Source organism: Neofelis nebulosa, chromosome 14 (assembly GCF_028018385.1).
Source record: "Neofelis nebulosa isolate mNeoNeb1 chromosome 14, mNeoNeb1.pri, whole genome shotgun sequence".
Lineage (NCBI taxonomy): Eukaryota > Metazoa > Chordata > Mammalia > Carnivora > Felidae > Neofelis > Neofelis nebulosa.
In genome coordinates, this window is record NC_080795.1 from 22213681 (window position 1) to 23023680 (window position 810000).

Below are 810000 nucleotides of genomic sequence, written 5' to 3' on the forward strand. Positions count from 1 at the left end.
GACATCATGGCACTTTATCAGGAAAGTACTTGTGATGATGTGAGCAAAGGTTAGTGTGTTCAGTCCTTCATCTTAGCCTCAACACAACCCCCTGATGGCCTTTTCCTCTCTTGGAACTTATCAAAACTATGATCCTGAAAGTATTCTTAGAAACAAGAGTTTGTGTTCAAAACTATGTAGTGTTAAACAGAAGCACTTCAAACGAAAAGAAATTTTATAAATAACTAAAATCACCTCATCTTGGAGTGCTAGAAATATCAGGAAGGCAGAAATTCTCCCCCAGGCTTTCCCCATGTCACTCCCCTGGATTTCAGGTTGCACCAGAAACCCCAAATCAGGCAAACCAATGATGCACACATTCCTCTGAAAACAGTCAACTGTTTAGCCATCTCATAAGATTTCAACCAGTTTCAGCTTCAGTTTCTGAAAGATGTCTTAAGAAATTGTGTTCTAGTTATTTTAATAACTTTGCTGATCACAAAGTCCTCAAGTTGAAGGGGAGATTGTTGAAGTCAAAGGCATCTCTCGTTTTTATATTTCAATTTCTTTCTTTGAAATGCTATTCCATTTCAAATGGACTCCGTCAATTATCAGTTTCTTCTAGCATCATCATATTTGAGCAGAAAAGGGGCAATTGTATGTTTTGATTAATGGTTTCCAAGAAGCTAAAGTCACATAATGCTCATTATTTTAGCAGAAACAGTGTCCTTTGTTCTGATTTATTATACATATTCTTAAACTGGGCTTATCGTATCGCTCCAGTGATTTTTGCCTCAGAGGAATATTTTGAATTTTGAAAGTCATAGTAGCATTTGGTGACTGATTAAAATATAACAACTTATCTCAAAGATGGCTCCTTTTTTCCTCTCCTCCAGAGAACCTTAAAAAATCTGAGAAATGTCGATACTAGAGCCTTTAGCTATGTGAGAATCCTTTAAGAAGAGATCTTTGAATTACTTTTAAGAAGTATTTTAAAAAGTAATTGCTGGTATTGTCAAAGAGAAAGGTTTTCCTTGTAATGATTGTGGAGACCTTAAACATAGTAATTGTAAAATGTCTTTTCCCCCCTAGAACTTATTAATGTACCTGATAGGAATGTGATATTTACTCACTTTACTACACTTTGGAGTTGATAATTTTTAAACATGGTGAAAATGGTCAACAGAGGACTTGAGGTTAAGATGCCCTTTCTGTGGTGATGGTCATTGTTCAATTATGTAAGAATTGACAATTTCAAAACTATTTTTTTAAACCGTCATTTGCTTTATCACTATTCATTCAGTATTATAGTCAAAATCCCTGATGCAGGAGAAATGTAATTTTGTGTTTATAACTAATGGTAACAAAAAATATATGTGTGTTTTCTAAACACAATTGAATTCTGACTGCTTTAAATTCACCCTCAACAACTGATGTGAAAAACCTGTATTACTGGAGTTAGTATTAGCCTACTTGCTGGGGAGTTCTTGAAGCCCCTGTTGTTAAATAGGAAGACTACACTGTCTGGACACAGGGCTAGTATCTTAATCCATTTGTAAGTGCAGGCATACTTCTCAATGCAGTAAGCCCGCTACAAGGACAAAATAACATTGCTCCTTTCATCAGTTACTTTGTGGTGATTTATGTTTTTAATTTGGATGTGAAGGTAACATCTAACCATGATAGTTTCCAGTGTCATTCCAGAGCCATAAAGGTTTAAATACTGGCCATAATTCTTCATTGAAGTTATATTGGATTTAATCAGCACCTATTATGTACACTCTTTGCTCCAGATGACATCACAATGGACATTATAGCCACCAGGCCTCAGAACAATAGTATGATTTTAATTGCAGTGTCAACAAGGACAAAAACCTTAAAAGGGACCTTTTAGCTCACCATTGGTTTTCCCTCATCAGTTTCCATGCTATCATTATTCAAACTTGGAGATCAACTCCAATTTGGTTATAAGATACTTATCAATATTACAGATACTTTAAAAGAGATCTTTGCTTTCAAGTATCATCCACTCCACTTCTTAACTATAAAAACTATTTGGAGTAAAGAAGGTAATTTTTAAGTGCCTGAGCTGTTTTCTAACTTTTTCCTCACCATGAGGATGAGAATCACGGAGGACAAGACTGTTGTGTTAGTTTAAAAGTTTGTCCACATAGTTTTGATAATCCTTCCCTTGAAAGGTGGGTCCTCTTCTCCTTGGATGTGAGCTAAATTTAATGGCTTCTAATGTGGCAGAAGTGGCCATGTATGAATTCCAAGACTAGGTCATAAAAGGAATTGTGACATCTTCCTTGCTCTTGCTTTTGAATATTTTTGAGAGAGCGAGAGAGCGAGAGCGAGAGAGCATGCATACGCGAGTGGGGTGAGGGCAGGGGTGGGGGACAGAGGACCCAAAGCAGTCTCTGTGCTGACAGCAGAGACCTGGATGCATGCCTTGAACTCACAAACTGTGAGATCATGACCTGAGCTGAAGTCCTACACATAACTCACTGAGCCACCCAGGTGCCCCTCTTACCCTTGCTTTTGGATCTACCATTCTGGGGGGAGACAGCTGCCTTGACATGAGGACCCTCAAGAAACTATGTGGAGAGGACCACATGCTGAGGAACTGAGGCCTCTTGCCAACAACTGTGTGAATGAGCCACTATTGGAAATAGATCTTATAGTCCCAGTCAAGCCTTTGGATCAGGGGTCAGCAAGCTATAATACCTGGGCCAAGTCCCTCCCATGGCCTGTTGTTAATATGGCACTCAAACCTAGAATAGTTTGTTACATTTTTAAAGGAGGTAAAAGAGGAGGAGGAGGAGGAGAGAAGAAAAAGGAGAAAGAGGAGGAGGAGGAGAGCAAGGTGTGACAATGTGAGAGACTGAGCTTAACATACCTGCTATGTGCTGACCGACCCCCCTCTTTCAGATTACAGTTCTGAATAACAATTTGATTGCAGCCTCAGGATATACTCAGAGCCAGAACCACACACCTAAGCTGTTCCTGAATTCCTGACTCTCATAACTGAGAGATCATCAATGTTTACTACCATTTTAAACTGCTGGGTTTGGGGATAATTTAACATAGCTAAAACTACTGGTTATATGATGAACTCCATCTTAGTCCTCAATTGCCCACATTTCCTTCACCGACATTCTATTTTGAAAAACGTTGCAAAATCTTGATTTAATTGATTTCTTCCTCAAGATTAGATTCAGGTTAAACATTTTGTCAAGAACAGTACATCAACTATATCCTATTTCCTATCTTTCCTACTTATCCATTAGGTCTCAGATTAAACATCTGTTTTGCAGGGAAGTCTTCTTTGAGGCTTTGTTCACCTACAGTATACAGAATTTTTCTTTGTTATGCTCTCTCATACTACAAAGCCCTAAGTGTAATTGGGTTAATATCTGTTCACCCATAGCATGTACCCTGCAAGACCAGGGATTGCATCTCTGTCTCAGCCAGTATTAGCACTGCCCTCAGGAAAGAGTTGATTCTGAACAAATAGTTGTTGAATCAATACCTTTATGAATAAAGCCATTGATTTATAGCTATTATATCCAATTGCTCAAATATGCATATTAATTTTACCTAACATTTATTGGATGGCTACTATGTGTTAGGCCTGTGTTAGGCATTTACAAAAAATAGGTGTAATTCAATGAAATATGCAGTATTCATGTATTAATTCATTCAGTGAATTATTTTTGAATGTCTACAACGTGTAATATTTTGCATTAGGAACTACTGGCTAGTTGATGCAGTTATGAATCTCAAACACTTTGAGCAAAAAACCAAAAATTAGCCATAATTTCTTTCTCTATGATTTCTTGTTTTAAAGAATTCGAGGAAGGAACTATATGTTATAAAATTGCTGAGAAACAATGGTGTTCCAAAAATATGTGGCCTCAATCCACCAGCTAATCTAGGTCCAAAAGGAGACAGAAGCTAAACTTTCTGTTATTCTACGGAATTTGGGGAGTTTGAAATGGGTCTCTTTCTTTGATCTATGGAAAAACTGATTTGTTTAGTTTAGCAAAGATATTTATGAATTTTGTGATAGAAGACTCTGAGCACAGATGGTCAGAAAAACAAGAGATGAACATGGAGAGTTTAATGGAAGGAATTGAAATTGCTAAGTTGGGAAAGGTTCGTATTTGGTGCCAAATGTAGCATAGAAGCAAATGCATCATTGCAGGGAAACATGTATCAACTTAACTCATGCCTGTTGTGTGACTACATCACACCTGACTGTACTGAGCATCCCCACTCAATGGAATTGGCTGGAACCTCTTTGTTTACTTTTCGATGTGGAAATCTGTGCCCAGAGCTCAAAAATTCTCTGGGTATACCAGCCATATCAATTACCAAGCAAAAACAGAGGACAAAGGAAACAAGATAGCAAATGAGAAAAGACCCAGATGTTCTTCCTCTAAGGTGCTGTTTCCAATCAATATGGTGGAACTAAGAATGAGCATGAAGGTCTGTCATCTGGCCAAGTTTGTGCCCTCAAAGGACATTTCCTGATTTTATTGTTTTCCTTTGGTTCATACAGGTAGTAGGTCAAATAAGGCAAATCACACTTGATACTTCCTTTTTCATATTTTTACACAAAGTCAGAACAACAGAAACATTTATTGAGGGAAAAATTGGTTCAAATTTTAAAAAGCAACTATTTTACCATATAGGTTCGTGTGTATTTCTCTTTTAGCCTACATGCGCACACACACACACACACACACACACACACATTTTATGTACCGTAGCCAGCTTTATATACCATAGCCAAGTTAGTGAGGTGACATGCAAAATAAAAATGGAAAGAAACTATCTGTAAGCTTATTAAACCTGAAATATAATGTCAAGCCTCTTATATTCTAAATCTTTTCTAGTATAACAAAAATAATATACTCATCTAAGAAAACTTGAGTTTAGCCATTGGATATAGTTTACAAAAAAGATACATATAAAGTTGATGACTAAGGTCATATAGAAGCTGAGATTATTCTTAGTTGACACCTTGCAAATTTATTTACCCAACTCTATAAACCAAGGTCAAGAGCCATGGACTTTGTAGAATTCCTTTCTGGATCTGGGTATTGCTCTCTCCAATGATGGAGTGAATTAAAAGGCTTAAGCTAAATAAAGTGCCTTCGGAAGACTGAACCACCAAGGGACTGCTGTGAAACAGTGAATACTAGTCTTTTTTGTTGTTTTTATTTTTTTCTCTTTTCAACCCTACGGATGGAACTCAAAGTACAGTCTATCTAATTTTTAAAAAAGGAAATCTTTGGTGTTATAAAGACATTAAACTCAATAGCTTAATGCATTCCATTTGAAATTTGTGTCTCCTTTTTAATAGACTGTAATCCTGGAATCCTTTCAAATTTCTAGCCAAGGAGCAGATGACCAAGGAGCATGGCATTTCCATTATGGCAACTATAATATATTTTCCTCTTTTAGAGAAGTCTGCTGAGAATACTACAAGGTTATTTGCAGGTTTTTTTTTTCTTCTTTTTTTAACCTTAGCCTTTGACTTAGATAACTGGCTAATTATGGGCTATGATGGATGGATTTAGTACAGATTCCCATCTGATTCCCATACCAAGCCCATAGCATAATGCTATTTCGGGAGTTTGGGAAGAATGACATCTTGAAACACAAAACAATTATTTCTAGTTGTCATTTAAAAGATCATGTGTTCTGAGGGCACCTGGGTAACTCAGTTGGTTAAGCATCTGACTCTCGGTTTCAGCTCAGATCATGACCTCAAGGTTTCATGGGCTCAAGCCCCACATTGGGCTCTGTGCTGATGTTGAGGAGCCTGCTTGGGATTCTCTGTCACCCTCTCTACCCACCCCCAACTCGTGCATCTCTGTATTTCTTCCAAAAAGAAATAGTAATAATAACTTAAAAATAAATAAATAAATAAATAAATAAATAAATAAATAAATAAATACAAAAGATCATGCCTTCTGCCATTACTCATTGCCAACCTTACCCATTTATAAAACTTTTATTAAGGAAAAATTCAAACATATACAAATAAAATAGGATGGTATAATAAACTTCTATGTACCCAGCACCAACAATAATCAACTTTATAATTTCTTATTTCATCTATATTCCTCAACATACTGTCCAGAGTTTCACTAGATTATTATTTCTTTAGAAATCATAACCTTTTTTTTTTTCACCATTTTTTTTCCACCTTTCTTTTTAATTTATTATGTGACTACTTGATGCCATCTCTGGATTAGGGTGGATGTGTACCTCCTACTATTAAAAATAGCAATACGTATAAGCATTGTTTGTACATACAGAAGGCAAGTATTTGTCACGATCTGGCTTTAAGATACAAGTGGTCTGGCAATGCAATCCCTGCCAAAGAGAAGAGTTACAGATAACAATTCTGAGAATAAAGTCATTGTTTCTTGTCATTGCCTAATTTTTAGCCTACCCAGTATTTCTCCCCTTTCTGGAAACTCAACCATTGTCTTTGCTGAGCCTGTTTCTTGTCGTGCTAGTAGGCAACTCTGCCCTGCCTAGGAGTGAACATGGGATCCAGACTGTCCAGGGAACTCCATTCCTGTGGTAATTAGAAATCATGAGCACATGATTTGTGGACCCTGAGGCAGAGGCTCTTACACTGCTTTTCAGAGTGTGAGCTATGAGGACTAGGAACATTTGAAGCTAAAAGTCATTTCCCTGGGTACCCGCGTAGCTTGGTCAGTTAAGCTCAGGTCATGATCTCATGGTGCGTGAGTTTGAGCCTCACATCAGGCTCTGCACTGACAGCATGGAGCTTGCTTGGGATTCTCTCTCTCCCTCTCTCTCTTCCCACCCCCTCAAAATAAATAAATAAAAACTTAAAAAATTTTTCCATCAGGAAGAGAGAGCCTAAGAATCAAGCATTACAGAAGAAAGAAAAATAGAAAGACCAAAGTAGTCAGAGACAGATGGAGAGAGACTGAGAGAGAAAGAGGAGAGAACATCATTTGGACACTTGAATATCCAGGTGTGCCTGGGGCAGTCCTGACTTTTTCAGATACATGAAGCAATAAAGTCCCTTCGTTGTGGTTTAAATTGGTTTTCTGCCACTCAAAACAGAATCCTAATACAATAAATGCCTCCCAACATTTTGTTGACCATGAGCCATAAATTCTGTGCCACAAATTCATTCAGTGTTAAAGCTACCTGGCAGCGTGTTTTTCAGCCACCCTCATGGGAGCAGGGATGTAGAGCCATGTCTCTGAAGAGCTGGGATGGCCTGGAGTTATGAGTATATAAGTATGAGAATAGCATGTCCAAAAATGAATTCTTGATCTTCCTCTGCAATTATCTTCCTCCTTTGGTGTTTCCTAGCCTGTAAATGGTGTCTCCATCCACCAGTTACATAAAATGGAAACTTAAATTCCGTGCTTGCCCCTTTCACTCCTTCATATGCCATCAAGCCATCAGTAAGTCTTGTCCACTGTGTCTTTGAAGCACAGCTCTGTTTCATCCATTTCTCTCCAAAGCTGCGGCCCCTGCCCTCTTTGAGCTAGGTCAACTCTCTGGTGCACAGCTCTACCCAGATTGTTTGCTAAATACCAGATTTTGTCACTCTCTTCCTTAAAACCAATGGCTTTGCATCCCACCTAGAATGATTTTCAACCCACTCAGAACAGGCTGCAAAAAGCCCCACATGATCTGGTCCCTAACCAATCCAGTCCAGGTCCATGATCCATGGTGCCCTGGCTCACTCATCATTCCAGCAAAGGACCCTTTCTGGTTAGGGCAGGGTACCCAGCTTTTTATCACCTCAGCATCCCCAGGCAGACTGTTGTCCTCTTGCCCCACTTTTCACTGTACAAAATACCACTTACTATTTTGTTCTCAATTTAATGGCACCCCTGTAGAGAAGCTCTCCCTAAACTTTCTATCTGAAGTAGTTTCTTCTGGGTGACCCTGTAATTTACCTTTATTCTCTTTTTTCCTCAGAAACACATACCACAATTTTTAGTTTTGTTTATGTCTAAGTTTACGTGTTTATTTGTTGTCTCTCCCTTTGCGCTGTAAGCTCCGTGACAGCTCCATGGCTCCTGTCACCATTGTATCCTGAGGGCCTGGCACAGCTTTTGGTGCATAGTGGACACTTAATAAAGCACTTAATAAATAAGTTACTTAAAATAATCATTGTTTAATGAATCTTTAGTAAACAGTGACAGCGAATAAGTAGCTTTCTAGGAAAGTATATATATTTAAAACTTTTTAAAAATAAAAATTTTTTAAAAATAAGTTAAGGGTACCTGGGTGGCTCAGTTGGTTAAGCCATAAGCTCTTGATCTCAGCTTAGGTCATGATCCCAGGGTGGTGAGTTTGAACCCCATGTTGGGTTAGTGTGGAGGCTGCTTGGGATTCTCTCTCCCTCTCTATGTCCCTCTCCTACTTGCACACGAGCGCTCTCTCTCTCTCGTTCTCTCTCTCTCTCTCTCTCTCTCAAAATAAATAAATAAACTTTAAAGGGGCACCTGAGTGGGTCAGTCAGTTAAGCGACTGACTCTTGGTTTTGGCTCAGGTTATGATCTTACGGTTCATGGGTTCAAGCCCCACATCGACCTCCACAATGGTGGCACAGAGCCTGCTTGGGATTCTCTCTCTCTGCCCCTCCCCTGCTTGCACTCTCTTTTTCAAGATAAATAAATAAACTTGAAAATATTTAAAAATAAGTTAAATTATGTGGAAGTCTATATTAAATATATAGAAGTTAAATATATAGAAGTCTAAACAAAATTTTTCATATGATCTGTAATTAATCTATTATTACTATGATTATTATTATTATCTGTGTTTACGTCAGGTTTTACTGGAGACAGCTACCTCACTTTCCATTCACTGGTTATTAGTTATGCTATAAATTCATAGGAGTGATTTGTGTCTACACATGGGACTAAGGGCAAGATTCTCCATTTTCATGCTGAATGAAGACATAAAGCAGGGCATCCTGACAAGTTCTGAAATCAGAAATTGGATGATTGAGACTGTGGTAAAGCCAAAATAATTTTTAGTTTTAGGAGTTTGGTAACTCTCACATATAAATTAACTGTGGAAACAAAATTACTTTTGTATGTTATAAACAGCCCTAAACGACATATGTTTGCACTGAAACAGTAGACCAGCAGAAAATCCACCAAATTGTTCACTGTGGTTTCTTTCAATAGTTGAGTTTTAATGTGGTATTATATTTTGCATTTCTAATTTCTACATTGCATTACATTTCAAATTTTCTACAACAAGCTACAAATCATGTTTAAAAATTTATTCCATAAAATAGGATATAAGAGTATAAATCCCATTAAAGAGATGAAATTATAACCTTGGAACCCCAACATCTGCATATTTTGAAGGCCACTTTCGAGCAGGAAACAGAGTAGAAGATTTGTTGACCTGGCATACTGGTTGACTTGTGGGCCGCATCATCCTCATGTCCAGTATCAATATGGTATACTTCCATCTCATAAGAGTTTTGTGACTAACAGTAACTAAACTGAACTATAGTTAATATTATTGGGATTCTGTTATGCACTACATGTTGTGATAAACCCTCATGGTGTATTACCACATTTAATTCTTATCACAGTCTTAGGGCCTAGGTCGGCAGTTGTCAGCATGTGCTCAGGGACTTCTGGAGATTTCTAAGATTCTCTCAGGGGGTCTGCAAGTTCAAAGCTATTTTTAAAATAATCCAAAGACATTATTTGTCTTTTTCACCTACAGGTGAGGAAATAGGCTCAGAGATTTAAGTAAATTGACCAAGATCACACCAAGCTAAAATTTAAACCTTTGTCTCTCACCCCGAAACCTGTGCCCTTAACCACTACACTTCATCATTTATATTTCTTCCACTTCTCCAATGAATTTGCCATTTGGCGTCAAGAAAACTTTTGAAAGTTGCCAGTGCCCTTGTTGGTTTCATGTAACTCTGCCTAACAGGGTGACCTCAAAACTTAAGATTTTGATAGATTGAGAGAGCCCACAGAAAACCATTCATCCCTTCATGTCTGTGACTTAGGGCTAAAAGTTTGTTTTCTACTTTAAGTTTGGGCTGAAACTTCGTAGTCATTCAAGGAAGATGAGAGCAGTTCCTTGGCTTTTCTAGAAGGCTCCACCTTATCTTACCTCATTACTTGTCCATCAATTCCATCCCTTCTGTATTACTAAGATTTTCTTACCAGAGCCACTTTTTGGTTAGAGGCTCTAGTATTTTTTAATGTGGCACTTAGCAGGACATATAGAAACCCTGGATTCTGGGACATTAATGAACGATAACACACCTCCCCTCACTGAAACTGTCAAAAATGTGGGAGCAAATTCATCTCTTACCATAGAGGCAGTGTGTTCATAATCCTCAATACAACTGTTTATTATTAGCAGCAGTAATAATATTGAAGTAATTGTTCAGAATGGCTAATTGCCATCTTGAAGGGCAAAAGAGATATTGACACTTGGAAGATGAATTCGGAAAACTTTTACAAGCAGATAAAGGCTGTCCCGGGCAAACCAGATGTGTGGTCACCTTAGGCATACAGTGAATCCCTATATTAGAATGACAACTGAAGGTATTCTGAGCAACCTGGACCCCTGGAGGTTAGGACTAGAAACAGGGGTGAGCTCTGGAGAAAGCCAAAGATGACCTCTATCTCTTCAACATTGTTGCCCAGATTTTCCTTGCTCAGCACACAGGAGAGAATTCCTAGCCCAGGCTACTAGAACTAGGCAAATGTTAAAATCCAAATAAAAAAATTATAATTTCTTCTCTGCCTGGATGAAAACCCAAAATTGTTTTGGTAGCCTGATATATACTCCCCCAAAACAAATCTCCAATTCTAATAATCTTAAAGATTGAGAAAGTAAAGGATAATGGCAGGCAAGAAGCTATTTGCAGAGACATCAACAAAAATGGGATAAGTATACACTAGCCATTGCTGGAAACAATATGTTAGGAAAGAAAGTCACATGCATAAAGTGTTTTGACCTTTGAACAGTTACATAAGAAAATGTCCTGGGCCTGGAACATTTCCTTATGGAGAAATAAAGAGCTCTGTCAGTCTATGTTGGGCATATTTGTTTGGAAATCTCTTTTCCATGTTGGGATGTTCTGCTTAATTGTGTGCATCATATGGCACCTGACCAATCCCACTGCTATATCTGTTCCTGGCTGGGAGGGAACAAAGTCCTCTGCCTACAACACAGACCACCTCCCTGTGTCAGCTGCAAGGTGAGACCCACTGGCCAATGCGAGACTTAAACTCACTATTAGGGCCAATCCTGCTTTGTCCCTCTGTGAGTAAAGTGTTGTTCCAGCATTGCCTATGTGAGTGTGTGAGTTGTGTCTTTCTTGGTGAGCCTCACAAAGTGGGTTGACAGCCTGAGACTTTTGCTTCTAGTGGAAGGCAACAGCTTTCACTTACTTGACACGACAGTCATCACCTCATCCTCAGCTCATCCTAAGTCATAGAACTCAAAGTTCATAGCCAAGAGCCCAATCACATTAAATCTCAAGTCAATACTTTTTTCACCAAACCAGCCAAAGGCATTGTTTACCCAAAAGTTATTATTTACCCCACCTGAGACTTCTACCACTACAGGTTAAACACCCAAAGCAAAACAAAAACAGTCCAAAAGTCCTTGAAGGTATCTGTAGTTCCAAGGAATAAGGCTTCTTCCTTACCCAGTTATATAAGGCTAAAATACTGAATCCAGACTACACGGTCTTATCCTTTCACTTATCCTTTTCTGCCCTCCTCTAGAGCATTGAAGTATATCCCAACCATTCTGGTAATCAGTTAAGTGTTATAATGGGAAATGAGTTCCAAGTTCAGGTTCAGAGAAAATAGTACCAGTATATCCAAACTTATCTCTCGTAGAATATGGTCTCACATTAGAGGTTTTCTCATTATCTTTTTCATAGTTGTCAATGCAGATTGATAAGTAATGATAGCTAGTATTAATTGAGTATCTTCCATATGCCTGAGGAAACACTGAATGTTTTACATATGAAGTGGGTCTGGAACTCATTCCATATATTCAAGTATGCGAGAAATAGTTCCTGTCTTCATTTTAAATAAATCAATTTAAACTTTATTTGAACTCCCATCCCTCTGGCTGGCAGGAAACTTAATATCAGTCATTGTCAGGCTTTCACCCCCAGAAGTGTGATACCAGAATCAGGGGACACTTGCTCAACAGCCATGTATTTTCAGGTTGCCACTGAAACGTGAACCTTCCCTACCCACCTGGCTCTCTGTGCCAGTAGTGTTCAGGTGATACCAGGCTACTTTTGGGTCAAAAGGAACCACTATGGGGTTCCCTGGGGCCTCATCAGCCTCCACCTACCATGCAGTCATTCCTTTCCTGGGTTTTGCTGCCTCTGTGGACATTGCCAAAAACAGCATGAATACTGCCGGCTTCTGGAATCCATGGTCCTCTCTGTTTCTCTTGCATCCCAGGGTATTGGGGTAGACTGAGAGCACTCCTGCTTCAAGTTTTTCCAGATCCTTTCCTTTTGCATACACCCCTTTCTTCCTTTTCTTCCCTTTGCTAAAACCTGTAAGTTCTCCTATGAGCTTGTGCTTTTGGAAAAATCAATCCAGACATCTCAGGCTACTTCTGCTTCACTTCTTCCCTCTGAAACCTGCCTGGAGGACGTCAAGGAGGCCAGTTACTTGTGGGAACTGACAGAAAGAATGAGGAAGAGGAGGTCAGAAAACATGCAAGGAGGAAAAGTTAGCCCCAAAATATCCAGCCTTATATCAAATCAGTAGGACATCCAATAAGATATGTGTTACTGTTTAAATTTTATAAATAGGAAAACTGAAATTTAGAGTGGTTACCCAGGTCACATGACTATTAAATAACAGGCTGGGAATGTAACTCTAGGTCTAATTGCCCCCAGTATGTTCAATCTCACTTGCAAGGTTCTTTGTAAATAGGCTATATCATAGGATGTGGACTGTATTTCTTTATAAGTATCTAATTTACTTGGATTATTGAGTCTAATTATTTTTTTAATTAAAGGAGAGACACTTAGCATTGTTGGAAACTGACATACAGATGTATATGTTAAATGTTTTTGCTTCTTAAAAAATTTTCCTCATGAACTTGACTAAGATTGCATTAACTCTACTAGTACCAACCTGGGAACAAGTATTTTCAAGGCAGTTTGACAAGTTTTCATACTTAGAGGATTTGAACAAGAACAATCACTCAGTGGGGCATTTCTTGCCGAGATTCTCCTGCTTGCTGGGTTTCTGGCTTCTAGGCATTTTGACAATATGTAGTCTTTAATTGGCCTCTTTGCAAATGCCTGCTCATCACTTTTGGCATTAATTGCTAATTAATAAAAGCATGAAAATGTCAGTGTGTCAGCATATGGGCCAGTACCTCGACATTGAAGAATTAGGTAGAAACACAGCATTTAGATTTGAGATAGGAAAAATGAAAAAAAAAAAAGTAACAGGTTCCAACATCCCTTCTTCAAATTTCCCCTGAAGTTTAGGAGAGTCAACTTTTCCAGGGTCCTCAAGACTTTCTCTTCCCTAAGAGACTTAGATAAGGAGGTTCTGTATAAGTAGGGTGCTGGGGAACTCTCACCACACCCTGTGAGGCATTCGCCTGTCACTCGAAGTGAGGGGAGATTTGTTTGACCTGAAATCACAGTTAAACTTGGGATTCCTTAGGTACAAATATAAATACACACTTGAATGGTCCCATTACTACAGTTTTTGGCACCTGGGGTAAGATGTGAGTTTGTCCTTGGAAAGGGAGAGAAGCTTTCACTGGGCCATGAGCCTAAGCCACAGACATAGCCCTGGCTTTCAGAGGGCAGGAGCCCTTCTGGAAGGAAGGGGCCCTCCAAATTCCCACTTGCTAGCATAACGCCTCTAAATATGTGTCTTGGGAATCTCATGGGGATGGCTTGCAAATATTTTTCTGCACTAATGTCCACCAAATACCAGGATGTACCATCATTCACAGTCAGAATGTAAACAATAGAAAGTTCCTTTTCCTACAACTCTTTCTCCCTCTGCTCAAAGCCTCTATTAAGGGGAGAAAAAAAATCTATGAATTAAAATGGAAGGAGAGGGCCTAGTATTTCCTGAATATGGTGGGGATTGTAAAAACATTATTCTGAAATGCGCTGACTCTTACCCTGCTTGTAGCACAGCCTACCTCCAGGTATCAGGCAACTGAAGACTTCATCACTGTTGATAAAGGGCACTGGATATTGGACAGGGATGATTGTCTCAGTTCTCTGCTGTGCTTTTATAGAAACAAATTTACTTTAGAATATTTTTTACAGAAAAATTACAAAGGTAATAGAGACCATTTCCTATACCCCTCACTCAGTTTCCACAAATGTTACATTTTACATTACCACGGTACATTTGTCAAAACTGAGAAACCAATGTTGGTACATATTTTTGACTAAACTCCAAACTTTATTTTTATTTCACTAGCTTTTCCCAAGATCCTTTTCTGTTCCAGGATCCAATTCAAGGGACCATACTGCATGTAATTTTCTTGTCTCCTTAGTCTCCTCTTGTCTATCACAGTTTCTTAGCTTCTTTGTTTGTCATGACTTTGACAGCTTTGAGGTGTACTGCTTCGGTATTTTGTAGAGCATCTGTCAATTTGGGTTTGTCTGATGCATTTTCTTATGATTAGACTGGGACATGGGTTTTATGGAAAGAATATCACAGAGGTGAGGTGTCCTCATTCTATTATGTCAGAAAGGCATTTGAGGTATTTGAAGAGGTATTTGGCAGCATGATATAACAAGGGGATCTTAACCTTCATAACTTAGTTAAGATAGTGTAGGGGTGGAAACATTTTTCCCTTTACCCTTCTAGGCTCTTTGGTTGGCCTAATAATTAAATTGGCATAAGACAGATTAAGAGGAAAATAAAACTTGATTTTGTATATGTGGGGCCCCATAACAATATGAGACTCAAAGAAGTGACCAAAGTAGGCAGCTTTTATACATTTTAGACAAAGAAACAATTTATGAAGAACTGACAAGACAAAGAAGTTTGTACTTGGAGTAGTAAATTAATGAAGAAGTAGTAAATTTTGTTTAAACATCCCCTGTGGCCCTAAATTCCCTATATCTGATAAGAAGGATGCCTTATATCCTCTAGGTACAGGCAGGGTACCCTTCACGTGGGGAATTTATTTCCTAATTTCAGGGGACAAAGGAGGGTTAGCATGCTTTTCTTGTACCTGCTCTTTCTTACTAACTTAAATTCAGAATAATCAAAATGCCAAATGGCATATTTTGGGGTGGCACATTCTGTTGCCCTTTAACAGTGCTTGCCAGGTTTATACAATGTGGAATTACTATTAGTTTCTTTCCATACTCTGTTCCTTTGAAGCAAATCACTAAGTGCAGCCCACAGTGAAGAAAGGGAGGGATTAAGCTCCCCATTCCAGAGGAGGGAGGAATATGTACATATATTATTTGGAATTCTTTAAGGAAGTTTTGTCCCTTCTCTGCCATGTATTTATTCAATCTTTTTTTTTTGGCGGGGGGGGGGGGGGGAGTAAGAGAGAGAGAGCCTGTGCACACACACATGGGGGAGGCACAGAAGGAGAGAGAGAGAATCTCTCTGAGCTGAGCGTGGACCCTGATATGGGCTTGATCTCACAACCCTGGAATCATGACCTGAGCCAAAGTCAAGAGCCAGACACTTAACTGACTGAGCCAGCCAGGCATCCCTATTCATTCAACACTTTTTGAAATCATGATGAATTTATCTATTTTATACTTTGGATTATAGATTAATTTTTATTTTGCCCAAATTATTTCAGCTTTGGCTGTTGGAAGTTCTTTCATGTTGGCTGTGTGTCCATTTGAAATGCTCCATTTGCTTCTTTTTTGAGCATTGCCTTAATTTTGGGCACTGCTTCAGGATCATCCTGTGTTTTCCCCTTCCCACTCATAGATTCAGTCATTTCTCCAAGTAGCCTGGTTCCTCCCTTGCAGAGTGGTATTTAGAAACCAAGATCTGGGCACTGAGTGCACTCATTGCTACTAGGATTCATGCTTCTAAGGGCTCTGAGCTGACAGAGCTAGGACACACACACACACACACACTATACTGAGCCACACATTTATAATTATTTCTAATTTTTTTTTACATTTATTTATTTTTGAGAGACAGAGATAGAGCACAAGTGGGGGAGGGGCAGAGAGAGAAGGAGACACAGAATCCAAAGCAAGCTCCAGCCTCTGAGCTGTCAGCACACAGCCCAACATGGGGCTCGAGCTCACAAACCGTGATATCATGACCTGTGCCGAAGTCCAATGCTTAACCGACTGAGCCACCCAGGTGCCCCACATTTATAATTATTTCTATATCTATTCACTGTATAAATATTAGGATGAACATGAGTTGTAATTGCTGTCTCTGATTCTAATCCAGTATTATAAGATTTATTCTAATCTCCCAGCCTTGCTTATCTGTGACTTCTCTATGTGACAGTGAGAAACCTAGCTCCCACCTTCCACAATTCACATACTCCTTTCTTCAACCCCAGTACACTTTGCTTTTTTTAATATGAAATTTATTGTCAAATTGGTTTCCATATAACATCCAGTGCTCATTCCAACAGGTGCCCTCCCCAATACCCACCACCCACCCTCCCCTCCCTCACACCCCCCATCAATCCTCAGTTCTCAGTTCTTAATAGTCTCTTATGTTTTGGCTTCCTCCCTTTCTAACCTTTCTTTTTTTTTTTTTTTCTTCCCCTCCCCCATTGTCTTCTGTTAAGTTTCTCAGGATCCACATAGGAGTGAAAACATGGAATCTGTCCTTCTCTGTATGACTTATTTCACTTAGCATAACACTCTCCAGTTCCATCCATGTTTCTACAAAGGCCATATTTCATTCTTTCTCATTGCCACGTAGTATTCCATTGTGTGTACAAACCACAATTTCCTTATCCATTCGTCAGTTGATGGACATTTAGGCTCTTTCCATAATTTGGCTATTGTTGAGAGTGCTGCTATAAACATTGGGGTACAAGTGCCCCTATGCATCAGCATTCCTGTATGCTTTGGATAAATTCCTAGCAGTGCTATTGCTGGGTCATAGGATAGATCTATTTTTAATTTTTTGAGGAACCTCCACACTGTTTTCCAGAGCAGCTGCACCAGTTTGCATTCCTACCAACAGTGCAAGAGGGTTCCCGTTTCTCCACATCCTTGCCAGCACCTATAGTCTCCTGATTTGTTCATTTTAGCCACTCTGACTGGCGTGAGGTCATATCTGAGTGTGGTTTTGATTTGTATCTCCCTGATATGAGGAGCGACATTGAACATCTTTTCATGTGCCTGTTGGCCATCTGGATGTCTTCTTTAGAGAAGTGTCTATTCATGTTTTCTGCCCATTTCTTCACTGGATTATTTTTTTTTCAGGTGTGGAGTTTGGTGAGCTCTTTATAGATTTTGGATACTAGCCCTCTGTCCGATATGTCATTTGCAAATATCTTTTCCCATTCTGTTGGTTGCCTTTTAGTTTTGTTGATTGTTTCCTTTGCAGTGCAGAAGCTTTTTATCTTCATGAGGTCCCAATAGTTCTTTTTTGCTTTTAATTCCCTTGCCTTTGGGGATGTGTCAAGTAAGAAATTGCTGCAGCTGAGGTCAGAGAGGTTTTTTCCTGCTTTCTCCTCTAGGGTTTTGATGGTTTCCTGTCTCACATTCAGGTCCTTTATCCATTTTGAGTTTATTTTTGTGAAGGGTGTAGGAAAGTGGTCTAGTTTCATCCTTCTGCATGTTGCTGTCCGGTTCTCCCAGCACCATTTGTTAAAGAGACTGTCTTTTTTCCATTGGATGTTCTTTCCTGCTTTGTCAAAGATTAGTTGGCCATACTTTTGTGGGTCTAGTTCTGGGGTTTCTATTCTATTCCATTGGTCTATGTGTCTGTTTTTGTGCCAATACCATGCTGTCTTGATGATGACAGCTTTGTAGTAGAGGCTAAAGTCTGGGATTGTGATGCCTCCCGCTTTGGTCTTTTTCTTCAAAATTACTTTGGCTATTCGGGGCCTTTTGTGGTTCCATATGAATTTTAGGGTTGCTTGTTCTAGCTTCGAGAAGAATGCTGGTACCATTTTGATTGGGGTTGCATTGAATGTGTAGATAGCCTTGGGTAGTATTGACATTTTGACAATATTTATTCTTCCAATCCATGAGCACGGAATGTTTTTCCATTTCTTTATATCTTCTTCAATTTCCTTCATAAGCTTTCTATAGTTTTCAGCATACAGATCTTTTACATCTTTGGTTACGTTTATTCCTAGGTATTTTATGATTCTTAGTGCAGTTGTGAATGGGATCCATTTCTTTTTTTGTCTTTCTGTTGCTTCATTATTAGTGTATAAGAATGCAACTGATTTCTGTACACTGATTTTGTATCCTGCGACTTTGCTGAATTCATGTATCAGTTCTAGCAGACTTTTGCTGGAGTCTATCGGGTTTTCCATGTATAATATCATGTCATCTGCATAAAGTGAACACTTGACTTCTTTGCCAATTTTGATGCCTTTGATTTCCTTTTGTTGTCTGATTGCTGATGCTAGCACTTCCAACGCTATGTTAAACAGGAGCAGTGAGAGTGGACATCCCTGCCGTGTTCCTGATCTCAGGGAGAAAGCTCTCAGTTTTTCCCCTTTGAGGATGATATTAGCTGTGGGCTTTTCATAAATGGCTTTTATAATGTTTAAGTATGTTCCTTCTATCCCGACTTTCTCGAGGGTTTTTATTAAGAAAGGATGCTGAATTTTGTCAAATGCTTTTTCTGCATCGATTGACAGGATCGTATGGTTCTTCTCTTTATTAATGTGATATATCACATTGATTGATTTGTGAATGTTGAACCAGCCCTGCAGCCCAGGAATGAATCCCACTTGATCATGGTAAATAATTCTTTTTATATGCTGTTGAATTCGATTTGCTAGTATCTTACTGAGAATTTTTGCATACATGTTCATCAGGGATATTGGCCTGTAGTTCTCTTTTTTTGCTGGGTCTCTGTCTGGTTTAGGAATCAAAGTAATTCTGGCTTCATAGAAGGAGTCTGGAAGTTTTCCTTCCCTTTCTATTTTTTGGGACAGCTTGAGAAGGATAGGTATTATCTCTGCTTTAAATGTCTGGTAGAATTCCCCTGGGAAGCCATCTGGTCCAGGACTCTTATCTGTTGGGAAATTTTTGATAACTGATTCAATTTCTTCACTGGTTATGGGTCTGTTCAAGCTTTCTATTTTTTCCTGTTTGAGTTTTGGAAGTGTGTGGGTGCTTACGAATTTGTCCATTTCTTCCATGTTGTCCAGTTTGTTGGCATATAATTTTTCATAGTATTCCCTGATAATTGCTTGTATTTCTGAGGGTTGGTTGTAATAATTCCGTTTTCATTCATGATTTTATCTATTTGGGTCATCTCCCTTTTCTTTTTGAAAAGCCTGGCTAGAGGTTTATCAATTTTGTTTATTTTTTCAAAAAACCAACTCTTGGTTTCATTGATCCGCTCTATAGGTTTTTTAAGATTCTATATTGTTTATTTCTGCTCTGGTCTTTATTATTTCTCTTCTTCTGCTGGGTTTGGGGTGTCTTTATTGTTCTGCTTCTATTTCCTTTAGGTGTGCTGTTAGATTTTGTGTTTGGGATTTTTCTTGTTTCTTGAGATAGGCCTGGATTGCAATGTATTTTCCTCTCAGGACTGCCTTTGCTGCATCCCAAAGCATTTGGATTATTGTATTTGTATTTTCAGAGGCAGAGAAGATAATAGGTGATTTAGAAGATAAAATTATGGAAAAAGAGGAAGCTGAGAAGAAGAGAGATAAAAAAAATCCGTGAGTATGAGGGGAAAATTAGAGAACTAAGTGATGCAATCAAATGCAACAATATCCGTATAATAGGAATTCCAGAAAAGGAAGAGAGAGAGAAAGGGGCTGAAGGTGTACCCGAACAAATCATAGCTGAGAACTTCCCTGATCTGGGGAAGGAAAAAAACATTTAAATTCAAGAGGCCCAGAGAACTCCCTTCAGACATAAGTTGAATTGATCTTCTGCACGACCTATCATAGTGAAACTGGCAAAATACAAGGATAAAGAGAAAATTCTGGAAGCAGCTAGGGATAAACATGCCCTAACATATAAAGGGAGACTGATAAGACTAGTGACAGACCTATATACTGAAACTTGGCAGACCAGAAAGGAATGGCAGGAAATTTTCAATGTGAAGAACAGAAAAAAAAATGTAGCCGAGAATCCTTTATCCAGCAAGTCTGTCATTCAGAATAGAAGGAGAGATAAAGGTCTTCCCAAACAAACAAAAACTGAAGGAATTCATCACCACTGAACCAGCCCTACAAGAGATCCTAAGGGGGATTCTGTGAGTGAAATGTTGCAAGGACCACAACATACCAGAGATATTACTACAAGCATGAAACCTACAGACATCACAGTGACTCTAAACCCATATCTTTCTATAATAACACTGAATGTAAATGGACTAAATGCTCCCACCAAAAGACATAGGGTATCAGAATGGATAAAAAAACAAGACCCATCTATTTGCTGTCCTGAGGACACCTTTGGATTGAAAGTGAGGGGATGGAGAACTATCTATCATGCTAATGGAAGTCAAAAGAAAGCTGGAGTAGCCATACTTATATCAGACAAACTAGACTTTAAATTAAAGGCTGAAACAAGAGATGAAGAAGGGCATTATATAATACTTACAGGGTCTATCCATCAGGAAGAGCTAACAATTATAAATGTCTATGCCCCGAATATAGAAGCCCCCAAGTATATAAAACAATTGATCACAAACATAATCAACCTTATTGATAACAATGTGGTAATTGCAGGGGACTTTAATACCCTACTTACAGTAATGGATAGATCATCTAGACACAGGATCAATAAAGAAACAAGGGCCCTGAATGATACACTGATCAATGGACTTGACAGATATATTTAGAACTCTGCATCCCAAAGCGACAGAACCTACTTTCTCGAGTACACATGGAACATTTCCAAGATAGATCACATCTTGGGTCGCAAAACAGCCCTTCATAAGTATAAAAGAATTGAGATCATACCATGCACACTTTCAGACCACAATGCTATGAAGCTTGAAATCAGCCACAGGAAAAAGTCTGGAAAACCTCCAAAAGCATGGAGGTTAAAGAACACCCTACTAAAGAGTGAATGGGTCAACCAGGCAATTAGAGAAGAAACACTTTGCTTTTTGAAGCAGAGAAAATCAAAATAGCTACTAATATCAAAAGATAGAGAATTAATGTAGTGGTCTATGTGATTCATGAAAAACAAGACTTTTAACTCTCTCCCACCCCATATAATGCACATAAATTTCAACTTAACTACCATTTAAAAAATAGTTAAACTCTGTATTTGTAAAATGCACAGACTATTAATTTCTACCTCATGAAATTATTTGTAAGAATTTAAATGATACAATACATTTAAAGATTTTAGTAAGTACATAGTAAGTTTGGGAAAACTACTAGCTGTTCTTATGCCAAATAATAACCCAAACTGTTAAAATGGAATTTTATATATATGTATATTCTAAAAAGATAATTTTCTCCTCTACATAAAATCCCTTGGATCCTCATTTAGAACAAACCAGAAATGGGTTTTCAGACCAAAATGATAGGGATGACCATGTTGGTAGACCAGTACTAAAAGAAAATTCTGCAGTGAAATCATGGTTCTGCAGATGTGTTGCCCTTGGTGGGTCCCCCAAAGAGTAGAAGGCCTGAGACTTATGTGAATCCAAAAAAGTATCAGTGAACAGAAATTCAGTGAGTACAATTCAGGAGTTAAAGGAGCACTTGGAAATTAAGCCCAGTGCTGAGGAAGACAGCCCAAGTGCAGTTTACTAAGGATAAAAAGAGGAGTCTTGTTTTTCCAAAATAGATAGAGGGTACTGTCTCCCACTCAGCAGTGTGCAAATGCAAGGAGCCAAAGATATAATACAGATTAAAATATAAGCACAGAAGATGAAAAACAAGAGCAGATAAGACAGCAAACCTCAAACAACATCATCTCCTCTGTGAGTGAGGCTGCAAAAGCCCCAGAGCCAGCAGAGTCTAATGATGTTACAGTGTCTGAAGGTTAGTGACTCTGAAAGTAGGGTCCCTGGCCCACTGCTGTGAGGGTCTTGTAAGAGGCTGAAAACTGATACAAAATGAAAATCCTTTCTTTAGTTTTAATCAGATTATATGCATTTCTATGGATGTTCATTTTTATATACAGCTCAATCACTCTCGAGGAGTTACTGGGTTATTAAAGATTATATAAACCACAAGTGGTACATTATTATTTAGTCCAGCTGCCTTGCAAAGTTTGGCAATGTTGAGAAGCTCCCACTATGTGCCTCCACCCTCAGACAATTGGATTTTGCGAATGAATCATTTTCTGAAGGACCATTCTTTATGAGTGCACTGTGGATGTTGGCTGAAGGAGAGCAGAATATGCCACCCCAAAACATGCCACTTGGCATGTGGCATGTAGATTATTTTCAACTGAGGACAGTCAAGACCAGCAGACTCAGGAAAGACTTTTTAGTTCCCCCATAACTGCCTAAGAGAATTTAGAAAGGAGGTTTATACAAGAGAGAATGCTGTTACCAGAGGTAATGTTTTCGTCTGAGACAGCTAGCTGCATGGCCTGGCAAATATTCATTCACCAAACATTTCCTCCTCTCGCCTTCCCGTGAATTGCCTTCCACCTCTTTGAAGCCCCAGGCCCCTCTCCCTTTCCTTAGCTCAGGATGGTATCTAAACCTCCATTGCTTTGGCTGCCTTTGAGTCTTATATCTTTATGGGGCTCCCATACATATGAAATTAAATTCATTTTTCTTCTGTTAATCTCTTTTATTATTATAGGAGCGTCTTAGCTAAGAACCTAGAAGGTTAAAGGGAAACTCATTTTTCCTCCCCTTCCTGTCTTAAATTGGTCATGCTTTGCATTTATAGCTATTCTTGCTTTTGAATTATAAAACACCCCCTATTTTCATTTCTTCACTAAAGTTTAGTCAGAGATTATTTGGTTCATCCCACAAAGGACTTCTGTACACTCACATAAACACTATTTGGGGCCGATAGTTCATGTTGTATTGTTATGTTACCATAAATCATTCACACCATATTGTTAAACCAGAAATACCCAATAGTTGCCAATATCCAGTCCCTAACAGAACAGATGTGCCTAGAGCATTATGCCTTAACCATTCCCACCTAGCTGTTTTTTCCCTTCTAAATGAAAGGTAGAAATAGATGAAGCAGTGAGTCTTTTACACTAAATTTCTTAGCCTAGGACAAAATAAATGAGGTGTGATCGGTGTATCATATTTCTGCTATGTAAATTATGACTTGTTACCAGTGTATCTATGACAAATATGCCGATAGCGAATCATGCAGTATTGTGATTCTTCCCAACCATTTATTCATCATCAAAGTTCAAACTGAAGAAATTTATTTAAGTAATGTGAAAGTATAAAAACTCTGCCTAAGTGGTCCAAAGGAATACCTTGGGGATAGTAGTTACCAAGCACGGAGCTCCTTGACTACATCTGTGTCATTCTGGGTGATGAAGAAGGTTTTGCCAGGTTCCTCTTACAGAAGCGTTTCCTTAGAATTTAACACCAGTGATTATTGAGGAATAATGATCACAGTCATCCCAGTTAATGTTTCTTTTCGAGATGAAACTGAAAGTTTAAACATGACATTCTGCTGGCTTCTGTCTATTCTTGGGAGTTTGTATCTTTTCTCAATTTGATCTCTTAAGTGAATTTTTTTTATTTTTTTAATGGTTATTTTTGAGAGAGACATACAGAGTACAGTGGGGGAGGGATAGAGAGAGGGAGACACAGAATCTGAGGCAGGCTCCATGCTCTGAGCTGTTAGTGCACAGCCTGACGTGGGGCTCGAACCCACAAACTGCAAGATCATGACTTGAGCCAAAGTTGAAAGCTTAACTGACTGAGCCACCCAGGTGCCCCTTCAGTGAAAAATTTTAATTACCTCAGTATACATCTAATTCTTTAATTTGTATTTTTCAAAACTAGGTGAATTTGAGCAAATTCTTACTTGTATGACTGATAGAAATATGTTAAAACAGTGTCTTAGTTCAGAATCTCCCCCAAGAGGAAGCTGACGTAAGAATTCAGTTGCGAGTGGCTTGGGAGGTGATTCCAGTCATGAGAGCAAGGCGGGAGTGAAATGGGGAAAGAGGAAAAGCGTAGAAGCAGATTAGTTATCTACTGAGACCAGATTCCCCTGGAAGCTCTGAGAACCGTTAATCCAAAGGACCTACAGCAGGCTCCTGTCTCCATGGGTTGAGGTTGCTCCCAGAGAAGTTAACACCTTCCTACTTCTGGATGAGAAGGCTCCGTGGCTTTAGGGAAGACTGGAGGCACAAAGGGAGAGACTGAGGGTAGGCTGGAGGTGGCAGCTGTCCTTTGAGTCTGTTTGCCCACTGAACTGCCCCCCAGCTGCAGCTGAAATGAGAGGGAGACTAAAGGTGTGCTTGGGGCACTAAGGCCACCTGTTTCAGATGCACGAAAGTGATCTGTCCCATCCCATGGAGCCAGGATTACTCTACTTGAGTCAGAACTCTCTTATCTCTTTTTTTTTTTCTTCCTTTAATATAATTTATTGTCAGATTGGCTTCCATATGGCACCCAGTGCTCATTCCAACAACTGGCCTCCTCAATGCCCATCACCCACTTTCCCCTGCCTCTCATCCCCCATCAACCCTCAGTTTGTTCTCTGTATTTAAAGAGTCTCTTATGGTTTGCCTCCCTCCCTCTTTGTAACTTTTTCCCCCCTACCCTTCCCCAATGGTCTTCTGTTCAGTTTCTCAAGATCCACATATGAGTGAAAACATATGGTATCTGTCTTTCTCTGACTGACTTATTTCACCTAGCATAATACCCTCAGTTCCATCCATGTTGCTGCAAATGGCAGGATTTATTCTTTCTCGTTGCCGAGTAGTATTCCATTGTATATATAAACCACAACTTTTTTATGCATTCATCAGTTGATGGACATTTAGGCTCTTTCCATAATTTGGCTATTGTTGAAAGCGCTGCTATAAACAAATAAACTCAAAATGGTTGAAAGACCTGAGTGTGAGACAGAAAACCATCAAAACCCTAGAGGAAAAAGCAGGCAATAATCTCTTACCTCTTTTAGGATGGCTTGTTTCATTCTCAATAGCCAGAGACTGATAGACTCCAAAGACAAGGAAAGTATCATGTGATAATAAGTATCTTCACACTTTTAAAATTTATATACCCTATCAATTTAAAAAAGTTAAAAAGTCCAAATATATGTATGTTATTATTTATACATTCCATAAATGTGTACTGTCACACTAATAAGTTATATAAATAGTAGATATATGTACATATATGTATATATAAATATGCATATAGGAACATAAATATACATATATGTATTTAAATAATATACATAAAATGATATTAACAAAGTTTAAATAAATACAAACAGAAGTTTGAATAAGTTTTTCTTAGCCTCATATATCATCTGACCTACTCCTGTTTTGGAGACTAGGGATTTTGATGTTTACATATACATCTTTTTTTTTTTTTTTTTATAACTCAAGTCTGAAACAAGGAAATTAAACTTGCGCTGTTTAACTCCTGTTTAAATTTGTTTGTGTCTGGTTAACAAAAGCCACCAATAAATTTCATTTTACATGAAGCTCTTTAATGTTATAAACTCCATGAATATGTCCTAATTCCTTTATTCTCTGGTAATAATATGCAGGTAAAAGGAAGTATATTCTTCTATTGATTAGATTTACTGTCTACCCTGAAGCCCAAGCCATAACCCACTAATCATGTTTGGAAAGACATTCTCCTCTTAATTTATGAATGAAATGAAAGAACACTAATTATATCCCTGCAATGCTGCCAATGTATGCAAGTAAGTACTTGGTTCAGGCCTCAGAAGGAAGTTTTAGTAATTCCAGACACACACTAGAAAGAGTCACTAATATTCAAACTTACAAGAGGTGAATTCCCATGTTTTTATGAAAAACAAATATGTGAGCAATTTAACATGAATTGTTCTCTTTATTTATTTTTTTTTTAATTTTTTAACATTTATTTATTTTTGAGACAGAGAGAGACAGAGCATGAACAGGGGAGGGGCAGAGAGAGAGGGAGACAGAATCTGAAACAGGCTCCAGGCTCTGAGCTGTCAGCACAGAGCCCGACGCAAGGCTCGAACTCACGGACCGCGAGATCATGACCTGAGCCGAAGTCGGACGCTTAACCGACCAAGCCACCCAGGCGCCCCTGAATTGTTCTCTTTATATAAACACATCTTGTTTTATCCAGCAATGAAAATTGCTAATTGAGTGGGTTTTTTGTTTTGTTTCTGTGTTTTTTGTTTTTGTTTTTGTTTTTGTTTTGTTTTTGTTTTTTTTTGTGGAGGTCAACTCTAACACATAAACTTACCTGTTGGAGAGTTGACGGGAAGTATAATCTGACCGTGTACATCATTTTATAACCAGCTTTCCGGGAGACTTACTTCCTACCCCATCCCTTAATCTCAAAATTAGTATTTTTCTTACATCAGGTTTTTCTGACTGCTTTGTCCTTGTCTCCTCTGTTTAAACAATTTTTTTTTCCAATCTGCTGGTATGTAGCACTGGCATCAGCATGATGCCATGGCATCTCATTTTTTAAAGGTTATTTAGGAAATAAACAATATATCATATTTATCTTTTGATATCTTCATCTCCTCTATGATTATGAAAGATAACAGTTACTCATTCTATTATGGAATTTGGCCTAAACGTATTCACAGGGCTTTACTTCACTTTGTTTTCAACCTAGGAGTCTATGCTAACAGATGGCAGGATTTTCCAACATTTAGATCCCAGTATTGAAAAAAGTCACAAAAGTATGAGCTTAAATTATGAGATTATATTTAAGTCAATGATAAAGCAATATTTATACTGATTGGAAGCAAAGGTTCTATATTGATAGGCAAAAGAATTTCATCAGGACAAGAAGGAAGGAGATATTGAGGGGTAAATAGAGGGTGGAAGTCTTTTGAGTTGATAATTAAAGTATCCTTTGCCTATCTTATCACTGTTTTTCCACCCACCACAAAGACCTGCACCATGGCTATTGCTTTTGTTGTCATTCTTCTGGAGGCAAGGTAGTAGTGGGGAGGGAGGCCCAGGTAGAGAGTCATAGGACCACACATCTACCTGCAGGAGAGAGGATGGCTGCTCCCAGACATGCAAGGTCCAATAACAGACAAACCGTAGCTTTTGTTTTTTCCCTGAGGATTCTGAAAAACCCTGGGAGTTATCTCAGTGGTGAATATTAGAATGCTTAAAAGCATGAAGGCTTTAGCTAGAATGCCTGGATTTGAATGCCAGCTCCATCTCTTACAGCTCCAGGATTTCAAGCCAGTTACCGAGTCTCTCTACGTCTGTTTCCTCCCCCTGTAAAATGGGGGATAAAAGGAGGGCTTATTTTATAAGGTTGATCTAAGGTTTAAATTACTTATGTATTTGCAAGTGCTTTCAAGAGTGCTTGGCATTTCAAAATCATATGTGTTTTGTTACATTAAAAAGTATAGTACGTAAAATATTACTCCTCTCCTTAAAACTATCTAATTCTTTTCATCTCACTCTGCAGAACTTCAAGTCCTTTCAGTGGTCGTCCTATATAATCTCTCCCCTGTTCTTGTCCAAGTTCACTCCGTCTGTTCTAGCACTCAGCTAGATTGCATTTTCTTTCTTTTTTAAAAATTTTGAAGTTTATTCATTTTTGAGAGACAGAGAGACAGAGTGTAAGCAGGGGAGGGCAGAGAGAGAGGGAAACACAGAATTCAAAGCAGGCTCCAGGCTCTGAGCTGTCAGCACAGAGCCCGACACAGGGCTCGAACTCGGGAACCGCAAGATGATGACCTGAACCTAAGTCGGACACTTGACTGAGCTGCCCAGGTGTCCCTAGATGGCATTATCTAAGCCCCTTCGCATTATGTGAGGCCATGCAACTAATTCTGGCCATGGCATGTGGACTACCATGATGCACTTTTAGGCCTGGCTGACAGTCATCAACCTTCCTTGTGTGCTCAGTCCCAGTTTTAATTCTGCAAGTCTCACATCGGGGAAACCTGGAAAATGGGGAGTTAGTCACCCTGGCATTGGCCTATAAGAAACCTGTTTGGGTGCATGGATGGGTCAGTTAAGCTTCCGACTCTTGATTTCAGCTCAGGTCATGATCTCATGATTCATGGGATTAAGCCCCATGTTGGGCTCTGACAGCACGGAGCCTGCTTGGGGTTTTCTCTCTCTCCCTCTCTCTCTGCCCCTCCCTTGTGCTTGCTCTTGCTCTCACTCTCTCTCTCTCAAAATAAATAAATAAATAAACTAAAAAAAAAGCCTCTTGTAATTCTTCATACTCTCTTCTAGCATCTTCTGGATATCAATGTCCAGAGTGACCTTGAAAGACACATGTTAAAGATGACAGAGCCACCATCAGCCTTGGCTTCTGAATGAAGCAGTTACTGCCTCTGCTCCCCATTGGACTTTATGTGAGCAAAACCAAATTCTAGTCCATTAAGAATAATGAAACCATTAAAATTTCATTGCATTAGCTTAACCAATAAACTGATTACCATGCTGGTCATTCTGGCCTCCTTCCTGTTCTCCGAACAAAATAAATATGCACCGACTGTTCATTCTGCTCAGAATGCTCCTTTCCAGACATTTGCACAGCCACATCCCTTACCTCCAACCATTGTTTGCTTAGCTCTTGTTTCCTATGGCACCTACTTGACCAGTTCATTCAAAAATATCACCCTTGATCCTCTCCCCCTCCCCATTCCCCTCCTCCTCATCTCTTCCTCCTCCTCCTTCCCTCTCCTCTTCCTCCTCCTCATCTTCCTCCTCTTCTTCCTTTGACACAGTATCATCATCTAATTTATATAGTAGTCCCTCCTTGTCTGTGGGAGATATGTTCTAAGACCCTCAGTGGGTGCCTGAAACCATGGATAGTACCTATATATGCTATAGTTCCTATATAAACTATGTTTTCTCCTATGCATTCATACCTGTGATAAAGTTTAATTTATAAATTACGCACAGTAAGAGATGAACAACAATAATAAAATGGAACAATTATAACAATATATTGTAATAAAAATTTTGTGAATGTGGTGTCTCCCTCTCTGTTAAAATATCTTATTGTACTGAACTTACCCTTCTTACAATGATGTGAGATGATAAAATCCCTACATGATTCTATGAAGTGGGGTGAATGACATAGGCATTGTGATGTAGGGTTGGGCTACTATTGACCTTCTGAGGATATGTCAGAAAGAGGATCATCTGCTTCCAGACTTCAGTTGACCATTAGTAACTGAAATTGTGGAATACAAAAACATGGATAGGTGGGGGGGGGGGGGGCAGGGGGACTACTGTACTGTATCATTTACTCTCATTTCTTAGGATTTATTGTTTATTATCTGCCTTACTTCCTCCCTCAGAATATAAGCTTCACACAGGTTGAGAACTTTATTTGATCACTTTATATCTCAAGAGTCCAGAACACTGCCTGACATACATTAGGTGCTCAATAAATACTAAATGAATGAGTTATTTCAATTTATTTCATTTTCAAAGTATCAAGTTGACAAAAATAAAATTAAACCCACAAATGACTCCCCTCTCCAAGAATATATATTATAGTTTCAAAATGGTGATTCCTTCCACTCATTTTCAGAATATTATTATAGGTTTTAGAAATTATACACAGAATAATCCTCCTATTTATTATTCACAATAACCTTTTTTCCTCGTGTGTATCCAAATTTCTCCAAAACATAATCTAAATAGAATATGTCTAAAATCAAATATTTAAGTCTATCAGTATTTTGGCTTTTGTAATCACCTTAATTACTAGTGAGACTCCACAATGCCTCAAATCATGTTCCCTATTTTTTTAAACTTATTGATTTAAATTCAAGTTAGTTAACATACAGTTTAGTGTTAGATTCAGGAGTAGAAACCCAGTGATTCATTGCTTACATATGACACCTAGTGCTCATCCCAACAAGTGCCCTTCTTAATCCCCATCACCCATTTAGCCCATTCTCCCATCCACTTCCCCACCAACAGCCCTGTTTATTCTCTGTATGTAAGAGTCTCTTATGGTTTGCCTCCATCTCTGTTTTTATCTTATTTTATTTTCCTTTTCGTCCCTTCCTGTGTGTTCAACTATTTTGTGTCTTAGATTCCACATATGAGTGAAATCATGATATTTGTCTTTCTCTGACTGACTTATTTCACTTAGCATAATATACTCTAGTTCCATCCACGTTGTTGCAAATGGCAAGATTTCATTCTTTTTGATTGCTAAGCAATATTCTGTTATATATATGTATATATAGATATATATCTATATCTATATATATGAAACATTCCTATATTTATGTGTGTGTGTGTGTGTGTGTGTGTGTGTGTATACACACACACATACATACCACCTCTTCTTTATCCATTCATCAGTTGAGGGACATTTGGGCTCTTTTGATAATTTAGCTTTTGTTGATAGCCCTGCTATAAAAATTCGGGTACATGTGCCCCTTTGAATCAGCATTTTTGTATCTTTGGAGAAATATCTAGGAGTGCAATTGCTGTGTGCTAGGGTAGCTCTATTTTTAATTTTTTGAGGAGCCTCCATACTGTTTTCCAGAGTAGCTGCACCAGTTTGCATTCCCACCAGCAGTATAAAAAGGTTCCTTTTTCCCCACAGCCTCACCAACATCTGTTGCCTGAGTTGTTAATTTTAGCCATTCTGACTGGTGTGTGGTGGTATCTCATTGTGGTTTTGATTTGCATTACCCTGATGATCAGTGATGTTGAGCATCTTTTCATGGGTCTTTTGGCCATCTGGATGTCTTCTTTGTAAAAGTGTCTATGCATGTCTTCTGCCCATTTCCTCACTGGATCATGTGTTTTTTGTGTGTTGAGTTTGATATGTTCTTTATAGATTTTGGATACTAACCCTTTCCCTGATATGTCATTTGCAAATATCTTTTCCCATTCCATCAGTTGCCTTTTAGTTTTGTTGATTAATTCCTTCACTGTGTGGGAGCTTTTGATCTTGATGAGGTCCTCATGGTTAATTTTTGCTTTTATTTGCCTTGCCTCTGGAGACATGTTTAGTAAGAAATTGCTGCACCCAGAGTCAAAGAGGTTGCTGCCTGTTTTCTCCTCTAGGATTTTGATGGTTTCCTGTCTCACATTTAGGTCTTTCATCCATTTTGAATTCATTTTTGTGTATGGTCTAAGAAAGTGGTCTAGTTTTGTTTTTCTGCAGGTTACTGTCCGGTTTTCCCAGCACCATTTGCTGAAGAGACTGTCTTTTCCATTGGATACTCATTCCTGCTTTGTTGAAGATTAGTTGGCCATAAACTTGTGGGTCCATTTCTGAGTTCTCTGTTCTGTTCCATTGATCTACGTGTCTGTTTTTGTGCCAGTACCATACTGTCTTGATGATTACAGCTTTGTGATACAGCTTGAAGTCCGAGATTGATGCCTCCAGCTTTGGTTTCATTTTTCACCATTCTTATCTTTTTCATGCTGTAGCAACAGCTTACTGTTGACACTTCACCTCTTTTTGCCTCATATCAGCCCTTGCATATCTCAGTAATTCTGGGTGTTTCAAAGAATGTTAAAGACTTTTTCCAATATTTATCCAATATCTTCTGCAAGCTGGAGGCATTGCATCTTTGAGCAGAGTGAAGAGACAACAGAGTGAAAGAGTTTTCCTTTTGTTTCATATCCGAAAATAAAGGACATATTTGTTATATTTAGTTTCTTAGAAAAGGTACTGTGTACCAGTCTTTAATGGCGGTAATTATAATGCAGAGATCTGCAAGTCACAGTTTGTATCTTATTTTCAGCAAACAGAAAACAGGGTATCACCTGTTCTTTGGACACTCTTTTTGGTCCAAATTTCCAGCTAATTGAGATTTGGATTTGGCAGGTAGAGTATCCCTGAGTGACTGCTTTAAGATTGCACAGAGCTTTTGCATTCAAGAGAATGTTACCATGGAGAAAGTCCTCCGTCCACTGATATGATCAGTATGATTCTGGAAAAGATTAAATAGGCCACCACTGTGTAATTCCATTGTTTATTTATATACTTCTGAGAATGGTTTCAGAGCAGCTATTACCATTGAAGGGTGCATATTCAGAGAAGCTGCCTAATGAGAGATAAGTTTTGAATAACTATTTACAGATGATCTAATCCAAAATATCTCAGAATTAATTTTTTGTGATTTGTTTTGGATTTATTTCCCTATGAAATTTTCAGTCAACCCCAAAATAGACTATGCATCAGGAACTGGGCTAGGTCCTCTGTGACTTCAAGGAGCTTGCATGCCAGTGATGAGGATGTGATGAGTGAACAGAAGAATGTAAATGAGTGCCTTCCCCTGGTATGAAAGAGGGAAGTCCTGAATGCCTTACCCAGGTTTACTTTGCCTTAGTTGATTAGCAGATGGCAGATAGTGGAGGTAACAGCAAGTCTGGTGTAAAAGGGCAACAGGCAAATGATGCACTGGTTCTTAGGGAGGCATTGAAGGAGGGTTGACTACATGGGCTGAGTAGGGCTTAAGAGGTTCTGTCTATTTACTGTACAAAGGAGTTTGAACTCTATTTGAATGTAAGGAAAAGCATGAAAAGTTGTAAGAGAAGAACACTGTCAATGTGCCTATTAGAAAGTTCACTTTTCTGTAAAGAGGTGAAGGAATTTTGAATGGTTAATACAAACAACACAAACTAGGAGGTCAAGAGATCTATGTTGGCAGGCCTTCCTTGAAGAGGGTCTGTGGTGATCTAAAAAGTGAAGTGGTGGCCAGGACAATGGAGAGAAATATTATCCAGGCCAAAAGTGTTTATCAGTGCTGCCATTCAGTGAGCCTGGGGACATTGAGAGAGCTCGCAAAATCATTTTGGGAGACATAAAAATCTGAATTATTGGCAGGACAACTGAAGAGACACCCATCCAATGTGTGTCAGCTTCACATTCCTTGTCTTATTAAAAGTCCAATTAAGAGGAAAAAATGTTTCTCTTCTTCACAGGCTTTCAGATTTTCAACTACAACCCACGGCAAAAATGATATTGTACATCATTATACACATGTACACAGAAATGGAAATAAAAAAATCTACAAACCAGCAATTACCGTCACCACTTTCAATGCTTTCTGACGTCTTCCACCCTGCTGCCATTTTTATTATCTCCTCACAAAAGGGTACGTGTCATGATCATGGATACAAAAGTTCAACTTGACTAACAACAAGTAGCACTCTGAGGACATTTTCTTCCTTCGAACTCAAGACTTTACACAGGAAAGTATACTGGAAAAAGACCTAGACTTTGAAATCAGATTGAGCCCTGCCCTAGAGTCACAATTTACTAACTATGTGGCCTAAGGCAATACCTACCCCTTTAGGACATATGGTCATGCTACCAGCTGTCATTTCTTAGGTATTTTCTCCATACCAGGCATTATACTAACCTACACAAAAACAAAAACAAAACAAAACAAAAACCCACCAAAGTAATTGTACAGTAATAGTAATACGAAATTAGAGGATTGTTGTTCTGATTAATGGAAGAAGCCCTAGCACAGGATATGGAATATAATAGTTCAAAAGTGAGTGAATAGTGTCGCCAGGGTGGCTCAGTCAGTTAAGCATCCAACTTCAGCTCAGGTCATGATCTCAGGAACTGAGTTTGAACCACCCACCCCACCCCACCCCACCCCCACCCCCACCCGCATCAGGCTCTGTGCTGACAGCTCAGAACCTGGAGCCTGCTGTGGATTCTGTGTCTCCCTCTCTCTCTGCCCCTCCCCCCTCATATGTGCTCTCTGTCTCTCTCTTTCTCTCTCTCTCAAAAATAAACATTAAAAATTTTTTTAAAGTGATTGAATAAAAAATATATATAATGTGAAGCATTTATTAAAACCCTTATTAAACAGGAACTGTTATTTACCTTTTTTTTTTTTGTCCAGGACAGACAATCTTTATTCACAATTGGGGCTGTAGAGGGGAGATACCCACAGGTCGGTCCAAAAGCAGAAATAATGGGTGGAGCAGATGGCACAGGGCAGGGACTCAGTACTGGCCCTTGCCCAGCAGAGTGTGATGTTTTCAGGCAGCCAGGCTAGACCCTGGAGCTGAAGTTGGGGTGTCCTCATCCCCTTCACCCTCATCTGCAGCTCAGTCCTCCTCTCCCTCCTCCTCACAGGAGCTACTCAGCTCTTCCCCTTCCTCCTCCTCATCACCACTGACCCCACCCTGCCCTGCAAACTCACCAGCTCTGTGGTCTCCTGATGGGACTCCCAGGTACATTTCTGTTCACTGAGCCCCAGGGGATAAAAGACAATAGCAAACCATTAACTCAAGTGGTCAGCAATCAGCTTAAGAAATAAGATACTAGCAACACCAATGAAGCACCCTGGGTGTTCCTCCGCATCTCATTCCCCTTCTTTCTCCTCACAAGTAATCACTATCCTTAATTTTATGTTCATTTTCCCCTTCCTTTGCTGCATTCGTTTCCCACATTTATATGAATCTTTAAAAATATATTGTTTCAGGGCACCTGAGTGGCTCAGTTGGTTGAGCTACCCACTCTTGATTTCAGCTCAGTTCATGATCCCAGGGTGTTGGGATCAGATTGAGCCTTGAGTCAGGCTCCATGCTGAACATGGAAGCTGCTTAAGATTCTCTCTCTCCCTCTGCCCCTCTCTCCCACTTGTGTTCTTTCTCTCTTTCTCTCAAAAATAAATTAAAAAATTGTATCCTTTTGCATAATTTTGAGGTTACATATGTGGAATCACTGTGTATCTCTTCTGTGACTTGTTTTTTTTCTTCTTCTATTGAGTTTGTGATACTCAGCCAAGAGAATGTGTGTAACAGGGGCTCATCCACATTTACTGTTCGATACCCCACAATTTGTATATACATTCTCCCATTGATACATATGTGTATTTCCTTTTTTTTGTTTGTTTTATATTACAAATAATATTCCTAACAGCAGTCTCGTATATGTTTCCTGGTACACGTATGTATGAGTTTCTATGGTTGCCAACTAAATACAGGACATCCAATTAAATTTGAATTTTAGGGAAACAATGAGTAATTTTTTTTAGCATAAGTATGTCCCATTCAAAATTGAGACATACTAATACTAAAATTTACTGGTCATGTCTCTGGAATTAAATTTAACTAGGTATCCTGTAGTTTTATTTGCTAAATCTAGCAACCCTATGAATTTCTCATACCTAGGAGTGGAATTGCTAGGCCACAGGGAATTCACAACTTCAACCTTTAGAAGTTCTATCAAATGTCTTCTAAAGTCAAACAACTTGTCACACTTACCACCCACCAGGGGACTGAGTTCTCATTGCTTTATATTCTCACTGTTATGGACAGAATCATCTCCCCCATATTCATATGTTAAAGCCCTAACTCCCAATGTTTCTGTGTTTGCAGATTGCTCATTTAAGAAAGTAATCAAGGTTAAATGATGTAATAAGGGTGGGGCCCAAATCCAATATGACTGATGTTCTTATTCCAAAAGGAAGAGATGTCAGAGTTCTCTATATATATACAGAAGAAAAGCCATGTGAGGGCACAGTGAGAAGGTGGCCCTCTGCAAGCCAGGAAGAGATGACAAGCTGTGTTTCAATTTTCACTTAGTAGAAAATATTTTTCAATATCTCTTGAGATTTCTTCTTTGACCCTGGTGTTATATAGAAGCATACTGTCTGTTCTCCCCAAGTATTTTGAAATTTTCCATCTATTTTTATGTTATTGATTTCTAGTTTAACATCATTGTGGTCTGAAAGCAGGCATTGTATGATTTCTATTCTTTTAATTCTATTAAGTTATACTTTATGGCCCAGAATGTGGTCTGTCTTGGTGAATGCTCCAGATGAGTATGAGGAGAGTATATTCTGCCACCGGATGAAGTATTCTGTAGATGTCAATTATATCCCGTTGATTGATGGTGGTATTGAGTTCAACTAAGTGCCTACTGATTTTCTGCCTGCTGGATCTGTCCATTTCTGATAAAGGGATATTAAAATCTCTAACTGTGATAGTGGATTGATCTGTCTGTCCTCACAGTTCTATCAGTTATTGCCTCAATATTTTGATGCTCTGTTATTAGGTGCATACACAGTAAGGATTGCTCCATTTTTTTGGAGTATTGGCCCCTTTATCATTATTTAATGCCTGTCTTTATTCCTCATAACTTTCTTTGTTATGATGTCTGGCCTGTCTGAAATTAATAGAGCTCTTACAGTTTTCTTTTGATTAGTGTTAGCATGGCATCTATTTCTCCATCCCTTTACTTTCAAGCCATGTGTCTTTATAGTCTTTATATTTAAGGTGAGTTTCTTGTATATGATGTATAGTTGGCTAGCTTTTTATCCACTTTGAGAATCTGTCTTTTAATTGGTGCCTTTATTTATTTATTTATTGGCCTCTTTATTTTATTTTATTATTTTTAATAATTTATTGTCACATTAGCTAATATAATTGGTGCATTTAGACCGTTGACTTTCAAAGTGACTACTCATACAGTTGGATTACTATCTACCATATTTGTTACTGTTTCCTAGTTGTTTCCCTTATTTTCTGTTCCTATTTTTGTATTCACTGCTTTTCTGTCTTTTTTTTTTGTTTTAATCAAGCATTTTATGATACTATTTTCTCTCCTTTCTTACCATATAAATTATACTTTTTAAAAAATTCTTTTTAGTAGTTCCCCTAGAGTTTGCAACTAATCTAAGTCCACTTTCAAGTAACATTACACCACTTCACTAGGAGCGCAAGTACCTTTTAAGAACAAAATACTCTTAATTTCTCCCTCCTTTCCTTTGTATCATATATATACACACATATGTAATCAAATGTATTGTTGCTATTATTATTTTGAACAAATTGCTAGTTCTTATATTAAGAACAAGGAAAGTTTTAAAGTTTTTATGTTGCCTTCACTTATTACCCTCTGATGCTCTTCTGTTATATAGATCTGTTTCCAAACTATATTATTTTCCTTCTCTCTGAGGAATTTCTTTTAACATTTCTTACAAAGCAGATCGCTGGCAATAAATCCCCTCAATTTTTTTGTTAGTCTGATAAAGTATTTCTCCTTCACTTTTGAAAGATAATTCTGCAATGTAAAAAATTCAAGTTGGTGGGGTTGTTTTTCCTCAATACTTGAAATATTTCATTGCATTCTCTTATTTCCATGGATTCTGAGGGTAAGTCAGATGTAATTCTTATCTTTGCTCCTCTATAGGTAAGGGTTTTTTTCCCCCTGTTCTTTCAAGATTTTTTTCTTTATCTCTTATTTTTTGGAAGTTTGAATATAATATGTCCAGGTACCCCTTTTTGACATTCATCCTGCTTGATGTTCTCTGGCCTTCCTGGATCTACGGTGTCTGACATTAATTGGGGAAATTCTCAGTCATTACTGAGAAAGGAGGGAACTATTGTTTGTTTCTTTCTTTCCTTTACTTTATTGTATTCATAATGCATATATTGTACCTTTTGTATTTGCCCCAACAGTTCTTGGATATTATGTTCCTTTTTTTCAATCTTGATTCTCTTTACTTTTCAGTTTTGGAAGTTTCTATTGACATATTCTCAACCCCAGAGATGCTCTCCTTAGCTGTGTCCAGTCTAATGAGCCCATCAAAGCCCTTATTTATTTTTATTATAGTGTTTTTGTAGCATTTCTAATCTTTTTTGGAATTTCCAACTTTCTGCTTACATTACCCATGTGTTCTTGCATGTTGTCTTCTTTTTCCATCAGAGCCCTTAGCATATTAATCATAGTTGCTTTAAACTCACATTCTGATAATTCCAGCATCACTGCCATGTCTGAGTCTTGTTCAGTATGTTTGCTGTGTCTCTTCAAACTGTGTTTTTGCCTTTTAGTATGCATTATGACTTTTTGCTGAAAAGCAAAAAATCATGATGTCATTGATGTTCTCCAGTAAATATACCTTTAGTCACGTGGTGGTAAAATTTCTGGAGAGGGGAAGTGTTTATAATCCTATGATTAGGACTTGATCTTTTAGTCTGCCTTTTTGTCTGTCAGCTGTGAATTTCGTAAGTGATTCCTGGTTTTTTAATCCCTCTTAAGTGGGACAGGAGGTTAGAGTGAGCTGGGGTTGGGTATTTCCTGTCCCCAGCATGGAAACCTAGAGGGGCTGAAGATTAATATTCTCCCTCTTCTGGGTTGGTTAGACACTGATTAAACCCCAATAGGTTAGGCTCTTTTAAAATAGTTTCTCTTGAGGAAAGGCAAGGAGAACAGAATGCTCTTGAGTATTTCAAACTGGTTACATTTCCCCTCACCTTGCCTGAAACTGAGGGGGATTTTTCTCCTTTATTCAACCATGAGGAATTAGTAGATCTCTTGGAGGTAAAATACACAAGTGTGAGGGCCTCTTTATTTCTGAACCCCTCTTGACTTTTAAGCTCTCACATTTGTCCACTCTGAGCCTCTAGCAATTTGTCAGCTACAGTTTAGGTTTTCCTAGCCTGATACTCGTTGTTGTGAAAATGTCTGCTTGTGGGTTTCTATTCTGGTAAACTGTGATACTCTGTCTTTATCTGTCTGTCTCTCCAGTTTTGGGGGTAATAGTTTTCCAGGTAACCTCACTTCTCTTTTGGATCTGAGAAGAGTTGATTTCTCAGTTTGTGTAGGATCTTACTTGTTGTTAGTCTGAAATGATGAGTTCTAAGTTCCTTACATGCCACATTGAAAACTGGAAGTGCAGACATCTTCTATTAGTATTCTATTAATTTATCTATAGACTTCATTTGGGTTTTCTATGGAAGTAATCATATTATCTGTTAATATAATAGTTTTGTTTCTCTTTCACAATTTTGTATTTCTTTTTCTTGTTTTACTGTACTAAGACCTTGAAGATACTGTTGAAGAGAAGCAGCAATGTCAAGTATGGTTGTCTTTTTTTTAAATGTTTCACCATGGACAAGAATGTTTACATTCTATTCCTATTTTACTAAGAACTTGTTTTTTTTATATGATAAATACTATATTTTATTAAATGTTCTGCATGTTTTGAGATTTCATATGATTTTTCTCCTTTAATCTGGTAATGTGGTAAATGATAGTTAGAGACTTTCCAATGTTAAGCCTTCCTTGAATTCCAACTTGTTTGATGTACAAACTTTTTAAAACATCACTAGGCTTGCTATTATCATACTTAGGATTTTTGCATCTGTAAGCATGAATGAAATTTTACTATATATTTTTTATTCTACTGTCCTGTCCAAGTTTATGTTTCAAGGTTCCACTATCCCTTAGAATGAGTAGGGAAGTGTATAGTCAATTTATGTTTTGGTAACATGTAACTCCAAAATTGAAATGACTTAGATATGAAATATTTACATTTTTCACATGGGTCTGAAGATCAGCTTCAGCAAAGCTGCATAAGGCTGTGTGCAGCTGGGTTCTAGATGTCTTCTCATTCCAGGACTAGCCTGAAGAGCAGCCACTCTCTGAGAATGATCTTCACACATCCAAGCTCAAAGTCAGTGAGAGATTCACCTACAAACTACCACAGGGAGTATTCCCTTTTGTTGTGTTTTAGAAAACCTTACAAATAATAGAAATACTCTGTTTCTTGAATATATGGTGGTGATGCTTTATTAAAACATCTGAACCCAGTGTTTTCTTTGTAAAGGAATTTTAACTATTGATTTACTTAATGGCTATGTGTATGTTCAGATTTTCTATTTCTTCTTGAATCTCTTAGGTAAGTTACATTTTTCTAGAAATATATAAATTTAATTTAGCTTTGCGAAAGTGTTGGAATAAGACTGTTTTTCATGTTATTTAATTGTTTTTTAAATTCTGCTGGATTCACACCTATTTTTGCTTTGTCATTTCTAATGCTTTTTGTCTTTATTTTACTGCTCCATATCACCATAGGTTTATCTTTTTACATAATTTTTTTAAAAAACAATTTTTATTATATTGATCTTTTTTATATTCTCTTTATTTTTCTTTACAGTGAATTTTTAATCCCATTTTCTAAAAACACTTTAAAGTTATCCTATATGTGATGAGAAGCACTAATTTTACCTCCATTTTGTCTGTATAAAAAATGCCTAATTTTTATCATTATGTCAATGGTTGCAAAAGTTGTTAGCAAATTGAGTGCAAATATTTATAGTGGAAATTACCTGCAGTATAATCATCTTCCACGCCGCCTATAATAATCTTGACAAATTTAGGTACGTTCTTAAACTAATTAAAAAATCCCAAATAGCTTTTTCTGAAATAAGTATGTACATGTCGCAGAGATGTTTCTGTTTTTGTTTGCAACTTAATAATAACCATACATGTTGTGACACACACAGGTATGCTTCTTTTGTTCTAGTAAATGTCACTTCTCCGTATCAGTGCTACCCAGTATGACAAAATGCATAAGGCAAAAATATTTATGGAAAGTAGGTGTTTGAGAGTAATTATTTTATTTATTTATTTATTTATTTATTTATTTATTTATTTATTTTTATTTGAGAGAGAGAGGGAGAGAGCACACTAGTGGGGAAGAGGGGCAGAGGGAGAGAGAGAGAGAATCATAAGTGGTCTCCATGACATGTGGCTCAATCCCACAACCCTGGGATCATGACCTAAGCTGAAATAGAGTTAGACACTTAACCAACTGAGCCACCCAGGCACTCCAAGAGTAATTATTTTAAAATGTTAATGGTTGTGTATGCATCAGAGAGACCATTACAAATCATACAGCTATCACTAAAAAAAAATTTTTAACATTAAATTATTTTAAAGTTTTCTATTTATTATTCATATTTTTATAAAATTTTAAATGTCATACTTATTCTAAATCATGGCTCACTAATTTAGTTTCTTTTCTTCATTATGTAGACTCTCTCAAGCCATATATTGTCTACTCTATTTTGTTCTCATTCTTTTTCATTAATTTTTTACATTGAAGGATCTCTTTCTCTTTTCAGTTCTTTTCAGTGTATAGTAACTTCAGTGAGTATCCTTGGCATTTATAAAATGTAGAAAATAAGAGAGGAATACAAATAAACAGAAGTATAACAACAGGTAATTTTCTACCTTTTACATAAGACAACATGATTTCTTTCATTTTTTTGAGGCAAAGTAGGAAAGATAGGACATGTTATTGTGAGTATTTCATGTACTATTTCTAAGATATAAATATAAGTATATAATAGGTAAAATTACACGATCTCTCTCAGCTTAATATACTTTATTGCTAAACTATGATTATAATTAACTGAATCATTATGGAATACCCAACATGTAAAGGGACAATGAAAGTTACTTTTTCTTCTTTAAAATATTTTTCATAATTCACAGGAAAATATTCTGTTTCTGCAGCACTTTGAAAATTACAAAATTGAGATGTACAAAGTTGTGATAAGAAAGTTGAACAAATCTTTCTTACCAAATTAGCACCTTCGTCTCATCAGAAAAGAAAAATAAAATTGAGGCAGCAAAACAAGATTTTCTTGTTTTACTCAAGGTGAACATACAAAACATAAAAATTAAATTCCTAAGGATGAAACTTTTCTTATTTTTTAGTCTTTTTAATAGATAATTGCTGAAACAAAAAATGATAGGGTCATTATTATGCAAGCTTACAGGTCAACCAATAGTCATGTCCTCTCAGTGACTTCCCTGAACACTATGTGCTTAATATCAGGGCTTCAAAATACAAAAAGCAGAACTGAAATAAGAAATAGACAAACTCATAATTAGAGATTTCAGCATCCCCCCCTCTCAGTATTAGATACAAGTAAGGATATAACAGAAAGGATTGAACAGATTTGAACCAAGGAAGGCAAGTGTAGGCTGGAAATGTTGTATTAAGTTAGAGTCAGGATCTTGTAGGGAAAGGAGAAGGAATCAGAAGAGGGAGAGAACAACAATGTAAACATGAATATGGTCAATGAGTGAAAACTCCTGAAAATGCTGGAAAGGATGGGAGCAAATGCAAGGATGGTGAGTGAGTCAAGGCAAAAAGACAGGCAAGGATAAAAGGGAGAATGAAGATTGAGGAACTTTTGAGTTGAGAGTGAAATTAAAGAAGCCTATACATCCTTCTCCTTTCCCATAGATGGGTGAGTTGCTTAGTACCACTGCAGATACTATGTGGTCCTGCAGATGAATGCCAGTACAGATTGATGGTGTCCAATCATTAGTGTAGATGTTTGCAAGCCTCCCTCTCTTCCATTTCCTCAATCTTTCCCTCCTTTCCTCAAGTTAAAAATCCACCCCCCCCCCCCCGCCCCGCGGCCGACAATCTTATGCATGTTAATTACTTTATATAATCTTGCTACTTTAACTATAATCTTGCTAGGACTCCTAAATTTATAGCTAGCACAAATGACTTGTCCCTTCCAGATCCTTATGTCCAGTGTTGATGCCTTCTACTTTGCTCTACCTGAAAAACTTTACAAATCAACATGTTCAGAAACATACCTATGGTTTACATCCATTGTCATATAACTCACACACAAGCATCTACTTACTGAAGCCAGAAACTTAAGAGTTACACTAAATTTGCCCTTTCCCTTATTCTATATTGAATCAGTCAGCAATTTCTATCAGAACCTCCTCTTCTATCGCCCCTACCAATGCTATTTTCCTACTGCTAACATTTTGTGGGCTTTTGTCAGTTTTCCCTTGTAGAAGAACCAGAACTTCTTAACTATTAACAAAATGAAAAGGCAACCTACCGAATGGGAGAAAACATTTGCAAATCTTATATCTGATATGGGGTTAATACCCAAAATATATTTTAAAACTCATATAACTCAATAGCAAAATAAACAAACAAACAACCTGATTTTAAAATGGACAGAAGATCTAAGTAGATATTTTTCCAAAGAAGACATGCAGATAACTAACAGGTACATAAAAAGATGCTCAACATCACTAATCAACAGGGCAATGCAATTTAAAACCACTCTATACCTCACTATTCCTGAAATTCCTACTCATCCTTTAGATCTCCCCTCAAAAACCTTCCCCATAAAGCTTACTAAGATTCTTCCAGTCAGTCTTAAGTGCTCCATCTCCTATATACCTCTGTGCACTTTCAGTTTCATAAGATTAGGGCTGAAAGAATTTGGTACAAATAAAATTACTATAAATCAGGGGCGCCTGGGTGGCTCAGTCAGTTAAGCCTCCGACTTCAGCTCAGGTCACGATCTCACAGTCCGTGAGTTTGAGCCCCGAGTCGGGCTCTGGGCTGATGGCTCAGAGCCTGGGGCCTGTTTCCGATTCTGTGTCTCCCTCTCTCTCTGCCCCTCCCCCGTTCATGCTCTGTCTCTCTCTGTCTCAAAAATAAATAAACGTTAAAAAAAATTTAAAAAAAATTACTATAAATCAGAGCATGCCTTCACATCAATAAGATTATACAAAAATTTCCAAAGTAAGAAGATGGAAGTAGGAAGGAAATTTCAGAGGAAAGGGCGTTTGGCTACTGGTCAAACTCTCTCTAGGAGAGAAGACAGGGTAGGAGCAATAAGTGACAATACAGTGTCCAGATAGATTGTAGTATCTGAGAGTAGAGATCAGAGCCTCTTTCCCTGAGCAGACCCTCAGGGGGGGATGGAACAATAGGAGAAACATGGCAACAGAGTGGATCTCAGCCAACACAGCCGCTTAGGATGGAACAGAAATAGGATGATGACATCATGGGCCTGAAAGGTGCACATAGATAGGGTCTCAGCCACACAGTGAGTTCTCAGAACCCATGGGTCTTGTGGCAGCAAAATTGATTTCTGTGCACCAAGGAAGGACACAGAAGTAGCAAGAAGAGCAGTAGAACTAGGGCCCTCACGTTATTGGAGCCAGCAATAATGCATCATGACTTCCCTAGGCAAATGACATTGAATCAGTTAAGATCTACCCTTGGTGTTGCTTAGGTGTCCAACCTTTTTCCTCATCTCCAACTCCAAAGGTAAATTGCAACTGATAGCTGGTCTTGGTAGCCATGCCAGGTCATGGTGATTTTACTGGGGTGTTTAGAAAAATCTTTGCTCACTGCATAGAAGGAGGTTCTGGAAGAGACAGTCTCTTTCTGTCTCTGTTGCTCTCTCTTGATATCTCTGCAACCCTTGTAGCCATCTTAGTCATAAGGCAAGACAACCTGAGAGCAACATAGGGAAGAGCCAGAGAAAAAGAGGAAAACCAAGGTCCTTCATGAGTGTGACAGTCTGAAATCGTGAGGAAAGGTGAATAGATGTAATAGCAACAAAGAAGCGGCAGAAGATGGTGGGCCAAGGGAGGTATTGGGACATCTAAGAGAGGGATTAAGCGGGGAAGGCCTAGGATGTAACTAAGCTGGCTGAGTGAGCCTGAAGGATAGGGTGGGGAGGGGATTGGAGGGGTGGGCAGGGTAGGACAGCCAGCGGGGAGAAGCCCCATGATGGCTTGTTAGGCTTGTTATCCAGTCATCCGTATGCATGGGAAGAGAAAGGCCACTTCAGGAAATGGCACAGTCTTTCATTATTGGCCAGATATTCCACACACAGAGATTAAAAATTGCATTTAATGAAGGCACTTAGCATAACACTAATCATCTCTTTTTACTTTGAAAACACAAAGACATACGGTGCCTATTTTATGCCTTAAATGTTTGCCTTAATCTGCTTCAAAATGCAGTCACCAGTCACCGTACAACCTGGCTTGTTGAGCCATTTCTACAGGAAAACTATGAGCTGGTTGTAAAGACCATTTGATTAGCCTAACCATAACTGGCAGTATTCTTTTTAAAATTTCCTTTGCAAGGCCTGATATTTTATGACAACTTTCTGCTCTGTTTACTGAAAGTTTGAGATGAAAAAAAATTTTTTAATCTGTCTTTTGATTTAATTGCTTCCTTCCCTGTGTTGACTAGTTTCTTTTGGCTTTTATTCCTCATTTGTGTTTATTTTTGTTTACTACCTTGAAGGTTGTTACCCAACCTAGCTGCAGCTTCACTCTCAATATACAAATTTTGCAACCTCATGGGCACCATAAGCCTCCTCCACTGAAGACCCAGAATGAGAGCATTGGATCACATGTCCCGGATGTTCTCTAACAACTGGTTAGACCTAAGGTCTTTGTTTCAATACTTCTCTTTGAGAACTAAGACTAGTATGTGTAATATGGAATGATAAAACAAAAACTTGGACTTTAAGATCCAATGGATCTCTTTTTCCTAACTATGACTTCTAGAGAAAGTTATTTAACTTTTCTATGCCTCAATTTCTTATTTGTAAAATGAGGGTGACAATAATGTTCATCTTTCACAAGTCTTAGTGATGTGGTTTGAAGTGTTTGGGTTCGGAGCTGGTGGCCAAGAAAGAATTCTTGTGATGTCTTTAGTGCAAAAAAAGTGGTCTTATGAAAGCACAGGGATAGGACCCGTGGGCAGAAAGAGCTTCACTGGGGTTGTGACAGGTCAATGATTATATAGCCTGGAGTTGGGGGAGGTAAAGGCAAGTGGAAGTTTCCAAAAGGACTTTCATATACTAAAGAATTCTTAGAGGCTCCTAGAGGCCTAGCTATTGTCAAGCTAAGGTTGTTTTTCCTCGTAGCAAAACATTAACTAACATTAAGACAGTTGGGAGTTCCTGGAAGAATGGCCTATCTCCAGGATCTGTCAATGGGCTGTGGGTTATGTGGAAATTTAATTTTATCTACAGTTCCTTCTGCCTTTGTTTCCCACATCATTATGATGGTTAGGTGAAATAATGTATTATGATATCTGATAGAATAAGTGTTCAATGAGTAGTAATTTCCTCCTCTAATTTTCTTCAGATAGGTAAAGATTCAATTTTTTAAAGCAATAGAAAGACTTCATTTGGGTCTTCAGTTCCACATTGCTTATGCCTCTGTGGCTCATGGGAAATAGAAAATGTGTTTCCAACCAAGGTCTAATCTTGGCCTTTATGTCCGATTTAGACTTTCATCATCCAACTTTCCCTGAAATTATCTCTCTTTTCTTCAAATAAGTCATTAAGGTCCCTTTATGATGGCCTATTAAAGTCTCACTAAACGGACATTAAAGGACCACCATGCGCCATATAGTGCACATATAACAAAGACTTTTTTCTAATGCACTTTGCAATTGGCATCACTTCAAATAATACGCCACACTCATTAATATTAAACTTGCAAACGAAAATAATTTTCTTTCATTGCTGAATGTTTAAAGCACAGTATGGATGACCTGCGTCTCTTTGAAAAGTTTTCCCTAAAATGCTGCTGATGTTTTTTTTCTCTTTAATCTATTTCCCTGAGCAGTAGAGGCGTCCCAACCTGTGTCACCAACAATTACCATTAAGTGACAATTGCTGCATATTACAGTGGAAAAAAAAAGCATTGAAATGAAAGTCAAGCTGGGGCTTTAGCCCCAGCTCTCCTATCAACCAGCTGGGAGAATCTGAACTAGCTTACTAAATATTCTGCTACATTTAGTGATTAGAACAGAATTGCTCTTTCCTAGTCTTGAGCCAACATTAACAGTTTGTTACTTAGGAAAAAAAGAAAAAAAAAGTGTTTCACATCAGATGAATCAGAGTAAAATGTTTCTTAACTGCAGAATTCCTCAGGGCCTGTAGTACACTAATGATATGATGAATCTTTAGAAAAATGTGTATGCTGGATTTCCCAAATTTTTGAACCAGTCATTACTATTTCATGATATTACTGCAGAAAATGGAAGACAATTTGGGAAATCTTCATGGGACAGTTTCTGAAGTCCCTTCCTCTACCATAATTCTGACTACTGATTGATTGATATTTAAATAACATTGAATTAGTTCTTGCTATATACTAGACAATGTAGTAGCATTGGAGACACTGAGAAGAAAGATAAATTCTCTTTCCCCCAAAATTTACTAATCTAGTTAGGGAGAAATATGATAACAGAGTTATTCAAATCTAAATCATTTCTTAATTTTATTCATATTCCCTCCCCACACCCATCCTTATTATTAGGTGGAACTAGGTATGTGTACAGTGAGGGTCAGTCAAGCCTCTTCGGTGACCGTAAGTTGTTTACGCCAGCAAAGGAAACCCTTCTGATCATTCCCACTGCTCTCCTAGAAGAGGTGCTTAATAACTATTTCTCATTTTAGTCATCTTTAAAGGGAGGGATTGTTGCAAGGGGTATTCTACTACATAAAGAGATCTCACAAACAAGAAAAATATAAATACCTCATTAGGGAGAATAAGTAGAGAAAGGACACATGAACTAATAATCTACAAGGATAAAATAAATCTTAAAATGAACTGAAGTATCATATAATATAGTATGATAGGATAGGATATAATACGATTCACACACACACAGATACACCAAGCACCAGGGTGGACAATGGAAATGATAAAAAATGACTACACAAAATTCTTTTCCTCAAAGCTCTGATAGATTTACAAGAAGACAGACATATAGACAAGCAATTACAAAACACTGTGGTAATGGTAAAATAGAAAGTTCCCAGAGTCCTACTGGAGAAGTTATCTCTCTCTGGACCATGCTTACAAAGGCATCTTAGGAGAAGTGGTGTCTTAGCTGAGTCTTGAAGGACCTAGACCAACAAATGAGGGAAATGAGTCTAATAAGTATTCTTCTTTTTCTGTGGTGTGATCTAAAAATAGTATGGCCCAGTAAGACCCCAAATTTGTGAAACTTACTGATTGTCACTTACAAGTAGAAATAAAGACTGTCTTCCTATCCTTTGGCTTTATTCCTAAAGCTTCTCTTTGGGTATTTACTTTGTTTATATACCATTAGTCCCTTAATGCACAACCGTAAATATCTTAATTAGCCTGTTTTCGAACAAAGGGCTATAGTGAAGTGTGTTTAACAGATTGAAGCCCACTTGTTAGGTACAACACCATATCCTCTTGGCCCACCTGATTTTAACCAAGGAATATTGAACAGTTACCTGCACTTTGCTGCATATCTCTGTGTGGCTTCTCCTAAGCTCTAGGGAGAGCCTATGTGCAGGGACCATCCCCAAATAGGGAGGCGTTAATGTCTCCAAGCGCAGCCTTCAACCCATGGGGAACAGGACATCATAGAATGCTTCAGTCTCCCTATCCTGAAGTGGGACAATTGTGATATGAATTCTTCACGGCTCCTCAGAGGACCACCAGCAAGATTGCATCCCACAGGTTAACACACCCATCAAAGCACTGTTGATTGGTCTTCCTACCACTCTCTCTGTGGCATGCAGAATAGTCCCCCAAAGATGTCCACATCATAATCCCCAAATACATTACTATATTACCTTATATGGCAAAAGAGACCTTGTAAGTATGATTGAGTTTAAGGACCTTGAGATGGGGAGATTATCCTGGATATGGCACACTATCCTGTGATCCTCCTGGATCAAAGGAGGCTTCAAATGCACAGAACCTTTCCTGACTGTGGTCATAGAGAGATGTGACTGGGGAAGAATGGTCCTAGGGATGCAATGTTGCTGGCTTTGAACATGGAAGAAGGGTTCATGAGCCAAGGAATATAGGCAGTGTGTAAAGCTGGAAAAGGGAAGGAAACAGGTTCTCCCCTGGAGCTTCCAGAAATGAATGCAGCCTGCTGACATCTTGATTTTAGCCCTGTGAGGCCTCTGTTGGACTACTAATCTACAAGGCTCTAAAATAAAAAGTTTGTGTTGCTTTAAGCTGCTAAGTTTGTGGTAGTTAGTCACAGAAGCAATAGGAAATAAAAATGCCTGTCTCACTTTTCTATTTCTTCACTTCTTTTTCTTAGAATAATCTCTGAGATAAACTACCTGCAGCCAAGTCCTTGTCTCAGGGATCAAGAGAACACAAAGGACATGCCCTTTATTGAGGAAATAAGAAATGCCAATTGTTGGGGACACTGTCATATTTGGATAGTTTTAATGATGACTGTTCTCTGAAGTCCAGGATAGAGAGGAGGCAATGTTGCCATGGAACAGACTCTATACTTTTCGTGGAGATGATAAGCTTCCAGAGTAGCAGAAGCCAGAAGACACTGCAAAGATAGACATAATTATCATAGTGGGCAGCTAGGCCAGAGGAGTCAACAACAAAGCTTGGCCTATCTTGATCCATCATGACAACTAATGGGTCATTATGTTAGGGATGAGATAGGTGGGCAGTAAAATACATGAAAATGTGGCTCTGACTCCCATTTCACCTATCACTATTGAACTGACATTGCTCCCTCACTTTCTACCTGTGAACTCAGGAATTTCCGTGTGACCAGCTGATGTCAGAGGAAAATTGACAGTTTTCCATAACCATTTCCATAACCATCCATAGCCCTCACTTAATGGATGGGTTGGCTCAATATATTGGTGCAAGCCAAAAATGGCTGCTAAATTACAGTCCCACTCAGAGTTGGCCCTAAAGGATAGTGAAATCCTCTCAGTGGAGGATTTCTCAGGGAAATCCTCTCAGTGGGTAGAACTGCAAACATTCCAGGTCATCAAATTTGTATGAAGGAAGAAATGGCCTGGGAAATAATATAAACAGATCTCAGCGGTTTTGGTGGTTGATCAAGAGCCTGGAATATTAGGAGAATGGAGGCAAGGAGTTTGAGGGGTGAAATGTGTGACTGGATTTGTGAAGTAGCACAAATTCTGAAGATGTCTGTGCTCACATCATGCTCCCCAGAGACTAAACTTCATAGAGAATATACTCATGAATCCAATGGGCTGGACATTAGCCAGGTTCCATCTTTGTTCACCCCAGTGTACAAGAGTGAACAGAGTACCCCTAGTGTAGTGGTGAAAGCTATTCATGGACCCCAAACATGAGCTCCCTCTCACCAATGCTACTGCTGAAGACTGACCTACCAGCAGCAGGGACCAAGTTTTAGTGCAGGTGTTCCCCCTTAACACCAGACTTATACAGCCAACCTCCTCTTAATATCTCCACATACATACTGAATAAACATCTCAAGAAGAAAGAAAGGGAGGAAGGGAGGAAGGGAGGGAGGGAAGTATAATAGATTGAATAGTATCCTCCAAAAAGATAAGTCTAAGTGTTAATGCCTGGTACCTGTTATTGTGACCTTATCTGGAAATAAGGTCTTGGCAGACATAATTAACCAATTAAGTTAAGGATCTCAGGATGAGAAGATTCGAGATTTGGGGTGGACCTTATAAGAGAAAGGAGAGGAAGATTTGAGACACAGAGATGCTGAGGGAAGAGGCAATGGGAAGACATAAGAGATTGGACTTATGCTTCCACCAACAAAGAAACACTTGGAGCCACCAGAAGCTGGAAGGAAGGAAGGATCCTTCCCTAGAGCCTTCAGAGGGAGCATGGCCCCATGGACACTTTGATTTCATACTTCTGACTTCCAGAGCTGTGAGAAAGTAAACTCTTGCTGTTTGAAACCACCAAGTTTGTGCTAATTGGTTGCAGCAGCCCTAGAAACCTAATACAGGGGAAACAAGACAAATAAGCAAGTGCTGCAAATACTTGAAAAGAGCTTACTCTTAATGTTTATTTAGTTGTTTTGAGAGAGAGAGAGAGAGAGAGAGAGAGAGAGAGAGAGAGAGAGCACATGAGCAGGGGGGCAGAAAGAGAGGGAGAGAGAGAATCCCAAGCAGGCTCTGCACTGTCAGCACAGAGCCCGATGGGGGCTGGATCCCATGAACTGTGAGACCATGACATGAGCCGAAATCAAGAGTTGGACACACAACTGACTGAACCACCCAGGCACCCTGAGAAGAGCTTAATCTTTGCTCTAATTTATAAACTGAGCGCTAGTAAGTGATTGCAGTGATACCTTCTAGACTGAAACAGGAAGAGGGAATTCTGGTGTCCTCCTTTAGCTGTGCTACCTCAAGGTTCCCCTGCATTGTGGGTTGTGTGCACTCACTGGGTAAATCTTTTCTCCATTAATGGAAATAAGAAAGTTTCCTTTGCATTGTTCTGTGAAGTGTATGTGGGAAATTGTCCTTTAAGAATGCAGTGAAGACTATTTGATTCCAAATAGTTAACACAATTTTTATATGTATGGAATAAAGAAAATTTATTTTAGTCCTAATGCAGCAGATATCAAAGAAAATGGAAAACACAGATGAGTGTAATCCCCACCTAGAATATATAGTGAAATGAACTTAATAAGCAAATTGGCATCTAGCCTCAATGTTAGGTTTCAGTTCTGCAGGTAGAATAATTATGTAAAAACAAAACTAACATTTTTAGTTCTCAATTTTGTTAATTAAGCAGGAAAGTTGGAAGGAAAACTTTATTCTACTGGTTCTTAGGCAAAGATGTATGGTGAACAGGTTTAGGATGTGCATCTCAGAAATTCAAATATAGAGAAAAACCTACAGATGTTCTGGTACTTTTGAACATTGGTATTCAGGTGTAAGTAATACAGATTCACTCGCTTATATGTGATTTTATTAACTACCCATTTTTACTATCCGCAATCACTCCCTGGTGAGCTCATCTAAGTTTCATGGCTTTAAAATACCATTTTACTGCCAACAACTCCCAAATTTATATCTCCAGCTCAGACTTCTTCCCTGAACACCAGACTCATACATCCAACTGCCTCTTGACATCTCCACATACGTACTGAATAAACACCTCAAACTTAACATGTCCAAAACCCCTCATGTCCGCCTCACACCTGCTGCAGTGGCTCCCTTCTCTGCGTTCATTAGTGGCATCTCCATTCTTGTCACTGGGTTTCCTCTCACATCCCACACTCGGTCCTTCATCACTCAATCATCTCTCCTGTTGGAATACATCCCAGTTCTGAGCACTTCCACGACTGCCTCCCTAAGCCAGTTCCAGCATCCTGACCTGACTCTTGGAGTAGTTTTCCAACTGATATTTCTGCTCCCACCCTCCTACAATCTAATTCTCAAATAGCTGCAGGAAAGATCCTTTTATTTGTTTATTTTTTATTTATGTACTTTTGAGTGAGAGAGAGAGAGGGTGGGGGGGCACAGAGAGAGGGGGACAGAAGCAGTCTCTGTGCTGACAGCAGAGAGCCCAATATGAGGCTTGAACTCATGAACCATGAGATCATGACCTGATGCCGAAGTCAAACACTCAACCACTGAGCCACCTGGGTGACCCTTATTTGTTTTTAAAAAATGTTTACTTACTTACTTAGAGAGAACGGGTCAGTGTGAGCGGGGGAGGGGCGGAGAGAGAAGGAGAGACAGCATCCCAAGCAGGCTCCACACTGTCAGAGCAGAGCTGGGTGTGAGGCTCAGTCACACAAACCATGAGATCCTGACCTGAGCTGCAATCAAGAGTCTAATGCTTTAATTGACTGAGCCACCCAGGTACTCCAGGAAAGATACTTTTAAACATAAGTGAGAAGCACTGACAGTGTGGAGCTTGCTTGGGGTTCTCTCTCTCTCTCTCTCCCTCTTTCTCTCTCTCCCTCTCTTTCTCTCTCTCCCTCTCTTTCTCTCTCTCCCTCTCTCCTTCTCTCCTTCTCTTTGCTCCTTCCAGCTTGCACTAGTGCATGTACACTCTATCGCACACACACACACACACACACACACACACACTCTCACTAAATACATAAACTTAAAAAAGAAAATAAAATTCTTGAAAAAACCATAAGTGAGATCATGCCATTCTTTTGCTCAAAATCCTGCAGTTTCTTTCCTTCTCACCCAGAGTAAAAGATTCCTCTTACCCATTTTCCTGCAGCTACTGGATCCCACCCCCTCGTCCCCAGCTACACCAGCTTTTTCCCTCTCCCTGAGTACAGCAGGAAAGGCTCCACTCAAGGCTTTGCTACTGCTGTTCCCTCGCCTGGAATGTCCTTCCCCCATATTCCCTCATAGCTAACTCTCTCCACCTCCTCCATGTTTTTGTTCAAATGTCACCTTCTCTCTCAGGCATCCCTCATCCACCCCTGTTCATCTGCATCCACCAAGAAGCAGGCACCAGGAAGGGGGCAGATGTGCAAGGACTTAATTAGGGGAAACAGCTATGAGGGGAAATTAGCAGTGATCTTGGGAACACTAAAAGAATAATCAGACTGTGATACAAGTCTGATCCCGAGGGAAGGAGGGAGGAAATGAATTTGGGGTGGAAGTGTCTGAGATTATGCTGTCTTGTGGGGGTAGGGACGTTTGCAGCATATTCCAGAAAAACTGAGATGCTAGTTTTTACTAGGGAAGAGTTGGCTACCTCTGCAAGCCCCCAGATTCTAGAAGAATGGGTGTGGTAAGGTCAACATCCTCAGGGGCATCCATTGCATGGTTCAAGACCCACCACCTTCGTATAGCAGGCCTGCCTTCGCTGAGCTTTCAACCATGTCTGCATCTCTAACCTCTATCAATTAGGTCTTGGGCCTGCCCTAAACTGTGTTCGCCCTGCCACTATAGGAGATAAAGGCCTCTTTATAAGCTACCAAATTGGTCTCATTTTGTTACTATTCTTCTATAGTACATGAATACAATTTAGCAGTAACTGACCAACTTTGACGTCTTTGTAGGTACAGTTCCCTCAATATTTTACAAATGCTTGTATATCACACTTGCCATTGCATTTGCAATCTCACCAGGGCATGGCACCAGGTTACACCAGTGAAACCCTCAGCAATGCAGATGCTACCTTGTGTCAGGAACTATCAGTGTCCCACCCACCAACCAGCACAAACAGCATCCTCCCCACCTGCTGCTGGGCCATGGGTGAGCTAGACCCAATGTCCACTTTGCCTGCCAGTTTTCCCTGGCCCACTGGTGGTACCACTTTTCTTAGTCCAGGTCTTCTAAGAGGCAGACACCGAGATGGGATTAAATGTGCCTGGATTTGATTAGGGGAATTCCTATGAATTCCTACCTTAAAGTAGGGAAACTCATTTGGGGTCAAATCTAACCACAGAAACCCTTAAAAGCAAAGAACTTTTTCTGGCTAAGGGCAGAAGAACTGTGAGGGAGGATAGGTCAGGGCAATTCAAAGCATGAGAAGGACTCCCTCTACTGTTGCAGGAATGCAGTGTTCTTGAGGAGCTGAGAGTAGATCTAGCTGATAGCCAGCAAGGAAATGAGGACTTCAGTCCTACAGCTGCAAGGAAGCAATTTTGCCAAAGACCAGAGTGAGCTGGGAAGGAAAGTCTCCTCTGGAACCTGTAGATAGAAGTCCAGGCCTGCCTACATCTTGATTTCAGCCCTGTGAGACCCAGAGCAAATGGATCCACCAAGCCCATCTAGGCTTCTGACCTACAGAAACTGTGAGATAGTAAGTGTGTTGTTTTGAGTTACAAGGTTGGGGGTAACTTGCTATCGGGGCAAAAGAAAACCAATACACATTCCCTGTGTTTGGAGGGCTGTGAGGCCCATTCTGCAGGCCTCCACTCCATCCTACTTAGAGACACAGCCCAACCCTTCACTCCCTAGCTTTTGCCTCTGCCTTACTCTCTATGGCATGTATCTCTTTCTAATAGTCCATATCATTTCCTGATTGGTTTGCTGTATTACCTGCTTCCTCCCACAAGGACAAAGATTCTCATCTGTGTGCTCACTGGTGGGCCTCTGACAGTGCCTGGAGAATACTTAAATGTTCTTTAAAAGGGAATGAATAACTATTAATACCTATTAATACCCCTGCATTTGCATTTGGTGTAGATTATGGTAACATGCAATTGAATACATGGGATGTGGGTCAAGAAGTCCAGGAATAGAAAAATGTAAAGCTAGGGGCGCCTGGGTGGTTCAGTCTGTAAAGTGTCTGACTTCAGCTCAGGTCATGATCTCGTGCTTCCTGGGTTCAAGCCCCGCATCAGGCTCTCTGCTGTCAGCACAGAGCCCAGTTCAGATCCTCTGTCTCCCCCCGTCTCTCTCTATCCCTCCCCAGCGTGTGTGCATGCTCTCTCTTTCTCTCTCTCAAAAATAAACATTAAAAGAAAGGGGGGTGGAATGTAAAGCTATAAAAATTGAATATCAGTGCCATTGATCTGCTGTCTTCCTGCCTAGGATTTGTGTGGTCACTGATCATTTGAGTGGCACCATGTCCTATGTGTATGCTCAGATTGACTAGTAATTCGCCGCGAGGGGCACCTCCTGCATTGTCAAGGAGATGGCTAGCCCCTTCCTCTCTCCTCCTTCCTGGAGCTGCCCACTCAGTCCAAGAAAGCTGGTAAACCCTGACTTTGGTATTTTCTAGTTTACAAATCACATTGACACCTGTGATCGGGTTATTTTGGTGAGCTCATTCACCTGAGGCCCAGGTGATACAATCTCCAATTTAGAGATAAACTGAGGTTCAGAAAGACAGTCATTTGCTCAAAGTTATGCAAATAATTAGAAGCGGAGGCTGCACTCAAACCCATAATTTTCAACTTCAAATTTCATATTCCAAACATTGTGATATGTTGACTTTTGGCTTGATTGGTTTAAAAATGATGAATTTGAGAAAGAAGGCATGTGGAAACAGAGAAATTAATTTAAGAGAGCTAATCGTAGAAGAGTAAGAAGACTTTGAAAAGAGAAAAAAAAATGGGGCTAATAAATTGAGGAAGAGTACCAAAAAGCTTTATTTTTGAACATGCCTGAAAATAGACCACATGCATTAAATATGTAGACAATCACTGATGACTCAGCTGTATATTTCATTAACCTGGGTGTGACCCTGGGAAAATCCTAATGAAAACCATGACTCTGCATGCTCTTTTTTCAACGCACTGAGTGACAAATGAAGACAGAATCATAAGCATTGCTGAAGTCAGAACATCTTAAATTATCATCTCTCCTCAAGCTCACCATGGCTTATGCATGACTAGATAAGAGCATCAGGTACGGATGAGAAGGCTTTTCTCATATCCCATGCTGACCACTACTCAGTTTTTCTTCTAAAATGGAGGCTGCCATGATTGTTCCTATAACATGGATGGTTAAAAAACATAGAGGGGGGACAATTATAAAATTAATTATTAGTCATTTTAGAAAATTTAAAAAAGAGAAAAATGTAAAGAGTAGGAAAAATATTGCTCAAGGTGCCACAATCCGGAGTCTCTGCCTATTAACATTTTAATATACCTCTGTTCAATTCACTTTGTGAATTTTTGAACATTATAAATAAAATGTTATAAAAAAAACTGAAGTACTTTAAATTCTCCCTCCCCAGATCCATTTTCATTTCTCCACAGAGGCAATCACTCTCAAAAATGTGACACACATCCTTCAAGTCAGTATTTTATATTTTTGTTATATACACATTTGCATTATATTATTTTTGTTTTAAAAATTTTGCATAAATGCTGCCATACTGTTCTAAAGCTTTCTTCAACTCAGTGATTTTTCATTCAACCTATATTTTTAATCTATCTTTATTGTCAAAGGTGAATGTATTGCTCATGAATTTTAACCTCTAGATAATATTTCATTATATGACTAGACCACAATTTATTTATTCCTTCTGAATAACTTCCAGTTCTTTTCAATTTTTCTCTTATATTTAAAGAACACTACAGGAGATATTCTTAAAATATGACTTCCTGGAGCACATTTGCAAGAATTTCTCTGGACAATATTTTTAGAGGAGAAATTGCTGGATCATAAGGTATGCACAATTTTAGCTTCACTTGATATTGACAAATTACTCTCCATGTAATGGGTATACCAATTCACCTGCAGTGTATGAGAGGTCTTTTGTTGATATTCCTGCCAATATTTGGTACACACACACACACACACGTATCCATCCATACATGAATATTCTGGTTATGAATTTTATGTTGTTATGTTTCAGATATCTTCTTTCAATCTGACACTTTTTATTTAAACTGGGTAATTATACAAGTTTTAAATTTGAGTACAGTCAAATTTATCAATCTTCTCCCCTAAGAATTGTGTTCTTTTATGTCTTATCCAAAAAGTCCCTTTCTTGACTCTCGTTGTGTTGTTCCGTAATCCCTGTTTGGCCTTCCAGATTCACCCTCCACCCTTCCCTACTCTGTGCTCTGTGCCAGCTGGGCTCACTTGGCCTCTAGCTTCCAGCTGAGTTTGGCCAATGGGAAGCATCTGCAGATCAAGTCCTGGTTTCCCTTAACTGATCTCTTTCCAGCCTAGGGATTGTAACAGGACTGTTTGCTGTTTGCTGTTGTCAGTCCCAGAATACTTCATCATCCCATATTTGTTTCCCTTAACTGTCCCCATAACCTTGTAAATGGTCTAGTCATTAAACTCTCTTCAATTACCACTTTTGAGTGACCACTTGTTTCCTGCCCAGACCCTGATCAATATAGTCATCAATATATTCTTATATATATTCTTCTAATAATTTCAGTGTTTCTTTAGAGTTTGTTTATGTACAATATATGGTGTGAGGGCAGGACCTAATTTCATTTTTTCCATATATATGGAAAACCATGTGTCCAACACCATTTATTGAACAGTTCCAGTCTTTGCCCACTGACTTTCAATGCCTTCTCTATTGTACACCAAGGTAGCATGTACAAGGGTCTGCTTCTAAGTTATTTATTCAGTTCCACAAAGGCAAGACACTTAACCTCTCCACGTAGGTGGTACTAGAATGTACTTCATATTGTTGTGAGGATTAAGTGGTTAATACTTATCTGTTACTTTGATCAGTACAGGACACAGAGTAAAAGCTAAAAAAATACACTATTATTGTTATTAATATGTATAGGTCTTTGCATGAATCCTGCAGTACTTTAATGACAAAAGCTTTATAATTAATGTTGATATCTAAGCCAAATTTTTTGTGTTTTCTTTTAAATTAAAATTTTCTTAAATATTTTAAACATTTTTGCTTTAAAATTATAACATAAGCACTTCCCTATGTTAGTAAAAATAATTTTTAATTGTTGAATAATATTCCATCGTATGTACATATCTTAATTTACCTCTCTATTTTCCTGATCTGGGACCTCTCCCAGCTTTTCACTATTGTCAGTAATGTTAAAACAAAAATTTTATGTAAATTTTTATCTGTATTTTATATTGTTACTTTAGGATAGAGGTCTTAAAGTAGAATTACTGAGTCGATATGGGTGGAACTCAGGGAGCTAAGGTTATTGGCCAGATATTCTTTACACTTTTGAAAGAATAGACTGTTCAAAAATATCCCTAAGGTTAGTAGCTTCTGGATTTAGTGTATAGTATGACCAAAAGATCCCATAATTATATGTGCACTGCTGTACCTCTTTTACTATAAAAGTTAGAGGCAATGATAAATGGAATCATATGCCAGTATTCAGATGCTCCATAAGTCTTATGATGGTGCAGGCTGAGATCTGCATAGAGAAAGGAGAATGTATAGTTGTAATATGATACAATTCCAACAAGGAAAATTTGCTAACCTTTTCAGAACAGAAGGGATCTTTTCAGGGTAATCAACTTGCCACCAAGTAGCTGATTAATTTCCTCAAAAATAGTAATGTATTGGAGGCTTAAAGTCAGTCGTTGTGGCTCATGAGTTGGACATTCAGCAGCAGTAGTAGATGTATCAGCCTTGGTGAGAGAACCATGGTGGTGGGACCATGTATAGCCTCCATTCTGCCATAGCAGAACCCATTGCATGAACCCGTTGCATGACACTAAAGTAGCCAAGGACAGAGACTGACTATCATTTACTGGACTAATTATTCAGTTCACCCCTATGCTAGTGTCTCTTCTGTAGTGGATGCTCTCCAGTGGATGTTAACATGTTAACCAAGACTCTTACACTTTTGGCCAACTTCCAGTGGTCTGTCAACATGTCTCTTCCCCAACATCTTTGTGCCTGATCTTCCAGTCTTACTCCTCTGGGCCCTAACCAACCATTTAAGACATTCACTACCACCCATAACTTCAAGCAATTCCTTACCTCAGGTACTTTTATCTCAACACAAAGTGGATGACCAAATGGTCATTAGGAAGACTTCTCCTTACCATTATCTTTCAGAAGCACCCTTAAATGGGACTGTATTGCAGTGGCAATCCATTTTCAGTTCACCAACATACCAAGCCATGAATCAAGTTCATTTCTTCTCCATCAGTCAATCATAGGTAATCCCCCATGAGGCCATACACATGAGCTAAGGGAGAGAGGCTGGTGCAAAAATGATGAGTCCGGAAACTCTTTGGGCCTAAACTCAGATGTATCATCTTTATCGCACAATGGATTGCAACTGAGCCCCTCCAACCTTAAATCTTGGTGGGTCTGCTGCACCCTTTAATGATGGCTATCCTGGGCTGTATAGTTATAGAATGTCTCGTGGTACAGACAATCAGTCTCTACCAGGGTCCAGAAAAATATTAAAAGCAATGTTTCAAATGGTATACAGTTCTCTGCTGCAGATGACATGATCTTGACTTAGAACCCAGGAGTCTGTGCTGTGACATACCTATTGTGACTTGCCAAAGACTCCTTGTAGCATTTTTATCTTCCAACAGATTCTTCTAGCATGATAGGATCTGCCATGTCTATAGGGCCTGATTGGCAAGTAAAGGTGTGATTTCAGGTGAATCCCAAAGCTCAGCCTAATCCCATGGGAAGGTCTGGAGTAAATAATGGCAGTACAACAGTCTGTTTATGTTAAGGAAGAAACTTTTCTTTCATATTTCTGTATCAGTCATTGGGCTGCTCCAGGTTAGGCGAGAAGAGGTAAATTCTTGAGCACTTCGACCTCTCAGTTGTCTGAGTGAAGCAGCTTGAATAAGCCTAATAATAGTTCTTGAAGAAAGGTGCAGAAACAATCAAATATGAGTGAGCATACTGAAATAGAGGGAAGGTCAAGAGGCTCTGGAGGGGAATCTGAGCAGAGTACCAGCATCGTCCATTACAGCAGGCCCAGCCATGGAATTACCGAAGGCATGAGTAGATGGGGCTCAGAATTCCAGTAGATGTCAGATGTCACAGCAAATCCTCAAACCAGAACCAATCCTTGATACCAATAAAAACATGTATTAACCCCCAAAATCCTATCTAGCAAGTTCTGTATTTTTGTATAGGATGTACATGGATACATGTAATATTTGTCAGTGCCTCAGTTCTTATACTTTTCTTCTTTTGACTTCTTGTTCATAAGGAAATTTTCTGTTTTAAATTCATTCCCTTTATGCTTTGGAGTTACTTTTCTTTATTCTAATTTATTCAAATTCACATTTGTTATTGTTGTTGTTGAAAATTAAAACCTTTAGACCTCATGATGTTGCATTTCCCAGATTTAAACCGAGTATGTTGGCATGAAGTTGAAATTACTGATGGTATTTTCACCAAAATAACTTGATTATGGATGATGTAAAGAATTCTCAGTAACTACCATATATGGCCCTGGTTTTAGAATGCTGATGGGTATTTAGGTGATATAATAGGAAACTATTTGTGACAATGGCAACCCTGAAATAAAAGGAACATGTGAGCAAATGTCATTATAGAGGGATGAAGTTTACTTTTGTGAAAATAGGACAAAACAACTTGTTAAGTATGATAGACCCAAATGGGTAAAAATGAATGCAGTTTTGGTGATAGCTATTTTACAAGGAAAGAATTCTCTATTTTCATATAACCTTGAAGAAGATTATATAGTGTTTAGGGTCATATACTCAGAACAGGTGTGATAAATATTATGACATTTTGAAAGTATAGTTTAGTCATGGGGAAAATCTCAAGTGAAAAATGAAGCGATTTGTTCTTAGACCCAAGAGATCATGAAACCTAATTATTCCACTGCTTCCTCAGGCATAATCTCCATGTCTGTTGTTGTAAGAAGCTAATTCTCTGAGGATGCTATTAGTAACTCACTTCTGCACTGTTTGTCCCACACTGGAAATATGCAGGTGTTACAAATGTCACTGTGTTTCCAAAGCATAAACCTCCATTAGTCTTTTATATTTATGGTTTATCAGGAAATAATGTTACTACATGGTAATAGAATATTATTAGGATAAGGCAGATACGATACTGAGGATTTTTTAGTAACAGTGCACCCTTTCACGCCTCTGTGCCTTAGTGTGTGCTGTTCCCTTGGCCCAGGTTCTTCTCTGCTATTCAATTTCTGCTTGTATTCAAGGCCCAGATCAAATATTAGCCATGTGAAGCCTTTTCTATCTTCCTCAGTAAAAGGCACGATCTCCCTCCCCTTTGCATATGCAAATATTTTAATACTGACCAGGTTCTGACTATGTGCCTCTCTCTAGCTCTCTGCCTGCTTCTCATCTGTCTACTCTATTACATTTCAAACTCTTAAAAAATGGATCCTTCTCATCTTTGCTTCCTCAATACCCAGAACAATGCTTGACACACAGTAGCTACTCAATGAATGCCTACACCATGTGTTGTTATTTTTCTCAAAGGTTCCTTCCCTCCACCGATGCCTTTGTCAATACCTGTCAATATGGATACCTCTTTGCAAATGTTTGTAGGCCTGAATAGAATCCATTTACATGTAAGACAAATATTCACTGATTATTTTAATTTTCTTAACACTTTCCAAATGGCACTAAGAATAGTAGGTCGATGCTTAGTTCTGTTGCTACAGGCAGTCCATAATGGCACTTAGGAATGAATAATTGGCTTCAACTTTCTTCACTAAAAGCCTATAAACTGAAACCACTATATGTGTATACTGGAATTGGACAATTAGGTAAATGGATGGTAGAAGGTGGGAGCCAGGTTTCTCACTGTTGGAGGGGGACATTACAGACAAGCAAGGGGAGAGGCTAGAATGACCCATGTAGTAATAGATTAGAGTTGGACACAGCAGTGTAAACTCATGTTTAGCTTAATATAAATAGAGATGGATATATTTACATAGAGACATGCATACAAATATAGGGATTTGTATGAACATAGGTATTTCCTTGTTTTGTCAACCTACAAGTAACAACACCCCAGGAGCAAGACGTGCACACCTAGTGCCCACATCTTGATTTCTTTTTTTTTTAATTTTTAATGTTTTTATTTATTTTTGAGACAGAGACAGAGCATGAGCAGGGGAGGGGCAGAGAGAGGGGAGACACAGAATCTGAAGCAGGCTCCAGGCTCCGAGCTGTCAGCACAGAGCCCAAAGCAGGACTTGAACTCATGGAGTGTGAGGTCACGACCTGAGCTGAAGTCAGACGCTCAATTGACTGAGCCACCCAGGCTCTCCTTGATTTCTAATACCACTATCCAAAAAAGGAACCAAGCATCCTTGGACAAATGGCTAATTATAGAACTGGATCAAGAAATACAAGATGAGCCCAGAGCATCTTACAGCACCAGAAAGGAAGAAAGTGCTCAAAAAACCAACAATGATGGGATATATCAAAGAGGCACAAAACTCAACTAAAACAGTTCCCAGTAGCAAAGTGGTAATAATTTGAGCAATGAAAATAAATAAATTAGCATTGGATGATAGCCTAAAGTATAAATATCTATAAGTCCATACCAATATAAATAAATGATGGATAAACAAATAAATAAATACATACATACATAAACAAACAAACAAACAAATAGGGAGAAGAGACAGACTTTCTCTGTAGAAGAATTCCAATAATTTATGTAACTACTCCATCCTCAAGAAGGTGGAACATCATTCCTTGATAAGTGTGAGCTGCTTAGTGACTGCCTTCCAAAAAGCACAGTATGGACAGGTGAGAAAATAGTAGAGAAACCTGACAAATTGTACCTCAGGCAGGCAGTCAAGAGCAGCATCCACAGTGATAAGTCATGTGGTTATTATGTAATGACAAGAATGGCATTTTAACTGTGTGGGCCTTCTTTTACCTCCTTTGGGATCTTCTTGCCTAAAACCCATAACCCCAGCCGAATCATGAAAAAAAATGCAGAAAAACCCCCCAAAGAGTACATTATACAAAATGCCTCAAGATCATCAAAAATAAGGCCCCAAGTCTGGTGTGCCTGAGTGACTCAGTCAGTTCACCATCAGATTCTTGATTTTGGCTCAGGTCTTGATCTCATCGTTGTGAGATCGAGCCTTGTGTCCACCTCCACACTGAGCGTGGATCCTGCTTCAGATTCTCTCTCTCTACCCCTCCCCCCTCTCAAAATAAATAAATAAACTTTTTTTTTTTTCAATAAGGGAAGTCTGAGAAACTGTCACAGCCTGAAGGAATGTAAGAGGATATGACAGCTAAAAGTAATATGGCGTCCTTAGTGGAATCCTGGAACAGAAAAGGGACGTTACGTGAAAGCTAAGGAAATTTGAATGAACTTTTGACTTCAGTTAATTTTTTAAAAAATCTTTAAGTACCTGATATAAAAATACCAACACAAATGTAGGGTATGGACTGGCATATGGTGGACATTTAATGTGTGTTAGATAAAGGAGTGTGGGAATGATTAGCCCTCCCTTACATTTATGTTCCTCACCCAAACACGTGTAGGGACCATAATAATATAAACATATATATTTATATCCATATATGTTTGTATATAGAATAAATACTAATAAGTAAAAGTAGATAAGCAATTATATACATTCTGGCTTTATTGGTTTGACCTTGTTTTCAGATCCTGAGCCATTTATTTTTATTCTCCATCTCTCATTTCAAAAGAATATAAAAATGTCTACAGTCAAAGTGGTGACACAACTGTAGGCCTGTTGGCTTCTGCATTTCTATAAAGCTCAGAGGGAAAGATGTAGAGAAAACATTAAACCACTTTATTTAGACAACAACTGCCAAGTGTAGTTGCTGATTGCTTCTCTTAACATCCCAGTGACAAACGGCCAAACATTCATTCACATCTTTCCCAGGGATGCTGGACTTTTCACAATCCCTGGCCACATGCAGCTCATTCTCTGTGTACTAAGGGACACAGATGGGTGAACAAGCAAGTCAGTGCACTGTAACAAACTGCACCTGAAATCGGGGAAGGCTTAACCAAAGAGATCTGATGCAGCTGGACTTGAAGGATAAGTAGATGTTCAATCAGGAAGCATGACCATACTAAATGCTGAGGAAAGAGGGATGCTTAGAAAAACTATTCATTCTGTGCTTCTATATGAGGATGGGGCAAGAGAAGCTTAGGAACAGAATGACCCTGCTAAGGAAAAATTGAGGCAAAATGGCAAAGTTGCTGAGGGTCGTTGGTTTTTGTGCTTCCTGCTATCAGGTGAGGTGAAGAGAGTTTAGGATCTGGTTTATGACTACCTGAGCTTATAGCCCAGCCCTACTATTTATGATTAAGTGAGCTACTGGAGCTCTCTACGCTCCAATCCTCCCTCTGTCAGATGGGATAATAATAGTGCCTACTTCACCTGGTGAGAGAATCGCGAGATACCATATATTTGGTCAAACACATTGAGTAGCATCGGACACATGAGCATTCAAGACAAGCTGTTCTCATATTACTGCTGTTTTTGACGATAATGCACGACAGTCCTACTGAGGCTGCATGGTCTCTCTTGGGTGGATATGTCTGCATTTTGGGACCTGCCATCAGAGGATCAGTGGGACCAGCCTATGGCTACAAAGAGCCTACTTTTTAGGTTTTACCCAAGCATTGGAAATGAATAATCTTTGTCATATAATTCTATCCTTACTGAGATGCTATCTCTGTCATAAAATAAATTCCTACATGTTTTAGATCTAGATGACACAGACATTATATCATAAAGGGTTACATATGAATTTCTAAAATAGGTGGATGGTAAATGCTAAGTGTCTACAGCCCTGAAGGAGTACATTATTGTGAATAACTGAATCTTCCAGAGAGCTAAGGGAGTGGTACCTCAAGATTCAAAACTTCTAAAACTATCAGTTTTGAAGGGATATTATTCTATATGAAATACTCCTATTTTGTCAAGCTTACGTTTTAATTTATCCTTTGAGTTACAACTCTAATTTCACTGTAACATTTCAAACTCTAAGGGAAAACTCACTTTGGCCCTATTGCAGACTAACAAAGAAAATTTCATAATTATAAATTCATAGAAATAATAGAAATAGAAATAGAAACACATTTGAAAAGATACACAATTAAGCTATAAATAAATAAATAAATAAATAAATAAATAAATTAAAAAAAGAGGAAAGGTCCTGTGCTGAAACAAAAGGGGAAATTAAGAGTAGAGCTCTGAACTCACTAGCCAGAGCAGCAGCATCCTGAGGAATGTGGAATCAGAGATAGAAGGAGGGTCTAGAAGCTGGGGTTTTATTTATTTATTTATTTATTTATTTATTTATTTATTTATTTATTTATTTATTTGAAATTTATTGTCAAATTGGTTTCCATACAACACCCAGTGCTCATCCCAACAGGTGCCCTCCTCAATACCCATCACCCACCCTCCCCTTCCTCCCACCCCCCATCAACCCTCAGATTGTTCTCAGTTTTTAAGAGTCTCCTATGTTTTGGCTCCCTCCCTCTCTAACCTTTTTTTTTTTCCCTTACCCTCCACCATGATCTTCTGTTAAGTTTCTCAGGGTCCACGTAAGAGTGAAAACATATGATACCTGTCTTTCTCTGTATGACTTATTTCACTTAGCATAACACTCTCCAGTCCCATCCACATTGCTACAAAAGGCCATATTTTACCCACTGATTCCCGCATCAATTAGATGTCTAGGACTGTTTTCGTTTATTGTTTATTATTTCTTTGGAGAGAAATTGATACTAAAATAATTCGCTAATAAATTGCTGCACTCTTTATTTTATTTTTTAATGTTTACTTATTTAGTTTGAGACAGAGAGCAAATGGGGGAAGGGCAGAGAGAGAAAGAGGGAGAGGAAGACAGAATCCCAAGCAGGCTTCGTGCTGTCAGCACGATGCAGGGTTGAATTTCATGGACCATGATATCATGACCTGAGCCAAAATCAACAGTCAGATGCTTAACCAACTGAGCCACCCAGGTGTCCCTAAATTGCTGTACTTATTTTGTCAGTTCCCAGAACTTAAAGTTTGGGGTCAAAGAATATATACATTTTAGATTTTAATAACTATTACCAAATTGGTTGAAATAACAGCTGTAATATTTTATAGTCCCACCAACTGTGTTTGAGAATGTCAGTTCCATGTATCCTGGCCAGCCCAGAAGTTATTAATTTTTTCCATCTTTGGCATTCTAAACTACTGGGGTTTAATTTTGCATTTCCCTAACAGCTTTCTTATGTTCACTGGACTTTGTGTTTTCTTTGAGAATTACCTATTATTTTTAATAGATATAGATAGATATAGATATAGATAACATCTTTATCCATTCATCAGTCGGTGAACACTTGGTCTGTTTCCATGATTTAGCTATTGTAGATAATGCTTCTATAAATGTCAGGATGCATGTATCCCTTCAAATCACTATTTTTGTATCTTTGGGTAAATACCCAGTAGTGTGATTGATGGATCGTAGGATAGTTCTATGTTTAACTTTTTGAGGAAGCTCCATATTGTTTTCCTGAGTGGCTGCACCAGTTTGCATTCGCATCAACACTGCAAGAGGGTTCCCCTTTCTCCACATCCTTGCTAACACCTGTTGTTTCTTGTGTTGTTGATAGTAGCCATATTGAGTGATATCCATTATAGTTTTGATTTGCATTTCCCTTGTTAAAACTGGTGTTGAGGACCTTTTCATATATCTGTTGGCCATCTGTATATCTTCTTTGGAAAAATGTCTATTCCTGTCTTTTGCCTACTTTTAATAGATTATTAGATTTTGGGGGTATTATCTATTTTATCTATTATCTACTTGGGATATAATCTATTTTAATAGATTATTCATTTTGGGGGTATTAAGTTTTATAAGTTCTTTATATGTTTTGGATACTAATAGTTTGTCTTTTAAGAAATTTATAAATTTACATCCTGATTCTCATGTGTTTTCCAAGATAGATTCTCGAGTTCTGCATCAGTGAAACTTTGCTATGTTTATAGGCTGAGACACAATCTAAGCATTTTTAATTGCCTTCACTTTACAAACAAGTTATTTATGAATTGAGTTCTTAACAAATAAGTTATTTATGAATTGAATTTTTAAGGAAAATCATTTAAGCAAATGATTTACATTTTCATTTCAGACACACTTTAAGATGAATATTTAATAGCTCTACTTCTCTCATTTTCACTTGAAGACCTTCTTTATGAGGCAGTTTATGATCTAGGAATAACGATGAAATGCAGATGGCACCCTCCCTATTTAAAAGATGTCCATCACTGAATCCTTAGTAAATTGAGTAATATTTTGTAATCAAATCAGTACTCCATATTATTCTGATTTCTGAATTCTAATCCGATATCACAATTTTTCTTTAAAAAAATTTTTTTAACATTTATTTCCTTTTGAGAGATAGAATGTGAACAAGGGAGGGGCAGAGAGAGGGAGACACAGTATCTGAAGCGGGCTCAGACTCTGAGCTGTCAGCACAGAGCCTGATGCGGGGCTTGAACCCACAAACAGTGAGATCATGACCTCAGCCAAAGTTGGACGCTTAACCGGCTGAGCCACCAAGGCACCCCATGATATCACAATTTCCTTTATTTGGCATTGCACTTTGTATTTTACTTTACAAATGTCAAAACAAGATATGCATGTGGTTGAAAAGTCCAACAGATTGAAGAGTCTGCTGCTTCATCTTTCCAACCCACTAGTTTGCTCTTTAGAAGTAACCCTATAAAAATGTTTGTTTCTAGTTCCTTTATGATGCCTCAACAATCTCTTGTTCACTAATGCTCATTGCTCATTAGTCTTTGTGTTTTTACAACATTTTAGACAGTACCTACTGACTTCCTACTGATAAATGAAGGTTTACCTCATACATATCTCCCAACTTCACCTTCCCTTTTTCTTTACTTCCCCATCATTTTTCACTATTTACACTTCTTCTAATTGATACCTTTGCAATTTTAAACGGCTTGTTAAATCTCCACTTCCTAGCCCAACAACCACAGCCAGCACCTCTTCACCTCCACTATAAAGGATCAAGATATTGATCCACCACTTTTCTACTATCCATCTCTTCTAACCCATCTCCTTATTTCATACCTTTTATATTATCAAGATGGATAACCTTTACATTCTTTCTTGTAATGCAATTAAGTTCCTGATTTGTCTGTGGGTTAATTTTTTTAACTGGAAGTTCAATGAACAATTTAAAGTTTACGGTATCATGAATATGTAAATTTTGTTTCCTGTAGAGCCAAGTTGTGTAATTGGATTACATTTCGTCTACAAATTCAATGTCATGAGCACTGTACCATTCAAAGGAAACACTCCTATAATCAGGTTCAAATGGATTCTCCTTCCTCTGTTCTGCCACATGTCTGCTATATTCCTACGGTTATGAAAACTTTCATTCTATCTAATCCATTATATCTCCTTCTTTCCCTAAGTCTGGATTGGGAAACCTTGGTCCCTTGCTCGTACCTGGACTGGTTACTCCTTAAGTCTCAGTAAAACCCAGTTTGGGGGATTATACACCATTGATCTTCTGGTTTGGCACCTCTATCCCCTAAAGCCTATCTTGTCTTTTTTCTTGGTTTAGTTGCAACACGTCTTTAAATAACTGTTTAAAAATGGTGAGCATCAAAGAAACAGACAGACCAATGGAATAAAGGAGAGAGCCCCAAACAAACTTTCACATACATGGTTAAATGATTTTTAACAAGGATGTCAAGATCATTCAATGGAGTAAGGACAGTCATTTTAACCACTAGTGCTAGGAAAACTGGATATCACATATTGAAAATGAAGTTGGGGGGCGCCTGGGTGGCTCAGTCGGTTGAGCGCCGACTTCGGCTCAGGTCACGATCTCGCGGTCCGTGAGTTCGAGCCCCGCATCGGGCCCCTGTGCTGACAGCTCAGAGCCCGGAGCCTGTTTCGGATTCTGTGTCTCCCTCTCTCTGACCCTCCCCCATTCATGCTCTGTCTCTCTCTGTCTCAAAAATAAATAAACGTTAAAAAAAAAAAAATTAAAAAAAAAAAAAAGAAAATGAAGTTGGACCCTTACCTTATATCACATGCAAACATTAATGGACCAAAATGGATCAAACACCTAAACATAAGAGTTAAAACTATTAAATTTTTAGGAATAAACATACAAGGAAAGCTTCATCATGTTGGACTAGGAAAGACACCAGAAACACAGGCAATAAAAAGAAGTAGATAAACTTTATCAAAGTCAAAAGATTTAGAACATTATAGGGCCCTACCAACAGATCAAAAGGCAATCCAGAATGGAAGAAAAGATTTACAAATCATCTGATAAGGTGTTAACATCCAGAATATATAAAGAACTCCTAAACTCAACAACAAAAACAGCCCAATTAAAAAATAGGCAAAGAAAAGAAAAACAGAGACAAAACCAAAGATTTACAATAAAACCTTAAATTTCAAGATGGGAAAAAAATAGGCAAAGAACTTGAATACACACTTCTTTCAAGGAAGATACACAAATGGTCAATAAGCATGTGAAGAGATGCTCAACATCACTGAGCATTAGGGAAATGAAAATGAAAACCACAATGTGATAATACATCATACCCGCGGATGGCTATTATAACAAAGCAAACAAAAAATAACACGTATTGGTAAGGACGTGGAGAAATTGGAACCCTTGTGTGTTGCTGGTGGGAATGTAAAATAGTGCAGCTGCTGTGGAGAACAGTATAGCAGTTCCTTAAAAAGAAAAATAAACATATAATTACCAGAAATTCCATTTCTGGGTATTATCTAAAAGAATTTAAATCAGGGACTCAAACAGACACTTGTACACCAATGTTCATAGCAGCATTATTCACAATAGCCAAAAGGTAGAAATAATCCAAACATCCATTGACAGATGAATGGATAAACAAAATGTTATATACACATACAGTGGAACATTAGTCAGCCTTCAAAAGAAATGAAATTTTGATACATACTACAACATGGATGGAACTTGAAAACAAGTGAATTAAACCAGACACAAAAGGTCAAATATTGTATGATTCATCTTGGATGAGATCCCTACAATAGTCAAATTCATAGAGGTAGAAAGCAGAATAGTAGTTACCAGGGTCTGAGGGAAGGGAGTCAGGAGTCTTTATTGCTAAATGTGTATAGAGTTTCAGTTTGGGATGATGAAAAAGTTCTGGGGATGGAAAATAGTGATGATTGCACAACAAATGAATGTATTTTAACACCACTCAACTGTACACTTAAAAATGGTTAAAATCATAAATTGTACATTAGGTATATTTAACCATGGAAAAAAATAATATGTAGCGTCTTGACTCTTGATTTTGGTTCAGGTCATAATCTCAACAGTTTGTGAGGTCAAGCCCCATCTCGGGCTCCCCACCGATAGTACGGAACCTGCATGGAATTCTCTCTCTCCCTCTCTCTCTCTGCCCCTACCCTGCTTGTGCACACACATGCTCTCTCTCTTTCTCTCTCTAAATAAATAAACTTAAAAAAAAAACTTTTATAAAAAGAAATAATGAAGTCCTACTGCCTAAACATGCACTATAGATCTAGATCTAGATAGATAAAGATATATATATATATATATTCTAATATCTATCTATTCTTTCTTTCTATATCTATCTATCTACATCTTAATCTAAAAAATAGCATGAAACTAATGATTGACTGTAAAGACAAAAGCACTGTTGGGGTTGATTTTATCAAGAGAGACTGCACAATATCTTTTGATACTAGACATTTAATTAAAAGCCCTATGTATTTCAATTTTTCATTTTTTTCTTACCTTAAATGGGAAGACTGTCAAGCCTGAGGGCTTAAATACAAACCAAAAATAATTAAAGTGTATAATTAAAGCTAGACTTTTAAGTAAGCTTTTTTCATATCCTTATGCTCTGAGTTCATTTTCAGTAAAAGGAAGGCTAGTGATATTAACTTAGCTGGGCTATCCTCTAAATATCCTATATGCATAAGAGACATTATAATCCAGACATTTATAAGCTTATTTCTTTATATAACACGCTTTTGTATTACTTAGTGTTACCAAAGAAACATAATCTTCTTTTCTGCAACCAGAAAGTCAATGATGAATACCCCTAAATGATACCAAGGAACATAAACCATTTTACTGATTATTACTTGTTCCTTAATTCTGTTTACAGTTTGTGGGTATTTTCAAATTGTTGATTTCTGAATTTGAATTGAATTATCTTTGCTTCATAAAACCATACAACGTTTGGGGCCTGATTACCATTGCATCTAACACCCCAGCAGCATGGCCAGCTAAGATGCTGCTGTCCACTGTTCCCGTGCCTGAATGCAGAAACAGCAGTGTCTCCAAATGGGGGCTTCCTCACTACCATTCCCTGTTCATCCTTTGGGCTCCAAGCAAAATGCATGTTTTTTTTTTGGCAACATTCTGTTGGATTTAGTTTCATTTGATGTAATGCTATTACTTTTTTTCTAGTGGTCGATGTTGTCTTACACATTTAGCAAACAGTCAAATTACATTATTTTGTTTTATGGGATTTCCGCCTGCTTTTGCAATCTGTCAGCACTGAGAACAGGGAAAGAAAAAAGGACAAATGACAGTTAAATGTGCTCATCTTATAGGGATCACTGCATTTGGTACTGTTATTTATATATGTATTTTTTCTACCATTAGCCCTCCTCTGAAATGGGAATTCACTCCATTACTCAGTTGTTTAACTCCCATCCCACCATAAACGTAGACCCACATCTTATTTTTGTGTGTGTCTGGCGTTATAAACCATATAGTATATTTCACCAAATCTAAAGAATACTATAATTTAAGAAATAGGACACATATGTCACTTTTAATATTTTACATTCATGTGGTACCTCATATCTTATGAATTATATTTTATATATTTAATCACATTTGATCTTCAAAGAAATTCCACAAGAAGAAAATTATTAGTCTTATTTTACAGATGAGAAAACAGAAGCTCAGAGAGTAAAGGGATTTGCCTAATGTCACACAGCTATTGATTTTCAAAGCCAGGAAGTTAGCCTAGCTTTCTGACACCAAGTCCATGCTCTCGCAAATATCTAGCAACTACTCTTCTTTCCCTCGGTTACTTCTCACATATTACGATGGGGACAAGTTAAAAGGAGAACTTGCCTGTCAGGTCAAGTGTTGCAGCATGTCATATATCAGATTAGGTGAGAAAAACCGCTCGTAGCCTGACAGTTCACATCTTCCTCAGTCTTGTGCCAACTTCCCTTGTCAACCTTACTACTCTCTATTCTCTTGGATGTACTTTTGGTCTAGTGAGACTGAGCAACTTCTTTTCTAAGAAATGTTAAAAATTTAAATTGTTAAAAAATTTTGTTATCCGTTAACTCTGACCAAGTCCCCACTATAAGCTACTTGGAGACACAAAGGGAAAAGAACTCACAGTTATTGAGAGCATTCTGGGGTTGTTATCTGTCCATATGTTATCTTAATTAACCTTTAATACAACATTTTAAGATAGGTGTATTCTCTTCCTTTTTGCAAACAAGAAACCTGAAACTTAGAGATACTCAGTAACTTCCCCATCCTCATGACATGTTTTGAACTTCATAGATTATTGTAATTTCAGAGCTAGTGATTTTTAATTTTTTCTTTACCAAAGTTCTCTTGTTTATCACCTAATTAGAGAAGCAGATGTCCAGTGAAACTCTCCTTGAAAAGTATTATGAGATACCACTTAATACATATGTTACATTAGAAATCCAGTGTAATATCTGATAGGTTAGAGTATATCTGTTCTAAATGCTACCATTTTCTAGGAAAAATGAGTTGCAGATAATGTGGTATAGCTTAGGAGAGAACAAAAGCTCTTCAACGAGGCTTCAGGGAGTAAGTGGGATTTTTCCAGACTTCTGATTGATGGAGAAGGAAGGAGAGGGTATTTCAAGATAAGAACATGGTGTGGTTGGAAGAGTGAACTGGGAAAGGCTGAATCTCTGAGGGAAAGTGACTAATGGAATGTGTGCGGGGAATGAGTCAAATTATGGAGAGGTTTGAACGTCAGACTAAAGGGTTGGACATTTATTTTACAGGCAGCAGGGAATGATTTTGGAACCCAGGTTGATATTAGTGTTTGAGGAAGGTGAGAGTGGGAAAGTGTTCATACTGGAGGGAACACTGGAAATGGGACAGAGTATGAGGCAATGTGTCTGTGCACACGTACAAGACTAGGTCAGAAGCCATTATGAAAGAAAATTCATAGTACTTGGTAAGCAGCTGAATCATAGTACTTGGTAAGGAGGGAGCAAGCAATGAGTTAAGATGGCTGCCAAAGCTTTGATGCAGACAATGGAAAGAATAGTAGTACCATTTTGCAGGCATGGTGATCAAGGGGAGGAAATATGTCAGATGAATTAATTTGAAGTCATGACAGTATATCCAAGTGAGAAAGTCCAATACACAATTAGAGATGTAACACTAATTGCAATGATAAAGGATGAGAAAATGTGGCTTTAGATGTCATCTACATATGGACAAAAGTCTTAGGAACAGTACTGGTCACCACAGTAGGAAAAGGTAGAAGCATCAGGAAGGTGGGCATGGCCAACCTTGCTGGCTTTCCTAATTTCATCATTTCCATGCAATTTTCTAAGGGGTAACCCAACTTGTAATAACCCAAATTATTACACATTTTTTAGCTACTAAAACCACTAGTCAGGCTGTGATGTATATAAAATTATTCATACAGTGTGATAGTGGGAAGGAAATAGGGAAGGAATATCCAATAGGAACACTGAAAACTTTGCAAAATCCACACATTTCTTAAGGAAAAAATGCATGACTTTGTATAGAAATCATTTACTTTGAGATAGTCAAGTAAGTTTTCATTTGGACAGAAGACTTATTAGAATTTCAAATCTCTAAATCATAAATAACTTCGGGGTATAGCAATGGAACAGGCAGTCCAAATATTTAATAAAGTCAATGTTCATTACTTCATATAACTATATTTTCAACACAAAATGGGTCCCCAGGATAGGTAATATGCCTTATTATTTAAATGATCAAAGAAAGTATTACAGTTCTTACGTGCTCATTACATTAGCAAGTATTATTAGGAAAAAAGATCTAATGAACTTTTTTTTCTTAAGAATGTGAGAAAAGTAGCTCTTTATCATGAACAAGTTATATTCTTTAAGTCTACGTATCTTTTTTTGTTTTATTTCACTTTGTTTTGTTTTAAAGAGGGGCTTACTATACTTAATACTTTGAGAAAAACTTTCTGTATCCTGTAAAATGATGTTTTATTTATTTTTTTAAAGTTTACTTTTGAGAGAGAGAGAGCATGAGGGAAGTGCAGAGAGCTGTCAGCGCAGAGCCCAACACGGGGCTCCATCTCACAAAACGTGAGGTTTTGACCTGAGCCAAAATCAAGAGTCAGATGCTTCCCTGAGTGAGTCACCCAGGCACCCCATAAAATGTTTTAAAAATAGAAGGTATGTAGGGGCACCTGGGTGGCTCACTCGGTTAAGCGTCCGACTTCAGCTCAGGTCATGATCTTACAGTTTGTGGGCTGTTCGAGCCCCATATATGGGGCTCTGTGCTGACAGCTCAGAGCCTGGAGCCTGCTTTGGATTCTGTGTCTCTCTCTCTCTCTCTTCCCCTCCCCTGCTCATACTCGGTCTCTGTCTCAAAAATAAATAAAAACATTAAAAAAATTAAAACAAAAATAGAAGGTATGTTTATCTTTAACCTCATTCTTTTATTGTACCTAAGTCACTGATTATAATCTCAATGTTATCTCCATTCATACTGATGTCATCATTCTTTAGACACAGGATCTCTAGATCTGTTTCCTCATCTTTTACTCTAATAGTACAATTTAAATGTTCCTCTTCCTATTTTTCTCTTTGATCATTTGTGTTACTCTTTTCCAAATTCCCTCTAATCTGGCCACGTTCCTCTGGTAATAAAGTGTACGGAGTGGACTGTAATTTTCCGGTCAAATCTTAACGGAGTCATTTAAATGTCAACAGCCACATTTTTCAAATGGGAACGCCAGGAGTACTTTATAGTTATGCAAGCCAAACAATAATATTATCTATGGGCACTCAAATCTCATGCCTCAGGGAGTAAACTGGAGAGTTTGTAAAGAGAGAGCAAAGTGTTTTTTCCTTCTTGGGCATTCACATTTTGACTAATTCAATTTATCCACTTGGATTTTAGTGTGTGTGTGTGTGTGTATGTGTGTGTGTGTGTGTGTGTGTGTGTGTGTGTGTGTGTGTGTGTTTTAGTTTCCAGTTCTACAACTATTGGTAATTGCCATAGGCAATATACAAAATTACATAAGCCAATAACCTTACATTGAAAGTCTTGTGCCTGGAAACTCTCTTGAGCTTGTAGTTCTTAATAGGTAAATTTCATTTGATGTATTATACAGACACACGTTCTTCTCCAAACAATAATTTCATGATATCCTATATGGCGCCCATCAAATTTTCAAATAAACTTTGTGCAAAATGATGAACTTTCAAGATTTATCATGGGAATGTAAGAATTAGGAATGTTTTTTAATTAATGAAATCTGTGACAGAGAATATGATGGGCCTTACACTAGATTTCTTTTGTGTCAATTATTATCAAAGGCAGTTGTCACAATTACTGTATTGAGTAATTTCAAAATTTCAGTATGAGAGGATGACACACTCCTCTCTGTGTGTGCTACGACTAGCTACCCACTCGCCCAGGTACCAGTGATGCACACCCCAAACTATATCAGGGGCTCGTTTGAGAGGTAGATACAAGTAGTGATTATTGAATGCAGGTGAGATTTCATCTCCATGCTCCAACTAGCATTAACCACAGGAAACATGTGGTTTTGACTCTGTTGCTGTTGTTGGGAGAGGTTACTTTTCTATTGCCCTCACTTTCTTACGTGGTGGAAAGGAATATGATTGGAGGAGTCACAGCTAACTTAAAGCTCATGAAGATGTGCTTCTTTAATGCTGCTAACAGCTCTGTCAACACAGTGTCAGGTGAACTGATCAACAGCTGGGGCAGTTGGGGGACTCATTTGATAGCAGGAGCAGAGAATCCAATTAAATTGCTTTCATGCCAGTTAGATTGATTTAAAAGACTGAATTTCCATCTCCTTTCCCATGAGTGATTATCTCTATGAGCAATGTGATTAGCTAAATCAAATATGAAATATGACAAACTCTAAAACCTACTTGGGTCTGGTTTGGTTATACTTAAAGTAGAAGAGGTGGTAGGGGGAGTAAAAAGTAGTTGTCTCAAATTTTTCATTTCTGTATTTTAAATTCCAGTCAAAATCACTGGTTCTTGTGTTCTAAAACATGTCTGTGTTGTTGAAACAGGGTTTCGTTATTTTTTCATTGAAAAAGATTATATTAATAAATAGAACCAAACGTGTAAAATGCACGTTGACAATATTTAACTTCAAATAATATATATGACATAATAATATATGTTATATGAAGTAAAATAATGAATATGTGTCATAATTAACATATATATTCAATTCCATAAACTGAAAATTTGCTGGTAATCAAACAACCTGAAGGTTAGAGTTATTGAGAAAAAACATTCTTTCATTTCTGTAATATGTTTTAAGGAAAATGTGCTTGTATTTGAGTTTCTATCCCTTCTCATAAGTGTCTATCAGTTTTCACTCATTACATCTATTCATTTTTAATACTAAATGCTTTTTGGTAATTACTGTGTTAAATTCTTGATATAATTTTACTGAATACATAATGCTAGGGTGCTTTTAAAAAGTTCTGATTTTACATTTATTACCATAATATAGTTTATTTAGAACAAAACATTAAAGCATGGCCCTAATTAGTAGTGAGAAATGATCATTTTAAGGCTACAGACCCTAGTAATGATTAATATTCCTACTTGATATTGCAAAGAAGGTTTTACAAGTTCACGAGTGCCAATTACCAGGAAGAGCAAGAAATATGGCAGCATTACTCTTTTGTCATTTTGAGAAATCATGACCGTATTAGAAGTATGTCTCTGTTGAATGTACTATCAGCTCAGACTTTATTCTCAGAAGGGAACAAAGGCATTGTTAGGGTATCTACCACAATCTAAACCCAATTGCTTTGTTGAGTCCTGGGTCCACGTGGAAAATTTTTAGAAAAGACTATGGGTAACTAATTTAATTTTGCTTATTGTAGTTGTGATCTTGGCTTCTGACAGCCATGGTCCTTGCCTGGCCATGAGGGACATGTTACATCATTATATCCACTTTTGGCTTCTAATGGGACTGAGAATAATGCCCTTGTATTTGCAAAGAGAGCTCTTTTCACATGTGACTGCACTTGCTCTGTTATTGGAGATTATTCCATTTCCTATTTATCCAAACCCCAGATTATGCTAAGAGTTCCAGAAGCTTTCTGAGCCACCATGCTGGTGACATGTTCACAATATTCAGTCCTTTTGGGTGGATCATGATTCACACAGGTACCTTCTGTATGTAAGTCTGAAAGCCTTTATCCTAGTCCATGGCAACATGCCTCATCCCAAATGTACCCAGCCTTGTCAGGTCAAATCTCAGGAAAATATCATGCAGACAACTAGTGAGTTGGCAGGGGGAGGGGGGGTGGGGGTGGGGATCAGCACCAATGTACCTGTTGGAAAAACAAAAGGTGTATGTCCTACCTCCATCCCCCTTCAGGGCCAGCATCAGATTCTTTTCTTCTCTTTACATAGATTGTGTTTGGCAGCTCCCACATTTACGTTAACCAGATTTCCATCCTGAAAAGTAAAAATATTTCATGTAGTATTTTCCCACATGACCTTGAGACAACCTAGTGCAGCAGACAGAAAGGTAGTATCAGTGTGGAGTGAGGTAGAGGGAACATAGCCTAAAATTTTAAGGTCACCCTGCCTCAGTCACATTCCAATTCTGACAGTGTGATCTTAGACAAATAATTTAAATTCTCTAGTTCAGTTACTCCTTTATTAAATAGACTTATAATGATGGTACTCAAAGAACTATTATGGATACTGTATATACCTGTGTGTGTGTGTATGTATATATATATATATATACATACACACACACACATACATACATATACACATATATATACACACACACACACGCTATATATATATATGTATTATATGTATATATATATGTAATTATATGTATATATACACGTATATATATATACGTATATATATACACGTATATATATACACGTATATATATACACGTATATATATATATACATATATATATATACACGTGTATATATATACATACATACATACATACATACATACCTGTAAAGAAGTTAGCTCAGTGCCTACCACGTAGGAACGTCTTGGTAAAACTTACCTGGTATTATTATACAGTGCAAATACGTAACAGATGTAGGACTGAGATCTAACCAGAAATCCAGTCCTTGTTTCGTCATGTCTCAGAATAACACAGTTACATTTTAGATCCTAAGAAGCGTAGTTTTGAAATTTGCAGTTCACTGGCCCCAGAAAACCCTCATCCTAAGCCTCTTAGATTTCTAAGAAACTAAATTCCAGACTCATGATGTCTGGAAGGATCACTAAGGATGGACTCAAACACAATACTTACATTCATACTATTAAATGGCAGAAAATGTTGTGTTTAAGCATCTGGCATTTTTCAAAAAGTTCATGCTCTGTCCAAGAACTGCTTAAAAAAATACAAATACAGTCACTCAGAGCTTATCTCTTACTTTAAATCTTCAAAGGACAGCCAAATCTGTCTCAACTAAATTCAAAAGAATCAATGAGATAGTACTTATCTTCTCAATGAAGAACACACAGACAGCTCATTTATTTTTCAAGCCTTCACTGCAACGTGCAAGTGTAGGATTTCTGCAGCTGCTAAGATTCTGAGAGTTGCTCTAAACTATCCCAGCTTTCCTACATTTTCCTTTAGAAGGGCAGAAGAAGGCATATTAGGTCTAAGAATGTGGTAAATTCCACTTATTCTTCAATGATTGCTTTCTTGTATGACAATAAGCCCCAGTGTAGTATTAGCCCCCATTTAAAAAGAAAGTATAGTCTCAATCCATGTATACATTTGGTGTGTTATTAAAAATGTAGTATCCTCGGGGCGCCTGGGTGGCGCAGTCGGTTAAGCGTCTGACTTCAGCCAGGTCACGATCTCGCGGTCAGTGAGTTCGAGCCCCGCGTCGGGCTCTGGGCTGATGGCTCGGAGCCTGGAGCCTGTTTCCGATTCTGTGTCTCCCTCTCTCTCTGCCCCTCCCCCGTTCATGCTTTGTCTCTCTCTGTCCCAAAAATAAATAAAAAACGTTGAAAAAAAAATTAAAAAAAAAAATGTAGTATCCTCATGGTGCTGATATTTAAATAAGAGTAATATTCACCTATCTTTTGGTAGAATCAGGTTATACCAAATAAAACAAAACCTGCCCCTCAAAATCTTACAGATAATTTCTTTAGCTTATTAATGTATATTCTTCCAGAATACATACACACGCACAAACATAACACACACACACACACAAACACACACACCATAAATGTTTGTAAATTTTCCCCTTTAGTAGGGTTTGCATCATTTTATTTTATTTTTTTATTTATTTTTTTTATTATTTTTTTTAACATATGAAATTTACTGTCAAATTGGTTTTCATCCCTTCTGCCCTTCATCCCAAAAGGTGCCCTCCTCAATACCCATCACCCACCCTGCCCTCCCTCCCACCCCCCATCAACCCTCAGTTTGTTCTCAGTTTTTAACAGTCTCTTATGCTTTGGCTCTCTCCCACTCTAACCTCTTTTTTTTTTTTTTTTTTCCTTCCCCTCCCCCATGGGTTTCTGTTACATTTCTCAGGATCCACATAAGAGTGAAACCATATGGTATCTGTCTTTCTCTGTATGGCTTATTTCACTTAGCATCACACTCTCCAGTTCCATCCACGTTGCTACAAAGGGCCAGATTTCATTTTTTCTCATTGCCACGTAGTATTCCATTGTGTATATAAACCACAATTTCTTTATCCATTCATCAGTTGATGGACATTTAGGCTCTTTCCATAATTTGGCTATTGTTGACAGTGCTGCTATAAACATTGGGGTACAAGTGCCCCTATGCATCAGTACTCCTGTATCCCTTGGATAAATTCCTAGCAGTGCTATTGCTGGGTCATAGGGTAGGTCTATTTTTAATTTTCTGAGGAACCTCCACACTGCTTTCCAGAGCGGCTGCACCAATTTGCATTCCCACCGACAGTGCAAGAGGGTTCCCGTTTCTCCACATCCTCTCCAGCATCTATAGTCTCCTGATTTCTTCATTTTGGCCACTCTGACTGGCGTGAGGTGGTATCTGAGTGTGGTTTTGATTTGTATTTCCCTGATAAGGAGCGACATTGAACATCTTTTCATGTGCCTGTTGGCCATCTGGATGTCTTCTTTAGAGAAGTGTCTATTCATGTTTTCTGCCCATTTCTTCACTGGGTTATTTGTTTTTCGGGTGTGGAGTTTGATGAGCTCTTTATAGATTTTGGATACTAGCCCTTTGTCCGATGTGTCATTTGCAAATATCTTTTCCCATTCCGTTGGTTGCCTTTTAGTTTTGTTGGTTGTTTCCTTTGCTGTGCAGAAGCTTTTTATCTTCATAAGGTCCCAGTAATTCACTTTTGCTTTTAATTCCCTTGCCTTTGGGGATGTGCCGAGTAAGAGATTGCTACGGCTGAGGTTAGAGAGGTCTTTTCCTGCTTTTTCCTCTAAGGTTTTGATGGTTTCCTGTCTCTCATTCAGGTCCTTTATCCATTTTGAGTTTATTTTTGTGAAGGGTGTGAGAAAGTGGTCTAGTTTCAACCTTCTGCATGTTGCTGTCCAGTTCTCCCAGCACCATTTGTTAAAGAGACTGTCTTTTTTCCATTGGATGTTCTTTCCTGCTTTGTCAAAGATGAGTTGGCCATACGTTTGTGGGTCTAGTTCTGGGGTTTCTATTCTATTCCATTGGTCTATGTGTCTGTTTTTGTGCCAATACCATGCTGTCTTGATGATGACAGCTTTGTAGTAGAGGCTAAAGTCTGGGATTGTGATGCCTCCTGCTTTGGTCTTCTTCTTCAAAATTACTTTGGCCATTCAGGGCCTTTTGTGGTTCCATATGAATTTTAGGATTGCTTGTTCTAGTTTCGAGAAGAATGCTGGTGCAATTTTGATTGGGATTGCATTGAATGTGTAGATAGCTTTGGGTAGTATTGACATTTTGACAATATTTATTCTTCCAATCCATGAGCAGGGAATGTCTTTCCATTTCTTTATATCTTCTTCAATTACCTGCATAAGCTTTCTATAGTTTTCAGCATACAGAGCTTTTACATCTTTGGTTAGATTTATTCCTAGGTATTTTATGCTTCTTGGTGCAATTGTGAATGGGATCAGTTTCCTTATTTGTCTTTCTGTTGCTTCATTGTTAGTGTATAAGAATGCAACTGATTTCTGTACATTGATTTTGTATCCTGCAACTTTGCTGAATTCATGTATCAGTTCTAGCAGACTTTTGGTGGAGTCTATCGGATTTTCCATGTATAATATCATGTCATCTGCAAAAAGCGAAAGCTTGACTTCATCTTTGCCAATTTTGATGCCTTTGATTTCCTTTTGTTGTCTGATTGCTGATGCTAGAACTTCCAGCACTATATTAAACAACAGCGGTGAGAGGGCATCCCTGCCATGTTCCTGATCTCAGGGAAAAAGCTCTCAGTTTTTCCCCGTTGAGGATGATGTTAGCTGTGGGCTTTTCATAAATGGCTTTTATGATCTTTAAGTGTGTTCCTTCTATCCCGACTTTCTCGAGGGTTTTTATTAAGAAAGGGTGCTGGATTTTGTCAAAGGCCTTTTCTGCATCGATTGACAGGATCATATGGTTCTTCTCTTTTTTTTTGTTAATGTGATGTATCACGTTGATCGATTTGCGAATGTTGAACCAGCCCTGCATCCCAGGAATGAATCCCACTTGATCATGGTGAATAATTCTTTTTATATGCTGTTGAATTCGATTTGCTAGTATCTTATTGAGAATTTTTGCATCCATATTCATCAGAGATATTGGCCTGTAGTTCTCTTTTTTTACTGGGTCTCTGTCTGGTTTAGGAATCAAAGTAATACTGGCTTCATAGAATGAGTCTGGAAGTTTTCCTTCCCTTTCTATTGCTTGGAATAGCTTGAGAGGATAGGTATTATCTCTGCTTTAAACGTCTGGTAGAACTCCCCTGGGAAGCCATCTGGTCCTGGACTCTTATTTGTTGGGAGATTTTTGATAACCGATTCAATTTCTTCGCTGGTTATGGGTCTGTTCAAGCTTTCTATTTCCTCCTGATTGAGTTTTGGAAGAGTGTGGGTGTTTAGGAATTTGTCCATTTCTTCCAGGTTGTCCAATTTGTTGGCATATAATTTTTCATAATATTCCCTGATAATTGTTTGTATCTCTGAGGGATTGGTTGTAATAATTCCATTTTCATTCATGATTTTATCTATTTGGGTCATCTCCCTTTTCTTTTTGAGAAGCCTGGCTAGAGGTTTGTCAATTTTGTTTATTTTTTCAAAAAACCAACTCTTGGTTTCGTTGATCTGCTCTACAGTTTTTTTAGATTCTATATTGTTTATTTCTGCTCTGATCTTTATTATTTCTCTTCTTCTGCTGGGTTTAGGCTGCCTTTGCTGTTCTGCTTCTATTTCCTTTAGGTGTGCTGTTAGATTTTGTATTTGGGATTTTTCTTGTTTCTTGAGATAGGCCTGGACTGCAATGTATTTTCCTCTCAGGACTGCCTTCGCTGCATCCCAAAGCATTTGGATTATTGTATTTTCATTTTCATTTGTTTCCATATATTTTTTAATTTCTTCTCTAATTGCCTGGTTGACCCACTCATTCGTTAGTAGGGTGTTCTTTAACCTCCATGCTTTTGGAGGTTTTCCAGACTTTTTCCTGTGGTTGATTTCAAGCTTCATAGCATAGTGGTCTGAAAGTATGCATGGTATAATTTCAATTCTTGTAAACTTATGAAGGGCTGTTTTGTGACCCAGTATATGATCTATCTTGGAGAATGTTCCATGTGCACTCGAGAAGAAAGTATATTCTCTTGCTTTGGGATGCAGAGTTCTAAATATATCTGTCAAGTCCATCTGATCCAATGTATCATTCAGGGCCCTTGTTTCTTTATTGACTGTGTGTCTAGATGATCTATCCATTTCTGTAAGTGGGGTGTTAAAGTCCCCTGCAATGACCACATTCTTATCAATAAGGTTGCTTATGTTTATGAGTAATTGTTTTATATATCTGGGGGCTCCAGTATTTGGCGCATAGACATTTATAATTGTTAGCTCTTCCTGATGGATAGACCCTGTAATTATTATCTAATGCCCTTCTTCATCTCTTGTTACATACAGCCTTTAATTTAAAGTCGAGTTTGTCTGATGCAAGAATGGCTACTCCAGCTTTCTTTTGGCTTCCAGTAGCATGATAAATAGTTCTCCATCCCCTCACTCTCAATCTAAAGGTGTCCTCAGATCTAAAATGAGTCTCTTGTAGACAGCAAATAGATGGGTCTTGTTTTTTTTATCCATTCTGATACCCTATGTCTTTTGGTTGGCGCATTTAATCCATTTACATTCAGTGTTATTATAGAAAGATACGGGTTTAGAGTCATTGTGGTGTCTGTATGTTTTATGCTTGTAGTGATGTCTCTGGTACTTTGTCTCACAGGATCCCCCTTAGGATCTCTTGTAGGGCTGGTTTCGTGGTGACAAATTCCTTCAGTTTTTGTTTGTTTGGGAAGACCTTTATCTCTCCTTCTATTCTAAATGACAGACTTGCTGGATAAAGGATTCTCGGCTGCATATTTTTTCTGTTTAGCACACTGAAGATATCGTGCCAAGTCTTTCTGGCCTGCCAAGTTTCAAAGGAGAGATCAGTCACGAGTCTTATAGGTCTCCCTTTATATGTGAGGGCACGTTTATCCCTTGCTGCTTTCAGAATTTTCTCTTTATCCTTGTATTTTGCCAGTTTCACTATGATATGTCGTGCAGAAGATCGATTCAAGTTACGTCTGAAGGGAGTTCTCTGTGCCTCTTGGATTTCAATGCCTTTTTCCTTCCCCAGTTCAGGGAAGTTCTCAGCTATAATTTCTTCAAGTACCCCTTCAGCACCTTTCCCTCTCTCTTCCTCCTCTGGGATACCAATTATGCGTATATTATTTCTTTTTAGTGTATCACTTAGTTCTCTAATTTTCCCCTCATACTCCTGGATTTTTTTATCTCTCTTTCTTTCAGCTTCCTCTTTCTCCATAACTTTATCTTCTAGTTCACCTATTCTCTCCTCTGCCTCTTCAATCCGAGCCGTCGTGGTTTCCATTTTGTTTTGCATTTCGTTTAAAGTGTTTTTCAGCTCCTCGTGACTGTTCCTTAGTCCCTTGATCTCTGTGGCAAGAGATTCTCTGCTGTTCTGTATACTGTTTTCAAGCCCAGCGATTAATTTTATGACTATTATTCTAAATTCACTTTCTGTTATATTATTTAAATCCTTTTTGATCAGTTCATTAGCTGTTGTTATTTCCTGGAGATTCTTCTGAGGGGAATTCTTCTGTTTGGTCATTTTGGATAGTCCCTGGAGTGGTGAGGACCTGCAGGGAACTTCCCCCGTGCTGTGGTGTATAACTGGAGTTGGTGGGCGGGGCCGCAGTCCGACCTGATGTCTGCCCCCAGCCCACCGCTGGGGCCACAGTCAGACTGGTGTGTGCCTTCTCTTCCCCTCTCCTAGGGGCGGGATTCACCGTGGGGTGGCGTGGCCCATCTGGGCTACTTGCACACTGCCAGGCTTGTGGTGCTGGGGATCTGGCGTATTAGCTGGGGTGGGTAGGCAAGGTGCACGGGGGCAGGAGGGGCAGGCTTAGCTCGCTTCTCCTTAGGTGATCCACTTCAGGAGGGGCCCTGTGGCAGCAGGAGGGAGTCAGATCTGCCGGAGGTTTGGTTCCACCGAAGCATAGAGTTGGGTGTTTGCGCAGAGCAAGTTCCCTGGCAGGAACAGGTTCCCTTTGGGATTTGGGCTGGGGGATGGGCGGGGGAGATGGCGCTGGCGAGCGCCTTTGTTCCCCACCAAACTGAGCTCTGCCGTCCGGGGGCTCAGCAGCTCTCCCTCCCTTTGTCCTCCAGCCTTCCCGCTTTCTGAGCAGAGCTGTTAACTTATGACTTCCCAGACGCTAAGTCGCGCTTGCTGTCGGAACACAGTCCGTCCGGCCCCTCCGCTTTTGCCAGCCCGACTCGGGGGCTCCGCTTGGCCGGCGAGCCGCCCCTCCGCCCCGGCTCCCTCCCGCCAGTCCGTGGAGCGCGCACCGCCTCGCCGCCCTTCCTACCCTCTTCCGTGGGCCTCTCGTCTGCGCTTGGCTCCGGAGACTCCGTTCTGCTAATCCTCTGGCGGTTTTCTCGGTTTGCATAATTTTAAAATATTGTTCTGTTTTTAAATTTTTTTAATGTTTTTATTATTTTTGAGAAAGAGAGAGACAGAGCAGGAGAGAGGGAGGGGCAGAGAGAGAGGGAGACACAGAATCGGAAGCAGGCTCCAGGCTCTAAGCTGTCAGCACAGAGCCGGACACAGGGGCTCAAACTCATGAACTGAGAGATCATGACCTGAACTGAAGTCAGACACTTAACTGACCGAGCCACCCAGGTGTTCCTTTAAATATTGTTCTTTTAGAACTTGTTTTTGTTTGATTTTACTCCATGTGTCATATACTTCTTGTCGTCTGACTTTTTAAAAAACTGTAAACCCAACTCTAGTTCTTTAGTCTCCAAAAGCTTGTAAATTATTACCTTTATGATTTTAACATTTTAAAATATGTTCATTCAAGCCTTTACTACTTTATTCTAATCTATATAGGCTCTCTCTGTAAGTCAATTTGCTAATGAAATTCCAACTTGAAACACATTAAAGTGTAGTCAGTAATGATGTTATTCAGATTATACTAAATATTTTTCAAATACCGTATTCAACAAAAAATACCAAAAACCTATTATGCTTAATATTTTTGTGTATATAAATATATATTTCAATAAACCAGCATTATGATATATGAGGAAACACTTCATCTAAATTTTATCTGCCGATGTGCATAAGACTACTGCAGGTTAAACTTATATTAAAGTTATTTCACCAAGCATTATGAGGGAAGCATTTTGACACACAAAACATTTATCCTCTTTCATATTGATATAATTCCATCAAAACTCAAGGTAAACCAGAGAAACTGAAATATAAGCGAAAGGAATGTTTCCCTAAATATCAATAAATGGAAAAAAAATAAATGGCTTAAGGGGCAATGTGAAAACATGTCTGACTTTTCAGGCAGATCATTTTCATTTTTGGTTTGGAGAACAACTGAAAAAATATATATACTGAGGCAGTAGAACAATGTGGTAACCAACACAAGAGTCTTTGCAGCCATCCAGAAGCCAAGCTGTGCTTGTGGAGAATTCGGTTACTCCAAACAATTTGTATGCGAGGGGTTATTCTCCATAACTCATTTGGGCCATGAGTAATTTAGTAAGCGGAATTAGATTTGATTTCCAAAGACTGTTTTTTTCCATATCATTGCATACTTACAGACACAGTTCAGGTATGATGGATATGCTACTCCCAACACCCCATTTCCACAAATGGACATAGCAGCAATGTGTTTTAGCCAGTAGATAATTTGACCACTTGACAGATGATCGCTTAGTAGGAAAATGGATTCGGATTTCTAAACTCTAATGGAAATTTAAGGTCAAAAAATTTTTAACAAATACTTGTCAAATTCTTAAATTCTTACTGAAGTGACCAGTAATGTTGATGTAGGGCAGTAAAGTTAAGGGGATTTTCAACACTTCTGGAATTTATGAAAGATTATACCACTTAAATGTAGGCACACCTGAAATCAATCTTCAGCAGTCTTTCTAGACTTAAAATATTTTATAAATTCTACTCATTTAACAAATATCACGTGCCTGAAAGAAGTTGCAAAATAAATGGTGGATGAATAGGTATCTCTTACGTGTGTGGCTTTGGGTTAAATGTAAGGATTGCAAACAAAGTGATATGGAATCTATCCTGGAGGAACTTAAACAGTAAGACCTGTACAGGGAGAGTACCTATATTGTGTAGAAAGTGGAAGGACTTTAAGAAGATAGCTCCAACCATGTGCTGGAAATCAAAGGCAAAGAGTCGGAGGAGGCAGAATTTGAGGTGGGACTTTAAGTGCTGGAATGATTGTGGATGTGAGACCAGGGGAGGGACGTGCTAGAAGGAGAGATTTATGCGTGCAAGGGCACAGATGTGCAGACACTGGTAGGCAAGGGGAAGCTAGGGAACCTTTGTGATCAGGGAAATGAGATGATCAGGATTGTGCCTGGGGAAGACTAATCTGCAGAAAGCACATGAGAAGTATGAGAAGGTGAAAAGACTGTAGGATGAGGAGTGGAAATCCTTCAGGTTCCTGGAAATTTGGAGCTGAAGCTTGGAAACAGGTCAGAGTTGGCAATAAAGGTGTGGGAATCTGGGAGTCGTCTTCCTCTTCCTAGTGTTCACACTTGAGAAGCCTCTGGAAGAGCAAAAGGACCAGGACAGGTCCTGGGTGGAGGGTGGTGGCGTATGTAGTACCGACTTCTCTGCAAAACATCCTGCTCAACATCTGGCACCTCGGGGGGAAAAACACCCAGGGCAACGTAAGGCCTATGGAGAGTTGAGAAATCAAGGTGTAGAGATAGATGATAGTGCATCCCAGCAGGTCAGGGCTACTAAAACAGAGAAGCAAGGTCTAAGTGAGATATATTTAAAACGGAGTGTGTTTGGACCTTCTTCAATAGCCATCTTCTTGGCCTAAAGAAACTCCGAAGGGAGTCCGGCTTTAAATATACTGCCATGGCCTACATGCTTTTAAAAGGGTGTTTTAGGCAACTTTGTTTGCCTAACAGCCCCGGTAACCGTACTCACTAAGGAGCATACAGGTCGGGAACCTGGAGAGCCCAGTGATGTTATTATTGAAGTCCATCCTGTCTTTACCGCGTCCTTAAGGTAGGGAAAGGTCTGGGTGTCCACCAGGCGGCCTCGCCAAGGAGGAACTTGGCACTAATTCTCCAGATCGCAGGGAGAGCGGGCAAAAGAAAGAAAACCAGAGTACAAATAGCGCCCCCGTGGGAAGTAAGAGTTAAGGCTGCCACCAACCCACCCGGCGTTCACCTCAAACCCAGGAAAGAGAGATTACCGGGGCTGGCGACGGCCCTGGAACCGAGATGTAGGTGCTGGGAGGAAAGTCAGAGCCTGTCTGCGCTCTCGGGTAGCCCTGCATTCCTCCGGGCAAATACTCCGGGCCGTATCACTCAAGGGCCATCTCTCCTCGCCCCAGGTCCCCGGGGTGGGCCCCGGGTCAGGGTCGCGCGTCAGGGCGGGCTCGGGGAGAGCCCAGCGGCTGAAAGTGCAAGGACCCGGGGAATCCCACGAAGCCACCAGAGCGCTTCTCGGCGGGGCACCCCGGGCTTTCCCCGCCGCCGGGTGCTCGGCGCCGGCCGAACGCGGACCCTCCCGCTCCGCAGAGCCGGAGCCACAGAGGGAAGCAGGTGGGTGTGGAGCCGGGCCCGCGGCCCGAGGGAGCCTCGGCGCGCCCGAGGAGAGGGAGGCGCCCGCCGAGGTGTGGGCGGCGCCCGCCTGCCCGCCCGCGCCCCGGCCGCGCCCTGGGTTCGGGGGCTCTGTCCCAGGCCGAGCGCACGGCTCCCGCGCCGCGAGGCCGAGCCTGGGCATCCCCGGCGGCGCCCGGTCGGCAGTACAGCCCGCCACACGGGCCCGCCGCCCACCTCGAGAGGCGCGAGCACCCCGGAGGAGGAGGAGGAGGCGGAGGCGGAGGAGGAGGAGGTGGAGGAGGAGGAGGAGGCGGCGGCGGCCGCTTCAGCCCGCGGGTGCGCGGAGCGCGGGAGGAGGCGGAGCGCGAGGCGGGGTGGCCGCGGGCGGGTGTGCGCGCCGGCCCGGCGCCCCCGAGCGCCCTGCCTCGCCTCCAGCGCCCAGCCTCTCCCCGGCTCAGCCACAGACACACACCCACCAAGCACCCGCCACCCTCCGCCCCCGCCGGCCGCCGCCGCCTCTCCGCCCGCAGCCCGAGCGAGCGGCAACTCTCCGGCCCGCGCGGCTCGCCTTCCCGGCTCCTTCCGCGCGGCGAGCTCAGCCCCGCTCGATTTTTCCTTTTCTATCCCAGCCCTCTGCTTTCTGGGCGGCGGCGGCGGCAGGGGGATGGGGGCCCGCGTGGGGAAAGGGGCGAAGATCGATGAAGATTATTGTTCTTTCTAAGGATACCTTAGCTTCCTCCCGCCGCCTCTCCGTTGAGCTTTCCTGCCAGAGACCGTGAACAGAGTCAGGGATGTAAGGAGAGGGGGAAAAACGCCAGGAGCTCCAGCCAGCCGGGGAGACCCTCCTCTCCGTGGAGGGGAGGGGGATTTCCAGCGACAGATCATTGGCGAAGGGGACCGTCGCAGGGAGAGGAGCCCCGGAGGGAGCGGGGAATCCCACAACCCTTTGTGGTGCCCGAGCCCGTGCCGCCTGCTGAGCGGGGTCTGTGGGAGCTAGGTAAGTGAAGGGGGCATTGCTGCTCCCCGAAGGGGTCTTCCTTTAAGAATGGATCATCGCGGGCAGCCTAGCCAGACTTGAGTTGCTAAAGGAATTGGAAACTGCCATATGGCGCCGAGTGGACTTAAAACACAAAGCTGAAGCTGACTTCGCCCTGAGAGGGTTGTTCGTGTAAAGGCTCTGTCCCCGTGGGGAAGGTGCTCCAGTGTTAGCCCCTGGAAAGGTTCAGAGCAGCCTGCCTGGGAAGGGATGGGGAATGTTATTTCTAGGAGACGAGCTCTTGTTGCCTTCTGTTCATTTGTTGGTAAATGCCACACTCACACGCACACACTTGTGGGACCGGATTTAGGGAGTGTGATGTCTCTGATGTATGAACAGTACTCAGAGCACAGAGACATGCATGCATTTTATCCTTCAAGAGGTGCGCGTTCTCCGTTCTGTAGCAAGGTTCCCAAGAGGGAGAACGAGTCTCTAAGGAAAGAGCTTCATGGCTGTTTCCAACACACTCTGCTAGGGGACTTGAGAATACAGTTGCCCTGAATGGCACCAAAAGACACCGACCATTTATTTCCCTCATCGTCTGCTTCCAGTGCTTAATGACCTTTTTCAAAATAGTGTGCCGCCTTCCATTTTCTCGAATTATAAGCACTTTTGTGTATTCATTCATAAAAATCGTCAGTGTGCAATATGCACAAACATGCCATTTATACACCATTTGTGACTGCCCAAGCGACATAATAATAGATACAAGATTGCCCTGAAAAATTTAGGATGCACAGATGTACACTGGGTTTATTTCGTGCAGGTTCAACCTTCCTTCTGATCAAGTTATGCAATAATGTCAATATTTTAAATAGCATTTCGCATTTCTGCTTTTGCACTGGTTTTTAGATTTTGTTGGGATTTGATTTTGTAAGCTCAGCTCAAAAGAGAAGTAGGAATTTGTAATTGTTATTAAATGTGTAGCATTGTGTGCAACAGTGGTCTCTTGGTATGTTTATCAATAACCATCAAGTGAGGTATTGCATTTCACAGGACAAGACAAGGATAAATTCTGGTCAAAAATCTAAAGGCCAACTTGTCAATACTGCGTAACTTGCAGGAAAGATTTTGAAAAAAGAGGGTAACATTTAAAAAATATATCTATGTATAAAATAAAGTTTTACTTTATTTCACTGTTTAGAGAGAGAGAGAGAGAGAGAGAGAGAGAGTGTGTGTGTGTGTGTGTGTGTGTGTGTGAATAAATACAAAGTTGTCCAAAGCTTACTTGTAAGACATGACTAGGATGGAGAGGCATCTAAATTAAAGAGTTCTTGATTCTTAAATTAACCAGTACTTAAGCAGTTGAGTAATTGGGCCCATTATGTATGTGTATGTGCATTTAATTGCTGCTAGAGGTGGTGTTTTTAATGTAGGGTGTAAAAAATGTGCTTTCTTGTGTGGCCGCGTAGACTTTCTGAGATTATTGAGGGTACAGTGTATAAATAACTTTCTTCTCCACTGAAAAAAAGTATCATCTTCACCTGAAAGAATGAATATGCCTCCACAAAGTAAATACTATAATCCCCTCCCTCTTGCTGCCAGGTTCAGACCAGTTGTTTACCACGAATAGAATTGTGTCTAATGTAGTCTTTTTCCTTTTCTGGCACTGCTCAGACTCTTGGAGAAAGGAGTGAATCAGTTGGCAGTTCTCTTTGCTTTCTTCCCCCTTTTAACCTTCACCATTCCTTCTGCACGGTGGTGCTTCCAGATCTCTCTCATACACAAACACACGCACCAACTCCAAAAAATAACTCCACTGCCTGCCTCTTTGAGAATTCTAGCATCTCTCTTTTCTTGCTCTCCTCTCTTTTTCCAAGTAGAACCAATCGGTGTGTCAGGTGAAACTATTTCCAATGTCACTTTTCTCCCAAATCCCACAGTTTAGCTGTGCAGGTATGCATGTTTACTGAATATTCAGATGGGGTTAGTGAAATAGGTCCTTATCTAATCCTTCCTGTTTGGCATTTAAAGATTCCTTGGTGACACCATAGAGCAACTGTGAACAGGGACCCATGCTTCTGATTTCCAGGATGGTGACAAAAGTGAGACAGCTAGGAAAATACAGTGGCAGGATATGCTTTCAGTCACACATTTCTTGGCAACTCAAAATAATATCTGCCCAGGTGTTTTTGCATACCTGCCTGCACATCTGTGGAAAATCTTCATTAACCATTGAAAAGAATATTTTTTTCTTGAATTTATATCTGGCATTTTGAAATGGTATTCTAGAGAGACTGGCATGTGTTGTATACACATTATGAAAGTGGACCAAATTACTGGTAAAATCTCAGAAAAATACAAAATCTATTTCATTCTAATCTAATGCATTTTTCTTGATAAATTATAAAGAAGTAATTAGATATTTGAAGTGTGCTATCCCTTAGAGACCAAATGCCTTAAAGTTGATAGGGCATTCTTCTCGTGTACATTTTAAGGTAAATACATAAAGTTTAAGATACTCTGTTTACTTCAGAATGTAATATGCTTTGGGATTTGCCTATATTCATCAAGTGGGTTTTGCATAAAATCACTATGACTGTTATTTTCACAAAGGCTTCACAGAGAAGAGTAGACATGCATTATAAGTGATATTTTTTGAGTTCAGTAGTTTTTCAGAGTAGTTTTTAAAGTAAGAGCTTATGACCTTGTTATTCTTGAAGTGATAAAAGTTTATAGAGCAGCACAGTCTGACATTTCCTGATTATATACTACAAGTATCTTCATACTCTAGGTCTGTAGCCCATTCTTGTTCCCTGGTTGTTTCCTTTTTGAGCTTCCTGAAGATATATTCCCACTGACGCTTTATTGCAAGCCCCAGCTTTCGGACTTGCTTTCGATCCAGTGTGTGGGATCAGAGGCTCCTTGGCCTGTATAAGCCAACCCCTACCGTGTTGTCTTTAAGGGAAAAGTACCTGTTCCTGTAGGTTAAATTGTACCTATCTCTACTGTGATTTAATGTCATGTATCTGCTCACTAACTCATGCATTAATTTGCTTATTGCTTATTAAGTGTGTATAAGGAGAAGAGTGCTTGATGAGAACCAGTACAAAACAGATAGAAAACATAATCCCTGTTACTCAAAGATTTTTTACAGTGTTGAGAATAAAACTTGAGTACTTAACTAGTTGAAGAATCACAGAATTCAAAATCAGGTATCTCTGGCATACACACATGCATTTAACAATTTGATACTTAATAAATTAATTAAGGCAAATTCACAAAGAGGATCATGAAAGTTTGTCACAGTCTATGCATTGGGGAATTACTAAAGAATAGTAATAATAACTTTTATTAAAGTGATTACATTTTAAATTGAAATTAAATTAAAACATTATTATAAATATTTCTATATTTTAATAATTTTGTTATTGTTTTATTTATATAAACAAAATGACTTTATTTTTACTCTTATTATTATAGTAAACACTTCAGCCAGGAAATGTTTTCAGTGTTTTACTGAAAAACATTAAATATTTTCACAACCACCATATAAGGCATCTATCACTAATACTTTTCATTACATAGATATGAAAATTCAAGTTCAGAGACTTTTCTTGTGTAAAGTCACATAGGAAGTAAATGGTACAGACTTGAACTCTGGCATTCTGGCTCTATTTAACCACTATGATATCAAGAAGTATTAAGTGTGATCCCAAACAGAATAAGTAAAGATGTTCACAGCTTCTAGATTTATTTGAAGTTCTATCTTCCCATTAAAGGATACCACTGTAGTTACGATTACAGGGATACTTGGAAAAGGTCAAAAGAAGGGACTTTCAGTAGGCAAAAATCTCAAAATTTTCAACTTAAATTTGAAATAAGAAGGTACGTTAGTTAGAAGCAAATCTTTAAAAGCTGGGTAGACTTCTATCAGAATGCTAAAACATTAGGAAATACTGCCCTTACAGTGACCACAGAGAGTAAAGCTGGATGAGAGAGATGACTGACTGGCCAATGTCTCTTTTTTATTTTTATTTTTTAATGTTTATTTATGTTTGAGAGAAAGAGAGAGACAGAGCACAAGCAGGGGAGGGGCAGAGAGAGACAGAGACACAGAAATCTGAAGCAGGCTCCAGTCTCTGAGCGGTCAGCACAGAGCCTGATGTGGGGCTTGAACTCAAAGACTGTGAGATTCATGACCTGAGCTGAAGTTGGACACTTAACTGACTGAGCCACCCAGGTGCCCCAGTGTGATAGTTTATTTTATTTTCACTTCCAGTTTCTAAAAACTTTTGTGAATTATTTTGAATAAAGTATTCTAAATATCTTTATTATTTTTAAATTACATATTCATATATTAAAAGAAAATTATTAGTTTTCAATATAATTTTCTTTTACCTGTGTCCCTATATTTTCCTCTGTAAGATCTACTGCCCATATATTAATGGAAATTGGAATATAGTCACTTAACAGGTTTACTTTCTAGTATATTGTCTAGAATGTGCTTATTTTACTAAGTGACAACTATAAAAGCATAATCAAATTATAAATTGAGATTTTCATCAAGAAAAGTTTATATAATGTTTGAGGTAAAGTTCTTTCTAAATAGCCACTGCTTCTGTTTTTGTGAAAAATACCATCGGGATTAAATTTGGGAGATAAAATGGCCAAATATTCCCTGAAGGATGCCCTATATTTAAATATTTAGATATATCCTCATGATTGGCATTTTCATTTTTCCCACAGATATTAGGTCTTACCAACTCAGTTGCATATTGTACAGACAGCTCTCAACCTACAATTGGCTTATAGCTTATAAGTTGATTTTATAGGTTTGGTTTTTTGGAACTTGTAATGCATTTAGAGAAAGAGTACTTTAAATGATGTTTAGGTCTCCAGACCAGTCCACAAATGCCCTTTTTAAAACCAGTAATCTGCCTGAAGTATGGTACTGTTAGTACTAAAAACATAACCATTCTGTATAGCAATATCCCTGGGGAATAATTTGATGTAAATCATATTTGTTGACTTCTTCTGCTGTGCAGGGCACTTTGGGGGTACAGAGGTGAACATAGTACTGCCTGGGTCTACAAGAAAGAGAGAAAATTGAGGAAGTTTGTACCTAACTCACTCTGACATTAGGCAGAATGAAGAAAGCTTAATAATATCGGTATAGGCAAAATTGTGAATAACTGATCCCAAGACCTATCGGGAGAGCCAGGGACTGCCTGCCTCCTTAGGACTCTTACTTGGTGTTTCATCTTCAGGGTATCTACTGAGCTCCTCCTCTGTGCCAAGCCCTAAGCTAGGTGTTGGGGACATAAATATGAATCAGACAGCACGCACTCACCGCATGCACACGCAGACAAGTAAATCATAACAAAATGTCATAAATGCTGTTGGCAGAACGGGATGGCAATTCAGTGGAGTAGTTGCCTAACAGAAGCGTCCCGAGAGTAAAAAAATGTGATTCCTTGAGTTCCTAGATGCAGTTATTCATGATTCTCTACTCAATCAGACCCAATGTCCCCTTCATGTAAGTAAGGTTTTTGTAATGTCCCTTTTACGTTCCTGAAATGGTATTTATAGATAATATAACCTGTCTTCACAAGTAATATTTAAAAAAAATCAATGCATTCTCTGTCTGTAATAGAAGGCAGAAATAAAAGGAAAGCAGCTTATGGTAAAGTTGTCGGTAAACCAATATGTGTATGCTCATGCAAGGCTACACTAAGATGTACTAAAGTAGTCAGATGCTTGCTACTTAAAATGCACCAATTTGGATTTGAGAGAAAATATTCAACTGAATATTGGTGACACTTTTGTATAGTTGGCATTTCAAAATAAGAATGAAGTAAATCTCTCCATTGAGTGTGACAGCTACATTTGCAAACATGTGGGTGTCCTGTATTAGTGAATGAGTTAACATGAGCAGCATTACAGTCAGTGACATGACTCTCCAAAATGGTGAGTGAATCTTGGTGAAGTTCCAAACATGGTAGTTCCTTTCCTAGAAAATTCCAATGTAGAAAATATTTTTTTGTACAACAGAGTTAAGATCTCGTCACAGATACCAATAGGCAAGTATTTCACGTACATATTTGTCTGATGAGTAGTGTAAAACTTCTGGGGGTACAGGACTTCTGTACATGTTATGGGGTTTCTTGCATTCCTAGGCCTTGCCTTCCAAATATTTTACAATTGTAGAAAGACCGGGTTCATCTCATTCCGCGACACTGATGATGGCTATAGTCTCCCTCTGAAGGAAGCCGATCTCATTCTAATGCATCACTGGGCTGTTTTGAAAAAGCAGGACTCTCTAAGTTTTTAGTAAGAAGATAAATTTAGAGACTGACTAAATAACAAAGAAAATAAACAGCAACAAAATCAAGCCATGTAGATAACTAAACAATGGAAACTTCCTAATAGTAGGCACAATATGTGAAGCTGCCTGATCTGATCATAAATGTCAGAGATACGTTTTCTATGTGGGAGTGTCAGACGAGACTTCACAGAGGAAATGACAAGTAAGCTCATTTTTAAGAGATGACTAAGCATTCTCCAGGGAGGCAATTGGAGAACATTCTAGGCGGAGGGAACAGCATTTGCAAAGCAGTGTCATAAAAAGGACTTAGCTGGTAATTGGGGTTCAACGTTGGCAGTGGCAGGGAAATGAGGGGAGATGAGGCTGAAGGTTGGAGATTAAATAGGAAAGGTGTTGTGTGCTGTGCTAAGTCACTTGGATTTTATCCTAAAGGACAGGCAGTGGGGGTTAACTACAATTTTAAATAGAGTGACATGGTCCACTTTATGTGGGGGATGGTCTCTGAGCCAGCATGAGGAAGACGGACTGTAAGAGGAGAAAAGATGGAACCCAAGGAGGCTGTTGAGGGATACAGGTAGGATAAGGTCCAGGACTTACCTTAACAGAAATGGCGAAGAAGAGGAGGGTCTGAATCCTCCATAGCAAACATGTGTGACCCAGGTGTCCCCAAGTCTTTCAGCTCCCATCCTGGGTTGGAATAACAGGAGTTGAGCCCCACTTTTTCTTCTTCAAGGGTCATTGTATTAGTTGTGGTAACTTGAGCTTCCGGAACAAAACTCCATTATTTACTCCATATTAATGGAGTAGAAGTTTATTTTGTGCTCATCTGACAGTCCAATGTGTGTGTTTTGTGCAGTGATGTGGCGACCCATATCCTTTCTAAGGACCAGGGATTTGGAGTTCTCTGCATCTAGCTGGCAGTTGTGGAAGAGAGTGAACAGAGAGAAGGTTTACCCAACAGGTGACACACCTGGCATGCATTCGCATTCTGTTGGGGAGAGAATCACAGCACTCCGTCTATGTACAAAAAGGGCTGGAACATCTAACCCCCGGCCAGTTAGCCACTCCCCAGCAACATTTCTGTATCATGGAACGAATAGCAAAATTTTGCTAAACAGCTGTACCCTCATATTTTGCCTCTCTGGCCACACAGAGGAAAACCTCAGCCCAAGGACACTATCTGAACCCCTCCTGGTCTTTGCATCCATCTCAAAGTCCAGGCTGTAAGGGTGATGTTAAGTCCTCCCCATTAAGTCTGGGTATGGCTCCTCATTGTCCGGAAACCTTTATACTAAAAGACAGGTTGTTGGTCTCCCATGGCATAATGATGGATGAGGTATAGAATAATTGCATTCAGAATTCCCACTTGGAAAAGGGAAGAATGGGCAATAAAGAGCAGTCATTGGCCCATGACATGGAAGAAATCCTACTGGACATTGCTAAAGACCTCCAGCCCTGGCAATAGGGGAAATTTTTTTTTTTTTTTTTTTTTGACTCTGGTTTTGCTGTCTTGGAATGACTCTTTTGTTCGTTGTTATCTGTATCCCTAGTCACCTCTGAGAGGTTCCTCCCTATCCAATATTCACCGTGGTCACACCCAAAATGGATGTTGGGAAGTATGCCCTTCTTGGGAATTATATTACCTTCTCAGCACACTTCTTGCTTGTTCAAGTTCAGATGCCTTACAGGTTTTTATATAATCACGGTTCTTTTTTGTTCTCCTCAGGCCAGGCTTCTAATTTCTTTGACAGTACAATTCCCTCAAAATCTTCATAGGTTTTTAATGTACGTGCTTTGTGTCAGTTACACTATTAACTACATTGAAAGTTCTTTCCTGTTCCTAATTCTTGAACCTGCTTCATTTCTTGGCTCATGTCTCAACCACTGTGTCTCAAGTGGTTACTTTGAGGTCATCTGAACAAATAGTCTTGGGTGGTTAGGTGACGTCCTTAATCAGATCTTTGTTGCAAGGCTGAGTCACTTAGCCAAACATGGGTATCTGTTATTCAAAGCCATTTTCAGTGTTCTTCCTCACTATTAGAGTCCCTGAAGCAATGTACTATTGCAGCTTTGTAGTCTTAAATTTCTAGACTTTGGCAATTCGCCCTAATCTGTGTCCTCCAGCCAATTCCTTCCTGAACTCATCCATTGTCTTGTTACACCTTTTGCTATAAGCAGTGAGAGGCAACCATCACAGAGTAGCATTCTGGCTCTTCCTAGCCATTTCCTCTAGAGCTATAGATCTGCTCTGTAAATTAGTGCAGTTTTGCCAGGGCCTAGCAGTGTTCCAGGCCTCCAGTCTTCTCTGTCAGTCTCCTTGCTGAAGCCCATGCCCCGTATTTAGATTTTTATAAAGGCAGCACCCACTTCAAGGTATTAGTTTCAGAATAAGGTGGGACAATGCTCGCTGCTGTAACAAACACTGAAATGTTAGTGGCTTGACGTAATATAAAAGTTTTCACTCACATATCAAATGGGGAGAGGTGTGGGGAGAATAGAATGCTCACATCAAATGGGGGAGATGTTTGGGGAGAAAGGGAGAATTAAAAAGGCACATCTAGTTCTTAAACATCTTGGCTCAGCAATGATGTCAGTAACACTTCTGCTTCTAAAAACTATTGAAAACTAGTCAGATGGCCCCCCCTAGATGCAGGGGGTGGAGCTGAGAAATGTAACCCCTGGCTTAACTGGTGCTTCCCAGTGACAGTTCTCTCCTGTAAAAATGAAGCAGAAATTTAGACAATTAGCCCATCTCTGCTGGGGGCATCTTCCTCCAGAATAAATTGCAAAGGAAAACGTTGAATTACATTGACTCTTCAGTTAATCTGTTCAATGCATAGCATCTCCCCACCTCATTCCTGTCTTCTTGTTGGCTCTCCACCCAGACTTCCAGGACTAGGAAGTCTTCATTCTGTAAAGTATCACTGGCTAAGGAGGCTGTTGTATGTAACAGGGTCTGGCTGATGCTTTGGGATAAAGGATGGTAATTCTACCATAGACAAAAAAACTAATTCTAATTGAGTGCTAGATGTCAATGCTTTTAGAAATGTCTTTACCATTTCTCACCATAGGGGTTTGCTCACCATCCCAGATCTCTCTGGGGCCCAGATACAAGCCATTTTCTAAGCTTTTTTCTTCCCCTAGGCTCTTCCTCACATCTTGTCATGTAGGATTGTCCCTGTATCCTCTCTCAAGGTGCAGTGGACTTCGTGTGCAAGTCCACAAAGGGACTTGCCTGTAATAGCCAAACAGTCCATTATGGTTTTTTTCCCCAAAACAAAGCAGCAGTTCTTTCTCTAAGAGGACTTATTGCTTTCTCATAGTCCAGCTGTCTCAAAATTGTAGCCAGCTTTTTAAAGACATGCACTTAGCAAATATTCATTAAGCACTTTTCATATATAAAGCACTCTTCTAGGTCACCAGGTTAAACAAAATTGGTCATTACCCTCTCAGGGCTTATAGACTATTTGGAAACAAACAAAAGCTCCCAGATCCCTCGCTAGTGGCAAGGGCAGCGAGTCTGTCCTGGGTCCAGACGATTGCAGCTTCTTTATGAACTCTTTGCAAAGGAAAGTGATAGGCAAAGGCAAGCCTGCTGGAAATGAAAGGGGGAGAGTGACACTTCTGGAGTGAGGAGCAGCATGTAGGCTGTTGTGTGCCAAAGTGGCGGAGTGGAGACATTATGCCGCCATTATTAGCCAGAGACACCTTTATGTTCTGCTTCCGGTCACCTGGTTTATTTTTTGTAGACTCCAGGACCTAGTTATTTGCTTCTTTTTCCACTCCCTCCTATCTTCTAGCAATGGGCACTCAGTCATGTCAGGGTAAGCTGGTCCAGAGAGGAAATCACCCAGGCAGGCACACTTGGCATCTGGAAAGAATAGAGAGAGAGAGCAGATGGCAGTCCAAGTGGGCAGGAAGTTAGACTTGTGGAATACTGGGGGAAGTCCTGGCCAAATTATGGGGAGGGGAGTCTGGGAACAGGCAGTATTTGATGGGGCAGGCAGGATTAGGAAGATCCAGCCCCGTAGGCTCAAATGCTATGGTTTATAGACACTTAAGAGTTTAGAAAGAAGTCTATTGTATGTAGCTAAGCAGGAGTCCAGACTAGTTTAGACATAGGTGTCTGGAGTCAGGAAAACTATGTGAAGATCACATTATTTTTAATGCAGGGTTTCAGGAACAATGGACAGGACCATTTCCTATGCCATCACCAATTGCCAAAACCTCTTTCTGGATTTCCACTAAAGCTTATTAACTGTACTCCTGGCTGCTTTCCTTGTCCCCTCGTTCCATTTTGCCCTTTGCTTTTCATTTTTTACAAAAGGCAAATCTAGTTCTATCACTCACCATCTACCTAAACCCTTAAATGATTTCCTGCTTTTCTTAGAATAAAGGCCTAAATCTTTAACTCGAGGATTACCATATTCCTTCTTCACTTTCCAAAACATCTCTAGTGTAAGGGTGTTGTTTAGAGAGGCTCTGGTCAGTCTGATCCCTGCCTGCCAGCCTCATTTCAGGCCACTCACCCATCATTGTCTGCTATGATTTCTGGCTTTCCTTTAGTTCATCCGAGGTGCCTGAGATTAGTTTCCACAAGGCATGGTTGTTTGGGCTACTCTCTCTTCCACCTTTTACCTACCTAACTGTTACTCATGTCTCTGATCTCAGGTCAAAAATCTCTTGGTCAAAGAAGTCTTCTTGGTTACTTCTTTGTGCCCAACGAATAGAGTGGGTCTCTCCATTATTCTCTTTCTTAGCACCCTATATTCTCCTTTGCAGCACTTACACCAATTCTAAATTGTGGGTCATTTTCTTGTGTCATTTTGCTGCGTGAGAATGCAAGCTCAATAAAGGCAGAGACTGACCTTATTCACTGCTTTCTCCATAGCACCTCTGCCGTGCCATGCACATAGTTGATGCTCATTGTTTATTTGTTGAGTCCCTGCGTGAAGGAATTGATAGAACCAGGACCTACGTCAGGTTCTAGGTCACAGAAGAGCACCAGGAGTGCTCTTACCAGGAGGTCTTACCAAGAACTTCTGCCTAGGGTGGAGCAGAGTAGGGCTAGAGGAGGATCAGCCTGATGATGAACTCCCTGCACTGTTTTACACTCACATTCTCTTCATGTGCTTCTTGACAGGGGCTAGAATGGTCCTAGAATCTGGGATGGAGCAGAGTTTGTAAGTCGAGGTTGGAGGCCACTGGTGGAATGATACAGACAAGCAAGAACATGGTACTTCCAGGAGAATTTCTCTCTCATCCCTATTTTCAGAACAAAACTCAGCTTCATAACTTCATAGGAGAGTTGTATAGACCAGTGCCTTCTGACAGAACTTGATGCGATGATGGACATTTTCCATATCTGTGCTCTTCAATTCAGCAGACACTAGCCATATAAGTTATTGAACCCTTGAAATGTGACTTATGATGCTGAGAAATTAAATTTTAAATTTAAATATCCATATGTGGCTAGTGGCTACCATATGAGACAGGGCAGGCCTGGATTATTATTAGCATGAATTACTTTAGGAAACACTAAGTTTCAAAAGCAATATGGTTTAAATTCTAGAAATACCCATTTACAACCAACATCAGCCTCCAACTAACCATATATAAACATGCAAACCATCTGTGGCATCCAATGCCTACTTTGATTCAGATGAGTATCTCCCAGGTACATCTGAGTGAAGGGATTTGAATGCACTATGACTTGTGTCCCTCCATTGGAATTGTTCTTTATTGAAGGCATTTCCTTCTTTATATGAAACTGTACAAAATATAAAGTATTATACAAATGTAGAACATTTTTTTTGTAAGTATCTATCTAATGTGACCTTAAATGCTTTCTCATGCCCACTTTTCCCAGACAGGATTATTTTTTCCTTCCTTCCTTCCTTCCTTCCTTCCTTCCTTCCTTCCTTCCTTCCTTCCTTCCTTCCTTTCTTTCTTTCTTTCTTTCTTTCTTTCTTTCTTTCTTTCTTTCTCTTTCTTTCTTTCTTTTTGTTCTCATCCATTTTTTTTTTCTCTATGTCTCCTTCCTCTATTCAGGTTTCTTCCTCTATTCATGTCTCCTTTCTAACCTCTAAAATGACACAGACACAACACTGTGTTCTTTAAACAAGTTCTTTACCTTTTGCATATTGATTTCTTTTCTTTTGTGCTTATTTAAAAGAGTTGTTTTTATCAGTTCAGATTATTAACAAAAAAACCATATGAAATGATAATAGCTCTTGACTTGCCAATTGATATATTTTTGGAGATTTGTCAGATATAATAACTTCAATATTATGTTACTGTGAAGTTTGGTGCTGGTTGCTTTTTTTTTTTTCCCCACAGTTGTCATCTAGATAACATTATAGTCGCTTTTAATCCTTTGAAAGTTCTCATGTGACTGGATCTCTTGAATTCTTTGTCCTGGTTTTCACAAATGAAAAGCCCTATCTTCCAGTAAGATAATACCAGAATGAGAAGTGGCTTTGAGAAGGCACAGTTCTGAACTATAGCAGTAAAGGAACATTTGAGAAGAGATAGTCCAGCTTTAGTTCTGTTCTCGAGTCTGTATGGCTTAGAACAAATGTGTCTAGGGGCTTCCATGTTAAATGTCCTCCGTTCATAAAATCACAATTATTAATTAGACTACAATTAAATATTAATTTACTTTTGAGATAAATGTCATTTTAAATTTGGAATTCTAGGTTTTTTTTTTCTTCTAAATCTGAGGAGAGCATTTTCATCCGGCTTTATAGAAAGAGCACACATAGATGCTATTAAAACGTTACTTCTTAAACTTGGCTTCTGGTTTCATTCAGGCCCAGCAAAATACTTAATAATAAACATGGTTTGTAATCACACATGTGCAGCTAAAGTAGAACATCATAGTGAGGGCTTTTCCTTTTTTCTCTTTTTGAAATTAGGGAACCATTTTCTTGTAGGCACTTTATAACTGGAACACAGTGTTTGATATAGTGCTCGATATATGTGTGTTGAATGAATTAATGAAATAATTCACTTAATGTCTTAATTCATTTAAGACCTCAAAGAACTTTTAAAATCGCAAATGGTGGCTAAGGCTGCAGCTTCTATAGATGAACATTCTGTTCTACAAAGCCCCATGAATTAAGACATCGGTGTCATTTGCTGGTATTTTATACTTTTCCCTTCCTTCACATCGATGTGTTTAAATTAGGTATAAAGCTTTAATTAGGTGCTAGTTAAAGAAATATTTAAGTCCATAATATTATCTGAGCCTATAAAACAGATGCTGAAAGCACAAATCCAAAAATTCTTGTAATATTCTTTACAGGCATCCTATGCGCCCCTTGAGAGCAGGGGCGTCCTTCCCCAGTTTTGTATTCCCTGCACTCAGTGTATAGTGATAGCCAAGGAACACATTGTTTTGGAAGGAAGGGAGGGAGGGAACAAGAAAGGAATAATGTATCTAAATCAGTAGGTGTTATTTGTAATTTATGATCTTTTCCCATTCTGATCATTACTGGAATAGTAGAAATTATAGATTTATGTTGTAGTCAGGATTCATTAATAATTAGGTTCAGGGCGCCTGGGTGGCTCAGTCAGTTAAGCGTCCGACTTCGGCTCAGGTCACGATCTCGCGGTCCGCGAGTTCGAGCCCTGCGTCGGGCTCTGGGCTGATGGCTCCGAGCCTGGAGCCTGATTCCGATTCTGTGTCTCCCTCTGTCTCTGCCCCTCCCCCGTTCATGCTCTGTCTCTCTCTGTCTCAAAAATAAATTAAAAACATTAAAAGAAATTTTTTTTTAAATAATTAGGTTCAACTCATCAGTATTTATAGGTTTAGCTGAGTATGAGATAGTTAGATTGCTCTTCACATTTTTTTCTCTTCCACCATTCTAATTTTATATTTATTTTTGGTGCCTTATGGTAGCAAGTTCTAGTAGAAAGAATATAGACTCAGGAACAAAAGAGTTGATTTCTAGCCCTGGTGCTGAATGGGCCCTGGGAAAATCATTTAAACCCTCTAGTGTTGCCCTTCCAAGTGCTATGAATTTTCTATTTTTAAAGCATCTATCTTGACCATAAATCTCAAATACTAAGGCTAATAACATTACTTTTGAAAGTCACTTACTAAAATTTATTTAGTTTTAAAAATTTAGAACCGCAAAAATAGTTGCCAACCCTACCATCTCTATGCATAAGAGAATATAACCTTTCATATCTTGGATACATGCCACCTAGGCCAAGGGACAGACATAATGTTATAAGAATTATTTGAGTTTTCTTCTTATTCTTTTTTTGTTTTTTAATTTTGGAGAGAGAGAGAGCAAGTGCATGAGTGCGGGGTAGAGACAGAGAGAGAGAGAGAGAGAGAGAGAGAAAGAAAGAGATCATCCCAAGCGGGCTCCAGGCCCGGCATGGAGCCTGACACGGGACTTGATCCCACAATGCTGGGATCATGACCTGAGCCAAAATCAAGAGTCAGATGCTCAACAGACTGAGCCATCCAGGCGCCCCTGAGTCTTCTTCTTCTGTATCATGCTAAATATGTTTCTCAATATTGGTTCTATGTTTTCATTTATTTATCATTCTGAGTCATCCAGAATCCTGCCATTCAAGGAAAATCTCCAGCCTATTAGGAGGTTAAGGACATGGGGTTTCCATTAAGGTTCTGCTGGGTTTGAATCCTGGAACCAGTACTCACTAGTTATGTCATCTTGAACAAGGAACTTATCTTTCTGAGCCTCACTTTCTTTATTTCTAAATGAAAGATAGTAATACCCATCCCTAGATGGGTTGAGAATTAATGAACATTTTCATTCTGAAAATTAAATTTAAGGGATAAGTACAGTGGCTGCATATAATAGTCACTCAATATGTGATAGATGATAAAAATGATAATTATTAACAAAATTCACAAAGCAAATGAGATCATAACTTTGGCTTTCCTTCAGATACATCTCCAAGAATATCCCTGCCTTCTAAGAAATACAGTTTCTGCTTATGGACATTTTGACCTTAAGCTGAAATAAAATCCAAATTGCAAATCTGGATTTTATAGCAATAGCTTATTGTATGCTGACATGCTCTTTGCCCATAATCCTGACTACATGAGGCTTGTAAAAGTGAAAAGGAGTGCTTTAAATATCACCATACCTATATCCAATATTATTGATTCATTTTTGGAAGAAAAGAAATTCAGAAAGTAATATAACAACATTGAACAAGAACTGGAAAAGGGGCTAAAAGTCCTTAATTTCATCATCCTTAAACAGACTACTCCTTTCAATGAAAACAATAGCTGTCCTTAATTTACGAATATTTTCACCTTTGCTTCAAAGTAGCATTCCTTATTGTACTATCACAACCATACTTTTTACGATTTTTCCACACCGTTTTCCAAAGTATTTATTTCAAGACTGTGTCATCTGGTACAAGTCGCATGAACTCAAGGCTTCAGTCAGTCCATCTGTGGTCCTGAGTTTTCACATTTTTATTTTAGAAAATGTTGATGGAACATGATTAATTCATTTTCCTCATCCAATTGTACTAAATTATATTATTAGCAGTGAATTTAACATTCTAAGTTTCTTAGATACTAGTAGGTCATCTCATCCATCTGCCTTACATTCTTACCATTAATTACTTATTATCATTGTAGCTCCCTAGCATTTTACACAACAGAGACACATGGTAGATTGAGAAAGGGGGCAGGGGCGAGGGGAGGGATATTTATAAAGTGCCATATGCGGATGGAAGCTTACTAAATGCTGTTTAATGATCCTCACTGATGACAAGGCTAGATGGGAAACATTAATTAAAGGGGATGTGGAGATCGATGTCTATAGTTCAGTGAGCCTCTTTCCTTTTCTACTTAACGCACAGAATAAAAACCAAGCATACGATTACTTATGACACATCCTGATTTTTTTTAAATTAGTTTCATTAATGAAGGATACCAGTGATTTGTTAGAAACTGTGTTTTCAGGCCAGAAGCTAGAACACATGACAGTATTTTGAATATGCACAGTCTGGAAAGGTACCTTTAGCTGTGGTTACACTGAGTATCCTCAGGTGGATTTTGGCCATAGTCTGCTTTGAGTCTGAAAATGTGGTCACCTATTCATTGTGATTTAAATAAATTGGGAGAGATCTCTGCCTTTCAACTTAAGCTATTTTCCCAACCCAGGTACTGTTCTTCTATTTCCATTACTGTCAGGGTATTCCTTTGAGTAAATTTTGCCTCCCTCATATGGTCTTCCCATGGCAGACTTAGAAAAAGAAAAGATCATTGTTGAAGGGTGTAAGCTCATCTTTTGAGAAAAAAAAAAATGGACTCACTAATTCCGATACCTTCTTTTCCCTTCTTTTCTCTTCTTTTATTCTTTTATTAGTGGAAATTCAATCACATTGGTTCTTTGGGCTTGCATATTTTTCTTAGGAGTGAGTAGTGTGAGCTGAGAAATAGAAAATTCACTTTTGCAAAATTTCAGCTTAAGAAATTGACAAGGGTGAACTTTTTCCTGTTCTTCATTTGTCCAGTGGGAAATGTAGATGAGTAATAGTTACTCAAATCTCATAGAATCATAAAATTTGAGTGATAGAAGGCACTTTGTGGCCATCTTCTCAATCTCTCAGCAGGGCAGGAATTTCTCCTGTGTGTACCTGACAGATGGTCACCTGGCTCTGCTTGAACATTATTACGAGGTCCAGTAGTGTTTTCAGGCAGCATATTCCAATTGGGACAGCAATAATTATTCGAGAGTCTTATTTATTTATCATTTCTTCCCAACATGTTTCCAGAAAATCTAGCTCTTGTCTGAACCCAGGCCTTGTCAAAATAGGTAAATAAAGGCCAGTAGAACTTCTAAACAAATTGGAAGTCACCAAGATAAACTGATGATGTTAACCAGAACGTTTGACCAAAAAAAAAAAAAAAAAAAAAGAAGAAGAAAAAAAAAGAAAAAAGGATAATAGTGCCTTGAAGTTCATTATTCACTCATTCATTCATTCTCTTGGATAGTCCAAACATTTGTTAAGCATTTGCGTACCAAAGTTGCAAATATCAATAAGAGATGTTCATTACTTTTAAGAACCCACAACCAAGAAGATATTTTCAGTTAAAGCTCACAACACCGTCTTCTCCACTGTGGTTTACATCACAGTTGTAGTTAGTTGCTTGTGTGTTTGTTTGTAGAATGCCTACCATGATGTCAGAGACTGTGCCTCAAGCAGAGTAGGGCACATGAATATCTGCTGGATGAATGAATAAAAAGGATGAATAAGCAAAGAGCTATGATACAATGATAAAAGCATTATAATATATAGGACAAACTTCTAATCCATTATAGCAGAATAGATTAACTCACCCTAGAACAAGATATTTGTTCTTGACCTTGAATAATGAATAAGATTTTCTCAGATGGAGGGGTACCTGGGTGGCTCAGTCAGTTAAGCATCCAACTTTGGCTCAGCTCATGAACTCATGGTTTATGAGTTCCAGCCCCACGTCGGACTGTATGCTGTCAGCGCGGAGCCCACTTTGGATCCTCTGCCTGCTCTCTCCCTGCCCTTCCCGTGCTCTTGCTCTTTCTCTCTCAAAACTAAACATTAAAAAAAAAGCGTTTTATCAGATAGAGAATTTGGAAAAGAGCATTTCATTCATGAAGGTCATATTGGATTTGGGGAGTGGCAGGTAATATGAGGTAGCTGGAATGAATATGGTTTTTAAATAAATGTTAAGTAGGGGCGCCTGGGTGGCTCAGTCGGTTGAGCGTCCGACTTCGGCTCAGGTCATGATCTTACGGTCCATGAGTTCGAGCCCCGCGTCGGGCTCTGTGCTGACCGCTCAGAGCCTGAAGCCTGTTTCAGATTCTGTGTCTCCCTCTCTCTCTGACCCTCCCCCATTCATGCTGTCTCTCTCTGTCTCAAAAATAAATAAACGTGGGGCGCCTGGGTGGCGCAGTCGGTTAAGCGTCCGACTTCAGCCAGGTCACGATCTCGCGGTCCCTGAGTTCGAGCCCCGCGTCAGGCTCCGGGCTGATGGCTCGGAGCCTGGAGCCTGTTTCCGATTCTGTGTCTCCCTCTCTCTCTGCCCCTCCCCCGTTCATGCTCTGTCTCTCTCTGTCCCAAAAAAAATAAATAAAAAACGTTGAAAAAATAAATTAAAAAAAAATAAAAAACGTTGAAAAATAAATAAACGTTAAAATAAATAAATAAATGTTAAGTAAAATATAAATCTAATCATTCACTTTTTCATTCAACTAATCTCATTGTGGCTCTACTTCGTGCCAGACACTTGGGCTACAATGGTGAATAAAATGAGACATGATCGCTGCCTTCAAGCAACTTAGAGTCTAATAAAGAAGATGGATATTAGTCAATAATCAAAATACTCACCCCAATAAATATGAAACGGCTGTTGTGACAAGTGCCACATGTAAAAGGCACCTAATTCTATATGTTCTTAAACTAGGGTTATTGCATAATCCAGGTAATTGGGGGATGCTATCTATGATGTGATTCTTGAATTGATTTCTGAAGGTGAAGAAGGGAGAGAGTAGAAGGTGTCCAAATTCCCTGCGGTACAAGGAGGGTACACATTAAAAAAATGAAAGGAAAAGCTAGAACACAGAGCATGAGAGGGAGCAAGGTACATGATAGAACTGCAGAAAGAAGTAGAGGGCAGACCTTGCAATCTTTGTATGTAGCTTGTCTTTATGTGGAGAGTGGGAGGCATGGAAGCATCTTCTACAAGAGATGACTCCAGTCTGCTGGTGTTGGGGCTGCAGTGTACAGGACTGACTGAGGGGTCCGGAGGTGGTTATCATGAAAACTGGCACTAGGAAAGCAGAGGCAATGAAAAAACGATTCTGCGAAGTTCAGCTTTCTTCATAAGAATAGAATCAAGTTGCCTGGCTACAGCCATTACCCTTTTAAGGGTACCCTTTAAATGAACAATATATAGGAAATAACACATCTCAACTTTTAGTGGAGTTTGAATCAATATTTTGACATGGAGGCAGACAAAGAAATAAAAGCTTTTAAAAACTTTGTCTAGAAGGTGGAAAGCAAAGAATAATGAGGCGGGACGTAATGGAAAGAGACTTATGTAGGCATTTATAGATCTGGATTCTAGTCTAAATATAGCAACTACCAGAGAGAGATCAACCAAGTCACATGACCTCATTGGATCTCAGATTTGAAACCTGGAAATAAAGAATTGGACCAGATCATATACAAGCTCCCTTCTGCCACACTTTGTGATTCTAGTCTCCCAATATGAGGGGATATAAAGTATGGTATAATGTTTAGGCCATAGAGACTCATCTCAAACCAGACTTAGTATTTGAGCTCTTAATAAAAACCACATTGCCTGTAATGTGTTTGATTAGGGAGAAGTAAGGGAGTGGAATGTAATTGGAAAGTGTAGTTTTGCTATTAAATGGAGCTCAACTGAGAGAAACATCCCTTGTCAAGAGTGTTACTAGTGAACGTTCCAGACCAATCATTACATGATCTAAAAGCTAATTTTGATGGAAGAAACCTAACAAAATGTTCAAATCCTATCCAAATTGCATGAACATTTTTTTACTTGGTTTTATAGAGGCTAAATCTAACTTACAGATGCCAAACACCCAGATGGCATATGAAATTTAAGTCCGTCACCCAAACTGAAGATTGCATCATGCACATGGAACAGCAGGTAGCAGCTGAAGTTTGTGATTTTTATCAGGAGGTCACAGGGTGGCCCAGCCTCGTTTTTATTTCTTTCAGTGGCACGACACCAGTGGTTTCTCTGTTGGTTGCCCTTTTTATTTTTCTCATTGCCTTTCATCTTATTTATCCCCTTCACTGCATTGTGACTCTGGGAAGACTTTTGCAGGAGGAAACATTTAAAAGGACACATCTTGGGCCCCAACGTAAAGGGCACTTTTACTTTCATAATAGTAAATCTTCCACCAGCTGAATGGCTGAATGCGCCGATGAAAGTTTTAGCCTTTTTTGTGTGTTTGGAAATAGAGTGAAAATTTTCAAGCCACAGCTATACCTTGTAGTTTATAAGTGATCCAAGATGCATTATAATAACAGTGCTATATTTTTCAAAGTAGGGAAGCATTTTTTTTTGTCAGCTATGTCTTATAAAAAGCCATATTTTCTAAAGGCAAACCTAGTGTTTTACTGTCTAATTGTAGCAAACATATATATATATATGGGATCTAATTATTTAAATAGTTCTCAGTCCTGATGAAGAAAAATCATATTATGTCTCTAAATAAAATAATTTATTTATAAATTTGGTTATTCAGAGACATCTGTGCTATTGAAAGATGCTCATATTGCATATTCTACTTATTACTTGTCTTTTCCCCTTCTTACTGCAACACAATGCTTCCTCTGACCACTGAAAGCAAAGCTTTTATGATTTTGTTTGAGTGTATCTAAAAAAAGCATCGGTTATATCAAGGATAAAAGTCCTGGATTTTTTTTAAACTAAGGACTAAAGAGTTGTGCTTAAGTCGAGGAACATACTGATATTAGCAGCTTTTGATTGCAGGAAAGAAATGCCACCTTTCACCATTCTGATGACAAGGACAGTGTTTCAGTTATTAGTAGAACTTGACATATTAAAAACCAATGAACACCATGAAATTCATTAGTATTTCTGGCCAGGTTCTAAAGTAGTTCAGCAGGTTTGTTGAATTTCTTAGGACAGGTGAGCTTCTAGGACCTTACTTTAAAGTACTATCTTTCTTAAATAAATTTGATTTACTTTTAACTTGTTATAATTTTATTTTTCATTAGTAAATCCTGGAAATACTTTAAAAATTTTCAGCAAGTTCTAACATTTTTTTAAAAAAGAAGCATTGATGGGGGTGCCTGGGTGGCCCAGTCGATTAAGCATCCAACTCTTGATTTCAGCTAAGTTCATGATCTTGCAGTTCATGAGTTCAAGCCCTGCATCAGGCTCTGCGCTGACAGTGCAGAACCTGCTTGCGATTTTCTCTCTCTCCTCTCTTTCTGCCCACCCCCCACTCACTCTTGCTCTCAATCAAAATGAAATAAACTTAAAAAAATAAATAAATGAGGGGCGCCTGGGTGGCGCAGTCGGTTAAGCGTCCGACTTCAGCCAGGTCACGATCTCGCGGTCCGTAGTTCGAGCCCCGCGTCAGGCTCTGGGCTGATGGCTCAGAGCCTGGAGCCTGTTTCCGATTCTGTGTCTCCCTCTCTCTCTGACCCCCCACCCCCCCGTTCATGCTCTGTCTCTCTCTGTCCCAAAAATAAAAAAAATAAAAAACGTTGAAAAAAAAAAAAAATTAAAAAAAAAAAATAATTAAAAAAAAAAATAAATAAATAAATGAAAATAAAGCATTGATTACATTTTCAACTAATATGGTGCCTTTCTCTTTGGATATCTACTACAAATTACAAATCCACTTTGTGGCTCTCTGAAACAGAAATAGCCGTTACAAAAAAAGATGCATTTACTACTTAACACCATACATGAACATTGGAGAAAATGCTTTAGAGCATTTAGAGCATATATAGAGAGTGATTTAGACTTTAAGGTCGCAGAGCTATTGTGTGCAAATGACTGCTCCATGTGTATTAGCAACACAGAAATGAAATGTTAAACATCACTTAGAACTTTAGAAAGATTTGCTTTTCTTCTTCACAGGATCACACATAGGACTTCTCCTGCCTTGCTACCCTGAGGAAGTGTCAAGTGTATGACATAATGGTAGTATTTTTGAGAACACAGTTACCCCCCCACAGCCACAACCTGGAGTCTAAAGCTGTAATTACAATGCCATGATCAGAAAGTTGTGTTTTAGGTTTGGCCCTGAACGGGTGGCAGTATAATTTTACGCTGCTGGTAAGAGCACAGTGCAGCTGTGCAAAACGAGAATGTTTGTTGTTGTTTATTGTTTAAAGAGTCGCTTTTTTCTCTAACAGACTAATGAAGGGAATTTTAGTACATTTGCACTGGTCGGCTGATTGTTGCAAGCTTGACTTTCAGTTGATCAAATGAGGTGAAATCAACAAACTGCCAAAAAAAAAAATTCACTTAGATTTTGCCCGTGAAATAAAAATGTCTTCAGTTTCTAACGTAAGTTCTATACAATGGCCTAACATCTATATCGTTTAAACATTGAATTATTACATTTTATATTATACTTATATGCTAACTTTAATTAGATGATTAATTTTTATGGAGTAAAATTATTATGATAGACATAATTTCACTTATAAAACTAAATGTGAAAAAAACATCGCATCATATCCATTTTAATTAAAATAAATAACCTAATAAAATTAAAAACCTAAATTCTTTAAGCTCTTAAGAGCATCAAGACACAGTACCTAACCCAGAGGGAACTGGCAGGTTCATTGTGAGAAGTAAGATAAGTATAGCAGAAAAGAATGTAGATGAAAAATGAAAACTCAAAATATAGAAATTTAAACACTAAATAAAATACGTGAAACTTTTATGATGGTCTGAAGGTATTTTCAACCTCTGGTAAACATGAAAGAGTTCTTGAAATATGGAGATGATGTTTTTTTTTTAAAACTTTTTTTTAAGAAGCCGGGCAGGAAAAGTCTTCACTAACTCTAAAGTAGTATGATGTGTTTACTTTTAGCTAAACTGAAGATGGTGATTGGAGCAGAGGGTGGTGGAGGTCATGGAATCATAGCGGGAGGAAAGATTAGCCAAGTGTCATAGGATATTAATGACTTGTAGGCATAAAATGACATTGTTTAGTGGTGGAAACAAGTCCAACCAGAAAGATGAGGGGGAGACAGAAGGTCAGCCCAACTGTACCCAGCGGTCCTGAGCCTCAGAGCAGAGCCTTGTGCAGTTTCATACAACTTCCCATACAAAGCAGCTCAATTTAGATGTTCTTCTGGATACAGATGTGGCATTTTCAGCTCAGGAGGATTTCATATTAAGGAGATAGAAACAAGTTTGCAAATATAGTAAAACCTTGGTTTGCAAGCATAACTTGTTCTAGAAACATGCTGGTGATCCAAAGCACTCCTATTTCAAAGTGAATTTCAAGAACCGTTGGCTCAGCTGTGATCACGTGATGTTGTTTAGCTTCACGTCCAGCTGGTAATACAAGACATTATTTTTTTCATCAAGTTAAAACGTGTTAGAAATGTTTGCTCATCTTGCAGAGCACTCGCAGAACAAGTTACTTGCAATCCAAGGTTTTACTGTATATAGTCTGGTTTTGCGGTTGGTCAGAGGATCTGAGGGAAGAAAAAGTGAGGGAACAAGACTGGAACAGCGGGAGAGGAATGGAAGAAAAAGATAAGCAGCCCGTGGGGAAACAGAGACAGGAAAGTGGGAGGGAAAAAGTGCAGAGAAACAAAGAGAAGGGAGAATGACAGGCACGCGAGCAAACAGAAAGGCTCAGTGCATTTCAGAGGTACTGTGCTCTGCACTTGACTTGAACTGTAGGCTCCAAATGCCACCATTTGTTTTGTACTGTTATTCTGAAAGCTTGATGAATTCAACACCATTCACAGCTCTTCAACTGCTTGAGAACTTCTGTCCTCGAGCCTCCACTCCTCATCAGGCAACAAGCAGAACATTCTGGCTAGGGAAAAGAAAAACTTAACCACTGTAACAGTAATCAGAGTCTTCCGAAAATTAAGTCTTAAGAAAATCAAATCAGTGGGTCACATTCTCTCATCCTAAGCTGCTCTACCCCTGCTTTGAAGATGGGGCATTGAATTTCAGCTGTCTTTTATGGTAGGATTTGCAATCGACACTGGATTTCCTATAACAGAAAGATTTTGAACTGTAAAAAAAGATATTTTGAAATATGTCTTATGATCTCCCTTCACTTGAGACATACAAACTACAAAAAGGAAATTCACTGTAAATCATGTGTGAAATTAGCTGAGAAAAATGGTAACTGTGAAATAACATTTATACGTTTAGTAATGCCTTTTACGAGATACGTACGTTCCACTAAGCCCCTGACCATGAACATGAGATGTTTGTATCAGTGTTGGAGTCTGTTCTCACTCTTTCTGGGAAACCTCCGATTCTGATATTCTAGTCAGTTCCAAAACTGTTTATCTTTTTCATATTAGTGTAAGACATGATATTTCAGAAAGAGTAAATTCATTTTACCTTTATTTGTAGCCAGTTAAAAACGGATTAGCCTTTGTGTATTATTCATGTGGTCTGTTCACATAATCTTTATGGATTGCTGAGATGTCATTGCATTTGCCACCCAGTTATTTAATGCAGAACAGACATTCCGATTTGCTACCGGAACTGCCCATCTCTAATATTTTTAATTGTTTTCCCTGATCCTAATATTGTTGCTCAGTTTTTTGTATGTGTGTATATACACATTCTTTTGTCACCCGAGTACACGGTTTGGGCATGGGCATTGATGGCATCAAGGATACATGCTGTGAGGTGCCTATCATGTGCAGGTACAGTGCAGGTGCAGAAAAGGTGGGGCCAACAGTTCCTGGCCTTACAGAAACCAAACTTAAAATGAGAAATACAGATTTTCTTACTCTGTTCAGATCTACCGCCCTGTAGTGAGCACTTCACCTAAACCAGCTCACTGAGTCATCATAATTCTGCCTGTGATACCGTAGATACTGTTATCCTCATTTTGTAGAGTAAGAAATTGAGACTCGGAGAATTTAAGTGATTTACCCAGTCATTGTGGCTCTTCTTTATTTTTGTAAAAATAGGTATTTTGGGGACCTGAGATGAAAGTGTGTATTTATCTACTCAAAATATTTCTGTCACTATGTAGTTGAAAAAACTCTCAAGTCAACTGTATTTATTGGCCATATATGAAATACTTCTTATATAGTCCATCTACTTTTTTTCCCACAAATATGACTTGTTTTCATTTGAGAGGATACTTGGCTTCCAGATGGAGAAATAAATTCAACTCACAGGAGTGGAGAAATCAGAGACATTGCAGACATTGGTGTGTATCTTAAAAGAGAGTTCTAATTATAAGGACCTCTTAAATCTGAGAGTTTTTCCCTTTGGTATAAAGGCATTGACTGTGAAACATGGTGTTTTGCATTACAATTGGTGTTTTGGAGGTATTGCTTGAAACTCCATGATTTTCTGCAAAAACATTACAGGGGCAGATCAAATAAGAAGATGCTTGCTGCTGCAGATCAAAATAATAGATCAACAAGAGGGAATACTAGAGCAGTAGTGTCTTAAAGAATTAGGAGAAAAGAGCTGTGGAACAAAAGACTACAAACACAAACACGCGTACGCACACACACACATTCTGACATATACTATGCACACACAAACATATACATACACAACATGTAAATAAACACATTTTAGGCAAGTCATTCAAATAACCCCATTTATGCATTTTTCTGGCCATATACATTAGCCCTACTTGGTCTTATGTCAGCTGTTTTGTGGAAAACAAAGAATTGATCCATTATTTAACATTTATTAAACCCTCACAATCTATGAGCACTGTGCTTCAGTGACAAGGATACAACAGACAAGATACTTTTTGTCTTTAAGAATTCCCCATGTCCTGTGGGAAAGGTGTTATTGCAGTGGTATGATGACATAGAAGTGACATTCACAGAGCTTCATGATCCTAGAGGAGGGATATCATGGAGGCCTTTTTTGGAAGATATGATGTCTGAAATGGGTCTTGAAGAGGAAACAGCAGTTAGTCAAAAGGAAATGGAAGGGGCGCCTGGGTGGCTCAGTTTGTTAAGCATCTGACTTTGACTCAGGTCATGATCTCCCAGTTCCTGGTTTCGAGCCCACATGGGGCTCTGTGCTGACAGCTCAGAGCCTGGAGCCTGCTTCGGATTCTGTGTCTCCTCTCTCTCTCTGCCCCTCCCTTGCTCACTCTTTCTCTCAAATAAATAAATAATAACAAAAACCAAAAGGAAATGGGAAAGCTAGAAGCCCTTGCAGGACACAGCATGAAGAAAGTTCCAGGAACTTGAGACAGAAGGATGTGTGTAGTCTGGGATTGCTGGAATATAGTGATGAAGGAGAGATGAGAGGTAAGGGTGGAGAGGTAGGCCAGATCTAATAAGGCTAACTGAAATTTTATACTGCTGAGAATGATGAGCCTTTGTAGGATTTAAAGCATGGAAAGGTCAAGTTTGTATCTTAGCAGATCATTCTGGTAGCTGTATGGAGAATGGTTTTTAGGTTGACAACACCAGAGTTTGGGATCCAGTTTAGGAAGCTGTTGTAGAATTGTAGGCAAGAGATGCTGAGGGTTTGAACCAAAATCATGGTTCAAGGGTGACAGGCACTGGGTAATGGTAGTGGAGTGCTTAAGCAATCTTTAGAAGGTACGGTTGGTTAAGGCCTGGTGCTTATTAGGATGTAGACACATGGATTAGGATTTCTCAGAGTTTAGCTGGGATAGCTGGGTGTGGGTATGAGGAGAGCCAGAAATCTGAAATGGAGAAGGGACAGGAACTGGTGGGCAGGTTGGAGGTGTGGTCAGTTTAGTTCAAGGTGTTTGTGGTTCATCTAGAACGAGCTGTTCAACACAGATATTTGAGCCTAGAGCTTGAGAAAGTGGTCTCTGGTGATAAATTTGGGAGTTGCCAACCTCTAGATGTACAAAATCGAATGCACAGCCTCTTCTGTGTGTGTAGTGCATTGTTTTGCCTTTTCCTCTTTTCTTCTATCTTAAGGCAAAGATTCCTATCTCCATCAATACGTGGTAATTAATACCATATATACCTCCTGGTTGTGCACGAACAACAAAGCGATCCCAGAGAATGGGAAATGCCTTAGGAAAGTGGAAGTAACCGAGTGATTGTTGCTTTTTTCCAGTTGTGTCGGTGGACATGCCTGCCTCAGAGGGATATCGCTTCAGCTGACCCTCCCACAGCTCAGACTTTTTGAGGATCCTGGCTGTGTGGCTTTGCCCGGTTCAAAATGGCAGAAAAGGCTCCCCCTGGCTTAAACAGGAAGACTTCAAGATCAACGCTCTCCCTTCCGCCGGAACCTGTGGACATCATCAGGAGCAAGACGTGCTCGCGGAGGGTGAAAATCAACGTGGGGGGCCTCAACCACGAAGTGTTGTGGAGAACGTTGGACCGGCTGCCGCGGACGCGCTTGGGGAAGCTCCGGGACTGCAACACGCACGAGAGCCTCCTGGAGGTGTGCGACGACTACAACCTCAGTGAGAACGAGTATTTCTTTGACCGGCATCCGGGGGCCTTCACTTCCATCTTAAATTTCTACCGGACGGGGAAACTCCACATGATGGAAGAAATGTGTGCGCTCTCTTTTGGCCAGGAGCTCGATTACTGGGGTATTGATGAGATCTACCTGGAGTCCTGCTGCCAAGCCAGGTATCACCAAAAGAAGGAGCAGATGAACGAAGAACTGAGGCGGGAGGCTGAGACAATGCGAGAGCGGGAGGGAGAAGAGTTTGACAACACCTGCTGCCCGGAGAAAAGGAAGAAGCTCTGGGACTTGCTGGAGAAACCTAACTCGTCCGTGGCTGCAAAGGTATGAAAAGCGGGGCGTTGCTTCCCTGTGTGTGGTCGGAAAGGTGTTGCCTACTTCCCAGAGAGCGCGATTGTCTTCGTTTTAGGTGTTATGTGGCTACAGGTTGAAAGACACTTTCCAGAAACTTAGAGACTCAGAGTTATTCTTCCCATGTAATGTCATCCGATGGCATTGCTCTTTCTTAAATATGGTTATTGGGTAGGAACAGGCCTGGGCAACAGAGGCTTTGGAAGGGTTCTGGTTTCCATGGTGCTGTGTGGTGGTGGTGGCTAGAGTTTGAGGAGACAGCCCTCACTGGGGCCACCACATGCAGAGTCCTGCAGAAGGCTGGGGCCTGGGCCCCTTGGATAGAGGCATGGTGCTGTCACTGAGGGTGGAGGAGGTGCCTCCTGGCCTGGTTCTTTAGAGGATCATGGTAAAGAGAGAGTATGGCCCGGTGTTGTTGAGAGGGCTGCAGGAGCAGGGTGGTCCATGCGTGAGGAAGAGGCCATCTTATGAAGCTGTGCAAGGTCACGCAAAGTCAGTGTCCAGAATGCATCCGTTTACCTCCCTTGTGAGGTCTACTCTGACAATGATGTTTCCTACTGTTGGTGTATCGTTTTTTTCCACAACTGAGGCATTACTCTACCTCAGAGTTCATCCTGTTTGCTTAAAATGAAGGTAAATTCATGTTTCCACTGTGCCTGCTTATGTCTAGATCTCAGAGTAAGTTTGTTTTGTTTTGCCATGAATTGCAGCATTTAATTCAAATGCATGATTCTGTTTGTCTAATTTTATTTAGAGCTTTGGGGGTTAGTGCAAACTGATTTTCATCCCATATATTTAGTACTGTATTGCAATATGAATAATGAATAAAGTGTCAAGAGTCATCTTTAGCTGCAGAAGCATAGTATTGGTATTTTGTGCATAATAGATGAAAATGGAATGTGGAATAGAGAAAAGAAAAATAGCAGAAAAACGTGTCATCATATGTATTCTTTGAATTACTTAGAATTTTTTCAATTATTATTTCTTAAAAACAGTAAAGATTATGGAAGTGTAATAGGCCATATGCACCATTTGGCTGGAAATTAAGATCCTATCTGATAATCTACAACATGTAAATAATGTATACAAATGAACTGAATGCAGATGGTCATAAAACTGCCTCTGCATTGTTTGATATGCCTAGTTTTGCATCTTGTTTTCTTCTAGAGGTGTTTTACCTTGTGGCCAGGACATGGAAATAAGTGAAATAAAATAGAGTTCTGTTGTACACGATGAGGAGAATGCACATCTTACAGCAAATGGACAGATTTCAACTAGGTCTTTTTGTAGTTATGAATAATTTGTTTTCTTTTATCTGTAAGAAAGAAATAGATGTGCTACACTTGTGGGTTTTGGTTGAGAAAGGTTACTGCTCTTTCTAGCATCAAATATTAGGTTGCATATTTGAGTCACTGCTAAAAGTATGGAGTGAATTTTGAAGATGAATGAGATTGTTTGGGGGTGTTAAATGAACTCTATCAAGCCTGTAAGCAATTGAGGTCAAAATCATCGTTCTATCAAATGTTCCAGAGGGTGGTAGCCAAATATGTAAAAAAAAGCAACTAAATCACAGAAAATTTGAAGGTTAATATGGCTTATTTGCTTACAACAACATTATTAACAATTAGGTACTGTTGATAGAAAAAATCTTAAGGTACACACATTTGTTTTTCTGAAAAATTTCTATTAAGGATAGAATAGGGTCAATAACCTGATTTCCCAGATGAGGGAGTTCATTTCATACCTAAATTTTAGACAGCCATCTCTTCATCTCTAAGAAGGTAACGTTGATAATGGCCTATTACATTATGCTATTATATACCCCTACGCATCAGATAGATTGTTGAAACTTGCTTCAAATTAGATATCAGATAAGATATCTACCTACACATTATACCTAGCAGCTAAGGACATTGTTTTGGAAATTTTAATGTAGTTATAAATAATAAATTTGTTTCCAAATTATTAATCAAGCTAAGCAAATCTTTGCTAACCTGAGTAGATTCTTTACTAAACTTTCATAAAGGGTTTGTATTTGTTTATTTAAATATCTACATTTTCCTCTCTGTTTGAATAGAGAAACATTATGGAAGTTATTTACATTTGATTATATGGTAGTTTAGTGAAAATATTGTTCATTTGTCTGAGATTTGGAACCTTTTAAAAACAGCTCTGCACGATGTCTTATATAAACCACTACCTTTTCCTGTACTCTTCTCAAATCATATAACTTGTTATTTCTCTAGAATAATTCATGGTGAGGTGAGTGCTATGTGTGAATAGTATTTTTACAACTTAGGAACAGTTTGTTTTGTTAAAACTGCAGTAGGATGATACTCCAGCCCTCACTGTTTGTGTTATGGGTACATCAGGATCCTGCTTATACTATGAAGCTCTTGGTTGGAATGCTTGGAATCTATGTGTTTTTCCTGACTTGCTCAGGAGGTGAGATATCTTTGGAGGAGAATCTGTTCACCTTGTGATTACCGTGATTGCTTGTTCAGTTTGATAATTCAGTTGAACATATATAGAATTCTCTCTGTGGGTTACACACATTAAAGTGAACATGTAGAGGGGCATCCGGGTGGCTCAGTTGATTAAGCGTCCAACTCTTGATTTCAGTTCAGGTCATGACGTCACTGTTCCCAGGATCAAGCCCAATGGAGCCTGCCTGGGATTCTCTCTCTCTTCTCTCTCTCTCTCTCTCTCTCTCTCTCTCTCTCTCCCTCCCTCCCTCCCTGTGCCTCCCCAGCTCTCACACACATATGCTCTCTCTCAAAATAAATAAACATTAAAAAAATGATAAAATGGACATGTAGAAAGACACACTCTTTTCTTCAGAATTTAAAAAATAATCTCTTATCTTAAACAGGTATTGCATATCCTTGAAAGTGTTTTTTTTTTCTCTTTTGGTTTTTCTGTATTTTATAATTAATATTTCTACAGTAAAGAAAGTTTAAAAGTTATTAGTTTACTTACCAAATCCCTGGCATAAAAGGAAAAACTTGACCTTTTATGTCAAATATTCCACAATAGGTTAAAATATCTATTCGGTGACATGGAATAAATACTCCATAATCACTTCAGTTATCATGCCATAATCCATGCTATGTGCATCCACTGTGATACACAGCATCACAAGGCCCATTGACCTGTTGTATTTTGTCTTTGGACATGACCCTGAAGGTAACAATTTGGCTGTTAGAGAACATTCTTCCTGGTGTCACTTCTATTAATTGAACTTTGTAGTACAGTAATCACTGACAACCATGCCAAAGCAGAGTTCAGAAGGATGGTATATTTTAAATGTCTATATTTAACAAATAGACATTTTTACACATACACAGCATAGCATGGAATAGAATTGTACTTTTCACAAAATAATAACAGGGCTAATAGAAATTGTTATTTCATAGTTTCCTGTGGTGTGGTATGATCTGGTACTGGACACGAGTTTATATCTGTATGATGGACTTTGTGTTCTTTCGGTCTCATTAGTCAAGTACCTGGGTAACTGTATCCCCTTGCATAGAGATAGGGGACAAAATTTAACCTTGAGGCTGTTTGTGAATGTAGGACCCACCAAATGGATGTATGGGATGGTTGGCCCAAATCTCTGCATTACCATGACATGGAATCCTGGTGCTGGCATGCCTTTCATGGGAATGTGCAAGGGGAGAAGATGGGCCTTGCTGGCTGCCAGTTTCCTGGGCAGTGAATTGGAATTAGACTTGATCCTGTGCCTCTTCCAGCCCTGGGCAATTTAGGCAGCCTCTGCCTTGGAAACATTTTTCTCCCTTCTCTTTGGCCTTTTCCCAAATGGACTGCAGGAGCTGTTCTCCTTTAAATTTTGCACTAGAGAAACTTTAGTCCAAGAGGTGTTTGAAAGCATTTAAGGGAGGCGGATCCTATGGCAGGTGGTATTGGCAGCCTTTGGGATGAAACAATAGCCAACAAGGAGCATGGCCCACCTGAGAGCCGAAAGGAAAGAGGCTCAGTACTATACAGTGCCTTCACTCTAGATACCTGAAGAAGGTCAAGGACAAAGGAAGTCAGCTGTCTTCAGGCAAAGCCAGTTAGGAAACGGCTGAGCCTTTGGAGGCAAGCGTCAGCCAGGGCACATAGGTGTATGTGGTGCTCAGGACAATGCCGGCCAACAGACCCATCTCAAGAGTCAGGTCAGGAAGCTGGACGATAAGCAGCTCTTATTTGATAAGAACAGTATTAAGGCTGCAGAAAGATATTTCTGTTCATCTGAACAAGTGCAGTGAGAGCCACCCAACAACCCTGTTGGGCAGGGTTCAAGGTCGAGTGGGGGCAGGGCACCGCTTATCATCTGCTTCCCCTACTCACTTTTCCTATGTATCTACAGCCACCACTTACTTACCTAAGGATTCCTCCCTCATCCTCTTATGTTGTTCCCATTCTCTCCTTCTCCATCCTGCCTCCTTGCCTCCTCCCTTCCTTCCTCTCTCCACTGCTCCCTCTACCTCCTCCCTCAGGAAAGGGAAGCAGATTGACTAGAGAATTATTTCTCAACCTTTTTTTGTTAATGGCCCCCCTGCAGAGAAAAATTAAGTTAAATTTAAATTCTCCCTAAAGACAGAAACTAAATACTAAGGAATAAGATTTTGTCAGGTAGGGTGGAGCTTGGAGAGCTACAGACTATTGTAATATCTAAGATGGTTTTTTTACCCTTGCCCACAAGGACCAATTTTCTCTCTTTGGCAGTGACATTGATCCCATGGAGAATGCATGCAACAGGAGAAAGGAGACTGTGTTTCCTGCCTCCAGCTCATTACCTCCACACATGACCTTCACCACATGACCTTCACCATTGGCATGGCACAGCACGGCACCTAAAGCAGGCATGGGAAGGACTGGGAGACCATAGACAGTTTTGGGTCAAGAGGGAGGCCAGTAGTAGCAGATGAAAAGAGTCCGTCCCTGGAACTCCAGCTCTCTGGAGAGCCAGAGGTCAAAGTTCTGAGTTTCTGCCTTCTAACTGAATTAGAGTGTGGGTGTCTCGAGTCACAGATACAGTCAAAAGAAAATAAATCCAAATAAAATTAAAACTCCTGTGTACTCACCAAGGGGAAAAGAATGGCATGACATTGCCATTCTATTTCTAGTTTACAGATCAGTTATTCTAATGCTTTGGATTAAAAAAAAGAAAGATATTGGAACAGTACTACCAATTATTGACTTTTAGTCCAAGAACAGAACTTTCGTGTGTGTGTGTGTGTGTGTGTGTACATGTGTACATACACAGGTTTCCCCCATTATCTGAAAATAGAGCATTCCTATGAAATCTTTTGTAAGCTGAAGTGGCATAAAACAAAGAAACAGCATTTCATAAAAGTGAAAAATTCTATTCCCATTTTCTCTCATTGAGTGAAAACAGGTACTAATGTGGGTCTTTTCATAAAAGCATAGGGGTGCCTGGGTGGCTCAGTTGGTTAAGCTTCTGACTTTGGCTCAGGTCATGATTTCGTGGTTTGTGAGTTTGAGCCCCATGTTTGGGCCCTGTGTGGACAGCTCGGAGCCTGGAACCTGCTTCAGATTCTGTGTCTCTCTCTCTCTCTCTGCCCCTCCCCCTTTCACATTCTGTCTCTCTTTCAAAAATAAATAAACATTGAAAATCAATTTAAAAAAGCAAACTGTCATAAAGAGAACCTACAGATAGCAGGGGAAGCATACAGTGTATGTGTATATATAATATGTGTGTATATATATGTATACACACACACACACACACACCCATACACAGAGTCAGGTGAACAGTCTGCCCATACATAGCTCTGCATTTAGCTTTCTGATGAGCGTTTTAGTGATACAACAAGAGTAGCCACTAAAACCCTAAGAGGACTCCCAAAACAAACTGATGCATTGTGAGCACACACGGAAATCTCCCTTCATCAGGGCACCTCTGTGGACTGTGCAGTTCCCTGGTTCCTATCTAGGATTGCCAGTGGCCTAATTAGTGTGCCAATCATGCTGTTTCTGTGTTGTTTATGGTTTTCTCTTCTTGCCCTTTCCTTTCCACAGCCCAGCTGTACAGATTATGTTGTTCCTGCTCTTCCCATAACATGGCATGAGAGTTCAGACAGGATAGCTTCAAAGAATTTTGCCAGTCTGTAGAGGTTCAGATTGGAGATACGTGTTTTTTTTTCTTTCTAAAATATATAATTCATGCAGACTAACTGGTTGAAAGCCTGGAATAAATTAGACATAAAAAAATAAAACAGATAAGACAGAAAATGTTGGGTTTTGATTAAAATGTCTCCAATATTCCATTCTTTAGCTCTAGTAGTCCTATTTTGAGATCCATGCTTCTCCACTTTCCCTGAAAGGCTGCCCTGAAAATGCACCACTTTTTGTCCACTTGACCTCATTTGATCAGGGAAAGGATGGTGAGAACAGAAGAGGAAATTGATAAAAAGCTCACATTGCACGTTCTCTTACCAAGGGTGCCATAGGCCCTGGTTTTACTGAGAACGCCCTGGTTAATGCCTTTTGTCTGATGCTAATTATTAGCAGCATCTCCTTTCACTCTTAAAAAATGTCCCAGTTTGGGCAATAAACTAAATGATTACCTTACATGTGAATATTTTTGAAAAAAAAAAAGAAATTACCCAAGAGTCATGTACTTTTTCTCTTTGCTTCTTTGTTCCATTCGAGGAAGGCCTGTCTTAATTTTCAAGCAATTTTTCCATCTCTTTTGAAAAATCATTGGTTTTCATTAACATTAGAGTAAGATTTTCAGATTCCCTTCCAGCTTGGTTTTTAAACCTCAATAAGTAATTATAATTTTCAAAGTAAAATAAACCCACAACAACAACAAAACAAAACTAAGGAGTTCTTTCTACATTATCTAATTTTATCACAAAACAGAGTATGTTGGCAGTATTTAAATATTCTGGTTTTGAAAATTCGTGTACACTTTAGTTATTAACAGATTTGTTTTCTTTATTTCAAGTGAGAGACTTTACAAAGTGAAGATGTAGTATTTCAGGTAAGCACAATTATTATGAAGGAATGGTCACAATAGTTAACACTTCCCACTTTGGAAGACTCTGGAAATGTTTGAATAATACTTCAGATTAAGTGTTCTTATCTGAGCTCTATCAATGTGAATTGACCATTCTAATGAAGAAAGATATTTTCAATATAATTAACAAAGTTGATTCTAAAAGAATTACTAGAATAAAAGTTCCTTTTTGATCAAAGCATGATTACACAGGAAAAAAAAAACAACAACAAAACAAAACCTCCAGCTGCTGATGCATAATTCATGAAGTAACCATAGATTACAATAGATTTTTTTTTTTTTTTTGGTTTTGGCACTGATTGAGCATTCGTGGTTTTGTTCTATTTGAGAGCAACCTCAGAGTTCTATGACATTCAATAATCTATAATGTGCTGAGGTATAAATCTGAATTCCATATAATATAAGATTGGTTTGTTGGAACTAGTTGACTCTGATAGAGAGTAAGCTTAGCTGGTCACTCAGAACTGTTAGCCGAAACCCATTTTTCCCTTCTTATTGTTACATATACCAACTCTTATTAAATTTCCTGTATTTTATAGAGATTATATGGTACAGTAGACATTTACAAAGCCCTCATGACATATTCCTCATTAAAAATACCCTAGTTAGGTATTCCAAGAGTGACAGAAGCTTTTTAAGGTAGCAGCCAGCCTGGAAATTATTCTTGCCCACCAACAGCCTGGTCATTAAAACCCCTCCTACCTCTGTACTGGACCAGAGAAGGATAAAGGAGTCTACAGGCCAAGAGAGCTGGCATGTTCCACAAGCCACACTTTATGTATCTATCAGCAATATTCAGCCCTTCACCCAACCTACTGTGTCCCCATATCTCCTGGGATAGAGTTGATGAGGACTTTATAATTTACAGTCAGAACTTTGAAGGACTTGAGGAGACTGAGACTTCTCTGTAATTGCTATGTCAGCCTTCATCCATACATATGATCAATCTAGAGTAAAGTAGCTAGACATGGACCAATGGGGAGAAAAACACATAGTGACTGGCACAGAGACATGTGGAAAAGTGGAAGAGGAAGACATTTGCTCTCATCCCTCCAAAACTTTTACAGGATTCACTAAAAGCTAACATCAAAACTATATCAGATTTTGCATCTATGTATTAATTAGTTTTGGCTGTGTGTACATCTATATTTGCATTAACTTCTTTGCTAATGCATAAAGCAAATGTATTTCCCCCTTAAATCGTAATGTCTTTATAACGCTTTAAGTGAAAGAACTCTGGATATTACTAAAGACAGAAACCCGAAGTGTATAGATGCAACTAACATTTGTAGTGAAGTTTGTGTGTCTAGGGTAGGTGAACCACGTAGTATCAGTCTTCACTGACTGGGACCTGAACTAGGTCTGTTCTTGTGTGTCTGTGCGTGCGTGCGTGCGTGCGTGTGTGTGTGTGTGTGTGTGAAGGGGTGGGGAGTACCTGTTATTTATATACACTGGCACCTCTCCATAAGAGCATATTATATTAAAAAAAAATCCACCTGCACAAAAATACAATGAACTTCAATGAACATTTGGTAATTTAGGGAAGATGCAACTTTGTCATCCAAGTAAGACAGCTATTCAGACTTTTGTGATAACCTGATCGGGCATGAAGTCCATGGAAAGTACTCTAATGGTCCAAGAATAGCAGCAAGAAGTATTTTCATTAGTCTCCTAGGATTTTGTTTCAGGATGCTAGAGGTCATTGCCACCCTAGATTTCACGCTTTTACTTATGTCTCGTTGAGTCACTCCTGACACAACCACAAGTGTTGAATGCCACTTTAAATAGCTTCTCTCTCCTATGCCACAGCACTGCCAAGGACAGCCAAGTATCCCCTATGCAGCTATGAATGGGGCTGCTTGGTTGTGGTACCCTTCACTGAAATAGACCTCAGGATATTTGCACATGAGTAAAAGAACTCCTAGGCTTCCAGTCATTGTTTTAGCACTAATTAATATAAAACTGAGAGCACAATTTTGGATATTGAAATGCACATGTCTTTGCTGGTATCATCTAAATTAAATCCTCTACTATATTTGTTCCTTGAATTAGGTTTTTTTCTTCTAAACATTCAAATTTCAGTTTACATACATGTTAGAGTTACACTTATCTTTGGTAACATTTTAGAACTTACTTTTACATTGGTATCCAAGCATACGGTTTCAACCAGAATTTGGTTGGATTGAAAAATAATTCATTGCCGCTATCTATGAAGGATAGCAGCATATTTGTGCTGTGAAAACTTAGGTGAATTTTATTAATACAGTGGAAATGTTCACTTTGGCAAACTAGCAGGGGGCCTCACGTAATATCCTTAAGGTGAGCAACCTGTTCCATTTCAGTGCAGCTTTTAGTTTAGAGGTAGAAAAACATTGGTGGGCAATCCTGTTTTTTAAAAAGTGACAATTTATCATATCACAGCTGCAATGGACTACAAATGCAATGAAAGAAAATATGAAATAGTAGGCTAGAATCTAGTATAACATGAACTTGCTATTATATATTTGCTATGTAAAAAATCTAGCACATTTTATTATATTTCTTAAGTGAATTCTGCAGGTGTGAAAATTGTATTATGTAAGTAAAAAGTAATTGCATTATGAGCAATATTAAAATTCAAAGCAAAAATCTGTTTTTTAAGCACTGGTCTTTATTTTTCAAACTCTAGCTCATGAGCCATTATAAATAATTTAAATTACATGGAGTATTTGCAAAGTGCTAATCACACTCTTTTTTTTTCAAAGTTTTATGTATAGGTTATACATGAGGTATTTTAAAGGGTACCAAACTGTGTTGATAGGCATATTTTAATAATATGTGAGGTAGGGGCGCCTGGGTGGCGCAGTCGGTTAAGCGTCCGACTTCAGCCAGGTCATGATCTCGCGGTCCGTGAGTTCGAGCCCCGCGTCAGGCTCTGGGCTGATGGCTCGGAGCTTGGAGCCTGTTTCCGATTCTGTGTCTCCCTCTCTCTCTGCCCCTCCCCCGTTCATGCTCTGTCTCTCTCTCTGTCCCAAAAATAAATTAAAAAAAAAAAAAAAATATGTGAGGTATATGTATGTACTTAAAGAAAGAAATGTTATGTTTCAATGGAAAAAATTGTTTAGGGTTCTGTGTTTTCCATCATTGTTAAATCATCCGTCGTGTGCCAAAGCCAATGCTTTTCTATTCTGCCACACTTTGATGCACACATCTCAAGTTGAGTCTGAAAGTTAGATGACAGGTCTCTGCTGTTTATTGGGAATGCAAAAGAGAACCTGTCCCACTGCCCACTTCACATACAGCCCTGCAGGTGCCCTCATGAACCCTCCCCATCAGGGGATGTTTTAGTTCCACTTCCCACAACAACTGTTTTTTTTTTTTTTTTTTTTTGAGGTGTGGTTGACATACATTACATCAGTTTCAGGTGTACAACATAATGATTTTATATTTATACATATTGCAGGATTATGGCCACTATAAGTCTAGTTAATACCTATTACCATACATAGTTCATACATAGTTACAAAAATTTTTTTTCTTGTGTTGAGGAGGTCTAAGATCTATTCTCTTAGGAACTTTCAGATATAACAAATACAGTGTCACGAACTCTAGTCACCATGCTGGACATGAAACTATTGATTTTCCATTTAGTTCCTTAGGCTCAATTGGATTTCACCGTTTTTAAAGCCTGGTTTTAATATTTTTTTTGAGATGATATCTACTTAAATTTCAGTGGAATTGAATTTAGTGAAGATTCCAAATTAGAGAAGGTGGATAAACCTGAAAAAATACAGACTTCATTTTGTCTTTAGCTTACAGTCATTTGTTTTCTTTTATCCCAAAGCATCAGAGTCTAAGAGTAGGTAGACTTTTTTTCTTCTAGACACTTTAAAATCAGAATCTAAATAGTACTTTTCCTCTCCATTGGAAGGAATCTGTTTCCTTACCCATCCTATACCCTTCCTTAATTCATGAGCTCTGGCTGCTGAAATTAAGCTGCTTTTTCTTTCCACTCCCTGATAATAGTTGTCAGTATCCCCAGAGCCTTCTGTTTTGAGCAGAAATTTAATTCTGGGGGAAGAGACTGGTTAATTGATACCTGATACAGTAACAGATGCTTTTTGCAAGGCTGTATTAGCTAATGTTTTCAAAGTCCTCTGTGAGGTGTAGCTATAACTTCCTGATATCATCAGAGTGTTCTTGCAACACTTAGCCTTTCTTCTTATTTTAAGCCCGATTCTCTTCTAACAATACTGCTTCCTTCACTACCTGGAAAAAATGAACCTTGTTCCCTACAGCCCAGAGTCCTGAAGTGAAGGCCGTATTTTCTCGTCCCTTGCATAATGAGTGTGACCTTCCTCGAAGAGCAGAAGGGAAAACGTTTATATTGAACATCGGCTGTGTGCTGTACATTGAACTCTGGGGGTTTTCACATGGACCCTTTACAACACAGGTCAGCGAACATTTGCTCTAAAGGGCCAGAGAGTATTTTCAGCTTTGTGGGCCATACGGTCTCTGTCACAAGTACTCAACTCTGCTCTTGGAGTGCGAAAGCACCCCTAGACAACACGCAAACAAATGAGCATAGCTGGGTTCCAGGGAGACTTGACTGCTGGCTGGAGTTGGCCCTTGGGCCCTGGTTTGGCTAGTGTTACTTTGTGTCAGCCCTTTGTGGAAACATCGTTTATCCCATTATACAGATGAGAGAGGCTGAAGCCCAGAAATAGCACATTTGTGTCTCTTGTCCCTCACCAAGAGGCGTATTGGAATTTCGATCCCATCTACCAAGACTTCCCCACAATTTTTCTTTCTGTCCAGTTGTATTTATCATTCCTTTCCCATCACTATCCGGTACTCATTGGAGCGTTTGGTGTGTGACAGCTAGTCATCTGACTGCTGCACCCCCTTGCCATCCTGAAGGACAACGAGCTCTTATAAATCCCAGGCTAAACGTTTCCCATCTTGAACTCCAGCCATGGATGAAGCTGCTCTCCTTTTGGAATCTGGAACTCTGAGTCCACTGCCCACCAAATCTGTACTCTGTCCCTATTGCAGTTGCTTTTGCCTCCTTTTCTCCTCACTTGGAGCCCTGGACCCACTACCTAGGCGAGGCTATGACCACCTCATACTTGGGTTTGGGCGATGTCATGAACTAGACTTTATCCCCCTCCTGGTTCTAATCTGTTCTCCACGTAGCCAGCAGAATTACCTTTTGAAACATGATTGGGTCCCTTCTGAACTGTGAGGCACAGTGATTTCTCATCGTCTGTGCTGTAGTTCAAACTCCTCAGCCTTGCATTTGGGATTCTTCCCGACCTTCCTATCCAGTCGCATGCCTTTCCACCCCTCGTACATATTGCCCCGGTTATTCCAGATTATTAACCATTTCTGAAGACAGGGCTCTGCTCCAGACAGGTTGTTTACTGCACTCAACAAGCAGTACTCTTACGTGGCTACCTCCATCCAGAGAGGACATCTTTTTTCTAAGTTGCACGAGGACGACTCGTAAACTGGCTGCAGCCACACCTGTACGCAATGAACACGTTCGTGGCTCTGTGGCCACACCGCTTTCCTGACCTAGAATGCCCTTTGCCCCTTTTCTCTCCTTCCTTGTGTCTCAGTTTGTGTGTCCCTCTTCCATGATGTCACCTCCTCCTCTGTTTTTCCCTAGCTCTTTCCTCATACTTGTAATCTGGATATTCTATCTGTGCTGGGCTCGTCTCACCAACCGGGTGGTACCCTTGAGGGATCAAACCACGTCTCTTCATTTTCAGTTCCTGATACCTCGTGCAGCTCTCGGCACATACCACACACTCAGTGCCTGCCACCAAATGGCACCGAAGGGTAGAAGGAAGAGAAAGAGCAAATATTTCACAGTACTTCAATTTCTCTGTAAAAATTAAACGACACAGATAGAGATTGGATATCTCATCCCCGTGTTGAGACCAGAGTAATGCTAGGTTTGTTTTAGGCAGTTTAAGGAAGCTGGATATCTTACTCATTTTAAGTGGCTCTATGTTTTTGAAATAGGCTAAGAGCCATAGATGTGGGTTTTCCATTTTTACATTGTATAAATTCTTCCTCTAGAATAGCGTGTAGGCTGCTCTGTATGCCACAGAGTTTATGCAGAGAAAGGCATCAGGTGCTGCTGAAAGGCAAGCTTTCAGATGCTTTGCTTTGTTAAGATTGCTCATTTTATCTGAACTGCAGGTTCTGGGAACCCTTGTGATAGGGGAAATGTAGCTGTGTATGAATTGGGGAGTGGGGAGAAGAGCTTGATTGGGCCCCCCGGTGGACGTGCAGTCCTTCCACGCCCTCTAGAGGATGGAGAGGTCACTTCTTCACATTCAACCATCCAACCTTAGGAAGGACCTTGGCCCCAAGTGGAACAATCCCATTACTCAGAAAAAGTCACAAAAAGGGATGAGCCCCAGATTTCAATCCAGGCAGAACTCCAGTATGGCGTCTCTTTGTAGGAGTAAGAAGAGAGTCTGAAAAAAATAAATTCTTAATGGCATAATGTAAGAAAAGGAGATCAGAAATCTATTTTTACTACAAAAGCTAAAGGAATCATAATGTTTTCAACTTAGGGGAACTGGCTTTTATTGTAATCCAAAAATATATTTTCTGGAAACTTGTAGTTTGAGTTTGTTTGTTTGTTTTTATATAGAAATTAGGCATTCCTTTTTAAGCTCAGTATTGCTATCTGCATGCTACTTGGTATGTTCATATATTATTCTGATAGTTTAGACTGCACTGGTGGGATTTTCTCATTTGGGTGGGTTTTTTAGGAATGACCTTAGTCAACACCTTTTAAAAATTCCCAGTCACTTAGGAAGTATTTTTGACGTGTTTCAATTTAATAATTCATAAAATTAAAGTTTGAAGACAAACCTCTCGGCTTTCTATGTGCCTTCTAAGAATTTTCATGAGGTGGCTGCTAAGAGTAAAATCATTTTCATTTGTTAATTGTTTTGACCTTATCATATCTCAGTTTTTAAGTTTTTAGTAGTGTTGCACTGTAATTTAATTCTTCTGATTCTACTGTAAAAGGAGACTGCCAAGTTAATGTCTACTTTGAGTTCTGCTGTTCCAGTGATTTGTGCACTGACCAGAGGAGACATAATCTTTGAGGAGATCTTAAGACTTTATGGGGGACAAAAGTGATAGGTATAAAATGATCAGGAAATGTCCTTAATACAACAAACTTAAGTAATCTTCCATTTTGTATGGCATTTAGAATTTCAGAGGAGGGATCTCATACTGTGAATTTGTAGCAGGTAGGGAAAGCCTTGTAAGCGAGAGGGAACCAAATCGGAGAGATAGGAAAATGTTTTGAGAAGAGGGAGGAAGGCATAAACTTAGGGGGAAAGAAAGGGGTTAGAGCGCCCAGTGCATGCATGGGACATTGGGGAAATTGTCAGTATGAGGAATCGGGTTGGAAAGGTCAGGGAGGGCCATGCACTGACCTGGCTTGAGTCCCTGCTTGAGAGTCTACATTCCCACAGCAGGTCATAGGTGGGTGACAGTTGGGCCTGTAACTATGTGTTGCCGGTGGGAAGCTGCTAGGGAGGTGGGACAACACAGTGGTGGGGAGCACAGGCTCAGGGGTAACACAGACTTAGGGTGGAGGGCTGGTTCTGCAACTGCTGATTGGGGACCTCGCTGAACTGCAGATCCTCAGGGATAAGGGAGAGGCTAAGAATTTGAACCTAATACAGTTATCATGCGGACTGAATGAACTAGTTAGTTGAATGCCTAGTACAGAAGCACACCTAGAGTATTTTACATACTAGTGTTATAATTCTTATTACCATTATGACTCAAAATAATTCATTTTGAACTATCACCAAGAGGATCTCCTCCCCCACCCCCGTAAATATTTGGTATTCTTATGTTGCACTTTGAATTTTATGAGACTGTGTAGGTAACATCAATGTATCAAAGTTAGTTTCATCTCATTTTTAGAACCAAGCTTCTTAGAAGCAGCTGATGAAATTGACGTTTTTCGGTTTGTCCAAGTTTTCATGATAGTGATACCTTAGTAATGGAACCTGGAGTACACATTAAAATTTAAATCTTGAAAGGTGTATTTTGGGGAAATGGATCTTGATGGAAACAATGAAAATAAAAAGAATGAACTGACCATTCCAAAGTTTGATTACAGTATAGCATTTGCATTCATTGCTCTTCTCCTGATGGTTGCCTTTTGTGTTAATCACCAGTATTAATATAACCGCCTGGAAGTTGAGCAGTTATAAATAGCTCTATTCTTGTTCACAAACAGGGCCTTTGCCTTGAGAGAGGGAAGTGATCAGACTATCACTTTGTGCTTTCCGGTTGGGCTCATTGGCTCATATTTCTTATCTAAGTATCTGCTAGTAGGGTATGAAATCGAACACAGATCATTGACCTTCTAAATCCCTTGTCATTATGATACATTAACAGTAATATGTTTGATTGCAAATAATTACTTGGCTCAGAAAAATTGGATTCAAAGTAAATGTAGACTCAGCCATAAAATTTTCCATGCCGAACCTCAAAGACTCTCAAGTTTGTTAGAAATGCTATAATAACTCAGAAGTGTTCAGAACATTTTTACTCATAGAAAATAAATAGTTTTGTAATTAATGAGTTTTTCATGAAGAACGACATTTTCTGAATTTAAGATTGAGACAGGTATTTAGCACAGCACTTGTTTTTGGATGTGTAGATTTAAAATAAATAATAAATGTCAGAATCAAAATATCAGATTTTAAGATTGAGATTAGCATTCCGAAAAATCATTTTCTTGATTAAGGACATGTATTACTAGACCTCATTTCTCTTAAATTATTTCACTGCACCTTACATAGATAGATAACATGACAGGATGAGAAATGCCTGAATGTACTGTAGATAGGTAGATAGATAGATAAATGGACTTCATGGAAAGGTAGACTAAATAGAAAGCTAGCCTAGATAGATGATACCTAGCTAGCTAGCCAGCTAGATAAAAGGCAGAAAGGAAATAAGGATAGAAAAATAAAGAGGAAACTGGGAAGGTTAGCATATAAAATGTTCGTGACACAAATGCCTATTATAATTGGTGAAGGAGGGTAACAGGCTTTGAGTGTTCTTAATGCTAAAACAAACAAGAAAAAATAAAATAAAAAGAATAAAATTACATAAAATATGGACTTTGCAGGCAGGACTTGTGGTCCTTTACTGAGTAGGTCTCTTGGAAAGGGAAGAGGTGTGTATAGTTAGCAGTTCGGACGACCATTCATTGACTGAACAAGTTAATGGAGTACAGGTTCTGTCCTAGGTGATGGGTATCCAATCTCTAACAGAATAGGCACAACCTACTGCTGCCATGGAATTTATGTTCTAAAGGGAGGAGACAGATAATAAACAAAGTAAGTGAGTAACTATATGACATATATAAAAGCGATCAGTGGTATGGGAGGAAATAATGCAAGAAACAAGGTTAGGGAGTGACTGGGGGTTGGGGTTTCACTTTAAAAAAGGCTTTCCAGGGAAAGCTTTGTTGGAAAGGTTTTTTAGCAGAGTGCCAAAGGTGAAGAAGCCTTGTGGATGTCTGGGGGAGAGGGTTCTGGGCAGTGGTAGATGCATGACTGGCAGCATGGCTCTCAACCTGGGTGACTTTGTCCTTCAGGGAACATTTAGCAATGTCAGAAGTTCTTGGTTTTCAACTTTGGGGGAGGAGGTGCTGCTGTGATCTAGTGGGTAGAGCCAGGCATGATGCTAAGTATCTGCAGTGAACAGGACATGCCCCGTGACAAAGAGCCATCAAGTTTGGACCATCTAGCCCCAAACGTCAATGGTGCCAGGGTTGAGAAGCCCTGTTCTACTGCAATCTGGCTGCCGGGCAGTGAACCTGAAGGAGTGTTGTAGGACATGCGGTGAGAGACAGAAAAGGTGTCCAGATCCAGAAAGGGTGTCCAGATCCCAGAGGATCTCATTACCTCCTACCTGGGACTCTCAGCTTTTCCTTGAGACAGAATGGGAGCCACGGGTGACTTCTGAGCAGCGGTGACCGGACCCACAGTGTAACAGGCTCAGCCTACCTCCAGTGTTGAAAATAGATGTTAGCAAGGGTAAAAGATGAAGCCACTTGGAGCCTGCCATAATAAATACATTAAAGGCTAAAATGATACAGAATGAGTATGTTATTTATGCAGCACAGTATCATCCAGAATACTTACATTTTGTGTCTTTCATCTTAAAACTGGGGTTTATGGATATGTTCTTTTAGTTACCCTTTTTTTTTTTTAATTATAGAGAAAAATTGTTGACTGTCAAAACTTAGGCTTCAACAGAGAGTAGAGCATCTCAAAACCCAAAACAAACGTCTTTCATATGTATAAACCAGTGTAAGAATGTCAGTAATGGTAGTTTTGTCTTCAGCAGTCCTTATAATTAATTAACTTGTTCCATGCAGTCTAAAAAGAGGAACATTTAGAAAAAAGTAAAACCAAGCACAGACAAATCCAGATACCTTTTTAGGGGCATCTAAAGAGGATTGCTTTTATTATTTATTTTTTTTTTTAATTTTTTTTTTCAATGTTTTTTATTTATTTTTGGGACAGAGAGAGACAGAGCATGAACAGGGGAGGGGCAGAGAGAGAGGGAGACACACAATCGGAAACAGGCTCCAGGCTCCGAGCCATCTGCCCAGAGCCTGACGTGGGGCTCGAACTCACGGACCGCGAGATCGTGACCTGGCTGAAGTCGGACGCTTAACCGACTGCGCCACCCAGGCGCCCCAAGGATTGCTTTTTAAAAAAAAAAAAAAAAAGTCTGTCAGAGAAGATTGATAAATACAGGAAAAAAAAAAAAAAAGCAAATCCGGATGCAGGTAATCATGAGGAACTACAAAAGCAGGGAAATCCAAAGTCAAGGAAATGCTGTAGACCTTGTTTGGCTCCGTGCTTGGAGTGGGGCTCCACGCTCACGGTCCTACAGGCCCCCTCTCACGTCAGCTCCCCAGGGCTAATTCAGGACAAGTAGAGGATGCACTTTTTTTTCTCTTCCCTTTACTGAAGATAAATACATACTTATATTTATGTATACGAATGCATATATTCATAACATTTCATTAATTATAAATAGCAAGACTGATTTACAGGAAGTGAAACAATATTTTTTTTAGAATTTAGGGGCACATCGAGACTATCCTATGAAGCTCCACCAACTGACAGCGTTATAAGCCATTCCCCAACTCTGCGTGAAAACATGAACTATCTCTCAGGAGAGCAGATACACAGCAGATATCTGGAATCTTGAGCAAGTAAAATATTGCTGTTCCTATGGTATGAAAAAGGCATGGTCTTACGCATTTAGAATATTTAATATCACAGAGCACACTTTGGGGTTTGCTTTGTGGTTACCTGCTATTGGCAAACACTGCCATCAGAAGCCCTGATTTGAGGGGCTGGAGATACAAAAGCCTTTGCCCCTTTCTCTCTGCCAGTCTCTCTTGCTCCCCAACCCCAGATTATTAGAAGGGGCATGAGCTGGTGAAGAGGGGCCTCTGGAGCCTTCCCCTTGCACATCGTGGCTGTGGAACTCAGGGACACGTTAGGCGTTCGTGCAGGTAAGCACCTTGTGCCATACGCTCTTTCTCTGGAACACGGGGTGGTCACAGTCCTGGCTCACTGGGTCTGGCTGAGGACTGACTGGCTTAATTCATGTGGCTTTGCAGAATATCTGGTAAATTGAAAGCACCAAACAGGGGGATTTGTTGTTGTTGTTGTTGTTGTTGTTAGTTTCTGTCCCTGGCCAAGTGGCAGTGTGTAGGCAAAAGATGCCATCAAGCTTTGTGAACAACTCTCAAGTAATGGGGAAAATTTGCAAGTAATTCCCTAGGAATTGTTCATTGTATTTAAATTGATAATGCTTTCTTTTAAGAAATCATCATGCAGGGGCGCCTGGGTGGTTCAGTCGGTTGGGCGTCTGACTTCGGCTCAGGTCACGATCTCGCGGTCCGTGAGTTCGAGCCCCACGTCGGGCTCTGGGCTGATGGCTCAGAGCCTGGAGCCTGCTTCCGATTCTGTGTCTCCCTCTCTCTCTGCCCCTCCCCCGTTCATGCTCTGTCTCTCTCTGTCTCAAAAATAAATAAAACGTTAAAAAAAAAAAAGATATTTAAGAAATCATCATGCATTCAGTTATCTGTTTCTTCTTGAGTTTTCTGTGTATATGTGTTTATATCCCCATTTAGATCTTAAACTCTGTGAGGGCTGAACTCCTGTTTCCTATTTCCTTCTCTCTCTAATACTCCAAGTCATGTTACAGTGCGGTACAAAGCATTCAGCATGTGATCAGTAACTGCTTAGTTTTTTAACATTTTCTTTAAAAACAAGTTACATCAATGGTGACAAAAGGGGAAAAATAAGATTTTATTTAAACAATGATTATGATAGACCATGATTTCTTGCAACAGATATCTACTGGGGTTTTTTAAGCACATTTGGGAAATACCTTATATTTCAGCCAAATAAAGGCAGCTGACATTCATTTGAACTTGTCATTTGATGTTTTTTAAATCTACATTTTCAAAAAAGAAAGGAAACCGACAGTTTGAAAAGGCAGTAGTTTGAAACATTTTAAAGGGTATGGCATTTCTGTCTACTGAGATCTCTTCCAACAATTAATTGCCATTTCATGTATTCTCTGTCCCACTAAGTGGCCTCTATTAGCCCACCGGCATTCCTGAAAAGTGACATACTGATGTCTCTCCACGTGGAGCAGAAGAAAAATGTCCACCCTGCCAGAGAGATGCCTTAGGCTTAGCAGAATGAAATCCTGCATTTCTGTCCCCTGCCTCCTTACTGCAGATCAGAAAAACTTTTACAGAATTAACTGCTTAGAAATATGTGGGACTGGTTACCAGTGCAGAACGCATTACTGTGCTTCTATTTTGAAGGACCATCTCTGAGGCATGGCAAGCAATGGTCTGTTTGTAGCTGCTTTTTTATCGTTGAGGTTTGAGCTGGGGTTCCAGGTGCTACTTAAATTAGGATTTCTCTTTTTATACATAAGCTCTAGGTCATGGGACTAGTTCACCAAAAAAGACAATAAAATGTATCAAATGATATCGTCTTTGAAACAAATGTGTTGAGCTTTTTGTAATTTCTGCACTTAGTTTAAAAAAAAAATCTTCATAGAAAGGAGCTAAGCAAATTGAGGAGCATGGTGATAATGCAGAAATGTGAGATGTCTGGGAAGGAGACGAACATTAATTATCTACCAGAATACCTTTCACATTTTTCTATTTCGGCCACACAGTAACTCTGTGAGTTGGGTGCTTTTATTCTTGCTTTGGAGGATGAAAAACTGAAGCTCTGACAGGTTAAGAAACAAGATTAGGGGCATTTTCCAGGCACTTTGGATCCTGGTTTGAGTGACTCCATCACCTGTACTGCCAAGACAGTATAAGTCATCCTTGGATAAAGAAGGCAAACTGTAGTCAACAATCTGACCATATCACATTTATGAAAAACCGCCTCACCTCCTAGAACTGGGGTCACTTCCGGAGTTCATTTATTTGATTTTCCAGCCGTCAGGAAATGCCACTCTTACCCTCTACACAATAGGTGACATATATTATACTTTCTCAAAGGTTGCTGGGTACTCTCAATCTGAGGTTAGCATCTCTGAGTTTGTTATTAAAATATGGTCCATGGAAAGCAAAGATAAAATCTTAAATTTTCCATTTGAGTAAGTACTTAGTACCAGCGTATTGCTCTCAAGAAATGGTTCTTTGTTGATGGTGTTTTCCTGGAGTTTGCTTAGTGTGTACAGACTAGATAGTGAAGAAATTAAAAAGTCTTGACTTTGTAACTTTGCAAACAGTTCACCAGCAGAGCCTTAATAGGACAACTTTACCCCATGCTTGTTAGATTCACATGGTTTTTCACAGAGGGCCAATCTGTGTGTGTCAGCCTGTCTGCCTTAAGAGACCGAGAACTTGTTGAAGATAGGGATTATATCCCTTAGTTCATTATTTCCAGCTTCTGCTAGTGACAAGAAAATGGTAAATTCTCTGTACACGGTGGCTCAATGAAAGAATGAATGAAGGAATCTGTTACATCTAAATATGCTGATAGAGCATTTAGTATAAATGTTGCAAATGTAAACTTCAAAACAGGATGAAACTTTATTTTTAAATCACTTCTTATTGAGGATTGTTATGCCTTGACTACATTAGGACAATAGGACTAAGTGTTACTTTTCATGAGCATGTGTATAATCAGAGTTAACTTTATGAAAATGGTTCATTTAAGTGAGGAGACAGTCTTTTCCCCAGTGTATATTCTTGACTCCTTTGTCATAGATTAATTGACCATATAAGCGTGGGTTTATTTCTGGGCTCTCTGTTCTGTTCCATTGATCTAGGTGTCTATTTTTGTGCCAGTACCATACTGTTTTGATTACTACAGCTTTGTAGAATGAATAAGTCACAGGAAGAAAAGCCATAGCATAGGGGATATAGTCAATGATCTTGTAATAGTGTTGGTGACAGATGGTAGCTATGCTTGTGGTGAACATAGCATAATACATAGAAATGCTGTACGCCTGAAGCTAATGTAACATTGTACTCAAATTAAAATTTTTTTAAACTAAAATGATTCATTTAAAACCCGAAAGAGAATAGATTTAAACACCCATACACATATAAGAAAAAGGTTAATGTTATGCTCTGTGTGCACTATTTTTGTGGAACGCTTACTGAAAAGCTATTTTCCTGGTTGTTGGATTAGAACAGGACTGGGACGTGGACACATGGACATATCTTTCAAACCTGAAATTTCTGTCTTTCTCATAAATTTTCATAATGACACACATTAGAGTTTATGATGTTAAATTTCTGTTTTCTTCCAACCTAGACTCTCTGGGATGATTCTCCACCTTAAAAGAGACTCTTGAATATCATTCATGTCCATTCACTTGGACCGTGGGACCCACGATAACAGTGAGCACCTACTCCACACTAGGTACTAAAGTGCTAAGCACTTTAATGGATTAGCTCACTTAATCTGCACAACAAACCAAAGATCCTGGCTTTTTTTTCCCCACCCTATTTTACAGGTGGAAACGTGCCCTGAGTCACAGAACTGTTAAGTGGCCAAGCTGGGTCTGAGCCCATAGTCTGCTCCCAGATTCTCTGTACCGACTTGCTGGGCACACTGCTCTACTCAGGAGGCAGTGCAAAGATATGCAGAAACCAAACCAACCAGGAGAGGACACCCAGCACTGGAAGGGGGCGTAGCTCGACTGAGCTGTCCACCAGGGTCAGCACCAACAGTGTATTACTCAGAGGTCACAGCAGTGTTAGGTGACCTCTGAATGTATGAGCATACATTGCTACTTCCTCGGGACGTATGGGATGGATACGGCAAATAAATCAATTAAATTGAATCGTTTAGAAGGCTTATTTGTAATTTTAGATTGTACGTCTGTTGTCTGCTTTGAGTCAAAGTTTGTGGTATGGAGAAGCTTCTAAAAACATAGATATCTAGCTTTTCAACATAAACTTTCCTTTTAATATATAAAGTAGGACAGTGATTCTTCACGGGGGTGACACCTTTCCCCAGGGAGACGATATGTGTAGGGGGAGGTTGTCTTAATGATTGTGGTGCTGTTGGCACTTAGGAAGTGGGGGCAGGGTCCTCAGCCTCTGCTATGCACAAGGCCATCCCATCCGAGGAAGAGTTGATAGATTTGGGAAGCCTGTCTAATTATCCGATCCTAGAACCTAACACTGTGATGTATTTATAAACCCAGTTTTAATCAACGGTGTTTTTTTCAGGGACCCAATAGAAGTGTACATCTAAAGACCCTCTGATTTTTACAGGATACTCGACATTCCTAAAATCACATCACTGGTAGCCACGCTGCTCATGGTATTTGAGGCACTAATGGCACACATTTGCAGATACCGTACGGCTTTCGTGGTGATTATATAGCTAATAGCAGGCACGTGGTTGTTCCATTCCAGTTGTCCAGCCTGAGAATTTACATTATAAAATACAGATTACTCTATTATAAATTCGTTTCCTTTTATCTCTTCTATATTGCAGTTAGATTCTGATAATGATTTTTTCTTAAAAAGTGAATGTGTAGGTAAGTTAAATTACCCATGAATTTCATTTCAATATAGTAAATGAGACCACACAAAATGATGTTTCTGAAAGGAGATGTTGTGAGTGATAGAACTGAGAATCCCTGGGTTCTATTCCATGTAGAGCCATAAACACCCAGAGTCATTCATTTTACTCTTCAAAATTTGTAGCAACTTTAACTATAGGTAATTTAATCACCTCAGAATTATCTCCTTTTTAAGTACCATGTAGTACGGTTAACATATATATACACCCTGTATGTGCTTTGTAATTTGAGTTTCACTAAATCCAAAAGCAATGTAAGAATGGAGGTGTCTTCCTGAGATGGTTCTCCTCATTTCCCTGGTGCTGCTTCTGTTTTTTTTTTTTTTTGTTTGTTTGTTTGTTTGTTTGTTTGTTTTTACCTCTTCTCTGAAAGAACATTGGAATCAGACAGAATACAGCTAATACCATTAAGCAAAAGGGCAAAATTACTTCTTTTAAAAGAAAAGCTCATTTTTCACCATGGTAACCAGCATATCCTATGACACACACACCACATGGCCCGTGAAATATGAACCCTTTCAGAAATAAATTTCTACCAGAGCATAATGAGCTTTCGTGTTAGTGTAGCAAGGACTGGAATAAGGTGACACTTCAGGTTGATTTGGGTCAAATGATTCCTTTTAGATCTTGTAGCGTTTCTCTTGCAGTTTGCGAGAGGTAACACTAGCATTTAATTTTTTAAAAATGCTTAATGAAAGTGAATCATATGCTATGAACACAAGATAAAAGCATTACACCGAGTCCTAGATACGGCACGTTTCCATTTCCTGTGAGCATTAGGACCAGGAAAAGACCCTGAGATTTCATCTTGCTTCAGTTTCTCAGGATGTGTGTTTGTCACAGCAAACTCAAGTGAAAACATCAAGAAAAAATTAAAAATTGCAGCCGAGCATAGTGTAGCTAGGGAGCTACTGCTCTTTCTTTTAATTATGGTAGCTAAAACCCTTGTTTCTAATTTAAATTTATGGTGCTTGACCAATGACTCATAAAGAAAAGGAAGAAGAAAACCTTTTGTAGGTATGCGTCACATCTTGGGAGCGGTGAAAATGAAAATGTGTCCCTCAACTTTCAGATATCCTTTTGCCCTTTTTGCTTGGAAGCACCTTTTGTTCAGTCAGCTCTTTCCAGTTAATTTTTTTGAAAATCTCTTCTAACCATAGTACTTCCTAAGTGTACTTTCCCAGTGCTGGGACACTTTATATTCAGTTGAGCTAGTTTCATAGGCATTCAGAAGCTTCACAGGTACCTGAAAGCTCTGGGTAGCTTCAGATCCAATGACTCCCAGAAGCACAGATTTCTACTGATCTGTCCCTTTCAGGGCATCCAATGGGTTATTAGTGGTTTTGGGACCAAAAGATTTCTTTTCAAGTATATAAATCAACCAAAAATATCTTGATAGTCTGGAGGAGAGCTGGAAGGTGATAGGAACATAGAATAAGCTTCTTTTGAAGGTTACTCAGAAATGTAATAGAAATTAAATATGCTATCTACTTATATGAATAGATGCTATTTATTCTAGTAATCCTAATGGCAAAATTATAGAATCCTGTGATATATTTGGTCATCAGCAAAGAGAAAAATCAGGAGTTATATTTCTATTTCTTAATCCAATTCCTTCTCCTCCTCAAATTTTCCTATCTGCATAGACATGAAATCACAAGCTTTTAAGGAGGGGATGCAAGAAAGATAAGATTCTTATACACAATGGAAAAAATTCACTGTAGGGTAATCAGACCAGATTATCAAAGGATTGAATATCATAGTCCTATTTCATTCAACTTTGGATCCCTTGTAGGTAGCGTGGGGCTTAGTAGATACTTAGTAGATGTTTGGTGAGATAAAATTATTTTGGTTATTATTTTATGTAAAGCTTTTCCTATTATAATGTTAGCCTTTTGAATTATAAGAATAGTATCACTGAGAATAATCTTATATAAGCTTATGTAACTAAGAGCTAGATAATCTCTTGAAATGAATATTTAGCTACATCAAAGTATACATCTGAAACTTAAAGCATAAGAAATTTACATTTTGGCTTTAGAGATTCACATTATTATTGAATTATGCTATGTCCATCTGCTCAAGTACTGGATATATTTAGGCTCTAGTGAGCCAAAATGAAAGATTCAATGGATTATTCATCTGCCTCATGCTCTGAAACATAGAAACCTTCTGATTTGTAATTTTACCCAAAAGCTGTCTTCTCTCTTAGTTTCATGGTAAGGAAATTATGATATGCATACTTGGGTTAAGAATGACTTTGTTATTTTGTTCTTCACTCTGAAAGAGAGAAAATAGAGTTAAGTACAGTAGAGTGAGTGCTTGCATTGATGCTGAATTTGAGAATGGCTTTTCTTTTTCTTAAACTAATATCACATGCAAGTGTGTGTGTGTGTGTGTGTGTGTGTGTGTGTGTGTATTTAGTACATATAGTATAATTTAGGATATAAATTAAGTGTAAGTGTAAGTGGTTAATTTCTGGGTGCAAGTCTTTCAGGTGCCATGGCCATATGACTTGCACTGGCCAATGAAATGTGATTTTTAAAGTGGATGTCACTTCTGGGCAGACACTTTAAGATTCAATATGTAGATTGTCCATTTCTTTTTCCTGTCTTGGTAAATATGGAAGTGTGTATTGAGATGGGTCTTCCATCAGCCAGGGTCTCTTGGTGACTGTTGAACAGAACACCCTGAAGGTCCATGTTAGTCCCATGCCATGTGAATGAGAAAGAGACTTTTGTGTGGTAAGCTTCTTGAGATTTTGGTGTTCTGATTTTGTTTTGTTATAACAGAATAACCTGGCACACTGAGGCAAAACCTAAAATACTCATCCAGATCATTTTTGTCCTATATCGTTAAGGTAAAATGTAGGTTTGTGTTTGTGTAGGTATAAGCGTATATAAGAGAATCTGAGGGAATAAAAATAAATAAAAGAGTTTTGAATTTGAGCTACTATGAAATTTATAGACTTTTATTTTAGGCTTCTTTTGTAGAGTTGTCGTAAGAGAAGAGAACATGTAAAAAGAAGTTTTCTTTGATTACATTGAGTATTTGGCATGCTGGGTGGTTGGTGGTTATGACTTAAATTAAAAAATAACAACTACTATAATTAGTGTTCATGGTTGTTTATAGACATCTTTTAAAGTTTGTATAATATTTACATTTAGAAAGATATGCTGAGCCCTAAATATCTGTGTGGGAAGATACAAAACACTATAAAAGAAATATGACTTATGGAAAGAGTTCCATTAAATTCTTTGTGTTCTCAAGGTAAACTGGTTTTTGTTTTGGGAAATACAGGCACACTACTTGGAGATGTGTTAGATCTTCCTCTTTGGCTATGGAAAAGGCAAAAGAAACAGGCTCTGGGATCTTTAGTAACTAAAGAGAAAGATGTCAAAAATTCAGTGGGAAAAAATCTAGGCTTTTACAGAATGTGTCACTCCTGAGGTGTGTGTTTTCCGGAAAGGAGGGTAACTGCTTTCCTTTCCTATTTGTGTTAATTCCTGGACAGCTCCAGAGAAGTAGTTGAGACTGGATGTGAGGTCAGGACTATGCTCTGACAACTTTCTCATCGTAATGAGTGTTCAGGAGACGGTGTCCAAATTGGGACCACAGGAGTTAGGGACCACTTTGGGGTCTGAGTGAATTTCCAATAACCCCTTCCTGATCTGGAGCCATAATCTTTGCCATGGCTGAATCGGTTATGTGGTGATCAATTGTGAAGACCATTGTTGTGGCATCTAAAATGATTGAATCTGCTGGGTTATGGTTCATTTCATAAATATTGAATGAGCTACAGTCTGCCAAATGGCTTTGCTCTGTTTATTGGGCTCATAGGAAGCAAATGGAAACGTGTTCATTTTTTTTTTTTTAATTTTTAGATTGAAGAGGATAGAAAATCTCTGTGTAGAATGTTAGTTACTACAAATCTTTTAGTAAGTTTCAGTGAAGGCTGTTTTGCTTATCTCTATTCAACAGTAATTAATTGAATGAGACATTATGCTGAACACTGTAGGGGATAGAAAGATGAGAAAAGTTAGCCTTGATTTCAAGGAATTTATAGTGTAACTGAGGAAATGCTAATCTAGTTACATACCTCATCTTGATATTTCATATGAGCCAGCTCCATTGATATTTGTGATAGCCTTTAAAGAATTTGAAAGTAGAAATAAGAAGATAAAACATGTTCCTTATTATTAAAAATGTGAGGTGTTTTCAATTTGAAAAGTGTCAAAAATTTAACTCTACCGCAAGAAGGAAAACAACTTGGTCCCCCCCTTATCCTTGCTACCCATCGTAATTTAAACGCCTGTCTACCACACTCTCTGGTCCAGATCACAGAGAATATATTTTTCAAATGAAATCAAATCAGGCAGAAGAAATTTAACATGCTTTGACTTGTGATAAATAGCCTTGGTGATATGGCTGAGGATGGGGGAAAAGGTAACATTTCTTCTTTTTTTTTTTTTAACAGCTTTATTGTGGTATAATCAACATACAGTTGACTACATGTATTCAAAATGAACAATTTTATGTTTTTTTAATGTTTATTTATTTTTGAGAAAGAGAGAGTGCAAGTGTGGAAGGGGCAGAGAGGGGGACAGAGGATCTGAAGCTGGCTCTGACAGCAGAGAGTCCGAGGCAAGGCTTGAACCCACAAACCATGAGATCATGACCTGAGCCAAAGTCAGATGCTTAACCGATCGAGCTGTGTAGGTGCTCCGAGGTAACATTTCAAGTATATTTTGGTGGTTATGAAAATAAGAAAGTAGAGTATTTGAGTTTGGTGGCTGTAGCCTAGACTTTTCTTTTGGTAACGACCCAAATTTCTAGACAAATGTGTCAGTAAAAAAGCATACACATTTCAGCAAGCTAAATGCTCTTCATATGGCAGCACTTTTCTTTACCTGGGGATCATTGACTCAGCAATTCCAACACAGGTGGCGACAGAGCCCTCCACCCCTGTCCTACATGTTATTTATGAAAGTTCAGTTAGCCCACTTACTTTTTTTTTTAAATAAAAAACTAAAGCTTTTGATTAAATAGTTTTAAATATTATAACAGACTAGAAGTGGCAAATGAGATTAGAAAAAGTTTCCTCGGTGTACTCACATTAGTCAGAAGTGATGGTTGACAAAGAACTGGACAAGTGGAGACAGAAAAGCTCTGAAAACCGGGTACAAGAACAAAGAGCTCAGCAACCTGGGACCATGTAGTGGAAGGGAATTAATTTTTCATAGGTCAGCAACCCCTGAGGGTGCTGCTGTTTTACAGACGGGACCACAGTCTGATTCTGTCACTCTTCTGGGTAAAACAGCAACCTCTTCCCATTAGCATCAACTCAAGACTCATTCACAGAGCCTATCCTGTACTAGCCCTGTCTTCCCCTGCCCACCATCATTTCCTGCCCTGCTCCATCCATTGAAAATCTTCACCTCAAATGCTTCATGTATAAATCTTGTCTCTGGGCCTTCTGGTTTGTTTGTTTGTTTGTTTGTTTGTTTGTTTGTTTGTTTTTCCTGAAGTGCTTCTTGCTAATTTCTACTTGTGCTTCGATTATAACCTCATATGTCACTAGCTCTGAGAAGATGTCACTGATCCTCCTAGAATAAGTGTCCCTGCCATGTTGGTTTCCCATAACATCCTATATGCACTGTATCCAGCTCATTCCATGTTATATTGTAATGGCTTGTTTCATGGTCTTGATCAAGGGTTGGTGATCAGGGGTTGGCCCATGGACCGAATCTAGTTCCTGCCTATTTCTGAAAATAAAACTTCATTGGAACACAGCCATGTTTATTATTTTTTTTTAATGTTGATTTATTCTTGGGAGACAGAGTAGGGGAGGGGCAGAGAGAGAGGGAGACATAGAATGTGAAGCAGGCTCCAGGCTCTGAGTCTGCCAGCACAGAGCCCAACGTGGGGCTCAAACCTGCAAAGTGTGGGATCCTGACCTGGGCCAAAGTCAGACGCTCAACCGACTGAACCACCCAGACGCCCCCAGCCATGTATGTCTCTATGGCTCTTTTTACACTGGCAGAGTTGAGTAGTTGAGACAGATATTGTTATGTCCCACCAAACCAAAAATACTAACTGTTTAGGACTTATACGGAAAAAGTTTCCTGACTCCTTGTCTCAAGAACAAGGAATACATCTACCTTATTCACTACTGAATTTCTAATGCTTGGCACAGTGTGTGTTTGTACAAAGAAAGCATTCCATATGTTTTGAAGGAATGAACTAACAGTAAATATAAGGAAAGTGGTCAAGGAAAAATTAATTATTCAGCATCTTCTGTGTGCTAGGCACTGTTCTCTGTGCTTTATGTATACGCTTGCAACCCAGCAACACTGTGAAATAGGGGTGGTCCTGCCTAATTTGCAATTAAGATGCTGAAGTTAAGGGTGAATAAATGATTTCCTTAAATGTCATGAAGCAAGTAAAAATGGCTTAGCTGGAGTTTGAACTCAGATTTTCTTCATGGTAAGGTGCTCTGTCTAACATGGAAAGACTGTCTAGTATACTGAGGTGGTAAGAGTAGAATCTGGCACTAGAATGCTAGATTTAAATCTTGGCTCTATTATTTACTGCTTTCATGATCTTGTTCAGGAAGTCACTGAACTGCTCTGCACCTCATTCTCCACAGTTGTAACAGGTTATTTAACCTCTCTGGCCTTTGTCCCTGCAGCTGATAAATGAAGTGATTTTCACATCTCATTTTTATGTTGTGAAGTTTAAGTGAGATATTACACATAAGGTGCTTTGAGGAAGCATTGAAGACATATTAACCTTTGTTGTTCTATAAAGTTGCCTCAAAATCATTGATCAGACTTTTCAAGAAATTCCACACTGTTTACCACTTACATTTGCCTAATTTCAAAGAGGATTTGCAGCAGTATTTTGCTTTGTGTTCTGTATACTATATTAATAAAGGTAAGGAAGTGGTTCGAGGGACAGCTTATTACAAGCAGCACAAAGTATTATATCTTATTTTCTCTGAGGAAGTAAAGAAATCAGGTGCCATTGCCATTGGCATTAGCTGTGCCTACTTTTTTGAATTTTCCAGATATCATATACATGCTGTCAAAATGTAATGCCCAAATCAGCGTGTGGTTCACCTCCTAAGGATTTTCTGTTTGATGTTATTGACTGTGCTCTTGGCCCCAGCACTGCAGAAGCACTGTATGGCAGCCAACTTATTTCCATTGCACATTGCCTGAAGCTGATGTGTTTTCCTTTTATAAGGAAAGGATCAAACACCTGCGTCAAAAAATAGAAGAAGCCTAGCATCTATATACAGTTTTTGAGGTCTTTTCGTTTGTTTGGTTTGTTTTTTAGTTAAAGCATCAATGGGTTATCAGGGCACCGTAAATTTTCGAGAGCATTTTGTAAAAGCAAAAATCTAGCTACTCAGTGAAAGTATCTTTGCCCAGGCAATATAGGAATTGTCTTTGCAGTCTTGATTCAAGTCTGTCCCAGCTTCTTGAAAGTTCAACCTAATACAGAGTAGACTATTTCCTTCACCATCATTGTTAGAAAGAGAATTAAGTTGGTTATACAGAAGGGTAGACTTCACCTCTAATGATATGGTTAATATTATTTGTTCTGGCCTCATATGAAAATATGAAGCTGTCCTAGATCCATGGTTCTAGAATTTATCCCCAACTTTACCAGCCAGTGGGTCCCAACTCATAAATACATAAAAAAAAAAACAAGGATAATATGTTTTAGTCACAAGGAATCCTGAATTTTGATCTTAAAATTGTAGTACTACCTATAAAGAAAGAACATCAGCAAATTTGTTGATTGTCTTTTAAATATTTTAGTTGGTGAAGTAAGAGCATTTCATTTAACTTTCTCTTAATTAATCATAATTTTAACTCTCAGAAGGAGTTGATGTACTTGAATTTCACCATTTGTGTCAATTACATTGGTCTTATAGTTGCCAGCAAGGGATTATCCTTAATAATCAGCATTTTTCCCCACAAAATAATTCCAAAGATAAGATTGTAATAATCAAGTTGTTAATACACGTTCCATTAAAAAAAAGAAAAACATTCCAGCGGGATTACTATCCTTAGACCTCTATCAGTTAGCATTTTGCTTCCTATGACAAAGCAAGGGGAGGATTGTGAGCCATGAGTTTGAAAAAAGAATTAGAGCCACATACTTTTCATCAAGCAGTAACATAGGAAGTTCTGGTTCTGAACTTTATTGGCTTCTTATGAGCAGTGATATCTACATGACAAATTAAACTTCTGTAGGTTGAACACCTGACTACTTTTGTGTGGAGTCGAGTATTAAATCTTGCATCAACCACTGGATAGTGATTTGACTCATTGTAACTCAATCCACTTTACTTCCACTGTTATGTGTTGAAGGGGCAAACACTCAGGCAGGCTACTGAATACTGGAAATGGGACTATTGTCCTAGTAAGGTAAGTCTTAACTCTTGAAACAGGTGCCGATGTGGTTTATTGACCTGGGTGGCTTGAAATGCCAATTGAGTACAGGACACCCTAACACAAAAACTGTGTGTGGAGAATATCGCTGGAGCACTATTTGGACAGCCCTAAATAATGTTGGCAGGCCACGATTGAGGACAAGAAGTCATGCACTGAAGCCCCAGAGGCATGCATACATTTGCAAATGCATTTTAACTTGCTTAGGTCCTCAGAATTGCAGCTCAAGTCTGGTCAGCAATCAAGTAGTTGAAGTCTTGTGTTTTTCCAGACAAGCTCTATTTCTGTTCACTCTGTGTGTGTGGGCAGAAGCCCTGGGAAAGCTTTGTTATCATTCCTGAAATGCAAAGTGTTCTATTTAGCTTAGAAGCTCTATTCTTGGTACTAATAACTGATATTAGGCAGCTCCGGCCATTTTTAAAACTATTAAGAGAGAATGAACCTTGGTATTTAATTTCAGAACATCTGTATTGGTAACTAAGTGGTCTGTCATGATTGTACCAGACTAAATTTGGGGAGGAGGCCTCAAGTTTGCCTAAATTCCTCCCCTTCCTTTGGGTGGCAATAACACAGTAAGTCATTTTTTTCCCACTGATATCCACTACTGAATCGCTACTAGAATATTCTGCTACCCTACCGAATTTTAATCATGGGGTAAAAGTGCATCTTCAATTACCTTAATTTCTGTCACCCTCAGTATTTGCTCATTTAGCTTTACAGAACATCTCTGTGAGACTAAATGAATCATGCCGCCTCATTTTACTCGGGGGTCCCAGTTCTCTTTCCCAAACGACCCCAGAATGTAGTGGCTTCAGCAATAACTATTCATTTTGCTCTGACTCCCAATTTTACGTACTGGGAATTCAGGCGGAGCCATGGCCTGGCAGTTCTGTGGTGTCAGGCACCATCATCTGAGGTCCACTGATGGAATTCAGCTGGCAGCTGGCTGGTCTCCGGTCACAAGCCTGACAGCTGCCTGGGAGCAGCTGGAAGGCTGGGCTCATAGGGGTTTCTTTCCTTTTCCATGTAGTCTATGGGTATTTCCACATGGTACCTTCAGTAGGATAGTCAGATTGTTTACATGGCAATCCCAGCTTACTAGAGGCCCAGGTGGGAGCTGCAGATCTTCCACTGACCTAGCCCCAGAAGTCCCAAAGCATCATGGAGCACCCCCAGAACCAAGGAAAGGAGACACAATGGAAGGGATATCAAAGATGAAGCATGCCAAACAAAGCTACCATGTTAGTAACTGACCATGAAGCCAAATCGCCTACATGCATACACACCTGATGCATATTCCATCCTTCCCTTACTCCCGACAACCAAATTATCATCTTGAATTTTACCTCTGGAATTTAGTCTTTGGGCACCTCTTGTATTATCTCCCAACAAATAACCCTGTCTTTGCTGCATCCTCTCCATTACTGCCAAAGCGACGTACTAAAGCACACGTGTGATGTGTCACTCACTTCTCATTGATGGCTTCAAGTGGTCTGTAAGGCAAAATCCAAATGTGTTAGCCTGACCCACAAGGCCCTCCATTATTTGGCCCTAGTCTTCTTTTTAACCACAGCATCCATCATTTCATTCCCAACCTTCCCCCACCACTGCTCTCCACCCTTCATCTTTCGTGTGCTCTGGCCATGCTGTTTCTCAAACAAAGCATGTTCTTGCATGATTATGTACCTTACTTAGCAATTGTTTTCCTGAATACTTTCCATTCTCCCTATATCTTCCTACTGAAGGTGAACAGCCTATTCATCTTTCAGTATTCAATTCGAATGTCACCTGCCCTCTTCCCATAATACTATGTTGCACCCCTACACTACCAGTGCAAGAGTGGATCATGCTTTTGTCTCTTTTTTTCTTTGTTCATTTGTTTTGTCCCTTAAATTACACATATGAATGAAATCCTACGGCATTTGTCTTTCTCTGAATGACTTCTTTCACTTAGCATTATACCCTCTAGATCCATCCATGTTGTTGCAAAATGGCAAGATTTTTTTCTTTTTTATGGCCGAGTACTATTCCATTTTGCATGTGTATGTGTATACAACTAGACAAAAAGACATATATATTTACATATATATGTGTGTGTATATATATCACATCTTCTTTATAAGCTATTTTTATGTGTTTATGTGTGTACCTTCCAGTAGGATGGAAATCATGTTCTGTTTTTATGCCTTATTTTGAGAAGCAGTGTGCCATAGCAGAAAGAGTGCTCGGAAAAATGAACACCCTGAGTTCAAGTTCCAGATATGGCATTTCAAAGTTACTCCATGATTTTGAGCCTGGCTCCTCATCTGCAAAATGAGACCAATGAAACCAATTTTGCAGTGCTGTTGTGGAAATTAGAATTAATATATGTCTTATACTTAGTAGGTTCTCAAGTAATGGGAGAGCTATGTACTTTCCCCAGAATCACTTAGCAAAGAGCCATGAATATACTAATTGCTCAAAAATGCTTTGCAATTGGATGTACTAATTAATCCCTTTTACCTGTTCAAATGAACATTTTTGGCAATTAATTTTGTAGTTTTTGCCCAAATATTTTTATTTTTATGGTTTTAAATTTTGTGTCCTTTCACTTAAACTCCAAAGGTCATCCCTCTCAGGGATTAGAATGCTGAATGGAAGCACATGATTCTTTTAAGCTGTGTCTTTCATTATTTTATGAACTAGCCATCAATCACACATTCTCTTCTGTTTTGTGAAGGAGCAGAAAATGATTTTAACATTCTCAACAAGCTTTCCACGACTGCATCTTGATGCCAAGTTGGTTTTGTCTTGTTCTCATAACTTTATCAGCAGCCTTGCTTAGAATATTTTATTTAGTTCCTGTTGTGCTGTCACTTTTGAGACAGCCAATCAACCTAAGTGTGGTTCACCATTGTGTGCCCCTCAAATGTGCAATAAGAGAGCATTTGCAGCACAAGGCTAGGAGATGAAGTTAATTAATAGAAGGAGGCTGTAAAAAGTCGCTTGGGGGAATGTCAAAAAGAAATGCAATGCCCCATCGCATTGCTGCTGTGCTCGTTAGCAAGCCTGACACAGCACAGCTGGGACGTGGTGGTGACAACAGTGCCCACACAGCCATCTAGCTTCTGGGCAGCTGGCTGGTGTCTTGGCCACCCTGAGGGCTCTGCCCAAGACATCATTAGGGGTTTTGCGGTGTTGGCAGCTTTTGATTTTGTTCATTGGGGTCATTGTTACAAGTCTGAGACATGAAGACTTTTAACTAAGGGGAATACTATTGTATGGCCTTAAACAGTTTTCTTAGAAGACAACAGGATTTAAAGAGAGCCATGTGGTCTTATTAGAGCAGCTGACTTAGTCATTGCTAAGGAAAGAAACATCTTTCAACCGTTAGATGTTATAGCCACACACAAAGAGATGTATATAAGTAGAGTATTTTTTAGTGCTTTGAAAACTACTCTAAGAATATTGTGGTAAGCCTCTTATGTTACACACAAAGTAATTTACTTGCAGACCAATCTCATTGGAAAGAAATATTCCAAATGAATCTTTTTTTTTTTCCGATTTTCGCTTTGTCTCTGTCAAGATGTGTGACTCAATAAAGATGCTAATGATGGCATGTAAGCGTAAGTGGCAAAGACAAGTGGTAATTAAATGGAATTTATTTTTATAGGAACATAAAAATCATAACTTTTATGCTCGTCTTTCAGTAAAAACTATAAAAATGTCATATCCTTAGTATTTTCCCAACCAGAGGAAACAATCAAAAAAAACAATAAAAAAAAGACAATTTACAGATTAACCAAAATATTACCAAGGAAATATAGATTGGAATAGCAAAATCACTTATCAAATTGTACAATGGCAAAGATTGCAAAGATTAAAAAAAAAAAGAGGACTCAGTGCTGGTGATTATGAGGTGAGACAGGTCCCCAGTTTAAGCTAAATTAGTATCATTTTCTAGAAAACAGTTTGGCGGCACGTTCATATCCTTTGACCCTGTAGTTTTGTTTCTAGGAATGGGTCCTAGGGAATGATAAGAGACTCACTCAATATTAGGTAAAGTACTTCTTTCATAGAATTATTATAAGAGGAAAAAACTAGAAACAATTCTAGGGGAATGACTAATGCTAGAATGACTACTAACAAATCCATGGAATCGTATACACGGCTGATGAATATTTAATAATATCTGAACCTGCTCATGATTCAAACAAAAGAAAATACAGACTTGTAGATGGAATACCATACCATTGCATAAAATTTATAATATTTTAAAAGAGAAAAATGGACAAACTCTTAATGATTATCCATGACTAACAGAATAATGGTGAGTTATGATTTTGTTATTATTAATATTTATCTTATTGATTACTAATTATTATTTTACAATCAGAAAGAAATGGAACATTAAGTGTTTAGCCTAGAGGCGTCGAGAGAGAGGTCCCCTGCTTCCTAGCCCCTGCAGGGGTTTGGCCCTTTATGAGGCTATGAGTTGGTCTGTTTGGCCAGTGTGTGATTTTTCATGAAGGGCTGGTAAGCCATGGAGGAGAGAATAGACCATGGTGAATAGACCATCAGGGATGCTCCCCATGGAAAAGAGATCCAAACAAATAGAAATGGATATCTACCACTTAACTGCTATAGCCTGTGGGCACCAAGTAAAGTACCATCTGCAAGACAAAGAAAAAGTTGAGGTAGAAAAGTGTACTCTGGGTTCCAGGACCTCATTGCTAGGAATGAATATTTGCCAATGGGCCGAATCCTAGAAGGAAACTGAGATTGGTGTCTGGGAGAGCAGGCCTAAGGAACCAGAGTTGGGGCCTGCGACTAAGGTCGTATAGCTGAGGGAGCAGTCTGCCTAGAGGAGAGCTTGAGGACAAAGTCAGTTTTAGAATGATGGACTGTATTGTGTGTGGATGGAGGGAGAGAAGGTAAGTAACCGGGTTAACTACCTCAGCCACTGACTAGTGTTCGCCAGGTCCCTCATTGCTTCCTTCCAGCAGTGTTTGGGGCAACACGGGCAGTGGTAATGCTGAAGAGGTGTAAGTGTCAAAGGCAGCCAGAGAAGCAGCAGTCACTGGAGTGGGGAGAAGGTCAGGGGTTGGGTGGGGACCAAAACAGAGGCACATGAAGAACAGAGGAAGGAAGGTGGGCTTCATAAAGTAGAAAAGACTGTCCTTAAGAGTGTTGCAAGGCACTCTAAGAACCCCTTCTTCCAAATGCAGTAATTTGGGGAAGAGAGATGAAGGGCTGGGATTTTCACAATGCATTTATTGGAGACTGAGCTAGAGAATTTAACTGTGTTACTGTTATAGTGACTCATTCTTCACTACTGCATTCCCAGGCTGGCGGGTCCTGGCAAATGTGAAAATATCGAGATGTATGAAGAATAATGAGGGTAAAACACTTCAGTTTCTCTGTGACTAACAGTAATACAAAGAGCAAGAAGATATGATTTTGTGATTTATATTTTATGATCTATTTAAAAAATAATCAAGTTTTTTTTAACTTTCAGATATAGCTATAGAAAATTTGCCTTCCCCAGTCTCTGAAGATTTTATCACTTCCATGCTAGATAATCAGTCTTAGGAAAGAAGCCTATATATTATAAAATGGAGAAGATCTATAGATGCACATCATGTAGAAGTGAAACAAGATTGGATAGGAATATGGGGGCACCTGGGTGGCTCAGTTGGTTGAGCATCTGACCTCAGCTCAGATCATGATCATACAGTTCGTGGATTCGAGCCCTGCGTTGGGCTCTATGCTGACAGCTCAGGGCCTGGAGCCTGCTTTGGATTCTGTGTCTCCCTCTCTCTGCCCCTCTCTCGTTTGCACTCGCGCTCTCTCTCTCTCTCAAAAATAAACAGTTGGGGCGCCTGGGTGGCGCAGTCGGTTGAGCGTCCGACTTCAGCCAGGTCACGATCTCGCGGTCCGTGAGTTCGAGCCCCGCGTCGGGCTCTGGGCTGATGGCTCGGAGCCTGGAGCCTGTTTCCGATTCTGTGTCTCCCTCTCTCTCTGTCCCTCCCCCGTTCATGCTCTGTCTCTCTCTGTCCCAAAAATAAATAAATAAACGTTGAAAAAAAAAATTTAAAAAAAAAAAATAATAAACAGTAAAAAAATTTTTTCTTAAAAAGATTGGATAGGAATTTGAAATATTTTTAAAAATTGTAGTTGATCTTGGGTCGCCTGGGTGGCTCAGTCAGTTGAGCAGCCGACTTCGGCTCAGGTCATAATCTCGCGGTCCGTGAGTTCGAGCCCCACATCGGGCTCTGTGCTGACAGCTCAGAGCCTGGAACCTGTTTCAGATTCTGTGTCTCCGTCTCTCTGACCCTCCCCCGTTCATGCTCTGTCTCTCTCTGTCTCAAAAATAAATAAACGTTAAAAAAAAATTAAAAAAAAATTGTAGCTGATCTTTCTAAACACATTGGAATATCACATGTTTACTTATAAAATTAAAATTAGCATTATGAAAGAAAAGTGACACTTAGACTGGGTCAGTAAATGAAAAGGCAGAATTCATTCATTTGTCATTATTAAGCAAACATTTATTGAGCATCTTCTACGTGTCAAGCGTTGTTCAAAGAGTTTGTGTTTCAGTGTGAACTGAAAAGACAAGATCCTGCTCCAGTGGAGCTTATATTCTCATGGGCGCAGAATGGCAGTAACCGTGCATATAGTGATGAACTGTTCAGGGATTTTAAAGCAGAGCAATGGGATAGGGACTTCCGGTGGCTACTGTAGATTGTGTAGTGGAAGAAAGCCCCTTGGAGAAGGAGCCTGCCACGTGTATACTCGCAGCAGGATGCAGCGGGCTTTCCCAGCAGAGATGGGAGTGGCTGGGATGGGGAGGTAGGAGTGAATGAGGAGGTGGGGAGAGGCCAGGTAACAAGAGCCCTGTTGGCCAGGGAGAGGTGGCTGGACATGGTTTTAAGTGCAGGGGGCAGACATTAGTTGGTCTTAAAATCAGGGGTGTGGTGAAATCTGATTTATATTCTTTAAAAAATCACTCTGAAAAAAAAAATGAGTCTGTCTGCTATGTGGAAAGTGGACTGTAGGTTGGCAAGAGTGGAAGCGGAGAGGATATAAGTTCAAGACGCCTGTTGGTGCGCACCTGGCAGCTATAAGGTATAGACAGGAGGAAAGGGAGCCCGGGAACCAGGCCTTGAGCACTACTGATGTTGAGGGTGAACAGAGGAAGGGGAGGCAGCACAGGAGGCTAATAAAGACTGACAACCTGAGTGTGGTCTCTCAGAAGATGAGAGGGGAAAGCGTTTCAGAAAGGGAGGGGTGAGCGCCTGGGTGGCGCAGTCGGTTAAGCGTCCGACTTGAGCCAGGTCACGATCTCGCGGTCCGTGAGTTTGAGCCCCGCGTCAGGCTCTGGGCTGATGGCTCGGAGCCTGGAGCCTGTTTCCGATTCTGTGTCTCCCTCTCTCTGCACCTCCCCTGTTCATGCTCTGTCTCTCTCTGTCCCAAAAATAAATAAAAAACGTTGAAAAAAAAAAATTAAAAAAAAAAAAAAAAAAGAAAGGGAGGGGTGAGACGTCAGTCCAGGGGCTGGATGACACCACTGTGCAGATCAGTTAGCTGGAAACCTGGAGCCTACTCAGCCTCACCACCTGGCCCAACTTACAGTTATGATAGAGATGTTAACATTGCAGAGATTGTGTCAAAGGATGGCCGTGAGGAGGGGCACCATGAACAAACACGTGATTTCACTCAACAGCTCATCACGTGGTGTGGTTGTATGTAATAAGTAATTTTCTCTGATGGAGGTAGAACTTGAAGAGATGTGGTGGGGAGTGGGTGAAATGTTTCATAGAGTGTCAGAATGAGAAGTCTCTGATTAAGTCTAACGCCCCTTTCATTTGACAGATGAGGAAACTGAGTCCCAGAGCATTTAAGAGAACTTGTTTAAGATCATATGGTTAGTTAGTAGAAGAACCAAAGCTATAACCTGGGTCCATGTTTCTTAGGCCAAATAGCTCCCCCTACACATACACATTTTCACACATATTCACAAGTACATGCACACATATGAGCACATGGTATTAGCTGATAGTTATTTGCTTTTAAAAAGTGATTTAAAAGAGTAATGCTGAAACATAATGAACTCTCCTGGAGCATTTTTAAAGGTTTGATTCATAAAATTTCAGTGAATACTTCCTTTCCATGAAGTTTCTTTATAAACTATGTTGTATTTGCCCTCTAAGGGAAAACAAAAACAAAAACACTTTATTCCTTCTAAATCAGAAATGTTAGCATAAGAAATCTCTGCATCAAGGTTTGTGATTTTACTCTTTTTTATTCACTAGGTACAAGAATTTACCCATAATAAATATTATTAGTATTTTCTGCTTTCTTTTATGTGTGCTTGAACATAAACTAAAGTAGACACAGATCAAATGAGATTTGGAATGTACTGCAAAATCTGATATTAGGCAAAAAGAGCAAGAAAGAAATATTTAATATTTTATGGTACAATGTCAGTTAGGCTTGGTTTACTATAATTTTATTTGCGGTTCTTGAAAGATCTGTAAAATACTTGAGGCCATCCAGCATTATGCACATGTGCATTTACCTAGACATTTTTCTTTATGGTCCTCAACTGAGTCCGGCATTATTGCCAAGGCATCTGCAGCGGGGCCACGCTGGCAGCCAGCTCCAGGGCCCCATTCACCTAGAACCTGACCCAGGGGCTGCTGTTCACAGGGAGGGAATATGTTCCTGGTTCCCAGAGGCTTGCACAAAGTGTGGCCCTGGGTATCTTCTTTTTTCTTATATAGAGGATCCTGACAACTGAAAATAGCTTTTTCTTGCTCCTATTAAAGTACAATAAAATAATAGTATTTGAAAAGAATTTGATGACTTTTCTGACCATAGTGTTATGATAAGGCAACAGAGAAAAATCTACCCGTCAACGAAAAGAAAAAGATCAAAGTGAGAAGTTGTTGGAAGAAAAAGATGATGACTCTTAAAGCACTTCAGATCACTTCTCTTGAAAAGTAGATGTCGTACTGAAATATAATCCCCTCAGCTTCAAGGGTTTAGCATCCCAGTCTTCCTGCTTAAATCAGTGGGATTGCTTCTTCCAACTGATGTACAGGCAAACTGAGCTCCAAGCTAGGAACCAAGTGGAAAATAAAATCCAGACTTAAAGTAATTGAATTTACGATGATATGAAGATTTTTTTCCCTTTTTTTTTCTTATTTGGCTTTATCAAGCATTATTTTTAAAAGCCTAGACATGCAATTTCTTTGTCTCTTTCTTAAATTTCCTTTTCTTTAAAAAAAATATACTTATTTAAAATTTTTTTTTTCAACATTTTTTATTTATTTTTGGGACAGAGAGAGACAGAGCATGAACGGGGGAGGGGCAGAGAGAGAGGGAGACACAGAATCGGAAACAGGCTCCAGGCTCCGAGCCATCAGCCCAGAGCCTGACGCGGGGCTCGAACTCACGGACCGCGAGATCGTGACCTGGCTGAAGTCGGACGCTTAACCGACTGCGCCACCCAGGCGCCCCAAAAAAATATACTTATTTAAATTCAAGTTAGCTAGCATACAGTGCTGTATTGGTTTCAGGAGTAGAACCGGTGATTCATCGTGTACATATAACACCCAGAGTTCATCCCTAGTGCCCTCCTTAATGCCCATCACCCATTTAGCCCATCCCCCCACCCACCTCCCCTCCAGCTGAAATTTTAAACAGATCATGCCTAACAAAAAAAGGATAAGGATGTGATCTCCTACGACATATTCAGTAATAGTTACACTGATAATCACCAAAAATTATAGGGCACTTTATATATGCAAGGCACTGTTTTAAACACCTTGCGAGTATATGAACTCGGTCCTCCCAACCAACCATATGATGTAATGTCCATTATTACCTCATTTTAAAATGTGGGTGAGGAATTAAGACATTATTAATTTAAAAATGGAACCATTCCAAAGGCAAATGAAGACAAATCAACAATTAGATGGGGTAAATTCAGAAGATAGTTTACATAACACAGGATTTTGGTATTTTAAAACATGTAAGAATAAGACAGGCAGCTTGGGTCATGAAAGGGATAACAGGGTGACTTAGGTCAAATCCAATGAGATCAGATTTGTAGGGAAATGGTGTTATCTCAAATGAGTACTGACTGCACAAGCTGGGCCTGGGTTGAAGAAACCATCTTTAGAACAGTGCTTTTGTCACTGGTACTGAGTAATAACCGTTATGCTCAAAGAATCTAGGTGTGTATGGTGAGATTACTATAGACTCATGTGTCTGTCATTTTGTAGGGCGTAAGGAGCATTTCTAAAGGGAAAAGATGTATGTGCTATAAATCTTTAAACTGAGGCCATATTTCAATTCTCAGCATATTCTCAGTATTTTTAAGAAAGTCCTGAAAATTATGCAAATAATTGATCTTAAAACGTCATTTTAGAAGGTGACTCAAAAATGATAGCTGTATTAATTTTGCCAATACCTTTACCAAGGTAACCAACCTAGAGAAATCTCTTAAATAGGGATGGGGTCACCCTGTTTCCAAATGCCACCTGGGATTAGAGCTGGTCTGATCACTGGTAACCTTGCAACTCTTGGATTTTTGTGACCCCAGCATATTTTTTTCAACGTTTATTAATGTTTGTTTATTTACTTATTTATTTGAGAGAGACAGAGACAGCATGAGTCGGGGAGGGGCAGAGAGGGAGAGAGAGAGAGAATCCCAAGCAGGCTCTGCACTGTCAGCACAAAGCCCGACCCCCGGCTTGAGCTCACAAAACCGTGAGATGGTGGTGACCTGAGCTTAAGTCAGACGCTCAACCGACCAAGCCACCCAGGTGTCGTGGCCCTGGCATATTGCAGTCCCCTATTTGAGTCTGTCAACATCTCTCGTATTATTTCAGTTACAAAATATTACATTTATATGGTGCAGTATATGATCTTTCGCTGATCTGTATGCTTCCTGTGATGAGAAAGATTCCCTTGCCATGTGAATTGCATATGACCTGTTTGGCAACCTTAATGGACATGCGTAGCAGTTTGCTTTGCTGCACGGCACACTGGCTCTTCACAATGGACTGTGGAAGGAACACCTCCTAGTGCATGTACCTTCCACACTGCAGCACCTAAAGATGTAAATAAAATATGGTTCTTTCAATTTCAGCTTTTTGCTTTGTGTTAGTTATATATGGGAAAAGAAAATATCAGGCCTCCAGTTAGGACTTCATATCCCAGGTGGCCCACTTGCTACCTGACTTTGAGGAATCCATTTATTTTTTTCAGATTCTCACTTTACTCATTTGCAAAAAGGGACAATAGGATTGTGATAAGGATAAAATTGGTACCAATTAATTAATAAATGTGCCTGAAACATGTTTAACAACTCACTAAATCCTAACTGCAGTATAAATAAAAGTGGAAAAGTAATGCTAGCTTGCCTGTTACAGATTTCAAATAAAGCACATAAACCTTAAAAACATTACACAAATGTCAGATACTCTTAAATAATATATCCCATGCAATGTCATTATCAGCTCCACATTTTTCTTAAAATTCATCCTCATAACTTCTGTGACTCTTCTCAATTCATTGTCGTTCCAGCAACATTAAGGATTAGCATAGAAAGCCTGAGTATTGCCTCATCCCAACTTAATTCCTTAACAAATATAAATTTATTTATTGTTCTAAGATTGCAGGATTCAGCAATGCTGGGTTCTGGGTGAGTCGTGATGTTTAACGCGATCACAAGTGACTAAAGATTGGTTATACTCAACTTTTGGCAAATGTAAACATAGGCAATATAATCTTTGAAAACACTAGGAAATAAAAGCGTGTTGAGGACTTGCTGGAGACTTTTTAGAATGAGACATTCCTTCCAATTCTTCTTTGTCATTTCAGACTGATGAAAATTTTGTCCTGCTTTCTTCTTCCCTTAAGTTTTCTATCTCTTTTAAGCAAATTGTATCATGGAATATGCTACAGGAAATAGAAACAGCTGCCCCTGAAAATCTGGTTCTAATGGGAATATTGTTAGTAAAGCTCTACACATTGAAGCAGACAGTGCCAGGAACCCAGACATCGGGGTCAAAGTCTAGAACAAGATAAGTAGAAACAGTTGCCTTGGGCTTTGTGGGGGTAGAGTGGTCATCTGAATGCTGCTGGATGAAATAATTGCTTTTTTCCTGAGGCAAGGATTATTGTAGTCCTTAGAACTCCTAGGCTTTTTCAAGTTTTAACATACAAGGAATTATTTGTTAATATAAAGTGAGGTGTGAGAAAATAATCTGGAATGTTCTTTTCAGTAGATTTCATAGTTAGATTCCCTGTGTTCTAACACTTTTTTGGAAAATTAAACATAATGGTATTGGTTAGAAAATATGATCCCCTGTTGACATAACCTCTATAAAGTTAATGTCAAATGTCATTTTATTCATTCTCACACATGCACGCACACACACTCATACGCCCCTGGACACACACACCGTAGAATAAAAATGGACAGCTAGTTAACAGTGGATTAAGAACTGCTCCATAGTTACATAAGGACTAATTTGTTTCTGTCCTGCTACATCATTATAGGGTTTTCCACACTATGGCCTGGTAGAGTGAATCTGAATTTAGAAAGATAAGCTGAAAATAAAAATGAAAGCAGTGGATTTCCAACAGGCAATTATCTTCCAGCTGAATTCAATCATAACAAGCAAAAACCAGATTATCACATTTGGCCTCTGCAAGTCCTTAGGGAATCTGCTACTATGCCTATGATAACCATGAATTTATGTTCCTTGGAAAGGAGGTTTTAAATTCCTTTTATACACTGTTATCCGATCCACATCGAGTCACTGACTGTGAGATCTGTGGTATAAAGAATATTTCTGGGAGCGTCTGGGTGGCTCAGTCGGTTAAGCGTCTGACTTTGGCTCAGGTCATGATCTCACAGTTTGTGAGTTTGAATCCCCAGTCAGCCTCTGTCTGTTCTGACAGTTCAGAGCCTGGAGCCCATTTCGGATTCTGTGTCTCCCTCTCTCTCTGCCCCTCCCCCGCTCACTCTCTATCTCCCCCTCCTTGAAAAATAAATAAACATTAAAAAAATTAAAAAAAAAAAAGAATATTTCTGATCAGTGCCATATTTCCTCAGGATTTGCCATAGAAGAAAAACCATGTAAAAATAAAATCCCTCTTATGCTGAATCAATGTTTTGCTATATGTTAAGATCTGGCCATCAGTGGAGTGTGCCCAACTGGTGATAATTCATGCCTCAGTTTAGGCTGTGCTGATGGAAGTGAACTTCAACCCACTCTGGCCTATTCCAGCTATTTCTGGGACGTCTGAAAACCATTTCCGTGCATCTAACACAGTCGCGTTGTAACTCCGATGTGGTTCAACAGTGGACTTGTCAGCTGCTGCCCGTTGGCATGTGGAACATTTACGTAGCAGAGTTCTTTCCTCCACTGGTAAATTCTGAACGGTCCACGTTTAAAATTCATCCCCAGAACAAACTAGTGCAGATGAGTGGTTTCTTGAGCTCCTGCAGTAATTTAGACTGAGTCTTATCCATTCTCAATACTCAGAGATGATGGGTTTAAACTCCCACACTGCCGCTGGGATAATGACACCAACTCAAAGCAGAAGTGTGGACGATCTAATTTCAGTCGGGTGGCAGTGAATGCTCCTGTAGAAATGCTGCCTGTCATCCTTCTAGGAGGGGTGGGGAGACGCACCGAGCCACACCATTGAGGCAAAAGCTAGTTTTGCTCTTGTAAGAGTGTGATGTGCAGTCTGCACTAAGCACCTCTTCCTTCTGACACATCCTAGGCTCTTCTCCCAGCACTGTTGATTTGGTAAAAAGAGTTGAACTGGGCATTGATTCAATTCCAAAGAGGAAGGAAAGACCTTCTAATTTATTTCTAATATATTTCTTTATGTTAGCTCCTGCCACTGAAGGATTTTGCTGTTGTTGTTCTGCAGGGTGAATGCATGATGGTAAGTGAAGAATCAGAGAGGCCTTGGGTTTAAATTCTAGGTCTGCCCTACTAGCCCTGTGAGTGCAGGCAAGGTTCTTAACCTGTATGCTTGAGTTCTTTTGTAGTTAAATGAGTACCCCCAACCTGCCTGTGTTATTCTTACAACTGCATGAGATCACACAGTAAAATAGAAGACCAGGCAGAATAGATGGATACCAGTTCATGACTGGTACAGTTGTTCACATGTTTATCCTCGCTCTGTGGGCTGGACAAAAGGTGTTTATGAGGGTGTGTGCTCGGGGTGCCTGGGTGGCTCAGTCAGTTAAGCATCCAACTCTTGATTTGAGCTCAGGTCATGATCTCACGATTCAGTTAGTGAGTTCCAACCCTGAGTCGGGCTCTTTGCTGGCAGTGCAGAGCCTGCTTGGGATTTTGTCTCTCTCCCTTGCTCCCACACACACACACACACACACACACACACTGTCTCTGTCTCTGTCTCTCTGTCTCTCTTTTTCTCAAAATAAACTTAATATATATATATAAATATATAAATATATATATATAAATATATATATAAATATATATATAAATATATATTTATATATATATTTATATATTTATATATAAATATATATATATTTATATATTTATAAATAATATATAATTTATAAATATATATATTTATAAATATATAAATATATATAATATATATACACATTTATATATATAAATTTATATATAAATTTATAAATATATAAATATATATATATTTTATACATATATAAATATATATATATTTTATAAATATATATATATAAATGTGTGATCTTGTATGGCTTTTCCAAGGAGAATTGCTTCAGGATACTTTAAATCCCCCACCTTGTGACCAGATGCTCAGAGTCTTTGTCTCCTTCTGTAGGTTCTGTCCTTTCTGAAAACAACTTACATCATTTCTTGAATAATTTTCTGTTCCTACTCCACCTGACAGAAAAGTTCAGAGGTGGCATGGTTTCCATGGAGACCTGGAGAGATGCCGTAACTAGGTGATTGAACGCCGAAATAATTTTGAGGAACCAAAAATATCAAAGAAGCAAGGACTGCTCAGGTTGTAACAAAATACTATAGACTGGGTGGCTTTACCAACAGAAGTATATTTCCTCACAGCTCTGGAGGCCAGAAGTCTAAGACCAGGGTGCCAGCATGTTGGGTCCTGGTGAGGCTCTCTTCCTGGCTTACAAATGGCACCTTCTCACTGTGTCCTCACATAGCAGAGAGAGAGAGGGAGAGAGAGCACAGGCACTCAGGTGTCTCTTGTAAGGACACTAATCCCATCACGAGAACCCCACCCTCATGACCTCAGCTAAACCTAATTACCTCCCAAAGGCCCCATCTCCAGATAACATGACATTGGAGGCTGGGGCTTCAACATATGAATTGATGATGGTGGGACACAGTTCAGTCCACAGAAAAGACTATGTATTGTTACTAAGAGGCCCCGTAATTGGGTGATAGAGGCGGCCAGGGCAACAGTAGCAGTCCACCACAGTGAACAGATTTCTTTCCAGCTAGCACTGGCTGCCTGAGATATCCCTTGGACTTCACATTTGCAGTGGGTGGGGGAAATTATGGCCAATCCAGGAAAGAGGAACATGGAACTCCTTAGAAGACCTAAAATCCAGCCCCAGGTCTGCCTCTTGCCTCTTGCTAACTACCTGTGTTGGGCACATCATTTGGGGTTTTTTTTTTTTTTTGAACCTCAGTTCCCTTATCTGTAGAATGAAAATCAAAAGGTCTCTTCTGCCTCCCTTGAAGGGTAGTTGTGGGAATCACTTAAGACATTGTATGTAAGCAGGCTTACATACAGGCTCTAGCTGGAGAGCAAAACTCTCAATAATGCTGTGGAGTTTGAGTTTTCAGTTACATGAGAATTACCCAGGGTGCTGGTTTAATGTATAGATTTCAGGGCCTCACTCCATGTGTTCCTAATCTATTTGGCCCATAATAAAGCCTGGAATATGCATTTTTACAAACATGCATGTGATGGTTTGGATAGAGCTGGACCTTAGGCCGGATTTTGAAAAATGCTGTTCTGCCCCATAAAAGGGGCAAAACCAAAAAACTGAATGAGATAAAAAAGATTTCTATCAATCTATAAATTCGTTTTTCTTGGCTCACATCAGGCACATACATTTTTTCAGAGCGAATAAATGGATGAAGGAAGAAAGAAAAGAAGATTCACCCTCGCTGGAGTCCTTCAATTCACAGTTTCAAATATCAGAATTTGTTTTAAGAAGTTTATAAAGTCAGTGGACAAAAGATAATTTAAGTTTAAAACATACAGAAAATAAGGTATTGTTTTTGAAATCTCAGCTCCCTTGTGCAGGATTGTGCCAATTAGGAACCATCCCTAGGTCATGAAACCCAAGGCTAAAGGAGAAAGCCTCCCTGAGCTACCTGAAGAGTCAGACATTTTAAAGTTCATGGGGAACCATTATCTTTTACTTTTAAATGTTTTATTTATTTTTGAGAGGTGGGGAGAGGGGCAGGGAGAGAGGGGGACAGAGGATTCCTAGCAGGCTCCATGCTGACAGCAGCGGGCGATGCGGGGCTCGAACTCAGAAACTCAAGATCACCACCTGAGCCGAAGTCCCACACTCAACTGACTGAGCTACCCAGGTGCCCCTCCCTTTTCCTTTTAAATTTTATGTTAAAGGATTCCCTTTGAACTTACACATTTTGTTGGAATTAAGTGTAGGACCTTTCTGAATTGTCACCTTCTGTTTCCTGGCCATTCAGAGTTTTAAATGGAGATTTGGAATAGCTATAGAATTAGATCTGGGGTGGGAATACAGCAGTAATTTTTAAAGCAGTATAGATTTTGGTTGTGCAGGCAGCATGTTTATGAGGTGTGGAAGCTAACAACAGAACAATGTCATATATAATGTCCTCCGTGTTAAGGGTCGCTTGCATGAGGCTTTTTTTTTACCCCAAAATTTTTTGAATTTTTTGAATCACCAAAGTCAGGCATGTTCCTGTACATCTTGATGTGAAATTCTCCAGTTTTTAGGCTTTTTTTTTTTCAATCAGACCTTGTTAGAAAGGGGACAGTAAAGTATCCTCTAGACCAGGAAGATAACCTTGAGACCGAAAACTGAGGCAAGCTGGTCCATACTGTTTACACAGAGTTTTACTCAGGGTAACTTACTGACAGGGGGCATGGGGTGGGTGATGATCCAAGCTCTGCACAGCTATTCTCTGCAAAGTCCAGGCCTTAATCCCCAGATTTTATAGCATCAAGGGACATGCACAGGTCATTGTGCTGAGGTCAAAGGGTCGTTAATCTAAAGTGGAGCCATCTGTGCTGCAGAGGGACCATCAGAACAAGCCTTTGTGTACTCAGTCAGGGAATACATTAACCTCCAAGGGGCATGGAACATGTACCCCGAGGGAGGTCATTGCATGGACATGAACGAAACGGAGGGCCAAAGATGGAGTCTGCATTGTCAGCACCCTTACAGACCTCCATTTAAATATTCAGTGTTGTTCTGAGTCCATCACAAACTACGCCATACAAAGAAACCCCTCCCTGTTCTATCACATTACTTAGTTTTATTTTCATAGCCTGTAGGGCTCTCTGAAATTTCCCTATTTCTGTATCCATTTGCTATCCTCCCAGAATGTGAAGTTTATGAGAGCAGGGACTTTTGTCTGTCTAGCCTACAACTCTTTCCAGTTCCTAAAACTATACCTGTCACACAGAGAGAAGCTTAATAAATATTTTTTAATGTATGGAGAGGAGGCTGATATAATGCGTACAAATTCCACAGAGGCTCTGCATCTGCCCTTTGCCTTACACTGAAATGAGGAAGGAGGTTTGGAGGGGTTTAAATGAATCACAGCTCTCAGGCATTCTTTGTTAACTTCTAGAATTCCTTCCTCTCCCAGAGTTCTCTGACTTCGCACCATGGGCCAGGTTCCAGCTTTCATGTGGTTTATGTGTACAAATTTCAAGTGGCCAGTGAACTAGTAACTGAGTAATTAAGGATCTACTGTAAGAATGCCATGGTTTATCGTCCATTTCGGGGTTTCCATTCTACTAGTCTATGTTAAACAAATGCTTGGTTCCTGTTTCATGTTGGAAGCAAGGTAGGGATCAAATGGGAATCTCAGGAATGAAAGCTGAATCTGTCCCTCAAAGATGAAAGTCCTTCAAATCTGTCTACAGTTAGAAGGAAGAAGTAACAAAACCTGATTTGGGCCCCACAGGCCTGCCTTCCTAAAATGATATCCCCCTGCCTTTATTCCACATCCTTCCTTTGCTCTTTCTTTTCCTTCTGAAACATACATCACCAGACACATATCTTTGTTTTTGGAATCAGAAATAAACATGTTTTGTTCTGAAATACTGTTCAGAAGCAAGGTTAGAACCCATTATTTAGGAACAGCTGGAGGGTTAGAGCAACTTAGATCATTAGATTACTTGTTTGTCAGTGTGTCTAGCCGTGGGTGGAGCTTTAAGTTAAAGTTTGATTAGTCAGGCAGAGGGAAGGTTTGGAAAAATTGAGCAAACAAAATGACATCTACAGAATCAGTCCAGCATAGGCGCACAGGTTGCAGGTATAACAATATCTCCTAGTTAAGAAGCCTGGAGGAAACAGAAGGAAAGGAAAGGAAAGGACACAGACCAATTTCCCAAACTCACTGACATGCCTACAACTACCCTACTTGTCTCAGTTATCTGGGTTTCATGCCTTCTTCTCATTTCGAAACTCTCCATCTCGTGGTTTCCCCAGACACTAAATTCCCCCACACCCTTCGAAAACATAAGCAATCTATTAAAAATAGAGCGATTTTTGGCAAGTGCTGTCTGCAACCTTTTCTTTTTTTCTTTTTTAAAGAAAACACACACCATAATATTATCTAAGCATCTTGGCTCTTCAGCCAGGGACACACACGTGTGGGAAAGCGACTTTTGGACTCACAGGAGAGAACATCAGCAATGACACTGAGAGTCGTTCACCCTCCTGTTGCTCTGCAGCTTCCCGCGCCCCGGTGCCCCACACACTGCTGCTTCCCATACAGCCCCTCGTGTTGCTGCACCTGTGTGATGGAGACGCTAAAAATACCTGCCAAGATGGCAGTGTAGACTGACGTTATCTCACAAGCTTTTCCAGCTACACGACATACATAGGAAAATGATCCCAAAGCACTGGCATCTTGAATGATGAATCTAGGATCAGAGGCGTAGGTCTAAGATCAAAAACAAATAGTGCCCCCAAGTAAGTTTCGAGGTCTCTTCCCCTTAGACTCAGAGAAACTCTCCTTTTTATTTTTCTTGCCAATTAATTCACCCTGAATATTAACTTAAAAATAGGTGTCTTGCTGTGTTGTCATGCATCCTTGTCACCGATAAAACTAGATTTTAATAGAAGATGATTTCAATAAAAGTATATTTTTGTCTTGCAATTGATATGGAGACAAGAGCAGCAGGGACAAGCTTTACTTATTTTCACTTTCAAAACATTATTTTAGTGTCTTCAAATATTTGGCCTAAATCTTAATCCCCCCCAAAAAATTTTGTTCTACATTTTCATGGTATACAGGCATAATCATTTTAAGTGACAATTAAAACAATCTTCAAAGCCACAGCAAAGAAAGTGACATGGGAACAAATTTTAGAACCATTTGGTCGATATTAAAGGATTTAGTTATTTATTCATTGGATGTGCTAATACTTAGAAGTGTGTTGTCCAATATGGTAACTACTGAACACTTTGAAATATAATCTGAAGTAAAGATGTGCTAAAAGTGTAGAGTATACACTAGATTTTGAAGACTTAGTCCAAAAAACACGCGAGCGATCTCATTCAAAAATGCTTATATTGATTGCATACCAGAGTGATAAATTTTAATATATTGTGTTAAATGAAGTACATTATTATTTTTAAACATTTTTTTTAATGTTTTTTATTTATTTTTAAGACAGAGACAGTGCATGAGTGGGATGGGGCAGAGAGAGAGGGAGACACAGAATATCAAGCAGGCTCCAGGCTCTGAGCTGTCAGCACAGAGCCTGATGTGCAGCTCGAACTCACAAACTGTGAGATCAAGACCTGAGCCAAAGTCGGATGCTCAATCGACTGAGCCACCCAGGTGCCCCTAAAGTACATTATTAAAATGAATGTTACCTGTTTATATTTACTTCTTTAAATGGTGTATAGAAATTTTAAATGACATGCGTTTCTGTTGGACAGTACTGCTTTAGATAAGTAGTTTTCTGGTTAGTCTACTGGGAAACAGTAAAATACTATGTTGTCATGCAAGAAGAAATATAACAATTAGTTTATATGTTCTGCCCAGAGAGCTGACCAGTGCTCTTCTAGAAGAAACGAGAAAGGCACATCTGGAAAGAAATAGGCAGGTTTATTGTCTGTGCTGATTCAATCCTGAATTCCTCTTTGGCAATGTCAACAATATGAATTTGTGCTAACTAGAAGTTACTAGATCTTAAACTTTCTGGAAAGAAAAGTTGTCAAATGCACAACATGTGCAGTAGAGGCAGGCATTGTAGTGCCCTCTTAAATTTGTGGTAAATCCCAGTGTCCCTTTCTAGCCGAAGTGTATGTCTTAGAACCATTTCTGTCCAAAGATGTTAGGTCCTGCAACATCATATTTTAGATATGTTGATTCGGTGGATTATCTAGGCCGTTAGATATAGAAGTCTCTGGAGTTTTTCATTTTAATCATGTGAAATGCACATTACATAAAATTTACCATCTTAACCATTTTTAAAAATTTTTAATGTTTCTTTATTTTTGAGAGAGACAGAGCAGAGTCGGGGAGGGGCAGAATCGGAAGCAGGCTCCAGGCTCTGAGCTACCAGCACAGAGCCTGACGCGGGGCTCGAACCCACAAACCATGAGATCATGATCTGAGCCGAAGTCGGACGCTTAACCGACTGAGCCACCCAGGTGCCCAATCATCTTAACTATTTTTAAGTGTATTGTTCTGTACTGTCAAGTGCATTCATGTTGTACAACCAATCTCCAGAGCCCTTCATCTTGCAGAACTAAAACTCCATCTGTACCCATCAAACGACTTCCCTTTCCTCCCTACTCCCATGGTAGCTGGGCTTTTGTCTTTCTGAGACTTTTGTTCTTCTGAGAAATCTAACCAGCTTGTATGTGACTGTCCTAGAACAAGAAATATTACTACGTTGTGATTAGTGTAAGTGATTCTGTACATATGGTTCTTCCTTTTTTGATATAAGAAATAAGACTGCAAATTCATGCAAATGTGTTTTTCAGAAGAATCCCAGTTGAAATTGCATCTATCTTAACCCTTTCCGATCTGAATTTCTTATTCGGTCAGAATGATTTAAAATTTTTTCTTCTTTGAGTATAGTTGACACACAATGTTACATTACTTTCAGGTGTACAGCAGAGTGATTTGACAACTCTAGACGTTATGCTGTGCTCACAAGTGTACCTATCGTCTGTGACAACACATCCCCATTAAAATACCATCCACTATATTCCCTATGCTATGCCTTTTATCCCTGTGACTTATTCTGATCCAAATGATTTAAACCAAAGCATGTCAGGAGCGACCTCCCATCCATACCCAGTACCTTCTGCCATCTGGTGGTGCACCTGGAAGACACGGCCGTCAACACCCTCAACACGGTCACATCACTCAGTCCACATCCCGGCTTCCAGACCTTTCTACGCAAACAACTAGAAGGGCAGAATAGATCATCAGTTCAGCCAATGACTCTTTTGCTTCCCAGGAAGTGTTTTGTTTGTTTGTTCGTTTGTTTTGATATAGTAGTAACATTACTTGCTCAAATATTTTCCTTCATTCATTTATTAATCAGCAGCAGAGTTTTTTAATAGAGATAATCCAGTATAAATACCAGAGTTTTAATAAAATTTAGCCAAAATCTTAATTAATTATAAAAATATAATAGAGATCTAATGAAATCTAGAGCTTAGCTTAATCACATTTTGAAATTCCTTTTGAAAAGTGATCTCCTAGTTAAATGTTGAAGGCTGGTATTCACACATCTGATGTGTTTCTGTTATACCAAGCGTATATAGAGGCAGCGTTTCCCTCATAGTGCTGTTTTGTCAGCTATATTTGACCCTTCGACAAACTATTTAGAGTTAACAGTTTGCCTTTTAAAACATAAACTTGTGTTGCTTATCTATAATCTAATAACTCATTCTGTGTATTACTGCCTGGTTACTGAGTATCTGCAGTGTGCCAAGCCCTGAGTGAAGTGTTGGAGATGCACTGATAAATAAGTTATCATTCTGATCCTCATGAAATACGCAGAGAAAATGAGCATGCTTTAGACTTTTCTTAGGGCTTGTTTTGTTCTGTGAAACAAGAAGAGAAATATTTGCCTGGTTTCAACATATGATAAACATTTTAAAAATTATTAGCAAATGATTTCAGAAGGAGAAAAGCCCTACGCCTCTGTAACTGGCCTTATGAATGATATCTCCCCAGTCTGTCATCATTAGCCAAGAGTATTAAGACTAATTGAAGCATTTCTTGATCCTCCAATAAGAGGAGATTCAAACATGTTACTCACATGATCTGTCATTGTACACAATAGCTGAAATCATGTGCTAGTAATCATGATCCACTAGAAAGTCTAGGAATAAATATTACCTTGATGACAAGCGATTGAATAAGCATCCTGCTACATGTGCAGAGTGGAGTGGCATTTCCTCTTGTGTCAAGCCTCCAAAAATGTCAATTTATTAATCAGAGTAGTTCAGGCGAATTAAAAAAAAATAGGAATCTAATGAAAAGGAGCATGAATAATCTACATGATGAAATCTTACTGTGCAGTGTTCTTTAAAAGTTAGCCTACAGGGGCGCCTGGGTGGCTCAGTCGGTTAAGCGTCCGACTTTGGCTCAGGTCATGATCTCACGGTACGTGAGTTCGAGCCCTGCGTCGGGGTCTGTGCTGACAGCTCAGAGCCTGGAGCCCGTTTCAGATTCTGTGTCTCCTTCTCTCTCTGCCCCTCTCCTGTTCATGCTCTGTCTCTCTCTGTCTCAAAAATAAACAAATGTTAAAAAAAAAAATTTAAAAAAAAAGTTAGCCTACAGTTAATGCCATAAGAATCTGATAAGACAACCCTAATGTTTGTTCTGTCCTATATAGAAATCTTCACTCAAATGTAGTTTATATGCAGAGAATTTGATTTGAAGTGGGTTCATATTGGACCCCTATATATTGAAGTGCTCAGCGCATCTCCTAGTCAGAGGTACCTGAAAGAGAGTCCCATGGAGCAGCTCCAGGAGCCCAGGATCTCAGCACTTCCGTACCTGGGATCTATTCCAACTCGTTCTTGAACTCATTGTGTGGGCTTGTGTGAGACACTTAATCTCCCTGAGCCTGAATTTCTTCGTCTACGAAACAAGGGGGTGGGCTCAGCATTCTGATTTTACAAAATCAGAATAATATAAAAAGGAAACTGGAGGCTTGTAAATGTTATTTTTGGTGTGTTTTCATTGACTGGCTGGTTCATCATGATGCCATCTCATAGCAATATTTCTATTGTAAAGTGTTCTGTTCCAGTCAGCCAGAGTCAATCAATGTTGAGGTTAACTTTCTCTGACTGTATCGATCGGGTGAGATAGTTATACCCAAAGGTGGAGGAAGGAAATAAATTCCTTCTACCAACTTAGGTCATAAAGATGCCCATCACGATTTAGTGGCATTTCTCATCCTTTGACCTTCTGAAGTTGACATGACTCAGGAGTGCAGATACTCAACTTCAGCCTGGAGGAGGGCCAGTCAGGAGTCGTGGGAGTCATTTCAGGGCCTCAGGAAGCCCGCACTGAGGAAGGGGTTGGGGAGAGGACTGAGGCGTCATTTACTGAAACAGGGAGGGTGGAGACAGAAAAGGCAGCAGTGAAGGCTCTGGTATGCAGTTACAGGTTTTTTTTTTTCTAATGGAGGGCTTTAGAACCCCAGCCATTTGGACACATTTCAGGGGACAGCGAAGAACCCAAAATGTTTTACAAAACATTTTGGAAGGAAGGTTGATTGGTTGTTAGGGGAAAGATGAGTCATGACTTTTTGAATAAACTGAAGGAGGGAGGCTTCTAGCACACAGGAAGCTTAGACCAGATTTCAAAGATTACCCATTTGTAACATTTCAGAACAGACAGCCTGCATTTCATTGTTGATTTGGAAAGAAAAGGAAAATGGTTCTCAGTAGTAGTGTATTCACATGGCTTCTTCTGAGGTTATCAAAGTGAATTTACAAGCATCTTTTTTTCTGTTTTTCACGTTTCTGTGAAAGAAAGTATTTGGGTGCAGTGCGATCTGTTGAATAAGTTTTAAATCTGTTTTTCTAAAAAAAGTATCAAATCCTACAGCTAACATTTATTTTCCTGGCTGTATTCTAAATGAATTACCTGTATTAACTAATTCTTACAACATCCATTGGAGGTAGGTCTGTTCGTCTCCCTATTTGATGGATGAGGAGAAGTCATGGGGAAGTCAGGTGCCCAAACTCTCAGCTCTGAAGGGTCACACTCAGGCTGGCCCGTGAGACGTGCTTCCATTTCATAAAGTGTCCCCTCTAGCTACTGCTCCCTGAGTGTCCTCATGATCACCCCTTTCTTCTCACAGACAGCCAAATGTTTCAGGGCTAAGTGTTCATCAGCACATAAGCCCATGTTCATTAGGTAGAGTGGTTTATCTGGTCCACAGCTAATCCTATAAATCACTAGGAGACACAGAGCTAAAAACCATGCCTCCTCCCTTTTTTGTCCCCTCCACCCTACTATTTAAATGCTCTAGCTTACGTGATGTTCATATTAGTAAAATATTTAAACATGAACTATTCTACAAATGCATGCTAACTTCTTAAACATCTTTATTCTGCCCGATGCATGCTTCACTTTCTGTACTCGTCTGTCAGTCAAAGCATATGGAACTAGACAATTTTGAGGGAAAACTTCTCCAGTTATCTGTATGTTCAGAAAATCTGGGAGAGCAGCCTAAAAGAGGAAGCACACATTCAGTGCCTTTCCCTTGACTGAAATGTCACTCAGCCATGGTACATAGTCCCTTTGTGCCTGTGGAAACACTCTTTTTTTTTTTAAAAAATATTTTAATGTTTATTTTTGAGAGACAGAAACAGAAGATGAGTGGGGGGAGGGGAAGAGAGAGAGAGACACACACAGAATCTGAAGCAGGCTCCAGGCTCTTAACTGTCAGCACAGAGCCTGACTTGGGGCTCAAATCCACAAACTGGGAGATCATGACCTGAGCTGAAGTCAGATGCTTAACTGATTGAGCCATTCAGGCGCCCCATGGAAACACTCCTTAACAACAAAAAATATGATACTGTTATGGTTCCGTTGTACATTTACAATCTCCTATACATTTTATAAGCCTGAGATGGCTTTTAAAACATTTTTTTTTTCCCTCAGAGGTATGTTTTTTACATGCTGGAGGCTTCAATTCATCTAAATTATCATTTCTAAGTACAACGTTCACTAGCTTTAGCTAAATGAGAAAGAAAATCTGAATTTACTCAAAATCTTTGTTGTCAATGTGGTAGGTATTTTCACATTTGAGGATTTTGTTTTCAGTCCAAAGGAGAAAAAAAGTTATTCTGAATAAATGCTAGTATTGAATTACCAGATGATACTATTTTTTTTTAATTTAGTTTGAGAGAGAGAGAAAGAGTGTGAGTGGGGGAGGCACAGAGAGAGGGAGAGAGAGAGAATATCCCAAGCGGGCTCTGAGCTGTCAGCACAGAGCCTGATGCAGGGCTCGAACTCACAAACCCTGAGATCCTGACCTGAGCCGAAATTGAGTCTTACCACTTAACCGACTGAGCCCTCCAGGCACCCCCCCAGGTGATACTATTCAAGGAAAGAACATGGGGACAGCACTGTCAGCTGCAGAGAGAGAGTTCTGTGGGGACTTCAGCTTCAGGATCAGAACTTTGCAGTGTCCTGAGAATGTGGTCACACAGTACATGTAATCTTTTCAAAAACAAGATACTTAAAAGCTTAAACTGCCAAATGTCACCAGAATCAAAAAGCAATTTCAAAATCAGCCTAGCAATTCTATTTCTATAGAAAGGCTACCACCCAAAAGAAAACCTAGAATCACTCAGAAGATTGAAATCACATTTATTAATGTGGCACACACATTAGTTCTGGTGTCTGGCCGGAGAGCTAAGGAGGGCAAGGGCTTGGCTTGAATATCTGCACACAAGCCACCTGGCCCGGTGTGCAGCCCCAGAATGCCTGGGCACACAGCCCACAGCCCACCCTAGGTCATCTGTCCACAAGTTTTGTGCTGCTAGTCCCTCGGGGGACCAGGAACCTGTGCTTGTTCAGCAAACCACAAAGCTAAGGCCACATTTTACGGCATGATCTTAAGTGTCTTTTGAAATTGCTAAATAATCCATCATATTCAGAGCACCTTTGGGCTACTTATGTGTATAATGTGTTGCATACAATTAAGTGACTAACCTCTGTGTTGGGTACAGAGGGTGTCCATAGAGCCAGCTCGTATTGAATTCCTGTTATTGTTATTAATAACATGTATCGAGCACCAGCTCTGTGTAGACAATGTGCTGAGCCCTCTGATATATATTTAATATGATTTTCTTAAAAGGATCATTATCCCCATTGTAAGGATGAAGCGCAGAACCTTGGAAGCAGAAGAGACATACCTAAGCTCCAACCAAGAGGGGTGGTGGGGTCAAGACTTTAATCCACACGTTCCGATTGCAGAGTGGGTGCCCTCAATCATCACTCACACTGCCTTCTGTTGATGTGGCAAATACAATGTCAGAAACCACATTCTTCCACTTGTCCCTCATAAGAACCCTGTGAAAGATATTTGAGGATGGTGAGACGCATCTTGAACAACTCTCTTAAACAACTGGTATAAGGAGGAACCATCTATACATCTATAAGATGTAGACACGCATGTTCTGATGCCATAGCCACTCCTTAACCAACCAGGATAAAGGGGGTACTGAGGGCTATTGTTCTGGGTAGATGACCTTTACATGCTATTTATGAAGTATTTAGAAGACTGCTTTACCTCAGGTAGCAGTTCTCCCATCCGTTTGATAATGCCTGACATCTGAAAATACGTGCTGACTTCCTTTACTTTACCTTGAAGTTTTGATCACTATAAAAATTTTTCCTTATCCTTTTTTTTAAAGTGTATTTATTTACTTGGAGAGAGAGAGAGAGAGCTTGTGCATGTGAGCAGGAAATGGGCAAAGAGAGAGAGGGAGAGAAAGAATCCCAAGCGAGCTCCATGCTGTCAGCTCAGAGCCCAACATGAGGCTTGATCTCACAAACTGTGAGATCATGACCTGAGCTGAAATCAGGGGTTGGACGCTTAACCATCTGTGCCATCCAGGAGCCCCTGTTCCTTCTCCTTTAACCTTATCAGTCACATATAAGTTTATCACACTTTTTCATGAAAGCAGATATTCATGCAGAAAAGGACACAAAAATAGAGGTTCCTAGGTGCTAAGTCTAGAGGTCGCTAAGGAGTGAAGATAAAGGGCAAGAGGTGTTTAGCCTAATGATTAACAGATGCTAAAACACTTTCTGGGGGTGCCTGGGTGGCTCAGTCGGTTAAGCGTCTGACTTCGGCTCAGGTCATGATCTTGTGGTCTCTGAGTTCAAGCCTCGCATCTGAGCTGTCAGCACAGAGCCTGGAGCCTCCTTTGGATTCTGTGTTTCCCTCTCTCTCTGCCCCTACCCCCCACCTCAAAAATAATTAAAAACATTTAAAAAACACTTTCTGGAGGTTTTAAATTTGGATTTTCCTGTATATCTAATTATTTTATAAATCAAAGACAACCTTGTTTCCAACCTAGATTCAGTAGAAAGTATAAAGTCAAAAATCAAGGTACAGTCAGTTCTGCTGTGTGCTTATTTAGAAAATACATTTGATATGTTATGGGACAGTTTGAGCATAACAGAATTTCTTGTTTTCTTATGCATGATTTGGTCCATGATAAGCACTAATGAATGCATAAAACTGCACCCAGCTGAAACATTAAAAAAAAAAGAGCGCCTGGGTGGCTCAGTTTGTTGAGCGTCCGACTTCGGCTCAGGTCATGATCTCACAGTCCGTGGGTTCGAGCCCCGTGTCAGGCTCTGTGCTGACAGCTCAGAGCCTGGAGCCTGATTCGGATTCTGTGTCTCCTTCTCTCTCTGTCTCTGCCCCTCCCTCGCTTGTGCTCTCTCTCTCAAAAATAAATAAACATTAAAAAAAAATTAAAAAAAGAAAAAAACTGCACCCAGCTGGAAGGGTGAGCTGCACGCATCTCTAACATTTGCCTTTTTTTTTTACAGCCACTTCAGCTCCCTGTGTGTGTTGGGAGCCACACACACCCATATCTGGGGTTCCAGTTTGCTTCCTACGTTCAGATCACCCTCCATCACCCCCCCTCCCCACAATAACTCACAAGCTGCAGTCCTTCCAAAGCCCACTTCCATAAGCAAACTGCAGGTCGTTTCAAGATAAAGTGTTATATTTATTGCAGTGTTTATGTATTTCGGAACCATTTAACATGCGTAAAGTTTTGCTACCATGTTTATTAGGTGGCTTTTTCCCTAATGTTTCACTGCTGTGGTTTCTAAGCATCCATTTTTCTCATGAGCCCTGTGGTTTTTACTGTGCGATTTTGCATAGCATGGTGCTCTTTCGAAGCCATGTGTAATGCTATAGCAGAACTGTCTTGTGTCTTATTGTGTGGACTGTGTCCCTGTTGGGGAGTGTGTGTGCTATGCACCGAAGGAGTGGCCGACATTATCTGAAGCACTTCTTTTTCACAGTGGTTTAGCAGGTTAGCAGGTTTCTCCCAGGAAGAAAGTGCTAACCAGGCATCAAAATCACACTTTTTAGGAGAGTTTCTAGAGGATTGATTCTTTAGATTGGTATCTCAAGAGAACTCGTGCTAATAAGTCTCTGCAGTGCGTTGAGAGGCGGCTTTAAGGTAGGAAAGTTTTCACCTTTGCATTCACCCTTTTATCCTTGATAATATTGGGAGTTGGTGGATTTCTCCTAGGGTCAACATTTGGGAATAGGCCTAGCCCTGGTCTGTGCACACATGTGTTGTTGAATGTGCTTTTTGAGCCATGTCAACTCTGGAATGAAATGTAACTGAGGAGAGTCAAAACCGTTGTCAGGAAGGGAGTGGAAGACAATCACACCAAGGACAAAAACATGAAGACATTTGAAGCACTGTGCCACAATAGCTCTGACATAAAGGAAAGCCAGATGTGGTAAATCTAGGTAGGGTAAGTCCGGGACTTCTGAAGAACAAATTGCAACTCATACTCAAACAGTTAGAGAAGGTTCAGGTGTTAGCAATGGGAAGAATCCCATTGATAGGAGGAATAGATTCGTGGTGGTTGGTAACTCCTTATTTAGAGAGCTGATGTCACCAGAGGTTAATCTCAGTTCTGTTTTTATCCATCTGAGGCAGGCTCTCTCTTCCTTAGAGTTCTATGGCTTCCAGAAGCTCCAAGCTTCTATAATATCCTCTTAGCAATCCCAACAGAATACAAATTTCTCTATCCCAGAGTCCACAAACAATAGTAATGGTAATGATGGTAACTCAACACTGGGCTATATTGGTCTGGTGTGAATCACGCGCTGACTCCTCGGTTAAGCGTAATAGGTAGTGTGGCAAGGGGAATGTGATGCTCTGGTTGGTGTTCAATTTTGAGCCAGGAAAGGAGTAAATTTCACTTGAATCACATGAACTGAAAGTAGAAGATAAGTTCCTCAAAGAAAATGACAGTGTTGTCACCAGAAGGGTATTGGGCTCTGGATATGCAAGTGTAGCAGATGACCACTCTCAGAGCCTCCTAAGCCAGCCATTGTGGTAGCCACTGAAGCTAACCACGGGCAAGAGAGTGCGTTTACAGTGAGTTTACACTGGTTTAGAGAGTGGGAACATTAACTGAATGAACACCCGAACGAGGAAACTGAGGCCTACAGAGTTGACTTCCCTCCCTTAACATCACACAGCTAGTTAGAGGCAACACAGTGTCTAGAAACTTTGGAATCACTTCAATACCAAGGTGCTATCTTGTCCTATTCCTCACAGAGGGCTAACCCATTTGAAGCATGAGTGTCTGTCAAATGTACAATCATGTAAGTTAATATTGTTATAACCAGTTGTATTCTGGACCTGGCTTGCACCTGCTGGTGAGAAATGTCCTTACTAAGTGTTCAGTGAAATAATACTAATAGCTTGAAATCAGCCATGGCAGGGACAGTGACACCATAGAAGTTGACAAACATGAGAAACCAGACCTCTTCCCCCAAGAGCTGGCTATCAAACATTTGCCCCCACACTATTAGTTATAATGGCTATAAGAAGTTAATCTTAAGGTAAATTATTGTGCACAGTATTTAATAAAATTCCCATAATTGTTAACATAGATGGAGAGAGATAACAGGGTAGGAAGTTAATAAGCTGTATAAAATTTTTGTTTCTTTTTCTTTTCATTCTACTCCAAATCCAGAGGTCTTCAACTTTACACACTTGGTACAATTGATACTTCATTTCTACATTTAGTGCACGGTGATACAACTGCCCCTGTCTAGTATCTAGGCATCTGTGGATGGCATGTATGAACTTCCAGGTACTGACTTGACCTCACGAATGTTGATGTTTTTAACGTAACAAATAAAAGGGCCACACTTTAGGTATGTTCTTTTTTAACAGTGCAGACTGGTAGCCAATCTCCCATGCTACCAGATTTGTTAGCATTGCCCTTTCTACCACCAGGCAGTTATTTCGATAAATGAGGAGAAAGAAGATACATAGAGATACCCCTTTATATCATAACTCTGATGGGAATAAAAAGGCATTTGTATTCGTTTGCTAGGGCTGTCCTTAACAAAACATTACAAACTAGATGGCTTAAACAACAGAAATTTATTGTCTCATAGTTCTGGAAGCTGGAAGCCCTAAATCAAGATGTCAACAGTGTTGGTTCCTCCTGAGGTTGTGAGGGTAGAAATCTGTTCCAGGTCTCTCCTAGCTTCTGGTGATTTGCTGGCCATCCTGGTGTTCTTTGCCTTGTACTGAATCATCCCGATTTCTTCCCTCATCTTCCTGTGTGCAGGTCTGTGTCCAAATTTCTCCTTTTCGTAAGGATATTAGTCATATTGAATTAGACCACCCTAATGACCTCACCTTAATTACATCTGTAAAGACCCTATTTCCAAATAAGGTCATATTCTGAGTTACTGGGGGGTTAGGACTTTTATATATCTTTTTTAGGGGGTGGGGGCATAATTCAACCCATAACAACATTGTAATTAAATTGTTAAATTGTCAGACATTAATATCAATACATGAACAAACGTTCTTTGTCAAGCTAGTCAAGAATGAAATAGAAATAAATATTTCATTCTTTCAAAAAAAAAAAAAAAGATGTTCCTGTTGAGTTGACTTCCATATTATTCAGAATGTCCTGAAGGAGTTGTCAATCCAGCCTGGCCTTTAGCCTTGTGCCGGTACCTCCTTTGTCCAAGCACAGCCTTAATTTTAGGACTGGGGTCAGCTGACTTTAACCTACTGCCTGTTACTGTATATGGTCTCCCAGCCTAGAATAGTTTTCACATTCCTGAAGCGCTGAAAAAAATCAAAAGAAGAATATTTCATGACAAAAGAAATGCAAATTTTGGTGCCAAGAAATTTGTAATGGATCGCAGCCTCTTTCATTTGCATAGTGTCTATGGCCTCTTTCACACTACACTGGAGGAGTTGAGGAGTTGTGAAAGAGACCATTTGGTCCACAAAGCTTAAAATATATACTATGTGGCCATTTACAGGAAGAGTTTGCTGATCCTGCTTTTAGGATGCTACTTCTGTGAACTACACCTCACACAACTAATTGCTGCCACTCCTGCATAACACAGCCTGGCCACCCTGGCAAATAAGTTATGATGGTGCCAACCTTCATGCTGTGAGGGGATGTTTTCATTCATGAATGATAACACCATCATGATTTGGCCTGATCTGTTACTATGAGAAGAATTACGCAGTTAATTGGTGAGCATGTAATTAAGAAACTGAATCAACACCCCTATAATGGGCATGCTTAATGTTCCATTGACAAAATTAACTCCTGGAGATCAAAAAATTGTGTTCATTTTCACTTCTAGCCTTCCCCCCAATATGGCAGCATTTTGATAAACATAACCTCCATGTGTAACTGTTATCTTGGAATAATTCAGTTCAGCTAAATTCAGTGGGTTTGTGTTTTTATCCTTTTTGTATTAGTTTTTTCTTGCTGCCCAAACAAATTACTACTAGTGGCTTTAGACACATGAATTTATTATCTCAGAGATCTGTGGGTCTGAAATCCAATAGGTTTGACTGACTTCTCTGTTCCTGCATTCCTTGCCTGAGTGTCTATAGTCAGACTACCAATGCCACCTCAAATCCTTCTCAAGCTTCAAATCTCTCTGACTTCTCCTTCTGCCTCATCTTGCCCACTCACAGACAAAGAACATTCTCTGCTTGTAAGGGCTCATGTGATTAGACTGGTGCCTTCAGACAATCCAGGATAATCTCCCTATTTTAAGGTCTGTAACCTTAATTACATCTGCAAAGTCTGTTTGCCATGGAACTTAACATATTTAGGTTGCAGGAATTAGAGCATGGGTATCTCTGGGGAGCCATTCTGCTAACACACCTTCTATGGGTACCATCTTTCTAACCTACACATTCTGCATCTCTTTGTTCCCCCTGGAGCCTGGGAGATCAGCACTTGGCCCTGATGACTGCACTCCCTCACTTGTCTAAATCTGGTTGATGTCCAAGTTTGGAAGAGTTCTTAGACTTGATCCAAATGTGTGAAAACTTGAAGCGTTCTGAAAGTTCAGTCTCAATTATAATTTCATTTAGGAAGTGCTGGATAGCTAACTGGGAGGGATTCCCAGCAAGATGGAAGGGGAAATAGTCATGCTGTACTTCTCTTTCTGTTCAGTGACTGTGATTGCAGTACTGAGAGAGAACTCAGAGAGAATATAGACCAGGGCTTCCCAAATGCTAATGTGCTCATGACTCAGCTGGGGACCTGGTGAAGGTGCAGATTGTGATTATCTGGGTCTGGAGTGGGATCTAACCCTCCACATTTCTACCCACTTCCCTGGCAATACAGCCTCTGTCATTCCTTAGGCCACACTTTGCATGGCAAGAGTTTAGACTGTGAACAAAATGAATGAGTTTTTTCCCAAAGGGTTGTTTCCTTTCCCATATGAATTGTGATGTCTAGATTAAATATATTCACATTACTGGGAAAGTTAAGTGGCCCAGCTTCATTATTTTTTCTTGGCTTTGGGATTTAAATATAATTCTAATGACGCCTTATTCCCTCGGTCGGGAAGAACAACCATGAGGAATGCCATTAGCTCTAATCAACTCAAATCTAATTAAAGAGAATAATAAGTTTATCAGAGAATACATCAAGTTAAAATTTGGACGCAAATAGGGTCTTGATGGGGTTAGCATAAGGAAGATAATGTCTTTAAAATGTTTTAAGTATAATTGGGGAATGGAGACAATACGGTCCAATAATTTGTGTTGGTGGGGAGACATTGAGGGCTGGGCTGAAATATTCCCTTCATTCTCTCCCTCCCCTAAATCTCTTCTAAGCCACCTGGAATTCTCAAGGAAGCCCAGAAACATGCTGGCTTCTGCCGTCTTGGGAGCTGGTCTAGGCAGTGTGAATCTGAAATCCTTACCACTAGTTGGAGCACCTGGGTGGCTCAGTTAGCTAAGCATCCGACTTCAGCTCAGGTCATGATCTCACAGCTCGTGGGTTCAAGCCCTGCGTCTGACTCTGTGCTGACAGCTCAGAGCCTGGAGCTTGCTTAGGATTCTGTGTCTCCCTCTCTCTCTCTGCCTCTCCCCCACTCGTGCTTGCTCTCTCTCTCTCTCTCTCTCTCTCTCTCTCTCAGAAATAAATAAACATTAAAAGAAAAAGTTTTTTTGAAATCCTTACCATTAGTGTAACTGCCCAGGTCTGGCCTGGATGGATATAGCACAGGCTCCACTTTCAAACCTGTGGGGGAAACCTAATCCCTTCGTAATGCTTTTTGATTCCTGATGCTGGGCATGAGGGCTGGGCATTCCTGTCTGTGTTTGTTGGCAAGGCTGGACCCAGATGGGCATCCTCTCCTCTTTGGCAGTAAGCTGTAACTCCTGGCTGAAGGTAGGCAGGTGAAGCACCCAAGAGGCAGATGTCATCTCTTTGACCTTCAGAGATCGAAGGATTTGAGAGTGTTTCTGAAGCAACACAATTCAATTCATGTGACATTCTGAAGCATCAAGATTAGATTTGGTTACCATCAGAATGAAGGAATTACCATCCTCCTGACTTTTTATCCTGTCACTCAGCTGAGTTTGCCTGATTGACAGAAAAGCCCGAGAGGAATTCCATGGGATCCTTCTTGGGAATATGGAGGCCAGAATTGATTGGACAGTGCCCTTATCTCTGCCCCTGAGATCTCACCCTGTGACAAGAGGAAATGTTCCTGGTCTTCCCTTTTATTCTCTCACCTCCGGTGTCATCGGGTTTGCCTCTGTCTGTTTTTGTAGATTGGAAGTACGTGACAAAGACTGGTAAATACACTGCGTTGTTAACTATGAAGAAAGGTGCTGAAACTTCATTTGGGGCATGAAATGTAAAGGAGAAAAGATAAGAGTCTGTGTCAAAGAAGCATCTAAAAAAACTCCCAGCTGCCTGCCTTCTGACCAAAGGCATCTTATAATCCATGAGTTTTCTGTGGCATGGTGGTTAACAGGACAGTCTTCAGAGAGAAATGGTCTGGTTTTGCCTGGCACTTGTGTCACTTTGGACAAGTTCCTTAATTAATTTTTAGTTTTCCTAGTCTATCAAATGGGAATAGTAATACTCCCTTCATATGGTTTTTGTGAAAACCGTAAGTTTACATATCTGAGTGACTAGAATGGTATCTGACACACATGCGTGATCAGTGAAGGTTAGCTCTTGCTGTTGTCAGTTTTCTGATGTTCAGAGAACTTGAGGCAACAGCAATGGAATCAGAAGACACGGGGTCAAATCCTGACTCTTGGCACTAATTTGGGCACTATTTCACAGTGTCTCTGAAACTCCTTGTCTATAAAACAGGGAACACAGTGTTGTCTCCTATGGTCATAGCAAGTAGAAAGGATAATTTACATGAAGAGTCTGGCATGCATTTGTCACTTGGAAAGAAGTGGTTGAAGTCCAAATCATTATAGCGAATATGTACTTCTAAAAGGTACTCAATTAACTGAGAGCAAGCAAACTAGCTTTTTATCTAAATTAGAAATCTGTTTGCAGATGAGTATCTATTATGAACTATGGAGCGGATTGCAGTTTTTCTCTAGTTAGCTCTAATCCTTTCATTTTGATTGGATTAGGTTGTAATCATGAGAGCGCCATTTATTAAATGCTTTACATGCTTTATCCCATCTGTCCTCACCACGTGAGGCAATATTATGGTAGTGAATATTATGATCCTTTTTTTAAAAAAAATTTTTCTTTAATGGTTTTATTTATTTTTGAAGGAGAGAGAGACAGAGCATGAGTGGGGGAGGAGCAGAGAGAGAGGGAGACACAGAATTCAAAGCAGGCTCCAGGCTCTAAGCTGTCAGCACAGAGCCCAATGTGGGGCTTGAACCCACAAACTGTGAGATCATGACCTGAGCCGAAGCCGTACGCTGAACCGGCTGAGCCACCCAGGCGCCCCTATGATCCTTGTTATACTACATATTAAAATCTGCAGCTCAGAGGAGTTAAGTAACTTGCCCAAGGCCACATGTTACAGAGAAGCAAAGGCAGGGCTGTTACCCAATTCTCTTGGACTCAAAAGACAGTGATGTTTACAACTATGATGTTCTCCCTTAACTAAGTCAAGTCTTGCTTTCCTGGAGCAATCTTTGTCATGACAGTTCAAATTATAGAAGATCAGGTCTTAATTTTATTTCAAAGTAAGAAGCAATGTAGTCAAAGGAGAAGAACAAAGAGCCATAAAAATTAGGTGTTAACCCATTTCTGCCTCTGACCAACTCTGACATGCCTTAAGACTGAATGACTGCCCTCCAGTCTTGAAATATCTGCTTCCCAAATCATCTCCCCCAGGAGGACCCTACAGGCAGTAATGGATTGCAGGGGGAAGGGTGGTGGTTGGTGCTCTTGCGTCCAAGGTGCATTTACTGAGCAAGCACATGGTTTGTATTAAGGTGCAATGCTTGTTGGGATAGTTTGACAAGGTTGATAGAGATTCCGGAGCTAAAGCCCTTCTGCCACCATCACTAGTTGATGCAAGTCCACGGCCTTTGACTCAGTCTCTGCTAACGATAAGCAAAAGGACATGAGCATGAAATGGTCTGCTGCACCATATGGCCTGGGGGAACCCAGAATTTAGCAGCGTTACCAGATTAAAGCGGCTGCAAAGAACAGTCCTACTCTAAAGGAACTCTGTAGTTTTTAATAGCCTGTATTGAGAGAGCTAATCTGTTTTTGCTTGGCAAATTGTACTAAGGGATGTCAGTTTAGCTCATTGCTTTTATAAACAATGCTTTTCCTCCTCTTTCTGAACAGATCCCTTTTTATAGGGAAATTAGAGCTATCAATCCATCCAGAGTGATATAGTCACTCTTTTTCAGTTACTCTTTCCAGTTATTCTTTCCATCAGATGATCCCTATTAGCTAACGAGGAGCATGTGTATAGGCTGCAAGACGAGGGGAATGAGGAGGAAATGTGTGCAATGTTGCTGGTGACGCTAATGAAGCAAAGATAAGCTTCAGTGCTCATTGTCACTATTAGGTTCGTCCTCTCTTTCTCTCCCCCTCTCCCTCCCTTTCTCTTATGTTTCTTTTTAAATAGCTAATTCTTGGAAGACCTCTCCAAATCCCTCTTCTTTCATATCTTTTACATAAAAATTCCATTTAACAGATAAGCTGCCCCATTTGTTATGAACTTGACTGAAAGACTGTTAAACCTACAAGTCTTGAAAGACTTGTCATCAGCCAAACATGAGAACAGAAATCAGAGTGGGTGCTGAAAAGCCTACCAGAGACCAGATTGGAAGGTAATTGAGTGAGATAAAGAAGATAAAGAAGATGAAGAAATGGGTTTTGAAAAAAAGAAAAAACTAAAGGGATAGTTGGGTAGGTGTTTCCTTGTTTCTCCTCTTACCAACTGCAAGACGTTGACCAGCTCATGTTCTCATCTGCAAAATGGGAGAATCATAATGCCTATCTCATACAGCTATGAAGATTGGTTGAGAAAGTGAACGGAAAGCAGTTAACACATATTAACACTTACATCTATCCACTATTGTTGGAATTCTCATTCTTTTCCCCAACACTAGTAATTAGAAATTCCTACCACAGCCATTCAGAATTCTGCAAGGGATCATTTAAGGTCCCGTGGGCTTTGCAAAGGCTCAGAACTCATTCTGTCATCTCTTCTTTTTGTCTCTTTGTCTTTCACAATGCACCAGACCTAGAGTGGGTGCCCCGAGGTTTCCCCCTTTAGATACATGGAAACTTATACAGGGTTGGCACACGATCATGAAATTCAGCCTTTTTGTTATTTAATCCCCAGAAACTATTTACACTGAGGGCATGGGCCACCATGCGTCAGCGGTGTGGCTAATTCTTTGGCTTCTCTCCAAAATAACTTCATGCCCATCTCCTTTACAGCTCTGGAAAATCCTCTTACAGAAGCTGAGTTCTTCTTTTAATGAGTATTTCTAATTGTGCACTTTGCTTGTAGAAAACAAACACATATATTTTCAAGTCAGCCTTAAAATCTTGACTATTATCTAGTTTCTGCCTCTTAAACCAAAAACACACACAATGCCAACAGTGCCCCCAGACTTCTGCAAAATCCAGTTTCAATAAATTTATAGCCTTTTATAGCTGGAAGAAACTCAGAAGCCATTTGATGCCATTTTCTCCACTTTATTGTTGAAGAAATCATATTGGAGAGGTTGGATGACCTCCTAGGCCATGTGGTTGTGAAAGAGCCTAGAACTTTCCCCGCTGCACCACATTGTTTCCTGCCCCAAAATAGAAAAACTCCTAATAAAAACACCCTTGGTGCCTTTAGTCGATAAATTTCTGAAGCAAGTACTTCTGAGGCCAACTTTAGACAGTATTCAATCTATCATCCAATTTAAGTAGATTCATTGCAACTTCTTTGATTTCTCATTATTAACTCCAGTCATGCCCAGTGTGCACAAATTATCACCTAGAAAGTTCCTTCTTTCTATCTCCGATGATGACGCGGACTAGCAATATAAATTGGTTTTAAAAACTTGAGGTAATTTCATGGCTAACAAACCCATCATGATATAGAGGAAGCTAGGATTTGGGGGATTAGGTCCCTGATCTTTGAGGCCAATGAAGCACACCTTCCCCAGCGTGGTCTTTGTTACATCCTAGGAAAACCCAGGGCTGCACAGCTCCTGGCTCTGACTTAGCCTGACTGTTCGAGAGCTGGCTCTACCACCCACAGGGGAAGCACAGAAATATAACCAGCAAGCTCCAAATCTATTGACTAGACATCCACCAGCTAGGTTACTAATTACCAGCTCCTCAACCTTTGGGCAGAGAAACATGTCTCCAGCTCTCATTCAGTCATTTATTTTATTGATTTTATTTTTTAAAAAAATTTTTTTTTCAACATTTTTTAATTTATTTTTGGGACAGAGAGAGACAGAGCATGAACGGGGGAGGGGCAGAGAGAGAGGGAGACACAGAATCGGAAACAGGCTCCAGGCTCCGAGCCATCGGCCCAGAGCCTGACACGGGGCTCGAACTCACGGACCGCGAGATCGTGACCTGGCTGAAGCCGGACGCTTAACCGACTGCGCCACCCAGGCGCCCCTATTTTATTGATTTTAAAACTCTTTAATATTTTGCATTTTCTTTCTTTGGTTTTAGATTTCTCTGCCTCCCTCTGTGAGGGTTGCCTTGTGTTATTATTTGACAAACAGAGGCTGCTTCATTTGGCCTCTCTTCTGCCTCCACCCAGAGGGAACGAGAGCACCCCCTCCTACATAGGGTTGTCCAGGGATGCCAAGGGATGTGTGATTTCACCCAAGTTTGGCTCCTTGGGCTTCATCATCACCAGTAGAGCAGTGTTTTGGAATCCCAGCTATTTTCTAGAATCACTGACAGAGCATTGAAAACTAAACTTACTGTGGAAATCATTTTGCATTATGTGCAGGTCAAGTCATTATTCCGTACATTAAGCTTATATATAGTGCCATCTGTCAATTATATCTCAAACCGAAGGAAAGGAAAAACAGAAGGCTCTGATATGGGTCTATTTTTTAAGCTCCCAAGTTATCCTAGTGTACAGCCAGGGCTCAGAACTATGAGAGTTTTCCTTAGAGAATAAGACTAAACATAGAATAAGGAATGGAAACCCAAAAAAAAAAAAAAAAAAAAAAGTGGCACAGTGTCAAACAGAGAGCCCATGGCAGAGAAGGCAGGAACAGGAGTGCATAGGTATGTCCTGGATTTTTTTTTCACTGTCTTTTCAAGAACAGTTGGTCAAATGCATCAGAGAGTATGTCTAGAGCCATAGCCTCAGGGTGATGTGGCAGTCATCCCACCCCACGATGAAGGGGCTCTTTCACCCTATTAGACAAGTGGAAGTGGGAGAAAAGAGTAGTGTGTGCTCTGTGCAATGAACAGCAACTGTTAACTCTGATTCTGGGTTTTGCTTGCTAGTGTGATACTGACTATTCTTTGTATATCGGTCTCCTTTAAGACAGTGACTTCTCCAGTAGTGGGAACGTGTCTGTCTCTAGTGCCAGACACATCACAGCAGCTCTAGATGTGCCTGAGGAACAAATGAATCCGGGAAGAATGAGTGACTGAACAGCCAAATTGTACCTATGGGGCAATCCTCTGTTTTGCTGGGTTTTACTGTGGCTGTCAATGATCTGATGTCAAGGCATATCATGGAAATGAAGTAACCCATATCCTGCTTTATCAGAGTGAAGTCCTTTAGAAAATTATATCCTGATCTTTCAGAAAGTGCTGCTTTCAATGGATATCTGTAGTAGCCCTTAATCCAGTGTGCTGGAAATGCTAATGCTGGGGAATATCAATTTAAAAAAAAACTTTGTTAAAAATTCCATTTTTGAGCTCTATAAAATCAGATGCTAGGTGATAAACTCATAACAAAGTCCATAAAACAACTCATAATAAAAAATAGGAAGAAGGAAATTAATTACAGTGTGTAAACTGTTAATATTACATGGGGCGCCTGGGTGGCTCAGTTGGTTAAGCATCCGACTTTGGCTCAGGTCATGATCTCGTGGTTCATGGGTGCGAGCACCAAGTTGGGCTCTGTGCTAACAGCTCAGAGCCTGGAGCCTGCTTCAAATCCTGTGTTCCCCTCGCTCTCTGCCCATTCCCCACTCGTGCTCTGTCTCTCTCTGTGTGTCAAAAAAATGAATAAACGTTAAAAAAATTTTAAAACTGTTTTTAACATTAGTACTGTCTCCTTTCTCTAAACTACAAGTTCTTTGAGTCACTTCCCATCCCACTGTTTTCTTTCTTTTCTAAAATTTTTTTTTAATGTTTATTTTTGAGAGAGAGACAGACAGACAGAATGTGAGTGGGGGAGGGGGAAGAGAGGGAGAGGGAGACACAGAATCTGAAACAGGTTCCAGGCTCTGAGATGTCAGCATCTCAGATTATGCTCAGATGTCAGCATGCTCAGATGTCAGAGCATCTCGTTTATTCAGTATGGGCCAGTTGACTATTCATGAGTTTGGCGAAAAACTTTACATTCTGAACCTAAGGTCTTTTAAATGATGCTGTTATCAGCTAAAGAATTCATTCAATTTTATATTACAAATGGTGCCAGATGAGTCTTAAGGAAAGGTCTAAAAGCAAAAGAAGTTGGTCTTTGGTGCACTCCCCACCATAATCATGGACACTTACATAGTGTTTATTCTATACAATGTTCCTATTGGAAGAGGAGATCAGTAAAAGGACAATGGAAATTTTTAAAATGTCAAAAACGGAAGCAGAAGCGCAAGAGATCGGGCAACAGCTTCCTTATATAATCATGCCATGGATGCAACTGCCTAAATCCCTTCTCTACAATCTAACAGCACTTTCCTATTTAATAAAAATTTTGATGAATCAAAGTACTGTCACGTGCTTTAATTTGGGGCTGATTATTTTCATGGTAATGGTTCTACTGGTAATATACTTACTTGCTCCCTGTTTGTAGATGCATTCATTTTTTCACATCTCCCAAACCCCATTTTACAAAGCACCTTCCAATGTACTTGTTTTTCTGTAACTGCCTGGGTGGGTTGAATCAAACACATATCATGAATTCTTCACTCTCCGCTCGAGACAGGGACTTACTGTGTGTTTCTGTGACAGGCAAGAGAAATGGACAAATATCTTGGCACATACTTCCTTTCCTTGCTTAGTTAGCTTTTGTTACTAACGCTTCGAGTCCTTTTAACTTTAGTTTTTATATCACGTTAAATTAGAAACCGGAGAGGGGCGCCTGGGTGGCGCAGTCAGTTAAGCGTCCGACTTCAGCCAGGTCACGATCTCACGGTCCGTGAGTTCGAGCCCCGCGTCAGGCTCTGGGCTGACGGCTCGGAGCCTGGAGCCTGTTTCCGATGCTGTGTCTCCCTCTCTCTCTGCCCCTCCCCCGTTCATGCTCTGTCTCTCTCTGTCCCAAAAATAAATTAAAAAAAACGTTGAAAAAAAAAATTAAAAAAAAAAAAAGAAACCGGAGAAATTGTATACCTTTGGCTGTCCTTGAGTCGTCTGAATACCATGTGTGCCTGGTGAGTAGCGTCCATCAGAACTTTGTGATCAGGCTGTCTAGACTTGAATCTTGATGCTGCTTCTTACCAGCAGCATGATTTGGGCCAGCTACTTAACTAAGACTCCGTTTGCTCCTCGGTAAAATGAACACAATCATACCTCAACGAGACCTAAAAATTAATAAAATAATATATGTGAAGCACTGAACACAGTGCCTGGGCCAAGGGAAGAACTGGATGGGTGCTAAGTACCAACACCAGATTATTTTACGTGCAGTCATGACCGCCATAAGCCAGAAATACTTATTCAGTGAATTTTCAACTACCGATTAATCATATACCCTGGACACAAGGACAGTGTTAAGCCCAGGATTTGAATTGAGCCTTGAAGTTTAATTAGGTAGGATTTAGTTAAGTATACAGAGAGGAAGAACAATCTATATACTATCTAATATGGTAGCCTCTCATTCCATGTCGCTACTGAGCACTTGAATGTGACACGTCTGAACGGAGATGTGCTGTGATATATACATGATTTTGGAGACTTTGTGCAAAAACAGAAAATTTAAAATATCTCTTTAATAATTGAGATTGATTATATGTTGAACTGATAGTATTTCATATATATTACACTAAATGTGTTACTACAGTTAGCTTCACCCATTTCTTTATACTTTTTAAGAATATGACTCTTAGAAAACGTAAAACTACCTATGTGGCTTACATTATATTTCTAGTAGGCTGCACTGTTCTAGATGGTACAGCCCCTCGTTAAAAAGAAAATAGTGGGGTGGGGCACCTGGGTAGCTCAGTCGGGTAAGCTTCCGATTTCAGTTAAGGTCATGATCGCATGGTTCGTGAGTTTGAGCCCCACGTCAGGCTGTGTGCTGACATCTCAGAGCCTGGAACCTGTTTCAGATTCTGTGTCTCCCTCTCCCTCTCTTCCCCCTCCCCCACTCACATTCTGTCTGTCTGTCTCTCTCTCAAAAATAAACATTAAAAAAAATTTTAGAAAAGAAAGAAAACAGTGGGATGGGAAGTGACTCAAAGAACTTGTAGTTTAGAGAAAGGAGACAGTACTAATACACACGAGAAAAGAGCCCACTTTACCTTATGTGACCTGGTTCAGAACACCTGGGGTCTTTGAGGTCACCTGTATCTTTCGTGTTCAGGTGGAGTTGGTGGACAGAGTGGTGGCAATGACTGACCTCCTCTGAAAACCCACCTAAGCAACAGAGGAATTTTCCTGTTTTTGAGAACTTAACAGCACCCTGTTTGTCTGCAAAAATCAAATAGCAAAATAGCAAAATGAAGGTAAAATAGCTCACTGATGGGTCTGCAGCCTTAAGAGCCTCTTTGTTCAGCAAACAAATTTTTTTTTTCATTGGTTTATGTAGCATTTTGGCCAGTAGAGTTGAGACATATTCTGGAGTACTTTGTTGAAATAATATAAGATGGGAAGGAAGTAAGCTTGAATCTAGAGGACTTGAAACCAGAGGCAAAAAGGCACATTCTAAAGCTCTTAGCCCTGTCAAGAAATAGCTATTTTAACTTTCAGAGAGACAACTTTTGAGCCTGCCAAGAAAAGGAGACAAAATTTCTACTAGCCTACCAGAATTTTCTTTTCCTTTTCATAATCTGTAGAATTTGAAGTAGCTGCTCTGTGCTCTAGTTCAAGAACATGCTTTCATTCTGTTTCCAGGACCACCCAGTGGGTTCACTCCAGGTATCCTTTCCACTCACAGTCACTAAACACAAGACATCTTACACCTTCAAGCTTGGAAATGACAAAGGGAAGGATGAAAATAAGGATGGAAAGAGCAGGCCCTTTATGGAGCTTCTTCGTTAGGCCAGGCACTGTGCTAGGCATCTTCTCTTTTAATCGAGGAGGTGTGAGATGGGCTGGAACTCTCCGGGAAGTGATGTAACATGTGGAATTAGAAGCTCCCTAGTCATGCCAGGACAATGGTGACTGTATAGCATACCCCCAAACCTGCATCAATCGCTAATCTAGACAGAGACCATTTAACAGTTCCTTTCTGTCCATTTTCCATGTCTGACTCATGAAGTGGCCTGAAATCCCAGATTCACCAGGGGGAGGAAGATCCCTCTGTGATGTGTAGAATGAACCATTTACTCTGCTGAGGTGTGTTGGTCTGCCATTTTTTTTTTAAGATTTTATTTTTGAGTAATCTCTGTACTTGATGTGAGGCTAAAATTTACAGCCCCAAGATCAAGAGTCTCAGGCTCTTCTCACAGCCAGCTAGGCGCCCCTGGTCTGCCTTTAGGTAAGAATGTGGTGCACATTTTTCAAGACTACTCATTTCCTTCTGAGTTGCCATCACTTTGCTCACTGGTAGGTGTTTCCTTCTGGGAAATACTCTGTAATCCCAGGAATCCCTAACGGAAAATATAGACTCTAGACACGTCCTATCCAGAACTGATTTTCAGAGGACTTCTGCATGAGTAAGAAGATACATCTGATAAACAAATTCTCTTGTCTCTGAGCAGAAGCCTATAGAGAAAACTTGTTAGGAGAATACCAACCATACTTGAGGAAAATAACAGCCCTGCAAAAACATGGAGAAAGGGAGTTTAAATCGACTTTTCTCTCATGTTCTCAGCAATATGAAATTCGCTTAAATGGCACAAATCAAAAGAAATAATCTTTGTTTGCCAGTGGGTTATAGAGCTTTGATCGTCAAGGGAAGGAATGGCCCTTCATTCATTGAAATATGTGTGTAGGCAAATAAGTAATAACATTATGATTGGCAACCCAAATTTGTACATAATATGCCCATGTTCTTTGGAAGCAGATTTTGTGCTGTACATGAATCAATTGTTTTTGGGCTCTGAAAACCATAATTCATACCAGAAATTTAATTACCCATGTGTACCATAAATTATGCCAACCACATTAAACCCTGATTTTTAGAAATCCTACACCTTCTTCTCTTCAGATGAGTGCTATCTGGAAATGAAATAGTGTTTTTTGTTTTTTTGTTTTTTTTTTTGTTTTGTTCTGACTTATACCGCTTGATGATGAAGTAACTGCTTGAGGTAACTGGTTACTTACCAGGTTTGTGTCCCATGCCAGTTACTAACAGTTTGGCCAATTCTGATGGTATACAAGTGGGGGGTCTTTGCAACTAAAGCAAAAGAAGCAAAGGATGAAAATTTATTCAACTTGCAATGCAGTATGGTGGTGCCACATACTAGAACCCAAAAGTAATAATGCCCCTTGCTCCTGCAGTATTAGGACAGACTTTGCCAAATTGGAGTTGCCATGTTGAAACTGCACGTATCTGTCTATGTATAGAACATAAACATAATCTTAGAATAGCATCTAACTAGAAGAACTCTGGATATAAAGTAGATAGCCATCGCTTTAAGTGTCATTTTTAATATATTCCAGGTGTTTGGATCTCTAACTGTATTAACTCATAATGCAGTTAAGACTTGTTGAGTATTTTCCTTATACCCAGAAATACGAACTGTTCGTATTATCTCATTTAGTCCTCACAAAGGTCTGTGAGCTTATTTCTCTTGCCTATAAACAAAGAAACTGATGTCTAGAATTAAATGGCTTGACCAAAAGAAATGAAAGTTAGACTCAAATCCAAGTCAGCTGATCCCAACAAGCCCACTGATAGGCTTGTTGGCCAGGAGTCAATGCTGAAGGGCTAGAGACAGGAATGCCCCAGGTTGCAATAGAGAAAAGCAAACGATGCCAGGGTTTTCTTTTAGAAAGTGAGAAAAATTGTATTTGTGATCTCTGTGGAATATAAGTGAGTCACAGCCCTATAATGCAGTCTGTTGCCAATGAGCACTGAGAAGAACGTAATCAGTACCACACCAGTGTTAACCATGTCTAATATGCAATGATGCAAAATCCTAGAGCCCGTCTCCCACCTAAGAACCATGTCTTTTGGAGGTGGGGATTCACTCCCAGAACTTGGTGTTTCAGGTTCTGGAAATATACTCCAGATATCTGCTACTGGCTGCTTTATATAGGCTCCTGTTAGAGACCGTATGTCCCATTATTGGAATATGTCTTGTTTTCGGGAACATCAGAGTACTCCTGAACTCTTCATATGAGCAGCTACAAGATGGCGGTAGTGCATTTTATGTTCTCAAGTGCATCTTTTACATATGTATTTATCACAACATCAATTCTCTTAGCTAGGCCTAGTAACAAAGCTGCCATCTTCCTCTACTGCTGAAGGCAACCCCAGAGAAAGTATTATATATAGTTCACTTTGATTCACTTGGCTCGGCTCTTAGTGATATCAGAGCTTCTGGGCTCCTATCTCAGAGTAAGTTATGGGTGACCGTGTTCCACTGAAGCTCAGAGAGGACATGGGGCTGCTTTAAATTCAATCAGCTAAACTGCCTGGTAATCTCAAAATTGAACCAAATACCAAGTTATGTACTGATGCTTCCAGTTGCCAGCCTTAAGCACTTGCTGAACCACACCTACTCGAAGATAAAACTCCAAAAGGAAACGTGAACAATTTTACTGCCTTTATTGGTTTTAGATACTGATCCACCAACAGTATCACCTTCTCGTTAGATGACAGAGGGCATTGATGAGTCTTTGCAGCTATTGTCATTGTTACTCAATAAATATTCTGTTTCACAAATTACAAATTGGTACATCACTGAAAATGTCACCTGCTTGCAATTAGTTTTATCTTTTCTTCTTCTTCAGCTTTTTCATTAATGTCGACAGCAAAAATTTTCACCTTCATTTTAAAACATGGACAAAAGATCCACCAGGTTGAGTTAGGGAGTGGTTTTGAGTTGTGAATCAGTTATACTTTCACTATTTTTCTAGGTGTATGTAAGTTTAATATAATCTGATGTACCTATATCAGAAATACTTTATATCTTCAAATAGTACAATATATTTAAATATAATATATATGTTAAACATATATACATTAATATTGCCATTTGAATTGCATATTATTTTGTGTTTGCATTTTTGCTGATATTTAGGGTTGAATGTATTATAATGCATATATTATCAGAAGTCAAATTAAGAAATATATTTTTCCTAAACTCTTTATTTCTTATGAGAGAATATAGTGATAGTTCCTTGGAGCTGAACCCCTCCTTCCTTCCTTCCTTCCTTCCTTCCTTCCTTCCTTCCTTCCTTCCTTCCTTCCTTCCTTTTTTTCTTTCTTTCTTTCCTTCTTTCATCTTTATTTTTGAGAGAAAGAGAATGTGAGTGGGGGAGGAAAAGAGAGAGAGAGAAGGAGACACAGAAACTGAAGCAGGCTCCAGGCTCCAGGCTCTGAGTTGTCGGCACAGAGCCCAACGTGGGGCTCAAACTCATGGATACTTAACCAACTGAGGCATCAAGGTACCCAGAGCTGAACTCCTTCAAAGAACTGAAGAGTTGGTTTATAAATCTTCCAGCATCTATTGCTGATGAAAGAAAGACAATTTTCACACAGGGGTTATACTTCCCAAAAAATCAGATCAAAAAGTAATCTGTATTTAGCCTTTACAAGGAAGAAAATTCTCAGGGCACCTGGGTGACTTAGTTGGTTGAGCACCTGACTTCAGTTCAGGTCATGGTCTCACGGTTCATGAGTTCAAGCCCTGCGTCAGGTTCTGTGCTGACAGCACAGAGCCTGCTTTGGATTCTCTGTCTCCCTTTCTTTCTGCCCCTCCCCTGCTTGTGCACACATGCCCTCTCTCTTTCTCAAAACTAAAGAAACATTAAAAACAATTTAAAAATAAATAAATAAAGGAAGGAAGGAAGAAAATTCTTACCTATGCTACAACACGGATGGACCTTGAAGACATTATACTAAGTGCAATAATCCAGACACAGAAGGACAAATGTTGTGTGATTCTATTCCACTCAAATGAGGTACCTTGAGTTAGCAAACCCTTAAAGACAGAAAGGACAGTGGTGGTTACCAAGACTTGGGGGAGAAGGAAATGGGAGCTAGTGTTTCACGGGTATGAAGTTTCAGTTTGGGATGGTGAAAATGTTCTAGAGAGGGATTCTGGTAATGGTTGCACAACAATGGGAATGTACTTTAATGCCACTGAACTGTACACTTATATATAAATGATTAAAGTAGTACATCTTATGTTATTTTTATGTTATGTGTCTTTTCCCACAATGTTTTGAAAATGCCCTTCTGACACGGTTTCCCTGTTACCTGAGAGTGTGATTCCCCGAGTCCTGAGGGGTTTGCAGACAGGAGAGAATTGGCAGGGGTGGGGATGCAGCACACATTTAACGCTGTCTGGTTTGGGGGCATATACCTTTTCTTACTTTTCAGAAGTTAGTGCAAGAGTTGGAAAAAATAGCACATTCTTCTATTCACCACAACTCTCAGTATTCCTGAAAGAGGTTCTGCTGCAGTTCTGGGAAAGATGATGGAGATGCAAAAACTAATATGTTTTTATTTAAAAACACACACACACATTTTTTTCCTGAAATCTTGTAAGGCAAATTATGATGATTTATATTCTTGGCCAAAGCTCCAAAATAGAAGAAGGTTAAGTAACCTCCAGATCACTCACTAAATAAATGGAAGAGCTAAAAATGGAACTAAGGATTCCCCCGACTCTTGGCGTCTTGATAAACACGCTCACATCCTTCTCTACAGCAGCGAGGTTGGCAGGATACGTGAGGGGCTGGCAGCATGAAGAGAATCTTCCATGTCTTAAAATAGTTTTTGAGTTCTAAAAACCTATCGTGGCAAAGCAGGCTCTTACAAATGCTGACTCTGCATCCCAGCCCACCACTATCTACTAAGGGAGAGGAAAACTTGAGGAAGTAGCTTTCTTTGAATAGCCATGTTGTCATTTCTTGATGAATCCCTCCTATCTGGATGCTTAATTGTTTGGCTAATTTTTAACACTGTTTTTCCTCTTTTTATAAAATAACATCCATCAAATTTTCTAAAACTTTGTCATGCCAAGGAAACCAACGGGAATTTAAGAATCACTTCAGTTTCAACCTATTAGTCTTCAATTTACTCTTCAATGAAGATAAACTCCATTCCTCATAATAAGGGGCAGCCAGGCCTCAAGTAGAGTCAAAGTTAGGATTCTTACTCTCCTGCGGGAACCGAGGGCCTTTCCTTCCTCATGATTACATTTCAGAGGAATGGCTTTCAGGTCCTTGAGAAAGACACCCCTGAGTTGTAGGATATACGTTTCCATCTCAGATGGACAGAGGAAGGATTCACATTGTAAGTCCTCTTTAGTCAATACTCTAAGGAATAGAGGTCAGGGGCCTACCTCTTCAGGTGTTGGCTGAAAGAACAGTAAATTCTTTCGACAGCCTTGAGCCTTTCAAGACAGGAATTTAGAAGGAGGCTGGGTCTTCCCAGGGACACCACATTGGGCTGCTAGAAGCCATGCTTAAGTTTGTCAAGGATCTTAGTGCTGGAGTTTGAATGGAGTGCTCATGGAGAGAGGTGTATGCAGTTCTCAGTAGTCATGATACTATGTCTCTTTAGAAAAGAGTATAGTATCTGATTCAGAGAGTGCAAGGAAAAGCTAGGTTTGAAGCTATGCTTTAGTTCTGTGTAAGGTTAGGTATGAGAATCATGAGTGAGGTTTAACTTGTCTTCAGTAACATCTTGTCAATGGCTGGTTGCCTTGGTTTACTTTAGGATGAAAGGAATGAGATTTAGCTTTTAAAGTACACAATAATATTTTTGCATCACATGCATTACAAATTCCAATAAATTCTTACTGTGTTGCGCATATTTTACATTTCAGTTTTCAAATAATAGAAATTCATAGTTTGAGTAAAATATTAACAAACTAGTATTAATGAATGGTTATTCAATTTCCCCCAACTTCTAGCTCACAAGCCAGAATGTTCCTGGTTAGGTAGGATATAAGATTTATTAGTGTATCTAGGGGTGCCTGGGTGGTTCATTCGGTTAAGTGACTTGGTTTTGGCTCAGGTCATGATCTCATGGTTTATGGGTTTGAGCCCCACGTCGGTCTCCACACTGCCAGTGCAGACCCTGCTTGAGATACTCTCTCTCTCTCTGCCCTTCCCCTGCTTATGCTCTCTCTCTCAAAACAAATAAATAAACAAACTTAAAAAAAGATTTATTAATCTATATATAGAAATCCATATGGAATAATGCATATCAGAAAAAGAAGAAATTACTGTTTCAGAAATGATACACTATCTGTATAGATTTTATAGCAAGTAAAAGACTACATTATTCACCAGACCAAGTAGTGATACCTAAGAATCAATAGAAAATATCTATAAAATAGGTTACTTTATAAGAAATATATTTGCTACTAAAGTAACTTGACATTATCTCTCAGATTTTACATTGTGCAGTTTTTTTTTAATTGGCTTTTTCTTGCATTATGTACTTTTCTTTATAGATATGTACATAATACAAAACTATGCTATGTTTTTATGTTAAAGACATATTTATTGTCTACGTTTAAAAGAAGAGACTTCCTTATTTCTGATAACCTAAGAATATATATATTTTTTCCTATTATTCCTCTGTATTTTGCAGAATGGAATAAATTGTGCTTATTTCAAAATTTTCTCACTCATAGTTTCCATAACTATACCATGTTGGATTTATGGATACGGGTTTCTATTTTCAAGTCATTCATTGCCGAGAGTCTGTTGTTTGTCTTGTTCTAAACTTCTCTGAGAGGATGTCGGAACACCACCTTCCATTCACTTAAAGGGTTTGACATCATTCAGTTTGCAAGAGGGAGATTGAAGGATGAGTCATGGGGCCTTTAACAGCTGTATTTCCTGCTAATCATCAATGAGAATAGATGCTTCCATGACGGAGATGTGGGGTCACAAATATCAAGCAGGGTACTATGAAAGTCTTCCCAGGCCTCCATCATATACTAGATCCCATTAGAATCTTAGTGAATTTCTAAGAACGCTGATCTTCTCCTCCTTGTGGGAATTCATTTTTTTTTAATGTTCGTTTATTCTTGCAAGAGAGAGAGAGAGAGAGAGAGAGAGAGAGAGAGAGAGAGACAGAGTGTGAGCAGGGGAGGGGCAGAGAGAGAGGGAGACACAGAATCCGAAGCAGGCTCCAGGCTCTGAGCTGTCAGCACAGAGCCTGACGCAGGGCTTGAGCTCACGGACCGTGAGATCATGACCTGAGCCAAAGTCAGACGCTTAACTGACTGAGCCACCCAGGCGCCCCCTCCTTGTGGGAATTCTTAACGGTTCCAAATATGATATGATCAGATAAAGTGATTGACACAGCCACCTGGAATAATTCCAACAGGGGAGTTGGATGACATCTGCATCTCACTAAACAGATGACTCCTCTGATAATAACAGGTCTTTTCTTGTTTAGTTGGTGACCAGAAGGCAGTGAACCTGGAAGCACCCCCTCCTCCACCGAAGGCAGGGCTGGGTAAGAGTGGCCCAAGGTTCTAACCCATTTCATGTTACCATGGATCATAAATGAGCGAAGACTCGTTAAAAAGAAAAAATAATACTTACAAGTCTGTAAACTAAAGTAGTCACATACATATTTAATTCCTTAAATAAAATATACTTTTCATGGGGAAAAAATAGGTAACATCCTGTAGCTATTTCATAGCCCCTGCCTATAAACCACTTTTACAGAGAGTCTGCTTTTATTTTCACAAGTCCATTCAACCTGAGATTCCAGGTTTCTTTGCTACCTCAGACACTTTTCTAAAATTTAAACCTGGGATTTCAATCTGCTGGATGCCCCTGCATCATCTTCTAGCTCCTGCTTAGTGGCTGCCTTCTTCTAATAGCTCAGCTCTCTTACCCACCTGCTCTTACTTAGGGCAACAAGAGACAGGAAATGACATTGGAAGAACTCTGGCCTTGAGTTAGCTTTCAGTAATTTTCTCATTTAATCTTCACAAAAATTTCCCTTTTGTGATGAGGACACAATGGTTGAGAAAGGTTAAGTTAACTTGCTCAAAGTTATATTGATGACCTTTTTTTTTTTAAATATATGAAATTTATTGTCAAATTGGTTTCCATACAACACCCAGTGCTCATCCCAAAAGATGCCCTCTTCAATACCCATCACCCATCCTCCCCTCTCTCCCACCCCCCATCAGCCCTCATTTTTTAAGAGTCTCTTATGCTTTGGCTCTCTCCCACTCTAACGTCTCTCTCTCTTTTTTTTTTTTTCCTTCCCCTCTCCCATGGGTTCCTGTTAAGTTTCTCAGGATCCACATAAGAGTGAAAACATACGGTATCTGTCTTTCTCTGTATGGCTTATTTCACTTAGCATCACACTCTCCAGTTCCGTCCACGTTGCTACAAAGGGCCATATTTCATTCTTTCTCATTGCCACATAGTACTCCATCGTGTATATAAACCACAATTTCTTTATCCATTCATCAGTTGATGGGCGTTTAGGCTCTTTCCATAATTTGGCTATTGTTGAGAGTGCTGCTATAAACATTGGGGTACAAGTGCCCCTATGCATCAGTACTCCTGTATCCCTTGGGTAAATTCCTAGCAGTGCTACTGCTGGGTCATAGAGTAGGTCTATATTGATGACCTTTGTCAGGGCCAGAGATCCCCACCAGCCAGGTCCCTCTTGAGGCCACCTGGACATCCCATATCTCAAGATGTAGTCACCCACTGGTGAGTGAGTGTATCTTTAATAGTCTGCTGGGAAAAGAGTGGTTTGGGGATTTATAGGGTATTTTTTGTTGCTTATTTTTAAAGGGAAAGTCACCATTTATCATGCTTTCTAGAGTTACCTGTCAATGTCTCTAAGCTCTGATGAAGACATAGAAATAAATACAAAGATATAGAGATAGAGAAAGAGAGATAGAGGTAGATAGAGTTAGAGGTAGAGATAGATGTAGAGATAGAGCTAGAGCTAGAGCTAGAGCTAGAGCTAGAGCTAGAGCTAGAGCTAGAGCTAGAGCTAGAGCTAGAGCTAGAGCTAACCTTCCCCCAGTAAAATGACTTTTAATCTCCCCAGCAACACTTTCGTATTTACTATCTGGCAGCCAAGACCTATTTAGTAGACTGATACATTTGGGAACTTCAAGATAGCACTGGGTGTCAAAACTGACATTAATTTTCCAAACCCTAGAATTACTGTGTCACAAGGCTGTGGGAAGCATTGGAAAAAAATGCCTTTTGCTGTGCTGTGCAACATCCATTGAGAAAACTTTGGTGAAGAGAGTATAGAGAATGAAGAAAAGACAAGGCATAAGCCTAATGCTTTTCTTTCAGTATGAATATGTTTAGAATTTACTTACATGCGACATAGAATTTACTTATGACACAGTTATGTGTCATCTTTCATTTTCTACAAGCATTATCACAATCATTTATTAACTATTTTCTCTTTCTATTAATATCCAGTATGACATACAGCTGATTAAAGTAATTATTTCACATAAGTAAATAATCTTTCAGTTAAGGGTCAAGGGAGGCTGTTTGGGCAAAGGAATAATAAACAATTTTCTCTGGGGAATCCTTTCCAAAGTTGCATTTCAGTTCAGATCGTGTTGGATAACAAAGGCAATGTGAAGTGGAATTATAGATTTGAAGTACTTACCATCCAACACTAAAACAACTCATTAAACTCCTACTGTTAAAGATTACTTAACATTAACATCCACGGAGACTTTCTGCCCCCCAAAGTCAATGAAGGCAGTGCTGAGCCACACAAACCAGTGATAAAAGGCTCAGCAGTGACTTGGCTAGAGGCCCAGATGTGGTTCATCCACTATAAATTTTACCAGATAATCACAATCAACTCCAAGCACCTTTTGGAAAAAAAAAAAAAAAAAAGCTTTTTTTTTTTTTTTTGTCTTGAACACTAGATACACATACAGTTTATCCAGTCAACTTTACACTATGAGGAGGAAATGTGACATCAATTTATTACTTTATTTGAAGATACTAGGGGCGCCTGGGTGGCGCAGTCGGTTAAGCGTCCGACTTCAGCCAGGTCACGATCTCGCGGCCTGTGAGTTCGAGCCCCGCGTCAGGCTCTGTGCTGACGGCTCAGAGCCTGGAGCCTGTTTCCGATTCCGTGTCTCCCTCTCTCTCTGCCCCTCCCCTGTTCATGCTCTGTCTCTCTCTGTCCCAAAGATAAATAAAAAGCGTTGGAAAAAAAAAAAAAATTTTGAAGATACTATAATGCTGGACAAGAGATGATCAGAAGTTAACCCGTAATTTAGTATGTGCAGCTATCTACTAGATCTCTTTACTTCAGTGTTTAATAGGCATCTCAAAGGTAACAGGAAGAAGTTCACCCCACTGCACACAAATACCCTACACACCAGATGAGCATTACCCCATTTGCCCCATCTTGGTAAATTATATCACCCAGTGACTCAAATTGAGAATTTTCTCTCACGCTCACTCCCACAGCAGCAAGGCCATCAATTCTACCTCTATAACCTACTTTGAATTTGACCTCTTCTCAGTACCTTGTCTCTAGTAGCCCAAGGGCCGAGCATCGTTAACTCTTGTGCAAATTTTAAAAATGCATCCCTTTCTTGGGGCCCCTGGGTGGCTCAGTCGATTAAGCGCAGACTCTTGATTTTGGCTCAGGTCACGATTTCAGTTTGTGGGTTCAAGCCCCACATCGGGCTCCATGCCAGCAACTGCTTGGGATCCTCTACCCTTGCCCTACTCGTGCACATGCTCGCTTGCTCTCTCTCGCTCTTTCTCAAAAATAATAAATAAACTTTAAAAAAATGTATCCGTTTCTCAAGACACACTGTTGGAATATTGCTGTTCAGTACTGTTTTGCTCCAAAGAAGACATATCACTGGATATATGCTGGAAAGCTATTATATATATACATACATATACATATGTATGTATATGCCATGTGACAAAATATACAGTGTTCAGGCTGTGTATGGCACCCCTGGGATTGTGCTGTGCAAAACCTGTGGTATTCTGTAGCGCTCAGAATCAGGCAGCCATTGTCTGATGCCTAGACTCCTGCAAGAGCTACCTACTATCCTACTTCCTCTCTTGCCTTCCTGCTACAGTCCTCTTTTTCCACAGAGCATTTAGAATGATCCTTTCAAAATCAGATGTCAAATCATGTTCCTTCCCTACTCAGAACCTTCCACAGACTTCCATTTACGCTCAAAGTAAAATCGAAACTCCCATGACCTACAAATCCCAGTGATTTCAGGCCTCTGCCTACCTCTCCGGTCTTTTCTCTGAACTCTCAGTTGGAAATGTATCGGTATGTAACAGCAGGCTTTAACAAAAGGCATCTGTTCTGATTGGTGGTGCCTTTGTCATGTTCAGCCAGTAAACACTTTAAATATCTATCCAGATTACCTCTTTTGGTTCTGCCCTCATGGCTGTAGTTACACTGGTTTTGCTGTTCCTTTAACACACCAAGCATATTTCCATCTGCATTAGTTTCCTAGAGCTGTCTTAACAAATTACCAGAAACTGGGTGGCTTAAGATAAAAATTTATTCTTTCACAGTTGTGGAGACAAGAAATCCAAAATCAAGATGTTAGCAGGGTTGATCCTTTCTGGAGGCAATGAGGGAGAATCTGTTCCATGTCTGTCTTCTAGCTTCTGGTAAATGTTAGCAATCTTTGGAGTTTCTTGGCTTGCAGCTACATGATTCCAGTCTCTGCCTCTGTCTTCTCTTGTCCTCTGCCCTCTTTTCTCTTTGTCTGTTTCCACTTTCCTCTTGAATAAGGACTTGCCATTGGATTCAGGGCCTACTCTAATCAGGATAATCTCATTTCAAGGCCCTTAACTTAATTTCATTTGCAAAGACCCTTATTCCACGTGACGTCATATTAGAAGGTTCCTGATAGCCATATCTTTTGGAGAGCCATTATTCAACCCATTACACTATATAACAGCTCTTTTATTTGCAGTTGTTTTTCCCCCTAGAATTTCTGTTCACTTGACGGACATGGCATTATTGCTCCTTCATTTTATCCTGGTTTCTTTTCAAGTAGTCATTCCTCATGGTGGCCTTCCCTGACTTCTTCTCCATTCCCTCACTCATTACTGTTTATTTTCTTATTCTGTTTCTGTTTTTCTTCATGACACTTTATTTTTTTTTATTTATTTTTTAAAATTTTATTATTTTTTTTATTTTTTCATATATGAAATTTACTGTCAAATTGGTTTCCATACAACACCCAGTGCTCATCCCAAAAGGTGCCCTCCTCAATACCCATCACCCACCCTGCCCTCCCTCCCACCCCCCATCAACCCTCAGTTTGTTCTCAGTTTTTAACAGTCTCTTATCTTCATGACACTTTAATACCATCTGCCATTTCATTGTGTATTGTGTATTGTTTGTTTTTTGTTTATTGATTATTGTCCCCACTAGCATGTAAACTTCATGAGGTCAGGAATTTGTCTCATCTCAGTATTACCTAGCATAACAGTCAGCAAACTGGGTCCCACTTGCCAAATCTGGCCTGCTACCTGTTTTTGTTTTGTTTAAGTTTCACTGGAATACAGTCAAGCCCATATATTTACATGTTATCTATGGATGCTTTCGTGCTATAACAGCAGAGTTGAATATTCATGACAGAGACTTTATGGCCCAAAAGCCTAAAATCTGTACTATCTGGACCCTTAAGAAGAACTACATGTGTATGACAGATGTGTCTGGCTTATAGTATATATTTATTGATTTACATTGTAAAGAGTTATTTCTAAGCAGAGAAATTAAATTTTGTCTTAGGGTTGACACTCTGAAAAGGAAGATATCTGGATTCTTTTATTTCTGTTTCTAATTTAAAATAATTTGGGTAGTTAAAAAAGGAAGAGGGAATTCTATTAAGATAAGAGTACAGAATGCACTTCTTAGATCACAAATTACTTTGAAGACTGTGCCATCTTGTTTAATTTTCATAATTACACAATTAGGTCAGTATTATGCTATTTCATAGGTAGATAAAATGAGATCACTCAGCCAGTAGGAGGCAAAGCCAGGACCCCACCTGGACTCTAACTCAGAGCTTTCCTTTCCTTTTTGCCTACACTAAATGTTACCTTCACACGACAGCATATCCAGATGCTTCACTAGGGCCACTTCATGCTCTAAACAGTCTTTATGAACATGTATACCATCATGAGGCATATCTCCTGCTTCCCAAATCGTAAGTATCGTCTTACATGTTAGTGTAACACTTAAAGATTAAAGGTGATCAACTACCTCAGAGCATAAGTAATGCTATGTATTTTTTGTACCCCCACAACATCTAGAAGAGTACAAGATACAAACTGAGGTAAGTAATAAATACTTAGTGAGTGAATGTAATTGGATTCTGATACTCAGTACAAAATAAAAAGAAGTGATATTTAAAGGCTTAATATTTTTCTTGGAAATATTTCCTTGAAATTTCAATTGGCCATACAGAATATAAAGTAATAGGTATGTGGGTTTGTTAATAATTTAGACTTTCTGTATCATTAACTGCTTTTTCAAGTTCTTCAACCATTTGCTTTAAAAAGAAATATTAAATAAAAAGACAGTTAATATCAGAATGGATATTAAGTGGGTAAACCTAGTGAATAAGGATACTAACTTCAATAATTGTCCTAGAACATGGGGCAGAAAGATAAGCAGGGAAAACTATGAGAGAAAAGGCAAAAGATAGGGAAGACAGAGTGATAATTTCACTCTATATAATAGGAGTTTCAGAAGGAAAAAAAAATGAGATGAAGAACAAACTATTGTCAAGCAAAATCTTGAGAATTAATTAGAAAAGGCTTAGGAATGGACAGGATCAATGAATGAAGAAGAGATATAGCTATGTCTGGGAATTACTGATTTCCAAAGTAAGTAGAGTACCTGTAAATCAATAATAGGCTGCCCGTAAAGGAAAGGCAGTCTAGCAACAGACATATTTTGACCATGATACATTTAGGCATAATGCTGGTTGTTAAGCTGTTTGCAAGGTTACTGAAGGGGTCAGAAAGTACTCCTAGTCATGATTAAGACTTTGAGTAGAAGGGTAGAAAATTTCACCAATCATTTCGTTCTAAAAGATAGGATGGATATAGCTACCTCAGACTTAGTCCTTTCTTGTTTTTTTATTCATTCATGCACCTCCCAAAGGTTCTGAACACTCAGTGCCAGATGCTGGTGACACACACCTGAATAACGAGTTCTACTCACATTCAGGGAGCACATAGCCAGGTGGGAGACAAACAATTTCAGTAGGTATGGCATGGGAGAGGTCAAGGAAGTCTTCTCAATGGAAGAGACTTCTGAACTGGAGATCAGGGAGGAAGGGCATGATGGGCAGAAGAACCAGCATGTGCCAAAGTGCAGAGGCAAATGAGTTCTAACTTAATTCTCATAGTCACATTCTCCTTTCCATTTCTTCATGCTTGTACTGTCAGTGTTGCAACACTGGAACACCAGACTGACTATTTTTGGAGAATGAATGTCTTCATTCATTGCTTCAATTATCTTCTCCAAGTGAAAAAGTTCACAAATGAAGGCAAAAGGTTACAAAGGGTAAAGAAAGAAAAGGACAAGTGTCTTAAAGACATAGTGACTTATACCTTTGAGAGTTAGCTATATCCAGAGTTGAGAGTTTTAATATGAAATATTTTTCCCATCTAATTCATTCAGTAAGCCCCAAGGCAGAAACCATGCTTACCCTATGGCTTATGCAATGCTGAATTGTCTGTCAACATTCAAATCATAAATAACAATAATGGCACACAAAAGCCACGCAGTGCAAAAGTGAAGGCTTTCACTGTAATGTTAACTCATCCAAATTGTACACATATATTGTCTTTTAGTATCTAGGTAAACTTTCCAGGGTTGTTTTATTATATGAAAAAATGTGCAATAAAGTCAAGTTAAGTCTGTAATAAGAACCTTAGATTTTCACAATTTGGGCCTTTTCTAAGCATTGTGGCCCAAAGCGTTCACATTGTATTAGCAGGAAGTTTCATATTAGGGATTAAAGGGGCTGCCCTTCACATTTGTAGGTAATTCTTCCCTGCAGGAGCAGGAGCACATGTGCTGTGGCAGCTATTTTTCAGCAGAAGTCATAGATTTTCTTGATTAGCTTTGTACTTTCTCACCAAAACCAGTTTAAGACTAGCAGTTTTCTTCCCCTTGTCCCCAGGGATGCCTGAGGGGAAAGGAAGAGTCATTTTGCCTGAGATAGAAAAGCTGATAGTCTGTTCCTGTAAGCACACATGTGGGATAGAACCCCTGGCCTCTTAATGATCACTAGCCACAGGCTTCTGGTGTACTATAGTAGAAAGCCACTCAGTGTGTTTTCAAATTCACTTTACTTAAAGTGAGTTTAATTCAATTTTATGAGCATCTATTGACCACCTCTGATGTTCGTGTGTTTAAAACATGCACTAGTTATGCTACAACACACATGGGCTGAAACATACTACATGCTCCCACACGCACAAAATCCCAGTCTATAGGAACAGTGGTCAATTAGACAAGGATTTTGCAAGATAGTGTACAATTAAAGTGGCTCAAAGTACTTTGAGAATTTATAGGGAGAAATTATAGAAAAGAATCAAAAGCAAAATCTTAGCAAGGAAACCACCAAGTGTAAAATTTTAAAGATGAACAGGAGTTTTAAATTGAGATTTTATAGTTAAATATGGTAATCTTGAGTAAATTCAGCCCTAGTTACACAGAAATAAACTTTGAGTTTCAAATGTCTCCATTTGCAAGTTTGTTTGTGTAAAGCTCCTAACTATAGTTCACAGTAAGGAGAACTTGTTAAGCAGCAACAACTGGAAATTTTATCCCTAAATTACTTATGAGAAAAAGAAAAGGAAACATTTATCCATGAAAATCACTTTATTTAAAAAAATTTTTTTTGATGTTTATTTATTTTTTAGAGAGACAGAGACAGAATGAGAGTGGGTTAGGGGCAGAGAGAGAGGGAGACACAGAATCCAAAGCAGCCTCCCAGGCTCTGAGCTCTCAGCACAGAGCCCGACGTGGGGCTCAAACTCACGAGCTGTGAGATCATGACCTGAGCCGAAGTCGGACACTCAACTGGCTGAGCCACCCAGGCGCCCCCAAGAAAATCACTTTAAACTATATTTATAAAATACTCTCCTAAGAATTATATTTAACCTCCATTGAGCAACTTGTACAATCAATTAACTATAGCAGTGAAACTAAATAAGAAATTCAAAACTACTTTAGAAGAAAAACAAAAAAAAGTTTCTGTATCAACAGAAGAGATTTGTTAAATAGTTGTAACGAAAATACTATACTTAAACTATCTAAAAACCAAATAAGGTAGAGGTGCCTGGGTGGCTTCCAAATTTTGATTTTTGCTCAGGTCATGATCTCACGGTTTGTGGGTTCGTGAGCCTGCTTGGGATTCTCTCTCCCTCTCTTTCTGCCCCTCCCCGACTCATGCACACATGCTCACTCTCTCTGTCTCTCTTAGATCAATAAATAAACATTTATAAAAAATAAAAAATAAAAACCAAATAACATATAAGCCACTTATTAATAGTTTCCATTTATATAATGTATATCTGTAAAACCTTCTCTTAAGAATGACAGTCCTTTCAAGTTTCCATTTGAAATATTGTATTATTACATAATAATAATAAAACCAAAATCAAAATTGTATTAGGAGAAATAAACATGTTTTTTTCTGTCTCTGGATGATTTTAATGGACTTAACAACCATAAAAAATTGTGATTATGCTACTTACACATAGAATTACAAAGATGTAACTAACCTTTAAGATTCACATTTCAATAATCCACAATTATAAATTATCCTAAGAATTATAATTCTCTCAAGCTTCCATTTGAGCCATAATCACTTAATGGCAATACAACTAATGGAGAAAATATCAAATTATTTTAGTCTGAGGGTGGGGGCAAAAAACTTCTTGCTATGGTTTTGGATCTTCAGAAGGAGGCCTATTAAGGTAGGATCAACTTGGAAGGTGACTCACTCCTATTTTCACGTTGTGTGGAGGAAGACCAAATTTAGAGCTTGGTGTGGAGATACCTCTTGTTGCTAGTAGAGTGTGTTCTGGGCCAGGAAAGCCCCTCAGTAGTGAGAGAGAATTCCTAGGGAGGTTTGTCCTTGCTTTCACAAATAAAGGAAGGAGGGGTGCCTGGGTGGCTCAGCTGGGTAAACATCTTCTTGGTTTCAGCTCAGGTCATGGTCTCATGGTTCGTGAGTTCAGGCCCTGCGTTGGGGTTGTCGCTGACAGTGTGGAGCCTGTTTGGGATTCTCTGTCTCCCTCTCTCTCTCTGCCCCTCTCCCCTTAAAAATAAATAAACATTAAGGAAAAAGAATAGAGGAAGGAAAGGGGGTTCTTAGGAACTATCTCCTAAATGCCCTGGATAACATCTGACCAGTAATGAGACCAAGAGATAGAGAACCAGCACTGTGGTTTGTGGCTTCCCATTCAGGTGGGAGGGTTGAATCGAAAGAAGGTCCGATTGCCAGTGCACAGAGCCCCAGGAAACGTTCTGGCATGCCCTCATGGAGGATCCCCTACATCAGTAGGGAGGTGGCCTCATGGAGGGATTCTGTCCCAAAGGTTCTGGCCCTCAATAGGATGGCATCTGATGCATATGAGATGCTGGACCTGAATCCCTCCACCATCACAACCTTCTTCCATGGGGATCTGGTCATCCAGAGGATTCTCTGGTGGTCTTTACAAGCTTCTGCCAAATACCCCATTTCTAACATAAAAGATATAAGTATACTGTTCTAAATGTTTAAATTCTTCCACAATATTTTTTTTCCTGATGTATGCCTTTTCTCTCCTTGAATAATTGAGATTTCTTTCTGCCAGTAGGGCTCTTAAACACGGACTCATCTTTCATGAGCAATGAACTGGCTTTGATAAGAGTTTGTGACTCATTCAGAGTTTTCTGAAAGAATTTTGGCTTATATTTTAGAGATGTCCAGCATGGATGGTATTAGCTTTGGAAAGATTCATGTCTGTTTTTGTGGGATAAATTAGTTCTCCTTTGGGTATTTGGCGAAAATTCATTTTTATTTAATTTAGTTCAGAAAGGACCTAAAGTTTCTATTGGACTTCCCGCAGTGGTTTTTCTGACTGCAGGAAAATTTTTCTCAGTGTGGAGACATCTAATGTCTTTCAGTTCATTTGTTATTTTATTTTCTTCAGTTAATTCAGTGTACATTTCTTTCTTTTTTCTTTTCTTCAATATGTATTTGACTCAGTTGTATCAATCGGTTTCTTCAAAACTTCCTGTTTCAAGAGTTCTCCAGTTGCTGGTGCATTCTTTCTTCCACTTGCAAGTTCCCACCACCCAAGTTGCTTCTTCATGAACAGCAAGCCAGTCTCTCTTCTTCAGCAAGAGGTCCTCCAAAGGCTTCATTTGACTTTCTTGGTCATTTAAACTTGTCCCATTGGCACTTCAGCTTCTTCTGCTACCTTATTTTGACAGGTTTGCTTGCTCTTGCTTCCATTCCTTACATTCTTATGAAAACAGCTTATACTTCGTTGAGAAGTAGGATTTTTGTCCAAAGCATCTTTTTGTGCTGCCTAAAGTTGTTTTTTTATTTTTCTGATGTGTTTCGAATGCTGTTTCAGTGGTGGCTACTTGAAAGTGGATGTTTGTTGATGCACCTTCTGAAGACTGAATCTTGAAATGTCAGGCATCAGTTCAGTCTTTCTAAATGTTTATATTTCTCCTCTCGAAGACCTTTTAAATCTAAGTAAAGAGCTGGATGCCTCCGGCTCTTCCCTTTCACTTTCAGTGAGGCTAAGCTTCTCAAGAATTTGATGTCATTTCTCCTGAAGGGCAGAATTTCCAGTAGCCAGGAGTTCTTTGTTCTACGTGCACAGAGTAGACTTTTGATGGTGAAGACTCCTACTGTGAGAATCAATACCGCCACTTGCATGGCAGTCATGGGGCTCTGGTTCTGGTCTCGGGGCCCTGGTAGCACTGCTACTGCCTGGCACAACATCTCCAGGTGCAGAGCATCGTGACCATCTGGGGTCCGCCGTGGCTCCAGAGGCCACTGCTGACATGACTCTGTTTTCCAGAACCACAACAGACTACAGAGAACACTGGTGAGCCTCCCAAAACCAAACCCGTGCAGGGCAACCAGCACAGATGTCCAGGGGAGGTGGGGGAGAGAGGACGGCTCCTCCCAAACTTCCTCACTTTATGAAATGCGAAGATAATGATAGCCTTGTGTGGTGTTGGGGGCTATGAACTGAGACTCTAGAGGATGTGGATGATGTCCTGGAGCCAGACCTGATGACCCCAGGACTAAGGGAAGCAATGACACACCATGATACATTTAGTGTCACCCCTTACACATCTTTACTATGGAGGATTTGCAGGCCCCCACTTGGCCAGCACTCTTCGTTTCCACTCTTCCTATTTCACGGCTCTTGAGACCTCATCCTGCTCAGAAAACTACTCTCAGGCCCTCCTTAATCTGCATCTAGCCTGCTTTGAATAGCATGAGGAGGAGGGCAACAGGATTTTGGGTTTTTCGCATTAATTTCATTGTTAAAAACTGAGGAAGAAATAAGTGGGATTTTCATAGTCCACACATTCCAAGAATGTGTCACCAACTGTGAGCAAGGAAAGCACAGTTTTCAGACTCTGTTTGGTGACATGGAAACCTTCAAGCCGCTGATGTTCAGAATGAGCATCTTAAAGGGTATTAGAGCTCTCTTTGAAGTGGCAGGAGTGCTAGGCCACCTGAGCCTCTCCCCCATGTGGAGGCTGTTCCTGGCATAGGATACTCACCAACATTTACGGGGCATTTCTACCATCCAGATGCTAATTGCTTTTCATGGGGTTGCTCATAACAACATTATGAGGTAAGTAATTGTGCTTTCAGCCCTTGTAGGTGGATTAACAAAGGCTTTTAGAGGTTCTATAACCTGCTTAAGGTTCACATAACTAGGAGGCACTTGATTCCAATCCAGTTTTTATGGTATGAGACACTGCAGAATAAAAGTGAGGGAATATTCCAAGTAACGATGACTAGGATGCGATGGTTTAACATGCGATAGCTATTGCATATTGAGAGAGAATAATGGAAAGGTAATTTGGGGTCATGATTTGTGGAAGATCTTGAATAGCAGAGTGGGGGGAAAAACTATTTAATCTTTCAGGCCAGGGTCTTGGGAATGGCTCCACAGAGCCCAAATGTTTGTGAATATGTGTGTGCAGTGTTGGGTGGTGGTGGGGATGTGTTTAAGAACCTGTCAATTGGTTTATACATTTTCTGTCCCACCCTACTTAAAGCAGAACATTTCTACTTTTGTCTGTATTACATTTTGATATAACCCTTATTTTTAAGAAAGGGTTTTATTGCTTAATTTTAAAAATCTCACCAACCACTGTTTTAAACAATGAAAAGTCACTGTGGATATCTCAGAGGGAGTAACATGATCTAGGCTGAACTGTGGTAAGATTAAGATGTTGATAGAAGATGGATTGGAGGGGTGCCTGGGTGGCTCAGTCTGTTAAGTGTCTGACTCTTGATTTCAGCTCAAGTAAATGATGTTATGGTTGGTGACTTTGAGCCCTGCTTCGGGCTTGCCCTGACAGTGCAGAGCCTGCTTGGGATTCTCTCTCTCCCTCTCTCTCTATGCCTCCCCTGCTCAGGTGTGCTCTCTCTCTCTCTCTCTCTCTCTCTCTGCCTCTCTCTCTCTCTCTTTTTCAAAATAAGTAAATAAACAAAAAAAGAAAGAAGATTGGAGTAGAAAGAGATGAAGGATAGAACACTCGGTGATTTTTACACAGATAAAAGTAGTAGTTTTCATATTTCTGCATTTTTATTGTTTGTGTTGTAAACAAAGACATTAAACATGTTAAAGTATTCCTTCCAAAACACAAGTACAGTTTGTCAATCTGTCAATGCAACATCAATGTCTCCTTATAATTTTCTTTCCATAAATAAATGGGCCTCCTTTGCGGTCTTTAGGTGCAGCCCTGCCTGAGATGAAATTCTCTTTGAATTTAAAAGTTAGGTTATTTTAGCTTTTTGATATGCTCCAGTTTTATGATTTCTGTTAAGGGAAAAAGGGCATTTGTTTTTGCTGCAGGAATTACATGACTCACCTGGGCTTCCAAAGCTGTAAGTTCCCAAGGGGATAAGAATGAAACTTGCTGACCTCTCTCTTTCCAGGGGTCAACTGTTCCACCCCGTGTCAGCTTTGCCTCCTGACTCGGTTCCTCTGCAGCTTCCTCCCAGATGAAGTTGCACATGGGACTCTGTGCAGGGCTGGCCCAGGGCTTAGGTAAAGGTAAAGTGATGGCATCGAGGAAGGAAGAGTTCTACTGCATTTTGTGCTAAGGGCTAATCTGAGATCAAATGAGCTTTCATATATTTTTGCGCTGAGGATAAAATTCCATAAAACACTCAGAGATCGCATCTCCAAATGCCTGTCACTCCTCCCAACCAAAGCTCTAACACTTTCCATCACCTCTGGTTTGGTTGATGGTCTTGTTGCTGAGGGTCAATATAAAATGCCTCCTACATCACACACTTTTTATATTACAGGGACCACTTCAGTATAATCTCTTATTTCAAAGGATAGACTACACTTCCTGATTTGGAATAGAAAAAGCATCTCTCTCATTCTAACGTTCATTCATGTAACAAATCTTTATTGCATACTAGTGCTAGACACTGTTCTGGGTCCTGGAGTTACAGCAAAAGAAAACAAAAATCCCTCCCCACCTGGCACTGCTTTCCAGTGGACAGAAATAGATAAACTAAATAAGTAAAATCATAGTATGTTAGGAAACAATAACTGCTATGGGAAAAAATAACATAGGGGAGTGGTTTTGGAGTCATTGGGGGATTACAGGTTGAAGTAGGGTGATCGAAGAAGGGTGTGGAAGCAAACCAGTTAGTGTAGGCAGAGGAACAAGGACAAAGGCCTGAGGCAGGAGAATGACTTCAGTGTTCAGCAGGTATTACACAGTAGGGAGGCTGATGTGCCGAGAACTGAGGGAAAGGGCAAGTGAGGAGTCCAGGAGCACACACGAGGAAACAAATCCAGAAAAACCTTGTAGACTGGCATTCACTCCATGTGAGCTGGGAAACCCCTGTAAGTATTGACAAAGGTGATGTGTTGCCATGAACTGACTCATTTTTTAATGTGATGCCATGGTTGCTGTGCTGAGAATAGGAGTAAGGGGAAAGCTAGGATTGGGTAGGTCCATCCTATGTCAATTGTGATCATCCAAACAAAAGGACCTCAGTAGTTGCAGGAGAGATGATGAGACCTGGGTAGATGCTGGTGAGAAAACCATCTCTGAGACTCTGAGAGAAGACAAGGATGTCTCTAGACTTTTCCCCCTATGTATGTATGCATGTATATACGTTTATTTTAATCTTATTTAAATTCAAGTTAGTTAACATATAGTGTAATAATGGTTTCAGCAGAATTTAGTGATTCATCACTTACATATAACACCCAGTGCTCATCCCAACAAGTACTCTCTTTAATGCTCATCACCCACTTAGCCCATCCCCCTATCAAACATCCCTCCAGCAACCCTCAGTTTTGTCATTCGCTAAGATAAGTGAACTGCAGGGGGAATGAACAGGTTAGAGAAAAGAACAGAGAAACCCTGTGAAAAACTTGTTGCTTGTCCTTCATATCACCATTTAAAAAGCTAAAGGTATATGGGGCACCTGGGTGGCTCAGTCGGTTAAGTGTCTGGCTCTTGTTGTTGGTTCAGGTCCTGATCTTTTGGTTCATGGGATTGAGCCCCATGTTGGGCTCTGTACTGGCAGTGCAGAGCCTGCCTGGGATATTCTCTCTCTCCGTCTGTCTGTCTCTCTCTCTCTCTCTCTCTCTCTCCCTCCCTCCCTCCCTCCCTCCCTCCCTCCCTCCCTCCCCTACTTGCACTCTTTGTCTCTCTCTCAAAATAAATAAACATTTAAAAATAAATTTAAAAAAAGGTATAAAACCTATTTACAAAAAAAAACATATATATGGAATTCCCAAATAGAGATTTTTAATCAACATTATAAAAATATTATACAGGCAGATCATCAGATTATTTGGGGGGAAATCTCTTATTCACTATTGTACTATATCCTTACAACCTAAGATACCCTGATGCAAGGTACTCAATGGATATTCGTTGAATTCAGTTAAATTTGCTACTGTGGAAATTAACATAGGTAAATGTGTTTTTTTAAATCATTCCTGCTTTTAATGGATATTTACAAATTGTAAGATAGAGTTTGTCCCAGCCAAAAACTTAGTTCCATCCAGATGCTTATGTTTTATTCAACTATAAAAGCAACTTAGACCCAGCCAAAACAGACCAGTTGCCTCCCATCAAGCTAATCATTAAACACAGTAAAACTCTTCCCTCCTAACCAGCTGCCATACTGTGAAAATAACCTGGTTACTGCAGCGACTAAAGAGGGTGGAGTTGTGTGCACTCAGAGAAAAGGGGAACTCGCTCCCTGTGTCCACGTGGTGGTGGTTTGGAATCCCTTATCCTTTTATGATTTGCCACAGACTACAACTATCTCTCTCTCTCTCTCTCTCTTTTTTTTAAATAAAACCAGAAAGAGTATTCCTCTTTAAGATGACATTTTTAAAAAATTGCCTATGAATATCTTCAACTTTCTTTTTTTCAAACAAAAATAATAATAATACATTCACTACAAAGAAAAGTTGTTATACAGATGCTTCCAGCAGACCTCATACCTGATACCGGCCCCTGTGCTAGAAAATTACATTTTGGATCCCTTTTTTCTATCTCTGTCTTTATTCCATATATAATCCACCTAGAGAGAATGTGATTTTGTCCATTTTCTAAAGTCTTTAAGAGAACAGTGATTACCAATATCTTTAACACTTTGCCAAAACACTTTTGAGTATATTTCCAAGTGTAATTTTCTTACCATGATCTTGATTTTATAGATGAGCAAATAAAAAGCTTGGATTGAATTCTGAATGAAAGGGTGTGGAGAAATATGGTGTTATGCTTTTTATTCATTTGGTTGCCTGAAATATAGACAATTTTCTATTTTCTTTGGTGACTTTCAAAAAGGAAGTGGAAAATTTTGTTTTCTTTGGTGACTTTCAAAAAGGAAGTAAAAAGACCTTTTACTTTAGTGATAACTTTTTTGTGTGTTATTTTTCCTGATCCTGGAAATTATAACTACTAGAAATTCCTTCAGTCCTTGCCTGTTTTTTTCTTTTTATTTTGTTGTTTTTGTTGTTTTCCTTTCTATTTATGGCACTGAAGTAGAACAAAATACCATGGGTTTTGGAAACAGATTTTGGATTCTGGTTCTTCCACGTAATTGTGTATTTATGGGGAAAGAGGTAGGGGGAAAGATACCCCCCCACGCGCACACACACACACACACACACACACACACATAGAAACTGAGATATTAAGTTATCTGAACTCTGAATTTTCTACATCACATTTCACACCTCTAAAAAGTGGGAATAATAATTACATTTGTGAGGATTAGCTAAGTCAGATCATGATATGTAATAAGGCTGCCTCTTCATCCTCTTCCTGAGTTCTGAATGTTGGAGGTACTCAGGGGTTAGTCCTGGGCCCTGTCTCTTTTATATGCATACATTATCTCTAAGTGGCCACATCCATTACTGTAGCTTTAAATATTATCCATCAACTTGTCTGCTTTCACCTGTCACATTTATGTCTTTGGTCCTTTCCACTTAAATGTCTCACAGCAACCTCAAACTTTACCTGTCTAAACCTGAACTTTTGGCCTTTCCTTTATCCTACAAACTTTTCCTTCCTCCAGTCTTCTCCATTATAGTGACACCTTCATATAAGCAGTCAGTTAAAACAGAAACCCAGTAATAGTGTATGATTTTTCCTCCTCAACCCTCTTGAAATACAGCCCACCACAAAGTCTGCTTCCTCCTTATCCATTTTATATCTGCATTGTGTGTGTGTGTGTGTGTGTGTGTGTGTGCATATATATCCATTATATATCTCCAATCTTCCAGTTTTATTCATCTCCACCACCCTCCCTACTACCCCAGCCCAGTCTGAGTTACCATCATCCCCGTCCTGGACAGCTGTTTAATCCCTCTTTCTCCACCGTACAACACTCAAAACCTTTTTCCACACAGCAGTCATTGAGACCTTTGGAATATGTAAATCAGATTCCATGCCCTTACTTAACACCCTTCACTGGAGTCTTGTTGCACATGAAGCATAAAGTCTGTAACCTTTAGAGTCTCCATGTCAGAGATGTCTCATGATTATGTGCTTGTCACTCACTACCCTCTGCTCTTACAGACTGTGTTGAGAGGCTCCAAGACCACTCTCAGGTTCAGTGATTCACTAGGAGGACTCACAGAACTCAGACAACCTGTTGTACTTGTTGTTGTGGTTTTCTGCAGCAGAATGATACATATTAAAATAAAATTTAAAATAAAAAAGGCACATAAGTCAGAGTCCACAAGAAACCAGCCATGAACTTCCAGTTCTCTCCCGTTGGAGTCGTGTGAATAGCACTTAATTCTTCTATCAGTGATGTGTGTATGTGACAATATATGGAGTATTGTCAACTGAGGAAGCTCACTTTAGTGTTAGTTACTGGGGGGTTTACCAGAGACCAGTTGTGTAGGCGTGGAGCACCCATGTGGCTGACCTTGGTTACTCAATGTCCGGCCTCTTCAGAGACCCAACTGATACCACATGACCCAAGGTCCCCATCATAAATCAGATTGGTAACAGAAACTATACATATAACATAACATAAATATAATACCCCTTTGCTTACTACAGCCCTAGGTAAGCAAAGGGGGTATTACAAGGGTTTAGAAGAGATGGTCAAAGACCAGACATTTCTTTGGGATGTGCAGGGTTTGGAGGACCCAGGCCTGTCAAGTTAAGCCTGTATTACACACGTATCACCTGGAACTTTCTATAGCAGCCAATCCCTTTCCCTCTCTGGCTTTTGCACCTGGTACCTCCTTATCCTTCAGATCCTACATTAAATATCACTCTTCAAAGAGGTTTTTTCTGACCACCAGACCTAGGTCATTACATCCCCTTTATAACTCTCCATCACAGAACCCTCATCAGATCCTTAGTAATACTTATTTCAAAGTCATGATAATGTTTGTTTGTGCTCATTTACTTGCTTATTGTTTGACTCTCCAACTAGATTTGAAGATCCACTAGGATAGGGACTATGTTTGCCTTGTGCCTAGCACATCATCTGAGATGTGGTTGTTACCCAAAGACATTTTTGGAATCACGAGAGCTATTTTTATGTGCGTATTTGTCTCCTTGGTTTTTATTTGTAATTTTAAGGAATGTTTTATAAATCATTCTAATCTGTCAGTCAGATCTAAGGATATTCTAGTTGCCCTATCTGTAACCTCTTGACTTCATCAGACTAACCTAGCTGGTTAGCAATTTGTATTTTTCTGCTGGCTCTTCAGATTTGTGTTTGCGAAGCTGCCCACTCTGTGAAAGAGGAAGAGAGGGAAAGCTACTTGTTTCTTCGTTATTTTTTACCAGAACCACAACACAGCTCAAGATGCATTGTAGCCCATTTGATCATGTCTCTATTTGCTTTGTGAATTGCATGTATATGACATTTACATTTTGACTAAAACACTACTAGAGAGTTTGGTAGAATTAAGCATCATAGTTCAGTAAGATTGTAAAGAATGTATAACACATTTTGAATTTAACTAAAATATTTAACTAATAACAATTGTAGAAATAAATGAATAAAAGTACCTTTTTCAGTTGAAAGAAACTTGACACAGAAAGAGATAAATACATCCAAAAGATTCTGATTCACAGCGATGTGTGTAATTTTAGAAACGTCACTATAATAAACAGAAACTTCTCTCAGTTTTGAAGCTTTTTTAAAAATCTAATTGCCTGCGGCAATTTTCAGAAAATTTATTCTTTCATAGTAATGAAATCGTGTGACATGTATTTCATTCAGATTTTGTACGAGAATTTAAGGTAATACAATACTTTTAAATAAAGCACAGTTGTAAAACCCTTCCATGATATCACATTTTCTATTTCAAGGGATTTCAAATCCCCTAGCTTGTCATATAGGGTTCTGGAGAAAAGGAAGCAGCTGATATTTATAGCTTCCCCTTCTAATCACAGAGATCTACTCCATACCAGCCTGACCATGCTACCCACTATATTCCCTGTCCTCAAATATTTTGTAGTTTAGTCAAAGATCCCATGGTTGAGAATATTGACTTAAACATATGAACGGACATGACTGTGCCTGCATGCTAATTAGTGTCATACAGAGGGCACCAGATGAGCATGGTGAGGAGAGCTGGACTTTGGTCTCAGTCCTAATTAGCTGCATCACTTGACTCACTGAGCCTCATTCATAAAATAAGGAGATTGTACAAGATAATCTCTAAAGTGCTTACAGCTCTGAAGCCTGGATTCTGTCTTCCTTGGGTTGATGGTCTAGAAGACTTCATTAGTTATAAAGAGATTAGGTTGTGTTCAACAAGCCAGGTGGATAGTTCAGCCTGTTGAAAGGTGAATGACCAGTGAAGTGCTTCTAAGGGTGGTTACTGCTTTTGGTGATAAATCAAGTTGAGCTTCTCATGACTCTAGTGATGCTTTCAAGACTAATTTCTGTGGCAAGGATCTCTGTCTTTGGTAAAACCTGGCTGTGGAGTAAATTTATTGTAATAGAAAGTTTGGAGAAATTTTGAGGACTGCCATTTACTGTAGGGTATATAAATTTGGCATATAATTTGACCGACTTACTATGAAAAAAGATTCAAAGAACAAGATGCTGGGCTATTACTCTTACCCACAACCCTCTTTCTTTCAGATTCCCCACTCTCACTGCCATGTTTCTAATTCAGATCCTCATTATTTCTCACCTAGACAATTTCAATAACCTATGAACTTATCTTCCCACCTCCTCTTCCTACACAAGGCAGTTCTGTACAGTGCTGTCAGATCAGTCTTTCTAAAGCAGGTATGTCTGCAGAAATAAGTACTAATTCTTCAGTTTGCTCCTCAAAGCCATAAACAATATAGACCCAACCTGTGTTTCCAGGTGTATCTCCTACCAATTGTCCACATTTACTCTTTGTTCAAGCAAAATTGGATCACTGCCTGTCCCTCATTATGCCGACCCTCACTTAGCTGTGCACCTTTTTGTCCTCCATTGGTTTTTAAAGTCCTATAAGCCCTTAAATGTTCTCTCCCCCATTGTCTTTATTTTCTGACTACAAATGAATATGACCTTTTTTTCCTTTAAATTCATCTATTATTCTGGATGCCTTTCTGCCTTCTATTATTTTATACCTAAAATAATAAGATTGTGGAATTTCAGAGCTGAATAAAACCTTATAGATCATTCTCATATGAAAGATATTTTATGCATCCTACAGAATTCTAAACAAGGATGGAGTCTGGTTTTTCATCTCTCTCATTGATTTTTCACTAGAGAGGTATTCACATTCCTGAGTTCTCATCATAGTGTGTTGTATAAAAGAGATTCACATTTCGTATTTGTTGGATAGATTGGATGCAGTCATCTCAACATGGAAACATAAGTATACATGTAGAAAATCACCAAATACACATTTGTCTTCTGTTAATTAATACTGTTACAACTCACTACCATGTTGAACACTATAGCCTGTAGAACCTTTCCTTCTTTTTTAAAAATTTTAAAAATTTTTTATTTTTATTCTTAGTTATTTTTATATTTTAGTTTGTTAACATACAGTGCAATATTTGTTTCAGAAGTAAATTCAGTAATTCATCACTTACATACAACATCCAGTGCTCATCACAAGTGCCCTCCTTAATACCCATCACCCATCTAGCCCCATCCCACCCACCTCCCTCCATCAACCCTCAGTTTGTTGTCTTTTGTCAAGAGCCTCTTGTGGATTTTTCCCTTTCTTCTCTTCCGCCTCTTCCCACATGTTCATCTGTCTTGTTTCTTAAATTCCACATATGAGTGAAATCATACGGTATTTGTCTTTCTCTGATTGACTTATTTTGCTTAGCATAATACATTCTAGCTCCACCCATGTTGTTGCAAATGGCAAGATTTCATATTTTTGATGGTTGAGTAATATTCCATTGTATGTATATATCACATCTTTATCCATTCATCACTCAGTGGACATTTGTGCTCTCTCCGTAGTTTGGCTTTCATTGGTAATGCTGCTATAAACATTGGCGTGCATGTACCATTTCAGATCTATATTTTTAGATCCTTTGGGTAAATACCTAATAGTGCAATTACTGGATCATGGGGTAGTTCTATTTTTAGTTTTTTTGCAACCTCTATACTGTTTTTCAGAGTGGCTGCACCAGTTTGCATTCCAACCAGCAGTGCAAGAGCGCTCCCCTTTCTCCGCATCCTTACCAACACCTGTTGTTTCTTGTGTTAATTGTAGCCATTCTGACGGGTGTGAGGTGGTACTTCATTGTAGCTTTGATTTGTATTTCCCTAATGATGAATGATGTTGAGCATCTTTTAATGTGTCTGTTAGCCATCTGGATGTCTTCTTTGGAAAAGTGTCTATTCATGTCTTCTGCCCATTTCTTAACTAGGTTGTTTTATGGCATTGAATTTGATAAGTTCTTTATAGATTTTGGATACTAACCCTTTATCAAATATATTATTTGCCAGTATCTTGTCCTATTCCATGGGCTGCCTTTTTGTTTTGTTGATTGTTTCCTTCATTGTTTCCTTTCCTTCACTGTGCAGAAGCTTTTTTTATCTTGATGAATTCCCAAAAGTTCATGTTTGTTTTCATTTCCCTTGCCTTTGGCTGTGTGTCCAGTAAGAAGTTGCTCCAGCCGAGATCCAAGAGGTTGCTGCCTGTGTTCTCCTCTAGGATTTTGATAGTTTCCTGTTTCACATTTAGGTATTTCATCCATTTTGAATTTATTTTTGTGTATCGATGATGTGTATGTAAGAAAGTGGTCCAGTTTCTTTCTTCTGCATGTCACTGTCCAGTTTTTCCAACACCATTTGTTGAAGCGAATGTCTTTTTTCCATTGGATATTCTTTCCTGCTTTGTCAGTGATGGCATTAACCATATAATTGTGAGTCCATTTCTGGATTTTCTTTTCTGTTCCATTGATCTATGTGTCTGTTTTTGTGCCAGTACCATACTGTCTTGATGATTACAGCTTTGTAATACAGCTTGAAATTCATAATCGTGATACCTCCAGTTTTTTTTTTTTTTCTTTTTCAGGATTGCTTTGGCTATTTAGGGTATTTTCTGGTTCCATACAAATTTTAGGATTGTTTGTTATAGCTCTGTGAAAAATGCTGGTTGTCTTTTGATAGGGATTACATTAAATATATAGATTGCTTTGGGCAATATAGAAATTTTAACAATGTTTGTTCTTCTAATCCATGAGCATGGAATGTTTTTCCATTTCTTTGTGTCCTCTTCAATATCTTTCATAAGTCTTCTATAGTGTTCAGAGTACAGAGCTTTCACCTCTTTAGTTAGGTTTATTCCTAGGTATCTTACTGCTTTTGATGTAATTTTAAATGAAATTGATTCCTTGATTTTCTGCTGCTTTGTTATTAGTGTATAGAAATGCAGTAGATTTCTGCATGTTGATTTTATATCCTGTGGCTTTGCTGAATTCAGTTTTTTTTTGGTTGGAGTCTTTTAGGTTTTCTATATAAAGTGTCATGTCATCTGCAGATAGTGGAAGTTATTGTCAATTTATATGCCCTTTATTTCTTTTTGTTGTCTGATTGGTGAGATTAAGACTTCCAGTACTATATTAAATAGTAATGCTGAGAGTGGGCATCCCTGTCTGTGGTCTTCTTCCTGACCATAGGGGAAAGGCTCAGTTTTTCTCCATTGAGGATATTAGCTGTGATTCTTTTGTATAAGGCCTTTATGATATTGAAGTATATTCCATCTATCTCTACTGTTTTTTTTTATCAAGAATGGATACTGTATTTTGTCAAATGCTTTTTCTGCATCTATTGACAGGATCACATGATTCTTTTCTTTTATTGTGGTGTATTACATTGACTGATTTGCAAATATTGAACTAGCCTTATAGCCCAGGAACAAATCCCACTTAATCATTGTGAGTAATTCTTTTAATATACTGTTGAATTCAATTTGCTGGTATCTTGTTGAGAATTTTTACATCTATGTTCAGTAGGGATATTGGCCTGTAATTCTCCTTTTTAGTGGGATGTTTGTTTGGTTTTGGAATCAAGGTAATGCTGACTTCATAATGAGTTTGTAATCTTTCCTTTTATTTCTGATTTTGGAACAGTTTGAGAAGAGTAAGTACTAACTCTTCTTTGTCTGGTAGAGGGGTTCTAGGGTGGCTTAGTCGGTTAAGCATCCGACTTGGGCTCAGGTCATGATCTCACGGTTCATGGGTTCAAGCCCCACATCAGGCTCTGTGCTGACAGCTCAGAGCCTGGATGCTGCTTCGGATTCTGTGTCTCCCTCTCTCTCTGCCCAACCCCCCCCCCCCCCCCCGCTTGTACTCTGTCTCTCTTTGTCTCTCTCAAAAATAAATAAAAATCAAAAAAATTTTAAATAAAATAAAATAAATAAACGTCTGGTAGAATTGTGCTGGAAGGCCATCTTGCCCAGGACTCTTGTTTGTTGGGATATTTTTGATAACTGATTCCATTTCTTTGCTGGTCTTGGGTCTGTTCATATTTTCTATTTCCTCTTGTTTCAGTTTTGGTAGTTTGTGAATTTCTAGGAATTTGTCCCTTTTGCCCAGTTTCCAGATTGCCCAGTTTATTGGCATATAATTTTTTGTAGTATCTCTTATAATTGTTTGTTTTTCTGTGGTGTTAGTTGTGATCTCTCCTCTTTCAGTCATCATTTTATCTATTTGGGTTCTTTCTCTTTTCTTTTTGATAAGTCTGCCTGGGGGTGGGTATCAATTTGGTTTATTCTTTCAAGGAACCAGCTCTTAGTTTCATTGATCTGTTCTGTTTGTTTTCATATGTTTTTCTTTTCTGCTCTAATCTTTATTATTTCCCTTTTTCTGCTGGCTTTAGGCTTTATTTGCTCTTCCTTTTCTTGCCCCTTTAAGGTGTAAGGTTAGACTGTGTTTGGGGAACTCTCTTACTTCTTGAGATAGGCCTGAATGGCAATATACTTTCTTCTTAGGACTGCCTTTGCTGCGTCCCAAAGGGTTTGGACTCTTGTGTTTTCATTTTCATTTGCTTCCATGTATTTTTTTAAATTTCTTCTTTAATTTCCTGGTTAATATTCATTCTTTTTAATTTTTTTTTCAACATTTTTTATTTATTTTTGGGACAGAGAGAGACAGAGCATGAACGGGGGAGGGGCAGAGAGAGAGGGAGAAACAGAATCGGAAACAGGCTCCAGGCTCTGAGCCATCAGCCCAGAGCCCGACGCGGGGCTCGAACTCACGGACCGTGAGATCGTGACCTGGCTGAAGTCGGACGCTTAACCGACTGCGCCACCCAGGCGCCCCTTAATATTCATTCTTTGTAGTTGGATGTTCTTTAACCTCCACATATTTGAGGGCTTTCCAAAGTTTTTCTTGTAGTTGACTTCAAGTCACATAGCCTTGTGATCTGAAAATATGCAAGGTATGATCTTGATCTTTTTGTACCTGTTGAGGGCTGATTTGTGACCCAGTATGTGATGTATTCTGGAGAATGTTCTGTGTGTACTCGAGAAGAATGTGTATTCTGATGCTTTATGATGAAATGTTCTGAACATCTCTCTTAAGTCCATCTGGTCCAGTGTGTCATTCAAAGCCATTGTTTCCTTGTTGATTTTCTGCTTAGATGATTTTCTGTCCATTGCTGTAAGTGAAGTATTAAAGTCCCCTACTATTATTGTATTATTATCTTGAGTTTCTTTGTGTTTGTTATTCAATGATCTGGGGGCATAAATATTTATAATTGTTAGATCTTTTTGATGGATAGACCTCTTAATTATGATATAATGGCCTTCCTTGTCTCTCATTAGTCTTTTAAAAAAATTTTAGTGTTTATTTTTGAGAGAGAGAGAGAGACAGAGAACGAGCAACAGAGGGGCAGGGAGAGAGACACAGAATCTGAAGAAGGATACATGCTCTGAACTGTCAGCACAGAGCCTGATGCAGGGTTTGAACCCACGAGCAGTAAGATCATGACCTGAGCTGAAGTCGGATGCTCAACTGACCAAGCCACCCAAGTGCCCCTCTTGTTACAGTCTTTGTCTTAAAACCTAGTTTATCTGATGTAAGTATTGCTACTCTGGCTTTCTTTTGACATCTGTTAGCATGATTGATGGTTCTCCTCCTTCTTTCATGAATTCATTCATCCAGCATTTATTGAAAAGCTACTCTGCATTAGACACTGGGTTGAGTTCTTACTGCCCTATTTACAGATTTGCATTATACTTGCTATGGGACTTGTGACTGAGCCAAGAGAAAAAGAGCGCTGCACCAGAAACTTTAATAAGAAAAATTCCATCACAGCCCAAATATACAAAAGTGAGTGTGGTTGGCCATTAGCATTAATGGCTCTATCTTTCATCCCTCTTTGTATCCAATTTCTTTGTCAATGTAACTTTGAAGTTTCTCCCTTCAAAAGATGAAGTGCATTTTACTACCTCTTGATTATGAATTTAGTCATATGCACTTTGTCAGTATGATGTTAATGGTTGTGCCACAGTCAGAAACTTGAAAATAACACTTGCCTGTCTCTGTTTTTGCTCTTACTTCATTGCCATGATCACAAGAACACACCCAGATTAAGCTTGCTGGAGGATAAGACAGGGCCACATCTCCCATATCATTTGAGTTTGGCTGTCTTGGGTCAGCCAATAGTCAGTTAACACCTAAACATGTGAGCAAGTCCAGTCCTCTTCAGCTAAGTCCCAGTCCAATCAGTCCCTATAGACTCATGGGCTAAATGAATGGTTATCCCATTCCACTAAAGTTGAATGGTTGTTCGTTATGCAGCACTGTGCTGGTAGATGGCTGATAAAATGAGAGTGAGGACAGTCCTCAGACTCATAGTCCTTAGCAAGGAAGTGACAAGTACTGTAAATGTAGTGGAGGTTTTATTGCTTATGCATCTAAGGGCAGCTTAGATCCACTATTCATTGAATACCCAAAGGTGTTCTGGAAAGCTTATTTTGCTACAAAATTATTGTTTTTAATTGAGTTAAATGAATTACCAACATGTTAACATGTCCTGAATTATGATTGGTTTGATAAAATTTGAAACAATGGCACATTACTTAGGGGCACCTTGTGGCTTTGGGAAATTTTGATCAATTAATACAGTTTATTTTTCTTATAATTGCCCTGCTACTTATTCACTGATAACTATTTCTAGTGAAAGATCAGTTTATGCTGTCTCTTTATTTTTTATTTACTGATATCTGCTTCCAATGTATCTAAAGTCTGTTTATTGAAAGGTTTCTGTTTCAAATGCACTGATATTTCAGGAGTGTAAATCTCAATCTCAAATACAATTCTGCTCCTCCTTACAGTGGAGATCTCAAGACCACTAAAAATTCTTCACATTCTTATAATTCTTATCTTACACACTGTGATGCATGCATTGCAAATTAAAAATCAATAGCATTATTAAAACAACAGAAAATAACAAGTGTTGGCAAGGATGTAAAGAAATGTGCACTGTTGGTGGGAATGTAAAATGGCACAGTCATTATGGAAAACAGTATGGCAGATCTTCAAAAAGTTAACATTGAACTACTATATGATCCAGCAATTCCACCTCTGAGTATATACTCCAAAGAATTGAAAGCAAGGATTCAAACAAATATTTGCACACCAGTGTTCATAACAGCATTATTCATAACATTATTCACATCCTTTTGGTGGAAGCCACCCAAATGTCCATTGGCAAATGAATGGATAAACAAAATGTGGTATATACATACAATGGAGTATTGTTCAGCCTTAAAAAGTGATGAAATTCTGATACATGCTACAAAATAAGTGAACCTTGAAAATATTATAAAAAGTGAAATGACCCAGACATAAAAGGACAAATATTGTATAATTCCACATATATAAGGTACATAGAATAGTCAAATTCATGGAAATAAAAAGTAGAGTATTGGTTACCAGGGTCTTGGAGAGGTGCTGAATTGGGAGTTGTTTAATGGGTACAGAGTTTCAGTTTGGGATGATGAAAAAGTTCTGGAGATGGATGGTGGTGATGGTTTCACAACATTGTGGATGCACCTGATGTCACTGAACTATATACCTTTCTAAAAGTGGTTAATATGGTAGATTGTATGTGATGTACATTTTACCATAGTAAAAATATAAAATAAAAATAACTGTTAATTAGTAGCTTAATCTGATATGTCCCACAGTCAGCATGAGGATATATTTCCTCAGCCTCTGGACCGCCCACCTTTGCAGAAAGAACTAGCATGGTGTGGTATCATATGGATAAGGTTATAGGCTATAAAGTCAGATGCATGGGTCCAAATCCCAAGCACATCTCTTATGGCTATGGGGCAAGTTAATTAACCTTTTATTCCCCTTTGTTTTATCTTCTGTGAAGGATGATGACAATATCTATCTACAAAGTTTATTTTAAAGAATTAAATATCTTAGATTCAAAAGTCCTTCACTAAGGATTCTGATCTGCCTTCATTTTGGTTTGCTAAGCACCGCTTATGTTAACAACATTTTAAGTTATAGGTTTCATCAAAGATTGAGGTGCATCAAGGTTCACTTAGGTTTTGGAAGAGGAGAATGGTATCCTGAAAATAGTTATTTCCCATTTGCGACTTCAGGCTTTTGAAGAGGTAATGTACAATAATCAGACTTTACAGACATAATAGTTTTCATTCATCAATACCCCTGGCTTAACAAAGAAAAGTTCAGTGTAAGTAAGAGGATGCTTTTCAAATATCGTCATGGGAAAGATCATAATTCTCTTTATTAATAAAGACAATGTGAAGTCATTTGCTTAAATCACTGGTGATGGAAGACATGCCATTTGTGTTTGTAACCCTAGCATTGGCACAGAGTAAGTATTTGATAAATGTTTTGAATGGAAAGAAAAGGCCCTAACTTCTGACTCATAGAGAAGGATTTTGTAGGTTGAAAACTACATACAGTAGTGTAACTATAAAACTGCTGGTAGTACAAAGACATAAGAGGAAGACTGGATAGTCGAAAGGGTTATTGGAAAAGTTTATCTGTTGCTACTGTAGGGCGCTGGATGAAGTCATATCAAACAAAAAAGAAGGATTTTTTTTCTTGTATAAAAGCAAAAAAATGGTATTATGTGGGTATGAGAGATCAAACATGCTCCTGAAACAACCCAAAAGTAACTGCTGTGGTTTCACTTTGTTGGATAGATTGACTATTTGTTCTTTTAGTCATTTTTGGCTTATGTACAACTAAATGTACAAATAACTAATGGAGGCTTTAAGACCAGTCAATGAATTTTGGGAAAGAACAATGTGAAAGAAAAAAAGGACTGTTTTTATCAAAAAGCAAGGTTGTATATGTAGGTACATTGGGGAAAAAAAGTTAATAAAAAGTGTTTAAGTATCTTTGCCAAGAATTTTTTTAATCAAAGCTTTTATGTTTATGAGTTTCCTGATGGAAGCAATGAGCACAGTCTTTGCTCAATTTGTTTCAAAGCAATATTGAGGAAAATTGAACAAAATATGCAATAAGAAAAAAATTCTGTGCCAGTCCCCAGGGTATGAGCATACTGACAATATAATAGATGTTTTCCATTTCCCTGTGTCTAGAGTTCTAGGTGGTTGCGGGCCATATTTTACCCTTGGTCCACTCCCACCATTTGCACTGACATTAATGGAAGGCCCGTTACAGAAATAAGGCAGTCTGCTGTCCTATTTTTATATATGGAATGAGATCATTCTATCTGGTATAAGAGCTCCATTGCCCCTCATTACACACTCAAGATAGACAAAAAATGCTAATAGCAATTATGTGAGTGCTTGGAGGAGAATTAAGCCTCGGAAAAGTGTAATGTTGGAAACATTCATTTAAAGCAGGGATGTTTTCACTAATACAGCAATAAACATTCCAAACAGGGTGCATTGCTTTTGTTCACATCTGTCTCCTCCACCTTCCAACCTAACCCTCACATATGCTTGGAACCTCTTCAGAGTTGCAGGTGAAAAGTGTGGGGAAATGACAATGTTCCTTCTGACAAGGTCTTCAGTGTAAAATCAAGTGCAGTAATTGATAAATGTGAAGAGCTTGAAAGAGTTCGTTTAAATCATAAAGTTATTGAGGTCAATAAGCAATGCAGATTCACCTCGATTCCCATGGATAGTGAAATTGTTGTACCTCTGTTCCAGGGTTATTAAAATCCACATTAAAATCCCAGAGCATCCTGAGAAAATCATCGTATTTCTCCTGCCTTGAGGAAGGCATCTGTTTTTGATCTGTTCCTTCTGCTTCCTGTACTCTTGGGCTCATTATCTCCTCCCATTATCCAAAGTTTATATAACCATTAACCCACCATTCTAGTTAGTATTAGAAACTTTTTCATATTCACAATAGATCGTAACACCTTAATTTCCTAAATCATAATTGCAATGGGAGCTTTGCTGAACTACATACGCTTTTTTTTTTTGTATAGTAGATTTCACATTTAAATGTAGTGGGACTCATTTAAAATATGAGTGGCCAGTATTCAGCAGAGGGTTTAAGTTAGTAGGGCAATCAGGGGTTAACCATAGGATGTTGACATTGCCTTTTATTTCACTGAGAAAATAGAAACAACCAGGAGAGACCTCTCACAAGTCCCGCCACTGCTGCTAACCCTCTTTCAGCATCAGAATCCATATACATCCCTTGGCTTCCTCCTATTGCAAACACCAGCCTTTCCGCTTTGCATTGGATCCTATTATGAGTTGACTTGTGTTCTTCCAAAATCCCTGTGTTGAAATCCTAGCCCTAGTGCTCATAATGTGCCCTTATTTGGAAACAGGGTTGTTGCAGCTTAGTTATGATGAGGTCACACTGAATAAGGATGGGCCCCTTATCTAATATGATTGGCGTCCTTATGAAAAGAGAAAAGTTGGACACAGACTCACAGGGAGAATGTACAATGAAGATTAGACTTATGTAGCCATAAGCTAGGAGAGAGGCCTGGAACAGATCCTTCCCTAACAAGCTGAGGGAGCATGGCCCTGCTGACACCTTTAGTCTTGGACCTCTAGTCTCCAGAACTGCGAAACAATGCATTTCTCTTGTTTAAGCCATTTAGTTTGTGGTACATTGTAGCAGCTCCAGGAAGCTGATACAGATCTTGCCCAGGTCTCCATCAAGCCACTGTCCTCACCATCGTTAGTAAATCCTCCCCTCCACTTGGACCATCAGCACACAAACACTCTGTAAGCTCCTCCACCTAGGGCCCATTGCTTCCAGCTCCCTCTTACCAAAAATCACCAAAAAAAAAAAAATGTTTTCCCTCCCTGAGTCTAACTCTTCTCCTTTCTCTTTGAAACCAACTCCATTCAGACTTTTATCAAAACTGCTCTTGACCGTGCCTTATTCAATCCAGTGCAAGTATCTGAGTACATATTTTACTTCATCCGTCCGTAGCATTCACTTGGCCTCCAGGACACCATTCTCTTTTTGTTCTCCTCCTAACTCACTGGCCACTCTTTCTCAGCCCCCTTTGCTACTTCACCTCATTTTTCTGCCCATAAACATTTGTGTCTCAATTATATCTCAGTAAAGATGTGATAAAAACAGACCAGTAGAGTGCTTTGGGTCACCGTCCCCAGACCTATTAAGATGCTCTGAATCTACACTCATTTTTTGATGATCTTACTCAGTCTCCCTGCCTTTAAATAAAGTATCACTATGCTGAGACTTCTAAGTTTGTCTTTAGCTTGGACCTCACCCTGGAACTCAATAATTCTGTATCCAACCACTAGTAGGCATCTCTAATGAACATCTCAAGGTAAAGCTGTCTCCCCCAAACCTCTTCTTCCCCAATCTTATAAATGGCAACTCTGTTCTTTCTGATATGTGAACTAAACATTTTGGAAACATCCTTAACTCCTATTTTTCTTATAGATCATGTTCACTATGCCAGAAGATCCTGTTGGCTCCACTTTGGTAACATTCAGAATCCAACCACCATTCACCACCTCCACTGCCTGTGCAAGCCATCATCATCTCTCACCTCATTTATCACAAGTGCCTCCTAGTTGAAGACTTACTGTGTTAATAATTGGCCTATAGTCTACTCACCATGTAGCTGCCTGGACGATCCTTTAAAAACAGTACTGATCATATCACTATCTTCAGTGGCTTCCATCTCAGTCCTTATCATAACCGATGGGCTCCATGACCTTTGCTCCTCACTCACTCTGGCCTGGCTTTTTGTTTTGTTTCATTTGGTTTCCAAGCATGCCAAATGCAATCCTGCCTCAGGGCCTTTGCATTTGCAACTCTCTCTGGTTTTGTTGCTCTCCTGCTAGGTGGTTACCTGGCTCTCTTCCTCAGTCCCTTTAAGTGCTCAGATGTCATCTAACTGGAGAGCCCTCCCTGACCAAATCCTTGTCTGTCACCCTCTATCCATCTTACCTTATTTTATTTTTAAAGGACATAGTTTATGACATCAGGAACTTCATTTTGTATCATTGGCCATTAAAACAGGTCCTGCCATACAAATATATACCAAATGAATTACTGAATGATCCAAGGTTAGCCTGGTAAGGTTACACTACCAAGTATCCAAGCCTGGTATCTCTGTAGTTATGATATGTCCACCAAGGATCCTGCTGTGTATTCCTGTGTGGATTCTTATGGTAATGCCCTCTGGGGAACACTTCTGTCTTTATTTTCTGGTGTCTAGATGAGTGCCCATCACATGGTAAATGGTTCTGAATGACTTAAGTGCATAGTTGGTTTTTAGGCCTTAGATTTTTAATCCTGAACTATAATCCTGACCCAAATTGATTCCGCAATAACCTTGTTCCATGAAAGATTTGTCTTAAAGGGATTTAGATTGCATACCTTCCACAACTTGATAGCTAAATCATGTTTTAGAAGATCCAGGGTACATTCTGAAACCTCAGTTAATAAGCTAAAACAATAAAAGGAATATCATGGACAATGTTCTTATTGCACACAGGTTCACAAAATGTAATTATAAACTTGTTTTTTCACATATGTATTAATGGAATATGATCTTTATGTCTGGCAGGAGCCTTTCATCACATGATAACAAGATCACTGGGTCTTGGTCCGCAACACTTACTAGCATATTACATCAGCATTTCTCAAGCTTTTCTATTGAAATATTTCTAATATCAGAGGATAGCAACATGCACTCCCAAGAGTCTGGCTGCACAAACCAAAGGAGTCAGATTCAGAAGTGGTTCATGTTTTATTATAAAAACAATGTGGAATTTTCCATTCTATTCTATAATAAGCCCATGGAGTTATTATGTTATGACATAAAATATTATGAGATATTTAAAGTTTATTTACATTTTTTCCTGAATCCTCAAAAGTGAATTAAAGATGAACCATGTTTATCCTGTGGCTTTGAGTAGCCCCTGGGACCTGGCATCAGTTTAAATCCCTGATCTTCGACTGACTATATGATCTCTAGAGGACAGCAGAATTGGCCATCCTTGTTAGACATGGCTCTGACAGCTATTGAACCAACCCACTGCCTAGGAAGGCTGCTCTCTGATTGTAAGGCTGGTTTGGCAGCTGATAACTTCCTGTCTGATCCAATCTTCATCTCTAATGGATGGCGCATCGCTGTGTAATGGGTCCTGTTTTATCCATCCTTTTCTGTTAGGCCAAGATCAATAATGCAGCTAACATCCCAAAAGCTCGTATTATACCCAAGTTTCACTATCATATCACCTCCTTAGCATAAAACTTGATTTAATAATATTGATTGCTTAATAAGACTTTAATTACCTAAATTTCTAGAGCACTATAACACTTTCAGCTCTAATATATTTAGGGGTTTACCCAGGCCTGTACTCCAGGGAATGAGGCCTTAGAGTACATCTAGAAGAGCTTATAAGTAAAGGGTCACAGTTTGGGTAAAAACATGGAGGAATAAACAGAATGGGTTAAGGAATGGAGATCCCCAGTGTAAGTAGCCATAGGAGGTCAAATGAGAAAGGTAAGAGAAGTCAGGTAATGGAGGAAGGCTAGATCTCACATGGCTTTTAATGCCAGAGTGATGAATTTGGAATTTCTTAAATAAAAGCAGGCATTCAGTGAAGGGGAGGCCTTTGGAAGCTTTTGACTCAGGAAGTGATACGATTAATGCAGTGTTTTATGAAATTTAATTTGGTGATCCCATCGGGGCTACTGTGGAGTGGAACAGCAGGGTTGTCCCGTAGTCCAGGCATGGGGCAAGGAGGCATTACAGGGTAACAAAGAATTTGGATTTTGGAGCTACTGCCTGGCTCCGGGGCCTCATGTATACAGTGAGGACATGACCCAGCTCACAAGATCTTACTGATAACTAATGAGATAAGAGATAACAGTGTTTAGCTGAGTGTCATGCCTGGGAGTACTAGAGGCAGAATGGCATAGCTTGGACTCTGGGGCCTACGGCCTGGGTTTAAATTTTGGCTTAGCTACTCTTTGCTGGATGGGGCTTGCTGCACAATCCTTAGCTTCTCTGAGCCTCATTCTCTCCTCTTAGAAGATGGGGATAATTATAAAACCTACCTCAAAAGGCAGTTGTAAACTTGTACAACTCTGCCCTCTTATCATAGCCTCTAGACTGCGTGCCAAAAGAAATCATGGAGCAGACATGGCAAAGGTAGCCAAGAACTGACAGCTGGTTTTATATAAAGAGTGATACAAAGATTAAGTCAAAGACAACCTCAAAATGGTTAAGTCGACAGAGAAGGAAATCAGGAAGTGGAGTGAGTCTGATTTGGGGGATGAGATGATAGAGTTGGAGATGTTGAACTGGAAGTAACGGTGTAACTTCCCACTGGAAACATTAGAAGAGGTTTATTGTTAGGCCAATGTCAAGTTCAAATGATGAACTTGTTATTGGAGCAGTGTAATTTATTTTCACTACATTGAAATTGGTTGTTAATATTTTCACCATGAGGTTCTCAACCCAAAGTTGTCAGTTGTACTTTCTGGGGGGCAGTGGAGCTTCGTAGACTTTCCCATACTTTCCCATATGTGTGTGTGTGTGTGTGTGTGTGTGTGTTTGTGTGTATTCCCCCCCCCCCCGCCAATGAATTTTCTAGCTGGAGGGGATCATCTGATTCAACCCCCTCATTCTTTGTCTGTGGACCCAAGGTGATTTGCTGAGGGACATACAGCCACTACGTGGACAATCCCCTGACCCCAGGCTCCCCTTGCTTGCTCTTGGGATATCTTGCTGCCTTTCAGACCTAGCTCTCTACATATTCACTCTACTATTATTGGGTAGATGCCAGAATTAAACAACTAAAAAGTTTTATTTTTTTAAGTTTATTTATTTGCTTTTTTGAGAGAGGGAGAGAGACCCTGAGGGGCAGAGGGCAGAGAGAGAGTAAGAGAGAGAGTCCCAAGCAGGCTTCGCGTTGTCAGTGCAGAGCCCGACCCAGGGCTCAAACTCACAAACCATGAGATTATAACCTGAGCCGAAATCAAAGAGTCGGATGCTCAACTAACTGAGCCACCCAGATAGCCCAACAAAAGTTTCTTTAATCCCCTAGACTAACTATATAGATACTTCTAATGCCAGAGCAAACTGCATCTCAGATATGATACTCTGTGGGAGTGGATGTTGGGAGAAAAGCCCAGTATAGACTCTGGGATTTCATAAATGAGATTTCTTCTCATGAAAATAATTCCATCTTTGATTCTGGAGGAGAACTGTGTCTCCTTTCAGCAGGAGTTCACCTGTCAACAAGCAGAGTTTCAAGACAGGAACACATAGCCCTTGAGTGATATTTTACTTTTCCATCTGAAGTGCAGCATCACTGGATGAAGGTATGGCCACAGAAAGAAAGGTTTGCTCTTTCCATGTTGCGATCCCCAGTGAGATGCACCTTTATTTACTTTTAGCGAAATGGCCCCTGGTGTCCATGAATCCCTCTGAGCTCTGGCTGAATATATGAAGATAGGGATCAGTCAGGTTGAGTTTTCTGGGAGCCTCTGCACTTGGGTTACCACACGGGCTGCTCATGCTCTCCGCTGGTACAGCCTTGATGAAAAAAGTCCAATGCAATGGACTCCTTTGCCCAGTGGGTAGAAATGTGGTTCTTTGGGGGCGCCTGGGTGGCTCAGTCGGTTGGGCGTCCGACTTCGGCTCAGGTCATGATCTCGTGGTCCGTGAGTTCAAGCCCCACGTTGGGCTCTGTGCTGACAGCTCAGAGCCTGGAGCCTGTTTCAGATTCTGTGTCTCCCTCTCTCTCTCTCTGACCTTCCCCCATTCATGCTCTGTCTCTCTCTGTCTCAAAAATGAATAAACACTAAAAAAAAATTTTTTTAAGAAATGTGGTTCTTTGGTCTCTTGTTGTACCACCTCCTTGCTGAGTACAGTGTTTGTGCCCCTGTCTTTTAGGTCCAAGTTGAAGGTCTTAAATCTGCTTCTGCTCAGGATGTCATCTTCTCTTCATTGATATTGACGAGGTCTCCCTGTCTGTCTGTGCTTTCCAAAAGTCTCCAGTGATTCTGCACCTTTCCTGAGGGCCTCGGAAGCCTGAGTTAAGCCCCATAGGTGCCGTCCACCTTCAGCATGTTCTACTTCACCCTTAATTATCCTGCTCTTACTCATTCTCAGTCTGTCCAAAAGGACATGCACACTCGCCCCTTGGAAAGTCAGGCAGCAGCTCGCTGAGAACAGACTTTCCTGAATTGCAGATACCTGCCTGTAGAAATGGAGTATGTTTGGGGTTGAGTCTTTTCCCAAAGCCTCAGCGGAGAGCAGTATCCCTGTGCCACAAAAAAAGGGCTAACCTTTTAGCTAAAGAAAAACCTGAGATGAGAGACAATGACTTAAGATCCCCGATTCTTCAGTTAGAGCCTTTTTGAAAACTGTCTGAATCTGGGGGTTAAGAATTATATTTTAAAGCCTTTGTTTCTCATCAATTAACCAAGACATTTTACTTCATGGGCTCTAATGAGAAGGGTTTCAATTTTCCTATTTTCTTGACCTGTATATTTAGCTTTCTTGCGATAATGTGTTAATGTTACGTGATTATCTGGCTTCTATATGAAACATAATGTCCTTTTAGAAAATAACTAAGGCTAAGCTTTTCAAATATTTATATTGGGTTCAGGCCGTGATAAATGTCCTCTGGAGTATGGTTATCTGCTATTTTCTCTTGAAAACTCACCATGATTTACTTGGGAGTTATAGACCAAGACAATGGAATATCCTATACTCACATAAATCATATATATATATCATATATATATATATATCATATATATGATATATATCATATATATGATATATATCATATATATGATATATATACACATACATATATATATACATATGTATACATATATATACATGTATACACATATATATACATATATACATATGTATACATATATACATATATATACGCATACACATATATATATATACATATATATATCATTTATATATATCATATATATATATATATAATTGTACTGTGTCTTCTGGAATTGAGGAAGCCTGCTGACTACTATTATGAAGGGGTTGCTAATTGCAGTATTAAGTTCACCCTGTTCACACGGGAATTTCTGTAAGCTCTAAAGTCAATTCTAGTAAATTCTAGAAAATCCCTGTATTTGATTATGGCTCTCTTTCTCCCTGTGTCACGTGACTCGGCCATGGCTTCTTTCTCACCACAATTGCCCAGGTACTCATTGGCACGGGAGCTGAATTCCAATTGTCACCTGGGCAGATTTGATAAAATACCATCATTGAAATAAGATTCCTTCCAAATCCTAAAAGTTACTATTGTTTCATATTTATTGTGTATCCATAACACATTAAGTGGAGAGAAAATCAAAAGAATCACATGATCTAGTGCTGATGAAATAATAAGGTAGATGCTTGTGAACATTTATCCTGACATAATGAAAAAACTCTCTTATCATTTGATTTGTAACATTAGGAAATATGAAAGGACAGTACTCTGTTGTCACCACTGAATGGTGTCAGCTCCTTTCCATTGCTTTTGACCCATTTTTTTTCCTGTTTCCTCTCAAAGGTTCTGATTATTCATGTATGCAAGCATTAATTCATTAATTCAATAAATGTTTATTGAGTTCTAGGCACTGTGCCAGACCAGTATAGGAAGAAGAATAAAGCAGTAAAATCCATTTTTTTCCAAGAGCCTTTTCAGTTAGGGTCGTGTGTGTGTGTGTGTGTGTGTGTGTGTGTGTGTGTGTGTGTGTATGTGGTTTGAGGAGGGCAGTGTGTGCAAGCAACTTAAAAAAATGTAAAGGATCAAGAGAAAAACTAAGTTTTAGGAATGCCTAGAGTGAGGATGACTCTTGGGATCTAGATAATGGAATTGGTGGACGGTCCCACCAAGGACGGTCCCTGCCGACGTGAATCAGCTCCACCTCTTGTCCATTTGTGGTCATTCTACCCAGTTACAATTCCGGGAAGAGCTTCAGCTGGCCTGGCTTAGGTCAGGAACCCACCCCTTGGGTTTGATTAACAGGCCCTCCCTGGAGCCCAAATAACTTCAGAGTCCTGCTTCCAAAAGAAAGAGAACAGATTGTGCTCCAGAGGGGGTCACCTGGCTACAATTCTTCCCACAGTGTGAGGGATGAGCAGGGTGCTGGGGGAGCATAGAGGTGGAGATTTTGGAGAGAAGGAAATTCACATATCAGAAAGCAGCTAAAGAGGAAGTTGGATAGACTGGCAGGGGCCAGATCACAAAGGGCTTTAAGTGGTGTGCCCGTGAATGTGTACTTTATCCTGGGAATATGTGTAGAGATTGAAGGATATTAGCATAAAAACATGAGTTTAGAAAAATTACTGTGCTGGTGAGGCAGTGGGCAGACCAGAAGGTAAGACCAGGATGGAGATCGTGTATTAAGAGAAATGACAAGCCAGGAGGCTGTGGTGTATAAGAATTTAGTGAGGAGCCCAGATGTCAGGCCTGGAGATTGGGCAGTCATCAGTATATACGGGTAGTAGCTGAGCCCTTGATGCAGGCAAGATTGCCCAGGGTAAGAGTGGAAAGAGATAAGAAAAGCAAACTAGAATCTTTGGGAATCACCATATTTAAGAGACAGGAGGAAGAAGAGGGGGCATGAGGAGAAAGGAAACGTCGTCCTCTGTCCCTGGCTGACCCCTACATACCCTCAGACTCTAAGTAGGTTTGATCAATCTGTAGAGATTCAAATAAACCCTTTTCTCTAAAAAAAGCATGTCTCTAGTACAGTACATCCTGGTGCCATGGGGAGCTTTGAATATGTGAGATTTGAAGAGAATATTTGATCAGTGACCAAGAGCTGAAAGCAACTGTCACTAAGAAGGCTTTGAATTTGTTAAGAACCGGACAGACAGAATTGTGTTCAGAGTGTGCATTAGAAAGCCACTGAGTTAACCGAGGAGATGTGTGCACCTGCTCTGAGGTATTCATACGGATGTATTCGAGTTTATTTTAGGAGGTCCACCCAACGTGGTTTGAATTTCACCCTTATTGTGCTTCTACCCTCTGAATAAACACAGTCATCCTTGTTCCTTTACACTCTTCATTCTTCATCTTTAAATAACTTATGTCAAAACAAATGTAGGAGGTTTCCAAGCAATGAAAAAAATTATAATTTCACTAAGGTCGAGGAGAGCAAGAAACATTTCTCTGAAGTATGACAGGCCTCCATTGCTATTCGGAAACACGTATGTTCGAGTGAGTACATAATATGCCCTTCTTAAACATCAGAAAAAAATGTCTCATGTGCGGCTATTGTGACAAGCCATACTGATATGTATATAACCCAGAAAAGAATGACGCTGGGTTGGGGACACCTCACTCTTAGAATCAGCACCCCTTATTCTTAAAATGTTTTATGGTGTTTTTGACAATCTTATTTTTCTCCTAAGTTTTAAAAACGTGTACAAAGTGCATGTTCATAAAGACTGGGGGGAGTTAATTAATTCATGAGCGAATAATCATTTGAGTTCCTGCTCTATGCCATGCCTTGTCCTGGGAGATGGATCTACATGGCTCCTGTCTTCTTCGCTTGCTGTCTAGACAGAAAGGCAGATGCATGGTGTTAAGCACAAAGATGGTGGGTGCTCTGACCCTGCAGGCCCAGAGAGTCGTGGGAGCATACAGCAAGAAGCTACTTATTGGGGCTCCAAGAAAGAAACCCAGGAGAAGAGATGTTCAAGCTGAAACCTGAAAGTAAGTGACAGAAGAGGTAGGGAAAGATCAGAAAGGGAAGACAAAGGGAACTACAGTGTAAGAAGGTCCAGATGCCAGAGAGAGCATGGTATCTGGGTGTGTTTGTAGAAACAGAAGAGTTCAAGATGCCAGGAGGGCAGCACATGAGAGGGAGAGTTCTCCTGATGCCGATTCTTTTTATTTAAAACTTTGTCTCTTAGGTTATATCTTCCCCATTCGAAACACAGAATTTCTCAGCGTATTACTCTATCAAGACCTTAACCTTTCGTGTAGAAAAATGCTCTATCCTAGAGATGGAGTCTGTAATGTAAACCTATTATATCTAACACAAATGTCCTAATATTAGTCTTAGAAGGTCTGTTTGGGCTTCTCCAAGGCAGTAGTGTATGATCCTTCTTTTGGGGGGATTTCGTATCTAAGAAACTTGAAAGAGAATGAGGAGCAAAGCTACAGGGCATTAAGGTGATACACACGAAAAAAGCAGTCAATAAATTATTTTGCCAGCATGGTAAGTGACCTAAAAACAAACTTAACCTCAAACACAGTACATCGTTGAGTGTCTTGTAGTGACTTCTAAGTCACTTCTAATTGTTTCTTGTCACTAGGTGGTGAGTAATGTTCTGAGGATGAAAACGATTGTTCACCCCATGGTAGAATTACATATCCTGGGTGATTTTGTTTTGAAACAGAGCCCTGAGGCACAGAGCTGAGAGATTAGACCCGTATCATGTTTACAAAGATCAATACTTAGAATTAAATGTATGTCCTAAATAGCCATCTTAAAATTACTTTGCTCTCCAGAACAGTGGTCTTCCAGATTCAATGGCACAGAATAATGAGGATGAGATATCCACAAAATTTCTGTGGAATTCCCTTGAGTGGTCTGATCCACGTGAGTGCTCACCTCCTAACATCGGTTGCCCACTTGCTGTGAAGTCACTTGGAATGGGTATTGAGAATAATGAAAAGCATCCTCTCTCACTGACAGGAAGCTGATGAGGTCTTCGTAAATCTTTGAAATGAATGAAGATGATTCAACTCACTCTTTGATGTTAATAGTTCTTGATAGTAACATACTGGAATATTTGTTCCTGAAACCAAAACCATTTTTTAAAAACCGATTAATCAGTATAAATGTTTCCATAGTATTTTCTCATGTCATGGTGAGCATTTTGGGGAAGAGTATTCATGTTTTTCCTCCCGGCTCTATTGTCATCAGCCAAGGTAAATTTTAGGCATTCTATGGACAATAATAGAAAGTTTTCATCACTGAAACATAATTTTATTTTGTGTGTATATCACATTGAGCCTGTTTTCAAGCCTGACCTGTCATCTTTCTCCCTTTGTGAGTGATGAGAATGCTGCCTAAGGAGATTTATTCTCTGTCATTTCCAGCGAGTGTGCTGCCTTGGGGTGGGCATGTGACTTTCTCTGTGGGGGTGGGGCTGCAACAATGGAACCCATTAATGATAAGACTACAGCAATGAAAATACGAAAATAAACCATGATCTAAGTATTGTGCTATTAAACCTAAAGACACAAGCTATATTGTTCCAGATAACTTAAGAGTTGGTTCTTTCAAACCAAAATTTTGTTTCAGTAATTTCATTTTGACCTTAAACAGTGATGGTTTTAAAACATGATATTCTAGAAGGACACAATGGCCTTGGAAATGGAGACATTAGTTCATATTATTTTATGTGAATATCTTTTCAAATAAGATTTGTGAATGACACCTCAGTATCCTATGTTACAGAGGCCCATGGGTGGCCTGCCCTAGGCACCTCACAAGGAGCTGTTGCCGGGAGCTGGGTGTGTCTGTGCCAGAGGAAGAGTAGGAATTCCCATGCAGGGCAGCTGGAGAAGTTTTGACTGCAGAGGGCAAGGCAGGCCAGAGCCTGTGGTAGGAAGTACAGAAGCACCAGAAGCCAAATGAAGCTCTGGTTACTGAAGATGGAATCACAGTCTAAAAGCCTGGACGCAGAACCCAAGAGATGGCTGAGAGCACCACTCCTCTGGAAAGGGGATCTTGTCTGTTCTCCACACTCACATTGAAATGATCTTTCTAAAGTACCCATCTGATTTTCATTCACCAGCTTGAAACCCTTCATGGGATTTCAGATTCAGAAATCTAAGACCCTTTCTGCAATCATTAGCTCGCCATAGTAGGCCTTTTCTGAACTGGCATTTGTTCTCCATTCTGGCCTTGTTTTCTGTGGATACTGGGCGAGCCCTAATCACCTTACTCTGCAGAAACTACACAAGTTCCCCAAGTACATTGTGCTCTTTCTGCCTCCATGGTGTTCCTTCTGCTGGAATACCCATCCTCCTTGAGCCATGATAGCTAATTCCCATGTAATATTCTTGAGATGGCTTGTTGAAAATCATCTCCCCTCCACAATATCCAATATATCCCTTTGTCATGATATTCACCACATTTTACTCTAATTCTTTATTATTTTCACTACACTACACGTAAGCTTCTTGAGGGCAGAGACCAGGGCTCATTGTACTTTGCATTTCAGTGCTTGGCAAAGTGCTTTATTTAAACTTAAATAAATATTGAATAAACAAATTAATTTAACTACTTGAAAGTATAATAACCATAGGAAAAAGAAAGGAAAAATGGCAATTCACTCATTCTTTAATTTGTGGTGCATCACATTTGTAAATAACCTTAACAGTTTGAGCCAAAATAGATATATAGGTGGATACAGAGGTAAGTACAGAGAGAGATAGATTATACTTTAAAATTTAGTTATTTCATTTGTGTAATTGCTCCTCAATACATATATGTTGAATAGCTGTTATGTTATTGCAGTAAAGTTTACGTACCATAAAATTCACCTGTTCTAGGTGTACATGTCAGTGATGTTTAGTGTGTTGACAGAGTTGTGCAACAATTACCATGTCCTAATTTAAGAACATTTCTATCAGTCCAAAAAGGAAGCTTGTGTACATTTGCAATCACTGTCTATTCCCCTACCTAGCCCTAGGCACCACTAATCTACTTCCTAGATCCATAGATGTGCATTTTCTGGACATGAACATAAAAGTAATGACACAGTATATGCTCTTTTGTGTTTGGGTTCTTCCACTGAGGTCTATCCATGTTGCATAGATTATATCAGTACTTTATTTCTTTACTGAACAGCATTCCACTATATGAATGTTCCACATTTTGTTTATCTGTCCACCAGTTGATGGACATTTAGATCGTTTCCCTTTTTAGGAATAGTATGAACTCTGGAATTAAAAAAAACCCTTCTGATTGTGAGTCTTGCTTATACTTTGCATTTCTTCTGTAACATCTGTCTTTTACATTTGGTAACCAGAGTGGGACTAACTTATTTGGTGACAGTAAAACAAAACTATTACTTTTCCTGGGATTATTCATTCCATGAACAAATCTGTGTTAAAGCTTGTTCAAACCATGAAAAAAAAAAGTCCAACCTCTTAACAATTTAGAGCTATACAGTCATAGCAGATACTGTAAGAGAGAGTGTTCTGAAGCCAACCTGTCATATTTTCTGAGTTCGCTGAGCTTTGAAAGATAGGAAGAACCTCATTTAAGTCACTCACTCCTATGAATGGCTGCTGTGTAGAAATGATATGAGTGGAACATCTTGATTCCTCAGTCCACATGAGAGGAACCATGTGGTTCGATAATTACTGTTTCCTTCTCTCCCAAGAAGCAAATCGCTGTCATTACCAACTGTCCTCAATTAAGTCAACTATCATCTCAGTGTCTGTAGACCATTTTAAGATCCCCTTTTTAGAGGAAAAAAGCCAAAAATAAGCTCTCGCATTTCCCAAAAAGTCTTTCTGCCTTTTACATGGTCTCCACACATGCCTGTACCTCTCATAGCACTTTGCACTTTCTATAATTCTCAGTTTGTCTGTCACGCTCACTAGACTGCAACCTTCTTGAGGACAGCAACCAAGTCCTACCTGGCCAGGACCATCATTTCTAGAAATGCACAATTTCAGATTTTGACAGGACCTTTAACAATCTATCACAAAAATTATATATGACCATTCTATTTCATTGTGGTATCAGATGAATAGCTATACTTCCTTAAATTAAAACTGTAAAAGGATACTATGGTTATCTTTTTTTTTTTAATTCAGATGCCACGAAGCATCCAGAACCATCTGTTAAGTTATTTTCATGCAGCAGGTAAAAGAGGAATCTCACAAATACCCTCACATTTTAGGATCAGAGAAGAGCAGTTGACTCTCACATTTGCAAGAGCTTCGGGTTCCATTCTTCGAAAAACAAGGACAACTGAATTTGTAGAAGCAGTCTTGAGGGTAGCCAGATGCTTGTCCTATTTGAAAGATCCATGGCAGACCTTGAACTTGCTACATTGATGGAGCTGAGTGTCAAGTCAGCTTGGTGCCCGTTTCATAAGATGGGCTGGTTCAGCTCCCCCAGGCTGAGGGGACATTTAATGTTTCCCTTTTGAATTAAGTGTTTATATAACTTGATGTTTTAAAAAAATAGGCTTAGTCTTCCCCAGTGCCTGCCGTTCCCCATAATACTCTAATTTGAGCTCTGGCAGCAGACATCACTGTGTCTCCCTGTGCACCTACCTTTCTCACAGAATAAAAATGAAGTGTCATAACTGTGAGGACACATTCTGTCACTTTGGACAAATAACCAGTTGACTTAAATCCTCTTAACAGCCAATGCTGAAGTTGCAGTAAAAAGAAAAGTCTTACATACTTGAACTAATGCCATTTTGCTGCACAATGGGAAACTCCTTCCAGTTGATAATCGGTTTTAGATCCAGAAATCTCAGAAGTAGGAAGCCTTATAATTATTCTAGTGAACGTAACTGGTAGTTTTTATTCATGCCTAAGGAGCTAATGTGTTTGCTGCAATAATATTCAACCTCTGCAGGTGCCCCAGGTTAATTATACACCGTAGTGCGTGTACAGCAGCTCACTAATCATTGATATCCTTAAAATTCACCAGAGATCCTCAGGGAGAACCTGCACATTTCTTGATTCTTCAAAGCTGATCATCATGGAACTTTAATGGCAGCTTATATTTTCATGACGTCATCATCTTCCCATTAATATCTACATGCTCAATTCTATCTCCTTTCTGTCACTGCCTTTTTTCTTCTCCAATTTCAGTATTTCACATGAGATGACTAAAGATCCCCAACTTGCTATTTTGATGCTACCTAAAGTGAGTTGTTTGTCAGTGGCCCTTGATGAGATAAACACAGAAATGGGGAGTGAGAATTTATATATTACAGTTGGACTGTGCCTGCTGAATCTAATTATAAAAACTGAGGGGTTGTGTGTTTTATATTTTTTATTTGTTTTTCTATTAATTGATTTGTATTGTGTTTTATAGGAGTATCAATCTGTGAAGAATTGGGGTGGGGGAAGCGGATCCTTTACCATAGATAGTTTGAGAAACAGTATCCTGTTCTAGCAACCCCTGGTTTGTGGGAACAGTTGACAGGTCCCCGTGTTTCCCACCCAACAACATGGTTTGTTATTATTAATGAAAGAGAATAGGCAAGTTCTTCACCTCTAGTGGTCTGTGTTGTCTTCTATCTAACATTATGCCAACATCCAAGGATCGCACTGTGGGATCAGGAGACACTTGGGTCTTGAATTCACCAAAGTGAATTCCAGGCTCGTATCCACCAAAGTGCTCCCCGTGTACACATGTCATATCATCCCACACAGGTAATCTCACAAATTAAGTAAAACAGGTTTCTGTTTTATTTCTGAAACTGCATTCCATATTACTGAGGTATTTTTCTCATTTGGAGGTTATTGGTACTTGATTTTGGATTATTCACTGGATCTTAAAATACAGTGATGTCTTTCCTAATTCAGGATAGGTTTTGTTCAAAATGTGTGAACTAGGAACAAGCCTTGGCCCTTGAAAAATCTCAAGTCAAATAATACTACTGCTGGTGATGTGAGTCTCATGAGTTTTGTTTTCAGGCTTTTTGCTAATGGCGAAATTATGCAGCTTGCTTTTGATAATGAAGAAACTCGAATACTATGATTATAATAATATTATGATATCATTATCACTGACAACCCTCTTTTGGTCACCAGAATTAGCTGCCTTGTCTAATTTGAACAAATGAGCAATTGAGTACCTTTTGCACTCCCTCCTTCCGTTTGTGACTGGCCGATTTTCATTCACAGCCAGATTGTGGATGATGTCTGTGTGGATCCCTGTTTACCCAGGAAAGGTACACCGGGGCTGGGGCTTCCCACAGCCCCTCTCTCACCCCCGATCTGTTATCTGTCCTCTGCACAAAGTGAGACCACTCTTCTGAGGCCTAGATCTTGTTTTGCAAAAACACCGCCGTAACACGTATTGTTGTGTCTGAAAGTACACCTCCTTATGAGAAGCTTTGTCCTTCCCGTGCCCTTGTACAAGGTTCTCTGGGACTTGTTGAGAGACCATGTCATACGAAGAGCATAAATCCTACTGTCAGTCAACCTGCACGTCCACCCCACAGCCAGAGAGAGGGCAAGCTCTATGTTCTAAAAAAAGCAACAACTCCCTGTACAGAATGTCACTCATGCTGCCTGGGATTTGGGCCCAGGCTCAGAAATATATAGGCAGTTCATAATATTCCAGAAATATTCTCAGAATGACTTAAAATTTAGCCAGTTTAACCTTATCTAAGGAAGCCTGCTTCTCCCAGCAGTAACAGGGTTCCTGTTCAGAACCCAAAGAGAAGAAAAAGAAGCAGAGAGAAACAGAGGACCAGGGCAGGGAGAAAGTAAAAATGTCCCTTGTCTCTATCATCCTCTGCATACAGGAAGCATCAAATCCACTCACCTAAAACTCAGCAACCTAGCCCAGACCCAGCTTTCCCCCTGACATGGCTACTGGGCCTCACCGTTCAATATTCTGTCTTTCCTTTTCTTTTTTTTTTTTTTTTTTTTTTTTTTAATTTTTTTTTTTTTAATGTTTATTTATTTTTGAGACAGAGAGAGACAGAGCATGAACGGGGGAGGGTCAGAGAGAGGGAGACACAGAATCTGAAACAGGCTCCGGGCTCTGAGCTGTCAGCACAGAGCCCGACGCGGGACTCGAACTCACGGACCGTGAGATCATGACCTGAGCCGAAGTCGGCCGCTTAACCGACTGAGCCACCCAGGCGCCCCTGTCTTTCCTTTTCTTGAACAGCAGGAAAACTGGCATTCAAATTGGCCATTATTCCAAATATAATGTAAGGTGTTTATCCTGAGGATGAAATAATATATGTACATTGGGAAGGAAAATGGAAATGTAGTATTAAATGTCTGCATTTTATGCCATCTATTGTCCTTATGACAGGAAGAGGAATAATTGTAGCATAACTAAATTATGAACTATTAAAGGATATGGAAGTGCTTTGGGCCTAATTTAATTTTTGCCTGTTTATTCTGCAAAGGTCATTTCTTAAAATATCCTCTGACAGGCATGCAAAGCCCTTTCCTTTGCATAAGGTGGCTAGGAAGAACTGGCTTTTGGAGTCCAGTCACCAAGTTTGCATGTGTGACACAGCCACATCTGTTCCCTCTCTACATGTGTACCTTGCCTTTTGTCTCTCCCGCAGTAAGGCCTCCACAAGACTCAGAAACACCGGGATTTATACACTGGGTGCATTTGCTCCATTTACGTATTCCTGCATTTTAAAGAGAAACCTGCCTTAAACAACCATTCTAAAGACCAAAAATAAATCCATCACGTAGCAGCAGTTTTTAAATAACAACATTTTTTAATGTGTATGGAAAAATTAGATCAAAGTGTTCTAGAAGATGACAATTCCTATAGAGACATAGACATTAAAAAACAGTGTTTTCAAGTCTTGTCCGATATAACAAAATAGATGGTGTTTTATACCGATGCATGAGTATGAATGAATTTTTTTAATGGGGAGTATAGTGTGTTGCCTCTCGTAAATGAATTTTTTTAAAGGGAGAGGATAGTGTGTTGCCTACATTATCAAGCTGGATCAAGCAATAAGTAACAGTAGTAGCAGCAATTTTTAATAAAAAAGCATTATGGCATCTGTATATCCATCCTTTCTCATTAGAAAGATAAAATCCAAGTTTTTGAAACAAAACTAGTATTTTCTTTGCTCACCTCGTTGAACTTTATGTATGTTTCAGGCACTTTAATTGATAATTTCCCCCTGAGAAGAAGGACACCTAAATCTTTGCCCCAATTAAATCTATATATAAAACTGAAGAGTTAACATTGTCTTTGTGAGCCTGTCTCTCCTTATCTGTAAAATGGGCTCCGTTTTTGAGGGGACTTTTGAGTAATAAATGACATAATCAATATCATGTAAATAACACAGTGCTTGGCATCAAGTCAGTGCTCAGCATATTCAAGTTGTCATTGTTAGTTACAATGAGCTTTCAGCCTCTTTTCTAGTGTCTCCATGATTTCTCTCCTCTAATTTGGAGAAGGAAACGAGGAAATAAAAAATTTCACCTTTTAATGAAAACAGAATATATAATGATGTTTCTTCTACCTGAAAACTTCTCCCTGTTAGCACGGGAAATAATTTTCTCAATACAATAAAATATCTGCTTCAAAAGGTAGGGACTAGGTATTCAAGGATGGTATTTACTGAGTGACAGAATTTCCTAAGTGCACATGATTATGAGACTCCGGTAAATGTTTTCAAAGATGATGGATTTTTAAAAGTTAATTGAGTGATCGAACAACTGGGCATTTTTTAAAGGAAATAGCAGCCTTCTTCATCTGTATTGGATATCTCCTTCCATTCATCCGTAGAAAATCTTATGTTCAGAGGAAAATGTTGCTTTAAACAGAATTGTCAGCAAATTAAACCAGAACATTACCAAATACCCCTTTTTTCTGGTATAATTTTTCTATTCTTGACTAATTAAACTCATCCGATGTGTTTCTTAGAACGAATTTTTGATGCATCAGTATAATTCATTACCCCTGAATGAATCACGGACAGAACTTTGATCATTGTTTACTACAGACAGCCAAATCATTAAAACAGTTTCTTTGTCCTAATTGCTTAATACTTTCTGGGTCTGTTTTGTATTTTCTAAGACCCTTTGCACATTAAGTATTAGCTGTACAAGGTGACACATTAAATTAGTGGCAGGGATAGAATATAGATTGGGTTGAATCGTAGTCCTAGGTTGTAGTGGGTGAACCGCACTGAGAAAGTGATTTTTCTAAAGTGATTTAGTAGCTGACACTTGCAGAGTCATCCATCGGAGGCGGTTTGGCGTAACCTTGTCAGCAGACGAGGAATGAACCTGATGGTTTTTGAAGTTTCCCTCCCTGCTTTCCTACCTTGATTCTTTCCTTCCTTCAGTAAATATTTATTAAGGGCTTCCTTGGTGCTAAGTGCTTTGGCAAGAACCCAAGGGTGAATCAGGCATGGATCCTGCCCTAAAGGAGTTTATAATCTAGTTATAAAGCAGGAATAACTAGAACACATACGCTAAATAGCATGAAAGTGATAGGATAATTCACAGGAGAGATTATTTCCATTTTGGGAATTAAGGAAAACATGAATCTCTTGCAGAACCTGATAAAGGCTATAGACCTTCATAGACCAGAAAAATATACCTCCCATTAAGCATGTATTTACAAAGAGTTTCTGGAACCACTGGAGGTATGTGTGTGATGTATAGCATGTGTATGTGCAGTGTGTGTGTGTGTATGTTATATGTGTATGATGTGCATGTGGTGTGTGTGGTTGTGTGTATGGGTGAGGTATGTGTGTATGTATGTGCATAGCGTGCGTGTGCAGTGTGTGGTATGTGTATGCGTATCGTGTATGGGTATGTATGTGTGCTGTGTGATATGTGGGCTATGAGTGTGTGCAGTGTATGTACGTGCAGCGTTTGTATATGAGGTGTGGGTGCGTGGTGTGTGCATGCAGTGTGTGATATTTAGGGTATGTGTTTGTGCACGGTGCGTGTGTACACAGTGTGTATTTGCCGCTGTGTGTGGTATGCGGCATATGGAGTATGCGTGTGTGCAGTGTGTGATGTGTGATATATGGGGTGTATGTGTGTGCATTGTGTTTGTGGGTGTGTATATACAACGTGTGGTGCATATGTGGTGTGTGTATAGTGTGTAGTGTGTATATGTGAGGTGTGTGTATATGTGTGGTACGTCTATATGTTTATGATATGTGTGCATGCAGTGTGTGATATGTGTATATGTGAAGTGTGTGTGTGAAGTATCTGTGTGTGGTATGTGTATATGTATGTGGTTTGTGTGTGATGTGGTGTGTGATATGTGGTGTGCAATATGTAGGGATATGTGCATTCAGTGTAAGTGCAGTGTGTTGTACATGTACATGGGAGAGGGCGTGGTATGTGTGTGTATGGGGGGAGAGGGAGGTGCTAGGCCCTAGGTGAAGAATCTTCCTGACTTTGGGGTGCTTGGGTCACTCAGTTGGTTGAGCCTCTGACCCTAGATTTCAGCTTAGGTCATGACCTCATGGTTCATGAAATTGAGCCCCGCTTTGGGATCTGTGCTGACAGTGCAGAACCTGCTTGGGATTCTCTATCTCTCCCTCTCTCTCTGTCCCTCTCCTGCTTATGCTCTCTCATTCTCTCTCTCTCAAAAAAGAAAAAAAAAAAAAGAATCTTGCTGACTCAGAGAATGAGCATTTGACTTGACCCTTCAAGTCAGAATCGGATTGGCTGGGGAAGACGTAATGAAAGGATCTCTGGACAGAGAGAGCAGCAGGAGAAAACCAGGAACCAAGAAGGCATGGGGATCAGAAAGGATCAACTCATTCTGGTCCTGGATTCTACTTTCTTATTTGAGGACCAGTTTTCTGCATAAATCTCCCTGCTAAAATCTGGGGACCTTCATGGGCCATAGACATGCCAGAAATTTCTAGTTTTGATAAGATGCTTTCTCTTCATCAATGCTTTAACTGTCACACTTTCTATCATCCCAGTATGAAAAGCTAAAACGTACTACCTTAACAAATTACTGCTGAGTCACTGTAAACAGTGCTGCTGCCTTATTGGTAAAGCTTATTACATTGTCCTTGGGCGTTGTTGGGGGGTGTTTCAAGGTCCGTATTCAAAATAAACAGACTGGTACAGCAGATAACTAAATAAACAATTCCCTTTCCATAGCCTGTGAAATATGCCTCAGCTTTCTCATCTTAGGGAAAAAAATGGGATAGACCTAGTTTCTACAAGGGAAGTGCAGATTGAATGAGGTAATACTCAGTACAGTGCTTATGAAATTCCCAAATTCAGAATAAGTGCTTAGTAAATGTCAGCCACTGTCATCATCATCATTCTCCTCATCACTGATATTTTTACTTTTACCTTAGGTATTATATATGCCGTTTTAATACCTGATTCTCCAGCTAACCACCTTGCACATGCTACTCGGCAAAGATTTTATACAGGGAATCATCGCCTTCTAGTAATCAGATTTGTATTAGAAATAAAGGCCGCTTAAAGTCCATCCATTTTCAGAAAATTTCAACTTACAAAATAGACCATTTGGGGAGCAACTATTGATATATCTCTTGGACTCTTTTGGGCTGCTCTAACAGAATATCCTAGACTGAGTGATGTATGAACAACAAAAATTTATTTCTCACAGTTCTGAAGTCCGGGAAGTCCAAGATCAAGGTCTGGTGTCTGGGGGGTGCCTGTGTCCTGTTTCATAGGCTCCTGTCCCCTTGCTGTGTCCTCACGTGGCAAAAAGAGTGAGGGAGTGCTCTGGGGTCTCTTTTACAATCACTTCCCAGAGACCCCCACCTCCAAATAGCGTCACTTTGGGGATTAGGTTTCAATATATGAATTTGGAGGGAGCAACCAAACACTCAGTCTATAGAAACATAAAAAGTGATTTTTTTAAACATGAGGCACCATTTGAATCAAAACATGAAAGTTCTGCAGATTCTTTAAGTTTTCAGTAACTTTAGTTTCCAAAGTCTGACCATGACACCATCAGTATCAAGCATCCCTTGGCAGTTGTTAAACATGTACCTGCTCAAGCCTAGTCCCAGCCTACTGTATCTGAAACCCTGGAGCTGGAGCTCAGCATTCCATGTTCTAACAAGCCCTCCAGGTGATTCTGATGCAAGTTAAAGTCTGACAACCACTGCTCTCACACATTTCAGATTAAAACTAAACTTGTTTGTGGACTAGGCACTGTTAGTTGCACATTAAAAGTGTTATTATAACCATTTTTCTTTACATTCATTATTTAAGAGATTAACCAGTTGCATTAAAGCAAGTGCATCTCATAGCACTGGAAGTCATTTAGTGATAAGTTATCTATTAGTAACACCAGCCTATCTAGCATTTTTACTGCTCTGCATCCCACAGCATGTTGATACTGTAGAGATGTAGTCTGAGCCATGGTCTGTTAACATTCCATCTGTCCCTTTATGTAGGTTTTCTTTAACGTCCTCCTACTTGCATTTTATCATACTCGTTGACTAGATAAGAGGATATGATGGAGTAGACAGAATTCACATTAAAGGGACCTTTTTCAATACTATTTCTAAGAATTTATCCTGAGGAAATGCTCATGCATGTGTTTACATGTGCAGAGATGCAGCTACAAGGACATTAACTAAGGATGGTTATCATTGCAAAAAAATGGGAAACACCTAAATGTCCAATAGTTGGGGAAATGGTTAAATAATTTATGGGACATATACACACACACAAATAATTTATGGAACATGCAACTATTTATAGTGATATGGACATATAATTTATTTTTTAAATATTTTTCATGTTTATTTATTTTGAGAGAGGGAGGGAACACAAGTGGTGGGAAGGGCAGAGAGAGGGGGAGAGAGAATCCCAAGCAGGCTCCACACTGTCAACACAGAGTCTGATGCAGGTCTTGATCCCACGAACCTCGAGATCATGACCCCAGCCAAAGTCGAGTCAGATGCTTAACCTACTGAGCCACAGGCAACCCCCCATATAATTATTTTTTAAGCTTATTTATTTTTGAGAAAGAAAGTGAGCAGGGGAGGGGCAGAGAGAGAGGGAGAGAGAATACCAAGCAGGCTCTGCACTGCTAGCACAGAGCCTGATGTGGGGCTCGAACTCAGGAACCATGAGATTCATGACCCAAGCCAAAATCAAGAGTCAGGCACTTAACCAACTGAGACACCTGGGTGCCCCTGGACATATAATTTATTAAGTGAATGATACTTACAAGGTAGTACTTTTTCACATATGTGTATATAAAATATCATGTACACAAGCATTCTATATGTTATCCAAAACAATAACAATAATTATTTCTGGAAGTGAGATTATAGGTAATTTTAATTTTCTTCTTTTCAATGATAGGTCTTTTCTGACTTTTCTACAATGATTATTCTAACTTGAGTATGAACTGCCCAGCAAAATGCAAAGCATTAGGCATACTTGCCTCTTTACCTTTGTTATTGATGATGAGGTCACAAGCCCACCCCAGCACTGTATCAAAACATGATCTCATCAGTAGGTACACATAACTCAAATTAAGTTGACATCCCTGGATCACATGTTGTGTACACACCTGTTTAAGGATGGAAGAACTCACTGAACAGCTGCTGTCATTTCCAATGAACTCGGCTTTTTCCCCACCCTCCAGCTTGTCATCTTCCAGAGAATTCCCCACTGAGACCAAGAGTTTATGAACACAGAAATGTTCATCTTCAAATAACACCAAACAAATTGGGCCAGCAGGATAGAGTTGGTACCACTTTCTATCATCAGTGTCCTAAAATTATGTACACAATCTGTTTGTGGCCTGGTTGCAGGTCTGTCTCAGGGAGAAGTCTGGTTTTGTTTTTGTTTTGTGTTTTCTCCCCCAGAGCCTAGAAAATAGGGCATGCAGTCAATTACTTTGCTAGTGGCCATTGAGAAACCTTGGACTCCCAGCACATCAGAGAGGAGGGGAGGGCTGACCTTTTCAGGCCCTCACTGTCTCAGGCCGCCACTCTTCGAGGGAAAGAAATGATGTGGAGAAATTGAACCACGATGCACCATTTGTTTAATTTAAAAGCCAGCTTTCTGCCAAGAATCTGCTAGAAAAATAGTGAGCTTGAGCTGTTAAATGTTCTGCTCTATTCAGCCTGGTTGGGACACAGCTCTGGATAAGAGTTGTGATGCAGGTCTGTTGTTACACCAGAGAAGAGGTTTAGAAAGTAGCTGGAAGGAGTTTGGGTCACCGGGTTTAGGGGACAACTTTAGGGGTCCTTTCCAGGTTTCCGAATCCATTCCCCAGAGCCATGCTGCCCTGTATTTGGACTGTTCTTCCTCCCACTGACCTGGCCCCATCTTCGGGCCAGCGGGGACCATTAAGGAACTACTTCCCTGGCCTGGTTCTATCAAGGAAGCTTTTAGATTTGCTTCTCATCTTGCTGGGGCAGCAACTGAGAGCTCTTATATAAATATCAAAAAATGCTCAATCCTAAAGCCGTGAGAGAAGAGTATGGAAGTTCAAGACCTTTCTTTTTCTAGCTGCACCATTTTTTCTGCACAGTTTTAAGTTCAGTTGTGGTGCTGCCAGAGGGAGAGAGCTTAGCCATCAGCTTGCACAAGGAGTTAGAGGCACTCCTCTTGTTAGGAGTTGAGGGTATTGAGGTCCAACTCTTGTGGAGCATCTCTGAATGGAGATTCAAAAGTGCCACCTGATTAGGAAATGCCCTTGGACTCACCATCTATGTGGGAGCATGGAGAGCAGGACTGGTCAGAGGAAGTAGAGCTCCGATGTCACCACCTTGGACTCAGATGATCCCACAGGTTGCTCAGGAGCTGGATGGCCCACCAGACTTGTCAGCAGTGGGGATGATGAAACTGGGCCTTTATACCTCTACTTTGATCTCTCCTTGGGCGCAGGCTATTCCTGGCAAAGAGGCATCATGTTGAATGAAATGACTCTTCAGCCTCAGTCTCTAAAAAGGTTCTGAGCCGAGAGCTGCTGGCTGCTAGTACTTCCAGTATCTGAGAGGATGAGGGCTTTGTTCCTGAGGTCAAGGTCAGGGATAGCCCTCCACCCCCAAATCTGAATGTAATAAGTAGTTAAAGTGGCTTATGGGGGCAGTTCCGGGGCAAGAGGTATGATATCATTGAACTCCCTAAAAACTACCCATGAGAACAGTGTATGCTCAGGGAGGAAGGATTGAACAGCTAGTTATTCATGGAGAACAGATAATGCTTCCAAACATCATCCTATTAATGTCACTCTAAGAGTATATTGCCTTTGATTCTCTGCTTAAAATTTAAATACAGTAGTAAATTTTCAGAACTAGGCCAAAGACTGATGTCTGCGTTTGAATTCTCAATGTACAGCTGCCAGAGGGTAAGCATCCCACATGTAAACCTTACAGCTCAAAAATCCATTCTTGGATGTCAGTGACCGTGAAAAGCAGACCTTTGCTACTAGAGTTAATTGAGGGAGTTCAAGTCCAAATTACTTTATCAGTCATTTAGTCAATGACATTTATTGAGCAAATAACCTTTTATATAAAGGTTGTAGGGCACTACCAAAGTGGAATGGAAATAATTACTAACATTTGGCTCATTCTTCATTGTCTGTAGAATATTTTAGCTTAATATTATCTCACTTAATGAGTTGTGTTAGTGTCCCCATTTTATAGATGAGGAAAGTGAAGTTCAGAAAAGCAAGCAAACTGCCCAATTTCAAGCAGCTAGTGATAAGTGGTATTGTTACCTTAAAAATTTGCCAGGAGTCTGCAGTCCAAAAAGAGTTACTGAAATGGCACAGCTATTACATCTCTCTCAGAGACAGGGTACCAGAGGAAGCTGGTTGTGTGTGTAAAACAGCCAAGCAGTCCTGGACTTAGGGTATCGATAGAATGTCCTTGAAAGGATCTCAGCCATCAGAAGGAATCTCCTACAAGCACCAAAAAATGTGGAGTAGGCTTCAAGATAAATCAAGAGTTACTCTTTTGAATGATCTCTCTATAGATGAGGAATCGATCAGCGACTCCAGATCTGCAGATGTGAGAGGTAACAAAACGAAAGGTGATTTAACTCTTAGTTAGTTCAGAGGGCTCTTTCTGTCTTTACCAGTGAATCCTTTTCACATATTTTCTCAATTCCTCAATCTGTCTTGTATCTAATCATCTGCGGAGCCTGAAGCTCAAGCTATTTACTAGTAAAGTGATTTAGCTGAAGATGTATCATCCTGGGACCTATTTCTTTAGAAGGCCCCTCTCTGTTACCTATAGCCGTGTAAGCTTATCCAAGTCCTACCTGGTTATCCTCTCACTGGATTTTATAGGCAAGAAACAGCCCCCATTTACCAACTCCATCAAGGAATTCCCACACAGAGTCTAACCAGTTTTTCCAATGGAATGTAAATAATAGAGTAAAATGCAGTGTTCGAAAGAATTCAAGTTAGGTCGTATTAGTGGAGAGAAGGGAAAAAAAGACTAGGACCCTCTGAGATACTGTGAAGAAATAAATCTTACTGTCAGGTCATTTTAGTTTCAGCAAAGGTGGACATGATGGGCATGTTTCTCTTATCTGCTGTAACACTAGGTGTGGTAGTGGTAGGGTGGCTCAATAGGCTGTAAGAACCCACTAGAACTGTGGTTTTTTGAGGGTGGAGGAAAGCAATCAAGACAGGCAGGCTAGAGTACCCATGGGTGTCAGTAGACAATGTAAGGTCCAGACACATGTGGAGGAGGGATCCTAAGAGGCATCAGAGTTTTATTTTGTCTGGTGTGTGGAGTATGGGAGTGAGGTGTTTCTGACCAGGACGGGGGGCAGCAGATAATGGCACCCAAGTACTCTCAATGAGGAAATGGGAGTCCAGACAAGAGGTTCAGTATTTAAAGACCCAGGCAGATTTAGACTCAGAGGGACAAGGCAGGGACCCAGTTCCTACCTGGAGACACTTTGGGATGGAAGACTGGAGTAGAAAGTTTACTCCTGGAGCTGTAGTTTCCCAGCCAGGGGAAACCAAAAGCAGACCCACTGGACAGGAAGGGATGCTAGATGGAGCCTCCTGGAGGAGGGCTTCCATGGCCAGGGAAAAACTGAAAGACAGACTGCCAGATTCATCTGAAGAAAGCTGAGAGAGAGCTGGGCTGGGCAGGGGAAGGGGACTGAGAGAACATGGAGTAGCAGGTGGATGCTGAGCATCCTGGGAAATGGAGAGGTGGAGGGTCAGGCTGAGAACTTCTGTTTAGTTAAAAGGTGAACACGATGGTGTCTACATTTCCATAGGGCCAAAAAGAGGACTGATAAAACCTTTCATTAGCATCCAGCCCAAGCTGAGCCATGACTGTGTGTCTGGTCAGCATGGGATGAGGAATCTATTGAAAGCAGTCTAAGTGCCATCTCCTCTCACTAGCTGGAGTCCTGAGTTTCCACAATTAAAAATAATATGTAGCACTGATCCAATAGCTAAATATTGATACTTGTCTATGGATCCATAGATGGAAGTGCATCAAGGGTTTTGGCTCAAAGTATTGGTTTCAAACCACTAACCACAATTTTTTGAAAAGTGAAAAATAAGTAAGTATAGTCTACCAATGACCCATATTGAATAAAATGTCTTTCCTTTAAGGTGACTGTGAATTCTTCAGGCATCAGGATTGCTGTTTCTTTTACCCAGAGAAGTAAATTACCAATTAGTGCTATGATGCCAAGTTTCTCCTCATGCATATAGACACAGGGATTTATTAGTTTGGTTTGTTTATTTTTTTAACTATCCCCTGAATCATATTGTTTCCATCTCTATATAGTGCTGTGATAACCGCTCCATGAGTTAGGAAAATAAACATGATCTGTCTTTTCATTGCTTCCTGCGTAATTATAAAAAAATGCTTCTAGTTTTTGTATAATTAATACAAGGACGCTTTCTTTGAAGGTGAATGATGAGCAAAGTTGCTACGAGTTTGTTAAAATAACAATTTGGTCACACCTCCTCATAATCACATACTTCTCAAAAATTTTTCAAGAAATGGGCCTGCGTTGCCATTTTGTTGCCCACAGCTCCAGTCTCTGCTCATGAACCTGTGTTTGTTTAGGATATATGCTGCTCATTGCCCCTCTGGTTCTCTGCTGACTCACTCCCACTGGTGTCACCTGCTTCCCATGGTCAGCTGTACAGCTTCTTTGTTTAATACTAATATTGTATCCCTTTCTGTCATTACCTGGTAAATGTTGGTGCTTTCTGATTGGTATTTTATTGACTAAGAAGGGACCTTGAAAGGTTATTTAATCTCAGAGCTTGCCTTCAGAGAGAGTCAGAATGAAACCATCCCAGAGAAGTAAGCACCTAAATTTCAAAGACATCCAGAGAAACTAATTTCACAGCTTTCTCTACTGAGACACTTCAGTGTTTTAACAAACAATAACCTTCATAGACAGAAAGTGACTCCTTTTTAAAATCTCTAATTTAGGTTCCTCATGTTGCAATTAAAATTCTTCGGAGCCCAGAAGGAATAGAGAATGGTTGGTTGGATGCTCTTTATATTCTGAAGGAGCTTCCTAATTGTCTTTATATTTCTCTTCTCCTTTAGCTACCTGATCATTTATCTTTAAGCACTACTTTTTTGCTCAGTTTGGTTGCTTGAGTTTTTGTTTTGTGTCTCCATTTCACAGAATGCAGAATGGAAAAAGAGGAGGCATGATGTGTCGTGACACAAGCTGGAGAGTATCACAAAACCTGACCCCGTTCTCACAAGCATGTGTCGCACCAGCACATTAGTCCTCACACGTGCAGAAGTGTCACCAACATCTAATGTCCCATCTTTATCCAGAGCACAAGAACTAAAAGGGCCACATCCTGTAACTAAGAAGGTTGAAAGAATACGGTTTAACATTTTCCTGTTCAGTGTTATCTTTCTCCCACTTTCCAGATCATCAGAATGTAGCCCAAGAAATACACGTTTTCACATTCAAATAAACTATCAATAAGAGCATCAGCCAGCAGGAAACATCACACAGCACACTCAAATTAGGGTAATTTGAGGAGAGTGTAATAAATGTACTCTTTATAAAGGGGGAGCCAAGTGAGCTGGTAATAGTAGGAATCTGTTCCCATCTTGAGACCTGAAAAGTTAAGGAAACCAGAACCCAGACCCAGAGGCCTGTGTGGAGAGAACCCCTGAGAGAAGCAGGATTCCTGGGTGACAGATGTAGCCAAACCCCTCTGACTCTGTGGCTCGCTGCAGCTGGTCTCCTGCCAGTGTGCCCCATCAGACAATTCCAACAGGAAGCAGGGGGCGAGGGAACCTATTGCTGTGGTCCATTTCAGTCAGCCTTCCAGGGCCCAGAGAAGAATGGAGAAATGTGTAGAATGGACCTGTGGGTGAATGAGAGACTTTCAGCATGGATGGTAAGGAGAATTTTGTCTACTTATGAAAAGTGGAATGTAGGTTATCTGTTCAGCTTAGTTTCTTCTTTCTTTGGAAAGTACGTTATGTCAGCAGGGTGATTGTAGAAGAAACAGCTAAGTGCTAGTGGAGGTGAATCTACAACTTTGTTCGTATTTGCTGAGATCATCTAAAATGACTTGTCCTGCACAATAAAGAATCAATAGCTGCGTACGGACTGGAAGTTGCCATTGATTTTGGGGAATGCCATCTTCTGGTGCATTATCTTACAGTTAATGCTTCTCTTATCAAGGGTTAGAATAAGCCTCAAATCTTTCTACAAACTTCTTTGCATCAGTGTTAAATATTCAGACACTTTACCCTTTAATAGTGGTAGAAGTGATTACTTCTCAATCTTTGACCTTACTATCTTTACAAATCTGTCCTTCCCTCTCTCCCCTTAGTCAGGAAGCAAATACAGAGTTGTTTTGTATCAGAATTTTATGTTCTGATGTGGTTTTCCCAGTTCCTTTGGACTTCATAATAATGTCTTTTTTCCTCTGTTTCATAAAAGTGGAAGCAAGATGTTTCTGAAAGTCTGACATAGTTTAAAGAATGAGAATCTGGCAGAAGCTTATTCTTATCTCCATCCAGTTCATGTCCATAGACTGAGTGACATGGGAGATTTTAGAAATCAAGCTCTCCCAGGACTGCCTTTCTGCCTGGTGGACATCAGTAGCCTAATGTGTAATCTGGATATCTGCCCTGCCAGGTTGTTAAGGAACAGCTAGTCAAAAATGGCAGGCAACTGGAAAAAGTGATACATCATTTACCTTTTGATAGTATCGCCTTCTCCAAGTACTGACATTATTTCCTACCCTTTTACATATTTCCCTCAAGTAGCCAGTGATTTGAGCTTACCTTCTCTGGTTAAATATGTGTAGAACAGAAAGAGGAATTCTGTTTTTTTCTACTGAAAGCAAAAGAAGAGGAAGGTGGAAGAGAAGGATAAGGAGGAGAAGAAGGAGGAGAACAGAAAAAGAAAAAGAAAAATCTCCCTAATCTGTAACACTTCCACTGTAAAACAAAACAAAACAAAATATAAATTTTCATTGGCAGGCAGTAAAGACAAAAGAATATCCCCAAAACAAGTTTTTAATTGTTTAAAATTTGGTTAACCTTCCTAAATAACCAGATTCTTTCAGTCTTTCAGCTATCTTGTCAAGTATGTCTCTGTTTGATGGTAATGGAACCACTCAGTAAGTTACTTTGTACCCAGAATGTTCCATGGTTTTTACAGAAATGCCTCTTATAGTCCCATGAGTGCTCAGCCACAAGAAAAAAACTTTATTGACCCTGGATGAAGCTATAAAATGGAGCCTTTGGATTTACCACCTCTTGTTCTGTGAATAACCCAACCCCTAAGTGTTCATGGCCTTCAGTCTATGCTTACCTGTCCAGGGAGTCTATCAAATCCCCTCCACACCATAAAAACATTTTATCCCTTGTCCCACTGCTCTCAGGACCATTAGCTGGCAAGGTGTTTGAGGACAGTAATTAATTTTAATCCATCCCCAAATGACATACCTAAATTTCATAAAGGACTCTCAGAGACACTAACACAAAGGAATGTTGGCAATTTGAGGGCAGTTATGCCTTCTGGCTCCTTTCAAATCATATGACCCACAGGATGTGGCTAATACTTTGTAGTTCTACTTTGTGTCTTGTATATTATCTCTGTTAAGTTTCATAATAACTCCCAAATAAGAAACCAATACTTGGAAATGATAAGTGATTTATCCAAAGACAGATAATTAGAGCCAATAATGAACTGATACGGGGAATATGGTCTTAGTTATTGTGTAGTCTCTGCATTTTTTGAGCTGTAAGGAAAAATGAGTGTGTGTGCACATGTGCACGCGTGCGCTTTGAGAAAGAGCAGAAACTAAAGGAAAAGTGGATGGGAAGAGCAGTGGGGGCTCACCTACCTCAGCGATGGTGAGAATTGGCCTCAAACTGAGCTGAGTTACCAATGACTTGGGCACAATGTATCAATACCAATAGCATAGTGAATCCACAAAGTACCCTTCAGTATTGCCAAGGACACTTTATATGTCATGCCCTTGGTTAGATACAAAGAATTCCCCAACCAAGACGTGATTAGATATCCAAATGTATTCTTGGTAATCTCTAGAGATTCTAAGAGACTAAATTTAAAGCATGGTCTTCCCCGAAAGAGAAGCAATGGCTTAGAAGATCTCTCAAGACTATTGAAGCAGGTAGAGAGGCCAGAGTGCTATTCTTCTTTATTTGTTCATCAGTATTGTGGACTTCATGTATTAGGATGGGCTAAGTTATGCTAATAACTTAAACTATTAGTTTAAGCTGGCAATAAACAATGCCAACATCTTGTTGGTCTAAAATGACAAAGATTTGTTTCTTGCTTGTGCTGTGTGTCCATCACAGTTGGCTGGGGGTTCTGTTCAGCTTCATCCATCCCCAGGATCCACACTGATGGAGCACCTACTCTCTGGGAACTTGCTGGTCCCATGGCAGAAATAAAGAGAGTTAGGCAGGTCTTGTTCTAGCAACTGATTGTTCTAGCCCAGAGGTGACACCCTTCACAACTAATTGGCCAAAGCACATTGCATAGCCCAGCACAACCACAAGTGGGCCAAGAGGTACAATCCTACCATGTGCCCAGGAGGCAAATAGCCAGGAGTATTTGTGAACAGCCCTAATGACTGCTGTGCTGCTTACAGGTGCCAGGCTCTCTATAAAGTCCAGGCTTAGTTTCTCTTCTGGCTCTCTGTGCGTTCACATTGAAGAGTCAGGTACATAAACAGGCAGCTTCAACAGCATTTCATAAGGTCTCTGAAAAAGAATGCACACATATCTAAGGGGAGCTAACTTATTCTTAAACTTAAGAAACGTTGTTGAAGAAATCATATTTATGATGCATGCTGAAGTGTGAATAGATTCTAACCAGACAAAGAAAGTAGGTGTGTCTCTCACCATTGTTATTCAAGATAGTATTGGAAGTCCTAGCCACAGCAATCAGACAACAAAAAGAAATAAAAGACAACCAAATCAGCAAGGAAGAAGTCAAACTTTCACTATTTGCAGATGGCATGATACCATATATCGAAAACTCAAAAGACGCCACCAAAAAATTGCTAGAACTGATCAATGGATTCAGTAAAGTCGCAGGATACAAATCATGTACAGAAATCTTTTGCCCTTCTGTATACAAATAATGAAGCAGAAGAAAGAGAATTCAAGGAATCTATCCCACTTATAATTACACCAAAAACAATAAAATACTTAGGAATAAACCTCACCAAGGATGTAAAAAATATGTACTGTGAAAACTATAGAACACTTAGGAAAAGAAATTGAAGAGGACACAAAGAAGTTGGAAAAACATTCCAGGTTCATGGATTAGAAGAACAAATATTGTGAAAATGTTTGTACTACCCAAAGCAATCTACACATTTAATGCAATCCCTATCAAAATACCACCAGCATTTTTCACAGAGCTAGAACAAACAATCCTAAAATTTACATGGAACCACAAAAGACCCTGAATAGTCAAAGCAATCTAGAAAAAGAAAAGCAAAGCTGAAGGCATCACAGTTCCAGACTTCAAGACAGACACATAAATCAATGGAGCAGAATAAAAAACTCATAAATGAACCCACAACTATATGGTCAACTCATCTTTGACAAAGCAGGAAAGAATATCCAATGGAAAAAAGACTGTCTCTTTAACAAGTGGTGTTGGGAAAACTGGACAATGATATGCAAAAGAATGAAACTGGAACACTTTCTTATACTACACATAAAAATAAATTCAAAGTGAATGAAAACCAAAATGTGAGACAGGAGACCATCAAATCTTAGAGGAGAACACAGGCAGCAACTTCTTTGACATTGGCTATAGCAACTTCTTACTAGATATATCTCCTGAGGCAAGGGAAACAAAAACAAAAATAAACTATTGGGACTTCATCGAAATAAAAAGCTTCTGCACAGTAAGGAAAACAATCAACAAAATTAAAAGGCAACCTTCAGAATGGGAGAAGATATTTGCAAATGACGTACTGATAAAGAGTTAGTAAACAATATCTGTAAAGAACTCAACATGCCAAAAACAAATACAGTTAAGAAATGGGCATAAGACATGAAAAGACATTTTTACAAAGAAAACATCCAGATGGCTAACAGACACAAGAAAAGATGCTCAAAATCACTCACCATCAGGGAAATACAAATCAGAAGTACAATGAGATACCACCTCACACCCATCAGAATAGCTACAATTAAAATACTTGAAGCAACAGATGTTGGCAAGGATGCAGAGAAAGGGGGACTCTCTCATACTGTTGGTGGGAATGCAAACTGGTGCAGCCACTCTGGAAAACAGTATGGAGGTTCCTCAAAAAGTTAAAAATAGAACTACCCTATGATCAAGCATTTGCACTACTATTATTTACCCAAAGAATATAAAAATGCTGACTCAAAGGGATATATATGCACCCCTGTATTAATAGCACTATCAACAATAGCCAAATTATGGAAAAAGCCCAATGTCCACTGACTGATCAATGGATAAAGAAGAGTGGTATATATACACAATGGAATATTACTCGGTCATAAAAAAGAATGAAATCTTGCCATTTGCAACAACATGGATAGAGCTAGAAAGTAGTATACCAAGTGAAATAAATCAGTGAGAGAAAGATACCATATGACTTCACTCATATGTGAAATAAAACAAATGAACATAGCGGGGAGAGAGACAAACCAAAACACAGGCTCTTAACTGTAGAGAAAAAACTGAAGGTTGCTGGAGTGGGTGGTTAGTCAGGAGGATGGGTTAAATAGGTGATGGGTATTGAGGGAGTGATTGTTGTGATGAGCACTGGGTATTGTATGTAAGTGATGAATCACTGAATTCTACACCTGGAACTAATATTATATTGTGTGATAAATAACTGGAATTTAAGTTCGGAGAATGGAAAAAAAAAGAAGCCTATGGGGGGGGGGGAATAAAAGAAGAAGGTTGGTGTGTGGTACTCCTGAAAAGGAACACCATATGCAAATGCTAAACATTGGGCTCTTGAGAGGATCATTTAAGAATTTAATTAACTTGACTTTGTCCTAATTGATTATTTATGTATTAGAATTACTTACAATATTCTAAATATATGTTCAAGTATGCTTTTATTTAATGATAACTGGTTTCCATAAAAGGAAAAGCAAATAATTCATAATCGTGTTTCATTCTGTAGAGTCATCTAAACAAGTTCAATCTAGAAGGGGAAGGGAAAAGCAGAAAGGACAAGGGGAAGGAGAAGAAGGAGCACGTTTTTTAAGGCACGCCATGTACCACATTAGGCTATAATGTCCCCCCAGTCTTGCTGATGGAATAAGTAGTAGTGTTTTACTTACTGATTCTTTGCAGTGGCAGCTTTTTTACCCTCTTTTATCCTGTGATATGCTTTGTACTTGAAAACCATTGGCCTAGTGGCTGAACTCAGAATGCCAAGTACCTTCCTGGACTGGTCCTATGACCTGGGCTGACATTGAGTTGGATAAAGTGATTTTCTTCTGTAACAATAATACAGCAGGGTGCCTGGATGGCTCAGTTGGTTAAGCATTCGACTCTGGATTTCAGCTCCGTTCATGATCTCAGGGTTCATGAGATCAAGCCCTGCACTGAGCTCTGCGCTGTCAGCACAGAGCCTGCTTGGGATTCTCTCTCTCTCTCTCTCTCTCTCTCTCTCTCTGCCCTTCCCCTGCTCATGCTCATGTGCACACTCTCTCTCTCAAAATAAATAAATTAAATAAACAAACATTAAAAATAATAATACAGCAATAGCTATCACTTATTGAATGGTTATTAAATATTAGAGACGATAATATACTCTGGTTTCTCTTCAGATCGCATAAATATTAGAGATGATAAATATCAGAGATGCACTATAGTTTATGTGCTTTAATGTTCTGATGTTTAGTAACCACTTGGTCAGGAAATTATTCATTATTATTATGATAAAATGAGTATTCTTTTTGTGGGTATTCCCCTACTTTTTTACAAATTAAAAAAAAACAGATTCAGAGATGGAAGTAAATTGGTAAGATCATAAGTTGAGATAATCTTTTTTTCCTTTCAGTAGATTTAAGTACCTCAAATGTTAAGATGAGCATTATGGCAATGAGAGGAGTATGAGATATGAAATGTGGGACAGGCATCAGTGTTCATTGTCTTGGATGATATATCTTCTACGTGGAATAATGCCTACATATTGAGAAATAAATGGAATAGTCTCTCTAATCACTGTTTTCGACTCCTTTTGATTTTACCGTCAAGCTCTGCATAGCCCATGGTTTCAACAACATCCAAAAGGAAGAACTTAGCTCCCAGCAATGTCTGACACTCTTCTAGAAACAATGGAAGCATTAGGAAGACATGCCCTTACTTTTCTATTCCCTGGAACTGAATTTTTGGAGGGATTTCAGGCATAAAACTGTCTAATTTATTAATCCTTTAAAAGGTAGAGGATAATGACATTCCTCTCATCTCAGATCTCTTCTGCTGAAAATATGCTGTTGTGTTTATTACTAAATACATTTCTTTAACAAATTAAACACTTGTTTGGTTTATAGAGTAGTTGGGGTCTTTCTTTAAAATATATTTTCTTTTTAAAAAATGTAAATTATCCCTTAATTTTCTTTTTTTTAAATTTTATTTATTTATTTTGAAAGGGAGAGAGAGAACACAGGCAGGGGAGGGGCAGAGAGAGGGAGACAGAAAGAGAGAATCCCAAGCAGGGATTCTAGATGTGGGGCTTGAACTAACAAACTATGAGATCATTATCTGAGCTAAAATCCAGAGTAGGATTCTTAACCAACCAAGCCACGCAGGCACCCCTATCTCTTACTTTTCTTTCTAAGTAATTGTGAATGTCCTCCCACAGATTTCATTTTAGTTGAAAAGTGGAAAGAAGCCCTGGGGCCTGAGGGTTAAATCTCTCCCTTGCTCCTGCTCAGCCATTTTATAGTAAGGGAGAAATTATGAGTAGGTGGTGAGAGCTGGCATTTGTAGTAATCTAAAGATGAAGGGAGGGAGGGAGGGAAGGAGGGAGGGAGGGAGGAAGGAAGGAAGGAAGGAAGGAGTAAACAAAAAGAAGGAAAAAGAAAAATCAATTCTAATTGAAAAACAGCCAAAAAGACAGAAGGAAAACCCTGGGAAAATGGATTTTATTAGAAATTTTAACAGGAAAAAATGGTTTAAAAAATCGTAGAAAAAATGGCCAGGCCTTCCAGTCTATATTCTGAAGGAAACATTCAGAGGCTGTGAAGCATTCAATGTGGCAATTCTTGATGTTGAAGAAAAATGGAGGCCAAACCAGTGAGTGACCAAGGCTGGGCTACTCATCCATTTCATCTTCCCATGTGTTTCACAGTGTGGCCTTGAGAAACTGTACCCTAAGCCAGATATTCTCTTTTTAAGCATATTTTTGTGCTGCCTTTTCTCCAGAGATGAGATTTTAGTTATTGAATCTCTAGATACCGGCACACACTCTGTTCTACTTAGTTTTCACATTTCTCTCCCCTGTCCAGTCATGGGTCCTGATCTCTCAAGGTTGATTAATAATTGGTGCTTGAAATGGGGCGCCTGGGTGGCTCAGTCAGTTAAGCATCCGACTTCGGCTCAGGTCATGATCTCACGGTTTGTGAGTTTGAGCCCCGTGTTGGGCTCTGTGCTGACAGCTCAGAGCCTGGAACCTGCTGTGGATTCTGTGTCTCCCTCTCTCTGCTCCTCCCCCACTCATGTGTGTGCTCTCTCTCTCTGTCTCTCAAATAAATAAAGCTTTAGAAAAAATTTTAATAAAAAAAATAATTGGTGCTTGGAAGAAGACACATTAGCTGCCAGGTTTTCTGAGACTGAATTGGAAGGTGTCAGAGAGCAGAAGATAGTTGTCATGTATAGATGACCTTTATCCTTCCTTCTTTTTTTCTTCTCCGTTGTGGAGAAATCCTATTCGGATCTCAGCCCTTGCTGTGTTGCCAATTCTTCACCTAAAAATCATTTACCTTAATTTCCATCAGAACATGTCTTTCCCAGCTTCTTTCAACTGATCTTCAAATCTTCAAATCTTCCTTCCAGAAGTCCTTCATGGCCAAGTTCATCTTTTCCCAAAACATTTCCCACTTCCACTGACCTCCCCACCATATTTTGTGGTTTCCCTTGCTGTGCTCCCATCACCCTTTATACTTACCTCTTGTAGCCTTCACCACACTCTGTTGTACTTAGTTGTTTTCATGTCTCCCTCTCCTGTTCCATCATGATTCCCATTCGTCTGCTGCCCAGAGCCCAGCACAATGACTGGCACATAGTGGGTACTTGATAAAAATTAGTTGAATTAATGCATGAACATAGGTTGGATTCAGTCATTCAACAAATATTTTGAGCATCTCAATAGTATATAATATGGCCCAACTCAATTACCATCAACCTTCAGGTAATCTAAATACTTTTTTTTTTATAAAAGTGTTATGACTTTCCAAATATTTATATTATAAAGTTGCTGAAGATTTTTTCTTCTGTTTCTGTTAAGTCTTGACATGATGTTTTGTACCATCTAGTAAAACTAATTGAGTAGGGCCTTGTGCAGAAGAGGCAGAGAGAGGTGAAGTTCTATTTGACACAAAGGACCCCAAATTTAGACTTCATTATTATCTCCAAGGCTATGTCTACATGAGAAGTTCACTGGAATACTTGAAAGAGGGAACGTTCGTCATCCTGCCGTAAGCCTTTTATCCCATTCTTGGCTCATACTGCTTCTGGTGTGTAGACTCCTATTTTTATGACCTTCATTTTCACATTTCTTCACAGGGTCTCAAGCATAGTCTACACTATATAATCTGTAGGTTATGTCTTTGCTGGTGAACCCTTCTGATGAGTTACCATGTGGGAATGAGTTTGATAGAAGTCTTTTCTCTTTTAAAATAGAAGTGTCATGAGGGCAAGCACTTCTTCCTTTTGTTCCAGCCATGCTCTCACTATCTAACACGAGGTATGGCAGTTAATAGTTCCCTAATATTGTTACGTCCCTGATGTCTAAAAGAAGGTGAGAATAAGGTAATGGATGGAGTAGATGTCAGAAGAAAGAAGTGAAATGTCCGAGACTGAAGGAATGGAAGGATAACACTGGTTCAATGATCTGTAAGAGCCATTCAGCCTTGGTGTAGGACTCTGCAGTTGACTGTGTGCCTTCATACATATGAGGTCATGTAACACAGACTTCACCCTATGTCATTAACAAATGAAGAGCTGAGACTGAATCGATCTCTGGGTTGAAGACTTCTGTTCTGCTGGCTCCTGCCCTGTAGAACAAACATGCACCTTCATCTCTGATGCACCTTAGGCAATAGAAACTTGAGCCAGTGATTTTTATGGGCCTTCTCTGAGCTCCAGATCTGTATATACAGCCATCACCTGGCCAGATTCCTCTGGATTACCCAGATACACTCTTCTCCTCATGCTTGGTCTATTTCCAGGGTTCGCTGTCTTAGTGACAAACATCTTGGTCTGCACAACTGGGCAAGCAGGAAACAGCAAGACCCTCTCTCAAAGCTCCCCTCACTGAGTCTGTGGCATCTATCATTAGATCCTGTTGATTTACCTCCTCAACACTCCCAAATATGACCACACCTTCTCTACCATCATCACCTGTCCAAGCTACCCATGCAGCTTGTCACCACGGCAACATTGCCTCCTCATGAGCCAGCCTGCATCCACTTGGGCCTTCCCTCAATCTGCTCTACACACTCTTGGCAAGGTCCCTGAAACACAGTAGATGGTGATTGAATAAGTGGACCAAATGGGTCAAAAATGGTTAAAGCAGACTTTGTTCTAGACATTTACACTCTAAGAAGAAAACAGTTAAGAAGTCAAATTAAAATAAACCTGCCTATAGGAAACATAGACAGTGGTATTGCAACAGGGTTGTGTAGTGACAGACGGTAGCCACACTTGTGGTGAGTGTAGCATGATGTATAGATTTGTCCAATCACTATGTTGTATGCCTGAGAGCAATATAGCATTGTGTGTTCAACTATACTTCAATAATAAAAAACAAATAAATAAATAAACCTGTCTAGATAGCTGTCAACAAAGTCAAATCAAATACAATATTATTAATTAAATTCAACAAACTCATTTTGTACCTGCTGTAGAAAATGCCAGATATTGTATATCTGCTAAGCCAGTTCACACCCTCCTCATCCAGGTGTCCAGAAAACTTTGTTTGTTAGAGGACTTCGTTTTCTCACCAGTCACTCCAAAATTAAATTGCCCAAAGCTTTTGGAAGAGCCAGCTTCACTTTTCCTTTTGACATTAGTGATATTATGGAAAGCACATATCATTGCATGGAGAATTTATATTTGCCTGAGTGGGCTAAGAAGCATTTAATTTGGGTATGTCCAGTCATTTGGAATTTTTGCTTTTTATCCTGTATAATTATAAAAAAAAATGGTTAATTAAATTCTCAATTAGACTGGGAAGTGCACAGAACAGAAATTCCTCTCCTGTTACTTTCTCTGCCTTGCTTTAAGTGCTGAGAGCATGCTTTGTATGATGTGTTTATTTCAACTGAAACATATTTTAAATGGGGTAACACTAGAGCTAAAGACACTAAAAGCCATAGTATCCATTCAAAAACCGGGCCCCGCTGTCGCAGAGGAATTGATTATCCTTATTTCTTCAGGGTCCAGTATGATAACAATCCCTTTACGAACTGCAGCCTACACACCCTCCTCCCAGTCTTGCAGAACATCATCAAATTGCCCTGGCCAACATCATGGCCTCCCCGGAGCCCAGAATCTTGTAATTACCACCTGGGGGACCCAATGGGCTATGCCTTCTCTTTGATAGCCACCTTGCCTTCTGTGTGGCAGCCCCTCCTCTGCCTAATAGACCCCTGGCACACACTAAGCCTCAGATACCAGACAGGATTGCTTCCCTGACCTGACAACCCAGAGACCCAAAACACATAAAGCCCAGAATTATGGTCATGTTTTCCAGTTTCAAATCAGTTGAACAAATGTTCTTGAGCATAACCAAGAGATGGCAGAATTTCCCATGCCCACCCTAGGACATTTGCTCATAGAACATTGTAAACCAAACTTTTCTCTCTGGCAGTTTTCTAGAGGCTGAAGGGCTTAGCTGTGACTTGTTAGCAAGTTCCCTGTGTGCATGCATTCATACCATGATCACTCCCTGTATTGATTCACATGGGCATATTAGGAGTTCCTCTTCATCCTGTCTGATTACAATTCTTGCATGTTGTGCCTGAAGAGTAGTACTGTCTTTCTGCTTCCTTTGTTCAGGTGCTAAGTACCTTTCCCTTACAAGTTAGAGCTTTTTCCTTTTCTGCTCCCAATTAGCCTCTTGCCCTATACTTGCTCTGCCTTCTTGTCATAATGTTATGGTTCTATTTCATAATCTTGAGAATATCTCATGTCATTGTCTGCTTTGTATTTCTATTGTGTACCCGCAGTTTCATAAATTAAATATGAGTGAGTGGTTATGGCCAGGAAAATCAATCTTTAAACAAATTAATATTTCAATGCCAGTTGTATAGCTATTTCCCCATTTAATGTGTGCCTTGGCTTAGAAATGGAAAACAGTGAATGTATCATTTTGGAAAAACTTAAATCAAAATGCAAAGAAAGCAAGCCAAATATGCCATAAGATTCTGAAACTGAATGTCAGAGGAGAGCGAATGCCTTAATTTGCAGAGACCAGATCTTTTAGGACAAACAGTGGCACCTTTATTTGATTTCTCTCCCGGCCATTTCATTTCCATAGTATGGAAAGTAGAATGTGAATCACCATACCTACCCCATTTGCCAAAAATATATATAGAATGCCAAGTTAAATTTGAATTTCAGGTAAATAAGAATTTTTAGTATAAGTGTGCCCCACATATTTCATGGGACATATTTATACTACAAAAATAGTTGTTGAATATCTGAAATACAAATTTAACTGGTGTCCTGTATTTCTGTTTTTTGCTAAATTGGGTAACCCTACCATGTAAGGCAACTGTGAGAAGTAAAGCATTTTCTTGAGATAATAGAAATGAAAGAATCTAGCATAGTGCCCAACACACTTTCCTTTATAAGTAAGTGTATGACTTTCCCTTTCCTTTATAAATGCAGAAGTCATAGGTTATCATTCTGACAAAAATTCTTTATTGTTCAGAGAAATGGTTTAGGTTTGAGAGCTTGAGCACCAATGACATGTTGCTTTTCTTCTCTCTTTTTTTTAACCCTAGACATGTCACAATTACTTCCCTAAATTGTAAAATTTAGTTCTCTTAACACCTCTAGGAAATCCACCACTCTCCTCCATTAAAGGTAACCATATTTTAGAAAAGAAAATTAAACTTTTAGTTGCATCAGTGGTTTTCCCCTCAGCAGATTACTCCAAAATTAAAATGTTAGGCAAGAGATATTAAATATTTGGAAATTTTCACTTCGTTGTATTTTAGAACAGGGTGTCTTCTTTGATATCTCTGGAGTGGTTCTAGTTACTGAGCCAGCAAATTTATTACTAACAATTTTAGACAAAAGCAGCAGTTTCAGTGATGTGGCCAACAAAAGTCATGAGGACACAGTGAGCAGGTGCCCATCTACAAGCCAAGAGGAGAGTCCTCACCAGACCCCTAGCATGCTGGCACCCCAATCTCAAACTTCCAGCCTCCAGAACTGTGAGAAAATAAACTTCTGTTGTCGAAGCCACACAGTCTGTGGTATTTTGTTGTGGCAGTCCAACCAAACTAAGACAATATCCAAGAATAGAATATTGGGTAAAGAAATGTTGGTAAATCCATATGTAGATGATTTTGTAGTTCTAATCATTCTTTAAAAGACTTATGGTATGGGAAATTTTTCGTTATACTTAGGTGAAAAAGCAGACTACAAACAGTATGTATGGTGCTGTTTTTTAAAAAACTAATACAGATACACACATACATACACAACATATACAAACTTCTGAAAAAATGCAAAGCCATATACTAAAATGTGAATAAATAATCGTCTCTGAGTGATTGAATGGCAGGTTATTTTTTTGTAATTTTTCTTTGTGCTTTACCATGTTTTGCAAGTTTGGGGTTGTGAATATATTTGACTTTTGTAATCAGAAAAATAAATTAAGAGATTTCCTTTAGTTAATGAACTGAAACCCACCTTGGAAAGTGACATTGAAAATCAAGAGGCAGTCTGAGAGATACGTTCTTAGACCTGGGGGTCTGTCCCCGTGGTGGTTGACAGCTCCCAGTTGAAGCCAGCAGCCTCCTAATGTATTAAGTAACATGAACCCCACCTAATTAAAATACTCTCAATTTTCCTCTCTTTGCTTTTAATCTCATCACCCTTCATTGCCAATATTCCTGATATTTATGCTCACTGGATGAAAAGACTAGTGAATTAAAAAGGAACCAGGAAATCTTTAACAAGTAAGGAAAGAAAGATTTTTTTTTTTTAATGAGCTATAGAGATCTTTAGAAATTGAGACAAAATGAAGAGAAATGTTTCAAACAGATACTAGTTGTTTCAAAGGTATCACTTGGCTTCTCTACACCTCCCCCTGGACCTATTTTAAATCCCCAGTGCATTCACCCATTTACTTCATCTGTGCACAATTTGAAAATTTTTCTAGCTATCAAATATTTTAGCAAATTCAGTAATAGGGGTCTGCCTTACCTTCCTTTGGCTCTTACAGCAAGCTCATTAACCAAGACTTATGCTCCCCTTCTGTGGCTTCTTTTTGTCATCCAGCTCGTTATAATAGTACATCTATATAACTGTGTTCACTGTTAGAAAATGGAAGCATTTTTATAGCTTACAGTCAAAAGCCAGGTAAAGCTGCCAATCTATTCATTTACTAGGTGACCTCCAACCCTTAGCATAGATGAGGTCCTTATTTCCTGGCATGAAATATTGGCAAAATCTGTACCTAGTTAGCAAGTCACAATTGAAACCTTCCATAGAGTAGTTAGCCTTGCTCTCTTGTGTTTTCACAGCTATATGTAGTGACCATGAGCCTGGAGAAATGCCTGAATTACATAGACTTTGTGTGAAATGGCTGGTGGCACACAAATTCATAACAGACTGTCACAAGGAAGAATAGGCCAGGGATCATAAACCATGACTGAGAATATACAACAGAACACTGAAGATGGGTCAGAACCATGATGTAAGGAGGGTATAAACATGATTCTTTAAGTAGCTATTTTAAAGCATAGCTTTATGGAGTGCACATAAGTGATGATCTTAGCAATGCTTTTTAAACATTTTAGACTTTATTTAAATACCAAGATTATTTATCCCTAAATGCAAAGAAAACTAAGTAACTTAGGAAGCATGAAAGCCAGTTCAAAACTGTAGGAAACAGAACATGGTCTCTTTCTTGGGGAAGTTGGGATTGTCCCTCCACCAAACTGCATTGCAGTTGAGAAACCATGCAAAATGACTGAAGTCAACTCTTCTCTTCCAATTCCAGGGCTTCCGAATATGTCCCTGAGATACCCTATTCTCAATATGGCCCTGTTCTTCTGACATTTCTGCTCACTTTTTAAATTGGGAGGGAGGAAGTAACCATTAACTCCAGGTATAGTTGACTAATTATATGAGTAAAAACGCGCGTGATTTATAGTGCTTTCATTTAGCCTGCTGGTGTGATACTTAGTTATTCTTCACAGAGAAGCTGATCAAGAGGTGTCACAAATGGCACTGCTCCCCATGCCTGTTAATACCGATTTCTGGTCTTGTTTCCGTGGTCTGATTCCCTGCTATTCTATTAATGTCCTGTGTTTTAAGAGCTAGATGAATGATCATTCAAGATTAGTTTTGAGAAAGACAGATGTTTGGTTCAACAAACCCTTAATGAACACCTACATGTATTGCATTTCAAGCACAGTATTCTCCTGGAGTACAAATATGCAGGAGCCCTCGACGTCTTCACCGTCTGGTGGGACCAGCAGAGGTAGATGGATAGCCACAATATAATGTATAGTGTGATACTTGCTGTCATGGGGGTATAAAAGAGCACTACAGGAAAATTAATTATACCTTAGTTAATATCTTAGTTAATAATTTTTTTTTTTTTTTTTACCTGTGAGGTAAAGGAGGAGGGGAGGGAAAGTAATGCAAAATTTGTAGAAAATAAGTAACACTTAAGCAGGGCCTGGAAGTATCATGAGTTTGCCGGATAAAGATTTAGTGCAACAAAGGCATTGCAGGAAGAAGAGCAAACTGTCTATTTATATCTGATGTGACTCTTCAAAGAATTTGAGGTGAATACCATTCCAATGCCCCATTTTCTATTTTTAATTTGCAAACATTTCTTGGGGTCTCAGCTCCAGGATTCTAGAAATAGAGGAACCTGATGGTGAAAGAACTGACTCCTAACTGTGCACAGATAGGGAGGCTGTTATCCTGACCAGCCATGGGTACTCTGTGTGTTTCCTTCCACTGACAAAGATGAATTTTCAGTGAATTACCATCCAACAGAGTCTTACCTAACATTAAGATACTCTGGGACACCCGCTTCCCTGATCAGATTTCTCAGGGAAGAAAAATTTCACGAATTACAAAATGTTCAATAACTCCATCTCCTATGAATATATGGATCTTAATGAGGGTCAAAGAATAACTTTTAATATAGTAATTTCAGTAACCAATAGGAGAGAATTTTCCTACTAGTTCTGTGACTGCTCTTGGTGTTTTTGATGTTGTTTAATCTGGTGTTCCTCTTTGATGCCCCTAGTCATTGTACCAAATAAGAGAAGCCGCCAATTCTGGATGCTCCTGAGAAAGACCCTATACATTAGTAGCAAATCTTTCAGATTTGCTAGGTGGTGGGGAAGGAATGGGCTGGCTAGACCCCACAATACACTCATGGGTTTACTCTTGACACATTTCTCCTTCAGTCTGTCCTTATTTTTTAAGCAGTCACCCACCATTCCAAACTTATTGCAATATATTTTAAACTGGATGTCTCCAGGGGTGCCTGGTGGCTCAGTCGGTTAAGCCTCCAACTTTGACTCAGGTCGTGATTTCCTGGTTCGTGGGTTTGAGCTCCGCGTCGGGCTTTGTGCTGACAGCACGGAACCTGGAGCCTGCTTTGGATTCTGTCGCTCCCTCAGTCTCTGCTTCTCTCTCTCTCTCTCTCAAAAGTAAATAAGCATTAAAAAATAAAAATAAAAAATAAATTGGATGTTTATAATAGCCTTTCACGAAATTGAGATTGGTTTGTATTAATTTCAAGTGAAATGCCAATTGAATACTAAAACCATGTTAAGAAAGAACAGAGTACAAAGCGCATCTTAATGATTGATTAAATTTTACCTGTTGTGATTGGCCTTTTTTTAATCCAGCAAAGTCTTACTGAGTGTATAAGGTAATAACTTGTGAACTAATTTGTTTGTCCTGGCCTCTTCAAAATCAGTGTCACCTTTTTTTTGTTTTTCCTTTCCAGTGAGTAGTGAAATTGAAAGAAAAAAAGCAATTAGCTCTATTTTAGGTATTCTTACTTTCAATCCTGTACCTCCAAAGGTAAAATGGCAGAGGTAAACCATCTACATAAAATACAGTATGTGTAGAGAGAAAGAATATATCGTATCTTTTTTTAAAACGTCAGAATCATAAGGTTATAATCAAGCCCAAGTTTGAACTTCTATAGACCAGCCAACTTAGCCCATTTCTTAAAATCTTATTATGAAGAAATTATTTAGATAACTGTCATCAAAACAAACTCTAAATGACTCTAAATGATTGGGAAATTTAATACAAAAAAAAGTTATTTTTACAAAATAATGATGGCAGATGTAGCTCTCCTGACCAGCCATATTCCCCTGACCATGAAGCCCTCTCCCCATCCCCTCCTTTCTCTTGAGTACCATCCCAATTTCTCTAGAAAATAATTGCTTGAAATGAGATGTGGATTTTTGGCGATTCTGGTGCAATGCTCACACTACAAAGAATAGGGTTGTAAGAATGGATTGGATAGAAAGGTGGACGAGTGGGAAAGGAGAGAGTAAGAGGGAAACATCTTGAATTGTACATAGATTATCCTACATTTTAAAAATAATGTTTATTTATCTTGAGAGAGAGAGAGAGCGTGAGTGGGTGAGGGGCAAAGAGAGAGGGAGACACAGAATCCGAAACAGGCTCCATGCTGTCAGCACAGAACCTGGTGGCGGGGCTCGATCTCATGAACTGTGAGATCATGACTTGAGGCAAAAGCAAAAGTCAGATGCCCAACCAAGCCACCCAGGCACCCCTAATTACCCTACATTTTTAGAGAATGGAATATTTCACTTGCACGAAAGACAAAAACCCGCACTGGGCAGAATTTCGTTTTCTTTTGAAAGATTCAGAAGACATTTCAGGATCTTGCCATCCTCATTTTGAGTATCAGTCATCATTGTATGTTAAACATGTAAGTATCTGCCAAGAGAGTTTGCCATCAACCAAGTGTTACTATGGTTTTAAAAATACTTCACAAACAAGATGAAGGCAGACGCTTCATAAAAAGGTACCAGTTTAGGACTGATTTGAGCAAGGCCCCTTGCTCAAGGATAAATATTGCAATGCAGTACAGCACTTACAAGTAAGAGGCTGTGCTCCATCGGAGGGTGAACACATCACTTACCCTTTCTCAGCCTGTTGGCTCTCGGGCATCATGGGATGAAAAGGTGAACTCCTTTCAGGACAACTGTGGGAAAAGAGCTAAGAAGAGGAGAAAAAAAACACACATTACAAATCAGTGTATGTCATAGAACTTCTAATAGAAAGTGCTCTATGTTGGAACAGATAATTGATTTTAGAGACTCTGATTCTTTGGTGTCATGCCTGGTAAGCTGGATCCTTTCCGTGGCAATCTTGCCAGTCTGGGGCCACTTTGCCTTACTAGGAACCAGCTGCCTAAAGACAATCTCTGCTAAAGTCACATGGCATCTGGCAGTGCTTATGAGTTTAGCTAATTCATCTTCCCAGAGAAGAAGAAGTTTTCACAGTTAGATTTGAGTCCCCTGCTGATTCTTCTTTCCCTTCAGATGCCAAGAGGATGCATCAGTTGGAAGTCACTGCAGCCACACTCGTGAAGTTGATTCTGTCTGGTATAGGCTTTTTTGTCTGTTTTTCACAAAAGGTGTTTTCTTCTTCTTCTTTTTTTTTTTTTTCTGGTCTTGGGAGTCACTTCTTCACTTGTGTCCACAGTTGTCCGTCTACTTACTATATGTCAAACTGCAGGTCTTTTGTTGGAAAGTGCTGCTCCTTAGCTAGAACCCATGGACACTACAGATCATGAGTCTCTCTGCTCCAGACTTTACAAGCGAGTGTGAGGCAGAGCTCACTTTGCGTGACAAGCTGTGATCTTCACTCCTATAGCCAGTCTTCACTCTGACCTGACCTCACTGCTGGGAGGCAGCCCATTGGCTTCTAGGAAACACTTGGCAACATCATGCTAGTCGCTCTACCCTTTAGACATTTACACATGACAAGAAAGTAAGATGAGTCGATTTGAGATGGCTACTAAAGAGCTAGATTTTTTTTTTTCAAAAAAAAAAAAGACATGTAAGAATATCTTGTACCTCTCTAAGTGAGGCTGGGTTCACCGTAAGTGTTATGACAGTACTCAAAGTGATATCCCCATCATAAGATGTCTCAGCCTGTACCCACCTGTGACTTATCTGTCTCCCCAACTAAAAAGTAAGCACTTTGAGAGCGACAGTTGTATCTTTGCATCTCTTGCATCCAGCACTGTGCCTGGTGTGTTGAAGGCGCTAAAGAAATAATTGAAGAGATAAAGGCATGAATAAATAAATTAATCTGTAAAAGGGAACCTAGGGAGGGGAAACTAGAGACAAAGAGATGGAAGAAGGAAAGAAAGAAGTGGGATCGCTCTGCAAAAGCTAAGGCTGTTGTTGTTTCGCACAGACAGATGTTATACTACGAGTTAAAACTCTATTTAGTCTCTTTGAGCCATGTGTTCTCATGGTGTATTCCAAGTTTTGACAAAACTCTATCCCATTGTTTCTTTACTTTTCATTTATAGCACCTTTTTAAAACACAGGTCAGCGAGACTCAATAATTTGAGTTTTGGTTTGGGGAGGGGAGTGATATGTGGCTAATTGACATCCTCCCCCTTACCCCGCTGCCCTGTAAGAGAGCACTAAACCTGTATGTGTGACCAGACGGGCAGCTCAGCAAAATGGCTGAAAGCAGGGTTGAGAATCTGCTCTATCACCAAGCAAATGTGTGCCCATCGACAAGTCATCCGAGTCACCATTTCCTCACAGAGCTGTTGGAGGACACAGTGAAGTTCTGCATTAAAGCATTCAGTACATCGCGCGACACCTTGTACATACGTTCTGAACGTTAGCACTAAAACGTCACCCTTCCCAGGAAGGTGGCTGTTAGAATGGCGAGGTGGAGGAGCGTGCGGGAGCCAGCTACCTCATGCCATGGCTTCCGATGGAGCCCTGTGTTTGGTGCCCATGACTTGAGGGCGCCTGCTATGGGCGCTGAACGCACCATAGAAATCGTTTAAGGAGCTGGAGGGTGCAGGGAGGCAGAGTGGTTGGCGGGGAAGCCTGACACTGAAGTGAACTAAATCTGTACAAGTGGCTATTTTTGTCAACCCAACCACAGTGGGGGTGTGATGGGGCGTCTACTTTTGATCCAGGTCTTTTTATAGATGCTGATTTTTCTTAAAGGCAACTGTCCTTTCCCAGGATGCTGAATTGATTTGGAAGACTGCTTATGGAGTGTTTAGCATCTGCAATCTGGAGTAGGCAACATTTAGATTAGTGATTAGATACTCCTTTAAGATGTAAAAACAGTCTCATTATGAACACTAGCATAGATTCAGCATAACAGTGTTTTACCCATCAAGACTGCAAAAACAGCATTACCATTTCAAAAGTGCTTCAGACTAGTGGTATGGGCTCAACCTATATAGGCAATTTTGGTGAAAACCAGAGCCAACATCAGTACACCACAGCAGCCTATCCACTTTGCCCTTTGAACTTGAACCATTTGAAAACATTATCCCATTATTATTACTCAGACTGGTTCAATGAGTGCTTCCCTGCGCTTCCCAAGAGTGTGTATATGAAGTCACAAACTGTCTGATACAAAAATAGGATGTCTGTGTCATTTGGTGCTTTTAAAATATTTTTTAAAGAGTGGTCTGAACATTCCCTACCTGTATCACCATACTGAAAAGTTATTTTTAAGAGCCTGGATGCAACTCTTACCATCCCAACACTTTAACCACAGAATCCATAATGGGGTGCCAACGCATATATACGTGTGTGTCTCTTGAGGAAGAAAGCTGAACGAGACTCATTGCCATTGCCTCTGAGACTTCAGTACCTAACATCCAGACTGAAGTAGTGACCTCTTCAAAGAGGAAATGAGTGTCATTCTGCTGGGGTGTGCTCTAGGGGGTTACCTGGCCACGTGGTACACACAGCATCTCACTGTAACAAGGAAGATTTTCAACAGTTTCAGATAAAGGTCAGCCATTTTAGAAAAATGTGGACTTTTTTCTCCCTTGTACTTTGCTCCCAGAGCCAGGCAGGTGGTCCACGCAAGCTTGTGCTAATGAATTAGGGATCTTGTACTGTGCAAAGTGCATTTTCATTACTGTGAACAAAGCAGGCTGTGGGGGAAATTTGATAGGTGGCTTCCACTCAAAGGACAAGATGCATTTATCTGAAGGCAATTCAGTGGTTTATAATGGACAGCGGGGCCCTTTTGTCTCCTTGTCACAATCTTCCTGTGAGCATCACCGTGATTCATAGTCAAATTATAGTCACTTTCTACCACCCCAGCTATTTAAATCGCAGACTCCCCAATCTACGATCTTCACAATTTTAAATAGCATCCAGGAGTGCAGTTCCATTTTTAACACAATATTTTGCATTTGTACAAGTAAGAATTGGTCACCAGGAAGTGACTTTTGATTATTTCTTGTGCTTTGCTATAGATAAGTATTGAGTCTTTTACAAGTACTTTGATTACAAGCAGTTGGAACCACATCATTTCCCAGCAAGACTTATTATTTTACTCATGAAAGTCATTGTATATCTTACCAAAAAAAAAAAAAAATGCCAATAATTTCCCATTTCCCACAAGAATCTGTACGTCAGCCTTGATACTTAGCCTGGAAAAAGGTCTCCCACACATGAAAGTCATGAGGTTATAACATAAGGTATTGTCTAGATGAGGGGTTCTCAAACTTGACTGTGTAGAGTCATCCAGGGAACTTGCTGGAAATTCAGGGTCTGGCCTTTGTATTCCTTATGGTCCCTCCAGGTGCTAATATACATTAGACTAGGTCATTTCACTTCTTTAGTTTGTTAAGGAGAGGAACAACTATACACTGTCTTCTGGGAGCAGTAATGGCACTGTGGGTCTAAGAATACACATAGGGTATGCGTGGTATGCAGAGTAGTCATTTAGTAAACAGATAGTCAATCCCTTAAGCTCATGGTTTGCTCAAATGCCAACAAGATTGTTCTTAATGGATGCCATTAAGATGTATTACAGAAATTGGACAGCGCTAACTCAAGTTCAAATTTCACAGAAATTACAGCTTGCCAGTAAATCACACTGCAAGTTGATAGACGAGTTGTTTATTCATTGCTCCTGCTTAGAGAATATATATGCTAGAAAATAATTTCCATGCATCCATACAGGACCACCATCCTTAATTTACAATTCCAAAATCCTACTGAAGACTGAAAGACTGCCCAAGTTTTGCACCAAAATTCACTTGACAACAAAATTTGGCTTAAACTGACATGAGGCTATTAATAGCCTTTGCTTATTCCATAATTACATAATTTAGTGTAAATATTGAAATGTTTTACTGCAGAAATACCTGTTGCACATGTTATGTTCTTGTCAGTGTATACCCCCATTGCCTTTCATCATTTAATTTTTTTTTTAAATTCTGAAATACATTTGGCCCCAAATGTATGCCCATGGACAAGTCATCCGAGCCACCTTCTGGTCTGGTTGCAGATCAGAATTATATTATTCCATATTTATGATGGAGAACTGGGGACTTGACTGCTACCTTGACTTAGTCTCAAGGGTTACTACTGATAAAATTCAACAAGGTAAGATTCATTTATTCAAACTTGAAATTATTGCAAATGATCAACTCTTTCTATTGAAGGACCATGACAGATGTTAATGCTCACTCTCTACTGAGCCATGCATTGTCCTTACATCTTTCTGGCAAAATGCCCTACTTGAAACAAACAAAAAGAGTTTGTTTGGATTTTAGATCCATATCCTACCATCCTATACCTACTGTAGTCTTCTTCTTTTTCTCAGACTGCAACTGACAACATTCTAGGGATAATATGTTCTACATTAATAAGACTGAAATCTGAAATAGAGGTAAATAGGATGGTGAAAAATGGGCCAAATTAATCATATATATGATTATTTCTGATTAATGTCAGAGATGTCTGTGGGAGAAATCTGCCACAATAGACTTTAGCATCTGGGAAACCCAGTATCATTCCTGCTGCAACAAATGTACTAGCAATTACTTGGAAGATATGCCCCTTGAAAGTATGTGTGTATATGTATATATGTATGTAATATTTATTTATATACTTTTATGTAAACATACAACATATAACCTACATATTAACTTAAAGAGTTTCACAATTGTATAATATTTGGAGCATAGTTGCTATTATTTGTGTTTTGTGTGTTGTGGTTGTTTGTGCTTATTTATATGATTAAGCATACAAGAAACCACAGTTACTTAAAATATATTTTATAATAGTAAAAAATATTTTTCTCAGGATATTTAAGCTATTATTTATGTTTTGTGAAAGAATCAAATGACACCTCCAGCTGATTCCTAACAGAAGTTTGGGTTATAGTTGAGTTTGCAAATAATTTCTCAACTAAATAAACAGCAATGTGCTTGCTTTACAAATAAGGACTATTAATTGTGATTTATAATGTCTGGATTTTGCCAACTATATTAAGTAATGAGTGCTCCTTATGGACAAAATCAATTGCCTGTTCTGCCTAAAATCTTGGCTCCAATTCAGAGTCACCATGGGACAAGGTTACACCTTCACAGCTTGTAAACATGCCTACTTAGCCAGCATTCATTAGTGCAAATTATGCATTAGTGGAAGACAAATTTTTTCAGTAACAATATTCAAAGAGAATGTAGATTTCTTCTGTGATGTTTTTCAGAAGATAGCTGGATCCAATGTTTAGTTTCAGCTATTATAATTGCCAACTTTATGGCAGCATGGAAGGTATAGTGACCTTTAATAGTGAGCCAAAGATTAGGGCCTCTGCAATAGGATGGGAAGATTACTAAATTAACTAGTACTAACTAGTAGTTGGGTATGGAAATGTGGGTGAAGACAGAGGACAGTGGAGGAGGACTGTTCTGCTTTAGGTCAAAGAACAAACAATAGTCTAGATTCCCTCTCAGAAGAATATATAAATCTGAGTACTTGATTGTTACATAGCAATTTAGCAATTATTTTTCAGATTCATTAATTTTGGTGATATTTTTACTGAAATTTAGAAGTGCCTGTATCAGGTGCTGCTAAAAAATTTGAATGAGATGAGGGATTGTCCTGATTTTCAACATGGCAGCCCAATACCCACTACAGACCTGCCCCACATAAATAGAATCAAGAATTTTCACACTATTTAAACCCAAAATAAATCCCCTTACTCAAGTTGACACACTCTAAACAAATACAATCTTCAGAGATTCTTTAAAGAATTCTCAACTTGAGGGGCACCTAGGTGGCTCAGTCAGTTGAGCATCAGACTTTTGATTTTTGCTCAGATCATGATCCGCAGGGTTGTGGGATCAAGCCCCACATCAGGCTCCACACTGAATGTGGACCCTGCTTAAGATTCTCCCTCTCTCTCTCTCTCTCTCTCTCTCTCTCCCTCTCTCCCTCTCTCCCTCTCTCCCTCTCCACCTCTTCCCCACCCCCGAGCACTCTCTCTCTCTAAAAAGAAAAAAAAAAAAAGAAAACTTAGGAGTTCTTAACTTGAGGGGATCTCTAAGGAGCAGGGGCAGGTTCTGTATGTATGGGAATTGTATGTTTTCGTGAAATGTCCACCATGTCCATCAACTTCGCAGAGGCTCCATGGCCCCTCAAAAAAAGGGTAACAGCCCTCATTTTAGAGAAAATAACAACATACAGTTCCTAATCTTACAAGCGTTTATCTTTCTGTTTTTCATTAGAAGTTTGTACTGACTTGTACAACTCACCCCGTATTCTGACCCTGGACAGGAAGTTCCCCTGGGAGTTGATTGCCACATCATTGCTCGATTGCTCATTCTATCAGAAGTGACTTCTGTGATTGCTTCCTGATGCTTAAAGGGCAGTTGTCTAAGTTGTCCTCTAAGGGAGCACCTGCCAGCTCCAAGTCTGTTTCCTCTTTTCTTGGCTCTCCCCCATGTTGCCTCTCCATTTCAGAGCCAGCCCCTGGCCTTGAGTACACAAATACATCATGGTGGATAGTCACAAGCAGCAGTGTTTGCCCTCCACCAACCAGTCTCTGGGAGAAAAGCAAACCACCCAGCCCACTCCTTGCTGCCTGCTGTGATTGTACACAGCTGGCATATGGTAATTAAAATTAATTGGTTGCTCTGGCATCATTTTGCAATTCAGTACCAGGGCAAAAAGAGTCAAGTCTGAGTATCCCTGGCAAAAAAATAACACACTGAATTAAAAAGTAAGCTAAAAATAGTTTTATCATATTATGTTACATCTATGGTCTAGCCAGACAGAGTGTTTCTTCAACAGAGGCATCTAAGAACATTATGGCATAAGATGTAGTTTTTATCTTGACATCACACTACAGATAAAAGGAAAGATGTAACCTTAAAATACTGTTTATGGATAACCATCCCTAACTTTAATATTTAAAAAAATATTCATGCATTCCAACTATATCACTTGTTAGTATTAAAACATCCATTTAAAAAAAAAATGTTTTCCAAGTATGGAGTGATTGGTCTTGGCTTTAGAACATATCATGGGATTTAGTGGATAAGCTTATCTCACCTATGTCCTGTTGGTTTCATAGGTACCATTCCATAACCACTCTACCCTATTGTACTCCATAATTTCTCTTTTAAGTTTATTTATTTATTTTGAGAGAGAGTGAGAGAGAGCACATAAGTGGAGGAGGGAGGGAGGGAGGGAGGGGGAGAGAGAGAGAGAGAGAGAGAGAGAGAGAGAGAGAGAGAGAGAGAGAATCCCAAGCAGGTTCTCCACTGTCAGTGAGGAACCCAATGTGGGGCTCAAACTCACAAACCATGAGATCATGACCTGAGTCAAAATCAAGAGTCAGACGCTTAACTGACCGAGCCACCCAGGCAGCCCTATTTTTTCCTTTCTGATAGTCACATATTTCAACCCAATGGAAGAAAATCTACCTGCCATCTGCTTCCCATCACTATGTTGGAATTCATTCAACAGATGTTTATTGACAACCTATTTGTGCCTTGGTATCACATCACGTGCTATGGACACAGTATGAATGAAGGACAGATCTTCATCCTCATTTCATACCTCACAAAAACTAGGTAACAAGTGAACTAAACAAACATATAAGAGATTTCAGTCCAATGTGAAATTGCTATTATATGGTTAAATACAAGCATACAATGGAAACAAATGGGAGCAGCACAAAAGTTTTTAGAGATTAGGGGAAACTTCCCAGTGGAGTAGACTTTTAAATGGATGAGTAGGAATTAAGCAAAAGTGAATGGGAAGTACCTTTCAAGCAGAAAGAATGGCTTTTGGTGCAAAAAAAAAAAAAAAGAAAGAAAAGAAAAAGAAAAGATAAATCTGGAAAATTGCATATGATTTGGTGGAGCTGAGTCTTTGGGTTCATGAAATAAAGTGCCAGAAGATGAGGCCAGAAAGATAAGCAGAGAACCAAATAGAAAGGGTTCCCTAAAACTGGAAAGGATTTGGATCTTGTCGTGAAGATAACAAAGGAAAAAATGGAAAGCAAATCAGTCATCAGTTCTATGAGTACCTCACAGTTCAGCCTTTAATTTTTTTTTCCTGATTGTTTCATGGGAATTTTATTTCTCCAACTAACCAGAAGAGTAGAACCACATCAAATTGTGCCTTGTTATAATAGTGTACACAAAACAGGCATTCAACAAATAAATGCTTATTGGTTGATTGGGTCAGTACTGCTGCTTCTAGATAACTCTACTTTGGGCCCAGCTTAGTGACTTCATGAGTATCCTTTTGTTGTAAATATTCATCTTCTGAAGGGTTCGGACTCTGCCTTTAAAAAACAACTGCCTTGTGAACTCATGTTTTTTCATCTTCTTCTATCTAAATATGTTAGATATGGGTACTCGTTGAGGCTAGATAATATTCAAATGGTGGATAAATTTGGAAAGAGTTGAAATCAGCCTATTTGATTTCTTTAATTTAAAAAAAATATATATTTTTGAAAGAGAGAGAGACAGAGCACATGTAAGGGACAGGCAGAGAGAGAGGGAGACACAGAATCCAAAGCAGGCTCCAGGCTCTGAGCTGTTGGCCCAAAGCCCGATGTGGCCTCGGACTCATGAACCATGAGATCATGACTCGAGCCAAAGTCGGATGCTTAACCAACTGAGCCACCCAAGCACCCCTATGATATTTGAAATTGTGTCCTGCCAGTCAGCTACTATTTTCACTGACATTGACCCAGAAGAGCAAATAGGATATCATTTTCTGAAGCATAAATTTAGAAGTAGATTTATGTCTAGGACTTTTGTGTTGAATACTAGAGCTCTTGGAATGCCCCAGATCAAGATTCACCTCCTTACCTAATTAATAATGCCTCATGTGGGGCACCTGGGTGGCGCAGTCGGTTAAGCGTCCGACTTCAGCCAGGTCACGATCTCGCGGTCCGTGAGTTCGAGCCCCGCGTCAGGCTCTGGGCTGATGGCTCGGAGCCTGGAGCCTGTTTCCGATTCTGTGTCTCCCTCTCTCTCTGCCCCTCCCCCGTTCATGCTCTGTCTCTCTCTGTCCCAAAAATAAATAAAAAAAAAAACATTAAAAAAAAAAAAATAATGCCTCATGTTCTTCAGTAAGAAATTTATTTTATTTTTTAAAGTTTATTTATTTTTGAAAGAAGAGAGTGGGTTGGGGCAGAGAGAGAGAGAGAGAGAGAGAGAGAGAGAGAGAGAGGAGACAGAGGATCTGAAGCAGGCTCCACACTTGACTGCAGAGGGCTTGAATTGGGGCTCAGACCCACGAACCATGAGATCATGACCTGAGCTGAAGTCAGATGCTTATCCAATTGAGCCACCCAGGCGCCCCTCTTCAATAAGAAATTTAAACCCTTGTCCCCTACCACAAAGTGAGTATGACAGGGAAAGACCCCCTATTTAAGCCTTAGCAGGCATTCAGACCTAATATGAATATGATTATAAAATCCTTCTCAAAGAGCAAGTTCCCCTGAGGAAAACATGATGCCCAGGGTCCAATGGCTGCCAAAAGGAAAGGATAGAGCAAAAGAAGGCTCATATTAAGAAGCACAGACTTGACCCTCTCTCACAGTGGACTTGGCCAGCCCACATTCTCCTTTCAGTGCTTGCATCTCAATTACAGCTAAAGACAATCCCTCAGCCTATCTTTAAATCCTAAATACCTGCCTCAGTCCTCTCAAGATCTTTTATTTGACAGTTCTCCCAACCAAATAAGACATTTTGGAATTTATGTGAGAAGTATTTGTGAATCAGACAGGTGGCATTTGTAGCAAGAGGGAAGTGAATTGTAAATTGTTCAATGGGCTATTGCATTTTGCGTATTATAACTTTAATTGATTTTAATTGATGTCTTCATTTTCTCACTGATTTTAATCAGTGTATTTTTCTCTTTTCAAGATATATTCACTTCTCAGGTCCATTCCCTAACTGTGAGCTGAAATACCGTTGGTTACTACTACAGAAAATAGAAAGAAAACAAAAAAAACAATAAATGAGAAGTTTCCTTCCAGTTGAATACAGTCTTAGGGAAATAAATATCCATGGGAACTAAAGGAAAGGAAATGAGCTGAGATATTTTGAAAATGGTACAATTATTATTTAAAATAATCTTGTCAATAAAGCCCCCAATAATGCAAATTGGTATTATTTCTAACATTGTGCTTAAATTCCATATTTTTTCTATATCTCCCTAAGAGTTCTGGTTAAAATCTGACGTTTCATATGTGCTGAGTTCAATGACATTGGTTTGAGAGGAAGAAGACCAGATTTAGCACCCACTTTTCCAGACTTTATTTTGCTGCTTCCCAACAAACACCTGGTTTGTGTGATACTCTGTGGGAGTTTTACCTTTGGAAACAGCCTTATTCCTCTCATTGCCTGCTAAATCCCTACTCATCCTTTGATCCTCGGTTAAAAAGTCATCTCTTTCTTAACTCCCCTGACAAAATTAGTGGCTCTCTTGTCTGTGCTTATATTTCAAGTTGTTGATATTTTTGCTGCCCTGTTTTCACATTGCATTGTGATTATGTTTTCGGTTTGGGCTTCTTAGATTTTGCCATGGTTTAAAAGTGTATTTGTTCACCATTGATCCTTGAGTCTCATTTCCTCCTTTTGTATTCACGTTTCCTTTTCTTGATGTACATTCTCTAATAATCATTTCAAATACAGATCTGTAATGATTAATTCTTGTGGTCTCTTTGTGAAAATGTGTTTTTCTCTCACAGCCTGAAAAGTAGTTTAGCTACATCTTTGCTTAGGATTCCTAGCACCATAAGGGTGGTATAAATTAAGACTTTACACCTATGGTTGGTGAAGCTTGGGGATTTTTATTTATCCCAGGAGACACCTCCCACCCTACCCTTCCACATTCCAGAGCTAGGGGCAGAAATAAGCTTGTCTGTTGCCTGTCGATGATCCCTGCCTCCCAGCCTCAGGCATCCCGATGGCCTCTAACTTTGCACACCACACATAATTTAGCAATGAACATCTTTGTACATGTCCTCTCTGTCACTTGTATGGGAAGAATGTTTCCTGTTCTCCCTTGCATGGAAGGGGCATTTTTCCCCAGGGTTCTGGCTCTTGTAGCATTCTCTATCCTGGTTACCACTCACACCTGCTCTTGGGGAGGAAGTCGGGGTTCAGTACATAGTGGGTCCTATAGTCAGCTTATGACTTTACCAAGCTGATGATAACCTCTTCCTTCAAATTTGGCTCTGCATTTTTCAAAAAAGATGGTTACATTTTTTGTAGCATTTGTATGAATGCTTGCCATTGGAATTGGGGTAGAATCTGTATTAGCTCAGTCCATATGTTTCTAGGACTGGAAACATGGTATGGGTTATGTGTCATTCTACCAGGAGCACCTTTCAGACAGGTAACAAATCTTAGTCATATATTTTTAAATTTTTTTAATGTTTATTTATTTTTGAGAGCTAGAGAGACAGAGTGCAAGTGGGGGAGGGACAGAGAGAGAGAGAGAGACACATACACACACACACACAGAATCCAAAGCAGGCTCCAGGCTCTGACCTGTCAACACAGAGCCCGATGTGGGGCTCAAACCCACGAACTGCGAGATCATGACCTGAGCCAAAGTCGGACGCTTAACCGACTGAGCCACCCAGGCGCCCCAGTCATATTTTATTTTTAATGAAGTGCAGTCTATGTCCATAAATATCTGTGGAATGAATAAATGAGGACATGGGTACCAGGTGAGACCTGGTGCAAGGCGAGGGGGGTCGTGGGGAGATTTGTCCCTTGAAAGTATTAGAATGAAGGCCTCCGTCTGCTCGTTTCTAAAATGAAGTTCTTAAATTGCAACTAGACACTCTAGAAGGTCTCTTACAGCTCTAGTATATTCTGATCTAAGAAATACTAAGATACTCCCTCTAAATATTAGGCATTAAAGTTGCCTATCTAGGGGCACCTGGGTGGCTCAGTCGGTTGAGTATCTGACTTCATGAGGTCATGATCTCAGGGTTTGTGATTTCAAGCCCCGCATCGGGCTTGCTGCTGTCAGTGCAGAGCCTGCTTCAGATCCTCTGTCCCCCTCTGTCTCTCTACCCCTCTCCCTGCTCATGCTCTATCTCTCTCTCAAAAAAAAAAATTCAAAAAAAATTTTTTAAGTTTTCTATCTATAAATGTGGCACTGACCTAAGAAGTTATGGTCCAGTGAAGACACATGACTGCTCTTGTTTCTGTCATCCCTAACCATGACCTGTACTTTATCTAACATATGTTGAACATATTTTTGTAATTGCATCTATTTATCTTGAGGGTAAATAGCCCAGGGAGGTTTTGTTCCATTTTTCAGATAGAATGCCAATTTCCCTTTAAAAACACACCCTCTATTTCAAAGGGTAGTATTGGATGGCACTTAAAAAGGAATTGCAGCTGGTTAAATTTAGGGTGTTGAACAAATTCCAATCCAAGAATATTCCTTGGCGCTGGGCCTATGGCATTTTTAAATGATTCTAAATTGGATAAATTTTAATTCATTTTAAACTCCTTGCTTTCTGTATTTTTTCCTTCTGAGACAGGCAACCAATCGTTGATTTTTATTCTATCTTTAACACTACAGCTAAATTATGACATGTTGTATACATACTATCACATTCCCTATAAATTTTACTTGTTATCCAACTACCCTTTAAAATTTATCTGTCACATCTAATGAAATCTGAATAAAATGCCCTAAAAATAATATAAGCAAATAATCACACTTATAAGTCTTCTTCCCTTATTTAATATGGCCTTATATTTCATGGTATAATTTTAGCATATTTTGAAGTCCTGAATCTTACTTTCCTCTACATTTTTTTCCATTTTTTTCCCTCTATTTTATGTTTCTTGGGAGGCAATGTTAGTTTTTTAAAAACAAGAGAAAGAAAACAGGCCTCTTATATTTTGCTAAGACCATATGGAACAATTTAGGAATCAGCCACATAGGATACTATTTAAAGTGTGGGCAGGTGGGGGCGCCTGGGTGCCTCAGTTGGTTAAGCGTCAGACTCTTGATTTTGGCTTGGGTCACGATCTCACAGTTTGTAAGTTTGAACCCCACGTCATGATCTCACACTTTGAGTTTGAGCCCCGCGTTGGGCTCTGTGCTAATGACCAGAGCCTGCTTGGAATTCTCTCTCTCCCTGTCTCTCCCTCTGCCCCTCCCCTGCTCACACTCTCTCTCTCAAAATAAATTAAAACATTAAAATTTTAAAAAACAAACAAACAAAAAAATAAAGTCTGGACAGGGAGAGGATCATGAAGCAGGAAAAAGAGAAAGCCAAGGGCACAATCTTGAAACACACATTAGAAGCAGCCACAGAAATAGCTGGAGTTCTCTCCTTATGTTTATGTGCCTCCATTTCTCAGGTTCCTTAAAAAGGAAACCAGTCTTACACATTTCCTGCAGTTCTCATACCACTTTCCACAGTGAGAGCACCCGATGTATCCTTTCATTCAGTCATTCGTTCACTAAGAGCTGCCAGTTACTGTTCCGTGGGCCAAGAATACAGTGTCAAGAAGATATGCAAAGCCCCTGTCATCTGTGTTTATATTAGAGTTGTATGTGTGGAAAAGGTAGAAATGGGAAACAAGCTTATAACCAAATAAATAGGTAATATAATATCTGTACCAACAAGTGCTATAAAGGAAATTCACCAAGCAATAGCCTGGGAAGGAGCTTCAGCATGGGGCTCAGGGTGGTGGTGCTTTACCAAGAATGGTGCGGGGTACCTGTGGGAGGAAGTGACGTTGGAGATAAATGGTATGTGCTGAGAAGGAGCCACTATATGAGTTGCTGAGGAGGGAGCATTCCACAGAAAAAAACAAGGACCTGAAGCAGGACCTAACTCAGTTCTTGGGGGGTTGGAAGAAGGCCAATGTGACTGGAACCTAGTACACAATGACAGGAAAAAGTCACAAAGGTAAGCCAGTCCCGAGGCCCCCTTGGCCATGAAAGGTGCTGGAATTCGATTCTGTTTGCCCTCCTATTGTAGGCGAATCCACTTGATCCTACCAGTTTGCCCTTGTACTGCTAGAGCTCCTGCCCGTATCGTCTAGCTCTTTGGTCCTGTCTGACTGAAGAGACGTGGAACGCAGGCAAAAAGAAGGCAACACTTTGCCACCACAGCTTTCTCTTTTACCTCCTGAATTAAATGTGCATATTGGGCTCCCTTCCCCCCAACCCACCCAGAGAGATCTGGTGCCAACCACCCACCCACCCTGAGAAAGAAACCAAGCATATCCCTGGCAAGATTAGAGTGAAGTGAGCAAGCTTAAAACTGCATTAATAAAATAAATGTAAGATAAGGAGTTTTCTATCCTAAAAATATGTGCAGTGTTAATTAGGAAGGAGGAAATGAGAGAGAGAGAGAGAATGGATATGGATATTTTAGGGCTTGTGTACTCCTAGATGCCCAGAGGTTAAGGGCACAGTCCTCCACAGACTGGTTTCATTTCAGACAGCAGCCACAAGTTTGGGAATCCCCAGGGCCACCCTTACTTCTGACCAGCTGGCCGCAAATTCGGGCATTCCCACTACCCTGTCAGGTTTGATAATTCACCAGAAAGACTCACAGAACTCACTAGAAGCACTGTGCTTATGATTACAATTTTATTATAGCAAAAAGATACAAATCAGAAGAGACACACAGGGCAAAGTCTGGCAGGATTCCAAACATGAAACTTCTGTCATCATCAGGAATGCATTACCCAGTTAGCACATTGATATGTGACCATATGCAGACAATTACCATCCAGGAAAGCTCACCCAAGCTTCAGTGTCCAAAGCTTTTACTGAGGTTTCATTAAGTGGGCATGATTGATCAGATCATTGGCCAGGAGGCTGAACTCAATCTGCAGTGCCCCTACCCTCTCTAGAGGTGGATCTGATATTGTCTGGCTCAAGGCTTCCACCGTCTAAGGTGCAGTGGTCTTTCTGGCATAGTCAGCCCCCATTCTGCCTCACCTCATTAGCATAAACCATCAGGTGTGGTCTCCGGGACCACCATGAATAACAATGACACCCCTGTCACTCTGGAAATTCCAGGGGTTTAGAGGCTTCCTCCCCAGAACCGAGGACAAAGGCGACTCAAATTCTTTATAGTTATAGTTATAGTGTGTACTATAACTCTTAAATCAGATTTGTAATCAATCCCTTATTCTGCATACCAGTCCTGAGTATGATTCAGAATGCTTGGGTAAAGAAGAAGCAGTACGCGTTGTTGAATTTTGTAGCAGACTCCAGCTATGGAATTTAAGGCATCATTACACAAGTATTACAGATTCACATGGCCTCACACTCTCCTTTTTCAAGCATTTCTTTATGCTGCCTTCCTAGCTGACAGTTGTCACAACTCAGCTCTATCCTCTGCTGGAGCACAAGTTGGATATTTGCCGATGGCTGACAAATTTTACATTGCACAAATGACATAAATATTATGAAAAACAGTGAGGAAAAGGCAACAACTCTGGCTCACCCTCTTGTCCAGTTGAGATTGGCCATTAATAGAACTTTGATGTCTTTAACATTTAGAATCAGCAGCAGCTGTCAACTTTTCAAAATGTTCTTCTACCAGCAAATAGCACACACACACACACACACACACACAAAACTAGGTGACTCAGGAAGATGGTGTAAAGAACTTAATGTCTTAGTGCATCATGAGCGAGGGGATGTGTGTCCTTATGTACTGATTTTCCAGATGACCTTGAACAATACACAGAAACTCTGCATTTCCCAACATGTGTGACAGCTGTGAGGTGTAGCCTGAAAATGATTACACCACTCTTTGAAGGAGCTGCAATACATCTTTCCATGATTGCTAGGTCTGCGCTGACCTGAAGAACTTTGTGGAAGCTGATGATCACATGACAGCTGACTTCTAGATGGAAAGCTACAAAATTGAATCACCCAAATGATTCTAAGTATTGTGTAGACTAACCATCCAGAAAACTGAATTTTCTTCTAGCCAAATTTTATTATCTTGGAGACTCAGTTTCATGCCCTCTCCACCATTCCAATCCATTCCAAGTAAAGGTTTACTTGACCACAATTCCAGGGGAAATGTGATATCATCTTAATGGGTTAGTGAGGTATTTTAAAGCATACCTGGGATTTGTTTAAATCAAAAATGGTAAGACACGCAGATGTGGAAATGATTGTCATGAAGGAAGATTACTTAGGTTCTGGTTTTATAAACGAAATCCTTTGCATTTGCAAATCCAAAGATGTTGAAACCAACATATTTTGGGGAGAATATAGAGGTTATTTTTAAAAGCAAAGGAAATTATCAGGATGATTATCAGCCTACTATAATATTCTCATGCTCAGTAGAAAGCTCAAACATAGATGATACACTTTTTCTTTTAGAAAGCCATTGAAATTATATATTGAGACATTCAACTAAAGCAACTGCAATTTTACTCTGTTTAGGAACAATCTGGTACTTCCATCTTCAAAGCTGTTATTTACATATCAACAGCTTTGTTCAGCTCCCCTGTTCTTTGGTCAAGTGTGAAATTGCAATGAAAAGTAGAGAATAGGGTGACATTCACAGACAGCAAGATAAAGAAAATTCAAGGAAGGGGTAAACAAGAATATTGGAACAAATAAACAATACTGATTAAAAGTTCAGGTAGGTTGTCTTAATTTTAAAATGAATTGAATTTTTTTTGTCAAAATTTGTTAACATCCTGGATATTTATTTCATCATCCGTTTACAACTCATGAACTTGCAAAATACAAAATTTTGTTTTGTTTTGGTTTTTTTACTATTAAGAAAATTGCTGAAGTGACAGTAGCAAGTAAGATGATTTTATGTCATTCAACATATTTCTATCAGAATAGCTTCTACAGATTCTTACAAACCTATTCCTGTGCTGGACAATTGATCCCACACCTAAATCCATTAGAAGAACAAACTGTCATTGATTAGGCTTCTAATATTTTATTATGCCATGGTAGATTTTGTGCTATTTTTATTTCCAACCCTACAGATCTTTGAAGGGATGGATCTTGGGGAAAAGCAATCAAGCTGAGATAGATAGATAGATAGATAGATAGATAGATAGATAGATAGATAGATAGATATTTTCCTGATTTTTTTGATCCTACTGAATTTATGAAGTACCCAACCCATGATTTATTTTAGAAATTGGAAGCTAAAGAAATAGGACATGAAATTTTACCATAATGGTTTATTCTGATACATATCTGTGCTTGGCACTTATCCCACAGCCTTTTCTGGGTCCATTCATAGATTCTAGCATGACCAATCATTTTCTCTGGAATTTTGTGAAAAAAGTCATTTTAGCTGATAAATATGTGTGTTTTATAGCAATAAATGATCACTATATTTTTCTGGACTCGATAGATAATATCATTCCCCCACATGGCAGGAAAGGAGCCAAAAACTGTGTTTAAGTATCAATATAAATACTTAGGATCCAACCCATTTCTTATTGCCTAGAACTATTCAGATTAGGGAAGTAACATTTTAGACTCCCAAACCATGATACAGCTTAAGAAGATTCTCCTAATAAATATACTTGGTACATACAAAAAGTTAACATGAATATATATGTTTAAAAAAATGTAGTCATAAGGACCCACAAACCCACCAAGCAATTCAAGATCTAGAACATTAGCAGTATTCTATTTGAAGTATTACTTGTGTGCTCCTTTCCTGCCTCCCCACACTCACAGATAGTGAATTTTGTGTTTATCAAAGGTCTTATCTATACCCACATCCTCAAACCACACACTGCTTGTATGCTTGTTTTGAGCTTTACAGAAGTGACATCATACTGTACAAAAGCCTTCTGCAACTTCCTTATTCTTCAGCATTGTGGATCTAATATTCAACTATTTTGTTGCATGTAGGTGACCTTCATTCTTTCTCCCTGTTATATAGTATTCCCTTGTGTAAACATACCACAATTTATTTATTCTTCTAGCAGTGGACATTTGTGTTGTTTCAAGTCATTTGCCATTATCTTAGTAGCAGTGTATGAGAATTTCTTTTAAATACTTGGGAGTGAAACTCCTGGGTCACAGGATATGCTTATGCTCATCTGCACAAGAGAATATCAAATTGTTTTCCAGATTGGTCATACCTCCTCTATCAGCCATGTATCTTATTGTCCTTTGTATATCAAACTTAGAGATCTAAAACCATCAATGTTTGCACCACCGAAGTGATTTGAAATGATGATTTCTGAGTTAATTACTTTTCCAGTTTTAAAGAGGGACTGAAGGTCTCAGTAAGGTGATTACAACACATGAATTTTGTCTTCTAGGTTTTTCTGCTTAATTTTAGTTTAGTTGCTCACAGATGCCCCTTCCAACCAATACACCAAGCCCTTAGTCTTTACTTCCATAATTAGTTCCATCAGCAGTATCTGTTTCTTGCTTTCTGAATAAATACACATTAATGGCTGCATATTTTGCCCTACTTATGCTCATATTCATTGGTGGAGAAACTCACGAAAGGATGTCGTCCATGTATTGGGCCCTGACATGGGGGTCATCATCAACGCCATACATCATATGGAGTTAGGAGGTAGGAGACAGAGATAGACAAGAGATGGACACTTATGTCACCTCATTTAAGTGCAGCAGCTCCACCACGGGAAAACATGGTCCACTGGAAGCCAGACTCACCCCTTTGATATAGCTCATTTCTCTTCCTGAGGAAGAAATTAACTGCTGTGTTAAGCACTCCATATAAATTACCTCTCTTAATCTGTCCAACATCCCTATTGTAGATATTAGCATTTCATTACCAGGTTATAAATGAAGAAACTAGGGGAGCCTCAGTGGCTCAGTTGGTTAAGCATCTGACTTCAGCTCAGATCATGATCTCATGGTTTGTGGCTTTGAGCCCCGCGTCTGGCTCTATGCTGACAGCTCCAAGTCTGGAGCCTGCTTCAGATTCTGTGTCTCCCTCTCTCTCTGCCTTTCCTCTCTCTCTCAAAAATAAACACTTAAAAATTGTTTTAAGTGAAGAAACTAAAGGATTAACAATCTTGTAAAGAATTTCATCGCTAAAAGTGGTAGAGCTGAAATCTGAACTCAAGTCTACTGACTTCAAAGGCGAAAAGCCTGGTCTTACTCATTCCTATACTGCATCTCCTTTTATCAGGAACCCCTTGGAGACCCAGTGCTTCCATTCAACATAGTAACTGTGATAATATCAAGTCCTGGCACAAGGGCAAGTCATAGGGACATGCTTAGGACCACTTGGTTCCACTTAAAATACACATTGTTCAATCAACCCTGACTTTGGGATTCCAAATTTGACACTAAAAATCTAGCCTAGTAATGTTTCCACTTAGACATTTTGATACTTAATTAAACAAACAGCCATATGAGGCTTAATATGTGTGTGACACTCTTTTGGGTGCCCTGTGAGCTCATACCACACATCCAATGAGAAAGCATAATGCCTGCTCTTAAGCTTGAAATCCAGTAGAGGCCAGGAGGGAAGAGATCTTTCCTGGGAAGACTACACTTCTGAGATCTTATATGAGTCAAAATGTTGAAGGAGAGATTGAGACTGAAGGTGAGATTCTGCCCTGAATGTGTCAAGACAATGAGGAAGGATGCTGTAAGGTTGCTAGAATTTCCTCTTTAAGGAGTATCTTGAGAGCAAACTTGAATCTTTGAATAGGATAATGATTTGGGCTAGTAGAAGTCATGGTGGAAATCCATCTTTTCCCCAGAAAATTAATTTCCATTAATTATTCCCTTTGACTTAAAGCCTTCTTTGGTTCTTACTGAACATGAGTTTATGTCGATGAGCACAATCTGCCATTAGATATATAACATAATAATCATATAATAATGACTTTAGCAACATCACTTGTATAACAGTGCAATTAAACAGATCTTTGCTTAGCAACTTCTGTGCCTTGGGAAGATAGTAGTGAATCAGGCAAATACAGTGCCTAACTTTATGGCGCTTATAGTCTAGTCCAGAGAGTCATTTAACAAGTAGTTTACAGTTGGCATGAGGGTTGTACACACTGAGAAGTACAGATGTCATGGGAACCTATAAGAAGAAGATATAACCAACTATGAAGCTTGTCAGTTGCAGAGTTTTATTTGACACTGTCTCATTCTAAGGCTAACAGACTTAATAAGCTTAATTGACTTGCCCCATAGCTAATAAGAGTCCAAGACTAGAATTAAGTCTTCAGTGCCAAATCCCAAGCTCTCTCCACTATATCAACGCAGAATAACAAGAACAGTTTAGATCAAGTTACTCATAAATGTGGATAAAAGGGAGAACTGGTTATTCAGCCTACCAAAATTCTGCCTTAAAAACGCTTCCTAAGATTTTTGGTCTCTAATCATCCAACAGAACACTCATTAAGAAAGATACTCTCAGTGCTTTTCTACTTATTTAAACCTGCGAGAACTGGAATTGGGAGCCCTGCTACTTTGTACCTGTTAAATGTGGGGAGGAGTCTGCAGGTCAAGTGCTACCCCCATGGAGCCTAAGAATGGCCCAGAATTCTCCTTTAGACTAATTCAAGCCCACCTGGACCTGAAGCTATAAAGCCTGGGCCACATGCATGGAGCCACTGTTAGAAGACTCTGCAAAGTGAATGGTAGCAGGCAGATTGGGGAAGAAGGTTAGAATTTGAAGCACCATCAATGGCAACAAGTTCCCCATTTCCCTCTAGTATTCTACAGCCCAGAATCAAGGTTCAGACTCAAGATGAACCAATGGGACTACTTACAGGTTTTTCCCTCAATTCTGTCATGGCCCAGCCCCCAGCCAGTTCCATAGCAGCAGCTGTGCGGGGTCTACAGGTGCCTAAAACCCTGAGGAAGAATAACCTTTTTTTTTCTCTGGTCTGAAGAGCTGTGGTCCCAAAGAGGTGCTGAGAACCCACCTCTCTGGCTTCCCTCCACTTAGCCTGGAACGTGAGTGCAGTTGCTGAAGATGGAAGTGAGTAGAGCCCCAGCTTTCTGGCTTTCTGGAGGACTGATGATGGAGAATTTGGAACTCAGTAAAATTTAAAACCTTTGCTAACAGAAGCTACTATTAAGAGAATAAAGAGAGAAGCCAGCAACTGGGAGCAAATATTTGCAATTCATGTATCTGACAAAGGATTTGTATGCAGGACATCTGGAGAACTATTAAAACTCACAAGTAAACACTCAATTAAAAAATGGGCAACAGCAATAAAAAAGAATGAAATCTTGCCATTTGTGACAACATAGATGGACCTTGAGGGTATTAGTCTAAGTGAAATAAGCTAGACAGAGAAAGACAAATACCATATCATTTCACTTATATGTGGAATCTAAAAACAAAACAAACAAAACAAGACCAATAGATACAGAGATCAGACTGATTGATGGTTGCCAGAGAAGGGGGTTGGGAGTAGCAAAATGAAGAAGTACAGACTCCCAGTTACAAGACAAGTCATGGGAAATGTATTGCACAGCATGAGGAATATAGTCAATAATCTTATATTAACTTCGTATGGTGACAGATGGTAATAACTTATGATAGTGATCATTTTGCAATGTATATAAGGGAAGAATCACTATGTTGTACACCTGAAACTAACATGATATTGTATTTCGATTATACTTCAATTAAAAATGTACAAAAGCAAAATTCTACATGATGTATGTAGCTAGTCCACTCTCACGGAGGAAGAGTACAACTCTCCACTACTTAGGTGCAAGCTGCACATAATGACTTCTTCCCAAAGACTACAGTATGGAAAGGAGAAGGAGTGGAAAAACACTACCTTAACCAGGTGAGGTGATCCAGGTTAACATCAACATAGATAAGCCATGTTCCACTATGCTATGATATGATGAAAATAGCATTTTTCCCTTTTTTGTCCTTGCTCCCATAAAACCAGAACCCCAGTCTAACCATGAGAAAAACATTTAGACAATCCTCAACCGAAGGATGTTCTGCAGAATACCTGACCAGGACTCTTGAAAACTATCAAGGTCATCAAAACCAAGGAAAGTCTGAGAAACTGTCACAGCCAAGAGGAGACCAAGAATACATGGTGACTAAATGTAATGTAGTATCCTGGAATAGAAAAGGTAGTTTTTACACAACAGCTTTAGGTAAAAACTAAGGAAATCTGAATAAAGTATGAGCTTTAATTAATAATAATATATCAGCATTACTTCATTTATTGCAGCAAACCCACCATACTAATGTAAGATGTTAATAAAGAAAATTGAGTTTAGGATGCATGGGAACTCTACCATCACTGCAATTTTTCTGTTACTCTAAACTGTTCTAAAAAGTTTATTTTTAAAAATTACATTTAAAAGGCAAAAAAAATAAGCAGACATTTCATCAAAGAGGATATAGGAATGGCAAAAATCACAAGAGAAGATGCCCAATGGTGTTGTTAATTAAGGAAAATACACATTAAACCCACGATTAGGTACTACTATATACCTACTGGAATGGCTGAAATAAAAAAATTTAGATAATACTAGTCCTGGTGAAGATGTAGAGAAACTAGAACTCTTATACATTGCTGGTGGGCAAGCAAAATGGTACACTCTGGAAAACAATTTGGCAGTTTCCTTCAGTGAGTACATGACTAAGCAAATTATGGTATATCCATACGGTGTTAAAAAAAAAAAAAAAAGCCATACAAAGTATTGAATGATTGAAAGACAACAGGTGTTGAAGATATGGAGAAATTGGAAACTTTGCACACTGTTGATGGAAATACAAAATATTTCAGTCACTAAGGAAAACAGAAGTTCTCCAAAAATTAAAAATAGAACCATTATGTGATACAGCAGTTCCACTTCTAGGTATTTGCCCAAAAGAACTGAAATCAGAGATATTAATACCTGAGATACTATCGTCTCTTTGTTCATTGAGACGTGGCCAAGACAGGGATGAATGGATGAATGGATAAAGAAACCGTGGTATATACATACAATGGAATGCCATTCAGCTTTAAAAAGAAAAAAAGAAGAAAATTCTATATTATATGACAACAGGGATGAACCTTGGGAACATTATGCTAAATAAAATAAGCCAATCGTGGAAAAACAAATAACTTCATGATTCCACTTACATGAGGTATCTAAAATTTATTCAAATTCATAGAATCCAAGAGTGGGATAGTGGTTGCCAGGGGCTGGAGGGAGTGGGGAAATGGGGAATTACTAATCAGCAAGCATAAAATATCAATCAAGGGTGAATAAGCTCTAGAACTCTGCTGTATGACATTGTACCTATAGTCAACAATACTGTATTGTACACTTAAAAATCTTAGATCTTATGTTAAGTGTTCTTTCCAAAATAAAGTAAAATAGCCATCTATTGATACATGCAACTTGGATGAATCTCAAAGTTATGCTGCTGAGTGAAAGAAGCCAGAATCAAAAGGTTACATACTATATGGTTCTATTTATAGGACATTCTATAAAAGGCAAACTGTTAGAGATCAGCTCAGTTTTGCCAGGGGCCAGGGATAAAGGGATGGTGTGACTACTAAGTGGTAGTATTGGGGGGATCATGGAGTTGTTCTGTATCCTGGCTGTGGTGATAGTTCCATGAATATACACATTTGTTAAAACTCATAGAACTGATCACCAAAAAAAACCTCATTTTACTGTTCTTAATTTATTTAAAAACATTTTTTAATGTTTATTAATTTTTGAAATAGAGACAGAGCATGAACAAAGGAGGAACAGAGAGAGAGGGAGACACAGAATCCAAAGCAGGCTCCAGGCTCTGAGCTGTCAGCACAGACCCCAATGCAAGGCTCGAACCCTTGGACCATGAGATCATGACCTGAGCCGAAGTTGGAAGCTTAACCAACTGAGCTACCCAGGCACCCCACTGTTCTTAATTTAAAGTAAATAAAAAGAGGGGCACCTGGGTGGCTCAGTCAGTTGAGCAACCGACTTCGGCTCAGGTCATGATCTCACAGTTTGTGAGTTCGAGCCCCGCATTGGGCTCTGTGCTGACAGCTCAGAGTCTGGAGCCTGCTTCTGATTCTGTATCTCCCTCTCTCTCTGCCTCTCCCCCATTCATGCTCTGTCTTTCTCTGTCTCAGAAATAAATAAACATTAAAAAAATTTTTTTAATTAAAAAAAAATAAAATGTAAAGTAAATAAAAAGAGGGTGCCTGGTGACTCAGTCACTTGAGCATCCGACTTTGACTCAGGTCATGATCTCATGGTTTGTGAGTTTGAACCCTGCCTCAGGCTCTACACTGACAGTGCAGAGCCTGTTTGGGATTCTGTGTCTCTCTCTCCCTCTGCCCCTCCCCTACTTCTCTCTCTGTCTCTCTCTTTCAAAACTGAACATTAAAAACATATATATTTTAAATAAGTAAAAATAGAGAGATCCTAGAAAACCTGCTCAACTCTGTTAAAAAATAAATGGGCCTTTCTAGAGAATTGCCTATCTGAAAGCTGGAAAATCTGACTCTACATGAATGTCCACCTCCTGCATAAAAGAAGCAGAAGATGGAGACTCATCTGTGGTCCTGATGCAGGGATATCATCCTTCCCGCAGAGGCTGCTCAATAACTATAAATTGTCACAGATTATGAGTCTAGAGTTCTTTCTTGTCCAGCAACAGAGCAGATGCAGAATTGAATACAAGAGAGGCTAATGTTTGGGAGGAGACAAGAGCCCTGAACAGGCATTCAGTCTCCGTATTTATTGATGAACATGGGTTCTGTCTCTGTATTTATTGAGCTCACAAGATAGTACCCACATGGTGAACGTGAAGAAAACAATCAGACAGTAATCATTAATGTATGTGGAAACAAAGGGTCTGGGAGGCAAGTGGCATTTGTGATCAAGGTACACTGGCATCAGATGGAAAGTAATTTCCTGCAGATGTTATAACAAGTTACTCATGATCCCACTATACTATCTCCCTAGCTAACCTTGGGTGCTTTCACTCTGTGGTGAGGGCTTTCTGTCCCAAACTTTCTTCTAACCCATTTATGTAAGTATAAGGAATTCTTGAACCTATTTCCCCACAATAAATGACATCATGGCTGATTTTTCCTTTGGGGGATATTTGGGTCAGTGAAATTCCTAGAAGAAAATTTTTTAACATTCAAATATCAACTAAAAAGTGTGCAACCTCTTGCTAAGATGGTTTTCATGAGGTCATTATTCAGCTAATAAATCAGACTCTTTAAAAATGTAGCGGTTGATTTCACAAAGGAGTTTGATCCAGGCATTTTAAAACTTTATGCAAATTGTATATCTGTTGAGCTTGTAGAAAGTAAACCCTGCTATGTGGTAGGGGTGTCTGCACTGAATTTTGAAAGAGACCATACCAGCATATGGATATGTAATGCTTAACCTCATTTCTGTGTTGGTGCTGAAAATGTGTGACTGCCTGTGGATTCAGATACAGGTATTATACAAAATAAAATAAAGGGGGTGGGGGTGGACGTGTGACTATGGTAGCTATTCCCTGGGAAAATTGCATTATAGCATCCATATTATTTGGATTATTTGAACTGCCACAGTTTCTAGACTAATTACAGACTCACTGGTCTGGATGGCAGTTAAAATATAAAATGTCTATTTGGGATTTTTTTTTTTTCAGTAAACTGGCTGTCTTGGGATTTTTTTTTTTTTTTTTTTTTTTTTTTTATCCATCAGATACATAATAGACCCAGACTGTCAAGAAAATAAAAAGAGGAATAGTAGCCCCAGGCTGGCCAGGCCTGGATTCCTTAGGGAAGGGTGCCCTGGGCCCACTGATAAAAATGGAAGGAACGAAGCTGGAGTCAGGATGGCATTTCTGTCTTCCCCCTGACATTACAGACCGATGAAGGACAGGAGACTCTTTCCTGGGAGAAAATACTTGCAGATCATCAAGTCTGGCAAAGGATTTGTATCTGGAATATATAGAGAATTTTTAACACTCAACAGCAAGTAAATATATTCACCTAAAGAATAGATGGAGTGGGGCACCTGGGTGGTTCAGTAGACTGAGCATCTGACTGCGGCTCCGGTTGTGATCTCACGGTTCATAAGTTCAAGCCTCACATTGGGCTTTGTGCTGACAGCTTAGAGCTTGGAGCCTGCTTCAGATTCTGTGTCTCCGTCTCTTTCTGCCTCTCTCTCTCTCTCTCTCTCTCTCTCTCTCAAAAATAAATTAAAAACTTGGGGCGCCTGGGTGGCGCAGTCGGTTAAGCGTCCGACTTCAGCCAGGTCACGATCTCGCGGTCCGTGAGTTCGAGCCCCGCGTCAGGCTCTGGGCTGATGGCTCGGAGCCTGGAGCCTGTTTCCGATTCTGTGTCTCCCTCTCTCTCTGCCCCTCCCCCGTTCATGCTCTGTCTCTCTCTGTCCCAAAAATAAAAAAATAAAAAAATGTTGAAAAAAAAAAATATATATTAAAAAAAAAAAAAAACTTAAAAAAATTTTTTTAAAGAATAGATGGAGAGAGTTTGGGTCCCTCAGGCCTACTGTAATATCTCAGTTAAGAAATGTTGGTTGGGTCAATGATTAAAGTCTCCATGAATTGTTTTATAACTCAGGGTGGGATCATGGCTCATTCATCAAGTAGAACAGCCATCAGGGTGTCCCAGCTTGAGCAAAAAGCCTGTAGTCACCAATTAGTTAGCAGATAGATGCCCACAGAGTCCCTGCTGCTAATATCTGAAGCAAGATCTGCACCACCAAGGGTCTGAGGAACTTACTGTGCCCAGGAGGCAGCAGGCTGTGGTGAAGTTGGCAAGGCCTTAGAGACCAGGTTGGCTTGGGCCAGACTCCAAGGCCTGCCCTTTCTTAGCTTTCTACCTTTGTGAAGTTAGTGCTTCTGAACCTCAGCTTCTGTATCCTAAAATGAAGATATTACTACCTATGGCATAAGGTTATTGTGAAAATTAAAGGTTATAATATAAGTGAGACCTAGTACAAATTAGTCAGGCATTTAATGGTAGCTAGATAATTCATAAGGCAATGGCCTTTCCTATCTGCAGAAGGTAATGAGGAAAGCTTTGAACCTGCACAAAGAAGCGAGTAACTGATGTCTGCACAGAACAGCCTATGGAGGATTGGAATCAGGAGAGGTTCACATTACTGAACAATACACCTACCTCCAGACAGTTCTTGGGCTAGAATGCATCCCAGAGAGCCTGCGCCTCTGATGACCAATAGTATACTTTGATATATTAGTGTTCTAAGGCATAAGTGTTCTAAGGGGTATAATAAGTACCCCAAGCTGTGTGACATAAAACAACAGAAATTCATTTTTTCACAATTTTTAAAGCTAGAAGAATCCTTCCTTGCTTCTTCCTAGCTTCTGATGGTTTGCCAGCAACCTTTGGCATTCCTTGGCCTACAGATGCTTCTGCATTTCTGTCTTCATGTGGCTTTCTCCCTTGTGTCTTGACAGTGTTTACCCCTGGGATAGGTAATGTGTCTGGGATGGGTCTGTCTCTGTGTCCTTTATTTAATTTAAAAAAATTCCTTTATTTTTATAAGGATGCCTGTCATATTAAATTATGGCCCACCCTAAAGACCCTATTTCCATTTGACTACCTCCGTAAAGACCCTATTTCCAAATAAGGTAACATTCTAAGGTAGTGGAGATTAGGACTTTCAACGTATCTTTTCTTAGGGGATACAATTCAACCTGTAATACCTGGTTAACATGAGTTAGAGGTCTTGGTTGTCATTTTGTAGCAGCGTGGTGACAAGTAGGAGATTGCTGCTTGCTTTATAAAAGCAAATGTTCTGACTTTCTTGAGCCAAGAGAAAAATTCCATTTTTTGTAGCTCAGTGAGAAGGACAACTTCCTCCACCATGCCCAATTCTTTACTTCCTGCAATAACTCCGTGTCTGCAGTAGAAGGGTCGGGAGTAGTATGGAACAGGCAGCATCTTCCTCCTATAGAGGCCAGCTGAAGAAGCATGTCCAGGAGTCCTGCCAGCTGGGGAATGCTGCCTTCTTCAGCCTTTAGCAGTACGGGTGATGTCACCTTCTAGCCAGGGCTGCCAGAAAATTCTAGATCTTCTCACAGTAGGCTCAGCCTAGAAATGGACAGTATTAAGGCTCAGATGCCAGGACAAGGCCCAGCCCATAATTGGCTGGAGGCACTACATGGGCTGTGCAGTCAGAGGCTTGCCCTGAAGCACCTGAAAGCAGGTAGCAACCTTCTTGGAGGCAGATGTTCTGTGACATTGCACCCACAGGCCAGTGGGTTTCTGGGGCTGATGGCTCCCCTTACTTCCTGCCATTTCTGCTTTCCCCCTTTCTGTAGATCTATGTTCCCATTCCATCCCTGCACCCATCCTGTTATCCTCACCTGTGGGATATCTTAACACCAGTTTCCTATATGCACATAGACTGGGTCTTTACATCACAGAACCACAGGCAGGGCCACAGCGCTCAACCTAACAGGTACACTTGAGTCACCTGGGGCATTTTTTTTTAATCTCAATTCCTAGATCTTCCCCAGACTAAATTACAACAGAATATTTGGGGATTGGGATCCAAGCACCAGTATTAAAGCTTCCTACGTGATTCTCATATTTGTCTAAAGTTAGAAACGACTGATTTGATGGGAAGCAGGGAAGAAAAAAGGAACCAAGTTACTATCTGGCCCTTCCTATAACCAAGTTAGAAAGTTACTTCATTAGATCAGGTAAGAGAGGACAAGAGCATTTAGGGATGGAGAGGTGAGGCAGGTTCAAGCAATCACGAAAGGCGAAATCAATAGAGCTTCAGGAAATGAGACAGGGAGTAAGAGGGAAGAGTCTAGATAAGGCACAGGTTTAGGGTTCTGTTAAGTCAGTATAAAAAACACAGAAAGAGGAGAAAAATTATTTTGGTTTCAGACGTGTTGAATGTCACATGGTATGTTAGATGCTTAGGATAGAGGGGGACCAGAAATATCATTTAGGAATCATTGTCATAAAAGGATACCTGAATCCTTGGGAGTCAATGAGATTGTCTTGGGAAAACAGGTGGAGGTGGGCACCCATGTGCTTACCACTAGGGCCAAGGAAAGCGGGCCAGCAAAGCTGGGAGCTTTGACCTAACAGACACCTTTGTTTTATTTTTTTTGTGAGCCCAGAGAATCAAGGAAGAGCTCTATAAGGAAGGATTTGTTATAAAAACATTTTCATTGGAGCTTTTCCTTGGAGGAGGCCAGGGTTGGTGCAGTGAAGGCTGATGCTGGAATTTGGGCACTGACAACAGAGGAAAAATGAGATTTCCAGGAACAGAAGGAGCCAAGGAGTGAGTGGAAGCTAAATCCCAAGAAGTGCTGAGTCTCAGTCAAGGAAGTCAAGAATGTTCTTCTAGTTAAAAGGTTCAGAGTGGGGCCAATACCACTATATTAAGCCAAGGTCAGGTGTCCATGAGATGTGCATGGTTTGCAGGGAAGAATCAAAGATGGTAAGGAGAGTCCTGAGAGCTGATGCTTTCTCAGCCATCACCTGGGTCAGTCATAAAGTTGCAAGACTGCCCACCTCAGAGCTGTTCTTTCTCTCTGCTCTGAACAAAGCAGGGTTGGTGGTGTCTGTTGAGCAAAAGGAAATAAGAGTGTGGTAAGGAGATTGCAGGAGAACAGTAAAGCTTTGGGATGGCCACTAAGAATAGAAAAGGAAGCTGATGAAAGACAAATGAAAGAATGGTCTGGTTAGAAATGGAGACGAAAAATTTGTGGCAGCATCGGCCCTTGTGGTTGAGTTGTTGAATTATTGTCACCTCAGCAGCCCAGGTGTTGCAGCAGACAAAGAGCCTTGCGAAACTGACCTGCCAGGCAGGTGTGGCAGAAGTCCAGGCCTGGGCAGTTGAGGGGGCGGGCAGAGAATGAGCCAGATAGGTGCAAAGGCTTATAAACACAGGTATGAATACAGCTCTACAATTATATAGCTAATGAATGGCTCTCACAGTTGTCAGAATTAACCGAGGCCCATTTTTAGATGGCACTTGTCTACTTCTAAGAAAAATCCCTGGTTCTTTCACTCAAGGAGATCACCTTGCTCCATGTTCTCTCCACAGAATTCTGTTTCCATCCCTCTGGAAAGGAGGATGTTTTACTCTCTCTTATCATTGTTGCAAGTTATCAGACAGACAGAAAAGCAGCTGAAGTTCCAGAAGTACTTTTGCAGGGAATACCTAATATTTAAATAGTGATTGAATTGGCAGTCACTGAAAACTCAGGGCCCACAGTTCCATGCTTTTTGAAGAAAGAACATTGGTTATTTCCCATGGGCATCCCATTAATGGAGAAAAAGCAGACTCCACAAACTAACCTGGTTTGACATTTACTTAAAATATGCCAAGTGCTATTTATCCAGATTACTTATTACATGCCCTAGCTCTGCCAGATAATTAAAGGGCAGCTGGGAATGAGGATAAAATTGTGCCGATATTTTACAAGAACTTTTAGCTGTTCTCGCACCTTTGTTTAATGAACTTAGTCTGAACCAGTCAATGGCTGTGATGTTGGGGCCAGTGTGGGGAGGATACAGTGGGAGCAGAGGGAGGAATGTTACTTCCCCTCTTGTTTTACAAAGAGCCTTGTTTTTCCTGGTAAGTAAAAGTCAGCAGGATAGAAGGAAAGGTATGAGTCTTTTCAGTTTCAACAGAAGAAATTTCATTCTTGGCTCATTTATTCTGTTTTGTGACATTCTATTGCATTATAAAATATGGAAATGAAACTCACTCTGAGGAATAAAGAATGCCACCTTTCTATATTTTTACTGGAAATTAAGGCATAAAGTATGTCTTAATGAGAATTTATGGGGGGAAAACCTGGATCATCTGGGAAGAATCCTGCACAGGAGCATAGGTCCTGTAGACAATAAATATTAATAGATGGTCATGAGAATTTAAATCTGGTTCCCTGCTCCAACTCTGCTGGCTTCTTTCTCCTACCACAGTTACCTAAAATTATGCAACCACAGCATGCTAGGATTTCAACAGAATGTGTATTTCTGCCTTTGTGTGAAGTGAATTAACCAAACTATTACATGGCTGATCTGGAATGCTATGACCCACACCATTTATTACAAGTGACAAAATTACCATTCCTGTTATTTGGAAGAGGTCAAGCTAGGGAGGGTGTGATGGGGCATGGGGTTTTGCCCCAGTTATGAGGGGCACGATCCTAGGCAGGTGGTATGGCAGATGATTGTATTCATGGGAGGATTCACCAGGAACCTTTGCAAGATAAGCAGGTTGTTCAGAGGTAGTGGTGGTATCTTGATACCTGAGTGAGACCAGATCAGGGTCAAGGTCTGGGCAAAGCTATAAGAATTCAGATAATTTTACCAACGTTTCAGGCAGAAACAAAGAAATTCAGCATGGCTGGGGTGGAGCGTCCGGAATTTGGACATCCTCTGCCTAAAATAAATGAATCCATGGTCCATGTAATCAACTCAGATGTATGCCTTGACATAGCCTTGCTTTTTCCTTCTCTGGAAGCCCTGCAAGATACCCTTTACAAGGATGAAGGCAAGCTGGTGTAAGGAGAGGCCTGGATGTCACACAAGGTCTAGAGGTTTGGAACCAGACCAACCCAGATTGAATCTCAGCGTGAGCACTTACCATCTTCGTGAACTTAAAGCAAGGGAACTGACTTCTCTGTGCTTCCATTCTCCTGAGAAGTGAGGGTAAAAACCTGTCAGGTTGTTGTAAGCATTAAACGAGGTAATTTATGAAAGTAACTAGGGGTGCCTAGGTGGCTCAGTCAGTTAAGCAGACAACTTCGGCTCTGCTCATGATCTTGTGGTCCACGAGTTCAAGCCCCATGTAGGGCTCTGTGCTGACAGCTTGGAGCCTGGAGCCTGCTTCAGATTCTGTGTCTCCCTCTCTCTGCCCCTCCCCTACTCGCTCTCTGTCTCTCTCTCTCTCTCTCTCTCTCTCTCTCTCTCTCTCTCTCTCAAAAAAGATAAACATTAAAAAAAACTATGTAACACACAACAGTTTCTGAATAAACATTACTCTCTTTCCCTTTAATGAGTAAACATTTGAACAGCCTAAATAATGGAAGCCTGTGTTCAAACCCTCATTTTTCAAATAGGGTAAAACAAGTCATTCCCTTTGCCCAAGGTCTGGGAAACAAATATAGAGCTCATCACCTTGCTGCTGCATGAATCCAGTTCTTATTTTTTTTTAAATAAACGGGAAGATTATTTTTTCCAATAATATTTTATTATATTTGACATATAACCTTGTGTAAGTTTAAAGTGTACAACATAATGATTTGATATGTGTCTATATTGTGAAATGATTAGCACAATAAGTTTATCTCACACATTACATATTTTGTTCTTTCGAGAAGTTTTGAGATGTCTCTTAGCAACTTTCAAGTGTACGATATAGTATCGTTGACTATAGTCATCACGCTGTACTGCGCGAAAATGCTTCTTAGTGGGCACCTTCAACCCCTCTGCCCTTCCTTTCCGCTGTTATTTGGTGACTGAATATCAGACTGGCCACTGAGTACCCTGGGATGCTTTCAACTATTGCAGAGTCTCAAAAATAGTCATGACCACAAGCAGTCCAGAGAATAAGCTCCCAAGAGGCCTTGATAGTTCAGCCTGGGGATTGTGAGGAGTGGGGGTCAATCTGCCATTTCTGACTCCCCCAGTCTAGTGTGGAGGTGGAGCTAGAGGCACGCTGCCCTGCCCTCACCCTGAACCCAGTCATGCAGGCCCTGACTGGGTGCTGCCTCACAGTGCACTTTGAAATGACTTTTCACCCGGGGTCCGTCATGCTTTGGATTAACTGTACACCTGCTTCCTCTCCCTCACTGCCCTCGTCTATGGAAGAGAAAAACAAAACATAGCCTTGAGCTTGTTGAAACACATGCATTCACAAATGAGCCCTTTTCAACAATGCCCAAGGAGATTTGGAAAACAAAACCAGCTTTCTCTCTTGTACATACAGTGGCCACCAAAGGATAAATGTTGTTCTGTCAAGGTCTAACACTTGTCAGAGTGATTGCTGGAACCTTCAGGGAAGAGAGGTTGTGTTTATAATGAGGGGAAAGTGGATTAATCAAAACTCTAGCCTTCAGCTGTCAGCACTAGAATACAGTATGTCAATTGGAATATGAGGTGGCTTTGACAAGAATACCGTCTTGCTTGCTTTAGTCAATCCTATTTGGAGCAACCTGATGGAAGCAATGACTTTCTCTGCAGCAGATAAATGCATACCAACAAAATCCATTAGCTATGAAAGTTATGGCATTGATTTTAGAATAAAATGCTGTTGCAAACGAAGGAAATCCTATTCTAGTATCTCCACTGCCGACAGCCTGTATAAGCCTTGGGAGAGATCTACTTGCAAAAGTATAACCCTTTAGTAAAGCACAAAATAATGTGTCTGTCTCAATCAGGAGACTACTGGAGTCCATAAGATCCCCAGTAGTTATATTTAAATTCAACATCTGAAACAAAAAATTGACTTAAAGTGATATTACTTCCTGGGTTTGTAGATATTCATATCTCGATAAGTTCTTTATGGAATTCATGGCGCTTCCAATGAAGAGTTCTGAGTAATGCCTTCCCCTTGCCCTGAATGAACATAGGCAGTCATGTCACCAGAGTTACATTAGGAAGTCACTGCAAGTTACCACCTGCTTCACAGCAGATGGGATTTTCTGACACAGAGAGTGGCCAGAAGAGGGAACTTGTGAGTTGGGGTCCTTAAAAGTTTGGGGCGCCTGGGTGGCTCAGTCAGTTGAGCGTCCGACTTCGGCTCAGGTCACGATCTCGCGGTCCGTGAGTTCGAGCCCCGCGTCGGGCTCTGGGCTGATGGCTCAGAGCCTGGAGCCTGCTTCCGATTCTGTGTCTCCCTCTCTCTCTGCCCCTCCCCCGTTCATGCTTTGTCTCTCTCTGTCTCAAAAATAAATAAAAACGTTAAAAAAAATTTAAAAAGTTTTATGCATAGCATTCATATTTTCCAGGCGGGAATGATATAACTGTACCCATTCCAATACAGTTGTATGAGTCATCTTAAAGTGATCTGCCCACGTGTTGGGACAAATTGGCTTGGTATGCCTCAAAGCCAAAACTGATAAGAATATAGTTTTTAGTGGAATCCCACTTTGAATCCACCCTTTCAGAGCCCCCGTCACCACTGAGCATTTCCAGTCTCCCCAGGGTGCCCACTGCCTTCACGCCATTCTGGACCTTACTCCACCTCATAAGGACTGTTGCCCTCAACTTCCTTGTATGTAAGATAATATACATTATCGGCATTCATACCTATTCATGGGGTTTTAGAGAATTAAATGAAAATAAGATGTATTGGTCTATAGAAAGTGCTCGATAAATGTGAAATATTATTATTATTCTGTTTATGTTTACCTGTTCCAGGAGATGTAAGGATAGATAATTTAGGGTTTATATTTCTCAGTTTGAGCACTGAAAAGTTGACTTTGTTTCCTGGTAGCTAAGGAAAAAAAGGAAGTGAAAAGCAAATAATAGTAATAATAAATATGTGTATTTTTATGTATATGAACACAAAAATATGTATATGTATATATACAAAAATATGTATATTTTTAAATATACACATACATACATACAATGGGTAAAATCTTCATTTTGATAGCAAAAGAAAGCTTATAAACTTATGCAGAAAATCCTGTTTTGAATTATGTTCAGTATGAAGTAATATGTGGGACCCCTGTACAAAAATTGTTTGGTAACAGCAAATGATATCTTCAACCAGGGCTTTGCAAAAATGCTTTTCAACAAGCTGTTCTTGAAACAGTGCTGCCCTAAAGCTGAGAGTCTGATATCAGGTAGTCACTCAAAAAGAATTTTTCTCTAGGGATTTTCTCATTGACGACATGTGTTAGGTCAGAAGCGGAGCCTGTGGAATCTAGAACAGTGCATCTGAGGACACCGCTTAGTAACAGTACCCACCGCTTATTAACATTCACATTCCCAGGCCCAACGGAGACCTGAGAAATCATAACTTGCCGAGCAGCCTGTGAGTCTGCATTTTCAACACACTCCCCTTCTCCAAGGCAATGCTGACTTTGATACAACACTGAACTATCAGAAACACTAGTTTATCGTCATCTCTGACAACCTGTTGGCAAACATCCCTCTCAAAATGGGCATTCAGCAGATTCTGAACACATTAAACCTGTAATTGAGTTCATATGGCAGGGTCTGCCATATGAGTGTCGGAGTGGAGAAGTGAAATGGAGACCCATGTGCTTAACATAGAGCCCAAGGGGGGAGAGGCACCATTTAGCTGTAATTATTTAAAAACCAAACTTCTGTTTCTCAGAAACAGCTTAACATGGACTTGGGAAATTGGGTATCTACAGGCAATGCCAATAGTTGCCAGCGAATAAAAAAAAAAAAAGAATCCTTTAAACACTTACCCAAGTATATGATTGAGATAGTGAAGTTTGGTATTGCCTAGCACAACTCAGATATCCAGTAAGTTTATGTTAAATGATTGAATGGCAAAAAGAATGTATCATAGACTTAAATAAGTGCTGTTGTAAGGGCCTCATACGCACTGTTGGAAAACAGACACAGAAAGCTTTCTGGAGGTGAGATTTGAGTGACCCCTGAAGAAGATGCAGGACTTTGAGACGAAGAATGGCATCGCGGGCAGAGGAAACAGTATGTACAAAGGATGGACATAAGGGAGACCTTGTCTTGTTTAGTAATTCCAGGTAGTTCTGCATGGCAGGTGTGCCACAGGTGCAGGGCCAATGACTAAGAAACCATGATCCAGCAAGATGATTTCAGAGGTTGAGGTGGAAAGGAAGACTGGTAGCTAGATGCAGCTTCCTCCATGAAAGAGATGTGACTCGAAGAGTCGGGAGAGCACAGGGATGGAGACATGTGGAAGGGATGGGTAGAATGAACCTCTCTGCCGGGTGATAGAGAACCAACATCTGAACAGAACGATGGGGGAGAGTGTGCCATCTTTACTCAAGATATGGCAAGGGAGAAAGTCAGTTTTCACTAAAAGTGAGGAAAGTGGAGACGACATTCCAGGAAGAGGTTGAAGATGTAGGGAAATTGGATTCTGAAGGGCAGAAGAGGCATGGCCAGGAGGGAGGATGGTATGGGTAGGAAGAGCTAGAGAAGGAGGAAAAATGTACAGGGCTCATAGTTCAAGCAAGTGGTGCAGGTTCAGGAAGCACAGCAATGGGAAAGAGGTGCTTCTGTCCTCTTGACTTCCAATTCTGAGTAGAGATTCTGTCCTGGGCCCCAAATTGGTTGTCGGATTGTTGATGAGATAGGCAGCTCACTTGTAGATTGAGGGTAAGGCTGCTTGTTTTGCCATTGTCTCTAGTTTTAAATTCCATTTGCCTATGTTCTCTCTTAGTTGAGAAAATATGCAGTAGTAATCACAGAATAAGCCTACCCAACTTCTGTTAGGAAAGTATGTTCTCAAATTTATCAAGGAGAAAATGAGCAGTAACAGGCTAATTTGCTTTTGGTGCTTTCCTACCCAACAGAAGAGTAGACCAGAGTTAGCGCCTATTGTGTAGGAAATATATCTATAAAACTCCCTGGAAAAAATTCCCTGGCAAGCAATGACAGGGGTACGTCTCTCAGCACAGAGTCTGAACTGACTATATAATTTAATACAATTCAACAAACATTTTTAAGTTTATAAAGTTAATGGCTCTCCATTAGGGACTATCCCAAGAATCTATAAAGTAGGAAGAGACTCACATAACCCTCAATAATTGAGAGGAAATGTCTGTCCAGTCACTGGCAAGCATTGTTTCTGGATCCTCATTTCCTGTGGGAAATGACATCCTAAACCATTCATTATTGTCCCCTACGGAGTAGCCCAACTTCCACACCATTGAGAGAGATGGACTCTCTTACTCAGGGTTGTTTGTTGACAGTTTTGTTCCATGGAGGAGGTAATTCCTGAGAAAAGTATCTAAGCTTGGAAAGACCTCAAATGGGATTATCTGGGGGTGTCTGGGTGGTTCAGTCAGTTAAGCATCCAACTCTTGATTTTGGCTCAGGTCATGATCTCAAGGTTTGTAAGATCAAACTTTATGTCAAGCTCTGTGCTGACAGCACAGAGCCTGCTTGGGATTCTCTCTCTTTCTCTCTTTCTGCTCCTCCCCTGCTCACATGCATGCTCTCTCTCTCTGAAAATAAATAAACATTTTTTTAAAATGGGATTATCTGATTTCCATTTGTTTGTTGTGCTGATATATATGCCATTCGTTTCACCACCACTGTCCTCTCTGGCAGATTTTATTAAACCAGATATAATGGCAAGCTCTCTGCTGGTTTTCAGTCAATATGTTTTATGTTTTTTTTAACTAAAGAGGATATTTTTCCCAAAATCAGTGTGAAGGATGGTCATATCCAAATTTTTGTCCCTGGGAGGCATCTTATTCAGCTTTAACCTTCTTCTTCCTCGAAAATAATTCCAATTGTGTTTTGTTAACTATTTTGAAGGTCAGAGTAAGTTTAATGGAAAAGAGTCCCTTCTAAAATAATCTGGGACCTCTATCTGTACAGTTGAGATAAGCACAATCTGATGATGATATAATCAGTAATGCTCATTAGTTTATTAAAAATGTATGTGTGATTGATTTATGCTACACTTTATCCTGGCAGTTCTCAAACTTTAGAATACAGCAGAATCACCTTGGAGACCTGTTAACACAGATTGCTGCCCCCCACCCCCAACCCCTTGGAGTTTTTAATTTTCTAGGTCTGAGGTTGGGCCCCTGTTTTTTAAATTCTAGCAAATTCCAAGGTGATGCTGACTGCTGGTAGTCTGGAATCCACACTCTAAGAACCATTTTAAAGATTCTGTCTGTGGTGGTAAGTTAATTAAGCCAGATATTTCCCTCTTTCATTTATAAAGCTGCTTCTTGAAGTATGGTCTAAGGACCACATATATCCAAATCACTTGGGATGGCTGTGACCACTGAGTGGGACCTGACCCAGACTTCTAGATCAGGGGCTGGTGTGATGGACGAGCTCCCTAGAAATAGGGATGAGCTGCCCTGCAGCAGTGATTCTCAGCCTTAGCTCCATCTGGGAATCACTCAGGGGTTGGGGGAAGGGGGAGCTTTAAAAAACACAGATTACTGGGCTCCAACTACAGAGATTGTGATTTAATTGATTTGAGTGCAACCTGGACCTTGAAATGTTGAAAAGCTTCTTAGAGATTCTGCTGTGCAGCCAAAGTCAAGAACCACTGCCATGGAAAGATAGCCTATGGATAAACTCTTCCAAGTTTGTCCTTTCTTAAACTGTGTTCCTCAAGAGAATTTGTGATCCAACAGATGTTTGTAATTATTATCTTCTTAATCTAATATCACCAGGGAACACTGGGTTAAACCAAGTTATTAGGTCGATTTACACCAGGCTCCTCAGGGCCCCTGCAAAACCACTCTTCCACATGGCAGGTCCCAAATTATTTTACCAAGGAACATTTTTTGAGGAACACCTTATTAAATAGGTTTTGAGTTTCAGAAAATGTCCTAAAATTGTGTATGTATGTTCAGGAATTGACATATCCATTTATATGTTTTCTGGAGAGAAGGTCCATACTCTTCACCAGACTTTTTAACCAATTCTGAACATAATCCCTGAATGGTTAAAACTCACTCACCTGGAGTATCAGATCCTCTTTGGGGTTCTAAGAAGACTACGAGAAGCAAATAAAAGAAGCAGATAATTTTTCCTTCGTGACCTGAGACATGGGATGTCCATGTCTTTGCACAGATCCTTGCTAGTCCCCATCTTTTGGATCTTTAAAAATACCTTTATCATTATATAATTCACATACCAAAAAAATCATCCATTTAAAGTACACAGTTTAATGACTTTAGTATACTGAAAGAGTTGTCCACTCATCATCACAGTCTAAGTTTACCACATTTTCATCACCCCGAAGAGAAATCTCACACTCATCCAAGAGTTACTCACCCCTTCCCTCCTCCCTCCTCAACCCTAGGCAGCCATTAATTCACTTTCTGTACCCTAGTCCACATAAGTGGAATCATATAGTATGCAGCCTTTTGTGACCGGTTTCTTTCACCTAGTATAGTTTCTTTATTTTTTAAGTTTATTTATTTATTGTGAGAGAGAGAGAGAGCACAAGCAGGGGAGCATCAGAGACAAGGAAAGAGAGAGTCCTAAGCAGGCTCTGCAACATCAGTGTAGAGCCCAGTGTGGGGCTTGAACTCACAAACTGTAAGATCATGACCTGAGCCAAGATCAAGGTCAGATGCTTCACCAACTGCACCACCCAAGTGCCCCACACTTAGTATATTTTCCGTGCTCATTCATGTTGTAGCATCTATCTGTATTTATTTTTATTTTCAAGTGATATTTCATTGTATGGATGTACCACATTGTATTTATCCATTCATCCATTGATGGACATTTGAATTATTTCCACTTTTGAACTATTATGAATAGTGCTGCTATAAACCCCCATCTACAAGTTTTTACATGGACGTGTTTTCGTTAGTCTAGGAGTGGAATTCTTGGTCCTATGGTAACTCCATGCTTAACATTTTGAGGAACTGCCAAACTGTTTCCCAAAGTAACTGCACCAGTTTGCATCCCTACCAACAATGAATGAGAGTTTTGATTCTTCCACATCCTTACCAACCTTTGTTATTCTTTGTCTTTCTTATTATAGCCATTCTGGTGGGTGTGAAGTGTATCTTGTTGTTTGAATTTTCATTTTCCTGGGGGTAATGATGTTGAGCAGCATTTCATGTGTTTTTTGGCCATTTGTATATCTTCTTTGGAGAAATGTCTATTCAAACCCTTTTCCCAATTTTTAACTGGGTTAATTTTGTATTGTTGAGTTGTAAGAGTTCTTCATGTATTCTAGATAAAGATACACTGAGGGGCGCACGCTTGGGTGGCTCAGTCGGTCAAGTGTCTGTCTCTTGATTTCAGATCAGGTCATGATCTCATAGTTCAAGAGATCGAACCCTGCATCAGTCTCTGCACTGATGGCATGGAGCCTGCTTGGGATTCTCTCTCTCTCCCTCTCTCTCTCTCTTTCACTCTCTACTCATGTTCACTTGCTCTCTCTCTCAAAATAAATAAATAAACTTTAAAAAAAGATACATTGATAAGTCCCTTATGAAATATGTGGTTTGGAAATATTTTATCCCATTCTGTGTGTTGTCTTTTCACTTTCTTGGTATTGTTTTTCCTACTTTTTGTGCTGTATTATTTGTAGCACAAAAACTTTCACTTTTGATGTAGATCATTATATCTACTTTTTTGTTGTTGTTTGTGCTTTTTGGTCTCATATCTGAAAAACCATTGCCTTATATCCAAGGTCACAAAAGTATGCCTATTTTTGTTTAGGAACTTTATAGTTTTAGCTTTTATATTTAAGACTATGATCTACTTTGAGTTATTTCTGTGGATGGTATGAAGAAGGAACCTAGCTTCATCCTTTTTCATGTGGGTATCCAGTTGTCCCAGCATGATTTGGTGAAAAGACTGTTTTTCCCCCATTGAATTATCTTGCCTCCCTCCTCATTCTTTTAAAATTAAGTGACATAAAAAGATAAAATACTGAGATTTTCATAGATTAAAAGATTCACTGAGAATAAGATAAGGTAGATATGTATGCTGAATACTGTTAGTGTCCTGGAACAATTTAAGAGCCTTCCTCAGCATTCACTGGGCACTGATTAAACACTTCCTATGTGCTAGATTCTGAGAAAGAAAGGTGAATTAACCATAATTTCTGTACAGTCTCTCAGTCTACCTGGAAAAATAAGTAAGCAAACAAATATAGCAATATGCTAAATGTTCTGATAGGGAATATGTACAAATAAAATAGAAACAGAGTGGCCTAGTTCCTTACTCAGTCTGGTGTGAAATTTGAACTCAGCCTTAAAGGTGGGAAGGGCACTCCTGGAAGAAGAGAAAGGACAGTGGAGTGGAGAGAAATGATCCATAGGGAGTTCTCTTGGACTGGAGGCTTGGAGTGTGTGTGGAGGATAGAGAGTAGTTAGAGATGAGATGGAAAGGCAATCAGATTGTGAAGAGCTCTGTGTGCCCTTTTGTGGAGTTTGGGCCGCATTCTGTGGGCAAGAGGGAACCACTGAAGGACCTTAGGCAGAGGTAGTTCAGTGAGTTCCTGGGAGGTTGCCAGACCTTCTTTGGGAATCTGGCTTTGGCAAAAGGTGATCCCAGGTTTGACATCACTGGCCGAGAATGAATCATAGACCTTTTATTGTCTCCAAACCTTGCCATAGGTGCGTACATTTCTCCTTAGATAGTAAGTATTTCAATTCAAGGATTCCAGTCACAGCTCAAACTCCCTTCTTCATACTGAAGCTCTGGACCCAATAAAAATGAAAGCCTAAGTAAGATAAATAACTTCTCCAAAACGTAACAGTGTCTAATCAGAGGCCAACCAGTCCTCATCAATTTGGAGTATTTCATCTTATTAGGAGAAAGGGACTAGTCCTTGAAGCCATGGAAACACCATAGCTCCAGAAACCCCATAGCTTACTCTTAATGACTACAACAGCTCAAAAATACCCCTTCACTAACAGTCCAGGGATAGCTCAGTAAATAATAAAAAGCATTTTTCTTATGCTAATGGAGCCAGAACACAAATACCTACCTGTAACTGTCTGCCCATGTGCCATCTATGTCTCCAAAGACCTTAATGGTTTGTTGATTCCCATTAAGACATAAGCTGTGTGTGTGTGTGTGTGAATTGAAAAGCCCTCTTAAGAGAACAATCTATAATGGCCAACTTGAGCTCCAAGGAGGAAAGTCTAAGTGCTGTTATTTGTAAAAGTAGAGCAAGAAAATGTTCCAAAAACACTGTAACAGATAAATAAAATCTTCAAAATTAGTGGGAAGATAGGTAGCATAGTAGTGGAGTATTGAGGCAGTCATATTACTGTATTTAAACCCTATGTCTCTCACTTACCAGCTCTGTGATCTTGGACCGGTTACTTCTTGAAGCTTTAGATTCTTGATCTGTAAAAGAAGGATAATGATAACACCTATTTCATAAAGCCACTGTGGGGATTAAATGGGATAATCATGTAAAAAGCTTTGCTACCTGGCACAAATTAAGTGCTCAATAAATGATCTCTGCTGTTATCATTAGGGCCAGAGAGATTCCTTATTTCACTTCAGAAATCAACATAGATACAGTACACTGAAAATAATGATGTATATTCATTGTGTATAAAAGTTTCTGAACTGAGTTCTTGGCCAAACCACACAGCCATATGCATATTAACTGTAAGCAACATTCATTAACTTCTGAGAAAATCGTACTGTTCTTCTGTCTGTCCACATGATATTTTTTAAACATTCCCTTGTGATAGGAATCAGCTACATTTGTTTATGATGATTTGTGTCTTGTTGAAGAAAAAACTCCCAGCTATTGGGTGACAGATATGCCCAGAGCTAGATTTAGCTGAAGTCCATGGTTTCTCCAGAAAAGTCATCTGAGGTAGCAATTACTACACAGGAGATGGACATAAAGTATATAATTAAGGAAAGGATACATTACCAAAAAGTTTATGGTGATAAAAAAGGGGAAGATGATATGTAATTAGCTTTTCCAACAGCTAACATCAGGGGTTACCTAAGCCTCTTTTCACAGAACTGCTGTCTTGAAAAGCATCCAGTTTTGCTGTGGCATGTTCTTAAATGTTTAATTTACCTGCCTGCAGATAAAGTAATTTCCTCTCTCTGTTTTTTTTTTTATTGAGCTACAGAGTTCTGCTTTCACCACATCAACATTCAAAATTGTATTTTATTAAATGAATAATTTTTAAAGGAGCTGATTTTTCTCTGGATTCTCTAAATATAAACTAATACCTGATAAATATTAGTCATGAAGAGATCAGCCTAATGTTTCAGTATTATTGAAGGATTAGCTTGGGATGGGGATTTTCGGTTCTCCAATAACCAGGTCTCAGTGAGTCAGTGATAGGACAGGCTGAACAGAATCAGAGAGCCAGGGGACCTGGGGTTCTGGGCAAGTACAAGCAGAGGGTATTGGGGAATTTTGGTCCGAAAGAAGTCTAGCCATCATCAAAAGTCAGGTATTCCAGGAACCAGGCAGAGCAGACCATTTGGTATAATCTTGTAAACAGAAAGCCTACCCTGAAACCTCAGAGGTAAGCATGTTTATTCAATCCTTATAGTCTTCAGGAATGTCCATGGGGCAGAAAATGAAGCAGATAAAGTAGTTGGCATCAGGAAGATCCCATGGCAGGCCACAGAGGCCAGGCCCAGAGTACTGGAGTGCAGGACTAAGACTTTAGTCCCTAAAGGACTCAGATGAAAGTTAAGCCCACACAGTTCCTGGTGAACCAGGCAAAACATCAGTCAGGAAATTAGAAGAGAAGTCAGTGATATGGGTAGGGAGAGAAAGCAAGGACCAGGCACCAGGGTTAGGAGCAAGGCTGATGCTCTTGAGCCACTAAGGTACTGGCTAGCGGACCCAGACCAGGACCAGCATTAACCCAAATCTAAGGCAGGTGGTACCCATAGCTAAGAGTCACGTCAGGGTTTCTCAGCCTCAGCACCGTGGACATTTTGGACCAGATAATTCTTTGTTGTGGAGGCTGTCCCGTGCGCTGTAAGATGTTTAGCATACCTGGCCTCTTGCCATCAGCATCTAGTTATGACAATCAAAAATGTCTCCAACCATTGCTAAATGACCCCTGAGGAGAAAAATCTCCCCTGGTTGAGAACTTCTGGGTTAAGTGGGCAAGGCTACTCAAGTTTGAAGAATACCAACATGAAAAGTCAGTAGGTGATTAGGCAGTCACAACTTCTGTTTTGTTGTTGTTGTTGTTGTTGTTGTTGTTGTTGTTGTTTATCAAGTTTGTTTTCTTCACCTTCCCTATCTGGACTTCCTAGAGGAACTTCCTTTTTGTTCTTAAGCACCAAGTCCTTTCTGATCATGTTTGACGTCATTCTGGATTCTTCTGTAGTGTGCTAGTAGGAAGTAAATACAGTATTCACTATTTATCATAGAAGCAGTTACATACCTGTGTAATTTACAAGGTTATATTACAAATACATTGGCTTGTCTGTGTAATATAAATACCTAGGTGGGGGATGTTCTGTCCAGAATCCTTGTTTACACTGTCCATATACAGTGTCCACTATTTGATGGAGAACTCCACACTTGCTCCAGTGGATGTGTGACACTGATTTCCAGTCAGTTCCTGTCTCTGAGATGTCACATAAGGCATTCTGAAAAGTCCACAGGTTCAAAAATATCCCTTGGGGAGCCTGGGGAGCCCAGTTGGGTAAGCATCCAACTCAGAGCATGATCTTGCCGTGCATGGGATTGAGCCCTGCTTCGGGCTCTGTGCTGATAGCACAGAACCTGCCTGATATTCTCTCCTTCCCTCTCTCTCTCTCTCACTTTCAGTCTCTCTCAAAATAAATAAGTAAACATAGGAAAAAAATATCTCTCTTGCTAGCTGGTTACTAATGTTTGAAATGGCCAAGGGAATGGTCTGGCCCTTGCTGCCCACTGGAGAAATTTTGCATAGCCTTTTTCTTCAGGCAGTTCTCTCAATCGGACATAGTCAGTGAATGGAAGGACCATACTCATGTTTTAATCCAGAAGGGTAACTCAAAAGATACTAACAATTTCTGCATCTTTTCTGGCCCAGGCATGTTCTAGGTAACACTTCTTAACATCGGCCAAGTGCTGTCTTTGATCTGTAGGAGCCAGTCACTCCGCTATTGCCATGTTGAGCTGAGCATCATGAAAATTTACCCAGCCTGCTTTGTATTGCCCAGACCTACCGATTACTCTGGTATCTTTGAATATGTGGTAAAAATAGGCTGAGTTTTTGTTAGGGTGGAAGAAAATATAATCTCACCTGGTCTTGCCAATGATAATTAATAGGTTGTTAAAGATCTTCATGAAATCCCACAGAAAAACCTGTCAAGGCTATTTGGGCCACCTGAGGAGAACATGATGCAAAATTTACCATTTGATTATTCATTCAATTTCTTATTAACATATATAGGGTGGCTCCAGAATTTCTCCATAAAAGGGGTATAGAGATTTTACTTAACTGATTATTTTTGATGTGACATGGCTTTCAGGGTGCTGTTGGAAATTGGGAAGTGGGGCTAAAGTTTACCCAAGCTATTCTTTGCAATGTTAAATCTTATTACTAGGGTATTGTCTGGGATGTTAGCTAAAAATCTTTCAGCTTTTCAAGTAATTTAAGCTGGTCAGTTTTCACTTTTATTTTCCTGGAGTTTATTCACCTTCATAATTAATTTTGTACCTGAGAATTTTAAGAACTAAACTGTAGACCTCTATGCTAAAATATATTTTTTTGCTAAAATATTTAGATAAAGTATTAGGCAAATTACCCATTCATCCCAAGATCTGAGCTGTGGTTGACATGAAATATAACCATCAGTGAGAAGTTCAAGAATCTAGAGTGGTAGTCTCATAAAGCTTCTGAAATTCTTAAAAGGAGAATCGTGCAGGTCAAGTTGTTAAGTTGTACTAAATAGTAACAATAACAACAATAAAAAATTTATCAAGGGCTTATTATGTGCTACTGTATCGAGAACTTTCACATGCATTTCTCATAAAATCTTTTTATAACCCTGTAAGATTTTTACTATTATTATCCCCATTTTATAGATAAGGAAACTGAGGCATAGTAAGTGACTTGCTTAAGATTAGTCACAGGTTTAGTGAATCATGAAGCCAGCATTTTAACCCAGACAATTTAACTCCACAGAGTTTGCACTTTTGTGACTATACTATTCTGTCCGTTTCTCTTATATATGAACCAAAGGATGCTGTTTTTGTAATTATACTTTCCACTTTTTTTTCACATTTATCTCACTTTCCATCATTATAATTATATAGATTTTTAAAAATCCTGTCAATCATAACATATAAATAAGAGAGTTCTCATGCCCTAGTATACATTTGTATGTCCCTGAATTATAGTTGGCAGTGTGTTTATGGCAACGGAACGCTAAAATGATGAGGTATAAGTAATAATATCTGATATTAAGTCACTCCAAAGCCTCCTATGTAGAGACCTGTTGAAATTCTTCATCACTGTCGTTCAGGGAATCCAACTTCCTACGGGTTCTGGAGGCAAAGAACAACTCTAACCAGTTTGCATTGGGAAAAGGTGGGGGAGAAGCCCATTAGCAATTGGCTGAGTGGAGGCATCTCCGTGTGGAAGAGGTGCCAAGGGACCAGGGAAGTCACAGGTCATCCCTCATGCTGACACCAAGGTAGAGAATTCGTGACACAGCTCATACTTCACTTCCTACCCTGAGCTCAAAATTGTAAATTCCTTTGGACAGAGCAGAGTGAGGAGGAGGCCGAGGAAGGGCCAGGAAGGTCATCCTCCCCTTGCACAGTCAGAGCCTTCACAGCCTCCTCTCCGCCCCCCTCCACCCCCCAGAAAGCTCAGGCCTTGAGGGGCTGGCCCCTGCTGACAGGCATCCAGACATGACGGTGGACCCCAAAGAGGAGAGTGTGTAGGCAGTGTTGAAAAACATGACAATTCTAATTTTTTTTTTAAATATTGCACCTGCAGAGAAAAACCCTGTGCGACCAGATTGTGGCCCCATGCTACCAATTTTTGACCTCTGTTAAATGCTAACCGCCCATAATGAGAAGGCTCAAGGAATTCCTTCAGAACAGAAGCAGTTTGACCTAAGAGGAACTGTGGCTCTCCCTTCCATCACAAGATGTGTGCATGTATTTTTAAAAGCATGTTCTTTATTCTCCCTTAAGGAAATAGATATTTAAAAAACACAGATGCGTGACTTTACTTTGTGACTCAGAGTAAACAATCCAAAGGCAACGCCCCTTGGCCTTGGAGCAAAAGCAAAAGAACACTTTGTCTCTCTCCCTGCCACTCCCCACCCCCACCCTCACCCCCACCCCCACCCCCACCCTCGTATCAACAAAGAGGACAAGTTTAGGTGGGCCGTATTAATGACCTTTTAAAAAATTACCTACAGGTGAGAACAGCCAGGTAGCTCACACTGTAGCTTACACCACAAAACCCAAGGCTGTGTCCTTCTTTAAAAACTGTTTAATTGTTTCTTGTGTTTTTACAAACACATTGCTCTTCATTCATCCTCCTGTCCTTATTTACGTATGTTTGCTTTATGTGGGCATCAGGCTCTCCGGAGGATGTTATCAACTCCACTGGTGAATATTTTTGGCTTTTTCGGTGTAGAACTCCTCGTTCACAGCATCTTGTTTGTGTTTCTATGATTGTGGCTGACCAGTATCCTTTACAAACACCTGTGGGATGGGAACTTGGGGCCTGAGGGAGATGAATGTGACCGGGCCACGAGAAGGGTACTGGGGTGATCGTCATGATATACAGTGCAGAGATCAGCATGCATTAATCCAGGTTCTGTAAATCAGTTCTAGATCATGGCATCAGGTTAAGGGCCTGCAGAGCAAAGCCCCAGGGAGAGAGGAGACCCTGTGCCAGCGGAGTGATCTTGGACCTAAGCTCTTACATGCTCAGCGGGGAAATGAGAACGAGGTTGAATGACTTCAGAGATTCCTTCCAGTTTTAACGCTCTGTGACTCTATGATTTGTTGTGATTCTTTGATTTGATGCTGTGTGTGATTTAAATGGAATAGATCTCAGAAAAATTCACAGGGAATATAGAAACCATCTTAAAGCAAACACGATGAATTCCCTTATTTAGCTAAATCTGCATTGCACCGGGACATTAAAGAATTCTCATGTTAATTAATTTAAGTAGCATCTGATTTTTTGCTGCGTGGCACATTGTTTTACAAGTACCTGGAGGCGAAATAGTTAGTGCTATATAGACATGAAGTTTAACAGACTGCTGAATAATATCGTATTTTTGTTATTTTAGCCTTCTGTATTGCAAAGTGTTACTAAGTCATTTTGTGAACCAGTTTAGTGTGGCCTTTGGCAAATGAGACATTGAGACTCTGAGATTTGGGAAGGGGCTGGAAGCAGTGAAAATTTCTTGCCCGTCATTGGAAATGATGGAGATTATGAGAAGATTGAGCTGTGGTGACTCAGCAGGCGGAGTCATTTTAGGCAGCCCCCTAGGGCAGGAAGTCAGGGACGCATGCATTCAATGTGCCTTATTAGGAAAGTCACCCTGTCTCCCCTTCTTTATAAAAATGATGTTATAAAGAGCATTGTCTCCATTCATTGTTGCCACCATGTTTTTTTCCCAAGAATTTCCAGAATCCCAGATTTTCAAAAAGTGATAAATGAATGTACAATGTGGTCCTATTATTAGAAATACTCTTTTAAAATAGTTTGTGTGTGTATATGTGCATGTACATGCACACGTGCTTAAAATATCCAATTTACTGCTTATATTCAGGTTCAGCGGTCACAGAAGTGAAAGGAAGCGTAGTATCACATGACATTCTGCCTGATTTTAAGACAAAAAAATATGCATACAGCTCTTCAAAAAACAGTTGCCTGGTACAATCTTTGAGTATTTTACATATCCATTGATTGGTTACTGAGCATGTAATTTGTTACTTCTCCCAAAGAAAACTCCAGTACTGAACTTCCGTTTGAAGTCTCCTCCTCTACTAAAAATAATATTATTCCAGACATCTGAAATAAAGCTGGCCTTTTTTCCCCCTGCTCTCTTTTCTTTAGCACAGGATATCAGAAGTGCTGCTGTTTCCATGCTTTTGTACTCATAAACTAACGTTGGACTAAAAATGAATTGTCTAAAATAGCATGTATGGAGAGTTAATAGCTCTTGTGGGTGGGCCATATAACTCTGCCATCACTTGCTGTGTGATATTTATAATTAATACTCTCTCTTCTGTAGCCAGTAGTTATGCAGCTTAGTTTTCTAATTATGGAAACAAAGAATGAGTTTGCACACAGAGGTATTATTGTTTTTACTTCCCTGGAAAATGAAGAATTATGAAGAGAAACTAATTTCCCTTGGCCTCTGGCTTCCTACCAATCCTTATGTTCAGTTGTGTTACCTCACCTCCCTCCAAGGAGGTTAAGAATGCACATCTCCTTGTTTGGGGGATATTCAGTGGTAACTAGATTTTTAACATCTCCTTTCTCTAGAAATCATTCAGATTCAGTGAGGTTCACAGTAGCAGAGTATATATTCTAATCCCAAGCCAATTTAGTAGCCCAATTTCCTCCTGGGTCACTTGGAAAGCCAAGTGTAGGGCTTGGCTGATGCATTCCCTTTTAGACATAGCTGCCAGTGTTACCTGCAGAGCAGGTGGTGGTAAGAAGCCAGGTAATACCTTGCTTGGCAGCCGGTTGTCTGTGGTGATTCCCTGTGCCCCAGTCAGCAAGTACAGGAACTGCTGGAGAGCATCCAATACCTGCCTGGCTTATGGCTCAGTCACAGCTTAGCCTGTTGCTTTCTGAGTAGAAGCCAACCAAGACTTTGGTATAGGAGGCTCAGGAAGAGAAAGGTGGGCTTTATCTTCAATCTGCAAAGCAAAAGATAGCACAGTGTTTTCATCACTTCTCTATTCTGTAGTCCTTGTAAAATAAGTTTTGCCTCCATTAAATGAAGGCAGTGGTCTCTATTTAAGAGAGAACCTTTTCAGCCCCTCCTAGTGCTGACCATTGGAACAAAGGATAAAAAGCCAGCCACACAGAGATTTGCATGCAGGACAACTTCAACACAGAATGTCCCTGTTTCTCGGGCTGAATGGCCAGACAGGCCGGCCTGTCTGAGGCTGAATTAAAACCAGACACCTGCCTTTCAGTAGCGTCTCCAGCCTTTTTGTGGTACCCTGTTACACCAATGAATCAAGTACCTAGAGGCGAAATAGTGCTGTATAAGCACAAAGCTTAACACACTGCTGCACACTGCCTGGTGCCTGATTTCCCCAATGAGGACACGAACAAGAAAGTGTCCAAGTGCATTTGACACGGTGCTCCGATGCTGATCCTATTAATTTTCATTTACCCTTTTCCAGAATTCAGTCCGTGGATTTGATTTGAAAGTCCTCGATTAGCCAATTGTAGGTCTCTTAGAAAATCTGACCATCTCTGGCTGTGGAGCACTTCTTTTAAAAAGCAACTTGACAATTTCAGAATATAAAATTACAGATAAATGAAGAAAAGGTGCCAGATCAGAACATGTAAAACCACAATGACTGAATGATATAGAGGGTAAGTCAAGCTGAATGTTCCTATCCTCAGCTCGGCACAAAATTGAATATATAAGAGCTGTATAAAAATGGACTGCTGCTTCCCAGTGACCCAGTATTTCAATATCCTCCACTACTTTTCAGGATTATCCGTTTAGTTTGAACATGTTATTGAGATTTATTTAGTACCCTTCTTCCAATTACTATGCACAATTCTTGGACCAGACGATGGGCCTACCCATTTATTCTGAGCAGCTGCTATGGATAAAGCTGTGCTATAAAGCCACCATTTCGCTGTAAATCAAAGCCTCTATGTCTGAAATGTTATTTAATAATTTCCAAAGCTCTAAGTGGAATCTAGTGGTTCAAAGTCAGAGCTAGGAGCCAAATACTTTTTGTTTCGCACTCAGCCCAGACACCTTTACTGTATTGTATGACTTCCAGCCACTTCTGTGCTCAGAGAGAATTGAAAATCCGAGGCCAGCTTGACAAATAAAGATCAAAATATCTGCAAGGTCCTGAAATTGAAATCATGTCATCTTAAATGATAGGGTTAATGTATGCATCCCACTTTGGTTTGCATTATTCCATTTCTGTTTCTTCTATGACTATAAGTATCTTCTAGCTGCTGAAAAATGTTAATATTCTCAAATAGAAGGAGAGCTCTAAATTTAAACCATTCAAGACCAAAGAGCTTCCCAAACTTGGAACCAAATTTAAACCTGTTTCAGTTTTTAAATTAATTGTGTAAATCTCAAATCATTAAGAAATTATCTTTTTTTCCCCTTCAGACTAAAGTTCCTTAGTGATTAGCATTGTGCTTAAATCATATTAGGAAAGTCCACTCTTTCCAAATAGCATTTTGATATAAAATGTCAAGAAGTTTTTGATTGCAGTTACTCCCAAGTGTCTACTCCTCACGTTATTAAGAATTCCAGGGCAATCCATTTAATTATTTAACCTTGTTCCATTTTGATTATTTAAACCTCTGAGAAGACCCCAAGCCTGGAGTGTTTTATTATAATCCATTGCTTTTATGAGATGGCCATCCTTCCAAGTTATCCATCCTAAGTCGCTCTTTCCATCTACTTTTTCTGGCTAACTCCTGAATAAGACCCACTTCACATAAGTGATTTTTCCCAATATTTGTCTTGCTGGCTAGTAGTGAAGTTCAAGTTGAAGTTCAATTTCATATTGAAAAATTTCTGTTGACCTTGACAGAGTATTTGAGGAAAGTGCTTAGCTATTAATTTTAAGTTTTTCTCTCTCTTGGTCTTGTAGTTTTCTGCTGTGCATTTGATTCTACTACAAGTTTTAGGGGTTTCTAAAGCGTTTATTTATGTATCTGTTTAGAGAAAGAGAGAGAGAGAGAGAGAGAAAGAACCCCAAGCAGACTCGTCATTGTCAGAGCAGAACCTGATGCGGGGATCAGTCTCAGGAACCATGAGATCATGACCCGAGCCAAAATCAACAGTCAGATGCTTAACCAGCTGAGCCACCCAGGTGCCCCTACTACAAGGTTTAGCTTAAGAATCCTGCAAGTAGATATTATTGTAACTTAATAGAAAATGCTTCTACTATGCATAATAATGGGGATGGATTCAGAGCAAATTAAAGTTGTAAGAAACTTGAATACTTACCTCCTGCAACATCATCTGATGCTTGCATCTACTCTACGATATAGATAGGTCTCATGGCGCATCTTACAGAACTCTTCTGCGATAGTTCTAGAAACTTTACAAACATCTTATGGGGATCCATTTGTTTCCACTTTACAAAATATTCAAGCCACAATCATTTCTAGCCTCTTACAAGGGGCCCCAGCTTCTACTTTCCAAGTGCTTCCCTTAATTTATTCCCCACATAGCAGCAGTTGTGACCTTTTTAGAAGAACATACATCAGCTTGCAGCCCTTTACTCCTTGCAGGGGCTTCCTGTGGAATCTAGCCCCTGCCCTGAGCTTCAGGGCCCTTCAGGACTGACCTTGGGCACACTGTGCAGTCTCCTTTCCCACCATTCTCTCCTCTTCTCACTATTCTGCAGACAAACCACTCGTCTCTCAGGGCCTTCGGCATCCAGGTTTATCCCTACCCCAAACCTCTTGCAATGCTGCTCCCACTGCTTGGGAAATCTCTTTCAAAGAAATCCAATGTTCTTCATGGTTCAATGTCGCCTCCTCCAAGAACCTTTTGCTGCTGACTCACTGTCTAAAGAGGTCTGCCCTTCCCACATCCCCGGACTCTCTATCCCATTAACCTTTTTTGTTTGCTTCACAGAATCTGACGCTATCAGAAGTTACTTGTTTGATTCCACTAGGTGTAAGCTCTTCAGAGCTGAGGCCTGCCTCTCATTCAGTGCTGTAAGCCATGCACATAGTCGTTTGGACAAATGAGAAATTATGATCCAAGTTCTTCATAAAACTTGCTGCCAGTCACACTATGAGTAGGAAACAACTCCTGTTGCTATGAATATGCCACAATATTTCTGATTCCGTGACCTTGCTCATATGCTGTTCTTTCTCGAAGATTGTGGGTCTTCTGGATGGGCTCTAGCATGCTTTGATACTAGTCCAGCTGCCTGCCACTTAGGAAGCCTTCCCTCACCTCCTCAGGCTGGTGAGGTAACCAGTTCTCTGCTCCCGGTAGTTTCTACCATTGTACTTAACACATTGTTTTAGCATTATGGATTTGGTTTCTGGGCTCTTCCAGACCAGAATCTACTGCAGGGAGGGGACTGTTCAATTCATTTTAATTTTCCATCAAGAGCATGCCACTAAGCACACGTTCATTTCAAATTTGCTGAAGGAGACCAGAATCTTAAACCAGGGACTGTGGTTGATTGTATTGCCAAAATACATTGTGTGTTCTACAGATGGAAACCATCAATATCTCAGCCCACATTTCATTACTTACAATTATTTAGTTAGACCTTCAGAGATAAAAAACAAAAATCACCTCATAATCCAATGCCACTAGATTTAAACTGTTTTCAACATAAGGGGAATGTGGTTTACTGCTGTAATTTTAAAAATAATCTGAGTAGCTGCTAGGGATAAGTTAAATCCACAGATAATCCCCAAACCTCATTGTAGAAATTAATCACACCAAACATTTGATCAAAGTTGATAACCAATAAGGAACTGTATTTGATATGAGCTTAACTTCCTTACATTTATCTTCCTAACAAAAACATGTGGGAGAAAGGGAAGAATAAAAGGAATTATAAACAGCCCACATGCTTGATAATGAGCTCCTGAATAATTGAGAGCTGCCTAAATTTGTGTTAGTCATTTCTTGCATTTCCCTCGGACTGTCAGGTCCATCCCAGGGGGTGATGAGAGCCACTGAGGAAATAATAAAATGTGTTTTGCTCCTTTTTTTCTTCCTCAAGGAAGTAAATGACATTAATCCAGTTAACAATTCAGATACAACCAGAAAGAAGAATGGCTCAGGTTTAACCATGTTCTTAATTAAAAGACATTTTTTTTTTTGCCATAAAGGAAGATGATACCATTAATCAGGTATTTCTTTGACATTCTGTTTTGTGATTATAGATATCTTCTATATCTATAATGTGAATTATAAGTCATTTGTTTTGCTGATGTATGTCCAAAATTTCTTCTTGGGCAAAGTAACTTTGTCTTCCATAGACCCCTTTTCCTTTGCCAGTGATTTATATAGCTTCTGAAACTTGATATAGAAGATGTGATTCATTCTTTCAGTAACTATTGAGCACCTACTGTGTATCAGCCATGGCTCAGGTGCCAGATGAGATACATCATGGGGTTTATATTTAATGAGACCTTTCCCTATAACCAGCATATTGAAAAGGGCAATTCCATTTTTAAATTCATAAGTATTTCCATATCGAAATGTGGATTGCAGATACAAAAAGGTCACTGGTTTTCTGCAAAAATAAAATTGTTCATAATTAAATGCAAAGGGGAAAAAAGTCCTGAAAACAAAAAAGGCAAGAAGGCTTTTCTCACATCTTCACAGCCTCACTGTTTATGTGTTTATAAAATCATAAATTAGCCTCGATTTTCATGTCAGATATTACAAGCACAAAAATAATATTATAACTGTATTGTTGAAAATATACAACATAGCCATGTTATTTAAAATACATACACTCATCCCCAATGACATACAGAGCATTGCATTTATCAAAATACGTTGCGTGTTATATAGATGGAAACCTTATATATGTATATGTCCATATTTCATTACTAATCATTATTTAGTTAGATCTTCAGAGTTAAAAAAAAATCTTCATTTTGCTTATAAATCCCTGTAATCCTTAAGGCTTTGTATAGCAAATTTATTTTTACCTGCAATTTTAGAATGAGTAATCTATAAATACATGTCTTATCAGAGGTTGCTCAGTGAGTTTGAGACATTTTTAGGAAGAGTACCCATGTTTTAAAAATCTACCCAACACCTTGCTCCTTGTATACATAGAGAGGATACTTTCCTCCCTTGCCTGGGTTACCCATGCTCAGCCTTTGTCAGGCTCTGTGTAGGGCAAGACAGGGTGCAACGTGATATTTTTCTGGAACTGCAGGATTTCCCGTGGGTAATATCTCCTCTAGCCATACCACTAAATAAAGAGCCGTGGCTTAGCTCTGAGGTCATCGATTATCACCGTGTCCTGCCAGCTCCACTCTTCCTCTGTTGGATTCATTAGGCAGATTGTTTTACATGATCAGACAGTTCATCTGGGCATCCTTAAGACCAGGATAACTTGAGGATATCTTGTGACAGCCTTGATTTGCTTAACTCCAAACATCTTAAATTGGTTATGTCTACCCTAAAATAAAAACAGTCTTTAAGGGACTGTAATACAAACAGGAGAGAATAGTACTCAATCATTTGAAAAAGAGACTCTTTAAGAAGAACAGACATCTCATTTCCCATTTTCCTTTCACCATGAGCACCTCTCCTGGAGCTCAGGGATATAGTATTTCATATAAATTCACAAGTGAAGGTGATAAGAAATCAATGCCTAAAGATTATATTTCATTGCTACATGCTAGTACTTCCCACACTAATCATTTGCTGACTCTAAACTATCCCATTCCGCTTGTGACATACTTGTCATTTTTGCCTCTAATCATAATTAGAAAATGAGTCTAATTTTCCATCGACCTATGAAGTAAATCATAAAATGATAAGTTCTTTGCCCAAGAACAGCAAGTCACATCATGAAAACACTGAGAATAAAACCCAAAATACAAAGTTTAAATGAATGTTGAAACCATTTTCCAAAAGTACCAGTGGGGAAGGGGTGGGATACATAATCACTACAGCAGAGGCTCTCTTGACCTACTTCATTTAATCAAGTACCCATATTAACCAAGGCTCTCCGTTCCCTTCCAACATACACTGAATGGTTCCAGAGCATACTGACCACCACACAGGGCTAAGAGGATACCCACTCACTTTCTGCTCCCTCTAGACTCAGTGACTTATTGCTCAGAATCTGTTGTATTTGCTCCCCAACCTATTTATGCCAGTTGAGATTATTGTACTTAGGTGACTTAAATTAATAGTGTATAAAACTCATGAAATACAAGCACAATAAAAAAATGGGTTGTTCCTTTCATGAAAACTAAAGTGAGTATTTTAGAGAGATAAGTAAGGGTGTGTGGCTCTATACAATGGAATGTTACTGAGCAATCAAAAAGAATGAAATCTTGCCATTTGCAATGATATGGATGGAACTAGGGTGTATTATGCTAAGCAAAATAAGTCAGTCAGAGAAAGACAAATATCATGTAATTTCACTCATACATGGAATTTAAGAAACACAACAGATGAACATAGGGGAAAGGAAGGAAAAATAAGATTAAAACAGAGACGGGTGCAAACCATTTTATATAGAAACAAACTGAGGATTGCTGGAGGGGAGGTGGGTAGGGAGATGGGCATTAAGGAGGGCACTTGTTGGGATGAGCACTGGGTGTCGTATGTAAGTGATGAATCACTGGGTTCTACTCCTGAAACCAATACTACACTGTATGTCAACTAACTTGAATTTAAATAAATGACTTTTTTAAAAGTTCTTTTGAATTACGTGTGGGAATGGCAACTTTCAAAGATTGGGGAGAGGAGGACAGACCAAGGCAGATATTCACACAACTTGCTTAGCAAGAGATTTTGAGGATCCATTCCACTTTGAAGTAACTAAAACTGGAGATTGTCAATGATGCATTTCAGAGTAGGCTTCTGGAAGAAAGATAATACAGAATTCCAATAATGCATATCAAAGAAATAAGCATTGCCTTGCCTCTTCTTCTTCCCCCAGGTAAAATATTGACAAATGAATGTTCATTTTTTTCATTGTACATTAAAATGACATTTTAAATTATGTATTATATTTTTATTGATTTCCTCACTTTAATTAATTTTTTAATTAACCACTAATATTCTTGCTCATGCCAGATAATTCGGTTTTACTACATAGCATAGTGGTTAGTACATGGGCTCTGAAGGCAGACAGCCTGAATTCCAGACCTGATGCTTTTTGTTATTTGTTTCTTTGGGCAAGTTGCCTAACTATTCTGATCTTCTGTTTCCTCATTTGTAAAATGATGATAAGAATAGTATCTACTTAAGTTTTTCAAGAGGATTTAAGAAGATAATGCATATTAAGGATTTAGCATTGTGTTAGTGTCTGGAACATAATATCACATAATATCATAATAACATAATATCAATTTATATATTTTAATGATTATAGCAAAAACTATAACACAGGTATGTTAGTCAGCTTGGCTGCCCATGACAAAATACCACAGAGTGACTTAAACAACAGAATTTTATTTTCTCACAGCTCTGGAGACTAGATGTCCAAGATCAAGGTGCCGGAAGTGTTGGTTTCTGGTGAGACCTCTCCCCTCAGCTTACAAAATGGCTTCTTCTCACTGTGTCCTCACATGGCCGTCCTCACATGGCCTTTCTCTGTGTAGAGAGGCAGAGAGAGAGAGAGAGAGAGAGAGAGAGAGAGAGAGAGAGAGAGAAAGAGAGAGAGGAAGCTCTGGTATCTCTTCACCTTCTTAAAAGGGCACCCATGATATTGGATTAGGGCCTCCATCCTTATGACCTTGTTTAACCTAAATACTTCCTTAAAGGCCCTGTTTCTAAATGTCATTATATTGGAGGTTAGGGCTTCAACATATGAATTTTGGGTGCACACAATTTAGTCCATAACGTCAGGTAAATTTGTACTCTACTTACAATGAATGAAACCTAGAAGTAGCTTTGGGATGCAGAAATGACTTGGCATGTAGGATGAATCCCAAAGACAGAACATGTTTCAGTCCATAGTGACACAGATTCAAAAGGGTTAGAAAACCTTAGTTCCATGCCTACATCTCCTGATCCACTGTATGAAACTGTAGTTGTTCATTTCCCTTTTACCTAGACCCAGATCCACATATAAAATCAAATTATGAATGAGCTCATAATCTACTTGCTTCATAAGGATGTATTAGGACTAACGTGACATTGTTCAGTAATGAGTCTGAGATTTCTTCATAAAGTAAATGCCAAGGGGCAAAACAGGCTTGTTCCCCTTGATATTACATTTACTTGTTGTTCTGTTCACTGATTAAAGATGTATTGATTACCTACTATGTGCCACATAGGGTTCAGAGGAAACAGTTTCTAGAACACAACCCTAAAGTAGCTCATGGGCTTTTGAGAAAGGCAGACATATCATTAACTATAGTAAGTCAGAAATATAGTGTATACTTATTTTCTGTAAAATTAAATGCAATGAAAATGTAATAATAGATATCATTTACCAGGTGCTTACTTTGATATTCCAATTATCATGCCAAGTGTTTTATATTCATTATCTCATCCAGTATTTACAGAAATATTGACCTCTATGTGGTTATTGTCAACAATTTGCAGATTTAGAGACATTACGTGTTTTGTCCAGTGGCTTCTAGTTGTGAAGTTGTACAGCAAAGAGGAGAACTTAGTGGTATCTAATTCTAGAGGGCGTTTTCTTAACTATAGTCTGCCCTGCCTCTTTGTGCCAGAAGTACAGAAGATTATCTAAATCTCTTTGAGCCATGGAAGATTTATTAGAAGAAGTTACTATTAAGCTGGATCTTGAAAGATGAGCAGAAGTTGTCAGGTGGTGGAAGAGGAAACAAGAATGTAGGAAGACTGAGAGAGGTGAAGGAACACAGCTTCCTCAGAAATGGAAGGTAGGACATGTATGTATGGCCCTGTATGAGACTACTTTGAGGACAACTGCTCAAGGACCTAGGAAGTCATGCTTTATCTCAAAGACAGGAAAGGACCTCAGAGCTTTTTTTGGCAGAAAAGTAATGCAAAATGAGATATGCTTTCTATTTTTCTATTTTGTTAGGTCACTCTGGTGAAGATGCATATGCTGAGATGGGGAGGGTGGTATAGCAGAGGGTTGCAACATTTAGAGAGAGGAAGAGCAGTTTACAACTGGAGTTGTCCAAGCAAGCAGTGGTTTGGATCTGAACTGAGGAGGTGGGAGCAGAGCTCGGAAGAAGAATTTTGAAAAGATATAGGTAAAAGAAAGACTTGTAGTAGTTTGTAGTTAATCAGACATGAGAAATGAGGTTGAGTGAAAAGGCAAAACTGACCTTCAGGTTCCTGGCTCAAAGAATTAGGTGAAACACCATGTTCTGAGGCTAAAGAGGGAAAACAGGAGGAGGAGGGGCTCAGACTGGATGACAGGGTTTCATTTAGGATGCCTTACTTTGAGTTGTTTGTGGGATATCTAAGTGAATGTCATCTATAGACAATCAGAAATGCAGTTCTGGAGCTCTAAGAAAAGAAGTCAGGACTGGAAGTGATGATCGGGAAGCTACCATCACATAGTGAGTGACAATTCAAGTCAGACAGTAAATGAAAGCCCCCAGGGGACCAGGTTAGGGAAAGAGAACCCTTTCAAGGTCAGCTCCCAGAGGAACATAGAGTAGATTAGGAGACCCCGGGGAGGTCAGAAAGGCAGGAGGAGTAGAAGTCTTGGAGCCAAGAGAATTCAAGAGGGCAGGATTCAGTGCTGCAGAGGTTAAATAAGGAGGATTTCTTAAATATCCATTGAATGTGATAATTAGGAGGTCACTGGTGACATTGCTGAAGTATTTTCAGTGGAATGTAAGGATGAAAGCCAAATTGTAGTGGTTAATGGAAGGTGAGGAAATGGACGCTTCTAATAAGAAATACGGTTTCAAGAACTTTGGCACTTGGGGGAAGGATTGTTCTGTGACAGGAGCCAGCGGGGAGGCAGGATCAATGGAGTGCTGTTGGGTTTTCCCCCATTACATCTAATGTTTCCAATAATATCCTAACTTTTAAGGATCAAACAATATCCTAGCTTTTAAGGCCTTTGAAAAACACCTTACAGACCTTCTTTTTTAAGTTTCACTTCATTTGGTAGTGATAAATAAAAATTTGTTTGTACTTGAAATTTGTATATAAGATTTTCCTATGCTTACTACGTGTCTAGCTGACAAATAAGCCTTAACAAAAATATCTTTGGTAAGGAGTATCAAATTCAGGATACTTTTATATTTGCTTTTTCTGGCAATGTCAATAAAAATTACCTGTAAATCTGTGAATTATTTGATTTATCCTAAAATATGATCAGAATAAAGAAAACATCCCATATGAGCATTTCCCTGAATAAGCAAAGACCAGGTAGGGGAAGAATGAGTAACCAAATGACCCCTCCCAAAGATTTGCATATTTGGGGCACTGACAGGGAGAGATCCCCAAAATTTGGCTGAAATGTTCCAAATGTCCCAGTCCTTCTGGGCTGCCAGAAGGACACTGATCAGCAGTAGAGAAGACTTGGGTCCAGGCCTCACTTAGTCCTTGGAGGAAACAAAGTAGCCTGGTTGGAAAGCCATCTTCAATGGAATGACAGAGCTCCCATCAGCCACTCATCTTCAAGAAATGCTGACTGATAATCATTTGAGAGCAACCAGCATATTCAATAATCTTTCACTCTCCAATTTTTCTGGCTTGGTTACCTGTCCCAGAGACACAAAAGTGATCCATACATTCCTGAAAATGAGGGAAAGGAAAAAGTTAGAAGAAGATGTTTGAGATAATACCTTTAGGGCTTGAAGTACAATTTGTCCACATCAAAGAAATTGAAAAACAGTAACAGACATTTCAGACACTCCTTTTCCACTTAGGGTGTGCCAGGCACAATCCTATTGACAGATATACTTGTAATTCAGAGAGAGAGAAAAGAAAGAGAAAAAAAATCACCAAGAATGCCTGGCACTTTACATACATTAACTATGTGTAAACCATAACAGTCCAGTAAGGAAGATGTTAGCATCCCATTCTGTGGCAGAAATAAAAGAGGCTAAGAAGAAAAGCTCAGTAACTTGTCCAGGGTCACAACTGGTAAATAGCCAAGTAAGTGTCAAATGGAAGGTTCTCACCCTGAGGCCTAGTCTCCATTGCCCCCAGGCTGCCTTCTTGCAGCCAGATAGTTGAGCTAACAAAAAACCCTGAGTCCCTTTCTCAATAAACTGCACATTCTGCATTTCTCTGGCATTATCAGCATTTTAAAAATATTTTTCCTCAAAACAAAAACAAAACTCTATGTGTTTTCTTTTTATGAGCACTAATAGCATTTGTGACTTTGTAAAGCAAGATGATGGAATAAAAATCAATGCGTTTCAGGGTAAAAACTGAACATTTCTCTTGTCGGCAAAGGATTTCTCTTATTGGGGATATTTTCTACCTGTGTTAGCATATTTAATAGGTTTTTTATTCCCTTTCCCCACAGGCCAAATTGTGTTGACTGTCAGCGGCTCTCAAACCTGACTGCATAGCAGAATCACTTGGGAAGCCTTAGAGAAAAAAATAAAATAAAATATTGATATCAGGGCCCCATACTCAGAAATTCTGTATTATTTTGTAGTGGAATCCAGACATATGTGTACTTTAGATTCCCCTAGAAGGTTCTAATTTCCAGAGTTGGAAACCACTGAGCTCCACCATCTGATAACCCGACCCATAGCCTCAAAGCCAAACCATGTGTTTATAGGACAGCCAAGAATCCTCAGTTCAGTGGCCTGCCTTAATCTTTCCATATATCATCAGCCAGATGGTGGAAGATAACGTAATGATGGATCAGTAAAACATCACTAAAACCATTGGCTGCAAGAAATTTTTTATTCTTACTGATTAAATATCTTAAAATTTAAGCTGTTGGAACATTTGGGAAAAAAAGAACAGTAACACCTCTTCCTTCTCCCTTCCTCAAACCAAAGATTTATGCTTTAAACCTAAGACTGCCTATGCAATTTTAAACATTCTAGTTGTTAAGCAACTAAAAAGCCCTAGGTCTTCCAGGGAGGTGTGAGTTTCAAGTATTCTTTCATTTTTCTCTCATGATTACATGGATACCACATTCATTTGTTCATTTATTAAGTATTTGTTGAGAATCTATATTTTAAGTACCGTGGTTAGTTCCTGCTTATATCAGGCCTACAGTCTAAAGGGATGTGCAGGAATGAACAAATAAACAGACTAGAAACAACCAAGGCTAGAACAAAAAACAATTTTGGGGTGTGACAGAGACCAGTGGGTGGCTACCTGAAGAGTTACTGACTAGGGAAGCCTTCTCTGACGAGGCTACCATGGAACTAAGAACCGAGTGACATTTATCTTTTTGAATTAGTGTTTTTATTTTCTTTTGGTAAATGTAATTCTTAGTGGAATTACTGGATACAGTATTTCTATTTTTAATTTTTTGAGGAACCTCCATACTGTTTTCTAAACTGCCTGTGCCAATTTACATTTCCACCAACAGTGCACATGGGTTTCCTTTTTTCCACATTTTCACCACTTGTCATTTCTTGTCTTTTTGATATTAGCCGTTCTGACTGGTATAAGATGGTATCTTTCTGTAGTTTTGATTTGCATTTCCCTGATGATTAGTGATCTGGTAGATGAATGTATAAAGAAGGTGTGTGTGTGTGTGTGTGTGTGTGTGTGTGTGTGTGTGTGTGTGTGAGATGGGATATTATATTACTCGGCCATAAAAAAGAATGGAATCTTGCTATTTGTGACAACATGGGTGTATCTAGAGAGTGTAAGGCTAAGTGAAATAAATCAGATAGAGACAAATACCATATGATTTCACTTATACATGGAATCTAAAAAATAAAACAAACAAACCAACAAACTAAAACATTCTCATAGAGAACAAACTGGTGGTTGCCAGAGGGGAAGATGTGGGGGAATGGGTGAAATAGATGAAGGGAATAAAGAGGTACAAATTTCCAGTTATACAATAAATCACTGGGATGACAAGTACAGCAGGGGAATATAGACAACAATATAGTAATAACTATGTGTGAGGACAGATGATAACCATATTGATTATCATGATGAGCATCTCGTGATGTATATAAATGCTGAATCACTGTGTTGTATGCCCAAAACTAACATAATATTGTATGTCAACTATACTTCAATTAAAAATGTTTTAAAAATAACTGAATGAAACTGAATGACAAGAAGGAGCCAACCTTGTGAAAATCAGAGGGTAGAGCAAGTCCCAATGGCAGGAATAGGCTTAGTGTGATGGATGCCACTGGAACTAGAACATGAAAAAGGACAGCAAGTACCAGAGAAGACATGGACGTAGAGGTAGATGACCATGGAAGCATGGTTTCAGCCCTATCTGTACATCCTGGGGCATTAAGAAGAAAAAACCCAAAGCCTAGGTCCACTGCATATCTATTTATTCAGAATTTCTAGGGTTTCAAGATTAGTTTTCTATATGAGTTCCTAACATGTAGAAAGGATTGAGATCCACTAAGCGAGGCCTTAAAAGCCAGGGTTAAGGGGTTCGCCTGGGTGGCTCAGTAGTTTGAGCATCTGACTCTTGATTTCAGCTCAGGTCATGATCCTAGGGTGGTGGGGTTGAGCCCTATGTCATGCTCCACACTGAATGTGGAACCTGCTTAAGATTCTCTCTCTCTTTCTCTCTCTCTCTCTCTCCCTGCCTCTCCCTCTCCCTCTCTCCTTCTACCCTTCTCCCTGCTCATGTGCTCACTCTCTCTAAAAAAAAAAAAAAAAAAGAAAAGAAAAGAAAAAAGGAAAGCCAGGGCTAAGAAGTATGGCATTTTATTCTACATAGAATAAGAAGTAACTAACTGAATAGTTTTACACAAGGAAATGACACCACTTACTGGAAAATGGATTGGGGTAGGCTCAGCAAGATCAGAAAGAAGCAAATCAATTAAGAGGTAATTGCAATATTCCAGAATAGAGATGATGGTGGTTTGTCCTCGTCTTGAACCAGTAGAAAAAAATGGTCAGGCTTGGCATGTTAAAGACATGTGGTATACAGTCAACAACATTTTACTGGATTGGAGGTGGGATTACTCCTAGGCTGAGGTTGAAAAGCAGTGTGGATAGAGGTATTCTTTACTAAGAGAAGCTTGGAAGAGGAGCAGGTAAAGGGTGGGTGACTAAAATATGAATATGGAGACCCTAAAACTCATTCAACTTGTCTGTTGGTCAGCTGAATGATGATATCAAGTAGGCAATTGAATAGATTATTCTGGGGCTCAGCTCCAATTTGAGGCCAGAAAAGCCCCCATTGTATTAAAACTACATAAATGACCCCAAAGTCATGAGAACTGCTTGCAAGTGGATGGAGAGAAAATAGTCAAAGTAAAAAATGTTTGAAGAAGACAGAATGACCAACTGGTGCAAATGGTACTGAGCCATGGAGACAAAACCGCTGGAAAAGTCTCCGCCGCAATTTAGGGTTTGGGAAATACGGTCACCAAAGGTAACTCTGTTAGTAACACTAAGATTCTTGCCACAAGTTAATGGGTACATTTGGCAAAATAGATCTAGATTGAAAACATATAGGTGAAGATGTTAAAAGTGGTTGGGTGGGTGTGTGGGCGTGCTTCTCATGCAAGACAAGTGCAAAATTAATGCGAACTCATTAAGAGTTAAATACGATTTAGAATTTTAATGCCACACAGAAAAAAAAGCATATGTATTACACTTCTTTCTAAAATAGAGTAGGCTGATGCATTCCAAAGTAGACAAACAGTGACTCCGTAAATTTTACATATTTTCTACTTTCCTTTTTCTTTAAAAATTCAGTAGGACCTAGGAGAGTTGATGTGTAAGAAACAACAGTTTGGGGCTAGGCTCAAAATTTCAATTGGTCAAGTGACCTACTTTGCGACTAGAAGGAGCAAATTTACAAAGACCCCTCAAAAAATAACCTCAACATTTTCTACTAGTCTGAGATTTCCGGTGAACATTGTATAATGCGAATGCAGTACTAAGTTTTTTTTTAAGCAACCTTAATTTGTTTAAAGGAGAGTGCAACACACGAAGTAATGCACGTGCCACAGGAGTCCACTGTTTCAATGACTACAGGAAATCAAACGCATATTAGTTACCGTGAGCCTAGTGATTTATTTATCAGAGATTCTTATTTCCAAAATCAAACAAACGAAAACACTGGAACTAAAATTTCTCCCCTCAAACATCCTAGAATGTTCCCTATTAAGGTGAACTGTGAAAAATTAAGATAATGCAAAATCCCTGGACATGACTGTAACCTCATATCAAATAAAGCCAGAAACATTTGCACAACCACTATTCATATTAATGATAATGAACAGCATATTTTATTTATTCTTCATACAGCAAGCACGCAGGCAAGCATCTGTCTCGAGAGATGCATGTCTAATGATGCATCGATAACTAAATTAGCTTCTGTAATTTTAAAGAGTATGAAAGAAGGTAAGTCTTTTGTTCCAAGTGACTGAAATGTGAATACGTAGCCTTAAGAGCTGTTGTTCATCTTGCAATTTAGTGTGTAACACCCGGGAAAAAGGTATACTCAAAAGGTAAAGCTCTCTTCTTTCAGTAATAAATAGATCATAATAGCCACCGTTTTAAGGCTCCATCTGGCATGCCTTGCATTAAGCAGCCACATTTATGTCCCATGATCTTTTAGATCACCAGAAATATTTACCAAAGGAAATATTTGTTCAGGTTTTTTTGTCGTGGGGTGACCACCTGTGCAGAGCTGTTGGGATAACCAGTGCTCAAATTAGCACAGGCTCTCGATTGCTGTTTACAACAGAGATGTAACATTTCTCATATGTTCCTGTGTCTTCGTCACAAATACAGAGAAGCTAAATAAAAGATCCTACGTATAAAAGGATTGGAGAGACAAATGTTTGCCTTTTTTTAATTGAGGCAAACAGCTGGCTAATGTTAATTGTAGAGTTAGCAATTTGGTAACTTCCCAAAGATTTAGACAGTACATTTATTTCCTCACTATTCCTGTGACTTTGGGACAGTTTCAGAAAAGTGAGTCATGTTGAATGTAAAAATTTTGTTTTTCAGCTTTTCGCTAATGCTGTGGGAGAATATAAACATTCAGGGAGTTTATTGAGATAATAACATTGGAATTTACACACCTATTCAGTCTAATCAGATTTACTTTAACTTACTAAAAATTACAAAATCACAAGACCCTTCTATACGCCTCTGGAAGTGAATACCAGGGAAATAGTTTTTGATCTATTGTGCAGAATAAATAAGCCAAACAGAGATATTTTAGATCTTATTGTGGCTAAAGTAATCGTATGAGAACTTTGATTTGTCACCAAATACTTACCAACTGTATACCAGAAAGGATGCTCCTGAGTGTGTGTGTCTTCCATAGAGAATTCTAGTGGCACTTTGCAAGTGTCCAGAAAATTATTTTCTGACAATTCTGGAGCAGAGCATTTGCTAGATATTCTTGGAAATGTTTTTTAGGTGAATCTGATGACCAGTTGGGATCAAGCATGTGAAAGTACTTTGTGAGCTATAAATAATTCTATTTATTGTATGCATCATGACCTCCATGGGTTAATAATGGTGATATGATATATGTGTATGACAATGAGAACTTCAGATCCCTCTATACTCCTCATTTCATGATTGAGGTGATGCTGGTGATGACATTTGTAATCTCTAAGGAGAATATTTGTTTACCTAGATTTGTGAGGATTATTGTCAAATTTGCAAGGACTGGGGTGCCTGGGTGGCTCAGATCATTGAGCCTCCGACTCTTGATTTTGGCTCAGATCATGATCTCAGGGTTGTGGGATCGAGCCCCACTTAAGATTCTCTCTCTCCCTCTTCCTTTGCCCCTCTTCCCCACTCACTCGCTCTCTAAAATAAAATAATTTTTTTCAGTTTTTTTTTATATATAATTTATTGTCAAGTGAGTTAACATACGATGTATATAGTGTGCTCTTGGTTTGGGGGGTAGATTCCCATGATTCATTGCTTACATACAACACCCAGTGCTCATCCCAAGTGCCCTCCTCAATGCCCATCACCTATTTTGCCCTCTCCCCCACTCCCCCCATCAACCTTCAGTTTGTTCTCTGTATTTGAGACTCTCTTATGGGTTTGCCTCCCTCTCTGTTTGAAACTATTTCCCCTTCCCTTCCCCCATGGTCTTCTGTTAAGTTTCCCAAGTTACGTTAAAATAAAAAAAAAAAATTAATTTGCGAGGAGTATTGTTAAAAAGTGTCTTAAAAGACTATCAACACAGTGCCCACAGGAACTTCTGAAAAGATTGTTTTACGGTGGAATGAGTCTTCCTATTTTATCATCTCAGAAGCCTGAAGTTCTGGCTTCTATGCTGTACATACATATGATTGACAATAAATTACCTCAAAGCTATGAGCATAATAAAAAAGTAACCTCGGTTACAATGGGGGAGTCAGCTGATGAACTCCCCCAGGCCATGTCCCAGAGGGGGCCCCTCCAGCGGTTACCGGCATGTGCTAGAGACCATAAGAGTCAGCTGTTAATGTCTATCAATCTGATCGGTTTATTCTTGCACATATATTTTTAACTTTATTGCCAAGAAAATGTGCTACAAATGGGAGTAGCTTAATAAAATGAAATGAGGTTTGTGGGATTCAACATCTAGTACCTGCCAGGTTTAGAGCATTTTCTCATCCATCTGGGATAACCCATGCTGACAAAGCTTAGTTCTGCGAAACCAATTATCCACATCGCTTACAGTAACGTGGCCTGAACTATATTGCGGTTATGCCAACTGTTGCGAGGACATGAGAGCTTCCAAGGGGTTGTTTGTAATGCTCTTAGGACATATCCCATGCATGTCTTTTGGGGAGTCAGGGAGGAAGAGATGGGCAAACAGCAAGAGAACTCCCACTGTCTTCCAATTTTTTTTGAATGGTTTCTTATACAAAACTTTCAAAATTTTATGTGTCTAACCATTTCCTAGATCCCTTTTTTCTACCCCACTTGCCATCTACAATTTTGTTTCCTTGTCCTTTTATCTAACCCTGCCCCACCCCATCTTTTCCCTTCTTAATATGTATACACTGAACCCTGTTCCCCAAGGTACTTTCATTAGGATGTTTTAGGATGGGTCAAGGTTGGAAAATGTACAGAAGTCTACATTTGCCCTTAATCCTGAAAAACAATCTATATCTTTTGCATGTTTATAAGTTTGAAGAAAATAGTCCCAGGCTTGAAATTCTGTTGGCTCTGCCTAAATGTGTGATACCCATGGGAACTTTCTTAGCTATGCCTACAAAGACAGAATTTTACTCCAAATCTCTGCATCTCCATGATTTGCTAATCTTTTTTTTTTTTTAATTTTTTTTCAACGTTTTTTATTTATTTTTGGGACAGAGAGAGACAGAGCATGAACGGGGGAGGGGCAGAGAGAGAGGGAGACACAGAATCGGAAACAGGCTCCAGGCTCTGAGCCATCAGCCCAGAGCCTGACGCGGGGCTCGAACTCACGGACTGCGAGATCGTGACCTGGCTGAAGTCGGACGCTTAACCGACTGCGCCACCCAGGCGCCCCCATGATTTGCTAATCTAAACCAGACATGCAGTTAGTTCTTCAGTGACCCAAGCATGAATGCCCTGACACACCCACTGAAACTTAAGCCCTTTTTGAAGGCAGGCTCTCTGTGTATTTTTTTGTATCATACCTACCACTGCACTGAGCATATTACCTTACTCATAAGTACTCATAAGTACATGAAAGTGGATTTTTCCTTTCTCTGTTCTGCCCTTCTACTGCTGGAAACCTCAAAATAACAAATGGTAAAGCCAGCTCTGCCAACTTGGGAATCCTGGTGGTGAGATATGCTAATAAAAGATGGGTTTCTTTTTGACGGGATAGAGAAGGCCTGCTTTCCCTCCTACCTGGCTCACTCCCCTCTTCCCCCCATGCACACAGACCTTTTGGTATTCCGTTTCTATTTCCCTACTTCATCCAGCTCCATTAGTACAAAATGACTTGTCCTAATTGTAGAGACTGCCTCCCCTGTGCTGCAGCTTGGTAGGTTTCTGGCATATTACTTTGGAGGCCAGGTTCCTGTTAAGAATGGTCTTTCAGGGGAAGAGACACTGGATAAGCATATTCCCAGATGACTATCTGGTCGGTCAAGGAAGTGATAAGTGAGGAGAATCTCTCACTGTCTCTCTTGCAGCGTCTTGATGAGTGGTGCTTCTCTAGGACCATCTTTGCCAACACAGCACCATCTCTGGGGGACCCTATCACTGTGAAGTATCTCCAGTTGGAGTCTTAAGGCACAGCTCTTAGTTCCAAAATGCAGACACTCACGCTCCATATACCCTCTGTGAAAATAATGAGAGAATGGCTCGTTATCATCTCCTCAACTCTTACCGATGGCCCTTTAGTCAAATCGTCACACTTGTTTTGCACGATTCAGAGGGCTATGTGACATGTTCTAGAGAATATCTCTCCCAAGTTCCAGTCTAGGGCTGACACCTTGAGCAAATCAAGTGCAGCTTCCTTAACAATAAAACAGAAATAGCAATACTTTCCTCTTGACCCCCAGTCTAAAAAACTAAATGAATAACAAATAAATATAAGGAAAGGACTCAACTTTTGTCAACTAAAATACACTGCCCAAGAACACATCACTATTATTTTCCACAATACATGTTTGGTTTTCAGAACTTCACAAAACATGGTACTATTGAAACAAAAATAACACTTTCAAAACACTGATGAAAACAATTGTCTTAGCTTTCCATATGTTCTAGAAAATGAAAAACCACAATGTGACTTATAAAAAAGAGTAGACGATTAGACAAGAGAATAACCTCCATGACCATAGAGTCATAGAATGTTAGGCCCATCAAGTATCTAAAAAGATGGTAACCTTATACTCTAGATTTTGCAATTAGGAAAACCCAGGAAGAGGACAGTGACATAAAGCAGCAAATATGTATTCAGCACCCATGGGCCAGGCACTGTGCTGGGTGCTGAAAAAGGGAGGTATCTCAAGACGTGGACATACATAAAACCGAAGGAGAAATTTGAATTTGTGGGAGGTCTGAGATTAACTTTAGTCAGAAAGGACTCTTGAAAGAAGCTGCATTCAGCGTGAACCTTGAAGGGTAATAGAATTTCAGTAAGTGGAGCTACAAATATCACATGCTCATGGCAGGAAAGTTTATATGTTGGGGTGCTTTCCAGGAATGCCACACTCCATTTGCCTGGTACACTGGTGCAAAAGGGAGAATAAGGGAACTTCAAGCTAGCCTCATGTTGAGGCTAGTGCAACATAAAAACCACATTAATGAATCTGAGTTTCATCTGTTCCCCTTAGACTTTGAAAATTTTTAAGATGGGACTGAACGGATCAGAACTATCTGTATTTAGGTGTTTTTACCCAAGGCTTGGGCTTTTACTCAAGTGCCCATGGAATACCTTGAGGTGTGTGTGTGTGTGTGTGTGTGTGTATGCATGTGCACACACTCACAGTTGTGTGTGAATGTATTTTGTTTTGCTTTTTGTACTGTCTTCATAAGATGAAGAGGGCAATTTAAAAAATGTTTAGAAGCCTAGCATGGCAGAAACATGGTGTCATTGGAATATAACCATCCTCCTTCGAGAAAGCAGTCTAGTTTATTCAATGGAAAACACAGCAGTCTGCATTTCTACATTTTATTCAACTATAACTCATGAATGTTTGCAGAGTTCAGCTGCTAACTATGGGACACTATGTCTCTTGGCCAACAAATTTTGGTTATTGAATAAGTTTGAATTTTGTATAATAAAAAGATCATGAGGTAGCATGTTTATTCCTGAACAAAAACCTATGTATGTTTGTAAAGAATCCCCAGTGAGGCTAATAGCTCACTTGAGTTAGTGCCTCTAGTTCCCTAAGGCTCCATATTTGAGAAACTATGGTCATTACTTTAGAACCCCATAAAAGGCCCAATAACTAATTTGTCTGTTGGGAGTCAATAAATAAGTTTTGCCAGCGACACAACCTCTAATACTTTTTCACAGATTTTTTTTTTGTCCCACAGCCCTCCAAAGGCAAGGTTGCAGTTGGCCGTGGTTGTGTTTATTATTGTAACAGAATTTCAGATTCTATTTGAAGTGACACTTTGTAGAGTGATGTTGCTTTTACAGTTACTGATGACAGAACTGGCCCCTAATGTGCTGGTGTTTGGCTTCCAATAATAAAAATGCCAACTGAGTCAAGCCTTCCTCGCAGGTCCAGAGTCTCCCTAAAAGAGTGAAATGTTTGTTCCAGCTGACATTGGTGCAAGACGCTCTTTGTAAAGTTTCCCTCTTGTTACATTTTTTCTGTGTCCTGTTTGAGGTGGTTCACCAGTGGCTCAAACCATGAAAGGGAAAAACCTTGACTTGAACCCTGAGATTCATGTTCCCCCCTAAGGAGGACAGTGCCAGTTAAATCCCTGTTAGATCTGGAAAGAATGGGACCAATACTAAGTCCTGCTAGAGTCCTTTGATTCAGAAGGATGCTATTGTTTGACTGAAGTAAAGTTTTCTATAGCATACTAGGGCATCATATACTGTCTTTCTTAGATGCTTGTCCCAAAGACCCGAGATATCTTTATTGACAGCAGTGTCCCTCTTCCTATGTTTGTAAAAAGAATAGAACATACTCACTGATGTCCCCGAACCCTATTTTGGTGAGCCCTCTTGGGAAGATGGTTATGGTACCAACTATAGTTTATGCTTTAGAATCTACACTTTGAAGGTCAGATAATAAGACAACTTACTTTTGTAGATCATTCTGTTGCCTTAATATTTTCCAGAATCCTTAAATTTTTTTCTGGAGCACTTCTTGATTTCAAAATACATTTACTATGCATGAATTTAGGCAGGGGATATATAAGAATAGATAATACAGCCCCTGCCCTTGAGTCTAGTGAGTCTAGTGAGGAAGACAGACTGAGCAAACCCCCCTGTAAAGTATGGTATAATGATAGCTGTAAAAGAGGTAGGATCAAGGCAGTAAAGCCACCAAGAAGGATATTCTTTATCCAGGCACATCAGAGAAGGTATCTAAGAAGAGGTAGCTTGTATTCAGAGCTTGGAGAGAAGTTTTCCAGATGCACCAGGTGAGGGCTGTGAGAGAGCCAAAAAGCAGCCACTTGTCCTTATCTCCCATTTTACACATTTGCTAACACAAATGCAGAATCATTTAAGTCACTTCCTCCAGCCTCCAAGGAGGGGAAAACTTAACATTTAAGGAAAAATTAAGTAACTGATTTGCTTATTAAAACTCTCTGAAAGATGAGTTTATTATTAGTCCTATTAGCCTGCCCAGATCTGTTTGGATAATTACATTCCTCCTACCTAATTCATCCCTGTAGTTTTAATTGGTTTCAGAATTCAACTGCCCTTCTCTTCAATTGTTGTGTAGTGTCATTATTTGGTATCAAACAGCTGTTACGTTCTACCACAGAGCCGAATATTCTTGTGCAAATTGATGCAGTGATTTCAGTCCTGTAGGGCAAATAAGGCAATTTGCAAGGGCTTTGAGATGACAAATAATCCCTAAATGCGTAGATGCGTGGCATTAATTATTGATAGCAGTGGTTACTACTCATAGAGTCACTGCTCTTAGAATAACCCAGAGCATCATCTTTGGTCTACAAAAGCACATATGCAGAGAAAAATCCTTGTTTCTGTAGATATTGTCTCTGGGTTGACCTATACTCAAAAGTGTTGATGATCTTCTACTTTGCTGAGATCATATTGGCTTTAATTAAATATACCGCAGTGTACTAAGAACAGATGTTCATTTTGTTTTTTAATCAACTTAGAGGAAGTTTGTTAGGTCATTTCTGTGTTTGGCAATGTGCTGTGTAGCCATTCTCCTTTCAATCATTTGTTTGTTTATATCTGACTGGGGATGACAAAGATTGAAAAGTCTGCAACTAAAAGCTACTCTGAAGCCTGACTTCAGTGTGTTAATGAATTCAGGGCTCCTCTTAGGGACCCACATTATTGCCGCTGCTGTGGTGAAGTGCCACGTTTGACACCCCTAATGGAGATGAGCCGTCTCTGCCATCCATTATGGTTTTCACTTTGGGTTAGTGTTCAAGCCCAGGGTAAGTAATAATGACCTAATCAGTAGAAATGTAGACAGCTTCCTTTTTCTATCTTTCTCACATCAGAAGTTTTTCTTTGCTCTTTGGATGAATATAGTACAGCATCTGAAATATCATCCACTAAGAATTGATGTTCACTAAAGGATGTCATTTCTACCCAAATGTCCTTAAACATTATCACTCAGATCTTTGCAGTCACATGATCTAGTAAATGTGGTCACCACTGAGGTGCACATACTCACCGCTGACAGCCGTAGCTCTGTGCAAGTGGCCTCAACCTGTAGAAATACGTAAGACAGGAACCTCTTCATTAGCTTTAGGGGACATGTGACAGGCAAAGGCAGCACAGAGCAGCCAGCATCTGCACCAGGGAAGTCACCACAGCGGTTACTGCCCTAGGCTGGGACTGCTAAGAACTAGCCAGCCCCATGGTCGTTGTCTTTCCTGGGCAGTCCATCCTCATAACATTTCCTGTATTGCCTGCTGCCCTCACACCTGACCCACACCAGATGTGCATGTTTTGATTTGTGATAATAGCATCTCACCAACATTTGCCACATCTTCCCTAGTGGCTGAAAAATCCCTAAAGGGTGACTGCCACTCTAAATAATTAGGAACTACGTACCCATGGTAGCAACCTATCTGCACCACCAACATCACAGCTCCGTAAGTCGGGGATAATAATACTTCCACAACATCTGTGAAAACTAAAAGGCATATCAAGCTTTCAGAAACATCCTGGCACGTAAGATTATCTAGCAGATACCAGTTCCTGCTCCTGATTCCTCCCTATAATCCTGAGAGTTCAGTCTGGAGGAGAAGGAGCAAACGTTGAGTTCCCATAGACGGTGACACCAGAACTGAGTGTCTCAGAGATAGTTTTTGTGCACAGACAGGTGGACTGTGACAGAAACGTGAACGAGAACCAAGGTACTGGGGCTTGATGTGGGTGTCTGGCAAAGGCAGAGAAAAGCAGGAAGCATGAATGAGGAGTTCCAAACAGCACTTCTAACAGGCTGCTGTGATAATGGGGTTGGAGGGCCAGGACAAGGTGGGAAGGAAGAGCCGAGTAGGTAGGCCTGGCTTTGAGCAATAGCTTTACCTTTCCATCCTAAATGAAGAAGGATATGTATGGGGGCAGCAAGGCATTTTCTATTGACACGACTCTGTACAAAGGCATATGAGGGTGGCATGTTCCAGAAAAACAAAACAAAAAACCATGGTTCACTGTGGCCAGAGAGAAGAGAGGTGAGTGGACACAGTAGGGTGGAAAGTCTGGAAAGGAAGTTGAACCTAGCTGTGAGCCCTGTGTATATATGGAGTCACCCTTATCCCCAAGGCAGTGGGGGCTGTGAAAGGACTTTAATGAGAAGAAGGGTGATGAGATCAAACTTCTGTTAGCAGAATAGTAGCATATATACTGAAGTGGGGAGAGATTTAGGGAAGCCAAAAGAGTGTTTTACGAAGCTTCCTTGTAGTCCAGGGCAACAGCTAACAAGAGTAAGTATACCTGCCTGTTTCTCACTTTTTGTTTTCAAGTCTACATATGACTGCATATCATTGTCTTTACTCACTGTTGTGATGGAATATGGAACCTAGAAAATCTAGTCTGTTTTGTGTCATAAAGTATCACTAGGACATAGAAACTGCTGATGCTCACTTACAAATGGGATCCCAGTGGGAAAGATTGAGTGCCTAGGGACAGCAAAAATGAAATAAAATGAGTCTTTTGATGAGGATTAGTATTCATATTTGACCATGTCCCACTAAAGGCTTTAATCAATATTGTCCTTTCTTTTCTACTTTCTTGCTCTCTACACTGACCCCGTCCACACAGGTTAAGCCAAATTAACTACTAATTAAACCATAACATTTGAAAATGACTTGTGAGGCTTTGCTTTATTATTAATAGAAGGAAAGGAAAGGCAGTCAATCAGTTTGGAAAATTCATTCACTCATTGAACAAACACTATTTGAACATCTGTTGTCTGTATTTGTCAGCCAACAATTGGCAATACCAAAGTGAAAAACAGTGTCCCTGCTTCTCAGAGCTGGAGCAGAGGCATGAAGAGGTGACCAAAGATCTGGTCAAGTGGCAGCTTTGAAAAAGGAAGCAGGGCTTCACAGGGAAGTGGATCTTTTTGCTCCTTAGAGTAAACGTTACAATGAGAGTATCAACTTCAAATCATGAGCTTAAAAGTGAGATGCAGTGACCGTGTGGCTGGGCACTGGTGCCACACTGCCTGGGTTCAAATCCTATCTTCACCACTTACTAGCTCAATTCCTTCATTGGTAAAGGCGGCGGGGGGGGGGGGGGATCGTCACCTCATAAGGATAATTGTGAGGACCATATAGGCTGGTACCTATGAAGAGCTCAGAGCAGTGCCTCACACACGGTAGCTGCTCAATCCTTGTTATCTACTATTATTACTATTAGGATCAAACTCCAAACAACTTATGATAACAAATTAGAAAAAGTTTAACAGTCAATAGTCAAATATATTATGAGAGAGATATTTTCCCCAGATATCTGTCCTCCCTCTACAGAGGTAAACTTTCCTCTTTGGTCATGGTTATTTAAAAAAAAAAAGTTTATTTATTTTTGAGAACGCACAGGTGAGGGATGGGCAGAGAGAGGGGGACAGAGGATCTGGGGGCTTGGCACTGACAGCAGTGAGCCCAGTGTGGGGTTCGAACTCACGAACCATAAGATCATAACCCAAGCCAAAGTCAGATGCTCAGCCTGGCCATGGTTCTAATCAGAGAGTTATCATCTCTGAAACCAGACAAGCACAAGAAGGATATTACTGTTGTTCTTGCTTTCCAAGGATGACATAGCAGAGTGTAGGGCCCCTAAGGGAATTATAAGATGGAATTTAAGAACATTATCTTAGAGTACAAATCTGTCTCCCTGCATATAGCTATGTCTTCAAGAGTTATTACTGCTGCAAATAAAGATCTTGAGGAAACAGTGATATATAGAGTTGGCCCAATCTATTGACCCAGTAGTGTTTTAAATTACCCCCTTTTACCCTTCATTTACCAGATTGATTCATGCTCCTCTCAACTTCAAACCCATTTTCAGTCTCGTTCTTTAAATAAAATAACAACTCAAATGCTGGTATTTGTTTCCAAGGTATGGGACCCTACCGATGTTGTGACGTCCTTCTGAGTTTACAAAGTACTTCTCAGAATACTTTCTCTTCAGTCAATGTGCATGAAGCCCACAAGGGTAACCTTTGTGCAAAAAAAGACTGACCATTGGAACCTTTTGTATATCATCCTTCTCTATGAGTGATTAAGTTGTGGTAGGAAAGGCATTTGGCTGGATAAGGAAAAGTGACCTGGCTGTCATCCTGACTCTGACCTCAGAAAAACCACAACTTCTAGGACTTCAATTTCATCATTTGTAAGAGGGTAGGAGTAGTCTATGTGATTGCTGCGGTTTTAATTTATCTTAGGTTCCCAACTAATGAAAAGCAATAAAAGTTTTGGTCAATGATATAACTGAGTGAAAGCCTTAATAGAGAAATGTTACTTATCTCAGTCATTTATTCAACAATAAAATAATTTATTGTTATTTTACATGAATTATTTAAATTATGTTATTTGAAATGAATTATTTATTGTTATTGCAACAGTTTTTGAATGCCTGGTATATACCTGGACCAAGTACAGTGCTTGGGGCATGGTGGTAGCAAAGATAGGTCCCTACCCACTTGGTGCATATTTTCCAATGGGGGATACAGACCGTAAGTAAAAAAATTATCAAAATAATTTCAGATTGTGGGGCACCTGGGTGGCTCAGTTTGTTGAGTGTCCGACTTTGGCTCAGGTCATGATCTTGCAGTTTGTGAGTTCGAGACCCACATCGGGCTCTGTGCTGAGGGCTCAGAGCCTGGAGCTTGCTTCAGATTCTGTCACCCCTTCTCTCTGCCCCTCCCATGCTCATGCTCTGTCTCTCTGTTTCTCAATGATAAACATTAAAAAAATTGTTTAAGTAATAATTTCAGATTGTTAGTACTCCGAGGGAAATAACCAATTAATGAAGGAATAGCAGAAGGGGGCTTGCACATCTAGAGAGAGTGCTCATGGATCTCTCCCCACCCTTCTCTCTGTCTCTCCGTGCTCCCCTCTCTGAGGCAGGCACATTTTAATTGTGACCAGAATGATGAGTCTGCCACAGAGGAAAAGGAGGAGAGAGAGGTTTCTAAGAGAGAGGACAGCCCACTGCAAAAACCCTCAAGTAGGGAAGATATTTGGGTCTTTTAATACAACTTCCAGGCCTAAATATGCACATAGTAACAGCCAGTGGGAGATTTATAGCTGTTTTTGGAAACTGTAGAGATCTGGTTTCACAGCATGCAGACCGTGCAAGTTATGTCGTATATCTCAAAACATGCCTGCTCCCAATAGAGCTCTTAATATGAAGCATACGAACCATATATTGTGTGCAAGCCAACACGAGCAAGCTGTTTTCTGGAATCCAAGGTTGTTGTGAGAATCATACGGTGTTCTCGTAAGTGCGTAAGCCCTTGTAAACTTGAATCACCCTGCAGGTGTGAGTTATTATTATGCTTACTGCTAATATAGACCTTGCAGATGGCTTCTGGAAGCACTGTTCTCTTCTAGACATTCAGCTTGGTTCTTTGGGCAGCCCTGTTCTTTCTTGCCTCTGTCTTCCTTTGCACAGACCCGACCAATCTTGCTTGAGATCCTGCTCATAGTGTCACAAAGGTGAGGTCTGACCTGTAATTGCTCATACAGACAGATTTGTGTTGGATTTGCTCACAGAATCCCAGGGAACTGCTCAGCAGCACGAATCAGAAAACAGCATCTTGATGGCACCTGGGCAGGGGAGATATAGCCACTTCTGTATCACACAGATGTGAGATAAGAATAAAGTTCTGTCTCAGTCTGAGTCCACATGTCTTCAGTAAACAATAGGTGAAAGAAAGAAACCTAGGTAAAAATGAGCCAAAAAAAGAAGCAGATGCTTTTCTAAATCCTCTATTGAGTTAGTAAGGGACTTTGGGAGAAATAAAAAACCAGAAAGAAGGAAACAGAAATACTATTTAAAAGACTGAAAAATTGCTAAAATATCTTGCCATAACAGTTTTCCTGATGCTAACCTTCCCAGCAGTTTCAGTACAAGTTATACAAGAGCCAGGAATCTTCATATTACAGTGCTTCTTGGTTTGGCCAAAAATAGCCTTCCACTTGACCTCACTAAGTCTTACATGGCCAGGAATCTGTTCTACTCTGAAATACAGTCTTCTAATATGAGTTCTGGTGCCATGTAATTGGATGAATTCTCTTAGCAATACCTGCACATTGTTGATATATTTCAGGATATGTGCTTTAATCGATATATCTAAGTCTGTGCAGTAATCTCACAATATTTCTTGATGTTTCACTATGTTCCTAAAGTAGAATATTTAGATGACAACAAATGCTTGGGCCATCAAGTGATTCATTTCATATCACAGTTTAAAAAACAAACACCTAGTATGGTGCCTTACTATATGCCCAGTATGGCATGTATGGGGCAACTCAATAATTTTCTTAAATGGAAACTGTAGTCTTTTTGTAATGTTTGTTTGTTTGTTTGTTTGTTTGTTTATTTATTTATTTATTTATTTATTTATTTATTTATTTATTTTGAGAGAGAGAGAGAGAGAGAGAGAGAGAGAGAGAGAATCCCAAGCAGGCTCCATGCTCAATGTGGAGCCTGACATGGGGCTCAGTCTCACAACTGTGACATCATGACCTGAACCAAAACCAAGAGGTGTATACTTAACTGACAGAGACATCAACGTTCCTCTAAAGTAGAGTCTTTATCTCTAAGAAATGTCATTGTAGTCTAGCCCCCATACTAATCTTGAATGTGAACTGGAATCCATATGCTTCAATTATGAAGTGGAAAAAAGTTTTAAAAGATGTTTATAGTTAGAAAATATTAATCACAACACACTTTTAGTGTCTTTGGGAGAAATTTTCTAATACCATTGAATATTAGATCATTTAATGGGAAAATAGACAAGGACCCCCCTGTACTGGACATATTCCCTCACCCCATCCCAAGCCAGCTCATTATCAAGGTAATGCCTACTTATCCTCCAGACTATGAGTCCTATCCTAAGGGAAGCTTCCTGATCCTAAATTTGCACTGGATCTCCTTTTACACACGTATAGCTCCAAGTACATGACCTTTAAATATTAATCTTGCTGAGACTTGTACTCACAACATCAAAGGTGAGTCCTCTCTAACTGTTCACACAATTATAATTTTGTATCTGTTTGGTTCATTACTTGATTCATGCCTGTTTTGCACATTAGACTATAAAGTTCTTGAGGACAGGATCAAGACAAATGTTGCTTGCTATTCTACCACAGTGTCTGGCCCTAACTGAGTGTCCAATAAATATTCGTTGGATAAATGTATGAAGTGTTTTTGTGTCCAGGACCTGTGTGGCCCATTAGTCATCTTAAGTAATCACAAAAGCAGCCTTTAAATCTAGTAAATTAAAATCCAGCATTTTAATCTGAATGCTCGGCTCGACGTGATGATGTGGGGATAATACTGTTCCAGGTGGAGATAAAGTTCTGACATCAAATACCCTGTCTCTTTTTCAAGACCAACCTTTTAACCAATATCCCTAATCAATTTTTCTTCTAATATATGAGAATTAGTTGTCCTTTCTTTTATAAACCTTATTTGTACCCCCAAAGTATACATGGCATTTACAAATTATAATCAAATTAAAATTAAAATTAACAGAGAGAAAACCGAACTTGGAGTAGCTCTTGCTCCTCTGTCAGCTCCATGCAGCCAGCTGCCATTACTCTGGAGAATTGAAAAAGGATGATTACCTCTGGGACATTGGTCTCTAAGATAAAGCAAGGCTTCTCCCTCAAACCTTACTAGAGAATAGAGAAATAGTTTTCAAAAATGAATTCCTACTGCTACTATTGCCCCTAAATAGCCTCTATCACTTCTCTGGTAAGGATAATCAATATGCAAAAATGTCTCTTCCTAAGGAAGCCCCAAAGATCCCAAATGCTGTAGATTCTCCAGTATATTCAGTGCTTGCCATGGCTAAATCAGACCTTATGCCTTAAAATTTAGAAACAAAGGCCATTCTTAAATTGTAACCCTTTTAAATTCTTTTGAAAGAAACAAAGAAATACTGTTATATAGGAATGTGTTTTTATGGTTTTCTAATGCCACGATAATGCAGCATAACAAATAACCACAACATATCAGTGCCCTACATCAATAAACATTTATGTTTTGCATGTGGGCGCACACACACACACACACACACACACACACACACACACACAGAAACAAAAAGGAAATAATCACCTAATGCCTTTTCCAAGGGTATTAGCCTTTGCTTATTATTTTTCTTTATATATTTTTTGTCAGTCTTATCTTAGTATCCTTTACCCTAACTACAGTTACCGCACTCTTTTAATTACTCTCAAGGGGACCAGAACACTAAAACCCCATTGGCTTAAATCCCTCTCACCTTGACTGCTTCTTGGGTGGTTTTTACCTGTAGCATCAAGCTGCCCTCTGGCCTAGAGCCTAAGTAGTTGTGGGGTGGATGCATCACTTGCACTTGAGATGCCATAAGAAGGAGGAATATTGTGAGATGATGCCAGTCAAAAATCAGAACAGATCATCCAAACAGTCTGAAGAAACTCAGCAGAGAAGGGTCTACACCAAGGGGACAAAGATGAGAAAACAGATGAGACATAGAGGGCTGATGGTTTAGGGACAGAATACCCATATAATTTATCATCCATTTTGTGTTGAGAATGAAAGGAGGCACTATAAATAGTTACACCACAATGAGAAGCATAAACCTGGACTGTCCCTGATATAAGCCAGATGATGTCCATCATCAGGGAAAAAGGATCCAGAGTAATCCTGAAGGTTCTTCTACGACAGGGACTTTGTCTCTCCATCCTTGTTTGTCCAGATGTCCACTTCTGGCCAACTGCACTCTGATGGACACGTAGATTCCTTCTCTTGTTTAGATAAAGAAGTACCTTCAGTCAGGTGTAGTCAAGTCTTGTCTTTGTACCACCCAGTGTCTTTAACATGAGTGTTGGTTTTATAATATAGCTACAGAGGAAGACAGACTTATGTCCTTTATTTTCAAGTTTTTGAAGAATATTCTCCAATATAGTTAATCCAAAATTTTTCTTCCATTTATTAGAAGAACATCCATTTAAAAAGGAGGTATTAATTTTCAAAGTTTTGGAACTGGACATCAAGTAATTTGGGGACTTGGAAGAGGGAAAACATGGGATGCCCCCTGAACATCCCAACCTAAATCCTACATGTCTTTGGGTGGACATTCTTAAGTATTTAAAATGTGATAAAGTCTATCAGAAGGGCATGGTATCAGCTATGTAAGTTGTGATATGTAAATTATGGCCCAGTTTGTTATATAACTGTCATAGTTGTCAAGCTAGAGCATAAAAGCAAAGAGAAATGATGAACATCATCATCTCATGAAAAGAGACCTGTCCAAACTATATTTATGCTATCTATTATCCTACCTTTTCAACCATTTATTGTTCAGCTGACATCTTGCTTAAAGCTTCAGTTATCTAGAACAAGTACACACGATGACAGATAATGAAGGGATTTCCATCTCTTTTCTTTTGTTTTTGTTTATTTTTTTAACCTTCTTAATTTTGAGTGAGTTTAAAATGGTTTTACCTATTCTGAGGTTATAGATAAAGGTATTCTGTCATTTTTTTCTGTAACTTTTATGCTTTCATTTACTGGTAACATTTATATCTTTGACCCATTTGGAATTTATCCTGTGATAAAAAGTGGATCCAACTCTCCTTTTCCATTTGGCTAATCCCCTATCCCAAGGATGCCACATTTATTCTAAATACCTATAAGTGATGGGGTCTATATTTTTAAATCTTCTACTGTTGGTCTATTTAAGTACTTATGCCACATTGATTTAATTATGAAGGCTTTATAGTGTGTTTCAACAAATGGTAGGGTTAGTATCATGTTATCCCTCTTCTTTCTCATAATTTTCCTGGCTTTTTGCTTATTTGTTTCTCCATATGAACTTTAGAATCAACTAGTTTGTTTCTTTAAAAACCCATGGATATTTTTTTAATGTTTATTTACTTATCTTGGCGGGAGGCACAGAGAGAGGGAAAGAGACTCCCACGCTGAGCATGGACCCTGACATGGGTCTCAATCTCATGACCATGAGATCATGACCTGAGCCAAAATCAAGAGTCGGAAACTTAACCTTAACTAAGCCACCCAGTTGTCCCCAGTTGATATTTTTATTAGGATTATGTTAACTTCATCAATTCCATTGGGGGAATAACCGCTCTCTCTTGCCACATATTCTGATCCCAAGTCTTTTCATTTGCAAAAGCCTCATATTCTGTCCTTCAGAAATGTCTTAAAGTTTTCATATGAGTTTCCACATTTCTCATTAAGTTTGATCTTTGGGAGGACTATTTTAAATGGGGTCTTTTCTTTCATTATATCTTCTGACTTGTATTTGTATACAAAGACTATTGATTTCTAATTCATGTTGTGTCTTACTGAATTATCTCATTGTATGTTTTTGTTGTTGATTCTCTTGGATTTTCCAATTAAAAACTCTTATCCAAATACAGTAATAGATCTGCTTCCTCCTTTTTTATACTTTTTTTATACTTTATGGTTTCATACTTCTAATTCCTTTTTCTTATCTAATTTTATTAAAAAACCACAGTAGTAACTGTGAGGACCCTTGTTCCATCTGTAACATTAGCAGGAATGCTTCTTATGTGTCTTCATTAATTTTAATGCCAGTTTTTAGTTGTCATGGATGATGGATGGATGAATGGATAAAGATATAGAGATATATTTATCATGTCAACAATTCTTACTTTAATTGATGTTGTTTAAAAAAAAAATAGTTGCCGGACTTGTACAACTACATTTTCTGGGTCTGGGGACATGATCATATGTTTTCTTTAAGTCTAAAAATATGATGTTATATTAACACATTTCCTAATAACAATCCATTTATTTCCAGAATAATCTTTATTTAGCCATGAAGTTTTATTATTTTAATGCGTTGCCAGATTCAGGTTGCTACCCTTTGATACAGGACTTTTATACTGATATGCGTAAGTTTTATTCAGCTGTAGTTTTCTTTTCTGTTCAGTGATTGTCAGGTTTTGGTATCAATGTTGTACAGACACCATATAAAGAATTTTGAAGGTTTCTTTATTTCCCTATGTCTTAGAAGAGTATAAATTGTATGGGAACCAGATGATCTTTCATGATATGGTAAAATTCCCAGCAGGCTTGATTGATTGATTGCCTACCCTACGTCGAACACGGTGCTTGGTCACTGGAGACAAAGAGGTGAATGAAAGATAGTGCTAGCCTTCAAGGAACTCGTGGTTTAATGGAGGTGATAAGCATGTCAATAATGTTACAAAATGGAGTAGTATGTTTCTATAATAAAATTATGTAGAGGAGGTGCCGTGAGACTGTAAAGAATGGTTAAGAAAATGCCAAACTATGTGCAGTATTGGCTTGCTCATGAGGAAAGCAAGCCTAAGCCTAACCGGTATGATTTCAAAAGCACTATTTCCACCCCCCTGCCTCCAAACCTGCCTTCAGCTGCTGAAATTCACTTAACTGGTCACTCTGTATTTCACATTAGAAACATTGCAAGGCTTAAAACACAGCTACTCCTGAGGAGGTGAAACACCCGTTTAATTTTACACTCGGAAGGAAATGATTGATAGACATTTGTTCCTGATCATAATTTCAGTAGAGAAAAAGAAAGGCTAGAGATTGTAAAGCCCCCAGGTCCAATGATGTGAGATGAATGAGGAGGTCCCAAAAGAGAAAGAAAGTGGCGTCAATGGTAGACTTTGTTAAACTGGCTCATTTGTCTGAGTCTATTACCTCTCTCTCTTTCTTTCTCTCTCCTGTTCTGTCTCCTTGGAAATTTTTATTGAAGAATTATATACATACACAAAAGTACACAAATAAAAACTAGATAATTTGATTAATTATTACAAATTAAACACCCTCCTGTTACCATCAGCCCCTTCAACCATCTGCTAAGGGGGACACTCCTGACTATTAGTTGGCCTGATTTCCAACTTGATATAAATGAATCTTCTAGTAAATTTTTTTTGTATCTACTTTCTTTTGTTCAATATTTTGCTTGTGACATTCAGCCTTGTATAACGTGTACTGAAATTCTCAATTCAGTATAGTATTACATCATATGAATACACCACAGATTATTATCCATTCTAATACTGGTAAGTGTTTAGATAGTTTCTGGTTTGGAGAGATTATGAATGCTCATACTACTGTAAGCATTATTCATGATTTTTCATCATCCTTCTTGTGGTTATGTACCTAGGAGTAGAGTTACTAGGTCATAGGATAGGCATATATTCAGCTTTCGTAAGTACCTCCAAACAGCTTTCCAAAGTGGTTGTACCCACCCGTTTTAAACTCCCTCCAGCAATGTATGGAGTTTAGTTACTCTATATCTTCATCAAAACTTGTTAATTCTCCTCATTATCGTTTTAGCCATTCTCTGAAAGCCACACATGAAAGTGAGTTTCACCGCTTAGTAAATCTTTGGCTAATTTTGATTGAAGGACTCATTTAAAAAATAAATAAATAAAAATACAGGAAGAAAGTTTTTAAATAGACAAAGAGTTTATTCATTCAAAGGGTAAAATCATTCTGCTGAAGCCATTTTCATTTAAATCAGTACTGGGCAAAGTCCTAATATTAGAAGGATGCACTCTTTCAGACTTTTTAAATTTTTTCCAGTTGCCGTGTTGCTACTTTATTCTGCACGCCATGTTGTAATAAATGACATCTCCAAGTATGGGGAATAATAATTGTTCTGCATAAATAATGCAATATAATGAGCCAAAAAATAGTGCCTGAATTACAGAGAAAACAGTGGGATGAACTATCATAATTACTGGCAAAATTAAAGATATCTATCAGAAGGTCAATAATAGGTAAAGAGGAATTATGCAGAACAGAGAAAGGAGACACATTTTTTTTTTTTTGAGGTTGGAGAATTCCTTGCAAACTGGTAAGTTAAAGGTCATGAAGAAGGAGTTGCAAAAATGTGCACTTTAATTGTAGGATGTCTTCTCCACCATGAGCCAGGAGCTCTTTAACAAAATCTCCCCAGGTAAAAGTCAGCTCTACCCATTAAAACAAATACTGAACGCATCCTCCTTTTATACTGAGGAACGAAGAAAATGGAAATGAACAAGACACAGGCAGAGGAGTTGGAATGTTCTGAAATGGTTGCTGATGGATATTTTAATTTTTTAGTGCAAACTATCCCCAGAATGTACTCAGACATAAGGGCTAAAAAGACTGGAAAATCCTGTTTTATCTCTTCCTATTAATTCTTAAAGATAAAGTATTAAATATAAAGTAACAACGTGCACTTTCCCCTTCAACAGCACTTATCAGTGTTATACCTGTTTGTTTGTCTTTTTCCCCCATATGCTATACAGAGAACGCAGGGACCTTTGACCCTTCGCTGTCCTCTATTTGTATCTCCACTGCTTGCCATAGCACCTGAACCACTCAATAAATGTCTTAAATACACGAATGAATGAGCAAAACAAATGGGGACTGAATCCTAGTTAACACACTTTCCTTTGTCTTTTATTGACAAATCCCCAGATCTTTTCTTTCGTAGCTTATGTTTCAAACTGAAGGAGAAGGTTGAGATCTAGTCCCATTATACTAAATTTCTTGTCCACAAAGAAAATTCTTGCTGAAGGATTCCAAAGAGTGGGGGAGAGAATTAAAAGCCTACCTTTGTCCTTAAGGAAGGTCAGGAGAGGGTAAAAAGAATTTCCTAAAACTCTGAGAACAAACCCCAGAATGAAAACCTTAATAGCAAAAGTTTCTGAGAATCACATGAGGGTATGGAGAAACAGACATAATAGAAAAGACAAAAAAAAATTTGAATACAGTTATTTTGAATTAACTATAAAAGACAATCTAAGAGAGAAAATAGGAAAGATAAAGATGTCATAATTGACTCAAAATTATATCACCATACGTTGGACAAATTCTAGAATATTTTACAAAGGGGAAAAAACTTACAAGCAGTAATGCATGAGACAGGAAGGGAAGATAGATCCCTTTTAAAATGAAAACAGATTTCCTTAAAGAGGGAAGATTGGACAGATTTCTGCAGAATGTGAGTAGTAATGCTTATCACCATGAGAAGTTAGTGAAGATAAGCTTCTTGGATTTAAGCTAGATCCCTGAACCTAGGTCCTTTGCAAATTGCACAGCTGCCAATGCATCAGCTGGGTTTTATTTTAACAACATTTACAATTTCCCTTTCAGTTGAAGCAAGGCTGGGGGACCATCTGAACAGATAATGAAATAACTGTGAAAGTTCAGAGCATGCTGAACAAAACAAAATATGTTTTGCCTGATTTATGCAAACTAAACATATTGTCAAGGTTTTGAAGCAGTTAGTCCAAAATATGCACAAAATACAGCAATTTCTCAAGTAGCCTGGCAGCAGATGAATTAAATGGAAATGTGCTCTGAAACAGTTTAATCAGACTGTATAGATGTGCTGAACATTTTGATAGTTTCACAATAGAAATTCATGAATAATGCCTTTTCCTTAGGGATACCTTACCAAGTTTACCCTAAAACCACAACTCTTGATCCTTATTAATGGAGTTCTTCCATTACGGGTTGTAAGAACATGTTTATTTTTTAAACTTCTGCTAAGGAAGAAATGAAATGAAATAACATTACTTGCTCCTTTCCCCATGGTAAACAAAAGAGATCGATGGTGGACCTCCATTGCCGGTGCTTTCACAGGGAAAAGGTCCAGGACCTTGACTATCTGTGGAGGGTTTTTCTACTCCCCACCCTGGCTACGGTGAAGAGGTCAATGAATTCTGCAAATATCCAAAGCCAGAGAATTCCTAAACACATTTGTACATCCTGGTGTGCAAGATCCTGAAAGAAGACACAGCCTATAGAAAAATAATCTTCCAAGAGGAAAGAAAAACATGGTCTCCGGAGAAGACTCTAAAGCATTTTGAATGAATAAAAGGGTTTCTGCTTATGACAACTTCTCAATGGTTTTGTATTTCTGGAGCAAACTGTGATTCATAGGGCAAAACCTTGGTGAGGGCTGTGGCAAGCAGTGCTTAAAATAGCCTTGCCCTCCTGTCTCCTAATGTTCCCCCTCACCAGGCAGGTTCATGCACAGTCTAGCCTGTAGAAACTGAAAACAGGCAATGCCTACTCTCACTGACATCTTTAAAAGATGTGATAGAACACCCAAATAGTCATTGATTTTTCTGTAATGTCTTTGGAGCAAGCAGAGTAATCAAACTTTTGACCCAATATTATCTCAGATTTTGGTGTGAAGCATTTCCGCTCCTATAAAAAGCAAAATGGCATCATTTCTCAAGAACTTTTAGGGCTATGGGTCAGATTTCTAAGGCCTTTGCTGTTCACCTTACCTCGCTGGAATTCTGTAATAGTCACTCTAGATCTAGAGCATTAACGTTTCTTTCAGTAAATTTCTCACCAAAAACCCAAAGAATTGTTTTTCTTAGACATAATGGTGACTTACCAAACCTACTCTCCCCCTTGTCAGCCTTTCCGCTCGGTTTATTGTTAGCAATACCAGCAGCCAATTTTATTGGGGATTCTTCAGTAACTATTAAAAGTGAAGACATGGGGCACCTGGGTGGCTCAGTCAGTTAAGCGTCCAACTCTTGGTTTTGGCTCAGGTCACAATCTCATGGTTTGTGAGTTCGAGCCCTCCGTTGGGCTCCACTCTGGCAATGTGGATCCTGCTTGGGATTCTCTCTGTCTCCCTGTCTCTCTGCCCCTCCCCTGTTTGCACTCTCTCACTGTCTCTCAAAATAAATAAATAAATAAACTTAAAAAAATAAATAAAAGTGAAGACAATTAGAATGTCTCACAATGCTCTCCACATAGAAATCTTTACATTTTCTCATAGTGTACTAGTGGACATGTTTTTATTCACATTCTTTATGGTGTTTTAAATTCAATTTTGTTTTTAAAAATTTAAATAGGTTATATTAAACTGTGTACAAATAAAATATTTTGTAAACATCATGGATGTCTCCCCCAGCACCAAATAGGAAATTATAGTCTGGGAAGAAGGACTGACTAATAATACTGTTATTTTACAAATGTAGAAGTGTGTAAAAGGAGGAATTTGATGGATATGTATAGCTTTGCCTCATAGTTAATGGCCTATAACTTAATGCCAGATTCATAGCCTTTGAATTTCATCCTTAAAACATGCTGCCCTTTCTAACTCAAAGTGGGAAAAAAATCTTGCCATTATTCTATTTGTAGGCAAGTGAAATGTATTATCCTTTAAGAAAAATGAAAAAAAATTAAATGCCAGGACTTACCATCCTGTTTGCAACAAAAATATTATATAATTTCTTTAATAATGTCAAGATTTTTTTCCCTGACAATCAACTTGCTAAATTTAAATCTGTTACTCCTACTAAGATACATCAAGACTCACACCAGGTCCAATACTTCTTTTACCTTAGGAGAGAATCTGGTTTGGAATAGTTATATAGGGGGCAGCAACCCTCGTTCCCCTCCCCCCTTGACTTGCTCTGTGACCTTGAGAACATCACTTGAACTTCCTAGGACTCACCTGGAAAATGCATAGTCATACCTCCTTCACACATCGCTATTTTAAGGACAAAGTAATATGAACTAACACTGTGCCATGCCAAGTGGGTGGAAAAATCTTTTAGGTAATAATGATGTAAGTTTTCAAATTAACTGATATTGAGTGAACATAGTTTATGATGTTTTTTTAGAAACTATCTGCTTTACCTTCTTAATGCTGATCATTAGGATGTACATTTCCCTTCATTAGCCTAAAATAAAATTCTTCCTCTCCTGCCCCTCCCGATGTGCTCCATAGTACACCTAACTGTGTACCAAGAGACAGTGTGGTTAGTGACTTCCCTTTCATCGCCCACATTTAATCACCAAGGTTGCCAGTGCTTTCATTCATGGCTCACTTCTTTTCCACCTTATCTTCCAGTTTAGACCCTCCCGGTCTCACGCCTAAACAACTGCACGTTCAAATCCAGGCTAGACTCCTTACCAGCAGCATGGACCATTCTTCTGTGTCTCAGATTCCCCAACTATAGAATGGTGAGAGAGTAAAACCCAGGAGGAGAAAGTAAGACTCACCCTGGTAACTCTCGGGCTGTAATAACAGACAAAGTCAGAGACAAAGCCAACACAAAACAATGATTCTTCCGAGGTCAGCTACAGCCACAAAATGTCTTGCCTCCTTTCTTTGGAATAGTGATTGCTCTCGTATCAACAACTTCCCCGGCCCCACTTTGTTCCTGAAAAAAGATTGCTGAACTACCCTCACTGCATGGCAGCAACAGCCAGGCAACAGAACAGGAATGGCCTCCATTCCTTAGCTCATCTTCACTGTCATTCAGCCACGCCCAAACCCTGCAAAAAGCTCCCTACCTTCCCCCTCTTCCCAAGACTCTCCATGACTTCCCATGAGGTAGGCTCTCCCTTGTTGCAGCAAGTTGAATAACCCTACCTTGCGGGACTCATTGTCCCAGGAGTGTTTCTAATTGTCTCTATTACCTGGGATCTATCAATAGGAATAACAGCATTCCCTTAAGGATGCTGAGAGAATTTAGTGAGATGATGCATGCAAAGCAAAGATAGGTGGCACATAGTAAGCACCGAATAAATTCTAGCTTCTCTTTTTGTTAACTGTTATCACTGGAATTATTATAATGCCCTCCTTACTGGTGTCTGCCATCAGTCTCTCCCTCCCAAGCTACCCTGCATGGGGCTTCCAATTATTCTCATCCATTTATACCCCTGTTGTGAAATTTTCAGTGTTTCTCCATTGCTGTCAAATAAAGTCTAAACTTAGTCTAATATCCAGCCCCCGCTATATGGACAATAATGACACACGTCTTCGTGTTGTCCTACAAGGAGCCTCCATTCCAGGAGGCTGGTGTTTTCCTGGCTCCCAAAGTAGGGCTTATGTGTGGCCTGCACACTTTTACTCAAGGCAAATTCCCATCTTGTGGTGGCCCCCTGACTTCCTTCCCAACTCGCCCAATACTGCTCACCCTTCAGCCCACTGCAAAGCCCTCCTCCTCCAGCACGGACCCTCCTTGAGCTCTCATCCCCTCTGAACCACACAGAGCCTTGCTGTTTATTCTACAGAGTTGTCGCATTTTGTGGTTACTTGACATGGTTACTGTGGTGTGCTCTGGTTGGATGGGGGCTGGCGGCGGGGGTGGTGAAAGAATTCACCCAGGGCAGAACAAAGAGATGGAAGTTTAGTGAATACACTGTATGCTGTAAAGAAGCGGTGGGCAGGACAGCAAAGGAGAAGCTGTCTGCCCTGACAGCGGTGCTGAGGGTCTCTACTTCTAGGGTGGAGTGAAGGACTATGGGAAAGTATGGGATTTTCCCTCTTTTGATAATCTTAGGAACTGTGCCTGGTTGTAAGTAGCCCACTGGTCAGTTAGGGTCGATGGCTGTTTTGAGGTGGGTCACTTAGTGAGCCTGTTTTCATCAGCTCGGTGGTCACTGTGGGCCCTTTTGCCTTGCTCAGGTCTCCAGTGCTCAAGCCTGTGGCCTAAAAGTGGCCTCCACAGTTAACTCTTCTCACAAATATATTTTTATCTAGATTGTAAGCCCCCAGCAATAACTGGATTATGTATCTCTTTGTATTATAAATAATTTTGTCATAATAAATTATATCCTTTTAATAAATAGCTTCACAAATCAACCTTTCCCTGAATAATATATTTATTCCATGAACTCCTTTCCGATTAATTTGCACAATGAATTTCTCCAAACATGTGGGCCTTCCAGGTGAACTCCTCAAACATGTTCAGGGTGGGATTTTCAACTCCAGACTTCAAAACAAACACATAATTTGCACATAATCACATCGCCTTTATCTGTCTCTCTGTTGCAAAATCCTTGCTAGAAATCCTTGCCTGGATCCAACCTATGATTTGTTTTTGCTCTGTGGTGGTTTCCCTTTACATTTTCAATTCTTTTACTTTATGAAATAGCATCATTGTGAATTTTGTAATTAATTCTAATTCTGTCCCCCAAATTAAATTAATGTTATTTTCTTTACTTCCTGAAGCTTTCAAAACTGTTCAACTTATCCCCCTCTAAATCTATAACCTCACTTTTGATTCCCTCTGTCAGATCTTTTTTTTTTTTGTCAGATCATTTTATAACAGTCTTTCACTTCACTCATTCTGATTTATTCAGACAGAACATCCTATTTTCCTTAAGCTCATTGGTTATGTTACTTTCTTCTCAACATTTCCTTGGAGACTCTCCTGCTACCAAGTCCATGGCATGTTTCCATTCTTACTCATTCTTGTCATACAAGCCAAATGTATTCTTTTCTAACCTCCTCGAAAAGAACTATAATCTACTAAGGTTTCATTATGATATTCTTTAGCATGTTCTAGCATTCTTTGCCTAGAGATTTAAATGCCCTTATCCAATGAATTAGGATTATATTTTCTTCCACAATTTTCATTTATCAAAGACAATATTTGCTAAGAGGCAAAATAAAGAGGTTAGTCACTTTGTCTTCTTATGACTTGCTTTTAACCATGAGTATTCATTGACACCCCCCCTTCATATTCTTATCTGGTGCCAAGAACTATCATCCTGGTTCCTGTGTACTCATGAGGGGTGCTGTTAAGGATTGCTGAGCTTTTCTGTGAAATCTTTCCATCTGCTTTTTAAAACTACTGAATAAATATGTAGTATTTATTAATAATAGGACAAATTATTAGTCCTATTATTATTCTGTTAGTCTTCTAACACATGACTAAAGAAGATCTGCAAACACTTGTTGTGGAGGGGACAATAAATTTAGATGCAAAGACCTAAAATTGGAGTCCTGGCTTCAACCCCTTACAGCCAGATGACCTTGGATGACATTTAGCTGCTCTGAATCTCAGTTTCTTCCCTGGAGCTGAGATAATACAGATAACCCTTAAGCAATGCAGGGGTTAGGGGCGCCGACCCCTGTGCAGTCAAAATCTGCATATAACTTTTGATTTCCCCCCAAATTAATTACTAATTGCCTATGGTTGACAGGAAGCCTTACTGATAACATAAACAGTTAACACATGTTCCATATATTATATGTATTATGTACTGTATCCTTACAATAATGTAAGCTAAAGAAAAAATGTTGTTAAGGAGGGGACACCTGGGTGGCTCAGTCGGTTAAGCTTCTGACTTTTGATTTCAGTTTAGGTCGTGATTTTGCGGTTTGTGAGATTGAGTCCCACATTGGGCTCTGCACTCAGTGTGGAGCCTACTTGGGATTTTCTCTGTCTCTCCCTCTACTGCTCTCCCACTCACACTCTCTCTCTAAATAAATAAATAAATAAACTTAAAAAAAAGAAAATCATAAGGAAAATGCATTTATAATACTATATTGTATTAAAAAAAAAAACCCTCATATAAGTGGACCTGTGCAGCTCAAACCTATGTTGTTCACGGGTTAACTATACTAAGTACATAATACAGCAGTTTAAATTTTATGTAAGTGTGAAGTATCAGAATCTGTTGAAGAATGTAAAGCTAATGATCTGTATTTTTACCCATCCCAAGTCAGTTTCTACACTCTACTAAACTGAATACTCCGTAAAACACACGCACGTGCACACACACACACACACACACACACACACTGAGCCCCACTATGCATGGAACTGGAAAAACTAGACAGTGATTAGTAAAATGTAGCCCATGAAATTTACCTCTTATAAGCAGTCATGGATATCTCTTTACAACAACAGTAGAATTTGTTGCTTTTATAACAAAAATGAAAGGAACCAAAAGCAAGAGAAGAGAAGTCATGAGTCATCTTTTCCTCTTGTTTCTTCCTTGGTGCTCCCCCCACCATCCCCTCCATCCAGTCAGTTACCAAGTCCAGGGGCTAAAGTGGCATCCACCTCCTAAATGTATCTCACATTCATCCCCTCCCCTCTGTGTTCATCCTCACTTATCCCGCACAAGATCTCATCTGAGGCTACTGCACCTGTCTGCTAACCAGTCTGTCTACACCAGTTTTGGTTCCAATCCATTTGCCAATCTGATGGAGTCGCCATCCTCCATGAAACTCTATGGGGACTTCCCAGGTCATTGTAAAGGGTCTTTCTTCAGGGAATAGTGGTGTGCTCCTGTGCCTGCTGCCCTTTCTCGTCTAGCAAGACTGGTAGCTTTGCTCTTGTGGCACTTGCCGTATTCTGTATTGTCTGCTGGTTAATTGTGCATTTGCCTTATGTTCCCTCCAGTCTGATGAGTTCCCTGGTGGGGAGGACTAACGCCACGCACATGGCAAGTGTTTGGTGTCTCTGTATTGAACGATGGGCAGAGACAAGTTGCAAAGATAAGACACAGACATAAAAATGTGGAGAATGACTTAGAGGCAATATTTACTGATTACGTACTACAGGCAGTTAATGTAAGTACTGCATGGGGTGTTCTTGTCTTGCTTGCAGAGTAGCAAGCACATTCAACATCTCTCACTTACTTTCTTTCCACTTCTACCACCAAGCACCATCATCTATCATTTGAACAATTCAGTCTCTTTCTGCTTCCCTCCTGCCACCCTGCCTGCTACCTACTACTGGATTCAATCTCCAATAGCAGCCACAGTGATCTTTTTTAAGTAACTATAAATCAGATTACATCACTGCCCTGTTTAGAACTCTTTCATGAGTTTCTTTCACACTTAGAATAAGGTCCAAAGTTAGTACAGAGTCCTCCAAATTCAGACACTTCTTTAGTTCTCTGGCCTCTAGCTCTTCTGTGTGACTGGTATTATTTTCCCATGTCCTAGATACTTCCTGTCATTCACATCTCACCTTCAATACCCCCACCCCATTTTCTCAAGCACCCAAAGACTCTCTTTGGGTGGCAGTTATCACTGTGGGTAACTTCTGGCTTATTTATTTATGTGTACATGGCCTGTCTTCCACTGTGCCCAGGCCCTCTCGCTAGAGAATGGCAACCTGTCCGTCTGACTCATCACCAATTTCCAGGTGCCTAGATCGGTACCTGGCTCCTGAAAAGCAGGTGGCAAATATTTGTTGACTCCCTCGTATCCTGAGCAAGTCGTTTTGCAAATCCTTCCTCTCTGCTTTCACGAACATACCTTCTGCCTCAGAAGATATCTCTGTAACTTAGGAACCTCTTTTACTACCTGTGTTTGCTCAGCATTTATGATCCAGCAGATAGCAAGAAAGAGAAAGCCATCATGAGTCATGCTGTGCAATTTCGAGTACCTTGAGAGCAGGTGATATTTTTCACAGTGTCAGCTGCAATTCTTTGCAAGTGCTTCCCTGTTGCCATGGTAAAGGCTTTATGAAGCAAATCCAGCCAAAGAGAAAGAAGCAGGTTCTCCACTGTTCCTGAAATCTCTGCACAGGCACCATCCCCGAAACGGGCCCAGCAAAGGACCTTGCTCGTGGTAGGCCCCCTGTTAGTGTTGATCTGAGTTGAGTTGAGACTTTGACACCTGATATTCTGCTTCCAAAACCCCTTGCCAAATGCACAGTTCCAGGATTTCAGAAAGGAAGGCGATATTCTTTGTTGGAGACTGAATTCTCAAAAGGCAAACACCCATAATTTTTTTCCACCCCTAATAATAATTACAGCTCACATGTATTAAGCACTTACTTTCATTGTCTCATTTAATTAAAAAAACCATCAAGGTGGCAGATATTATAATTAGTTACATTTTACAAATGAAGAAACCGAGGCTCAAAGAAGTAAATTATCACAGAGAACACAAACATAAAACCAGAAGAAAGCCCAGATGTTGCCATGGGGGCCATTGACTTTCTTTTCACCTCTAGGGATTCCTGCATCACTTCTTTACGGACCCCAAGGGAGCCTCCATCTTGTAGCTGGTCATGGTTAGTGATCAAAATGCAGCTACATTTTTGTCTCCTGCTGGTCCTCTGAGCTCTATGCAATAGAAGTGATATTCCTCTTCTCGCATAACTTTTCTGCTCACTCAGTGTAGCCACTTCATGGGGCAGTCTTAATTGAGACATTTGAATGTATACAGTCCAAGGGATTAGTTGAAACTCAGAAAGTTGCTTGAATCTGTTCTCTGGCCTTGGCTTGCTTTGGGCCACCTTGGCTTCACCCCTTTCTTGTGTCCATCCCCCTCAGATGGGTAGGGAGGCAAGGAAATAAGTGTTCTTACTTGAACCATGGCTCCTGAAAACCAGCTCCATTCTCCCTGGCCTGGCAGATGTTTAAAAGTTGACTCTCTTGCACCATGTGCCCATGAGTCTTTGGAGGACCCCTACTGAATCTTCCTGTCCCATGCCTTGGCCCTCCCGCAGTGGCCCACTGGTCACTTCCTAGGCTTTCCTCATCCGCCAGACATCCTGTAGTGTCCTGAAGACCATGGCTGCTGAGGTACTCTTGCCCCTGAGACAGGCCTGGTGGGTGGTATCTAAGAAAACCCAACAACTCTCTCTCTACTTGGACCATAGGCACACTCACGTCCCCTGTCCCTCAGAGCTCTGCAAGTGCCCATCTCAAAACAGCAGTCTGTGGTCATAAGACCAAAGCAGGGAGTCTGCCCTTCTCTAGATATCCTGGGTATCCCAGTTGCAGAGTCAGCCCATCCCCTACTAGACCTGCAGTGAAAAAATAGCGACCCCCCCGAGATGAGAAAAGAAGATGGAGATCCAGGGCAAGCCTCTTCTAGTGAGCCTCTTCATAACCACCCTTCTCTCTCTCCTATGCTCTGACTTCTGTTTCTACTCTGATAGTATATATATAACATAAATATTTACCATTTTAACTATTTTTTAAGTGTACAGTTCCTGTGGCAAAAAGTATATTAGTGCTGTTGAGCAACCATCACACCATCCATCTCCAGAAATTTTCATCTTCCTGAATTGAAACTCTGTACCCATTCCCGCCTCCCCACAGCTCCTGGCAGCCATCATTCTACTTTTTGTCTATGACTCTGACTACTGTCTGCACTCATATAAGTGGAATCCTACAATAGTTATCCCTTTGTGAATGGCTGATTTCACTTAGTATACTATCTCCAAACTTCATCCAGGTTGTAGCATGTGTCAAAATTTCATCTTTTTTTGAGGCCAAATAATATTCCATTGTATCTATATACCACATTTTCTTTATCCTTTTATCCATTGATGGACATCTTGGTTGCTCCCACCTCTTGGCTATTGTGAATAATGCTACAATGAATATGGGTGTACAAATATCTAAATCTCTGCTTTCACTTCTTTTGGGTGTATGCCCAGAAGTGTAATTGGTGGATCATATGGTAATTCTGTTTTTAACTTTTTGAGGACTCATGGTAGTACCTCATGGTGTTATCCATGGTGGCCACACCATTTTACATTCCCACCAACAGTGCACAGAGTTCCAGTTTCTCCACATCCTATTCAGTAATTATTTTCTGTTTATTTTTAATATGATAGCCATCCTAATGAGTGTAAAGTAGTATTTCACTGTAGTTTTCATTTTATTTCCCTAATGACTAGTGATGCTCTCATGTGCTTGTTGGCCATTTGTATGTCTTTGGAGAAGTATCTATTCAAACCCTTCCCCCATTTTTAAATTGGGTTATTTTTATTTTTGTGGTTGTTGAGCGGTAGAAGTTCTTTATGTATTCTGAACGTCAGTCCCTTGTCAGATACAAGCGTCCCTTGGAGCTATTGCAGATTCATTTCCAGACCACTGCAATAAAATGAAGAGCACAATAAAGCAAATCACATGAATTTTTGGGTTTCCCAGTGCATATAAAAGTTATGTTTACACTATATTGTAGTCTATTAAATGTGCACAGCCTTATGTCTAAAAAACTGATGTGCATACTTTAAAAATACTTTATTAAAAATGCAAACCATCATCTGAGCGTTCAGTGAGTCATAGTCACTGATCACAGATCATAACAAATATAATAATAATGAAAAAGTTTGAGATATTTTGAGAATTATCAAAATGTGACAGAGACATGAAGTGAGCAAATCTGTTGGAAAAATAATGCTGACACACTCACTCCACTCAGGGTTACCACAAACCTTCCATTTGTAAAAAAGCACAGTATCTATGAAGCGCAAGAAAGCAAGGATACTTTTATGTGATTTGCAAATATTTTCTCCTGTTCCATGGATGGTCTCTTCAATCTGTTGACAGTGTTCTTTGATACACAGAAGTTTTTTTAATTTTGATGTAGCCCATCTCATCTATTTTTTTCTTTTGTTGTCAGTGCTTTTGGTGTCCTGTCTAAGAATTTATTACCAAATCCAAGGTCACAAAGATCTTTCCCTATGTTTTCTTCCAAGAGTTTTACAGTTTTAGCTCTCATTTTTAGGTCTCAATCCATTTTTGAGTTAACTTTTGTATATGGTAAGGTAGCTGACTCCTTTTTAAAGGTTTTTTTTTAATGTTTATTTTATTTTTAAAGAGAGAGTGTGTATGCATGCAAGTGAGGGAGGGGCAGAGAAAGAGGGAGAGAAAGAGAATCCCAAGCAGGCTCTATATTTAGTGCAGAGCCTGACACGGGGCTTGATCTCACAACCATGAGATCGTGACCTGAGCTGCAATCAAGTGTTGGATGCTTAACTGACTAAGCCACCCAGGCACCCCAACCCTTTTTAAACTTTTGATCTGCTATGGATCAGGGGTTTTGTTTAGAAATCTCATATGCAGGTTTTCCTTACACTTTTTCCAGTATTTATCATATTGATACTTTAGTCAGAGCTGAGTCAGAAGAATCTAAACCTAACATCTGTATGGTAGGAATACAGGAAGTAAACACTACGTTATCAGCTGTTCCCCAGTTGGATTCCATGTGGCAGAAATCCTACTAGGACAGCAGGTCTACACTTGGAGTTTCCTATCCTAAGAAAAGTGAAAACAGTGTAAAATTTTTGGTATCTATGAACAATAAGGAAAGGCAAAAGGAGTATTCAACTTAAAGAGGAGAAGACTTGAGAGGTGATAAGAATAGTTTGCAAGCATATGACAAGGGTTGCAGACAGCTGTTCCCTTACTTCACTGAGGAAAGAATAAAAGGAAATAAGTTTAAATTGAAGCATGAGGGATTAATTTAGATATTTCCTGAGAATGTGTATCTAGGTTACCGAGGATGGTAAATTTCTTTCTTTGGAGATTTTTCTTTTTAAAGAAAATAAAGAATGAGTGGGGGTGGGGTGAAATAAAGGGCTTCTTAAAGTCTCTTCCTATTGGGAAATGATATTGCGGGGGGGAAAAATACATGATTTGAAAGGAATTAATTTCCTTATCCGACTAGTTAGTAATTCTGAACACTAAGAATTAAAACCTAAAGTGCTCTCAGATATAACTTCCACATATGTTGCTGACTATTCCCTTTATACAATTCCTGTGCCATTTATGACAACTAAAATGTAAGCAACAAAAATAGCATCTTTGTGTTACTTTCGCTTTTTCATTCTCTGCCATATTTGTTTCATACTTGAGCATTGCTATTAGAGTCCCCTGTTAGCTGATCACTGTAGCAAAGGGAACCTGGCTTAAATATCTATAACATCCGAGAACCCAAGAATCGGTTTTTTTTAGAATATAGCACCTGATTCAGCAGAGAAAGATTGACCTTTGTATCATAGCTGAATGTGAGGGAAGCTGAATGATAGTAATTTTTTTTTTTGCATATCTGAACACATACCAATGACTCAGGAGAAGAAGGGAGAGGGAGAGGAGGAACTTGGATGTATCTTGGGAGTCATTTCAGCATTGAGATTTTTTCCACAGGGAATTCATTAACTAAGCACACGTGAGCTGACCTAATAACGGCAGCATTCTCAGGCCTCTTTTTTTTTTCTTCGAAAATTCAAGGAATCCTCACTGACGTTGCGCTTAGGATGTTTGTCTTCCCAGTCCGGGACCAACCATATCACTGCACTATTACTACTTCCTTCCTTACTAACGGGAAAAGTGAAGCTGTCAGATGTTGCAGAGTTATAGTTGGCTTTTCCCCTGTAGCTCATCCCTGGCTCTAACCTTTCCTTGCCAGTCTAGCCTCATCACCCACCATTCCCCCACTTTGTCTCAGCCCAAGCCCCTCCCCCCAAACAGAAATCCTCAAGGCCAGCCACATGGCACTATGTATCCTTTCTTCTGGGCACGTTGTGCTCTCTCGTGTGGCCATTGCTTTGCCCTGAACACATAGTGATTTTATCGTTCAGGCTCTTCAAAGCTTTTCTACTTCTTGAGCTTAATCCAGGAAGAGTATCAAGGGTTTCCCCCATCACGGAAGTCAACACCATGTAGTTGTCCATGTATGTGGCAGCCCCAACATTCTCTACACTCCTACTAAGCTTCTCAGTGAAAGGAATGTGGCCTGTTCACCCTTGAAGCCCTTGCATCTGGCATATATAAATGTTGCTAGTAATTAAATGAATAAATCATTATCCCAACAGTAGCTAGAATTTCTAAAGCATTTAAACAGGTATTTGTAGCTATTAGATTGTTTTAAGTCAGGAAACAAAATCTACCCTTTAAAATACATCACAGAGGGTTGCCTGGGTATCATAATGGTTGAGCGTCCAACTCTTGGTTTCAGCCCAGGTCACAATCTCATGGTTCCTGAGTTCAAGACCCTTGTCAGGCTCTGCACTGATGGCAGAGACCCTGCTTGGGATTCTCTCTCTCCCTCTCTCTCTGCCTCTCTCCTTCTCATGCTCCCTCCCTCTCTCTCTCTCTCTCTCTCTCTCTCTCTCTCTCTCTCTTTCAAAAATAAATAAACATTTTAAAAAGTTTAAATACACCATAGAGATCTTTTAAACCTTTATACTCTACAATGGTAAAAAATTCCAACCAAATAGTTCCTTAGCCGTGATCTTAGGAGAAATGAGTAAATTAAGGACACGTGAGGAAAACACATTTAACTGCTACACAGCACCTAAGAATTGTGAATAGATCCTAACCTCCAATTATTTATTGATTGATTCACTTAGTCATTCAGCAAGCATTGATGAATACCTACTTGATATTTACAAATAGATTACAGTGCCAACACTGGCGATATAAAGCCTCAGAAAGGCCTTATTTCTTACTCACGTTCTGTTCTGTGCATTCAAAATCCAATAGATATTGTTCTTCCTTCAACAAAATATCTTTTTAAGGGGCGCCTGAGTGGCTCAGTCAGTTAAGTGGCCGACTTCGGCTCAGGTCATGATCTCGCGCTCCGTGAGTTCAAGCCCTGCGTCGGGCTCTGTGCTGACAGCTCAGAGCCTGGAGCCTGCTTTGGATTCTTTGTCTCCCTCTCTCTCTGGCCCTCCCCCCCGTTCATGCTCTGTCTCTCTCTGTCTCAAAAATAAATAAACTTAAAAAAAAATTTTTTTAAGTATCTTTTTAATTGCAACCATATAGAAAAAGAAAGAGTTGATGTAAGGAATAATATGAAATATGTGACCGATGAACAAGGTCAAAATATAAAGTTTATTTTTAACCAGTTCTCTCAGGACTCAGCTTAAGGATTGATTTTTGAAAAAATATAATCAAAGTTATTACAAAATTGTTGATTATATTCTCTGTGCTGTATTTTTTGTTCCTGTAACTTATTTTATACTTGGAAGTTTGTACCTCTTAACTCCCTTCTACTTATTTTACCCATCTGCCTCTGCCACTGTTCACCAGTTTGTTCTCTGTATTTAAGAGTCTGTTTCTATTTTTGTTTTTGTATGTTTCTACACTCATTTTTCTTGTTTTTTGAGATTCCACATATAAGTGAAATCCTGTGGTATTTGTCTTTCTCAGTCACTTAGAATAATGCCCTCTAGGTAGGGCCATGTCATTTCAAATGGCAAGATCTCATTCTTTTTTATCTCTGAGTAATATTCCAGTGTGTGTGTGTGTGTGTGTGTGTGTGTGTGTGTGTACCACATCTTTTTTTTTCGTTCATCTCTTGATGGACACTTAGGTTGCTTCCCTATTGTATAGCGATAGATGGTAACTATGTTTCTTCTGGTGAGCATTTCATAGTAAATATGATTGTTGAGTCATTATGTCATACAACTGAAATTAATATATGTCAACCATAATTCAATTTTTAGAAAAAGAAAAAATATCAAAATGTATTCAGGGCCTTAAATTATTACAGTATCTTGTTAACTAATGTGATGTAAGTATATGGGAAATTAACCTAGTTTTTACAGTATTTCAGTATGATTTTCTATTTGGTCTAATATCCTGAGTGCTTGGATTGTTATAGTAATAAGCATCTTAGAAGTACTTATGCATATTTTCATCAATAAGAAATGGATTAATGCCCATGCTCTGAGACCATTTATCATATGGCCCTAGCAGAGAAGTTGGCAGGAGTTCCTAGATTTTTTTTTTTTTTTGATGTACGTATTTGATTAGACCAGCTCTCCTGATCTCCTAGGATTTTGTTTGAGAAAGGACAGATTTACGCCTGCAGGGTTTCAGCATTTATCCAATTTTAAAACCCTGGACATGTTACAAAACAGCACATGGGCTTCCATCTGTTAGCTCTTTCTATGGATCTATTTTTTGGAAGGATTGAAAGGATTTATTATGCTAAAAATATATTCTATTCTATAGTTCTCAAGCCAAGGTAAGATCATTCATTTTCCAAACCCTCTAAGAATGAGGATGCTATATTCACCCATTCCTAATACTTTAAGCCTAGAAAGTCCCTAGTACTACTTTGAGCAAAAGTCTCAAAGTAAAATGTAAACTGGTAATAATGCTCGTGCCTTTTCTCTTCTAGCACTCAAAGAAAGCTTGACACTTTAGATAGCTTGAAAATAGCACATTAGAGTTCTTGTTTCTGTCTCGTTCAGAATACTGTAATAAGATCTTATTAAACATAAATGCACGGGTGCCATACCTGCACGAATTCCTGATCTCCGGGGTAATGATCTCTGTTCAACTCTAGCTTTGAGGCCCCTTGAGGCAAGCTTCCTCCTGCAACTCATTGTTACTTCATTTGCCTCCTCATGGTTCTGCCCAGAGAAGATTTTGAATATTTGCCCTTAAAGACTAAATTTTACTGCTGAAAAGTGAAATGAAGAGTCAAGCCGGTAATTTATTTGCCCGGAAGTATTCCCCAAACTTAAGGATGTGGGAGGCCTGAATTATTGTTACTAACGACAGTCTTACAGTACTTATGTACACGGACATGCTCACAAAATACATTATGTATGTAATCAGATTCAGTAGTTATCCAACTCTGCACATTACTTTGGAAAAACAGCCTACCACAGATACAACTTCGTCAGTAAATGGGCCCAACTGAAATCTTCAGAATGAACAGAAACTTACTAATATTGTCACAGTGGTGTTCTCTGATGCAGTGCTAAAACAGCCCTGGTATAAAGCGTCTATGGAATAATAATGAAGAAGAATGAATATTTTCACAGTTCATAATTTCCAAAGACATTTTAAAAGAATATTTTCTCATAAATCCTCACAACTCTCTAGGAAGGATCTTGTTTTTTACCACTTTCCCGATGGGGGAAGTGAGAATTATAGAAATGAGGTAACTTGCCTCAGGTCACATTACTAATAAATGTGGGTCAGAACGACAACCCAGATTTGGCACTTCGAAATTGCACGTTCTTTCTGCTTTGAACAGTCCAAATATTAGCTCTTAATATACTGTTCTATTTGGCTTTGTAAACCCTTCCCCAGGACTTGATGATTTAAAACAAACAAAGCAAAAATAAATATATCTGTCTGAAATGAAAATGTCTTAATAAATCTTTGTAGGTGACTGGCCTTTTAACCACTGGTACAGGTGGCTATGTTTATATAAATATTGTGAGACAGTGAGAAATCGTGTCAAGAATTCTTATTCTTTGTTACAGTAATAACAAGGTAAGGGTAATAGGAGGAGAAAGAGAGATGGAAAAAAACTGCTGCCTAAAACAAAACAAAAAAAGCCTAGTTATTCCATAATTGGTTGCTCAAAATTGCCACTCTTTGTCAACTGAGAATATCCAGTGTTGTTCAAAACCGTATTTCTTCTGCTGTTCACTATTTCTTCTGCTTTTAGTGTAACACAACCCACTCCATCATAGTCTCTTTGCCTTCAAATGACATACTCCCACACATGTTGCTATAACCGTAGAAATTCTTAGAGCTGAAAGATGTCTTTATAGATATTTGCCAAAAAGGAAGGGAGGGAGGGAAGGAGACTTTAGCTTTCCTGTTCAGAAGGTAACACAAAAAATAGGTTATCCTCACATGTGAAAATATGCTCACTCACCCATAGGGCCTGCTCATCAAGATGTGACTATTCAAAGAGAACCGCATAGGGCCATTCAAAACCCATACTAGTGCTAATTCACACTGAAAATAAGGACCCTTGGGACATTGTGTACTAAATAGAGTAAGCCACCCTCGCCCATGTAAGAACCACTTGTCAAGTTCTCATTACTACCCATCCCACCCATTCCAGAAGTAACTTCTTCCATGTTTCATTTAATCTCCTAAATCCAGATGCATGGTAACTTTACATCTTAATATCTACTGATTGTTTTTCTTGGTTATGGACTATTTGTCTGTCAGCGTTTGTGTGTACTCGGGCAGGCATCTGGCTTGGTGGCAGGTAGGCATGCATGCCTCTGTCCTCTGCATCATACCACAGCTGAGAATCAGTGCCTGGCCTCTCAGTGTTTCGGACACTATTTGAATCTCATCCAGACATTTTTTTTTTCTTTGCTTTGCGACACCAGGCAAAGGAAAGCAATGAAAATTTCGGAGCCACTCTGTATGCTCTCCAGGAGCCAGACAAAGGACTTGATCGCTCACAGCAGTAGAAGTACCTATGGTATCAGCATTTCCGTGTACTTGTTCCCCTAGGCCCAACTCCCACAGAGTGACATAGATGAGTGGGTGACACCTGGATTGCATTATAGTAGAGGAAACCTACGTTTAAGGATCCCAAATATTTTGTAGCGAACAGTAAGCAAACTTACCCTTTGCTCTGAAGGGAAATACTGTCTCTGTCTTCCAAGGATATTTGCTATCCAAACATCCTTGGAGAAGTAGTCCAAACAAAGGCAGCCCTGCCTCTTGTTCATAGACATACAGAAACTCAAGAGACCCTTGGAGAATTGTTTCTCAACAGTAGGTAGAGAAGTTGTTGGTGGAAAGGGACATATTGATTACCATAAAAGATAAATAATTAATGGCAAGTTTCTAGAAGGAGTTGAAAGAGCTAGAATTAAGAATACTGAAGGAACCACTGGTTTGGGAAAGGAGAAGAGATGGTTTGTATCTCTTAGGAGACAGATATGATAGAGCCAGAGAAGAATAGGTATATTGTGGTAAAATATTAAGGAAGAGAGGTGGAAAGCAGCAGGAACTTTGATCAGAATGCCCTTATCTTGGGAGGTAAGGAAGAGAGGAGGCCAACTGTGAAGACCTACCCAGGGTGGATCAAGGCTGAGGGGTGGGGGAAGGTGAGATGAAGAAGACACAAAAAAGTTTCATAGATTTTAGATAGCTGCTGTGGAGCACGTGACATGCTGCCAACAAGGAATGAACTACAGGGCTGCTGGAAGTAGTGAGGGTCCAGCCAAGGAGAGAGAAATTGTGGCACTTCTTAGTAGGGCAGATCAGAACGGTTGGTGTCTTTGACCTGCAGCTCCGCTTTATGAAAGAGGAACAGAAGCAGATGGTAGAAATTATTTAGGGTGGGAGTGGCGGGAGGTCTGGCGAGGGGAAGAACAATGTATAAGTAAATCAAAATTAGTGTCAAAGACAAGGAGCCATCCATCAGAAGTATGGAAGGACAAGAGCTAGAAGGTAAAAAGGTTGTGGTTGAAAGGAGGAGTATGAACTTTGACGGAGGAGCAATTCTAAATAAGAGGGGGCTTTAGGAGTGGCTGGTTAAAGTAGAGTTCAGATGAAACCATCTAGAGATGAGGAAGCTAATAAGGAACTGCACATTTGGGAGGAAAAGTCCTGTCCATCAGTTGAATTATTATGAAGGCAGAAGAAAGCTGGGTGAACAACGAAGGGATCCGCCATCACTTCCCCTTAATTTTGTGTCTTTTCTTAAAAAAAAAAACACAAAAAACACAAGGTTTTTAAAGCAATGCTAAACTGAGAAAGACATACTCGTGGCCTTGTGAGTCATTCAGTTTTCCGTATAAACTAGTTATTTCTAATTACCTATGTATTTATACATCTGTGTGAGACAGCTTTGTAAAATGTTTATTTATTTATTTTGAGAGAGAGAGAGAGAGAGAGAGAGAGACAATCCCAAGCAGGCTCTGTGCTGTCAGCACAGAGCCCAATGTGGGCCTCAATCTCACAAACCGTGAGGAGATCATGACCTGAGCCAAAATCAAGAGTCAGATGCTTAACTGACTGAGCGAGCCAGGTGCCCCTGTGTGAGATATCTTTTAACCTGTACGGGAATCATGTATCCTAAATTTTAAACATTGCATCGATCCATTAGCATCCTTAAGTTTCTCCCTCTATTGGATGTCCAAGTGGCAAATTATTTCATGATAATGATAAGGAAAGATGGCATGAAGAGACATCTGACCCTGCAGTTACATACTATGAGGTGATTCTAGAATTTTAATTAGCAAGATGTTTGGAGGAACATTGGTAGAGGAAGAAGGAAGAAATTCACTGGAGAAAACAACATCTGGAGTAGGCAGAGCATGAATTTGGATTAGATCTGAAGAGATCAGAGGACCAGCCTTGACACAACCTCCTGGGAAACACTATTCTGAGGGACTCGTGATCAAACCCAACTTGATCATGGAACTCACAAAATAACTGAAAGTTTTTGATACCTACCGCAACCAAACAAAAATTCCTTGCCAGACGTCCTCAGACACATACTCCAAGCCAGTCCTGGAACAGTCTTCCAAGGAGCTGTGACTTTCCTAAGACGTCTTCAGTCTGCCATTTGGTTCAGGACTAGTGAGGTGAGCTCCATGGCCAGAATACTGCTGGACCCAAACTAGTCATGCCTTTCTAAGTAGGACACAAGGCAAGGTGCCCCCAGATATTTTAGGGAAATCATTACTATGATGACTGTAGAAAAAAATTAATCACCATCTTTGAGTATAATTCAGGGAGTCACGCCAGAAATATATACAGCATTGCCTTCTTGTTGCTCTCACTCTGCATCAAGCCCTGCACACAGGACAACTGATTCCTCCAGACCATGCCAGTGCTCATGAATGGAAAACTGGCAGAACACAGGAAATCGTGCTAGTCCTCTAGTGAATATTCCTGTAGGGAGGCTCATTTCTCATGTTCCAAAAACAATTGTACCTTTGAAGAGTGACTCAACGTACGCATGATTTGGGGTTGGTGGTGGGGGTGGAGGGGATTAAGTGAGTGAAACATGCATGCAGGACAGAAACAAACCAGGCACATGCTAACCAAAGCCACTTTGTTTATAATACTTCAGATTATAAGGATGCTCCTAAGACTTCACATTAATGCTGGACGTAATAGAGTTTTCAGACGTTTTAGCCTAATTCGCAAATAAGACATTTTATTATAAGAAGAAGTAGTACATCTCACCATCCTTAAAATTAAGGACTCATCAGAAAGAAGGAAGCAGTAGAAAACAAAACAAACAAACCAAAAACCAAAAAAGCAGTAAAGGCTAAGCAGAAACTCCAAGATGGTGAAAGAAAGATGGATAGTGCCCGTGGTAGAGCATTCCTAGAATTGTGTCTTCTTCATTACAACTCTGGCAGGATAATCTGCACACTAATAGCCTCTGTCTTTTACGGTTGGCATTGTGAGTTATGGAACTGGACTTGACGGTATTTACAGTACTTCGAAATCAAAACCTGCACTTATTCTGAACTTCCCCTGCAAAGACTTCCCAGATGTGTGGCTCCCAAGGATCCTGGTGGTGTGAGTGAACTAGGAAGCACAGATCACACCTTAAAAGTCCAAATCATTCATGGCACAAGTTGAAATTTCATAAACATCTGATTGATGGATAGGTAGACAGCCAAATTGGATAAATCAGATTTAAAAAACCTACCTCCTGCCCTAGTCATTGCAAATTCACTTCTAGAAAACATCCATTCATTCACATACTCATTTACTCCTTCAGAAATCCTATGAATAGTCATTATATTCAAAAGGGTGCTGTGCTAACTGTGAACATTAGCAGAACTCCAAGTATACAGGCATCGACATTTGGCTTTTTGGGTGCATGTCATCCTTGGATTGGCCTCCTTTTTCTTTGTCCCTTCATAGCAATTCATATTTAATATTCTACCCTTTATTAATTTTGGAGTATAGCAGCAAAATTTCAGTTGGGCTCCTTTGCTGTAGATTTAAAGTTAAAATGTCAACACCAGATCTGTTCCACTTGTGTTCACCTGCCATGGTTTCTCTTCTCTTGAATTTGCCAAGCACGTGTGAAAGAAGTAACAGAAACTATTGTTCAAAAAAACATCACCAATGAGATATTATTCAAAGCTATCATACTGAGGCTATAATTTTGCTTTTTTTTAAACTGGCTACAGTGTGCAAAGTAAACATTTTATTTTATTTTATTTTATTTTATTTTATTTTATTTTTCTAAGTTTATTTATTTATTTTGAGAGGGGGGGGGGGAGAGAGAGAATCCCAAGCAGTCTCCATGCTATCAGCACAGAGCCCGACACGGGCTCCATCTTGCAAACTGTGAGATCATGACCTGAGCCGAGACCAAGAGCCAAACGCCTAACCAACTGAGCCATCTGGGAGCCCCAAAGTAAACTTATTTTAAAACAAGCCTATTTTATCATCAATTTATATTAAATCGAGTAACGAGAATGAAAAATCCAGATGTGTTTCTTTGGGGAAGAAAAATCTAAACGTGGAGGTGCTCTGCAAGAGGCATGACATCCCTGTTACCGTGGCCGGCAGCAGGTAGATGCTCATTGCAAAGGGTAGTGCAAAACTAAGTTAACTCTTTCTTCTCAGAATCTTCATTGTTTCCTAGGAATTTTACAAGTTGGAGCATCCCTTTCACAAGTGGCTACTCTGTGCCAAGGAATGTGGAAGTTACTCTGTTGCCTGTTAATCGCCTTATTCTACGTTCACTACCCATAACGTTATCAGTTGCTCTCTCCCTTTGCTGAAGTATTTCAGATACAAGATGGACCACAAAAAACACTTCTCCACACTGGGCACTGCCACTTAAGGTCAGAACATTTCCCCAGATGGTGGCTTCTGATTCTGTAAAAAGGAGTTTGAGCCCAATTGTATCAATTCAGTGTATTTAGAATCATACATACATAGTACGCTTCAGACTACAGAAATCTTTACTAATAACTGGTCTCTGGGCTGCAGCTCTCAGGAATAGCACCCTATAGCTGCCCTTCTCTCTCAATCAAAAAGGCCCCCTGAGGTTTATGGGTCTTTCTCAGATGAGCCACATCCTCTACATTACCTGGAGCTTTGTGCCAACTGGCACTCCAGGGGTACCTCCTCCAATTCGGAACTCTTACAACTGTGCTCGTTGACTGAAAAACTGTCATGCCTTCGATGACTAACTGCTGGGATAACGTGGACCCTCTTGGTTTCCAAAGATATTTCTTAAAGACCTGGATTTTTTTTTATTTTACTTTTTAAATAATCTCCACACCCAGTATAGGGCTCAACCCCACAACCCCAGGATCAAAAGTCTTATGCTCCACCACCTGAGCCCACTGGGCACCCCAGGACCTGGATTTTGACAATTACCAGTGATCTCTCTCTAGAGTCCCCTGGTACCTGAATGGATTCTTAAATGAGACTGATGAGCACTACACTTAGAAGTTGCACCATTAGAGGTTGAGTGTATGACTCTTGATTTTGGCTCAGGTCATGATCTCAGGGTTGTGAGATCGAGCCCCATATCAAGCATAGAACCTGCTTAAGATTCTCCCTCTTTCTCTCTCCCTTTTTCTCTCCCTCTTTCTGCCCCTATTTCCAGCTCATTCTATCTCTAAAATAAAATTTTTTTTAAAAAGTTGCTTTTTAAATTGGTCGGACTTTTCCATTGGTCGGATGATTTCTCAATCTTCCCTGAACCTAGGCTATTTGAGGGGAAGTTACTGAGCACACATAGAGGGGAATCTGTTTAATTCTAATCCTATCAGTAAGGAATCGTGATTTTTACATAATAAGTCTTTAAAGTCTTATCATCTCACACTACCTGGTCAACAAAATGTTATTGAATTAATTAATAGCATAAGAAGATCTATTAATCCCATAGCAATTATTCCCATAGGAAGGGCAAATGTTACAGAATGAAACACAAACCTTTTCAGGCATTTTAAAACATTTGCTCTGCTAATTTCAAGATTAGTTATTAAAGAAGTAATTTACTAAAAACCAACCAAGATTATAAAATATTATATTAGCAATGTTTGGGTCTGTACTAATATTTAAAAAACAGATAAATTTCTTTAAAATTATTTATGGCGGGGCGCCTGGGTGGTTCAGTCAGTTGAGCGTCCAACTTCGGCTCAGGTCATGATCTCACGGTTCATGGGTTCAAGCCCTGCATCAGGCTCTGTGCTGACAGCTCCAAGCCTGGAGTCTGCTTCAGATTCTGTGTCTCCATCACTCTCTGCCCCTCCCCCACTCATGCTTGGTCTCTTTCTGTCCCTCAAAAAATAAATTTAAAATGTTAAAAAAAATTTTTTTTTATTATTTATGGGGTTTGATTTATACATTCCTACTGGCATTCTCTTTTAAATTACATTAATTAGGCTGTGGTGTTAATATTATTATCTTTATGAAATGCACTCATCCAGCATACTCTCTTAAATTATTCGTTAACTAAGTACTTGAGTAAATGTTGTACATATTATAGCTATTTTTCTGGTATGGTAACTTCACATTAAAATTTTTGGATCTAAACTGTAACATATAACTAACTTTAAGTCTACATATACAGCAAAGTGGATAAAAATAATACATAAAATGAAAATTTCATACATGTGATTTTTGTGAAATTTTAAAGAAAAACAATCCTTGATTCATATGAAATTTCCAAATATTTTGAAGCCAACATGAATTTAGGATATTGAATAAACAAGATATCCTCTTCCACTTTTTTTGTAAAAAAATAATTTTATAAGTAAAACTTATTTTCAGCATTATCCTAAATTTTTTTTATTTTTATTAAAAAGGTAACCTAATATAATAAACTATGTAAAACAACAAATTAAAGCAACACATTTTTACATATATTTATCTGTTTATATATAACAATCAATTTTTATATTATTTAGTATGAATATATAAACTAATATATAAAGATATATATAACATGTATTTACATATGTAAATTTGTAACAATATATTACATATATTTTAACAGTATATATACCATACATATACTTCAAATAATATTTCCTATACATAATAGTAGTAAAAAGTCACTCCTTATAATAAGATGCTCATCATTCCAGTACAATTATTTATCATCTTGCATTTCTCTTATGTTTCTCATTATCAGATGTATACATTTTTTTAGGTAACTCATGATTTGCATAATGTTTTTCTATTTTTTTCTGAATTCAGTATTTTCCACATTTTGTACATAGTTATTTGATTTTTAATATTAAAGTTATGTTAATGGTTAAATACCATTTAAATGGCAGAAAACAGGGGCACCTGGGTGGCTCAGTTGGTTGAGCGCCCAACCTCAGGTCATGAACTCGCAGTTGGTGAGTTCAAGCCCCACATCACGCTGTGTGCTGACAGCTCAGAGCCTGGAGCCTGCCTTGGATTCTGTGTCTTCCTCTCTCTCTGCCCCTCCCTTGCTCATGCTCTGTCTCTGTCTCTCAAAAATAAATAAATGTTAAAAAAAATAAATAAGTAAATGGCAGAAAACAATTTTATAAGAGTTGTCCTTTTTTTTAGAAACCCTCACATTGTATCTTCATTCAACAAACATCTTTTGAACATCAGTTGTATATTTTGCCACATAACTAGTCATTACAGTCTAGCAATGAATAAGAGGTTGTCTTTGCCTTTCAGGAAATCATAATTTAATATGGAAAAAAACACACCAAAAAAATATTCACCAATTCCTACAAGTGCTATTAAATAAAATACGTTTTTCACTTGCAAAGGGAAGGCTAAGAAAAGTAATGAACAGTTATCCTTCAGCTGAGTTTTGAAAGACTCCCACATTAAAATTTGAAATGATTCCATGAGTTGGATTAGGATTCCACTCAAGAAACAGCATAAAAATCAGCTCCCTCAAGAAGAGATTGGGTTTAGAAGCAACCTTGAATGTTTTGCAGTGGCCAAGCGCTCCCCCAGTGCCCTTTACAACATCGCCCCCAAGTGGCCTTTCAACTTGTGGTTGAATGTGGGACCTCCCAGGAGGCCAGCCTTCCAGGCATCTTTCAGTCTTACTGCTAGGATTGCACAGTGCTTCTATAAACAAGTTGCTTTACAGCTTCCAGCCCACGGTTGCTACTTTAACTGTTTACTTTCCTAGATATCTGTTAACATATGCATAAATTCAGTATTCTTGCATGGAAATGATATTTCCTTTTGCATCTGTATAACCAGTAAAGAGTGAGAGCTCACTTTGAATATGTAAAATATGAAATTTTAATTTCATTTGACAGAATCAAATACTGCCAATACTGACCTAGGAGTCCTTGGTTTTTCTGAGACATCACCAGGATTTTTTATGCTCAAACTAAAGAAAACACAAATTAGAAGAGATTGTCCAAATAAGGCAAGGCACAAAACAACAAACATGTTTGTTTGCCACAGTATCCTGGATTTTCCAGGTAGATCGTGGGTTGAGGGAATCCATCGATGAATGCTTCCCCCATGTAGCTCAGCTAGTCATCTCCTTCCCATCTTACTATAAATAGACAGACACACCCACCCCCATATTGGCTTCAGCAGGATAGCTAGGGTAGAACAGGTCTCTGTGGGAAGTAAATTCAATTCTCTTTCTAAACATTCATTCTTCTCATCCTATATTACAAGCCAGGCCTGCTCCATTGCATAAAGCTTTTCCCTTTCCATGTATTCCATGTGTGTGTTTTTTCCTGCCTTGCATTGTTTCTGGCATGAATCCTAAATACTGGTGTTGCCAGGGAGGCTGTCATTTACATCAGTGAGGCTCCATTTGCATTTGGAATATAGAAAAATAACCAGGTCTGTTTTCATTTTATCAGTAAAAATGGGTCATAAAATCAAGCCCTTAGCTGGAAGATTTATCTTTTTTCCAAATATGAAAGCTTCAAGCTTTTGGCTCTAACAGTCCCAAGGCTTACTGGCTAATTGTCTTATACACTGTGGTTTCCTTATCAGTAAAAGAGGGGATTGTAGTACATATCTTAGGACAGTGCTTCTCAAACTCTCTGCTAAAGGATTCGTTTCTGGTTCATTCTTTTTGGGTTTTTTTCGTAGATTCCAATTTGTTAAGGACTGATACTTTTATAAATAACAATAAAAAACATAAATTGGGATAAACATGATCATGCCCTTGGCTGTTTGGGCAATGTCAAATTGCTATAAAAATAAAAAATTCTCACTGTTTACTATCATTTCCTGTTCCTATGTCGTCATGGATTGTTACAAACAATTGGCAGATGTGCACAGGTCCACATACCACACTTTGAGTAGTACTGCCTGCCTTAGAGGACTGATCTATGACTTATTCTGTAAAGCACCTAAAACAAGACAAGGCATAACACATATTAGGTCTAAATAATGTTATTTTAATCTCCTTTCTCCCGAATTCATTCTTCAAATAATTTATTAATTGAACCATCCACCTATTATTCAACAATTATTTATTAAGCACTTATTTAAGTTTATTTATTTTGAGAGAGAGAGAGTAGGAGAAGGCAGAAGGAAGGAGAGAATCCCAAGCAGGCTCCACGCCTCCAGCACAGGTCCCTACTGGGGGCTCAAAATGAACCTTAAGATCATGACCAGACCCGAGATCAAGAGTCGGACGCTTAAGTGACTGACCCACCCAGGCGCCCCTAGTAAGCACTTATTAAGAGTTGGGCACTGGGGCATCTGAGTGGCTCAGTCGGTTAAGCATCTGACTCTTGATCTTGGCTTGGGTCATGATCTCACAATTTGTGAATTCAAGCCCTGCGTCCCATCAGGCTCTGCGATGACAGTGCCGAACTTGCTTGGGATTTTCTCTTTCTCCCCCAGCTCTGCTCACTCACACGCTCTCTCTCTCAAAATAAATAAACTTTAAAAAATACAAATAAATAAAAACGGTTTTTAAAAAAGAAGAGTTGGGCACTGTGCTAAATGCTAGGGATACATTAATAGACAGAGCCCCATTTCCAGCCTCAAAGAACTTACTACTGGAAATATTTTCAGTAGAATTATCCAAAATATTTGAGATTAAAAATCTAACGTTATAAAATTATTATACATTTTTAACTTTTATTTCTAACATTATTTTTAATTTTTTCAGTAGTGTCATCATCTTTGAGATTAATACACACCCACAACACACACACATACACACACACACACATATTATTTATTTTAAGGCCCAGCGAAGTATTCATTATTCTCATTTTCTTAGCCACAAACAGAGGGTCTTTGCTCACCAGCCTTGCAATTCTTTATTACAATATGCAAATTAAAATTTCTTTCAGTTTCATTGGGATTAGTTCTAGCAATCTTTCTAATTCTAAGCATGCATATGATAGAACTATAAAATCCATTTTTCCTAAATACAATTTCTCTTACTCAGAGTCTGTCAATCATCATTTAAAATAGAGCATATAAACCATCACTCTGCTTACTTTTTAAAATCCTCTCTCCATTGAAAATGTATAGACCTTTAAAATGAGAAAGTTAAATCTGTTTAATGCTTTGGAGAAGAGCTGGCCAAAAATGCTCTTGAAATGCAGATGCTGTGGTGGGATTCATTTTTTAGTCATTCTTCAATAGTACAAGATATATTTTTTTCTATAATCACTGCTGTGAAATATGAGGCTTGGGAGGTAGTCTTCAAAAACAAAATGAGACTTCAAATTGGCAACCTAACATCCAACAATGCTGTGTGTTTGGCAATTAATGCCCTGCCATCCAAGGTATGGTAAGGTCTAGTTGTCTACCCAGAACTTTGTCGAACAGAAATATATATGTCCTGAGGACAAGGGTCATACTTAGCCTGTCTTTTGTATCCCAACATCAAGCACCATTGTGACACTCAGTAGAAACCAAACAAATGTTTGTTGAGTGAATGCTAAAGGCAGTAATAGCACATTTTCAGTTATGGTTGTACATAGATTTAATTTTGCATAATCTAAAGGCTGTACATATTTAAGATTGTTCTTATCATTTGCATTTGATAAATTGGAAAATTCCTCCCTGTCCATGGGTGCCAGATGAGTAATTACGGTGCAAAACTCAGATTCTGCTTTATAAAAAAATTATTTGATGGAGACTTTTATGAGGTACAGTAGTCTCCATACAATCTTATAAATCCCAAACTCCAGTGAATGTGTGAGGGCGGGAGGAGAAATTTTAACAGAACAGTTTTGTAACCCTGGGTGAATGAGATGTGGAAAGTTAACGCACGGCAGAAATTAGAAGAGACTAATTATTCAAATCACTTCCCATTTGTATGTGCGATTATAAGACAGGACTTCTTTGTGTCAATCTTAAAAATTCCTTTTTCTACAGTCATATGATCTTGAGACAGTCATTTTGATTGTCATGTAATGGGAATCCAGTATTTGTGGTTGTGTCTAATTCTGTATCCCATATAGCTCCTAACGTCATCCTCCAGTATCTGTGTGCAATGAATAACTCTCCACCATGATTGCCAATACCTAAACCACAACAACACAGACACGGACACTAAGCTACATCCTATAAAAAAGAATTGATAAGGAGTGCATGGGTGGCTCAGTTGGTTAAGCATCTGACTCTTGATTTTGGCTCAGGTCATGATCTCACAGGTCATGGGTTCGAGCTCCACATCAGGTTCTGTGCTGACAGTGTGGAGCTTGCTTGGGATTCTCTCTCTCTCTCTCTCTCTCTCTCTGTCTCTCTCTCTCTGCCCCCCCAACTCATACTCTCTCTCTCTCAAAAATAAATAAACTTAAAAGAAAAAAGAATTGATGATCACCAAACTTGATTATTTTCCTAGAAGCTAATACAGCGATGCCAAAAAGTATATGAGCCTTTCTATAGAATGAAGTAGAACATTTCCCAAAGTGAACTACAGAAAATTCCACCTCTCCTTATTTCTGCTGACATCTAAACATAGGAAATTCTCAGCATTACTGCCTTATATCCTCGAGTACTTAGGGAGCTCCTCCTGTGAGATTAGCCCCGAGACCTGAGCACAATGGGGTTGCAATGAAGTCTAGTTAGGAAAAACAAAATATGCCACCTAAACAGTAAATAATACAGTGTCTGCACTATATTAATTAGCACCCTGTAACATCGCATGCTCATTTTGCATTATTTCTGTAATTTGAGATTCAAAAATTAATTTTGATTTAGAGAATTTGAAATGACCTTAAATCTCTCTTAAAGACTTGGACACGAATACCAGAGCCAGATCTCTCCTCCAAAAACGAAACTTGATACACCTCTCAACTGAACTTCTGTCACGTTGTAGTAAGTGGCATGAACCCTTCCAGAGCACGTGAGTGACTTCTCTCCAGGACTCCCACTGAACACCTATGTAGTGAGGTCCCACTGCTCTAAAATGTCACGTGGCCGCGTGCGAGGGAGGAGAAGATTCCAGCAGTACCATTGGTGTGATGTATTCACCAGGCATTTGTGCCGCCCAGCAGCTCTACCGGAGGAGCAGATGTTTACCTGAAGCGAGCAAAGCGTTCTTTCTTTTCCTGTCCTTTCCTTCTTTTTTCTAAATATAGGGGCTAGTAGAAAGCCACCTGCTGCTGAGTTCCAGAACTTTCCCCCACTGTCTTTGCAGACTCTTGATTAGATATGAGAAAATTTGATGTGTACATATAGAGAACAAAAAAAGGGGCATAGGAAGCAAAGAACTCATTTCTTTTATCCAGTATTGAAAGAGTGTATAGCTAGCACTCTTATTTTTGAGAAAGAGGGGTCTCTTAAGTTTAATTCCAGCAGGCCATGCCTCTGTTCTCAAGAGGCCAATACAGTAACCACTACGTACATGACTACTGAGCACTTGAAATACGGCTATTTCACACCGCGATGTGCTCCAAGGGTAAAATACACACCTTGGGGCGCCTGGGTGGCGCAGTCGGTTAAGCGTCCGACTTCAGCCAGGTCACGATCTCGCGGTCCGTGAGTTCGAGCCCCGCGTCAGGCTCTGGGCTGATGGCTCGGAGCCTGGAGCCTGTTTCCGATTCTGTGTCTCCCTCTCTCTCTGCCCCTCCCCCGTTCATGCTCTGTCTCTCTCTGTCCCAAAAATAAAAAAAAAAAATAATAATAATAAAAAAAAAAAAAAAAAAAAAAAATACACACCGGATTTTGAAGACTACTTGAAAAAAGAGAAGAGAATTTTAAATACCTCTTCAGTAAATTTTATATTGATTATATTTTTAAAATGATAATATTTTAGATACGTTGGGTTAAATAAAACATATTATTGAAATTGATTTCACCTCTTATCTGTGACTACTAGAAATTTACACATCACACCTGTGGCTCATATTTCACTTCGGTTGGACGGGGCCACTTTAGATAATGTAAGTTAATATGCAGTTTATTCTGGAAGATTTTCACTCCCTCAGTATCTCTTCATTGTTGGAATATAGTCAGGAAAACCATGGGAAGAGATATTAATTCTGTCAACAATGCTTAATGCTTGCCATACACCTTAAAATCTCATTCTCCAGATAGGTTTCTCTCTGCTCCCTAAAAACTGAATGAAGGAAACCTGTTTCTTTTGAGGTTCCCTAGTATGGCACTCAAAAACAGTATTAAATGGGGGCGCCTGGGTGACTCAGTGGGATAAGCATCCGACTTCGACTCAGGCCGTGATCTCACAGTTCGTGGGTTCGAGCCCCACATCGGGCTCTGTGCTGACAGCTTGGAGCCTGCTTCAGATTCTGTGTCTTTCTCTCTTCCCCTTCCCCCATTGTGTCTCTCTCTCTCTCTCTCTCTCTCCCTCCCCCCCTCCCTCCCTCCCTCCCTCTCTATCCCCCTCTCTCAACAATGAATAAACTTAAAAAAAAAAGTATTAAATGATTTATACTAATTAAAAAGGCTGCCAGTTCTTACAGATTTAGCTTCAGTGAAGACAGTTTATAAATGTTTCTGAAGTTTTTCTTCCCAGATATATTCTTTAGAACAGATTTATCCTTCTTTTACTATTGCACCATGCATCCCATAGCCATTTCTACTGCTTTTCTACTAATCAAAAAAAAAAAAAAAAAAGGATTTATATTATTTATCGGCTATATTACATTCTCTGTTATATTTACTGCCTTGTGTATGCTCGTGCTGCTCTGGTACAGACTACAGTTGAAATATTGCAGGCCCTATAGTTCTATTACATTAATCTTAGTTTTATAGCAGAACATATGATTACATATTCATGTGGGATGAGAAAGCAATCAATAGCCATATTCTACAGTGGGTAATCTACAACTGAGTCAGTTCATCTGTAATCATTTCTCTTCACGAGATGGTGGAGATACTCCAATAGAATTGGGCAATTAATTTCTCGGTCTTACTTCTCTTACAGAAATATTCTCTTATAGAATATTCTATACATGAATGCGCAACAACAGTAAGCAAATATTAACAAATTATTTAGTCGCCAGTGGTTTTAGAGGCCTGGTCGTTTGTATTTTATCAAGTTGAGCCTTTTGTTATATAAGGTAGCCTTTTAGGTGATATGGATGATTCACTTCTGGATCTCACATGCCTAGAATTCGGAAAAGGAGTCTATGATCATAATGCGTTCTCATGAACACAGTATAATGAGTAACAACAAAACTGACTACTTGGAGAGCTAATCAATTCTACCTCTGCATATAGCAATAGGCCTTTTTTTTCTTTTTTCTTTCTCTTTTTTTTCTTTTTCTTTCCCCCCCCCACCCCCCCACCCCCCTACCCCCCTTTAAGTGAAATCACTGGTTTCTATTCAATTCTATTGAAAAGAGCACTAAATTTGGAATCAGTAGGTTTGGATCCAAAGCGTACTTGATGCCTATTATCTGAGTAATCTTGCACAGTCCACTTACTGTAGACATTGTCCCTCAACCAGATTCCCTTTACTGGCTCAGTGCACCCATCCTCGATTGTGCTAACAGAGCAGAGTTGTTCCCTACCGGTGGAAGGCCAGGAGGAGCCGCCTTGCTGAGGAATTTACACATCCTACCTCATGTGCTCCACCCAGGACAGGCTGCAGCCAATGGCTGAGCTGGCACAGGGTAGAAAAGGCCACCCCCCTTTCCTTAAGGCGGGATCAACATACCACGTGCTTCAGAGCTCCTGTGGGCTCAGGCTGAAGCTGATGTCCCCCTGAGGCTGTGTTCTTACAAAGCTTTTTTCCCTTGTTCCCTCCTGCTCTCCCCACTCACCTGCTCCTGAAAACACTCTCCCAGTTCATCACTGAACAAGAAAATCCGTGTCTCAGGTTCTGCTTCAGGGAACCTGACCTACTTAAGTTTTATCGTCTAACCTGTGAGCCTCAGTTTCTTTAACTGTAAAACGAGAATAATAGCTGACTCAGGGGATCATTGTGAGAACTACAGTGGTATGTCATTATATGGAAGTGCTTTGTAACCTGTGAAGAATTAAACAAATGTTAGCTATTGCCATCTTCAGTGTTATTACTAAAACTAAGGAGGGGCGCCCAGGTGGCTCAGTCCGCAAAGTATCTGACTTTGGCTCAGGTCATGATCTCACAGCTCTGTGCCGACAGCTCAGAGCCTGGAGCCTGCTTCAGATTCTGTGTCTCCCTCTCTCTCTGCCCCTCCCCTACTGGTGCTCTGTATCTCTCTCTCCCTCCTTCTCTCTCTCATTCTCAAAAATAAACAATAAAAAAAATTTTTTTAACTAAGGATAATAAGCTGATTTTTAAAATTCTCTGGGCCTTACTATTTCTCCTCTCCCAAAATGTGTTATAACGGCCCTTTCTGGGTGCATCAAAGGTGACACATCTTTCTCTGCACCTTCACAGAAGCCTGATTTAAATGAAGAATTTCCCAGTTGCTTCCCAGTTCTACTTATTTTTAAATTCTAAGTGGCATTTTTCCATGCAAGTGGATATATACTTCTGCAATGTTCAGCTTTCTTTTCTTACCCTCCTCACTATCTGTGGGATATTATTCTCTTATTAGTGTAAATAAAAAAGAATTGATAAGTCATCTGTAAGTCTAAGACATTTCTTCCCAATTAAGTTGGAAACATTTTAGAACTATTTTAATTACTTTGATGAGATATTTACTTACTTATTTATGGGATATTTACTTATTTATAGCATCTGATTGCTTCCTAGACTGGTCAGTCTTCATCAGGAGTTATTATGGCATTCCCTAAACTGAATCTTGCTACCTCTTGGTTATTATGCATTTTTCTCTAAGCAGAAAAAATAAAATCAAAATGAGTAAAATCTCATGTTCCTCTACACATACTTAGCAAAAACAACTCAGATAATATGCAGTTGTCATATATATATATATATATATATATATATATATATATATATATATATATTTTTTTTTTTTTTTTTTTTTTCTAAGCAGTAGGGGAAGACTATTTAAAATTTAGCTTTTAATGTCTATTTTCAGCCAAGGGATTGTGATGTTCCATAAAGGCTGACCCTAGGATTAGTACTTTTTCAGATTTTCACAATGTCTTGAAGAGTTAGAATTCATTTGTCTGCATGATGTTTATCAAGTTTCTTTTTTTTTAAATGTTTATTTATTTTTGAGAGAGAGAGAGAGCGAGCAGAGAAGGGGCAGAGAGAGAGGGAGACAGAGGATCCGAAGCAGGCTCTGTGCTGAGAGTGGTGAGCCCTACATAGGGAAGGAACTCATGAACCATGAGATCACGACCTGAGCTGAAGTCAGACGCTTAACCAACCGAGCCACCCAGGCGCCCCTCAAGTTTCTATTAGGTGTCAAACACTGTGCTAAAAACTTGATAAGCAGAAACATGAATAATGCCTGCCCTCTTCAAATGCACCGTAGATAGCAAGACTGACTTTAATCGGAGAATGAGTAAAGGTAACCACTAGAGGTACCAGGAACAAAGTGGAAGTTGAGCAATTCCGAGTATCAGAGACTTCCCAAAGAAGTGATCATTAAGCGGACATTGGAGAAAAAGCAGAAGGAAGTAGAAGAAGGAAGAGCATTCCAAGGAGAGAGCACAGTATGTGCAAAGCCACTGTGGCAGGAGGGAACATGACCAATATGTCACAGGTGCGGTTAGAGGGCCTAAAATGATAAGACAAGCATTAAACCTAAGAGCAATAACCCAGAGAAGCCAAGTACAGAATTGAAAACGAGAAGAAGGTCACTCAACAAGGAGTTGTATCAATCCAATTAAATGTATTTTGTGCCCCCTACATGCATGGGGCCATCCTGACTTTAGATCCAGAAGGCCTTCCCAATGAGGACCCCATGAACACCATTCACTTCCCAGTGAGGACCCCATGAACACCACCAGCACCATTGCACTGGTCCCCTCTCCTGCTTTTCAGAGGTCACCCTTGGTCAGTCTTGAATTGTTCTTGCACCAAGGCAACTAACAGCTGGTACAGCCTTATCACACAGCTATATTTATGAAGGCTAAAATCTATTCTCCACTGTAGCTTTTTAGGTAATACGCCTGATGTCTCCATGCTTTAAACCTTGCGTGCATGACACAGTTAGATTTTGCAGAGAAAATGCTTCAAGACTGGACTCTCTCTCCACCTCTCTCTCATTTCTCCCAGCACAATTACATTTCAGCAACTCCAGACTGCTTTTGGTTTCCCCAAGGTTCTCATCAAAAGTGGAACCTACCATAATATCTGAGGCCTCTGGCCCCTACTCTCCTTCAACATTCAGCTCAGACAACCTTCCTCTCCAAGGAAGCTTTTCCTAACTCCTAACCTCTCACTGCCCTAACCCAAACTAGTTACCTGACCCTCTCCTGTGTTCCAATATCATCTTTCCATATTCTTTGTTGAATTTTCCAAGCTATTAACATTATTCAGTTATATAACAAGAACCACTCCCCACTAGACTAGACTTTGAGTTCCACAAAGTTGAATACATTATCTGTTTTTACCTCTGTATCTCTAGGGACTAGCATAATTTCTGGCAAAGCATAATCAAGATTACTGGACAGAACTGAGCGGGCAGTGGGTCAGCTTACTCTCCAGACCCATTAAATCAACTGCTGGGAACCTAGACTAGCACTGTCAAAAGGAGATATAATAATGCAAGCCACATTTAAAATTTTCTGATAACCATATCAAAAAAGTAAAAATAAACAGGTGACATTAACATTACTACTATATTTCATTTAGCCTAATATATCCAACATATTATCATTTTAACATGTAATCAACATAAAAATGACCAATACTTTACATTCTTATTTTTCATACTTAGTGCCAGAAATATAGTGTGTATTCTACACTTGTAGCAGGTCCCAGCTTGGTCTCATCACATTTGACATCCTCAATAGCCACATGTGGCTGGTGGACAGTGCAGATCTAGATAGTTAGTATCCAGGTAAGGCCAGCAACAGCAATAACCAAAACAAAGCATAACAAAAACAAAAACAACCTGAGAACAAGTTGAACAGAATTGATTTGGGACTCATTGAAAAGACCTTGAAGGAGACAATTGTCTGAGAATTTAGAGGCTTGAATTATCTGATTTGGCTTTCTCTGCTGCTGGAATAAAATGTTTCCACCAGTCTCTACATAATATCTGGAGATAGTTTAAGTATTATTATAACTTGCAAAAAACCCCAGTATTTCCTCTTTTCTTTATGGATCACTCTTCTTGTTTCTAAAACTACAAACACATGAAATGGTTGGATGCAGTCAAGGAGCATTATAAAGTGGTTTTAAAAATTCATATTTCGGGGGGGAGGGAAGCCAACAAGTGCAATATTTTGCCTAGTAACAACATTTCTCTCTACTCCCCAGAATTGGCATTATAGCTTTTCTCACTTGACCAATTTATTAATATTACTGAGTGACTGAGATTCAGCAAAGTATCTTGCCTCCTCTCCCTCACCACAGAAACATATGAAAACACTGAAGTAGACTACAGATAGAAGGACTGTGATTCTCTTTACTATGTCTATTCATCCTTTGTACCCAGTTCAAGGACTGGCATGCACTTGAGAAATATAATCTTATTTCCATCATTCTTTTACTCATTTGTTCACGAAATACTTACTGAACACTTACGTGCACACCTTGTGCTGGACTCTGGGATGACACAATCACTCCCTTCAAGGAGCATGCATCCCCTTGGAGAAGTTAGATCATGGCGAAAGGTGATATCCATGATGAAAGGTGTGAGAGCTCGTAGATGGGTGATGGATGGATGGAGAGCTTTTAGATAGGTAGATGGAACCTGGTCGAGGGACTCAGGGAAGGCCTTCCCAAGGAAGAGTCATTAAGCTGGGAACCGTGAGAGGAATAGGAGTTGGGCACTTGAATTGAAAGGAGCAGATCAGCCAGACAAAGGAAAGAGCATGTAGAAGGTACAAATTTAAGAGAGCATATGGCAGTCTTGGCCCCTTGAAGCAAGACTTTCCAAGAACTGGAAGAATCCATTGTTAATGAAGGGTAGAACTTAAGGGCGGGGGCGGGCCATTAATGAGGCTGGAGGAATCAGCTCAGAAAGAGCTAAAATTGTTCCAGTGGCAGGTGCCTGAGGGATGGCTGGTTCAATTGGTTAAAATGACTAGAAACAGGGAAGGAGTGGCAGAGTGGCTGGAAGTAGAGGTACATAGATGAAATGGGAACAACAGGGCAAGACAGCAGGCAGTAAATAGACAAAAGGTAAAGAAGAATGAAGGTTGAGAAAAAAATTAGAAGACATCATTAATCACAGTGAAAGATGAAGACTGGATTTGAACCAATTACCGAGATGCAGTAACCTGGGAAGGGAGATTCACTCATCAAAAAACTTGGTATTTTCAGCCCTGGGCACATATGATTTTATTTAATTCTTCCAACAGTGTATTTTGCAATGAAGAAACTGAAGCTCAGAGTGGTTTTGTAAACTGCCCAAGATTATATATTAGTAAGTGGTGCGTAAGGGATATAAACTCAGTTCTGTCAGACCACAGTGTCTTTGCTTTTTCCGTGACGTTCATCAAAATAGGCAATCTTAGGTGGTGTTTAAAGAGTGACCTTTAGAGTTAAAATGATGTGCACGCTCTGACTTTAAAAATTATATCTGCCTGGGTGGCGCAGTCGGTTAAGCGTCCGACTTCAGCCAGGTCACGATATCGCAGTCCGTGAGTTCGAGCCCCACGTCAGGCTCTGGGCTGATGGCTCGGAGCCTGGAGCCTGTTTCCGATTCTGTGTCTCCCTCTCTCTCTGCCCCTCCCCCGTTCATGCTCTGTCTCTCTCTGTCCCAAAAATAAAAAATAAAAAAATAAAAAATTATATCGGAAAAGTTGTTAAAACTTCATCTGTTTGGCCTCAATGTTAAAACTGAGAATTTTGCTAGTTCTATTACCTTTCTACATTCACAGTCATAAGGTAATATATGGACTAGCAGAAAGGGGACACATATTAATCCACACGTATTATCGCATTTCTAAATCATATAGCTGCCATTTTTAAAAATTATCACTTGTCTTAAAATATGTTTAAAAAGATTGGCCAAATTAAATTGCACTGGCCCAATAATATTTTGTGAAACGTATGTTATAATTTTAAGATATGTCTTAGAATGAGACCATAACCACATCTATTAAAAATAGCACTACACTGATTTTTATAAAAAGAAGACTGCTTTTACAATAAAAAAAAAAATACACTTAGAGAAAGGAGTAACTTTACTCCTTTGCCACAATGTGCAGTGTAGCCATCTTTGTACTGCAGTTGTTGAATTATTTTCCACAACTGCCTTTTTGAGGTGTTCAGATACAGAAACGAAGCAGGAACCCCATTTTGCGGGGCCGAAGTGGCAGCACAAGTTCACGGCTCTCTACAGCTTAACACTGAGGTTAAAATCAGTTTTATCGAGAACTTTGGAAACAAGGTGGGCAATATATGAGGTTTTGAGATAGTTGTCACTATAAATCTATAAGGCTCCCCCTTGGGAACCTGCGATGATTACCCGTGGCCTCACAAAGTGACTACAGGATGGGACCACCTGGGAATCCGGCTTTTATCCTGGCTGCCTCTCCTCCTGAGTGCATATTGTCTTACGCTGTATGAGTTGCTCCTCTGCCTGGTAACTTTCCCTGAATACATGCAACTCTCCAAGGGGAGTAGTGTTCTCAGTGTTCTGCACCCTTTATCTCGAGTAAATTACTCTTGCCTTCAAGAATGGAGCTTTTAATCTTGTTTTCCTCCATTACAGATATAAGATTACACAAATGCTAAGACTGTTGCTCCTGCAAAATGTCCTTATGGGTGAGCCCTAAAACCTTTCGTTTCCACACTAATGCCTCCAATTTTGAAGCATGAGTCTTCTTAAGAAAAAACAAATCTCAGCGTGAATCAAGGACACAGAAGTGTTGTGTCTCACCAGGTCCCCATGAGGACAAAAGGGGAGAGTGGTTTGCCATGGTTATTGCCATTTTACAGATGGGAAGCATCAAAAGGGGTTAACCTGGGATTCCTCAGGGATAGCAAGCAAATTGAGAATTCAGGTGTGAGTTATTATCAAGCAGTGCTGTTTTCTTTATAAGTTGTCAATATGCTTTGACGACTTTTTAAATAAAACTTTATTGAAATGTAATTCACATTCCAGTCAACTCATCTGTTTAAAATGTATAATTCAGTGGTTTTTAGTGTATTCACAGAGTTGTACCTCCACCATCACAATTTTAGAATATTTTCCAAATATTCTAAAAGAAACTATGTCAATCCCTTAGCCATTATCCCCAATCTCTCCATCTCCTTTGCCAGCTCTAGGCAACCACTAGCCTGCTTTCCATCTCTATTCATTTGCCTATTCTGGGCATCTCCTATAACTGGAATCATACAGTATATATACTGTATATATACTCTTTTGTGACTGGCTTTTTTTCACATAACATAATAACTTCAAGATTCACCCGTGTTGTAACATTCTTTTTATGGCCAAATAATATCCCGTTGTATGGATATACCATGCTTTCTTTATACATTCATCAGCTAATGGACATCGGGTTGTTTCCACCTTTGGGCTATTAATGCTAATGCTGTGATGAAGGTTTGTGTATAAGTGTTTGTGTGGACATAGGTTTTCATTTCTCTTGGGTATATATCTAGAAATGGAATTTCTGGGTCATACAGTAACTCTGTGTAACCTTTTGAGGAACTGTCGTACTGCTTGTCAATAAGGCTACACCATTTTACATTTCCATCAGCAGTATATGATGCATTCCAGTTTCTCTTCCTCCTCACCAATACTTGGCACTTATCTTTTTGATTCTAGCCCTCCTAGTGGATGTGAAGTAGTATCTCATTGCAGATTTGATTTGCATTTCCCTGATGGCTGGTGATGTAGAGCAGTTCCTCATGCGCTTATTAGCCATCTGTATGGATGCCTCTTTTTAAACCTATTTCTTTGTTGGGTTTTAAAACACCACTTAAATGCCAGGTAGTGAGTGGCCAGAGACTTTCAAATAAAGGATTGGCTTTTGGGCTGTACTTTTTCTACTTGTATCTATAAAATTGTACTTCCATTCCCTGGAGATGCATGTCCTGTAGCAAACTGGCCCTTTACTGGTGTCTGAGGGCATATTTTTAAAAAGAAGACATCATTCGTACCCTCAAGGTAGTAAGGAAATTGAAAGGCCAAATACATTCCCTTTCCCTTTTCTTAATCCATTTGCAAACAGTCAAGAACAGATGAGTATTTCCCCAGATATTTTTCAAATGCATGATGCATCTTCTTGAAGGATGAACCAATATGACTCTTAAAGGAAAGACTCCGTTTACCTGGAAAATGGTCAACTTCATATGAACATACAATTAATTCACCTTTGCTCAAATCCAAAACCAAATAGCTTAAATAATTGATGGAAAAGTATTTAAAGTTAGGGTTTGGACCATGGTTTTCTTACATGGTTTTCTTACGTGGTTTATTAAGTTTGAATGTTGATGTCTGTAATATGTGAAATTACAAGGGTACACATTTTTCTAAGTGTCAGAAAGCTGGAAAAGACCTAGGCTCCTCATTTCACAAATGGGGAAAAGCAGAATCAGACATTGAAGGACTCATCTCATATGCATACATAATAGTGAAGGTGGGGGAGCCTGGGTGGCTTAGTCAGTAAAGTGTCTAGCTCTTGATTTTGGCTAAAGTCTCACAGTTCATGGGTTTGAGCCCCACATCGGGCTCCACGCTAACAGTGCAGTCTGTTTGGGATTCTCTCTCTCCCTCTCTGCCCCTCCTGGAACGGAACCAGGATCTACTTGTCAGGTTCCCCAGTTCAATATATTTTTCACAGCACCAGACCCCATCTAAGGTCCCTGCTGGTTCTAAGTTCTATCACTGCCTGTGAATGACTTCAAATTTATATTAGGAAAATAATGTTAAGGTTCTAGCTTCGTGGAGATGAATTATGAATCCAGTGTCCTAGAAGAGAAAAGCCATTTCCTATATAACTCAGACTGAGGAAATGACTGGACTTGATATATTCATTTATACAGAGCTGCCCCTAAGCCAGTGGTTTTCAAACTTCAGGTCTCAATCCAAATGGGGATCATAAAATCAGAGAGAGAGAGAGAGAGAGAGAGAGTGCGCGCGTGCGTGCGTGCAGGCGCACATGTGCATGTGTGTGTTTTATAGTATAAAAGTTTCCTTAAGCAGAGACAGGGAAGGATATAGTCACACACATGAGGTTATCTTCAGGGTACCAAAAGGCCCATGAACCACAAAGGTAGCTCTGCCAAAGTGTGGGAGATTGATTTCCTTTCCCCAATCTGCAATTTGGATTAAGCTACTATTGGAGTATCAACAGACACATTTATTAAGCACTTAATACGTGTGAGTGCTTTACACGTATTATTAACTCCTTAATCCTGTATATAGATACAAAGGTATCTGCAGAGTTGTTTGCAGTCACACCACTAGTTAGTGGCAGTGGTAGGATTTGACCCCAGGCAGACAGACTGGTTCCAAAGTCTGCCTTCTTAACTACCAGACCACACTGCCTCCAAAACCGCTGCTTATGGAGCATGTGACTACTATGTTACCACTGACATGAATTAACTGATTTAGTTCCTTATTCCAGGATGCTAATGGTGCATCTCCTTTCCAATGGTAGTTTATTGGCAGCTCTCTCTATACATGGACTTGGGGGTGGGAATTTGGTTGAGGGATGGGACCTTTGACAATTCTTGAAGCTACATGTGCGTAGAAAGAACACTGCTTTAAACCTAGCTTTATGTTTCTTTGGGTAGCTTTGTGGGTTGGCTGGTGGAGATGGGGTCACTCTACTATTGGTGTCCAGAGTCTAGGATATGGGGTGACCCTGCCAAATGGGGAGTAAGAGGCAAGAGATGGAGGGCACAACAGTGAAGAGTCCCTGGTAGCCCAGGGCAACCAGTTAAGTGTGAAAGAGACTCAAGAGGAAGAACAAGGGCGGGAAACAAGTGTTGCCCTCTTCAAAACCACACCTAGAGGCAAAGCCAACTGGGCATATAGAGCCAATTATTACCTGCTGTAGATTAGTCTGGTTAGTGGGGAAATAATTGATTACATGGAAAGAGGGCGACAGAGGCTAGAATCCATGTTTAACTTTTAAGAAAAAAACTACAATGCTAAAATTTAGGGACAAAAACAAAAATCTGCCTGCACAAAGTATCTGAGGGTGTATTGTGCCCACCGAGCAAACAAAAGTTCTTCTTTCTTGCACAAGTGTAATTCTGCTGCCAGAAAATTGTCTCTGGAGCCATAGGGCCAACAGCAGCACACAGGCTACAGTTGTACAGGCAGAGCTGAACTTCGAGATAAAATATGCAAATAGAATTCCTTGTAACTTCTGGTGTCCTTCTAGTGTCCATACCAGTACTCCCTTTCTGAGAGGGTGAGAAGGGTAAGAAGAATGAGGTTGCTTAGGATATCCCTTCCCTGCTACCTCCTCATGAAAGGAATTTGCCAAAAAGCTTAGGAGGGCTCCAGACAGGTTTTGTTTTCCTGACTTAATTCTGGCTGTTATCTCTAAGCCCTGGCTCACGCCATTCTTCTTTCCAGAAGTGCCTTCACTGCTTCAATCCAACAGTGTCTATTGTTTCCGTTAAAACTTGGTTTGAAATTTCTTCCTCCTCTGAGAAGTCTTCTATGATGATAAAGCCTTTCTCGTATCATTGTGTTCTCTCTGCTTGCTCAGCATTTGAATAAAAATTTTTTATCACTACTTAAAGACACATTCACACAACAGAAAACAAAGCAACAGTACGAAATGTGTTAGACGATGCTTGAAAATATGCAGTCTTTAAGAACATTCTAGAGAATTTTTTGAAACTGCTTCCTTCCTAACCAAAAGATTATACATTTACTTTAGTAAAAGTTGGGGAGAATTTTTTATTTATATCATCATATATCAAGCATATTGTAGGCTTTAAATCCATATCATTACATGTATTAATTACATGATCACCTTTCAAAATATGTAATTGCTGTTTGGTTTTTGTTGGTGGTGATAAGTTTGGTTTTTTGGCGTGTTTTGTCTCGTTTTTTAGTCATTTAGATACAGTAACCAGTGGCCCAATATAAAATTTTTTTATGTATCCTAACATATAGTTATTACTGTATGATATTAGCTTATCCATATCGTCTATAATTACACACCAGTTGTTTTGTTATATGCATACATGTATATACTGTATTATAAACCACTCTAAGTTAAGGACTGTGTTTTATTTTTTAATGACACAAAAGAACCTTACAAAATGCAGAACATACATAGCTGCTCACAAATAAGTACAGTAGTAAGTGAATTGTCTAGTTTAGAAGAATCTACACATTAAACTCACCTAAAAAAGCTAGAAGGACACAAGAGTTTCCTTCCCCATACACATTTATTTATTTATTCTCAAAATAGTACAGTCCATAATGAGGAGAGTGACTTTTCCTCCTTTTCAGCTTAAGTGCTTGTCTTGTCTGAGCAGAGGCCATTTATGACGTTGAGCTCCTACACATTTGGCTAATGTCCCCAGTGGAAACGAATAAAAATGATCAAATTCACAAATTGTGATTTTTCTGTATATATCTAACCTCAAAGCCATTATGTCACTTGGCATAATGCAATTTGGGTAAAAATAAGCCTTTGCTCATAGCCATGCAATTTGAAGCCAAGAAATGCTTACTAACTCCTCTTACTTGCAACCTTTTCAGAGGTAGTTTACAGCACCTCTCCCCAGAGGCTGGTCCTGAGGTGGTCAAAGCTCACCAGAGGAGCCTGACAGCTCAAAATCAAATGCATTAAATTAGAGTCAGGGGTGTCCTTGTGTAGAGAATGTGGGAGGGGGCCAACCTGGGTTTGGCATTGACCCTTCCTGTGTCAGGACTGGACCGGATGCTCCCTGCCAAAAGGAGAATCTCAATTTGCCTGACCTGGAAGACAAAGCAAATCAAAGTCTGTTTCACAAAAGTTCATTAATCTTATTAAAATAAATGCTGTGCTTAAATCTTACTGTTAATTAAGATGATTTCTTGGGGCGCCTGGGTGGCGCAGTCGGTTAAGCGTCCGACTTCAGCCAGGTCACGATCTTGCGGTCTGTGAGTTCGAGCCCCGCGTCGGGCTCTGGGCTGATGGCTTGGAGCCTGTTTCTGATTCTGTGTCTCCCTCTCTCTCTGACCCTCCCCCGCTCATGCTCTGTCTCTCTCTGTCCCAAAAATAAATAAAAAACGTTGAAAAAAAAAATTTTTTTTTTAAAAATTAAAAAAAAAAAGATGATTTCTTAATGTCCCATGAGTGCTCTATAAAACAGGGATGGTTTATGTCTTTTGTGGTCAAGATTATCTTCGGTAATCAGAGTTGTTACTCAGTTCAAATGTTCGGTTGGGTTTTCATTTCATTGAGAAGCACTAAAATTTGAAACTCAAAGAGATGTGTGAAATGACCACCATTTTTTATTTTTTCAAGTCTAGAAACAAGCCAGATGTAATTTTTTTATTTAATTCGTTAAACAAATCATTAATTTTCAGGTATAAACAGAGATGTAAAGAGGAATAAAAATCATGAGCTTGCCAGTGTTTTTGCAAGCTGTGGACATTAATTAAAAGTGGCCTTTAACTATATAGTCAATCCCTTTCTTAATACTCTTATGTGAAACCTAAGACCTATAAAAAATTGAAACTGCTGTTAAATATTTAAAACATATGAAAATTTCCAAAATATTTGTATTAAAGAGATTTTTATGAATTTTAAGATAGCATTTTTATTGAAAATCTTTTCTAATTCTAAGCCACTAAACGTAACACTAAAGTTATAAAGGACAGAAGTTGCCACAGTTTTTTCATCTTTAAAAAGAGGATTCTGTAATAACTGATACTTAGTAAATGGAAGCTATTATTTTTACTATTATTATAATCGAATCACCATTCTTACTTTCTCTCCAGTGAGTGACATTGTATTGTATTTCTGTAGAGTCGTATTTTTACCTCTCAGATCCCAAGGCCATCTAGATAGCAACACAAGAGGCGCCTGTGTGGCTCAGCTGATTAAGTGTCAGACTCTTGATTTTAGCTCAAGTCAGATCCCAGGGTTGTGAGATGCAACCTCACATCGAGCTCCCTTCCCCACTCACGCTCCCGGTGTGTGTGTGTGTGTGTGTGTGTGTGTGTGTCTCTGTCTCTGTCTCTCTCTCTCTCTCATTAAATGAATGAATGAATGAATGAATGAATGAATGAATAAATAAATAAATAAATAAAATTTTTAAATAAAATAATAGAAACACAATTGAGCCTTTATTACATGCTTACTGGTTCTAATAGCGTTATATGGAACTGTGGTATTTTCACAATAACACAAGGTCAGTATAGAAGCTTCACTTTGCCTACAAGAAAAAGGAGTGTCAGAGAGATTAAGCCACCCCTCCAGAGTCACCAAGATAGTTGAATGAAAAGGGCTGTGATGCAAATCCAGATTTGCTTGATTCTCAATCCCATGTGTTTTGCACTATTCCAAGTAGTTTTCCTTCTAATTAAGGATGTTAAGAAGTGCAGTTTGGGTTCTCAAAAACACATACAATAACTCAAATTAAGCCAATTCAGTGTTGCCTAGTAGGGAAGATCTGATTTAATTAACAAATTCTAATGGTTTGTAAGCAGCATGTCATTTGTTTCTATGTAAACAGCACTCCTACAGGGCTTGTCAGTGCTGAAAACAATTTGTCCTTTAAGTATTTTAAACATTCCCTCTACAATCTGGTTTGCACTATTAATTTTACACTATTAAGAAAGTGTTTTACCAAGCAAAAAATAAGCCAGCCCAGCTTGGTCCTGTCAAAACGATAATAAATTCTGAATTAGTGGAATTTTTATTTGGTGTTTGTATATTTTAATGGATTTCAGAACTCATACTTTTGATTATTAGCCAAAAATCCATCAGTTAATGCATCCAAAAAAGGGGGTTTTGTATCAGCTTCACCGTCAGTATCTCCTCCTTTTAGCAGGAGTGCCACCTGGGTTGCCCACCATCAATGTTGTCGTCAGTGGTCACCATTCAAAGAGTTGGCGTCTCTACACAGAGGCTGTTCCTTTCACTGGAGCTATAATGGTCCCCTCCATGGGCCTCCAGCCTCTGACACAGTGTGGAGCCCCCATGGAAGTCTGCCAACTTGTGAAAGTGTGACAGTACACGCAATATCTCTGCGTGCTCAGTCCAGGTGGCAGCGTGAGGGGAAATCACTGTTTTCTAAAACCCAATTTGAGCCTGCCTCCTCACTGCCTCAATTGATCCCTGATCCTAGTTCAAATCAGTTGTAGCTCCTATGTAGAATGGTGGGTGATGGATATGATTCTGGAATCAGAGCTTAAATAATACAGAAGTCATTGAATGAGCTGTAAGTCTTCATCAGGTTGAAGAGTCTGGTGGTCTGGGGCGACTGGGTGGCTCAGTCTGCTAAGCGTCCAACTCTCGATTTCTGCTCAGGCCATGATCCGTGAGTTCGAACCTCGAGTCAGCCTCTACCCTGGCATTGTGGATCCTGCTTGGGATTCTCTCTTGCCCTCTCTTTCTCTCCCCCCCACTCACTGTGTCTGTCTCTCTCAAAATAGGTAAATAAACTTAAAAAAAAATTTTTTTAAAGAGTCCAGTGGTCTACACACTGTCCACCCAGAGGACCAATGTCAGCACTTTCATGCTCCTTATCAGAAAAACAAAAACAAAAACATGCTAAATAGATCTATGAAAACATGAAACTATTGTGCTGTAAAGTCTATCTTTTATATCCTTATAGTGGGCTATTTATTCTACAGATGTATCTTCTCTTTGTCTCTTCTGGTTCATAACAACAGGAACAAAAACCAAAGCAAAAAGCCCTCTGTGAGTTCTTTTAGTAGACACCTTCTGCCTGCTGTAGAGGAGGTATAAATAATTTATTGAGTTTCCATTAAGGTCAACCAGAGTGTATATTATGTCCAGTGTGTATGTGTCAGAGGAGTGTGAGCTCTGACCTAATGATCAAGGATCAAGATAGGGAAGGTTTCTTTGGCTTTCAGTAAGTACAGTTGTGTCCTGACATGTAATTTACCAACACAGATATGAAAAATAACAGGCAGACAGAAGATAAATGTAATAGGATTCTACATATAGTATGTAACGTGGAGCCGTGCTGAGCACTCACTCTTCTTTCGTTGCCTGGCTTGATTCAGAGCATTTGTTTCTTTAAGAGCATTTGTAAAGGAATCAGAATTGCTGGTGGCCAGCCTCTATTAGAGCCCTGCTTAATTAAGTCTCTCAGAAGGGATTCTGTTTGGTTTAATGAAATGGTTTTAAGAAGGAATCAGAATCAGCATTGTATGAAATGTGTTTGTCCTGCTGATGCCTCAAATCAAAACCTCTACTATGGAACTCATCATCTCCCCACACCTCCTGCCTGGCCCACTTCACCTTCCACCTGTCTCACCCTTGTCTTCTCCCCTCTATCTGTGGCCATTCTTCTAGCCTTCAGAGTCTCTTCCTAGAATTACTGCAGCTGTCCCCTGGCTGGCCTCTGAGGACCACCCTGGCCCTCTCTTTCCTTTCACTTCACCCCCACTGTTGGCAGAGTTATAGCCACAAAACTATCTGAGTTTGTCTCACCTCCACTCAGAAATGCCTGACCACTCCCGTCCTCATCCCGCATCTCAGCAGCCAACAGTTACCCATTGCTTGGTCCCTAGGTATCACTCTGACCAGCTACCAGGTGTCACTCTGCTAACGTAAGAATGCTCTGCTCCAAGACATCCAGTCCCCAGGATGTACCATCCTTTCTGCTCTGCCTTATTCTTCTCAAGCTTCTTTCAGAAAGACTGGAATGCTTACTCCAATGCATACTTTATTGTATAGATTTTGTGAGGAAATATATGTTGAGTGCCTATAGCATAGCATTTAGCACTCACTAAATAATCAATAAAGAATAATGATTATGATGATTTTGTGATTATGATTAAATAACTTAGAATAATCCTTGACACATAATAATTGCCTAATAAATGTTAGTCTTTCCTCCTCTTCAAGTTGCTTACAAGTAAGAGGCATTCACAGACTCCCCGAAATATGACAGACTCTCCCTCTTAAAAGCTTCTAGGAATACATGGCTGGCTCAGTTGGTAGAGCATTCAATCCTGATCTCAGGGTTGTGAGTTTGACCCCATGTTGGGTGTAGAGATTACTTAAAAATAAAATCTTTAAAAACAAACAAACAAAAAAAGCTGCTAACTTTCATAATTAATGACATACTAAACTCTTTTTTTTTAACTTTTTTTTTTAACGTTTATTTATTTTTGAGACAGAGAGAAACAGAGCATGAATGGGGGAGGGTCAGAGAGAGAGGGAGACACAGAATGTGAAGCAGGCTCCAGGCTCTGAGCTGTCAGCACAGAGCCCGACGCGGGGCTCAAACTCATGGACCGCGAGATCGTGACCTGAGCCGAAGTCAGACGCTTAACCGACTGAGTCACCCAGGTGCCCCATAAACTCTTTCATGCATTTTTGTGGAATGCTTGTCTTCCCGTTCCCAGCTTGCTGCCTCTGATTTACCCTTTTGGTCTTCTCCAAAATGTCACCATCCCTGACCATCTCTAAGGAACCCCCTCCTATCCTAACTTCACTTTGTCTCACTTCTTCGTGGTGCTCAACACTACTTGTAACAATCTGTTGGCAGTAGTTCATGTGTTGCCATCTGCCTCTCCCCTTTTCTGTCGGGTCCCTGAAGGCAGAGGCCGTGGTGTCTTATTCACTGCCATATCTTCAGCTCCTGGTACGAGACCTGTCCCATTGTGGTCACTCCATAAATATTTGTTCAGTAGTATCACTTTCAATCAGAACCACATATGCAAAATTTACATGTACATTCAGACAATGAAAATGAGGACTGCAAAGAACTTATCAGTAATGACAAAAGCTAACAAGTAAGTCTGACTATGCCGAGAATGACTTAAAAAAAAAAAAAAAAAAAGACATTCACATTGTGAAACTTGTCCTGTGTTGCTCCTGGAACATGCTCCCATCGCTTTTCCCATGTATGGCTTGACAAGCCAGTTCCAGTTAATACTCAGAGCGTTCTGTTGGAAAACAGAAACGTTCCAACCCAAACACTGAAGGGCTCCTCCCCATTCAGTAGAGTCTCCTATATGAAAAGTAGATGGAGTGAAGCTCGGAACATGGGAAAATGTCCTTTAAGTGTATTTTGCACAGATTTATTTTTACCTCAGTTTCAATTACCTAATTTAAATTTCTACCAAACACTTTTGCATAACAAGTACAATATAGACACGCACAGAATCTGAAAATTATGAAGTTTCCCCTGCCAGAAGTACTTGACTTGGTGAGTTAAAAAGCTTAAAAGGAAGACTCGGAATATTCTTGTCATTATAGTCTCTCTGTTTGAACACATTTCACACAGAACAATCCTTTTTTGGAACACACTTTTGTCAAGATAACATTCTTGAGCCTGTCAGAATTTACTTGCAGGGATGTTCAGAGAAGTAGGTGTGCTTCCTACAAGCAACCACAACTGCTCTAATGACACTTTGCTTCATGAATTATCTTTTTTTGTAAAAAAAAGCCAAGTTATCATGTCATTTATTTTAATGCTTTGAAGCAGGTCAGAAGGTATTACTTTTTAAAAGGGTAGGACTCCCAGTGAAATCAATTGCAGGCTTGTGCAATATAACTGTATTGCACACTATCACAAAAGACACACTCCTTCAGGACAGGTACTGTGTTTTTCAGCCCTGAATTCTAAGACATTTCTGTCTCCCAAACTATGTGCCACATTCTGCCTGGCATAGAGTAAGGGCTTAATAAGTAATGATGAGGGAATGAATGAGTGAATGAACAAATGAGTTAGTCAAAGGCTTGGAGATTGGTTAGTCAATTGCTCATCCATTTATAAGCTGCTTTATTTTACTCTATTTTAGACCTCATTCTATCTATATGAGTAACACCTGATTAAATATCACTGAATATACCACACTGTGAAGCATATGGCTTGATATGAAAGGTCATGTAGCTCCAGATGTGAATCTTTACTCAATTTATAGCAAACGGTTCTTTTTTTCTTTTAATTTTTTTTTTAACATTTATTTATTTTTGAGACAGAGAGAGACAGAGCATGAATGGGGGAGGGTCAGAGAGAGAGGGAGACACAGAATCCTAAGCAGGCTCCAGGCTCTGAGTGGTCAGCACAGAGCCCGACGCGGGGCTCGAACTCACAGACCGCGAGATCATGACCTGAGCTGAAGTCGGACGCTTAACCGACTGAGCCACCGAGGCGCCCCTATAGCAAACGGTTCTTACCTATGTTCTGGGCAGTAAGTACCTTAAAGCTGCAGGCCACAGATCTTCTTCTCGATAATAAATAATGGCTCTTGTTTAAATTTAAATTTGTCAAATGAGTCTGTGATCTAAAAAGAGACCTTTATAAAAAGTGGTCCACAGTGGTACAAGCTACCTTTCTCATGAACCTAACTAGTGAGCTGGGACCCATTTATTGCTCCTGTTTATTGGGGTTTCAATAAGGCCAGACCAACAAATCTATAATAGACAGGTGTGCCCTGAAACATTCATCTAGTGACAACATTCCCATTTCAAAGTCTCTTTTTCTTATATGTCAAATGAAGATGGCATTTCTCCTGTTTTCTAGATCAGGGCAGAGGAGCAATGGCCACTTGCTCTAGGAATATTCTAATGTTCCTTGACTATTATCTTTTCCTCCCCCCCCCCACCCTTTTTAAAATTTTTTTCTAAATGTTTTGTCTATTTTTGAGAGAGACTGTGAACAAGGGAGGGGCAGAGAGAGAGGGAAACAGAGGATCCAAGGAGGGCTCCACGCTGACAGCAGTGAGCCTGATGGGGGGCTCGAACTCATACACCGTGAGATCATGACCGGAGCCCAAGGCGGATGCTCAACTGACTGAGCCACCCAGGCGCCCCACTTCTTCCCACCTTTTACCTCACAAGGATGACATAAGGATTCACAGGAAAAATTCTGTCCAGTTCTTTGAAATGAATAACATAAACATGGCAGATATCCATGTCATTGGTCAATGAAATAATAGTCTACAAGCCAGTGGAGGCTGGTTTCCATTTTATTCTAGCTTTTATAAATGTAATTATTGCACATTCACGTTTTCCGATTCAATAAGGACCTTGTTATTAAGAGATTCTTTGAAGTTTGTCTATGTTATAAAGTGAACATTTAAAAAATACCACCTTAGTTTCCAGAGTTACAGCCCAGACAGGAAGATGTAAAATGCATTATTCTGAATTGATTTGGTGAGAAAAATAAAAGCACTCAGAATAGAGGGAGTATCAGGGGAAGAATGTGTTTGGGCTAAAGATGCACATCTGCATCCATGGACGATGTAAAAGTGCCACTTCCCTGTGTCCCAATATTGCCACCATCCATCACTGCCATCCACCCTTCCATGGGATAGTGTTTTCTTTCTTCCTCCAAAGTCCTCATTTATGAAAATCGGAACTAGGCAGGTGGCCAGAATTGGGGGCAGGGGCAGGGGGGTGGTTATAATATGGGGTAAAAACAATTGATTGCCCAGGAAGGTGGGCGTCCAACCCTAGCTAGCACCTGTTCCTTCACTGCGTGCTAAAGGAGGGGAAAAGCCATTCACTCAGGAAGCAGCCTGGAGGTAAGACCTGGACTGTGTTTCAGTTGTCTGTCCTGTGGGTGATGACAGTAACAGGTTTAAGTGACTTTGGAAAGCAGGGAGAAGTGAGTGTGTGCCTCCAAGCTCGCTAGGATTGGAGGGAGAGACAAACACACGGAAAACTCACAGACTCTCTTCAAGGGTTTCTATACGTGAGGAAGGGAGCAACGCAACAGGGCTGCATTTTGACTTTCACAGACCCGAGGCACTTCTGTGTTTGTGGATGCTTCCCTTCATGAAAAACACTTTTTAAGGAGCACCTAGGTGGCTCAGTCAGTTTAGCATCCGACTCTTGATTTTAGCTCAGGACGTGATCTCATGTTTATGAGATAGAGCCCCGTGTCGGCCACACTGACAGCAGGGAGCCTGCCTGGGATTCTCTCTCTCCCTCTCTCTCTGCCTGTCCCCCATTCACTCTCTCATGCTTTCTCAAAATAAATAAATAAACTTTTTAAAAAAACGTATTTTTTAAACTATATTTTGTGTCTGCATTGGAATAAAGATGAATATAATCCAGGCTGGATTCATTATTATGTATTAGTTGCTATGTTCATTTTTTCTTCTGATTTTAAATGAACTTAAAATGAGAACATTTAGTGGGCTCCTAAAGGTATCATTGTCCTGGGCACAGTGCAAATTGCACCTAAGAGACAAGGCGGCCACATCAGGGAGGACCTGAACATTCCTTATACTACACTCTCATCAGAAGGAAACAGGGTGTCTGAGAATAGAAAATGTCATAGCCTAATGACTCTAATGTCATTTCTTCTACCTACGAGCTGTATAACTTAAACAAGTTAATTTATCTGAATCTTGGCTTCCTCATAAATTGTAATTTGAGTATTTAAATGAGATATATACAAAATAATTTGCCTACTACCTGTTTCAAAGCACTAAATTAATGGTAGCTATCAATAGTAACAGCAAGTTGGTGATAAGATAGAAAAACCCTTTCAGTGGAGTCAAAAGAGGTAGCTTCTGATTCTGGTGTTTTGTTGTTGTCGCTGTTGTTGTTTTGCTGTGTGACCTTGAGCCAAGCACTTAACCTTCCTGAGTCTCGGTTTCATCATCTATAATAATATCTGCCCTGCCAAACTTATAAGATTGCCTGAAAGAACAAATGAGATAATGGATGTAGAAGCATGTTTATCACTAGCTAAAAGCATTACATATAGGAATTATTATTACCAAAGAAGTTGAAAATTCTGTAGAGGGAAGTGTCCATTGCCTGGCACGCAAAAGCTATTTGGTAGATGTTTTTTGAATGAATGGATGCCTCACAAAGCTTTCAACATTTGGAACGCTAAAATCACCACTGGTGTACTTAATGGTGAAACGCATTGCAAAGGCAGCTGGAGAGAAAAATGACAAATCATTTCGTTTGAGGAGATTGTAACTAATAATTCATAACGATAACCTTCACTAACATGTTAAGTGTCTGAGATTGCAGGCTTTGGGAAAGTACACATGTCTTGTATTTTTGTAGCCCCAACATTTCCCATCCCGTTGTTGATACACAATAGGCATTCAGCAAATGCTTGGAAATTGAATTGAATTGGAATTATCCAACCAGACTTGCTCTGGTAGCCAATCTTAATCTCTCTCCATACTGAACATTCTTAATTCCATTCTTTCCCCCAAGCGCTTCCTTGGCTATTTGTATCAGTAAGACTCTCAAAAAATTTTTTTGATAAATATTATCTGAATGAATAAGTAAGTTTCCCACTGTACATTTATTTTAAATTTGTGTTGCTAACCATATAGCGAGCAGATGCTTGAGAAAGTACACCTTTGTACCGTAGGAGATACAATAGAATAGCTTAAATTCATATAGTACTTTCATCAAATTAGACTTCAGAATCCCATTCATGATTCTCGCTCGTATAAATCATCATACGAATCCATTATACCTTGGAAGAGAATCGTGACCAAATCTAGGAGTTTCTCATTGATGGGACCAGCCCTGCATACTCTTTTCTCAGTCCCGGAGGGTGGCCCCTCATTGTTCAAAAACAATGTGCTCAAGTGTACAGAACTCTCATGCCAGCTTGCCAACATCACACAGCCTGCTGAATCTCCGAAGCTGTGACCACTTGCCTGTTGCAATAGAGACTTTCTTTGGAGTATTAGTGTGTGGTGCACTTTGTGAAAATTGCTCCTTTTGGTAGCGTCTGAGTTTAAATTGGCATCTCAGCGGTGCAGCTGTGATTATAATTGACTGAAGTTCTCAGCACAGAAGACACTGACCATCTTTCTCAGGCAGATAGCTGTCAGAAAAGCCCCATTGCAAACATCTCCCGATCATCCTTTAAAAGATACATCTTCCGCTGTCCCTCTTTGATGTGCACCTTCTACATGGTTGTATCCTTTCCCCATTAGTCCTAATGTATTGTTGTTGTGTGTGCAGTGGGAGAGTCCCTAGAGCGTTGTTGGATGTTAATTATCTTTGGTTCTGGGGGCGGGAGGGGGGGGGGACAATGGAAGTCTTTAGATTCCACTTACAGTTTGTGGAGGTTTATGTGATTTACCTCTGTACTGAAAATGACCAGGAAATTTTCAAAAGTGGCACATAACAGTTAATGATAGCAAGATGTTCTACATGAAACAGCTTTTCAAAACAGAAACTTTTACCTTTATGTGAAAGAAGCATAAAGCTAGAGATGTGGCCCTCAACCGGTGTCTAACCTTATCTCATTAGCATAAAGCAATTCAACTCTCAGGATGAAAAGAAAGTCCTGGCACATAGTCTTGTAAAATATTTTAGGGGGTTACCTTATCGGCCTACCACAACTTCTGCATTTCTCTGGATGGGCCAGCTTGGTCCTGAAACCGTTTGAAGAGTTGTGTCTCCTCCAAATAAAGGCTGTGTGTGCATATTCCTTTTGAAGCCGTGCATGCAGTGGGAGCTTAACAGAGTCCCTCAGCTGACAGAGTCACATAGACCCATGCACGTGCCCTGGATCAGCAGCACTAGCACTTGGCCTAGCAGAGTCCAGCTCTGCCCTGTTCTAGATCCCCTGGCCCCTTCTGCATCCCGCCGTGCCCCCATGGGGTGTCTCAGTGATGACGTTCGTCTTCAAAACCCCTATCATGAAAATCCAAACTTGGAAGTAAGCCAGAATGGCCAGTTCTTCAGTGTAGTCATCCACTCTTACTCCACAGAGGGTACCATGCAGGTGAAGGCTGCTTCATTCATTTGGGAACCGCAGAGCAGCTCACAAATGCAAGGAACCACCGCCCCTCCACTGTTGTGCAGAACCGAGAGAAAGGACACTAAGAGAGAAAGGACACTAAGAATCCATGTGACTTTGAAACCTGGCTCTGACATACATGCCGTGCACATATGCATGCATAAATGCAGCCTTTGATTTAAAAAACAAACAAAAAACTACAAAGAACTTAACCTAAGTTTCGTTTTCCCATGGTTGGAATGAAAGAAACGGTGCCCCGCCCCTGCCCCACACTCATTGGAGTGGGATTAGGGGAGGCACTTGAAAGCACCTGGTACAAAGTAGTTTCTCAACAAAACTTGGTTGTTCTTCCTAAGAGCCCCCGGCAGGGCCAGACTGGGCAGCAAGGGAGCAAGAAACTAGGATCGTAGGTGATGAGTGCATGGCAAAGGAGAGAATAAGGCATAATTTGGTGTGCCATGTTTGTGTGACAGCAACGGAGAGGCAGAGATAATGATGCAGATCTGTGATCCTCCACAGGGGATGCCTCCTACAAGTGGCTTCCCATTTAGAACAAAGGGACACCCCTGTCTTCCTCTGCAAGTGATCATGGTGGGACAGCTGGGGATTGGGAGGCTTGCAGCATCCACACCCAAGTCACACCTGTTAGCCCACCTACCTTTACATGAGCCCACCTACTTCTCCCCCTACAGATTCTCCCCTAGCATAGCTTTTCCTGAAACTCCTGTTTTCTCATAGCAGATAAAGCATTGCTTACAGTTGTGACAAATTTGGCATTCCATGAAATATATGTAGTGTATGTAGCACTTTCCTTGTTTCCGGAAGAAGCATCAATAGGCAAGTGTGGACTTGCCTACTCATGCCCATTCACATCTTCAATTTCAATTAAATTAGGTTATTTGCTCCTTTGTCAGTTGAAGGCCATATTTTCTTTTAACTTTTTCCCCCTTAGGTTCTGTAGGACATAATTCTCATTAAAATAAATATCCGTAGGGGCACCTTGCTGGCCCAACCAGTAGAGCATATGACTCTTGATCTTGGGGTCATGAGTTTGAGCCCCATGTTGGGTATAGAGATTACTTAAAAATACATATTAAAAAAAAAATCTTTACCATAGCCCAAAATTATTTTTTTAAGTTTATTTATTTATTTTGAGAAAGAGAGAATGAACAGGAGAGGAACAGAGACAGAGAGGGAGAGAGAGAATCCCAGGCAGGCTCCGCACCGTCAGCACAGAGCCCGGTGTGGGGCTCGAACTCACGAACCATGAGATCATGACCTGCGCCAAAATCAAGAGTCGGTCGCTCAACTGACTAAGCCACCTAGGCACCCCACCACTGCCCAAAATTATTTAGGAAGGATCTTGGGTAATGTGGCTTTGTCCTAAGGAGTGATCAGAATTACTTGGAGACATTCCACAGTAATTAAATGTGTCCTAAAATGAGGCCCAAAGGCTCCATTTTATTCCAGACACGGATGGATATGGACGTGCCAGAGGCTTTCACGGCATGGTACTGAGCCAGATTCACCCACTGGCGTGTCCTGACAGACTATGGGCGGGTGGGGTTTCCAGCCAGGGCGGCATCTGGGGCTTCTCCAACTGCTCATAAATAGCAGGCAGGGCCAGCTTGAGGGGAACACTGTAACCCCTGCCTGTTGAGAGCTTAGCATCTTTAACGTGGAAAGGTAGATGCAAAGACCTGTCACAAGACAGTTGTTCAGAGCAGCGGTGGGACCAGCTGAATACACGAGATGTTTACCTTGCAGGTGGGGCTCTTGCTTGGCCGTTGGAACCGAACATCCGCCGCAGTCCTGTGGGGCCCACAGGCCCTCATCACCTCCATGTCAGAAATAGGAAGGGGCGGGCCCAACTGTGACACCATCTGTGTGCCAGGGATGGGGGCCAAAAGGCCTGGCACCCGAGGGCTTAATTTCACTCCATCCAGTCTGCAACAAGGAAAATCCTGGAACAGACTAACAGCATTTTCCTCCTCCTCTCACTTCCCTAACCTGCTACGGCCACAAAGCAAGCACACGGCTGATACTTTCCTGCTTTCATGAGTCCAAGGAGCTTCTTTCTAGGACACCCCCTGACCTCAAGCTCACCTCCTCCAGAGCTGCTGTTCTGAGAACAACGACTGCTGGCAGTGTCATCTTCCTCCACAAAAGAACACACGTGTCCCCCGGGGCCCTTGCTGTGTCAGCCACAGCCAAGCCAGGGGCTTCTCCTGGCGAGGCTCACATGACAGATTATCATCCCGGGCAAGAAGAAAAGGCATATCCTCAGAGTGAAGAAAGGGAAGCTGCGCCCCCCACCCCACCCCTTCTCTTAGCCTTGACCTCCCTTGCTCCTGAAGGTGCAGTTCACGGGCCAGGAACATCAGTAGCACCGGGGAGCTTGGGAGCCCTGCAGCATCTCAGATTCACCCCCACCCACACCACGGGATCAGCATCTGCATTTTTAACAAGACCCCCAGGTGATTCCTATGCATGGTCAGGGTCAAGAACAGGGCTCTGAGTCTTATGTTAATGATCAGATGTATGATCACTTTATATTAATGCCAAGTGGAAGAAAATCTCTGCCTATTCCAAATCTTAGAAGGAAAAGTAACTAAGACACTCAGACCTCTGCAGATTGGAAAGCAGGGCTACACAGATGTCGGCTGTTGGTATTGGCAATGTTCTAGAGAGGCCTGGCCACCTTCGCCCTGCCCCCAGCTCAGAGAGGTTCCTGAGAAGAGAAAACAGCCTGTGCTGGCAGTTTGTTAAGTAGAAGCACCTAGACAATGGGGAGGGAGTGTTTCCTCTGACTGCCTGTCTGCCCTCCGAGCAGGGGAGACCCAGGCCCGCACCTCCACCTTGTGCTACATGCAGAGAAGAGCCAGTGAAAGCCACTTGGAACTTCCCTGTCACTCAGAGGCCATTAAATTTTCACAAGATGAAAAGTACTTTTTCCAAAAATAAAACTCAGAGTTATCATTTCAGTAGGCTGGGGAAATGTACGGTGTCTTTTTATAGCTGCAAATAAGAGCAGTTCTGTAACAATTCTAAATGTCTTCCTTTGATTCTACAGTCTTCTCTCCTTAGCAGGAAAAAACTGGAGTAAAACACACAGGTGTCATTTAGGCCCGCAGGGCACTACCTGTGCCCACAGAGCATGCTCACATTCCTCCACGGCAGGGACAGTTTCTCTTGATGTAACAGTACAGTGCAGCCCTCGTGTCTCTCGTCCTCGGTTTCCCCTTTTTACAATAAGCTGTTATAAAAGCTCAGATGCCATCAGGGGCCACGAAGGAATGAAAGTGAATGAGGGGTGAGAGGGGACTGTGCAGCAAAGGGAGAGTGTAACAGGAGGTCGTGGGTAGGGAATTTCCCTGTCTCCTTCTGGCTCATTCAGGGGTCTAGTTTGGAGTTGACAAAGTTGACCTGGCAAATCTTTGCATTATTTTTGACTATACCAACTCTTGAGGGCATGGGGGGGGGGGGGGCAGAGAGAGATGATTACTGCCCCACAACTGTCTTTCCTCTACATTACGGAGAAGTAATGGAGTGATGCGACCCATCATGGCTCCCAGCAGCTGGTGCTTTCTCTGTGAACTCCAAACAAGATAGTGTGCTAGCAGAGATCCCCAAGGAGCGTCTTGCTTATGTCTTGTTGCTACTGTTGTTGTTGTTTTGTCTTATGTAATTTTTTTAAATGTTTGAATCAAAACATTTAAAAATCAGGAAATTTCACGTTTCTTTAATCCCTATTTCTGGCCTCCTTTGACTTGCAAAGTCTGATGACACTCACCCACATTTCCATGTGACAAGAGTCAGCCTAACTTGTAGCCACTTCCTACTTTAGATGCCCTTTCCCATTCCCCGAGGTCCCCCTATCCCCCCACCCACCCCACCTCGCCATTCCTGCCCATGGCTGCCTCACTCTGGGTTCTGACCTACCTGGTCCAGGAGGGCATTTCTGACTCCAGCCCCTTTTTGCGGGTCTGACTCCAGACCCTTTTCCCAGTCAGGGCCAGGGTCTGAGAGGCCAGATGGTTGAGCATGCGGCTGATGGGAGGGTCTACTTCATTTGGTTTACAAAGCGCTAAAATGTTTCTTTGTCTTAGAACATCAGTTTTTTTTTTTTTAAGGCATGCATTGAAAAGAAAATGAGGAAACTGTGTGATGAAACTACATAGTGATTAAACAGGGCGCCAGCCTAATGGCAGTTTAACTAGCAGGTTCCTATTGCTGTCAGCCCTCCTCTGGGCATCTCTCTGGCTCAGCTACTCCTCAAGAATGTTCTGCCATCCAAGCCATGTATTATCTGGGTGCAGGCCCTTTCATTCTCACTGACCTGGCTGCAAGGAAGCTATCAGTCTCTGTTTACTCAGTGCCCCTTGGTGCTGCATTTCACTTTAATCCTAGAAAAGCGACTCCTCTCTAACCATTCCTTTGTTTTAATTTTTCATTGTCAGTTATTTCAGATATATAGAAAAGAACTGAGGACAGCATAACTTATCCACATCCCGACTTTAGTGAAACCTAACACATTGCTACACAAGCTCCAGATTGTTTTTTCCTAAGGAATAAAATAGTACAGGTATCCCACCCTGCTCTCATTCTCTTGAACTTCCCAGAGGTTACCAGCAGCCCAAATTATCTATCTGACATTATATAAAATACAGTTTTTAGATTTAACTATTCGATACAGGTTCCTTTATAAGTGCTATGTGGGGTTCCATGGTAAGCTGCACCACGATGGATTATTGTCTCTTCTTGATGGACATACAGATTGTTTCCTACTTTTTATACTACCAGCAACGCTGCAATAAATATTCCTGTATCTGTCTTCCTATGCACATGTGCACAAGTCTCTTTATATGCCTGGAAGTGGAATTGTGAGGCACAAGGCAGCACTTCTTTACCTTTATGTTATTGCCAAATCCTTCTCCAGAATAAATGGCTTGCTTTAGCTCTCTCAGCAGCCATACATGAAAGCCTCCTCCTACCCGCCCCCTGCCCCCCATCTTTTCCACTCCTTGGCATGTTAGGGCTCTTGATTTGGGCCAATTTGAGAATGAAATGACATCTTTTTATTGTGTGACTTTTTCTCTGATTCCAGGAAAGCCTGAGTTTTTTTTTTTTTTTATGTGTTTAGGGACCGTGAGAATTTCTCATACTGTGAATTGCCTGCTCACTGGTTTTGCACTTTTTTTTTTCTGTTGGGTTACCTTTTTTTATTGATCTGTACGCATGTTTTCTAATTCTAGTAAGAAATTGGAAGTTGTATGCATCACAGATTTCTTTTTCGTTGGAGGGGGAGGGGCACACCCATGCAGATGTGTGTGGGGGTGTGTTTTATGTGGGGTATTTTGTTTTACAGAGATTTTGAACTTTAATATAGTATAGTGTGTTAATATTTTTCTTTATGGTTTATGCTTATGTCTTACATAAGAAAGATTTTCCTACCTTGCGATCATACATACATTTCCCTATGTTAAAAAGTTTCTTTTAAGTTTTAAAGCCTTTTCTAGGGGCACCTGGGTGGCTCAGTTGGTTGGGCGGCTGACTTTGGCTCAGGTCATGATCTCACAGTTTGTGAGTTTGAGTCCTGCGTCGGGTCCTTTGCTGACAGCTCAGAGCCTGGAGCCTGCTTCAGATTCTGTGTGTGTCTCTCTCTCTCTGCCTCCAGCTCGCACTCTGTCTCTGTCTCTCTCAAAAATAAATAAATGTTAAAAAAAAATTACGTTTTTTTCTAAAAGTTTTAAAGTTCCACTTTTCACATGTAAAGCATTGATCCCTCTGGATCAATCTGTATATGTTAGGAAATAGGAATCTTATCAATTTCCCACTTTCATTGAAGACTTTTTTTTCTCCCCGTGCTGATTTGCAATGTCACCCGTGTCACAAGTATATTTTCATATATGTTTGGAGCTGTTTCTGTTTCCCTGGTCCTTTCTGATATATCCCACACCCCTACCATATGACTTTCTTACCAAGGAAGCCTTCAAGTGAAAGCAAGTCCTGCTATCTTTTGTATATCAAACTTAACTCTTTTTAACCTTTGGTTCCTCTGTAAGAATTTTAACATCAGCTTGTTGTGTATCTTGAGAATCTCTTTTGAGACTTCTTTTGGAATTGCAGTGCTATAGATTGATTTGGAATTTTGTTTCAAAGAGCTATTATCTTTTATCAGGTTAAGGAAGTTTATTTTTATAAGTAGTTTGGCAAGAATTCTTAACCTAAAGGAGTATTGAATTCTATTAAAAAAAAAAAAAGTTGTGTGTCTATTGATATGATCGTATGGTTTGGGACATAATCTCTTTTAATCTGTTGATTAGTTTCATTAATATTTCATTAATAGGTTTTTAATATATTAAGCTACGTTTACATTCCTTGAATATATTGTCCTTGGTCATACATACCGCTGACCTAATTTGCTAGTATTTTACTTAGGGATTTTTTCAATCACATTCATTGTTGAGATGAGTCTGTCATGTTCTTGTACTTTGTATTCACTTTTAGTTATTAGCCAAACGAGCTGGGTAGCTTTCTCTTTTCCTAGTCTCTAAAATAGTTTATATAATAAAGAGATTATTTTTTCCTTGAAGATTTGTTAAGCATCATGTGCAAAACCATTCAGGCTTTGTGTCTTTTGATTACTGATTTCAGTTTCTTTAATGATTGTTATTTTTTTCAGACAACTTCTCTTTGAGTCGTTTTGGTAACTGATGGTTCTAGGAAATTATCCATTTCATCTTAGTATTCAACATTATTGCCACAGGGAGACACATCATAATACTTCATGATTTTTAAAAACTTTGACAGTATCAGTAGTTCCAGTCCCTTTACAGTTTCTATTCTTTTCTATCACTTTTTCTACTCCTCTGTCTGTTCCATCATTTCTTTCTCCTGTCTTTTTCATTTTTTCATTTACACATATCACAAAGCACAACTCTGAAAAGTAATTCCTTCTGCTACAATTTTGAAATTATAATTGATTTCTGAGATGGTAAGTAGGACTATTTCTAAATACTCATGAATTTAGGTAGAATGTGCTGCCAGAAAGATTGTCTTCTGGTAGTTTCATCTCCTGTCTTCCATGGCATTTTTTAAATTCTGACTAAAGACGTCAAAGTTGCAACTTGGAGTATAATCAGACCCCTTCCCCCCCCAACCCTGAGACTTCCAAACTAGCTGCTCTAGAAGAAAAAAAAAAGTAATGGTTTATCCTTCCCTGCCTTCATACCCTCCAAATGATTTTTCACTATGTCAGAAATAAGTTTAATTGCCAGATTTTATGTATTTTAAGTTATTTCAATGGAACTTATTGAAGAAAAATACATTCTTTTTTAGATATTCTTTCATATATTCTTGTGCTTGACTACAAAGAAAGCCCACGAGCTTCTTCATTTGCCCCCTCATCTTCGCACCCTGCCCTCCCACACCTTACCCCCTTTCCTCAAGCCGTGCGTTATTACCCTTGCAGGATCTGTGGACTTGTTTCACCTCAGAGACCCTGACATGTTTTTATTACCGCAAGGGCTGCTCTGTCATAGTCTCTCTCTCTCTGCCACATACCGTGAAGAAAACCAAATCAAACGGAAAGCAGGGTGGGGAGGGTGGCACAGCATTCTTGTGACAATCTCCTGGCTCCTGGCCAAAAGCTTTACTTCGAAAGATCTTCTCCTTTCCTAGACAGTCTGCCTCCCTCAAAGAGTTAGATGGAAAGCATCTTTCTATCTGGGAAGAGTAACTCCCCACCATCTAGCTTTCTCTGAGCCGAGAGGGGTATTTTTTTCCAAAGCAGGTTCCTTCAGGAAGGGAGAGAGCTGCCTGCGCCCCTAAGCTCATTAGGCTTGTCCCCACAAAGCCCAGGGCAGCGCCAGCCCTGATGGGGCAATTGCCCTTGGCACAACCCCTGGCAGTGTGGTTCACAGAAAGTTTCAAGTAGCCCAACTCTTCCAGCGAAACAAAATAGCAGCAATTTCAACACATAATCAGCTACTTTCATCACAGTGGCAGCTGGTACATTGTGAACCTTCAGTAAATATTAATCAATAGCTATCCAGTGGCACTGAAGAGAGACAAAAGCATAATCTGATGGCTTAACCAAGGTCAAACTAAACAGACGCTGGGCCTTAATATTCAAGGGGATGGTACATGTTCCACCAGCTAGAGCTGCTCGGGCCAGGAGAATCTGTCCAATGCCAAAGCACTTTGCATCCACATGCAAGCTCTCCAGGACAAAGGACATGTTCTGCTTATGGTTGATCTGTATTAGTGAAAGGAGATTAAGAATACCCTAAGCCAGCCTCATGAGAATTTTCTGTAACTGTGTTCTGACCTGACCCATCAAGTGAGGGAGCTAAGTTAGATCTTGACTGTGGACCTTAAAACAAAACCACAGCATTAACAAATGCCTCATTCCACCCCAGAATGACCTCTTTGTCTAATACAAATGCAATCAGCATCATAGCATACGCAGTTTCCTATATCTAAAAGTTGGTCACGCTGGCGATGGCACTTGACTACTTAGTGGACAACCTTCCAAGATCTAAAACAAGATGGAAAACACAAAGAGAGGGAACTTTGCCAAAACACATACTAAGTTTAGTCTGTTGGTTGCATGGATGGGGGCTGACATGGTTCCTGGTTTTCTTGGATGGTCCAGTCTTAAACAGTCACCCCTTGTTGAGCATATCAGAAGGTTGGCCCACTGTCTAGGCAAGAATAGGGAGAGGGCGTCTGATCAAGAGCCACTGTCTAAACCGACAGTGCATTTGCCAGAGCAGAGCAGAAGTCTCGTGGTAAAAGGCTTCCTTCCAGGGCAAACAGTGGCTCCCAGGGATATTTCCAGCTCTATTTTCTTAATTGCTTTACTCTCTGACCTAACTGGTCATCCTTCTTGGATTTTGCTCCCCTCTGCCCTACACCCACAGGCAGGACCCACCCCAATCCTGCCCCAACTCCCCTCACTCCATCAAGACCAGCTTTGAAACCCATTCCTAGCCCAGGCCATAGACTTCCTCTCTGCCCAGATGGGGAGCTTGGATGTGAAGAGGCTCCAGGGAGGGAATACCCCATCACAATCCTTCAGCCTGCTCCCTGGTTCCTGGAAGTGTGCACTTTGGAAGACACACCCCATAAATACGGTCTGCCTCATGCCATGTGTGTCTTGTCTCCACCAGATTTTAAGCTCCTTCAGAGAAGAGCCTTTACATTTTAATCAAGCGGTTTGCACATGGCAGTCTCCTAATAGAGATGTCTTGATTGGTTTCCAGTCAGTTAATTTTCTAATCTACCTATAATCATAGTCATGATTATAAAAGCTATTTTTTAAAGCTACTCAGACTTCGCTGTTGATACATAAAATTCACGAAAAGCCAGGGATGAAGTGATTCCTTAAGCCCTTGACTTGACCTGACTGTTGCTTTTGACACAGCCATACGTTTTACAACAAGAAAACCTTCCACAGACATAAAGGTAAGCTACACGCAGCACCTTGCCATCACTGAAGCCTCGGACTTGAGAAAACAACAAAATCAAGCTCCTTGTTCTTTAGTAATAGAGGCTGATGTTATGACTCCCCAGTAAGACTGTGGTACATAAAGTGCTGCTGCCTCTCAGCAGAGGGGCATAAAAGCCAGTCTCCTTTGTAATTATTTTATTTAGAAGGCATGGAAGAGACATATAGAAAAAAAAAAAAAAACAATGTGAAGAGCACAGGGAGAACTCATTTCTTGGAGCAGGTTTTAAATGAATTAGAAATGTATTTTCACCATCTGCTGCTGCTACTGCTCTTATGAAATTTGGGAGTCACAGATTGCAGTTTGTATAACACCGACTGTGGGACTCGGAAAATCTACTCGGGATCTGTAGCCTGAGGGAAATGTTCTGGATGACTTCTGCAAGCTCTGGTGCACGAGGAAGAGCATGCTCTCTGCAGGGCTTCCCCAACATCTGACAGGCAGCACCACCTGCTCATCAGGGGAGAGGGAGGGCGACAGCAGCGTAGTACTGGGTACTGTCCCATATTTCATGGTGGAAAATCCTTCACAACATTTGCTGTGACTGCTCCCGGCATCACTGAATATAGAGATCCTCATTATCCACCTAAAACGACATGCTCACTGAGGCTAAAAACCAAGGGCTAAGAAAAGAATGGAAAGGTACATTCTCACATCACCTCTCTCAATGAGGAGAGGCTAATCAGAAAGCTAAAAAAAAAAAAACAACCAAAACCATGAACAATAAATATGAAGTGATAAACGCCAAACTCCTCATTTTTTCATCTTCATGCTTCGTTAGGTTGGAAGGTAGAAGGAAAGATAGGGATGGAGAACAAGTTCTTTAATCATCTATCAAAGGATCAGATTCAGATTCTGCAGTTCTAGAACATTCTCTGTAGCCAAGTAACCACAGCCAGCCAATCTACCTAATACAAATACCTAAAGGTCAGTTCACTCATTCTGCCAACAGTGCCAGGCAGTGGGACCACAGAGGTGAAAAGACAAGCCACAGAAGGCGCTTCAAGTCTAGTCAGGGGGCAGAGACACTGGCAATCACAGTAGGTATGACCATGCTTCTATGGAGGAAGGTATAGAGTGTGGCAGGGCAGAGACAGGGCGCAGGACCAGTAAGTCTCTGTCCACCAATCCAGTGTTCTCCATACCTGTGGAGCTCAGGTCCCCTCCCCCACCCCACCACCCTGAAAACCACCTGCCACCCCTGTTCCCACCTGTCACTACATGAATCACGGCACCAAACTTGTGCGGGGAAAAAGTGGATGCGTGTGAACTTTGAGCACCTATTTTCTACAGAGGCTGTTATTTTATTTATTCCTCACCACAACCTTATTTTCCAGATGAGAAAACGGAGGCCCAGAGAAGTTACATGGTACCATTATCAGAGAGTAAGAATCGAAGGAGCCACCTCTGCCCTCAAAGACCACGTTCCCTTCGTTACACTTCACTGCTCCCACTGCTATTGCCCAAAAATAATTGCAGACGACAATGATGGAGATAACCCTGTCTACTCAGTCTAGTTTCTTTCATGTAATTTGCAATCCACGGCAGAAATTTAACTTCCACCAAAGGTGGCTCATGATGTGCACTTTAGGATTACACTGAAGAATTCTCAAGAATACCAAGCATAGCTCTCCCACCATGAGACTGTGGGCCCAAGCCACACTGTCCTCAGGGCCAATACAGTTATGTACAGGGAGCCTGCATCCATATGACACGTAGTTCAACATGAGCAGGGACCAGGATTGTCACCTTCCTTAATTCTAATCACGTCAGTCTTACCTATCATCTATAAATAAATGCGATTAAAATAGAACACCAATTTCCTGGCTTGAGACAAAAATCTTAGTGGCTATAAAAGCACAGGCTGCTTACATATTTTCAGTATAAAATACAATTTTTTTTTCTTGGAACTGTAAACACTGTGGCCCTATGTCATGGTTAGGCAGCAATGAAAGAAACAAATTCAAGGAATACAGAAGTAGAGCTGGAGATGATAACGTTTACTGCTTCCCTTTGCAACATGGTTACAAGGTCCTGCATAAAGTTTCATTGCTTCCTTAAAAATTATCATACATGTTTACGTAGCAAGAACTGGAAAGAAGGAAGATTAATAGCAAAAGGATAAGCTAATAAAATTATTGATGGACAGAGTTTGTATGATGCAATTGTCTGAAATGGTAACTCTCCCACTTAGATTATAGAAGACTTACGTCCTTTCCAAGGTGTGTATCAAGAAAGCCAAGGCTAGGGGCACCGGGGTGGCTCAGTCAGTTGAGCATCTGACTTCGGCTCAGGTCATGATCTCACAGTTGGTGGGTTCAAGCCCCACGTCGGGCTCTGGACTGACAGCTCAGAGCCTGGAGCCTGTTTCAGATTCTGTATCTGCCTCTGTCTCTGCCCTTCCCTTTGCTCACACTCTGTCTCTCAAAAAACAAAAAAATGAATAAATGTTAAAAAAAAATATTTTTAAAAAGGAAAGGAAAGAAAGCCAAGGTTAAAAATTCGGGCAACCTGGTGTCTTGTAATCCACTTTAGCACTTACATACAGCATCTGAAATGCAGGCAAGCACTCTGATGAATAAATGACTGATTGAATGAATAATTTCATTAACCATCTACTCATGGTTCATAAATCTTTGCATTGTGGAACATTTTCTGGCATTTTCCTAAAGCTGATCCTGGTCAGACAGAGCAGGTGATGCTTTAGCCTAATCTAAAGAGATGCTGTGGCCAGAAGTACCTAGGGATTTTTTTTCCTTTTAATAAACAATGAGGTCTCAAAAAACAAAACAAAACAAAACACAAAAAACCAATACGCTCTCAGGAGTTAACACATCACATTCACTATCAAGCATTACTTCTTAGTGTAAATAATTTAATCAAATGTCATCTTTGGGTTTTTTTTTTTATTTTTAAAAATTTACATCCAAATTAATTAGCATGTAGTGCAACAATGATTTCAGGAGTAGATTCCTTAGTGCCCCCTACCCATGTAGCCCATCCCCCCTCCCACAACCCCTCCAGCAACCCTCAGTTTGTTCTCCATATTTATGAGTCTCTTCTGTTTTGTCCCCCTTCCTGTTTTTGTATTATTTTTGTTTCCTTTCCCTTATGTTCATCTGTTTTGTCTCTCAAAGTCCTCATATGAGTGAAGTCATATGATTTTTGTCTTTCTCTGACTGAATAATTTCGCTTAGCATAATACCCTCCAGTTCCTTCCATGTAGCTGCAAATGGCAAGATTTCATTCTTTTTGACTGCCAAGTAATACTCCATTGTATATATCTATACACCACATCTTCTTTATCCATTCATCCATAGATGGACATTTGGGCTCTTTCCATACTTTAGCTATTGTTGATAGTGCTGCTATAAACACGGGGGGTGCATGTGTCCCTTTGAAACACCTGTATCCCGTGGATAAATGCCTAGTAGTGCAATTGCTGGCTCATAGGGTAGTTCTATTTTTAGTTTTTTGAGGAACCTCCATACTGTTTTCCCACGTAGCTGCACCAGCTTGCGTTCCCATAAGATGTCATCTTTGTAATGGACAGCTGATCAAATGGGAGTTTAGGTAGGCTCTGAGTGGAGAGAAGAGAATTTGGGAGCTTGGCAGTCGGATCTGAGGTGTGCTCACAGATCTGAGAAGCCAGAGCAACCTGAGACAGGAAGAGGGTTAGAACCTGGGGGAAAGCCAAAGATATCATGTCTACACCGTCAGTTTTCCTCCATTCCCTTGCCACTGCTCGCTGAAAACAATGGTAGGGGAGGAAATCTGCAGTTGTTCCCTCGGCTTTATTAGGTTGTCCATTTTAAACCTCTTTCCCTCTGGGAATTATTCACGATCAGTATTTTCCCACTATTGGGCTCTCGCTATGTGATTCCTAAGTGCAGGACACTCACTGTTGTTCCCTCGTGAGAATGGAGAGAGAACACAGCTGGGGTGTGGACAGGGGTGCCGGGGGCAATGACTGCAGGACAGGGCCCCACATCATTGGGAATGGCAGCCAAACAGGAAGCTGCCAGCTGGGCCACCACCATGGGAGGTCAAAAATGACCTCTTCGGCGAATTAAAAGGCCCTGGCACAAACATCTAAGCCTACTTCATCCTTTTCTTTCATTTTTGCATGGGACAACTGGCTCTTCTCTGTTAATCCAGAGACTTTTACTAGGTACCCAGCACATATCATGTGTTTCACATAAATCACCGCACTGGACCTCCAACCTCCTGAAAAGTTGGCAGACCATCCCTATTTTATAGATGAGGAAACTGAGGTTCCAAAAGGTATCACAGCTTGCCCAAGGTGTATGTCACTGTAAAGTGACCAAGCCAGAAATCAAACCCAGATACAGGACTTCCCAGACTCTGCTCTTTTCTTGCTCCCGCACTGCCTCATATCCTAATTCTGTAGTTCACTCAATTCTGGTTTAATTTTTACTAAATCTCCTAAGAAAATTGTTGCCTATGAAAATTTTTCTGCTGTCTGATGACTCTGGACACAAAGCCATTAGGTTGTAAATCAAATTGAATCACTGTTCAAACGAGTATGCAAAATAATCTTTAAAAGCAGCAAATGTGCTTAAGGAAATGGCCATGATAGCATCTCACTTCTGAGACCATGAGCTTTGCAGTTTCAGCTGATCAACCCTTGGGAATATTTAATGATTTTGTCCCGGACTACTGCACAGCCAGAAAATTCAGTTGGACCTTAGGATGATGAATGTGTGTGATTCAGATCTGAGGGCTGATAAAAGGAAGGAGGTTTATGCAAGTTGACAAAAAACAAGCTGGCTATGGCTCCGTGTGATTTGCTCTTTATGAAGAGATTCTGTTTGCTTTTGTGATAGATTTATCTACCCTGACATTTATTCTGCTTATTAAAAAAAATTCACACTCATCAGTTCGCTATCTGGGCATGGTAAATACATTTCCTGCTCCCAAGTCCTATTACTCTAAATTTATTTTCCATTCCAGCATTGGGCAGAAAATATATCTTTGATTTGTTCTTTCCAAGTCATTTGAGTACTTTATCCTGTGATTTTATATCAGCATTTTATACTTTTAGATACTTTACTTGCACTTCTGGGACTTCTACCTGTTTTAACATATTAAGCCCACAATATTAGTAAACATAATCAAGACCTAAAGTTTATTTAATTTTTTTAAGTTTAATTATTTTTGAGAGAGAGAGAGAGTAAGAGTGTAAGTGGGGGAGGGGCAGAGAGAGAAGGGAATTGAGAGAGAGAGAGAGAGAGAGAGAGAGAGAATCCTAAGTAAGCACTAAGCAGGCTCCTCACTGTCAGTGCAGAGCCCAACATGGGGCTTGAACCCACAAAACATGAGATCATGACCTGAACCAAAATCAAGAGTCGGATGCTTAACCAACTGAGTCACCCAGGTGCCCCTGAGACCTAAAGTTTAATCATACAACCTTTCATAGTAGCACTAAGTAAGCTGTGCAAAGTGGTTTTTATATATGCATCAGCTTATTCAATCTTTGTGTATATTAATTACCAAAAATAGCTGAAATAACTAAGATTAAAGCACCTCCTCAGATTATTATCTCACTTTTGGGAGGTCACCTAGCAGATAACACAGAAAAAAATGTTGAGGTTTGGGTGATGTCTGCACAATGCCAAAATATCTAATGAGTTGTTTTTTTTTTTAATCCAGGGGTTTATTATACAAATTTAAAAGCCAGCTAGTTTGATTGAACTGATTTGCTATACGGACATTTATTAGAAACGTTCACAGAGAGCAGAGTAAATTCTACAACACTGTAAAGTCAGTTTTGAACGTAGATGTGTGCCAGCCCAAATGATACCATAACAAAGTCATGTACAAACCCAATTGCACATTCTTGCATGTTACCCGTAATTGAGCCCCTTCTCTCTGCCAGGCACTGTTCTGGGCACAGAGGATACAGCAGTAAGCCAGATTGGCACCTACCTTGCTCTCTTGGAGCTAATTATCTAATTAACAAGAAAAATCTCAGAGTTGTGATAGCGCCGTGCCAGGAAGTGAAACGAGTTGGGGTAGAGAGATGACGAAAGTCTCACTAAGGAGGTAACATTTCACTGAGGTCTGAATGACAAGAAGGAGCCAGAGATGCAGCAGTCTGCAGGACAAGCACTGCAGGCGTAGAGACCAGTGAGAATGCTAAAAGTGGGGAGGAGCTTGGCAAGAGGCCGGTGATCAAGGTGGAGAGTGGAGGAGATGAGGTCAGACAGACCTCATCTTTGTATGAGATGCAAGGCCACGCGGGGCTTTCCAGGCCTAGGCAGGGAGTCTGCATGTCATTCTAAATGCGAGAGGAAGCCATTGGAGGATTTCAAGAGGATTTTTAAGAGGATTTACATTTTTGAAAGTTTTCACTGTGCAAGTTAGCACTATGACTGTATACGGATTCTTAAAGAATGAACAAATTACCTGTTGATCGGGTCAAATTGCATGACATCACATCACTTCCTCATTTCACTTCTCTCCGTGCAGCATGACCATAAAGAGGCCATATTTGACACGCTCACCAGTCTTTCCAAGGGCTTCTCCTGTGAGGCAGGATTCTCCTTCCCAGTTCATCTTGCTTCGATGTTGTCTGGTCTAAACTCCCATTTGCCGGTAGCCTTACATGTGTAGCCTTACACAGTGGCCTTACAAGCAAGCCTCCAGCACTTCCTATAACTTTATGAAATCCTGCCTCTCAAGAGTATTAATTTCACTTTACAACAGATTTGCATTAAATGTTTTAGAGCTCGTGGACACTCAGTGAGGAGTCAGTCATGGTGGCACAGATAGACACTAGACTTAAGGGGGGGACATTTGAGACGTATTGTAAACATTCAGGTTAAGCATTTTTGTGCTTTGTTCCAATAGATCCCTTAACTACAATGAGTGAGGTAGCAAAAACTCCTGTGATCCACTAGCCTTGCCCCTAAGACCCTTAGAAAATGGTCAGGAAAATGGACCAACAGTCATGAAGCAATCAGTGAGCACAAAAGAATGATACTGAGTGCCTGGGTGGCTCAGTGGGTTAAGCATCCAACTCTTGATTTCAGCTCAGGTCCTGATATGGTCGTGAGATAGCTCCCTGTCGGCTCTGCACCAGGTGTGCAACCTGAATAAGATTCTCTTTCTTGCTCTCCCTCTGCCTGTCCTCTGCGTGCTCGCTCTCTCTCTCTCCCTCTCTCCCTCTCTCCCTCTCTCTCTCTCTCTCCCAAAAAAAAATGATACTTATTAGCCTTCTATAATAATGTGATAGGCAAAATGACACTCCAGAAATGTCTGTGTTCCTAGCACATGTCAATATGTTATGTTATATGGTAAAAGGCAATTATGGCTGCAAATGGAATTAAGATTACTAATCAGCTGACTTTAAAATAGGGAGATTATCCTAGAATATCCAGGTGGGCCCCATGTAATCACCAGGGTCTTTAAAAGTAGAAGAAGGAATCAGAATAGAGTCATAGGAACTTGTGACAAAAGGAGAAAGGCATGTGTTGCTGGCTTTGAAGACAGAGGAGGGGGCCAGGATCCAAGGAACTTGGCCCTGAGAAGCTGGAACGAGCAAAGAAATGGGTTGTCCCCTAGAGCCTCCTAAAAGGGACACAACCCTGTCAACACGCTAATTTTACCCCAGTGAGACCTCTTTCAAACTTTTGAACTACAGAATCGACAGATAATAAATTTGCATTTTGTTAAGTTGGTAAATGGTTACCACAGCAACAGAAAAGCAGTAAGTAGAATAAAGCCCTACATCGTGGAGGAAGTGAGGAAGTGCAAGAAGTGAAGATGGGAGTGATGAACGAGAGTTTCTCACAAAGGACACAAATCGTGGTCCAAAAGACCTGTGATAGAGAACCTTCTGCAGAAGACAAGACAAACAAAGCTCTTAACATCCTCAGGGCCAGCACTCATGACCCACAGCCTGACTAAATTAATGCGGGGTACCAAGTGTTTTTGAATGATTTCTGTATAAATTTTAAAATGTTTGGGCTAATTAATATGGCTGCTGATTAGAGGATAGATCTTGTTCCTAATTTTAAAAGTCTATATTTCATAACCATTTAAGTTGTCATTTACTGCTCATAAAATTAGCAGGGCATAAAATCCTAGAGCTTTTGTTTTTTTTCAAGTTTCTAAAATAAGTTTCTGTAAACTTCCTTGGATCTTTGAGAGGCGTTATGATGAAGCATAATCTATACTCTGGCAGCGTTTTATTTTGCTGAATGTTCCAGACTAAGAGAAAGTTAGCTCAGAAAATCCTCTTAAGTGCCCATCGATATTTAATAAGCTCGACTCTGATGACAAGTGTCAGCCGGTCCCTCTTCTAGAAAGTTGATACTGTCTGTGTTTGTCCGTTACATAAGCCAGTTTGGGGAGGAGACCATCACCTGCGTGCCTTGCTCTGGGAATTGCTGTGGACTTGACATTTGTCTCTCTCTAAATTTTCTCCTCCCTTAGGACAGATGTAACATCTATCTTTCACCTTTGTGTCCACCCACCTACAACCACAGTACCTTTCACAGAGTCAACATTAAATGATACTTCATGAATAAAATAAAGGAAATATCCTATTATAGCTGAGATGTTGATCAAAAAAGTAGCCTTTTTAGATTCATAATTATGTATGGATCTACATGCTTACAGAAGAAACTTCTGTATTTATACATTTGTGCAGATATGTATATATGGAAATATAGCAAGTTCATCCTAACACATCTAATTTTGTCAGCTGCAAAGTATCAGACCATTGAGCCCTAAATTATTAGGTCAGAGACACTAATTCCAGTGATGCAGAAAATGTTTCAAAAGAAAGCATTTGTATTTAACAGTCAGAAATTCTCTTTCTTGCCATACTTTTTCAAAATGACTGATTTCGATATAGTATCTTAATTGAGGGTTCTTCTGGATCCAGGCTCTGTTGCTAGAAAGAAAAAGCCAAGATATGAGTCATTCAGAGAAACTCATGTTGTCAGCCTGATAAAGACATGAAGGCCAGAAAATTCTTTTTCCCTTTTGTTGCCAATATCTATTTACCCCTAATGGGCATTTTTAAATAATATTTTTGTTGTTGTTCTGGACTGCTGGGAAATCGAATAGCCTTGTGGAAAATATAAGAATGGTTGTGCTTACAAATTATCTAAATTGAAGACAATTCCAGACCAAACTTTTTCATTACAGCATTACAATATAGGAAAATACCTTGATCTTTCCTGTACATACCCCTATATTGGGACAGAGACCACACTAATTAACTGTATATAATGCCTTATATTTAGAACACTGTGGCCCTCTAAATTTTTGTCAAATTTCACTCTGCAGATAATAGGAAACTAACAAAACAATGCAAAATCAAGTGAAAGTAAAAACTTATCTAATTTATGTTAAAGTTTAATGTGATAATAATAAAACTGGATAATTAAAGCATCCACACCCTAAATCATTCAATTTAGCAGGATAATAGGGAACTTAAGAAATTACGTAAACATCAAATTTTGAAAAACAACTCTTGCTGCTACCGAGATGTTTAAAGTATAAGTCATCTTCATCACAAATCATCCATAGAATATTCCAATCCCCTCTCCTTGTTTTGCATATGTACTCATAGATCAAGATTAAGTGTTTTATTTAAGAACCTATTTAAAAGACAGGAGTGGCTAATCATTTAAAATTAGCTCCTTGACCAGAACTACACAGCCATGCAAAAACAAAGCTTGGGGTTTGATCCTAATTATTCAGATTGATTGTCTACTTCTCCCAAACTCATTAATTCAGAACTCCTGTTTCTAGCATTCTCCCTTCTTTGCACTGTCTTGATCTCTCCTTTGAAATCATTATTGCTTGGGGAGGAAGGATGACTGTTGGAAATAAATCCTAAATATGGGAAATCAATATAAAATCCCATCAAGTAAAAGAGATTCTCACCCTGATATTGTATTCTTCATTTGCAATTTGACTTCTTGGATACACCCTATTCTCAGACATGGGAGGACTTGTGTGCCTTAGAAGAGAATATAACAGACCATGATGGAAAGACAGGGGCGCCCTAGACATTTACACAGGGCGCCCTGTGTGCTTTGAGGGCAGTCACCTCTGATAGCTTTAGAATTTTAAGGATTGCTTGGGCTTTCTGAAAGCAGCATGTGGACTCTGGGAACTGTCTTACCTGTCTTTTGTTTCATCCTTCAAATTCTGGGGTTTTTTTTAATGGGGATTTATTTCCCTATGGAATTCGAAAAGATTTGCATGTCTAACAAGGACTAATATATTTGGAGGGAACTAAGGAGTCTTTTGTAACCACCGAGGTGTCTACAGATTACAACTATAGGCAAAAAACACCACTGATGTTGAAAAGCTGACCGCCTATTGTGTCTGGAATAGTAGTTATTCCCTGGACTGCATTATGGAGGCCAGAGCAACATTAGCCTAAACTCTACTTACCAAGTGTATTGAAATTAAGCCAGGGCTCTTATCAAACCAAGCCAGAAGTTTCCCTTGCTCTTTCACATTTCTTTCCACTTTTGCTGAGCTACCTAGAAATTTATTTTAAGAGGTTGTTTCTTCATGGGCTAATGAACATTACTTTTCAGACAGCTTTACAAAAGCTATCTGAATTCAACAAATATTCAATAACTATTCCCTGAATATTCACTATAGACCCAGCACTATGCCAAGTCAATAGAATTCCAAGGGTTTCTTTCACATGTACCAATGAGCTTGGCTTCTGATAAATTTATTCTAGACTTACTTTAATTTACACACTTCTCTAAGTGAAAGCCTGTCAGCTTACTTTATCTTTTTTGCTCCAGGAATGTGATTTGCCCAACTGAAGGGCACTTGCTTTAACTGAGAACTTCTGTCCTTAAGTACAGGAAACAACAATATACAGTTTCCATTTTTTTTTTAAGAGTGAGAGAGTGTGAGGAAGGGTTAGGGGGTGCAGACAGAGCCTTAAGCAGGCTCCGCACTGAGAACAGTGAGCCTGATGCGGGACCAGAACTCATGAACTGAGAGACCATGACCTGAGCCGAAGTCGAAGGTTTAACCGCTTAACCAACTGAGCTACCCAGATGCCCCTAGGTTGCATTATATACATAGTAAGTTTAGTAGTCCTGAATGCCTATAGGTTGCTTTTGAAACCATCATTTATTTTGTAGTTTCGGCCCTCTGCATTGCTCTCGTCTAGAAGTGGTAGGTCAGAGAGGGTTGTGGGAACACAGAGCCAGCCAAGCAAGGACAGAGAGCTGGAATCTGGTGGGAGACGCACAGACTTGTGCTAGAGGGCAACACTGGCAACACAGTGAGCAGGGTGCGGCAGGGTATCCAAGCAGAATGACAATATCAGGCGCATTTTAGCAAGTGACTGGCAGGAAACAGTAGCAGAGTTTCCAAAAACTGTAAGAGTCAGAGAGCCACACATTGCTTAAAAAAAAAAACACACATAAGCAAATGTGTATATAGATTCCCTACCGTCGCCACCACTTTTATACCAGAAGTAGCATATTGTAACTTTTCTCCTACGCCTTGCTTTTTCCACTGAATGAATGCAGAAGATCACACGGTTATAGTCTGTGGAAGCTTCTGTGTGGAAAGCTTCCACCTTTCTTTTTTCCAGCTGCATGGTGCTCCATGGTGGCTGTGCCATAGTTTATGATCCTGAAGGACACTTGGGCTGTTTCTAAGCTTTTCTTCTTACAAACAGTGCTAGAATTAATAGCCTCATGCATAGGTCACTTTGTGTTTTTGCCATTTTATCTTTGAGATAGATTCCTAGAAGTGGGTTTGCTGATTCCAGGTGTGTGCACTCTTGCCAGATGCCGCCAAATCCCTTCCATACAGGTTGCACCATTTTGCATTCCCATCGGCAATGAAGATCAAGTGCGGATGATGAGACGTTGGAGAAGCAGATTCCTAAACCAGACGCTTGGAGCCTGGTGCTTCTATTTTCTGTTGAGATAGAAAACAAGGTCATCAGTGAACAGAGAAAGGTGGATGTGGAACGGGTGTCTAGAGGGGAGCGGGGAAGTTTCTGAACAGCCAGGGAAGGAGCCAGCAAGGTAGGATAGAAGTGTTCAGCAGTGTGGAGGGTTCAGGGCTCAAACTAGACTCTGGCCTTTTGAGTTTCTCCTAGCATCAGTCAGGCACATTTCTTCAGCAGTGGTGCATAGGCCAAGCATAGGACTTTAAAAAGATGAATGGTTGGATTAATCTGCGGCAGGGTTGGAGTGGCAGAGAGTCAAGGGGTCAGTCGAATTGGAGGTATTGCCAAGAGAATGGAGTCTCAGCTAGATGGCAAGGAAGTGAAGCTAAACAAGGGCCCAACCAGGAAGGCGTTACAGGACAGAATGTCATGATGAAGAGTCAAAGACAGGTGTTGTGGGAGGAGAGTAATGGGAAAGCCAGGAGGATGCAAGCCTGTGATCAGAGTGTGCAATTTTAGAAGTTGAGATCTCAGCTATGGAGAAGTTCCAGGTGACACCAAGGTCCTGGTGAGACCACGGAAGTTGACAGAGGAAGTGGAAGGGAATTGAAGTTAAGAAGATTGAGAAGCTGAGAAAAGATTTATAAGGGGCTTTGATGGAAAACAGTATGGAGGTTCCTCAAAACACTAAAATAGAACTACCCTATGACCCAGCAATTGCACTACTAGGCATTTATCCATGGGATACAGGTATGCTGTTTCGAAGGGACACATGCACCCCCGTGTTTATAGTAGCGCTATCTCCAACAGCCAAAGTATGGAAACAGTCCAAATGTCCATCAATGGATGAATGGATAAAGAAGATATGGTATATATATACAATGGGGTATTACTCGGCAGTCAAAAAGAATGAAATCTTGCCATTTGCAACTACATGGATGGAACTGGAGGGTATTACGCTAAGTGAAATTAGTCAGAGAAAGACAAAAATCATATGACTTCACTCCTATGAGGACTTTGAGAGACAAAACAGATGAACATAAGGGAAGGGCAACAAAAATAATATAAAAACAGGGAGGGGGACAAAGCAGAAGAGACTCTTAAATATGGAGAACAGAGGGTCACTGGAGGGGTTGTGGGAGGGGGGATGGGCTACGTGGGTAGGGGGCATGAAGGAATCTACTCCTGAAATCATTGTTGCACCATATGCTAACTAATTTGGATGTAAACTTTAAAAAATAAAAAATTAAATAAAAAAAAAAAGAAGGGGCTTTGAAATCCCCGGCAACAGGAATTGACCAAATTATGTGATCAGTGGAGAAAATGTCTATTATCATTTCACTCTGATAGAGCCTATTGCCTAACATACAGCTGAAGTTCATAAAATAATTGTAAAATGAAAAACCCAATTGCTGTAGAAAAGACCAGCTTTGGGGAGACGATCTAGTTTAGGGATATTAGTGACACTTGCCAGTAATATTTGGGATGGCATTACTGACTTATTCTGTGATTTTGAGAGCTGACTAGTAAGGGGAATTGGCATATTTATTTCCCTATATCTTATTTCGCTCTATCTGTGAAGAAATGTATAGTAGAAAGAAGTATAAAGGATAAATTGGGAAATCAGAGTTTTGGTATGATTGTTGCACTCCTTACCTGTTACCTTGAACCTTCATCTTCAGAAATAAGTATTGTTCTGGATACTCTCTTGATTCCCTTCTAACTCTGAAATTAAGATTTCTGGGATGATGTAATTTGAAGTAACTTGGAAAGTAAAGTAAAAATTCTTATTGGGGCGCCTGGGTGGCGCAGTCGGTTAAGCGTCCGACTTCAGCCAGGTCACGATCTCGCGGTCTGTGAGTTCGAGCCCCGCGTCAGGCTCTGGGCTGACGGCTCGGAGCCTGGAGCCTGTTTCCGATTCTGTGTCTCCCTCTCTCTCTCTCTGCCCCTCCCCCGTTCATGCTCTGTCTCTCTCTGTCCCAAAAATAAGTAAAAAACGTTGAAAAAAAAAATTCTTCTTATATTTACATATCTAGTCTGAAATTTTTTGGTTTCAAATTATTTTGAAGGTATATATTGAAACTCTTGAGTTAACCTTTTAAAATTACTTAAGGGAAACAATGCCAGTTTTCTTGCCACAGAATGAGATTCAAGATGGTGAAAACATCTCTCAAATATTCCATGACCCTAAATCACAAGTTGGCTCTGAAAAGATGATCTTCCCCATGAAATCTAGACATCTGAGAAGCCGAATCCCTCAGTCTTGATTAGGTAAATAACATGTTTCTCTTTCTACCTAGTCTAGATTTAACAATGAAAAATACATTTCTCTATTCAACCAAAACACAATTTTGTGTAAGGGTTGGATGGATAAGATATGGCTCTTTGCCCTTGAGGAAATTACACACCAATAGGGGAGATAAAAACACATGGAAATATAAACAAATAATCACAGTCCAAAGCAGGCCAAATCCCATGTGAGTAGTATAAGTAAAAATAGATTTCTAGGTTATTTTTTAAAGGTGTTCAGAAGTGGGGCGCCTGGGTGGCTCAGTTGGTTGAGCGTCCGACTTCAGCTCAGGTCATGATCTCAGTCCGTGAGTTTGAGCCCCACGTTAGGCTCTGGGCTGACAGCTCAGAGCCTGGAGTCTGCTTCGGATTCTGTGTCTCCCCCCGTCTCTGCCCCTCCCCTGCTCATGCTCTGTCTCTCTCTGTCTCAAAAATAAATAAAAACATTTAAAAAAAAAAAAGGTGTTCAGAAGTACAGAGTACTTGAAATATTTCCATTTCTCATTTTTATACCATCTTTACTCTATTTTCAGCTCTTTCTATTTTTATCTACATGATTTGCTCTTGTATACAGAAGTTGGCCATATTGCCAATTATTTTTATTCAGTGTCAGTGTGCTTACAGGTGAGAATGGGTAGCATTACTAAGACGCACAACACAATGCTACTTTTAAGTGTGTATAAATAGGTTTAGACTCTTGCAATTTAGTTATCCAAAGTGGCTTATTCCCTTTCTGTTTAATATTAACTTCTCCCTGTTTTTCTTCACCTTGAAACAATCTTAGACATTTCAAAGATCACTTTGTATTCCGTATACCTTAACAATTAGACAAGAGAAAGAAACAAAGATACACATTAAATTAGCTTAGCTGGTTGCTTCTAAGTAGCTTTGGTATTTTAAAAAAATAATAAGGACTTCTTCGTTGATATCCTCATAACACTTTATGTGAACTTATACTTGAAAATTTATCACATTGTACTGTAATCCTTTGCTCAGATGTCTCCCCCGACCTCCTCTCCCTTCCTCCCTCTTTTCCTTCCTCCCTCTTTTCTGTCACCAGAACACAGCAGCTAGGAACCTTGTCCTATTCACTTTGTATTCCTTGTACCTTACACAGAGATAAACACTGGGTGGGTGTTTGGAAGGGTGGGTGGGTGGATGGATGGATGGGAGGCAGCAACAACTGAAATCTTCCACAAGATCTGGAGAACCACTCATGATTGTCTTTCAGCCATGAAATACCTACCAGGTATCAACCTCACTTTCAACAGGATTCTGACTCCAGTTATATCAGATAGTGTATTTAAATGGAAAAAGAACCAATGTCTTTAAAAGTTTCTCAAAAACTTCTGCAAGTTAAGCTTAGCCTTTGAAAACAAAGATAACTGAATATTTTTAAAGCTCACGGCAGACTGATAAAATGCGCTCTTAGGCTGAATTCACAGAGCTTTATTGAGGATTCTCTCCTCCCATTCTTTCCTCCAGGCTGGCCACCTAAAAGATTCCCAATTAACTGGATCCTGCAGTTCTCTACCTCACTTTAGCCATTCAGATGGAACGTAGAGACGCTTGGAAGTGTAATTGCAGAAAATAAAAGTAAAGCTCAGGACCTAAGGGAAGATGCTAAAATGATAGGCAAATTAGAAAATTGTGAATTTTAATGATGTGAGGCATTTTTTTTTTTACAAGGAAGACAGCTTTCAGCAAAAGAGGAGTGACAACGTGTGCAGAGTGGAGGGGCTGCTCAGGGCAGCTGACTGCAGTCCTGTGCTGGGGACACTTGCTTCTGATAACTTGAGAGCACACACACAGCAATGCCGCTGACTGTCCACCAAGAAGTAGAACATTTCAACTGTTCTACGTGTGACACAGGCTTGATCCTAGCAAAGGGCCATCAGTCAGATGCCTGTCTGTTGCAAAGGCCCCTGCTTGAACCCTGAACCCACTAAGAGGCTTGAGAGATTGATTATCCAGCTCAGTCCACAATTCCTCCGACATACTGTGCTCGGCAAAGCCACCAGACCATCAGGAATTAATATGCTATTTGAGATGCAAATCAAGAGTGCCAGTGAAGGAGTGTAGAATCCCATAGGGCCACTGCCCATAGTAGGGACACCTAACTCCAGGCCAAATCCATAGGATTAACCCTAAACAAGACCTTTGGCTTCTATCATCAAAAGCAAGCCAGTATTCAATTTTCTGTCTTCTTCTTCTCGATGTTTTTGTTAAGTTGTCAGGCAGCCCTGGGGCTGCCACCTTCATTTGCACATGAACACCTTAGGGTTCAGTTCTGCATATAAGTAAAACTGTGCACTGTGTCTAAGGAAGTTTTAGGGGAGGGGGAAAAAGACAAAGCAAAGTGAGAACCCGGCATTATGCCTTTTGCACTTTATTCTCCATTAAAAAAAATTATTTCTGATACCTTATTTTCTTAAGCTTTCTACAGTTGTTAATCTAAGCCTCACATTTTAAGAAGCCAATGAACCTTTTGCTTTATCTTCCTCTCTAGATCTTACAAGTTTAGCTAGTATCTCAAACATTTCCAGGGAGAGACTTGGATCATCTGCATTAGTCCTAGTATTGGGTAAAATTAAACAAGATAATTTTAAAATGTGGGAAAAGTTCTTTGTTTCAGTTTCTTTACAGCAAAAACACTCAGTGGTTTACAAAGAGTTTAAACAGTCCCCTGTAGAATTTAAACCGTATAGTGAAAGAAAGCTGCTTAGGTGATTTTATGTAAAAATCTTTTCCTCTGTTAGAGTAGAAGAAGCCGGTTTGCAAATTAACAAGGTGGAGCCAAAATAGAGAATTGCATTGTAAGAGAGTGACTCAATGTTTTGACTTTTTAAAATATATCCTTCCAGACAGCAAAGACTGCCTTGTCATTTGATTGCTTTCCAATTAATGTTAAGTTTTCCTTTATAAATATCACACTTTTGCCATCAGAGCTACCAGTTGTGACCTCATATTACCTGTCCTTGAAGGACGCACGGGGCAATTATGACTGTGGGTATCTATCATTACAAAGATGTATCTCCTCATATTCTAACCCTCGGTGTGGTCCAATCAGCACCACCATAAGATTGCGTCTATTAATTGCAGAGAAGCAAATCAATGTTTGTTTGCTTAGAAGTAAAAATAGGTACTTGCTGATAAGTATGTGTTCCTTGCTACTTTTATTTACAAAGAATTAACCAACCATTAAGTGTCCTCAATAAATAAAACTAGCCTGCAATCTTCATAAGCTATTTAAAATTATAATTTTTACCAAAGAAAGCTGGACATTATGCAAAGTAGATAATAGATTGACAAAGTCACTCCAAGGTATACAATATGCCCAGTAGAACAGAGCCTACTTGAAGTTCTTGACTAAAGACTTCATGAAAACGTAGAAGAATTTGACCTGGAGAAATACAGGGACCCATCTGGATTCTCTGAACACAAAAATATTTGGAAATGGAAATTAAAGCTGTGTTTAAAAGACTCCAAAGTCAGAATGTGCCAAAGGTAGGGCCTGAAAGTGTCAGTAACTCTGTCTACCTGCTACCCACCGTATTTAGTAATTTAGGTCCTGGTGGTGGGGATGGCCTCCCTACTGTGAGGGTCTGTGAACCCAATGGACAAAGTTTAGCTTTGGTACCTGCTGAATGTTATGTGATACGGTTTACATCCTGACTTAATCAGTTCTTACATTTAACTTCCAATTCATTTTTTCCTTCCTACTTGAGATAGAGAAGTAATTTTTCCCGGCCTCCTAAGACACTGGTACCTGTACACCTGTCTACAGAGACTGTCATCCTCCGCTTGAACAAAGACTGTGTGCATCTCTCTTCCGGCACATCCTAGAAACTCCCAGCATAGTTGGTTTAAAGTCCTCCTCCATCATAACGTCTAAATTGACTTTTCCTCAAGTGATTTTTTTCCCCCACCATTCCTGATCATTCAGCAGGTATTTATTGAGCCCCCTTTCTGTGTCATGCACTGAGGGAAAACTTTGCAAGGTGAAGGAGTATAAATTTTTCTCCCCATTCTACACTTACCTAACTCTTCTTTATCCTTCATATTAACCATCACTTCCTCAGAGAAGCACCTCTGATCCCCAGCCTAGGTCAGTCTTCTTTGTTGTATAGAACCTCAGCCTTTCCTTCATAAAACATGTTTGTAAATAAACTCATTTACCGATTATTTTACTAATGCCTGTCTCGCGACCTGAGGACAGGAATCATGTCTGATTTTTCTCACCAGTTTATTCTAGTGCCTGGCACACAGTAATGCTCCATTACTTGGTGAAATGATTGGTGGGGAACGAATGGACGGATTGATAAATGAAGCATAGTTTCTCTTCCAAGAGCTCGTAGCGTATCATAGGGGAATAAGTCTAGCGGGGCATGGAAAAAAATGGGTTTGGAGTAAAATTAAAAACAGCCTTGTTATGGTGCTTCAACATGATCTTACAGGCAATGAGAAGCCAACAAAGATGTTGAAACAACAATGATTAAGTTAGCGCTTCAGGAAGCTCCCAAAGGTGGTAGGCTGGAGAGCAGCCAGGGAAAGGGGGAGTCAGTAGGCAGGGACAACCAGGGAGGGGCTGCAGTGGCTCAGTCATGGATGAAGAGGGGTTGTTACACAAGAGCAACAGCTGCAGAACAGCAGGAACAGAGGGGTTGAGTCACAGTATCTCAGACATCCCTATACTTTCTTAGATTAGTATGCTGTGCAAGGGGTATCCTCCAAAAGATGAATCCCCTGCTATAGAGAGAGTAAGACCTGGTTTGTAAAAACTTCCTGACCCAGGGGATCCACATAGCAAAAAAAATGTCCTTGAACCAGGGGCTAATCCAGACTTGGATTTGACAGCTGGGGCAGTATCGGCCAAATGACAATTTGCTATGTTTCTTCCTGGCCATTTCTCAGACAGTTTTTGGGAAGGTTGAAAATCCGGGTTTAGCCAGACAGACAGTCTACCAGTATTTATAAATCATTGGCCATATACCAGGCAGTGGGGATAGAAGGGTAGAAAGATGGACATGGTTATGGCCACTGTCCTTGCAAAGCTTAGGGACTAATGAGCAAAACAGCAAATGAGCACGTGTGGCTCAGTGTGGTAAGTGTCCTGATAGGAAAGGCACAGAGTGCTGTGACATATAAGAGAGTAGCACCCAGCCTAGTCCCAGGGGATACACGGTTCCAAAGAACATGTGATCGAAGTTGCAAACTGAACGCCAAGAGGAGTTCCTCGGTGGAGAAGCAGAAGGACATTCCAGGCAAAGGGACTACCATGTGCACAGACCCATAACAAGAGAGAACACAACACAGAGAGGGAATGAGAGGAATTCTAGAGCATGGGGTGCAGGAGACGAGGTGGGGGTGGGGCAGCAAAGGGGGCAGGAGGTGAGGGAAAGCCTGAAGACTTAGGCAGGAAGAAGGGCACACAGTGCCTTCTAATCCATGGCAGGGATTGAGTGTCTCGGTGAGAGCAATGGGAAGATGGGCTCTGCATTTCAGAAAGCTGATTGGTTACAGTGTGGATAATACACTCCATAGGAGCCAGACCTGGGGAGAAAAGACAGTACTGAGGCTGAGGCATCAATCTGGGCAAGAAATGACAGTGACGCGCTCAGGGAGGGGCAAAAGGGGTGAAGAGCAATGGATGTATATGAGAGATATTTAAGAGGTTGATTCTTAGGCTTTGGGTACTGATGGGTGAGAAAGGAGGAAGAGAGGTATCGGGGATGCTGGCCTCACTTCTAGATGTTGGGGCCTGGCGCTGTGCCATGACACACAGAAAAGGAATAGCTTGAGGTGACAGAGGAGAGACGAATTCAGTCTGAGGTGTGTTTGGGCAAAAAGTATCCATAGAACATCCCAGGGAAAATACTCAGTTGTCAGTTGGACCCACACACCCGGAACTAAGGACAGAGATTTCATTCATCATTGTGACTTCTCTTGCTGATCGTTATTCATATGTTGGCAGCATAGTCCATAGTGACAGGGGCCTTTGAGTCGGGGGGAGACCCACACTTATGAGGTGTGCGAGTTCGGGCATTAAGTTATTAAACCTCTTTCTTCATCAGAAACCAGGGCAATAACATAACCTCCTTCACAGAAAATAGGGAGAAATAGTTGAAATAGCGCTCGTAAAGCACTTAACCTCAATAAATCTTTAATGGTGGTGGCTGTAGTAGGAGGATCATCTACCCTAGAAATGTAGGCTTGAGAACTACCAGTGTTGAGATGTTTGGAACCACTGAAAGAGATGTTGAGAAGAGGAAAGAGTAGGTGAGAGGAGAGGAGAGAACATCAACCCTGAAGGGCTACATAAAGGACAGAGACAGCCAAGACTGAGAAGTAGCCAGGGAGGTAAGAGGAATAGGAAGAGAGTACCATAACATCATGGAAACCAAGGGAAGAGAAGGTTTCAAGAATGGAAATGGTCAGTAGAGTAAAATCCTACCAATGGGTCAAGAAAATTAAGGGCTCAGGATGCCTGGGTGACTCAGTTAAGCCTTCGACTTCGGCTCAGGTCATGATCTCATGGTTTGTGTTTCAAGCCCCGCCTCAGGCTCCATGCTGACATCTCAGAGCCTGGAGCCTGTTTTGGATTCTGTGTCTCCCTCTCTCTCTTCCCATCCCCCACTCTTGTGTGTTCTCTCGTTCTCTCTCTCTCTCTCTCTCTCTCTCTCTCTCAAAAATAAAATATTTTTTAAAAAGAAAGGTAAGGGCTGTAAAGTGACACTGAATTCTGGGACAAAGTAGGATCAGTGACCCCTGAGACAACAGTTTCAGTAGAAGGGCAGGGACCAAAAAGCAAGATGTCAGGAGCTTGAGAGAAGTGGGTAGATATGGATCACTATTTAGTATGTGAACACTTTTTTTTTTTTTAACTTTGAGCTCTCAGTGGTTTTATTTATTTATTTTTTAATTAATTTGTGAACACTTTTTATTAAAAACAGCTCAGGGCAGGGACATAAGAGAAAGTTAAAAATGTTTTCTGACTATAGAAACTTGATTTTGCCTCGGGCTCTGGTTCAGTGTGTAACAAAAAGATCCTCAGGGTCTGGACGTGGATGCCCCATTCTAGGTTTTTATCATGCATTGTCAGGCGCTGGCAAAGGAAAGGGAAAATAATAATTCTAAAGTCATTTCCTATAGAGGAGACTTCTTGAGTACACCATCCAAGCATAATGTGTTTATTCTGTTCTCAAGGCTTTTTTGAAAAGGAATTAAACTGGATGTAGAATGAGTAGCAGTTTTCTGCACTGCTTGCGTATTCACTGGGAGAATTCATTTTCCATTTAGAGCATTATACGGTCTCTATTGAGCAGAAACTCTGACAACAGCCTACATCTCTAGGCCCCATTTCAGGGTCTTCTCGGTAACTTTTGTGGATTCAAAACCAGCCTTGCCTCCCCAGCGACACTAACATGAAGAACACACAGATCCGGCATTTGCACTCAGGATTTGTCCTCGTGTGGACGTTGTATGTGATCTGTGTTATGGCCTTTACCCTCAGAGCAAACCAACTTAATTCCCTCCAGACACATACGCACACAGAGGCACACGCTTTCACTCATACACAGGTGCATACATTCATACATGCACACATACAGACCACTCAAAGCCGTTTACCTGCAAATAGCATTTAACAGACAAGGCGACTGAGGAACCCAGAGATTCATTTTTAGACACGAGTGCTGAGGCATCACTAGCCACGCTGGAGCAGAACCCTTCTCGTGAGTCAACACCGCCCACACAGCCAGGGTTTTCCAGGCAGCCACAGGAGTCTTCAGTTTTGAGTGTCCTCTCAATGGGATAAGTTCCCACAGGTGATTCTCACTGGGCCACCTCAGGTTTGAGAACTGCTGCACTAATTCCCTCCTTAGCAGAGCCCTCCCTAGAGCCACACTGGCTGGGTTCAAATCCTGGCTCTGCTGCTTACCAGCTATGGGCAACTCGTGAATCCCTCTGTGCCTCGGTTTCCCACTTGGTATAACCAGGACAACAGTCATATCAGCTGAGGACAGTTGTGGTGGCGAGGACAACATGAATTAACGTATGTCAGATATTTAGCACTGTGCATGGCCTTTAGCCATTGGGTCTTTCCTCCTCCCCTCCGTAAACTAAGGATGATAATAGGGTCTACTTAAAATGTGTTTGAGACACTGGCATGAGTTGATTCATGGAGGTCTTTTGTTGACACTAGTAGCCAGCTCCCTCTAATTAGTTTATGTCCTCATCACAGCTTGCTTGGAAAATCAGGATAGCTTCACCCAAATTTTTGTGCATCTTCATGGTGGCTCATTGCCCCCATTGATTTAGTCCCTATTTATATCACTCACTTCTCCATTTTTCTAGTTGTGTTTGTAACAAAAGCTTGAAAGCATGAAACCCAATGCCACATGCAAAGGAGCTTCCTGGGTTGTGACGGATGGAAGGTGTCTGGTGGCTCTTTCCTTATGAAAATACATGGGTTGGTTGAAACAGCCAACTTCAGGGAACACCTCCACAATATTTAGTTGCATTATCCTATCGTCCGTATTTTTTGAGAGACCAATCGCCAGGAAGGGGCACATATGCCCAACACTAACCTTGAGTACAGCTATGTCAAAGTGGGAACTAGGTTTTATTTTTCACATATATGATATCTGTTATAAAAGATAGATATATTAAACACATAAAAGATATTTATGTAATCGATTACATGCCATGCAGTGTTCTAACCACTTTATATAGATATATTTATTCTTTATAACAACTTATCAGGTAGTATTCATACTACCATTATTTTAATATGGGGAAACAGAAGCACAAAAGGAATGAGTAGCTGAAAGATCAATCCAGTAATGAGAAGCAGAGCCAGGATTTGGACCCATACAGTCTGGATTCAGAGGCTACATACTTAAAAACTGTTATACTGCCTAACCCATCTCTTAATAATTAATACCTGTGACAGCTCCAGGGGCTGCTCAACCCAGGGCTTGGTTTTATGGGCAAGGAAATAAATGTTCAGGAGAAAGAGTCTGACCTTTTGAGCAGCCTCACATACCTAGAAACTTAGTTATTGCTGTTTTGCTCAGAAATGCACCACTGATTCAAGTGAGATGAAGCCTAGCAACAAAGCTAATCTAAGTACCAAAAAGTGAAAAGGGGGTTTATCTTGAAAATGCTCTCCGACGTTATCGGCAACCAGTGCTGCAAAGAAAGGCCAAACTCAGAATTACAGTGAATATAAATAAAAAGAGAAGTCATCTTATATCTTCTCTTTAAAGTATACCATTTCTAAAGAAAAGATACCTTTTATGTAACGTCTGTATTTCCAGGGGAAACCTAGGGGAGTTTGCTGGACAGTGTGATGGAACAGAGACACCTACTGGTGAGAACAAGCCTCACTTCATAGATTTCTATCATTTATTTTATGAATGACAGCAATTCTCATTATTATTTGAAATGTATTGGGTATTAACCGAATCTTCCCGTCAAGATATTACACTTTAAAAGGAAAAAAATCAGATGTATCCAACTAGTTATGTAATGACTCAAGCACAGCATCTCTATTGTCCCTTATAGGAATACCAAGCTACTTTTTAGGATCCTACATCAATCAGCTCTGTCTGGGGGAGGCAAACACCAGGCTGGGTGCTAGGTGCCTTGGGACTTTCATTACTCTCACTTTGAGTCAACAGACTCTGATTGAATACTTTCATTCCAAGGATAGGTGAGAGAGCAGCCTGTCCCACAATGCATTCCCATCTCAGAAGGCAGGAGCCAAGATGCCCATCATGCTAGACATCTCAGGGTGGCCCTAGACAGGAGCTCCTCATCCAGTCTGGAGCTCCCAGAAATCTGACCTGGTCTGATAAGATCAGACATTTTCATCTCCTCTGGGGCACTCAGATGTTACTTTGCTTCCCCAGAGATGACACTCTTCCCTCAAAAACTTCATGAATGGATGGTCATTTGAATTCTTTCCTATACCATGTCAGTTGGTTGGAGTTGCAACTGTACTTTGAAAAGTATACTTTTCTTGGGGCACCTGGGTGGCTCAGTCAGTTGAGTGTCCGGCTCTTGATTTCGGCTTAGGTCATGATCTCATGGTCGTGAGATCAAGCCTCGCATCAAGCACTATACTGACAGTGTGGAGCCTGCTTGGGATTCTTTCTCTCTCCCTCCCTCTCTGCCCCTCCCCAGCTTGTGGGCACTTTCTCTCTCTCATAATAAATATATAAACTTTAAAAAGCATTTATTAAAAATGTTTTTAAGTGTACTTTTCTTTTTTTGATTTTTTTGTTTATTTTAGAGAGAGTGCGTGAGCGGGGGAAAGGGGCACAGAGATAGAATCTTAAGCAGGCTCCACTCTCAGCACGGAACCTGATGCAGGCTCAATCCCACGACCCTGGGATCATGAATGGAGCCCAAATGAAGAGTTGGATGTTCAACCAACGGAGCCACCCAGGTGCCCCTGAACAGTGTACTTTTCTTTTTCCTAAGAGAAGGAGTTTAGAAAAACTAAATGGATGGAGGAAAATGAAGTTTAGGAGAGGAGAAAACTTCGTAGGGAGATGGGATTATCACTCCTCTTTTGCTTTGGTTCCATTAGTTAAAACACTTTGCATTCCGTTAACCTTCTAAACTTCCTAGCAATAACCATGTATATAATTGAAAAGTCTTGATGGCTTTAGGAGAAATAGTCCTCAGTTGGGTTGTTGGGATGTAATAGTTTATTTTGCTTTGTTTTAGTTTCAATGTGGAATTTGGAGTTAAAGTAAGAGAAGTTGCCTACCTGAAAGTGCAATTGAACGATACAAAAGTGATTAAGGCACCCAGTGATCCAAGCACGGTAGTTTCATGGGGGAGATGAGAGAATTGAAAACAAGTTAATGAGAAATGTGTATATTGACATTGAGAATATAGCCAATTATTGAGATGTACCACTAACTATTAAAAATAAATTCGTGAATACTATTAACTAGATTAATTACTGGTTAAATTGTGTTTATTGAGCACCTGAGTATAAGCATTATGTTTCGAACTCTAAAGAAAACAAATTTCAGTCAGATCTGTCGCGACCATTGAGAAGTTGTAATCCAGAGGGAGAGATGAGACAGATGACTGATCTCTAAGACCATAGGAAAAAATCCACTGGCAGCGTGAAAAAGATAAGAGCGAGGAAAGCATCCTGTATTCTTTGAACTCCTTCTTCCCTCACATCTATTTCATCCCCAGACGGAAAATAGGCAATGCAGGAGGTAGTTGAAACAATTGGAAGGTTAGTGAAATTGTTTAGGAAGGAAAAATTAAGGGGCTGGGAAGGGGAAAGAAGAGATGGATTGGAAAAATGGGATGAATGAATAGAACTTGAGGACTTGGGTGTGGAACTTGAGGAAGAAGAGCTGTACATAAACATAGACACAGAAGTACAATATTAGAACTGGGGGGAAGTACTTTAACTCCCGGGTTCGAAAAATGAAATAAAAGCCATACTGATAGAAATAGAAAAAAATCAAGAGGGATTTGCTGCAGGTAGGTGGGGTGGAGGGTGACATCAAGAGCTTCCTTTTTCAACCAAGATGGACCAGTGGATATGCAGGTGGAAATATCACCTGGGAAGTTAGAGACTTTATAACTAGTCTCAGGAATCTATTTCTAAATCAGGAGATCTATGGCAAGAGTCTGAAATCTTGTGAACCCCCTGAAACCTGGTGCAAAGAAATTATATTAAGTGATTATATTAGGGGGTAATTTGAAATCACTTTCCCTCCCATGTGCTTTTGTAGAAGGTTAGTTCAATATACAATATATATATAGTATATATAGTATATATATATAATTATATAATATATATATATTATACAATTATATATATATACACAATATAAAGACTGTTCATTATAAAGGAAGTTTCTAGACATGAAAAGCAATAAATCATTCAGCTAAGAAGGAAAATTTTCCTTGTGAAACTTTTTCGATGATTACTGAAATTGAGAAATGATTGAAGTGTTTAGAGAGTGAATAAAATGAGATAAACCCGTCTATGGCTAAGAGACACCAAGAATCAAAAGGTTGAAGTTAGCACCAAATATACTTCCAGTGGAAGAGAGTAAATACTATAATCAGTTGGCTAAAAGCAGTCATTAATATGTGAGATATCACCCTTATTATATTGTTCAGATAAAAAAGCCAAAAACAGACAATGGAAATAAGAGGGAATTTATTTATACTATCCTGAAATGAGTATATGGTCATTTTATTAAAAACAAAGAATAAATTCCAGAGTTCAAAACCTGAGATCTAATCAATAGGTCAACTCTATTTAAAATGTCCTTAATTGGTAAGTGTATGTCACGTGAATAAAAGCAAGTATCTAGGTCCAGTTCAAGCAGAATTTTTATTCTGCCAATGGGGTTGAGACTAGGAGAGAAAAAAAGCATTATATACCATTTATTTAAGTGGTAAATTTTTTAAAAGAATGATGACTCCTTGTACCAGAATACACTTCTCCAATAATATCAGCCTTATAATTAGGCATCATAGGTGAATGTTTTGTGGTATAACTTAAAAGATTCTAGAAATCAAAAACATCTCCATTGCCTGAAATTCTACGATGAGGATATATTCCTTTGGGTCAGGATACAATCCAGCTCTCATAGTGCCATCAGGTTAGTAGAACACAAGCCAGAGTTAAAGGCTGCTGGACAGATTATTGCTACAGAGAACGGGGACAGTGGAAGGAAGGGGCCTTAAGAGCCCTGCTCAAAGCCCTGAGCAGCCCCAAAGAGGCTGAGAACTTGATGCTACAAGTCAGGGAGGGGTAGGCAGGAGTGTGAAAGGTGCAGAGGAGAGAAGTGGAAGCAGGCTGAAGAGAACCCAGGATAAATAAAACTTGCCCCACAACATTTCCCAGGCTAGCCTGGAATGCCAGTATACGGTTGGGCAGTTATGTTCTCATTTTCAACCTACCTCATCATGGTTTTGCAGAGAGCAAATTAGTTCTGTTCAAACCATTTCTATTGTGTTTTGGTGTCCTTTGTTTTTATGCCAAAGATGTGGTACCTGACAGTCTCCCAACCATATCATTACGATGAGAACTTTAAAGCAAAAGGATCAAGCAGCATAAAAGTTATGTATTTTGTGGCAGTGCTACACCATCATCTGTCTGTGCTTTGTTCTCTTATCTGCTTAGATTCTCAGAAGCAAAATCTATTTATGCAATGAGAGCATGGGGCTGTGGGAATGACACTGTGAGTTTTTATGATTATTTTTATTATATTAACTTTTTTATTTATATATAAAGCTTGGAATCTGTTTTACTCAGCTTAATGTCTTAGGAAATAAGATTTAGAAGCCCTAAGGGCCACAGATGGTATTTGTTGGATTTGCATTTGCATAAATAAAAATCTGATGAGATAACACACATCTTCAATGGGCATTTTTGGGTTGAATACTCAGACCTGGACAAAATCCTAGAAAATGCTTTTTCAGGAATTCTAAGCCAATTTGCACATAATGTGGCAAAATGAATTTTGTATATTATGTTTATCTAAATGATCCAAAACCATAAAATGGTACTCTGATACTATGAGAAAACCAATGATTCGGTCTCGCCTGGAGCCCAAACCTCCCGGCCTCCTAGAGGCCATTTAATGTGGTACAGCTGGCCGGTGACAGCCAGGCCTCTTTGGATTGCAGTTTTATGTGTTATCTTAATATAATGTGTTAGTCATGCCCTCTGCATGTTTGGGGAGGTCAAATTTTAGCTTTTTGGCATATATTAAACTGGCCTGGCACACAGAAGACCTAGAAGTCTAAAAGACAAAGCTGTCCTCTGTAACCAACCCTGCGAACAACAGCTGTGGCCACAAATAAAATAGTCAGTTATTTGTGAGTAAAAAGTGTGGAAAGTCTTTTGGTCACACGTAGGTCTTTTCCAGCACATCCTCAAACATAGGAGGCAATATTAATCCGTATTGTCATCTCCAAAGGAGAGATAGAGCTGTTTGTGTATATAAAGGCATGCGTTTGTAGGTGTGCATATGTTACACCATGAAATTAAGGTCGTTCTATGAAAAATGTCCACCTCTTCACATATCTGTGTGTCTTCAGCACCATATGGAAGGACAGCATCCCCCATAAGTCACCAGGATGGGGTTCCCATTGCCCTGTCCACTAGCTCCTCTTTCTACAGTGGCCCCTTAAGGCATATCAATAGAACACAAAGTCTCCAGAAAAGCCATTTTGAAAACCAAAGAAAGAAGTGATCCTCACTATGGAGATCAAGAAAGATCTTAGAAGCCATGGCATTTAAACTGAGCCTGATTCAAAATAGTCGTATATCACCCAGAACATAGGCTTCTGAACAGACACTCCTTCCTGCCATGAGAAGGACAGGGATGTGTGGTAGCCTTTAGACCTGACCTTCCACCTCTCTTTGTAACTGGTGAATATTTTACAAGCTGTAGGAAATGAGCCATGGCCAGAGGCTGTGACAGGGTGACTATGTGTAAGTCAACAACTGACAAACTTCTACCTAAAAAATAAGAAATTCAGACATGAGGATGTTTAGGCTGTAGATGAAACAGATCTGAACATTTGTCATTATATAATCAGTATATTTTTAAATTTTTTTTTCAACGTTTTTTATTTATTATTGGGACAGAGAGAGACAGAGCATGAATGGGGGAGGGGCGGAGAGAGAGGGAGACACAGAATCGGAAACAGGCTCCAGCCTCCGAGCCATCAGCCCAGAGCCTGACGCGGGGCTCGAACTCACGGACCGCGAGATCGTGACCTGGCTGAAGTCGGACGCTTAACCGACTGCGCCACCCAGGCGCCCCTATAATCAGTATATTTTTATATGTAGATATCTGGGTGGTTGAATTTTGCATTGCTAACCAGGAATCACTATAGACATAAGTCTTCATCTGTAAACTATCTGTTGAATATATACAAAACAATAGCCACTGTTAAATAAGGACCTACTGGATGCTGTATATATTTAGGCTCTAATCTTGATCTTATCAGCTCTGTTACCTGAAGAGTGGATGCCTCATAGTTGTATGAGTGACAGAACTGGGATTTGAATCCAAAACGTGACCTATAAACTAAGGTTGTAGTTTAAAATGATGGAATCAACTATTTTAATATTAACTATGTAAGTCATATGTAACTCTTATGGGATAAATCTTTACCTAATCAAAAATTGGGCCTTTTATTTTGAGACAAATCATATAACTGAAAAACCCACATGATATTTAGAAACCAATATAAATCAATGGTCTGTGTCAATAATACCAACTTTTATTCAATTTTGAATTATTTAATTCAGAGGTTAATAAAAAATGTCCCCAAATGGCAATAATCACCAGGCATGATTTACTATATGACAGGTCCTTACAACAGAGGTGTATAACCTTATGAACTTTGTAACAACAGTTTACAAATGGATTTACTAGTTATTAGTGAAAATTTATCACTCCAGCTTTATCGTAGAAAATATTATGAAGTAAACCACCTGGATCCATTTAAAACCCAGATAGCAAAAGAAACACAAAAAGTGGTAAATAAAAGGCCAGAAATCTAATTGTCAGAATTAAGAAAGGGCTATTATGAATATAATACAGAAGCTATATATAGATAACTCATCGAAGTCCTAAGTCACAAAGTAATATTGAAAGAGTTTGGGGTGCCTGGGTGGCTCAGTTGATTGAGTGTCCGACTTCGGCTCAGGTCACGATCTCACAGTTCGTGAGTTCGAGCCCCGTGTTGGGCTCTGTGCTGACAGCTCAGGGCCTGGAGCCTGCTTCTGATTCTGTGTCTCCCTCTCTCTCTGCTCCTCCCCTGCTCACACGCTGTCTCTCTGAAAAATAATAAAGATTTAAAAAAATTATAAAAAAAAAAAAGAAAGACTAAGGGTTTGTCCTTTTTGGGAGGTGGAGAAAGTAGCCTTCCTTCTCTCCCATTGATAAAAATTATCTAAAGCTCAGCTTGGGAAACATTAGGATCATGTCAGCTTCATATAGGTCATCAAAATAAAGTAATAAGTATAATTTAGTAACTATTATTATTGTTACCATTATATAGGGGTAGGAATTATGGGTCAACAAAACACTCTATAAAACATTACTCACCCTTCCTGATATTCTCTGTTGTATTTTCAGCTATTTCACTTTTTTTAAAAAGTGCTGGTAATAAAGGGCACATGGGCGACTCAGTCAGTCGGTTAAGCATCCAACTCTTGGTTTCAGCTCAGGTCATGATCTCACAGTTTGTGAGTTCGAGCCCCACGTCGGGCTCCATGCTGACAGCACAGAGCCTGCTTGGGATTCTCTCTCCCTGTCTCTCTGCCCCCCCCCCCCCCCGCCCACCTCGCTTGCTCACTCTCTCTCTCTCTCTCTCTCTCTCAAAAGTAAATAAACTTAAAAAAAAGTTTTTAAACCTTAAAAAAAAATTGCTGGTTATGAGTCAAAGAACTGATTTATGATCCACAAAGGGGTTGCTACTCAGTTTGAAAAATGCTATTCAGAGGAGCTGTACATGGGTGCCTGGCTTACTCAGTAGGTAGAGCCTGTAGCTCTTGATCTCAGGGTTGTGAGTTTGAGCCCCATTTGGGGGTAGAGCTTCCTTTAGATAGGTAGATAGATGATAGATAGATAGATAGATAGATAGATAGATAGATAGATAGATAGATACAGATGATAGATAGATAGATAGATAGATAGATAGATAGATAGATAGATACAGATGATAGAGCTTACTTTAAATAGATAAAGTAAGTAAGTAATTTTTATTTATTTATTTATTTTTTTTTTAATTTTTTTTTTTTCAACATTTTTTATTTATTTTTGGGACAGAGAGAGACAGAGCATGAACGGGGGAGGGGCAGAGAGAGAGGGAGACACAGAATCGGAAACAGGCTCCAGGCTCCGAGCCATCGGCCCAGAGCCCGACGCGGGGCTCGAACTCACGGACCGCGAGATCGTGACCTGGCTGAAGTCGGACGCTTAACCGACTGCGCCACCCAGGCGCCCCAGTAAGTAATTTTTAAAAGGAGCTGTACACATGTAGCTATTTTGGTAGGACCTGCTTACCAGGGACTTAAATAGCAGAGAGACAGGGATACACAGTACACTTACTGGTGCTTTTTATGTAAAACTGGTTTATCTAGACAGCAGCATGAGAATTCCCCAATACTTTTATAAAGCAACACTACAGAAAGTGTTTTAAAATTGGGTTTTTTTAATTTCCTAACATCAGAGAAATTTCTTGTTGCCTACTTTACCACTTTAATGTTATTTTGTAGTATTTCCTTATTTATCTTTCTCCTGCATGTTGCTGGTGTAAGTGACTTCCACAGCTTCTGGACCCACATGTTCTAACTTATAATGGGCTGCTATTTAGAATGCAGGTGTTAATTACCTACTTAACAAATCCTAGCTATTTACTTCCAACAGTAAATACAACTTAGTTTCTCCCAATTAAACTGTTTTTCCTGCTAAGGTTCCAAACCTCTTTGATTTTCCTCTCCTTTGCAAATAACATCAAGTCCACTTTTGAAAGGAATATATGGAATGGCTTTAAGTGTTCTCAGCTCTGGGTGGCTCAGTCAGTTGAGTGTCTAACTTCGGCTCAGGTCATGATCTGACGGTTTGTGAGTTTGAGCCCCACGTGAGGCTCTATGCTGACAGCTCAGAGCCTGGAGCCTGCTTTAGATTCCGTGTCTGCCTCTCTCTCTGCCCCTCCCCTGCTCTTGCTCTCTCTCTCTCTCTCTCTCTCTCAAAAACAAATATATATTTTTAAAAAGTTCTTTTTCAATAATAAAAAAAAAGCATTCTCAGCTCTAACACTAAAGATTGGACCCTCTCATTGAAGAACACAACGTGACTATTCTAGTTTCCTAGCGTTTGGGTGACAAAATACCACAAACTGGATGGCTCAGAACAACAGAAATGTATTCTGTGACAGCTCTGGAGGCTGGAAGTCTACAATCAAGGTGTGTGGGCAGAGCTGTGCTGCCTCCAGAGGCTCTACAGAGGAACCCTTCCTTACCTTGTCCTAGCTTCTGGTGGTTGCTATCAATTCTTGGGATTCCTTGCAGCCATACCACTCCAGTTTCTGCCTCCACTGTCACATAGCCGTCTTCCCTTTGTGTGTCTTTCTGTATCTCTCATGGCCTCCTTATAGGGACAATAGTCATCGGATGTAGGGCCCATTCTAATTGGTTATGACTCCACCTTACCTAATTGCATCTGTGAATAAGGTCACATTCTGAGGTTCTGGGTGTGCATGAATTTAGGAGAGGAGAGCACGATTCTTTTTTTTTTTTTAAGTTTATTTATTTATTTGGAGAGAGAAACAGTGCAAGTGGGGGAGGGGCAGAGAAAGGGAATCCTGAGCAGGCCCCCGCACTGCCAGCACAGAGCCCAATGCGGGGCTGAAACCCACAAAGCTGCGAGATCATGACCTGAGCCGAAACCAAGAGTCAGATGCCCAACCGACTGAGCCACTCAGGCACCCCAGGAGAGCACTATTCAACCCAGTATGCTAACTTTCCAAAAGGACCAGACATTTATCTCTACCAAACTTACTGAAATTAGGCAGCAACATCCAAAGAAATGAGCTCAATAGCAACTTTATGGGGAAGAGTGTGCCAACTTCAAACAGGAAGTTGTAAGAATAAAATTGTTCTACCTCTAACACTATATACTAGCTAATAATTCTGTCCCAAACTCTGTAGTCCATAGGAAAAAAATGTATTTGGTTAGCATAAAAAATATTAGTATTTCAATGGAATTGTATGACCTCTGGAACATTCTCACATGCACTATATAATGTCATCATCACTACAACCCAATAATGTAGATGAAATTGTCATGAGAAACCCCCAGGCTACACAAGGAGAAACAGTGGCTCCCGTCTTGACTCAGGTCATGCGGTTAATTTACTAATGCAGACCCGGAGAGAAGGTCAAGTTCTCTGACTCCTAACCCATCATTCTTACTACGGTCAAGCTGAATTTTATTATGTGAAAGTGTTTAAAGCAATGGCTGTCAATTGCAGCCTAGACAGGAGGTGAGGGAGGAATTGGAAGCCACATCAGCATCACCTGTAAGACTTTTTTCTAGTAACTACACCTGCCCATCCCAGAACCCCTGAACAGTGTTGAAAAGTCCACAGGGCCTCACAGACCACCCTGGTTTCCAGAACTGAGATCCACTTTAAAAATCTGTAGAAGAGCCTCTGAAGCGGATTTTTTTAATGGCATGGTTTTGTGCCTTAGGTCAGAGCTGCTCAAATGTAAATGTGCACATGAACCCTTCATGAAAACAGATTCGGATTCAGTGGGCCTGTGATGGGATCTAAGATTCTGCACTTCCAGTAAGCTCCCAGGTCATCCTGCTGGCTCAAGGACCACCTTCCAACAAGGCCTTTTAGCCTCCCGACAGAGAATACAGGAGCGACTCTGTACAGATAACAGAATGTATCTAAGGGATTGTAGAAAATGACCACACCAGACAGATATAAAAAGCAGGATCCCTCTGCCCAATAAATACCTCCTTAGTTTCTAATAAGTACAGACGTGCTTGAGCCCATTCCCATCATTCCCTGATCAGTGCTGTCAAAACAAGCCAAACAGGATTCAAATAAAGGCCCTTCTTTGGGATATGCTCTGCTTCCTGGCCTGAAAAAACACCCATCATTGTGCAAGAGAAGCTGCTCCTCCTTTTGGACCCTGGACCGCACAGCAGCCTGCCCCCAGGATCAGCTGTAAAGTGAATCACACAAGTTTGCTGCAGGCACAGCCTGATTGGCTCTCATCCAACAGTTCCTTTGGCAGAGTGTGGCCCTCACACATCTTCTGGCTTCTGGCACCCTGTAATGTGGTCTCAATGATGTTGACCCCAAAGTATTTTTCAGAAGAGCTTTACTGCAGAGATTCATTAAAGGGAAAAATAATGATTGCATTATGGCTTTTTCTTTTCTTTGAAACTGCTGGGACACAGTCTTTAGATACGGGGATAATGGTGGAAATAAACCCTTGCATTTCTCTGTCCATGATGATGAATGAACTGATGAGGCCAACGAGGTGGCCAAGGAACAAAGCCAGGTTTCAATGGTGCTTTAATTCGGGAAATTTAGAAGACTTCCTTGGAGAAACTAGAAGTTGGAGTGGTTGAGAAATAATTCAACAAATGAGCGCGCTTTCAGGGAACAGCTGATATAAATGGGTTCCCCCACTAGTCTTTGCCCTGTGTGATGTCAGAATGTACACGTAAGGTAAAATCTTATAAAAGAAAATAGCTCTGGCAAATAACAGTGTGTGTCTCATAATGTTTTCATGTACCAATAAACTGTTGTTTAACTCTAAGAGATTTTTCTAATTCTGTTCCAAACGCTGAAGTGCTTATTAGAATTTTTTGATTTGAAGAAATACTGTTTTCAAAGAAAGTGCTGATTTAAGTCAAGGATCACTCTGGGTTTTCTACCAGCATGAGATACTCATGGAGATAGGTCAGAGCTGCTGTCTTCCTGGTAAACTTCGTGGTAAACACGGTGCCGGGGGCGGGGTTCCTAGACTAGTCATCTTTGCAGCAAGTGAGGTCGAGATTCCACCCTATAAACGTAGTAACATACTTCCTTCTTGAACCCCGTTCCTCCTGCCACTGCAGTAGAAACTTTTCTTGTTTTCAGTTGCTCTCCTCCTCCAATCAGCCCTACACACTGTAATTAGTGATCTTTCTACAGTGCAAATCTGAGCATGCCGGTCCTTGCTTAGCTTTTGTTTTGTTTTGTTTTTTGTTTTTGTTTTTACTCCTTCCCGCAGTGCCCTCAAGCTTTAGCAAGCACCAGAATCACCTGGAGGACTTGTTAAAACATAGATTTCTGGGCCTCTCCCCAGAGTTTCTGATTCAGTACTATGGAGTGGGGCCTGAGAATTTGCAGTCCCAACAAGTTACCACATGATGCCCATGCTGCTGGTCTGGGGGCCACACTTGGAGGAAAACTGGCCTTTGGAGGAGGCCCACCAAACTCTTCATCAGTGCAGTCAGTGCCTTTCAGAATTTGTCCATTGTCTGACTTCTGAGAAGCACGCAGCCCCACTCATCTGTATATCTCCACCTGCATCCAGTCATACCATACTACTCAGTTCCTGAAATCAGGGTTATGGGAAAGTTGTGAAAGTAGCACACTGCACAAATGATGGAGGCATCACTCACATGGTCTCTTTATTGATACCCTCTGGTGTTGCGTTGACTAGTGCACAGCCTACACCCTTACATGTAGCAGCCCTGGAATCACCATAGATTCCTTCATGCCATGCCGCCTTGTAGATATCCCTACCCATACAAAGTTACTTGGAATTTTCTGAGCAAACCATATGTCTTGGGCTTCAAAGCCTTTGCCCACCTAGTCCTCTCACCCCATAATGCCCTTTATTCCCTTTTCTGCATTGGCAACTTCAATTCATCCTTGAAGTCCTCCCTCTCAAAGAGCAGATTTATAAGTTAGAATTGTCCTTAGAGCAAAGGAAACATTCTTCCAACAGGAAAAGGAAGAATGTTCTAGAATTTGGATACAACTGTAAATACTCTAGTGTCCAGAACATGCTAAGTATTCAAAATCTGTTTTTTCTCCTTCGGGATTACATGAATTATTTTTTTCAAAGAACTAGAAAGTCGATAAGGAAAAATGGAGGGAGGCTTATTTCCATTTATTTTGTTCTAGTCTGGACATCTCTAAGATGTGTTTTTATATGACATAACAATAATAAAGTTTTTTTAAGTTTATTCATTTTTGAGAGAGAGAGAGAGAGAGAGGGAGCATGAGCGGGGGAGGGACAGAGAGAGACAGAGACACAGAATCCAAAGCAGGCTCCAGGTTCTGAGCTGTCAGCACAGAGCCCAGTGTGGGACTCAAACCCACCAACTGCGAGATCATGACCTGAGCCGAAGTCAGTCACTTCACCGACTGAGCCACCCAGGTGCCCCAATAATAAATAATTTTTTATTATTTTAACAAATTAACAAATAAATTTGTATTTTAACAAATTACATTTGTAAATAAACATTGCAAATCGAACGTACAGCATTCTTAAGTTTACACCTTTATAAAGTTTTTTACTTCTTTTCTGTGATGCTTGACTTTTGATTACACTGATGTGTGTGTGCACATATTTATATGTAAGTATGTACATATGAGTGTGCACATGCATGTGTATGTATTTTTGAAGTTAAGTGTAATTGGCCTATAACATTCCGTTCGTTTCAGGTGTCAAACATAATGATTCGATATTTCTATACACTGTGAAATGATCACCACGGTGGGTCTAGGTAATATCCGTCACCATACTTAGTTACAAAAAAATTCCTTGTGATGAGAATTTATAAGATTTATTCCCTTAGCAACTCTCACATATGCCACATAGTATCATTAACTATAGTCACCATGCCACACACCACATTCCTATGACTTATTTTCTAACTGGAAGTTTATATGTTTTGACTCCCTTCACCCATTTCTTCACCTCTGGCAAACCATCAGTCTGTTCTCTGTACTTGTTTTTTTTTTTTGTTTTTTTTTTTTGGTTCTGCTTTTGTTTTAGATTCTACATATAAGTGAGGTCATATGATATTTGTCTTTCTTGTGAATGTTTTTTAATGGATAACCTCCATTATTAATTCTTCTCTGTGGCTTAACGTTTTATTGCATAAACCTGAATCTACCCTGGATCCGTACATGGAACCATCACTTCCTTTACTGGTTGAATGAACTGCAGATTCCAAATCATACTCAGCAAAAAATGTGACACAGAATAAATACAGCACTTTTCTTTAATAAAATGTATCCTTCTGTGAAGGTGAAGCCCAAAGCTAATATATAGTCAAAAGCAGGCTTCTTGAAGAATAAGATTTAAAAAAGAAAAAAGTCTGCTCAACATGATGAGAAAAGAAAGGATTAATAAAAAGTATAACTTAAACCTATAAAAAGATTATGTTGCTGAACTTGTAAAGCTGGTCTGTTATCATAAAGTGATCTATGTATAATATGAATTTCTATTGTTAAAAAAATGCTATTGCTGGCTAAAGCTTTTAGGTTGACGTTGGGCCACATGGAAGCAATGGAACATGACTAAGAACCTGTTTTATTCTTCTGGGTGTTCTGTGGTAGGCACTGTAAGAAATTTTATGACAAATAGGGAGTTAGTGCCTTCCAGAATTCTAAAATTTTGGCCTGAGAAACAAAAATATCTCCTATGAAATTGTCAAATGATTATTTAAGAAAGTACTGTCCCAAGCACTGTCCCAAGAGACTCCCCACGATTTAAATTTGTCACTCCTCCTTCTGGAGCACTGCTGTTAATGTGACTCTATCCCAGCACCTCCTAAGCTCTCAGTTCAAACTTCAGACTTCCGGGAGCAAGAAAATCTGATCAGGCAAGCCTCAAGCAATGGATTAACATACCAAAGAAGTAAGATTGCCAGAGCAAATACAGAATGCCTCGTAAATTTCATATAAAAAAATTTTTGTAGGTTTTTTTTTTTTGAGAGAGAGAAAAAGCACGAGTTGGGGAGGGACAGAGAGAGAGAGAGAGAAAGAGTCCCAAGCAGGCTCTGTACTCATAGTGCAGAGCCTGATGCAAGGCTCTAACTTACGAACCATGAGATCATGACCTGAGCCAAAGTCAGATGTTTAACCAACTGAGCCACCCAGCCGCCCCACAAATTTTTCTTAGTATAGGTATTCGCATACGAAAGTTTGATTCAAATATAACAGCATCCTGTTTTCTAAGTCTGGTAGTCCTCCTGGGAGGCACCTCTCTGAGTACAAGCAAGGCTGCCAAGGGAGACCATGTGAGTCCAAGTAACTGCAAGATGTGTCCTCTATACCTTCTGTGTATCTGGTAAACCCAGGAAATCAATGCCATAAGCATTCAGGAGAGGCCACTGTAATGTGGAGTGCCAAGGGAGGACTTCTGGAAGGACAGATGGAGGACAGTGGGATGAAGGGGATGACGTACCCAGGAAGCATATAATATATGGATAGATTCAATAGATGATAGATAGATAGATAGATAGATAGATAGACAGACAGATAATGTGTGGAGAGAGAGACAGAAACTATATATGTAAATATAGAGGTATATAGTGAGACACACAGAGTGGTAGCCAGGAATTTTCCAGACTCTGTCTTGCAAACAGCAGGGACCAGCCATGGTGCGGTAGTCAGTGCCCCAGTGGTAAGATAAGTTTAAAATAAATGCTAATAGGGGCGCCTGGGTGGCGCAGTCGGTTAAGCGTCCGACTTCAGCCAGGTCACGATCTCGCGGTCCGTGAGTTCGAGCCCCGCGTCAGGCTCTGGGCTGATGGCTCGGAGCCTGGAGCCTGTTTCCGATTCTGTGTCTCCCTCTCTCTCTGCCCCTCCCCCGTTCATGCTCTGTCTCTCTCTGTCCCAAAAATAAATTAAAAAAAAAAATAAAATAAAATAAAATAAAATAAAATAAATGCTAATACATTATGTATATATAGACATAGAGATAGAGAATGGATAGATGGATAGATAGATAGATAGATAGATAGATATTAGAGATGTGAGAAAGAGATTATGAGAGAGATTATGTATGCAGCTGATCCTTGAACAACATAGGGGTTAGGGGCACCGAACCCCTACACAGGTAAAAATCCATATATTACTTTTGGCTCCCCAATTCTTAACTAATAGCCTATTGTTGATCTGGAGCCTTACCAGTAACATAAACAGTCGATTAACATGTACATATTTTGTATGTTATATTTATTATATATTGTATTCTTACAATATATAAGCTAGAGAAAAGAAAAATGTTATTAAGAAAATCATAAGGAAGAGAAAATACACTTATTGTCCTGCACTGTATGAAAAAAAATCTGCATGTAAGTAGACTGATGCAGTTCAAACTGTGCTATCCAAGAGTCAACTATATATATATATATATATATATATATATATATACACACACACACACATATATATACACATATATGTATATATATATATATATATATGTGTGTATATATACGTATATATACGTATATATATATATATGAGAGAGATTAAGGAAGTAACTAACACAACTGTGAGGACCAGCAACTTTGAAATCCATACGGCAAGACAGCAGTCTAGAAATTCAGGTAAGAGTTGATGTTGTAGTCTTGAGTCTGAAATCCACAGAGCAGGCCAGGCAGACTTAGGCAGGATTTCTGTGTTGCAGTCTTAAGATCAAATTGCTTCTTCTTTGGGAAACCTGTCTTCATCCTTAAGACCTTTAACTGATTGGATGAGGCCTATCCACATTGTGGAGGGTAACCTGCTTTATTCAGAGTCTGCTCATTTAAATGTTAATCACATCTAAAAACATGTGATCTAAAAAACTAAAAATCTAAAAAACCTTCACCACAACTTCTAGACTGGTGTTTGACCAAACAACCAGATACCACAGACTAGACAAGTTGACCCATAAAATTAACCATCAATGTCCTCAAAACAATACTGTGTAGCTAAGTGAAACAAGTATTTATTTTCCACATCTTCTATATGGGAATACGAAGTCCCAGAAAAGCTAATCATAGTGTGCATGGTCACAAAACCAGTAAAGTATATCAGAATAGGTTTCAAACTCTAACCTTTCAACACTAAGCCCTATATTGTCACCACCCCCTCTCCACTTCGCAGGAACTTATGAGGCTCCCTGAATCTTCATTTCTTCCTCTATACAATGAGAAATGGAATATTTCCAAATTCTCCTCTAACTTGAGTGTTCTATGATTTGTTTTTACAGCCTAGTATCAAGTTAAATGAAATCTGTTCCAAGGATAAACTCCACTCATTCTCTTCTTGTGTCCCTCCCCCCAAATCCATCATTCATTCACAGACTAAATGGAAGAATCTAACCATTTGTGTTGTGCTTTCTTGGGGAAGGAGGGGAGGCGAAGCAGTCTACAAAACCGGAGAGCGATGCTCACTGCATTTGAGGGGTTAGGAGGGGCAGGAAGTTTGTGCCCAGCCAAGCTTGGCCAGTCTCCATTTTCACTCTCTGGCTCCTGAAGACTTGCAAGAAGGAATGACCTAAAAAGAAGTTACCCAATTGTTGGAGTGTGTGTAAGATGAAAGGTATCTCCATCTTTCTGTTGCTCCTTTCTCTGCAGAGTTACTGTGAATAAAATTCAAGTTTCCTTCACCAGCCTTCTACCCAATCACTTGCTTCCTAAAATCTAACCTTTTAAAATACAGAAACATATCATCATGAGTAGTGAAACAAAGCTTATTCCCGGAGATACCAAGAAACTATTAAAACAGTGTCTTCAGTCAGAAGATAACCAAAAACTCTTCTCTCAAAGAATTGGTTTTGTACGTGAGAATAAAAAAATTGAAAGAAGAATCCGATAGATGTGGAACTAGAATGTTTCTCACACCCTTCCCCAAATGAAAGGCATTATACAGGCTGACTGCTGACCTCAGTTTGAGCATGGATGACTAAGTCTTTTCAAACCCTCAGTGAACAGCACACGAATGGAGGTGGCGGAGGATTGAATTCCTGGGTTCCTGTTACCCACAGGGCCAAAATAACGGACGGGCAACTGAACTTTTCAGTGATGCGCCTGCTTTGCATGTGTCATGCTCACATCAGTTAGCACATAAGGGCTTCATGCTAGCATGTGCAGGTCAGCAGAGGGTACTTAAGCACAGATTCCCTTTTGTCCTGGGAGAGCCAAGGGAACATTCTGGAGAAGAAAGAGCTAGTAGTCAACTGAGGACCACCAGTGTAGAGGACAGCACCAGGTATTCTAGGAATATGAGAAGCTAGAACTGCAAATTTAGATGGTTCTTCCAAAGGATTTACTTTCTGGTTTGCTATGGTTGATAGTGTCTTTAGAAATAGGATATCTGCGCTCTCTCTCTCTCTCTCTCTCTCTCTCTCTCTCTATGAATAAACATTAAAAAAAATTTAATAAAATAAAAAAGGGGCACATGGGTAGCAGTCAGTTAAGCGTCCGACTTCGACTCAGGTCATGATCTCACTGCTCATGAGTTCGAGCCCCGTGTTAGGCTCTGTGCTGACAGCTCAGAGCCTGGAGCCTGCTTCGGATTCTGTGTCTCCCTCTCTCTATCCCTCCCCTGCTCATGTGCTTGCTCTCTCTCTCTCAATGAATAAATCAACATCAAAAAAAAAATTTTTTTAAAAAGTAGATCAGTGGGTGAAATCATGATATTCTAACCAACTTCTAGTCTCTTCCCTTGACAAATGGTTTAAACTTTGGCTTATGTGTTCATGCCTTGTCCTTTTTCTGAAAGTAGAAAATTATTTATGCTCCTAATAATGTTTGTCACAGGATTTTTCCTTCCTGTCAATTTAAATAAGCTGGTTCAGAAAATCCTTTTTTTTTTTTTTTAAAAAAAGAGTTCTTCTTCTTTTTTTTTTTTTTTTTTTTTTTTTAATGTTTGTTTATTTTTGAGAGAGTGCGAGCAGGGGAGGGATAGGGAGAGCCAGAGATACAGAATCCAAAGCAGGCTGCAGTCTCTGAGCTGTCAGCACAGAGCCCGATACGGGGCTCGAACACACAAGCCATGAGATCATGACCTGAGCCGAAGTCAGACGCTTAACTGACTGAGCCACCCAGGTGCCCCTCTCCTAAAAATTCTTATCATCACATTCCCCATATGGTTTTCTATTTCTGATAAGTTTTGTTTTTAAATGTGTTCTATCCCGCTAGGAAGAGAAAGCCCGTATGCTATATAGTTCAGGGCTTGAAACTCAGTTTCACCTTCCAGTTTATATTCATGAAGGAAGGAAGGAGAGGGTAGGGAAGAGGGGAGAGAGAGAGAGAATGTACCCACACTGACCTTCAGTGCAAAGCACAGACGTTTCCATGTGCTTTTGTGGACTGTTGGACATCAGTGAATTTAAAGCAGATATGAAATTGTATCTAAATGGGGGATAAACAGTCCAAGTATATTTCATTTCCTCTTGATGCTGGCCAAAGACTGTGTCCAGACACACGTCCAGCATTCCTTGCACCTATCCGACTTTACATTTTATAGGTTGCTTCGTGTGCATTATCTAGTTTGATCCTTACCGACCCTGGGAGGCAGACAAGACAAGTGTGGTTCACCTCATTTTACGGATAAGGGACCTGAAGCTCAGAGAGGCAGCCGGCTTGTCCAAGTGGCCCACAGAGGTAGAGGCATGTGCTTTAATTCCCTGTCTTGTGTTCTTTCCACCACAAAACACCCAGTAACACCATTATATCCCTTCAAAGGATATCACATCAACAAGTTGGTGCAATTGAGGCAAGTCTCCCAACTGCCTTACTTCCTCTCACTGATATCAATGCAACCAGTTTTTGGTACCTATTAATGCAAGTGTCAGGGGCCCTAATCTTAACTCCATGTGATCCTCTGAATTTCTGTGTTTATGTGAAGAATTAACGTCATTTTCCAGGTGATTCAAAATGAAAGAAAAGTTTTTTCCAGAAAGACTGTCTATTCCCAGTAACCAAATGCTTAGAACAGAACAGGGCAATAGTTTTCAAAGTCTTCTCATCTGACTTTTTATTTCTTAAGCAACAAAAGTATATTTTGGCCATTCAACCAAATGATAGGATCAGTTGCGATTTGTCCTTGGTATAGATGGCACACATGACTGGAATTAGCAAAAGGTGGTGGTTTAGAAAGAGAATCATCACACGTAAGAGGTGGAGGGGACTGTGGAGGGGCGCCTGGGTGGCTCAGTCGGTTGAGCGTCTGGCTTTGGCTCAGCTCATGATCTCGCAGTTTGTGGGTTTGAGCCCCGCATCGGGCTCAGTGCTGACAGCTCGGAGCCTGGAGCCTGCTTCAGGTTCTGTGTCTCCCTCTCTCTCTGCTCCTCTCCTGATCGTGCTCTGTCTCTCTCTCTCTCTGTGTGTCAAAAATAAATAAACATTTAAAAAAATTTTTTTAAAAAAAGAAAGTGACCATGGAGATGACCTAGTCCATATCTCCAAGGGAGTCGGCCAATATCGCACAGATAATTGTTTGGAATTTCTGCATTTCCCCTTCATTTGCCATGTGCAGACCTAAGTCTGCTTGCTAGAGCTGAGATACACAGCCAGCTCTCGAGTCCAGTTGTTGGAGGCGACAGGAGTTCAACATCTAACTTGTGCGTGGTTAGGATAAAAGAAGTAATGCCTAAGTGCCATAAGGGTTTGCTATACTAAAAAATATCCATGTTTAGAAGTGTATCCTGTAGCTTAGACCAAAATGCCACATTTATTATATTTATTTTGTTTAAATGCTACAATAAAACAATAAGCTCGCATTTGGCTTATTGCACCACACATCATCTTTGGTATATATTGAATAATTTATCTAAAGCGCCGTCTTTCTGGGAGAACTCCAAGCTTCACAAGATATTTAAAATAACCATTTCTCTAAACTGAGAGCAAATGGATTTTGACAGATTAAATTTGAACATGAGACAGAAAATAATGCGCTTCAGTACCTATGGTTTCTTTAATATGAATATGGGGTTGCTAAGAGCTTGAGTGTTTGGTATTTTTAGTCATTCTTTTCCTTCAAGAATGTACTCCAAATCACGTTGGGCATGTGCTGAATTTACAGGTATAAAGGGCAGCCTAGTTTGTTAAGCTGCCATCATCTGGCCTATAGACTGTATTAGGACTCTACAGTGTTTCATTAGTTCCCCAAGTTAGCTACTGAAGTCAAATTAATTACAGTCAAATGTGATTGTGGAGCCAAGGAAAACTGAAGGTCCACCCTGGACCATCCAATTTTGCCCTTTGTCCAAAAGGTTGGAAGATAATGGAATGGCTTCATTTGTAATTCTACTCTTCTCCTTGATCTTTGAAGTGACAGTCATTAGTAAGATGCATCCAAAATGGGCAGGTGAACAGATAAGATATAGAAAACCTAGAATATGGATTAATGTAAGAATGATGGCAGCAACCCCAGTACTTAAAATGCCCACTTAATATAATACACTTACTAAACAACAGTGTGACCGCCTAGAAAATACAGAGGGACTGGTTACTTATGGTAAGAGCATAAGAATGGATGGGACCTGGCCAGTGCTCCCTAAGGAATCTTGTAGTGACAGAATTTTGTTAGTGCCGCCCCGCCATTGGCCTCTGTGGGTGGAAATTTGAGGTGAGCATTCCCAACTTGCCCTTAATAAACCCTCTGAACCCATTATCCATGGGTTTATCTAAACCTTCTAGGAGGATGTCTAACTTTAGCCTCCACAATCTCTTAGAATAGGATGAATAGAACCTTTTTTCTACTGCGATTCATTGATCCACATTTTTAAAGGAAATTCTGAAGGATACTCAAGTCAAAAGTACTTACTTTAGTTTTGTTTAAGAAAAAGATTTAAAACACTAAGAGTAAAATACTGTTCTTTAAGTTAAGGAAACATACATCTTTATTCAATATCTGTTAACACACTCTTACGTATGTTATACTGTGGTTTTACTTGAGAGAGATTTGAGGAGAAAGATGGAAGCTGGAAGAACAGGAACAAAAAAACAATGAAAGGTATAGAGGAGGCATAAAAGGAGAATGGGTAAGGAGAGTAACCCAGAAGTAGAGAAACTGACAAGGATAAAGAGAAGAAAATGGAGGGAGAAAGATGAACAAGAGAAGACTCTTGTTTAGAAGTCCTGATGTCAGAGACAAACTAATTTTTTCATGATCTCAGGTTTACTGCGCTGTAGGGTCTCAAGCTGCTTAATCATCGTCCTTTGAAATATTTACTTGATGCTGAATCTTTAAATTAAATGGTCACTGTCAGGATATTTTTCTTGGAGCTGCACATAGTAACTGAGACCAATGACAGCTCCCAAGACCATTGACAAAAGTCAGATGAAACCAAGCAAGCCAGACCTAATCTAGGTAAGAGAGGCTTCCTACATCACCAAGAATTGTGTGTCCCAGACACACCATCTTTACAAACCAAAAAAGTGCTTCCTCCTGTTGCTCTCAAACTTTCATCTTCATTCTCGTCCTTATAAATCTAGAACACCAGCTTACAGTAAAGAAGTCCCTACTTGGGCTGCCTCTATTGTGCATGGTTCCACAATTTCCCACATACCTGTTCTTGGCCTTTGTCTTCCCAGAAAGATGCTACCAAGTTCCCCTATTCATTTCAGCCTCTAATAATATGGGTACCTTTCATTTGTTTAGCAATATTTGTGTGTCATGCAATTTTCACAACCACCATGTAACAGCTATGACTGCTGTCTTCATTCTACTGCTGTCTTTCATTCTAAAATTTATGAGATTTTCATTCTATGACTGCTGTCTTTCATTCTAAAATTTATGAGATTTTCCTTGACTAAATTAAGCTAGCTCTAATCTTCCTTTCCCACACGATGCTGGCCAGAAGTCCGCACCTCCCAGGATGAAGGCTGTACTGACTTGGTTCTGCCATCAGTGCTTACCGCATAAATGGTATCTGTTGTACGAGAAGCATTGTTGTACTGAGTGCCATAGTATCTCTCCATGTGTAGGTCTGCATTCGTGGTTTTAGTGGTAGACCAAAGCTTCTAGAAACCACAAATTCTGTCTAGCCTATTGTGCTTCTCAGGCAATTTCACTTAAAGAAACACAAACCGGGTGGTTGAGAGAGAAAAATAACTGACAACTAAGAGAGGAGAGATTGCTCCCCAAAGCGATTCCAAAGGGTGGTTACTGACACAGGTGTGCCTCGGAGCAATGGCAGGGGTGAGGGAATGTACTTTTTTCAAATTTCTTAGGCCCTAGAATTTAAATGTTTACTGTGTTGGGCTCCTAAGTGAGATGAACTCATAAAAAGTGAAAGTGTTTGCATTGGTTAGGGAATTTTAGGTTGTAAAATTCCCTTCTTGCAATATCTTTGAGCAATCCAGATCATTTAAAGAACGGGGAACCCATAAGTCTCCCAGCTGCCTAAGCAACTAAGAGGATTTGCTAACTTGGACTTCCTTCTCTTTTCCAGATCTTGGCCATCGTGTCTATCCTGTTCATCGTACTCTCCACCATTGCTCTGTCCCTCAACACTCTTCCAGAGCTGCAGGAAATGGATGAATTTGGACAACCCAACGACAACCCCCAATTAGCACACGTGGAGGCTGTGTGTATTGCTTGGTTTACCATGGAGTACCTTTTACGCTTCCTGTCCTCACCAAATAAGTGGAAGTTCTTTAAAGGCCCACTAAATGTCATTGATTTGCTGGCCATCTTGCCATATTATGTCACCATCTTCCTCACGGAGTCCAACAAGAGTGTGCTGCAGTTCCAGAACGTGAGGCGCGTGGTTCAGATCTTCCGGATCATGCGCATTCTCAGAATCCTGAAACTCGCCAGACATTCCACAGGCCTGCAGTCTCTGGGGTTCACCCTCAGACGGAGTTACAACGAATTGGGCTTGTTGATACTATTTTTGGCCATGGGGATAATGATATTTTCCAGCCTGGTGTTTTTTGCTGAGAAAGATGAAGATGCTACCAAGTTCACCAGTATCCCGGCGTCGTTTTGGTGGGCCACCATCACCATGACCACCGTAGGCTATGGTGACATTTACCCCAAGACATTATTGGGGAAAATCGTGGGAGGCCTCTGCTGTATTGCCGGGGTCCTGGTTATTGCCCTTCCCATCCCAATCATCGTGAACAATTTTTCTGAATTTTACAAGGAGCAAAAACGCCAGGAGAAGGCGATTAAAAGGAGAGAGGCTCTTGAGCGGGCCAAGAGGAATGGCAGCATCGTTTCTATGAACTTAAAAGATGCCTTTGCCCGAAGCATGGAACTGATAGACGTGGCCGTGGAGAAGGCCGGAGAGTCGGCCAACACGAAGGACTCGGCTGATGATAATCACCTCTCTCCAAGCCGGTGGAAGTGGGCCAGGAAAGCTCTGTCGGAAACAAGCTCCAACAAATCTTTCGAGAATAAGTACCAGGAGGTTAGCCAGAAAGACTCCCACGAGCAGCTGAACAACACTTCTTCCTCCAGCCCCCAGCATCTGAGTGCCCAGAAACTGGAGATGCTGTACAACGAAATCACCAAGACCCAGCCTCACTCTCACCCGAACCCAGACTGCCAAGAACAGCCCGAGAGGCCGTCTGGGTACGAAGAAGAGATAGAAATGGAAGAAGTGGTCTGCCCGCAGGAGCAGCTGGCTGTGGCACAGACCGAGGTCATTGTGGACATGAAGAGCACCTCCAGCATAGACAGCTTCACTAGCTGTGCCACCGACTTCACAGAGACGGAGAGGTCGCCCCTGCCGCCACTGTCCGCCTCTCACTTGCAGATGAAGTTCCCGCCCGACCTCACAGGGACAGAAGAGCACCAAAGAGCCAGGGGGCCCCCATTTCTCACACTAACCAGAGAGAAAGGGCCTGTGGCCAGGGATGCCACCCTGGAATATGCTCCAGTCGACATAACTGTGAGCCTGGATGCCAGCGCTTCCCAAAGCGGGCTCCACGGCCCTTTGCAGTCTGACAGTACCTCCGAGAGCCCTAAGAGTTCGCTGAAAGGCAGCAACCCGCTAAAAGCCAGATCCCTCAAAGTGAACTTTAAGGAAAACAGAGGCAGTGCCCCACAGACCCCGCCCAGCACTGCCAGGCCACTGCCCGTCACCGCGGCTGACTTTTCCCTCACCACCCCGCAGCTCATCAGCACCATCCTGTTAGAAGAGACCCCCTCCCAGGGAGACACACCCTTGCTGGGCACCGAGGTTTCGGCACATTGTCAGGGACCTTCCAAAGGGCTGACCCCTCGGTTTCCCAAGCAGAAACTCTTTCCTTTCTCGTCGAGAGAGAGGAGGAGCTTCACGGAAATAGACACTGGCGAAGACGATGACTTCTTAGAGCTCCAGGGGCCAAGACGGGACATGCAGGCCGACCCCAGCCCAAACTGCTGTGCAGATAAACCTAGTGATGGAAGAGACCCTTTAAGAGAAGAGGCCTGTGTGGGCTCTTCCTCCCCCCAGGACACAAGTCACAACTGTAGGCAAGACATTTACCATGCTGTGGCTGAAGTAAAAAAGGACAATAGTCAAGAAGGGTGCAAGATGGAAAACCACTTGTTTGCCCCAGAAATTCATTCCAACCCAGGAGACACAGGTTATTGTCCCACACGTGAAACCAGCATGTGACTAGTTACAAAAGCAATAAAAAAAAAAAAAAACTTGTTTCTTAAAAATGAGGTAATAATGCCCGTGAACTAAAAAAATGGGAAGCCCCCCCCAAAAAAGTGCATAAAATGTTATTTTTGCATGGCATGAACAGTTTAGTTTAAGTACTGTTTAAATAAAGAGTCAAGACTGCATTTTGTAACAAACACAAAATGACTGAGGAACGGTGAACAAATAAAGAGAGCTCTATTAGGAACCAGTATTCTGCAATGTCTGACATTTTTGATCCTTTCATTTCAAATTGTAGACAGATTTTCAACTTTTTGCTTCTCTGTTACAATGAATTTTAGAATTTGCACATGAAAGGATGAAATGTCACTGCATGTATTCATAATTATGAGGATCAAGGTGCTTTGAGCTTGCAAAATGCCTAACTTTGTAAATAATGGGACCTGGGATGCAAAATTGTCAAGAACACATGGAAACAAGTTTCTGAGACACAGGTACTTCCTTCACAGCTACTGCCCCGAGGGGCTGTACAGACTTCTTGTTGCGAAATTGCAACCTCTTCTTAAACCATCTCACGTATCTTGCTTTGGGTCATAAAGCTCTTATAAGTACATTTGTTTAAAGGAATACAGTATTTTTATTGTGACATAATTCATAGGGTGCATTTTTCTTTTGTGCTTCTGCTTACTCGTGGCATTTGTGGTTCTATTTATAAATCATGAAAAGAGGCAAGATTTAATGACCAGATATCAACAAATTTGAAATTTAAGCTTGAAATTTTGCCAATTATATATCCTGCCACAGCCTAAAAACCTGAAAATATTTCAAAGGCTATACAACTAAACTTTTTTTTTTTTAACGTCACTCCACATTTGGAAATCACTTTCTTTTTCTTTTTTTTTTTTTCAGTTGTATGTTGGCCATCTAAAGATGATTGTATTTTCCACTTGTATCCAACATCAACTGTTCTGTCTAAAGAACTAAAGATAGAATGCAGCTATGCCAAAATGGGAATTCCAAACGTGATTTTTGATGAACTAAAAGCAAAGCTATTTAAGTGAGACTGCCACCCCTCTCATAGATAGCTGGGTTCAGAGATGAGTTACCATAAAAAGAGCCCTGGCCTGGCAACAGGTCACCCAGTATTTCCCAGTGGGGAGAGGGACGGCTGCCACCTGGGGAGGGCTCCAGGTGCCATAGCACCTGCCAGTAAGTGCAGCAACTGGAAATACCCTCACGTTTCCAACGTCCCCAAGCATCATCAGGATCACCGTTATTGAAAGCCACTTCCAGCATTTTCCACTGAAAACACTGAAATCCAGAGGACTTAAAACACTTGCTGGTGGTTACCCTGCTGGTGAAGTCTGTACTAAGAACCCAGGTCGTTTGAATGCATTTTGCTTCGCAGGAAACTAAGGCTCTGATTCCAGATCTGCAACTACCAGATGCGTGATGCTGGACAAGCCTTGTAAACCTCTAAGTCTCAGTTTTATGCCAATGAAACCCAGACAAAACTATTTCTAAGCTCCCTGAAGACTCCAAATTAATATGACTCTTTGGTTTCTCAGGAACGTCCAAGTTTTGCCTCAGCATAATGCATTTTGTATGTATGTGTGTGCATTGTGTGTGTGCGTGTGTATGTATGTGTGTGTGGTTCATGGAAAGAGTTGGGAAAATTCTGGACCAAATTTAAAGCACAACTTTTATTTAAAGAAAAAAAATGCTAAATTTTATTCTGTTTTTCAAATTATGATAAAAACACTGGAAAAGACAACCCACATGTTTAGATCATCAGGCTTTAAGGAGTAACATTTATTAGCAGAATCTGGTCATTATATCTCAGATAAGAAAACAAGTTAGATGCTTAGTTGACATCCAAGCATCCCTACTGCTAAAAAACAATTTTAAATATTTCTTTTTCACTGTGCTTAGAATTTCTTAAGGTTTTCATGTTTGTCTCAAAACACAACCTGTCGGGTTTGTGGTCATTAACTATTGATATTTACATTATTCATACTTATTTCAGTGTCTAAAGCAAAATGTTGATCTGTTTTTGTAAATCTAGAGTGTTTGAATTTTCTACCTAGAGTTTTTTAAGTCAGTTACGTCTGCTGTTAGAAGAGCAAATAAGTTATGAAAAGCATTTTCTTTACATAGTCTCATGAATTATTTTTTAATGTCTGTTATTGAACTAAATTTTTTTTAATTTATCTGTATGCACAGGTGGATTTGTCTTACTACCCTGATGGTTCACAAATGCCCACTTTCATGTGTCCATTAGGCTTTCTACTGAGAACCTTGCTCCAGAATGCTTAATGTTAGAAATCTTGCCTAGATAAGGAATCCTAAACGTTGCACCCTGGAAGCATTTTCCCTAAAAAGTTTTTTCCCTTTAATATTTTTTTTAGTTTCAAAGAGTTTTCAAGAACATCTTATGGAAAGCTTGGCCTTCACTTCTTCTTAGCCCTTCTGAGCCTAAAAGTCTTCAGCTAGGAAAGAAAAAAATGCTCCTCTAAAAAAACAAAAACAAAACAAAACAAAAACCTGACTTTGTTGTTTCATAGGGAGGCAGTTTGGGAACTAAGGGATCCCAGAATGCACTTCTGCAGCACTTGCTAAACCTTTTCAAAGAACTGCACCTGACGCAGAGAATGAACGTGTGTATGCCTGAGATGGTCTGCAAATATACCAAGCACAGAATTCTTTCAAAGTCTTATTTTTACATTAAAAATTCATGTAAATGCTGCATTTTACTCCATATGTTTCAATATAAACGAAATGATGTTTTATATTGCTTATCAACTAGTAAAACTGATACTCTGCTAACTTCATATACCTCTTTTGTACCCCCCTGGAAAATATATCCCTAGTTTAAGAAGCACTGCATGGATGACAAGGACATAGATTGGCTCCTTGAGGCCCCTGGGAAGTTTCTGCTGCTAGGAAAGTGTCCTCATTGGTAGCTAGCTCAGTGACCAAGGACAAACTTCAGTGAGTAGAGACTATTTGAATGAATGAAAAAAGAACACAATCTCAAGAATGGTTAACTTGATTCTTCTAGCTATCTTAACAACCAGTGAAAATTGCCACAAGATCATCTTAGCTCAAAAACTGAGATCATAAAAGTATAGAAATGGGAACATGGATAAATGTCTTGGGTTGGATCGCAAATACAAGAGTGACATAATTGAGTGAGTCCCTGGGGTTGACCTAAATGGTCTCTAAATATTTCCACTAGAAATTTCTCCACTCTGGCAAAACCAACTGCTTTGAAGCCAGCATTCAGATCAAACATTATCCTGATATGACTAGATCTGGTTACAAGGAGAATTTATGCCAAATGTCTGTTCCCATTAATTTCTTGTCAAAACAGTCTCACTCTCATGTAGACACAAGCTGGGGAAAGCCAACAATTCAACTATTTTCACTTGGAATTTGAATATCAAAAAAAAAAAAAAAAAACGCCTTATATATGTAGAGTACCTTCTAGTTAATTTCTTGTTGAACTTAATCCTCACGACAGCTTTCTGAATTAGCTATCATTTATCCATAAAGGACCAGAGAAGTTATGCATTTTGCTCACGTTGACACAGGTCACTGGTGAATAGTAGAATGTGGCCTCATCCATGTCGTCTGGCATCAAGTCCAGCATTCCAACATATGATAGTATGTTTCATTACGGTTTTTCCTATTAATATCTGAAATTATGTAAAAACAAACAAAAACAAAAACAAAAAAAACCTAGAAGTGCATTTATAGTCCTGCAGTTTGCTTAAAGCAGCAGTGGGTCATGCCAAATGGTAATGACTAGAGATAAATGATATTGACCGTCTTTAGCACATATGTTTGACAAATTTAGAATTCTCATCTTAAGAGCCACACGCCTGGGTTAAAAAAAAGAATCCATAGCTCATGAGGTAACATGACATACTTATTAGGCAGAGGGCTCAAGGAAGCCACTTGATTTTCTGAAACAAAATAAGTAGAATTTTAGAACTGCTTCTAGCCTAAGTTCAAATATTTTGTCTACTTGAATTTGTTATTTCATTGTTCGTTCATTCGGCAGATACTAGGTGAGCACCCCGATATTACTAAATACTAGGTATTACACCCATGAATACTAGGTGAGCACCCCTGTATTCCATAGAAGGTACTGTGCTTGGTGGTAGAGTACAACCCTTAACTTCACGGAGCTAACTGCCTGGCCTCATTTACAACCAGGCTGAGGATCATTTGGGTCACTGAAAAATGTCTCTTTCTGAACATGGAAAAAAAAATCACTCAATTATCAAACCAGGGAAGCATATGACCAGAACAAGTGAAATACTTTTCCAACAAACTGTTTTCCTAAGAAACAGACAAGATGGTATGAATGTAAATCTGATACATAATTATCTTTGAATCACAATTTAAATTACACGTGAGACAAAGTGTTAACCTGAATGAGTGAGGTTGCTATCCGTATTATCTGATAAATAGAAAAATAATTTTTAATCGGATATATTGCTTGTCAAAATAGCTAATAATGGTCTAACACTAATAACTAGAGCAAGATTTAATACCAGTGAAAAGTCTATAACACATTTTATACTTTAATAGTTTGATGACGGTTATGCGGTTAAAAACAAACCCTTTTAAAGGTTTTTCTTAATTCCCATTAACTATAGGCAACATTTTAGCAATGTATCACTATTCTCTGTTTAGCCCTCTAGGTTTCTAAATGCAGGATATTTAAAATTCAATTATATAGCTTGACTCAAAGGATTTATTCACGAGGTCCATGTAAATTTGAAAATACATTGGGTATCTTTCCATTGTAATTGTCCTCACCCAAACAGAACTAAGAAAAGAAAAAAAAAAAAAAGAAAAAGATTCTACAATATCCAAGTAAAAAGTGGACACATTCAAAGTCCCTGCCCTGTTAGGAAAGAGGAAAGGCCCCAACTCTAAAACCATGGTTCTATATTATTGAAGTTAGTTCTCACTATAATAGAATGCCACCCTGCCTTATAATGCTATTGGTTTCAATAATCGTTTCTTCTACTTGCCTTTTTTAAAAACGGCCTGAGTTAATTGCATAAGTCCTATTTACCATTACCATTAATGCATAATCTCTTCATTATTAAGTCTCAAAAGGTTTTAATCTATAAATACACATATAAAGGGAAGTGGGGGAGATTCTCTTAGTAATAAGACAGCCCAAGGTCAGCAAAGGATACAAGTACCAAAAAAAGGAAGAAAGGTAAAGAAGTGTGTGAGTAAATTAAAGAGGTTTTTTAAGCATAGAAATTTATATTAGGTACATGTATGTACTTTCATAAAATTTAGACTTACTATTGACATGAAATTCACAATTGAGACCATAATTCCAATTTTAATCTGTGTCCTGAAGAATTTGTTTCTTATGATTTAACAGATACTTCCAGATTGCTGTGATAAAATATTTAATTCAACTAACATTTATGCTCTACCATGTGCCAGAAATTAATTTATGCACAGTTTATCCCTCAATTTTACAGTCTACTAGAGATTTCTATTTAAAAAGATTATATTCCCAAGTGAAATCCAATTCCACAGGGAGGGCTGGAAATAGTATGTTTCAGTTTATAGTCTGAAAATTCCTGTAATCTATTTTGATGTTCCCTCAGAATCAAATGATTTCATTCCCCAATCTAGAATCTGAATGACCACCACATACACTTTCTAAACATACATGCTTAAAATTAGAGCTAGCTGTCTGAAATCTAGTGACGGTGTATTTCAATGTAGATATTGCCCTTTTCCACCAAAGGAAACACTATTCTAGCAAAAATGATGTTGAAAATCATTTTTATACTCACATAACTGTTTCATTTGACTTTTTAAAAATCTTAGCCTATATGCTGTGCCAGAAGCCATCACAACCTGCTGATCTGATGAAAACATAATGCCGATCTGAGCAAGTAGTTTATCTCCCATCCACTATGGGCAATGCTGGCAAACAATATGCCTAAGTCGTTCTTCTTTTAGTTATTTTTGTTTCATCTTAACCTAAAAATATTTTTAGGTGGCATACCAACCAATAAAAATCTACTTTCAAAATTGAGATTCAGGGAAACAGACAGAATAGTGAAAAGAGTCCAGAGGCAAACACACAAATTCAGAAAAGAGGTCATGGGCTGCCCTCTGCTTTTTATTCTTCATGTTGAGCACCTCCTAGTGGTCAATCTGAGAGAAAGTGGAATTCTCTATTTGCCTAGAAAAGAAATGGTAATGAGAATTTGAAAGAAAATTTTCTATCATTTTACAACTTTCATTACATATGCATATAGCCAAAATCAAAACTACATCCTAGACATTTTTGGAGACCTGTTTTTCAGTGGTCATTTCTCAGTTTTTCTTATTCCAAAATATCTGATAAAACTGTTGCTACTTTCTGCAAAGCTCTTTCAGAATATTTCTACCTGCCGCCTTCAAATCAAAATAGAATCACAAGTTTCGCTCAATATTTAGCAGAGCCCCAGTGTGGACTCTGGCTGCACAGTAAATGCTACTTTGAACTTTCCACTATGAGTGGGAAGCTAGAGAGAATGTGAAAGAGTGATTCTTTTTTTTTTTTCTTTAAGAATCATGAACCTTGGGGCGCCTGGGTGGCGCAGTCGGTTAAGCGTCCGACTTCAGCCAGGTCACGATCTCGCGGTCTGTGAGTTCGAGCCCCGCGTCAGGCTCTGGGCTGATGGCTCGGAGCCTGGAGCCTGTTTCCGATTCTGTGTCTCCCTCTCTCTCTGACCCTCCCCCGTTCATGCTCTGTCTCTCTCTGTCCCAAAAATAAAAAAAAAAAAAAAAAAAAAAAAAAAAAAAGAATCATGAACCTGTGAAGACAAAGCCACTGGGTTGATTAACTCCAAAGCCCACAGTCTCCATTTTCCACTGTCTGAAGATTACGAATAGAACCCAAACTGCCCCTGAATTTACCCTGGTGAAAAAAATAGATGGTTTCTAAACTCCCAAGAGACATCTGTGGGTGCTGGCCAGAAATTTCTGTTACAGCCAGATTTCTGCCATCTTTAAACCAAACAGAGGCTTCTAACATTCTTATTTATAGCATATGGGTTAGGCTGATTTTAACCTGCAAATACATCATAATGTTAAATTGAAGTCAGGAGGATTTTTAGAAAGAAAACACATATATAGCAAGTAATACGTACTGGGGCTCCTTAGGTTAAGCGTCCGACTTACTGATTTTGGCTCTGGTCATGATCTCAGGGTAGTGCGATTGAGCTGACAGCGCGGAGCCTGCTTGGGATTCTCTCTCTCTCTCTCTCTCTCTCTCTCTCTGTCCCTCCACCCCCAATTAAAAAAAAGACTTGGCAGAATTTTCCTATTTAGTTCAAGACCAAAGAAAGGAAAAAAAAGAAAACCTATAATTTACAACACATTCAGGTTTGTCGTACAATAGCCACATTTCAAATTTATGCAATTTTAAAGAGGTATTATATTAAACCATTAAAAATTCAACAGTGAGTGTAGAGAAAAGGTTTATAAGCAAACATAAGGTACCATTAGCACACTGAAGCATTTTTAATAATCTTTCATTTGACTGTGTAATGACTATATCTTGCTCTTAGCACCTTGTTTTCAATCCGAAAGCTTTTCTGTTTTATATCGTTGCTTGAGTGTTTGCTTGCTTGCTTTGTTTTGTTTGAAGAAGTGAGGGTAAGTGGAAAAACGTGTTCAAATGGGAAGTTACTGGACAACTTATTAACATCACCTACTGTGCCCGGGGTTACAATGGAAACCATTTATAGAAGGGACTTGACCTCACTCCCTTCTACTTTCTTCTCAAGTTTCACGATCCTGTTTTGGAAACAGATTCTTTTGATCAAACTCAGATCCTGCTCATCCAGGTTTTCAATTTCTCTCTTGTCTGTAGTGCCCACCAGTAATCCTTCCCTAGGCTCTGCCTGATGATGGTACTTCAGGTATCAAGTCAAGGGCAGGACCAATTGAGCCATTAGCAATAGCAACTTGAAGCCCATAGCAAAGAGTAACAGGAAGCTGTCCAGTGGTCAGAGAAGCCTAAGGACAACGGAAGTGTCGACACAGGGTGATGATACGGTTTGACCGACAAAGCAATGACACTATATATTTCTCTCCCTATTAACGAAAGAATCATTTTTAAAGCCTCTAGTAAGTTCTTGAACTTCAAAGGTAAATAACTAGGTTGATGAGAAAAGTGATGTCTAACCCACTGATTTGTTACCAGGTATCATCCTAAATGCACATTCCACTAAATTTCTGTATGCAACCAATTAATGTGTCTGTTTTTAGGGCAGTATCCAAAAAGGAAAATACCAATATAACCCTGTTTTTTTTTCAATGGTAACAAACATTTCAGTCAGGAAAAACGGATATTATTCTGGTAGTTTTTATATGCTTCTTGGCCAAAATTGTAATAGTAATTTATAGAACTTCAGCAAAAGATATTAGGGGTGAAGAAAAGGCCATCTTGAAATAATGTACTTTGCTGTACTTCCAATTAGAAATAATTCAGATTTGGATTAAGATTTCTTTTTAAGTTCTTTGTATAAAAGTATCTTTAGGTGGTCATTTGAAATTAATATTTCCCATTTTACTATGAGTTTCTTAAAAAAGGCTACTATAAATTAAACTAGATAGTATATAGTTAACCACCTACCACAAACCTGACAGGAGGTATTTGTTTTCTTTTTTGAAACTATTCCAAAAGAAATCATTCAACTTGCATTTGTGTGCTAATTATTTAGTCTTCTAAAATTTTTCTGTGGCTTTCTAAACAGTCAAAATCTTTGTGTGAGTATAAATATAGATTTTCACTCAAAATGTGTGTGAGTATAAATGTAGATTTCCACTCCCTGTTACCTTAAAATAGAGAATATTTTATTTGCTAAATTACATACATATGTATCCTACTTGTTTATATATATATATATATGTATATATACACACACATATACATATATATATATATATATATGTATGTATCCACCTCGTGTGGCTTTAAAAAGAAATTGACATTATTTGGACAAATAACATGCTATGAAAACTTAGGTAATGCATTCTTTTTTTTACTTAACAGCTTTACATTTTTAATGTTTAATAGAAAAATGTCAATTTCTCCTAAAGAAAAATCAGCTTCCTACAATTATAAGACTTTAGCTTTATCTATCTGAAGATTATTTTACTCTCCTTATTACCAAAAAATTAAACGCACTTAGTCATGTAAATATTCAACATACTCTTGCATCTTTATGCTTTAAATATTTGTAAACATATATATATATATATATATATTAATTCATAACCAAATTTGGTTCTAGATTTACCATAATTGACTATTTGCCAGAATAAACTATAAAATGAGAATAAAAGCTTTCAGTGTTAAAAAAAATTCTTTATTAAAAAATTTTGTTTTCATATTCTAAAGGATAGATTATCATTAGGTTTTACCAGAGACTTTTTGTTTTGCCTTTTTGTTAATGTTAAAATTTTACTGATGAAGAAAGGTAACAGAGGAGGAGGTTCATTTTCTATTTCATTTTATTTAAAATGCCATGTCACAAAAAATTTACGTAGAACCCAGATTTCCTACAAGGAGCTTCAGAGCTGAGTCATGACCAGGGACTATATATGATGCAGCCCGCTGCAAAGTCTTTACACTAAGTGCAACGACTCCAGGCAAATTAGAGGGAATCGGAGGGTGCAGCTATCTCCAAAATTAGAGACAGACTGACTTGGGGAAGACCTTCCACTGAATCTGCAAAGGAATTTCCAAGATACACTAAAATCTCACCTTCAGATATCCAGTATCCATCACTGGTAAACTGAAAATCGTATTTTTATTTTAATGGGGGTTTTGTTTTGCCTAGTAATTTTATGAAAGCTTTAGTATAATATATTCCTTAGTTTGGGGTTTCAACCAACTTCTGATGCTTAGAAAAATAATTCGTGTTCTAAAGCAGAATTGCACGACAGCTTAGGTCTTACTATTTAGTTATAGCCTAACGAATACTATGTTCCTACCTGTTCTCGCAAAAACTAAAGATCCTAGCTTATTTAAATACTATTCAGGTAAAGCACTATGCCATCCGACCAGCTCACTAAATGTATTTATTACCTGTCTCTACATAGCTTATGTAAAAGCTCGATGTTGACTGTCCATGTCTGCCGCATTTAAAAGCTGCCAGAGTGATTGTCTCATCTAATTATGTCAACACACTGTGTTACAGTGTCCTGTACATAGGCCACAGAACAAAAGTGACTATAAACTGCTTACTCAACACCTAGCCCAAAAAAGGGCTGAGGCAGTACAGTAATGCCTTTAGTTAAAATGGCCCACTGAATCATTTCCATCTGTGCATTTTTTACCATAAATACTGAAGTAGTATTTTTTAACTGTCTTTTCAGGCTTGTAAAACAAATCTCTATATCACATCTACATAGTCTAAATATGTCGAATAATTCAGTTTAAAAAGTGTTGCCTACTAACTAAAGAAAAACAGCTACCAATTTTCCTATTTAGTTGCTTAAATCATTTTCCATTGCCATTGTAGAACTGCCTTAAATGGTTTCTTTCACCACTATTATGTGCAAAACAAAAGGAGGATATTGTAGGGCATTCTTACCTGTCTTACATTAGCTGTTTTCACTAGTCCAAGGGTAGACATTCCTCAGGAGTGACCCATGTAGTGCTGTCCAGTAGTCAAGAGGATAACGTCATTTTCACTTCGGTCTCCAAAAACTCAAGTTGGAAATCTACAAAATTAACATATATAGACTTTCAAAGGCCACATCTTGGGAGGTGGGAGTGAAGAGGAAGGAAGAAGAAGAGAAGGGAGAGGGAGAAGAGAGAAAAAAAGAAAAGCTAATAGAAAAACGCAAACCTGCAGCTGAGTTAAATGGGGGGAAACTAAAGTTCACAGTGTATATTTTTTGAAAAGTTGATTCACTTTTGGGAAGGCTGTATGTATTTGTACATGTGTGCATGTGAATATGAGTGTGTTTAGGATCAGGAGGGAGAGCCTGCATCATCCATTGCTTTTTTGGTTAAATAGAGTCATATATTAGTAAAAAAACAACTATGTCTAACTCCCAAATTCATTCATTCAATGTTTAATGTTAGAATTACAATCTTATTGTTAAACTCAGGACAACTCTGTGAAGATTTACAAAGTAAGTGTATGAAACCTTATGGCAAAACTACAAAGCTATCAGTAATTAATGCACATAAAAAGCCTTGCTGGGAAAAATCATGGGTGATTTCCCTACAAAACAGGTTGACATGCAACCTATTCTTTTTTGTTTCTCAAGTTGTAGAGATTTTAATAGTTTCTATTAAGTCCTTAACATCTCCCAAATTAAAAAGACTGAAAATTATTTTTAAAGCCTAAGGAATATAGAGTAACAGACATTACAAGTTAAATGAATAGTTCCTACAATTGCTGTGTACATTAAGTAATACAATTTCATATTTCCATGTTATTACACATGGTATTAGATTTATAGGTACAGTCGCATGAAGCATCATTCACTTTTATCAACTTCAATGTTTTAGAGGGTTTTCATACTACTCTATGAATGCTCTGAATGCTGCAGAGAAAAAGAAGCACAATCAGTATTTTACGTTCTAAGATTTCTCAGTTGGGTTATCCTGTCCTGCCCACACACATAATAGCATTAGCATTTCATCTTATACTATGTTGAAATACTTTTAATACAAACTCTCGGTAAAAGCTAAAGCTTACGCATAAGTGGTAAGTCTCGTCTAGTGTCATTCACTGCATCAACATGCTTTATTTCATCATATTTGCACACAAGGTGTTTTGATTTCAGTTTTGTGAAGAGATACGATTTAGCATACGCGTGTTTGTTCAGCTGTCCATCCTGCACCATTAATACAATGCCTTTCTCTCCCATTTAATGGTGTTTGTATCAATGTCCCCATATCTGCTGCATTTTAACTCCATAAAAAGAAAATGTGATTTTGTATTAGTAGTTTTGCTGATCAATTCAGTATTTCTGCACCAATCAGCATACTTATATGCATGTAGTGGTCTGTACAATTGTTCAACATCAAAATACTTGTTTACTTTATGTCAAAATGTCTATAAAATTGCTGGCATTGTTCTCCATTTCAGTCTGGTAGAATAAGCAAGATAGAAAATAAATGTGTAAATGAATCATCTGTGTCATTTCACTTCTCTGCATGAAGTCACTTCACATTGAGCATGACGCACACACCCGCCACCCAACAATCCATGGTTTCTTGACACCTCATTACTGACTGTTGAGGCAGGTAGCTTTTGGATAGAACCGCTCAGCCTGGGGGAAAAAAAAAAAGTTGGATCCCTTACTCTCCTTTTCAAATGAACCCTCTCAGATAGCCTACAGATGTATGTCACTTGGTTTATATTTTTTAAAAAGTCAGTGCAGAGCGTCTTGCTGAAACCCGGGTAAGCTCATCAAAGATTTTGGAGGCAGTCTCCCAACTGCCATTCCTGAAACCAATTCAGGACAGCCCTTGCTGGGTAAATCAAGTCTTAACTCCTGCCCCCAAGGTCAGCTGTATCCGTACGTGACCTGTGCAGTTGCTCAGGGTACAGACACATTGAACGGCCCACACTTAATTTAATGCCCTGCTTTTGCCATCTTGATATTCTTAGTAACTTTTGAGCCAGGGACCCTGTATTTTCATATTGTATTAGGCCCCACAAGTTAGATACCCAGCCCTGCCTGACCAGTGAAGCAAACTACCGATTGAGTCAGGCTCTCCAAAGCAAAAGGTTAGCGGATAGTGAGAAGAGAGGCTTATTTATTTAACAAACTCTTATATTGCACTTACCATGCAACAAGACCTATACATATATTTGCTTATTTAATCCTGACAATAACGTCCACCATTAGACAGAGGAGGAAACTGAGGCACAGAGAAGTTAAGTAGCTTGCCCAAGGTCACAGCTAGTAAACCCAAAAGTTTGAGTCAGGCATCTGGCTAGTTTGGACACCTGACTGTCTAGGCCAGTGCTGGTTCCTTGCTTTGCTATGCTGCCTTCCCATCAAAGAAAATTTCCTTACTTTGTTAGAGCACTAGGGATGTGTCTTAAAGACCTTTGTTGAATAGTCTAAAAGCTTCAAGGATGATACCTTCCAAGAAATTCCAACTCTCCACAGCAACATTTTCCTGCTCTTAATGCCAAGGGCACTTGCCTGAGTTAAATTAATGAGATGATTATAAATACTGAGTAAAGTATTGCCAGTATATTTGTGGCCCAACACAGATGTGACTACAGAGTGCCCAGACTCTGGATGCCCAACTCCTGTACTGGTGACAGAGGGGAAAGGAGTGACGAGAAGAATGGGCTGACCTTGGTCTTGATGACGCTTTTCTCCATTCACTCCCTCTGCCTGCCTAGCTCAGGTGCCACCACACACCTTCCTGAAAGCAAGAGGGCCCCATCTGGCTGGCATTTCACTCAAAAGAGGAAGCACACATAAAGGATGCAATCTGTATGGACATAAGAGGTGATGTAGAGAAACTCAGTGCTGGATTCTAAACATGAGACAAGGAGCAATGTGCTCACTGCTCATCAGTCTACAAGAGCCCTTCTGGCTCTGGGCTAATGCTCAAGATCCAAAACCATTGAGGAGGACAGAGGGATCCTCAAAAGTCTGCTGTATTCACACTCTCCAGGCTTAACGGTACCACCCAGGAGCAGCTGGGTCAGTCAAAACGTCCATAGGATTCTCTGGTCATCCCAGAGGGTCAGCAGCCCCTAGGGCAATGGCAATCTAGCCACAAGAGGAAATGTAAATCTTTTCCCACATAAGCTTCTCCATTCTATCCCCCACAGTCCGTTTCCAGAATCCTCCTTTTCAGAAACTTCAAGAGACACAGACTAAGAGAGAAAACAATGGGGAGCTGTCAGGGGAAGAGTCACATTCCCAGAATTCCATCTAACCTAAGACAAATGGAATAAAAGCAGCACTCGGCTCCTCCCCCTGTTGACCGAGGTGAATACAAAATTCTTGCTCCTTTGATACGGTCTCTTCTTTCTGCTCCAGTCTACCCCATTCACCCTCCACCCTCAGCCCCAGAAACACAAATCCTACAATGCATAGATTGGGCCACAAAAAGATGGAGGTGGACGGGGAATAATATCATAGAATCTACGCTAAGAGAACTAAAAAGGATTTCCTTGCTCCCTTTTCACCTTTTCTCATCTCCCACCTCCTCGTGTAAGCAGACAGGTTTAACTGGTTTAACTCAGGCAGCTTTGGAAGAACAGAGAGCATCCTGGATCCCAAACAGTCCTTACCCCAGCCCCATGGTTTGCATTCCTCAACCCTGATGACTCTTCTGGTTGTCTTCTGAGAGCAAAAGATGATAAAGCCCCCTAGCAAGAACTTTAGAGGCCGATTTGCAAACTGGTCAGCAACTCTGATCAGGGCAAAATTTTGCGTGGAAGCCTCTGATTCCATTAGCCGAAACACTGTGACACCTCACAAGGCTGTAACTTTATCATTCCTTACATGCACACAAAACCAGTGTGAGGCCGGGAAGCATCACCACAGAGCATGAAATATCAGAACTCAACACAGTGCTCAAGGTTGTAATGAGACACAGAGTCTAATTCTGGACTCTACAACTCACAAATAGCCTGGATGAACTTAAAGCACCTTCAGAGGAGAGTCACAATGACCCCTGTGTCCAAATAAAAGAGAATGGAAAAGATGAAAAAGAGAAGGTTGACCTGAGAAACAGCAATATGTTCAAGGTCAAATTTTTTAAAGTTATAAATCATATTGAAAGACAGGAATAATACTCATTTATAACGTAAATATTTTGTCGAGTGGTTTTCATAATAGTCAACACTTAACTATTCAATTCACACTGTGTCTTTTTATGCTCGGCACTGTGCTAAGTCCTAAAGACCCAAAACTAATAAGTTGGGGTCCCGGCCCGCCAAGAGCCTGCGGTCATCATCATGGGGATGACAAACAGCTGGCACCACTGTCACCATTCCTTCTATGCCCTCTGCCATCCCCTGTGTCAACCATTAATCATGCATTCCTTCCCCTGAGCCAGGAGGCAGCCTTGGGATACGACACCACCAGGCAGTCAGAGCAGCTCATCCCCAAATCACCTGACGTTCCTTTATCACCAAAGACCCTGAGGATAATCATGATAATTATTATTATGGCATTAAGAGAACCCATTATGTTCCAGACTCCATTCTAACCATTTTATACCCACCACCTTCTTCAATCTCATTTCTCTGAAATGGTTGGTTCACAGAAATTTTATGTGGTCGTCATTGAAGACTCATTTAAAGAAAATGGGATAAACTCCAGTATGAGGAAATTGGATGTCCTTCAGACAAATTTTCCACAAGTGATGGATGTTTCACATTAGCAATAACAAGAAAGCTGGTGAGTCCTCTTTCCAGGATGTCTTCAGAATTAGGATAGATTCTCACCCAGCTGTAATGAGAAGTGCAAACCTGTCTGAATGAAGAAGGACAAACCAGATGACCTTTCAGTGTTCTTTTCATTTCCGAGATTCTACAATTTGTGGTGCTCCAGAATCAAATTTATTTTTTACTAAAGTCTGTGGTAAATTGTATTCGTTAAATTGTCTCCACATCCACTTAGCACAGATGACAAATTAGCGAAGGGGGGAGGCAAGCAATTTGCAAAAACATATTTTTAAACCTCTATTAATCACATATCTACATCTTATGCTGAAGCACACATCCTGTTTAAAGAATTACTCTCAAAAATATCTCAAAGGACACACAAGACATGATGCAAAGGTAAAGTCCTAAGAACCCAAGCAAATGAATCACTATAACTTGTATGAATAAATTAATTTGTGCTAAAATGCCTTCTTTTAGGATGGATGTAATTTCATAAACATTTATTCCTTGTAGAAACAGATTCTGAACTACACTCACAAATAGCCTGGATGAACTTAAAGCACCTTCAGAGGAGAGTCACAATGAACAGAGACTTAAAAAACAGTGACTTAAAAAACAAAAGCAGTAACATTAGATAACATTTTTCTATTTTAAGAATTCAAAGTTTTCACTAACTCTAATACAGGAAAACATAATTTGTTGCATCTGACTTTAGCAAGAAATTGTTTTGTGATGCTTCAGAGTAGAAGTCATTTCCCAAAGAAGTTAGAGCTTTAAATAAGAAAATCCCATTCCATTTCTCCCCCTTTAAATAAGGCCATCCCAACACTACGTGCTATTACATAGAACCATCTGACTTTATCCATTCTTAAACCCTTGTCTATAGTGTGAAGTCCTATCTATTAGGCTCTTGGTTCCCGACCCCACCCTCCCCGAAGAGTAAAGCTGACATAGATCTTCCCAAATAAATTTAAATTCCAGTTTCCCCTGAATAACTTAGGGAAAGAACAAATCGCATGCCAGCTGAAATGGAGAGAAGAAAAGGGACACAGGAGAAAGGAGAAGCTGGAGGAGCAATTTATAAACTTCAAGATCATTGTCAAGTCAAGAAATACGGCACAAGAAAACATGCGAAGGCTTCTTTCTCTTCATGGAGAGAATTGTTTTTATGTCTTCCTTTTTTAGTTCCACACCGCATTTTGGAAAAATCAGAGGGAAAGAGAGAGTCTAGCGTATCATGAGTCCTGACTACTGCAGCCCTTTAGAGACTTAACTCAGCCCGCAGCCAAATGCCAGCCTCGTCAAATGAATGCTTCCACTTTGAGGGCACAGACCTTTCTGTGGCCTCATGTGTGGTGGTCACATCACAAGGTGCAGTGTCCAAAAGGGCTGCAGGACCCGGAGATTCAAGAAGGGCACATACCTCACACGAGGAGCTAAGCCACTGTTGAAGACAGAATCATTCGTCACTACTCAACTCTGGACATCTAACCATGATGTTCTTTCTCTATCACATCTCCCTGATCTACCTTCTTCATACCTTGTCTTACTCTGAAATGTTCTCATCCATTTATTTATTTGTTATTTATTATTCCCACTCCCACCACCCCTCCCCAACGAGGGTGAACATTTCCTGTAGGCAGAGGCGAGTGTACCTGCTCGTCTTGATAGTGTACCTGGAAAGTGCTCCGGAAATATATATCGAATGAAACAGCGACTTTATCCAAAGAGAAAAATGAGCGCGGAAAGAAAAGAAAGAAAAGCTGATAACCCAGAAAGATGAGAGCAGGAATAGACATAAGGAAGTCACAGTAATTGGCTCAGAAACAAACAGTATTAATGTGGATGGGAGCCAGGACATCCTTTTTTAAGGAGGTACCTGAAAAGGCTGATGTCTTCAATGAGCCCTGCCAAACTGGGCTCCTTGTATTATCATCGATTAAAAAAAAAAAAAAAAAAAAAAAAAAAAAAAAAAAAAAAAAAAAAAAAAGGGAAAAGTAGAATAAATACTAAGACAAAATGCAAGCAGAGCACAGTGGTGCTACAGGGGATATAGAAATTAGATGTGGAGATCTCAGAGGGCTTCTTTAGCAAGATATGTGCTAAAGAGTTTTTGAGAAGCCAAGAAAGGAAAAGAAAGTGCCCAGTTGGATGGACACCAAGAATAAGGAGATGGAAGTGCCCAGTCTGTTCCAGATACAACAAAAACCTCCCAGAGTGGACTGGGGCTATAGGTATAGGACCTTGAAAGTCATGCTAAGGAATGTCACCTTTACTTAACAGGGAGTGAAGATTCCTTCAAGAGGAGAATAACATGATCTGTTGTGAAGCAAATAAGGCATTCAAGCAAAGGGCAGGTGGGGGGCGGTGGACCTGCGAGGGGAAAGCTGTTATAAGCAGTTGTTATTAGGTAAAGAATATGCTACTGTTCTTTTGTGCCTAATCTTACATAATTATTGTAATAAGCATATAAGTGGGAAAAGTGCTACTGCTACCCCCACTTTAGAGAATGGACACTGAGGTTTAGAAACTGAATTTTGGCAGCAGGAGTATTCTTTTAGTGATTGCGATAAGAGGGGGATGGGCAAAATGGGTGAAGGGGAGTAGGAAGTACAAGCTCACGGTTATGGAATGAGTAAGTCACGGGGATAAGAGGCGCAGCATAGGGACTACAGTCAATGGCACTGGAATAACGCTGTATGGGGACAGATGGTAGCTGCACTGAGCTCAACATATACAGAAACTGAATCACTATGCTGTACGCCTGAAAGTAATGCAACATTGTGTGCCAAGTATAGCTCAATAAAAATAAACGACTAGAGGGGCGCCTGGGTGGCGCAGTCGGTTAAGCGTCCGACTTCAGCCAGGTCACGATCTCACGGTCTGTGAGTTCGAGCCCCGCGTCAGGCTCTGGGCTGATGGCTCGGAGCCTGGAGCCTGTTTCCGATTCTGTGTCTCCCTCTCTCTCTGCCCCTCCCCCGTTCATGCTCTGTCTCTCTCTGTCCCAAAAATAAAAAAAATTAAAAACGTTGAAAAAAAAATTTAAAAAAAATAAAAAATAAAAAATAAACGACTAGAGGCGCCTGGGTAGCTCAGTTGGTGAAGTGTCCAATTCTTGATCTTGGCACAGGTCGTGATCTCATGGTTCATGAAATCTAGCCCCAAGTCGGGCTCTGCGCTGACAGCAGGGAGCCTGCTTGGGATTCTCTCCCTCCCTCTCTCTCTGTTCCTCCCCTGCGCGTGCACATGCATGTCTGCGCACTCATTCTCTTCCTCTCAAAATAAATAAACTGTTAAAAAATGAGTAAATGCATGAATGAACTAATTAAAATAAAAGATATTATAGCCCCCCCCCAAAAAAAAAATTAGATGAGAAATGAGAGTCTGAACTAGGACCCAACAAGATCCAAAAGGAACAAAAAGAACGAATGGTATTTTAGAGAATTGCATTTTATATGCATTGTCCACTACTGTTTGTATTTGGAGGTTTTGTCTCAAAACAAAAAAAGAGAAAAGCTCACAATAGCTTCAGTGATAAAAGGAACCTGTTGGCTCAGAATGTGAAGACTCCAGTGCTAGTAATAACTTCAATTGTGACCTATTCAGCGTCTCAAGCTGTGAGACCAAGCATCCAGATGTTCCCTTTGTCTACCATTGCTGGAGTCAACTTCAGCCACAGCCACTTCACAGGACTCTGGAAGTTAGTAGTTGATCCCAGTCAGCTTTAAGAATTTTCTTGGAAACCTGCATCTCGGGGCGCCCGGGTGGCTCAGGCAGCTGAACGTCCAACTCTTGATTTCACCTCAGGTCATGATCTCACAGTTCATGAGTTCGAACCCCACATCAGGCTCTGTGCTGACAAAGCCTGCTTGGAATTCTTTCTCCCCTCTCCCTCCTCTCTCTCTCTGCCCCTCCTACTCTCTTTCTCTCTGTGTCTCTCAAACTAAATAAACTTGTTTAAAAAGTTTAAAAAAAAAAAACAAAGGAAATCTGCATCTCTACCTAATTTCAGATACTTTGGTCATATCAGGCTTTCATAAGACCATGCTTTTAGTCTCCTTGTTAAGGCCATTTTGTCCTGATGAAAGGACCTTTCAGAAGTCTTAACAAAAGCTATGATGGCTATATCTCTGATTTGGTTATGGCCCTGTGGTGAAGCTTTGTAAGACTTTCTTTTTATTTTTTTTTAATGTTTTATTTATTTTTGAGAGAGAGACAGAGTGTGAGCAGGGGAGGTATGTACAACTAATACAATCATATGGCTTTTTCGATTTGTCTTTATCATAAAAATATAGTCAAGATATGCATTAAAGGAAACGGGAAAAATTCAATAGCTACTTGATAACTAAAAAAAATATATAGCTACCTGATCATTAATAAGAGAGCGTCAGGGATGGCATTTCATTCACTGGCCTCACTGGTCTTCATATTTCTACTTACTTACCAGAACTTGTAAGTGCGACATTATTATTATTATTATTATTATTATTATAATGTTTATTACTTTTTGAGAGAGAAAGAGAGACAGAGCATAAGCAGGGGAGGGAAAGAGAGAGAGAGGCAGACACAGAATCTGAAGCAGGCTCCAGGCTCTGAGCTGTCAGCACAGAGCCCGAAGCAGGGCTCAAACTCACAAACCACCAAATTATGACCTAAGCAGAAGTCAGACACTTAACTGACTGAGCCACCCAGGTGCCCCTATTCTAACTCAAAGGATTGAGGTGCCCCTTTCTAACTCAAAGGATTTCTAAACTTTATTACTGCTTGTAGATTTTTTTTTTTTTTAATTCCATTTCTCAAGCTTACATATTTCAGAATTTCTGGTTCCTCTACAGTCCCTCTCAATTCTGCTTGCAAACTAGCCGGTTCATTTCTGAGCTCATCCATTTTTTGCAGCACCTTATCAAATGTAACTGTTACAACCAGTTCTTGGCCTCAACATTCCACCTTGAAACCTTGTGATGAGGGAGTGTGGGGTAAGCTGAGGGCAAAATACAAGCTAACAACACCTGCCCCTCCTGCCCAGGGGAATATGTGTGATATTCCTCAGACACTCCTGGCTACCCATGAACAGAGGAAAGGGGTTTACATGCTTGCCATGGTAATGTGGGAAACTAAGGCTAATGAAAACTTAAATTTCCTTACTGCCTACAGCCCATACATAAGTCCTTGAAACCAGAGGAGTGACCTCCCTCTAAGAGCTCAGCTGCCTCAATAATGACACTTTGCTAGGGGCAAAAGGGAATCTTAGCCTGACATTATCCCAACCTCCAGTATGCTGTAAGTCTACTTCCTTTATCCCAACTGCCCCAAGATATATTCTGGCGATCATAATCCAAGCTTATAAGCCCCCCAATATACATCTAAAGGATCTCATGACTGAGGTTTTATTAAATGGTAATAAATGGTGTTTCCCTAGCAACACCTAGCCCCTCAAGGTCCTGAAAATCTTGCTTCCAAAATACCTTAGAGACTTACTCTATCCCTGACCCCCTGCCAACCTGAGGGTATATAATGAGTTACCCGTCATTACCCCAGTGCAGCTCTTCCTGCCCATGGGTCCTGTCCCCAAGCTTTAATACAATTACCTTTTTGCACCAAAGACATCTTCAAGAATTATTTCTTGGTCATCGGCTCCGGACCCCCCTCCACCATCACCCCAAAATTTCATCACTTGTCCAATGCCATGAGTTCACTGGGTACCTTTTCCTTCCATTTTAAGATAGGCAACACTACAGACAAGGACAGCTATCATGTTTTCACTCATATGTGGATCTTGAGAAACTTAACAGAAGACCATGGGGGAAGAGAAGGGGAAAAAAATAGTTACAAACAGAGAGGGAGGGAGGCAAACCACAAGAGACTCTTAAATACAGAGAACAACCAGGGTGGATGGAGGGGGAGGGGGAGAGAGGAAAGTGGGTAATGGGCACTGAGGAGGGCCCTTGTTGGGATGAGCACTGGGTGTTGTATGGAAGCCAATTTGACAATAAATTATATTTTTTAAAAAGATAGGCAACACCTTTATCCAATGTTTCTCCACTACATCACATGGGTTACCACTTTTTTAATACCCTATAATATTTCTTTCCTGTTCACTGCCTGGCCCAAAGCCAATGCCACATGCACTGAAGGCAGCACCCTATGACTGATACCAACAACTTTACCACTCTGCGTTCAGTTAAGAAAATTGAGTTGCTATAAAGTATTATAGAAATCAAGCAAATTAATATATAAATTCATAGAATTTTATATAGGACACACAGAGTGTGGGAAGAGCTGGGGAAACAAAGGGCAGGAAGGCTACAACCTGACTCCAAAGCAAATGGCTCACAAATCTCACCAGCAAACTACCACAACTCCTGAGTTTCTCTGAGGAAGCTTCCACCAACTCTCTGAGTCTGCAGCAGTGAAATGTGTACTCCTTGAGAGGTATGAAAAGCTGCAGCACCCATCATCAAAGGCCTCCCAAGAGTGATGGCCTCTCCTCACCACTACCTTCCAAATCTCACACAAATTCCTCTCGATGGCAAATTCAAACTCAGAATCATTCAGGAAAGAAGATTCTGGGAAGTGTACTTCTTGGCAGAGGAGACCATAGAAGAGGGGTGTGGTGATGGTGTAGGGAGAGAAAAGTTATCTCTGGTGAGAGCTCTCTTTCTGAGCCAGCCTCCTCTCTAAATCCTTTCAGGTAGTTAAGGGAGAGGTAAAGTTTAGTTTAGTTTTGTTTTGTTTTTCTTGAATCTGCTACGTCTTGATTGCCCTTAACTCAAAATGATTCACATGCCAAAGTGGCATATTTTGGGGTCAGGCGTCCTGCTCCCCTTCAATACAAAGTTGAGAACAGCCAGTCCAGCACAGAGAATGAACCCCAGTCTAGAGCCACACTCCATGCCTTTCATGAGTGGCTGGAGCTGCTGCTTTCTCCCCCAGTCTCCAGAGAACAGGAACCTTGGAAGGGGATGCCTACCTATGAGGGACCCTGAGATTTTGGTTTCATGAACTTTTTGGTAAAAACAGCCACTGGGATTCATAGTCCTCACCATCAAGGAGCTCATAAGCCATACTTTTTTTGTATAGTTTAAATGTATCAAATGCCACTCAAACACACACATGCACAAACACATGTTTAAAAACATGAATGAAAGCCAAAACCTAATTATTGAAAATGTTATAAAACGATACATTTGGAGAGCTACAAGAAAACTTAGAGGTCACCGAGCACCTTTCCCCTTAGGTATGAATTGAAAATAGAAAAGAATCTTGAAAAGAAATACATACAACAGTACCATAAGCAAAGATGGATGAGGTCATGTACAAAACAAAAAACTCACTTTTGAGGTTCTAGGAATAAACAGCAGGTGTGATTTGACCAGGATTATTTTAACAGACACTAGGAGGAGGGAACAGGGAGTATGTTCTATGATGTGATGTCAAAATGGAACTTAGTTATTGTTTTCACTTTTTCCCCCTTGAAAAATTATTCCACCCACTAGATTAAATGGAGGGTAAGCAGACATTCCTTAGTTTTTAAATTCTCTAGATGTCAAAACAGAAGAGCAAGATTTAAGTGATTTAGAGTAGAGATAATAATCTGGTTAGTTATAAAAGAGCACGAAGGCAAGCAGAATTTGCCACCCTAAGATATGCCTCTTTGACATAAACGATTATTTCAGGCTGATTATTTTTTTTTATTAAAAATTTTTTTAATGTTTATTTTATTTTTGAGACCGAGACAGAGCATGAGCGGGGAGGGGCAGAGAGACTGGGAGACACAGAATCCGAAGTAGGCTCCAGGCTCTGAGCTGTCAGCACAAAGCCCAACCCAGGGCTGGAAATAGTCAACCGCGAGATCATGACCTGGGCCGAAGTGGGAGGCTCAACCAACTGAGCCACCCAGGCGCCCCTAGGCTGATTATTTTTAATCAACAGCAGACATAAGAAAACCCTTTTGTAAGAGACACTTACATTTATAAGGGAAATCTCCACCTGTAAGGGTGTCTCCCTCTCTCTCTATAGGAAGTTGGGGATGAGTAAATCTCTAGAAATTCTTATTAACGGAGAAAGCAGAGACTTAAATCTGCATAATAACCATACCCTCCTTTACTGTGCTTTGCCTGAGAACTTTCCATCATGGGCTGCCCACCCTACCCCCAACATCTTTTTTCTTTAGCTGGAGATGGTATTTAAGGTGATGGTTTAGGCTATTTGGGGGGAATTTACTCAGTTTTCCTGGGTATCCTCCATGATATGGAGATACAAGAAGTACACATATTATTAAACTTTTGTTTGGTTTTCTTCCTGTTTGATCTTTTTATTATGGAGGGGTTTCAGCTAAGAACCCAGAAGAGTGGAGGGAAAAGTATTTTTCTACTCCTACAAGGGAAATAAACATATGCATGACAACAGACATGAATCTCACAGTGGATTAATGCCCCAGGTTAAATAACTATAGCCATGGCGATTAGTATGCTAAAATTCAACTAATTAGAATTCTCAAATGAATGGAGCATTTCTGCCAACACTTTGAGGAAAAAGAATCAAATCAGAATGTATTAAACTCAGAAACAAGCATCTTTCACTTCTGTTTATCAAATGTTTGTCAACCTCTCTTCTAGGTTTAGGATCCATTCAGCCCTATTTTTCTCTTATCTAAACCAGAATTTCTCAACCATTGACATTTTGGATGAGTTATTCTTTGTTCTGGGGGGAGCGTCCTGTGATTATTAGAACATTTAGTAGCATCCCTGGCCTTAACCACCAGATGCCAGTAGCACTCCCCAGTGGTAACAATAAAAAGTGTTGCCAAATGGTTGAGAAGTAGTTATTTGGCTAATGACCAATAAGAACTGAGATTCAGAATGATGAAGCTGAGTTGTTATACCTTGAATCTCTTTTTTTTGTAAAGATTAAATAAAGTTCTTCTTTATGAAGAGATGGAGATCTGGAGGTACAGGTTATTAAATTTCTGTTTGTTTTCCTCTTGTTAATCTGTCTTTTATTACAGCCAAGAACCTAGATGGGCAAAGGGAAAATGATTTTTCCTCCCCCACACTATGTTACTCAAAAAGATTTTGTCTCTGGTTAATTGAGAATTAACTATACCATTATTCTTGGGTGTTTCTAACTATTTTTTTCACTTTACTAAACGATCTTTGCATGTAATATTCCTCTTGCCTGAAATCTTTCCTGGAACCAGGTGGGGTCTAAATAAATCAATAAACTAAATAACTAATAAACACTGGAATCTCATGTGAGTAGTCTTGTTGTTTTTTAATATGGTAAAGTTGAGATTCCCAAATGCAATTTCCTGTGCATATTACATGACCCATTTAAGTGAAAGAATTAAATAGATTTCTAGCATCTCTACATTTTCACTTAAATTTCTATGATCAGATTTTGCCACTCACGGTAATTTCCAACAGAGGAACACTTGAGAATGTCCAGCTATGTCTCTTCTCTAAGAGCAGAGAGATGCAGAAGAGAAGTTGGAAGCAGGAAAAGAGAAAAAGACCTAGGAAGGAGGAAGGAGGGAATGCTGCACTCTGTCAAATGTTGTATAGAGAATGAGGAGTCGTCACTGAACTTGATGATTGATGAAGACCTCTTCATTAATCCTGATCACAAATTCTAGAATTGACAGAAAGAAAAGGTTGATAAAACTGTAGTAGAAAAAGACAGGATTCAGCAGGCAGAGAGAGAAAGCTTGGGACCTGAGGTCCCAGGGTGGGGCAAAACACATATTTTGCAACAATTCTCGGAGGGTCTGACCACAGCAAACCCCCTTGGGTGGAAGGTCCCTCTTAAGAATGTAAAAGACACATTGGGGCACCTGGGTGGCTCAGTCGGCTGAGCATCAGACTTCGGCTCAGGTCGAGATCTCGCAGTTTGTGAGTTCCAGCCCCGTGTTGGGCTCTGTGCTAAGAGCTCAGAGCCTGGAGCCTGCTTCTGATTCTGTGTCTTCCTCTCTCTGCCCCTCCCACGCTCACGCTCCGTCTCTCTTGCTCTCAAGAATAAATAAACATTAAGAAAAGCTTAAAAAAAAAAAAAAAAGAATGTAAAAGACACCACCTCCTCCCCCTCTGGTTCCCTGTGGGAATTTTAGAATCAAAATACCTAACTAAAAAAAGGAAACCATAAAACTTATGTTACAGCAGGAACAGTATGACCAGTCTGACTCTTCACACAATGGAATTGAGGCAATTAGGAATGGACAACCCAGCACCTAGCGTTGCCAAGCCACTAAGAATAGGACCTGAGAAGGAAGGAGGGGAAAGAGAAGGGGGTGCGGGGGCAGGATCAGAACCTTATAAAACAAGGACCCTTGCCTATAGTCTAGCAGGCATTCACTTTCGAATGCCCTCTCTTTATTAAGAGAGCTTTCCTACTATTCTTATTTTCTGATCTTATACTCCAGTAAACCTTTGCCTGCTGCTCATTTTGTGTCCACCTCTTCATTCCTGGGTATTGTGGTAAAAAATCCTGCAACAAAACTGGCAACATAAACTTTAAAAGATACCATATATAGATTTGAAAGACAAATTAAGAGCTGGGAAAATATCTTTGCAACACATGTAACTATAAAAGGGCTAATTTACTTAATTTACAGAGAGCTCCTCCAAATCAGGAAGAAAAAGAACAACCCAATAGAAAAATGGGCACAGGCCTTGAAGAAACAGTTAACAACAAGAATTCCAAAGGCCTTTTAAATGCCTAGAAAGTACTCAACCTCATTCAAACGGAATGCAAATGAAACCACCATTAGATATTATTTTTCGCCAATCAGATAGCAAAGATTTATTTTATTAAAATTTTTTTTTTTCCAACGTTTTTTATTTATTTTTGGGACAGAGAGAGACAGACAGAGCATGAACGGGGGAGGGGCAGAGAGAGAGGGAGACACAGAATCGGAAACAGGCTCCAGGCTCTGAGCCATCAGCCCAGAGCCCGACGCGGGGCTCGAACTCACGGACCGCGAGATCGTGACCTGGCTGAAGTCGGACGCTTAACCGACTGCGCCACCCAGGCGCCCCTAGCAAAGATTTATTTTAAATAACACAAACTATTTGGCCATTGTGTGGGAAAATAGCATTCTCATACACTGTGGGAGTGTTAAACTGCTGTAACTTCTTTGGAGGAAAACCTAACAATATCTGTTAAAAGACGAAAATTTGATTTGCCGTGCCAATTCATCTTTCAGGGATTTATCTTAAAGAAATGTTCCTACACAAGCAAAAAGATGTTTGCCACAGCTTAGCTTAAAAAAGCCACACTGAAAAAAACCTAATTAATGTCCACTGTAGAAGTTCAGGACATACTGCCCCACAATGTGGGGCTTTGATATATTGATTTGTTTTGAACTGCAGGCACTTGAAGAAAAGCAAATGCAGGGATAGGCTTTCTCTGACCTCCTCTTTTTTGCCCCAAAGACACATTCTCCATCTGTCATGAATCAGGGAAGATTGATTCCTATGCCAAGAGAGAAGACTAGAAGTGGACCACCACACCCAGACAAATTTTGTCACAAACCATCATACCTCTCCTCTATTCTTCTAAGTGCTGTAGGGGCCAAGGGCAGGCTGCCCCAAGATGGGCCACTTGGGCATGAACATTATTTTTAATTAAAAGCAATCAAAACCCAACAGATTCAGGAAAAGCTCTTTACCTCCCTCTCAACTGCCAGCATGTATAGGAAGAAAGCTATTAATGGAAATTCCTCTTTACTTTATCTGTATTACAGGGCAATCTTTGTTGCCCAAATATCTCCTTTCATCTTTCTTTTTTTAAATTTTTTTAATGTTTATTTATTTTTGAGAGAGACAGAGACAGAATGCGAGTGGGTTAGGGGCAGAGAGAGAGGGAGACACAGAATCGGAAGCAGGCTCCAAGCTCTGAGCTGTCAGCACAGAGCCCCATGCGGGGCTCGAACTCACAAGTCATGTGATCATGACCTGAGCCGAAGTCAGACTCTCAACTGACTGAGCCACCCAAGTGCCCCTCTTTTCACCTTTCAATTGTCTTTCTTCCTTTTGTATCCTCAGACTCCTACCCCTCTCCTCAGCTCAAATAAGCATCACATAGCATCACTGTCTTTGTAATTTCTGTATCTCTGTGAATTCCTTGTATGTATGCTATTAAATTTTATTTTCTCTGGTTAAACTGTTTGATGTCAATTTGATTCTTAGTCTAGCTAGAAGAACCTTGAAGGGCAGAGAATATTCTTCCTTCCCAACAGGCTGATTCATCTGTCCTAAAAATCATTTACTCTCCCCCAAGAGGTTTACAGCCCTCCTCCCCTTCTCCTATTAAGATATAAGCTCTCAAATCTCATGGGTTTTTTTTTAGGATATTCACTCTTTTTTCCTGTGATGCCCCTGTGCATGTACTACTAAAAACACATTTGTATACCTTTTCTCTCATCAATCTGCCTGGTGTCAGCTTATTTCATAAACTCGGCTATTTTTGAACCAAAGAGGGTAGAGAACGTAAAAAAGGAACAGGCCCAAAATGGAGTCACTTGGTCCCACAACAGGGAGAAAAGACTTAATGGCACTGTCACCCACTCCAGGAATGTGACTTTTTTTTTTTTATGTTTAGTCATTTTTGAGAGAAAGAGAGACCTGGGGAGGGGCAGAGAGAAAGGGGGACAGAGGATCTGAAGCAGGCTCTGAGCTGACAGCAGTGAGCCCCATGTGGGGCTCAAACTCATGAACCATGAGATCATGACCTGAACCAAAGTCGGACACTCAACCAACTGAGCCACCCAGGCACCCTCCCAGGAATATGACCTTTAATTGTCAATCTGTAATTACCTGGTCAGCACTCATGAGGTCATCGGCATGATAGACCCCCACCTTCCCACAAAGGAAAGTGTGCCTGAAACAATCTTTTCTTGCACTTATGACTTCCTTGTCCCACTTGCCCCACCCCCACCCCCTGTGAAAACACAGCTCCTTGGAGCTTTTTCTGTTTGCTAGGTGGGATGCTGAATCTTTGAATATAACCAAGTAGATCTTTAAATTTACTCAGTTAAATTTTGTGATGTAACCAGAGACAATTTTTTCTCCCCTACACTGTCAATAAGGGGTTTTACTAATCCTAAAATAGAGAATGGAATTCCATGAAATACCAGGATCTCCAAGACAAGTCCTCAACTGAAAAAAGTGAATGGTAACCATAGCCATCTCTGTGAAAGAGGGTCAAGGGCTGGATCGGGGAGGAGATGTAGCACTTTCTGCTATAAATTTTTGTACTATTTGGATTTTTTCTTATGTTTGTAGCTTTTTGTTCCAAATTAAAAAAAAACAAGTTGAAAAACAAAAACGTGGTCATAACATTGTCATTAAAACAGGAGAGACTGCAGCTGGGGTGCACAGGAATTAGGGGTAATCTAAATGGAAAAATCCATGAAATGGAGCATCTGGGCTCACCTTCCCTTCCTTTTAGTTACTCTGGATCATAGCCCACTCTGTTACTTATCACAGATTCAGGGTTGGAGAGCAAGACTAAGGGAAGTATTCTCAAAATAAGAAGGGAAGATAAGCAAGAGAAGGCGAGGTGATGAATTCTGTACTGGGCACTGCGGACCCTGACCCTGACGTGGCTGTACAGAATCGTAGCCGCTTCCTCCTGGCAGCCTACTGCCTGCTGAGAACACTCTGCTTCCAGACGAGCCTCCTAAAGCACCTCCTGTGAACATTCTTTGGGGGATGGGACTCTCTCTCAAACTTGTTTGATATTGCCCTGGCAATCTCCAGATACTGAAGCACTGAAAGAAATTTCATAAACAGACTAAAAATTCTTCTTTGTGGAAATGGAAAACTTTGCTCTCACTGAACAAGTAATCAACCATTATTCTCCAAAGAGCCATTTCCCCCTTTGTGAGCAGTGATGCCCATTTAGGAGTTTTCATAAATCTAACTGTTTTATAAATGAGCAGCCATCAAAAAACCACTCCACCATTAAAGATGCAAGCAGCAAGCCAGGAAATAAGGGTCTGGTAATAGAGGAACAATTCCTTTAGCTCTGAGAAATTGTCTACATTGCCTTTTAGGCTGCAGTGTTTAAAAACGGGCCAAGCAATTCCAAAACCCCAAGTATTATTAATGGTTTAATCATCAACATAAAAATCAGGCAGATTTGAATTTGTGAGGGAAAATATCACTTCAACAAGACTAAAACTCTCCGTTTGTCCAGATGAACCAAAATGCCGGGTTAAGATGAAGTCAGCCGCCATTTTTGCAAAATATAAAAGCAATACAATATAGAATTGTCACAATTATAAAAAAGATCTGGAGCAATTATCTAGTCTCTATCAAAAGCGGGTGATAGTGGTTTCTAACCTTTTTGAAGTCCAAGCTGTCTTTTAGAATTGGATAAAAATGCAGATGCTTACAAATCCAAGTCCAAAAGTTAGATGGGCTGAGTGGAAATTCCTGCCCACCGTTTATTACCTTTGTGCCTTAGGCTACTAATCTGACCCTCCCAAACCACCATTTTCTCACCTATAAAATGGAAAGAATAATAGTAACTGTTTAATAAGGTCGTCTTGAGAAATGAATGAGATAACCCACATATGGTTCTTGCAGCATTACCTGATAATTAAGAAGCACTCAATAGGGGCACATTGGCGGCTAGGTCGGCTAAGTGGCTAACTCTTGATTTCAGCCCAGGTCATGATCTCATGGTTCATGAGATTGAGCCCTGTGTCAGGCTCTGCGCTGACAGAGCAAGGAGACTGCTTGGGATTCTCTCTCTCCCTCTCTCTCTGTCCCTCCCACGCACACGAGTGTGCTCTCTCTCTCTCCCTCTCTCCAAATAGATAAATAAACTTTTAAAAAGAAAGAAGCACTCAGTAAGTGTTCCCTATGTTTATAATCATAGGGACTCAAGTAAGTATTCAAAAACGCAAGGATTTCTGGCTTTAGACAGGGCTGGATCCAGTGACTCAAATAATGCCCCCTGCCCCCCTGCCTTCCCTGTGATGGGTTCCATTCTCAAGCAGGCTCTCCCTAACAGTATATTCTATCAGAAATCTCAATGCCTCCTTAATATTCCCCAATTAGAGTCTTGGTGCCCAACGCTGAACTGTGCCCAAGGGAATGCGCAGCTCTGACTGGTCTGGCCTGGATCAGCCAGGATAGAGCGGATCAAGCACAGGCCTGCACAGAGGATCTTAGAGGGAGTGTTCCCCTAAGAAAAATTAGGATGTCATTCATTCCTGTCACTCATTCCTAAGAGTGAGTGAAAGCAGAGAAAACCTACCTGGGGTAGGTAGATAACCACCTACCCCAGGTTAATTGCCTTTGTTTTGGGCAAATACTTCTTCAATTATTAGGGAAATTGAAAAGATTCCACAATTTCTTCTTTTATCCGTTCAATGCTTAACAGTTCTGTATATGAAGAAATTTCTTCTTTTGTTTAGCTTTGAATCTTTAAGAGAAAGTAAAACTCATTTTCTCTGAGACTCTAGAGTCATTTTCAAAAAGAAAACTTGTTCTTACCACATCTTGACTCTGTGGTGTTTGGTTTCCTGGGTCTTGGTTACTTTGTCTGTAAAAATGAAAGGGTTGGCTTGGATGATCGCTAAACCCCCTTCTGAACATCTGTGGTTTCTAAGAACAATCACAATGACTCAACAGAAAATTTGCTTGTTACCATCAATTCTATGTGGCCTAGAAAAGTCTTCCTTTCATCTAGGCTGCTTCTTCAGAGCTCATCTCTAAGTAACAGATGGTGTTGTGAATGGATTTAGAGGGAAGACACTGGACCCAGAGGCTTATCCAAGTCCTACCTCTGTTCATTATAGATGTGTGACTTTAGGCAACTTGCATAACCTGTTTCCTTATCTATAAATGAAGGTAATAACAGACCCTAACTCACAGGGCCGTGTGAGCCTTAAAGAATTTAATCCATGAAAGTGTCTGGCACTATTATATTAGTAAAGTACAATTAGTGAGAAAGCAACACCAACATGAGTGAAGAAAGATAGTGAGGCCCCAATGACAGGCTGGATATTTTTCATTTAAATATTCCATCTCTCCCTCCAAAGGCCTCTTCCACCCTTCCAAATTATAAGGATACTATTTTCCTTTGCCTTGAGTTTGTCAAAAAAGCATCTGACATTTTAAGTAGCTAAACAAAAGTTTCAAATGAAGGCTCCTTAGCCCAAGTTATATCCAAGAGTAGAAAAAGAACTATCCAAGTTCACTATATTCGTGCACTTCTTCAAGCTACCAAAACTTTGATTTGGTGTACCCATACCACTGTGGTCTCAGGCATAGCTGAAGGTCCAGCTATATGATGAAAATCCTGCCACATCAGGTAAAAGGGCATAAGACCCATGTTAAGGTCGAACAGTTAAACTTTTAAATCCTGATGTCTTTAGAGAATCTGAAAAACAGGAATTATCCAAATGAAAATACAGATGCTATTTCCAATATATCAATATACAGTAAGGACTATTTCAAAAAGGAATAATGTTAGATGCTTACATTGTGAGGTTTATCAAGAGCTTACAAAAATTAGACCTTAGTAAAGAGAAGAGACTAATTATTAACAACAAAACTTTTTTCTAATTTAAGCTCATCTGGGTCCAAATTTACAATGGCAGCACTATGACATTCATTAACATGACAGTTTAGCATTAAGTAAAATCTGATCTAACATTAGAGTCCACCAACATATATAAGTTTCTCCAAACTAACTTTCTATCTTCTTGAAACATTTAGATTCTATCCAGGGATTTTTATCCCCCAAATATTAAATACTCCAAAGGGACATCAGACAAAATCTTATCATCAAACACCAGATGACAAGTGGAAAGTTCAGTTAACTCTCTGTGCATTTCCAAATATCTTCATGTTTTATCTGGTATGTAATTGATTTTCTTCATTTTTATATGAATTCACAGAGAAAGGGAAGGTTAAGTAACTAGTATATTTTGTGAATGTACTCTTTTAAAAATAGGGATTTATCCCGCACACCCTTCATTTCCTGAGACCAAGCACTATAAAACTTTATTTTACCATAACTCACAGCAAGAAATACAATTGACATTGTGACCCAGCACATACATACATAGAAATACATCAAGATTCATAAGCAAAAGTTCAATGAAACAATATTTAAAAAGTATAAGCTGAGACTGATATTTCTCTACTATCTTACTATGTTTCTTATTTTTAAAAAATTTAGAGACCCCTTAAATATATTTCAGGACCTACTACTGAGTAGAATTTTGAAGTTTAAAATAGTCAGCCTTAGAAACACCTGGGTGGCTCAGTCAGTTAAGCCTCTGACTTTGGCTCAAGTCATGATCTCATGGTTCATGGGTTCAAACTGCACATCAGGCTCTCTGCTGTCAGCATGGAGCCTGCTTTGGATCCTCTGTCCCCCTCTCTCTCTGCCCCTCCCCAACTCTCTCTCTCTCTCTTTCAAAAATAAATAAACATTAAAAAAATAAATAAAATAAAATAAAATAAAATAGGCTTAGAGAATTCAGGTGGTGCATTAAGGCACTTAATAAAAGGATAGCCACAAGGATAACTAAAACGAAACTAAAAAACTATGTTTTAGTTAACTGAAATTGTCTACTAATTAAGACCTTCTTAGTTTCCTTCCAGCTAGAAGGAATTGCAGCCTTCTAGTAAACACATAGACTTGTTTTCTAAATCGGCCTGGTCTATTTTCCAGCTGTGCTATGAACTTCTGAGAATATAGAAACTGTATTTCATGTGGTAATAAGATATAGTAGAAAGAGCTCTAAATTTGAAGTTGGAAGATACATGTTTGAAGTTAGCACTGCCATTTGTAAGTTGGGTTTTTGGGGGGTAAGTCACTCAGTATCAAAGAGTTCCAGTTTCCTCATCTGTAAATTCAGGATAATAATAGCTACAGAAAGTCAACTAGAACTTCCAGTTTTAGCTCCAACATGTAAAGAGCTTGAAAGTTGCCACTCCCATCCTTACAACAACAAAAAAGCCAAATTGAAAATCAATGGCTTTTCTTGGACCCATCAGAGAAATGTAGTCACCTGGCAAACTGCCATCCATAAATCTGGAGAGAGAGGTTGACTACAGAGAATCACGGCCAAGACCTGCTTACAGAGGGCTGGAGGGAAGGGGGAGAACTCCACTGAAGTTACAAACTTGAGGAACGTTTTAACAGTAATAGTGACAAATAGCTAGAGGCCGAGTGTGGATGAACATGAGAATGACAAACTCCTCGGAACTGTAGTGATAGGAGAACCCTCACACTTCCATGGCCTTTACCTCCAGGAACTCTACCATGTTTTCCCAGTGAAAAGCCAGGAAAGATCCCTTTGTGGCTCTGGGAAGAATGGGAGGGTAGTAGCCCTTTTGAGATACAATCAGAGCCCCAGAACATTCCCACTAGCAAAGGCTCAGTCCCCGGGCAGAAAGACTTCACCAGAGCCTATTCCACCAACAGAAAGGGCATCGAGAAACTCCAATCCATCCAGCCTTCCTGTCTCACTTAAGGATGGAAAAAAAAGAGCTCAGAAACATTTGTGAAGTTGACAAGCTAGGGACACAGACCCACTGGAAGACTGAGATTTAATCATATGATTGTAGAATGCTTTCCTCCCCCACACTGACCACCACATTAGCAAGGCTCCAGTATAATAACTGTGCTTACAGCTGGAAGAGTTGGAAGACTCAGACTTTGTTTAAGGAGGAGTCCTTAGGGGAGCTGAGTGACAGCAAGGGAGTGACAGTATAATAACTGTGCTTACAGCTGGAAGAGTTGGAAGACTCAGACTTTGTTTAAGGAGGAGTCCTTAGGGGAGCTGAGTGACAGCAAGGGAGGCAAAAATAAGGACACTGCGTTAATTTGATATCTGTGCCAATAGCGAACATTAAATGTAGCTCAACTCTTAGCCAAATTAATATAAAACCCCATACTAAAGGCCTTTGCCCCATTCCCTATTGCTTGATACAACATACCTGGCTTTCAACCGAAAAACAATTTGCAAGATATGATAAAAGGCAAGAAAAAATACAGTTTGAAGAGACAAAGCATCATCAGAATCAGAGCCAGAGAGGACACAGATCTTGGAATTATCTGACAAGAAATTTAAAGTAAGTATAACTGATTTGTTAAGGACCTTATAGGAGAAAGTAGGTAACATGGAAGAACAGATGGGTAAAGTAACCGGAGAGATGAAAAGTTTAATAGAGAATCTAAAGAAATGTGAGAAAGAGAAAACACTGTGATAGAAATGAAGAATACCTTTGATGGACTCATTGGTACATAACTGGACATAACTGAAGAAATGAGCTGAAGATATGTCAATAGAAACTTTTTAAACAGAAAGGCAAAGAGATAAAAGAGTGAAAGCAAAACAAAACAGAAATGAACTGAATATCCAAGAATTGTAGGGCAATTTGTGACATATGCATACTTAGAATACCAGAAGGAGAAGTGTGAGCAATGCAAATGAAATATTTGAAGTCGTGATGGCTGCAAGTTTTCCAAAATTAATGGCAGACACCAACTCACAGGTCCAGGAATCTCAGCAAACATCAAGAAGAATCTACATCCAGGCAAATCATATTCAACCTACAAAATCCAAAGACAAAGAGAAAATCTGGAAGCCAGAGAAAAGAAAATTTTACCTAGGAAAGAATAAGAATGGTAATTAAAGTGGACTTCTCATCACAAACCAGCCATGCAAGAAGACAATGAAGAGAAATATTTAAAGTGCTGAAATAAAAAGGGATTTAGGGATACTGGTTACACAGGAATACACATTTGTCAAAAATCCATGGAATTGTACCTTAAAATGAGTGCACTTTATTTTATGTAAACCAGAATGCTCCCATAATAAACTCTACCAAAGTGTACCATAGCCAATTACCTCGAGGGCCTGGGAATTTTTAAAAAGGGGGGTTAAAGCATAATCCTTATCTTTCATGACTTAAAGGCTGAAAGACATAGGCATGGGGTATGGAGGAATGATTTGTGCAGTGAATTAAGTAGCCTAAGAAAAATATGAACAAGACCCCAGGGAAGCCAAATGATAAGCACTCAGCTGTACCTGGCAAGGTCAGGAAGGTCTTTAGAGGAAATGACTTTTGGGCTAAGGCCTGGGGAACAAGCAGGTGCTTACAAATGTTTTCCTTTGCCTATTCTTATTGCTGCCTCCGGTTACCATCATATAAACCTATGCAGCATGGCAGTCTGAGGAGTCTCTCCTGAATAACCAACCCACTCTCCCCCAAGAAGCCTTTTGCTAGGAAGAGAATTCTGAAATTTCCCTGCTGGTTCAGGCTGAGAAAAGACAACCAGGCTGAGTGCTGCTTTGTAATTTATTACTTTGAATCCTCTAGAGTTTGTAATTTCTTTCCCTTTAAGCTTGAAACAATAAATGTCCAGGATACAGTCAAATTTCAGCTTATAAAGTTTTACTATGATTTAGAATCCTTTTCCAAAAAGAACAAAATTACATGCAGAAAAAATTGTCAGTGTCAGAAAGATTCAGAAGGCCATTTTTCACTTTGTCCAAGTTTTGTGTCCAGGAGTGAAATGTGCCATGCTGTTGTTACCATTACTGTTTTTCTAAATGTCCCACTTGCGCTATGACTGAACATTGGAAAATTAAAAAGAGAATATTAGTCAATCTTTGTTTTAAAGCAGTCTTCCTGTATGATTGCTTTCTCCCCATTCCTCTCTGCAGCCCTTCTTCCCATTCACCTCTCTCTGCTCAGCAGAGCCCAGGCTTGCAGTTCGTCCCGCCCCAGGAGGATCCACTTTCTGTGAAGGAGCAGCTCACTACAAGGGCCCCTTCCAAGTCCCTGAAGGAGCACCAGCTTCAGGCCACACAAAACCTGGATCTGCTCTGGGCCTATCTCGTGTGACTTGAACCTTCCTTAATCTGGGGACTGCTGAGGATTTTTACAGTCACACTCCACAGCAGCTCCCAGACTGAGGCAGAGGAAGAAAGTTATCAAGCGACAAACCCAATCCCTTCTCTCTCCCCCCTAAGTCAACTTATGGGTGACCACTGTACTCATTAGCTATGAACAAACCTTAATAATCTAATTAAACATATATCACCACTACTTTTCATTTTGTGTGTTAATGGGGACACATAGAGTAACAAGTAATGTTTCTCATTAGAGAAAGAACAAAATTAGCATTTATGGGTTCTAATTAAATGTTGGCTTCCAAACATGATGTTTTTTGTTTTTCGCTAAAAATAGTGAAACTTGTAAACTAGAGCAGGAAATAATAAAATGCTCAAATAATTAAAAGGAAATTGATGTGTGTAGCACCACTTTGTTTCTAGAGTTTCATGAACCATGGGAAACCCAGACTGACCAGCAAGGCAAAATAAGATTAAAAAAATAAATAATAAATGTGAATGTACATTGAAAAAGGTAAACATTTCTCTTAAATATTATTTGTTTCTTATTATTGTTGTTGCTGTTGTCATAAAAATACTAGCCCTTGGGAGTGGAAAGAGAATCTGTATGGACACAGAATACTGAATGAATAAAATTGAAAACATTTATCACCTTCAGTTCTGCCAAGGTCAGGAATATCAGAAGTGGTTCAAAGCTTAAGAAATAAAAGCCAAAAATAATTCCATGTGGAATGGATGGTTTAAAAAAAAAAAAAAAAGGCACTTGGAGCAGTAAGAATTTCACCTGGACCTTGTATAGCACACTCAGACAAAATAAGCCTTTATTTTCTTCCAAAACACTCTGCAAAATGCCTACAACTGCCTAGTTACTACCAACATAAGATGTCTCCTTCTATTTTGGTGGCCCTGCAGCTTTCTCTCCCTAATTAGAGTCTCCATATTGTCTGGCCATCTGCTTCTGGGTTCTGCCCAAGCTGTGGTGATGGGAAGAGGTATTTTATGATCTCATTCTTTTAGTGGGAGGATAAACTCCACATTAGTCTGATCAGGACAAAATGCTTTTGGGGAAGATACATGGACCCCCTTGGTGTTTTCAAGGGAACATTCCCTCTGGCTGCAGAGGTTACAGGGTTTTCTGTTTAACCACCTCACAGCAAGCTAACATGGTAACACTGTGTCCTGAACGTATTCCACCTACTTTCTCCACCATTATCCTTACGTTGTCTCTTTCTACCTGATTTGCTACTTGATAGAAATCTTTGTATTTCCTTCATGTATAGTTGCCTTCTCTTATGTTGAGTCATTCTGACTATAGCTACAATGTGTTTGGGTAGCCACCAGCCTAGACGAACCCTTTGACCCTAGCTTCTCATTTTCCACATTCAGTCAAACACTCTGGTACATAGTTCACAAAGAGAGCCTTCAACAGTTCCTTTCACCCCTGTGCAAATTACGTTCCTCCTCCTATCAAGAGGTGAAGTCTACTTGCCCACCATTTAATCTGGGATGGTCTCATGGCTTGCTTTGACTGAAAAGGCAAGGAAGAAATGACACAGTGTGGCTCTGGAACTGGGTCATGAGAGGCTTGAGCATGTCTGTTCTCACTCTTGGAGCCTAGCTGCTGTGGAAAGAAGTTCAGTCTATCCAACTCAAGAGAGAGGCTTTGAAGAAGGCTCTAGAGGACACACCATGTGGAAGGAAAGGCCACATGGAGAAAACCGAGGAGCCAGACATATGCATGAGCCCAGCTGACACCATGAGAAGAGAGAGGCCCAGTCAGCCCACACAGATGCCCATCATTTGAGATATCCCTGATGAAATGCCAGACATGTGACTGAGGCTATCTTGGGCCCTTCAGTCCCAGCTAGCTGTCCCAGTCAGCACCACGTGGACCCAAAACAGGCAAGCCCCATCAAGATGTGCCTGAGTTCCTGACCTACAGATTTGTGAGCAACCCCTAAATTTGGAGGTGATTTATTATACAGCAGTATATTCCTGATTCAGAAATACTATGATGATAGTTATAATAATGGCCCCCCAAACATTATGATACCCTATGTCTGTTCCCCCCTTGTCACACGATACTGCTATATCTCTTATCAAGCAACAGGTGGAAGCCTGTGACTTCCTTTGCCCAAAAGAATCTGCAAGTCCTAGGGCCTAGGCCACAAGAAACGATGCAGCTTCAACCCTCACTTTTGGAACCTGGAGATCCCTACACTGGAAAAAGCTTAATCTAAATTAGTGGAGGTGGAGAGGCCACCTAGAGAAGAGCCAAGGCACTTCAGCTAATGGCCAACACCATCAGCCAGAAATGGGAGTGAGGCACCTAGAACCCAATCCAAGATTACTGTGAACATATGAGTAATCCCACACAAGACTATCCATGTTACCAACCCATGGAATCATGAGAAATAACTGTTTAAAGCCACTAAATTTTGGAGTAGCATTCTACATAGCAAAGGATAATTAGGAAAAATACCCACTCACGTGGCTCTTGGCTGGTTCATCTGGCCTGGCTTCTCCAGGCTCCCCACTCCAGTACTAAGTCTAAGGACAGAGAGCAGCCTAACAATGCAGCCAAGCTTCTGCCTCCATTTGATGGCTAGAAGCATAGAGAAATGGTCAACTGCATGGGCTCTAAAATTACACTGCCTCCAGTTAATTAGGGCTGTGCCACTAATAAGATGAGCAACCTGAGGCAAGTTATCCTGTTTGTTAAATAGGGATAATAATAGTAAGCACTCAACGGAGTTCTTGTGGACATTTAATGTGATAATCTACATGGAATATACTCTGAAATGTTAGACAGCCTCATTTTTCAAAAGCATGAGATAGGTTTTTATGGAAAGTCTTTACAAGTTCTGAAATGAAGTCATATCCTTTAAAATCTTTTTATAAAATGAAACTGAGAATGAAAAGCCCACATTCCATAGCCCTCCAAACCTTCTTCAGGGAGTTGTCATGGTAGTACTGGAAGGATTAGAGAAGAAATGGTACAGGGCATTTTTCACGGGATACATCTGTAGGAGGGAATACTTCTAAATGATAACTTAAAATATTTTGGGGCAAAGCTTTAAGCTCTGCTTTAAAAAAGAAAACTGCTACTTCCAGTTACTTCTTAAATGAAGATGTAAAAAAATTGCAGACTTCTTGTCAATATGAAAATAGGCATCTAATATACTTATTTTATTCTGATGCTGCACAACAGAATCACTGATAAACCAGAGGAAGTACACAAAAATGTGACTCGTTAGGTTTCATAGAATACAGTAAGGGGTTTCACTGAGACCATACAACAGTAGAAGCACAGAAAGGAAATCAACAGCCTAAAAATCAGAAAATAATAAATATTGAAAACTAATGAAAATTTATTATGCTTATGTGTCACAAATTTGTAGCCTGAGAATGCCAGGCAAAATAAAGGTAAATGCTCCAATTTCTTGGGCGATAATGCAATTAATTTAATTTAATGATATTAAGGGCTTTCACCTGGAGCATTGCTCCATATAATTGAGATGTTAACAAAATTTCCAAGATGGTGCATTCAAAATGAAGCATCTTCTTTAATAAGAACAAATAATATGAGAATTCTGTACAGCCAGAGACCACACCATAGCTCTGGAATATCTGTAAAACTCAGCACAGAAAAATATGTAGAAAAAATTTATACTCTTCAGTTGTCTTAGTTCGGGATGCTGTAACAAGATACCATAGAGTGGGTGGCTCAAACAACAGAAATTTATTTCTCACAGTTTTGGAGGCTGGGAGGTCCAAGGTTAAGGTGTCATCACTTCAGTTCCTGGGAAGAGCCCTCTTCCTGTTTTCGTTCCCATATGGCACGGAGAGAGGAAAGAAGCCAGCTCTCTCCTTAAAAGTCTCTTCTTATTAAGAGCACTAATCCCACCTAAGTGCTCCACCCTCATGATCTAATTACCTCCCCAAGACCCTATCTCCAAATACCATCGCACTGGGGATTACAGTTTCAATGTTTAAATTTGAGGGGAATACATTTAGCCCATAGCATTAATCAAAAAGCTACCATGGCAAATTATATTTTCCAAAAATGGCCACAAATAATTTTTGTCCTACATGCTCTTCCAAAACCCTGCCGTTCTCCCATAAACAGATGGAACCTGAGCAGGCCTTTGTGACTGCCTCAAAAAATAGAGCAGTGGTTTTTACCTAGTGGTGTTTTCAACTCTAGAGAACATTTGGCAATGTGTGGAGTCATTTTTAGTCATCACAAGTGGTGGGAAGGGTGCTACCACTGCTGAACATCCTAAAATGGACAGAGCAGCCCCACAACAAAGACTTATGTAGCCCAAGATGTCAATAGTGTGTACACGAAGCAATTCTCTAATAGAGTATGGTGGAAGTCACGCTTTATACCTCTCCAGGCCAGGTCATGAATGGCCATAGGACTTCTGCCTAGCAATCTCTCTATGGGAGATTGCTTTCCTTTGGAAACCAGCCACCGTGCAATGAAAAGCTGGCACCAGCTGCAGACCACATTCTGAGTAAGTAGCACTGACGTAGCACATAGCATGGATGCCTCCTTCCTGAGAATATCACTTAATGAAGATATTAAATGTAGAAACCTTAGTCTTCTCAGTGGAATATTTTATTTGTGTATCTGTACAGTCCAACGAGTCATTTTAAGAGTGAAAAGAATAAGGATTTGACATCAGCGCACATGGACTCTAAGCCTAGCTCTATCACTTGCTAAATACATGGCGTTGGTCAGGTTATTTAACTTTGTGAGCTTCTATTTTCCACACTTAGAATATGTGGATAACATATGACAGGGACTGTGTGAGGACTAGCACGATGACGTTGTAAAGCATTTAGCAGTGTCTGCAATGTAGCCAATGAGCAATAAATAATTGTTCCCATTTTTGTTTTATCTTGAAAAACAGGTTATTGTTGTTGTTGTTGTTGTTGTTGTTTTAAATACATCTAAGTTGTCTTTCTAGCACCAGATGCTGCAAGAGGGTTTCCCTTGAGTGATATTTTCTCATAAGAGTCCAGCAACATTCATAAATTGGGATAATATAATCATCATTTGATATTTCCCAAAATGAAAGGCAGCACTGATATTATTTAAATTTCATATAATATGATTAAAGGCATTATAAAATAATTATTAAGCAACAGAGTATTCATTTTGACTGGCCCCAAATTGTTAGTGTTTTAATTTTTTTTAATGTGTATTTATTTTTGAGAGAGAGAGAAACAGAGAGTAAGCAGGGAAGAGGCAGAGAGAGGGAGACACAGAATCTGAAGCAGGCTCCAGGCTCCGAGCTGTCAGCACAGAGCCCAAGGCAGGACTCGAACTCAGAAACCACGAGATTATACCTTGAGCCAAACCGATGCTCAACTGACTGAGCCACCCAGGCGCCCCTCTGTCAGTGTTTTTGACCAATGTGAGACATACTTTCCACAAAAATCCATGAACTTGTTTCAAGATGAGAACAACCACAAAAGTAGGATTGTAGCTATTCCTGCTTTTAAAAAAACATAATGTATGACCATCCAGATTTTCAAAACAAGTAAATTAGAAGATAATATTTGAATCACAAAAATTCTTTGATTTAAATTATTTTACTATTCTTAAATTTGCAAAATATAATGATAAAGAAAACATCCTAAAAGTATTAAGACAAAGGAAGTCCCTAACTTACAAGGTAAGATCCATAAGGCTAGCTGCAGATCTCTCCACAGAAACTTGGCAAGCCAGAAGGGAGTGGCATATTTTCAACATGCTGAATGAGAAAAATCTGCAGCCAAGAATATTCTATCTACCAAGGCTATCATTCAGAATAGAAGGAAAGATAGTTTCCCAGACAAACAAAAACTAAAGGAGTTTGTGACCACCAGTCCTGCAAGAAATATTAAAGGGGACTCTGTGAGTGGAAAGAAAAGATCAAAAGTGACAAAGACTAGAAAGGAAAAGAGAAGATCTCCAGAAACAGTGATAAAACAAGTAATGAAATAGCACTAAATAAGTATCTGTCAATAATCACTCTGGATGTAAATGTTCCAATCAAAATACACAGGGTATCAAAATGGATTTAAAAAACAAGACCCATCTGTATGCTGCCTAGAAGAGATGCATTTTAGACCTAAAGACACCTGCAGATTGAACGTGAGGGGGTGGAGAAACATTATCATGCAAATAGATGTCTAAAGAAAGACAGAGTAGCAATACTTATATCAGACAAACTAGTTTTTAAACCAACAACTGTAACAAGAGATGAAGAAGGGCACTATATCATGATAAAGGGGACAATCCAACAAGAAGACCTAACAATTGTAAATATTTATGTCCCCAACTTGAAAGCACCCATATATATATAAAACAATTAATAATAAACATAAAGGAACTCATTGATAATAATACAATAATAGTAGGGGACACCCCACTTACATCAACAGACAGATCATCTAAGCAGAAAATCAACAAGGAAACAACAACTTTGAATGACACACTAGACCAGATGAACTTAACAGGTATATTCAGAACATTTCATCCTAAAGCAGCAAATTACACATTCTATTCAAGCGCACATGGGACATTTTCTAGAACAGATCACATACTAGGTTACAAATCAGGCTCAACAAGTACAAAAAGATTGAGATCACACCATGCATATTTTTTTTTACCACAACACTATGAAATTTGAGGTCGACCACAAGAAAAAATTTGGAAAGGCCATAAATACATGGAGGTTAAATAGCATGCTACTAAACAATGAATGGGTCAACCAAGAAATCAAAGAAGAAATTTTAAAAATTACATAGGAACAAAGTAAAATTAAAACATGACGGTCCAAAACCTTTGAGATGCAGCAAGAGCTGTCCTAAGAGGGAAGTACATAGCAATACACGCTTACCTCAAGAAGCAAGAAAAATCTCAAATAAACAACCTAACCTTACACCTAAAGGAGCTAGAAAAAGAACAACAAACAAAGCCTAAAGCCAACAGATGGGAAATAATATTTTAAATCAGTTTTTCTCAATGGAGGGCAATTTGCTTCCCCTACCCCAGGCATTTTTGGTTGTCACAACTGGTGGGGGGTGGGGGGGGGTAGCTACTGACATCTAGGGGGTAGAGGCCACACTGCTATAAACACCCTAAGGGCTCAGGACAGCACCCCACAATAAAGAATTATCTGGTCCAAAATGGCAATAGTGTCAAGATTGTGAAACCTTGCTTTAAATAAATGCACTCTTTTTTGTGTGTATTTAAGTATTTGAAGTTGGTATATTTAACAGCACCAATCATGACTTAAACCAAACTCACCTACTTTTTTTCATTTCATCTTTCTTCTAAATGAAATTTAAAATGTGAAATTTCGTTTCATTTATTTCATTTATTTTACCCCAACTCTTGATGAAAATTACTGCCAAATCCCTGACTTTATTGTTCTTCACTCTTAGGTCCTATCATCATTGTAATGGGCAAATACAGGCCAAATACAGGAATTCAAATGTTTAGTCCAGAAGGTTAATCAAAACTCTGAATTTGATTTAGGGTCTTCTCTTCCCATAGCTTGAGTGTGGTTCAGGGTGGAAGCATAGTATGCAATGGGGAATGGGGACTTGGTTGGCATCTCTATTTCTCTGTTCCCTTACCACCTAAGTGTTATGCCTCCAGGGCTGGCACAATGGAAGAGAAGAACAGAAGTAGGAAAGGTCTTACTTGAACTATTACCATCATCAGCTGGTTTTTCACATTTTTGGACCAGGCAGAAGTTTCAAGATGACTCTCTGCCTCCTGTTGCTTTCATGGGCTCTTCAGAGTTTCCCACTGAACATTTTACCACATAATAATTTATCTTGTCTTTGTCCCAGTTTCCTGGCAGTTTCTAAAAGCCCTTGGGATTTCCTGAATGGTAAGAATCTTTGTAATGATAATGAGGTGACTATTGGTAGGCCCAGGGATAGGGACTGGTCACCAGAGAAACTAACCATGAGATTAGAGGGTTTGGAATTTTGGCCAGCCAGACCTCTGGGAAGGAGAGGTAGGCTGGAGATTAAGTTCAACCACACAGCCAATGATTTAATCAACCATGCTTTTAAAATAAGACCCAAATAGAAACTCTGGAGGGAAGCTCAGTGGAGCTTCCTGATTGGTGAATACATTGATGTGTAGAAAAGTGGCAGACCCTGACTCAACAAGGAAAGGGTGTGGAATCTCCACATTCTTTCCCAGACCTCACTTTCTGTATATCTTTTATAATAAAACCATAATCATAAGTACAGCACTTTGTTGAGTTATATGAGCACTATAGCAAATAATTGATTGAGAGGATAGTGGAAACCCCCAAATTTATAGCTAGTTGGTCAGAAGGACAGGTGGATCTGAAGTAAAAGTAGTCTTGTTGGGGAGGATGCCCTTGAACCTGTACAGTCTGACACTGACTCCAGGTGGTTAGTATATTGCAATATACATAGTACTCCCCTCTTCCCTTGATAAATTGCAGGAGTATCTCTATGAAATATGGGTCTTTAGCATTGCTGTATCTTCTAGGCATTCACCTTCAGCTTCTTGCTGAGACCCAGACCACCCACACCGACTCTGTTGGGTGCTATTCACATCTGGTCCATGAGAAGCACCCATACCTCCCTTGCCCTAACAAACTCCCAAAACATTATTTTTTTGACACTCCCATCAAAGTAAGACATAGCTCTTCCCTTAAACTCTACATTTTCTGAGAAGGAGTATACCTCTCTCTACTATGCCCCCAACTGCTGGGCCACAAATTAAGATCCCAGTATGAGAAAATTCACCAGCTCTCTGTGGAAGCTTCATTAGACTTGATAAGGACATCAAAACTACTCTCACACCTTCCCCAGGGAAGAGGTGCAGGATTATAATATGATGACAACTCTGTGCAAAGAAATTTTTCATAAAATCACCTTTTCCATTCTCTAGATAATTCTACAACCTTAAAATGGGTAAGGAGATTAGAATAGCCTCTAAACTATTTCCTCTGAAAACCGTAAAAACCTATGGTGATTTGTGATCTCTCATCTGAAATTTCACATTTATTATTTCCTGATGGCAACTTCCCTGGCATTTTAACATCTATTACATACTTCACTGAAGACTGCAAACAAAGATGAAAAACTAGATTAGACAGAAACTTAAAACAAAAATTACAGGAAAAAGAAAGGCAATTCTCAATTAGGACAAAACCATCCTGAGTTAATCAGTCAATAGTAGGAACACTAAAGTTACAAAAAGTGATCTATATGAAACTTTTCTGGAAACCTCTGTGTTGCTCGATTGCTTTGAATGTTTAAAAATATACATTGTGATTTGTCATTTCAAAGCGAACCCTGCTTTTGTCATGTTGCTAGAGAGGTTAGAGAAGGCAAGATAGAAAATGGGTTCTGGAAGTTCACAGAACTAAAGGGTTTCCCAATAGCTACATAGCTCACAGCTGTAAAAGGTAACTCATGCCACTAACATTATCTCGTGTGGTGGGTATTTGTAACATTACCTGTATCCCTCATTAGAGAGGGCCATTGGAGTAAATGTTAGCTTCTCTGCCACTTGCTAATTTAGGCAAGATATACCTCTGTGGCTTTAACTTTCTTGTATGTGATATGGTCAAAACAAAACAACAAACAAACAAACTTATCCATTAAAACAATTCAAGTTTATAATGGTGATTGAACATATTCTTATCTTCTTTCTGAAACTTCCCTAAAATGAAAGTCAATGAGTAAATAAATAAATTAAAGACAGAAGGCCTCAGTGACATAGAGAATAGATGGGGAGACAACAGTTAGACAACAGATGTCCACAAAATTATGGAAAATAGCTAGATTAGTGGTTTTTAACTTTGCATAATACAAAAACTAAAGTCTGGTAATGAGGGAATTCTTAACTCTAGAAAACCTAAGAAAGGAGAAGTAGGGACCTCTGAAGGCAGAGGTGCAGCCTGAGGCTGAAAAAGTGTGGGTAAATCCCAGCTATTTCAACCACCCAAGCACATGATTAGATTCATCAGCCATATACTCAGGTACACAGACCCAGCTGAGGTGAGCTAGGGCACTGTGCTGGAAACAGGAGTCGTCCCTCGAGAAACCATCCAGTTCAAGAGAAAACACCTATGGATGCCGCTATGGACTGAATGTGTGTCTTCCCAAAATTCATATGTTGAAGCCTGATTGCCAATGTGATGATATTTGCAGGCAAGGCCTTTGAACGGTAACCAGGTCATGAGGATGGGGCTCCTATGAATAGGACAGGAGAGAATTTGCTTCCTCTCCCCCGTCCTCCCCCTATGTCAGTATACAACGAGAAGTCAGTCATTTGTAAATCAGGAAGAGGGCCTTCACCAAGAACCTGACTGTGCTGACACCCTGATGTCAGACTTGTAGCCTCTAGAACTGCGAGAAATAAATGTTTGTTGTTTAAGCCACTCGGTCTATGGTACTTAAGTTATAGCAGCCCAAACTGACTAAGAGAGATCATAAAAATTGGCACAGAGGTTAGGGGCTCTCATGAAGGATTCAGGTCTTCCCAATCACTCTGTATGTGGCCCACAGTAGACAAGTCCCACTAACATATATGGCTGCTAAGTTCAGAACGAGTCTCCCCAGAATGTGCCACTTTGGCATGCTGATTAGTTTTGAGTTGAAGATAATTAAAGCCCCAAAGATTCAGGAAGAGCTTTTGACCCCCTCCTCAACTGTCTAAAAGAATTTAGATAGAGGGCCTGGTCCAGGAACAGAGCTATCACCAGAGATAACTACAAAGAGTATACGGGCTCTGTGTGCTAAGCTGTGGGGGAACTTGGCAGGGCCTGTTTGTTCAAAGTCTTCTCTTTGAACATTGTCTCTGCATGACATTGCAAACATTCGTTTACCAAACATTTGCTCTTCCTATCTTCTTGTGAACTGTCTTCCTTCTCTTTGGAGCCCCAGACCCCTGTCCCTTTTCCTTTGTTCATGATGGCATATAAGCCTCAATTGCTTGGCTCTTCTTTGAGACTCTCAAATCTTTGTGGTGCTTCTGTGCATATGTAATTAAATTTGTTTTTCTCCTATGAATCTGTCTAATATCAATGTAATTAATAGACCAACCAAAAGAAGCCAGCAGGGTAGAGTAAACGTTGTTTCTCCCCTACACTTCCAGTTAGGTGCTTAGTATTCCATTCCCAGATATAAACAAGGATTTTGAGGCAGTTGAGAAAAGCATTTAATATATTTTTTAATTTTTTTAAGTTTATTTATTTTTGAAAGAGAGAGAGGCAGAGTACAAGCAGGGAAGGATCAGAGAGAGCGGGAGACACAGAATCTGAAGAAGGCTTCAGGCCCTGAGCTGTCAGCACAGAGCCCAATGTGGGCCTCAAACTGATGAGCTGTGAGATCATGACCTGACTGAAATCGGAAGCTTAACTGAGCCACTCAGGCACCCAGGAAAGCATTTAATATTAAAGAGAGAAACCAAAACAAACAAGCAAGTAACAAAGACATCAGATAGGAAACATAAGTAATCATAGTAAAGACAAACCATAATACATATCCTATGAAAGATAAAAGAAAATATGGCATCTGTGAAACAAGAACAATAAGCAACTTTTAAAAAGGGATATTCCAAGGAAAAGATAGAGCTCTTAGATATTAAAAAATAAGTTAATAGAAATAAGAATTTCAAAAGAAATATCTCAATTGAGAGTATTTCCCCGAAAGTAAAACCAAAAAGATAGAGACTATTTTTATAGAGAGAAAAGACTTTGAAAATGACTCAATTAGTTAGAGGGTCATTCTTTATTAGGAGTTCTAGAAAGAGAACACAGAAAAAAAAATGGAGGGGAAGAAATTACCAGAAATAATACAGCTGATCACATATATGAGATAGGACTAAAGGACATGACTTTCTAAATTCAAAGTAATCACCAAGGGATTAGTACAATAAATAAAAACAAAACTACATTAAGAAAGAGTATCATGAAATTTCAGATGACTATAAATAAAGAAGAAATTGTAAAAGCTTCCAGACAGGAAAAAAATTTCCAAACAGAGATTAAAAACTTTAATTGCTGGGGCGCCTGGGTGGCTCAGATGGTTAAGCCTGTGACTTCAGCCTATGTCATGATCTCACCGTTCCCAAGTTCAAGCCCCACGTCAGGCTTTGTACTGACAGCTCAGAGCCTGGAGCCTGTTTCAGATTCTGTGTCTCCCTCTTTCTCTACCCCTCCCCCACTTACACTCTGTCTCTCTCAAAAATAAATTAAAAAATTAAAAACTTTAAAACTTTAATTGCAACAGACGTCTCTACGGTATTCCTGGAAGCTAAAAAAAAAAAAAAAAAAAAAAATGGAACAATTATCTCCCAGCAATTTCTTTTTTTTTTTTTTTTTTTTAACGTTTATTTATTTTTGAGACAGAGAGACAGAGCATGAACGGGGGAGGGTCAGAGAGAGGGAGACACAGAATCCAAAACAGGCTCCAGGCTCTGAGCTGTCAGCACAGAGCCCGACGCGGGGCTCGAACTCAAGGACCCTGAGATCATGACCTGAGCCGAAGTCGGCCGCTTAACCGACTGAGCCACCCAGGCGCCCCTCTCCCAGCAATTTGTAATTGTGCATTCTGTATTCAAACTATCCATCCAATGAGAAGGGAGAATTAGTATATATTTAGGCAAGAATAGTAAGGTCCCATACATAGAGTAAGGGCACACTTTTACAGATGTTGGTTGCCAAAAGAGGAAACATAGTAAGCCACACTGATGTATGTTACTTGTTTTTGTGCAGAAGATTTCAAACCAGCTTCACACATCTCTGGCCCCGATCCCACCTCACATTCTACCCTCTTGTATGTTGGCCTTACAAGTAAGCTAGTAATAAAGAATATGACAGATTTTTTTTTAAGACTGAAAATCTTTGCATGAGGGGGCATTATATACTATGTATTCTATTGTTTACCAGAATATTCCATTAGATAGTGACCTCTGCTGGGAAGAAGAAATATATCACCAAAGCTGACAAAATAAGTAGGCAAATTCATCTCTTTAGTCAAGGAATTGGTTAATTTGGAAAGGCAATGCTGGCCAAATCTGTTATTAAGAATTGTTAAGGGGGGCCCTGGATGGCTCAGTTGGTTGAGCATCTGACTCTTGATTTCAGTTCATGTCATGATCTCATGGTTCATGGGACTGATCCCCGTGTTGGGCTCTGTGCAGACAGCATGGAGCCTGGCTGTGATTTTCTCTCTCTCTCCCTCTCTCTTTCTCTCTCTCTGTCTCTACCCCTCTTGCACTCTCGAAATAAATAAATAAATAAATAAATAAATAGGAATTGTTAAGGCACAACTGTGCTCTGAATATCTTTATTTCAAAAATGATTCTATGAAGTATTTCAAAGTTATGTAGTATAGAAAATAATATAATAAACACATACCTGTCACCCACCCTTATCAAATCTTAACATTTTCCCATTTTTTAAGTAAAATAATTACATATATGTGAGGCCTCTTACATCCCCCTTCCTGAAAACAGTTCCTTCCTCCCCTGTCAAGGGGGCATTACTTAGTATTCATCTTTCTCATGAATTTTTTTCTCCTTCATATGAAAGTATCATATATAATATAGAGTGTAATGTGTGGCAGGTTTTAAATTTTTTATAAAACTGGGATTTTATAAAAATGGGATTACACACACATTTCTTTCTGAAATTTACCCCTTTCTGCTGGTTGAATTGTCCTGTTAGTGTGATTTTGTCCCCCTCCCTTGGGGAAAAAACCCAAAACACTGAGACTTAAACTGATAAGGAAAACGTGATTCTTCACAATAGAGGTAGGTAAGATAATTTCTAAATGGATTCTGTACAACAGTGTTTGAATATCAGGACAAAGGAGAAAACCAGGAGGAGTTAGTATTATTGAGCACTTACAATATGCCAGACAGCATTTTAAGTGACTTCTTTGGTTAAGTAATTTGTCCTCATGGCAACTCTTCCTCCACTTTTCAAAGGAAGAAACCAAGGCGAATAGAAGTTACCTAGTTTGTAGGTATCAAGTAGGTCACACTGCTGAGCTGCAGGCCAGGAGACCAACCCCCCTCTGACTCTCTGTTCTGAACTCTGATACGTAGATAAGGCTTATAAAGAATTCTAGTGTACTACTGATGTGGATGCACTTGATTTCTACCACGTTCCCTTCCTTGTGGCTTTCTGGGACTCCCAGCTGGGCCCCAAAGGGTGGTGACAGTGGCTCTCTTCTCTCTATTCTGAAATTTAACTGACCAGAAATTGAGCACCCTCCTGCATGCAAAACCTCTTGGTCCCTTGACATGAGAAGAACTAAGATTGTGATCCCTTGGCATGAGAGAAGCTAGGATTTGTTCTTGACTCCAGCAACTGGGACTTCAGAGGAGTCAAATATAACAACTTCTCTGGATCCACTCTTTTAAGGCAAAATATTATCCTTTTCCATTTGAAATAATCTTGTTGTGAGAAAGAATAATTTAATGTGCTGTGACATCCTGAGTCATTAAATAGGAGCGTCCAGCAGTGCTATGCACTTATTTGCAAAAGTTGATATGCATGAGAGCTTTTGGCTTTAATTCTTCAGCAGAGAGAAAGGGGAAGTAGACCTCCAGGCCTAAGTAAAAGTGACAAAGAAAATCGACTCTGGTTCGTGTCTGCTCCCCTAGAGGGAGACTTCTAGGGATAAGCGGGAATAGCATGGGGTCACAGTACCCGGTTTCAGGTCCTGGGTCCTTATCTTACTAAGTAGCTAGCTCACTTACCAGTCATGGGTGAGTTAACAATCCTCTGTGCTGCAGGCCCAACCTCTATAAAACCATAGGATCATAATAGTATCTACCTAATAAACTTGCTGGAAGATTAAATGAGACCATGCATACAATGCCCTTAGGAAAGTCCCCAGCACCCATTAAACATGCAATAAATATTAGGTATGGTTGACACCAACATCATCATCATCATCATCATCATCATCATCAGTATCTAGCTGATGGAACTTGCTCTGACCTCCTGAAGAGAAAGGGGTTAAGGACAGAATTGGAAGGCTCTGGGTTTTTTCTGAATACATGCAATAAATCTTAGAGTATTATTTAGTACTTAATAGCTGAAGTTTTCAAATTCTATAAATCTCAATGGTAAGAATGTTTTCTATTCTTTTGGATATTAATTTCTTCTAGTCATGTCTAAGAAAACTGCAACATACATTGACTCAGTAAGTACTGATCGAACACCTACCATGTGACAGGGATTTTTCTGAGCATTAGGAATACAGTAGTGGACAAGACAGACAAAATACCTTCCCTCATAAATTTATGTTTTAATGAAAGAAACTGACAAAGGAAAACCTAAAATACAAATACGATCAGTTAGTGATACATGCTATGCAGAGTATTGCAGATGAGAGATATTTAGATTGGTCAAGGAAAGCTTCTCTCAAGTCCCAATAGTTTATTTTTGGTATTGTTTCCCTTGCCTCAAGAGATGTATCTAGTGTGGCCGATGTCAAAGAGGTTACTGCCTGTGTTCTCCTCTAGGATTTGAATGGTTTCATGTCTCACATTTAGGTCTTTAATCCATGTTGAATTTATTTTTGTGTATAATGTGGATGGAGCTGGAGGGCATTATGCTAAGTGAAATAAGTCAGTCAGAGAAAAACAAACACCGTATGAATTCACTCATATGTGGAATTTAAGAAACAACAACAACAAATATGATCACAGGGGAAGAAAAGATAGGCAAACCAAGAAACAGACTCTTAACTACAGAGAACAGATGGTTAGCAGAGGGGAGGTGGATGAGGGGATGGCTTAAGTAGGTGATGGGGATTAAGGAGTGCAATTGTTGTGATGAACACCAGGTGTTGTATGTAAGTATTGAATCACTAAATTGTACACCTGAAACTAATATTAGTTCACTGTATGTTCACTGGAATTTAAATAAAAACTTAAAAAAAAAAAAAGAAAGAAAGCTTCTCTGAAGAAGGTGGCATTTCAATGAAATGGGTTACCAAGAGATCTATGCAGTTATTTGAGAGAACAATCAGGTCAGAGGGAACAGCAAGCGCAAAGGCCCTGAGGCAAGAGTGAGCCTGGCTTATTTAAGAAATAGCAAGAAGACCAGAATGGTTACAGCAGAGCGAGCAATGGGCAGAGTTTGCAGGAGCTATGGTTAGAAATATAAGTAGAAACAAGGTCATATAATGCATCTTAGTCCTTAGTAAGGAGTTTGGATTTCAGTCTAAGAGTGACCACAAATCAGGGGTGCCTGGGTGGCTCAGGCAGTTGAGCGTCCGACTTCAGCTCAGGTCATGATCTCACAGTCTGTGAGTTCGAGCCCCGTGTCGGGCTCTGTGTTGACAGCTCAGAGCCTGGAGTCTGCTTTGGATTCTGTGTCTCCCTCTCTCTCTGCCTCTCCCCTGCTCATGCTCGGTCTCTGTCTCAAAAGTAAACAAACATAAAAAAAATTTTTTTTTTTAAAGAGTGATCACAAACCATTATAGATTTGAGCAGGTGGGAAAACAAAAGATTGGGGTAAAAGCAAAGAGATCCATTGGGAGGCTACTGGGGTCCAAATGAGATGATGACTACATAACTGAAGGTGGAGATGAAGACGATGGTTAGTCGTCACAGTCTGGACCTATTATGAAAGTAGAGCTGAGCCAAGCTATCGAAGGACTACAAGTGTTGTGTGTGGTAAAGGAAGGAATTAAGGATGAAGCCTGTGTTTGGGGCCCAATTAATTAGCTAAGTGTGTGGAACTGCCATTTACTGAGGTGTAGGGGAGGAACACTCTTCTCTCCTAGTTTCTTTGACTGTTCTAATAATTAAATTGACGTAAGGCAGATTAACAGGAGAAAAATGTAATCTTCTATGTGCGGGAGCTCACAAAAATAGGACAGAGAAGTGACCAAAGTGGGCATCTTTTAGACAAAGAAATAATAAATTTGTGAAAAACTGACAAGACAAGGAGTTTGGGCTTGATGGAGGAAATTGATAAAGAAGTAACAAGGTTTCTTTACACAGCCTTCCTGGTCCTGAATTCCCTATCTCTGGCGACAGGGATACCTCTTACCCTCCAGGTGCAGGAGGGTGCCCTTCGCATGGGAATTTATTTCCTACTTTTAGGGGAACAGAGAAGGGTCAGAGTGTCCTTCTTGTACCAGCTGTTTCTTAAGTAACTTTAATTTTAAATAATCAATATCAATCAAAATAATATCAATAATCAGTAATCAAAGTGGCATATTTTAGGGTGGCCTGCCCTGAAACCCATCAGGGGGAAGATGAGGGGTGGGTCTTGTTTGATAGAGTGGGGTTATATACAGACTTGTCAAATTTAGATGCATGCAATCCAAGCAGTGGTATGTGGTAGCTCAGCAGAAATGTTGGGGAGGGAGACTTATGTCTGAATCTCAGCAACATCTAAATGACCTTAAACAACAGGAGGAAAAGGGGCACCTGGGTGGCTCACTTGGTTAAGCGTCCCAATCTCAGTTTCGGCTCAGGTCATGATCTCATGGTTTCGTGAGTTTGAGCCCCACATAGGGCTCTGCACTGACAGTGTGGAGCCTTTTTGGGATCCTCTCTCTCTCTCTCTCTCTCTCTCTCTCTCTCTCTCTCTCTGTCCCTCCCCTACTCACGGTGTCTCTGCATCTTTCAAAATAAATAAATAACCTTAAAAAAATAAAACAGGAGAAAAGGAGATCAACGAGAATGAATATAGTGAGAATCAAGAAGAGGTTCAAAGCTGAGGATGAGGTTTTTCCAACATTTAGAGTTTAGCAAGACATGGAATAGCCAACAGGAATACTGACAAGTGGCTAGTAAGTATGAGGAAAACTAGAAAGGGATGACAGCCTGCAAGTCCAATAAAGAAAATGTATCAGGAGGAGGGTGTGATCAATTGGTCTGTGATGTTGAGTTTTCCATAACTCTTAGGTATCACAGAATAATCTTTTTTGTTTGTTTTTGTTGAGAGAGAGAGAGGTGGGGGAAGGACAAAGGGAGGGAAAGAGAGAGAGAGAGACAGAGAGAGACAGAGAGAGAGAGAATCCCAAGCAAACTCCATGCCTGGTGCAGAGCCCAACACGGGTTCCATCTCATGAACCGTGAGATCATGACCTGAGCTTGAATCAAGAGTTGGACACTTAACTGACTAAGGTACCCATGCACCACGGGTATCAGGAAATAATCTTAATAGCTGGTATCTGCATATATGTATGGCAGTTTACAGTGGCAAAGCATGTTTGTTGGTACAATAATTATACAGTGCAATGATCAATTATGAGACATGCTGTCTGTGATGTTTCACTCAGAAGTTCATAGTCCACATTAATGCATGCATTTAGTGTGTGGCTCTGAGAAGTTAATGGAAAAGAAAACTGCTACCTTTTTTAAAACCAGGAATTTCCCAAATTGTTTTTTTTAATTTTTTTAATGTTTTTATTTATTTTTGAGACAGAAAGAGACAGAGCATGAGCAGGGGAGGGGCAGAGAGAGAGCGAGACACAGAATCCGAAGCAGGCTCCAGGCTCTGAGCTGTCAGCACAGAGCCCGACGGGGGGTTCAAACTCACGAACCGTGAGATCATGACCTGAGCTGAAGTCGGTCGCTTAACCGACTGAGCCACCCAGGCGCCCCTCCAAATTGTTTTTTTAATTGAGATTTTGGGGAGTAATTTATAAGCAGTAAAATCCAACCATTTTAGGAATACAATTTTATGAGTTTTTATACAATCATGTAACTACCACCACAACCTAAGTGATTTTAAATCACAAATTAGGCCAACGTGGAATGTCTCTAGCTCCACTTTGGGAAATGTTTATTGAGGGTTTGTGAACATTTGCACATATATTATCCCACTTAACCCTCATGCCAGCTCTCTGAGCTACACAGTGATGGGGTTCAGGACACACTACCCCAAAATGTGGCACCTGGGCACGTTAAATATCTTAACCTTAAAAAGTTTTGTGTAAATGGCAGAACCAGGAAGGTCACTCTGGCCTCCATCACTCTTTTTCCCTGAAACAGGCCATAAAACTCCCATGTGAAACGTACCCTCCCTACGCCAGGAGGAGGGAAGACATCACTAGAGACCAGGAATTTGGGGCCAAGAAGTCTATATAAACAAACCTTGTTAAACTAACCTATATCTTCCTAGACACTTCTTCACCATTTACTACCTCTCGCCCAAACTTCACAAAATGACTGTTTCTTCATCTAAAAGGTATAAAAGCTTCCTACTCTGGTCACTTCTTTGGCTCTTCATTCTCTTGTTGGAGGCTCCCCTGTACACGTAAAAATTCAATAAAGTTTGTATCATTTTCTCCTATGAATCTGTCATTGTCAGTTTAATTTTCAGACACAGCCAGGGACCCTAAGAGGGTTGAGGAAAAACTTTTCCCCATTTGCCATACCATTATTTCTCTATAAGACAGAGAAAGAAAGAGGCACAAAGAAGTAAAGAATCATGCCCAAGGTCTCACAAACCTCCTCAGTGAAAGAGGTAGATTGAAACAGATCTTCTTTTCACTTGGCACAGTGGGAAAATAACAGATAAACCACCAACAACTAAGACTATTTACTGAGTCCTTGATTCATCAACCATCTCTTTAAAGCAGGTGCCGTTATTCTTAACCTTTAGGAGTTAAGTGTTAAGGGGTTAATCAGTTTGCTCAAGGGTAAAGAGTTAGAAATTAGTGGAGAAAAAGTTCAAATCTAGGTCTTTCTGAATTCAGAGCCTGAAATCCCAGCTGCATCATACTGTGCTGTCCTATACAGTAGCCACTAGCCATATTTGGCTATTTGAGAACTTGAAATGTGGCTACTCCAAATTGATATGCGTGTAAATGTAAAATATACATAGAATTTTGAAGACACTTTAAAAATATAAAATATCTCAGGGATTTTTTATACTGATTACATGTTAAAACAATATTTTGGATATATTGAATTAGATAAATTATCGTATTAAAATGAATTTCATAGGTGGCTCAGTCGGTTAAACATTCGACTTTGGCTCAGGTCATGATCTCATAGTTCGTGGGTTTGAACCCCAGATCAGGCTCTATGCTGACAGTGCAGAGCCTGGAGCCTGCTTCAGATTCTGTGTCTCCCTCTGTCTCTGCCCCTACCCCACTCATGCTCTGTCTCTCTCTTTCAAAAATAAATAAACATAAGAAAATAATAAAATGAATTTCACCTCTTTTTACTTTTTAAAATGTGTCTCCTAGAAAATTAAAAATATGTAGCTCATACACTGCTTTAATAAATAGAAGCCGACCAAACAATTTATTTCTTAGTGTTGCAGTCAAGAGATTTCCCCTTATTTTTCCATCCAGGGTAGAACACATCACCAGATACATTGTTTTATCCAGAGTTGGTTTGTTTCTGGAGGAAATAGTTAGAAACAGGATTCTTCCTCTGGTCCCCAGCTGTTTACAGTCATTTTCTTTTGCACCCACACAAGTTATTGCTTTCACTTTTGGTAGATTCATTTTTATTAAAAATATTAGCTAACCAATGACTTGTTAAAGACATACACCAGAAGGTTGCTTTTTTTTTTTTTTTTAAATAAAGCAATAAAATACAATGATCATGGGGAGTCAATACTGGACATCCAGCATTTAACCCACTGCATTTCCTTGCAGGGTGAACTAACACCTGGGTGATGCCTGCATTCTGTCAGTCATGTCGCACGCTAATCCTGAAAAGCACATAATACCTCCTAAAATATCTCAAGGGGTTAGAAAGATCTTCTAAATATTTTTAAATCACTAAAGAATAAGAATTGCCTAAAATATGTTCCTTCCTGAAACCTGCTTCATTTTAGTTCTAAATATTCTTTTAGTCCTTGATATTAATTTGATTCTGACTAAGGAAGAAGTCTTCATAAGTAAGAGTGTGCTTCTTTACTGGAATTATAGTGTATATATGCGTACACATATATAGTACATATATATGTGCATATGTGTGTGTATGTATATGTGTATGTATATGTATATGTATACTTACATATTTACATATAGTGCCCACTACCTCCAAGTGGAGTCGAAATCTGGCACTTATCTATTATCATTTTATTTGTGTGGTTCAGTAGCTATCAACCCTGTTTCTGTATTGGAATCAACTGGGGAAATTTTGAAAAACCCAAATGTTCAAACCTTGCCCCTAGAAATGCTGATTTAGTGAATATGAAGTCTCCCTCAGCCCAGTGAGAAAATCGGACGCACAACTGAGGTTGAGAACTATTCGTGAGGACAGTAAAACTAGTGTTTTAGGCTCCCTAAACTTACTTCTTTTTTTAATAAATATTTATTTATTTTTGAGAGCATGGGAGAGGCAGAGAGAGGAGACACAGAATCCGAGCAGGCTCCAGGCTGTCAGCACAGAGCCTGATGCAGGGCTTGAACTCGAGAAACACAAGTTCATAACCTGAGCCGAAGTCAATGCTTAACTGACTGAGCCATCCAGGCGCCCCTCCCTAAACTTACTTTAAAAAAGAAACTAGTTTGCACCCAGATCTCTCTTCTGTCCTCTGTGCCTGCAAGGATACTAAGCACCTCTGCTCAAATTTCTTACCAAAATCTCTTTGGCTTAGATGCTTTCTCTCAACCAAACGCCTACTAGGGTTTTTATAAGCATCACTCATTAGTCTGATGTTTATGTATGGTGGGTGTATATGTGCATGAGTGTGTCCCAACTGGACTATAACTCTTTAAGGAGAAGGATAACATCTTTATGTTTACCACACCCCATTTTAGGCAAATGCACATCACACACCGGGTACTTAGTTTAAAAAAAAAAAAAAAGGATGTTTCAAAAGTACCTACAATGATCCCCAACTTACAGTGGTTTGACTTACAATTTTTCAACTTCTTGATGGTGTGAATCAGTGGAAGCCATACTTTGAATTTTGACTTTTGATCTCTTCCCACTAGCAGTATTTGATAAGATACTCTCTCACGATACTGGCGGCAGCAGCAAGCTGCAGCTCCCCGTCAGCCACATGATCACAAGGGTAGACAACCAATATACTTACAACTATTCTGTTTTCCACTGTCAGTACAGTATTCGGTAAATTGCGTAAGATATTCAACACAGTCTTATAAAATAGGCTCTGTATTAGATGACTTTGCCCAACTGTAGGCTAATGTAAGTGTTCTGAACACATTTAAGGTAGGCTAGGCTATGCTGTGATGTTCAGTAGGTTATATGTATTAAATGCATTTTTGACTTACAGTATTTCCCACCTATGATGGTTTTATTGGGACATAATCCCATTGTAAATAGAGCAAGGCCCGTAAGTAAGATCATGATGTGCTCTTAAGAACATCACAAAACAAATCAAATCCCTCCCCTAATAACAGCCCTTTAACTGAAGATAATTGTAGCAGTTATGGATCTCAGTCCATACACTCAAGTTTGCAAGAAACATAATCTTCTAATATTACCCACACTCATGATTTTCTCCCCACTCACCCATTCCTTCACCTCAGACTACTAGAATCCATCACCTTGAAAGCAGTCCCGAAGGAAATGATACATTATGAACTTTCCTGCCAGAAAAAAAGAAAAAAAGCACCATCTCAGAATGTTTACGAATTACATAAGTTTTCCTGAAATGCCATGTGCTTGAATTATCTATCATACCATTAATTAAATATGGCTAAAGTGTTATTGGGACTTTATGTATTATAAGTTTTATTGTAGGTATTTCATACTTATTACAGCTGAGTTTTCTGATCATAGTGATGTCAAAGTATTACTTAGAAGAACAAACCTACCATCCATGTTGTTGATGGGCAGGTTTAAAAAATTAAGAAAAAAATTTTTTTTTCTGAGAGACCTCCTCCTCCAGGCTATTTTCTGGCCCACAACCCAATAAAACTCTGTATTACTGACTTTCTGTTGGGATAAAATTTTAAAATAACTTTTGACCCACCCTATTAGGCCAGCGCTTCTTAAATTCTCTTCAGTGAAATACCAGCAAGGGAAGAAGACAGAGAATGCAGTATATAGCTGGATGTAGCCCCAAACTAAAATTTTGTTGCTGATTAGGATTAAATCTTAATGAAATTCTTCACCTCATTTCATTATACACCATTGCTTTAAATAGTAAAAAATGTTTCACTTCCCTGAATCTTTCAGTAAATTGATGCCATAGAAAAATATGTTTACTTTGTGGCTTTGAATAAATTGGCGATACACCTAAGAATAATCCTTAACTCCAGCTGGGAAGAAGAGGAAGCTTGGAGGAAAGGAAGGAGAAGCAGACTCCACGTGAGAGCCTTGCATGGCAAAAAAAAGTTTCAGTTTGGAAACCCAGTGTTTGTTTGCTATGTTCATAATGTACCTTAACCCTTACTCCCTTAGATCCTGTTCCCCGTTGTTTGCAAGCAGGACTTACCTTCTATAGGGCCATTATAGCTTGAAGGTGCATTCCCGTCTGACTCATGATTCTCTTTCCAGATAGTACAAATGCCCTGCTTTTCCAGCTAATATTGAGCACTTATTATGTACCTGGTTTCGTTTTAAATTCTTTATATTTGTCAAGTCTTTTAATCTTCCCAACAAGCCTTTGATGAGGCTATTATTATTATACCCAATATACAGAAAAGAAAATTGAGATATAATTCCTTCAAGGTCACCCAGCTAGTGGATAACTGGTAGGGGACATTCCAACCTAGGCATTCTTAACCGCTGCAATATTGTGCTTTAAATGACTCAACATTTAAACTGTGTGTAAAATTAAAACACATAAAGGATTGATAATGTTGGATGTGTTATAAAGAGAAAGGGTTTTAAAGTAAACTTTTTATTCATATTGAATATTGAAACGTGCATAAATCATGTTCAAAAGTAACTATCACCCACATAGAGAAACAGAACATAACTAGAGGCCCTCCCATCACCTCTTATGCTCTAAGTTTCAAAGTTCAAAATAATCATTCACTTAGTGTTGTACAAGCTGAACTCTATATCTATTTAAGACCCTAATTCATTTCCATAGTAATATACTCTTTCTAGAGTAGTGATCCTCAAAATGTGGTCCCCAAGCAACCTAGCATCATCTGGGAACTTGTTATACTTGCAAATTCAAGGACCTCCATCCAGACCTACAGAACAGAAACTCTGGGCGTGAAGCTCAGCAATTACGTTTTAACAAGCCCCCGAGCTGACTGTGATGCACGCTAAGGTTGGAGAGGCTTGGATGTAAGTCCGTTGTAACGGTTTTGGTTGGTGATCACGTATTGTGTTAAGTGAATACTACCGCCTAAAGCGTTAGGCGTGGACAACGGTGACAAGTTCTAATCACCTACCTTTTTGAAGTACACTGCAGGTAAAATGCTTTCTATTTTAACTAACCGTGTTGCTGTTGCCGTCAATGTTGCATTTTATCAGCAGTATACAGCAGGCTCCTCACCTCCTAACCTCCCTAGTCGCCCAGTCCGTACCAGTCCAGTTTACCAACAAAGCCCGGCGGCAGCGTGGCGGGGAATTCAACATCCTGAAGCGGGAGCAGGCCTCGGCCAATCAAATGCAAGGCTTAAGTCGCTCGCCCACCCTGGCGGTGTGATTGGTGGTTTCCCGCCGGCGGAAGAGACCTTTCGAGGCACCGCCCAGGGCCCTCCCGCACTAGCCAATCGTCGCTCGGCGCCTGGGGCGGGGGCGGACTCGCGCGAGTGATTTAACATGGCGGAAAATGGTGTCTTGGCGGCTCCGAGCCCGCGGGGGCGTGCGGATGGGGAGGACGCGGAGCCCCCGGAAGAGCGAATGGCAGAAACGCCGAGAGATGATCAGGAGCAGTTTGAGTGCCAGGAACTGCTGGAATGTCAGGTGCAGGTGGGGGTCCCGGAGGAAGAGGAAGACCCGGGCCTAGTGGCCGAGGCCGAGGCGGTCGCTGCTGGCTGGATGCTCGATTTCCTCTGCCTGTCTCTTTGCCGGGCCTTCCGCGACGGCCGCTCTGAGGACTTCCACCGGACCCGCGACAGCGCAGAGGGTGAGTGCTGGGCGCGCCCGGTTCGGGGCTGCGCTGAGGCCGGGGGCGACGACGCGGAGCGGGGCGGGAACCTCTGCGAGCTGTCAGCCCAGTTTGCAGCGCAGTACCCCGGGGGGGGGGGGGGTCGGGGGACCCGGGACCCGGGACCCGGGCTGCTGCGGCGCAAGACCCGAGGCTCTGAGTTGAAGTTGGTTCGAATCCTGCACCCGCCTGTTTGCAGCTTCTCAGTTTTTCTCAGATTCTGTTTTTCTCTTCAGTAAAGAGAGAATTAGAATTAGACCGCCATTTAGAATTGATGCAGGATCAAACGAGTTAAAATGTATAAAATTGCCCAGCGTCTCAAGTCCTTTTTCTCCTTTGGCGCTTGTATTTGTTGTTTTTATCGACTCAGGTATTCCTGTGATGGCATTTATTAAGCGGTCACAGTGGCCTCCAAGTGACCCAGGCATCAGTGTTTTCTATTAATTTGTGAGCTTTTTTTTTTAATTTTTTTTTAACGTTTATTTATTTTTGAGACAGAGAGAGACAGAGCATGAACAGGGGAGGGGCAGAGAGAGAGGGAGACACAGAATCTGAAACAGGCTCCAGGCTCTGAGCTGTCAGCACAGAGCCCGACGCGGGGCTCGAACTCACGGACCGTGAGATCATTGCCTGAGCCGAAGTCGGACGCTTAACCGACCGAGCCACCCAGGTGCCCCTATTTGTGAGCTTTTTAAATCTTATTTGGCTTGGTTGCCTGCAGAATAAAAGTAACTGTCAATGAAATTTACTGCCTGCACAACACAGTCTGTAAGCGATGGACAAAAACAGATTCAGAGAAGACTGGCTTTTTCAATGAGAACAGAAAGATACGCTGGTATTTAATATAAAATTAAACACTTCAGAAAACAGTATCGACACACTTCATCTTCATGGTCATCCCGTAAATTAGGCAGGTAATCTTAGTTTATAGAGGAGTGGACTAGTCAAGCAGTCTAAAGTGTTGGTAGGTTAAAAGGAATGTTCCACACCTGTGCCTTATCTTCCGCTCCAAGAACCTTTCCATATACTGACTGTGTCAGATGGCACTAGAGCCATGGTTAATTACCATTAATTAGAAAGTTAAATCCTGAAATGAAGCCAGTTCGTTATACTTAAAATTATTTAAAAAGTCCACTTTGGGGAGAAAGGTAGGATTATCTGTGTATTAATGAATTTGAGTTGGAAACATTAGTATCAGCTCCTGTTTGGCTCAATACAGGCATAAATGGCGTTAAGAAACATCATTCATTGGGAAACATCATTCATTGGGTAAATTTGCGGATCTAATTGGCTTTATTAAACAATTTCATGAATTGGGCAGTATCCCACCCAGCCAAGCAGGGAGGAGGTTGGAGAAGTTGTACAAAATGGAAGATTTTTATAGGAAGGAGGGCAGGGCAAGAAAGTTATAAGCAAAAGAAAAGGATTATTCCAGTCTAGGTCCATTCCCTTTAGGAGGAACAGCAGGCGTCTTACGCAGATTACCTCATCTTTCTTTGGGGGATGGAGAAGGCCCATTTGGCAGACTTTTTGGCTCCAGTCACAAAATTCCTACCAACCGATTTAGACTATTTGGGGAAGGTTGAAAGTGCAGCCAGATTTGGTGGTAAGCCCAGTTTGGGGACTTAGCCAAAGTGACACCATTTTAGGCCTGTGGTTTTCTTTTAACAATGATTACATATAGAAATGTTTATGCATATTTCTATACATGTCTAGACACAGGTTTGTTAGTATATATTCATTTACTTATTCTGTTAGACGAAAGGGCACAGAAGCAATGTAACCCTACGTAGTAACCTAGCACTGGAGGCTTGGTTTCTAATACCATTCCTTAACAAAGGGAACCAGCGCTCTTTGGAGAAATGGCCTGAATCTGACCCTGGGACAGGAGATAGGACAGATGAACCTGGAGCATCTTGTGCCAGAAAGTAAGGAAGTGCTAACAGCAAACCCCCAGACAAAAAGAACTTTTGGGGGTACAAAGGGAACAGGAGCCAGCTCTAAGAGCTCCCAATGGCCAGAGCAACTCGAGCAAGAAAATAGTTTGAATTCTAACCCAAAGGTAAAATAATTATCTGTGAGCCCATACTGATGTAAATAAATGATGGAATAAATAAGGAGATGAGATAAGAAACAAATCTCCTGCAGAAGAATTCCAAGTAATTTATGAAGCTACTATGTCGTCAAGGAGGTGAAACCTAACACCCCACTCCTTAAGTGTGGGCTGTGCAGAGTGACTTTATTCTGAGAAGTACAATATGGCATTGGGGGAAGGATAACTTTACAGTAGAGAAGCCTAACAAAGATTAATTCACACCTAGGTCATCAAGGTCAACAGGAACGGTGACAGTTTGGCATTATATATACTTTATATGATGTATTGAATATGGAACTTTACCTCTTTGATCTTCCTCCCAAAACTTCTTAACTCCAATCAAATTGTGAGAAAAACATCAGACAAAGCCCACTACAAAATATCTCAAAACTGCCAAGGTAATCAAAACCAAGGAAAATCTGAGAAACTGTGATGATGACTAAATGTAATGTGTCCTGGGTGATATCAGCAGAAAAAAAAGGACATAAGTAAAAACTGAGGTAGTCAGAAAAGACCATGGACTTTAGTTAATGATGTATTAATATTGATTTATTAATGTAACCTGTACCATACATATACAAGATGTTATTAATAGGGGAAAGTGGGGGGAGGGTATATAGGACTTCTGTCTTCACAATAATTCTATAAATTGAAAACCTTTCTAAAAATTAAAGACTTCTTTTGAGGTTCTAGGTCAAGACCCGAGGAATAATCTAGGCCACCTCTATTATTTTTAGGATCAGGGCACAGAAAGCCAGAGAGAGTAAACTATTTTTTAAAGTTGCACTGCTAGTCAGTGACCTATAAATTGTGAACATAGTGTTGTCTCTGTATTTCCATTTTGACTGAAAGGACTTCCTTTTATCTTTTATAGAATTTCATTTACTTTTCAAAACTTTTCAAAAACACACAACTCTTGATGCTTTCTAGAAAATTCTTAGCTCTTTCATTCTGACTCACAATTATTCTCACACCTCACTTAATTTAGGCCATTTCCAGACTAGGAAGCAGTTTAAGATAATGATTAAGAGCATGGGCTCCGGGGGGACACCTGCGTGGCACAGTCCATTAAGCATCTGACTCTTGATTTTTTTCTGCTCAGGTGAGGATCTCAGGGGTCAGGTCATGGGATATAGTCCGGTCTCTGGCTGACGCTGACAGCAGAGCCTGCTTGGGATTCTCTCTCTTCCTCTCTCTGCCCCTCCCCTGCTCACTCTCTATCTCAAAATAAATAAATAAACTTAAGAAAGAAAGAAAAAAAGAGCATGGGCTCCAGAATAAATTGTCTGAGTTTGATTCCTGGCTCTGCTACTTTATAGCTGTTAGACCTGAAGCAAGTTACTTACCTCTTGGTAGGTCAGTTTTCTCATCTTTTTATTTGGGGTGAGGGGCAGAGAGACAGTGAGAGAGCCCAAGGAGGGATTCTCCTGTCTGTCAACACAGAGTCTGATGCGGACTCGAACTCAGGAACCATGAGATCATGACCTGAGCCAAAATCAAGAGTCAGACACTTAACCGACTGAGCCACCCAGGCACCCTCAGTTTCCTCATCTGTAAAGTGCTAATGATAGTATCTACTTAAGAGAGTTGTTGAGAGAAACACATGAACTGATCGATATAAAGCAAGGTTTCTCGACGGCCTCAATACTGTTGACACTGTGTGTTTGCACCACATGATTCTTTGTTCTGCATACACACGAGAGTGGAGGGGGGTGAAGGTGAGGGTTCTCCTGTGTTTTGTAGGACGTTTAGCAGCGTCCCAGACCTCAACTACTAGATGCTAGCAGCATTCCCCTTCTACTCGTGACTTTCAGAATTGTCTCTAGACACTGCTGAATGTCCCCTAAGGGACAAAATCACCCCCATTTGAAGACCACTGGTATAGAGTGCTTAGAGTAGTGCCTGGTGTTAGAAGTGCTTAAATACAGTGGCTATTGCAGCCAGTCAGTAGATCTCCCTAACGTGTTTCTGTCAGCAGTGTTTGGTTACAGGTGAGCAGAAACCAAGTAGCCAGGTTCAACCAGGGGAGGTTTTCATTGTTTTTATTTTGTTTTTTGGCTAGCAGGTACAAAGAACAGAAAGGCAGTGGTATTTGTAGGTACTGCATATGGACTAAATTGAATATGGAGGGAGGTGAGATAGAGGTCTGACTTTCTTCCCTAAGCATAGAGTAGATTCTTTTGTTTTGCTCCTATACCATACTTAATCTTTGTGGCATTAAAATTTTAATGAATCACTTGCGTAACTTTTGGTTTCTGTCTTTAACATTGGCTAGCAGTAGCTGTTAAGTAAGTATTGAACTGTTTAAATTTTATATTAATTTTGTGCTCTCTCTGAATCTTGTTTAATTAAATTGTAGCTGGTTTTGGTCCAGATAATCTCTGGTATAGCTTAAGATTATGCTATTTTAGAATTGAGGAAATAAATACAAGTCAACGTATTTGTCTTTTATCTGCTTAGTAGCTGCAAGACCACTTTTTGGTTTTGCTAGTTGATTTAATCTTTATATACACCAACCAAGCCCTGGGTGAAGTGTAACTGTGGAACCTTCAGGTCTTACTTTAAACATAATTTCCTCAGAAAAGCTTTCCTATCTCCTTCCTCCAACTAGCTACTAAAACACATTCTAAGCTTTCTTTGTTATATGCATCCATAGCATTCTGTACTTGTCTTTTTCAGTTTTCTCCACGTTTTTACTTAAATTGTTCAATCATTTGTCTTTCATTGCTACATAGTAATAAATTCACTGAGATCCAGGATTATGGTTTACTCCAGCATCATACTCAATGCCTAGCATAACATCTGCGTGAGCATTCAAATATTTGGAAGACTAACATTAATACATTTTTTTTATACATCTGTAGTTTTATTTCTTCTTTGGGGTTAGGGTTGAGGAGAAACAGGTTTTGGCTGAGAAATAAACTTTTTTGCTGAAATTGTACCCTGAAAGTTTTAAATAAGTAGCAGAAGAAAGGGAAGATAGGTAGTTGGTAAACTGAGGCCTAAAGTTGCTGCCCCCTTTCCGTGTCTGCCCCTATGACTTCTTGTCCCAAACCAAATTACAATAAAGGAAATATTCTGCTCTTTATTTTGCTCCGGTAATGATCTAGACTGGAGACCAAGAGGGGATTGCCACCACAAGTTCCCAAGAAGGAGCGCCACAAGTGCGTTTATACTATGGTCTGTGTCTGAGACACGATCCCTAAAACATCTATCAAAGAGTAAAAGGTAGCAATGTGGACTTGATTTGTTTCCAGAGCTTTTCTGCCCAGCTGTCACTGACGAACACAGCGAACACCAAGGGCACGTCTCTGACGGCCCCTTCGAATTTCTGGAATAAGTATTGTTCTACTGGAGCTGAGCGGCAGCTTTGGAACATTCCTCTTAAATGAGCTGCATGTGATTTTCTCCACATACCCTGTGGAAGCACACTCAGGAATTCGCACACGGAGCACATTCTCCCGCCATCGCAGGGTCCTCCACCAGCCGGCAGGGCAAGCCTGAGGTGCTCCCTGCCATCTCTGCATGCACAGGGGCCACTGCTTGCAGAGCGTTGAGGTGAGAGCGCAGAACCACCAGCAGAGGGGGCTCCCTGCGCCTGTAAGCCTGGGGTGCTGGGCTGCGCACCTTTCGGGACAGGGGGACCAGCTTGACTGGCCTCGTGCCTCAGTGGAGCACTCACACTGCAGCCCTCCAGGAGCTCCAGGGTCAGGGCTGCGGAGTACCAGAGCTGCCAGCTGCCCTGGCAGAGGCTTTATCAGGACGTTCCCATGGCCATGGCGAGAAAGCCAACACGCTCCTGTTGGACCAGGCTGTGCGCTCACTTCTTTGGACCCACAAGGCTTTCTGGAAAGGCCACGGGGCCTCGGGTGCAGCAGGTGGCCACACCTAGGGCCGTCTCCTCGCTGCCAGCTTGCCCCAATAAATAGGTTTTTTAAATCTCTGTAAGTTTAACAGACTCCCTTAACTGAAACCTTGACCAAAATAATATAAAATATTTCCTATAATATTAGGTAGGAGTTTTAAGGTATAAAATAAACTTCCAGCTAATGATTAGACACATTTTACAGTTTGAGTCTAAATCTCCTTTTTTATTAGTATAGAATGCTACCTGTGAAAGTACTTTTAAGTATTTATTATTCTGCATGTGAAAATCTGTTTTTATTTTACAAGAAAAGTGCTCATTGCTGTTTTTCTCATTTTTAAAAAAAATTGCCTATAAATAAAAGCATATAGCTCTCGGTTTATGATTTTTGCATGTTTATAACCTATTACTCAACCAACCACACAGAGGCACTGCTGGGTCAAGTTTGGCTTTTTTTTTAAATATTTTAATAAAATTCACATCTTTTCTTTTTCAGCTATTATTCATGGGCTGTCCAGTCTAACCGCTTATCAGTTGAGAACTATATTCATATGTCAGTTTTTGACAAGAGTTGCAGCAGGAAAAACCCTTGGTAAATATGTGTTTTTATCTTATTTTTGAAATGTTTTAATCTATGTCTAAAGGTAAAACAATGAGAGGAAACACATGGAAGCTGTTAGTTGTTTTTGAGAGTTTGCACTATGTATTTGACATGTACATCTATACAAGCATTTTTAAAGGAAAAGAAATATAGTTCTCATCTCCTTAGAGCGCTGGTTGTCAAACTTAGCTTGCTTCAGAATTATTAGAACACTTGTTAAAAAACAGAATGCTGAGTCCCCTTCCCTACCATGAATTCCTGATGCGATAGGATGGATGGGAGGGGCCCTGGAGTTTATATTTCTAATAAGTTCCCAGGTGATTCTGACACATGGGGAGCCACGCTTCATGGACTCTCTTGGAGATTTACTTTAAATTTGACTATGGTAACTTTGTGGTGACTCTTCCATACACATTCTGTTTTTTTACTCACAACTATGATAATTGAAACCTTTTATTTGAACTTGATTTCAGTACTTATTTAGATAGGTGAATATGATTTATAGCTATAAAAGCTCTCTCCTTTATCTCTACAGGTAATTTTAGATTGTAATGGGCAAGCCTGCTTCAGTTTATTAGTAATGGGTGATATTTACAACATGGTCACTTAAAGGACCTTTTGCTACAAATAATTACATATTTATATTGGTGTTTACAATTTACACAAATGCTTTCCCAACAGTGCTAAGTGGTAGGCAGTACTTAACATGAAACTGTTTACTTATAATCCTGTTGTAGTATGGAAAAATCCCAGTGCATTAGTACCACTCTCGTGACGTTCACTGTCCAGCTCTGGCTCATACAGTATGCTGCGTGTTGGGGGTAAGACTAGGGCTGCAATTAATGCCATGACCATAAGTGACTAGGACTAGAAGCAGAGTAGATATAGGGAGACAGAACTATAGGTAGTCTGGGCCTGTAGCTAAAGAAGAAAAGCATCTGGATGTGGACACAATCAGAGAATTCCTGACCATGCGGACAATAAGTTAACATGGTTGTTAACAGTTGTTTTGTAAATTAAATATGACAAAATATTCTAAAGTGCCCAACTGTGTTTCACATGTTAGCAGTTGTTCAGTGGATCTTAACTTTCTCCCGGACGGCCCTTCCTCTAGCCTCTCCTTTCTTTCTGGAAAGAAATGCAGAATGTGTGTGTGGCGCCATGGTTTAATCTTGAAATTCACCAGGATCCCCCTTTGGGTATATCTTAGACATGATAGGCCCATGTCAATTATCAACAATCAATGTATTTCACCATAATGGACTCAAGTGAGGCAGCAATTAAAATTTTATTTTAATTTATATGGTAGACTTTCAGCTATATATATAACTCTTCCTTTTTTTTTTTAAAGTGGTTGCTCAACCGCAGCACTGCCTATTAGAAATGTGAGCTATATATATAATTGAAAAGAAATAGATGGACTTAATTTTGGCAATATCTTATTTAACCCAATATTTCTAAAATACATAAACATATAATCAACATAAAACATGTTAATGAGACATTTTACCCCTCTTTTTGCAGTAAGTCTTTGAAACCTTGGGTGTATTTTATACTTAAAGCACATTTTCATTTGGAACTAGCCATATTTTACCTGTTTAACAATTATGTATGGCAGTGGCTACCATATTAGCTTTAGTCTCTGCCCCACATAGCTTTGAAATGTGGCAGATGTGTTGAAGGGCAAATGTTTTGTTTATGACAGGTTTCATTCTTTCATGGGACTTTATTTTTTAAGTTCTGTACAGCTCCGGGAGACTTCCCTACCTTTCTACCCCAGCTTTCTGAACTGCCCCAGAACTCAGCAAATGTCCTGAGGGGAAAACCAACCATGTGTTTTCAGTTCTTCTATCCAGTCCACCAAGCTAGCCCCAAGGAAACCGCCAGAAGCTTTCCTTGTTGCTATTACCCCAGTAAAATCTCCCTGCCTGGAATGCACTTACTGAATCTTCGCCTTATAAACAAATGAGGCCAGGGAAGAAAAGCTGCCCCTCATCACCTCCCCTCAAAAGGATTCTCTCCCTGGAGATGTAATTCATCTAGTTCTCTCTGCTTCCACCACTATCCCGTGCCTTTAGCAACATGCTTTTGCAATTTATCCCACTTTTTTCTAGCTGTAATAGGAATGTTGGCCTACCACATTCTGCCTGAAAGTGAAAGTCTACTCTAAAGTTTTTGAAATTAAGATTTAACAGTGATACATTTTTCCCCTACATCTCACATTTATGAGAAGGAAGGCAGATTAATGAGATGGGTTAGATAATGTCCGTCCAGAAACCTAATAGGAAATATAAATATTTAAGTGAGTTTTTATTTTTGTAAGTGTTTATTCTGAGAGAAAGAGAGCACTCACACAAGGGTTGGAGGGGCTGAGAGAGAGGGAGAGAGAATTCCAAGCAAGCTCTGCACTGTCAGCTGATGGGCTCACTCTCACGAATCATGAGATCATGACCCGAGCCAAAATCAAGAGTCGGACACTGGTGTGACTGAACTGCCTAGGCACCCCTGAAGTGAGTTTTTAAAAGAAAAAAAAATGTGAAATTAGAAGGATTAGGCAATCTGCCTTTGCATTTTCATCTTTCATGCTTTCCAGCATGTACTCTAGCCTTACCAAGCATCTTGTTATTCCTGAAACACACCTTTTTTGAGACAAAGTAAGTGGTGTTTAAGTGTTCTGGAGTCTGCTTCTACTACTTGTTAGCTGTGTCACCTCTCCAAGTCTCAGGTCCTACTTTATAAAAGACAAAGTTGATAACGTTGTATACCCTTTTAAAGAAATTGTGTGGATAAAGGAGCTACTGCATGTTAAGCACTTAGCATAGTGCCTAACATGTAATAGGACGTTAATATGTGTTGACTATGAGTATGAATATCTTTTGTACTCCTCTGCCTTTTGTTCTGCTGCTGCCTTCCTGAAATGTTCTCCTTCCCATCCTTATCCTCTTCACTTGGTTATCTCCTATTTATCCTCAGTGTCCCAGTTTGGATTGTTTCTCTTCCATGAAGGATTCTCTTCTAGTATCCTTTCGTAGAGTTGATATTCTATTTTTCATATACACTAGACCCTCCTAGAGGGATTTTGGGAAATACAGATGCATGGGCTCTACCTTGTACTAATTAAATCAATCTCTAAAGGATGGGTCTAGGTTATTTGCATTTTATTTTGTATATTTACTTTGAGAGAGAGAGACACCACACAGGGGTGGGGCAGAGAGAGAATCTCAAGCAGGTTCCACGCTCAATGCGGAGCCTGACTTGGGGCTTGATCTCACGTCCTGACCGTGAGATCATGACCTGAGCCAAAATCAAGAGTCGGACTCTGTAGAGGCATCCCTGTAGTTTTTTAAAGCTCCTCTGATGATTCTGAGGTATAGCTAGAGCTGAGAAGCACTGGCATAATACATAATTCTAATAAAGTACCAGTCACATCAGTTTGTCTTTCTTCATAGCTAGCAGTCGGGTTTCATAAGGGCAGGAACCATTTCTTCTTCCTGGTCGTATCCTAAGTACCTGGCACAGGGCCAGGAATATAAAAAGACTTACTCTACAAATTAATAAATTTTTATGTTTAAAATGTTGGAGGGGTGCCTGGGTGGCTCAGTCAGTTAAGCGTCGAACTCTTGATTTCGGCCCAGGTCGTGATCTCACAGTTTGTGGGATTGAGCCCCACATCAGGCTCTGTGCTGACAATGCAGAGCCTGCTTGGGATTGATTCTCTGTCTTTCTCTCTCTCTATCAAAATAAGTAAACATTAAGTAAATTATCAAAATGTTGAAGACACAATTAGAAGACAACAGGAAATAAAGTAGAAATCGTTGAAACTCCTGACATTTAAATTGCATGCTCCTTCAGATTTTTCAAAGGAAGAAAAGGAAATTAACTTGAATCAAATCACTTGCCTAAACTGTTGTGTACAGGAATACTGCCTAGCACAGAGTATATACTCCGTAAACATTTAAAGAACTGAATTCATTAAAAATTGACCAAAGTAAGGTTCTATTTAGCTTCCTTAATTACTTATTTTTGTTCTGGTTTTAAAAGATGTACAGTTTGAAAGTGATGAACGAATTACACCCTTGGAATCCGCCCTGATGATTTGGGCCTCAATTGAAAACGAACATGACAAACTTCATGAAGAAATACAGAATTTAATTAAAATTCAGGTATGAGTATTACATTATTATTATTATTATTATTATTATTATTATTATTATTATAGAATCTAAGCACACAACATCTAGAGCAATTAAGAGCTACTTAATAGAAGTTGGGCGGTAAACCCAAAGTAAAATTTAATATACTTACTCTCTTCAGAAATTTGACCTCTGGTTTATATTCTTTGACACAAGCTCTGAGAGTTGGGACTTAATGTTTGCTACCTAAGTATGTATATATATATTGCCCCCACTTGAGAAAATACACTGCATCAGTTTAAAGATCACAAAGCAACTTTCAAAAATCAGTAGTTTGTACTGTCTCAATTTCTATTAAAAATTACAAATATGAAAAACAGAATATTTGGTAAGAAATTCATAGGTTTTTGTGAATAAGGGAATGTAAAATTTTAACTGTGTAGAGGGAGTTTTAGGAGTAACCTATTAAAGAGTGAGAGCCAAAAAAGTCATTCAAAGATACAGTAGCAGGGAAAATATGTTTTGCTAACGGGCAAAGCAAATACTAAGGATTGTTCTAGTTAAATAAATTTTTCCTCAGTTTTAGAAAATTATTTTATGGTTGGGTAGGAGAAAAAACTCCAGATGAAAGCCCACCTTCCCCAAAATGAATTATTGTTAGTGTGGTGATTGCCAAGTGGAATTAAGACCAGAAGAGAACAGGCAAAAATATGACTGCTACTTTTAAGAATTTCAGCCTGGGATGAAGAGCTTTGTCATGTTATCCCAGTTTTTGGAGGGGATTCTAGAGGAAGCAGGCCATCATTAATATACTAAGGTTAAGTTGAGCGGGTTACCATAAATTCATAGCAAATATAATATATTGCTTGCTATTCGTCACGTACTATTCTAAGCACTTTTCACATAGAAGTCTAATCCTTACAATAGCCCTATGATATAGGTACTATTATTTACACTGTTTTACATACAAGGAAACTGAGGCACATGAGGTTAAATAGCTTGCCAAAGTTTACAAAACTATCCAGATGGTAATAGTCCCATATCTTACCATAAAATATCAGAAAGGCCAGTTTATAAAATGATTATTCAGAAGCATCTGGTTTCCTAGGTTTCTATTAGAGATTTTTAAGGATCCTAACTAATTTTACACATCCTAATCATCAGAAACACCATCCACCTCCTCTCTCATTTCCCTTTTTCTCGTATTAATATTTAGGTGGGCCCTAAATGTACATAATGTAGCTCCTAATTTATTTATTTATGTCTGCTTTTTTTGGTTATTTTATTTTAGAGCATGTGAGTGGGGGAGAGGGGCTGAGGGAGAAAGAGAGAGAAGCTTAAGTAGGCTCCATGCTCAGTGCAAAGCCCAGCGTGGGGCTCGAGCCCACAACGCTGGGATCATGACCTGAGCCAAAATCAAGAATCAGATGCTCAACCAACTGAGCCACCCAGGCACCCCTTAATGTCTGCTTTTAATTGGCCTAAATTCGAAAGAGGTAGAATGCTGGGCATTTACTAATAGAGATACAAGGGGCCAATGAAAAATTGTTACATCCTTTTCAAACCACAGTTACTTCATCTTTGAAAAGGTATTTTAAATCATTTATCACATTTTTTAGTGAAGTCGTTTAGATTTAACAGGACTTATTTCAATATTAAACCACAATTATACGTTTTTAAAAAGCAGCCTAAGGTATGTATTTGTCATCCTATCTTTTAGGCGATAGCTGTTTGTATGGAAAATGGCAATTTTAAAGAAGCAGAAGAAGTCTTTGAAAGAATATTTGATGACCCAAATTCTTATGAGGTAGTTGGTCAAACTAGAACTATAATTTTCTTTTCTTTTCTTTTCTTTTTTTTAAAGTTTATTTATTTTGAGAGTGTGTGTGCATGAGCCAGGGAGAGGCAGAGAGTGAGGGAGAGAGAGAATCCCAAGCAGGCTCCATTCTCAGTGCAAAGCCCAACACAGGGCTCCAACGGACTGTGAGACCCATCACCTGAGCCAAAACCAAGAATCAGACGCTTAGCCAACTGAGCCACCCAGGCGCCCTACAATCAGAATTTTAGAACTGTCTGTATGGAGTGAGGTAGATTCAAAGAACACTGGAGGAAGAAGGGGATGCTTTCTCTTTTAAACAGGATAGAACAGTGCTGTCCAAGGGAAAAATAATGCAAGTCACATACGTGTTTTAGTAGCCACATTAAAAAAAGTCAAAAGAAATGACTGAAACAAATTTTAATATTTCATTTTACCCAGTATATCCCAAAGCATCATTTTCAGCATTTAATCAACATAAAAAAGTATTGATGGGATATTTTACACTCTCCTTTTTGTACTCCTTTTTTCAAAGAGTCTTTGAAATCTGATGTGTATTTTATACTTATGTCTAAATTCAGGTCTCACATTTCAAAGGCCCAGTAGCTACATTTGGCTGATGGCTACCATATTGGGTAGCAGAGGTATAGGAAACATAATTATTTTTTAGAAGTCTCTTATGTGATCATTAGTAGTTTTTGTGTGTATGTGTAATGTAATGTTAAGGTCAGTAGAACTTGTTTTTCAGTATTACAGTGTTGGAATAAATTACATTTATTTAAAGAAATAAAAGATAATTATATATTTTTTTTGAAAAAATTTTTAATGTTTATTTATTTTAGAGAAAGAGAGAGTGAGCGCGCGAGTTGGGGAGGGGCAGAGAGAGCGGGAGATACAGAATCCGAAGCAGGCTCCAGGCTGTCAGCACAGAGCCCGATGCAGGGCTCGAACTCATGAACCGCGAGATCATGACCTGAGCTGAAGTTAGACACTTAAGTGACTGAGCCACCCAGGCACCCCGTTTTTTTACATATTTTTTAGTGAACTTTTTATTGAACAGTAGTATACCTTTAGTAGCATACGTATACCATCAATGTATAAACAGATGTCTTTTCACAAAAGAAACATGCTTGTGTGATGAGCCCCTATATCAAGGAAAAGAACATCACCAGCACCCCTCCAGTCACTGTCTTACCTTCTCAAGGATAACCACTACCCTGACTTGTAACATCCAAGATTAGTTTTACATGTTTCCAAACTTTATATATTACAGTCATATAGCAAGTTTATATAAGATTGATCCATGGTGTTGCTTCTAACAATATTTCATTTATTTCCATTGTTCCATTGTTGGAATATGCAACTTACCCATTCTACTGTTGAGAAACATTTGAGTTATTTCCAGTTTTTGGCTGTTACATTCCTTTTATACGTCTTTTGTAGAATAAATGTATGTGTTTCTGTTGGGTATATACTTAAGAATGATTTGGTGGGTTATAAGGTATGCACATACTCAGTTTTAGTAGATAACTGCCAAATAGTTTTCCAAAGTGGTTATATCAGTTCCTTCGGTAGTGTGCAAGAGTTCCAGTTGCTTCACAGACCTTCTCTGTTGTTTTCCTTTTAGTATGCTGGCAAATATGTAGTACTATCACGTTGGGTTTTAGTTTCTCTGTCTCTCATGAATAGTGAAGTTGAGCACCTTTTCCTATGCTGGTATAGAGTAGAAGAGTGGTCACCTTAATCCACTTGAGGGACTGAGCTAGGTCAAGAGTAGGTTGTAGTTTTATTTAGACTTAGTTTTTCTCTAATGTGGCCCTGTTCCTAGGGTGTAACCCTCCAGAGATCTCAGCTGAAAGCCTGATATGTTTATTGAGTTTCCTGCCCCCACCTTTTTTGCCTTAGCCCTGTGAGGCTACTGAAAACTCCACTCTACTTCACAGAAGAGGAAACCTTCCTTACAACCAGGAAGCATAAGAGGAAGCACTTAATCTCACTATCATGAGTAATCAAGGCAATCCCAAGTAATATATTGAAATAGTATTTCCTATACCTCAGACTGGCAACAATTAAAATATCTTAGAATACCAACAGCTGGCCCAAAGAGTGGAGAAATGGTAAGGCTGCCATACTTTTCTCTCAGTGGTATATGTAAATTAGTACTTAAACTTAGGAGAGCATTTTAGTAAAATCTGTAAGTATGCATTCCAGCAATTCTACTTCTAGATAAATACCCTGGAGTAAATTTTTATTTTTACTGCACATTTTAAAAGCCATGAAGTTTTATTTAAAAACAAACAAACAAAAAACAGGCCCCACTAAGACAATTGGTCTGGAATAGAGCCTGAGAAGTAGAATTTTTTGAATGCTCTCTAGCTTTAATTGTGCAACCAGCCTTTAAAGAACTGATGTCTAAGAAAAACTTGGGCGCAAGAAGACATGTAGAGAAATGTTTACCAGTGCTACAGTAATAGAAAATAGCCTCTAACTGCTTTCAGAAGGCTGCAAGAATGGATGAATAAATGGTATTTTTGATCAGTGGAATATTGTGCAGCAGTAAAAGTGCTAATTCTATAAAAATATTATCAACATGAATAAGTGTCACAGAGCTGAGCAAAATATAGCAAGTTTCAGAAAATACACTATGCTAAACAGTACCATATATTTATGGGTGCATACATACATAGTGCAAGTTTAAAGGAATGCATGAATATGATAAATTCTATATTCAGGATAATGGTTACCTTGAGCAGAGGAGAAGCTGGAAGTGCAATCATTTTGGTAATAAACAAGAGCTTTAGTTGTACAGATGATGTTTTATTTCCATAAACTTGGCAGTGGACATTCAGGTTCATAATTTATTTTTTAATCTTTTTGTTATATGTGTGAAATACAATGTAGTTTTTTTTTTTTTTTTAAGTAAGAAAAAATATATTGGTGGGCCATTTGAAACAGAATTTTTTAAAATCTCCTGTATCCCTGAGTTTATAATGTGACTTTTTTAAATTAAATAATATGTGACAAAATTTGTAATATCTTATTTGTGATTTATGTATTAATATGTTTTTCCTGTTTTCTTTAGCCTTTAAAAAGGAAATTGCTTATGGTAATCTCTCAGAGAGATACATTCCACTCCATTTTTCAACACTTCAGCTACAACCACATGATGGAGAAAATTAAGAGTTATGTGAATTGTGTAATAAGTGAAAAATCATCAGCCTTTCTTATGAAGGTATGCGTATTTCAAAGAGACTCAAACAATAAGCTAAGGATAAATTGTTATAATAAAGGAGAATACTTGGAATAGAAATCCTTAAAAACTAATTGGAATTTTATTTAGTGATTTTGTAGAAGAATGCCAAAACGTTACAATTAGTGAATCTCAAGAGTTTATCAGTGATCTTCGCAGTATTTTTTAAATTTTTTAAAACAAGAGTTGGGCAAATTTTTCAAAATAAAAAGTTGGGAAAAATAGGTTAAAGAAAATTTTTGCATTTTTTTGTAAAATGTAAAATTGGACTGAAGAAAGGCCTTTAAAAAATTTCTTTTGTAACATTTTATCCTCAGTGGAGCAATGAGTAAGGGGGTTTTGTCTTAAAATATCTGGAACTTTTATTTATTTTTTTTTTTAAGTAACCCTTTATCTTAATATTGCCTAGCAAGCATTTTATATATGAAATACATGTACAAGGAAAGACCTTCTCCATAAGGCTTAAAAACCAAGCAGGTAACTAATGCAGCTGCTACTGATATCATACTTCCTGGAGAAAAATACAGCACAGTCCCTTTATTGACCTGTCAACAGATGCTTTGGTTATGACTGTCAAGGAATTAGAAGGCTTAATTTTAATACTCTTTGTTCAAAATGGCTTCATGAATTCCTTCCTCTTTCACAACCCCATTTTTTAAGGCAGCAGCAAAAGTAGTGGAAAGTAAAAGAGCAAGAACAACTTCTCAAGAGAAACCTGATGGTAACAGTATTGAAATGGAAACTGAAGCTAATTTGGATGTAGGAAAAAGGTTTGTAAATTCATTAATATATTTTTTGTCTCATGGATAAAATATCTTTATGTGAAAGTGTTGCTAGTGAGCCATTTTTAACAAAAATTATTATTATAGAGGGTATGTTTTACTGATTGTTAACATTTGGATATCTGAAGTACTGTATAGTTACTTCATGTTTTATGCGCATTGTTATATGTGTTAAGCGGAAACAGTACAGTTTAAATGGTATGAGTAATACCATTTACCATTCTCAGGCAACGTGTGCTCTGGAACAGTGTTGAAGTTGGAAACTTGAATCATCTGTACCCCTTAGTTCTCAGATCCCACATGCCTTCATCATGTGACTCACTATCCTGAGGATTATTCTAGTATTTTAAGATACTGTTCCTACATCTTTAACCTTAAGCTAACCACTTCATCTGGTGCTCAACTGAAGAAATTGGGATTTGCTCCAACGCGGGAGGGAAATAGGCTATGTTAGTCCTACACATAGTAATCCCCCTTATCCATGGGAATGTGTTCTAAGACCCCCCAGTGGAGGCCTGAAACTACAGAAAGTACCAAACCCTAAATATGCTATGTTTTTGTCTATACATACATACCTATGATAAAGCTTAGTTTATAAATTAAATACAGTGAGACATGAACCACAATAATCTACTGGAACAGAAGTTATGTGAATGTGGTCTCAAAACATCTTCATGTACTGTACTTCCCCTTCTAGTGACGATGTGAGCTGATGAAATGCGTAGGTGATGAGGTGAAGTGAGGGGAATGACGCAGACACTGTGATGTAGTGTTCGGCTGATAAGATCCTCAGGAGGACGATCATCTGCTCCCAGATGCAATTGATCGGGGGTAACTGAAACTGTGCAAAGCGAAACTACAGATGAGGGGGACTACTGTATTGAGAGACAAGTTCAGTCTCCAAAATTATGTTTTAGAGATTTTCAAGGGTAATTTTTACCTTTTGTCTTGGCTTTAGGAGCTAACCTTATTGAAGAAGATACACTCTACCATGATAAAGTTCTTTTCTGTTGAACTTATGGTCCATTCTCTCTATTCTTCCACCCTTAACCCATGGCCAGATAGTCACGTGGTCTCCAGATGGATGTATTTTGCAATGGATGTAGTGTCTCTCGTTTGGGGGGGGGGGGGGCCAGGGGGGGGCTGGCCATCACTCGAATGCTGCAGGTTCCTCATCTTAACTACTTATTTAGAGATGGGGATTGGGGTTCAAGTTGGATAAACCTCAGGACTAAGCTTAGTTGTCTTATAGTTCCTGCTTGTCCCTACTTATTAATGTGATCTGCTCCCTTACTGGTTCATCTCCCTAAAAACTCTATTAAAGTCTTATGATTTTCTAAGATCCATTTTAAGAAGTAGATCTTTTTTTTTTTTTTAATTTTTTAATGTTTAGAGAGCCCAAGAGAGTGAGCACAAGCAAGGGAGGGGCAGAGAGAGGGAGACACAGAATCTGAAGCAAACTCCAGGCTCTGAGCTGTCAGCACAGAGCCTGATGTGGAGCTCAAACCCACAAACCATGAGATCCTGACCTGAGCCGAAGTCGGACGCTCAACCGACTGAGCCACCCAGGTGCCCCCTAGGTCTTTCATTTTTATTGGCTCATTTATTTTATTTTGTTTAGTATATCACAGTTTAGTGATAATACTGAGACCCAATACATTCCGGTGGCCTAGCCTTCTTGCTCAGGCTAGTGCTGCTTTAAAATAAAATTAAAACTTGCCATGATTCATGCAGGTGATGAATACATTTCCTCTCATATAGTACTATCCACTTATTTCAAATGTCCTCTTACACAAGACACAGTGTAATCATTGTGCGTAAACAGAACTCTTGATATTCTCATCTGTCTCTGTACCCTGACTCTCCTCATACATCCAGTTAACTCCCCAAGTGTTATGAATCCCATCTCCATGCTTCTTTAATATATTGTTTATCACTTGTGTCCTAGGTTATTACTTAGCTTTGTACCATACAAATCCATCCTTGACATGATTTCTAGAGTTAGCATCCCATAAAAATAAATCTGTTTAAATCACTTTCCAGCTTAATAATCTCTTTTGGCTTTCTGTTTTCTAGTTAGAATTTATTGCCATGGCTTGCAAAGCCTTACATCCCCCCACTTTCTGTTTTCTTCACATACAACCTTACCCTTAAGCGTTAACCTCTCCCTGCCCACATACATGGTACTTTCTAGCAACACAGAACTTAGTCCTGACCCTCAAATATGACAAGCTTTTTCATGCCTGGTCTCTTGCTTTAATTTTGAATTCCCTTCTTTGTGTTCTCTCCAAGGCATGCCCTTACTTGCCATTCAAGTTCTAGCTCAAAACATCACCTGATCTCTGGATCAGTTGTCACTTCTGTGCTCCCACAGCATTGAGTCATATCTCTGTAAAAGGACTTATCTTGGATAGTAACATACCTATTTACTTTTCTGTATTTCTCACCAGATTGAGGATCCTTTAAAGGTTCTTAGTTAGCCTTGTATCCTTGGTATGTAGTTCATTACGAGGCATACATTAGAACTTGCAATGCACTAAACATGGGGAGCAAAACTAAAACTAGAGACAAAGATCAAGAACCAAGCAATTATCAAAACCATTCTAGAAGCAAATAGGATCAGGACAAGTAAAACATCAGATTTAACAATATGAGGACAAAAGTTAGCAGAACATAAGTGAACAAGGATAGAATCAAAAGTGTGATTGTGAAATCAGACAAAAGATGAAGCCTTCATGTTATCAATGGTAGATGCCAACTTTGCTCTGATAAAGCTTATAAACTATTTCAAGGCATTGAGAAGTACAGACATGAAACACTAACAGTACCTAGTTTGTTGTTAAAATTTATAGATAGACTTAAATGCTAAAGAAGTTGAGATGGGTAGCTTCAAGGAGGGGTGAGCATTGAGCAGGGCCTTGAAGGATAGTTAGGATTTTTACAGTTGGTTGAGGAGGAAGTGTCATTTTAGGAGAAAAGAACAGTTCCAGTGAAGACACAGAGGTATGTAAATGGTCATGCTTTTTTTGTGGAAGCTTAAGTTTAACTTCAGCAAGAGATGAATTTGTTAAAAAGTTCAGTTGGAGACTCGTGGGGAGGGCGAGAAATTATACTTGCATTCATGGAGATAAGGATCCATGGGAGAGTTTTTGAAAGTGACATGAATGCTGGAGTACATTAACTTTGCTTGACGTATGTTTGTGAAAGCTTGATTTAATATCTGGTCTCATATCTGGGCAGAAATTATCCATGTTGTAATGGACTATATGTCCTAATGTTACCAAGGTTTCTTTTCAAAGGTATTTTGTATAAATTGAAGTATGACTTGATTATATAGTATTATCCTTGTGAAACGTTTCTTTTGTTTATATTCTTACAAATTTTCTTTTAAAGTGTTACTACTGACAAAAAGTCTGCTGGAACTGAATCCTCAGAGGGTACAGTATCTTTATTGAGGTGAAGTAAATTGACATTTTTCTTCTCTGTCTTTAAAATCTTTGATTGAGGCACTTCTTGAAGACCTAAATATGTTATAACTGTCATATAAATGGTGTGATTTAGAGAATATTGCAGGTGCCTGCTTACCTCAGCAGATATTCAAGACCCTGACATGTCTTGAAATTCAAAGCTATAGAGACCTGCCTCTGGGATCGTGGGTTGTCACACATTGTTTCCACAAGGCCATTTTTGGTAGACACATATAGGGAGTGCTTGAACTTAAAGCAGATGTTTAAGAAACTCTTATTCTGGCCCAGAAACAAGGATCTATTGCTAGGGGGTTGATTACATTTCTGATGAATATCCCACATTCTGATTTTATGAAATTACTTGAAAAAGTGTGTTTAATCTACTAGAAATTTCGTAACAGACAATCTAACATATTCAGAGAGCAGAAAGTCTACATGAATGATTTCAGAGATGGAGCAGTTGGGATGCGAACACTGAAATAACATGATAAAAGCATCACTTGGGGGTAGAGAAAGATCTGTTAATGATGGGAAGTGCTTACAAGGATAGTGAATGATCCTGAAGAATGGTAGCAGGTGGTACACGTCAGTGGCATGAACTGCAAGGGCTAAGGTTTCTATGGAAGCAGGCATTCATTAGGAAATGAAAAGTATAGAGACCCATCTCTGGGACCCTGGGGTCATAGAAGGAAGAAGATTAAGCCTGCTCTACTTGAGCAGGCCTGCTCCCCAGCTTTGTTGCAGCCAGGAGGCTGGGCACCAAAAGGCTGCCTCCTAGCCCTTCAGGAGCCAGCCCAGTCTGGAGGTCCTTGGGGTACCAGAGCCCTCCCTAAGAGGGAGCTAGTTTTTAGACAATGGGGAGAGGTGGGGGAACTGGTGAAGAGATTGAAAACAGCATTCCAGAGAGCACGATAGAAAGTTCTGGAAGGGAGAGAAAGGATTAGCAGGTTGCGGGGTAAAAATAGAGATTTTAGGTGGTGATAAAATCATTTCCTAGGCTTAGATGAGCTACTTTTTTCATCTAAACTAGCTCCTTTATAAAACTGAAATAATAACAACTTTGCAGGGTTGTCAAAAAATTTTGCCACATTCTGTATTTCCAGCCTTCCTGTCAGAAAAGCTCTCTTTGGAAGCTATAAAGATAAGTGATACCTGCCATTATGTGTAAAGGAATTTTGGAATTTCTCTTTTGGGAAATAAACTTAAAAGGCATGGGAAAGAATGAAAGTTCATAGCTGATAGTCTGAGGTGTTTTGTTTTTTTTTTTCTTCATCTAATTAGAAGGCTAAAAGAATCTAGAGTTCTAAGTAGATGAGATGGAAGAAATAAGTGATGGGAAGAGAGGGAAGTAAAGACAACAAAAATCTTAAAAGGCCAAGGTTAAGATGGGGCACTCAGCAAGGAGAGCACCTAAGGAAAAAGGCCAAAGTAGAAGGTCCTAGAACAGAGGTTAAGACCAATCATCTACCCTTTTTATAGCTTTTCTATGCTTTTATATTTAATTTAGGTCTCACAAGAATCTCTTTCTATCTAAATGGAAACACAGAAGCCGACAGCAAGATTTTAATAAGAAAGAGGAAAGAGTGGAAACTCTCCAAAGTGAGTACTCTTATTACAGTTTTTAGAAGTGGAGAATTGAGGTGTCCTTGAAAGTGATCCAGCCTTTGACCTTCCCACCACAGCACGCAGACACATTTCAGAAAACTGAAACAGAGGATTAAATGTCATAACCTCATAGAGTTAATTTAAGAAGTTAGTGATTAATTTAGAAAGTTAACCGTTCTGATTGCCTAGTTTAATTTTGCTATGCTGGTACACTGCTTTTCTACCTTAACTTTATTCGGGAACTTGAGGTAGTTACTTACCTGAAACGTATAGCTGTGATCATGGTAGTTATGTTCTATGAAGTCACCATGATTAGTGAATACTGAACCATTACAGGGGAATTACAAGACCAGATTCTTTTCAGCTTCTTGTCACCACAGTTTTGTTACCTGGTAAATATATAACCTTGTTCAGTGTGTTTATATGTTTCTGTTTAAAGACACCTTAATATATAATGTTAATGCATTAACCTTGAACTCACCGCCAGTAGCACCGTAATTCATGCCTGGATGAAGCTTACCTAACACACATATTTTTTCTTTTGGGAACATTACAGTCTTCTTGCACTTAGGAACTCTAGACAGCACTTCCACAATGCTTTTGGGAGCCATTTTTAAACAGCAAAATTACCCAAAAACACAAAATGTAGCATTAAATAGAGTGTAAAAAAGACAATTATTTATAACAGAGCTAAAACATGAAAGAGCTTCACCTTGTTTAACCTCAGCTAGGAACGTACACTTCAGGGGAGTTAAATTTCTTGTTGTTCTGCAGTGACCACAAAAGCACTCTACATATTGATTTTTGAGTTACAGGTAATTAGTAGGGAGGCGAATTCACAATTACAGAACCCAGGAATAATGAGGATTGACTGTAGAATCTAGCTACCCTCTTCATTGCATTTAGAATTTATTCTCAAAAAAGGCATCTCTGGATTTAAAAAACAAGCAACAAGAATCAAAAAATCTTGAAAGCAGTCCATAATTATTTAAATTACAATTTGATTATAAGTTTCTTCTTGGTATATGTTCATTCAGCAAATGTTTATTGAACCTACACTATGTTCTGGGTACTGTATGAATGAATGCAAGGATATTTAAACTGTTGCTGCACAGTATTGTTTCCTGATCCATATAACACTAGTAGATGTGCCAGCTTGATGCCAGGGACAGAGTGGGGCTGCAGTAGGTGCTAAATGGATAAATTTATTCATAGCTGATGGCTGATGACAGGGCTGGTATTCATCGATATTTGTAAATTGCAGCTCTGAAATGTTTACATTCATAGATACTATTATCATCCTCAGTTTAAAGATGGCAAAGTTAAACTCAAAGAAATATTTGCTTCATGTTCCAAAATTGCTCTGCATCTATTGCTGCAAAATAGGAATCAATTATAAACTAAAATAATTTGGGATTCTGGACTTTTAATTTCATAATACAAAACTCAAAGAAATGGAAACATATACTTCTTTACATTCTAAATAGTTGATCAGTGGCTAAACTCTGAGAACTATAAATAAATAACCTCATTGCAGAGTGGTTTGACAGTGACTGTGGATGTTGAGCCTGGAAGATCTTCTGAGTTTTTGTACATTTCTTGACTTTTTGTTACGTTAGTAATACATACATACACATTTTTTTAACCTTCCAGTTTGGTTAAAAGGCATGCAGTATCCTCTCTTCATAGTTAGAGGATATTAGTTTTGTTTGTGCTAAACAGTTTTTTTCAAAAATTTTTAAAACACCTTTTTAAAAAAATTTTTTTTCAGATTTGTAAAACTGCCATGTACTTGTAAAAAATCAAGTGATTCAGAAAACTTGAAAGAAAAAAAAATCCCCTAAATTCTTTCTGTGCAGAAAAAACTTACCAGCATTCAGTGAGGTGATGATTAATATTTGAGTTAAAAGCTTTCTGTATGTAAACTCATTTAATTCTCAGCAGTCTTACAAGTGCTTTTTTTTTTTTTTTATCATCCCCATTTTACAGGTCGGGAAGCTGATAAAAAAGAGATTAAGTAAATTGCACGTGGTCACAGAAACAGTGAACAGAAATAGAATTTGAAATTAGACATTCTTTTTTTTAAGTAAACTCTATGCCCAATGTGGGGCTTGAACTCATGTTGCCAAGATCAAGAGTTTCATGTTCTTACCAACTGAGCCAGACGGGTGAAATTAGACATTCTGACTGAACAGCCCATACCTTTAATTGCTGGACTAGACTACTCCAATGGAAGAATAGATAGCCAAATAAAAATTTAGAAAAATGTGATCAAGTTACATGTTACTTTAAAATATATTTACATTTAGTTTCAGGGGCACCTGGGTGGCTCAGTTGGTTGAACATCCGACTTCGGTTCAGGTCGTGATCTCACAGTTCATGGGTTTGAGCCCCGCGTCAGGCTGTGTGCTGACAGCTCAGAGCCTGGAGCCTGCTTCGGGTTCTGTGTCTTCCTCTCTCTCTGCCCCTTCCCTGCTCACACTCTGTCAATCTCTCTCTGGAAAAATAAGTAAACATTAAAAAAATTTTTTTTAATTTATTTACATTTAGTTTCTAAAGAATGAAACTGAAAAATTCACTGACTTTATGTAAATACTTCATGTTTCATAAGAAGTATATCAGTAATCTATATGATTCCTCCAAAATGAAGGATAAAGAATATGAACTGCTTCGAGAGGTCGGGTCAGGTTGCCTCTGTAATCATAGATTTAAACCTTAGACTGTTGATTGATTTTTATTTAAAAAGGGTGAGATTATTAAAAAAAAAAAAAAAAAAAAAAGATCTCCCCCAGTTACCCAGTTTTTCTTAGTCTCATTTCATATGTTCAAGGTTTGTAGCATTCTTTTCTAGCCATAATTCCCAAAGTAGTTTAATCTGTATTTAAATTGATTTATTGCTTACTACTGACCCTTTGACCATGATGTCCCCATTCCTTAACTCTTGTTTGGCTATGGTTTTTTAATCTTTATTTATTTTTGAGGGGGAGAGAGAGAGAGACAGACAGACAGAGCGTGAGTGGGGGAAGAACAAAGAGAGAGGGAGACACAGAATCCGAAGCAGGCTCCAGGCTCTGAGTTGTCAGCACAGAGCCCTATACAGGGCTTGGACCCACAAACTGTGAGATCATGACCTCACATGATTATGAGCTGAAGTCAGATGCTCAACCGGCTGAGCCACCCAGGCACCCCTTGGCTATGGTTTTTTAAAGATGGGATTATAGGTGTTATAATTTCTAAAGATTTACATCACTGAGAATGTCTATTCTTTTTTCTTTTTGGGATGAGAAAGGGAATTTACTTGCTCATGATACTTCTAAGTTCAGATATACATCACCTTCAGGTGTGGCTGGATCCTGCTCCTCAAGCATTTTCATCAGACCTGCTTCCTCTGTGTCTCTCAGCTCTGCTTTGCTCTGTTGGCCTCCCCTCTAGGAGGACCTCTTTTTTTTTTTTTTAATTGAAATATAGTTGACACAGAATGTTACATTAGTTTCATGTATAGAGAATAGTTATTATGACAACTCCATACATTATGCTATGCTCACCCTAGGGGTAGTTACCATCTGTCCCCATACAGTGTTAGTGCAATGCCATTGACATAGGGATCTATGCTATATCTTGAATCTGTAGTGTTTTTTGCTTAAAGGGAAATTTGGCTAAATGTAATATTCTTTGGAAATAGTTTTTTTTTTTATAACTTTACGGATATCAATTCATTATTTTTTTACTTTGTGAGGGCTGCTGTGGACAAGTCTGATGCCAACCTGACTTTCTCCCCACTTTGTATATGAGTTGCCTTTTATTTCTAGATTCACAGATCTTTTTTAATATTTGCACTTAATACTATAAATTCCCCTTTAATTACTGCTTTAGTTTTATCCCACAGATTTTGAAATGTTGTTTTTTCATTTAGTTCAAAATATTTTTTCATTTCCCTTAAGACTTTTTCTTTGACTTACAGCCTATTTACAAGTTCTTTGTTTAATTTCCAAATATTGAAAGATATTCCAGATAATCTTTCTCTTATTGCTTCCCAATTTAATTCTGTTTGGGACTGAGAAAATACTTTGTAGGATTTCTTTCTTTTTTTAAGTTGTTTTATGGTGCGTAATATGGTCTGTCTTGGTGAGTGTTGATGTACACTTGAGAAGAATGTGAATTCTGTTGTTGAATGGAGTGTTGTAAAATGTCAGTTAGGTCAAGTTGGTTCATAGTGCTGTTCCAATTTGGGTATGCTTATTTTTGCCTACTTGTTCCACCAGTTTCTGAAAGAGAATACTGAGACCTCCAACTGTAATGATTAATTTAGTTATTGATCTCTGCTAATTTATTAATTTCCTTTTTGTTTTTATAGTCCTCTAGCACCTGTTTAAACAATTTGCAATAGGAAAATCTCTGTTCATAACTAGTGTGTTTTCCATTTTCCTGGTTGGAGCCTGACTAGCATATACGGTCTGTTCCTGCAACAATACCATATTGTATCAATTACTGTAGCTTTATAATAACTCCTTATGTGATAGAGCAGTTCCCTTCATCTTACAGAAGTATTTTGACTGTTCTCGGTGTTTTGGTCTTCTGTGTTGTCAGGAAAAAACCCAACTTCATAGAGGATTCTGCAGGTGCCACAAGTAGACAATAAGACCTAACAAGTCAGAGCAAAACAGTTTGTTATAGCACAGCAAATAGCATGGTGTCCACATAGTTGTGCTGATTCCTTTATCCCAAGTCCCATAGACAGTGTAATGGCCCCAGATAGACACTGTGCAGGCAATGGGTTGTATGGTAACTGAGGAACTTGATGCCAAGGGCCTAGCACTTTTTGAATAAGCAGCAAAACATGATAGCAAACAAGCTAGTTTCCTGTCCCCCTTCCCCACCCCCACCCCCCCCACCCCCCTCCCAGCCCAAACACCCCTGCAGGAAAGAGTAGTTATGTGGTGCTCAGGCTGTGGTTCCTTTGACCTACTTAGGTGCCTATTTGACTACAAAACTGCTTCGTATCAGGAAACAAAGAAACCTTGTACATTCAGCAAAAACTGAAGGGATGCTCAGGACCATTGGTGGACTACTTCTCATAATACATATAATTTTAGAATAATCTTATTAAGTTCTACAAAACACCCTGTTAAAATTTTTATTTGAAGTTGCATTGTAGGGGCACCTGGGTGGTTAAGCATCTGACTATTGATTTCAGCTCAGGGCATGATCTCATGGTTTGTGAGGTGGAGCCATGCATCAGGCCCTGTGTTGACAGTGAGGATTCTCTCTCCCTGCCACTCCCTTGTTCACACAGGCTCGCATGCTCTCTCTCTCAAAATAAATAAGTAAACAGGAAAAAAATATTTTAGGGGCACCTGGGTGGCTCAGTCAGTTAAACATCAGACTCCGGCTCAGGTCATGATCTCACAGTTCGTGAGTTCAAGCCCCATGTCAGGCTCTGTGCTGACAGCTCAGAGCCTGGAGCCTGCTTCGGGTTCTGTGTCTCCCTCTCTCTCTCTGCCCCTCTCCCACTTGCTCGCTCTCTCTCTGCTTCAAAAATAAACATTAGAAAAAATGTTTTAATAAATATTTTAAAAGATGAAATTCCATTGTAAACAATAGATACTTTTGGAAAAAATGGACACAGTTATTATATATTAGTATTAATTATAGACTTTAGTTATAGACTATATTAATTATATGAAGTCTTCCTATGCAGCATATTTCTCTATTTAGATTGTCTCATATATTTTCTTATAATGTGTAGTGTATATATATAGACATACATAGTAAAGCTTTATAATTTACTATATACATACAGATCTTGACTACTTTTGCTAGGTTTATTTATAAGAATATTGTATTTTTTGTTACTATTGCATATATTATCTTTTGCTTGTTTAAATTAAGTATTTTAACTGTTGCTAATAAACAGAAATACTGTTGAGTTTTGTTTAATGATCTTATATCCAACCATCCTGCTAAACTCTTTATTTGTAGAGATTTTCAGTGTTTTTACATAAACAGTTTTCTTTCAATAGTTAAGTTCTATTTCTTTTCAGTAACATGTACATTTATTTTTGTCTTACTAAGCTGACTATATGTAAAAAAGAAGGAATGGGGAAGGGTTACAATTCTTACACTAGGTCAGGTATTCCTTAAGCATTATCCTAAGTAAATTTCAACAATCCTGTAAGATAAATATTACTCAATTTTTATTTTTTTTTATTTATTTTTTTTTTTTAGCAGATGATGAGAAATAGTTCTGGGAGATAAAATAACTTGCTTAAAGACATATAAAAGAATCAGCATCAGCATTCAATACCCCCTATGATTTTCGAAAACTGATCTTTGCATTGTACCGTGCTGCTTCCAGATTCAAAGGGGAAAAAATTAAACAGCCAGAGTTCTTTTATTTAAAATAGCTAAATACTAGATAGGAATTTCATGGTAACCTTTAAAAATATAATCCCCTTTTTTATTTTAATGTGACACAGTTTTTGATGACTATATTTCTACATTTAGGTAGAGGAAAGGAAAAAAACAGACAAACCACTGAAAGCAAGAGAAGACACATTTTGAACAGTCAGCCAGTAACTTCCAGAAAACGTCGATCTAGGAAAAAACAGGTATTCATTATATTTCCTTATTTTTGTCTCCCTTCCTGTCTTTGGTTTTCTCTAGAGACTCCCTAGTAAGAATTTGAAGCAGCTTTTCCAGCTGAGGCAGTTGTTTTACAGGAGCCCAGATACAGGAGGAGGGGAAGTATTCTATAGTTTTGTGATTTTTCTAATTCGTTGACTGAGTTGTGTCCCGGGCTAAAACCATCCAACGTGCTTCTCAGCTTTTATTTCCTCTAGAGGGGGCTGGAGTTGGCTGGAGATGAGTTGGAGTTGTGGGCACCTGGAGTTTTTTAATTGAAACTTGTCCACAGTGAGTCTCCATCACTTCACCCATCATAGTTACATGTTTCTATCAGTACTGGCTCTAGCTGTGAGCTTCTTTTCCTGATAAGCTGTGATTCTCTATATCACCCTTTTTGTTTTTCTAGTTTTTATGTTAGCAGTTTGCCTATTGGCGTTAATTCTCTAGTGGATCTACAAAGAGTCGTTGACTTTCAGTTTAGTTTTTTTCTTTTGAGAACTGGAGTGATCTTTCCAAGCTTTTATATGTCCCAGAACTAGAAGTCTCAGCCTCATACATTTTTTTTTAATTAATTTATTTTGAGAAAGTGAGCACAAGCTGGGGAGGGGAAGAGAGAATGGAAGGGAGAATCCCGAACAGGCTCCCCACTGCCAGCACAGAGCCCCACTCGGGGCTTGATCCCATGAACCATGAGGTCACAACCTGCTCTGAAACCTAGAGTCAGACGTTTAACCAGCTGAGCCACCAGGTGCCCATCTGCCTCATAATTTTTTTTTTTTAATGTTTATTTATTTTTGAGAGAGACAGAGTATGAGCAGGGGAGGGAGGGACAGACAGACAGACAGACGGACACAGAATCCGAAATAGGCTCCAGGCTCTGAGCTGTCAGCACAGAGCCCAAGGCTGGGCTCGAACTCGGGAATGGCAAGATCATGCATGACCTAGGCCAAAGTCAGACGCTTAACCACCTGAGCCACCCAGGCACCCCTGCCTCATACTTTTAATTGACCTTTCCCTGTAGTTCTTCTGGCAACAATTCCAAATGAGATTGTACGTGTTATTTATAGATATATATAAAAAAAAAAAGTTTTTTTCTTTTTTTGGTATTTTAAAAAAAATAGTTTATCAACTACATAATTTAAATAATAGAACATAGATGGTATTGTCTGTCACTGTTTACTATTGCCAAAAAAGAATTCTTTGGCTATCACAAGTACCTCATTTTATTTTTAGCTTTCCACTGTTGGCTTTTTGGTGGGACAGTTTTTTTCAGTTGAGTGACAGATTTCATCTTATTTTGTGTTAACATTTTCGTTCTTTAAAAAATTTTATTGCAGTAGTCTGTACCTGATTGGACAGATTCTCCTTGCTGCATTTGTCTGTGAAACAGACAAAGGTATTTCTGCCTGCCTCATCACAGTTTTATGGGTTTTTGAGAGAGAGAGAGAGAGAGAGAGAGAGAGAGCACATGTGCACAAGCAGGGGAGGGGCAGAAGGAAAGGAGAGAGAGAGAATCTTAAGCCAGCTCCACACCCATCAAGAGCCCCACTTGGGGCTTGATCTCCTCGATCTCTTTGATCTCCTGACCATGAGATCATGACCTGAGCTGAAATGAAGAGTTGGATGCCTACCTCAACTGAGCCACCTAGGTGCCCCATCGTCACAGGTTAAAAAGAGACTTCCTTTTGTAAATTTATTCTATTAAAGAGTAAAAGTAAATGTCTTTCAACAACAAAGACTTTTTTCCCCAGAGATGGTATGTAATGGGAATTACTGTAATTGGGGGTTTTTTGGTACTATAAATAGTATCATTTTAAGGCATTATAGAGCATTGGTTTTTTCTTCTGAAAGACATTAAAAATGACAATACGATTTTCAAATATAAGTTACATAAAACATTTTTAACCATAGGAGAGAAAATGGTGCGTTTTAATTTGTTATATGCTCTTTATATTTTGCGGGTTATGGGCTTGACCAGGGTTGTTATTTTTTTTTATTGATTCTATGTATAATATTTCAAGGAAAGCAGGGGCGCCTCAGTGACTCGTTTGAGCATCCAACTTTGGTTTAGGTCATTATCTCAACAGTTTCATGGGTTCAAGCCCCACATCGGGCTCCACACTCTGTGGAGCCTGCTTCAGATTCTCTCACTCCCTCTCCATCCGCCCCTCCCCCACTCATGCTCATGTGCACACGTGTTCTCTCTCTCTCTCTCTCTCTCTCTCTCTCTCTCTCTCTCTCTCTCTCTCTCTCAATTAAATAAACTTAAAAAAAAGAAAGCAAAAGACAGAAAAGCACAAGGAATACAGATTTTTTATGTCCCAAAATGTCATCTTAAACTGTTTGTTTATTATGTGATATTATGAATGGAATCTAAGAAGTCAGATATAGAAAATGAAGAAACGAAAAAGAGGAAAGAGTAGACTCAAATGAAATTGTACTGCCCTTGTGTTTTCTTTTTGTTCTGACACCGTGAAGCCAATTGTGGCATCAACTCCGTTTGTAGAAAGTAGGAGTGGGCCTCTTTAAACTTTTAAAGATGATGTTATTATTTGCTATATGATCACATGTTCCATATGATGTTTTGCAAGACCCTTGCCTTTAAATCATAGATGAAATTAAGTTTGCAAGATTCCAAACATTCAGATCAAACAAAAGAAGGCATAAACAATCACAGAGTAATAATACATCAAATTAAAGTTACTCTTTTTCAAGAAGAAAAAATTAAATAATGTTAAAAACTGAGGTTAACCTTCACTTGACAAAATTATAACTAACTTCTAGGTGAGAGGTTGGCAAACTCTGCAAAGGGCCAGGTAGTGAATATTTTAATAGGCTTTATGGGCCATATACTGTTTCTGTCACATATTTTTTTCCTCTTTAAAAACCTTATTTTGAAATGTAAAAACCGTTGTTAGCTTCTGGTCAGTGCAAACAGCCTAAGACTGGAGTTTGGCAGTAGCTTGCTAACCTCTGCTGTATGTGATCCACTGGAAAATACTGTTTAAATTTGTACCCAGAAACCTAAAGGGGATTCAGGCAGAGAATATTAATTTATTTTTTAAGAGATCTGAGCTTTTGTGTTGTATCAGGTACCATCTGTGCATTCTATTAAAAGTAATTAGCTCAGCTTAGAACAAGAAAACTGTGGTGTATATCTGAAATTTGCATAAACCAATGACTACTTTTTATTTTTTTCTTTATTTTTTTAATGTTTATTTTTTTATTTTTGAGAGAAGTAGTGCACACATGAGTGGGAGGGGCAGAGAGAGAGAGAAACACAGAATCCCAAGCAGGCTTCAGGCTCTGAGCTGTCAGCACAGAGCCCGACGCAGGGCTCAAACTCATGATCCATGAGATCATGACCTGAGCTGAAGTCCAAAGCTTAACTGACTGAGCCGTCCAAGCACCCCGATACTTTTTAAAACCAAACAAAACTGGAGTGCCTGGGTGGCTCGGTCAGTTGAGCATCCAACTCTTGATTTTGGCTCAGGTCATAATCTCACGGTTTGTGAGTTCAAGCCCTACACTGGGCTCTGCGCTGACAGCATGGAGCCTCCTTCGGATTCTGTCTCCCTCTCTCTCTCTCTGCCCCTCCCCCGCTTGCTCTCTGTTTCTCAAAATAAATAAAAATAAACTTAAAAAACTGAACAAAACTGTAGCAACTTCTTACAGAAATTCTTAACTTGGGGATTGTAAAAGTGATAGATTTTTTTTTTTTCACACTTATTTTTTTTTTTGTGAGAGAGAGCGTGAGCAGGGGAGGGGCAGAGAGACAGGGAAACACAGAATCTGAAGCAGTTCCAGGCTCTGAGCTGTTGGCACAGAGCCCAATGCGGGGCTTGAACTCAACAAGCTGTGAGATCATGACCTGGGCCGAAGTCGGACACTTAACTGACTGAGCCACCCAGGCGCCCCATGATAGATATTTTAAAGGGGAGTCTAAGTAGCCTCTGAAATGTTATGTAAAATTTTGTATACCTTCTGTTGTCTGTGAAATGGATCCACAGCTTATAAGCTGTTACAGAAATCTAAGAAATGTACATGCAAATTCTTCCTCCTTTAGAAACTTTAATACTGGGGTGCCTGGGTGGCTCAGTTGGTTAAGCGTCTGACTTTGGCTCCAGTCATGATCTTGCGGTTCGTGAGTTCAAGCCCCGTGTCAGACTCTGTGTTCAGAGCCTGGAGCCTGCTTCGGATTCTGTGTCTCCCTCTGTCTCTCTGCCCTTCTTCTACTCACACTGTCTCTCTATCTCTCTCTCTCAAAAATAAACAAACATTAAGAAAAAAAAAAGAAACTTTAATATTATTTTGATTAAAAACAGTTGGATTTATAGTAAGTATGTTCTTTAATTTTTTAAAGAATTTTACTTCTGTGAATAACTGTTCTATATTTTATCATAAGGCATGGCTCTGGGAAGAAGACAAGAATCTGAGATCTGGTGTGAGGAAATACGGAGAGGGAAACTGGTCTAAAATACTATTACATTATAAATTCAACAACCGAACAGGCGTCATGTTAAAAGACAGATGGAGGACTATGAAGAAGCTAAAACTAATTTGCTCAGACAGTGAAGACTGAATGTGTTTGTAAAAGCTTGGTAAAAGGGCAGTTAAATAGTTTGATCACGGCATTTTGTTTGAAACCGGTGGTCATTGATGTGTCTTAAAATTCTTATCTAAAGCTTTACAGTATGATTACAGTGTCACTTTAATCTGAAGATTGATGCTATAAGAGTAAAATTCTATGCCGTCATTGCATTCTTAAAGAATATTTTTCCTTTGAAAAAATGTAAATTTGTTGAACCCTGGTGCTTTCAATAATCTTATCCCCGAATCCTGTCCCCCCGCCAAAAAAAACACAAAACCATGAAAACCTGGTAAGAGAAAAAATGTATTCCTGTTAACTTATTCTGCGTCTGTAGGCTGACTTCACCTTGGTAACACACATAAAAGTAAAGTTTCTCTAAGACTTGATTTATGGCCTTAATATATTAGTTACTAATATGCTTATTTATAGAATGTACAAAGCAATCCATGACTTGTAATATACTTAAATTTTCCTTACAGTAGTTTCATATAAGGGAGAAAACTTAAAAATAGTAATATCCATACAACAAAATTTGTACTATTACCAAGAATAGCTTCATGTCTCATTTAGGTACATTTAACTTTGTTTCAGTGTTAAAAAAATCTGCTTTATAATATGGTCCCATAAATACCAGTTTCTATGATATTTTCATTTAATACATCAGTATTGGGCCTAAGTAGTATTCTGTAAATGCTTAAATTGGTATTAACCATGGTTATTTGATGTCTGTGTTAAATGCTAAATAAACAATGTCATCATACCTTAACAATTTTAAGTTCTCACCAACCTTTTATTCTTTAGAGGATTTAGTCATAAACCAAGAGCATTCTTTGATATTTGGAGTCACATGTGCTTTATTTAATGAGTGAAAATACTGAAGTATTGGTGTACAAAATTAAATGGGAGTATTTTGTAATCCGTGTTTCACTTCTTATTAAAGTTGCATACATTACTTTCCCATTGTTCCTGAATTTATTTTCTTATACATCTAGTAAATGGAAATGTGGATAATTACTATATGCTTCTTAACTGTCCTTTACTAGTTACTGCCGTTGCTTATTACAGACATTTTGATGGTTTGTGCCAAAGCTAGCGACAAGAGCCAAAATGGACCTGTTAAGTAAACCTCATTCCAAACATACCATAAATCATCAAATTCTAAGTTTCCATTAACTGTGAGATGCTCAATTATTTTATGTGCCACTAAAAAGGATCAGTGTGTTTATGCTATACTATGGTGCTTTCTTGAGAATTTTATTTTACTTATTAAAAGAGCTATTTTAGTTTAAAGATAAATTTCTATCATATGACTTGTGGATATGTAAAAAGGAGAAGCAAAATAAGTTGAATAATGTATTTCTAAAACTTCATCTTAAATCTGAATTTTTTCTTCAAAATTTTTGAGATAATTGTAGATTCACATGAAGTTGTTAAATGATACAGAGAGGTTGCTTGTACACTTGTTCCTCCAATTTTTTTCCCCACAATATTCATAAAACTACAGCGTCTCACCATCAGGATACTAAGGCAATCCACCAGTGTACTGAACATTCCCCGGTTTTGTGCTGTATGGTGGGTGTGTATTTAGTTCTAAATAATCTATCACTTGTGTAGGTTCACATCTTCACCACCATAGGTAAGATCCTGAGCAGTTCCACCACCACAGGGGTGCCTCCCCTTGCCACTCCTCTCCCTGTTGGCGTCATTCCTCCAGCCCCTGGCGGCCTCCATCTCTAAAGTCTCATCTTTATAAGATGCCGTGTAGTGACATTCACCGAAATGGTGGAGTAGGGAGCTCCAAAGACTTTTCCCTTTACTGAGGCAACCATGAAGCTGGCAAATACTATGAGAATCTAATTTTTGAAGCTCGAGAATATAATTAAGACAACTGGAGGAGTGCTTATAAAGAGGCTACTACATCTTGCATGAGAAATTTTTGGTGTTCCCGCTTTCCGCACTTGGGACAGTGGCTGGTTTTCTTGGTGTGGCTTGATGGTGCCGGAGGGGCACCTCATTCTCACCACACTGTTGTGTTTTGACCTGTCTGGCATTTCTCTGAGAGTTTAATCCAGAAGTTTCCCTTTGTCTTACCCCTTTTGAACTCTCAAGGGGCTTTAAAAACATTGCCTACAGTTGCCTAGAGTCAGGGATAGCACACAGACTGAAAAATCTGGGGAGCAAGATATGTGGGGGTGGGGAGGTGTGCAGGAAAGGCGCTTTGAAGGACTCATGTAAACCAGAATCCAGAAGGCCGCCCACGTGCCCAAGACGGCACAGTCTCAGACCTGGCAGAACCCTAGGCCTCTACCTCTAATCTTTGAGCTTCACACATACAGGAGGTGGAAGATAAAGCAAAGTGGTAAGTGATCGGCTGAATGTTGAGCGAGCCCTAATTCAGCCAATTTGCAAAGGCCAGGAGAATGTCTTGTTTCTCTTTTTGACTTGAGGCATTTAAGCAGATTAAATGAAACAACCAATTTTATGGTGTTTTTTTCTTTCGATTCATGGATGTAGCTGTAGTTTGTTCATTTTTATACAGTGATATATGATTATATCACCTTTACTATGTTGAATCTTCGAGTTGTGGAGATAAAAACCACTCAGAAGTGAGGACAGGCTGTTTTCTTCAGGGCGTGTTATAGCGAGGGAGTCAGCCACGACCGCTTGTGTTTTGCAGAGACACAGGCCGAAAGAAGTTTGTAAATGGGAAAGCTTTACGGTGAAAACACAAAGCTTCAGGCATGCTCTGTTTGGAAGCCATTGGCATGAGGAAACTGGAGCCTGGCCAGCATCTTATGTGATTGTTTTGGGGAACATATTTGGCTTACTCGGATTGGTCCTTAGTTTGGACAAAATATCAGGATGTTGGCAGTCATCGACCAAGTCCTGACCGTTCTGGGTGGATTGCTACAGACGTTTCATTTGGCAACCTAAACTGGTTGCTGCAGAGTTTGTGGGTCAGGGTTTGTTGTCATATAAGGTCTGTAAGGTCATATGAGGTCCATTTTTATATTCAGTCTCAGAATTGTTTCAGTTTATTGCTACAAGGCTTTTCCAATTTACATGAGGTCTAATATTAGGAATAATATTGACTCCTAAATAAACTGGTTAGGCATGATATTGTAACTCTTAGGAGACCATGTTAAAGGACCCAAATATATAGCCAACAGATAAAATGGAATATTAAAAACTATTCAAATAACCCAAAAGAAAGGTGATGGGGGGGGGAGGGGGAGGGCAGGAAGCAAAAACAAAACCACAGGGGCAAACAAAAATATGGCACACTGGAATCCAACCATGTCAATAATTATATTAAATATCAATGGTCTAAGCCAGGGGTTGGCAAGTTTTCTCTCTAGAGGGCCAGATAAAATAGTTCAGGCTTTGTGAGCCAAACAGTGCGTCAAGTCTTCTTGGAGTTAGCCATACACATAAATACTGAGTAGGTGTGGCTGTGTTCCAATAAAACTATATTTACAAAAACAACCGGCAGCGAGATTTAACTTGCAGGCTTTAGTTTGCTGACCTTTGCTTTTGAGTGCTAGATTGTGTTTTCTTTAAAACATATTGGACTTTGTTCGGTAAGCAGTTACTTGTGAAGCTGGGAATGTCTTAATTCTCTTTTTTTTTTCTTCCAGGTTTGGAAGTTTCCAAATTTAGAACCACTTTTAAAGTAAGCTAACAAAATGGGGTTTCTAAAGACCAGCCTGGTAAGGAGAATTTGGGGCACAAATCCACAGGACAGCGGACTGTGGTGACAGAATGGAGCCAAGGTAATGCTCCCACAATTCCTTAGGGAGAGGGGGAGAGTTTTGGATTTACTTCCAGTTCAGTTTTCCTCCAAGAATACAGTCTTTTGGGTGTCCCTGTTTAATTAATACCCCACTTCAGTGTGGCCTTGGGCTTGCATTCTGCCTCCCTTGCTGAGGAAGGCGATAATGGAACTTCTGAGTGTAGAACGGCGCCCCTTTCCTCTGCCCAATGGCGGAGCACAGCCCGCTGGAGGTGAAGAAACTGGCAGAGGGTGCAGGCGGTGCTGCCCTGGCAAAGCAGCCCACCATTGCTGGGGGGTGTGGGGAGGCTGCAGCTGGAACTCTACCACAGAGCTAGCATGCTGGATAATAGGATCTCTGGAAGGAAGGGCGTGGCCTGCTGTCACTAGGAGTTATTCCAGCGCCCTCTGTTGATAAAGCTTAACTGTTAGGTCAAGAGATGTTTGCTGAGCCCAGCCCCAGAATCACAAAGGAAGGCAAAGGAAGAGGGAACTGCAGCCCAGAGTCAAAAACTTGTTTGTTTTTACTTACCCTTCCCCACCACATACCCCTTCATCTGTCAAAATACTTCAACGTTTAAAGTAAGGCTTCATTGAAATCTAATCTGTGTTGAAAGAGCAAAAATAGAAGACAAATTTGACATAAGAAATGCGATGCTTTGGAAAATCTACAAGTCTCAAAGGAAAAGAATAATACTTTCTCAGTGTTTTTGTTTTCTACAAGAGAATTATTTAAAGAATGTTTTCCTTTTCCACTTGAGTCCTTGAGACGTTCACATCTGTCTTTGTCTTTATAAATTTGTGAGTGCTTTGCTTTGCGTGGATTATAACTCTTACAAAACCCTGATAAGGTGCAACGGTTTTAATAATTACAGGTCACCGACGAGGAATCGAGCTTCAGTTATTTTGACTTGCATCGGCAGAATTGCATTGTGAGTGACAGAACTTGTGTTGCTGATGGCCCATAATTAACACTTTTCTCTATCAAAAAAAAGAAAAAAGAATTTTCCCCCCTCTTTAGTCCATGGAAGTTGATGTCCCTCATAAAAAAAAAGCCCAGCTCACTGTTCTCAATACCAGTGGAGCTCAGCAGGAGCAGCAGCAAGCATAACACACAAGGATTGCTCAAACTGCGCCTGTAATTGAAGCGTATTTTTCATTGTCAAGTACTTTTTCATTATTTCAGAGATGCTTTTTTTTTTTTTAAGCATCTAATTCTAAGGCTTTCTACCACTACTAAGTGGTTAAAAACTACAGTAACAACTCTGCTGAGTTGTTAGCCAAGTGAATCCTGTGATGAGTCATTTTGCTTGTGCTTCCTGAGTACTTACCCTGGGCTGTTACTATTAACAGTAACTGCCTGATGTGATACAGGAGACATTTAACTCCCCTCCCCCCTCCACTTTCCTCCCCTCCCGGTACTCCTCCTGAGTTGCGTTCAGTTCAGCGTACTTCTTTGAGTTACTGAAGCTCCTCTTAAGCCATCAGCCTCAGACAGGATTCCTTGACTCCATGATGTAGGATGAGAAAATCAGGACCCCTAAACTCTGCGTTTCTGCTCTCCCCAGCTTCCCACACCCTCCTATTGCTAGCACATGGTCAAGGGCTCTGTTTGTTTGGATTGATTTGGTTCGTTTTTAGCCTTCAGTCTAATAATTATAATGGAATATTTTGTGGTTTAGATATGGGTTGATTCTAAAAAATCAGAAACCAATAAACCTGTATTATGATTATAGAGCGACTATATTATTCACATTAGATCCTAGAAGTGTGACTAACTCAAAAAATGTAATGTTATAGCATGAATTTATGCATTTCAAAGAAGTGTCAAGGTAAATTGTATTCTCTCTCTTTCTCTCCATTCCCCCTTCCCCAGTAGCTCAAAATCATGCCATATTTTAGTTTGCTTCACATTTTGACCATACTTCCATTTTCAATTTTTCCTGGGAATTTTTATCTCCATTTTTAAAGTAATCCATGTTCATAGTTTCAAAAGGAAAATTTTAACATGGGGCTTAAAATGGAAAACATTCTGCCCTTTCACTGCCCCCACAGTTCTCCTTAAAGGTGACCGACCACTCTGAACTCTTTCAACTCTCTTCTCAAGGATTGATTTTTATAGTTAATAAAAATATGCTCATACTGCTGTTTGTTATTTTCCAGTTGGAGCTATTAGATTATTGACCCTCCGCTGTATAGGATGAGGTTTTTGGGTCTCTTCATGCTCTGCCCCGAGTTCCCACAAACACACACGTCGCACCATATGCATGCTTCTCCTCCCCGGTTCTTCCAGGGTATTTGCACCCACATTTGGTTAAGTCAGGAATCAGTGTTTGTATTATTACAACTCTCCGTTACACCTGAGCTGTATGTACCCATCATTTATCATCTCCAAATTCTCTGACCCAACTGAAAATCTCTGAATACACTGAAATATGTCAGATATTCTGTTGATTTCATTGTTTTCTTGATGACACGCTTCCTCCTGCTCTCTTGCATCTGGTCGCCCTCCAGGCCTGCCACACAGCTGTCAAGCTTATCATCTTTGCCCTGGGGACTCCAGTCATCTCTCCTGCATTGGATTTCCTATTTTCTGGACCCTCTTTCACGGTTTACACTCTCATTTAGGTACAGCACCTCTTTCTGTACCTTCTCAAGAAAAAGATGCATAGGATGGAAAATTATTACATCTTGCATGTTTGAAAATATCCTCATTCTGTCCTTGTATTTGACCGATAATTTTATGGGATATAGAATTTTAATTTGGAAAATACTTTGTCATAGAATTTCAAAGGCGATGCTTTCTTGCCTTTGTTGCCAAATATTGCTTTAGGTAGTCTGATAACCATTGTGGTTACTAATCCTTGGCATGTGATCTACATTTTTCTCTCTGGAAGCTTTTAGATTCTCTTATGTCTCCAATGATCTAGAATTGCATGATAATGTGCTTGGATGTGAAATTTTTTTCTTTTTTTTTTTGAAGTTTTATTTATTTACGTAATCTCTACATCTAACATGGGACTCAAACTCAGCCCTGAGGTCAAGAGTTGCATACTTTTCCAACTGAGCCAGCCAGGCGCCCCTGTTTTTTGTTTTTTGTTTTTTGTTTTTTTGGGTTTTTTTTTTAACTAATGAGACAGACACCTAGTGGCTTTGGAAATGCATATGCTAAATTCTGAAAAACGTATTATTCTTTAGTAATCTCCCTTCCTGTTTCTTTGTAATCTCTAGAATTCCCATTATCCAGATGTTGGGTCTCTGATCTTCTGATTTTTTATCTTTTGCCTCCTAATTTCTGTGTGTAATTTTTTTGTTTACTTTGTGGGGTAAATGTTGCTAAACTTCCAAATTTTACAATATTTATATATCTCCTATCAAACTTTTTAATATCCAAGAGGTTTTAATTCTCCTTTTTAAGGTTTTAATGTTACCTTTTCTGGGCATCCTGTTCTTATTTCGCGACTGATACTATTTCATCTCTTTTCATTCTGGCATTGCTTATTGCCTCTGAGTTTGTTCTGTTGTTTGATTGTTTTCTTTTTAATTTTGGTTTCTCTGTTTGCTAGTGGTTTTCCCCAAGTGTCTGCTTGTCCTGGACTATTCATTTATATTTATGAGTGAGAATTAAAAAAGCTGACAGGAAGCTCTGTGAGCACTGATGGACACTCCCACGTCGAGATCCAGGCATCCCTGTATAGTGATCGGACAGGAACTTGGCTATTTTAACTGTCAGTACCTGCAGTCACTTCTCTTGGATGATGGATTTCCTCAGAGAGGAATCTAACATACTGCTGCGAGCGAACGGAGTGGGAGTGAGGGAGGGAAGCATATGCCCCTGCTTGCAGTATCTCAGAGCACGTGGTGGTGGAGAGACCTTGGGGGGGGGGGGGGGTGGTCACAGTTCAGAAAGGAGACTCACTCAGTTTCTGTTCTCAGTTGTTTCTGGCATTTCCAATCAGGAGTCCCTCCCAAGAGTAGACCTGTGAGGCTGTTGCCTGGCTGCAGAGAATCTAAGGCTCTGTCTCATGTGCCAGTTGTCGACCATTCCATTAAAGGAAGTATCTGGAACCTTTCCAGGGTGCTGTAAATTACCTTGCTTGCTCAGATTAACTCCAGTAGGCATTTGGCTGTCTCCTCTCTTCTTAGACAGCCATCTGCTTTTCTGGTCCCAGAATCTGGTGGCCATCCCTTTTCTGCTATCTTTTTCTCTCTTGAGCCTCTTATCATTAAATTTTTTATCTTAAAAAAAAAAATCCTTGAGCTGTAAGTTTATTGGGAATTGGGAGGCAAATATATGTTCAACCTGCCATGTTTAAATGAAAAAAAAAAAAAAAAAAAACCTATTTAGGACCCTAATAAGGCTTCTGAATCCTTGTACCCTCTGGAAGTCTTTATCTTGCCTTCACACTTTATTGGTAGTTTGGCTGATAGAGAATGTTAGTTTTAAAATTATTTTCCCTTAGTTTTTGGAGGACTTATTCCATTAGACCTCAAGCATCCACGAATACTGATGAGATGTCCAGGTCTCTGTTTTCTAAACAACTTGAGTTATTTATATGAATGAACCTCCACTAGAATATTCTTAGAGGGTAGAACCAGTTTTGCATCGTTTTACGCATACCTAGATATGATGGCTACATTATTGCTGTTGGTATTCATGCTTAATTATTTATAGCAATCGCAAATAAAAACATCCCAAGAAAGATCGTAAAAAGAGAATAATGTGGTTATAGTTTACCTTGATCCTTTTTCTTTTTTTTTCCTCCCATCTCTTCTTTTTCATGCTCCCCTTCTAAGTGATCACCATTCCTAATTCTTTCCTTTGTCCTTCCTGAGTGGGTATACATATTTTTTGGTATATTTATTTTTGTTCAAATTACTTTCCACATACACTTTTGAAAATCAATCTGTTAAGTAATTCTACGATCTACACATCGTTGTAGAGTGTCTGTGGAAAGGACCCTAGCTGTATGATACTCACTGAGAAAGAATACTGAAGAGGTCTCAAATACTCTGATCTTTAGCTTTGAAAATTGAATTGTTGGTTCTTCTTTAGTCCCTTGGGCTATAAGTTTCAGTCGTGAATTGTTTCCTTGGACTCTGCTAGAATTAATAACAAGCTTCTCAAAACCATTATTTAATACTTAAGTCTTCTAGCCTATGAAATTCTTCTCAAGAACAGAAATAACAAAAGCATAGTTCAGTGGGGTGCCTGGGTGGCTCGGTCGGTTAAGCGTCTGACTTTGGCTCAGGTCATTATCTCACGGTTCATGGGTTCGAGCCCTGCATTGGTCTCTGTACTGACAGCTCGGAGCCTGGAGCCTGCTTTGGATTCTGTGTCTCCCTCTCTCCCTACCCCTCCCCCGCTCACACTCTCTCTCAAAAAATAAACATTTAAAAAAATAAAAAGTAAAAAGTGTACTTCACTGTGAAAGTAATAAATGGCCAGCACTAGAAACTAAATACATAAGGTGAAAAATGATTTTATACAACTCAAATATGTTAAATGATAGAACACATCCTGGAACTATAAATACAGCATAGCTTTACCGCTGATAGTCTTTATATGTATGCCTATCACTTCTGAAGGATTTTTTTTAATTTTGTTTTGGTGAAATTTTGTTCATTCTCTGACCAGTCCAGAAAATTGGGGTATTTTCTAGTCAAACAAGTCAAGACCTCTTAAAAATGTGAACAGAAAACAGAAATAACAAATAAACAGAAAGTTTATTAACTGGTATAAAAATTTTAAGTAACATTAAAATTACCCAGGAAAGCTTCAAAAATCTTGCTTTACAAATGTTAGAAATGGTCTTAAAATGTTAATACTGAACTTACAGCTTAAGTTTCCTAACCTTGATGAGACTCAAATTTTTTATTATTAACTTCTGAAGAATGTAATTTACCATAAAAACAACTCTGACAGTTAAATGAATATATAGTCAGAAATATTGCTACTCTCAGCATCAAATATCGAGGAATTTTTCCATCCCTAGTGATTTGCTATTGTCATTCTGTCATTACATGATAAGTACCAAGAAATACGTATTTTAGTAAATCATTTGTTAGTGAATAATATCTTATACAAATGAAACCGAAGAAGTTTGAATTTTAAGATGCCGTTCTCCAGAGAAAATATCCTAGGTTTAGAATTTGTTTCAAAATTGTGGAAAGGGCTTAGCTTTCACGGCTGTCTTTGACATCATCTGGCTTTTCATCACAGCTGAGTCTGGCTGAGAAGCAGAGATTCGGCTCTGGGGCTGCCTGCCGAGTGACCAGTCCTCCCCGGTCCTTCAACAAGCCACCTTGCCTCTGCTTCACTGGTTTGCCAATTATAAGATAAGAAGACTAATACTTCTCTGTGTATGTGTGAGAGCATCACATTTGTAATAAAGTCCACGTCTTCCATCATTTATACCTCTGCCTTCCACCCCAAACATAAGAAAATGTATGCTGTAGAAAAAAAGCAGTAAGCCTACCTTGATTAAACTTGAACTTAGTTTGAACTGAAATCTGAAAGATTATTTCAGTCAGCATCAAGTTTTAAGCCTTGGAAATCATCTTAGACGCTAATGGTAAAATTTTCACTCTCAAAGCATTGTTTCATCCGTTGGTGCCAAAATTCTCCTCGTGAAAGTTACCGCATTTAAGGAACTTGTATGGACCTAGCTAGAATGGACATGTGATTGGTCTTGTCAATTAACGAAAAACAATTTCTTCTTCAAAAAAGCATTTTTAACTTAGCTGCTGGTTTTTCATTACAAAATGCTTCCTAAATCTTAAACGACATGTCCTGTTGAAAATTACTTGTGACTATTTTCTTGAAATTATTCTTTCATAATTTATGGAATAATATATGGGCAATGTATATGTGACCGCGTGAATATACACCTGTATAACATATTTTAAAGTGAGAAGATTTTAAGAGATTACAGAATAGAAAGAAAGAATGCAACAAAGCATGGATACCTTAAATGACAATTTAACCCACCAATACATGGACCATGTTGTAGTAATTTTAGTGCAAAGAGGCATGTATTTTGTGTTGTGTGGGCCACCTCTTGAATGAGACTGACTCTGCAGAAGGCCAAGGACCACAGGAGCCTTGGTGTAGCAGAAATGAAAATAAAGGCACTACGTATCTTCGGAACTGGCCCGTAAATTTTCTTTCTCTTCTTCAGAGTGTGGCAATGACATGTGTTCAGGGACTTGGGCCAAACGGTTTTTGAAGGTTTATGTAGCACTGAACATGACTTGGTAATATTTGGCATGTTTACAAACACATTCTGAAATATTTACATCGCCATCTATATAAAAATAAAGCTGTGAACAGCTGGACAAGAGCACTGATCTACCCGCCGAACTTTTTTCCAAGTTCCTTGACATCGAGGATTGCCAATTGCTTGCCAGTGGAGAGTTTGATTTCTGAAACGATATTTTGAAAATGGCAGTTACGCTAAAAGCAAACCAAAGAAAATTCTAATTTACAGAATTATAAATTGAGGGGTTTTGTTGTTGTTTAAAGAATGATCGTATTTGGAGTTTTGAAGTGCATGACAAATTGAAATTTAAAAAAACAAAGTGATCACAAACTGAGTTTCCCTTCTTTGGGTTCTGTCAAAGCAAGTTACAAATTCATCTCTATTTGAGGACACCCTCGTTGAGAGAGCAGTTTGAGGTTACCGTGTTCATTTCTCTCACTTGATCTGAATATATGAAGTGTTACACAGAGGAAAATGGCTCCCTAGTTCATGTATATTAAAATTAGAGGGCTCTGCCCAAGTGATCTTTTGTAATCACCTCCAACTCTTTGATTCCATAATGAAAAAAACGGGAGAAGCGGGAAGAGGGAAGCCAGATTATTAAAATTATTTTTGTTTAAGGGCACTGGAAATTCAGCCAGGGTTCAAGGTACTTTATGGATACAAATTAAATTATAAGTTCATTTAAAGACAAAATATAGATGAGATATTCAGAAAAATTTAAGTCTAAATATCTGGTTTCTTACCCACTTTACTGCTCATGTCGTGTACTCCTTACAAAGGCTATTAGGCACAAGTGACTAATAAACATAAATTCAAGTTATTAAATATTAAAATACACCTTGGGAGTAATGACTAGCTGAGAAGGCTCATATTTTACCTTCTAATCTGTACTTTTACCAGTTCCACCTGATATACTTAAAACTGTAATCTACGTGCGACCGAAGTTGGCCCTTGTCCGATAGCTGACCAGCATGAGGTCTACTCTTCTCTTGGTTAGGAATAGTGCCATTGGATTTAACTGATAAATGAGTACAAGACTGGGATAGATATTCAGGGTAATTAAATGTTTTCAGGGTCAATTCTTTTGGCCAATCCATAGGTTTCTATCAGTGTCTGATCGTGCAAACCTGAGTCCACCACCGTCTCAGGCGTGGTTTTATGACTACCCCACTGAGCAGTGGTTCTGAAACATCGCTATGGGAGTGAATCATCTGGGCAGGGGTCAGCAAACCACAACCTATGGGCCAAATCCAGCCTACCTCTTGTTTTCGTGTGGTCTGTTAGTCAAGAAATGTTTTTTGTTGTTTGTTTTAAAAAGTCAAAAGAAAATCAAAATAATGTATCATGACACAGGAAAATTATATGAAATTCGAATCTTCATGTCCACAGATACAACGTTAGAACAGAGCCAAGTGCATCTGTTCAGTGTCTGTGGCTGCTTCCATGCCACGATGGTAGTTGAGTAGTGAGACAGACCATACGGCCCCCAAAGCTGAGAGTATCTACTCTCTGCCAACTCCTGACCTCGAAGATTGTTAAAAATCCACCCCCAAAGACTCTGATTCTGTTAGGCTCACGTGGGGCTTGGGAATCCGTAGTTTTTAAATCAGCATCCAAAGAGGTTCGGATTCAAGTGGTTTTCAAAACACTGCTTTGGAGTGATCATGTTTTCAGTGGTCGTTTGGCAGCATGGTCCGAACCAAGATCCAGATTTACCCATTCATCACTGATACAGAGCCTCTGAGTCCCGCAGTGTAAACGGGGCCCTGGATTCAGGAATTGCTAGACAGAAGATTCTCCTTACTTGGGTTTTGACTCCCAAATCATGCCCTGATTTGCTGTTCAGGACACAGGACCAATATCTCCAAATAAAAACCAGAAAGACCCTTCAGCGAATGTCTCTCCCTTACCCATCCGAGTCTAGGCCATCTCCAGAACAGCGAAGGCTCACAGAGTTCATAGCTGGGGGTTGACAGTCCACGCACACCGTGTACCCCTCCCGGAGATACTGCATCCATCGAGTCAGGGGTCGGTTTTCCAGAGCACAGTGATGAGTCAATGACTCAGTCTTGAACTCCATACAGTATCTAGAGCCAAAACAAAAACAAAACCAAAAACCCACAAGAGTTTCAAGTGCTGTCATTAGCGGTAGCCTAATGCCGCAGAAAGTCTCAAGAAGCCTGCAGGTGCCGAGGATATGTGACAGACTGGAGAAGGTAGCACCGGGCACTTTCCCAAGCTACGGTACGGCACCAGTCACACGATGCCTTGTCAAGCCTCTCATTTGCCGAACGAAGACGATGGGTGATGTCCGACTGGCAACCCCAGTGAAGTGTGTGGTGCTTTTCCAATCCATGGTCGAATGACCTGGTCAACGTGAATTTGCAGAAATTTGGATATCCCGTATCCCATCTAGTCTGACCACCAAATTGTGTGTAAAAAGCATATTTCCGTAGGAAAATGGCCCTCAATAACTTTGCTGATATCTTAGAGAATGATAGAAATCGAATAAGAACTGGCTTGAGCTTGAAAACATGTAAGCCCCCGGAGAGCTTGCCCTCGATGCCCCGAGCAGCACCCAGGCCTTTCTGGCCCCGCGGGCCCTCCCTACGCACCCCACCGGCTCACCTGCGTGATTGGCAATGACGGTGAGTTTAGACTCGAACCCAAGCATCACAAATTGGGCATCACAGATATTGGGCATGGCAGATAAAAGGAAATGGGAAGCGGAGATGTTTTTCTGTGACAGAGGCTCGTTTCGCCTTATGCTGAACTGTGGAAACCTCTGCGTGACTAGACTCCAAAAGCCCGGGGGGAGCATCCAGACATGGGTGAATATTTTAGAGCCTCGTACTAAAAAGCAACATGATTTTACAATTCTTCAGGGAAACAAAACATATTAAAACTCCTGCACGTTGCATTTTCAGTTCTAATTAAGTAAGCTACAATGGGCTAGTTTCTTATCCATGGAATTATGAGCTGTCCTAGGTTAGATGGAAAGTGACTGGAGAGTCTGCTTCAAAGAGCTTTAACAGTGCTAGGCCGTTTATTAGGTACCTTTAGGTCCTGAGGTAGGAAATTCTATGACACAGCTTCAATCAACTTTCAACAGACCGCTTAACCCAGACGTCTCTTCATTATTTTCTCATTAAATTCTCCTGACAACGCCATGTGGTAGGCATTAATATTCTCATTTTTCAAGAAGAAAAACCGAGGTGGGACAACATCTCCAAGGTCTTACGGCTAGCGAGTGGCCGTGTGGAGGTCTGAACATACAACTGTCTGGTGTCCCTGTGCTGACAGCTGAAGAGCGGACTGCAAGTAGGCCCAGAGCTCCCTCCCACCCTGTGCCTTCCTTCTTGATAAAAATCCTCAGAGCTGAGGTGTGGGCCACATTCAAACACATGGGTGCTGGTGTCCGTGTTCCCATAATGACTACAAGAGGAACATCCTTAGTATGATTGAGAAAGTGATATCCTCATTTTATATAGCATGTTTCTTGTTGATCAGACCTCAGAGACAAATCTTTGCAGCCCCACAAAAACAGGGCCCAGCCCTGTGGTAAAGAATCACATTTTATCCAGAGTCAAAGAACAAGTAACAGAAGAAAACCCATCACACCTACTTGACCTTTATGGGCTGACTTGACCGTACACTGGAAAAGCAGTAGCTGAAAAACTCAACCCAAACAATACAGAACAAAAACAGCAACTTACCCGCTGTCCTCTGTGTCTGTAGACCACTGTGGAGATGTAGATTGCCGTGTTCTCTCCTTGTTGAATGCAGAGGTAGTTATGAAGGCAGGGACTAGAAAAGAGAGAATGGCATTGCACACGTGCAGCCTAAAGCCCTCAGAATGGCCTTTCCCAAACTTGGCGTCGGTCCTATCGAGACCCCCCATCCCTAAGTACAAAGGTCCATGGCACATTACCAAGGACTGAGACGAGGCCAAGGTACAGTGTCCCCAGAACCCAGCTCAAAGACTGTGTGCACACAGACGGGCAGCTACAGGCAGGCTTGTCCACAGTAACAAGTGACACTGTGTGAAAAGGGGGCCAGGGGTAAAAAAATACAAGAGGAAGCCATAAAAGATGCAGAGGAAACCAAGGGGGAAAAGGGAGAGAAGGGTTGTTCTGTTTTGTTTTTTAAATGAAAGGAAGAAAAATAGAAAAGGGAAAGATAGGAAGAACAAAGTAAGGGAAGAGGAGGAAGAAGGCAAAAGAGAGAGAAAGGGGGATGTAAGGAGAAAAAGAGACAACCAGAGAGAGAGGAAATGTGAAAAGGAGAAAATGGAAGTAGCAGAGGCAGGAAATGTAAGTGCCCCCCGGGTCTCTGCAACGGCAGCCTGGAAGCCTCGCTGCCTGCCCCATGGTCTCAGAGTGACTGCCTAGTGCCGGCCAGCACACCGTCCTCCTCATGCCAACCCTCAGCCTCGGAGAAGGAAAGTCAGTTTGGCCCTCTCCTCCTTCCTGTCCCCAACCCCAACCCAACTCAATGCTCTAGACAGGAGGGAAGAAAGGGAGCCAGGAATCCTTGCCTCCCACCTCTGCTCTCTTCTTTCACTGATTTTGTTTGTGCGTCTCCTTCCTATTTGCTGCTAAGTGTGGGGAGGCATCTGTTCCTATGTACAGTATAGCACCTGGAGATAACCTCCCGATGCCGCTCTGCTGTCACCTCAAGAAAGACAAGGCTTTGCCCTTTCCATCCCTGTGGCCCTCACACGTTTACGCACTTAGCAAGCATGAATGCAACGAATGGTGGCTTGGTGGGTGAATGATGTCACGGAATCGCCAACGAGATACACAGATCCTACTTCCCTGTGGTCTTCTGTTCCCACACTGAGCCTTGCGGCTGAGATGGCTCAACAATCCTTCCTCCCTTTCGTTTCAGAAACTGGACCATCCCATGAAGGGCAGACACCAGCTGATGTTGGCTTGCGCGATGCCAGAGTCATCGTGAGCAAGCTGGACGAGGGTACCAGCTGGAAAATAGATGCCTCCAGCCAACATGCTCATTTTACCTGGCTCCTCGTTGCCACAAGATGGCAGCCCTAATTCTTTTTTAGCTTTTCTTAAGGAGGCTTTTTCATGTTACTGGGGAACGGAACGCAGGAGTGGCCTGATACCTGGTGGCCTTTTCCTCCTACGAGTTGCCGGTATTGTTTGTGTCCTGGGTGCTTTGGTGCTCAATCTCTTCAGCCCCATCTAGCGTGAGCCCTCAGAGTCTCAGCTGTGAAGCTCTGTTGCTGCGCTAACGTGTTTCATTGTTTTCCAGAGAACACGCCCCTCTTTCTAAATGTGACCGTGGCTTTGGAACTTCCAAAATCCACGGAGAGAATTGAAAAGAACACATAAGCGCGTGTATGTTAGGATCCTGCCGCCTCCCTCAGACCTCGTCATCCGAAACACGAACATCTGAAGGATGTTAGCTTTTGGGGCGCCTGGGTGGCGCAGTCGGTTAAGCGTCCGACTTCAGCCAGGTCACGATCTCGCGGTCCGTGAGTTCGAGCCCCGCGTCGGGCTCTGGGCCGACGGCTCGGAGCCTGGAGCCTGTTTCCGATTCTGTGTCTCCCTCTCTCTCTGCCCCTCCCCCGTTCATGCTCTGTCTCTCTCTGTCCCAAAAATAAATTAAAAAAAAAAAAAAAGGATGTTAGCTTTCCCACCGGTTGTTCCCGTTTCTGTCCTTCTGCCTCGTTTCCCAGGTTATTCAGTGAGTGAACGATTCAATTGCTGCTAAGTCCACGTGGCCTTGTACCAAACTATGACATTTTCGGGATGTGTTTCTTTAGCTCAAAACATTTATTTGATCTCCTCATTTGTACTGCATGTTTTATTACAAAAGTTCAAAGGCAATGCACCTAATATATAGCTGGGGGTGGGGGGGGCGCAGGGAATGAGGTTAGGAAGGAGAGGGCAAGAATAGGACTATAATATCTGATATCAAATCCTTTAAAAAAGCGCTGTCATAATAATAATGATGAAAGTGAACAGTGACACCCTTCTAGGTTTCCAGGCATAATGCTGAGCACCTTTCATGCGTTAATGCCTTTGACTCTTACAACAGCCCTCTGGGATAGGTGCTATTATTTCCCCCATTCCACAGATGGGGAAACTGAGGCACAGAGAGGTTGAGGAGCGTGTTTAAGGCTCCCGTCTAAACATGGCAGGGTCAGGCGGTGTCTCCGAACCCACGCTGTCACTGCCTGGAGCCTAATGTCATGTGGATCACAAGGTTTCACTATTTTATGCAGCATATTTCCTATGAATTGCTTACATTCTGCTTTATTTTCCCTTTCCGTCCCTAATCGCTATCTTTAACATGAAGTAACCTTTAAAAGAGGAAAAGAGGGGGCCCCGGCTGGCTCAGTCGGTTGAGTCTCCAACCGACTCTTGGTTTCGGCTCAGGTCATGCTCTCACAGTTCAGTTAGTGAGTTCGGGCCCTGAGTCGAGCTCCTCTTGAACAGTGCAGACAGAGCCTGCTTAGGATACTTTCTCTCTCTCTCTCTCTCTCTCTCTCTCTCTCTCTCTCTCTCTCTCTCTCCCTCTATGCCCCTCCCCCGCTCACACTCTCTCTTTCTCTCTCAAAATGAATAAACTTTAAAAAAGTAAATAAAGAGGAAAGGGGACTTGGTGAGCCCTTTCCCGAGTCCCCTCAGGCCCCAGGAGAGAGGGAGGGGTGGTGTGGGAGTTGTGGCCCTGGAGGGGTGGGGCAGGCTCACGGCACAGATTAACACCTGCTAGGACAGCACCTTGTATGCTTACAGCCTGCTTATTTACAAAGTACCTTCTCCTCATGTGTCACTGGTCTTCACAAAAGCTTTATACAGAGAGGTGCCACGAATGAGGTGCTCTCGGCAGAAAACTGAGGCTCAGACAAGTTAAATGAAGGGAAAATACATAGTAAATGATGAAGCAAGAACCCCAACACGGGAGATAGCTTCTGGTTCTTTTTTTTTTTTTTTTTTGCTTCTGGTTCTTAAGATCTACTGTCCACATTCAGTGTCAAACCTCTGAGGGTATGACCCATCATAAAAGCAAGCCAGTGGGGCACCCGGGGGGCTCGGTCGGTTAAGCGTCCGACTTCAGCTCGGGTCATGATCTCACAGTTCGTGGGTTCAAGCCCCGCATCGGGCTCTGTGCTGACAGCTCGGAGCCTGGAGCCTGCTTTGGATTCTGTGTGTGTGTGTCTCTCTCGGCCCCTTCCCTGCTCATGCTCTTTCTCTCTCTCAAAAATAAAAAAAAAAAACATTAAAAAAAATTTTTTTTAATAAAAGCAAGCCAGTAACTCTGGGACTTGTCTCTTCTGTGTCCTACCTAGCCCCTCAAGACCTGGGCTTGGTTTGGTGGCACATTTTGCAGACAGGGGGCACTTTCTCCCCACATGAGTCTTCAGAAAATAGACCAGGAGCCAGATTGCCTGGAGGTCTCTGACCCAGCACCGCTTTTTAATATTAATTTAATTTAATTTCCATTACTTAAGAGTGGTAAGTAATTTAGAAATTATTTTTGCCTTCAGTTCCACTGCAGCTTACGTGTGGAAGAACGTAGCCGGGTGCCCGGGGACAAAGGCTCTCAATAAAAGCTAGTTCCCCCTCCTTTCCCCTTCCTGGCAACAATATTCAAATGTAATAGAGTCTTTGTTAAGAGGCTATTTGCCAACTTTTCTGGCATCCTTTCAGCCTACCATTGTTCGGTTTTATAACAACTCGACTTCTAAAAGCGTGGCGCAGCACATACTTACTTTGAACATGAAAGTAAATTGAATTTGCTTAGAAAATTTCATAAAGTCCTCTGACACAATGGGGTGTCCCCAAAGCAGGCTTAGAACCACTGGTCTGTAGGTACAGTGTAAACGAGGACAGAAGGAGAACATGACAAAACACCAGCCTGGACACATACAGGTTATGATACACATCGATCTCCTTTCAGAAGGAGTCCATATGTACAACTAATACAATCATATGGCTTTTTGGATTTGTTTTTATGATAAAAATATAGTCAAGATATGCATTAAAGGAAACGGGAAAAATTCAATAGCTACTTAATCTTCATTAATAAGAGAGCTTCAGGGATGGGGTTTCATTCACTGGCCTCACAGGGCCTCCCTATTTCTACTCATTTACCAGAACCTGTAATTGCAATTTTATTTTATTATTATTTTAATGTTTATTAATTTTTGAGAGAAAAACAGAGCGGAAGAGGGAGACACAGAATCCAAAGCAGGCTCCAGGCTCTGAGTTGTCAGCACAGAGCCCCAACGTGGGGCTGGAACTCACAAACCATGAGATCGTGACCTAAGCTGAAGTCGGACCCTCAACTGACTGAGCCACCCAGACGCCCCTATTTTATTATTATTTTCTAAAATTTTTATTTATTTATTTTGAGAGTGAGAGAGTGCATGGGCAAGTGGGGAGGGGCAGAGAGAGAGAGAGAGAGAGAGAGAGAGAGAATCCCAAGCAGGCTCCATGATGTCAGCACAGAGCCCCATACGGGGCTCGTTCTCATGAACCATGAGATCATGACCTGAGCCAAAACCAAGAGTTCGATGCTTAAATGACTGAGCCACCCAGGAGCCCCTATGACTGCGATTTTAGCTCTAATGATAACAGGAACAGCAAAGCAATATCAGGAAGAAAAACCCTGGGGCCCCTGGGTGGCTCAATCGGTTAAGCATCTGACTCTTGGTTTCAGCTCAGGTCACGGTCTCATGGTTTGTGGGATAGATCCCCGCATCGGGTTCCATGCTGTCAGGGAGGAGCCTGCTTGGGATTTACTCTCTTTCCCTCTTTCTCTACCCCACCCACCCCCGCTCAAAATAAATAAATAAAACATAAAACTTTCTCTCAAAATAAATAAATACACTTAAATTGTGTTTTGTTTTGTTTTTTTAAAGAGGGAAAACCCCACAGGATTTAGAGCCCTGAGATCCAGGGTTAGATTCTGGAAGTTCTTCACAAATGCTGTCACCTCCCTGAGCTCCAGTGTCCTCTTGGTTTCAAGGATAATGATGCTATTCTACCTCCAAGGTAAGCAGAATAATGGCCTTTCAAAGGTGTCCACATCCTAATCTCCAGGACCCATGAGAATATTATGTTATTTCATCAAGAAGAAGGAAAGTTGCAGATGGAATGAATGGTCGACCTTAAAATGGGGAGATTATCCTGGATTTTCTAGATGGGCTGAATCACAAGAGTCCTTCAGAGAGGAAGTCAGAGGAGGTTACTACAAAAGGAAGCACAGAGAGATGCAATGCAGCTGGTTGTGAAGATGGAAAAGGGGGCATGAGGAAAGGAATGTGACAGTCTCTGGATGATGGAAAATGCAAGGAAATGGATTGATTCTCCCCCAGAGCCTCCAGAAAGGAACACAGCTCTGCCAACACCTTGATGTTAGCCCAGGGAGACCTGGGTTGAACTTCTAGCCCACAGAGCCCTAAGATAATAAAGTTGTGTTGTTTTAAGCCACTAGGCTTGGGGTAGTTTGTTACAGTAGCCACAGGAAACGAATAGGCTCGCCTACAGGATTGCTACGAACACTGAATCAATAATGTCTATAGGAGCTCTCTGCTGTGAAAATGTGAGGGATTGCTACTCCATGCACCAAAGGCTCCCGCTCTGTGCATAGAGTCTAGTAGGGCGCGGGGCATAACAGGTGACCACGCAGCAGTACGGAGAGCCCCCGGGGGAGGTGGGTGCTCCTTCGCCACGTTTCCACACCAATCTGAGCATTCTTCTATCATGGCACTTGCTCATCACCCTGAGTTACAATTAGCCGTGATATGTTTGTTGTTCGAGTCTGTTTCTCCAGACCCCAGCACAGTGCTGGCTGTTGTTAACGCTCAGTGGATCTTAAATGAATGCATAGGAATGACGGTGACACAGGGCTTAGGGCAATCCACCAAATTTGATTTTCATGTCTCTGCTCTCATTTCCCTTGTGTGGCCCATCATTTTCCAAGGTGTATTCCACAGAACACTAATGATTCACTGAGATCCCCTTGGGAAAAGGGTCATTAATTGTTTTTAAATTTTTTAAATGTCTATTTATTTATTTTTTAAAGAGAGTGAGCAGGGGAGGGGCAGAGAGAGAGATAGAATCCCAAGAAGGCTCCATGCTGTCAGCACAGAGCCTGATGTGGGACTCGATCTCACAAGCCGTGAGATCATGACCTGAGCCAAAATCAAGAGTCGGAGGCTTAACCCCTTAACCGACTGAGTCACCCAGGCACCCTGGAAAAAGGGTCATTTATTGAAATAAGGGGGGAAAGCAGCCCATATCGTATCTCCCTCTTACAGAATGAAAATGGTCATTAGCATAATAAAGCCTCTGAGAAGTTCTTCCATAGAGAAAACTGTCCGATTTATCCCACATTTTCCTGACCTACACCCTATTTTGCATTGGCAAGCTTCTGCCTTCAGGAAAGTGTCATTTAAGTGATCCAGCCATGAGTCGGGACTCAGGGAAGAACCACTAGCCATACTTGGGCGAGAGCAGTGGTTCTGGAACCTCGGTGAACAGCAGAATCCCTTGCAAGCCTTGTTACAAGCACAGTGCTAGGCCTGGCTCCAGCCATTCTCATCTAGTGGGTCTGGGTGGGGCCCTGGGAACTTGCATTTCCAACAACTTCCCAGGTGAGGCCGATGTGGCCGGCTGGGGACCCCACTTTAGGAACCACCAGACTGGAATATTTGAGGAGTCCTGTCCCCCCTGACGAGCTTGTGACAGCAGTCATCATTTCTAAGACATTACAACAGGAAAGTGCATCTCAAGGACCAAAGTAGGGCTGCAAATGCCAGTGCCCCTGGCCCAGGTAGAGATTTCGCCTCTCTTCCCAAACTGGATTTCACCTTACCTTAGTAGGAAAGGAGGCCACTGAGTCCAGATTTCTCCTGTTGGTGTTAGTTCAAAGTCACGAACACTTTATGGGGAGTCACATATGAAGACTGCTGTTTTAGAAAGTCCTCTTACTGGAGTTTGGTGGGAGGGGTGGGAGACAGGGAGAGGACATGAGGAGGAGGACAGGCCTGTGGGCTGTGCCAGAGGACAGAGGAGCAGCCACCTCCAGGCAGAGAGGAGACCCCCAGGGGGCAGGGGGCGGGCTCAGTGCTCCCTGGTGCCCTTGCTCCATGTTCCATAGCCTTCCCTTCCCTGGACTTCCTGTCTGTCTTCCTGTGACCTGAACTAAGCCGAAGAGATATGGAGAACCAGGCTTCGAAGCGGTCTGTGGCAGCCTGGTGAGCACTGAAGGGTCAAATGTACTTCAGAAATACTTTCTACCAGCCAAACCCTGTAAATGAGCAAAGTGGCTGCTTTCCTGATACACCAGCACTAGGTTTTAAGAGGCATTCAAAAAATCAGTAATGTCCTAGAGCGACTTCCTCCCTGAGCATTTTCTACAGTGCTTCTGCAGAGCTCACGAGCTGAATGTGGTTTTGTTCCATGACCGCATCTGTGAACACTAAACTATTTCCCTGGGAGTCAAATCTGACTGCCACCCTGGCCCTTCCGCTACCCACTCCTCTACCAGACCAATAGTTTCTTTTCTTTTCTTTTTTTTTTTAATATTTATTTATTTATTTTTGAGGGAGAGAGTGTGAGCAGGGGTAAGGGCGGCGGCGGGTGGAAGGGGTGGGGGAGGGACAGAGAATCCCAAGCAGACTCCGTGCTGTCAGCGCAGAGCCTGATGTGGGGCTCAAACTCAGAAACCATGAGATCAGGACCTGAGCCGAAACCAACAGATGGACACTTATCTGACTAAGCCACCCAGGCGCCCCCAGAGCCATATTTTCAAATCACAGCTCTGACCACAGCAGAAAATGCTACAGTGGCTCTTAAGATAAAGACCAAAATCCTAAACAGGGAGTTCTGGGGCCCTGCACTGAGGGGGGTGTCAGTACAGATGCTTCTTCTCTCAATGCCAGCCTCACTCTCTGTGCTCCCCAGACTCTGGCCTTCAACTTCTCAGATGGGCCTTGTGCTTCCCCATATTATACAAATGAGCCAAAGAGGGTCCCTAGGTTGTTCACTTCCTCACAGCAGGCTGAGACCTGTTAGCTCCAAAGCCTCCTGGCAGCAAACTCAAATTTTTATGCATCCAATTGTTTTTAAAAAGTGCCAAACAAGCAGATTTTTAGCCATTTAGGCCCTGCCTGCCTTTCATACCCTGTGAAACTACAGCTGGCACCTGTGGGCCATTGATGAGCTTAAAACCTTGTAGATGTAAGACCCCAAGCTGCTCCCACCCTTGCTCTTTGAAACTCTGCCCCCAGACACTCCACATCATGCTGGAGTTGACATCACTTAGACACAGAGCCCTGGCGGATTCCTCTTCTCCCTTTTTGGATGGTGGTTCCCACAACAAAGCCTCTGCACTCCCCCTTCTCCTGCAACACTGTCCAAGCACTGCCTGATAAAGCTTACTGCCTATTACCACCTCTTGTGGTCATTTTCCCTAGATCAATCCCCAAATCCCTTGAAGCCCCTATACCCGATATCTGGTTCACCATGCCAGTCTCTGCCTGGAAAACTCTAGGCTTCTCAGCTTTACCTCCCCATGCTTAGGGAAGTCCCTTCCCCTCCCCCTCCTGTGGTTCCCCTCCTCCCCCAAGACCAGAACATCTCTCTTGCTCAGAACATCTCTCCCTTGTTTGGTTCCAGTTGCACCAAATTGCAGCTGTAATTTTCTGGGATTACTTTCCTAAGATCATCTGATTATCATCTTCCCCTGCCACCAGACTGTGAGCCACAGGACAGCATGCTCCAGGCCAGCGTATGTCACCAGCGTAGCCCTGGCACCAAGCCCAGTGCCTGGTATCAGGTAGACTCTTAATAAGTATTTGTGCATAGAATGAAAAAAAGGGCCAAGATGGCTTGATGAGGCCATCAAACGTTGGCCTCAACGTATGACGTTGGCATAAAAACGTCCAGGTTCCTATGAAAAACATACGATCTTTGTGATCCTGAGAAGGCAGTGTTTTCCCCCATCAGATGCAATCCAGATCAACACATGGTCGGTAGCTCTTTCGCTTATTTCTTTGTCCGTTTCCCATGGCTCCCAACTCATTCGTTTGTTTTGTTTTTTTTAATTTTTTTTTCAACGTTTTTTATTTGTTTTTGGGACAGAGAGAGACAGAGCATGAACGGGGGAGGGGCAGAGAGAGAGGGAGACACAGAATCGGAAACAGGCTCCAGGCTCCGAGCCATCAGCCCAGAGCCTGACGCGGGGCTCGAACTCACGGACCGCGAGATCGTGACCTGGCTGAAGTCGGACGCTTAACCGACTGCGCCACCCAGGCGCCCCCAGCTCCCAACTCATTCGTGAGCCGACTTCCGGTCCCTCCATTGGCCACACCACCACCAGCATGATCTTGTCAAATCACAAATCTGATCACAACAGCCCCAATTCAGCCAGCTTGAGGGGAGAACTGGGGGTTTAGGAGGGTAATTTGACATTGTTTAGAAAGTAATCATTTTTCTACTACCTTCACACGTGTATGATGAGTGTACCTGACTGAACAGGAACAGGAATTAAAAGTGCAAGATGGATGGTTACCCTTAAGGGGCACTTACTCCAGTGTGAAACGCTGTCATGCTCCCTGAAGTCACCGCCTTGAGTTTGCTACAAACCACAGTGCACATGTCCTTTATCCGGAGCGCGCACAGAGAGGAAGGGGCCACCACTGGGTTATGAAAACACCGAGGGAGGGCAGCGTGGCCTAGGGCGGCGCCGATGCAGCTGACACTCATTCCTTTATCAAGCATTTCCCGAGCTTCCTGCCTACTCCGGGCGGACCGGCCCAGCCCACTGCCTGCGGCGCACGGAACTTTCCCCGCTCGGCTCAAGGCCTTTTACGGGACAAGACATGGACAGTCACGACAGACAGCAAAGGCAGCCACCACCGCGAAAACCTCAGTACCGAAGGAGTGCCCGCAGTCCTGGCCCCGGGGCGTCGAGTAGTCCAGGCAGCCGGCTCTCTCTTCCAGGGGCGGGCAGGGCGCGCCGCCGTTCCGAGGCTCCTGCCGCACCGGGCGCCTCCGCACGCGGGCCGCCGGCTTGCACTGGTCCCCGCAGCCGCTCCAGGGGCTCCACTCCCCCACGATGCAAGGGCGAGCTGAAAAACAGCACGGTGGGATGGGACGCTCACCTGAGTGAACCCAGCGGCCTCCAGGCTGCTCCCGCCAACATCCACAGGCCAGTTCAGCCCACGCAGGCCGCGCGCTTTGCCTGCGCCCCGGAGCAAGGAGGGACACAGTCACAGCGGGGGCTCAGATGACATGGCCTCCACCCGCCCTGATGGTTAGCTGATAACCGGCACCTCTCGGTGGCGGACCGGCAGCTACTCTGGGATCCTGACCGTGGCTCTGAGCCAGGGACGCACCCCAGGTAAAGAGTGAGGCCTGCCTTCGGGTACTTCCTCATACTCCTTGGGCTTGGATAAGATCTTTGCTTCTGTTTTTCCTAGATTTTCATTTCATCCTCCCTTGCCCAGAACATTTTCATTGTAACAGCAGTACATGTTCATTGTAGAATACGTAAAGGGGAAAAAAAATAAAATTCCCAAGTCAATTCTTATCCCCATCGTGTGTCCCTAAGACATGGTTTAGGGCCACACCAAGGGACCTCTACACTTAAGGCTTCTCTTAGGTGCTCTACTATCGTCCTTTATGCCTCTTAGACCCCGAAACTGTGAGGGCTGGAGTTTAAGGAAGAGCAACCAGAACCCACAGAAGTAAATAGTATTCATGGTCACGCATGACAAAGCAGAGTCGGGGGCAAGAATTTGGCTGTGGGGACAATGCTCTGGCCAGGACCGGAAAATCAATGCGGTTGTACATTTAACTTTCCCATTTAAAGTCCTAATGAAACTTTTAAAAGGACTGTAATGGGTTTTTAGGTGGCTTGAAACTGTAGCTAAGAAAAGAATAAGAAAACAAAAGATGTACCTATGAACTAGAGATGAAAACTCTTTCTTTCTCACAAAATGTGACCCACTTTCCCTACTATTTTCATACTTTCAAGCTTACAGCGTCTTCACCAAGAAAGCACTGTAACTTCTCTGAAATCTGGATTTGGAGTTCTCACAGCTTGTACTTGAAGACTAACTTGGACCCACAGTGCTCTCCAGTTGAGGGTTCATGGATGTGGGAAGACCAATCGTTCGGCAGCACATAGCTAACCCTGACACGAAAAGGGTCACATACAACATAAACATGTCAGTAATTCAAAAACTTCAGACTGTTGTAAAACATGCATTTATTCATCATCTAAAAACTCATAGGCACCACATGTCAAGTACCTAAGGGAGCAAGAATGAGGCACATGACACTGGTTCCCAATACCTGCTACCCGCATATCCTTCAGAAAATCAGTAACAGTCCACTTCCTGCTCCGGTCATTTCTTGTGGATTCCTCCCCTTTTATTTTCATGATCCCGTGATTTAATTGGGCCATAGAGCTAGCGGGATTTAAAAGTCTGCCGGGCTAGGAGCTGAGAAGGACTCCTTCTGTCCGTAATTCTTTCAAAACTCTGTCACCCAAATCTCTTCATCCCTGAATCTAGTTAGTCTTGCCCTGATGTGTTGGCCTTGAACACTTAATAATGCACTTTATCTGTTTTTTTTAAATTATTTTTTTAGGGTTATTTATTTTGAGAGAGAGAGCAGGGAGGGACAGAGAGAGAGGGAGAGAGAATCCTAAGCAGGCTCCGTGCTGTCAGTGCAGAGCCCAATGTGGGGCTCGAACCCATAAACCATGAGATCTTGACCCAAGCTGAAATCAAGAGTTGGATACTTAACCGACCCAGACACCCCTAGTAATTCACTTTAAAAAATAAAACACTTGGGGCACCTGGGTGTCTCAGTCAGTTAAGCATCCAACTTTGGCTCGGGTCATGATCTTGTGGTTTGTGAGTTCGAGCCCAGCGTCGGGCTGTGTGCTGACAGCTCAGAGCCTGGAGCCTGCTTTGGATTCTGTGTCTTGCTCCCTCTCTGCCCCTGCCCTGCTCACGCTCTGTCTCTCTCGGTCTCAAAAATAAATAAAACATTAAAAAAAATTTTTTTAATAAATGAAAAACAAAACACTTATTTCAAAGATTAACATTGGACATCACTATAAAATAAAAATTTGCCATGGCATTAGCTCAGAATTTAGTGATCTGGCCTTGGTTTGAATACATGCTATCCATATTATAAAAGATGACAATGGGGACACTTTTCTGACTGAATTTAGTTTCCCGGTATCTCTTCAGCATTTGTGTCTCATGTGCAATGTTTAGTTTGACCCATAGTTAACGTCCTCAGATCACAGAGTCACTGAATCAGTTGTTGTTCCTGTCAGTTCAGGTTTGGCTTTGGAAAACACTATGTCTCTGGTTTCCAATCCATGACTTTAACAGCCTCATAAAGAAAACCAGAAAGTTCTGGGTCCTGAACATCATCTCGATGGCTTCATTGTAAGATAAAATGAAAAAAGTTCACCTAGTAAAAGTTCAGGACTAAAAAGGTGTTCCGCAAAATATTTTGAGTTGGAAGAGGAATCTGAGATATTTATTCCTATTCTGCACAAAAGATTATATTTATGATTAATTTGTGAGCTTTAAAAAATTTTTTTTTAACGTTTATGTATTTTTGAGAGAGAGAGAGACACAGAGAGACAGAGCATGAACAGGGGAGGGGCAGAGAGAGAGGGAGACACAGAATTCGAAGCAGGTTCCAGGCTCTGAGCTGTCAGCACAGAGCCCAATGTGGGGCTCGAACTCATGAACCTGGAGATCATGACATGAGCCAAAGTCAGATGCTTAGCCGACTGAGCCACCCGGGCGCCCCTAATTTGTGAACTTTTGATTGTTTGGGTTGCAATTCATCATAGATCATGAGAGATCTTTGGTCACAGAGGCTAGGGGAAGTACGGGAATTTCTGACAGATTTATCATTTCAAGTCATATATTACAACTGCATGACACAGGTTTCCTGTGAACTCGTCCATTAGTATTCACATCTATAGGCAGCATATCAAAATATTCTTTCTTAAAATCTGACTTTCTCAATCTTCACATTTCACTAGCTGTTACTGGAGGTCAACAGATCTGGCGAGCAACATGATCGTCTCTGATTCCAGGCTTGTCACAGCTTCCCAATGTCCTAATGGTTAGAGTTTAACGACATCATCCCACCCCTTGTACAATAAAACAAAGCTTAGGTTTAGTGGATGCCAGAATGCTAGGCAAGCCGTTTTCTTTCTTCCTTTGTTTCAACTCAACTTAATATCCCAGTGGAGTTTGTCAGAAGCAGACTCTGAGACATGGATTTGAATGCAAGTAACTTATTTGGGAGGTGGTCCCAAGGAGTGTAATAAGAACAGAGACATAGACCCGCTGCTTTAGGCCCAGTGGGCACCCCTGACTCCCAGCTCCCTACAGAATGGGATAATGGATAGATCCAGACTCAAGGATTATCAAATCCTTTCTGAGGTACCGGCTAGTCCCCCCTCCTCGAGAGCTTTCTGGTTATCAGCTGTTCCTACCACAGCCACAGGGAGAATGGCCAAGAACAGTGAAGGGAGTTATATATTTCAGTAAGGAATCTGCACAAAAAAGAATTGAGCACATTTCACATGTCCTAACAGGAGTATCCAGTCATTTCCAAGTACAATTACCTTACCAAAGATACCACTAATCTTTAAAAATATAATAATAATAATAGTAATAGTAAACGGCTTTTTAAACTCTCTTAATGGTTTGCTTTTGAATTTGGAATAAAATCAAACTCTTTGCTGTGGCCTACAAGGTGCTGTATGACCCAGCCTGTGCCCCTCCCCCACTCACCTGGAGTTGCCCCCCCACCCCCACCCCACCTCCACTCCAAGCTCCAGCCACGCTGGCCTCCTTGCACCAAACTCTGTCACACTCTGGAAGCTTGTTATGTGTTCCCTCTGCGGGGATTGTTCTTCCCACATTGGGCATGGCTGGGGTCGGTCCATTCCCTAGGTCCCAGATGAATTGTTTCCTTTTTTTTTTTTAATGTTTATTTTTGAGAGAGAGAGAGAGAGAGAGCACAAATGGGGGAGGGGCAGAGAGAGAGGGGGAGACACAGAATCCAAAGCAGGCTCCAGGCTCTGAGCTGTCAACACAGAGCCCAACATGGGGCTGGAACTCATGAACCGTGAGATCGTGACTGAGCCAAAGTTGGACTGTTAACCAACTGAGCCACCCAGGCGCCCCCAGATGAATTATTTCTTTTTCAGGGAGTCCTTCTCTGGCCAGTTTATCTAAGTACTCTCCCAGTGCCACCCCCAGCCTTCCACTTGCCACACCACAAAATACTTCCTCTCAGAGCTCAGTGTTCCCTGCTTTATAATATTTCAATGATTCATAATTATATAGCGTACATATTTATTTATTGTATTTATTGTCATTGAGCTTTTCGTTTCATGCCTCGTGCTTGGTACTTGGTAGCTGCTCAATAAATATTTGTTGAATAGATGGATGGACAGACGGACAGACAGATGGATGAAATGGCATTGGACAAATTCGTCCTCCTTCCTAAACAATTTTCTATGTTGAAACCAATTCTGGTTTGTTCATATCATTAGTTAGAAGCCAAAGAACTGACTCAGGCTCCAGAGTGGGAAGGAAAGCTGGTGGAAGGACAGGAGCAAAACCAGAAATTCCCATAGCCAAAAATATGGGAATTCTTTTTTTTTTTTAAATGTTTATTCACTTTTTGAAAGACAGAGACAGAGTATGAATAGGGCAGGGGGCAGAGAGAGGAGACACAGAATCCAAAGCAGGCTCCAGGCTCCGAGCTGTCAGCAACAGAGCCCGACGCGGGGCTCAAACTCACCAACTGTGAGATCACGACCTGAGCCGAAGTCGGACGCTCAACCGACTGAGCCACCCAGGCGCCCCAAAAATATGGGAATTCTTAACCTGGGCAAGAGTTGTCTGAGCTCCGCTGGCAAAGGTGCCCCCAAAGGGTGTTGCTGGAAGGAGCTTGGTTTTCTGTGCCTTCAGGTTACGTAGCTCTTGGCTTCTCCTGGCAGCCGCTAGTCCTTCAAATCCTTTCAAATCCATTTATATCTCCTGTCAGTACCACATCTTGAAAATAACAAGCTTCTTTCATTTTATTATCAGTGGCATGGAGTGGTATTTCCTTTAATTTGATCCAAATTTCCCTCACTCAAGAATTTCAGAATATGGGGAAAAAATATCTATGTTTATCTTATCCGTGCGGCTCACGGACTTAACATTTCAGTGGTTCGCCGTCCCTCTAGCATGGACTTTTCAGGTTGATGACTCCAGCTGTCGGACCCATCTTTCTATAGACACTCTGCCCTCTCAGAATGACCCCTGGGCCTTCTCCAGACCCATTCACAGCCTTGGTGAGTGGGGGCACCCAGAACTAGACACGCTATTCTGTCTTAGGCACCAAAAGGTAACTAAAAAAAACATATTTCTAATGTTTCTCTTGTTATGCTACACAAGCGCACATGAACACACACACACACACACACACACACACACACACACACACACACTGAGCTGACAGCCAGAGTCCTTCATTTCATAAATATAGTTTGGGTTATTTCTTCTTAATATAAAACCTTGCTCTTATTTTCATGCAGTGTCTCCTTGGTTAATCACAGATCTGGCCCTGCCTGCTTGGCTCTTTGCCACCTAAAAGTTCAAGGCCACCCACGAACAAGTGCTTTCTTCCTCATGTTGTTAAGTTCAAATAGTCCTAGCCATTCCTGCGAAATATTCTTTTTAAAAAAAATTTTTTTTAATGTTTATTTCTGAGAAAGAGAGATAGAGTGTGAGTGGGGGAGGAACAGAGAGAGAGGGAGACACAGAATCTGAAGCAGTTTCCAGGCTTTGAGCTTGTCAGCCTAGAGCCCGGTGCAGGGCTCGAACTCACAAACTGTGAGATCGAAGTCAGAGCTGAAGTCAGACCCGAGCTGAAGTCAGACGCTTAAACAACTGAGCGACCCGGGCACCCCTGAAATATTTTTGTAATTTACCCACAGCAGTACCATTACCACATAGCATTTGTTTCCTGACATTGTGTGGGAGAAAATTACAGCATCCCCTTTACCACACACACACACACACACACACACACACACACACACACACACACACATCTCATAGTGACACAATTTTAAATGTCATAGGCCTTTCTCTCTCTCTTATATATATACCTTTTTCTGAGAAATCTTGTCAAATCTCTGAGGGTCAAATGAGACTACATTGCCCATGTTCCCATTTGCTCCCTACCCCACCCGCCCTGGAAAGCTCCAACAAAATGATCAAGTATTTTTTTTCATCTTGCATAAACCATTACCTGGCCACCAGTGGGTTTTTTCTTTCTTTTGAGACATTAACTGGTCAAGTTCACGAAATGCTAGCAAGACAATAAAAAGGACTGCCTCATTAGAAAAACAGAATTTTAGGGGTACCTGGGTGGCTCAGTTGGTTAAGTGTCTGACTCTTGGTTTCAGCTCAGGTCATGATCTCACAGTTTGTGAATTTGAGCCCCGCATCAGGCTGTGCACGGACAGCATGGAGCCTGCTGGGGATTCTCTCTCTCCCTCTCTTTCTGACCCTCCTCTGCTCTCTCTGTCTCTCAAAATAAATAAACTTAGAAAAATTAAAAAAAAAAGAAAAATAGAATTTTATATACCATATAAACGCAGAAAAAAAGGTATACAAATCAGAAAGATAATTATGCTTTTGCTGGGTAGTAAGTTTCCAGGGGAGTTGTTTTCTTCTTTTGTGCATCTCTGTATTTTCCAAATTTTCTGCAGCAAGCATATTTTTCAGTGAAGGAAGGAAAATGTTATTTTTGAAAGGACAGGTGGCTGGGGTAGATAACGTCCCCTCGGTGGAATGACGGCTCAGGTTGTTCTGACAACCATGAGAGCTGTCAGGGGACTGTAAAGAGGGGCAGGACACATTGTTTGCCCATGAGGAGTGAGTCAAAGGAGAGAGAGGGCTCACTCACTCCACCAGTATTTATCTGGGGCCTACCCTGCAAAGTACACAGCTTCTCATAAAGCCTCATTTCTCTGAGGGTCCAGACATCATGTTTAAACATGTGGGCTCCAGACTCAGAGTTCCTGGGTTCAAATCTCACTCCATCACTTATTAGCCATATGCCTCAGGACAAATTGCCCAACCTCCCAGGGCTCTGCTTACCATGGTGGTGGGTCGTGAGACCTAAGTAAGAGTACAGCTATAAGGTGCCTGGCACAGCGTAAATGCTGGAGAAGAGCTGACAATTTCACCCTCCTGCACTGAACACCCAGGGCTGCAGCCCAAGCCTGCAAAGTCAAGTCATGTTGAATGCTGGCGCCAGGCTCTGCTCATTTTTCCTGCAAAGACAAAGGCAGGGGAAGCCACACGCTGTCTCTTGGGCCGCTATGGTTCCAGGAAAGCCTCAACTTTCTAAATCACCGTAGACTGTGACATCCTTTCCTTGGGTAAGCTTTGGAGCCCATAGTTTCAAGGACATTGCCCCTTCTCTTTCCAGTTATGAAGTCAGCAGATATGGGCCCGTTAGTTTCCTAGATTCCCCATAAGTCTAGGAGAAGAGACTGCCTCACACAGGCTACTCAATTTTTTTCCTGCTCCACTTGGGTTAATTATGACTCTTTCCTGAACACGCTCCTCAAAAATCTACAGCCTACTGTTACTGTGATCTTAGAATGCAGACTCTAGGACCCCAAGTGTGGTGAGCCTGATATCTAAGAAGTTCTTCCAGAGCAGGGTATAGATTTGTCCCTCCTCTACCTTTCCCACCCCTGGTCTCGCACAGCCAATGGAGAATTTTTCTATTCTTTTGTTGGGGGGGAGGATCAGTAATGGAGATATAGAATTGGTGTTGAAACCTATGCCATCACCATAACGAGATTTTTCTGAGATCATTCATCTCAGAAATTTCTGGCAGTTCAGCAAATCCATAGGCCCAATAACTTATTTTTATTTTTACAAAGTAAAAAAAAATAATAACTTCCTATTTAGAAAGAGAAATTCCAGGATTTCATCTCTTAGCCACACCAAAAAAAAAAAAAAAAAAGTGTTTACAAAGAAGAAAAACATCAGAAAGAAGAGAAGTAAGGCATTCTTAGTTCTACAGACATGGCTCATTTTTGGTTCACATATAATGTAATTTCAGTCAAAAAGGTTTCAGACAGCATCATTAGGTAACATCACATGGGGTAAGGAGAAGAGATTCTAAGGGTCTTAATGGTTCTATGTATGTGGAGTGACTGGCAGGCCCTGAGCTGCTACACCGTGATGTATTTAGGAGTAAATAACAGCCATGCGCCACAGATGTGGCAGGTGGCAGCCTGAAATCAGGCACAGTGGGTTCAGATGTCACCGTGCTGCCCATTCACGTCCACTTAGCAATGGGGGAGCCCTGGGAAGGCCCCAGCTCCCTCATCTGTAAGCCGCTCCCACAGGCCCCGAGAGTCAGCACAGTTATGACGCTGGCGTGGGGCTGAGGCACTGAGCATCTTAGCTCCGTGGTGCCCCTCTCACCCTCAGCTCTGCAGGGAGAGCAGGCTCCGTCTTCCAAGTGGCCCACTTCCAACTGTCTCTATTTTCTTCCTCTTCTCCCAAGAAACTTCAGGCACAGAGAATTTACCAACTAGGAGCCTTTTAGGTCCTGTGTCTGCTTCTGCTCAGGCCTGCGAGGTTCTCCGCTAACTCCCTAGGGAAGGGCATAAGGCTGAGTATGCTTTTTAAGATTCTTTTGGGCCCCTTTCTTTGTCTGGTTTCAGTTCCCCATGCCCACTGTTCACAGCTCTTGCCCAGGCACCAAGTTGCTGTGATTTCTTTCTGAGCCCTTGCCAAGGTGATAAGGTCATCTCTTCTCTGCTCCTACGTACCCAATATATCCCCACTCCCAAATGACAGACTCTTTGTTTTAATATTTCTACCTCCTGGACCGAAAGTAAGGGATTTATTTGTGACCATGTACAGACAACTCCTCATAGCACTGTAAGGCTTCACTGGGAAGTTCTTCTCATGACTCTGGTCTGTCCTTCCCCATGCCTCTTCTGTGCCTGAATCTCTCCATATCTAGCTGCGTTCACTGTCTGTCCTGCTGGCCAGGGCAGCCTCAGGGCCCCGCCTAGTTCCCGGCACAAAAGGCAGACACCCACAGGTAACTGCTGAATGACCATGTGATACTTTCCTGCTAGAATTCCTCTTCCCCTTCTAGAGACTTCTTGCTCATTCTCCAGGACTATGCTGGCACATTACTTCCTCTGGAAGGTCTTCTGAGTTTTTCCTTTCTTGCCTCCTGGATCCCTTATTTTGGCACTAAGCACGTAGCAGGTGGTTCGCAGGTGTATTTCCCTGCTTGACCGTGAACTTGTAGGGAGCAGAGACTGTGTCTTCATCTTCTTTGTATCCCTGTGCTTACCACAGACTAGGGCACATTATCTGGTCTTCAGGAATTCTGTATTTAAAATGTAAGTGAATCACTTGTGAGAAGGTGATTCTGCCATATTGACAGAGGCTTTGCTTGAGGGACCTAGGTAACTGAGGCAAATGGGAGTTTTAGTAGGATGCTCTGCAGGGGCGGGGTAGGGCTGGGGACCCTGGCCACTACATTTCCTAAATAACTGACTCTTTACCTTACTTCAGTAGCAAAATACCGTGGCCTTGGAGCAGAAAAGGGAAAGAAGCTTATCAAAAAGAGAAGCCATATTCACAAGTAAGTCATTAGCTTTCAAGCAGGGTCAGGGAAATCTTAATGTTTTTCAATCGTGTTCCTTCAGTACCAGGTCTGGGTGATATCTTGCCATGGGCCAGTGGCCTCTTCCAGCAAGGTGGAGGCAGACAGCGCCCTCCCCCGGTTCCCCGAGGAATGACGCAGGCCCGCGGGTTACTCTCCCAAGAACATGCGGAGGAAGTCACAATGTGGAAGTCCTTGAGGTCAAACCCTAACGTACACGAGGCATTTTGGGTGATGAGATTAACAGGAAACAAGGCTACTTTTATTTCTAGAGCTGGCTTCTCTCAGGTAAACCTTGTTCTTTAGAACCATACTCCCCATTTCATCTTTTAATTTAATTAAATCAGCATCTATTGAGCCCTTAACCAGGGGCTGTGCTACTGAGGGAAATTTAAAGGTGAAAAAGGCGGACCCTCAAGGAAAACCAGCAGGATTAAAATATAATAGGAACCCCCAGAGAAAACCCTTTATCATGCTAGATAGAGAAAATTGAACGCAAGGAGCAGATCAAACTCCTCTTGTGAGAAAGGGGCTGTGCTACTTGCTGCAGTCTAGAGGTGAGGACAACTGTGGTCCTCCAAGAACTTGCTCTGCACAAGTACTCTACCGGAGCAAGCCCTTGGCTCTGAGCGGGAGAATTACACACCCCTTCCCTTATCACTTGTCGCAAGTCACTTCAGATCCCTGAGGGGTAACAGGATGAAAATGGTGGAGCCTGGCCCAGGGGCATGCCGTTGGAACCTGGCATGCCATCTTCCCAGGTAGGAGGTGGCCCCACCAGACTGGGGTTCCTGAGCCCCAACAAGCTTCCAGGGGAACAGATGGCTCCAGGCCCTTCCATCCAGGTTCCGGTGGGGAGAGGTGCTTTGGAGTGGTTACGTCCATACGGAGAGCACTGCGGGATCCCTGGACGCAGGTGTAGCTGAACGGAAGGGACTGGAGAATCTGTGCCTGGACACAAGGAGCTGGAGGACCCTAGGATGGAGGGAGCTAGATGTACCTGGGTGGAGGGGTCACGGGTAGGCCAGGCTGGACGGTCTGGACGCGCCAGGATGGAAAGGGCTGGCGGGGGGGGGGGGGGGGGGGGGGAGGGGGGGGTTGTCCTGGCTCTGGGGCCGCGGTCCTTCCTTGCTGTGGGACCCTGTGCCCTTCGGCTGCTGGTGAAGGGCCGACGCCCCACCCTCGGCGCCGCCACCCACCTGGGCACGCCCTGGCGTAGTCGAAGCAGCAGTCCCCCGTGAGGCGGCAGGCTTGGTCGCAGAAGCACGTCCCGTAAACCCTGTCCAACCTCCAGCCACGCACGAAGCAGGCGGCGTCCCGGCCGGGGCAGCAGCGCCCCGCCTCGGCGCAGCCTGCCAGGGTCCCCGGCCACAGCCGCGCCAGCGCGCACAGCGCCATCCACAGGGTCCTCATGGCCAGAGCTCCGGGCGGCGCCTGCCGCGCCGCAGACCTTCGGAGCGAGCGGTGTGCTCCTCGGAGAGCGGCGGCCCGGAGCAGCCCCAGCGGCCCGCGACGCGCAGCCCGGCCCGGCCCTGCCCCGCGCCGGGCCCCCGCCCTCGGCGCCGCCCCTCCCCAGCCCTGGCGGCGCGCCGGTCCGGGCGCGGGCGGGTGCCGCGGCTGCCCCCTCGCAGGTGGGGAGGGCGCCTCGCCCCGGGGCGCCCCGCAATCGGCGCCCCGCCCGCCGCGAGCCCGCGCCCCTAGCCCGCGGGAGCGCCCCGGGAGAGAGCGGAGCGGCAGGTGCTTGGGGATCCCGGCGACCCAGGGAGCGTCGGAACCGCCGCATTCCCAGCCTCCAGACTCTGCTTCCTAACACCTGGGGTCACGTTCATGCGTGGGCATTTTCAGCAACAAGCCTGGAGACGAATAGCGCTTGATGCGCAGCAAACGGGTCTCAGCGGCACAGTGTGAGCGAGGCACCCTGACTTCGCCCAGGAAAACTCAGACTGTAGTCCCCCCCCCGCCCCCGCCCCCGCCACCCCCACACCAGTCCCTGAGGACCACAGCGGCCCCTTAGAAACGACGAGATAAAACCAAAGAAAGCATCCTTTCTTTCTGCTATATGTCAGATGAGACTTTCCTGCCCCAAGCAAATGCCAGTTTGCTTCACTCAAGAGGCAACTGATGAATGTTAAGAGAAGGATTAAAAAGTAAATAAACTGTGCTCCGCTTTCTGTCAAAGCCGATTCCCCCCCCCCCCCAAGAAACCCTGTTAATGATATCCTAGCAATAACGCCTGCTTTAGTAAAGCGCTTGTCTAACTTCTCATACATTTCCTTCCCCTTTCTCTCCAAATTTATTGCATTTTCTTCACCTCACTCTTTTTGTTAACCAAAAATTATCATGGAATTTTCATTTGATTTTATGTTCTCAAATCACTTAAACTATAATGGTTTTGATAAGAAACCAGGAATACAGAGTTTTCTGTGTCTGTGAACCCAAGATTTCTAATGAATTTCAGAGACTGATTTTCTTCCTTTTTCATATAGAGATTTCTTATAGAGGAATTTCCTCTACTCTTTAGAGAAACAAGTGACAAAAGTTTTTTAAAAAATCCTTTACTGTAACAGTAGTCAGACAATGCAAAATAAAAAGTTGTGAAGTGAAAAACCATCTCATACATTATAAGAAGTGTATGTTATGAACTCTACGGGACCCTAAAGTCAAAAAGAAATTCTTTCTTTGTCATTATTTATACAAATAAATCTCAAGTTGCAAATTCATTTTTGTTTTACTCTTTAGTTAAGTCTCAGCTTTGCAATTTAACCAAATAATATACAGTTTTAAAATGTTTTATTTTTTAAGTTCTTGGTGGTTGGTACTAAAAATCTTTGTCAGCAAATTACACCCTTTGACTTTTACCTGTGCTGTAGGTTTTATTAGCAGCTTTGTACGAACACATTCGTGTAAGTTATCCCCTCTTCTTCCCTAAGGCTGTCTCGTTTATGGAATGCCTTTAGCTGGAGGCTTATTCTGTAATGCCACAAGAATCTGGAATTGTTCCAGAAACAAAGGAAAGGAAAATGATCCACTAAATTCATTTTCAGGAATAAAACATGAAATGAAGTGACACAGAGAGTGGAAGAACATCATCTCTGGTTTACAAGGATTAAACATATAATGTCAAATGTCTGCTCAAATACCTTTTTTTTCCCCCACTGCCCTTTTCCTTATACCTAGACAAAACCAAAACCAAAAACCAGAGCCAGGAAGGTCAGGGGTCTGTGCTCAGGAGGTTTCGGTCCAGTTTGATTCTATGATTTCTGACCGATCGCCTCAGTGCTCTCATCTCAAACACAGAGTGCTACGCCTTTTCAGATTACTGTGAGATGTCTACAGAAATGAGGGGATGTGTGTAATGAGCACACAGTAGGCACTAATATCTACTAGCGTCCTAATGTCCCCTTCCACTCCTACAACCAAGTAAAAGATAAACTCAGTTTTAATAGTGTGCAAAATAGAGGCAAGCACAATGTTAAAAAGAAGAAGAAGAAGAAAACCACAAATAAATGATTACTACTTTAATGTCAAATATAAAAGGGAGCTTGCCTCTGGTAAATAACATCGAAAAAAAATTCACAGTCTCAAGTTAAAGCTTGCACTGTCTTGCAAACATCAAGATAAGACTCCCCTAACAGGCACAAGCAAAGGAAACAGTTCCTACAGGACGGGACAAAGCTGGGGACACTGACATTTAGAGCATTTGAGTCCACATACTTATTGGAGACTGGGTGCAGTCAAATGTAACAATCTGTCACTTTGTTTCCCATGTCTGGTAGATGTTTGGAGAGCAGGAATCATCCCAGTGATCATGTGGGTGAATATAGGAAGTAATCAAATGCACCTTAAAAGTCATCCTTTCTTCTGAAATGTTGTCTTTGGAAGCTGTCCAAGATTAGTAAAATTACAGAGGGGAACAGAGGTCTTTCTGTTCATCAGATTCCAGAATGCAGTAATTTTAAAGGACATCCACATATATGATCTCACTCAACCTTGCATAACTGTGAGGAAAATATTGGCACCCCCATTCAGCAGATGACAGAGATTAGACATGTAGCTAATTAGTGACAAAGGGGACTAGAACTAAAATTATTCTTTCCAAAACATTACAGAGTTCTTCCCATTACTTAAAGCTTGCTGCTGGTGGTGGGATGGTAATGGAAAATAAAGACAAGTCAGATTAAGTGCTATGCTAAATACTGTAACTAGTATAATATGTGGAAATGAAAATACAAATAATTTCCCAAAGCATTTGGATACAAATAAACTATAAGATAGTGCCTGGGTGGCTCAGTCAGTTGAGTGCCTTGATTTCAGCTCAGGTCGTGATCCCAGGTTTGTGGGTTCGAACCCCACATTGGGCTCCATGCCGAGCCTGGAGCCTGCTTGGGATTCTCTCTCTCTCCCCTGCTCATGCTCTGTCTCTCTCTCTCATTCTCTTTCTCTCTCTCTCTCTCTCTCTCTCTCTCTCTCAAAAAAAGAAAAAGAAAAGAAAAAGAAACCAGCACAATCTTAAAGAAAAGAAAATGTGAGATGGTTAGAGAGTTATTAAAGGCATCCAGAATGCTGTGAAGGATGTGGAGGGACCCTCCTGAGGTTGACAAACAGAACGGTGGGTTCTGAGGCTGGTTTGGGGGCATCTGTCAGAGGCAGAGTCACGTTTTGTTGACCATCAGACAGCTTTGATTGTAAGAGTCGCCATTATCTCATGCAGCACTAGAATATGGTACGTTAAACATAAGGAAAAAAACTACCATTGATTAAGGTATGGTGCATATTTATGCATGGATTGCAGGATTATCTCAGTCTGCTTGGCTGCTGTAACAAAATGCCATGGACTGGGTGGCTTATAAACAACAGAAATTTATTTCTCACAGTTTTGGAGGCTGAGAAGCCCGAGATGGAAGGGCTTGCAGCTTTGGTGTCTGGTGAAGGCCTGCTTTCTGGCTCCTAGACAGTGCCTTAGAACTGGAACTTCACATGGCAGAAGGGGGACGGGAGCTTTGTGGGGTCTTTTTTATAAGACCACTGATCTCATTCGTGAAGGCTCAACCCTCACGGCCTAAGCACCTTCTAAGGATCCTATGTCCTCATACCAACACCTTGGGCAATAGGGTTCTGCATATGGATTTGAGGGGACCATACATGTTCAGTCCATTGCAAGAATGGATCTCAGTTTTGGAGATGTTAAAACAGGGGAAAATGTGCAGCTTAGAATTAATGAAAAATTTAAAGAGATAGCACTTTCCTCACTTTACATTTTATAGCCCACTTTTTGGTTCATCCTGTGAGGCGGATGTTGTTAATTTTCTCATTTTGTTGAAGGGGAGGTTCCCAGGAGCTACACGGCTACCCCAGTATTCCATGGGCACAAGCCCAGCTCTCTCCTCAGTGCTGGCTCTGAGCACTGGGATACAGTGCTGGCTCACTGCTCTCTGGGATACAGGCATTTACTATCTGTGGGACAGATGCTTCTCCAGGCTGAAAACCAAAAATGGGTAAAAAATGGCCCTTTCCTAAGGAGACTAAAGTCTAATGGAGACACTAGACCTGTAAAGTTATTGCAGTTTGTTGTGACAAGAGTGGTCCTGAATGGAGGCAGACAGGGGGATGTTGGAGACACTGACATTGGACCTGGCCAGACAAGTTGGAGACTGATTTATGATGAATTCTTAGACACAAAGACTGAGTAGTTATACAATTCCTAGTTATAAAGAGTAGCACTGGGTCACCATTAGTTCCTTTACTTTCTTCCTGGGAAGTGCGGATTTAGCCACTAGGAAAAGCTTGAATACTTTTGGGGATAGGCTCATATATATTCATTTAACAATGCCAAAAATGCAGGTAAGTATCCAAAGAAGCTTGTTTAAGATTGGTGTACTCAATGTGCTGTAGCAGTTCTCCCCTTATCACCTTCTAGCGAGTGGTCAAGAACACAACTGCCAAGGTTTATGCTGCCAGTTTTGCATTTTTGACAATATCAATTAAGTAAACGTGGAATGGGGGAGAAAAAAATACAGAAGTAGTAGAGAAATTCATTGGTTGCTCAAAAAACATTGATTCTTCGGCCTCTTGGGTGGCTCAGTCAGTTAAGTGTCCAACTTCATCTCAGGTCATGATCTTGCAATTCGTGAGTTCGAGCCCTGCATCGGGCTCTGTGCTGACAGCTCAGAGCCTGGAGCCTGCTTCCGATTCTGTGTCTCCCTCTCTCTCTTCCCCTCCTCTGCTCTCTCTCTCTCTCAAAAATAACCATTAAAAATTTTTTAAAAAAACCATTCTTCCCCTCTTCTTTTTCTGAAGCCCTCAGATTTTCTTTCATGGAGGGAGCACCCCTTCCCTCCTAGCTCCAGGGATGAGCTCTGAGGGTTAATTCCACCCTCAGCCTGTGGACCAGTCCAGGAATTGCCCAATCAGAGCTCCAGCATTGGGATACACATTGTTCCATACACGATTTGGTTTCACCTTTTGCCCTTACTGGATGTGGATGAGGACACAGGATGGCCTATGTGAAGCCAGCTTGAGATCTTAGCCAACAAGCCAGGGAAGGCAGAGCCAGGAATCACAGGGTTTGGACTGAATGATGCTTGAAGTCATACTTCCTCTTTTCAGTCCCCTGTCCCCCATCCTTCTTATTTGTGCCAGTTTGGGTTGTGATTTCTGTGGCTTTAAAACAAAAGCACCCAACAGACGTGCCGTGGAAAGTGAAGAGCTCAGATTTTAAAGAGAAAAGTAGATTTGAACTGTGGCTCTATCACATATTAGCTATGTAACATGAATTAATTATTGTAAACTCTTCAAGCCTAGGCTTCCTGATCTATAAAGTGGAGATAAATAAGGAAAGAATTAAATTCTGCAGTGTATGAATGCCTGGTAAGTTCTTGGTATATAACAAAGAGTGGGCAATTAATGGTAATTATTGTATTTGTTCTCTGGACTTTAAAACAAAAGGTACACTTTAATTACGAGTAGTAACATACCTTTACATAAACTATTGTGTCAGGCAATATGGTACAATGCAAACAGCTCTGTACTGGGAGTCCAAAGACCTGGTTTCTAGATCCAGAAGTGAGTGGTTGTGGGTAGTTCATTTAGGCTCTCTGGATCTTAATTTCCCCCATATAATTTTATGGTGTGAGCCAAGAAAATCTCTAAGGACCCTTTTAGCTCAAAATTTTTAACATTTAACTTAAGTAGCAGTTTAAGTCATGAGAGAGGTCTCACTTGCTATCCTTGACCCTAAGAGCAGGTTGCAAGCAACAGCTGAGGAAGTCATTTTGCAGAATCCAAGTCTCTCCCAGTTGAGGTCAGAAGGGCTAATGTGGAGGCAGACATTTCTGTCCACAGATTAATTACAAGTTCATTATAGAGGCTTGCATGGATGTGTGCAAGTCATGGCAATTATTGAAGAATGACATGTTTTTTTAAAAAAATCTGATTTAGGTGGGGTGCCTGGTGGCTCAGTCAGTTAAGTGTCCAACTTGGGCTCAGGTCACGATCTCGTGGTTTGTGGGTTCGAGCCCTGCATAGGGCTCCGTGATGACAGCTCAGAGCCTGGAGTCTGCTTCAGATGCTCTCTCTCTCTCTCTCTCTCTCTCTCTCTCTCTGCCCCTCCCCAGCTCGTGCTCTGTCTCTCTCTCTCTCTCTCAAAAATAAAAACAAACATCCAAAAATTTTTTTTAGTCTGATTTGGGAATCAGGAGATAGAGATTATAGTTTTGTCTTTGTAACTCACTAGCCATATGACTTTGAGGAATGTATTTCATTTCTCTGTGCTTCAGAATCCTAGCTATAAAAGGAAGCACCTAGAGAAGGTCTATAAGGTCTCCAGCAGCTCTAACACTGATTCTGTGACTATAATCTTTTAGTTCAGGGATAGACAAATTCTAACTATTTTCATACGGCCTGTGGGCTAAGGAAAAAATTCCAAAAGTTATTTTGTGTTGTGTGAAAATTAAACGAATCTCAAATTTCAGTGTCCATAAATAAAGTTTTATTGGAATACAGCCATACCCACTTGCTTACATATTGTGTATGGCTACTTTCATGCTACAAGGAAAGAGCTGAGTAGTTGCAGCGCATAGAAACTACAGGGCCTGTAAAACAAAAATATTCACTACCTGGGCCTTTCCAGAAAATGTCTGGCCGACCCCTAGCCAATACATCTACTCGAAAATTCTGTGAACTAATGTCCATTAAACACTTTGTAAACTACATAGCATTCATCCATATGTAAGGGGTTCATATAAAATGCAGTTCTGAAATTAAAAAGGCACAGCCAGAAAGCTTCTGCCCTGCAATCATTGTTTATGATGGGTGAAGCTATGGATGGTGCCAAGTTAAGCCTGTGCTGCTAAGAAATACTGTGGAATTGTAAGCAAAGCTGAAAAAATGGAAAGGGGAAAATCATCTGGATGACATTAAAGAAGTCATGTAACTTGCTCCTTTTACGGTAAAATAACCTCCTCCCATCCACGGCAGGGACCTTTATAGCAAATTGTTCTTGCTTCCTACATTCAAAACTCCCACTTAGTCAGTGCAAGGCACAAAGCCCTGAGAAGTGCCTGACATGTGACAAGCCAGAGAGAAATGTGCCCCTTCAAGGCAGAGGAATGTTGCTACCCCATTTAGTTCTAAGTGGGAAGTGAGCACGTTCGCTGACTGCCCGGCAGCCCTGTGTGGGTGTCAAGTCTCTCCGTGGCTGCGTATTATGACTTTGACCTCGATCCTAGTCATTTGCTTGAGCGAAAACATGTTCTCTGCACGCTAGACCTCCAGATACTCTCTTATTTATGGGGAATTATGGAGCTACCATTTATAAAGGACTATTGGATTCCAGGAACTACATTAGAGACTTAATGCATCTTATTTTTTGAAAGCTTACGAGGTCAAATATTACTGTTTATTTCTGACAGTTAAGGAAATTATAGTTTGATGACGTTAAATAACTTGCCCAAACTAGAGAGATCCAAACCCGTTCTGTGCAATTTCAACAGCCTACATTTTTTTTCCTACTCACAGCTAATTATATAATTAACAAGTGGACTTCTATTAAAATTTCATGGGCTATTTATGATAAATATCTTGACAAATAGCACATAGTTCGATCATTAAAAACTGGGGACATTAAACCGTGTGGTGTAATTTTCTATTAACAGTTCCTTTCATTCTTTTTTTCAGTTACAAATTCTTGAGATCTACTGTCTTAGCAAATATACAACATAGTATTATTACCTATAGTCACCATGATGTACGTTATTATCTCCATGACTTATTTACTTTCTAACTGGAAGTTTGTACCTTTGACCCACCTTCCCCCATTTTGCTCTCCCTCCACCCTCTACCTCTGGTAACCACCAATCTGTTCTTTGTACCTGTGAGTTCAGTTTTTGTTTTTAGATTCCACATATGAGTAAGATCATAATATTTGCCTTTCTCTGTCTCACTTGTCGCATTTAGCGTAATGCCCTCAAGGTCCTTCCCTGATGTTACAAATGGCAGGATTTCTTCCTTTTTTTAATGGGTGAATCATGTTCCATTGTATATATGTATGCATGCCTATGTATACATACATACATATCACAACTGCTTTATCCATTCATCCATTGATGGGCACTTCTGGTTGCTGCAATGAACATGGGGGTACAGATATCTTTTCCAGTTAGCGTTTCCATTTCCTTCAGATAAACACTGAGAGGTAGAATTAATTGCTGAATCATATGGTATTTTTATTTCTGAGGAGCCTCCATACTGTTTTCCAGAGTGGCTACACCAATTTACGTTCCACTAGCGGTGCACAGGATTCTCTTTTCTCCACAACCTCGCCAAAACTTACCATTTCTTGTCTTTTTGATAAGTAGTCATTCTGACCGGTGTGGGGATATCTCACTGTGGTTTTGACTTACATTTTCAATAGTTGCTTAAATTCTTAAATATTTAAGCAATGACAGAGCATATTGAATCGGGGGTTGAAAGTACGAGGTTTGGTTTTTCTTCTGCTACTCTCTACTTGGGCTTAAATTCTAGGAGTCTCAATTCTTCTCATCTGTAAAACAGGCCATAAAGCCTGTGGTGATGACTTCGTGCAAAAGTGCTTTGTAAACACTTATTATTATTTCTTGGTCACTGTTGGGATTCTTTTTTAATATAGATATTGAAATTTTTATATTAAAATGGTAGTTAATAATATTCTAAGAAGAAAATAGGAGCATACTTGAAAGAATTAAGTAGATGCAAATATAGGCCTCGTACATACTATTGACTTAAAAATGTAATTTTTAAGAAAAAAATGATCTTTTTAGTAAGCTTCTATTGAAAGGATAAAATTGTTGTCACAAAGAACAACTACGTTCTGACTTTGTGCAAAACGCTATGCAAAGAGAACAACAGCACAGCCGCAGCCACAAACCCCTAGAAGTTTGCCCTTTATTCAGAGGCAGCAAAAGTTAAAATTCCATGCACATACCACACTGCTCACCCATCTGGTTATAACCACCAGAAATATTTCCCACAAGTCCCTGTTTGCAGTTTTCCAAGAATCACAGAGGATGCTGGACACAGCTTAGCTGTGGTCTGCATGTCCAGCAATAACCACTTCTGGCCACTCCACTTGCCAACAGCTGAGAAATTGGAAAGACCCACGGGCTTTCTCCCCCACCGGAAAGCTGTTCCGATCAACAACGCCATCTGCTGGCTAGCACCGGGAACTGATTCAATGTCCTCGCCTTCCTCGGAACAGTCTTTGATCAGCTGTCCCGTCCCATATTTTTGTAGTTCACAGTTCACAGCTCAGTTCATTCCATTTTAGGAAACTATTCCTTCACATGCACACACACATCCTCTTCCATTCCTAGATTAATTTGCTAGGACGGCTGTAACAAAGCACCACAAACTGGCTTAAACCACAGAAATTTGTTGTCTCACAGTTCTGAAGACCATAAGTCTGAAATCAAGTTGTCAGCAGGTCCATTGCTTCTGAGGGCTGTGAGGGAAGGATTTGTCCCAGTACTGTCTACTTGCCTGTACATGGCCGTCTTCATGTCCACATGGTGTTCTTCCTGTATGCGTGTCTCCGCGTCCAAATTTCCCCTTTTTAAAATAAAGAGACACCAGGGGCCACACTAAAGTCCTCATCTTAACATAACTAATTACACCCATGACATTTCTAAATAAGGGCACACCTGAGCTTCTCGGGACTTTAATAGATTAATCTGGGGAGACACAATTCAACCCATAACAACCCCTGCTCCTTCCTTCTAACTTGCTCCAATACCCCCAGGTGATCTTTTACCTCATCCTCTTCTACTCCTCCTCCTCCCTTCCTTGTCAGCTGATAAATTATCCTATATAAATGGGAACACATAAGAATGGGCAAGTCTAAGGGTGCCTGGGTAGCTCAGTCAGTTAAGTGTCCGACTTTGGCTCTGGTCATGATCTCATGGTTTTGAGTTTGAGCTCCTGTCAGGCTGTCTGCACAGAATCTGCTTCAGATCCTTTATTCCCCCTCCCCCCCCCCCATTCATTCTCTCTCTCTCTCTCAAAATAAATACATAAACTTAAAAAAAAAAAAAAAAAAGAATGGGCAACGCTAGAAAAAAGAAGCCCATGTGCTCTGAAACGTTACCTGACCTGAGAGGTGTGAGGGACTCCTAGAAACACTCAAGTTCTTTCTTTAGAGAACACTTCCTCACTCCCCTCTATTTAAACCAGTTTGTTTTCTCTTCCTTAAACACTGTCATTTAAAGTAAATATTTCCAACACAGCATTTTTCTGTTTTACTCACTAATATTCAAATTGTATTACATCCTGCTATATTGTCATTGTCAATATGTAGTATTTTAACTGTTATAAAATAATTCAGAATAAAAGTCCTTATGAGATGGTAATGAACACTCCCCACAACCACCCTGCCCACCATCACTATAATTCTTGTTCTCTAAGCATTTATGAGTAACAGTTATATGCTGGGCATTGTGATAGATGTAGGAGAGAAGAACATAAGAGAGTGATGATGTCTGCTATAAAGAAATATAGAATCCATAGGGCCAGACAGACACAACTAATACTCTAAGTCTTATGATAGTGGTATTTATAATATGGCAGCACAGAAGATGGAAAGGTTAAATAAGCATTAAGAATCAGAAGTCATCAGCCCCTATCTACCCAATAAAGGACATCATTCTTGGTGAAGGTAAAATGATTGAATGATGATAGAGAAAGTCTGGCATGCACAAGAGAAGGGCATTCTGGCACACTGGGGGCAAACTGGAGAGTAGATGGGGGATGCAAGTCGGATAACAGATGAAAGAGTCTTTGAGCCGTCTTCCATCCCCAAACTGGCCTCCATCTACCACCATGGATTAGTTTGAATCGGTTAAAGCCCCAAGTATGTCAAAGTGATGGATCTCATCTTTGACCTTAGGGACACACACATTGCCCAGTGGAAGTGAATGAAGTATTTCTGAACTTGCTTTAAAAATTGCAATTCAAGCCTCTTCATCAATTTACAAGAGTCATTATCATCATCCAACCAATGAATTGTTGACACGCTATTTCATCTAGTCTGGAGATGACTATTAAAAGCTGCAATGTGACCAGTCATCCCTAGAAACTTTTAATTTTCTCTTGGTAGTTAGTTTCACATCATTTCCACTTGTACCAATTCTCGCAGTTTGTTTGCGACTCAATTATTTCAGCACTTACCACGTACTCACTGAGCTAAAACCTGGACACGCTTATATAAGCAGGCTTTAGAATTATTCCTTTGAAAGGACAGTCTCAGAATCCCAATTTTCATTAGAACCATTTGATTGTGGCATCATAAGCCAGAAGGAGCATGTTTGCTTTGTTTGTTGTCTACAACACCAAGACTTGGTCAAGATCTTGAACATAGGATCCTTATTACCACCGATTTCTCACTTTTACTTCTCATCAATTAATATGAGGTGAACATATTCATGACCCAAATTGCTCCCACCAAATCCTATCCCCTACCCTGGAACGACTTCTTGTCCCCCAAATAGTGATACAGACCCAAGAGATCTCTGAATGTTAAAGCTGAGTTAGAGATCATCTTATCCAACCATATACTTTTACAGTAAGGTAATTGAGGCCGAAGAAGTCACAGGACTGATAAGATTATGCAGAATCCAAACCAGAACACGGGTCCCCAAGTACACAGTTCTGCTATTAGTTTTTCCCATTTAAAAAAAAAAAAAATCTGTTCCCTACCTCTCCATGTAAGCCACATTAAGGATTTTGACCCTTATCTAAAAAGATAGGGCATTAACTAAAGGATTATAAGCTGGAGTAAGCATGACCTGATTAGGATATATTTTTAAAATTCCCCAGTGGCTGGGGCGCCTGGGTGGCTCAGTTGGTTAAGTGTCCGATTTCGGCTCGGGTCACGATCTCGCGGTCCGTGAGTTCGAGCCCCGCGTCGGGCTCTGTACTGACAGCTCAGAGCCTGGAGCCTGTTTCAGATTCTGTGTCTCCCTCTCTCTCTGACCCTCCCCCGTTCATGCTCTGTCTCTCTCTGTCTCAAAAATAAATAAACGTTAAAAAAAAAAAAAAGTAAAATAAAATTCCCCAGTGGTAAGAAGAGGACGGATAGGAAGGAGCACTGTAACAAATATGTCTTATGGAGTTTGCCCAGATCACAACTCTGAAGTCACCCCATGTGCCTCCTGAAGCCCACCTGCCTTGGCCACAGCTCAGGGTCCCTGGATGGACCCCTGACCACAGGGCAACCAGTTAGCAGCTATGACAGAGTCTGCCTAGATAGAGATGTGCTGGCTTATTGTTCTCTCTCCAGAGATTCTGATTGTGTCACCTGGAATGGGACACCAAGACTCTCGATGTTTTATAAAGCCCCAAGTGATTGCAATGATCGACAAGACAACAAAAGAATGAAAACTTAGTTTTCAAAGGGAAAAGGAAAAGGAGCAAGCAAGAAAGGAGGGGAGGGAGGGAAAACTTTAGAATGGCACTCTCACTGTTTAGACGCCATGGTCAGTCCTGGTGTATATTTTGTTGACTTGCTCTATGGAGTGATGGTTTTCCAACCTTTGTGTGTGAAGGGTGGAGGCTAAACGCACCACCAGGAAGAGAAGCAGAGAGACGCCATCTGCACAGGGAGAATCCGCTCTTCTGACGGAGGATTTACTCAATAGTAAAAACACTTTGTTCCTGTTTCAAGTTTAAATTATAGCCACAGTGATACTGAGAACTTGATGAAAGGATCATTCAGGTCAACTTCAAAGTGCAGCGGAGACTAGGATCTGTCAGCGGAGGGCAAGCCCCACCTCACCTCCACCTCCCCCCAGACCCACCCAGGGCCGGAGGACAAACACACCCCCTCACTTTGTGTGTCCTCCAGGGGATTTAACTGATGGAATCAAGATGGGGAGACTTCAAACACGCTGCATTCTTGTAGTTTTCTGATCCCTTCTTCCCTCACTTGCTTATTTCCTTGTGTCGGTTTACTCTGTAGGTCTCTCTCTCTCTCTCTCTCTCTCTCTCTTTCCAAAGGCCTAGGATGAAAAGTCCTCAAAACCAAAAGCTGCCCGGCTATATGCACACAGGGCATGATTCTGTGACTCACAAATTCATTCCTGGCTGTCCAGGGGGTGGTTTGCCTTTCTTCTGGGGAGCAGGTCTTAGCTGGGGGCCGAGAACTAACTTCTCATGTGATGAACATTGAACCATTTAGGCTTGAAGAATGAAGAATGAAGAATCCATTTCATTTTGTTTTTAAGAGGACTTTAAGGATCCCTCAAGGACCCTCCTTTTTCTTCAGAAAAATACATTTATTTTAATATCTCAGATACCAATAAGCCTAAAGTGATACCAGACAGGTCTGGTTAAATCAGCATTCTAGTTATCAAACAGCTATTTAAATTCTGGGTTTCCGAGGTCAAAGGCCAAATGGTCAGAGAGCATTTCTCTCCTTTACTCATAACAGTAATTAACGCCTGTATCTTGGTTTTGATGCATGCAAGGCATTTTTACATGATCTTAGGTGAAACTCTGCCCAGGAAACAGGGCGTCAATTATATTATCTCCAGGGTACAAAGGCAGGAAGTGGAGACTCAAAGAGGGAAGTGACACACCGAAGAAGGTAGTCTCCGGCACAGGACTGAGGCACAGCTGTTCTGGCCCCAGCCTGGGCTTCTTCCAAACCCACTGTCGCTCAGCTCCATTCCCAAAGAGGAAGTCAAAGAGCAGACCTAGGCAGGCCGACTAGTGACTATGTCCCCAACATGGCCTGGCTGCAGAAAGAAGTTCCCGCTCAAACCTCCTCCCCTTGAGTAACTTATGTTTTCTAAGAAAGCAGGCTACCGATCGATGCATTCTTCTGAAGTCTAAGGTGGGAGGAAGGGGAGTGTGAGAGGCGTGGGGAGTGTGAGAGTCGTGGAAAGTGTGAGTAGAAGAGGGAGGGCTTCTCTCAGGTAGGGGCCAGAGGCAGGAGCCCTCAACCCTGTCCAGGCTTAGAATGACCTGGGAGCATTTTACCTCTCCCCAAAGCAATTAAATCAGAGTCTCTGGGGATGGTGTTTGGTGCTAGGTATTTATATAGCACAGCAAGGCTGACAGCCAATGGTTAATAGGTGACCAGTGAGAAACGTTCTGTATACACTGAGGCCAAACATGTTAGAGACCCTCCTCAGACAGAGTGGTTCTTAAACGTCAGGTGCATCAGAATCTCCTGGAAGACTTGTTCAAACACAGATTGCTGAGCCCCACCCCAAGAGTTTCTGATTCAGTGGGTCTGTGACCACCAAGCCCAACATTTGCATTTTTAACAAGTTCCAGGTGACACTGATAATTGCTGATCTGGGACCACACCTTGGCAGCCATTGTTCTATCCTTCCCCAGCCAATCGGCTGAGGCCACGACCCTTCCCCAGCCAATCGGCTAAGGCCATGATCCCTAAAAAATCTTTGTGCTCTTGAAACCCGCTTTCTCTCCGGTATCTCACTGCTGCCACGGTGTAGGTAGAGGATTGAGCTTGAGCTAGCTCGAATAAAGGCTCTTTGCTTTTGCATCGGACTTGGCTCCCTGGTGGTCTTTGGGGATCACGAATTCTGGGCATAACAGAAGAAGCTCCTTTCCTGGAATTTACTTTGCTGTCTACAGGCGCCACATGCTGGGGAAGAAGTCGGAAGCTCTCTGAAGCACATTTCCAGTCAAATTGTATGTTTTATGTCTAATATTTATTAAATATTTTACTATGTGTATGCCATTTCGAGCAAGTGAATCCTAACAATATTTGATAACTCATTCCACAATACATTTTTAACCTTTAAGTCTTAGAGACATAGGAAATCGAAACATTTAAACTCATATGCATATTTTTATCATAGAAAATTATGATAGAGTGGTTAACAAAACTTCCAAGCGTAACAAGATGAGAGGGTGAAATTCAATGGGAGAGGTGGGGTGGAAATATAAGTTCAAGGAGGCAGAGGAACATCGCAAATTTCCCACCACGAAAGAAGTGTTTCCATGTATTGCAAATGGATGACAGTGGTCGAAAAATAACTATGGTGTTTGTAGTTCAGTGAATATATTCAGAAGGGTAATATGATCGTATTAAGTACCAATATTTATACTCCAATGGAAATGGCATTATTTGCATCAAATCATATCGATGATAAAAAAATTTTTTTAAGTTTGTTTATTTTAAGAGAGACAGAGAGAGCATGAGTGGGGGAGGGGCAGAGAGAGAGGGCGAGAAAGAGAATCCCAAGCGGGTTCCACACTGTCAGCACAGAGCCCCACGTAGGTCTTGATCTCCCAACCGTGAGAACATGACTTGAGCTGAAATCAAGAGTCCAACGCTTAACCAACTGTGCCACCCTGATAAAAAAATTTCTGATGTCGTTTTTTTTTTAAAGCATGAGAGTTACAAAGTTTACAGCATTTTTTGTGGGTGTGGGGGCATAAACAAACATTTTGAAAACCACTGCATTAAGCACCTGTGGCCTCATCTGAGGATGGGCCAAGTAGTGAAAAGTGTTTGTCTTAATGAACTATTTAGTGGGAGAGAGGAACTGTCAACAGAATAATACAGGTCAATCACTAATTTGGATATGAGACTTCATTTTAGACTCAACTAGATCTGACTTTTTAAAAGCCCAAAGTGACCCAAAAGTTGTAGGACAGAGTATTATTGACAGAGTATGCTTAAAGGCAACAATTGGATAAAAAGATTGAACTAGTTTGTATTTGTAATTAACCAAGTTCTGAGGGTTCAATAAACCACTTATGCCACATTCTCATTGGAAAAATCAGGACTTTTCCTTTATTCAGTTGAACTGTGAAAGGGCTGAAGAGAATCACAGTGGGTTGCCTGTAAATTCAGCCAGCCCAGCAGCCAGTGTGCACATTCCCAAGAAAGGGGGGGCAGTAGAATAAATGCTTCTCTTACATCACAGAACCTTTGAGAAGGTATCTCAGTAGTGGGAGTCCCTGGGGTATCCTGAGGGAAGGGGGTTAGGGGTGTGAGAATGGTCCTGAAATATAGCTCTTAATGAGTTAGCTGGGATTTTTTTAAAAACTCATTCATACAGCCATGAATAAATATACTTATTCCTATAATGAGATAGGGTTAGTATAAATTTTATTCCTTATTTTATATGAGCACTGAGGAAATTGTTCAAGTAAATACGTGTATGAAATGGAAGATATTTCGTTACAACAAAGTCCCTCAACACTTTGAACTCCACTAGAGCGTTCTGTCATTAAAGATCACTTTTAATGAGTAGCTTACAGCTCAAAAATGTCATCCTTCAGTTTCATTGAAAGTAAACATGTGGAAAACACCTGAGTTGAAAAATATGTGTTACCTGATCCTTAGAACCACTCACCTTCTCCACACTAACACAAAGACAATCTGTCAAGTTGTCCCTTTGTTAGGCACCCCAGAGGTTTGTCGGACCCAGGACAGTGCAGAGTAGTCAGATTAGAGATGAAGTATCTCTTTTTTCTGTACAATGGAAGAGGGACAATTATGAAAAGAGAGGTGGAAAATGAGCATCTTCCTGCTGCCAGGGTCCCCACTGGGCAAAGACATATTAAGAAGTGGACGTAGTAGTCCCCCCTCCTCTGCAGTTTGCTTTCTGCGGTTTCAGTTACCATGGTCAACCGCTGTCCAGAAGTAGACGATCCTCCCTCTGACGTATGGTCAGAAGGTCAATAGTAGCCCAACACTACATCACGATGCCTACATCATCCACCTCACTTCACCTCATCACACAGGCATTTTATCATCTCATGTTATCACAAGGGGTAGGGCGAGTACAGCACAATGAGACATTTTGAGAAAGAGAGACCACATTCAAATAACTTTTATTGTAGCATATGTTACAGTTGTTCCCTTTTATTATTAGTTAGTGTTGCTAATCTCCTACCGTGCCTAATTTATAAATTAAACTTAATCGTAAATGTGTGTGTATGGGAAAAAGCATAGTATATATTAAGGTTTGGTACTAACTTGTTTCAGTTATCCACTGTGGGTCTTGGAATGGATCCCTCCATGGATAAAGGGGGGACTATTGTTTATAGATGTTGATGTTTAGGAACATGTTTTTCCTAAAGCTGTCTATGAGATGCATGTCTATGGGAAAGTTTTTGTGTACTCCAGGGTAAAGTGTTTGTGAGCTAATGAAAAATATATATTCCTGGCACAGAACTTCTGAAACTCTTGAATTTTCCTGGGTGATAGGAGTATCACCTAATGTGGTGACTCTGGGTGGACTTTAGGATGTCTTCTGAATGAGGGCTAGTCACAGGAAGGGCCAAGCCATGATTAGAAGTGTGGAATTTTTAGCCCCACGCCCATTGTCTTAAGGGAGAAGGGCCGAAAATGGAGTTAATGACTGATCATGCCTACATGATGAAGTCTCCATAAAATCCCCAAAGTATGGAGTTTGGTGAACTTCTTTGTTGGTGATCAAGTGGAGGTTCTGGGAGAGAGGCACGCTTGGACAGGACATTGAAGCTCTCTGCCCCTTCCCACATACCTCTATATATCTCTTCCATTGGTATCCTTTATCACATTTTTGGGTAATAAACAGTATACATAAGTAAACTGTTTCCCTGACTTCTGAGACCTGCTCTAGCAAATTAGTTGATCCCAAGGACGAGGTTATAGGAGCCTCCAATCTATAGTTGGTTGGTCGGAAGCACAGGTGACAGCTTGAGCCTGCACCTGGCATCTGAAGTGTGGGTGTGGAGGGGGGCAGCCTTGTCGGACCAAGACCTTACGCTGTGTAATCTGATGCTATCTCCGGGTAGAGTGTTAGAATTGAGTTAAATCAAAGGACACACTGCTGGTGTCCCAGGGACCTGCTCATTATGGGGGCAAACTCTACACACTTTATGACCAAAGTAGTAAAGGAGACACACAGGGAAGAAACACAGAGGTGGGAAACTGAGTTTTCCATTAGGGCTCCAGCTTGGGGACCACTGTGCAGGCCATCTTTCAGGCTCCACCATGTCTCCCACTTATCTGTCTTATCAGCTCTTGTTTTTGCCCCCTGGCACCTTCCCTGGCATCTGCCTGCTGCACAATCTCCTGGGTGGTCTCTTGGCTCCACAGTGCTGACTTCCCAAGAGTCAGTTCAATCCTTTTTCCCTTTACCAGCCAAGCATCTCAGAGCTCAGCCTGAGTCTAGTACAAACCAAACCAAAAAAATGGACATTTGTTTTAAGCATACTTGGTTAGCACCATACTAAAAGCTCAAAATTAAGTGAGGAGGTCATCTTGGGTACCTCAGCAAGGCTCCTTTTCCATAAAGTTATCCAAAAAGAGAAGGAGAAGAGGTAAAGCACTATAGAAACAGTAGCTACTAGAATAATTATGGTAACAGGTATCAGTTACTGCTTTTGCTTACTTATTCTGTGGAGGGAAACTGGCATACATTAACTGAAACGTTCCTCATAATAAAGACATTCTGTGGCCAATTTTATCCTCATTTTACAGATGAAGAAACTAGGAATGTATCAGGCTAGACTGCCTGCCTTTCTACAACTAACTGGTAGAGCCTGAATCAAAACGCACACTGTTCTGATTCCCAAGTCCGTGGTCTTAACCATTATGCCTCCTAGTAGCAAATGCATAAAAAGTAACCATTTATGGTCCACGTTAATACTAAGGATCGTTAAGAGGTAATGTTCCAAGAGCCATTGCCTTTTTATTGCCTTTACCTTCCTGTGTCCTTTACACCCGTGATCTTCCTCTTTTGGCTGCTCCCATTTTTCTTTAGGTGTACCAATGTTTTAAGTTTCTACAGGGCACCGGTGAGTATTGCCTCATTCCTCCCAGGGTTAAAAGGCTCAGTACATGCTGGTCTGGCGGGCAGGATATTCAGGGTTTGGATCCGTTTCTAATGTCACATTCCATTTCTGGACTCTTTTTTCCACTGAAGCCCACACAAAATAATTAATATCAAATAGTAAGACAAGTTCTTCAATAATTAACACCTGGAGAGAAGCCAGCCAACTGGCACCAAAGCCAGACTCCATGCAATTTGGTTTCACTGAGCTGCACAAATAATGAAGAAAAGAACATTTAGTCACCACTGGAGTATTTGGGCTTTAGTGGAGTAATAAAAGCTGGACGGCCACCAGAGATAGGAGATAGGAAATTGGAAGCCCCATGGAGTAACAATGTGGACAGAGGCAGCTAAACTGAAGTGACACATGAATTAGAGATGGGACGTAGCAGAAAATATCATGTGGCCCATGGACAGTGGAAGGCTTTATATGGTTAAAACCACAGATCTCACTGAGCTTTCCTAAGTTCTATGTTGGCAGTCAAAAGAGGCATTTGGATTAGCTGAACAATCGTTCCGAAACCCGTTCCATTCCAGTAGTGCAGGCTTTACCACTGGGCTTGATGAAATGCATGGAAAATGAGTGGAAGTCCCACGTTCATGAACGCCATCTGTTTATTACTGCCCAGCCTTGGTGCTTCAAATCGTCCCCCCGGCCCCCAAAACTAGTTACCCTTCTAGATTAAAGCACTCGCGATGCTATTATGACATGGAATTTAAGAGCATGTTACAAGATTACAACAAGAGAGCCAATCATTTTTCTCTCATCAAAAAAAAAAAAAAAAAAAAGTCAGTAACCTAACTATCTGGCTAGCTTTCCCTCTTCTACCAAGCAAGGTTCAGGACCTGTGCATTACTAGGCAGTAGGGCACACCCACCCACCGGAGCAGGTACATTGCTAGCTCAGACCATCCATGCTGTGACCGAGCAAGAGGGACCACACGATCACGGTATTGCTCTACCATGGCAGGGAGAATGCAGTTTTACTTTGAAAAGCAGTACAAAGTCCAGAGTTTATTACCAGTTTGTTTTGCCTTTTTCTCTTGCAAAGAAAGTAGTTCTGCGAAATTTTCTCAGGCTTATAGAAATATAGTAGAAAAGAAAATCTACCTTCCATTTCAATAAAGTATTCAGTGCCCTGAAAAATCACCCTCACTGGCACGTGAGTAATTCACTTCAGCTTTTTTTAATTGTTAATTGATGTAACATAAAATTAACCATTTTAATATGAGCAGTTCAGCCATCAAAGCCAGACTCAGTGCAATTTGGTTTCATTGAGCTGGACAGATAGTGACGAAAAGGAACATTTAGTTACCACCAGAGTGTTTGAGGCTGCAGTAGGGTAAAAAAACTTAGACAACAGTGGTATTTAGTACATTCTCAGTATTGTGCAACCAGTGCCTTTACCTAGTTCCAAAACATTTTCATAACCCCCAAAGGAGATCCCCTACTTACTAAGTAGTTACTCTGAATTCTCTCTGCCCCCCAGCCCCTGGCAACCACCAGTCTGTGTTCTGTCTCTATGGATTTACCTACTCTGGTTATTTCATATAAATGGAATCATATAGTGTGTGACTTTTTGCATCTGGCTTCTTTCACTTAGCATAATGTTTTCAAGTTTCATCCAGATTGTAGTATGTATCAGTAGTTCATTCCTTTTTAGGACTGAATAATATTCCATTGTGTGGATATACCATATTTTGTTTATCCATCCATCTGTTGATAGACATTTGGGTTGTTTCTAACTTCTGGCTAGTGTGAGTAACACTGCTTTGAACATGGGTGTACTTGTATCTGTTTCAATAGCTATTTTTAATTTTTTGGGGGTATATTTCTAGGATTAGAATTATTAGGGCATATGGTAATTCTGTTTAACTTTTCGAGGAACTGTTAATGTGTTTTCCACAGAGAATGCAACATTTTACATATCACCATGACTCAATTTCTCCACATCCTCAAGAATACCTATTTCCTTCCTTCCTTCCTTCCTTCCTTCCTTCCTTCCTTCCTTCCTTCCTTCCTTTTTCTTTCTTTCTTTCTTTCTTTCTTTCTTTCTTTCTTTCTTTCTTTCTTTCTTTCTTTCTTTCTTTCTTTCTTTCTTTCTTTCTCATAGCCAATCTAGTGAATGTGAAGTGGTTTTCATTGTAGTTATGATTTGCATTTCCCTAATGACCAATGATTTTGAACATCTTTTTATGTGCGTATTGGCCATTTGTATATCCTCCTCGGAAAAATGTCTAAGTTCTTTGCCCATATTTTAATTGGGTTGCTTGTGAGTAATTCACTTTAAAGAGTAATGTTTATGGCTTCACAAAACCATTCATAATTGGTATTTTCTAACTTTTGGGGGAAATAACAAAATCCTGACTCATTATATCTTTACCCTGACACTGTTCCAAGAGATGCTCTTCTGTGATCACAATCCCAGATAATAACTGCACTAACATTTGCTGAGTCCCTACTATGTGCTAGATATTGTCTTAAGTGCTTTTATTTTTTTTAAGTTTATTTATTTATTTTGAGACAGAGCGTACATGCATGTGCAAGCAGGGGAGGGGCAGAGAGAGGTGAGAGAGAGAATCCCAAGCGAGCTCCACACCACCAGCATGGAGTCCTACATGGAGCTTGAACCCACGAACCATGAGATCATGACCTGAGCCAAAATCAAGAGTCAGATGCTCAACTGACTGAGCCACCCAGGTGCCTCTAAGTGATTTTACATGTATTAATTAGTCTAATCATCATAGCCCCATGAACTACATATCGTAGAAGAAAAAAACAAGACACAAAGGCAGTGGATAACTTGCTCCAAATCCTATGGCTACAAAGTGGAGGAACCAGAATTTAAACCCAATTCAGATAGACATTAGTAGAGGTAAAAGATTAGATTGAAGTAGTTCTCAACTTAAATTTTTGCCCCTTAATGGTCCCTAAAAAGTGGTTTTCAGGTTGGTTTATACTCCAGAGTTCTACAAAGCTATCATAACAGGAAGATGAACTACCATGTGCAGAACTAAACTTTCTCAAGAGAGAGACAACCATGAGAGTCTTAACATTTTATCTATGAAAACAGAAAAGATATTGACATGGGCACCTGGGTGGCTCAGTCGGTTAAGCGTCCAACTTCAGCTCAGGTCATGATCTCACAGTTGGTGAGTTGAGCTCCACGTCAGGCTCTCTGCTGACAGTTCGGAGCCTGAAGCCTGCTTCAGATTCTCAATCTCTCTCTCTCTCTCTCTCTCTCTCTCTCTGTCTCTCCCCCGCTAGTACTCTGTTTCTCTTTCTCTCAAAAATAAATAAAACATTAAAAAAAAAAAAAAGGATGTTGGGGCACCTGGGTGGCTCAGTCGGTGAAGCAGCCGACTTCAGCTCAGGTCACGATCTCACGGTCCGTGAGTTCGAGCCCCGCGTTGGGCTCTGGGCTGATGGCTCAGAGCCTGGAGCCTGCTTCCGATTCTGTGTCTCCCTCTCTCTCTGCCCCTCCCCCGTTCATGCTTTGTCTCTCTCTGTCTCAAAAATAAATAAAAACGTTAAAAAATGAAATGAAATTAAATTAAAAAAAAAAAAAAGGATGTTGACAAAAAATAAGCACCCATGGGGTAAAATGGACAACTTTCAGCAAAACACTGTATGAATATCCACTAATGAGTGGGATCGATGAGGGAGGACAGGCAGAATAGGAACGCAGCTTTGGGAGTAAGTAAAGTCCTCGGTAAGACTGAGGGCTCAATAAAGAGAACCCATGGACTGGTCACTCTCTTGTCATCAGGAACACAAGTGAACAAGCTGGAAGACTCATAGATGCATCATCACATGCCCCTTAATGTAAACTGGTGTTTCATACCAAAATTTGCTCATCAAGGAACTAAAAAAAAAAAAAGCTCAGTGGCATGTTCTGTGTTTTAACACAGAAGAAAAAAGCCAGGCTAATTACACTGAGTAAGGTTGGTCTTTTTTCTGTCTTATGTTTTTGTTTTTTTTTTTTTTTCTGTTGTTCTTGTTTTTATTTGTTTGTAACTGGATTCATTAAGCATAGGATGTTTGTAACTGGATTCATTAAGCATAACATCCTATGCTTAATGAATATGTCACTGCACATATTTCTTCTTGAAAATATGCTAAGTACTCTTTGAAGATATTGTTGCCTCAATGAAATGCATTAATAAACCTAAAAATGTTAATATGTTTTAATATAAGTGAGTCATGAACATGAGCTACACCTCATTTCCCCACAGCCTTCATGTCTCCACCCACTTCCCTCCCTTTATTTACTTCCTATTCCTTTCTTTTAAGTCTTTTTCCCTCATTAAAAATGACCTATAACTTTACAGCAAGAACTGAAGTCTATAAGAAACTGTTATAAACCGGAGAGCTAAATGCCAGAACAGAAGGGAGGAGTTTGGAAAACAAAAGCAACTTGAATCAAAGTGGAGAGCAAAACTGGCAAAGAATGAGTTGAGAGCAAACTGCCCAAGGGCATGGATCTGATTGTGTGTTTCACATCTGATAGTAAATGGATTTTGCAAATAGCCAATCATCTAATGTATAGGTATTAATTTTTGAAATATCAGTAGACCGAGAATAAGCTGATGTTTGGTCAAGATAAATACTAGAGACGACTATGACATTGGCCACGGCCTTTATGCAAATGCAGTTCAGAAAAGGCGCAGACAACAGTGAATGTTTCCTAGTCGTTAATGAAATTGCCTGTTACTCCACTAGGCATGTTATCAAGTGATGCTCTTTTCAGAATCTGTTTCATGGATGGTTGAGTGGATGTGGTCATGGGAAAGTGGCTGGAGGAAGAGAGATTGCTAGACAGAGTTAAGAAAGATGTCCCTGTGGAGTAGGGTTTGGAAAAGGATCTGTAAGGAAAAGACAGGGTGACCAGGCAGGAAGGATGTGGGAGGCTCTTTCAGCTGGGGTTAGGGGTGGGGAACAGAGACATCCTGAGGAACAAGAGAGAGGTCAAGAGTGTGTCTGCTTGGGAAAAATGTGAAAAGGGGCCCAGCGAGGTGAGTGGGATAAGAACGTCACAATGTCACTGCACAAATGCAGAGAGAGGGGCTGACTTGTGGCTGGGTCAGAAAGCCTGGAGAGGGAGATTATTCCAGAAGCAGGATTTTGGTCTCAAAAAACCAAAAGCATTGAGTTGCTAAGAGTGTGAGTAAAAGCCACATTGGCAAGGTCTGTCCTTCCAAGCAGGTTTTTGTTTTGCTTCAGCAGATGTTGGAAATCTTTAATGCAACATTGACCTACACAGGCTGAGAGTCATTTCCATCTCCATGATTTATGTGATTGGCAACAAGAAGACTAAAGACCAATGTGTAGAGTGGTGGTTCTCAACCGGGGGCAATTTGGCAATGTCTGCAAACACTGTTGGTCGTCAAGATTGTGTTGGGGAGGTGGTGGTCCTCGCATCTAGTGGGTAGATGACAGGGATGCTCCTGACCACCCTACGAGGCTCAGGACAGCCCCACCACAAAGAATTATCCAGTACAAAATGCCAGTAGTACCAAGGTTGAGAAGCTCTGGCATAGACTCACCCATCATTTTCCTTCTCTTATGCTTCATGCCCAGGAGACACACATACAGTGAATTCTGGAATGCGAGTCTGTGTCCTGGGTGTCAAGATTTGGACTGTCATCTGGAGACTAGCGAGTGACTGAATAGTGACAATAATAACAGCTACCAATTTTGAGTGTCATGTGCTGGGTACCATCCTTTATTAATCTCTCATTAATCCCTATAGCAGCCCTGCAGGTCAGGTGCTCTCAGTTCAGTTCCACAGAGGGAGACGCTGAGAGAGACTCCGTTAGAAAACTTAGGCAGGATCACATAGCACTTAGGATTTGGAAGCCAGTTCTATAGATCCGAAAGTCATGTTTTTTCGGTGAGACTCTTTCAACATCCCCTGTGATGCCAGAGTCATTTTGATTTGGAAAATTTTGCAGTGGAGAAAAAAGGGTCATTAAACTCTCAAGCTATTTGCTTTAACCAATGACATTTTGGTCCATTGCAGACTCTTCTTTGATTGCCTGGGTGAGGCTGAAGCCTAACAAGGCTCAGAAATATCTGTTGTTTTAGGGTTTGGGGAAGTAATGAAAATAAGGTGGCTTTCAGTTAGTCTGACTTTGCCCCTCTCCTGTACCCCTACATTTCATCTGACATATATATATATATATATATATATATATATATACACACACACACACACACACACACACACACACACATATGTGTGTGTGTGTATCACCTTTTTTCTTCCTGCCTGCCTTCCTTCCCTCCCTTCCCTTCCCTTTCCTTCCTTCCTTCCTACCTGCCTTCCCTTCCTTCCTTCCCTTTCCATCCTTCCCTTCTCTCCTCCCTCCCTCCCTTCCTTCCTTCTGTCCTTCCTTCCCTTCCCTTCCCTTCCCTTCCCTTCCCGCCTTCCCTTCCCTTCCTGCCTTCCCTTCCCTTCCCTTCCCTTCCTGCCTTCCCTTCCCTTCCTTCCCCTTCCTTCCCTTCCCTTTCCTTCCTTCCTTTCTTCATTATTCCTACCTTCCTTCCTCCCTCCCTCCCTCCCTTTCTTTCTTTCTTTCTTTCTTGGACAGTGGACAGCCTACAATTCTTTTCATACATAAGTGTTCTATCTTAATTACTTCTGCCCCTTGTTGTGCTATCTCGGCCCAGGTACATTATTAATTATTAGCCCAATGCCATGCCCTCAGCAAGCCTATCATAAACGTTAGCTGTGATGACTATTATTTCTTCATCTTGGTTCTTGTCACACTGTGGGGCTATCTTGTCCATTTACCTGTCTCCTCCGTAAGAGTGGGACCCTCTTGAGAGGCAGAGACTGTCCCTTTCTTATCTTTGCAATACAGCTCCTCACACATGGCTGACACTCAATAAATGCTTAGCGAATGGCTTTTCAATTGGAAAGTAGGCACCAAACACAAGGTTAATGATCCAGGAGGTTGGGTCTTGGTGCTTTCATTCAGCACTTCTTAAATTTCAAAACAGTAACTGAAATGTTAAAAAAAAAACAAACAAAAGTTTTAATGTGCATCCTTGTGAACTAGAATTTTTAAATAAAAGTTAATTTAAAATCCAATAAAGAAGAGGAGAGAAAGTAGAGAAAGAAGCAAGGTGTGGTTCTAACTCTCCTATCACCTCATTTTTTTCTAAAAGAAGTATATGATTAGATCTTGGAGTTAGGAAACCAACAAATGTGTCCGTGAGTCAGAAAGTAGGGCTTTTCTTTTCTTTTCTTTTTTTTTTTTGCATTGATTTGTACAGTGCCAATTACAGAAAATGGTTTTTGTAGTTCTTGGCTTGATGATCACTCTGGAAAATGATTTTGGAATGTTAGTGATTGCAAGAGATTGTTTATTCCACTACTTTCACTCTGATCAAGCCCACGTCTTTCTCTAAAGTATGTCTTATTTTTAGAGTTTATAAATCAAACGGATTGTAGAGATGGAATGCAGCACAAAATGCACTCACCAACAAAAATTCAGCTTGATTCCTTACACAGTCCTTACACAGCAGGAACAAAAGTGTAGCCAGTAAGACTTGTCTCTACCTGAAACTTTGGGCCCTTTTTGAGAATTGTAACGTGCTATTATAAGAAAATCAGAAATCTACCTTTAAAGAAAATTTGATTATTTGAAGAAATATGTAGCAGGAGAGACAAAAACCAACACTTAATTCTTACTCATTCCAAACTTCCGAGACCACAAATTTCAAATATTTAGAGTCCGCTGAAGATATATAAATATTTTAAATGAGCATAAAAATGAGAACAAGCAGAAGAAAACAATTCACAAACATGTGATCACTTCCATATCTAAAGAGAAAGCACGTGCCCTTGTGAACCATGTGTCCTCTCTGCCCAGTCCCTCACCTGAGAGGTGAACAAGTTGAACCACGTGTTTTCAAGTTCCTTCCTGGGCTCTCCTCCATGATTCTCTACTTCTCACTCCCAAGTCTATGAGCCCCCTCATACATCATCCATATTTTACATAATGCCAATCCCACAGCCATTTGGAGGAGGTTTTTGTTTTTGTTTTTAATGTTTTTTAATTTATTTTTGAGACAGAGACAGAGCATGAGCAGGGGAGGAGCAGAGAGAGAGGGGGACACAGAATCTGAAGCAGGATCCAGGCTCTGAGCTGTCAGCACAGAGCCTGACACGGGGCTCGAATTCACGGACTGTTAGATCATGACCTGAGCCAAAGTCGGACGCTTAACCAACTGAGCCACCCAGGCGCCCCTGGAGGAGATTTATTCTAGACACAAGTCCAGTGAGAATCTCCAGTTGGCTTGATAGTGGAACCAGCTTCCAGGGGAAGTCAGGTTATTCAGAGAAGGAGCCCTGTGTACTTGACCGCTGATGAGCTGCCCCTAGATACATTATAGAAAACCATCTTGTGTCTTTGCTGGTGGCATCCTGGTGCCTACAAATCCCCTGCTCCTTGTCCCCCTACTAGAGGCCCCAGCCACTGGGGACCTTCAATTGCCCATGCCCGTCCCCACTTTCTCACATTGACCCTCAGGCTCACCACTGCAGGCTGGTTTCCTTGCCTTGGTGAATCTCATTCAGATACATACCTTAAAGCCTATTGTGCACATTTCATATGAGCGCTTGTGACTATTCCTTAGAAAGTTTTTATGTCTATTAGCTCATTGGCTATTTGGAAATGGCAATATTCAGCCATGATCACAGAACATCTGGTTTCTAAACATAGCCCTACTATTAAAAAGAAGAAGAAACCTGTGTGGTTCTTTACCTTAATTTACTCATCTGGAAAAAATGAGAAATAGCCACAGCCTTTGCTCCCTCAATCAGGTACTCTATGGATAAAATGAGATATATACGTAAAAGAGGTCTGAAAGGTTTTGGTAGGGCTGATGTCAGTATAAAGTAATATTCCACGTGAAATTAATGTTAGAACAATCCCCAAGAAATATTTTTAAATGTGTGTGATGCCTCTTTATGTCAGGTGCCTGATAAATTACAGCTTTCAGATCTAAGTTAATAGAGTGGTGGGAAAGAGTCCTCCCTCTCCCCACGCCTCCCACCGCCTCTTTTCTCCTTGCTTGAAACATCTGGTGGCCCTTTGTAGTTCTGGATGATTTGATTTGGAATTCATTAGTAATAATTGATGTGCTTTCTGGAATTTGTTTAAACAGTTAATCGTGTGGTGAGTAACTAAGCCAAAAAGAATTGTTCGAATGGAGCCTGCCCACCTGGTAGAAGTGAGATGGGCAAGTACTGAATGCTTGGTGCCTGAGGCTCTAGAAAGCTCCCTGGAGCCCTGCCCCATACCCTACCTGGGTGTCAGGGAGGTTGTCCATCATGAGGAAAGTTTGGTGTCTTTGTAGTATTTTTAAGAGCTCCCTTTTGGCAGAGTGATGAGAACAGTCAAAGACATTTCGACTTTTTTTTTCTTTAAAGTTTGTTTATTTTGAGAGAGCGAGCGAGCGAGAGAACATGTACACACTAGTGGAGAAGGGGCAGAGGGAGAGAGAGAGAGAATTCCAGGCAGGCTCTGTTAGTGTGTTAGGCCCACTGTTAGTGTGGAGTCCAACTCGGGGCTGGAATTCAGGAGCCGTGAGGTCATGACCTAAGCCAAAATCAAGAGCCAGATGCTCAACTGACTGAACCACCCAGAACCCCGCCACCCCCTTTTTTTTTTTCGAAGGCATTTGAACTTTAATGACTGTAGGTGATGGGGCCACACTAATACATAGAGCTAGGAATTAGCATTTGAAAAGTTAAAAATCTGGAAATCTGGAGGAAAGTAGTGTCTACAAGGCAACCCAGCGCAGAGTGGGGAGGATTACTGAAAGGCAACTCTGGGGAAAAGCTCATCAACGTTTTCTGGGTCTGGGACCTATACGAGAATCTGATGAAAGCTATTGACAGACATGTGCCACACACGCACGACGTGTACGGATGTGTCTGTGTGGGTATTTGTGTGCAAGGCCATTTGGGTTTATAGACTTCCTGAGGCACATTTCAAGGACCCAAGTCAAGAGCCCCTGGAAAGTGTGATGGTAAAATAACAAATACCATGTCAGTTATGAATCTGCCCACTATAAGTAATTGAAAACCAATCTCTTTTTTTTATAAGCCAAATTTAAAAATTATTAGAGTAATGGGCATAAAATTACTCTGTCAAATTGTTGTAAAGTTTCAAAATGTGTACTCTCAACTTCTGTACCGTCTTGTCAAGCGTCAGTAACACACTCAGCTGGCATGGGTCCATGAGCCGCCCTGTGTTGCCAGCCCTGAACTAGATCACAACTTGCTTATTCAGGGACATCAACCCAGAAATTCTCCCTTCTCTCTATTGAATTGTCCGTTTCTCCCTGTTTACTAGGTAGCTATCACAAACATTCATGCATACTGATTTTTTTAAAATAACTTTTTAATGTTTATTTATGACAGAGAGAGAGAGAGCAAGTGGGAGAGGAAGTGGGGGAGGTGCTGAGAGAGAGGGGGACAAAAGATCCAAACTGGGCTCTGCACTGACGGCTGAGAGTGCAATGCGGGGCTCAAACTCAAAAACCAAGAGATCATGACCAGAGCCAAAGTCTGCCGCTTAACTGACTGAGCCTCCCAGGCGTTCCTCACGTATACTTAGCAGAAAACTCAGTTCAAACTGACTTAATCATGAAGGGAATTAATTGATACTATGTTTGTACAAAAATCTGTTGAAATATTTTAAAGGTTTTTTTTTTTTAATTTTTTAATGTTTATTTATTTTTAAGAGAAAGAGACAGAGCACCAGCGGGGGAGGGGCAGACAGAGAGGGAGACACAGAATCTGAAGCAGGCTCCAGGCTCGGAGCTGTCAGCATGGAACCGATGCAGGGCTCGAACACACGAACCATGAGATCATGACCTGAGCCGAAGTCAGACACTTAACCGACTGAGCCACCAAGGCGCCTCTTAAAGGCTATTTTTTCCCTAAATAGTTCAGCATACTTTTCTAAAAATTAAAATCAGCTTTTTACACAACAATCATGCTAATACCACACTTGAGAAAATGTAATGATAATTCCTTAATAGCATCTAATATTCTAATTTTCCCCAATCATTCCCTCAATGTTTGTTTACAGTTGGTTGTTTTCATCAGGCTCCAAATTACGTCCACATGTTGCGTTGTTTGCTCTATTTCCCTAGACTCTTACAATCCTCAACAGCCTCTTCCCTGTTAATACACACATGCTCATTTTCCCCCATGCCATTGACATGTTGAAAAGATGGCTCAGGTATATTGTAGAAGTTTCTACATTCTGGATTTCTCTCCTGGCTTCTTTATGATGTTGTTTAACCAGCTCTTCTGTCCTTTGTGTATCCTATAAACTGCTAAATTAGATCTAGAGTCTTGATTAAATTTGGGTTCAAACTTTTTGATAAGATATTTGATAACGATGTGATGTATTCATAATGCATGTTGGGGGCATAATGTCTTCTTCTCTCACTTCTAGTGAGATGAAAATTGGTCAGTGGGTTCAGTTGATGACAACTTTATCCCTCCTTTGTAAAGATACCCGTCCCCGTTAGTGATCAACAAATCTTGGGTGAGTTGATACAAAGTGCTATTAAGTATCAAAGAAGGTTACCTCTGCAAAAATTGGATAAAGCTTGAGTTCGTGTAACTTCTTAGGTGAATGCTGTTTCTTTTAACTTCCCTTCCAAAACACATGTAATATTTCCACTCAGTTTCCAGCCTCCAGCCCCCCAGGAAGCATGATCAATATAGAAATTCCTAGACAAGCCTGGGTACTTTTTGCTTTAGTGTGAATTAAGTTTCTGCAGTGTGCTACACTGTTATCCGCTCCTAGTTCTCCTCCTCCAGAGCACAGAACCTGGCAAATTTTGAAAAGATTGATGACACTGAATATTTGGTAATATGTTTTCCACAAAGCAGTGATAGTTGTTAGAAGTCAAATATTTTTCAAGTTTTCATTATATTTCCCTTTTATATCTTTCTTTTTTCTTCACCTGTAGAACCTCCTGGGTTGTTTTTTTTTTTTTTTTCCTTTAGCTTACAACCAAACATTGTCAACATGGGAAGCCATTCATTAAGCTATATATGCTCCCCCAGAGCTTATAAATTGATAGACGATATCATGGAAAGTCTTAAAAGACCCAAGTGTTGATCCTTTTTACTACATACATTGGGCAGAGGCAATTTATGTCTTACTGGTATTCACTCCATTTGAAGTAGTTAACTTTCTTTTGGAATTCTAAAAACATGCCCTATCATTTTTTGCAGTAACATACAACAGTAGAAGAGTCGTTACAGATTACGGTCTCCAATTGTGTTATTGAAATAGGATGTCAGTAAATAAAATAAAAATCTTGGAACTATATTAAGGACAACTAATAGTACCATTTATAAACCTCTGATAAACAAATTTACCATAAATCTTTATGAAGTGTCCTTTCAGATGCAGAAATTCACATTCTTGAGGTTTTCTAAGTACATAAGAATTCTAGGATTTTATGGTTTTGAAGCATCGTAAAGTCATGGAATCTAGCCATGCATCTTATCTGTGACTCTCAGGTTCCACCAAATAAAGGGTCAAGCACCCTGTGCTCTGGCCTCTCCCAGGAGCAGAGCATGCCCCTACTTCTTAAGTACCTGCGATGCACCAGCTATTGTGCGGGGGGCTGGATGACCTCCAGAGGGAACGTTGTGGGTAGGGAGAGTAGGAAGAGTACAGATGAGGAAGAAGAGATCCTTGAACAAAGTGAGATGATGCTAAAAGTCAAAACACAGTGCATCCCGGGATACCCGACAGGCATTCTACTTAGCCATTCCCTCCTGCCCCACCCCCAACCTGGCCATAGAGACGCCTGTTACAGCACACATACATAGTTGGTCTTCTGTCTCCATTTATGTTCTGAAAAATATCATTTCACCACTCAAGTAGTGCTACATTGACCCACATTTCCCGTGGAAAGGTCTGAGGATCTAAATCCTGTAGTAGTCGGGGCGCCTGGGTGGCGCAGTCGGTTAAGCGTCCAACTTCAGCCAGGTCACGATCTTGCGGTCTGTGAGTTCGAGCCCCGCGTCGGGCTCTGGGCTGATGGCTCGGAGCCTGGAGCCTGTTTCCGATTCTGTGTCTCCCTCTCTCTCTGCCCCTCCCCCGTTCATGCTCTGTCTCTCTCTGTCCCAAAAATAAATAAATAAAAAAAAAAGTTGAAAAAAAAAATTAAAAAAAAAAAAATAAATCCTGTAGTAGTCAAGTCAGAATGGGCAGGGTTGTTTTCCCAGTTTCTGTTCTCTTGCGGCTCCATCTGGTGTGACTGAGAATAACTCTGGGGACTCTGTGGGACTCCTGAGAGCCAAGAGATGGCCTGCATGTCCATGTCATTTTCTAGCCCACCCTGGCCCCACTATACCCTTGAACATGGCCGGTGGAGAGTGCCACCTCACCTGCAGACATGCCCGTCTCAGATCCTGTCAGCCAGGGGGACAAGAGGGTGGAGGGGAGTGACTCTGAGCCAAGCTACTCTCACAAGGGGATGGGAAGGAGATGACAACTGCTATCTATAATGCCAACCACTCTGGGACACCCTATACCTCTCTCGGGCTTGGGATGATGTTTCTGTTCCAAGGGAACAAGACTATTATTCTTGTGCACTGGCATGGAAGGTTATGGCTCCCAATTGTGCTTTAGGGCTTTCAGGGTCTCTTCCCTTTCTTCTTTGTCTCTTTTTTCTTCTTTTCCTTAACCTTCCCATTTTTTTTTTTTATTCCCTTCCCTCCTTACTCCTTTTGTCCCTTCTTGCTTCCTCTCTCTGTTGGTCTCTCTCTCTCTCTCTCTCTCTCTCTCTCTCTCTCTCGCTATGTGTCCGCTGCAGATGGGCGAGCATTCTGGGCATTGATGTAGCGACTGAGATAAAAGTCTTGCAGCAGCATGAGGAGGACAGAACAGGGGGCTAGGGTTCAGGAAACCTGGATTCTCTTCTTGGCTTTGTCATATTATTTGTGACAGACAGGATAAGATGAAAGATGTAAATGTGCTTTGAAAATTAATACAGAGCACAATTGTCTATTCTTCCTGAGCTACTGCTCTCATGGGGAGGCTGGGGATGCCCAAGGACAATAAGAAATCTGTTCAATCACCCGTTGCTGTGCCTGGCAGTGGGTCAGAGGCTCCATTCAGCATATAGCACTATTTTTGAGTTTAAAAAGGCCCACTTATGGCAAGAAACCCTGAAGAATTTGTGCAATACCAGACATGCAGTGAAACATGAGAATATAGTAATTCCTGAGCTCGGTTTAAAATCAAGATCAATGTTGTCATTCTGAAGTCACTGTTCCATTTAGCTCCATGCCAAGGATTACTGCCATGCTGAGTGATGGGGCCCCTGGATCCAGCTCTGTACCATGAAAAGCATAACACAGACAGATGTTGTTATCTCTAATTATACTCTTGAATGCGCCACTACTGTTCTCTCCGATCTGGGCCTGTCCCCAAACACATGCCGCAGGGCATACAAGTGACTTTTGACAAACTGCTGTGCGCATGCTCAGAGTGATAATTGCTTCATGACACCAATGCTTTTTCATGCCTTCGTTTCACTTCTGGGTTTCTCAACCCAAAGGATACAAAGGATGGTCAAATAAATCAAATGGGCCACTTTAGAAGCTGAATGGCCGGGTGCAGTTGAGGGCTCCGATGAAAGAAAGCAGGGGTTCTAAGTATGGTTTCCATCCAGCTGCACCAGCATCTCCTGGGAACTGGATGGAAATGCAGATTCTCAGGCCCCACTCAAGACCTACTGAGTCAGAAACTAGAGGACGAGGCCCAATAATCTGTATTTTATATTTTTAAGCTTATTTATTTTGAGAGAGACAGGGAGCGTAAACAGGGGCGGGGCAAAGAGAGAAAGAGAGGGAGAGAGAGAGAGAGAGAGAGAGAGAATCCCAAGCAGGTTCTGTGCACGCTCAGCATGCAGAGCCCGATGCGGAGCTCAAACTCACACAACCGTGAGATCATGACCTGACCTGAAATCAAAAGGTGGTTGCTTAACTGACTGAGCTACCCAGGTGCCCCAAGAGTCTGTGTTTTAGTAAGCCTTCCAGGGGTCCTGATGCTACTGAATGTATCCTTTTCCCACTGCTCGTAACAAATTACCACAAACTCAGAGGCTCAAAGCAACACTAATGTCTTATCTTGAAGTTCTACAGGTCAGAAGTCTGGCTCCCGTTTCAGGCTGAAATTAAAGGGTTGTGAGGGCTCATTCTTCTCCGGAGGTCCTGAGGGAGGACTGTTCCCTTGCCTGTCCCTGTGTCTACAGGCTACCTGCATCCCTTGGCTCGGGGTCCTTCCCTCCATTTCTAAAGCCAGGAATGTGAGCCCTGTCCTTTTCATTCTCATGTTCTCTAACCTGTCTTCCACTTTGAAAGACTCGTGGTTATATTAAGCCTACCCAAATAATTTCTCATCTCATCTCGAAGTCAGCTATTTAACCACCTAGGTTGCATCCAGGCCTGTTGCCACACCGCATGACATATTCACGGGTTCCAGGGATGTCCAAGGTGTGGACAATGTATGTAGCGGGGTAATTCTCCCCACTGCCGTCCGTCCTCCAGCCCCCAGGGTTCCATGTCTGCCCCACATGCAGAATGCACTCACCCCACCCAGGTCCCCAGAGCCTCAGTGCAGGACAACATCAACTCAAAGTCCAAAATCTCACTTAAATCTCATCAGCTCAAAAGTTCCCAGTCTCGTTATCTAAATCATCCAATTAAGATACGGGTGAGCCTCTGGGTGTTATCCATCCCGGGGCACAATTCCTCTGTGCTTGCAGACCTGTGAAACTAAACAAACAACGGTAGGGGAGGCATAGGATAATAGTTATAGACAGTTTTACTCAAAAAAAAAAAAAGGAGAAAAGGGAATCACTGATCTCAAGCAATTTCAAAATCCAGTTGGGCAAACTCCACTTGGTTTCAGGACCTGGGAATAATCGTCTGTGGCTCATTCCTCTGCTCTTTGGGTAAGCTTGTATGTGTTTGTAGCCTGAGTAGCTGTATCCGCCTATTTCCTGAATTTTGAAGGGCCTATAGGCTTCTCTCATTTCACACTCTCTCTGACCCTTTCAGTCCAAGCTGGAGGTGTTTCTGCCGATGTAAGATTCCCAGGAACTTTGTGGGTCTTCCATGTGAGTCATGGTGATTCACTCCACTAGACAAGGGGATCCTCCCCAAAATATTTTTCAGATAACCTCATGTTAATTTTTGGCTTCTGTTGAGTTGGCTGATGGGATCTACGAGGCCCACTTTTCATCTATGATAAGACTTTTTTGTGACCCAGTTTTCTGAATGTTTAGACCTTATAGGGCATTATTAAAATATTGCCCAGCCATCCTCTCAGCTTTTCCTTGATGGCATGCTTTCCAGACACTGAGTCTCTGTCTAAGCATCTTTAGCAATCTGGGTAAGCTGAGAATTTTCCAAATAGTCAGATCCTGGTTTCTTTTGGTTTAACTCTTCTTCTTTCAATTTATCTTGTCTCTTTTACATTTTACTCAAAGCCGAGAAACCAAGCCACACCTTCAACACCTTCCTTGGAAATCTCACCCACTGCCCAGTATCATCACTCGCTAGTTTTGCTTTCCATGTAAGTGCAAGACACAATTCCACTAAGCTTTCTTCCCCCATATAGCATGGATTCCCTTTCCTCTACTTTCCCATCACACGATCTTTATTCCTTATCTATGCTTTCTTTACCATGTTCTTCATTTGCCCCTAAATCCTCACTAGCAGAGCCATTAGCAGCATCTAAATTTCTACCGACAGTCTGTGCAAGGCCATTTGGACTTTTCTGTCATGCTCTTCAAAATTCTCCAGCCTCTACCCACTGCCCAATTCCAAAGACACTTCCACATTTTTACGTAGTTGCTACAGCAGCACCCCCACTGAGGGTACCAAAATTTGTATTCATTTTCTATTACTGCCATAACAAAGCACCAAAAGTTTAGTGGCTTAAAATAATACAAATTTCTTATCTTACAGTCCTGTGGGTAGAGTTTCAACAAGGGTCTCAATGGACTGAGACAAGGCGTCAGACTAGTCAGCGTTCTTTGGACTTAGACTTTGACGTGGAGAGGTTAAAAACGTGTTTACAACCATACAGCTGGCACGACAGTGGGACATTTGGCACAATGCTTAGGATACAACAGCAGTTTAAGAAATATTCATCATAGGTAGATATGACTATAACTTTCATTGCTGGCCGAGAAGATATTAAGATGTAAACATTCAAAGAACTCAAAGAAAAATACAAAGAGATGGAAGCAATCAGAATATGATAACTATAAAAGACATAGATGCTCCACCATAAGAATAAATGGCATTCCTGAACTAACTAGCCTGATAAATGGATCAGAAAAAGTATTCTGAGATAGTATACAGGAAAGTTTTCCTGAATTGGAGGATAAAGTGAGTCTGTAAATGAAAAGTTCACACTATATGCCAGGAAAAACTCATACCAAGCAACCAAAATGAAAAACACTCTGGTTAAATTATTAAAACTCAAGAGTTAAAACAAAAACAAAAACAAAAAAAACCCTCTAGGCATCCATGAAGAAAAATAAAACTATCTACAAGGGCGAAAATTAATATCTCAAGTTTCTCTAAAACAATATCTAATGGTGAAAGATAATGGAACAGTGTATGAAATTCTGAGGCAAAATGTAATTCAAGAGTATTATATCTAGTCAGATTATATTCAGAAACAAATGCAAGAAATAAATTTACGTTCCTTCCATACAATGGTAAACTATGTAGGCTTCCAAGAATAAAGCAGCTCTCTATGTCCTATCAGAACATTGATCTATCAGTAAATAATCTCCAGGATGTAAAGTTAACTGAAAAAAAAAAAAAAAAAAAAAAAAAAAGATGTTAACCAATAGACATAGAATAACAAATTTTATTTAATGTTACTTTGTAACTTTTGAATTTTTGCTGTGGCCACATAGTTTTTGGATTACATATATAAGAATATTTTTAAAGAGAAAATAAATACATTTTAAGTAAATATTTTAATAATAAATATATATTTTAAAATAAATATTCTAATTTACTTAAACCTTCAAAGTTGTTATCATGGGGCACCTGGGTGGTGCAGTCAAACATCAGACTCTTGATCTCAGCTCAGGTCATGATCTCACAGTTTGTGAGTTCAAGCCCCACACTGGGCTCTGTACCCATGGCACGGAGCCTGCTTGGGATTCCGTTTCTTCTTCTCCTTACACGTCCCCCACTTGTGCTCTCTTTCCCTGTCCCTCAAAATAAATAAATAAAGTTTTCAAAAAAGTTCTCATCACAAGAAAAAATGTTGTACCTATGTGTGGCGAGGGATATTAACTAGACTTACTATGGTCATCATTTTGTGGCATGTACATATATCAAATCATCATGTTGTACACCTGAAACTAATATAATGTTACATGTCAATTATATCTCAATAAAAATATGTTTAAGAGAGAATAAATGTAAGAGACAATCTCAACATGAAATAACTCAGTTAATATGGTTTTTATGATTTTTTTCTTTAAAAAAATTCATTTGGCGGAATTCAGGTATCTCACGAAAAATCAAAATAACACAGAGATGGAGAATCTGTAACAAAAGCACCATTGTTGAAGGCTGTTCCATGTAAGTATAAATTAAGACTAATACTTGGGGTATTTGGGATTGCAAAATGGAACATAAATGTTATGAATTCTGCTTAACAAAACAAAAATAATACACATCACAAAATCGGGAGGTGGGATTTGAGAAGCTGGAGGGCATTTTCATGTAAAGCATTGATTGACATTGCCTAAAAATTCTTTTTTTTTTTTTTAATGTTTATTTATTTTTGAGAGAGACAGAGACAGAGTGTGAGCGGGGGTGGGGCAGAGAGAAAGGGAGACACAGAATCCGAAGGAGGCTCCAGGCTCTGAGCTGTCAGCACAGAGCCTGATATGGGGCTTGAACAACCCACAAACTGCGAGATCATAACCTGGGCTGAAGTCGGATTCTCAACCAACTGAGCCACCCAGGCGCCTCTTAATGTAAATAAAAATAAAATAAAGACTCAAACGAATGGCACACTACACCCACCTTTAGAAGAATCATAATATACTTGAGGTTTTAAAGGACTTGAGTAGCCATAGTAAACAAATGAATGGCATTTCTCAAATTAACTACAAAAGACTTTTTCACAGGAGTTTCAGGGAACATATCTCCAAGAATGCAGCACCAGTCATAACAGATGCAAGATGAGAACCATCAGGAATTATGCAAAGAATTGGGGCTATTTGATCCAAAAAAAAAAAAAAAAAGAAAAAAGAAAGAAAGAAAGAAAAGAAAAGAAAAGTAGAGCAACCTTCATCCTCAAGCATATGATGAAGGGTTGTTGTAAATAAAACAGTATACTGTTGGTCTCTATATACATGAATTAAGCCAGAAGAAAAGGACTACACAATCCAATCAAGTATTTTTTGAATGTTAATCATCTACTCAGAACAGTGTGAAAACCACAGGAGATGAAGGTGTAGAAGAAAAGATCCACACTTAACACATTCTCCTTGGAGATAAAAAAAAGCTTTCTGAAACATCAGTGTAAAACCACATGAAGCTTTGAAATTAAACATCACAATTTGTAGTGAAAATGACAAGATGATAGAGGCTGTGGGGTGAGGGGGAGCGCTGTGGGAGATGATGGTGCTGTAAACTGGTTGTATGAAGTCATTGGGTAGGAAGCAATACTTTCATACAAGTTCTAAGCCACCGACAGAATGTATGTCAATGTGGAAATGTTCTTTTGGAAAAAGTACTACTTTTGCTTCTACAAAGAAAGGAACCAGGGTTTTTCACCCAGCGATCGGTAAGGTGTTCAATACAAAAGGCTGAAAACCATAGTCCTAATGTCCACCCAGAGACTATTGTGATCAATCCAAAAGATCAATTCTTAAGAGCTCCCCCGTTGCTGAAATAGGGCACAATACTGCAGCCAATGGCAGCTTAATGCCGAGCACATTCTGAAGTGACAAATGCCTTCGAAAATATGATTCCAAAGTGGAAGTACTCACTGTGAGCCCTGGGATGACAGAAGACGTCAGTGGGGAAAGGACTTTGCAAAGGAAAGTACAAGATTCTGCACCTTACTATGGATGTTTGTTTTGTTTTGATTTGATTTTGGATCTAATCAATATTCTTTACTGGAGAGCGGACGTTCAGTAGGAACTGGAAATAAAAAGTTCAACCAAGGGTGTCACTTGCTTTGTTTCAACACACATATTTGTTTTCAAAACAAATAAGCAGAAAACAGCCTCCAGAGTCTTCCCTTTGTGACTGCTTTCTCCAGGTGACATGAAACGAACACAGCCTCCCACACCAACCGGGCCCTGTGCCCCTTGGGAGGCGGCTGCGGAGGGCTCGCAATGCGTGGGCTGGAAGCATCCAGTCTCTGACAGACTGGAACAATCCCATAGAGAAGGGTGGGGGGTATCGCACTGCATCCTCGGAAGCTGCTTTCACACTATGTGAAGGCCCCTTTTATATGGAGGTTTTTTAAATATATAAACTCGATTCAAATGGGAATTCATCAAGCCTCAAACTTCTTTTTCAAAGGAATCCTATAACAAGTCTAGTTAGCTTGTTTTTCATAACTTGTTTCAAACTGACTGTTTACTGGGGCACCTGGGTGGCTCAGTCAGTTGAATGTGTCTGACTCTTGATTTTGGCTTAGGTCATGATCCCAGGCTTGTAGGATTGAGCTCAGCATCCTGCTCTGAGCTGGGCATGAAGGCTGCTTAATTCTCTCTCTCTCTCTCTCTCTCTCTCTCTCTGCCCCTCTCCCCAGCTCACACTGTCACTCTCTGTCTCAAAAAAAAAAAATAAATAAAAATAAATAAATAAAATTACTGTTTCTTGTATCACTTTTTGAGTATATATACCTCCTTCAGAAGACTAGTGTGAGTAATCTAGGAGCAGGAATATATTGTAATACACTTGGGCAGTTCAGAAGGGACACTCAGAGCGGCCAGGATGGTTTCTTCTGAGAAGCACTAAAAAAGGCCTTAAAAGCCTTCTGGAGTTGGAAATCCCAGTGACAGCCTTGTCCCCCTCACCTTGGGCAAGAGGTCACAACTCACTCTAACCCACAGCTTCCTTATTATGAAATCTTTTTCAGAAGCAAATTGAATTGGGTCACTGATAAGTCAGAAACTAGGGGGTCTGAGATTTTAAACTACTTGAAAGCTAACAAGTTAGTCTGCCACAGGTTTGCAGGAGACATGATAACTCTGGGTCAGAGACAAAGAGCATCTATTATAGCAAAAGCAACAGCTAGAGCAATATCTTGCTTTGGTCCCCAATGTGATGAGAACCAGATGTCACCTGCACATGCAGTGGGGTGTACCCGAGCAGATAAACTCTGAAATTAGGAAAACCTGATCTTATATAGGGCCTCTGGTAAGCTTCCCATCCTCTTGGAATTTAAGCAAATCCCTGGGGAGGGAAAGAAATGGGCTTTATCGTTATTACTGTGATGTCTCCAGAGAGAGAGAGAAACATCTCTAAGCTTTACTGTCCTGGAATGTCTCTTTATACAAACATTGGGTATAAATGCCTTTGCTCAAAGAAGCTGGAACATGCAGGAGTGTGAGAATTGCATACATAAATGTCACCCAGCCATTGCTTGCTTGTTCAAAGCCCTCAGTGCTTCCCCTCTGTAATAACATCCAACTCTGCCTTGTTGTGGCGCAAGAGGCCCTACTTGATCTGGTCCCTGCCTACATTCCCAATCTCATCTCATTTATTTCCGTGAGGTTCCAGCCACACTGGCCTTTTTAGCATCCCTTAAACATACAAAGTTTATTTTCACCCTAGAGTCTTTCAACTTGCTGCTCCCTCTGTCTGGAACACTATTCCCTAGGACCTTCCCAGGACTGACTTCTGATCCTCATCTAGGTGCAGCTCAAGTGTCACTGCCCAGAGAAGCCTCTCCTTTCCCCAACACTAGTCCCTCTGGACCATACCACCATCTCTGTCTTCAGAGCCATTACCATTATCTTCGGTTTAGGTCTCTGTTTTCGGGCTGTCTGCCCCTGCAAGAACGTAAGTCCTGTGAGAGTAGAGAACTTGATCTGTGCTTGATTTTTAATCTAGTAGCTAGAACAGTATGTGCCTTATTTCGGTAAAGATTTGTTGAATGAATGTTGGATCTGTAAAATGGGGATAATCATAGTTATCTCATAGAAGTCTAGATAATTTAACAAATGCAAACATGCTTTATAAACCGTAGATATATATAAAGGAAATGTATTAATATTGAATCCAATCATACAAGGATTGAGGGGAAGCCATCATATAAAGGTTAGCCCTACATTGTTCTCTAAATAGTCATTAGTCTACTCCAGAACATAGCATCCTCTGGCAGAGGACATAAGCCAAACACACAAAATTCAAAAATCTATGGGGGCCTCATTTGTAGGTCCACCTTACTTTTGACCTATTTATGAAAAGCTATAGAAATGCATGAGTGAATTTGATGTAGCCATGAGAATTTTTTTAATTTCTTGAGAGTTTAGCCCAAATTAGGACTAGACACTCAGTAAACATACATTAAAATGAATTAATTATACAATATGTAAATAAAACTGCTCTTGGGGCATAAAGATTGTTTTCTTTATTCAACAAAGGCTTATTGAGAATCCTCAATATGGCACGGAAATTTCCCCATGATCTGGCACCAGGCAAAGTCCCTGACATCTTTTGCTCTTCCCTGCTTCACACTATACTCCAGACGCAACTGAGCTGCTTTTGTGCCCTGACCTTGGTCTACTATTTCAGATTTCCCTTCCTTTATTTAACCTAGACTCACTGACTGGAAAGCCTTGAGCACAGCCACCTTCACCTTCTCAGGTAGGACTTCCCTTTGCGAGGAGGCAGTCCCTGGTTGATTTGTAACCTCCATGTTTTCTGGAGATGTGCCCTTCATCAGTGCTCCCTGTATATGTCTCAGTCATGCACTAACCCTGTTTTATGATTTTCTGTTTACATATCTGTTTCCTCCCACTGTACTTGCCTCTTCTGTGACAGACTATGTTTGAATTATCTTTTCATCTCTAATACCTAATCTGTTATATGACAAAGTAGGTGCTCAAATAATACTTGGTAAAGGAAAGGAGGAAGGGAGGGAAGGGAGATTAATGAATGGATGGAAAAAGGAAGTAAGAAATAGAGGGAGGAAGAATCATTTTTATTATGGAAAAATGTAACTTTCAAATAAAATAATGTGGTTAAATAAGGTGATAAGAAATAGAGACATAACCACTTTGATTCCGTCTTGGTTAAAATTGAAAGAAATTATAGGTGAGAGTCAATTTGGTACCTCGGGGTCAAAATTCTGTTATACCAAATACTAGTCATTAATACAGAGATGAGTTGAAGAACATTTCCATTCTAGTAATCTCCATAGTACAAAGAACAAAGAAATCAGGAGAGAAAAATGACTTATTTATATTTGAAATATATGGACCATGACTATTGTTATGTTTCCTTAAAAATATGAAGCTTCCTGAGATATTCGCAAGCTCTTCAGGGGCTTTTCTTTCCGGGATGGTCTTAAAAGTTAAATATAAATTTTCTAGAATGTAAACTTTAATCACAAAGCATGTAGAACAGTGAATTATTTATTTAATCTATACATACATTTGTTTTAGGGACCGGAAATTGTTCACTTAAAATGTAACTGGTCTCTCTCTCTCTCTTTCTCTGCCTTTTGTTGTTGTTGAGGTAAAATTGATATATAACATTATATAAGTTTCAGGTGTACAACATAATTCGATGTTTGTATACACTGTAAAGTGTATACACAGCCATAAATCTAGTTACCATCCATCACCAGAGAATTGAGCCCCTTCATCCCCTAGCTGCCATCCCCTCTGGTAACTACTTTTGTTTTTATTTTCTTTGTTGGTTTGGTCTGTTAGTAAATTAACTGTTAATCTGATCCATCATTATATGAAATGTGTGAAAATCTTTAAAGAAAATCATTCGGGGGCCCCTGGGTCTAGTTTTTCTCTATGCCAATGTTGTAATACATAATAAAAATGAGAAAGTTCTGAGGCCATTTCAAACCCAAACACAATAAGTCTAGTATCTTTGAAAATATATTATCCCTTATTCAACCACACACTATTATCATGGCTCCGGTTTTCTAAACACTGCTGGAGGTCCGGTCCTATATTGTCTCTGGTATTAAAAGATAAAACAGAGGCATATTGAAATTTTTAAGTTTATTTGATCATTTGTTGACTCAAATCAAGGTCCAGAAGTGGTTAGGAGCGCTGGGTGGGCAGGAGCCATGGGAAAGACCTATAAAGAACCTTCAGAAGCAAGGAAAGGCAATTATCTGCCTGGCCACAGTTTAAAGCCTGATGGACTGTTTGTGACTGGTTGTCCTTAGCATTTTGATTTTCTAACCTTGAGGCATTTACAGGCTTAGATTCTGGTTTGCTTACATGAACCAGTCGCCTCAGCATCCAGAGTCACCTCAGTCAAATGGCACCCTAGTTTAATTCATTTAACACTAGATAGAAATTTCTTTCAAAATCTCACAGTCTTCATTTATGTTTTAACTTTTTAAATGTAAAAACTAATACAAATATCCTCTCCTTTACCACAATCCGAATTCCCAAACATTGGGAACAATTTGACGCTATTCCTTGATCCTTTTTCCATTTCAGTAATATTTTCCCCTTTCCTGTTAAAGGAAGAGATTAAGGTTATTTTCCATTTTATGACTCGGCTACTAATAACAGGGTATTCAAGAGACATGTTACAGGGCGGAGGGCGGGTAGGAGATCCCAAAAGCAGGTCCACATTCACTAATTGCATCATTGGGTCCAAAATGAAATCCCTTCTCCAAGACGCATGGCCAGGTGACAGCCCAGTTTTTCCGGGCACAGGTAAAAGGAGACACCTAAGTGCTGATCTCAGAAACCTTTGTGAAGCAGGACTCTGATTCTGCAGAAGGTTTAGTAGATGCACGGCATGGCTCACCTGTGCTGCGGTGACCACCTGAGACACCAGCAGGTGCAGGCTGGGGGCGGGTTTCTTGCTGTGTGTGTTTATGGCCATCACATGAACAGCCACAGTTGTGTGAATGATAGGCTATTCAGTTGGAAGTGGTCTTAGGAAAAATAAACAAAGCCCAGCTGTATTTCTAACATCTCAGCTCCTCAGTAGAAGGGAAGGGCCTAGCTTCATCATCCTCTCCTGAAATTAGGAGATTTTTAAGATGTCGGATATATTTCTTAGATTTAGGAGTAGGAATAGTAATACTATTAGCTGCCATTTACTGGACACTTGATCTATGCTACATACTTTGCATTTATTCTCTCAATGAATCTCCTCAGTCACCTAATGAGCACTGCTATTCCCATTTTACCAGGAGGAAAGGTTATAGCTAATAAATGGCACATCCAGGATCTGAACCCCTAGTCTGTCTGACTCCGAAACCCTAGCCCTGACCATGGCCTTTGGCAGTTGCCAGATTTTGAGCCAACTGGAAGACAGGCACATCTGCTGAGAGAGGAAGGGCATCTGCCGGCCAGCCTTGGAAATAAGCAGTCACCAGTACCCTAGCACAAGAAGACACTCCCAAATGCATACTGCTTGAGCTGAGTAGTCATGAGTGAGGAGGAAAAGGTGGGAGAGTAATCTGTAACTGAATGGAGCAAGCGTGGCTAAGGTTGCTGAGGCTTCTCAGGGCGGTGGGCAGGAACAAGTGATTAAGAGCCTTTTCTGCAATGCTAGCAGTGAGCAACCCTCGAAATTATTTAAACAGTGGAGTAATACAAACAAATTTGTGTTTTGGAAGATGCCTCTAGCCACAATACGGAAGGTCAACCGAAGGTGAGCCACGATGGTGGCAGTGAGGAGGCAGAATTGGTGGGATTTGGCGACTGAGTGTGTGAGGGAGATGCACGAGCGAAGGATGACATTCGGGTTTCTAATCTGATGGGCTGGGTGGTGGGTGGTACCACCCACTGAAATAGGAAGCAGGAAGAGAAGAAAGAAGGTTCTTGATGATGTGCTTAGATGTGGACGTTTTGGGTTTGAGATGTCTGTAGGATACCCAGGTGAGTGACAGGCAAATAAATTTGGAGCCAAGGAGGGAGGTACAATTGGAAATGGGAATGTGGATGCCACTAACTTACTGTGACACGTGAAGTCAGAAATATGGATAAGATTGCCCTAGGAAAGCCTAAGGAATAAGAACAAAAGCCTTGGTCCAGACCCTTGAGGAATAACAATCATTTAGGGATGAATAGAGGAAATGGAGCCATGAAAAGAGATTGAGAGGGAATGACCAGAGAAAGGAAAACTGAGATGTATTATTCTAGAAACCAAAAGAAGAAGTGTAAAGAGAACTTGCCCACCAATCTCAGACATGGCAGATGGAGTCAGTAGATGCCCTCTGAACTCCCCAAAACACCCGCCAAAGCCTTTACTGTGTCACATACTGTTTGTTTACCTGTGTCTCTTCCAAGAGGTGGACAAGATGTCTTCAAGGTCAGCGGCTGGTTATTTGTCTCTGTACCCTTAGGACCTGAAACTTGTCCGTTGGCTTAGGCAGCTGAGAAAGGCTTTAGTGAAGTGGTGGGGGTGGAATTCTGGTTAGAATAGACTGAGGAATGAATGGATGAGGAGGAATTTAAAATATTAAATCTCAATTGTCCACGCTGAGGGAAAGGAACAGAAATGTGCGTGAAACAAACAAAAAGAGGTAAACCCCAAAGTGATATTTTGACTTTGAACATAGACTCCATAGAAAACCTGTATTCTTTCATAGATCCAGACAGTCCTTCCTCCAGTCCTAGCCCTCCTCTGATGTGGCCCTAATGCCTGCACCTGAAACTCACCCAAGAAGAGGAAACAAGGAGACAGTAGACACCTCCAAGGGGATGAGCCCTTGCTCTGTGGTTGAGAACTGACTAATATGAAAGGGGCCTAAAAACTGAAGCTTTGTGTAAGGAAACTCTACTGCTGTAGATAACAGATAATCATAAGCTGTATCATCTGTGTTTTCGTGACAAACAGAAAGCCTGAATGTTTGCACGCCAATAAAACATCCTCAAGCATTGGAGATTAGTGTACTTTAAGATTTTGGATGAATGCCATTCAGAAAACGTTTCCTTTATGAAGGTGTCATTATAATAATGAATGTTTTGCATTTGGGGAAGTGGTGTAATATTCGGAATGTTCAGCCAAAGGGAAAAAGATTAGTAGCTAGCTCTAATGACTTCTGGAGAACATGAGAATTTTAGTTTCTTGAGTCTTCTTTTTTTTTTTTTTTTCCATCCCAAAGTCAAATGAAGGGTGGAGTAAAGAAAAATGGGAAACAAAAACAAGTGATTGGCTTGATCATAATAATAACAAAAGTACTTCATGTACATATCAATTTGTTTTTAAAGTGCTTTGACATACATTAAGCTAGTTGATGTATATTTATAAATAAGCCATAATTAAGGCAAGTTAGCTGTGATAATCCCATAAAAGAGATGAGGAAACTGATGATCAGATATAGCTTCATCCTTCACAGCACCATCCCTTTGCAAATTGTCCAGGCCACCCTCCTGCCCTCTCCTTTTCCCTCCCTCCCTCCCTCCCTTCCTTCTTTCCTTCCATAGGGCACGGAGTACTCTGCCATGTGATACTGTGATATAATAAGAAATGTATATTTTGGGCTTCATTCCTGGCTCCTAAAAACGGTCCCAGAGCAATAAAGGTGAAAGGAGCACCTTTTGTTATAAGATTTGGTTTCTGTCCCCAGTTCCTGAAACAGTGCTGGTTCAATAAGATAAAAAGATTGTCTTTTCTTATTCATTTCAAGCCCCTTTCAACCCACTTGAGTTTATATTAATGAAGTGACTTTTAGAAAGTCCCTAACGATAGGGGCTGGTTTCCAGGGGAAGCAACCTTCTAATTAGAGAGCTGGAACTTTCAGTGCCCCCCCCCCCGCCCCCCGTCCCCATTCCAACTCCAGGGAGGGGAAGGGGGGGGGCCAGAGTTGGAGTTAACCACTAATGGTCAATGATCTAATCAATCGTGCCTACCTAATGAAGCTTCCATAAATAAGAAACCCTAACTGAAGGGGTTCAGGGAGCTTCTGAGTTGGTGAGTACACGGAAGTGCCAGGAGAGGGAGGCATCCAGAGAGGTCATGAAAGCTCCGTGCATCCCTCCCGTTTGCCCTATGGCCATAGGGGAAAACCCCCACATATTCATGTTAGACGTAGGAGTAGGAGTAAGAGCAGTAGCAGTAGTGAGAGAAATGGAGTTTTCTTTTCAGTCATGTACGACACAAGGCACCAAATCTAATAAACGTCTCTTATAACCTGGGCTCCCAAGTTACCCTGTTGTTACATAGACATTCTTCCTGGAAGAATGAGAAGGTTCATTCATAGGAAGATGAGAGCTGCCTGGTGGTCCAGGACATGAGTGCTGGGTCCTCTTACAAGCTCTTTGACCTTGGGCCAGTTAATTAAAATTTGTGTGCCTCAGTTTCCTCACTAGTAAAATAATCCCTCCTTTAGAAGGTGGTTGGAAGTATTAAATGAGTTAGTATCTGTAACTCACAAATCTTATTTCAGTGTGTGTTCAATAAATAAATGAGCTGGGCAGGCTCAACATTCCTTTGTGAGGGAAGAATAACTCTTTATTCCTTATTGCTCAGCAAGTTGTTCACACGATTATAACTAATCTCCAAATACACGGGAGCAAGACATTCACTTTATTGCTTCTTTCCACCATCCAGAAGAAATTCCATAAATGAAAGAGTTTATGAGAACCAAATATATATCACCAAACATCTTTCATAAGGGCTCAGATCCAATGCCTACTTAAGGAAGAAAGGCTGCCTCTTTCCTAGGGTGCACCCTTTATTCAAGTCCCCGGGGGACATTCCATATCTGAAATGTAGAAGTTAATGATTCCCAGAGACTACTTTTTGAGATTGTTGAACTGAATCCACCAGTTTATGCCATGTGTGGGTGGGAAGATTTTACAGTTTGCTACCAATTCTTTCCAACTGCTGGAGAAGAAGAATATTCACTCATGGTTGCTTCTTCTAAGGTCAAGAGGTCACGGCATAATTTTTTTTTCTCTTGTCCTTACAAGGAAATCTTCAAAACTTTCTTTAGACAGGGAACCAAAAATAGTGACAAGGAGAAAGAGTTGCCAAAGATGTGTCCTTCCCCCCTTCTTTATTTCATTTATAGTAAAATCTTAAATCTTTGAGAGCCAGTTTTGCACATTCCTCTCCCTAGACACTGTTTATTTCAAGTTGTTATTCACGCTGCATTTACACCCTTGCGCTCAGGTTATTTTGTTTAAATATTCCTTTCTGGATGTTTTTGCGTGCCAATAATTTTCCAGAAAGTTACACTCACCTCTTTCTGTCTCTGCCAAATTTTGCAAGATTTCTGTAGTCTCTGAGAGAGGCAGCAGGGGGTGAAACACCATGGGCTCTGAGTGCAAAAGACATGAGTTCAAGTTCTGGACCCACCATCGGCTTTGAACCCGGGGAAAGACATCTACCATATCTCCTCACTTATGGAATGTGAGTGATGATACTGAAGGCTCTCCTTCCTTCCTCACAGAGCTATTGAGAAGATCAAGTGAAATGATGATGTAGAAGCACTTGAAAGCTCTAGTTAAAAGCAAGTTACATTTATGCTGCAAGCATTTTCCCTACATGTGTATCTCACAGTAAATAAAGTTAAAATAATCGAGTGTGAAAAATATAACTATGACACTTATACATTGTGGAATTTGCAAAACAAAAGATGTCAATTCAAATATGAGGATCCTATTTTTATGTGTAAATATATATTTATAAGTATATAAATATATAGCATACATATATACACACACATATATACCATATATGTCTGTAGATATATAGATATATAGACATAGATGGTAGGGTACTAGACACATCAGTGCTCTATTCAGGCCTATGAACTTCTGATTTAGCATCTCTGAAATATTGGAACCTAGGATTCAGAAAACAGACTGCATTTTTTTCTGCCCTTGAAACATGCATCTTCTTCTTCTCTTTCAAACGAACCGAGCCCAGGTTTTTAGCGGGGCACACTGATGCCCAGCTACAGGACAACTGGTCTCATGTTCCCTTACAGTTTGGTGTGGCCATCACAGGTCTGGCCAATGAGAGGTAAGCAGGAGTGTCGTGTGAGGTTTCCAGAAAGTCCTATAAGTTCTGCAATAGGGAGGAGTTGCATCTTCTCTCTTCCCTTCTTCCCCCAGCTATCTGGAACGTGGCTGAGATGTCTGATAGTGCAGCCACCATCTCTGGTGTGAGGGAGCAGGCCACGCCCTAGGGAAGGCGAGGGTAACACAAGAAGGGTTCTGTGCAGCTGGTGACAATGGAGTCAACAAACAAAGCCTGGACTACCTGGCTCCAAACTTCTTATGGGCAAGAAGGAATTAAACTACTATCTTGTTTCACTTTTTGGGGGGGTGGGGTGGGGTGGGTGGGAATCTGTTATTCACAGCTGAACCAGCATTAACTGAAAAATGTCTCTCTGTGACCTGTCATTTCCAAAGACGAGTTTTAATCTCTTTCCTAAAGTAAGATGCTGAGAGGCAAAACATAGGATCCCACATGATTATTTGGCAATTCACTGATGATTTGGTGATCAACTCTTGGACTTCGGCAAGCAATATGACTTGCACAGAGGAAAGTTTGGGTCCTGTCAGCCAGAACAAAGTAGGGTGGCTTTTAAGAAGAAATCTCTCTGAGGGGTGCCTGAGTGGCTCAGTTGGTTAAGCAACTGACTTCAGCTCAGGTCATGATCTCATGGTTTGTGGGTTCGAGCCCCACGTCAGGCTCTGGGCTGACAGCTCAGAGCCTGGAGCCTGCTTCAGATTCTGTGTCTCCCTCTCTCTCTGTTCCTCCCCTGCTCGTTCTCTGTCTCTCTCTGTCTCTCAAAAATAAACAAACATTAAAAAAAAATTTTTTTTAATCTTTCAGAAAGTACAGTGAATGAAGCAGAAGATCACCATGGAGTTGCATGTCGCTTGCTCATGGAAACTGGTCTGACAGAGCAGCACTCCATCCTCAGACACGGGTCTCATGAAGAACCAGGGCGGCGTGTGGAGCAAGGTGGATGAGCACATGTAAGTACATGAGCCTGTCATTTTGTGCAAGGCATGAAGGGAATCTAGCACAACAGCATCTATAGCTGTATTTGGAAACTGATGAGGTGATTAGACAATCCATTCATACTTATTGGACCACATGATATTTTTGTACTGACAAAATAAATAGCCTTTGTTCTCAGAATGTGTGGGGCTGCACTGTCTTCTTCATTCACTCACTTGGTGACTTTGCATGGAGTGCCTACTGCGTACCGGACTACAGATTGACACCGGACCGCCTCGAGGACACAGTTCCCCTTTCTGAGATGACATCTTTTATTCTTCCCTCGTCAGAGGCCCTGGTCTGGTCTGAGAAGGCTTCTCTGACCTCTACAGCCCTGAGCAGTGGTTCCCGGCTCTGCTCCAAGCTTTTGCAGTGCTTTTCATCTACACAACTAACCGGGCACTTGGCAAAGTCTACCTTAAATGTGTTTATATTTATTCTACTGTAACGTGAGTGCCTTGAGTTCAGAGACATACCTTTGGTGTTTAGTAAATGCTTGTGGACGATGTCATATTCATTCCGTACTTGCCAGTTTCTCTGGTCAACATTACTTGGACATCTCCTGCAGGCCTCGCACGATACTAAGCACTGGCGAAGAGAAAGGAGGAGTAAGACTCAGACTTGGGGACCGCTGGAGAAAGAGAAGTGTGAACAAACCATTACAATGCAATGCCATACATGCGAGCAAAGATCTTGGAGCAAGTGTTTGAGTCGAAGCTTCTGACTTATCCTTGGAAAGACTTCACAGGAGAAGCAGTGTCCCACCTAGCTCTTCAAGGAAGAGGAAAGGCCAGGTGTGTGAAGGAGCGATTTACACACTTTCCACCTCTGGCTCTTCATGATCTCTTGCAAAGTAGGCAGGGCAGTTGCTGTGTCTCTACTTCCCAGGAAGAACCGGGAGCAGAACACGTCAGAACATGTTGTGCAGGAGCTCCTGGCTCTAAAGAGAAGTGAAGTGGGCCCCAAACTCAAGCTCTGAATCCTAATCCAGTGCTCTTTCTACCCTCTTTCTACCGTGCCTCCTGGTTTCCCTAAGTAACGTGGATGACCATGAGTTCAGCCCCGGAGGGGGTCAGGTGTTTCTTATTTTCTCAGCTAAAATGAGTAGAGCAACCCAATTCATTTAATTTATTGCATTTTCCCCTTCCATTTTTCATAATTCCTTCATTTATGAGGCCAGAGTTCTCAGTAATTCCCCTTCCTGGAATCTTCCCTAAGGAAATAATCAGAGAGGTGGACATAAATTTATGTACAAAAACTCGCCTAGGAGAACTATTTATAATAACAGAAAATAGGAAGCAACCTAAATTTCCAACAAAAACAGACTAGTGGGCAGGCGCTAAACATCTTTCCAGGCATTTTAATGGCATTTTTTAAATGCTTACAATTAATGTTATTATTTTTTTTAACAAAAGGACAGGATAAAAACCCATGATTCCAATTTTGTTGGGTATACATGCCAATATATGCAGAGGAAAAAGAAAGGCTTTCAGCAAGATGCTCACAGTGGCCATCTTGGCGCTATTTGTTTGTATTGTTTATGTTTTTCACAGTGTGCATTTTACCATCAGAAAAATAAATATAAATAAAGATTGTTGAGTAAACTACAAAAGTCATCAAGAAACGGAGACTGGATTCCTGTATTCATTAGGGCTGTCCAGAGAAACAGAAACAGTAGAAAAAAAAATATATATATATACACATATATATATAATATCTATCTATCTATCTATCTATCTATCTATCAAGAGAGAGACATTGATTTATTTTAAGGAATTGGTTCATGTGATGATTATGGAAACTGGCAAGTCCAAATTCTTTAGGGTAAACAGCAGGCTGGAGACCCAGAGGAGAGTTGATGTTTGAGTTTGAGTCCAAAGATAGTCTTCTAGCTGAATTCTGTCTTATTGAGAGGTCAGCCTTTTTTCTACTAAGGCCTTCAACCAACTGAATGAGATCCACTCATATAATGGAGGCTAACTTGTTTTACTCAAAGTCTGCTGACTTAAATCTTAATCTCATCTAAAAAAGACCTTCACAGAAACATTGGGAATAATGTTTGCCCAAATACCTAGCTACTGTGGCCTAGCTAAGTTGACACATAAAATTAACTGTCACATTTCTTGAACTACTTGAGATTTCTCACCTATAGACCCAACCGCTTGAAGACAGAGGCTCTGTCTCCTCCTCTCCATCCCTCTGTCACTCGGCACAGGTCTGGCTCATGGTAGATGTGCAACAGGTGTTAGAATGACTGTGTCAGTGAGTGAGGGAGAAAACTGCTGAGAAGACAGTCAACAATATTCCTAAATTATCAATCCAGAATGTCACAAATCAATAGTCAAGTTTCCTTAGCCTGGGACCTGGTCAGCCTTCAAAGGAAGCCATATCACATAAAGGCAGGCCCTGGCCACCACAATTACCCCACTCCCACGATTACCCTACCCATGCACATTTCTAGACCTACCAAAAACTTGCCCTGAGCCCAGAGACCACCAAGGACACACAGTCCACCCCAGTGATGTCACCCTGCTGTGAACAATGGTCAGTGGGAGGCACAAGTCCTGTAGGACCAGAGACATGGACCGTCTGGGGGCTGCTTGAGTATAGGGTCCTCACTAGACAGCCCCCATTGCCTCAGTCCAGGTAGGTGGCTGTGAGAGCAGCAGTTCACCATGACCCACAGCCAGACAGTGGCCTCTCGCTGCCTCAGCCCCTGCAGAGAGTGTAGAGCTTCTCCAGCCACCACAGAGTCCTCTTTCACTTTCTGACATGGGCGTTTGTCCCCTCTGGGTTTCTTGCTTTACTGATTATTTCAGACCTGCTTGGGATAGAGTCTATCCTATCCTCTCCAGGAGCCCCAGATCTCCTGACCTGCTGATATTCCACCTCCCTCCAGAGCTTCAGAAGGGCAGGACTCTGGGTACCCAGTCAGCTCAGAACAGCCTGATTTAGTAAAAACATTCCAATAGCTATAGTTGCCAAGACACAAAGGCCAGGAAATCCCCAGAAAGTGGGCCATAAAGTGATTTGAAAGAAGGAACAGGAGCAAGTTTGCTTTTTATTTTATAATGAATAAAAGTGATGAATAAAAATCTTTAGTCAGTGTGGTGATCTTGTTCTAGTTATGCAAAAGGGTTTGTTTGTTTGTTTGTTTGTTTAATGAAAAATCTACTACAAGCAGTAAGTTCTAAGTTCTCACTTATTTCATAAGATAATTCAAGACACAAAAGTTCTTATTGAGAGAAGGAGACTATGTTTTTATTTAGGGATGGGGATAGAAGCTGTGGTTGGTAGACACCTGACCATGTCAACCCCTGTGAGGTGGGGATTAGAGGGCCAGGCTCCGCCCCACAGAGGAGTGGTCCTGTTAGGTGAACTTGTCCCTTTCCAGGCACAAAAGTGTTGGCATGCAGTCTGGATGGAAGGTGTTAGCTTTACGTACAGCAGGTGAGAAGCATATGGGTGGGGGTGGGGGGGCAGCATCCCAGAAAATCAACTGCCTAAAAGGTATGGGTCATAGATGTTGTCTGGTGTGACAAAAGCACACATTTACGGGTCACTTACCCACAGCCAGGCACTGTTCCAAGTGGTTTGCATAGATAATCTCATTTAATGCTCACAATTCCCAATTGAAGTAACTACTAAAATTCTCCTTACTTTAAAAATGTGGAATCTGATGCCTAGAGAGAGGACATGACCTAATTTGCCTAGTACACAACTAGTAAGTGATAGAGCTGGGAGATGGTCCCACAACTGTCACTCTCAAATGATATACAACATACACACACACAGACACATAGATTTCTTGGGATCCTTAAGTCAGACATCCTTTTTCTTCTCCTCTTACACAGAAATGGCATACACACTCCCTTTCTTACCTCTCCGATCCCAGCCTGAACCAAATTTCTCCTATCCAAGTACTAACCAGGCCCGACCTTGCTTAGCTTCGAAGATCAGACAAGATCAGGCGTGTTCAGGGTGGTGTGGCCGTAGACCTGAACCAAATTTCTGATCCCATCCCTGTTCCATCTCATTCCATCTCACCCCGACATTCCACCTCCAAGTCTAAACAGCCATATTCTGATCTTGACCTTTTCTTCATTGTGTTCCCCTCCGTAAAAGCTCTACACTGAGAAGTCACCACATCCAGGATTAATAGGCATTCTACACCCACTTGATGGCTGCCCCTGAACACCCGTGTCTTTGGCCTTGTCTGTGGAGAGGAGCTGAGGAGCTCTACATGAGGACTTGGGAGACCCCAACTCTACCTCCAGCCCACAAGGCAGCCCCTTGGGCACAGGGTTCTCACCTCTAAACTGAAGGAATTGGTGTCAGCCATCTCTGAAACACTGACAAATTGCGTTTCAGTGGTCTATTTCCATGGCTACGAGACTGGTGACTCTTCTTTTTGTAGCTTGCTGAGTCAGCTTGGTGGTCTATTCTTTTTGTAACTCTTGCCCGGGTAGTTTGGTGGTCTGTCTTTGGGCAGGGACGAGATACGAGGAGATTTATTTGAGGAAAGTGGCCATTCACACACACACACCTGTTCCTGTCCTCGGGGGCATAAAAAGAGCAAGACCCAAACACTGACAGTGCTTGCATCTTTGCCAAGTCCTGCAGGGGAGCTTCCCGACCCACAGGGTCACATTTATTCCTCAACTCAGAACAATTTGTTCTCCTTCCAGGATATTTGCGAAGGAGAATTTTAGAATCACTCACAGTCATTCGGCGAAAATAAAAATGGCAGGAGACTAAATGACTAATCTTTTTAAATCAATACTTTTGAGAAAGGTAAATATTTGCAGTGTATCCATTCTGCGCCTTATACAGCGTTTGGAAAGCACCAAAGAACGAAAATATCTTCTGGGGGGGCAGGCAGAAACCCCGAGGCTTTGAGAAAGCAGAGTTAGTTCCAGCAGGTCACGGGTAGTTAGGAAAACCACCCCTCACAGAGGTGGGGGAGAGCTTCACCTCGGCCTTTGGAATTTGCTGATCTTTCCTTAGAAGGGCAAGATTAATGCAGGGAATCCAATTCTTTCCAACTTTGCTGGGACTACCCGAAGACAAAATAAATATGCTTAGTGGGTTGGCAGCCAGTGAGGTGGGTGGGGTGCCGATATTCTGTCATTCCTGACCAGCTGACTTCTTGCTTTATGAAACCTACCCTCCTTTCAAGGTAGAATCCCCATGAACTGCATTGCTTAGATTTACTCATACCCAAAGTACAAGCATGTAACCAAGGCCAGATATATAATTTGTGGGGCCAAGTGACAATTGAAAAAGTGGGGTCCCTTATTCAAAAAGGAGAAGGGAAAGGTACAGTTAAAGGTACTGCAATGTAATCCAATTAAAAAAAACATTGTTTCTGTTACTCACAAAATGTACTATGGGGTAATAGTGATATATTAGTAACAATGTAAATTTTTAAATTGCAAAAAAAAGTCATAATTTTATATCAGATAATAGGGAACAATACTTTATTAATGTACTATCTTGACTGATCTTTTCTAACTTGTTTTTCTGAAAATTAACTTATGAGATCCTCAAAATTTATGCTTTTAGCAACATGATTTTCAATGAATATAATCAAAATCAATATAATCAAAAGTGATGTCAATCGGTCCTTAACAAATGTAAGATCACAAATAATTTTTCATAATTTTTGATTTTGATTTTGATTTCTGATGCCACTATTGCAACTATTTCTGAGTTGTTAAGAATGCTTTATAGGCTCTGACAACATTGGGATGCATTTTTCATCAGTTGCTTTGAAATACAAATTTTAGTACATCTAGAGTTGATAATTCTTACAGAATAACTTTTCTGAAAAGATTTAACTCCTCATACAAATCAGTTTTGTGTAGGTCTGAATTTAATTTTAAATGTAAATTTATACAATGACAATTTGATGTTTCCTCTGGCACTTCCTGTAACTTGTTGAGGTCATACAGGAAGCTGAAAGTGTTCTCATAATTTGTACATAATTCAAAAAAACCCGTTTACCCATTCCATCACTGTATCTTCAATGGCAAAGACAAATTAACCACAAAGGCACCTGGCTCAGTCGGTTAAGCATCCAACTTCGACTCAGGTCATGTTCTCATGAGTTCGTGAGTTTGAGCCCCGCATCGGGCTCTGTGCTGACAGCTCAGAGCCTGGAGCCTGCTTCGGATTCTGTGTCTCTTTCTCTCTCTCTCTCTCTGCCCCTCCCCTGCTCACGCTCTGTCTCCTAACAATAAACGTTAAAAAAAAAATTTTTTTTAATAAAAAAAAAGAAACTAACCATAAAACTATCTTCCTTGTTGATAACTGGTTCATCCAAAGCTTCATATAAAATTGTGTTCTTTCCCACCAAATGTGACAATATTAAATTCGAACATCTCTTTCTAACTCTGTGGATATTTATTTTGCAGTATTGTACAGTTGTCAAAACCAGAGATTCTAACGATTCCCTAATACATTTGCAATGTCTGCGTGTCTGCATTTACTTTGCAATAACTCACTAAGTACCAGCAGTTCCAATCCTGGCTCTCAGGCTCGAGGACAGAAGTTAGATTAGATTCACTGTGCGCATGTTTGCATGGAGGTTGCAAGGATGTGCAGACAACCTGGTTTCCCATTACGGTCCCTGCTCTACCCTCCGCAGAGCTCCTTCTCTCTCCAGGGAGCAGCCGCCACCACCACCACAGCCGCTGCTTCCTTCCCCGCTGCCGTCACCAGCCAGCGGGGCCCAGGCCCCGGCCCAGCCACCACTGAGGAACTTCATGGTTCCCTGGACTCTCAGAGGTGAGGACATAGGCACCGGGCATCCTCACACCTGTGGGCCTGAGCGCATGTGCACGCGCTGCTGTCGAGGGCACGTACTCCATCGTCTCGCCAGACTTCACATAAAAAACACAAGTTCAAAGGTCAAGTCATTAAGAATTTCAAAGCAGACCAGTAAGCCAAGCACGGACCCCTTCTGAGAGAGGATCCCTGTTTACCTGCACAGGTTGCGTGCCAGAAGGCATGGAAACATGGATCTAGTGATCAGACACACGCCTGAGAGTGTGATTCAGCAGCGAGCCATGCAGAGAAACGGGTGTGGCAGGGACGTTTCTGTTTTGCCAGCACGGTGGCCAGGGGAGGCAGGCTGCTTCTGGGGTAGACAGTGGTGGCAGTTTCCACACCGCCGCAACTAGAATGGTAGACGGAGGCAGCAAGGCTTTGATCAAGCTGGGGAGGCGGCATAGTTCTGGAAGTTATTCCTGAGACCCCAGAGACCATTCCTCTAAATCCTCTGGGGGTCCTCTGAGCCATCCACTATCTCTAATAAATCTCTCTCTGCTTAAACTAGGCCAAATGAATTCTTGTTTGCGTGTAAGACCCCTGATAATATGGTAATTTTACCCATCTTACAGATAGGAGTATTTCTAAAGTGGAGTGTTTTTCATCTTACAGATGAAGAGACTAGGGCTCAGAGAGAACTTGCCTATGTCCATGGAACTGATGAATAGTACAGTAAAGATTCAGACCTGAAGCCTGAGCTCTTAACCACCATACTGCAGTAATTCTTCCTCGTACAACATCAGAGAGCTCCGTAAATCATCCTCTATACTGCATCATAACCTCGTACTGAGTATCTGTTCGTTTTTTCCTTGGATGACGTATTTCCCTGGGGGGACGTACCTCTTCTGCCCTTCGTAGTATTGTTTACCACATGCCTTAATTGCCCCACAAATGGGAGGTATGAGTATCCCATCATTCAAAACACAATGATGGGCCCAGTGGTGGACTCTTGACTCACACAAAGTCATTTCGAGTCCACTTTGGAGGACTAATACATGTGCTGGGAAAGTGGGTCTCTCCTTCTGAGATTGTAACATGGAAGTTATTTGGGGCCATTTTTTCTATCCAAATGGGGTAAGAAGCTAACGTAGAATTAAGCTGAATTGAGATACTCTGATGACTGATGTCATTTCAGCCACTGGTTCCCGCCATTCCTAAAGCCTATAAGTGATCCAATAAATTTTTCTTTTTACGTCTTCTAGTTCAAGTTGGTTTTCTGTCTATAGACTTTAAAACAACAACAACAGCACTACAGAGGTACTTCCCGTAGCAGAAGGGACAGTAGACTTGAGTCATACTTGTTGGCTACCATCTGCTACCTGCTTCTACAACTGCTTGTGAAGACTTCTTCTTTGACCCAAATAGCCCCTCACAAGGGACCATATCTCTCCCATTATTTCTTTTCCACTTGTGTTCACAATGGAGGTCACACTGAGCAGGAATTACTGCTATAATCACTCACTCTACATATAATTCATGGGTCCTTCTTTCTCTTTACCTTCTGTTCCTGTCCATGCCTGACTCTCAAATGAAAGACATTATCAACCCCTGTCAGAGACAGAGAAAGGTATAAAGGAAGAGCTTCTCTCTTTTAAAAAAAAAAAAAAAGTTTATTTATTTTGAGAGAGACAGAGACAGCATAAGTTGGAGAGGGGCAGAGAGAAAAAGAGAAAGAGAATTCCAAGTTGGCTTCATGTTGCCAGCACAGAGCCTGACTCAGGGCTTGAACTCACAAAACCACAAGATCATGACCTGAGCCAAAACCAAGAGTTGGACACTTAACCGACTGAGCCACCCAGGCTCCCCAGAAGAGCTGCCATTTATTTATTTAATTTTTAAACGTTTATTTCTTTTTGAGAGAGAGACAGACAGACAGACAGACAGAGTGTGAGTGGGGGAGGGTGAGAGAGAGAGGGAGACACAGAATCCAAAGTGGGCTCCAGGCTCTGAGCTGTCATCACAGAGCCTGATGGCGGGACTAGAACCCACAAGCTATGAGATCATGACCTGAGCCAAAGCCGGACGCTTAACCAACTGAGCCACCCAGCTGCCCCAAGAACTTCTCTTTAAATTCTAAGTTATCTATACACTATCTGGTAGTGCCAGTAACAGCATGAAATACTGTGGATCATGTGGCTTATTATAGATAGTGTGATTAGGTTAACACCAGTGTCTGGGTTTCTTTAGAAATATAAACCAAAAGGTTCTAAATGGAACCACAGAGATAATCTCTCTCAGTGTTAGTGTGGGTGGCTCTCACTGTTACACAAAAGATTTCATAGGAAACTGGACATGGCATTGCATAACACTGAATCAGAAGTATGCCATTCTTTCCTGAATCTAATCAAGAGGAAACATGAGGCAACGGGGAATTAAGGGCCAGTCTATAACCAGCCTGTGTCCTTCCCAAATGTCAATGTCATGAAATACAAATAAAGGTGAGGAACAGTTGCAGATTAAAAAAGACCAAAGAGACATGACCACTAAATGCAGCACATGATCGGCACTGATTCCTGTACTAGGAGAAAAAAACAACAACAACAACAACCTATAAATGACATTATTGAGTCAACTGACAAAATTGAAGCGTAGCCTACAGTTAGAAAGAAGTATTTCAGTGATGTTAAATTTCCTGACTATGATCATTACACAATGGTTATAAATGAGACTATCCTTATTCTTAGGAAATACATACTGGGGTATTAAGGGTGTGGTGTTTGCAGCCTACTCAGTGGTTAAGGAAAGAACTTTAATATATACAGAATGTATATTTTGTATATATACAGAAAGAGAGAGAATGATAAAGCAAATGTGGCCAATGTTCAAAACTGGTAAATCCAGACAAAAGATCTACTGGGGTTCTTTTGTACTATTCTTATACCTTTTACATAAGTTTGAACTTATTTAAAAATAAAAAGCTTTCCTACAAAAGAGTTAGTCTTTCAGGTTTCTTTCTTTTTTTTAAATTTTATTTTAGAGAGAGAGAGTGCTTGCTTGAGTTGGGGTGAGGAGCAGTGTGGGGGAGAAAGAGAGAGAGAGAGAGGGAGAGAGAGAGAGACAGAGAGAGAGAGAGAGAGAGAGAGAATCCAAAGAAGGTTCCATGCTCAGTGCAAAGCCCAACATGGGGCTCAATCCCATGACCCTGGGATCATGACCTGAGCCAAAGTCAAGAGTCACATGCTCAACTAACTGAGCCAGCCAGGTGCCCCTCACATTTCTTTTAACCGTCATGATTATGTCAAAGAGAAAGTATCAGTTTGGAACTAATATATCTTTAACATTTTCTAACACTTACTAATCTCCCTCTTTAATAAATAGAGAACATTTATTATGTTCTATTTATTTAATAAATAGAGCCTGGCTGGCTCAGTCAGTAGAGCATCCTACACTTGATCTCAGGGTTCTGAGTTCAAGTGTCACATCGGGTGTGGATCTCACTTACTTATACACATACATACATACATACATACATATATAAAATAGAGAGCAAACTTCAGGCTCAGTTTTTGGCAAGCAGCAGTTATTACCTACAATTTAATTGCATAATTTTGTTTTCATTTTATTTCCTCTCTATGCCAAGTAAGATAGCTTTCCTTGTATGGTAAGGTATACAATTCCTTTTAAAATAAATTTATATAATTAAAAAAGAGTTAATGTAAAGAAAAACACTAATATAAAAATGCAGGTAGCATTTGGAAGGAGGTCTCCTGCTGTTGCCCATTTTACCACAGCCTGTTGCCATGTGACTGGAGACACAAGAGTGCCAAGAGCCAACCCTACAGTAAGAAACACAGTTTAACCAAACGTCCATTGATGGATGAATGGATAAAGAAGATGTGGTAAATACATACAATGGAGTATCACTCGGCAATCAAAAATAATGAAATCTTGCCATTTGCAACTACATGGATGGAACTGGAGGGTATTATGCTAAGTGAAATTAGTCAGAGAAAGACAGATATCAGAAGACTTCACTCATATGATGACTTTAAGACATAGAACAGATGAACAGAAGGGAAAGGAAGGAAAAATAATATAAAAACAGGGAAGGGGACAAAATATAAGAGACTCAAATATGGAGCACAAACAGAGGGTTACTGGAGGGGTTGTGGGAGGGGGGATGGGCTAAATGGGTAAGGGGCACTAAGGAATCTACTCCTGAAGTCATTGTTGCACTATATGCTAACTTGGATGTAAATTAAAAATATAGAATAAAATAAAAAAAAATTTTAATTAAAAAAAAAGAAACACAGCTCAAGACACAGCACACATCATCATCACCACAGATACATTATCTACACACCCGCACTCACTCACACACACAAATGAGGGCTCCGCTTTACAAATCATGCATTCATAGCAACAGCAACCCTCACGATTGCCTTAGACCTTTGACACTGAAAAGGTGTTGTTTCTTCTCTTCTAATGTCCCAAGTGACCAGTGGGACAGAGTAAGTTGTTCCTATATAGTTTATAGACAACTTCAAAACACTCTTTTTTTTACTTTTATTTTTTATTTCTTAAAATTTATATCCAAATAAGTTAGCATATAGTGAAACAACGATTTCAGGAGTAGATTCCTTAATGCGCCTTACCCATGTAGCCCATCCCCCCTCCTACAACCCCTCCAGTAACCCTCACTTTGTTCTCTAAATTTATGAGTCTCTTCTGTTTTGTCCCCCTCCCTGTTTTTATATTATTTTTATTGCCCTTCTCTTATGTTCATCTGTTTTGTCTCTTAAAGTCCTCATATGAGTGAAGTCATATGATTTTTGTCTTTCTCTGACTAATTTTGCTTAGCATAATACCCTCCAGTTCCATCCATGTAGTTGCAAATGGCAAGATTTCACTCTTTTTGATTGCTGAGTAATACTCCATTGTATATATATACCACATCTTCTTTATCCATTCATCCATCGATGGACATTTGGGCTCTTTGCATACTTTGGCTATTGTTGGTAGTGCTGCTATAAACATGGGGGTGCATGTGTCCCTTCAAAGCAGCACACCTGTATCCCATGGATAAATGCCTAGCAGTGCATGCTGGGTGATAGGGTAGTTCTATTTTTAGTTTTTTGAAGAACCTCCATACTGTTTTCCAGAGTGGCTGCACTAGCTTGCATTGCCACCAACAACGCAAAGAGATCCTCTTTCTCCACATCCTCACCAACATCTGTGGTTGTCTGAGTTGTTAATGTTAGCCATTCTGAAAGGTGTGAGGTGGTATCTCATTGTGGCTGTGATTTGTATTTCCCTGATGATGAGTGATGTTGAGCATTTTTTCATATGTTGGTTGGCCATCTAGATGTCCTCCTTGGAGAAGTGTCTATTCATGTCTTTTGCCCATTTCTTCACTGGATTATTTGTTTTTTGGGTATTGGGTTGATAAGTTCTTTATAGATTTTGGATACTAACTCTTTATCTGATATGTCATTTGCAAATATCTTCTCCCATTCGGTAGGTTGCCTTTTACTTTTGCTGATTGTTTCCTTCTCTGTGCAGAAGCTTTTTATTTTGATGAGGTTCCAGTAGTTCCATTTTTGCTTTTGTTTTCCTTGCCTCCAGAGACATGTTGAGTAAGAAGTTGATGTGGCCAAGATCAAAGAGGTTTTTCCTTGCTTTCTCTTCGAGGATTTTGATGGCTTCCTGTCTTTCATTGAGGTCTTTCATCCATTTTGAGCTTATTTTTGTGTATGGTGTAAGAATGTGGTCCAGGTTAATTCTTCTGCATGTCGCTGTCCAGTTTTCCTGGCACCACTTGCTGAAGAGACTGTCTTTATTCCATTGGATGTTCTTTCCTGCTTTGTCAAAGATTAGTTGGCCATATGTTGGTGGGTCCATTTCTGGGTTCTCTGTTCTGTTCCATTGATCTGAGTGTCTGTTCTTTTGCCTGTACCATACTGTCTTGATGATTACAGCTTTGTAGTATAGCTTGAAGTCCGGGATTGTGATGACTCTTGCTTTGGTTTTCTTTTTCAAGATTGTTTTGGCTATTCGGGGTCTTTTCTGGTTACATACAAATTTTAGGATTGTTTGTTCTAGCTCTGTGAAGAATGCTGGTGTTACTTTGATAGGGATTGCATTGAATATGTAGATTGCTTTGGGTAGTATTGATATTTTAACAATATTTTTCTTCCTATCCAGGTGCATGGAATCTTTTTCCATTTTTTTTGTGTCTTCCTCAATTTCTTTCATAAGCTTTCTATAGTTTTCAGTGTATAGATTTTTCACCTCTTTGGTTAGATTTATTCCTAGGTATTTTATGGTTTTTTTGTGCAATTATAAATGGGATCAATTCCTTGATTTCTCTTTCTGTCGCATCATTGGTGTACAGAAATGCAACCGATTTCTGTGTATTGATTTTATATCCTGCCACTTTGTTGAATTCATGAATCAATTCTAGCAGTTTTTTGGTAGAATCTTTAGGGTTTTCCACACAGAATATTTTGTCATCTGCGAAGAGTGAAAGTTTGACCTCCTCCTGGCCAATTTGGATGTCTTTTATTTCTTGGTGTTGTCTGATTGCAGAGGCTAAGACTTCCAATACTATGTTGAATAACAGTGGCAAGAGTGGACATCCCGTCTTGTTCCTGACCTTAGGGGCAAAGCTCTCAGTTTTTCCACATTGAGGATGATATTAGCATTAGGCTTTTGTATATGGCTTTTATGATCCCAAGGTATGATCCTTCTATCCCTACTTTCTTGAGGGTTTTTATCAAAAATGGATGTTGTATTTTGTCAAATGCTTTCTCTGCATCTATTGAGAGGATCATATGGTTCTTGTCCTTTCTTTCATTGATGTGATGAATCAGGTTCATTGTTTTGTAGCTATTGAACCAGCCCGACATGCAAGGCATAAATCCCACTTGGTCGTGGTGAATAATTTTTTTAATGTATTGTTGGATCCGGTTGGCTAATATCTTGTTGAGGATTTTTGCATCTGTGTTCATCAGGGAAATTGGTCTATAGTTCTCCTTTTTAGTGGGGTCTCTGTCTGGTTTTGGAATCAAGGCAATGCTGGCTTCATAGAAAGAATTTGGAAGTTTTCCTTCCATTCTACTTTTTGGAACAGCTTCAAGAGAATAGGTTTTAACTCTTCCTTAAATGCTTGGTAGAATTCCCCTGGAAAGCCATCTGGCCCTGGGCTCTTGTTTTTTGGCAGATTTTTGATTACTAAGTCGATTTCTTTACTGGTTATGGGTCTGTTCAAATTTTCTATTTCTTCCCGTTTCAGTTTTGGTAGTGTATATGTTTCTAGGAATTTGTCCATTTCTTCCAGATTGCCCGTTTTATTGGCATATAATTGCTCATAATATTCTCTTATTATTGTTTTCATTTCTGCTGTGTTGGTTGTGATCTCTCTTCTTTCATTCTTGATATTATTTACTTGGGTCCTTTCCTTTTTCTTTTTGATCAAACTGGCTAGTGGTTTATCAATGTTGTTAATTCTTTCAAAGAACCAGCTTCTGGTTTCATTGGTCTGTTCTACTGTTGTTTTGGTTTTGATAGCATTGATTTCTGCTCTAATCTTTATTATTTCCTGTCTTCTGCTGGGTTTGGGTTCTATTTGCTGTTCTTTTTCCAGCTCTTTAAGGCGTAAGGTTAGGTTGTGTATCTGAGATCTTTCTTCCTTCTTTAGGAAGGCCTGGATTGCTATATACTTTCCTCTTATGACCGCCTTTGCTGCGTCCCAGAAGTTTTGGGTTGTGGTGTTATCATTTTCATTGGCTTCCATGAACTTTTAAATTTCCTCTGTAACTTCTTGGTTAGCGCATTCATTCTTCAGTAGGATGTTCTTTAGTCTCCAAGTATTTGGTACCTTTCCAAATTTTTTCTTGTGGTTGATTTCGAGTTTCATAGCGTTGTGGTCTGAAAATATGCACGGTATGATCTCAATCTTTTTGTATTTACTGAGGGCTGATTTGTGTCCCAGTATGTAGTCTATTCTGGAGAATGTTCCATGTGCACTGGAGACGAATGTATATTCCGCTGCTTTAGGATGAAATGTTCTGAGTATATCTGTTAAGTCCATCTGGTGCAGTGTGTCATTCAAAGCCATTGTTTCCTTGTTGATTTTTTTATTAGATGATCTGTCCATTGCTGTGAGTGGGGTGTTGAAATCCTACTAATATGGTATTATTAGGAATGAGTTTCTTTATGTTTGTGATTAATTGATTTATGTATTTGAGTACTTTCACATTTGGTGCATAAATGTTAACAATTGTTAGGTCTTCTTGGTGGATAGACCCCTTGATTATGATATAATGCCCTTCTTCATCTCTTGATATAGTCTTCATGTTAAAGTCTAGAGTGTCCGATATAAGTATGGCTACTCCAGGTTTCTTTTGTTGACCATTAGCATGATAGATGGTTCTCCATCCCCTTATTTTCAATCTGAAGGTGTCTTTAGTTCTAAAGTGGGTCTCTTGTAAGCAGCATATAGATGGATCTTGTTTTCTTATCCATTCTGTTACCCTATGTCTTTTGATTGGAGCATTGAGTCCATTGACATTCAGAGTGAATACTGAAAGATATGAATTTATTGCCATTATGTTGCTTGTAGCGTTGGAGTTTCTGGTGGTGGTCTCTGGTCCTTTCTAGTCTTTGTTGGTTTTGGTCTTTATTTATTTTTGGTTTTTTTTCATCTTTTCTCCCCTCAGAGAGTCCCCCTTAAAATTTCTTGCAGGGATGGTTTAGTGGTCACAAACTCCTTTAATTTTTGTTTGTCTGGGAAGCTTTTTATCTCTCCTTCTCTTTTGAATGACGGCCTTGCTGGATAAAGAATTCTTGGCTGCATATTTTTCTGATTCAGCACATTGAATATATCCTGCCACTCCTTTCTGGCCTGCCAAGTTTCTGTGGGTAGGTCTGCTGCAAACCTGATCTGTCTTCCCTTGTAGGTTAGGGACCTTTTTTCCCTTGCTGCTTTCATGATTCTCTCCTTGCCTGAGTATTTTGTGAATTTGACTATGATATGCCTTGTTGATGGTCGGTTTTTGTTGAATCTGATGGGGGTCCTCTGGGCTTCCTGGATTTTGATGTGTGTGTCTTTCCCCAGGTTAGGAAAGTTTTCCACTATGATTTGCTCACATAACTCTTCTACCCCTATTTCTCTTTCTTCCTCTTCTGGGACCCCTATGATTCTGATGTTTTTCCTTTTTAATGAGTCACTGATTTTTATAATTCTTAAATTGTGCTCTTTTGCCTTAATCTCCCTCTTTTTTTCTGCTTCATTATTCTCTATAAGTTTGTCTTCTATATCGTTGATTCTCTGTTCTGCCTCGTCCATCCTTGCCGCTGCTGCATCCATCCGTGATTGCAGCTCAGTGATAACATTTTTAATTTCATTCTGGCTATTTTTTCCTTCTTTTATCTCTGCAGAAAGGGATTCTAATCTATTTTTGACTCCACCTAGTATTCTTATTATCATGATTCTAAATTCCGGTTCAGACATCTTGCTTGTATCTCTGTTGATTAAATCCCTGGCTGTAGTTTCTTCATGCTCTTTCTTTTGGGGTGAATTCTTTTGTTTTGTCATTTGAAGGGAGAAAGGAATTAATGAGATAGAAAAATTGAGATCAAAAAAATTAAAATTAAAAAAATATTTAAAAAAAATTAAACACACACACACAGAAATCAAATAGATGATGCTTGATCATAGGTGTGTTTTGGTCTGGGTGTTGAAAGTGGTTTGACAGAAAAAAAAGGGGGGGAAGGAAATCGTTTGAGAATTTGAAAAAATGAATACACTGAAGTAGACCAAAATGAGATGATGAGGGTAAAATAGAATTTGAAAAAATATACACAAAAGTAAAGAATATAGTAGGAAAAAAATTAAAGAAAAATGTTTTTAATAAAAATTAGAAATAAATATGAATTTTTTCGTTTTCTGTATTTAAGACAAAAGAAAAGAAACAAAAAAGAGAAAAAAGATTTTAAAAAGAAGAAAAAAAAGAAATCGTTTGAAAATTTGAAGAAGTGAATACATTGTAGTAGACTAAAATAAAATGATGGAAGTAAAATAGAATTTGGAAAAATGTATATAAAGGCAAAAAATATAGTAATAAAAATTAAATAAAAATATATTTAACAGAAATTGAAAGTAAAAAATGAAGTTTTTTTTTCTTTCAGCATTCGAGAAAAAGAAAAGAAACGAAAAAGAAAAAGAGAAAAAGGAAAAAAAGGAAATTGTTTGAAAATTTGAAAAGGTGAGTACACTGAAGTAGACTAAAATAAAATGATGGAAGTAAAGTAGAATTTGAAAAAATTTACACAAAAGTAATAAATATAGCATTAAAAATTAAAGAAAGATATTTTTAATAAAAATTGAAAACAAAAATGAATTTTTTCTCTTTCTGTATTCAAGAAAAAGAAATGAATTGTAAAAGAGAAAAAGGAAAAAGAAAAAGAAAAGAAAGAAAATTGAATAGATGAACCTGCTAACAGATTGACGTAGGACTGAAATTACTCTGTTTTCCCCTAGAATTCAGTCTATGTAGCTCTTTATAGTCCATAAATTAAGCGGGCAGTGAGACTTGTGTTCTTGAAGAGCGATGTTGGCCCAGTTGGGCGGGGCTCAGTGTAACAGCTCCGCTTTCCACTAGATGGCGCTGCTAGCCTACTGGGGCGGATTGTTGTGGGGCTCGGAGGTGCGTATGCGCATGCGCGGAATTGGTGAAACCGGCACCACCCAGCTACCCAGTCTTCTCCTGGATCAGCAATCGTGCACCCGTCCTTTGTCTTCAGCTTTTGTCCGCTCCCCGCTTTTTCACTCTCTGTGACCAGGCCCCTGGCAGTACCTCTCTCCCAAGTTTTGTCTCAGATGCGGCTGTTTCCCCTGGCCCCTTACTTCCGAAGGACTGTGGCTTTGACCCGTTCCGCCCCTCTGCGGGAGGGTCTCACCGAGCAATGGCCGAATGAGCAATGGCCAAATGCCGGCCGCACCCAGGAAGGTTTGAGTTACTGTGCTGCTGCTGATGCCCAGAGACTGCAGCCAGGTGCCAGCCGCCCCAGAAAAAGGTCGTGAGACAGTGTAGCAGTGGCGTTTCAGGGATTATGGAAAGTCACAACACACATCTGGCACCAGGCTTCACCCTTAATGACCTTGCTCCAGTACCAGTGAATGTGGCCGTTTTATGGGGTCTGCTGGGACCTTGTGGCTTCAACAATCTCTACCAAATGTCCTTCCAGCAGTGGAACCGCTTTTCCCCGTGTGGCCCAAGAACCTCCCGGACCCCACTCTGCTCCTGAGGATTCTCCCTTCCCACCAGAGCACCACCAGGTATGGAGCTGCGGAGTTGCAGCCTTTGTTCTCCCTTTGTTTACAGTCTTAATGGAATTTAAACTCTCTCCTTTCTCCTTTCTCCCTTTTTAGTTTAGTCCCTGTGGCTGTTCCCAATTTTCCACCTTCTCTCCAGCTGCTTTTGGGGAGGGGTGGTTTTCCCATATTCTCCCCCCCTCCCCAGTCTCTGTCCTCTCCCCGCCCTCAAAAGCGGTTCTCTACCTTTCACGGCTTCTTGCTCCCCAAGTTCAGTTCTCTGCGCCGCATACATGCTGAATTCTGTGGTTCAGGTTGTGCAGATTGTTGTGTTAATCCTCCAGTCAGTTTTCTAGGTGTGTAGGATGGTGTAGTGTTGGTCTGGCTGTATTTCATGCACACGAGACACACAAAAAACTTCCATGCTGTTCTGCCATCTTGGCTCCCCCTCCCCAAAACTCTCTTTGTTAAAAGCATAGGTATGGTCCTAGAAACCTGGAAGTTTGAAAGAGAAGCTAGTTCAATCTTGCAGATAGTTTCAGGAGTAGTTGAGGGAAGCAGATCTGGGCATTCACATGTTTCTAGGCAGTGGCCCTGTGTCCCAGCTTTCACACTTAAAATTCCTGTAGTTGACAGTTAAAATACTTCCTTTTCCTCTCATGTCCTTGCTCTCACTCAACGCTGTTTTCCACGAGTCTGTAGGTGGATTTTATTTGGCCCACCACAAACACAAAAAATTAGACTTACTGTGGTGGGCACTAATGTGTATGTCTGATCTAGTCCTTTGACTACTCAAGGAATTCTAGCCTCACTAGAGAAGCTCCTCTGCTCACAAGGGGTGCCAGAGGAGGGCATCTGACAGCGTCCTTAGAGTCATTTCAGGCTTTAAAATTCTGACTGGCAGGACAGCCTTCCTCCCGCTAAATGAATCCATCAGGAGCATGGGTCTGCGTCTCCTTGTTCACCCTTTTCTGGACAGCAAATGGCCTCCAGTCTTTGTAAAATAGTCTCTGTGTATTTGAGGATGATTACCAATCCTCCCTTTGACCATCTCTCCCCAATGTGAACTCACCCAGTTTTTCCATTTTCATGCATAAAATAATTTTCCAATCTGCTCATCACCATGGCTCACCTCTGTGCTTTCCTGTTGTTTTTTCTTATCACTCTAAAGTTGTTGAGTCCAGAACAGAGTACATTATTCTGAGGGTGTGTGCAGTCCGGGAGAAAACGCCCAACATTCCTGCTTCCTTAGGAGGCCAAACCTCCAGGGTATGTCAGGACCCCCTGGACTCTCCAGGCCCAAGCAAATCTATTCCAGGGCCCTTGGAGTCCTAAACATACCTTTGGTTATTCAAGTTCCATCCACACAACATTTTAAATGAAAGGTGTTATGAAAGGAAAGTTAGGTCTAGTCTATAACTTCTTAAATGGGAAGTTCTGTTTATTACTAGGGTCACTTAGTGGTATAGAGGACTACTGAAAGGTTGGCCAGGTCCTAAATCCCCTTCAGAGAACCAAACTAACTGTTGGGGGAAATTAAGCAGGCAGGTCATTCTGAGACTTGTCAAATTCCTACCTAAGTAACCTACTTATCTAAGGGTGCTATGTGGAATGATTTTAGGAACACTAAGAAATCACAGAGATGTCCCTCTTCCCAGTTCTATGGGAGGAATTCTATACTGTGCCTGAAAATTTCAATTTACGTAACACGTTTGAGCTTCATCTAGCAATTCTGTGTAAGACTCCTGCCCTGCCCACCTTGCAGTAATGTGAGATTACAATCACATATGGTGACACTCTGAAAAGAGTAAAAGAGAGATGGGGGGGGGGGTGCTGGAGGTAGAGGATTATTAAGAGCGAATATTCACAAATCTCTGTCTGAGACAGTCTCAGAATTGTCCCAGTACCTAACTGTCATGAGGCCAGTTCAGGACCTCAATGACCCATCTGGCAGATTTAGAATCAGCCCCAAAGTTCTGAGATTCCCCCATAGGTTGAAGGGGGCATTGGTTGTCAAATGGCTGCATATTGGACAGTCTACCTAAATAACAAGAAAATCATTCTCCAAGCAGTTATATGCTGATTGTTGGAGGCCAGTGAGTCTAGACTTCTGCTATGTATGGGGAAACTGAGGTCCAAGGTTCAGCAACAAGTAGTGGCAAAACCAGGACTAAAATTGACCTCTCTTTCCTTGGCCATTTTGACCTTCTCTGCAAATACGACAGCATCAAACCACTGAATAAAATGGGAGAAAGTCCTTCATCTCTCTATCTAGACATATGTGATAAATGGAAGGATGTCAAGTGCCATTTTCTGGTTCAGCTCAGATGGCAAATGCAGGGGTGGGGGGGGGGGGTAAGTGGGAGGCAGCGTTGAACAGTGAGTGTGTGTACATTTCAACTTCTTCCTTTGCATTTTGATTACATTTAACAATGTGTTACCTCTTCACGGTGTAGTTTATATCATTGCAGGATGCCAAGAATGACATCAACATCTGTTAAAGCCTAAGGTTTCACATTCTCAACTGTAAACATTAACATTGCTTAGTTTTCAGATATAAACTCAAAGTCATTCTGAAGTTGCATGGTTTCTTTCCAAGAAAGTTGGTGTTACTGTAATGAAATTTGCCTAATTAATCTCCTTAAGGAGGGAAGGAATCCAATGATGACTGTTAATAAAGATCTCAACGTTCTTTTTGTAAGCAGAGCAAGGCGATCTGTGGATTCATTTTGGGAGAGACCATAACTTTCCAAATAAATCTTAGTAAAGCTTTGCAGACAGGGCACTTGAGCTATTTCCCCACTTGGCTCACTTGCTTTCAGCCTTAACTAGTACTGTGTAAACTTCTCTAGAACCTCTGGGTGTGTTTATATTTCACCTGGGACCTGGGACCCCAATGTCCAGGGTCACTGTTCTTGATGCCAGAACTCATATAAAAGGTGCATTTGAATGAGTCATTGATGGAAACTCTTGGTCTGCCATATTTCAATACCATCCCCTCTCTGGGCATCATCCACATGCTGCGTGTATGGGCCCACCCCTTGATACCTGCATAAAATTCTGGTTGCACTAAGCAGTGAATATGAAGAAAAGTGGCAGCCACCCTCTGCCAGGGCCTCCCCTGAACCCCAGTGGACCTGTCTACATATATGTAGCAAATAATTTTTCTTTTCAAAGGAGTATATAATGTAACACCAGGGTATAGGAAGCCATAATGGGGAGTAAGGAGAACAGTTTCTAGTCTCCTGGTCCTGAGTTCAAGAGATCTGGAGAAATGGCAGCCATGAACATGAGTTCTGAGAGATAGCCTTCTATGAAGATGTTGAGGGAGTAATTGGGTCTGTTAACCCTGGAACTAGGGAGTCCAACAGAGAGAATATGAATCACTGGATAGGAACCTTGGGAGTTTGGGTCAAAGAGTATGGGCATGAGGGTTGGGAAGAGCTTGGAGGGTAATAGAGAAAGCCTAAGAAGGTGGCAGGAATCCCATTTTCCCAGTTCAGGCAGCTGGCCATAAAGAGCCAAGGGTAACTTCATCCTCAGCTCCCAAACATAGAGCTGGATCTAAGTCCTTACTGATTCAGGACATGACCAGGCAGAGAAGTGAGGCGGGGTTGTATTTGCAGGTGGCGAGTGGGACAGAAAATGTCAAGATAGGTAGCATGTTAGGTCTGATGCTAAGTCAGCAAAGAAAGCCATAAGGAGTCCCAAAAGAGGCCAGTGACCTGGGTAGAATTTTCAAGAACAGGCTCTCTCCATGACTCTCCACCCCATCCACGGAAAACTATTGTTTAGGCCTCAGTATGGTAACATTCTGAAATAATTCATCCCTAAAAGTTCATGGTCGTCATTCTATGCTCTGAAGCTTCCACTCCCCTTGAAAGGGGTCTAAAATCTGAGACTGGGCTCAGGCTTTATTGAAATTGTTGGTTTCATCATTTGTGTTCCACACTGGATTCTAAGCTCCATGGGGGTAGGGAACAGATCTAATCCTATAGATCAATTTCCAGTACAATGCTGACACTCAATAAATAATTGACAAAAGAGTGAATAATTATGGCAGATGATTATTATGAATCACCGTGGCAGATGGTATTACTATGCTCAAGAATTTACTTCCTCCTTTCCTGTAACATATCCCTTCGGGTTTGGCCATGTGACCTGCTTTGGCCAATGGAGTACAAGTGGGTGTGACACAAGCCGTTTCTGAGCAGCCCGTTGAAGTGAGATTGCATGGCTTGGCTCAGCCTTGCGCTTCTCTTCTCTGTCACAAGGCTGCATGTCGCAGGTTAGGACTGCTTCTGTGGTCTGAGCCCCAGAAGAAAATGTGAGATACCAACCCAGAGTCAGCCCACAGCCTTGAGCAGGGCCGTGGCCAATCACTGCTCTCATGCTGTATTATGAGAAAGGAATGTTTGCTGGTGTAAGCCACCTGGATTTGGGGGTTGTTTGTTACCACAGCAAAAGCCCCGAAATTGGAGGAATAAGGTGTGTCCCATTTACTTTCACTTAAGCGCTGCCACGGCTGCCTTTGATTTCTCTTTTTTGCCAAGGCTGAGAGCAGATGGCAAATCCACTTGCCTGCCCCCGTGCCATCTAGCAAGTGACCTTTCTGCTTCCGCTTCTCCAAAAGAACACACAGGGTTTCCTCCCCTGCTAGAGAGACCTAATGGTTAACTGTCAAGGCTGCTTTATGAAAAGTTGCCTGAAGGAAAGTTTACATATCATATCTTAAACATTTACACGGTTTTTAAATAAATACAAGCCTGAAGCCAGTTCCAGCCCTCTCCCTTTCTTTACCTGCCACTGAAGCGTGTTCTCTCCAGTTCTGCAAAACACCAGAGTGTTACTCAAGCTCTGAAGGTACAGTGTTGTCTAGAATCTGCAAATGGTCTGGTTGAAATCTCGAGGGCTTCTCCCTCTGCACCAGACTTCAGTTGATCTTGGGCAGAACGTTGAGTACAAAATGTGCATGGGACTTGGGGCACGAGAAAGGGCAGACCAAGGGGAATCCTGGAGACGGTATTCGTTGCTCAGTTCTGTTGTTGCTCCCTGAAGCCATCCATTGGGTATTTAAACGTTTTAAGAAAGGTGAAAAAAATGCAGAGACATCTATGAGATACCAAATAGCCAAATGTTTGTAAACAACTTAATGGTTCATCTTTTCACCAGAGTCTGTAACGACATCTACCCTCCACCAATAAGCTGATAATTCCAAGTTCTGCTTTTCTGACCTCAGCTTTTTTCACAAGGTAGAAGCCCTTAGAGCCATACGTTTGTCCACACACGTTAGATGCAATGTTTTCGAAATCAAACGTTGGACAACCCCCTGAGCATAGGCTCCTTTCCCTTCATATCCTGTATTGATTAATGGCACTCTGTCCGCCCCATCGTCGGATCTAGACACTGGGAATCTTGTTGGATGCTTTCCTCTCCCTCAGCCCCTGCAGCCATCTGATTATCAAGTACTGCAGGGCTACCCTGGATCCTTTGTGGGAGAAGGCTGGCTATAAACTATTCATACCCACATATATAAATAAAGGTCCTACTTATAGTATCTCTGAAATGTCCCTAAAACTCCCCCCATTCCTTTCAGGGTCCCACCCCCTAATTGTCTCAGTTCACTTCCTCTAGTGCCAAAACCTCCTGATGGGGCTCTGCGTCCAGTCTAGCTGCTGTCCGCCTGACCCACATCAGAGTCCCGTTCCTAAAACGCAAGCCTAATGATATCATTTCCTTCCTGGAAAGCCCACCGTGACTTTCCAGCCACTACGGAATAAAGTTCCAATTTGACTGCCTCATGAAGAGCTTTGTGACTGGCTTCTGGGAACTTTGCAGGCTCATCTCCCACAGTGCCCGAACTCTGAAGGTCCTTTTTCCCCGGGGAGCACTATGTTTACCTCCGGGACTCCTGCTTATCCTTCATGGTTCAGCCCAGAGATCCTGTCCTCTGTGAAGACAGCCTTGCTGCCCCCGCCCTCTGAAGGGTTAGGCAGCCTCCTCCCACTCCCGTAGTCCAAAGCTCTTTTACAGCAATGACAACATTGCTTTTCATGGTATGTTTACATGTTTGTATCCCCGGTCAAACCGTGAGGGATGTGAAGGTCGCAAACCTGCCCGAATTATCTCTCTAGCCTCGGGATCAGGCACACTGCACATGTTCTGTAATGTCATCGAATAAGTGAAGAATAAATTCTCTAGCCATGCCTTAGTATCCTTAAATGGATAAGTGACAGCATATTACATTTTTTTAAAGTTTATTTATTTATTTTGAGACAGACAGAGACAGCGTGAGCAGGGGAGGGGCAGAGAGAGAGGGAGAGAGAGAGAATCCCAAGCAGGGTCCTCACCGTCAGCGCAGAGCCCAATGTGGGGCTCAAACCCATGAAACTGTGAGATCATGACCTGAGCCGAAACTGAGAGACGCTTAACTGATTGAGCCACCCAGGTGCCCCAATGACTAGCATATTAATTTCCCTGTCTGTAAATAAAAATGAGAATAAGAATTGGCAGGCTGATTTTTTTAAGCAATATTCTTCTAGATAGAAGGACAAAAAATTATGGTCTCCCAGCATTATATCTGTGAGGATGGTGACATTTGCTGTGGAACTAGAACATGAGGACATGGAAACAGGGACATACAACATGATGTCCCCAACGCAGTAGTGTTGGGGAAATACTAGGGAGGAAGATGTTTAGAACCGAACATTTTTCCTTTGTAATGAGAAACCATAAAAGCTTATTTTTCAGAGCTTCACAAACTTTTCTTTGGTGGATTGTACAGTCACTAAGGGCATGAACTTTGGAGCCCAAACTCTCAAGTTTTGAGTCTCAGCTCCAACATTTAACAGCTCTGTGACTGTAAGCTTTCCTTTCTGTGTCTCAGTTTCCCTGTCTGCAAAATTACTATGCTAATAGCACCTATGTCATAAATTGTTATAAGGATTAAATGAATTAATGCATATAAAGCACATAGGACAATGTGGCAGGGGCACCTAGGTGGCTCAGTCAGTTAAGGGTCCAACCTCAGCTCAGGTCATGATCTCAGGGTTCGTGAGCTCGAGCCCCGATTTAGTGCAGAGCTCACTTCGGATTCTCTATCTCCCTCTCTCTCTGCCTCTCCCCCGCTTCTCACTCTCTGTCTCTCAAAAAAATAAGTAAATAAACATTAAAAGAAAAAGACAATGTGGCATAACATAAGAACTAAGTAAACCACCTATTTTCCCCCAAATAGTAGGATCCATTTTCTAAGTCTCAAAGATGGTTGGATGCACTTGAAATGGCATGTCTCCTCCATAATAAGCATTTTTGTATTTGTGTGGTTCCTTGTCACTAGTTATTGCCCAGAGTTTTACAAAATCCACATAATTTTCATGACGTGTATATGAAGGTTTAGAGAAATAGATCCAAGATACAGAACTTCAGGGAGCTTATCCCCAGCTCCCTGACTTAACTATCCTCCCTCCAGCTTTCCTTCAGGGAAGATCAAGCCAGGGAGAGTGAGTGAGCGCAGGAGACCCAGAGGAACGCCATGATGTGTGTGCCCAGTGTCACTGTGCCATCTAGTGGACATAGAGCTCAGCCGCCCTTTGAAGCCCCCTTAGAGGAGCTGGATTCCAGGAAGGGTTTAGCCATAACCATTCTGGTCTGTCTGGCCAGCATCAGGGTGATCTCATAACACCACCCCCTTGACGTGCAGCATCAGCAGTAATCATCTGGGACGCTGGGAATCTCCTATAAGCTGCCAGCTCTACCGATGAATTCAGCTTGTCCATCATCCGCGACGGCCATCTTTGCAAAAAGCAGGCCAGAAGACAGCGATGGAAATTGACACAATAGTATTTGTAAAAGTGAGAATAAAGCTAGTCAACATTCACCTATGTTTTAATAAGGATCTACTGGACAAGCCAGCCAGCAAGATGTGCCAACGCTTGGTAACTTTTTGACCTCCGTTTCTGGCTTCAATGCGTATTGGCACAAAGGAAACCTGGAGCTGACAAGGGCTGAGCCGACTGAGGGCTGAATCCCACTTTATTGAAATGTTTTTAGGGGAGGCCAACTGCTCTTTGTAGATGATTAAAAGCTTATCCCCAGAAGGCAAGTAAACACTGCCCCGCCAATAACTCAGCTCTGGCATGCAGAGCAAGGGGTATTGAACACCATAACCGGGAGAGAGTATCCACATAAAAACCCAATCAAAGGCAAGGTTTGCCTTTGAGGGGCGCTTGGAGGCCAATAATCCACCTCGTCTTTATTTTCCATTCAAAGTTCTTGGCCACAGTGACCAGGCGGACCAATATTAAACTTGAAAGACAATGGGTTTGGAATCAACAACTAACTGAAATCACTTGCTTGGGCACATTCAGCACATTCCGTCAACAGACATATTAACCAGTTAAGCTGGCAATAGGTAAGTTCTGCTACATCTTGCCCAGAATGCAGGTTCTTTGGGTGATCCATTTATTTCATGGTCTTTTGAAAATTTTATACCATTATTAGAATAAAATCTCTGGGATGCTGTTTGTCCCAGAACACTTAACTTTGATGAAAAGGAAAATTCCAAATCAAGAAGATTCAAGTAGGCAAGATTTTTAAATATTTTAAAATTAAAAAAAAAATTTTTTTTTAAAGCAGCATGGAATGAGTTATAGCACAGGGAGAAAGTCTAGACGTGTACGTAGATTCTAATTACGTTCTCTTTTTGGTAGTTCCAAATGTACAGAATCAAAGCATTGTTCTTTTTCAATTTTATTATTTTATTTTATTTTATTTTATTTTATTTTATTTTATTTTATTTTATTTTGTTTTATTTTAAGGTTTTTAAAATTTATTTAAGTAATTTCTACACCCAGTGTGGAGCTCGAACTCATGACCCTGAGATTGAGCATTGCCTACTCTTCCAATTGAGCCAGTCAAGAGCCCCAAGTTGTTCTTTTTAAAGATCAATTAAAGAAAATAAACTGAGTCAAACCACCATTTTGCAAAGATGCTAAAGGAACATAAAAATGTTACTAAACAGTACTGTGGATACTGAAAAGGTTTACAGGAGGGAGGAACATCTTGCCCCATCTCTTTGGTGACTAGCTATCTAGAGCCAGGAGGCCTTGTTTACGCCCTCTATTGGCCCTAGGCACACACAAGTCCTTGAGAGTCTAGAGCTAAGAGAGCAGAACTTCAGGCCACATACCCTCCATAATACTTCACACTACCCAACAAAAATGGAGGTCCCAGAAAAGTCAGGGTCACTCAGCTAGTGAGTGGCAGAGTTGGAATTCAAGATTCTAAAGTTCATGTTCTTAACTTCATTTCATTGCTTGCTCAATGGGAACCCATTTTAGAGGCTTCATTCATTCATTTATTCTCCATTCATTCAAAAGAATTTTGAGCTTCCACAAAATGTGAAGATACCACAGTGAATAAGATATAGCCCCTGCCTGAAATGGATGTGTCATCCAGTAGAGAAACAAGCCACAGTTACAAAGCAGTGTGGTGAGCTGCTCTGGGTGGTTCATATGCTGTGGCTGCAGGACAGAGGTCATCCAAGTCAGCCCTGGAGGATAGCGGAAGGTTTCATGAAGAGACTTGACACTGAATCACAAAGGATGAACAAGAGTTAATCAGAAGAGAGAGGGAAAGGAGTTCTAGAAAGACCTCCAAACATGGGAGAATATGATAAAATGCAGAAGACTAAAAATCTTGGACATGGTTAGAGCCTTGAGTGTCTGTACACACATTGTGTGTGTGTGTAGGTGTGTGCTGTGTGGGGAAGAAAATGATGTGGAATGCAAGAGAGGGAGATGAGACTGGTCACAGCCAGATTAAGGGTCTTTATGCTAAGTAAGGAGTTAAGATTTCAGCCTGAAGGTAATGGAAAGCCACTGAAAGATTTTTTCTTGATTGTGATTTAATATCTACAGAGAACTTTAGCAGTAGTGTGGAACTTGAATTGAAAGGGGAAGGAGTAAAATTCAAATGGTTTCCCAAAAAACTAGCCTGTTTCCCCAATTAAAATAGTTTTCATAAATATTGACTATTACTGGACCTCCTTTATGGGAAGAAGAAGAAACAAGGTATACTTGTTTTTTGCCAGCAAGCCCTCCTGAGACACATACACCCTCAGGGGTGCCAAAGGGTTTTCCCTGTAGGTGCCTTACCACCTGCCTGCGCAACAGGCACAGGGTCCCTGCCAAGGTCCCTGCCTGGAACCCCTCCACATTGGCCACACTTATTGGACAAGGGAGAGGCAGCAGACACCTGATCTAAGGCAGTCTATCCAGGATGTAAGATGTCACGTGTGAACTGCCTGTCAGGAATGATAATGACATAGTACATTAATCAAATCCTATTCTAAGGAGTTTGAACAGGAGACATAGAAAGAGGGCTGAGCAGTGGCTAAAGGAGGAGAAGTTGAAGAAATTTGTAAAAATGAAGACAGAGGCTATCTGGCCATGGTGACAGGGTACTCATGCTATTGAGGGGGCACCAGAATAACTAGCCACTGGAAATTTCCATTCCCAAACCACTTCCATTCTGGGTGAACCCCAGCTCACAAGACTGGGCTCTATGGTGGAGACTCCTTTGTCCTTATTTCTATGGTATTCTGACAACAGTGCCCTGTTAAGTCAAGTGAGTGCACGTCTGCTCCTGGTAACCAAGGAAGGGCAATGAACACACACTGGAGTCAAGGGAGCCAGACCGGGGTTCAGATTTGTTGATGCGGAGTCAGACTTAGCAGCAGTTTACTGGCTGTTATTTAATCTCCCACTGTGCAGTTTCCTAGTCCTGCTTTAGGGAAGACAGTACAGGGTACTTAAATCCTCTTCCTAGGGTGACAGTTCTATGGCAGGTGTCACAGAAACCCCTTGAGCAGGTCAAGAAAACATGGAGCCCAATACAAGAGCCTTGAAGTCAACCTGTAGGTGCCGGGAAACAATGGGTTCCACTCCTGTGGCTTCTCTGGAGCTGTGAAGAGTGGAGCACACAGGCAATGGCCCGAATCGTTTCTGGAACTGCACGCCTGGAGCTCTTGGAGCGTGAGCCCAAGGCACCAACAGGCTGTGAGATCCTGCCTGAGTACCAGCCAGCCTTTTCTCCCACTGGCACCTCTGTCTGCTGACTCTGAGGGCAGCAGCGATCAGCACTGTCTACACAGAGAGATAGGAGGCTTTCTGAGAGGGATTTTACACCATGTGCACCCCCTGTCATAGGGCAGTAACAAGGACCAGGAGGTCCCGGCACTTCTGGTTATACCACTAACTTCTCTGGCACCCGACAATAATACCATCTGCATTGTCTCCTCCCATCTTCAATAAACATTAAGTTGCTGCTACACACCTCGCGGGATTATTTTGAACAATTAAAGGAAGAACTTCCACCCCCTCCCCCCCCAAAAAAAGTATGAAGGTCTTTGAAAGGACAGACAGGACTAATGATCCCAAAACATAGCCAAGGACACTTTCTTCTTAAACGAAGTTAGTTACTCTCATTCCTTTGTTCTTGAAAGAAAGATAATCTCAGGAGATTGGTTTCCTAGCCTTTCCTTTTATTTGCCCCTTTGGATAGCGGGCGCCTGTTCTGAATTACTCAAATATCAGAAGCATGCTTGTGATTATGCCCTTTTACACATTTAATGTGGAAAAACCTCACTAACGAGAAAATGGGAACGTTCAGAGATAACGAGCTTCCTTCCTCCTGCGAGCCCGATGCGCGCCCGTCTCGGCCAGCTCTGCCGCCCAGCTGGCCCGCAGCTGCTGGGGTGCCCGGCCCTGCAGCGGCCTCCTGCCCCCCCCTGGGCTGCTTCTCCCCATGTGGGCAGAGCAACCCCGGACAGCCAGGCCTGGGGGCTGTGGACTTCGACTCTACACAGGGAGGAAATGTAAGTCAATCAAGCAAACAGAAGTGACTCGGCCAGCTCTAACCACTTCTATTTTATGACTTGGACTCCACAAAAGATGAAGACCCAGGATATGAAGCACTTTGAAGGCCACGCAGCCCCTTGGCCGGGCAGGGCTCTGATGGCCGAGGCAGCACCCCACCCTGTTGAGGTCGCCTCCTCTTCACCCTGTGGGTGAAAGAAGGAGTCCCGCCCTAGGGCTTGGGGGATCGCCAAACACCAGTGACACTGGACAGATGCCATAGGGCAGTGTCCTATTAGTCACACCTACTCCCATCCCAGGGGAGGAGGAATCCACAGGCCGCAGCTTGCAGATGTCAGGCTCCGACGTGGTAAACCAGCAGCGGGGGACATTGAGGCAGATTTTGCATTATCAAGAGGGTGGGGTGCCCCCTGGTTCCCAAGGGGTGATGTGATTGGCTTGTGGTAGTAATTCCATGAGCCAGCAGGGAACTGAAGGCTGATACTCAAGGCTAAGCAGGCCCTGTGCCTTGTGTCCCTGACATGCAGGGTTGTTTGGCTAAGGCATCTTATCCACAGGAGCAGAGTGGAAACTTCGTGGTTAGGCCATTTAAGGCCCTTCTGGTTTCAGATATCAAGACAGCACAAGGACTGGGCTTGCTTTTAGGCCCCTCACACATAGCCATCACCTTCCTTTCCATCTTCTGTGTTCAGGATACAACTTTCTCTTCAATCTCTTTATTTTGTAAATGTTTATTTCTGAGAGCAACTGAGAGAGAGAGCACGAGTGGGGAAGGGGCATAGAGCAGGAGACACACAATCCAAAGCAGGCTCCAGGCTCTGAGCTGTCAGCAAAGAACTTGACACAGAGCTCGAACTCACAAACTGTGAGATCATGACCTGAGCCAAGGTCGGACACTTAACTGACTGAGCCACCCAGGTGCCCCTCTTCAATCTCTTTCTATATCCTATTACTTGTGCAATGTCATTCTTCATTGGCTATGTGAGTCATAGTTGTGTAAGAATTGTCTTCTACCTAAATGGCAAGATTCTGAGCCCTCAGCTCAGGAGTATTTTCTGGGGAAAACTGAGACGGATAATAACATGTTTAGGGCAGAATTCTACAAGGGGGCTGCCTACAGGAGTTTGGTCAATTTGAAGCAGCAGAATCCTTATTCTAAGGTCAGGTAAGGTCCTTGCAATTCAGAGCTATGTATAGCTTTATGTGCAGGAATTGCAGGAACTTTACTAAGAGGCAAAACATTTGATGATGATGACTTAGTCCTGCTCTGTAATTAGCTCTCATTTAATTTGTCATACTTTGTTAATTCCAATGAATTTCACACACACGTAACCGAAGACACATGCAGCGGTGTCAGTAGTGAGATTTCTGTTGGGTGGAAGGATGGGATTTCTTCTTTCTTCTACTTTAGTTTGGAAATGATCGTAGATTTAGAGGAAGTTGCTAAAATGGCACAGAGATGTCCCATGTACCCTTCATCCAGTTTCCTTCCATGGTACCCCCTTCTCTTTGCTTACCTTTCTCTCCTTCCTTTCTCCTTTCCCCTCCCTCCTTCCCTTCCTGCCTGCCTGCCTGCCTTCCTGCCTTCCTTCCTCCTTTCTTTCCTTTACCATCACCATATATTACCTGAATAACCATGAAAAGAAATGATTAAGAGCAATGTCAACAATGTTAATCACACCCACATGGCTGTTAGTGGGGGTCACCCCCACTAATGTCTGCACTGGAGAAGGGAATGGCGTGGTCAGGCTGGGCTCTCACCACTTCCCTCCACCCGTGGACTGGGGGGTCTGTTGCTGTGTCCTTGGGCTCCGCTTGCACTTGGTCAGTCTCCTAAGTGCTGACTTGAAGGCTGCCTGTGCTGCTCTGTGGGGACCAGTATCATGCTGCTGCTGCTGCGTTTCTGGGTCCTGTGTGTTTTGGTCCCCACCCCCGTGGCGGCCGGTGTTCTGTCACCAGGAAGGCAGGGCTTCTCTCAACTGCTTTCAATGGGATCATTCACTTCCAGCCTAGACACTTTCGATGCAACTTATTTTTTTTTTTAATGTTTACTTATTTTTTGAGACAGAGAGACAGAGCGTGAGCAGGGGAGGGCAGAGAGAGAGAGAGAGAGGGAGACACAGAATCTGAAGCAGGATCCAGGCTCTGAGCTGTCAGCATAGAGCCTGACACAAGCCTGAACCCACGAGCCGTGAAATCATGACCTGAGCCCAAGTCAGATGCTTAACCGACTGAGCCACCCAGGCACCCTGTCTATGCAGCTTTTTTTTTTTTTTTTTTTTAATTTTTTAAAAATTTACATCCAGGGGCGCCTGGGTGGCACAGTCGGTTAAGCGTCCGACTTCAGCCAGGTCACGATCTCGCGGTCCGTGAGTTCGAGCCCCGCGTCAGGCTCTGGGCTGATGGCTCGGAGCCTGGAGCCCATTTCCGATTCTGTGTCTCCCTCTCTCTCTCTGCCCCTCCCCCGTTCATGCTCTGTCTCTCTCTGTCCCAAAAACAAATTAAAAAAAAAAAAAAAGTTGAAAAAAAAATTTACATCCAAATTAGTTAGCATACAGTGAAACAATGATTTCATGAGTAGATTCCTTAGTGCCCCCTACCCATGTAGCCCATCCCCCCTCCTACAACCCCTCCAGCAACCCTCAGTTTGTTCTCCATACTTATGAGTCTCTTCTGTTTTGTCCCCCTCCCTGTTTTTATATTATTTTTGTTGCCTTTCCCTTATGTTCATTTGTTTTGTCTCTTAAAGTCCTCATGTGAGTGAAGTCATATGATTTTGGTCTTTCTCTGACTGACTAATTTCACTTAGCATCATACCCTCCAGTTCCATCCATGTCGTTGCAAATGGCAATATTTCATTCTTTTTGATTGCCTGTATATATGTACGATGGAGTCTTACTGTCTATGCAGCTTATTAAACAGATACCTCCTCTTGGTCCCCAAGAGCTCAAGAGGAACGCTGTGGCATGCCAGCTGAATTACTGTGTGCCCCTTACTGCAGGAGTGATAAGAGTGACAGGACAGCAAGTGACAATTCTTATTTTCCTCCTATCCATCAATACTGTGGACATTATCACCAGTCCCGCCTGCTGTGAAAGTCAGGATGTTCTTGTTATTGTTCAGTCTTACATTCTTCTATTCTTTCTGACTTTGACAGTTCTGTTTTTGGAAAAACTTCTCAGGGAGTTGCCCAAGAATCCTCTTCTCTAAAAGGCACTCAGAACAAGACAGATAACACCCCTGAGATGTCAGAGCTGCTGGAGGTCTTGGAGAATGATGCTTTGGCCTTTGCTGTGTAACATTGCCGTGTTGACACCAACATTGGCTCCAAGCTGTACCACTGAAGAATGGGCCAGAATTCTATGAGACACTGCAGGCCAGAGGCTTAAGAAGCTGACTTCTCCCTTCCCTGCCCCCACCAGGGCTTCTCTTTCACCCATTAAAACTTGATTTGCAAAAAGGAATTGAGAAAAAAAAAGGGGGGGGGGGTGGGTCTTAATCTTATAGTAAAGTGCTACAAAGTGGCTCAGCATGGATTATGATCGAATAGCTAAGATTTTACAAAACCAACAGGTTTGCTGTAGGAAGCATCCAGCAGAATATCCAGCACAGTCAGAGAGAGCCTGGCATATTGGCTAAATCTGGAGTCAGATCCACTTGGATGAAAATCACAGCCTCGGGATCACACAGCTGTGTGACCTTGTGTACAGCACTCAAATCTCCAATTCTTCATCCATAAAATGATGCTGGTAAGAATACCTAGTAGGAGAGGTTTGTAAAAAGCAAGGGAGATACATGTACTGTGCTTACTATAGGGTGCTGGCACATAGCAGGCGCTTCTAAATGCTAGTTAGCTGTTACCATCTTAATAAGTACATGCTGATAATGATGATAAGAACAAAATCATAGAAAAAACTGCTCTGTCTCTAAGTATAGTTACTGTTCCTAGCCACTCTAGGGTTGGCCAGGAGTGAGGTATTTTTAGCTGTGGGCAAGAGGCAGAAGGGAGCCAGAGTAGAAGCAAAGTACAACAGGGCATTCTAGCTTTCTAGGCATCACGTTATAAACTCTTGCTTGATAAAAAGCAAACGGGAGTTGTGCCTGCCTTTTCATTATCAATGTGTCCTGAGAGATTTGCAGGGAAACCAAACTTTACACACAACTATATTTTAAACTCACAAGGAAATTTTCCTTTTTTTAAGAGACTCTTTATAATTAGTCTTTTTATAATATAAACTATTATAATTTTATTAAATGCGAGTGAATGTTCAGTTTCTTTAAAAGAGGACATCCCAGGGGTGCCTGGGTGGCTCATTCGGTTGGGCGTCCGATCCTCAGCTCAGGTCACGATCTCGCGGTCCGTGAGTTCGAGCCCCGCGTTGGGCTCTGGGCTGACGGCTCAGAGCCTGGAGCCTGCTTCCGATTCTGTGTCTCCCTCTCTCTCTGCCCCTCCCCCATTCGTGCTCTGTCTCTCTCAGTCTCAAAAATAAATAAACATTAAAAAAAAATTAAAAAAAAAAAAAAGAGGACATCCTGAAAGATTTTTCAAATTGCCACTACATTGATAGCGTTTTTGTAGATGTGGCTGAGTGGGGAAAATGATCATCTTAGCATCTGGACCCTGTACCCCTAGGGAGGAAACTTATTTTTGCTCAGGAAAACACATTGATAAGCCACTTTGGGACAGAAAATAAGACTCAGAAGAGTCAACCAAAAGAAGTGGCCAAACTTCGCAGTGTTAGAAATAAGTGGGCATTTGGAGGTGGGAGAAAAGCAGGGACCCTGGGGTTGATGAGGAGCTCAGTGTCCTAGAAAAAGTAGGGGTGATGGTTAATTTCATGTGTCAACTTGCCTGGGCAATTGGGTTCCCAGATATGTGGTCAAACATTATTCTGGAATTTTCCATGATGGTGTTTTGGATAGATTAATATGAAAGTCAACTGCCTTCCATAATGTGGGTGGCTCTCTTTTTATCAGTTGAAGATTTAAATAGAACAAAAGACTGACCACTGCTCCCCCTCCCCAGCCAGAGAGAATTCTACCAGCAGGTGGCCTTTGGACTCAGCTCCTTCTGGAGTCTCTAGTCTGATGGCCTTCAGACTTAAACTGCAGATTTTGGACTTGCCAGCCTCCATAATCATATAAGCCAATTTCTTAAACTAAATCCCTCTCGATAGATAGATAGATAGATAGATAGATAAATAGATGATACATAGATAGATAGTTTCATTTCTCTGAAGAACCCTGACTAATACAACCAGATGTCTAATATTAAATGTGAAGTTGTGCTGCTGTGAAGTCTATCTCCACTCCATTTTCTCAAACACATTCTGTCTGCAACCCACCTGCCTGCCTTGTTCAAGTGGGGGTGTGTGTGTGTATGTGTGTGTGTGCGTGCATGTGCATGCGTGTGACCCAAAGGAATGGGCTAAGTTCTGTGTCTGGGTTGTCATAGCACAGAACAAAAATAACACCTGACAGACAGCAAGATGACCCTCAACCTGAAGTAGTCCAGGAAAAGCAGAAGCCAGAAGATTCCATGAGAAATAGCCTTTCTTCTGTCTGCTCAGGAATTTGTGTACTTTCAGGGAGAGCAATAGGTTTCCACAATGTTGAAGCCAAATTCAAGGAGCTCTTAAAAGCTGGGGCAGGGAAATTGCCCCTCCCTACCCCTCAGCCCCTCACCATTTGGACATCTGTGTTCCATAAAAAACAAAACATTTTTTTTCTTTTAAATTCAGACTACCTTCCTATTAATCATCTTCAGCTAACATGCTAAGAAGCATGAAACCTTTGCTAATGACTACAGCTTGCTTCTAAGATTCATACTCATCTCTGAGACTAAGGGGGAAAACACCAGGTAAATCAAACAATGTGCAAAAAGAATGAGTGAAGCATCTTGATTCTGTAAAAGAGGAAAATGAAAAATGCCTCCCACTGTGGTTCCAGGTACTCCACTGTGAACGCTGCATTCCCGCTGGACACATCAGTGGCGCCCTGTCCAAGGCAGGGATGGAAGAAGAAGATCCATCATGGATATTGATGGTTTGGGGGCCACTTACAACTGGACTAGCATGGTGGCCCATTTCCCGGGGTCAGCAGAGAGAACCAAGGTCCTTAAGAGGGCATGAGACAACAGAGATGCCCAAACTAACTAAAAATAAGTATCTGAAAAAATGATAAAGGTCAGGATGAATTTCAAATTTATGTATCTTAAGGGAGGAAAGAATGGTCACCTAGGGACTGAGCAGTGAGTGTTCTCTAGTCCAACAGAATTCATTTCTAAAGTGTTTCTTGACAGGCTCTGGGATCAGATTGCCGTATGCTAGGCACATGCTGCAATGGTGGTCTTTTATAGTTGTTAGGAAACAGAAGTAGAATTGATGGTGTTTGGTGTTCTCAGACAAAAACCTGCCCTCTTCCATATGGTCCGTCTCATCATTATCTCAGTCAGAAAGTTTGAGAGGGGCATCGCATTGCTCTTAACTGCCCAAAATGAAATCCAAACTCACACGAATATTTTCTTCTCTCTAAACTCTGTACACAGAGTAAGTCTGTATGTGATTCAGAGGCTACATGAAAGAAATGTGAGATTTATGATTTATTTTTAAAACCCCAAACAGCACATTCTCTGGGTTAAGTAGAAAGGTCACAACCAATAAAAGCATCTAATCAGCCTCATTAGTATGTGCCTTTAGCCACATTTCTCTTACTCAATAGAGCATGTCTCCTCTGAAGAACCAGATTTCACAATAACACATGGAAAGACCAAAGGAGGAATCCCTGTGATGCAGCCAGGACCCATCAGACGAGGGAGCATCCGCCTCAGAGGGAGAAGACAGAGAAGCAAATGTTTAAAAAGCAGCCTCAAGCCTCTGACATGTGCACATAACTGCGAAGCTTAATAAAGTTTTAATGAGCCCTTACATGTAACTACAGGAAACCTCATACTGAGCTCCAAATGAAAGGCTCAGTCTGCTCCTGTGGAACTTGGAGCAGGGTTTCTTTCAAGAACAAATTAGACTTTGTCTACAGTTGCTCCTGGAAAGATACGGGCTCTTGCCCTCTTCCCAGCGATGGCAGACTTGTGCCTGGTATCATGAAAAATCCTGGGTCCAGGAATCCAGAAGCAATTGGCAGTCATTTACCTAATAATCAAAAGGGTTAATAGAGTTTTCTTATCTCAAGTTCCTGTTGAATGAATTACAGTGTCTTTGTGACTTATGGAGTCTTACCAAATCTAGATTAAAATCTTCCTCCAAGGGATCATTAGTCTTTCCTCTGTGTTCCTGGCCACAGCTCCTCTGTCTTCTTTTTATGCTCCCTCCTGTTCCTCCCCCCATCTTATGTCAAATGGGTGACCTCTTCTGTCGACATCCTTTCCCCAGGTAACACCATCCAGTCCAGAGATTTAAAATATCATATATACACCGTTAATTCTCCCAGGTAAATTGTCAGACCAGAACTCTTCTCTGACTCTGGAAGGGGAGCATCCAACTTCTGGCTTGATGCCTCCACTTGATTTAGAACTTCTCATGTCCAGTATAGAACTATTGACTTTCCCTCCAGATCTGATTACTGTCAGGAAGCGGCACTGGCATTCATTCCATTGCTCGACCTAAGCCTAGGAGGCCTCCTCGAGGGTTCTCTTTCCCTCATTCTTTTCATCCGGCACATCATCAGATCCCATTGGTTCACTTCTAAAATGGATTTCACTTCTAAAATCCCTCCTTCTCCTCTGGCGCCTCCTGAGTGCAGAGTACATTCTCTGAGGACCAGGCTCCATGCTAGCACCCTCAATGGTCTCCCCACTTCCACTCTTATCCCTCTAAAATGTGTTCTCCACAAAGCAGCCAGAGGAAGGTTTTAAACATGTAAATCAAATAATGACACTCTGTTGGTTACAAGCCGCCCGGAAGCTCTGCTCCCACTTAGGATGTAGAAAGCCACAGGACAACAGAGCTCTGACAACAATGCGAACGTGGCAGATAATCTACAAAATCATCATTTTCTTGAACCCATCAAGGAGCTGAGGTCACAAGGCAATTAAGCAAACTCAATCCTAAAGACTGAGAAGCACCGTGAGGAGAGACGGAACACAAATGTTGTTTCACCTCTGACAGAGCAAGGACAGAGGAGGTGGCTGCCACACAAGTGGGTGGAAAAAAATTATCTAAAATTGTGAAATATTCTTAAAAGCCAGTGTGGGCTAGTATGTCAGTTTGGAAAAAGTAGGATCACCAGACACAAGGAAAGTTGGCACTCACTCACAGGCTCTATACCAGTGGCCTCCAGATGGTACTCATGAGGAAAACTGGGGAAAGAGCAAGAGACCAGAGACAGACCCTCTTAGTGGAAGGAATATAACTGAAGCCCCAACCAAAAGACTAAGCTTGTCAGATGGGATTAAAAAACAAGACCCAACTATATGCTGTCTATAAGAAACCCACCTGAAAAATAGGGAAACATAAACTGATTAAAAGTGAAAGGATGGAAAAAAGATATACTATAAAATTACTGCTCCAAATAAACAGAAATGCTCATATTAATATCAGAATATCGGTGTTTCAGAAACAAAAGAAAATCACCTGGGATAAAGAACACATAGCAGGGGCACCTGGGTGGCTCAGTTGGTTAAGCCTCCGACTTCGGCTCAGGTCACGATCTCGCAGTCCGTGAGTTCGAGCCCCGCGTCGGGCTCTGGGCTGATGGCTCGGAGCCTGGAGCCTGCTTCCGATTCTGTGTCTCCCTCTCTCTCTGCCCCTCCCCCATTCATGCTCTGTCTCTCTCTCTCTGTCTCAAAAATAAATAAACGTTAAAAAAAAATTTTTTTTTAAAAAAGAAACACATTGCAGGTGCCTGGGTATCCAACTCTTGGTTTTAGCTCAGGTCATGATCTCACAGTTCATGCATTCAAACCCTGCATCAGGCTCTGCACAGAGCCTGCTTGGGAATCTCTCCCTCCTCTTTCTCTGCCCCTCCCTCCACTTGTACACACACTCTCTCTTTCTCTCAAAATAATAAGTAAACATTAAAAGAAAAAAGAAACACATTGCATAATGACAAAGTGGTCAATTCATCAAACAACGATAACAATCCCACATGTTCATCCATCTAACAGAGCTTCCAAATACATAAGTTGATTGAACAAAAAGAAAAAATAGATAAATATATGATTGTAATTGGAGATTTTGACACTCTTCTCTCAGTAATTTATAGAAAAAGTAGACAGAAAATCACTATTAAACAAATTGGCCTAATTACATTTAAAGAACACTTTAACTAACAATATCTGAATACATATTCACTTGATGTGCTTAGGAAATATTCACCAAGACAGACCATATTCTGAGTCATAAAAGAAAGCTTCAACAAATTTTTTAAAAAATTAACATCATATAAATGTCTGTTCTCTAGGAGTACTGATGCATAGGGGCACTTGTACCCCAATGTTTATAGCAGCACTCTCAACAATAGCCAAATTATGGAAAGAGCCTAAATGTCCATCAATTGATGAATGGATAAAGAAATTGTGGTTTATATACACAATGGAATACTACGTGGCAATGAGAAAAAATGAAATATGGCCTTTTGTAGCAACGTGGATCGAACTGGAGAGTGTGATGCTAAGTGAAATAAGCCATACAGAGAAAGACAGATACCATATGGTTTCACTCTTATGTGGATCCTGAGAAACGTAACAGAAACCCATGGGGGAGGGGAAGGAAAAAAAAAAAAAAAGAGGTTAGAGTGGGAGAGAGCCAAAGCATAAGAGACTGTTAAAAACTGAGAACAAACTGAGGGTTGATGGGGGGTGGGAGGGAGGGCAGGGTGGGTGATGGGTATTGAGGAGGGCACCTTTTGGGATGAGCACTGGGTGTTGTATGGAAACCAATTTGACAGTAAATTTCATATATTAAAAAAATAAATAAATAAATAAAATAAAAACAAAAAACAAAAAATAAATGTCTGTTCTCTGACCACAGTGAATTAAAAGTAGAAATCAATAACAGAAACATATCTAGAAAAATCACCAAAACACATTATATTAAGCAATATCCTTCTAAATAATCCTTGGTTAAAAGAGGAATTCACAAGAAATGTTAGAAAATGTTTTAGGGGCATCTGGGTGGTGGCTCAGTCAGTTGAGCCTCGGACTCTTGATTTCAGCTCAGGTCATGATCTCACAGTTTGTGAAATGGAGCCCGGCATCGTGCTCTGTGCTGACAGCGCAGATTCTGCTTGTGATTTTCTGTCTCTCCTTCTCTCTCTGTCCCTCACCCATGCATTCGATCTCTCTCTCTCTCTCCCTCAAAAATAAATAAACTTAAAAAAGAAGCAAATGTTTTAATAAGATTAAATAGAAAATATAACATATCAGAATTTGAGGGATGCAGCTAAAGTACTTCTTAGAGGGAAATTTGTAACATTAAATGTTTACATTAGAAAATAGAAGAGATCTTGGTACCTGGCTGGCTCAGTTGGTAAAGCATGCAATTCTTGATCTTGGGGTTGTGAGCCCAGAGAGTTGTGAGTTCAAGCCCCATGGTGTGGGTAGATATTACCTAAAAAACAAACAAACAAACAAACAAAACCCTACATGAGAATAATCTATCAAAAAGTAAAATAGATCTCGAATCAATCATGTAGATTTTGGAGCACCTGGGTGGCTCAGTCGGTTGAACATCCAACTCTTGCTTTCAGCTCAGGTCATGATTCCAGGATTGTGGGATCAAGCCTTGAGTCAGGCTCCATGCTGAATCTAGAGCCTGCTTAAGACTCTCCCTCTCTCTGTCTTTCTCTCTCTCTCTCTCTCTCTCTCTCTGCTCCTCTCTCCCCTGTTCACGCTTTCTCTCTCTCAAATAACAAATAAAAATAAATTTAAAAATGTTTTAAATGTAAATCTTGACCTTGAGAATCTAAAGAAAGGAGAGCAAATCAAGCTCAAGCAAACAGAAGAAAAACAACAGTAAGAATAACAGCATATATCAAGTAAATGGAAAATCGATAGAGATCATCAATTAAATCAACATCTGGCTTTTTGAGAGGATCAATAAAATACATAAACTTTGAACAAGTCTGATAAAAAGAAAAGAGAAGACACAAAGTACTAATATCAGGAAGGAAAGAGAGAAAATCCCTACAGATCTTACAGATATTAAAAAGATAATAATAAAGTATTGTGAACTATATATCAAAAAATCTGATAAATAAATAAAATAAAGTCATTGAAACCACAAACTACAAAGATCACTCAAGAAGAAATAGATGTCTAGAGTAGTTCTATATCTATGAAAATGTTGGAATTTGTAGTTAAAAACCTGCTCACGAAGGAAACTCCAGGCCCAGATGCTTTATTGGTAAATTCTACCAAACATTTAAGAAAGAAATAATACCAACTGTAGAAAATGGAAGTGGAAAGAATATTTCTCAAACTATTTTATGAAGGCAGAATTATTCTGATACCAACCTAGACAAAGATATTACAAGAAAAGAAAGGTACAGGTAAGTATCCCTCATGAATATAAATCCAAAATTTTAGCAAATTAAACCCAGAAATATATAAAAGGGATAATATATCATGATCAACTAAGGTTTATCCTTATAAACCTTATGAATATAAATCCAAAATTTTAGCAAATTAAACTCAGAAATATATAAAAGGGATAATATATCATGATCAACTAAGGTTTATCCCTGGTTAAAGGGATGGTCCAACAATAAAAACAATTGATCAGCTTAATCAGTGCAATATTTAAAAGAAACCTGGAACTAAAACAAACCTATGATTGTCTTAATAGATGCACCCCAAAAAGGGGGAGGGCAATTTTAAAAATCCACCACTCATTCCTGAGAAAAGATCTCAACAATCCAAGGATAGAAGGGAACTTCCACATTCTGATAAAGGGTATCAATGAAAGACCTACAGCTAAAATCAAAATTCATGATGAAAGACTGAACCCTTTTCCCATAAGTTCAGTAACAAGGCAAAGATGGCTTCTCTCACCATTGCACTGCAGAAAGTTCAATAGGACAAGACAAAATATACAAGATTGGAAAAGAAGGAGTAAAAGTCTTCAGTTGCAGGCAATATGGATTTTGCAAAAAAAAAAAAATGTTATTAGAATAAGTGAGTTAGGCAATGTTGCAGATGCAAGATAAATACACAAAAGTCAGTTGTATTTCTATATCCTAGCAATGAATAATCAGAAATTGGAATTATAAAGAGCAAAATCAGTCACAATCGCATCCCCACCAAAATCAAAGATTTAAGGATAAGTATGACAAAACATATGTAAAACGTGTAGCCTCAAAATTACAAAGTATTGCTGAGAGAAATTTTAAGAGATATAAACAAATTGAGAGAGATATGTCCATGAATTGAAAAAAATTAATGCCAATTCATACTAAATTAACCTATAGATTTGATTCAGTCTCATGCAAAATCCCAGCAGACTTCTTTTGTAGAAGTTGACAAACTGATTCTAAAATCTATATGGAGTTTTAAAGTACTTAGAATAGCCAAAAACAACTTTGAAAAAGAACAAATTTGGACTAACACCACCTGACCTCAAGACTTATTATAAAGCTACAGTAATCAAGACAGTGTGGTATCGGCATCATCACAAATATATATATACATATATATTTACATACATACGTGTGTGTATATATATATATATATATATATATATATATATATTTGTTTTTAACAAAGGTGCAAAGGCAATTCAATGGAGAAAAGACAGTCTTTTCAACAAATGGATATCCATATGCAAAAATGAACTGAGAGTCATACCTCATTTCATACACAAAAATTAACTCAAAATGGATTATAGATCAAAATATAAAACCTAAGACGATGACACTGCTAAAAGAAAACATAGGATAAAATATTCACAACCCTGAAATAGGCAAAGAGTTCTTAGATACAACACCAAAAGCTCAATTCATAAAAGAAAAAAAAAAGATACATTGACTATCATCAAAATTAAGAACTGCTTTTCAAAAGACACTGGTAATAAAAATCAAAAGATAAACCACAGACTGGGGAAAATATACATCTGATAAAGGAATCATATGCAGAATATGTAAAGAATTGTCAACAACCTATAAAAAGGAAACAACCTAGCTAAAAGAAAAAATGGGCAAGAAAGCTGAAAACCCAGTTTGCCAAAGAATGATATGGACATCATAGAAGCATATGAAAATATGCTCAGTAACATTAGTCATTAAAGAACTACAAATTAAAACCACAATTAGATACCACTATATACCTATCCGAATGGCTAAAATTAAAAATTAAAAATTAAAAATCTTACCAAGTGCTTCTAAAATGTGGGGATTACCAACTGCTGATGAGAATGTACAGCAACTAGAATTTTCTTACACTGCTGGTGGGAATGAAAAATGGTACAGCCACTTTGGAAAAGTTTGGTAGTTTTTTATTCCCAGACCTAGCAGTCCCAGACCTAGTTATTTATCCTAGAGAAAGACGTGCACATGTGTCTATCAACAGATGAACAGATAATGAAGATGTGGTATGTATGTGTGTGTGTATAATATTTTTATTATACAATATATATAACAGATTATATATAATGGAATATAATTCAGCCATAAAAAAGAATGAAATCTTGCCATTTGCAACAACATAGATCGATCTAAACAGGATAATGCTAAGTGAAACAAGCCAGAGAAACACAAATGCCATATGATTTCACTCATACATGGAATTTAACAAACGAACAAAGGGGGGAAAAGGAGAGAGAGAGAGACAAACCAAGAAATGGACTCTTAACTATAGAGAACATACTTGTGGTTACCAGAGGTGGGGGGTAATGGGTGAAATAGGGAAAGGGGATTAAAAGCACACTTATCATGGTGAGCACGGAGCAACGTACAGAATTGTTGAATCATTATATTGTACACGAAACTAACATAACACTGCATGTTAACCACACTGGAATTAAAAATTGTTTTAAAGCTGTACACTCCAAACAAGGGAATTTACTGTATGTGAATTATTCCTCAAATAATCTGACCTAGAAAACGTCTCTGGGGAATTCCCATTGCTCTTAGGATAAAATCTAAACTCTTAAACATGGCCTATCAGGATATATCCTCTGCATGCTTCTCCAGCTTCATGCTTTTGAAGAACATTTGATGACATTGTAGAAAATTCTTGGAATAAAATATTAAGTGAAAAACAATATATGTAAGTCAGTTTTGCGCTTGTATCAAATTTGTGTTTGCTATATACACATATGTGTGGGGAAAAAACTACTGACGGAAAGTATGTAAAAATGTTAATGGTTTGCTCTGGGACATAGACTTAGTGATTTATGCTATCCTCTTTTGTTTATTCATGTGTTATTCCTATTATGACTCCTGCTATTATCTATTATCTCGTCTTTTAGAAACAGCCCATAGTCTTTGGCTCTTTGACTCCCAATTTCTGTTCCTTCTCCTTTTCTCTGGTCCTTCCCCACCATCCCCTGATCCTACTCTCCCTCCCCAGCCAGAAGCTTCTGTAGCCCCAAGACAGACCCTCCCCTTCATGACTCTCCCAGGAGGTCTATGGGTTTGAATTGATATGCTCCAGGGGCTGAGATTTCTAGGAGCTCTATGGGAGGCAGGCAAAGAGTAGGGGTGCTGCCCTGGCAAAAGGGATTGCAACCTTCCACCTTTGAAGCCTTTGTAGGTAACAGATCGCAAAATAACCAAGCGAAGATGGAGCCTTGCCGAATACCATAGAGTTACCTTGTGTATATTGTGTTGATTTTATAATCAATGTTTTAAAAAGAATACTATTCTCTGAAGTTCGTAACTTAGCAAGACTATTGCAGTGGAATTCACTGCTATCTCTCCAGGGTCTTGAACAGTCCCTGGCACCTGGAGGCATTCAATAATATTTGTTGATTGAATGAAAACCAGAATGGCTGATGATGAACAAGTAAACCAGTGAACGAATGAGAATAAAGGTAAATGAACAGAAACAAGAGTCAGGGAGGTTTGGAGTAGAGGAAGATGATACAGTAGCTGAGGAGCATATTTTGGAAAAAAAATTTTCCAAAATTTTGGAATAATAGCTAGATTGGATTATAGCTATTATTGGATAGATAGGATAATAGCTAGAGGGGGACAGAGAATCCAGATGGGAGTTTTGGCTTGTTTTGGGTTTATTTGTTTAGAATGAGAAGGTCTTTACCATGTTCATAATCTGAGGAGAAAGAACCAGCAGGGAAAGAGAGAGCAGAGACTACCAGGAAGAGGGAGAGGTGATCAATGCTACCGTGGAGTCCCAAAGAAGATGAGGGAAAATGAGATGGGAACACAGTAATACTGTTGGTAGGAAAAGAGGCTCCCCAGCCTCTTGAGACTCAGGACTGGTGTGGATTCACAAGAGGGTGTGGGAGATGGTGAGAGAATTGGACAAATTGCTTAGGTGAAGTAGCAGATTAGGGCGACTGCTGGGAGGACGGAGCAGGAGAATAATAAATGAAGAGCTGATAAGACAAGGAAGAGGGGTTAACGAAGAGAAGCAAAAAGATGACTGGCAAATCTGAGGGCCTGTCCGAACCCAGAAATATGAATTTGTGGCTGCCCCACTTGACGGACACATGGGCCTCTCCAAGAGTTCACTATCACCTCAAGATCGATAATTTAGAGTGGGATTGACTCCAGGTTAGCAGTTTGCAAGGGGTGTAAGGGACATGAGGCTGAGGAGCTGGGGATGCTGCAGAAGGAGAGATTCAGTCAGGGCTTCTGAGAACCCAGCTCGTAGCTCATAAGATGCCCCAGAGTCCTTATCAGAGTGGTACATGGGAAGCTTTGTTCCTGTGTCCCTTGTGAACTCAAGGACAACCCAAACCAAGGAAGGGAGCATTGTCCAGTGAGAGTGAGAACTGCATTACTTTCTTCTTGGTCTTTGATTCACAGATACATTTCATCCTAATGCTTCAACACCATTGGTTACAAATGTGCCGCTGCCATTTCATAAACTATGAATCTAACTCATCTGAACTTTACCTCCTGATGTGTGAACCAACAAGACAATGGGGCAACAGTGAATTGATGTCATTTCTAACAAGCACTTGTGAGCTCCAAATAAGTATAAAGGATGAGATGATCTAAAAACGAAGGCCTCATCATATCTGATGAAGTTATTAATGTCTAAAAGACCACTTTTATTATTTTTTTCATGACTCCAAATTTATTCTGCAAGACAATGTGTGCAGATGAGAGTTATATTTTTTGTTTGTTTTTTTAAAATTTTTTAAATTTACATCTAAATTAGTTAGCATATAGTGCCACAATGATTTCAGGAGTAGATTCCTTAATGCCCCTAATTCCTCAATGGGTAACCATTTAGCCCATCCTCCCTCCCACAATCCCTCCAGTAACCCTCTGTTTGTTTTCCATATTTAAGAGTCTCTTATGTTTTGTCCCCCTCCCTGTTTTTATATTATTTTTGCTTCCATTCCCTTATGTTCATCTGTTTTGTATCTAAAAGACCACCTTAAAAAAATTAATAACAACTGACAGGTAGTTTGGTAACAACATTAGGAATCAGACACCTTGGGTCTTAGATTTGGTTCTACAATTAACAAGTTGTATGACCTTGAGAAAAGCACTCACTGATACTTGGAACAAAAGGATCAAGCAAGATGCTTTTTAAAATTCCTTCCAATTTTACAGACTTCTATTTTTGAGGATTTGTATCAAATTCAAGACCATCTCAGTACATACATATAACAAACACTTCATAAATGGTATTGAACCAAAGGTGAACATTAGGAAACCAAATAGAAAACACAGTTATCCTTGAAAGAAGTCATGGGTCACATTTGTCCATCCTTGTGAATCTGGAGACCATCTGGGAGAGAGATTAGCATCAGACTCAGTCTCTCTCTCTCTCTCTCTCTCTCTCTCTCTCTCTCTCTCTCTCTCTCAGGCATCTCTTTAAAAAGCCTTACAATTGATTAGGCCGGGCCCACCCAGGATACTCTCTAACTTAAAGACAACTGATTAGGTACTTTAATTACATCTTTAAAACCTCTTCATAGAAGCATCTTGGTTAGGTTTGGTTAAATAACTGAGAAAGGGTGTGTGTGTGTGTGTGTGTGTGTGTGTGTGTGTGTGTGTGTGTGTATGCATGTGTGTGTGCATGTGTGCATGCTTGCATTTTCAGAAGTCTCCCCTTTCCCTTCTATTCTCCAGCTCTCATGAGAGAATATCTCTTGTGGCCTATTCTACTAGAAAAGGAATACTAGAGAAGGAATTCCGGATACATCTGTAGTTTAGCCCAGTCAATCCACAGAGCCACAGAGCCAACCCAATGACTAGGAAAGCATTATAAAGGAAATAAAGAGGAAACTAATATTTATACCCATGCACAGCAACCACCAAAAGGCACACAATGTAGTTGTTAAAATACCAGCACTTGAAATGAAGTTGCCTGGGTTTGAAGCTCAACTTGTGGGTAATATTACTCTTGGAAAATTTCTTGATCTCTCTTTGTCTCAGTTTCTTCTTTAGTAAAATAAAAGATAAAATAGCACCTAACTCCTAGAGATGCTGGGGGGACTAAATTGAAAAACTGAGCGGACTAAGATTGGATTGCATGCCTGGTACAGAATAAGCAGTCACTGTTACTATCATGTGGCATCTACTTCGTATACTCTTCCTCACTTAATAGTGCACTTCATCATTCAATAAATACTAATCAAATATCTACTGTGCAGCCACTGGGAACAGAACAAAGGACAACAGCCATGGTCCCTGCCCTCAATGACTTTGCAGTGAACAAATAAGTGGTGAACAAATAAGAAGTCATTCTAAGACAGTGCGATAAGCACCAGGAAGTTCACCATAACCCAGTGGGGTAGGTAATGTCATTCTTTTATAGATGAGTGAGCCAAAATTTGTTGAAATTAAGGAATTAGCTCAGAATTATATAACATACTAGTTTGCCAGTGCTGCCATAACAAAGTTCCACACACTAGGTGGCATAAACAACAGAAACTTATTGTCTCACAGTTTTGGAGGCTAGAAGTCCAAGGCCAAGGTGTCGGCAGGGTTAGTTACTTCTAAGGGTTGTGAGGGAGAATCTGTCCCATGTCTCTCTCTGAACTTTGGTTTGCTGACAATCTATGCGTCCCTTGGCTTGTAGAACATCACCCCCATCTCTGCCTTCACCTTCATTCACATGGTGTTCTCTGTGTGTGTGTAGATATGTCCCAGTTTCCCCCTTTTATAAGGATACCAGCCATAATGGATTAGTGGCCCAGCCTACTCCAATATGACCTCATCTTAAATAATCATGCATGTATGACTCTATTCCCAAATAAGGAGGTTAGAACTTCAACATATAAATTGGGGGTGGGGGGGAGGATGCACAATTGAGCCCATAACAGATCTTAGGTAGCAAAAGAAGAAGCCAAACCCAAGTCTGTCTAATCTGTCTGATTCAGAGGCCATGTATCACCCCTGTTCACTCTGGGTAATAGATGTATAATGGACTATTAGAAGAGAACTGGGGACCTTGGGGTCTATCCTTGACCTGTGAGAAAGCCCTGTGAACAGCAAACTATCTAATCTGTTCAACATTTCGCAGGTGCATCAGACTGAATCGCCCACTGGTATTTTTAACTGACACTCTAATTTGTAAAGCAAAGTGGCACTCCTCATTTGGTGAAATCTACAGCTCATGTCCACCGGGAACTTAAGACCCATAAACGTATCAATGTAACCAATTTTGAAAGTAAAGCATCAGGCTAGTTTATTTGGAAAATTTCTGCCCATTTAAAATTAGCCTGCTCCTTTGCAAGAAAAGTTCAATTAGTCAGTTAAGATGTGGAGAAAATCTAATTTCTAGTTTAGACAAATCCAAAAACGTTGGCGGAGAATACTTTGATTGCATTTCAAGTATCCTGTTGGTACTTCAATCATGCTTCTCTCTTGAAACTGCTTCATGATTTTATTGTTACTCTCTTATTGCGTGTACCAAATAGTGGGGAGAGATTGTGCTTAGGCCATTGTTTTCATATCATTCATAATTTTCAATAACCATCATTTTAAAACTTCAGTATTCGTTGCACGTACATTTGCCTGACTTGCTATCTATGTGTCCCTAAAGAAAAGTGTTTCCAACATCCACCTCGGAGAATGGCATATGGAGGCTGTCAATAAATATGTGGAGAACTGAACTGTATTTCCAACATATTTTTTATGTTATTTTATGTTTTTATTTTATTTTATTTCATTTCATTTCATTTCATTTCATTTCATTTCATTTCATTTCATTTCATTTCATTTTAGAGAGAAAGAGTGAATGGGGGAGAGAGGTGGGGGGGCGGAGAGAGAGAGAAAGAGAGAGAGAGGCCCAAGCAGGCTCCACACTCAGCATGGAGCCTGACGCGGAGTTCTATCCCACAACCCTGCCATCATGACCTGAGCCAAAATCAAGAGTTGGTCGCTCAACTGACTGAGCCACCCAGGCACCCTTTTCCAACATCTTTAAATATGCATTGTGTCTAAAGACTAAAGAACAAATCACAATCAATTAAAATTCATTCATTAGCTTCTGTCATTTGAAACCTTTTTTTTTTAAGTTTATTTATTTATTTAAGGTAGGGAGGGGCAGACAGAGAGGGAGAGAGAGAGAGAATCCCAAGCAAGTTCCACATGGTCAGTGCAGAGCCAGATGAAGGGCTCGAATTCACAAACCACGAGACCATGACCTGAGCTGAAATCAAGAGTCGGTAGCTTAACCAGCTGAGCCATCCAGGCATCCCTGCTTGAAACTTATTTAGGAAAGATTTAGGCTCTTTCACTGTGAAAGAACTAAAGTGTACGTTTTCAAAAAATGAATAAATACTTGCAGTTCTATTTTAACAGCAGTGATCATTTAATTAAAATCTTTTGCCTTCTACAAAAATATGAATAATCACTAGGTCTTTCAGTCAATATATTCATGTCTCAAAAAAAGCAAGCAGGATCTGGGGTTTTGTGTTATACAAGAGTATCAAAGTTCATGATTTTGCTAGCAAATCTTTCCTGTTGTATATAATACCTGTTGTTTTGCCTTTAACCTTGGCTCTTCATTCATTCTAACCTGTCCATAAGGGCAGGGCAAGTGCTTGCCAAATGAGTACATGGAGGCCAGGCCTTGCCAGAGATAAGGCCGGAACAATTCCACCCAATTCAGACATGGGGGATGAGTTTAACCTGCGATTAATGTGGAACATCATAGTGGCTAAGTGTTTTGAATTTAGAATCAGGAGGATTTGAATTTGAATCCCAGTTCTGTTACTCACCTGCTGTATGAGCTGGGGCAAGTTACTTAACCTCTCTGGAATCTCATCTGCAATCTGAATATCATATTTATACTTACCTCCTAGGGCTGATAAAAAATTAAATAAGGTAGTGGATATAAAGCATTTAGCATCCTAATAAACTAAGGGTTTAATAAATGATAGCTATTAATAAATACTTCATGAAGTGAAAAGTTTGAATTATGGGATATTTATTACAGATTTATTACTTTAATATGTATTTAATAACTAAATTACACACAATGACTAATTATAATAATTTTTGACATAATTATCAACAGACATTTCTGAAAACCTACTTAATTCAGAGCACTCAGTGCCATGGGCTAGGGAAAAGAAGGGGTAAATAATTATTTAGTTGGAGAGGTAAGTCTTTTATTTTATCTTTCGAATCTCTGTATAGAAGCAATTCCTTTATGAAGAGGCAATCAAACACTCAGAGAAAATGCAGCCAAAATACATGGGAAAACATTATAGAGGAAATTAATTAAAAACAATACTATTTTGGGGCGCCTGGGTGGCTCAGTCGGTTAAGCATCCGACTTCGACTCAGGTCACGATCTCGCGGTCCGTGAGTTCGAACCCCGCGTCGGGCTCTGGGCTGATGGCTCAGAGCCTAGAGCCTGCTTCCGATTCTGTGTCTCCCTTTCTCTGACCCTCTCCCATTCATGCTCTGTCTCTCTCTGTCTCAAAAATAAATAAATGTTAAAAAAAATACGATTTTGTACTTATAATGTTTGTGGTATTTGTCAACTTTTAAGCATATATTTTCCATGCTTTATTATCTTATTCTAAATAAAGGCTTAATTTTTTATATGGTATTTTATTTTTTATTTTTTCAATTTACATCCAAATTAGTTAGCATATAGTGCAACAATGATTTCAGGATTATATTTCTTAATGCCCCTTACCCATTTAGCCCATCCCCCCATCCCACAACCCCTCCAGCAACCCTCAGTTTGTTTTCCATATTTAAGAGTCTTTTATGTTTTGTCCCCCTACCTGTTTTTATATTATTTTTGCTTTCCTTCCCTTGTGTTCATCTGTGTCTGTGTCTTAAAGTCCTTATATGAGTGAAGTCATATGATATTTGTCTTTCTCTGACTGACTAATTTCGTTTAGCATAATACCCTCTAGGTCCATCCACATAGTTGCAAATGGCAAGATTTCATTCTTTTTGATTGCCGAGTAATACTCCACTGTATATATAATACCACATCTTCTTTATCCATTTATCCATCAAGGGACACTTGGGCTCTTTCCATACTTTGGCTATTGTTGATAGTGCTGCTATAGACATTGGGGTGCATGTGTCCCTTCGAAAGAGCATACCTGTATCCTATGGATAAATACGTTGTAGTGCAATTGCTGGGTTGCAGGTTAGTTCTATTTTTAATTTTTTGAGGAACTTCCATACTGTTTTCCAGAGTGGCTGCACCAGCTGGCGTTGCCACCAACAACGCAAAGAGATCCTCTTTCTCTGCATCTGTTGTTGCCTGAGTTGTTAATGTTAGCCATTCTGACAGGTGTGAGGTGGTATCTCATTGTGGTTTTGATTTGTATTTCCCTGATGATAAGTGATGTTGAGCATTTTTTCATGTGTCGGTTGGCCATCTGGATGTCTTCTTTGGAGAAGTGTCTATTCATATCTTTTGCCCATTTCTTCACCGGATTATTTGTTTTTTGGGTGTTGAGTTTGATAAGTTCTTTATACATTTTGGATACTAATGCTTTATCTGATATGTCTTTTGCAAATATCTTCTCCCATTTTGTTGGTTGCCTATTAGTTTTGGTGACTGTTTCCTTCACTGTGCAGAAGTTTTTATTTTGGTGAGGTCCCAATGGTTCATTTTTGCTTGCCTCTGGAGACATGTTGAGTAAGAAGTTGCTGCGGCCAAGATCAAAGAGGTTTTTACCTGCTTTCTCCTCGAGGATTTTGATGGCTTCCTGTCTTACATTTAGGTCTTTCACCCATTTAGAGTTTATTTTTGTGTATGGTGTAAGAAAGTGGTCCAGGTTCATTTTTCTGCATGTCGCTGTCTAGTTTTCCCAGCACCACTTGCTGAAGAGACTGTCTTTATTCCATTGGATATTCTTTCCTGCTTTGTCAAAGATTAGTTGGCCATATGTTTGTGGGTCTATTTCTGGGTTCTCTATTTTGTTCCATTGATCTGAGTGTCTGTTTTTGTGCCAGTACCATACTGTCTTGATGATTACAGCTTTGTAGTATAGCTTGAAGTCCGGGATTGTGATGCCTTCTGCTTTGGTTTTATTTTTCAAGATTGCTTTGGTTATTTGGGGTCTTTTCTGGTTCTATAAAAATTTAGGATTATTTGTTCTAGCTCTGTGAAGAAGGCTGGTGTTATTTTGATAGGGATTGCATTGAATATGTAGATTGCTTTGGGTAGTATTGGCATTTTAACAATATTTTTCTTCCTATCCAGGTGCATGGAATCTTTTTCCTTTTTTTGTGTATGTGTGTCTTCTTCAGTTTCTTTCATAAGATTTCTATACTTGTCAGTGTATAGATTTTTTAACCTCTTTGGTTAGATTTATTCCTAAGTATTTCATGGCTTATTGTGCAATTGTAAATAGGATCAATTCCTTGATTTCTCTTTCTGTTGTTCATTGTTGGTGTATAGGAATGCAACCAATTTCTGTGCATTGATTTTATATCCTGCCACTTTGTTGAATTCATGAATCAATTCTAGCAGTTTTTTGGTAGAATCTTTAGGGTTTTCCACACAGAATATTTTGTCATCTGCGAAGAGTGAAAGTTTGACCTCCTCCTGGCCAATTTGGATGTCTTTTATTTCTTGGTGTTGTCTGCAGAGGCTAAGACTTCCAATACTATGTTGAATAACAGTGGCAAGAGTGGACATCCCGTCATGTTCCTGACCTTTGGGGCAAAGCTCTCAGTTTTTCCACATTGAGGATGATATTAGCATTAGGTCTTTTGTATATGGCTTTTATGATCCCAAGGTATGATCCTTCTATCCCTACTTTCTTGAGGGTTTTTATCAAAAATGGATGTTGTATTTTGTCAAATGCTTTCTCTGCATCTATTGAGAGGATCATATGGTTCTTGTCCTTTCTTTCATTGATGTGATGAATCAGGTTCATTGTTTTGTAGCTATTGAACCAGCCCGACATGCAAGGCATAAATCCCACTTGGTCGTGGTGAATAATTTTTTTAATGTATTGTTGGATCCGGTTGGCTAATATCTTGTTGAGGATTTTTGCATCTGTGTTCATCAGGGAAATTGGTCTATAGTTCTCCTTTTTAGTGGGGTCTCTGTCTGGTTTTGGAATCAAGGCAATGCTGGCTTCATAGAAAGAATTTGGAAGTTTTCCTTCCATTCTACTTTTTGGAACAGCTTCAAGAGAATAGGTTTTAACTCTTCCTTAAATGCTTGGTAGAATTCCCCTGGAAAGCCATCTGGCCCTGGGCTCTTGTTTTTTGGCAGATTTTTGATTACTAAGTCGATTTCTTTACTGGTTATGGGTCTGTTCAAATTTTCTATTTCTTCCCGTTTCAGTTTTGGTAGTGTATATGTTTCTAGGAATTTGTCCATTTCTTCCAGATTGCCCGTTTTATTGGCATATAATTGCTCATAATATTCTCTTATTATTGTTTTCATTTCTGCTGTGTTGGTTGTGATCTCTCTTCTTTCATTCTTGATATTATTTACTTGGGTCCTTTCCTTTTTCTTTTTGATCAAACTGGCTAGTGGTTTATCAATGTTGTTAATTCTTTCAAAGAACCAGCTTCTGGTTTCATTGGTCTGTTCTACTGTTGTTTTGGTTTTGATAGCATTGATTTCTGCTCTAATCTTTATTATTTCCTGTCTTCTGCTGGGTTTGGGTTCTATTTGCTGTTCTTTTTCCAGCTCTTTAAGGCGTAAGGTTAGGTTGTGTATCTGAGATCTTTCTTCCTTCTTTAGGAAGGCCTGGATTGCTATATACTTTCCTCTTATGACCGCCTTTGCTGCGTCCCAGAAGTTTTGGGTTGTGGTGTTATCATTTTCATTGGCTTCCATGAACTTTTAAATTTCCTCTGTAACTTCTTGGTTAGCGCATTCATTCTTCAGTAGGATGTTCTTTAGTCTCCAAGTATTTGGTACCTTTCCAAATTTTTTCTTGTGGTTGATTTCGAGTTTCATAGCGTTGTGGTCTGAAAATATGCACGGTATGATCTCAATCTTTTTGTATTTACTGAGGGCTGATTTGTGTCCCAGTATGTAGTCTATTCTGGAGAATGTTCCATGTGCACTGGAGACGAATGTATATTCCGCTGCTTTAGGATGAAATGTTCTGAGTATATCTGTTAAGTCCATCTGGTGCAGTGTGTCATTCAAAGCCATTGTTTCCTTGTTGATTTTTTTATTAGATGATCTGTCCATTGCTGTGAGTGGGGTGTTGAAATCCTACTAATATGGTATTATTAGGAATGAGTTTCTTTATGTTTGTGATTAATTGATTTATGTATTTGAGTACTTTCACATTTGGTGCATAAATGTTAACAATTGTTAGGTCTTCTTGGTGGATAGACCCCTTGATTATGATATAATGCCCTTCTTCATCTCTTGATATAGTCTTCATGTTAAAGTCTAGAGTGTCCGATATAAGTATGGCTACTCCAGGTTTCTTTTGTTGACCATTAGCATGATAGATGGTTCTCCATCCCCTTATTTTCAATCTGAAGGTGTCTTTAGTTCTAAAGTGGGTCTCTTGTAAGCAGCATATAGATGGATCTTGTTTTCTTATCCATTCTGTTACCCTATGTCTTTTGATTGGAGCATTGAGTCCATTGACATTCAGAGTGAATACTGAAAGATATGAATTTATTGCCATTATGTTGCTTGTAGCGTTGGAGTTTCTGGTGGTGGTCTCTGGTCCTTTCTAGTCTTTGTTGGTTTTGGTCTTTATTTATTTTTGTTTTTTTTTTCATCTTTTCTCCCCTCAGAGAGTCCCCCTTAAAATTTCTTGCAGGGATGGTTTAGTGGTCACAAACTCCTTTAATTTTTGTTTGTCTGGGAAACTTTTTATCTCTCCTTCTCTTTTGAATGACGGCCTTGCTGGATAAAGAATTCTTGGCTGCATATTTTTCTGATTCAGCACATTGAATATATCCTGCCACTCCTTTCTGGCCTGCCAAGTTTCTGTGGGTAGGTCTGCTGCAAACCTGATCTGTCTTCCCTTGTAGGTTAGGGACCTTTTTTCCCTTGCTGCTTTCATGATTCTCTCCTTGCCTGAGTATTTTGTGAATTTGACTATGATATGCCTTGTTGATGGTCGGTTTTTGTTGAATCTGATGGGAGTCCTCTGTGCTTCCAGGATTTTGATGTCTGTGTCTTTCCCTAGGTTAGGAAAGTTTTCCACTATGATTTGCTCACATCACCCTTCTACCCCTATTTCTCTCTTCCTCTTCTGGGACCCCTATGATTCTGATGTTGTTCCTTTTTAATGAGTCGCTGATTTCTCTAAGTCTTATATCGTGCTCTTTTGCCTTAATCTCCCTCTTTTTTTCTGCTTCATTATTCTCCATAAGTTTGTCCTTTATATTGCTGATTCTCTGTTCTGCCTCATGCATCCTTGCTGCCATGACATCATTGGAGATGGCAGCTCAGTTAAGGCATTTTTTATTTCATCCTGACTAACTTTTATTTCTTTTATCTCTGCAGAAAGGGATTCTAATCTATTTTTGACTCTGGCTAGTATCTTATTATTGTGATTCTAAATTCTGGTTCAGACATCTTGCTTGTATCTGTGTTGGTTAAGTCCCTGGCTTTCATTTCTTCCTGCTCTTTCTTTTGGGGTGAATTCCTTCATTTTGTCATTTTTAAGGGAGACAAGGAATTAAGGAGGTTAAAAAAATTAAAATTTAAAAAAATTAAAATTTAAAAAAGTATTAAAATTAAAAAATTAAACACACACACACACACACACACAAATCAAATAAATGATGCTAGGTCCTAGGTATGTTTTCGTCTGAGTGTTGAAAGGGGCTTGATAGATTAGAGAAAAGGGGGGAAAGAAAAAAAAAGGAAATCATTTGAAAATTTGACAAAATGAATACACTGAAGTAGACTAAAATGAAATGAGGGAAGTAAAATAGAATTTGAAAAAATTTACACAAAAATAAAAAATATAGTAGAAAAAAATTAAATAAAAATATTTTTAATAAAAATTGAAAATAAAAATGAATTTTTTCTCTTTCTGTATTCAAGAAAAAGAAAAGAAACGAAGAAGAGAAAAAAGAAAAAAGAAGGAAAACTGAATAGATAGACTGGTGAACAGACTGAAGTATGACTAAAGTTACTTTGTTTTCCCCTAGACGTCAGAATATGTAGTGCTTTATAGTCCGTAAACTAAGCAGGCGGAGAGACTTGTGTTCCTGAAGAGCGAGGTTGGCCCAGTCTGGCGGGACTCCATATAATGGCTCCATTCTACACAAGATGGCACTGCTGAGCTTACTGAGGTGAATTGTGGTGGCGCTTGTAGGTGTGTGTGCACGCGCACGCGCGCGAATGCGCGGGAGTAGTGAAAATGGCGTCACCCAGGTACCCAGTCTCTAGTATCAGAACTCTGTTCTCCCTGATCAGCAATCACGCACCCGTCCTTTGTCTTTGGCTTCCGTCTACTCCTTGCTTTTAAACTGTCCGTGACCAAGCCCCAGGCAGAACCTCTCTCCTGAGTTTTGTCTCATATGTGGCTGTTTCCCCGGGGCCCTTACTTCTGAGGGCCTGTGGCTTTGACCCCTTCTGCCCCTCTCCAGAGATTCTCACCGAGCACCGGCTGGGAGCCAGTGGCACCCAGGAACATTTGTGGGACCGTGTTGCTGTCAATGCCAAGAGTGCAGCTGGGTGCCAGCCCACCCCAGAAAAAGTTTATGCGATCATGTAGCAGCAGCGTTTCAGGGATTATGGAAAATCACAACACACATCTGGCACCAGGCTCCACCCTTAATGACCTTGTTCCAGCACCAGCGAATGTGGTTGTTCTCCCGGGTCCCCTGGGCCTTGCCTTTGGGGGAGCCACACAGCCTCTACCAGGTGTCCTCCCAACAGGGGAACTGCCTCTCCCCATATGGCCTGAAGAACCCTGGACCCCACTCTGCTCCTGGGGATTCGCCCTTCCCACCAGAGCACCGCCAGGTATCAAGCTGTGGAGTTGCAGACTCTGTACTCCCTTTGTTTACAGTCTTAATGGAATTTAAACCCTCTCCTTTCTTCTTTCTCCCTTTCTCCATTTTTAGTTCAGTCCCTGCAGCTGTTTCAACTTTTCCACTTTCTCTCCAGCCACTTTTGGGGGGAGTGCTTTTCTTGTATTCTCCATCTTCCCCCCCCCCCCCCCCCCATCTCCATCTTCTTTCTGCATGCAAAAGTGGCTCCCTGCCCTCTGGGGCTTCTCTCCCCCAGTTCACCTCTCTGCACCGCGTACCTGCTGAGTTCTGTGGTTCAGGTTGTGCAGATTGTTGTGTTAATACTCAGATCAGTTTTCTCGGTGTGCAGGATGGTTTAGTGTTGGTCTGGCTGTATTTTGTGGATGCAAGACACAGAAAAAACTACCATACTGTTCTGCCATATTGGCTCCTCCTCTAAGAAATAAGTCTTAATATAACTAGTAAAGGTCTTGAAAGGATTTCCTTAAATGACTACGTAAAAATCACTTGTGTTAGCATTTCAATTATTTCTTTGTCAGCTAGAACTTATGAGTACTTGGAGAAAATATTTTCCTGAGTAAGATAATCTTATACTTTAGTATATGCTACTAAAGGTCTATGAAAACTCACTACAGAGAGTATAAAATTAAATTTTAACTAGTATCTGTGTGAATGGCACAAAATTTAAAATTAGCAATCTGAATTGTGTGTTTTCTCATTATGTGTGTTTGTATGTGTGCGGGATGACATTTCTATATAGTAGTCGCAGGAGATACCAGCATTTGGGGTCAATGTGTTAAAGGCTGTCAGGCCTGCGGGCTACTCAGAGTAGAAACAACCTTCATCCATTTTACAACTGGCAACTTCTACATTCTTTGCTACTTAGCGTTTTAGAAGTGTAGAACTATGTTTTTCTTCCCCTCCTGACAATTCTGGACATATCTCAGGTACATAGTGTTTCTCTGGTTGACAGGTTGGAGCAGAACCCTGCAGATACATCTCTTATTTAGGGCTCAGGAAATGGATCTTTTCAAAATTCTGGGTTATCATTAACTATGGACTGGCCCGGGCTGAATTATACAGGGATGGGCACGATGGTGTTCATTTTGTCAATCCCCTGACATGATCCCCTCCTTTGGATGGAGTCAGTTATTAGGAATCCAAGTCCGTGCAGAATTCAGTATTCATGAGGATCTGAGCAGGCAGCAGCATAGAGGGGATTCCAACACAATCTCATGACAGAGACACTTTGAGGGAGCCTGGCTGACTAATAGAGAACAGACCTGACCTTCAACCCTACAAATTCAAATGCAATTTGTCATCCAATATAAAATGAATTTGGCCATGTGTAATCCTGCATGATGGAGAGACCTTGTCCCAGAAAAACTCCCGAACATGAAAGAGGGGCATTGAAAAATAAAATCCACAAAATGCTTGAGAAGACTCATCAATATGCTAATAGCAAATTCCTTTTCTAAAATAATGGGCAGCCCTGTGATTCCGTGGGCGGTATAGACTCCATCATCACACAAGGCGTAGAAGTGGGAAATTGCTGCTAGTTTTCTTCCCTCCATGGAATTTGAATTATGTTTTTGTCATTTATTATGTTTTTGAATTATGTTTTTATATTTATTTTTCACTATCTCCTTTTATAACTTAAAATCAGGCCATTCTGTTATGATTATTGTGTTCTACCTCTCCCTGGATCACTGAAGAAGAAAGGTTGCATTTCAGTAGTCTTTCTCTTGTTCCAGAAACTTCTTTCCTCTGAGGACTTTCTGAGTGGGTCAGGAGCCAGGACTGGATGGAACCCATCCTTTGGGAGAGGCTCAGAGAACCAAACCTGAAATTAAAGCACCTAATCACTCAAACTCTGTGAGGGTTTCAGGACTGTCCCTCTCCTTTCCACGTAGGGAGGGGTTTTTTTGTTGTTGTTATTGTCGTTGTTAATGTTTATTTATTTTTGAGAGGAGGGGAGCAGAGAGAGAGAGTCCCAAGCAGATTCCATACCATCAGTGCACAGCGTGGGCTCCGACGTGACGAACCATGAGATTATGACCTTAGCCAAAGTTGGACACTTAACTAGCTGAGCCAGCCAGGCGCCCCTCCACCTAGGGAGTTTTTGACTGCTTCAGCATTATCCCAAAGATCACTCTCAAAGTAAATTGCCCTTTCACTCGGTTTCTAACTGGCTTAAGTGTCACCATTAATTGTGTACCAGATATGAAAGCTGGAATGGCCTGGAAGCCCCATGAATTATGATATGCCTCAAGTTCTTTCATTTGATATTTTGGGTTCATTATTAACACCCATCTGAAAGCTTAAACTATGAAATAGATCAATCTCATAAATAGCTACAAATAATTCTCCAGTGGGTTCTTTGCACAGCATGCACTTTTTCATGGAAGTTACTTGCATGATAAGAGCAAAGAAGAAAACTTCTATGGGTTTACTCTGTCTTATTTAATCTCAAAGTGTTTTTTAAATTTCTTCCCTTGCAAGACCAAGAAAATATTCAAAAATCCCACCCTTGTCTTCCAGAGACACTTCTTAAGGCACAGTAAGTTATCTTCTGTCTTGTCCTCTATACCTGTAAGAGGAGTAGCTTTACTTTCTAGAGTTCTATTTTAACGGGGAAGTCAGCGGCCCAAAATTTACCATGACTCAAGGGAATCATTATGCTGTTGAATATTTAGAAATGTGAATCTTTTTCTAAAAAGACTAGTGATGAAAATTATATGCAGTGCTTCCTTTCCCACTTTGATTGATATCAAGCTGGGCTTAAAATATAAAAGGATGAGATTTGCTGCATGTCTTTGTCATAAACCCTAGCTATGGGGGTCCCATATTCCTCACCTCCCCATATACATCTCATGCCTTAGTCACAAATTTCTCATTATCCCATAATAGCAACATATATGTTGCTATCTGGGGTATATGTCATACCCCAGAGCCATTGAATACTCTGTTTCCTTCACTTGATATGAAATTTATTGTCAAATTGGTTTCCATACAACACCCAGTGCTCCTTCCAACAGGTGCCCTCCTCAATGCCCATCACCCACCCTCCCTTCCCTCCCACTCCCCATCAACCCTCAATTTATTCTCAGTTTTTAAGAGTCTCTTATGGTTTGGCTCTCTCCCTCTCTAACTTTTTTTTCCTTCCCCTCCCCCATGGTCTTCTGTTAAGTTTCTTAGGATCCACATAACAGTGAAAACATATGGTATCTGTCTTTCCTGTATGACTTACTTCCCTTAGCATAACACTCTCCAGTTCCATCCATGTTGCTACAAAGGGCCATATTTCATTCTTTCTCATTGCCACATAGTATTCCATTGTGTATATAAACCACAATTTCTTTATCCATTCATCAGTTGATGGACATTTAGGCTCTTTCCATAATTTGGCTATTGTTGAAAGTGCTGCTATAACCATTGGGTACAAGTGCCCCTATGCATCATCACTCCTGTATCCCTTGGGTAAATTCCTAGCAGTGCTATTGTTGGGTTTTAGGGTAGATCTAGTTTTAATTTTTTGAGGAACCTCCACACTGTTTTCCAGAGCGGCTGCACCAGTTTGCATTCCCACCAACAGTGCAAGAGGGTTCCTGTTTCTCCACATCCTCGCCAGCATCTATAGTCTCCTGATTTGTTCATTTTAGCCACTCTGACTGGCATGAGGTGGTATTTCAGTGTGGTTTTGATTTGTATTTCTCTGATGAGGAGTGATGTTGAGAATCTTTTTGTGTGCCTGTTGGCCATCTGGATGTCTTCTTTAGAGAAGTATCTATTCACTGCCCATTTCTTCACTGGATTATTTGTTTTTCAGGTGTGGGGTTTGGCGAGTTCTTTATAGATTTTGGGTACTAGCCCTTTGTCTGATATGTCATTTGCAAATATCTTTTCCCATTCTGTCAGTTTCCTTTTAGTTTTGTTGATTGTTTCCTTTACAGTGCAGAAGATTTTTATCTTCATGAGGTCCCAATAGTTCATTTTTGCTTTTAATCCCCTTGCCTTTGGAGATGTGTCAAGTAAGAAATTGCTGCAGCTGAGGTCAGAGAGGTTTGTTCCTGCTTTCTCCTCTAGGTTTTTGATGGTTTCCTGTCCCACATTCAGGTCCTTTATACATTTTGAGTTTATTTTTGTGAATGGTGTAAGAAAGTGGTCTAATTTCATCCTTCTGCATGTTGCTGTCCAGTTCTCCCAGCACCATTTGTTAAAGAGACTGTCTTTTTTTCCATAGGATATTCTTCCCTGCTTTGTCAAAGATTAGTTGGCCATACTTTTGTGGATCCAATTCTGGAGTTTCTATTCTATTCCATTGGTCTATGTGTCTGTTTTTGTGCCAAAACCATGCTGTCTTGATGATTACAGCTTTGTAGTAGAGGCTAAAGTCTGGGATTGTGATGCCTCCTGCTTTGGTCTTCTTCAATATTACTTTGGCTATTCGGGGTCTTTTGTGGTTCCATACAAATTTTAGGATTGCTTGTTCTAGCTTCAAGAAGAATGCTTGTGCAATTTGATTGGGATTGCATTGAATGTGTAGAGAGATTTGGGTAATATTGACATTTTAACAATATTTATTCTTCCAATCCATGAGCACGGAATGTTTTTCCATTTCTTTGTATCTTCTTCAATTTCCTTCATAAACTTTCTATAGTTTTCAGCATACAGATCTTTTACATCTTTGGTTAGGTTTATTCCTAGGTATTATATGATTTTTGGTGCAATTGTGAATGGGATCAGTTTCTTTATTTGTCTTTCTGTTGCTTCATTATTAGTGTATAAGAATGCAACTGATTTCTGTACATTAATTTTGCATACTGTGACTTTGCTGAATTCATGTATCAGTTCTAGCAGACTTTTGGTGGAGTCTATCGGGTTTTCCACGTATAAATATCATGTCATCTGCAAAGGTGAAAGCTTGACTTCATCTTTGCCAATTTTGATGCCTTTGATTTCATTTTGTTGTCTGATTGCTGATGCTAGAACTTCCAACACTATGTTAAACAAGAGCAGTGAGAGTGGACATCCCTGTCATGTTCCTGATCTCAGGCAGAAAGCTCTCAGTTTTTCCCCATTGAGGATATTAGCTGTGGGCTTTTCATAAGTGGCTTTTATGATGTTTAAGTATGTCCCTTCTATCCTGACTTTCTCAAGGGTTTTTATTAAGAAATGATGCTGAATTTTGTCAAATGCTTTTTCTGCATCGAATGACAGGATCATATGGTTTTTTTCTTTTCTTTTATTAATGTGATATATCACATTATTGATTTGTGAATGTTGAACCAGCCCTGCAGCCCAGGAATTAATCCCACTTGATCATGGTGGATAACTCTTTTTATATGCTGTTGAATTCGATTTTCTAGTATCTTATTGAGAATTTTTGCATCCATATTCATCAGGGATATTGGCCTGTAGTTCTTGTTTTTTGTTGGGTCTCTCTCTGGTTTAGGAATCAAAGTAATGCTGGCTTCATAGAATGAGTCTGGAAATTTTCCTTCTCTTTCTATTTTTTGGAACAGCTTGAGAAGGATAGATATTATCTCTGCTTTAAATGTCTGGTAGAATTCCCCAGGGAAGCCATCTGGTCCTGGACTCTTATTTTTTGGGAGATTTTTGATAACTGATTCAATTTCTTTTCTGGTTATGGGTCTGTTCAAGTTTTCTATTTCTAATCCTTTTTTGAGTTTTGGAAGTGGGTGGGTGCTTAGGAATTTGTCCATTTCTACCAGGTTGTCCAGTTTTTTGGCATATAATTTTTCATAGTATTCCCTGATAATTGCTTGTATTTCTGAGGGATTGGTTGTAATAATTCCATTTTCATTCATGATTTTATCTATTTGGGTCATCTCCCTTTTCTTTTTGAGAAGCCTGGCTAGAGGTTTATCAATTTTGTTTATTTTTTAAAAAAACCAACTCTTGGTTTCATTGATCTGCTCTACAGTTTTTTTAGATTCTATATTATTATTTCTGCTCTGATCTTTATTATTTCTCTTCTTCTGCTGGGTTTGGGGTGTCTTTGCTGTTCTGCTTCTATTTCCTTTAGGTGTGCTGATAGATTTTGTATTTGGGATTTTTCTTGTTTCTTGAGATAGGCCTGGATTGCAACGTATTTTCCTCTCAGAACTGCCTTTGCTGCATCCCAAAGCACTTGGATTGTTGTCTTTTCATTTTCATTTGTTTCCATATATTTTTTAATTTTTTCTCTAATTGTCTGGTTGACCCACTCATTCTTTAGTAGGGTGTTCTTTAACCTCCATGCTTTTGGAGGTTTCCAGATTTTTTCCTGTGGTTGATTTCAAGTTTCATAGCATTGTGGTCTGAAAGTGTGCATGGTATGATCTCAATTCTTATATACTTATGAAGGGCTGTTTTGTGACCCAGTATGTGATCTATCTTGGAGAATGTTCCATGTGCACTCGAGAAGAAAGTATATTCTGTTGCTTTTGGATGCAGAGTTCTAAATATATCTGTCAAGTCCATCTGATCCAATGTATCATTCAGGGCCCTTGTTTCTTTATTGATCCTGTGTCTAGATGATCTATCCATTGTTGTAAGTGGGGTACTAAAGTCCCCTGCAGTTACCACATTCTTATCAATAAGGTTGCTTATGTTTGTGAGTAATTGTTTTATATATTTGGGGCTCCCGTATTCAGTGCATGGACATTTATAATTGTTAGCTCTTACTGATGGATAGACCCTGTAATTATTACATAATGCCCTTCTTCATCTCTTGTTACAGCCTTTAATTTAAAGTCTAGTTTGTCTGATATCAGTATGGCTACTCCAGCTTTCTTTTGACATCCAGTAGCGTGATAAATAGTTCTCCATCCCCTCACTTTCAATCTGAAGGTGTCCTCAGGTCTAAAATAAGTCTCTTGTAGACAGCAAATAGATGGGTCTTGTTTTTTTACCCATTCTGATACCCTATGTCTTTTGGTTGGAGCATTTAGTCCATTTACATTCAGTGTTATTATAGAAAGATATGGGTTTAGAGTCATTGTGATGTCTGTAGGTTTCATGCTTGTAGGGATGTCTCTGGTACTTTGTGGTCCTTGTAACATTTCACTCATAGAATCCCCCATATCTCTTGTAGGGCTTATTTAGTGGTGATGAATTCCTTCAGTTTTTGTTTGTTTGGGAAGACCTTTATCTCTCCTTCTATTCTGAATGACAGACCTTCTGGATAAAGGATTCTCAGCTGCATATTTTTTTCTGTTCATCACATTGAAGATTTCCTGCCATTCCTTTCTGGCCTGCCAAGTTTCAGTAGATAGGTCTGCCACTAGTCTTATGGGTCTCCCTTTGTAGGTTAGAGCCTGTTTATCCCAAGCTGCTTTCAGAATTTTCTCTTTATCCTTGTATTTTGCCAGTTTCACTATGATATGTTGTGCAGAAGATCTATTCAAGTTACATGTGAAGGGAGTTCTCTGTGCCTCTTGGATTTCAATGCCTTTTTCCTTTCCAGATCAGGGAAGTTCTTAGCTATGATTTGTTCAAGTATACCTTCAGCCCCTTTCTCTCTCTCTTCCTCTTCTCGAATTCCTATTATACGGATATTGTTCCATTTGATTGCATCACTTAGTTCTCTAATTCTCCCCTCATACTCCTGGATTTTTTTATCTCTCTTTTTCTCAGCTTCCTCTTTTTCCATAATTTTATCTTCTAATTCACCTATTCTAGCCTCTGCCTCTTCAATCCGTGCTATTGCCACCTCCATTTTATTCTGCACCTCATTTAGTGTATTTTTTAGCTCCTCATGACTATTTCTTAGTCCCTTGATCTCTGTAGCAATAGATTCTCTGCTGTCCTCTATGCTTTTTTCAAGCCCAGCAATTAATTTTATGACTATTATTCTAAATTCTTGTTCTGTTATATTGCTTAAATCATTTTTGATCAGTTCATTAGCTGTCGCTACTTCCTGGAGTTTCTTCTGAGGAGAATTCTTCTATTTTGTCATTTTGGGTAGTCCCTGCGGTGGCTCCAAACTGCAGGACACTTCCCCTGTGCTGTCAGGAGTAGCTTGTATTGGTGGGCAGGGCCACAGTCAGACCTGATGTCTGCCCCCAGCCCACCACTGGGGCCACAGTCAGACTGGTGTGTACCTTATCTTCTCCTCTCCCAGGGGCAGGACTCACTGTGGGTGGCCCCTGTCTGGGCTACTTGCACACTGCCAGGCTTGTGGTGCTGCTTCGATGGGATCTGGCATAGTAGCCAGGGTGGATCCGTAAGGTTTATAGGGGTGGGAGGGGCAGGCTTAGCTCACTTTGCCGTGGGTGGTCCCCTGTGGGAGGGGCCCTGCAGCACTGGGAGGGAGGCAGACCCATTGGAGGCATGGATCCACAGAAGCGCAGCCTTGGGCGTTTGCATGGTGCAAGCAAGTTTGGTGATGGGAACTGGTCAATTTTGGAATTTTGGCTGGGGGATGGGAGAGGGATATGGCGCTGGCCAGCACCTTTTTCCCTGCCAAGCTGAGCTCTGTCCTCCGAGGCTCAACAACTCTCCCTCCCGTTGTCCTCTAGACCTCCCGCTCTCCAAGCAGAGCTGTTGACTTATAACATTCCAGATGTTAAGTCCCATTGGCTGTCAGAACACACTCTGTCCGGCCCCTCTGCTTTTACAAGCCAGACTTGGGGGCTCTGCCTTGCTGGGCAGGCTGCCCCTCCACCACCCCGGCTCCCTCCCACCAGTCCGTGTAGCATGCACTGCCTCTCCACCCTTCCTACCCTCTTCTGTGGGTCTCTTGTCTATGCTTGGCTGCAGAGAATCCATTCTGCTAGTCTTCTGGCAGTTTTTGGGGTTATTTAGGCAGATGTGGGTGGAATCTAAGCGATTAGCAGGACGAGGTGAGCCCAGTGTTCCCCTACGCCTCCATCTTCTGGGTACCCGCTGCTTCCTTGACTTGAAATGACCTTTTCTCTTCTCTGCCTGGCAAATGCTCCCCCCAAATGATAAGAATCTGTAAGGCTCACAAGCAGAATTAGCCCCTCTAACTTCTGTGCTCATACAGAACCTTATACATACTTCCATTTCTGCACTTGAACCTCCATGTTAGGATTGGTTGCTTGTGGGTCTGCATTTCCCTCAGTGAAGAACCAAAGGGGAAAAGTATCTATGTGTTCCTAATTTCTATCACAGTGCCTTCCACAGCACAGCTAGTGGTAAATCATTCCTGGAGGGAAGTACATCAGCAATAACTGGGGAACCCATCCTTCTGTCACACTAGGGGCCCAAACATTGCCACTCCTGGGAGAGACTGTACTTTTCATTCAATAAAAATACTGAGATTTGTCTTCAACACTTCACAACCATTGCCATATCATTCCCTCATACTCCGCCTACTCCTGTCCCTGAGCCTCATCTTCACCTAGTGGCACTGCACTAAGCTTCCTCTTTGTGCCTACAGAGTAAATAGTCACCTCTCCATACGACTGATTTTGAGCAAAATGAGTCTACACCACACAGTGGGATGCAAATCTATCAGTGTGATTCTTCCCTCACATAGAAAAATCGGATGCTCCATTTGTTCTTTTTGATAAATGAATAGGAAAGATAAGCTCAGGGACAGCATCAAGATACAATTACACACGTTCCAGCTCATTCTAGGCTATAAGCTGCTGGAGAAGAGCAGCCTGTCTTTTCTATAATCTCACAGTGGATCTCATGTCCTGGAGGGCAACATAATGGTCGAGAGCATGAGCTTTGGAATAGGACAGACATGGGTTCAAATCTCAGTTCTGCCATTAAGTGGCTATGAGACCTCAAGAAAATTACCTAACCACTTGAGCCTTACCAAAAATTAGATGTAATAATAATAATACCTGGATCATTGAGCCGCTGTGAAGAATAAATGAACTGTTGCTAATACCTGACATAGACTGGGCAGACAACAATGATCATGACTCATCTGAGCATCCTCTAAATATTACCTGCTTTGGCCTATCACCATCTCACAGGTCTCCATGGAGATGTCATATTCCCTCTTAGCAACCTAACAACTCTTACAATTTAGTGTTCTGACTTTGGGTACTACTCCCTTGACAACCAGCGGGTAGGAGGTAGGGAGGAGACAGTGAAAGTTGCTATTTTCAAGATGGAGGCATAATATAGTAACTCACTCACTGACTGATTATTTCAAGCTCATGATTCATATATGCCTTTCCTGTGCCAGTGTTGAGCATTGAACGATAGGGCTGTGAAGAAAGAAAAAAATCATTGGGAGGGAGGAGAAAACCATTATGGGGATGGCAGGAGGAATATGTGGAAAGGAATTCTAGATTCTGTGCTATTTTCTTGAAGCAAATATTGGATGTTGGCGTCCTTTACTTGGAAAGTAAAGGGGGAAAAGAAGTTTATTTAAGAGGCTATGCATCAACATTTGAACTCTCATATGAGCAATTACTTATTTTGTCTTTCAAAAATGTACTGATTTTTCCCTACATTGAAATTGTAAACTGTCACCAGGTAATTCAAGCAATCAGAACTTCTGCCCTGCTGGGACATAGTTCGAGAATGTTCAGAAAGCCTTGCAAAACACACTTGCCCCATCAACCCCACATTAGCATCAGCATTTCTGGAAAGAGGACTCAAGCTGGGTTCCTCTCCCATTCCATGCCCCCAGAGGGAAAGCCAGGTCTCCAGGAGGGTACCAGGTCATCCCTTCACTGCAGATTCCTTAATCCAATCCTTAAGAAGATGCAGAGAAAGAACGGGCACACAGCAGGGGCTTGTGATGTTCTTTGTTATCAGGACCCTGCGAGCCTTCTTTCATCTTATTAAAATTATACCCTTTCTGCTAAGATAGAAAAGAAAACCAGGAATTGGTAACTGTATCCCACTCAACCCCTTCCAGTACAAGGGTATGGAAAAGGGAAGTGGCTGATCCGTCCTTCTCGGGTTACAGTACTATTCATGCAGAGCTTCTATTTCCCACATCATCCCAACACTCCAAGGGTTTTGTTCAACCCCTGAGAGATGGGAACTATCCTGAAGAATTAAAAAAACACAATCAAACACCATATGTTAAAAACTTTTAGTACATTATTTTTCTTAACTCTCCCAACATCCCCAAAGAAGTAGGTGTTGTTATTACTTTGGTGTTTTTACATCTCAAGTCTCCAGATGATACTTGGGGCGGCAAAGAAACCAGATCACAGTTAAACAGCTAGCAAATTTCAGATTGGGGATTTGACCCCAGGCAGCCCGGCATCAGAGCTCACGTGGTTAACCTGCATTCTAACTTGAACTTCGGAACTCCATCCTGCTGGGTGAGGATACTCACCATGTTGTAGAAGGTCTGCAACACTCCTTGTCCACAACTGCTCTGAAAGCAACTGATGTGGTACTTAGCAGCCAGCTGGCCACGTGTGGTTCTTATCCAGCCTTCAAGGCCACCTCCTTAACCCCTGGGTTGGAGTTCAGGAAGGACTGGAAATCACTTCAGGCCATAGCTACACCCAATGTTGGTCTTCCCAGGTCATGGACAAGCTGGACTGTGATAAATTTGCAAAGAAATAGGAGGGGCACATGGGTTCACTTGAAGGGCTGGTACATGTCAGGCAGCTTAGAAAACTACAGCTTTATTCTGTCTTAAAAGGTAGCTATGGCAGAGCCATCACTGAGACTCCTGAGGGGAAATATCCAGACTCTTGGTGGATCACCTTCCTTCCTCTGCTCTGTGTGGCACTTCCCTTGCTTCTCTTTCCTTCCCCTGTCCAACCAAGCACCGCAGGACCCGGCCTGCTGCTCCTTCAATAACTTCAGTTATCAGGGTGTTCCAGGGTCCAAGTGATCCTGAGTAAGAAGCATGGAGATGCGGGGACCTGATGCCTCTTCTTACACTGTGTTGCCAGTGGCTGTCATTTCCCATTTCTGCATGTCAGACCTTCAAGGACAGGAACTGTGCTCATTTTCTTTTGGATTTCCAGTGACTTAACCCAGTTGTCTAGTATATGTGAGATCAATATATACTGAAGTAGATTGATTAATTAGTAGTTCTTCTTATAGATCTCTTCACAACTGCATTTTACTTATCAGCTTCATATACACTCCATACCAGGAATGAAGTCTTACATTCAGTGTTGTGCATTTACATTAGTTTACAATACTTATGCCATATCATACATGTTCACCCATCCACACTAGTGTGAAAATCCTTGAAGGCAAAAACTATATCCTACTTACCTTTAAAGGTCTGCTGCGATGCCTTACACATGGTTGGCTCAGTGGTTGTTTAGTTGATCTAAGTAATCTCTCCAAAAGCAGAAACTGTATGCATAGATGGAGATATTCATCCAAGGCCTTCTAAAACTTCTACTAAAGAATTCAGTAGTAGAATTCTAATTTTGCCAAATTATAGGAAAAGATTCCTTGAGCTAATATGACTTTCACAGGAATTCACGGGGTTCAAATTATATTCTAACAAGAATACCTTTTGTTCCTCACTTGGAAGCCCCCATTCCCAAAGCATAAGCTTGCCACATCTTACCACTGTGTGTTGAATTTTCCTCTCAGTATATGACTAGGATTGTATTTGTCTTTAGCCTGATCCAGTCTATATAAGCTATACCAGAGTCCTTATATTTCCCTGAGAGTTTGCAACTCCTTGTCTAAGGCCAACTTCTGTCATTGTTGAAGTCATGAGAATTCCACTTTTTCCACGTGCTGTGGAGTTGAGACAGATGGATCTTCTGGTCCAAATACCCTTTCTAGACACCAGCACAAGTGTCCACCAGCCCCAAATGTCTTGGACCCTATGCTGACTCTCAGGTGTCATGTTGGGGCTCAAGCATCTGATCTTTAGGACACAGAGACCTTTCTTTTCTTCCTTCCCACCTGTTTGGATTAGAGTCCTCCACAACACAAAAGAGCTCATTCCTCCTCTGCCACCATAGAACTTGACAGCCTATCAGCTGGAGTTGGGCAACAGAAGGATCCTAACGCATATAAAGGTCTTGTTGGCTTCCCTACAGTTAAGGAAGACCTGACCTAGAAACAGAAAAAAACCTTTCAACTCTGTCCTGGGAAGTTAGTATTTTCCCTCCTCCCCACTACTGGCCAGGTTGCCACTTTACCCCAGCCGAGAAGAGGGGGCCTCTTCCCTTAGCAGTGGAAAATAAAACACGAGGAGGGCCTCCACACACCATGACTTGCATTTGTACTGTGCTATCCTGCCACAGGGGCCACATGGATCATTCTTTTTCCCCTTTTGTACAAAGCTTCAGAATTTTTTTGCTTATGTGTTGGGATGGCAGGAGTTAAGCCAAGAAGAGAAAAGTAAAAGAAGAGGGAAGAAAGGAAGTCAGTCCTGAATAAAAGAATTTAAAACTGTCAGTGAGAATGTACTTAATGCCACCGAATTGTACACATAAAAATGATTAAGGTGGTAAAGGCTCTGTTTTGTATATTTCACGAAACACACAAAAAGATTATACAAACAAGACCTGATAGTTGTCACACATTGTTTCAAGCATGTGTGCCAAACCTTCTAATGTGTAAATCAATTTATGGATATATTTAATCTGCTAAAATAGATTTACATTAAGTGAAATTGACTTGTCATAAGCCACAGGTCTCCTCTCTTCATTGTTGTCAAAACAACACTCCACACACATAGACTTTAAGTCTGTCAGCTACCTCAGAAATCATCATTTTTAGGATGGGGTCCCTGAGATATTTTATCAAATCCAGTTTTTGGAAGATAGGTTTTTGGGCTCTGTTCATGTGCACGTTGTCTCAGATTGTATCCAAGCTTATAGAGTTGTAGAAAAATTACAGACTGGTATCTCTTTTGTTTCAGATAAAAACATGGCCCAAGCAAAACACTCTTAATATGGATCCATATTGTCTGTTTTGTGTAGATATCAACTGGAATTCCCAGGAAAGGAATTGCGCCCCTAACTGGGCACCCATCTACTTTCTGTGTTTAGCCGAATACTTTTGTGAAATCACCAGGCACCAGTGGCAATTGTTATACTTCTTTAAACACAAGTGTCAGTCAGGGTACAGACGATAAGCACTTTGAAAAAGCCATACATTAAGAGGCAAGAACTGCTTGAGGAATCACAAATATTTATTCTAAAGTGGGTCTTAGTTTAGCTTTCTTCTGACTCAGGCTGTCTGCTGACATCAGCCATTTATCCAACATCTCAAACCCGTTCAAATAGGAGCCAGTTCCCCATACTTCCAGTTGGCAATCCCCTCTTTTTTTTTTTTTTTTATTTTAGTTTAGTTTAGTTTTAGTTTTTATTTAAATCCCAGTTAGTTAATATACAGTGTAATATTAGTTTCAGGTGTACAATTTAGGGATTCAACACTTAACAACACCCAGTGCTCATCACAAGTGCCCTCCATAATCTCCATCATCTATTTAACCCATTCCCCCACCCACCTCCATCCATCACCCCTCATTTGTTCTCTATAGTTAAGAGTTTGTTTTATGGTTTGTGCCCGTTTTTTTTCTTTTTTTCCCTCTGTTCATCTGTTTTGTTTCTTAAATTCCGTATATGAGTGAAATCATAGTATTTGTCTTTCTCTGACTTATTTCACTTAGCATAATACTCTCTACCTCCATCCATGTCATTGCAAATGGCAAGATTTCATTCTTTTTTTGTGGCTCAGTAATATTCCATTATATATATACCACATCTTTATCCATTCACCAGTCAGTGGACATTTGGGCTCTTGGGAAGATCATGGTATGATGTCAATTGTTTTGTACTTGTTAAGTACTTGTTTGCACTGTTTGTACTATTGAGGTCTGATTTATGTATGTGATCTATTCTGGAGAATGTCCCCTGTGCACTTGAAAAAAAAATGTATTCTGCTTCTTTAGGATGGAATGTTCTGAATATATCTGTTAAGTCCATCTGGTCCAGTGTGTCATTCAAGGCCATTGCTTCCTTGTTGATTTTCTGCTTAGATGATCCATCCATTGATGTAAGTGGGGTGTTAAAGTCCCATACTATTATCATATTATTATCACTGAGTTTCTTTATGTTTGTTATTGTTTTATATATTTTGGTTCTTTCATGTTGGAGGCAAAAATATTTACAATTGTTAGATCTTCTTGTAGGATTGTCCCCTTTATCATGATATAGTGCCCTTCTTCATCTCTTGTTACAGTCTTTGGTTTGAATTTAGTTTGTCTGATATTATTGTTAGTCTGGTTTTCTTTGATGTCCGTTCACACGATGAATGTTTCTCTGCCCCCTCACTTTTAATCTGGAGGTATCTTTAGGTCTAAAATGAGTTTCTTGTAGGCAGCATACAGATAAATCTTGTTTTTTTATGCATTCTGATTTTTTGCTTTCTCAGGCTTTACATTTCCCTCCACATCTCCTTCCCCTCAGTCCCTCTATCCTTCTACCATCCTTTGTTCAACCCCACTCCTGTGCTTTTAGGTCCAATAGTCACATCAGAAAACCCAGACAAAACTCATGTCCACCCCAGACTCTAGGTCAGCCTCAGTCTTGGTTAATAGAAAAGTCTGGAAGACGGGGTGGAGCAACATCTCAACCTTTGTCCCTGGTTGTGATCTTGGGACTGTTTTTAATTTGTGGTCTTTGCTAGTTGTTCTCCATTTGCTTACCCCAAATCCACTCTGCTTAACCTGCTCAGTACCATGAAGTTGACTCATGTGGAACACCTCACTCAGGCTCCATTGCCAAGTGACTTTCAGCTGGTTTGGCCAATGGGAGGCAGTGCAGGAGGTAGAGAATGGCAGTAAAAAGAGGTCATGGACTTACCTGCTCCCTTGGTGCACCTTCCAGCATCCATCATGACTATGGTTCCTGCCAGACAGTTGTTCTTCTACAAGTCAGATCCCACTGGGCTCAGGTGATACTCCTTTCCTCCCTTCACCCTTCAGCCCTCAGGGTGGTAATAGCCTTCCACCGTTGGTTGTCTCCAGGTTCTTCATGACCTTGTCTGCTTCCTTGACACTGACGATGAAGTCTCTTTATTTGAACGGCTTCCTAGCAAGAGCCTTACCAGTTCCTGGTCAAACCATCTTCTCCCTTCTCCTTAGGTGCTCATTTTCATTCCTTACCTGATATTTTGGGTGTTTCTGGGGAAAGGGTTGGTGGCTGCTGTACTGTGCCACCTAGATCTCTCTTTCAGGACTGCAGCACTCATTCCCCTCTTGGGGGAGGCGGTCATGGCTGATGGTTCTCATGGTTGTGTCCTTCTTCAGGAATTTCCCTCAGCAGAAGAAAGCCACCTTGCCCAGGGTCACACCCTTCCCCATACAAACATGGTTCATATCCAGTGGTCCACTGATCAGTGGGGTGAGGGGTAAGGTATATAAAGTGAAATCTCCTTGCTTCAGGGTTAGAAAACCTCGAAGGGCCTTTCCAGCTCTATCTCTCCATGTGAGATTGGCTGAAGATTTCATTGACACTGCATTGCTGTTCAACTCCTCTGCCCTTCATTCTGCCTATTCTCCCTCATCAGTGCTGTTCCTGACAGCACTCCCCAGTAAACTTCTTGGGCACACACCCAATTGTAATTTTTTTTTCCCCAAGAACCTGTCCTGAGACAATGGGTTCCTGACTAATGTCCAAGACGTAGTTTCTCAACTCCATGCTGCCAGCCTTTGAAGACATTGCTTGCCACACTAGACCAAACTTCCTTCTGTCGAGTCCTAACCACAATTTGCCACTCACCTGTCTGGATCTCCCACTTGTCCTCCACCCGTCAGAAATCCCACTATTTGGTTCTCTCTCCCTCTGTGACTAGAGAGTCCAGTGTCTCTGGTTTGAACGATCTCATCACCAACTGACCTCTGGCTCAGATGTTCTTATAAAATAATAAAAATGTTTCTCAGTTCATACTATGTGCTGAACACAGTGCCAGGTACTAGGGACACAGAAATTGATAAGAAGTAGTTTCTGCCTCTGAGGGTTCAAATCCCAGATATGCCACTTTACTAGCTGTATGACTTTATTAAGGAGACTAAGAAGTGGCTAGAAAGGTAGGAGGAAGATTCAAAGAGAATGGTGTCTGGCAGCCTCCTCAGGGGGAGGGAGAGATCAACTGTGTTAAATGCTGCTTGATCAGTTAAATAACATAAACACTGAGAATTTTCATTGGCTATGGATACACAGATGTTACCAGAAAGCTTGACAAGAGCTGTTTTAGTGGAGCAGTGGGGGCAACAACCAAACTGTGGAGTAGGCTCAAGAGGGAAATGGAGTCAATGATGCGGAGATGGAGTGCATGATGTAGAGATACAGGTTTGCTGTAAAGGGAAACAAAGCAATGCAGTGGCAGATCATAAGAGGAACAGGAGATTTTGGAACAAGTATTTTTACCATTGAAATGATCAAGAGGAGAAATTTTGATGATTTGGGGATACAGCTGCTGGAGTGAGAGGAGATAGAGATGTATCTAGTGCACAAGTGAGGATGCTACTCTTAGGAGCATGGAGATGAAGTGTAGGAGGACAGCGGCAAGCAGGCTCATAGACAAGAGACTGACCTTCCATTGCTTCCATTTTCTCGATGAAATAAGGAGAAAAGTCAGAAGCTAAAGTGAGAAGTTGGGAAAAGGCACGAGTGATTTGAGGACAGAAGAAGGGTGTAGATAGTCATTCTGGGGAATGGATAGAGAATGAGATGACTAGGGCTTGTAAATTGGGTTGTTGGGATGATTCAATTAGATAGTGAATGAAAAGCATTTAGTACGATGCCCTCTACATAGTGAATATATTTAAAAATAGTTATTAATTAAGTCAATCTGGTGATGACCTCAAAGTACTTTGAGAATATGGAGGAAACATGCCTCCTAGGAAACCTGGGGAGCTATCCCCAGAGTTGACAAATTCAGAGCTGGTCTTGAGGAAAGAAGGAACAACGTAACAAAGAACAATACGTACTACACACAGTACTGCTACTGAGAATGAACCAGCTGGTGACCTGTTTGCATAAATAAAGTTTTATTGGAATGCAGTGATACCCATTTTTCTACAGACTGTCTATAGCTACTTTCACACTATACTGTCAGAGTTAGGTAATTGCAATAGAAACTGCATGGCCTGCAAAGCCATGATAGTATTCACTATCTAGTTTTTTACCAAAAAAAGTTTGTTGATCCCTGAACATGGAATTAGATAAGGAGTGATTGTGGACCTAAGAAAACAAATTAGAGACACAAACAATATCATTATAGAATGAATTGACTAGAAACAACGAGGAAGAAAAGCAATACCACTAGAAATAGAATTGCTGACCTAGAAGAAATTGCTAAAATCATCAATAGCCAATGTAGTTCGGAGAGGAAAAAACTCCTGGATTAAAGCAATCAGAAGGAAACAGAAAAATATTGACAAATCTTACTCTCCACTCTCCAGAAATTTACAACAGCTGAAGATGATCTCAAGGATATTTAGTATTCCTAAAGTAGAGAATTATAAAAAATATGGAATAGAAAGAGTAAGAATTAAGGTAGAATAAAAGAAATTTTCCAAAAAATGCAGAAAGAATTGAATCGGTCACCCCCTTTTTTAAAAAAAAATTTTTTTTTTAACGTTTATTTATTTTTGGGACAGAGAAAGACAGAGCATGAACGGGGGAGGGGCAGAGAGAGAGGGAGACACAGAATCAGAAGCAGGCTCCAGGCTCTGAGCCATCAGCCCAGAGCCCGACGTGGGGATCGAACTCACGGACCGCGAGATCGTGACCCGAGCCGAAGTCGGAGGCTTAACCGACTGAGCCACCCAGGCGCCCCATGAATTGGTCACCCTTAAAGATCATACCATGTTCCAGGAAATCTTGATCTAGGACAACGCACAGTGAATCATATTCTGATTCAGTTTTAAGAATCGAGAAAATCTTCAGGTATCCAGGCATAAATTGCAAATGATCCACAGGGACAAAAATTTGTGAGGAATCAGATTTCCCCACAGCAACAATACCAAGACACAATAGAATAATACCCATAAAGCTCTGAAGGGGAGAAAACATTGTTATTTTTCATAATCTCTCAACCTTAAAACAGTAGCTCCCAGACCTAGGTGCACATTAGGATCTCTGGGGAAATTTTTAAAATGTCCCATGTTCAGAGGCCACCCCAAAGCAGCTGGATCAGAATTTGAGTAGAGCCTGGAGAAGGGTATTTTGCAAAAATTCACCAGGTGACTCTAAGTGAAGGTCAGGATCCTCAAAGTGTGGACCCTGGTTCAGCAGTAATGACCCTGGAGCTTGGTAGAAATGCTCAGTGTCAACACCTACCCTAGACCTATAGAAATAAATACAGACCTATCTGTATTTTAACAAGCTGTCTAGGAAATACAGATTTGAAGTTTAAAAAGGCGTGAGGAAGAATCTCTCTCTCTCTCTCTTAACATTGTGTTCACTTTATTGTCATAAGGACTCACTGGCTCTGAGAAAGGGTTATCTTTTGGTGTGGTGACTTACTGCTCCTTAGAAGACCAGGGAGTAACCACTGTGTGAATGACCAAGTGAAGCAGAGGCCAGCGCTAATGGAGAATGCCATTCAAGTCCCAAGGTCTCTGTTTGCGACCTAAGCTCAAGTTTCCCCTGCAACAAAGATTGTATTTGGAAGCTCCTTTTGTTAATTCATCTTTAGAAGACTTCACGTAGGTTCTTCTAAGTTGACAAATGCCGTAGATCAGAACCAGAAGTTTCTTGCAGAGGAATCTTCAGGAAAGAGTATCTCTTTTAGGAAAGAAGGTCTAGATCTAGATTAAGAGATAAATCTACAAAGATGGATCTAAATATAGATTAATAAATTTTTTAAAAACTAATAACATTTGGATTTTAGCAATGTCTTCTGTTGCATTTAAATTTATTTTTCTTATATCTGAGTAAAATTAAATTGACTGACTTTTACATAGCATGCATAGAATGATCGCATTACAATAAAAGTATTTCACCTAATGTTATTTATGATTGGTGAGATTTGAGGTGTTATTTGAATATTCTCCTTCTGCACTGTTGAAATTTCTGGAAATGTAAATTATTCTTCCAAAAATACTAACGTTATTTTTCTAATTAAAAAAAAAACCCTGGGGGTGTCTGAATGTCTCAGTCGGTTAAGCACCTGCCTTTGGCTCAGGTCGTGATCTCACAATTCATGGGTTTGAGCCCTGCATTGGGCTCTCTGCTGTCCGCAAAGAGCCTGGTTTGGACCCTCTGTCTGCAGCCCCCCCACCCTGCACACCTCCCCTGCTTATGCACTCTCTCTTGCTTTCAAACAAACAAAACAAAACAAAAACAAAACCCCTCAATTTGTTAATTTGATCAGGATGATCAGAATCTGTGCACCAGCTCACAACAACCAGATTCACAGAGACAGTGAATCAGAATTGCAATACATTAATTAACATACCCATTCCTAGATCTAAGATATGTCATCCAGACAAGGCACCTACTTTTTGGTGACTATATTTACTCAGGACTCTAAACTACATACGAGAGGGCTACTTAATGAACATAGAATTAGAGAAAAGGCAGTGAGTCTTATCTTCTTAGGAAATTTCCTTGAAACTATCGTTGACTAACTATCGTTCAGTCTTTCACTGAAGTAATTATCCTTTCTAAAGAACTGCTTTCTCGTCCTAAAATCAAAACTCCATCTTCTCATCCTAAATATTTACCGTAAGTTACAGTTTCCCAAGATTATGATTGATATTGCTTACACTGGAGGAATTTCCAAATCACACATGCAAAAAGACCATTTCTGGCAAGATTGTTTTCAATCTCAAACATAAATTTAACATCGATGGTAAGCTACAATATCAGAAGTTGGCATCTCATACTTATCTCTAAAATCTTGGATTTATCTCACTTGGGGGTTGTTTGAACCTTCTGTGTACTAAATACATCCTGTTCACTGGAACAAAAAGAGTACACACAATGTAAGGAAGTAGAGCCTGTGGGGCTTTTCTTCATTTTAAAGATTTAATGAAAAATGTAAGTCAAATTAAATTCCATCCAAGGCTTAAGAGGTGATTAATTATTGTCAGTATATCTCATATCTTTGTTTATTAAAAAGACATAAACATTCCACTCCTTTCTTGCATTGGCCTGCATTGAACTCTTTCATGGGGGAGATGGGGACAAGAGACTTTACACTCTACTAATATAAATGCTACAGGATATGTACGTGTCATAACTTAGGAAGTCAACTCAATATCAAGAGATATTTTCCCTGTGGAAAGACTGTCTCCCTCTAAATTTTAAGTAACTAAACCATGATGTATCAACTAAATTTAAGTTTTTAAAAAATTATTATTCTAGGGGTGCCTGGGTGGCTTGGTCAGTTGGGCATCCAACTTCAGCTCAGGTCACGATCTCATGGTTTATGAATTTTAGCCCCATGTCAAGCTCTGTGCTGACAACTCAGAGCCTGGAGCCTGCTTCAGATTCTGTGTCTCCCTCTCTCCCTGCCCCTCCCCACTTGCTTGCTCGCTCTCTCTCTCAAAATAAACAAACAAACAAACAAACAAACAAACTTATTATTCCATTAAGTTTATGTATATAGGCATTGAATCCTACCAGGTTAGAATCCTAATTCTCCTGTTTTCAAACTAGAGACTCAGTGTAAAACAAAAACCCTTTATTTCTTTCATTTATAAAACAAAAAACATCACTTACTTTTTAGGGTTTTCATTAGGTTTGCAAAGTAATATTAAATGTTTAGAGTACATACTAGGAGGTCAATAAATGAAATCCATTTGATAATCAAAGATGTTTAGAAGTGCTCATCCAAATAAGAGGTCATCAAATTTTCATTTGAGAGAAGCTTTTCTCCTGTTTCCCATTTCTCACATCACTGGCCATGCTTGGAGTAGGTGATCAGAAGATAGAAAAAGTATTGGTAATATCTTAATCATTCTCAATTGAGATTCAGATGTAAGCACAAACATACCCACCTAAGTTTCCTTGGTTATCCCCCTAGGAATGAATGTATCGGGATAATGCATACAAACACATACATATTCATAATGTATTTTATACATTAATACAAAACAGTCAAGGATATGCAATACATTCATTCTCCCACATCTGTGGTGGTTTCTTTTATTCTTCTGTTTTTGCTTTCTTCCTATTTCCTCCCATCCCTTATGAATTTGGGCTCTCTTCTCACTCTACTTCTTTTTATTGGAGAAAACAGCCTACGCTATGCAAATGTTTCTCCAAGTTCTAATTCTAGTCAGTATCTTTTTCCAGAACTACATACCTGCTTCTAACTACCTGTTTGGCATCTCTGTCCTGATGGCACCCTACACTGAATATACCCAAAGCTGCATTCATCATCTTATTCCCCCCAAAATGGGACCTCCTTCTGAGAATCTTATGTCTAAAATTAGAAATGAGATGGTTTGGAGTCTTCCTCTACTGATACCCTATGTCTAATCAGTTAATCATAAGTCCTTCACCGTGACATCTTTTTTTTTTTTTTTAATTTTTTTTTCAACGTTTTTTATTTATTTTTGGGACAGAGAGAGACAGAGCATGAACGGGGGAGGGGCAGAGAGAGAGGGAGACACAGAATCGGAAACAGGCTCCAGGCTCCGAGCCATCAGCCCAGAGCCTGACGCGGGGCTCGAACTCACGGACCGCGAGATCGTGACCTGGCTGAAGTCGGACGCTTAACCGACTGCGCCACCCAGGCGCCCCAGCCATGACATCTTAATTATCTTGTCTCTCCTTCCCATTCCCATTTCTACCTTTCTACTGAGAGAGTCTTACCTCGATTTTTGTAACAATCTCCTAAATACTTTCCCTACCTCCAGCCCCTTCCCATTACCATCTGGCCTACACATTATACCTGGATGCATCTTCCTAAATCACAAAAGCAGTAATTTACCTTCATTCTTAAAATCGCCCATTGTGAAACAGAGGAAATATAAACTCATGCTTGGCATCTAAGATGCCCTACCAGGTATCGTCCAGTTATCTTTTGAACCCTATCGCCCTCGATTCTTTTGACCCCGAGGTTGCATAAATGAATGGCCCCACAAAGGCAGATCTAGTTTGCACGTGAAATTTTCTTTGACCCACACATGGTTTATAAATTGTGAATGTTCATTGCTTATTTCAATTAATTGCTAACATTTACACATTCTTGCAACTTTGGGGCTATGTTGCCATATGAGACAAAGCTGGGCAATGAGTGCCCTTTTAAATGCAATAGCATGGAGAAACATGCCCCAGCTCACCAGAGCCTTCATCTTATTGGTTCTGTATCACTCAATCTGGTACTGGCTCAGTGCCGTAAGCACATGAATTTATGACACTTGCCTTATACTACCTAGTGCTCCAGCCAAATGCATCATTCCCAAACGCACAACTGTCTTTGCTTATGTTATTCAATCTTTGTAGAAGATCTCCCTACCTCTTTCCTGTCTTTAAGGTCCATTTCAAACACTGTATCTTCCATGAAGCTTTTTCTGACCACCCAGCTGGATGTTACTGCCCCATTTTTGAGCCTCGGTAACACTCTGTGGTTCTCCTATGGCCTGTATCCCGCTCTTCACTGGATTAGTCATTCGTATCCTTGACTTCTCGCCATTTCTCAGGGAGGTGTATTGATGACGCTTGTCCCCCACTCCACAAGGCTTTCTGAAGGAGGGGTTCTCCTCTTGACCTAGACCTTCCGTCCTCCTCCCCAAAGAAAGGGAGCAAGTCTCCATCTCTGATGTGGAGGGTGAGCTTGTCAGCAATGCCCGAGCACGTACCTTTGTCCAATTCTGAAGTTCAGGATTAGGAGGCCCTCTGTTGCCACACATCTAAGACAGGATTTTCCTTCCAGGTTTTACTGGCAAATAAAGCCAATATTTTCATCTGCTTGAATACTTATCTCACAACTGTTTTTAAACTCCAGTAGGGAAAAGGAGGGGTTCGTATTGGGCATCTTCTAACCCCAATAATTATTCACTCTGTCTTGAATCTTTCTGAAATTCCCTGCAAAGTCATTTACTGTGTAGATAGGCACTCAAAATACATGTATCAAATTGAGTCAAAGGACACAATCAATGTGCATGAAGTTCATGGAATGTAATTTCTCCTATGTTGTGTTCCTATAGACTATAACTTAAGTTTCTTTTTTGTAGTTGTTAATGAAATACAAACAATTCTGTATATTACATAAAATATTTATTTCCTATTTACATTTCCATTTTTATGTAAATCATTGCACATCATATCACAGATCAAAAAAAGAAAAAGGAGGGAAAAATATATAAACCCTACATATCAGTGAAGAAAGCCTCATACCACGTGATATTTATCAGCAGTCTCGCAGGTCTCGTTTCTTGCCCTTTTTTGATCTTCTAGTAGTTTCCTGACGAATGGTATCATACTCCAATATGGCCATTTTGGAAAGTCTCTGTAAGAATTGAGATGGTGCTCCAGCAAGAGGATCGCTGAAACCAGAACCTGTAAAGAAAAAGAAATCAGCTGTTAAAGTTAAGTTAGTGCATGGAATGCTATGCTCTAAACTATCTCTTTCTCTAAATAAATAAATAAATAAATAAACAAACTCTTTTTCAAATGACCATTAAACACTACTAGTTTTTGATATATCACATTCTTTGAATTAGAAATAGAAAGTGTTTACCTTCTAAAGTGAGTGTGATATTACATCATCTCAAAAAATATTTAACTAAAACAACCTATATGTTTGTATTTAATCATATAAAACTAAATCTGAGTCTGCACTTCTTTTTTTTTAATGTTTATTTATTTTGAGAGAGAGAGCATGCATGCATGTGTACAAGCAGGAAAGAGGCAGAGAGAGGGGGGGCAGAGGGAAAATCCCAAATAGGCTCTGCGCTGTCAGCACAGAACCCAACATGGGGCTTGATCCCATGACCATGAGATCATGACCTGAGCCAAAATCAAGAGTCGGGCGCTTAACTGACTGAGTCACCCAGGCACTCCCTGACTATGTATTTCTTAAAACATGGGATGGCTGTGGAATTTATTCCAAAGCAAAAGGCACAATCTCCATAAATAATTAACTTGTTTCATAACTTATATGCTCATCAAGTTATTTTCTCCAAATATGCTGTTTCTCATAAATGCTAAGTTTAGTAAAATAGTAAAATTGTAAAGTAAAATAATCATTCACTAACTGAACAGCATTACTCAAGCTTCTATTATAGAGTGGTAGTAATAATAGTAATAGATAACATATATTGAATGATCTCTCTGGGCCAAGTACTTTACATTTATTTCATCCATGCAACACTATAAAATAGGTAACTAGTAGTATCTTGGACCACAGATATAAAAAGATTTACCAGGGCTAAAAAATTTGCCCAAGGGCAAAGGATTTGAACCCAGATTCATCAAAATCAAACTTCCTATGCAAATACTACCTATTGCTCTAAATATGTAACTATGTATAAATACTTCTATTACAAAATATATAAAACTTTGAAAATATAAGATTCAAACTGTTTTAAAATATTACTATTTAATTTCAAATGGTCACGTATCAGAAAAACTATCTACAGTTCTCCAGTACGGTTGTTATTTTTGGTTTGTTTTGTTATTTGAGTGTATAACATAAGTAGAAAGTTCAGAGAGAGACAAAGAGATAGAGGGGAAGAATATGATCAGGATACCGTTCTTAGCAGTACAATGAACCTGACACTTAGAAAAACACTCTGGTGGAGTGCCTGGGTGGCTCAGTCAGTTAAGCCTCCAACTCTTGATTCCGGCTCAGGTCATGATCTCACAGTTTGTGAGTTCAAGCCCCACGTCCAGCTCTGCATTGACAGCACAGAGTCTGCTTGGGATTCTCTGTCTCCCTGTCTCTCTGCCCCTCCCCTTGCTCTCTATCTCTTTCTCAAAATAAATAAGCATTAAAAGAAAAACCTCTGGCTACAAATGCACTATATTCTAGACCATAAGCAAATGTCAAAAAATTTCAAAATTGCAGTTAATTTGAAAGTTGTCAATAATAAGATAAATTTTAAATTCTCAAATACTTAGAAATTTATACATACATTCTAGATTATTCATCAGTCAAAAAAGAAATCAAAATAAACATTAAAATATCTGTAACTAAATAATAAAATATTACAAAACTTGTGCAATGCAACAGAAGTTATACATGCAGAGGTTTAAACCCAAAATCTCTATGTCAGAAAAGAAGGCTTGAAAATTAATAAGCTAGATATAAGATATACATTAGGAGAATAATAAACCCAAAGAACATGGAAGACAAAAGCTAACACAGGAAAGAGAAGAAATCAATGAAGTAGAAAACAAATTTACAATAAGAAAGAGTTTTTAGATAAGTTCTTGATTGAAGAGACTAATAAAAGAGAAAAGTCTCATAAGAGCAATCAAAAAAATGCAGAAGGCACAAAGAAATAACATTAAAAAAGAGGAAAAGGTTGGGGATGCCTGGGTGGCTCAGTCGGTTAAGCATTTGACTTTGGCTCAAATCATGATCTCCTGGTTTGTGAGTTTGAGGTCTGCATCAGGCTCTGTGCTGACAGCTCAGAGCCTGGAGCTTGTTTCACATTCTGTGTCTCCCTCTCTCTATGCCCCTCCCTGGCTCGTGCTGTGTCTTGCACTATCTCTCTCAAAAATAAATAAACATTAAGAAAAAAAAAAGAGGAACAGGTAAAGCATGTGACTCTTGATCTCAGGATTGTAGTTGTGAGCCCCATATTGGATGCAGAGATTACTTATAAATAAAATCTTAAAAAAATAATAAAAATAAAAATAAATAAAAATAAAATCTTAAAAAAAGAGATAGATAGTACAGATAGAATAAAAACTAAATTTGTGCCAATGTATCTGAAAAATTCTATACAATGCAAAAAATTTTAGAAAATATAACTTACCAAAATTGATTAAAGAATTAGAATGCCTTATAAATCCTAAAATTAAAATGATTGGATCAGTATTAAAATAATAATTCTTGCCTTGCAGTCTATTTTGTTTGATATTATTGTACCTACACAATTCTTTTTATTAGTGTTTGCATGGCTTATATTTTTCCATCCTTGCACTTTTGATCCTTCTTGCCCTTAAATTTAAGGTATGCCTCTTGTAAGCAACATATAGTTATTTTTCTCAGTCTGATACTTTGTTCTTTCATTGAAATATTTAGTCTGCTTATATCTAATGTAATTGTTGTTATGTTTAACTTTAAATCTTCAATCTCACTAGTTGTTTTCTATTTGTCCTGTGTTTTATGTTCCTTTTTTCCTCCTTTCTTGTCCTCTTTTGAAATGATCAAGTATTTTCTTGTTATTTATCATATTTCCCCTTCCTATTATTAGCTTGTTACTTGTATTATTTTATTGTTCTTTTAGTGGTTACCAGATTATCACGTCTCTTTGATATATTACAATCTACTTTAAGTTTGTTATTTCACCATTTTCCAGATAATGCAAGTATCTTACAATATTTTAATTCCACACATGCCCCTCCTACCTCTGTGCTACTATTGTCAAGTATATTATTTCTACATATATTTTTAAACTTCGTAACACTACCGCTACCACTTTTCATTCTTTCCCAAGTTGTACTTTCATTTTGTATCATTACTCCATTAATATTTTTTAGTGAAGCTCTGCAGAAAAGAAATTCTTTCAACTTCTATCTGAATGAAAATGTATTTGTTTCACTTTTACTTTTAAAAATATTTTCACTGAATTGAATACAATTCAAGTTTGGCAGTTACTCTCTTTTACCACTTGAAAATGCCATTCCACTGTCTTCTTGCTTCCATTGTCTACATTTAAAAAGTCAGTTGTGTGTCTTACCATTGCTCCTTTGAAAGTAACATTTGTTTTTTCTCTTTTGGGTTTTTTGTTTTGTTTTGTTTTGTTTTAATTCAGTCTTTTTCTTATGATGTGCCTACCTGTGGTTTTCTTTGTTTCTATCCTGCTGAGGATTCATAGAACTTCTTGTATCTGTGCCTTTGTATTTTTCATCAATTTGGGAACTTATCAGTCAGTATGTAAATAGTGTTTCTGTCCTACTCTCTCTCCTCTTATTCTGGAATTAGAATTACACACATGTAAAGCAGGTTTACCTTGTCACATAATGACTTGCACACTCTGTTCAGTATTATGTTTTTTCTCCCTTCACTTTAACTGGGTATTTTCTAATGACCTTTCATCTTACTAATCCTATGATGTTGTTTTCCACTTTTTCCCCAACTTTAATGCAGTATATTTGACAAATAGAAATTGTATATATTTAAGGTATAAAACATGATGACTTGATATACATATACATTGTTACATGATTACCACAATTAAGTTAATTAACACATCCATCACCTCTCATAGTTACCTTTTCTGGAAGGAGATGAGAACACTTGAGATCTACTACCTTAGCAGATTTCAGTCTACATTACAGTATTATTAACTACAGTTACTAGGCTATACATTAGATCCCCAGAACTTATTCATCTCAGAGCTGTAATTTTGTATCAACATCTCCCCATTTGCCCCAGCCCCAAACCCTGGTAACCACCATTTTATTCCATATACTTGAGCTTTTTTTTCCCCCCTTGAGATTCCACATATAAGCGATTGATTCCAGTAAGAAAAAAGTTCCATGCAACATTTGTCTTTTTCTGTCTGGCTTATTTCACTAAGCATGATGCCCTCTGGATTTAACCATTTTGTCACAACAAATAGGATTTCCTTTTTTACAGCTATATAATACAGGTATTCCCCAGCCTTTCAAAAGTTCATACTAAGCCACTTCACTTTTATGAAACACTGACATTAGTACCTGTTTTTGCTAACTGAAAGAAGTCCAATAAAGATTTTCACTTTTATTTTAAAAAGGTAAAAACAGAAATAGCATTCAGTGTTTGCTTTGCAGCAAGCCATTTTGGAGGCAACATGCACCCTTAACAGTGAGAGTGGCATCATCAAGTTCCTTCCTGGGGAACTACACTCAGTGTCTCAGCATCACATTGCCACAGCTTTGAAAAATTTCAAAAGTCAGAAACTCAAATGCTATGCAGGCTATGCCATGGCCCACATGAGAGATGGTGAGAGCCTATCCCAGGGTCCTGAGATAATAAAGGTATGTGCACATGGGACATAGCATCCACTAAGTTTACAAAATAGACAAAGCTTAAAAGAAGCATTAACAGAACAAAGCAATTAAATCAGTGGAAAGAAAGGAAGTTAAAAATATAAACATTAGACAACCTATTACATGTAGTAGGAGAAAAAAAATGAGCCAACTTACCCTTTGGTTTCTCCTGAATTGGTACTACAGTGCATGTCTCCTTAGTCTTCCTTGTCCTAAAATTATATATTTTCATAAAATAAGTTTATATAAATCCACAGTACACTAATTTTTTAAAAAAATTTTAATGTTTACTTATTTTTGAGAGAGAGAGAGAGAGAGCGAGCATGCACAAACAGGGAGGGGGAGAGAGGGAGGGAGACAGAGGATAGGAAGCAGGTCCTGTGCTGACAACAAACAATCAGATGTGGGGCTTGAACTCATGACTTCAGTCAAAGTTGGACCCTTACACTAACCGACTGAGCCACCCAGACGTCCCAGAGTACACTAATTTAAAATACATAGTAAGAGATAAGAAGTTGTCTCACTTGGTGAAAGACATCACATGGAAAATGAATAAACATTAAAGAAGGCGAATTCATTCTACTGTAACTAATCCAATCAGAAGCAGATACAAACCAACTCAATCCGTCCGTTTTTGTTAATAAATTTTACCAGTAGGTAAGTGTTATATCTGACTTTTCCCGTATTTATCTTATTTTTTTAAGTTTATTAATTATTTGTTTATTTTGAGAGAAATAGAGACAGCGCAAGTTGGGGAGGGGCAGAGAGGGAGAGAGAGGATCCCAAGCAGACTCCACACTCAGTGTGGATCCCCAGGCGGGGCTTGAACCCACAAAGCTATGAGATCATGAACTGAGCTGAAACTAAGGGTCGGATGCTTAACCAACTGAGCCAGCCAGGCTCCCCTATTTATCTTATTTTTATCTAAACTTTATCTAATCATGATTCAGGGAATGCTAAGAGGAAGGTAGTCAAGATTAGATTAAGAGAGTATCTAGATATGCCAAACATCAACTATCACTTATTTGTGCACATTTTACCTATTAATCACCATAAAATCTGAATTTTATCTTAATTAACTTTTGTTCCTACTGGAACAGACCTGCATAACAAGTGGGTTATTAGAGGAAGTGTGTCATGATTGAATCTGCTGTGGGGGAGATAATCCATGTGAACTGCAAACTTCCTGTAACTATATTAAACTTTAGAAGTCAGCCAGAACTTTTAGATGCCCTTTACCTCTAGGATTACCGCTATCAGTTATATTACCAGAATGTGCCTTGAAAGTCACTGAAAATGTATGATTATAATTAAAGAAATTTGAAAACACAAACTTTTATCCACATTTTAAAAACAAATGTTCACAAATATTCATATGGAGGGAAACAAGGTGTTAAGGGGTTGTACACAAGACAAAGAAAAATGAGTTACTTTCCTGCTTTGCCACGGCTGTTCCCTCACAGGACACTGTGCAATATGCAGAGGAGAATAAAATACTTGCAGGCAACTCGACAGGTTGTCACCAGAAGGGCTAAAATAAAGACACTTGTTTCTTTTTATTTTTATTTTTATTTTTGGGACAGAGAGAGACAGAGCATGAACAGGGGAGGGGCAGAGAGAGAGGGAGACACAGAATCGGAAACAGGCTCCAGGCTCCCAGCCATCAGCCCAGAGCCTGACGCGGGGCTCGAACTCACGGACCGCGAGATCGTGACCTGGCTGAAGTCGGACGCTTAACCGACTACGCCACCCAGGTGCCCCTAAAGACACTTGTTTCAAAGACAGTGAAGAGAACTAACATTTACGTTTGCCAAGCACTTCATAAACATGACGGCACGAAGCCACCATTCTTGTACTTCGTATATGAAGGATACTTGTCATAGCATGAATTTAATATATTGAAATGATCTCTCACTGACTACGTAAATTCACACTTGAGTCCATGTAAAATGGTGAGGAGTCATTGCACAGACAGCTAAATCGCAAATGGGAAGAAAAAAAAGCTGAAATAGAGTGAAAACAGTAGGAAGTAAAATGAAGACTTAAAATTAAGAGGTAATTGGGCTAATACAAGGAGTGCTTTCGGGGCTTCCAGTTTCTTAAAGATGGATCATATGCATTGGAAGAAGGGTAACAAGACTGGTCTGTACCAAGAAAAGTCCATTGCCAGAGGCAGTCCTACACCCTCCTCAAAGGGCCCTGGGGCTCCCGATGAAAATGACAAGAGTGAGGTGAATGTTAGGGACACAGGTGTGTCAGTAAAGATGGAAACTCACTGTCCTTAAGCAGGTATTTTACTCATGTTTCCAAAAGCCTCGCTCCTTTCTATCCCTGCCATTCCTCCTCTTTTCCCATCATCTACTCCACTAGCAGCTTACTCTTTCTCTTCCACTATCCCTCAATCTGCCTTATTGCATCATTGACTCATGGAAGAAAGAGTAATTTTGCTTTTAATATTTTTATAGCTTGGAAACCCGCCCTCAGATAATATTAAAAATGACGGGAAAGGCTTCATGTATGCTGTTGTTCATTGTGATATTACTTAGGAAACCAAAAAGTCAAAGCAACTTGTAAGTACAATGATAGGAAATGGTTAAATAAACCATGGATCTATCAGTGGGATATAATGTAGCCAGTAAGGACTGTCTGAAGATTATGCACTGACCTGAAAAAGTGAATATATGTGATAATAAGTTAAAAAGGCAGAGTAAAAAATTGTAAGTACACTAAAATCACAGCTAAAATAAAAGTCCATGAAAATGAGGAAGAAAAGAGAACCAACACCCGATAATAAAAATGGATATGTGAGGATAGGTATATTATCAAAGCATTGTTTTTCTTTTTCCAAATTTTCTTCAAAGTTCTTATTTGTTTTCATAATTTCATAAATAATGCACAACTTTTCACTTTTAGCATATTGTAGTTCTCCATTTATATGACCAAAATTTATTTCAAGAGTAATTAGCAAGAACAGTAACACTAGTGGAAAGCTCAAGAAATATATTCTAAGACTTCGATATTTGTGTGCTACGTATAACTAGCTGACTTTAAAGCACACTATAGCAGGAAGAGAATATGAAAACATAAATTTTCCCCTAAAGAGAGTAACAACACAGACGACTATAAATGCTTCGTCTTTTTCAGGCTGGCAGAGTGAACAAGTACTAGATGTGCAATAAATACCTGATGAATAAATAAATAAACCAAAGCAGCAACAAAATAGAGTACGAGACTGTCTTACTATAGATTCCTTTGGAGAAAGGGGTTTTCTTTTAATGGTATGTCAGTCAGTCTGATTTATAAAAAGGAAGGCAATTATGATAATGTTTTTAAACGCCAATATTCAAAGTGGGTGGGACTTTTCTGGCTAACAAACTCCATTCTGGTAGTCAGTGCAGGGTTTTCATTAGGCTGACATCTCATTTAGAATCTCCCCTCACACTACATCAGTCAAACTAGAAACAAAATATTGCAAAGAGTTCATTTATTTTCATTGTGAAAAATCCCAATATTCTCATAGGCAATCTATTCTAGGGCAACAAATACTTTCAAAAGGATTTCCTTAAATCCTTTCAGGCAATGTCACTTGAAAACTGAGAAAAGTGCCTACTTGGCAAACTGAGTAAAACTGCTACCTTAGATTTAAAAAATGAAGTCTTTTATGAAAAAAAATATTAGTGGGCAAGAAAGAATTAAATTCACTAGCCAGGAAACCTCTACATTTAGCTGTTACTACAAATAAATGTCAAATGAAAGAGAATTGAGTAGAAATGGTGTACCTGACTGGAGGCATCTCGGTATCAGTATGCAGCAGTCTTGGATGAACTTCCAGTGGACTTGAACTTACACTTTTTTGGCACCTTTGCAGTCCTGGTAAATATGGCATTTTGACACATTCTTTGAGCTCTTCTAGACCAAATGCTGTGGTGTATTCAAATTAAAAATAGTATCATAATCAACTATATTTCTTCATGAAATGTCTTCTTTTGTGACATACTAAAACACATAATACAATATACTAAATCAGTCATTAAGCAGAGAAAAATAAAGCTACTGTAATTTATCTAGTGTCTTTCCCAAGAGAATATCTTTTAACTCCTACTATAGGGACTGTAGGGAAGAGATGATTGAGGGGCTGATTAAGAAGTAGAATAAGGAAAAAGGACAGCTTCATGGATCTCCCAGTCGTCACTGTCCCCTGCCTCATTATTTTATATAATTATAATTTCCAGAATATTAGAGACATTTATGTTGAAATAGAGTTTAAAAGCACTTTTAAGACTCTTATATTACCTGCTATTTTAAGTCTTTCTACCTTCCTGCTTTTATGTAAAGTAAGAGGTATAAATACATGATTATTGAGCTAGCAATGACAGATAAATGAATTTTACTTCAGGCATTGATTTTAATTTTCTCTCTGCAAAATTTCATACCAAATCTAGGAACACTAACACTGAAGCATCAAGATTGCTTCTCCTATTGACCTCACATAAAATTGGACAGAGACACTGTCAAATTATTAAAACAAAACAAAACACAATTTCAAAATGAAGGCAATGAATGGAAAAAAAAACAGATTAAGAAATTAAAGGTTCGGGTGATCTTTAAATTAAATGTTGAGAATTGGTTTTTAAACTTCCCCTCTCTCTTTTCTTGTTTTAAGCTGGGGGGGGGGGGAGGGGCAGAGAGAGCGGGAAAGAGAGTCCCAAGCAGGCTGCACGCTCAATGCAGACCCTGATGCGGGGCTTGATCCCTTGACCCTGAGATCATAACCTGAGCTAAAATCAGGAGCCGGACACTTAACTGATGAGCCACCCAGATGCCCCTTAAGCTTTCCCTACTAAGTAAGTCTAGCACAGGAATAAAAATAGTATCTAATGGGACTGGAGTTATATTAAATGTTCCAAATGCTATTTTGCAACGTTTGATATTTTCTCATTTGGAAAAAAAAAAATTGCTTCTCCTGATCAAAAAACATACAAATTTTCTTTTCAGCAATTAGATTTGGGTATAAAAGGGCAGATAAACTAAAGTATCTTTAATGGGAATCTAGTGAAAACGTTGAAGAAATAGAGCAACACATTCAAAACCAGGAGTGATGAAATGGGTTGGGGAGTTTGAATTTTGTGATTTTGAAGAAATACATCTCTACTTATAAAGCTGAAGACAGAATTCAGGATAAATAAGATAATATAACTTGAAATATAAATTAAAATTAAGCTATTAATACATTCATACACATATCAAAAGTCCTCAAATCAGTCTTTATCGAGCATCTATAGAATATAAGATACTTTCCATATAACTCAAACAAAAACCAAAGTTTTGGTTAGAATTACTAATACAAAAAGGTGCTATCAAAGATTTGGGTTTCTTAAAACATAAAAACCAACTTGAGGTGCTTAAAAACAAACACAATTTAGGAAAAGTAGAATGACTCAATGGAGATATTACTGCACTGATATCAAGAGAAGTAGTTCTTCAAAATTTGCTTCCATCATGATTACAGAATTACATTAAGTAAATTAATTCTAATTTGCTTCCATTTTTATTTTCCATAAGCTCAGGATATTATCCTGACATAAATGTTACAAAAATTATGTCTCTCGACTGCTTAAAAAAAATACATGTGTAAATTGAAGGCACTATTGCTATATTTTCTTCAGCAAAATAATTGTAAAAAAACAAGTTACCTTTCTTCATTTTTTGTGTTTCCAAAACTGCTTTCCTCCAACTACTCTCAAACAGAAAACAGTCAAGGGAATTTCTGGTGACATTAGAAGTATCAAATTTGATTTCAGGGGATAACACTGGCATTGTTTCTTCTTCTTTCAGCAGTGTTGATGAAAGTGAGATGCTGCTTCAGATACAGGACACAAAATACAAAAAAAAAAAAAAGTATTGCAGAGATAAATACTCTTTCTAATTTGTTTTCCATCATGCAGAGTAAATACTAACATAGACTTACATGAAAAGTTCACTTATAACATGTAAATACATATTCTTGGGATTTTAAAGTAAGAGGCCTTTAATAATGTAGCTAAAACAGATGTAGGAGTCCTTTAAAACATTTTAATGAATTCTTTCAAATCCTAGGTCACAGATATTTAGCAATATAAAAAAAACTGAAGTCCAATGGCAAGTTATTGTGTACAAGACAATAAAATGCTTAGGACTCTCTCAAATATATTACCATTATACACAATAACCAAGTGGTACTTATCTCTGGGATGCAAGGATGGTTCAATACCCCAAAATTAATGTGATATACCACTTTAATAGAATAAAGGATAAAAAAAAAATCACATGATCATCTCAATAGATGCAGAAAAAGCATTTGATAAAATTCCACACTCTTTCATGATAAAATCTCAACAAACTAGTAATAGAGAGAAATTAGCTCAACATTATAAAGGCTATACATGAAAAGTCCACAATTAATGTCACAATCAATGGTGAAGAATCAAGAGCTTTTCCTCTAAGGTAAGGAATAAGGCAAGGATGACCACTCTTACCGCTTCTATTCAACTATAAGTAATAGCCAGAGTAATCAGGGAAAAAAAGGAATCTAGACTGGAAAAGAAGTAAAACCATCCCTATATACAGATGACAGGAACCCTAAAGACTCCACCAAAAAATGATAGAACAAATAAAGGAATTCAACAAAGTTGCAGGATACAACATCAATAAACAAAAATCACTTGCACTTTTATACACTGACAATAAACTATCTGAAAACGGAAATTAGGAAAACAACCAAATTTACAATAGCATCAGAAAGAAAAAAATACTTAGGAATAAACTTAACCAAGGAGAGAACAACTTATACACTGAAAAACACTGATGAAAAATTAAAGACAAAAACAAATGGAAAGACATCCCCCATGTTTACAAACTGGAACTTAATTTTGTCCAAATAACCATACTACCCAGAATGATCAACAGATTCAATGCAATTGAAATCCCAATGCATTTTTTACATAAATAGTAAAACAAGTCAAAAATTCATATGGCTTCACAAAGGACCCTAGATAGCCAAAACAATCTTGGAAAGAAGATCAAGCTGGAGGCATCAAACTTCCTAATTGCAAACTATATCACAAAGCTAAAGTAATTAAAACAATATGGTACTGTTAGAAAAAACAGACCACGGGAAGAATAGAATCCAGAAGTAAATCGACATGTATACAGTCAGCTGATCTTTGACAAGGATACCAAGGGGTACACAATAAGGAAAAGGCAGTATCTTCAACAAATGTCATTGGAAAAACTAGACATCCACATGCAAAAGAATGAAACTGAACCCTTACCTTACACCATGTACAAAAATCAACTCAAAATGGATTAAAGACTTAAACCTAAGACCTAAAACTGTAAAACTCCTATAAGAAAACATAGGGGAAAATCTTCATGACATTGATCTTGCAAGGATTTTATGGATATAACACCAAAGACCCAGGAAATAAAAGCAAAAAATAGATAAGTGGGACCTACATAAAACTAAAAAGCTTCTGCATAGCAAAGGAAACAATCAACAGAGTGAAAAGGAAACCTCTGGAGAAAAACATTAGGAAGAAAATATTTGCAAATCATATATCTGATAAGGGGCTAATATCCAAAATATATAACTCCAAAGCAAAACAAAACAAAACAAAACTAATAACCTTGGTTAAAAAGGCTTGGACTTGAATAGACATTTCTTCAAAGAAGACATACAAATGGCCAAAAGGTATATGAAAAGATGCTCAATGTCATTAACCATCAGGGCAATGCAAATCAAAAGCACAGTGAGATACCAACTAACACCTATTATGATGGCTACTAGAAAAAAATTGTTTAATGTTTATTTATTTTAAGAGAGAGAGAGAGAGAGTGAGTGCTAGCAGGGGAGGGGAACAGAGAAAGGGAGAGAACCCCAAGCAGGCTCCACAGTGTCAGCACAGAGCCTGATGTGGGGCTTGATCCCATGACCCTCGAGGTCATGACCTGAGCTGAAGTCAAGAGTCAGACACTTTACCGAATGAGCCACCCAGGCGCCCTAAAAAAATTTTCTTAAAGACAGGTATTGATGCGGATGTAGAGAAATTGGGACTGTTGTCCACTATTGGTGGAAATGCAAAATGGTGCAGCCACTATGGAAAAGAGTATGGAGGTTCCCCAAAAAGTAAAAGTAGAACTACCCTAGGATCCAGCAATCCCACTTCTGGGTATTAACCCAAAATAACTGAAATCAGAATATCGAAGAGATACCGGCACGCCCATACTCACTGTTGGCACTCTTTACAATGGCCAAGATGTGAAAACAGTCTAAAAATCCATCAACACCCGAATGAATAAAGAAAATGTGGTATATATATATATATATATACACAATGAGATATTAATCGGCCACAGAAAAAGAACAAAATCTTGAAATATGTAACAACATGATGAACCTGGAGGACATTCTGCTGAGTGAAATAAGCCAGTCATAGAAAGACAAATACTGTAAGATTCCACTTATATGAGGTATCTAAAATAGTCAAAACTCATAGAAGCACAGAATGGTAGTTTCCAGGGGTTGGGGGGAGGAGAAAATGGGGAGCTGCTAATTAGTGGGTATAAAGTTTCGATTATGCAAGATGAGTAAATTCTAGAGATCTGCTGTTCAACATTGTACCTATAGACAACAATACTGTATTTTACACTTAAAAATATGTTAAGAGGGTAAATCTCATGTTACCACAAAAAAATTAAAATGTTAAAAAATATATGTAAGTAATAAATCACTGAATTCTACTCCTGAAAGCAATATTGCACTGTATGTTAACTAAAATTTTAATCAAAAAAAATTTTTTTAAATGACAAATATGGAGTAAATTACAATTTTCAAAGTCTTAAAAGACTCTTAGAATCACAATCCATACTCTATTCTAAGTCCTTCTTTCTCCTTTTACTTGCAAAGGTGAAAATGACCAGAGAGTTTTCTTTCAGCCCCAAGGCAGACCCTCCTTCTCTTTTTAGTAACCTCTCTATCAGGACAGAAGAAACAACCAGAGACTAACAATTAAATGCCTCTTGGGGTATTTTTCAAACCAGGTTAAGAGAAAACTTTCTTAACATGGAGTATTTTTAAAAAGGTTTACACAATGAATACAAGAGGGTTCATCATACTATTATCTCTACAGTTTTTTGTCTATGTTTGAAATTTTCCATAATTAAAAGGAGTAAAAAAGCCCACAGGTGCAAGAATGTACAACTTAAGGAATGTGCTGGGAAACACACACACACACACACACACACACACACACACACACACATTTTTGATCTGATGTTTCCTCAAAACATAACTAACTATAGTGGAGGAAGAAAAATTAAGGTTACTTTATAAGTCTTAAAAAATAAAAAGGAGTGGGGCACCTGAGTGGTTCAGTTGGTTGAGCATCCAACTCTTGATTTTGGCTCAGGTCATAATCTCACAGTTCGTGGGTTTGAGCCCTGTGTCTGCCGGCAAGGAGCCTGCTTGGGATTCTCTCCCTCTCTCTCCGCCCCTCCCCTGCTTGTGTACATGTTCTTTCTCTCTCTCTCAAAATAAATAAACTTTTAAAAAAATTAAAAAATAAAAAGGGCTGATAGAAAAACCTCACAGAGAAAGAGATTTTTTAATTAGGTTCTAGGGCAGACCATAAAAACTCACTCAAAACAAATGCTTTTGCAAATTAATGGTAAGGAGACTCAGGATTGAGATAAACTAACTGTTTAAAACAGCTACAAAACAATTACTATATTTTCAAGGCACCCCAAAACATGGTTGTGTTTAAACATTTTTTTTTGTATGAAAAATATTCCAAATATTTTCTTTAAATTAAGATTATCTTTTTATCACCTAGCTTAGAACTAGAAGGACATGTTAATTAAATGTTTGTTCATTATTCATTATTTATTCATCTATTCATTCATTTATGACAATCCTATGTCAGGCACCAGATAAGGTCTCTGTTCTGAAGCTTAGTAAGGGGAGACAGACATTAAATGAGCAAAGAAATTAATAAAGTTTATTTTAGATAAAATACAACTAAAGTATAGGTGATTCTTATTATTCACAATAGTTATGTCCTATAAAGTTGCCATAAACGCTAAAGTAGCAGATATAGAACCACTGCTCCTAGAGGAAATATGAAATTAGATTCCTGTGAGCCTCTGGTCACAACATTTTTATCAACTGACCAATACTTCTTCTTTGTAGTGTGTTTCTGTTTAAAGATATACCTTATTTAATATATATTGTTGAGTCATTAACATCAGACCCATGGCCAACAGCAGTATAACTCATGCCTGAAGGAAGCTTATCTAACACATGTATTTTCTCCATAAGACACAGCATCATCTTCTTGTGCTTAGGAACACCAGACAGAACTTCAGCACTACACTTCTAGCAAAATCACCAAAAAAAGCACAAACATGTAAAAACACATGGCACTAAATAGATAGTGAAAAGGACATTTCCTTACAGTATGAACACTGTAACAAGAAGGCGGACTATGATCTTGTTCGACCTCAGTGGCAAAGTGTATGTCAGGCAACCCAAATTTTTTACAACTCTGCACATGTCCGCAAGTGACTGGGAATGCACCACAACTACTGATTTCCGAATTACAAATAAATTTTAACGAGTAGGTGAATTAGCAAATACAGAATCCATGAATATTAAGGATTGACTATATAGTTCATCATGGCAATGTGCCAAGGGGAAGGAAGTACTTTGGACTGGGTAGCTAAGGAAGACCGTATAGATGAGGTGGTCTTGAGCAGAGATCCAAACGGACCAGAAGCAGAGATATTCAGAGAAAACATAAGGAGGGAGAGAATTCTCCGCAAAGAGAACAGTGAGTGCAAAGAGCCCAAAGCCAGAATAAGGTTGGCATGTTCTAAAGGAGAAAAAGATCAATTTCTATGCTGTCCAATAGAGTAGCCACTAGCCATATGTGGCTATTGAGCGCTTGAAATGTGGCTAGTCAGAAGTGAGGTGTACTGGAAGTGTGAAATACACAGCAGATTTCAAAGACTTTGAATGGAAAAAAAAAGAATGTAAACCATCTCATTAATCATTTTTATTTTGATTTTATGTTGATAATATATGGATATGTTGAATCAAGTAAAATAGATTATTTAAATTAATTTCACCTGTCTCTTTTTACCTTTGTAATGTGGCTTCTAGAAAATTTTAAATTACATATATGGCTTACAACAAAGAGGGGAATAAGATAAGGCTGGAGAGAGAGCAGGTATCAGATATTTTGTGGCTTTATACATCATAAAGAGTTTGAATTTTATTCTAGGTGCACTGAAAATCCATCAAAAAGTTTTGAGTGGGAAAGAAAATATATTGGTGTTGGGTAAAAAGTAAATCTCAAGTTAAAAGGCGCATAAGGGGTGCTGTGGAAACACAAAGGGAGTAGTTAATTCTCAGGAAAGGCTTTGAGGAGATGACCCTTAAGCTAAGTCTTAAGCCAAATCCAGGTCAGGGGGAGTGGGTCAGGGCACTCTAGAGTGTCACTGCTGGGTGATGACACAGGGGTATCAAAAAGAGTGCTCTATACAAGGAATGCAAGCAGTTAAGTATGGCCAGAGTGACAATGTCTTCCTTGACATTCTTCAAAGAATCCTAAATCTGTATCTTCAGGCCTCTCTTCTGAGCAATAGGCACATATAAATGACTACTTCTTAGATATTTTCCCTCAAAATATGTTAACCCCATCAAAATCTGTTTCCCTCAGTATTCCCTAACATAGTACATGACATTGCCATCCTTCGATGGCACAAAGTAGAAAGCTGGTAGGCAACAGCAACAACCTCTCTTTTCTCCTAAATCTAGTCATTCAAAACCCATTAGTAGTGAAGGCCTAAACCAAAGAAACAGCAGACTGAAAGCCAAGCTGGGTAGAGGTGAATGAGGTGACATCCAGAGGACCTGGGGACTCTATATGACTGGTACTATTCACAAAGTTAGGAAGATGGGGTGAGGAACCAGTGTGAGTGAGAAGAGAAATTCACTTGTGCATAAAATGAGTTTGAGGTGCCTGTGTGACATTCACAGCAGGGGATATCCAGAGGTGGGAGTGAGGTTAGCCAAGACATTCAGTTTGGTAGGCATCAGCACAGGTAGAGCCTTGAGAACAGATCAAGCTGTCCAGGGTGAGTGGAGTGTACAAGTGAAGAGTTATGAAGAATAAGAGCAAGTCCAAGGCAACTAATATTTGAAAGACAGAAGAAGAATCTGTTGACCATAGAGAAGACCAAAAAGGACTGGCAAAAGAGAAGAAGCAAGTAAGGGGTGCCAATAAAAACCAAAGGCAAAGAGAGTTTTAAGAAAAAGGAAGTGGTGGGATGCCTGGGTGGCTCAGTTGGTTAAGTGTTTGACTCTTGACTTTGGCTCAGGTCATGATGTCACAGTTCATGAGTTCAAGCCCCATGTCAGGCTACGCACTGGCAGTGTGGAGCCTGCTTGGGATTCTCTCTCCTTCTCCCTCTCTGCCCCTCCTGTGGTCTCTCTCTCTCTCTCAAGAATGAATGAATGAATGAATGAATGAACTTTAAAAATAAAAAAAGGAGGGGCGCCTGGGTGGCTCAGTCAGTTGGGCGTCCGACTTCAGTTCAGGGCATGATCTCACAGTCCATGAGTTCGAGCCCCGCGTCGGGCTCTCTGCTGACAGCTCAGAGCCTGGAGCCTGCTTTGGATTCTGTGTCTCCCTCTCTCCCTGCCCCTTCCCTGCTCATGCTCTGTCTCTCTCTGTCTCAAAAATAAATTTAAAAAAACATTAAAAAATAAAATAAAATAAAAAAGGAAAAGAAAAGGAAGTGATGACCAATTTCATCAGAGAGCAACATACTGCCAAAAGAGCTGTATTTAAACGTGAGAGACTCTTGAGCATGAGTATAGTCCTCTAAGGATAAAGACAATCAAAAAGGAGAGACTGAAAATACAAAAGAGGAAAAGAACTAATGAAGCATTATCCTGGAGGAGATGGGGGAGTGAGAATCAAAAATATCTGCCTTTTACAATCAAAGATTTTTTAAAAAATGTTTCTATTAAACAACAGCAGGCAGAATAAGGAAACAGTGCAAAAAAACCAAGAATACATATAAGTTTGCCAGTGCTTCCATAACAAAGTACCACAGACTGGGTGGCTTCAACAACAGAGATTTAGGGTCTCACAGTTCCGGGGGCTGGAAGTTCAAAATCAGTGTCGATAGGGTTGGGTTGCTCTAAGGGCTGTGAGTAAGAGATCTGTCCCAGGCCTTTCTCCTCAGCTTGTAGAAGGCTGTCCTCTCCCTTTGTCTTCACGTCACCTTCCCACTATACATGTCTTGTGTCCAAATTACCCCTTTTTATAAGGGCACTGGTCATACTAGGTTAGGGCCCACTCTAATGACTTCATATTAACTTGATCACCTCTGTAAAGATCCTATCTCCAAATAAGGTCACATTCGGAGGTTGAGTTAGGACTTTGACATATGAATTTGGGGTGGGGGACAAAATTCAATACATAACACTACATCATAGCCTATATAAAATATGTGTTGGAGACAACTTTTAAAATTCTATTAAGTAGACATAAAAATTTATTCACTCCCTCAAAACCAGTTTCTAAAAATCAAAAATCAAAAAAATTATCAAAAAAAGGATAATATACTACAATTGAGATCTTCACAATTCTACAATACAGTAATAACTGTTGACATTCTTGGTAACATTTGAGGGAGAAAAATACTCTGAAAAGTCTTCTGTATCAAAGACAACAGTAAGTTCAGTAACATGTTGGTATTAAATGCATTTGCCATACACTAATCCTTTAAAAATTGGAAACCCATAGTAGTTACCTGTACTATTCAGTCTTCAAATGATAGAAAATCCAAAATATGTGCTTAAACAAAAGATTTTTCCTCAGATAAAAGCCTGGGCAGACACCTAAGCTTTGGTGCCAAGATATCAGGGACCCCCATACACTTCTATCTTACTGCTCCAATGCCCTCAATATATAGTATCTATCTACTTTATAGTTCAAGATAGCTGGTTGAGTAAATGAACATTTATACTGGTGCTGATGGGAACCAGGATTTTTAGAGTGGGAGAAAAAGATACAGACTTATCATCAATAAAATTAAGCAAAAACTCTGAAGTCCCAATTACGAATTGGAAGTATAAGACTTTCATCTAAAAAAGAAAAAAGACAAAAAAACTGTTTTCTATCTCTGTCCACTAAACCTAATAATTAAAATGTGACTTAAAAAACCCATAAATACAAAAACGCTGATTTGAAGGGGCACACGCACCCCAATGTTTATAGCAGGATTATCAACAATAGCCAAAGCATGGAAAAGAGCCCAAATGTCCATCGACAGATGAACAGATAAAGAAGATTTATTATATATATACAATGGAATATTACTGGTGATCAAAAAGAATGAAATCTTGCCATTTGCAACAATATGGATGGAACTAGAGTGTACCATGCTGAGGGAAATAAGTCAGAAAAGACAAATATATGATTTCACTCATATGTGGAATTTAAGAAACAAAACAGATGAACATACGGGAAGGAAAGCAAAAACAATATAAAAACAGAGGAAGACAAACTGTAAGAGACTCTTAAATACAGAGAACAAACGGTTGCTGGCAGGGTGTTGGGTGGGGGGATGGGCTAAATGGGTGATGGACACTAAGAAGGACACTTGTTGGGATGAGCACTGGGTGTTGTATGTAAGTGATGAATCACTAAATTCTACTCCTGAAGTTATTATTATACTATATATTAACTAACTTGGATTTAAATTAAAAACAATTTTTTTCTTAAGCCACAGACAACCAGGGCCTCTTGAAGAAATAGCTGATTCCAGGTCTGTGGAAGGAAATGTACAAGACGAGCCTAGAACATACTGCCATTCCAGAGACCTAGTAATCTATCAATGAAGATTATAATCATTAGTCATCAACCTAAAAAGGTTCCCAACCGACCAAAAATGAGAATTATAAGCGTGGATAAGAATATTAACTGCAATGAACCTAAATATATTAAATATGTATAATACACACATGTATAGGCTTATCTTCTTTTATTGTTCTTTGCTTTATTATACTTCACAGATAATTGGTTTTTTTACAAATTGAAGGTGTGTGCCAACCCTGAGTGAAGCAATTCTATTGGTGCCATTTTTCTGACAGCAACTTACTTACAATACATCCCATCCACCTATATAATCCCTATTCCTGTCATCTCTTCCTGGATAGGGAAAAATATTTATTTTCTTATTAAACTTTCCATGCCTCAGTCTCCCTACCTAGGGAACTAATAAGCTCTACCTTACAGAGTTATTGTGAAGTTTAAAGGTAATTTTAAAAAAGCATCTAGCTAAATGCCTAGTATGCTGCTTTACTTCTCAAAAACGAACCTTCAGTTCAGACTGCAGTAAAGGTGTCTTTATATGCAGAAACATGTGATGGCTGCTATTATTATCATAATTATCATGATTATTATCATAGGCCAAGAATCAAGTAATGGCTGGGTATGAGAGGTAGAGCTTGACTCAACACCTCTTCCTCTCTTCCTCTTTTCCTTTCAGGGTAAAGCTGTAACCCTAGACCTCTCTCCTCTTTTTCTTCATACTGTCCTGTTCTTGCCTTACGGTTTCCATGCCTTCGTCTCCTTGAATATTACAAATTTAACTATTTTCCCATGATGTTCTATTCAGTTTGGTGGTTTACATCTCCCATTTCCTGCATCTGCCAAGTCTCCTTCTTTGGGGCTTATTTCCTTATATAATTTGTAAACTTTGTGAGCTCATCTTTAAAGAGATTGCTATTTATAGGAGTCTAGTATTCCCTGAGCTATGAGAACTTTGCTATACAGAGTTTTCCATTAGTCTCTGTCTCGCCCTGGGTTTTGGAGGTGCCAGACCAGTTAATATGTCAATTTCCTGGACTGTGGTCTCTGAAGCATGTGGTAATGTGACACCAGACACCAGACTTGAGCTGTGTGGGTATGAAGCTGTGCAGAGTCTATGTGCAGGGTTTAACAGTGAACTCTTTTCCTGCCATAGTTCAAATGGATGGCAAGCTTCCTTGTAACCTCCTCAGGCCAATGAGGGGGCATTTTTGTAGTTATCATCTCAGTGTCTGTACCAGGTTGAATTTTTCAAAGAAGGATGCGCTAAAACATGTCTATTCCTACATGTTCTTCCTTCAATGTGATAGTGACATTCCTCCTTCAAGAGGTGAGGTCTGTGTTCCCCCTCCCTGAAACTAACTTTGTGAGTCAATAAAGTATAGTAGAAGTGACTCTGCATGATTTCCAAGGCTAGGGCATAAAAGGTCATAGAACTTTCGCTGGCTCTCTCTTGGGATATTCACCTTTGAAATCCAGCCACCATTTTGTGAGGAAGCCAGGTGACAAGAAGAAGCCACCATATAAGGTTGCAGCTGACATGCACAGCTAAGGTCTCAGTCCACAGCCAGCATCAACCATCAGACATGGGAATGAATGAGCCTGCAGGTGATTCTAGCCCCAAGCTTTCAATTCTTCCATCTGAGGCCCCAGACATCATGAAGCAGAGCCAAGCTGTCCCTGCTGTGCACTGTCCGAATTCCTGACCCACAGAATCCCTGAGCACAATAAATGGTTGTTTTCCACGACTAAGTTTTGGAGAAATTTGTGATGCAGTCATAGTAACTGGAACAGTACTCCTTTGTGACTTCCAGCTTTCGGCAGATGCTCAACAGTGGCTTCCTATGTGAGCATTCCTTCATTTGTGGCACCTGGGGATTTCCTTCCCATGGTCTCTAGCTCAGCTACATTTCCATAAATTATCTTATTATATTTTACCCAGCATTGGAAATATACTGAAATACAATGGAGTCCCTTCCCTGTCAGCTCATTCTGCCACACTGCTCAGAAGTTCCCATAACTTTTCAAATGAGGACATAAAAACACTGATGAATTTGATTTCTTTTATATATAAAGATACTTAAAAATAAAAAAGGGGTGTCTGGGTGGCTCAGTTGGTTAAGCATCCAACTTTGGCAGGGTTTAACAGCGAACTCTTTTCCTGCCATAGTTCAAGTGGATGGCACCAATTGGAACCAACCGGCTCAGGTCATGATCTCGCAGTTTGTGAGTTTGAGCCCTGCGTCGGGCTCTGTGCTGACAGCTTGCAGCCTGGAGCCTGCTGCAGATTCTGTGTCTCTCTTTACCCCTCCCCTACTCAGGCACCATCTCTCTCTCCCTCTGTCTCTTAAATAAAAACCAAATATTTTTTCAATTTAAAAAAAAAGAAAAAAGAGAAAAAGAAAATGACCTATAGAAAATGTATTTACTAAAGAACAGATAGTTCATTTCAGAAAACAAAAAAATACAAATGGTCAATAAAAGTTCATTAGTTCTCAAATAAAAGCAAAATAATATAATGAGCTACGGCTTCTGCCCGTCAAAATGGCAAGGAGTTTTCTCTAATAGTAGACAATGTAAGATGGGGCTCAAGGAAAACAGGTGGTCTCATAAAGTTTCGGTGTATGTATGGGTATAATACTTCCAGAAAGCAATCTAGCAACATATATGTCCTTATAATCTTACATACTTTTGGCCCAGCTACTCCACTTCCAAGTATTTATCCTAAAGGAGGGATCATTGATATATACAAATATTTATCTTCAAGGATGTCAAATCCTGCATTTTTTATAATAGAAAAGAAAAAAGGCTGAGAATAACCCAAGCATCAAAGGGCAGATGGTAAGATTATCTTTATTTTTAGCTTTGTTTAAAGCAAAATAGTTATCAAGTGAACATAAAGACAAGTTGTGGATTCAGTGGATTTGTTTATTTATCCACAATGCCAGTCATTGTTCTAGGAGCTAAAATACGAAAATGATGAAGACGCAAAAGCGTATAGCATGTTGGGGGGAGCAAAGTAAACAAGCAGCTACGGTTCATTACGATAAACATTTCTTTTTAAGTTTATTTATTTATCTTGAGAGAGAAAGAGAGTGCACGGGAGGGGCAGAGAGAGAGAGAGAGAAAGAGGGAGAGAGAGAATCCCAAGCAGGCTCTGTTCTGTCAGCACCGAGCCCCACGCAGGGCTTGAAATCCCGAACTGTGAGATCATGACCTGAGCTGAGATCAAGAGTCAGACACTCAACCGACTGAGCTACCCAGGCGCCCCCATGATGATAAATCCTGATGATAAAGCTGTGTTTCATTTCTGTGGTACAACAGAGAGCATTTGCTAACCTAACCAGATTGGGAAAGTGGGAGCCTTGCTTTTGTTTTGAGCGAGGGATGGTCAAGCGCAGTCCCATGGGTTTTCCTAAGTAGAAATTGTGACACAGAAGGTGGCATGTCTACTGAAACTCTTGCTCCTCCAGAGAATAGAGTTGTTTCTGAGAAATGGCTACCTCCCTGTGATCAGAACTTGAGTGAGTGTAATGTGTAATACTCTCTGCAAGAAGCTTTTAAGAAGCAGGTCCGCTTTCTCCGTACTTTCTCCCTTCCCTTCTGCTGACTGCAGTGACATAATAGGGAAGTGTTAATAAATGGTAGAGTCTGGGTCCTGCAACCAATTGGAAGAAAGCTGCCTGCTGACCAGGAATACCTGCCTTGGAATTGCTAGGTGAGCAAGAATAAACTTTTGCATGTTAAGTCACTAAAACGTTGAGGTCTGTTTGTCATCATATCTAGCAACAGAGTAATACCTGCCCAAGTGTGACGATATTAGCTCACTTATTCAAATATACTAAGCATGCACTATGTGCGAATCAATATGCCATGTGCATGACAAGTACGAAGATGAACTAAATAGAGATCCTGCCTTCACAGAAGTTCCAATCCAAAAGGAAAAACAGTAGCCACTCATACAACTGTAAGAGAAGGCAAAGTGTGACATTACAGCCTGAGGGGAGATAGCTATCTCACATCAGGAGGATTAAAAGAAGGCAGATATTATTTTCACATAGAAGTTCCAAAAAGACTTGGAAAAGCTAGAAAATGACATTCAGATAGAACTTAGACAGGCAGAAATTTGGTATGGGCATTCCAGGAAAAGATATAGATGTGAAAGATGCCCTGGAGAACAGAGGGGGTTCAGATAGGGGTGCTGTGAGAGATAAAGAAATGGCAGATTGGGGAGATCACAGACGAATCTGAATGCCAGCCAGTGTGGTTTGCACTTCCTTCTTTGAGCAACAGGAAGGCACTGGTGGGGTTTTTAACAGAGGTGCGGCAAATTCACAGCTAAGCTTTAGGAAGATTGATCTGGCAGAGACTGGATCTAAGTTAAGAGGTTACTATACTAAAAAGAGGCCAGAGGGCTTACATTAGAGTAGCAACAGTGAGAACACAAGTTGATTGAGTTTAGGAGGTTCAGCAAAGACAAAAGAGTCAAAGATGACTGAGACTGTGAACTTGGGTGACTAAGAGAATTATGAATTACATGCAAAGAGAAATCGCTAGTCTGGGGGTGGAGAGCAACAGAGAGCTCAGTTTTAGATAAAAGGAGTGCGGGACATCCAGGTTGAGCTATGGAAACTGGATCTAAATTGTAGGAATTGAGGACTGTAGCTTTGGTTGGGAGAAGAAATTTTAAGAGTTATCTGTTCACCTAGTAAGAATTAAGGCCAGAGACTGGATTAAAGTTGCCAAAGAAGACTTGAGAGGGAGAAGAAAGCCAGATTTCCTTAAAATGTACACAAATGAGGAAGAGAAAGAAAAGGCTGAGAGGTGATTGGAGAGGCAGACAATACAGAGAAACGAGAATCATCGAAAGCACTGCACCGTGTCCAATTCTATAGGAGTTGGGAGCGGAAAGAGCTGCTAATAACACTGTAGCACCAAAAGCACGATCTCATTTAATCTTCAAATAACCCGATGAAACACAATTCTCCGGTCAATTACTGACCAGGAATTCATACCCAACAAAGAACACATTTTATTTAATTGGAGTAAAATGAGTCTGGATGCTAATCTTGATTCTGCCCTTCAATGGCTGCATAACTATAGGGTCATGAAGAAAATAACAGTGCCTCAGATTCTCATAGGGTTAGTGAGAATTTCAAAATGCATGTAAAGTTTTCAGCACAGTGCTGGACATGTGATAAACATTCAACAAGTGGAAACTATGTTTTTAATTTTTTTTTAAATAATAATGAACACAGATTTTTCTCAACACGGTCTGTTGATGGAAATATAAATTAGTAAAGAGTTTTTGTAAGGCAAGATGCTACCAAAAATTTTTTACATACACACATCTGACCCAGCAATTCTGCTTCAAGGAATTCATTTTATAGAACTGTTCCCATGTATGGGAATGTTCACCGTTGCATTATTTGTAACAAGGAAGGATTGGAACCAATCTTAATGAGGAATGGTTACGTAAATTACAATACAATAAATTACATACGGATCACCTCTACCACATCAATGCAGACCTAAATAAACTGAGAGGAAAGGTATCTGCCACATGTTAAGTGAAAAGGACAACTTCTCAAAAGATATGATTCCAATGATGATAGAAAAAACAGATGCAAAAAGAGTAGAAAGATAAACACTAAAATAATTCTAAGAAGTCTTAGAAAGAAAGAAGGAAAAGGTAAAGAGGGCTTTCATCTCTAAGGCTATATACTTCTGTTTGAATGACAACTACTAATGTATTATAATGTAATTTCAAAAATGTAAGAACTTAAAAAAAGAAATGTCAGGAGTATGTTTGAAGAAATGCCGCCGGAAAGGGCGATTTAAATTCACCATTAGCAATGCAGATAAAAAGTCAAAGCAGGGCAGGAATTCTTGTGCTTCGCAGAGGACAATACCCTGAAAATGGTGGCCAAATTGCATTTCTTTGGACAGAGGCTTCCGTTTTCATGTTTAATGACCCCAAAAAGGTTGTAGAGTAGAATGACCCATACAATAGAACAGACTCTCTACACTGCACAATTTTTTCCTAGTATTTTTAACCCACGAAAAAAGTAACCAACAACAAACTCCAGGTAAATCAGAAATGGCACAAAGCAAAATCGGCGGTGAAAACGGGGCCAGAGCTAAGACGCTGACCATCCCAAGCTCTGCTCCACAGGGCGGGGTGCAAGAGGGAAAGTGAGGGAAGTACGGTGGCAGTCAAGGGCAGAGGGTAAACACATTCTCCCTCGCCCCGCTTCAGTTTAGATCCTGGGCGGGCTGGAGGGCCACCCTGTAAGGGCGTGTCCACTTGACGCACGGATGTCCACGCTACAGCCTGTGCGGAGCTTGAGGAGTGTGGACACGTACAGATCTGGCAGGCCTGTCCTCGGTGCCCGGGTTTCGTCCCGTCTCTCCGCTTCACCCGACCCCGCCCAGCAGCCTTGGTCCGGTCCTTCAGCTCCCGCATACCCGCCAGCTCCCCTCCAAGTGCGTCAAGAGAATCCCTGGAGTGACCCACGAGCCTCGCTGAGCTAGTTTCCCCTGCCCAGGAAGGGGCCTGACCAGCTGACCTCTTGGGCCCCCGCCTCCCCTTCAGCCCTGCCCCTGCAAGGTCCTCTGGCCCCCCAGAGCCCCTCGGCCGGGGCTCCCCCGGAGATCTCCCGCACTCACTGTCCCCGCAGATCCACCGCGGAAGGGCGGGGCTTCTTCGCGTGCCTGGACCTCGGCGGTGGTGCCCAGGTCTGAGGCTCCCGCGGCGGGGCCAAGGGGGGCAGCGGACAGCGCGGGAGCCAGCGACGGCCCCCAGCCGACCCGAGCCCCTGGCTCAACCCGGCCTGGGCGCGGGGCTGGCCGTGGCGGCGGGGCGGGGTGGGCGGCCCGTCGCTCTCAGGGGCGCGGCTCTCGGGGCGAACATGCTCGGCGGCCGACAGCCCGGCGACGCTCGGGAGCGCGGCACGCCCGCCGCTCAGCCCCGCCCGGCCCGGCCTGCGGCTCCGGTGGCTGCAGCCCCGCCCGCCCGATGCGTGCCGGTTGCCAGGCGCCAGGGGCTTCCGGCTGCCTCCCGCGCGAGGTCACCGGCCGCGGCCCCAGTAGCAGGGACCAACAGTTGGGGTGCCGCACCAGCAAAGCACTTGGGCGGCTAGGAGGCCGCTAGGACTCACTCGACAACTACTATCGGTGCCACGGCCTTTGCAGTCACAGCTGCAGGGGTGGGAGGGAGGGTGCTGAAACAAGGCCGGGTGTATAGGAGTCACTGGTGGCACAAGGTCAGTGGGGCACGAAAAGTTGTGCCATGCATCGACAGGGTGGGTAGTGGGCGGCTGGACCAGGTTGGTGATCTGCAGTTCCCTGGGTTGCATTTTTAAGATTCAAACTAACCAGGCTCTCCGGTGTATTGATGAGTCTGGAACTTTCAAACAGCCCAGCAATACTTGCCCAGCCCAATCTTAGGTTAAGTGACAGTCATCCCCGCCCCACCCCCCACCCCCAGTCCCCTCACCATGGCAACCCGCATTCCATGTTCTAGGTCTCCTTTGTCTAAGTTCTTTGGTGAAAGGTCAGGTGTCCTCTCCCCAGTTAAGCCTAGCACCTTGACTTGCGCGGTAGGATTTTAGCATCAATACTTTTGCCAAATTATATTCTAAACCCTCTGCCTCCATTTCTTGACCCCAAATAGGGCTGCAAGTTTAGCCCTAGTAAAATACACGGTTTCAGGTTCGACAAAACTGAAGGTGCTCCCAAATACACTTTTCTGTTTTCATCAAGCTCCCTACTCACCTTCCTTAGCTCCTCTGGTTAAGAAAACTCAAATTAGACCTGGAACCTAATACTAGCCACACCACTTATTTGGGTGATCCTGGGGGAGGGAAAGTTAACCCCTCATCTTAAAAATGGGGATAGTGGTATACTTACCTAATGGAATAGGCTGCACATTAAAACTCACGTGGAGAATTTAAAGGGCAAGGCCTGGGACCCATCCCCCAATTAATCGGTTTTGTGATTGCAAAATGGAGACAATTGAGGGAAGATTATGTGGATTAAGTGTATACTAGCAGTCAATACATGATCAACTGTTATTAAATGGTCTGCTCTTGAGTTTTGCTATCACATCTGCCACTGCATTGTCTCCCAACTGTTGGCTCCTGCCTGCTCTTCTATCACCAGGTGTCCAAATTCTACCTCCTTTGTGAAATTTCCCAATCTGCACAGCATGAACCATCTCCTATATTCCCCTAACATGCTGTTCTATTTTCACAAACTATTATCCCTACACAATAACTCACTCTTTGAGTCCTTTACAGTAATACATATACCCATGAACCCACAATGCAGGCACCACTCCTCTCAGCATTCATCAAGAATAACATGCCAGCAACTGGAAAATCAATTTTAAATCGCTATTACTTTTTGGTTTATTCATTTACTTTTAGTGTTTACTTATTTTTGAGAGAGAGAGTGCAAGCTGGGGAAGGGCAGAGAGTGAGAGAGGAGAGAGAGGAGAGGAGAGAGAGGAACACAGAATGGAAAGCAGGCTCCAGGCTCTGAGGTGTCAGCAGAGCTGATGCAGGGCTTGAACTCACGAACCGCGAGATCATGACCTAAGCTGAAGTCTGACACTTAATGGACTGAGCCACCCAAGCGCCCCAAAATTGCTATTACTCTTAAGAGGCTTGAGTCGCTCAATCAAAAAAAGCAAAAGGCCTGCAATGCAACAGGCCTATTCTAAGTGCTAGAACAGACGGCAAACGCTCAAACCTTACAGTGGTTTCGGTACATATTCTCAAAACTTTGAGTGGCTGTGAAAAGCAACAAGAATAAATGGAAAAAGTATTGCAGGTAATAAAAAGTACTATGAAAGATACAGGGTTATATGGAGATGTGTCAGAGAAAAAACCCTTTTCCAGAACGAAAAAGAAGCAATGTACAAAGACCTGAGGGCTGAGTGTTCCAGACAGATTACAAGGACCAACACCCTACATTAGAAGCTTGTCATTTTTGAGGAACAAGAAAAAATATAGCTACCTGCTATAAAGATCACATAGCCCTCCCAAAACACTTCCCTGCCAGGATTTCTGGAACCTGTGAACACGCTGCTTAATGTAGAGACTTTGCTGATGTACTTAAATTAAGGAATTTGAGATGGAGAGATTATCCTGGATTATCTGGGTGGCACAATTTGATCACAAGGGTTCTTATAAGAGGGAGGAGGCAGAGGATCAGAGCCAGTGATGATGGAAGAATGGAAGGAGAGATTGATTACACTTTGAAGACTGAAGCATGGCCTGCCTATAAGCCAAGAAATGCCAAGTGGTTGCTAGAAAATGGAATAAAGAAAATGATTCTCTCCTAGCCTTCAGAGCTATGGTAGGCAGGCCTACTGACACCCTGATTTAGCCCAGTGAAACCAAATCTAGATTTCTTACCCCTGAAATTGTTAAAGACAATAAATCTGAGTTTAAGTCAAAGTTTGTGATTTGTTACAGCACCAACAGTAAACAAAAACTTAGCACCTACTCTGTCAGGTACTGGTTAGGAGGGACAAAAAGGCTGGCCTTACATGTTTTATTACCCTAGAGAAGGGAGGCACCTGTATGAAAGCAATGTTTTGGCTGGTTTGATACCAAATCTGTAATGGAAACAGTGGGGGTAGAATGTTGTCAATTTCCCCCACAGGTTGTTCCAACACCCCAAAAAGCAGATACATCTAGACATCCCTATAGCACTTATCTCACATTACTTGCGTTGTCTACCTTGCCCATTAGACTGACACACAAGAAAGTAGAGGCCATCTCCATTTGTATGCCCCTGCGAGGTGCTCATGTTGCATAGTATTTACTTAGTACTTTTAGCCAGGAACTGCTGTAAGCATTTTACATGAACTGACATCATTAAAATCCTATGGTATTATGCACAATTTCCCCTATTTTGCTAAGAAACAGATTTATTGGCCCAAATGATTAAGTGAAGGCTGGGTATTAACCAGTTTGGCTTCAGAGCCAGCACTCAATCCAGCCAACCACGAAGGAACTTCCAAAGGTAAGTAATTTGAGGGAACACCTGCTAAAAAACCAGTGAGCACAACTAAACTTTGTGACTTGAAGAGACTGGGGTAATTAGCAGAAGATTTTATGAAGCTGGAATGTTAAAGGGTAGAAATGCAAATTTACATTTGTGGGGTGAATTTTTGTAGGACAACCTGCTGGGCAGGACCCAGACTTTCAAAGTTTGGTTAGCCTTCTAGTGGACAGTCCCTTTTAGGTGACATTTTAGGAGGTAGCTTTTCTAAGTTAGCTTTTCCAGCTGCATTTCAAGAAGTTTTAACAGTTCACAAAATATTTTCATACCCCTTTTCTGAAGCAAGTGTTTGAGAGTTTTCTATGGTGGTATTAGACGTCTGCCAACTCCTCCCTACTCAGCCTCTGGCCCCACTTTGAAAGTAATTTATATGGAGAACTGGATTTCCCAGACGGAAAACAGAAAAGTGCCTGCAGAGAACACACATACAGCTAATATACTTTGTCAGTTTTTTTATCCTACATGTTCCTATTCCTTACCAGCTTCAAAAGCTTCGCTACTTTGCGTGATGCTCCAAAATAAGTGGCATCCATGGGCAGCAATTTCATTTTTCCTTTTCTAACATACATAATGGTATTCTCAGAAACTCACCTGGATAGGTGAAGATACACAGCAAAAAACAAAAAAGGAATGCAAAAGGAAAACATGTTCACACAGTACTTTATAGAAAAACTAAGTCTCAGCAGATGGAATTTCATCAACAGTATAATTCATTTTTTTTTACCTTACCTATAAATCATGCACGTAAGTCTATGAAACAGGCTTTCTTAGAACAGACCCATCTTAGCTAACTCAGTGGCACAACTGAAAAGTGAAAAATTAAAAAAAAAAAAAAAAAAGTGAAAAGATTTTTTTTTTCCACAAGAGAGTTTTTAATAAACCCAAGGAATGTTTTCCACCAAAATACAAACCAGACCCCAGTTTTGTACACAAAGGCAAAACTTGGCACAGTTCATTCGATCCCTGGAGCCTGCTTGGGATTCTCTCTCAAAATAAATAAAAATTTTAAAAGTTTAAGAAAAAGACGGCCTACTCTTATCACACATCAAGATTTGTCCCAATAGTTAAAGGACAGCAGAGTCTAGCAAAAAGTCACAACAACACATTTTAATTTGAAAGTAGTCGTTTATTAACTGACCAGATTACAAAAATAATCATGGTGGATACCTGAAAGGGGGGAAAAAAAAACTCATTAAAGAAACCACCTTGATAGATTAGAATTAACATAAATGAGGAAATTATAAGTACTTCAATTTCCATTAAGTAGGATAAAACCCTGGGCCTTTTCTTTCCTCCATAAATGCCCTCAAAAGGAAGGAACAATCAAACCAACTGTACAGATAACATGGTTGGCTTTTCCCCCTTAAACAATATTGCTTAGAACCCAACCAAACCCTTATCAATATTTAACGGAAAAAGTAGGAGACTAACACCACTTTTACCCTCATTACTAAGTAAACTTCTATCGAGATGAAGCTACTCACCTTAGTTCATTCTTCTAATAAGCCTATTGATCTGGTCTTCCCTGTTGCCAGCATCTCCACCTTCTACAAAATGGGTGGTCTTCTTCTTCATTCCCCCTCGTGGAGAAGATAACTTGAAGGGCCATAAAAAGTTGTTTGCTTCTTTGAAACGTTTTCCAACAGTGTAGATCTCATGAATCAGATCCTCCATGCAAATGATGCCATATTTACCTGAACATTAAGATCATTAAAAATTGTTAGCTGTTTTTACAGATTAAGATATCCAGCAAGGACAATCAGAGGCTATGATAGTTTAAAGTAAATTAGGAATAAAGCAACAAAGAAGGAAATACACGGCTATATTTACAAATACTCAAGCCAACGAAATCTTAACTTACATCTTCCGTAAACTTCTGCATTGTAGAGAACATGGGAAGATTTGTTGATAGAAAAATCAACTTTGTCTAATTATCAAACCTTTCCCCAAATAGGTAGAACCTACCAAGAGATCGAGCGATCAATGTGTTATCTGTCAGGGCAATTCGCTTCTTGTTGATTTTGCCATAACCACGCTTGTAGATCAATTCATTCACTGACTTCAGGTTTGGGTACCTAATACATGAAAAACAGACATAAATGACCAAATATAATAAGGTTATCACCATCAGAACACCTCAAATGCACCTCGTCAACAGAGCCAATTTGCCAAAAAGAACTCAAAGGAAAAGACAGACTTACCCCCATGCGATATATGGTTCCACAATCCTTAGCATGTTAACTGAAGCCTTGTTGAGCTTAACAAAGGTGCCGTTGAAGATCTGGCGAAGGCGAAGAAGCTGCAACACCTTTCGAACCTTTGGGCTCACACCATTGATACTGCAGTGGAAAAAAAAGGACAAAATGCACTGAGCTTTATCCCAATTATTAATAGAGGATAAGAAAGTAACCATTATGATTCGGCACAACTCAAGTCCCATCTAAATAAACAGGAATTGTTATGAAGACCACTGGCCTTTCTTAGCTTATTCTAGCCCGTGTCCCAACCTGCCTCTTTCACAAATAAGTGATCTTTGATACATAACCTTTGACACTTCAAACTTCCCCAGGCCCTTTTACCCCATCCTACCTTTGTATTTGTCTTTGTTAGCTTTTTTTGAAAATAATATCCAGGACACTGAACAACTAAAGCTCACATGCTCAGAGAGCTTTGGACACAGCACTTGCAACTAAACCATTAAAATACTACCCACCCCCCACCCCCCGTTCTAGCTATGACCAAAATATCTCTATTCCAATGTTCCAGAACCAACGCTCCCAAGAAGTTAACGGGAAGTTTTGCTGAGACTGTGTAACTTTCCCTTCAAAACCAGAATGCGGTTAAAACTGAACTTACCCTCGGATCCTGATGACAAATGCCAATTTGGGTTCTGCAGGTACGTAGAAGTTGCCAGCTTTTCTTGCCATTCTAGCCATGCGGATCTCAGTTCTGTACATCTGCCTGTATTCCTTGTGGTAATGCTTAGCTTTTTCATAAATAAGCTTCCTCCTTGCCTTTCGAAGCTGAAAACCAATACCAGTTATTCATCTGATTCTTAGCTCCCAAATACAGTCACCACCACCCGTTCTTCAAAAGAAAGAGTAATTTCCCCTTGAAACTTTTTCCTTGTCAGAGCATGCGTTAACATTTCAACATGCAGACACTACCTCCAATTAAAAACACTTTTAAAAAGACGATGATCCAGCTCACTGGTACAGTAGGTGAAGTCCACAAGCCTTGCTGAGAAAGAACACTCACCCATTTTCAACCCAAACACAAGGCCTCTCTTTACAGGTTAAGTGCCTTAAAAAAGTTTACCTACCATTTTTTGGGCAAATTTCTTTCTCAGACGCTTGATCTTCAACTCTGCGAAATTCCTTCGCTTTTTCTTGAGAGTTTCTGGCACAGCAGGAACCTTCTTTTTCTTCTCTCTGGCGTTAGCAAACAGAACTTTATTAATAGTTCAAACAGCACACAATACCGCATTACTCTTGTATTGCACAGACTTTGCCATTTAGCAGCACTACCGTCACTGGCTCTAAACATTTCTATCTTCAGCTGTTCTCTAGCAGGTTATGGTGAAAAATAGAGTTTAGAGAGTTTTTATACCGATAATCTTCGCCTTTAACACAGACCACTTCACTTAAATACACAGAAAATACAATAAATTCACATCTGTCCTGACCTCCGACAACTAAAATATCCACAACAAAGTTAACACAGACTGAGAAACTACTGCAAGAAGGGGGTTCCTGGAGTTCTCAAGAAAATTAACAAACAAGCAAACAAAAACCTCCCAGCTACCACCTTGGTTCAGGTCTGAAGTTCCACATGCTAAAAGCAAAGGCCTGACGACGGGGACGACTGGGCCAAATACGAGCTAAGATGACCGCAATTCAAAGGTTCTGCACCTCCCTTGAAAGGGAATTGGAAAACTCGCCGGTCCCGTACATAGTTAGGTTTTCACACCGCGTTCCCAGTATCTCCAAAACCTCTGACCCAAGGCCATCTGCATCCTATCTTTGCCCGGCGCCTCCACCAGCGTCACAGGGCGTCACAAACACACAGACAAATGGGCAAAGGTACAGGCTACAGCCAGACCGAGGGAAAACGAGACAAAAAGTCGCTGGATTCGTGGATGGAGAAGGATTCTCGAGTGGGCGAGGAGCTACTTACTCTGCACCCTCCATGGTTCCAGCCGGAAAAAGAGGAAGTTAGCGCATGCGCGCTGTCCACTTAAAGACGACAAGAGCGAAGCCCCACAACTCAGAGGTGTCCCAGGATAAGCCAGAAAAGAACTCGGAACTGAGAACTCGTCTTGCAGACGCAAAATTGAGAACTGCCTGATTCAGCCCCTTACGATCGACTTTCGGGTAAAATTTGTATGGGAAATACATGCACCCACTAGACTCTTTAATCAATATGACAAGAGCACAGAGTGCTGACACCTTTACTACTCGGGGTCCTAGTCTCTAGGCTGCGTTGACAGGGTACCTTCTCGTATTCCACCCAGTAATGTATGCAAATGACACGCCACACAGGCGCGAACTACACATCCCGGCATGCCCCATTTTCACTGCGTGGGGAAGGCAAGGCTTGACTGGGACTGTAGGCAACCACTGCAGTGGTGATTACAGCCAGGGAAAACGAGAGCCTTTTGGCCCACGTTCCGGATGGTTAGGTGCGATTCTAAGTCGCTTCCGAGACCCGGCTTTTGACGGGCTTCCCGGCTCTGCCAGCCCCAGCCATAAACCGGCACTCTACTGCCGCGCTGCCGAGGTCCTTCTATTCGTTCCGCCAGCCTGCAGGGCTGTCTTCCGCGGCGCCTGATCGCAGGGGTGACCGTCCGAGTCCCACGCTTAACCAAAGTGGCGAAATAGGGACAAGCGAGGACCCGACGGCAGGAGGAGGATGGCCCGGGCACTGCAGACCGTCAGGCCTGGCCGGCGGAGGCCAGGACACCCCAAGGCAGGGGGCGTGAGCTGTGTAGGTAGGTGCGACAAGGGCTGGAGGCTGCAGCCACGACCATGTGAGAGGGGCTGCCCCGCCGCGGTTCGGCGGACGGCTGCGAGCTGGCGGGGGGCTGGGCCGGGGGCGGGGTGCGCCCGGGGGCGGGGAGGGCCGAGCGGAGGGAGGGCCGATGCCGCCGCCGGCTCTTCCCGGTCGAGGGTTATATAGCTCGGAGCGTGGAGCCCGCTCAGAGGCGGCCGGGAGCGTTCCGACTTGCAAGTGGCGCTGCGCTGCGGAGCCCAGTGCCCAAGTGACAGCCGTGGGGAGTGCAGGGCAGGGGACACGAGACCGCGGGGGCAGCTGCAAGCCGTTGGGCAGCGGTCGACTGCGCCGAGCGAGTCGCCCCTTCCCGGCGCTCCCGCTGCCCCGCACCCCACTCTCCCACCCTCTCGCAACTTGGGTCAAGTTGACAACTCCCGAGGCGGCCGGCGGGCCCGTGCGGTCTCCGCTGCGCGCCCCTCCCCCGGGGTGAGAGGGAGCCGCCGCGCCGGCTCCGGGGACGCTCGGGCGGCTGCGGCTTGGCCATGAGGGCAGCGCGCGCCGACTAACTCGCGGCTGTCACCGCCGCTGCAGCGGGACCGGCCGGGCGGGCGCTGCGGGACGGGCGGGCGGGCGGGCGGCTGCCGCGGCGGGCACAACCCCGGGGCCACCGCGCCGAGCCCGGGCGGGAGTGGCCCCGCGCACTCCAGCCCGGAGGGCACCTCGAGAGAGGGCGCGGGGCGCAGCCTTCTGGTCTGGGCGGCTGTGACAAACGCCCCGGGGCCGGGAGCCGGGCTGCCCTGTGCAGGGTGAGCGCGGACGCGGACGCTGGACTCGTGCGGGGTTCCGGGCGTCGCGATGAACATCGTGGTGGAGTTCTTCGTGGTCACTTTCAAAGTGCTCTGGGCGTTCGTGCTGGCCGCGGCGCGCTGGCTGGTGCGGCCCAAGGAGAAGAGCGTGGCCGGCCAGGTGTGCCTCATCACGGGCGCCGGCAGCGGCCTGGGCCGCCTCTTCGCGCTCGAGTTCGCCCGGCGCCGGGCGCTGCTGGTGCTCTGGGACATCAACACTCAGAGCAACGAGGAGACGGCGGGCATGGTGCGCCACATCTACCGAGACCTGGAGGCGGCCGACGCCGCGGCGCTGCAAGGTAACTCGGACCTGCGCCGGATCAAGCCTCGCCCCACCCCCGAGCCCTCCCCGGGAGGGCCCCAAACCCCATTGCCCTGGTCAGCCCGGCTCGTCTTCGGCGAGTGGAGTTGGCCCCCTGGGAAAGGAGCACGGTCACCTCTGTTCTAGAAGGGGGAAGGTGTGCCGAACCCTTGTCTTTACGGGGGTCCTCTTTGGGGGCGAATGTCGGGTTTCCTAAACCCTCTGGGGATATCGGGAAGGCAGAGCTTGTTAGCACAGGTGTGAATCCTTAAGAAATGGCTCACTCGCTTTTGCGATGGGAGACTAAGGAGTCTGGGAAGTTGTTCTCAGACTCGACTGATGCATGTCTGTGTGTTACTGTGGTCTGAACCGCTGGGGCTAGGGCGGCATTGATGATTTCACTATGACTTTAGCCGCCAGAAAATAATTACATTGTTGCACCACAGACAGGTAAGTGCTTTAGTTACATTCTCAGCTTGATTGAAAGGTGTGCTGCCTCTTGGAAAGCGCTTGGAGGATTTAAGCCTCATTGTAAATTTATTCCGTGTTTTTGATAACCTCAGGAAATCTGCCTCACTGTATACTTATTAACTAACCTGAATCTGAGGGGTTTTGTTTTTTATTTCTTGTTTTTTAAGCCAAAGCGGGGACTGTAACCAACCGTAAATATTGGTCAAGGAAATTTGATAATGGCTCTTGCTCTTTGACAAAGTTTTTCATTTCCGGAAAATACATAGAACTATACGGAGGAGATTAACTTGGACCCCACCCCTCCCCCCATATCGATCAATTTTCACCATAAGTATTGGCACCTGCCTTTTAGCCCAGAAAAGCAAAGGTCAAAACTGTTACATTTTCAAAAGTGGTATGGAAGGGTAGCAAATACAGATTTTTGTGTTCCCTGCTGAAACCTAAAAGATAAAGGTATTCAAAAACCAGGAAAGAGATTTGGGCTTTCAAAATTGAGATCTTCTGTGGTAAAATTGCATATTTACCTGTAAACTTGATTTATGCGAGGTGCTTCTGAGGAGAACTCAGAGATTCCAGTGAAAACAAACCAGTGACCTCCATTCTTTCATGAGAAGCTTTAGGTTCATTTCTTGGGTTTGGATGACTTCAGATTGTTAGCTACAGTTTTGATTTGTGAGCCTTAAGGAGGGTTCCCATTTTGAAGGTGCTCTTACTAAAAGAAAAAGAGCCGATTCTGGCCCCTGGTCCTCAAAAAAAGAGGAGTGTGTAGTATTTGTGTTTGGGAGGAGGGGGGTGTTATTCTCTGGGCTGAGATCAGTTCTTTCCAGGTGTCTTTAGCTCCAGGAAGCTGATCCCATGAGGTCTGACTAGTATTGGGCTTGTCACAATTACATGATTTTCCCCTAAGCAAAGTTATCCAGTAAATTGCTATAATTCCCAAAGACTCTTGGGGGAGGAAGGCAGCTGTAAGTTCAGTCATTGGCAAGCCTTATGGTGTTAGAAATCTGAAGCTCACTGTAGTATTTTTGTTTTGTGTGATCTTTGTCCTACTGATTGCCACGTGACTCACATTTTGCACCCCCCACCCTTTCTCTGTTCCATTTTTTCCCCCTTCATCTGGACTTCCGAGGACAGCTGGAAATGGTGAGGAAGAAATTCTGCCCCACTGTAACTTGCAGGTTTTTACCTACACCTGTGATGTGGGAAAGAGGGAGAATGTCTACCTGACTGCAGAAAGGGTCCGCAAGGAGGTTGGCGAGGTCTCAGTCCTGGTCAATAATGCCGGCGTGGTCTCTGGGCATCACCTTCTGGAATGTCCTGATGAGCTCATTGAGAGAACCATGATGGTCAATTGCCACGCACACTTCTGGGTAAATATAAACATCCTTGTTTTTATTACTAGGCCTTCCTCAATGAGAAGGTTGGGAAGGAGCCAGACTTCAATACCATCCTGGAAGACACCTATACTGTTTCACCACAAAGCTTCCTTCTAATTTGCTATTTCCCCATGGTGAATTACACTGTATGCCAGTTACTATCAAATAATTATTTTCTCCCCCCTCCCATGCAGTCTTTCTTGAGAGAGTAAAGGACTGAACATTTTGAGCTAGTTTGAAAGATTGCCATAAAAATAACTAGAGGGAGCATAAAACCCTGGGTTTGTTTATTTTACTTTCTGTTGAGTTTGTAAAACATTGGTTGTTCTTATGAATTCCTGAAGTCAGAGTTTAGGCTTCCAAATTACTGCTCAGCCACATTTTAGAAAGTGCCAGAGATTCTGAGATCAGCATTTGTGGTCCATTGGGAGTGGTCAGGCCACCCTGGCAGTCACTTAACATCCATTGACCAGCCACAGGGTCTGTGGCATTGTCCTGATGGAGTACGTCTCAGAACTGTCTCAGCTTACAAGATGCCTCTCTCAGGAGAACTGAAGTCACCCTGATAGGACCACAGAGTCGCTATATAAGGGGCAGGAGGACGGTGAGACTTGAGGAAGGAGAGACTTGAACCATATCTGCTTCTAACTGTCAGAACGACAGCATCTAAGGATGAGAGGGAAGGAGGGCCTTCTGTTGCTCTGGGGACAAAATGAATCCCAATTTTCCAGCTAAACTTCAGTAATGTTGGGTGTGAAGCTCTCCCCCATAACTGTACACTGTTGACCCACTTTATTCTCTTCCTCCTCTGAAGTAATTCCCCTTGATTTTCGTAGATAGGTAAGAGCCAATAAGGAAAGGGTAAGGAGGTAGGATGTTGCGTTGTTGTTGTTTTGTTTTGTTTTGGTTTTTTTTTGTATTTCCCATAGGCGGATTAGCCTTCTAATGAAACACAACAAAGAACTGTTTCTTTTAAATAGGTCACATTAAACCTCATTAATTTTTTAGCAACTGCTTAAAAACTTAATCTGGCTTTAGAAGTACTTATTCAAATGTTGTTCCTTGAATATCAAACCATTTCTCTGATCCTGAAAGAAGCTTCCTTTAACGTTTTATTTTCAAACATGAGCTCTATTTAACCCATTTTCAAACCTCAAGAAATGAACACATAAATGACTTAACTAACTCATATTGATCTTTTAAATGAGTAAGGAGATTACCAAATACAGTTTGGGGGAACTTAAGTGTGTTTTGGGGGGGGGGGCGCATGTGCATAGGTGTGTGTGTGTCTGTCTTGTGTGCAGTGGGGGGTGGGCAACTGAATAAAAGTCCCTGCTGCCATGGGGTCCACAAGAACAAGTGGCAAGGGGGTGCATCAGGTGAGTAAAGGGCAGTACAGATGAATAAACTTGGCAATACAGTTTATCAAGAATCCTATGTATTGACAATTCCGAGTAAAACAAGCAGCCACCATTTGAAATAACACATGTGAATTGCAGGTGGCCTTGTAGTTTTTGTATTTGAACAAGGATGGAAGTGCCTTAGAAATTCCAGTTGATTTTAGTCAGCTCGTCATCCTTAAACAGATATACAGCCATTGGTGGGCTAGTTGTGAACCAACACCAGGATTTTTTTTTTCTCCATAGCCTTTGACTGAGATGATCCTCAGTTTCTGAACCATAAACTTTGACCTACCCGGTGCTCTAAAATTTAGCTATCTTGCCTATTTCTCTGTATGATTACTTTCCTGAATTGTAAAATTGCAAATGAAGCCACACTTTTAAAGAAACCCCATACAATCTGCAGTTAAATACTTTGAAGAGGAAAGCAGCCTTTTCTCGCTAGACATCCTATAAAATGGGAGCTAATTTAGAGTGTGTTAAGCACAGAAAATCCATAGCTTTAGCTTTGAAAATGCACATCATTTGATATACTGTACTCTAATATTGGACTACTTTCTAACCTAAGGAGAAAATTGAATCAGGTCTCTGACAGAAAAATTATTGTGGAATTGAATCTGTATACTAAGGAGGAATATACCACCTTCCCAGAGTCCTTACTTTGCTTTGAGATGTTGCTTAACTACACAATTTAGGGAGTTCTTGGAAGCCTTGACCATAATGACGTCACTTCATATTAAAATATGGGAGGCTCCTGAATTCTCCAGCTGTTTTTCCCCTAAGCATCTAAACTTAAGAATTTATTTTCAATATTGAGTCAGAAAATTCATTTTAGAGTTGGAATTTCTGACTTCTTGCCGAGACTTACAAACCTTTTAAGAAGTTGAGAACTAGCAACTAAAATTTAAAGGAAGACTTACTATAATTTTTACAGGGACTGGCAGTGGGGGTGGGTGGGTGGGTGCACACATGCAGTGATGTAAGAGCTACCTGAATTCAGCTTCCTTTCCAGTAGTCCTCTTTAACAAAAATGTGTGTGACAACTGTCTAAAGATGTATTGGTTTGTGCTGTTTTCCTTCCAGAGAAAATAACCAGTGTGTCTTTTTACTGTATTTGGCTGGGGGAAGGAAGTTGCCCCGTTCACTTTAAAAAGTAGATCAGCTGAGCAAACAGTTGTGTAGTCATTTGAACAGATTGTCTGGAGCCAGACTTCTAAGTAGCAGTCGATGTCTGTTTTCATAAAACACTAAATGGTATGTTGATCGCGACCCAGAGTTAAAGTCCCATGTAGTGAATTGGAAAGCCGTGTGGAGTTCCACTGAAAAGCTGTGGGTGCTCCTACTTCCAAACCCTTCTACTACTGGCCCTGCCTGGAGACCCTCTTCTTCCACTCTTCTACCTTTTAAGGCCTAGCTCAAGTTCTTACTATAATCTTCCCTCCCCACTCCAGCCCTTTTCTGGCATTTTTGCATATTAGAGCTGCAAGGATCCTTAGAGATCATCTTATTTTCCAATCCCTTATTTTCTGATGAAGATGCAGTTAAATGACTTGTCTAAAGCTTTTTCTCTTCTTGCCATTATTTAAAAAAAATTTTTTTTTGTTCACGTTTATTTATTATTGAGAGACAGACACAGAGCATGAGCAGGGGAGGGGCCGAGAGATGGAGAGACAGAATCCGAAGCAGGCTCCAGGCTCTGAGCTGCCAGCACAGAGCTCCATGTGGGGCTCAAACTCACAAACTGCGAGATCACGACCTGAGCCGAAGTCAGACACCAGAGCCACCCAGGTGCCCCTCTCTTCTTGCCATTATTAATCTCTTACAACATCTCTTAATTCTCCTCCTTTGTGGCACAGTACATGCTCTTTTGTGTAATTTTTTATGCATTGTGCCCTGAAATTCTGAAATAGATGGCAAGCTTTCTGAAGGCAGTTTGTTATATACTTCTATTTGTTTTCCCCTGCCTGCAATAGAACTCTACTCCTAAGACTAAATAAACACTCAATAAATGTTTGATAGTATAGGCTAGACTTCTGCTTAAATATTTAGAAGATAGCCTACTCAGAGGATACTCACAGGGACCTGTCTTCTGAAATTTCAAAAGGTAGTAGGCATTATGTTGGACTAATTCAAGCTGCATAAGATTGAGGAAATTTCAAAATGGGGCTGGCTCACATTCATAATTGTTTGTATCTCCTTTTGTTTTCCTATACAACTTTTCCATTCTCCTGGCCTCGCCTGTGTGCTCGTATTTACTGTAGTATATTAACTCTGCTCTTTGGTGCAAGGCTAGCGACTGTGAGAAGGCCAGTGTTGATAAACCAATTTGAATCAAGCTCCAATTTAATTTACGGCAACCATTCATATTTCCTAATGGCTGGGCCTCAAGGAGAGGATTTTTCCTGTGTTCCTTCCTTGATTCTTAACCTCGTAGTCTGTACTACTAAGCAATTGGAAGTTTTCACAGTACTTGCCGTTGTTCTGCACAGCCCTCCAGTGTCCTGTGATCCTTTATCGTCCAGTATTCTTCCATCACCAGCAGCTCTCCTAGGAACCTTCTCTTGGTCACCAGTTAAGTGATAGATTTGTGATGGATTCTAGTCAGTATAATCTGTTGTGCGACATTCATGGTTAGGACAAGACCAAGGAGAATGTATGCAATACGATGCACATTAATTGGGGCATTATCACAGAAAACATTCACTTAGGCTCCCTCTGTATCTCTGTGTGCTACAAAAACTTGAAAATACCTCTCTAGACTCCTTTGAAATATGGCAGGTTGGCCTCCATACAGGAATTACAAACCCATGTTTCCCCCCAAAACGTTAATGTTGCTTCACTTGTTATTTTTTTAAGAGGAGTCCAATCTTAGCTTGCTGTTTTTGCGAGACATAGTTTATCTGTAGATCCTTTTTGACCAGAGAGCTGCATTTGGCCTTTATACGTGAGCAGCAAATTGATCCCTGATTAACCAAAAGGGGGTAGCAAAAGCATTTAACTCCAGGCCTTTTATGTTCTGCAGAAATTTTGCATGGTTAAGGGCTAAATCTGTCAAATAGCTAGTCGGTAATTTACTTCTATTGATACGGTAGTCAGACAAGATAATTGGTAGTTAATTAATAGACCACTTAACTTAAAAGGTTTCACAGTTTTAAAATACTAATTACTGAATTAGGCATTTATCTATATCCAAATGTCTAAAGTCTATTTAGTTAAAATCCATCCAGGAAAAGTAAAAGCCCACCACCTAGATCTGAGTAATGTAGCACTTAAAGACATTAGTGCTATGGTAGTACCTAATATCTCATGAATGGTCCCTAATCATTAGTGTTTAAGTTCCTATGTGATTTACTGGTTTTTAATCTCAAATACTGTATTGTTCTCTGGTTAGAGAAACCTAGTTTTGTTCAAGTCCTCTTAGGTTTAGAATTTAAAAAAAAAATCATTTCTAAAGTGTTCATATAAAACTACTAGGCCAGTACTTCCTCCTTCAAACCATAATATTAAGAATTGTTATACCAAATGTTTTATAAAATATTATTTTCCTATCTTACAATAGCTACTAAAAGGTTAGAATTCATGGCCAATTTTTAAGTCTCTGATAGAACGGGTCTGTTAAATAAATAACATGCATAAGTATCATGTTTGAGCTTTAGAAATAAAGATTTTTTAGGTCTTGAACTGAACTGCAAATTGACCTGGGGTGTGAATACTCTATCTTATTAATTCTTGTGAGCCCACTTCAGAATATCTCTTAGGTAGCAACCACTCAGGTACTTGGGACTGTGTCCCTAAGAGGGTCATTTCATAGCCTTGTTTCTAACATAGAATAAGATCACATGCCCATCGAACATCGAGTTTCTGTGTTCGGTATGTTACATGCTAGGCCCAAATCTATTGCTACTAGAAATCAGTATCTATGACCTGATAAAACATCACTTTACATAAGTGGTATGAGCAGAGAACCATCCTCTAAAAATCTTTCCAACATTTTAGATACATGTTTTAATCTGTGTCTGGTTACCTCAGTTCAGAAAAATATTGCTGAGTAACCAATGTCATATGAAGAAGTAATAGTGCTCCCGTAATTGCCAAATCCAGTGTGCAGCTTGATCATTCTACAGAATGTGATCCTGTTAACCATCTCTGAAACTCATCTTTAGTTTCCATAAAAAGCCCACTTTTTCCTGCTTCTCTTGTCTTCCCAGTCCTCCTGGCCTCCCTGCTTCTGAGATGTAATGATTAGGATTGCATACTCAGACCTCTTCTCACTGTGTACCTCTAGCTGGGTAATCTGTTTATTTCAACGGCTTCATCTGATTTCTGACACCGTTCCCAAGTTCACACACCTGTCTTGGCTGTTCCACTCATTCCCTAAAATCAACAAATCTCAAAACTGAACTCACTTCTTTTTGCCCCTTCTTGAATTCCCTGGTGTGGCCAGTGCCAAACTTGGGAACATCAGCAGTATCTTTAATTCTCCATCCTGCCCGCATTCGTGAGTCCTGACTGTTCTGTTGCTACCATGTACTTTGATCCCCTCCTTCCCAGTCCTGCCTTATCCCATGTGCTTCCATCACCTCTTGCCTGGACTTTGGGAGGAGTCTCTGAACTTCTTTCCCTGTTCCCAGCCTTTGCTCTTCAACGTAGGGTTATCTTAGCAGACTCGAATTTGTTATGTGCCTGCTTAAAGATTATGCTACCCCAAACCCTTGGGTGACCATATTGTTCACAGCATGAAGTCCAGGCTTATTAGCATGGCAGCTTAGATCTTCTAAAGCTGATTTCCACCTGCCTTCCAAACTCATCATCTATCATATCTCCTGGTCAACCCAAAACTCCCACAGGGCTGGATGCCTCACTGTGCCTTGATGGAGCCCTGAGCACTCCACTGTCTGCCATTTGAGTCCTGGGAGACAAAAGAAGTTGAATAGTTTAGACAAAATGTATCACTACTCCTGAGAGAGGAAAAAAATATTCATAATATTTTCGTGTTAACTTAATAGTCTCTTTGTATATTAGGGTGTAGTCCTTGTAGAATAGTTTAAAGTTCCATCCAGGGAATGGCCCACTCTTGTTTGATTATGTCCTGTTATCTCGATTCCTGGAAGCGGAGTTGATGTTTGTTCTTTTCTCCCTCATTATTTCTTCATCTAGGGCATTATCCATTATCTGCCCAAGTAGAAATTAATCTACAGGACATGTCAAAGTGAAAGCATTCTGTAACCTGTGCTAATGTTAACACTGATTGAATAGCTTGTTCAAAAAGCTTGAATGGAGTGTGCCTGGGTGGTGTCCTTTGCTGTTCATTGCAGGATTGGGTCACTGGGGCCTAGGGAAGAGCTACAAACCCTGTGGCCAAATACTTAACTGCTCATATTCTCCTCATTTATTCTCTCCCTTTAAATTTGTTTTTACCCTAACCATTTTTCAGACTTTTAAGATCTTTGGCAAATTCTAGTGAATTGACTTTAGTTAACTTGAATACAATTCCTTTCAAGAAGTTTAATAACCTCACTTGGGACTTAGAATAATTTTTTAAAGTAGGGAACCCCTTTTTATTTGTTTTTTCCTTGAATTAAAGAATATTAACAGACTCCTCTAAAATTTCTGCTCTGTTTCTTTCAGAAACCAAAATTAAGCTTTGTTCAATTATAAGTAGCCAGTATGCCTCTGTTTAATTCAGATACCTGCCTACGTGGATAGATGTATAGATGACATGTTTGTTTTCTTGATTTGGAATGCTTGATGAATAATAAGGCTCATGACTATGGTGTATTTATAGCCAGCAGACTGGAAAAAGTTCATTTGAGCCACTGTGTTAAGTCCTAAATACCCAGGATGTTTTTGGAACCCCAAATTGTATGTACTATGCTGAATTTCCACTAGGGGGTGTCCTGGCAGGGTGGATTTGTATCTTCTTTCCTTGTGCACATACAAGCGGTAATTTTCCCAAGATAAAGGGCCTTTTGTAGCTAATCTTTGTAGTATGACAAACTCTGATAGTCCTTAAGAAATCGGGAACTACTCCCTGTATCAACTGAATGAGTTAAATCCAATGTTTTGAGCCTGGAACTCTAGGGATCAGATTAAAATGTGTTAATCTCTCTTGGTTTAATTACTGATTTTTTTTTTTTTTTTAATCTCAGAAGTTACTATAGGAGTTAGCTATTCAAAGAACTAACCCTTTATAGTTTCTATTATCATCTGACCTAAAGATTCCTTTTAGGCTGAGACTTCTTGTAAGCATAATGGGAAAATAACTCAGAGGGTGGCATCTTGTAATTCTTTCTTTGAAAATCTGTAGAGGACAGGTAGAGTGTACAGGCAGTCTTTGGAGTGGGCCAGCCTTAGAGAACTTTGCTATATTGTGGCCTCACACTTAAGATACCACTGTTTGGAGTACAGGTTGTCAGAGCAGGGCTGTAGGATTTAATCCCAGTCACCTTGACACATTTGGCCAACCATTGGGTCCCGGTCGGCCTGGGTTTGCAGGCTTACGCCATCCCAGCCCTGGAGGGTGTACCTTTCAACACAGGGAACACTTATATCTTTCACTTGATCTTACCCAGCATGGCCCATTCTTAGATTCCTTTTTCATTTTACTTTATTTGTCAATTCTCTTAGAAATCAAGTTCACACCTGTCAGGGACCATTTTCCTAAATGCTCTGAGACTAAAATTAAGTGAACCACAGGGAAAAAACTGAATATCCTCTCCTAATGATCATAAAACTTTCAACACTGCAGCAAATGCTGCTAGAATATTTAACAAGTCAGGGCAATTACTGCTGCAGCCTTGAGTGCTGTCAAATTAGCCCAACTGACAAGCCACTTACGATGAATTCACATTTGGAAACAAAACATTACTTGGTCTGTGAAACTTTCAAAGATCACACAAAGTGATGCAGGAAAGATGGCATGGTGTTAATATTGTGAAGGTTGTTTTTTGTGGGGGTTTTGTTGTTGTCTTGCTTTTTTTGTTTTGCTTGGTTTGGTTTGGGGAAACTGTGCTGTTTCTCTCTCATTTGCTGCTTGCATAAAAACGTGAATTTTTCTTGCCTTTCTTTCAAATAGCTTAGTACTGGAATTTTTAAATATTAACAAGGTTCAGCTTCTTAGTGTTATTCTAAACAATGGGGCTCAAAAGAACACTTCCCAAATCAGTGTAACTGGGAAAATATTTGTGGTATAACTTATGTAAGCACATGGGTATTTTGAGGACAACTGAAACTTAAAATTCAAAGCCTGAATTTTCCCACCTGCAAATTGCACTTAACATACTGCCCCCTACTGATTTCTCAAGGGTTTTTAAAGACGAGATAGTTCTATTATCTCTTGGGAAAAAGACACATCAGGTATAATAAGTTATCTTAAAATAGTTCTGTACTAACTTTTAATATTTTTATGTTTGCTAGACTCTTCTCTGTCAGGTGTCGTAATTTATATTTTCAGTGGTTGTTTCTGCTCCTAGTAAAAGAGGACTGGAGGAGAGAGGGTTAGAGGAGAGGTGTTACTGGAAAGCGTTGTTGTTTCCCAGCAGCATCTAGGGTTCTGAATGGAAGGGGCTGGGCAACTTTAACAGCTGCTTAGCAATATGGTTTTGAGGCTTCTTCTGGTGGTCAGCTACTGGGATTTTGCCGGAAGCGTGGTCTGGTGCTGTGTGGAGGGCAGGGAGGCCTGGGAGCCATACGTAGTAAGAACCAGGAACTGCAGGAACTTGAAGAAACAACATCACCAAAAATAGATGGCACTTGTAACCAAAATAGCCTGTAAATATATGCTTAATGAGTCTTGAGTGCATTTACTATACTTTTATATAGCACTTAAATTTTACAGACCCTTTCATAAACACTCTCCTCTCATTTGAGCCTCAAAGCAACCCTGAATTAAAGAGAGCCATTATCCCCATTTTTATGGATGAGGAAACAAACTGAGAGAGATTATAGGACTAGCCTAAAGTCACCCCTGGGGAAAGAAGAACCTAGGACCCAGACCCTCATCCCAAGACTTTAGTTTAGAACTTCTACAAATACTTAGCTGGGCCACCGGTTCAAAGCTCCTTGTCAATTTTCTTCTATGAGTCACTTATGAAAGAATCCCCCTTCAAATGCTGACTGTTTGTTTTGTTTTTTTTTTTTACTAGCTTAGTTCGTTTAGCAATGACTAATGAACCCTAGCTTAATATCTCCAGAAAGTTTGCTCCATAAATTAGACAAGAATGTAAAATTCTAGACTAAAGAACCAGCACCTCATCAGACTTTTATTACTAAAGCCCAGTTCATGTGTTTTTTCCCTGCCTTTTCTGTAATTTTTCATGGTTTGCATCTGAGATGGTTACCTCATTGAGAAGACTGTAGGATATTCTCAGTCACTTGGCTTCCTTGCTTTTTCTGGTTCACATGTCGACATTGACAAGCTGGACACAAAAGGTAGCAAATAAACAGGGCACTTCTATGAGGACTGGCTACACAAAGTTCTAGAAATACTTGGTACCATAAAGTGTCAGTAACAGGATGATTTGAGTTTTGTTTTTTGTTGGTGTTGTTTTAAAGCTTATCTCCTGGAAAATGTAAAACTTTTATTCTGTTACATAATAGTCTTACGGGATTAGAATTCCAGATAACTCTATAAGCTTTGCCTTTCGAAATGCTAATCATGGATTTTCAAAATTATGCAGTTTTGCCCAGCTGCTGTTGTCCAAACTTCTGGCCCAAGCATCTGATTTGTAAAGGGGCTGTTTTCCTAGGTGGGGTTTTTTCATAGGCTTACCAAAGCATGAAAGCTTCAGAAAGGTAAATGTGAAAAATGGAAAAGGTAAAAGCTGAGGTGGAATGGCCCTAAATTCCTGGTCTTGAAAGCTGAGCCTTCAAAGCCTCTGTGGATGCAGGGAGAGGACTTTGAAGCCTCCTAGGTCTCTGTTTGCAAGCCTGTTCTAATGGCTAAGAGGTTGTCCTAGTCCATTTGCACTGCTGTAACAATGCCATACACTGCATGGGCTATAGACAACAGAAATTTCTGTCTCACAATTCTGGAAGCTACGAGTCTAAGAAGATCAGGGTGCCAACAGATTTGGCATCTGGTGAGGGCCCACTTCTTAGTTCATAGACAGCTGTCTGCTGAAACCTCACATGGCGGAAGGGGTGAGGGGTTTCTCTGGGGTCTTTATTAGAAGGGCACTGATCCGGGGCGCCTGGGTGGCTCAGTCGGTTGAGCGCCGACTTCGGCTCAGGTCACGATCTCGCGGTCCGTGAGTTCGAGCCCTGCATCGGGCCCCTGTGCTGACAGCTCAGAGCCCGGAGCCTGTTTCGGATTCTGTGTCTCCCTCTCTCTGACCCTCCCCCATTCATGCTCTGTCTCTCTCTGTCTCAAAAATAAATAAACGTTAAAAAAAAATTTTTAAAAGAAGGGCACTGATCCCATTCCTGAGGGCTCCCTAAGGCCCCACCTTCTCACGCCATCACTTTGAGTATCAGATTTTAACATGCATTAACATTCAAAATGACAACAGAGGGGCTTGCCACTGCTAAAAATGGATCCAAGGCAAATATACAGAGAATCAGTCCATAAACTCTCATAGTTGTCTGTAGAAGGCACTGGGAGCCCTTGACATTGGTTTGAACCAGGCTTTATCTTATAAACATAAGAATGGAATGGTATGGAGAGTGGGGCTTCCCAACCCCTAATATCCCGGTTCAGAGAGTGAGGGTAGGATAGAGGGCAGCAAACTTAATCTTCCAATTCTGCTGAGTTTGTAGGAGAAATTGATCTGAAGCCCCTTGAGGTTTAGAGTAGACAGATTCCCTAGCTCTCGCTAGAACCCTGTGCTCAGCCTGTGTTCCAGAGCAGTGGCAGTAATGGCATCATCTGGCAGATTGTATGTTAGAAAAGCGGACTCTCAGACCCCCTCCCAGACCTCCTGGGCCAGAATCTGTATTGGACTCGGATACCGGGTGATTCTTTGGCACATCAAAGTTTGAGGAGGAACCGGTCTTGAATACGCATTTTCCTTCTCACTTTCTCAATATTCTCCTTACCCTGCCTTTTTGTTTTTCTTTCCTGAGCTAATCAGCCCTTTAGAAATCTCCCAGACAAGAAAAATGCCAGACCACACACTCTGTGTTCCAATCTTACTCTAGGTTTATTATTATTATTTTTATTTTATTTTATTTTTTTTAAATTCCGGTCCAGTATCTAAAAGGAAGAGTGCAGGTGCACTTTTGCTCCCTATTCCCCTTGGTCACCGTGCCCAGGATGGAGTTTCCAAAGTCCTAAGAGTCATGAAACAAAATGAAGACCATGCATTAAAGAGCTACATTCTTCCTGCCCAGGATAAGTTACAACCTTGCCTATTGTGCATGCCCCTTTCCTCTGCTCCTGGCCCCTGGCGTATCACTGGCATCCAGTATCAGATAATGGAGGGTATGATTTCTCAGACACCTGCTGTACCTAAGAGGAGGTCTTCCTTTTTAGTTTTCACAATTTAGGAACAGTTTAGGTGGTTTTGCCAGAGTTGTGATTGATAAGTGATTAGTGCCATCTTCTGTGATGAAGCTAGAATATACCAGACCAGTTACTGGATTAGCAATCATTGTCCTTGAAGATATCTCTTAATTTAGTAGTGGAGTGGTAGTTTGAAGGTACTGACATATAAGCTACAACTGATGGGCTTTTGAGCCCAAATTTAAGTTGTGATTTTTTAAGTCCAAAATGCCTTCTGAATCCAGAAAAATGTCATATACTACAAGAACTAAAGCTTAGAAACAGTTATCAGCATGGAACCTGATTTGCTAATCTGCATGTTAGCAATGCACGTTGTTGACGAAAGTTTTCTCTTTAACTGTGCCTCACACAACATAGAGACCTCATAGACCCTCATCTGTAATGAGTAAATTCTATGTTGTTACAGTGCACACTTCAGAATAAGTTTTCAGGAGTAACTTCTTGATTATATTTTTTACTTACGTAACGATTTTATTATTTTTGAAGATTCCACCGTAAGCAAACTAGGAAGCAAGGGAGGATGTAAACTGTTTACACATACGAAATACAGAGGATGATGAAAGGTGATCACGGGGACGTTGCTGGGCCATGCTGTTGGAATGGGGGCAGAGGGACAAAGGAGTCCGGCCCCTACAGAGGGCCTGAGCAGTGGCTGAGCTTGTGTGTGCAGTGTTTATGCCTCCTGGAAGTGGTTAGTAGTCACTAGAGCAGAAGCGGGGCCTCTGCCCTTTGGAAGATCTGTCGTTATTACAAGTTCTGAGATGCGATCTGAGTTTGGGGCAAAGCAAAGGGATTAATGACAACATGTTGTTTAGCAGACTATTTGGCTGCAATTTTGTGGGTTATTTTCATCATTCTGTAAAGCGTTATTAAATAGGGAAAGGGGCCTGAGCTTGAAGGAGATCATGGAACACTCCTTTGATCATCTGGGACTCGGCCAGGGGGAGGGTCAGGGAAGACAGCGCTTCAGGAACAGTGTTCAGCGTTCAGTTTCTTTTAACATACCGAGCTTCGCTGAGTTTAACCGAGACACAGAAAAACAATGTTTTGCAGATAATGTGTAATTTTGTTAATATGTAAGAGGTTTGAACTCAAGTTCCATTATTTTAAAAGGCACAGTCATGACATCATATAAATGTTTAATGAATAGATTTTTACTGCTTACCAGATGCTGGCATCTACACTAATGGAACTGATACGGTATTGAGTCATTTACGAGAGTCTTATGCAAGTTATACCTCAGTGTTACAACTTGTATTTCGAATGTGTGTTAGGAATCGAAGAAAGCATTATTGGATATAAGTCGCTGTAACATTTTTGAACAAAGAAACCTTGGAGAACCTTCTCTTTTTGTCTCACAAATGAGTTAAAATCAAGATTCAAAGAGGTCAAGTAATAAGGATGGTTAGTTGATTGGCAGTTGGGACCATGTGGAGTCCAAAGACCAGTGTACTTTACAGACAGATTGAGTTTTAAGTTACCTCCTTTCCAGCATTTCTGCATAGCAAACCCTAAAGTGCAAGGGAATGTTGATGTGTGAGTTGCTGCCTTGGGGTAGATTCATCCCATGCTTTAACAGTGGGAAGGCAAGTTAATGAAGCATTTATTTTTGCTGAATAACTCATGGTGTCATCATCTAGGTGTTCATTTGAAAAGCCCAGCTCTTTTATTAGCTTCTTGGTTGCAGGGCAACTGTAGGAATGTACTAGTGCATGTGTGTTAAGCATTAACTGCTGATGCCTTCAAACGTTAAACTAATCCCCATAGCCTCAAAATAATAACAAAAAGGACAGTAGATGTAACACTGGTATGCATTCAACAGTTATGACATATTCTTTAGCCTCTCTTCTATAGCTAAAGACGGAATGTTTTGTGTCAATCTGATAAGAGATTTTGATGAACGTTTTGTTAAGTCCGAGATTAGTTCCAGGCTTCAGTATCGTGGGGCTCTGTTGCACAATTTGTCTGGAGACTTTCCTGTCTCTACAAACACACCAAATAAGAACAACAAAAAAAAAAAGCTGTCATTCAATTATAATGGTTTCAGAATTTGTGCTGTTAAGTGAAACTAAAAGATTTAGAGTCAATCAATATATTGCTAGCAAGTACAGATTTAGTTTTTACTTCCTAGTGAAAGATGATTTTGTGGGGCCCCCTGGCTGGCTCAGTCAGAAGAGCATGCAACTCTTGATCTCAGGGTCGTGAGTTCGAGCCCTCATGTTGGATGTAGAGATTACATAAATAAAATTTTTAAAAAGATAATTTTGTAATGAAAACTTTCAACTATCACATTCTGTGGTCAAAGTGAAATTTCTTAAGTTTGGTGGTCAGTATACTTACCAAGCAGATACCTGTAAATCTACAGAATTAAGAGTATTTAGCCATATGTTCCTTTCCCAGGTTAGCTTGGGGGTATGTCACCGTTTTTCAATCTTTAAACACGCTGATGATTTATCCTATTAGCCTTTTTAACTGCGCTCACTATATTTTCACAGCGCCTTCAATAGTTTGTATGTACTACTGAATCATAGTTTTCCAGGAGCAGTGACTGAGTTTTCAGAGAAGAGTGCCACCAGATGTCATTTTAGCCTTGTAAATAAGCAGTATGTTCCTTTGTGATTCTGATAAAGATAAGTTACTCCAGGAGGCGACAAAGGCAGAAGGAGCAGAACAGCAAGTAGAGTTCTTGCACCAGGTGGAGGGGCCGTGAGGGTGTCCAGTCAGGTGTTCTTTGTGCAGTGGAGTCTTAACTGTACTTTTTTTTTTTTTTTTTTTCAAGTTGTGTATATACTGCTGTTAATTTGGGGATTCTGAAAAGCCTTACTATTTTATATGTGCTGATGATGTTAATCCTTTTCCCATCAAAATATGATTTATGACCTTCTTTACAAATGAAAGTCTTCTGTTTTTTGGTGTTCACATGAGAGATAAACACTTTAAAATGATTCTTTTTCAAAGATGCTTTTTCTGGACTTGACCGTAAGACAGTTATACAAACACACAAAAATATGGCATGAGGCCTTTTTCCTACTGTGAGAAATTAACTTTGCTTTTCCCTTAGTGTCCATTAACCTGGCATGGCTTGCAAATATGGAAAACACATTCTAGGTGTTTTACCTACACCTTTAAAATGTCATCAGTCTCGAAATTTCAAAAGCTAGGCTTTGCCAGACACCACATTTCTTCACATTCCCTTTTGTCGAACTTTAGGCTAATTTGTCCTGACAGTGCAGCCACAGGCTGTGTGTTGCTGTGTGTCATTAAGAGGACCAGGAATGATCTGGAGGGTTACAACTGTTGGAAGTTAATTTGGCGTAAACCTAACTTTCAAAGATTTCTCGAGATATGACATGTCATGTCTGTGTCCAGTCACACTTCTGTTTAAGGAATTCTTGTTTATATTATAAATATGACCTTTACAGTTATCTTTCAAAGTGCCCAGTGCTCTGAAGAACCCCGAGGAGCTGTAGCAATATTAGATTTAAGTATGTTTCATAAGAATGTCAGTGTCCATTTGAATGTCCCCCTCCCTCCTTTGTTTTTTCTTTTTAGTCAGCAGTAACAACCCCATCAGCTCGTGGCCAATTATGGTTTTGGAGTCATGTGATAAAATTACTCATGAGTATTCAAAGGTCTGTCTCCACACTTTTTAGACAGACGCAGGAGACAGAGATAAGAGTTATCTCTTGCTGCAGATAAAATACTCCCTACATCTGTTCCAACTTTAAATTCTCCCACCGACAATGCCAATGAATGTATATTGGTTACTGACTCTGAGACCCCCTAGATCGAGAGTCAGCCATTTTTCCTGATGGAGAACTACATGTCCTCTGTTTCGCAGACATTTGGACAGAAGGACCGTAGCGACGGAGCGCAGTTCTCCGACTCGAGTTAAGCGTCTAGCTAACTTTGCCAGCCACCACTGACACCAGCTAATAACTCTGCACTTTCTTTAGAGCCCCCTGTATTGGGTGGTAACTTCTGATCTAGGTAATCCGTCCTGAGAGTGGAGATCACACAGCAGTCCAGGTGTTCAGTGAGTTATCTGAGTTGCCCCTCTCAGATCCACTGATGGTGGCAGATGCATGAATTTATACTTAAGCCGTTTGGATGTGCTTTTAGATTTGCCCTTTATGTTCTTTTAATGACTCTTTGAGACAAAGTTAAAGATCACGAACCTTAGCTTGAACTGACTGGTGTCATGGCAACTAGCACTTCACCTTTTGCTGGTCCCCATCTCATACATGCTACAATATTTGTGCACATTAATAATTCATTGCAAAGTGCCAGATTTCTTTGTGCTGTCAGACTGTGTCAAGGACAGAATATGCTGTGCTATCTCAGATGTCATCTACCAGACTGTTGAGGGCAAGAGTAATTAGAAAAGAAAACTAGTCAGGTTACTTGGGAAAATTCCTGAAAATATGATGCTTTCTAGCCACCCATTTATAGCATTTTTCTTGTAAAGTAAGGGATAGAATTAGTGTTGATCAAAGTTTATTTGGTAATGTGCCCCAGACACAAGGCAGGACTTGGGTTGTGGAAATAAGGCACAAGCAGTAATTGCTTGCCTCCATTCAGGCAGCAAAGGAAATGATTAACAGCCTGAGTGCTCAGTCACGTGGATCAGGCTCCAGTGCGAACCCTGAAAACTCAGGTTTAAAAAGAAACCTCAGTGGTCCTGATGTGAACGCTCTTACCTCAGGCTTGCCTTTGCCTGGCACACACTAGGAGCTGAGTGTTTGACCCCAGTTTTGGGAAACCGTGAGTTTGGGTTTTGAGGCTGACCCCGGCCTTGGATGCCTTTTCTCACCTCCCAGTTTCCTCAACCTTGTTTGTTCTTAGCCTTGATAGCAGTGTCATTGTATTAGGCCTATAATTGGTGAGCTTCCTAAAGAATATAGGCCTTTGTCTGAGGATGTAGAAAATGCAGTGAAACGACACATTGGATTTCACTTATACAGAAGGTCGTGTTTGTCCCTGATTGGGCAAAGAAATCACATATTTTAAACCAGACATTGACCTGCCACTACGTTTTTTTTTTTTTCTTTTTTGACTCTCCCTCCCTAAAGGAAGCTTTAAAACAAACCTGTGTCACACTTTACTAGCTACTCAAAGTGAAGCATATTTCTCTGAAAAATGTTTACAACCCACAATTGGAAAAGATTTTAGTCAGCCTTATTTGGATTCTTTTCTTCCCCTTTCTCTTTTTTTCCTCCTTCCTTTAAATACAAAACGAGTAGCTTAAATGTCCCTGCAGACTACTTGGTGGGAGGGTGGGTGGGGAGGAAAGCAGGCCCAAGTCACAGTTTTTAGAATACACAGGCATAATACCCTGTGGATACCCTAGAACTGTTCTAGTGCTTTAACAATTAAGTGCCGGTAAGTGTAAATTCTGCTTAGAGACAGGCACAGAACCAGCTCCCGTTTTAGCCATCATCATTTGGCCAGATCATAAAACAGTACCTGCCTGTGATAGATAGATGTTCAAGAAACACTTGTTGAATGAGTAAGTTAATACCACCAGACTAATTTCAGGAAAAGGGGAAGGGGTCATTAATCAGTTTTGGAACATGCAACAAATTAAACTTAAAAAAAAAAGTTAGGAACTTGTTAATCTGGTATCACCTACATTTATATGGTGCAGGGGATCTGGATTGGTCATTTAACACCTGCAGGCAACAACGAACGTTGCACACGAGCACAGGGAGGTCATTAGAGCCAAACTGCTCTGTGTCCATGTGTTTCTAGTCAGGGCCAGCTGCCAGCTGGAGTGAGTGGTCACTGGTGATGTGAACAAGCAGGGTCAGCAATTCAGATTCATCAGGTGATTAAGCAGCAAGTTCTTGCCAGTATTCTATGCTGTGTGTCGTTTCTTGGGATTTAATATTGAGACTTTCTACGTACTTAAGAACTTAAAAGTAAGATCCTTTGAACTAAACCTATCCCTGTCTTCTAAGACTAGGCAAACTTTTAATACTTAGAACTGGTCTCCGAATAACGCCAAGAATAAATTTTATACTTTTTAGTTAATCTGGGAACAGTTCATCATAACCAGATACTTAAAAGAAGACTTACAGACTTGCTTACTTAAGGATACATTTTCTTATTTAGATTTAATGATGTTACTTTATTGTAATTCTTAATATAATGGCCATATATAAGCTGTTGAGTCTAAAATTGAACCCATAATGACCTGAAGTACCAGGTCTTGCCTTTTTTGCTATCAAGCAGACCAAAATAATAATTATTATCGTAATTGCCCTAGCCATTCCCACTAACTACTGCAAAGAAGTAAAAATCCAGCTGAAATGTGTCTCTCTTCCATCCAGTAGTATGCCAGGTCTCTGAAGTACGTAAGGCACATGGTTCACATTCTCTCCTCCACAGGGTATCACAGGGGAGTAATTCTCCCATAATCTTTGAAGCTTCATCTCCCAGCTTCATCTGAGGCAGCCAGACAAATAAATATAAAACAATCAAAATCAAAATCCCAGGGGCGCCTGGGTGGCTCAGTCGGTTAAGTGGCCGATTCGACTCAGGTCATGATCTCGCGGTCCGTGAGTTCGAGCCCCGCGTCGGGCTCTGTGCTGACAGCTCAGAGCCTGGAGCCTGCTTCTGATTCTGTGTCTCCCTCTCTCTGACCCTCCCCCGTTCATACTCTGTCCTCTCTCTGTCTCAAAAATAAATAAACGTTAAAAAAAAAAAAAATCAAAATCCCATAGAACATGTAATTATATGTTACGGTGAATGGTACTGACCATATGTCTTAAAGAAATATGAACAAAATTAAGGTAGTATAGAATTATATAAAGGCTCAACACCTCCAGTAGAGAATTATTTGGAAACTCCTGTGACATAAGCATGTTGAAAAGCATAAGAGGTTTTGTAAACACGTGACTAATATTATACTTTGAATGATGTAGGAGGGCATTGGCAGTAGATTGTCAGATTAGAGAAGAATTCATGGGTAAAACCTCACAGGTGAGAAGGGTGCCCTGGGCAGCAGCAGTGAGGTGGCCCAGAAAAATGGGGTAGGAGTTGGGGTGGGGGAGTTGCATGCTAATCAGGAGGCAGACTGGGGACCACCTTGGGACGCTTGACAGACATTCGTCTGGCAACTGTGTGCACCATGGATTGGAACACAGAAAAGCTTCAAAATAAATGGAATGACCGTTTTTGATCTTGTACATGCAAAAATTATTGTAACAAATTAGATATTTATGCAAAAATTCAGTGATCCCTTAGCCAGGAAATCCTCAGAGAGGGGCATGCAACTCTTCTTTAAGTCCAGTGTGTATTGTTTGGGTTTTTTTAACTTCATAAATCATGGGGAGGCTGTGTTGGCAATGGGATATAACTCAACAGTAGACAGATTGCTCTTTGCTGCTTTCTTTTAAGAAGCAGGTTATAAAACTGTTGGGAGCCTGGTGAAGTAGTTAATAGATCATCTTAAGCAATTTGAATTTTTTTTTTTTTTTTTTTTTTTTTTTTAAATACAGCCTTGTTGTGTCTTGAAGGCAAAAGATCCAGAGGGAAAAAGAGTTTAGCGAATAAGAAATCAATGCCGTCCCTGGGTCTGTTGCCCTGGAACTTCTGCTACTTGCTTGGCTACACTGGCCAGTCACCTGCTTCTGTGGGAAAGTCACTGCCCTGTAAACCTCCACAGAGGGGTGTGTTCATTCAGAATGCTGTAAGCTCTTGGCAGTGCAGTCAGCATAGGACACAGTTTTCATTAAAATGATCCTGTACTTTCATCCCGCGTTTTTACATCCTGAAGTACTTTACTTCCTGTAGATACAGGGTAAGCTGGAGGTCCTCTCACAGACCAGGAGATAGCTGTGTTAAAGTGTCATGAGCATAAAAAGATCTCTGACCTGGAGTAGTTTAGATTAGCAGATAACTATCACTTGAAAGGTGACAAAGAGTCTTCGACTAATGGCTTTCTTTTCATCTCTGGAGATTGTCCCCAAAAGCTCTTGTGTTACAGTCCTTTTGGTCACGGCTTTATAATAGGCCTGCCATACCAATGATACGGTGTTATGTTAACCAGACACTTCAAGGATCTTCTCTTTTCATGAATGTGTAAGATTTTTAAATGAATTGGGAGACGTTTATTATGTGGGTAAAACATTAGGTAGGATTGGCTTTTAGATGAAACTCACAATGTCAGTTCTAAAGCTTCAATCTTCCTTCTCTTTCAGACCACTAAGGCTTTTCTTCCTACAATGCTGGAGATTAATCATGGTCATATTGTCACAGTTGCAAGTTCCCTGGGATTGTTCAGTACTGCTGGAGTTGAGGTTTGTCTGTCTAATATAAAGCATTTCCTTCCTTCAGTCGCTTTATCCCTAATATCCCCAAATCCTGTAAAGAGTACCTGTTGCCCATACATTTATGAAAGCACTCTACCTGTGTGCTGTTTGTGGAATGTTCTGCGATACCCCAGGGCCAGCTGGTGAGGTGCAACTCTAGTATCTTGTGCCATAAAATCACTTCTGCTAGTTTGACAAAGCAGCAGCAGCAGCAGCACTGGGTGGACCAGTCCTCAGTGTGCCCCATTTTCATTAGCAGTTCTGCATGATTGTGGTGGGGAGGTGCAGGGTCAAGAAGGAAACCATGGAGGGCAGTGGCAGTGCCACGGGAAACAGATGAATGAGGCCAAAGGTTGACGTTCTGTTTTGGTCAACTTGCCAGAAGTGAGCCATCCTGTATCAGGTCATCAGAGAAGATGGCTACGGCAGATGTGAGGTGTCTCGCAATGTTAGATCTGTAGAACTGGGCTTAATCAAGCCCTGTTCTTCGCCACAAATTGTAAAGTGCATGTGTATCAGGCTGTGCTGTCCGTCCTGTGGGAGCCTATAGCATAGAGTTAAAAACTGCATGCAAATATGCAAAAGAACACCAAATAACAGATGGCTTCCATGTTCTACATTTCCACTCCTACATTGCAAATGGGACAAAGGAGAACTTTCTATACCGTGTATTCTTAGGGAAAGGTCTGGCTTAAGTTTGCAAGGTGTAGTTATCATTTTCTTCACTTTACACTAAAAAGACAAGTGGATCATAACAACTTATAACCTAAGCTAGACTCACCTTTGCTCTCGTAGAATTAAACAAACTGGATTTTTATTCTCCTTTACTGAACAAAAGGCCATTTGTAAATTTCCAGAAACTTCAAAGTGAACCTTTCTCCATTTTTAGCTTCAGTGTGTTAGCCTTTATAGAATCCTTTGTGGTAACTTCCCCAAAGTAATATGATACTTGGTCGATGTGGCAAAAAGTGTTCGTCTGCTGTTGCTTTGAAAATATTATTTCTGCACCAAACCACATCAGATAGCTGTCTTTTAAAATGCTTTCCTTTTCTTTGCTTAGTCACCTGTAACCTTCTGTTTCAAACACATAACCAAAGTAATAGGATCACGGAAGCTTGTTTCGGTGGGGGATCTGTGCACATACTTAGCGTTTCTGTTCTCTCCCCCTCTAACTCAGGATTATTGTGCCAGTAAATTTGGAGTGGTGGGTTTTCATGAATCCCTGAGCCATGAGTTAAAGGCTGCTGAAAAGGATGGAATTAAAACAACGTTGGTTTGCCCTTACCTTGTAGACACGGGCATGTTCAGAGGCTGCCGAATCAGGTCAGTGAGAACCTATCTTATTGATAAAAAAGCTGGTTTAGAAATCATCTTTCCATATTGGGAGAATATGTAGAATCAGATCTTACCCTATAACTATCATTTCACAGTTCAACCTGTCATTTCATTGGTCAAGGTTTGTAAAGTTCCAATGAAAAAGCTTAACAGGTGAGGGTCGAGTACCACACAGATACTAACATAAGGAAGTCAGTCTAGAAGCATCAGAAAGGAATTGACCTCTCTGCACCTTCAAGAAGAAAACATAAATATCCAGGATTTTCCTTAGAAGGCTACTTCCTTAGGAGTTTTTTTTTTTTTCTTTCTTTAGTATTGGTAAATGAATGTGACTTTGATTTGGATCTGAAACAATGTCACTGCCACAAAAGAGTAAGCTTTTCTTTTAAAAAGACCTTTGAATATTGCTCTCCAGATTTGGGAGCTTCCTTTTTGTGGAGAGTATATATAGGTAGATTCATTGTGACAGAATGAGAAGAAGAACTATTTAGATTTACTAAAGACAAAGTAAAATTCCCACCCACTTTGAAAGGAGGCATATGGGAATATAAATGCCAGGTCACGTCGGACTTGAACTAAGCCGGTAAACAAGCTCACAAATCTTAATAGGATATCTGTGAAGACATGCTTACTTTGAGATCTTTCTGGGAAGAATTTGAAAGGCAAAGGAAGATAACTGAACCAGTTCCCTGTTGGTGAGGGCCATTCTTAACACATCCTGAGCCTGGCCAAGCTGGGAAGCAGGTGGAGCTTGATTTGAGTCATTCCAGTCTCAGGCTGACTCCCAGTCTGGACAGGGACCAGACTCAAGCTCTGCCTCTTTTCCCGTGTGTATGTGTGTGTGTGTGTGTTTCTTCATCTTATATACTTAGAAGCCAATTGCTGAGAGTGTAAGGAGTCCTGTTTCCTATTTAGCATCATGGCAGGTGTCCAAAACTGTGGTGAGACAATGAAAAGTGAAAGGAGTACGTTATACTATTAGGTTATTTTAATGTGTAATATAATGGATTCAGCTGAAGGTAGGATGTCTATATGTACTTTGTTTCAGAGACCCCCGAGAAAAAATAACCTTGGAATGTGTGTAACTGACTTCCTTCACTCAGGAAGGTTATGCCAGTATACACGCCATCATTTCAACAACACTTAGCACTGAAAGTTTGGCGTTGGGGTGCCTGGGTGGCTCAGTCAGTTAAGTGTCCAATGTTGGCTCAAGCTCAGGTCATGACCTCACGGTTCATGAGTTCTAGCCCCACACTGGGCTCTGTGCTGACAGCTCAGAGCTGGAGCCTGTTTTGGATTCTGTGTCTCCCTCTCTCTTTGCCCCTCCCCCACTTGTGCTCGGTCTCTGTCAAAAATGTTAAAAAATATATATATTAGAAATAAATAAAAAGTATGGCATAATGTTTGGGTTGAGTGTTATGCCAAACACTCTCTTCTTTTTCTATTGAAAAAAAATAGAAAAATAATATGAAATACATTTTAAGGCATTTTAAAAACCTGATTTTCTCATTTTATAGAATAGCAGACTGATTTTGCTTTTTTTTTTTTTTTAGCTCGTTTTCCAGACTATGCAAATAAAATGTATTCATAGTAAGAAATTGTGGAAAATACAGAAAAGCACAATGAAGGAAACAAAATGAACCTACATTAGATAACGCCGTTATTAATGTTTGGATGTGTATTTCCAGTCTTCCCTAGTTTGCGTTAATTAATTTCATTTTTCTAATGTATAACTTCCAGGAAAGAAATTGAGCCTTTTCTGCCCCCTCTGAAACCGGATTACTGTGTGAAGCAGGCCATGAAGGCCATCCTCACCGACCAGCCCATGATCTGCACCCCCCGCCTCATGTACATCGTGACGTTCATGAAGAGGTAACTCGGGTGGGGTTCCCTGGTGCACTGTGTCTGTCTCATGCCCACCCCACCCCTATAACTTCACATGAGACGTCACACGTTTGCTAATAGCCCCCTTTCCCTTTTCAGCATCCTCCCTTTTGAAGCAGTCGTGTGCATGTATCGGTTCCTAGGAGCAGACAAGTGTATGTACCCATTTATCGCTCAAAGAAAACAAGCCACAAACAATAATGAAGCAAAAAATGGAATCTGAGAATCAATCTTTTTTGTATGGAATATCATTTCTATCAGAAGACGATCAAGGTATTTCAGTCCTATCTACATCAGCATTATTGACATTCTCTGGATTCCAAATCCATGTTGACTTTTTTTTAAATCAACTTTTTAAAAAATAAATAAAGTGTAAATTAACCGACTAGAATACTTGGAAAATGTGATCAGCAAAAGTGAGCTTACCTTGTTGCCAGCAGCCTCCTTTTCGGCCGAACCCTAAAACCTGTCAAATCTTTTAGACAAGCACTGTGTGACATCTCCAGGCTACCATTATTTTTTTTAATGAGCAGAAAGTCTAGAGATGATAACAACAGTGTGTTTCAGCCGTGTGGGTTTTTTTTTTTTAATCTCCATGGAGTTTATTAATTCTTGTAATTAAACTCTAGCCAATTGACACCCTTGCAACTTCAAGGACTGATAGTGCTCTATTTTCTCATGTTTTATAAGTTTCAGTTTTGCAAAGCCTGTGTGGCTTTTCGTGGTGTTTGTGTGTACAGCTGTTTTGAAAAGGAATTTTGAAATCTCCACCAATTTGAAGTAAATGATGTTTGATTATTACAGTAAAGGTGATCAGGTCTCTTTCTTAAAGTCATAATGACTGAAGTGTTAGCCGGATTTTTAATTTTATCTCTGAAATCTTCCCTTAAGGATCTATTACTCTGGAGACCTAGTTATCCACAAAGGTCATACATTTTCTACCTGTGAATTTTGCTGCATACAGGAAGTGCCCTTTCCTCAGGAAGTTGCTGTGTTTCATTTCTCTGAGTGGACTTTTATCTAGAATACATAGCAGCTCTGCAAAGAAACAGTTTCTAACATTGGGAACTTCCGCATTAAAAAAAAAGTCCCCATTTTTGTGCCAACTATGATTACTGAGGGGGAAAAACCATATTCTATGGAGTACGTATGGAAGGGTGTAAAGATTCTTAAAGTTTTATTCACATTGTAGAACAGCAATTGACATTTTTACAGTATTTTTTTGTAAAGCAAACTATTTTGTGCCTTGAATTTGGTAAATGTGTATTAGTGAAATGTTGTTAAAGTGGACCTCTACCTCTGTATCTAAATGTATACCATCCACTTGTAAATTACTATAAACTATTATGTGATTGCCTTTTTTTTTTTTTTTTTAGAATGTCTTGTTTAAATAGCGACCAATGTTTAAGGCTATTAAAATAAGCCATCTTTTACTAATTAATTGGGACGTTTTATAAAGGACTGATTAAATTTAAAGAATTAACCTACATGTGCAATGGACTGTGATTATTAGTTATCAACAATATTGTAGAGAAAATCATTGTGTCCCCTTTATTACTCATGCCAGATCACACTTAAAAGAAGAAACGTGTGAATGGGATAATGTTCACGAACCACCATTAACAACTCAGGGTGCCGTGCACTCAAGTTTCTATTGTTACCGTCTCCTTAGATGAGATACTTCATCAGGGGCTTGTTCGCACTGAAAGAGGGAAGGCAGCATCCCATTTGCCATGAGTTTGCTCCATGGATCAGGTCAGCACTGTAATCACATACAGGAAAGTCCAGCTCACTGCGGGCATTCCCAGCGCTGGTCTTAAGGAATAGCTTCATTTGTGTTGGAAATTCTCTAAAAAAGGAAACGACACCGACGTCTGAGACCATTATAACATTTGAGGCATTTGGAGTGGAAGCAATGCTTCCTAACACTGTGGGGGGTAGAGACAGATATTCTCAGTTTGTCCAGGTCCTCCCAGCCAGCCCAGGGCACTCTCAAACCAGCCTAGAGAAATCCATGCTACTGTCATGACCCATTTATTGGTTTCAAGACTAAGGAAAGTCTTACTTACATTTAATTTTATTCTCATGTGTTATAATTTAAACCCATTTCTATTTTTGTTTGGTACTGGCCTTCTAAGCTTGTCCATCTCTAAGTTTAATAAACCTAATTCATTGAACTTTTTTGTAGGAATCTTCAATTCCCTAGTCCAGGCCCAGTTAAATTAGTTCTGTGGCTCTTCCGTGAATGCTGTCCAAATTCTCTTTCCTGTCTTTAGCTGTGGAGTTTGGAAGGGGATAGAGGTTACTGCAAGTCTAGGACGATAAGATTGCTACATGTTGTACTTCTTCACCCCAGTATCACATTCTTACATAATGCCACGTTGACCATGACTGTTGTTCTCCCTGAATGAGAACCCTCCCCTAGTCAGACCTACATACTAGCGTTGATCACGTCAGTAATCGCCTAAGTTACTTTTCCTGCCGATTATCAATCTATGCCACCTGCCTCGACATTCAGGCTGACCTTGTGGTCTCTTTTCTGTCATCTGGTCCATTCAGGCCAACGTTCAGGGCCCCTGGGCTCAAGCCTGACACCCAGGGTACCACTTCTTTCCCTTAGCTATAACTGCTTTGTGCCCTCCTCCCCACCGCCACCCCCCTGCCAACCTTTCAACCAGTCTAATGATAATCATATTGAGTGGAACCTAGGAATCAAAAGTTTTAAAGCCGGCAAAGATAAATCCCAACTATTGTTTCCCGCCTTGGTCTAACGGGTCTGCTGCTCTGTCACAAAAGATTAGATTAGCTTGACAGGATTGAACTGCATAAAGCTAGGCTGGGGTGTGTGTGTGTGTATGTGGCGTAAGTATCCTGTTTCCTTGAAAGGCTATAGCTTTCATATTTTTCCCAAGTAAAAAAAAAAGCCAAATGTCATTTTCAAAGTTTTCTTTTCCAACTGGCAGAAATAATTCTAAATTGGTGTTGATCTGAATCTTGGAAATTCGCTTTTGCCTCCAATAAGATTTAAAGTCAGTGGGGTTTGGGGGAGGAGGGTAGTTCTTTCCACGCCAAATTTATTGCCTGTGTCTGATTAAAAAGAGGAGGGAAAGCAAGGCTGGGATGGGTCAGAGAGACGGGGACGCAGGGCCAGTGGGGGTGGGGCAGGACTGGGCGTCTGCCCACAGTTTAGCAAGTACGCCAGGCATCTACTAAGCCTAAGGACCAATCCCGGGGACACAAGGAGCTTGTAGTTGACTCACAAGTTCAGATAACCAGTAACTATGTATGACACAAATGAAGCCTCCAAGTGTGACAAGTCCTCAGCAAGGTGGCAATTGAGAGAAGCCTGGAAGACTGGGGACTCAGCAGATGGAGATGAGACTGGGAGCTTGGATTTTCCAAGAAAAGGTCAGGAACAGCCCAGAGGTTGAAAAGGAAAAATTCTATTCATCGTGCCTGAAACGGGACCCATGAGGAGAATGCCACACGTCCCCTAAGTAGGTCCCATCCTGAGAATAGCCTCTTTTGCAGGATGAGGGTGGAGAAGAAGGAAGCCCTAGGAATTTTTTTTTTTTAATGTTTATTTTTGAGAGAGAGGGAAAGTGAGGAAGAGGCAGAGACAGAGTGAAAGAGAGACTCTCAAGTAGGCTCCATGCTGTTAGTGCAGAGCCTGACGCAGGGCACGACCCCATGAACCGTGAGATCATGACCTGAGCCGAAATCAAGAGTCCAAAGCTTAACCGACTGGAGCTACCCAGGTGCCCCTAAGAAGTTTTGTTTCGTTTTGTTTTGTTTTTTAAGCAGGAAAGGGCATGAGCAGAGTAATTCAGGTGCAATAAAGACTTTTGGAATACAGGAAGCTGGGGGACCAATTAGGAGGGAGGCTACTGTAAAAGGCTGAGAAGCACTGAGCATGTAAAGGAAGAGGGGCCTCAAGAGTCTGTGGAGAGTTGGAAGGCTTAACAGCTGACGGCACAAGAGATTCCACTTTAAGCTCAATGACTGAAGAATGGCTCTGCATGAACCGGGTTGGATTTAAGTGGGAGCCACAGAACAGACAGTGAATCTGATCTTAAAAGTGCTACATTTGAGGTGCTGGGTGACAGTCCCTGACAGACAGGTGGACATCAGAAAGAGATCGGTGCTACGATTCTGGAGTCCTCTGCAAAGAAGCTGTGCAGTGTAGTGGGGTGGGGGTGGGGAGAGCACAGAATGAGAAGGGCCAGGGACTAAAGCTTGGGGAACGTGAGGGGGCAGCTGAGGGAAAAGTCTTAAAAGGTGACACTGGAGAAAAGTTAGAAGAAACCAGACTAGAAACAATTATCTCCTCTGCCTGGACCTAATCTCCAGCCTGAGTCACACTTAAGAAACCTCAGTCTGGCCCAAGAAAAAGCATCTGTGTGGCCAGCCCTGGGGCAGAGGCCCAAAAGGTGAAGGCCAGCGTTAACAGATAGCACATGGGGTCTTTAAACGTGCACTCGGGTTTCTAGTAACTGAATCCATTGTTCAAATGACCAAAGGAAAATTTCTTCCTAAGTGAAACCTGGAAACCGTTGTTTGGCAGTTTTGTTTGCTTGGCCTCAGAAGCATGACTTACTTCAATGTGCAGTGTTTCATGAGAGCCCAGAGAAAAACAAAGTGCATTTCAAGTATCACCGAGTGGATACATGTTAGCTCAAATGAACTCTCTCTACTTGCCAAAAAGATGGGACAGGACTAACTTCTATCAGTCTGCTCAACCAGACGGTCTCCTATCTGGTTCTCTCAAGTACTGAACTCAGCCCAAGCCAAGAGCTGCTCTGGTCACGTCCCTAGGTCAAGATGGACATCATCTGCGCTTGCCAGCACTCCCTGGAGACGTCAGGCAGAGTGATGTGTGCGACCACAGTCCTAGATGTCCCTGAGACATCCTGGCAGAGTGGTGTGTGTGACCACAGTCCTAGGTGTTATTTATTAGGACTCTTGGACCTTGCAGTTCCTACATGACATTCCGCTATTTCAAAGCACGTACCACATTCACGACTAGCTATCTTTTCGGGAAAGTGTTGAAAATGTGCAGTCACATCATCCAGAATCCTACTCGGTAATTATTTCTCATCAAACTTGCTTCATTCCTGTAGAGCATTTACATGGTGTCTTCCAGGAGCTTCTAACAAGCTTTTTAGCTATAATCGTTGAAACCTTTCTAACCACCAGCCAAAAGCAAGAGAATTGATTAGCAAGAAAAACAAAGCATCTTCAGCCCAGATTCCAAGTTTGAGGTTTTCCTGTCAAGGTGATTTAAACCATGCTGCAGGGAGATATGTGTTCGCAGCAGCCACAAAAAATGCCCCCTTGCCTTGCGCACACATCGTGGGTGGTCCACCTGGATGCCACCCGGCAGGCCTCTCCTCCCCCCAACAATGGAGGTGCCTGGGTCTGTGCAGGGCCTATGTGGCCCAACAGGCCAACAGGCAGGCGGGAGTCCTGGCCCCGACACAGGCACATAGCATCCATCCCACAACTGTAGAGTTCCCATTTAAGAGCTCAGTGCTACAGATGGAAACATATCCTCCTCCAAGAGAGAACATTGATGTCCTATCCCCCCACTTCCTGTAAATGTGACCATACTTGGAAATAGGGTCTTTGCAGTGTAATCCCGAGGAGGTCATTTTGAATGAGGGTAGGCCCTAAGGCCAACCACTGGCATCCTCCTAAGAGAGACAGAAACACACAGGGAGAACACCATGGAAAGAGAGAGAGGCAGAGATTGCACCTTGTAGAGGTGCAGCTACAAGCCAGGGGGCACCACGGGGGTGCCTTCAAGGAAGAAGCAAGGAGCAGATTCTCTCTCAGAGCCCCCAAAAAGGAATCAATCCTGTCGACTCCTTGATTCCAGATTTCCAGCCTCTGGAATGGTGAGAAAGTAAGCTTCTATACTTTTAGCCACCCGGTTTGCGATACTTGGCTAAGACAGCCCTAGGCTGCACATCCTCAGGGCCTACAGCCACACCTCCGGAAGTCTCCATGTGCGTAAATTGGCCACGATAGCAGGACCCATGTAAAGAGTATTCTGAGGGGTATATGAGAGGACGCACGTAAAGCACCAAGTCCTGTGTCTCCCACAAATTGTGAATGTTAGAGATTGCATTGGGTTGATTTGCTGCTTTCAATTATCTTTGACCTACAACAAACACCTTAACAGTTCAGCCTACCGGTCTAACAGTGGTGGTGGTGGTGGGCACTACTGATCTGAGAGTCCTGGCTTATGATACTGTTTGGTTTTTCCAATAATTCTCAATTCTTGGACACCAACTGGGTGTCCTACAATTCTTTCAAGTATGTTTGTTTACTTATTTATAGGGAGAGAGCGCGAGCAGGGGAGGGACAGAGATAGAGAGGGAGAGAATCCCAAGCAGGCTCCCCACTGTCAGCACAGAGCCCAATGTGGGGCTCAAACTCACGAACCGTGAGATCACGACCTGAGCCGGAATCGAGAGCTGGACGCTTAACCGACTGAGCCACCCAGGCGCCCCTCAGTTCTGACACTTGTCAGAGTTGGCGCAAACCCCACAGGTTAAGGGCTCAGTCCCGTAAGACTGCCCCCACTTCAGACACCATTTGCAGATGGGGGCCCCAAGCTACCCACACATCTGCCTAGCTGACTATAAATTGGGGGGATTCCACAACCTCTGCCTCAGGTTTGATAATTTGCTAGAACAACTCAGAACTCAGGTGAACACTGTACTCATGATTACAGTTTGTTATAAAAGATACAAAGGACCAGCCAGATGAAGAGGTACATAGGGGAGTAGGGGACGTGGCACACAGCTTCCATACCCTCCCCAGTCACCTACCCTCCCGGCACCTCAGTGTGTTCACCTACCCGCAAGCTCTCCAAATCTCATAGGTCAAGAGTTTTTTATAGGGGTTTTATTACCTAGACTTGGTTGATTAAACCACTGGCCACTGGTGAATGAACTCAATCTCCATCCCCTCTCCCCACCTTGGAGGTTGGGAGGAGGGGTGGTAGCAAATTCCAACCCTCTAAGTGTGGCCAGCCCCTCCCTTGAAACTAGCCACATGCCCACCCCATGTCACCTCCTTAGCAGGATCTCAGGTATGGTGGAAAAGGCTTTTATGAATACCAAAAGACACTCATTACTCAGGAGATTCCGAGGGTTTTAGGAGCTCTGTGCCAGGAATTGGGGCAAATTTTATATATGTGTGTGTGTGTGTATATATATATGTATATATATATATACACACACACATATATATATACACATACATATGTATATATATATATGTAAATAAAATAGTGTAAACACAGTGTGTTGCAATGACTTATTTGTACATCTAACAAGTGTCCTGTTTCATTCTTCCCATGTGGCTCCATATGGTTCTAGTCCTACCCCTCATATAATGCTAAGTGCACACAGTAGATGCTCAATACATGTTGATCTGCATCTCCAAAAAAGACATCCAGATGGCCAACAGACATGAGAAGATGCTCAATGTCACTCATTATCGGGAAATACAAATCAAAACCACCATGAGATACCACCTTACACCTGTCAGAATGGCTAACATGAACAACTCAGGCAACCACAGATGTTGGTGAGGATGCGGAGAAAGAGGATCTCTTTTGCATTGTTGGTGGGAATGCAAGTTGGTGCAGCCACTCTGGAAAACAGTATGGAGGTTCCTCAAAGAACTAAAAATAGAACTACCCTACGACCCAGCAATTGCACTACTAGGCATTTATCCACGGGATATAGGGGTGTTGTTTTGAAGGGACACATGCACCCCCATGTTTATAGCAGCACTATCAACAATAGCCAAAGAATGGAAAGAGCCCAAATGTCCACTGGCAGATGAATGGATAAAGAAGATGTGGTATATATAAACAATGGCGTATTACTTGGCAATCAAAAAGAACAAAATCTTGCCATTTGCAACTACGTGGATGGGACTGGAGGGTATTATGCTAAGCGAAATTAGAGAAAAACAAGTATCATATGACTTCACTCATTTGGAATTTAAGATACAAAAACAGATGAACATAAGGGAAGGGAAGCAAAAATAATATAAAAACGGGGAGGGGGACAAAACATAAGAGACTTTCAGCTACAGAGAACAAACAGGGTTGCTGGAGGGGTTTGGTGTGAGAGGATGAGCTAAATGAGTAAGGGCCATTAAGGAGGACACTTGCTAGGATGAGCACTGGGTGTTATATGTAAGGAATGAATCACTGGATTCTACTCCTGAAATCATTATTGCACATTATATGCTAACTAACTTGATTGTAACTTAAAAAGTAAATTTTTAAAAAAGTTGACCTGCATGACCTTTGTGCTCATCGCATAACACCTGGTGATCTCATCTGTGAAATAGAAAGGGACTTTTCCAAGTCTTTTCTGCACTAAAGGATTTTCCCCCTGTTCTGTTGCTTCTGAAAGAACTATTGAGGACAAAGGAAATTTCTATTCATGCGTCCTTGGAGTCTTTTCTCTCACAACGTCACCTGTATGCAGAGGTTACTGAAGACAAGAAAAGTTTGTAAGGTACCCTCCCCACCCCGCCCCGCCCCGGTACTGGTTCTCCAGCCCCTCAGAATATCTGGTCATCTTGGGGAGAGAGAGAGACAACAAAAGTTAGTCTGGTCCTAGAAACAATGCGCAGTGAGGCAGACACAGAGAACTTTAATCTGACCCCTATAGCATCATTTTCTTCCAGCTGGAACTGACCATGGAAAGCTTATCTTTTGGGAAAAAGAAAATAAGTAGAGATAGGTGATAGATAGAGAAAGAAAGAAAGAAAGAAAGAAAGAAAGAAAGAAAGAAAGAAAGAAAGAAAGAAAGAAAGAAAGAAAGAAAGAAAGAAAGAAAGAAAGAAAGAAAGAAAGAAAGAAAGAAAGAAAGAAAGAAAGAAAGAAAGAAAGAAAGAAAGAAAGAAAGAAAGAAAGAAAGAAAGAAAGAAAGAAAGAAAGAAAGAAAGAAAGAAAGAAAGAAAGAAAGAAAGAAAGAAAGAAAGAAAGAAAGAAAGAAAGAAAAAGAAAGGTGGGAGTCTCTATTGTGCAGAAGTTCCCTTCTAATTTCTACCCCCTTGCTCTGACTTTGGCAATGGCAGTGTCAGATTCAGGGGGATTTATTGCAGGATGGATGCTAAAGAGTCTTGGCCATACCCCTGGAAGTGTACGTAAGAGGTCTTTCTCAGGACGGCCTCTGGAGCCCAATGCTCTGCCCTCCGCATTCCTGAAGCAGAGGGAGGCCCTTGTGGACTGAGAGCTGGGAAACACAGAACCTGGCCAGGGAGTGAAGAAATGAATACGACTGTCACGGAAGGAACTAGATGCAGCAAAAGCTGCAGCCCTGGGGGGAGATTCCCTAACCACTGTTCCTCCAGCTGCTCAGACTTCCTGCTCCACGGCCTGGAGTCTGTCCCTGAAGACATTCCAGCAGCCAGCGGAAAGCCCGAGAACCATTTCTCCTTACCTGCTACAGATGCAGGAGAGCGCGTTCTGGAGAAGAGGGATTGGCCAGACTTCTCTCTCTGGGACTCAGCTTTTGGGAACAAGTTTCACTCACGTCTCTAGGTTTTAGTTCAGTGAGCCACACAAGAAGTTTATGCAATTTGGGCACTTTGGGTGTATTTTCAATGAAGAAATATCAATTCGAAATGATTTTTTTTTTAATTTTTAAATGTTTGTTTATTTTTGAGAGAGAGAGCAGGGGAGGGGGAGAGAGAGGGAGACACAGAATCCGAAGCAGGCTCCAGGATCTGAGCTGTCAGCACAGAGCCCGATGCGGGGCTCCAACTCACAAACTTTGAGATCATGACCAGAGCCAAAGTTGGATGCTTAACCAACTGAGCCACCCAGGCCCCCACAAAATGATTTACCTTAGAAGGGAAGAAGTATTTTAGGTATGGGGGGGGGGGGGGGAAATCAAGTAATTTAAAAAAGGAAAGCTTTTGAGCTTTAAAAAAGCTCGAGGAAAAGATGCGTTATGGAGGACTAGAGAAACATGCACATAATTGCAGAACTCACCAGACTCTCCCTGGCAGTGGAGACGTGTGGGGTGAGGTAGATTTCTTAACTAATCCCTAGAGTTTCTAGTGTTTTCTTATTGTATCAGACCCCTAAAATCCGATTCATTTGAAATCAAACCAGTTACACACTGGAAAATTTGGGAGGCAGAAGATAGAAAAGAAAAGAAAAAGAGAAAGGTTTTAGATTTCCAACTCCAAGTGAGATCTGCTCAGAGAACACACTCCAGTCTTAAAGAACAGCTATTTATAAGACCAGAACCTTTGTGTACTGTTGGTGGGAATATACAACAGTGCAGCCACTATGGGAAACAGAATGGCAGTCTCCCAAAGAATTAATCATTGAATTACCATATGATCCAACAATTCCACTTCTGGGTATATACCCAAAAGAATTGAAAGCATCGGTCTTGAGGTGTTTGTACACCCTTGTTTATAGCAGCATTATTTACAAGAGTCAAAAGTGGAAGCCACCCAAATGTCCATTGACGGATGGATGAAGTGTGGTGTATATACACATGGAATATTATCCAGCCTTAAACACACAAAAATCCTAGAATGGTCTGGAC

At 40.3% G+C, this 810000-nt stretch overlaps 6 protein-coding genes and 4 long non-coding RNA genes across 26 annotated transcripts; 5 read left to right on the plus strand and 5 right to left on the minus strand.

Moving 5' to 3' along the window:
• Nucleotides 1-88939: 88939 nt before the first annotated feature.
• On the plus strand, nucleotides 88940-476194 carry KCNB2 (potassium voltage-gated channel subfamily B member 2). The gene is made up of 3 exons (XM_058699829.1): nucleotides 88940-89616; nucleotides 116733-117416; nucleotides 473789-476194. The coding sequence occupies exons 2-3, from the start codon at nucleotides 116838-116840 to the stop codon at nucleotides 475943-475945; spliced, it is 2736 nt and encodes a 911-aa protein (XP_058555812.1). The 5' UTR covers nucleotides 88940-89616; nucleotides 116733-116837; the 3' UTR covers nucleotides 475946-476194.
• LOC131495065 (uncharacterized) lies at nucleotides 438704-441225 on the minus strand. Its single transcript, XR_009253740.1, has 2 exons — nucleotides 441154-441225; nucleotides 438704-439523 (listed from the first exon to the last, which is right to left on the minus strand). It is a non-coding gene; the product is annotated as an uncharacterized LOC131495065 (long non-coding RNA).
• Nucleotides 476195-486574: 10380 nt separating the features above from the next.
• LOC131495062 (uncharacterized) lies at nucleotides 486575-536672 on the minus strand. Its single transcript, XR_009253737.1, has 3 exons — nucleotides 536579-536672; nucleotides 534738-534814; nucleotides 486575-486706 (listed from the first exon to the last, which is right to left on the minus strand). It is a non-coding gene; the product is annotated as an uncharacterized LOC131495062 (long non-coding RNA).
• Nucleotides 536673-536905: 233 nt separating this feature from the next.
• TERF1 (telomeric repeat binding factor 1) lies at nucleotides 536906-571060 on the plus strand. Of its 9 annotated transcripts, none has more exons than XM_058699835.1 (10): nucleotides 536906-537258; nucleotides 543736-543831; nucleotides 547882-548003; nucleotides 549694-549780; nucleotides 552872-553021; nucleotides 553700-553809; nucleotides 557215-557258; nucleotides 558796-558887; nucleotides 565398-565501; nucleotides 565733-569773. In XM_058699835.1, exons 1-9 carry the CDS (start codon nucleotides 536952-536954, stop codon nucleotides 565452-565454), a joined length of 1065 nt encoding a protein of 354 aa, XP_058555818.1. In that variant the 5' UTR covers nucleotides 536906-536951; the 3' UTR covers nucleotides 565455-565501; nucleotides 565733-569773. The 9 variants fall into 9 exon arrangements, with proteins under 9 accessions (XP_058555818.1, XP_058555821.1, XP_058555816.1 ...); XM_058699838.1 differs by having other exon boundaries at nucleotides 565717-565806; XM_058699833.1 differs by having other exon boundaries at nucleotides 536907-537258; nucleotides 557215-557277.
• Nucleotides 571061-579588: 8528 nt separating this feature from the next.
• SBSPON (somatomedin B and thrombospondin type 1 domain containing) lies at nucleotides 579589-606687 on the minus strand. 2 transcript variants are annotated; one of them, XM_058699841.1, is made up of 5 exons: nucleotides 606089-606463; nucleotides 595061-595255; nucleotides 584862-584952; nucleotides 583056-583232; nucleotides 579589-581305 (listed from the first exon to the last, which is right to left on the minus strand). In XM_058699841.1, exons 1-5 carry the CDS (start codon nucleotides 606300-606302, stop codon nucleotides 581188-581190), a joined length of 795 nt encoding a protein of 264 aa, XP_058555824.1. In that variant the 5' UTR covers nucleotides 606303-606463; the 3' UTR covers nucleotides 579589-581187. The 2 variants fall into 2 exon arrangements, with proteins under 2 accessions (XP_058555824.1, XP_058555823.1); XM_058699840.1 differs by lacking the exon at nucleotides 579589-581305 and having other exon boundaries at nucleotides 583074-583232; nucleotides 606089-606687.
• LOC131495064 (uncharacterized) lies at nucleotides 586788-590612 on the plus strand. The gene is made up of 2 exons (XR_009253739.1): nucleotides 586788-586854; nucleotides 590039-590612. It is a non-coding gene; the product is annotated as an uncharacterized LOC131495064 (long non-coding RNA).
• LOC131495063 (uncharacterized) lies at nucleotides 595261-658085 on the plus strand. The gene is made up of 4 exons (XR_009253738.1): nucleotides 595261-595527; nucleotides 643823-643898; nucleotides 656295-656440; nucleotides 657034-658085. It is a non-coding gene; the product is annotated as an uncharacterized LOC131495063 (long non-coding RNA).
• A 79951-nt stretch (nucleotides 658086-738036) lies between these two features.
• On the minus strand, nucleotides 738037-765361 carry C14H8orf89 (chromosome 14 C8orf89 homolog). Of its 7 annotated transcripts, XR_009253741.1 has the most exons (7): nucleotides 764578-764813; nucleotides 748681-748844; nucleotides 746767-746908; nucleotides 743144-743199; nucleotides 741792-741928; nucleotides 740767-740802; nucleotides 738265-738340 (listed from the first exon to the last, which is right to left on the minus strand). XR_009253741.1 is itself a non-coding variant. In XM_058699846.1 (6 exons), exons 2-6 carry the CDS (start codon nucleotides 748802-748804, stop codon nucleotides 738192-738194), a joined length of 507 nt encoding a protein of 168 aa, XP_058555829.1. In that variant the 5' UTR covers nucleotides 748805-748844; nucleotides 765286-765361; the 3' UTR covers nucleotides 738037-738191. The 7 variants fall into 7 exon arrangements, 6 of the variants coding, with proteins under 6 accessions (XP_058555829.1, XP_058555830.1, XP_058555827.1 ...); XM_058699846.1 differs by lacking the exons at nucleotides 741792-741928; nucleotides 764578-764813 and adding an exon at nucleotides 765286-765361 and having other exon boundaries at nucleotides 738037-738340; XM_058699847.1 differs by lacking the exons at nucleotides 741792-741928; nucleotides 764578-764813 and adding an exon at nucleotides 765286-765301 and having other exon boundaries at nucleotides 738037-738340; nucleotides 748681-748847.
• A 3263-nt stretch (nucleotides 765362-768624) lies between these two features.
• RPL7 (ribosomal protein L7) lies at nucleotides 768625-772294 on the minus strand. Of its 2 annotated transcripts, none has more exons than XM_058699852.1 (7): nucleotides 772159-772294; nucleotides 771305-771413; nucleotides 770839-771005; nucleotides 770184-770321; nucleotides 769948-770057; nucleotides 769467-769676; nucleotides 768625-769149 (listed from the first exon to the last, which is right to left on the minus strand). In XM_058699852.1, exons 1-6 carry the CDS (start codon nucleotides 772170-772172, stop codon nucleotides 769468-769470), a joined length of 747 nt encoding a protein of 248 aa, XP_058555835.1. In that variant the 5' UTR covers nucleotides 772173-772294; the 3' UTR covers nucleotides 768625-769149; nucleotide 769467. The 2 variants fall into 2 exon arrangements, with proteins under 2 accessions (XP_058555835.1, XP_058555833.1); XM_058699850.1 differs by lacking the exon at nucleotides 772159-772294 and adding an exon at nucleotides 771790-771830.
• A 1370-nt stretch (nucleotides 772295-773664) lies between these two features.
• On the plus strand, nucleotides 773665-800889 carry RDH10 (retinol dehydrogenase 10). The gene is made up of 6 exons (XM_058699853.1): nucleotides 773665-774118; nucleotides 775726-775961; nucleotides 796073-796171; nucleotides 797361-797506; nucleotides 799259-799390; nucleotides 799502-800889. Exons 1-6 carry the CDS (start codon nucleotides 773830-773832, stop codon nucleotides 799623-799625), a joined length of 1026 nt encoding a protein of 341 aa, XP_058555836.1. The 5' UTR covers nucleotides 773665-773829; the 3' UTR covers nucleotides 799626-800889.
• The last annotated feature ends 9111 nt before the right edge of the window (nucleotides 800890-810000 follow it).

Coding starts and splice junctions, on each gene's coding strand:
- KCNB2 (XM_058699829.1), top strand. CDS start 116,838: ATGGCAGAAAAGGCTCCCCCTGGCTTAAACAGGAAGACTTCAAGATCA. Junction 117,417..473,788: donor ACTCGTCCGTGGCTGCAAAG/GTATGAAAAGCG, acceptor TCTCTTTTCCAG/ATCTTGGCCATCGTGTCTAT.
- TERF1 (XM_058699830.1), top strand. CDS start 536,952: ATGGCGGAAAATGGTGTCTTGGCGGCTCCGAGCCCGCGGGGGCGTGCG. Junction 549,781..552,871: donor ATGACCCAAATTCTTATGAG/GTAGTTGGTCAA, acceptor TGTTTTCTTTAG/CCTTTAAAAAGGAAATTGCT. Junction 553,810..557,214: donor AATTTGGATGTAGGAAAAAG/GTTTGTAAATTC, acceptor TTTCTTTTAAAG/TGTTACTACTGACAAAAAGT.
- SBSPON (XM_058699840.1), bottom strand. CDS start 606,672: ATGCGGCGGTTCCGACGCTCCCTGGGTCGCCGGGATCCCCAAGCACCT. Junction 595,256..606,088: donor CTACGCCAGGGCGTGCCCAG/GTGGGTGGCGGC, acceptor GCTGTTTTTCAG/CTCGCCCTTGCATCGTGGGG. Junction 584,953..595,060: donor GGACTGCGGGCACTCCTTCG/GTACTGAGGTTT, acceptor TCTCTTTTCTAG/TCCCTGCCTTCATAACTACC.
- C14H8orf89 (XM_058699846.1), bottom strand. CDS start 748,804: ATGCCAGTGTTATCCCCTGAAATCAAATTTGATACTTCTAATGTCACC. Junction 746,909..748,680: donor AACACAAAAAATGAAGAAAG/GTAACTTGTTTT, acceptor AATACACCACAG/CATTTGGTCTAGAAGAGCTC. Junction 738,341..740,766: donor TAATTCTTTAATCAATTTTG/GTAAGTTATATT, acceptor TTTTCTTTACAG/GTTCTGGTTTCAGCGATCCT.
- RPL7 (XM_058699850.1), bottom strand. CDS start 771,815: ATGTGGAACTTCAGACCTGAACCAAG. Junction 771,006..771,304: donor AGAAATTTGCCCAAAAAATG/GTAGGTAAACTT, acceptor ATTGGTTTTCAG/CTTCGAAAGGCAAGGAGGAA. Junction 770,058..770,183: donor GAACCATATATCGCATGGGG/GTAAGTCTGTCT, acceptor TTCATGTATTAG/GTACCCAAACCTGAAGTCAG.
- RDH10 (XM_058699853.1), top strand. CDS start 773,830: ATGAACATCGTGGTGGAGTTCTTCGTGGTCACTTTCAAAGTGCTCTGG. Junction 774,119..775,725: donor CGACGCCGCGGCGCTGCAAG/GTAACTCGGACC, acceptor TTCCGAGGACAG/CTGGAAATGGTGAGGAAGAA. Junction 796,172..797,360: donor TCAGTACTGCTGGAGTTGAG/GTTTGTCTGTCT, acceptor CCTCTAACTCAG/GATTATTGTGCCAGTAAATT.